The 1153433-nt window shown below is 44.0% G+C and overlaps 1 protein-coding gene across 1 annotated transcript; it reads right to left on the reverse strand.

Moving 5' to 3' along the window:
• Positions 1–23794: 23794 nt before the first annotated feature.
• CPNE4 (copine 4) lies at positions 23795–852568 on the reverse strand. The gene is made up of 16 exons (XM_077269031.1): positions 852210–852568; positions 629826–630012; positions 395779–395958; positions 342296–342367; positions 338999–339073; positions 336983–337066; positions 281350–281439; positions 238875–238973; positions 205904–205990; positions 199853–199912; positions 134670–134803; positions 102269–102323; positions 92458–92509; positions 68780–68913; positions 54756–54992; positions 23795–25576 (listed from the first exon to the last, which is right to left on the reverse strand). Exons 2-16 carry the CDS (start codon positions 629994–629996, stop codon positions 25445–25447), a joined length of 1662 nt encoding a protein of 553 aa, XP_077125146.1. The 5' UTR covers positions 629997–630012; positions 852210–852568; the 3' UTR covers positions 23795–25444.
• Between the last annotated feature and the right edge of the window lie 300865 nt (positions 852569–1153433).

Genomic DNA, 1153433 nt, shown 5'->3' on the forward strand with positions numbered 1-1153433 from the left:
GGTTCATTCCTCGGTGTTGGCAGGTCATCCGGGAATTTTTGGCACCAGAGATCTGGTGGCTAGGTCATTTTGGTGGCCTTCCTTGTCACGGGATGTGCGGTCATTTGTGCAGTCCTGTGGGACTTGTGCTCGAGCTAAACCTTGCTGTTCTCGTGCCAGCGGGTTGCTCTTGCCCTTGCCTGTCCCGAAGAGGCCTTCCTTGGACACATATTTCCATGGATTTCATTTCTGATCTCCCGGTATCTCGGGGTATGTCTGTCATCTGGGTGGTATGTGATCGCTTTTCAAAAATGGTCCATTTGGTGCCTTTGCCTAAGCTGCCTTCCTCTTCCGATCTGGTTCCTGTGTTCCTTCAGAATGTGGTTCGTTTGCACGGCATTCCTGAGAATATTGTGTCTGACAGAGGATCCCAGTTTGTTTCCAGGTTCTGGCGATCCTTTTGTGCTAGGATGGGCATTGATTTGTCGTTCTCGTCTGCCTTTCATCCTCAGACTAATGGACAAACTGAGCGAACTAATCAGACTCTGGAGGCTTACTTGAGGTGTTTTGTTTCGGCAGATCAGGATGATTGGGTGACCTTCTTGCCGTTGGCTGAGTTTGCCCTCAATATTCGGGCTAGTTGCCTCTGATGTGCATGCGGCCGATTTAGTTCGTGCCTTTCACGCTGCTCATCCTGATCGCCCTGGTGGTCTTGGTGAGGGTTCGGTGACCCCTCCTTAAGGGGGGGGTACTGTTGTGAATTAGACTTTTTGGCTCCCTCTTGTGGTTACTAGTGATATGACTCTGGGATTTCTTTCCCTCAGTTTGCACCCAGCTGGGTCGTTACTTCAGGGTCGTTGCTATATAAACCTCCTGGAATCTTAGTCCAGTGCCTGGCATCGGTGTTATCAGACACATTCTGTTTGCTCCTATCTGCTGGTCCTGGTTCGTGCAAAATTAAGCTAAGTCCTGCTTCTTTGTTTTTTGGGTTATTTGCTTGCTCTCATTTTTGTCCAGCTTGTACTAAATGTGATTCCTGACCTTGCTGGAAGCTCTAGGGGACTGGTGTTCTCCCCCCGGGCCGTTAGACGGTTCGGGGGTTCTTGAATTTCCAGTGTGGATATTTTTGATAGGATTTTTTGCTGACCATATAAGTTATCTTTCTATATTCTGCTATTAGCTAGTGGGCCTCTCTTTGCTAAATACCTAGCTCATTCTTATGTTTGTCTTTTCCTCTTACCTCACCGTTATTATTTGTTGGGGGCTTCTATCCAACTTTTGGGGTATTTTCTCTGGAGGCAAGAAAGGTCTTTCTTTTCCCTTCTAGGGTTAGGTAGTTCTCCGGCTGGCGCGAGACGTCTAGGATCAACGTAGGAACGTTCCCCGGCTGCTGGTATTTGTGGTGCTAGGATTAGATATATGGTCAGCCCAGTTACCACTGCCCTATGAGCTGGTTTTCTGTGTTTGCAGACTTAGCAGTTATTCCTGAGACCCTCTGCCATTGGGGTCATAACAGGACACAGCTCCCACACTGTTAGCCAGATGGCTCCTTTTTTATTTATTTTCTTGTGATTTTCAGTCGGTGGGGTTGTTTCTAGACATGTTGTTCCTATATTAAGGCTGATTTATTTTTTTGTTCTCCTACTGCTTTTTGCACCAAACTGTGTTCGCCTGCAGCCAGTGTCAGGGTGTATATGGCGGAGGAGGAGCTAAACTTTTTTTATGTTTACTTAGTGTCAGCCTCCTGGCAGCAGTAGCATACACCCACAGTCCTGTGTCTCCCAATGAGCATCTCGGAGAAAAGGACTTTACGGTGAGTAACACAAAAATCCATATTTTACTTTTATTGGTATCTATTTTTATTTTTGAAATTTACCAGTAGCTGTTGCATTTTCCACCCTAGGCTTATACTTGAGTCAATAAGTCTTCCCAGTTTTTTGTGGCAAAATTAGGGGTCTCGGCTTATGCTCGGGACGGATTATACTCCAGTATATACGGTACATATTACAGCTGTTGTGAAATAGGCAGATCTCACATGCACAGTGTGCATGATATACCTTACAGCTACTTTATCTAAATTAGAAGCAAATTGTTTGAAGAATAATTATTCTTAAATAGCAGAAAACACACCTATATTGGTGATGGATAGGACAGCTAGAGGGGATATGGAGGAGGCTGTTTTTGATAGGTGTAATTTAAGCATTTTGCTATAATTTATGGAAAGTATCATATTTCTCCTTCATCTCATTGGGGGACACAGAACCATGGGTGTATGCTGTTGTGACTAGGGGGCTGACACTAAGTGAATGTAAAAAAAGTTAGCTCCTCCTCCGCAGTATACACCTACCACTGGCTCCAGCCTGAACCAGTTCATGCTTAGTATCCGTAGGAGGCACACGGGTGTGCTATTCAGACCATTCTTTATTATTTTATTTTTTATTACAATTTTTTAATTTTTACTTTTTTACCATTTTTCTACAAGGAACATAGGGGCGACGGATCCTTTCAAGGGTCCGAACTCAGCCAACCAACAACAGGCGGGAACGCAGAATTTTTCCTCCACCTACCCCCTCCTGCACTGTACAAGCCAGGCCTGAGCTTTTTTTAGGGGTGACGGTTCCCTTCAGTGTGCCGATCTCCCCGCACTAGCAACAGATGGAAACATGGAGTGTAGCCTCCTGGGAGAGCTCCTAACCACAGCATGAATGTTGCCGACGAGGTCAGTGCGCATGATACAACTAGCACCTCCCATGCATATCACATGAACCCCCAATGATATACCTCTGTGTCTCTAAAAGTTCACAATCTATAACCAGTGTTACCATAACAATAAATGCATGAAGCACCATCAGAGCACCTCCCGTCCCTGTCATAAGACCACAGAGAATTATATATGGTCCTGGCAATGTGGATTGCGCAATTTTATTAAAAATACGTGCAAACAGAGATTCGCACAGTAAAGGTTGCTAACAGTTAATATCTGACAATTAGATTGTAAAGGTGCTCTGTGCTCTGAAATCAGAATACAATGTTGCACGTATACAGATATATAGAGCCATGGCGCACGTCAGAATAAAATTAGATAAAGGCACCTTCTACTAGGTCGAGTAAGTGCAAATGGATATACATTGAAAATGGCCATGTGCTGACATGACCACAGAAAAACCACATTGCCGTACCATTGACATAGGTTAGTGCCCCAAGGGTACATTCATGTTGGACACATGAAAAGAACAAACCATATAAACATAGACCTAAATGTGAATGGAGATACATGCGGATCTACATGGATCACCAAAAAAATGGGAGTGTGAAAAAGAAAAACAAAGGAGTAAAGACAACAGGTAAGTGAAACAAAAAAATACTTTTATTGTATATGTGAATATCCACAATAAACCACATATAACCAAATAAAGTGCACTTGTGAAAAGAATGAACCGTGCTTACTGAATTAATGAAATATAGTGGTGAATAGTAAATGACCAAAAAATTTGATTATTGGTCAAGTGTGAACATACAAAGTGATTATTGATCAAGTGTAACCATGCAAAATGTGTACACGAATACAAAATAAGGTGAAACACAGAGGGTAAAGTGCAGAAAACCACTCCAAGCCATTTAGATATTATTGTTGGTCATCTACTGGAAATGAAAAAAAAGACCTTAATAGTGTTAAAAGTCACCGTGCTGGGTTTATAAAAGAAAAAAAACTGAACAGAATACCTACCATAGGTGCATAGCCCTAGCATAAGGAAAAAATGTGTAGAGAACAACAGCCATAGAGTAATATATACAATATAAATTCAAATGGCCCAGTTATAGATGTACACATTGATCACAAAACAACAAAAAAATATCTTGAAGTGGTGATATGAGTATACAAATGGTGGAACTGACATACTCAGCAGTATCCAACCACAATTACAATATACTAATTGTCCATAGGTGTCCACAAGTGTCCATAAAATTACACGATATGTGGTCAATTCTTAACAAAAAAGAACTCCAATATCCATATTAAAAGTCTTCAAGGGAACCATTTCCATTGGTCCATATAGAAAGAGATGTTCCAAGACCGAGAGTAACTGAAAGGGGAACCAATATTCAAAAACAAAGTTTCCTTTTCTTCTTAGGCGTATAAATGCTGGTAGGATATATACAGCAACATATGTAAACAAGGTTTCCAGGATTGGAGAAAGGCCATAAAGACAGAAGAACTTTAACCAAGGCATCCGGTATCCAAGCATTCCAAAAGTCAATCCCGTACTATAAAGAGAAATTTATTTAAAAAAAACATTAAAAGCAAATAAAAACACATCACTTCCATATCACAAAAAGGGAGTGCAGCTGAGGACTTCATTGAGGCCTTTTGGGCAGACCGTCTGTAGTTTCTAAATCCATTTTGTTTCTAACTGCGATATCATCCTTTTCATGTCACCTCCCCGATGGTTCATCAAGATACAGTCTATTCCAATCATTTTCAGAAGTTTGTAATTGCACTTATGAGCAATTTTAAAGTGCCTTGGGATCGGCTTTAGGGAGGTCAGATCAACAGCTTTCTCCGCATTGATGATGTCCAAGACATGTTCCCGTATACGAATACGTAATTTCCTAGTTGTCAACCCTATGAAAATGAGATTACAAGGGCATATTGAGTAGTATATGACACCCTCTGTATTACAAGTTATATGTCTAGTTATTCTAAACTCTTTAGCTCCATCACTAGAATAGAACATAGTGTCACTTCTCATGTATGGGCATGCAATACAAGACCCACATGAAAAGAAACCAAACCTGGGCCCTCCAGAGTTGAACATATCTTGAGGTTTTGGTCCCATATAATTACTTTTGACCAAAAGGTCTCTTAAATTTTTCGCCCTCCTATATGTTATGGAGGGTTGGTCAGAGATAAATTGTTGTAAGACATCATCAGATGTCAGTAGGGGCCAAAATTTTGAGAGGGCATGTCTTATATTGGAACCATGTTCATTAAATTGGGAGATGAATCTCACCTGTTCTTTTTCAACTTTTTTTGCATGGGGTTGGAGTAGATCTCTCCTTTCTATATTCATGGCTCTTCTGAGGCCTCTCCTTATTGATCTTCTACTATATCCTCTATCTAGAAATCTCCTAGATAGTTCTCGTGACTGCAAACAGAAAGAATTGTCATCAGAACAATTACATCTCAGTCGTAGAAATTGTCCCATAGGGATATTCTCTTTCAGATGTTTAGGATGTGCCGAGGATGCATGCAGCAGTGAATTGACTGCTGTGGTCTTTCTATGTTTGCAAGTTTGTAAGAAATTTCCATTATCCTTGTATAGTAGAATATCAAGGAACTTGATAGAAGTTTGGCTTTGATGACTAGTAAGTCGTACAGTATGTCGTATTTATTCCTATTGAGTTTGGTGATAAATTCTTCCAGTTGGCATTCCAATCCCTGCCATAGTAAAAGGACATCATCAATATATCTGTTCCAAATTAACACTTTTTCAGAATGCTTGACAGGGTTAGTGATGAAGCATTCCCACTCCCACAGCCCCAAGAAAAGGTTAGCATACAGTAGGAGGGTGCGAACGCCGCTCCCATGGCCGTTCCCTGGAGCTGTAGGTAGGGGGTGCCCTTGAAAAGGAAGAAATTGTGTTTAAGACAAAAGTCCAGGGCCCTAACAAGACACTCTCTTAGTGGAGCATCCATACTACTGTTGGAAAGAGAAGGAGACCGCTCTAATGCCATCCATGTGCCTGACGGAGGTATATAGAGCCTCTACATCCATAGATACCAGCCACATGTCTGACTCCAAATGAATCCCTTCAAACCTACGAATACAATCAGTGGAATCTTTTAAAAAAGATGGTAGAGATTCCACTAGTGGTTTGAGATGCCAATCTAGAAACTTACATAGGGGTTCGCAGAGATTCTCATTTCCTGACACAATTGGTCTTCCAGGCAGATTTGTCTCATTTTTGTGGATTTTAGGCAATACATATAGGCATGGGGTACGTGGAAACTCAACCGTAAGAAAATCTTTTTCTTGCTTGCTAATAGCACCCTTATCAAATGCATCATCTAATATTTCCTCTAATATACAGGAATTGGTGGGGTTGAATGTTAGTCTTTTATAGCACTCAGTATCACGTAGTTGTCTAAACGCCTCTTTCTCATATAGAGTTACTTCATACACCAGCACACTGCTCTCCTGACATTGTTATGGAAATTTGTTTTGGATAAATTTATCCCTGTGTGTGCTGCAGCCATTCCCAATTAGACTGAGTATTTTGAGCGCTCAAGAATGAGACTGCACAACATTGTGACAATAACATTCCACCAATACTGACAATTTATTGTACATACATGGATTTATAATTGCGTATAGAAAGTAGGTGGTTAGGGGTGGTTAGTTAATTTAGTTACAATTTAGTTGTTATCTCATTGGTTGACTGAGTACATTGTTATGACCCCAATGGCAGAGGGTCTCAAAGACAAATAGCGAAGTCTGCAAACATAAAACCCAGCTCATAGGGCAGTGGTAACTGGGCTGACCATATACCTGAACCTAGCACACAAATAACAGCAGCCGGGGAACGTACCTACGTTGATTCTAGACGTCTCACGCCAGCCGGAGTACTAACTAACCCTAGCAGGGAAAAGAAAGACCTTTCTTGCCTCCAGAGGAAATACCCCAAAAAGTTGGATACAAGCCCCCAACAAATAATAACGGTGAGGTAAGAAGAAAAGACAAACGCAAGAAATGAACTAGGTTTTTAGCAAAGAGAGGCCCACTAACTAATAGCAGAATATAGGAAGATGACTTATATGGTCAGCAAAAACCCTCACAAAAACTCCACGCGGAATATTCAAGAACCCCCGAACCGTCTAACGGCATGGGGGGAGAACATCCGCCCCCTAGAGCTTCCAGCAGTATCAGGAATCACATTTAGTACAAGCTGGACAAAAATAAGAGCACAGTAAATAACCAAAAACAAGAAAGCAGGACTTAGCTTAATTTTGCAAAGAACCAGGACCAGCAGAAAGGAGCAAACAGAAGGATCTGATTACAACGATGCCAGGCACCAGACTGAAAATCCAGGAAGTTCAAATAGCGACACCCCTGGACTAACGAGGCCAGGTGGGTACCAAGCAAGGGAAGGAATATCAAAGTGTCATATCACTAGTGACCACAAGAGGGAGCCAAAAAGTCTAATTCACAACAGTACATGCTATATTTTAACTGAGTACATGGCATATTCAGACTAAGGTCTACGTAGCAACAAGCTGATTTAGCACTCTTAGAAGTAGCTGTCACCCTTTTCCTGCTATTCAGCAGGATTCTAGACATTAGTTCAAGACATCTGGCCTAAATTCCTGTTTTTGGTGTCTGGAAAGTACTAAGGAACCATCTGGCCTAGCTCGTGGTCAAGTTGAGCAATTGATTATAAACAAGCTGAGTATATAGATATATATTTGCTTTTATGTGAGTATATATGATTATAAAGGAGTATACATGCAAGTGAGATCTATATGATATATATATATATATATTTCCATCACAAAATACTCTGTGCTGCTGTCACCCTGCTCCTTCCACCATATATCTCCCAGAATCCTTGCTGCTGGCCATCGTCGGTGACTGTCTATTTGTCAGTATAACTTTGCAATCACCAACAAAATAACTGCTCAATGTGTTACTGAATATTATCCTCTCTTATCTCTTAGCAAACACCCAGAAGGGGAGGAGAGGAGACATCACACACGTCAGCAGACTCCGCCCATAATTACTGCAGTGCAGTAATGTGAGCTAGTTGTACACTAGGTTTTTGTCAAATTTCAGTAGCTGCTCCCCCTAGTGTTTAAAAGTGGAAATGCCAAACCTTTTCAAATTATTTTTCATATTTTACAAAATTATATACAAATGATAATATTTTTTAAGAAAATGTAAACATTAATTCTTTACATTTTTTCAATTGCTGTAAAAAAAAATTTTGATGGCCCCTTTCCTTTAATGAATATTATTTAGGACTGCGCAAATTATTAAATGAACCATGTGAGTTTAGTCTTATCTCCAAGAGTGAATTTGATTTCCTACAGTATTTTCCAAAAAAACCCGATTGCTATATTGTATACCGTACTCAAGGTCCACAAAGGGGTTCACCCCCTTAAAGTATGCCCCATAATATCCTTTGTTGATGTCCTATGTCAAAATGTTAGCATTTACCTTGACTAATTTCTATGTCCCTTTGTGACTGCTTTGACGTCCTGTCTACGAGACACGACCAACCTATTGAACAAATTGGAGGGTATGATACTGGAGGATGTGATGATTCTGGCATAAATTGATGTCAAATCATTATATAGTAGCATCCCTCATAAGGTTGGTTTATCTGCTATAAAATATTACCTTCGTACAAGGGGTGTTCCATCTGAGACCTCACAATTCCTTTGTCTTGCATCTTCTTGACTTTATCTTGTGTCATAATTTCCTCTTGTTTTGTGGAAAATATTACCACCAACTCAGGGAGACTGCGATGAGGAGCCCTTGTGCTCCCACTTATGCAAATTTGCTCCTGAGTTGGTCTTAGGATACGGTCGTGTTTCATGAAGAGGACGTTATATGGGGCCTCTGGATCATCTACTGGGGCTGCTACATAGATATTCTGGTAGTATGGTCAGGTGATAGGACATCATTTCAATCTTTTGTCAAGGATCTAAATTCAAATTACCTTAACTTAAGATTTACTTGTGAGATAGGGGGTGACAGAATTGCTTTTCTGGACCTTATTATATCCAAGGTATTGCTCCTTGAGTACTTCCTTCTTCAGTAAAAAGACATCTACTAACAACTTAACATAGATGAGAAATGTATCACCTGACTAACCTAACGAGAGGGATACCCAAGGGCCAATTCTTAAGACTCAGATGAAACAGTTTGAACTTCGTAGATTTTTGCAAACAATGTTTTAAAAAAGAGATTAGGAAATGGGTTATCCTGTCAATGTGATCAATGCTGCTTTTCACCATGCAATGTCAGTTGACAGGAGAACCCTTCTCGCACACTGACCGATCAAAAGGATGAGGCTACCATATGACGTATTGTAACATATGGCAATCAGACAGATAAGATTATAGGTATTCTAAGGAAATTTGGGGGCATACTGAGGTCTGACTCTGATATTGGACATTGTATAACAGCCCAACCATCTTTGATGTTCAGGAGGACTAGGTCTTTGTAGTCCTCAAGTCCATGGTACATGAACAGCTGAGTTTTGTCAGTTTATTGTAATCTCTGTCTATTAATTCAGTCTCTGTTGTATAGGTTTTTTAACCATGCCATTTTTCGTCAATTTCATTGTGAGGCAAATATACTGGAATATATCTTTTATTTACTATAAATATTTGGGGGAATTTTAAGCCTTGATATAATTGGGCATTTAAGGCCATATTTTTTATTAATCCCCTCTTCATTTGTTCTATTATCTGTTGTGCCATGCATGTCTTTGTATCATATGAAGCGCATTTTACATTCTAAGTTGTATGGATGCTAACTTGGCATCCATATTATCGATACCATGAAACACAATTGCGTTCCAGGATGAAAAAATGCTAGGGGCTTTCTGTACTGCGTGCTACTTAGGATGTATGTGGTCCAATAGGACCTTCCCGACATGGGATCAGTTACTTCCGCTCTCTATTATGACCTGATCACATACCTTTGGTCAGGGTCGGATTTAGGAGGTGGGTGGCCAGGGGCCCATTTTGGAGGGAGGCCCATTTTTCAAGGTGTTGCAATATGTAATGCAAAAACACAAGATGAAACGAACGCAAGTTTATTTACATAAATTATTTAAGCAGGGTAATTCAGGTAAAATCATTCATTTTTTACAATCCAGGCACTTTCCTTGATTTTCGTGCTGCAAAATAACTAATGATGTCACTGAAGTCCAATTCACGCAGTATATCTGACTTGATGCTCGTGATAGCCAATTTACAAGTTGTCCCTGCTTCATGGATGTCCTTAATCGGTTTTCAACTAACTTGAGTTTTGAGAAGGAACGCTCACCACTGCAGTTTGTTACCATGTGTCCTGCACATGCTTTTCCATGATGAGATTGTACATGAAAAGTTAAGTGCTGATACCTTTTGGCTCCTCGTCTGTGAATAAATTGGAAAATGTTACAAACTGACACAGTTCATCGATAAATGTAATGTCCAAGTGATCTGAATAAGACCTGACGAGTTGCTCTGCTGTGGCCTTAAGCTCGCCTGAAGACAGTTCTGTTAGATGGCTAAAAAAGCTAAATTTGCTTGATATATCTTTATATGCATGAAGACGTTGGTCAAGAGAAGTGATAAACTGATCAATGATAGGCAAGAAAGTTTTTGTTCTGTATTTTTCAGACGAGCTGAGTTGTACTTCTTCCGTATGGCCATAATCCAATGGATTGAGACACGTTTCGGCACCTATGTCGAGTTATCGTCTGAACATACTCAGATAAACCAGACAGCTCTTCCCTTGCTTCTCATAAATTTTGAAAAAGTCACGCTTTGATGCGACATAGTTTTTTAAGCTGGTCAGTGACGCCACAGCAGTGTTTAGATCGAGTTTTGCGTGTTGCAGATTTTTACTAGTAGTTTCTGTTCTTTGCAGGATATCACTCCAGAAGGTGGTGTTAATACCAATTTCAAGCTAATTCATTTGTCTTAACAGTCTTTCTGCTTCACACCATACACAGATTTTTTCTTCAAAGTCATCAGCAATCTGTTTAAGTACATCTTTAATCTGCTGATAGTCATGCTTAAGGGCCTTAGTAGCGTCCGCTCTGCAGGACCAACGTGTTGTTGTGACACGTTTGAGAGTCAATGCTGTTGCTGAGTCAATATTTTTCAAAAACACACAAGTAGTCAGCTCACCAGAAAATCTGCCACCTCTCATCTGTTCCTTCACGGAGGTAGGAGCACACAGTCTACAGGAGAAAATACGATAAATCCAGTAGGAAATTCAAGCAAAAATTTGTGTTTATTTCTTCATATTAAAATATAGATAATGGTAGACCACTCAAAAAGTATTACACAGCATCACGCATAAAAAGTTCATGGAGTGGCAGCGTTATTCCGACGCGTTTCGACTTGATGTCTTATTATTTTTCAAAGCCTCAGTCAGGAGCTGATGCTGATGCCGATGCTTTGAAACTGAACAAGAACAGCTTTTCAAGGAAGTTAAAAAAAAATGTACAGCTTTCTACAGCATTTTTAGCAACCAGATTTAAAGAGTGTGCCGTACAAGGAATCCAGGATGAAAGATTGTTGTTCTCGCTCACTTTGGCTTGCAGGCCATTGTATTTGCCACTCATTGCAGATGCATTGCCATAACTTTGACCTCGGCAATTTCCCAGGTCTAGGTCATGTCTCTTCAAAAATTCCAACAAGGCATTGAACATGTCTTGAGCGCCTTGGCCTTCGTTTGCCATGAATGTTACAAAGACGTGTATTTTACATGTTTTGGGATATTTATCCCTATATTGATGGGAGGCCCCCGGTTGGTGGGTGGCCCAGGGCCCAGGCTTTTTTTACAGAAAGCTTCCTCCTATTGCTCCTGTCAAAGATCTTACAGCCAAAACTGCTGCCAAAGTCTTCTATACAGATTGGACTTTTTGGTCACAACGATAAACGATACATTTGGAGAGAGGTCTACAAGCCCTATGATGAAAGGAACACAATTCCTACTTTAAAGCAAGGAGGTGGATCGCTGATGTTTTGGAGATGTGTGAGCTACAAAGGCACAGGAAACTTGATCAAAGTTGAAGGAAAGATGAATGCAGCACATTATCAGCAAATACTAGAGGCAAATTTGCACTCATCAGCCCGGAAGCTGCGCATAGGATGTACTTGGACGTTTCTACATGACAACGAGTGGAGTGGCCAACTCAGTCTCCTGACCTCAATATCATTGAGCCACTCTGGGGAGATCTCAAGCACAGACTTCATGATAGACAGCCCAGGAATTAACAGGAACTGGAGGTTTTTTGCCAAGAAGAGTGGGTAGCTTTGCCATATGAGAAAATAAAGAACCTCATTCACAACTACCACAAAAGACTTCAAGCTGTCATTGATGTTAGAGGGGGCAATACACGGTATTAAGAAATGGGTATGTGAACTTTAGATCAAGGTCATTTAGATGTTTTGGGTTGTCATTATGATTTAAGAAGAGAAAACACAGTAGTTTGGCAATAAATTTCTTCACCCAACCACTAACCATGAGTGGAGAAAAATTTTTGGTGTTATTCATATTATCTAAAGAAAAAAAAAAAAAAAGGTAAAGAAAGCAAAAATTCTGCCGGGGTATGTTTACTTTTGAGCACAACTGTATCTTTCCATTTCTCTCTTGCTATTTTTGTATTTTATTATTATTGACATACTGTATATACTTGCATTTGTACTGTGTATATTTTTCTATACTCCACACAGCACTACTGTTCATTTAGGCTGATGGGATCTCTGTTGTTCTACTTTTCCTCATTGTCTTTTACCTCTTTTATCCTGTATGTTTAATTTTGTATCTCATTAAAGCTTGGTATTTTTCTTAAAAAAAAAAATTAACCCCCAAAAATGTGACTCTCTTCCTTATATAGGGGACTGTGCAGCCATCATACTGTTTATAAGAGGCTATGGGACATCATACTGTATATAAAAGGCTGTTGGGCCATCATGTCGTACATAGCAGAGCTGTGTAGTCATCATACTGTATAAAGAGGAGCTCTGGTGACATCATACTGTATAGATGAGGGTGCGGGGCCATCATACTGTGTATAGGGGATCTTTGGGGCCATCATACAGTGTATGAATAAGATGTGGTAGAATCATACTGTAAATAGGGGCTGTGCAACTATGTAGCCAGCAGTGTATAGAGGGGCTGTAGAGGCATCATACTGTACATAGTGTTGCTTTGGGGGTCATGATACTGTCTATAGAGTAGCTGTGAAGGCCTCATATTGAACTGTGGGCCCTCATGCTGTATGTACTAGGGGAGCAATGTGGCTGTTTTACTGCTGTATCATGCTGTATAGAGAAGATATGTGGAGCCATCGTACAGTATGAAGAGAGGATGTGAGGCCATCTATTTGTATATAGGAGGCTATTGGGCCTTCAACCTGTATATAGAGGCTGTGGAGACATCATATTGTGTATAGAGGAGCAGTTGGGGTAATCATTCTGCTGTATAAAGGGGGCTATATGGCTGGGTTCATTTTTTTTGTGACTTGCAGTGGTTGCATTACACTAGGCTTCGCAATGCAATTTACTTGTATGACACCGCAATATAGCAGCTACACAGAGCAAACTATTGCTGCGCTACCTCCGTCAGAGCCAATGTCGCGGTGTAGCCTCAGTCTAAATTTTACAATGTGGTCTGCGCACTAATGGGATTTTTTGTGTAGTTGGGAGAAACATTGTAGTCATTATTTCATGTAATTATTATTTTTGTTTTTACACAACAGAAATAAATAAAAATCACAACACTAGCAGGTTAACAGGCGCTTAATTTATTCAGAAAATCCAACAATGTAAAATTATTGTAAATCTTTATCACAGTAGTATATTACCCCCTTGAATTGTACATTATCCTCAAATGTGCTTTTACAGCCACCCCCAATAAAATGAAGATTCCTTACATAAATTTTAAAAAAGAAAAATAGAAAAAAGAAAGATTCATCATCTGCTTGAGACAAGGACTCAAGCCAAGGACACATCGTATGAGAAAATTCTTAAATATATCCATACATCTGCTCTCTTGTCATTTCATAGGTTTTATTTACAAGAAAAGCATAGGCAGTTCAATAACCTCACAAAATATTCCATGCCAAAGTTTATCAAGGTACTGTTTCATGCAAAATGTAACTGGATCAAAACCACAAAAAAAGAGGATACATTTTTTTTTGTTCACTGAACTTGACAACAGACTGCGGTACATTCAGAGGAATCCTACACAGGAATAAAGGATCGAAAACCTATAAGGACCAACTTCATTCCAGAAGAAATTGTAAACTTGCTGGCCCTAGTTCTAGTCCAAATATTATCAAGGTGCTATGAAAAATCACTTTTTACATTTACGTTCTTTCTCGTAAAAAACCTTTCTCTCTTTTGTCAACCCAATGCACTAAAAGTATGCAATAACCAACATGCTAAACCGTTATACAAGTTTATTTTTTGCATGCAGGGCTTTTTTAATATATTTGTGCTGGTTTTCTATGTTGTAAAACTGGAAATGACAATGGACAAAAGACATGAACTAGAACTGACTGCAAACGCTGCACATTTAGAACAATATCAATTACGTAACTCTTACTCTCCATCTTTCCTTGAATTATATAAATCCTTGGTCACTTTAATAATAAATCTTTAGAGAAAGCTATTCCTCTTTGCTACATTACATCCCACTAAGTGCACAATGGATTTATTATATTTCTTGATTCCTTTTTTTCCCAATGTCTGTATAAAATAAAAGACGATTTCTTATTATGTGAACCAAAGTTTTTTTTTAAATGGAGACATTTTTCATTGTTCAGGTCAATTTAGTATTTTTTTTTAATCACCATATGAAAAGAAATCTAAACATACTCCTTGGGATGCATGCTACATTGCTCCAATAATTTAGCATTTTAGTCATTTTTTTAAATCGATTGGCACGTTAATTGGCCAAGTTTCAAATATGGTTTGCAGTTGACTTCATTTAATGGTTCACTACTTATATTTTTATTGCCACATCATATAAAAAGTCATATAGGCTCTTGTTAGGTCTGTTCACCCATTGAGTATTTGCAGCACATTTTTCTACATCAAAATGTTGGTAGGTAAAAAAGCTATGTAAAAAATGTGCTTTTTACATTTTTTTATGTTTTGTTTTAGCTGTGATTTTAATTGCATTTTTCCATTTATTTGAATGGATAAAGAACACTGCAAAAACACTGAAAGATTTGACATGCTGCAGATTTGAAAAAATGCTTTGATGGTTAAAATCTACAGGGAAAAAAATAAGCCACACGTTCAAGAGATTTCAGAGATCTCATTTATTTTGATGGTACTGTAAATTGCAGGTTTTTAAGCCTTGAAAAATATGCAATTAGATTTGGAAGAAATGCAACGAGTGAACAAGCCATTAGAGTGGTATAACTGATCTAGCATCTGTAGCTTATTATTGTGTACATTAAAATCACTTGTCTATATAATATATTTGTCAGCAAGGTATTGCATCCAGTTGATTTTCTATGTAAAATTACTTATTAAATGGCTAAAATTGCAAAGTGGTTTTACAGTAAAAACAGTTAACTTTGCAATTTACTTGTTACTTAAAAGTAGTTTTAGCGTACAGCTCGTTGAGGTTAATTTCATAGGTGGCCTGTCTCGTAGACATAGGGCATGTGCTCTTAAGCTTACAATGCTGTATCTGGCTGGATCTGACCAGCTTCAGCATTGATGTGTTTCTCCCATACTACAGAGGCAAAACTGCCTCTGCTTGTAACAAGGTACAGCACACAGTTCAGGCCAGTGGCTCAGTTGTGTCCTCTGCCCTAACTGTCAATCTTGAGGATCACTCTGCCCCGGCAAGCAAAAGACAAGGGAGTGGCGCATATGGGAATATGAGACAATCCCTTTAATTCTTTGCAGTATTCTTCAGTCAGTGGCTACAGTTAGCATAGTCTGTACCTTGCAACAACTGCAACCTGTTAGGCAAGCACTGGATGCAAACTCATTTATTTAGCCTACCAGAACAGGTAGCACATAAAGTCTTACCATGAGGCAATGCTTCTACGATAGAATAACCTTTTAATACGACATGCAATGGAATATGCTATAGATTTTTCACAAATTCCGTATGAATCCTTGAAAAAACCCTTTGTGTTTTCATATAAAATAGGCCTTTTAAATCTGGGTTAAGAAATGCAATCAGTAATATACGTAGCCCTGTGTTTTAAGGACTACATAAACCGTACCATGCTAGACTTTATTGGCTGCACGTTTTTTACTTTATTCGCTGTAATGCTACTTTAAATTTTGTTTTATGTATTATTAATTATGTTTAGCTCTCAACCTGTGATCTAATAAGCAAGTATAGAACATTATGAAAAACTAACACAAGACACCTAGCCTCATGTTGCACACTGCTTATTTACAACAGAAAACTATTGCTTGTTTTAGGCTCGGTATATATTTTCAGGCAAGCCTAATAGGATTACCCACAAAAATGTTATAAAAATATTATTTCTCCAAAAACAAGGATCACATAAAATGTTTGTATAACATAGAGGGAAAGCCAAAAAGTAAATCCTTACAAGTACTGGTCCTTAACATATGTACATGTAAGGCATGATAGCAGCTTGCCCCAAAAACTTTTATGGACACCTTAACATGGAAACAATAATCTTTAGATGTTACAGAAGTTTTTAATCCTTCATTCATTTTCACACCCCTTGATGCAGTTTGCACCTGTTCATAACTTTTCTTGTGGATGTTTTTACCTTCTATTAATACACATTGAATGTGAGGTCTTTGTTTCCATGATACTGTTGTCATGTGTATAAGCACAGCTTCATTCCTGCAGTGATTTCCCCTTCTACAGCTCATGGAGGATCATGTGATCCTCCTCCCTATTTAATATCTGATTGAGTTACCCTATTAAAATTAATGCCTTGTTCCCTTTCTTGAATCTGATGTGTAAGTATTCCCTCCAGCTCCTCCCCGCTGGTATGTTTCATACGAAGAGAATGGAGGGAGAGCAGAGAGAGAGTCGCCAGAGCCAGGGTATAGGAGTTTTTGTGTCAACCATTGCACAATAGCTAAATAAACTACTCTGCAGCACCAACATTTTTGGAAAATTTTTATTATGACCATTTAAAAAGATTACCGTACTTAATTTTTCATTTAGGATGCAAATGAACAATCAAAAAAAATCAGTGCAAAGGCATACATAGCCAAAGCTAAAACCAGCACTCCTATTTGACCCAGGTTTTTTAAAAAAAAATTAGCAGGAGAGAGCAATTGGGGTTCTGCCTCTTTTTGCTCTCAGCTCACAATTTGAGAAGATGTGGAAGGTGAGGTTTTTTTTTATACCTATTCACCCGGTGTTGGTGCTGCTTGGCGTGTCTGTGGGCCCTTCTGGCCTGGTGACATAGGGGCTTTGCCTTGCAGCATGGGTGCTATGGGACATTGGGTTGCATCTGGTTCATTGTCCCTTTGGCTGTGATTGACACGCAGCACGGCACCTTTTCGAATAGGGACCCACTGAGAGACTTGCCGTGATGTAGCAGTGGGCTTCATAAGATCTGATCAGAATGTCAAACAATGAACCTCATGGTCAGTTTTGTACATTTTTGCCTAGTGGCATTAGATCAATGTATGATTTTTGGATATGCGGTCATTGTCTTTCTGTACAGCTATGGCATACATTGGCATTAGTGATGAGCGAATATACTCGTTACTCGAGATTTCTCGAGGATGCTCGGGGATCCTCCGAGTATTTTTTAGTGCTCGGAGATTTAGTTTTTCTTGCTGCAGCTGAATGATTTACATCTGTTAGCCAGCATAAGTACATGTGGTGATTCCCTAGGAACCAGGCAACCCCCACATGTACTTATGCTGGCTAACAGATGTAAATCATTCAGCTGCAGCAAGAAAAACAAAATCTCCGAGCACTAAAAAATACTTGGAGGACCCCCGAGCGTGCTCGAGAAATCTCAAGTAACGAGTATATTCGCTCATCACTAATAGGCATAGCCATGACCACTTTGGCAACACAAGTTTGTTGTTAACATTGCTGTGCCTCAAGTACACTTGTACAATAGCGGCTTCAGCTAAGAGTGGCCTATTTGATGTGGTTGATAATAATTGAAGGACTTCCCTTCTTCACAACAACTGCTATTTTGGCAAACTGTGTGGTGCTGGGGTCATATATCCAAAGGTCAAACATTAGAGATAAGCAAAAAGTTTTTCACTACCCTGTCCTGCATCAACTTCGGTACTCCATGGCAGATTGACCAGGGCTCTGCTCCTCAGCTGGTATCACAAGACACTCAGGATGCTAGCATTAAAGTGCCAGCTGGAGAAGTTTGCACTACCCTGCTCTGGTTGGACAGCAGGCAAGCGTAGTGTACATCTTTTTGGCCATGTCTATCAACTACCTATACTCTCCTATCCTACAAAGGCCAGCAGGATGTAACAAGCACTCTGGCCCTGGAATTAGAGTTCTGGTGATGTAAGTGATATAAGTTATTTTACCTTTTGAAATTTGCAAAAACTAAATTTTCAGTCAAAGAAAATGAACTAGCTGCCTTCATGACATGTTCTAGGTTACATTTTTTATGCCTAGATTCCAGGGACTGTAAACATTTACATGTCTCTATAACAAAGTTTAATTACACTAAGCGAAAACCTATCCATTTGACCTACACAAATCTCTAGATATATAAAAGTGCTTACACAGTCGTACTGATTATTGTCAGTCACCAGCTGCCCTCTGCATAGTTCACCACAAGAATAACACTACATAGAACTTAGAAAGCTGGAGCAACATAGTAGAAAAGCCTAAATAGTGCAATATTAATATCAAACATAAAAATTCAGCATGCCAAAGCACAACAAGGTACAAATAGCTTTATACACCTTACATTGCATGTCATTTATATTCCTACTGGGAAGAAACAATCAGAGGAACTTGCTGACAGCCAGAAAATCTTTAAGATAGCGGAGACAGCAGGTCCATTCTCGGGTATAACAAATAACATGACAGATTGATAAGAGGAACATTACCGTCCTGCCGTGAAGAAAATTCTGATATGTAGAAGAGCAAAACTCTGTATCATTGTAGAGCATGTGTAAAAAAAACAAAATGAAAAATAATAATTTTATAGAACTGCCAAAATTGTATCTCCAATAAACAAATGAGTGAGTTACAGGAGTTTAAAGGGAACCTGTCACCATGTTTGGCCGATATAAGATACGGCCACTGCCTTTCAGGGCTTATCTAAAGCATTCTATAATGCTGTAGATAAGCCCCTGATCCGACCTGAAAGATAAGAAAAATGTGTTTTATTATACTCACCCGGGGGGCAGTCTGGTCCGATTGGTGTCGCAGGTCCAGGTCCGGCGCCTCCCATCTTCTTATGATCGCCTCCCTCCTGCTTGCTTCATGGCTTCCCGACATCGCGCTCCTGTGCAGGCATACTTATCTGTCCTGTTGAGGGAAGAGCAAAGTACTGCAGTGCCAGGAAAGGTCAGAGAGGCCCAGCTGTACTTTGCACTGCCCTCAACAGGACAGATAAGTACGCCTGCACAGGAGCGTGATGCCGGGGAGCCATGAAGCAAGCAGGAGGGCGGTGATCATAAAAAGATGGGAGGCGGCCGAACCAGAACCTGTGACCCCCATCGGACCGCATTATAGAATGCTGTAGATAAGCCCTGAAATGTGGTGGCCGTAGCCTATATCGGCCAAACCTGGTGACAGGTTCCCTTTAAGTAAAGGTCCTGTCTGGACTTATTTCATTTAATGCTCCTTTATCAGTGTGACATTTCATATTCAAATGTGCTAGGAAAGCATCTACAGATTCTCCCTAACGAAGAACGGCCATCATAGAGGGGTACATTACAAACTAGTAGAAGAAATAGATACTAAAGTAAATTCCCCCAAAAATACAAATTGTATGGTACTCTTCAAAGGGAGGACAATAACATGCAAAAAGTGAAGTGTCAATTTTTCACTAGAACCCGTTCCAAGGGCATTGTCCAGAAACAGAGGCTAGTAACATTGCATAACTTATTTAACATATTATAAATTATTTTTTTCTGAATTATTAAAAATCCTTTAAATACACCAAGTAAGCATTTTACTTTTTTACATGTTAAGTGATTCTCCTTTTGACTTTACCTTCAGGTCTGGATTGTGATATACCAATAAGCTGGTGTTTCAGAATTGCAACTGCAACATCTTATTAATTACACTTTTATTCACATGTCTATATATGACACACATTTTAATTTATTTTTTTAGGTTAGTATTTCAAGAGAACCATATGATTTATTATCATCCTCGGTCTTTGCTAATGAAATAAGCATCTGTGGTGCGATCGGTTCTTCCACAATGTTTAAAGGAGCTCTCAGGGATTTTTTTACTTGTCTCCTTTGTTATTAGCAATCAGTAATGTCTGTGCAGAGTGTATTATCATACTTACCAATCGCCATCTTCTGCCACTTCTTGGTCTACTCCAACATCACGTTACCGTAATTGTGATCTGCCGGTTTACACACCTTCTATGTGGCCCCGAGCGGCAATAAAAATAGCAGAAGGCACATGAACATGGTAATAGACCTCTCTCTCTACACAATCAATACTGGTTGCTAATAAAAGAATGCTGCAGTGGTTCTTTAAGTATCCTTAAACATAAGAAATTAAATGCTTTGCTAAATGGCTATTCTTGTGATTATAAATAATTAAAATTGCTAAATTTTGAAACTTACTATTAAAAATCCTCTATGTTCTCAAGAACTGAGGAATTTTTCATTTTATTGCTTAATGCGTAAGTCACCAGCCATCATTGCACTCAGCGGTTGCTTCCTGCAAGGAATCACAGCACTGGTATCCTCCTAGGGGAAAGAAGGAATCACAGCACTGGTATCCTCCTAGGGGAAAGAAGGAATCACAGCACTGGTATCCTCCTAGGGGAAAGAAGGAATCACAGCACTGGTATTCTCCTAGGGGAAAGAAGGAATCACAGCACTGGAATCCTCCTAGGGGAAAGAAGGAATCACAGCATTGGTATCCTCCTAGGGGAAAGAAGGAATCAGCACTGGTATTCTCCTAGGGGAAAGAAGGAATCACAGCACTGGTTTCCTCCTAGGGGAAAGAAGGAATCACAGCACTGGTATCCTCCTAGGAGAAAGAAGGAATCAGCACTGGTATTCTCCTTATGGAAAGAATGGATCACAGCACTGGTATCTTCCTAGGGGAAAGAAGGAATCACAGCATTGGTATCCTCCTAGGGGAAAGAAGGAATCAGCACTGGTATCCTAGGGGAAAGAAGGAATCAGCACTGGTATTCTCCTTATGGAAAGAATGGATCACAGCACTGGTATCCTCCTAGGGGAAAGAAGGGATCACAGTACTGGTATCCTCCTAGGGGAAAGAAGGAATCAGCACTGGTATCCTCCTAGGGGAAAGAATGGATCACAGCACTGGTATCCTCCTAGGGGAAAGAAGGGATCACAGCACTGGTATCCTCCTAGGGGAAAGAAGGAATGACAGCACTGGTATCATCCTAGGGGAAAGAAGGAATCACAGCACTGGTATCCTCCAAGGGGAAAGAAGGAATCACAGCACTGGTATCCTCCTAGGGGAAAGAAGGAATCACAGCACTGGTATCCTCCTAGGGGAAAGAAGGAATCACAGCACTGGTATCCTCCTAGGGGAAAGAAGAAATCACAGCACTGGTATCCTCCAAGGGGAAAGGAGTCACAGCACTGGTATCCTCCTAGGGGAAAGAAGGAATCACAGCACTGGTATCCTCCTAGGGGAAAGAAGGAATCACAGCACTGGTATCCTCCAAGGGGAAAGGAGTCACAGCACTGGTTTCCTCCTAGGGGAAAGAAGGAATGACAGCACTGGTATCCTCCTAGGGGAAAGAAGGAATCACAGCACTGGTATCCTCCTAGGGGAAAGAAGGAATCACAGCACTGGTATCCTCCAAGGGGAAAGGAGTCACAGCACTGGTATCCTCCTAGGGGAAATAAGGAATCACAGCACTGGTATCCTCCTAGGGGAAAGAAGGAATCAAAGCATTGGTATCCTCCTAGGGGAAAGAAGGAATCAGCACTGGTATTCTCCTTATGGAAAGAATGGATCACAGCACTGGTATCCTCCTAGGGGAAAGAAGGGATCACAGTACTGGTATCCTCCTATGGGAAAGAAGGGATCACAGCACTGGTATCCTCCTAGGGGAAAGAAGGAATCACAGCACTGGTATCCTCCTAGGGGAAAGAAGGAATCACAGCACTGGTATCCTCCTAGGGGAAAGAAGGAATCACAGCACTGGTATCCTCCTAGGGGAAAGAAGGAATCACGGCATTGGTATCCTCCTACGGGAAAGAAGGAATCACAGCACTGGTATCCTCCTAGGGGAAAGAAGGAATCACAGCACTGGTATCCTCCTAGGGGAAAGAAGGAATCAGCACTGGTATTCTCCTTATGGAAAGAATGGATCACAGCACTGGTATCCTCCTAGGGGAAAGAAGGGATCACAGCACTGGTATCCTCCTAGGGGAAAGAAGGAATCACAGCACTGGTATCCTCCTAGGGGAAAGAAGGAATCACAGCACTGGTATCCTCCTAGGGGAAAGAAGGAATCACGGCATTGGTATCCTCCTACGGGAAAGAAGGAATCACAGCACTGGTATCCTCCTAGGGGAAAGAAGGAATCACAGCACTGGTATCCTCCTAGGGGAAAGAAGGAATCAGCACTGGTATTCTCCTTATGGAAAGAATGGATCACAGCACTGGTATCCTCCTAGGGGAAAGAAGGGATCACAGCACAGGTATCCTCCTAAGGGAAAGAAGGAATCAGCACTGGTATCCTCCTAGGGGAAAGAAGGGATCACAGCACTGGTATCCTCCTAGGGGAAAGAAGGAATCACAGCACTGGTATCCTCCTAGGGGAAAGAAGGAATCACAGCATTGGTATCCTCCTAGGGGAAAGAAGGAATCACAGCACTGGTATCCTCCTTCTGGAAAGCAGGGATTACAGTACTGGTATTCTCGTAGGGGAAAGAAGGGATCACAGCACTGGTATCCTCCTTCGGGAAAGAAGGGATTACAGTACTGGTATTCTCGTAGGGGAAAGAAGGGATCACAGCACTGGTATCCTCCATGGGGAAAGAAGGGATCGCAGCACTGGCATCCTCCATGGGGAAAGAAGGGATCGCAGCACTGGCATCCTCCATGGGGAATGAAGGGATCACAGCACTGGTATCCTCCTAGAGGAAAGAAGGAATCACAGCACTGGTATCCTCCTAGGGGAAAGAAGGAATCAGCACTGGTATCCTCCTTATGGAAAGAATGGATCACAGCGCTGGTATCCTCCTAGGGGAAAGAAGGAATCACAGCACTGGTATCCTCCTAGGGGAAAGAAGGAATCACAGCACTGGTATCCTCCTAGGGGAAAGAAGGAATCACACAGCATTGGTATCCTCCTAGGGGAAAGAAGGAATCACAGCACTGGTATCCTCCTTCGGGAAAGCAGGGATTACAGTACTGGTATTCTCGTAGGGGAAAGAAGGGATCGCAGCACTGGTATCGTCCTTGGGGAAAGAAGGGATCACAGCACTGGTATCCTCCTTGGGGACGGCTGCAGTTTTCTGCACAGCTAAGCAGCCTGGAGAACTGCTGTAAAAGATAAATTTAGAAACAAATTCTACAACAGAACTCTCTTTATTCTCAGGGCTAACTAGGAATATTCCAACAATAAGATGGGAATACTACTTTAACTGAGTAGTTATCAGTACATAAATATGGGTTTTAGCCTTGAAATATGCCATCAAGATAAGTTAGATAGCATGATTGTATGTTGATTTACATGTGCTTCTGCAGAAGTATAAGCAATGATAAGAAATGTTAAAGGATAATGTTACACAACATGGGCTCACTTGACTGCATAAGTGGCACCAACCACAATAACAGAATCCTACAGTTGTCAGTATATACTGTACCCCTATAATGTACACTTATCTAATATAAAATGTCAATGATCAAGGATAGAATGTTTCCATTAGGTTGTTTTTTTTTATCTATAGCAAGTTCTTTTTTTCTTAAAAAGGCACATCCTAATAATGGGGCATATCATTTAACTATCTACCATATTAGTGCAAGACTTACCACAATCTCACAGTCCAGTTAGAGAAGAACATAAGGCTTGACCATGGGTAAATAGTAGCCACCATAGTGCCACTTCCAGGGACCTTTCCCAGCCTCTCTAAGCAGCTTAAAAGGTGAGCAATGGCTATTTGTAGTCAACGAAGAGTTATTCTCCACTTTTTGTCCACTAAGGAATGGCATGTCTCAATGAATACAATGTGTGCCTCAATAGTAGGGTCCACTTTTAGGACAGTTATAATAGACAGCCTAAACTATAATATTACACTTATAAATAATAAGATATATGCCAATATGATGCAGTTTATATACAGTATAAGACATGACCTGAAAAGTAGTCTAATACCAAATAAACAAGCTAAATCCAGAATTTCTAAAGATCCCTGCTTCAAAATCCTTGGGTTATATGTATTTTGTCTACTATGTACTGTATATTGCAAACCAGGAGTGGACATGCCATTGATGCAACTTGCGTGGTCGCACAGGGGCTCAAGAGGTAGGGGGTCCATTTCCACCACCAAAGTAGATAGAGCTTTGCACTGCAAAAGGCCCATTTATTGTTATTCACAGGGGCCCTTTTCTGTCTGTGTCCACCAGTGCTGCAAATAGTTCCAGATTTACAGCAGATAAATATACAGTATGATGTCAATATAAAAGTATCTGGGCTTGAGTGCTCCATAAGGACCTTAAAACACTAAACTGTAAACTAGAATTTTAATATATAAATAGCTTCATCGTGTGCTTTTTGTCTTGTGCGGACATTTTATTTCAGATGTTAGCTAAATATCTATGAGCTACAATGTGCTTTTTAGAGTATTTCCAACACTTAATACTAGAAGATCTATGAGGCTGAACTGAGAGATATATGGTCTACCAACATCAGTGCTGTCAGAATACATTTGCTCGAGAGCTAAGTTACACCTTGAAATCTTTCAGCCATTGTTACTATGTGAATATGATAACCTGTGTTACAATGTTAATCATTAGATTATACCGCTATAGAAATAATAATGAGTTTAGCATATTAAAAATCTGTCTGGACTTGCTGTTATAAACGTCAACTCCTTTTACAAAACATCACATTTCTGTATTTTTAAAATGGCTACAAAATGTAAAGTAGGCGACTTGTATCAAGAGGTAATTTAAAAGAATCTGTAAAATCGGAATTGTATTTTCTGACATGCGAAACACCATGGACTTACAGTCTAACAAAGAAAAAAAGATTTGTTTCCCAGCAGATAAAACGGTGTATCTACGAGTTTCAAGATGTACTTCAAAAGGTTTTAGAGTGTAAATATGATAAGAAATTTAGCAAAATTTCAACAAATCTGTATAAAAAAACAGAAACATTAACCATTTTTTGAGACAACATGCTGCACTCTTTTTTTTTTTTGTTTCCATAAAAAGTCTTTAACAATACAATTGCTATGCTGATCCAAGCCTCCAGCAATACATGCAAGAAAAAAATATGTTGGTAAGTTAAAAATCACTAAAACGTGCTATATATTTTTTATGATAATGATTATTGTTTTTTTCAGACGTTGTGAAAGTGTGCAGAGAAGTTCAAGGTCCTAGTGTTCTGGAAGACTCATATTCAGATGCGCATTTTGGTTTGATCCCTTTGCCATTGTAATAGTCCACAACTTGGTTTGGAACTTCAGCCAAAACACTTTTTGCAAGAGCAGCTGGAGAAGCCTACGATAAAAAACAAAGGAGAAAACTGTTTCAGTCTATAATTTTAGTTTATATCTATCCGCTTACTATACATTGTATATATGGGAGTGAAGGTATCCAAAGCACAAGCATAACATGCTATCCCAAGATAGATTTCAGAGTGCAGAGAAAATTGCTCATAATGAAATTCACAACCTATGAACGCAAGGTCACTATGACACAAGACTATGTCATGTTTCATCTTCATATTCACATCCAAATCTCACAGAAAAATGGCAAGAGCTATCTGCGGACCACTGACAACAATGTGGTGCTCAGAGGGGTCACGTGAACGAGAAATGGCAAAGTCCTTTCCTAGTATCCATTTCATTTTAATCATAAGAAGGGGTCACAAAGGTCAGACTCTGACTAATTGGGCATAAATAGATATATACCAAAATAATTTGTCCTGAGATAATTCCCTTCGAAAAACAATTTAACAACTGCTTATGATAAGCATGTTGATATAAGATTTAACTGAGTAATAGAATATTAGATATTATGGATATACTGTATATTCACACATTTCAATGTTCTGTATTTATAAAATCTGCCACTTTGTTGACTGTGTTTTGTTTCAATCACTAAGGTAATATATATATATATATACAGTGAAGAAAATAAGGATTTGATCCCTTGCTGATTTTGTAAGTTTGCCCACTGACAAAGACATGAGCAGTCTATAATTTTAAGAGTACGTTAATTTTAACATTGAGAAATATCAAAAATAAAATGCAGAAAATCACATAGTATAAATTATATAAATTTACTTTCATTTTGCACTGAGAAATAAGTATTTGATTCCTCTGGCAAACAAGACTTAATACTTGCTGCCAAACCCTTGTTGGCGAGCACAGTAGTCAGATGTATTTTCATGTCAGGACTCAGGAGGAATTTTAGTCCACTCCTCTTTGCAGATCATCTCTAACTCATTAGGATTTTGAGGCTGTTGCTTCGCAACTCAGAGCTTCAACTTCCTCCATAATTTTTCTATGGGATTAAGGTCTGGAGGTTGACTAGGTCACTCAATAACCTTAATGTGCTTCTTTTTGAGCCACTTCTTTGTTCCTTTGGCTGTATGTTTTGGGTCATTGTCTTGCTGGAAGACCCAGCCATAACCCATTTTTAATGTCCTGGAAGGAGGTTGTCACTCAGGATTTTACAGTACATGGCTCCATCCATTCTCCCATTGATGCGGTGACGTAGTCCTGTGCCCTTAGCAGAGAAACACCCCCAAAACATAATGCTTCCACCTCCATGCTTGATAGTGGGGACAGTGTTCTTTGAGTCATAGGCAGCATTTGTCTTCCTCCAAAGATGGCGAGTTGAGATAATGTCAAAGACCTCAATTTTTCTCTCATCTGATCGCAGCACCTTCTCCCAGTCACACACAGAATCATCCAGGTGTTCATTGGCAAACGTCAGATGGGCCTGCACATGTGCCTTCTTAAGCAAGGGGAGCCTTGTGGGCACTGCAGGATTTTAATCATTTACGGCGTAATGTGTTAGCAATGGTTTTCTTGGTGACTGTGGTCCCAGCTGCCTTGAGATCATTAACAAGTTTCCCTGTGGAGTTTTATGCTGATCTCTCACCTTTCTAATGATCAAGGATACCCCACAAGGTGAGATTTTGCATGGGGCCCCAGATCGATGTCAATTGAGTCATTTTGTATTTCTTCCATTTTCTTACTATTGCGCCAACAGTTGTCTCCTCACCCAGCATCTTACGTATGGTTTTGTAGCCCATTTCAGCTTTGTACAGGTCTATAATCTTGTCCCTGACATTCTTATAAAGCTGTTTGGTCTTGCCTATGTTGTAGAGGTTAGAGTCTGACTGATTAATTGAGTCTGTGGACAGGAGTCTTTTATAAAGGTGACTATCTAAGACAGCTGTCTTTAATGCAGGTTACGAGTTGGTTAGGAGCATCTAACTGGTCTGTAGGAGCCAGAACTCTTAATGGTTGGTAGGGGACCAAATACTTATTTCTCTTATTATGATATCCAGATAGTTCAATTTTGGTCTCATCTGTTCAGACTAAAGTCTCCCAGTATTTCACAGGTTTGTCGATATATTTTTGAGCATACTTTAAACGCACTTGAACATGCTTTTTGCTCAGCAATGGAGTTTTGTGTGGTGAGGGTGCACACAGGCCACTGAGATTGAGTTCATTACTTATTGTTTTCTTTGGAACAATTGTAGCTGCTGATTCCAGGCTTTTTTGTAACTCTCCACAGATGGTTCTTGGACGTCTCTTATGATAATTCTTTTCACTTCTCTGTCTGAAATATTGCTGAGAGCATCTGGTTGTGGTCGGTTTTTTGGTGAAATCATGTTTTTTTCCACTTTTGTATCGCCCCAACAGTGGTCATGGTTGCTGGAACCTTCAGTAGCTTAGAAATTCTTCTTTCCATGCCATCAGTAAGTTTTGCAACAATAAGGTTGCAAAGGTATTGAGGCAGCTCACTGGTTTTACCCATCATGAGATGATTCTTCTGTGGCACCTTGATAATGAGACACCTTTTTATAGGCCATCAGTTGAACCAGCTGACATTATTTTTCACTAAGTTGTAGGATTGCTTTCTAATTACTGATAGAATTCTGCTGGTGTCATGACTTTCCATGGCTTTTTGCACTTCTCTTGCTTCATGTGTTCAATACTTTTTTCCTGTGTTATTTCTCATTACTACACATAACTTAATTCATGGACATCTGTGGTTTGATTTCTTTGCCTTTGTGGATTGGATGGCTTGTTCTTGATATCTGGTTAGAATTTCATGTCACTTTTAAAAATATATTTTCTTAGAAAATTGGTGACATGCTCAACACTTATATGTATATGTATGTATGTATAATATATTATGTGATATACCAATATTAAGTAGCAAGTATTTGTGAAGTGTAAAGGAAATAATACATGGTTTTCGAAATATAAATCTTAAATTTGTACTCAGCCCTGCTGAGTCAATACTTTTTAGGACGACCTTTTGCTGCAATTACTGCTGTAAGTCTTTTGTCTATACCAGCTTTGCATATCTAGAGTCTGATATTTTTGTCATGTCTTTGCAAACTAGCTCTAGCTCAGTGAGATTGGATGGAGAGCGTCTATGAACACCAATTTTCAAGTCTCTCCACAGATTCTCAATGAGATTCTGGACTTTGACGGGCCATTTAAACTCATGAAAATACTTTAATGTAAACTATTCCACTATAGCTCTTGCACTATGTTTAGGGTTGCTATCCTGCTGGAAGGTGAATCTATGCCCCAGTCTCAAGTCAGGTTTTCCTCCAAAATTACCCTGTATTTAGCTTCATCCGTCTTGCCAGCAACTCTGACCAGCTTCTCTGTCTGTGCTGACGATGATCAGTGATCTCCCAAAAAAAACCTCTAAGGCTGCCGTCACACTAGCAGTATTTGGTCAGTATTTTACATCAGTATTTGTAAGCCAAAACCAGGAGTGGAACAATTAGAGGCTAAGTATAATAGAAACATATGCACCATTTCTGCATTTATCACCCACTTTGGCTTACAAATACTGATGTAAAATACTGAACAAATACTGCTAGTGTGACGGCAGCCTAAGACCTTCATTTTCGGTTTTCCACGTTTTATGTAGCCAGAGTAGCTCAATGTATAATATTTGGATGCGCAGTGCATGTCTTTTTCTACACTCATGTTATACTGCATAGTGTATCCCATGATTTTTTTGCTTCACCTGGTACCCGCTATCCTATTTGGCTCAGATGTTTTTAAAATAGCAGAAGACTTCATAAGGGATGTTGCCTATTTTGTTCTCAGCCTTTTGTCTGAGACCAAGTGGAAGGTGGGTTTTTTGGTTCTTTTCACTTGGCGTTATGCCATTATTGCTGTGCCTGTCTGGTGGTGTGGCTCGGAGCCATGGGGACTTTGCCTGACAGCATGGGTACTGTCGGGCATCTGGGTCACTCCTTATACTGGTGAAGTTTCACTGGGCAGTGGTTGCTGTACAATGCATCTCTTTGCAGGTTAGAGACCTAATGTGAAGCTCTCTGTGGCATGACAGTGGTCTTATATCAAAATGTTAGCTAAGAACCTTGTGGGACCCTCTTTACCAATCTATATTACCTCACTACTAGACAAAACAATCAATTTACTAGACTCTGTATTTACTACTAGTGATGAGCGAGTATGCTCGTTACTCGAGATTTCTCGAGCACGCTCGGGGGTCATCCGAGTATTTTTTTAGTGCTTGGAGTTTTAGTTTTTAGCGCCGCAGCTGAAAGATTTACATCTGTTAGCCATCATAAGCACATGTGGGGATTCCCTAGCAACCAGGCAACCCCCCCATGTACTTATGCTGGCTAGCAGATGTAAATCATGCAGCTGCGTCAACAAAAACTAAATCTCCGAGCACTTACAAATACTCGGAGACCCCCCAAGCATGCTCGGGAAATCTCGAGCAACGAGTATACTTGCTCATCACTATTTACTACCTTTCTAAACACCCTCATAGACCACTACTGGCATGTTACCTGAAAGAAGAGCTAGCTGAAATAAATTATGCTAATGATATCACTAAGTGTTAGAAAAATGGGAATAGCCACTAATTTAGATGTTTAATCCCTTAACCCCCTGGAGCTTTTTTTGGTTTTGTGTTTTCATTTTTCGCTACCCTTCTTCCCAGAACCATAACTTTTTTATTTTTCTGTCAATATGGCCATGTGAAGGCTTGTTTTTTGCGAGATGAGTTATACTTTTAAAGGACACCATTGGTTTTACCATGTCGTGTAACAGAAAACGGGAAAAAAATTCCAAGTGCGATGAAGAAAAGTGCAATCCCATACTTGTTTTTTGTTTGGCTTTTTTACTAGGTTCACTAAATGCTAAAATTGACCTGCCATTATGATTCTCCAGGTCATTATGAGTTCATAGACACCAAACATGTCTAGGTTCTTTTTTTATCTAAGTGGTGAAAAAAATTCCAAACTTTGTTAAAAAAAAAAAAAGTGCCATTTTCCAATTCCCGTAGCATCTCCATTTTTTATGATCTCGGGTTGGGTGAGGGCTTATTTTTTGCACACCAAGCTGATGTTTTGGTGCAGATATGATTTTTTGATTGCCCATTATGGCATTTTAATGCAATGTCACGGCAACCAAAAAAAGGTAATTTGTCGTTTTGACTTTTTTTCTCGCTACACCGTTTAGAGATCAGGTTAATCCTTTTTTTATTGATATATCGGGCGTTTCTGAAAGCGACAATACCAAATATGTGTATGTTTGATTTTATTTTTGCTTTATTTTGAATGGGGCGAAAGGGGGGTGATTTGAACTTTAATATCTTTTTAATTTTTGTATATTTTTAAAAACATTTATTATTTACTTTTGGCATGCTCCAATAGTCTCCATAGGACACTAGAAGCTGCCATAGCCCGATCAGCTCTGCTACATAGAGGCGATGTTCAGATTGCCTCTATATAGCAGACTTACTGACTTGCTATGAGCTCCGATCACTGGGTGGCGCTCACAGCAAGCTGGCACTGACAACCATAGAAGTCTCCGGGAGAACTCAGGTAGTCATTCAAACACATCGGTGACCCGTGATCATGTGATGGGGTCACCGGTGTGCGTATTTCTGGCCCAATGGCCGGAAGCGCGATTTAAATGTCACTGCCAGAGTTTGACAGCGGTATTTAACTGGTTAATAGCCATGGGTGGATCGCGATTCCACACGTGGCTATTGCGGGCACATGTCAGCTGTTCAAAACAACTGACATGTCACTGGAAAGATGTGGTCTCACAGCCGAAGCCCACATCAAAGGGAAGGAGACTGACATTAGCGTACTATTACGCCCGATGTCGGTAAGGGATTAAACGATGACCAGTAGACCTTATAGCGAAACAGCCATTGGCACCCACAATTTGCTCGGTGAAGGGCCCTGGTGATAAGAGCTTCAAGTTCTTGATAACATATCTACATCATAAGCATTGAGTAACATAGAAATTATACAAAGTGGAAAATAATTAGAATTTTTTCTAAGCATCTTGATATGTATCACTGATTACAAACCTGATAGATAATAAATAATTACTATCTTCTTGTCAATATTTATATTGTATGAGAAAAAATGATAATTCTGTTCGAGCGCTTGGGGGATAATATCTAATATTTGAATAAATACATTTTCATCCATATTAATTATTCTAAACTACACGGCTTTTCTATAGATAAAGCACAACTGCAGATTAGATTGAATATTAAATGTAAACATCAAGTTTGTGAATAGAATGAGGTTTTCCATGACTAAACAGCAATCATCATGGATGTGAAAAGATAAACAGAAATTTAATTTGAAGATTTGTAGACCATTTTTAATTAAAATGCTTGAAGTAGAAAGGGGATGCAGTTGCTTATCCATTCTCATATTCAATTAGCACAGTACAGCCTGGTCATTTTTATGATATTAATATAAGACTAATTGAATCCGATATGCTTTGTATTATTGAAGAATGACCAATGTAATTATGGGATGGCCTTGGATTGGAACAAGCAAATTCCACCAGGGAACTAATGTACTTCGTATTTTAATCAATCTAGATATTTAACAGAAGCTAGAACACTGTGACATCTATGTGATATATAGTAACATTGAGGCAATTTTAGATGAATTACATAGGACCAGTGCTGGAGGTTCCACTCAGAGCTTCCATTGCAGATCTGACCAAATCAGAAACTGTGACAGAAGCCAGTCAGACTCTTATAGACAATTATAAACAATGGGGTCTGTCAGGAGCCATAATGTAGGGGGTCAACCACTTCCTTAATTTTCGTGCAATCTGAAGATATTCAGAAATAACGCAGATTAAATTTCTAATTTTCACATTATGAAACATCATGGTGTTGTGCTAAATTTCAGGATACAGCACAGGAAAACTTCATGCTGCCATCTACCAGGATGATGAAGATGAAATTAGGGTGGACATTTTAGCAAGACAATGATCCCAAACACACAGCCAACAAAACTCTCAATTGGTTTCAGAAAAAGAAAATAACACTGCTAGAATGGCCCTGCCAAGCACCTGATCTGAATCCTATAGAACAGTTCATAGAAGGAGCCCACAGAACCTTCAGGATTTGAAGAGTGTTTGTGTGGAAGAATGGGCCAAAATCACACCCAAGCAATTCACGCATCTAGTTTCCCCATACAGGAGGCATATTGAAGCTGTCATCAATCATCAAAAAGGCTTTTGTACAAAATATTAAATACATTTCAGTAAGTTGGTTTCTATACTTTTTCTCTGTGTCATTTCTCATTATCACATATAACTTAATTTTTAGACATCTATGGTTTGATCCAGTAGCATAGCTAGGATTTTGGCTCAGGGGGGACGAAGCTTCTGAGTGGGCCCCTAACCAGGTAACCTTGATTATAACTGGGATACGCGCTCTAATAGTGGAGGAGAACCTCAGCAGATGACCGCGATGTTACTGAAGATAATCTCTATATAACGACCAACATGGATATTACCGCCATATGGTCAGTGGTAGATACCAGCCCTGCAGAACATGTAATAGATAACAGCACAGTTATAATGTCTTACCGCTGATGTCCTTTATGATGGAATCGTTCACTTTTCACGTCTTTTCCATCTGGCCCAGACCGACATGACAACTTCTTCCAGCCAGGACTCGTCTGCAGAGATTACAACAAAGACACGTTTCACTTCTAATATTCCAGCCCCAACACCATCTATTCTCAACCTGCACAAACTCCTCATCCTGCTGATACCCCAATACTGAGCCGCTGCTGCCGTATGTGTCCCTATTACTGCCCCTGATACCCCAATACTGAGCCGCTGCTGCCGTATGTGTCCCTATTACTGCCCCTGATACCCCAATACTGAGCCACTGCTGCCATATGTGTCCTTATTACTGCACCTGATACCCCAATACTGAGCCGCTGCTGCCGTATGTGTCCCTATTACGCACCTGATACCCCAATACTGAGCCGCTGCTGCCATATGTGTCCCTATTACTGCACCTGCTGTGTGGCCTCTAAAGTAATGCCGGGTGCAAGTGCCCTAGAAAACAGTGCCCACATTTTGCCCCCTAGAAAGTAATATTGCCCTGTGTGCCCCTTTGATAGTCACAGTAACCTGAGTTCCCCTATAACAATAAGTGCCCACTTTACATTTAATAATGTCCTGAGTCTCCCCCCTGTACAGCTCCCCTATACACAGTATAATGCCCCCTAACTGTATAGTACCACCCACACAGTATACTGACCCCTTATTAGCCTCCAAACTGATGGCTCCAGCACAGTATGATGGCCCCCTCACTGTAATCCCCACACTGTATGATAGCCCCATAGATAACCTCCATATAGTATAATGTTCCAGATAGTCCTCAATAAAGTACAAGGCAACACCCCCATAGGCAGACCCTGTAGTATAAGACAGCACCCCTATAGGCAGACCCTGTAGTATAAGACAGCACCCCTATCGGCAGACCCTGTAGTATAAGACAGCACCCCTATCGGCAGACCCTGTAGTATAAGACAGTACCCTATAGGCAGACCCTGTAGTATAAGGCAGCACCCCATAGGCAGACCCTGTAGTATAAGACAGTACCCACATAGGCAGACCCTGTAGTATTAAGCAGCACCCCATAGGCAGATCATGTAGTATAAGGAAGCACCCCATAGGCAGATCCTCTATATAAGGCAGCACCCCCATAGGCAGATCCTGTATATAAGGCAGCACCCCCATAGGCAAATCCTGTATATAAGGCAGCACCCCCCATAGCCAGATCCTGTATATAAGGCAGCACCCCCCAATATGCAGATGCTGTATATAAGGCAACATCCCCCATAGCCAGATCCTGTATATAAGGCAGCACCCCCCAATAGGCAGATCCTGTATATAAGGCAGCACCCCCCCAATAGGCAGATCCTGTATATAAGGCAGCACCGCCCATAGCCAGATCCTATCTATAAGGCAGCACCCTCCAATAGGCAGATCCTATATATAAGGCACCCCCCATAGGCAGATCCTATAAAAAAAATAAATACTCACCTCTCTTCCTCCTTGTTCCAGCGGCGTTCCCTGCTCTCGCTCATCTACTGACAGTGGGCGCCGGGCGGTGATGTCATCGCGCCTGCTGTCAGTGTGGGGGATGATGGGAGAAGGAGCGCAGCACAGCTCTCCTTCCCTCATCAATGCGGTGAGCTGTATCGGCTAGATGCCGATACAGCTCACCTTGCGATAACAGGCGGGGGGCCCACTGCTGGCACTGGGGCCTCGCCTGCTCAGGGGCCCCATAGCGGCAGAGCAGGGAAATTGATTCTACCTGCTCTGCCGCAGAATGTAACTGCATCGGGGCGCTGTGCATGCCGATGCAGTTACAGTAGCGTAGCTCCGGGTGGGCCCTCTCAGAGCGCGGGGCCCAGGGTGATGGCCCCCTCTGCCCCCTAGTAGCTACGCTACTGGTTTGATCTCTTTGCCTGTGTAGATTGGATGGATTGTTACCAACATCTGGTGAGGTTTCATTTAAATAGCACCTTTTAGGCATATATATTTACTTAGAAAATTGGTAGTGTTCAATCATTATTTCACCCACTACATAGACCTAGCTCTACAGGCTCTGATTAGGGCACATGGCTGGCTCTGCATATAACCAAGCTAGGTGTTCACTCTAGTCAATCAGCTGTGGGAAGCTGACCAGAGTGGATTTGTGTTGAAGCTGAAGAGAGAGACAAGCCAGAGTCTCTCTCAGAGAATAGTCTGAATAGATCGTGTGCATCAAACTGCAATTATCAATTGTTGCTATGGATGATCATTGTTTTGTTCGACTGGTTTGTGAATAGATCAACTGTGTCTGAGTAGCCAGGGTCTGTGTTGTTAGTACCTTGACAAGGCTAGGGATTCATATTTATGCTTTTTTTTGGTACTGTGCAACTAGTCAAAAAATAAACATTACACTGCTTTGATACAAGAATCCAGTGCATGTGAGAACGCTACCTACCTGGAAGCATAAATCCCTACAATATATACATATATAAGTTGTATACATATGAATGCATTTTACAATTCTAGCGCTACATAGAGATTTCTAATGGGGAAAATCAGGACTGTTGAGTTGGAGTTGTGGAGTCGGTGTCCCTTTTGGTGGAGTCGGAGTCAGTATAAAATAGACCGACTCCAACTCCTAAAATATATAATACATTGGGTACAGTAGTACAATGCAGGATATGCTGTAAATGTTTTCTTAAGTATTTGGGAACGTTATGTCCTATAAATGTCTGTTCTGTTCCTGCTCTAAGGATCTGGGCTTTTAATTGAGATGAATCTGTGCAGCACTTTATGTACATGATCAGTAGTGAGGCAATGCTGTGGAGTCTGAGTCGTGCAGATGGAGTCAGGAGTCAGGGAAATTGCGGAGTCTGAGTCGGACAGTCCCAGGGAAAATACTTATTGTTTTTTATTTCAAGCTGTTTTGTTTCATAATAATCTTTAAAGAAATTGTCCACTACTATAACTTTTTTTTCATAAATCTTGCTATTATGTGCCATTGAAAACATCCACTGTGTTTATTTTAGCAATATTACCTTTTATCATGCTGTAGCAGCACATCCTCAGTGCTGGATCCAGCTCTCATGGGGTTAATTGACAACTTCCTTTCTCCTGACTTATTGTGCTCTAATACTACAAGTTCCATGATGCATTGCATTGGCCTCTTAGCCTGAACCTAGCACACCCACTCCAAAACACACCCAAACCCCTCCCTCTATCTTCAAAAAGATTTGTGATGTCATTTCTGTCCAACCTCCTCTTTTACATTTGTCCAACCCACACTCCATTACACACACAGATAGATAGATATGGGATGGATCGATAGATACATACAGAGATATTTCTATCTATCTATCTATTTCCATAGATATGTACATATCCATGTTTCTTAACCTCTTCACCCCTGGAGCTTTTTTCGTTTTTGTTTTTTGCTCCCCTTCTTTCCAGAGCCATAATTTTTCCGTCAATATGGCCATGTGGGGGCTTATTTTTTGCGGGACAAGTTGTACTTTTGAACGATACCATTGGTTTTACCATGTCGTGTAACAGAAAACAGGAAAAAAATTCAAAGTGCGATGAAATTGCAAAAAAAGTGCAATCCCACACTTGTTTTTGCTTGGCTTTTTTGCTAGGTTCACTAAATGCTAAAACTGACCTGCCATTATGATTCTCCAGGTCATTACAAGTTCATAGACATCAAACATATCTAGGTTCTTTTTTATGTAAGTGGTGAAAAAAATTCCAAACTTTGCTAAAAAAAAAAAAAAATAATTGCGCCATTTTCCGCAGCGTCTCCATTTTTCTTGATCTGGGGTTGGGTGAGGGCTAGTTTTTTGCACACTGAGCTGACATTTTTAATGATACCACTTTTTTGCAGATACGTTTTTTTGATCGCCCGTTTTTGCATTTTAATGCAACGTCGCGGCGACCAAAAAAACATAATTTTGGCTTTTGATTTTTTTTCTCACTATGCCACTTCGAGATCAGGTTAATTCTTTTTTTTATTGATAAACAGCTGACATGTTGCGACTTTGAAGTGGGCTCACCGCCGGAGCCCACTTCAAAGCGGTGGATACTACCAGCTGACGTACTATTCCGTCAGCTGGCAGAAAGGGGTTAATGAACAATATGTTTCAGTTAAAAAAAGGAACAAAAAATTATGTGGGCTCCTGAGCAATTTTCTGCGCCAGAGGGGGAAAGCCGATGGCCGGGGGCCAATATTTGTAGCCTTGGAAGGGGGTAATACCCTTGGCCCCTCTCTAGGCTATGAAAATCATCCTGCAGCTGTCTGTGTAGCCTTTACTGGCTAATAAAATAAGGGTACCCCCCAAAAAAATGACGTGGGGCCCTCTGTATTTTATAGCCAGAAAGGCTACGCAGACAGGTGCCAGCTGATATTCATAGCCTAGAGAGGGGCCATGGATATTGGCCCCCCCGGCTACAAATACCAGTCCACAGCTGCCCCAGATATGGCACATCTGTACGATGTGCCAATTCCAGTACTTAGCCCCTCTCTTCCCACTCCCCTGTAGCGGTGGGATATGGGGTAATAAGGGGTTAATGTCACCTTGCTATTGTAACATTAAGCCGGGTTAATAATGGAGAGGCGTCAATAAGACACCTATCCATTATTAATCCTAGAGTAGTGAAAGGGTTAAAAAAAAGACGCAGCCAGAAAAAAGTATTTTAATATTCTTAATTTCACCATACTTACCTGCTCACCTGCAAAAATTAAAAATAATAAAGCAACTGTATACTACCTGTCCGCTGTAGTCCAATTAATAACGAGTGTCCCACGACGATCTCCCCTGTAGAACAGTGACATGAGATGATGTCACTGCTCTATAGGGCCTTCAGTAACACACAGACAGGAGACAATGGCTCCTGCAGTGTATCACTGAAGAGGTTACCTCAGTTCAGGGTCTCACTTTATGGCAAAGCTGCGTGGGAATTTTCCCACACAGCAGTGCCACAAGTGAGACTAGGCACTATTTCTCACAGGGGCGGAGGGATACAGTGCGGAAGGATACCTCCGTCATTGTATTCCTGGAGCCCCTGGAGAGCGGTCACATCAGCTGATGCTGCTGCTCTCCATGGGAGATCGTCGTGGGACACTCGTTTTAATTGGATATCTGTGGATCAGTGAGTATATTGTTTGTTTATTATTTTAATATTTTTTACAGGTGACACTGGCTTCGGGGATCAAGGTTACATAGTTACATAGTTATTAAGGTTGAAGGAAGACTTTAAGTCCATCTAGTTCAACCCATAGCCTAACCTAACATGCCCTAACATGTTGATCCAGAGGAAGGCAAAAAAAAACCATGTGGCAAAGAGTAAGCTCCACATTGGGGAAAAAAATTCCTTCCCGACTCCACATACAGCAATCAGACTAGTTCCCTGGATCAACGCCCTATCAACGAATCAAGTGTATATACCCTGTAACATTATACTTTTCAAGAAAGGCATCTAGTCCCCTCTTAAATTTAAGTAATGAATCACTCATTACAACATCATACGGCAGAGAGTTCCATAGTCTCACTGCTCTTACAGTAAAGAATCCGCGTCTGTTATTATGCTTAAACCTTCTTTCCTCCAGACGTAGAGGATGCCCCCTTGTCCCTGTCTCAGGTCTATGATTAAAAAGATCATCAGAAAGGTCTTTGTACTGTCCCCTCGTATATTTATACATTAAAATAAGATCACCCCTTAGTCTTCGCTTTTCCAAACTAAACAGCCCCAAGTGTAATAACCTATCTTGATATTGCAGACCCCCCAGTCCTCTAATAACCTTGGTCGCTCTTCTCTGCACCCACTCTAGTTCAGCTATATCTTTCTTATGCACCGGAGACCAGAACTGTGCACAGTATTCTAAGTGTGGTCGAACTAGTGACTTGTATAGAGGTAAAATAATATTCTCCTCATGAGCATCTATGCCTCTTTTAATGCATCCCATTATTTTATTTGCCTTTGTAGCAGCTGCCTGACACTGGCCACTAAATGTGAGTTTGTCATCCACCCATACACCCAGGTCTTTTTCATTGACGGTTTTGCCCAGAGTTTTAGAATTAAGCACATAGTTATACATCTTATTACTTCTACCCAAGTGCATGACCTTACATTTATCCCCATTAAAGATCATTTGCCATTTATCAGCCCAAGCTTCTAGTTTACATAAATCATCCTGTAATATAAAATTGTCCTCCCCTGTATTGATTACCCTGCAGAGTTTAGTGTCATCTGCAAATATTGAAATTCTACTCTGAATGCCCCCTACAAGGTCATTAATAAATATGTTAAAAAGAAGAGGGCCCAATACTGACCCCTGTGGTACCCCACTGCTAACCACGACCCAGTCCGAGTGTGCTTCATTAATAACCACCCTTTGTTTCCTATCTCTGAGCCAGCTCTCAACCCACTTACACATATTTTCCCCTATCCCCATTATTCTCATTTTATGTATCAACCTTTTGTGTGGCACCGTATCAAAAGCTTTTGAAAAGTCCATGTACACTACATCTACTGGGTTCCCTTGGTCCAGTCCGGAACTTACCTCTTCATAGAAGCTGATCAAATTAGTCTGACATGAACGGTCCCTAGTAAACCCATGCTGATACTGGGTCATGAGGTTATTCCTCTTCAGATACTCCAGTATAGCATCCCTTAGAATGCCCTCCAGGATTTTACCCACAGTAGAGGTTAAGCTTACTGGCCTATAATTTCCGAGTTCAGTTTTTGTCCCCTTTTTGAATATTGGCACCACATTTGCTATACGCCAGTCCTGTGGTACAGACCCTGCTATTATGGACTCTTTAAAGATTAAAAATAATGGTCTATCAATGACTGTACTTAATTCCTGCAGTACTCGGGGGTGTATCCCATCCGGGCCCGGAGATTTGTCAATTTTAGTGATTTTTAGACGCCGCCGTACTTCCTGCTGGGTTAAGCAGGTGACACTTAATGGGGAATTTTTGTTATCACTGATCATATTGTCTGCCATGGGATTTTCTTGTGTAAATACTGATGAAAAAAAGTCATTTAACATATTGGCTTTTTCCTCATCCACCATTTCCCCCAGATTATTTTTAAGGGGGCCAACACTTTCATTTTTTAGTTTCTTACTATTTATGTAGTTAAAGAATATTTTGGGGTTATTTTTGCTCTCTCTGGCAATGAGTCTCTCTGTCTCAATTTTTGCTGCCTTGATTTGCTTTTTACAGAATTTATTTAATTTTCTGTATTTATTTAATGCCTCCTCACTACCTACTTCCTTTAATTCTCTAAATGCTTTCTTTTTGTCACTTATTGTACCCCTTACAGCTCTATTTAGCCATATTGGTTTCCTCCTATTTCTAGTATGTTTATTCCCATACGGTATATACTGTGCACAGGTCCTATCCAGGATGCTAATAAACGTCTCCCATTTTATTTGTGTATTTTCATGTCTCAGGATATCGTTCCAGTTAATTGCACCAAGATCCTCTCTCATCCGTTGGAAATTTGCCCTCCTGAAGTTTAGTGTCCTTGTCACCCGTCTACTACACATCTTATTAAAGGAGACATGAAAACTTATTATTTTGTGATCACTATTCCCCAAGTGACCCCCAACCCTTATATTTGATATGCGGTCTGGCCTGTTGGTTAATATTAGGTCTAGCAGTGCCCCCCTTCTTGTTGGGTCCTGAACCAGTTGTGAAAGGTAATTGTCTCTCATAGTTGTCAAAAACTGATTACCTTTGCTGGAACTGCAGGTTTCTGTTCCCCAATCTATTTCAGGGTAGTTGAAGTTCCCCATAATAATGACTTCTCCTTGAGTCGCAGCTTCACTAATTTGCTTTACGAGGATATTCTCCATTGCTTCCATTATTTTTGGAGATTTATAACAAACCCCTATCAGTAATGTATTGTTTTTTCCCCCTCCCCTTATCTCCACCCACAGGGTCTCTACATTTTCATTAAATTCACCTATATTATCACGCCGGATGGGTTTTAAGGACGATTTTACATACAGACACACCCCTCCCCCTCGCTTATCTGTACGGTCATTTCTGAACAGGCTATATCCCTGTAAGTTAACAGCCCAGTCATGACTCTCATCCAGCCATGTTTCAGATATCCCCACCATGTCATAATTATGCTCCAACAACATTAATTCTAATTCGTCCATTTTGTTGGCGAGGCTTCTGGCATTAGTATACATGCACTTGATGTTCCTCTCTGTACCTCTATTCTTTCTTAAATTATTAACTGTTCTAACTCCACCCCCCATGCCACCGCCACCCCCAACTTCCTTATTTGTGCCCAGGTCTCTATCTGCCCTATCTTCCCCTTCTATAAATTGAATACTCTCCCCCATCCCTAGTTTAAGCACTCCTCCAACCTTCTAGCCATTTTCTCCCCCAGCACAGCTGAACCTTCCCCATTGAGGTGCAGCCTGTCCCTAGCGTAGAGCTTGTAGCCAACTGAGAAGGCCCAGTTCTGCAGGAACCCAAACCCCTCCTTCCTACACCAATTCTTGAGCCACTTATTAACCTCCCTAATCTCCCGTTGCCTCTCTGGCGTGGCACGTGGTACAGGCAGTATTTTGGAAAATACCACTTTGGAGGTCCTTGCTTTCAGCTTGCAGCCTAATTCCCTGAAATCATCTTTAAGGACCTTCCACCTACCTCTAACTTTGTCATTTTTGCCAATGTGCACCATGACCGCTGAGTCCTCACCAGCCCCTCCCAGTAATCTGTCCACCCGATCAGCGATGTGTCGGATTCGAGCGCCAGGTAGGCTGCACACCGTCTGATGATCCCTATCTTTGTGACAGATTGCCCTATCTGTTCCCCTAATAATTGAGTCCCCCACTATCAGCACCTGTCTGGCCTGTACTGCTCTCCTATTTCTCTCCTTACTGTAGCAGTCACTCCTCCGGCTTTCAGAGGACATGCCTTGCTGCAGCAGTGCTGCACCTGTACTGGCACCCCCCTCATCTGCCAACTTAGCAAACTTATTGGGGTGTGCCAGATCAGGACTAGCCTCCCTGGCACTCTTCCCTCTACCCTGCTTTCTGAATGTCACCCAGCTAGCTACTTCACTGTCCTGCAGCTCCATCCTACCATCCCCCCTCATCTATTCCCATTGAGCATCTGCTCAGTGAGCAGAAGACTCCTCTCCATATTGTCTATGGATCTCAGTGTTGCCAGCTGCACATTTAGATCCAGAATCTGGGCTTCCAAATGCTCATCGTGCTCACATCTCGCACAGCAGTATGCACCCTCGACCGGCTGATCAAGGACTGCATACATGTGGCAAGATGTGCACTGGATGGCATTAACAATAGTGGAGCACATTTCCTAATGGGGATTGCACCAGACAGAAACGTTAAATAAAAATAAATACAAAGTATTAATAAAATATAGACAGCAATTCAGCAATTCCTCCCTTGGAAACTCCCTGAATACAAAGTCACTGAATCACAAGTCACACTTACCACCATTCACACTTACGCTCAGGTCACACTCAGCTCGCTCACACTCACTAAGCTGAAGATTTAAAGATTTTTTTTTCCCCTCAGCAACAATCCACCTTGCTGTTCAATGATCTACCAAAAAAAGGTGACAATGTGATGGTGAGTATGTACTCTATGTGAGTATGTACTCTATGTTGTATGTACTGTATGTCTATATGTATGTACTGTAGGTCTATATGTATGTTGTATGTACTGTATGTATGTGTTGTATGTTGTATGTTTGCATGGTGTATGTTGCATGCCGTATGTCGCATGATGCATGTGACATATTGCATGTCGCACGTTGCATGTCGCATGTAATATGTTGCATGTAGCATGTTGTATGTTGCCTGTCGTATGTTGCATGTCGTATGTTGCATGGTGTATTTTGCATGGTGTATGTTGCATGTCGCATGTTGTATGGTGTGTTGCATGTCGTATGCTGCATGATGTATGTTGCATGGTGCATGTCGTATGTTGCATGTCGCATGTTGTATGGTGTGTTGCATGTCACATGTTGTATGGTGCATGGTGTATGTTGTATGTTGCATGTCATATGTTGCATGTCACATGTTGCATGGTGCATGGTGTATTTTGCATGGTGTATGTTGCATGTCGTATGTTGCATGTCGTATGTTGCATGTCACATGTTGCATGGTGTATGTTGCATCGTGTATGTTGCATGTTGTATGTTGCATGTCACATTTTCTATGTTGCATGTATGTTGTATGTCTATATGTATGTTGTATGTCAGTATATGTGTATGTGTTTTTTTACATTCAACACATTAGCCGGATGATGGTGCAGCGCCCCAGAGTCCTGGTCGTTGCAGTACTGTGGCTCCGCCGCTAAGGGGGGCTATGGTACGTCTGATGGCATTGAAGGAGTTCACCTGACCAGGTATCACAGACACCAATACACTTCACAGTCTAGCCTCCAGGGGGAGCTAAGGGTGCTATGTATTAGGCCACTCCTCACAATCTGGTAAAACTGAGGGTTGGATAGGAAGTTAGTTATAAAGCTGACTGGGTTGGAAACAGGCAACATCCTGTGGCAGAGGGTGTTGTTGGGGAAGATTCGGTAGGGTCCCTGTCAGGGGTGGGATCCTGACAGAGGCCTAGCAAACAGAGAGAAAGCTATGGGACCGCGCCTGCACTTCATAGCGGCGGTGCCCTAAGAAAGGACAAGAAGCGAGATTTATTGTGCTGAGTAAGAAACGAGATCAAAGCAAGAAGGAGAATACCAGTAGGAGTCGTGCTGTAAGATCGAGGCAACAACCGGCGGCCGGAACGCCGAGGAGGTACAGAGCTCTAAGCCATACTTCAAACCAACGGCAGGACAGTCAGTCACAGGCGGGCTGTCTCACTTAAATCACCTACGCAGACATAGGGGGCAACCTTTGGAGAGGGGCGACTCTAGGGTCCCGGAAGAGCTCCGAGCCTACCCGTCATACGGGTGCGTCCCAACCGTAACACCTGGGAGGGACGGAGGATTAGCAGAAGATCATCTAATCGAGTTGTGAGGGAACACGAGAAACAGACACAACAGTTGTGGGGACTATCCCGTAAGCTCAGCAGGGGAGGACCACAACACATAGCGCTAGTAGGAAGGCACAGATTTCCACCTGCAAAGGGAACTCTGGAGGTGCCATCGGACCGGCCGGACTTGCGCAGCCTGGTGAACCGTATTCCGGATTGAGGACTTTGAGACCTTCAGTAAAGAGGTAAAGAGACTGCAACCTGGTGTCCTCGTTATTGACTGCGACCGGCACTACACTACCACCATCATCCACATCTATTATTTATTGTATGCCCCTCAGCAGGGTCACGGACTGGGCCTATCCACCGTGACAACCCCAGAGCAGAGACTCAGAGGCCCGGTACCGGGTACCCCTCGGCCCTGCGGCAGTGGGGGCGCTGCAAACTTGGCGTCACGAACAGGATCTACTTACGCCTGAGGAATCGGGTCATGTGTGCCTTGGAACTGTGATTTATTATACTTGGACTGTGATTTATTGCAAAGGCTGTGCTGTGCCACTTGCCGCCAAAATCCGCCACCATTACAGCGCTGAGGAGAGCGCAGGAGCAGAAGAGGGGCGTGGAGTGGGCGTAGACAAGCTGGAGAGCGCGAAGGACAATGGCCGCCCAGTCTAAATATTTCTGTGTCCTGAGGACGTGTCCGACAGCAGCCGAGGTCCGCCTCCTCATTCTCTTTGGAGGATGGAGACCATGGAGACGGGGCCGCCCACGAAAGAGACCGCGGGAAGAGGACACCAGAGAAGAAGCGAAAATGGCGACGCCGGAAGCACCGCGTGCGAATGACCCAACTCAGCACGAGGTTGCACAACCTGACACAGCCCCGGACGCGCCATCGTTGCGGGAACTGACCCTTGCGGAGCTACCGATAGGCCAACCCCCATGGCCGATGTCCGAGGAGTGTGTGGCTGCAGCTGAGGCCCGGCAGGTAGCCTACCGCTTGGAAGCCGATGCCCGTGTAATCGCTCGGCTGGGCCAACCCACGGAGGTCCGCCTGTCTCCGGTGTCTCCCGCTTCTTTTATCCCGGCCGCGGCGGAGTGTGAGCTGCAGGCACAGGGCCTGAGGATCCTGCCGGAGGCGGAGCACCTGCAGCGCCTGATGACAGCGTGGCGAAACAGGCCCCAACCGGCAGCCCAGGTCGATCTGAGGAGCGTTGAGGAGGTTCCACCGTCACACTGGTGTGTAGTAATATCCTTTAACTCCCGGAAAGGAAGGGGAGTTATACAGGAGATCGGGGAGCCACTGCAGGTCCGTGTGGATCGGGAAGAAGTGGAGCCCTGCGGGGGAAGGTACGATCCCGATCTGGAGCCTGGCGGTGCGGTGACCTACACCCGGTGGAGGAGGGAAGCTGGCAAAGCTGGCTGGATAGCTCGAGGCGTCCAGCGGTGCGTCGCCCTCCAGGCTGCTGCCGGAACGCCGGAGGACGAGCCTTCTGCAGGGAAGGTGCCGGAGCCCGTCCCCGCGGAACCTCAGGAGGTCCGGGTCCACCGCGTGCCTCTGGGTCGCGCTCGCCCACAAGCAAGGAGGGCATCCCGGCGAGGGATCCTGTCGCTGCTGGAGCCAGGACCGGCCCTTGCTACACCAAGGCGACCCGTTGGCCGGGTGAGGCCTGGAAGAAGACCACCCCCTACACTACAAGACTGAGTAAGCTTCAATGATTGTAAATAGTTAATTGTTTTCTCTGTTATTTTGCTGCTAAAACCCGTCCAGGGTTAACTTTTAAAGGGATCCCTTTGTTGACACGGGATCCCTATTGTTTCTTATTTTTGTTTGTTTTCTACTTTTTGCACAAGTTATCAAAGAACTGCGGAATCATGAACAATGCATGATACAAACTCCTTGTATATAGTTTGCACCTTCTTAAAGGTGCTCTCTACTGGTTTTACATAAAGACGGACTCTTTGCGAAGATACGGTTCTTGGAACCTGCACTGGAGTCCTTGCTGCATACGGACTTGCAGCTTGAAAAGTTGCATTACCTCATAGAGACTTGGTCCCCTCTTAAAGGGGATGTTCGCATCCTGCACTTATGAACAGTGTTGCCTTAAGATGGTTGAGTGACAATAATGTCCTGAAAAGAAAGTATTGATGATGTTGATATGTGAAAGTTAAATGTAACCAACTAGTTGATTGTAAGAAATGTTTAATAATGTTAATAGAGGAATGAGGACAGGAAGTGAACCCGTGGGGGTTAGTAGTGAGTCCTCCTAGGAGCCATATAGAGATGGCTCAGTGATCCTAAACTGAAAGAAAAATGATATGTTCTATACTGTGTATATTAGTGGAAGGACAGTAGGCTCGGGCGGAAAGGAGCGGTCCTGTAACAGAAAGGAGAGGCAGTAGGTCTGGAGCAGTTAGGACAGGCGGTCCTGCAGATTTAAAGTAGGAGAATCCATAAAAGTTAATTAGCCTTATATGTGATATAAGAAGGTCTTTAGTGGATTTAGAGTGTACGTCCTTAAAGGCAATGTTAAATTAATGTTCAAAAATTTTGCACTTAGTAGAATACCCGGTTGGGTAAGAAAAGTTATTTATAGTAAAGTTATTTAAAAGTATTTAACCATGTTTGTAACGTTCAAGTGTCCTCACCTCCCATAAAGGGAAGCGCTGTTCAAGTATGCTTATTGTTATTGCACTCACAAAAATTGTATGTCTTTTTGCTGACATGTATTGTTGTTTTCTTCCCAGTCCAGGAGTACTGGATTTAACCGGGGGGGAGTGCAGTGCCCCAGAGTCCTGGTCGTTGCAGTACTGTGGCTCCGCCGCTAAGGGGGGCTATGGTACGTCTGATGGCACTGAAGGAGTTCATCTGACCAGGTATCACAGACACCAATACATTTCACAGTCGGGCCTCCAGGGGGAGCTAAGGGTACTATTCATTAGGCCACTCCTCACATACTGGTAAAACTGGGGGTCAGGCAGGAAGTGAGAGAGAACGCTGACTGGGTTGGAACCGGGCAACACCTTGTGGCAGAGGGTGTTGTTGGGGAAGATTCGGTAGGGTCCCTGTCAGGGGTGGGATCCTGACAGAGGCCTAGCAAACAGAGAGAAAGCTACGGGACCGCGCCTGCACTTCATAGCGGCGGTGCCCTAAGAAAGGACAAGAAGCGAGATTTATTGTGCTGAGTGAGAAACGAGATCAAAGCAAGAAGGAGAATACCAGTAGGAGTCGTGCTGTAAGATCGAGGCAACATCCTACTGAGGCGCAAACAACCGGCGGCCGGAACGCCGAGGAGGTACAGAGCTCTAAGCCATACTTCAAACCAACGGCAGGACAGTCAGTCACAGGCGGGCTGGCTGTCTCACTTAAATCACCTACGCAGACATAGGGGGCAACCTTTGGAGAGGGGCGACTCTAGGGTCCCGGAAGAGCTCTGAGCCTACCCGTCATACGGGTGCGTCCCAACCGTAACACCTGGGAGGGACGGAGGATTAGCAGAAGATCATCTAATCGAGTTGTGAGGGAACACGAGAAACAGACACAACAGTTGTGGGGACTATCCCGTAAGCTCAGCAGGGGAGGACCACAACACATAGCGCTAGTAGGAAGGCACAGATTTCCACCTGCAAAGGGAACTCTGGAGGTGCCATCGGACCGGCCGGACTTGCGCAGCCTGGTTAACCGTATTCCGGATTGAGGACTTTGAGACCTTCAGTAAAGAGGTAAAGAGACTGCAACCTGGTGTCCTCGTTATTGACTACGACCGGCACTACACTACCACCATCATCCACATCTATTATTTATTGTACGCCCCTCAGCAGGGTCACGGACTGGGCCTATCCACCGTGACAACCCCAGAGCAGAGACTCAGAGGCCCGGTACCGGGTACCCCTCGGCCCTGCGGCAGTGGGGGCGCTGCAATGGGACTACTACTGTTACATCATTGGCTAATGTGTCACTCACTGTCATAGTAGCAGGCATAGCCCGATGGGACTTGTAGTCCCATTGGATGATGCCTGCACACAGACACACACACCGACGACCCCCCGCCCAAAGCAGACCCCAGCACGGCCAGCGGACCCACCACACACACCCGCAGACCCCAGCACCGCCCAGATCCCGCACATCCCAGTGCAGCCCTGCAGCCCCCCCGCACCGCTCGGCGCCCGCACATCCCGGTAGTTTTTATAAAATTCCTAAAGAAGTTTAAATTACATAAAAATCCAGCAAGTTTTACATAATAATTACCTTGAAAAACCCGGAAAGTGGATTGTACTCATACAATACAGATTCATACATACAAATTCACCATGAATTAAGGCTTTAAGCTGAAACTAGTTGGTCTGCTTCTCATTTGTCTATGGATCTCTTTTGGTGACCTGCTACTACAGTTTTTAATGTGATCAATAAGCTATATATTTTTTAGACTTTTGGCTACCGCTGGAGGATATTCTCAGTTTTGGCAGACAATACAGTATGACAACTTCTACAGGCAAAGCTATAATTATGCCGCCTGATAATACCCCAGGCGCTATTATCTGCACAAAAGAAGCAGACATTGGATTATGGATAACATACAAGATTGATTTTCTGCTGTTTGACTCAGTAGATTGACTCTGGGCTTCCCAATGTAATATGTTTAGGATAAAATATTAGGAGGGGAAAGTCTAGGACTAATTATGACCATTTAATTTATCATTTCTGAAAACCCTGTGACACACTTACAATGCAGCTAATAGGACTTATCAGCTGGGAATATACTATATGACATAGGCTGGATCAACAATGCTGGCATTAAAAGGCTGTTTGTTTCTGAATATAAATTTAATCATGTGTACACAGATGTTCACATTGGGAAGGGGATGTGAAACATGCATCTTGCCAAACTGAGTATAAGAAAAATGTATTTCTTATGTCACGTTATCTTTTAAAAACTCGATACATATATATAGTGATAATTTTGTGTGGTCATAGAATAGGAAATAGTACATTTTATATTCATTACCTGTACATGATCTCTGGTTTCATTGCAGGATTTAGATGATTTTTATGGTCCAATGATTTTCATTGAATTCAATTTAAAGGGAGGATTCTGAAGCTAATATTGATTTTGATCTTAAATGTCTATCTATTTATTGTAGTAATCTAATCATTATTCTAATATACTTTAAGTGTAAAATATGTTGGAGTCAGATGCTCCATTTTATTAAGGAGGAAATGCCTCAGGAAGAAAAGCAAGATTCTACATCTGGGCAAGAAAAACAAAAAATAAATCTACAGTGTGTACGGAAAGTATTCAGACCCCTTTAAATTTTCACTCTTTGTTTCATTGCAGCCATTTGGTATATTCAAAAAAGTTATTTTTTTTCTCATTAATGTACACTCTGCACCCCATCTTGACTGAAAAAAACAGAAATTTTTGCAAATGTATTAAAAAAGAAAAACTTAAATATCACATGGTCATAAGTATTTAGACTCTTTGCTCAGACACTCATATTTAAGTCACATGTCAATTTCCTTGTAATCCTCCTTGAGATGGTTTTACTCCTTCAATGGAGTCCAGCTGTGTTTAATTAATCTGATAGGACCTGATTTGGAAAGGCACACACCTGTCTATATAAGACCTCACAGCTCACAGTGCATGTTAGACCAAATGAGAATCATGAGGTCAAAGTAACTGGCCAAGGAGCTCAGAGACAGAATTGTGGCAAGGCACAGATCTGGCCAAGGTTACAAATTAATTTCTGCAGTACTCAACATTCCTAAGAGCACAGAGGCCTCCATAATCCTTAAATGGAAGAAGTTTGGGACCACCAGAAGTCTTCCTAGACCTGGCCGTCCAGCCAAACTGAGAAATCATGGGATAAGAGCCTTGGTGAGAGAGGTAAAGAAGAACCCCAAGATCACTGTGGCTGAGCTCCAGAGATGCAGTAGGGAGATGGGAGAAAGTTCCACAAAGTCAACTATCACTGCAGCCCTCCATCAGTCAGGCATTTATGGCAGAGTGACCTGATGGAAGCCTCTTCTCAGTGGAAGACATATGAAAACCTGCATAGAGTTTGCTAAAAAACACATGAAGGACTCCCAGACGATGAGAAACAAGATTCTCTGGACTGATGAGAGGAAGATATTCCTTTTTGGTGATAATTCTAAGTGGTATGTGTGGAGAAAACCAGGCACTGCTCATCACCTGCCCAATACAATCCCAACAGTGAAACATGGTGGTGGCAGCATCATGTTATGGGTGTTTTTCAGCTGCAGGGACAGGATGACTGGTTGCCTTTGAAGGACACTTGAATGTGGCCAAGTACAGATATATCCTGGATGAAATCCTCTTCCAGAGTGCTCTGGATCTCAGACTTGGCCGAAGGTTCACCTTCCAACAAGAAAATGACCCTAAGCACACAGCTAAAATAACAAAGGAGTGGCTTCAGAACAACTCTGTGACCATTCTTGACTGGCCCAGCCAGTGTCCTGACCTAAACCCAATTAAGCATCTCTGGAGAGACCTGAAAATGGCTGTCCACCAACGTTCACCATCCAACTTGACGGAACTGGAGAGGATCTGCAAGGAAGAATGGCAGAGGATCCCCAAATCCAGGTGTGAAAAACCTGCTGCATCATTCCCAAGAAGACTCATGGCTGTACTAGCTCAAAAGAGTGCTTCTACTCAATTTTGAGCAAAGGGTCTGAATACTTATGACCATGTGATATTTCAGTTTTTCCTTTTTAATAAATTTGGAAAAATTTCTACATTTCTGGGTTTTTTTCCAGTCAAGATGGGGTGCAGAGTGTATATTAATGAGAAAAAAAGAACTTTTTTGAATTTACCAAATGGCTGCAATGAAACAAAGAGTAAAAAATGTAAAGGGGTCTGAATACTTTCTGTACCCACTGTATGGAATAGGAGGAATAGAACTAAGCAACAGCACATGTGTAAAAGACTTGGATATACTAATAGATCACAGACTGCACATGAGTCAGCAGCGTTATGCAGCAGCAAAAAAATGCAAACACAGTTCTAGGATACATTAAGAGAAGCTAGGAGTTTAGATTACATGAAGAAATTATCCCCCTCTACTCCTCCTTGGTCAGGTCTCATCTGAAATACTGAGACAAGTTCTGGGCACCACATTTTAAAAAACACATTGAAAAACTGGAGGAAGTTCAGAGAAGAGCTACCAGGATGGTAATTGGACTACAAAGTATGTCCTATGAGGCATGATTAAAGGATCAGAGAATGTTTATCTTGTTAAAAAGAGGGCTAAGGGAAGACGTAATAGCTGTCTACAAATATGAGAGGGGCTGTTACAATGTAGAGGGATCATACTTATTCTCATTTGCACGTGGAAACAAAAGAATCAATGGAAGAATGAAACTGAAAAGGAGAAGATACAAATTAGATATTAAAAAACATTTGTGAGGGAGATCAGTGAGTGGAACAGGTTGCCACGAGAAGTGAGTTCTCCTTTAATGGAAGTCTTTAAAGGATGGACAGATATCTGTCGGAGATAGTTTAGTGAATCCTGCATTGAGCAGGGGGTTGGACTCGGCGACTCTGGAGGTCCCTTCCAACTCTAACATTCTATCACAAGTGGCGGGCACCTTGACATATACCTTACTCCAGTCAGTGACACAGCTTGTCTCCACAACAGAGAAAGAGATTAAATAACAAAAACTACATTGTACTGAGCTCTGTAGCCACTATTCCATGATGTGATCAGTTTAACATGCTTAAACTGGTGAAAGGGCCTCATTAAGGCCCACTTGGACCCATCACTGTGTTTGAGTATTTTTACTGTTACTTGCTCAGTTTCTGTTTGTGTGGAGATTGCCAGTATCAAGTTTCTTCTGTTGCCTCGTCAGTTCCTCAGACTCTTGTTATTTCTGTTAAATGCATCTGCTGCTTTTGTGACCTGCTGGTTAACACATTGTTTGCCGTAAGCATCACAAAGTGTTATTAGAGTCTTTTGTCATAACATTGCAATCTGCTATGGATTCTATAACTTACATTTGCTGCTTATATTACTTGCTGGCTATCCAATATTTTGCTGTAAAGATCACAAATTGTTATTAGAACCTGTCCACATTACACCATAATCTGCTGTGGATTCTGCTACCTACATCTGAGTGCTGGTATTTTCCTCTTCTTCCACCCTCCTGGCAGGTCTGTCACTAGGAATTTCGAGGCCCCATACTGGCAAAATTTTCGGGGCCCCCTTGAGAGTCTGCCCAGGCTCCACCCCTCAAATCGTCCACAGTCCCACCGCCCTCTCTTGGAAAAACTCCACTTCTGCGCCACATCCTCCCCAATCACACATTTACAGTTCCCATCACCACATATATAGCCAGCAGCTTTTGTTTTTTCCAAAAGATTTTTTAATCTGCCACTATGACAAAATAGACTCTTTTGGCCGGGTTCTATTCTACTGTAAATTACTAAACATTTGTTAAAATATCTAATACAATTTAGGTATATTTTTATTTATTTTTCAATTTTTAAAATGACCAATAGTATCACAAACAAGGTACAAAGACCACCACACCATGACCAGACGACATATTATCACCATATAGTGATCAAAACTACTACATACAAGGAACAAATACAGCCACACCATATTCAGATCACATATTACTCCCACATAGTGACCAAATAATAGCACATACAAAGAACAAATACCGCCACACCATGACCAGATCACATATTACCACCACATAGTGACTAAATACTACAATACTGATCATTAATTAAAAAAAACAATACTAATGCAATTACACACAGGAGATCTATACTTAATATACAGTGTCCGTATACAGGTAATGCAGTGATCACCAGTAACATTATACACAGGAGCTCTGTATATAGTATACAGTGTATAGTGTCAGTGTACAGGTAACACACTGACTCACCGGTGACATTGCTAGTTGAAGTCCTTCATCTTTGCTTTTCATCTTCATCCAGCGCACACCACCATCACTTCTTCCAGCCAGGACTCATCTGTGCAGAAAACAACACAGTTATCTAGAGCACATTCCCCAATTTTTCCTCAACCTCTGCACTATGCTAGATGAAGAAAAAAAAGTGACTGTGTCACCCTGAACAGTAACAGCACATCTCCTCCCCCACACTGAACACAGTGTCCTCAAAAATAATATCCTTTAAATAACCCCTACAGTAATAATATGTCACATTCTGGACCCCACATGTCCTCCCATTCTGCCTCATGTCTCTCCATACTTCCCTCATGTCTCTCCATATTGCCCCATAGTCATCCATAATAGTATAATGTACCCCATAGTCATATATAGCAGTATAATGCACCCCATAGCACTATAATGCAGCCCAATAGCAGTATAATGCAGCCCCATAGCAGCATAACGCAGCAGCCCCATAGCAGTATAATGCAGCAGCTCCATAGCAGTATAATGCAGCAGTGCCATAAAAGTATAATGTAGCAGCCCCATAGCTGTATATTATACCCATAGAATAATGAACCCATAGGAGTATAATGCACCCATAGTATAATGCAGCAGCCCCATCGTATAATACACACATATGAGTCTAATGCACCCCATATATAATGCAGCAGCCCCATAGTATAATGCACCCATAGGAGTATAATACACCCCATAGTATAATGCAGCAGCCCCATAGCAGTAGAACGCACCCCATAGTATAATGCAGCAGCCCCATAGCAGTATAATGCACCCCATTGTATAATGCAGCAGGCCCATAGCAGTATAATGCACTCCATAGTATAATGCAGCAGCCCCATAGTATAATGCATCCCCTTTCCCTTCCCCCTCCATACCGGTATAATAAGCCCCATACCGCAGCTTTACAAATAAAAAGTTTTTCCTTACCTGGCCAAGCGTCAGCGATGTCCTCACCAACGATTCGGCTGAGGCACGCAGCGTCGTTTCGGCGTATGACAGTGACATCATACGTCGGCGATGTGCGCGCTGACGTCAGCTGCCGGCCTGTGATTGGCTGGCAGCTGTTAACTGTTGCTGTATGGGAGGAATCTCCTGCATGGCAACAGATTTTAACTGATCGTGCATCAGAGGACGCGCGATCAGTTACTAAAGCCGCTGTGGGCCTGGTGAGCAGAACAGCTCTGCTCATCGGGACCATATGCTAGTAAGGACAGTAATGTCCTGATGGCGGCCCTGCCTACTGATTCCAATACATCCTGAATTTCTTATTTGTCTGCTGTCCAGCATATTGTGTCGTTCAAGTCCTTGCCTTTCAGCCTGTTGCACTAACACTCTAGGTCTGTGTGTCCATTCTGACATGTGACTCCACCACACCAGGTGAACAGAGATGACCATGTGGCTATGATCTATCATCTGTATATTTATCACTATGAGTGGTTATAGTGCTTCATCAGTATGATTCTCAATAACTGGTGCTGGAATTAGGATGATATTTTTGGATCGAATTATGATTAACCATGGATTGAATGAGTTTGGGATAGTATTTAAAATATCGATATGTGGAAGAAATCATACTTATAAATCGAGTCATAAACCATATAAATCATATAGTAAATAAAACATGTTTATGTTTGAAACCGACAATGCTAAATGTCCTGCTTTATCTGTCACGTTAGTGGTGAAATTCTATAAAAATACATACATGTTTAAAATTCCTGAATGGCACGAACTGAACAATGTCCCGGAGACAAGGCTCTCCCTTGGGTGACCTCAGTATGCCATCATCTCCATCCAACATCTGCATGTCACTAAAATCAGCATTTCCAACACCGACAATGATGACTGACATAGGAAGATGAGAGGCATGAACTATAGCTTCCCTGGTGTCAGCCATATCTGTGATAACCCCATCTGTTAAGATGAGCAGGATGAAGTATTGCTGCAAAAGAACAAATACAAAAATAATGCTAAGTATTAAAGAATGAACTAGCAGGAGAATACATATAAATAAAATATCATTACAATGAGTGGTAAATGACAAACAGATATTTGTGTTTTTGCTATACTCTTTAGGATCTAATCAGATAATACGGCTGACAATAGATACCGTTCAGAGGGTGACAAGGACATTCACATAATAATATATAAGTACTCTGAATAAATATTGACAATCATTGGCAAAATATGATGTACTGTATGTATTTATCATTATTTTTGCTGATATTGTAGATGTGTATTCCACTAACTTATCAGTATCAGATCATGTGAAAGGCTGCTATTCTAGTGAATTCCATTGTGCTAAAAACTGGCTACATCATCTAGATGAGTATTACACCTACAAAAAATGCCTCCAATATATGTTGCTATAAACCCTTTATATATAGTGCTCATTTTATTTTATTTTATTTGAATATAAAACAGGGGGCAGCACCACTTTATTTAACTGGCTACAGGTTCCAAGTGATTGAAATATTTTTAATGTTCTATGTGGTCTTTGGCTATTTCTATTAAGGATTTCCTTTTTATTAATTGATGTGTCAAACATACATGGCTGTGATCCATCAGCCAGTGGCTGATACATCCAGACCATGGTTTGGGTAGCATGTATCAGCTGACAGCTTCCCTGTAACAGAATGGTACAAAAATGTTGTCCATGTGTCTACATCTTCCTCAAAATCTAGCCCTTTATATAATCTTTAGCACTTTGTATCTGGACATATACAGATATTGGTTAGTGTCCAGTTCATGCCGTCTTACCTGAATACCCGATTTATTATAAAGATGGCTGGACTATATTATTTTAGCGGCCGTACTATTTTAGCACTACCCACCATTGCTAATTTTTTGAAATGTCTAACATTTCTGATATTTTTATAAATAAACTCTGAAAATATTGAAATAAATGTAACCATTATCATAAAGTACAATGTGTCACGAGAAAACGATCTCAAATTCAACGGGATATGTTGAAGCGATCCAGAGTTATTGCCACATAAAGTGACACTGCTCAGGTTTAAAAAATTTGACCTGGTCACTAATGGGTCAAACTTATGAGTAGCGTCCTCATTACTCTTTTTTGAATTGTTGAATTATATATTATAAAGTAATATCTGATATTGTATGTGCATGCACCCTCTAAATTGTACAGTACTATTGGATATGTTGGCGCTATATAAATAAAATTATTGGTAAAATTATTCTCATACCTGCTAACAATAAATAAAATCAAATAATAAATTATAGTAACAACCGCTTGCTCTCCTGATTCTGTGATGCTGAAAAGTAATTGTACAAAGATAATATATTGTATATATAAGAGTTAAATAATATATTTTCCATTTTATATTAGTAGATCACGGTTGCCAGACTGCTGTTCCACAGAGTATTAGAGTCAGATGAGTTGACTACTTGACAGCTTGTAACAATCCCTGGAGTTCCAACAATGTCACATCTAACTACTGTTACTTGCAATATTGTTAAACTTATGTCGGATTTTATAAAGCGAAACTATGAAGGATCTTCAGGTGCATCTATGAAAGGTGCACAAAATGTACAGGATCCTTTTCAGTTCTTCAGAAATAATGTACAAGGTTCACTTAAAAGTGATGCTGAATTTTGAAAGGAGCCTATCACCTACTTCATGTTGTCCTTTCTGGGAGCAGCATGCATCGGTGACAGACACAATCATTTATAATGTATCATTTATGTATGACTATATTGTAGTTTGGCCAAACTTACAATGTATTCAATGCAGCATGCCACAAGATGTGAGCTAGAGGTCCTGATAATTATGTGCTTCGCCCCCATTCACTATCTCCAAAACTCAACATTCTCTCTATTACCTGGCATAACAATCTGTCAATCATTTTAAAAATGGGAGCTGACTGTTTGCTATTGGAAACCTGCTCCACCCTCCACCTTTCATTTGTTTCAATATTATTATGTACACTGCTCAAAAAAATAAAGGGAACACTAAAATCCCACATTCTCGATATCACTGAATGAAATATTCCAGTTGTAAATCTTTATTCATTACATAGTGGAATGTGTTGAGAACAATAAAACCTAAAAGTGATCAACGTAAATCACAATTAATATCCCAAGGAGGTCTGGAGTTGGAATGATGCTCAAAATCAAAGTGGAAAATGAAGTTACAGGCTAATACAACTTCAGTAGAAATGCTTCAAGACAAGGAAATGATGCTCAGTAGTCTGTGTGGCCTCCACGTGCCTGTATGATTTCCCTACAATGCCTGGGCATGCTCCTGATGAAGCGGCGGATGGTCCCCTCAGGAATCTCCTCCCAGATCTGGACTAAAGCATCAGCCATTTCCTGGACAGACTGTGGTTCAACGTGACGTTGGTGGATGGTGCCAGATAGGATGTCCCAGGTGTGTTCAATCAGATTCAGGTCTGAAGAACAAGCGGGCTAGTCCAAAGCTTCAATGCCTTCATCTTGCAGGAACTGCTGGCACATTCCAGCCACATGAGGTCTTGCATTGTCCTGCATTAGTAGGAATCCAGGGCCAACCGCACCAGCATATGGTCTCACAAGGGCTCTGAGGATCTCATCTCGGTACCTAATGGCAGTCAGGCTACCTCTGGCGAGCACCTGGAGGGCTGTGCAGCCCTCCTAATAAATGTCACCCCACACCATTACTGACCCACTGTCAAACTGGTCATGCTGAAGGATGTTGCAGGCAGCAGATCGCTCTCCACGGCGTCTCCAGACTCTGTCACGTCTGTCACATGTGCTCAGTGTGAACCTGCTTTCATCTGTGAAGAGCACAGGCATCAGTGGCAAATTTGCCAATCCTGGTGTTCTGTAGCAAATGCCAAAAGTCCTGCACAGTTTTGGGCTGTGAGCACAGTCCCCATCTGTGGACGTCGGGCACTCAGACCATCCTCATGGAGTCAGTTTCTAACCATTTGTGCAGACACATGCACATTTGTGGCCTGCTGGAGGTCATTTTGCAGGGCTCTGGCAGTGCTCCTCCTGTTCCTCCTTGCACTAAGACTGAGGTAGCGGTCCTGCTGCTGGGTTATTGCCCTCCTATGGCCCCTTCCACATCTTCTGGTGTACTGGCCTGTCTCCTGGTAGCGCCTCCAGCCTCTGGACAGTATACTGACAGATACAGCAAGCCTTCTTGCCACAGCTCACATTGATGAGCCATCCTGGATGAGCTTCACTACCTGAGCCACTTGTGTGGGTTGTAGAGTCTTTCTCATACTACCACAAGTGTGAAAGCACACCTAACATTCAAAAGTGACTAAAACATCAGCCAGAAAGCATTGGTACTGAGATGTGGTCTGTGGTCCCCACCTGCAGAACCACTCCTTTATTGAGAGTGTCTTGATAATTTCCAATAATTTCCATCTGTTGTCTATTCCATTTGCACAACACAACATGTGAAATTGATTGTCAAACAGTGTTGCTTCCTAAGTGGACAGTTTGATTTCACAGAAGTTTGATTTACTCGAAGTTATATTCTGTTGTTTAAGTGTTCCCTTTATTTTTTTGAGCAGTGTATATATAGTGGGGAAATAGGTATTTGATCCCTTGCTGATTTTGTAAGTTTGCCCATTGACAAAGACATGAACAGTCTATAATTTTAGGGATAGGATAATTTTAACTTTGAGAGATAGAATATCAAAAATAAAATCTAGAAAATCATATTGTATAAATTATATAAATTTCTTTACATTTTGTAGTGAGAAATAAGTATTTGGGCCCTCTGGCAAACAAAACTTAATACTTGGTGGCAAAACTCTTGTTGGCAAGCACAGCAGCCAGACGTCTTTTGTAGTTGATGATGAGGTTTGCGCACATGTCAGGAGGAATTTTGGTCCACTCCTCTTTGCAGATCATCTGTAATTCATTTAGATTTTGAGGCTGTCACTTAGCAACTTGGAGCTTGAACTGCCTCCATAAGTCTTCTATGGGATTAAGGTCTGAAGACTGGCTAAGCCCCTGTATAACTTTAATGTGCTTCTTTTTGAACCACTCCTTTGTTGCCTTGGTTGTATGTTTTGGGTTATTGTCTTGTTAGAAGACCCAGCCATGACCCATTTTTAATGTTCTGGTGGAGGAAAGGAGGTTGTCACGCAGGATTTTACGGTACATGGCTCCATCCATTCTCCCATTGATACGGTGAAGTAGTCCTGTGCCCTTAGCAGAGAAACACCCCAAAACATAATGTTTCCACCTCCATGCTTGACAGTGGGGAAGGTGTTCTTTGGGTCAAAGGCAGCATTTCTCTTCCTCCAAAAATGGCGAGTTGAGTTAATTGCAAAGACGTCAATTTTTGTCTCATCTGACGACAGCACCTTCTCCCAATCACTCACAGAATCATCCAGGAGAATCATCCAGGTGTTCATTGGCAAACTTCAGATGGGCCTGCACATGATCATGGGGATCTTGTGGTTACTGCAGGATTTTAAACCTTTACAGCATAATGTGTTAGACTGTGGTCCCAGCTGCCTTGAGATCATTAACAACTTCCCGTGGTATAGTTTTGGCTGATCTCTCACCTTCCTCATGATCAATGATACCCCACAAGGTGAGATTTTGCATGGTGCCCCAGATCGATGTTGATTGACAGTCATTTTGTATGTCTTTCATTTTCTTACTATTGCGCCAACAGTTGTCTCCTTCTCACCCAATGGCTTACTTATGGTTTTGTAGCCCATTCCAGCTTCGTGCAGGTCTATGATCTTGTCCCTGACATCCTTATAAATCTCTTTGGTCATGCCCATGTTGTAGTGGTTAGAGTCTGACTGATTAATTGAGTCTGTGGACCGGAGTCTTTTGCAAAGGTGACTATGTAAGACTGTGGTCTTTAATGCAGGTAGCGGGTTGATTAGGAGCATCTAACTGGTCTGTAGGAGCTAGAACTCTTAATGGTTGGTAGGGGATCAAATACTTATTTCTCACTGCAAAATGCAAATAAATTTATATAATTTATACTATATGATTTTCTGGATTTTATGTTTGGTATTCTATCTCTCAATGTTAAAATGTACCTACCCTTATATAAATTTTAGACTGTTCATGTCAAAATCAGCAAGGGATCAAATAATTATGTCTCCCACTGTATATACTGTATATACAGGGTGGGACATTTATATGGATACACCTAAATAAAATGGGAATTGTTGGTGATATCAACTTCATGTTTGTTGCACATTAGTATATGGGAGGGGGAAAGGTTTTCAAGATGGGTGGTGACCATGGCAGCCATTTTGAAGTTGGACATTTTGGATCCAACTTTATTTTTTCAATGGGAAGAGGGTCATGTGACTCATCAAACTTATTGAGAATTTCACAAGAAAAACAATAGTGTGCTTGGTTTTAACATAACTTTATTCTTTCATGAGTTATTTACAAGTTTATGACCACTTATAAAATGTGTTCAAAGTGCTGCCCATTGTGTTGGATTGTCAATGCAACCCTCTTCTCCCACTCTTGACACACTGATAGCAACGCCGCAGAATAAATGCTAGCACAGGCTTCCAGTATCCGTTGTTTCAGATGCTGCACATCTTGTATCTTCACAGCATAGACAATTGCCTTCAGATGACCCCAAAGATAAAAGTCTAAGGGGGTCAGATCGGGAGACCTTGGTGGCCATTCAACTGGCCCACGATGACCAATCCACTTTCCACAAAACTGTTCATGTAGGAATGCTCAGACCTCACACCCAAGATGGTGCACCACCACATTATGGGTGCAGGTCCGGGCATTCCTATATATATATATATATATATATATATATATACTAGATTGTGGCCCGATTCTAATGCATCGGGTATTCTAGAATATGCATGTCCCCGTAGTATATGGACAATGATGATTCCAGAATTCGCAGCAGACTCTGCCCGTCGCTGATTGGTCAAGGCAACCTTTATGACATCATCGTCGCCATGGCAACCATTATGACATCTACGTCAATACTGTGCCCGTCGCTGATTGGTCGAGGCGAATTCGCGGCAGACTGTGTTGTGAATTAGACTTTTTTGGCTCCCTCTTGTGGTCACTAGTGATATGACTCTGGGATTGTCTTTCCTCAGTTTGGCACCCACCTGGGTCGTTAGTCCAGGGCTGTCGCTATATAAACTTCCTGTATTCTCAGTCCTGTGCCTGGCATCGTTGTAATCAGTTCCTTTCTGTTTGCTCCTGTCTGCTGGTCCTGGATCTTGCAAAATTAAGCTAAGTCTTGCTTCCTTGTTTTTTGGTTATTTGCATTGCTATTATTTTTTGTCCAGCTTGTACTAAATGTGATTCCTGATTTTGCTGGAAGCTCTAGGGGGCTGGTATTCTCCCCCCGGGCCGTTAGACGGTTCGGGGGTTCTTGAATATCCAGCGTGGAAATTTTGATAGGGTTTTTGCTGACCGTATAAGTCATCTTACTATATTCTGCTATTAGTCAGTGGGCCTCTCTTTGCTAAATATCTAGTTCATTCTTACGTTTGTCTTTTCTCCTTACCTCACCGTTATTATTTGTTGGGGGCTTGTATCCAACTTTTGGGGTCTTTTCTCTGGAGGCAAGAAAGGTCTATCTTTTCCCTTCTAGGGTTAGTTAGTTCTCCGGCTGGCGCGAGACGTCTAGAACCAACGTAGGCACGTTCCCCGGCTGCTGCTATTTGTGGTGCTAGGATTAGATATATGGTCAGCCCAGTTACCACTGCCCTATGAGCTGTTTTTTTGTGTTTGCAGACTTGGTATGTATTTTTAAGACCCTCTGCCATTGGGGTCATAACAGTATGCCAGGCCAAGGTTGAATGTTTAATGCATTGCAGAAGTGGGGTTACAAGAAAGGAAAGTCTGAGTTTTTTTTTTTTTTTTTCTTTCCTCTCTTTTTTCCTCCCCTTTACCTCTGAGTGGCTTGTGCTTGCTGCAGACATGAATGTCCAGACTTTGATTACAAGTGTGGATCGGCTTGCTGCTCGTGTGCAGGGTATACAAGATTTTGTTACCAGTAGTCCAATGTCTGAACCTAAAATACCTATTCCTGAGCTGTTCTCTGGAGACCGATTTAAGTTTAGGAATTTCAGGAATAATTGTAAATTGTTTCTATCTCTGAGACCCTGTTCATCTGGAGATTCAGCTCAGCAAGTAAAAATTGTTATCTCTTTCTTACGGGGCGACCCTCAGGATTGGGCCTTCTCGCTAGCGCCAGGAGATCCGGCATTGGCAAATGTTGATGCGTTTTTTTCTGGCGCTCGGATTGCTTTACGAGGAACCCAATCTTGAAATTCAGGCAGAAAAAGCCTTGTTGGCTATTTCTCAGGGGCAGGATGAAGCTGAAGTGTATTGCCAAAAATTTCGGAAATGGTCCGTGCTTACTCAGTGGAATGAGTGTGCTCTGGCCGCAAATTTCAGAAATGGCCTTTCTGAAGCCATTAAGAATGTGATGGTGGGTTTCTCCATTCCTACAGGTCTGAATGATTCCATGGCGCTGGCTATTCAAATTGACCGGCGTTTGCGGGAGCGCAAAGCTGCGAATCCTCTGGTGGTGTTGTCTGAACAAACACCTGATTTAATGCAATGTGGTAGAATTCAGACTAGAAATGAACGGAAAAATCATAGACGTCAGAATGGGTTGTGTTTTTACTGTGGTGATTCTACACATGTTATATCAGCATGCTCTAAACGCCTAACTAGGGTTGTTAGTCCTGTCGCCATTGGTAATTTGCAACCTAAATTTATTTTGTCTGTGACTTTAATTTGCTCATTGTCCTCCTACCCTGTTATGGCGTTTGTGGATTCAGGTGCTGCCCTGAGTCTTATGGATCTGTCGTTTGCCAAGCGTTGTGGTTTTGTTCTTGAGCCATTGGTAAATCCTATCCCTCTTAGAGGTATTGATGCTACGCCATTGGCGGAAAATAAACCGCAGTTTTGGACACAGGTAACCATGTGCATGACTCCTGAACATCGGGAGGTGATTCGTTTTCTTGTTCTGCATAAAATGCATGATTTGGTCGTTTTGGGTCTGCCATGGTTACAGACCCATAATCCAGTCTTGGATTGGAAGGCAATGTCTGTGTCAAGTTGGGGCTGTCAGGGAATTCATGGTGACTCCCCGCCGGTGTCTATTGCTTCCTCTACTCCTTCGGAAGTTCCTGAGTATTTGTCTGATTACCAGGATGTATTCAGCGAGTCCAGCTCCAGTGCTCTTCCTCCTCATAGGGGCTGTGACTGCGCTATAGATTTGATTCCAGGTAGTAAATTTCCTAAGGGAAGATTATTTAATCTGTCTGTACCTGAGCATACCGCAATGCGTTCGTATATCAAGGAATCTCTGGAGAAGGGGCATATCCGTCCATCCTCTTCCCCTCTTGGTGCGGGATTCTTTTTTGTGGCCAAGAAGGACGGATCTTTGAGACCTTGTATTGACTATCGGCTTCTGAATAAAATCACTGTTAAATTTCAGTATCCTTTGCCTCTGTTGTCGGACTTGTTTGCCCGGATTAAAGGTGCCAAGTGGTTCACCAAGATAGATCTTCGTGGTGCGTACAACCTTGTGCGCATTAAGCAAGGGCTGGAGATGAATGGAAAACTGCATTTAATACGCCCGAAGGTCATTTTGAGTACTTGGTGATGCCTTTCGGGCTCTCTAATGCTCCTTCAGTGTTTCAGTCCTTTATGCATGATATTTTCCGGAAGTATCTGGATAAATTTATGATTGTTTATCTGGATGATATTCTGTTTTTTTCTGATGATTGGGACTCGCATGTAGAGCAGGTCAGGATGGTGTTTCAGGTTTTGCGTGAGAATGCTTTGTTTGTTAAGGGCTCAAAGTGTCTGTTTGGAGTACAGAAGGTTCCCTTTTTGGGTTTTATTTTTTTCCCTTCTGCGGTGGAGATGGACCCAGTCAAGGTCCGAGCTATTCATGATTGGACTCAACCCACGTCAGTTAAGAGTCTTCAGAAGTTCTTGGGTTTTGCTAACTTCTACCGTCGTTTTATCGCTAATTTTTCTAGCGTTGTTAAACCTTTGACGGATATGACCAAGAAAGGTTCTGATGTTGCTAACTGGGCTCCTGCAGCTGTGGAAGCTTTTCAAGAGTTGAAGCGCCGGTTTACTTCAGCGCCTGTTTTGTGCCAGCCTGATGTCTCACTTCCCTTTCAGGTTGAAGTGGATGCTTCTGAGATTGGGGCAGGGGCCGTTTTGTCGCAGAGAGGCCCTGGTTGCTCTGTAATGAGACCATGTGCTTTCTTCTCTAGGAAGTTTTCGCCTGCTGAGCGGAATTATGATGTTGGCAATCGGGAGTTGCTGGCCATGAAGTGGGCATTTGAGGAGTGGCGTCATTGGCTCGAGGGTGCTAAGCATCGTGTGGTGGTCTTGACTGATCACAAGAATCTGATGTATCTCGAGTCTGCTAAACGCCTGAATCCTAGACAGGCCCGTTGGTCATTGTTTTTCTCCCGTTTTGACTTTGTGGTCTCGTATTTACCAGGTTCAAAGAATGTGAAGGCTGATGCTCTTTCAAGGAGCTTTGTGCCTGACTCTCCTGGAGTCGCAGAACCAGTTGGTATTCTTAAAGAGGGAGTAATCTTGTCAGCCATTTCTCCAGATTTGCGACGTGTGTTGCAGAGATTTCAGGCTGGTAGACCTGACTCTTGTCCACCTGACAGACTGTTTGTTCCTGATAAGTGGACCAGCAGAGTCATTTCCGAGGTTCATTCCTCGGTGTTGGCAGGGCATCCGGGAATTTTTGGCACCAGAGATCTGGTGGCTAGGTCCTTTTGGTGGCCTTCCTTGTCACGGGATGTGCGGTCATTTGTGCAGTCCTGTGGGACTTGTGCTCGGGCTAAGCCTTGCTGTTCTCGTGCCAGCGGCTTGCTCTTGCCCTTGCCTGTCCCGAAGAGGCCTTGGACACACATTTCCATGGATTTCATTTAAGATCTTCCGGTGTCTCAAGGTATGTCTGTCATCTGGGTGGTATGTGATCGCTTTTCCAAGATGGTCCATTTGGTATCTTTGCCTAAACTGCCTTCCTCTTCCGATCTGGTTCCCTTGTTCTTTCAGAATGTGGTTCGTTTACACGGCATTCCTGAGAATATCGTGTCTGACAGAGGATCCCAGTTTGTTTCCAGGTTCTGGCAATCCTTTTGTGCTAAGATGGGCATTGATTTGTCGTTTTCGTCTGCCTTTCATCCTCAAACTAATGGACAAACGGAGCGAACTAATCAGACTCTGGAGGCTTATTTGAGGTGTTTTGTTTCTGCAGATCAGGATGATTGGGTGACCTTCTTGCCGTTGGCTGAGTTTGCCCTTAATAATCGGGCTAGTTCCGCTACCTTGGTTTCGCCTTTTTTTTGCAACTCTGGTTTCCATCCTCGTTTTTCCTCGGGACATGTGGAGCCTTCTGACTGTCCTGGGGTAGATTCCGTGGTGGATAGGTTGCAGCAGATCTGGAATCATGTGGTGGACAACTTGAAGTTGTCACAGGAGAAGGCTCAGCGTTTTGCCAACCGCCGCCGCGGTGTGGGTCCCCGACTTCGTGTTGGGGATTTGGTATGGCTGTCTTCTCGATTTGTTCCTACGAAGGTCTCCTCTCCTAAATTTAAGCCTCGCTTCATCGGTCCTTACAAGATATTGGAAATCCTTAATCCTGTGTCCTTTCGCTTGGATCTTCCGGTGTCGTTTGCCATTCACAACGTGTTCCATAGGTCTTTGTTGCGGCGGTACATTGTACCTGTGGTTCCTTCTGTTGAGCCTCCTGCTCCGGTGTTGGTTGAGGGCGAGTTGGAGTACGTGGTGGAGAAGATCTTGGATTCTCGTCTCTCCAGGCGGAGGCTTCAGTATCTGGTCAAGTGGAAGGGCTATGGTCAGGAGGATAATTCCTGGGTGGTTGCCTCTGATGTGCATGCGGCCGATTTAGTTCGTGCCTTTCACGCTGCTCATCCTGATCGCCCTGGTGGTCTTGGTGAGGGTTCGGTGACCCCTCCTTAAAGGGGGGGTACTGTTGTGAATTAGACTTTTTTGGCTCCCTCTTGTGGTCACTAGTGATATGACTCTGGGATTGTCTTTCCTCAGTTTGGCACCCACCTGGGTCGTTAGTCCAGGGGTGTCGCTATATAAACTTCCTGTATTCTCAGTCCTGTGCCTGGCATCATTGTAATCAGTTCCTTTCTGTTTGCTCCTGTCTGCTGGTCCTGGATCTTGCAAAATTAAGCTAAGTTTTGCTTCCTTGTTTTTTGGTTATTTGCATTGCTATTATTTTTTGTCCAGCTTGTACTAAATGTGATTCCTGATTTTGCTGGAAGCTCTAGGGGGCTGGTATTCTCCCCCCGGGCCGTTAGACGGTTCGGGGGTTCTTGAATATCCAGCGTGGAAATTTTGATAGGGTTTTTGCTGACCGTATAAGTCATCTTACTATATTCTGCTATTAGTCAGTGGGCCTCTCTTTGCTAAATATCTAGTTCATTCTTACGTTTGTCTTTTCTCCTTACCTCACCGTTATTATTTGTTGGGGGCTTGTATCCAACTTTTGGGGTCTTTTCTCTGGAGGCAAGAAAGGTCTATCTTTTCCCTTCTAGGGTTAGTTAGTTCTCCGGCTGGCGCGAGACGTCTAGAACCAACGTAGGCACGTTCCCCGGCTGCTGCTATTTGTGGTGCTAGGATTAGATATATGGTCAGCCCAGTTACCACTGCCCTATGAGCTGGTTTTTTGTGTTTGCAGACTTGGTATGTATTTTTAAGACCCTCTGCCATTGGGGTCATAACAAGACTGTGCCCGTCACTGATTGGTCGAGGCAACCTTTATGACATCATCGTCGCCATGCTGTGCCCGTCGCTGATTGGTCGACCAATCAGAGACTCGGGATTTCCAGGACAGACAGACAGACAGACAGAAAAACCCTTAGACAATTATATATATACTGTAGATATACTGTATATATATATATATATATATATATATATATATATATATATATATCTACAGTACAGACCAAAAGTTTAGACACACCTTCTCATTTAAAGATTTTTCTGTATTTTCAAGACTATGAAATTTGTACATTCACATTGAAGGCATCAAAACTTTGAATTAACATGTGTGAAATTATATACTTAACAAAAAAGTGTGAAATAACTGAAAATATGTCTTATATTCTAGGTTCTTCAAAGTAGCCACCTTTTGCTTTGATGACTGGTTTGCACACTCTTGGCATTCTCTTGATGAGCTTCAAGAGGTAGTCACCGGTAATGGACTTCCAACAATCTTGAAGGAGTTCCCAGAGATGCTTAGCACTTGTTGGCCCTTTTGCCTTTTCTCTGCGGTCCAGCTCACCCCAAACCATCTCGATTGCGTTCAGGTCTGGTGACTGTGGAGGCCAAGTCATCTGGCATAGCACCCCATCACTCTCCTTCTTGGTCAAATAGCCCTTACACAGCCTGGAGGTGTGTTTGGGGTCATTGTCCTGTTGAAAAATAAATGATGGTCCAACTAAATGCAAACGAGATGGAATAGCATGCCGCTGCAAGATGTTGTGGTAGCCTTGCTGGTTCAGTATGCCTTCAATTTTGAATAAATCCCCAACAGTGTCACCAGCAAAGCACCCCCACACCATCACACCTCCTCCTCCATGCTTCACGGTGGGAACGAGGCATGTAGAGTCCATCCGTTCACCTTTTCTGCGTCGCACAAAGACATGGTGGTTGGAACCAAGATCTCAAATTTGGACTCATCAGATCAAAGCACAGATTTCCACTGGTCTAATGTCCATTCCTTGTGTTCTTTAGCCCAAACAAGTCTCTTCTGCTTGTTGCCTGTCCTTAGCTGTGGTTTCCTAGCACCTATTTTACCATGAAAGCCTGCTGCACAAAGTCTCCTCTTAACAGTTGCTGTAGAGATGTGTCTGCTGCTAGAACTCTGTGTGACATTGACCTGGTTTCAAATCTGAACTGCTGTTGACCTGCGAATTCTGAGGCTGGTGACTCGGATAAACTTATCCTCAGAAGCAGAGGTAACTCTTGGTCTAACTTTCCTGGGGCGGTCCTCATGTGAGCCAGTTTCTTTGTAGCGCTTGATGGTTTTTGTCACTGCACTTGGGGACATTTTCAAAGTTTTGCCCAATTTTTCAGACTGACTGACCTTAATTTCTTAAATTAATGATGGCCACTCATTTTTCTATACTTACCTACTTTTTTCTTGCCATAATACAAATTCTAGCAGTCTATTTAGTAGGACTATCAGCTGTGTATCCACCAGACTTCTGCATGACACAACTGATGGTCCCAACCCCATTTATAAGGCAAGAAATCCCACTTATTAAACCTGACAGGGCACACCTGTGAAGTGAAAACTATTCCTGGTGTCTACCTCTTGTAGCTCATCAAGAGAATGCCAAGAGTGTGCAAAGCAGTCATCAAAGCAAAAGGTGGCTACTTTGAAGAACCTAGAATATAAGACATAATTTCAGTTGTTTCACACTTTTTTGTTAAGTATATAATTCCACATGTGTTAATTCATAGTTTTGATGCCTTCAGTATCAATGTACAATGTTCATAGTCATGAAAAAACAGAAAAATCTTTAAATGAGAAAGTGTGTCTAAACTTTTGGTCTGTACTGTATGTAATATATCAATAAATATGGTACCGTATATTTTAATTCTGAGTATTATTAGGGAGATTTATTAAAACTGGTGCAAAGGAAAAGTGGAGCAGCTGCCCTCTAGTTTTGATAAATCTCTCTTTGCATTATTGTTTCCGTCCCTTACCATGGCTTCCATAGTGTGGGTCTCCTCTGAAGCTGACTTTGCCACTTTTTGAATAATGGGGGCAATGTTTGTAGGCCCATAGAGCTGTAGCTTGGGCAGGCAGTTCTGATAGGCTTCTACCACTCCTTGTATTCCTACAAAGGAAAAAAAATGTATTGGTATTTAGAACTATGTAATGAAGAAGCAATCTGGAGAGCTACAAAGAAACAAAATCTGACCAGTACCTCCAACAGAATGCAGCAAATATCAACAGGTGCAAGCTGCTATGACTGCACTAAATACGAACCAAAGAGTGCAGCGGCGCCGAGTACACAAGTTGTATGCAAACATTTAATATATTACCTGGGAAATGGAAGTGTTGTGCGCTTACTGGAGGGATGACATCCATAATCGGATATAATATGCTGGTTTATTGTCAACGTGTTTCAGAGTCACACTGACTCCTTCAGGACAACTATTGTCTTATGTATGGTTGTCCTGAAGAAGGAGTCAGTATGACTCTGGAAAGCATTGACAATAAACCAGCATATTATATCTGATTGTGGCTGTCACCCCTCCAGTAAGCGCAGAACACACACATTTCCCTGGTGATCTTTTCTTGACACATTCATATGGAGGCTACAGCATCTGGATTTTAGTCTTTTCAGTGGTTGTGTCACACACAACCATGCAAGGAGAGGGTATTTACTTGTTAATTTCTCTTATTTCTTGGATAAGACCCTATTGCGCTCTTGTATTTTATATAACATTGAATATATGAAATTTAAACAACATTACTGCTATATAGACTATACTTGTAAAGTTGAGGTACTCAGCATACAAACGGGCCACTTTCTGGGAGCCCATCAGTCATGACAAAGTGTACCTTTCTTCAATGGGACTCTAACCTTTTTTGTCAGATATTCCTATCCTAAAAGCTTACAAAATCTGAGTTAAATTAAAAACAGCTTTAGAATGATAGGAGGAATGTTCAGCCAAAGATGAACAGGTGCAAACTGCTATGACTGCATTACGCCCAGGCCAGTAGTGTGCTGCTGTACGCTTTGGTTTGTAGATAATACAGCTTACACCTGATCACATTTGCTACATTCTGCTAGGAATCTGTATTTTTTTTGTAGCATACATTTATGATCGCCTCCATATCTGGCTGAGCACTATTTCCTTCAGTCTAAGGCCAGAGATACGCTAGTATCACATCCATTGCGATATGCTAATGAACCTCGGCTCCTGTTCTGCCACCAGTGTGAGCTGAGTGTCAGTGTTCTGTATTCTGATCCTCTCACATGGAGGAGACTGAGCAACTAATTTCTCCATCTCTTCCATTTCCAGCATCTATGGGAATCACACTGCACTTGGGTGTTACCTGAGTGCACTGCGATGTTTCACACGCAACAATAGTCTTATATGAGTGCATGTGATCCGAATTTTGCATGCAATCGCAGCAGGCTGCATGTTAGGGTTGGCGGAAAGCGCCGAGTATATATATATGTATTATTAGGTGCGTTCGCAACCCGGGGTCCACCGTGCAGGAGAGGAACCTGCTGCTGGCAAATGGCGGCGCTATATGACGGTATAAGTGAACTCTGTTAACTCCACAGAGTCGCTAGGAACAAGATGCTGTGCCCTGTTAACCTCACAGAGGTACACAGCTACCAACCAGAGCAAACTGTGGTCATGCAGTCAGAGAAAACAGACAAACAACTCCTCACCGCAGGTGCCGGTATTCTAGCGGCTTATTTCAGCCAAGGCCCTGAATACGCTCATACAAACTCCTCACCAGAAGTGCCGGTATTCTAGGGGCTTATTTCAGCCAAACCCTAACCGCATCCAGACATGACCACACTGGCGCTGAGCTCATAGACATTGGTTTGATACTAGCGCATGGCCATGCGGCCAGGCAGGCCTTTTATAGCTGCAGCAACTTCAGGACCTTCCTAGAGGACGAATGGAAGCTGCTACAGTACCTGAGCAAATTCAGGACCTTCCTAGAGGACCAATGGGAGCTGCTGCAGTATATGAGCATGTGACCCCCGACCTCCAATGAGAGGTCTTACCCTGGGCATGCTCAGAAGGGGAAAAGCAGGTCCCAGAGACATCTGCTCGCCGCTGACCAGTACTGGCTACAAAGGCAGAGCCTGGAAGAACAGTAGTAACCAGTCACCCAGTATCAACCTGAGCCAGACGCTGGGACTGATGTCTCCACTGAGCAGGCTCCAGTGCAGCTGGAGAAGAATGTGAGATGAGCATCGGAGGTGGTTCGAGATTCCCCCTGTGCAGAGGTGGGAACTCGACACCTAACATTACCCCCCCTCCTAGGCCCCCCTCCTTGGGCCTCGCTACGCTAGAAGGCAGCAATGAGCTGCGGAGCTCGAATGTGCTCAGCAGGCTCCCAGGACCTGTCCTCTGGGCCATAACCCTTCCAGTCCACCAAATAAATTTTTTTGCCACGTACCACCTTGCACCCCAAAATAGCGTTCACCTCGTAATCATCCGATGACGAACCTGATGTCCTGGCAGATGACTCGGAAAACCAGGACATGTACACGGGCTTCAGGAGGGACACATGAAAGATGTCGATAAGACCTAGACGTGGAGGAAGAGCCAGACGGTAGACCACAGGGTTAACCTGTTCGAGGACCTTGAAGGGACCCAAGTAGCGAGGTGCAAACTTAGTGGACTCAACTCGCAGCCTGATGCTACAGGCGGAGAGCCACACTAAGTCGCCAGGAGCAAAGGTTGGAGCAGGGGGCCGATGTGCATCGGCGGAGGACCTTATTCTCTCCTTGGAGGCCCGGATGGCATCCTGAGTGTGGTCCCAAATGTCCCTTGCCTCCACAGCCCAGTCTGCCAACCAGGAGTCGGCGGAAGACACAGGCATAGGCACAGGGACCCGCAGATGCTGGCCGTAATTAAGGAGGAAAGGAGTCTGACCGGTGGATTTGGCTACAGCGTTGTTAAGCGCAAACTCCGCCCAACAAAGATGCCCAGTCATCTTGCCTGGCAGAAACAAAATGTCGCAGATATGTGACCAGGGTCTGGTTGGCCCTCTCTACCAACCCATTCATCTCGGGATGATATGCTGAGGAGAGATTGAACTCAATGCTGAGTAGACGACAAAGCTCTCTCCAGAATCGAGACACAACTGGGGACCCCGGTCACTGACAATTTTGTCCGGCATACCGTGTAGGCGAAATATGTGTTTGATAAACAACGCTGCCAGAGCCCGTGCAGAAGGTAGCCGTGGCAGAGGCACCAAGTGCACCATTTTGGAAAAAAGGCTTACGAGACTTGGGTAAGCCCACCACAAAGTCCATCCCAACCATTTCCCAGGGCCTGTCTGCCACCGTCAGGGGGTGAAGCAACCCAGCTGGCCGTTGACATCAAGGAGACTTGTTCTTGGCGCAGGAGACACATGCCCGAACATAGTCTGTGATGTCACGGGCCATATGCGGTCACCAATATGTCCTCGCCAGTAGTTCAGATGTCCTTTTAGTCCCAAAATGTCCACCCACCCTAGAAGAGTGAGCCCAAGAGAGAACCTCTGGACGCAAACTGGATGGTACAAAAGTCTTGCCCGGAGGCACAGACTCTAGCGAACCCGGGGCCACAGTTCTCAGGCTCTCGGAAGGGACAATAAGCCAAGGCTCCTCTTCCTCCTCCTCAGATGATACAACAGAGTGAGAGAGAGCGTCGGCACGAATGTTCTTCTTTCCGGAAAGAAAATGAAGGGTGAAATGGAACCGAGAGAAGAACAGGGACCATCTGGCCTGGCGAGAATTTAGCCACTGGGCGGTCTGTAAATAAACCAAATTCTTGTGGTCTGTGAATACTTGGAAGGGAAAGCGAGCCCCCTCCAAGAGATGTCTCCACTCTGAGAAGGCCAAATTCATTGCTAGCAACTCCCTGTCCCCGATGGAATAATTCCTCTCCGCTGGTGTGAAGGTTTTGGAAAAGAAGAAGCAAGGATGCTTCCAAACTTGAGCATCCTTTTGGAAGAGGACTGCTCCAGCACCAACAGATGAAGCATCCACCTCCATTATAAATGGCTTATCTACATCGGGGCGATGTAGGATGGGAGCGCTAGCAAAATGAGATTTAATAGCAGTGAAGGCCTTGGAGACCTCCTCAGACCACAATTTGGGATTTGCTCCCTTCTTGGTGAGGGCTACCAAGGGAGCTACCAAAGTTGAGAAATGAGGGATGAACTGGCGATAATAATGAACCCCATAAAGCGCTGCACCGCTTTAAGAGAATGGAGTTCCTGCCAGTCCATCACAGCCTGTAGTTTGGCAGGATCCATAGCCATACCCTGGGCAGCGATGATATAACCAAGGAATGGCAAGGACTCCTGCTCAAACACACACTTCTCCAACTTGGCGTAGAGGGAGTTAGTTCGTAAGAGGTCGAAGACTCTGCAAACATCTCTCCGGTGGGAGTCAATATCTGGAGAGTAGATGAGAATATCATCCAGATAGACTACGACTGAGGTGGAGAGCATATCCCGGAAGATATCATTTACAAAGTCTTGGCAAATGGCTGGGGCATTACAGAGCCCAAAGGGCATCACTAGATATTCATAGTGCCCATCCCTGGTGTTAAAAGCCATCTTCCATTCGTCCCCCTCACAGATGCGAATCAGGTTGTAAGCACCCCGCAGATCTAGTTTAGTAAACACCCTTGCTCCCTGAAGCCTATCAAAAAGCTCAGATATCAGGGGCAGAGGATATTTATTCTTAACGGTGATGGCGTTAAGACTCCTGTAGTCTATGCATGGACGTAGTTCACCGTTCTTCTTCTGCACGAAAAAGAACCCAGCCCCTGCAGATGACACTGACTTTCTAATGAATCCTCTTGCCAGATTTTCTTGGATGTACTGAGACATTGCCTCCGTCTCCGGGAGAGACAACGGATAGACTCGACCCCGGGGAGGCTCAGCACCAGGCAAGAGGTCAATAGGACAGTCATAGGAGCGGTGAGGCGGAAGGGTCTCCGCAGCCCTTTTGGAGAACACGTCCGCATAGGGCCAATATTGCTTGGGCAGAGAGGATAGATCTGCGGGTACCTCAGTTGTAACAACCTGAACGCTCTCCCTCTGACATCTACCCCCACAAGATTCACCCCATCCCAAAATTCTGCCTGTGGACCACTCAATATGAGGAGAGTGATACCATAGCCAAGGCATCCCTAACAGGACCTCTTCAATTCCCTCAGGAATGATAAACAGAGATATAATCTCCTGATGAGATGGCCACAAGGACAGAGTGAAAGGGATGGTCTGGTGTGTAATCTGTGAGGGCAGTGTCGACTCATTCACCACTCGTACAGTTACTGGTTGAGCTAGCATTACCAGGGGTATTGCGTGACGTTGGGCGAAGGCAGAAGACATAAAATTGCCCTCCGCCCCAGAATCCACGCAGAGCTCCACCGATTGAGTGAATGAGCCTATTGTAATTGTCCCCTTAAAGGACAATTTGAAGGCAAACATCGCCGTGTCTAGTGTACCTCCACCTACTACCTCTAGACGCTGATGTTTCCTCGACCGCTGTGAACATCTGGTGGCAAGATATCCTGACTGCTGTCAAACATGGCAGACCTTAAGTGCATGAGCGGTCCGGGACTTAGATCCCGCTCGTGACACTTCCATGGCCTCATGTGACTCAGGGACCAGGACCAGAGATTCCAAAGGTTTGGCGAAGGTGGGAGCCAGCCAAAACCTCTGCCTACACTGGGCCCGCTCTAACCGCCACTCATGAAAACGGAGGTCAATACGGGTAGACACAGCTATTAACTCCTCCAGTGTGGCGGGAATCTCTCTTGTGGCCAGAGCATCCTTTTAGTGGTCAGCCAGCCCCCTCCAAAATATAGGGATAAGGGCTGTATCCAACCACTCCAGCTCAGATGCTAGGGTGTGGAAGTGGACAGCAAAATGGCTGACCAAGGACGGGCCCTGAGTCAATGCCAACAGTTGGAGCGCCGTATGATGGGTGACTCGAGGCCCTAAAAAGACCTGTTTCAGAGTGCTCAAGAACAGCAGAGCACTCTGCACCACATGATCGCCACGCTCCCACAGCGGCGTAGGCCACTCCAACACCCTGTCTGACAGGAGAGACATAATAAATCCCACCTTTGCCTGCTCTGTGGGGAAACGTGCCGCCAGGAGCTCGAGATGTATAGAGCACTGGCTCACGAAACCCCTACAAGATTTACAACACCAGAAAATTTTTCTGGCAGCGGGAGGCGAGATAGAGTTGGAACAGGGGTGGCCGTGGACAAGGTTTCTGCAGCCACGCTAGCAGCCTGAGCAGCAACCGCAGTAACATCCACCGCTGAGGTTGGGCACTCGAGAGCTGCCAACCTACCCTCCAGCTGCTGGATGTATCGCAAGGATTGCTGTTTATCCACCATTTACTAGCCAGACCCTGGTGCTAGTATTATGTTAGGGTTGGCGGAATGCACCAAGTATACACTCACCGGCCACTTTATTAGGTACACCTGTCCAACTTCTTGTTAACACTTAATTTCTAATCAGCCAATCACATGGCGGCAACTCAGTGCATTTAGGCATGTAGACATGGTCAAGACAATCTCCTGCAGTTCAAACCGAGCATCAGTATGGGGAAGAAAGGTGATTTGAGTGCCTTTGAACGTGGCATGGTTGTTGGTGCCAGAAGGGCTGGTCTGAGTATTTCAGAAACTGCTGATCTACTGGGATTTTCACGCACAACCATCTCTAGGGTTTACAGAGAATGGTCCGAAAAAGAAAAAAAATCCAGTGAGCGGCAGTTCTGTGGGCGGAAATGCCTTGTTGATGCCAGAGGTCAGAGGAGAATGGGCAGACTGGTTCGAGCTGATAGAAAGGCAACAGTGACTCAAATCGCCACCCGTTACAACCAAGGTAGGCCTAAGAGCATCTCTGAACGCACAGTGCGTCGAACTTTGAGGCAGATGGGCTACAGCAGCAGAAGACCACACCGGGTACCACTCCTTTCAGCTAAGAACAGGAAACTGAGGCTACAATTTGTACAAGCTCATCGAAATTGGACAGTAGAAGATTGGAAAAACGTTGCTTGGTCTGATGAGTCTCGATTTCTGCTGCGACATTCGGATGGTAGGGTCAGAATTTGGCGTAAACAACATGAAAGCATGGATCCATCCTGCCTTGTATGGAGCATCTTTGGGATGTGCAGCCGACAAATCTGCGGCAACTGTGTGATGCCATCATGTCAATATGGACCAAAATCTCTGAGGAATGCTTCCAGCACCTTGTTGAATCTATGCCATGAAGAATTGAGGCAGTTCTGAAGGCAAAAGGGGTCCAACCCGTTACTAGCATGGTGTACCTAATAAAGTGGCCGGTGAGTGTATATATATGTATTATTAGGTGCGTTCGCAACCCGGGGTCCACCATGCAGAGAGGAACCTGCTGCTGGCAAATGGCGGCGCTATATGGTGGTATAAGCGAACTCTGTTAACTCCACAGAGTCGCTAGGAACAAGATGCTGTGCCCTGTTAACCTTACAGACATACACAGCTACCAACCAGAGCAAACTGTGGTCATGCAGTCAGAGAAAACAGACAAACAACTCCTCACCACAGGTGCTGGTATTCTAGCGGCTTATTTCAGCCAAGGCCCTGAATACACTCATACAAACTCCTCACCGGAGGGGCCGGTATTCTAGGGGCTTATTTAAGCCAAACCCTAACCGCATGCAGACATGACCACACTGGCGCTGAGCTCATAGACATTGGTTTGATACTAGCGCATGGCCGTGCGGCCATGCAAACCTTTTATAGCTGCAGCAACTTCAGGATCTTCCTAGAGGACCAATGGGAGCTGCTGCAGTATCTGAGCATGTGACCCCCAACCTCCAATGAGAGGTCTTACCCTGGGCATGCTCAGAAGGGAAAAGCAGGACTTAGTCCCAGAGACGTCTGCTCGCCGCTGACCAGTACTGGCTACAAAGGCAGAGCCTGGAAGAACAATAGTAACCAGTCGCCCAGTATCAGCCTGAGCCAGACTCAGGGACCGACGTCTCCGCTGAGCAGGCTCCACTGCGGCTGGAGAAGAATGGGAGACCGCAGCGGAGGTGGTTCGAGATTCCCACCTGTGCAGAGGCGGGAACTCGACCCCTACACTGCATTTCTTTTCCCTTCTGATCGGAGCAGGGAAAAAAATGCCACTGAGAACACAAACATAGGTTTAGGTTGGTACGAATGCAATCGATTTTTAATTGTATTGCATTCACCTGATTTAATTGCAAGTGGGAGCAAGCCATAAGGCTGATCATATTAATGATGAATCCATCTGTCCTTTAAATTTGTAAGCTTTTGGCCTGGGAGAGATTCAGTATGTCTGATAAATAAAAAATAGGTTCCCATCAAGAAAGTTATGCTTTATCATGCCCTATGGATGCACACATATTGGCCAACTTATATGCTAAGTATCTAAATTTTAAAACTGTAGTCTACGTAATTCCATTTAATATTAATTTCTAAAATGTTTGCTTATACCTTGACAGGTACAGTGTACTGCTGTACTCTTTGGTTTGTATATTTATTAATCTGGTGAATACCTGCATGAGAAAGTGAAAACTGACAGGCAAATTATATTGTACCATTTTTGTTAACAGTATATTAGATTGAAATGTTGTCTGAATCAATAAAGCTCAAAGTGGGTATTACATATTAGTATTTCCAAACTAACACTGGGTCTTAGTTAGTGACAAAGATGAAGTAATGGCAACGATCCAGTAAAGGCATCAAACAAATAGTGACAAAGACCCAGTGATGATAAAGAAACTGTGACGACAGAGATCCAATGGGGACACAAATCCAGTGCTGACACAGACTCAGTGATGGCACATACCTACTAATGATATAAACCTAGTGATAGACTAAGGTATGACATAGACCCAGTGATGACAAGGACTAGTGATGACATATGCAGCGCCCCAGAGTCCTGGTCGTTGCAGTACTGTTGCTCCGCCGCTAAGGGGGGCTATGGTACGTCTGATGGCACTGAAGGAGTTCATCTGACCAGGTATCACAGACACCAATACATTTCACAGTCTGGCCTCCAGGGGGAGCTAAGGGTTCTATTTAGTAGGCCACTCCTCACAATCTGGTAAAACTGGGGGTTAGGCAGGAAGTTAGGAAGAAAGCTGACTGGGTTGGAACCAGGCAACACCTTGTGGCAGAGGGTGTTGTGGGGGAAGATTCAGAGAGGTCCCTGTCAGGGGTGGGATCCTGACAGAGGCCTAGCAACCAGAGAGAACGTTACGGGACCGCGCCTGCACGATATAGCGGCGGTATCCCAAGAAAGGACAAGAAGCGAGGTTTATTGTGCTGAGTGAGAAACGAGATCAACGCAACAAGGAGAATACCAGTAGGAGTCGTGCTGTAAGACGAGGCAACATCCTATTGAGGCGCATAACCGGTGGCCGGAACGCCGAGGAAGTATAGAGCTCCAAGCCAAACTTCAAACCTACGGCAGGACAGTCAGTTACAGGCGGGCTGTCTCACCCAGACCCAGGAAGACACAGGGGGGTAACAACAGGAGTGGGGCGACGCTGGAGTCCCGGATGAGCTCCGATCCTCCCCGTCATATGGGTGCATCCTAACCGTAAGATCAGGGGGACGTAGAGGGAGAACATCAGATCGAGTTGTGAGGGAACACAAGAAACAGACACAACAGTTGTGGGGTACTATCCCGTAAGCACAGCAGGGGAGGACCACAACACAAGCACAGGAAGGTAGGCACAGATTTCCACCTGCAAAGGGAACTCTGGAGGTGCCATCGGACCGGCCGGACTTGCGCAGCCCTGTTAACCGTATTCCGGATTGAGGACTCAGAAGCCTTCAGTAAAGAGGTAAAGAGACTGCAACCTGGTGTCCTCGTTATTGACTGCGACCGGCACTACACCGCACCATAACATCAGCACCATTCCACCACCTTTCATTGTGCGCCCCTCAGCAGGGTCACGGACCGGGTCTAGCCACCGTGACAACCCCAGAGCAGAGACTCAGAGGCCTGGTACCGGGAACCCCTCGGCCCTGCGACAGTGGGGGCGCTACAAATTTTGGCGTCACGAACAGGATCTACTTAAGCCTGAAGAATCAGGTCATGTGTGCCTTGGAACTGTGATTTATTGTGCTTGGACTGTGACTTATTGCAAAGACTGTATATTGCCACTTGCCGCCAGAAGTTCCCGCCAAAACCGCCGCCATTACAGCGCTAAGGAGAGCGCAGGAGAAGAAGAAGGGCGTGGAGTGGGCGTAGACGAGCTGGAGAGCGCGAAAGACAATGGCCGCCCAGTCTAAATATTTCTGTACCTTGAGGACGTGTCCGTCAGCAGCCGAGATCCGCCTCCTGATTCTCAATGGTGGGCGGAGACAGAGAAAACGAAACTGCCCATAGGGGAGAGACCGGGAAAAGGACCAGGAAGAAGAAGTCAGCGACATGGAGGACGCCATGGCCAGCCGCCAGGAGCCGGAGCGTGGGGTCGGAGCCGAGGACTCCCCCAGCTACCCGGAGAGGCACCGCAGCCAGACCTCCACAGTTGACGGTGACCTCCTGCAGACCGGAGCGGACGAGCTGATCCACCAACTCCTGCAGACGCAGCTGAGCACTGAGGCCAGGTGGAAGAAGACCAACATTGGGAGCCTCACCAGACATCTGTCGGCAGCCTCATCTGGTCCGGAGCAAGAAAGAAGTTCCAGCGCTCCGAAGCCAGAAAGCAAGGCCCTACCGGAAAGCGAGGTGCTGCAAACGGAGAGGACAGCGCCGCAGCGCAAGGCCCTGCAACCAGCGTTCCCGATACTAGCGGAGACGCAGCAAATCAGCACCAGAGGGACCGCATCTGAAGCAGGTATGAAGAACGACCCTGCCCCGCCAGCAGAGGACCTGCTGATAGGCCCCGTCGCGGCACCCCCTCTCCCTGGGACCTATAGACTCCGGCGCCTTACACCCTGGGATCGGGCTACGGGTATGGAGCACTTCTTAAAGGCCCCGATCTCGCCGATCAGCTTGCCGAGCGAGGTCTATGCGGAGCTACGGCCGCCAGAGCGAGAGTAAACCTCGATGCCCTGGATATGTAAATAGTTAACTGCTTGTTTCCCTGTTTTTCTGCTGCTTTGCTAAAACCCGTCTAGGGTTATTCTTAAAGGGATCCCTTTGTTGACCCGGGATCCCTATTGCTTTTTGTTTGTTTCCCACTTTTGCTCCAGTTATTAAGAGACTGCCGAATCATGGACGGTGAGTGATTCAAAAACTGATTTTGTAAATAGTTTGCACCTTCTTAAAGGTGCTCTCTACTGGTTTTACATAAAGAAAGGACTCTTTGTGAAGATATTGATCTTGAAAGCATTACCGGAGTCCTTATTGCGAACAGACTTGCAGCTTGAGAAGTTGCACTACCTCATAGAGACTTGGTCCCCTCTTAAAGGGGATGTTCATTGATAGTACTTAGAGAATGATGATGCTCTAAAAGAGAAAGTAATAATGCTGATATGTGAAAGTTGAATGTAACTAACTAGTTGATTGTAAGAAATGTTTAATGATGTTGATAGAAAAATGAGGACAGGAAGTGAACCCGTAGGGGTTAGTTAGTGAGTCCTCCTAGGAGCCATACAGAGATGGCTCAGTGATCTTGAACTGAAAGAAAAATGATATGTTCTATACTGTGTATAGTAGTGGAAGGACAGTAGGCCCGGGCGGAAAGGGGCGGTCCTGTATAGAAAGGAGAGGCAGTAGGTCTGGAGCAGTTAGGACAGGCGGTCCTGCAGACATAAAGTAGGAGAATGCAAAAACGTTGAGTAGCCTTATAATGTCTTATAAGAAGGTCTTTAGTGGATTTAGCGAGTACGTCCTTAAAGGCAATGTTAAATTATTGTTCAAAGATTTTGCACTTAGTAGAATACCCGGTTGGGTAAGAAAAGTTATTTATAGTCTGTTATCCAAAGTATTTAACCATGTTTGTAACGTTCAAGTGTCCTCACCTCCCATAAAGGGAAGCTCTGTTAAAAAGTTTACTTGTACTTGCACTTTCAAAATTGTATGTCTTTTTGCTGACATGTATTGTTGTTTTCTTCCCAGTCCAGGAGTACTGGATTTAACCGGGGGGGAGTGCAGCGCCCCAGAGTCCTGGTCGTTGCAGTACTGTGGCTCCGCCGCTAAGGGGGGCTATGGTACGTCTGATGGCACTGAAGGAGTTCATCTGACCAGGTATCACAGACACCAATACATTTCACAGTCTGGCCTCCAGGGGGAGCTAAGGGTTCTATTTAGTAGGCCACTCCTCACAATCTGGTAAAACTGGGGGTTAGGCAGGAAGTTAGGAAGAAAGCTGACTGGGTTGGAACCAGGCAACACCTTGTGGCAGAGGGTGTTGTGGGGGAAGATTCAGAGAGGTCCCTGTCAGGGGTGGGATCCTGACAGAGGCCTAGCAACCAGAGAGAACGTTACGGGACCGCGCCAGCACGATATAGCGGCGGTATCCCAAGAAAGGACAAGAAGCGAGGTTTATTGTACTGAGTGAGAAACGAGATCAACACAACAAGGAGAATACCAGTAGGAGTCGTGCTGTAAGACGAGGCAACATCCTATTGAGGCGCATAACCGGTGGCCGGAACGCCGAGGAAGTATAGAGCTCCAAGCCAAACTTCAAACCTACGGCAGGACAGTCAGTTACAGGCGGGCTGTCTCACCCAGACCCAGGAAGACACAGGGGGGTAACAACAGGAGTGGGGCGACGCTGGAGTCCCGGAAGAGCTCCGAGCCTCCCCGTCATACGGGTGCGTCCTAACCGTAAGATCAGGGGGACGTAGAGGGAGAACATCAGATCAAGTTGTGAGGGAACACGAGAAACAGACACAACAGTTGTGGGGTACTATCCCGTAAGCACAGCAGGGGAGGACCACAACACAAGCGCAGGAAGGTAGGCACAGATTTCCACCTGCAAAGGGAACTCTGGAGGTGCCATCGGACCGGCCGGACTTGCGCAGCCCTGTTAACCGTATTCCGGATTGAGGATTCTGAAGCCTTCAGTAAAGAGGTAAAGAGACTGCAACCTGGTGTCCTCGTTATTGACTGCGACCGGCACTACACCGCACCATAACATCAGCACCATTCCACCACCTTTCATTGTGCGCCCCTCAGCAGGGTCACGGACCGGGTCTAGCCACCGTGACAACCCCAGAGCAGAGACTCAGAGGCCTGGTACCGGGTACTCCTCAGCCCTGCGACAGTGGGGGCGCTACACATAGACCAAATGATGACAAAGACCCAGTAATGACAAAGACCTAGTTATGACATAGACCCAATAATGACAAAGACTCAGTGATGACAATATCTCTGTGATTAAATAGCACCAAGAATAATAAAGACCAAGTGATGACAAAGACCAATGATTACATATAACCAAAGATGACAAAGACCCAGTCATGACAAAGACCTAGTGATTACATATAGAGCCAAGGATGACAAAGACCCAGTGATGGGTTGAAAATTTGGAGAATAAATCTCGAAAGCTTCCTTTCCACTTTCTTTTTTTGTTGGATATTAGGTTAGAGGACTGAACCCTGACATTGGGGGCACTGGAGAAAAATGTGTTTGAAATTCTGTTTGAACACTGTAAGATCAAATGAGCTATTGGTCACTTTTACGATCTATGTGCTGCAGAATATGTTGGTAATTTACAAGTACATGAACTAATGAAGCTGTGAATAAGCAGCAGAGTAAACTAATCCATGTATGATATAATCATCGTGTGCGTTTGCAATTCAGAGGGAGACCTCATTTCATGATTTTTAATGTGCCTTGGCAGTTTCACATTATGGGGCTGGTCACTAGTTATACTGGTAATAAAAGTACTATACTGAGAAGTGAGACGATGAACTTGAGAGGGAAGAAATTTAGATTTCTCAGTTTCGTGGATGATTCCTTCCAGCTTGTGTTTGTAGTAATCATAAATTAATAAATAACCCCATAATGGAATAATAACTATGACTGCAGGGAGAAAGAGAACCACAAAGACTGATCATTACAGAATTGCTACAAACATGACATTAAAACAATGGCTTTACGATCTATAAAATACCAATTGTCACTCAGGATAACTGGCCCAGATGTGTATTCTGTAAATGCTTTTCTTTTGACACTTTATCGGGGAAATGACAGATTGTTATTGCATGAGATGCAGATAGAATACAAATTTCTCCTTAAATATGGAGCTGTGGCACCAGTTTGACATTGTAACTTTACATATAAACTCAAAAGTACAGTTTAGGAGATCTGTCACCCTTCATGACAAGTCTCTTTAGGTAAGCACATGTGTTCCTCAGGAAAAATAATTTTGGAGCATCTTTTCTCAAAATTCTGCATTATGCAGTTCCTCTCCTTTTCCTTATAAATATTGTTGAATAAGTTGACATATGGGGGTTACCATTTTCTTTGCCAGAGTGATTTGTCATACATATTGTGACACAATCAGCATCAATTTGACAATGACTATGAAGTGACAAACTGCCAACTAATAACACCCAATTGTCTATTTTGTTATGCATTTCTTGGCCGCATAATAGATGAACCTCTAAAAAAGATACTTTTCAACAATTCTAATATTTTAACCCATTAATAACTTAGAGAGAAGATTTTCATCATAGAGTGCTAAGGACTTTATTAAGCGGGCTCAGGCGATGAGCCTGCATCATACCAGGCATCTGACTCTAACTGCGGCAACCAGAGCTTGTGCTGCTGATCACTGCAGTTTAACAAATTACATTTTTCCACTGTCAAAGGGCATTTAAACAATAAGTGTAGCAACAAGATAATGGGTTAGCATGGCAGCTAGGGGCCTGCTGAAGGTACCCTTAGCTGCCATCTTAGGCTACTTTCACACTAGCGTTTTTTTGCCTCCGTCGCAATGCGTCGTTTTGGAGAAAAAACGCATCCTGCAAAAGTGCTTGCAGGATGCGTTTTTTCTCCATTGACTTGCATTAGCGACGCATTGCGACGGATTGCCACACGTCGCATCCATCGTGCGACGGATGTGTCGTGTTGTGGCGGACCGTCAGCACAAAAAAAGCTACATGTAACATTTTTTTGTGCGACGTGTTCGCCATTTCCGACCGTGCATGAGCGGCTGAAACTCCGCCCCCGCCTCCCCGCACCTCACAATGGGGCAGCGGATGCGTGGAAAAACAGCATCCGCTGCCCCCGTTGTGCGGCGCTTCCACAGCTAGCGTCGGTGCGCTGCAACGTTGCATAGCGATGTGCAGTGCACGACGCTAGTGTGAAAGTAGCCTTAGTCCTCCTGTGAAGCTCAGCCACAGGCTGGGCTTCATAAGTGAAATACAAATTCATTATATACTGAAATACTGGGGTGCGTATAACATACATGATCAAATGATAGCAGATGCAAGCCCTCTAGGCGGACTAAAAATCTAAGAATTAGAAAAATGTTTTTAAAAATAAATATATAACGGTTTATATCACCCTCTCCTTTAAAAAATAAAAATAAAAATGAACCTATTTGGTATCATTGAATCTGAAAAAGTCTGTCTAATCTATAAGAATAAAAAATTATTTAAACCGTATGTTAAATACTGAAAAGAAAAAAATGTAAATGCCAGATATTTTTTGGTTCCACTTCCCTAAAATAACACATAGCAAAAGGCAAACTGTCATATGGACCCCAAAATTAAGAAAAAAAGGAAGGTAAATCTCCACCGTGAAACTTGGATAAAAGTTCAATTTATTTAGACAAATACATTAAAATCCTTATTTCATAGTGATACAGCAAATAGTGGAATTCATAGTGCGACCAACGCATTTGGACCTGTTAAGGTCTTAATCATGGTATAGTATATGGTGTGACCAATAGAACATATATAGGAAACATTAACAACCCAAAAATTATATCAATAAAACATCAGCTCAGTGCACAAAGCAAAAGCCCTCACTCAGTTACAAAGTTGTCAATTTTTTAACCACTAAAATATATATAAAAAACCCTTAGAAGTTTGGTATAACTATTATTATATTGACCAGGGTTGTAATATTACCAGATTATTTTTACCACAGAATGAATGGTGTAAAAACAAAACTCCAAAAATAACGATAGAATTGTATTTTGTTTCACCATTTCACCCCACTTGGATTTTTTTCCCTGATTTTTTTGTACATTTCATGGCAAATTGATGTTTCAGTTTTGATCTTATACATAGTTATAAGGTGCTGAGTGACAACCACTAATGAAATCCAATACAATGAATGTAGCAGCTCTCCAGGTGTGTTAATAGGCATATAAATGTTATTAACCCTGACTAATGGTAAGGTTTTAATACTAGAGTTTAGGACCATCCTTACTTTGGGTACACCTTAACGCTAGTAGGGTGGCTTTTAAGCTTTTTTTTAAATAAAAAATGGTGTTTACTTAGTACCTAATTTATGTACATGCACTATTGCTTTTACTTATTTACTTGCAGCAGGGTATTTGTTTATTTTGTTTTTGTCTTAGGTTTTGTCTGTTTAGTTTTCAATGTGAACATACTCCTATTTTGCATGCATACCAATTATACTCCAATTAATTTTTTTGGTTTAATGTCAGATTTCTGCACTTAGTGCAGGTAAGGCTGCGGCCTCCCTTCTTTTGATCTGGACATTACATTTATATACCGTATTTTGCGGATTATAAGACGCACTCCAAATTTTAAGGAGAAAAATAGGAAAAAACCCTTTTTTTTATAAAATGGTGGTGCTTCTTATAATCCATGCATCGTATTGCTTACCGGGGGTGGTGGCTGCGGTGAATCAGGGTCCCAGGGTCGCTGCTGGAGGAGGCAAGAGTGGAGCATTGCTGCAGGCTGCAGGCTGGGATTTCAGCGCTGAGATCTCATCTCACAAGATCTTGGTGCTGAGATCTCCATCTGCGCATGTGCTGCCCTGGCAGCCATTTTCCTGGAGTCCACCACATAGTAAACCATGTAAGTGCAGGGGCTCTGGGATTTCACAAAATGTTGGCAGAGCCCCCGCCCCACCAAACACCGGTAGCGTCGCACATCCAGACACCCACTAATCCCAGCCTGCGGCCTGCAGCAATGCTCCACTCTTGCCTCCTCCAGCAGCGACCCTGGGACCCTGCTCCACCGCAGCCAATAAGATATATCCGCATTATAAGATGCACCCCCATTCTCCCCCCAAATTTGGGGGAAAAAGTGCGTCTTATAATCTGAAAAATACGGTAGCTTCTCATTTACTGTGTGTCCATATTCGGGAGCCGGTCCTGCACGGCTCTTATTCACACTGATGTCATCATGACTCATGGTAAAGTTTTAATACTAGAGGTTAGAACCATTCCGATTTTGGGTACACCTTGACGCTTTTTTTTTTTTTTTTTATCAAAAATGATGTTTACTAAGTACCCTATTTATTTATATACACTATTGCTTTTACTTATTTACTTACATCAGTGTATATTTTTATTTTTCTGTTTTAGGTTACATCGATGTTATATAAAGTTATATTCCCCCTTCTTGCTGCATTGCCTGTGTAAGTGGCTGCTCTTGCATTTTAATTCTGGACCAGGCGGGTTTGGATGAACAGCGCTATAGTTCCCAATCAAATAGGAGAGTCTTTGAAATGTCTTAGCATTAATTTCAGTAATCCAATATATACAGTGGAGAAGTGGCTCTGTGATTATTAACATTTAAAAACCAAGGAGCAGCTGGATGAGCCTCATTTGGAGTACAGAAGTCTTTCCAGCATCTTAATGATTGCATCAGGTTGCTGTGGGGTATTTACAATAAATTGAATAACCTTCCATAGAGAAGTTAGAGGCAATATATGTTTCTGAAAGCATCTATCTTGATATTTTGTCTTGTATGTAAATATTGTAGGGCATATTACATACAAAATTACTTGCGGCTGTACAACAGATGGGACCTGGCCCTGCTGCATCGGCTTATGTTGGAAGTATAAAATAAACCCATGCAACGTTTTTTGATGTGTGTAGCTGCACATACTATCCAGATATCATGAAGGTTGTGCATAATCATTTAAAGACAGGGAAATAAAACTGGCTGTATTCAGGGATGTAAACAAAGCATTAATATAAAAGAACTGGGCTATAGAGAGGGCCGTGATACAAAGTAACCTGATTTTTTTTAGGACTATTTAGAGGCCATTTCTCTAAGATTGGCGTTGCACATGACAGTCTTCATGAAGGGGCGTCGTAGGGTAACACGCACTAAATGAATTTAGAAGCGCACACCACTTAATGAATTCTGTGTACCTTATAAGTGGCATGCACCTCCGTTTGTATCACCAGAAATGCTACCCTACTCAGGCATTGAAGTAACATTTTTAGTATAAGTAATAGTGTAACTTTTCATGAATTTGACATCTGGGTACCGCCACATGTGCTCCCACCAATACTTCGCCTATTCTGAATCTACTCTACCCACTTTGACGGACCTGGTGAGAACTGTCCAGAAGAAAGAAATCTGGAGTAAACACTTTGATGAATCCACCATATACAGTATAGACCAAAAGTTTGGACACACCTTCTCATTTAAAGATTTTTCTGTATTTTCATGACTATAAAAATTGTACATTCACACTGAAGGCATCAAAACTATGAATTAACACATGTGGAATTATATACTTAACAAAAAAGTGTGAAACAACTGAAATTATGTCTGATATTCTAGGTTCTTCAAAGTAGCCACCTTTTGTTTTGATGACTGCTTTGCACACTATCCTGAATTGGCAATGGCACCAATTCCCTGGCAGGCCAGTTATTGATGCTCTTAGCATGGGTACAGGTATCACAGCGACATCAGAGGTCATGGAGGACCACCAAAACAGTCTAGCAATGGCCTTCCGGGTGGCTGAGATCCCCGGGTGCCCACTGAGAGCAGAATCGTGGAACTCCCGGAGAACCCTCAACCGGAACTGAACTGGGACAAAGAGCTTACTATCAGGCAAAGAGGGAGGAGCAAAAGACTGAGCCTCCCGAATTTCATGCTCCAATTCAAAGGATACTTCAGCAACAACCACCCCGTGCTGAGGAATGGAGGAAGGAGGTTCGGAGGGTGATATTAGATCAAAACTGTGAGATAAGATATCTGCCTTGACATTCTTGTAACTAGGCCAAAAGGTGATAGAAAAATGAAAACGAGAAAAAAAAAGTGACCACCTTGCCAGCCTAGGAGTTATCCGCTTGGCAGACTCAATGTAAGACAGGTTCTTGTGGTCCATAATCACCGTGATCCGATGAACCGACCCCTCCAAAAAGTGAATGAATTCTTCAGAAGCCAGTTTTATGGCCAATAACTTCCGATTACCAGCATCATAATTCCTCTCCACAGAAGAAAACTTCCTGGAGAAAAATGCACATGGTCTTAAATTGGTCAAAGTATCGGGTCCCTGAGAAAACACCGCCTCCACTCCCACCTCCGTTGCATCCACCTCTACAATGAACGGTTCCGATGGATCGGGCTGAACCAATACAGGAGCAGACATAAAACACTTCTTTAATGCAGAAAATGCTTCAACTGACAAGGGTGACCAGACTTTGAAATCAGCCCCCTTGATGAATTTTTAGATAATAATTGGTGAAACCCAGAAAACGCTGCAGACTCTTGAGGTCTCTGGGTTGCACCCAATCAACAATGGCCTGTACCTTCCTGGGATCCATCCAAAACTCATTGGCAGAATAATAATAATCCCCAGAAGTGAAAGCTATTGGACATAAAACACACATTTCTCGGGTTTAGTGAACAGAGAATTTCCCCGTGACCTATGAAGAGGAGCACGTAAATGACCAATGTGGGATTCCTTGTCAGGAGAGAAAACAAGGATATCATCTGGTATACAACCATAAAGTGCCAGATAAAATAAGAAAAAACATCATTTATGAAGTTCTGAAACACCGCGGGCGCATTCTTGAGACCGAAGGGCATTGTCATGATCCAGGTCGGGGTTTGCTTCTTGCTCTTCCTTCCTCGGCCTGGTTATGGTGGGGTTAACCTTTCCTTAGTGTGTTTGGTGGTTTCCTACAGTGTATGACTCGGCTTCAATTCTTAACCCTGCCTCCTGCTTTCCATCTCTGTTACTATGTTTCCCGTCTGGCTTTGACTGGCTCGTACCCCGATTACGTCTTTTGTCTCACATTTTGGATCCCGCACTCCCGTCTGGTTCCGATTTCTGGCTTGTCTCTGACCATGTGCATTGATGTGACTTCCGGTACTTTGTCCTCCTGTTTGTTGCTGACCGGCCTGTCTGACTACTCTGCTATCTCCTGGTGGCAGTCCTCACTTTACACTGTGGTGCTACACGGTGAGTGATACCTTTTTCCCCTTACCCATGCCCACTGGTGGAGGTTGCATTACAGGCATGACCAAATTTTCAAACAGACCCTCGGAGGTGAGAAATGCCATTTTCCAATCATCCCCTTCCTGAATGCCGATAAGGTTATATGCTCCCCTGAGATCGGGTTTGGAAAACGACTTAGCCCCAGACAATTGGTTATAAAGATCAGGAATGAGTAGGAGAGGGTAGGTATTTCACACCGTAATTTTATTTATTTCCCAGAAATCGAGGCACGGGCGTAAACCACCATGTTTTTTCTTAACAAAAAAGAATCCAATGGCCACAGGTGAGACAGAAGGATGGATGTGACCTTTGCGTAGACTATCAGAGATATAGTTTTTCATAGCAGTACGTTCCCGGCTAGAAAGATTGTACAAAAGGGCTTTGGGCAATTTAGAACCCAGAATAAGAGATTAAATGTACAATCATATGAACGATGTGGTGGCAAGACCTCAGCCTCACCAACGGTGTCTTATCAATGGCAATGATATGGATGGGAACCTCTAGCCTATCTATCCCTAGCTTTAACTTGGGCACCAGACTAGAGTCAATGAAGTTCATGGAAGATCCACGGTCCACAAAAGCTGAACTGGATATGCAACCACCTCCATAACACAGTTCCACCTCTAACCAAACTTTTCGAAATGATGAAAATACATCAATAGGGTCCCATTTAAGTCAACAGAGTAATCAAGCATAGTCTGCTGCAGCTTCTAACCTTTACAATGGAAACCTCTGCAGAACTATACCTCACAAACAATGTAGAAGCAGTTGTGGAAGTGTATCAAGTCATGAACGAAGGAGATTTCAGAGTACCTTAGTAGAAGAATTCTTCATTCTAATCAGGCTGAAAAAAGTTACAAAACCATCTCTTAAGAGTATGGACTGTACCTAATTCACAATTCAGACAGATTGTGTACAAATGGAGGAAATCAAGACCATTATTACCATCCACAGAAGTGGGAGACTAACGCAGATCACACCAAGAGCAAGTACTATAATAGTCTTCAAGGTCACAAAGGATCCCAAGATTCCTAAGCAACTAAAGGTCTCTCTCCTAATAGCTAATATCAATGTTTGTGAGTCCTCCATAAAGAAGGCACTGTGTGTGCATGGCAGGATTGCAAGGAGAAAAGCACTGCCCATCTGCAGTTTAAAAATCTATAAACAAAAATACTGCATTATAGCATATAAAATATTTGTGCAGGTATCATAGTTTTGGCCTAATTTGCTGTGTCGGAACCTGGACAGCTGGCCATTATTGATGGAACAATGACTTTTGAATTTCTATTAACAAATTCTAAAGAAAATGCCATGTCATCTATCCATAAGCTAAATTTTAAGAAAAATTGTGTCATGCATAGTGTTGAGCATTCCGATACTGCAAATATCGGGTATCGGCCGATATTCGCTGTATCGGAATTCCGATATCGAGTTCCGATATTTTTGTGATATTGGAAATCGGAATCGGAAGTTCCTATAAGTTCCCAGGCGTGTGCGGTGCGTATGGTTCCCAGGGTCTGGAGGAGAGGAGACTCTCCTTCAGGCCCTGGGATCCATATTCATGTAAAAAATAAAGAAGAAAAATAAAAAATATGGATATACTCACCCCTCCAACGGACCCTGGACCTCAGCGGTGCAACCGGCAGTCTCCGTTCCTAAGAATGCAGTGAGTGTAGGACCTGCGATGACGTCGCGATCTTGTGATTGGTCGCGTGACCGCTCATGTGACTGCGACGTCATCGAAGGTCCTTCACTCATTGCATTCTTAGGAATGGAGGCAGACGCTTGCACCGGTGAGAGCCAGGGTCCGTCGGAGGGGTGAGTATATCCATATCTTTTATTTTTATTCTTTATTTTTTTACATGAATATGGATCCCAGGGCCTGAAGGAGAGTTTCCTCTCCTTCAGACCCTGGGAACCATCCAGGATAGCTTCCGATATTTGTGTCCCATTGACTTGTATTGGTATTGGGTATCGGTATCGGCGATATCCGATATTTTTTGGATATCGGCAGATCCAATCCGATACCGATACTTTTGAATATCGGAAGGTATCACTCAACACTAGTCATGCAGTGACACAATGACCCAAATCGCACAAGTTATTCTACAAACAATGGTTAAAGAAGAATGAAGTTAATGTTTTGGAATAGGCAAGTCAAAGTCGAGACTTTCATTTTAAAGAAGTGTTGTGGAAGGACCTAAAGCGAGTAGTTCATGGGAAAAAATCCCTACTGGCATAACAGAGTTAAAAGCTTTTTTGTAGGGAGGAATGGGCTAAAATTCCTCCATGTCAAAGAGCAGGACTAATCAACACTGGAAACGTTATTGCTGCAAAAAGGAGGCGCACCAGATACTGAGAGTAAATGTTTAAATACTTTTGCCACTTACAGACATTCGATATTGAATCATTTAAGTCTACTATTTTTTACTTATTTACTTGATATTGTGTTCTTTATCTACTTTTAGGATTTCTTTGATAAATTCCCGTAGTTTTAAGTCACATTTATGCAGAAATATAGAGAATTCTAAAGGGTTTACAAACTTTCAAGCACCACTGTAAGTTGTTGGTAGATGTGACCTCTAGCATAACAAACATAAAAATAAACATATTCTTGCTGGCACAAGGTATTATCTACTCATACATTTAATATGCGAGTGCCGCTAGAGATTATTTTAACACACTCTAGATAAACGTTCATGCAGACATCCATGCAACATGGTTTTTGCACATATTACAATGGCTGCAGGATTCCTGAACGTGATAGCTTCTTATAGTTCTATGAGGCTGTTACACTTGGGTCGGGAGACCCATGGCCATTCGTGCTGCACGGACGTCTGCATGAGCCATAAAAATGAGCTCATTTCATTTCCCCCAAAGGTATTTGTGGTATTTAAAAGAAAATAATTGTGGTGTGTTATTCACATGGGAAAAATAAAAAAAAGATCTTAAGATGAAGAGGTAATAAAAGCAAAATCAATCTTATTTTCTTCTCAAGTTAGTAAAAATGAACCCCTTCTATTCCCATTTTTGGAATGATACGCTGCTCAATTATCACCCTCTGAAACAATTTCTTCTACTTAGGACCTGCCTATGGTTTTGGATGCTAAAAACACATAGTAAACATAAAAAAATCACCTCCATTCTTTGAGCAAATCAGTATTCCGGTGTCCAGGAAAATTGGTCTGAAATTGGACCGGAATGCATGGACTGGCCACAGGTCTCCTGACCCCGAGCATAATTTCATGAACAAATACATTACATCACAACAATTACATTGTCCACCATACAAATTAAACTTTACCTGCACATTCTGGGTTGTCTTCATTAAAATTTATTGCAAAATCATGGGAAACCTTTACAAAAATAAAAGCAATATTTAGGTAAGTCTTTATAGCTCTATATACATCAATGTAGTATTGACAGTTAAATACAGATCTAGAAATCCAATATAATGTATATTTGTAGTAGAAATTGAAAACAAAATTACAAAATTGAAAAAAAGCCCCCTGCAACAGATACACCTTAACCATGCAATAATAAAAAGCCAAAAACACACTCCTGTATTTTTATAGGAAAGGTTTCCTTCATGACAGACGAAGGCAACAGTATAGTATTTAATATATCAGTTATCAGTGATCATTTTAGAACTTTTGAAAGCTACAGTATGAATACAAGTTTGATAAATGATCACTTGGAATTACAAAGTTGGAGCTTAATTATGGTGCTTGAACCCTCTAGGTTCAAGCAACATATTGTAATCCTATTTCTTATATTTTATTAATATTCTTCTTCTCCGTGTTTTCCGCAATTAATGGGGCCCAAACCGCTCGGCGCAAAGACCCCATTCAGGCGGCATTTCTAAGCCCTCGGTGTGCTACGTATGTATTTTTGCAGTCGATCCGATTTGTTTCTGTTTTTCCGTGTTCGTTTTTCACTCCCCTCCTTCCCAGAGCCATAACTTTTTTATTTTTCCATCAATTTGGCCATGTGAGGGCTTATTTTTTGCGGGACGAGATGTACTTTTGAAGGACATCATTGGTTTTACTATGTCGTGTACTAGAAAACGGGAAAAAAATTCCAAGTGCGGTGAAATTGCAAAAAAAGTGCAGTCCCACACTTGTTTTTTGTTTGGCTTTTTTGTTAGGTTCACTAAATGCTAAAACTGACCTGCCATTATGATTCTTCAGGTCAGTACGAGTTCATAGACACCAAACATGACTAGGTTATTTTTTATCTAAATGGTGAAAAAAAAATTCCAAACTTTGCTAAAAAAAAAAAAAATTGTGCCATTTTCCAATACTCGTAGCGTCTCCATTTTTCATGATCTGGGGTCGGGTGAGGGCTTATTTTTTGCGTACCGAGCTGGCGTTTTTAATGATACCATTTCGGTGCAGATAAGTTCTTTTGAGCGCCTGTTATTGCATTTTAATGCAATGTCGTGGTGACCAAAAAAAGTAATTCTGGCATTTCGAATTTTTTTCTCGCTACGCCGTTTAGCGATCAGGTTAGTGCTTTTTTTATTGATAGATCGGGCAATTCTGAACACGGCGATACCAAATATGTGTAGGTTTGATTTTTTTTTAATTAATTTATTTTGATTGGGGCGAAAGGGGGGTGATTCAAACTTTTATATATTTTTTATTTTTTTCACATTTTTTTTTACATTTTTTTTTACTTTTGCCATGCTTCAATAGCCTCCATGGGAGGCTAGAAGCTGGCACAACGCGATCGGCTCTGCTACATAGCAGCGATCTGATGTTTGCTGCTATGTAGCAGAAAAGCAGGTGTGCTGTGAACGCCGACCACAGGGTGGCGCTCACAGCTACCGTGGATCAGTAACCATAGAGGTCTCAAGGACCTCTATGGTTACAATGTAGAAGCATCACCTCCGATCATGTGACGGGGGTCGGCGATGCGCTCATTTCCGGCCGCCCGGCCGGAAGCGCCAGTTAAATGCCGCTGTCTGCGTTTGACAGCAGCATTTAGCTAGTTAATAGGCGCGGGCAGATCGCGATTCTACCCACGCCTATAGAGGGCACATGTCAGCTGTTCAAAACAGCTGACATGTCCTGGCTTTGATGCGGGCTCACCGCCGGAGCCCGCATCAAAGCGGGGCTTCTGACCTCGGACATACTATCCCGTCCAAGGTCAGAAAAGGGTTAAGCAAAAATTTTCCAATAGGAATTAATGGCAAACTTTCCATGACCCCCAACTGACATGGATTGAAGCCACAGCGCAGGTGCACTAACCTTACAAAGATGGCAGCTATGCAAATGTACGGTGTCCATTTTAGGACATGATCATTTATCAAAGTCAAGCATCAGAATAATGTGACTGACTTGTGACTTTGACTCGTAACTCGTAACTTGGTGCCAAAGCGGCTACCAAGTGGCCAAAGAGGCTACAGAGGTGCCGAATGTGCCAAAGTGGCTACCAAGTGGCCAAAGTGGCTACCGAGGTGCCAAATATGCCAAAGTGGCTACAAAGTAGCAAAAGTGGCTACCAAGGTGCCGAATGTGCTAAAGTGGCTACCAAGAGGCCAAAATGGCTACTAAGTGGCCAAAGTGGCTACCGAGGTGCCGAATGTGACAAAGTGGCTACCAAGTGGCCAAAGTGGCTACCAAGTGGCCAAAGTGGCTACAGAGGTGCCAAATGTGCCAAAGTGGCTACCGAGGTGCCGAATGTGCCAAAGTGGCTATCAAGTGGCCGAAGTGGCTACCAAGGTGCCGAATGTGCCAAAGTGGCTACCAAGTGGCCAAAGTGGCTACCAAGGTGCCGAATATGCCAAAGTGGCTACCAAGTAGCCAAAGTGGCAACCAAGGTGCCGAATGTGCCAAAGTGGCTACCAAGTGGCCAAAGTGGCTACCAAGTGGCCAAAGTGACTACCGAGGTGCCGAATATGCCAAAGTGGCTACCAACTGGCAAAAGTGGCTACCAAGATGCCAAATGTGCTAAAATGGCTACCAAGTTGTTCTGAGGGTCTGAGGGAAGCACGCAGGGAACTCCTGGCACTTAGTGCCAGGTTTCAGCTGTGAGAATCAGCTGACACCCAGCTCCGATCCGCCGCCCATCACCCATGTGCACGGGCGATCAGCTTCGATGTAATGTACTATCCCATCCATGGTCATAGGGGCCCAGCCCACATGGACAGGATAGTACCTCGGATGTCAGAAAGGGGTTAACTTTTTCTAAAAGAACAAGAAATGTGAGTCTATAATTGACCTGGTGACTACTGTGAGAATTGAAAAAATGTATATATATACTGTGTATATATATATATATGTTAGGAGTCGAGTTTCCTCTGCTGCACAGGGGGAATCTCGATCCGTGTCTGCTGCGGTCTCCCATTCTCGATCGGCCACAGTGGAGCCTGCTCAGCGGAGACGTCGGTCCCAGCATCTCACTGAGTCTGATTCAGTGCAAAGGGTTATTGCTGTCTCTCCAGGCTCTGCTATTGTACCCTGCACTGATCTATGGCGAACAGGCTTTTCTGGGACTAAGTCCTGCTTTGCACACACTGAGCATGCCCAGGGTAAGATCTCTCACTGGTGATCAAGGGTCACATGTTCAGGTACTGCAGCCAAATCTATTGGGCTTTCTAGGAAGGTCCTGTAGGTACGCAGGCTCTGTAGCAGTTTCTCATTGGTCCTCTTTTGGAAGGTCCTGTACGTGCTGCAGCTATTTAAGGCTCGCATGGCCGCACGGCCATGCGCTAGTATCTTCTAAAGTTACATGCTTTGAGCCACTGTGGTCATATGCGTGAATGTGTTCAGGGATCCGGCTGAAATAAGCCCCTAGAATGCTGGCACCTCCGGCGAGGAGATTGTGTATGAGAGTATTCAGGGACCCGGCTGAAATAAGCCCCTAGAATGCTGGCACCTCCAGCGAGGAGTGTTGTGCGCATGCATGACCACTGACTGCTCTCTTTTGGGTAGTTAGCCTGTGTCTCTGTGAGAGTTAACAGGACACAGAGCTTTGCTTTCTCGGCCGCTCTGTGAAGCTAACAGAGCTGGTTAATACCGCCATATTGTGCCGCCATTCACTTAGCGGCAGGATATTTCCTGAACGGTGGATCCCGGGTTGCGAACGCACCAATCACATCAATAAATATATTCGGTGCATTCCGCAAACCCTAACAATATACTAGAGCCAGGGTCTGGCTAAGTAGTGGTGGACGAACAGTGATTGCAGGGGTACATCCAGCTGCTGGAGAGCCGGTTGGCATCTCTCGAGCGTGCAACCTCGGCGGTGGATGTTACCGCAATTGCTGTTCAGGCTGCTAGCGTGGCTGCAGCAGCTTTACCCACTGCCACCTCTGTTCCGACCTTATCCCACCTTCCGTTGGCTGAAAAATTCTCTGGGGACAGTAAGTCCTGTAGGGGATTCGTGAGCCAGTGCGGTATACATCTCGAGCTCCTGGCTGCACGTTTTCCCACAGAGAGGGCAAAGGTGGGATTTGTAATTTCTCTCCTATCGGACAGAGCTTTGGAGTGGGCTACGCCGCTGTGGGAGCGCAACGATCATGTGGTTCAGAGTGTTCCTCGGTTTCTGGGCACTCTGAAGCAGGTCTTCGTAGGACCTCAAGTCACCCATGATACGGCGCTCCAACTGCTGGCATTGACTCAGGGTTCGACCATGGTCAGCCAATTTGCCATTCTCTTCCGGACTTTAGCGTCTGAGTTGGAGTGGTCAGATAAAACCCTCATCCCAGTATTTTGGAGGGGGCTGGCTGACCATGTGAAGTCCACTAGGGAGATTCCCGCTACACTGGATGAGCTCATATCTATATCAACTCGCATACATAGTGTAAGCAGAGGTTTCGGCTGGCTCCCACCTTCGCCAGACCTTTGGAATCTCCGGTCCAGGCGCTCGAGTCACATGAGGCCATAGGGGGGTCACGAGCGGGGTCTAAGTCCCAGGCCGCTCATGCCCTTAAGGTCTGTCATGTTTGCCGGCAGTCCGGACATCTTGCCTCCAAGTGTCCGCAGCGGTCGAGGAAACGTCAGCATCTAGTGGCAGTTGGAGGCGGTACATTAGACACGGCGACGTTTACCTCAAAATTGTCCTTCAAGGGGACAATTACCATAGGCCCATCCACTCTTATGGTAGAGCTTTGCATGGACTCTGGGGCGGAGGGTAATTTTATGTTATCCGCTTTCGCTCAGCGACACGCAATACCCCTGGTGATGCTCACCAAGCCAATAACCATTCGAGTAGTAAATGGGTCGACACTACCTTCACATATTACACGCCAAACCATCCCTTTCACTCTTTCTGTATCTCCATCACATCAGGAGATTATTTATCTTTTGGTCCTTCCTGAGGGAGTTGATGAGGTCCTGTTGGGGATACCCTGGCTTCGTTTTCATTCTCCTCATATAGAGTGGTCCTCAGGGAAAATTTTGGGATGGAGTAAATCCTGTGAGGGTAGATGTCAGAGGGAGTGCGTTCAGGTTGCTACAACTGAGGTACCCGCAGATATTTCCTCTCTCCCCAAGCACTATTGGCCTTATGCGGACATGTTCTCCAAAAGGGCTGGGGAGACCTTTCCGCCTCACCGCCCCTATGACTGTCCTATCGATCTCTTGCCTGGTGCTGAGCCTCCCCAGGGTCGAGTCTATCCGTTATCTCTCCCAGAGATGGAGGCAATATCTCAGTATATCCAAGAAAATCTGGCAAGGGGTTTTATTAGGAAGTCAGTGTCACCTGCAGGGGCTGGGTTCTTCTTCGTGCAGAAGAAGAGTGGAGAATTACGTCCATGCATTGACTACAGGGGTCTTAATGCCATCACCGTTAAAAACAAGTACCCACTACCCCTGATATCTGAGCTCTTTGATAGGCTATGGGGAGCAAGGGTATTTACTAAATTAGATCTGCGGGGTGCTTATAACCTGATTCGCATCCGTGAGGGGGACGAGTGGAAGATGGCTTTTAACACCAGGGATGGGCACTATGAATATCTGGTGATGCCCTTCGGGCTCTGTAATGCCCCAGCCATTTTCCAAGACTTCGTGAACGACATCTTCCAGGAGATGCTCACCACCTCGGTCGTAGTCTATCTGGATGATATTCTCATCTACTCTCCAGATATTGACTTCCACCGGAGAGATGTTCGCAAAGTCTTCGACCTCTTACAGGCAAACTCCCTCTACGCCAAGTTGGAGAAGTGTGTGTTTGAGCAGGAGTCCTTGCCATTCCTTGGTTATATCATCTCTGCCCAGGGTATGGCTATGGATCCTGCCAAACTACAGGCTGTGATGGACTGGCAGGAACCCCATTCACTTAAAGCGGTGCAGCGCTTTCTGGGGTTCATCAATTACTATCGCCAGTTCATTCCACACTTTTCAACTTTGCTAGCTCCCTTGGTTGCCCTCACCAAGAAGGGAGCAAATCCCAAGTTGTGGTCGGAGGATGTCTGCAAGGCATTCCTTTCGATTAAGTCACACTTCGCTAGCGCTCCTATTCTACATCGCCCCGATGTAGATAAGCCATTTATAATGGAGGTGGATGCCTCATCCGTTGGTGCTGGAGCAGTCCTTTTCCAAAAGGATACTCAAGGTCGGAAGCATCGTTGCTTCTTCTCCAAGACCTTCACACCAGCGGAGAGGAATTATTCCATCGGGGACAGGGAGTTGCTAGCAATTAAGTTGGCTTTTTCTGAGTGGAGACACCTCTTGGAGGGAGCTCGCTTTCCCTTCCAAGTATTCACCGACCACAAAAACTTGGTGTACATACAGACGGCCCAGCGGCTGAATTCTCGCCAGGCCAGATGGTCCCTGTTCTTCTCCCGGTTCCATTTTACTCTCCATTTTCTCTCTGAGAAGAAGAACATTCATGCCGACACTCTCTCCCGCTCCGTAGTGTCATCTGAGGAGGAGGATGAGGAGCCTCGGCTTATTGTCCCCTCGGAGAGCTTGAGAACTGTGGCCCCAGTTTCGCTAGAGTCCGTGCCCCCAGGCAAGACTTTCGTACCAGCGAATTTGCGACCGGAGGTTCTCTCTTGGGCTCACTCGTCCAGAGTGGGTGGACATTTTGGAACCAAGAGGACATCTGAGCTTTTGGCGAGGACGTACTGGTGGCCGCATATGGACCGTGACGTCAGGGACTATATTCGGGCGTGTGTCTCCAGCGCCCAGAATCGGTCTTCACGACAACAGCCTGCTGGGTTACTTTACCCCATGCCGGTGGCAGACAGGCCCTGGGAGATGGTCGGGATGGACTTTGTGGTGGGTTTGCCCAAGTCTCGCGGCTGTACCATCATTTGGGTCATCACCGATCATTTCTCGAAAATGGTGCATTTGGTGCCGCTACCACGGTTACCTTCTGCAAGGGCGTTGGCGACGTTGTTCATTAAACATATCTTCCGCTTACATGGAATGCCTGATAAAGTTGTCAGCGACCGGGGTCCCCAGTTTGCATCTCGGTTTTGGAGAGAGCTCTGCCGTTTACTCAGCATAGAGCTGAATCTCTCCTCTGCATATCATCCCGAGACGAATGGGTTGGTAGAGAGAACCAATCAGACTCTGGTGACATACTTACGACATTTTGTCTCTGCTAGGCAGGATGACTGGGCATCTTTGCTACCTTGGGCGGAATTTGCCTTGAACAACGCCGTAGTTGATTCCACTGGTCAGACTCCTTTTCTCCTTAATTACGGCCAGCATCCGCGTGTCCATGTGCCCATGCCCCTGTCATCCACCAATTCTAGGGTGGCAGACTGGGCGGTGGAGGCACGTGACATCTGGGACCACACAAAGGATGCCATCCGGGCATCCAAGGAGAGAATGAGGGTCTCGGCTGATACACACCGGCGCCCCGCTCCGACCTTTGCTCCTGGCGACTTAGTGTGGCTCTCCGCCCGTAACATCAGGCTGCGAGTTGAGTCCACTAAGTTTGTGCCTCGCCACATTGGCCCATTCAAGGTTCTGGAACAGGTGAACCCTGTGGTCTACCGTTTGGCTATTCCTCCACGCCTAGGTATCACCGATACCTTTCACGTTTCCCTCTTAAAGCCCGTTCATTTGTCCCGGTTTTCTGAGTCATCTGCCGGGACATCGGGTTCATCCACGGATGAGTTTGAGGTGAATGCTATCGTGGGGTGCAAGATGGTACGTGGCAAGAAATTTTATCTGGTGGATTGGAAGGGTCACGGTCCAGAGGATAGAACCTGGGTGCCTGTGGAGCACATTCGGGCTCCGCTGCTCATTGCAGCTTTTGAGCATAGCGAGGCTCAAGGAGGGGGGACCGTAGGAGGGGGGGGTAATGTTAGGAGTCGAGTTTCCTCTGCTGCACAGGGGGAATCTCGATCCGTGTCTGCTGCGGTCTCCCATTCTCCATCGGCCGCAGTGGAGCCTGCTCAGCGGAGACGTCGGTCCCAGCGTCTCACTGAGTCTGATTCAGTGCAAAGGGTTATTGCTGCCTCTCCAGGCTCTGCTATTGTACCCTACACTGATCTACGGTGAACAGGCTTTTCTGGGACTAAAGGCCCCGTCTCACATAGCAAGATCGCTAGCGAGATCGCTGCTGAGTCACTAGTTTTGTGACGCAACAGCGACCTCAGTAGCGATCTCGCTATGTGTGACACGTACCAGCGATCAGGCCCCTGCTGTGAGATCGCTGGTCGTGTCGGAATGGCCTGGACCTTTTTTTGGTCGTTGAGGTCCCGCTGACATCGCTGAATCGGTGTGTGTGACACCGATCCAGCGATGTCTTCACTGGTAACCAGGGTAAACATCGGGTTACTAAGCGCAGGGCCGCGCTTAGTAACCCGATGTTTACCCTGGTTACCAGCGTAAATGTAAAAAAAAACAAACAGTACATACTCACCATCTGATGTCCGTCAGGTCCCCCGGCGTCTGCTTCCTGCTCTGACTGACTGCCGGCCGGAAAGTGAGAGCAGATCACAGCAGTGACGTCACTGCTGCGCTCTGCTCTCACTGTACGGCGGCTCAGTCAGAGCAGGAAGCAGACGGCAAGGGACACCGAAAGGCGAGTATGTACTGTTTGTTTTTTTTGGTAACCAGGGTAAACATCGGGTTACTAAGCGCGGCCCTGCGCTTAGTAACCCGATGTTTACCCTGGTTACCCGGGTGCTGCAGGGGGACTTCGGCATCGTTGAAGACAGTTTCAACGATGCCGAAGTCGTTCCCCTGATCGTTGGTCGCTGGAGAGAGCTGTCTGTGTGACAGCTCCCCAGCGACCACACAGCGACTTACCAACGATCACGGCCAGGTCGTATTGCTGGTCGTGATCGTTGGTAAATCGCTATGTGAGACGAGGCCTTAAGTCCTGCTTTGCACACACTGAGCATTCCCAGGGTAAGATCTCTCACTGGAGATCAAGGGTCACATGTTCAGGTACTGCAGCCAAATCTATTGGTTTTTCTAGGAAGTTCCTGTAGGTACGCAGGCTCTGTAGCAGTTTCTCATTGGTCCTCTTTTTGAAGGTCCTGTACGTGCTGCAGCTATTTAAGGCTCGCATGGCCGCACGGCCATGCGCTAGTATCTTCTAAAGTTACATGCTTTGCGCCACTGTGGTCATGTGTTTGTATGTGTTCAGGGATCCGGCTGAAATGAGCCCCTAGAATGCTGGAACCTCCGGCGAGGAGATTGTGTATGAGAGTATTCAGGGACCCGGCTGAAATAAGCCCCTAGAATGCTGGCACCTCCGGCGAGGAGTGTTGTGTGCATGCATGACCACTGACTGCTCTCTTCTGGGTAGTTAGCCTGTGTCTCTGTGAGAGTTAACAGGGCACAGAGCTTTGCTTTCTCGGCCGCTCTGTGAAGCTAACAGAGCTGGTTAATACCGCCATATTGTGCTGCCATTCACTTAGCGGCAGGATATTTCCTGCACGGTGGATCCCGGGTTGCGAACGCACCAATCACATCAATAAATATATTCGGTGCATTCCGCAAACCCTAACAATATATATATATATATATATATATATATATATATATATATATATATATATATATTCAGGTTTTTATATGAAAAGTAAAACTTTGCAATTTTTTTTAAAGTACATCCCATAGAAAACCTGATTTAAGCAATTGGTCATTTTCTGATTTTACATTCCCTTTAAATAAGTGGTAACTATTAAAATAAATTACCTTATAATCCGGAGGTATTCTGGCACCAAAACCAAAGGCAGGAAACATTTTGTCACTATGAAAAAAAATAAAATACATGACAGTTACATGATCATTTCACACAATTACGTGAAACATTACAGCAACTAGGTTCTAAAACCGTGAAAAGAAACCTAATTCTAAATACTGTAGATAATTCTGAGATAAACAACAAAATGCACTATATTTTAAAGGGAACCTATCATAAAATATAATGGCCCTAAATCGCTTCCATAGAGCTTCTCAAATTGTGAAACACCTCTCGGTTATCAGTGAAGCTCCGATTGGGGAGCGGTGCACTGTGGCCAATCAGCGCTGCCTTCACTCTCCTCTCCTTCGGACAAATAAAGATATCTGGAGGATGTGAGAGAGCAGCCGCAGCTCTCTATAGCTTCAGATGTCAACTACATGCATAAAAGAGGAGAGTAGAGCCAGCACTGATTGGCTGCAGGGATCGCATAACATAATATTGTCACGCGATCCCTGGGAGAGTCAGTGCTAACACTGCCAGAACAACTCTTGCACCGCAAGTGAGTATAAGTGTTCTTATTTTTACTTGTGGGGGACATATAGATTTAGAAGGGTTGTCAAAGTAGTGGACTCTTAATATGGGCAAAAAACTTCAACAACTTCCCCTATTTGTTTTCCTTCCATCTCTACTCTATCCTCTTCTGGTTCCTGTAAAGCCAGAGCTGTCCGTCAATGAAGAGGGCGGAGGAGATAAATAAAAATACGTAAGTGGGAGGGTACATTAAACCGTTTGCTCATACCAATGATACACTGAGTGTATGTGGTTTGAACAGTCCTTTTGTGCTGACAGAGTCCATTAAATAAATATAAAAGTTATATTGTTCTCCCGGGGCACATATCCTAAGAATTTTTTCTTAAAATCTTTTAGAAGACCAATTCCAAGTGATATCTGCCAATTATGTGGTCACATATATAAGCTCATTTAATGCAAATGGTTAAAACAAAGTCATTTAACATAATGATCAGTGCAACATTGATTTGGGTTTTTTAAAAAGCTGACAAGCTAATCCACAGGGATTATAACTTGCTGACTATATTACTTTTATGCAATTAGCTTACTAAGTTAGCAGGACCCATATCCTCTTCAAAAAGGAATAGAATGACCTAGATAATGGTAATTTGTTGGAATTGATAAATTTGCCTGTGTGTTTTATTTCTAGGTGTGTGCTAGAATGTATAAAAGCATGCTTACACGGATGAAGTCTTCATTACAAAGTACAGCAATTAGTAGCATAACCCACTTAAAGGGAATTACCATCCTTACGGAGATCACGTTAATGGGTGTTTAAAATCTGTATGCAACTGTCAGCAATGCTCAAACATTAATGTTCTCTCACCCACTGGGTTACTAATGATCACTGTACAGTAGATGGTCATAAACAATTCCCACAATACACTCCATCACAATTCAGTGATGGCTCTCTACCTAAATACTGTACATTTAAAGGGAACCTGTCACCAGAAAAACCATGTTAACCTGCAGATAAAAACCTGCCCAGTGCCCGCACTTAGCCGAACGCTGTGGGGAGAAAATGAACTTTATTCTCCCCGTCATCGCACCAGTGTCAGTCACAGGGCGGCTCCGGTGCGGGTTCAGTCACGGCTATAACCGCACATTTGTTTGGTTGTACAATGATACCTTGGTCAGTAGGGAATACCGCATATTCCCTAACAGCTACATTCCTCACAAGGGAGTACCCAGGTATTACAGGTGCATCTCACTAAATTAGAATATCATAAAAACGTTAATTTATTTCAGTTCTTCAATACAAAAAGTGAAACTCATATATTAGATAGAGGAGAATTGCATGGCGAATAAGCCTCCTTACCTTGACAAGCCAGAGCTGGTATGTCACTCTCCATAAGAAGAAACGATGCCCCTTAGACCCCAGTCCAGAGCTTCTCATCTAGCCAAATTAGTTCTCATGCTTCGCACTGACGAGGGCCAACAGCCCAAAACACTGTGTCTGCGAATTGAGATACTGATTTGGCTTTTATCCTAAGTCATATTGCACGACTCGTTAAAGGGTTGATTGTGACTTGTAGGATCGCTACTTCCAACAGGTGGCACTACAGAGTTTAAGTCCTCTTTTTCCCTGAAGAGGCAATTTGCATATTATATTAGATAGAGTCATTACAAATAGAGTGATGTATTTCAAGTGTTTATTTCTGTTAATGTTGATGATTATGGCTTAAAGCCAATGAAAATCGAAAAGTCATTATCTCAGTAAATTAGAACACTTTATAACACCAGCTTGAAAAAATTATTTTCACATCCGAAATGTTGGCCTACTGAAATGTATGTTCAGTAAATGCACTCAATACTTGGTCGGGGCTCCTTTTGCATCAATTACTGCATCAATGCGGCATGGCATGGAGGCGATCAGCCTGTGGCACTGCTGAGGTGTTATGGAAGCCCAGGTTGCTTTGTTAGCAGCCTTCAGCTTGTTTGCATTGTTGGGTCTGGTGTCTCTCATCTTCCTCTTGACAATACCCCATAGATTTTCTATGGGGTTAAGGTCAGGCTAGTTTGCTGGCTAATCAAGCACAGTGATACTGCTGTTTGTAAACCAGGTATTGGTACTTTTGGCAGTGTGGACAGGTGCCAAGTCCTGCTGGAGAATTAAATTTCCATCTCCAAAAAGTTTGTCAGCAGAGGTAAGCATGAAGTGTTCTAAAATTTCCTGCCAGACGGCTGCACTGACTTTGGTCTTGATAAACTCAGTGGACCTACAGCAGCAGATGACATGGCTCCCCAAACCATCTCTGATTGTGGATACTTTACACTAGACCTTGGAAATCAAGGTCCCAGAGTCTGGAGGAAGAGTGGAGAGGCCACAATCCAAGCTGTTTGAGGTCTAGTGTGAAGTTTCCACAATCAGTGATGGTTTGGGGAGCCATGTCATCTGCTGGTGTAGGTCCACTGTGTTTTATCAAGATTAAAGTCAGCGCAGCAGTCTACCAGGAAATTTTAGAGCACTTCATGCTTCCCTCTGCTGACAAGCTTTTTGGAGATGGAAATTTAATTCTCCAGCAGGACTTGGCACCTGTCCACACTGCCAAAAGTACCAATACCTGTCTGACCTTAACCTCATGGAGAATCTATGCGGTATTATCAAGAGGAAGATGAGAGACACCAGACCCAACAATGTAGATGAGCTGAAGGCTGCTAACAAAGTAACCTGTGCTTCCATGACACCTCAGCAGTGCCACAGACTGATCTCCTCCATGCCATGCCGCATTGATGCAGTAATAGATGCAAAAGAAACCGCGACCAAGTATTGAGTGCATTTACTGAACATACTGTACATTTCAGTAGGCTAACTTTTGGGATTTTAAAATCATTTTTCAAGTTGGTGTTATAAAGTATTCTAATTTACTGAGATAATGAATTTTGGGTTTTCATTGGCTGTAAGCCATAATTGTCAACATTAACAGAAATAAATACTTGAAATAGATCACTCTATTTGTAATGACTCTATCTAATATATGAGTTTCATGTTTTGTATTGAAGAACTGAAATAAATTTATTTTTTAATGATATTCTAATTTTGTGAGATGCACCTGTATGTTCCAATATCTCTCAGTACACAGCTCAAGATACACACTCCACCAAATTATAGAAAGGAGGCTTAGCATCAGAATTACTTTGTGTCACGCCACAGCTATGTAGGTAGATGCACGCTCCACTAGATGGTAGTAGAGTGGAGGGAAGACTGCAACACTTGCCAGAGCAGACCCACAGCGCTGCAGCGAGGCCACCACCAGGTGACAACAGGGTAGTCAAAGAAGCCATGTAAAAACCAGGTGAGTAACGAAATACAAAGGGGAAAATCAACTCAAAGTCGGAGAGGCACCAGAGGGTCAATACCAGATTGAAGGAGAAGTACCAGGAGCAAAAGACAGAGTCAGGTCAGAGACAAAAGCCGAGTCAAGTACCAGAGAGTCCAAACACAAAGGAAAAACACTGAGTTGGAACGGGGGAGGGGGAATAAACTGATACGGGAACAGTCATGGATCGCAGCAGGACAGATCAGGATATAAACAGAGTCCGCTACTCACGCCGTAGGCAGAAGCTATAACTGACACCGCCTGCAGAATGCAACAGAGCTAAACAGCAAACCTGAACCCAGAATGAGGCAGAGCAAAGTTAATCCTTGACATGATCAGCCCGGAAAAAAGGCAGGTTTGAGTGGAATCCACACTTAAAGTGGTGACCCACCATGAAAAATCTCTGTCCATATGTCATATGCTGGCAATTGAGTTGGCATGTCCATGGTCATACCTTTGCATGGGTGCTTTGAAATGTAATAGTTCCACTACATAGAACACGTGTACCTGGACTAGCCCTACTCTTTGGCTACTCTTTAAGGCTGCCGTCACACTAGCAGTATTTGGTCAGTATTTTACATCAGTATTTGTAAGCCAAAACCAGAAGTGGAACAATCAGATGAAAAGTATAATAGAAACATATGCACCACTTCTGCATTTATCACCCACTCCTGGTTTTGGCTTACAAATACTGATGTAAAATACTGACCAAATACTGCTAGTGTGATGGCAGCCTAAGGGTTTTTCCCATATTAGCAAGTTATTACTAATTTACAAGATGGGTGATAAGTTACAGATCAATTTGACTTCCACTGTTGTAACCAGTTATCCTGAGTTGGAATTCTTAAAGAGAATCTTTCAGCAGGTTTTTACTATATAATCTGAGGGCAGCCTGCTGTAGGAGCTGAGACACTGATTTCAGCGATGTGTCACTTATTAGTCTGTGTGCTGTTATTTCAATACAATGAGTGTTTTATCAGCGGGAGATTATCACTAGAGGACTAAAGCTCACATGCCAAGTGGTCCAACTCTGCGCTCAGTACAGATAAGTAGTTCATTGTCAATATACAATGTACACAAAAAGCTGTGGGCGGAGTTAGCTTTCTGAGCTCTGCTACATCCTACAGCTAAAAACTCTGTACCCAGTAAACTAAGTGATAAATCACAAATCAGGGTCTCTGTCTCTCTATTATGCTACTCTCAGAGAAGCAGGGTTGCCAACTGCCCAGAAACTCCAGGACAGCCTATAAAAAAGAACAATTTTTTGCCATGTCTGTAAATAAAGATTTAATCCATCTGTGATTTTTTTTTAAGCTGAAGAACTTGTACAGATTATTTTGACTGTAATTATCATCATTTTACACTTTAAAGTGATGTTTCATATCAGAATAATGAGCTGTAGACATGTGCCATTTATAATCATAATGATTTATCATTGATTTCCAATGTGTCTGTAAAAAATACTGTCCGTCCGTGATTTTTTCATACACTATCCAGAAAGAATGAAAAATCAAGTTGGCATCCTTGCAGATGAGGTATCAGAAACCTAGTGACAGATTCCCTTTAACGGTGTCTCAAGCCCCAGTTGAATGGAGCGGTGGTCGATCATGCACTCTGTCACTCCATTCATTTTTATGGGAGTGGCTAAGACCAACCAACACAGTGATCGACATCTCCTGTGGTTTTGCTAAGAATGAGTGGAGCAGCAATGGGCATGATTGACCGTTGCTCCATTCACACAGAGTTCTTTAGAGTCCCGGTACCCAGGAATAAAGGGGTCCCAGCAGTCGGACCCACAGCGATTGGGAAGTTATCATCTCTTTTACAGCTAGGAGATGACTTTAGCTGAAAGAGTGAATTCACATCTGCTCCATTCACTATAGGAATACCCCAGCGCTTTACTAGATGGGGTATTCCTATAGTAATATATATATTACTATAATAAAAACCCTAAAAAAATAGTATATTCCTATAATAAAAACCCTTTATTGTAAATGTTACAACTTGTATCAATAGATCTAAAACAAAATTCTCTGTTGTTGTTGCCTTTGTTCACTGTACCGAAAGGATGGCAGGTACACAAATTACATCACAGCAGTGTTTGACAGGTATTAAACTGGATTAACTGAAATCTTTGGTGCAGATAGGGATCCATTTTCGGTGTAAATTACATGCTTCCTCTTCTAAGACACGTCTTGTTTTCACACTGATCAGCATTGATTTGCTTCCTGGGTAATCATTACCTTAGCTTCTTAGCTTAGATTAAGTCGCACATTGTAATATAAATGTTACAGCACATTTTTTTTGCCTTTTTATTTTTAGGTAAATTAATAAAATAACAGATTATTCTGAAGAGATGCGAGCTGTCTTATAACAGCTTGACGGAATATTCTGATTGACATCTCTACTTCCGAAAATTCTCCAGCAGCCGATGCCTCTCCATACCACATGTCATCTCTGATTTACCGCAGTGTTCGGCTAAGCAGGTGTGATGTCTGCGGGGGGCTCGCTACCTAGGCAGATCACAATCACTGCTTTCTACGGTGGAAAGGCTGTCAATCAGCCCTTATTATGTGGTCTTGTCAGCTCTGTATGGAAACCGATATTATTATTTCAGCAAATGAATTGAATCATTCTGCTTTTGTCCCGAGTGTTACTGCCAGGCGCTTTCATCAAGCCGCTCAATGACAGAACCTTTGAAGTCCAAGATCAAGGTTTACAGGTTGACACAGAATATGAACCAAATATGACGGAAAGTGAGGATATTACGCATTGACCTTGATACACCGCCAAACAAGAGGAAGTAATTGTGCTTAATCAATAGCTCCTGCCCTGGTTTGGTAATATGATCCCGTGGCATAAGGCCAAAGTACGAGAGATAACGGGAAAATGAGAAACATAAAATAGGGAACATTGTCTGTAAGAATCTGTGCAATCAGGTTTGTGAAGAATTGGATTTGCTTCAGCATGTTGTTCCATATTATTAGTGCAAGCAAAAGTGGAACATATGTATAAATGTCAAAATCTGTCAAAATGCGCTTTGTGTGTATTTACTCTTTAGTAGTTACAGATTAACTATTTATACTTTTTTTTTAAATATTGCCGTATGTTAACATATAATTTAGCATTTTGCTGTTTTTTATATTTTTTATTCTTTTAAAGGAAACCTGTCTGGTGAAAAATAACTCTATTAATCTGTACATATGGGATTAATCTGCAGTTTAAAACGATTCTGAGCCTACATGGTGTCTGCACTTAAGACCCGGAGGAAATTCATTTTATTCCCCCTGACATGGTTTGGCATTCAGTCATTGGGTTGGTACCAGCATAGGCTCAGTCACCGCCCTGTGTATAGAGAACAGTGGCTGTAACAGCACCCCCAGCACTGACTGACATCAGCTCAGCATTAGGGCCGGCTGTCAGTCAGTGCTGGGGGTGCTGCTCTCTATACACAGAGCGGTGACTGTAACGGTGCTGGCATCATTTATTTTGAATTACTGTACTTTGAATAATTATATTGGTAGGTAGGATCGAGCTGTGATTAAAACTGCCATGGCTAATGGGTGGAGTGCTCAGTCAGAGCCCATGTATACAAATGTCAATGACTGACCATCACTTCCAAAGAGAAAAACAGATGTGAACAGTTGCAAACTAAGAGAGAGACACTTTTGGACACATGAATTCACCGATTTATGTTCTAAGTATCTTCATTTTAAAGTTTTGTCTAGAGCAGCATCGCAATTCCAATCTCATATATTTCATACTATAGCATTGCAGAGTGCAGATCTTATTTGTTGGTTATATATGGAAGTGACTCTATTAGCTTGCACCTGTTCACACCTGTTTTTCTGTTTAGAAGTGACGGTCAGTCTTTGATATTATGTATAAATAGGCTCTCTGATTGAGTACTCCACCAATCAGCCTATGGCAGTTTTAATCACAGCTCGCTCTTACCAATATGAATGTACACTATTAACCCAGGAGATGTATTATATTAGGCTAGGTTCCCAGCAAAGAAGGTCACCTTGTAGATGGCTGTTGGGCACCCATGAATAGGCCAATTTATGCACTAAGTACCTTCTTTTTGACTTTTTTTTTCCAGCGCAGCAATACAATTCTAATTTCATATATTCCATGTTTGCATACTATAGTGTTACAGAGTGCAACTTTGGAAACGTCTCTCTTAGCTTGCACCTGTCCACACCTGTTTTTCTGTGTGGAAGTGAAGGTCAATCTTTGATCTTTGTATACCTGCCAATTCTGCCCGGTGCTGGCTCAGCGTGATCACTGACTGCTCCTGGCGATTCTGTTGCTTCATATCAATGGAGCAGTTCTTCTTCTTCTGCTCTGTTGATGTGGAGTGACATTGTGCTGATTGACAGCCATCTCACCCTCACTTTTGCAGCTGCCAATCAGCATGACATCAGCAGCCGTGCCCCATTGACAGAGCAGCACAGAACAAAAGCAGCTTCTGTCTATGTGACATCAGTGGAAGCCGCAGAATCGCCAGGAAGAGCGGTCTGTGACTGTTTTGAGCTGGAAGAAATTGGTACCTGGCACAATGAGTGGGTAATTAGCAACTACCTTACGGTAAGTTTTTAGGCCCATGAAAAAAATAATAGTCCTGGATAGATTGAATGGCACAATACAATGCTGTTTTCATTAGTAGTTTCCTTATATCATCAAAAAGCTGTCAGCTCCTATCATTTTGCTGGCCTTCTACAGTCCATAATAGATTTGGCGAAGAAGACTCTTGTGTTATATTGTTGCATTCTATGAATCTATGAATCTGGCTAGAAATATAGAGTAAAACTTTATTCTTTGTTGTGCTCACTATGCTGGCCACATATGGAGTAGCATTAGGTGGATTCCTAGGGTAGGATAAAAGGATTTACAACATCGTCTTCAGTTATTATTTTTTTTACCACACTTTCAAAATGCTGTAGCAGGCAACGTTCCCTACAGCAGGTGCAAATAGTCTGTTTTCTGCATTTTGCATCCCTCCAGCAGAGCTCTCTGATCTTGCTGACATCCTGTGTGCTTTGTACATATATATGTTTATTGCTCACACTGTGCTTAGCTCTCTTAAAGTAACTACATTCCCCAATGTAAACTTAATGACAATCTAGTATGTGCCTTACTATTTATGAGTATGTTTACTAGAATCCTGACTGAATAATTGGGATGGGACTCCAATCTTCTGTCTTTTGTCTCATTTTATTTAGCTTTTCTGTTAATCCTCTCATTGTACTTGACACTACTTGGAAGGCTTGTGGTGTCTCCGTGTGAGTCTCATCTATGGATACGCCATTACAGCCTTGCGTTCTTTGTGTTGAATAAATTATTGGTTTACACAATCTATGGATGCACTGTCAAAGCTGTGTAACTCTCAGTAATCTTTACCAGGTCAGGTTTCATGTTACCATTACATATTTGTGTTAGTTATCATGGAATTCTAATGTAAATGGAAATGAGTTGATAGAAACATCACATTATGTGCCAACTTGCAAGTGACTATATACCCTTTATTTAATTTCCAAAGAAAAGTCATGCTCCAAGTAAACGTCTAATATAGCTAGGTTGGGGTCTAAGGGGTAAAGAGTCGATAATGACTTTTAGGATTGCTGCTTCCAAAAGGTGACGCTAGAGTTCCAGTCCCCTTCCTCAGTGAACAGACAATTTGCAATATAGCTGGGTGAAAGTCATGTAGCTCTATATCATGACTATTGGTGTTAGAGTTTAAAGGGGTTGTCATGTTGAAAGCTCCATATCACTGCAGACTTGGGTTCTTCCCAGTGCTTGTGCCAGAGATATGCATACTCCCAGTCACATTCCAAGTAGACTGTTTCCAGCCTTGCTCAATACATTTGCATTGAGCAAGGCTGTACTCATCTTGATGGAATATGGCCTGGATTATGCATATCACCAGCACCAGAGGATTCTCACAGTGTGCAGTGCATGTGATGTGAGGAATCAAAAGTCTGAAGTGACATAGAGTGACTGCAGACTTGTAGCTTTATATCGGACAACCCCTTTAAATTAATAATGCATTTTGTACATTCCCTATTTGGTAGATGGAACTTTTGGCAAAATATCCCCCTACTAGGAACACCAGTGACCACCAGTTTTGATCTATAGGCAAGCCTGATAGTAAGAGCTTAAAACCACAGGGTGAATTAACCATTACATAGTTATTGCTTTGGAAAAAAAAGTTAATCCAACACATCAACAAAACTTAATTTGTTTTATTTCATATAATTTAATAACATGGTTGTAATGAATCTGCCGCTCACTGTATTCTAGGGATGCAGTGAGTGTCAGCTCAGCTGCCCGATACGTGGCAGGGGCATACTAAGCTGTCAGTTTTGTGAATAGAATATCCCAGCTGCCCAATCAGGGACTGGAGCGCTCTGACTATCCTTATTTTATAGGGATAGTTCATCCACCCATTCAGGGTCTGGGGCATGCTGGGCTGCTCCCATGCAAATTTATGATTGCCCAGCAGCCCAATCACAGCCTGGGCCTACTTTGCTTCCTCCAGGTGTCATCTTTTCAGACTATTTAGCTGGCTGGCAATGGTCAGACCACTGTCAGTTGTAGCTTTGCTTGGATAAGTTTGTGCCCTGTGCTTTAGTGTTCTGCTGTTCTGATCTTTTGCTTTCTGATGTTGGACCTTGCCTTTACCCACTTGTCTCTATCCGTATCGTTTTGGACTGCTGACTTCTGACTGTGACCTCTTTACTCTTTTGTCTTCCCCCTCTGTCCTTGATATACACTCTTGGTATTTGACCCCAGACTCCTTGACTCCCCTGCCTCACGACTTGACTGTGAGAAGTGGTAATAGCCAGCATCACATTGGTACAGTGATTTCTTAAGCATTTCAAGCGCTCATTGCTCCTAGTCATAGAACTCGTGACAAAGAACGAGTTGTGCTCAAAGTAAGAAATCATGTGGACCACTGTACCATGTTTTCAAGTGATATGAAATAAAGAAAATTAAGTTTTATGGAGGTGCTGGATCAACTTTTTCCACTTTTTTAACATTTTTAAGTCAACACAGCACTCTGGAAGAGGAGTTAAAAAAAGTTTAAGATAAGAAAAGTAGAGACCTTAACTTCCTAAATGGTGAGCAAACTAACAACATTTATCTATGTTATTACACAATGATTAATAGGTTGCCTGTGTCTTTTTCTTTTCTCTGACCAAGAGGAGGTAAAGGTTCTGAACATGGTGCTCCCTTCCATTAACTTATATAATGGGATCTATAATAAAGTATCTACTAAACAAAATAACAAAACATCCAGAGGACAGGTGATAAATGTCTGATCTCTAGTGGCTTTGCTATAAAAGGGGATTTGAGCCTTCCAATTTTTGCTGTACAACCGAAGTGTGGAGGAGTTTGAATAAAGCTGTGGTCGAGCATATGCGGTATCACTCCATTCACAGTCTGTGGGACTAATGGCAATAGCCGATTGCCAGGCTTTGCTGCCTCTGTGGTCCCATAGTATAGATTGTCAAGGTTCATATTCGATTACTATTTATCACTGTAGACTTCTAATTCTCTTTCTGCCTAAATCTGTATGAAGAAAGAGAAGCTAAATGCAATGTGCTTCTGACATTCAGCTCCTCAACAGGACACATGGTTGTGGATCATGGAGAGGTGAGTAAACCAGCAGAGGCACTTACAGTCAGATAGTATAGGGAAATAGTGAAGCTACTGGCATACATTATCATCCAAAATTATTTTTATTTATTTTATTCGCTTATAGAACACCATTTAATTTCTGCAATGCTTTACAGGCATCATGATCACTGTCCTCATTGGGGCTCGCAATCTAAATTCCCTATCACTATGTATTTGGGGTGTGGGAGGAAACCGGAGTACCCAAAGGAAACCCACGCAAACACAAGGAGAATATACGAATCCCTTACAGATGTTGTCCTCGGTGGGATTTAAACAAGGACCCTGGTACTGCAAAACAACAGTACTAACATAGTTACATAGTTATTAAGGTTGAAGGAAGACTTTAAGTCCATCTAGTTCAACCCATAGCCTAGCATGCCCTAACATGTTGATCCAGGGGAAGGCAAAAAAACCCCATGTGGTAAGAGTAAGCTCCATCATGGGGAAAAAAATTCCTTCCCGACCCCACATACGGCAATCAGACTAGTTCCCTGGATCAACGCCTTATCAAGGAATCTAATATGTATGCCCTGTAATATTATACTTTTCCAGAAAGGTATCCAGTCCCCTCTTAAATTGAAGCAATGAGTCACTCATTACAACATCATACGGCAGAGAGTTCCATAGTCTCACTGCTCTTACAGTAAAGAATCCGCGTCTGTTATTATGCTTAAACCTTTTTTCCTCCAGACGTAGAGGATGCCCCCTTGTCCCTGTCAGCGGTCTATGATTAAAAAGATCAGCAGAAAGGTCTTTGTACTGTCCCCTCATATATTTATACATTAACATAAGATCACCCCTTAGTCTTCGTTTTTCCAAACTAAATAGCCCCAAGTGTAATAACCTATCTTGGTATTGCAGACCCCCCAGTCCTCTAATAACCTTGGTTGCTCTTCTCTGCACCCGCTCCAGTTCAGCTATGTCTTTCTTATACACCGGAGACCAGAACTGTGCACAGTATTCTAAGTGTGGTCGCACTAGTGACTTGTATAGAGGTAAAATTATGTTCTCCTCATGAGCATCTATGCCTCTTTTAATGCATCCCATTAATTTATTTGCCTTTGTAGCAGCTGCCTGACACTGGCCACTGAATATGAGTTTGTCATCCACCCATACACCCAGGTCTTTTTCATTGACGGTTTTGCCCAGAGTTTTAGAATTAAGCACATAGTTATACATCTTATTACTTCTACCCAAGTGCATGACCTTACATTTATCCCCATTAAAGCTCATTTGCCATTTATCAGCCCAAGCTTCTAGTTTACATAAATCAGCCTGTAATATAAAATTGTCCTCCCCTGTATTGATTACCCTGCAGAGTTTAGTGTCATCTGCAAATATTGAAATTCTACTCTGAATGCCCCCTACAAGGTCATTAATAAATATGTTAAAAAGAAGAGGGCCCAATACTGACCCCTGTGGTACCCCACTACTAACCGTGACCCAGTCCGAGTGTGCTCCATTAATAACCACCCTTTGTTTCCTATCCCTGAGCCAACTCTCAACCCACTTGCACATATTTTCCCCTATCCCCATTATTCTCATTTTATGCATCAACCTTTTGTGTGGCACTGTATCAAAAGCTTTTGAAAAGTCCATATACACTACATCTACTGGGTTCCCTTGGTCCAGACCGGAACTTACCTCTTCATAGAAGCTGATCAAATTAGTCTGACATGATCGGTCCCTAGTAAACCCGTGCTGATACTGGGTCATGAGGTTATTCCTCTTCAGATACTCCAGTATAGCATCCCTTAGAATGCCCTCCAGGATTTTACCCACAGTAGAGGTTAAACTTACTGGCCTATAATTTCCGAGTTCAGTTTTTGTCCCCTTTTTGAATATTGGCACCACATTTGCTATACGCCAGTCCTGTGGTACAGACCCTGTTATTATGGACTCTTTAAAGATTAAAAATAATGGTCTATCAATGACTGTACTTAATTCCTGCAGTACTCGAGGGTGTATCCCATCCGGGCCCGGAGATTTGTCAATTTTTGTGATTTTTAGACGCCGCCATACTTCCTGCTGGGTTAAGCAGGTAACATTAAATTGGGGATTATTATCACTAGTCATATTGGCTGCCATGGGATTTTCTTTTGTAAATACTGATGAAAAAAAGTCATTTAGCATATTGGCTTTTTCCTCATCCTCATCCACCATTTCACCCAGACTATTTTTAAGGGGGCCAACACTATCATTTTTTAGTTTCTTACTATTTATGTAGTTAAAGAATATTTTGGGGTTATTTTTGCTCTCTCTAGCAATGAGTCTCTCTGTCTCAATCTTTGCTGCCTTGATTTGCTTTTTACATAATTTATTTAATTTTTTGTATTTATTTAATGCCTCCTCACTACCTACTTCCTTTAATTCTCTAAATGCTTTCTTTTTGTCACTTATTGCGCCCCTTACAGCTTTATTTAGCCATATTGGTTTCCTCCTATTTCTAGTATGTTTATTCCCATACGGTATATACTGTGCACAGGTCCTATCCAGGATGCTAATAAATGTCTCCCATTTTCTTTGTGTATTTTTATGCCTCAGGATATCGTCCCAGTTAATTGCACCAAGATCCTCTCTCATCCGTTGGAAATTTGCCCTCCTGAAGTTTAGTGTCCTTGTCACCCCTCTACTACACATCTTATTAAAGGAGACCTGAAAACTTATTATTTCGTGATCACTATTCCCCAAGTAACCCCCAACCCTTATATTTGATATGCGGTCTGGCCTGTTGGTTAATATTAGGTCTAGCAGTGCCCCCCTTCTTGTTGGGTCCTGAACCAGTTGTGAAAGGTAATTGTCTCTCATAGTTGTCAAAAACCGATTACCTTTACTGGAACTGCAGGTTTCTGTTCCCCAATCTATTTCAGGGTAGTTGAAGTCCCCCATAATTATGACTTCTCCTTGAGTCGCAGCTTCATCTATTTGCTTTACGAGGATATTCTCCATTGCTTCCATTATTTTTGGAGATTTATAACAAACCCCTATCAGTAATTTATTATTTTTTCCCCCTCCCCTTATCTCCACCCACAGGGACTCTACATTTTCATTAGATTCACCTATATTATCACGCAGGATGGGTTTTAAGGTCGATTTTACATACAGACACACCCCACCCCCTCGCTTATCTGTACGGTCATTTCTGAACAGACTATAGCCCTGCAAGTTAACAGCCCAGTCATGGCTCTCATCCAGCCATGTTTCAGATATCCCCACCATGTCATAATTATGTTCCAACAACATTAGTTCTAATTCGTCCATTTTGTTGGCGAGGCTTCTGGCATTAGTATACATGCACTTGATGTTCCTCTCTGTAACTCTATTCTTTCTTAAATTACTAACTGTTCTAACCCCACCCCCCATGCCACCGCCACCCCCAGCTTCCATATTTGTGCCCAGGTCTCTATCTGCACTATCTTCCCCTCCTATAAAATGAATACCCTCCCCCCAATCCCTAGTTTAAACACTCCTCCAACCTTCTAACCATTTTCTCCCCCAGCACAGCTGCACCTTCCCCATTGAGGTGCAGCCCATCCCTAGCGTAGAGCCTGTAGCCAACTGAGAAGTCGGCCCAGTTCTGCAGGAACCCAAACCCCTCCTTCCTACACCAATTCTTGAGGCACTTATTAACCTCCCTAATCTCCCGTTGCCTCTCTGGCGTGGCACGTGGTACAGGCAGTATTTCAGAAAATACCACGTTGGAGGTCCTTGCTTTCAGCTTGCAGCCTAATTCCCTGAAATCATCTTTAAGGACCTTCCACCTACCTCTAACTTTGTCATTTGTGCCAATGTGCACCATGACCGCTGGGTCCTCACCAGCCCCTCCCAGTAATCTGTCCACCCGATCAGCGATGTGTCGGACTCGAGCGCCAGGTAGGCAGCACACCGTTCGACGATCCCTGTCTTTGTGACAGATTGCCCTATCTGTTCCCCTAATAATTGAGTCCCCCACTACCAGCACCTGTCTGGCCTGCCCTGCTCTCCTATTTCCCTCCTTACTGGAGCAGTCACTCCTCCGGCTTTCAGAGGACATGCCTGGCTGCAGCAGTGCTACCCCTGTACTGGCACCCCCCTCATCTGCCAACTTAGCAAACTTATTGGGGTGTGCCAGATCAGGACTAGCCTCCCTGGCACTCTTCCCTCTACCCCGCTTCCTAACTGTCACCCAGCTAACTGCCTCACTGTCCTGCAGCTCCATCCTACCATCCCCCTCCTCATCTATCCCATTGAGCGTCTGCTCTGTGAGCAGAAGACTCCTCTCCATATTGTCTATGGATCTCAGTGTTGCCAGCTGCACATTTAGATCCAGTATCTGGGTTTCCAAATGCACAACGTGCTCACATCTCGCACAGCAGTATGCACCCTCGACCGGCTGATCAAGGACCGCATACATACTGAGCCAACATGCTTGTTTCATTTTCATTTTACTTTGTGCCCAGCTCGTAGCAAACTATTCACTAGAATAAAAGGGTTTGTGTGCATGTGCACGTCCACATGTTGATTGTGTCAAAATTTTAGTTATTGACATTGGTGGTGTACATTCTCCCTCTGTAATCCAGATAATCCTATTGCTTTTTAAAGCATTACTGGTTTTACACATAAATGCCTGGTAAACCCATTTAATATTCTGTTTACTACTTACCATTAGTGATGAGAGAACGTGCTCCCCACTACTTGTTACTCGCCCGAGTATCACTGTACTCGGTGTACTTGGCGAGCACCGATCATTTCCGGGATTGCTCGGCCGGAACTCTGGTCTCCACCCTGTATTTTTGGTGGTCTTTAGACACCCAATCAATATGAAGGGATTGACTGCCAGGCACTGTAACGCCGCAGCCATCTTTGCTGTGGTCTTGCAGTGATTGGCTGGCCGCACAGCATCATCAGGGATATAAGAGACCGGACATCGCCCTGCTAGGCGCATTCAGCTTTGGAATCAGACAGTGTAGGGAGAGCTGCTGCTGAGATAGGGTCAGATTTAGGGATTTCTGAGTCAGTGTGGGGTCTAACATCCTAAACTACTCAAATCCAGCTAAACCAACAGTCCTTCTAAGGACTAATTCCGGAGTATATAGGTTGCAGTGTTAGATAGGCAGGGGAGTGTACGTCGCTCTATACATATCAGTGCAAGACCTGCAGGCACTGTGTGCTTGTATATAGATATCATTGCATACATCAAGAGGGTCCATTCCATTACTGTCTGCTGCTGCTGCTACCTATAGCATATATTTACCGTATATACCTAGCCCTAGGTATAATTGGCTAGGAAATTTTTTTCCCAGGTTAATAGAGATTATTTTATTGCAAAAGCAATCCAGAGCCCTTTTTTTTCTCCATTTTGTTTTTGACACTGCACAATACAGCTAGATCCTTTTCCTAGCACAGCGTGAAAATCCAGCAATTTTAAAGGGGTCACAAAAATCACTTATGAGTGCGCAGAAAAATCTTTCATTTTTTTGTGGTACGGTAGAGTAGAATTTTTTTGAGTGTCTTACACAATTTTTGACACCATTTTGCTGAACCCCCCCAAAAATACATACAGACCACATATTTTACAGTGTGGTATGCCTAAATTCCATTTTTTTTGCTGTCTGTTACTCTAGCTATATACAGCACTATTTTGCAGACCCCCCAAAAATGCAGGCCACATAATTTGCAGTGTGGTATTTCCGTGACAGGCCTCGTATATCTGCGTGCTCGAAGTTTGGGCATTTTAGGCCGGTATTCCAGTTTTTTTCCTGTCTGTTACTCTACTTATATACAGCACTATTTTACATTTTAAAAAATAAAAAATACAGGCCACATACTTGGCAGTGTGGTATTTCCGTTACAGTCCTCATATATCTGCATGCTCCAAGGTTGGGCATTTTAGGCTGGTAACACAGTGCTTTTCCTGTCTGTTACTCTACTTACTGTATATACAGCACTATTTTGCATTTAAAAAAATAAAAAATACAGGCCACATATTTAGCAGTGTGGTATCGCCGTGACAGCCTCATATATCTGTGCTAAAAATTTGGCCATTTAAGGCCTACATATTCTAGTGTTGCTGTCTGTTACCCTACTTATTGACACCAATTTGATAACCAAAAAAACATTTTTAACTACAGTCCAGATAATTTAAAGTGTAGTTTTCCTTCACACATATCACATACAAGTTTGCTCCCAATTCAGCCATTTGTAGTAAACGTGTAAAATATTCTAATCAATTTACAATGGGCAAGGCGCGTGGCGAGGGACTGGGAAGTGGAAGTGATGGTGATGGTGCATGCAGAGGCCGAGGCCGTCGGCAAGCTGAAATTGGGCCACAAAAAACACCCACATCTTCTCGCTAGACCTTAGAGTCCGAAGTCCTAGGGGACCGCAGCAAGACATCACTATTGACGCCAGAGCAGTGTGAAAAGGTTGTTGGTTGGATAGCAGATAACACTTCCAGTTACTTGGCCACCAGCACCCTGTCTTCCACACAGTCAAGTCTGAGTAGCCGTGAATCTGGACCGTATATTACTCTCCCTGATCCTCCTTCCTCCCATCATGATGAGTGCCCAGAGACAAATGATCCCACACTCGGACACTCCGAAGAGCTGTTCACTTTTCCATTTATAGATTCGGCCATCTCACCCAGTCCACTTGAAGCGGGGCAAGATGAGATTCCATGTAGTGATGACCAAATATTTGAGCAGCCATGGTCACAAGAGGTGGACGATGATGAGACACAATTGCCAGAAAGTAAGGAGGAGGACCAGGGTGCAGAAGTGGAAGATGAGGTGGTGGATGATATAGTAACTGACCCAACCTGGCAGGAGGACATGCAGAGCAAGGACAGCAGCACACAGGGGGAGGGAGGCGTAGCCCCCCTCTGGCGGGAAGAAGCAGTGTGGTGGCTGCAGACAGAAGGCGGGCAACCGTTGCCCGTAACACCAACACGACGGAAGTTGCCAGTCCAACTGTTATGTCTTCCCGAGTCTGGTTATTTCTTAAAGACTCTGCCAATAACCCCAAACAGGCCATTTACAAAACCTGTCATACTAGCATCATCAGGGGTAGCAAAACTGCCACCACCAGCATGATCAGGCACATTGCAGCAAAGCACCTGACTTTGAGGGCCCAACTCCAGGCTCCAGGAACAGCGTCTGTGGGTGACACCACTGCTTCTTCTACTGTATTGTGTGCAAGCCAATCCCCTGTCCACGGTGCATGCGAAGATGTCTCCTGCCCTGCACCTGCCGTTGCCCAGACTCAAATAGCACCATCATCAAGCACGTCCACATCCTTGTCCCAGCACAGCCTTCACTTGGCTCGAGGAGACAGAATCTTTCCACAGCCTGATGGCAACGGCCATCCCAAGGTACTCGGTCCCCAGCCGCCACTATTTCTCCAGGTGTGCCATACCGGCATTACACAAGCACGTGTCCCACAACATTACCCGTGACCTCAACAATGCAGTTACTGGGAAAGTACACCTAACCACAGACACATGGACAAGTGCTTGTGGCCAGAGATGGTACATCTCGCTGACGGCACACTGGGTTAACCTAGTGGAAGCCGGGACCCAGTCAGATCTTGGGATGGAACATGTCCTCCCAACACCAAGGATTGCGGGCCCTACGTCAATCAGGGTTGCCCCCACAGTCTATAGCTCCTGCACCTCCTCCTACTCTTCAGCCTCCATCTCTGAAATGAGCACATCAGTCCCAAGCTGGAAGCACTGCAGCACTGCCAAATCCAAGCGGCAACAACTGTGCTGAAGCTAATCTGCTTAGGTGACAAACCACACAATGCTGAAGAGTTGTGGACAGCTCTGAAAGAGCAGGCAGATCTGTGGCTGACACTGCTGAATTTCCAGCCAGGCATGGTTGTGTGTGACAATGGCAGGAACCTGGTGGTGGCTCTGAGGCGAGCTGACACATGTACCATGCCTGGCCCATGTGCTTAACCTCGTTGTTCAACGGTTTCTAAAAAGCTAACCGGAGCTGCTGGATCTGTTTGTGAAAGTACAGCTACAGCTTCAGCCACCCTTGCCGTGCTTCAGCAGTGATTGCAGCTACCGGCTCACCGACTGGCGTGTAATGTCCCCATGCATTGGTACTCTACACTGCAGATGTTGGAAAGGACTTGTGAGCAAAAGAACGCAGTTGTTGAATACCAGCATCAACAAGGCCATCATTATTCAGGTTAGACTCCATACATAAGACATCAGGAGTGGATATGGATGTCAGACAAATGTAACATCCTCCAAAACTTTGAGGAGTCCACCAAGATGGTGAGCGGCGATGATGCCATAATTAGCATCAACATCCCGCTTCTCTGCATTCTGAAAAGCTCTCTGCTTACAATGAAAGAGGATGCATTGCAGGTGGAGCAAGGAACCATACAGGGTGATTACACACAGCCCAGCCTCATGTCATCCAGCGTGGATTTTTGACAATGAGGAAGAGGAGGAGGAGGAAGAACAAGAGCTACTTTCATGCGCTGTAGACGGTATTACAAGCACAACTGTCATACCATCTGTTCAGCATGGATGGCCTTAGGACAGGGAGGAAGAGGAGGAGGAGGACACCTTGGTAAGTCATCCTGTTGGTGAGGCATGCAAGGCTTGCCTGTTACCAGTCTGGCACACATGGCTGACTTTATGTTTTACTGCCTTTCCCGTGGCCCTCATATTGTAAAAATTTGGGGTGACAGTCATTACTGGGTAGTGACACTTTCAGACCCATGCTACAAGGAGAACTTTCAATCTCTTCTTCCAGAGGCAGACAGGTGTACTAAAATGATACATTACCAGAGGGCCATTCTTGCAGAATTAGTAAAAAAAATTCCCATCTCAAAATGCTGGCGGCAGACGTAACAGTTTGTTGGACAACCAAGAAGTACAGGCGAGAGAGACAACTCCAATCCAGCAGAGGCAGGGGAACACTGGCAAAGTTCTGGGATAGTTTTCTCAGACCCTCCCATCGCCCAGGCCCTGAGGAGTGGGGTAATGTCAAAAGGGATGTAATGTTTTTTAAGATGCTGAGAGAGTAGCTTGCTGCCCATACCAACAGCCTCTGTGAGTCCTCTGTGCCTTGTAATTATTGGCTATCCAAGCTGGACACGTGGCATGAACTGTCTCTCTATACCTTGGAGGTCCTGGCCTGCCCTGCCGCTAGTGTTTTGTCAGAGCGGGTTTCTAGTGCCGCTGGTGGAATTATCATAGATAAGCATATCTGCCTGTCAACAGAAAATGCAGACAGGCTGACTATTATAAAAATGAACAAGGGCTGGATTGGGCCAGACTTCTCTACACCACCAAATGACAGTGAAACATAACCTCCAATACAGTGTCTTTTTGGGAGGTGTATTCCCATGCACCTTTTCACACCCACACATGGGTAAACGCTTCCTGATTTTGGCGATTTGGTGTACTTCTCCTCCTTGTTCTCATCATCATCATCATCCACCACCACCCCTAGAACACCAGGGTAAACGTGTTCTATGCTGCTACAGCCAGTCAATTTTTTGGCAAGGGTGTCTATGATCCCCATAAAAATGTTGTAAAAAATGTACCCCCATGGGGAAATGTTTGTCAGGCCATACACTTAGTGTATGGGCATTCCAAGTCTAGGAGACCCACTCCTTTAAATTGGGCCTATTTTTAATGAGGCCTTCCTCCATGTCTCATCATTAGTGTTGAGCATTCCGATACCGCAAGTATCGGGTATCGGCCGATATTTGCTGTATCGGAATTCCGATACCGCGTTCCGATATTTTTGTGATATCGGAAATCGGAATCGGAAGTTCCCAGACTCTCCTTCAGGCCCTGGGATCCATATTCATGTAAAAAATAAAGAATAAAAATAAAAAATATGGATATACTCACCCCTCCGGCGGACCCTGGACCTTAGCGGTGTAACCGGCAGCCTCCGTTCCTAAGAATGCAGTGAGTGTAGGACCTGCGATGACGTCGCGGCTTGTGATTGGTCGCGTGAGCGGTCACATGAGTGGTCACGCGACCAATCACAAGCCGCGACGTCATCGAAGGTCCTTCACTCTGCATTCTTAGGAACGGAGGCTGCCGCTTACATCGCTAAGGTCCAGGGTCCGCCGGAGGTGTGAGTATATCCATATTTTTTATTTTTATTCTTTATTTTTTACATGAATATGGATCCCAGGGCCTGAAGGAGAGATTCCTCTCCTTCAGACCCTGGGAACCATCCAGGATACCTTCCGATATTTGTGTCCCATTGACTTGTATTGGTATCGGGTATCGGTATCGGCGAGATCCGATATTTTGCTGGTATTGGCCGATCCAATCCGATACCGATACTTTTGAATATCGGAAGGTATTGCTCAACACTACTCATCATCCACCCCCGCTAGATCACCAGGGTTAACGTGTTCCGTGCTGCTACAGCCACTCTAGTTTTTTGCAAGGGTGTTTATGATACCCGTAACCATTTTTTTTTTTTTAAATTGACCCCAAGGGGAAATGTTTGTCAGCCCATACACTTAGTGTATGGGCATCCAAGTCTAGGAGACCCACTCCTTTAAATTGGCCCTATTTTTTAATGAGGCCTTCCTCAACGTCTCATCATCCACCGCCACTAGATCACCAGGGTTAACGTGTTTCGAGCTGCTACAGCCACTCTAGTTTTTTGCAAGGGTGTTTATGATTCCCCTAATAAAAATATTTACACAGTATGTTGATGTGTACCCCCCAGGAGAAAATTTTTGTCAGCCCATACATTTAGCATATGGGCATTACGAGTCTAGGAGGCCCGCTCCTTTGTAATGGGACAGTTTTTTTTATGAGGCCCTGTCACGATTCACACCGTGACTGTCAAGATCCCTTAGCCGCTGCCCACAATATGTCACGGATCGGGGTGACTTTAGACCAGCAGCCGGCTGTCACATGTGCAGGGGGCTTATCCTAGTTATCCCTCCACTGCCACAATGTGATGAAAAATACACACACGAGGCTATTGACCTCTTAGTTTACAGCAGGGGCTTATTTTAGGTATCCCACTGCTCTTCAGTATACCATGAACTGCAGGGATTTGTGTCTATCCCGCTTACAGTTCCACTTAACACTTGCAGCTCTCTGGCGCCCCCCTTACTCTCAGGTCAGATTAGGTACTGCACCTGGGGTAATTAGTCGCCAGAAAGGCTGCCTGCTATGTACTGGCTATTGGGCGCACTACAGCAACGCGATAACTACTCCCACTCAGGCAGGAACAATAATTATCAAGCCGCAGTCGCTACAGTGACCCCCCAACAACCGGCACACGGTAAGCTGCCACCAGCGCCGATTAAACGGGTTCGGCTGCTAACCCAAAACAGTAGCGTAATTCCCTTCAGAGACAGGGTACGGTTTAGGGCAGGAAGAACGAACTAGTATTAAATATGATACCCCATAAATGATTTTTAGGCAGTGTTTATAAAATATTTCACAAAGATGTTACAAATGAGACAATTGCAAATATGTACAAGGTAATTATAAAAATAAAAGGATTAAATGAAGAAAAGGTAACACTCACATATTCTCAGATCATTGCATTGCAGGCAACAGGCTAGGAGAGCTTTCCATCTATCCCAGTGCATTGGCACTCGCAGTCTGGTCGCTTCAGGTAAAAACTCACAACTCTCCTCTCTTGGATGCCTGCCAGCACTTAAAACCTACAGTCTGTGACCTCACAGAAAGGGCTTGGTTTTCCAACTCCTCCTACCTCTTCGGTTTCACTAACTGGGCATTAAATATATCTGATGCCCGTAACTTCGCTACAGAACATAAAATAATCGCACCATACCCATCGTTCATCTCATAGTATCGTGGGCATTCCGATGAGATCAAATATGTCCTATTTGTCACGCACACTGACAGAGAAATCCCTACCTCTGTACCAGATGGAGCTACAAGCCTGTGATTAGAGTGATGCGTAGATCCTCCGAGTGTGATTATGACGATATATTTTGGTGTTCGTAACTTAAACGGTTTGCATAATATCTTCCAAAAACAGAACAAAGACCTTCCATGCGTTCTAGAAGTTTCTCTAACAGTTCCTGCTAACACAAATTTCTCTTGCAGCTATGCTAGTCGTAAATACCTTTCGTCAATAAAACTCCCCCACAAGGTAAGCTCTTCTACACAGACAGATAGAAACACAGGGAAGGAAAGAGAACCAGAGAGAGGGGGGGTTTTAGCCCCCGCATGCTAGCAAGAAAACTAACTTATGATATTTCATACCATATCGTGACACCTCCCCCTTTTGGCGTGCGCTACGGCGGCAGGACCTCTCGGTATGCCTCCATGCGCACCTCCGTGGGTTCACCCTGGCGGGAGAGTCCATCTGCATTACCATGCTCTTTGCCCGCTTTGTGTTTAACGGTGAAGTCAAATTGCTGAAGGGCAAGGCTCCAGCGTAGCAACCTGCCATTGGTTCCACACATGGTGCTTAGCCAGCGCAGAGGGTTGTAGTCGGTCACCACGGTGAAGGTGCGACCGTACAAGTAGGGCTGCAAGCGCTGCAGGGCCCAGACTATGGCCAGGCACTCATTCTCAATGGTGGAGTAGGCCACTTCCCTCGGCAAAAGTTTCCGGCTCAGGTACAACACGGGGTGCTCTTGGTCCTCCGAGTCAACCTGGCTGAGCACAGCACCCAGGCCAAACTCACTGGCGTCAGTCTGTACCAAGAACGGTCGACTGCTGTCGACGGCTTTCAACACAGGGGCGTTGCACAGTGCTGTTTTCAACGCCTGGAAGGCCCCCTCACAGCCATCTGTCCAGTTGACGATGTGGGGTAGCTTCTTCCTGGTGAGGTCCGTCAAAGGTTTTGCCAGGCTACTATAGTGCTGCACGAAGCGCCTATAGTACCCTGCAGTGCCCAGGAAGGACATCACCTGTTTCTTGTTCCTGGGAGTGGGCCAGTTCACGATCACGCCCACTTTGTCAGGCTCTGGCTTTAGGGTGTTTCCACCTACCCGGTGCCCCAGGTAGTGAACCTCCCTCATGCCCATCTGGCACTTTCCCGGCTTGATAGTCAGTCCTGCTCGGTGAATTCGCCCGAGCACCTCTTCGAGATGCTGCAGGTGTTCATCCCAGGAGGGACTGAAGATGGCAATGTCATCTAAGTACGCCACAGCGTACTTCTCCAGTCCCTGAAGCAGGAGATTGACCATCCGCTGGAAAGTGGCAGGGGCATTCTTCATGCCGAAAGGCATGACCGTGGACTCGTACAGTCCAAAGGGTGTGATAAAGGCGGACTTCTCCTGCGCCTCGGGGCTCAGGGGAATCTGCCAGTATCCGCGACTCAGATCCATTATTGTCAGGTATTCTGCGCCAGCTAACTTCTCAAGCAGTTCCTCGATGCGCGGCATTGGGTGCGCGTCAGAGGCTGTAATGGCGTTGAGCCCCCTGTAGTCCACGCAGAACCGGGTGGTCCGGTCCTTCTTTGGCACGAGAACTACAGGTGAGGCCCACGCGCTCTTTGACCGTCGAATCACCCCCAGCTGTAACATCTCATCGATCTCCTGGCGCATAATCTGCTGCACCTGGTCAGAGATTCGATAGGGTGTTCGCCGTAGTGGGGCGTGATTCCCGGTGTCCACCTCGTGGACGGCTAACTCAGTCCGTCCAGGCCGGTTGGAGAACACGACCCGGAAGGGTTCCAGCATGGTTTGCAACTGCAACCGCTGTGGTTCATCTAGCGAGGCGCTTACCTCCACGTCCTCAATGGACCCACGGGCCTTGGCTTGGGCCAGCATGTCCAGGAGGGTGTCTTCCTCCCCGTCTTCGGGTAAGCTGCAGACCGGTAGGACGAAAGGTTCACGTTCGTGATGAGCCTTCATCATGTTGACGTGAAAGGCCTTTCGCCTACCCCGAGTGTGGTCAAGCGTGACCACATAGGTGACCGGGTTGAGCTGTTGGTGGACGACGTACGGGCCCTCCCAGGCTGCCTGAAGCTTATCCGTTGGTACAGGAACCAGCACCCACACCTTTTGACCCACGTGGTAGGTCCGCTCCCGGGCGTTCTGGTCGTACCAGTGCTTCTGTTCAGCCTGAGCCTGCGTCATGTTGTCATGCACCAACTGCGTCAAGGTCTGCATCTTGTCACGGAAGCGCATGACATACTCCACTATGGACACTTCAGAAGGGTTCGGCTCCTCTTCCCAGGATTCTCTTACCAACCCAAGGGGTCCCCGGACTCGCCTGCCGTACAGGAGCTCGAAGGGGGAGAACCCCGTCGAGGCCTGCGGAACCTCTCTGTAAGCGAATAGCAGGTGTGGGAGGTACCGCTCCCAGTCGCGCCCTTGTGTCTCAACCAGCATGCGTAGCATCTGTTTGAGGGTACCATTGAAGCGTTCACACAAGCCATTGGTCTGTGGGTGATACGCACTCGATACCAGGTGCTTCACCTGCATTTTCTTACAGAGAGCCTCCATTAGGTGAGACATAAATTGGGTCCCTCGATCAGTAAGCATTTCCCTGGGAAATCCTACCCGTGAAAAGATGGCCAACAGGGCATCCGCCACCTTATCTGCCCTAGTTGACGACAGAGCTACTGCCTCTGGGTACCGGGTAGCGTAGTCTACCACAGTAAGAATATATTGCTTTCCAGAGCTGCTGGGGATGGCCAGCGGGCCCACAATGTCCACCGCAATCCTCTGGAAAGGCTCCTCTATCACTGGCAAAGGGATCAGGGGAGCCTTAAGAGCAGGCCCCGCCTTCCCCACTCTTTGACAGGTGACACAGGAGCGGCAGTAGTTTGACACATCTGTCCCCATCTTAGGCCAATAGAAGTGTTGAGACAGCCGGGCCTTAGTTTTGCTGATCCCCAAGTGTCCAGCTAGCGGGATCTCATGGGCAATCCGCAACAACTCACCCCGGAATTGCTGTGGGACGACCAGCTGTCTTTCCCTCAACCACTCCTTTTGTGATTCTCCGGGTACTGTCTCCCGGTACAACCTTCCTCCTTCCCAGAACACCTTCTCCTTATCAGTCTCGGAGAAGCGCGTCCCGGCGAGTTGTCTCAAACTCTCTAGGCTCGCATCTGTGTGCAGAGCGGCCTGAAACTCCTGGCTAGGGGAAGCCAAAAGCGATGTCAGGGTCCCTTCCCCACGGGAACCCTCTGGGACCTGCACTGGGTCCACCTCTGGTTCAGTCACACTGATGACTGAGGAGGGTCCGGAAGGCAGACAGGTATCTGCGTTCCGGGCACTCTGACTGCGGGTGACAGCAGCTACGTAGGCTGTCTCCCCGGGGATTTCTACAGACCCACCAGCCGACGCTGCTATGGGCTCTACCTCCCCATCCACCCCCATTACCTCAGGAGCATTGCTACTTATGGGCCAGTTACCTTCCTCGGTGGCACTGGTCAATTGCATGGCATCACCTTCCTCACGGTTCCCATGTATTTCCCCATTTCCGGTAGCACCGACACTTGCCCCTGCTAGGGGTTCCTCAGCCGTCTCACTCCGCAGAGCGACGTGGCTGAGCACTCCTGTACCTATGGACACATCAACTTTCACAGAAACATCATTATCAGATACAGTTGGCACAGGTACAACATTTTCACCATCAATCCTAGGGAAAAAATGGTTAGCAGATGCATCACTACAAGATAAAGCATGGTCAGGTAACACATGCGATTTCCCATCATCATCATCATCATCATCATCAGGGTTAACTTTACCCTCATTAGTAGATTGGGAAGGAGGGTCATCCACGAAGTATGCAACCAACCTCCCCAAATCAGTCCCCAACAAAACATCAGTGGGCAAATTATCAGACAGCCCCACTTCCTTCACCCCGCTCCCAGCACCCCAATCAATAAAAACCCGGGCCATTGGCAAGGGACAGCTGATGCCCCCAATCCCAGTGACAGTTAGGGTTTTCCCCGGAATGATTTCTTCAGGGGCCGCCAGTTCGGGTCAGATGAGGGTTCGTTCAGCCCCGGTGTCCTTGAGGCCTGTAGCAACACGACCTCCCACAGTGACGGGCTGTACGTTGTCACACACCCTCCCAACCACACCACCCACCAAAAGAACGGCTGCATTAGGCCCTGGGGCCTGGGATGAGGGGTTCTTCTGCCTGGCTGGACATTGGTGACTGAGGTGTCCAGTCTGCCTGCAGTGGTAACACTGGCGAAGTTCGGTGGTAGGTCTGGCGCTGTTGGCCACGGGGACAGGACCTCTGGTGTGTTGGCTGGCAGGGGTACTGGCGTTGGCTGCAGGCTTACCCCCTCTCCAGCTGGTGGTGACTGGCTTCCGCACTTCCGATCTACGGTTGGCCTCATAGGCATCGGCAATCTGCGCTGCTTTCGTCACATCGTTGGGTTCTCTGTCCATCACGAACTGTCGCACTTCAGTTGGGCAAAGACGGAAGAACTGGTCTTTGATCATCAGGTCTCGCAGCTGTGTAAAGGTGGTCACTGACAGTCCTTGGGTCCACTGGTCAAAGTGGGTCCCCAGTCTATGCACCACATCACTGTAACTGTCGTGTGGGCCACGTAGGAGGGTCCGAAACTTTTTACGGTACACCTCGGGTGTAAGCTGGTACTTAGCTATGAGAGCCTGCTTGATGGCCTCATAGTCACCATCTTGTTCTTGAGGGAGGACAGCAAACGCCTCCAGAGCTTTTCCTCTCAGCCCTGGTGTCAGGTACCGTGCCCATTCTTGTGTAGGCAGCTGGTACTGTCTGCAGGCCTTCTCAAAGGCCCGCAGAAAAGTGTCCAAGTCCCCATCCTTTTCCATAACAGGAAAGTGGTCGGGCCGGGGCTTTGGTGTCTGAGCGCTGCTGGGCTCACGACTGGACTGGGACGACCCCTGCATTTGCAGTCGGGCCATCTGCAGCTGGTGCTCCCGCTGCGCTTGGGCCTCTCGCTCAGCTCGCTCCTGGTATTGCTGGATCAGCTGCAGACGTCGGTCCAGGTCATCTGCGGAGCATTGTTGCAGAGCCAGCTGCAGGAGGGGGTCTCCGCCTCCCTGGTTGCCAGTAGGGCCCGTATTCGGTGGTTGGACCTCTGCTGCAGCACCATGCTCGCTTGTGCCGGCTTCTGCGGCCTCTGGGCTCTGTAGCCTGGCTTGGTCTGCTTCGAGTTGCACCAGTTCAGCGACCATTTGAGTCTTGGTCATGCTGTGGGGGTTCAGGCCATGATACGTGCATATCCCAGCAAGAGCGTCCCTCTTCTGCTGGGCGTACCAGGCTTCTCCTTTCGCAGCCATGGTTGCCAAATAAAAGATAGGATAGAAAAACGAAGAGAAAGGGAAGGGATAATTACCAGTACACAATTGTCTCACAACTAATAAACACTGAGTTCGTTCTCCAAACTTATTTGCGCAGAGTTCTCGCAAGAACTTTCTGCAAGTTTTTAGTGAGAGGAATGATTGCTCAAACCAAATCACTAATGCTCTAATATCCCACCGCCTTGCCACCAATATGTCACGATTCACACCGTGACTGTCAAGATCCCTTAGCCGCTGCCCACAATATGTCACGGATTGGGGTGACTTTAGACCAGCAGCCGGCTGTCACATGTGCAGGGGGCTTATCCTAGTTATCCCTCCACTGCCACAATGTGATGAAAAATACACACACGAGGCTATTGACCTCTTAGTTTACAGCAGGGGCTTATTTTAGGTATCCCACTGCTCTTCAGTATACCATGAACTGCAGGGATTTGTGTCTATCCCGCTTACAGTTCCACTTAACACTTGCAGCTCTCTGGCGCCCCCCTTACTCTCAGGTCAGATTAGGTACTGCACCTGGGGTAATTAGTCGCCAGAAAGGCTGCCTGCTATGTACTGGCTATTGGGCGCACTACAGCAACGCGATAACTACTCCCACTCAGGCAGGAACAATAATTATCAAGCCGCAGTCGCTACAGTGACCCCCCAACAACCGGCACACGGTAAGCTGCCACCAGCGCCGATTAAACGGGTTCGGCTGCTGACCCAAAACAGTAGCGTAATTCCCTTCAGAGACAGGGTACGGTTTAGGGCAGGAAGAACGAACTAGTATTAAATATGATACCCCATAAATGATTTTTAGGCAGTGTTTATAAAATATTTCACAAAGATGTTACAAATGAGACAATTGCAAATATGTACAAGGTAATTATAAAAATAAAAGGATTAAATGAAGAAAAGGTAACACTCACATATTCTCAGATCATTGCATTGCAGGCAACAGGCTAGGAGAGCTTTCCATCTATCCCAGTGCATTGGCACTCGCAGTCTGGTCGCTTCAGGTAAAAACTCACAACTCTCCTCTCTTGGATGCCTGCCAGCACTTAAAACCTACAGTCTGTGACCTCACAGAAAGGGCTTGGTTTTCCAACTCCTCCTACCTCTTCGGTTTCACTAACTGGGCATTAAATATATCTGATGCCCGTAACTTCGCTACAGAACATAAAATAATCGCACCATACCCATCGTTCATCTCATAGTATCGTGGGCATTCCGATGAGATCAAATATGTCCTATTTGTCACGCACACTGACAGAGAAATCCCTACCTCTGTACCAGATGGAGCTACAAGCCTGTGATTAGAGTGATGCGTAGATCCTCCGAGTGTGATTATGACGATATATTTTGGTGTTCGTAACTTAAACGGTTTGCATAATATCTTCCAAAAACAGAACAAAGACCTTCCATGCGTTCTAGAAGTTTCTCTAACAGTTCCTGCTAACACAAATTTCTCTTGCAGCTATGCTAGTCGTAAATACCTTTCGTCAATAAAACTCCCCCACAAGGCAAGCTCTTCTACACAGACAGATAGAAACACAGGGAAGGAAAGAGAACCAGAGAGAGGGGGGGTTTTAGCCCCCGCATGCTAGCAAGAAAACTAACTTATGATATTTCATACCATATCGTGACAGGCCCTCCTCCATGATTCTTCCAAGGGGAGATTGGGGTGCGTGCAAATTTGGGTCAAGGCGGCCCTTGCATTTATTGCATAAGGAAACAGTATGTCAGGACCAACTGAAGAATGTGAAATGGGGTTTCCTGTGGCCATCCAGCACCTGGGTTCAAAGGCTTATTGAGGTGCATATGACTTGGTAGCAAGGCAGGCCTTGCAGTCAATACATAAGAAAACAGTATGGTAGTACAAAATGAATAATGTGAAGTGGATTTTCCTGTGGCCATCCAGTATGTGGTTTTAAAGGCTTATTGGGGTGCATATGACTTGGTAACAGGGCATGCCTTGCAGTCAATGCATAAGAAAATAGTATGGGAGCACAAAATACATACTGTGAAGTGGGTTGGTAGCAGGGCAGGTCTTGCAGTCAATGCAACATTTTTTCAGGAAGCCCTCCTGTACCTCTCATGAAAGGGGTATTGGGGTGCATCATAATTTTTGGCAGCCCAGCCAACCACTGCATAGGCAATAACATCATAGGAGACCTACTGTTTAATAATGGCTCTATAAGAATATTAATGCCACCTGATGCCCCTCTAAAAATAGGCTTGGTGACTTTAAGAGTCCTTCCTTTATAAATGAAACAATATGTGTCTGCTTAAGTGTCACACACCACATGGTCAGCTAGGGTTGTTAAATGTTACAATGACATTTCCCAGTGAATGTATTTGTATTGGTTGAAATCAATGTTAACGTTGAAAAACGCATCAAAAACGCTGCGATTTGAACATAGCCCAAGTGGTGGAGGAACATTTAGGTCTGGGGTTAATTATTTTGCCTTATATACAAGTCATTACCCTGGAAAGTATGTACCTTAACATATTTTCCAGCAAAATTAATTTTGTTTTTTCGTTTTTGTATGTTTTTTGGGTGCACCTTTAAAAATGGTGTAAAACTGTGACAACATTGTTTACAGCCGTGGAGTCAGAAATGCTTCCAGGGACATTTCCCATGATGTTCCTGTGTAATTTGAGCAGTGTTTCCATCATTTTGAAACATTTTTAGACCTTAAAAGGACCCCCAGGGGTGATCACTGTAAAAATGCTGGGGTCTCCCATAGACTTACATTGGGCTCATTGTTCTGTCCGAGTACACGAGTATTCCAATTTGTTCGACCCGGACAACGAGCACCCAAGCATTTAAGTGCTTGCTCATCACTACTTACCATACCTACCTACATTTCACACCCCCTCTAATGCACCCTAGACCACAAGAAGGAACCTGCACTTCTACAGTAGAGTACTATAGAAAATAGGATATTGTTTCTAATTTTTATTATTGGATTCATAATGATTGTTAAATCTGAATTTTCAAGAAATATATGAGAAAGCTAATCTTACCTGCATATTCAAACATTTTCACAACAGTCAATAATCAGAAGAGAAGCCAGTAGTTAATGGGAGGAATGCTGCCATAGAGTATCCTATTCCTAATATATTTGTATTGTCATCTAGTGTAAGGCACTTAATGATTTATTTTGCTAAGTCACTCTCCAAACTGCAGGTCAATAGTATTTGCCACTGTAGAATTGCAAATATACAACTTTCGCAAATAAATATTCATGTCTTATCTACATTGTGCTAGACATTATTAGGCGTCATTCTTTAATGATTGATTGAAAATAATCAAAAGCCAGACTGTTTCTGCTTGTATAATGTCGACAAGGTCGACTAGCAAGCGCTCTGCTTATTACAAAGTGGATTGTGTTACCTTCACAGACTGAGATACTCGGCTATGAAGTCTGCTTATTATGTACTATAAAAGGAACCTTAAGACAGACTTTGGGGAATACCTGTAGAGGTGGATAAACATCTTCTTGCATCAAGATTCTTGAAAATAATTATAATGCTACAGACAAGCCAGTTATTAGGACATTGTAAACAATTACAGAGAGATACATAATAGGATCCCCTGAGAAGGCCAGTGAAACAAATCATATGTTACCTGTCATAGTCTTGGCAAATCTCCCCAACAGCCACCAGTGCTTTGAGATACTCATTGGGCTGGTAAGGATGGATATAGTGCAGGGAGCAACTGTTCCGTGGGTCACCGTTCGATGCTGTGAAATCAATTGCTACCTAGAAATAAACAAAATGCATCAACATTTATTACTGTGTATTACAGGACTAGCAAACCTTCTTACTGTATTTTGTGTTAAGAGCTTCAAAATGTATTTAAACATAAATAATTTGTAAATAATGTACATGTACTATATAGGATAAAGTATTAGATGGGGTCTTGCACAATTCTAATAGGTAAAAATATTTTTTTATAATTAGTTATCATTAACTACAACAACTTATAGTTTCTTTCAGTCAAATGCAAGAATATCAGGAGTGTCTTGATTTCTAGAACGTCACTGCTCTTCATCTAATCAGTACAAAGCCTAACCTTAATGTAAATGTCTCCGATGTGCCCTATCCATTCCCATAGTTGAGAAACTATGCGTTAAATTCTAGTTATAGGAATTATGTATTTGTGCATCAATCCTATGTTAGTTGCTTAACACCAGGTCCTTGCCACTTTGCTTCTGGTCCTGTGCTCAACACAAAACAGGACCTTCCACTTAAGATATTAAGATGTCATTGATGTCACATGAAAAAACACTATAATGATTGCTTAGTGAATCTTACATTGAGCAGGGGGTGAACAAGATGACCCTGGAGGTGCTTTCCAACTCTCACATTCTATGATTCTATTAAAATGCTGATATCAGTTATTCTGCAGGTAAGTAGCTTTCCAAACCGCCTCATGCCCACACCTTGAGCCCCGCTGCCTGGAGAAAATGAACTTCATTTCTCCCGGCAGTGTTCGGGTTTAAGTCATGGCATGGGTGCAGCATCGGCGTGGGTTCAGTCAGCACTCTGTGTATAGAGAGCGGCGACTATAACCGCAGTCCCAACTCTGACTGACAGCTCACTCAGTATTAGGACTGGCTGTCAGTCAGTGCCGGGGGCGCAGTTACAGCCTCCACTCTCTATACGCAGAGCACTGACTGAACTCATGCTGGTGCCTTCCCGTGACTGAAACCCAAATGCTGCCGGGAAGAATAAAGTTTATATCCTCCCAACAGCAGGGCTCAAAGTGCGGGTGCCGGGCGGGTTCAGAACGCTATTAACCTGTAGATTAACCACAGGTTAAGAGCGGTTTTCACATGACAGGTATCCTTTAAGCTCATAACCTTGAGTAGTGTGTCAGCCAGCCCCCTTCTTTGTCACAGTCAATGCATAAACAGAGAAGGACGCTGGCTCAGCTATTGAAACAACTAGTTAGCCATTATATATTGCTCTGTGTCATTTACTAAAACAGGAATTGCTGTCTTGTATCATACATGGGATCAGAAATGAAGCGAACAGAATCTTGTATGGAACAGTTAGATGATGATAGGTACAACTGATGATGGTTGGCACTGGTAAATATAATAACATTTATTTTAATATGTAAGATATATTACTTAAAGGGAATTTAAGCAGGATTTAATTCCTCAAGCTAATTATATGGGCATGTAGCTCTTTCAAAGACAATTGCAGCAATACCTTTATATGACCAGTCCGTTCCTCGGTTAATGACAAATCAGCATTTGAATTTATATGAAAATGAGCCCACAGTGCTATTGTAAATCTGGAGCCTTAGTCATTCCAGCTCTACTCCCTGCCCAACACCGCCACATCCTGCTTCACTGATGACTCCATTGCCTGAAGTCATACAACATAGAGGCTGTCAGTCAAGCAGGAGGTGGCAGCAGTGGGCAGGGAATAGAGCTGAAGTGACAGAGACTTCTGCTCTACAAACAGCACTTCTGCCTCATTAGCATATCTATTAAAATACTGATTTCTCAGTAATGTAGGAATGTGAAGGTATTGCTGGACAAGTCCTGGAAAGAGATACATGTGCATATACTGTAAATAGTTTGGGGGAGAAATCCTTCTGACAGATTCCCTTTGAACAATATGGCTTGTACTTTCAGTGTTCTTTAGCTAGCGCTATTGTAACGGTTATTAGTAGTGATGAGCGAGCACTAAAATGCTCGGGTGCTCGTTGTTCGGGTCGAGCAGATTGGAATACATCGGGTACTCAGCCAGAACAACGAGCCCAATGTAAGTCTATGGGAGACCCGAGTATTTTTACCGCAATCTCCTCCTGGGGTCCTTTTAAGGTCTAAAAAAGTCTGAAAATGATGGAAACACTGCTCAAATGACACAGGAACATCATGGGGATCGCCCCTGGAAGCATTCCTGACTCCTAGTTCACAGCTGTAAACTTTTTTTTCTGAGATTCCTGCCACCAAAAACAAACTAAAACGAAACCAAAATGGATTTTGCTGGGAAATATGTTAAGGTACATCCTTTGCAGGTTAATGACTTGCCTGTAAGGCCAAATTATTAACTCCAGAATGAAAATTACCTCCCCCACTTAGGCTTAGTTCAGACGCAGCATTTTTGAAGCGTTTTTAAACTTTAACATTGCTTTCAACCACTACAAATGCATTCACTGGGAAATGTCATTGTAACATTTAACAACCCTAGCTGGCCATGTGGTGTGTGCCCAATTCCCAATTTATGCCCAATTCCCCAATGTGGGTTCCTTTTTTTACAAAATAAAAGAGTGCCATCACAGCCCCCTTGCCCAAAATGCACCGTACAGAGCACGTTCAACCTGGTGATCTAGTGGCAGGTAAAGGACACATTGCAGGAGACAGAATGAAGATGTATGCCCAATGTAATGTCATGCCCAATTCCCCAATGTGGGGTCCTTTTTTTACGAATTAAAATAGTGCCATCACAGCCCCCTTGCCCAAAATGCACCGTACAGAGCACGTTCCCCCTGGTCATCTAGTGGCAGTTAAAGGATACATTGCAGGAGACAGAATGAAGAAGTAGGCCCAATGTAATGTCATGCCCAATTCCCCAATGTGGGGTCCTTTTTCTACAAATTAAAATAGTGCCATCACAGCCCCCTTGCCCAAAATGCACCATACAGAGCATGTTCACCCTCGTGATCTAGTGGCAGTTAACCCCTTCATGACCCAGCCTATTTTGGCCTTAATGACCTTGCCGTTTTTTGCAATTCTGATCAGTGTCCCTTTATGAGGTAATAACTCAGGAACGCTTCAACGGATCCTAGCGATTCTGAGACTGTTTTTTCGTGACACATTGGGCTTCATGTTAGTGGTAAATTTAGGTCGATAATTTCTGAGTTTATTTGTGAAAAAAACGGAAATTTGGCAAAAAATTTGAAAATTTCGCAATTTTCACATTTTGAATTTTTATTCTGTTAAACCAGAGAGTTATGTGACACAAAATAGTTAATAAATAACGTTTCCCACATGTCTACTTTACATCAGCACAATTTTGGAAACAATTTTTTTTTTTTGCTAGGAAGTTATGAGGGTTAAAATTTGACCAGTGATTTCTCATTTTTACAACAAAATTTACAAAACCATTTTTTTTAGGGACCACCCCACATTTGAAGTCATTTTGAGGGTTCTATATGGCTGAAAATACCCAAAAGTGACACCATTCTAAAAACTGCACTCCTCAAGGTGCTCAAAACCACATTCAAGAAGTTTATTAACCCTTCAGGTGTTTCACAGCAGCAGAAGCAACATGGAAGTAAAAAATGAACATTTAACTTTTTAGTCACAAAAATGATCTTTTAGCAACAATTTTTTTTATTTTCCCAAGGGTAAAAGGAGAAACTGGACCAGGGACGTTGTTGTCGAATTTGTCCTGAGTACGCTGATACCTCATATGTGGGGGTAAACCACTGTTTGGGCGCATGGCAGGGCTCGGAAGGGAAGGGGCGCCATTTGACTTTTTGAATGAAAAATTGGCTCCAATCTTTAGCGGACACCATGTCGCGTTTGGAGAGCCCCCGTATGCCTAAACATTGGAGCTCCCCCACAAGTGACCCCATTTTGGAAACTAGACCCCCCAAGGAACTTATCTAGATGCATAGTGAGCACTTTAAACCCCCAGGTGCTTCACAGAAGTTTATAACGCAGAGCCGTGAAAATAAAAAAATAATTTTTCTTTCCTCAAAAATGATTTTTAGCCCAGAATTTTTTATTTTCCCAAGGGTAATAGGAGAAATTGGACCCCAAATGTTGTTGTCCAGTTAGTCCTGAGTACGATGGTACACCATATGTGGGGGTAAACCACTGTTTGGGCGCACGGGAGGGCTCGGAAGGGAAGGCACGCCATTTGGCTTTTTGAATGGAAAATTAGCTTCAATCATTAGCGGACACCATGTCGCGTTTGGAGAGCCCCTGTGTGCCTAAACATTGGAGCTCCCGCACAAGTGACCCCATTTTGGAAACTAGACCTCCCAAGGAACTAATCTAGATGTGTGGTGAGCACTTTGAACCCCCAAGTGCTTCACAGAAGTTTATAACGCAGAGCCATGAAAATAAAAAATAATTTTTCTTTTCTCAAAAATGATTTTTTAGCCCACAATTTTTTATTTTCCCAAGGGTAACAGGAGAAATTGGACCCCAAAAGTTGTTGTCCAGTTTCTCCTGAGTATGCTGATACCCCATATGTGGGGGTAAACCACTGTTTTGGCACACGTCGGGGTTCGGAAGGGAAGTAGTGACGTTTTGAAATGCAGACTTTGATGGAATGCTCTGCGGGCGTCAGGTTGCGTTTGCAGAGCCCCTGATGTGCCTAAACAGTAGGAACTCCCCACAATTGACTCCATTTTGGAAACTAGACCCCAAGGGAACTTATCTAGATGTGTAGTGAGCACTTTGAACCCACAAGTGCTTCACAGAAGTTTATAATGCAGAGCCGTGAAAATAAAAAATGTGTTTCCTTTCCTCAAAAATATTTTTTTAGCCCAGAATTTTTTTATTTTTGCAAGAGTAACAGGAGAAATTGGACCCCAAAAGTTGTTGTCCAGTTTCTCCTGAGTACGCTGATACCCCATATGTGGGGGTAAACCACTGTTTTGGCACACGTCGGGGTTCGGAAGGGAAGTAGTGACGTTTTGAAATGCAGACTTTGATGGAATGCTCTGCGGGCATCAGGTTGCGTTTGCAGAGCCCCTGATGTGCCTAAACAGTAGGAACTCCCCACAAGTGACTCCATTTTGGAAACTAGACCCCCAAAGGAACTTATCTAGATGTGTGGTGAGCACTTTGAACCCCCAAGTGCTTCACAGAAGTTTATAACGCAGAGCCGTGAAAATAATACATGTGTTTCCTTTCCTCAAAAATATTTTTTTAGCCCAGAATTTTTTATTTTTGCAAGAGTAACAGGAGAAATTGGACCCCAAAAGTTGTTGTCCAGTTTCTCCTGAGTACGCTGATACCCCATATGTGGGGGTAAACTACTGTTTGGGCACATGCCGGGGCTCGGAAGGGAAGTAGTGACGTTTTGGAATGCAGACTTTGATGGAATGGTCTGCGGGCATCATGTTACGTTTGCAGAGCCCCTGATATGCCTAAACAGTAGAAACCCCCCACAAGTGACCCCATTTTGGAAACTAGACCCCCCAAGGAACTTATCTAGATGGGTGGTGAGCACGTTCAACCCCCAAGTGCTTCACAGAAGTTTACAACGCAGAGCCGTGAAAATAAAAAATCATTTTTCTTTCCTCAAAAAAGATGTTTTAGCAAGCAATTTTTTTTTTTCACAAGGGTAACAGGAGAATTTGGACCCCAATATTTGTTGCCCAGTTTGTTGTGAGTACGCTGATACCCCATATGTGGGGGTAAACCACTGTTTGGGCACACGTCAGGGCTCGGAAGGGAAGTAGTGACATTTGAAATGCAGACTTTGATGGAATGGTCTGCGGGCGTCACATTGCATTTGCAGAGCCCCTGATGTGCCTAAACAGTAGAAACACCCCACAAGTGACCCCATTTTGGAAACTAGACCCCCGAAGGAATTTATCTAGATGTGTGGTGAGCACTTTCAACCCCCAAGTGATTCACAGAAGTTTATAACGCAGAGCCATGAAAATAAAAAATAATTGTTCTTTCCTCAAAAATTATGTTTTAGCAAGTAATTTTTTATTTTTGCAAGGGTAACAGGAGAAATTGGACCCCAACAGTTGTTGCCCAGTTTGTCCTGAGTACGCTGGTACCCCAAATGTGGGGGTAAACCACTGTTTGGGCGCACGTCGGGGCTTGGAAGGGCGGGAGCACCATTTGACTTTTTGAACGCAAGATTGGCTGGAATCAATGGTGGCGCCATGTTGCGTTTGGAGACCCCTGATGTGCCTAAACAGTGGAAACCCCTCAATTCTAACTTCAACACTAACCCCAACACACCCCTAATCCTAATCCCAACTGTAGCCATAACCCTAATCACAACCCTAACCCCAACACACCCCTAACCACAACCCTAACCGCAACACACCCGTAACCCTAACCCTAATCCTAACCCTAATCCCAACCGTAACCCTAATCCCAACCCTAACCACAACTGTAACCCCAACACACCCCTAACCCTATCCGTAACCCTAACCACAAGCCTAATCTTAACCCTATTTCAAACCCTAGCCCTAATTCCAACCCTAACTCTAATTCCAACCCTAACCCTAAGGCTATGTGACCACGTTGCGGATTCGTGTGAGACTTTTCCGCACGATTTTTGAAAAATCTGCAGGTAAAAGGCACTGCGTTTTACCTGCGGATTTACAGCAGATTTCCAGTGTTTTTTTGTGCGGATTTCACCTGCGGATTCCTATTGAGGAACAGGTGTAAAACGCTGCGGAATACGCACAAAGAATTGACATGCTGCGGAAAATACAACGCAGCGTTTCTGCACGGAATTTTCCGCACTATGGGCACAGCGGATTTGGTTTTCCTTAGGTGTACATGGTACTGTAAACCTGATGGAAAACTGCTTCGAATTCGCAGCGGCCTATCCGCTGCGGATCCGCGGCCGATCCGCTGCGGATCCGCGGCCGATCCGCTGCGGATCCGCGGCCGATCCGCTGCGGATCCGCGGCCGATCCGCTCTGTGTGCACATGCCATAACCCTACCCCTAACCCTAACCCTACCCGTAACCGTAACCCTACCCCTAACCCTAACCCTACCCCTAGTTCTAACCCTAGTTCTAACCCTAACCCTAGTGGAAAAAGAAAAAAAAATATTTTCTTTATTTTATTATTGTCCCTACCTATGGGGGTGATAAAGGGGGGGTTTATTTATTATTTTTTTTATTTTGATCGCTGTGATAGAACCTACCACAGCGATCAAACTGTACTTGTAATGAATCTGCCGGCTGGCAGATTCGGCGGGCGCACTGCGCATGCGCCCGCCATTTTCCAAGATGGCGGCGCCCATGGAGAAGACGGCCGGACACCGGGAGGGACATCGAAGCTAGGTAAGTATGGGGGGGTGGGATCGGAACACGGGGGGGGGGGATCGGAGGACAAGAGGACCGGGGGAGCGGACAGGAGGGAGGAGGGGAGCGGACAGGAGATCGGGGCAGAAAGGACGGGTGGGGGGGCGATCGGTGGGGTGGGGGGGGGTCAGATCGGGGTCTCCAGCCATGGCCGATGCTATTGCAGCATCGGCCATGGCTGGATTGTAATATTTCACCATTTTCATAGGTGAAATATTACAAATCGCTCTGATTGGCTGTTTCACTTTCAACAGCCAATCAGAGCGATCGTAGCCACGGGGGGGTGAAGCCACCCCCCCTGGGCTGAAGTACCACTCCCCCTGTCTCTGCAGATCGGGTGAAAATGGAGTTAACCCTTTCACCCGATCTGCAGGGATGCGATCTTTCCATGACGCCACATAGGCGTCATGGGTCGGATTGGCACGGGTTTTCATGACGCCTACGTGGCGTCAAAGGTCGGGAAGGGGTTAAAGGACACATTGCAGGAGAACAGAATGAAGAAGTAGGCCCAATGTAATGTCATGCCCAATTCCCCAATGTGGGGTCCTTTTTTTTACAAATTAAAATAGTGCCATCACAGCCCCCTTGCCCAAAATGCACCAGACAGAGCACGTTCACCCTGGTGATCTAGTGGCAGTTAAAGGACACATTGCAGGAGAACAGAATGAAGAAATAGGCCCAATGTAATGTCATGCCCAATTCCCCAATGTGGGGTCCTTTTTTTACAAATTAAAATAGTGCCATTACAGCCCCCTTGCCCAAAATGCACCGTACAGAGCACGTTCACCCTGGTCATCTAGTGGCAGTTAAAGGACACATTGCAGGAGACTGTTGTGAACTATACTTCTTGGCTCCCTCTTGTGGTCACTAGTGATTTGGCACTTGATTGTCTTTTACCAGGTTGGTACTCACCTGCTTCGTTAGGCCTGGGGTGTTGCTATTTAAACTTCCTGGATTCTCAGTCCAGTGCCAGGGAACGTTGTAATCAGTCATTTCTGTTTGCTCCTGTCTTCAGGTCCTGGTTCTTTGCAAGATAAGCTAAGTCCTGCTTTCTTATTTTTGTTTATTTGCATTGTTCTTATTTTTGTCCAGCTTGTACAAAATGTGATTCCTGATATCGCTGGAAGCTCTAGGGGGCTGATATTCTCCCCCCTCACCGTTAGTCGGTTTGGGGGTTCTTGGATACTCAGCGTGGATATTTTGCAGGGTTTTTTGCTGACCATATAAGTCATCTTTCTATCTTCTGCTATTTAGTCAGTGGGCCTCTCTTTGCTAAAATCTAGTTCATTCTTACGTTTGTCTTTTCTTCTTGCCTCACCGTTATTATTTGTTGGGGGCTTGTATTACTTTGGGGTCTTTTCTCTGGAGGCAAGAGAGGTCTTATTTTCCCTGATAGGGTTAGTTAGTTCTCCGGCTGGCGCGAGACGTCTAGGATCAACGTAGGCACGTTCCCCGGCTACTGTTAGTGTTTGTGCTAGGATCAGCTATATGGTCAGCTTAGTTACCACTTCCCTATGAGCTGGTATTTATGTTTGCAGACTTTGCTTTAATCTCTGAGATCCCTTGCCATTTGGATCATAACAGTATGCCAGGCCATTAATAGTTAATGCATTGCAGAAGTGGGATTAAAAGAAAAGGAGTTCTGAGTTTTTGTTTTTTTTTCCTCCTCTTTCTTCCTTCCCCTTTTTCTCAGAGTGGCTGTAAGCTTTGCTGCAGACATGAATGTTCAGACCTTGATTACTAGTGTGGATCAGCTTGCTGCACGAGTGCAGAGTATTCAGGATTTTGTTGTTAGCAGTCCTATGTCTAAGCCTAAGATACCTATTCCTGAGCTGTTCTCTGGAGATCGATTTAAATTTAGGAATTTTAGGAATAATTGTAAATTGTTTCTATCTTTGAAACCTCGTTCGTCTGGAGATTCAGCTCAGCAAGTTAAAATTGTTATCTCCTTTTTGCGTGGCGACCCTCAGGATTGGGCTTTCGCGTTAGCGCCAGGAGATCCGGCATTGGCGGATGTTGATGCGTTTTTTCTGGCGCTCGGATTGCTTTATGAGGAGCCTAATCTTGAAATTCAGGCAGAAAAAGCTCTACTGGCTATCTCTCAGGGCCAGGATGAAGCCGAAGTGTATTGCCAAAAATTTCGGAAATGGTCCGTGCTTACTCAATGGAATGATTGTGCTCTGGCCGCAAATTTCAGAAATGGCCTTTCTGAAGCCATTAAGAATGTGATGGTGGGTTTCACAATTCCTACAAGTCTGAATGATTCTATGGCGCTGGCTATTCAGATTGATCGGCGTTTGCGGGAGCGCAAATCCGCTAATCCTCTGGCGGTGTTGTCTGAACAGACACCTGTTTCAATGCAATGTGATAGAAACCCCGATCCAGCAATGCAATGTGATAGAATCCTGACTAGAACCGAACGACAAAATCATAGACGACAGAATGGGCTGTGTTTTTACTGTGGTGATTCTACACATGTTATATCAGCATGCTCTAAACGCCTAACCAAGGTTATCAGTCCTGTCTCCATTGGTAATTTGCAGCCTAAATTTATTTCGTCTGTGACTTTAATTTGTTCATTGTCTTCCTACCCTGTTATGGCGTTTGTGGATTCAGGTGCTGCCCTGAGTCTTATGGACTTGTCGTTTGCCAAGCGCTGTGGTTTTGTCTTGGAGCCTTTAAAAGTTCCTATTCCTCTCAGAGGAATTGATGCTACGCCACTGGCAGAAAATAAACCGCAGTTTTGGACACAAGTGACCATGTGCATGACTCCTGAACATCGGGAGGTGATTCGTTTTCTTGTTCTGCATAAAATGAATGATTTGGTCGTGTTAGGTCTGCCATGGTTACAGACCCATAATCCTGTTTTGGATTGGAAGGCTATGTCTGTGTCGAGTTGGGGTTGTCAGGGAATTCATTGCGATTCTCCGCCGGTGTCTATTGCTACTTCTACTCCTTCAGAAGTTCCTGAGTATTTGTGTGACTATCAGGATGTATTCAGTGAGTCCAGGTCCAGTGCTCTTCCTCCTCATAGGGACTGTGACTGCGCTATAGATTTGATTCCTGGCAGTAAATTTCCTAAGGGACGATTATTTAATTTGTCTGTACCCGAACATGCCGCGATGCGTTCTTATGTCAAGGAGTCTTTGGAGAAGGGGCATATTCGTCCATCCTCTTCCCCTCTTGGTGCGGGATTCTTTTTTGTGGCCAAGAAGGACGGGTCTTTGAGACCTTGTATAGACTATCGGCTTCTGAATAAAATCACTGTTAAGTTTCAGTATCCTTTGCCACTATTGTCAGACTTGTTTGCTCGGATTAAGGGTGCCAAGTGGTTCACCAAGATAGATCTTCGTGGTGCGTACAACCTTGTGCGCATTAGGCAGGGAGATGAATGGAAAACTGCATTCAATACGCCCGAAGGTCATTTTGAATACTTGGTGATGCCCTTTGGGCTCTCTAATGCTCCTTCAGTGTTTCAGTCCTTTATGCATGATATCTTCCGGAAGTATCTGGATAAATTTATGATTGTTTATCTGGATGATATTCTGGTTTTCTCGGATGATTGGGATTCTCATGTAAAGCAGGTCAGGATGGTGTTTCAGGTTTTGCGTGATAATGCTTTGTTTGTGAAGGGCTCAAAGTGTCTCTTTGGAGTGCAGAAGGTTTGCTTTTTGGGTTTTATTTTCTCCCCTTTTGCTGTGGAGATGGACCCAGTCAAGGTCCGAGCTATTCATGATTGGACTCAGCCCACGTCTGTTAAGAGTCTTCAGAAGTTCTTGGGGTTTGCTAATTTCTACCGTCGCTTTATCGCTAACTTTTCTAGCGTTGTTAAACCTTTGACGGATATGACCAAGAAAGGTTCTGATGTGGCTAATTGGGCCCCTGCAGCCGTGGAGGCCTTCCAGGAGCTGAAGCGCCGGTTTACTTCGGCGCCTGTTTTGTGCCAGCCTGATGTCTCACTTCCCTTTCAGGTTGAAGTGGATGCTTCTGAGATCGGTGCTGGGGCTGTTTTGTCGCAGAGAGGCTCTGGTTGCTCTGTGATGAGACCATGTGCTTTCTTCTCTAGGAAGTTTTCGCCTGCTGAGCGGAACTATGATGTTGGTAATCGGGAGTTGTTGGCCATGAAGTGGGCATTTGAGGAGTGGCGTCATTGGCTCGAGGGCGCTAAGCATCGTGTGGTGGTCTTGACTGATCACAAAAATCTGATGTATCTCGAGTCTGCTAAGCGCCTGAATCCTAGACAGGCTCGTTGGTCATTGTTTTTCTCTCGTTTTGACTTTGTGGTCTCGTACCTGCCTGGTTCGAAGAATGTTAAGGCTGATGCTCTTTCTAGGAGCTTTGTGCCTGACTCTCCTGGAGTCTCGGAGCCAGCTGGTATTCTTAAAGAGGGAGTAATCGTGTCGGCCATATCTCCTGATTTGCGACGTGTGTTGCAGAGATTTCAGGCTGGTAGACCTGACTCTTGTCCACCTGACAGACTGTTTGTTCCTGATAAATGGACCAGCAAAGTCATTTCCGAGGTTCATTCCTCGGTGTTGGCAGGGCATCCGGGAATTTTTGGTACCCGAGATTTGGTGGCTAGGTCCTTTTGGTGGCCTTCCTTGTCACGGGATGTGCGGTCATTTGTGCAGTCCTGTGGGACTTGTGCTCGGGCTAAGCCTTGTTGTTCTCGTGCTAGCGGGTTGCTTCTGCCCTTGCCCGTCCCGAAGAGGCCTTGGACACACATTTCCATGGATTTCATTTCTGATCTTCCGGTGTCTCAAGGAATGTCTGTCATCTGGGTGGTGTGTGATCGTTTTTCCAAGATGGTCCATTTGGTACCCTTGCCTAAGTTGCCTTCCTCTTCCGATCTGGTTCCTTTGTTTTTTCAGAATGTGGTTCGTTTACACGGCATTCCGGAGAATATCGTGTCCGACAGAGGATCCCAGTTTGTGTCCAGATTCTGGCGATCTTTTTGTGCTAAAATGGGCATTGATTTGTCGTTTTCATCTGCCTTCCATCCCCAGACTAATGGTCAAACGGAGCAAACTAATCAGACACTGGAGGCTTATTTGAGATGTTTTGTTTCTGCGGACCAGGATGATTGGGTGACCTTCTTGCCATTGGCGGAGTTTGCCCTTAATAATCGGGCTAGTTCCGCTACTTTGGTTTCGCCATTCTTCTGCAACTCTGGTTTTCATCCTCGTTTCTCCTCGGGTCATGTTGAATCTTCTGACTGTCCTGGGGTGGATTCCGTGGTGGATAGGTTGCAGCGGATTTGGAATCATGTGGTGGACAACTTGAAGTTGTCACAGGAGAAGGCTCAACGTTTTGCCAACTGCCTCCGCGGTGTGGGCCCCCGACTTCGTGTTGGGGATTTGGTTTGGTTGTCTTCTCGGTATGTCCCTCTGAAGGTTTCCTCTCCTAAGTTTAAGCCTCGCTTTATTGGTCCTTATAAAATTTTGGAAGTTCTTAACCCGGTTTCTTTCGTTTGGATCTTCCGGTGTCGTTTGCCATTCACAACGTGTTCCATAGGTCTTTGTTGCGGCGATACGTTGTGCCTGTGGTTCCTGCTGTTGAGCCTCCTGCTCCGGTGTTGGTTGAGGGCGAGTTGGAGTACGTGGTAGAGAAGATCTTGGATTCTCGTCTCTCTAGACGGAGGCTTCAGTATTTGGTCAAATGGAAGGGCTATGGTCAGGAGGATAATTCCTGGGTGGCCGCCTCTGATGTTCATGCGGCCGATTTGGTTCGTGCCTTCCACGCTGCTCATCCTGGTCGCCCTGGTGGTCTTGGTGAGGGTTCGGTGACCCCTCCTTAAAGGGGGGGTACTGTTGTGAACTATACTTCTTGGCTCCCTCTTGTGGTCACTAGTGATTTGGCACTTGATTGTCTTTTACCAGGTTGGTACTCACCTGCTTCGTTAGGCCTGGGGTGTTGCTATTTAAACTTCCTGGATTCTCAGTCCAGTGCCTGGCATCGTTGTAATCAGTCATTTCTGTTTGCTCCTGTCTTCAGGTCCTGGTTCTTTGCAAGATAAGCTAAGTCCTGCTTTCTTATTTTTGTTTATTTGCATTGTTCTTATTTTTGTCCAGCTTGTACAAAATGTGATTCCTGATCTCGCTGGAAGCTCTAGGGGGCTGATATTCTCCCCCCTCACCGTTAGTCGGTTTGGGGGTTCTTGGATACTCAGCGTGGATATTTTGCAGGGTTTTTTGCTGACCATATAAGTCATCTTTCTATCTTCTGCTATTTAGTCAGTGGGCCTCTCTTTGCTAAAATCTAGTTCATTCTTACGTTTGTCTTTTCTTCTTGCCTCACCGTTATTATTTGTTGGGGGCTTGTATTACTTTGGGGTCTTTTCTCTGGAGGCAAGAGAGGTCTTATTTTCCCTGATAGGGTTAGTTAGTTCTCCGGCTGGCGCGAGACGTCTAGGATCAACGTAGGCACGTTCCCCGGCTACTGTTAGTGTTTGTGCTAGGATCAGCTATATGGTCAGCTTAGTTACCACTTCCCTATGAGCTGGTATTTATGTTTGCAGACTTTGCTTTAATCTCTGAGATCCCTTGCCATTTGGATCATAACAGGAGACAGAATGAAGAAGTAGGCCCAATGTAATGTCATGCCCAATTCCCCAATGTGGGGTCCTTTTTTTACAAATTAAAATAGTGCCATCACAGCCCCCTTGCCCAAAATGCACCGTACAGAGCACGTTCACCCTGGTGATCTAGTGGTAGTTAAAGGATACATTGCAGGAGACAGAATGAAGAAGTAGGCCCAATGTAATGTCATGCCCAATTCCCCAATGTTGGGTCCTTTTTTACAAATTAAAAGAGTGCCATCACAGCCCCCTTGCCCAAAATGCACCGTACAGAGCACGTTCACCCTGGTGATCTAGTGGCAGATAAAGGACACATTGCAGGAGACAGAGTTAAGAAGTAGGCCAAATGTAGGGGTGTGGGTCTTTTAGACTTGTTATGGAGTGCCTGGCCTGACAAGCATTTGCTCATGGATGGTTAATTTTTGAAAAATATTTAGTGTGGATTCTAGACACCCTTTCCCAAAAATTAACTGTCTGTAGAAGCACAGAACACGTGAACCCTGGTGATCTAGTGGTGGAAAATGAGGAGACATTGCTGAAGGCCTCGTTAAAACCTAGGCCCAATGTAAAGGATTGTGTCTCCAACACTTGTAATGCCAATACCCATACACTAAGTGCCTATGGGCTGACAAACATTTCCTCAAGGAGGATACATTTATTAAAAACATACTATGGGCATCCTAGACACCTTTCCAAAAAATTGACTGTCTGTAGCAGCACGGAACACATAAACCCTGGTGATCTAGTGGTGGAAAATGATGAGAGGTGGAGGAAGGCGTCATTAAAAAGTAGGCCCAATGTAAAGGAGCGGGTCTCCTAGACTTGTAATGCCCATACACTAAGTGCATGGGCTGGCAAACATTTCCCCATGGGGAGGGGCAATTTTTTTAAAAACATTGTTTACGGGCATCATAAACACCTTGCAAAACTGTAAAGTGGTTTCCTACACATTTGCTGCTGGGAAGGTGCAGGTTTTAGTAAAAAATATGGCGGATGAATCGTTGGATGAAGTGATCAGGAAAAGGGGCATGGTGATGACAGGAATGGGAATGTACATGATTAATAACAGCGGTGGAAAAAGGGAGGTATGAGATCCAGGATACAGCCTACAATGATTAGTTGTTTAGCCACCACCAATTACCAGAATGTGTTTCATGCCCGTCAGAAGATCGGTGTAACAAATCTGTAAAAAATGCCTGTCAAAAATATGTTGCCAAACCAAAGACGCACGTGTCTGTCTAAAGGGCAAAGTGCAACATGTTCGTGAGATGCTGAATTATAGAAAGCAGATCAATGTTGGAGGAAAACCAAACAAACTGATGGATGCTTGTGAAAAACTAAGTTTAAAGAGGAGTGTACCATCCGTAACTATAAACACACCCGTGGCACAAGCTTCTTCATCTTCACCCATACATATTACCAATAATATCCAAATGTCACAGTCAAAAATTATTTGTTCTAGTGTAACGAACACTGTTAAAGGAATGCCATTAAACGTAGATAACCACGACCCTGGGAAAAAACAGATTTCCTCTTTACAAGATATGGACGATGATGACGACTTTGAAATTTACCACATCAACACCAAGAAGATGAAGATCACAGCTGCAAAAAAATCTGCAATAAAGGCCATGAATGTCTAGAAAATAATTTTCTCTTGGGCAGACTTTCCTTCTTAGTAAAGTGGTACCGAATGATGCATACACAGCTCTCATGTCTATTTAGCGTGAGATGGTTGAAAGATGATGTATCCTGTTTTGTCCATGTCCACTTTTTGAAAGCGAGCATAAAAAAAGGATAAAATAGCAACAAGACTTGTGATTTTGGTCAGTAAGGAGGTAATGTCAGGTATAGATAGGTAGACCTGCATGTCATCGGCGTACTGATGATATTGCAAACCGTGCCTTTACATCAGCTCTCCCAGGCCGAAGGTGTAGATGGAGAAGAGTAGAGGTCCTAGAACTGAGCCTTGGTGAACACCGAAAGACCGTGGTCGAGATGAGGAGGTGGTGTGGGATAGGGAGACACTGAATATCCCTGTAACACCCTGGTTGTTTTTTAAAGACTCTGCCGATAACCCCCAAAAGGCCATTTGCACCAACGGCCATGTCCGCATCAGCAGGGGCAGCAAAACTCAGAACCTAACCACCTCAAGCATGATCAGGCACATGGCAGCAAAGCACCCGACTTTGTTGGTTGAACACAAGGCTCCATGAACAGTGTCTGTGGGTGATACCACTGCTTCTTCCGATGTTGTGCGTGCAAGCCAATCCCCTGTCCATGTTGCATGCAAAGATGCCTCATGCCCTGCATCTGCAGTTGCACACAAACTTGCACCATCAACAAGCACATCCACATCCTTGTCCCAGCGAAGCGTTCAGTTGTCCATACCCCAGTCTTTGGAATGCAAGTGGAAATAAGCAGCCAAAGCCACAGTACTAAATTCACACATTTCTCGTCTGCTTTCGCTCGAAATGTTGCATTTTAAGCCCGTGGGAGATGTAAGCTTTCTGCAACCTGATGTTGGTGACCATCACAAGGTACTCGTTACCCAGCTGCCACAATTTCCCGGTCTGCTGTCACGACATTGCAGAAGCAAGCACGTGTCCCACAACATTACTAGGGCCCTCTACAATGCTGTTACAGGGAAAGTGCACCTAAACACGGACACTTGGACAAGTGCATGTGGGCAGGGATGGTACATCTCGGTGACGGCACACTGGGTTAGCAAAGAGGAAGTCATGACACAGTCGGACATTGGGAGACCATGTTGCAGATGTATGGAGACAGGTTGTGGAAGGCTTTGTCTGTCATAGTTAGGGTTTTGAACTGTAGCCTCTGGGCAATTGGAAGGCACTGAAGGGTCTGGCAGAGAGGAGAGGCTGGGCAATAACAGAGGGACAGTTGTATTGCTCGGGCATCAGACTTTAGGATAGATTTGAGTGGTGCGAGAGTGCTAGAGGGGAGGCCAGAGAGTAGAAGGTTGCAATAGTGGAGGCGAGAGATCATGAGGGCGTGCTCAAACATTTTTTCAGTTTCTTGGAATGTACGGATCCTGGAAATGTTTTTGAGTTGCAGTAGGCAGGATGAGGCAAGGGCTTGGATATGTATCTTGAAAGAGAGGGCAGAGTCGAGGATCACCCTGAGGCCCCGAACATGCGGGACTATTTGTACCGGTGTGCCATCCCGGCATTACACAGGCACGTGTCCCACAACATTACCGGTGCCCTCCACAATGCTGTTATTGGGAATATCCACCTAACCACAGACACGTGGACAAGTGGTTGTGGTCAGGGACGGTACATCTCACTAACGGCACACTGGGTTAACATAGTGGAATGCGGGACCCAGTCCAACCTTGGGATGGTGCATGTCCTTCCAACCCCGAGTATTGCGGACCCTACGTCAATTTGGGTTTCCACCACAGTCTACAGCTCCTGCGTCTCCTCCTCCTTCACATCCTCTTCGGCCTCCATCTCCGAAAGTAACACATCAGTCACAAGCTGGAAGCACTGCAGCACTGCCTCAGGCAAGCAGCAACAGGATGTGCTGAAGCTAATATACTTAGGTGACAAACCGCACAATGAGGAAGAGTTATGGACAGCTCTGAAAGAGCAGTCAGATTTGTGGCTGACACCACTGAACCTACAGCCAGGCATGGTCATGTGTGACAATGGCTGGAACCTGGTGGCTGCTCTGTGTCGAGGTGAGCTCACACACGTGCCATGCCTGGCTCATGTGCTTAACCTCATTGTTCAACGTTTTCTGAAAAGCGACACGGATGTGCCAGATCTGCTAGGAAAAGTACGAGGCTCTGCGTACCCATTTTAGAAAGTCAGCTAGAGGCTGGCAAATATGTGGCCTTTTAATATTTTTTTATGCTAAATAGTGCTGTATATACTTTGAGCGACAGACAGCAAAAAAAGTGGTCCTCCGGCCTACAATGACCAAACTTGGATCACGCAGATATATGAGGGCTGTCACGGAAATACCACACTGGCAAATATGTGGCCTTTTTATATTTTGTTAGGCTAAATAGTGCTGTATATAATTAGAGTATCAGACAGCAAAAAAAGTGGTATACTGGCCTACAATGCCCATCTTGGAGCACGCAGATATATGAGGGCTGTCACGGAAATACCACACTGCCAAATATGTGGCCTATTTTTTTTTTAGAAATGCCAAATAGTGCTGTATATAATTTGAGTAACAGACAGCAAAAACAGTGGCAAAACGGCCTAAAATGCAAAAACTTGGAGCACGCAGATATATGAGGCCTTTTTTGGTGAATTTAAAACACACACAAAAAAAAAAGTGGCACAAGGCTACCACACACAACTATGCTATGATTTTTAAACAGGCCTCAGTCTGACAGAACACACTGTATATTTTTTTTTGGGGGGGTGAATTTTTGGGGAAAAAAAATGCTACTAGGTATATAGTAAAGAAGCTGCAGCAGCAGCAGACAGTTATAGAGCTTTGGGAGGGATGCAGTGGGAGCAACGGATGCACATACAGTGCCTGCAGGCCTTGCACTGATGTGGATATGCTGTGCCCTGCCTACCTAGCGCTGCAATATCGGGACCCACGAGTTAGCCCTAAAAAGGACTGTTGGTTTCTCAGGGGTTGTGGATTTAAGAGTTGCAGACCTACACTACCTCAAAAAACCAAGATTCTGACCCTATCTCGGCAGCAGCTCTCCCTACTCTCGATGAATCCGGAGCAGAGAATCCGGAGCTGCGGCGAGCAGGGCGGCGCCAGGTCTCTTATACTCGGGATGATGCTGTGCGGCCAAGCCAATCACTGCACGACCACAACAAAGATGGCTGCTGTGTTTCATGGCCTGGCAGACAATCCCTGCATCATGATTGGGTCTCTAAAGTCCGCCAAAAATGCTGGGTGGAGACACCAGTTATCGCCGAATAATCCCGTAAATGCGCGGTGCACACCTAGTACACCGAGCATAGTGATACTCGGGCGAGTAACGAGTAGTGGCGAGCACTTTCGCTCATCACTAATTATTAGGTGACAGTGAGTTCGCACAGTGGCTGACACAATTGTATATCTGTTTGCATTTTATATGCATACTGCAGCTGGAATTATAACAATGAATCTGTAGTTATTTTATTGTTAGATATTATTCAATGATAATATATGATACTTATAGATGCTATATCTGGAATTGCTGGATGGGGTGTATTTCTAGTAGTATTAAAGGGATACTTATATGGATTTTGTTATTTGGGAATTGTATTCCAATATAATGCTATTCTATGTATATGTTGTGATTTTAGAAGTGTGCACTCTACATTTGATTCTGGGGGATATTCATGTGCACCTTGTTAACAGGGCTTGTTACATTTAGTACACAGCAGGACACCCTGTACTTGGCTAAAATGCATCCATTAAAGGCTACGATGTGGAATTCTGATTGAATCACTAATATTGATCACATTCTTTTAACATAAAAGCTTTGGGAAGACTTGTGAAACCAAACAGCCAAACAGGTACATTATTTGTGTATGTATTGGTCAGTTATTATGACTAACAACTGCCTAGGAACAATAGAAGAACAGCGTGATGGCAAGGAAGTCCTCATTAACGCTTTAAATATGTACAAATGTCTATGTGGTGTCTTCTGCAACTTTTGCTTATCAATCATCACAGCTATTTTTCTCATCAAACACTTCATTCTTCACAGCTGCGGCTTTTCTAGCCATCACAAAACATATTTAGTAATTGAAACCGATATTTATCTGCCACACACACCACAGGATGAAAGGGTTAAGGAGTATCACTTATGGATCTTACAGCTAAGCTCAGAAGTACTGTGAAATGCATGCTGATCATCTTGTTGAGGCCAATAGAGAAAAATGTATACAGCACCTAGAGTGATTGAGCTACTCTGTTCAATGACCCGAAGGCTACTGCCCACTGCTGGTGTCACACTAATGAGCTTGTGTAATATTCTGTAACCTGACATGAGTCACTCAGTACTTGAACTGTCATGGTTCCTCCCCTCAGTGAGTCTGGGATGCCATTACTGACAGCTTAGCCATCCAATCTGGTACAGGGGTGTGCTAAAGCTATCAGTACTTTGATTGACAGCTCAGTCATCCAGTCTGGTGCAGGGGCATGCTGAGTTGTCAGTGTGTTGATTGACAGCTTGGCGGTCTAGTCTGAGACTGGGAAGCGCTGGCTGTCTCCAGTTGTTCAATATCCCAGATGATTGCCAGGCTACTTAACTGAGCTGTTACTCCAAGACCTCTGCCAGATGTACATTCAGGTACTGTGTGGTTTGTCTCTCTGTGCCTTTCATTCTGTTTGTAGATCTTTCATTGCCTGACCTTGGACCTCGTTCGGACCATCCATCTGTTTAACCCCTTCTTGTCTGATCTGCTATCCTTCTGGCATTCTGACCTTGGAATGTTACCTGACTAAACCTTAGTCTCTTCCTTCTGTTTATAATGTTCCTTCCTGGATTTTGACTGTGGACTCCAGACTATTCCGTCTCACGACTAGTGTTGAGCCACCCCCCTAGTGTTCGTGTTCAGTTCAGTTCATCGAATTGGGGCGTGTTCAACGAATTTTCGTCGAATGTTCGACGAACACTATTGAACCCCATTGAAACCAATGGCAGGCAAACACAAACACATACAAACACATAGAAAACACATAGAAAACACCTTAAAAGGTGTCCAAAAGCTGACAAACTGCTCAGAAGACACAACAAACACATGGAAAAGTCACAAATACCTATAGTCATGTGAAAAGAAAAGAGGTGGAGGAGTAAAAGGAGGAGGAGACACAGATATATGCATGTCATGCCCTTCTAAAATCAAGAAAGGCTGGAGTAAAAATCTAAAATCAGCCTACCAACACCCAGACTTCGCGACAAAAAAAAAAAAAAAAGAAATATCTTTAGGTAGAATGGCGGGTCCATTCAGAACACTTTCCTTAGAAGACGTAGTGGTATCCCCGTTGGGAGTCGTGCCAAAAAAGGAACCCAATACATTCAGACTAATCCACCATTTGTCATATCAAAGGGGCAGGTCAGTAAACGACAACATCGACATGGAACCAAGAACTGTACCTCCTTTGACGAGGCAATCAGGCGGGTCAAGAAGTTGGTAAGGGGCACCCTAATGGCCAAAACAGACATTGAGGGGGCGTTCCGGTTACTACCTGTGCCTCCGAATAGTGTCCTCCCATTGGGCTGCTTTTGTGAAGGAGCATACTACATAGATCGCTGTTTGCCTATGGGGTGCTCCATATCCTGTTCACTATTTGAGGCGTTTAGTTGCTTCCTCGAATGGGTCGTCATGGATGTTTCTAAGGGGGCACATATTATCCATTACCTCGACTACTTCTTATGCCTGGGTCCAAAAGATTCGCTACAGTGTGAATACACGCGGTAGTCCACTTGTGATAAGGAGAGAGCCAGAGGGAGAGCAGACACCCCAGAGCCGAGGGGTTAGATTGAGAAAGAAAGAAGGCGGTGTAGCTTGCTTCATGGGTGGGGTACTCTGCTGAGTAGCAGACACTGCTACTAGGCCCAAAGTATTGCCTGGGCTAGATGCAGTTAAAAATTAGTACTTAGATAAACAGGCGGTGTAGCTTGCTTCATGGGTGGGGTACTCTGCTGAGTAGCAGACACTGCTACTAGGCCCAAAGTATTGCCTTGGGCTAGATGCAGTTAAAAATTAGTAATTAGATAAATAGGCAGTGTAGCTTGCTTCATGGGTGGGGTACTCTGCTGGGCAGCAGACACTGCTACTAGGCCCAAAGTATTGCCTGGGCTAGATGCAGTTAAAAATTAGTAATTAGATAAACAGGCGGTGTAGCTTGCTTCATGTGTGGGCTACTCTGCTGACTAGCAGACACTGAAGCTTTGGAGCAGTCCTCTGAATCCCAGGCCATAGTATGAGTAAACAGCTCTGCAGACTCAACCATCTGTGTTACCCCAAGCCATAGTGTATGTAGTTTCTAAAGGTTAAAAGGAGGGGGAGCGACCCCACCCACCTGGAATTGACAATGCCAACGTCATGTAAAACACAGCAAGGGGACTCCAAAAAGAGTCTCCATTTTTTCCAAAAATTGGGCCACAGACACCACTGGCATCAATTTCGCCAGAGTTTCTTAAAATGGTTGGTGAGGTGATTTTCAGAAATCATCAAGCTTTTAGTCTCCCCAGGATGACACAGGGGTAGAAAAGTCCTTGCGGATCCAGGATTTGTTCATCTTGATGAACGTTAGTCTGTCTACAATGTCACTGGACAGCCGCATGCGCTTATCTGTCAGCACACCACCAGCAGCGCTGAACACACGTTCAAAGAGAACGCTGACTGCAGGGCACGACAAGATCTCCTAGGCATGAGTGGTGAGCTCAGGCCATTTTTCCAGATTTGAAGCCCAAAATGAGCAAGGGTCCAGTTCCACAGTCATGGCATCGATGTTAACTTGGAGATACTCCTGTACCATCCTCTCTAGGTGTTGGCTATGCGTCAGACTTCTTGTCTCCTGTGGCCTTGCAAAGGCTGGCCTAAAAAATTCTTGAAACGATTGGAAAAAAATTGCTGTTACCACCAGATACGATGTTACTGTTACGGTTTTAGTGATGACTCGACAGTCCCATGGCTGGCAAGTTAGAACTCAGAGATTCACTACGTGCACCACTGGTGTTTTGTGGAAAAGCAGATGTAAGATTCTGTAACAGTCTCTGCTGATACTCCTGCATGCGTGAATCTCTTTCTATGGCAGGAATTATTTCGCCAAATTTACTTTTGTACCAGGGATCTAAGAGTGTGGCAACCCAGTAGTCAGCATTACTTTGGATTCTGACAATCTGATGGTCATGTTGCAGGTAGTGCAGCAAGAAGGCACTCATTTGTCTTGCGCATCCAGGAGGACCAAGTCCTTGTTGTCTTGGTGGCGGCAAGGTGATAATCATGCATCCTTCCTTTGCCCTCTCCCCCCAACCTCGCACAACAGAAATTTGATCAAAGTCTCCCTCATCTGATGATTCTTCCATGCCCAGCGCCAGTTCGTCCTCCACTTCTTCCTCGGCTCCCGCACCATCCTCAACAGTTTCGCTGCTACCATGTGCCCTTGGTAATCCCTCTCCCTCACCCTCCAATGCCAGCCGCTTGGTGCTGCCGACTGTCTGGACCTTGGAGATATTATCCCTTCCGCATACTACTCTTCCTGTTCCTCCTACTCCTCCTCTTGTCCCACCACCTGACTCCGAATACTGTTTAAGGTGTGCTCCAGCATGTAAATGACCGGAATAGTCATGCTGATAATGGCATAGTCAGCACTAAACATCTTTGTTGCTATTTCAAAACTGTGCAGAAGGGTGCATAGGTCCCTGATCTGAGACCACTCCTGCAGCGTGATTTGCCCCACCTCTGGATCTCGTTGGCCCAGGCTATATGTCATAACGTATTGCACCAGGGCTCATCGGTAGTGTTGAGCATTCCGATACCGCAAGTATCGGGTATCGGCCGATATTTGCTGTATCGGAATTCCGATACCGAGATCCGATACTTTTGTGATATCGGGAATCGGTATCGGGATCAATATTAATTTGTAAAATAAAGAATAAAAATAAAAAATATTGATATACTCACCTCTCCGACGCAGCCTGGACCTTACCGATGTAACCGGCAGCTTCCGTTCCTAAGAATGAGCGCTTGAAAGACCTTAGATGACGTCACGGCCTGTGATTGGTCACGTGGCGGTCACGTGACTGCTCACGCGACCAATCACAGGCCGTGACGTCATCTAAGGTCTTTCAAGCGCTCATTCTTAGGAACGGAAGCTGCCGGTTACATCGGTAAGGTCCAGGCTGCGTCGGTGAGGTAAGTATATCAATATTTTTTATTTTTATTCTTTATTTTACACATTAATATGGATCCCAGGGCCTGAAGGAGAGTTTCCTCTCCTTCAGACCCTGGGAACCATACAGGATACCTTCCGATACTTGGTGTCCCATTGACTTGTATCGGTATCGGGTATCGGTATCGGCGATATCCGATACTTTTCGGGTATCGGCCGATACTATCCGATACCGATACTTTCAAGTATCGGACGGTATCGCTCAACACTACTCATCGGTGCTGCCACAGTCGCTGCAGCATGTGCAGAATTGAATTCCACCATGTGGGCATATCGCATTTCAGCCAGTGAACTGGTAGGCCCAACGACTTCTGTAGAGATGTAAGTCATTGAGCTGCGGGATGCGAACGGCGGAAGTGAGCACACTGCGACCGTGCCCTCTGCAGAAGCCCATCTAGTCCGGGATAGTGGGATAAAAATTGCTGGACAACCAGGTTCAAAACGTGAGCCTTGCAAACACGTGTGTGACATTGCCCCAGTAAAGGGCTGCACCCAGGTTTGCAGCATTGTCGCACACGGCCTTCCCTGGCTGCAGGTTCAGTGGAGACAACCATTGATGGAATTCGGTCTCTAGAGCTGACCACAACTCCTCAGCTGTGTGACTCACATTTCCCAGACATTTCAAGGTACACACTGCCTGATGCCGTTGGGCCCTGATGACAGCATAGTAAGGAGGTGTGCAGGATTCCTTCTGCGCAGTTAGAACATGGGTGGCATTACCAAACAGGCATTGGGTGCAGGTGGAAGACCGAGAGGAGGTTGAGGAAGCATTGTCACACATGGCCTTCCCTGGCTGCAGGTTCAGTGGAGACAACCATTGATGGAACTCGGTCTCTAGAGCTGACCACAACTCCTCAGCTGTGTGACTCACATTTCCCAGACATTTCAAGGTACACACTGCCTGATGCCGTTGGGCCCTGATGACAGCATAGTAAGGAGGTGTGCAGGATTCCTTCTGCGCAGTTAGAACATGGGTGGCATTACCAAACAGGCTTTGGGTGCAGGTGGAAGACCGAGAGGAGGTTGAGGAGGCAGACGCAGTGGAGGAACTTATAGATACAGAGGATCAATGCGCAACTCGTGGGGATGGCAAGACTTGGACAGCAGCCCCTTCTCCTGCTGTCACCATAGTTACCCAATGTCCAGTCACCAACATGTAACGCCCCTGACCATGTCTACTTGTCCAAGTGTCTGTGGTGAAATGCACCCTGTCACACACAGAGTTTCTCAAGGAAGCGTTGATGTTGCGTGTGATATGCTGGTGTAGCGCAGGCACAGCTTTCTTTGAGAAGTAGTGGCGACTGGGCATCTGGTACTGGGGCACTGCGACGGACATAAGGTCTCGATAATCCTCTGTGTCCACCAGGCGGAAAGGCAGCATTTCTGTAGTGAAACAGCTTGCAGATGGTGAAATTCAACCTCTTAGCTTTGTCATGGCTAGGAGGAAATGGTCTTTTACTTGTCCACATCTGAGGGACCGAGGGCTGGCTGCCGTGCTTAGACGGGGTGAGTAGGGTGTCCCCGGCAAACTGCTGGTCTGTGAGGAAGGTGCAGGCGGAGATATTATGTTGCCTTGATCAAAATGTGGTGGTCTCGATGTTGGAGAGCGCTCAACATCAGCAGGTGTTTCCACTTGCAAATGTACTGACGACCTGCCTATCACACTGGCTGTTGCGAGTAAAGAGGTAGAAGGTCTGCGTCCAAAACCATGTGCGACTGCTGTCCCCACAGTCACAGAGGATGAAGAGGCAGCAGATGCACTTGATGGGGCAGACGGTGGTTGGCCCGGCCCACTAGGCCGCATTGTAGCACAGTGAGCTGCCCACTGCAACTTATGCCTTATATCCATGTGACGGTTTATGCATGAAGTACTCAAACTATTCATTTTTTTGGCCTCTACTGATATTTTTGGTGACAAATCTTACAGACAACATGAGTTGGGTCATCTTTTGCGATCTCAAAAAATGCCCAGGCTATGCAAGGCTTAGAGCCCATGCGACCTGAAGAGCCACCATGACTTGTGCTCAGAGGCACAGTTGTGGTTGAGGATGCTGTGGTTGACGTGCTTCCAGTACTCCGTCTCTGTCCAGGAAGGCGCAACCTAATCTCGTCATCACTAGCATCCTCCTTCACCTCCTCTGCTGACCTCATGGACTGGCGGACTGTGGGTTGACAGTAAGTGGGGTCTCCAACCTCATCATCATCACCCTGTGTGTTCTCACACCCGTCGTCCTCAGAGCCAACCTCTTCCTGCCCTGACCGAAAAGTCAAATTTTCGATCCAATCAGGTATCTCAGTCTCATCATCATCTTCCTCATTGTCTTCACCAATAGGAGTTACAGTTTGGGAATGAGGGTCTACATTATGCTCAGAACCTTCTACATCTGGGCCTGGATCCGACTCACAAAGATTCTGGGCATCAGTGCAGATCATTTCCTCGTCTGGATTCGCAGAAGCTCTGGAGCAGACCTCTGATTCCCAGGCTATAGTATGAGTAAACAGCCTCAACCATCTGTGTTACCCCATACTCAGATGGATGGCTGGAGACTTGGGAGCTGTGAGGAAGCAAGTGCGATTGAGGTGACACCTCTAAGGACTAGAGTATTTGTGATGTTGAAGTTGAGGTGGAGGAGAGCCCACTTGGAGGAGCACTTGATGTCCGTTCAAGCACCTGCTCTTTTTGTGCCTCATCTGGAATTTGTAGCGATGCTCGTAGCGATGGTCGTAAGAAAGGGATCATATCCGATTGTCCATGAAAAGAAGTAGACATCTTACTTTGGCTGGAAGATGGTCTTTCTTCTGCAGATGTTACTGTTGCTTTACCACCTACCCCACGGACACAAGCTTTTTTTCCCTTTCCAACACGCCTATTCCCCTTTCCACCAGCAGCAGGCCTTTTGCCACTCATTTTGGTGCTTAACTAATTGGCAACTCTGTAGTTGTTGGCACAAAAAACAATGGATGGAAACCGAGCAGAGCTGAGTGGCCAAACTGTGGTACTAGCCCAAAACCATTTACTGGGATAGATGCAGTAAAAAATTATTAGATACAAAGGCGGTGTAGCTAGCTTCACATGTGGGCTACTCTGCTGACGTGAAGACACTGCTACTAGGCCCAAAATGATTTACTGGGTTAGATGCAGTAAAAAATTATTAGATACACAGGTGGTGTAGCTAGCTTCACAGGCGGGCTACTCCGCTGACGTGCAGATACTGCTACTAGGCCCAAAACAATTTCCTGGGTTAGATGCAGTAAAAAATTATTAGATACACAGGCGGTGTAGCTTGCTTCACAGGCGGGCTACTCCGCTGACGTGCAGACACTGCTACTAAGCCCAAAACAATTTACTGGGTTAGGCTACGTTCACATTCGCGGCTAGCGCCGCAGCGTCGGGCACCGCAGCGGCGCCGCATGCATCATGCGCCCCTATATTTAACATGGGGGCGCATGGACATGCGGTGCACTTGCTTTTTGCGCCGCATGCGTCCCTGCGGCGCCCGCGTCGGGGCGCCGAGGACGCAGCAAGTTGCATTTTTGCTGCGTCCAAAATCAATGGAAAAAAGGACGCATGCGGCGCAAAAAGCAGCGTTGTGCATGTGTTCACATTTGCGCTGTGCGTTGCGGCGGCGACGCTGCGGCGCACACCGCAAATGTGAACGTAGCCTTAGATGCAGTAAAAATGTAGATACACAGGCGGTGTAGCTAGCTTCACAGGCAGGCTACTCCACTGACATGCAGACACTGCTACTAGGCCCAAAACGATTTACTGGGTTAGATGCAGTAAAACATTATTAGATACACAGGCGGTGTAGCTAGCTTCACAGGTGGGCTACTAAGATGACTACCAGACAATGCTACTAGCCCAAAAGGATTGGCTAAGCTAGATTACACAAAATGCTGTGACAAACACTTGCACAGCACTGGCACAGACCTGCCTGGCAAAAAGTACTATGAACTGCTCTCTCTAACCTACCCTTAAAACGGCTGATATTACAACTAGTCCCGACTCCCTAAACCTATCTCTGTCTATCTAACTGCAAATTCGCTCGCAATTCACACTCTTAGACTGTGTAGCGCCCACAGCAGCAGCGGTGCCATCTAACACTAAGCTGCAGCAGTGAGGAAATGGTGGCGACGGGGAAAATGGCTGGTTCTTATAGGGCAAGGACATGTGACATACACACCCAATGACACATGCCCTTGCTTGTGTGCATCACATGCACTTTGCTGGGTGTATATGCATTGCTGATAGGCTGAGAGACTGCACCGCCCCACTGTAAATTGCGGGAAAGAAAAAAAAAAATGGAGATCGGCATTATTTCAGCACAGATCTATCCCCCCCCCCCGCACACTATACACTGAAACAGTCTATTAACATTGATAAACAGTTTTAATGTGAAAATCAAGATAGGCTTTTGGTGAACGAACAGTTTTCTAACAGAAACTCGAACAGCCGAATTTTAAGCAAATTGTCTGAGTTCGTCGAACAACTCGAACACCCAAAACAGCTCGAATTTGAAATTGGCGAACAGTTCGACTCGAACACCGCTCATCTCTACTCACGACTTGACCATGACAGGGCTCTATGCAAAACAATTTTTTGACAAAACATACAGTATCTCCATTTCACCATCTAATGCATATGCTGGATGTTGACTGCAGATTTGTTTGTCAAGCTATAGATCTGAGCCCGTTCCACATATCACAAGTCTTGACTGTATTATAACATATGAAGGGTTTCATAGGAGATTCATAAAATCACAATACACCACAATGCAGGACCATTGCACTCCATCATTCTTAAAAGTCACAAATATTAAAACACTCCATTAGTTATCCCGCATATTGAACATGATGAAAAAATAACAACATAAAAAACTAGGATGGTTGTTTTTGGCCACCTTGTCTCCCCCCAAAATGGTATAAAAAGCAATCGGACAGCCATATGTACCCAAATGAATGGAAAAATGTAAATGCCTTTTCCTTTTGATCTGAGCCAGATCTCAACCAGTTAACTGAAATAAGGTAAGCGGTGGGAGCATCTGAAATGACTGAAAACAGATGTTCTCAGCACATCACTGTCAGAAGCTTCTTACTTCTAATCTTCCCACCCATCCCAGTGTATATTGTAACTAAAGTTAAAGAAGCACTCCCATCAAAGTTTTTATCCTCTTTATATATTGCAGTCATCATATAATTTAGCACTGTGTACTTCCAATTGCTCATTATTCCTTTCTACCCAGCTATTTCTTCTGTTTTTCATTAGGTTTATGACATCGCATGATTAAAAACTGACTAGCTGAATTTTTCTAAGTAGGGATGAGTGGACCCGCGGAAGTTTGAATTCTGGTACTTTATTCCAAAGTTCTGTTCGATTACCAGAACTGTAACCAAACTTGAACACAACCCGAACCCCATTGAAAACAATGAGGACCCTAACTTTTGAGCTGGAAAATCTCTCACGCTCTTGCACTTACCCAGGAACTCCAAACTTTGCAACGGACGTCCGAGAGAAGCCCATGTTCAGCAGTTAACACCGGTCATTAATTATCCAGTATGAAACCCAAACTTTTAAGTTCAGTTTCACTCATCTCTAGTTCTAAGCTCTATGTAGAAACATAAGGTCAATTTTCCCTGTGTGTCATGAGTCACTGCAAAAGTGCCAGGCAGTGGGGAGGAGTGGAGCAGCTGGGTCAGGAGGTGAAGAAGGGAATGATTTTTGCAGGGAAAAGAGACTTCCTGTTTCTGCATGGAGCAGGGAAAAGAGAAGAGTTAGCTGTGTAGAAGGACAAAATGTGCAACTGTATTTACACAGTGCTATATAATGTGATTGAAATATATTAAGAGGATTAAACTTTGATGGGAGTGTTTCTTTAATAGAAACATCTACTGCATATGTATGGCCATTTTAGTGCTATTGATAAATCAGATGAATCAGTAGTTCAGTAGGAGTCTGAGTTGCTGTTGCCAATGCCTATTCAGAGAAAAAAGATAAAAAAAGACAAACAATTGACATGGCACACATTTTAAAATATTCCATCCGGTTTGCGTTTAGTTGGACCATCATTTATTTTTCAACAGGACAATGACCCCAAACACACCTCCAGGCTGTGTAAGGGCTATTTGACCAAGAAGGAGAGTGATGGGGTGCTGCGCCAGATGACCTGGCCTCCACAGTCACCAGACCTGAACCCAATTGAGATGGTTTGGGGTGAGCTGGACCGCAGAGTGAAGGCAAAAGGGCCAACAAGTGCTAAGCATCTCTGGGAACTCCTTCAAGATTGTTGGAAGACCATTTCCGGTGACTACCTCTTGAAGCTCATCAAGAGAATGCCAAGAGTGTGCAAACCAGTCATCAAAGCAAAAGGTGGCTACTTTGAAGAACCTAGAATATAAGACATATTTTCAGTTGTTTCACACTTTTTTGTTAAGTATATAATTCCACATGAGTTAATTCATAGTTTTGATGCCTTCAGTGTGGATGTACAATTTTCTTAGTCATGAAAATACAGAAAAATCTTTAAATGAGAAGGTGTGTCCAAACTTTTGGTCTGTACTGTATATGGCCACATCAAGTTCACCTTTGAAAGAAGTAGTAAGTTCAGAGGTCAGAAGCAGTACATGATGTCAGTGATTCATCTTGAAGAGATGTTGGATGTAGACTACACAGCTTCTTTGGAAGTAGTGGGTAATTGTAAAGCCAGCATAACGTGATGCATTTTCAGAATGCCAAATTAATAACATTTTGTCAAGATTCTTAGAAAGTTGCTTACTTTTAGCAGTATTGTTCATTCATTAGACATTTTAGGTCTTTAAAAATCCCTTTCATTTTTCCAGTTCAATATCATTAATGATGATTAGTCTACTAACCTATTAACAGTTTTTCAAACTCACTTATTTTTCTAATACTTTAAAATCTACTTTACATCTGTACTAACACTTATTATTTAAAATCTTCAGTAGCCAGAAATAATCAAGATTGGTTGGATGAAAATGACGAGGAAATAAAGACACTTCTAGAAGAGAAACATCAGCCGTACAAGGTTTATCAAAATGACCCCACGTCACTAGCTAAAAAAGATGCTTTTATCAACATGAAAAGAAAGGTACAAATCAAGCTATGTGAGATGCAGGATAACTGGTTTAGCAAGAAGGCTGATGAAATTCAGGGCTATGCAGATACCCATGACCAGAAACACTTCTACAATGTGCTCCAAGCTCTATATGGACCCAAATCATCAAGCTCTTCATCTCTGCTTAATGCAGATGGAACTAAGCTGCTAACAGAAAAGAAACAAATTCTGGAATGGTGGGCTGAGCACTTTGAGAATATTTTTAATCGCCCTGCCAATATCAATGACGAGGCTATTGCTCGCCTGCCCCAAGTAGAAATCAACCAGGACCTTGATGTTCTTCCAAGTGGAGATGAAGTCAGGAAAGCAGTAAAACAACTTTCTTGTGGAAAAGCACCCGGAAATGATGCTATACCTGCTGAGGTATATCAAGCTGGTGGCCCTGATGTGATGCAAATGGTGTCCAAACTATTCCAGTATACGTGGAAAAAGGAACAGGTTCCGCAACAGCTGAAAGATGCCAGCATAATTCACATATACAGGAGGAAATGTAATCGCCAATCTTGTGACAACCATCGAGGCATCTCTCTTCTGTCCACTGCAGAAAAGATATTGTCTTGTCTCTCAACCGCCTTCTACATCACCTTGAGCAAGGCCTACTACCTGTAAGCCATTGTGGTTTCCGTCCTAAAGGTGGAACAGTAGATATGGTATTTGCAGCACGTCAACTTCAGGAAAAGTGCCAGGAGCAATACAGTGACCTTTATGTGACTTTTGTTGATTTAACCAAGGCTTTTGACACAGTCAGTAGAGACGGTCTGTGGAAGATCATAGTAAAATGTGGCCGCCCGAGCAAGTCTCCATCGTCTGGCAATTCCATGATGGCATGATGGTGAAGGTTCTGAACGATGTAGACAAATCTGAGGTTTTCCCAGTAACAAATGGCGTAAAACAAGGCTGTGTGCTTGCTCCAACCCTGTTCAGTATTCTATTCTCTGCAATGTTAAGTGATGTCTCTAACAACTGTGAAGATGGAATCCAGGTTAGGTACAGGACTGATGGCAAGTTAAGGTACCTTCACACGAAACAACTTTGTAACGATATCGCTAGCGATCCGTGACATTGCAGCGTCCTGGCTAGCGATATCGTTTAGTTTGACACGCAGCAGCGATCAGGATCCTGCTGTGATGTCGCTGGTCGCTGAATAAAGTTCAGAACTTTATTTGGTCGTCCGATCGCCGTGTATCGTTGTGTTTGACAGCAAAAGCAACGATACCAGCGATATTTTACACTGGTAACCAGGGTAAACATCGGGTTACTAAGCGCAGGGCCGCGCTTAGTAACCCGATGTTTACCCTGGTTACCAGTGTAAAATATAAAAAAAACAAACAGTACATACTTACATTCGCATCCCCCGCCGTCTGCTTCCCACACTGACTGAGCGCCGCAAAGTGAAAGTGAAAGCACAGCACAGCGGTGACGTCACCGCTGTGCCCTGCTACTGCCGGCGCTCAGTCAGTCAGTCAGTGCAGGAAGCGGACGCCGGGGGACGAGAATGTAAGTATGTACTGTTTGTTTTTTTTACATTTTACGCTGGTAACCAGGGTAAACATCGGGTTACTAAGCGCGGCCCTGCGCTTAGCAACCCGATGTTTACCCTGGTTACCCGGGGACCTCGGCATCGTTGGTCGCTGGAGAGCGGTCTGTGTGACTGCTCTCCAGCGATCAAACAGCGACGCTGCAGCGATCGGCATCGTTGTCGCTATCGCTGCAGCGTCGTTTCGTGTGAAGGTACCTTTATTCAACCCAAAACACCTGAAGTCAAAACACCTGAAGGCCCCGTCTCACTTAGCGACGCTAAAGCGATCCCGACAACGATACGACCTGTCAGGGATCATTGCTGCGTCGCTATGTGGTTGCTGGTGAGATGTCAAACAGTGAGATCTTCCCAACGATCGCTGCTGCGATCTCACTGTTTGACATCTCACCAGCGACCTGTAGCGACCTGTACAACGATGTCACATGGGAGCTATTATGACGATTCAGTGTCTGAGTCGTCAACGAGGTCGTTGGTAAGGTGTCAAACACAGCGATGTGTGCTACCCAGCGGGACCTCAACGATCAAAAAAAGGTCCAGGCCATTCCGACACGACCAGCGATCTCACAGCAGGGGCCTGGTCGCTGCTACGTGTCACACATAGCGAGTTCGCTACTGAGGTCGCTGTTGCGTCACAAAACTTGTGACTCAGCAGCGATCTCGCTAGTGATCTCAGGTGCATGAGACTGTTATCAGTGAATTATTATTTGCTGATGACTGTGCACTTAACGCTAGCATGGCACAGCAGATGCAGCATAAAATGGACTGTTTTTCGCAAGCTTGTGACAATTTTGGTCTCGAAATTAACACTAGAAAAACTGAAGTCATGTATCAATCTGTTCCAGGGAAATTATACAAGGAGCCACGTATCATGGTGAAGGAGCAAAACCATAAAGCAGTTGATAACTTCACCCACTTAGGCAGCACACTTTCTCGTAAAGTAACCATAGATGCTCATGTAGCGCCCCCACTGCCGCAGGGCCGAGGGGTACCCGGTACCGGGCCTCTGAGTCTCTGCCCTGGGGTTGTCACGGTGGCTAGACCCGGTCCGTGACCCTGCTGAGGGGCGCACAGTGAAAGGTGGTGGTATGGTGTGATGTTATGGTGCGGTGTAGTGCCGGTCACGGTCAATAACGAGGACACCAGGTTGCAGTCTCTTTACCTCTTTACTGAAGGCTTCTGAGTCCTCAATCCGGAATACGGTTAACAGGGCTGCGCAAGTCCGGCCGGTCCGATGGCACCTCCAGAGTTCCCTTTGCAGGTGGAAATCTGTGCCTACCTTCCTGCGCTTGTGTGTTGTGGTCCTCCCCTGCTGTGCTTACGGGATAGCACCCACAACTGTTGTGTCTGTTTCTCGTGTTCCCTCACAACTCGATTCTGATGTTCTCCCTCTACGTCCCCCTGATCTTACGGTTAGGATGCACCCGTATGACGGGGAGGCTCGGAGCTTTTCCGGGACTCCAGCGTCGCCCCACTCCTGTTGTTACCCCCCTGTGTCTTCCTGGGTCTGGGTGAGACAGCCCGCCTGTAACTGACTGTCCTGCCGTAGGTTTGAAGTTTGGCTTGGAGCTCTATACTTCCTCGGCGTTCCGGCCACCGGTTATGCGCCTCAATAGGATGTTGCCTCGTCTTACAGCACGACTCCTACTGGTATTCTCCTTGTTGCGTTGATCTCGTTTCTCACTCAGCACAATCAACCTCGCTTCTTGTCCTTTCTTAGGGTACCGCCGCTATATCGTGCAGGCGCGGTCCCGTAACGTTCTCTCTGGTTGCTAGGCCTCTGTCAGGATCCCACCTCTGACAGGGACCCCTCTGAATCTTCCCCTACAACACCCTCTGCCACAAGGTGTTGGCTGGTTCCAACCCAGTCAGCTTTCTGTCTAACTTCCTATCTAACCCCCAGTTTTACCAGACTGTGAGGAGTTGCCTAATGAATAGTACCCTTAGCTCTCCCTGGAGGCCAGACTGTGAAATGTATTGGTGTCTGTGATACCTGGTCAGATGAACTCCTTCAGTGCCATCAGACGTACCATAGCCCCCCTTAGCGGCAGAGCCACAGTACTGCAACGACCAGGACTCTGGGGCGCTGCACTAGTACAAGCCGGCCAGTGTCAGACACAGATGGAGGGGAAGGTGCCCTATGCCAAAGCCAGTGCTGCCTTCGGGAGACTGCGTAAGAACGTCTGGGAACGAAGGTGACTCAGCCTTGCTACCAAGCTAAAGGTCTGCTGCGCGGTGGTCCTCACCACACTTCTCTATGCTAGTGAGACCTGGACAGTCTACAGCCGGCATGCTAAACAGCTTAATCAGTTTCACATGAGCTGCCTCCACAGACTCCTCCACATCAGGTGGCAAGATAATGTCTCGGACACAGCAATTCTGGAACAAACTGGGCTCTGCAGCGTCTACACTCTCCTGCTGTAAGTCCAAGCAAGGTGGGCTGGACATGTGGTCAGAATGCCCGACAGTTGACTACCAAAACAACTGCTGTATGGAGAACTGTGCCAAGGAAAGTGAGCAGTTGGGGGCAGAAGAAGGGCTATAAAGACTGCCTTAAGGCATCTCTCAAAAATTTGGAAGTCAGCATCAATGAATGGGAAGAACTTTCCCTGGATCGTCCAGGTTGGCGGGACAGATCACCTCAGGAGCACGTGCAGCTGAAGATAGGAAAATCTTGGACACAAAAAGAAAGCTTGCAATCTGCAAGGCACAAGCAGAATCTGGTGTACTGACCACATCTGCTTCCTTATGTCAAGTATGTGGGCGGACCTTCAGTGCCTGGATTGGCCTCATCAGCCACCTCCGGACCCATAGCTACTAATTCTCTTCTAATCCTGAAGCCATGGTCATCTTCGACTATGAAGGATGAACATCATCCAAATCTTCAGTTACTTAATATTTGGAAAATTTTAGATATTATGTTTTTTTTATAGTCCTGAGGAAATATTTTGTGATAATATACTGAGGCCAATATACCTAGTGGCATAATGCTATTAGTGACAATCACACATTATGGGACCCATGAATTGAGGGAGTACCCAGGGCAAAACAGCATTGACTCTACTACTGGTGTCTTGTTTCAATGATGTCTGTATCTTCAGGATATAATGCTGCAACAGGAAGCCATTGGTTCCCTGATTTACCATTCATCCTGTGCATCTGAGTCTTGGCACATAATTAGTTCACACCTGCTACACAGAGACTCAATCTGTGCACTACTGCTCAGGCCAGAGAAGTGCATCTGAGAGAAGGCGGCAGATGATTGCTTTTTTTTCAATTAGTACTTGTTGGGACATCATACTTTGTGTAGAAGCTGTTGGAGGCATAAAAATATTTTGGGAAGGCTGCAGAGGATCAAACCGTGTGGGTGGAGCTGTAGGGATCCATACTAATGTCAGGGGTGTATTGTGGGGACCAACCTTTTGTGTGGGGGAGATATGGGAGCTATCATACTGTTTGTGGCGTGAGGGTAATGCAACTGTGTGGGGTTCTGTTAGGGCCATCCTACTCTAAGGTGTGGCTGTGAGGGCTATCATCACTGTGTTAAAGAGCCTGTGGGGACCTCATACTGTGGGGAGGAGAGCTATTGGGGCATAATACCATATGTGGGGGACATCATAAGGTGAGAGGAGCTGTGGGGTGCATCAAACTATGTGTGGGGGATATGGTTGCCATCATACTGTGAGGATGGCTGTGAGGGCATTATACTGTGTGATAAGGATATTGTAGAAATCATATTGTGTCAGGTGTGGAGGACACTGTTGGGGAACAATACTGTGTTGAGAAGTTACTGTAGGGGCATGATACTTTGTGTTGGAGAATGGTACGGGTATCATACTTTGTGAGGGATTCCTCTTGGGGCATCATACTGTGGGGGGATCAGTCTGGGGCCTCATAATGTGTGCAGTAACTGTAAGAACATCATACTGTGTTGGGGCATTGCGTCAGCATCATAATTTGTCGTGACATTGTGGAGTCATCATGATGTATGGGTGTTATGAAACAGCTGTTTGTAGTAGGTGAGAACACTTAAAGTGCTTCAGTAGGTACACAGTTACTGTGTGTGCTGCAATACATGTTTCTCTCACTGTATTTAAAAGGTTAGAGGTATACCCTTCTGTGACTGCTCACATGCGCAATGACCCTGCCTACTCCACCATTTTTTTTTTGAGGGATGGGAGAAACCCATGATTTCTATATACGCCGTTGAATATAGCATTACAATCTTTCTTCAAAGTAACCACAATATATTTCTCTTTCATTTAAATTATTTCAAAATACTGTAATAAAGAAAATGAGTTGTGAATGCTAGACCCTAATTCACATCTTTTTTGCATTTGGGATATATTTTAAGCCTTGCTCCTGCCATGTCTTATTAACTTCTTAAAATTAATTCTAATTAATAATGTTTCTTCACCTACATTTAGAAATGTAAGTTGATAATTTAAATAGTTCCCAAGATTTTTTCATGTTCTCCAAGTATTATGAAATAGAATAATATTTCTAAGATAAATAATTTCCGCTCTAATTCTGGGTTACAAAAGTTAATAATACCATTAACTGACTCTCATCATAGTAGCCAATTACAGGTCCTTCTCAAAAAATTAGCATATAGTGTTAAATTTCATTATTTACCATAATGTAATGATTACAATTAAACTTTCATATATTATAGATTCATTATCCACCAACTGAAATTTGTCAGGTCTTTTATTGTTTTAATACTGATGATTTTGGCATACAACTCCTGATAACCCAAAAAACCTGTCTCAATAAATTAGCATATTTCACCCGTCCAATCAAATAAAAGTGTTTTTTAATAACAAACAAAAAAACCATCAAATAATAATGTTCAGTTATGCACTCAATACTTGGTCGGGAATCCTTTGGCAGAAATGACTGCTTCAATGCGGCGTGGCATGGAGGCAATCAGCCTGTGACACTGCTGAGATGTTATGGAGGCCCAGGATGCTTCAATAGCGGCCTTAAGCTCATCCAGAGTGTTGGGTCTTGCGTCTCTCAACTTTCTCTTCACAATATCCCACAGATTCTCTATGGGGTTCAGGTCAGGAGAGTTGGCAGGCCAATTGAGCACAGTAATACCATGGTCAGTAAACCATTTACCAGTGGTTTTGGCACTGTGAGCAGGTGCCAGGTCGTGCTGAAAAATGAAATCTTCATCTCCATAAAGCATTTCAGCCGATGGAAGCATGAAGTGCTCCAAAATCTCCTGATAGCTAGCTGCATTGACCCTGCCCTTGATGAAACACAGTGGACCAACACCAGCAGCTGACATGGCACCCCACACCATCACTGACTGTGGGTACTTGACACTGGACTTCAGGCATTTTGGCATTTCCTTCTCCCCAGTCTTCCTCCAGACTCTGGCACCTTGATTTCCGAATGACATGCAAAATTTGCTTTCATCAGAAAAAAGTACTTGGGACCACTTAGCAACAGTCCAGTGCTGCTTCTCTGTAGCCCAGGTCAGGCGCTTCTGCCGCTGTTTATGGTTCAAAAGTGGCTTTACCTGGGGAATGCGGCACCTGTAGCCCATTTCCTGCACACGCCTGTGCACGGTGGCTCTGGATGTTTCCACACCAGACTCAGTCCACTGCTTCCTCAGGTTCCCCAAGGTCTGGAATCGGTCCTTCTCCACAATCTTCCTCAGGGTCCGGTCACCTCTTCTCGTTGTACAGCGTTTTCTGCCACATTGTTTCCTTCCAACATTGAGGTGCCTTGATACAGCACTCTGGGAACAGCCTATTTGTGGAGAAATTTCTTTCTGGGTCTTACCCTCTTGCTTGAGGGTGTCAATGATGGCCTTCTTGACATCTGTCAGGTCGCTAGTCTTACCCATGATGGGGGTTTTGAGTAATGAACCAGGCAGGGAGTTTTTAAAAGCCTCAGGTATCTTTTGCATGTGTTTAGAGTTAATTAGTTGATTCAGAAGATTAGGGTAATAGGTCGTTTAGAGAACCTTTTCTTGATATGCTAATTTATTGAGACAGGTTTTTTGGGTTATCAGGAGTTGTATGCCAAAATCATCAGTATTAAAACAATAAAAGACCTGACAAATTTCAGTTGGTGGATAATGAATCTATAATATATGAAAGTTTAATTGTAATCATTACATTATGGTAAATAATGAAATTTAACACTATATGCTAATTTTTTGAGAAGGACCTGTATGTTTTGGAGATTTAGAAAGAAAATGCCACTTTACCGTTTAGAAATTTTTAGTCTCTTAGTTAAAATCTTAAAATGTATTAATCATTTCAACAAAAACATAATAAATGCCTAATCCAAATATTAAATCTTCACGTTTTTATAAATACAAGTATCATTTGCAATCTAATATATAAAGCTGAATGTGTGTGTGTGTGTATGTATGTATGTATGTATGTATGTCCGGGATTGGCATCTGAACCGTAGCAGCTACAGCCACAAAATTTTGCACAGTCACACGTCTGGACCCCGAGAGCGTCATAGGCTATGTTGTGAGGTGAAATTTTAACCCCGCGCTTTCCAATTCACCAAACAATTTTGCCCCTATCTACATAATGGGGAAAAAGTGAAAGGAAAAGTGTTGGAGGCGTCGCAGCTACAGGCACAAAATTTTGCACAGTCACACGTCTGGACCCTGAGAGCGTCAAAGCTATATTGTGAGGTGAAATTTTAACCCCGCGCTTTCCAAGTCACCAAACAATTTTGCCCCTATCTACATAATGGGGAAAAAATGAAAGGAAAAGTGTTGGAGGCAAATTAACAGCTGCCAGATGTGAACAAGGGGGACTTAAAGAATGACAGCGATGGCACCAAAGAGTATATACTGTACAGTTGCTAAGGTGGGGCCCCAACATGGGATAATCACACCACCACGGGGATATGAACACACACACAAAATGCGCCACACACTACCACGTGCTCGAACACATATACCACCCTCAGTGCACATTTCACCACACATACACCAACCTCGCCACATAAAAGTAGAAACACAAAAGTCGCCGCTCAAAACTCGCCACGCGCAAAACTCTCCACATGCAAAACTCGCCACACGTGCAAAACTCGCCACACGCAAAACTTGCACACGCAGAAAAATTGCCACACGCAGAAAAATTGCCACATGCACAAAAGTTGCAACACATGCAAAAGTTGCCTCACACAAAACTTGCACATACTCAAAAGGCACCACACATAAAACTCGCCACGCGCAAAACTCGCCATGCGCAAAACTTGCTGCACACAACTTGCTACACTAACCTGTCACATGCAACTCGACACACAAAAAGTTGCTACACGCATGTCGCCACACAAAACTCATCTCACAAAAGTCCCTACATGCATGTCGCCACACGCAACTCAACACACACAACTTGACACACGAAACTCGCCCTAAAACACACACAAGTCTGGTATCCTTCAAAAATAAAAATCTGATTAATAAGCAGACAAACTACAAGAGCAACAAATGTACCATATAGGAATCCGGCAGCTGTCAGTCACATGACCAGTCTATTATGTGTATGTGTGAGCTAATATATACTGCCAGGGGGTGGGCTTACTGTTGGCTGGGGATTTATCAGGCTGCCATTTTAGCTTACAAATACTGAGGTAAAAATACTGACCAAATAACGTGTGAACGAGGGCTAATACAGGAGGAGATGGCATACAGCTATATACTATATACAGGAGATGACACACAGGTATATACTATTTACAGGGGAGATGACACACAGGTATATACTATATACAGGAGGAGATGACACACAGATATATACTATATACAGGAGAGATGACACACAGGTATATACTATATAGAGGAGGAGATGACATACAGGTACATACTACATACAGGAGGAGATGACATACAGGTATATACTATATACAGGAGGAGATGACACACAGGTATATACTATATACAGGAGCAGATTACCTACAGGTATATAGTATATACAGGAGGAGATGACACAGGTATATGCTATGTATAGGAGGAGATGACATACAGGTATATACTATATACAGGAGATGACACACAGATATATACTATATATAGGTGAGATGACACACAGGTATATACTATATACAGGAGATTACATACAGGTATATCTAATATATAAAGCTGAATGTGTGTATGTATGTATGTGTGTATGTCCGGGATTGGCATCTGTACCGTCGCAGCTACAGCCACAAAATTTTGCACAGTCACACGTCTGGACCCCGAGAGCGTCATAGGCTATGTTGTGAGGTGAAATTTTAACCCCGCGCGTTCCAATTCACCAAACAATTTTGCTCCTATCTACATAATGGGGAAAAAGTGAAGGGAAAAGTGTTGGAGGAAAATTGACAGCTGCCAGATGTGAACAATGAGGACTTAAAGAATGAGAGCGATGGCGACAAAGAGTATATACCGTACAGTTGCTAAGGTGGGGCCCCGACATGGGATACTCACCACATACGGGGATATGAACACAAACACAAAATGCGCCACACACTACCACGTGCTTGAACACATATACCACCCTCAGCACACATTTCACCACACACACACACCAACCTCGCCACATAAAAGTCGAAACACAAAAGTCACCACTCAAAACTCGCTACATGCAAAACTCGCCATATGCAAAACTAGGCTCACGCAAAACTCGCCACACGTGCAAAACTCACCTCATGGAAAACTCACCTCATGCAAAACTTGCACACACAGAAAAATTGCCACATGTACAAAAGTTGCACCACATGCAAAAGTTGCCTCACACAAAACTTGCACATACTCAAAATGCACCACACATAAAACTCGCCACGCGCAAAACTCGCCATGCACAAATCTTGCTGCACACAACTTGCTACACTAACCTGTCACATGCAACTCAACACACAAAATGTTGCTACACGCATGTCGCCACACAAAACTCATCTCACAAAAGTCGCTACATGCATGTCGCCACACGCAACTCAACACACACAACTCGACACATAAAACTCGCCCTAAAACACACACAAGTCTGGTATTGTCCTTCAAAAATAAAAATCTGATTAATAAGCAAACTACAAGAGCAACAAATGTACCATATAGGAAATACGGCAGCTGTCAGTCACATGACCTGTCTATTATGTGTATGTGTGAGCTAATATATACTGCCAGGGGGGAGGGCTTCCTGTTGGCTGGGGATTTATCAGGCTGCCAATAGCAACCAATCACAGCTCAGCTTCTATTTTGCTACAGTTAATTAACCTGAGCTCTGATTGGTTAATATAGGCAACAAAGACATTCTCAGTATAACAAAGCTAATATATGTTGTGAAATGCTTCTATTTGCTTAGTTTTTGCCTTTTAATAATTACATTTCTATCTATTTGTTTTGTGGTTTTTGTGTGCAGAATAAATTTTTGTTAACACATTCTATTTTGCTAACAGCAGTCATTAACCCGGGCGAAGCCGGGTAGTACAGCTAGTCTAATATATAAAGCTGAATGTGTGTGTATATGTATGTGTGTGTGTATGTCCGGGATTGGCATCTGCACCATCGCAGCTACAGCCACAAAATTTTGCACAGTCACACGTCTGGACCCCGAGAGCGTCATAGGCTATGTTGTGAGGTGAAATTTTAACCCCGCGCGTTCCAATTCACCAAACAATTTTGCCCCTATCTACATAATGGGAAAAAGTGAAAGGAAAAGTGTTGGAGGCAAATTGACAGCTGCCAGATGTGAACAAGGGGGACTTAAAGAGTGAGAGCGATGGCGCCCAAGAGTATATACCGTACAGTTGTTAAGGTGGGGCCCCGACATGGGATACTCACCACACACGGGGATATGAACACACACAAAATGCGCCACACACTACCACGTGCTTGAACACATATATCACCCTCAGCACACATTTCACCACACATACACCAACCTCGCCACATAAAAGTCGAAACACAAAAGTCGCCGCTCAAAACTCGCCACGCGCCAAAACTCGCCACATGCAAAACTAGGCTCACGCAAAACTCGCCACACGTGCAAACTCACCTCATGGAAAACTCACCACATGCAAAACTTGCACACGCGGAAAAATTGCCACATACACAAAAGTTGCAACACATGCAAAAGTTGCCTCACACAAAACTTGCACATACTCAAAATGCACCACACATAAAACTCGCCATGCGCAAAACTCGCCATGCTCAAAACTTGCTGCACACAACTTGCTACACTAACCTGTCACATGCAACTCGACACACAAAAAGTTGCTACACGCATGTCGCCACACAAAACATCTCACAAAAGTCACTACATCCATGTAGCCACATGCAACTCAACACACACAACTTGACACATGAAACTCACCCTAAAACACACACAAGTCTGGTATTATCCTTCAAAAATAAAAATCTGATTAATAAGCAGACAAACTACAAGAGCAACAAATGTACCATATAGGAAATACGGCAGCTGTCAGTCACATGACCTGTCTATTATGTGTATGTGTGAGCTAATATATACTGCCAGGGGGGAGGGCTTCCTGTTGGCTGGGGATTTATCAGGCTGCCAATTTAGCTTACAAATACTGAGGTAAAAATACTGACCAAATAACGTGTGAGCAAGGTCTAATACAGGAGGAGATGACACACAGATATATACTATATACAGGAGGAGATGACACACAGGTATATACTATATACAGGGGAGATGACACACAGATATATACTATATACAGGAGAGATGACACAGGTACATACTATATACAGGGGAGATGACACACAGGTATATACTATATACAGGAGGAGATGACATACAGGTACATACTATATACAGGGGAGATGACACAGGTATATACTATATACAGGAGGAGATGACATACAGGTATATACTATATACAGGGGAGATGACACACAGGTATATACTATATACAGGGGAGATAACACACAGGTATATACCATATACAGGAGGAGATGACATACAGGTATATACTATATACAGGAGGAGATGACACACACATATACTATATACAGGGGAGATGACACAGAGGTATATACTATATAAAGGAGGAGATGACACACTGGTATATACTATATACAGGGGAGATGACATACAGGTACATACTATATACAGGGGAGATGACACACAGGTATATACTATATACAGGGGAGATGACACACAGGTATATACTATATACAGGGGAGATGACACACAGGTATATACTATATACAGGAGGAGATGCCACACAGGTATATACTATATACAGGAGGAGATGACACACAGGTATATACTATATACAGGGGAGATGACACACATATACTATATACAGGGGAGATGACACACAGGTATATACTATATACAGGAGATGACATACAGGTATATACTATATACAGGAGGAGATGACACACACATATATACTATATACAGGGGAGATGACACACAGGTATATACTATATACAGGAGGAGATGACACACTGGTATATACCATATACAGGGGAGATGACATACAGGTACATACTATATACAGGGGAGATGACACACAGGCATATACTATATACAGAGGAGATGACACACAGGTATATACTATATACAGGGGAGATGACACACAGGTATATACTATATACAGGAGGAGATGACACTCAGGTATATGCTATATACAGGAGGAGATGACATACAGGTACATACTATATACAGGAGGAGATGACATACAGGTACATATTATATACAGGGGAGATGACACACAGATATATACTATATACAGGAGTAGATGACACACAGTATATGCTATATAAAGGAGGAGATGACACACAGGTATATACTATATACAGGGGAGATGACACACGTATATACTATATACAGGAGGAGATGACACACAGGTATATACTATATACAGGAGGAGATGACACACAAGTACATACTATATACAGGAGATGACAAACATGTATATACTGAGGGGAAAATGAGGTGTGAGGTGAAAATGAGGGGTGTGAGGTGAAAATGAAAAGGTGTGAGTGCAAAATGAGAGGAGTGAGGGAAAATAATGGATTGATCGGAAAATGACAGTTGTGAGGTCGAAATGACAAGTGTTAGGGGGGAATGAGAGGAGTGGGGGAAAAATAAGAGGAGTGAGGGGGAAAATGAGAGATGTAAGGGAGAAAATGAGAGATGTGAGGGGGAAAATGAGAGGTGTGATGGGAAAATAAGAGAAGTGAGGTGCTATAACTAACCACAGATATTTTCTATGCCCAGGCAACGCCGGGCTCTTCAGCTAGTAAATACATACATTTTAGTAGGCAAATCACCTTTTCCCCTGAAGAAACAAAACTGTCTCTCTAGTGCACTTGTTGGCAGATACTAGACATGTTAAATCTTTTGAAATTCAAATTTGCTGGTTTTGCCAAATTTTTTCCAAAGATTTTAATTTACAGAGAATTTGCAACGTATGTCAATATTGGAAAGCCTCTGTTTGCCCTGAAAATAGGTGTAGAACACTCAAAAGTCTCTATTGAACCCCTTTTAAGTACGATAGTGCAAACACAGTATTATTAAAGTCCAAGTAAAAACCAAACCTATCTGGCTAAGTGAAATTGGATGGTAATCAGTGTTTACTAGTGTTGAGCGATACCTTCCGATATGCAAAGGTATCGGTATCGGATTGGAGCGGCCGATACCCAAAAAATATCGGATATCGCCGATACCGATACCCGATACCAATGCATATCAATGGGACACAAAATATCGGAATGGTTCCCAGGGTCTGAAGGAGAGGAAACTCTCCTTCAGGCCCTTGGATCTATATTCATGTATAAAATAAAGAATAAAAAAAAAAATATTGATATACTCACCCCTCGGACGGCCCCTGGCTCTCACCGGTCCAAGCATCTGCCTCCGTTCCTAAGAATGCAGAGTGAAGGACCTTCGATGACGTCGCGGCTTGTGATTGGTCGCGTGGCCGCTCATGTGACCGCACACGCGACCAATCACAAGCCGCGACGTCATCACAGGTCCTACACTCACTGCATTCTTAGGAACGGAGGCTGCCGGTTACATCGCTAAGGTCCAGGGTCCGCCGGAGGGGTGAGTATATCCATATTTTTTATTTTTATTCTTTATTTTTTACATGAATATGGATCCCAGGGCCTGAAGGAGAGTCTTCTCTCCTCCAGACCCTGGGAACCATACACTGGGAACTTCCGATTCCGATTTCCGATATCACAAAAATATCGGAACTCGGTATCGGAATTCCGATACAGCAAATATCGGCCGATACCCGATACTTGCGGTATCGGAATGCTCAACACTAGTGTTTACATTATTCTTAAAGCTATCTCCACCTTATCAAGAAATTCAACATACATAATTCTAAAATACTATGTTACTAAATATGTGGTTTGGGGCAACAGCCAGCAGTATTGTTCTTGCATGTATGTTTGTTAAATTTAACATGTATTTATTATTTTGTTTTGCCTTTAATTTTATATTAATTTTTTAAGATACCCCCTATGATACATTGGATTATTCAAAAAAAATTAAAATTTTTCATTTATATAAAAGATTAAAGCAAACATTTCACTCCTGGTTAGTGTTGAGCATTCCGATACCGCAAGTATCGGGTATCGGCCGATACTTGCGGTATCAGAATTCCGATACCGAGTTCCGATATTTTTGTGGTATCGGAAATCGGAATCAGAAGTTCCCAGTGTATGGTTCCCAGGGTCTGGAGGAGAGGAGACTCTCCTTCAGGCCCAGGGATCCATATTCATGTAAAAAATAAAGAATTAAAATAAAAAATATGGATATACTCACCCGTCCGGCGGCCCCTGGACCTTACCGATTGTAACCGGCAGCCTCCGTTCCTAAGAATGAGGAGTTTAGGACCTGCGATGATGTCGCGGCTTGTGATTGGTCACATGAGCGGTCACATAAGCGGCACGCGACCAATCACAAGCCGCGACGTCATCGAGGGTCCTAAACTCCTCATTCTTAGGAACGGAGGCTGCCGGTTACAATCGGTAAGGTCCAGGGGCCGCCGGACGGGTGAGTATATCCATATTTTTTATTTTAATTCTTCATTTTTTACATGAATATGGATCCCAGGGCCTGAAGGAGAGTTTCCTCTCCTTCAGACCCTGGGAACCATCCAGGATAGCTTCCGATACTTGTGTCCCTTTGACTTGTATTGGTATCGGGTATCGGTATCGGCGATATCCGATATTTTTCGGGTATCGGCCGATACTATCCGATACCGATACTTTCAAGTATCGGAAGGTATCGCTCAACACTACTCCTGGTGTTTTCCAAAAAGCAAAGTGATGAGAGAAGCTTGTTAGTTTGGCATCCCAAAAGTGAGCACCTGTAACGGCTTCCTGTATTCAGGTGGCATGTATTGGTCTAATATTGGACTACTACAACAAATAAGGGTGCAAAAGAAGAATATCTTTAACAACACACGCAATTTGCGAGATGTTAAAGGAAACCTGTCAGGTCTGATAATGTTACTAATTGCACATACAGTCATGGCCGAAAATGTTGGCACCGTTGACATTGTTCCAAAAAATGAAGTATTTTTCCAAGAAAACTATTGCAATTACACATGTTTTGTTATACACATGTTTATTTCCTTTGTGTGTATTGGAACAACACAAAAAACTGCCAAAAAAAGGCAAATTGGACATAATTTCACACAAAACCCCAAAACTGCCCCGAGCCACACTTTCAGTACTGTGAATGGGCACCTTTCTAATTTTATTAACCTATATCTGCAGAATAATAGTGTTATCTGACCTGACAGGTTTCCTTGAAATTTCTGGATTCTGAATATTGTATTTGTTAAAAAAAATAATTAGGACTTCCCTGCTTGTGACACGCTATGTCAGGACTCTGAACATTTTTTATTACCTTTTTATGCATTACTGCCCTTTTCCAAGATGGTGTCTTTGGTCTCATGTGCACTGTGTCTTCTTGCTATAAAACTCCACCCCAGCTTTCAGTCTGTGCTAGAGTATTCTGCCTTGCATCCAGCTCCTGACCTCTGGTGACTCCCTGGCTATTTTCCTGCTCCTGTGAACCTGTGGGGTTATCCTGCTACTCTGCTCTGAGTTCCTGCTGCATACACTACTTCCAGTAATCCTCCTTCATCTGCTGCTCGTGTTTGCTTCCATCTGCATTTGCTGGACATGTAAGCTGTTTCTGCTCTGCAAGAACCTGAGACTATTACCCAGACCTCCCTGGTTGAGCTAAGACATTATTTGAACTGCCTTATAAGCATATCTATCTGTGTTGTGGACTAAGCAAGGACTTATTCTTGTCAAGTATCCTCAAGAATAATTGTGCTTCATAGACTTTCTGCGTGATTGCATTTTCCTCTGAAGTTTCCTATAGACTGCTGAGCTGCATTTGATATTTGCACCAATTGTTATGGACTTGAGTTTCTCTCTGCACCTGTTTGAATCACCGTGTGATAATATAGACTTTACCACTTATAAAACTGTGTCCTGTAGTTGTCTTTTTCCACGCAAAGAGTCTCCTGAGTTATCCCCTATAATTATTACACGCTAGTAGGGTTGAGCGAAACGGGTCGATCATTTTCAAAAGTCGCCGACTTTTGGCTAAGTCGGCGTCTCATGAAACCCGATCCGACCCCTGTGCTTGTCGGCCATGCGGTACGCGACTTTCGCGCCAAAGTCGCGTTTCAATGACGCGAAAAGCGCCATTTCTCAGCCAATGAAGGTGAACGCAGAGTGTGGGCAGCGTGATGACATAGATCCTGGTCCCCACCATCTTAGAGAAGGGCATTGCAGTGATTGGCTTGCTGTCTGCGGCGTCACAGGGGCTATAAAGGGGCGTTCCCGCCGACCGCCATCTTACTGCTGCTGATCTGAGCTTAGGGACAGGTTGCTGCCGCTTCGTCAGAAGCAGGGAGAGCGTTAGGCAGGGTCCACTAACCACCAAACCGCTTGTGCTGCAGCGATTTCCACTGTCCAACACCACCTTCGGTGTGCAGGGACTGTGGAAGATATTTTTTTTTTTTTTTCCCCTCAGCGCTGTAGCTCATTGGGCTGCCCTAGAAGGCTCCGTGATAGCTGTATTGCTGTGTGTACGCCACTGTGGAAACCAACTGCTTTTTTCAAAGCACATATCCTCTTGTTCCTTCCTTTCTGCACAGCTATCTTTTTTGTTTGTCCACACTTTTTATTTAATTTGTGCATCAGTCCACTCCTATTGCTGCCTGCCATACCTGGCTTAGATTACTGCAGGGAGATAGTAATTGTAGGACAGTCCCTGTTTTTTTTTTGTTTTTTTTGTGGGAGATTAAGATTGGCATTTCTGCTACAGTGCCATCCCTGTGTGTGCCATCTCTCACTGAGTGGGCCATAGAAAGCCTATTTATTTTTTCCGTGATTTGTGTTCTAAATTCTACCTCAACACAAAAACACTACATCAATCAGTGGGAGAAAAATATTGGCCTCAGTCAGGGCTTGTGTGCCACTGCTGTGTGTGCTATCTCTCATTCAGTGGGCTATAGAAAGCCTATTTATTTATTTATTTTTTTTCTTATTATTTGGTTTCTAAAGTCTCCCTGAAAAAAAAAAAAAAAACATAAAAAAACAGTGGGAGAGTAATATTGCCCTTTCAGCTTGTGTGCCAGTCTTGACTCCTGGGTGTGCCACCTCTCTCCCTCTCATTCAGTGGGCCATAGAAAGCCTATTTATTTTTTTTTTTAAATATTATTGGGTTTCTAAAGTCTCCCTTAAAAAACAAAAAATACATAAAAAAACAGTGGGAGAGTAATATTGCCCTTTCAGCTTGTGTGCCAGTCTTGACTCCTGGGTGTGCCACCTCTCTCCCTCTCATTCAGTGGGCCATAGAAAGCCTATTTATTTTTTTTTTTAAATATTATTGGGTTTCTAAAGTCTCCCTTAAAAAACAAAAAATACATAAAAAAACAGTGGGAGAGTAATATTGCCCTTTCAGCTTGTGTGCCAGTCTTGACTCCTGGGTGTGCCACCTCTCTCTCATTCAGTGGGCCATAGAAAGCATTTTTTTTTTTTTTCCTTGATTTGTGTTCTAAAATCTACCTCAACACAAAAACACTACATCAATCAGTGGGAGAAAAATATTGGCCTCAGTCAGGGCTTGTGTGCCACTGCTGTGTGTGCTATCTCTCATTCAGTGGGCTATAGAAAGCCTATTTATTTATTTATTTTTTTTCTTATTATTTGGTTTCTAAAGTCTCCCTGAAAAAAAAAAAAAAACATAAAAAAACAGTGGGAGAGTAATATTGCCCTTTCAGCTTGTGTGCCAGTCTTGACTCCTGGGTGTGCCACCTCTCTCCCTCTCATTCAGTGGGCCATAGAAAGCCTATTTATTTTTTTTTTTAAATATTATTGGGTTTCTAAAGTCTCCCTTAAAAAACAAAAAATACATAAAAAAACAGTGGGAGAGTAATATTGCCCTTTCAGCTTGTGTGCCAGTCTTGACTCCTGGGTGTGCCACCTCTCTCTCATTCAGTGGGCCATAGAAAGCATTTTTTTTTTTTCCTTGATTTGTGTTCTAAAATCTACCTCAACACAAAAACACTACATCAATCAGTGGGAGAAAAATATTGGCCTCAGTCAGGGCTTGTGTGCCACTGCTGTGTGTGCTATCTCTCATTCAGTGGGCTATAGAAAGCCTATTTATTTATTTATTTTTTTTCTTATTATTTGGTTTCTAAAGTCTCCCTGAAAAAAAAAAAAAAAACATAAAAAAACAGTGGGAGAGTAATATTGCCCTTTCAGCTTGTGCGCCAGTCTTGACTCCTGGGTGTGCCACCTCTCTCTCTCTAATTGTGGGCCATAGAAAGCCTTTTTTTTTTTTTTTTAATATTATTTGGTTTCTAAAGTCTCCCTGAGAAAAAAAAAAAAATAAATTAGGTGGGAGATTAATATTGACATTAGTGCTTGAGTGACAGTCCTGCGTGTGTGTCATCTCTGTGATTTTGTGCCACAGAAAACAGAGTGTGTAACATTGTGCCTGATTTTCCTTGTGGTCTCACCAACCTGTTAAGGGATATTGAAATCATACTGAAGTTATAGCTCACCGTGTAAGTTGTTTGACAGCAACAAATAAAGTTACTTTGGTTAAGATTTTAAAACAATGAGGAAGTCTGGTGCAAGAGGTCGTCGTGGGCGTTCATTGTCAGCTGGTAATGATGGTAGTGGTAGTGGAGCATCAGGTGGTCGTGGGGATAAAAATATTCCACCTAAGTCTGGAGCTGTGGAGCCAGTTTCGTCGTCAGGCTACACAAGGCCTCGAATGCTCTCTTTTCTGGGAGTAGGAAAACCGCTTTTAAAGGCGGAGCAGCAACAGCAAGTTTTGGCTTACATTGCAGACTCAGCCTCTAGCTCTTTTGCCTCCTCTTCCGAAACTGGTAAATGTAAAAGCAGCGCGTCGCTTGTGGATGTTCACGGTCAGGGACAAGTCGCTTCCTTGTCCTCCTCAGCAAAAACTACAACAAGAGAGAAGGATGCAGCAGGCGACACAACGGGTCACTCCATGGAGCTCTTTACACATACCGTCCCTGGCTTAGAAAGTGAAACATTTAACAGGCCATGCCCATTACAAGTATATTCTGACATGGAGTGCACTGATGCACAGCCACAGCCAGAGTACTATGCTGCTCCTTTGACTCAGACCACCACATTGCCCTCTCAGGGTACAGATCCACAATCAGACCCTGATGAGACTATGTTGCCCCGCCACGAACGCTATACCACCGACCGATACAGTGACACAGACGAAGTTGCACACGAGCTCGAAGAGGAGGTAATAGATGACCCAGTTATTGACCCCGATTGGCAGCCATTGGGGGAACAGGGTGCAGGCGGCAGTAGTTCAGAAGCGGAGGTGGAGGAGGGGCCGCAGCATGCATCAACATCGCAACAGGTTCCATCTGCCGGGCCCGTATCTGGCCCAAAACGCGTGTCAAAGCCAAAACCTGTTGGAGCACAGCGTTGCCATCCGGTTAAAGCTCAGTCTGCAATCCCTGAAAAGGGATCCGTGCAGTCTGGCATTTTTTTAAACAACATCCAACTGATCAGCGCAAAGTCATCTGTCAAAAATGTTCAACTAGCTTAAGCAGAGGTCAGAATCTGAAAAGTCTAAATACTAGTTGCATGCATAGACACTTAACCACCATGCATTTTCAAGCCTGGACTAACTACCAAACGTCCCTCAAGGTTGTAGCACCCTCGGCCAATGAAGCTAGTCAGCAACGCAACATCCCTTCCGTCACTGTAAGGCTACCATTTTCCGCACCACCGGCAGTATCTGTGCAGGTTTCTTTGCCAGCCAAAAGCAGTCAGGGTCAGGGAATCACCAGTTTTGTAGGAGGAAATATTGCATCTAGGGCACCGGCGGAAACAATACCGTCTCCAACCGTCTCTCAGTCTGCCATGTACACCGGCACACCCGAAAGTTCCACGATCTCCAGCTCTCCAGTCCAGCTCACCCTACATGAGACTCTGGTTAGAAAAAGGAAGTACTTATCCTCGCATCCGCGTACACAGTGTTTTAACGCCCACATAGCTAGACTAATCTCGTTAGAGATGATGCCCTACCGGTTAGTTGAAAGCGAAGCTTTCAAAGCCCTGATGGAGTACGCTGAACCACGATACGAGCTACCCAGTCGACACTTTTTTTCCAGAAAAGCCATCCCAGCCCTGCACCAGCATGTTAAACAGCGCATCGTCCATGCACTCAGGCAATCTGTGAGTACAAAGGTGCACCTGACTACAGATGCATGGACCAGTAGGCATGGACAGGGACGTTATGTGTCCATCACGGCACACTGGGTGAATGTGGTGGATGCAGGGTCCACAGGCGACATCAATTTAGGGACAGTTGTGCCTAGCCCACGGTCTAGGAAACAGTTGGCTGTAGGCGTTCGCACCCCCTCCTCCTCCTCCTCCTCGTCCTCCTGCAGAAGCTACAGCTCTTCCACAGAACGCAGTCTGCCAACCACTCCATCGGCAGATGACACTGTTGCACACCAGTTGTCCCATTATGGGCCATCTACTGCCAAGCGTCAGCAGGCTGTATTGGCTATGAAGTTCTTGGGTGACAACAGACACACCGCGGAAGTTCTGTCCGAGTTCTTGCAACAAGAAACGCAGTCGTGGCTGGGCACAGTAGATCTTGAGGCAGGCAAGGTAGTGAGTGATAACGGAAGGAATTTCATGGCTGCCATCTCCCTTTCCCAACTGAAACACATTCCTTGCCTGGCTCACACCTTAAACCTGGTGGTGCAGTGCTTATTGAAAACTTATCCTGGGTTCTCCGACCTGCTCCTCAAAGTGCGTGCACTTTGCTCACATATCCGACGTTCGCCTGTACACGCCAGCCGTATGCAGACCTATCAGCGGTCTTTGAACCTTCCCCAGCATCGCCTAATCATAGACGTTGCAACAAGGTGGAACTCAACACTGCACATGCTTCAGAGACTGTGCGAACAGAGGCGTGCTGTTATTTATTTGTGGGAGGATACACGGGCAGGCAGTAGGATGGCAGACATGGAGTTGTCAGGTGTGCAGTGGTCTAAGATACAAGACATGTGTCAAGTCCTTCAGTGTTTTGAGGAATGCACACGGCTGGTTAGTGCAGACAACGCCGTAATAAGCATGAGCATCCCCCTAATGCGTCTGCTGATGCAAAGTTTGACGCACATAAAGGAGCAGGCGTCTGCACCAGAGGAAGAGGAAAGCCTTGATGACAGTCAGCCATTGTCTGGTCAAGGCAGTGTACAGGACGAGGTAGCGGGCGAAGAGGAGGTGGAGGACGAGGAGGATGATGGGGATGAGTATATTTTTAATGCCGAACCTTTCCCGGGGGCACAGGAAATTGGTTGCGTGTCACGGCCGGGTTCTGGTTTTTTGAGGGACACAAGTGATGTAGATTTGCCTGCAACTGCCCCTCAACCAATCACAACCGGAGATTTGACAACTGGAACTTTGGCCCACATGGCGGATTATGCCTTACGTATCCTAAAAAGGGACACACGCATTACGAAAATGATGAACGATGACGATTACTGGTTGGCCTGCCTCCTAGATCCACGCTATAAAGGCAAATTGCAAAATATTATGCCACATGAGAACTTGGAACTAATATTAGCAACCAAACAATCAACTCTTGTTGACCGTTTGCTTCAGGCATTCCCAGCACACAGCGCACGTGATCGTTCTCACACGAGCTCCAGGGGGCAGCAGACTAGGAGTGTTAGGGGTGCACACATCAGAAGTGGCGTTGGACAGAGGGGTTTTCTGACCAGGTTGTGGAGTGATATTGCTATGACCGCAGACAGGACAGGTACTGCTGCATCAATTGAAAGTGACAGGAGACAACATTTGTCCAGTATGGTTACTAACTATTTTTCATCCCTTATCGATGTTCTCCCTCAACCGTCATTCCCATTTGATTACTGGGCCTCCAAATTAGACACCTGGCCAGAATTGGCAGAATATGCATTGCAGGAGCTTGCTTGCCCGGCAGCAAGTGTCCTATCAGAAAGAGTATTCAGTGCTGCAGGTTCAATATTAACCGAAAAAAGGACTCGTCTGGCTACCCAAAATGTTGACGATCTAACATTCATTAAAATGAACCACAACTGGATTTCGAAATCTTTTGCCCCACCTTGCCCGGCCGACACCTAGCTTTCCTATGAAAAGCTCTTGCCTGTGAATTACTTTTCTAATGTCTAATTTGCTGCAGCTGATTGTACAGCATACGACATGTTTACACCTCCCTAAATGGCAAAACTCCCCACACGGGGCCGTGGTATCGCGACTTGGCGCAAGCACCCGTGAGACTGCTGTTTGTCTGAAGAGGTGGGTGTGCTCGCTTTTGGTTGACGGCATTGCTACTGGGTCCCTCATAGTACAATGTAGTGTCTCTGGCGGTGGTGGTGCGCACCCAACGTCAGACACACCGTTGTAACATGAGGGGCCCTGGGGCGGTCCCGCCGGCCTCAAGAGAGTTCCCCCCTACCCCAGCTCAAAATGTGCTCTACCACGTGCAAAATTATGTCGCACAGCTCCACCAATCTTTAGTCTATTCGCTGACATCATTCAATGTCTGGCACTGACAATACAAATTTGTAGACATCTATGATGCAACTTAAAGTAGTCTGTGTCTGTGTCCTATATTGGCACCATTAAATAGTTACTGCCAAATTACTATGTCAGAAACTCAGCAGATGAGCCCACCCCTGTACCTAAGTATGCCACCTTTTTTTTTGTTTTGGTTGTTTTGCGAGACATTAACATCTATTTATATTTTGGGAGTACTGGGACAGACACTCCTTGCACTACTCCTCCACTCACCACCAAGCTGCCCGTGTATCCATGTAACCGCTGTAAAACTGCCATGAGCCTATTGTTTGTTATTTTAGGCCTTTGAAGCCTGTCTGCGGTCCCTCCTTCCACTAGTCCTCCACTGACCAGACCACTGCTGCCCGTGTACCCCTGGAACCAATTATAAAGTGCCTACAGCCAGCCAATTTTTTTATGTTAGGCCTTTGAAGCCTGTCTGCGGTCCCTCCTTCCACTAGTCCTCCACTGACCAGACCACTGCTGCCCGTGTACCCCTGGAACCAATTATAAAGTGCCTACAGCCAGCCCATTTTTTTATGTTAGGCCTTTGAAGCCTGTCTGCGGTCCCTCCTTCCACTAGTCCTCCACTGACCAGACCACTGCTGCCCGTGTACCCCTGGAACCAATTATAAAGTGCCTACAGCCAGCCCATTTTTTTATGTTAGGCCTTTGAAGCCTGTCTGCGGTCCCTCCTTCCACTAGTCCTCCACTGACCAGACCACTGCTGCCCGTGTACCCCTGGAACCAATTATAAAGTGCCTACAGCCAGCCCATTTTTTTATGTTAGGCCTTTGAAGCCTGTCTGCGGTCCCTCCTTCCACTAGTCCTCCACTGGCCAGACCACTGCTGCCCGTGTACCCCTGGAACCAATTATAAAGTGCCTACAGCCAGCCAATTTTTTTATGTTAGGCCTTTGAAGCCTGTCTGCGGTCCCTCCTTCCACTAGTCCTCCACTGGCCAGACCACTGCTGCCCGTGTACCCCTGGAACCAATTATAAAGTGCCTACAGCCAGCCCATTTTTTTATGTTAGGCCTTTGAAGCCTGTCTGCGGTCCCTCCTTCCACTAGTCCTCCACTGGCCAGACCACTGCTGCCCGTGTACCCCTGGAACCAATTATAAAGTGCCTACAGCCAGCCAATTTTTTTATGTTAGGCCTTTGAAGCCTGTCTGCGGTCCCTCCTTCCACTAGTCCTCCACTGGCCAGACCACTGCTGCCCGTGTACCCCTGGAACCAATTATAAAGTGCCTACAGCCAGCCAATTTTTTTATGTTAGGCCTTTGAAGCCTGTCTGCGGTCCCTCCTTCCACTAGTCCTCCACTGACCAGACCACTGCTGCCCGTGTACCCCTGGAACCAATTATAAAGTGCCTACAGCCAGCCAATTTTTTTATGTTAGGCCTTTGAAGCCTGTCTGCGGTCCCTCCTTCCACTAGTCCTCCACTGACCAGACCACTGCTGCCCGTGTACCCCTGGAACCAATTATAAAGTGCCTACAGCCAGCCCATTTTTTTATGTTAGGCCTTTGAAGCCTGTCTGCGGTCCCTCCTTCCACTAGTCCTCCACTGGCCAGACCACTGCTGCCCGTGTACCCCTGGAACCAATTATAAAGTGCCTACAGCCAGCCAATTTTTTTATGTTAGGCCTTTGAAGCCTGTCTGCGGTCCCTCCTTCCACTAGTCCTCCACTGGCCAGACCACTGCTGCCCGTGTACCCCTGGAACCAATTAACCAATTATAAAGTGCCTACAGCCAGCCAATTTTTTTATGTTAGGCCTTTGAAGCCTGTCTGCGGTCCCTCCTTCCACTAGTCCTCCACTGGCCAGACCACTGCTGCCCGTGTACCCCTGGAACCAATTATAAAGTGCCTACAGCCAGCCCATTTTTTAATGTTAGGCCTTTGAAGCCTGTCTGCGGTCCCTCCTTCCACTAGTCCTCCACTGGCCAGACCACTGCTGCCCGTGTACACCTGGAACCAATTATAAAGTGCCTACAGCCAGCCCATTTTTTTATGTTAGGCCTTTGAAGCCTGTCTGCGGTCCCTCCTTCCACTAGTCCTCCACTGACCACAATGCTGCCTGGAGTGCCTGCCTGTGTATCCATGTAACCGATGTAAAACTGCCATGACTGCCTACTGTTTGTTATTTTAGGCCTTTGATAGCCTGTCTGCGGCCCCTACTTGCAATACTCCTCCACTGACCACAATGCTGCCTGGAGTGCCTGCCTGTGTATCCATGTAACCGATGTAAAACTGCCATGAGTGCCTACTGTTTGGTATTTTAGGCCTTTGATAGCCTGTCTGCAGCCCCTACTTGCAATACTCCTCCACTGACCACACCAATGCTGCCCGTGTACCCCTGGAACCTATTTAAAAGTTCATAGAGCCTAGTTATATATTTTATTTACTATTAATAAGGCCATGATGGACTACGCTGTACCACGCTACAAGCTAACCAGTCGACACTTCTTTTGCGAGAAAAGCCATCCCAACCCTCCACCAGCATGTAGAAGACCGCATTGTCCATGCACTCTGGCAATCTGTGAGTACAAAGGTGCACCTGACAACAGACGCATGGACCTGTAGGCATGGCCATGGAAGATTACGTGTCCATTACGGCGCAATGGGTTAATGTGGTGGATGCATGGTCCACAGGGGACAGCCTACTAAGTCTGTCTGCAGTCCCTAATTCAAATTGTCCTCCACTGTCTAAATCGGAGCTTCCACCTTCTGGCTTTCGGCCTATAGTATCAGAAATTAAACTGCATTTGGCCTTCAACTTTGGTTAGGGCCTACTAACGGCTTCTGCCCCTCCCTGGTGTTGCCCTCAACTAAATAAAGCTGAGCTTCAACCTTCTGCTCCAAATTACCATTTTAAAAAATGCAATAGGCTTTTCCGGCCTACTAAAGGTGTCTGTCTGTGTGCCCCTGCCTGGTGTTGTCCTCAACTAAATAAAGCTGAGCTTCAACCTTCTGCTCCAAATTACCATTTTAAAAAATGCAATAGGCTTTTCCGGCCTACTAAAGGTGTCTGTCTGTGTTCCCCTGCCTGGTGTTGTCCTCAACTAAATAAAGCTGAGCTTCAACCTTCTGCTCCAAATTACCATTTTAAAAAATGCAATAGGCTTTTCCGGCCTACTAAAGGTGTCTGTCTGTGTTCCCCTGCCTGGTGTTGTCCTCAACTAAATAAAGCTGAGCTTCAACCTTCTGCTCCAAATTACCATTTTAAAAAATGCAATAGGCTTTTCCGGCCTACTAAAGGTGTCTGTCTGTGTGCCCCTGCCTGGTGTTGCCCTCAACTAAATAAAGCTGAGCTTCAACCTTCTGCTCCAAATTACCATTTTAAAAAATGCAATAGGCTTTTCCGGCCTACTAAAGGTGTCTGTCTGTGTGCCCCTGCCTGGTGTTGTCCTCAACTAAATAAAGCTGAGCTTCAACCTTCTGCTCCAAATTACCATTTTAAAAAATGCAATAGGCTTTTCCGGCCTACTAAAGGTGTCTGCCCCTCCCTGGTGTTGTCCTCAACTGAACAAAGCTGCGCTTCCACATTCTGGCTTTCGCCCTATACTATCAGATATTAAACTGCATTTGGCCTACTAGTGTGGTTAGGCCCTTGAAACAGTGTCTGCTGCTCTTGGGTTTGCTACTCCACTGAACAAAGCAATGCCGCCTGTTTAGTCCTGTTACCAATTTTGAACTGCATTTAGCCTACTTTATTCTTTGGCCCTATATCTGTTTCCTCCTCATCCTGCCCATTGCCCAGCCACTGCTAAATGAGTCTGCTGGTACATTGACCTAGACCACTACATTCCCCTTGTACTCTACACAGCCAGAATCTGACCCTGCTGAAAGTAAGGTTCCCCTTCCCGCATGTTATACCACCTTACACAGGGACAAAGAGGAAGGTGCAGATGAAAGTGCAGGTTCCTTCATCAGGTGGTGGGGCATACTCGGCGACGTCACTGGCACAGGGCCCCTCAGAGTACGCAAAAGTGTCGCTGCTGGTGGGAGGCGCCCCCGCCATGCAAACACACCGCCGTACTTTGAGGGGCCCTGTGCCAGTGCCAATGCGAACGAGTGGGCCCCCCCCTGCTTGCTCAGGATCACAGCACTTGCAACGTTTAAATACTTACCTTTCCCTGCAACACCGCCGTGACGTAGTCCGCATTTCCTGGGCCCACGAAAAACTTGAGCCAGCCCTACTCCCCCCACAACTTTCCCCCAATTCCCTATGCCCAACTATTATTATACAGTTAATTAAGATTGGCAAGCTTCAGAAACAAGAATGGATGTTTTTGGCATTAAAATGGGCACTGTAGGAGTTTTCCTGGCCTCCACTCACTGCCGACTATGCTTCCCCATTGACTTGCATTGGGTTTCGTGTTTCGGTCGATCCCCGACTTTTAGCGATAATCGGCCGACTGCACTCGACTCGACTCTGGACAAAATCGGGTTTCCCAAAACCCTACTCGATCTTAAAAAAATGAAAGTCGCTCAACCCTACACGCTAGCCTAGGTTTCAGTATTCTTCTTTACTTGAAAAATTTGGGCACAGGGTAATAAACTCACTTACTAATTTGCAATTGCAGTGTGTGAAGATGAAAAAAATGTTTTATTAAGAGGCTGTGCTGTTACTGCAGTATATCTCAGATCAATAAAAATCACAGTCACATAACAACGCAGTTATAGTACTTTGTTATCTCACTAGAATCTTTGGATTACTTTTCACAGACTGACTACCACTCCTATTTTAAATGCACAACACTAGTGCAATAATAAAACACAATCAAATTTTGGAATTTTTTTCTGTTCCTATGCTATAAAAACATAAAATGGCCCAGCTAAGTCGGTTCTCATCTTTTATACTGGCTATCATAGACTTCCCCTGATTGGCTATGCTAGATCATATGATGTAATAGCTGCAGGGCGTTATAGGGAAGTCTGCCTGCCCACGCCTGACGTGGGTAGCCAGTTCTTTGACTCTTGAGCAGTGTGCACACCGGGCATGTTTTGCCTGATATACACAAATTGAACTGCAAATTGGTCGACTTTATGGGGATCTACAGTATATATTTCTGGAAATCTGACAAAATGTTCATTCTCTGTAGATAGATTTGATCACCTATAATTGCTACCCTTTACGTAATATTGTATAACTCAAAAAGTCTAGAAACATGACCAGAGATGTCAGCCAAGAGAGACAGTAGTCAATATCTTAATATATATTTACCTTGTAATGTCTTCACATCCTGTTCCATCCAGATGTGTCCAAATCCCAGAATTCCAAGCTGCGGAAGTTCACCGACCTCCATATTGGGACACCCAAGTGATGGGTGTCTCAATATGGAAACTGATGGTGGTACCAGCCTCTTGTGTGGTACTACCAGCGGAAAACCATCGCACCACACACACACGGGAAAAAGAGAGTGGATAGGTGGGTGAGCACATGGGGGTTAGAGATTCTAAACGCTGCAAAGCCTGCCCCCATCGTGACATTACCGACCTCCCGATAAGATAGCATCGGGCCTCCATCTAGTTTAAATATAGCAGAAAAGTAAAATCTAGAAGGTGGACTCTACCCCTCTCTTGTACCATGGGGTGCTTAATTGGCTACTCTTTAAAGAAATAGTATCAGACCAAATAGAACAATATGTTTACAATTTCTTTCTTCACAGTTGAGTGGCACAACTCTTGATGGTTATAACTTTCACGGAAGGCACAGAAGCTTGGTGGCTAGTTCATACTAGCCCAATTGTTAAACAGTTTTTAGAATTTAACGGCAAAGACTCTCTCCTAAAGTGTAATTGTCATTTCAAACGAACATAGAGAAAAATATCGGTGTATCTCTCTAGCTCCTTCCTGCCCTTCTCCATAGAACTTTTTGAGTAGCGGATGTTATCTGACCCCTCAGTGAGCTGAAAATCTGTATTCACTAAGGGTACCGTTACACTAAAAGACTTACCAACGATCACGACCAGCGATACGACCTGGCCGTGATCGTTGGTAAGTCGTTGTGTGGTCGCTGGGGAGCTGTCACACAGACAGCCCTCTCCAGCGACCAACGATCAGGGGAACGACTTCGGCATCATTGAAACTATCTTCAACGATGCCGAAGTCCCCCTGCAGCACCCGGGTAACCAGGGTAAACATCAGGTTACTAAGTGCAGGGCCGCGCTTAGTAACCCGATATTTACCCTGGTTACCATTGTAAAAGTAAAAAAAAAAAAACACTACATACTCACCTTCTGATGTCTGTCACGTCCCCCGGCGTCCACAGGTTTACGCGCTGCTGCCGAGAGCTTCCTGCACTGACTGTGTCAGCGCCGGCAATAAAGCAGAGCACAGCGGTGACGTCACCGCTGTGCTCTGCTTTACGGCCGGCACTGACACAGTCAGTGCAGGAAGTTCTCGGCAGCAGCGCGTAACCCTGTGGACGCCGGGGGACGTGACAGACATCAGAAGGTGAGTATGTAGTTTTTTTTTTTTAACTTTTACAATGGTAACCAGGGTAAATATCGGGTTACTAAGTGCGGCCCTGCGCTTAATAACCCGATATTTACCCTGGTTACAAGTGAATACATCGCTGGATCGGCGTCACACACGACGATCCAGTGATGACAGCGGGTGATCTGACGACGAAAGAAAGTTTCAAACGATCTGCTACGACATACGATTCTCAGCGGGGTCCCTGATCGCAGTAGCATGTCAGACACAGCGAGATCGTAAGTATATCGCTGGAATGTCACGGATCGTGCCGTCGTAGCGACCAAAGTGCCACTGTGAGACGGTACCCTAAGACAGATTTTACCTGTGAATAGAGAGTGAATGTTCAGTCCAGAAGGAGAAAGAAGCAGATTTATCTGATAAAGTACTGTATATCACAAAGTTTATCTTAATTTTTACTACTGATTTATGGTAAAAATATAGGGTATGCTGTATCCTACCAGTCCATGGACCTGATTTTATGATGTATAAAACCCAACATTACAAATATACAGTGACAGGGGCATTATATACAGCTCTGGAAAAAATTAAGCGACCTCTGCAAAATGTTGTTTGTCTGATTTTTCTCTTTATAGGTATATTTTTGAGTAAAATGTAATTGTTCTTTTAGTCTATAAACTTCTGACAACATGTCTCTGAAATTCCAAGCAATACAATTTGCATTTTTTTTCTGAAAAGGAAGAAATGGTCAAAATAAAAAAACAGTGCTTCAGACCTCAAATAATGCAAAGGAAACAAGTTCATAATCATTTAGAAACAACAATACTAATGTTTTAACTCAGGAAGAGTTCAGAAATAAATATTTTGTGGAATAACCATGATTTTTATCTACAGCTTTCATACTTCTTGCCATGCTGTTCACCAGTCTTTCACACTGCTTCTGGCACAAAAATTTAAGCAGTTCATCTTTGTTTGATGGCTTGTGACTATCCATCATCCTCTTCATTACATTCCAGAGGTTTTCAATGGGGTTCAAGTCTGGAGATTGGGCTGTCATTGACAGGGTTTTGATGTGGTGGTCTCTTAATTTTTTCCAGAGCCGCATATATATATATATATATATATACTACCGATGAAAAGTTTAGGGTCACTTAGAAATGTCCTTATTTTTGAAAGAAAAGCACAGTTTTTTCCAATGAAGCTAATATTAAATGATTCAGAAATACACTCTACACGTTGTTAAAGTGGTAAATGCCTATTCTAGCTGCAAACCTCTGGTTTGTAATGCAATAGCTTCATAGGTGTATACTGTAGAGGCCCATTTCCAACAACCATCCCTCCAGTGTTCTAATGGTACTTTGTGTTTGCTAACTGTGTAAGAAGGCTAACGGATGTTTAGAATACCCTTGAAAACCCTTGTGCAAGTATGTTAGCACAGCTGAAAACAGTTTGGCTGATTAGAGCACCTAAAAACCTGACTTTCCTTTGAGCTAGTTGAGAATCTGGAGCATTACATTTGTTGGTTCCATTAAACTCTCAAAATGGCCAGAAGAAAATAACTTTCATGTGAAACTCAACAGTCTATTCTTGTTCTTTGAAATGAAGGCTATTCCATGCGAGAAATTGGCAAGAAACTGAAGATCTCCTACAACAGTTTTGTACTACTCCCTTCAGAGGAGAGCACAAACAGGCTCTATCCAGAGTAGAAAGAGAAGTGGGAGGCCTCGCTGCACAACTGAGTAACAAGACAAGTACATTAGAGTCTTTAGTTTGAGAAATCGATGCCTCACATGTCCTCAACTGACAGCTTCATTAAATAGTACATGCAAAATGCCAGTGTCAACATCTACAGAGAAGAGGCAACTCCGGGATGCGGGCCTTCTGGGCAGAGTGGCCAAGAAAAAGCCATATCTGAGACTGGCTAATAAAAGGAAAAGAGTAATATGGGCAAAAGAACACAGACATTGGACAGAGGAAGATTGGCAAAAAGTGTTATGGACAGACAAATCCAAGTTTGAGGTGTTTGGATCACACAGAAGAAAATTTGTGAGACGCAAAACAACTGAAAAGATTGCTGCTGCTGGAAGAGTGCCTGATACCATCTGTCAAGCATGGTGGAGGTAACGTGATTGCCTGGGGTTGCTTTGGTGCTGGTAAAGTTGGAGATTTGTACATGGTAAAAGGGATTTTGAATAAGGAAGGCTATCACTCCATTTTGCAACACCATGCCATACCCTGTGGACAGCGCTTGATTGGAGCCAATTTCATCCTACAACAGGACAATGACCCAAAGCACACCTGCAAATTATGCAAGAACTATTTAGGGAAGAAGCAGGCAGCTGGTATTCTATCTGTAATGGGGTGGCCAGCACAGTCACCAGATCTCAACCCCACTGAGCTGTTGTGGGAGCAGCTTGACCGTATGGTACACAAAAAATGCCCATCAAGCCAAACCAACTTGTAACTTGTGGGAGGGGCTTCTGGAAGCATGGGGTGAAATTTCTCCAGATTACCTCAGCAAATTAACTGCTAGAATGCCAACGGTCTACAATGCTGTAATTGCTGCAAAGGGAGCATTCTTTGACGAAAGCAAAGTTTGAAGGAGAAAATTATTATTTAAAATAAAAGTCTTTTTTTCGAACCTTGACTAGATTTTCAATCCATTTGTCAACTCATAAGATTAATAAAAGTATGAGCTGTCATGGAAAACACAAAATTGTCTGGGTGACCCTAAACTTTTGAATGGTAGTGTATATATATATATATATATATATATATATATATATATATATATATATATATATATATATTATGCAAATCTTGAAGATGTGTGTATAGTTTACTTTCATTTAACCCATTCCTTGATCTTGATGATATTAAGCATGCTCTGCAGTACATGTGTAGGAGGGTGGTGATGTTATGGACATTATGGAACACGCTGTTACTTTAAGAGACTGCACCCCCTTGTCTGGCAGGATGGAATGTTCTGCTTCTCCCCTGGGATATACTGTGTGAATGAACTGGACTGTGCAGATGGCAGGGGTGGAGTCTGAACAGCGTGTGTGAGCTGAGGCGGCTGCAGAGAGAACTTTGTGCTTATAGCTGCAAGAGAGGAGAACTGTGTCCTGATATACTGTAGCTACAAGAGAGGATCCCCAGCCTGTAACGGAGTGGACTTGTGAGATTTCACAGACTTTTCCTGGTGCAGCGAGGGTGGCTGCCCTGTGTTAGTTCAAGGAGCCACGAAGATACCGAGAAAGGAATTTACAGCTTCCAGGAGCACCTCCAGGACCCCGAAGCAAGGAGAAGACCACGTTTCACGGAGCTGGCAGAAAGCCGTCCTCACCACCGTACTAGACTGTAGGAGGCCCCCCGGGACTGGATCTGAGTCCCCAACATCACCGTGAGTTTGTTCCTGTTTTGTGCACATGTCAGGGTCTAGTGTAGGCTTCAATAGTCAGAACACGGCAGCCGTGAGGCCTGCTTAGTAAAGGCCAGGGAGGTTATACGTAGAGTAGCATCATTCTTTGTTTATTGTTTGCATTTACTTGTGTGACATATATTGAGTCTGTAACAGTTGGAGCACCGTGCTATTTAAGGACAAGCTAAAGAATATAACTCTTGTAAATTATCTTTTGCCATTGCATACCCCTGTTTGCATCTTCCTCATCCACTTCATTCCTTGCCTTCCATTAAATCTACCCTTTGTTGTTTTCACCTCATCTTGTGGACAGTAGTCTTCCTGCACCGTGGTGGTCCCCCAGCCATCACTTCATATGTGTGCAGCATGTGTGTAAAGCAGGCTTTCAAATAAAGAGCCAGGCAGTGATTCCAAGCGTGAACAGTGTATAGTGACTGTAACCGCTTCTTGCACTGCCCTGATGACTGGAAGCAAGCAATTGCAGGAAGAATGAGACTTTATTTTGTCCACCAGTAAGCCATCTACACAGGATTTAAACATTATTTACTTGCAGATTAACCCTTTATCTACAGATAACGAACATTTCTGGATGTGATAGGTTCCTTTAATACTAATATGCAAATATTTTAAAAATATATATATTCTTGCAAAATAAATTACTTACTGTAAACTGTATTTGACATCCACCCATGATATAGTCTAAGAATGAATGCATTTTATGGATCTGTAAGACAAAAAAAGATGAAGTTTTAACAGAGTGAATTGCCATGTAAATATGATATATGCAAGTGTGCTACAAATGCGTAAGGTTAAAAAAAGCCAGTTAGAAGTTGCGCAGTTGCGTGTGCAGAAGATCCATGACTGCAGTGCCCATAGAAGGGAGAAAAAGGTATATATTGTGGAGGGTATGCAGGGCACAGGCGCGGGATTCTGGCATCAGATCTGACGTGCATAGGAGGGGGGTAGTATTATAATGAAGATATCCGTATGCCCTGGAGCCTGGAAGAAATCATTAGCACAAGGAAAAAATATAAGATTTCTAAATAACAAGACCATTAATATGAGCCATACAGGTAGGACTAGTTTAACATTTCTATTACCTGTATGCCAATATTAATAGGTCATATGCGTTCCAGTGGGTGACAGATTCCCTTTAAACTGTTTATGCCACCTGATATGATTTTTTATAGGGGCTATATTCCCTAAATAAATGTTTATTAAGTCTAATTGTAATGTTGTGGATGACAGACTGGCTTTCAGTAAGTTTAAAAATAAGCTTACAAATAATTTCACCAGATGAATGAATATTTTGCTTGTGAATCTGGTGATTAACAGGCTGTTTTGCCAGATAAAGGGAAAATCTTTAAGGGGTTGTCTCAAGTTTCAGCGTTATCCCCTATCCCTGGGATAAATGATAACTTTCTGATCACTGTGGGTTTTACTGCCATGGCACACACCAATCCTGAGAACCAGAGCAGAGGTCGATCATCTGCACTACCTCTCCATTTATTCTTAATGGGGGTGCTGGAGATTGCAGAGTGCAATGCTCAGCTATCACGTAGAGTGTAGGAAACTAAGTGCAACATGAAGGGACGAGGGGAAGGGAGCCCAACACTAGGAAAGGGGGGAGTGGAGATCCCTAGGCAGATCTAAAGTCCCCCTGTCTGTCCTAAATGTCTCTATACAGGTTCTGCACCTATCGCCGAGCAGGAACCTAATCTCTGCCTGACACTGGCTATAAGTCCTGCTTAGGAAATAAAGGGGTGTGACTAGTCAATCACCACTACCATTAAAGGTAACTGAGATAGGCAAACAAGGAGAATACTTATCTTGATGAGACTCAGAGATGAAACACAGAAGTCCTCCAGCAACAACAAAGAGGAAGATAGACGACTGCTATAGGTCCAAGCCTCAACAGGGGAAATGAAAATATCACTGGCAACTCCTGGAAGCAGGCTGGGAGTCTATAAACACCCAGTTCCAGGTATATCAATTGGTGCCGAAGAAAGGTTGCCACGGGGTCAGAAGGGTTAAGAAGGTGTCTGCAAAGCCAAACACAGAGACGTTTGCAGCTAGACGCAGTGTGACTGTCTGCAGCTTCTGACATACCCGTGACATCAGCTGATCTTTGGCACTCCCATTAGAATCCTAAGCTGTCTTTATGGGTATGTAGGTCAAAAGGAGCTAAGTAAAATGATACATTGACATCTATGATCCGATGTAAATGAGCGTTTCCAGACTGTAGGCCAATCACTGATCTGCATGAGTATCTTACTCCAGAGATTATTTTAAATAAATGAGGCATTACCAGTGGGATGTGTAATGGCCACTGTTATGACCCCAATGGCGAGGGTCTCAGAGGAACGTGGAAGTCTGCAGAATACAAAAATCCAGCTCATAGGGCAGTGGTAACTGGGTTGACCATATATCTACTCCTAACGCCAACACTAGAAGTAGCCGGGGATCATTCCTACGTTGATTCTAGATGACACGCGCCAGCCGGAGAATCTAGCTACCCCTAGTAGAGGAAAACAAAGACCTTTCTTGCCTCCAGAGAAGGGGACCCCAAAGCTGGATAGAAGCCCCCCACAAATAATGACGGTGAGGTAAGAGGAAATGACAAACACAGAAATGAACCAGGTTTAGCACAGAGAGGCCCGCTTACTGATAGCAGAATAAAGAAAGGTAACTTATATGGTCAACAAAAACCCTATCAAAATCCACACTGGAAATTCAAGAACCCCCGAACCGTCTAACGGTCCGGGGGGAGAACACCAGCCCCCTAGAGCTTCCAGCAAAGGTCAGGATATAGATTTGGAACAAGCTGGACAAAAATACAAAACCAAAACAAATAGCAAAAAGCAAAAGGCAGACTTAGCTGATATAACTGGAACCAGGATCAGTAGACAAGAGCACAGCAGACTAGCTCTGATAACTACGTTGCCAGGCATTGAACTGAAGGTCCAGGGAGCTTATATAGCAACACCCCTAACTAACGACCCAGGTGCGGATAAAAGGAATGACAGAAAAACCAGAGTCAAAAAACTAGTAACCACTAGAGGGAGCAAAAAGCAAATTCACAACAGGCCACTCTCTGATCTACTGGTTTCACTGCAGAGCTGTGTGTGAGTATACCTGACACAGCTGAAGATTCCTCTCAGCTTTAGCTTCAATCTCATAGGTAGACAGGGCTGCAATATTTTTGCAATACAGCAGAGCTCAAAGAGCTGCAGAAAATGTGTTTATAAGGAGACAAAGTTCAGTTTTACTGTCCTGTTTTAGTTACTTGTCTCACATTGGTAACTCCCCCTTTTATTTAAAATAATCTCTGCAGGCAGATACTCTTTAAGATCAGTGTCCGGCCCCTAGTATTGAACAGCTCATTTACATATAAGAAAAATGTGGATATCTCTTGAATTAGTCATCAGATCGCAGATATCATGGTAACATTTTATTCAGCTTTCTATGACCTACATGCCCATATAGAGGGCTTAGGAGTGTTGGTCCTACTGACAGATTCCCTATAAGGAAAAAAATTATAAACTTTTATGAACTTGCTGCTTAAAGTGGTCTGGGTGGTAGAGTGGGCCATTTTCCAAATTTTGTAATGGGATGTAATAATTATAGGGGATAACTCAGGAGACTCTTTGCGTGGAACAAGACAACTACAGGACACAGTTTTATAAGTGGTAAAGTCTATATTATCATACGGTGATTCAAACAGGTGCAGAGAGAAACTGAAGTCCACAACACTTGGTGTAAATATTAAATGCAGCTTAGCAGTCTATAGGGAACTTCAGAGGAAAATGCAATCACGCAGAAAGTCTATGAAGCACAGTTATTCTTGAGGATACTTGACACGAATAAGTCCTTGTTTTAGTCCAGACACATAGATATGCTTATAAGGCAGTTCAAGCAATGTCTGGGTGATAATCTCAGGTTTAAGCAGAGCAGCAACAGCTTACATGTCCAGCAAATGCAGATGGAAGTCAACAGGAGCAGCAGATGAAGGAGGATTACTGGAAACTGGTGTATGCAGCAGGAGCTCAGAGCAGAGTAGCAGGATAACCACACAGGTTCACAGGAGCAGGTATATAGCCAGGGATTCACCAGAGTCAGGAGCTGGATGCAAGGCAGAATACTCTAGCACAGACTGAAGGCTGGGGTGGAATTTTATAGCAGGAAGACACAGTGCACATGAGACCAAAGACGCCATCTTGGAAAAGGGCAGTAATGCACAAAAGGTAATAAAAATGTTCAGAGTCCTGACATGGGACTTCATGGTTACTTGGTTACATGGTTATCAGTGGGTTACATGTAGTGATGAGTGAGCGTACTCGTTGCTTGGGTTTTCCCGAACACACTCGGGTGACCTCCGAGTATTTGTTATTGCTCGGAGATATAGTTTTCATCACCTCAGTTGCATGATTTACGGCTTCCAGATAAGCTGAATACATGTGGAAATTCCCTAACAAACAGGCATTCCTCACATGTATTCAGGGTATCTGGAAGGCGTAAATCATGCAACTGAGGCGATGAAAACTATATCTCCAAGCAATAACAAATACTCGGAGGTCACCCGAGCGTGCTCGGGAAAACCCGAGCAACAAGTACACTCGCTCATCACTAGTTACATGGTAACTTGTTACACTTCTGCTCATAACATAAGCATCAAATATGCTTTGCCATTTATGTATAAACTAGATGGAGGCCCGATGCTCCCAATGGGTGATAATGTCGCAATTGGGGCAGGCTTTGCAGCATTGAGAATCTCTCCCCCCATGTGCTCACCCACCTATCCACTCTCTCTTTCCCCATGTGCTGACTTCTCCTGTCGGTGCTCTCTTCTTTAACCTGTCTAGCCCATGTGCTATCCCCCCTGTCTGCTCTCTCTCCTTCCTGTCCTGTATTCTCGCCTTATGTGCTGTCCCATTTGAGCTGTCCCCACGTGCTCTGTCTCTCTCACCCCTGTGCGCCTTCTCTCTCCCCCATCTGTTGTCTTCTCCTTTCATGTCATCTCTTCTTTGACCTGTGTACCCCATGTGCTCTGCCCCTTGTCTGCTCTTTCTCTCTCTCCACCACTGTGATGTCTTCTTCCCTCATGTCACGTCATGCATCTGCAGCCGGTATCAGCTGAATGATTCACTGCGCCTGTGCGGAATTCACGAAGGCACAGTAAATCAGACCGCCGCCATCTGTGTGCAGACAGATAGTGGCTGTCACATTAAAACTGCGCATGCGCTCCTCCTGTACAAAGATGGCGGCTGTCAGTGAATCATTCTTCTGATCCCGGTGGCGGCGTGTTTGCGACGGTGTTCCGCTGTGTTCTGCGCAAGAGGCTGCGTACGGCGTATACAGTGTGTGTGTGTGTGGTGCGTACGGCGTATACAGTGTGTGTGTGGTGCGTACGGCGTATACAGTGTGTGTGTGTGGTGCGTACAGCGTATACAGTGTGTGTGTGGTGCGTACGGCGTATACAGTGTGTGTGCGTGTGTGTGGTGCGTACGACATTTACAGTGTGTGTTTGTGTGTGTGTGTGGTGCGTATGGCGTATACAGTGTATGTGTGTGGTGTGACAGTGTTCAGCTGGTGGTACAGTGCAAGAGGCTGGTACCACAGCAGTTTTCATATTGAGACACCCATCACTTGGGTCTCCCAATATGGAGGTCGGTGAACTTCCGCCGCTTGGAATTCTGGGATCCGGACACATCTGGACGGAACAGGATGTGAAGATATTACAAGGTACTGTAAGTATATATTTAGATGAATGGAATACAAGACATAATTGGGGATTATAAAAAAAGAGTAAAAACAATATCTTTAACATATATGTATGTTAATGTTTCTGAAAGGTTTCCAACTGTGGAGAGAAGTTTATGGTCGTCCAGTTCATAGCACTATCAAGTAACCTTAAAGTCGTCCCTAGTCTAGTATATACATTACATGTAGTGCCCGTTTTTAAATGAAAATATACAACATCAGTGCCAATAGATTTACAAGGATGGCTGCAGTGAGCTGATAGCATGCATGCCCTGAGAGACATGGCCTGCAAATCCTACCACATTACAGCCGTGGTGGGAATTAAAGTGAGTGTTTTCTGGGTCAGGTCAGTAACGGGTTACATATTTATTTATAGATAATGTGAAAGATTAATGAGAGTACAATTCTGACCTATAAATCTACTGCTGGCAAGTCATTTGGCAAGAAAAATTACCATATTTAAAAAAAAATTGATTTGGCTATAGAATAGATATTTGATCCATGTCATATCACATATGTATATAAATCAATACAGTTCATGGACTCATTAATGGTTGTGTCCTATATATGTGAGTAGCGATGATCGAACAAATTCAATGTAAATCAAATTAAAATTGAATTTTATGTAATTTACAGGTCCTGATGGATTTTAAAAAGTTATGACTCGATTTGTACGAATTGGCGAAAAAATGCTTGCCACCATTTTTACATTGCAGAAGACTACGTTAACCACAGAAAGTTAATATAATTTCAGGGGCGACCACGCGTGGTTTGCAATAATGCATTGTAGCTATCACATCACATGGTATAGCACATCCAATCAGGAGGCAGACCTCCAAAACGATTAACTGAATCAAAATTTTGGGAAAAATTTGTCATTCGAATTTGAAAAGATTCGATCATCTCTAGATGTGGATGATGTTAATTACATTATTAACACATGTTGATTTCTTACCTTACACAAGTTGAGAATTACAATACCAGAGTTTTTGTAGTTTTTCTTTTTTGTTTTGTACTTTGGATTTATGCATTCCCACTGTACCTATAGGAAAGACAAAAAAGTCCTTAGTACAAAATTTTCAAAGAGCCACGTAACCACTGTGGGTATAGTCTTGGATGACAGATTGTAGCTATGTAAACTTTGCAGACAGGTCTTATCGATGTGGATTATACCTCATTCAAAGGCTCTATTTTTACACACTTTGTATAGAAAGTGGACACCTTTAATATGTGGTGCTGGTATCAATACCATGGATTGCAAGAAAAACAAACAAATCAGTTTTGGAAATCGAGCCAGACATGTCTCTCGAAGCAAGGATCATCAAGCTATGACTTGCCTACTGTGGACACACCATATGAAGAGAGCAATCACTGGAGAAGGTCATTATGGTCAGAAGAATAGAAGTAACAATCTGAAGAAGAAGACGACAAGCAATCTGATGGCTTGATACTATCAAGATAATGGCAGAGAAGACCCTAGTGGTTCTATCTAGGCTTGCACAAGATCGATCTTCCTACAGATCGTTCATCCATGAAGTCACCATGGCTGGAGACTGATCCGAAGGCCATTAAAAATAAATAAAGAGTGGTCTCTAAGAAAAGCACTTGGGAACACAAAGTGGTATTACCATCATAAAATAGTTTGCTACAATATGCCATAATGTTACCATAGGTTGAGATCTGACCTCAGGAACACCACATCACCAAAATATATGGTTCCTTTGGTCCAGTGTACAGGGAACAGCAGTACATCTATATTTAATGGAATGGAGTTCTATGCGTATGTGGTGATGGGGAATTACATAACTCACAGCAGGATCCTTTATTATAAGGGTCAGTGGGGGTTCCTACAATTGGATTCCACCTACCATTCAGCTAGTAAAGGCATATCTTAGAAAAATCCAATTACTTTCTATAGCAGGAAAGCCCTTTAACTGTACAAAAATCTATGATGGAAATGGAGAGCATTGCACATTGATAGTTTAAAAGTTTTAGGAAAATCATTGACTGTGCCCTACTGTTTTGTATTAAAAAATACAGTTGCTGTAGTAACTGTATAACCAAACAGCTTGGTATCAGCAGGCAGTGGGGCATTGAGGTATAAAATCAGCATTCTGAGAATGGGTCAATAAACACATCAGCTAACTGATCTGGTGGCATTCAGTAGAGTCAAGCCCAGCAGACTCTGACATTATACAGATTCCGAACAGTAATAAGACTGGAAGCAAAGAATATACAGAAACACATTGTACAATCATAGTACAGGGGCAATATCAAGGAAATTAAAAAAAAAGATCTGCAAACTGTTTTGCAGACCAACATAATAAAGAAAGATCATGAACGCATACTGGTGTATAATATAAAATGCAGCTCACAACTAATATGCATATATTAGAAGAGTGAATCCCAGAGCAAGATTTCATAAAATGTAGTCACTTTATTAATAAATAGTTCAAAAAGGAATGTAATCAATGTCCTACATTTTGTTGTAATTTCGTATTTGGCATTTGTGGTGTCCTGTTTTTATTATCACTGCGTCGGCTTTTTGCTGTATTTATATTATTTATATGACTGTTTGGTCAACGTAGCAATTTATTATAATATGTGTCTTAGCAAGAATTAACCTCCTATTTGTATGTACAATTATTTCGTGTATTTTTACATAATTAGATTGATGGTTTCCATCATGCACATATTTAAATTTCCCGTATCTGTGGGTTATTTATAATAATAATTATTCGTTTTTGTAAATGGATCACCATGTGGGTGACTAAAAATAATATTTTTTTGGGGACGCATGGCTATTATATTTATCTCTTTATATCTCATTCACTCTTTTAGATATGTACACATCCTTAGGTGTCACATATGCACATAAATATGGTTATTAGATAATTGTTGATGTGCTCATGTTCACACATCTTGCCATTTTTGCTTTATATATGCATCTATTGTTACTTGGTTCACTTTTTGGCCTATTTAATGCTTTTCTTAATTATATTATGTACATATATGTATACATACATATTTATGTACACCTTTCAATTGTTTTTCTTCTTTTTCTTTTCACTTGCAGCCTCCCCTTCACTGTGCACTTTTCTTTTCTGGCCATCACTCTCTGGCCTTTCTCCAGGAATGTACACTTTTTTCCTTACCGGCTTTTATTAACTTCTATTAGCAGTTTGTATGGAACCTTCTACCCCAGTGTTTCTTCATCTTAGCTGTGGCGAGCGCTTCCTGCGGCTGGCTTCGGTCTGGTGCCATGGATATGTGTCCTCATGGCGTCGTGGAGTCTCCGCCCGCTGCTGCTGACGCGTCTGCAGTGGGCGTAGACCTATGACGTCGGACGCCGAGGCCATGGTTTCCGGTCCCTGCGATGCTACAGGAAGCGCCGCATTAGACCACGCTATTGGGGCTTCTGTTTGGAATGCCCTGTAAATACCTGCAATACCTGCTTTACACTCCCCCCCCCCGAGGAAGCATTAATAGCGAAACGCGCGTCGGGGCTTCTTCCACGTCTGGCTTATAGGTTGGTATTATTGTCTCCATTTAACTATTATCCCTTCCGTTGTATTCACTTGATATATACATATTCTGGTGTTAGAGATTTGAGTCTGTAGCAATGATGCTTGCACATAATGCGGTTACTATGGCGGTGGCTCCATATATTTCATCATATTGATTGGATTTCTATACTTCATTATATTTATTGAATTTTTTTGCCCTTGCATATTTATGTGAGCAATCATCCAAGTATTGCCCCACTACCTCTCTATCTACTGGTTTTACATTACTGGAGGGATTATTTTTGCTATATTTCTTTGTATTTGTACTACAACCTTGCCGGACGTGGCACTTAGGTGTCACGATCCCTGTTACTACATTATATATGTATTTTAATGAGTATTCCTTTTTGAACTATTTGCTAATAAAGTGATTACATTTTATGAAATCTTGCTCTGGGATTCACTCTTCTGTTTTGGGTAACATTTCATATTTGAAGTGATAGAGCAATTATAATTCTTTTTGGCTGTCTTTTTGGTTAATATGCATATAATGTAGTTGAGAAAAATGAATTAAAAGGTTTGGTTAGTGTTACTGAAAAAGGTCAGCTTTTCTCCAGAAACAGCATATTGTTTAACCCCTTTGAGACAAAGTCTGTTTTCACCTTAATGACCAGGTCAATTTTTACAATTCTGACCATTGTCAATTTATGAGGTAATAACTCTGGAACGCTTCGACGGATCCGGATGATTGTGAGATTATTTTCTATTGACATATTGTACGTCATGATAATGGTAACATTTATTTCATATGACTTGCGTTTATTTGTGAAAAAAAAATGGAAATTTGGCGAACATGTCACAATTTTCAAACTTTTAATTTTTATGCTCTTTAATCAGAGAGTCATATCGCACAAAATAGTTAATAAATAACATTTCCCACATGTCTAGTTTACATCAGCACAATTTTGGAAACATATATTTTTTTTTTAGGAAGTTATAAGTGTTAAATTTGACCAGCGATTTCTTATTTTTACAACAGAATTTGCAAAACCATTTTTTTAAGGGACCACTTCACACTTGAAGTAACTCTGAGGGGTCTATATGACAGAAAATACACAAAAATGACACCATTCTAAAAACTGCACCCCTCAAGGCACTCAAAACCACATTCGAGAAGTTTATTAACCCTTTAGGTGCTTCAAAGGAATTTTTTGAATACAAATTTGATGGAATAATTAGTGGACACAATGTCGCGTTTGAAGAGCCCCTGATGTGCCTAAACAGTGGAAACCCCCAACAAGTGACACCATTTTAGAACCTAGACCTCTTATGTAACTTATCTAGATGTGTTTGAAGCACCTGAACCCGCAGGTGCTTCACAGAAGTTTATAGCGTAAAGCCGTGGAAATAAAAAAAATCACATTTTTCCCAAATAAATCTATTTAAGCTCCATATTTTGCATTTTCATAAGGGTAACAGGAGAAATTGCTCTCTACCATTTGGCGTACAATTTGTCCTGAGTATGCCGATACCCCATATGTCGAGGAAAACCACTGTTTGGGCGCACGGCGGGGCTTGGAAGAGAAGGAGCGCCATTTGACTTTTTGAATGCAAAAGTTGATGGAATAATTAGCGGACGCCATGTCGCATTTGAAGAGCCCTTCATTTGCCTAAACAGTGGAAATCCTCCACAAGTGACACCATTTTGGAAACTAGAGCCCTTATGGAACTTATCTAGATGTGTATTGAGCATCTTGAACCCACAGGTGCTTCACAGAATTTTATTGCGTAAACCCGTGGAAATAAAAAAAATCACATTTGTCCCAAAAAAATCTTTTTTAGCTACAAATTTTGTATTTTCACAAGGGCAAAAAGAGAAAATGGACCCCACAGTTTGTTGTGCAATTTCTCCTGAGTTCACCATTGCCCCATATGTGGTTGAAAACTACTTTTGAGGCACAGTGCAAAACTCAGAAACGAAGTAGCGCCATATTACTGTGCAGATTTTGCTGAACTTGTTTGAGGGTGCCATGCCACATTGGCAGAGTCCTTGAGGTGCCAATACAGCAGAACTCCCCATAAGTGACTCCATTTTACCAATTAAACCTCTCAATCAATTCATCTAGGGGTGCAGTGATTATATTGACACCACAGATGTATCACAAACTTTTATACCATTGGGCGATGAAGAAAAAATAATTTACATTTTTACCACCAAGATTGTGTGTTAGCCCCAATTTTTACATTTTCACACTCGGAAATAGGTAAAAATCGGACCAGAATTTGTCCCACAATTTCTGCTGAATGTATAAATACCCCATATGTGGCTTACAGTACTGCTCTGTCATAAGGAGCAACTCGGGAGAAAAGTAGGCTATTTGCTTTCTGGAGCTCAGATTTTCCTAGGCTAGCTTGTGGATTCCATATAAAGAGCCCCTATGTGCTAGAAAAGCAGAATCCCCCCTCAAGTGACCCCATTTTGGAAAGTACAACCCTTTTAGAATTTATCTACAGATGTAGTGACCATTTTGACTCCATGGGTGTTTTACAGAAACAAGCAGCAGTGGATGTAGCTGAGTGAATATTGCAAACTGCCGTAGGTGGGCTCTCATCACTACAGAAATGCCAAACATGTGGGTGCTACATATTGTTTAGGCATACTGGGGCTCAGAAGGGAGGGGAAGCATTTGGATTTGGGAGCTGAGAATTTGCTGAATTTCTTTTGGCGGGTGAGAAGCCATTTTGCTTTTCCAGAGCCTTTGTGCTACCAGTAATGTGGAAGCCCCCTATATTTCCGTTAACAGATGACAGATCTGAGTGGGGACTTTCTTTTTTGTGGATTGAGTAGAAGATTTTATTGGGAACATTTTACATGACGTTTGGGATCACAGTTATCCGGTTCTCTATGCTGAGCACTTACTTTGGGGTTTCCATCTAAATCTCTGAGTGACGTGATTCAGATGAAACCCCCGATGGATCCATTCACTATAATGAGGCAGCAGAGTTATTCTGGAGTCCGTCTAGCCTCTGTTCTGCGGTGTCCTTCTTTTCAGAAGTGCACAAAACTGGGACTGACCGCACTTTTATGCAATCCTAAAAAGACGGACACTGCCCGATCACAGGTCCTACGGCATCCACAGTGCCTCCATCTGCCTCGTAATACGAATTTTCTGCCAGGGGTTCTTCTGAATCACATATTTCAGAGACTTACAATGGAAACCCCGGTGTAAGCGCTCAGAGCAGTGCGCAGGATAAATGTGCACCGAGCCTTACTGTGATCTTTGGGAGGCAAAATGAAAAAATCAACAGCATATGAAGACTTGGTTTTATTCATTTTTTATGCCGTTCCTCATGTGGTATAAGTGATTAGGTGACTTTATTCTTCAGGTTGGTGCAATTATAGCAATATCAGATTTATATCGGGTTTTTATGTTTGGCTGCTGTCACACACTAAAATACGCTTTTTATTGCGAAAACAAGTTTTTAACCATATTTTAAGAGCTATAAATTCAAGAATTGCTTTTTTTTTAATACCATTCTGCATGTGATGAAGTAGGTAAGGTAGCTTTATTCTTCGGGTCAGTACGATTACAGCGATACCTCATTTGTATAGTTTTTTATGTTTCACCGCTTTTACACAATAAAAACTATTTTATAGAAGAAATAATTACTATTTTACAGCAGATCAGGATTTGACAGGCAAGGAAGGAGGCATGCCAGCGCCTGCTCCCTGCAGGACCTGAAAGGACCCCGTGGCCATCTTTGTGCCAGGGATCTCCATGGAGACCATCAGAACAATGCAATCGTCGATGCGATCATGGTGCCATACTAGTACTGCTCTGGGCACAAATGCACCTCCCGCAGAGCAGTGCTAGTATGGTGCATGTCGCAAAGTGGTTAAATCCCGTGACTTGAAAGGGGTTCTGCTGCAATACCATACACAGTCCTCTGATAAGTGTGGCAGAATTTTTGGAAAAAGCTGACTCTTTTCTCTACATTTGCACAACCAATTTAAATAAAAACTGAACCCTCAACAAACTTTGTATAAGTCAATAGTATATGCAAATACAGGTGCTTCTCACAAAACTAGAATATAATCAAAAAGTTAATTTATTTCAGTACTTCAATACAAAAAGTGAAACTCATAATATATAGAGTCATTACAAACAGAGTGATCTATTTAAAGTGTTTATTTCTGTTAATATTGATGATTATGGCTTACTTCCAATGAAAACCCAAAAGTCATTATGTGAGTAAATTAGAATAATTAACAAAAAAACACCTGTAAAGGCTTCCTAAGTATTTAAAATGATCCCTTAGTCTGTTTCAGTAGGCTCCACAATCATGGGAAAGACTGCTGACTTGACAGATGTCGAGAAAGCAGTTAAAGGAAAGTTGAGTGCAAGGAAAAAGTGTGGTGGAAAAAGGTGCACAAGCATCCGAGATAACCGCAGCCTAGAAAGGATTGTTAAGAAAAGGCCATTCAAAAATTTTGGGGATATTCACAAGGAGTGGACTGCTGCTGGAGTCATTGCTTCAACAGCCACCACACACAGACGTATCCAGGACATTGGCTACAAGTGTCTCATTCTTTGTGTCAAGCCACTCATGACCAACAGACAACGCCAGAAGTATCTTACCTGGGCCAAGGAAAAAAAGAACTGGACTGTTACTCAGTGGTCCAAGGTGTTGTTTTCATATGAAAGTAAATTTTGCATTTCATTTGGAAATCAAGGTCCCAGAGTCTGGAGGAAGTGTGGAGAGGCACAAAATCCAAGCTGCTTGAGGTCCAGTGTGACGTTTCCACTAGAGTTGAGCGACTTTTACTTTTTTAGGATCGAGTCGGGTTTCGCGAAACCCGACTTTCTCAAAAGTCGGGTCGGGTGAAATCGGCCGATTATTACGAAAAGTCGGGGGCCGACTGAAACACGAAACCCAATGCAAGTCAATGGGGAATCAAAGTCGGCAGTGAGTGGAGGACAGGAAAACACCTACAGTGCCCATTTTAATGCCAAAAACATCAATTCTTACTGAAGCTTGTCAATCTTAATTTACTTTATAATAATAGTTAGGCATTGAAAACTGGGTGTCATTTGGCTAAAGTTGTGGGGGGGTAGGGCTGGCTCAAAATTTTCATGGGCCCAGGAAATGCGGAATAAGTCATGGCGGTGGAGCAGGGAGAGGTAAGTATTTCAACTTTGCAAGTGCTGTGATCCTGAGCAAGCAGGGGGACCCACTAGTTGGCACTGGCACAGGGCCCCTCATAGTACGGCGGTGTGTTTGACGGCGGGCGGCGCCTCCCACTGCCAGAGACACTTTTGCATACTATGAGGGGCCCTGTGCCAGTGCCATCGAGTATGCCCCCCACCTGATGAAGGAACCTGCACTTTCATCTGCACCTTCCTCTTTGTCCCCGTGTAATGTGGTATAGTATGCGGGAAGGGGAACCTGACTTTCAGCAGGGTCAGATTCTGGCTGTGTACAGTGCAAGGGGAATGTAGTGGTCTGGGTCAATGTACCAGCAGACTCATCTAGCAGTGGCTGGGCAATGGGCAGGATGAGGAGGAAACACAGATATAAGCCCAAAATAAAAAAAGTAGGCTAAAAGCAGTTCAAAATTGGTAACAGGAGTACACAGGCGGCATAGCTTTGTTCAGTGGAGGACAACTGTAAGGACTGGCTGACACAGTTACTAGGCCCAAATAAGTAAGTAGGCTAAATGCAGTTCAAAATTGGTAACAGGAGTACACAGGCGGCATAGCTTTGTTCAGTGGGGGACAACTGTAAAAACTGGCTGACACAGTTACTAGGCCCAAATAAGTAAGTAGGCTAAATGCAGTTCAAAATTGGTAACAGGAGTACACAGGCGGCATAGCTTTGTTCAGTGGAGGACAACTGTAAGGACTGGCGCAGACAGACACAGGTAGTAGGCCTAAAATAAAAAAGTAGGCTAAATGCAGTTCAAAATTGGTAACAGGAATAACCAGGCGGCATTGCTTGGTTCAGCGGAGGACAATTGTAAGGAGTGGCTGACACAGTGAGTAGGCCAAAATAAGTAAGTGGGCTAAATGTAGTTCAAAATTGGTAACAGGAATAACCAGGCGGCATTGCTTGGTTCAGCGACGGACAATTGTAAGGAGTGGCTGACACAGTGAGTAGGCCCAAATAAGTAAGTGGGCTAAATGCAGTTCAAAATTGGTAACAGGAATAACCAGGCGGCATTGCTTGGTTCAGCGGAGGACAATTGTAAGGAGTGGCTGACACAGTGAGTAGGCCCAAATAAGTAAGTGGGCTAAATGCAGTTCAAAATTGGTAACAGGAGTACACAGGCGGCATTGCATTGTTCAGGGGAGGACAACTGTAAGGACTGCCTGACACAGTTACTAGGCCCAAATAAGTAAGTAGGCTAAATGTCTGCCAAAAATGTTCATAAATAAACAGGTGGCATAGCTAGGTATAGGGGTGGGCTCCTCTGCTGAGTAGCAGACAGTGGTAGTTGGCGCAAAGTATTAACTGGTCTAAATGGAGGCCAGGGCCCATGTATATTTTTACTATCATCTATCATTTCAACAAATTTGTATTGGCAGTGCCATTGAAGGATTTAACTGCACAGACTACACAGTGGTGGAACAGGGAGAGGTAAGTTTTGCAAGTGGTAGAGCACTGTTCGAGCTGGGGGGAACACTCTCTCGTGGGCGGCGGTACTGGCACAGGGCCCCTCATATTACGACGGTGTGTCTGACGTTGGTTGTGAACCACCACCGTCAGAGACACTTCATTGTACTATGAGGGACCCTGTGCCAGTGCCGTCACCCAAGAGTGGGCACACCCACCTGTCCTGGCAAACGGCACTCGCAAGGGTACTTGCGCCAAGTGGTGACCACGGCCCTGTGGGGGGAGTCAGCCCATTTAGGGAGGTATAAAAATGGCCTATGGTGCACATTCAGCAGCTGCAAATGGAGAAATTTGAACAGTCAGTAAGAGGAGTCCAAAAGCAAGACATTTTTCAGGCAAGCTACGTGTCAGCAGGGGAAGGTGGGGCAAAATAATTTGAAATCCATGATTGGTTAATTTTAATGAAGGTTAGATCATCAACATTTCGGGTAGCCAGACGTGTCCTTTTTTCGGTCAGTATTGAACCAGCAGCACTGAAGACTCTTTCTGATAGCACACTAGCAGCTGGGCAAGTGAGCTCCTGTAATGCATATTCTGCCAATTCAGGCCAGGTGTCTATTTTAGATGCCCAATAATCAAAGGGGAATGACCTGTGAGGGAGAACATCGATAAGGGAGGAAAAATAGTTCGTAACCATACTGGACAAATGCTGTCTCCTGTCACTTTGAATCGATGCAGCAGTACCTGTTGTGTCTGTGGTCATTGCGAAATCACTCCACAACCTGGTCATAAAACCCCTCTGTCCAACGCCACTTCGTATTTGTGCACCTCTAACACCTCTGCCATGTTGCCCCCTACAGCTCGTGTGAGAACCATCACCGCCGCTGTGTGCTGGGAATGCCTGAACCAAACGGTCTACAAGAGTTGCTTGTTTGGTAGCCAATATTTGCTCAAGGTTCTCATGTGGCTTGGTATTTTGTAATTTTCCTTTATATCGTGAATCCAGGAGGCAGGCCAACCAGTAATCGTCATCGGTCATCATTTTGATAATGCGGGGGTCCCTTTTTAGGATACGCTAGGCATACTCAGCCATGTGGGCCAATGTTCCATGTGTAAATTCACTGCTTTTGCTGGGTTGAGGAGCACTTTCTTGCAAATCAACATCACTTGTGTCCCGCAAAAACCCTGTACCTGACCTTGCAACGCCACCAGTTTCTATTGCCCCCCGAGAAGCATCCTCCTCCCATAAATATTCATCCCCATCATCCTCCTCTTTGTCCGCCACCTCGTCCAGGAGAGTTCCCTGAGCTGACAATGGCTGACTGTCATCAAGGCTTCCCTCCTCCTCAGCTGCAGATGCCTGCTCCTTAATGTGCATCAAACTTTGCATAAGCAGACGCATTAGTGGGATGCTCATGCTTATGATGGCGTCATCTGCACTTACCAGCTGTGTGCATTCCTCAAAACACTGAAGGACTTGACACAGGTCTTGTAGCTTCGACCACTGCACACCTGACAACTCCTTGTCTGCCATCCAACTGCCTGCCCGTGTATGTGTATCCTCCCACAAATAAATTATAGCACGCCTCTGTTCGCACAGCCTCTGAAGCATGTGCAGTGTGGAGTTCCACCTTGTTGCAACGTCGATTATTAGGCGGTGCTGGGGAAGATTCAGTGATCGCTGATGGTTCAGCATACGGCTGGAGTGTACGGGCGACCGGCGGATGTGCGAGCAAAGTCTTCGCACCTTCAGGAGCAGGGCTGGTAACCCCGGATAATTTTTCAGGAAGCACTGCACCACCAGGTTCAAGGTGTGAGCCAGGCAAGGTATGTGTTTCAGTTCTGAAAGGGCTATGGCAGCCATAAAATTCCTTCCGTTATCACTGACTACCTTGCCTGCCTCAAGATGTACATTGCCCAGCCATGACTGAGTTTCTTGCTGCAAGTACTCTGCCAGTACTTCCGCGGTGTGTCTGTTGTCACCCAAACACTTCATTTCCAACACAGCCTGCTGATGCTTACCACTAGCTGTTCCACAATGGGACACCTCGTGTGCAACACTGGCAGCTGCGGATGGAGTGGTCGTGCAACTGTGCTCTGTGGACGAGCTTTTGCTTCTAGAGGAGGAGGAGGAGGGGTGGCGAACACCTACAGTCAACTGTTTCCTAGACCGTGGGCTAGGCAGAACTGTCCCACTATGGCTGTCCCCAGTGGACCCTGCATCCACCACATTAACCAATGCGCCGTGATGGACATGTAATGTCCCTGGCCATGCTTACTGGTCCAAGCATCTGTTGTGAGGTGCACCTTTCTACTGACTGATTGCCTGAGTGCATGGACAATGCGGTCTTTGACATGCTGGTGGAGCGCTGGGATGGCTTTTCTCGCGAAGAAGTGTCGACTGGGTAGGTCATAGCGTGGTACTGCGTAGGCCATCAGGGCTTTGAAAGCCTCGCTTTCAACCAACCGGTAGGGCATAATCTCTAACGAGATTAGTCTAGCAATGTGGGCATTCAAACCCTGTGTACGCAGATGAGAGGATGAGTACTTCCTTTTCCTAACGAGAGTCTCTTGTAGGGTGAGCTGGACTGGAGAGCTGCATATGGTGGAACTAGCGGGGGTGGTGGTGGACATGGCAGATTGAGAGAGGGTTGGTGATGGTATTCTTGATGTTGGCCTACATACAGTGTTTCCTACCAAGAACCTTGTGATTCCCTGACTGCTTTGGCCTTGCGACGATACCTTGCTTACAGTGAGGGAAGCAATGTAGCGTTGCTGACTACCTTCATTCTGAGCAGGTGCACCAATGGTACGGGACGTTTGGTAGTTAGTCCAGACTTGCAAGTGCATGCTGGTTAAATGTCTACGCATGCACGTTGTATTTAAATTTTGAAGATTCTGCCCTCTGCTAAAGGTCTTTGAGCATTTCTTACAGATAACTTTTGACTGATCATTCGGGTCTTGGTTTAAAAATTGCCACAAATTGCCAGACGATGACGCTGGCTCAACACCTCGAGACTTAGGTGCTATTTTGCTTTTCCTACTACCACCAGATGCTCCACCACCACCACCACCATCATTACCAGTGGGCAACGACCGCCCACGGCCTCTTCCACCAGACTTCCTCATTTTTGGGAAAATGTAACCAAAATAACAACCGTTATATGGTACTGTAAAACAAGGTAGAAGGTGTATATAAACTTGTTGAGAATTTAAATCTCCCTTTTTTGGGGGGGAGACTGCACCAAAACTCAGGCCCAGTGTATTACACTACACAATGTAAGTGGCAGAACGTGGCTGGAAGACATACGACAAACTGACAGAACTGACGTAGATCCACTTAGTGGCATTTTAAATCTCCCTTTTTTTGCGGGGAGACTGCACCAAAACTCAGGCCCAGTGTATTACACTACACAATGTACGTGGCAGAAAGTGGCTGGCTGATATACCACAAACTAACAGAACTGACGTAGATCCACTTAGTGTCAATTTAAATCTCCCTTTTTTGGGGGGGAGACTGCACCAAAACTCAGGCCCTGTGCATAAAAAAACACCACGATGTACGTGGCAGAAAGAGGCTAGCTGATATACCACAAACTAACAGGACTCTAGTATATACACTTTGTGAGTATTTGAATCTCACTTTTTTGGGGGGGAGACTGAACCCAAACTCAGGCCCAGTGTATTTTACAACGCAATGTGAGTGGCAGCAAGTGGCTGGCTGATACACGAAAAACTAAGAGGACTGAGGTATATCCACTTTGTGAGAATTTGAATCTCACTTTTTTTTGGGGGGGGGCTGAACCACAACTCAGGCCCAGTGTATTTTACAATGCAATGTGAGTGGCAGCAAGTGGCTGGCTGATAAACGAGAAACTAAGAGGACTGAGGTATATCCACTTTGTGAGAATTTGAATCTCCCTTTTTTTGGGGGGAGACAGCACCACAACTAAGGCCCAGTGTGTAACACAACACAATGTAAGTGGCAGAAAGTGGCTGGAAGATATCAGAAAAAATCCAAGGACTGTAGTACAATTTCAATCTCCCTACAATGATCTCAGTACAAGTATGGCAGCAACAAAAAGGACTGCTGCACACAAAAGTGTGGACAAATAAACAAGATAACTGCAGAAAGGAGCAACAGGATTTTTGCTTTTAAAAAAGCAGTTGATTTGGACAGCAGCGTGCAAACAGCACGCTACAGCAATAAGCTACAGAGCTGATGCACAAAAATATAGGCTCCACTGTCCCTGCAAAAAAAAGGTGGTGTTGGACAGTGGAAATCGCTACAGCACAAGCGGTTTGGGGGTTAATCTTTCCTCCCTAACTATGTCCCTTCTTCGAAGCTGCAGCAATCTCTCCCTATGCTAAGATTGGCAGAAGTAAGATGGCGGTTGGCGTGCACGCCCCTTTATACCCCCTGTGACGCCGCAGAAAGCAAGCCAATCACTGTCATGCCCTTCTCTAAGATGGTGGGGACCGAGACCTATGTCATCACACTGCCCACACTCTGCATCCTCCTTCATTGGCTGAGAAATGGCGCTGAACGCGTCATACGAAACGCAACTTTGGCGCGAAGATCGCCGACCGCATGGCCGATCCCACACTAGGATCGGGTCGGGTTTCATGAAACCCGACTTTGTCGAAAGTTGGCGATTTTTGAATTTGTCCGATCCATTTCGCTCAACCCTAGTTTCCACAATCAGTGATGTTTTGGGAAACCATGTCATCTGCTAGTGTAGGTCCACTGTGTCTTATTAATACCAAAATCAGCGCAGTTGTCTACCAGGAAATTTTAGAGCACTTCATGCTTCCCTCTGCCGACAAGCTTTTTGGAGATGGAAATTTCATTCTGTAGCAGGACTTGGCACCTGTCCACACTACCAAAAGTACCAATACCTGGTTTAAAAACCACAGAATCACTCTGCTTGATTGGCCAGCAAACTCGCCTGACCTTAACCCTATAGAGAATCTATGGGGTATTGTCAAGAGGAAGATGAGAGACACCAGACACCAGACCACAGGCTGATAACCTCCACGCCGTATTGATGCAGTAATTGATGTAAAAGGAGCCCCGACCAAGTACTGAGTGCATTTACTGAACATACAGTACATTTCAGTAGGCCAACATTTCGGATTTTAAAATCATTTTTCAAGCTGGTGTTATAAAGTATTCTAATTTACTGAGATGATGACGTTTGGGTTTTCATTGGCTGTAAGCCATAATCATCAACATTAACCTCTTTCTGACATATCACGTACTATCCCGTCGAGGTGGTATGGGCCCGTATGACCACTGACGTGATAGTACGTCATCACCGATCAGCCACGCTCACGGGGGGAGCGAGGCCGATTGGCGCCAGGTGTCAGCTGACTATCACACCTGACATCCGGCACTATGAGCCAGGAGCAGTCACAGATTGCTCTTGGCACATTAACCCCGGGAACACTGCGATCAAACATGATCGCAGCATTCCAGCGGCATAGGGAAGCATCGCGCGAGGGGGCTCCCTACGTCCTTCTCTGAAACCCTTGTAGCAACACAATGTGATCGCGTTGCTCCGGCGGTCTCCTCCGTCCTCTTCCCTGCAGGCCCCGGATCCAAAATGGTCGTGGGGCTCCTTCCAGGTCCTGCAGGGAGGTGGCTTGGAAACGCCTGCTCAGAGCAGGCGCCAGCAAGCCTCCTGCAGTGCCTGTCAGATCGCTGATCTGATACAGTGCACTGCAAAGTGTCAGATCAGCGATCTGACACTATATAGTCATGTCCCCCCCGGGACAAAGTAAACAAGTAAAAAAATATATATTTACGTGTGTAAAAAAAAAATAAAAAAATCCTAAATAAAGAAAAAAAAAATTGTTCCAATAAATACATTTTTTTATCTAAATAAAAAAATCAATAAAAGTACACATATTTAGTAAAAAGAGCCAAAAACAACGCTTTATTATCATACCGCCAAACAAAATGTGGAATAACATGCAAACAAAAAGAGGGATCTAAAAAACCATGGTACTGCTGAAAATGTAATCTTGTCCCGCAAAAAACGAGCCGCCATACAGCGTCATCAGCGAAAAAATAAAAAAGTTATAGTCCTCAGAATAAAGCGATGCAAAAATAATTATTTTTTATATAAAATAGTTTTTATCGTATAAAAGCACCAAAAGAATCATGAGGATCTATTGACGAGTTCCAGAGTTATAACCTCATAAAGGGACAGTGGTCAGAATTGTGAAAATTGGCCCGGTCATTAACGTGCAAACCACCCTTGGGGGTAAAGGGGTTAACAGAAATAAACACTTGAAATAGATCACTCTGTTTGTAATGACTCTATATAATGTATGAGTTTCACTTTTGTTTGAAGAACTGAAATAAAATAACTTTTTTTTTATACTCTAATTTTATGAAAAGCACCTGTATATTTTATCAGGCTAATGCACATCAGAGAATTCTGCTTCTTTCTCCACTTATGAGTCACGTTTCTTAATAAATTGTGTGTAACAAGTTTTGTATAATTGCTCCACATAGTGCTCTCTACAGCATGATGGCCCAACATAGTGCTACATACAGAGATAAATAACCAGACATCCACATTATGTTATAAAGCACTGCATAAGTACCAGCAGGAAAAACACATATACCCTACTCCATATGAGCATGAAAAATCGGAGGAAACCGGAGTATAAAGGGTAAAACAAATAATATTTTATTATAACAACACATCAGAATATATAACACATTTAATAAAGCTAAAAACAGGATGATGTGCCGGATCAGAATGGCATCACCAATGCCCCAGGGGAGGGAAAGGCTGCTCCAAGTGTAAAACTGCATTCATCAAGGCCAAGTGGTCCAAAAATATATTTCAAAATAAGCAGCAAGAGCAGCACTTACCAAGGGGTGAGATGGGGAAGGTGAGCCGGGATCACATACACGAACGCCCCAACGCACGTTTCGCTATTAGGTGTGTCAGCTTTCTCAAGGGGATAGCTGAATGTACCGGTAAGGACCTTTTTATCTCATTGGTGGTAACAGTGGGGCTGGTCACATGTTGTGAACCAGCCAATTGTCCCAGCACTAGCGGCGCGTGCGCGCTGCGAGCCGCAGGTCCTGCGCCGGCCGTGGCGTCAAGCCCTACCGCGCATGCGCAGGAATGTGAATTCACTGCGCAGCTGCGGCAGGCCTGGAGACGCCAAGGCAGGAGAAGGAGCCGCGGCATACACAGCGCGCACGCGCACGGCTGAATGGACATAACCCACACAGCTCCCCACAACATCTAGCGCCAATGCACGATAAATATACAGTAATGCAGAGAGAGGGCTTTCATCATTTTCATATTCATAATATCTTTTTCTGAGTAGAAGTAAAGATGCCCTTATGTCAGGCGCAATGTGTGGGAGACTTGAAAATCCTGCTGGAAACATCTAGGAATATGTCTGGGATAAGCGGATCGATGCCAGGATACATACAGACTAAAACATAAAAGAAGAAACAAATAAATATTAAAAACAAATATACATTATTAGGATCCAATTATATGATCCAGGGGATGCAAAATGATGGAAAAGAAAATGGGGAGTCAAATAGGCCCCAGGATATAGTAACATCTTACAGGAAAGAGGAAAAACTCAATGCCTCGTTGAGTCCATTAGGGACCAAGGTGTTGAGGCGAACTATCCAGTTCGCCTCATGTTGGGCTAACAGTTTTTTGTAATTCCCACCCCTCACCCCAAGATGTAGACTTTCGATCCCTCTGATCCGAAGAGACCCCGCGTCACAATTATGGAAAGTCCTAAAGTGACGCGGGATAGTCTTCAGCTCAGAGGGATCGACCACCAGCCTGGCTGCGCCAATGTCACGGACATGCTCACGCACCCTAATTCTAAGTTCCCTAGATGTTAAACCAATATAGATGCGGGGGCAGGCACATGTGGCATAATATATTACATTACTTGTACCACACGAAATGTGCTGTCTGATCTGAAACTGTCTGAGCCCATCTGATGTCTCAAAAGTAGAAGTCCGTTCGACATTGGCGCAAGCCAGGCAGTGGCCACACCGAAAACACCCCAGGAGAGGGCCCCGAGTGCCAAAAATATTTTTAATTGGTGGAACATAATGGCTCCTAACCAGGAGATTACCTAAATTCGGTGCCCTCCTGGCTGTCATAGCGGGGAATTCACCTAGACTCTTCCCCAGGGCGGGCTCTGTCATCAAAATAGACCAGTGTTTCTTCAGGATGCCCCTCATGTTTTGCCATTCATGATTATATGTACCAATGAATCTGATGGTATCATCATTGGTATTAGTTTTCTTCCTTTTATTAGCATATAATAGGTCACTGCGCCGAGTTCTTCTTGCCCTATCAAACCCACGCTTGATACTCCTGCGGCTATAGCCGCGTGCCAAAAAGCGGGATTGTAGGTCCACCGCTTGATTTTGGAATTTTTGGTCGGATGAGCAGATCCGTCTCATCCTAAGGAACTGTCCGACCGGGACAGCTCTGATAGTGGTAGGATTGTGTGCTGAATCTGCACGAATCAAAGCATTGACAGAGGTTGGTTTTCGAAAGACGTCAGTCTGGATATATCCGGCATCGTCAACCTCCAGAGTGACGTCTAAGAAATCAATTCTTGTAGAATGGTACTGATAAGTCAATCTAATATTAAATGGATTCGTGTTTAATTGGGACATAAAATCCTCGAGCTGCCGCGGGGTACCCGCCCACATGAAAAAAATATCATCAATATAACGAAGCCAGCACAGCACATGGTCAGCGGCCTCCGCGCCCCCGTCGCCAAACAAGGATCTCTCCCAAAATCCAAGGAAGAGATTAGCATACGAGGGCGCGCAGGCCGCACCCATGGCCGTGCCGCGCTTCTGTACATAAAAAACATCTTTAAAAACAAAAAAATTGTGGGTCAGGACAAACCGCAGCAGCTCGAGGATAAAATCACACACAGAGCTGCCCAGGTCGGAGGCCCCCAGGAAGAAACGGACCGCATCCAGACCATGAGTATGATCAATGCATGTATATAGGGTTTGAATGTCGGCGGTGACCAGTAATACATGTGGTTCCACTGAGACGCCATCGACCCTCGTGAGGACGTCCGTAGTGTCCCGGACATAAGATGGAAGATTTTCCACCAAGGGTTTTAAAAAATAGTCGATAAATTTGCATATCGGGTCGGATAGACCATCGATGCCAGACACTATCGGACGCCCAGGAGGGTCAACGGCGTCTTTGTGGATTTTAGGCAGAAGGTAAAAAGTTGGCGTCTTGGGGGACCTGACCGTCAACCCCTCCAGCATCCTTTTGTCAATAATACCTTTCTCACGAGCCTTAATAAGAATTAGCTGTAACTGAGATGAAAAAGAGGCAACCGGATTATATGATAATTTTGAGTAGGTATCAGCATCCCTCAACTGTCGGAATGCCTCCCTCTCATATTTATAGCATGGCCAGACCACGATGTTGCCCCCCTTGTCCGCCGATTTGTATACCACGTCTTTATATGATTGTAGCTCTTTGATGGCCTGTCGTTGTTGTTGTGTAAGATTATCGAATCGACGTCTGGTGGATAATTCCTTGAGATCTTCAGATACCAACTTTGTGAAGATCTCAACGGCTGGACATAAAGAAAAGGGGGGAAACCTCGTGGACCTGGGCATAACAGTTGATGGAAACCTACCTGGATGAAACGTGGTTTGTTCATCAAGGAGGTCTTGTAAATTCCGTAGTGCCTCCACTTCCATCTCAGTCAGCGTCTCAGTTGGAGATGTTTGTTTATAATGTAATTTCTTTAAGATAAGTTTTCGGGAGAAGAGGTGCAAATCTTTTAATGCTGAAAAATAATCAAAGGAATTAGTGGGGGAGAAGGTCAGGCCCCTCCCAAGAACATCCAACTGGGCATCTGAAAAAACACGGGATGACAGATTAAGTACCTGTAGCCCACCCTGGGGTCCGGGTGTTGGCCGTCCTCCTTGAGGAGCTTTATGTTTAGCAGCTTGTCGGGTGACAACCCCCCTGATGGGTGCAGCCGGTGTAGAAGTCTCACCAGAGGTTTGTGAGTGGTTGGTGGGTTTATCAAATGTTGTATAGGGTCTCCTGGAGGTGGACCTTGATCGTGAATGAGAGAAGGGTCTATCACGAGGGCGAGATCTCTCATTAGGCCCGCGCCATCTATAGACATTGCTGGTCATCCTATCATTGGTGTCCCTTTTGAATTTTTTGGCTTTTACAGCCTGTATCTCATTAACCCATTTTTGCAATTCTGCATCAATTTCATCATTGAATTGCTTCAGGGCATCTACTGACATATCTCTTTTAAGGGTGACCTGCAATATTTCCATTTCAGTTTCAATCTCATTCAAATTCTTGGTATCAATTTCTTTTAACAATTCCATGTGGCCTTTGGAGCAGGTGTTAGAAAATTCTTCCCATCTGGTTTTAATCTCCTCATCAGTAATTGGAAATGATGGGAACACCTGCACCCTAAGGCCACGAGGGATCAAGCCCTCCTCCAGGTATTTTTCTAAAAAGGTTTTATTCCACCAGACTCTTGTCCTTTTACGTAATAGTTCCTTAAATCGAATCATAGTTTCCCGGAGGTCATTATTCGCCCCATGGGCACCCCCATTACCATCATCCTTAAGTGTTAGATCAATCTGGGCACGCCAAATCGAGTCCTGTGCCCTATAATCCATGGAACACTGGAAAATAACTGTGAAAAACACAGCGGCAATTAATAGAGATAAATAACCAGACATCCACATTATGTTATAAAGCACTGCATAAGTACCAGCAGGAAAAACACATATACCCTACTCCATATGAGCATGAAAAATCGGAGGAAACCGGAGTATAAAGGGTAAAACAAATAATATTTTATTATAACAACACATCAGAATATATAACACATTTAATAAAGCTAAAAACAGGATGATGTGCCGGATCAGAATGGCATCACCAATGCCCCAGGGGAGGGAAAGGCTGCTCCAAGTGTAAAACTGCATTCATCAAGGCCAAGTGGTCCAAAAATATATTTCAAAATAAGCAGCAAGAGCAGCACTTACCAAGGGGTGAGATGGGGAAGGTGAGCCGGGATCACATACACGAACGCCCCAACGCACGTTTCGCTATTAGGTGTGTCAGCTTTCTCAAGGGGATAGCTGAATGTACCGGTAAGGACCTTTTTATCTCATTGGTGGTAACAGTGGGGCTGGTCACATGTTGTGAACCAGCCAATTGTCCCAGCACTAGCGGCGCGTGCGCGCTGCGAGCCGCAGGTCCTGCGCCGGCCGTGGCGTCAAGCCCTACCGCGCATGCGCAGGAATGTGAATTCACTGCGCAGCTGCGGCAGGCCTGGAGACGCCAAGGCAGGAGAAGGAGCCGCGGCATACACAGCGCGCACGCAAATAAACAAATAAATTTCTTCTTTTATGTTTTAGTCTGTATGTATCCTGGCATCGATCCGCTTATCCCAGACATATTCCTAGATGTTTCCAGCAGGATTTTCAAGTCTCCCACACATTGCGCCTGACATAAGGGCATCTTTACTTCTACTCAGAAAAAGATATTATGAATATGAAAATGATGAAAGCCCTCTCTCTGCATTACTGTATATTTATCGTGCATTGGCGCTAGATGTTGTGGGGAGCTGTGTGGGTTATGTCCATTCAGCCGTGCGCGTGCGCGCTGTGTATGCCGCGGCTCCTTCTCCTGCCTTGGCGTCTCCAGGCCTGCCGCAGCTGCGCAGTGAATTCACATTCCTGCGCATGCGCGGTAGGGCTTGACGCCACGGCCGGCGCAGGACCTGCGGCTCGCAGCGCGCACGCGCCGCTAGTGCTGGGACAATTGGCTGGTTCACAACATGTGACCAGCCCCACTGTTACCACCAATGAGATAAAAAGGTCCTTACCGGTACATTCAGCTATCCCCTTGAGAAAGCTGACACACCTAATAGCGAAACGTGCGTTGGGGCGTTCGTGTATGTGATCCCGGCTCACCTTCCCCATCTCACCCCTTGGTAAGTGCTGCTCTTGCTGCTTATTTTGAAATATATTTTTGGACCACTTGGCCTTGATGAATGCAGTTTTACACTTGGAGCAGCCTTTCCCTCCCCTGGGGCATTGGTGATGCCATTCTGATCCGGCACATCATCCTGTTTTTAGCTTTATTAAATGTGTTATATATTCTGATGTGTTGTTATAATAAAATATTATTTGTTTTACCCTTTATACTCCGGTTTCCTCCGATTTTTCATGCTCATATGGAGTAGGGTATATGTGTTTTTCCTGCTGGTACTTATGCAGTGCTTTATAACATAATGTGGATGTCTGGTTATTTATCTCTATTAATTGCCGCTGTGTTTTTCACAGTTATTTTCCAGTGTTCCATGGATTATAGGGCACAGGACTCGATTTGGCGTGCCCAGATTGATCTAACACTTAAGGATGATGGTAATGGGGGTGCCCATGGGGCGAATAATGACCTCCGGGAAACTATGATTCGATTTAAGGAACTATTACGTAAAAGGACAAGAGTCTGGTGGAATAAAACCTTTTTAGAAAAATACCTGGAGGAGGGCTTGATCCCTCGTGGCCTTAGGGTGCAGGTGTTCCCATCATTTCCAATTACTGATGAGGAGATTAAAACCAGATGGGAAGAATTTTCTAACACCTGCTCCAAAGGCCACATGGAATTGTTAAAAGAAATTGATACCAAGAATTTGAATGAGATTGAAACTGAAATGGAAATATTGCAGGTCACCCTTAAAAGAGATATGTCAGTAGATGCCCTGAAGCAATTCAATGATGAAATTGATGCAGAATTGCAAAAATGGGTTAATGAGATACAGGCTGTAAAAGCCAAAAAATTCAAAAGGGACACCAATGATAGGATGACCAGCAATGTCTATAGATGGCGCGGGCCTAATGAGAGATCTCGCCCTCGTGATAGACCCTTCTCTCATTCACGATCAAGGTCCACCTCCAGGAGACCCTATACAACATTTGATAAACCCACCAACCACTCACAAACCTCTGGTGAGACTTCTACACCGGCTGCACCCATCAGGGGGGTTGTCACCCGACAAGCTGCTAAACATAAAGCTCCTCAAGGAGGACGGCCAACACCCGGACCCCAGGGTGGGCTACAGGTACTTAATCTGTCATCCCGTGTTTTTTCAGATGCCCAGTTGGATGTTCTTGGGAGGGGCCTGACCTTCTCCCCCACTAATTCCTTTGATTATTTTTCAGCATTAAAAGATTTGCACCTCTTCTCCCGAAAACTTATCTTAAAGAAATTACATTATAAACAAACATCTCCAACTGAGACGCTGACTGAGATGGAAGTGGAGGCACTACGGAATTTACAAGACCTCCTTGATGAACAAACCACGTTTCATCCAGGTAGGTTTCCATCAACTGTTATGCCCAGGTCCACGAGGTTTCCCCCCTTTTCTTTATGTCCAGCCGTTGAGATCTTCACAAAGTTGGTATCTGAAGATCTCAAGGAATTATCCACCAGACGTCGATTCGATAATCTTACACAACAACAACGACAGGCCATCAAAGAGCTACAATCATATAAAGACGTGGTATACAAATCGGCGGACAAGGGGGGCAACATCGTGGTCTGGCCATGCTATAAATATGAGAGGGAGGCATTCCGACAGTTGAGGGATGCTGATACCTACTCAAAATTATCATATAATCCGGTTGCCTCTTTTTCATCTCAGTTACAGCTAATTCTTATTAAGGCTCGTGAGAAAGGTATTATTGACAAAAGGATGCTGGAGGGGTTGACGGTCAGGTCCCCCAAGACGCCAACTTTTTACCTTCTGCCTAAAATCCACAAAGACGCCGTTGACCCTCCTGGGCGTCCGATAGTGTCTGGCATCGATGGTCTATCCGACCCGATATGCAAATTTATCGACTATTTTTTAAAACCCTTGGTGGAAAATCTTCCATCTTATGTCCGGGACACTACGGACGTCCTCACGAGGGTCGATGGCGTCTCAGTGGAACCACATGTATTACTGGTCACCGCCGACATTCAAACCCTATATACATGCATTGATCATACTCATGGTCTGGATGCGGTCCGTTTCTTCCTGGGGGCCTCCGACCTGGGCAGCTCTGTGTGTGATTTTATCCTCGAGCTGCTGCGGTTTGTCCTGACCCACAATTTTTTTGTTTTTAAAGATGTTTTTTATGTACAGAAGCGCGGCACGGCCATGGGTGCGGCCTTCGCGCCCTCGTATGCTAATCTCTTCCTTGGATTTTGGGAGAGATCCTTGTTTGGCGACGGGGGCGCGGAGGCCGCTGACCATGTGCTGTGCTGGCTTCGTTATATTGATGATATTTTTTTCATGTGGGCGGGTACCCCGCGGCAGCTCGAGGATTTTATGTCCCAATTAAACACGAATCCATTTAATATTAGATTGACTTATCAGTACCATTCTACAAGAATTGATTTCTTAGACGTCACTCTGGAGGTTGACGATGCCGGATATATCCAGACTGACGTCTTTCGAAAACCAACCTCTGTCAATGCTTTGATTCGTGCAGATTCAGCACACAATCCTACCACTATCAGAGCTGTCCCGGTCGGACAGTTCCTTAGGATGAGACGGATCTGCTCATCCGACCAAAAATTCCAAAATCAAGCGGTGGACCTACAATCCCGCTTTTTGGCACGCGGCTATAGCCGCAGGAGTATCAAGCGTGGGTTTGATAGGGCAAGAAGAACTCGGCGCAGTGACCTATTATATGCTAATAAAAGGAAGAAAACTAATACCAATGATGATACCATCAGATTCATTGGTACATATAATCATGAATGGCAAAACATGAGGGGCATCCTGAAGAAACACTGGTCTATTTTGATGACAGAGCCCGCCCTGGGGAAGAGTCTAGGTGAATTCCCCGCTATGACAGCCAGGAGGGCACCGAATTTAGGTAATCTCCTGGTTAGGAGCCATTATGTTCCACCAATTAAAAATATTTTTGGCACTCGGGGCCCTCTCCTGGGGTGTTTTCGGTGTGGCCACTGCCTGGCTTGCGCCAATGTCGAACGGACTTCTACTTTTGAGACATCAGATGGGCTCAGACAGTTTCAGATCAGACAGCACATTTCGTGTGGTACAAGTAATGTAATATATTATGCCACATGTGCCTGCCCCCGCATCTATATTGGTTTAACATCTAGGGAACTTAGAATTAGGGTGCGTGAGCATGTCCGTGACATTGGCGCAGCCAGGCTGGTGGTCGATCCCTCTGAGCTGAAGACTATCCCGCGTCACTTTAGGACTTTCCATAATTGTGACGCGGGGTCTCTTCGGATCAGAGGGATCGAAAGTCTACATCTTGGGGTGAGGGGTGGGAATTACAAAAAACTCTTAGCCCAACATGAGGCGAACTGGATAGTTCGCCTCAACACCTTGGTCCCTAATGGACTCAACGAGGCATTGAGTTTTTCCTCTTTCCTGTAAGATGTTACTATATCCTGGGGCCTATTTGACTCCCCATTTTCTTTTCCATCATTTTGCATCCCCTGGATCATATAATTGGATCCTAATAATGTATATTTGTTTTTAATATTTATTTGTTTCTTCTTTTATGTTTTAGTCTGTATGTATCCTGGCATCGATCCGCTTATCCCAGACATATTCCTAGATGTTTCCAGCAGGATTTTCAAGTCTCCCACACATTGCGCCTGACATAAGGGCATCTTTACTTCTACTCAGAAAAAGATATTATGAATATGAAAATGATGAAAGCCCTCTCTCTGCATTACTGTATATTTATCGTGCATTGGCGCTAGATGTTGTGGGGAGCTGTGTGGGTTATGTCCATTCAGCCGTGCGCGTGCGCGCTGTGTATGCCGCGGCTCCTTCTCCTGCCTTGGCGTCTCCAGGCCTGCCGCAGCTGCGCAGTGAATTCACATTCCTGCGCATGCGCGGTAGGGCTTGACGCCACGGCCGGCGCAGGACCTGCGGCTCGCAGCGCGCACGCGCCGCTAGTGCTGGGACAATTGGCTGGTTCACAACATGTGACCAGCCCCACTGTTACCACCAATGAGATAAAAAGGTCCTTACCGGTACATTCAGCTATCCCCTTGAGAAAGCTGACACACCTAATAGCGAAACGTGCGTTGGGGCGTTCGTGTATGTGATCCCGGCTCACCTTCCCCATCTCACCCCTTGGTAAGTGCTGCTCTTGCTGCTTATTTTGAAATATATTTTTGGACCACTTGGCCTTGATGAATGCAGTTTTACACTTGGAGCAGCCTTTCCCTCCCCTGGGGCATTGGTGATGCCATTCTGATCCGGCACATCATCCTGTTTTTAGCTTTATTAAATGTGTTATATATTCTGATGTGTTGTTATAATAAAATATTATTTGTTTTACCCTTTATACTCCGGTTTCCTCCGATTTTTCATAGTGCTACATACAGTATAAAGGGCCCCATATATTGCTCCACACAGTATAATGAGCCCCATATATTGCTTCATACAGCATAATGACCCACATGGTGCTCCAAACAGTATAATGGCCCCATATACATATATATATTGTTCTCAAAAGTTTACATACCCCGGGAGACTTTTTGCTTTCTTGGCCTTTTTTCAGAGAATATGAATGATAACACCAAACTTTTTCTCCACCCATGGTTAGTGGTTGGGTGAAGCCATTTATTGTCAAACTACTGTGTTTTCTCTTTTTAAATCATAACGACAACCCAAAACATCCAAATGACCCTAATCAAAAGTTCACATACCCCATCTTTTAATACAGTGTATTGCCCCCCCAATATCAATGACAGCTTGAAGTATTTTGTGGTAGTTGTGGATGAGGTTCTTTATTTTCTCAGATGGTAAAGCTACTCAGTCTTCTTGGCAAAAAGCCTCCACTTCCTGTAAATTCCAGGGCTGTCTAGCATGAACTGCGCGTTTGAGATCTTCCCAGAGTGGCTCAATGATATTGAGGTCAGGAGTCTGAGATGGACACTTCTGAAACTTCATTTTGTTCTGTTTTAGCCAAAAACAGGTCAAAGTGGTGGTGTTTTGGATCGCTGTCATGTTGGAACGTCCAAGTACGTCCCATGCACAGCTTCCAGGCTGATGAGTGTAAATTTGCCTCCAGTATTTGCTGATAACATGCTGCAGTCATCTTTCCTTCGACTTTGACCAAGTTTCCTGTGCCTTTGTAGCTCACACATCTCCAAAACATCAGTGATCCACCTCTGTGTTTTACATTAGAAATAGTGTTCCTTTCATCATAGGCCTTGTTGACCTCTCTCCAAATGTAACATTTATGGTTGTGGCCAAAAAGTTACATTTTGGTCTCATCACTCCAAATTACCTTGTTCCAGAAGTTTTGAGGCTTGTCTCTCTGCAGTTTTGCGTATTGTAGGTGAGATACTTTGTGCATTAGCGCAGTAATGGCTTTCGTCTGGCAACTCGACCATGCAGCCCATTTTTCTTCAAGTGCCTTCTTATTGAGCATCTTGAAACAGTCACACCACTAATTTTCAGAGAGTCCTGTATTTCAGCTGATGTTTTTTATGGGTTTCTCTTTGCAAACCGAACATTTTTCCTGACAGTTGTGGACGACATTTTCGTTGGTCTACCTGACCATTTTGTTTTTACAGAGCCCCTGATTTTCCATTTGTTAATCACAGTTATAACGCTGGTGACTGGTTCAAACTGTTTGATCGCATTTCCTGTTTTATACAGTTCAACTACCTTTTTCCAAAAATTTGTTGACAATTCTGTTGCTTTCACCATGACTCACAATCCAGAAATGCCAGTAGCTGGATGAAAGCTGCAAGAGTCTGTCTGGATCCCAGAAACTCTCTCAGCTTTTATGCACACACTGATTAGAAACAAACAGGTCACAGGTGAGGATGTTACCTTTAGTAGCCATTAGTGATAAGCGAGTGTTCTCGTTGCTTGGGTTTTTCCGTGCACGCTCAGGTGGTCTCCGAGTATTTGTGGGTGCTCAGAGATTTTGTTTTTGTTGATACAGCTGCATGATTTACAGCTGCTAGCCAGCCTGAGTACATGTGGTGGTTACCTAGTTGCTAGGGAATCCCCTCATGTATTGAAGCTGTCTGCAGTCTGCAAATCATACAGCTGCGGGGATGAAAACTAAATCTCCGAGCGCATCAAATACTCGGAGACTACCCAAGCGTGCTGGGGAAAACCCGAGCAACGAGTATACTCGCTCGTCACTAGTAGCCATTTAAACCCATTTGCATCAACCTCTGTGCATGTTATCAGGCCAAAATCACCAGGGATTGTGAACTTTTGATCAGGGTTATTTAAATGTTTTTCGGTTGTCATTATGATTTAAAAAGAGAAAACACAGTAGTTTGACAATAAATGGCTAAAAATGAGTGGAGAAAAAGTTTTGGTGTTATCATTCATATTCTCTGAAAAAAAGCAAAATTCTGCAGGGGTATGTAAACTTTTGAGCACAACTGTATTCCATACAGTACAATGGTCCCCATATATTGCTCCATATATTATTATGTCCCCATATAATACTCCATACAGTATAATGGCCCCATATAATGCTCCATACAGTAAATTGTTTCCCATATGTTGCTCCATACAGATTAATGGGCCCACATATTGCTGCATACAGTGTAATGGTCCATATAATGCTCCATACAGTAAAATGGGTCCCATATATTGTTCTGTATAGTATAATGGCCCCCTATACTGCTCCATGCAGTAAAATCACCCCATATAATGCTCCATGTAGTATATTGGCCCCATATATTGCTCCACACAGTATATTGACCCAATATAATTCTCCATATAGTATAATGGCCCCATATAATTCTTAATACAGTAACATGGGCCCCATATAGTGCTCCATACAGTATAATGGCCCCCATATTGCTCCATACAGTATAATGGCCCCCATATTGCTCCATACAGTATAATGGTCCCATATCATGCTCCATACAGAATAAAGCGCTGCGGAATATGTTGGGGCTATATAAATACAATTATTATTATTATTATTATAGGCCTCATATATTGCTACATACAGTATAATGGACCCCATATAATGCTCCAATCATTAAAAAAATCAAATACTCACCTCTCCTCATTCCCCGCTGCTCTAGTCTCCTCAGCGTCTTCTGACTTTCTGCACAGAGGGCGCACTGTAGTGACATCAGTGCCCCCTCTGCACTAAGACATCACAGAGAGTCAAAAGACGCTGAGGAGACCAGAGAAGCAGAGACAGGAGGGATGGAGAGAAATTAGTATTGGAAACTGTTTAAGGGGCGGCATTGAGGCTCAGTGCCGGTGCTAATTTTGCCTTTCTACCTAGTTCATTTTCTTTTTCATTAGGGCTATGACATCACGTGATTAAAAACTGACTAACTGAATCTTTCTAAACTCCATATAGAAACAGGAGGTACATTTTCCCTGTATGGCTCATAAGTCACTGCAAAATTCCCTGGAAGGGGGAGGAGGGAGCAGTTGTGTCATGAGTGTGTCAAGCCACCCTTTTTAGAACTGGGGGTAGAAGATCACTGCTTATTATGAATCGCAGATCTTCCATTTATCCTTTGTCTTAGGATTCCATATTAAATTAATTTGGTTTCCTTTGATGCTGAAGAGGTTAACAACCCTTTCTATGCTTGTCAGAAACATGCAGCTCCATTTCAATTACTTCTGATCTAGTTGTTAACTCTTCCTATCAAACCTGGCCAGATCTCCTCTGTCTTGCCAGTGAAAGCTTTGCTTCCTTGCTCTTAGGAGACATTGTGCCGAATAGCAGTTTGTTGTTGCTATTGAAGCTGTGCTGTGTGCTTAAGCTAAGTGTTTTGAGAGAAGTTGTTGTGAAGGTGTTCTGTTGTACGTGTGTGTTTATTTCCTGGTTCCTGTTCCTGTTTAGCTTATTCCTCCCCGTCCCTATTGTTGGTTTGTGTTTTTGTATGATAGAATATTTCTGTTATCCCTGTTTTGTCTTTTGTGTCTTGTTGATATTACATGTCTGTCCCAGGCTCCATGGGGTGGGGGAGGGGACAGACCAGGGATTAATAGAAGCATAGTGAGGTTGAAGACTTGTGCCTCTCTACCATCAAGAGTACCACCAGGACATGGATAGTTAGGGTCCCAGTTCAAGGAACAGTTTGAGGCCCCCCTACCCTAACAAAGGCCATCACAGCATGACATTCTAGGTCAGAAGTTGAAAAGGTGAATGATAACTGCAGAGAAAACAGACTTCCTATTTCTACATAGAGCTGAGAAAGGAGAAGAATTTGCTGGGTAGAAAGATAAAAGGAGCAATTGTAAATAAACAGTGCTGTATAATATGATGATTGCAATATATTAATAGAATAAAAACTTTGATGGGAGTGCTTCTTTAAAATATTCTTACAGCCCGGATTTTCTGCTGACGTCTACAATACAAGAGAGTTTTAAGTTTGACTTTCTATGATTTATAACAGAGATCTGATATGTGGTACACCCCAGGATTCCCTTGCAATACCTGTCATCTGAATGTCAATTAGTTTTGAAAAGGACATTTTGTCCTACATTACTTCCTCACAAACCACAGCTGCTGATTTCCCCTTTTGCCCCAAAGCTCAATTATCGGTCTTGTGTAATGGATTTTTCTAAGTGAGGTAGCAGACAGACACGACAAACGTGTATCTGGGAAATTCTCTAGCAGCTGTTGCTCTTGCCTCCAGAGAGTATGCCTGTACCTTCAGAATGCCATGTGAACATTGAGATGGAATTGGCATACATTACGGCACTATTTTGTTTATATTAGTTTCTGTAAATTAATGCACGGTATAATTTTAGCCTCGTATTTCTGGCATTTGGGAACTATTCACACTTACAGTAGAGAAGAGTAATTAAAGTTATTAAAACAATGCTTTACCCATAGATGTTGTTAGAACATTTTAGTGTATAAAGTCACATGAAACAGTTCACAAACGACATATGTGAAGCAAGGAAAGGGAAATACCTTAGTTTTACTCTAATTTCACAAAGGAAAGCAAGAAAATACCATACTGTGCTTACTCATCCCACATGACGAACTGACTGGATCGACACTTAAATGGGTTGACCTCTGTTTTTTATTTCATTGCACTGTACTTGCTATGATAGCCTTACTTGCAGATTGCACAGCTCTTATGTTTTCACAATGGCGGTGGATGGAGGGTCATGTGACCCCACCTGTCCTACAGTTTCCTTCATTTGAGAAACATATTTCCCGTATGCAGTGCTTTTCTAATGGAGGAAGATGATAGACTTGTCTGATAACATGATCCTCCATCAGCTGTCATTTTATGGCGCGGAGAACTGTGCCGCTTCAATGATTATTACATTCATATCTTTCTAGAAGAATTTCATTGAGGCATTAGCGAGAAATGTATTTTTAAGTTCTATTCTCAAGTACATCAGGGTGAGCACTTCACTCATCAGCTGTGCTGTACTTTGTCACCCACCACTGGCATCCAGTCTTTAATTGCCAGGTCACTCTTCATTCAGTGATTTGTCTTCCCTGTCTTCTCTGACCATGCACCATCATCAAGCAAGTTTGTTTCATCCGAAGGTTAGGCGCCTGGTCAGTGAGCTCCTGATGATGACGCTGCAAGATCAATGTATCGATTCCCACAACATTATTGTACAGGGGAAATAGGTTATTAAGTGATAGGTCACTCTTCCCTTAACAGCCGGAAGCTTCTTGTAGTCTGCAAAGTACAGACAAGCTTGTGAGTGAAGTGCCCACCCTGATCCACTTGACAATAGACCTTCAAAAATAGATTTCTCACTAAAGCCTCAATTTAATTCTACTGAAAAGGTATGAATGTAATACGCATTAAAGGGGCTTTATAGTCATACCTTTCGTTAGGGATTGAATATCCTGCTTGACAAGTCCTCTTTAAGTGTCATAAAATCATATCTAACAAAGTACTTTCCAATCAAAGATAAGTCTAAAATTACCATGAAAAAACGCAAAAAGACTAAAGGCCCCGTCTCACATAGCGAGATCGCTAGCGAGATCGCTGCTGAGTCACAAGTTTTGTGACGCAACAGCGACCTCAGTAGCGATCTCGCTATGTGTGACACGTACCAGCGACCAGGCCCCTGCTGTGAGATCGCTGGTCGTGTCGGAATGGCCTGGGCCGTTTTTTGGTCGTTGAGGTCCCGCTGACATCGCTGAATCGGTGTGTGTGACACCGATCCAGCGATGTCTTCACTGGTAACCAGGGTAAACATCGGGTTACTAAGCGCAGGGCCGCGCTTAGTAACCCGATGTTTACCCTGGTTACCCGGGTGCTGCAGGGGGACTTCGGCATCGTTGAAGACAGTTTCAACGATGCCGAAGTCGTTCCCCTGATCGTTGGTCGCTGGAGAGAGCTGTCTGTGTGACAGCTCCCCAGCGACCACACAGCAACTTACCAACGATCACGGCCAGGTCGTATCGCTGGTCGTGATCGTTGGTAAATCGCTATGTGTGACGGGGCCTTTAAACCACAATGTACTATAATATTTAATGCAGTAATGTTTATTAATGTTTAAAATTAACAATAGTAATATTTATCAGCAAAAACATCCAAATGTAATAGAGCGGATAATTCACATAACATCAATAATAGCCTATATGAAGGATCAATAGCAAAAATTGCCCACACGGAATGACCTGCATTGTAGTAAACTGCATCCGGCCAAATAATGTGACTAGAGCACATGGCTCAGTGAACATCAGTGGAAGATAAATGGAATTTGATTAGTAAATTACTGCCACATAGCATGTATATTAGCGTTCACCATCACTAATACATTGTGCCGATGCAGATTGCAATTGTGGGTCAAACCAGATACTACAACAAGGGCAGGCTAAGGATAACTTACACAAGGTATGATGTCCGTGGCTCTGTTCCAGGGGTACAGGAATGGAGCCACGGACATCATACCTTGTGTAAGTTATCCTTAGCCTGCCCTTGTTGTAGTATCTGGTTTGACCCACAATTGCAATCTGCATCGGCACAATGTATTAGTGATGGTGAACGCTAATATACATGCTATGTGGCAGTAATTTACTAATCAAATTCCATTTATCTTCCACTGATGTTCACTGAGCCATGTGCTCTAGTCACATTATTTGGCTGGATGCAGTTTACTACAATGCAGGTCATTCCGTGTGGGGAATTTTTGCTATTGATCCTTCATATAGGCTATTATTGATGTTATGTGAATTATCCGCTCTATTACATTTGGAGGTTTTTGCTGATAAATATTACTATTGTTAATTTTAAACATTAATAAACATTACTGCATTAAATATTATAGTACATTGTGGTTTAAGTCTTTTTGCATTTTTTCATGGTAATTTTAGACTTATCTTTGATTGGAATGTGTAAGTTCAACACAATGAAATAATAGGGATCATTTATTAGTTGACTAACAAAGTACTTGTTGAAAACAAAATGATCAACTGCTTTAATTACTTAGAGATATATGCCGACTATCTGACTTTGATGCAGGTTCACATGCCGAGCCCGCATCTTACCTGGCCCATGATGGCTGATATAATCAGCCATCATGTGCCTTTAACAGCCACTGGTGGAGCAGAGCTAAGCCCGTGGATTTAAACCTGTTAAATCCCCCTGACAATCCAGTAAACATTGCAATATGGATCATTGGATTATTGCAATAAAATGCAAAATGGATCATTTCATGAGTTTACAGTTTCTCTTTCCAATTACTTACTAAACCTTTAATTAGAATAAGCCATTTTTATGTATGACATATTTTTACTACCTGTCTTCCTTCCATCGCTCCTCTCATTTCTTTAAATGTTGAGCTGAACTCTCCTATGAAGTCATGTTTTCCATTAGAGTCCCAGTCCCAGACTATACACTGAAAAACAAACATAGAATTTTTAATTTAATAATAATGACAATAAAAATAGAAATTTACTTCACAAAGATCATAAATAAAAAACAAATATTACCAATACATAGAAATCATACTCTTGAAATGGAACTGTACTTTCAACAATATTTGCATAAATGAAAAGTAAACGTGAATTGCAACCATCCATCTTCAAAGTGGCACTGTAGTTGACTGATTGTATGACTCCTTTTAATCCACAACAACAAAAAGAAAACAGTAGAGCTTGAGCCAGGGTTGTATAAGATTGTGAAACTTACTTTAAAACTTCTGATAGCCAAAGTCAACTCTTTTCTTCTTCTGAAGAGGCAGTGATGCCAGTATATCCAGCTCTGATTTGAATATGACATTTCTTAAATGGCATCCATACTTTCAAGTATCTTTTCAGAATAAGCTGTCCTTTCCTTTGTATTTACATGAATAATAACTCTGTAGCTGGCCATTTTATATCTTGTATCCTAGATTTTTACCAGTTTTCTTTCTGCATCATCTATCTCTAAATTTACAATCAACTGATAGCTGGTAGGAGAAGCCTGGTTGCAGTGATCTCTCCCATACACAGCACAGTATACAAAGGGGGATTCCTGCTCTTCATTCAATTTTTAGCATATATAGGCAAGCAACAGCAAGATGGAGGGTAGTTTACATCAGAGGTGAGCTGTCTGTAAGTGAATCAGCTCTGGGGTGAGATAAAAGACTTGTTAGAGAGATCACCACAATCTTTTTATTTCCCTCTGCCTGTTTCCTATTCCTACTCCACACTGCTCCTTTCTTCCCTTTCCATTGAGCATAATGGGCTGGGTCACATGACACCACAGTGAAAAGTCTTTTTTGAGCAAGACAAATTGAAGCTGTTTTTTCCAGAGAGTGTATGACGAGTTCAGGAAGCATGGAGGAGATGAAGTGGTGTCTGATAAGTGGAAAGAGAGCAGATTTCTCTGATGAGATATATTACAACATTTCTTATATTCACGTAGGCCCGGATTGCTAATCTGCCCAGCCAGGCAGATGCCCAGTGGGCCGACAGGTCTCCATCACAAAGTGAGCCGCCGGCCCTTTAAATCTAAGTGAAGGCCCCTTGTGCGCGCTTTATCTAGTTGCCCACGCTGACAAGGGCCGCAGTGCTCATTCGTGCGTGTGCGTGGCTGCTGCCCATGTCAGCGCAGGCAAGCAGGAGATGGCGTGCACACACGGGGTCAAAATATTTGTAAAGGCCGCTGTGGCACCAGCGCATAGGGCACCTCCCCCTCCATCTGTGTCTGACACTGGCCGGCCTGTACTAGCGTCAGGGAAGACTGCTCTCCTCACCGATTCCTGGGATCATCTCCTCTTCACTGCCGACGATGGACAGGACCCAACCCACCTCAGTTCTTCATCCTCCCCCATCTCAGGGACCTGGGTGAGTCCCAAGATGATTTTTTTAATTTATATACAGCAGTTGCACCTATATAATGTGTATAGACTGCTGTATATACAATATATAGGTGATACCGCTGTATATAATCACCGTATCACCTATAATGTATGTACAGCAGTCTATACACATTATATAGATGATACTGCTACTGCTATGTATATACATTATATAGGTGATACTGCTGTGTATATATAGAAATCAGGAGCAAAGCAAAGGAGTAGCTCAAATCACAATATATAGAAAAAAGTATAAATTTATTTAGACATACATTTTTTTAAAAAACACATAGAATATAACAAGATTTCAGGATATACAGTATGTCGTAGTGTGAACACAGCAAGCAAGTACCCCGTGAAGAAGTGTCCAGCGTGGACACGAAACGCGCGTCGTGCTTCTTACCATCCAGAGAGGGTCTTCTGTGCACACAGCGGTAAGTGCTGCAGATATTATTCCATCACCTTTCTTATGCTACTTTGCATGTAGGATTTTTTTTGCAGGGTCCCGTAATATAGTACAGCGTGTATTCACTTTACGCCTACTTAGGCTGCACTCGACTATTTGCGGTATCTTACCTGCTGCTCCTGTCACTCTTTGCAAGTCATAGTTATGATTATCAATATACTTAAAACTCTATACCAGTGTTTTTTCATATGACTTTGTGACGCCCGGGAGACCAAGGTACCCAGCACCAGATCAATGAGGTCCGTCTCTTGAGGGGGATGTCACTAGTGGCTTGACCCGGTGCTGTGGCCTCAGGCGATGCACAGTGTAAGGGATGTCATGAAGGAACAGACACTTACTTGATCAGCAGCAGGTCCTCTCAGCTGTGATGACCCCGATCCTAGATCGATGGCTATTGTCCAAATGAAAGACTGAGGCGCTGAAACGTTTAACCAGTTTACTTCAACAAAAAGGGATTTGTGACCAACACTGTCACCGGAGTCTGTATAAGAACTCTGAATTACTTTGACCCTGTTAGGATTTCCACCTCTTATTATGCGCAGTTTCTGTATGGCCCTGCTGCTGTATGTGAACTGGCTGCCGGCCCAATCTGTCTCTTCTATGCTCTGGTTCGACGGACAACCCGAGTCCTTTTTGTCGGCTTACCCCCTCTGGGAGTACCGCTAAACTCTGTGTCTGTTGCTGCGTCTTACCCTGGTGAAGCTGATATCACCTCACGTCCTTCCGGTTGCTGTATTATATATAATGAATATAGCCATGGATCCGGTATCCGTCTCTGCGCCTATTATGGGTAGTGATTATTGCTACCCAGTTCTCACAATGTCCTTTTTCTCTACTCCTCTTCTCCTACTATGGGTATTACGGGCCTATAATCCGTCATAGGGCTGTTAGGAGTTCAGTTATACGACCTCTCGCTTTCAGCTCCTCAGCCCAACTACCCGTCCTTTTCTCAGACCAGAATAGATCAAGGGGAGTCTCTGGAGCTCCCCCTTCTGGCCGGAGATGGTAGTGCAGTCTTGCTATTTTAATATTTGTATTTGGTGTCAATAACTATTTTTGTGGCAAATACCCCTAGGGGCGCCACATTTTCCCCCTTAGTTAAGAACAGTACTCCGGGACTGTGGGACGATAACATTTTGAAATAACAATTGATATGTACAGAGTCTTAAAAATGAAAAGTTACAAAAACCACTCAAAGAAACAAAAAAAAAATGGAATTCTGTAAAAAGTCACTTCAAATAGCGTCCATTAATACAGTTCTATCCTTGAAGGTACTAGGAAGCAAAGTTCACAAAGCAGTCTTTCCGGAGCTTTGATTTAGTGTTTCCGGGCTGATAAAAAGTTCAAGAATATGCAAGAAGTTCACACAGGTAAGTCTCTGTAGGTACTGGGCTTAAACGTTACGGAACGATAACAATGACTATAGTCTTATAGTTGGTAATCCGCATACCTGGCCGGTAATTGACCCTGGGTACTACGCTGGGATCTACGTAATAGCGGTGTCTCTTTATGTGGTGTACTACTGTCTACTGAGGATATAGTATCTGCCCTCTCTGCTAAAGATAATTCCACCACTATGGGGTTGGCAAGTCCACCGTGAATGGGATCACTCTGATCAGGAATCTGTTCTTCCTGACCTGGAACCTCTTGTAGTACGGGGTCAGGCTCTTCCTGTCTTGGGACTTCTAATATTGGATTCGGTGTTGGATAAAAGGCCACCATGGGAACCACTACTGCACCATGGTATGTTAGTAGGGTTTTGGGAAAGTCTCCTATACAGGTGTGATACATTTCCTCCTCTTTTTCCTTTACTGGTTGAATAACTTCTGATTCTGGCTGGACAACTTCTGGCTCTGTTTCCGGACATAATTTAAGATTGTCTCTTGACACTAGTACAGATGTTAAACCTCCATTTTTGCTAATGAGACACATTTTAGGATTATCCATTCTTGTTGGTAAAACTGTGTAGGGTACGGCTTCCCACTGATTATCCAGTTTATTGGTTCGACGATTCCTCTTGAGTACTTGGTCACCCGGTCTTAATGGAGTTGCTAGAGCATTCTGGTTGAAAGTTCGCTCTTGTCTTTCTCTGGTTTGCTGGAGGCTTCTTTCCACACTCTCTTGTATTTGGCGATACTGCTTTTGCCGTACGACATCCCAATTGGAGTCTTGAACTTCTGCGTCCGGTTTCAGAATTCCCATTTCTAGATCGATTGGCAATTGGCCGGGTCTTGCACGCATAAGATAAGCTGGGGTGCAGTTGGTAGAGCTCATCGGGACATGATTATACAGATCCACCAAGTCAGGCAATTTCTCTGGCCATTGATTCCTTTCCGTTTCAGGTAAAGTCTTTAGTAGGTCTATCACAATATGGTTCATCTTCTCACATAAGCCGTTTGTTTGCGGATGATAGGCCGTCGTCCGGATCTTTTTGCAACCATACATATTACAGAATTCTCTGAAGATCTCTGATTCAAAGGCTGTACCCTGGTCAGTGAGAACCTGTTCCGGATATCCATGGGGTCTACAAAAGTACGTTTGGAACGCTTTGGCTGCTGTTTTTGCAGTCAGATCTTTTACAGGTACTACTACCAAGAAGCGCGAATAATGATCCACGATGGTCAAGGCATAGACGTAACCAGACCGGCTCGGTGTCAACTTCACATGGTCCATGGCTACCAGTTCAAGTGGTTGTTTGGTGATTATGGGCTGCAGTGGTGCTCTTTGGCTCTTTTGATCGTTCCTTCTGAGGTTGCACGGTCCACAGTTTCTACACCACTGTTCGATTGATTTTCTCATCCCGACCCAATAAAATCTTTCTCTCAGAAGTACTTCTAGCTTTTTCCAACCAAAGTGACCAGCACCATTGTGGTAAGCCTCGAGGACCATCCTCACATCTTGTTTAGGCACGATAATCTGCCAAACCAATTCATGTGTTTTCGGATTGGTGTATCTTCTACAGAGTTTCCCTTGATACAGGAACATTTTGCCTCTCTCTTTCCAGAGTTGATGTGTCTCTTCTGGGGCATCCTCATCGGGATATGCACTTTGCTCAGTCAATAGTTCCTTCACTAGCTTCACGGCCGGATTGCTATCTTGGGTGTCAGCCCATCTATGGTGTGCTAACGGATTAAAATTCACTTCTTGTTGTTTCTGATAGGTATTTGACTGGCGATGTTTTACCTTGGGCTGATGAAAGGCTGGTAGTTCAATTTCTTCAAGCTCCCCCGTTTCTTCTTCTACATCTCTCAAGTGTGGCATCCGGGATAGGGCATCGGCATTTCCATTTTTACGACCTGCTCGATACTTGATCACGAAGTTGTAATTAGATAACCGGGCTATCCATCGCTGTTCTAACGCACCTAATTTAGCCGTGTCTAAGTGGGTCAATGGATTGTTGTCAGTATAGACAATAAATTCTGCACCGGTCAAATAGTGTTTGAAACGTTCAGTCACAGCCCAAACTACTGCCAGTAGCTCCAATTTGAAAGAGCTATAATTTTCAGAATTTCTTTCAGTAAGCCGGAGTTTTCTACTTGCAAATGCGATGACTTTCTCCCGACCTTCTTCCTTTTGTGACAGCACCGCTCCCAATCCCACATTACTGGCATCGGTGTAGAGGATGAAAGGTTGATGGTAATCCGGGTACGCCAGAACTTCTTCTCCGGTTAGTGCCTTCTTTAGTTGTTCAAAGGAGTTTTCTCTTTCGTCGTTCCAATGAAAAGGAGGGTTTCGGTTTGAAGGTTTCTTCGTCTGCCCTATCAAAGTATCTTGCAAGGGCGCTGCCAATTTGGTAAATCCTTTTATAAATCTACGATAGTAACCCACTAATCCCAAGAATTGCCTCACTTCTTTTATGTTGGTAGGTCTTGGCCAATCCCTTATGGCAGTTATTTTCTCGGGATCCGGTGCTACTCCCTCCGAACTCACGATGTGCCCTAAGTATTGTACCTTTGGCTTGAGAAGGTGACATTTGGATGGTTTGATTTTCATACCATACTTGGATAAGGCTTCGAACACCTCTGCCAGGTCTGTTAAGTGCTGTTCGTAAGTCTTTGAGTAGACGATCACATCATCTAGGTACAGGAGGACCGTCTCGAAGTTCTTGTGTCCGAGGCAACATTCCATCAGTCGCTGGAAAGTACCGGATGCGTTACAGAGTCCGAACGGCATGCGATTAAATTAGCTTAGACCCATTGGTGTGGTGAATGCCGTTTTTTCTTTATCTCTCTCAGCCACAGGGACTTGCCAATACCCGCTTGTTAAGTCTAAGGTGGAAAAATAATTAGCAGATTTCAAAGCAGTCAAGGACTCTTCTATCCTAGGCAAGGGATAGGCGTCTTTATGGGTGATGTTATTAATCCGCCGGTAGTCTACGCACATTCTCATGGTTCCGTCCTTTTTTTGACAATCACCAGAGGGGCCACCCAAGGGCTACAACTATCTCTTATTACCCCGGCCTGTTTCATCTCTCTCAGCATGTCCTTCGCGCATTGATAGTGAGCGGGCGGTATGGGTCTATATCTTTCTTTTATCGGGGGATGGTCACCGGTGGGGATTGTATGTTCCACCCCTTCTATCCGTCCGAAGTCTAATGGGTGTTTACTGAAGACCTGTTCATATTCCGTCACTAATCTATACACCCCTTGTCTTTGATGGGTAGGTGTTGAATCTACACCCACATCTAGCTATTGGCACCAATCCTCCGATTCTCCATCTGAGCCGTTATTTTCCACCTGACAGGTCGATTCTAAGGGCTCAACGGTTTTGATGGCATTGTTGTCAACAGTATATAACTTTGCCACTGTAGCATACCTTGGCAAAGTGACCTCTTCCTCTCCACAGTTCAAAAGTCGTACCGGCACCCGTCCCCGGAGTACCTCGACCACCCCTCGTGCCGTGAGTATAGTGGGCCTGCTGTCGGTGTACGCTGGTTCTATTAAGGCTTGATAGTCTCGTCCTTTAGTACCAATGGCCGCTCTACACCATACCAGCATTTCTGTTTTTGGTGGGATTACAATAGACGTTGGATCACTCACCCTCACACTGCCGATTTCTCCACCTGCAACTTCTATCTGTTGCCTTAACATTAATACTTTTATTTCCCTCCGGAGAACTCTCTGCTGACAGGATCGGGCAGTTTCAGCAATTTGTTGTAAGACAGAAATAACTTCAGAAAAGCAGTTCTCTAACACATTCATTCCTATCAATACAGTTGGTTCACAGTTCTGTCGGTCGACATCAACGACAATTATACCCTGTTTCTTCAATTCTGCTTTACCAATCTTTATGGTCATCTCCCTGAATCCTAGTTTCGGTACCAACTTACCATTACTGGCCCATATATCTAGTTCAACATCACAGGGTCCTTTATCAATATCTACCTCAGCCCAGTACCTCTTATAAAGGATATATGGTATAGATGAAATCTGGGAACCTGTATCCAGCAAAGCGTTGAGGGGAATTCCGTCCAGCACGATAGGGATGATGGGTCGTCCTCCGATGTACCTGTCGTGCCAGAGTGTTGGGCCTTGAAAATTCATTCCTGCGAAGCGGCCCGCATTCCCAGGGGATTCCCGTTTAAATCACAATTTCGTGCAAAGTGGCCTGGCTGCTGGCAACGGCAGCAAATGGGCTGTCCATCCGGTTGGTAGCGGTCACGGGGTCGTCCTCTCCATGTCGGGTATCTCTGGGACCTCATCCATGGAACATCCTCTCTACGGTTTGCCAACTCCATCTTGGGTTCTCTCATCTCCTGCATAGTTTTAGCCATTGAAGCAACAACATCAGTTAAAGAGTCAAGCTTTTGCTGAAGAGCCTCATTAGTAATGGGCCCCAGAGACTTAGCACTGGCACCGGACGTAGCTGATGTCACTGGTATTCCCCGTTGCTGAAGTGCATCTGCCATGGGTTGTGTGAGATCCTGATCCCGAGGTGCCTCTGCCAGCTGGAGACGTATAGCGCTCTCCTTTAATTGGGCAAATGTCAATTCAGGGATCTTAAAAACAAGCATGCTCACATGCCCCCGGTGAGAAGGGGTGTAGAGTCCCTCAATAAATTGATCTCTTAGCAGTTTATCGGCTCCTGTGTTAAAAATGGGTTCAGCTAGTGTAAGTGATTTAAGGGCTTCCTGCAAGTTTAATGCAAAATCTCTCACGCCCTCATTAGCTTTTTGTTTGCAATTAAAGAATCGTACTTTAGCTTTGCTGCTGCTAGTGGTTTCAAATGTAGCTTTTAATCCAGCAAATATGCGTTCAACAGTACCTTTTAGATCAGTTGCCCATGCTGTGACTTCTCGCTTAGCATGGCCACTTAACTGCATCATCAGGAGATTAACACGCTGAGCTTCACCCACGGGGAACATGTCAAAATGAGCCAGCATCTTTTCCCTGAAACCGTCAAGGGTATTAGGTTCACCTTCATACATTGGAAGCCACGGGCCACCCGGGGTATATGGCATCAACACCGGCATGATGGGCGCCACTCCTTGCACTGCTGCGCTGCCAGGCTCTCTATCGACACTCTGTCTTTCAGCTGCATTAGCGTCGCCGGGTGCTGCGGCGTCTCCGTGCTGTGACATACTGTACCCCCTTAGTTAATCCAGACCCCTCCGGTCCCAGCTTCCGTCTAGATAATGTAGATTCGTTCCTCTGTGCAGCAGGATGACAATGACACGCCCCCTGCTGCCTCTAACTGCCGCACGCTCTGTGATGGTGGATTTTGAAGTTTTTCAGTTAGATTGGGGCTTGGGTAATGAGTGACGTAGCTCGATTAACAGTTTTGTGCCTGACAGTTATGAGATGATTACTTCAGGGGATGGCAGCCATTTTTACCCCATTATAACCAATGGAGAAAAGTCACTTTCAATAGTTTTCAATGGGGAACGGGATTTTCTTTAACAAAGTCAATTTCCAAGATTTTTCATCCAAATTTTCACAGTTTCAGACTCCAATTATGGCACACAATACCCGGTGTACGGGCTGGCCCAATCCTGTTCGTGATGCCAGTTGTGACGCCCGGGAGACCAAGGTACCCAGCACCAGATCAATGAGGTCCGTCTCTTGAGGGGGATGTCACTAGTGGCTTGACCCGGTGCTGTGGCCTCAGGCGATGCACAGTGTAAGGGATGTCATGAAGGAACAGACACTTACTTGATCAGCAGCAGGTCCTCTCAGCTGTGATGACCCCGATCCTAGATCGATGGCTATTGTCCAAATGAAAGACTGAGGCGCTGAAACGTTTAACCAGTTTACTTCAACAAAAAGGGATTTGTGACCAACACTGTCACCGGAGTCTGTATAAGAACTCTGAATTACTTTGACCCTGTTAGGATTTCCACCTCTTATTATGCGCAGTTTCTGTATGGCCCTGCTGCTGTATGTGAACTGGCTGCTGGCCCAATCTGTCTCTTCTATGCTCTGGTTCAACGGACAACCCGAGTCCTTTTTGTCGGCTTACCCCCTCTGGGAGTACCACTAAACTCTGTGTCTGTTGCTGCGTCTTACCCTGGTGAAGCTGATATCACCTCACGTCCTTCCGGTTGCTGTATTACATATAATGAATATAGCCACGGATCCGGTATCCATCTCTGCGCCTATTATGGGTAGTGATTATTGCTACCCGGTTCTCACAATGTCCTTTTTCTCTACTCCTCTTCTTCTTCTATGGGTATTACGGGCCTATAATCCGTCATAGGGCTGTTAGGAGTTCAGTTATACGACCTCTCGCTTTCAGCTCCTCAGCCCAACTACCCGTCCTTTTCTCAGACCAGAATAGATCAAGGGGAGTCTCTGGAGCTCCCCCTTCTGGCCGGAGATGGTAGTGCAGTCTTGCTATTTTAATATTTGTATTTGGTGTCAATAACTATTTTTGTGGCAAATACCCCTAGGGGCGCCACAACTGCCTTGGCATAACATTGTGTTGCATGTTTGGCTACCTGGGCGAGGCTCCATATCATTATATGATATGTACTTACGATATACTTGTCAGAGCCCTGTTTGGCTATCTGCTACATTGCCTTTACTATTCATAATGAGCCGAAGTTATATTTATGACTATATTAATATCTAATTGATATATAACTATTGTATAGAGTGTTGTTACTTGCTTGCTGTGTGCACACTATGACATACTGTATATCCTGAAATCTTGTTATATTGTATGTGTTTTTAAAAAAATGTTTGTCTAAATAAATTTATACTTTTTTCTATATACTGTGATTCGAGCTACTCCTTTGCTTTGCTCCTGATTTCTATAGTATTTATGGAGTCTGAATCGTTTTTCATGTGTTGGGCTACTACCTAGTACCCCCACTTAGTAAGCATCTATCATGCACCTGGGTTTGTTTGTATACATGCTGTGTATATATGTACATGTGTGTGTGTGTGTATATATATATATATATATATATATATATATATATACACACACACGTACATATATACACGGCAGTATCAACTATATATAACGTATATATACATATCAGTAGCAGTATTGCCTATATAATGTATATGGATTGCGTCATGTTGAGAACAATAAAACCGAAAAATTATCAATGTAAATCACAACTAATATCCCACGGAGGTCTGGAGTTGGAATGATGCTCAAAATCAAAGTGGGAAATGAAGTTACAGGCTGATCCAACTTCAGTGGAAATGCCTCAAGACAAGGAAATGATGCTCAGTAGTGTGTGTGGCCTCCACGTGCCTGTATGACCTCCTTACAATGCCTGGGCATGCTCCTGATGAGGCGGTGGATGGTCTCCTGAGGGATCTCCTCCCAGAACTGGACTGAAATGCGCGCAAACCTCATCATCAACTACAAAAAATGTCTGACTGCTGTGCTTGCCAACAAGGGCTTTGCCACCAATTTATTAAGTCTTGTTTGCCAGAGGGATCAAATACTTATTTCTGACTGCAAAATGCAAATAAATTTATATAATTTATACAATGTGATTTTCTGGATTTTATTTTTGATATTCTATCTCTCAATGTTAAAATGAACCTACCCTTAAAATTACAGACTGTTCATGTCTTTGTCAGTGGGCAAACTTACAAAATCAGCAAGGGATTAAATACTTATTTCCCACAGTGTACATCTTTTGGGCTTGTCAGTAAAGAACATAAGTCACTAGCATGACAAGTCTCCACCCTGGTGACATCAAAATGTAACAAATAATATTTTAATTTAAAACTTTAAGTTCTTCTAATCCTTGTTAGATGGCTATGCATTTTTTTTAAATTTACTCAGTACGGGCTAAATAAGTAGTTATCATTGATATGCAGTAAAGGTGCTTGAGGAACAGGAGCCCTCATTCTTTTGTCCAACAAGAATCCATCAACTTCAAGTAGACATTTCTCGAGAGCAGCACAATGAAAACCGCTGTCATGAGGACAATAGCTATTCGAATGGATGTATCCTACAAAGCTGTCCTGAGTAGCTGTTCTTTTATATGTCAGTTAACAAGGTCTGAAGGGCAGTTTTTCCTCTTTTTGTACAATATTGATATCATTTTAGCTGCACACATTCTGGAAATATAAGGAAAACACTACCAGCACTATTATCAGTTTTCTACCATTTGATAGAATGCATCACTCATTTCTGCTTGAATGGCTCTTTCAACACATAGTGAAATGGGTTATTTTTATTCTGACCCATCTGCAATTCATTACACACCTGGATACTGGAAATCAGCAATCTCAGAGAGATGATTGTTTTACCAAGCAAAAACAGCATGGTACATCTGTATTAAGAGACATCTCTCATTATGTTAAATGCCCACAAGGTACCAGCCTGCTGTCATTTTCTGAAATGTATTAGGGAATAGATCCAGATCACAATTCCTGGTTACCGTAATTAGGAAATGAAAACTCTCCATAAAAGCAAAAGTCAAAAACTGTACTCTTCACATTTGAGGTAGAGCGAAAAATGTATGTCATGCTCCAACTCATGCAGTGTGATAATGGTATTCTTTCCTAAAAGGACAGTTTGCATCTGCAATATTAATAGGATTTTTCCAGAAAATACCTGAAAAACCTAAAACATCAAGAATGGTTGTATGGGCCTTTATCATCTCCTGCCCCTATAATCCAATGGTAACTCTGATGCATGAATGATCTACCTTTCTATCTTTCCACTCATTCCATCCCATTTATTGCCCACCAAAGTCAATTCAAAATACTAAAAATGACTTACACAGCTGTCAATAGTATGTCCCCTTCATACATCTCAGAACCTAATCTCCTTACAAGATCTCCTATGTTTTCCTCTTGTCTGATCTTCATACAACCATGTCCAACATTTCTGCAGTGCTTCCTCAACGGATCAAACTCTCCCCCACCTTTGAAACCTTCAAAAGCATTCTGAACACCCTTCTCTTTAGGAAGACCTATAACCTGCATTTACCATCCTGCCACTTCACTGCCATGTAAGCAACTTCTACCATCACTCTCCTTGTCTTTTTCATTGTAAGCTCTTGCAGGCAGGGGGCTATTTCTCTTTGCACCAGTGTCACCATTTTAGTTCCCTTTTTTTGTACTTGTCTTTTTTGTCTTTTATTATATAATTTAATCCTTTTCATGTATACTAAACCCTGTAATTAATGCTGATTTACATTACAACATAGTTATGTAGCTATTATAAGTTTGTCATTTAGGGCAAATTATTATTAAATTGCTATATATTTTTTAATGGCCAAAAAAGCAGTTAAAGCAAATATGGCTACATATTTCAGAATGCCAACTGCATACTTTATTAAATAGATGTCTTAGACCTGATGAGTCTGGTGTACATACTTTGAAAATGCTGGTCAAAATGACTAATGTAATCCTTTTTGAAATTTTAAACTCAATCTGCTGCTCAGTACAAGGTGCAGCTGTCAGTCAGGCTGGGGTTGGGTGGAGAATAAATACACTTGCACTAATGAGTTTTTTCCTTTTATAGCTGGACTCGTAAGATGGTCTTTTTAATGTCAGTATTATACAGCAATTTTAGTTTGAACTTTTAAACAAAGTACAACAGCTTCAGCAGGTCCAAGAGATCTATTTAACAATGCATGCAATTTGAATGTGAAACATTGTGCCATATTCCTTTAAATGGCAATTCCAGCTCTTCTATGCTGTGTAGTAAATAATATTTATATAATCCTCGAACACCAAGATCAGACAATGCTATTACAGGCATAATGGCTTAAGGTAGGGGTGGGCAATTAATTAACATATTCATTATAATTATTAATATTGATATTAATTTTACCGCTTAATATTGAGCAGAGTTAAGTGTGCTGATATACCACATAGGCCTGCACACAGCCCCTCAATATACAGTATGAGCCCCCACATAGTCTCCTATATACAAAATAAGCACACACATAGCCTCCTATACACAGTATGAGCCCCACATACCCTCCTATATACAGTATGAGCCCCCATAGCCTCACTATATACAGCATGAGTCCCACATATCTTCTTATATACAGCATGTGCCCCATATAGCTTGAAATATACAGTATGAGCCCCCACATAGTCTCCTATATACAAAATAAGCACACACATAGCCTCCTATACACAGTATGAGCCCCCATAGCCTTACTATATACAGCATGAGCCCCACATATCTTCTTATATACAGCATGTTCCCCACAAAACCTCTTATATACAGCATGTGCCCCATATAGCCTGAAATATACAGTATGAGCCCCCACATAGCCTCTGTATATAGAGTATAAACCCCAGATAGCCTCCATATATACAATGTGAGTTCCACATAGCCTCCTGTATACAGTATAAGCACCCAGGGTGCGGGGTAGGACACATCACTTCTTTTTGACCCCACCACCAAGCAGCAACTTCCCCCCCCCCCGAGCAGGTAACATTTTGATACCATAGCATTCTATAGTGACTGAGGGTTTTTGTGTATACGTGTTTGCTGCATGGACACTTTTTGATCCAGGAGAATGTCAATTAGGCTATATATGGATTTTTACTAGTTCCCCTACCTCCTCTGGCTGTTGATATAATTTGATCTTACACATTCTACCAATGAGGAGGTATTATTCTGGACGCAAAAGGCTTATCATTCTTTCTTCTTATCCTTTTTGGGACATTTGTCATTCCATAGCCATTTGCCTGCCATATATTTTATGACACTTATTATTTTCCTCCCAATTTTCTTCATTTTGGTGCAGGTTCCTTTTCTACGTGCTGTCTCCTCCCTCGTTTTTTTTTTTTTTTTTTGGAGGTTATCCTTTATTCCCCCGCCTTTTTACAGTATATTCTTTCATGGTTTTTATATTGTAATAAATAAAAGATATACATTTTATTCACTTTTCTTTGTCTCTGGTCACTTCCTACTGTTATGGTTCATCACATATCAGTGTGGTATATAATAGGCACCCACATAGTCTCCTATGTACCGCATGAGCCCTCACATAGTCTCATTGTATACAGTGTGAGCCCCACATAGTCTGTTATATATAGCATGTGCCCGACATAGCCTCTTATATACAGCATGTGCCTTACATAGCCTCCATATACACAGTCTGAGCCCTACATAGCCTCCTAAATACTGTATGAGCCCCTATTATATACAGCTTGAGACTCCACATAGCTGGTTCTTTCTAATAGACCAGATACAATTTCAGATCTATAGGTCAGTGAACACTTGGGAAGCAGTGACCATAACATAGAAAGTTTCAATGTAATTTTCAATCAGACATTCAAAAGAGGAAATGCCAAAACCTAGAACTTTAAGAAAGCTGATTTCAACAAATTAAGGGAAGAGCTTAATCATAAAGACTGGGACAACATCACGGTAACTGGGGATACCAAACATAAATGGGGCATTTTTAAGGAAATACTACTAGAATCCTGCAGAAAACTTATACCATCAGGTCATAAAATGTCAAGGAATAAAAAGAAACCATTATGGATGAATAACAGTACAAAGTGAAAGCCAAGAATACTGAAATAGCATTTCAGGAGTATAAAGATCTAAATAAGAAATGTAAAAAAGAAATCAAGCTAGCAAAGTTATATACAGAGAAACAAATCACCAACAACATTAAAATAAATTTTAAAAAAATATATCAATACCAAAATGAAAATTACAGATGGTATCGGCCCCTTAAAAGATGACAATAAAGAGATAATCACAGAGGATAAAGAAAAGGCTGAGATATTAAACAGGCACTTTTCATCCATGTTCACCAATGAACTATCTGTTACAGGGATCATTAATAAAATACACACCCTGATATAACTAGTTTAACACAAAAAGAAGTACATCTACATCTAAGCAATTTAAACGTTGACAAATCCCCCGACCCAGATGGCAGTCATCCACGGATACTGAGGGAATTGAGCTCAATAATTGACAGACCGCTATATCTCATATTCTTAGACTCTCTTGTAACAGGGGTAGTGCCACAGGTTTGGAGGATGGCTCCCATGGTACCAATGTTTAAGAAAGGTAAGAAGGTGGATCCAGGCAACTTAGGACCGGTAAGCCTGACATCAGTAGTGTGCAAAATTTTTGAGGGCATTATAAGAGATGACCTGCAGAAATATATTGTAGATAATTATATATAACTGACAACTAGCATGGATTCATAAAGAATAAGTCATGTCTAACTAACATATTGGGTTTCTATGAGGAGGTAAGTGCAAATCTGGATGTTGGTAATGCGGTTGATGTGGTGATTTATTTAGACTTTGGAATGGCATTTGATACAGTTCCACATAACAGCCTTATACTGAAGCAGCAGAAGCTAAGATTGTGGGAAGCTCTATGCAGATGGGTAAGGAATTGGCTAAATGACAGGAAACAAAGAGTTGTCATAAATGGTACGTTCTTGAAACAGGATTGTCATGAATCCCAATGGCTAGGGATAGCACAGGACAAGCAAAGTACAAATATATTACGGACGAGCTCTAGGGTGATGGAACCTGGGCTGACCGCTGCCCTACGCCTGACAAACGCAACTAGAGATAGCCAGGGAGCGTGCCTACGTTGGTTCTAGACGCCACGCACCAGCCTAAGAGCTAACTAGCACTGCAGAGAAAATAAAGACCTCACTTGCCTCCAGCGGAATGAACCCCAAAAGATATAGTTGCCCCCCACATGTATTGACGGTGAAATGAGAGGAAGGCACACACATAGAGATGATATATATAGTTTTAGCAAATTGAGGCCCGCTGTAAACTAGAAAGCAGAACGATACAAAAGGGGACTGAGCGGTCAGCAAAAAACCCTAATCAAAAAAACCATCCTGAGATTACAAGAACCCATGTGCCAACTCATGGCACATGGGGAGAACCTCAGTCCACTAGAGCTACCAGCCAGCATAGAGACATAATAAGCAAGCTGGACAAAAAACCAAACAACTGAAAATCAGCACTTAGCTTATCCTGAAAGATCTGGGAGCAGGTAGGCAGGAACCAAACAGAGCACATCTGAATACATTGATAGCCGGCAAGGGAAATGACAGAAAGGCCAGGTAAAATAGGAAACACCCAGCCACTGATGGACAGGTGGAAACCAAAGGCCGCAACCCACCAAAGTCACCCAGTACAAGCAGTAACCACCAGAGGGAGCCCACAAACAGAATCCACAACAGTACCCCCCCCTTGAGGAGGGGTCACCGAACCCTCACGAGAACCCCCAGGGCGATCAGGGTGAGCTCTATGGAAGGCGCGGACCAAATCAGTCGCATGAACATCGGAGGCGACCACCCAGGAATTATCCTCCTGACCATAACCCTTCCACTTAACCAAATACTGGAGTTTGCGTCTGGAAACACGAGAATCCAAGATCTTCTCAACAACATACTCCAATTCTCCCTCCACCAGCACCGGAGCAGGAGGCTCAACCGAAGGAACAACGGGCACCTCATACCTCCGCAACAACGACCGATGGAACACATTATGAATAGCAAACGATGCTGGGAGATCCAAACGAAAAGATACAGGGTTAAGAATCTCCGAGATCCTATAAGGACCGATGAACCGAGGCTTGAACTTAGGAGAAGAGACCTTCATAGGGACAAAACGAGAAGACAACCACACCAAATCCCCAACAAGAAGTCGGGGACCCACGCGGCGACGGCGATTAGCAAACTGCTGAGTCTTCTCCTGAGATAACTTCAAATTGTCCACCACCTGATTCCAAATCTGATGTAGCCTGTCCACCACCACGTCCACTCCAGGACAATCCGAAGGCTCCACCTGACCAGAGGAAAAACGAGGATGAAACCCCGAATTACAAAAAAAAGGAGAGACCAACGTGGCCGAACTAGCCTGATTATTAAGAGCAAATTCGGCCAGTGGCAAAAAAGCAACCCAGTCATCTTGATCAGCAGAAACAAAACACCTCAAATAAGTTTCCAAGGTCTGATTAGTTCGCTCCGTCTGGCCATTCGTCTGAGGATGGAATGCAGACGAGAAAGACAAATCAATGCCCATCTTGGCACAAAACGTCCGCCAAAATCTAGACACAAACTGGGATCCCCTGTCAGAAACGATATTCTCCGGAATCCCATGCAAACGAACCACGTTCTGAAAAAATAAAGGGACCAACTCAGAGGAGGAAGGCAACTTAGGCAAGGGCACCAAATGAACCATCTTAGAAAAGCGGTCACACACAACCCAGATAACGGACATTTTCTGTGAAACCGGGAGATCAGAAATAAAATCCATGGAAATGTGCGTCCAAGGCCTCTTCGGGATGGGCAAGGATAACAACAACCCACTGGCCCGAGAACAGCAAGGCTTAGCTCGAGCACACACTTCACAAGACTGCACAAAGGTACGCACATCCCTAGACAAGGAAGGCCACCAAAAAGACCTGGCCACCAAGTCTCTAGTACCAAATATTCCAGGATGACCAGCCAACACAGAAGAATGGACCTCGGAGATGACTCTACTGGTCCAATCATCCGGAACAAACAGTCTTTCTGGTGGACAACGATCCGGTTTATCCACCTGAAACTCCTGCAATGCACGTCGCAAGTCTGGGGATACGGCGGACAATATTACCCCATCCCTAAGGATACCAGTAGGCCCAGAGTCTCCAGGAGAGTCAGGCACAAAACTCCTGGAAAGAGCATCTGCCTTCACATTCTTTGAACCTGGCAGGTATGAAACCACGAAATTGAAACGAGAAAAAAACAACGACCAACGAGCCTGTCTAGGATTCAAACGCCTGGCAGACTCAAGGTAAATGAGATTCTTGTGATCAGTCAAGACCACCACACGATGTTTAGCACCCTCAAGCCAATGACGCCACTCCTCAAATGCCCACTTCATGGCCAAAAGCTCCCGATTACCCACATCATAATTGCGCTCGGCGGGCGAGAATTTTCTAGAGAAGAATGCACATGGCTTCATCACCGAGCCATTAGAACTTCTCTGTGACAAAACCGCCCCCGCTCCAATCTCGGAAGCATCAACCTCAACCTGAAAAGGAAGTGAAACATCTGGTTGACACAACACAGGAGCAGAAGAAAACCGGCGCTTAAGTTCCTGAAAGGCCTCCACGGCCGCAGGAGACCAATCAGCAACATCAGCACCCTTTTTAGTCAAATCAGTCAAAGGTTTAGCAACACTGGAAAAATTAGCAATGAACCGACGATAAAAATTAGCAAACCCCAAGAACTTCTGAAGGCTCTTAACAGATGTAGGTTGTGTCCAGTCACAAATCGCCTGAACCTTGATGGGATCCATCTCAATAGTAGAAGGAGAAAAAATGTACCCCAAAAAAGAAATCTTCTGGACTCCAAAGAGACACTTTGAGCCCTTCACAAACAGAGAATTGGCCCGCAGAACCTGAAACACCTTCCTGACCTGTAGAACATGAGACTCCCAGTCATCAGAAAACGCCAAAATATCATCCAAATACACAATCATAAACTTATCCAGATATTCACGGAAAATATTGTGCATAAAGGACTGAAAGACTGACGGAGCATTGGAGAGTCCAAAAGGCATTACCAAATACTCAAAATGGCCCTCAGGCGTATTAAATGCGGTTTTCCACTCATCACCCTGTTTTATCCGCACCAGATTATACGCACCGCGAAGATCTATCTTAGTGAACCACCTAGCCCCCTTAATGCGAGCAAACAAATCAGTCAATAATGGCAATGGATACTGATACTTGACTGTAATCTTATTCAGAAGGCGATAATCTATACAAGGCCTCAGGGAACCATCTTTTTTTGCCACAAAAAAAAAACCTGCTCCCAGAGGGGACGAAGATGGACGAATATGTCCCTTTTCCAAGGACTCCTTAATATAATTCCGCATAGCAGTATGCTCTGGCAGTGACAGATTAAATAAACGACCCTTAGGGAACTTACTGCCAGGAATCAATTCTATAGCACAGTCACAATCTCTATGCGGAGGGAGCGAATTGAGCTTAGGCTCCTCAAAAACATCCCTATAGTCAGACAAAAACGCAGGGATCTCAGAAGGAGTAGATGAAGCGATTGAAATCGGAGGTGCATCATCATGAACCCCCTGACATCCCCAGCTTAACACAGACATTGTTTTCCAGTCCAGGACAGGATTATGAGTTTGTAACCATGGCAAACCAAGCACTAGTACATCATGTAAATTATAAAGTACAAGGAAGCGAATCACCTCCTGATGAACGGGAGTCATGCGCATGGTCACTTGTGTCCAATACTGCGGTTTATTCATAGCCAATGGTGTAGAGTCAATTCCCTTCAGAGGAATAGGAACTTCCAGAGGTTCCAGACTAAAACCGCAGCGTTTAGCAAATGACCAATCCATAAGACTCAGGGCAGCGCCCGAATCCACATAGGCATCGACGGAAATGGAAGACAGTGAAAAAATCAGAGTCACAGACAAAATGAACTTAGGCTGCAGAGTACCAATGGCAAAATATTTATCAACCCTTTTTGTGCGTTTAGAGCATGCTGATATAACATGAGCTGAATCACCACAATAGAAACACAAACCATTTTTCCGCCTATAATTTTGCCGTTCACTTCTGGACTGAATTCTATCACATTGCATAGTCTCAGGTGCCTGTTCAGAAGACACCGCCAACTGGTGCACGGGTTTGCGCTCCCGTAAACGCCGATCAATCTGAATGGCCATAGCCATAGACTCATTCAGACCTGTAGGCGTAGGGAACCCCACCATAATATCCTTAATGGCCTCAGAAAGACCATTTCTGAAGTTTGCAGCCAGGGCGCACTCATTCCACTGAGTAAGCACCGACCATTTCCGAAACTTCTGACAATATATCTCCGCTTCATCATGCCCCTGAGAGAGGGCTAATAAAGCCTTTTCAGCCTGAATCTCCAGTTTAGGTTCCTCATAGAGCAATCCCAATGCCAGAAAAAACGCATCCACACTGAGCAATGCAGGATCCCCTGGTGCCAATGCAAATGCCCAATTCTGAGGGTCGCCCCGCAGGAAAGATATTACAATCTTGACCTGTTGAGCAGGGTCTCCAGAGGAGCGAGATTTTAAAGAAAGAAACAATTTACAATTGTTCCTGAAATTCAGGAAGGTAGATCTATCTCCAGAAAAGAACTCTGGAATAGGAATTCTAGGTTCAGACATGGGAGTGTGAACAACAAAATCCTGTATGTTTTGAACTTTTGCCGCGAGATTACTCAGGCTGGAAGCCAAACTCTGGACATCCATGTTAAACAGCTAAGATCAGAGCCATTCAAGGGTTAAGAGGAGGTAAGAAGCAGCTAGACAGCAATTAAGGGCTAGGCAGCAAAACTCTGAAGGGAAAAAAAAAAAAAAAAAAAAAATTTCCCTTAAACACTTCTCTTTCTCCTGCTTCAGCCCAAACAATTAACACTTTGTGGGCCGGCTATACTGTCATGAATCCCAATGGCTAGGGATAGCACAGGACAAGCAAAGTACAAATATATTACGGACGAGCTCTAGGGTGATGGAACCTGGGCTGACCGCTGCCCTACGCCTGACAAACGCAACTAGAGATAGCCAGGGAGCGTGCCTACGTTGGTTCTAGACGCCACGCACCAGCCTAAGAGCTAACTAGCACTGCAGAGAAAATAAAGACCTCACTTGCCTCCAGCGGAATGAACCCCAAAAGATATAGTTGCCCCCCACATGTATTGACGGTGAAATGAGAGGAAGGCACACACATAGAGATGATATATATAGTTTTAGCAAATTGAGGCCCGCTGTAAACTAGAAAGCAGAACGATACAAAAGGGGACTGAGCGGTCAGCAAAAAACCCTAATCAAAAAAACCATCCTGAGATTACAAGAACCCATGTGCCAACTCATGGCACATGGGGAGAACCTCAGTCCACTAGAGCTACCAGCTAGCATAGAGACATAATAAGCAAGCTGGACAAAAAACCAAACAACTGAAAATCAGCACTTAGCTTATCCTGAAAGATCTGGGAGCAGGTAGGCAGGAACCAAACAGAGCACATCTGAATACATTGATAGCCGGCAAGGGAAATGACAGAAAGGCCAGGTAAAATAGGAAACACCCAGCCACTGATGGACAGGTGGAAACCAAAGGCCGCAACCCACCAAAGTCACCCAGTACCAGCAGTAACCACCAGAGGGAGCCCACAAACAGAATCCACAACACAGGATACAGTCATCAGTGGGGTAAAGCTGGAATCTTTGCTAGGACCGATTCTTTTTAACCACTTTATTAATGACCTTGTGGATGGGATTGAGAGTAAAGTGTCAGTCTTTCCTGAAAACATCAAACTATGAAGGATTTTAAAATCTGACCTTGATATTACAATATTGCAAAATGATCTGAATAAGATGACTGAAAGGCCAAACACTTGGCAAATGAGGTTTAATGCAGATAAATGTAGAGTAAAGTACCTAGGACGGAGTAATCCTATTGCTGCATGCATATTAAATGGATATACTCGCAACTACAGTCATGGCCAAAAGTTTTGAGAATGACACCAAAATTATATTTTCACATGATCTGCTGCCCTCTGGTTTTTATTAGTGTTTGTCTGATGTTTATATCACATACAGAAATATAATTGCAATCATATTATGAGTACCAATAGGTTATATTGACAGTTAGAATGAGTTAATGCAGCAAGTCAATATTTGCAGTGTTGACCCTTCTTCTTCGAGACCTCTGCAATTCTCCCTGGCATGCTCTCAATCAACTTCTGGACCAAATCCTGACTGATAGCAGTCCATTCTTGCATAATCAATGCTTGCATTTTGCCCGAATTTGTTGGTTTTTGTTTGTCCACCCGTCTCTTGATGATTGACCACAAGTTCTCAATGGGATTAAGATCTGGGGAGTTTCCAGGCCATGGACCCAAAATCTCTATGTTTTGTTCCATGAGCCATTTAGTTATCACCTTTGCTTTATGGCAAGGTGCTCCATCATGCTGGAAAAGGCATTGTTGGGCGCCAAACTGCTCTTGGACGGTTGGGAGAAGTTGCTCTTGGAGGACATTCTGGTACCATTCTTTATTCATGGCTGTGTTTTTAGGCAAGACTGTGAGTGAGCCGATTCCCTTGGCTGAGAAGCAACCCAACACATGAATGGTTTCAGGATGCTTTACAGTTGGCATGAGACAAGACTGGTGGTAGCGCTCACCTCTTCTTCTCCGAATAAGCTGTTTTCCAGATGTCCCAAACAATCGAAAAGGGGATTCATCAGAGAAAATGACTTTGCCCCAGTCCTCAGCAGTCCACTCACTGTACCTTTTGCAGAATATCAGTCGGTCCCTGATGTTTTTTTCTGGAGAGAAGTGGCTTCTTTGCTGCCCTTCTTGAAACCAGGCCTTGCTCAAAGTGTCTCCGCCTCACAGTGCGTGCAGAAGCACTCACACCAGCCTGCTGCCATTCCTGAGCAAGCTCGGCACTGCTGGTAGTCCGATCCCGCAGCTGAAACAGTTTTAAGATACGGTCCTGGCGCTTGCTGGTCTTTCTTGGGCGCCCTGGAGCCTTTTTGACAACAATGGAAGCTCTCTCCTTGAAGTTCTTGATGATGCGATAGATTGTTGACTGAGGTGCAATCTTTGTAGCTGCGATATTCTTCACTGTTAGGCCATTTTTGTGCAGTGCAATGATGGCTGCACGTGTTTCTTTAGAGATAACCATGGTTAACTGAAGAGAAACAATGATACCAAGCACCAGCCTCCTTTTAAAGTGTCCAGTGATGACATTCTTACTTAATCATGACTGATTGATCGCCAGCCCTGTCCTCATCAACACCCACACCTGTGTTAATGGATCAATCACTAAAACGATGTTAGCTGCTTCTTTTAAGGCAGGACTGCAATGATGTTGAAATGTGTTTTGGGGGTTAAAGTTCATTTTCTGGGCAAATATTGACTTTGCAAGTACAGTAATTGCTGTTAAGCTGATCACTCTGACATTCAGGAGTATATGCAAATTGCCATTAGAAAAAATGAAGCAGTAGACTTTGGAAAAATTAATATTTGTCTCATTCTCAAAATTTTTGTCCATGACTGTACAGAACAGGTGAAGAACTTGGGTATTCTCATTACAAGTAAGCTGAGCAGCAGTACTCAATGTCAAGCAGCAGCCGCAAAAGCAAAAAAGATTTTAGGATGTATAAAAAGAGAGATAAAATCCCGCGATCCCAACTTATTATTACCCCTTTATAAATCACTGGTGAGACCACATCTAGAATATGGGATCCAGTTTTGGGACCAAATTTTAAAAAAGATATTCAGAAGTTAGAATCAGTTCAAAGACGAGCAACTTAGATTATTACAAGGGATGGAAGGCCTCTCATAGGAGGAGAGGTTGGAGAAGTTGGGCTTGTTTAGCTTAGAAAAAAGACACCTCAGAGGAGATATCATTTACATGTATAAATATATATGTGGCCAGTACAAAACACTGGCACATGACTTATTCCTCTCAAAGACTGTACTGAGGACTAGGGGGCACTCATTACGGGTGAAAGAAAGGTGATTTCAGTAGCTAAACAGGAAAGGGTTCTTCACAGATAGAGCAGTCAGACTGTGGAATGCCTGACCACAAAAGGTAGTAATGGCAGACACTATAACAGCTTTTAAAAAAGGGCTGGATGATTTCCTTGATACACATAACATTGTGGGTTATAGTTAAATTAGTGCCGAAATGTACAATTGATGGAGAAAGGTTGAACTTGATGGACCTAGGTCTTTTTTCCACCTACGTAACTATATAACTATGTATATATCCTTATTTTTGATCCCCATGTTTTGGTTTTCTTATTCAGCCATATGATCCTGTTAATTAAATATTGGTTGTCTAGCTGATAGCTTATGAACACCATACAACTATAAATATTCCAAGAAAGTTACTACAAGAAGTCACCTGCGGCCAATTTCCAATTTTTTTCCTTCCCTTCTTCCAAGAGCCTTAACTGCTTTATTTTTCCTTACTAATTGACATTTTTAGTGTTTGGTTTTTTTGCTGGAAGGGTTATAATTTTGAATGACACTATTTATTTTACAACATAGTTTACAATATAGTGTACTGGTATATGGGAAAAAAATTCAAGTTCAGTGAAATTGAGAAAAAAACACAATTCTGAAATTATTTTTTGGGATGTTTTTACAGCATACCAATTGTATGGTAAAATTAACCTGGCACTATGATTTTCCTCATCACTACAATTATGGTGATACCATACACATTTTTTTAATTATTTTAGTGGTCTTGGAGATCTTATGACCAAAAGAAAATTCATCACACCATTTCACTAGTAAAAGAATGGTTATTTCTATATGATTATACTTCTAAAAGCTTTTAACCCACTTTGCTACTATTTTAATTACGGTATTCATCCTTAGTACAGTTTACCAATCTAATGAATATGGTCTTTCCACAATAATATGTGTTGAAACTTTAGACAAAATACCCACAAAAGTTAAATGTGCCAGTCTAAAGGCACCTCGACCAGGACTTAATAGTTCTGACAACCCCAGAGAAATTGCAAGAGGACACATAAGAGCTGAGATGACCAATTTCTTTCACTAATTGCCTTGAATTAAAATTCTAAACAGAACTGAGACTTCTGAGCTGAGGACTGAATTTTAATTGCAATTGATCAAAGTCGTATTAATTCTAATGAGCCGAACAAAAGAGGGGTCACTCTGTGCATGTAATTTAAATGGTCTACTAGCTTAATCTTTTGGAAAGACATGTTTCCTGTGGATGCATTTATATTTGTGACCATAGTTAGCTTCCAAGTCAATATTTGTTAGAATCAACAATTGCAAAAGTATCTCTGTTCTTAGTTTTCTGCAGTTGAGAGCAATTAATTGCTACAATACTAATATTATTTCAGATATAATTTTTCTTGTAGGTTATGAAAAAAATTCATAGTCATACATTTGTAAAATGTGTTGGAGAGATCAGAGCACTCAGCTACTGATAAGACGGTGAGAAAAGATCCTTGAAGTCTGAAACGCGTCAGTAAACCAGTCAACAAGTCTAGGATTTGTATACTTAGAGGTGACAAAGTACAGGGTCTCCCTGTGTTCAAAGGGATCATCTTCCTTTTTTTCAAAGGAACTATCCCAGACTGGAGCCATTGGTCAGTCATGAATATTGGGGTTTGCATCTATCTGATATTTATGGAAGATATATTTTTGGCATCGTAACGAAGGGATGAACATAATGCATTCACTCACATCACCAGAAGGCCGGCCGAACACATCCACCATGTGGAGAGAGTAAGAGGCCCCTGATGAAGGCATTGCCGAGACGCGCATCGGGGTGACGTGTGTTGCTGGCCTCCCCTCTACTCTCGCCACACAGTGTTCAAGCAAGGTATGCCTGTTATCATTACATTGCATGCTTTGCATGCATTTTTTCATCATAAATATTGTTGCATTGTTTCTGCATACTTAGGATAGCTTTTGACCACCAGATGATAGAGATACAAACTATAGGGTACATGGTCTGGACTGCTTTTTTTTTTACTAGATATGGCTATTTGCCAATTATAATTAAGATAATTTATATTGACCTTTTGCCAAGCACACTTCATCCTGTTCTCTGTATATTGTACATATGCACTTTGTGGCTTTCCCCCCCTCCCGTTTCAATGTGTTCTCTTATTTTGAATGTTAATAAACAATTTGTATTTTTGAAGTGCAACAATGAAAAATCACTTGGTTGGGATGGGGTTACGACGAAGTAAAATATGAGGTCATTCACTTCCATTGGCGATCTATTATAGCATTGTACAATTCAGACCAGTCCACATTATTATCTGAGGTAGAAAGCATTGATTAAGATACTGTTTTCATCAGTTTTGAGATCTGTCTACTGATTTTTACATCATTACACCCTATGGTACATCTCATTATCCGTGCACCTGACCCTTGCAAATTGCAATTGCTAAATAGCTATATAAATGATGGGGATCATTATTTACAGAAAAGGTGAAGAACTTTATCTATTACTTCTCTAGGCACTGTCAATGAATCAGTGTCTTGCAGCATCACTCTGTTTTCTTCTCAAAGCACAGCAATATCGTGTTCAAGCAGGAATTGTAATGAGCCCTTTAAACACCAACCCATCTACATGACATTTAAAATTAGATTAATTACTTTGACCCTGAATGGCATGCTATATAACATGTAATTATGAAGTTGTAGTTTGCATCCATTTTGCAGGATGTGAAGTTGCTTGATACACTATAATACAGGGCGACAAGAAAAGGACAGGCAAGATAATAAACTTTTTAATTGGATCCCAGCCTTTTACCCGCAAGAATAAATATTTACCAGTTAAGATGTTTTTACCAAATACCCACAGGTAACAATAAGTTAGGTGTCAGAGTCAGATATCAAAGTAAGATGCCAGAGTTAAAAGTCAAACTCAGATATCAAAGTCAAATCTCAAAGAGAGATGTCAGAATCAGATGTCAAAATCAGATACCAAAGTCAGATGTCAAAGTCACATATCAAAGCCAGATGTCAGAGTCACATATCAGATTCAGATATCAAAATCTCATACCAATGTCAGATGTCAAAGTCACATATCAAATTCAAATGTCAAAGTCAGTTCTCAAACAGGTTTAGTAGCCTCAAACTGGTATTATTCTAATGCTTGACTTTGATATCTGATCATGTCCGTAAAAGAAACTATAAGTGTGGGCTTGCTAACTGCTAATTTCATAGCAAAGCAGTGCTCTTTTTGATGATATATAGATAAAGAAGGAGGATGGCTTAGATATTGAAATGAGCAGTTAGCCAGTCCCCTTCGCACACAACTCTGGTATCATGCCAACATAGGACCCAACCCAAAAGAGCAACGGCACGGATCTAAGATTAAAGCTTGCAGTTAACAATCAAGGCACATTTCAGGACTGAAGCAAATTAGTAACTTGAATGATGTACCAACTTAAACAAATGGAACTTTTGGACAGTCCCAACTTGGTTTCCCAATTAACTTAGTAACCCTGATAAAGACAGTAATTGGTAATAAATGGACATTGATTGGTGATTTTCTAGCTCAGGACCAGTACAGTCAGAACGCCGCCTGATGAAACTTGGAAAAAACACACTGGTTGTAAACCAGAGGTGTCAAACTGCATTCCTCGAGGGCCGCCAACAGGTCATGTTTTCAGGATTTCCTTAGCATTCCACAAGGTGCTGGAATCATTCTGTGCAGGTGATTAAATTATCACCTGTGCAATACAAGAAAATCCTGAAAACATGACCTGTTGGCGGCCCTCGAGGAATGCAGTTTGACACCTCTGGTGTAAACGGTCTTCCTTCTTCCTTTAACGGCCATTAGAGTTTTGAAAATCTTTGTCCATCCTCTCTGATGTATAGGATTTGAGCATACAGAGTTCTTTTTAGATTTTTTTTAAACAGGTATGCTTCAGAAATCGACTGAAAGACTCTTCCTATTAATTTCTACTTTTAAACCACTTTTGCTGTTCATATTGTTAAAGCGAACCTGTCACCCCCCCAGGTGTTTGTAACTAAAAGAGCCATCTTGTGCAGCACTAATGCTGCATTCTGACAAGGTGGCTCTTTTAGTTCTGGTCCCTGCTAACGCTGCAATAATCGCTTTTATAATGTGCCCCTCATACCTTGAAATTGCCACGGGGGCAGGTCTTTCCCCCCTAACACAGACGCACCACAGCCGTCACTCAGGGCCTCTGCGCGCCGGGCGCCGCCTCCTCTTCCTTCATTAGTGTCCCCGGCACCTGCGCTGTAAGTTCAAAGGGCAGCGCAACTGCACCTGCCCGAACAAAAAACTTACAGCGCAGGCGCCGGGGACGCTAATGAAGGAAGAGGAGGGAGCGCCTGGCGCGCAGAGGCCCTGAGTGATGGCTGTGGTGCTTCTGTGTTAGGGGGGAAAGACCTTCCCCCTGGCGATTTCAAGGTATGAGGCGCACATTATAAAAGCGATTATTGCAGCGTTGGCAGGGACCAGAACTAAAAGAGCCACCTTGTCAGAATGCAGCATTAGTGCTGCAGAAGGTGGCTCTTTTAGTTACAAATGCCGGGGGGGTGACAGGCTCCCTTTAAGGATTTAACAAAAAAGTGCATGTCACTTCCTGGAAGTGGCACCTTTTGGAATCTGCTTCAAACTTAGCAATTTCCAACAAAAAGGCTGCAAATATGCAAAAATCTCCTAAAACACTTCAAAAACTCTCCAAAATCACTAAAGGAAATGTTTCAGGAAATGAAACATTCATCAAAGAAGGACAATGTCCAGAATCAGTTTCTATGCGAAAACACTTAGTTTTTTTTACCACCAAAATAATATCTGTATGCATATAAAATTAGAAACACTGACAACAGATTCTTTGCATACATGTTCGTCACTGTTAAATTAGCATTATAAAAAGAGCCAGTAGTCCTAGCTGGACAGGACTTGGTCGCCAACTCACTGAGTACTAATGAGATTTCACATGCCTGAGTGTTAGGGTAGGTTCACAAGACCAATGTCTCCAGATCCAAGATAAATGGTCTGATTATTCTGATCAGAGTTTGATCAGACTGGCATCAGTTTTTTCTCGTACATGAAGAGGAAAAAAAAGTCTCTCCAGCTTTTCCATTCTGTCAGTCCATTAAAATAACACTTGGATGTCACCCGAATGCGGTCCAATTTTTTTCATGGACCCATAGACTTGCATTGCCGATTTTGATCTGACACTCGGATCAAAATTGGACATGTCTCCGTTTTTTTCCACTTGGTCCAAAAAAAGTCAGACATGTGCACTGGACCAAAGAATATCATAAGTACAAGTGCCGAGAATATCGGTTGTGTGCACGAACCCTTACTGTGGTTTGTGGGGGAGAGTCTCTTTACATTTAATAATCAGATTTACTGCATACACACTTATTTAATAAAAGTAGAGGTACTGTATATCCATTACAAGGAAAATGTTCCAGATGGTATTTGTGTTCCTGTTAACAGTTTTAGAAAATATACATGAACAAAACTATTTCCAAATTCTTTTGAGCAGTTAAGAAATAATTTCTAGAAGTGATTGTTTGGCACCTCCTGATTAGCAAAAGATGAATTTGCAAACACTGAAAGGTAAATGTTGGCAATGGAGATTTGTGGAAGCAGTTGTGAATTATCTGCAGCAAACATACGCCTCATCTAACAAATCAGTTCAGTGATTCTGAGCTTTGTTTTTGGTAAATACATCATAACTCAAATTTATTATTATTTATGGCCTAAATAAAACAGATCCATTCATATTGAATGACCGTTTTTTTATAAGAAAAAGAGTAAATTTCATTATCAGAAAAGTTAAACAAATCTGTTCACATTTCTGTCTTTTTACCTAGTGCCACAGATCATTACTGCAAACAAAACCTGAGATGCCATTAAAGCGAACCTAAGAGATCGTTTGTGTCCTAAAATGGTTCTTTATTGAGCTAACACGTTTTGGTGCTGGACCAGCGCCTTTCTGAAGGTAAAAAGGAACCAGTTCGGCACCAAAACATGTTGGGACAATAAAGTACCATTTTGGAACACAAAAGGCTTCTAATTTACTGTAGCAGAGCCCGTATAATGTGATATCATCCTTCTCTACTATTATACATCTTGAAGATTTCCTCCTCCAGTCATAGGGGCCACAGGAGCGATTACACACGTCTACACACAACATTGCCAGGTGACAACATATTCCTGCCTTTCGCTATCTCTACCAGATTACACTGCTCTATGTATGTGCAATTTTTCATTAAAGAGAACCTGTCACCATGAAAAATGCTGTCCAATCTGCAGGCACCATGTAATAGAACAAGGGCAGGGATGAGAAAATTTATATTTATAGTTTTGTGAAAAAAGATTCACTATATGTGATTTAATCCTTGGATAAGAATACAGTAATTAACCAGAGCCAGCATGGGTTTGTGGCAAACAAGTCATGCCAGACACATCTAATTTTCTTCTATCATGGAATCACTGACTGGGTGGATCAGAAAAATGCAGTAGATATAGTATATCTCGACTTCAGCAAAGCATTTAATAAATTGCCTCATACTATACTTATTGACAAAATGACCAAATATGAGATTGTCAAGGATACGGTTAGGTGGATTCATAACTGGATCAATGATCGTACTCAAAGCGTGGTAATAAATTGTTACACATCCAATTAGAAAAGTGTTTCAAGTAGGTTATCACAAGGCTCTGTCCTAGCTCCTGTGTTGTTCAACATTTTTATAAATGATCTAGATAAGGGAACTGAAGGTAAACTAATCAAATTTGCAGACAATGCAAAGCTAAGGCTACTTTCACACATCAGGTTTTCAGTGTCAGGCTAAATCCGGCTAATTTTCAAAAAACCGGATCAGGCGAATGTTGCCGCCGGATCAGGTTTTTTCCCATAAACTTGTATTAGTGCCGGACTGCACCGGAAGACATTGCGTTTCATCCGGTTTTCGCCGGATCCGGCAAATCTGCCGCTTCCGGTTTCTTGAAAAAACGTCCATAGCAACGTTTTTTGTCTCTGGCGAAAAAGCCTGAATCAAAAATTACACCTATAGAATAGGAGGAATAGAGCTAAGCATTAGCATGTGTGAAAAAGATATGGGTATACTAATAGATCAGACTGCACATGAGTCAACAGTGTGATGCAGCAGCAAAAAAAAGGCAAACAGTTCTAGGATGTATTAAGAGAAGCAGAGGAAAAGATTCTAGATCATGTGAAGTAATTATCCTCCTTAGCTCCTCCTTGGTCAGGCTTTATCTGGAATACTGTGTCCAGTTCTTGGTACCAAATTTTAACCCTTTCATGACCCAGCCTATTTTGACCTTAACGACCTGGCCATTTTTTGCAATTCCGACCAGTGTCCCTTTATGAGGTAATAACTCAGGAACGCTTCAACGGATCCTAGCGATTCTGAGATTTTTTTTCGTGACATATTGGGCTTCATGTTAGTGGTAAACTTAAGTCGATAATTTTTGTGTTTATTTGTGAAAAATTGGAAATTTGGCAAAAAGTTTGAAAATTTCGCAATTTTCAATGTTTAAATTTTTATTCTGTTAAACCAGAGAGTTATGTGACACAAAATAGTTTTTCAGCATGATTTTCTGAAAAAAATTTTTTTTATTAGGAAGTTATAAGGGTTCAAAGTTTACCAGAAATTTCTCATTTTTCCAGCAAAGTTTACAAAACCATTTTTTCAGTGACCACATCACATTTGAAGTCCCTTTGTGGGGCCTACATGACAGAAAACACCCAAAAGTGACACCATTCAAAAACTGTACCCCTCAAGCTACTTAAAACTACATTCAAGAAGATTATTAATGCTTCAAGTGCTTCACAGGAACTAAAGCAACGTGGAAGGAAAAAATGGACATTTTAATTTTTCCAACAAAAATTTTCTTTTAGCCTCAATTTTTTCATTTTCTCATTGGCAACAGGATAAAATGGATAATAAAATTTGTTGGGCAATTGCTCCTGAGTACACCAATATCTCATATGTGGTTATAAACCACTGTTTGGGTGCACAGCAGGGCTCGGAAGGGAAAGAGCGCCATTTGACATTTTGAATGGAAAATTAGCTCCAATCGTTAGCGGACACCATGTCGCAAGTAGAGAACCCCTGTGTGCCTAAACATTGAAGCTCCCCCACAAGTGACCCCATTTTGGAAACTAGACCCCCAAGGAACGTATCTAGATGCATAGTGAACACTTTGAACCCCCAGGTGCTTCACAAATTGATTTGTAAAAATGAAAAAGTACTTTTTTGCACAAAAAATTTCTTTTAGCCTCAATTTTTTCAATTTCACATGGGCAACAGGATAAAATGGATCCTAAAATTTGTTGGGCAATTTCTCCTGAATACATCAATACCTCATATGTGGTCATAAACCACTGTTTGGGCGCACGGCAGGGTTTGGAAGGGAAGGATCGCCATTTGACTTTTTGAATGGAAAATTAGCTCCAATCGTTAACGGACACCCGTCTCTTGCTCATTCCCCACAGCTCCGGGTGACGTCACCCAGACCACGCCCCCCTATTCCCCGCTGCAGCGTAGCGGCGTTCTCTGTCTGAGACGCCGCCTGTTCACCTCGCCAACTAGGGAGGATGCTCCCCACAGCCCTGCCACCCCACACCGCTGACCGGATCTATCTTCACTTATGCACGGAGGAGCAGCCACTCTCTTCTAGCTCCACCTCGTTCAAGACCTGCTCCCACAGACTTATTCCCGGCATCTCATACGTCCAAGTAAGTCTCTATTCCTTTCTTTGGGGGCACCATAAACTTAGCCTTCTCTGAGGTAGGCAGCGCGGTGACCTATATTTTATTATACCTAGTTGTTTTCTTTTATATGACAGGCTTAGCACAGTAGCTGTCAGGCACCAGCAGCTCCGTTCATCCTCACATCCATCACCCTTTGGAGCGCCGGTGTATTCTATTATATATACTGTATCCTGAAATTTGTTGAACCATTTCTCCTAAGTACACCAATAACTCATATGTGGGGGTACACCACTGTTTGGGCGCAAAGCGAGGCTTGGAAGGGAAGGAGCGCCATTTGACTTTTTGAATGGAAAATTAGCTCCAATCGTTAGCAGACACCATGTCGCGTATGGAGAGCCCCTGTGTGGCTAAACATTGGAGCTCCCCCACAAGTGACCCCATTTTGTAACCTAGACCCCAAGGAACTTATCTAGATGTATGGTGAGAGCTCAACCCCCAGGTGTTTCACTAAAGTTTATAGCGCCCGGACGTGAAAATAAAAAAAATCTTATTTTTTCCACAAACATGATATTTTAGTCCCCAATTTTTTATTTTCCCAAGGGTAACAGGAGAATTGTGACCCAAAAAGTTGTTGTACAATTTGTCCTGAGTACGCTGATACCCTATATGTGGTTGAAAACTACTGTATGGGCACAAGTCGGGGCTAGGAAGGGAAGTAGTGACGTTTTGGAAAGCAGACTTTGATGTAATGGTCCACAGGAGTCATATCGCGTTTGGAGAGCCCCTGATGTGCCTGAACCATGGAAACCCCCCACAAGTGACCCCATTTTGGAAACTAGACCCCCAAGGACTTATCTAGATGTGTGGTGAGAACTTTGAATCCCCAGGTGTTTCACTAAAGTTTATAGCGCACGGTCGTGAAAATAAAAAAATCTTATTTTTTCCACAAACATGATCTGTTAGTCCCCAATTTTTTATTTTCCCTAAGGTAACAGGAGAATTTTGACCCTAAAAGTTTTCCAATTTGTCCTGAGTATGCTGTTACCCCATATGTGGGAGAAAACTGCTGTATTGGCACACGTCGGGGCTCGGAAGGGAAGTAGTGATGTTTTGGAATGCAGACTTTGATGGCATGGTCCGCAAGCGTCATGTCGCGTTTGGAGAGCCCCTGATGTGCCTAAACAGTGGAAATCCCCCAATTCTAACTCCAACCCTAACCCCAACACACCCCTAACCCCAACACTAACCCTAACCACAAGCCTAACCCTAATACACCCCTAACCCTAATCCCAACCCTAACTACAAACTTAACCCTAACATAACTCTACTCCCAACCCTAACCCCAACCCTAACTTTAGCACCAACCCTATCCCTAATTTTAGGCGCAACCCTAACCCTAACTTTAGCTCCAACCCTAAGCCTAATTATAGCTGCAACCCTAACCCTAACTTTAGCCCCAACCCAAACCCTAATTTTAGCTTCAACCCTAACCCTAACGTTTGCTCAGCTCACTTTAGCCCAACTCTAACCCTAAGGCCAGCATTACACTAGCATATTGCATCCGATGTTAGAGCATCGGATGCGATATGCTAATGACACTCAGCTCCTGCTCGCAGCAGAGCAGGAGCCGAGTGTCATGCGTCTGTGCTCCAATTCGCTCGCACAGGGAGGATCGGAGCACAGCTGCGGAGGAGGCAGAGAAATTAATTTCTCCATCTCCTCCATTGCTGGAATCCACTTATAATGCACATCACTTGGATGATATCCAAGAGATGTGCGTTGTCTCACTCGCACCCATAGGCTTATATGGGAGCGAGTGAGCCAAGAGTTTTCCTCGGTCCGAGACAATCGCAGCATGTTGCAATTGTCTTGGACCGAGGAAAACGGCTGACAAAAAGTCGGCTGGTGGGAGCCGCCCCATAGCTTAACATTGGTCACAGTGCAATGCGATTTTTTATCGCATTGCACTCAGCTGTTAAAAACGCCAGTGTGACGCTGGCCTAATGGGAAAACTGGGATTGGAGGGCGTGATCACCAGGGCAGGGGGGTGTTCCATTGGGAAGGGGGCGATCTGCCGGGTAGGGAGCGATCACTGGGGCAGGGGGGTGATCTTTGGGGCAGGGGGGCAATCTGCGGGGCAGTGGGTGATCACCGGGGCAAGGTGCGATCACTGGGGCAGAGGGCGATCACCAGGGCAGGGGGTAATTTGCGGGGCAGGGGGCAATCATGGGGACAGGGGGCGATCACCGGGGCAGGGGGTGATCAGCAGGTCAGGGGGGTGGTCACCGGGGTAGTGGGTAATCACCCATGAAGGGAGGTGATCAGGGGATGATCGGGGTGATCACTGGGGGCAGGAGGGGGCTGTCAGATGCGAGGGGTAGGAGTGGGCTGAGATGCAGCAGCAGATGGAGATGGAGCCAGCAGCAGCGGGGGGAGTGGTCAGGGGGTGATGACCAGGACAGGGGGCGGGCGCAGTGGTCGGGGGGTGGAATCAGATGGCAGGGGAGCGGAGGGCAGCAGAGAGGAGTATGTCAAAGGGGAGCATACCGTATGGCAGTGGGGGAGCATACTGGATCAGCAGCGGCGGTGGCGTCATCAGCGGTGGCGGGGTGATCAGTGGCAGCAGTGGCATCATCAGCGGCGATGGCGGGGTCATCGATGGTGGGGTCTTCAGCGGCTGGGCTGCAGGCAGGGACGTCGCTCTTCAGCTTCCGGCTGAAGAATGAGGGCAGTCATTGTTCACTCCGCCCTCCACATCTGATTGGATTACGATTGCTCTAATTGACTGTTTCACTTTCAACAGTCAATCAGAGCAATCGTAGCCACGGGGGGAAAAGCCACCCCCCCGGGGTCAAGTACAGGTCCTTCTGTACCTGCAGGTCGGTTGACATTTCAATTAACCCATTCACGCGAATGCGATGCCGCCATGATGCCACATAGGCATCACAGGTCAGATTGGCATCAACTTTCATGATGCCTACGTGGCGTCACAGGTCGGGAAGGGGTTAAAATAGACATTGAAAAACTGGAGCACCTCCAGAGAGCAGCTACAAGGATGGTAAGCAGACTGCAAAGTATGTCCTATGAGGAACGGTTAAAGGATCTGAGAATGTTTAACTTACAAAAAAGAAGGCTAAGAGGAGACTTAATAGCTGTCTACAGATATCTGAAGGGATGTCACAGTGTAGAGGGATCATCATTATTCTCATTTGCACATGGAAACACGAGAAGCAATGGAATGAAACTGAAAGGGAGAGGATATAGATTAATTATTAGAAAAAACTTCTTAACAGTGATGGTGATCAATGAGTGGCGCACGCTGCTACAAGAGGTGGTAAGTTCTCCTTCAATGGAAGTCTTCAAACAGAGGCTGGACAGACATCTGTCTGAGATGGTTTAGTGACTCCTGCGCTGCATTGAGCAGGAGGTTGAATATGATGATCCTTGAGGTCCATTCCAACTCTCACATTCTATGATTCTATGACTTCGTTTTCATCTCTACCTATGTGTATAAAAAATAGTTATATAATTAAACTGCGGCTGTCTGACATGTGGTAATGATTTTGCTGCTGATCAGAGGTAGTGTTTGCCTTGCTGTCATGCCATGACAGCACGAGATACACCTGTCCTTCGACGTGCCGAACCCGAACAGTAACACAGACTTCCTGGTGAAGTCTGTGTTCGTGCCTGAACAGTAGATGTACAGTAGGTGCCCGAACTGTACTGTTCAGGTTCGCCCATCTCTAGTAAACACATCTTTTAAGGTAATGAGGGGAAATATGAGGCTTATTTCTGTTCCTTACAGGGTTTCAAAGTCACTAAGCCAAATTTCCAGATTTGTTTTGTCATCATAAGCTTTACATGTTTTTCAGAAAAAAACAAAAAAATACCACAATTCCAAACTTTCAGAATCTGCAGCGCCAAAACTGCTGAGCTAAATGTGCCATGACAGCTCAGTCTAACTGGTCATCAAAATGAGATATAGACTTGCTGTATGTGTATGTAAACCATTTTGACAAAAGTTTTGAAAGTTTAAGGATTAATAAAAATGCATAAAGTGCTGAAATGACATATCTCAGTAATAAGCTCAGTGAATAATGAGCAGACAAATCTAAAAGTGCTGAAAATAACCCTTTAATAGGTGTCAATCAAAATCAGAGGGATAGCTGCTTATAAAACTAAATCACAAACCTTGCTGCTTTGTATGTAATGGCTCAAAACTATTACATTGTAAATTAATATGTCAATGCACTCTAATCAGCACCGCGGTAATCCCTCCATATAGCTCCTTTATCTAACAGTCCAGAATGCCATACCAGCATCTGAAATGCTACACTGCAAATGCCATATCTCTATATTTGGATTTTTGACATTTGGAAAGTATGCTTCTATTGTGTAAAGTTTAAAATGAAAATATATAAAGAAATTCTAAATCACAATGTAATGTGAATGTTAAGTGTAAATGGAAAGGTAGAATGAATGGATTCCTAAATACCCATATGTATAACTCTAGAGTTTGCTATATATGTTTGGTCATCAGGACTACAATGACCAATGTTAGGTTGGCCATTACTTTTTTACTGATGGTGTCTCCTTAGGATAGCCCATATCTGATCGGTGATGGGTGCGACATCTGACACCCCCACTGATCAGCAGCAGGGGTACTCAAATGCTGCCAGAAGACAGAAGCTCCTTCAATACTATAGGGGCCGTGGCCAAGTACTGCAGATCCTCACCCTATTCATTTGAAATGGAGGTAGATCTGTAGTATTTGTAGCATCTGAGAACTTCCGTCCGGCACTGATAACAGCTGATCCGTGGAGGTTCTCGAATGTCACACTGACATGGATTTCCTATACTGAGGCCATTAATAAAAAAAGTAGTGGCCAACTCCGTTAAAACTTGTAGGGACCAAGGTTTCAATAATGTACATAAATGTTATGCATAGCAATATAGATTGGGAAAATTGTAGTAAATTTCTGCGCTGCTGAATCACTAGAATCACAGGAAACACTGAATCACCTGATGAAGAAGTCTTGAAATCTGAAACGAGTAGAATAATAAAGCCACATGTACTAATAATTCTGGAATTCTAGTGATTCAGCGGTGAAGAAATTTACCACAATTTTCCCAATCTGTATCTAACGGCTGGTCCTTCCTGGACTCGTGGATCTGCTGCAGCGAATCCTTTCAATGCTTCAACTCAGCTACATCTGGTGAGTGCAATCTTATGGATTAACCTTTTAACCTTCTCAGATAAGACACTGTTTGCGCTCTTTCTTCCAACAGTTTTCATATGCATAGCAATATGAATTACTTGTGTCATGTATTTGTATTTTGTAAGTATGTACTTTATCCTCTTAAAGACAGTTTTGGTCTTTATAAGGCTTCCTTCACACATCGTGTTTAAATACATACGCAAAAAAACAGGACTAGCACCATTAGTGTTTACAACCAGTGTTTTCCATCAGGGTGTCATCACTGTGTCGTCCGTGTGTCATTCTTGTGTCATCTGAGTGTCATCAGTGTGTCATCCGTGTGTCCATATTTAAAATTAGTGTCATACAATGGCCCTCTATGAGACTCTACGACTCTGATATGTGGTATAGTCTCTTGGAGTGCAGCGGGAAACAGAGACGCTGCTTCTACAGCCTATGGAGCTTCATTTTCTAAATGACACTCCATAGCCTTTGGAAGTAAGAATTCGGGGATTGTCATGGGAACGCCAAAGACTGCATCGGACCTACGTGGGAACTTTTTGTTTTCTAATAAATTGGTGAATGAAAGACAGTCTTGTCTTTATTTGATTTGTGAACTACAGTGGATTTGATAGACTATGGCGGATTCCCTGGACTACGGTGGACCTGCATAGCTTTTTATTTTTAATAAACTGGGGAACTAGGGAACGTGTTGGGGAGTGTTTTTTCAAGTTAAGTATTTTCTTGCGTGTGTATTTTTTTACTTACAGGGTTAGCAATGGGGATGTTCGATAGACACCTCTCCAATACTATCCCCAGGGCTTGATACCAGCAGTGATTTTTGACAAATCACAGCTGACATCAATCCCACCTACTATTCCACCGATTACCTCCACATGAGGGCAATCGGAAAGAGCCAGGCTAAGTGCCAGAACTGGTGCATCTAATATGATGCGCCACTTCTGGGGTGGCTGCGGGCTGGTATTTTTAGGCTGGGAAGGGCCCAAAATCCATAGACCTTCACAGCCTTATAATACCAGTCTCCAGCTGTCTGTTTTAACTTTGTTGGTTATCAAAAATATGAGGGACCCCATGTTGTTTTTTAATTATTTATTTACTTAGTTAAACAAAGCTAAACATGAAAGGCACAAATGGGTGCAAGTTTATTATATGTAAGGGGGCTTGTAAAATTATATCTCTACAGGAAATCTATCTATCTATCTATCTATCTATCTATCTATCTATCTATCTATCTATCTATCGATCTATCTACAGTGGCATGTAAAAGATTGTGCACCCCTGCTCAAAAATACTGTTATTGTGAACAATTAAGCAAGATGAAGATCAAATGTACTGTAAGAGGCCTAAACTAAAAGATGACACATATATAAATATATATATATATATATATATATATATATATATATATATATATATATATATATATATATATATATTGTAGGGGTTCACTCGCTCATTTGCAACGGCTGACACGCAGGAGACACTTTCCTTTAAAAGTTCACCGGGTTTATTGCTCCATAAACCACATAGCAACATGAACAACGGGTAAACAGTCTTACATCAGACGGATGAGACCGCTCCGCTCTCTCAGGTCTGTAGGCACACAGACTGTGCTATGTCCAGCACGCAGGCCCAGTCCTGGAGCCTTAACACACTGTGGAGGCTTTCTCCTCCACACACACAGACTCCTGTCTGTAGTGTCCCGCCTGGACACAGGGATCTCTGTCTACACTCACAGACTCCCAAAATACTCACTGCCATGTGCCAAACACACCTCCATTATGTAGGCTGAAACCACACCCAGGTACCTGTCACATGATTAGACATGTGGTTCTGACATCACCACAGGTCCTGAAACAAACATAGATAGGCATGGTTATGCCCCTTACCCAGGGGTGAGGTATATGGGTAGCCAGACCCTCCCATCTCTCATAGCTACCCGTAACCCGGACCCAAATATACCAAGCAACTCCTTATTGCTTTATGTGCCTTACAGAAAACACTCCGGGTTACATCATAGCGACAAGCCTTCTCTGTGATACATACCTCCCGTCGACTATACAACCTTTAGCCACGCTACAATATATATATATATATATATATATATATATATATATACATACACTCACCGGCCACTTTATTAGGTACACCTGTCCAACTTCTTGTTAACACTTAATTTCTAATCAGCCAATCACATGGCGGCAACTCAGTGCATTTAGGCATGTAGACATGGTCAAGACAATCTCCTGCAGTTCAAACCAAGCATCAGTATGGGGAAGAAAGGTGATTTGAGTGCCTTTGAACGTGGCATGGTTGTTGGTGCCAGAAGGGCTGGTCTGAGTATTTCAGAAACTGCTGATCTACTGGGATTTTCACGCACAACCATCTCTAGGGTTTACAGAGAATGGTCCGAAAAAGAAAAAAAATCCAGTGAGCGGCAGTTCTGTGGGCGGAAATGCCTTGTTGATGCCAGAGGTCAGAGGAGAATGGGCAGACTGGTTCGAGCTGATAGAAAGGCAACAGTGACTCAAATCGCCACCCGTTACAACCAAGGTAGGCCTAAGAGCATCTCTGAATGCACAGTGCGTCGAACTTTGAGGCAGATGGGCTACAGCAGCAGAAGACCACACCGGGTACCACTCCTTTCAGCTAAGAACAGGAAACTGAGGCTACAATTTGTACAAGCTCATCGAAATTGGACAGTAGAAGATTGGAAAAACGTTGCTTGGTCTGATGAGTCTCGATTTCTGCTGCGACATTCGGATGGTAGGGTCAGAATTTGGCGTAAACAACATGAAAGCATGGATCCATCCTGCCTTGTATGGAGCATCTTTGGGATGTGCAGCCGACAAATCTGCGGCAACTGTGTGATGCCATCATGTCAATATGGACCAAAATCTCTGAGGAATGCTTCCAGCACCTTGTTGAATCTATGCCATGAAGAATTGAGGCAGTTCGGAAGGCAAAAGGGGGTCCAACCCGTTACTAGCATGGTGTACCTAATAAAGTGGCCGGTGAGTGTATATATATATATACACACATTTTAAAAATTACAAAAAGTAAAATGGGATTATGCAAAGGTTTTGGATACTTTTGGAGATTTGTGCTCAGATAACTTTGACCAAGGTTACATACATTAACCCCTTCAAGACGCAGCCCTTTTTCGTTTTTGCGTTTTTGTTTTTCGCTCCCCTCCTTCCCAGAGCCATAACTTTTTTATTTTTCCATCAATATGGCCATATGAGGGCTTATTTTTTGCAGGACGAGTTGTACTTTTGAACAATGCCATTGGTTTTACCATGTCTTGTACTAGAAAATGGGAAAAAAATTCCAAGTGTGATGAAATTGCAAAAAAAGTGCAATCCCACATTTGTTTTTTGTTTGGCTTTTTTGCTAGGTTCACTAAATGCTAAAAGTGACCTACAATTGTGATTCTCCATGTCATTATGAGTTCATAGACACTAAACATATCTAGGTTATTTTTTTATCTAAGTGGTGAAAAAAAAATCCAAACTTTGCTAAAAAAAAATTGCGCCATTTTCCGATACCCGTAGCGTCTTCATTTTTTAGGATCTCGGGTCGGGTGAGGGCTTATTTTTTGCATGCCGAGCTGACATTTTTAATGATACCACATTTGTGCAGATACGTTCTTTTGATCGCCCGTTATTGCATTTTAATGCATTGTCGCGGCGACCAAAAAAACGTAATTCTGGCATTTTGAATATTTTTCTCGCTACGCCGTTTAGCGATCAGGTTAATCCTTTTCTTTAATTGATAGATCGGGCGATTCTGAATGCGGCGATACCAAATATGTGTATGTTTGATTTTTTTATTATTTTATTTTGAATGGGGCGAAAGGGGGGTGATTAAAACTTTTATATTTTTTTATTTTTTTCATATTTTTTAAAACTTTTTTTTTACTTTTTCCATGCTTCAATAGCCTCCTTTTACTTGCTTGAAACATAGTGATTGAGAAGGGGCTGTGAAAGTAGTGGATAACCCCTTTAAAATGATTGGGAAAATTGGCATCTTATATCTGCATTTAGACTTCATAGAGACGTCCGTGGATCTTGGTCCAAGCATGGACTGCAATGTGCGGACTGTCTGCGGCCTGAGCACCACATCATAAATGCCTATAAAGCTGCCGAGTTCCAGTCAGAAGACTTGCAGATATACGGTGCATTGCAATCTGTGCTTGGACTGAGATCCACTAATGTTTGCATGAGCCCTAAAGTTGAAGAAATAATCTGTATGTGAAAAGGTCTAATGAAAGTTTTCCCATTGATTTGAATAAGCGGCATGTAATTCTACTACTACTATGACTGACTCTACATCTATAGGAGGTAGAATTGGATTGCTGGGATCTATAGAAGCCGGAGGTTACAGCTGGTCATCTTCGTTCCAAAAAAAAGTCGCCAGAATAGGTCAACCACTTTCTAGCTTTATCTTATCTTTAGTAAATGATAAAAAAAGGTAAGAATACATCTTCGAAAGGATCTCATTCATTTAAATTATCAGTATGCATCCAATAAAGAAACTTTAGATATCTAAATAGGAATAAAAGAAGACATTATTTATGTACCTTAAGCCTGCGATCATGATCACCACTGCAAAGAGAGTTCACAGAGACCTTGAATGTTTTCCAGACCGGATTTAAATTGTTCATGACAACCTATAAAGAAATCAGAAAAAAATTCTGTTAGTGAAGACATTTAATTGTGACTTGATTTTTGGGACATTATTTTACAGTGCTGAAAGAATACAAAATAATGGAGCAATATATATTACAAGTAAATGATTGTTTTTGGTCATCATAAATGATAAGGGGTGCCTACCAAGAGCTAGAGGATGCTTTGGGTGCTCGTCATAGCTGGCATTGTGATTATCGGGAAAATAGTAAAGCTGTCAGTGGCGTCAAATCACGTCCCAAGGATGACTAGCTTTCTTTAAAATTACTGCTTGACCACATTCACATTGATTTGAAGTTTTAAGTTTTGAAGTTTTTGATTTGAAGTTTGCAGTGCATTTAAATGGACATTGCCATCTCATGGCTGAGATAGGAATATCTCTCTCTATGAAGTGGCCACAGTTGGTCAGGACAATGGAAAGAATTGTGCGCTCTCTCAGAAGTGAATGGGAGTAATTTAAATAGCAAAGCACAGTGGGCTTTTAATGTACATTTCAGCAATGACAATTTCTAAATAAAAGAGTTGTCAAATCATCATTTATAGGTGTCTAAATGCATTCATTATAGGAATACTTGGATGTTGGATAACCAACCACTAAACAAAACTTTTAGGATAGATCATCAATACCAGATCTCTGGGAGTCCTATGTCCTGCACACCCACCAATTGAGCTCTGGCTCGATTTAAACAATGTATGGAGACGAATAGAACAACTCCGCATACTGTTTAGTAGGCATTGATCAGAACTTCAGCTCAGCCGAATAGGAGCTGAGCTGCAGTTTTCAGACAAAGGCCTTTAAGCTACCCAAAACCGCTAATAGCTGCAGACCACGTGGCCGCTATGGGGACCATGAGTCACCAGGTCCCTCCTTTCCATAGCATCATATTTTTAACTGAATGTGCATCCTGGATGCAGATACAGATGGAACTGGCCATAGTTGAACGCAATGCTAGAATAGGGAACTCTTAGTTTCCGCCTCCATCTTTCTCCATATGCATCTGAGCTTTGACACGTCAGAACAGTGGGTGCAATGATGTTACTACATTGCCCCCGCTGTGCAAAGACTCAAGCCACATGCTACAGAGACTGGAGCAGTGGGGAAACAGGGAGAGGTGGGTGTTTTCTTTTTAAATCAATGAGTACAATGTGGGGGCCATTACACTATTTGAGAGGGCTATGTAAGGGGGCTAGCATATTTTGTGGTGGGCCGTGTAGGCCATTACATTGTTTGGAAGACTCTGTGGAGGTCATTATATTCTTTGAAGGGCTGTGTGTGGATCATCATACTGCTTATAGACCTGTGTGGGGGACAATTTTACTGTTTGGAGGCCTGTGGGGGGTGCAATAAAACTGTTTGGAGGGCTATGTGGGGGCAAATCATAGTGTTTGGAGGCCTGAGTAAGGGCCAGTTATACTGTTTGGATGGCTATGTGACGACCATTATACTGTTTGGAGAAATGTATGGGGGCCATTATACTTTTTGGAGTGCTAGTTGGGGCATTATACTGAATGTGGGCCATTATACATTGTGGAGGGTTTTGTGGAGTCCATCATATTTGTGTGGAGTGTCATGTGGGGGTCATCATACTGTTGGGAGGGGTGTGTGATTATACTGTATGGCGTGTCATAAAACTGTATGAAGGCCATCATATTGTGTGGAGGGCATCATACTATTTTGGGGTCACTGATGGTATCATACTTTGCGTGGGGGACATACTGTAGGGTCATCATACTATTTGTATGGAAGGTTCTGTGGAGAAATTAATTGTCGGGATACCATACTTGTAGGCACTTTTTTGGCATCATACTTTATTGTGGTCATGAAAGGGGTATCTTAGGTTAGGTTCACATTAGCGTTTGAGTCCGCAGCGTATCATCTGCGCATATTTGACGCCTGCAAAAATGCAACATGTTGCGTTCGCCATACCCTGTTGCACACCGAGAAGCGACGCATGCAAACTGATGCAAATGCATGTCCCTGCGTATGCCATGTTAAAGATAGGTACGCATGACGCATGCGGATTTGTGCGGATGATACGCTGTGTGCACAGACGCAAATGTGAAACCAGCCTTAGTGCATGGGAACAATAGTGGCTTTCATTAGAAACAATATTAACTTGTAAGGACTGCAAAGTTGTGAGATATACTTTTCTGTGACCCCGCTGAATATTAATATTTTTGGGGGGAAGGAGGGGGAGGGAAGGGTCCCAATTAGGACTTCTGCTTTGGAGCCAGATGATTTCTATGCACACTCCTGCCCAAAATATTTTAGATTATGCCAGAACAGACAAGAAAGTAAAGAAAAGGGCAACAGCAATATCTCTTCCTCAAATTGTCTCTTTGTGACTCATTCTAAGAGAGAAGCGGAGGAATCATGCTATTTTTTTTTTAGAGTAAATGGGTCTTCAGCTGCAGAGTGTCCAAGATAGATTACAGAGAGTCAAGGCCGGGCATTTACATTGTTCATATAGCATTTGACCCTATGTACAGTGTCTCTGAAGCGGCATATGTCCGTAACCCTGCAAAACAGGATTCAGGCTTATGCGTTGACAAGGCCATTGACTATAATGATGCAGATGGAGACACAGTGTGCGCAATAGGCTCAATAAGCTTTACTAGTGTAAAGGAAAAAGAAGGCGGATATAGAAAAAACAGAACCGATTGACTCCAAAAGGTATATGGTATACTTCCTAGTTGGATACCTGCCCATCATAATCTGACCTTTGTCTTAACCTACAAGGTAAGTAATGTATCATAGTTGAGTAATCTCAGTTAAATCAGACATAGCCAGTCGTCCCAGGGGCCAGCGGGGTTTTGGATATAGAGACATGAGAAATGGAAATATTGCATTCTTTAAGTGTAAGCAATTCGGATGATTTGGAAGAACATTTGGAGATTGTGTCGTCATCCCCCAGACCACCATCTGTCAGAAGTCCAATAAAGCAGAGAGTAGGTAGCTACTTGTGCTTGTGGTTATTTTTTTTTGTAGTTTAAGGGTCTAGCTGGATTTATTGGCTGCACATCCAATATATTGCAGTCATAAGTGCCATATGTATGACCAGACACTAGTGATGAGCGAACGTGCTCACCACTACTCGTTAGTTGCCCGAGTATCACTGTACTCGGTGTACTCGGCAAGCACCGAGCATTTCCAGGATTTTTCGGCGGGTGCTCGGGTCTCCGCCCTGCAATTTTGGCGCTCTTTAGAGCGCCAATGGACATGCAGGGATTGTCTGCCATGCACTGTAATACCACAGCCATGTTTGTTGTGGTATTACAGTGATTGGCTGGCCACACAGCATCATCAGGTCTATAAGAGACCGGAAACCGCCCTGCTCGGCGCATTCAGCTCTGGACTCAGCTAGTGTAGGGAGAGCTGCTGCTGAGATAGGGTCAGATTTGTTCTTTTATCAGTTAGTGTGGGTCTACTATTGTTCAATCCACAAATCCAGATAAAAAAGCAGTCCTTTTTAGGGCTAATTAGGGGGTATATTGATTGCAGTGCTAGGTAGGCAGGGGAGTCTATGTGCACATAACCACATCAGTGCAAGGCATGCAGGCACTGTATGTGAGTATATAGATCTCACTGCATACATCAAAAGGGTCCATTACTGTCTGCTGCTGCCTGTTTTATATATACCTAGCTGCATGTATCTGTGGCTAGGATTAATTTTTTGGGCACCTGAATCCTGCTAATTTTATTACAAAACAATCCAGCGCCCCCTTTATTTCTACATTTATTTGCTTGGCCACACTGCAGACTACAGCAAGGTCATTTTAATACAACAGCGTGAAAATCTAGCCACTTAAAACAGCTTTTTTTGTCCCAAGCATCAGATTTGAGTGCGCAGAAAATTCTGTCCTTTTTTTTGGTACTGTAGTATTTTTTGGAGTGTCTTACAACATTTTTGGACACCATTTGCCTGACCAAAAAATCTTTAGCTGGCCAAAAAATATTTAGCTACAGCTCTTATATGTATCACTGTGTTTTGTATGCCACATGCATCGCATATCATTGTGCTAAATATTTTACAATTTTAGTACTCAAATATATTTTTTTTTAGTGTCATAGCCTACTTACTGACACAATTTTGGTGGGCCCCCAAAAATCTAGGCCAAATATTTAACAGTGTTCTCCGTCAGACGCCAGATCTATCTGTGGTCTACCAATTGTGGTATTTCCGGCCTATATTCCACTGTTTTTGCTGTCTGTTACCCTAGGTGTATACAGCATTTTGGGGTAAGAGAAATAAAAAAAAACTCCAGGCCACATATTGAACAGTCTATTATCTCTGTCAGACGCCTAGTCTATCTGTACTTTACAAATTGTTGCTTTTCAGGTGTACATTCCACTTTTTTTGCTGTCTGCTACCCTAGCTCAAAACACTATCTTGGGGAAAAAAAATAAAAAAATACATATTGAACAGTCTCATATCTCTGTGACACGCCTCATCTATCTGTGGCCTACAAATTGTGTCATTAGATTAGAGTCGAGGCTTGCATTCACCTGTTTATTAAAATGGGCAAGGCACATGGCAAGGGTTGGGGAAGTGGACGTGATGGTGATGGTGCATGCAGAGGTCGAGGCCGTGGGTAGGCTGAAAGTGGGCCACAACAAACACCAACATCTTCTTGCAACAGATTCCTGTCAGAATTCATAGGGCACTGCAGAACAGCACTCTTGACCCAAGAGCAGCGTGAAAGGGTAGTTGGTTGAATGGCAGATAATGCTTCCAGTCACTTTGCCACCACCACCAGCACCCTGTCTTCCACACGGTCAAGTATACGTAGCCGTGACTCTGGACTGCATATTCCTCACCCTGATCCTCCTTCCTCCCACCATGCTAAGTACCCTGAGACAACTGATCCAACACTTGGACACTCCGAAGAGTTGCACTTTTATTAATAATAATAATAATAATAATAATCTTTATTTCTATAGCGGCAACATATTCCGCAGTGCTTTACAGTTTAACAGTTTCAAACACAAGTCATGAGTAACAACGTTAACAATACAAAAATTAACCCCTTCCCGACCTGTGACGCCACGTAGGCGTCATGAAAGTCGGTGCCAATCCGACCTGTGACGCCTATGTGGCGTCATGGAGGGATCGCATCCCTGCAGATTGGGTGAAAGGGTTAACTCCAATTTCACCTGATCTGCAGGGACAGGGGGAGTGGTACTTCAGCCCAGGGGGGGTGGCTTTGCCCCCCCGTGGCTACGATCACACTGATTAGCTGTTGAAAGTGAAACAGCCAATCAGAGCACTTTGTAATAATGCACCTATGAAAAGTGGTGAAATATTACAATCCAGCCATGGCCGATGCTGCAATATCATCGGCCATGGCTGGAAACCCTGATCTGCGCCCCACCACCGATCTCCTCCCCAGTCTTCCTTTCTGCCCCGTACTGTGGTCCGCTCCCCTCCGTCCTCCTGTCTGCTCCTCCATCCTCCTGTCTGCTCCCCCGTGCTCCGATCCACCCCCGTGCTCCGATCCCCCCGTGCTCCGATCTCCCCCCCTCATACTTACCGAGCCTCATGGTGTCCGTCCGTCTTCTTCATGGGTGCCGCCACCTTCCAAAAGGGCGGGCGCATGCGCAGTGCGCCCGCTGAATCTGCCGGCCGGCAGATTCGTTCCAGGTACATTTTAATCAGTGATCAAAATAAAAAAATAGTAAATGAACCCCCCCCTTATCACCCCCATAGGTAGGGACAATAATAGTATAAAGAAAATATTATTTTTTTTCCTTCCCCCACTAGGGTTAGGGTTAGGGCTAGGGTTAGGGCTAGGGTTAGGGCTAGGGCTAGGGTTAGGGTTAGGGCTAGGGTTAGAATTAGGGTTAGAACTAGAGTTAGGGTTAGAATTAGGCTATGTGCACATGGTGCAGATTTAGCTGCGGATCCGCAGCAGATTGGCCGCTGCGGATTCGTAGCAGTTTTCCATCAGGTTTACAGTACCATGTAAACCTATGGAAAACCAAATCCGCTGGGACCATGGTGCGGAAAATATCACGCAGAAACGCTGTGTTGTATTTTCCGTAGCATGTCAATTCTTTGTGCGGATTCCGTTTTACACCTGTTCCTCAATAGTAATCCGCAGGTGAAATCCGCACAAAAAACAATGGAAATCCGCGGTAAATCCGCAGGTAAAACGCCGTGCCTTTTACCTGTGAATTTTTCAAAAATGGTGCGGAAAAATCTCACACGAATCCGCAATGTGAGCACATAGCCTTAGGGTTAGGGTTGGAATTAGAGTTAGGGTTGGAATTAGGGCTAGGGTTGGAAATAGGGTTAAGATTAGGCTTGTGGTTAGGGTTAGGGGTGTGTTGGGGTTAGGGTTGTGGTTAGGGTTGGGATTAGGGTTAGGATTAGGGTTAGGGTTGGGATTAGGGTTAGGGGTGTGTTGGGGTTAGGGTTGTGGTTAGGGGTGTGTTGGGGTTAGGGTTGTGATTAGGGTTATATCTAGAGTTGGGATTAGGGTTTGGGGTGTGTTGGGGTTAGTGTTGGAGTTAGAATTGAGGGGTTTCCACTGTTTAGGCACATCAGGGGTCAAACGCAACATGGTGCCACCATTGATTCCTGACAATCTTGCGTTCAAAAAGTCAAATGGTGCTCCCTCCCTTCCGAGCCCCGACGTGCGCCCAAACAGTGGTTTACCCCCACATATAGGGTACCAACATACTCAGGACAAACTGAGCAACAATTATTGGGGTCCAATTTCTCCTGTTACCCTTGGGAAAATAAAAAATTGCTTGCTAAAACATAATTTTTGAGGAATGAAAAATTATTTTTTATTTTCACGGCTCTGTGTTATAAACTTCTGTGAAGCACTTGGGGGTTCAAAGTGCTCACCAGACATCTAGATAAGTTCCTTGGGGGGTTTAGTTTTCAAAATGGGGTCAATTGTGGGGGGTTTCTACTGTTTAGGCACATCAGGGGCTCTGCAAATGTAACATGATGCCCGCAGACCATTCCATCAAAGTTTGCATTCCAAAATGTCACTACTTCCCTTCTGAGTCCCGACGTGTGCCCAAACAGTGGTTCCCCCCACATATGGGGTATCAGCGTACTCAGGACAAACTGGACAACAACTTTTCAGGTCCAATTTCTCCTGTTACTCTTGTGAAAATAAAAAATTGCAGGCTAAAAAATTATTTTTGAGGAAAGAAAAATGATTTTTTATTTTCACGGCTCTGCATTATAAACTTCTGTGAAGCACTTGGGGGGTTTAAAGTGGTCACCGCACATCTAGATTAGTTCCATGGGAGGTCTAGTTTCCAAAATGTGGTCACATGTGGGGAAGCTCCAATGTTTAGGCACACAGGGGCTCGAAACGCGAACTGGTGTCCGCTAACGATTGGAGCTAATTTTTCATTCAAAAAGTCAAATGGCGCTCCTTCCATTCCGAGCCCTGCCGTGAGCCCAAACAGTGGTTTACCCCCACATGTCAGGTATTGGTGTACTCAGGAGAAATTGCCCAATAAATTTTAGGATCCATTTTATCTTTTTGGCCATGTGGAAATGAACAAATTGAGGCTAAAAGAAATTTTTTGTGAAAAAAGGTACTTTTTCATATTTACGGATCAGTTTGTGAAGCACCTGGGATTTCAAAGTGCTCACTATGCATCTAGATAAGTTCCTTGGGGGGGTCTAGTTTACAATATGGGGTCACATGTGGGGGAGCTCTAATATTTAGGCACACAGGGGCTCTGCAAACGCAACATGGTGTCCGCTAACGATTGGAGCCAATTTTTCATTCAAAAGTCAAATGGTGCTCTTTCCCTTCCGAGCCTTGCCGTGTGCACAAACAGTGGTTTGTGACCACATAGGTATCGGTGTACTCAGGAGAAATTGCCCAACACATTTTAGGATCCATTTTATCCTGTTGCCCATGTGAAAATGAAAAAATTGAGGCTAAAAGAAATTTTTGGAGAGAAAAAGTACTTTTTCATTTTTACGGATCAATTTGTGAAGCATCTGGGGGTTCAAAGTGCTCACTATGCATCTAGATAAGTTCCTTGGGGGGTCTAGTTTCCAAAATGGCATCACTTGTGGGGGAGCTCTAATGTTTAGGCACACAGGGGCTCTCCAAACGCGACATGGTGTCTGCTAAAGATTGGAACCAATTTTTCATTGAAATAGTCAAATGGCTCTCCTTCCCTTCCGAGCCCTGTTGTGCACCCAAACAGTGGTTCCCCCCACATATGGGGTATCGGTGTACTCAGGACAAATTTTACAATAACTTTTGGGGTCCAGTTTCTCTTTTTACCCTTGGGAAAATATAAAAATTGTTGCTAAAAATAATTTTTGTGACTAAAAAGTTAAATGTTAATTTTTTCCTTCCATGTTGCTTCTGCTGCTGTGAAGCACCTGAAGGGTTAATAAACTTATTGAATATGGTTTTGAGTACCTTGAGGGGTGCAGTTTTTAGAATGGTGTCACTTTTGGGTATTTTCAGCTATATAGACCCCTCAAATTGACTTCAAATGTGAGGTGGTCCATAAAAAAAATGGTTTTGTAAATTTCGTTGTAAAAATGAGAAAACGCTGGTCAAATTTTAACCCTTATAACTTCCTAGCAAAAAAAAAATTTGTTTCCAAAATTGTGCTGATGTAAAGTAGACATGTGGGTAATATTATTTATTAACTAATTTATGTCACATAACTCTCTCGTTTACCAGAATAAAAATTCAAAATTTGAAAATTGCGAAATTTTCAAAATTTTAGCCAAATTTCCATTTTTTTCACAAATAAACGCAAAAATTATCAACCTAAATTTACCAATTACATGAAGCCCAATATGTCACGAAATAACCTCAGAACCGCAAGGATCCGTTGAAGCGTTCCTGAGTTATTACCTCATAAAGGGACACTGGTCAGAATTGCAAAAAACGGCCAGGTCATTAAGGTCAAAATAGGCTGAGTCATGAAGGGGTTAATGCACAATAATATGACCCTGCTCGTGAGAGCTTACAATCTACAATGAGGTGGGGGAGATACAAAGTACAGGAGCTTATTTACAATGATGTATTTACAATGATGGTCCAGCCATCTTCAGGGGGTGGGGAATAGATGGAGATCGTGAATTGGGCTACACACGCCCCTTACACATAAAATTACTTTTATTAGGGAACATGATAGACCACTCTGAACAAATATGTTTTGATGGCGCGCCTAAAACTAGGCAAATTGTGAATGGTACTAATTTCTTGGGGTAGAGCATTCCAGAGGTTTAGCGCAGCGCAGGAGAAGTCTTGGAGATGGGAGTGGGAGGTGCGGATTAGTGCAGAGGGTAGTCAAAAGTCATTTGCAGAGTGCAGCGGTCGGCTAGGCCGATAGACAGAAATAAGGGAGGAGATGTAAGAGGGTGCTGCACTGTGAAAAGCTTTGTGGGTGAGAACAAGTACTTTGAATTGGATCCTATAATGAATGGGCAGCCAGTGTAAAGATTGGGGAAGAGCGGACACGTCTGAATATCAATTAGCCAGGTAGATGACCCTGGCTGCTGCATTAAGGATAGACTGGAGAGGGGAAATGTTGTGATCCTAGTGGCAAGGATCGCAAGTTTGACTAGCTAAGTAACTAAACCGATGACCAGCTCTGGGGAAGTGGTATCTGGATTGACCGCAACCTGATCCTATCCGCAAACAACTATAGGCAGCCGTGGAACGTTACCTGGAAATCCTAGACGTCTCTTCAAGGCCTGAGAAACTACCTATTCCTAGAGGGAAAGTTAAGTCCTTACTTGCCTCAGAGAAATGACCCCAAAGATATAGAAAAGCCCCCCACAAATATTAACGGTGAGTTAAGGGGAAAGCAAAAACGCAGAGATGAAATAGATTTAGCAAATGAGGCCCGCTAACACTAGATAGCAGAAAATAGGAAGGGAGCTGTGCGGTCAATAGAAAACCCTAAGCAAAATATCCATGCAGAGATTGCTCGAGCCCCCGCACCAACTAACGGTGCGGGGGAAGCAACTCCGTACCCCAGAGCGTACCAGCAGCAAGAACTCACATATTAGCAAGCTGGACTAAACTCATCATACACTGAAATCATATTGCAGACTGATGAGCAAAAAAATAATCAAACAGAAACTTAGCTTCTCCAGAAGAGACTGAAAACGAAGATAATCAGGGGAGATCAGAATAGCACTGAATACATCGACAGCCGGCAACAAGTGGAGGTGAAGCAGAGCTAAATAGGAAACTCCCTAGTGCATAACGAGGCAGCTAATCCAGCCACAGATCCGCAGGATAACAAACAAAGCCACCAGGGGGAGCCCAAAAACAAAACTCACACAATACCACCTGTGACCACAAGAGGGAAGTAGTGTAGCAGAGGGACCTCTCGTCAAACTCAATTTGACAGGTGGACACGCCCCTATCAAAGTGTATCAAAGTGTGTAACCCCTACCCCTCCCTGTCTGCTGACAGCAGCTGTGTGCCTGCTCCCCCCTCCCTTTTTTTTTTTACATAGTTTAATATTATTATCACTGTATTTGATACAGTGTTTATTATCCCAGTAATTGTTTTATATTAGTTGATTATATGCTATATTAAGAGTAGCCTTATTTGATAATCCGCTGGTAGGGAGAGTGAGGCTGTGTTTCTGTAGTATTATTCTGCTGTGAGCTTGAATGTTTCTAGTACTATAACTGCTAACAGATGCTAAGATTTTCAGTGCTGGAGATACAAACATTCCACTAGCTAGCAGCTGTTAAAATGTATCTGTACTGATCACGAACTAGATGTCAGGGTGTGTGTGTTAAGAGGTGTTTACCAAATATGTGAAACTTCTTACAAAATAATATGTTGTTACAAGTCATTTATCCGCTATAAGATGTGCTTCTGACATTTTCATAAACCTATAGTCCCAATAATATTTATTTGGCCAGCAGATAATTAATTAAAAACGGATAAAATGTGTTAAATAGACATCATAGTGAGTATAAAATGTATTAAATTGATTACTGATACGATTCCAACAAATTGATAATAAATTGTTATCAAAGTGACAGCAAAGAATATTAAATAGATAACACACCAAAATCATAGTGTATCAAAGTGTATTATTTTATTTATAGTCCCAACATCACTAACTAGATGTCAGGATGTGTGTGTTAAGAGGTGTTTACCAAATATGTGATACTTCTTACAAAATAATATGTTGTTACAAGTCATTTATCCGCTATAAGATGTGCTTCTGACATTTTCATAAACCTATAGTCCCAATAATATTTATTTGGCCAGCAGATAATTAATTAAAAACGGATAAAATGTGTTAAATAGACATCATAGTGAGTATAAAATGTATTAAATTGGTTACTGATACTCTTCCAACAAATTGATAATAATATCAAAAGTGTACCAATAATATTTATTCTCTTTTTATTGACATTTTCATAAACCTATAGTCCCAATAATATTTATTTGACCAGCAGATAATTAATTAAAATCGCATAAAGCGTGTTAAATAGACATTACACCAAAATCATAGCGAATCAAAATGTATTAAATTGGTTACTGATACTCTTCCAACAAATTGATAATAATATCAAAAGTGTACCAATAATATTTATTCTCTTTTTATTGACATTTTCATAAACCTATAGTCCCAATAATATTTATTTGACCAGCAGATAATTAATTAAAATCGCATAAAGCGTGTTAAATAGACATTACACCAAAATCATAGGGAATCAAAATGTATTAAATTGATTACTGATACGCTTCCAACAAGTTGATAATAATATCAAAAGTGTACCAATAATATTTATTCTCTTTTTATTGACATTTTCATAAACCTATAGCCGCAATAATATTTATTTGACCAGCAGATAATTAATTAAAATCGCATAAAGCGTGTTAAATAGACATTACACCAAAATCATAGCGAATCAAAATGTATTAAATTGATTACTGAGACGCTTCCAACAAGTTGATAATAATATCAAAAGTGTACCAACAATATTTATTCTCTTTTATTGACATCGGATATCGTAGTGACTGTGCCGTCTATTTGCACACAACCATTTTGAATCCATGTTTTGCTGACCTTAAACATTTTGTATAACAGCTGTGTTTCTCCTGATTTTTCTAGCGCGGCTCGCTGAGCGTTACCACTGCACTCATTTCTCTTTGCTGCTTCTGAATGTACACTATTCTCACCCATAGACAGTTTTCCTTTAAAAAATACGAATATTATTGAATATAATGTTTTACATATGTTACAGTATTTTATTTTTCCTGGTGTTACTTTAATAATAATAATAATAATAATAATAATAATAATAATAATAATCATACACCGCAAAATTGTGTCAATATTGGACTACTATGAAATTTTCCATAAAAATCTTCTTGGTTATCCCAAGACACGTAAGAAACAAATGCATGACTTTTAGCACCGCCACAGACACGTATATTATACCATCTTTCTTTAATTCAACATTATTTTATCACATATTAATTTCACAGATGTCTGTGCCGTCTATTTGCACACAACCATTTTGAAACCATGTTTTGCTGACCTTAAACATTTTGTATAACAGATGTGTTTCTCCTGATTTTTTTTTTTTTTTCTAGCGCGGCTCGCTGAGCGTTACCACTGTACTCATTTCTCTTTGCTGCTTCTGAATGTACACTATTCTCACCCATAGACAGTTTTCCTTTAAAAAATACGAATATTATTGAATATAATGTTTTACATATGTTACAGTATTTTATTTCTCCTGGTGTTACTTTAATAATAATAATGATAATAATAATAATAATAATAATAATCATACACCGCAAAATTGTGTCAATATTGGACTACTATGAAATTTTCCATAAAAATCTTCTTGGTTATCCCAAGACACGTAAGAAACAAATGCATGGCTTTTAGCACCGCCACAGACACGTATATTATTCCATCTTTCTTTAATTCAACATTATTTTATCACATATTAATTTCACAGATGTCTGTGCCGGCTATTTGCACACAACCATTTGAATCCATGTTTTGCTGACCTTAAACATTTTGTATAACAGCTGTGTTTCTCCTGATTTTTCTAGCGCAGCTCGCTGAGCGTTACCACTGCACTCATTTCTCTTTGCTGCTTCTGAATGTACACTATTCTCACCCATAGACAGTTTTCCTTTAAAAAATATGAATATTATTGAATATAATGTTTTACATATGTTACAGTATTTTATTTTTCCTGGTGTTACTTTAATAATAATAATGATAATAATAATAAAAATATGAATATTATTGAATATAATGTTTTACATATGTTACAGTGTTTTATTTTTCCTGGTGTTACTTTAATAATAATGATAATAATAATAAAAATATGAATATTATTGAATATAATGTTTTACATATGTTACAGTATTTTATTTTTCCTGGTGTTACTTTAATAATAATAATGATAATAATAATAAAAATATGAATATTATTGAATATAATGTTTTACATATGTTACAGTATTTTATTTTTCCTGGTGTTACTTTAATAATAATAATGATAATAATAATAAAAATATGAATATTATTGAATATAATGTTTTACATATGTTACAGTATTTTATTTTTCCTAGTGTTACTTTAATAATAATGATTATAATAATAAAAATATGAATATTATTGAATATAATGTTTTACATATGTTACAGTATTTTATTTTTCCTGGTGTTACTTTAATAATAATGATAATAATAATAAAAATATGAATATTATTGAATATAATGTTTTACATATGTTATAGTATTTTATTTTTACTGGTGTTACTTTAATAATAATAATGATAATAATAATAAAAATATGAATATTATTGAATATAATGTTTTACATATGTTACAGTGTTTTATTTTTCCTGGTGTTACTTTAATAATAATAATGATAATAATAATAATAATAATCATACACCGCAAAATTGTGTCAATATTGGACTACTATGAAATTTTCCATAAAAATCTTCTTGGTTATCCCAAGACACGTAAGAAACAAATGCATGACTTTTAGCACCGCCACAGACACGTATATTATTCCATCTTTCTTTAATTCAACATTATTTTATCACATATTAATTTCACAGATGTCTGTGCCGTCTATTTGCACACAACCATTTTGAAACCATGTTTTGCTGACCTTAAACATTTTGTATTACAGATGTGTTTCTTCTGATTTTTTTTATTTTTTTTCTAGCGCAGCTCGCTGAGAGTTACCACTGCACTCATTTCTCTTTGCTGCTTCTGAATGTACACTATTCCCACTCATGGACAGTTTTCCTTTAAAAAATATGAGTATTATTGAATATAATGTTTTACATATGTTACAGTATTTTATTTTTATTAATAGTTACTTTTAACTATTCTTTTAGAGCGTCTAGTAGATTTATATTCTTTGCCTGATATATTTCTACACAAAGCTTCAAACTATTTTGTAATTTATAATGTATCACAGTAGTTTCATATGAAGTTACATCTTAGGCCCCATTCAGACTATTGTAATATCTGTAGCTTAAAATAGAGCCAAATAGCTACTTTCAAATCCGGACATACACCATTGATTTTAATGGGGTCTAAGGGGGTTCTATCAAGGTTTCCACATAATAGTTATGGAAAGAATAATGCTACAGAATTGGCCGCTCCAGTTATAAAACAAAAATGATGAAAATTATCCATGATGATAATGTGAAAAAGGCTTATGCAGTGGGTTTATGGATCTCTACAATAAACACCATGTGTAGAAATTTGGTTCTAGAACTTGTTGGATTAGTGAAGATAATAACGTTTGTCATATTTTATAACATGCAGCTAATGATTCTTGCTTTCAACTTGTATGTAACTGGATTAAAATAAAGAATAATGACCTAGCTGATTTGGGTGATATTGTAAAACCATTTATTGTTTCTACTACTTGGCAATTGTTACATTCAGTTATTTTTATTTATTTATTTATTTATTTTTATTTATTTATTTATTTATTTATGTTTTTCCTTGGAATTTGTTAGTCATTACAATTATTTTTGCTCCCAAGATAGGTTTTTAGAGCCACCAAGCTACATAAATGTGCAGGCTCCTGAATATTACAATTACAAAACATTCAAAGTTTGTTTCTCCACTTTTTGCAGATAATAAATCTTAATTTCTTTATAATTTGACTTTTAGTTATAGTTTGTTTCAGTTCTTTGGCGTTCTATGTATACCGTAAATTTTGCTTCCTTTCAGTGAATAATATAAGACAAATTATTTTTATTCAAAAACATCTAACTTATGTATACTTTTAAAGCTTTGTTACATTTCTAGCCAGTCTACACCATGCTGTGTAACATAAATACATGCGGCCTTGTAGTGATTTAATATAGTGCACCAAACATGATATGGTTTTTGGTTTCTCTGAACTGGCGCAAACAAAACATAGAAGGTAGTACGGCACAAGACGTGAGCGTACCCGCAGCTCACTGAGCATTACCACGGTACTCACTTCTCTTTGCTGCTTCTGAATGTACACTATTCTCATCCATGGAGAGTTCTCCTTTAAAATATGGATATTATTGAATATAATGTTTTACTTATGTTACAGTATTTTATTTTCCTGGTGTTACTTTTGTTCATGTATTACTGGTCTCTTCTGCAGTTGTGATTCGTACCTTTTCTATAAAAATATGGATAAATGAATTGTCCATTATAGAACCATTTTGAATCCATGTTTTGTAGACCTTAAACATTTTGTATAACAGATGTGTTTCTCTTGATTTTTATTTTTTTATTTATTTATTTATTTTTTTTCTTGGTTAAGGGATCACTGATGTTTTAATAAACTTTGAATAAATTACTGTGCATACATAAGAAACCTTGCAATATATCTTTATAGAAATAATACTTCTGCACTCATGGCCACTTCTCCTCCACCTTTGCCTCCTGAACTCATCATTCACTGTGAAATAATGCAAAAATCCATCTTTGTGCTGATGGAGGCATCAACATTTTGCCATTATAAGTTTATGGCTCTGTAAAGAGAGATGAGAATTGTCGAAAGGAGCTGGAGGCAGACACACACAACACACAGAACACACGCACAACAAACACACAGAACACACGCACAACAAACACACAGAACACACGCACAGCAAACACACATAACATACAGAACACACACAACACATACAACACAAACAACAAACATACACACACACAACATACAGAACACACACAACACATGCAACACACACACAACAAACACACACAACACATACAACACACACAACAAACATACACACACACAACATACAGAACACACACAACACATGCAACACACACAAGAAACACAAACACACACAACACACGCGTGCTGCTGAAGGCTCTGCTGAGTCAACGTAGTGATTGAAAAGTAGCTGCTATGATGGATTTTTGCATTATTTCACAGTGAATGATGAGTTCAGGAGGCAAAGGTGGAGGAGAAGTGGCCATGAGTGCAGAAGTATTATTTCTATAAAGATATATTGCAAGGTTTCTTATGTATGCACAGTAATTTATTCAAAGTTTATTAAAACATCAGTGATCCCTTAACCAAGAAAAATAAATAAATAAAAAAAATAAAAAAAATAAAATAAAAAAAAATCAAGAGAAACACATCTGTTATACAAAATGTTTAAGGTCTACAAAACATGGATTCAAAATGGTTCTATAATGGACAATTCATTTATCCATATTTTTATAGAAAAGGTACGAATCACAACTGCAGAAGAGACCAGTAATACATGAACAAAAGTAACACCAGGAAAATAAAATACTGTAACATAAGTAAAACATTATATTCAATAATATCCATATTTTAAAGGAGAACTCTCCATGGATGAGAATAGTGTACATTCAGAAGCAGCAAAGAGAAGTGAGTACCGTGGTAATGCTCAGTGAGCTGCGGGTACGCTCACGTCTTGTGCCGTACTACCTTCTATGTTTTGTTTGCGCCAGTTCAGAGAAACCAAAAACCATATCATGTTTGGTGCACTATATTAAATCACTACAAGGCCGCATGTATTTATGTTACACAGCATGGTGTAGACTGGCTAGAAATGTAACAAAGCTTTAAAAGTATACATAAGTTAGATGTTTTTGAATAAAAATAATTTGTCTTATATTATTCACTGAAAGGAAGCAAAATTTACGGTATACATAGAACGCCAAAGAACTGAAACAAACTATAACTAAAAGTCAAATTATAAAGAAATTAAGATTTATTATCTGCAAAAAGTGGAGAAACAAACTTTGAATGTTTTGTAATTGTAATATTCAGGAGCCTGCACATTTATGTAGCTTGGTGGCTCTAAAAACCTATCTTGGGAGCAAAAATAATTGTAATGACTAACAAATTCCAAGGAAAAAAATAAATAAATAAATAAATAAAAATAAATAAATAAATAAATAAAAATAACTGAATGTAACAATTGCCAAGTAGTAGAAACAATAAATGGTTTTACAATATCACCCAAATCAGCTAGGTCATTATTCTTTATTTTAATCCAGTTACATACAAGTTGAAAGCAAGAATCATTAGCTGCATGTTATAAAATATGACAAACGTTATTATATTCACTAATCCAACAAGTTCTAGAACCAAATTTCTACACATGGTGTTTATTGTAGAGATCCATAAACCCACTGCATAAGCCTTTTTCACATTATCATCATGGATAATTTTCATCATTTTTGTTTTATAACTGGAGCGGCCAATTCTGTAGCATTATTCTTTCCATAACTATTATGTGGAAACCTTGATAGAACCCCCTTAGACCCCATTAAAATCAATGGTGTATGTCCGGATTTGAAAGTAGCTATTTGGCTCTATTTTAAGCTACAGATATTACAATAGTCTGAATGGGGCCTAAGATGTAACTTCATATGAAACTACTGTGATACATTATAAATTACAAAATAGTTTGAAGCTTTGTGTAGAAATATATCAGGCAAAGAATATAAATCTACTAGACGCTCTAAAAAAATAGTTAAAAGTAACTATTAATAAAAATAAAATACTGTAACATATGTAAAACATTATATTCAATAATACTCATATTTTTTAAAGGAAAACTGTCCATGGGTGGGAATAGTGTACATTCAGAAGCAGCAAAGAGAAATGAGTGCAGTGGTAACGCTCAGCGAGCTGCGCTAGAAAAAAAAAAAAAAAAAATCAGAAGAAACACATCTGTTATACAAAATGTTTAAGGTCAGCAAAACATGGTTTCAAAATGGTTGTGTGCAAATAGACGGCACAGACATCTGTGAAATTAATATGTGATAAAATAATGTTGAATTAAAGAAAGATGGAATAATATACGTGTCTGTGGCGGTGCTAAAAGTCATGCATTTGTTTCTTACGTGTCTTGGGATAACCAAGAAGATTTTTATGGAAAATTTCATAGTAGTCCAATATTGACACAATTTTGCGGTGTATGATTATTATTATTATTATTATTATTATTATTATTATTATTATTATTAAAGTAACACCAGGAAAAATAAAACACTGTAACATATGTAAAACATTATATTCAATAATATTCATATTTTTATTATTATTATCATTATTATTATTAAAGTAACACCAGGAAAAATAAAATACTGTAACATATGTAAAACATTATATTCAATAATATTCATATTTTTATTATTATTATCATTATTATTAACCCCTTCCTGACATCGGACGTACTATCCCGTCGAGGTGGGGTGGGCCCGTATGACCACCGACGGGATAGTACGTCATCACCGATCAGCGGCGCTCACGGGGGGAGCGCGGCCGATCGCGGCCGGGTGTCAGCTGCATATCGCAGCTGACATCCGGCACTATGTGCCAGGAGCGGTCACGGACCGCCCCCGGCACATTAACCGCCAGCACACCGCGATCAAACATGATCGCAGTGTACCGGCGGTATAGGGAAGCATCGCGCAGGGAGGGGGCTCCCTGCGGGCTTCCCTGAGACCCCCGGAGCAACGCGATGTGATCGCGTTGCTGCGAGGGTCTCCTACCTCCTTCCTGGCTGCAGGTCCCGGATCCAAGATGGCCGCGGCATCCGGGTCCTGCAGGGAAGGAGGTGGCTTACCGAGTGTCTGCTCAGAGCAGACGCTTGGTAAGCCTGCATGTTGTGAATTTGGATTCTGGGCTCCCCCGGTGGCCGCTTGTGGAATTGGACTTGTCATCCTCTTTCCTGTTTCACCTGATTCCATCAGTAGTGGGTGTCGCTATTTAAGCTCATTTCTCTGGTGGTTTCTTGCCGGTCAACAATGTTATCTGATGCCTCTCAGTGCTTGTTCCTGCTTCTAGACTACTACTAGATAAGTTGGACTTTTGTCCATGTTTTGTTTTGCCTATTTGTTCCAGTTCACAGCTGAAGTTTTGTTACTGTGTCTGGAAAGCTCTCGTTGATCAGGGATTGCTACTCTGGCGTTATGAGTTAATGCCAGAGTTTAAGGTAATCTCTGGATGGTGTTTTGTTAGTGTTTTTCTGCTGACCATGAAAGTATACTATCTGTCTTCTGCTATCTAGTAAGCGGACCTCAAATTTGCTAAGACTATTTTCCTGCTGCGTTTGTTGTTTCATCTGAACTCACCGTCATTATATGTGGGGGGCTACTGTCTTCTTTGGAATATTTCTCTAGAGGTGAGCCAGGTCTTATATTTCCCTCTGCTAGCTATTTAGGTCTTAGGCCAGAGCTGGGCATCTAGCGTTAAATAGGAAATGCTACCTGGCTATTTCTAGTTGCGCGGCAGGCTTAGTTCATGGTCAGTATAGTTCCATCTTCCGAGAGCTTGTCCCTCTATAGGCTTGCTATGATCTCTGCCTGCAGAGATCATGACAGTTTGACCGGCCTGTAAAGTGTTAAAGACCCAGGTTGAGAAAGGAGAGTTATAAGAAGTCTGCTGAAATTTTTTTTTTTTTTTTTTTTTCCTCCAGTCTGCCTTGCTGCAGTTTTTTCTCTCTCTCTCCTCCTAATCTCTGTATGCTCTGTGTGCACCTGACAATAATGGATCTCCAGAGTGTAACTGCGGGTTTGAATAATCTCATCACGAAAGTACAAAATTTACAAGATTTTGTGGTACATGCTCCGGTATCTGAACCGAGAATTCCTTTGCCGGAGTTCTTCACAGGGAATAGAGCTAGCTTCCAGAATTTCCGAAATAATTGTAAGCTTTATTTGTCCCTGAAGTCTCGTTCAGCTGGAGACCCTGCTCAGCAGGTTAGGATTGTGATTTCCTTGCTCAGGGGTGACCCTCAAGATTGGGCCTTCTCATTGCCAGCAGGGGATCCTGCGTTACGCGATGTGGATGCGTTTTTTCTGGCCTTGGGCTTGCTTTATGAGGAACCTCATTTGGAACTTCAGGCAGAAAAAACTTTGATGGCACTATCTCAGGGGCAAGACGAAGCTGAAGTTTTCTGCCAAAAATTCCGTAAATGGTCTGTGCTTACTCAGTGGAATGAGTGCGCCTTGGCGGCAACTTTCAGAGAAGGTCTCTCTGATGCCGTTAAGGATGTTATGGTGGGGTTCCCTTTGCCTGCAGGTCTGAATGAGTCCATGACAATGGCTATTCAGATTGATAGGCGTCTGCGGGAGCGCAAACCGGTGCACCATCTGGCGGTGTCTATGGAAAAGACGCCAGAAAGTATGCAGTGTGATAGAATTCTGTCCAGGAGCGAGCGACAGAATTTTAGACGGAAGAATGGATTGTGTTTCTATTGTGGGGATTCTACTCATGTTATATCAGCATGCTCTAGGCGTACAAAGAAGCTTGATAAGTCTGTTTCCATTAGCACCATTCAGTCTAAGTTTATTTTGTCTGTAACCCTGATTTGCTCTTTGTCATCCATTGCCACGGACGCCTATGTTGACTCTGGCGCCGCTCTGAGTCTTATGGATTGGTCCTTTGCCAATCGTTGTGGTTTTGATTTAGAGCCTTTGGAGACTCTTATTCCTCTGAAGGGGATTGACTCCACCCCATTGGCTAATAATAAACCACAATACTGGACACAAGTAACCATGCGTATCAATCCGGATCACCAGGAGATTATTCGTTTCCTGGTGCTGTATAATTTACATGACGATTTGGTACTGGGATTGCCATGGTTGCAGTCTCACAACCCAGTCTTGGACTGGAGAGCAATGTCTGTGTTGAGCTGGGGATGTAAGGGTATTCATGGGGACGTACCTTTGGTTTCTATTTCGTCGTCCATTCCCTCTGAAGTCCCTGAGTTCCTCTCTGATTATCAAGACGTCTTTGACGAACCCAAGCTTGGGTCGTTACCTCCGCACCGTGAGTGCGATTGTGCCATAGATTTGATACCGGGTTGTAAATATCCAAAGGGTCGTTTGTTTAATTTGTCTGTGCCGGAACATGCTGCTATGCGGGAATATATAAAGGAGTCTTTGGAAAAGGGACATATTCGTCCATCTTCTTCTCCCTTGGGAGCTGGGTTTTTCTTTGTCTCAAAAAAAGACGGCTCTTTGAGACCATGTATTGATTATCGGCTTCTGAATAAGATCACTGTTAAGTATCAATACCCATTGCCATTGCTTACTGATTTGTTTGCTCGTATAGAGGGTGCTAAGTGGTTCTCTAAAATTGATCTTCGTGGGGCGTATAATTTGGTGCGGATCAGGCAGGGGGATGAGTGGAAGACCGCATTTAATACGCCCGAGGGCCACTTTGAGTATTTGGTCATGCCTTTTGGTCTTTCTAATGCCCCTTCAGTTTTCCAGTCTTTTATGCATGATATTTTCCGCGATTTTCTGGATAAATTTATGATAATATATCTGGATGATATTCTGATTTTTTCTGATGACTGGGACTCTCATGTCCAGCAGGTCAGGAGAGTTTTTCAGGTTCTGCGGTCTAATTCTTTATGTGTGAAGGGGTCTAAGTGCGTTTTTGGGGTCCAGAAAATTTCCTTTTTGGGGTATATTTTTTCTCCCTCTTCCATTGAGATGGATCCCGTCAAGGTGCAAGCTATTTGTGACTGGACTCAGCCCTCCTCTCTTAAGGGTCTTCAGAGATTTTTGGGCTTTGCCAACTTTTACCGCCGATTTATTGCTGGTTTTTCGGATGTCGTTAAACCACTGACTGATTTGACCAGACAAGGCGCTGATGTTGCTAATTGGTCCCCTCATGCTGTAGAGGCCTTTCAGGAGCTTAAGCGCCGTTTTGCCTCTGCCCCTGTGTTGCGTCAGCCTGATGTGAATCTGCCTTTTCAGGTTGAGGTTGACGCTTCGGAGATCGGAGCTGGGGCAGTGTTGTCGCAGAAAGGTTCCGACTGCTCCGTCATTAGGCCTTGTGCCTTCTTTTCTCGCAAATTTTCGCCCGCAGAGCGGAATTATGATGTTGGGAATCGGGAGCTTTTGGCCATGAAGTGGGCGTTTGAGGAGTGGCGCCATTGGCTCGAGGGGGCTAGACATCAGGTGGTGGTATTGACTGACCACAAAAATTTGATTTATCTTGAGACTGCCAGACGCCTGAATCCTAGACAGGCGCGCTGGTCTTTATTTTTTTCTCGCTTTAATTTTGTGGTGTCATACCTACCGGGTTCTAAGAATGTTAAGGCAGATGCCCTTTCTAGGAGTTTTGACCCGGACTCTCCTGGTAATTCTGAACCCACAGGTATCCTTAGGGAGGGAGTAATTTTGTCGGCCGTTTCTCCTGATCTGCGGCGGTCCTTGCAAGGGTTTCAGGCGGATAGACCGGATCGTTGTCCGCCTGATAGACTGTTTGTTCCGGATGATTGGACCAGCAGAGTCATCTCTGAGGTACATTCTTCTGCATTGGCAGGTCATCCCGGAATTTTTGGTACCAGGGATTTGGTGGCAAGATCCTTCTGGTGGCCTTCTCTGTCACGAGATGTGCGAGTCTTTGTGCAGTCATGTGACGTTTGTGCTCGGGCCAAGTCTTGTAGTTCTCGGGCTAGCGGACTGCTGTTGCCCTTGCCTGTTCCTAAGAGGCCTTGGACACACATCTCGATGGATTTTATTTCAGATCTGCCTGTTTCCCAGAAGATGTCTGTCATCTGGGTGGTCTGTGACCGTTTCTCTAAAATGGTCCATTTGGTTCCTCTGCCCAAGTTGCCTTCTTCTTCTGAGTTGGTTCCTCTGTTTTTTCAGAATGTTGTCCGATTGCACGGTATTCCTGAGAATATTGTTTCTGACAGAGGTACCCAATTTGTGTCTAGATTTTGGCGGGCATTCTGTGCTAGGATGGGCATAGATTTGTCTTTTTCGTCTGCTTTTCACCCTCAGACTAATGGCCAGACCGAGCGGACTAATCAGACCCTTGAGACATATCTGAGGTGTTTTGTCTCTGCTGACCAGGATGATTGGGTTGCTTTTTTGCCATTGGCAGAGTTCGCCCTCAATAATCGGGTCAGTTCTTCCACCTTGGTGTCCCCGTTTTTCTGTAATTCGGGGTTTCACCCTCGATTTTCCTCCGGTCAGGTGGAATCCTCGGATTGTCCTGGAGTGGATGCGGTGGTAGAGAGATTGCATCACATTTGGGGGCAGGTTATGGACAATTTGAAGTTGTCCCAGGAGAAGACTCAGCGTTTTGCCAACCGTCATCGTCGTGTTGGTTCTCGGCTTTGTGTTGGAGATTTAGTGTGGTTGTCTTCTCGTTTTGTCCCTATGAGGGTCTCTTCTCCTAAGTTTAAACCTCGGTTCATCGGCCCTTATAGAATATTGGAGATTCTTAATCCTGTTTCTTTCCGTTTGGACCTCCCTGCGTCCTTTTCCATTCATAACGTTTTTCATCGGTCGTTATTGCGCAGGTATGAGGTACCTGTTGTACCTTCAGTTGAGCCTCCTGCTCCGGTGTTGGTTGAGGGTGAGTTGGAGTACGTTGTGGAGAAAATTTTGGACTCTCGTGTTTCCAGACGGAAACTCCAGTATCTGGTCAACTGGAAGGGTTACGGCCAGGAGGATAATTCTTGGGTCAATGCATCTGATGTTCATGCTTCTGATCTTGTTCGTGCCTTCCATAGGGCTCATCCTGGTCGCCCTGGTGGATCTGGTGAGGGTTCGGTGCCCCCTCCTTGAGGGGGGGGTACTGTTGTGAATTTGGATTCTGGGCTCCCCCGGTGGCCGCTTGTGGAATTGGACTTGTCATCCTCTTTCCTGTTTCACCTGATTCCATCAGTAGTGGGTGTCGCTATTTAAGCTCATTTCTCTGGTGGTTTCTTGCCGGTCAACAATGTTATCTGATGCCTCTCAGTGCTTGTTCCTGCTTCTAGACTACTACTAGATAAGTTGGACTTTTGTCCATGTTTTGTTTTGCCTATTTGTTCCAGTTCACAGCTGAAGTTTTGTTACTGTGTCTGGAAAGCTCTCGTTGATCAGGGATTGCTACTCTGGCGTTATGAGTTAATGCCAGAGTTTAAGGTAATCTCTGGATGGTGTTTTGTTAGTGTTTTTCTGCTGACCATGAAAGTATACTATCTGTCTTCTGCTATCTAGTAAGCGGACCTCAAATTTGCTAAGACTATTTTCCTGCTGCGTTTGTTGTTTCATCTGAACTCACCGTCATTATATGTGGGGGGCTACTGTCTTCTTTGGAATATTTCTCTAGAGGTGAGCCAGGTCTTATATTTCCCTCTGCTAGCTATTTAGGTCTTAGGCCAGAGCTGGGCATCTAGCGTTAAATAGGAAATGCTACCTGGCTATTTCTAGTTGCGCGGCAGGCTTAGTTCATGGTCAGTATAGTTCCATCTTCCGAGAGCTTGTCCCTCTATAGGCTTGCTATGATCTCTGCCTGCAGAGATCATGACACCTGCAGCCCTGCACAGCAGATCGCAGATCTGGCAGAGTGCTGTGCACACTGCCAGATCAATGATCTGTGATGTCCCCCCCTGGGACAAAGTAAAAAAGTAAAAAAAAATTTTTTCCACATGTGTAAAAAAAATAAAAAAAAAATCCTAAATAAATAATAAAAAAAATATATATATTATTCCCATAAATACATTTCTTTATCTAAATAAAATAAACAAAACAATAAAAGTACACATATTTAGTATCGCCGCGTCCGTAACGACCCAACCTATAAAACTGTCCCACTAGTTAACCCCTTCAGTAAACACCGTAAGAAAGAAAAAAAAAAAAACGAGGCAAAAAACAACGCTTTATTACCATACCGCCGAACAAAAAGTGGAATAACACGCGATCAAAAAGACTGATATAAATATCCATGGTACCGCTGAAAACGTCATCTTGTCCCGCAAAAAACAAGCCGCCACACAGCATCATCAGCAAAAAAATAAAAAAAGTTATAGTCCTGAGAATAAAGCGATACCAAAATAATTATTTTTTCTATAAAATAGTTTTTATCGTATAAAAGCGCCAAAACATAAAAAAATGATATAAATGAGGTATCACTGTAATCGTACTGACCCGAAGAATAAAACTGCTTTATCAATTTTACCAAACGCGGAACGGTATAAACGCCTCTCCCAAAAGAAATTCATGAATAGCAGGTTTTTGGTCACTCTGCCTCACAAAAATCGGAATAAAAAGTGATCAAAAACGGTCACATGTCCGAAAATGTTACCAATAAAAACGTCAACTCGTCCCGCAAAAAACAAGACCTCACATGACTCTGTAGACCAAAATGTGGAAAAATTCTAGGTCTCAAAATGTGGAGATGCAAAAACTTTTTTGCTATAAAAAGCGTCGCTGGTTTCACACTTGCGTTTTTGTCTGCGGCGTTTTTTGCACAAAAAAACGCATGCGTTTTTTCCCTATATTTAACATTGAAAACGCATGCGTTTTTTTGTACGGGTTTGGTCGCGTTTTCAAACGCATGCGTTTTTTTTCTGCATGCGTTCATTTTCAGAAATACAACCTGCAGTATTTTCTTGCGTTTTTAAGCACATGCGTTTGCGTTAAAAACGCATGCGTTTTTATCGAAAAAAAACAGAAAACACACTGAAAAGCCACCCACCACCATCAAGGTGATAAAGAGATCCAAACCCTAACCCTAACTCTACCCCTAACCTCACCCCTAACCGTTTAATGAACATTTTCTGACAGTCATAGTGCCACGTATTTCAGTGCCACGTATTTCAGTGCCACGTATTTCAGTGCCACGTATTTCAGTGCCACGTATTTCAGTGCCACGTATTTAAGTGCCACGTATCACGTATTTCAGTGCCACATATTTTAGTGCCACGTATTTAAGTACCACGTATTTCAGTTGCACGTATTTCAGTTGCACGTATTTCAGTTGCACGTATTTCAGTGCCACGTATTTCAGTGCCACGTATTTCAGTGCCACGTATCACGTATTTCAGTGCCACGTGTTTCAGTGCCACGTGTTTCAGTGCCACGTATTTCAGTGCCACGTATTTCAGTGCCACGTATTTCAGTGCCACGTATTTCAGTGCCACGTATTTCAGTCACGTTTAGGGGTAGGGGTAGGGTTAGGGTTAGGGCTAGGGTTGGAGGTAAAGTTAGGGTTAGGGTTGGGGCTAAAGTTATGGTTGGGGCTAAAGTTAGGGTTTGGATTACATTTACGGTTTGGATTAGGGTTGGGATTAGAATTATGGGTGTGTCAGGGCTAGGGGTGTGGTTAGGGTTACCGTTGGGATTAGGGTTAGGGGTGTGTTTGGGTTAGGGTTTCAGGTAGAATTGGGGAGTTTCCACTGTCCAGGCACATCAGGGGCTCTCCAAGCGCGACATGGCGTCCAATCTCAATTCCAGCCAATTCTGCGTTGAAAAAGTAAAACAGTGCTCCTTCCCTTCCGAGCTCTCCCGTGCGCCCAAAAAGGGGTTTACCCCAACATATGTGTTATCAGCGTACTCGGGACAAATTGAACAACAACTTCTGGGGTCCAAGTTCTCTTGTTATCCTTAGGAAAATAAAAATTTGGGGGGCTAAAAATCATTTTTGTGGGAAAAAAAAGATGTTTTATTTTCACGGCTCTGCATTATAAACTGTAGTGAAACACTTGGGGGTTCAAAGTTCTCACAACACATCTAGATAAGTACCTTGGGAGGTCTAGTTTCCAATATGGGGTCACTTGTGGGGGGTTTGTACTGTTTGGGTACATCAGGGGCTCTGCAAATGCAACGTAATGCCTGCAGACCAATCCATTTAAGGCTGCATTCCAAATGGCGCTCCTTCCCTTCCGAGCTCTGTCATGCACCCAAACAGTGGTTCCCCCCCACATATGGGGTATCAGCGTACTCAGGACAAATTGGACAACAACTTTTTGGTCTAATTTATCCTGTTACCCTTGTGAAAATACAAAACTGGGGGCTAAAAAATCATTTTTGTGAAAAAAAAAAGAATTTTTATTTTCACGGCTTTGCGCTATAAACTTTAGTGAAACACTTGGGGGTTCAAAGTTCTCAAAACACATCTAGATAAGTTCCTTGGGAGGTCTAGTTTCCAATATGGGGTCACTTGTGGGGGGTTTGTAATGTTTGGGTACATCAGGGGCTCTGCAAATGCAACGTGACGGCTGCTGACCAATCCATTTAAGTCTGCATTCCAAATGGCGCTCCTTCCCTTCCGAGCTCTGTCATGCGCCCAAACAGTGGTTCCCCCCCACATATGGGGTATCAGCGTACTCAGGACAAATTGGAAAACAAATTTTGGGGTCCAATTTATTCTGTTACCGTTGTAAAAATACAAAGCTGGGGGCTAAAAAATCATTTTTGAGAAAAAAAAAAAATTATTTTCACGGCTCTGCGTTATAATCTGTAGTGAAACACTTGGGGGTTCAAAGCTCTCAAAACACATCTAGATAAGTTCCTTAGGGGGTCTACTTTCCAAAATGGTGTCACTTGTAGGGGGTTTCAGTGTTTAGGCACATCAGGGGCTCTCCAAACGCAACATGGCGTCCCATCTCAATTCCAGTCAATTTTGCATTGAAAAGTCAAATGGCGCTCCTTCCCTTCCAAGCTCTGCCATGCGCCCAAACAGTGGTTTACCCCCACATATGGGGTATCAGCGTACTCAGGACAAATTGCACAACAACTTTGGGGGTCCATTTTCTCCTGTTACCCTTGGTAAAATAAAACAAATTGGAGCTGAAATAAATTTTGTGTGAAAAAAAGTTAAATGTTCATTTTTATTTAAACATTCCAAAAATTCCTGTGAAACACCTGAAGGGTTAATAAACTTCTTGAATGTGGTTTTGAGCACCTTGAGGGGTGCAGTTTTTAGAATGGTGTCACACTTGGGTATTTTCTATCATATAGATCCCTCAAAATGACTTCAAATGAGATGTGGTCCCTAAAAAAAAATGGTGTTGTAAAAATGAGAAATTGCTGGTCAACTTTTAACCCTTATAACTCCGTCACAAAAAGAAATTTTGGTTCCAAAATTGTACTGATGTAAAGTAGACATGTGGGAAATGTTACTTATTAAGTATTTTGCGTGACATATGTCTGTAATTTAAGGGCATAAAAATTCAAAGTTGGAAAATTGCGAAATTTTCTAAATTTTTGCCAAATTTCCATTTTTTTCACAAATAAACGCAAGTTATATCGAATAAATTTTACCACTAACATGAAGTACAATATGTCATGAGAAAACAATGTCAGAATCGCCAAGATCCGTCAAAGCGTTCCAGAGTTATAGCCTCATAAAGGGACAGTGGTCAGAATTGTAAAAATTGGCCCGGTCATTAACGTGCAAACCACCCTTGGGGGTGAAGGGGTTAAAGTAACACCAGGAAAAATAAAATACTGTAACATATGTAAAACATTATATTCAATAATATTCATATTTTTATTATTATTATCATTATTATTAAAGTAACACCAGGAAAAATAAAATACTGTAACATATGTAAAACATTATATTCAATAATATTCATATTTGTATTATTATTATCATTATTATTATTAAAGTAACACCAGGAAAAATAAAATACTGTAACATATGTAAAACATTATATTCAATAATATTCATATTTTTATTATTATTATCATTATTATTAAAGTAACACCAGGAAAAATAAAACACTGTAACATATGTAAAACATTATATTCAATAATATTCATATTTTTATTATTATTATCATTATTATTATTAAAGTAACACCAGGAAAAATAAAATACTGTAACATATGTAAAGCATTATATTCAATAATATTCATATATTTTAAAGGAAAACTGTCTATGGGTGAGAATAGTGTACATTCAGAAGCAGCAAAGAGAAATGAGTGCAGTGGTAACGCTCAGCGAGCTGCGCTAGAAAAATCAGGAGAAACACAGCTGTTATACAAAATGTTTAAGGTCAGCAAAACATGGATTCAAATGGTTGTGTGCAAATAGCCGGCACAGACATCTGTGAAATTAATATGTGATAAAATAATGTTGAATTAAAGAAAGATGGAATAGTATACGTGTCTGTGGCGGTGCTAAAAGCCATGCATTTGTTTCTTACGTGTCTTGGGATAACCAAGAAGATTTTTATGGAAAATTTCATAGTAGTCCAATATTGACACAGTTTTGCAGTGTATGATTATTATTATTATTATTATTATCATTATTATTATTAAAGTAACACCAGGAAAAATAAAATACTGTAACATATGTAAAACATTATATTCAATAATATTCGTATTTTTTAAAAGAAAACTGTCTATGGGTGAGAATAGTGTACATTCAGAAGCAGCAAAGAGAAATGAGTGCAGTGGTAACGCTCAGCGAGCCGCGCTAGAAAAATCAGGAGAAACACAGCTGTTATACAAAATGTTTAAGGTCAGCAAAACATGGATTCAAAATGGTTGTGTGCAAATAGACGGCACAGTCACTACGATATCCGATGTCAATAAAAGAGAATAAATATTGTTGGTACACTTTTGATATTATTATCAACTTGTTGGAAGTGTCTCAGTAATCAATTTAATACATTTTGATTCGCTATGATTTTGGTGTAATGTCTATTTAACACGCTTTATGCGATTTTAATTAATTATCTGCTGGTCAAATAAATATTATTGGGGCTATAGGTTTATGAAAATGTCAATAAAAAGAGAATAAATATTATTGGTACACTTTTGATATTATTATCAACTTGTTGGAAGCGTATCAGTAATCAATTTAATACATTTTGATTCGCTATGATTTTGGTGTAATGTCTATTTAACACGCTTTATGCGATTTTAATTAATTATCTGCTGGTCAAATAAATATTATTGGGACTATAGGTTTATGAAAATGTCAATAAAAAGAGAATAAATATTATTGGTACACTTTTGATATTATTATCAATTTGTTGGAAGAGTATCAGTAACCAATTTAATACATTTTATACTCACTATGATGTCTATTTAACACATTTTATCCGTTTTTAATTAATTATCTGCTGGCCAAATAAATATTATTGGGACTATAGGTTTATGAAAATGTCAGAAGCACATCTTATAGCGGATAAATGACTTGTAACAACATATTATTTTGTAAGAAGTTTCACATATTTGGTAAACACCTCTTAACACACACATCCTGACATCTAGTTAGTGATGTTGGGACTATAAATAAAATAATACACTTTGATACACTATGATTTTGGTGTGTTATCTATTTAATATTCTTTGCTGTCACTTTGATAACAATTTATTATCAATTTGTTGGAATCGTATCAGTAATCAATTTAATACATTTTATACTCACTATGATGTCTATTTAACACATTTTATCCGTTTTTAATTAATTATCTGCTGGCCAAATAAATATTATTGGGACTATAGGTTTATGAAAATGTCAGAAGCACATCTTATAGCGGATAAATGACTTGTAACAACATATTATTTTGTAAGAAGTTTCACATATTTGGTAAACACCTCTTAACACACACACCCTGACATCTAGTTCGTGATCAGTACAGATACATTTTAACAGCTGCTAGCTAGTGGAATGTTTGTATCTCCAGCACTGAAAATCTTAGCATCTGTTAGCAGTTATAGTACTAGAAACATTCAAGCTCACAGCAGAATAATACTACAGAAACACAGCCTCACTCTCCCTACCAGCGGATTATCAAATAAGGCTACTCTTAATATAGCATATAATCAACTAATATAAAACAATTACTGGGATAATAAACACTGTATCAAATACAGTGATAATAATATTAAACTATGTAAAAAAAAAAAAAGGGAGGGGGGAGCAGGCACACAGCTGCTGTCAGCAGACAGGGAGGGGTAGGGGTTACACACTTTGATACACCTTGACAGGGGCGTGTCCACCTGTCAAATTGAGTTTGATGAGAGGTCCCTCTGCTACACTACTGAGGGAGCCCGAAAAGAGAGTTCACAACAGTACCCCCCCTTGAGGAGGGGTCACCAAACCCTCATCAAAAACCCCCAGGGCGATCAGGGTGAGCCACATGGAAGGCACGAACCAAATCAGTCGCATGAACATCAGAGGCGACAACCCAGGAATTATCCTCCTGACCATAGCCCTTCCACTTAACCAAATACTGAAGCCTCCGTCTAGAAATACGAGAATCCAAGATCTTCTCCACCACGTATTCCAATTCTCCCTCAACCAGCGCAGGGGCAGGAGGCTCAACCGAAGGAACCACAGGCACCACATACCTCCGCAACAACGACCGATGGAACACATTATGAATAGCAAACGATGCTGGGAGGTCCAAACGAAATGACACAGGGTTAAGGACTTCCAAAATCTTATAAGGACCGATAAACCGAGGCTTGAACTTGGGAGAGGAGACCTTCATAGGAACAAAGCGAGAAGAGAACCACACCAAGTCCCCAACGTGAAGTCGGGGACCCACACAGCGACGGCGGTTGGCAAAGCGCTGAGCCTTCTCTTGTGACAGCTTCAAATTGTCCACCACATGATCCCAAATCTGATGCAACCTATCCACCACAAGATCCACTCCAGGACAGTCAGAAGGCTCCACCTGACCCGAGGAAAAACGAGGATGAAACCCCGAATTACAAAAAAAAGGCGAAACCAAAGTAGCAGAACTAGCCCGATTATTAAGGGCCAATGGCAAAAAAGCCACCCAGTCGTCCTGATCAGCAGAAACAAAACATCTTAAATAGGTTTCCAAGGTCTGATTAGTTCGCTCGGTCTGGCCATTCGTCTGAGGATGGAAGGCCGACGAAAAAGACAAATCAATGCCCATCTTAGCACAAAAGGTCCGCCAAAATCTAGACACAAACTGGGATCCTCTGTCGGAAACAATATTCTCAGGGATCCCGTGCAAACGAACCACATTTTGAAAAAACAGCGGAACCAACTCGGAGGAGGAAGGCAACTTAGGCAAGGGCACCAAATGGACCATCTTAGAAAAACGATCACACACCACCCAGATGACAGACATTCTCTGAGAGACAGGGAGATCTGAAATAAAATCCATGGAAATGTGCATCCAAGGCCTCTTTGGGACAGGCAAAGGTAACAGCAAACCACTGGCACGAGAACAGCAAGGCTTAGCCCGAGCACAAATTCCACAAGACTGCACAAAGGAACGCACATCCCGCGACAAGGAAGGCCACCAAAAGGACCTGGCCACCAAATCTCTGGTACCAAAAATTCCAGGATGGCCTGCCAACACCGAAGAATGAACCTCGGAAATAACTCTGTTGGTCCATCTATCTGGGACAAACAGTCTCTCCGGTGGACAACGGTCAGGTCTATCCGCCTGAAACTCCTGCAGCACTCGTCGCAAATCTGGGGAGATGGCAGACAAAATCACCCCTTCTCTGAGGATACCAGCCGGCTCAGAATCTCCAGGAGAGTCAGGCACAAAACTCCTAGAAAGAGCATCAGCCTTCACATTCTTCGAACCAGGCAGGTACGAGACCACGAAATCAAAACGAGAGAAAAACAAAGACCAACGAGCCTGTCTAGGATTCAGCCGCTTGGCCGACTCGAGATAAATCAGATTTTTGTGATTAGTCAAGACCACCACACAATGCTTAGCTCCCTCGAGCCAATGTCGCCACTCCTCAAATGCCCACTTCATAGCCAACAACTCCCGATTACCGACATCATAATTCCGCTCGGCAGGCGAAAACTTTCTTGAAAAGAAAGCACATGGCTTCATCACAGAGCCATCAGAGCTTCTCTGCGACAAAACAGCCCCCGCTCCAATCTCAGAAGCATCAACCTCGACCTGGAAAGGAAGAGAGACATCTGGCTGACATAAGACCGGAGCCGAGGAAAACCGGCGCTTCAGCTCCCGAAAGGCCTCCACAGCCGCAGGAGACCAATTAGTAACATCAGAACCCTTCTTGGTCAAATCCGTCAAAGGCTTAACAACACCAGAAAAATTAGCGATGAAGCGACGGTAAAAATTAGCAAAACCCAAGAACTTCTGAAGACTCTTAACAGATGTAGGCTGAGTCCAGTCATGAATAGCCTGAACCTTGACTGGGTCCATCTCAATAGTAGAAGGGGAAAAAATGAAACCCAAAAAAGAAACCTTCTGGACTCCAAAAAGACATTTTGAGCCCTTCACAAATAAAGCATTGGCACGCAGGACCTGAAACACCATCCTGACCTGCTTAACATGGGACTCCCAATCATCAGAAAAAAACAGAATATCATCCAGATACACAATCATAAATTTATCCAGATACTCGCGGAAGATGTCGTGCATGAAGGACTGAAAGACAGAAGGAGTGTTAGAAAGTCCAAAAGGCATCACCAAGTACTCGAAATGGCCTTCGGGCGTATTAAATGCAGTTTTCCATTCATCACCCTGCTTAATACGCACAAGGTTATACGCACCACGAAGATCTATCTTGGTGAACCAACTAGACCCCCTAATGCGAGCAAACAGATCAGATAACAAAGGCAAAGGATACTGAAACTTGACCGTGATTTTATTTAGAAGGCGATAATCAATACAAGGTCTCAGGGAACCATCCTTCTTAGCCACAAAAAAGAATCCCGCACCCAGGGGGGAGGAGGAGGGGTGAATAAGTCCTTTCTCCAAAGACTCCTTTATATAACTCCACATAGCAGCATGCTCCGGCACTGACAAATTGAAAAGTCGTCCCTTAGGAAACTTACTACCAGGAATCAAATTTATAGCACAATCACAATCCCTATGAGGAGGTAGAGAACTGAGTTTGGGCTCATCAAATACATCCTGGCAGTCCGACAAAAACGCAGTGACTTCAGAAGGAGTGGATGAAGCAATTGACACCACAGGAGCGTCGCCATGAATTCCCTGACAACCCCAACTTGACACAGACATTGCTTTCCAATCCAGGACTGGATTATGAGTCTGCAACCATGGCAGACCCAACACGACAACATCATGCAAATTATGCAGAACAAGAAAGCGAATCACCTCCTGATGAACAGGAGTCATGCACATGGTCACTTGCGTCCAGTACTGAGGTTTATTCATAGCCAATGGTGTAGCATCAATACCCCTTAGTGGAATAGGGAATTTTAAAGGCTCCAAAACAAAACCACAGCGCCGGGCAAATGACAAATCCATCAGGCTCAGGGCAGCACCTGAATCTACAAAAGCCATAACCGGGTAAGATGACAGGGAACAAATCAGGGTAACAGACAAAATGAACTTAGGCTGTAAAGTACCGATGGTGACAGATTTATCAATCTTTTTTGTACGCTTAGAGCACGCTGAGATAACATGAGCTGAGTCACCACAGTAAAAGCACAACCCATTTTGCTGTCTATAATTTTGCCGTTCACTTCTGGTCAGAATTCTATCACATTGCATAGACTCAGGTGTCTGTTCAGAAGACACCGCCAAATGGTGCGCAGGTTTGCGCTCCCGCAAACGCCGATCAATCTGAATGGCCAGAGTCATTGACTCATTCAGATCTGCAGGCGTAGGGAACCCCACCATGACATTCTTAATGGCTTCAGAAAGACCCTTTCTGAAATTTGCAGCCAGGGCACACTCATTCCATTGAGTAAGCACCGACCATTTCCGAAATTTCTGGCAATACACCTCTGCTTCATCTTGCCCCTGAGAGAGGGCCAACAAAGCTTTTTCAGCCTGGTTCTCAAGATTAGGTTCCTCATAGAGCAATCCAAGGGCCAGAAAAAACGCATCCACACTGAGCAATGCAGGATCCCCTGGCGCCAATGCGAAGGCCCAATCTTGAGGGTCGCCGCGCAAGAAAGAAATAATAATCTTAACTAGCTGAACGGAATCACCAGAGGAATGAGGTTTCAAAGAAAGAAACAATTTGCAATTGTTCTTAAAATTCAGGAACCTAGATCTATCTCCAGAAAACAACTCCGGAATAGGTATTCTAGGCTCTGACATAGGACTGTGAACAACAAAATCCTGAATACTTTGTACCCTTGCAGCAAGATGATCTACACTGGAGGCCAAACTCTGGATATCCATGTCAGCAGCTGAACTCAAAGCCACACCAAGATTAAGAGGAGGAGAGAAGCTAGACACACAGCAGCTAGACACACGGCAGCAAAAAAAAAAAAAAAATTCCTCAAGGCTTCTCTTCTCCTGCTTCTGCCATGCAATTAACACTTTATGGCCGGCTGTACTGTTGTGATCCTAGTGGCAAGGATCGCAAGTTTGACTAGCTAAGTAACTAAACCGACGACCAGCTCTGGGGAAGTGGTATCTGGATTGACCGCAACCTGATCCTATCCGCAAACAACTATAGGCAGCCGTGGAACGTTACCTGGAAATCCTAGACGTCTCTTCACGGCCTGAGAAACTACCTATTCCTAGAGGGAAAGTTAAGTCCTTACTTGCCTCAGAGAAATGACCCCAAAGATATAGAAAAGCCCCCCACAAATATTAACGGTGAGTTAAGGGGAAAGCACAAATGCAGAGATGAAATAGATTTAGCAAATGAGGCCCGCTAACACTAGATAGCAGAAAATAGGAAGGGAGCTGTGCGGTCAATAGAAAACCCTAAGCAAAATATCCACGCAGAGATTGCTCGAGCCCCCGCACCAACTAACGGTGCGGGGGAAGCAACTTCGTACCCCAGAGCTTACCAGCAGCAAGAACTCACATATTAGCAAGCTGGACTAAAGTCATACTCTACTGAAATCATATTGCAGACTGATGAGCAAAAAAATAATCAAACAGAAACTTAGCTTCTCCAGAAGAGACTGAAAACGAAGCGATCTAGACAACGATGCAGCATCGCTGTTTCGTCGTTGTGTGGTCGCTGGAGAGCTGTCACACAGACAGCTCTCCAGCGACCAACAATGCCGGTCCCCGGGTAACCAGGGTAAACATCAGGTTACTAAGCGCAGGGCCACGCTTAGTAACCCGATGTTTACCCTGGTTACCAGTGCTAATGTAAAAAAAAAACAAACACTACATATTTACATTCCGGTGTCTGTCCCCCAGCGCTGTGCTTTCCTGCACTGACTGTGAGCGCCAGCCAGAAAGCACAGCGGTGATGTCACCGCTGTAATCTGCTTTACGGCTGGCCGGCGCTGACAGTGCAGGAAAGCACGGCCCCGGGGGACAGACACCGGAATGTAAGCATGTAGTGTTTTTTTTTCTACATTAGCACTGGTAACCAGGGTAAACATCAGGTTACTAAGCGCGGCCCTGCGCTTAGTAACCCGATGTTTACCCTGGTTACCAGTGAAGACATCGCTGAATCGGCGTCACACACACCGATTCAGCGATGTCTGCGGGATTCCAGCGATTAAATAAAGTTCTGGACTTTCTGCTCCGACCAACAATGGCACAGCAGGATCCTGATCGCTGCTGCGTGTCAAACTCAACGATATCGCTAGCCAAGATGCTGCAACGTCACAGATCGCTAGCGATATCGTTCAGTGTGAAGGTACCTTAAGCGGCAAGAGCGGGCAAGAGATTGTATATGGGGTGTGAATGAGAGATCGGAGTCAAGCATAACACCCAGACAGCGCGTCAGCTGCCAGGGTGTTATTATGTTGCCACCCACGGAGAGGGAAAGTCAGGTTTAGGGAGGTTAGTAGATGGCGGGAAATACAGGAAGGGATGGGAGTCACAGCACTTGGTGGTTGGGAGCGGATTTCCTGATGGATGTTATCTATTTTCTCTATAAAGTGGGAGGCCAGGTCATCAGCACAAACGTCTGTGATAGGGGATTTTGCTTTTGGCCTAAGGAGGGAGTGAAAGGTGTCAAAATGTTTCTTGGGGTTGTTGGATAGTGAGGAGATCAGAGTGGTGTAGTAGGTCTGTTTGGCGTGGTGAAGGGCAGAATTATAGGTTCTTAGCATAAATTTGAAGTGTTTGAAGTCTTCTGGTGTGCGAGTTTTCCTCCATAAGCGTTCAGCACTTCTAGAGCATTGCTGGAGAAGCCTAGTTTGCGATGTGAGCCAGAGCTGTTTTACTCTGTGTTTGGAGGTTCTGAGGGAGAGAGGCGCTACTTGGTCAAGGGCTTTTCTAAGAGTGTCATTGTAGTGATGTTCAGCCAGATCAGAACAGGAAAAAGAGGAGATTGGGGACAGTGATGAGTGTAAGGAGTCTGAAAGTGTATGAATGTTTATGGCTTGTAGATTTCTGAATGTGTGGTAGGTAGGAGTGTGCTGGGGTGGGCGAGGAATTGTGAGTGTGAAGGAGATAATTTTGTAGTCAGAGAGGGGAATCAGTGAGTTATCTAGGTAGGAGATTGAGCAGAGATGGGCAAAGACCAGGTTGAGGATATTACCGTCTTTGTGTGTTTCAGAGGTTGAGAGCTGTGAGAGGCCGAGAGAAGTGGTTAGTGATAGAAGCTGGGATGCAGATGTGGAAGTGGGGATGTTGAAGTCTCCCAAGATAAGGGTTGGGAGTTCTGAGGACAAGAAGTGCAGCAGCCAGGCAGAGAAATGGTCCAGGAAGTGGGTGGGCGAGCCTGGGGGCCGGTATATGACCGCTACTCTGAGGGAGAGGGGACAAAAGAGAATGATGGTGTGGACCTCAAAAGAAGGGAATGAGAGTGATGGAACCGGGGTGATGACCTGGAAGGTGCATTGTGGGGACAGGGGTATGCCGACTCCACCACCATGTCTGTTTGTGGGTCTCGGGGAATGGGAGAATTGTAGGCCACCATGGGAAATGGCAGCAGGGGAGACAGTGTCAGAATCCTGAATCCATGTTTCAGTGAGGGCCAACAGATTCAGAGAGTTGTTCAGAAAGTAATTGTGCAGAAAAGGAAGTTTGTTACAAACCGTGGATTCCAAAGGGTACTTTTCCATTTATCGATTCAGGCCTTTCTCCCGCTCCACTTGAAGTGGGCCAAGATGAGATTCCATGTAGCAATGCCCAAATATTTGAGCAGCCACGGTTACACAAAGATGATGAGACACAATTGCCAGAAAGTCAGGAGGAGGACCAGGGTGCAGAAGTGGAAGAAGAGGTGGTGGATGATATAGTAACTGACCCAACCTGGCAGGACATGCAGAGCGAGGACAGCAGCACACAGGAGGATGAAGGCGTAGCACTCCAACAGACAGGAAGACTCAGTGTGGTGTCTGTTATGAACTGGTGGTTTAGGAGCAACATGGGACGAGCTCTGGAGGAGGTGGTACCTGTACTAACCGCAGTTCCTGAGCTTATCACAACACTAGAAGTAGCCGTGGGGTGTTCCTGTCACTCCCTAGACACCTTGTCACAGCCAGAGGACTAACTACCCCTAAAGATGGAAACAGGAAAGCTATCTTGCCTCAGAGAAAATCCCCAAAGGAAAGGCAGCCCCCCACAAATATTGACTGTGAGTGGAGAGGGAAATGACATACGCAGAATGAAATCAGAATGTAGCAAAGGAGGCCAGTCTAGCTAGATAGATAGAACAGGACAGAATACTGTGCGGTCAGTATAAAAAACTAGAAAAATCCACCACAGAGTTTACAAAAATCTCCACACCTGACTAAAGGTGTGGAGGGTAAATCTGCTTCCCAGAGCTACCAGCTTAACTGAATAAATCCATATTGACAAGCTGGACAAGAAAAAACATAGAAAGAGCTGAACGATTAAGTCCACAATATGTGGACAGCAAAAGAACAAGCAAGGACTTATCTTTGCTGAACTGGTCAGAATATCAGGGAAATCCAAGCAGAGATGTGAATCCAACCAGGAACCATTGACAACTGGCCCAGGCTGAAGGATAGAGCCAGGATAAATAGCCGAGCCAGAAAGACGATCAGTGGAAGCAGCTGCTGACTGCTAAATCCAAGGAACAGCAGTTCCACTCAAAACCACCGGAGGGAGCCCAAGAGCAGAACTCACAAAAGTGCCACTTACAACCACCGGAGGGAGCCCAAGAGCGGAATTCACAACAGGTGTCCACAGACAGAAGGTGGGCAACCGTTCTACGCAACACCAACATGACGGATGTTGCCAGTCCAACTGTAAGGTCTTCCCGTGTCTGGTTGTTTTTAAAAGACTCTGCTGATAACCCCAAACAGGCAATTTGCAACACCTGCCATGCACGCATCAGCAGGGGTAGCAAAACTACCAGCCTTACCACCACCAGCATGATCTGGCACATGGTAGCAAAGCACCTGACTTTGTGGACCGAACCACAGGCACCAGGAACAGTGTCTGTGGTTAACACCACTCCTTCTTCCACTGTTGTGCGTGAAAGCCAATCCCCTGTCCACAGTGCATGTGAAGACGCCTCCTGCCCTGCACCTGCACCATCATCGAGAACGTCCACGTCCTTGTCCCAGTGCAGCCTTCAGTTGTCCATACCACAGTAATTGGAATGCAAGTGGAAGTATGCCTCCAACGCCCCACAGGCCACAGTACAAAATTCACAAATTTCTTGTCTGCTTGAGCTCGAAATGTTGCCTTTTAGGCTGGTGGAGATGGAAGCTTTCCACAACCTGATTGCGGCGGCAGTCCCAAGGTATTCAGTCCTCAGTTGCCACTATTTCTCCCGGTGTGCCGTCCTGGCATTACACAAGCACGTGTCCCACAACATTAGCCGTGCCTTCAAAAATGCTGTTACTGGGAAAGTCCACCTAACCATGGACACGTGGACAAGTGCTTGTGGGCAGGGATGTACATCTATCTCGCTGATGGCACACTGGGTTAACCTAGTGGTAGCCGGTACCCAGTCGGACCTTGGGATGGTGCATGTCCTCCCAACCCAAAGGATTGCGGGCCCTAGTCAATCTGGGTTGCTCCCAGGGTCTACAGCTCCTGCACCTCCTCTTTCGCCTCCTCAACCTCCATCTCCAAAAGTAGCACATCAGTCACAAGCTGGAAGCACTGCAGCACTGCCTCAGGCAAGCGCCAACAGGCTGTGCTGAAGCTAATCTGCTTAGGTGACAAACCGCACAATGCTGAAGAGTTGTGGACAGCTCCAAAAGAGCAGTCAGATCTGTGGCTGACACCGCTGAACAGCCAGGCATGGTCGTGTGTGACAATGGCTGGAACCTGGTGGCAGCTCTGAGGAGAGGCGAGCTCACACACACGTGCCATGCCTGGCCCATGTACTTAACCTCATGGTTCAGCGTTTTCTCAAAACCTACCCGGAGCAGCCGGATATGCTTATGAAAGTACGCCAACTGTGTGCCCATTTTAGAAAGTCAGCTACAGCTTCAGCCACCTTTGGCGTGCTTCAGTAGCATTTGCAGCTTCCGGCTCACCGACTGGTGTGTGATGTCCCCCCGGATTGGAACTCTACACTGCATATGTTGGAAAGGATTTGTGAGCAGAAGAGGGCAGTTGTTGACTACCAGCATCAACAAGGTCATCGTTATTCAGTTCAGACTCCACACATAAGACCACAGGAGTGGACATGGATGTCAGACATCTGTAACATCCTGCAATACTTTGAGGAGTCCACAAAGATGGTGAGCGGTGATGATGCCATAACTAGCATTACCATCCCGCTTCTCTGCATTCTGAAAAGCTCTCTGCTCACAATTAAAGAGGATGCATTGCAGGCGGAGCAGGAGGACATGGAGCAAGCAACCATTCAGGGTGATTATACACAGCACAGCCTCATGTCATCCCAACGCGGATTGGTTGACAATGAGGAAGAGGTGGAAGAACAGGAGCTACTTTCATGTGGTATAGATGGTACTACAAGCACAACCGTCATAACGTCTGTTCAGCGCGGATAGCCTGAGGACAGGGAGGAGGAGAACACCTTGATCACTCGTCCTTTTGTTGAGGACACGAAAGGCTTTCCTGTTACCAGTCGCATGGCTGAATTTATGTTGCCCTGCCTTTCTCGTGACCCTCGCATTGTAAAAATGTTGGGTGACAGTCATTACTGGGTAGTGACACTTTTAGACCCAAGCTACAAGGAGAACTTTCAATCTCTTATTCCAGAGGCAGACAGGTGTACTGAAATGGTGCAGTACCCGAGGGCCATTGTTGTGGAATTATTAAATCAATTCCCATCTGAAAACGCTAGTGGCAGATGTCACAGTGCGTTGGACAACCAAGGCATCCTCCATGATTCCTTTGTGCCTTTTAATTATTGGGTATCCAAGCTGGACACATGGCATGAACTGGATCTATATGCTTTGGAGGTCCTGACCTGCCCTGCCGCTAGCATTTTGTCAGAGCGGGTTTTTAGTGTCGCTGGTGGAATTATAACAGATAAGTGCATTCACCTGTCAAATGAAAATGAAGACAAGCTGACTCTTATAAAAATAAACAAGGGCTGGATTGAGCGAGACTTTTCTAGACCACCAAATGACAACAAAACAATCTCCAATACATTGTCTTTTTGGGAGGTGTATTCCCATGCACCTCTTCACTCCCACGCATGGGTATATGCTTCCTGATTTTGGCTATTTGGTGTCCTCCTTCTCCTCATCCTCATAATCCACCACCACTAGAACGCCAGGGTGAACATGTTCTGTGATGCTACAGCCAGTCTATTTTTTGCAAGGGTGTCTATGAGGCCCGTAAAAATTTTTTTTTAAAATGTACCCCCATGGGGAAATCTTTTTCAGCCCATGCACTTACTGTATAGGCATTCCAAATATAGGAGGCCTGCTCCTTTAAATTGGGAAAATATTCATAGGAGGACTCCCTCCACATCTCTTCAGACACCACCACAAGAACACGAGGGTGAACGTATTCCGTGATGTAGGAGTCAATCTGATTTTTGGTTAGGGTGTCTATGATAAATAATTTTTAAAAACAAAAAGTAGACCCCCCCAGGGGAAAATGTTTGTCAGCCCTTACACTTAGTGTATAGGCATTCCAAGTATAGATGAAGCGCTCCTTTGCAATGTAAAAAAAATTTATGAGACCCTCCTCCACGTTTCTTCCAAGGGGGATTGTTGTGCGTGCAAATTATGGCCAGGCCTTGCATTCACTTCATGGACAAAATTTATGGTAATAAAAAAAATAATAATGGGAACTTTTGTTTCATGTTGTCATCCAGTACGTGGTTTCAAAGGGTTATTGGAGTGCATGTAACATTGGTGCAGGGCAGGCCTTGCATTCAGTGCATAAGCAAACAGTATAGGAGACACACTTTGCTCTAATGGGAACAATTTTGTCCTGAGGCCCTTAAGTACGTCTGCTGAAATGGTTATTGGGGTGCATGTAACTTTGGGGCAGGCCAGGCCTTTCATTCAATGCATAAGCAAACGGTATGGGAGACACACTTTCTTCTAATGGGAACAATTTTGTCTTGAGGCAGTAAAGTGCAACTGCGGAAAGGGTTATTGGGGTGCATGTAACATTGGTGCAGGGCAGGCCTTGCATTCAGTGCATAAGCAAACAGTATGGGAGACACACTTTCTTCTAATGGGAACAATTTTGTCATGAGGCCCTCAAGCACAGTACGTCTGCTGAAACTGTTATTGGGGTGCATGTAACATTGGGGCAAGCCAGGCCTTGCATTCAATGCAACATTTTTTCAGGAGGCCATCCTGTACATCTCGTGTAAGGGGTATTGGGGTGCATCCTAATTCTTGGCAGCCCAGCCGCTCACTGCATAGGCAATAACAGACCCACTGTTTAATGGCCCTTTAAGAGGATTAATGCCGCCTGATGCCCCTCTAAAAATAGGCTTTGTGACTTTAAGAGTCCCTCCTTCATAAATGAAACAAGATGTGTCTGCTTATGTGTGAGCATATGGTTACTGACAGGTTTACATTACAGGAACGCATTTTTTAAATTTTTTAATTTTGTAATTTTGACTAAAAGACATTTTTCCCTCAGTAATCATTAAAAATGTTGAACAGTTTTGCTTCTACACCCTCTGTTTATCACAGTACATAGCTGACTGCAGAATGAGCTAAAAGCGAATCTACAAGTGAGCATATTTTAACTGCTCAGAAAAATAACCCTTCTATGTCTTCTCCTGAACATATAAGATGATTTTGTAACAAGCTGAAAGTTCAAGTTTGAATTGGCTATAAATCAGTAATAAGCGGGCTCAGGAAGAGAGAGATAACAGTTACAAATGTGTTCATATTATTTAAGAAAAGATTAACTATATTTCCAATGATTAACTATATTTCAAGAAAGTTTCATAATAAGCTGTTGGAATAACACTATTTTTGGTCATGATATGATTTGCATTCTTCATTTTTACCAGTTTTCAGCACCAAAGGTTCCATTTCTATTTTGAAATGTACTCTGAGCTGGTGAGAGATGGCTAACTGCTATGATAGCTCCCATACACTAAAAAAACAAGCATAGGAATTCCTGCACTTCATTCCTAAGTTAGTACACAGACCAAAGCATCAACAACATGGAGGATATTATATAGCAGTACTGAGAAGTGTTTATATAGTGTATATACAGCAGTCCCAGTGTATCATATGTGATGTACAGGGTGGGCCATTTATACAGATACACCTAAACAAAATGGGAATGGTTGGTGATATAGTAACATAGTTATTATTAGTTATTAAGGTTGAAGGAAGACTTTAAGTCCATCTAGTTCAACCCGTAGCCTAATATAACATGCCTTAACATGTTGATCCAGAGGAAGGCAAAAAAAGACCCATGTGGTAAAGAGTAAGCTCCACATTGGGGAAAAAAATTCCTCCCCGACTCCACATACGGCAATCAGACTAGTTCCCTGGATCAACGCTCTATCAAGGAAACTAGTGTATATAGTGTATAGTGTCCATGCTGAACTCTCCTCCCACTTCTCATCTAACTTGTTGTTCGACAATCTACAATCTGGTTTCCGCCCCCATCACTCAACTGAGACTGCCCTGACCAAAATCACTAACGACCTACTTACCGCCAAAGCTACTGGACAATACTCTGTACTCCTCCTTCTAGACCTGTCCTCTGCTTTTGACACAGTTGACCACTGCCTCCTACTACAGATCCTCTCCTCCTTTGGCATCAAAGACCTCGCCCTATCCTGGATCGCCTCGTACCTTTCCAACTGCACATTCAGCGTCTCCCACTCCCACACTACCTCCTCATCCCACCCTCTCTCTGTTGGAGTCCCCCAAGGCTCTGTTCTAGGACCCCTACTCTTCTCAATCTATACACTTGGCTTGGGACAACTCATAAAGTCCCATGGATTCCAGTACCACCTCTATGCTGATGACACTCAAATCTACTTCTCTGGCCCAGACGTCACCGCTCTGCTGTCCAGAATCCTAGAGTGCCTATCAGCCATATCCTCCTTCTTCTCCTCTTGCTTCCTCAAACTCAATGTGGACAAATCTGAACTCATCATATTTCCTCCATCCCACAAATCTTCCTTACCTGACCTATCTATCGCAATCAACGACATCATGCTATCCCCCGTACCCGAAGTCCGCTGCCTTCGAGTAACCTTCGACTCTGCCCTGTCCTTCAAACCGCACATCCAAGCTCTTTCCACCTCCTGTCGCCTCCAGCTCAAAAATATCTCCAGAATCCGTCCTTTCCTCAACCCTCAATCTACTAAAATGCTTGTGGCATCCCTGCTAACACCCTTGCACCTCTCCAGTCCATCCTTAACTCTGCTGCCCGACTAATCCATCTCTCTCCTCGCTACTCCTCCGCTTCCCCCCTCTGCAAATCTCTTCACTGGCTCCCATTCCCTCAGCGTATCCAGTTCAAATTACTAATACTGACCTACAAAGCCATCCATAACCTGTCTCCTCCATATATCTCTGAACTAATCTCCCGATATCTTCCCTCACGTAATCTCCGGTCCTCCCAAGACCTCCTTCTCTCCTCCACACTTATTCGCTCCTCATCCAATCGCCTCCAAGACTTCTCCCGAACATCCCCCATCCTCTGGAACTCTCTGCCCCAACACGTCCGACTATCAACCACAGTCGGATTCTTCAGACGGAACCTGAAAACTCATCTCTTCAGGAAAGCCTACAGCCTGCACTGACCTCGCTGCCTCCTCATCACTACCGAAGCTACCGCCTCACCAACACCGGAGCTCCCGCAACCCCCAACCTACTGTCTCCTTCCCCATAATCCTGTAGAATGTAAGCCCGCAAGGGCAGGGTCCTCGCCCCTCTGTATCAGTCTGTCATTGTTAGTCTGTCTACTGTAAGTGATATCTGTAATCTGTATGTAACCCCTTCTCATGTACAGCACCATGGAATCAATGGTGCTATATAAATAAATAATAATAATAATAATAATAATATAACCTGTAACATTATGCTTTTCAAGAAAGGCATCCAGTCCCCTCTTAAATTTTAGTAATGAACCACTCAATACAACATCATACGGCAGAAAGTTCCATAGTCTCACCGCTCTTACAGTAAAGAATCTGCGTCTGTGATTATACTTAAACCTTCTTTCCTCCAGACGTAGAGGATGCCCCCTTGTCCCCGTCTCAGGTCTACGAGTAAAAAGTTAATTAGAAAGGTTTCTGTACTGTCCCCCCATATATTTATACATTAAAATAAGATCACCCTTTAGCCTTCATTTTTCCAGACTAAATAACCCCAAGTGTAATAACCTGTCTTGGTATTGCAGACCCCCCAGTCCTCTGATAACCTTGGTCGCTCTTCTCTGCACCCGCTCTAGTTCAGCTATGTCGTTCGGAGACCAGAACTGTGCACAGTATTCTAAGTGTGGTCGCACAAGTGACTTGTATAGAGGTAAAATTATGTTCTCCTCATGAGCATCTACTGTATGCCTCTTTTAATGCATCCCATTATAGTATTTGCCTTTGTAGCAGCTGCCTGACACTGGCCACTAAATGTGAGTTTGTCGTCCACCCATACACCCAGGTCTTTTTCATTGACGGTTTTGCCTAGTGTTTTCCAATTAAGCACATAATTATACATCTTATTTGCTCTACCCAAGTGCATGACCTTACATTTATTCCCATTAAAGCTCATTTGCCATTTATCAGCCCAAGCTTTTAGTTTGCATAAATCCTCCTGTAATATAAAATTGTCCTCCTCTGTATCGATTACCCTGCAGAGTTTAGTGTCATCTGCAAATATTGAAAAACTACTCTGTATGCCTCCTAGAAGGTCATTAATAAATATGTTAAAAAGAAGAGGGCTCAATACGGACCCCTGTGGTACCCCACTGCTAACTGTGACCCAGTCCGAGTGTGCTCCATTTATTACCACCCTTTGTTTCCTATCCCTGAGCCAGCTCTTAACTCACTTACACATATTTTCCCCTATCTCCATTATTCTCATTTTATGTATCAACCTTTTGTGTGGCACCATATTAAAAGCTTTTGAAAAGTCCATATACACTACGTCCACTGGGTTCCCTTGGTCCAGTCCGGAACTTACCTCATCATAGAAACTGATCAGATTAGTCTGACATGAACGGTCCCTAGTAAACCCATGCTGATATTGGGTCATGAGTACAGTTGAGTGACTTTTACTTTTTTCGGATCTAGTCGGGTTTCGCAAAACCCGACTTTGTCAAAAGTCGGGTCGGGTGAAATCGGCCGATTATTGCGAAAAGTCGGGGGCCGACTGAAACACGAAACCCAATGCAAGTCAATGAAGAATCAAAGTCGGCAGTGAGTGGAGGACAGGAAAACACCTACAGTGCCCATTTTAATGCCAAAAACATAAATTCTTATTACTTAAGCTTGTCAGTCTTAATTTACTTTATAATAATAGTTAGGCATTGAAAACTGGGGGTCATTTGGCTAAAGTTGTGGGGGGTAGGGCTGGCTCAAGATTTTCGTGGGCCCAGGAAACGCGGAATACGTCACGGCGGTGGAGCAGGGAGAGGTAAGTATTTCAACTTTGCAAGTGCTGTGATCCTGAGCAAGCAGTGGGGTCCCACTCATTGGCATTGGCACTGGCACAGGGCCCCTCATAGTACGGCGGAGTCTTTGACGGCGGGTGGTGCCTCCCACCGGCAGAGACACTTTTGTGTACTATGAGGGGCACTGTGCCAGGGAGTATGCCCCCCCACCTGATGAAGGAACCTGCACTTTCATCTGCACCTTCCTCTTTTCCCCGTGTAAGGTGGTATAGTATGCGGGAAGTGGAACCTGACTTTCAGCAGGGTCAGATTCTGGCTGTGTAGAGTGCAAGGGGAATGTAGTGGTCTGGCTCAATGTACCAGCAGACTCATCTAGCAGTGCCTGGGCAATGGGCAGGATGAGGAGGAAACACAGATATAGGCCCAAATAATAAAGTAGGCTAAATGCAGTTCAAAATTGGTAACAGGACTAAACAGGTGGCATTGCTTTGTTCAGTGGAGGAAAACTGTAATGAGTGGCAGACACAGTTAGTAGGCCCAAATAATAAAGTAGGCTAAATGCAGTTCAAATGTGGTAACAGGACTAAACAGGTGGCATTGCTTTTTTCAGTGGAGGAAAATTGTAATGAGTGGCAGACACAGTTAGTAGGCCCAAATAATAAAGTGGGCTAAATGTCTGCCCAAAAATTGTTCATAAACAGGCGACATTGCTTTGCTCAGTGTCGGAAAATTGTAATGAGTAGCAGACTAAGTTAGTAGGCCCAAATAATTCTTGTCTGCCCAAAATTGTTCATAAATAAACAGGTGGCATAGCTAGGTACAGGGGTGGGCTCCTCTGCTGAGTAACAGACAGTGGTAGTAGGCACAAAGTACTAACTGGTCTAAATGGAGGCCAGGGCCCCTGTATATTTTAACTATCATCTATCATTTCAACAAATTTGTATTGGCAGTGCCATTGAAGGATTTAACAGCACAGGCTACACAGTGGTGGAGCAGGAAGAGGTAAGTATTGCAAGTGGTAGAGCACTGTTCGAGCTGGGGGGGACACTCTCTCGTGGGCGGCGGTACTGGCACAGGGCCCCTCAAATTACGACATTGTGTCTGACGTTGGTTGTGCACCACCACCATCAGAGACACTTCATTGTACTATGAGGGACCCTGTGTACCACCAGATGCACCACCACCACCACCATCAGTACCAGCTGGCAACCACCGCCCACGGGCTCTTCCACCAGACTTCCTCATTTTTTGGAAAATCTAACCAAAATAACAACCGTTATATGGTACTGTAAAACAAAGTAGAAGGTGTATATAAACTTGTTGAGAATTTAAATCTCCCTTTTTTTTGGGAGACTGAACCAAAACTCAGGCCCTGTGCATAAAACAACACAATGTAAGTGGCAGAAAGTGGCGGGCTGATATACGACAAACTAACAGGACTGAAGTATATCCACTTTGTGAGAATTTGAATCTCACTTTTATTTTTTGGAGACTGAACCAAAACTCAGGCCCAGTGTATAAAACAACACAATGTAAGTGTCAGAAAGTGGCTGGAAGATATATGAAAAAATACAAGGACTGTAGTACAATTTCAGTCTCACTACAATGATCTCAGGACAAGCATGGCAGCAATAAAAAGGACTGCTGCACACAAAAGTGTGGACAAATAAACAAGATAACTGTGCAGAAAGGAGCAACAGGATTTTTTGCTTTTAAAAAAGCAACTGGTTTGCACAGCAGCGTGCAAACAGCAATGCAGCTATCAGGGAGCCTTATAAGGCAGCCTAATAAGCTACAGAGCTGATGCAGAAAAATCTAGCCTCCACTGTCCCTGGAAAAAAAAGGTGGTGTTGGACAGTGGAAATCGCTACAGCACAAGCGGTTTGGGGGTTTATCTTCCCTCCTGAACTATATCCCTTCTTCTGATGAAGCTGCAGCAACCTCTCCCTATGCTAAGATCGGAAGAAGTAAGATGGCGGTCGGTGTGCACGCCCCTTTATAGCCCCTGTGACGCCGCAGAAAGCAAGCCAATCACTGTCATGCCCTTCTCTAAGATGGTGGGGTCCGAGACCTATGTCATCACGCTGCCCACACTCTGCGTCCTCCTTCATTGGCTGAAAAATGGCGCTGAAAGTGTCATACGAAACACGAGTTTTGCGCCCAGATCGGCGACCTCATGGCCGATCCCACACTAGGATCGGGTAGGGTTTCATGAAACCCGACTTTGCCAAAAGTCGGCGATTTTTGAATTTGTCCGATCCGTTTCGCTCAACCCTAGTCATGAGGTTATTCCTCTTCAGATACTCCAGCATAGCATCCCTTAGAATGCCCTCCAGGATTTTACCCACAGTAGAGGTTAAGCTTACTGGTCTATAATTTCCAAGTTCAGCTTTTGTCCCCTTTTTGAATATTGGCACCACATTTGCTATACGCCAGTCCTGTGGTACAGACCCTGTAATTATGGAATCTTTAAAGATTAAAAATAATGGTCTATCAATGACTGTACTTAATTCCTGCAGTACTCGGGGGTGTATCCCATCCGGGCCCCGGAGATTTGTCAATTTTAGTGATTTTTAGAAGCTGCCATACTTCCTGCTGGGTTAAACAGGTGACATTTAATGTGGAATTTTTGTTATCACTGTTATCACTGATCATATTGTCTGCCATGGGATTTTCTTATGTTAATACTGTTGAAAAAAAGTAATTTAGCATATTGACTTTTTTCTCATCCTTATCCACCATTTCACCCAGACTATTTTTAAGGGGGTCAACACTATCATTTTTTAGTTTCTTACTATTTATGTAGTTAAAGAATATTTGGGGATTATTTTTACTCTCTCTGGCAATGAGTCTGTCTCAATCTTTGCTGCCTTGATTTGCTTTTTACAGATTTATTTAATTTTCTGTATCTATTTAATGCCTCATCACTACCTACTTGCTTTAATTCTCTAAATGTTTTCTTTTTGTCACTTATTGTGCCCCTTACAGCTCTATTTAGCCATAGTGGTTTCCTCCTATTTCTAGTATGTTTATTCCCATACGGTATATACTGTGCACAGGTCCTATTCAGGATGCTAACAAACGTCTCCCATTTTCTTTGTGTATTTTTATGTCTCAGGATAATTGCACCAAGATCCTCTCTCATCCGTTGGAAATTTGCCTTTCTGAAGTTTAGTGTCCTTGTAACCCCTCTACTACACATCTTATTAAAGGATATATGAAAACTTATTATTTTGTGATCGCTATTACCCAAGTGACCCCTAACCCTTAAATTTGATATGCGGTCTGGCCTGTTGGTTAATATTAGGTCTAGCAGTGCCCCCCTTCTTGTTGGGTCCTGAACCAGTTGTGAAAGGTAATTGTCTCTCATAGTTGTCAAAAACCGATTACCTTTGCTGAAACTGCAGGTTTCTGTTCCCCAATCTATTTCAGGGTAGTTGAAGTCCCCCATAATAATGACTTCTCCTTGAGTCGCAGCTTCATCTATTTGCTTTATGAGGATATTCTCTGTTGCTTCCATTATTTTTGGGGACTTATAACAAACCCCTATCAGTAATTTATTATTTTCCCCCCTCCCCTTATCTCCACCCACAGGGACTCTACATTTTCATTAGATTCACCTATATTGTCACGAAGGATGGGTAATAAGGATGATTTTACATATAGAGACACACCTCCCCCTCGCTTATCTGTACGGTCATTTCTGAACAGACTATAGCCCTGCAAGTTAACAGCCCAGTCATGGCTCTCATCCAGCCATGTCTCAGATATCCCCCCATGTCATAATTATGCTCCAGGGCGAGGCTTCTGGCATTAGTAGACATGCACTATATGTATTTCTCTGTATCTCTATTTCTTAAATTATTAACTGCTCTAACCCCACCCCCCATGTCAACCCCACCCCCAATTTCATTATTTGTGCCCAGGTGTCTATCTGCACTATCTTCCCCTCCTATAAAATGAATACCCTCCCCTCCAATCCCTAGTTTAAACACTCCTCCAACCTTCTAGCCATTTTCTCCCCCAGCACAGCTGCACCTTCCCCATTAAGGTGCAGCTCATCCCTAGCGTAGAACTTGTAGCCAACTGAGAAGTTGGCCCAGTTCCCCAGGAACCCAAACCCCTCCTTCTTACACCAATTCTTGAGCCACTTATTAACCTCCCGCCTCTCTGGCGTGGCACGTGGTACAGGCAGTATTTCAGAAAATACCACCTTGGAGGTCCTTGCTTTCAGCTTGCAGCCTAATTCCCTGAAATCGTTTTTAAGGACCTTCCACCTACCTCTAACTTTGTCATTTGTGCCAATGTGCACCATGACCGCTGGGTCCTCACCAGCCCCTCCCAGTAATCTGTCAACCCGATCAGTGATGTGTCGGACTCGAGCACCAAGTAGGCAGCACACCATTCGACAATCCCTGTCTTTGTGACAGATTGCCCTATCTGCTCCCCTTATAATTGAGTCCCCCACTACCAGCACCTGTCTGGCCTGACCTTCTCTCCTATTTCCCACCTTACTGGAGCAGTCACTCCTCCGGCTTTCAGAGGACATGCCTTGCTGCAACAGTTCTGCCCCTGTACTGACACCCCCTCATCTGCCAAGTTAGCAAACTTATTGGGGTGTGCCAGATCAGGACTAGCCTCCCTGATACTCTTCCCTCTACCCCGCTTTCTAACTGTCACCCAGCTTGCTGCCTCACTGTCCTGCAGATCCATCCTACCATCCCCCACCATCTATCCCATTGAGCATCTGCTCAGTGAGCAGAAGACTCCTTTTCATATTGTCAATGGATCTTAGTGTTGCCAGCTGCACATTTAGATCCAGTATCTGGGCTTCCAAATGCACAATGTGTTCACATCTCGCACAACAGTATGCACCATCGACCGGCTGTTCAAGGATTGCATGCATGTGGCAAGATGTACACTGGATGGCATTATCAATAGTAGAGCACATTTCCTAATGGGGATTGCACCAGAAAGAAATGTTAAATAAAAAATAAAGGAAAAGTATTAATAAAATACAGATAGCAATTCAGTAATTCCTCCCATGGAAACTTCTTGAATCCAAAGTCACTGAATCCTAAGTCACACACTTAGGCTACTTTCAAACTTGCGTTGTGTGATGTACGTCGCAATGCGTCATTTTGGAGAAAAACCGCATCCTGCAAAGTTGCCCGCAGGATGCGTTTTTTCTCCATAAACTTGCATTAGCGATGCATTGCGATGGATTGCCACACGTTGCAACCATCGTGCGACAGATGCGTCGTGTTTTGGCGGACCGTCGGCACAAAAAAGTTCCATGTAACTTTTTTTGTGCGTCGCGTCCACCATTTTTGATCGCGCATGCACAGCCCAAACTCCGCCCCCTCCTCCCTGGACTGCAGAATGGGCAGCGGATGCGTTGTAAAACTGCATCCGCTGCCCACGTCTTGCAGTTATTTCACAGCGGCCGTCGGTACGTCGGCCCGACGCATTGCGACGGGCCTGTACCGACAGATCAGTGTGAAAGTAGCCTTACCACCATTCGCACTTGCGCTCTGGTCATTCACACTCGCTAAGCAGAAGATTTAAAGAGATTTTTTTTTTCACTCAGCAGCAATCCACCCTGCTGTTCAATGCACTTCCAAAAAGACCAACTTTTCCTGTTTGTGGCACATTAGTATATGGGAGGGGGAAACTTTTCAAGATGGGTGGTGACTATGGTGGCCATTTTGAAGTTGGCCATTTTGGATTCAACGTTATTTTTTTCAATGGGAAGAGGGTCATGTGACACATCAAACTTATTGAGAATTTCACAAAAAAAACAATGTGTGCTTGGCTTTAACGTAACCTTATTCTTTCATGAGTTATTTACAAGTTTCTCTTTGTTTACAGCCATTGACATGTCGCAGAGGTTAACACTTGAGGAGCGGATAGAAATTGTGTTGATTTCTGGAGAACGCAGTACCCGGGTCATTGCAGCAGATTTCAATGCAAGACACCCTACGCAAGAAAACTGTCACTATTCCCATTTTATTTAGGTGTATCCATATAAATGGAACACCCACAAATGTTTGCCTCATCACTGAGCATAATGTTCTGTGTAAACTGAGGGTCCTGTTCCACTTTTTGTTTTGCCCATTCTGCAAATTCAGAGCGCCGATCTGGGTCACCAACCATTCCCATTTCCTTTAGGTGTATCCATATAAATGGCCCACCCTGTATATACAACAGTCCCAGAGAATCGGCTGTGTTATACGCTCTAGATACATTACACTTCTAAGCCCTTATACGTATGCTGTGCAATTATATAACACAGGAACATAACGCTGGAACCTTGACATACATTATACAATGTGGTGTTAAAATTTTGTTTGGTCATAAAACAGCCCATACTTGACAAGATACAAACAGATGTTGCATTATTTTGATGTTTTTTTAATAGAACACAAGAGTAATTTTAAGATACCATATGTTTCCGATAATACCGAGATTACCAATTACAAGCATCAAGCATCTGTAAAGCCAGCCTTGTAATAAAACAACAGAGACAAGTCAGTTTCATATTGTGTTTCAATTTTAAGACTATATGTACAGTGTATAGAGAGAGAAAAGCAGCACTTTTCATTAAAATAATGTCTTAGTTTTGTGAATATACAGCTCTGGCAAAAATTAAGAAATCACTGCAAAATTTTCAGTTTGATTTTTCTCTTTATAGGTATATTTTTGAGTAACTTGTTCTTTTATTCTATAAACTACTGACAACATGTCTCCAAAGTACCAAGCAATACATTTTTTATTTATTTTTTTAAAATGCAAACAAAAAAAAAGTTTGTTGGAGTGGCCTCTCATCGACCATCCAATGAACAGGCCCAATCATTCACCAGCGATGGAGCAACCAAGAAGGCTTCACAGGCTGGGGAACAGGAAGCCGGTCCATCAGGTTTTCCCCTCTCCCAGCCCTCTGGGAAAAGTTCATAATCATTTAGAAATCAATATTTTGTGGAATAACGATGATTTTTAATCACAACTTTCATGCGTCTTGGCATGCTTTCCATCAGTCTTTCACACTGCTTTTGGGTGACCTTATGCCATACCTGGTAAAAAAAATGTAGGCAGTTCTTCTTTGTTTGATGGCTTGTTACTATCAATCTTCCTCTTGATTACATTCCAGAGGTTTTCAATAGGGTTCAGGGCTGGAGATTGGGCTAGCCATGACAGGGATTTGATGTGGTGGTCCTTCATCCACACCTTGATTGACCTAGCTGTGTGGCATGGCGCATTGTCCTGCTGGAAAAAACAGTCCTCAGAGTTGGGGAACATTGCATGGAATCAACTGTTTTTCCAGGATAACCTTGTATGCGGCTTGATTCATACGTCCTTCGCAAAGATTAACTTGTCCAATTCTAACCTTGCTGAAGCATTCCCAGATCAACACCTGGTCTTCTAATGGTTAGATGGAGACGTGGAGAGTTGTTCAAGCCACAGTGTCTTGCACTCACTGTGAAATTTGGTGGAGGATTGGTGATGATCCGGGTATACTTCAGCAAGCCTGGAATTGGGCAGGTTGTTCTTTGCGAAGGACGTAGGAATCAAGCCGTATACAAGGATATCCTGGAAAAACAGTTGATTCCTTCTGCTCAGGCAATGTTCCCCAACTCTGAGGACTGTTTTTTCGAGCCGGACAGTACACCAGCAGGCTAAAATTTGGCCTGGATTTTCCCTAAGGTTGAGGACCTGCAGTTATCACGTGATCAGCCCATGTTCTAGGTACCTCACCTGTGGGTGAGGTTATGGTCTATGTAATGGAGTCTTTTGTTTGGCACATGGTCTGTGTGCAGGGTGTGTGGAGCTAGGCTGGAGTAAACCTGATTTGGTTTTTGTTGGATTACATGTGCTGCAAAGTTTTGTGACCAGACTCATAGCAACCCTGGGAATGGCACCTGGTGGACGCTGCTGACCAGGCAGCCACTTAGTTACGCCCGTCCCGTGCAAGGGTGAGTCTGAGATCAGTGGTTCTCCAAGCTGCAGTATGTTTGTGTTTCTTTTTCTTACTTTCTGCTGCCTACTGTTTAAAGTGTTAATAAACCACTGAATTTTGGACTCTAAGCCGGTGTGTTGCCTCATTACTGCGGCCCTGCCGCTGTCTACCAGAGCAAATCCCTACAATATACACACAAAACTAAGATATTATTTGCATGAAAAGTGTATATATTATATATTTGTAGCATGCATCGGCCCCATCCAAGGCTGAGCACCCTAATCCAATAATTTTGAGCTATGCTGAGTTTCCTTTCACCTTCTCAGTTCACGTGAGGCTTGGGACATGGAGAGGTAGGACATTAGCGATAGAAATTATCCAAGATGAGGTCATTTGTGGGGGTTGATTTTTGATCTAATGACGTTTAGTATGAACCTTAAGTTTCTCCTAATATAGCAGCAGTGGAATTTGTCTTAATTAATCACAGCGTGCTGCTGCATAGTGTATGTATGTGTACATATATGCTTACTTACCTCAGTCCTGTGGACGAGCTGCTGGGTGCCATCATCATTCATTCTGAAAGTTTCCAAGAATGGATCTGACTTGCTGAAGAAATCCTTAAAATAAATGGTATTCAATTAAATGGATTGGCAGCTCCTTTCTGCTTGTTTACATCACTTCTGTCACAGTTGATTGAAATAGGAGATTGGATAACTAGAAGATTTGTTCCTCTGCTGTTCCGATTTTAGAATATCTAATTTTACTTATTTTATCTCAGCACTACAGCTGGTATCCCCCAAATATCTTTTATCTTTTTTTATGCAGCCTGATCTATCTAAAGTGTTTATTTTACAATCTATCTGACAGTCACATAGTTATGGAGCCCTGATCCTGTGCCTCCTGCCTTTGCTCCCAGGCTCTGCCGCTCTGACTTGGTGTAAGGTTATGGGGAGGTGTGCACACTCATGGCATCACTGGCCGGCTAGTCCTGTCAGTGACACAGCGCTCGGCACTGATGTTTGTGCCTTTTTAAAGTAGTTGTAATTCAAAAATCTGGCTCAAACCTAATTTGCATAACTAACCATACCCACTGTTAAAAAGTGGTGAGCGAAACATAACATTTTATATCTCACCTGACTATTCACTATCCCTTGTATCTGACCCTTGGATTTTTAACTGTTGCTGACCCTGAACTGAGTTAACCTTCCACTTGTCTGAACATTCTACCTCTGATTCTATCTTCCTGGTTCTGAGACGAGCTATCCTTTTGAAAATGTCCCAGCAAGCTTACTTTATCCTCATCTTAGTCCCTCTAATTCTGATCTGGCTATACAACTATTTTACTGCCAATTTGTTCCACCGACCAGCAGCTACTCCTAGGCACATCCCAGGTGCTTTCACAGCAAAAGCTATCCCTGAATAGGGATTTAAAGGTACAAACCGAAGGGTTCCCTGGGATCTGTTGACTGTCTTTGCAGGCACTTTAAGAATGGACAGATCTCCATGAATAGTACCTATAATACTCATTAAAGCTATCTATCTATCTATCTATCTATCTATCTATCTATCTATCTATCTATCTATCATCTATCAGAATTAGCCCACTGAAGGATTTTCAGTTAATTTACTTCCATGCCAGTGCAACACAGAGGCTTCAAAATATGCAACACTTTTAATTAAATCCAACTGCTGAAATGATTTTACCCCAAATATCAGAAAACAATTGTCTCCAATGGTGGACAATCCCTTTAAGATTTCTAATTTTTATGGACTGGTGGCCAAAACTGTCTGCGAACTCAAACTGCTGTCACAGGAAGTCCTTATAAAAGGTAAGTAAAATAATATTTTCTTCTCTATAAGCCATATCTTTCCCAAGATAAGATAATGCTAATCTGTTGCCTTTTGATGGCAGACTAATGTTGAATTTTTATCATTTAGTTTATTGTCACCAGTTTCTAATGTAGGACAGAGTAGCTGAATAGAGACTTCCTAGCGTAATTAGTTAGCATCTCCTTTTTCTATTCTTTAAAAGGAACCTGTCATGAAAAATTAGGCCATTGAAGTGACACCAATCTGCTATCTAGCAAAGTAAAATAGTCCCAATTATCTTCTTTTTTCATTTTTGCAAGTCCAGCAACATGCAGAAAGGAACGTTGAGGGCTGAATTCCCGAACCTGAATACAGTCCCTGAGATGAACTCAAGTTTGCTAAATACCTCATTACAATCTAGAGACCCGCTCCAGCATGCAACTGTATAATGGCTCGGAATAATGTGTAATGGCCTGACTGCTGCTGGTTTTAGGGTCTTATTTTCAAATGACCTATTGTACCAATTATCCAAACATAAAAACAAAAAATGTCTTTCTATTGTGATTGTGAAACTTTGCTTACTCCAGACAAACCGGATACCCTCCTGATACTGTCACAGGTCAGGATTTAAAAAATGTCTTAGACATCTCTGTAGTGAGTTTTCACACATTTGGCCCAAGTGATTATAAACCTACTGCAGTTTATTGTAGATATTGATTTTTTATTTTAAGTGATTTTACCTTGTCATCTAATTTTCGAGCACTGAAAGAGAGTTCAACATAGTCGTCATTCCCAGATAATTCTTCTGCAATCACCTAAAAGGAAACCAATGGTAAAGGTTAAATCAATGTCCGATTTTGATGTAATCAGATATTTTGAATATTCTAGTTGCTATGGCCAATACAGAACTTTGTAGATAAGTTTTTATGAATAAGTGTAAAACAGACCTGAAAGGGGATCTCTGGGAATAGAAAAAAAAATGTTATGAAAGCTGAGGGGCCTGTGAGCATGAGCAGCAGGAAGCTCCGCTGCTGTGACCTGGGGACAGAAGGACAGTACGTGGTATAGGTTGTCTTACGGTCACAGCAGCGGGGCATCCTACTGCACATGCTCACTGACTCCTGTCATAGTTACATTCTAGGACAGTTCGGTGTAAAAAGACTTATTCACTAACTAGACAAAACAAACTTGCTAATTAAAGGTATTAAGAAGATTATTTATAATGATGACATCTTCTCTATTTTTTTCCTGCAGTTCCTCTTTAGAGAAAGTTTATTATTGTACACGTTGCAGTCAATTTATATTTCTCTACATACCAAATGTATACTGTAACTTACACCAAATTCGATATGACCCAGAAGTGGGACTCTAACCCTAGTGGAAGTCTGACCCTGATTGTTTTTTGCTCCTCTTACTGGTGGTCAGAGCCTATGGGACTTTCTATGCCTTATTAATGACATACAGTGACTGTGACACAAATCACATATGTTTCCAAATGTGTTGGGTTTCCTGTCGCAGGTTGCAAGTCGCACACAACCCACTTGCCATAGACGTCAGATTCAGTTGCACGTGACATACAAATACTGCAAAATCACTGATCTAAAATAGTCTCACAGTAAGTCGCAGTGTAGTAGTTTTTCTGATTCACTAGGACTCTTTCCTCATGTGCAGGCATTGCAGGACCTTAGGTATCCATGGTTACGACCACTAGCAACTAGCTAACTTACTGTCATTATATCAGTGGTCGTAAACATGGATACCTAAGGTCTTGCAATGCCTGGGAATACCCCTTTGATGATCAATCATTCAGAGGTTAGTTTATCTTGTACATATGTTTGTCATGGATAGAACTTGTATCTATGACAGTCCGTGGAGCTGTTCACATATCCATGTATTTTTGCGGACTTAGTAGTCCACATAACATTATGTAGAAAAGTCTGATTTTGATCTGGATCTTGGATGAAACTCACCATATAATTCTACGGGGCAGTGAAAACAACAGACAGCACTTGGATGCCATCCGTGTCCATTTTTCCTGGATAGAAGCTTGAAAACCTTCATCAGTTAATTTTTCATTCAAGAAAACTCGGATTAAACTCTGATGGTAAAAACTGACACTGACCAAACTCTGATTACACTCTGGTAAAGAAACACTGATGAAACTGACACCGTTTTTTGTTGCGTACAAGAAAGATCAGCAATGTCTGAATGAGCCCTTAGGTGAGTGAGCACATTTTTAGAACCTAGGGGGTGATTCATTAAGACTTGCCTGGCGTAAACCAATCTTAATGTAGTGCTCGCTGGAGAACATTGACCTGATTCATTAAGCGGCATGCATCGCTTAATAAATCAGGCACGTCTGATACCAAGCGCACCTTAATGAATCAGCCCCTAGTTTTATTTCTTATATGGCGCAAAACTTAATGGGAATTAATATAAAAAATCATCTTTGTTGGTCACAGCAGCCAAGCACAATACAACTTTTACTTAACTACATGATGCAGAATGATATTGTAGTTTAACAATTAAAATCTAGATATATTCACAAAATTAAGCAAGTCAGTTTACCCTAATGTTATGTTCACATGATGAGTTTTGGGTGAGTTTTTGATGCTGTGTATTTTCGTTGCACAAAAAAACGCAGTGTCTTACAATTCCAGCAAAGGGGATGTGATTTATAGAAATCTCATGCTCACTATGCTTTCATTTTACACGGTGTAAATTGACCTGCGCTGCATTTTTTCAATTTGCAACATGTCAATTTCTAAGTTTTATGTGTAGATTTTTCCTATAGACTTGTGTTAGAAGAGGAAAATCTGCAGGTATGTTAGTAAAGTTATTAACCTGCCGATTAACCCAATATCTGAAGGTCAATAGCATTTCTGTTAGTGACAGGTTCTCTTTAAGAATATCTTTTAAGTCCAGTCTAACAAAATAGAAAACTATTTAAGCCATAGGGTAAACATAGTAGAAAAACAAAAATCAAAATGCCAAAACTGCCTTTCTAGGCAATCTTGCCATTCTTTATATACCACAAAATGGTAGCGATAAAAACTACAACTTTCCCCACGAGAAAAAAACAAGCCCTCTCACATTTCAACCATTGGAATCATAAAAAAGCTATGGCTTTCAAATCGGTGACACAAAACAATTTTTTTAGTTCTAAATTTTTAACAGCGTTTAAAATATAAAATAAAAAAAAAGAGCTTCTATAAAAGTGGTATCTTTGTAATCTTACTGACCTGCGGAATCAAGTTACTAGCTCATTTTTATTGCAGACTCAATGAAGTAACACTAAATCGGTTCTCAATCTCACCTAACCTAATTTTTTTTCACAAAATAAATAAACTCTTATAAAGGCTATGCTGATGGAAAAATAATAAAGTTATGGCTCTTAAAAGAAGAAGAAGAAAAATGAAACCACAAAAATGAAAATTGTCTGTAACCGGACGGGGTTAAAGATAGTAATATAGCTATATTTTTTGTTGTCAAAGTTACACAATGGAATAATAAAAGTTCCATGTAAGAAAACAAAATGTCAGACTTTGGCTACTGTTTTATAGCTTTGGCTTTGCACGGAGGAGGGGAAACACACTGAAACACGTGTCTGCAAATTGAGATTCTGGTTTGGTTTTTATCCTAAGTCATGTGGCACGGCTCATTAAATGGTCAGTATTTTGCTTTTTAGTATTTATACTTCCAATAGGTGACACTAGGGTTCTCTCTCTAAAGACGCAATTTGCATATTTAATTTCCCAGAGGAGCATTGCATGGCCTATAAGTCTCCTTACGCTTGCATGTCAATCACGTCACTCTCCACAAGGAGAAACATTACCCCTTGGTCCACGGCTTTAGCTTGCCAAACACGTTCTATCTGGTAGCAAAGTCAAATAGTAAATCTGCCAAATTAAAATCATTAGCTATCTCTCTACCATATTTTGATCCAAATGAAGGGCACAGTTAATTATAGTTATAATTATACATCGCTATTATCTTTACTATTTTTGTGTCGGTGTGAACTTCTGTAGCAGTCATACCGTTATAGATGATTTCCCTGCTGTGTTTCCATGCTTCAACAATGACTTTGACAGTTTCCTTTGTGACACGATCTACAGAGAGAAAGAAGAAAAAGAGAACATATTACTCATGTAAAATAGATATAGCTATTCATCTTAATAGCTCGTCAATAAGCTTGTCACAACAGAAAAAAATATATTTTTTCTAAATCACCCTTTTTATCTTGCAAGAATATTATCTGAAATGTAAAGAAGTGATTGAAGCAAAATATGCAACATTCTTATTCTGTGGGACTGGCTTGTTGAATGGGAATATAACATTGTATGGCTTTCAGCTAGAAAACAATAAATATTATGTAAAAGTAGCTTCTTTTTCAGAGACAGAATATGGAAAAAAGCAACTGTAGTACTGATGACTGACAACATTATTGCTATCTATGACAGAACGGTCAGACATTGCTTCAGAGCTTAAATGGAATCTGTCAGTAGGATCAACTCTTTTAAGATGTCTACATGGACATGTAGGTCATAGGAAGCTGGATACATGGATACCTTGATATTTGCAATCTGGTGTCTTATTCCTGAGCAATCCACATTTTTCTTAATATGTAAATGAGCTCTTAAGTTCTATGGGCCGGACACTGATTTGCATAAGAGTCCGCCTCCAGAGCTTATTTTAAACAAAAGTGGGGTGTTTCAAGTATGACATTTGTAGATAAGGAGAGCAGATTGTCAGCATTACAAGTCTCACATTGGTAATGCCCCCTTTCATTTATAATAAGTGCTGCCTACAAATTTTCAGGGAGATCTGTGTCTGATCCAGACATCATAACAGCTAATTTACAGATAAGAAAAACATAGATTTCTCTGGAATAAAACATCGGATCACAACAGATATCAGGGTATCATTTTATACAGCTTCATATGACCTACATGCCCATATAGACAGCTTAGGAGGGTTGATTCTACTGACAAATTCCCTTTAGTATATATTGATCTGTGTAGCCACAGATAGATCAAAGAGCCCATGCTGACCTCTGCCAACTGCAAAGTGCCTATAGTGGGCATGTGTGTGTAGCAGTGGTGGGAGCATATATATATATGTATAAATATATATACTGTATATACACCATATGTCTATATATCTATATCTATCTATCTATCTATCTATCTATCTATCTATCTATCTATCTATCTATCTATCTATATATATAGCTCTGGCAAAAATTAAGAGACCACTGCAGTATTTTTAGTTGGACTGATTTTTCTCTTTATAGGTATATTTTTTAGTAAAATGTAAATTTTTCTTTTATTCTATAAACTACTGACAACATGTCTCTGAAGTTCCAAGCAATAAATTTTGTATTTATTTTCTGAAAAGGAGAAATTGTCAAAATAACAAAAAAATGCATTGTTTGCAGACCTCAAATAGTGCAAAAAAAACACCCCAAAAAACAAGTTCATAATCATTTAGAAACAGCAATACTAATGTTTTAACTCATTCAGAAATCAATATTTTGTGGCATAACCATGATTTTTAATCACAGCTTTCATGCATGCTTTCCACCAGTCTTTCACACTGCTTTTGGGTGACCTTATGCTACTCGGGGTACAAAAATGTAAGCAGTTCTTCTTTGTTTGATGCCTTGTGACTATCCATCTTCCTCTTGATTACATTTCAGAGGTTTTCAATGGGGTTTAGGTCTGGAGATTCGGCTGGGTATGACAGGAATTTGATCTGATGGTCCTTCATCTGTTGTGAAATTGGATTTGGGCTCCCCCGGTGGCCACTGGTGGAATTGAACTTGTGTGCATCATCCCCTCTGTTCACCTGTTCCCATCAGGATGTGGGAGTCGCTATTTAACCTTGCTCCTCTGTCACTTCCATGCCGGTCAACATTGTAATCAGAAGCCTTTCTGTGCATGTTCCTGCTACCAGACAACTTCCAGCTAAGTCGGACTTTTGTCCTTGTTTGTTTTTTGCATTTTGTTCCAGTTCACAGCTGCAGTTTCGTTTCTGTGTCTGGAAAGCTCTTGTGATCTGAAATTGCCACTCTGATGTTATGAGTTAATACTAGAGTCTTAAAGTAATTTCAGGATGGTGTATTGATAGGGTTTTCAGCTGACCATGAAAGTACCCTTTCTGTCTTCCTGCTATCTAGTAAGCGGACCTCGATTTTGCTAAACCTATTTTCATACTACGTTTGTCATTTTCATCTTAAATCACCGCCAATATATGTGGGGGCCTCTGTCTGCCTTTCGGGGAAATTTCTCTAGAGGTGAGCCAGGACTATATTTTCCTCTGCCAGGATTAGTTAGTCCTCCGGCCGGCGCTGGGCGTCTAGGGATAAAACGCAGGCTACGCTACCCGGCTACTGTTAGTTGTGCGGCAGGTTTAGTTCATGGTCAGTTTAAGTTTCCATCCTTCCAAGAGCTAGTTCCTATGTATGCTGGGCTATGTTCTCTTGCCATTGAGAACCATAACAGTTTGACCGGCCCACAAAGGGTTAAATTAATTGGCAGAGAAAGGAGAGAACAAAGAAGTCTGCTGAAAAATTTTTTTTTTTTTTTTTTCCCTTCAGTTCTGAGTGTGCTTTCAATTGAATCACTTGCAAGTCTGCCTATATTGCAGCCTTCCTCTCTCTCTCTCCTTCTAATCCTGGAATGGCTCTGTGTTCACCTGTTTAAAATGGATATTCAGAGTTTAGCTGCAGGTTTGAATAATCTCACCACGAAAGTTCAAAATTTACAAGATTTTGTTGTTCATGTTCCTATATCTGAACCTAGAATTCCTTTGCCTGAATTTTTCTCGGGGAATAGATCTTGCTTTCAAAATTTCAAAAATAATTGCAAGTTGTTTTTGTCCCTGAAATCTCGCTCTGCTGGAGATCCTGCTCAGCAGGTCAGGATTGTGATTTCCTTGCTCCGGGGCGACCCTCAAGATTGGGCTTTTGCATTGGCTCCAGGGGATCCTGCGTTGCTCAATGTGGATGCGTTTTTTCTGGCCTTGGGGTTGCTTTATGAGGAACCTCATTTAGAGCTTCAGGCGGAAAAAGCCTTGATGTCCCTATCTCAGGGGCAAGATGAAGTTGAAATATACTGCCAAAAATTCCGTAAATGGTCTGTGCTTACTCAGTGGAATGAGTGCGCCCTGGCGGCGAATTTCAGAGAGGGTCTCTCTGATGCCGTTAAGGATGTTATGGTGGGGTTCCCTGTGCCTGCGGGTCTGAATGAGTCCATGACAATGGCTATCCAGATCGATAGACGTCTGCGGGAGCGCAAACCTGTGCACCATTTGGCGGTGTCTACTGAGAAGACGCCAGAGAATATGCAATGTGATAGAATTCTGTCCAGAAGCGAACGGCAGAATTTTAGACGAAAAAATGGGTTGTGCTTTTATTGTGGTGATTCAACTCATGTTATATCAGCATGCTCTAAGCGTACTAAGAAGCTTGATAAGTCAGTTTCAATTGGCACTTTTCAGTCTAAGCTTATTCTATCTGTGACCCTGATTTGTTCTTTATCATCTATTACCGCGGATGCCTATGTCGAATCTGGCGCCGCTTTGAGTCTTATGGATTGGTCCTTTGCCAAACGCTGTGGGTATGATTTAGAGCCTCTTGAAACTCCTATACCTCTGAAGGGGATTGACTCCACCCCATTGGCTAGTAATAAACCACAATACTGGACACAAGTAACTATGCGAATTAATCCGGATCATCAGGAGATTATTCGCTTTCTTGTGCTGTATAATCTACATGATGTGTTGGTGCTTGGATTGCCATGGCTGCAATCTCATAACCCAGTCCTCGACTGGAACGCTATGTCTGTGTTAAGCTGGGGATGTAAGGGGATGCATGGGGACGTACCTTTGGTTTCCATTTCGTCATCTATTCCCTATGAGATTCCTGAATTCTTGTCTGACTATCGTGACGTTTTTGAAGAACCTAAGCTTGGTTCATTACCTCCGCACCGGGAGTGCGATTGTGCCATAGATTTGATTCCGGGTAGTAAATACCCTAAGGGTCGTTTATTTAATCTGTCTGTGCCTGAACATGCTGCTATGCGAGAATATATAAAGGAGTCCTTGGAAAAGGGACATATTCGTCCTTCGTCATCTCCCTTAGGAGCCGGTTTTTTCTTTGTGTCTAAGAAAGATGGCTCTTTGAGGCCGTGTATTGATTATCGGCTTTTGAATAAAATCACGGTTAAATATCAATATCCGTTGCCACTGCTGACTGATTTGTTTGCTCGCATAAAGGGGGCCAAGTGGTTCTCTAAGATAGATCTCCGTGGGGCGTATAATTTGGTGCGAATTAAGCAGGGGGATGAGTGGAAAACCGCATTTAATACGCCCGAGGGCCACTTTGAGTATTTGGTGATGCCTTTTGGCCTTTCAAATGCCCCTTCAGTCTTTCAGTCCTTTATGCATGACATTTTCCGTGATTATTTGGATAAATTTATGATCGTGTATCTGGATGATATTCTGATTTTTTCGGATGACTGGGACTCTCATGTCCAGCAGGTCAGGAGGGTTTTTCAGGTTTTGCGGTCTAATTCCTTGTGTGTGAAGGGTTCTAAGTGCGTTTTTGGGGTTCAAAAGATTTCCTTCTTGGGATACATTTTTTCCCCCTCTTCCATCGAGATGGATCCTGTCAAGGTTCGGGCTATTTGTGATTGGACGCAACCCTCTTCTCTTAAGAGTCTTCAGAAATTTTTGGGCTTTGCTAACTTTTATCGTCGATTTATTGCTGGTTTTTCTGATGTTGTTAAACCATTGACTGATTTGACTAAGAAGGGTGCTGATGTTGCTGATTGGTCCCCTGCTGCTGTGGAGGCCTTTCGGGAGCTTAAGCGCCGCTTTTCTTCCGCCCCTGTGTTGCGTCAGCCTGATGTTGCTCTTCCTTTTCAGGTTGAGGTCGACGCTTCTGAAATCGGAGCTGGGGCGGTTTTGTCGCAAAGAAGTTCCGACTGCTCCGTGATGAAACCTTGTGCTTTTTTTTCTCGTAAATTTTCGCCCGCCGAGCGGAATTATGATATTGGGAATCGGGAGCTTTTGGCCATGAAGTGGGCTTTTGAGGAGTGGCGTCATTGGCTTGAGGGGGCTAGACATCAGGTGGTGGTATTGACCGACCACAAAAATTTAATTTATCTTGAGTCCGCCAGACGCCTGAATCCTAGACAGGCGCGCTGGTCGTTGTTTTTCTCTCGGTTTAATTTTGTGGTGTCATACTTACCGGGTTCTAAGAATGTTAAGGCTGATGCCCTTTCTAGGAGTTTTGAGCCTGACTCCCCTGGTAATTCTGAACCTACAGGTATCCTTAAGGATGGAGTGATATTGTCTGCCGTTTCTCCAGACCTGCGGCGGGCCTTGCAGGATTTTCAGGCGGATAGACCTGATCGTTGCCCACCTGGTAGACTGTTTGTTCCTGATGATTGGACCAGTAAAGTCATTTCTGAGGTTCATTCTTCTGCGTTGGCAGGTCATCCTGGAATCTTTGGTACCAGGGATTTGGTGGCAAGGTCCTTCTGGTGGCCTTCCCTGTCACGAGATGTACGAGGCTTTGTGCAGTCTTGTGACGTTTGTGCTCGGGCCAAGCCTTGTTGTTCTCGGGCTAGTGGATTGTTGTTGCCCTTGCCTATCCCGAAGAGGCCTTGGACGCACATCTCGATGGATTTTATTTCGGATCTTCCTGTTTCTCAGAAGATGTCTGTCATCTGGGTGGTGTGTGACCGTTTCTCTAAGATGGTCCATTTGGTTCCCCTGCCTAAGTTGCCTTCTTCTTCCGAGTTGGTTCCTCTGTTTTTTCAAAATGTGGTTCGTTTGCATGGTATTCCGGAGAATATCGTTTCTGACAGAGGAACCCAATTCGTGTCTAGATTTTGGCGGGCATTCTGTGCTAGGATGGGCATAGATTTGTCTTTCTCGTCTGCTTTCCATCCTCAGACTAATGGCCAGACCGAGCGGACGAATCAGACTTTGGAGACATATTTGAGGTGTTTTGTGTCTGCAGATCAGGATGATTGGGTTGCTTTTTTGCCTTTAGCGGAGTTTGCCCTCAATAATCGGGCCAGCTCTGCCACCTTGGTGTCTCCTTTTTTCTGTAATTCGGGGTTTCATCCTCGATTTTCCTCCGGTCAGGTGGAATCTTCGGATTGTCCTGGAGTGGATGCTGTGGTGGAGAGGTTGCATCAGATTTGGGGGCAGGTGGTGGACAATTTGAAGTTGTCCCAGGAGAAGACTCAGCTTTTTGCCAACCGCCGGCGTCGGGTTGGTCCTCGGCTTTGTGTCGGGGACTTGGTGTGGTTGTCTTCTCGTTTTGTCCCTATGAGGGTTTCTTCTCCCAAGTTTAAGCCTCGGTTCATCGGCCCGTACAAGATATTGGAGATTCTTAACCCTGTGTCCTTCTGTTTGGACCTCCCTGCATCTTTTTCTATTCATAATGTTTTTCATCGGTCATTGTTGCGCAGGTATGAGGTACCGGTTGTGCCTTCCGTTGAGCCTCCTGCTCCGGTGTTGGTTGAGGGCGAGTTGGAGTACGTTGTGGAAAAAATCTTGGACTCCCGTGTTTCCAGACGGAAACTCCAGTATCTGGTCAAATGGAAGGGATACGGTCAGGAGGATAATTCTTGGGTGACTGCCTCTGATGTTCATGCCTCCGATCTGGTCCGTGCTTTTCATAGGGCTCATCCTGATCGCCCTGGTGGTTCTGGTGAGGGTTCGGTGCCCCCTCCTTGAGGGGGGGGTACTGTTGTGAAATTGGATTTGGGCTCCCCCGGTGGCCACTGGTGGAATTGAACTTGTGTGCATCATCCCCTCTGTTCACCTGTTCCCATCAGGATGTGGGAGTCGCTATTTAACCTTGCTCCTCTGTCACTTCCATGCCGGTCAACATTGTAATCAGAAGCCTTTCTGTGCATGTTCCTGCTACCAGACAACTTCCAGCTAAGTCGGACTTTTGTCCTTGTTTGTTTTTTGCATTTTGTTCCAGTTCACAGCTGCAGTTTCGTTTCTGTGTCTGGAAAGCTCTTGTGATCTGAAATTGCCACTCTGATGTTATGAGTTAATACTAGAGTCTTAAAGTAATTTCAGGATGGTGTATTGATAGGGTTTTCAGCTGACCATGAAAGTACCCTTTCTGTCTTCCTGCTATCTAGTAAGCGGACCTCGATTTTGCTAAACCTATTTTCATACTACGTTTGTCATTTTCATCTTAAATCACCGCCAATATATGTGGGGGCCTCTGTCTGCCTTTCGGGGAAATTTCTCTAGAGGTGAGCCAGGACTATATTTTCCTCTGCCAGGATTAGTTAGTCCTCCGGCCGGCGCTGGGCGTCTAGGGATAAAACGCAGGCTACGCTACCCGGCTACTGTTAGTTGTGCGGCAGGTTTAGTTCATGGTCAGTTTAAGTTTCCATCCTTCCAAGAGCTAGTTCCTATGTATGCTGGGCTATGTTCTCTTGCCATTGAGAACCATAACATTCATCCACACCTTGATTGACCTAGCTGTGTGGCATGGCACATTTTCCTGCTGGAAAAACCAGTCCTCAGAGTAGGGGAACATTGCCTGAGCAGAAGGAATCAACTGTTTTTCCAGGATAACCTTGTATATGGCTTGATTCATACGTCCTTGGCAAAGATTAACCTGCCCAATTCCAGCCTTGCTGAAGCATACCCACATCATCACCGATCCTCCACCAAATTTTACAGTCGGTGCAAGACACTGGCTTTTACGCCTCTCCAAGTCTCCATCTAACCAATAAATGACCAGGTGTTGGGAAAAGCTGAAAATTAGACACTCAAGAGAAGATTACCTAACTCCAGTCCTCTATGGTCCAATTCCTTATGGTCTTTGGCAATATTCAGCCTGGCTCTCCTTTGCTTCTCATTGATAAAAGGGTTTTTTCTGGCTTTGAGTCCGGCATCGAGGAGCCTGTTACGAACGGTTCTTGCCATGCACTTCACTCCAGCTGCCATTTGCCATTCCTTTTGTTGGTCACTTGATGTCATCCTGCGGTTGCTGAGTGACATTCAAATAAGATGACGGTCATCTCGTTCAGTGGAGAGTCGTTTTTGCCCTCTGCTGGGCTTTAGCTTTGTTGTCCCCAAAGTCTGCTGCTTGACCTTGTTATAATGGACTGCCGTCTTAGAAATTCTAAGGATGGAGGCAACATGGCACTCACTGTGTCCCTCTGCTAGTAAAGCCAGAATTGAGCCCTTTTTCCTCACTCAGGACTTTTCTTTTCAACTCCTTTGGTATGGTTAAAAGTTATTTTTTCATTTCTATTACTTTTTGGATATTACTAGCACTTGTTTTGCCATCCAGCTTGTCCTATTGCAAGAGGATTGTGAACACCACAGCAGGGTTTTTTATACTTTCCTTCATTAAATAAGATTTGGTTCAGGTGATCACCTAATCGAAGCACATTAAGTAGAATGAGGTGTACTCTGGTTGGAATTCAACTGACTCTGGAATGGAATGGCTGTCAGTCATGTAGAGAAGCTGATTTTTATAAAACTGTGCAGTGGTCTCTTAATTTTTGCCAGAGCTGCATATATATATATTGTATATATACAGTGCCTACAAGTAGTATTCAACCCCCTGCAGATTTAGCAGGTTTACACATTTGGAATTAACTTGGCATTGTGACATTTGGACTGTAGATCAGCCTGGAAGTGTGAAATGCACTGCAGCAAAAAAAAATGTTATTTCTTTGTTTATTTTTTTTTTTAAATTGAGAAAAGTATTTTCAGAGGGTCATTTATTATTCAACCCCTCAACCCACCAGAATTCTGTTTGGTTCCCCTAAAGTATTAAGAAGTAGTTCAGGCACAAAGAACAATGAGCTTCACATGTTTGGATTAATTATCTCTTTTTCCAGCCTTTTCTGACTATTTAAGACCCTCCCCAAACTTGTGAACAGCACTCATACATGGTCAACATGGGGAAGACAAAGGAGCATTCCAAGGCCATCAGAGACAAGATCGTGGAGGGTCACAAGGCTGGCAAGGGGTACAAAACCCTTTCCAAGGAGTTGGGCCTACCCGTCTCCACTGTTGGGAGCATCATCCGGAAGTGGAAGGCTTATGGAACTACTGTTAGCCTTCCACGGCCTGGACAGCCTTTGAAAGTTTCCTCCCGTGCCAAGGCCAGGCTTGTCCGAAGAGTCAAGGCTAACCCAAGGACAACAAGGAAGGAGCTCCGGGAAGATCTCATGTCAGTGGGGACATTGGTTTCAGTCAATACCATAAGTAACGTACTCCACCGCAATGGTCTCCGTTCCAGACGAGCCCGTAAGGTACCTTTACTTTCAAAGTGTCATGTCAAGGCTCGTCTACAGTTTGCTCATGATCACTTGGAGGACTCTGAGACTGACTGGTTCAAGGTTCTCTGGTCTGATGAGAACAAGATCGAGATCTTTGGTGCCAACCACACACGTGACGTTTGGAGAATGGATGACACTGCATATGACCCCAAGAATACCATCCCTACAGTCAAGCATGGTGGTGGCAGCATCATGCTGTGGGGCTGTTTCTCAGCCAAGGGGCCTGGCCATCTGGTCCGCATCCATGGGAAGATGGATAGCACGGCCTACCTGGAGATTTTGGCCAAGAACCTCCGCTCCTCCATCAAGGATCTTAAGATGGGTCGTCATTTCATCTTCCACCAAGACAACGACCCAAAGCACACAGCCAAGAAAACCAAGGCCTGGTTCAAGAGGCAAAAAATCAAGGTGTTGCAGTGGCCTAGTCAGTCTCCTGACCTTAACCCAATTGAAAACTTGTGGAAGGAGCTCAAGATTAAAGTCCACATGAGACACCCAAAGAACCTAGATAACTTGGAGAAGATCTGCATGGAGGAGTGGGCCAAGATAACTCCAGAGACCTGTGCCGGCCTGATCAGGTCTAATAAAAGACGATTATTAGCTGTAATTGCAAACAAAGGTTATTCCACAAAATATTAAACCTTGGGGTTGAATAATAATTGACCCACACTTTTATGTTTAAAATTTATAAAAATTTAACTGAGCAACAAAACTTTTTGGTTTGTAAGATTTATGCATCTGTTAATAAATCCTGCTCTTGTTTGAAGTTTGAAGGCTCTAACTTATTTGCATCTTATTAAACCTGCTAAATCTGCAGGGGGTTGAATACTACTTGTAGGCACTATATATATATATATATATATATATATATATATATATATATATATATATATATATATATATATATATATATATATATATATATATATATATATACAGAAAATCCTGACCAGCACCTCCTAAAGTGAACAAGTGCACGCTGTCAGACTACATTATATAGAGAAAAAGAGCACAGCAGCACTATGCATGAATCTAGGCCATGTGAAAACACAGAAAAACATTAAAAACATTCAATTTAAGATTTTACTACTCAGAAACATTTTAATTTTTTTTTTAACTTATGCTTATGAATGAAAAATGAAGGTTCTTTGTGCACAAATTGGCCAATTCATGTATGCCCATCAACTAAGCTCCCTTGTCATGATTAAGGGAGCTAAGTCTCCAGAAACGCGCCGAGATTCACACCCATTTGGTTTGTGCTGAAGTTTGTATCCTCTATGTTACAAGTTTGTGAATAAAGAAATTTTATCTTCACGGATTCGGTGGAGCTGGACATCTTTCTTCTTTTGGACTATATATGCTTGGACACAGCGGGTCCGTGCTCCCGAAGTTCAAATAATGCATTAACGGGTGAACTGGTATATTTTTTCTTCTCTTTGCATTGACAATGCAACACAATGGGCAGCACTTTGAACACATTTTATAAGTGGTCATAAACGTGCAAATAACCTATGACAGAATAAAGTAACGTTAAAACCAAGCACACCATTGTTTTTCTTGTGAAATTCTCAATAGGTTTGATGTGTCACATGACCCTCTTCCCATTGAAAAAAATAAAGTTGGATCCAAAATTGCCAACTTCAAAATGGCCGCCATGGTCACCACCCATCTTGAAATATTTTCCACCTCCCACATACTAATGTGCCACAAACAGGAAGTTGATATCACCAACCATTCCCATTTTACTTAGGTGTATCCATATAAATGGCCCACCCTGTATATATATATATATATAGAATGTAAGTCCGCAAGACCAGGGTCCTATCCCCTTTGTACCAGTCTGTCACTGTAAACTTGTTTACTGTAAATGATATTTATAACCCTGTATGTAACCCCTTTCTCATGTACCGCACCATGGAATTAATGGTGCTATATAAATAAATAAATAATAATAATAATAATAATAATAATAATATATATATCCCAAGAACCAAAGCTGAAGTTGTATCTGGTACCTGTGGGGAAGATGACAACCCATTGGGCCTTATCCTCTACATCTGCCTGTAAATACTATAAATACTGCTATTCACCAAGTTAAAGTTTGGTTGTTTTTATGAATCTCGTGTCTCTTGGATTAATTGCTGCCCTGGTTTCAGGAGAGGAATTCCTGAAGTCAGAAGAAGAAGAGGTCTGCAGCCCTATAGTAAGTGTGATTCACCTCACACACAGCAGCATACCAGGACTGGACATGAGATGTCTGTAGGATGCCAAAGCAAGTGGCAACAAAAGCTTGCCCACGACTACCTTGCTTGGGCATCTTACATTTGGCACAGTCAGCAGGATGCGAGTACCTCGCACAAAGAAAGCGGGGGAAGATGTGGCTTATGGTGCAGATGGAAGAGCACCGGAATACATGTGGCCCAAGATGGCAGCCTGAAGCATGGATTCCAAGATGGCAGAAAAGATGTTCAGCCCCAACAAGTGATGGCCCAAAGAAGGATGACCCCAGTGGCAAGAGTTCAACCCAGAATGGTAGGTACGTTCCAGAGGAAGGCACGGATCAGGGTGAGGTGTGGCCCACTGCGTGGAAGACTGCGATGGAAGGGGGTATGGCTGAAGGCGGAGCCTCCGAGAGTGAAGTGTGACAAGGTGGTCATGTTAGGAGTTTGGCCCAGGAAGAGGTGGAGCCAGTCACACAGACAGCATGCCACTGGAAGATGCCGTGCCCCATTTTCTCTGCAACATATGAGGAGTGAGGTGTGTAGTAGCAAGTGCTCTGCAGGGATGGCACAGAGTGCACGGGACCCCAGTGAGCTCTACAGCCATCCAAAAGGCCCCAGTGAGCAGGGGATGATGGAGATTGTCACCTCCAAGACAACAGTAGGCAGTTATCACATAGCGGGAGCTACTCAGGAGCTGTTGCTGATGCTGGTCCAGTCGACGATGGAGGCCCAATCAGACGTGGGCCTCTTGGCTCATAATCGGTGGGTGATGTCCTGTAGCCAGATGCTGTAGGGTGATATTTCCTTGGCTGATGGAGAGAATACCCCAGAAGCTGCGAGAGCGGCGCGTCCAGAGAAAGAGGACATGCGCACCCCGTCATGATTGGTCCCGGTTTTGGCCCTTGCCCTTGGTTGATCCTGAGGTGAAATCCGGCCAGAGGAAGGCCCCATTTATTAACTGGAGGGGGATAAAGTGAGAGATTATGAGTACCCCACTTGTCGAGAGTCACCCCAACTATGAGCAGTGGTAGCTGGCTGAGGTTCCTTCCCCCCATGAGTTTATTGGAGAAGTGAAAGTGGACTGACTTGTTCTTGTGGGGGTGGCTCGAAGGGTCTAACGCACCTCCGCGAGAATCAGTCGAGGCGTCCCAGACCCGCAGACATGATGTTGAGTTCGACATCAGGAAGGAATATGGATTCCTTGAGGAGGAATGGACCGAGGATGAAGTCTACATCAGCCACAAAATGGTGAAGAGGAAGTACTTACTCTAATAGTTACACAATCTACATTAACGATTGTGGAATTAGTGAAATGCGAGTGTCAGAGGGTCTGGTATGCAGCAGCCTTGGTGTGCCCGCATAGCTGGGAATCCTGGAGTGGGACAAAGAAGTCTTCAAGTGGAGACCTGAGATAGGCCCACCAAGGGGGAACTGGAACAGTCCCTGCAGAAATGGCACAGGTGTCTGTGATCGGGCATCTAAGTGGGGGGAAGGTATGATAACCCCCGAAGGGTCTCCTGAAGGGCTGGAGGGTGCTGATAGAAATCCCTCAGATGGCCATGGGCCAGCTGAATCTCCCAAGGAGATTTAAATCAAATATTTGTTGTGATTCCCAATTGCCATCAAAATAGCATCCAAGCATCAATTCTTCTAGGTACACTTGGACACAGTTTTTGATATAACTCAGCAAAAAGGTTGTTATAAACATCTTAGAAAATTAACCACAGATCTTTTGTGGATGTAGACTTTTGCAAATCCGTCTATTTCTTTACGTAATCCCACACAGACATGATTATGTTGAAATCAGGGATTTGTAAGGGCCATATAAGGGGCAAACATATAATTGGTGCAACCTGTTCAGCCACACAGGGGCCCAAGAGGTAAGGGAGCCCACAATCACCTCCAAATCAGTTGGAATGATGTATTTTGATGAGCTATTAGACTGAAAAGGGCCCATATATTGTTCTTGCACAGGGACCCTTTTCTGTCTGTGTCCATCAAGGGGCCATATTGTCATTTCCAGGACTCTTTGTTTTTTTATGCTGAAGATAGTTCTTAGAGGGAACCTGTCAGAATTTTAAACCTCAAAGTAACGTCACCACAGAGTAAAGTACCTGTAATGCAGAAACTTCCATACCTTTGTATTATAAGTTCATGTCTCTATTGTCTTGTAATCCATTTCCAAATGCTTATGCAAATGAGCTCCCAAGAGCATGGGGACTTACAGCTCTCTGGTCACTCTCATTCTTACTCCCCCTGCCACCTGTCTCCTTTCAGTGATTGACAGGTCACTCTTCTTTGTGACCTGCTCCTCGGCCAACATCTCAGGCAGGGGACGTCATTCTTGAGACAGCACTTGCGTAGAAACGTCCTGATGACATTGAGAGAGCCGGCTAGTCGGCTGTGCGTGATGGAGTCTGTGTGACATGTCAGTCTCTGTGATGTGCTCCCTTGCCAGAGATCTCGCACAGGCACCATCATTCGAGGTGACACATGTGCAGATGGATAATCCGGCTCCTGCAATGTCATCAAGACAATACTGTGCATGCGCCACCACAGACAACGACAATGCTTGAGAGGTGATATGTTGGACAGGGGGACAGGTCACAGAGAAGAGCGACTTGCCAATCACTGGCAGGAGGCTCATACTGGGAGGAAAAAGAGGGATAGGCTGGCGAGTTGGCAACTATTAGCGAGGTCTTGTATGCATTTTTTTCTACAAATCAGTGAACTAATGTTCCCCCTTTCCTGGTAGAATTTATTTCTCGGCACCACCAAGTTACAGTATGGGAAACCAACTCTTTTTAGGATGATAAAATTGATAATGATTGAGCCCAGAAATAAATGCGTACACAAGAGTTGTATTAACGAATATTCCCTAATGAAATCTTAGAAAGCATTATTGCTATTAGTTAAGTTTCTAATCATAAAATGAGTGTTCGTAGTGTTCATTGCTGTAACAATCACTTCACTACATAAATGACTGTAATTGTCTCAAATGCCGATTAAGTGTGGTGAAAGTTAGACAGCAAGACAAATGATTGCTGGTATAAAACTTGTGGTGCATGAAGAAACTAATGAGCATGTCTAAATAAAAGAAACCCTCTTGAATCAATAAGCTGACAGCTGCCTTATTATGTCTGATAACAAGATAAGATCTACCGTGTAGCTCCATCACATATCTTCATTGTAGTCATGAGCAATAAAACAGTCACAAATGTTCAGCAACTATCCCATGGATTATGTATGGTGTTCAATGATTGAGGTTTTTGCATTGACAGCTGCTATATTACTAATAGCAGTTAAAGGGAACCTGTCACCCCCCCCCCCCCAGTCGTTTCAAACTAAAAGAGCCATCTTGTGCAGCAGTAATGCTGCATTCTGACAAGGTGGCTCTTTTAGTTCTGGGTGCTGTAACTAGAGAAATAATCAGTTTTATAATTTGTCCGACATACCTGGTCTTCAGTCAAGGAGGCCGGCGTTTCCCCCCTGCTTCAGACGCCACACAGCTGTCACTCAAATCTTCTTGGCGCCAGGCGCCTCCTCCTCACCGCTGTTTTCAAAATAGCTGGTGCCTGTGCTCTTTTCCCCTGCCTGGTGTAGGCGCAGTGAGCGCTGCCCGTCTTTCCTCATATGCAGTCCAGCTGACTGCGCCTGCGCGGCCGCCCTGCCTGTGAATCCCAGCCCCGCAATGTGAATAAATCATAAGTCACTGCAAGGCTGGGAATCACAAGCAGGGCGGCCGCGCAGGCGCCGGCTATTTTGAAAACAGCGGTGAGGAGGAGGCGGCGACCGGCACCAAGAAGATGTGAGTGACAGCTGTGTGCTGTCTGAAGCAGGGGGGAAACGCCTGCCTCCTTGACTGAAGACCAGGTATTTTGGACAAAACTGATTATTTCTCTAGTTACAGCACCCAGAACTAAAAGAGCCACCTTGTCAGAATGCAGCATTACTGCTGCTCAAGGTGGCTGTTTTAGTTTGACACGACTGGGGGGGGGGGGGGGGGGGTGACAGGTTCCCTTTAATGACTCCAAAGTACCTAAAATTAAGGTATATGCACATATCATTTGCAGGTGGGTACACTCGGTATCCCACCTATAAAACACAAAATAAAAGTTAAAGAGAATGAGCATATGCAATGCAATGTATAAAAGACTTGCTGTTCATATATTTAGTCTTTACTCTTTATAGCTTCTTTCAACTGCATCATATTTAAAAAAAAAAAGTCAAGCGGTTAACAGAAGTGAACTGTCCATTCTCATGTCCCCATAAAACCCATACCAAATAAATACGCACAGGCAATTAAATTGATGGAATAAAATGGCTGTGAGGTTTTATTTTGGGTTACATAAAATACTTGTAAAATGTCCAATAAATAAACTTCCATATACCATATGTCCAAAATTCCAACTTCCAGTAACCAAATCCACCCATAAATGAGTGATTTTTCCCCACAAATAAAACCGCACGACAGATAACAGGAATAAATAAAGGGGGGGGGGGGGGAAGGGTGAGCTCTTCTTTCTTCTTGCGCCAGCAGAATAGAGAAATTACCAGATGACAGGAGTTTAAATAGTTAAAAAAAGACCGCCAAAAGAACAAACAGCCAATGAAAATGCGGCAAAAAAGGTGCAAAAAGAGCAGCCAGAACCGGTTTGAGCAGGACTTCTAAAAATTGCACAGCACTACACTAACCTTAAATTGACCCTAGGCTAATAGAAAGGGAGTATTAAATAGGGTCTATGTGGACATGAGACCCCCGCCATATTGCATATCTGTTTTAGGCGGGGGGGCTGACATTCTTTAAGTGGATATGTACTCCAGCTCAAAGCAGTCATTAGTTTATTCAATGCAAATTAGAAAAAAGGTGTCCACAGACATTGCAAAAATGTTCAAAAAGCTGCCAAAAGAGATGCTATAGGATAAAATATGCCAGTGTATTGCAAAGTGTGTCTATCCTTAAAATCTCACTGGGTTCGCACCCAGATAAAAACAGATAACCATACAGCATCCATGGAAGAAGCAAAACATACAATATGGTGCAGAAAGCATGTTGGGTTTGTAGTTCATATTGATTGGTATATGCACTTGTCAATTTGTTTATTACCTTGTCGGCTCTATAATCTATAGCCCTGATTCATCCAGGCCACCATTACTCATACCAGGCACAACTGCTGCGACCCAGAGTCCTGGTTGTTGCAGTACTGTCGCTCCGTCCCTAGGAGAGTGATGGTATGTCTGATGGCACTAAAGGAGTTCACCTGACCAGGTATCACAGACACACATTACACTTCACACTCTGGCCACCAGGGGGAGCAAAGGGTTCTATGTATTAGGCCGCTCCTCACACTCTGGTAAAACTGGGGGTTGGATAGGAAGTTGGGGGGAAAGTAGTTGGGAAGAGCTAGGGAGATGACCTGTCAGGGGTGGGATCCTGGCAGAGTCCTAGAAAGAGACAGATCGTTACAGAGTTGTGCCTGTGCCTTACAGCGGCAGACTCCCAAGAAAGGACAAGAAGCGGGGTTTATTGTGGAGAAGTGAGGAACGGAAATACAGCAAAAAGGAGAAAACACCAGAAGGAGTCGTGCCTCAAGATCAGCAACATCCTTCTGTGGCGCGTAGCCGGTGGCCGGAACGCCGAGAAAGTAAGAGACTCCACGCATTACTTTAAACTACGGCCGGGCAGTTAACCATAGGTTGGCTGTCTCACCATTACACCTAACAAAGACAACGGAGGCAAACTGTGGGAGAGGGGCATCCCTAGGGTCCCTATAAAATAGCTCCAGGCCTACCCCGTCATACGGGTGCGTCCTATCCACATCATCTGGGGGATGAAGAGAGACAGAGACTAGAAATATACACGACAGTTGTGAGGACTATCCCGTGGTGCTCAGCAGGGAGGTACTACAACACACAGGCGCTAGATGGTAGAGACTGATTTCCACCTGCAAAGGGAACTCTGGATGTGCCTTTGGACCGGCCGGTCTCAGCCAGCCCTGTTAGCAGTGCTCTGGATTGCGGACCTTGAAGCCTTCAGTAAAGAGGTAAAGAGACTGCAACCCTGTGTCATCGTTATTCATCGCGACCTGCACCACGCACCACCACCTACAACTTCCATTAGACGCCCCTTAGCAGGGTCACGGACCGGGTCTAGCCACTGTGACAACACCAGAACTGAGACAGAGAGGCCCCCGCGGCCCTGCGTCTGGGGGCGCTCTACAACCTCTTAATGATTCAGGCCTGCCTTAAAAGTGACGTGCACCTGAGTGCGCCTTGCCACAAACCTTATTCCAGTCAGGTACTAGAAGAAGATTTATGGCTATGTTCTGCAGATCTATAGTATCTAATAAAACAATTACTTTATTGTAATATAATATATGGTATATGTTTGTTTGAGACATTTAGGACACTGCGCCATTTACTATGAGTGGCCATCTTTTCTTTTTTTTAGGCATTCTATAAGAAAACACCAGTATAATAAATGCCACATGCCAGACCCTAGAAACCTGTTAACCCCTTTCTGCCATTGGACGTACTATTTCATCCATGTGGGGTGGGCCCTACTTCCCAAGGACGGAATAGTACGTCCAGCGCGATCGGCCGCGCTCACGGGGGGGAGCGGGGCCGATCGTGGCCGGGTGTCAGCTGACTATCGCAGCTGACATCCGGCACTATGTGCCAGGAGCGGTCATGGACCGCCCCCTGCACATTAACCCCTGGCACACTGAGATCAAACATGATCACAGTGTGCCGGCGGTATAGGGAAGCATCGCGCAGGGAGGGGGCTCCCTGCGGGCTTCCCTGAGACGATCGGTACAAGGCAATGTGCTCATCTTGTACCGAGCGTCTCCTCCCTGCAGTCCCCGGATCCAAAATGGCCGCAGGGCTGCATCCGGGTCCTGCAGGGAGGTGGCTTCACAGCGCCTGATCAGAGCAGGCGCCGGGAAGCCTCCCTGCTGTGCTGTGTGATCGCTGATCTGACACAGTGCACAGCAAAGTGTCAGATCGGCGATCTGTCACTTTACTGTGATATTCCCCCCTGGGGCAAAGTAAAACTGTAAAAAAAAAAAAAAATACATGTGTAAAAAAAAAAAAAAAAAAAATTCCTAAATAAATAATAATAAAAAATATTGTTCCAATAAATACATTCCTTTAGCTAAATAAAAATGAAAAAAAAATTAAAGTACACATATTTAGTATCACCGCGTCCGTAACAAACCGACCTATAAAACTGTCCCACTAGTTAACCCCTTCAGTGAATACAGTAAAAAAAAAAAAAATGAGGCAAAAAACAACGCTTTATTATCATACTGCTGAACAAAAAATGGAATAACATGTGTTGGGGTTGAGTTCCCATCTCTGCACGGGGGGAATCTCAGGCCATCTCCGCTGCGGTCTCCCATTCTTCTCCTGCCGCAGTGGAGTCTGCTCAGCAGAGACGTCGGTCCCAGCGGCTCGCTCAGTCTGGCTCTGTACAGAGAGTTACTGCTGCTTTTCCTGCTTCTGCCATTGAAGTCAGTGCTGGGCAGCGGCGAGCAGACGCTTCTGGGACTAAGTCCTGCTTTTCTCGTTCTGAGCATGCCCAGTGTAAGATCTCTCAGTGGAGATCGAGGGTCACATGATCAGACACTGCAGCTAAGGTCCTGTAGGTGCTCACGCTCTGTGGCAGCCTCTCATTGGTCCTTCCAGGAAGGTTCTGAACGTGCTGCAACTATTTAAGGTTCGCATGGCCACACGGCCATGCGCTAGTATTGCGCTTTATTTATGTACTTTGCGCCAGTGTGGTCTTGTATAAGTGTGTTCAGGGACCCGGCTGAAATAAGCCCCTAGAATGCTGGCACCTCCGGCGAGGAGTTTGTATGCTTGGGTATTCAGGGACCAGGCCGAAATAAGCCCTTAGAATGCTGGCACCTCCAGCGAGGAGTTTCGTGTGCATGCATGACCATTGACTGCTCTTGTTTAGGCAGTAGCCTGTGCCTCTGTGGAGTCTAACAGGGCGCAGTGCTTTGAGTTCACGGCTGCTCTGTGAAGTAACAGAGTTAGCTAACACCGTCATTTAGTTCCGCTAATTGCTAGCAGCAGGTTCTCCTGCACGGTGGACCCCGGGCTGCGAACGCATCTATCATAATAAAGTCATATATTCATTTGGTGCGTTCCGCTAGCCCTAACCTAACATAATACTAGCGCCAGGGTCTGGCTAGTAAATGGCGGACATACAGCAATCTTTGCGGTATATCCAGCAGCTGGAGGGTAGGTTGGCGGCTCTCGAGAGCTCAACCTCAGCTGTGGATATTTCCACAGTTGCTGTACAGGCTACTAGCGTGGCTGCAGCCACCTTGTCCACTGCCACCCCTGTTCCGACATTTTCGCACCTCCCGCTGCCAGAAAAATTTTCTGGAGATAGCAGATCTTGTAGGGGATTCGTGAGTCAGTGCTCTATTCACCTCAAGCTACTGGCTGCACGTTTTCCCGCAAAGCGGGCTAAGGTGGGATTTATTGTGTCCCTCTTGTCAGACAGGGCGTTGGAATGGGCTATGCCGCTGTGGGAGCGTGACGATTGTGTGGTGCAGAGTGCTCCGTTGTTTCTGAGTACTCTGAAACAGGTCTTCCTAGGACCTCAAGTCACCCATGATATAGCGCTCCAACTGCTGGCATTAACTCAGGGTGAGTCCTTGGTCAGCCAATTTGCCATCCGTTTACGAACTTTAGCTTCAGAGCTGGAGTGGTTGGATAAAGCCATTATCCCCATATTATGGAGGGGGCTGGCTGATCACGTTAAGGACGCTCTGGCCACTAGGGAGATTCCAGCCACACTGGAGGAGTTATGTTATGATCCGGTGACCTTGGAGCCGCATGAGACTTTCTCAGGAGTAGATGGAACCTGTACTGACCGCAAACCCTAAACTGTCACCGCAACTAGAAGTAGCCGTGGGGTGTACCTAACACATCCTAGACACCTCGACACAGCCGGAGGACTAAATACCCCTATAGATGGAAATGGGAATTCTATCTTGCCTCAGAGCAGAACCCCAAAGGATAGGCAGCCCCCCACAAATATTGACTGTGAGTATTAGAGGAAAGACACACGCAGGCAGAAATCAGGATTTAGCAAAAGAGGCCACGCTAGCTAAATAGGAAAGGATAGGACAGAATACTAAGCGGTCAGTATAAAACCCTAAAAATATCCAATGCAGATAATACAAAAATTCCACCATCTAACTAAATACATGGAATGTATATCTGCATCTCCTGAGAATCCAACTAGACTGAAATATCCAAACACAGTCTAAGCTGGACAAGAAAAAACATTGAATAGTACTGAATTGTAAAGCACACAGCATGTGTGCTACAAAAACAAAAACCAGACACTTATCTTTGCTGATTTGGCAGCAGGGCAGGAGGAATCAGTCAGAGATGCAAAACCTCCAAGAACAATGGACAACTGGCAAGGGCTAATGAATCCTGCACACCTAAATATCCCAGTCAGAGCTGCAATCAGCAGGGACACCTGCCCAGGATTGCAACCCAGGGACAACTGCATTACTACCAACAACCACCGGAGGGAACCCAAGAGCAGAATTCACAACAGTACCCCCCCCCTTGAGGAGGGGTCACCGAACCCTCACCAGAGCCCCCAGGCCGATCAGGACGAGCCAGATGAAAGGCACGGACCAAATCAGCAGCATGGACATCAGAGGCAAAAACCCAAGAATTATCCTCCTGGCCATAACCTTTCCATTTGACAAGGTACTGAAGCCTCCGCCTCGAAAAGCGAGAATCCAAAATCATCTCAACCACATACTCCAACTCCCCATCAACCAACACAGGGACTGGAGGATCAACAGAGGGAACAACGGGCACCACATATTTCCGCAATAAAGATCTATGGAAGACATTATGGATAGCAAAAGAAGCCGGAAGGGCCAATCGAAAAGACACCGGATTAATAATCTCAGAAATCCTATAAGGACCAATAAAGCGAGGCTTAAACTTAGGGGAAGAAACCTTCATAGGAACATGACGGGAAGACAACCAGACCAGATCCCCAACCCGAAGCCGGGAACCAACACACCGACGACGTCGTGGTTAGCAAAACGTTGAGCCTCCTCCTGAGTAGTGTTGAGCATTCCGATACCGCAAGTATCGGGTATCGGCCGATACTTGCGGTATCGGAATTCCGATACCGAGATCCGATACTTTTGTGAAATCGGGAATCGGAAGTTCCCAGTGTATGGTTCCCAGGGTCTGAAGGAGAGGAAACTCTCCTTCAGGCCCTGGGATCCATATCCATGTAAAAAATAAAGAATTAAAATAAAAAATAGGGATATACTCACCCTCTGACGCGCCCTGGTAGTAACCGGCAGCTTGCTTTGCTTAAAATGAGCGCGTTCAGCACCTTCCATGACGTCACGGCTTCTGATTGGTCACGTGCCGCTCATGTGACCGCCACGCGACCAATCACAAGCCGCGACGTCATCCCTCAGGTCCTAAATTCCCTTCTAGGAATTTAGGACCTGAGGAATGACGTCACGGCTTCTGATTGGTCGCGTGGCGGTCACATGAGCGGCACGCGACCAATCAGAAGCCGTGACGTCATGGAAGGTACTGAACGCGCTCATTTTAAGCAAAGAAGGCTGCCGGTTCACAGCGGTAAGGTCCAGGCTGCGTCGGAGAGGTGAATATATCAATATTTTTTATTTTAATTCTTTATTTTACACATTCATATGGATCCCAGGGCCTGAAGGAGAGTTTCCTCTCCTTCAGACACTGGGAACCATCAGGGATACCTTCCAATACTTGAGTCTAATTGACTTGTATTGGTATCGGGTATCGGTATCGGCGAGATCCGGTACTTTGCCGGTATCGGCCGATATTTTCCAATACCGATACTTTCAAGTATCGGACGGTATCGCTCAACACTACTCCTGAGACAATACCAAATTGTCCACCACATGAGCCCAAATCTGCTGCACCTGTCAACCACAGAATCCACACCAGGACAGTCAGAAGGCTCAACCTGCCCAGAAGAAAAACGAGGATGAAAACCAAAATTACAAAAGAAGGGTGAAACCAAGGTAGCCGAACTAGCCCGATTATTAAGGGCAAACTCAGCCAATGGCAAGAAAGCCACCCAATCATCCTGATCAGCAGACACAAAGCATCTCAGATAAGTTTCTAAAGTCTGATTAGTTCGCTCGGTCTGGCCATTTGTCTGAGGATGAAATGCGGAAGAAAAAGACAAATCAATGCCCAGCTTAGCACAAAAGGCCCGCCAAAACCGAGAAACAAACTGAGAACCTCTGTCGGACACAATATTCTCCGGAATACCATGCAAACGAACCACATGCTGAAAAAACAACGGAACCAAATCAGAAGAGGAAGGCAATTTAGGCAAAGGCACCAAATGGACCATCTTAGAGAACCGGTCACAAACAACCCAGATGACAGACATCTTCTGGGAAACCGGAAGATCAGAAATAAAATCCATAGAAATATGCGTCCAGGGCCTCTCGGGGACCGGCAAAGGCAAAAGCAACCCACTAGCACGGGAACAACAAGGCTTGGCCCGCGCACAAGTCCCACAGGACTGCAAAAGAACGTACATCACGTGACAAAGAAGGCCACCAAAAGGACCTACCAACCAAATCTCTGGTACCAAAAATACCAGGATGGCCAGCCAACACAGAACAATGAACCTCAGAAATCACTCTACTAGTCCATCTATCAGGAACAAACAGTTTCCCCACTGGACAGCGGTCAGGTTTGTCAGCCTGAAATTCCTGAAGAACCCGTCGTAAATCAGGGGAAATGGCAGGAAGGACCACCCCTTCTTTCAGAATGCCGACCGGTTCAAGGACCTCAGGAGAATCAGGCAAAAAACTCCTAGAGAGGGCATCAGCCTTAATATTCTTAGAAACCGGAAGATACGAGACCATGAAATCAAAATGGGAAAAAAACAAAGACCATCGAGCCTGTCTAGGATGCAGCCGCCTGGCAGACTCGAGGTAAATCAGATTTTTATGATCGATCAAGACCACAATACGGTGCTTAGCTCCCTCGAGCCAATGTCGCCACTCCTCAAACGCCCACTTCATAGCCAACAACTCCCGATTGCCGACATCATAATTGCATTCAGCGGGCGAAAACTTATGGGAAAAGAAGGCACACGGTTTCATCAAGGAACCAAGAGGATCACTCTGAGACAAAACGGCCCCTGCCCCAATCTCAGAAGCGTCAACCTCAACCTGAAACGGAAGAGAAACATCCGGTTGACGCAACACCGGGGCAGAAGTAAATCGGCGTTTAAGCTCCTGAAAGGCAGAGACAGCCCCAGAGGACCAATTCGTCACATCAGCGCCTTTTTTCGTCAAATCGGTCAAGGGTTTAACCACACTGGAGAAGTTAGCAATGAAACGGCAATAAAAATTAGCAAAGCCCAAAAATTTCTGAAGGCTCTTCACAGATGTGGGTTGAATCCAATCATGAATGGCCTGAACCTTAACCGGATCCATCTCTATAGATGAGGGAGAAAAAATGAAGCCCAAAAAAGAAACCTTCTGCACTCCAAAGAGACACTTAGACCCCTTCACAAACAAAGCATTATCACGAAGGATCTGAAATACCATCCTGACCTGTTTCACATGAGACTCCCAATCACCGGAAAAAATTAAAATGTCATCCAAATATACAATCATGAATTTATCAAGATAAGTCCGGAAGATATCGTGCATGAAGGACTGAAAAACAGATGGAGCATTAGAGAGCCCGTATGGCATCACAAGGTATTCAAAATGGCCTTCGGGCGTATTAAATGCAGTTTTCCATTCATCAGCCTGCTTAATACGAACAAGATTATATGCCCCCCGAAGGTCAATCTTCGTAAACCAACTAGCCCCCTTAATCCTAGCAAACAAATCGGAAAGCAGAGGTAAAGGGTATTGAAACTTGACCGTGATCTTATTCAAGAGGCGATAATCAATACAGGTTCTTAAGGAGCCATCCTTCTTAGCAACAAAAAAAATCCCGCTCCCAACGGTGAAGAAGATGGCCGAATATGTCCTTTCTCCAAAGACTCCTTAACATAACTCCGCATGGCGGTATGTTCAGGCACAGACAGGTTGAAAAGTCGGCCCTTAGGAAACTTACAGCCTGGAATCAAGTCAATCGCACAATCACAGTCCCTATGCGGTGGAAGGGAACTGGACTTGGGCTCATCGAATACATCCTGAAAATCAGACAAAAACTCTGGAATTTCAGAAGTGGAAGAAGAGGAGATTGACATCAAAGGAACGTCATGGCGAATGGGTCGACACTGCCCTCACACATAACTCACCAGACCATTCCTTTTTCTCTGTCCATGTCGCCATCCCATCAGGAGACAATATCTCTGCTCGTCATACCTGAGGGAATTGATGAGGTCCTGTTGGGAATACCTTGGTTACGGTACCACTCTCCACATATCTAGTGGTCCTCAGGCAGAATTTTGGGATGGGGTGAGTCTTGTGAGGGTAGGTGTCAAAGGGAGTGCGTTCAGGTTGCTACTACAGAGGTACCCGCAGATCTATCCTCTCTCCCCAAGTAATACTGGTCTCATGCGGACATGTTCTCCAAAAAGGCGGCGGAGACCCTTCCACCTCACCTCCCCTATGACTGTCCTATTGACCTCTTGCCTGGTGCTGAGCCTCCCCGGGGTCGAGTTTATCCGTTATCTCTCCTGGAGACGGAGGCTATGTCTCAGTACATCCAAGAGAATCTGGCAAGAGGGTTCATCAGGAAGTCAGTGTCGCCTGCTGGGGCTGGGTTCTTCTTTGTTCAGAAGAAGAATGGAGAACTGCGTCCATGTATTGATTACAGGGGTCTTAACGCCATCACTGTTAAGAACAAATACCCATTACCCCTGATATCTGAGCTTTTTGATAGGCTACGGGGAGCAAGGGTATTTACAAAATTAGATCTGCGGGGTGCTTACAACCTGATTCGCATCCGTGAGGGGGATGAATGGAAGATGGCTTTTAACACCAGGGATGGGCACTATGAGTATCTGGTGATGCCCTTCGGGCTCTGTAATGCCCTAGCCATTTTCCAAGACTTTGTGAACGACATCTTCCGAGATATGCTCACCACCTCGGTCGTAGTCTATCTGGATGATATTCTCATCTACTCTCCAGATATTGACTCCCATCGGAGAGATGTTCGCAAAGTCTTTGACCTCTTACGGGCAAACTCCCTCTACGCCAAGTTGGAGAAGTGTGTTTTTGAGCAGGAGTCCTTGCCATTTCTTGGTTATATCATCTCTGCCCAGGGTTTGGCTATGGATCCTGCCAAGCTACAGGCTGTGATGGACTGGCAGGAACCCCATTCTCTTAAAGCGGTGCAGCGCTTTATGGGGTTCATTAACTACTATCGACAGTTCATTCCACACTTCTCAACTTTGGTAGCTCCCTTGGTTGCCCTTACCAAGAAGGGAGCAAATCCCAAATTGTGGTCTGAGGAGGTCTCCAAGGCCTTTAAATCCATAAAGTCACACTTCGCTAGCGCTCCCATCCTACATCGCCCCAATGTAGACAAACCATTTATCATGGAGGTGGATGCCTCATCTGTTGGTGCTGGAGCGGTCCTTTTCCAAAAAGATGCCCAAGGTCGGAAGCATCCTTGCTTCTTCTTTTCTAAGACCTTCTCACCAGCAGAGAGGAATTATTCCATCGGGGACAGGGAGTTGCTGGCCATGAAGTTGGCTTTCTCGGAGTGGAGACATCTCTTGGAGTGAGCTCGTTTTCCTTTCCAAGTCTTCACAGACCATAAAAATTTGGTGTACCTGCAGACAGCCCAGCGGTTAAATTCTCACCAGGCTAGATGGTCCTTGTTCTTCTCCCGGTTCCATTTCACCCTCCATTTTCATTCGGGGGAGAAGAACATTCGTGCCGACGCTCTCTCTCGCTCCGTTGTGTCATCTGTGGAGGAGGAAGAGGAGCCTCGGCTTATTGTCCCCACTGAGAGTCTGAGAACCGTAGCTCCGGTTTCGCTAGAGTCTGTGCCTCCGGGCAAGACTTTTGTACCATCCAGTTTGCGACTGGAGGTTCTCTCGTGGGCTCATTCGTCCAGGGTGGGTGGACATTTTGGGACAAAAAGGACATCTGAGCTGTTGGCGAGGACGTACTGGTGGCCACATATGGTCCGTAATGTCAGGGATTATATTCAGGCGTGTGTCTCCTGCGCCAAAAATAAGTCTCCTCGACAACGGCCAGCTGGGTTACTCTATCCATTGCCGGTGGCAGACAGGCCCTGGGAGATGGTCGGGATGGACTTTGTGGTGGGTTTGCCCAAGTCGCGGAGCTGTACCATCATTTGGGTTATCACTGATCATTTTTCTAAAATGGTGCATTTGGTGCTGCTTCCACGGTTACCTTCGGCACGGGCCTTGGCAGCGTTTTTCATAAAGCACATCTTCCGTCTACATGGTATGCCAGACACAATTGTCAGTGACCGGGGTCCCCAGTTTGCATCTCGGTTCTGGAGAGAGCTTTGTCATCTTCTCAGCATTGAGTTAAATCTCTCTTCCGCATATCATCCCGAGACGAATGGATTGGTAGAGAGGGCCAATCAGACCTTGGTCACATATCTGCGACATATTGTCTCAGCCAGGCAGGATGACTGGGCATCCTTGCTACCGTGGGCGGAGTTTGCGCTGAACAATGCTGTAGCCGACTCCACTGGTCAAACCCCATTCCTCCTCAACTGTGGTCAGCATCCGCGGGTACCTGTGCCTATGCCTACGTCTTCCGCCGACTCCAGGGTGGCAGACTGGGCTGTGGAGGCACGGGATATTTGGGACCGCACTCAGGATGCCATTCAGGCTTCCAAGGAGAGAATGAGGTCCTCCGCCGATGCACATCGGCGCCCCGCTCCGACCTTTGCTCCTGGCGACTTAATGTGGCTCTCCGCCCGTAACATCAGGCTGCGTGTTAAGTCTACTAAGTTTGCACCTCGCTACTTGGGTCCTTTCAAGGTCCTCGAACAGGTTAACCCTGTGGTCTACCGTTTAGCCCTTCCGCCACGCTTGGGTATCACCGACACCTTTCATGTGTCCCTCTTGAAACCTGTATACATGTCCCGGTTTTCCGAGTTGTCTGCCGGGACATTGGGTTCGTCTACGGACGATTACGAGGTGAACGCTATTTTGGGGTGCAAGGTGGTTCGTGGCAAAAAAATTTATTTGGAAGGGTTACGGTCCTGAGGATAGGTCCTGGGAGCCTGCTGAGCGCATTCGGGCTCCGCAGCTCATTGCTGCCTTCGAGCGTAGCGAGGTCCAAGGAGGGGGGCCCTAGGAGGGGGGTTAATGTTAGGGGTCGAGTTCCCATCTCTGCACAGGGGGAATCTCGGGCCATCTCCACTGCGGTCTCCCATTCTTCTCCTGCCGCAGTGGAGTCTGCTCAGCGGAGACGTCGGTCCCAGTGGCTCGCTCAGTCTGGCTCTGTAGAGAGTTACTGCTGCTTTTCCTGCTTCTGCCATTGAAGTCAGTGCTGGGCAGCGGCGAGCAGACGCTTCTGGGACTAAGTCCTGCTTTTCTCGTTCTGAGCATGCCCAGTGTAAGATCTCTCAGTGGAGATCGAGGGTCACATGATCAGACACTGCAGCTAAGGTCCTGTAGGTGCTCACGCTCTGTGGCAGCCTCTCATTGGTCCTTCCAGGAAGGTCCTGAACGTGCTGCAACTATTTAAGGTTCGCATGGCCGCACGGCCATGCGCTAGTATTGCTCTTTATTTATGTACTTTGCGCCAGTGTGGTCTTGTATAAGTGTGTTCAGGGACCCGGCTGAAATAAGCCCCTAGAATGCTGGCACCTCCAGCGAGGAGTTTGTATGCTTGGGTATTCAGGGACCAGGCCGAAATAAGCCCTTAGAATGCTGGCACCTCCAGCGAGGAGTTTCGTGTGCATGCATGACCACTGACTGCTCTTGTTTAGGCAGTAGCCTGGGCCTCTGTGGAGTCTAACAGGGCGCAGTACTTTGAGTTCATGGCTGCTCTGTGAAGTAACAGAGTTAGCTAACACCTTCATTTAGTTCCGCTAATTGCTAGCAGCAGGTTCTCCTGCACGGTGGACCCCGGGCTGCGAACGCATCTATCATAATAAAATCATATATTCATTTGGTGCATTCCGCTAGCCCTAACCTAACAACATGCGATCAAAAAGACGGAAATAAATAACCATGGTACCGCTGAAAATGTCATCTTGTCCCGCAAAAAACGAGCCACCATACAGCATCATCAGCGAAAAAATAAAAAAGTTATAGTCCTCAGAATAAAGCGATGCAAAAATAATACTTTTTTCTATAAAATAGTTTTTATCGTATAAAAGCGCCAAAACATAAAAAAATGATATAAATGAGGTATCGCTGTAATTGTACTGACCCGAAGAATAAAACTGCTTTATACATTTTACCAAACGCGGAACGGTATAAGCGCCCCCCCCCCCCCCCAAAGAAATTCATGAATAGCTGGTTTTTGGTCATTCTGCCTCACAAAAATCGGAATAAAAAGCGATCAAAAAATGTCACGTGCCCGAAAATGTTACCAATAAAAACGTCAACTCGTCCTGCAAAAAACTAGACCTCACATGACTCTGTCGACCAAAATATGGAAAAATTATAGCACTCAAAATGTGGTAACACAAAAACATTTTATGCAATAAAAAGCGTCTTTTAGTGTGTGACGGCTGCCAATCATAAAAATCCGCTAGAAATCCCACTATAAATAGTAAATCAAACCCCCCTTCATCACCCCCTTAGTTACAAAAAATTAAAAAAATGTATTTATTTCCATTTTTCCATTAGGGTTAGGGTTAGGGCTAGGGTTAGGGCTAGGGTTAGGGATAGGGTTAGGGCTACAGTTAGGGTTAGGGTTAGGGCTAGGGTTAGGGCTAGGGTTAGGGTTGGGGCTAAAGTTAGGGTTAGGGTTTGGATTACATTTACAGTAGGGAATAGGGTTGGGATTAGGGTTAGGGGTGTGTCAGGGTTAGGGGTGTGGTTAGGGTTACAGTTGAGATTAGGGTTAGGGGTGTGTTTGGATTAGGGTTTCAGTTATAATTGGGGGGTTTCCACTGTTTAGGCACATCAGGGGCTCTCCAAATGCGACATTGCGTCCAATCTCAATTCCAGCCAATTCTGCGTTGAAAAAGTAAAACAGTGCTCCTTCCCATGCGCACAAACAGGGGTTTACCCCAACATATGGAGTATCAGCATACTCAGGACACATTGGACAACAACTTTTTTGGTCCAATTTCTCCTGTTACTCTTGGGAAAATACAAAACTGGGGGCTAAAAAATAATTCTTGTGTAAAAAAAAAATATATATTTTCATGGCTCTGCATTATAAACTGTAGTGAAACACTTGGGGGTTCAAAGTTCTCACAACACATCTAGATAAGTTCCTTGGGGGTCTAGTTTCCAATATGGGGTCACTTGTGGGGGGTTTCTATGGTTTAGGTACATAAGGGGCTCTGCAAATGCAACGTGACGCCAGCAGACCATTCCATCTAAGTCTGCATTCCAAATGGCGCTCATTCCCTTCCGAGCTCTCCCATGCGCCCAAACGGTGGTTCCCCCCCACATATTGGGTATCAGCGTACTCAGGACAAATTGGACAACAACTTTTGGGGTCCAATTTCTCCTGTTACCCTTGGGAATATACAAGACTGGGGGCTAAAAAATAATTTTTGAGGGGAAAAAAAATAATTGTTATTTTCAAGGCTCTGCGTTATAAACTGTAGTGAAACACTTGGGGGTTTAAAGCTCTCACAACACATCTAGATGAGTTCCTTAGGGGGTCTACTTTCCAAAATGGTGTCACTTGTGGGGGGTTTCAATGTTTAGGCACATCAGTGGCTCTCCAAACGCAACATGGCGTCCCATCTCAATTCCAGTCAATTTTGCATTGAAAAGTCAAATGGCGCTCCTTCCCTTCCAAGCTCTGCCATGCGCCCAATGAATGGTTTACACCCACATATGGGGTATCAGCGTACTCAGGACAAATTGCACAACATTTTTTGGGGTCCAATTTCTTCTCTTACCCTTGGGAAAATAAAAAATTGGGGGCGAAAAGATCATTTTTGTGAAAAAATATGATTTTTTATTTTTACGGCTCTGCATTATAAACTTCTGTGAAGCACTTGGTGGGTCAAAGTGCTCACCACACATCTAGATAAGTTCCTTAGGGGGTCTACTTTACAAAATGGTGTCACTTGTGGAGGGTTTCAATGTTTAGTCACATCAGGGGCTCTCCAAACGCAACATGGCATCCCATCTGAATTTCAGTCAATTTTGCATTGAAAAGTCAAATGGCGCTCCTTTGCTTCCAAGCTTTGCCATGCACCAAAACAGTGGTTTACCCTCACATATGGGGTATCGGCGTACTCAAGACAAATTGTACAACAACTTTTGGGGTCCATTTTCTCCTGTTACCCTTTGTAAAATAGAACAAATTGGAGCTGAAGTAAATTTTTTGTGTAAAAAAGTTAAATGTTCATTTTTATTTAAACATTCCAAAAATTCCTGTGAAACACCTGAAGGGTTGATAAACTTCTTGAATGTGGTTTTGAGCACCTTGAGGGGTGCAGTTTTTAGAATGGTGTCATACTTGGGTATTTTCCATCATATAGACCCCTCAAAATGACTTCAAATGAGATGTGGTCCCTAAAAAAAAAATGGTGTTGTAAAAATGAGAAATTGCTGGTCAACTTTTAACCCTTATAACTCCCTAACAAAAAAAAATTTTGGTTCCAAAATTGTGCTGATGTAAAGTAAATATGTGGGAAATGTTACTTATTAAGTATTTTTGTGACATATCTCTGTGATTTAATTGTATAAAAATTCAAAGTTGGAAAATTGCTAAATTTTCAAAATTTTCACCAAATTTCCATTTTTTGCACAAATAAACGCAGGTAATATCAAAGAAATGTTACCACTATAATGAAGTACAATATGTCACGAGAAAACATTGTCAGAATTACCGGGATCCGTTGAAGCGTTCCAGAGTTATAACCTCATAAAGGGACAGTGGTCAGAATTGTAAAAATTGGCCCGTCATTAACGTGCAAACAACCCTTGGGGGTAAAGGGGTTAACAGTGTTGGTGGTTTATGCTTTTTGTTTGCGCCATATTCATCTTTCCATTTGAGCCTTTTTTAATTTTATATGTTTGCCTGTTTTATTTTTATTTAGTGTTCACTGTAGGCAGAGTTTAGAGTTTCTAGATTATTTCGTTTGATTTATTATTTGCATATTTTCGAAATGTATTAAAATTTATCACAAATGTACTCCAGTGGGGGGTGTGGCTTAGGCGCAGGTGAGGTAGGTTGCAAAACGTGAGAGCTCCTGAGGTAACCCTCTAACGCAACATATAATGCGACTTTTTTGAAAATTTTTGCTTCCATTCATATTTACTTTTATTCAGAAATTTATTGTGCACATTTTGAGACATTATTCGCCTTAATTGGATAATCCTAGGATTGTTTATCCTGTTTTGAAGATGACAGACTTAAAATGACGTCATCAAACGGCTTGTTCCTGTGAGTGACTAATTTTCTGAGGTAAAATAAACTACAGGACTAGAATTTTTCTTTTTAAACATTGTGCTTTTTTTTCTTTAATACATTTGTGTGGATTTATGACATTTTTAAAACAATTCTTGCTTTTAGTGCCTTTTTTCTGGTTTACCTGTTTTACCTGGTGTCTGTGAGGTCGCTATGATTACCTCAGTAACCTATGTTGCTCTGCTGAAGACATTGTGTTAATTTCTATTAATAACACCACTGGAGGTTTGGTTTTTTTTCTGGGTTGCCCCTGGCCATCTGGGTTTTTTTTTAATCAAATTTGCACCAGGCACATCATCTTTGAGGGCCCTGTCATGGCCTGTCATAAGCGCTGGTGGTCTGGCATTTATTTCCCTCAGTGACATCACCGCTAATCGGACAGTGTGACAGACTACCAAGAAACACCTCCCTGGACCTTCCTTAGGTGTGCCCCTACCCAACCGGGGTTTTTTTTTCACCCCTTTTTTACTACGTTTGAACCTGGCACACTGGGGGTGAGGATTCTGTCAGGGTCCGCTCCAGACGCCATCTTCCTTCATCTCAGTGACGTTACCGCTAATCGAGCAGTGTCACAAACCACAATGGAACACCTCCCTGGACCTTCCTTGGGTGTGCCCCTACCCTACCAGGGGGTTTTACCCCCTTTTAACTGTATTTGCACCTAGCACACCGGAGTGAAGTTTCTACCACGGACCGCTCCAGGCACCATCTTCCTCCCCTTCAGTGATGTCATCGCTGCTTGCAATATTCTAGTAAGTGCTCAAATTGCTTCGGAACCACTTCAGAAGACTTCCTTGGGGTTGCCCCTTGTGAACCGGGGGGTCTGGGATCTATTTTGCTTGTGTTTTCATTGAGCACACTGCCTGGGAAGATCCTGTCAAGGACCGTTGTTTCCATCTACTGGAGGCTGCAGAAGATTACAGCTGCTCTGTCTTTGCATATTATTGACTGATTGCTTGCTTGGTTTCATTGAGGGTGGGGAAGGGGTGGGTATTTTTATTGCCTGAACAGGTCTTTTTGGTACATTTCTTTTTAGCTTTTACTTTAATAAAGTGGGAGTTGGTTGTGATTAATATAATAATTATAAAATATATCTAAAAATAATAGAATAACTGAATATATTAAATAAAATACAGATCAAATTAATACACATAAATAATTAATAATAATTATACAAAGCTTTATATATCTACGTATTTACATATTAGGTATTATTTTGCTTTGGTTGGCACTTGCTCTCTCGGTCCTCCTTTTGGGGGTGGGGCTGTAATTGCCTAGTCAATTGGTACTCATCTGAGCACATTGTGGTGGAACCTTGTTTTACCTTCGATCACTTTTTTATAATACCGCTGGACACCATGAGTCATCTCACCTCTAAATTGCCTATGGCTAAATCTTCCGGTTCTTCTAGAGCTCAAAAACAAAAGAAGGACCCACAGGCTAATCGTGGTTCTTCAAGGGACTCGGTTAGTTTGCTGAGTCCAGTTAAGTCTCTTTCTCCTATTGAGACAGAGCTCTCACAGTCCTCTATCAAGGCCCTCTCTCAGTCCGCGTCCACGCCTAAAGCTTGCTTAGCAGAACTTGATGTCCAACTTCCCTCTTCACTCATTCCTACTGAGACCATGTACCTCTTTTCCTCTTCAAAGAGGAAGGGTTCCTCGAGTGGGGGGGGGACACGGTCCTCCATTACCAATTCTTCGGAAGAGGACTCTACTAATTACTCTCCCAATCCTAGTCCAAAAAAGTCCAAGCCAAGGACCGAGGAACCATCTGTGTCTTCCCTGTCTTGTACCTTTCATGATGCAATGTCGCTTGAGGCATGTATGAATACTCTGGTTGATAAACTTAGCGCCAGATTGCGTCTTGATATGAACAACCAGACAAAAATATTTCAGGAGACTCTCGAGTTTTTCTCTTCTCGGTTGGATAACCATGAAGTTAGACTGGGAGAATTGAAAAGGACACATGCAATGTCCCTAAAGGAACAGTCTGACTCTAAGTCAAAGGTTAGTCAGTTGAAGCTTAAGTTGGCAGATCTAGAGGACAGATCCCGTCGTAACAACATTAAAATTAGAGGTATATCTGAATATATCTCGCCCATTAAGCTTCCTGAGTTTGTTAAGGGGATTTTTAGGAGGATGATTCCCAATCTTTTGGATACGGATCTCATTATAGATCGTATCCATCGTCTTCCTAAGCCTCCTTCTGTCCCTAAAGACCTCCCTAGAGATGTTATCATGAAAATTCACTTTTATCATGTTAAAGAGAAAATACAAAACCTGGTCAGAATTAAAGGAGGATTCCCGGAACCCTATCACCATCTTAAGTTGTTTGCTGTTTTGTCCAAAGCAACTATTGAGTGTCGGAGGCACTTTAAGTCACTCACCTCCGTTCTGAGAGAGAAAGGCCTTCCTTACAAGTGGGGTTTTCCTCTGAGGTTCATCTTTAATTGTACGGGAAAAAATGCAGTTTTTCTTACACCTGAGGAGGGTCTCCTATTTTTGAAATCCCACGGTGTTATTTCTTCCGTTCCTGCATCTACTTCCATAGGTCCAGGCCATGTCACTTGAGCTCAATTTGTAATTTTTTGATTTGCTTACCTGGGTTTTCTATTATTGTATGATATTGTGCTTCTACTATTCATTTGTTTAATCTTAAATATTTGTGATTGGTATTAATGAGGGTCTCCTTGGCCTTGCGCTGCATGGACTTTTCCCCCCATACAAGAAGGAGAGCTATTTTCTTGGTTTCTCTCTAGTGCTCTAGTACTGTAAAGTTTAAAGTTTGTACTTTTCTTTGTCTATTTAGTCTTGGTAGTGATTTTTTTTTCTTGTTACTTTCCAGCCGGTGATTGCCTACTAACGCCAATTTTTTTCTTTCTTTTTTCTCTCATGGTGCTTACTTTGGTTACCTATAATGTGAGGGGTCTTAATAGCCCGAATAGACGTTTTTCCTTTCAGAGGGAAATTAATAAATCTGCTGTGGATGTGGTGTGCCTGCAAGAGACTACATTTAAGATACATAATCATCCTGCATTTGCCCTAAAAAATTATCCACATGTTTTTGAAGCCTCGGGACCCTCTAAAGGGGCAGGCGTTATGACCCTGATCAGAGACTCCTTGTCGTTTGAACTATTGGAGGAATTGGTTGATGTGAATGGTCATTTTCATGTCCTTGTTTGCAAGTTAAATTCCCAAGTTTGCAAGTTAAATTCCCAAATTTACACAATTGTAAATATTTATGCTCCTGATAAGGGTATAATTAGATTTTTAGATAAGTTGCTGAAAAAAATTGAACCACTTAAAAAAGTCATTCTTTTACTTTTAGGAGACTTTAATTTGGTCTCTGATAATATACTTGATGCCTCATCCTCAAATGGGCTTAAATTCCCATCCTTAAATAATTGGCTTTTTACTCACGATTCACGAACTTTATTACATCTTTAGATGTTTAAACTCCGCTTCAAGGGAATACACGTATTTTTCTGACTCCCATTTGTCTGCTTCTCGCATTGTGTTCTCCCTCCCTAGATTTTCCTCTATATCCATTGGTAATAAATCCATTTCGGATCATGCCCCTGTCATTGCCAAATTGATTAAAGGTCACTCTATTAATAATAAACCATTGTGGAAGTGTAATGCTTCTATTTTTCAAAATCCTACATACCATGAGGACATTTCTAGATCACTTAACCTTTATTTTTCTGAGAATGTGTATGACCCTTCCAAGCCATTCCTCCAGTGGAACGCGCACAAGGCGGTTCTACGTGGCACTCTCATTCATATTTCCATTGAAGGTACCAGGAGGCTGATAAATATTATTAAATTAATTAATTCTCAAAAAATTAACTCCACTTTAATTTCCCTTGATGCAGAGAAAGCATATGATCGCTTAAATTGCACTTTTCTCAAATGTTCCCTACAAAAATTTGGCTTTGATTTGGACTTTATAAATAAAATTATGGCTTTATATTCCGATCCTCAGGCAAAAAAGTATATTAATAATCACTTTTCTTCCCCATTTCCAATCTCTAATGGTACCTGGCAAGGTACAAATAAACAAGTCCAAGTCGAAAATGTTTCAATTTAATCTCACTGATTCTCAAATCCAGAGTATAAAGGATATTTCACCCTGGAGTTGGGCGGAGATGGATATTGTTTATTTAGGTCTGACGTTTTCTAGAAACCTTAGCTCCTTGATTCCTAGCAATTTGGATTCTCTTATTGCTTCCATTTCTAAAGAGCTTAGATTTTATGATAATAAAGTATTATCGTGGTGGAGAAAGTGCCTTATTGTAAAATCACTTTGTGAATGTTTTTCCCAGCAATATGCGCTCCTGAAGGATGATGATGGAACTCGATGTTCTGATTCAAGGATGATTTTTATTTCAAACTAAAATACAACTGGTTTCGACTTCTTGCAGTCTTCCTCAGGTATAATGTCATGCATATATATGGTTTATATGCAATTTCATCACACTTGGAATTTTTTTCCCGTTTTCTGTTAAACGGCATGGTAGAACCAATGGTATCGTTCAAAAGTACATCTCGTCCCTCACATGGCCATATTGATGGAAAAATAAAAAAGTTATGGTTCTGGGAAGGAGGGGAGCGAAAAACGAAAACGAAAAACGGAAAAAGCTCCGGGGGTGAAGGGGTTAAAGATAGATTTGGTATTCCCTCATCGGCTTTTATGCAGTTTATTATTGTAAAGGATTTTTTGAGGCCACTGGTGACAGGTCGCCCTCCTTTATCGGAGCCGGCGATTAATATTTTATGCAACTCCGGTCATAGCATATTTTGGTCTACTCAATAAATCTACCAGTGGTTTAATAATGATTTAAAAATTATAAAATCCCCATACATGAGCAAAGGGGAATCTACTTTGAATCTTTCTGTAGCTCTAGATGATTGGGACCTGGCCATGTCCTTGACTTATTCTGCCACCATGTCCATGGCTCTTCATGAGTCTTATTTTAACCCCTTAATGACCGCTGATACTCCTTTTAACGGCGGCAGTTAAGGGTACTGAAACCACAGCGGCGTTAATTAACGGCGCTGTTGAAAAAGTGAATAGCGCCCCCAGAGTCAGATTTTCTCTGGGGTTTCGGTTACCGGGGGTAGCCGAGACCCCAGAGAACATGATTCATGGTTTTTTTTACCAACCCCCGGGTTGCGATCGCTGGTAATTAACCGTTTACCGGCGGTCGCAAAAAACCCCCCCGCGATTTCCCATTTAATTTCTCTGTCCTTCGATGTGATCGCATATCAGAGGATAGAGAAATGGGGTCCCCGATCGCCTCCCGATACTCACCTGTCTCCCCGGGTGCTCCTTGTGGCTCCTGATGGGCGCCTCCATCTTGTTCCGGCCAAAAAATGGCAGGCGCGTGCGCAGTGCGCCCGCCGGCCGGCACCTGGGAGATCTTTGGGGTCTCGGCTGCCGGGGGTAGAACATGATTGTAAAAACCGACCCCTGTTTTGCGATCGCCGATAATTAACTGTTTACCGGCAACCGCAAAAAAAAAAAAGCGGTGTGTCATTCTCTGTCCTCTGATGTGATCGCACATCAGAGGACAGAGAAATAGGGGGATTCGGGGACCCTGTTATACTTACCGGTGTCCCTGGGTCCTCCTGCATCCCCTCCTGCCCGCCGGCTTCTTCATCCAGTAAGAAAATGGCGGGGGCATGCGCAGTGCACCCGCCATGATCTGCCGGCCGGCAGCTAGAGGAGTTGGGGCTAAATTTAGGGTTGGGTTAGGGTTGGGGCTAAATTTAGGGTTAGGGTTAGGGTTGGGGATAAATTTAGGGTTAGGGTTGGGGCTAAATTTAGGGTTAGGGTTGGGGCTAAATTTAATTTTAGGGTTGGGACTAAATTTAGGGTTAGGGCTAGGTTTAGGGCTAGGGTTAGGCTTCTATCACGCTTGCGTCAGTATGGGGCCGTCGCAATGCGTCGGCCCGACATACCGACGCACGTTGTGGAAATTGTGCACAACGTGGGCAGCGGATGCAGTTTTTCAACACATCCGCTGCCCAGTCTATGTCCCGGGGAGGAGGGGGCGGAGTTATAGCCACGCATGCGTGGTCGGAAATGGCGGACGCAATGTACAAAAAAAGTTACATTGAATGTTTTTTTGTGACGACGGTCGGCCAAAACACAACGGATCCAGTGCACGATGGACGTGACATGTGGCCATCCGTCACGATCCGTCGGCAATACAAGTCTATGGGCAAAAAAGGTACCCTGCGGGCACATTTGCAGGATCCGTATTTTGTCCAAAATGACGGATTGCGACGGATGCCACACGACACAAGTGTGAAAGTAGCCCTAGGGCTATGGTTAGGGTTAAGGTTGGGGCTAAAGTTAGGGCTAGGGTTAGGGTTGGGGCTAAAGTTAGGGCTAGGGTTAGGGCTACGGTTAGGGTTGGGGATAAAGTTAGGGCTAGGGTTAGGGTTGGGGCTAAAGTTAGGGCTAGGGTTGGGGCTAAAGTTAGGGCTAAGGTTGTGGCTAAAGTTAGGGTTAGAGTTGGCATTAGGGTTAGGGTTTGGATTAGGGTTAAGTTTGGGATTAGGGTTAAGGTTAGGGTTGGGATTAGGGTTAGGGGTGTATTGGGATTAGGGTTAGGTTTGAGGTTAGGGTTGAGATTAGGATTAGGGGTGTGTTGGATTTAGGGTTTTGATTAGGGTTATGGTTAGGGTTGGGATTAGGGTTGTTTTGGGGTTAGGGTTGTGATTATCATTAGGGTTGTGATTAGGATTATGGATTGGGTTGGGATTAGGGTTAGGGGTGTATTGGGGTTAGGGTTGGAGTTAGAATTGGGGGGTTTCCACTGTTTAGGTACATAAGGGGGTCTCTAAACGCCCCAGCCAATTTTGCGCTCAAAAAGTCAAATGGTGCTCCCTCCCTTCTGAGCTTTGCCGTGCGCCCAAACAGTGGTTTACCCCCACATATGGGGCATCAGCGTACTCGGGATAAATTGGACAACAACTTTTGGGGTCCAATTTCTCCTGTTACCCTTGTGAAAATAAAAACTTGGGGGCTAAAAAATCTTTTTTGTGGAATTTTTTTTTTTTTAATTTTCACGACTCTGCATTATAAACTTCTGTGAAGCACTTGGGCATTCAAAGTTCTTACCACACATCTAAATAAGTTCCTTTGGGGGTCTAGTTTCCAAAATGGGGTCACTTGTGGGGGGTTTCTACTGTTTAGGTACATCAGGGGCTCTGCAAACGCAACATAACACCCGCAGACCATTCTATCAAAGTCTGCATTCCAAAACGGCGCTCCTTCCCTTCCGAGCTCTGCTGTGCGCCCAAACAGTGGTCTCCCCACACATGGGGTATCAGTGTACTCAAGACAAATTGGACAACAACTTTTGGGGTCCAATTTCTCCTGTTACATTTGTGAAAATAAAAATTTGGGGGCTAAAAAACATTTTTTGTGGACATTTTTATTTTTTATTTTCACGACTCTACATTATAAACTTCTGTGAAGCACTTGGGCATTCAAATTTCTCACAACACATCTAGATAAGTTCCTTGGGGGGTCTAGTTTCCAAATGGGGTCACTTGTGGGGGGTTTCTACTGTTTAGGTACATCGGGGGCTCTGCAAGCGCAACATAACGCCCGCAGACCATTCTATCAATGTCTGCATTCCGAAACGGCGCTCCTTCCCTTCTGAGCTCTGCCATGCACCCAAACAGTGGTTTACCCCTACATATGGGGTATCAGCCTACTCAGCATAAATTGCACAATACATTTTGGGGTCCAATTTCTCCTGCTACCCTTGTGAAAGTAAAAATTTGGGGGTGAAAAGATCATTTTGGGGGAAAAAATATGATTTTTTTATTTTCATGGCTCTACATTATAAACTTCTGTGAAGCAGTTGGGGGTTCATAGTGCTCACCACACATCTAGATAAGCTCTTTGGGGGGTCTAGTTTCCAAAATTGGGTCACTTGTGGGGGGTTTCTACTGTTTAGGTACATCAGGAGCTCTGCAAATGCAACATGACGCCCGCAGACCATCCCATCAAAGTCTGCATTCCAAGCGGCGCTCCTTCCCTTTCGAGCCCCGATCAGTGCCCAAACAGTTCTCCCCCTACATATGGGGTATAAGCATACTCAGGACAAACTGGTCAACAGATTTTGGGGTCCAATGTCTCCTGTTACCCTTGATAAAATAAAAAATTGCAGGCTAAAATATCATTTTTGAGGAATAAAAAAGGATTTTTTATTTTCATGGCTCTACTTTATAAATTTCTGTGAAGCACTTGGGAGCTTAAAGTGCTCACCACACATCTAGATAAGTTCCTTAAGGGTTCTAGTTTCCAAAATGGGGTCACTTGTGGGGGGTTTCTACTGTTTAGGCACATCAGGGGCTCTCCAAATGCGACATGGTGTCCGATCTCAATTGCAGCCAATTCTACATTGAAAAAGTAAAACGGCACTCCTTCTCTTCCAAGCTCTGCGGTGCGCCCAAACAGTGGTTTACCCCCTCATATGGGGTATTGATGTACTCAGGAGAAATTGCACAACAACTTTTGTGGTCTATTTTCTCCTGTTACCCTTGTAAAAAAAAAAATTTGGGGGTAAAAATTCATTTTTGTAGAAAAAATGTGATTTTTTATTTTCATGGCTCAACGTTATAAACTTCTGTGAAGCACCTTGGGGTTTAAAGTGCTCACCACACATCTAGTTAAGCTCCTTAAGGGGTCTAGTTTCCAAAATGGTGTCACTTGTGGGGGGTTTCCACTGTTTAGGCACATCAGGGGCTCTCCAAACACGACATGGCATCTGATCTCAATTCCAGCCAATTCTACATTGAAAATGTAAAACGGCGCTCCTTCTCTTCCAAGCTCTGCGGTGCACCCAAACAGTGGTTTACCCCCACATATGGGGTATCGACATACTCAGGAGAAATTGCACAACAACTTTTGTGGTCTAATTTCTCCTGTTATCGGTGTGAAAATAAGAATTTGTGGGTGAAAAGATCATTTTTGTGTAAACAAATGCAATTTTTTTTATTTTCACGGCTCTACGTTATAAACTTCTGTGAAGCACTTGGGGGCTCAAAGTGCTCACCATACATCTAGATAAGTTCCTTAAGGGGTCTAGTTTCCAAAATGTTGTCACTTGTGGAGCGTTTCCACTGTTTAGGCACATCAGGGTCTCTCTAAACATGACATGACATCCGATCTCAATTCCAGCCAATTCTGCATTGAAAAGGTCAAATGGCGCTCCTTCTCTTCCAAGCTCTGGTTTACCCCCACATATGGGGTATCGGCGTATTCAGGAGAAATTGCACAAAAAAATTTATGGTTAAATGTTCATTTTTTCCTTCCACATTGTTTCAGTTCCTGTGAAGCACGTAAAGGGTTAATAAACTTCTTGAATGTGGTTTTGAGCACTTTGAGGGGTGCAGTCTTTAGAATGGTGTCACACTTTATTTATTTTCTATCATGTAGACCCCTCAAAATGACTTCAAATATGATGTGGTCCCTAAAAAAAATGGTGTTGTAAAAATGAGAAATTGCTGGTCATCTTTTAATCCTTATAACTCCCTAACAAAAAAAAGTTGTTTCCAAAATTGTGCTGATGTAAAGTAGACATGTGGAAAATGTTATTTATTAACTATTTTTTTGTGACATATCTCTCTGATTTAAGGGCATAAAATACAAAGTTTGAAAATTGCAAAATTTTAAAAATTTTCGCCATATTTCCATTTTTTTCATAAATAATCACAAGTAATATCGAAGAAATGTTACCACTAACATGAAGTACAATATGTCTTGAAAAATCAGTCTCAGAATCAGCGGGATCTGTTAAAGCGTTCCAGAGTTATAACCTCATAAAGTGACAGTGGTCAGAATTGTAAAAATTGGCTCGGTCATTAACTCCTTTCTGCCATTGGACGTACTATTCCGTCCATGTGGGATGGGCCCTACTTCTCAAGGACAGAATAGTACGTCCAGCACGATCGGCCGCGCTCACGGGGGAAGCGCAGCCGATTGCGGCCGGGTGTCAGCTGACTATCGCAGCTGATATCCGGCACTATGTGCCAGGAGCGGTCACGGACCGCCCCCGGCACATTAACCCCCGGCACACCGCGATCAAACATGATCGCGGTGTGCCGGCGGTACAGGGAAGCATCGCGCAGGGAGGGGGCTCCCTGCGTGCTTCCCTGAGACCCCCGCAGCAACGCGATGTGATCGCGTTGCTCCGAGGGTCTCCTACCTCCTTCCTCGCTGCAGGTCCCGGATCCAAGATGGCCGCGGCATCTGGGTCCTGCAGGGAGGGAGGTGGCTTACCGACTGCCTGCTCAGTGCAGGCGCTGGTAAGCCTGCTTTGCTCTAAGTCAGATAGGTGATCTGACAGAGTGCTATGCAAACTGTCAGATCACCGATCTGTGATGTCCCCCCCTGGGACAAAGTAAAAATGTAAAAAAAAAATGTCCACATGTGTAAAAAAAAATAAAAAAAAAAATTCCTAAATAAATTTTAAAAAAATAAAATTATTCCCATAAATACATATATTTATCTAAATAAAAAAAAAATCAAACAATAAAAGTACACATATTTAGTATCGCCGCATCCGTAACGACCCCACCTATAAAACTATATCACTAGTTAACCCCTTCAGTGAACACCGTAGAAAAAAAAAAAAAACGAGGCAAAAAACAACGCTTTATTCTCATACCGCCAAACAAAAAGTGGAATAACACGCGATGAAAAAGACGGATATAAATAACCATGGTACCACTGAAAACGTCATCTTGTCGTGCAAAAAACGAGCCATGATACACCATCATCAGCGAAAAAATAAAAAAGTTATAGTCCTCAGAATAAAGCGATGCCAAAATAATTATTTTTTCTATAAAATAGCTTTTATCGTATAAAAGCGCCAAAACATAAAAAAATGATATAAATGAGGTATCGCTGTAATCGTACTGACCCGAAGAATAAAACTGCCTTATCAATTTTATCAAACGCGGAACGGTATAAACGCCTCCCCCAAAAGAAATTAATGAATAGCTGGTTTTTGGTCATTCTGCCTCACAAAAATCGGAATAAAAAGCGATCAAAAAATCTCCCGTGCCCGATCTTGTTACCAATAAAAACGTCAACTCGTCCCGCAAAAAACAAGACCTCACATGACTCTGTTGACTCAAATATGGAAAAATTATAGCTCTCGAAATGTGGTAATGCAAAAAATATTTTTTGCAATAAAAAGCGTCTTTCAGTGTGTGACGGCTGCCAATCATAAAAATCCGCTAACAAACCCGCTATAAAAGTAAATCAAACCCCCCTTCATCACCCACTTAGTTAGGGAAAAATTAAAAAAATTTAAAAAATGTATTTATTTCTATTTTCCCATTAGGGTTAGGGTTAGGGTTAGGGCTAGGGTTAGGGCTAGGGTTAGGGTTTGGGCTAGGGTTAGGGCTAGGGCTAGGGTTAGGGCTAGGGTTAGGGCTAGGGCTAGGGTTAGGGCTAGGGTTAGGGCTAGGGTTAGGGCTATGGTTAGGGTTAGGGTTGGGGCTAGGGTTGGGGCTAGGGTTAAGGCTACATTTAGGGTTGGGGCTAAAGTTAGGGTTAGGGTTGGGGCTAAAGTTAGGGTTAGGGTTTGGATTACATTTACGGTTGGGAATAGGGTTGGGATTAGGGTTAGGGGTGTGTCTGGGTTAGAGGTGTGGTTAGGGTTACCGTTGGGATTAGGGTTAGGGGTGTGTTTGGATTAGGGTTTCAGTTATAATTGGGGGTTTTCCACTGTTTAGGCACATCAGGGGCTCTCCAAACGCGACATGGCTTCCGATTTCAATTCCAGCCAATTCTGCGTTGAAAAAGTAAAACAGTGCTCCTTCCCTTCCAAGCTCTCCCGTGCGCCCAAACAGGGGTTTACCCCAACATATGGGGTATCAGAGTACTCGGAACACATTGGAGAACAACTTTTGGGGTCCAATTTCTCCTGTTACCCTTGGGAAAATACAAAACTAGGGGCAAAAAAATATTTTTTATTTGCATGGCTCTGCGTTGTAAACTCTAGTGAAACACTTGGGGGTTCAAAGCTCTCACAACACATCTAGATGAGTTCCTTAGGGGGTCTACTTTCCAAAATGGTGTCAATTGTGGGGGGTTTCTACTGTTTAGGTACATTAGGGGCTCTGCAAACGCAATGTGACGCCTGCAGACCATTCCATCTAAGTCTGCATTCCAAATGGCGCTCCTTCCCTTCCGAGCCCTCCCATGCGCCCAAACGGTGGTTCCCCCCACATATGGGGTATCAGCGTACTCAAGACAAATTGGACAACAACTTTTGGGGTCCAATTTCTCCTGTAACCATTGGGAAAATACAAAACTGGGGGCTAAAAAATAATTTTTTGGGGAAAATTTTTTATTTTTTATTTTCACGGCTCTGCGTTATAAACTGTAGTGAAACACTTGGGGGTTCAAAGTTCTCACAACACAACTAGATAAGTTCCTTGGGGGGTCTAGTTTCCAATATTGGGTCACTTGTGGGGGGTTTCTACTGTTTAGGTACATTAGGGGCTCTGCAAACGCAATGTGACGCCTGCGGACCAATCCATCTAAGTCTGCATTGCAAATGATGCTCCTTCCCTTCCGAGCTCTGCCATGCGCTGAAACGGTGGTTCCCCCCCAGATATCAGGTATCAGCGTACTCAGGACAAATTGGAAAACAATATATAGGGTCCAATTTCTCCTGTTACCCTTGGAAAAATACAAAACTGGGGGTTAAAAAATAATTTTTGTGGAAAAAAAAATATTTTTTATTTGCACGGCTCTGCGTTATAAACTGTAGTGAAACACTTGGGGGTTCAAAGCTCTCACAACACATCTAGATGAGTTCCTTAGGGGGTCTACTTTCCAAAATGGTGTCACTTGTGGTTTTTTTTATGTTTAGGTACATTAGGGGCTCTGCAAACGCAATGTGATGCCTGCAGACCATTCCATCTAAGTCTGCATTCCAAATGGCGCTCCATCCCTTCCGAGCCCTCCCATGCGCCCAAACAGTGGTTCCCCCCCACATGTGGGGTATCAGCGTACTCAGGACAAATTGGACAACAACATTTGGGGTCCAATTTCTCCTGTTACCCTCGGGAAAATACAAAACTGGGGGCTAAAAAATAATTTTTCTGGGAAAAAAATTTTGTTTTATTTTTACGGCTCTGCATTATAAACTTCTGTGAAGCACTTGGTGGGTCAAAGTGCTCACCAGTCACCACACCTCTAGATAAGTTCCTTAGGGGGTCTACATTCCAAAATAGTGTCACTTGTGGGGGGTTTCAATGTTTAGGCACATCAGTGGCTCTCCAAACGCAACATGGCGTCCCATCTCAATTCCTGTCAATTTTGCAGTGAAAAGTCAAACGGCGCTCCTTCCCTTCCGAGCTCTCCCATGCGCCCAAACAGTGGTTTACCCCCACATATGGGGTATCAGCGTACTCAGGACAAATTGTACAACAACTTTTGGGGTCCAATTTCTTCTCTTACCCTTGGGAAAATAAAAAATTGGGGGCAAAAAGATCATTTTTGTGAAATAATATGATTTTTTATTTTTACGGTTCTGCATTATAAACTTCTGTGAAGCACTTGGTGGGTCAAAGTGCTCACCACACATCTAGATAAGTTCCTTAGGGGGTCTACATTCCAAAACGGTGTCACTTGTGGGGGGTTTCAATGTTTAGGCACATCAGTGGCTCTCAAAACGCAACATGGCGTCCCATCTCAATTCCTGTCAATTTTGCAGTGAAAAGTCAAACGGCGCTCCTTCCCTTCCGAGCTCTCCCATGCGCTCAAACAGTGGTTTACCCCCACATATGGGGTATCAGCGTACTCAGGACAAATTGTACAACAACTTTTGGGGTCCAATTTCTTCTCTTACCCTTGGGAAAATAAAAAATTGGGGGCGAAAAGCTAATTTTTGTGAAAAAATATGATTTTTTGTTTTTACGGTTCTGCATTATAAACTTCTGTGAAGCACTTGGTGGGTCAAAGTGCTCACCACACCTCTAGATAAGTTCCTTAGGGGGTCTGCTTTCCAAAATGGTGTCACTTGTGGGGGGTTTCAATGTTTAGGCACATCAGTGGCTCTCCAAACGCAACATGGTGTCCCATCTCAATTCCAGTCAATTTTGCATTGAAAAGTCAAATGGCGCTCCTTCGCTTCCGAGCTCTGTCATGCGCCCAAACAGTGGTTTACCCCCACATATGGGGTATCGGCGTACTCAGGACAAATTGTACAACATCTTTTGTGGTCCATTTTCTCCTGTTACCCTTGGTAAAATAAAACAAATTGGAGCTGAAGTAAATTTTGTGTGAAAAAAAGTTAAATGTTCATTTTTATTTAAACATTCCAAAAATGCCTGTGAACCCCCTTAAGGGTTAATAAACTTTTTGAATGTGATTTTGAGCACCTTGAGGGGTGCAGTTTTTAGAATGGTGTCACACTTGGGTATTTTCTATCATATAGACCCCTCAAAATGACTTCAAATGTGATGTGGTCCCTAGAAAAAAATGGTGTTGTAAAAATGAGAAATTGCTGGACAACTTTTAACCCTTATAACTCCCTAACAAGAAAAAATTTTGGTTCCAAAATGGTGCTGATGTAAAGTAGACATGTGAGAAATGTTACTTATTATGTATTTTGTGTGACATATCACTGTTATTTAATTGCATAAAAATTCAAAGTTGGAAAATTGCGAAATTTTCTAAATTTTCGCCAAATTTCCATTTTTTTCACAAATAAACGCAGGTAATATCAAATAAATTTTACCACTATCATGAAGTACAATATGTCACGAGAAAACATTGTCAGAATCACCAGGATCCGTTGAAGCGTTCCAGAGTTATAACCTCATAAAGGGACAGTGGTCAGAATTGTAAAAATTGGCCCGGTCATTAACGTGCAAACCACCCTTGGGGGTGAAGGGGTTAAGTACCAAATTGGCTCTGTCACTAAGGGGTTAAGCTTATCTCTAGGTGGTATTATTCACCGTTTTGCTTAGCATTTATTAATCCTTCCAATTCCCCTCTCTGCTGGAGGGATTGTGGACATTATGGTAGCCTTTCCGATTTGTTTTGGTTTTATCCACGTATTAGACCTTTTTGGGATGAAATCTCACTCTTATTTCTATTATATTAAAACATTTGGATTTTTCTCTGTCTCCTCAGTTGGCCCTGCTCTCATTGAATGCAGATCAATTGACTCCACCTTTTAGAAAACTTGTTATACATCTGTTTTAGTTTCTAAGAATGCTATTGCTTTTTTTTGGAAATCTTCTGAAGTACTCTCTTCACAAGAAATTATTGACAAACTGGCTTTGAATAAATCCTATGAACAAAAATTGGCGTTACAGAATGGCTGCTTTCCTTCCTTTCTGAAAAAATGGTCTCACTGGCTGGAAATATTGCCATAAGAATTTACTGTATTTATTGTTTTGCTATTTTATTTTATTCTATTTTTACTTTTATGCTTCATGAATATTTCATGTCATTGTGGAGCGCCCCCACTGCCGCAGGGCCGAGGGGTACCCGGTACCGGGCCTCTCTGTCTCGGTTCTGGGATTGTCACGGTGGCTAGACCCGGTCCGTGACCCTGCTGAGGGGCGTCCAATGAAAGTTGGGAATGTTGTGGTGTGGTGCAGGTCGCGATGAATAACGAGGACACCAGGTTGCAGTCTCTTTACCTCTTTACTGAAGGCTTCAGGATCCTCAATCCGGAGTACGGTTAAAAGGGCTGTCTGAGACCGGCCGGTCCAATGGCACTTCCAGAGTTCCCTTTGCAGGTGGAAATCTGTGCCTACCTTCTAGCGCTTGTGTGTTGTAGTCCTTCCCTGCTTAGCACCACGGGATAGTCCTCACAACTGTTGTGTCTGTTTCTGAAGTTCCCTCACAACTGATTCTGATGTTCTTCTCCGTCCCCCAGATGATATGGCTAGGATGCACCCATATGATGGGTAGGCCTGGAGGTCTTCCGGGACCCTAGAGTCACCCCTCTCCAACTGTTGCCCCCTATGTCTGCTTAGGTGATTTAGGTGAGACAGCCCGCCTATAACTGACTGTCCTGCCGTAGGTTTGAAGTAAGACTTGGAGCTCAATACTTCCTCGGCGTTTCCGGTCACCGGCTACGCGCCTCAGTAGGATGTTGCCTCGTTCTTACAGCACGACTCCTACTGGCGTTTCTCCTTGTTGCGTTGATCTCGTTTCTCACTCTTCACAATAAACCTCGCTTCTTGTCCTTTCTTGGGGTACCGCCGCAATGAAGTGCAGGCGCGGTCCCGTAACGTTCTTTCTGTTCGCTAGGCCTCTGTCAGGATCCCACCCCTGACAGAGACCCCCCTGAATCTTCCCCTGCAACACCCTCTGCCACAGGATGTTGCCTGGTTCCAACCCAGTCAGCTTCTGACTAACTTCCTATCTAACCCCCAGTTTTACCAGATTGTGAGGAGTGGCCTAATACATAGCACCCTTAGCTCCCCCTGGAGGCCAGACTGTGAAGTGTATTGGTGTCTGTGATACCTGGTCAGGTGAACTCCTTCAGTGCCATCAGACGTACCATCACCCCCCCTTAGCGGCGGAGCATCAGTACTGCAACGACCAGGACTCTGGGGCACTGCAATTGCATTTATGTTAACCTTGCTCTCTCTATGTCTTTTTTTGGTTGAAAATGTTAATAAAGTTGTTTGGAAAAACAAATGTACTCCAGTCCCTATTTGCAGTGATTTTATGCATGTGAGATATTTTGGTACAAAGTTTGTGCCATTTTGGGAAAACATGACATTTTTAGTGAAAAAAAATCACAAAAAAAGTTTAAAAACAAAAATAAAGAACATATTTGACTTTTCTTGAAATTCATGAACTCTGTCATTTTGAGGAATTTGGCACTAAAACAGGCATGATTACCAACAGACAATAATGAACAGTGACTTTAAAAAAATGTAAATGATGATTCGGCCTTTATGTTGGGATCCAAGTGCTTAATTTTATTTCTCTATCAGAAGGAAGATAATATTACAGTATATGTTAAATAGTCAGTTCTGGTCAATCCCTGTCAATGATAGCATTCACCACACTTCACTTTGGGAATTCTGTTCTTGGGGTTGTTAGGGTCAGTCACGGGCCAAGATGTAGTGGTGTGACCCAAAGCGCTAGTGAGATGCCTTTTTATGAGTGTGTGTGTGCTGCTAGTACATTCAGATGTTCTCTAATCAGGCTGCATACCTTCCAATGGTGTAGGTGTGGCACCCCTGGGGTCCAGTCACCACAGAGGTACTGCAACTCACCCAGAGGTGTGGTATCTCACTCTCAGGTAAGGAGGGAGCACTACCCAGGACTCTAAAACTCACATCCAGCGCACACCAGTTCAGTCGGGGCACCTGGGGGTACCCTTAGGGAGATAGGCCTCATCCCAGGCTGGATAGGAAAGGGTGTTGAGGAGTGGGTGGGGTAGGCAGAGAAGGGGAGGAGCTAATTAGGAAGGACAGTGCAGAGAGTTAGAGAGAGAAGTGGAGCTGAGCAGACGAGCGGGTCTGCAGCTTCTGAGAAACGTACAGAGAAGGAGCTCCCAGTCAGAAGGAGCTGGAAAGAGAGCAAACAGATTGAAAAAGAGAGAGATTGTAAAGAAGCTTTAGAGGAAGAGGGGGTCCTAGGGGCATGGGTAGTGCAGAAGCCACCAGTGGGGCACACATCCAGAGTGGAGGGACCAGGTAGCAGGCAAGGGGATCGGCCCCAACTTAATGGAATACTTCAAGTTCAGCTAAGAAATCAGAGGCTGTGGCTTTTGCAAGAACACAGCCACATCCACCCATACTTCACCGAAAAGGCATCCGTATAGGTTCCAGCGGACTCAGAGAATGTTGCCCAACCAGGTTCGTAGCTGCTGGCTTAGGACACTATGGGTAAGGCACTGGGAGATTGCAGGGCCACTAACCTGAAGAACACAGCATCAGGCTTGCATTTGTGGACTAGATAACTGTGAGTAAAGCATTGGAAACTGCACCTTGCTGTGTCCTTGTGTCCATTCTACAACACCTGCCTGGCCTACCACAACTACCATCATCACATCACCTATTCATACAGTTGCCCTGGGGTTTAGCTCTGCCTGTGGAGAGCTGTACCAACTCATCACCATCAGCCCCAGCAGACCCTGCAGCATCGTCGGCTAACAACTTTATTTCCAAGTACCACAGGTGGCGTCACGATCACAAACAATTCCCATTTTATTACATTGACTCTTTTATTGGACGCTCAGGCCATGAACTGGGTCACTGCTGCCGTGACACATCCCCTTTAAGAACTGGCCCAGTACCGAGTATCCCCATTGCCCTGGCAGACGCTCCACAGGAATCCCCAATGTATTGCAATTACAAGGAAGGAAGCAGTCTATTTTAAAAATAAAACAGTCTTTACTAATGAAACTGATGTAACATATGTAGAATTAATAGCAGTCACAATACTTAGGGGCCAATTCATGACAGCTTTTCACCAGATTTCTGGTAAAAAAAGTTTTGAAAAATTGAATTTGTTGCACAAATACGAGGTTGCGAAAAAATGTTGTGTTCACTATATTCTTGCCCCAGTTCTAACAGAATTAAAATTGTGGGTATTGGGAATTAGTTGAATTGTCCTGGGTAGTGTATTCCAGAAAATTGGCGCAGCTTGCGTAAAGTGTTGAAGACGGGAGTGGGAGGATCAGTTTATTGAGGATGTGGTTCATAGGTCATTATTAGCAGAATGGAGGTAGAGTTATTGATAGAGATGAGGAAGGAGATGTAGGGTGGTGCAGAAATTTGTAGGTCTTTGTGGCTGAGAGTGGTAAGTTTGTATTGGACTCTGTAGCAGATAGGCAACCACTGCAATGAAAGGTGCAGGGTAGAGGCCTCAGTGTAGCAGTTGGCGAGGAATATGATCCTTGCTGTGCTGCATTCAGGACAGATTGGAGAGGGGAGAGTTTAGGAAGATTGAGACCGATTAGTAGAAAGTTGTAATAGTCTAGATGAGAATGAATAAGAGCTGCAGTATAAGTTTTTGCCAAGCCAAAGGCAAGGAAAGGTCGAATTCTAGAGATGTTTTTGAAGTGCAGGTGACATGAGCGGGTGATCAGATGTGGGGAGTGAAGGAAAGATCTTAGCCAAATATAACCAGAAGACAGTGGGTGGGCTGCTGGGAAGTAATGGGAGAACCACACATGGAAATGGCAATATTCGGTTTAGGAAGATTAGTAGAGTGAGGAAACACAAGGAGTTCTGTTTTTGACAGATTGAGTTTTAGATAGAGGGAAGGCATGATGTTCGAGACAATGATATATTCAAGTTATTTTTAGCTCACAAATGCCCCAGTTCTGTGCCGCAACACATTGCCATGCTTTGCCTTGTACAGTGAAGCACAGGATTAAACATTGCCACAATTGCTTAACTGTGTGACCACAAGTGGCCATCACACAATTCTTTTACTTCCATATACTGTGTTCATAATGGCCGCAACCTCACTCTAACCGAATAAAAGAGAAACAACTATGGATTAACCCTCTAACAGAATGGTGCCTGGCATTGCACTACTCTACAAGGTGAGCACATTTTCTTTGGTCTGTATGAAAAAATTCTAAAGTTCTACTGAAGAATACTCCTGTATGGGAGCTTCTGTGTCTCCTTTTTAATCCTCTCAATTATATATTAAACTAAAGCTGAATTAAACTAATATGATTCAACTAAATGTGGAATTTCTCTCTCTTAAATACTCTATTTTTATCTGTGAATATTTTTATTGAAAAATGGAAGAGTTTAATAACTGCAACAACTCAGGCATGACATGACAGGCCACGTAAAGTATCAGAGCAGAGTCATCGAGTTCTGAGGTGCGAAGTGCATGAAAACCACCAACGCTCTGCCATTCCAAGTATCGGATGGTTCTCTGGAGCTCTACGGATTGATGAATCAAACTTCTCTATCTGGCAGTCTAATGGCCAATTTATGTCAATGTCAGGAGAATGTAACCTGCCAGACTGCAATGTGCCCACTGTAAAGTTTGGCGGCAGAGGAAAATGCTATGGTGTTGTTTTACAGAGGTTGGCATGAGTGAAGCAAAATCTTAAAGGAGCTGGCCACTTGCTAATTTATAAATATTACAGGTTATTCGCCCGCACTTGTCCTGCTTTTCTCATAGACTACCTGTTCTCAAAATGGCTGCTGATGGAGGAACATATGACCAGACTTGTCCATTCATTTCCTTCCAATTAAAAAACACATCACATAGGAAAGCTGTTTTTAAATTTGACAAGGTTGATTTACAGATCCCATGCTCCTCCGCCAGCAGGTAATTTGAGGAGGGCCTTTTCTTTACCAGCATGAATGTGCCCCAGTGCACCAAGCAAGTATCAAAAAGGCAACGTTGGGTGCGTTTAGTATGGAAGGACATGACTGGTCCGTACAGAGCTATGACCATAACCCCATCGAATATATTTGGGATGAACTAGAACAGACATTGTGAGCACGTCGCTCTGTTGCAACATCAGTGTCTGACCTCTCAAGTAGGGTTGAGCGACTTTTGCTTTTTTGGGATCGAGTTGGGTTTTGTGAAACCCGACCTTCTCGAAAGTCGGAATGCGTGAAATCGGCCGATTCTACTGTAAAGTCGGGTTCCGGCCCGGAACACGAAACCCAATGCAAGTCAATGTGGATTATTTTTTCATTCTCTCTCTCTCTCTCTCGAAATCACTGCAGCCCAAGCGGTAATATGGCTCTATGACGCCGCAGAAACCAGGCCGGAACCTATGTCATCATGCTGCCCACACTCCTTAATTGGCTGAAAAAATGACGGGGAAGGCGTCATACAAAACGCGACTTTGGCGCCCAGATCGCCGACCACGTGGCCGATCCCACGCTGGAGTCGGGTTTCACAAAACCCGACTTTGCCAAAAGTCGGCGACTTTTGAAAATGAACGATCCGTTTCGCTCAACCCTACTCTCAAGTGCTCTTCTAGATGAATGGGCAAAAATTCCTATACACATTCCAAAATGTTATAGGAAGTCATACCAGAAAAGTGGAAAAGGTTATAGCTACAAACATGGAGGGAACAACTCTATATTAATGCCCATAGATGTCATAAAAGTACCTACAAGTGTAATATGTAGCTATTCTGATACTTTTACCCATATATACTAGTGTATGTAGCATAGTATATTGGTATGTAAACTATTTTTAAAAAGTGCATTTTCACAAACAAATGATAGAAGAGCCATACTCAAGCCCTCAGATGTTGGAGGTCACCATTTGATGTCCCTATATTCCACCTTGTGTATAAAAAAAAATCAGTATAGCCACACAAAAGATTGGTTGATTGTATTGGATTTTGTCTACTCACTTGTCCCAAAGTGCACTCCATACCACCAAGAAAATCTGCATCTTTCAAGCCGTTGTGGTTGCTGCTGATGTCGTGAACTTCAAAACGAAGGCGCTGAACTTCTTCAAAATAAAAGTCAACTGTGAAAATTTTGGAGAAAATAGGGTTGATGCATGTTCTGATAACTTCGGTTCTGTCCACCTGTGAGAAGAAGAAAAAGAAAGTCAATAACTAATTCACTTATTTATTTTTTTAATTGTCAATCTATCTATCTATGAGAAAGATTATGCAATAGAACCATAACTTTGCCATATTGGCCAATATAACTTCCACCATGATAATCTGTTAGGATGCATTATTCCTTCTTGTTATTTTTGTTTTGTTTTTTAAATTACATTGAGTGAGTGGATCTATCTAAAATATATAGAGAAGAGTTATTAAATTAAGAAGAATTGTTATTGTTATTGTCATTTGAAGGATGTAATGCAGCCATTTAATTTATATTCATGAGAACATTCTTTCACAGAAAAAGGCATCTTTAGGCACTGAAAATAATGTAGCTACAGCAACACCATTAGAAAAATAATAAATTGTGCATAAACCATATAATGATTATGCTTTGCGATTGAATTGGGGAGATAGTTATTAAAAAGTCCATTTCCAGGACCAGGTTTTTGCAAGTACTCTACATGTTAATTTGAAGAGGACGCTACTACATGTAAAGGGTACTTGAACAATCACAAGAGCACATGTAATTCTGTAAATGCAGCCAAAATCCATTTTGATGTAGTTTTGTTGAGAAGCATATTTTTATTGCATGTATATAATTTACATTTTTTATCAGGATTTCTGTATAAAAACATGTTTACGTCAGAGAAAATATAACTATTTGTAGGAAGGTTTGAAAATGTATTTTACTTGCCAATTTCTCAATAGTCTAGCTGTCAGAGGGAATGCCAAGGATTACACAGTTAGAATTCTTTTTGTCAGTGTTTCACAACACCAAGGCATACAAAATTTTAATATTTACTATATATATTGTAGGCTGTACTTTTTGTATATAACTGCATTTATGTGGGCAGCAGGGTGATCTTGTAGCAGCTGCGACGGGGCCAGACTACTTAGGGGCCCCATGGACAGGAGTGAAGGAGAATGAAATGGCCCATGATTGTTGATGATCCACCATTTGTGAGTGACCCGCAGCAGGGAGCCGTCACCGCTCTCTAATTATACTTACCTACTCCCGGCACGGTCCCTGGACGTCCCTGCTTCTTCCAGCGCTGCAGATTCTTCCTGCACTGAGCGGTCACATGGTCCCGCTCATTACAGAAATGAATATGCGGCTCCACCTCCCATAGGGGTGGAGCCGCATATTCATTTCTGTATTGAACGGTAACTGTGACCGCTCAATACAGGAAGAATCTGCAGTGCTGGAAGAAGCAGGGACGTCCAGGGACCGTGCCGGGAGTAGGTGAGTATACAGCGCTGCGCGATATTTACCGCTCCTCGTTCCGGTGCGGCTATGTCATCAGGGTCCTCTGGCAGTGACGCTCAGGTCAGAGGGCGCGGTGACGTAGTCAGTGCGCGCCCTCTGCTGAACGTCAGTGCCGAAGACGGAGCCGCACGAGGAGCAGCCAGGTAAATATTGAAAGTGCCGGGGGTCCTGAGCGAAGAGAGAGAGGTGAGGTGAGTATGTGATTTATTTTTTTTATGGCAGCAAAAGCATAAGGGGTAAGTGACTGTACGGAGCATTTTATGGGGCCATAACGCTTGTGCAGCGCCAGCACTATAAGGGGCAGTGACTGTGCGGAGCATCTTATGGGGCCATAACAATTGTGCAGCACTATAAGGGGCAGTGACTGTGCGGAGCATCTTACGGGGCCATAACACTTGTGCAGCACTATAAGGGGCAAGTGACTGTGCGGAGCATCTTATGGGGCCATAACAATTGTGCAGCACTATAAGGGGCAGTGACTGTGCGGAGCATCTTATGGGGCCATAACAATTGTGCAGCACTATAAGGGGCAGTGACTGTGCGGAGCATCTTATGGGGCCATAACAATTGTGCAGCACTATAAGGGGCAAGTGACTGTGCGGAGCATCTTATGGGGCCATAACAATTGTGCAGCATTATAAGGGGCAGTGGCTGTGCGGAGCATCTTATGGGGCCATAACAATTGTGCAGCATTATAAGGGGCAGTGGCTATACGGAGCATTTTATGGGGCCATAACACTTGTGCAGCGCCAGCACTATAAGGGGCAGTGGCTGTGCGGAGCATCTTATGGGGCCATAACAATTGTGCAGCATTATAAGGGGCAGTGGCTATACGGAGCATTTTATGGGGCCATAACACTTGTGCAGCGCCAGCACTATAAGGGGCAGTGGCTGTGCGGAGCATCTTATGGGGCCATAACAATTGTGCAGCACTATATGGGGCAAGTGACTGTACGGAGCATCTTATGGGGCCATAACACTTGTGCAGCACTATAAAGGGCAGTGGCTGTGCGGAGCATCTTATGGGGCCATAACACTTGTGCAGCACTATAAGGGGCAGTGACTGTGCGGAGCATCTTATGGGGCCATAACACTTGTGCAGCACTATAAGGGGCAGTGACTGTGCGGAGCATCTTATGGGGCCATAACACTTGTGCAGCACTATAAGGGGCAGTGGCTGTGCGGAGCATCTTACGGGGCCATAACGCTTGTGCAGCACTATAAGGGGCAAGTGGCTGTGCGGAGCATCTTATGGGGCCATAATGAACGGTGCAGAGCATTATATATGGCACAGCTTTCTATGGAGCATCTATGGGGCAATAATGAACGGTGCAGAGCATTATATATGGCACAGCTTTCTATGGAGTATCTATGGGGCCATAATGAATGGTGCAGAGCATTATGAATGGCACAGCTTTCTATGGAGCATCTATGGGGCCATAATGAACGGTGCAGAGCATTATATATGGGGCAGCTTTATATGGAGCATCTATGGGGCAATAATCAACGGTATGGAGCACTATGAGGGGGGCTGCGTTGTATTCTATGGGGGTTACCTTGAGTTGTATGGCAGGGCTGCGGGGGGGGGGGGGGCCATTTGGAAGTTCGCACCGGGGCCCATAACTTTGTAGTTACGCCACTGGGTTAAAATCCCACCAAGGACAACATCTGCAAGGAGTTTGTATGTTCTCCCGGTGATTACGTGTGTTTCCTCCAGGTTCTCCGGTTTCCTCCCAAACTCAAAAGACATACTGATATGGATTCTAGATTGCGAGCTCCATGTGGAGAAATCTTCTGTCATTGTGACATGTTCATCATCTTTATCAACAAAAACCATCAAGAAACATCAGAGAAATTAGTGGTGGATAGGTGGAGAATTTATTGGTAAGTAATTTTTTTTTATTTTTTGACAGCTCTTGGCGCTTCAAACATATCATAGGAAATAATTCTTTGGAGAATACTCCCTGGTCCCTTTTGAAGCAGAGGAAAAGGTTGTTCAACAAATCATTTCCCATTTTTCAGTTCAAAGTGTTGAGTGTATATGAGGAGTCCAACAATTGAAATATAAAAATATTTGGGGACCTCCATTGGTGACACGCTCTGCTATTACAAATGGTTTTGTTGCCAAAGGGTGTAAGTTCCTTGTGACCCCTATATCTACACCCTTGTCTGTTGCATGGAGGCACATAGAAAATTTCAGTTAGAGATTCACAAAAATATATATTTTTTCCATGCAAATTTAGATTTTAAACCCTTGCTATACTAAAACAAGTCAACAACAGGACTCGAGCAATTTGGCTAGTATACAGTACACTTAGGGTTTTTGGCTTTGAACAGTCTCTTTTGGTAGCACCACGAACAATAAGCAGTTAACAGAGACCACCAGAAAACAGCTGTAATCTGTTAGCAAAGGAAGCAGCATGTGTATAATGCAGAGTAGGATAGGCATTACACAGTTCTTACTGAAATGAAGGAGCTGTCCCTGTTTCTAAAGAGCTGATTGAGAAAACCACAGAGCCCGTGAGGCACAGATTAACAGATGCAATTTTTCATCATTTCTTATCACCATGATCTGAAATGAAGGTACATTCGGGGGTATGGCGATAATCCTTTTATTACTTACACTTTGGCTGATCAACTGATCAGTCTATTCTGACATAAACCTGACATTGTGTCCAGCCTGTTGCAGAATAGATACTGACCTCAATCAATAAGAGAGCATTCAGTCTATTAATGTAAGGAAGGAATATAACGACTAATACAAGAGATAGTAGAGTGAGATACAAAAGCAATTGCTCAAGCAGCCTATAAGATGAAGTTTGTTAAAATTTTGGCAGAAGTAAAAAAAAGAATAGGATGTACTTAAAACATACTATTTCAAGATATATACAGGGGTTAAAGGGAATCTGTCAGTTTTTGCTACCTCATTTGAGAGCAGTCTGATGTAGGCAAAGAGACCCTGAATCTGGCGATATATCACTTATCTGGGTGCAGTTGTTCTGACACAATCAGAGTTTTTAAATTTAGCAATGCAGCAGAGTTGAGAAAGCTAACCCCACCCACATCAGGCTATATATGTACATAGTCTATTGACAGTGAGCTGCTTATCACAGAAAGGACCTGACTTGGCAGTGCGTGCCTGATAGTCACAACAAAGTTAATCACCAGGTGATTAAGCCTAAGTCAGTGAGCGCTGCCCGTCTTTCCTCATATGCAGTCTCGGTGACTGTGCCTATGCAGCCGCCCTGCCTGTGAATCCCAGCCCCGCAATGTGAATAAATCATAAGTCACTGCAGGGCTGGGATTCACAAGCAGGGCGGCCGCACAGGCGCAGTCACCGAGACTGCATATGAGGAAAGACGGGCAGCGCTCACTGCGCCTGCACCAGGCAGGAAAAAAGAGCGCAGGCGCCGGCTATTTTCAAAACAGCAGCGAGGAGGCGGTGCCCGGCGCCAAGAAGATTTGAGTGATGGCTGTGTGGCGTCTGCTGCAGGGGGGAAACGCCTGCCTCCTTGACTGAAGACAAGGTATTTCTGAAAATTAAAAAACTGATTATTTCTCTAGTTACAGCACCCAGAACTAAAAGAGCTACCTTGTCAGAATGCAGCATTACTGCTGCACAAGGTGGCTCTTTTAGTTTGAAACGACTGGGGGGTGACAGGTTCCCTTTAAGAGTGTTTTGTACCACAAGACATGAGACTGTAAAAATGATTACAGATTCAGCATAGGATACATTTAATATACAGTGTAACAGCACCTCTATATGTCATATTTAGTGTTGAGCATTCCGATACCGCAAGTATCGGGTATCGACCGATATTTGCGGTATCGGAATTCCGATACCGAGTTCCGATATTTTCCGTATATCGGATACCGGAATCGGAAGTTCCCAGAATTCAAACTGCCCGAATTCAGCCAATGAGGACTGATTAGAAGTGTGGGCACATCCTGTTCTGCATGGTGGGCATGTAACTACTGGCATGGCTGTGATTGGCTGCTGAAATGATGTCATGCTGCAGTTTAAAAGTCGCTGGCGCCATTTTGGGCTCACTTTGCTGTGAATTCAGTTAGGGACAGGACGCTGTGTTCTGACTGCGGGCCAGTTTAGAGATAGCGATTTGCTTCATTGTGCTTTACCCAGGCTAATTTAGCAACCGCTGTGTGAGAACCTTGCTTTTGCCTTGCAGCGCTGTTCACAGCTGTCTGCTAGGTCTCTGTGTGAGTGTACATCGCTCTGTAGTCTGTGTGCAGCCACAGCCGGTTGTATTCAGCTCAGGGTGCGTCACTGCCTCATACCGTTCTATCCATTGTCCTTTTTTGCTATTAGTGCAGCCTGCTGCACTTTTTTTCAAATATTTCCTATTAGTGGCTTTCCACCCGTATCCAGCTACATTGTGGAAAAACACTAGATAGGATTACATAGAGGAGGTTTTTTTTGGCCTTGCAGCGCCATTTACGGCTGTCTGCACGGTCTCTGTGTGAGTGCACATCGCTCTGTAGTCTGTGTGCAGCCACAGCCGGTTGTATTCACCTCAGGGTGCGTCACTGCCTCATACCGTTCAATCCATTGTCCTTTTTTGCAATTAGTGCAGCCTGCTGCACATTTTTTCAAATATTTCCTATTAGTGGCTTTCCACCCGTATCCAGCTAAATTGTCGAAAAACACTACATAGGATTACATAGAGGAGCTTTTTTTGGCCTTGCAGCGCCATTTACGGCTGTCTGCACGGTCTCTGTGTGAGTGCCCATCGCTCTGTAGTCTGTCCGCAGCCACAGCCGGTTGCAGTAAGCTCAGGGTGCGTCACTGCCTCATACCGTTAAATCCATTGTCCTTTTTTGCAATTAGTGCAGCCTGCTGCACATTTTTTCAAATATTTCCTATTAGTGGCTTTCCACCCGTATCCAGCTAAATTGTGGAAAAACACTACATAGGATTACATTGAGGAGCTTTTTTTTGGCCTTGCAGAGCCGTTTACAGCTGTCTGCACGGTCTCTGTGTGAGTGCACATCGCTCTGTAGTCATTTCTGCAAAAAAAATAAATAAATAAAGTTCACCAAACACTCCACTTTACAGTTGTGTAGGCCACATTAGCTTATATTAAAGTCTAGTCCACACTTTAGAAAATTAGTATTTCTTATACCTGTTAGGAGCTGTTCAGGAATAAGCACACTAAGCCCTTAGTACTTTTCTGCTTATCTTTATCAGTCAACCAAGATGAAGAGGGCAGGGAGTAAGGCATGTGGGCGTGGGTGTGGGCGCAGAGGAGGGAGAGGACGTGGGGATTCTGTGCCTGCTGCGGGCACCGGTGACTCATCATCACCCAGTTTCAGCAAGTAACAGTCCCTCATGCGCAGCTTTGTAGGAGATCGCCATACACTGCTGCTGCGTGAAGAAGAAATTGAAGCCGTTGTCGGATGGATTGCAGCTAACGCATTGACTTCAATTAGTGCCACATCCTCTCAGGCACAGAGCACTGGAGAGCACCCATCTGTCTCTTCACCACCTGCCAAATTGCCCAGGCAGTCAGAGAGCCCAGGACAGGAGCCATCTCTACTTCTGTTCTCTGAATCTCTTGGCTTGGAAACAGGGGGCCAGCCAAGCAGCATTGGAGAAATGGAAGAAGAGGCAGTGTGCAGTGATGCCCAACAGCTTTGTCTCTCTGACTCTGAAGAGGCGGGTGGGCCAGTGCCTCCGGTCACCACACCGCAGTGCGCATCTGATGATGAGACTCAGGTGCCACTTTCTGGTGCATACTGTGCTGCCGAGACTACCCAGGAGGAGCAGTTGGTGGCAGAGGGTAGTGTAGATGATGAGGTCCTTGACCCATCGTGGCGTGAGGTACAGGAAGGTGGTGGGAGCAGCTCCGAGGAAGAGATTCCTCGAATGGGCCAAAGAGGGAGAGGGAGGGGGAAGACTGCAGTTCCTGTTGCCTCCACTTCGGCACCCGTTAGGAGCACGCCTCTTCCAAAAGCCGAAACAGGCGCTCCCAAGACTTGCATTGCCTGGTCCTTTTTTGACACAGTTGCAGATGACATTTGCTTAGTCAAATGCAAGGTGTGTCATCAGAAAGTCAAAAGAGGGAAAAATGTCAGCAACCTCAATACCTCCAACATGTGGAAACATGTGCGGACCAAGCACGCGGTGGAGTTACAAAAACACACTGAAGACCTAGGCCAACCAACAGCGGCACCTACCACCTCTTCAGCTCGTGTTGTTGCCTCTTCCTCCAGCTCACACACAGCTGGTTCGGCTTCCTCACAGGATCGCCATGGAAGAACCTCTGGCACTGTTGTCCAGAGACCCACAGTAATTCCACCCGCAGCACCACGTTCCCAGTCATCCTCACACTCCCAGTCCAGTCTACAGCCATCGGTAGCACAGGCATAGGAGAAAAGGCGGCCATTCTCAGCAAACCACTCCCGAGCACAGGCTCTGAATGCTGGCATTGCAAAACTACTGTCCCTTGAAATGCTGTCATTCAGGCTGGTGGAGACAGACAGCTTCCGTAACTTGATGGCATTGACAGTCCCACAATACAATGTGCCCAGCCGCTTTTATTTCAGCAGGCAAGCCATCCCTGCCCTGCACAAGCATGTGGCGGGACACATAAAACACGCGCTACTGAACGCTGTCAGTAGCAAGGTCCACTTCATCACCGATGCGTGGACAAGTCACCATGGGCAGGGGCGATACCTTTCCCTCACTGCCCATTGGGTTAATGTTGTTGAGCCGGGTACAGATCGTGCGAGTGGCACAGGACGTGTTCTGCCAACTCCAAGGATTGCAGGAATCCAGTCTGTACGCATTGACTCCTCCTCATACACAAGTTCCTCAGAATCATCGCTGCAGGAGCCGTCAAATTCCACCTCCACATGGACCCATGAACGTTTACCTGTTATGACCGACATGAGCACAGCTGTGGCCAAACGCCAACAGGCTGTCTTGAAATTAATTTCTTTGGGGAATCGAAGCCACACAGCGCAGGAGCTCTGGAATGCCATCAAGCAGGAGAGCGACGTGTGGTTTGTGCCAGCGAATCTCCAGCCAGGCATGGTAGTGTGTGACAATGGCCGAAATCTGGTGGCAGCTCTGGCCTTAGGCAACCTCACTCACATACCATGTCTGGCACATGTGCTCAACTTGGTCGTGAAGAGTTTTTTGAGGGACTATCCGGATATTGATGCACTGCTGCACAAGGTCCGCCTAGAGTGTGCTCACTTGCGGCGTTCCAGCATGGCAAGATCACGCATTGCAGCTCTGCAGCGCCGATTCCGCCTTCCGGAACATCGCATCATATGTGACCTACCCACCAGGTGGAATTCCACGTTACATATGTTGGAGCGGTTGTGTGAGCAGCAGCCAGCAGTAATGGAGTACCAGCTGCATCAGGTGCAAAGAAGTCGCACTCCGCGCCATTCAGACTTCACAACCACTGAGTGGGCCACTATGAAGGACGTCTGCCAGGTTTTGCGTTCCTTCGATGATTCCACGTGGATGGTGAGTGCAGATGATGCACTAGTCAGCATGACTGTCCCCCTTATCTGACTGCTTCAACAAACACTGCAAGCGCTAAGGGATGATGTTGTGGAAGAGGTGGAGGATGAGGAGTCACCAATTCCATCAGCTTCTGGACAGTCAGCGCTACGTGGTTCCTCACAAAGGCCTAGGCAGGGGACACTTTGTGAGGAGGATGAGGAGGAGTCAATGGAGGAGAAGGACATCGGTCCAGAGGAGGGAGTTACACAATTCTCCAGTAGTCAGTGTGTAGAGCGAGGGTGGGGTGATGCAGAGCAGGCAGAGATCACGCCTCAAGTAGGGGACAGCGTTTCTTGGCCAATTGGCAGTCTGCAGCACATGGCTGATTACATGCTGCAGTGCCTGAGAAACGACCGCCGCATCGCCTACATTCTCAACACGGCTGATTATTGGGTGTACACCCTCCTAAATCCTCGCTACCAGGACAACTTACAAAGCCTCATAACACCATTGAACCAGGAGCGTAAAATGCAGGAGTACCAAGACACACTGGTGAATTCCATCAACTTCTCCAGTCCAAGCAAGAGCAGTGCTGCTAGTGCTTAACAAAGCAGCTCAGTGCGTCGAGGCAGTGGAGGAAGCTCTGCACAAAGAGGGAGCAGAAGCAGTGCCTCAGCACAAGGCAAGACCAGTATGGCCCAACTGTGGCACAGTTTTGTGTGCCCGCCACACATGTCTACACCATCACAGATGTCTCCAGTCAGCAGGAGGCAACGTTTCCGTCAGATGGTGACAGACTACATGTCTTGCCCTCTTACTGTACTCCCAGACGGCTCTTCCCCTTTCAAATTTTGGGTCTCTAAGCTGGATACATGGCCAGAGCTAAGCCAGTATGCATTGGAGGTGCTGGCTTGCCCTGCTGCTAGTGTATTATTGGAATGCGTCTTTAGTGCCACAGGTGGTGTACTAACAGACCGTCGCATGCGACTATCCTCCGATAACGTTGACCGGCTTATTTTTCTGAAACTGAACAAGGCCTGGATCTCGCAGGAATTTGACACTCCTCTTCCAGATTAAATAATTGGTTGGCTACAGTATCCAGGTCTCCTGTTGCCTTCATGTTTCTACCACCTGAACTGTAATCCCTGGGCTCCAACACCACCAGTTGATGCTCAGAAGTGCAGGCTGCACAGTCAAAACACATGACTCAGTGCTATTGGGTTTCAGTAACGTCAGCTGATCCCCAGCTGTGTAGCTGGCAATGTGTCCTGCGACCGCCACGCTGACACAACTACTGAAATTTAAGGGAACCTGTCCCCCCTAGGCGTTTGTTACTGAAAGAGCCACCTTGAGCAGCAGTAATGCTGCACAAGGAAAAGGTAGCTCTTTTAGTTTAGCTCCTTGCACACGCAGAACTTAACACTTATAAAATGTGTTCCCTCATACCGTGAGACCGTCCTGGAGGTAGGACTTTCCTTCGTAATGGGACGCAGCACAGCCGTCATTCCTACCCCTTGGTGAATCTGTCCCGTAGCCAGCGCTGTTATGTTATCCCTTGGCCATGCGCACTTACCACTGCCCGTCTTCTGATATCATTTGTTGTCAGGCTGCCTGTGCCTGTGCGGCCGCGCTGCCCGAGATCCTGCCTCGCAGCCTCTTCTGATTTAATCACACTGCGGGCCTGGGATCCATGGGCATGCGCAGTGCATATCTTCACCTCAGGCTCTCACTCATCTCCCTCCACCTTCTTCAGACTGTGCACCATCAGCTGATCCCTAATAGCATGCCACGGCCGTGACGTCGCACAGTCTGAAGAAGCCGGAAGGAGGGGAGTGAGAGGCGAAGATATGCACTGCGCATGCCCATGGATCCCAGGCCCGCAGTGTGATTACATTAGACGACACTGCGAGGTGGGATCTCGGGCAGCGCGGCCGCACAGGCGCAGCCAGCCTGACAACAAATGATGTCAGAAGACAGGCAGCGCTAAGTGCGCATGGCCAAGTGATAAGATAACAGCGCAGGCTATGGGACAGATTCAAACAACGCTGAGGAGGCGGCGCACGGCACCAAGGGGGTAGGAATGATGGCTGTGCTGCGTCCCATTACGAAGGAAAGTCTCACCTCCGGGACGGTCTCACGGTATCAGGGGACACATTTTATAAGTGTATAATTCTGCATTTGCAAGGAGCATAATTAAAAGAGCCACCTTTTCCTTTTGCATCCTTAGTGCTGCACAAGATGTCTCTTTCAGCTACAAACGCCTTGGGGGGTTAAAGGTTCCCTTTCAACTTTGTCCAATCAGGCTTCGGCCTACACGCTGTTCCTCTGCTCCTCCTTGATTCCCTGGGCTCCAACACCGCCAGTTGCTGCCCGGAAGTGCTGTCTGCACAGTCAACAGTTGCTCCTCTGTTATTGGGGTTCAGTAACGCCAGCTGCTCCCCTGCTGTGTTGCGGCAATACCTCCAGCCTGCTCCTCCTGCTGTCCCTGGGCTTCAACACCGCCAGTTGCTGCCCGGAAGTGCTGTCTGCACAGTGAACAGTTGCTCCTCTGTTATTGGGGTTCAGTAACGCCAGCTGCTCCCCTGCTGTGTTGCGGCAATGTGTCCTGCGACCACCACGCTGACACAACTACTAAAATTTAAGGGAACCTGTCCCCCCCAGGCGTTTGTTACTGAAAGAGCCACCTTGTGCAGCAGTAATGCTGCACAAGGAAAAGGTGCCTCTTTTCTTTGAGCTCCTTGCACACGCTGAACCTAACACTTATGAAATGTGTCCCCTCACACCGTGAAACCGTCCCGGAGGTGGGACTTTCCTTCATAATGGGACCCAGCACAGCTGTCATTCCTACCCCCTTGGCGCCGTGCGCCGCCTCCTCAGCATTGTTTGAATCTGTCCCGTAGCTTGCGCTGTTATGTTATCCCTTGGCCATGCGCATTTAGCGCCGCCCATCTTCTGACATCATTTGTTGTCAGGCTGGCTGCGCCTGTGCGGCCACGCTGCCCGAGATCCCGCCTCGCAGTCTCTTCTGATTTAATCACACTGCGGGCCTGGGATCCATGGGCATGGGCAGTGCATATCTTCACCTCAGGCTCTCACTCATCTCCCTCCGCCTTCTTCAGACTGTGCGCCATCAGCTGATCCCTAATAGCATGCCACGGCCGTGACGCCGCACAGTCTGAAGAAGCGGGAAGGAGGGGAGTGAGAGGCGAAGATATGCACTGCCCATGCCCATGGATCCCAGGCCCGCAGTGTGATAACATTAGACAACACTGCCAGGTGGGATCTCGGGCAGCGCGGCCGCACAGGCGCAGCCAGCCTGACACCAAATGATGTCAGAAGACGGGCAGCGCTAACTGTGCATAGCCAAGGGATAACATAACAGCCCAGGCTTCGGGACAGAATCAAACAATGCTGAGGAGGCGGCGCACGTCGCCAAGGGAATAGGAATGACGGCTGTGCTGCGTCTCATTACGAAGGAAAGTCCCACCTCTGGGACGGTCTCATGGTGTGAGGGGGCACATTTCATAAGTGTCTAGTTCTGCCTTTGCAAGGAACATAATTAAAAGAGCCACCTTTTCCTTTTGCACCATTAGTGCTGTACAAGATGGCTCTTTCAGCTACAAACGCCTGGGGGGTTAAAGGTTCCCTTTCAACTTGCTCCAATTAGGCCTCAGCCTACACTCCGCTACTCCTTGATTCCCTAGGCTCTAACACTGCCCGTTGGTGCTTGGAAGTGCTGGCTGCACAGAGAAAAACACTCGCCACTGTGTCAGTGGGGTTCAGTAACGTCAGCTGTTCCCCTGCTTTGTAGCCGGCAACGTGTCCTGCAAACGCCTCGCAGACACAACAGACACTAAGCTGCCTCCATTGCAGGCTTCGGCCTACACTCTGCTCCTTTGCTCCTCCTTGATTCTCTGGGCTCTAACACTGCCAGTTGGTGCTCGGAAGTGCTGGCTGCACAGAGATAAACACTCGCCACTGTGTCAGTGGGGTTCAGTAACGCCTGCTGTTCCCCTGCTGTGTAGCCGGCAACGTGTCCTGCAAACGCCACGCAGACACAACAGACACTAAGCAGCCTCCAGTGCAGGCTTCGGCCTACACTCTGCTCCTCTGCTCCTCCTTGATTCCCTGGGCTCTAACATCGCCAGTTGGTGCCCGGAAGTGCTGGCTGCACAGAGAAAAACACCCGCCACTGTGTCCGTGGGGTTCAGTAACGTCAGCTGTTCTCCTGCTGTGTAGCCAGCAACGTGCCCTGCAAACGCCACGCAGACACAACAGACAATAAGCTGCCTCCAGTGCAGGCTACGGCCTACACTCTGCTCCTCCTTGATTCCCTGGGCTCTAACACCACCTGTTGGTGCTCGGAAGTGCTGGCTGCACAGAGAAAAACACCCGCCACTGTGTCAGTGGGGTTCAATAACGCCAGCTGTTCCCCTGCTGTGTAGCCAGCAACATGTCCTGCAAACGCCACGCAGACACAACAGATATTAAACTGCCTCCAGTGCAGGCTTCGGCCTACACTCTGCTCCTCCTGCTGTCCCTGGGCTCTAACACCGCCAGTTGGTGCTCGGAAGTGCTGGCTGCACAGAGAAAAACACTCACCACTGTGTCAGTGGGGTTCAGTAACGTCAGCTGTTCCCCTGCTTTGTAGCCGGCAACGTGTCCTGCAAACGCCACGCAGACACAACAGACAATAAGCTGCCTCCAGTGCAGGCTTCGGCCTACACTCTGCTCCCCCTGCTGACCCTTGGCTCCAACACTGCTAGTTGGGGCTCTAGGAAGACAATCTTGAATAGGTCCCCCTGGTTCCAGTACCATCAGCTGGTTCCGGGCAGAGCCTTTGGCTTAGGTGCCTCCTTCTGGGTATCCGAATTCCACCAACGTCAGGTGGTCCTTGGTAGTGCTTTCTGGCACGGGTACCTCCTGCTTAGTAACCGGGTTCCAGTAACGTCAGCTGGTCCTCGGTAGTTCCATTGACTCTTGTACCTTCGGCTACCCATCCGGGTTCCAGTACCGTCAGCTTGTTCTCGGCAGTGTCTTTTGCTCTTGTACCTTCTGCTCCCCATCCTGGTTCCAGTACCGTCAGCTGGTTCCGGGCAGAGCATTTGGCTTAGGTGCCTCCTTCTGGGTATCCGAGTTCCACCAACGTCAGGTGGTCCTTGGTAGTGCTTTCTGGCACGGGTACCTCCTGCTTAGTAACCAGGTTCCAGTAACGTCAGCTGGTCCTCGGTAGTTCCATTGGCTCTTGGACCTTCGGGTAGCGATCTGAGTTCCAGTTCCATCAGCTGGTTATCGGCATTTTCTCAGCCTTCTTGTACCTTCTGTTACATTTCCAAGTTCAAGACCCTAAAGACGACGACCCGGAAGACCGAGAAGCAGAAGAACAAGAGGCTGCAGAACAAAGAGCAGAAGAACATTAAGCATAAGACTAAACATCAGAGCAAAAGATATTACCCAAATTATAAGCAGAAGAAGACTAAGCAGTGTATGGGGGTGAGTCCGTTCCTCCTCGTGGTGCCCCTGGAAAAAGCCTGCTGCTGCAGGCCTAACTGAACGTGGACAAAACCTGTTGTAACTCTTTTGTGACAGGCAGAACGTAAGGTGTAATCTTCAAACTGTTATAGATAACAACTACAGGAATGCCTGTCACAAATAAGAATATGATGAAGAAGTAGAATAGTTTAATAAAAAGAATATGAAGAATGTAACAAAAAAAAATAATAGGTAGAAGATGAAGAAGAAGATGAATAAGGTGAAGAAGTTGATGTCAAAGATGCTGCTGCTGAGGATGATAAGGAAGAAAGTGTCAGAGAAGTAAAAAAGAAGGTGAAGGGCATGGAAGTAGTGAAACATCAATATCTGACAAATTAAAACAAATCTTAACATAGTCAATATCTTTGTAACTCCGAACGTCTTAAAAAAAAATAATAAATTCCTGCTATTCTATTTGATTGGGCTAAACCTCTATGCCTTTAATGTCTCTGCCACCTCCCCCAATACATCCTACATTATTCTTAGTTGTTTTCCTTCATGTAGAATGAACCTACAAGGAAAGAAAGGGTTTATTTTAATTGCGATAGTTTGGTCCCATTGACTTGCATTGGTATCTGGTATCGGTATCAGCGATAGCCGATATTTTTTGAATATCGGCCGATCCAATCCGATACCGATACTTTCTGATATCGGAAGGTATCGCTCAACACTAGTCATATTATAATAAACAAATAAGCTTTGTTTTCAACATTGTGATAAAGGTGATATTAGAGTCCGAAATACCTTAGAATTTAAGGAAAACTTATACTATTATGATAGAATCTAAAAAAGTGGATAGTAATAGTTGCTCATCTACATATCAACCTCAGAGGCATGCAAGAAAATTATTCCTTCCTTCACTCAGCAACAGTCTCTGTATCACTTTCTCAACCGCTTAGCACATACTCCCAGTACATGTCACCTCTTTTGCCAGTCATGCCTTGCAGTAGCTTGTTTGGCAATTTGCAATTTGCACACTTTTGTGGCCTAACCTTCAAAGTTACTGCATCCGATTTTCTCACATACTGGCATATATCCTCTAGCCATCTCTGCCCTGGTAGTGGTAAAGATTTGATAACTATGAGATATCAGAAGATTATTTAAATTTCCTTTAAATACATCTCTAAATGTTTTTCATTTATTTAGTGTTTAAAGCATGAAATGATATAACAATATTAAACATTGAAGGCATCAGATAAGGCACTGACATTTTATTTCTAGTAAATACATTCCTTACATCTCCGGTATGATTTAATAGTATTGTTACTTATCACAATAATCCAATATTTTAAAATATTTCTATTAACTTATCATTAAAGAAAGTTATATATCTTGGTGACGTGTTAGCGAGTAGATAGAAAAATATTTAGAATTGAGAGTCCTCAGTGGTTTATACCTTTTAATGGCTAACTGAAAAGATGCTAACAAATTGCAAGCTTTCGAGACTACGCAGGTCTCTTCATCAGGCAGAGACTAATGCAAATTCTGAAGAATCACATATTTATACACAACACAGCAGAAAGATAATGCAACAGATAAGACAAGTGAGGTGATGCAGAGCTATCATTATGGGAGAGTGATAAATTATCACTGTTTATTTATTTACTGTTTTAAAATTTTGAAGTGTGTCTGTGGGAATGTTTACCGATTCATTTAGAAGAACATTTGAGGGTGAGACACTATTGTTGGAGGGTAGGGAATGGCTCTCAATCTCAGTTCTAGGACATCCCACAAGTATCCTATGAGATTGAGAACAGTTCTCTGTGCAGGCCAGTCAGGTTCATTCACAGCAAACTCACCCAACCATACCTTATTGGAACTTGTTTTGCGCACTGGAGCACAGTGATACTTAAAGGGAATCTGTCACCCCAAAAATTGTATATGAGCTAAGGCCAACGGCATCAGGGGTTATCTACAGCATTCTGTAATGCTGTAGATAAGCCCCCGATGTAAACTGAAAGGTAAGAAAAACGAGTTAGATTATACTCACCCAGGGGCAGTCTGGTGTGGTCCGGGTCCGATGGGCATTGCGGTCCGGTCTGGCACCTCCTAGCTTCATACAATGATGTCCTCTTCCTGTTTTCCTGCCTCCGCTCTGTCGGAGGCGTACTTTGTCTGCCCTGTTGAGGGCAGAACAAAGTACTGCAATGCGCAGGCGCAGGGCCTCTCTGACCTTTCCCGGCACCTGCGCACTACAGTATAATCAAACTCATTTTTCTTACCTTTCAGGATACATCGGGGGCTTATCTACAGCATTACAGAATGCTGTAGATAAGCCCCTGATGCCGGTGGCCTTAGCTCATATACGATTTTTGGGGTGACAGATTCCCTTTAAACAGAAAAGGGTCTTCCCCAAAGCTGGAAGTATTTATTTATTTTTGTTTATTTTACTCATTTATATAGTGCCATTAATTCCACAGCACTTTTAAATATTATTGGCACTGTCTCCACTAGTGCTCACCATCTAAATTCGCTAACAGTAAGTCTTTGGAATGTGGGAGGAAACCGGAGAACCCGGAGGAAACCAACACAAACACGGGGAGAACATACAAACTCCTTGCAGATATTGTCCTTGGTGGGATTTGAACCTAGGACCCCAGCACTGCAAGGCTGCAGTGTTAATCACTGAACCACCGTGCTGCCCCTACAATTGTCTTCATATACTGAAGCATTCAAACTTTACTTTACTAGAACTAAGAAGACTAGGCAAACCTGTGAAAAGCAACCCTATTGGCACAAAAGTCAGGCAGTTAAAGGAGTTGTTCAAAGTTGAAAATTATCCCCTAACCATAAAATAAGGGATAATTTCTGGATCACTGGGGGTCTGACTGCTGGGATCTCCATCAATCTGAAGAACCACATATGAATGGAGCGGAGGTTGATCATGCAAACCTCCACCCCATTCACTCTCCACAGGACTGCCGGAGATTGCTGAGCACAGACTTCGGCACTCCCATTAAAATGAATGTAGCGGAGATGTAGATGATCAATCACCACTTCATCCACAGGGGGCTCTTCAGAGTCTTGATTCTTGGGATTGGCAGGGGTCACAGTGGTTAGACGCCAGCTATCTGAAAGTTAACTTGAGAAATGAAACACTCGCATGACCACATTGACAATAACTCCCTTGCGTCACTTCCTGTTAGTAAAGTGTTGGGAGAGGAGGCCAACAGTGGCATAACAGTGTCGGAGCAGCTGGAAGAGTGAGGAGCGTTGCGGATGCAGCAGAGGACTAAAAAAAATAGACCTTCTACAGATAAGTACTACTGTCAGTATGGTCACGTGAGACAGACTAGCTCTGTGTGATCAATCTTGCTCAGTTCTGACTTTCTCTTTTGGCATTTAATTTCGGTCATAGCTGTTAACATCTACTTTTTCCTCCCTATGAGGCTATCTTTTTATTATTAGTCATTGTCATTATGTGATGAAAATACAAAACCACAGAGCTGAATGAAATGCCCACTTGAACAATAAGAGAATTGGCACCACTAATTTCAGTGTCCTGTACCTCAGCAACAGGGTTGAGTTAAAAAAACAAGAAAAAAGAAACATTTTTGTCTACAGTCCTGCTACTGCAGTATGTGCACCAATATACACTTTAAAAGGTCACAATTTATAAATGGTCCACTTTAAAGGGTTATCCAAGCTAAATATAATATAGCCCGAGTAGAGCTTGGCGTTGCCAAAAGACAGCAAAATCAATGATCCGCACTTGCTGTCACCACCTGAATTCATCCAGCACCAGATGTGAAGACATAACCTTTCATCTGATGATAGGCAATAATTTACCTGATCACTTCAGATGCTATATTTTTTTCAAGTATGAATGTAAGATGTGTAGTGCCATTATAATTTTCGAATCATGCATCAGAAAATCTAGAAATAACCCTGACCTTCAGTAATCTAGTAGCCATAACTTGCATTGTTATTACACTCAAGAAAATCATCCAGTCTCCTTTTCCCCTGAATAAAGCATGACAGCAGCTTTTGACAGAGTCCAATAGTCTAGCTGCTCTTATAGTAAAGAACACCTTTCCACGTTACTGTACAAGACACCTTTACTCTAGACATAGAGGGTGCCCCTTTACTACAGTTAAATTCCAAAAGACCTGCGATCTTGGAAATTCTCTGACCAGACCACAGATCCTTAGGTAATGTTCACACATTGCATTTTTGCTGCGTTTTCTATGCAAATTTTAAGCTGCCATTATAGTACCAGCAAAAGCTATGAGATTTCAGAAATCTCATGCCCTTACATTTTTTTTCCTGACTGAGTTGGAAAACTTTCACCCATAGAAAGCAATGAGTTAGTGCAAAAAATGGAGCAAAAAACACAGGTCCCAAGTTTTGCTGCGGATTTGGTGAACAAACCTTAAGGAAGTTTCATAATGATTTTTGGGGGGCACTAAATTTTATCAGCATGCACAAGAGACAACAAAAATGCAGCAAAAAAGGAGCAAATACATATCAAAAAATGCAGCAAAACCTGCTTTTTGTAGGTAGTTTCTTTACTGCCAAGAGAGCAGGTTTTGCCTGCAGAAAAAAATGCAGCAAAAAGGAAAACATAGCCTTACACTTGCCCATTCTTCTAGCTTAAAATGCATCAATGAAACAATTGACCGTTCACTTCACCTATTATAAATCAGTTGCAAAATTTTTGACAACAGTGTGTTCCATTTGTTTAATCAATGTTTATGTTTTACTCAAAACATTGGTCCTTTAATGAGCCGTTCCCATCTCAGACGTTAGGATATGCCATAAATGTCTAATGGACATTGACCCATATTGGCTCATACTGGTAGCAGAGCCCCCGCTGACCAAAGAGAGGGGGCCAAGCACACGCCCCTCTCTCCATTAAGTTATTCTTGGGTGGGAGTTTGTGGCACCCTCGTACACGTGTAGTGACCTCACCATTCCCAGTGGTGCAACACAGGCCCCTTGCTTGATGTGCAAGTGTAAGTGATAGGCTCTGCATTTATCAGACATTTATAGTCTATCTTAAAGATATGGGACAACTATTTAGAAATTAAAAATGCCTGGTTACATAACAATCAGCCAAATCCATGTTCATTGGTTACTGTTGCTGCCCCGTTCCCAATACATATTTAGACACTTTTATATATAAGCAATGCAGTAATGGATATAGGCAGAATGTTTTGCAGAATGTTTTGAAGCCAGGAACCATAGCCACTGAACCTATTGAGAGAGGTCAAATAATCAAGAAAGTCCGATATATTGAATTCATGGCACTTGGGAAATCTCAATTTTAAATGATCCACTAATAACATAGTCAATATAACGAAAACTATAGAGAATAACAATTACACCCACTAATCCCCAGCCAACAATGAAAGTCTGAGCAGCCTGTCCATGCACCGAAGTGTAGTTAGTCTTATCTGTATATGTGTGCATTTTACTCATGTCTGGGAAATCACTTTTTTACTCATTTTTTTCATTTGTTTTCAAAATAAAACCAATCGGGGTGAAAATGGGCTCAGTTAGTACAAAAATGAAAGATGTCAAAATCTTTTTGTCTCTTTTTGTAGATGTCTTTCTTGATTCCTAGGATTACAAAAATTGTGTTGCAGGGAAGCACCTCGATATCTGGAATCCTAGGTCGACCAAAGAACAAAAGCTATGAAAATATCTGTCCCTGTTTAACAATTTTAATAGTTAGTGGGCCAGTGGCTGAATTTCCTTCTTTTTTTGAGTGCACCTGTGTTCATGGCTGTAAATGCAGAGTGTAGAGACCTTTTTCTGTTGTAGCTGCGGTTGTTCAGGACTGTCCATTATGTAGTAACTAGATGGTAGCCTGATTCTAACGCATCGGGTATTCTAGAATATGTATGTAGTTTATTTATGAAGATTTTAGAGTAATACATTGAATACACAGGATTCGGCCGGACTGCGCCTGTCGCTGATTGTTCTCAGCCGGCCATGTAGTATATAACAGCCCATGTAGTAAATAGCACAGCCACGTAGTATATTGCACAGCCACATAGTATATTGCACAGCCATGTAGTTTATAGCACAGCCACGTAGTATATATCACAGCCATGTAGAATATAGCACAGCCCACTTAGTATATAGCACAGCCTACGGAGTATACAGCACAGCCCACGGAGTATATAGCACAGCCACGTAGTATATAACACAGCCCACGGAGTATATAGCACAGCCACATAGTAAATAGCACAGCCCATGGAGTGTATAACAGCCCACATAGCATATAACACAGCTAATGTATATAACAGCCCACACACACAGTATATAACACAGCCCATGTAGTGTATAACACAGGCCACGTAGTGTATAACAGCCCACGTAGTGTATAACACAGCCCACGTAGTGTATAACACAGGCCACGTAGTGTATAACACAGCCCATGTAGCATATTGCACAGCCCACGTAGTGTATAACACAGCCACATAGTATATAGCACAGCCCACATAGTATATTGCACAGCCCACATAGTATATTGCACAGCCCACGTAGTATATAGCACAGCCCACACAGTATATTGCACAACCCATGTAGTACATTGCACGGCCCACGTAGTATATTGCACAGCCCACGTAGTATATAGCACAGTGTCATGATCTCTGCAAGCAGAGATCATAGCAAGCCTATAGAGGGACAAGCTCTCGGAAGATGGAACTATACTGACCATGAACTAAGCCTGCCGCGCAACTAGAAATAGCCAGGTAGCATTTCCTATTTATTGCTAGATGCCCAGCTCTGGCCTAAGACCTAAATAGCTAGCAGAGGGAAATATAAGACCTGGCTCACCTCTAGAGAAATATTCCAAAGAAGACAGTAGCCCCCCACATATAATGACGGTGAGTTCAGATGAAACAACAAACGCAGCAGGAAAATAGTCTTAGCAAATTTGAGGTCCGCTTACTAGATAGCAGAAGACAGATAGTATACTTTCATGGTCAGCAGAAAAACACTAACAAAACACCATCCAGAGATTACCTTAAACTCTGGCATTAACTCATAACGCCAGAGTAGTAATCCCTGATCAACGAGAGCTTTCCAGACACAGTAACAAAACTTCAGCTGTGAACTGGAACAAATAGGCAAAACGAAACATGGACAAAAGTCCAACTTATCTAGTAGTTGTCAGAAGCAGGAACAAGCACTGAGAGGCATCAGATAACATTGTTGACCGGCAAGAAACCACCAGAGAAATGAGCTTAAATAGCGACACCCACTACTGATGGAACCAGGTGAAACAGGAAAGAGGATGACAAGTCCAATTCCACAAGCGGCCACCGGAGGAGCCCAGAATCCAAATTCACAACAGTACCCCCCCCTCAAGGAGGGGGCACCGAACCCTCACCAGATCCACCAGGGCGACCAGGATGAGCCCTATGGAAGGCACGAACAAGATCAGAAGCATGAACATCAGATGCATTGACCCAAGAATTATCCTCCTGGCCGTAACCCTTCCAGTTGACCAGATACTGGAGTCTCCGTCTGGAAACACGAGAGTCCAAAATTTTCTCCACAACGTACTCCAACTCACCCTCAACCAACACCGGAGCAGGAGGCTCAACTGAAGGTACAACAGGTACCTCATACCTGCGCAATAACGACCGATGAAAAACGTTATGAATGGAAAAGGACGCAGGGAGGTCCAAACGGAAAGAAACAGGATTAAGAATCTCCAATATTCTATAAGGGCCGATGAACCGAGGTTTAAACTTAGGAGAAGAGACCCTCATAGGGACAAAACGAGAAGACAACCACACCAAATCTCCAACACAAAGCCGAGAACCAACACGACGATGACGGTTGGCAAAACGCTGAGTCTTCTCCTGGGACAACTTCAAATTGTCCATAACCTGCCCCCAGATGTGATGCAATCTCTCCACCACCGCATCCACTCCAGGACAATCCGAGGATTCCACCTGACCGGAGGAAAATCGAGGGTGAAACCCCGAATTACAGAAAAACGGGGACACCAAGGTGGAAGAGCTGGCCCGATTATTGAGGGCGAACTCTGCCAATGGCAAAAAAGCAACCCAATCATCCTGGTCAGCAGAGACAAAACACCTCAGATATGTCTCCAGGGTCTGATTAGTCCGCTCGGTCTGGCCATTAGTCTGAGGGTGAAAAGCAGATGAAAAAGACAAATCTATGCCCATCCTAGCACAGAATGCCCGCCAAAATCTAGACACAAATTGGGTACCTCTGTCAGAAACAATATTCTCAGGAATACCGTGCAATCGGACAACATTCTGAAAAAACAGAGGAACCAACTCAGAAGAAGAAGGCAACTTGGGCAGAGGAACCAAATGGACCATTTTAGAGAAACGGTCACAGACCACCCAGATGACAGACATCTTCTGGGAAACAGGCAGATCTGAAATAAAATCCATCGAGATGTGTGTCCAAGGCCTCTTAGGAATAGGCAAGGGCAACAGCAGTCCGCTAGCCCGAGAACTACAAGACTTGGCCCGAGCACAAATGTCACATGACTGCACAAAGACTCGCACATCTCGTGACAGGGAAGGCCACCAGAAGGATCTTGCCACCAAATCCCTGGTACCAAAAATTCCGGGATGACCTGCCAATGCAGAAGAATGTACCTCAGAGATGACTCTACTGGTCCAATCCTCCGGAACAAACAGTCTATCAGGCGGACAACGATCCGGTCTATCCGCCTGAAACTCTTGCAAGGACCGCCGCAGATCAGGAGAAACGGCCGACAAAATTACTCCCTCCCTAAGGATAGCTGTGGGTTCAGCATTACCAGGAGAGTCCGGGTCAAAACTCCTAGAAAGGGCATCTGCCTTAACATTCTTAGAACCCGGTAGGTATGACACCACAAAATTAAAGCGAGAAAAAAATAAAGACCAGCGCGCCTGTCTAGGATTCAGGCGCCTGGCAGTCTCAAGATAAATCAAATTTTTGTGGTCAGTCAATACCACCACCTGATGCTTAGCCCCCTCTAGCCAATGGCGCCACTCCTCAAACGCCCACTTCATGGCCAAAAGCTCCCTATTCCCAACATCATAATTCCGCTCTGCGGGCGAAAATTTGCGAGAAAAGAAAGCACAAGGCCTAATGACGGAGCAGTCGGAACCTTTCTGCGACAACACTGCCCCAGCTCCGATCTCCGAAGCGTCAACCTCAACCTGAAAAGGCAGATTCACATCAGGCTGACGTAACACAGGGGCAGAGGCAAAACGGTGCTTAAGCTCCTGAAAGGCCTCTACAGCATGAGGGGACCAATTAGCAACATCAGCGCCATGTCTGGTCAAATCAGTCAGTGGTTTAACGACATCCGAAAAACCAGCAATAAATCGGCGGTAAAAGTTGGCAAAGCCCAAAAATCTCTGAAGACCCTTTAGAGAGGAGGGCTGAGTCCAGTCACAAATAGCTTGCACCTTGACGGGATCCATCTCAATGGAAGAGGGAGAAAAAATATACCCCAAAAAGGAAATTTTCTGGACCCCAAAAACGCACTTAGACCCCTTCACACATAAAGAATTAGACCGCAGAACCTGAAAAACTCTCCTGACCTGCTGGACATGAGAGTCCCAGTCATCAGAAAAAATCAGAATATCATCCAGATATATTATCATAAATTTATCCAGAAAATCGCGGAAAATATCATGCATAAAAGACTGGAAAACTGAAGGGGCATTAGAAAGACCAAAAGGCATGACCAAATACTCAAAGTGGCCCTCGGGCGTATTAAATGCGGTCTTCCACTCATCCCCCTGCCTGATCCGCACCAAATTATACGCCCCACGAAGATCAATTTTAGAGAACCACTTAGCACCCTCTATACGAGCAAACAAATCAGTAAGCAATGGCAATGGGTATTGGTACTTAACAGTGATCTTATTCAGAAGCCGATAATCAATACATGGTCTCAAAGAGCCGTCCTTTTTTGAGACAAAGAAAAACCCAGCTCCCAAGGGAGAAGAAGATGGACGAATATGTCCCTTTTCCAAAGACTCCTTTATATATTCCCGCATAGCAGCATGTTCCGGCACAGACAGATTAAACAAACGACCCTTTGGATATTTGCAACCCGGTATCAAATCTATGGCACAATCGCACTCACGGTGCGGAGGTAACGACCCAAGCTTGGGTTCGTCAAAGACGTCTTGATAATCAGAGAGGAACTCAGGGACTTCAGAGGGAATGGACGACGAAATAGAAACCAAAGGTAAGTCCCCATGAATACCCTTACATCCCCAGCTCAACACAGACATTGCTCTCCAGTCCAAGACTGGATTGTGAGACTGCAACCATGGCAATCCCAGTACCAAATCGTCATGTAAATTATACAGCACCAGGAAACGAATAATCTCCTGGTGATCCGGATTGATACGCATGGTTACTTGTGTCCAGTATTGTGGTTTATTATTAGCCAATGGGGTGGAGTCAATCCCCTTCAGAGGAATAAGAGTCTCCAAAGGCTCTAAATCAAAACCACAACGATTGGCAAAGGACCAATCCATAAGACTCAGAGCGGCGCCAGAGTCAACATAGGCGTCCGTGGCAATGGATGACAAAGAGCAAATCAGGGTTACAGACAAAATAAACTTAGACTGAATGGTGCCAATGGAAACAGACTTATCAAGCTTCTTTGTACGCCTAGAGCATGCTGATATAACATGAGTAGAATCCCCACAATAGAAGCACAATCCATTCTTCCGTCTAAAATTCTGTCGCTCGCTCCTGGACAGAATTCTATCACACTGCATACTTTCTGGCGTCTTTTCCATAGACACCGCCAGATGGTGCACCGGTTTGCGCTCCCGCAGACGCCTATCAATCTGAATAGCCATTGTCATGGACTCATTCAGACCTGCAGGCACAGGGAACCCCACCATAACATCCTTAACGGCATCAGAGAGACCTTCTCTGAAAGTTGCCGCCAAGGCGCACTCATTCCACTGAGTAAGCACAGACCATTTACGGAATTTTTGGCAGTAAACCTCAGCTTCGTCTTGCCCCTGAGATAGTGCCATCAAAGTTTTTTCTGCCTGAAGTTCCAAATGAGGTTCCTCATAAAGCAAGCCCAAGGCCAGAAAAAACGCATCCACATCGCGCAACGCAGGATCCCCTGCTGGCAATGAGAAGGCCCAATCTTGAGGGTCACCCCTGAGCAAGGAAATCACAATCCTAACCTGCTGAGCAGGGTCTCCAGCTGAACGAGACTTCAGGGACAAATAAAGCTTACAATTATTTCGGAAATTCTGGAAGCTAGCTCTATTCCCTGTGAAGAACTCCGGCAAAGGAATTCTCGGCTCAGATACTGGAGCATGTACCACAAAATCTTGTAAATTTTGTACTTTCGTGATGAGATTATTCAAACCCGCAGTTACACTCTGAAGATCCATTATTGTCAGGTGCACACAGAGCAATACAGAGATTAGGAGGAGAGAGAGAAAAAAGACTGCAGCAAGGCAAACTGGAGGGAAAAAAAAAAAAAAAATTCCAGCAGACTTCTCATAACTCTCCTTTCTCAACCTGGGTGTTAAACACTTTATAGGCCGGTCAAACTGTCATGATCTCTGCAAGCAGAGATCATAGCAAGCCTATAGAGGGACAAGCTCTCGGAAGATGGAACTATACTGACCATGAACTAAGCCTGCCGCGCAACTAGAAATAGCCAGGTAGCATTTCCTATTTATTGCTAGATGCCCAGCTCTGGCCTAAGACCTAAATAGCTAGCAGAGGGAAATATAAGACCTGGCTCACCTCTAGAGAAATATTCCAAAGAAGACAGTAGCCCCCCACATATAATGACGGTGAGTTCAGATGAAACAACAAACGCAGCAGGAAAATAGTCTTAGCAAATTTGAGGTCCGCTTACTAGATAGCAGAAGACAGATAGTATACTTTCATGGTCAGCAGAAAAACACTAACAAAACACCATCCAGAGATTACCTTAAACTCTGGCATTAACTCATAACGCCAGAGTAGTAATCCCTGATCAACGAGAGCTTTCCAGACACAGTAACAAAACTTCAGCTGTGAACTGGAACAAATAGGCAAAACGAAACATGGACAAAAGTCCAACTTATCTAGTAGTTGTCAGAAGCAGGAACAAGCACTGAGAGGCATCAGATAACATTGTTGACCGGCAAGAAACCACCAGAGAAATGAGCTTAAATAGCGACACCCACTACTGATGGAACCAGGTGAAACAGGAAAGAGGATGACAAGTCCAATTCCACAAGCGGCCACCGGAGGAGCCCAGAATCCAAATTCACAACAGCACAGCCCATGTAGTATATTGCACAGCCCACATAGTATATTGCACAGCCACGTAGTATATTGCACAGCCCACGTAGTATATTGCACAGCCCACGCAGTACATTGCACAGCCCACGCAGTACATTGCACAGCCCATGTTGTACATTGCACAGCCCACATAGTATATTGCACAGCCCACGTATAATATTGCACAGCCCACGTAGTATATTGCACAGCCCATGTATTATATTGCACAGCCCACGTAGTATATTGCACAGCCCACATATTATATTGCACAGTCCACGTAGTATATTGCACAGCCCACGTAGTATATTGCACAGCCCATGTAGTATATTGCACAGCCCACGCAGTATATAGCAATGTAGTCATCATATCCCTGTTAAAAAAAGAATTAAAATAAAAAAAATAGTTATATACTCACCTTCCGTTGGCCCCGGATCCAGGCGAAGCAGTTACTGACACTCCTCAGGCGCTCCGGTCCCAAGAGTGCATTGCGGTCTCGTGAGATGACGACGCAGCGGTCTCGCGAGACCGCTACATCATCATCTCGCGAGACTGCAATGCATGGAGCTGTCACTGGAGCGTCGTGAGGAGCGGGAAAGGCCGGTTCTGGATCCAAGGGGCCGACGGACGGTGAGTATATAACGATTTTTTATTTTTTTTATTATTTTTAACATTACATCTTTTAACTATTGATGCCGCATAGGCAGCATCAATAGTAAAAAGTTGGGTCACACAGGGTTAATAGCAGCGGTAACGGAGTACGTTACCCGCCGCATAACGCGGCCCATTACCGCTGCCATTAACCCTGTGTGAGCGATGACTGGAGGGGATTATGGAGCGGGCACTGACTGCGGGGAGGAAGGAGCGGCCATATTGCCACAGGACTGTGCCCGTCGCTGATTGGTTGTGGCCGTTTTGCCGCGACCAATTAGCGACTTGGATTTCCATGACAGACAGAGACCGCGACCAATGAATATCCGTGACAGACAGACAGACAGAAAGACAGACAGACAGAAAGATGGAAGTGACCCTTAGACAATTATATAGTAGACTAGATGGTGGCCCGATTCTAACCCATCGGGTATTCTAGAATATGTATGTATGTATATACAGTAGCAGCCACATAGTATATAACACAGGCCACGTAGTATATAGGAGCCATGTAGTATATAACACAGCCCACGTAATATATAGCACAGCCCACGCAGTATATAACACAGGCCACGCAGTATAAAACACAGCCCACGCATTATATAACACTGCCCATTTAGTATATAACACTGCCCACGTAGTATATAGCAGCCACGCAGTATATAACACAGCCAACGCAGTATATAACAGTGGCCACGCAGTATATAACACAGCCAATGCAGTATATAACACAGCCCACGCAGTATATAACACTGCCCACGTAGTATATAACACTGCTCACGTAGTATATAGCAGCCATGCAGTATATAACACAGCCCACGTAATATATAGCAGTATATAACACAGGCCACGCAGTATAAAACACAGCCCACGCAGTATATAACACTGCCCACGTAGTATATAACACTGCCCACGTAGTATCTAGCAGCCACGCAGTATATAACACAGCCAACGCAGTATATAACACAGCCCACGCAGTATATAACACAGCCCACGCAGTATATAACACTGCCCACGTAGTATATAACACTGCCCACATAGTATATAGCAGCCACGCAGTATATAACAGCCCACATAGTATACAGCAGTGTGGGCACCATATCCCTGTGAAAAAAAATAATTAAAATAAAAAATAAAGTCCAAAAAAGAAGGCGGCACTCCATGGAGTGCTGCCTTCTTTTTTGGACTTTATGCATTTGAGTTAACCGGTGAACAGGTTACCTGGAGGAAATTGCACCCGGAGATAAGTTTAAAGTTTGTGCTGTTCCTTTTTTGTGAATAAAATAAAAAATAGTTATATGCTCACCCTCCAGCGTCCAGCGAAGCTGTCCCGATGCACGCGCGGCTGCCGCCTGCTTACGTTCCCAGAGATGCATTGCGAAATTACCCAGATGACTTAGCTGCATAGGCAGCATCAATAGTAAAAGTTGGTCACACAGGGTTAATAGCAGCATTAACGGAGTACGGTACACCGCGACATAACGCGGTCCGTTAACGCTGCCATTAACCCTGTGTGAGCGCTGACTGGAGGGGAGTATGGACCGGGTGCCGGGCACTAACTGGATGGAAGTAGGGAGGGACTAATTCTCAGCTGGGCTGTGCCTGTCGCTGATTGGTCGCAGTCTGGCGGCCACGACCAATCAGCGATGTGGGATTTCCGGGACAGACAGACAGACAGACAGACAGAAGTGCCCCTTAGACAATTATATATATAGATGTTGTCTCTGTTCTTCAGGATAGTTTATGCATGGTCCTCCCACTCTTGTCTATAGCTTTTTGTTACTAAAAGTTAATTTTCCCTGCTGGCATTTGGTTTACTGCTCAAAGGCTTTTTCAGACATCTTAGTTTTACCCCCAGATAGAAGTGGTGAGAGCAGCAAAGTTTTTGTTTATACCTTCAAAAGCTAGGCTTCTGGGGGCATTTTTTAGCAGCTTCCGGGCACTGCTGGCAATACCAATATTTTCGAGTGTCTGGTCTTTGAGGCTGTTTTGGACAAATGTACTTAAGTAAAGATGATACTAAAATCAATCTAGAACAGTACCCCTAAAAAAAATAGTTTAATGGAATTGACATTACAACTTAATTTGTAAAATATTTTTTTTTTTCAAATGAGATTCCACTTCAGACATGAACTGCACAAGAAAGCCCCCATGAACATTAGATGAAAGATGACTGAATCCACCAATGGAGGCATCCTGACTCTTCACCAACAGATGTTTTCGGGGGAGATCAGCTGCTAGATCAGCTGCTGTCAGAGGTGTCTGACATCTGCTTTCTCCATCCCCCCATTGAAAGCACATGAAAACCTAGGTCAAGCCGAATACTTATGTGTATGTGGAGTCAAATGAGCGTTCACCCGAGAGTGCTGATACCTACTGTATCTTATGAGTATGGCCAACTTACGATCCTACAAAAATGGACAAATCAACACCTCAAGCCAACATAGCAATAACATAAATGAAAACATTTCTTACAGTATAAAAGTGTAAAGTCTAAAAGTTTACAAAGTAGGGTAATGTTTTAAAAGGTAGAGTATAAAGTCAAAAGTAAAAAAGAATTTACTTAGCTGCTTTAATCCCAGAGGATAGGAAGATGAGTCGTCAAAAGTTAACATCAGCAGTTTACTGGATCGCTTGCTAAGTGTGACCCCTCAGATGTCTTAGTTCCATTGCATGCAAGATAACCACCTTTCAGCCATAATGGATCTCCCAATCAAATCCCCGTCTAATACCTACATTGTTGATTTTTTCTAAGGAATGTTTTCATATTGACCATGGCTAACTAGATCAAAACCGTCCAGTTACAGAATGTGTCCATTAGCAAATGCAATAGCAGATTCAAGCAAAATTTATTGGGTCAAAAAATCCACCAAACTACTAGCCAAAAATGTGAAAACTGTTCTTTGAAGTCCAAAATTCTAAGAATAGACTTTTTGGCAATGGGTTTTCTGAATCAGATAACCCCGTAAAATAAAATACTGTAAAGTACTTTTCTTTAATCTTCGCTATTCTAAATTCAATTGCAACTTAAACTTATAAAAATGGCATACTCAGAAACAATCTTATAAAAAACATTACAATTATTGTAAAACTACTAAAAATGTATCTATGGATGAGTCACCAGACACCTTAAACAGATGGTTGACTAAAATAGAACAAAGCAATTCTTTCCCATAGAGATACAAACTGTTTATTAATAATGTGAGAAATAGCACTCTACACAGTGTGAATATAAATGTCACATGAACGGCAAAGCTTATATGACGAAAAATCGGAAAACGAAAGGATGTTTTTAAGCCCTTTGATTTTTTTTACATTCATATTAAAAACCTACAGAAGGATGACTGTGTTCTATTAATTTTAGAGAAGATATAAATACTACAAAGCAGAGGCGTATACTGGTGCTTGCTGCTCATGATGACACCATGTAACAGTTGATGACGCCAAGCTGTAAAGAAGTCAAAATGAATACTATACAATTTACAGAATAAATTGTATAATTAGATGTTTCTCTCTTAGGATTATATACATAGATCCTGTAGGTGGGAAACTGGGTGGGAATGGATCTGATTTACAGACTTATAGGTACTGTGTACGTATTTATATCGTGAATGGGTTAATCCCTGTATTCTCCTATAAAAGCAATGAGAGATGAGTGAAATTCAAATTTACCAGCTTCACCAAAATTTTCCAAAATTGCAAATCCTCCAATTGCCCTGGAAAGATGTGTATATCACTCTTAGATCTACTAGGGCTATATCTAACCCATTTTTTAAGTTATTAAAGGAAATTTGTCAGCAGTTTTTTTCTATGTAATTTGACAGTAGCATGAGGTAGAGACACAGACCCTGATTCCAGCAATGTAGAACTTAGTTTACTGAGTGAAGAAGTTATGGTAGAATCCCAGTTTTCCCCACTGCAGATCTAGTAGAGCTTAGATGTTGAGCTGTATATAAACCCTCCCTCACCCAGCTTTCTGTGTACATTGTATAGTGACAGAAAGTTGCTAATCACAGCTGGGGGGTGAGGTTGGACTAGGAGGCAAAAGGACAGTTGTCCTGTAGTGATAATCTCCTGCTGATAAAATACTGATTGCATTGAAACAGCAAAACACAGTCCAGTGAGTGATATTTCCCTGGGATCAGATTATTTGCTCCAACATCATGGTGTTCTCAGATTACATAGTAAAATCCTGTTGATAGAATCCCTTTAACCTTTTCACAACCTTTGACGTACACTTACTTCAAAGATCATATCCCTGCCTTTGATATCGGTTTGCATGCCTAGTCCACATATTTCCCAGTGCATAATGGCTGATTTAATTAGCCATCATGTGCCTTTAACAGATATTAACTAGTTAAATACCGCTGTAAATCACTAAAAGTGGTATTTAACCCGTGCTGACCAGTAGCACATCATTCATCCCGCCCGTTGGCATGCCTGTCACATGATCTTGGGGCGCCGATTGGTTGTCATGACAGTTGGGGGTCGGCTGATGATCTCTATGCTTGTCGTTATGATACTCCTATGATGTCCAGCGATTTTCTCAAGCAACCTATGGAGCGCTGTTCTGAAAACAACACTCCATAGATTGCTCCCGGTCATGTCTCACGAGCAACGATCTCACTTTTTGGGAGATCCCCCCATTTTTAATCACCAGCCAATATAAAACAGACAGTTATGGTTGATATTAATAGGCTGCGAAGGTCCATGGATATTGTTCCTTTCCCAGAATACAACACCAGCTCACAGCTGTCTGCCTTCCCTTTACTGGTTATTACAAATAGGGGGACACCACCCCATGTTGCTTTTTTCATTAATTAATTTACTAACAATTATAGTAAACTATACACACAAGGCACTGCTCCACTCTTCCACTTGGACATCCGCCTCCTGGTTCAAGATTATTTTTTTAATTCTAAGTTATTTATGTTACCTATTATTTGGTTTTGTCATCATATGCATTTTTGGCTCTGTTGCCTTTCTTATATCATATGTAAATTACAATTTGAATGATTGATTTTAGCTTCAAAAATGCCTTTTGTTGTTTTGTCAGGGTAAACTATTCATTTGTAGTTAATGAGGAGTCCTCCCGTGTGACATTTGATAAAATGTTCTGCCCAGTTAATTTTGGGGATGGAGAAATGTCCTTTGAGGAGCATGTGGATGAGATATAAAAGCGTCGCTTGCTGTTATGGTGTCGCCAGTAAACATACAGCCCACTTGCAGTAGTACATAACCACAGTTAAAAGCATAGGCTAAATGGGCCATGAAAGACATGTAAAGTTCCTTGCCATAATTGCTGCCGTCAGTGGTAACGTGCACTTCATTAGAAGTCAATTTCAAAAGTGGCCCTATGTCTGTGACACATGAAAGGTCAAGGCAGGGATGGTTTTCTTTAAGAAATATTGGTGGCTAGGTATTTTCCTTGAAAGGCGCTGGGTCCAAACGAGCACTTCACAAAAGGCTGGGATATAATGAACTTACTTTAAGGCGCTTGAATGTGAGCCATTTTTGAACAGCTAAAGGGAAGAACTTGAAGTCATGAATAATGATTTTTCCGATTTCTAAAAATCTGATATTATAAAAACTAGTGATGAGTGAGTGTGCCTGGCACTGCTCGATACTCGATCAAGCATCAGGGTGCTCGGGTACCCTCATTACTCGATCCAGTATCGCGGGTGCTCAAGCACCAAGCTCGTGTCCCAGCCCTGCGTGTTTTGCAGCTGTTAGACAGCCAATAAACATGCATGGATTGTCTGTCATACATGGTAATGCCACTACTACTACTACTAATGGCTACTGGCATTACTGTGATTGGCCGGCCGCATAGGCAGTGTTTAATTGCTATTGAAGTACTTGTATACTGCTGATGCACCATTAAAACAAATGTCCTTTGTGGGGCTCCATACTGTCCTTTCTCTAGTAAAATCGCTGTTACCTGCATTCTGTGTATGGATAACTCGTTGAGGAGGGATAGTTTTGAATTAGAGGCATACAGGCAATGTTTTTTCCTTTACATTGCTTCTATATGTATACTGCTGCTTCAACCTGAAAACAAAAGTTTTTTTCAGGGCTACATATTTTCTTTTCCCTAATAATACTTGAAAGTTTGCAGGCATATATTATACACCTAATTAGAAATGTGCAAGGCATGTGGCCCTCGCTGCAATTTTTTAGAGGGTCATCATACGACCCTCACTCATAACTTTAAGGGGCTCATCAAGCCACAGCATCTCAATCAGATTAAGGTCAGGACTCTGACTAGGCTACTCCAAGGTCTTAATTTTGTTTTTCTTAAGCCATTCAGAGGTGGACTTGCTGGTGTGTTTTGGATAATTGTCCTTAAAACCCAAGTGCGCTTCAGCTTGAGCTCACGAATAGATGGCCGTACAATTTCCTTCCGAATTTTTTGATAAACTGCAGAATTCATGGTTCCATTTACCACAGCAAGACTTCCAGGTCATGACGTAGCCAAACAACCCCAGAAAATCACACTAACACCACCATATTTTACTGTTGGTATGATGTTCCTTTTCTGAAATGTGTTACTTCTATGACAGATGTAATGAGACATTCACCTTCAAAAAGTTCAACTTTTGTATTGTCAGTCCACAGAGTATTCTCCCAAAAATCTTGGGGATCATCAAGATGTTTTCTGTCAAAATTGAGACAAGCCTTTATGTTCTTATTACTCAGAAGTGATTTTCATCTTGGAACTCTGCCATGCAGGCCATTTTTGCCAAGTCTCTTTCTTAGGCCGGTTTCACACTTGCTATTGTGATGCAAGAAACTCGCGCTAATCTCTCGTAGCAATACCCGGCACTGTTGCTGGCACTCGGGACTGGAGTGTGCGGCTGCATGTATTTCTAGTTTCTCGCATCACACTCGCAAGTGTAACCCTGGCCTTATGGAGGAGTCATGAACACTGACCTTAACTGAAGCAAGTGAGGCTTGCAATTCTTTCAATGTTGTGGTGGGGTCTTTTGTGACTTCTTGGATGAGTCATCTCTACACTATTGGGGTAATTTTGGTCAGCCGGCCACTCCTGGGAAGGTTCACCACTGTCTTTGCCATTTGTGGATCATGACTCTCACTGTGGTTTGCTGGAGTCCCAAAGCGTTAGAAATGCCTTTATAACCTTTTCCAGACTGATAGATCTCAATTGCTTTGAATTTCATACAGTATGTTCCAGAATTTCTTTTGATCACAGCATGATATCTAGCTTTTAGGGTATGTGCACACGTTGCGGATTTGCCTGCGGATCCGCAGCGGATTGGCCGCTGCGGATTCGCAGCAGTTTTCCATCAGGTTTACAGTACCATGTAAACCTATGGAAAACCAAATCCGCTGTGCCCATGGTGTGGAAAATACAGCACGGAAACGCTGCATTGTATTTTCTGCAGCATGTCAATTCTTTGTGCAGATTCCGCAGCGTTTTACACCTGCTCCTCAATAGGAATCCACAGGTGTAAAACCGCAGGTGAAATCTGCCCAAAAAACGAAGGAAATCTGCAGGTAATCTGCAGGTAAAACGCAGAGCTTTTTAACTGCGGATTTTTCAAAGACGGTGCGGAAAAATCCGCACACGAATCCGCAACGTGGGCACATAGCCTTAAGGTTCTTTTGGTCTACTTTATTTTGTCAGGCATATCTTTAAGTAATTTCTTGATTGAGAACATGTGTGGCAGTAATCAGGCGTGGGTGTGGCCAGGGAATTTGAACTCAGCTTTTCCATAGATGTGATAAACCCACAGTTAATTTATATTTTAAAGGCGGGGGGAAGAGGGAAATACATTTCTTTATCTAAAAAAACCAAAATAATAAAAGTACACCTATTTAGTATCACCGCGTCTGTAACAACCCAACCTATAAAACTGTCCCACTAGGTAACCCCTTCAGTGAACACCGTAAAAAAAAAAAAAAACGAGGCAAAAAACAACGCTTTATTATCATACCGTTGAACAAAATGTGGAATAACACGAGATGAAAAAGAGGGATATGAAAAATCATGGTAACGCTGAAAACGTTATCTTGTCCCGCAAAAAATGAGCCACCATACAGCGTCATCAGCAAAAAAATTAAAAAGTTATAGTCCTCAGAATAAAGCGATGCAAAAATAATTATTTTTTATATAAAATAATTTTTATCGTATAAAAGCACCAAAACATAAAAAAATTATATAAATGAGGTATCGCTGTAATCGTACTGACCCAAAAAATCAAACTGCTTTATCAATTTAACCAAACGTGGAACGGTATAAACGCCCCCCAAAAGAAATTCATGAATTGCTGGTTTTTGGTCATTCTGCCTCGCAAAAATCAGAATAGAAAGCGATCAAAAAAGTCATGTGCCCGAAAATGGTACCAATAAAAACGTCCACTTGACCCGCAAAAAGCAAGACCTCACATGACTCTGTGGACCAAGATATGGAAAAATTATAGCTTTCAAAATGTGGAGACGCAAAAACAATTTTTTGCAATAAAAAGTGTCTTTTAGTGTGTGACAGCTGCCAATCATAAAAATCCGCTAATACCCCCCACTATAAATAGTAAATTAAACCCCCCTTCATCACCTCCTTAGTTAGGGAAAAATAATAAAATTAAAAAAAATTATTTATTTCCATTTTCCCATTAGGGTTAGGGTTAGGGTTGGGGCTAAAGTTAGGGTTAGGGTTAGTGTTGGGGCTAAAGTTAGGGTTAGGGTTAGGGTTGGGGTTAAAGTTAGGGTTAGGGCTGGGGCTAAAGTTAGGGATAGGGTTTGGATTACATTTACGGTTGGTATTAAGTTTAGGGGTGTGTCAGGGTTAGGGGTGTGGTTAGGGTTATGGTTGGGTTTGAGGTTAGGGGTGTGTTGGGGTTAGACGTGTAGTTAGGATTAGGGTTAAGTGCGTGTTCGTGTTAGGAGTATTGTTAAAGTTATGGTTAGGGTTGGGATTAGTGTTAGGGGAGTGTTTGGTGTTATGACCTGGTGGTTACGAAGCAGTACTGAGATGACCTGGTGGGTAAAACCAAACATGTACAAGCTCTGGGGAGGTGGTAACTTTACTGACCGCAAGCCCTACACCTAACACCAACACTAGAAATAGCCGTGGAGCGTTCCTATCTCTGCCTAGACGCCTCTTCACAGCCTAAGAGCTAACTACCCCTGAAGATGGAAACGGAAAACTAACTCGCCTCAGAGAAACCCCCAAAGGAAAGATAGCCCCCCACAAATATTGACGGTGAGTGGAGAGGGAAATGACAAACTCAGAAATGAAACTAGATTTTAGCAAAGGAGGCCATTACTATCTAAATAGACAGAGATAGAAAAGGCTACTGTGCGGTCAGTATTAAAAAACTAAATATCCACGCAGAGTTTACAAAAAATAACCTCCACACCGACTCACGGTGTGGAGGGGCAAATCTGCTACCCCAGAGCTTCCAACTAGCCAAAATAATTCATACTGGCATGCTGGACAAAAAGACATAACATTAACTTGAACTGAAGGTCATAAGCAAGGAAACACCCAAAAAACTAGCAGACTTATCTTAAGCTGAAATGAACTGGCCAACAGAGCACTTCCAGGAAAGGACTGAGTCCACAGGAGGAACATTGACAGCTGGCATTGACTAAAGACTAGAGCCCAGTTAAATAACAAGACCAGGGAACCGATTAGTGAATGCAGCTGCTAAGTTCCACTAGAAACCACCAGAGGGAGCCCAAGAACGGAATTCACAACAGTACCCCCCCCCCTTGATGAGGGGTCACCGAACCCTCACCAGAGCCCCCAGGCCGATCGGGGCGAGCCAAATGAAAAGCACGTACCAAATCGGCAGCATGGACATCAGAGGCAAAAACCCAAGAATTATCCTCCTGGCCATAACCCTTCCACTTGACCAGATACTGAAGTTTCCGCCTCGAAAGACGAGAATCCAAAATCTTCTCCACCACATATTCCAACTCCCCCTCAACCAACAACGGAGCAGGAGGGTCAACAGAGGGGACCATGGGCACCACATATCTCCGCAACAAAGATCTATGGAACACATTATGAATGGCAAAAGAAGCTGGAAGGGCCAAACGAAAAGACACCGGATTGATAATTTCCAAAATCCTATAAGGACCAATAAAACGAGGCTTGAACTTAGGAGAAGAGACCTTCATAGGAACATGACGAGAAGACAACCAGACCAAATCCCCAACCCGAAGCCGGGGACCAACGCACCGACGGCGGTTAGCAAAACGTTGAGCCTTTTCCTGAGACAATGTTAAATTGTCCACCACATGAGTCCAAATCCGCTGCAACCTGTCCACCACAGAATCTACCCCAGGACAGTCCGAAGGCTCAACCTGCCCTGAGGAAAAACGAGGATGAAAACCGAAGTTACAAAAGAAATGCGAAACCAAAGTAGCCGAACTAGCCCGATTATTAAGGGCAAACTCGGCCAACGGCAAAAAAGTAACCCAATCATCCTGATCAGCAGACACAAAGCATCTCAAATAGGTTTCCAAGGTCTGATTGGTTCGCTCCGTCTGTCCATTTGTCTGAGGGTGAAATGCTGAAGAAAAAGACAAATTAATGCCCATTCTAGCACAAAAGGACCGCCAAAACCTAGAAACAAATTGGGTACCTCTGTCAGACACAATATTCTCCGGAATACCATGCAAACGAACCACATGCTGAAAAAATAAAGGAACCAAATCAGAGGAGGAAGGCAACTTAGGCAAAGGTACCAAGTGGACCATTTTAGAAAACCGGTCACAAACCACCCAGATGACAGACATCTTCTGAGAGACAGGAAGATCGGAAATAAAATCCATGGAAATATGCGTCCAGGGCCTCTCAGGGATAGGCAAAGGCAAAAGCAACCCACTGGCACGAGAACAGCAGGGCTTAGCCCGGGCACAGATCCCACAGGACTGCACCAAAGAACGCACATCCAGTGACAAAGAAGGCCACCAAAAGGACCTGGCAACCAAATCTCTGGTACCAAAGATCCCAGGATGACCAGCCAATACAGAGCAATGAATCTCAGAAATCACCTTACTAGTCCATCTGTCAGGAACAAACAATTTCCACACAGGACAGCGGTCGGGTCTATCAGCCTGAAACTCCTGAAGCACCCACCGCAAATCAGGGGAGATGGCAGAAAGAATCACCCCCTCCTTGAGAATACCAGCCGGCTCAAGGACTCCCGGAGAATCAGGCAAAAAACTCCTAGACAGGGCATCAGCCTTCACATTCTTAGATCCAGGAAGATACAAGAGCACAAAATCGAAACGGGAGAAAAACAAAGACCACCGAGCCTGTCTAGGATTTAACCGCTTGGCAGACTCAAGGTAAATCAGATTCTTGTGATCGGTCAAGACCACAACACGATGCTTAGCGCCCTCAAGACAATGTCGCCACTCCTCAAATGCCCACTTCATAGCCAACAACTCCGGATTGCCGACATCATAATTACGCTTAGCAGGCGAAAACTTTCTAGAGAAGAAAGCACACGGTTTCAATACAGAGCCATCAGAACTTCTCTGAAACAAAACAGCTCCTGCCCCAATCTCAGAAGCGTCAACCTCAACCTGAAAAGGGAGAGAGACATCTGGCTGACACAAGACAGGGGCAGAAGTAAAACGATGCTTAAGCTCCCGAAAGGCCTCCACAGCCGCAGAGGACCAATTCACCACATCAGCACCTTTCTTGGTCAAATCGGTTAGAGGTTTAACCACAGTAGAAAAATTAGCAATGTAGCGGCGATAAAAATTAACAAAGCTTAAAAATTTCTGAAGCCTCTTCACAGATGTGGGCTGAGTCCAATCATAAATAGCCTGGACCTTAACAGGGTCCATTTCAATAGCCGAAGGGGAAAAAATGAACCCCAGAAAAGAAACCTTCTGAACTCCAAAAAGGCACTTAGACCCCTTCACAAACAGTGCATTAGCACGAAGAATCTGAAATATCATCCTGACCTGCTTCACATGAGACTCCCAATCATCAGAAAAAACCAAAATATCATCCAAATATACAATCATGAATTTATCCAGATACTCCCGGAAAATATCATGCATAAAGGACTGAAACACAGATGGAGCATTAGAGAGCCCGAAAGGCATCACAAGATATTCAAAATGGCCTTCGGGCATATTAAATGCTGTTTTCCATTCATCACCCTGTTTGATGCGGACTAGATTATATGCCCCTCGAAGGTCAATCTTAGTAAACCAGCTAGCCCCTTTAATCCGAGCAAACAAATCAGAGAGCAAAGGCAAAGGGTACTGGAATTTGACCGTGATCTTATTGAGAAGGCGATAATCTATACAGGGCCTCAAGGAGCCATCCTTCTTGGCAACAAAAAAGAACCCCGCTCCCAACGGTGACGAAGACGGGCGAATATGCCCCTTTTCCAAGGACTCCTTTACATAACTCCGCATAGCGGCATGCTCTGGCACAGACAGATTGAAGAGTCGGCCCTTAGGGAACTTACAGCCAGGAATCAAATTAATGGTGCAATCACAGTCCCTATGAGGAGGCAGGGGACTGGATTTGGGCTCCTCAAATACATCCTGGAAATCCGACAAAAACTCAGGAACTTCAGAAGGAGGGGACGAAGAAATTGACATCAGAGGAATATCACTATGTATCCCCTGACAACCCCAACTAGTCACAGACATAGATTTCCAATCCAGCACAGGATTATGTACCTGTAACCATGGAAACCCCAGCACAACCACATCATGCAAACTATGTAACACCAAAAAGCGAATGTTTTCCTGATGTGCCGGAGCCATGTTCATGGCTAACTGTGTCCAGTACTGAGGTTTATTCTTGGCCAATGGCGTAGCATCAATCCCCCTCAAGGGAATAGGGCTCTGCAAAGGCTCCAAGGCTCCTGGCAAATTCCAGGTCCATTAAGTTCAGGGCAGCGCCAGAATCCACAAATGCCATTACAGAAAAGGACGACAATGAGCAAATCAGGGTAATAGACAAGAGAAATTTAGGCTGTACAGTACTGATGGTAACTGAGCTAGCAGCCCTCTTAGTATGCTTCGGGCAGTCAGAGACAGCATGAGTAGCGTCACCGCAGTAGAAACACAGCCCATTCAGATGTCTGAACTCCTGCCGTTCTGCTCTCGTCAAAGTCCTATCACATTGCATAGGCTCAGGACTCTGCTCAGCGGACACCGCCATATGGTGCACCACCTTACGTTCACGTAGGCGCCGATCAATCTGAATGGCCAGAGACATTGATTCGTTCAAACCAGCAGGCGTGGGAAACCCCACCATAACATCTTTAAGGGCTTCAGAAAGACCCTTTCTGAAAATAGCCGCCAGAGCATCCTCATTCCATTTTGTAAGCACAGACCACTTTCTAAATTTCTGACAATATATCTCTACTGCATCCTGCCCCTGACACAGGGCCAGCAAGATTTTTTCTGCCTGATCCACAGAATTAGGTTCATCATAAATCAGTCCGAGTGTTGAAAAAATGCATCTACATTAAGCAATGCAGGATTCCCTGGCTCAAGGGAGAATGCCCAGTCTTACGGGTCTCCCCGGAGCAGAGAAATAACAATCTTCACCTGCTGAACGGAGTCACCAGAGGAACGGGGTCTCAGAGCAAAAAACAATCTACAATTATTTTTGAAGTTCAAAAATTTAGATCTATCCCCAGAAAACAAATCAGGAATAGGAATTCTAGGCTCAGAAACCGGAGTCTGGACAACATAATCTTGGATACTCTGTACCCTAGCAGCGAGATAATCAACACGCGCAGACAGACCCTGAACCTCCATCTCAGTACCCAAATTCTGAACCATCCAAAGATCAAGGGGAAAAAAAAAGGACAAAACAAGCAGAACAAAAAAAAACCAAAACACTGACTCAGAACCCTTTTTTTTCCCCTCCTTTGAGAAGCATTTAACACATTGTGGGCCAGCTGTACTGTTATGACCTGGTGGTTATGAAGCAGTACTGAGATGACCTGGTGGGTAAAACCAAACATGTACAAGCTCTGGGGAGGTGGTAACTTTACTGACCGCAAGCCCTACACCTAACACCAACACTAGAAATAGCCGTGGAGCGTTCCTATCTCTGCCTAGACGCCTCTTCACAGCCTAAGAGCTAACTACCCCTGAAGATGGAAACGGAAAACTAACTCGCCTCAGAGAAACCCCCAAAGGAAAGATAGCCCCCCACAAATATTGACGGTGAGTGGAGAGGGAAATGACAAACTCAGAAATGAAACTAGATTTTAGCAAAGGAGGCCATTACTATCTAAATAGACAGAGATAGAAAAGGCTACTGTGCGGTCAGTATTAAAAAACTAAATATCCACGCAGAGTTTACAAAAAATAACCTCCACACTGACTCACGGTGTGGAGGGGCAAATCTGCTACCCCAGAGCTTCCAACTAGCCAAAATAATTCATACTGGCATGCTGGACAAAAAGACATAACATTAACTTGAACTGAAGGTCATAAGCAAGGAAACACCCAAAAAACTAGCAGACTTATCTTAAGCTGAAATGAACTGGCCAACAGAGCACTTCCAGGAAAGGACTGAGTCCACAGGAGGAACATTGACAGCTGGCATTGACTAAAGACTAGAGCCCAGTTAAATAACAAGACCAGGGAACCGATTAGTGAATGCAGCTGCTAAGTTCCACTAGAAACCACCAGAGGGAGCCCAAGAACGGAATTCACAACAGTTTGGGTTAGGGTTTCAGTTAGAATTGGAGGGTTTCCACTGTTAAGGCACATAAGGGGCTCTACACACGCGACATGGTGTCCGATCTCAATTCCAGCCAATTTTGCATTGGAAAGTCAAACGGCGCTTCTTCCCTTCCGAGCTCTGCCATGCACCCAAACAGTGGTTTACCCCCACATATGGGGTATCAGCGTACTCAGGACTAATTTCACAACAAGTTTTGGGGTCCAATTTCTTCTGTTACCCTTGGGAAAATAAAAAATTAGGGGCGAAATGATCATTTTTGTGAAAAAATATGATTTTTTTATTTTTTCGGCTCTAATTATAAACTTCTGTGAAGCACTTGGTGGGTCAAAGTGATCACTACACATCTAGATAAGTTTTAGGGGGTCTACTTTCCAAAATGGTGTCACTTGTGGGGGGTTTCAATGTTTAGGCACATCATGGTCTCTGCAAACGCGACATGGCGTCCTATCTCAATTCCAGTCAATTTTGCATTGAAAAGTCAAATGGTGCTCCTTCCCTTCCGAGCTCTGCCATGTGCCCAAACAGTGGTTTACCCCCACATATGGGGTATCAGCATACTCAGGACAAATTGCACAACAACCTTTGGGGTCCAATTTCTCCTGTTACCCTTGGTAAAATAAAACAAATTGGAGCTGAAAAAATTTTTTGTGAAGAAAAGTTTAGTGTTCATATTTTGTTAAACATTCCAAAAATTCCTGTGAAACACTTGACGGGTTAATTAACTTCTTGAATGTGGTTTTGAGCACCTTGAGGGGTTCAGTTTTTAGAATGATGTCACATTTGGGTATTTTCTATCATATAGACCCCTTAAAGTGACTTCAAATGTGATGTGGTCCCTACAAAAAATGGTGTTGTAAAAATGAGAAATTGCTGGTCAACTTTTAACCCTTATAACTCCCTAACAAAAAAAATGTTGGTTCCAAAATTGTGCTGATGTAAAGTAGACATGTGGAAAATGTTACTTATTAAGTATTTTGTGTGACATATCTCTGTGATTTAAGGGCATAAAAATTCAAATTTGGAAAATTGCGAAATTTTCAAAATTTTCACCAAATTTCCTTTTCTTCACAAATAAATGCAGGTAAATTCAAATAAATTTTACCACTATCATGAAGTACAATATGTCTCAAGAAAACATTGTCAGAATCATCAGGATCGGTTGAAGCGTTCCAGAGTTATAACCTCATAAAGGGACAGTGGTCAGAATTGTAAAAATTGTCCCGGTCATTAACGTGCAAATCACCCTTGGTGTAAAGGGGTTAATGCAAATATAATGCACCTGTTTACCTCTGTCCTACAATATACTGTAGATATTACTGGACCAAAGCATAGATTCTTATGTTTAAAGTGATTGTCCCATGCTGTATGTTACTTGCATGGTTATTAATGTAAATGTACATGAATTAGTTTTACTAAGAATAAATCAGAAGACAGTAGAAACAATTAAATCTACAGCATATAATGATCTTGCCATTATGTAGCTTGACATATTTTTGCATAATTACAGTATAAATGAAGAAGCAGAAAGGGAACCCTTTATTGCAAGTCCCTTTGATTTCTGATGATACTATAACCAAGCACACTAATTCATAGTGATGTTTAATAGGATTTATTTCTAGTAACCGCCTGCACTTGTATAGTAAAGCAACTACCCTGGAAGAACATTTCTGTACATGTTTAAACTAAGCCTCCCCCTATAAGTAAAGTATAATAAATAGTTTATAAATGTAAAGTACCAGGAAATGAATTACTGTATTCCTTTACTTAATTTTTGTTCATTTACTTACACAGGCTGAATGCTAGAACTTTGCGTGAAGCAATCTGGATAAAAGTTATGCATACGCTACGATATTGATATTGATATTCGATATTTGCTGACATACTAAAAGTAATATCTAGTACTGTAATTATCATAAGTACATTAAAGGGTTCTGGGTAAAACCACTTCATTATCATGAAGAGAATTACTATATTAATTAAAAGCTTTGATGTTCAGACTGGTAGGCAAGTGAGAACTCAGTATTCTTGTTACCAAGAGGTCACATTTCCCTTTTCACATTGGAGAAATGGTCAATAAATAAAGGACCAGTCAAAACTTTTGACACACCTATGTACATGTAAGGGGGTAGACCGGACCGCTGGTACCTGCATGCCGGGTTCGGAACTGAAATGCCTGCATCCTCTGTTTCCGAGGAGAGGCTTTAGGGAGGCGGACCTTCCCCTGCTGCCGGAGGGAAGGAGATGAGAGGGAGAGCTTCCTGCTGACAAGAGGGGGTGGGAAGAGCAAAGAGAGAACACAGCAGCGTGAGGTAAAAGGAGAAAAGCGCACACTGCAGGGGGCTTTTGGCGCGAGTGCAAAGCAGCGAGTGGAGAGAGAAGTGCTGCGCCCTGTCCTTCCAGACAGTACTGGCGCTGCAGCAGGCAACACCGAGAGGCTGCAGCAGAGAATAGGGCTAGGCATACATAGAAGAGTGTTGAACAGCCGTGCGCACAGAGCAGAGCCAAGTCGGGTGCTGCCGCAGACAAAGAGGGGAGTGCTCCATCAGGGGAGCACCTGCACCACACAGACTAGCGACCGCCGTTGCCAGCCGCCATTAGCGAGGACAAGAGGAAAGGAGACGTACAGTTCATGCCCGGTGAATGCTATAAAGTCAGGTGCCAGACACCCCAGGAAAGTGAGTACCCCGCTCATGCTGCTTGAAAAGAGACCGGGAACGTGACCTGCGGCTACCCCTGACTGTGTTAATAGAGGCCCAAACACGCGTCACCTGACTTCACCCGGTGTTATAGTTTTAGAGCTTCTGGTCCTGACACTTGCACACTTCACAGAGCAGAGCTACCTGCCGGCGGTTCCTCTTTTTGGACTCAGTACTGTGCTAGACACCTTTAAGTACGGGAAGTCTACCCACTTCCAGAGATTGTGCTGAGACATCACACGCCGCTGTTGTCGGTGCCACCGTTGGATTCCCAGCTGCTACAGACTTCACTGAGATGCCACGTGCCGCTGTTGTCGGTGCCACCGTTGGAACCCTGAAGAGCTGCACAGCAGAAGACTACAGTCTGATAAGTTTTATCCCTTTAATTCTGAACTATCATTCGTCCCTGTCCTACCCTGCCACTCTCCCAGTTCTGCCCCATTTCTTCCCATCACTTTGCTGTTCACTACTCCCTGCGTGGAGTGAATTTATTGTAAATAAACCTGTTAACCCTTGCTCTGCCTCCTGTCCATGATGACATCCGGCGTACCTGCTAGCATCTTACACTTGGCGTAGATGGAAGGATGTCATACAAAGGCACGGGGGAGGCAGATCAAGCAGTTGAAGGGGGCCCTAGATTGACCATCTCCCTGGGGGCTTTGTTAGCTAACTTACTGAAGTTTAATGGGAACAATAACATGTTGTAGAGCTGGACTGAATGTATTAGGGGAATGATAAAAATGCACCCCATGGTACCCACATTACAGGTGGAGGTTGCCATAATGGCACTGGAGGGAGAAGCCAAAGATTCAGTGATGTTGCGACCCCCCCAGACAGCGTGACACGTTTGGCAAAGTCCTGCATATACTAGAGGAGACATATGGGGATCGCACAGATGTAGGAGAGTTGAGGTCACGTCTGTTCAGTCGTATGCAAAGGGAGGGAGAGAAAGTGAATCAATACATGAATGTGCTGCAGGAAATCTACACAGCCGTGACCAAAAAAGGCGGGGTGGGAATAGGCCCGATTGACGTAGTACTCCAGGATCAGTTGCTGACCGGACTGAGAGATGCCCTGCTAAAACAGGCCCTTTGAGAGTGCTTGAGAGTGAGCCCAATCATGATTTTTGCCAACATTGGGGCAGAGGCGCGCATAGGTGAGCAGGAGCAGGGCGTTGCAGCCTTGATGGGGATGGTCCGGTGTTGCAGAGTACCCACCCCAATGAGGAAGAGCCAAAGTGGTCCCGCAAACTGCATCAAGGAGTACATGAAATGAGGGAAGACGTTGACAGCCTGAGGAGATCCCTTGTTGCCGTCTTGAGGCCCAACCTCATACCTCGAGGTACTTCATGGCGAAGGAAAGAAGAAGTTAGAGGCGAGGTGCGGAGCATCAGAGGTACCCCAGCAGTTGCTCCAAAATTTGCTTCCAGGTGGAGGAGTAAAGAGTGTTCGCAGATAGGATACGCTTCCTGCAGAGGCTGACAATCTGGAAGAAAGCGTCCACCAGACGCAGATGTGAGTGCTCAGCGTACAGAAGAGTGGGACACCTGTCCAGAAATTGCCCTACCCGAGTAAAACGACGGCAAAGATTCACTCCCCCCTCTGAAAGTCCTGCTAATTGGAGGGAACATCACCCCTGGAGAGAATGGTACGATGGGAGGAGAAAAGCTTCACTCAGCAAGACAGTGCCATGACGTAGGACACAGAGAAGAGATAGAGAAGCTGTCGTCTACCTATGGTAAAATGTCTGTGCAGGTGCAGTCCTGACATGTGGAGGCAAGTCTGGCAGAACTCCACCTGGGTCTAGAGGTCCCGACAGTGAGGTTCGACCCGAAGAAGAGGAAGAGACTACTGCCCGAGCGGTTCATCGGAGTAAATCACCATCATGCTCTTCACAAGCTCCCGACAAAGGGGAAAAGGTGACAAGTGTTCCTGAGACACTCGATCCTACGGTTCTCGTCGATGTGATGGAAGAGCCGCTAGTATCGTCCCCTGAGGAGGAAAGTTTGCCAGCCATCAGCTCACAAGATCTTGCTGACTACAGCACAGATGACAACTGTGTTGAGATGTCACGCGCTGCTGTTGTCGGTGCTACTGTTGGATTCCCACCTGCTACGGACTTCGCTGAGATGCCACGTGCCGCTGTTGTCAGTGCCACTATTGGAACCCTGAAAAGCTGCACACCGGAAGACTACAGTCTGGTAAGTTTTATCCCCTTAATTCTAAACTATCGTTTGTCCCTGTCCTACCCTGCAACTCTCCCAGTTCTGCCCCATTTCCTCCCATCACCTCGCTACTCACTACTCCCTGCGTGGAGTGAATTTATTGTTAATAAACCTGTTAACCCTTGCTCTGCCTCCTGTCCATGATGACATCCCGCGTACCAGCTAGCATCTTACATATGTAATGGTTTTCCTTGTTCGTATTGGAATGTGCTAACTGTAAAGTTAGAAGGCACCAAAACCAAGAAGGAACACTATGGAAACAAAGTGTAAAGAAAGACGTGTTAAACAAACTAGGATACGTTTGAAACCTTAATTTCTTCAAAGAATCACTTTTACTCTGATGACAAGTTTAAACCTTTGCATTCTCTCAAACAGCTCAATCATGTAGTCACCTAGAATGGCTCCCAACAGTCTTGAAGGAGTTCCCAGAGGTAATAAGCACTTGTGTTAGCTGCTTTGCGTTCACTATGCTTTCCGACTTATCCAAATCAATTGTAGAAATGGGTTGAGGTCAGGTGATTGTGGAGGCCATGTCATCTGATGCAAAACTCCATCCCTCTCCTTCCTGACCAAATAGCACATTTGTGGTCTGATGGTGTGTTTTACGTCATTGTCCTGTTGCAACACAAATGATGGTCCCACTAAGCCCCAACCAGATAGAATGGCATGTCATTACATAATGCCATGGCAGCCATGCTGGGTAAGTGTGCATTTATTCTGGCATAAATCACCAACTGTGTCACCAACAAAGCCCCAACAGCATTACAGTATAACTCCCCTTCCATGCGTCACAATGGGCACACATGCAGAAACCATCCATTCACCATTTCTGCATCTCACAAAGACACGGTGATTAGTACCAAAAACCTCACATTTTGACTCATAAGACAACAGTATAGAATTCCATTTATCCTAATGTCCAGTCCTTACATTGAGTGGCCCAAACATGCATCTTATCTTCTTGTGATCCTCAGTAGTGGCTTTTTTTGCACAACCATAAAGGCCTACTTTTTGCAGGTTCTACTGTACAATTCATGTTGAGATATGCTACTTGATGCCTGTGCATCATTTATGAGGGCTGTTTTCTAAGGTTCTCTCAATTTGCATTTACTGAGGTTTTTAACTCTGATGAAAGTATCCTCTGCAGCAAAGGTAATTCTTGGTCTTCCTTTGTTTGGACAGTCCTCATGAGAGTCATTTTTATCATAGCTATTGATTGTTTTCATGACTGTACTTGAGGCTACCTTCAGGAAACTGAGCAATTTTCCAAATTGACCTTCAACCTTCATGTCTTAAAATAATGATGGACCTTGGTTTCTTTTTACTTAGTTGACTGCTTCTTACCATATTTTGGCTTAAAATAGTTCTGGAATAGGACTTGGAATGCTATAGATTTATATAAAAACGCTGTTTCTGCAAAACATACCTGGTCGCAAATACATTCTGAAGGCAAGTTATCCCAGAAGTGATTTCTTGGTGAAGCTTACCCGCTCATACAAAGCCATTCCAGGTGACTACTTGATGAAGATGCTTAACAGAGTATCAAGGGTACTAAAAGCTGTCATTAGAGTACAAGGGTACTTTGAGTAATAAACAGGTGCCCAATCTTTTGGTACCATATATTGATTTTTTTTATGTAAAATAATTCTTTGTTAATTAATTTCAAACTATACTGTTGTAACATGTATCATGCGTCTATAATATATACAAAATAAGAGATTCCAAAGTGTCCCTGGGACCTTCAATAATAATCTATAATATGTGAAGAAACCTTGTAATTATCCTGCAGCATCCCCAAAGGGAAAGTTTAGCATTACCCAATGTCCTTTCCAATCTATGAGCTGTGTATGCAACACAGGTAAGATATTCGCTTTGAAACTGCACTCCACTCTGGCTATTAATCCAGATAAGAGGATCAGGAGACATCCCTCTATTAATTGTTTAAATTGTCTCAATTTTAAAATCTTGTCTGCTTACAGCCACCCTTGATGGGTCTCCTTGTATAGAGATATAAGCAACTGCTAAAATACTCATTAAAAGCTGTAAAATTATACATCTAGTACCCAAAGAAGCAGGTGCAGGTAAATGGGATCAGTAGAAAGGAAGGGAAGCAGTAAAAATAGTGGTGGTCCCCTCTTCTAGATCAACCCTATAGCAGTGAGATGGTCTTATTTTATGTTGGTATAACTACTGCGGAAAAGCTCTTTATAGAGAATTTGTATGATCAACCTCCTCAAACCGCATATAGGAGCATGCGGGGCTTTGAGATGCAAATCCATCAACACCTTTTGTATGCTTTATCTGTTGTGGCATTACTACAAAATTGTGTTTTCAATAATATGCAAATGAAACATTAAGTGTTCAGGCATAGCAGAGCTTATTTCAAGCCACTGCTTTCCAGGGTTGTTTCTCTGCCAGCACCAGCCTTTTTAGTTTGATCAATAGCTCACTGTCTGATTTCCTTGTCTGGTGCCTGACAACAACATACAATGAGCTGTGAATCAAGGTAAATATACTGATGCTGGTAAGAGAAACAACCCAAAGGATGCACAGGCACCTTACAGAGAATCGTTCACCAAATTATTTATGTTGCACTGGGCGTATGATATAATAGTGGCTGCAGAAGAGAATATAATGTTTTTGTTCAAGTGAGTCACATCAGAGAGTTTACACCACAGACATGTACTTCTACTCCCTGTATGATGTTGCTCAATCATAGGCAGGCAGGAATACAGGAGAAAAAGAACACTCCCCACTGTATCTCAGAGCAGGTTTTTTAGTATGTGAGATGTAGTGACAAGCCCAGATCTCCTGGTGTAACCTTGTCCATATTTAGAAAATGCTGGAAGCAGATAACAGATGAGTAACACCATTCAGATAAAGTCACAACAATCAATGTGGGAGAATGGTCAGCACAGCTGAGTTTAGCTGCATCACATTACAAATTCTTCAATCAGCTCTCCTCTCACAGCACTTTCATCTCTGCTGTATTGCCCCTCCCCAATCACTGTCTGCCTGGGATGTGAGTTTAAAGGTGTCAGTAATCATACTTATATCTGTTGTGCTCACAGCAACTTGTAATCCCTCTTCAGTAAGAGCAGAGAAAGCTGTCATTACATTTCACAATCTGAGAAACATGCTTTAAGCTATTGTGGGGTATATTCTCTTTCTCTTGTGTGTTCTGGCATGTACAGTACAGACCAAAAGTTTGGACACACCTTCTCATTTAAAGATTTTTCTGTATTTTCATGACTATGAAAATTGTAAATTCACACTGAAGGCATTAAAACTATGAATTAACACATGTGGAATTATATACTTAACAAAAAAGTGTGAAACAACTGAAAATATGTCTTATATTCTAGGTTCTCCAAAGTAGCCACCTTTTGCTTTGACGACTGCTTTGCACACTCTTGGCATTCTCTTGATGAGCTTCAAGAGGTAGTCACCGGGAATGGTCTTCCAACAATCTTGAAGGAGTTCCCAGAGATGCTTAGCACTTGTTGGCCCTTTTGCCTTCACTCTGCGGTCCAGTTCACCCCAAACCATCTCGATTGGGTTCAGGTCTTGTGACTGTGGAGGCCAGGTCATCTGGCGTATCATCCATCACTCTCCTTCTTGGTCAAATAGCCCTTACACAGCCTGGAGGTGTGTTTGGGGTCATTGTCCTGTTGAAAAATAAATGATGGTCCGACTAAACGCAAACCGGATGGAATAGCATGCCGCTGCAAGATGCTGTGGTACCAATGCTGGTTCAGTGAGCCGTCAATTTTGAATAAATCCCCAATAGTGTCACCAGCAAAGCACCCCCACACTATCACGCCTTCTCCTCCATGCTTCATGGTGGGAACCAGGCATGTAGAGTACATCCGTTCACCTTTTCTGCGTCGCACAAAGACACGGTGGTTGGAACCAAAGATCTCAAATTTGGACTCATCAGACCAAAGCACAGAATTCCACTGGTCTAATGTCCATTCCTTATGTTCTTTAGCCCAAACAAGTCTCTTCTGCTTGTTGCCTGTCCTTAGCAGTGGTTTCCTAGCAGCTATTTTACCATGAAGGCCTGCTGCACAAAGTCTCCTCTTAACAGTTGTTGTAGAGATGTGTCTGCTGCTAGAACTCTGTGTGGCATTGACCTGGTCTCTAATCTGAGCAGCTGTTAACCTGCGATTTCTGAGGCTGGTGACTCGGATAAACTTATCCTCAGAAGTAGAGGTGACTCTTGGTCTTCTTTTCCTGGGGCGGTCCTCATGTGAGCCAGTTTCTTTGTAGTGCTTAACGGTTTTTGAAACTGAACTCGGGGACACTTTCAAAGTTTTCCCAATTTTTTGGACTGATTGACCTTCGTTTCTTAAAGTAATGATGGCCACTCGTTTTTCTTAGCTGCTTTTTTCTTGCCATAATACAAATTCTAACAGTCTATTCAGTAGGACTGTCAGCTGTGTATCCACCAGACTTCTGCTCAACACAACTGATGGTCCCAACACCATTCATAAGGCAAGAAATCCCACTTATTAAACCTGACAGGGCACACCTGTGATGTGAAAACCATTTCGGGTGACTACCTCTTGAAGCTCATCAAGAGAATGCCAAGAGTGTGCAAAACAGTCATCAAAGCAAAAGGTGGCTACTTTGAAGAACCTAGAAAATAAGACATATTTTCATTTGTTTCACACTTTTTTGATAAGTATATAATTCCACATGTGTTAATTCATAGTTTTGATGCCTTCGGTGTGAATTTACAATTTTCATAGTCATGAAAATACAGAAAAATCTTTAAATGAGAAGGTGTGTCCAAACTTTTGGTCTGTACTGTATATGTTAGGGTAACATCATAATGGGTAAGAAGTACACATCCCCAGTGAAAACTCTCTGAAAACACCCACTTGGACTTAATAAAAATGAACTCATTAGGTGCCAAATGTTTTGATTGCTAACATCTTGGAGAGGTGGGATAAAAAAAATGAAACTATTTATTCTGCTCTGTAGCCACTATTCCATTGTTTGTCCAGTTTAACATGAAAATTTTGTTGAAAAGGTCCTCTTTAAGTCCTTTGTTATGTCCAGAGCACTTAATGACTCATTTGCATATGAATAAAAATGTTAATTTCTCACGAATGCAACAACAGATAGAACTTATAAAGGTGTGGATTGAGTTACATTTCAAAGACCTGCATGTACATATATGCATTTTTTTGCACTTACTGAGGGATCCTCTTTTAAAATAGAACAACCTTCCACACTGCTATATCTGTACAGGTAAATGTATTATCCTAAAAAGCATTGAGATTATAAATAGACGTTTGTATGCAACAATTAATGCATTTTGTTAAATCCTTTGTATTTGAAAAAAACAACTGCTGCTAAGTTTTTGTGTTTCTTGTTTGCTATTGAATGATTCATTAATATATTTGCTCTCGTAGTGATCGCCTAATTGTTTATGCTTCAGGACCTACACAAAACAGCTCTAATAAGCATTTTCAAAGATAATGGGCTCGCTCTCTACTTTCCTAATGACAGCCCTGATAAATCCCGCTAATGTTTTTATTAACTAAGTGCTAATTCTGGGAAATGTCAAAATAAGAGCAATAGGTTACCTTCCTTGCCAATGGAGAATTTGGGATTTAATGACCCAGTAAACAGCATCCCTAGATTGACTAAAAGTTCACTAGCTAGTTTATTTTAATATGTTTAGCATCTGACAATAGCTTTGGATAATTGCCAGTCACATCGCCTGGTAGGCCAATTAAACACTAATGAGGCTTCTCAAACTATGAGGGATTCAATCATTTACACAAGGGCATTGTAGACACCTTACTGTGCTCCATTTAGAGATTAAGTATGCACTTTACATCAATGTCTATATCGGTCCATGGCTTGTTTTACTTCTTAGCTAGAAAAAGTAATATTGAGGTCCTGTCCAAGCGGAGCTGATACAATGAGTTGTACTTTCTTTTGTACCCAAGAACCCAAACCAGATCCAAAGGAAAGAAGAAATATTTTTACTCCCATTTATATAATATATGAATGCAAACTTACAAAGCAGTCTATGAAATTTGTGTATAATATCTGAAATCACGTTCGATTATGAGTAGTGTTGAGCGATACCGTCTGATACTTGAAAGTATCGGTATCGGAAAGTATCGGCCGATACCGGCAAAATATCGGATCCAATCCGATACCGATACCCGATACCAATACAAGTCAATGGGACTCAGGTATCGGACGGTATTCCTGATGGTTCCCAGGGTCTGAAGGAGAGGAAACTCTCCTTCAGGCCCTGGGAACCATATAAATGTGTAAAATAAAGAATTAAAATAAAAAATATCGCTATACTCACCTGTCCGACGCAGCCGGGACCTCGGCGATTGTAAGCGGCAGCGTTGTTTCTTTAAAATTCGCGCTTTTACTTGCTTACGTGAATTCCCGGCTTCTGATTGGTCAGGGCGGCCATGTTGCCGGGACTCGGACCAATCACAGCAAGCCGTGACGAAATTACGTCACGGCTTGCTGTGATTGGTCCGCGTCCCGGCAATATGGCGCCGTGACCAATCACAAGCCGTGACGTCACGGGAGGCTGGACACGCGCGCTTTTCAAAATAAGCGCGTGTCCAGCCTCCCGTGACGTCACGGCTTGTGATTGGTTAATGGCGGCCATGTTCCTGGGACGCGGACCAATCACAGCAAGCCGTGACGTAATTTCGTCACGGCTTGCTGTGATTGGTCCGCATCCCGGCAATATGGCGCCGTGACCAATCACAAGCCGTGACGTCACGGGAGGCTGGACACGCGCGCTTTTCAAAATAAGCGCGTGTCCAGCCTCCCGTGACGTCACGGCTTGTGATTGGTTAATGGCGGCCATGTTGCCGGGACGCGGACCAATCACAGCAAGCCGTGACGTAATTTCGTCACGGCTTGCTGTGATTGGTCCGAGTCCCGGCAACATGGCCGCCCTGACCAATCAGAAGCCGGGAATTCACGTAAGCAAGTAAAAGCGCGAATTTTAAAGAAACAACGCTGCCGCTTACAATCGCCGAGGTCCCGGCTGCGTCGGACAGGTGAGTATAGCGATTTTTTTTATTTTAATTCTTTCTTTTACACCTTTTTACATTAATGTTGTTTCGATACCGATATCCGATATTACAAAAATATCGGATCTCGGTATCGGAAATTCCGATACAGCAAGTATCGGCCGATACCCGATACTTGCAGCATCGGAATGCTCAACACTAATTATGAGGAATGCATAAAAATACAATCATACCAAGAAGAGGTTAGGTGGGACTTTAGGGTTGAATGAAGGGGTTTTGGTGCTCCTGCATATGTAAGACTGCCATTATTGCTTACTTAGGAACAATGGCTTGTCTGCACATGAATCTTTACTTGGTACTGCAGGTTACTCCTATTACATTCTCATTTTTGTTTAGGTCTCACAGGTCAAAAAACAACATTTCCAACCATTCTAAAGATGGACCAGCAAAGTCATGCTGCCGGAGAAAAGTCCAGCCATGTCCATTCTCTGTCTTGCCTATCACTTAGTACACTTATCAAGTGACGGGTCAGAAACTACTAGCTTATCAGAAGATTACCGCACTAAAATTTGACATTTATTGTTTTTTTTTTTAAAAGGTTAAAATTAGAATATTGAGAGAAAAAATGACATTGTGTTCAAGCTAGGGTGCCAGGGAGGTTTACAGATTTAGGTCATCCAGAGGGGAAGAGAGTCTTCTTCCACATATTTATACCCTTGGTGTGTTTTTGGTGTTTTTGCTATTTCTATTTTTGTAATTTTTTTAGAATATTGAGAGAAAAAATGACAAAAATAGAAAAAACAAAAACACCAAAAAACACACCTAGGGTATAAATATGTGGAAGAAGACTCTCTTGCTCTCTGGATGACCTAAATCTGTAAACCTTCCTGGCACCCTAGCTTGAACACAATGTCATTTTTTTCTCTCAATATTCTAATTCTAACCTTTTTAATTAAAACCAGTAAATGTTCATTTTTAGTGCGGTAATCTTCAATCTTAGTACCTAATGTATTCCTCGTGAAAGGCAACAGTAGTGAATCAGAGATATTAAATATATTTTATTTTCAGAAAATACATCTTATAGTTGCTGCAGTCAGAATAGTAGAGAAGCATATGTTCTCTGTATTAGTATTTATTCTTTAATTACTAGCTAAATACTGATTCTCCGACAGTAAGGATGTTTTCCCACTTGTACAAGTGATGGCATATTGCGAAGACTATATCGTAAAAGGTGCGAATAACAGAATCACACTTTAGCTGCCTCACAACCAAGTTTTCTGCACAAGAGGTGGCTAGAGTGCGCTGTGAAGAGAACTGCAGCTCCTTCCATGTGGCTGCCCTTTGCACAACACTTGGGCAGGTAGACCTCTGTAAAAGAATAAAAACTGAAGGGATCTTGACCACTTTGTTCCCATGATCATCATGGGCCTTAGAAGAAGATGCAATAGAAACAACCTTTAAAGAACTTAATGACAGAATGTTTATCCACTTTAGAGGGTTATTCCAATCTTTTATAGCTGAATATTGTCATATAGTGCTTGTAAAAAGAGCAAGCACTTTTGCAACGACAGCTTATTAAAATTATAGCTATTATAGAGTTATTACCAGTTTTCTTTTCTGTACGGCTCGTTGCCTCAGAGACAGACATCGCTGCTGTCTAGACTGTAAACAGAGCAATGAAACCGACCAGGAATAAGAGGTAACAATGTGCTCTAATGAACCTGGCCAGCTTTAAAACAGTTCTTACAAGCTCAATGGAAAATTGCTTGTAGGCACTGGGCATGTTGTACTATCTAGCAGGGGTGGTCGGTCTCCAGGGCAACACAAGTGTTAATATTTTAATACTAACTGAAAATTTTGATAAGCAGTAAATTATAAAAATGGCTTGTATTTATAAGCACTATCCAATAGTACACAGATGGGAATATCCATTTAATTGTTTGTTCTCAATCACAATAATCTGCACACCAGTTGCCTACTCATAGGATTGACCATCTAAGCTTACAAACAAAGGCTTCATGCAAACAGTAGATACATTTGCTAAAACTCTTCTTAAAAGGGTTGTCCACATGTCAGGCTTCCTAGTTAATAAAATGTCCAAAACCCTTTATTATGTCTACATGATTTTCTGCATGTTGCTAAATAAAACAGCCTAGTACAAGTCCTGACGAGAATATAAGAGTTTACTCCAAATGTGTTTCACACGTTGCTTGGGATTACACTGGATACATACAGTATAGACATATATTGGATAACTGGATGAATATATATATATATATATATATATATATATATATATATATATATATGTATATATATATATATATGTATATAAAGTTACATACAAGTGAACTGACTTAGAAGTCATGAAAAATAGATATTGGCATGCACACTGAGGTATTTTGCTAACGGAGGTGCCAATTGAGGGGATCGGTGAGATCCCTCATAGACTATATGTAGAATAAATATCAATTGCACACTCCTTTTGAATGCAAACATGTCCCGGACCGAAAGCAACCACCCGGTCCGGGGCATGTGAAATGCAGGCTTTTCATATTCATCAACCTACTCATGGATATCTCTTGAACTATACGCTCCAGACTTAGCAAATTCCACTGCCATGGAAGAGAAAATCCCTGTCTAGAAGAGAATACCTACTGAATGCAACTGTTGTGAAAAAGGCCTGTTTGACCAAAACGCGTTGACACTCAACGGTTGCTCTTATGTCTTGAACTTTAATAAAAGAAATCTTATTTGCATTCAAAAGGAGTGTGCAATTGATATTTAGTCTATATATGACATAGAAGTAAAACATTATGAAAATAAATCACAAAAAGCAAAGAAACCATGAAATGCAAAGCACAGTTTGTAAAAGAGGTTTTAGAAAATTGTATGCAATAGTACCATATAAGAATTTGTATCTGGATATATCAGCCCATGTGGTGTAAAGATTGGATTGAACAATTGTAGGGGTTTGATTTTCAGGGTAAAGGTTAGGTCTGTCTGTCTGAGAGTGTCACGGGAAGCCTAGTGTTGTGAATTCTGCTTTTGGGTTCCCTCCTGTGGTGGTAGGTGGTTATGCAGTTGTCCCTGAGTTGCAGTCCTGGTCAGGTGTTTCTGCTGATTGCAGTTCTGACTGGGGTATTTAGGTGTGCAGGATCCATTAGTCCTTGCCAGTTGTCAATTGTTGTTGGGAGGTGTTGGACCTCTGCCTGGTTCCTCCTGCCTTACTGCCAAATCAGCAAAGATAAGTGTCTGTTTTTTTTTCTGTGGCACACATGCTGTGTGCTTCATGATTCAGTGCTATTCTTTTGTGTTTTCTTGTCCAGCTTAGATTGTGTCAGTATTTTCTCAGTCTTGTTGGATTCTCTGGGGTTGCAGATATTCATTCCACGTCTTTAGTTAGATTGTGGAATTTTTTGCATTATCTGCTGTGGATATTTTTTGAAGGGTTTTAATACTGACCACCTAGTATTCTGTCCTATCCTTTCCTATTTAGCTAGAGTGGCCTCTTTTGCTAAATCTTGTTTTCTGCCTGCGTGTGTCTTTTCTTCTCCTACTCACAGTCAATATTTGTGGGGGCTGCCTATCCTTTGGGGTTCTGCGCTGAGGCAAGGTAGTATTCCTATTTCCATCTATAGGGGTATTTAGTCCTCCGGCTGTGTCGAGGTGTCTAGGGTTTGTTAGGCACACCCCACGGCTACTTCTAGTTGCGGTGTTAGTTCAGGATCTGTGGTCAGTATAGTTTCCACCTACTCCAGAGAAAGTTTCATGCGGCTCCAAGGTCACCGGATCATAACAGTACAACTGGCCAATAATGAGCTAAATGCATCTCAGAAGAAGGGAAGAAAGGTGTTGAGCCATTTTTTTTTCTGCAGTCTGTTTTGTCTTTTTTTCCCTCTTTATTTATGGGTGGCTGAGGAGTCTTGTGCTAGCATGGATGTTCAGGAATTAGCTTCTCATGTAGACCAGCTTGCTGCTAGGGTACAGGGTATTTCTGATTATATTGTTCAGACTCCTGTTTTAGAACCGAAGATTCCTACTCCTGATTTGTTTTTTGGTGACAGGTCCAAATTTTAGAGTTTTAAATCAATTGTAAACTGTTTTTTGCTTTGAGACATCGATCCTCCGGTGATTCCATTCAGCAGGTTAAAATCGCCATCTCCCTGCTGCGTGGTGATCCACAGGATTGGGCATTTTCCCTGGAATCTGGGAATCCTGCTTTGCTTAATGTAGACTCCTTTTTTCAGGCTTTAGGATTATTATATGATGAACCGAATTCTGTGGATCAAGCAGAGAACACCTTGTTGGCCCTGTCTCAGGGTCAAGAGGCGGCAGAATTGTATTGTCAGAAATTCAGAAAATGGTCTGTGTTGACTAAATGGAATGATGATGCTTTGGTGGCAATTTTCAGAAAGGGTCTTTCTGAATCCGTTAAAGATGTCATGGTGGGGTTTCCCACGCCTTCCGGTCTGAGTGATTCTATGTCTCTGGCCATTCAGATTGATCGGCGTTTGCGGGAGCGTAGAACTGTGCGCGCTGTGGCGTCGTCCTCAGAGCCAATTCCTGAGCCAATGCAGTGTGATAGGATTCTGTCTAGGACAGAACGACAAGGACTCAGACGTCAGAATAGGTTGTGTTATTATTGTGGCGACGCTTCTCATGTCATTTCAGTCTGCCCTAAGCGGACAAAAAGGATCGCTAGTTCATTTACCATCAGTACTGTACAACCTAAATTTCTGTTATCGGTGTCCTTAATCTGCTCATTGTCATCATTTTCTGTCATGGCGTTTGTGGATTCAGGCGCCGCCTTGAACTTAATGGATTTGGAGTTTGCCAGGCGTTGTGGTTTTCCCTTGCAGCCTTTGCAGAACCCTATTCCTTTAAGGGGGATTGATGCTACACCTTTGGCTAAAAATAAGTCTCAGTTTTGGACACAGGTGACCATGCACATGGCGCCAGCCCATCAGGAAGATTGTCGATTTCTGGTGTTGCATAATTTGCATGATGTTATCGTGCTGGGTTTCCCGTGGTTGCAGGTACATAATCCTGTGTTGGATTGGAAGTCTATGTCTGTGACTAGTTGGGGTTGTCAGGGGGTTCATAATGATGTTCCTTTGATGTCAATCTCCTCTTCTTCCTCTTCTGAAATTCCAGAGTTTTTGTCTGATTTTCAGGATGTATTCGATGAGCCCAAGTCCAGTTCCCTTCCACCGCACAGGGACTGTGATTGTGCGATTGACTTGATTCCAGGCAGTAAGTTTCCTAAGGGCCGACTTTTCAACCTGTCTGTGCCTGAACATACCGCCATGCGGAGTTATGTTAAGGAGTCTTTGGAGAAAGGGCATATTTGGCCATCTTCTTCACCGTTGGGAGCGGGATTTTTTTTTGTTGCTAAGAAGGATGGCTCCTTGAGACCCTGTATTGATTATCGCCTCTTGAATAAGATCACGGTCAAATTTCAATACCCTTTACCTTTGCTTTCTGATTTGTTTGCTAGGATTAAGGGGGCTAGTTGGTTTACTAAGATTGACCTTCGGGGGCATATAATCTTGTTCGTATTAAATAGGGTGATGAATGGAAAACTGCGTTTAATACGCCCGAAGGCCATTTTGAATACCTTGTGATGCCATTCGGGCTCACTAATGCTCCATCTGTTTTTCAATCTTTCATGCATGATATGTTCCGGAATTATATTGATAAATTCTTGATTGTATATTTGGACGATATTTTGATTTTTTCTGATGATTGGGAGTCTCATGTGGAACAGGTCAGGATGGTATTTCAGATCCTTCGTGACAATGCTTTGTTTGTGAAGGGGTCTAAGTGCCTCTTTTGGGTGAAGAAGGTTTCTTTTTTGGGCTTCATTTTTTCTCCCTCATCTATGGAGATGGATCTGGTTAAGGTTCAGGCCATTTATGATTGGATTCAACCCACATCTGTGAAGAGCCTTCAGAAATTTTGGGGTTTTGCAAATTTTTATCGCTGTTTCATTGCTAATTTCTCCAGCGTGGTTAAACCCTTGACCGATTTGACGAAGAAAGGCGCTGATGTGGCAAATTGGTCCTCTGCGGCTGTCTCTGCCTTTCAGGAGCTTAAACGCCGATTTACTTCTGCTCCGGTGTTGCGCCAACCGGATGTTTCCCTTCCGTTTCAGGTTGAGATTGACGCCTCTGAGATTGGGGCAGGGGCCGTTTTGTCTCAGAGGGATTCTGTGGGTTCCTTGATGAAACCGTGTGCCTTCTTCTCCCGCAAGTTTTCGCCTGCTGAACGCAATTATGATGTCGGCAATCGGGAGTTGTTGGCTATGAAGTGGGCGTTTGAGGAGTGGCGACATTGGCTTGAGGGACTAAGCATCGTATTGTGGTCTTGACTGATCATAAGAATCTGATTTACCTCGAGTCTGCCAAACAGCTGAGTCCTTAGACAGGCTCGATGGTCCTTGTTTTTTTTCCCGTTTTGATTTCGTGGTTTCGTATCTTCCGGGTTCTAAGAATATTAAGGCTGATGCCCTTTCTAGTTTTTTGCCTGATTCTCCTGAGGTCCTTGAACCAGTCGGCATTCTGAAAGAAGGGGTGGTCCTTTCTGCCATTTCCCCTGATTTACGGCAGGTTCTTCAGGAATTTCAGGCTGACAGACCTGACCGCTGTCCTGTGGGGAAATTGTTTGTTCCTGACAGATGGACTAGTAGAGTGATTTCTGAGGTTCACTGTTCCGTGTTGGCTGGTCATCCTGGTATTTTTGGTACCAGAGATTTGGTTGGTAGGTCCTTTTGGTGGCCTTCCTTGTTGCGTGATGTGCGTTCTTTTGTGCAGTCCTGTGGGACTTGTGCGCGGGCCAAGCCTTGTTGTTCCCATGCTAGTGGATTACTTTTGCCATTGCCGGTCCCTGAGAGGCCCTGGACGCATATTTCTATGGATTTTATTTCTGATCTTCCAGTTTCCCAGAGGATGTCGGTTATCTGGGTTGTTTGTGACCGGTTTTCTAAGATGGTTCATTTGGTGCCTTTGCCTAAATTGCCTTCCTCTTCAGATTTGGTTCCATTGTTTTTTCAGCATGTGGTTCGTTTGCATGGTATTCCAGAGAATATTGTGTCCGACAGAGGTTCCCAGTTTGTTTCTAGGTTTTGGCGGGCCTTTTGTGCTAGGCTGGGCATTGATTTGTCTTTTTCTTCTGCATTTCATCCTCAGACAAATGGCCAGACCGAGCGAACTAATCAGACCTTGGAGACCTATTTGAGATGCTTTGTGTCTGCTGATCAGGATGATTGGGTGGCCTTTTTGCCATTGGCCGAGTTTGCCCTTAATAATCGGGCTAGTTCAGCTACTTTGGTTTCGCCTTTCTTTTGTAATTTTGGTTTTCATCCTCGTTTTTTTTCTGGGCAGGTTGAGCCTTCTGACTGTCCTGGTGTGGATTCTGTGGTTGACAGGTTGCAGCAGATTTGGGCTCAAATGGAAGGGTTATGGCCAGGAGGATAATTCTTGGGTTTTTGCTTCTGATGTCCATGCTGCTGATTTGGTCCGTGCCTTTCATCTGGCTCGTCCTGATCGGCCTGGGGGCGCTGGTGAGGGTTCGGTGACCCCTCCTCAAGGGGGGGGTACTGTTGTGAATTCTGCTTTTGGGTTCCCTCCGGTGGTGGTAGGTGGTAATGCAGTTGTTCCTGAGTTGCAGTCCTGGTCAGGGGTTTCTGCTGATTGCAGTTCTGACTGGGGTATTTAGGTGTGCAGGATCCATTAGTCCTTGCCAGTTGTCAATTGTTGTTGGGAGGTGTTGGACCTCTGCCTGGTTCTTCCTGCCTTACTGCCAAATCAGCAAAGATAAGTGTCTGGGTTTTTTTCTGTGGCACACATGCTGTGTGCTTCATGATTCAGTGCTATTCTTTTGTGTTTTCTTGTCCAGCTTAGATTGTGTCAGTATTTTCTCAGTCTTGTTGGATTCTCTGGGGTTGCAGATATTCATTCCACGTCTTTAGTTAGATTCTGGAATTTTTTGTAATATATTGTATTTGTATTATCTGCTGTGGATATTTTTTGAAGGGTTTTAATACTGACCGCCTAGTATTCTGTCCTATCCTTTCCTATTTAGCTAGAGTGGCCTCTTTTGCTAAATCTTGTTTTCTGCCTGCGTGTGTCTTTTCTTCTCCTACTCACAGTCAATATTTGTGGGGGCTTCCTATCCTTTGGGGTTCTGCTCTGAGGCAAGGTAGTATTCCTATTTCCATCTATAGGGGTATTTAGTCCTCCGGCTGTGTCGAGGTGTCTAGTGTTTGTTAGGCACACCCCACGGCAACTTCTAGTTGCGGTGTTAGTTCAGGATCTGCGGTCAGTATAGTTTCCACCTACTCCAGAGAAAGTTTCATGCGGCTCCAAGGTCACCGGATCATAACAGCCTAGGTAGGCAAGAGCTAATAACCCGGGCCCCTGCGATTTCCCTCAGACTAGGGAAATCCTGACTGACCCTCTCCCAGAGTTTACACTGATGGTGTGCATGTCTGGGCCTCCATCCTCACCCTATCTCCTGTTTCATCCCTAGGCTGAAACCACCACCCACCACCCAGTGAAGAGACCACACACCAATACCCACAGTTAGCACAGACAAGGATAAAGGAAAATATGAACCACACCGCAGTCACACAGGAATACACTATAAATGCACAGGGCAAAACAAATACAAATATAGGAAGGAGAAAATATGACAAAGGGAAATACACCACCAGATACGATACTCCTTCTCCTAGATCACCACTCCAGACCGAGATAACCAAGCACAAGACAGAAGCTATAATCGGCGACGCCCAATGTTGAGAAGAACTATTTAAAGGCAGTGGGCGTGACCCAGCTTCCAATCCAAGCACCAGCTAAATTAACCCCGGACCAGCTAGATAAAATCTAGCCGATGCCACTGAGCACATAGTGGACAGAAGCGGAATTACCGCTGTCTGTCGAATGCCCTAGTATGAACAGCGTCCGACATGACAGTACCCCGCCTTCTACGAGGGACCCCAGGGCCCTCACGACTTATAGGACCCGGCATGTCTGGATGGCGGCGGTGAAACATACTGACCAGCCGATCTGCATGAGTGTCCGAGGCTGGTACCCAGGACCTCTCCTCAGGCCCATAACCACGCCAGTGTACCAAGTACTGTAAAGTGCGGCGCACTACACGAGAGTCAACCACCTTGGAGACTTCAAATTCCAAATTACCATCCACCAAGAATGGAGAAGGCATCGGTGTCGCGTCCAGAATACCCACCATCTTTTTTAGCAATGATCTGTGGAACACGTTGTGTATCTTATACACCGCAGGAAGCTCACAACGGTACGCTACTGGGTTAATGACGGCAGCAACCCTAAATGGACCAATAAACCGTGGACCCAATTTAAGGGATGGTATTTTGAGTCTTATGTCTTTTGTGGATAACCACACCCAGTCATCCACACTCAGGTCCGGACCTGGCACACGCCTGCTGTCAGCCACACGTTTGTACCTAGCACCCACGCTCAATAGGCGCTGTTTAACTCTCCTCCAGACTGATGACAATTGTGCTCCTAACTGGTCTTCCTCCAGGACACCAGAAGAGCCCCCTGACTCAAAGTACAAAATTGAGGATGTATGTTGTGAATTAGACTTTTTTGGCTCCCTCTTGTGGTCACTAGTGGTATGACTCTGAGATTGTCTTTCCCTAGTTTGGCACCCACCTGGGTCGTTAGTCCAGGGGTGTTGCTATATGAACTTCCTGAATTCTTAGTCTGGTGCCTGGCATCGTTGTAATCAGTCCTTTCTGTTTGCTCCTGTCTGCTGGTCCTGGTTCATGCAAAATTAAGCTAAGTCCTGCTTCCTTGTTTTTTGGTTATTTGTATTGCTCTTATTTTTTGTCCAGCTTGTACTAAATGTGATTCCTGATTTTGCTGGAAGCTCTAGGGGGCTGGTATTCTCCCCCCGGGCCGTTAGACGGTTCGGGGGTTCTTGAATATCCAGCGTGGATATTTTTGATAGGGTTTTTGCTGACCGTATAAGTCATCTTACTATATTCTGCTATTAGTCAGTGGGCCTCTCTTTGCTAAATACCTAGTTCATTCTTACGTTTGTCTTTTCTTCTTACCTCACCGTTATTATTTGTTGGGGGCTTGTATCCAACTTTTGGGGTCTTTTCTCTGGAGGCAAGAAAGGTCTATCTTTTCCCTTCTAGGGTTAGTTAGTTCTCCGGCTGGCACGAGACGTCTAGAACCAACGTAGGCACGTTCCCCGGCTGCTGCTATTTGTGGTGCTAGGATTAGCTATATGGTCAGCCCAGTTACCACTGCCCTATGAGCTGGTTTTTTGTGTTTGCAGACTTGGTATTTATTGCAGAGACCCTCTGCCATTGGGGTCATAACAGTATGCCAGGCCAAAGTTGAATGTTTAATGCATTGCAGAAGTGGGATAATAAGAAAGGAAATTCTGAGTTTTTTTTTTTTTCTCTTTCTTCCTCCCCTTTACCTCTGAGTGGCTTAAGCTTGCTGCAGACATGAATGTCCAGACTCTGATTACAAGTGTGGATCAGCTTGCTGCTCGTGTGCAGGGCATACAAGATTTTGTTACCAGTAGTCCTATGTCTGAACCTAAAATACCTATTCCTGAACTGTTCTCTGGAGATCGATTTAAGTTTAGGAATTTCAGGAATAATTGTAAATTGTTTCTTTCTCTGAGACCCCGTTCGTCTGGAGACTCAGCTCAGCAAGTTAAAATTGTTATCTCTTTCTTGCGGGGCGACCCTCAGGATTGGGCTTTCTCGTTAGCGCCAGGAGATCCGGCATTGGCGAATATTGATGCGTTTTTTCTGGCGCTCGGATTGCTTTACGAGGAACCCAATCTTGAAATTCAGGCAGAAAAAGCCTTGCTGGCTATTTCTCAGGGCCAGGATGAAGCTGAAGTGTATTGCCAAAAATTTCGGAAATGGTCCGTGCTTACTCAGTGGAATGAGTGTGCTCTGGCCGCAAATTTCAGAAATGGCCTTTCTGAAGCCATTAAGAATGTGATGGTGGGTTTCTCCATTCCTACAAGTCTGAATGATTCCATGGCGCTGGCTATTCAAATTGACCGGCGTTTGCGTGAGCGCAAAACTGCTAATCCTCTGGTGGTGTTGTCTGAACAAACACCTGATTTAATGCAATGTGATAGAATTCAGACTAGAAATGAACGGAAAAATCATAGACGGCAGAATGGGTTGTGTTTTTACTGTGGTGATTCTACACATGTTATATCAGCATGCTCTAAATGCCTTACAAGGGTTGTTAGCCCTGTCGCCATTGGTAATTTGCAACCTAAATTTGTTTTGTCTGTGACTTTAATTTGCTCATTGTCTTCCTACCCTGTTATGGCGTTTGTGGATTCAGGTGCTGCCCTGAGTCTTATGGATCTGTTGTTTGCCAAGCGCTGTGGTTTTGTTCTTGAGCCATTGGTAAATCCTATCCCTCTTAGAGGTATTGATGCTACGCCATTGGCGGAAAATAAACCGCAGTTTTGGACACAGGTAACCATGTGCATGACTCGTGAACATCGGGAGGTGATTCGTTTTCTTGTTCTGCATAAAATGCATGATTTGGTCGTTTTGGGTCTGCCATGGTTACAGACCCATAATCCAGTCTTGGATTGGAAGGCAATGTCTGTGTCAAGTTGGGGCTGTCAGGGAATTCATGGTGATTCCCCACCGGTGTCTATTGCTTCCTCTACTCCTTCGGAAGTTCATGAGTATTTGTCTGATTATCAGGATGTATTCAGCGAGTCCAGGTCCAGTGCTCTTCCTCCTCATAGGGACTGTGACTGCGCTATAGATTTGATTCCGGGTAGTAAATTTCCTAAGGGAAGATTATTTAATCTGTCTGTACCTGAGCATACCGCAATGCGTTCGTATATCAAGGAATCTCTGGAGAAGAGGCATATCCGTCCATCCTCTTACCCTCTTGGTGCGGGATTCTTTTTTGTGGCCAAGAAGGACGGATCTTTGAGACCTTGTATTGACTATCGGCTTCTGAATAAAATCACTGTTAAATTTCAGTATCCTTTGCCTCTGTTGTCGGACTTGTTTGCCCGGATTAAAGGTGCCAAGTGGTTCACCAAGATAGATCTTCGTGGTGCGTACAACCTTGTGCGCATTAAGCAAGGAGATGAATGGAAAACTGCATTTAATACGCCCGAAGGTCATTTTGAGTACTTGGTGATGCCTTTTGGGCTCTCTAATGCTCCTTCAGTGTTTCAGTCCTTTATGCATGATATTTTCCGGAAATATCTGGATAAATTTATGATTGTTTATCTGGATGATATTCAGTTTTTTTCTGATGATTGGGACTCGCATTGTAGAGCAGGTCAGGATAGTGTTTCAGGTTTTGCGTGAGAATGCTTTGTTTGTTAAGGGCTCAAAGTGTCTCTTTGGAGTACAGAAGGTTCCCTTTTTGGGTTTTATTTTCTCCCCTTCTGCGGTGGAGATGGACCCAGTCAAGGTCCGAGCTATTCATGATTGGACTCAACCCACGTCAGTTAAGAGTCTTCAGAAGTTCTTGGGCTTTGCTAACTTCTACCGTCGTTTTATCGCTAATTTTTCTAGCGTTGTTAAACCTTTGACGGATATGACCAAGAAAGGTTCTGATGTTGCTAACTGGGCTCCTGCAGCCATGGAGGCTTTCCAAGAGTTGAAGCGCCGGTTTACTTCAGCGCCTGTTTTGTGCCAGCCTGATGTCTCACTTCCCTTTCAGGTTGAAGTGGATGCTTCTGAGATTGGGGCAGGGGCCGTTTTGTCGCAGAGAGGCCCTGGTTGCTCTGTAATGAGACCATGTGCTTTTTTCTCTAGGAAGTTTTCGCCTGCTGAGCGGAATTATGATGTTGGCAATCGGGAGTTGCTGGCCATGAAGTGGGCATTTGAGGAGTGGCGTCATTGGCTCGAGGGTGCTAAGCATCGTGTGGTGGTCTTGACTGATCACAAAAATCTGATGTATCTCGAGTCTGCTAAACGCCTGAATCCTAGACAGGCCCGTTGGTCATTGTTTTTCTCTCGTTTTGACTTTGTGGTCTCGTATTTACCAGGTTCAAAGAATGTGAAGGCTGATGCTCTTTCAAGGAGCTTTGTGCCTGACTCTCCTGGAGTCGCAGAACCAGTTGGTATTCTTAAAGAGGGAGTAATCTTGTCAGCCATTTCTCCGGATTTGCGACGTGTGTTGCAGAGATTTCAGGCTGGTATACCTGACTCTTGTCCACCTGACAGACTGTTTGTTCCTGTTAAGTGGACCAGCAGAGTCATTTCCGAGGTTCATTCCTCGGTGTTGGCAGGGCATCCGGGAATTTTTGGCACCAGAGATTTGGTGGCTAGGTCCTTTTGGTGGCCTTCCTTGTCGCGGGATGTGCGGTCATTTGTGCAGTCCTGTGGGACTTGTGCTCGAGCTAAGCCTTGCTGTTCTCGTGCCAGCGGGTTGCTCTTGCCCTTGCCTGTCCCGAAGAGGCCTTGGACACACATTTCCATGGATTTCATTTCAGATCTTCCGGTGTCTCAGGGCATGTCTGTCATCTGGGTGGTATGTGATCGCTTTTCCAAGATGGTCCATTTGGTATCTTTGCCTAAGCTGCCTTCCTCTTCCGATCTGGTTACTTTGTTCTTTCAGAATGTGGTTCGTTTACACGGCATTCCTGAGAATATCGTGTCTGACAGAGGATCCCAGTTTGTTTCCAGGTTCTGGCGATCCTTTTGTGCTAAGATGGGCATTGATTTGTCGTTTTCGTCTGCCTTTCATCCTCAGACTAATGGACAAACGGAGCGAACTAATCAAACTTTGGAGGCTTATTTGAGGTGTTTTGTTTCTGCGGATCAGGATGATTGGGTGACCTTCTTGCTGTTGGCTGAGTTTGCCCTTAATTAATAATCGGGCTAGTTCCGCTACTTTGGTCTCGCCATTTTTCTGCAACTCTGGTTTCCATCCTCGTTTTTCCTCGGGACATGTGGAGCCTTCTGACTGTCCTGGGGTAGATTCTGTGGTGGATAGGTTGCAGCAGATTTGGAATCATGTGGTGGACAACTTGAAGTTGTCACAGGAGAAGGCTCAGCGTTTTGCCAACCGCCGCCGCGGTGTGGGTCCCTGACTTCGTGTTGGGGATTTGGTATGGCTGTCTTCTCGATTTGTTCCTATGAAGGTCTCCTCTCCTAAATTCAAGCCTCGCTTCATCGGTCCTTACAAGATATTGGAAATCCTTAATCCTGTGTCCTTTCGCTTGGATCTTCCGGTGTCGTTTGCCATTCACAACGTGTTCCATAGGTCTTTGTTGCGGCGGTACGTTGTACCTGTGGTTCCTTCTGTTGAGCCTCCTGCTCTGGTGTTGGTTGAGGGCGAGTTGGAGTACGCGGTGGAGAAAATCTTGGATTCTCGTCTCTCCAGACGGAGGCTTCAGTATCTGGTCAAGTGGAAGGGCTATGGTCAGGAGGATAATTCCTGGGTGGTTGCCTCTGATGTGCATGCGGCCGATTTAGTTCGTGCCTTTCACGCTGCTCATCCTGATTGCCCTGGTGGTCTTGGTGAGGGTTCGGTGACCCCTCCTTAAAGGGGGGGTACTGTTGTGAATTAGACTTTTTTGGCTCCCTCTTGTGGTCACTAGTGGTATGACTCTGAGATTGTCTTTCCCTAGTTTGGCACCCACCTGGGTCGTTAGTCCAGGGGTGTTTCAATATGAACTTCCTGAATTCTTAATCTGGTGCCTGGCATCGTTGTAATCAGTCCTTTCTGTTTGCTCCTGTCTGCTGGTCCTGGTTCATGCAAAATTAAGCTAAGTCCTGCTTCCTTGTTTTTTGGTTATTTGTATTGCTCTTATTTTTTGTCCAGCTTGTACTAAATGTGATTCCTGATTTTGCTGGAAGCTCTAGGGGGCTGGTATTCTCCCCCCGGGCCGTTAGACGGTTCGGGGGTTCTTGAATATCCAGCGTGGATATTTTTGATAGGGTTTTTGCTGACCGTATAAGTCATCTTACTATATTCTGCTATTAGTCAGTGGGCCTCTCTTTGCTAAATATCTAGTTCATTCTTACGTTTGTCTTTTCTCCTTACCTCACCGTTATTATTTGTTGGGGGCTTGTATCCAACTTTTGGGGTCTTTTCTCTGGAGGCAAGAAAGGTCTATCTTTTCCCTTCTAGGGTTAGTTAGTTCTGGCGCGAGACGTCTAGAACCAACGTAGGCACGTTCCCCGGCTGCTGCTATTTGTGGTGCTAGGATTAGCTATACGGTCAGCCCAGTTACCATTGCCCTATGAGCTGGTTTTTCGTGTTTGCAGACTTGGTATTTATTGCAGAGACCCTCTGCCATTGGGGTCATAACAGATGTAGCCCCTAAACACAAAAAAACGGAGACTCCCCAGAAGACTCCTGGCGGTGATTATTGATGACAAACTCAGCCAAAGGAAGGGACCTCGACCACTCTTCCTGATTGTCAGAAACAAAGCAGCGTAAGTACTGTTCCAAATTTTGGTTCATATGCTTGATCTGACTATTTGACTGAGGATGGAACACCGAAGAATGAGACAACTTGATCCCCAGCCGTGAGCAAAATGCTTTCCAAAATTTTGCCACAAACTGAGACCCCCTATCAGAAACGATGTCAGATGGAACCCCATGGATTCTGACCACCTCCTGCACAAATACCTGAGCCAGAGTCTCAACTCTAGGCAACGAAGGCAACGACACAAAGTGCGACATTTTTGAGAACCGATCAACAATCGCCAAGATGACCGTGTTCCCAGCTGAGGAGGGCAAGTCAGTGATAAAATCCATGGAGATCTCCATCCATGGCTTACTAGGTACCTCGAGAGGAAGTAGTGTGCCAACAGGATGGGAGCGGGGCATCTTAGCCCTGGCGCACGTGGTGCAAGCAGACAAGTAAGAGACCACGTCCTGTCGGACTTTGGGCCACCAAAACCGACGTGACACCAACTCCAAAGTACCCCTAACCCCTGGGTGACCAGCCAGGACAGCATCGGCAAGCGGAGATGAAGCGGTACAAACGATTTGTTGATGGGAAGCTCAGATGGTACCTCCTCCTGGGCCTCGGCAATCTCAGCCTCAACCTCGGTTGTGAGAGCCGAAACCAGAACACCCTTTTGGAGGATGGGTACTGGATCTTCCAGAGATTCTCCCCCCGGAAAACACCTGGACAGAGCATCTGCCTTAGTGTTTTTAGACCCAGGTCTGTAAGTAACAATAAAGTTGAACCGCGTGAAAAACAATGCCCAGCGAGCCTGCCTGGGAGATAGACGCTTGGCAGACTCCAAATAAAGCAAATTCTTATGGTCCGTAATAACAGTAACCTGATGAACCGACCCCTCCAGGAAGTGTCGCCATTCCTCAAAGGCCAACTTGATTGCCAACAACTCCCTGTTGCCGATATCGTAGTTACGTTCGGCGGGCGACAGTTTATTGGAGAAATAGGCACATGGACGCAAATCGCTCAAGGATGAGCCTTGTGACAGCACCACCCCTACACCAACCTCAGACGCATCGACTTCCACGACAATAGGTTTCGATACATCTTGCTGAACAAGAATGGGGGCCGAAACAAAACTGTTCTTAAGAAATTCAAATGCGCGCACAGCAGCCTCAGGCCACACAGAGATATTGGTACTCTTTTTAGTCATGTCAGTTAGCGGTTTAGCAATGATAGAAAAATCCTTGATAAACTTCCTATAGTAGTTAGAAAACCCAAGGAACCGCTGAAGTGCTTTCAGGTTATCAGGCCGTTCCCAACGCAACACCGCTTGCACCTTAGCGGCGTCCATTTTAAAACCAGAAGCAGACACAATATAACCCAAGAAAGGCAACTCCTGAACCGAAAATACACATTTCTCAAGTTTTGCATATAGGTTATTCTCTCTGAAAAGCTGTAACGCCTGCCTGACATGATCCAAATGAGTATCACGGTCGCAAGAATATATGAGAATGTCATCTAGGTACACAATAACGAATTTTCCCAAAACATGCGAGAACACATCATTTATGAAATGTTGAAACACTGCAGGCGCGTTTGTCAACCCAAAAAGCATCACCAAATTTTCAAAATGACCCTCAGGAGTATTAAAAGCCATCTTCCACTCATCACCTTGACGGACTCTTATGAGGTTGTATGCCCCCCTGAGGTCAAGCTTGGTAAACCACTTAGCACCTGCCACCTGGTTGAACAAATCCGGTATCAATGGCATAGGTTATGGATCACGAACCGTAATCTGGTTTAACTCCCTGAAATCCAGACACGGGCGTAGTCCGCCATCTTTCTTCTTTACGAAGAAGAAACCCGCTGCCACAGGCGAGGATGAAGGCCTGAAGTGCCCTTTGCTCAAACTTTCAGCAATGTAATCCTTTAACGCTTGTCTCTCCGGACCGGAGATGTTAAATATCCTTGCTTTAGGCAATTTGGCCCCTGGTTTAAACCTGAGAGTACAGTCATAGGAGCGATGTGGTGGCAACTCTGAACAACCCTTCTCAGAGAAAACATCCGCAAAATCCAGAAGTGACTCAGGAACGCTTGAAGATACAGCAGACACACGTGTGGCCAGGCAATTCTCCTGGCAGAATTCGCTCCACTGAATTATGTCCTGAGTTTTCCAGTCAATAACCGGGTTGTGCATAGACAACCATGGAAAACTCAAAACCACCTGTGCAGGAAGATTCTTGAGCACCTTACATGTAACCTGCTCGAAATGTAGAACCCCAATGTGGAGTTTCACCTCAGCCACAAACTCAGTAATCTCCCCCCTGTGAGAGAGGAGCAGCATTGACGGTGACCACGCGGATAGGATGAGGCAGTTTTTCGACCTTAAAACCAGCAATGCGCGCAAACTCCTCATCAATGAGATTTGTGGCAGAACCTCTATCCACAAAAACAGTGATTGGCAGCTCTCTGCCAGCGATAATAACTTTAGCAGGGAGCATGCATTGAGAAACCACCATGGAGGATATACATAAGCTCAGATTGGCCTCCTCCACACCCTCTGAGCTTAGAAGTTTTCCGCCGTTGCATTTTTCTTAGACAGCAGAGGACAAATGTTAACAAAATGACCAGTTTTACCACAGTAAAAACAGGCTCTCTGTTTCCTGAGCACAGGGGCTCGACGCTTAGCATGTGACACCCCTGCGATTTGCATAGGCTCCGTGGGCTCACCTGCAGCAACCTCACGTGAACCTAAACCCTCTCCCATAGGCGGCGTCTCATGTTCCCCCTGACGCAAACGGCGATCAATGTGGACAACCAGATTCATAGCGGAATCTAGAGAAGCAGGAGTCTCGTACATCAGGAGGGCTTTTTTAACCCTTCCAGAGACCCCATGAATAAACTGACTCCGCAGTGCAGGATCATTCCACTGTGTCGACCACCCAGCGGCGAAATTCAGAACAGTAATCCTCTGCAACACGCTCCCCCTGGCGAATAGTGCGTATCTTAGATTCTGCTAGAGCCATTCTGTCAGGATCATCGTAAATGTGTCCAAGAGCGGAAAAAAAACTCCAGAGTCAAATGCAGCAGAATCAGATGGCAAAGAAAACGCCCATGCTTGGGGGTCCCTGTTTAATAATGACAACACCAGGCCAACACGCTGAGCCTCATTACCCAAGGAGATCGGGCGCATTAGGAAATATAGTTTGCAAGCTTCACGAAAAGAAACAAATTTACTGCGTTCCCCAGCAAACTTTTCAGGCAAAGGAAACTTAGGCTCAGCAACTCTACCTGTCGCTCCAGCTTGCTCATTAGACACTGCTAGTCCCTGTTGCTGCACTGCCCCCCTCAACTTAGTGACCTGTAGGGACAGCGCCTCTAACTGGCAGGTTATGGAAGTCATGGGATCCATGGAATTCAAATAATGTTGGCCGATTATAATGTCACGGGAAGCCTAGGTAGGCAAGAGCTAATAACCCGGGCCCCTGCAATTTCCCTCAGACTAGGGAAATCCTGACTGACCCTCTCCCAGAGTTTACACTGATGGTGTGCATGTCTGGGCCTCCATCCTCACCCTATCTCCTGTTTCAACCCTAGGCTGAAACCATCACCCACCACCCAGTGAAGAGACCATACACCAATACCCACAGTTAGCACAGACAAGGATAAAGGAAAATATGAACCACGCCGCAGTCACAAAGGAATACACTATAAATGCACAGGGCAAAACAAATACAAATATAGGAAGGAGAAAATATGACAAAGGCAGATACACCACCAGATACGATACTCCTTCTCCTAGATCACCACTCCAGACTGAGATAACAAAGCACAAGACAGAAGCTATAATCGGCGACGCCCAATGTTCAGAAGAACTATTTAAAGGCAGTGGGCGTGACCCAGCTTCCAATCCGAGCACCAGCTAAATTAACCCCGGACCAGCTAGATAGAATATAGCCGACACCACTGAGCACATAGTGGACAAAAGCGGAATTACCGCTGTCTGTCGAACGCCCTAGTATGAACAGCGTCCGACATGACAGAGAGCCAGTGTACAAGCATCCACCATTTTTACCTCTTTTACTGAAATCATTGGATTTTAAACTTAGAACAGTTTACAAATTATTGTCCCTTACATGAATTTAAGCTTTCTTTTTAACATACACTGTGTGCTAAAAAGGAAAAAAAAATACCTTGGCAGTACAAGCAGCATACTAAGGTACAATATTTCCTGCCTTAAAAAAATTGTCATTTTAACCCCTTAAACCCTTTCTGACATTAGACGTACTATCCCGTCGAGGTGGGGTAGGCCCGTATGCCCACCGATGGGATAGTACGTCACAGTGATCGGCCGCCCTCATGGGGGAGAGCGGCCGATCACGGCCGGGTGTCAGCTGACTATCGCAGCTGACATCTGGCACTATGTGCCAGGAGTCGTCACGGACCGCCCCCGGCACATTAACCCCCGGCACACTGCGATCAAACATGATCGCAGTGTTCCGGCTGTATAGGGAAGCATCACGCAGGGAGGGGGCTCCCTGCGGGCTTCCCTGACACTCTTGGAGCAACGCGATGTGATCGCGTTGCTCCGAGGGTCTCCTACCTTCTTCTCCCTGCAGGCCCCGGATCCAAAATGGCCGCGGGGCTGCATCCGGGTCCTGCAGGGAAGTGGCTTACCAGCGCCTGCTCGGAGCAGGTGCCGGGAAGCCTCCAGGAGTGCACGTCAGATCGCTGATCTGACACACTGCACAGCAAAGTGTCAGATCAGCAATCTTGCACTATAACATGATACCCCACCCAGGGCAATGTTATAGTGTAAAAAAAAAAATTCAAATGTGTAAAAAAAAATTAAAAAAAATTCCTGAAAAAAAAAAATATTGTTCCCATAAATACATTTCTTTATCTAAATAAAAAAAAACAATAAAAGTAAACATATTTAGTATCGCCGCGTCCGTAATGACCCGACCTATAAAACTGTCCCACTAGTTAACCCCTTCAGTGAACCCCGTAAAAAATAAACCGAGGCAATAAACAACGCTTTATTATAATACCACCAATCAAAAAGACGGATATAAATAACCATGGTACCCTGAAAACATCATCTTGTCCTGCAAACAATGAGCTGCCATACAGCATCATCAGCAAAAAAATAAAAAAGTTATAGTCCTCAGAATAAAGCGATGCAAAAATATTTATTTTTTCTATAAAATAATTTTTATTGTATAAAAGCGCCAAAACATAAAAAAATATAAATGAGGTATCGCTGTAATCGCACTGACCCGAAGAATAAAACTGCTTTATCTATTTTACCAAACGCGGAACGGTATAAACACCACCCCAAAAGAAATTCATGAATAGCTGGTTTTTGGTCATTCTGGCTCACAAAAATCGGAATAAAAAGCGATCAAAAGATGTCACGTGCCCGAAAACAGTACTACTAAATACGTCAACTCGTCCTGCAAAAAACAAGACCTCACATGACTCTGTGGACCAAAATATGGAAAAATTATAGCTCTCAAAATGTGGTAACGCAAAAAATATTTTTTGCAATAAAAAGCATCTTTTAGTGTGTGACGGCTGCCAATCATAAAAATCCGCTAGAAAACCTGCTATAAAAGTAAATCAAACCCCCTTCATCACCCCCTTAGTTAGGGAAAAATGAAAAAATTAAAAAATGTATTTATTTCTATTTTCCCATTAGGGTTAGGGCTAGGGTTAGGGTTAGGGCTAGGGTTAGGGTTAGGGTTAGGTTGAGGGCTAGGATTAGGGCTAGGGTTAGGGCTAGGGTTAGGGTTAGGGCTGGGTTAGGGTTAGGGCTAGGGTTAGGCCTAGAGTTAGGGTTGGGGCTAGGGTTAGGGTTGGGGCTAGGGTTAGGGATTGGATTATATTTACGGTTGGGATTAGGGTTAGGGGTGTGTCAGGGTTAGGGGTGTGGCTAAGGTTATGGCTGGGATTAGGGTTAGGGGTGTGGTTAGTGTTGGGATTAGGGTTAGGGGTGTGTTTGGGTTAGGGTTTCAGTTAGAATTGGGGGTTTCCACTGTTTAGTCACATCAGGGGCTTTCCAAACACAACATGGTATTACATCTCAATTCCAGTCAATTTTGCATTGAAAAGTCAAATGGCGCACCTTCCCTTCCGAGCTCTGCCATGTGCCCAAACAGTGGTTTATCCCCACATATGGGGTATCGGCGTACTCAGGACAAATTGTACAACAACTTTTGAGGTCCAATTTCTCCTGTTACCCTTGGTAAAATAAAACAAATTGGAAAAAAATTTGGCTCTAACATTGTGCTGATGTAAAGTAGACATGTGGAAAATGTTACTTATTAAGTATTTTGTGTGACATATCTCTGTGATTTAAGGGCATAAAAATTCAAATTTGGAAAATTGCAAAATTTTCAAACTTTTCGCCAAATTTCTGTTTTTTTCACAAATAAACACAGGTAATATCAAAGAAATTTTACCACTATCATGACGTACAGTATGTCACAAGAAAATAGTGTCAGAATCACTGGGATCCGTTGAAGCATTCCAGAGTTATAACCTCATAAAGGGACAGTGGTCAGAATTGTAAAAATTGGCCTGGTCATTAACGTGCAAATCACCCTTGGGGGTAAAGGGGTAAAAGACCGCCGATACGCCTTTAAACAATGGCAGATAAGGGTACTTATTCCTCAGCGCCGCTTTTTAAAGATGCCAAGAAATAAGGGTATAGCGCCCCCCAGCGTCAGAAAGTGTCCCCAGTGTTGCAGTAAATAACGGCGACCGCAAAAAAGAAAAGTCAGATTTTCCATTTATTTCTCTCTCCTCTGATATAATCTAGCATACCAGAGGGGCTCCTACGCAGGCGTACTTTGTCTGCCCTGTTGAGGGCAGAGCAAAGTACTGCAGTGCGCAGGCCCCGGGAAAGGTCAGAGGCCCACGCCTGCGCACTGCAGTACTTTGCTCTGCCCTCAACAGGGCAGACAAAGTATGCCTGCACAGGAGCCGCAGCTTGAAGACCAGAAGAGGACGTCATCTGATGAAGATGGGAGGCGCAGGACCCAGTCCAGCATCAGGAACGCCCCTGGGTGAGTATAATCTAACGTCTTTTTCTCATCTTTTAGGATACATCGGGGGCTTATCTACAGCATTCCAGAATGCTGTAGCTAAGCCCCTGATGCCGGTGGGCTTCCCTCACCCGCAATTTTGGGGGTGACAGGTTCCCTTTAAATATATTTCCATAGTATATATCAAGTGGCTTATTATTTAATAAACAGAATAGGTATCAAAAATGAGAATGAATAACGAATTATTACTTGTTTCTTTAGGATCTTTAAAAATGTCTGGTGTGCTGTTGTGGGTTCTCCCTCCACCCCAACGCATGTTTCGTATTTCCTTCCTCAATGGGGGTTTTTATTTTATTTTTTTGTAAGTGGTTATCTTTGTATGTGCTGGCAATTAATTGCCTAGTATGGCACATGTCATGAAAGGGTTAATAAAATTACACTTTTATAATCAAATTTTAGTTTTCATCATGCATTTATTACCAATTAAGTAACAACCAACAAGGGCTGTAACTCCTGTTGCCTGTTGCCACTTAGATAAAATGGGTAACATGACTTATTAGATACAATGCATCTCTCACAGAACAATTAACTTAATTACTAAACTGTGTTTTTACTGGAGGGAATAAATAAGCCTACTAACACAGAAAAAATACATTATTACTACTTTTGAGTAATGTTTACATGCTGTATATTTTTATGTGTGTCTGTGCAGTATTACTGCAGAACTAAAATTCCAATGAAGGGAATTCTTAAGAATTTTTCAGTAGTATCAACCTTTCTAAGCCATCTTTAAGGGCACTATGTGCCAGGAGTGGTCCCGGACCGTTCCTTGCACATTAACCCCCTGAACACTGTGATCAAAAATGATCGCAGCGTTCCGGCGGCATCGGGAAGCATCGCGCAGGGAGGGGGCTCCCTGCGTGCATCCCTGAGACCCTCAAAACAACGCGATGTGATCGTGTTGTTCAGAGGGTCTCCTACCTCCTCCTCCCTGCAGGCCCCAGATCCAAAAATGGCCACGGGGCTCCTTCCAGGTCCTGCAGGGAGGTGGCTTGCAAGCACCTGCTCAGGGCAGGTGCCGGCAAGCCTCCTACAGTGCCTGTCAGATCGGTGATCTGACACAGTGCACTGCAAAATGTCAGATCTGCGATCTGATAATATATAGTGATGTCCCCCCGGGACAATGTAAAAAAGTTAAAAAAAAAAAAATTCCTAAATAAAGAAAAAATAAGATATATTGTTCCAATAAATACATTTCTTTATCTAAATAAAAAAAAATCAATAAAAGTACACATATTTAGTATCGCCGCTTCCGGAATGACCCAACTTATAAACCTGTCCTATTAGTTAACCCCTTCAGTGAACACTAAAAAAAAACCGGGTCAAAAAACAACGCATTATTATCATACCATCAAACAAAAAGTGGAATAACATGCGATCAAAAAGACGGATATAAATAACCATGGTACCGCTGAAAATGTCATTTTGTCCCGCAAAAAATGAGCTGCCATACAGCTTCATCAGCGAAAAAAATTAAAAAGTTATAGTCCTCAGAATAAAGCGATGCAAAAATAATTATTTTTTATATAATATAGTTTTTATCGTATAAAAGCGCCAAAACATAAAAACATGAGGTATCGCTGTAATAGTACTGACCAGAAGAATAGAACTGCTTTATCAATTTTAACAAACGTGGAACGGTATAAACACCCCCCCCCCCCAAAAGAAATTCATGAATAGCTGGTTTTTGGTCATTCTGCCTCACAAAAATCAGAATAAAAAGCGATCAAAAGATGTCACATGCCCGAAAATGGTACCAATAAATACGTCAACTCGTCCTGCAAAAAACAAGACCTCACATGACTCTGTGGACCAAAATATGGAAAAATTATAGCTCTCAAAATGTGGAGACGCAAAAAATATTTTTTACAATAAAAAGTGTCTGTTAGTGTGTGACAGCTGCCAATCATAAAAAGCTGCTAAAAACCTGCTATAAAAGTAAATCAAACTCCCCTTCATCATCCCCTTAGTTAGGGAATAATAATAAAATTAAAAAAATGTATTTATTTCTATTTTCCCATTATGGTTAGGGTTAGGGTTGCGGCTAAAGTTAGGGTTAGGGCTACAGTTATGGTTGGGGCTAAAGTTAGGGTTAGGGTTGGGGCTAAAGTTAGGGTTGGGGCTATAGTTAGGGTTAGGGTTGGGGCTAAAGTTAGGGTTATGGCTAAAGTTAGGGTTTGGATTACGGTTAGGGGTGTGTTAGGGGTCGAGTTCCCTCCTCTGCACAGGGGGAATCTCGGTCCATCTCCGCTACGGTCTCCCATTCTTCTCCTGCCACAGAGAAGCCTGCTCAGCGGAGACGTCGGTCCCAGCGTCTCGCTCAGTCTGACTGTGTGCTAAGAGTTACTGCTGCCTTTCCTGCTTCTGCCATTGAAGTCAGTGCTGGGCAGCGGCGAGCAGACACTTCTGAGTCTAAGTCCTGCTTTGCTCGTTCTGAGCATGCCCAGAGTAAGATCTCTCAGTGGAGATCGAGGGTCACATGATCTCATACTGCAGCTAAGGTCATTGGCTCCTTCAGGAAGGTCCTGTAGGTGCTCACGCTCTGGTGTAGGTTCCCATTGGTCCTTCTAGGAAGGTCCTGTACATGCTGCACCTATTTAAGGTTCGCATGACCGCACGGCCATGCGCTAGTATTGTTCTTTGTTAAGTGCTTTGCGCCAGTGTGGTCACGAGAGTATGTGTTCAGGGACCAGGCTGAAATAAGCCCCTAGAATGCTGGCACCTCCGGCGAGGAGTTTGTGTTTGAATGTGTTCAGGGAACCGGCTGAAATAAGCCCCTAGATTGCTGGCACCTCCGGCAAGGAGTTTTTTGTGCATGCGTGACCACTGACTGCTCTCTGTGTGGGCAGTTAGCCTGTGCCTCTGTGAAGCCTAACAGGGCAAAGTGCTTTTCTTTCATGACTACTCGGTGAAGTAACTGAGTTAGTCCATACCGCCATATTGTGCCGCCGTTGCTAGCAGCAGGTACTCCTGCACGGTGGACCCTGGGCTGCGAACGCACCAATATAAATAAAAACATCTCTATTTATTCGGTGCATTCCGCTAGCCGTAACAGGGTGTGCTGGAGTTAGGGGTGTGGTTAGGGTTTGGATTAGGGTTAGGGGTGTGCTGGGTTTAGGGGTGTGTTGGGGTTAGGGGTGTGGTTGGGATTAGGGTTAGGGGCATGTTTGGGTTAGGGGTGTGGTTGGGGTTATGGTTAGAGTTGGGATTAGGGTTAGGGGTGTGTTGGGTTTAGGGGTGTGTTGGGGTTAGGGGTGTGGTTGGGATTAGGGTTAGGGGCATGTTCGGCTTAGGGGTGTGTTTGGGGTTATGGTTAGGGTTGGGATTAGGGTTAGGGGTGTGTTGGGTTTAGGGGTGTGTTGCGGTTAGGGGTGTGGTTGGGATTAGGGTTAGGGGCATGTTCGGGTTAGGGGTGTGATTAGGGTTATGGCTAGAGTTGGGATTAGGGCTAGGGGTGTGTTTGGGTTAGGGTTTCAGTTAGAATTGGGGGGTTTAAACTGTTTAGGCACATCAGGGGCTCTCCAAACGCAACATGGAGTCCGATCTCAATTCCTGCCAATTCTGTGTTGAAAAAGTAAAACAGTGCTCCTTCCCTTCCGAGCTCTCCCATGCGCTCAAACAGGGGTTTACTCCAACATATGGGGTATCAGCATACTCAGGACAAATTGGGCAGCAACTTTTGGGGTCCAATTTCTCTTGTTACCCTTGAGAAAATACAAAACCAGGGGCTAAAAAATAATTTTTGTGGAAATTTTTTTTTATTTTCACTGCTCTGCGTTATAAACTGTAGTGAAACACTTGGGGGTTCAAAGTTCTCATAACACATCTAGATAAGTTTCTTGGGGGGTCTAGTTTCTAATATGGGGTCACTTGTGTGGAATTTCTACTGTTTAGGTACATCAGGAGCTCTGCAAATGCAATGTGACGCCTGCAGACCATCCTATCTAAGTTTGCATTCCAAACCGCGCTCCTTCCCTTCCAAGCTCTGTCATGTGCCCAAACAGTGGTTACCCCCCACATATGGAGTATCAGCGTACTCAGGATAAATTGTACAACAACTTTTGGGGTCCTGTTTCTCCTGATACCCTTGGGAAAATACAAAACTGGGGGCTAAAAAATAATTTTTGTGGGAAAAAAATATTTTTTATTTTGTGTTATAAACTGTAGTGAAATACTTGGAGGTTCAAAGTTCTCACAACACATCTAGATAAGTTCCTTAGGGGGTCTTCTTTCCAAAATGGTGTCATGTGTGGGGGGTTTAAATGTTTAGGCACATCAGGGGCTCTCCAACTGCGACATGGCGTCCCATCTCAATTCCAGTCAATTTTGCATTGAAAAGTCAAATGGCGCTCTTTCCTTTCTGAGCTCTGCCATGCGCCCAAACAGTGATTTACCCCCACATATGGAATATCAGCGTACTTAGGACAAATAGCACAACAACTCTTGAGGTCCAATTTCTTCTGTTACCCTTAGGAAAATAAAAAATTGGGGGCAAAAAAATCATTTTTGTGACTCTACATTATAAACTTATGTGAAGCACTTGGTGGGTCAAAGCGCTCATCACACAGCTAGATAAGTTCCTTAGGGGGTCTACTTTGCAAAATTGTGTCACTTGTGGGAGGTTTCAATGTTTAGGCACATCAGGGGCTCTCCAAACATGACATGGCGTCCTATCTCAATTCCAGTCAATTTTGCATTGAAAAGTCAAATGGCGCTCCTTCCCTTCCGAGCTCTGCCATGCGCCCAAACAGTTGTTTACCGCCACATATGGGGTATCATCGTACTCAGAACAAATTGTACAACATCTTTTGGGGTCCAATTTTTACTGTTACCGTTGGTAAAATAAAACAAATTGGAGCCGAAGTAAATTTTTTGTTAAAAAAAAGTTAAATGTTCATTTTTTTTAAACATTCCAAAAATTCCTGTGAAATACCTGAAGGGTTAATAAACTTCTTGAATATGGTTTTGAGCACCTTCAGGGGTGTAGTTTATAGAATGGTGTCACACTTGGGTATTTTCTATCATATATACCTTTCAAAGTGACTTTAAATGTGATGTAGTCCCTAAAAAAAAATGGTGTAGTAAAAATGAGAAATTGCTGATGAACTTTTAACCCTTATAACTCCCTAACAAAAAAAATTTGGTCCCAAAATTGTGCTGATGTAAAGTAGACATGTGGGAAATGTTTACTTATTAAGTATTTTGTGTTACATATCTCTGTGATTTAAGGGCATAAAAATTCAAATTTGGAAAATTGCAAAATTTTCACCAAATTTCCATTTTTTCACAAATAAATGCAGGTAATATTAAAGAAATTTTACCACTACCATGAAGTACAATATGTCACGAGAAAACCAGGTCAGAATCATCAGGATCCGTTTAAGCGTTCCAGAGTTATAACCTCAAAAAGGGACTGTGGCCAGAATTGTAAAAATTGGCCTGGTCATTAACGTGCAAACCACCCTTGGGGGTTAAGGGGTTAATGTTTGATTTTTTTCAAACCTTTGACTGTTAATGTGAATCTTTTTTTCTCAACACATTTCTGTGAGCCTAATGACTATTTACAACAAAATGTTTAATAGTTCTGTGATTATACCCCAATATCTTAGCAATTTCAATAGCGGTGCATTCCTCTGTAAGACTCGTAACAATTTTTTGCTCTTCCAAGTCAGTTACGTCATTTTTGGATCATTTGTCAGACTAATAATTCTGCACATCTTGTGTGTTGATGTCCCGAGGCCACACCCTCCCTCATTAACCAAGCACACATTACCTGATCATCCAATAAGAATTCAAGTTTATACAGCTTGGAGTTGGAAAATATGCAAAAAGATGAAGAGGTCGTCAAAATACTCACTTGCCAAATAATCGTGCACACAGTGTATAGAATATTTCAGATGGATGCCTAAGTGGATGCCATCAATCCCTATCTGTAAATAATTGGCCCCATGTTAAAAAACCCCTCAAAAACATACACTTTCAACGAATGCATTATTTTTATTGGATGAGGTGACATTGTCACAATTTGGCGTCATAATTTTTAGGTTATGGGTGGACACATTTGTATACCAGCTGTACAATCTGTAAAAAAAGATACAAACATGATTTTACTCCTTAATATTTCAGAACACATTAGCATGACTGAAACACGACTGCTGCACATATTTAAGCAGCTCACTCTGTTCTTGGCAGCAGTACAAGGCTAGATGCCTGTTGAAAGCATCCTTTTGTGGTGACTAGGCTTTTCACTGTTGAGATAAATGCACACCTCAGGGTTTTACAATCTTTAGCAGAGCAGTGGACCAGGAAAGAAAGCAATTTTCCAAAGAAGAAAGATAGAAGGCTGTGTAAAATCAGTAATTTAGGTGCCCATAACAAGTACATCTAAGTTCCAACCATTACAATGACACTTTGACACTTTACATGGCTGAAACAGATTGTGGCTGCTTCAATAACTTATGATTGTAACAGAGTTGTCATGTTAAATCTAATGCTTACCATGGATCTAAATAGGTGAGGTTTATTAGGTTTTTCTAAACAATTGTAGATGGACAGATAGATGAATAGATAGAAACAAAGAGTAAAACTTCTAAGAATAACTCTTGAAAAAGACCATCCGAGCACAATATGTATAGATTCAGCAAAACTCTCCCCAAAGGCTATTGAGAATTCTTCCCCTGTAGCTATACCATAAATGTCTACAAGGGAATGCCACTTCAAAGGGGTTTTCCATTCAACAACTTCTTTAGGACTAAGATATTCTTGATGAAGATGCAAGCACACCCTAAAGAAGTATTCACAAGTTTAGAAGTTATCCCCATCTGTGGGATAGGGGATAACTACCCGATTACTACGAGTCTGACCACAGGATCCAGTGATCCCATAAACTGAGGCTCTGAAGAGTCCCTTATGAATAGAAAAGTGGTCGATCATGCACACTGCTGCTCCATTCATTCTTGAGGTCCAATTAAGAATGGTTACATTGAAGAACCCTATTTCTCCGAATTAGTGTGAGTCTCAATGGTCAGACCTCCAGCAATTGAGAAGATATCCCCTATCCAATGGATAGGGGATAACTTCCAAACTTGAAAATAACCCTTTAAGTTATTGATATTAGATGTTTGGATGAGACTTTGGATACTATTACAGCAAATGGACGTTAGAGCCATTCTCTTTATGCTTGAGAGGAGAAACTATGGCTTTCTCTTTGGTGGACATGAATCATCTATGTCCTCAATGACTGACTGACTACATCTTTTCCAGCTAAATTAGATTTTTGCATGAGGATCTCATTTGCTAATCGCAGTGTTGGAGTCTATATTAAATTGATTTATTTTTACTAATGTAAGTATTTTTAAAAAATTCAATATCAGGATGATATATGGAATGTAATTTTACAATTTATAGCATATACTTTTACCTCTTTTACAGAAAAGTATTTCTCCAACATTACTAGATAATACCGGAAATTGCAGTGGATTCCTTCTACATAATGATCATGCATGAATAATTTTTAATAGATTTCAGGAAAAGGACAAGGATTGAATTAAATTCCACCCAGACAAATGACCGGTCCCTGGAGATAATTACAAGCATAATTTATCTCTCATATGAATGGGAAGATTAATATTAATCTACATTACTGACTTAATCAGATCATCAAGACATTATTAGTATATGGATTTATAAGTATAAAGATATTTAGATGTAAGGTTCTGAGATGCAAAGGGCTCTTTCTAATAATGTGGCTGGCAAAACAGGCATAAGTTGAAGCTCTCTCTACCACTACGCTCCTTGTAAATATGGTAACAATGATCTTAAAGAAGTAGAATTTGATTTTAGTGGTATTATCAATAATTGTCAAAAAGGAAACATAAGATATAGAAATATTGCATCATTCGGTAATCTGTTAGCAGGATTTCACACCAGACCATTTATATGCAAATGTAGCTGTTTGAACGTCAAAGACAAATCATTTTCAAGGCACCAGAGAGATTATTCTATTCCTTTATTCATCCAAAATGCATCATAAAAGTAATATTTCGGGCAACAAGTGGCCTTTTTCAAGCATAAACAAAATGGCTGATGATTGATGAAGCTTCTTTTTTTTTTTCTTTTTGGCATTGATGTATTTATAAAAAGTTTTGGGATTTATTTTAATGTCACTGCCAATTTTCTTTCTCTGTGGATAAAGGCCCCGTCTCACTAAGCGATTTACCAACGATCACGACCAGCGATACGACCTGGCCGTGATCGTTGGTAAGTCGTTGTGTGGTCGCTGGGGAGCTGTCACACAGACCGCTCTCCCCAGCGACCAACGATCAGGGGAACGACTTCGGCATCGTTGAAACTGTCTTCAACGATGACGAAGTCCCCCTGCAGCACCCGGGTAACCAGGGTAAACATCGGGTTACTAAGCGCAGGGCCGCGCTTAGTAACCCGATGTTTACCCTGGTTACCAAAAAAAACAAACACTACATACTCGCCTTTCGGTGTCCAGGTCCCTTGCCGTCTACTTCCTGCTCTGACTGAGCCGCCGTACACTGAGAGCAGAGCGCAGCGGTGACGTCACTGCTGTGCTCTCACTTCTCACTGTACGGCCGGGAGTCAGTGAGAGCAGGAAGCAGACGGCAAGGGACACCGAAAGGCGAGTATGTACTGTTTGTTTTTTTTGGTAACCAGGGTAAACATCGGGTTACTAAGCGCGGCCCTGCGCTTAGTAACCCGATGTTTACCCTGGTTACCAGTGAAGACATCACTGGATCGGTGTCACACACACCGATTCAGCGATGTCAGCGGGGCCTCAACGACCAAAAAAAGGTCCAGGCCATTCTGACACGACCAGCGATCTCGCAGCAGGGGCCTGATCGCTGGTACGTGTCACACATAGCGAGATCGCTATGGAGGTCGCTGTTGCGTCACAAAACTTGTGACTCAGCAGCGATCTCGCTAGCGATCTCGCTATGTGAGACGGGGCCTTAACTCTGCCAGCTTGATTTCTTGTTTACATTTCTTACTTAGATCTTTATACTCATTAAATTCTATTTCTGTATTCCTCCGCCTTCACGATTTTGAATGCCCTTTGTTTGCATCTGTCCCATTGAATGCCCGAATAGTTAAAATCCCTCATAATAAGGACCCTATTATTATTTTCTGCCTTTTTAATTTGTTGCAGCATTTCCTCCTCTACCTGTTCAGCTATATTAGGAGACTTGTAGAAAACTCCAATTAGCAGCTTTCCTTTATTGCCATCCCCATGCACATTTACCCACATTGACTCTACATTGTCGCAGCCCCCCCAATGTCGTCACTGAGCTGTGGTCTTAAGTTAGATTTAATAAAATTACACACCCCTCCACCTTTTCTGTCTTTCCTCTCCTTTCTAAGTGTAGTGTAATGCTCTATGTAATGCCCACCACATTGTATTCTCTGGCTGACATTTCATTCATTTTGTTTGCAAAACTTCTTGAATTTGCTAGTAGACATTTAATACTATTATCGCATTTATTACTCCTTTTCACTTACCTATGCTCCTTGCATGTCCCAGCCCTCCTAAATCCTCATTGACCCCAAATATTCAATCTTACAATGTTACTTAAGTTGATTTACATCACCTACATTACTTAAACAACCTTCTTGGATGAATAGTATTTTTTACAGACAAAAGACTTTAGAATAATTATTTCCAACTTCTCAAACATGTAGGTATGGCCATAGTAGGCTGATGACCCAGTGCAGTCAATAAATGGACTCCATGGTCAGGTCATTGGTAGCCAGTGACATAATTTCTCCCAATGGAGATGGTGCACTGGATCAGGGAGCATGCATTCTCCTATTGTTTTCCCAGCATCTTGTTGATGCCAAATTTACAAACTGAGTGGAGAAACTTTGCATCTCAAAAGGATGACTCATTTATCTTTACACTCTGTGTCAGACTTTCTGTAACATGAACCGTTCTCAACTATCAACACAGTTTCAAAAGCACCTCCATATTGGCCTCTACACTAAGCAGCATGGAGGCAGTTGATGTGAGTGCAAATTCTGAGGAAGCGCAACATTTTGTCCACCTCCTCCATAGTCAATGAAGGGAATAAACACTAAAATTAAGACTGTAGACAATATGGAATGGGGCAGCGGGGTCTGCCTTCATGGCACGCTGGCATAGGAAATGGCACTTTACTATTCTGAGAATAAACTCAGTGCATATTGACATTTCATGTGCACTTTGGCCAATAATTGATGCGCTCCATATATCAATATATGCAGACAGGGGCTGCAAAACATCAGAACCGAGATGATTTAAAGTCTGGGTAGGGAGGTCTGTTCTATTTAGAGAAACAGACAAATGGAATTTATGTGTAAAAAGCATATTTTGCATTAATGATGCAAATGAAATTAGACATGACCCACAGACAATTATGGGGTCCATCTGGGTTCCATTTTCTGTCTGTTTTTAGAACAGAAAAAAACATCCTGCATGAAGAACTTTTACTGTCATTCTAAAAACTGGCACAGTTATTTTTGTATGAGAGATGAAAATGCATACTTCTACTCATAAATTCCATTTGGTCCTCTAAATGGAACAAACAGAATGAAAATGTGAATTTAGCCTTACTAATACATTAGTTATTTCTTTAAATACAGTAATGTGCTCGGGGAATAAGTGTTTCGATGCTTAACTGGTGGTAAGGACGCTGAGAATGATAGCAGTCTACATGTTGGGGAGTGCCAAATACTTACCTTTCCCCAGTGCTGGTAACCCATGTTACACCACTCACAGCCAGGGTCTACGTCACATCTTCTGGTCTCTTTTGCAATATACAGATATTTATCTTTGCTGCAGGTTTATTCCCATAAAGCGACTACCTAAAATGTCACATCTCTTCTTTCTCAATCAAGCCGTGGTACTCTTTTCATACCCTCCAGCCATAATTCTATTCAACTCCAAAGGAAAAGGAGCTCAGCATATGGTGTACATCCCACATCATCTAGTCATCAAATCACATAACTGCTGCCCAGCGAGACTTTTCTGGTATTGGATGGGAATCCTTCCTTTCCCACCTGCTCGGACTTTCTCTGTCAGATTTCTTGGCAGACATTATTGCCTCCAGACCATGGCATTGGCTAAACTACATACAGGCAGCAATTTTTTCATGCTACAGGGGCTGACTCTCTCTCATTGCAGTACTCCAAATGTCTACGTGCTGCCTTGGCACTGCCAGGAGCTGTCTTGTCCATCATCACTTTCTTTAGTGCTAATAGTTTTCTGTGACTGGGCACATCAGTCATCTACACTAGCATTTTGCCAGATTTTAAAGAAGTTCTGGCCATTGCAGTTTTCTATTTCTGGAGTTCAGGGTACAGTTTCCACAGGTCACGTCTTTAATTTAAAAGTTCTAATTTCCAAAAACAATACTTTTCTGCTGTGGCATGAAAGTTTTCTCCAACTTTAATTTTATTACACAACACCCATTAAAAAGGTTGTCTGGCAAGTCCAGTTTAGAAAATCCATTTTAACCCCTTTTGGCCATTTTCCATTTTTGTTTTACTCTCTGCTTCCTCCAAGAGTTGTAACTGTTTTATTTTTCTGATTTCCTCACACATTCCAAAGACATACTGATAGGGAATTTAGATTGTGAACCCCATCGGGGACAACGATGATAATGTGTGCAAACTGTAAAGTGCTGCAGAACATGTTGGCGCTATTTAAAAATAAAGATTATTATTATTTCAGTGTTGAAAAAAATGTGGAAAACTTTCCTGTGTCACGTATAGAGAAAATCATGATCTCCTAAGAATGCTGGCTTTTACATGAGGACTGTAATGACGGGCACAGGGGTCATCAGCAGACCCCCAGCTGTCATGACAATGTCTTGGCGCCCCGCAATCACTTCAAGGGCACCGGGCACCAATGGGAGGGTGGAATAACACTGCCCGCTAAAGGTGCATGTTAAATACCGCTATCAGAAATGTAACAGGATAACAGCTGTGAGTGCATTAAATTACCTGTCATATGGCGGAAAAGATGTGGGCTCGGCATGCAAGCCTTTTCCAAAGTCTGGGAGCTGGCATGCGATGTACGTCATAAGTCGGTAAGGTGTTAAAGCAATCTATTAAGACATTGTGAGTCTATTCATTCGTGAGCTCTTATAATATTTGGAGATTTTAGTGAGTCCAAGATATCTGCAGATTATATGGAAAGTGGAGTTGAGCAAAACTTTTGAAATTCAAATTAACTGACAAATTTAATCCCCGCGTAATTAAAAGCCTTTCATTGCCTAGAAAAAATATGTATCACACTATGAATTCCCAATGAAATCTATGAAACTTGTAGTTAGCTTTTGTAGCGTACACAGCCTATTTAATGTCCAAGTGACCTCAACCCATTGTATCTGGATAGGGGAAAACGGGTAACTAGCTGTCTATTTAATCACACACAGCAGTTTCAGACTTTGTAAGCTACCGTATTTTCCGGCGTGTAAGATGACTTTTTAACTCCTGAAAATCTTCTCAAAAGTCGGGGGTCGTCTTATACGCCTGGTACGGCATGTTGCGTTGCTCTGAGGTCACCGCATATGGTGCAGGGAGCGGTTCCAGATGGTTCCCAGGGTCTGGAGGAGAGGAGACTCTCCTTCAGGCCCTGGGATCCATATTTGTGTGAAAAAAAAAGAAAAAAAAGAATAAAAATAAAAAATGTGGACATACTTACCTTCCGACGGCCCCCAGAGTGCTCCTAGTTCTCAGTGGTGCATGCAGCTGCTTCCGTTTCCAGGGATGCATTGCGCTCCGTGAAGGACCTTTGTGACTTTGCAGTCACGCAACCGCCACGTCACAAAGGTCCTTTGCGGCGAGCAATGCATCTCTGGGAACGGAAGCTGCCGCATGCACTGCTGAGAACCGGGAGAACTCCGTGGGCCATCGGACGGTAAGTATGTCCATACTTTCTATTTTTATTCTTTTTTTTTCATGAATATGGATCCCAGGACCTGAAGAAGAGTCTCCTCTCCTCCTGACCCTAGGAACCATCCGGGACCGCTCCCTGCACACGCCGTATAAGACGACATCTGGTATATAAGATGACCCCAAAAAAGTTGGGAGTCATCTTATACGCCCAGTCGTCTTATACACCGAAAAATATGGGTACTTACTAGTGTTGAGCATTCCGATACCACAAGTATCGGGTATCGGCCGATACTTGCGGGTATCGGAATTCCGATACCGAGATCCGATACTTTTGTGGTATCGGGTATCGGTATCGAAACAACATTAATGTGTAAAACAAAGAATTAAAATTAAAAATATTGCTATACTCACCTCTCCGACGCAGCCTGGACCTTACCGAGGGAACCGGGAGCCTTCTTTGCTTAAAATGCGCGCTTTTACTTCCTTCCGTGACGTCACGGCTTGTGATTTGTCGCGTGCCGCCCATGTGGCCGCGACGCGACCAATCACAGCAAGCCGTGACGTAATTTTCAGGTCCTCAATGCCTAATTCTAGGCATTCAGGATTTTAAAATTACGTTCCGGCTTGTGATTGGTCGCATCGCGGTCACATGGGCGACGCGACCAATCACAAGCCGTGACGTCACGGGAGGCAGGAAACGCGCGCATTTTTAAAATTACGTCACGGCTTGTGATTGGTTGCGTGCCGCCCATGTGACCGCGACGCGACCAATCACAGCAAGCCGTGACGTAATTTCAGGTCCTGATGCCTATTTCTGCATTCAGGACCTGAAATTACGTCACGGCTTGCTGTGATTGGTCGCGTCGCGGTCACATGGGCGGCACGCAACCAATCACAAGCCGTGACGTAATTTTAAAAATGCGCGCGTTTCCTGCCTCCCGTGACGTCACGGCTTGTGATTGGTCGTGTCGCCCATGTGACCGCGACGCGACCAATCACAAGCCGGAACGTAATTTTAAATTCCTGAATGCCTAGAATTAGGCATTGAGGACCTGAAAATTACGTCACGGCTTGCTGTGATTGGTCGCGTCGCGGCCACATGGGCGGCACGCGACCAATCACAAGCCGTGACGTCACAGAAGGAAGTAAAAGCTCGCATTTTAAGCAAAGAAGGCTCCCGGTTCCTTCGGTAAGGTCCAGGCTGCGTCGGAGAGGTAAGTATAGCAATATTTTTTATTTTAATTCTTTGTTTTACACATTAATATGGATCCCAGGGCCTGAAGAAGAGTTTCCTCTCCTTCAGACCCTGGGAACCATCAGGACTACCGTCCGATACTTGAGTCCCATTGACTTGTATTGGTATCGGGTATCGGTATCGGATTAGATCCGATACTTTGCCGGTATCGGCCGATACTTTCCGATACCGATACTTTCAAGTATCGGACGGTATCGCTCAACACTAGTACTTACGTTGTATAAATGGTTCAAAAATGATGTTTGGTACTCAGATGTCTAGGCAAACAGTTCTGTTTTAAGCTTCAGTATTATGAAGATTTGTCTTAAAAAAAGGAAGAAAACAATGTCATGTTTTCTGACACTTTCAGTGACATATAATTCTGAATTCAGAATTTGTTTTTAGTTGCAAAATTAGCAATGAGAGTTTTTAGTACTGACCCTCCATGATTACACTTTGTGCCAAAAAATACAGCAATTAAAGTGCTGTTACTGTAGTACTGTATATCACAGATCAATCAAGTCTCTGAGTGACTATACAGCTACAGAAGTTCTCTATATAGAACTTTTTTGGATTAGCATTCACATATTGAGACTACCACTTTAATTTTCAATCTGGTACACAGCACTTCAGTAGTACACCAAAATAAAAATGTAACCCCTTTCCGACATCAGGCGAACCTTTAAGCTGACGTCGGGGTCCCTCCCTTTGATATGAGCTCTGACTGTGAGACAGCTGACATGTGCCCACAATAGCCGCAGGTGGAATCGCGATCCACCCCCGGCTATTAACCAGTTAAATGTCACTGTCAAACTCTGACAGTGGTATTTAACAAGTGCTTCCGGCAATCGCGCCAGAAATACACACACCGGTGACCCCCGTCACGTGATCGTGGGTCACTGGTGTGTTGTCATGCAGACCTCTATGGCTGTTAGTGCCGGCTTGCTGTGAGTGCCACCCAGTGGTCGGCGTGCATAGCAAATGAGTAAATCTGCTATAAAGAGGCGATCTGATCATCGCCTCTATGTAGCAGTTCCGATCAGGTTGTGGCAGCTTCTAGTCTCCTATGGAGACTATTGAAGCATGCCAAAAGTTAAATAAAAAAACATAAAAGTTCAAATCACCCCCCTTTTGCCTCATTCAAAATAAAACAATAAAAATAAAATCAAACATACACATATTTGGTATCAGCGCATTCAGAATCACCTGATCTATCAATAAATAAAAAAGGATCAACTTGATCGCTAAACAGCATAGCGATAAAAAAGTCAAAATGCCAGAATTATGTTTTTTTTTGGTTGCTACGACATTGCATTAAAATGCAACAACAGGCGATCTAAAGATCGTATCTGCACTAAAATGGTATAATTAAAATCGTCAGCTTGGCACGCAAAAAATAAGTCCTCACCCAACCCAAGATCACGAAAAATGGAGACACTACGGGTGTCAGAAAATGGCGCAATGTTTTATTTTTTTTTAACAAAGTGTGTAATTTTTTTCACCACTTAGATAAAAAAGAACCTAGACATGTTTGGTGTCCATAAACTGGAGAATGATATTGGCAAGTCAGTTTTAGCATTTTGTGAACCTAGTAAAAAAGCCAAACAAAAACCAAGTGTGGGACAGCACTTTTTTTTTGAAATTTCACTGCGCTTGGAATTTTTTTCCTGTTTTCTATTACACGACATGGTAAAACCAATGGTGTCGTTTAAAAGTACAACTCACTCCGCAAAAAACAAGCTCTCACATGGCCATATTGACAGAAAAATAAAAAAGTTATGGCTCTGGGAAGAAGGTGAGCCAAAAACGAAAACGCAAAACCTTAAAAAGCTCCGGGGTTAAGGCGTTAAGCTTCTAGATCTACACAATACAAACATAAAATGGCGTTCTTTGGCAGACACGTATCTGTTATACTGGCTATCATAACCCCTTAATTGGCTGAGTTAGACTATGTGAATTGACTGATGCAGAATATTATGGGATGCCAGCTCTGCTGCACCTAACACCATCAGCACGCTTACTGAGTCATATGAAATGGCGCTGGCCATATATATACAGTATATATATATATATATATATATATATATATATATATATATATTTCAATGATCCTCATGAATTGTATTGCAGAGTGTTCAACTTCGCATGATATTGAACATACAGAAAAAGTGAGAAAAATTAAAACATAACCTTTAATCAATATGTTAATATACCTGTAAGTGCCACCATTAAAAAATTATGAGGGGACAGATCCTCCAGACAGGAAAAATAACTCCCACCGTATTCGCTGGGGGTTTATCCTCCTGTAAGAACAATCTCAGAGACCGCCACTCCTCTATGTAAGAACGGCCAGGCCAACTGTGGTGTAGGACAAATGTCATGAGATGAGATGAGTTGAACAATGGTGTGGTGCTCAGCAAATATACAACAACATATAAGCTCTAGAAAACGCATGAGTTAATTAGACAGAAAAAGTAAAAAAAAATAGAGCAAAAGGTTTGAAATAATGGGACCTTATCTCTTATCCTTAGGGTACTGTCACACGGTGCAATTTTGATCGCTACGACGGCACGATCCGTGACGTCGCAGCATCGTATGATTATCGCTCCAGCGTCGTAGACTGCGGTCACACGTTGCAATCACGGCGCTGGAGCGATGCCGAAGTCCCCGGGTAACCAGGGTAAACATCGGGTAACTAAGCGCAGGGCCGCGCTTAGTAACCCGATGTTTACCCTGGTTACCAGCGTAAACATAAAAAAAACAAACAGTACATACTTACATTCCGGTGTCTGTCCCCGGCGTTCTGCTTCTCTCCACTGTGTAAGCACCATAGCCGGAAAGCAGAGCGGTGACGTCACCGCGTCACCGCTGTGTTCGTTTTCCGGCCGGCAGGCGCTCACAGTGCAGAGAAGCTGAGACGCCGGAGGACAGACACCGGAATGTGAGTATGTACTGTTTGTTTTTTTTACGTTTACGCTGGTAACCAGGGTAAACATCGGGTTACTAAGCGCGGCCCTGCGCTTAGTTACCCGATGTTTACCCTGGTTACAAGCGAACACATCGCTGGATCGGTGTCACACACAACGATCCAGCGATGTCAGTGGGTGATCAAGCGACGAAAGAAAGTTCCAAACGATCTGCTACGACGTACGATTCTCAGCAGGGTCCCTGATCGTTGCTGCGTGTCAGACACTGCGATATCATAACGATATCGCTAGAACGTCACGAATCGTACCGTCGTAGCGATCAAAATTGCACTGTGTGACAGTACCCTTAAAGGAATATGTAAAACCAGACCCAACAAAATGTGTTAGATGAAAAGACAGCCAATTTTTGGCCCTATAGTGATAGATACTACAAAATATGACAATATTTAAGTGAGAATGTATAAAAGTTGGAACATTCTCACCAATCCAGTAGTATACTTTCAGCAGAGAGGTATGTATTTCTTGCTGGTTGTGTCCTCCAGAAGAAAAGAAGAGGGCCTACCGTTATTTCTGTTAATCTCTACGGGGCTGGTTGTAAACTAATCCCGGTACTCCTGTCCTAACAAGGGCAGTCCACAGCTACCCCTAAGCCCTGTACTTTCCCTTAAACTTGTGTACCAACACGTTTCATCGAGGCAAAATCATCAGGGGACTAGCTTGCATTCATATTAAGGAGATTAAAGTGCTAAGTGCTGTTATAGGACATGTGGGTCCCTCCACCATCTGTTCTATTCTCAGGCCATTATTCTCCTGCTCATATGGAATTGCAAATTTCAGGAAATTCAACTCAAACTCCATCCTTGATCATTCGGTTTATCTAATGGACAGCCTATCAGTTTCAATGGACAAAGTGGCCACTGAGGGGAAATTTAAATCTGCAGTCTCTCTTTGTGACTGCAAACTTGTGAATCTTCACAGTGCACACTGTCAAAATTCTCCTATGCCGGCGCCAGGAGTAGGCGGTCATGTGACCGCAAGTATGCGATTTGCATACTTCCAGGCACATTCCGACTAGATGTGTCTGGCCTTGTTCAATTCACTTGTATTGAGTGACACTGTGCATGTCTAGTCAGCACATGACGGCATGTATGCAAATTGCATACTTGTAGTCTCGCTCCCGCCCTCTCCCTGAGCCAAGCACCAGAGCAGCCTGACAGTGCGCAGAACGCTCACTGTGAGGATTCACAAGTTTGATGTCATATTGAGTTACTGCACACTTGAAAGCCAAGAATGGACAACCGCATTAGAATTTGCCCAAACGTTTTAGCTAATTGCTGGGGATCCCCATAATGGGATTAACCTATGAACAGGTTGTTTGTAAGGGCCTCCTCTAACAAAAAGTTTTGATAGCATGTAAACTGTGTTTGGCGACTATAAAGCTAAGTCTATTTATAATACTCCTTTAGTGCAATACTATTATTCAATCCACTGGTATCTGTAGATTATGTTACCACTTCTATTCATTGTAGAAATGTCATACTTTAATATTTTTTCCAAGTGAAAATAATATCATCTTAATGATTAATGATTAATCCAGGGCTGCAATCGACAATGTTTGATACATTGCCCAATTCTTATTCTGATATCTCTTACAACAAAATCACACAAATGTTTCTCTGCCAATTGTATATTAAAAAACAACAGCTGGGTCAGACTGGCTTTTCATTTCATCAGAGGAAGAGATTTTGAGGTTCAACCCTATATCTATGTACAATCAATACATTTGCTGTTCTTATTACACAAAGACAACAAATCAATAGAGAAGTCCTGCTGGTTATTTGTTAGTCAACTCATAGAAAAAAACTTGTGTAATTGTCTCTAAAGTCAGCTATAGATAGGATAGTCTTATGGGTTCCCCAAAATCCACTTTTTCAACTAAAAAGCTAGATGTGCATTCACCATCTCTTCCTATACTGATACATGAGAGCATTGGAAGCTGAACATGCTCATTTGACTGTTTTTAATGGACCCATTTGAAATGAACAGTGAAATAATTAGCTAAGCGAGGGCACTTAGTTCTAAATATGGTGAAAAACAGAAAAACAGCTCTCAACTTGGACTGAAGGCAAATGATCGTCTCGCTTTGAGTCAAAGGATAGGAAAATCAGAAGTTTTAATCTCTAGAATGGGGATCCCAAAAGTCTAAGTCCTCCATTGTAGTTGCTTTTCAAACCTTTTTGATTGACAGGTAAAAAATATATACAGTATTTATATATTTTATTTAATATTTATTTATTTTTAAAATAGAGTTTTCTTTTAGTACAAGTAGATTCTTATTGCAGTAGGAGTTAAAATGTTACAAAATTCAAACCAATAAACCCAGTAAAATTGGCAATGACTACTGTATCTGCTTATCGGAGGGTTCCAGAGAAATTTGCCAATTTAGAACAACACTTCTTGCTCAGCGAGACTTTTCCTCTTTATGTCAATGTATGCCTTAGATTTACAAGAATGCTGGTATTGTGCCTGTTCTGGTAGGCTGGCAATAGTACGCTGGCAGACCTTGGGCTTAATCAATGAATAAAACAAAGGTTTTAGAGCAGCACAGATTGCTGCTAACAAGCAAACATCCTCAGAAAAAAGAACAAATCAATTACAATGAATAAAAATAGATTTTGTCCTCTCTGAATACCTGCTTGGCAGGGAATCTGAAAATCTACACTCTCCAAATATAGTACAGAAACTAGAGGAAGCTTGTGAGGTTTTGTGGGAAGAAAAGGATATCAGAACCGTAAAAATGGGACAATTCATCAAATGTTATCGACTGCAACACTAGTAATGATATGCGGCTTCTGAGGCATCACAATAATATTCATTTCACTTGGAAAGAGCATTGAAAGAATGGCGTTTTTACAAGAACTATGAGTGGTAGAGTATTATACAGAAATATAAATTCAATATTCTGAATATTGGCAATGCAGTCAAAGAACTTTAAAGGGGTATTCTCAAGTTTGGAACATAGCTATAATCCATGGAATAGGGGATAACTTTCTATTTGCTGGGTGTTCGACTACTAGGAATCCATCAATCCCAAGAACCGTGGTTCTGAAGAGCACCGTGTAACTGGAGCACTGGTCTATCAAGCGCACTACTGTTCCATTCATTCTTAATAGGACAGCCGGAGACAGCAGAGCTTCAAGCTTGGCTTGTTTTTGGTGCTCCTGAAAGAATGAATGGATAGAATACTTGACAACATTTCTTGAAAGATATAACTGAACTTAAATAGGCAAACAAATTAAACTTTGCTTTAGCTTGAAGAGCCCGTTCACTTCTTTCATACTCAATTGTAAGAAATGCCCCTCAAAAATAAGTTGATCTTTAGTTGTTCCAAAGCTGTAACCCCATCAAAGCATCCGAGAATTGTGAAAAAATATATTCAGATGAGGGTGGTTGAAAACTATTGTTTTTGTAGATAATATAATCCATTAAAACTCCACATTAGAGATTATCACTGAACAGAATTGCAGGACACTTAGAGGTTTCATAAATCTAGATCCAACCCCTTTAAAGCTCTTTATTGAAAAGACAAGCTAAGTATTGTCAATGTGACCTCAACATATATGGCTATGGGTTAACAGATGGTAACCAGTGGTAACAAATAGCCTAGTTAACAACACACTGCATTCTTTTTTGTTTGTTTTTATTGAATCTGAATGTGACCAAGCAATTTCTTTTTTCTTTTTGGTCAGCCCACAGGGTGGAGCCCTAGGTCATGTGATCTTTCCTTTATTTTTTATCCTATCTGTAACATGGCACTGCTAATTTTAGATGATTTGTTCAAATTGAATGGAGAATTATTAAAATTCACAAACTTTGTCAAATTTTTAAACAATCTTGCAGAATTTGAGTTATGCAAAATTATTTACTAGCCAGTACAGCACCAGCAAAAAGGGAAAAAGGAATAAAGGGGGTGCAAAGCCTTCCAGGTAAAAACACATATCCAAAGAAAATTGATACCGCATGCCAATACAGCTATCTTGAAAAATAGCCGTTTTTTCCGGAACCCATGACGGCATACCTGAGAGAGGGGATCCACCCAGTCAAGACAGGAAACCCTACTGAAAATAAAAGGGCGGTACCTCTCTGTCGCTTCAGTTGGTTTTCAGAGCATGAGAGGCCCCCCTGGTTAGTACACATGGCAAATCCATCACCACATCATATGAACTGAAAACAGCCAAAACTATAGTGCACACCGAAGGGGTGATAAAAGGGGGGGCATATACAGGTGCCGCCATGGGTCCGGAAAAAACGGCTACAGGTAAGTAACCTTGGTGTTTTCCCTTCCCCATGATTTCACACCTGAGAGACTTTTGTAGAATGAAACCTTAGGGAGGGACCACCGCTTGCAGTACCCTTCTACCAAAGGTTAGGTCAGCAGAGGAAGAAAGATCTAGCTGGTAGTGTTTGAAAAAAGTTGAGGGTGAGGACCAGGTAGCGGCCTTGCAAGTTTGATCAATCGATACCTCAGCCTTTTCTGCCCAGGAGGTACCCACGGCTCTGGTGGAATGAGCCTTGATGCCTTCAGGGACCAGAGTGCCACTCGCAGAGTAGGATAAACTAATGGCCTCTCTGATCCATCTAGCAATGGTACTTTTAGCTACCCCGCACCCTTTTTTACTACCCTGGAAGGCTACAAATAGGGTTTGGTCTTTCCTCCACTGACTAGTCAAGGACATGTATTGTAACATAGATCTTCTTACATCTAACATATGGAACTTTTGTTCCCCAGGATTTCTAGGATTATTAAAAAATGATGGTAAAGTAATCTCCTGGCACCTATGGAATTTTAGGACCACCTCGGGGAGATACACCGGGTCTGGTCTTAGAATTATCCTGTCGTCAAAAACCTACCTGAGGCTGATGTTAAGTGTTGTGAACTATACTTCTTGGCTCCCTCTTGTGGTCACTAGTGGTATGGCACTGGATATTCTTTTCCCAGGTTGGTACCCACCTGGTTCGTTAGGCCAGGGGTGTTGCTATTTAAACTTCCTGGATTCTTAGTCTGGTGCCTGGCATCGTTGTAATCAGTTCATTTCTGTTTGCTCCTGTCTGCTGGTCCTGGTTCCTTGCAAAATAAGCTAAGTCCTGCTTCCTTATTTTTTGTTAATCAGCATTGTTCTTATTTTTGTCCAGCTTGTACAAAATGTGATTCCTGATATTGCTGGAAGCTCTAGGGGGCTGATATTCTCCCCCCTTGCCGTTAGTCGGTTCGGGGGTTCTTGAATATTCAGCGTGGATATTTTGCTGACCGTATAAGTCATCTTTCTATTTTCTGCTATTAGTCAGTGGGCCTCTCTTTGCTAAAATCTAGTTCATTCTTACGTTTGTCTTTTCCTCTTACCTCACTGTTATTATTTGTTGGGGGCTTGTATTTCTTGGGGTCTTTTCTCTGGAGGCAAGAGAGGTCTTATTTTCCCTTATAGGTTTAGTTAGTTCTCCGGCTGGCGCGAGACGTCTAGAATCAACGTAGGTACGTTCCCCGGCTGCTGCTAGTTGTGTGTTAGGATCAGGTATACGGTCAGCCTAGCTACCACTTCCCTATGAGCTGGTTTTTTGTGTTTGCAGACTTTGTTGAAACCTCTGAGATCCTCTGCCATTGGGATCATGACAGTTAAGGCTACCAGTAGAACTGTTTTCAAGGTGAGTAATTTAGGTGACAACTCCTGCAAAGGCTCAAAAGGAGGGATTTTTGGGATAATAACCGGCCTAGACCTGCCACAGGATTTTATGAATCGTGAAACCCACCTAGATTTCCTTCCTGCCCTCTTAACAGTTTCTGAGCTGTCTGAACTTCCCACTGCAGTTGTCTCAGGTGACATTGCTCCCATCCTATAGCCGGAATGCATGACATTAATGAGCCTAGTAGGGACATTGCTTTTCTTAGGGTCATCGCTGGCTGATGTATTGCTGTACTGGTCAAGTTCATTATTTTGGCCACTTTGTTCTCCGGAAGGAGGCAGAGCTGATGCTCGGCGTCCAGTATTAATCCTAGGAAGGACTGCACTTTTACTGGTACTAATCTTGATTTGGGGGTATTTATTATCCATCCCAGCTCTATTAGAGTTGATTTTACAACTGTTACTTGATGGGAGCAATGGGTCTCTGTCCTCCCTACCACAAGGAAGTCGTCCAGGTATGGGACAATCACCACATCCCGGGATCAGAGGTATGACATTACCTCTACCATCACCTTGGTGAAGACCCTGGGAGCTGTAGACAGGCCGAATGGAAGGGCTGTATATTGGTAATGTTTTACTTGGTTTTGTATGTAGAGCACTACTCAAGTATTTCCAATAATCCTGATGTATTGGGATATGATAATATTTAGCATCTTTATTAGCATCTTTTAAGGCTATTACTGCCATGAAGCAGTGTGGGAGCAGAAGTTTTGTGGTCATGTTGATAGACTCCATCTTGAAGGAGTAGTTCTCTACTGATTGATTGAGCTTTCTTAGATTGACTATGGATCTCCAAGAGCCATCTGGTTTTTGTATCAAAAAGAGGGGGGAATAAAACCCCCCTTCCTACCTCCCGATCCGGGACTTCTTGCAAGACATTTTCGTGAACAAGTCCGAAGACTTCTGTCTCCAGAGCAGATTGCTCCTGCTGGGACTTCCTTCGGGGAGTTATTACAAAATTCTGCCTGGGTGGACAGATGAACTTTATCTTTAGACCGCCCTTGATAATATTTAAAACCCAGGTGCTGGGGGAGATGTTTATCCAGGCCGGAAAGAAGAGGGAGAGCCTTCCTCCAACCTCTGATGTAATGTCATTGGGGGGATTTTTTTGCTGATGTAGAGGTAGAGGGCCCTTTGAACATGTAGCCCGATCTCCTTTTATCTTTAAAGTCCCAATGTCTCCTATCTCCTGGGAGACGACCTCTGTTAAATCTTCTCCTCCAAAAGAAAGGTTTTTGGGGATCTCTAGAGAAACTTGGAAAGGCTTTCTTTTTATCTCCTGCATGTTCCAAGATTTCTTCTAGCTTTTTGCCGAAGAGGAATTGACCGTCGTATGGGATGGAGCACAGTTTATGTTGAGGTGGCAAATCCCCCAGACAACCTTTACACCATAGGGTACTCCTTGCCGCATTGGACAAGCCCGCTGCTATAACTGTTAATCTTGCAGAATCCACAGAGTATTCTGCCAAAAAAGCTGCTGCTCCTTGCACTAAGGATATATTCACAAGGATATAATTTCTAGGAACTTTATCCCTTAGCTGATCTTCTATCTGCTGTAGCCAAGCCAGACCATGAGAGCACGGGCCGTACAAGTCCCAGCTATTGCTGGTTTCAGGCCCCCAGCCGGAGCTTCTCAGATGTGTCTCAAAAAACTATCTGCTTTTTTGTCAAGCGGGTCTTTTAGGACACCTGAATCTTCTAATGGAAGGGATGATTTTTTCAAAGATTTAGCCACCGCACCGTCAATTTTAGGGATTTTTTCCCAGAATTCGGATTCTTTTTCCTCAAAAGGATATCTCCTTTTTGATGAAGAAGGCAAGGTGCCCATTTTCTCGGGTTTTCTCCATTCTTTTTCGATCAATGCTTTGATTTTTGCATTGACCGGAAACGTACGTTTCATTTTTTCTTCTAACTCGCCAAACATGACATCCTCAAGTGACCTAAGTGTCTTCTCCTCTATAAGACCCATTGCAGACCTGACTGCTTTAACTAGTTTTTCTACATCCTCAGTTGGAAAACATGGTCGACCCCCTATATCACTGTCTGAGGAGGAATCTGAGGACTGGATAGAGGCGGAGGAGGTAGAGGGAGACCGGGATGATTTATGACCCTCCTGTCTCTGAGAGGCATCCGAATCCGTAGATACCTTGCGGCTTTTCCTCCCTGTTTTTTTATGGGCGAGTTTTAAGGAGTCTTATATCTGCCTGTATTATGGGTTTAAGGCTAGTGGCAAAATTAGGGGTCTCTTCCTGTATGGTTTTATTAATGCAGTCAGCGCAGAGGTCCTTCTGCCACTGAACCGCAAGCGGAACTTTACAAAGGGCACATTCTCGGTTCTTTGTTTTGCCGCTAGATTTTCTCAACCCCTAGTGATCAAACAGACAAAATGGACCCTGTTACCCTAAGGGGCATGAGCGCATCTTCTGTGGTCATCCCCTTTTATGAGGGATCTACTGCACTCCACGCCTCCTCCGGTGCCCAATGGTGGCCCCTCCCCTCCTCTGCCACGCCGCCTGGGTCTTTTCCCACCGGCCGGTGTTTTCTTCATGGGCGCCGCCATCTTGGATCCGGCGCCCACCCCTGACATCACGCAGACATGCCCATTCCCAGCGTGTCTTGCTCGTGACGTCAGACGGGCAACCCGGAAGCAGCCACCACACCTGGACTCTGGCAGAGATAGTGTGCATCACCTGCCCTTCCTAACGATGATAGTGAACAAGCCATAACCTTAACAGGCTAATTCAGGTCTGAAACCTTGGTCAAAGATATCTGAGCACTCAAATCTCCAAGGGTGCCCAAATTTTTGCATTGACCCATTTTGTTCTTTCTAATTTTTAAAATGTAAAAAATGATAATATACATAGATTTGCCTAAAATACAAAGGAAATGTATCTCCTTTAACTTTAGGCCCTTTAGAGATCATTTCATCATCAACAGACTTAAGGCTGGGTTCACATTGCGTTAATGGGTTAACGCTAACGGACAGCGTTGCACGGCGAAAATGTCGCAATTGACGCCGTGCAACGGGTCCGTTAGCGTGCCCATTGACAGCAATGTAAATTTCTCCTGCAGCGCATCACTAGCGCGTGCCTTTTTCGGCTCGCGCTAGTGATGTGCCGTTCTTCTGTGACGCGCCTCGGACGCTGCTTGCAGCGTCCGCGGCGCGCCCGAGGTCCGTTCCCCGCTCTCGCAGATCGGGGTTCTGCGAGAGCGGGGACGTTAACGCGACCCCTAACGCGGCCCCTAAAAAAACATTGCGTTAGCGCAATCCGCTAGCGCTAGCGCTAAACGGATTGCCCTAACGCAATGTGAACCTAGCCTAACTGTTCGCAATAACAGTAATTTTGACGAGGGGTGCCCAAACTTTTACATGCCACTGTTTGAGGCTGATGAGTTTGTGACAGGACAATAGCAGTTAGTCTAGACATCATGAGCCATACACGGATATCTGAATTTGTCTTAAAGATGTAGTAGCAGTGAGCCTATTTAATGTAATACTTTACTTGCCTGCCTCCAAATCACTGTAGGTCTCATGTGTCTTTTTGTACACCAGAGCCCAAAACAATACCAAATATTTCAGGTGTGATCTAACTAGCAATTTGAAAAGAGGTACAACTTTTCATCATGTCCAACTTTGCCTCTTTGTATGCACCCTATGATCTTTTTATGCCTTGACAAGCCGCTGCCAGACACTAGTTGCTACAGTCTAGCTTGTTGTCCACTAACTTTCCAACAAACCTACACAACTTTTAATTTCTATAGAAGCAGTACACTTTCTGATAAAATAGGTCGACATTCAGACTTTTGCCCCACGTGTCTTTATTATAATTGGTGCTAAGATGACTTTTTATGAGCCACTATAAAATGAAGGTGATTAACCACAATTTCTTTTTGAAATATTCTAAATTAATGATCATGAAATGATCAAGCACAGAAAATGCTCTGCCTGTATTATGGGTTTAAGGCTAGTGGCAAAATTAGGGGTCTCTTCCTGTATGGTTTTATTAATGCAGTCAGCGCAGAGGTCCTTCTGCCACTGAACTGCAAGCGGAACATTACAAAGGGCACATTCTTGGTTCTTTGTTTTGCCGCTAGATTTTCTCAACCCCTAGCGATCAAACAGAAAAAATGGACCCTGTTACCCTAAGGGGCATGAGCACATCTTCTGTGGTCATCCCCTTTTATGAGGGATCTACTGCACACCCCGCCTCCTCCGGTGCCCAATGGTGGCCCCTCCCCTCCTCTGCCACGCCGCCTGAGTCTTTTCCCATCGGCCAGTGTTTTCTTCATGGGTGCCACCATCTTGGATCCGGCGCCTGCCCCTGACATCACACAGACATGCCCATTCCCAGCGTGCTTTGCTCGTGACGTCAGACGGGCAACCCGGAAGCAGCCACCACACCTGGACTCTGGCAGAGAGAGGAGAGTAGCGTGGCAGCCACGGAAGGAGCCCGGACATCTGACTGTGCTGCACCGATGCCCACTCGGATGCAAAGCCCCAGAGGACCCGCAGACGGCGCTTCCAGTATCCAAGGACCGACGCCCAGGCACTGCCAGTTCTTCCATGCCAGGATGGGTAATGGGTAAGTAGAAAAATCTTCCGCTGTATCAGCAAGAGGGTCCCTGTCCGGACAGGAAACCCAACTGAAGCAACAGAGAGGTACCGCCCTTTTACTTTCAGTAGGGTTTCCTGTTCTGACTGGGCGGATACCCTCTCTCAGGTGTGCCATCATGGGGGAAGGGAAAAACTGAATGGGCCATAGTGACAGCAAAGATTTGGTTCATGTAAGAACCTTTCTCAAGTTGAACCCAATGCACCCCAGTACCTATAAGCTTTGTCAGAAAGGTTCGCTAAGGCTACTAAACAGTAGTATAATAAGCTTTGTTCGCTAGGCTACTAAACAGAATGGATGACAAGGGATAGTGTGCATCACCTGCCCTTCCTAACGATGATAGTGAACAAGCCATAACCTTAACAGGCTAATTCAGGTCTGAAACCTTGGTCAAAGATATCTGAGCAGTGACACTCAAATCTCCAAGGGTGCCCAAATTTTTGCATTGACCCATTTTGTTCATTCTAATTTTTTAAATGTAAAAAATGATAATATATATAGATTTGCCTAAAATACAAAGGAAATGTATCTCCTTTAACTTTAGGCCCTTTAGAGATCATTTCATCGTCAACAGACTTAACTGTTCGCAATAACAGTAATTTTGACGAGGGGTGCCCAAACTTTTACATGCCACTGTTTGAGGCTGATGAGTTTGTGACAGGACAATAGCAGTTAGTCTAGACATCATGAGCCATACACGGATATCTGAATTTGTCTTAAAGATGTAGTAGCAGTGAGCCTATTTAACCCCTTCACCCCAGGAGCTTTTTCCGTTTTTTCATTTTCGTTTTTCGCTCCCCACCTTCCCAGAGCCATAACTTTTTTATTTTTCCGTCAATTTGGCCATGTGAGGGCTTATTTTTTGCGGGACGAGTTGTACTTTTGAACGACATAATTGGTTTTACCATGTCGTGTACTAGAAAATAGGAAAAAAATTCCAAGTGCGGTGAAATTGCAAAAAAAGTGCAATCACACACTTGTTTTTTGCTTGGCTTTTTTGCTAGGTTCACTAAATGCTAAAACTGACCTGCCATTATGATTCTCCAGGTCATTACGAGTTCATAGACACTGAACATGACTAGTTTATTTTTTACCTAAGTGATGAAAAAAAATTCCAAACTTTGCTAAAAAAAAAATTAAAAAAAATGACTATCGCAGCTGACATCTGGCACTATGTACCAGGAGTCGTCAAGGACCGCCCCCGGCACATTAACCCCCGGCACACTGCGATCAAACATGATCGTGGTGTACCGGCGGTATAGGGAAGTATCGCGCAGTGAGGGGGCTCCCTGCGGGCTTCCCTGAGACCCCCGGAGCAACGCGATGTGATCGCGTTGCTGCGAGGGTCTCCTACCTCCTTCCTGGCTGCAGGTCCCAGATCCAAGATGGCCGCGGCATCCGGGTCCTGCAAGGAAGGAGGTGGCTTACCGAGTGTCTGCTCAGAGCAGACACTGGTAAGCCTGCAGCCCTGTCAGTGAGATCGGTGATCTGGCAGAGTGCTGTGCACACTATCAGATCATCGATCTGTGATGTACCCCCCTGGGACAAAGTAAAAAAGTAAAAAAAAAATTTTTCCACATGTGTAAAAAAACAAATAAAATTCCTAAATAAATAATAATAATAAAAAAAAAAATATTATTCCCATAAATACATTGCTTTATCTAAATAAAAAAAACAAAACAATAAAAGTACACATATTTAGTATCGCCGCGTCCGTAACGACCCAACCTATAAAACTGCCCCACTAGTTAACCCCTTCAGTAAACACCGTAAGAAAAAAAAAAATGCGTTGCTGCGAGGGTCTCCTACCTCCTTCCTGGCTGCAGGTCCCAGATCCAAGATGGCCGCGGCATCCGGGTCCTGCAAGGAAGGAGGTGGCTTACCGAGTGTCTGCTCAGAGCAGACACTGGTAAGCCTGCAGCCCTGTCAGTGAGATCGGTGATCTGGCAGAGTGCTGTGCACACTATCAGATCATCGATCTGTGATGTCCCCCCCTGGGACAAAGTAAAAAAGTTTAAAAAAAAAATTTCCACATGTGTAAAAAAAAAAGTAAAATTCCTAAATAAATAATAATAAAAAAAATATATATTATTCCCATAAATACATTTCTTTATCTAAATAAAAAAACAAAACAATAAAAGTACACATATTTAGTATCGCCGCGTCCGTAACGACCCAACCTATAAAACTGCCCCACTAGTTAACCCCTTCAGTAAACACCGTAAGAAAAAAAAAAAAAACGAGGCAAAAAACAACGCTTTATTACCATACCGCCGAACAAAAAGTGGAATAACACGCGATCAAAAAGACGGATATAAATAACCATGGTACCGCTGAAAACGTCATCTTGTACTGCAAAAAACGAGCTGCCATACAGACTCATCAGCAAAAAAATAAAAAAGTTATAGTCCTGAGAATAAAGCGATACCAAAATAATTATTTTTTCTATAAAATAGTTTTTATCGTATAAAAGCGCCAAAACATAAAACAATGATATAAATGAGGTATCACTGTAATCGTACTGACCCGACGAATAAAACTGCTTTATCAATTTTACCAAACGCAGAACGGTATAAACGCCTCCCCCAAAAGAAATTCATGAATAGCAGGTTTTCGGTCATTCTGCCTCACAAAAATCGGAATAAAAAGTGATCAAAAATGGTCACGTGTCCGAAAATATTACCAATAAAAACGTCAACTCGTCCCGCAAAAAACAAGACCTCACATGACTCTGTGGACCAAAATGTGGAAAAATTATAGGTCTCAAAATGTGGAGACGCAAAAACTTTTTTGCTATAAAAAGCGTCTTTTAGTGTGTGACAGCTGCCAATCATAAAAATCTGATATAAAAAACGCTATAAAAGTAAATCAAACCCCCCTTCATCACCCCCTTAGTTAGGGAAAAATAATACAATTAAAAAAATGTATTTATTTCCATTTTCCCATTAGGGCTAGGGTTAGGGTTAGGGCTAGGGTTAGGGCTAGGGTTGGGGCTAAAGTTAGGGTTAGGGCTAGGGTTAGGGCTAGGGTTGGAGGTAAAGTTAGGGTTAGGGTTGGGGCTAAAGTTAGGGTTAGGGTTGGGGCTAAAGTTAGGGTTAGGGTTTGGATTACATTTACGGTTGGGATTACGGTTGGGATTAGAATTATGGGTGTGTCAGGGCTAGGGGTGTGGTTAGGGTTACCGTTGGGATTAGGGTTAGTGGTGTGTTTGGGTTAGGGTTTCATGTAGAATTGGGGAGTTTCCACTGTTCAGGCACATCAGGGGCTCTCCAAACGCGACATGGCGTCCGATCTCAATTCCAGCCAATTCTGCGTTGAAAAAGTAAAACAGTGCTCCTTCCCTTCCGAGCTCTCCCGTGCACCCAAAAAGGGGTTTACCCCAACATATGGGTTATCAGCGTACTCAGGACAAATTGAACAACAACTTCTGGGGTCCAAGTTCTCTTGTTATCCTTGGGAAAATAAAAATTTGGGGGGCTAAAAATCATTTTTGTGGGAAAAAAAAGATGTTTTATTTTCACGGCTCTGCGTTGTAAACTGTAGTGAAACACTTGGGGGTTCATAGTTCTCACAACACATCTAGATAAGTTCCTTGGGAGGTCTAGTTTCCAATATGGGGTCACTTGTGGGGGGTTTGTACTGTTTGGGTACATCAGGGGCTCTGCAAATGCAACGTGACGCCTGCAGACCAATCCATTTAAGTCTGCATTCCAAATGGCGCTCCTTCCCTTCCGAGCTCTGTCATGCGCCCAAACAGTGGTTCCCCCCACATATAGGGTATCAGCGTACTCAGGACAAATTGGATAACAACTTTTGTGGTCTAATTTATCCTGTTACCCTTGTGAAAATACAAAACTGGGGGCTAAAAAATCATTTTTGTGAAAAAAAAAAGGAATTTTTATTTTCACGGCTTTGCGTTATAAACTGTAGTGAAACACTTGGGGGTTCAAAGTTCTCACAACACATCTAGATAAGTTCCTTAGGGGGTCTACTTTCCAAAATGGTGTCACTTGTGGGGGGTTTCAATGTTTAGGCACATCAGGGGCTCTCCAAACGCAACATGGCGTCCCATCTCAATTCCAGTCAATTTTGCATTGAAAAGTCAAATGGTGCTCCTTCCCTTCCAAGCTCTGCCATGCGCCCAAAGAATGGTTTACACCCACATATGGGGTATCAGCGTACTCAGGACAAATTGCACAACATTTTTTGGGGTCCAATTTCTTCTCTTACCCTTGGGAAAATAAAAAATTGGGGGCGAAAAGATCATTTTTGTGAAAAAATATGATTTTTTATTTTTACGGCTCTGCATTATAAACTTCTGTGAAGCACTTGGTGGGTCAAAGTGCTCACCACACATCTAGATAAGTTCCTTAGGGGGTCTACTTTCCAAAATGGTATCACTTGTAGGGGGTTTCAATGTTTAGGCACATCAGGGGCTCTCCAAACGCAACATGGCGTCCCATCTCAATTCCAGTCAATTTTGCATTAAAGAGTAAAATGGCGCTCCTTCCCTTCCAAGCTCTGCCATGCGCCCAAAGAATGGTTTACACCCACATATGGGGTATTAGCGTACTCAGGACAAATTGCACAACATTTTTTGGGGTCCAATTTCTTCTCTTACCCTTGGGAAAATAAAAAATTGGGGGCGAAAAGATCATTTTTGTGAAAAAATATGATTTTTTATTTTTACGGCTCTGCATTATAAACTTCTGTGAAGCACTTGGTGGGTCAAAGTGCTCACCACACATCTAGATAAGTTCCTTAGGGGGTCTACTTTCTAAAATGGTGTCACTTGTGGGTGGTTTCAATGTTTGGGCACATCAGGGGCTCTCCAAACGCAACATGGCATCCCATCTCATTTCCAGTCAATTTTGCATTGAAAAGTCAAATGGCGCTCCTTTCCTTCCGAGCTCTGCCATGCGCCCAAACAGTGGTTTACCCCCACATATGGGGTATCAGCGTACTCAGGACAAATTGCACAACAACTTTGGGGGTCCATTTTCTCCTGTTACCCTTGGTAAAATAAAACAAATTGGAGCTGAAATAAACTTTGTGTGAAAAAAAGTTAAATGTTCATTTTTATTTAAACATTCCAAAAATTCCTGTGAAACACCTGAAGGGTTAATAAACTTCTTGAATGTGGTTTTGAGCACCTTGAGGGGTGCATTTTTTAGAAAGGTGTCACACTTGGGTATTTTCTATCATATAGACCCCTCAAAATGACTTCAAATGAGATGTGGTCCCTAAAAAAAAAATGGTGTTGTAAAAATGATAAATTTCTGGTCAATTTTAACCCTTATAACTCCCTAACAAAAAAAAATTTTGGTTCCAAAATTGTGCTGATGTAAAGTAGACATGTGGGAAATGTTACTTATTAAGTATTTTGCGTGACATATCTCTGTGATTTAAGGGCATAAAAATTCAAAGTTGGAAAATTGCGAAATTTTCTAAATTTTCGCCAAATTTCCATTTTTTTACAAATAAACGCAAGTTATATCGAATAAATTTTACACTAACATGAAGTAGAATATGTCACGAGAAAACATTGTCAGAATCGCCAAGATCCGTTAAAGCGTTCCAGAGTTATAACCTCATAAAGGGACAGTGGTCAGAATTGTAAAAATTGGCCCGGTCATTAACGTGCAAACCACTCTCGGGGCTTAAGGGGTTAACTAATTAATAGGTGCGGGCAGATCGCAATTCTGCCCGCGCCTATTGCGGGCACATGTCAGCTGTTCAAAACAGCTGACATGTCCCGGCTTTGATGCGGGCTCACCGCGGAGCCCTGCATCAAAGCGGAGGAGCTGACATCGGACGTACTATTGCGTCCGATGTCAGTAAGGGGTTAATGTAATACTTTACTTGCCTGCCTCCAAATCACTGTAGGTCTCATGTGTCTCTTTCTACACCAGAGCCCAAAACAATACCAAATATTTCAGGTGTGATCTAACTAGCAATTTGAATAGAGGTACAACTTTTCATCATGTCCAACTTTGCCTCTTTGTATGCACCCTATGATCTTTTTATGCCTTGACAAGCCGCTGCCTGACACTAGTTGCTACAGTCTAGCTTGTTGTCCACTAACTTTCCAACAAACCTACACAACTTTTAATTTCTATAGAAGCAGTACACTTTCTGATAAAATAGGTCGACATTCAGACTTTTGCCCCACGTGTCTTTATTATAATTGGTGCTAAGATGACTTTTTATGAGCCACTATAAAATGAAGGTGATTAACCACAATTTCTTTTTGAAATATTCTAAATTAATGATCATGAAATGATCAAGCACAGAAAATGTTGCATATTAAAAACAACATAGGAAGAAGTTAATTTTTTTTCAACCTTTTACTGCATATTTTGCATTAAATCAAACAATCACATTTCATCAGCATTATTCATGAGCCAGGCAGAAAGCAAAGCCCGAGTTAGATCTTAACCCGAATGACTTTACATCAAAGACTCTCTCCTGACAGGACGCTTTACTAAACTCAGATTTTTCCTTCTCAAAAATGAACATTTTAAATCCTGAAACTGAAGCCGTCAGTCATAGCTGATCGTTTGTAAGTCAGATAGTCATGTAAAGAAGAAAAGACAAGGGCACAGATCAGGAGAAGTGACAGTTATGAAAGGAAGTCTGCCTGACTGTCTCTCCAGAAGAACATGGAGAAGTGCCTGAGTGACATGTCTGTTATCTCAAGGAAAACTCTTTCGGACGTTTATTACCACTGCTCCTTGCAGAAATGGGTCGAAAGTAGAAGCAGCATTTTCAGTACTTGATATTTAGTATAATGATGCACTTTCTTCTGAAGGTAATAAACTAAAGGTTTGTTTTAGACAAAGTACTGCCTTGGAAAAAGATGAAGTGGAGCCCCAAATTTTAACATATTTCACTATCACACAAAAACATTTAGGGTGCATTTAATTGAGACTGTTTACCAACCTGTTTACACAGACTGGAATGGAATGATACACGCACCCCCCCACACACACACACAGTGTATGTTACACATAGTGCATGTTACACATACACACAAACATGCATTGTATAGTACATACACACTACATGTTATACAATCACACATACACACAGACTGGATGTTACGCACACTGCATGCTACACATATACACACAAATACTGCATATTACACACCTACACACACTGCACGTTACTCATGCACATACACACACAAACACGTCCACCATTTTGCTGAAAAAATTGTAACTCTGACCACAGGATTCATATGCCCTACCATCTCCACATCCTGATGTCCAGTCCTCTGTGCCTTTTCTTTTCTCCTAACTCCATCGCTCACATTATTCAACATTTTTGACTCAACACAAGGACTTACAGCATGACTATGCACCATGCCATGTTGTGATGTCAAGTGTCCAGGTGTCGGCACAGCTCATTGTGATCTCTGATGCCTAGACGTGTCTGAAGTCAGGGCCTTGAGTGAAGCAGCAGAAGAGAAAGTGTGAGACAGGGAAAGAGGATGAGAAGAGGTGTGAAGGAATGGCAATTTTGCAATACACTGCAATATGACAGTACTGCAGTGTACTGTATAAGTGATCGAATGTTATTAAAATGTAGAAAATAAAAAAATAGCATACTTTGTATTGCTGCATGCAGAACTGACTGTCTTATATATGGAGCCTCAGATTTCCATACTAAAAAATCCCGATGGACAATATAAGTCTATGGGTTCGGCCTTTTTGGTGTATGTGAAGTGATGCAGCCTGTACTTCTACTTTTAGCTTTCGGCTTCTGTAACGGAACAAAAATTTTAAGGCAAAATACAGATGACAATTTAGTCTAAGGGCTCATTCAGACTTCTGTGTAAGTCGGTCTGAGATTGGAATGTAATGCATGAGGCTGTGACGCTTCGGCCGGGAGTCCCGTAATCAGTCCATGTATTAGCGGTCAATGCTTGGTCCTGTTCTCATGGACATCTAAATGAGCCCAAATTTGAAATTTACATCATACTCCATCACACTTTCCCTACACTATATATAATACCAGATGGTGGCCCGATTCTAACGCATCGGGTATATTAGAATATGTATGTAGTTTATTTATGAAGATTTCAGAATAATGCAATGAATACACAGGATTCGGCCAGCTGGGCGTGACCAATTAGCGAAGCGTGGTTCAAATCCTGCGCCAATTCACAGCCGGACTTCATCTGATGCTGATTGTTCGCGGCCAATTATTGAAGCCAGGGCCAGCTCCAGGTTTTTGAGGGCCCCAGGTGAAAGAGTCTCACAGCCCATGTAGCATATAACACAGCCAACATAGTATATAGCAGAGCCACATAGTATATAGCACAGCTATGTAGTATATAACACAGCCATGTAGTACTGTATATAGCACAGCCACGTAGTATATAGCACAGCCACGTAGTATATTGCACAGCCCACGTAGTATATAGCACAGCGACGTAGTATAGAACACAGCCCACGCAGTATATAACACAGGCCACGCAGTATGTAAAACAGCCCATGCAGTATATAACACAGCCCACGCAGTATGTAACACAGCCCACGCAGTATATAACAGCCCACGCAGTATATAACACAGCCCATGCAGTATATAACACAACCCACATAGTATATAACACAGCCCACGTAGTATATAGCAATGTGGGCACCATATCCCTGTTAAAAAAAGAATTAAAATAAAAAAGTTATATACACACCTTCCAGTGGCCCCCGGATCCAGCCCAGGCATTTATCGATGCTCCTCGCGACGCTTCATTCCCAGTAATGCCTTGCGGCAATAACCCGTAACGATGAGACCGCTATGTCATCTGGGGTCATTGCCGCAATGAATTCTTGGGAACAGAGCATCGCAAGGAGCGGGAAAGGCTGCCGCGGACGCCGGAAGGTGAGAATATAATGATTTTTTTATTATTATTTTTAACATTATGTTTTTACTATTGATGCTGCCTATGGCATAGGCAGCATCAATAGTAAAAAGTTGGTCACACTTACAGGGTTAATAGCAGCATTAACGGACTGCGTTACACTGCGTTATGCTGCAGTGTAACGCAGTCCGTTTAACAGACTGCTAAAATGCTATGTGGGCGCTAACTGGAGGGGAGTATGGAGGGGGCACTGACTGGAGGAGAGTAGGGAGGGGCCAATTCATGGCCGGCTGTGCCTGTCGCTGATTGGTCGAGCCCAGCCGGCTGCGACCAATCAGTGACGTGGGATTTCCGTGACAGACAAACAGACAGAAGTGGACCTTAGACAATTATATATAGATATGTTTTTCAGTGAGTGGAGAGATTCTCATCAATTGCAGAAGCTCCAATGAGGAAGAAGTGTCTGATAGGTGGAGAAGGCTTAGTCTGTAGATTATATTACAAGTTTATTATCTTTTCAAACAAAAATTTAATGCTAAGTGGCATTTAAATAATTAGACAATGTACAAGTAAATATTATACAGAATGATGCATTATTGCCTCTTTATTATATTCCTTGTACATAAATTCATTGGCTAGTTGTTTAGCAATTTGATTTAACTGTTTTGAAATTTAATGTGCAGCATTAAAATTTTATGATGTTTTACTTTATTGTCCAACCATGTTCTGAACACAAATGAGAATAAATTATGTCATTTAAAATTGTGGGAATTAAAGTAACTTAAAAAAAAACCTGGCATCAGGGATATTTTACCATTTGCTTGTTTACTTATTTACATCCTTAGTTTTCTTTTGTATTCATCAGCATATGCTGCAACAAAATGTGCAACTCAAAGACTTTCTATGATTACTTGCCAGAAAATGTTAAACATGAAAAAGAAGCAAAGGAGTATTTCCCTTTTCCGAAATAATTAAAACAGTCATTCAACTTTTATACACTTATTTTGCAGGAATTATATTTTCTTAGAAAACAATAAGGAAATATTGCAGTTAAGCTTTTTTTATCCCTGTGTGACTCTAAAAATTTTGTTCAAAGAAATTAGCTACTTTTCTACTTTTGTCCTCAAATTACCTTTTTCTTGCATCCATAAATATTATCAGCTCCTTTAGTACTAATTTGGATGGGTGTAGCACATCTGTGCTTAAAGGGACGTACCATTGCTTTTATATCGATGACTACTCTTAAGATAGATCATCAATATAAGATCATTGGTATTCTGGCACACAGCACATCCAACAATCAGCAGTGGTGGACGGTTGTTTGCAGCTGCATTGCTAAAGAGCACAGCTCCATTTGTGTAGTGGCCGCTGCTGGATACCGGAGATACGGCCATGAGTATAAAAGTAGTGAAACAACCCTTTATCAATTTTTATTACAAATGTAACAATTTCACATTTTGCATTCAAAATACAGTATCAATTCAGCATTAAGTGAGACTTTTAAAAACTAACTTTCATTACATATTGGTAAAAAAGATGTACTAAAAGACCCAATATCATACCATTATTTAAACAAGAGTGCAAGTTGATATGTCACAATCCCATCAGGGGATCAGTCAGTGGATGGCATGACACACACACAACAGGATGGAATGGGGAGGGGAAGGCCCTACCAATGGGGAATGAGGGATGGTCACCACCTGAACTCAAACCTGAGCGTGTCCCTGCACTCCTCTAGTGCCCTAAGTGGGTCCTTCCCTCCACCGCCGTCAGGAACCTTGCCCCTCGCTGTCAACTAGCACTGCCCTGACTAGTGCACTGGCCATCAAGGACGCCAGCCTTACCACTGAAAATAGTACAACACAGGGGACAGTGACAAACACGAGAAAGACAAGGAGAAAACACCAAACTTATCTTAATAGCGTTCTCTGCTGCAAAGCACTGCACAGCAGAAGAGAGGCACCCAGACTATGAACTCCACAAAACCAGCAGATTCACCATTTCACACAGAGAGCTCCTTACTCCAGGCTTGGTCAACATAGATTGCTCTATCACCGACAGTCAGCTGATGCATCAGGTGACCATTTCAAGGATATTGAAATATCCCATATTAGCTGACCTAGCAACTCTGCAGTTTTAGCAGACTACCAGCCAGGAAAACTGACATTAACCCCCACTGGCCTGAAAGAAATTTAAATTCAACACTTAAATCATAGTGGAACCAGAGCTGCCACAAATCCAAAAATGGATCGTGACTAGTGTTGAGCATTCCGATACCGCAAGTATCGGGTATCGGCCGATACTTGCGGTATCGGAATTCTGATACCGAGTTCCGACACTTTTGTGGTATCGGGAATCAGTATTGGATCCATATGAATGTGTAAAATAAAGAATTAAAATAAAAAATATTGATATACTCACCTCTCCGGAGACCCCTGCACCTTACCGCTGTTAACCGGCAGCCTCCTTTGCTTAAAATGAGCTCGTTTAGGGCCTTCCATGACGTCACGGCTTCTGATTGGTCGCGTGCCGCTCATGTGACTGCCACGCGACCAATCACAAGCCGCGACGTCATTCTCAGGCCCTAAACTCCTCATTCTAGGAATTTAGGACCTGAGAATGACGTCGCGGCTTGTGATTGGTCGCGTGGCGGTCACATGAGCGGCACGCGACCAATCAGAAGCCGTGACGTCATGGAAGGCCCTAAACGCGCTCATTTTAAGCAAAGGCTGTCGGTTAACAGCGGTAAGGTGCAGGGGTCTCCGGAGAGGTGAGTATATCAATATTTTTTATTTTAATTCTTTATTTTACACATTCATATGGATCCCAGGGCCTGAAGGAGAGTTTCCTCTCCTTCAGACCCTGGGAACCATCAGGATACCTTCCGATACTTGGTGTCCCATTGACTTGTATTGGTATCGGGTATCGGTATCGGCGATATCCGATATTTTTCGGGTATCGGCCGATACTATCCGATACCGATATACCCATACTTTCAAGTATCGGACGGTATCGCTCAACACTAATCGTGACACTATCACATCACAATCAGGAACATCTCATACCAATCACAGACAGTTGCCAGCAATTACCTGCAGGTATTACTTGAAGTCAGAAGACCTGGGTAAAGAGGTGCCATATCCCTATGCTGAATGACACGACCTCTGTCTCTATTATACCTTATTTACACTTGCCGTGATAATCCCCGAAATTGTATTTTTTGCCTGATAAATGACAAGCTTGTTGCAATAGACTACCCTATTGCATTATTTACTTGCTCTCAATCTGTCTGCAGAATTTTAGTGATGCAATAAGAGATAGATATGTATAGGTCTCTGTCCATCAGTTGAAACAATAACTCTTTTGTAGCAATCTGTTGCACCTTTATGAGAAACTATGTTTTAAATCAATATATTTGGAATCAATATGCAACTTACATTGCAAGTGCACAGGAGGATATCGATTCACTTGAAGACCATCACCCCTTTTCAGTACTCCCTGCCAGATACAAGCCTTTTTTACATGACAGCTGCCTTCCTCGTGAAGTTATCTAGGTGGACACACAAGTGCTGCTGTTTTTTAGATCAGTGTGAAAGCTTAATATTGCACTATGCACACACCAACACAAAGACTAGAAGTGCATTGGAAGATATCGGCTGGCCACATAGATGACATCACGGGGAACACTGGTATCAATCTGATGAACTGAAGAGGAGCAATGAATCCTGTTTGCACTTATATGGCCCCTTGTGTAGTCTAATTTGCATTGTTTAAAAGCATGATCTCTCCACAAAGGCTCAACGGACTGCCGTAAAATAAATATTATTTTCATTGTTGGACAAAGAACTCTGCAGCCTTACCATTAATACCATTATAAAAGTGCTGATGAAAGATTATTTTTAATTGTACAGGACTCATAAGGGATCCATCATACTATTGTGGAGATCAAGCCAACCAAGATTACACTATTGGGGTAACTCAAATTGGCAACACTTTACCTTGCTATAAAACAGAATTATATATGACTCTATATGACTGCAGACTTGTGAATCCTCACATGGCACGACCACAAGTATGTGATATGCGTACACCCAGCCTCATTCTGACTAGATGAGTGTGGTCTCAGTCTAGTTGGAATGTGGCCTGGAGTATTAATATGACATACTTGCAGTCACATGACCGCTCTTCCTGGTGCCAACACCAGAGAATCCTCACGCAATGCAGTGTGTGCGATGTGAGGATTCACATATCTGCACACACATAGAGTGACTGCAGACTTGTAGTTGAAGACAGGACAATCCCTTTAAGTTCAGGTAAAGAGGCAAATCATTAAAAAAAGAGGATTTTATATTCAATGGATCAGAAAAAAACCTTAAAAGTGGAAGGCAATGATGTGATGAAACAGAAAGAAATGAAACAAATTGCCCAGACTCATCATTTGTGAATTTCTAAAGTCACGTTTCTTTTTTTGTTTTTTGAGCCAAATTATTAAAATGGCGCACATGGCTCATAAATTTTGTTACAATTTAAAAAATTGTTTTAAACCTATTTTGCGTGTCTTTAGCACAATAAGCCGGACGTTTCGTAAAATGAAGAAAACATTTTAAATTTACTTGCGTGCATAAAACCACTCTAGGGAAGATGAGTATATTTGTGAAACATTTTCAAAAAGTGACAAATTATGAATCAAATGAAAACATCTAAAAAAAAAAAAAACTCCACTCGCAAATGTGAATGTAAAAAAATACAAACAAATAAATAGACTTTAAAACAGCTGGAATTAAAAGTAGAACTAGACACAAATGAAAAACGGTAAAAACATCAAAAAGTAGACAAAAAACAAATGCAAATGCAATAATGAATGTTTTTAAAATCTTCAAAAAATGGGACTGTTCCTGGAATTTTCTATAAAATAGCAAGATATGTGTTTTTTTTACTTTCTTTGGTGCTGAAATGTAATAAAAAGATGAATAATAGTGGAGATGAATAATAACTTCTAATTCATTCAGCTCTTTAATTCTTTTTCAAAAACGTATTTCATTTTTAAATCAATCTGTACGGATCATGTTGTGTGAAGAATTGATATCTTTTATCTTGTGAAGTGGAACTGCTTCTTTAAGTAATTTTGAGAGAATCTGAAAAATTTGATGGGCCTTAAAAAATAATAATAGGATTCCTCCTTGTGATCTGAATTACTCAGCAAGCTTGAATGTTTTATTGAAATGACTGATATGGTATGAAAATATTATTAAAACTTATTCCAGTCTGATCATGAAGAAACTTGAGCTAACATCTGCTATATCTTATATGATTTATTCTTCATTTATATTTAAAGAATTTTCCGTCAAACTGATTTTAGAGGATATAAAAACTTTTTTTTATCATTAAATCATTCATACTTCAATGCAAAATTAATATGCTTTTTTTTCCCAAGTTAAGCTACTGTAAAATAATTGCTTTAGTTAAATATGCAGTACTACTATAAAATTATTACTACTACCATTTAAGTTTCCTTGATCATTTGAAAATAATTTCATTTTTCAATTTAAAATGCAAATCAATTTATAATGATCTCCTGATTCCAATGATAAAGGCAACACTTGGAAGGCCAATGATTTCCAGATTGAAAAGACTGTATTGCTCAAGTCCCCAATTTCCACTACACAAACTACAGGATTCCTGACATTCTGTTTAAGTCTGAACTATGTATCCATCATAAGAATAAAAGATGAATTCTAAGGAGAGACTGATCCGTCACATTATAGAAACAAAACGCTCCCAACCCCTTGACTACAATGGGTTACATCTTGTATCTATCATGCTGATTGTCTTTTTACTGCAAAAAACAATGTTAATTTTCTGTGCACTAAACTAAAGTGATTTCCAAAGTTTATGCAACTTTCTAACAAGCGAATTACAGACTTTAAACCCTTATAAATAATTAAAAGGGCTGTCCACTTCCCATTCTTCATGTTTGGCCCCATTAAAATGAACACACCTATACTCATCTCCTGTGTTACTGTCATTCCATCGGTGTCGGCATTCACATTCCTGGGACTCACATGAGGTTGATATGTCATGTGAGCCCTGCACCCAATCAGCGCTGGCATCACTTTCCCCGCCTTCAGACAAATTGAAAATCAAGAGGAATTCAGAGAGCAGCCACAGAACTGACTTCCTGTTGATGTTCAAAACGTCAGGAAATGGGGACATTGAAGTCGGTGCTGAATGGGTGCAGAACTCAGATGATGTAGCAACCTCACATGAGCTGCGCGAGCGCAAGTGCTGACACCACAGGAACAGCACAGTTACCGGAGGTGAGTATAGGTGATTTTGTTTTAACGGGGCCAAACATGAGGATTAAGAAGGGGTTGGCCACTTCTTAATCCTCCTTAATCCTCCTTAATATCATTGCAAAGCTGATCCTGATGTCATTTGAGAAGTTGATACAATTGTATATAGCCTAGGTCAAGGGTGCACAACCTGCGAGCCAAGGGCAACATGCAGCCCAGGCCGTGATACAATTCTGTTTGGCCCTCAACCATCTGCATACCGTCTGGTCAAATGTCTTTTTCGTGTCATGGAGAAGACCAGTGGTGTTTAATGCTGTAGTACTGGGTAATTATCAATGGTGTGGTGTTTGGTCATTTCTTGGCTGGCAATATTTTAGCAGAATGGGTGGGTACCAACCTATAGTATGAAAGGTGGCATATGCTTCAATATAGAGCGCTGAAAGCATGGTCTCTTCTTTTCTAAAGACATGAAGAGATGAAAATGGTTGGTTTTCTGATAGGTGGGAGCCCATTCAACATGCAGTAAATGTATAAGTAGGTAATAATTTGTTAATATTGTGGCTCATAGGGTTGGTTTGATCTGACAATGTGGCTCTCATAAAAAAAGAAGGTTGTGAATCCCTGGACTAGGCAATGCTTTGCAATCTAAAAAGCCCTGTTTCAAGCCCAATATATTGAAGCAAATTACAAGCTACTGCTAAGCACATGGCTAGAACATGCCATCACTCAATGATTGCTGAGGTTTCAGTAACAAGTTCCCTTTGCCTACTTTGCTACTTCCTGTTGGTTGCATTATTGTTTTAATCCTCTTCCTCTCTGAAGAGACAATTTGAAAAGTTCCTTTTACAATTTTTCCTCTGCACAGTGGTCTTCCCAGCCACCCACTGCACTGCGGCTCTATTAAAATGTATAGGGCTGACTGCAGATCCCTGCACAGGTGGATTGCCGGGAGCACAGATGTGAAAGGGGAAAAAATGAAGGGTATTCTGTGCAGACTCATCGCTCTAGAATGCCCTTCAGTCTTAGTCTTAGGATCAGTTGGGAGGTCTATGTAATGGCATATTCTAACCATATACATTATACTTAAGGTAATAATCCTTCAAAATGTTTCGGCTCAAGCTTCCATGAATAGCTCCTAATCAACATAATCAAAGAGACATGACAAGAGAATGTCTGTATAGGACAGCGGAATGGTTCAAATAATTCATATTGGTAATTCTAAAAACAGAACATGAAGCTCCCAGACCCCAAAACAACATCAGTAACAACCTCCCCATCTCAACTACTATATGCCATGTCTGATACTAGTATGTGGCAGAATTCACAAGACACCGGGGCACTGTTCATACAGGCTGTCACTTCTGTGCCATTTATTACACCCTTGGTGACTGCCAGGAACAATTTCAGAGCATAGTTCTAAATAGAGTAACATTAGGATAGGAATCAAATGCCGGGCAAATCAGCTTAAGGGGTTGCCCCATGAACAAAGTACATTTTAATCAGTAGATCTTGGAAAAATAATAAGTTCCACAATTGGATGTGTTAAAAAATGTTCCCCTACTGTGTACTGTGTAATGGCTGTGTCTGACTGTGCAGGAACATGGTCTGATCACTCCACAGGTCCGGAGCAGCGGAGAATGCAGAAGAGAGTATACAGACATTTCAGAAGGGGATCACAGCTGATTCTTTCTGTGAGGTAAAACATTTCCCTGACTATTTAAAAACTTGTTTTACCTCAAAGAAATAATTATTTGTGATCCCGTACTGTCCTGCATGTATACTTTCTTTTGCGTCCTCCCCTATCCAGGAGATGTGATATGATCAGACCATGTCCCTGTACAGTGAGACAAGGCCATTTCTCAGAACACAGCAGGGGCACATTTTTAAGCACATTATAAGCATAGGAACTTTTTTTTTAGGTTAGCCTTCAGTTTATCGGGTGTGCCTGGTTTCCTAGGCACTAGGGCAGCACTTACAAGCTCTTTGCTTTAGTGCTTGTGAGCACTGACCTGAAGCTAGTTGGATTTCTGGATCCAGTCAGCTTCAGTGCCTATGTACTGCTCCGTTTCTGCAGAAGCAAAGCTAGTGTGACAGGTCTGAACAATCAGTAATGAAGGAGTGCAGCGCTCCTGGCGTGCAGAAAGCTGGGAGGTAGGGAGAAGTATTGTACACTCTCAGAAATTGTAGATGATACAAACCATTTAATTTATATTTTATTCACTTAATTGCCTGTTAATTCTATACTTAGGTGTCCAGTCGGTGGTCTTATTTAGACTGACATTTGTCTGTATGAATATATATATATATATATATATATATATATATATATATATATATACACTCACTGGCCACTTTATTAGGTACACCTGTCCAACTTCTTGTTAACACTTAATTTCTAATCAGCCAATCACATGGCGGCAACTCAGTGCATTTAGGCATGTAGACATGGTCAAGACAATCTCCTGCAGTTCAAACCGAGCATCAGTATGGGGAAGAAAGGTGATTTGAGTGCCTTTGAACGTGGCATGGTTGTTGGTGCCAGAAGGGCTGGTCTGAGTATTTCAGAAACTGCTGATCTACTGGGATTTTCACGCACAACCATCTCTAGGGTTTACAGAGAATGGTCCGAAAAAGAAAAAAAATCCAGTGAGCGGCAGTTCTGTGGGCGGAAATGCCTTGTTGATGCCAGAGGTCAGAGGAGAATGGGCAGACTGGTTCGAGCTGATAGAAAGGCAACAGTGACTCAAATCGCCACCCGTTACAACCAAGGTAGGCCTAAGAGCATCTCTGAATGCACAGTGCGTCGAACTTTGAGGCAGATGGGCTACAGCAGCAGAAGACCACACCGGGTACCACTCCTTTCAGCTAAGAACAGGAAACTGAGGCTATAATTTGCACAAGCTCATCAAAATTGGACAGTAGAAGATTGGAAAAACGTTGCTTGGTCTGATGAGTCTCGATTTCTGCTGCGACATTTGGATGGTAGGGTCAGAATTTGGCGTAAACAACATGAAATCTTTGGGATGTGGTGGAACGGGAGATTCGCATCAGGGATGTGCAGCCGACAAATCTGCGGCAACTGTGTGATGCCATCATGTCAATATGGACCAAAATCTCTGAGGAATGCTTCCAGCACCTTGTTGAATCTATGCCACGAAGAATTGAGGCAGTTCTGAAGGCAAAAGGGGGTCCAACCCGTTACTAGCATGGTGTACCTAATAAAGTGGCCAGTGAGTGTATATATATATATATATATATATATATATATATATATATATATATATATATATATATAGATGTCAATCACTACAATTGCAGATTACATTTTATTAAATTATCTATAAAAAATAAGAGCTATAATCTGATTTTTTTTTGCGTTGGGCAACTGCTCCACTTTTTCTTTTCAGCAGTTTTGATATATCCACTCCTACATCTGTGCAGGTAATTCTATGTTAGGAAAGCAGCATCAAAATCTAGACCAAAAAATACACATTAGTAAAAAGTAGAGATCCGAATTAAGGGTCAAAAATACATGAGATTAAATAATATATATATACACACAGTGATGGAAATAAGTATTTGATCCCTTGCTGATCTTGTAAGTTTGCCCACTGACAAAGACATGAACAGTCTATAATTTTAAGGGTAGGTTAATTTTAACATTGAGAGATAGAATATCAAAAATTAAATCAGGAAATCACAATGCAAAATGCAAATAAATGTATATAATTTATACAGTGAGAAGTAAGTTTTTGATCACCTACCAACCATTAAGAGTTCTGGCTCCTACACACCAGTTAAATGCTCCCAATCAATTTGTTACCTGCATTAAAGGCAGCTGTCTTACATAGTCACCTTTATAAAAGACTCCTATCCACAGACCCAACTAATCAGTCAGACTCTAACTTCTACAACATGGGCAAGACCAAAGAGCTTTCTAAGGATGTCAGGGACAAGATCATAAACCTGCACAAAGCTGGAATGGGCTACAAAACCATAAGTAAGATGCTGCGTGATAAGGAGACAACTGTTGGTGCAATAGTAAGAAAATAGAAAAAATACAAAATGACTGTCAAACGACATCGATCTGTTGCACCATGCAAAATCTCACCTCGTGGGGTATCCTTGATCATGAGGAAGGTGGGTGATCAGCCTAAAACTACACAGGGGGAACTTGTTAATAATCTCAAGGCAGCAGGGACCAAAGTTACCAAGAAAACCATTGGTAACACATTATGCCGTAAAAGGTTTAAAATCTTGCCGTGCCCACAAGGTCCCCCTGCTCAAGAAGGCACATGTGCAGGCCCATCTGAAGTTTACCAATGAACACCTGGATGATTTTGTGAGTGATTGGGAGAAGGTGCTTTGGTCAGATGAGACAAAAATTGAGCTCTTTGGCATTAACTCAACTCACCGTGCTTGGAGGAATAGAAATGCTGCTTATGACCGAAAGAACACCATCCCCACTGTCAAGCATGGAGGTGGAAACATTACGTTTTTGGTTGTTTCTCTGCTAAGGGCACAGGACTACCTCACCACATCAATGGGAGAATGGATGGGGCAATGTACCATAAATTCCTGAGTGACATCCTCCTTCCCTCCGCCAGGACATTAAAAATGGGATGTGGATGGGTCTTCCAACAAGACAGTGACCCAAAACATACAGCCAAGGCAACAAAGGAGTGGTTCAAAAAGAACAAAAAGAAGCACATTAAGGTCATGGAGTGAACTAGCCAGTCTCTAAAAGTTAATCCCATAGAAAACTTATGGAGGGAGTTGAAGCTCCGAGTTGCCAAGCGACAGCCTCAACACCTTAATGATTTAAAGATGGTCGGCAAAGAGGAGTGGACCAAAATTCCTCCTGACATGTGCGCAAACCTGATCATCAACTACAAAAAAAGTCTGACTGTTGTGCTTATCAACAAGGGTTTTGCCACCAAGTATTAAGTCTTGTTTGCCAGAGGGACCAAATACTTATTTCTCACTGCAAAATGCAAATAAATTTATATAATTTATACAATCTGATTTTCTGGATTTTGTGGATTTTATTTTTGATATTTTATCTCTCAATGTTAAAATTAACCTCCCTTTAAAATTATAGACTGTTCATGTCTGTGTATCAGGTTTATGGTTGAAATACATTGGGAAGTTGCAGACAGTTTATTAAGCTTTTCCTTGCCTTTTGTCAAATTGATGCAATTCGTCTAAAGTTTTTAAGGCTCCTATCCTTATCTAGTTGACATCTTTCTTCACCAGCCATCAATATTCTGGAGCTCAATGCTGTCTTGGATACATCTCTCTAGACAAGTCATCACAATCATTTTTTCTATTAATTCTTATGTGCTGTTTATGACTTTGATGTTCCATTAAAAGTAATAATGTACAAATAATGTGTTATCCAAACAAAAGCTCAGGGGCAGCTATCAAGCTAGAAAATCTAAGAATGCACACTGGTACAGAAACTGAAAAGTAAAAAAATTGAAACTGAGTTTTGAAAGTTTATCTGCTTTCTTAGTTTGCCTTTTTATGCTATATTAGGAAAAATACAGCGTAACATAACTTATGTTACTTGATTGTAAATAGATGAACTAAAACTTTTAAAGGGAACCTGACAGCTGATACATGCTGCCCAATCCACAGACATGTATCAGATGCTATTCAGACTAATACCGCCACTTTAGTATAATAGACAAAATATATTGAATCTATTTATATAATTAAATAAATACACACTGGCGCTCCACTAAATAAAGGGAGGGGGAGGGGAAAGAGGGACCGAGAAGTACAGCTGCTGGCAATATGACAGAGTCTGTGCAACACCCTGTGTGTGAAGCAGAAGCAGTAAAACATGTAGTATTTATCACCTGCGCTGTTGAGTAATGCTCCTACAATTGTGCTTCAGAGGTGTACATAAGGGCAACACACTGTGCATAGAAGAAGCCTTTAGATATATACTTATGCACTTACTGAATGCTGGAGTAAAGGTGGTTTGGAATAACCGGATGTGTTGGTCCTCCTAAATCAGTGTGACCGGCTCCGTGCTGCAGGACCGTGAAGCTGGGGGATGGAGGTTGCACCTTGTTCCCCACAAAGCGGCTCTGGTAGACGGGTGCCGGGAGTAGGCAGGAACCGCCAACTTCTAGCGTGCCCCGGCCGGAAGTGACGCCAAAGCAGTGGCGGAGTGTGGAAGGGGCGTGGTGGGTAATGTGACGTCACACAGCCAGTGGGCTGGCGCGCATAGGGATTAACCAATCCAACGTGTTTCGAACGATATGATCCTTCTTCGTCAGGGCTGGAGTTCCCCATGAAGCCCTAACCTTATATAGCGGTTATCCGCCCGCCCCCTTCAGAAAAAACCTGCCTAGATACCTGAATAGTGGGACTGATAGACAGTAAATTGGTTTCAATGCAGAGTGATCAATGCACTAAATTAAAGAGAAAAGCCTCAGTTGGAGCGCATAGAGCTGTATAGGAAATTATGGAAAAGGGACATGCATAAATTAAGGGCTGCGTGATCAAATAGAGTACCCGGTGTTTATAGTTAAGTATGCAAAATACAAAGCTCAATGTCCCTGAACTTAATAGGGCGTAGGTAGAGAAAGGGGTGATAATAAGAAGATATAGGTTAAATAAATTAAAACTAAGACAATTTTATTAATGTAGTAGACTAAAATACATATCTAAAAGGTCAGGTCACTTGAACCTGATCCGATAATAAGACAAATATGGAAATAAAATCATATAATTTTAAGAAAAGGTGAATTTTGTAATAAATAAATCGTAATGAGAATAAAACTTTAGACTATAGTATGGGATCCCACCTGGATCCCTATCCAAACGCCACCTATACATAAATGGCTGGGTATGAATCGATTAATTTAAAAATTAAAAATTAAAAAGCATTCAACTCTATTTCATGATTGAGTCCTTTGGGGGCCAGGCTATCCAACATGAAAATCCATTGGGATTCGACCCTGGACATTGCTCTTAGAAAATCCCCACCCCTAGGATTTTGCTGGACTATTTGTATTTCACAAAAAAGGACACCTGCACATGATTGATTATGCTTTTCTAAAAAGTGGCGGGATAAGGGGTGACCCTTGAAACCCTTCTGAATGTTGTCTAAGTGCTCTTTTATTCTGACCCTTAGGGGCCTCTTGGTATGGCCCACGTATATTTTATTACAAGGACACTGCAATATATAGAATACCCCTGTCGTTTCACAAGATATGCTGTTTTTAATGTGAAACTTTTTAGTGCCACTTGAATCTGTAAACGTGGTTTGAACCAATTTCTTGAGAGATGTACGTTTACAGCACGAACATTTGCCACATGATCTGAATCCCAACTTATGAGGGTCTACTGTTTTTACGGGTACCCCTGTCCTTGAGAGAACCGGTGCAACCTCCATCCCCCAGCTTCACGGTCCTGCAGCACGGAGCCAGTCACACTGATTTAGGAGGACTAACACATCCGGTTATTCCAAACCACCTTTACTCCAGCATTCAGTAAGTGCATAAGTATATGTCTAAAGGCTTCTTCTATACACAGTGTGTTGCCCTTATGTACACCTCTGAAGCACAATTGTAGGAGCATTACTCAACAGCGCAGGTGATAAACACTACATATTTATATAATTACCTTAAATTGTCTGTCATCCACTTCCGTTTGGACGTCCTTGAATCTCACAATCCACCGCGCTGCACCGAAAGTACGCCGACCGCCATATTGGAATACCCAAGGGACCCCTCCCCACCGCTGGAATCCAGACTGCCGCTAGGATCCCAACCGCCGCTGGGATCCCAACCGCCGCTGGGATCCAGACCGCCGCTGGGATCCCGGCCTCCGCTGGAATCCAGACCGCCACTGGGATCCAGTGCCGCTGCTGAGATGCCGGATCCAGACCACCAGGGCACCCTCCCCGCCGTCACCACGCTCCCGATGCAATAGCATCGGGCCTCCATCTAGTAGTTTAATAATTAAGCAAAATCTTTATTTCGTCACACAGTCACACACTGAAAGACGTCAGTACAATAAAGCCCCTTAAAAACAGTTAGGGCAGCATGGATCATACACAATACGCATATGAAAAAACATGCATGTATAACGTATATTATATATTTATACATCAGCTACTGTGTATCTCATACAGAAATACATGACTATATTAAATTGTTATAAGGCAATGGCATGAGTAGAGAGGACCATAAGGTTGTACTACTATATATCGGTTTCCTGCACTGTGGCAGTAACCACCTTACACAGATCAGCAGCAGTGAAATATCAAATAAGCAGAGCTAAAGAATATAGACCATGTGCCATTTTAATAAACAGAACCACACTGCCCAGCTCTTCAACTCGCGTTTTGCGTGTGGCTTCGTCAGGGGTAACCCCCATATATTACCATTTTTTCCTATGCATAATGAGTCTACAAATCCTTTTAACTGTATTACATGTATCAGATGCTGGCTGCATGATTTCAGCTACATATGCTTTAAGCGAACCTGTCAGCAGGATTTTTCTCTATAAACTACAGACAGTGTCAGGTTGGCGCCATTATACTGATTAAAATGATACCTTGGTTGAAGAAATCCGTCTTGTGGTTACTGTTTAATCTGCATTTGAAGTTTTGAGTTAATTATATGCCCATGATCTGGAGCAGCCTGTGGGGGTCTTTATGTGGGTCTCTGTTTACATATTCATCTGTATTGGCTTATGACAGGTCACTGATCCCTCACTGACCTGCCCCCTATTTTACATAATGCATATACAGTTGTGGGATTAGGAAAAATATGTAACTTCATCACAATGGCGTCTGTGCTGTAGTATGACACATGCCTATTTGCATTTATGATTTATGGAAAAACGAGGAATCCAGCTCAACGAGATAGTGAAAAAACTCTTTTCTATATTCACTTGAAAAATGTGTTCAGTGGAGGATAAAAACATCAACAATTACAAAGAATAAAATGCGATATCAACGCGTTTCTGGTGATCAAACACCCTTAGCCATGTTATCCACTGAACACATGTTATCCACTGAACACATTTTTCAAGTGAATATAGAAAAGAGTTTTTTCACTATCTCGTTGAGCTGGATTCCTCGTTTCTTCCCTGACTTCTCCACGCCTTGACACAGCGGTTCCGTGCTCCGAGTTACCAAGGATGTCAATCATGGTGAGCTGGACTTTGTTCGATTTTATTTATGATTTATACCTATACGTGCCTATATGCCTACAACATTGTGGGATGAAAAAATGTTTTTTCCTCCAGCAAAATGGCGCCGGTGGTTGCGCTTGCGCAGCAGCATCTGTAGATTTTACTGCGCTGGCGCCACTGCCCATGCCATTTTGATGAAGATAATTTTTTAAAGATAATTTTTTTACCCACTGGTGTGTAGAGATGATAGAGATTGAATGTGAACTTTTAAAGAGATGTATACACCTTTTTTGATACGGATGTTCACAGTGTAATTTGTGTAGTTTGGTAACAGATCTGCTTTCATATTACTGTATATACTCGTGTATAAGCCGAGTTTTTCAGCACATTTTTTTTGTGCTGAAAACTCGCCTTCAGCTTATACACGAGTCAATTGTCGCAGTAAGATAGCTGTGGAGGGGGAGCGGCGGAGCAGCGGGTCACAGAGGCAGGAGCTGGTGGCTGTGGCTAAAGCTTGTGCCGCTGCTAAAGAGAAATTAATATTCATTTATCTGTAATAGCACACAGTGATGACCGCAGCTGCCAGCTTCCAGCACACATCCTACTTAGCTTCCCTGCGTGCCATCAGTGCATCTTGTTCGTTCCAGTGGTAGCAGGTCTTCCAGCCGAGCGATCACGTGGCCCCGCTCACTAAGGTAATAAATATTCACGTCTCTCCACTTCCATAGGCGTGGAATGAATATTCATTACCTTAATGAGTGGGGCCACATGATCGCTCGGCTGGAAGAGCTGCTGGCGCCGGAATGAGATCCAAAAAAGAATGATGTCATGATTAAGGGAGCTTAGTCTCCAGAAACGCGTTGAGATTCTTACCCATATGGCTCGTGCTGAAGTCTGTATCCTCTATGCTTAAAGTTTGTGAATAAAGAAAACTCTTTTTTACGGATTCGGTGAAGCTGGACATTCTCTTCTTTTTTGGATTCTATACGCCTGGACACAGGGGGTCCATGCTTCCGAAGATTGGTTTATGCATCACGGGTGAGCTGGTTTATATTCCTTCTTTCGCCAGAATGAGATGCAGCGAGGGTGCAAAGGCAAGGTAAGTAGGATCTTTTATTTTTTTATAGGAACCATGCATACAAGGATAGGTTATAAGGAACCATGCATAAAAGGATAGGGGATAAGGAATCATGCATACAAGTACAGGGATGGGGGAGCCATGCATACCAGGATAGGGATGAGTGGACAATGCATGCCTCGGCTTATACTCGGGTCGACTTATACTCGAGTATATACGGTATATTGTATTTATTGGATACTACATATGAATTTTCTTTAGGAGAAAAGTATGTTTTAACCCATGGGGTAAGCATAGTAAATGCACGTTATGATTCCTATTAAAACATATTTTTAAAGCAATTGTGAAATACAGTACTCAAGTTAGAAAACATTTTATGTTAAATGTCATTTGATATTTCTTTTTAAATTTAGATATATTTCTATATGGGCCTATATGTAAAAAGCATTAACACCCACAGAACTGATAAACTAATTTGTGTAATTCATTATTAATTTAATATAGTTAAAATGGACAGAGAATATATTTAGTCTGAGGCCTTAAAGTGAAATCTTTTATCAAAGCACAAAATAACTGTACATTCAGTCTAAAGAGGATAGCATGAAACATAAAAGAGCTTATGAAAGCTCTCCTTTCAAAAACTTTTCATTCACATGACCTTAGCTTATTTGGCTAGTGGTAAACAAATGGTAATTGGTGGTAATCAACAGCAAATTTAACAACATACTGCACTGACAGACTAATTTAGGTTACTTACATTCAAAAAATTGTCCCAAAATTATCCCTTTTTGGGAATAGATGTCTGTATTGCTGGTGTTTATGCACAGATACATATTAGGTGCAAACAGAAGAAGCAGTGGGCTTTTCGCAAGAAGTGGTGCAAAAATGAGTTTTGTTTGGGGAATGTCAAGAGCTTTGTGAAATGAAAAAGCGATAGTTTTTTAAAAGCCCTCCAAAAATTATCTCATTACTTAGGGAGCAGAAAAGGGTGTGCTGTTTGAAATGAATAGCTTCTCAACTAAGTGAAAAAAAATGTTCCCTCCCTAAAAAAAGGTTTTCTATTCGCAGAAGTAGAAGCAATTGCAATGGCTTCTGTGGAGACACGGGGGGTCGGCGAGCGCCCTGGTCTGCTAGCCAAAACCGCGTGGACCAGGGATCGTCCTGCCAAACACCTGCTCTCCTTTCAACATGGCTATAATGCTACTCAGACAACACAGGATGAGGACAAAACAGTGTGGCAATGCTTTATTGAACCGCAAAACAGGCAGATAACACATAGAACAGTCCCAGTAAAATGCCCCAAGATGGTGCACATTTCAGAGTCTCACCCTTCCACTGACTCGCCGGGATAATGGCAGCTGTGTCTTCAGTGCTTCCAGGGTCGACTACCCCACAAGTGGCATGCACACAGAGAGGAGGTAATGACAAGTGTGGGAAGATGACAGTCCATTCAGATGCAAGGCCAGTTGAACTGAGGGTCATAACTTGTCTTCTCTGAACATCTCCATGGAGCCAGCCGACCCGTGGAAATCCTGGCTTTCTCCAAACATATCCATGGTTCAGCAATGGTCAATGGAGCAGATCTGTATTCTTCCAGCCAAGGCCGAGGTCCCCTAAGCAGGCATTCTGTAGAATGATAGATCCGTGTCCCTCAGGATGGAGCCATGTTGCTGATTCCCTTGATGTTTGGAAGTCTTGGCTGAATGTCTGGCTGTCTCTCTGTCTCTGTCTATAGAGGCATGTTACCTCTGTTTATGTTTAACAAGTGTCTTTCAATCCAGCATCACAGATAAGGGGAAGAATGGTGACGACCAAGTCGCATTGTTTGATTGTGTAATCTATTTGCATGGATTTTCCTCCTATGTTTTAAAAGACAAACAAACTATCCGGCCAAGACAATGCATAATTAGCATATCAGTAAACATCACTAGTCATCAAGGATAAGAGCACAGTATGTTACAGCAAAATCAACTTACAAGACAATATTACAGGTTTACATGAGCAAAATAAACCACAAGAGAGAACTACAGTATAAAGTGCCGATAAAAATAGATTTTATTTAAACATGATTAAAATAACATTATACTATCCAAGCTGACTGCATTCCAAGCAGGGAAAGCCACTACACAAGGTACGATCCAAAAAGTGCTTGCACAATATAATGTACTTCGAACCACTTGTAAATCAAATGCATAATAAAGGGATATATAATTTCCTGTAAAAGCAGGCAGTAGTAACATAATAGATAGCAGCACTTACATGAGTTTAGAGTCTGTGTGTGGTGTCCCCGCTGCCCCAATGCACGTTTTGCTTCTTCTTACAAGTGGCTCTAAGTACATTATATTGTGCAAGCACTTTTTGGATCGTACCTTGTGTAGTGGCTTTCCCTGCTTGGAATGCAGTCACCTTGGATACTTGTTGTGAAATTGGATTTTGGGCTCCCCCGGTGGCCACTGGTGGAATTGAACTTGTGTGCATCATCCCCTCTGTTCACCTGTTCCCATCAGGATGTGGGAGTCGCTATTTAACCTTGCTCCTCTGTCACTTCCATGCCGGTCAACATTGTAATCAGAAGCCTTTCTGTGCATGTTCCTGCTACCAGACAACTTCCAGCTAAGTCGGACTTTTGCCCTTGTTTGTTTTTTGCATTTTGTTCCAGTTCACAGCTGCAGTTTCGTTTCTGTGTCTGGAAAGCTCTTGTGATCTGAAATTGCCACTCTGATGTTATGAGTTAATACTAGAGTCTTAAAGTAATTTCAGGATGGTGTATTGATAGGGTTTTCAGCTGACCATGAAAGTACCCTTTCTGTCTTCCTGCTATCTAGTAAGCGGACCTCGATTTTGCTAAACCTATTTTCATACTACGTTTGTCATTTTCATCTTAAATCACCGCCAATATATGTGGGGGCCTCTGTCTGCCTTTCGGGGAAATTTCTCTAGAGGTGAGCCAGGACTATATTTTCCTCTGCCAGGATTAGTTAGTCCTCCGGCCGGCGCTGGGCGTCTAGGGATAAAACGCAGGCTACGCTACCCGGCTACTGTTAGTTGTGCGGCAGGTTTAGTTCATGGTCAGTTTAAGTTTCCATCCTTCCAAGAGCTAGTTCCTATGTATGCTGGGCTATGTTCTCTTGCCATTGAGAACCATAACAGATACTATAATGTTATTTTAATCATGTTTAAATAAAACCTATTTTTATTGGCACTTTATACTGTAGTTCTCTCTTGTGGTTTATATATCTGATTCAGTTTTTTGTGCCCTGGAAATTCAATATGGGTTTAATTGTGTAGTTACACAAGCAAAAGTCTGTTTTCTTGACCACATAAATTCAAATGTCAACATATAGATAACAGTCTAGTCTTCTTGGCTTGCTAAAAATAGTTGTCTGGTTAATTAAGATACAATGATGTGTCTCCACAGCTTCTAATTAAGGTAACTAACAATTATCATTTTATTTAGAGAACATGGAAAGGTTAACGGTTTTCAAAAAGAAGAAATAATAATGCTGTCATCTATTGTAATGTTTAGGTAATTACGGTTTACAATATTCATAGTATGGACAATGTTTTTATCTAACATAATACCATGTGAAATGTACATAATTGTATATGTATAATATTTACTTATTCTGGCTAGACAGATTCAACACTTTGATTGTGCATTATGCGGTAGCATATTTTACACCTGATGAAGGTCTATATGGTTGAAACACTCACTTTGTATTTTAATGGTTTAATTACTTTTCAATTGTTTTTATTATCCCTGCATGTGATTATCTTTCATTTGCACTCCAGTGTCTACTTGTTATCATAGCAACAAACAATATATATTTCTTTAAATACATCCATTGGAAACCCTAAATCCTTGGCCATATGGCCCCCTGACTATTGCATTGAGATCCAAGTCTTCAAATGGAAGCGCCTTTTAATCTTCATCCATAGCTACGTTCATGTGGGAGATTTTTTTGGACAGAGGAAAACCACCCTCCATGGTCTACCAAATGGGCAGCATGCCGGAGAAGGATCACCCTTGTTTGTATACGTCATCTAATGTTGTGCCTATTTGCACAACCTACTCAGGTGAGCAAAACTGACATTCACTCACCTTTATATCATACTATATATTCTATTTACTACGCTTAGATAGCACTCCCCCCTCTTTCCCCTCATTTTCTCTTTCCCAGGTCTTTTCACACAGCATATTTTACATGGTTTGTTAAATATCCATTAAATGCTTTACTATGCCCCTACCCCGATATGTCCCTTTATTTTAATTTTTTTATTTCCCTGGTATACATATTTTTTATATAATGTAATGTGTTTTTGAGACTTCTAATAAATAATCTATTTAATTAATTGGAGTGTGGTACATCATGTATAGGATTTGCAATCCAGTAAAAGATGATTCCTCTTTATGGAGCCGTTTCATGTTTGTGTCCCCTGAGGAGGGTATGCTTCTCAGCTCAATGTAGCTACACAGCACACTAGACAAGCACAGGAGATGTGCATCCAGTGGCAGTGCAAAAACCACATGGTAAGAAAAAATGGGACAATACAGATGACATGTTGAACAGTGACTATATTCCTGACTGGGCATAGGCCATTGGCAGTGACGTTAACAGAATGGTGTAGAAGACAACCGACAGGCAGGCACACAGTTGGTATGGACAATCTAATCACTGCCATTAGTTGTAGATGAATGTAAGTCAGTACTGATCCATGCCTAATTCATTTCTAAAAATCTATGGTTTTCAACACTTGCAGACAATAGCCTGATCTGCTTTGGTGGGACAAAGCCACTTGCTCAATTGTCAATCATCCAGGAAAGTCCATAAAAATAGGGCACTTTTTTTTGTCCTGTCCTTTACAAACGTTAAGGCGTCTGTGATTTTTTTAAGCTGAAGAAACGTATAAAGATTATTTTTCCTGTAATTATCATTTTAGAGTTTAAAGGGAAGGTGCCATAAAAAAAAATTTTTTTACAGCAATTGTAAAAATGTAAAGAATTAATGTTTAAATTTTCTTAAAAAATATTTTCATTTGTTTATAATTTAGTAAAATATGAAAAATAATTTGAAAAGTTTTGGAATTTCCACTTTTAAACACTAGGGGGAGCAGCTGCTGAAATTTCAGAAAAACCTAGTGTACAACTAGCTCACATTACTGCACTGCAGTAATTATGGGCGGAGTCTGCTGACGTGTGTGTGATGTCTCCTCTCCTCCCCTTCTGGTGTTTGCTAAGGGATAAGAGGATGATATTCAGGAACCCAGTGAGCAGCCATTTTGTTGGTGACTGCAGAGTAAGGCTGCCGTCACACTATCAGTATTTGGTCAGTATTTTACATCAGTATTTGTAAGCCAAAACCAGGAGTGGAACAAATAGAGGAAAAGTATAATAGAAACATATGCACCACTTCTGCATTTATCACCCACTCCTGGTTTTGGCTTACAAATACTGAGGTAAAATACTGACCAAATACTGAATGTGTGACGGCAGCCTTGTACTGACAAGTAGACAGTCACCGAGGATGGCAGGCAGCAAGGATTCTGGGGGATATGTGGTGGAGGGAGCAGGGTGACAGCAGCACAGAGTATTTCAGGAGAGCAGTGTGCTGGTCTATGGAGGGGGCACCATGTTCAGTGCGCAGAGCAGCCAGGGATTGTACATAGAACGCTGTCTTTTATACACATGGATGGACCGTCTGCTCCACAGAAATCCAGGAAACATTTCTGTGGATTGATGGCCTGTTCTGATCCAGACTTTGCATGCAGACCCCATTCCCCTCCTCAGATCCTGTCTTCTCCATCCTGTCCTGGCGATGTGTGAAAGTGAGACGTCAGGCGAAGTACAGGGTGACACTGGGAAGGAAATGTAGCCATATAGTAACGATAAAAATGAGACCCCTCTCTTCAGCTGCCTCACCAGCCCTGACTGCACCTAACTGGAGGTCATGCTGCCCCCTCTATTACCCCAGACCTGCGTGCAGGTGCTCAGCCAGAACCACCATAGAATGGGTCCGCTTTCTGAAGATAATACTGCCATAGTGTTCTCACATAATACCGCCATACAGATCACACATAATACCGCCATATACATCACACACAATACTATCAAATAGATCACACAATACTGTCATACAGTTCTCACATACCACCATATAGATCACAAATAATACCGCCATATAATTCTCACCTAGTACTTCCACATAGATCACACATAATCCCACAATATAGTTCTCATATACCACCGTCATATAGTTTTTACATCATTCCACAACACTGAGCAAACATAATATTGCCATATAGATCACATATAATACCGTCACATAGATCACACAATACTTGGCGGCATAATGTGTGATATTATATATATATTATAATATCCCGGCATAATGTGTGGTCTTTATGGGAGTATATGTGATATATATATATATCAGCATTATACGTGATCCATATGGTATTGTGCTGCTCTAGGGAGGTGAGAGACGTATGGTGGAAGGAGCAGGGTGACAGGAGCACAGTATTTCAGGACAGCAGTGTACTGGTCTGTGGGTGGGAGGGTGTGCTCACACTCACACGCTCGCAACTGTATACTTATAGCCTTTACTGGCTATTAAAATGGGGGACACCCCCCAAAAAAAGACGTGGGGCCCCCTTATAATTAATAACCATCAAATATTATGCAGACAGCTGCGGGCTGACATTAATAGCCTAGGAAGGGGCCATGGATACTGCCCCCCCCAGGCTAAAAACATCAGCTCTCAGCCGCCTTTTACATGCGCCTTTTCTGGCGCTTTGCCTGGCAACTTCCACTTACCCTGTAGCGGTAGCAAGTGGGGTTCATATTTGTGAGGTTAATGTCACCTCCATATTGTCCGGTGACATCAAGCCCACGGCTTAGTAATGGAGAGGCGTCTATAAGGCACCCATCCATTACTAATCCTATAGTTGTATTGTAAATAAAGACTCGGCCAGAATAAAGTCCTTTATTAATCTTTTTTAAACCATACCGAACGCATAATCCTCGACTCCCTCATCTCCCACAACAAAAATAATAAACCACATTGAGGAAAGACACGCAGGGGGGAGAGGAGTGCATAGGAGAGGATTAGATACTGACTGCTGAGCCGTGTATCTAATCCTGGCCTGTGTGATACCGACAGCTGAGCCGTGTATCTAATCCTGTCCTGTGTGATACCGACAGCTGAGCCATGTATCTAATCCTGTCCTGTGATACCGACTGCTGAGCCGTGTATCTAATCCTGTCCTGTGATACCGACTGCTGAGCCGTGTATCTAATCCTGTCCTGTGTGATACCGACTACTGAGCCGTGTATCTAATCCTGTCCTGTGTGATACCGACTACTGAGCCGTGTATCTAATCCTGTCCTGTGTGATACCGACTACTGAGCCGTGTATCTAATCCTGTCCTGTGATACCGACTACTGAGCCGTGTATCTAATCCTGTCCTGTGTGATACCGACTGCTGAGCCGTGTATCTAATCCTGTCCTGTGTGATACCGACTGCTGAGCCATGTATCTAGTCCTGTCCTGTGTGATACTGACTGCTGAGGACACAGTACACAGGACAGGATTAGCTACCCAGGACAGAGGTAGCAGTGGTAGGTGTATATAGAGGCAGGTAGCAGTGGTATATAGAGGCAGATAGTGGTATACAGAGGCAGGCAGGCAGTGGTATACAGAGGCAGGCAGTGGTATACAGAGGCAGGCAGGTAGCAGTGGTATACAGAGGCAGGCAGGCAGTGGTATACAGAGGCAGGCAGGCAGTGGTATACAGAGGCAGGCAGACAGTGGTATACAGAGGCAGGCAGACAGTGGTATACAGAGGCAGGCAGTGGTATACAGAGGCAGGCAGGCAGGTAGCAGTGGTATACAGAGGCAGGCAGGCAGTGGTATACAGAGGCAGGCAGGCAGTGCTAGGTGGTATATAGGGGCTGGTAGCAGTGGTAGATGCATAAGAAAATAAAAACGCTGTACTTACCTTCTTTCCTCTACCAGGAAGTGCTGAGTCATGTTCAGGGCAGAGCAGTGTGACGATCTCCCTGCTCTGCTCTGAACAGGTCGGCAGTGATTGCAGCCTGTAATGTAATACTAAGTACAGGCTGCAATCACAGCTCCTCGCTGCAGATATTTACCCTGGACCCTCGGCAGCAGCTTCTCCCAGCAGCAGCTTCTGCCATCGCACGCACTGAGCTGTGTGTGCGATGGCAGAGGGAAATAAACAAAATGGCCACGATCTCCTCTCACAGCTGTGACGCGGCAGCTCAGTGGGCGTGGCCAAGTCACAGCTGAGAGGCAGGAGATGGGGTCGGAGCCCGACCGTTGGCTCCTATGTACATGGCTGCCGTAAGTGAGGTGTTCAAGTGTCGTGCCCAGACACTTACACCCACACTAATGAAAATGGCGGCCTCCAGTGGTGAATGTAAAAGTGAATAAATAAAAAAGTATGAAAGAGGTACATTTACTTTTGTATTAAAAATAATTGATTGTATAATCAATAATTATTAATACAAAAACTAAAATCACGGCACCCTCCCTTTAAAGTGAACGCAGCTGATGTCTTCTTATCTGAATTATGGTCTGTAGACAAGTATCACTAATGATAATGATTTATTATAGTTTTCCAAAGTACCCATAAAATATATTGTCTGTCAATTTGGCAACCCTGGCAATAAAAAGCTAAGTTGGCAAACCTGGCCACCAGTCACCCTCTCTGATAGTACGCTATAAGCTAGTCATGAAAATACGTTGATAACAAACTGGGCTAATTCTTGATATTGCTCCAATCTACCTACCCAATGTCCATGTGATCAAGGCTTAGTATATCTAATTGAGAAAGGATATAGTCTAGATATGACTTAACCTGGCTGTTCAGCTGGAGTGTGTGTTTGATAAAATGTGTCAGGTTGGTGCAGTAGAAGAAAAAACAGTTGCTGGTACCTTGGCTACTTGTAGTCATAGTGCTAAAACAGACAGGAGAGCAATGGCTCTGCATGGAGCAAAGAGGGGCTGGTCATTCATGCAGGTGACATGCGTCTGTTCGGCAAAGAACAGCTTACCCTGATATTACACCAATTTGGATTCCTGTATGTTGCTTTTATAGTAAGGGTATTCAAGAATGACAATCGAATAGCCATCCTTTAATTTGATGAATACAATATGCCTGTCATCCCACAAGCATTCCAACATACAGCTCGCCATGCCCTGTTGGTTCCCTTTCATCACAAATGCTACAACAGTTGGTTGTCATGGCCAGCATCATTATCTTCACTTTCACGCCATCTGTTAGCCTGGTTTACTGTCTATGTAAACTCAATACTTAATTTTATCATCTCTATCATTAATCCTAACATTTTTTTATTTTCTGCTGACTTTTATAGCAACAAACTTCCAGATAACATTGCAATAAAGAACTCTAGACCAAACAAGGAACCTTATATTGTGCTCTTAATTAATTTACTAATTGGGAGAAATTTTTTTAATTACAATCTTTGGTTATTAACTACTTCTTTGTGAGGTTCTCCCACATAATACATAATATTTTTTCTCTTATATAAAATATTTGTCTGCCTTGATAATTAATTTCAAATATTTGGTAAAGTACTAGAATAGAATATAACATTCTTCTATATATTAGTTTTATCTTCATCAGTATACTAATGAATAATATCAGTTAAAAAACCCAAAAGATTAAGGTCTATGTCCACCTTCTTAACCATCATCATTAACTTAATACCTTTAAAACGAAAAATGAACAACATTGTAAGACTTTTTAAAAGTTCTTAAAAAGTCTTTTAAAAATGTTGGTTTTGTTTGCACAACTTCAGCACAGATAGACGCTAACAGACAAACAAATTATGTATATAGTCTGAGCCTGCAGTCAGATTTCCATCCATTTTTCCCTACTTTCAGAGGAAGGTTTTGTTTGAAAATGATATATTGCTTAAATCAGCATTTTGCGTAAGATGTATTTGCAAAAATATGTGGCAATTTTAAAAAAAATAAAAATAAAAAAATCTTGCAATTTTCACATCGGACTCTGTTTTTTTAGACTCTAAATTCAGTGACAAGATGGTCATTCCGGTACAAATTAATATTGTAACTAAGAGAGCATAAGTAATTATAAGCTAAACTGTCTGTTCTATGATATATTACAATATCATTAATGCAATTATGAAGTTTCACATGTTTCCTCTGGAAACCAATAAACTGATTTAGGAAGCTCAGATGAGAAATTATAGCAAACTCTGTTCATTTCAGAAAATCGATCTAGAAAAAGATCCTCTAAACAACTGTAAGTTCTAAGATATACTAACCTAGCTGTTCAACAGGCTTGTGATCTCAACATATAATAATAGTCATCTATCAGGATAACATTATAATTTTAGATTTAGTTTAAAGGCGTGTTATTATAAAAAAAAATAAAGGTCATTGACTTACAATTGAAAATAGTACAGTTTTCATGATATCCATCTGTCGAGTTCTCATGGTTTGTTATAGTCTTGGCTTGCAGTCATTTAAGAGGAATACATTGACACCTTATTTGAGAGCAGCATAATGAAGAGACGGGACCCTGATTCCAATGATGTGTCACTTATTAGATTGGTAACTGTAGTTTTGGTAAAAATCAGTTTTATCAGCAGGAGATTATCACTAGAGGGAAAGTTGTCTTGTACCATGTAGTCCTGCTCTGTGTAATCCTGCCCACACCACTGATTAGCAGCTTTCTGTTTATGCACTGTGTATGGACAGAGACCTGTCAATTAGTGGTATGGACGGGGATATACAGGGTTCGGTATTCAGAGAACTGGTAGATCTGCATCAGTAATTTAATCAAAACTTCAGTGATCAGCCCAGTTAGTGATACATCACTGGAGTCAGGCGCTCTGATGGTACTTCATACTGGTGTCAGATGGGGAAGAAAAAACATTTTATTGTTTACATTAATGGGAAGAAAATTAGTCCCAACTATAGTATGATCATATACAGTGGATATAAAAATTCTAAACACCCCTGTTAAAGTGCCAAGTTTTTCTTATGCAAAAGTATCATAAAAAGAAGTATAATTTTAGATCTTTTTCCACCTTCAAAGGGAATCTGTCATGTTCGTAAATGCTGTTAACCTGCAGATATAGGATTAATCGGCAGGTTAATAGCTTTCTAAAGAAAAATAGAAAAAATGCGGCAGCACTCACCAATCCTTGTGTGGTCTAAGTCCTTTATTAAGACCTGTGGAAGTGCTGCTGTTAGCGCGAAACGGCCATCGTCGATCCCTGCTCACCTCCTTTCCATCTGCACTACCCCGAGCCATGAAGATGTTGTTGTTTTAATGTGTCTTAATAAAGGACTTAGACCACACAAGGATTGGTGAGTGCTGCCGCATTTTTTCTATTTTTCATTGGTTGCACACCTCTGTCCTGATGTCAGGCTCTCCTTCCACACCACAGATGGACTGTGGTCAGCTCAAGGTCATGTGGCTGTGCGGCTCTGCTTTTTTCTTCTACGTATGTAATAGCTTTCTAAAGCTGTGTGGTTGTCACACTAAAAGCATGGCTGCTGGGAGGAAATTAACTTTATTCCTCCAAGTAGCCTCTGGCTTTCAGTCATAGAGGTGTTTCAGTGTGTCTTCAGTCACCGCTGAGTACATGGTGAGTGTCGACTGTAAGAAAGCCCTGGAACTGACTGACAGCTGGATCTGCACTGATACGCAGCTGAGACAGCTGTCAGCCAATGTGCCGGGGTGAGCTTACAGCTGCCACTCATCATATGCTAAATGATGACTGAAGTGCCACATACCTCCATGACTGAAAGCCAAAGGATGCCAGGAGGAATAATTTACATTTCTCCTGGTAGCCATATACTCATTGTGGTGGCCAACATAGCTTTAGAGCAGGTTAACCCTATATCTGCAGGTTAATAGCGGCCACACAACTTTAACATGTAGATTAACTCTGTATTTGCAGGTTAATAGAATTTGGGAAGACAACAGGTTCCACTTAATTTCACCCATAATCTTTACAAATCTATTGAGAAAGAAATAAAAACAATGTGGTTGCAAAAATCTGAACACTCTCATATAAACTGTGATAACATGGTTTTAGTCAAAATTGTCCAATCACAATTAAACTCACGTTAAATAGTAGTCAGTACACAGCTACCAACATTTTAAGTGTTTGTATTAACTTCATATAAAGTTTCAATGTTCTAATAGGATTTTCATTATATGGTGGCAAAACAGAAACATTTTCTTTTGAAGAAAACAATCCAAGCTCAGCTATGTTTTGCCAAAACCTACATTGAGTCGGCCTGGAGACCAAGGTTGAACTTTTTGGCCATAATTCCAAATGCATGTTTGGCGCAAAGCACCAAAATAACACCATATCCACAGTGAAGCATGTTGGAGACAGCAGCGTACTTTGAGGTTGTTTTTTGACAACTCAAACTGGGTCTTAATCAAAGAAGAAAGAATTAGGAACAGTTTCAAATATTGGTTGATTTTGCATCAACACCTTAAGTTTGCTGTTAAAAACCTGAAGATAAAGAGATATTTCACCTTCAGCTGACATTAAAGGTGGTAAGTTCTGAAATTCTTTTTCTTGGTATGATTCTTTTTGCATGACAAAAATCTAGCATTTTAGCAAGGGTGTGTAAACCTTTTATATCAACTGTAGGTGATCAGCTTGTTACAGTAAAGTTGACTGAATGCTTTTATTGCAAATACTAAATGCATGCAGATTTTACTCATGATTTACTAAGATTCCTATTAAGCATATATTTAGTAAATTGTGAAAAATTGACACATAAAGTGTAATGAAAAAGTTACTGGGTTGAGGGAGAAGAGAAAAAAATTATACTCAGATCAGCCTTGCTCTTTCCAGCTAGCTCTGCTCCCAAGTAGGCCAAACTGTGATCACCATAGCTGATCAACAGGCACTGATTAATTCTTATGTGATGCTGCTGGCAGATTTGATAGCAGCAGAACAGCGGGGATCGCTGACTATGGAAGAGTGGAATGAGTCTTGAAAATGAGTATCATTTAAATTATTTTTCTCACCTCCCTGGTCCCATTAAAGGAAATTTGTCAGCAGGTTTTTGCTACTTAATCTAATACAATCCAAAACCAGCCACAATTCACTTTTATAAAGCAAGAAATGACCAAACTGCACAATGTCCATATATATTTCAAAATTAATCAATTTTATTAAATGCAATATTAAAACTAACAATTTACATAAAAAGAAAAGTGTTTTAGTTCTGCACCCATTCTGATCCAACCCGATCTCCTAGAACCATTCATTGTGAAGGTGGATGCTTCGGGGATCAGAGTGGGGGTAGTCTCATCGCAGGGGACCAAAACTCTAACCTGTATCCATGTGCTTTTTTTCTAAAAAATTTTCACCGGCAGAGAGAAATTATGATGTTGGGAATCGGGAGTTACTTGCTGTCAAATTGGCATTTGAGGAATAGAGGCATTATTTGGAGGGGACGGTTCATCTAGTGACGGCGATCACTGATCACAAGAATTTAGCTTACATTGAGTTGACTAAAAGGTTAACTCTTAGACAAGCCAGATGGTCCTTATTGTTCTCTCAGTTTAATTTTTCTATTACATTCAGGCCAGGGTCTAAGAATGTGAAAGCTGATGCGTTATCTCGTAGTCTAGATTCCATTTCTCCTCTAGAACCTCCATCCTCCATTATTCCTCAGGGTATTGTGGTGTCTATGGTAACCTCGGAATTGGAAGAGGAGATTTGTAAAGTCCAATCATTGGCTCCTTCCCTTCTCCAAATTATTTGTGTCTGTGTACCTAAGATTGCCGGTGCTAGAGGAATCTCATGATTCCATTTTAAGTGGTCATCCTGTGGTTACTGCTACACTGAAAGCCGTTGCTAGACATTTTTGGTGGCCGTCCATGTATAATGATATTAAAGATTTTGTATCTGCTTGTGACGTCAGCTGTTGTGAATTCTGTTGTGGGTTCTGCTCTTGGGCTCTCTCCGGTGGTTATAAGTGGTAGTGCTGCTGTTTGTCCTTCACAGCAGTCATCAGGTGCTTCCACTTTGGACGGGGCTATTTAGTCTGGCTTCACCCTTTAGTGAGTGCCAGTTGTCCATTGTTTTTCTGGAGGATTCACATTTCTGCTTGGTTTCTCCTGCTGGATTGTCCAAATCATCAAAGATAAGTCCTGGCTTTGTTTTTGCAGTCCACATGCGGTGGACTTTATAGTTCAGTGAATTGCTATGTTTTTTCTTGTCCAGCTTTGTCTGTGTAAGGATTTATTCAACCAAGCTGGAAGCTCTGGATTCGCAGAGTTACCCTCCATGCCTTTATTTAGGTGTGGAGATTTTTGCATTCTCTGTAGTGGATTTTTGTAGTATTTTAATACTGACCGCACAGTACTCTGTCCTGTCTTTTCTTTCTAGGTAGCGTGGCCTCCTTTGCTAAATTCTGTTTTCAGTCTGCTTTTGTAATTTCCCTCTCCTCTCACAGTCAATATTTGTGGGGGGCTGTCTTTCCTTTGGGGATTTTCTCTGAGGCAAGATAGTTTTCCTGTTTCTTTCTTTAGGGGTAATTAGTCCTCCGGCTGTGACGCGGTGTCTAGGGAGTGACAGGAACATCCCACAGTTACTTCTAGTTGCGGTGTTAAGTTCAGGGTCTGTGGTCAGTATAGAGGCCACCTACTCCAGAGGTCGTCCATGCTGCTCCTAGGCCACCAGATCATAACAGTCAGCGCACTCGCCAAAGTCAGTCCTAGCCGGTTAGTGGGAGAATTGGCTCCATTACCAATTCCAGAAGACCATGGGCTCATTTGTCCATGGATTTCATTACAGATTTCCCTCAGTCTGATGGGAAGACTGCTATCTGGGTGGTAGTTGATCAATTCAGCAAACAAGCTTATTTTGTTCTTTTGTCATGAGTACCTAATGCTGAGACATTCTCCAGGTTGTTTATTTCTCATATTTTAAGGATACATGGGATCCCTCTGAAGATTGTGTCTGAAAGGGGAGTACAATTTATCTCAAAATTTTGGAGAGCTTTTTGCAGTAACCTAGGCATTGACTTGTCATTTTCATCTGCTTATCAAACCGAAACCAATGGTCAGACAGAGAACAAATCAGTTTATGGAACAAATTTTAAGGTGCTTTGGGCCAGTTCAACAGGAGGACTGGTCCTCATTTTTTACTTTTGCTGAGTTTGCTTTAAACAGGTGAGTAAATCAATCTACCGAAACCTCACAGTTCTGTGATTTTGGATTTCATCCCCATTTTTGTGAATTTTCTAGGATTTGTTCTGAATTCCCTGGGGTGGAGGTTGTTGTACCGAGACTTCAGGATGTCTGGAGGAAGGTTCAGAAGAATATTGGGACTGCTCAGTTTTGTCAAAACAAAAAGCCGATAGACGTTCGATGGGTCCTGTTTTTACAATTGGGGATAAGGTTTGGTTGTCATCTAGGACCATAAAACTTAGAGTACCATCAGATAGACTTTCGATGGGTCCTGTTTTTAAGATTGGGGATAAGGTTTGGTTGTCATCTAGTACCATAAAACTTAGAGTGCCATCAGTGAAGTTGGGTCCAAAGTTTATTGCTCCATATGAGATCTTAGAGGTGGTCAATCCTGTGGCATTTAGATTAAAGCTTCCTCCATCCCTTCACATCCCTAGCGTATTCCATAAATCCCTATTAAAGGAGTATGTCCATTCTGCATTGTTTCCCTCATTCCCACCTCCTCCACTTTCAGTAGACAGTAGCCTGGAGTATGAGGTTCAGAGGGTTGTGGATTCTCAGAGGGTCTTCAATTCCCTCCAGTACCTCATCCACTGGAGAGGATACAGACCAGAGGAGATATCCCGGGTCACTGCTTGAGATGTGAAGGCCAATGTAATAATTATAGAGGATAACTCAGGAGACTCTTTGCATGGAACAAGACACCCTACAGGACACAGTTTTATAAGTGGTAAAGTCGATATTATCACACGGTGATTCAAACAGGTGCAGAGAGAAACTCAAGTCCACAACACTTGGTGTAAATATTAAACGCAGCTTAGCAGTCTATAGGAAACTTCAGAGGAAAATGCAATCACGCAGAAAGTCTATGAAGCACCGTTAATCTTGAGGATACTTGAAACGAATAAATCCTTGTCTTAGTCCAAACACAGATAGATAAGCTTATAGGGCAGTTCAAATCATATCTTAGCTCAACCAGGGAGGCCTGGTTAATAGTCTCAGGTTTTTGCAGAGCAGAAACAGCTTACATGTCCAGCAAATGAGATGGAAGTAAACACGAGCAGCATATGAAGGAGGATTACTGGAAACTGGTGTATGCAGCAGGAAATCAGAGCAGAGTAGCAGGATCGCCACACAGGTTCACAGGAGCAGGTATATAGCCAGGGAGTAATCAGAGGTCAGGAGCTGGATGCAAGGCAGAATACTCTAGCACAGACTGAAGGCTGGGGTGGAGTTTTATAGCAGGAAGACACAGTACACATGAGACCAAAGATGCCATCTTAGAAAAGGGCAGTAATGCACAAAAGGTAAAAAATGTTCAGAGTCCTGACATTACTCCCTGCTTAGACGCGGCCTCAGGACGATCCTGGACCTGGTTTCTCAGGGAATCTCTGATGAAAATGAGAAATCTTCTGTTGGACATTGATGTTTTCCACAGGTTCCCAAGAGTCTTCCTCAGGGGGATATCCCTGCCATCTTATCAGATATTGGAGCCGATTCCTGCGAATCCTGGAATCAATAATTTCCTCCACCACAAATTGTTCTTGCCCATCAATCACCACAGGCTGCAGAGGTGGCACAACACATCCCTGGAAGGTATTAGGAGATACAGGCTTTAGTAAAGATACATGAAAAACTGGGTGTACCTTCATAGTCCTAGGCAGCTTCAGCCGGCAGGCCACAGAGCTCACAATACCGTTGATCTTGAAAGGGCCAATGAATTTCAGTCCAAGTTTTTGTGAAGGAACGTTTAACTTCAGATTCTTAGTTGCTAACCACACGGAATCTCCTACCTTGAACATGGGTGCAGGTTTATGGAATCTATCAGCCGATCTCTTATAACGTTCTTGAGCTGTGGTCAGGGATTCCTTCAGAACCTCCAGATTTTGTCTCATCGCAGTCAGCCTTTCCTCCACTGCCGGAACCGGAGAATTAATTGGAGACCTAGGTAAAATACACGGATGATAACCCAGATTGGCAAAGAAAGGTGTAAATTTAGTGGAGGCGCTCTGAGAATTATTATATGAAAATTCGGCTAACGGCAGCAACTCCAACCAATCATCCTGGAGATGGCTGACATAGCATTTTAAATATTGTTCCAGCGTCTGGTTGGTACACTCAGTCTGACCATTTGTCTGGGGATGGTAAGCGGAAGAGAGACAGACATTAATATTGAGTGCAGAGCAAAACCCCTTCCAGAATCTTGAAGTGAACTGTACTCCACGGTCAGAGATGATCTCATCTGGAACCCCATGCAACCGAAAGACATTCTGTATAACCAAGTTCACTGTATCTTTAGCTGAGGGGAGGCCGGTGCATGGAACAAAATGAGCAGCTTTAGTCAGGCGATTAACTACCACCATGATTGTATTCATGCCCCCCGATGTAGGCAGCTCCACAATAAAGTCCATTGATATAGACGACAAGGGCGGGACGGAACAGGTAATGGTTGTAGAAGACCCGTAGGTGCCACATGAGGAGTCATGTAACGGGCACATACCTTGCAAGAGAGAACATAGTCCTTGGTATCCTTCAGGCAAGTTGGCCACCAGAAGAATCGGCTCAGGAACTCTTGTGTCTTCTGTACCCCCCTGTGACCAGCCAATTTGGAGTCATGCACCAACTTGAGGATCTGCAGACGGACAACCTCAGGGATGTAGATACATCGATCTCTGAACCACATGCCACCCTTAAAGACAAGATTAATATCCACAGGTGGGTTGGCCAGAAATACATCACCGTCATAGGCCTCCCTGCACTCCTTCCACAAGTCCTGATCGTGGATAACTCCGATGAAATTGGCATCAGATAGAATGGTCTTGGACAGGGCTCCAGGTACGGAATCCGCAGCATAGATTTGGGATAAAGCATCAGCCTTCCCATTACGAGAACCTGGATGGTACGAGATAACAAAGTTAAATTGATTTAAAAATAAGTTCCAACGAGCCTGACGAGGAGAAAGACATCTAGCGGATCTAAGGAACTCTAAATTGCGATGGTCAGTTAGCACTATGATCTGTTGTGCAGCTCCTTGCAGATGATGCCTCCATTCTTTGAAAGCCGCAATAATAGCCAGCAATTCCTTGTCTCCCACATCCTAATTCTTCTCTGCTGAGGTTAGTCTACGGGAAAAGAAAGCACAAAGATGTAGCAGACCCTTCTCTCCAGTTCTTTGGGAGAGAAGCATTATCAGAAGCGCCCACCTCCACAATGAATGAAAGTGTTGGATCTGGGTGTATCAACAGCGGTGCTGATGGGAAACAGATCTTAAGCCGATCAAAAGCTTCTTGAGCCTGTGATGACCACTTAAAGGGCTTTTCCTTCTTCGTCAAGGAAGTAATGGGACAGACAATATAAGAAAAATTTCGAATGAAGCGTCTGTAGAAATTTGCAAAACCAATAAAACGTTGGACCTCCTTAACGTTCTTGGGTACCGGCCAGTCAAGGATAGCCTGAATCTTACCAGATTCCATGTTCAGTGTTGTGAACTCTGTTTTCGGGCTCCCTCTTGTGGTCACTGGTGGTATGGTGTGACTTTTGCTTTGGGCTCCCCCTGGTGGCTTTGTTTGTTATCCTGCTGGTCTCTGGCTATCAGCTGGTTCGTTATCCTCTGGGAGGTTCCTATATAGCTCTGTTTTACTTCCACTTGTGGCCGGCTGTCGATGTAATCAGTGCTACTCAGATTCCTTCTGACTACCTTGCTCCCAGTCCATCCAGGATAAGCTAAGTTTTGTTTGCTCATTTTTTGATCAGCAGTGTTTATCATGTTTTCTGTTCCAGCTTGCTAAAATGTACTTCCCTCGCTTGCTGGTTGCTCTAGTGGGCTGAGTTTCTCCCCACACACCATTAGTTGGTGTGTGGGTTCTTGAAATCTCAGGATGGATATTTTGTAAGGGTTTTTTATTGATCGCATAGACCCCTGCTCTATTTTCTGCTTTCTAGTACTAGTGGGCCTCTTTTGCTGAATCTGATTTCATCCCTATGTATGTGCCTTCTTCTTACTTCACCGTTAATATTTGTTGGGGGCTTCTATATCTTTGGGGATTATTTCTCTGGAGGCAAGCGAGGTCTTTCTTTCTCTTTAGGGGTAGCTAGTTCCTCAGGCTGGCTCGAGACATCTAAGAATTTTTTAGGCACGTTTACCGGCTACCTCTAGTTGTTTTGGATAGGTTCAGATTTGCGATCAGTCCAGTTACCATCTCCCTAGAGCTCGTCCTTAGTTTAATCACTTGCTGATCTATTTGTGATCCTCCGCCACTAGGGATCATAACAGTTCAGCCCCTGAGGAGAGATGATATAACCTAAGAACTGTATATCAGAACGATGGAACTCGCATTTCTCCGGCTTGATATACAGATGGTTCTCTTTCAGACGTCTTAAAACAGCTTTGACATGTTCTTCATGTCCCTGTAGAGTCAGAAAAGATTAGAATATCGTCCAAATAGATCACCACAAACTGGTCCAACAAATCTCTGAAAATGTAAATTGCAAGGTGTTGAAACGTTGCAGGGGCATTACAAAGCCCGAAGGGCATCACGAGATATTCAAAGTGTCCATACCGGCATCGGAATGCTGTCTTCCACTCATCCCCTGGATGAATACTCACCAAATTATAAGCCCCACAAAGATCCAGTTTAGAGAACACGTGTCAGTATTCTGGGTTTTCCAAGTTACCTTGTGAATGATTTTGCCCTTTGTTAAGATGCAGTTTGCTGTTTTTTGCCCTACTTCCTGTTCATTTGTTTAAAACCCGGGTCAGGTGTCAGTCTCCTTGCTGGAGTATTCTGCTTCTGTTTCTCCTTCAGCTCAGCTGCTTGTTTGCTGTACTTCTTCCCCTGGCTCTGGACATTCTCTGCCTATGTAAGTTACACTCTCAGTCTGTTGGCTTTGGAACTTAACCCTTGATTCACTCCTCCGGGTAACAACTCTGTTTTGGAATTGTGTTTGAACTTTGCTGCTGGACTTAGACTGTGTTTGCTACTTAATCCTTATTTACTCCCCCCGGTGGGAGCTACTGGAAATTACACCAGTATAATACTTTAATGTGAACTCGTTCTGGACTTGCCCGTGTTTATGCCACAACTGAGATAAACTTGAGAACTTGTTCTGGACTTACCCGTGTTCATGCCACAACTGAGATAAACTTGAGAACTTGTTCTGGACTTACCCGTGTTCATGCTACACCTGGGATTAACCTGAGGACTTGTTTCTGGACTTCCCTGTGTTTACTACATACCCAGATTTGACTCTTTCTGCACCAACTGTGTTTTGGATCTGCATGTCACCCGTCACACTCACCTTGCCAAGGACTTTGGCCTAAGAACTCTTCTGTTTAGCTGTATAAGGTTAAGGGACTTGTTGCATTGCGGGTTATCAGTATATTGTTTTTGTGTGTTTTTGCTGTGTTACAAATACACTATTTGCACTAAAGAAACCCGTCTCTGTCTGTTCATTGCCCCACGCTACCAGAATCCTAGAGTTCCTACAATAGTATTACAACACGTTAGCATGGTGGACTCTTTCCAGTAATTCGGGAATCAGAGGCAAAGGGTAACGGTTTCGTACGGTTACCTTATTGAGTTCCCAATAGTCAACACAGGGTCTCAGGGTCCCATCCTTCTTTTTTACAAAAAATATAGGTGCCCCTGCTGGTGAGGAAGAAGGATGTATGAAGCCTTTGGCCAGATTTTCATCAATATACTCCTTTAAGACTTGAAGCTCAGGTGCCGCCAAATGGTATGCGTTACCAAAAGGAATAGCTGCCCCAGGAAGCAGCTCAATGGGACAGTCATAATGCCTGTGTGGAGGAAGCTGATCTGCATTCTTCTTGTCACAGATGTCAGAGAACTCTTTATATGCTGGAGGTAAAGAAAATACCTGTACATGTGGTTGCGTAGCCGTGGACTCAGGGACAGCTTCTGTTAACCCTGAGTTGCTTCTTGTTGGAAAGATTATCTCCTTGGTCTCCCAGTTGATAATTGGGTTCTGAGAATGCAACCAAGGAATGCCTAAAATCACAGGAAAACGAGGAGAAGAAATCAGCAAGAATGAAAGTTGCTCCTGATGCTTAGGCTCCAACAAAATTTCAAGGGGTACGGTCTCCTGATCCACAGGCCCAGAGATTAAAGGTGACCCATCCACTGTTTCCATGGTAATCGGAGAGGCTCTTTGCTGAATTTCAATACCATGTTCCTTGGCAAATGCGATATCCATGAAATTGCCACCTGCACCTGAGTCAATCATAGCTGCACTGGAAATCCACTTTCCTGAACACAGGATCTTAATAGGGAGAGAACAGTGAGAGTTCTTCTCTTTCAGCTCCTTGGGGGTGAAGTCCTAGAAAGTGAATGGAATACAGCATTTAAAGGCAGGCTACATTCAGAGATGTCAGATTCATCATCACAGTTGTCATACTCCCCTACTGCTGCTAGCACCTTGTTAGGCCTTCTAGGACACTTAGGACAATTGATCAAGAAGTGGTCAGACTGGCCGCAGTAGAAACATAGACTTTCACGAAGGCGATGCTCCCGGCGCTCATTGATCTCGCACCTCTGAACGGAATCAATTTGCATGGGCACCTCCTCCACCTCCCGAGAGGTTTTACCTGCAGGCTCTTTGGAAGGAAGGGAAAAGTTAGAAATACAGTTATATCCAGCATATTTCTTCTGCCTACGCTCAGTAAGGCGAATGTCTATGCGCACACAATGCTGTATAAAAGTCTCTAGCTCTTGTGGAGACACAGAGCGAGCTAGTTCATCTTTAATAATACTAGACAGACCCCTTTTAAACATAGGCAATTGTGCATAACTGTCCCAATTGGTATCTACCGCTAATCTCCTGAATTCAGTGGCATACTCAATAACAGAACTTTTAGCCTGGTATAAAGACAACAAAGCACATTCAGCGGTTGCATGGTGATTAGGGTCATCAAACATTTATGCCATAGCGGCCAAGAAATCATCCAAGTTATTTAACCGTGGGTCACGAGACTCAATCATCGGATTCGCCCAGGCGAGCGCTCGTGAGGTCAGTAGCATTATTACACACAATACTTTGGATCTATCAGTAGGAAAATGGTCAGCATGCACATCAAAATATAGCATACATTGATTCACAAAGCCACGAAATTTGTCGCGATCACCATTAAATCTGAATGGGGGCTAGCTGGTGGCGGTTGCCCAGAGGGTAAAGTCACTTGTAGGTAATCAAAAAGAAAAAGCAGAGCTGCACAGCCGTTACATGACCCAGTGCTAACTGCGGTCCATTCAATGTGTATACGGAGAGCCTGGCATCAAGGCAGAGGTGCTCGCTTGAAACAAGTGAAAAACAAGGGTAAAGTCACTTGTGCAGATATTTGCGTGCTTATGTCCTGAAAAGCCCGTCCATACTGGAACTCTCTGCCAGCAAGTTTGTTTTCCTGGGCTGCCATGTGGTTGCTTAAGTCCTGCAAAGTTTTCCTGGTTAATAGTCTCAGGTTTTTGCAGAGCAGAAACAGCTTACATGTCCAGCAAATGAGATGGAAGTAAACACGAGCAGCAGATGAAGTAGGATTACTGGAAACTGGTGTATGCAGCAGAAATTCAGAGCAGAGTAGCAGGATCACCACACAGGTTCACAGGAGCAGGTATATAGCCAGGGAGTAGTCAGAGGTCAGGAGCTGGATGCAAGGCAGAATACTCTAGCACAGACTGAAGGCTGGGGTGGAGTTTTATAGCAGGAAGACACAGTGCACATGAGACCAAAGACGCCCTCTTGGAAAAGGGCAGTAATGTACAAAAGGTAAAAAATGTTCAGAGTCCTGACAGCCAATCAGTTATTCAGAGCCTTCCATCTAAAATTTCCTGGGAAGCCTGGGTGTCCGGTGGCCCCCATAGAAGAGTGGGTACTATCATGGTTCCACCCCTCAGTTTGCCTGGGATGCGGTTACTGACAGCTCAGCCATTAAATCCAGCACAGGGGCATGCTGAAGTTGTCAGGATTTTGATTGACAGCTTGGCCATCCAATCTGGGACAGGTAATTAGTAAAACAGCCGCATTCAGTGTATGAGTTTTCAAATGTGTAACATAAATCAGGTTTATTGGAGTCACCACAGTAGTAAAAAAGTGTCAAGGTAACGTTTCGACCGCGTAATGGGTCTTTATCAAAAACCTCACTTTTAATTAAGGTAAGAGTGGGGAAAGGAGCCAAGGTAGAGTATAGGGACTCACAGGTAGAGCTAGATGGCAATAAAGGAAAGGGACTATAGTCCTGGTGGGAACTGCGGGCCCCATGTGGCGTGTGTCTGTGGTGATGTGTCGGTACAATCTGGTACAGGGGGTGCTGAGCTGTCATCGTGTTGATTGACAGCTTGACTATCCAATCTGAGACTGGGAGGTGTTGGCTGTCTCAGAGTGTTCATTATTCTAGGTGATTGCCATGCTACTTATCTGAGCTGCTTCTTCCAGACCACTGCTAGATGTACATTCAGCTTGTGAGGTTTGTTCTCCTGTACCTTGAGTTCTGTATGCTTGATCTTTTGATGCCTGACCTTGGACTTCGTAACCATTCAGACTCACGGTTTGGCCTTGAGAAGTGACTAGAATCACAGGTGATTTCCCTTATTGAACTGTTTAGCTTTCTGGTACTGGCCAACTGAAGTCATTGATGTCTTGAGCCTACAAGACCACCTATGGTTGCCTCAACAAAATTAAGGTTTTAAGGGTTTTTAAGTGGCTGAGTCAAAGTCTCCTGATTTAAATTCCATTGAGATGTTGTGAAAAAACATTGAAACTTCATAATTGTGGAATTAGAACAATCCTACAAAGAATTTCCTGCAAAATCCCCCCACCGTGACATGTAAGACTCATCTCGTAAGAAATTACTGTCTAGGTTTCATATATTGATGACCGACGGTTCTTGAGGACAGTTAATCAATAAAAGCACAGCTCTATACATTGTACAATGACTGTTGTTGGGTACTGTAGTGAACAGAAACATGCTACTCCAGCTCTGTATAATGTGTAAACCTAATGACAGTGAGAGCGTCAAACAACTTATCAGTTTGGGTGACGGGAGGATCTGATATTTTTTGCCTATTTCCAGTACAATACTTAAATATAAAATTAGTTAGATGACCTGAAATATTTAAAGGGGGAATCCACTACATTATTATGTTAATAATCTGCAGAGAAATCAAATTAAACTCCTATTAGGTGAAATATAAGCGGAGATGCTGTATATCAGCAAATGGTAAAAAGGCACTGTATGGAGCTCAAACAAAATAGAAAAATCGGCTAAACAGCCGTACCCAGCTCACCAACCAGACCAACAGGCACGGAGCACGGGAGTTTGTCCTGACCTGGACGTCGAGCAGCAGCAATTCCAAACAGCATGGATACTCCAGCTCCAGTAAAAAAAAGGTAGGCATGAGTAAGACCTATATTGGTCGAAACGCGTTGCCGTAATTTTCACAATCACCTGTTTTGTCTACCACCTGTAAGGATTATCTTTTTATAACTATGTTGGATTAATAAAGTAATTTACCTTTTTTTTTTACTGGAGCTGGAGTATCTATGCTGTTTGGAATTGCTACTGTATGGAGCTGTGCTGTTCTGCTATGTACACTGTAACATATGACTCCGCCAAAACTGAAAACAGCTGATCTAATATTGATGACTTGTCCACTCGATAAGTTATCAATGGAGAAGACAACCCCTTTAAATGTGAACAATTAGCCAAAAATAAGAAATTAGGTTTCAGACATAAACTCACATATGTAAACTGGTTATTCAGGGAAGTTAACAAACTTTGACAGTTTCCCTCAGATGTCCTACTTTGCAATTCTTTATACTGTCTTTTTCTAAATAAATTATGGTTTCTACCTCTTCTTGGTGCCAGTGACAATTTAACACTCAGAGGAAATAGGTTTGTAAAAAAGCAGTTTGTAAGGAATTGTACACAATATTTTTGACTCAAACGCAAGTCTTCATGAATATGCATAATTAAATAATCAGTGTAAGTGAGAAGTAGTAATTTATTCAGCGTTGGATATTTCAATGTATTAGTTTATCTCTATGGTAACCAAATGTACAAATAGATTCATGGACTTTCCAGTCTATATTTAAATGGGTTCATTGGAACCCTAAGGAAATGATAATAAAACACAATTTCCATAAGTTATTTCAGAACAAGGGGAAATGTAATATTTTAAGAAAACTGATTTAACAGCAATTGGGGATGAACTGTTCTGTTTCTGCTGGGCAATTTCCCAGTAGTATAATAGTACTGAACGATCTCACATAAAAGAGTATGGCTTTGAAAATGCGGTTTATTGAAATTTTACTTTGGATTATCAATTGCAACACCCGCAAGGGCCTTAGGGTATTCAGAACCGGGTTGGACGGTTCTTAAAGGGGTGGTCACGGCTGAAGTGACCCGGTTAGTAGCCCTGGGAGCGCAATTAAAAGGGATGAGGGACTGTTTATAGGGGATTGCTCATGACGCCACCTGTGATATTTGGTTATAGATGGCCGACACTGCTTAAAGGGACCGCTGGGGCTGATGGTGATGCAGCTAGGATGGTCCTGCTCCCCACAGGTGGAGCGGGGCCCCAGGGCTACCAGAACAGTCTATGAGGGGTTGTGGAACTTGGGGTGCAGGAATGATTGGACGACACAGGGACTGTAGTTTCTTTACCTTTAATTGTAGCTGCAGTCCGAAGCACAGCTACAGGTAGCATTGGAAATCCGGGCAGCCTGGAAGCAGTTCAAAATATCCCCCTAGCCAGGTGGGGTTGGAAACCTCCCTACTGCGCTGTTCTTTAGGTTCTTGATGCCTTAAGCTCTCTTCAAGGCCCTCTCTCAGTCTGTCCTTTAAGTGGAAGACGACTACCCGCATGGCAGGCAGCTCGAGCCTTTTTCTGATGACATTCTTTAGTGGTGGTTCCAGGCTCACTAGTCTGCTACTGTGCCTTCGGGCATCAGATGTGGCCAGGAGACCTGCAATCTCCTGTTCTCCAGATTTAGTTGCGGGGCATACAGTTCCCACACAACCACGGACTTCGGTGTCCGTTTTGTTGCTCTCAGTCCTGGGGTGAGCTCAATCGCAGCTCCTATCCCCAGCTTCTCCTCACTTGCTTTCTCTTCCTTCACTGTCTCTAACTGACTGACCCTGCCTCCATACCAGAACTTATCAGGGAAGCTCCCCTGAAACTGAGTTTAAAGCTCCCCCTTCTGGTCTGGAGTCAGGCAAGTGTTGTATGCTAGTGTTACCTGTTAAGGGGATCCCTTCTTGCTTCCAAGCATGGCATTACCCCCTGTGAGGGAGGCATTTCCATTGTGGCATCCGGACTCCTGGGGTGCCACGCAATCATCCATACATCCCCTAAACAGTCTATAAAGACTGTCCAGTGCACATATTGCAAACAGATGTGATTGATAGATGTTTTCTTCTTTATTCTCTTAGCGTAATATTACTGGGGTTTGAAAAATAAAATGTGAGTCACCCAATGGTTGTAATGAGAATTGCAGCTTTCCAATGGAGTTTTGTTCCGATTTGCAAAATATAACTATATAAAATATTGACAAAAAGGCAAGTAAAACTGCCATTAAAATGGCTTGAAAGAAAAGGGAATCTTGAAAATTATTAGAAAAAGTTGTGTATGAAAGAGTGCTTAAAGGGATTTCCCTATGAAGTTGTCTAACTTAAAACTACTAAAAGGGAGGGCATAGCCTGGAGTCCTGGCATGTAGGAAGCAGGATTCCTGAGCTGCGTGGGGACACCAGAGAAAGCGACCTGTAACTCAACAAAAAGAAGCTGGTCTCACTTGGACCCTGCTTGGATGGATTCAAAACTGCCTGTGGAGTAATCCAAGACCACCTGTGACCCTCTATGTACTGGCATAGCGGAGATGTTGGCTTTGAAACCCAGCAGGACCGGATACTGCAGGCTTGTGAGTGGAGCCGCACCACAGATCCCTGCTTCTCATTAAAATAGTTCCCTATCCTCAGCTCCTAGCACAGCCATGAGGCAATGGTGGTGACAAAAATATACCCCACTCACTTCTGATCACTAGTGGGACTGGCACCAGTGCACGCTCACCCTTTCTGAAGGTGGCACACGAAATCAGCATCTGTTCCTACAATCTTAACAGAAGGTCTAGTTTGTACCACAGATTCATATAAGGGCCCTCTTTTTTGGCCCATATACATTCAATATCCACAAAGTAGGTACAGCCCCTGGGATAGCATTTCTCCTACCTCATTACTGCCCCTCCTGCTATTTTAATTTTTCTTCATCTCTCTGAGGCTCTATAATACCTTGAACCAACATCAAACACTGCTTCTGAGCCTGCTTCTTGTTAGGGCTGGCGGAACGCACTGAGTAAATTGAGAGATGCTATTTGGTGCGTTCGCAGCCCGGGGTCCACCGTGCAGGAGAAGACCTGCTGCTGGCAAATGGCGGCCCTTTATGGCGATAGAAGCGAACTCTGTTACTTCACAGAGATGCTGTGCCAGATCTCACTCTGACCCTCGGTGGCTTTTGAGCCCGCACCTGAGGACGCCCCGAGTCAGCAGCTGAGACTTTGGCAACTACGAAACGCAGAACCCTGTTGACTTCACAGGAGTATCCAGCAACTGCCGAGCTGACTGCAGTGTGTGGCAACACAAACATACAATCTCCTCACCAGAGGAGCCGGGATTCTAGGGGCTTATTTCAGCCGGGGCCCTAAATCCACGCACACAATCTCCTCGCCGGAGGTACCGGCATTCTAGGGGCTTATTTCAGCCGAGTCCCTGAACACACATAAATGTGACCACACTGGCGCATGCACATAACTGATTCAATACTAGCGCATGGCCGTGCGGTCATGAGAGCCTTAAATAGCCGCAGCAAGTACAGGACCTTCCTAGAAGGACCAATGAGAGGCTGCTACAGAGCCTGAGCACCTTCAGGACCTTCTTGGAGGACCAATGGATTTAGCTGCAGTATCTGAACATGTGACCCTCGATCTCCACTGAGAGATCTTACTCTGGGCATTCACAGAACGAGAAAAGCAGGACTTAGTCCCAGAAGCGTCTGCTCACCGCCGCCCAGCACTGGCTTCAATGGCAGAAGCTGGAAAAGCAGCAGTAACCCTTTGTACAGAGTCAGACTGAGCGAGACGCTGGGACTGACGTCTCTGCCGAGCAGGCTCCACTGCGTAAGGAGAAGAATGGGAGACCGCAGTGGAGATGGCCCGAGATTCCCCCTGTGCAGAGGTGGGAACTCGACCCAACACTACTGATGGGAACTTTCTATGTGCTATTTCCAGAGGTTAAAGCTACGCTGTGATTACTGTTTTTTTATAATGGTGCCTACCTACAGGTACAGTATTTGGATAAATAGCGGATAAAGTCCCCCTCCATTGGGGCTCGCCTTCCGTATTGTGGTTGACTCCGGCCCTACCTGGGATGTATTTATGCCTGTTTGTTGCTGGGCCCTTATATATTGTTCATATTTACTAAACCATTTGAATCTAATCCTACCTGGCTTTCTCTGATTTCTAAACTTATTATACAGACTATCTAAGCTGCTTCAGCTAAATCTCGGCTGTAGTATCCCCCCTCTCTTTTTACATGCATTCCTTGTGACTTGGAGGCTTCCTTTTCATGGAAGAAGCATGGGGTGGCTATTTTGTTTCATAAGGACCTCGAATACTCTATTCAAGATGTAGGGAGAGATGAGGCAGGACTATATTTACTAGTCAGAGTCCTTATCGAACAGCGGTAATATTGTCTCATTAATGTTTATGCTCCCAACGCTGCCAATCTTTCATTTTTTGCTAGACTCTTGGAAGTTGTTCATGGCTGGCATCCCACTAATATATTATTAGGTGGAGATTTAAATACCCTTCATGACATCTTCCTTGATAGATCTACACCTCTGCCTGCATCTCATTCTTCAACTGGAGCGATTTCTACCCTATTAGATAGGCTTGATCTAGTTGATGCTTGGAGATGATGCCACCCTATGGAGAAAGATTACACCTTTTATTCTAGAGGCCATGATGATGACACTCGTATTGATTATTGGTTTATCTCTGCCCCTCTTCTTTCCTTCTTAAAAACAGTTGCTATCCTCCCGTCGGTTATTTTGAACCACTCTCCACTTTTACTTACTTTGGAACTCCCCATTAGTAGACCTCTATCTTTTCGTTGGCATTTTCCCCTCCTATCTTTACTAGTGATGAGCCAGTATATTCGTGCTCGGGTTTCCCAGAGCATGCTTGGGTGGTCTACGAGTATTTTGTAGTGCTCGGACATTTCGTTTTCGTCGCCTCAGCTGCATGATTTACGGCTAACGCGACTAGCGATGGACATCGCGTCCTTCTCCTGCATACTTTAACAGATTGGAGTCTCAACCAGCATTTTCCAGACTCAGAACCTACATTTATTATGGGGATTCTTTTGCCCTATTATGATAAGTATTTTGAAATAAATTTCTACCAATCCAAAAATTAGCTGCCAGCAAGGTAGTAATGGTATTGTTTTGGACTAAAAAATAACTTTTAATTATATATAATAAAACCAAATTGGACAAGAACAACAAACAAACACATATAGAAATAGAAAACACCCACTGTACCCAAAAATTAATGGTATATGTGGGCGGTATTATTGCTTCTTTAGGTACTTATTGTCTCTCAAAAGATGACCTCATATATATTATATAAAAGCAATATAAAGACGAATGCTCTTTTTCACCATGCTGATTCTAACTGAACCACATGTATTTGTATCAGATAATTTAAATAGCCTGCAACTATCATCTGGCACCATGTAGAATATTAATTCTGAACCATATTGCTAAATAATATTGCTAAATGAATTACCGCATGGTGATATTCATTTCATACAAAAAGCATCAATCAAAGATGGAACAGTCTCACCCAGTTATCATGCTCAGCAGACTCTCCTAGTCTCGGAGACCACTCCATACAATTCCTCTGTTGGTCCACATTGGTGGGTTAAAAGTTGATGGTGTGCACGTCCATCCCCCATCTGTGGACCAACAGAGGAATTGTATGGAGTGGTCTCCGAGACTAGGAGAGTCTAGCAATATGGTTCAGAATTAATATTCTACATGGTGCCAGATGATAGTTGCAGGCTATTTAAATTATCTGATACAAATACATGTGGTTCAGTTAGAATCAGCATGGTGAAAAAGAGCATTCGTCTTTATATTGCTTTTATATAATATATATGAGGTCATCTTTTGAGAGACAATAAGTACCTAAAGAAGCAATAATACCGCCCACATATACCATTAATTTTTGGGTACAGTGGGTGTTTTCTATTTCTATATGTGTTTGTTTGTTGTTCTTGCCCTATTATGATAACCCTAAATTTACAAGTACATAAGTGAGGTACCTTGATGAAGGTCGCTATAGACTGAAACGGTTAGTGTATGTACGGAACTTTATTAAATTCTCACCGCATTCACGAAGTGTGTGACATGTTTTCCTATAATTTCAAAGTTGCTTAAAGCACCTGGCCCCGATGGGTTTTTGGTTGAATTCTATAAAATGTTACAACCTTTACTCACTCCCCACCTTACTCAGGTTCTATGCCTGCCCGATTCAACAAAGCTTGTTTATCTTTGATGCGAAAGCCAGGCAAGGACCCGCTTCTCCCTGCCTCGTACCATCCAATTTACCTCCTAAACCTTGATTTTTAATTGCTTAACAAAATCATGGCTAATAGACTTCAGTCTATACTTCCTGATATTCTCAGCTCAACTCAAACGGGTTTTGTCCATGGTCGGTCTATCACTTATAATATTAGGGCAGCATTGGCTGCCATTACACATAGTTACCAGGCTAAAGCCAAGCAGTATATACTGGTCAGCCTTGATGCTGATAAAGCCTTTGATTGAGTGTCTTGGTCTCACCTCATTCGAACCCTTAAGTATAGATTATTTGGCTTTACCTTTTTCAACTTTGTAAGGGTAATTTATACCAACCCCAATCTTATAAGTATAAGTGTGTATCAGCAAGGTACATCTAGAAATGGCATTCTTTGCCCACTCTTACTTGCAGCTACACTCCAAATCTGTCTAAGTGTTCAGGTCAACCCACAGATTCTCAAATGGATTCAGGTCTAGGCTCTATCTGTGCCATTCCAGAAATTTCATGTTTTGGTGAAGTCATTCTCTTGTTGATTTAGAGGAGTGCTTAGTGTCATTGTCATGCTGAAAGGTTAAACTCCTCTTCATCATCTTTAGCTTTTTAGCATAGGCCTGAAATTTATCACGCAAAATTGATAATTCCTTTCCCCCTGAAAAGGCTACCGTTTTGCCACCCAACCCCACGCGCCAGAAATAAGAATCCTGGAGATTTTTGTTACAATCAGTTCTTAACGGAAATTCCCGCAACTCCACTTCTGTTGCTATAGGCCTTTTGGCAGCCATTTGGACCAATTTGCTTCTTTTCAGCAATGTTTGAGAGAAGTCCAGTTCTAAGTAGTGTTGAGCATTCCGATACTGCAAATATCGGGTATCGGCCGATATTCGCTGTATCGGAATTCCGATACCGAGTTCCGATATTTTTGTGATATCGGAATCGGAAGTTCCTATAAGTTCCCAGGCGTGTGCGGTGCGTATGGTTCCCAGGGTCTGGAGAAGAGGAAACTCTCCTTAAGGCCCTGGGATCCATATTCATGTAAAAAATAAAGAATAAAAATAAAAAATATGGATATACTCACCCTTCCGACGGAGCCTGGACCTCAGCGGTGCAAGCGGCAGCCTCCGTTCCTAAGAATGCAGTGAGTGTAGGACCTGCGATGACGTCGCGGCTTGTGATTGGTCGCGTGAGCGGTCACATGAGCGGTCACGCGACCAATCACAAGCCGCAACATCATCGAAGGTCCTTGACTCTGCATTCTTAGGAACGGAGGCTGTCATGATCTCCATGGCCAGAGAACTAGCATAAGCCTCAATAGGAACAAGCTCTTGGAAGATGTAACTGTACTGACCATGAACTAAACCTACCGCATCATCTAGAAGTAGCCAGGTAGCATGTCCTACTTTTTATCCCTATATGCCCAGCGCCGGCCGGAGAACTAAATAATGCTAGCAGAGGGAAATATAAGACCTGACTCACCTCTAGAGAAATGCCCAAAAAAAGGAGACAGAAGCCCCCCACATATATTGGCGGTGATATGAGATGAAACAACAAACGCAGCAGGAAAATAGTTTTAGCAAATTTGAGGTCCGCTTTCTAGATAGCAGAAGACAGAAAGCATACTTTCATGGTCAGTAGAAAACCCTAACAAAACACATCCAGAAATTACTTTAGGACTCTGGCATTAACTCATAATACCAGAGTGGCAATTCCTGATCAACAAGAGCTTTCCAGACACAGTAACGAAACTGCAGCTGTGAACTGGAACCAAAATACAAAAACAAAACATGGACGAATGTCCAACTTATCTAGTAGATGTCTGGGAGCAGGAACAAGCACAGAGAGGCTTCTGATAACATTGTTGACCGGCAAGCATCTAACAGAGAAGCCAGGTTATATAGCGACACCCAGATCTAATCAGAACAGGTGAACAGGGAAGATGATGTCACAAGTTCAATTCCACCAGTAGCCACCGGGGGAGCCCAGAATCCAAATTCACAACAGTACCCCCCCCTCAAGGAGGGGGCACCGAACCCTCACCAGAACCACCAGGGCGATCAGGATGGGCCCTATGAAAGGCACGAACCAGATCAGAGGCATGAACATCAGATGCAGTGACCCAAGAATTATCCTCCTGGCCGTATCCCTTCCACTTGACCAGATACTGGAGTCTCCGTCTGGAAACACGGGAGTCTAGGATTTTTTCCACAACGTACTCCAACTCACCCTCAACCAACACCGGAGCAGGAGGCTCAACGGAAGGCACAACCGGTGCCTCATACCTGCGCAATAACGACCGATGAAAAACGTTATGAATAGAAAAGGATGCAGGGAGGTCCAAACGGAAGGAAACAGGGTTAAGAATCTCCAATATTTTATACGGACCGATGAACCGAGGCTTAAACTTAGGAGATGAGACCCTCATAGGGACAAAACGAGAAGACAACCACACCAAATCTCCAACACAAAGCCGAGGACCAACACGACGGTGACGGTTGGCAAAAAGCTGAGTCTTCTCCTGGGACAACTTTAAATTGTCCATCACCTGCCCCCAGATATGATGCAATCTCTCCACCACCGCATCCACTCCAGGACAATCCGAGGATTCCATCTGACCGGAGGAAAATCGAGGGTGGAACCCCGAATTACAGAAAAACGGGGACACCAAAGTGGCAGAGCTGGCCCGATTATTGAGGGCGAACTCCGCCAATGGCAAAAAAGCAACCCAATCATCCTGGTCAGCAGACACAAAACACCTCAGATATGTCTCCAGGGTCTGATTAGTCCGCTCGGTCTGGCCATTAGTCTGAGGGTGAAAAGCAGACGAAAAAGACAAATCTATGCCCATCCTAGCACAGAATGCCCGCCAAAATCTAGACACAAATTGGGTTCCTCTGTCAGAAACGATATTCTCAGGAATACCATGCAAACGAACAACATTTTGAAAAAACAGGGGCACCAACTCGGAAGAAGAAGGCAATTTGGGCAGGGGAACCAAATGGACCATCTTAGAAAAACGGTCACACACCACCCAGATGACAGACATCTTCTGAGAAACAGGCAGATCTGAAATAAAATCCATCGAGATGTGTGTCCAAGGCCTCTTAGGAATAGGCAAGGGCAACAATAATCCACTAGCCCGAGAACAACAAGGCTTGGCCCGAGCACAAACGTCACAAGACTGCACAAAGCCTCGCACATCTCGTGACAGGGAAGGCCACCAGAAGGATCTTGCCACCAAATCCCTGGTACCAAAAATTCCAGGATGACCTGCCAATGCAGAAGAATGTACCTCAGAGATGACTCTACTGGTCCAATCATCAGGAACAAACAACCTATCAGGCGGACAACGATCCGGTCTATCCGCCTGAAACTCCTGCAAGGCCCGCCGCAGGTCTGGAGAAACGGCTGACAAGATAACTCCCTCCTTAAGAATACCTGTGGGGTCAGAGTTGCCGGGTGAATCAGGCTCAAAACTCCTAGAAAGGGCATCCGCCTTAACATTCTTAGAACCCGGTAGGTACGATACCACAAAATTAAACCGAGAGAAAAATAATGACCAGCGCGCCTGTCTAGGATTCAGGCGCCTGGCGGTCTCAAGATAGATCAAATTTTTGTGGTCAGTCAATACCACCACCTGATGTCTGGCCCCCTCGAGCCAATGGCGCCACTCCTCAAACGCCCACTTCATGGCCAAAAGCTCCCGATTCCCAACATCATAATTCCGCTCAGCGGGCGAAAATTTACGGGAAAAGAAGGCACAAGGCCTCATCACGGCGCAGTCAGAACTTTTCTGCGACAACACTGCCCCAGCCCCGATCTCAGAAGCGTCGACCTCAACCTGAAAAGGAAGAGTCACATCAGGCTGACGCAACACAGGGGCAGAAGAAAAACGGCGCTTAAGCTCCTGAAAGGCCTCCACAGCATCAGGGGACCAATTAGCAACATCAGCACCCTGTCTAGTCAAATCGGTCAATGGCTTAACGACATCCGAAAAACCAGAAATAAATCGACGATAAAAGTTGGCAAAGCCCAAAAATTTCTGAAGACTTTTAAGAGAAGAGGGCTGCGTCCAATCACAAATAGCTTGAACCTTGACAGGATCCATCTCAATGGAAGAGGGAGAAAAAATATATCCCAAAAAGGAAATTCTCTGAACCCCAAAAACGCACTTAGAACCCTTGACACACAGAGAATTAGACCGCAAAACCTGAAAAACCCTCTTAACTTGCCGGACATGAGAGTCCCAATCATCCGAAAAAATCAGAATATCATCCAGATACACTATCATAAATTTATCCAAAAAATCGCGGAAAATATCATGCATAAAGGACTGGAAGACTGAAGGGGCATTAGAAAGACCAAAAGGCATCACCAAATACTCAAAGTGGCCCTCGGGCGTATTAAATGCGGTTTTCCACTCATCCCCCTGCCTGATCCGCACCAAATTATACGCCCCACGGAGATCAATCTTAGAGAACCACTTGGCCCCCTTTATGCGAGCAAACAAATCAGTCAGCAACGGCAATGGGTATTGATATTTAACCGTGATTTTATTCAAAAGCCGATAATCAATACATGGTCTCAAAGAGCCGTCTTTTTTTGACACAAAGAAAAAACCGGCTCCTAAGGGAGATGACGATGGACGAATATGTCCCTTTTCCAAGGACTCCTTTATATATTCTCGCATAGCAGTATGTTCAGGCACAGACAGATTAAATAAACGACCCTTTGGGTATTTACTACCCGGAATTAAATCTATAGCACAATCGCACTCACGGTGCGGAGGTAGCGAACCCAGCTTGGGTTCTTCAAAGACGTCACGATAATCAGACAGGAACTCAGGGATTTCAGAGGGAATAGATGATGAAATGGACACCAAAGGTACGTCCCCATGAGTCCCCTTACATCCCCAGCTCAACACAGACATAGCTCTCCAGTCAAGGACTGGGTTGTGAGACTGCAGCCATGGCAATCCTAGCACCAAATCATCATGTAGATTATACAGCACCAGAAAACGAATAGTCTCCTGGTGATCCGGATTAATACACATAGTCACTTGTGTCCAGTATTGTGGTTTATTATTAGCCAATGGGGTGGAGTCAATCCCCTTCAGAGGAATAAGAGTCTCCAAAGGCTCTAAATCATACCCACAACGATTGGCAAAGGACCAATCCATAAGACTCAAAGCGGCGCCAGAGTCGATATAGGCGTCCGTAGTAATAGATGACAAAGAGCAAATCAGGGTCACAGACAAAATAAATTTAGACTGTAAAGTGCCAATGGGAACGGATTTATCAAGCTTTTTAGTACGCTTAGAGCATGCTGATATAACATGAGTAGAATCCCCACAATAGAAACACAACCCATTTTTCCGTCTAAAATTCTGCCGCTCGCTTCTGGACAGAATTCTATCACACTGCATGTTTTCTGGCGTCTTCTCAGTGGACACCGCCAGATGGTGCACTGGTTTGCGCTCCCGCAGACGCCTATCGATCTGAATGGCCATTGTCATGGACTCATTCAGACTTGCAGGCACAGGGAACCCCACCATAACATCCTTAATGGCATCAGAGAGACCCTCTCTGAAAGTAGCCGCCAAGGCACACTCATTCCACTGAGTAAGCACAGACCATTTACGGAATCTTTGGCAGTAAATTTCAGCTTCATCTTGCCCCTGCGATAGGGACATCAAAGTTTTTTCTGCCTGAAGTTCCAAATGAGGTTCCTCATAAAGCAAGCCCAAGGCCAGAAAAAACGCATCCACATTGCGCAACGCAGGATCCCCTGGTGCCAATGCAAAAGCCCAATCTTGAGGGTCGCCGCGGAGCAAGGAAATCACAATCCCAACCTGCTGTGCAGGGTCTCCAGCAGAACGAGATTTCAGGGACAAAAATAACTTACAATTATTTCTAAAATTCTGAAAGCTAGATCTATTCCCTGAGAAGAATTCCGGCAAAGGAATTCTCGGCTCTGATACCGGAGCATGAACAACAAAATCTTGCAAACTTTGTACTTTCGTGGCGAGATTATTCAAACCTGCAGTTACACTCTGTAGATCCATTATAGACAGGTGAACATAGAGCCATTCAAAGATTAGAAGGAGAGAGAAAAAAAAGAAAGACTGCAGCATAGACAGACTGGCAAGTGATCCAATTAAGAGCACACTAACTACTAGAGAAAAAAAAAAAAAAAAAAAAAATTTTCAGCAGACTTCTTATTTCTCTCCTTTCTCAGCCAAGGATTTTAACCCTTTAGTGGGCCGGTCAAACTGTCATGATCTCCATGGCCAGAGAACTAGCATAAGCCTCAATAGGAACAAGCTCTTGGAAGATGTAACTGTACTGACCATGAACTAAACCTACCGCATCATCTAGAAGTAGCCAGGTAGCATGTCCTACTTTTTATCCCTATATGCCCAGCGCCGGCCGGAGAACTAAATAATGCTAGCAGAGGGAAATATAAGACCTGACTCACCTCTAGAGAAATGCCCAAAAAAAGGAGACAGAAGCCCCCCACATATATTGGCGGTGATATGAGATGAAACAACAAACGCAGCAGGAAAATAGTTTTAGCAAATTTGAGGTCCGCTTTCTAGATAGCAGAAGACAGAAAGCATACTTTCATGGTCAGTAGAAAACCCTAACAAAACACATCCAGAAATTACTTTAGGACTCTGGCATTAACTCATAATACCAGAGTGGCAATTCCTGATCAACAAGAGCTTTCCAGACACAGTAACGAAACTGCAGCTGTGAACTGGAACCAAAATACAAAAACAAAACATGGACGAATGTCCAACTTATCTAGTAGATGTCTGGGAGCAGGAACAAGCACAGAGAGGCTTCTGATAACATTGTTGACCGGCAAGCATCTAACAGAGAAGCCAGGTTATATAGCGACACCCAGATCTAATCAGAACAGGTGAACAGGGAAGATGATGTCACAAGTTCAATTCCACCAGTAGCCACCGGGGGAGCCCAGAATCCAAATTCACAACAGGAGGCAGACGCTTGCAGCGGTGACAGCCAGGGCTCGTCCGAGGGTGAGTATATCCATATTTTTTATTTTTATTCTTTATTTTTTACATGAATATGGATCCCAGGGCCTGAAGGAGAGTTTCCTCTCCTTCAGACCCTGGGAACCATCCAGGATCACTTCCGATATTTGTGTCCCATTGACTTGTATTGGTATCGGGTATCGGTATCGGCGATATCCGATATTTTTTGGATATCGGCCGATCCAATCCAATACCGATACTTTCAAATATCGGAAGGTATCGCTCAACACTAGTTCGAAGTAATGTTCTGCCAAAGTAAAGCCACTGTCTCCACAGTGTTCCAAGGTATATCTAATACTTTGGAAATGTTTTATACTCTTCTCCTGACTGATAAATGCCAATAATGAGATCCCTTTGCTGTTTTGTAAGCTGTTTATGGACCATGGATTTTACTGTAAAATGCAACTAAGAACATGTCAGGAAAATCATACTAGAAAAGCTAAACGTTATATGGAGTAAATTAGAATCATTTTAAATGATGGCAGCTGTGTACTGATTACAAGGTAACCTGAGTATAAATGTGATTGTATAATTCGGAACAAAACCGCGTCAACAATTATAAGACGGTGCTCACACTTATGCAACCACATTATTTTAGTTTTATTATTTTTATTTTCCCTTTCAAAACAATTCAGTTTGTTTCTGAATGGATTTGTACAGATTATAGATGACACTATAGGTGGAAAAAAAATCTGAATTGATTTTTCTTTGTATGTTTTTTTACCTGACGATAACCTGGCATATTAACAAGGGTGTATAGATTTTTTAATAGCCACTGTATATCGTGCTCAAAATCAATTCTTCTCCGCATAACTACAACCATTCCCACTCTACTTTGCCCCACTTCTGTACAACTCTTAACAAACATATCCACATTTACTTTCAGTTCAAGAATTGGTTTTTTTTACAGGCAAAGCACAAAGTGTCATTCACTAGAATGCTCCAATTGAAATGAGAATACATACTATTACTTTGTTAAGGAACTTTAACTTTAGAATGAAAATCATGGTATATAGTAAACATCTTTACCTTATATTAACCCCTTAATCCCATATGACGTACTATGCTGTCGAGTTGGGGTGGGCCTTAATTCCCACAGACGGGATAGTACGTCATATGCGATCGGCCGCGCTCACGGGGGGAGCGCGGCCGATCGCGGCCGGGTGTCAGCTGACTATCGCAGCTGACATCCGGCACTATGTGCCAGGAGTGGTTACGGACCTCCCCCGGCATATTAACCCCCGGCACACTGAGATCAAACATGATCGCAGTGTTCCGGCGGTATAGGGAAGCATCGCGCAGGGAGGGGGCGCCCTGCGTACTTCCCTGAGACCCCCGGAGCAACGCGATGTGATCGCGTTGCTCCGAGCGTCTCTTACCTCCTATCCCTGCAGGCCCCGGATCCAAAATGGCCGCGGGGCTGCATCTGGGTCCAGCAGGGATTACTTCCGGGTCTAGTGCAGGCGCTGGTAAGCCTGCAGCGTTGTCAGTCATATCGCTGATCTGACAGAGTGCTGTGCAAACTGTCAGATCAGCGATCTGTGATGGCCCCCCCTGGGACAAAGTAAAAAAGTAAATAAAAAAAAACACATGTGTAAAAAAAAAAAAAAAAAAAAAAAACCCTAAATAAAGAAAAAAAAATATTATTCCCATAAATACATTTCTTTATCTAAATAAAAAAAAAAACAATAAAAGTACACATATTTAGTATCACCGCGTCCGTAACGACCCAACGTATAAAACTGTCCTACTGGTTAACCCCTTCAGTGAACACATAAGAAAAAAAAAAAGCCAAAAAAACGCTTTATTATCATACCGCTGAACAAAAAGTGGAATAACAGGTGAACAAAAAGATGGATATAAATAACCATGGTACCGCTGAAAACGTCATCTTGTCCCGCAAAAAACAAGCCATGACACAGGATCATAAGCAAAAAAAAAAAAAAGTTATAGTCCTCAGAATAAAGCGATACCAAAATAATTATTTTTTCTATAAAATAGCTTTTATCGTATAAAAGCGCCAAAACATAAAAAAATTATATAAATGAGGTATCGCTGTAATCATACTGACCCGACGAATAAAACTGCTTTATCAATTTTACCAAACGTGGAACGGTATAAACGCCTCCCCCAAAAGAAATTCATGAATAGCTGTTTTTGGTCATTCTGCCTCACAAAAATCAGAATAAAAACCGATCAAAAAATGTCATGTGCCCGAAAATGTTACCAATAAAAACGTCAACTCGTCCTGCAAAAAACAAGACCACACATGACTCTGTGGACCAAAATATGGAAAAATTATTGGTCTCAAAATGTGGAGACGCAAAAACTTTTTTGCTATAAAAAGCGTCTTTTAGTGTGTGACAGCTGCCAATCATAAAAATCCGATATAAAAAAACGCTATAAAAGTAAATCAAACCTCCCTACATCACCCCCTTAGTTACGGAAAAATAATAAAATTAAAAAAATGTATTTATTTCCATATTCCCATTAGGATTAGGGCTAGGGCTAGGGTTAGGGTTAGGGCTAGGGTTAGGGCTAGGGTTAGGGTTAGGGCTAGGGTTAGGGTTAGGGCTAGGGTTAGGGCTAGGGCTAGGGTTAGGGCTAGGGTTAGGGCTAGGGTTAGGGCTAGTGTTAGGGTTGGGGCTAGGGTTGGAGCTAAAGTTAGGGTTAGGGTTGGGGCTAAAGTTAGGGTTAGGGTTGGGGCTAAAATTAGGGTTAGGGTCGGGGCTAAAGTTAGGGTTAGTGTTTGGATTACATTTACGGTTGGGATTATGGCTAGGGGTGTGTCAGGGTTAGGGGTGTGGTTAGGGCTACCATTGGGATTAGCGTTAGGGGTGTGTTTGGATTAGGGTTTCAGGTAGAATTGGGGAGTTTCCACTGTTCAGGCACATCAGGGGCTCTCCAAACGCGACATGGCGTCCGATCTCAATTCCAACCAATTCTGCGGTGAAAAAGTAAAACTGTGCTCCTTCCCTTCCAAGCTCTCTCTGGGGTCCAAGTTCTCTTGTTATCCTTGGGAAAATAAAAATTTGGGGGGCTAAAAATCATTTTTATGGGAAAAAAAGATTTTTTATTTTCACGGCTCTGCATTGTAAACTGTAGTGAAACACTTGGGGGTTCAAAGTTCTCACAACATATCTAGATAAGTTCCTTGGGAGGTCTAGTTTCCAATATGGGGTCACTTGTGGGGGGTTTCTACTGTTTGGGTACATCAGGGGCTCTACAAATGCAACGTGACGCCTGCAGACCAATCCATCTAAGTCTGTATTACTAATGGCGCTCTGTTATGATCTGGTGGCCTAAGAGCGGCATGAGACATACTCTGGAGAATGTGGTAACTGTACTGACCGCAGACCCTGGACTTAACACCGCAACTAAAAGTAGCCGTGGGATGTACCTACCAATCCTAGACACCTCATCACAGCCGGAGGACTAATTAACCCTATAGATAGAAAAGGGAAAACTATCTTGCCTCAGAGAAAATTCCCAAAGGATAGGCAGCCCCCCACAAATATTGACTGTGAGAGGAGAGGAAGGAACATACACAGGCTGAAAACAGAATTTAGCAAAGGAGGCCAATCTAGCTAGATAGAAAAGATAGGACAGAAATGAACACCACAGATAATACAAAAAAACCTCCAAATCTAACTAAAGACGTGGAGGGTAAATCTGCCTCTCCAGAGATTCCAGCTCGGCTGCATAAATCCTTACACAGATTAAGCTGGACAAGAAAAAACATGCAATGCACTGAACAATGAGGCCCACAACATGTGGGCAGAAAAACAAGCAGAACTTATCTTGAAGAAATGAACTGCAAGCAGGGGCGACCAGGAAGGAATGTGAATCCTCCAGAAACAATGAACAACTGGCACTCACCAAAGGGTGAGGCCAGACTAAATAGCCCCGTCCGAAGTGGACGCACCTGATGACTGCTGTGAAGGACAAACAGCAGCACTACCACTTATAACCACCGGAGGGAGCCCAAGAGCAGAAACCACAACAGAATTCACAACAGCGCTCCTTCCCTTCCAAGATCTGCCATGCACCCAAACAGTGGCTCTGCGTTATAAACTGTAGTGAAACACTTGGGGGTTCAAAGTTCTCACAACACATCTAGATAAGTTCCTTGGAAGGTCTAGTTTCAAATATGGGGTCACTTGTGGGGGGTTTGTACTGTTTGGGTACATCAGGGGCTCTGCAAATGCAACGTGATGCATGCAGACAAATCCATCTAAGTCTGCATTCCAAATGGCGCTCCATCCCTTGCGAGCTCTGCCATGCGCCCAAACAGTGGTCCCCCCACATACGGGGTATCAGCGTACTCAGGACAAATTGGACAACAACTTTTGGGGTCCAATTTCTCTTGTTACCCTTGTGAAAATACAAAACTGGGGGCTAAAAAATCATTTTTGTGAAAAAAAAATTTTTTTATTTTCACGGCTCTGCGTTATAAACTGTAGTGAAACACTTGGGGGTTCAAAGTTCTCACAACACTTCTAGATAAGTTCCTTAGGGGGTCTACTTTCCAATATGAGGTCACTTCTTGGGGGTTTCTACTGTTTGGGTACATCAGGGGCTCTGCAAATGCAACGTGACGCCTGCAGACCAATCCATATAAGTCTGCATTCCAAATGGTGCTCCTTCCCTTCCGAGCTCTGCCATGCGCCCAAACAGTGGTCCCCCCCCCACATATGGGGTATCAGCGTACTCAGGACAAATTGGACAACAACTTTTGGGGTCCAATTTCTCCTGTTACCCTTGGGAAAATACAAAATTGGGGGCTAATAAATCATTTTTGTGAAAAAAAAAAGAATTTTTATTTTCACGGCTCTGTGCTATAAACTGTAGTGAAACACTTGGGGGTTCAAAGCTCTCAAAACACATCTAGATAAGTTCCTTAAGGGGTCCAATTTCTTCTCTTACCCTTGGGAAAATAAAAAATTGGGGGCAAAAATATCATTTTTGTGAAAAAATATGATTTTTTTATTTTTACGGCTCTGCATTATAAAGTTCTGTGAAGCACTTGGTGGGTCAAAGTGCTCACCACACATCTAGATAAGTTCCTTAGGGGGTCTACTTTCAAAAATGGTGTCACTTGTGGGGGGTTTCAATGTTTTCGCACATCAGGGGCTCTCTAAACGCAACATGGCATCCCATCTCAATTCCAGTCAATTTTGCATTGAAAAGTAAAATGGCGCTCCTTTCCTTCCGAGCTCTGCCATGCGCCCAAACAGTGGTTTACCCCCACATATGGGGTATCAGCGTACTCAGGACAAATTGTGCAACAACTTTTGGGGTCCATTTTCTCCTGTTACTCTTGGTAAAATAAAACAAATTGGAGCTGAAATAAATTTTGTGTGAAAAAAAGTTAAATGTTCATTTTTATTTAAACATTCCAAAAATTACTGTTTAACACCTGAAGGGTTAATAAACTTCTTGAATGTGGTTTTGAGCACCTTGAGGGGTGCAGTTTTTAGAATGGTGTCACGCTTGAGTATTTTCTATCATATAGACCCCTCAAAATGACTTCAAATGAGATGTGGTCCCTAAAAACAAATGGTGTTGTAAAAATTAGAAATTGCTGTTCAACTTTTAACCCTTATAACTCCCTAACAAAAAAAAATGTTGGTCCCAAAATTGTGCTGATGTAAAGTAGACATGTGGGAAATGTTACTTATTAAGTATTTTGTGTGATATATCTCTGTGATTTAAGGGCATAAAAATTCAAATTTGGAAAATTGCGAAATTTTCAAAATTTTTGCCAAATTTCCATTTTTTTCACAAATAAACGCAAGTTATATCGAATAAATTTTACCACTATCATGAAGTACAATATGTCATGAGAAAACAATTTCAGAATCGCCAAGATCCGTTGAAGTGTTCCAGAGTTATAACCTCATAAATAGACAGTGGTCAGAATTGTAAAAATTGGCCCGGTAACTAACGTGCAAACCACCCTCGGGGCTTAAGGGGTTAAAGAATACACTATTTTTAATCTAAATTGAAAGTAGACCTAAATGGAAGTGCACATAAGAGAGGACGTTATTATTTCCTTCACATTTTCTTTTCAGATCATTGTGTTGCTATGGAAATGCATATAATCTGCAAACGATGACTCATAACTGCCAAGGTCCTAGAAACTTGAAGTGTCACCACAGGCGGTTGAAATTAAACATTTGCCAAAAGTGTACAAATCTAAGACGTTCTCTGATGAGATCTGGAGTTAAACTTCTACGTTGCTTTTTTATGGAAATGAATAAGGGTTTTTTTGAGGTTGCACATACAGTAATACTAATATGTGTTTAAGCAATGCTATAACTTTTCAGTCACAAGTCCCAGTAAATTGTATTACCTAGCTACCTGAACCACACTGCAATAGAACTTGATATCTTCACAGGTATCAATTGTACTTGTTCAGTAACTAGAACAAGTGTATTTGGAGCTGGAGGCTGACCAGCTATGCAGTTTGGTATCAGGGAGAAGTAGGCACCAGGCAAAGAGGAAGGTTACAGGTCACAGGTCAGGGTCTTTTGATTAGTAAAGACAAGCCAATTGAGGAGTGCAGAGTCTGAGAACCTAGTTTTACCCTTGGAAAATATGTGAAGACTTTGCTTCAGGGAGATCTCTAGTTTATAATTCCAAAAATAATTGCCAGTTAGAAGTTGGATGCAGTAACAAAGCACAGACTAGGAGCATTGTCAAGTGCTGTACCGTTGTCACATGCTGGCAGCTAGAACCTGAAGATACCAGGAGTAGAACAGGTCTTTGTTACCAGGATCAGTGTACAATTTCAGACCAGGGTAAGAATCAAGAGATACTAGTGTCATCACCTGGAAGCACATCTAGTACAACATTAGGTCATTCAAAAAACAGCAACTAGGAAAAGGACTTAGATAAAAAAATCCGGAAATTCGGGAAACAGTGACAAGTGGCCTAAAAAAGAAAAGAGGAATACAGACAGCAGGTTAGAACCTGGAACATAGAAACTAAAACTAGAAACTAGAACTAGAATCACGGACACCAGTTGCATGTCCTGAAGTCAAAACTGGGAGCAAAGATACTATGGGCATTGTCAGGAGCTAGAACCAGGCGCATAGACACAATGGGCATGACGGGACCTGAAATGTGGTGAGGATCAGGTACTACACATAGTATAAGAAACTTAGCAGAAACATGGTCAGAAGTAGCTAGGAGTTATTTGCGGGTATCATACTATAGGTTTCAGGCATTGTGTTCAAAGCTCGGGAGTGTAGTCATTAGCAGCCAGTAGTCAACACCAGAAGTAGTTAGGTGGAGTATTTGACAGACGGGCATAAAAAACAGAGCAACCAAGAATCCATGAGAAACATAATCAGAAACAAGGAGGCTTGAGGCAAGGCTCACAGTAAGAGAGACTGGTCAAAACTGCATATGAACGGTGCACTGTAAACTGCTAATCGGGGAATGAATGAGAGAACTTGTCATGATTAAATTGCAGGATGTAATGACTTCATCTTTAGGAACACCTAGCAGAAGCTTCATGATGCAAAACAACAGAACACAAAGTCAACATGGAAGTAAATCAGGAAAAAGTCAGGTCTGAGTTAAATAAAACCCAGCCAGAGATGTAAGGAATGCAAACTGTTTGCCTAGCACAATGGTGGAACCTCCATGAGGATGTAGTAGGATGGAGCTGGAGCGAGGAGTGGTGTGTACCAGGTATTATGAGATAGGGAAATGTAGCCACTAAACTCTCTTACAGACATCACTGTGGTGTTAAGGGTTGCGATAACATTTCCTATCTTTTGAGTAGCTATGTGGAATGTATTACTGTGCAAATATGTCATCATGTTCCAGCCAAACATAAAGCCCAAAGTGGAAGTGACTTTAATGGTCGAGCTTTGCAACATCATCAGGTAGAATATATATTGTGAAAGCAGCGAAAAATCATGACAAATTCAAAAATCTTTGTCTCCATTTTTAACTATACAAACTAAATAGATTTAATTGAGGCTTATTAAAATATTTATTGCACCCTGACATCAGCAAATGCACAAGGTAACTCAAGCCAATTTTCCTATATCTTAGTGAAGGCAAAAAAAAGAAAAGGAAGAGGTGAATGTATTTAAAGACTATTGACTGTGCTTTGATACTTCTCCACCAAACATTTCTAATAGGCACAGCCATTTAGTCTTGACACTGTGCCGTTTTCCCGATAGCTGTAAGTCTTGACAACTCTAAAACTGGCCAAACTGACAAGCAGGCTGATCAGTAGCATATCTGAACATGGGCGCTGGATGCTAGATATTGTGCAATGCACTGGTATACTGGGCAATGGTTTCAGCATAGTTGACATTTTGACGGGTGACATGACAGCTCATTCGAAGTGCAAGATACTCTTTCTATCTCATCTCCAATCTGGCAAATAGAGGAGGATCCTGAATTCCCTATGAAGATATTCAAAAATGACTTTTCTAAACCTCGCAAGCCTTTAAAGAGATAATTAATCAATTTAGCATATTTTGTATAGTATAGAACACAGACTCCAAAGTTACAATTACGCTATAGCCATTAACTAATTAATTAAATGCACATATTTGTTCTAGATGAATACCGCGTACTATGTTTTCCAACTTAGAAATTCAGATCCATGCCTCATATGTAAATGATTGGTCTCCACTGGGTACGTAGACTTTCAAAGTCAGCCACGAGGCTTTGCATTTGTTAATTATTATTTAATATTGTGAAATCCCATGGCTGCCTGTAGCGCTTTGTACAATTTGGCAAAAGTGCTTTTTGCAATATGCTACTTTCGCAGTCAGCAAAAAGAAATTATTTCAGCTATCTTAGGAAAAATCCTTAAGGGATAGATAGAAAACAGTGAGATTAAGCTTTGCTCTCTCTTGTTAATCACTTGTGGGATGAATGTATTTAATGGGATGGGGATTACATATTTAAAAAGCTACAAAACAATAGATCATACTGGGATTTTTTTTTTGCTTAGATAGCACTTATTTTGCAAATGTAAGCAATATTTCAAGGGAATCACCTACACACTCTGCAACAGCTGTACTTTGATAAAACTACAGTAGCTGTGTAAACTTTCAATAAATAATTGCAGCTTCTTTAAAATTCATATGAGGGAAATGTTCATAGCTATTGGTGTCATGGGAGTGTTTGCTGAAAGTGAGACCTGGAGAAATATGTGTCAAGCTTTATATGCACAATATAGAGAACATGAGACAAATAGTCCAATAAGTCAGGATATGCCATCACAGGGGTTTGGAGCAATACTACAATAATATCATAGTTACTATTAATGAGAAGCTGTCGCCAGTTTTTTTCTATATTATCTGAGAGCAGCATGATGTATGATACAGATACCATGATTCCATTGATGTGTCACTGGGCTGCTTGCTGCAGTTTTGAGAAAAGCACTCTTTTCTGCTCTGCTGTTCTAACAGTTCTCTGAATGCTGAGCTCTGTTCTCAAATTACATAGTAAAAACCTGATGACAGATTCCCTTTAAGTTCTACAATTATTTCCTAGAAACCCTAGTTAATTAAAAGGATGTCAAATACCAATATCTGACGATATTCTGCCAATTTTATATGTAATTTATTATTTGTTATGAAAGAGTATAAAGAGTATACTTCAATAGTATAATAAAATAGTTCATAGAGATGACTATGGAGGGTACAGTGGAAAATTTTTATTTTTAATTACTATGCAAAAAATTCCTATTGAGCATCATGTTTATTCCTACTGTGTGGATTATCGCTTCTCCACGACATCAGCTTTGGTACTTACTGTGCTATGACGATGTAGAAGGGAGGATCGGGCTGCCGGGGCTGCTGAGTTGCTGGGTCCGGAACTGCTGGAGCCGAACCTCCTGTTCCTGGGGGGAACAAGACTTCAGCTGGAGTGAGCCAGTAACCAGGGTAAAGGGGGCATGACCAGTCAGTGTGAGGTAAAATGGGTTGTGTGGCAACGGAAGCTGTCATCCCACCAGAATGCTGATGAGGTACAGACCGCAAATGCTGAAAGGGGAGCGACAGGCCACGGTGTGAAGAGAAAGGGAGGCATAGTGAGGGACTCACCAGAACCGGCGGGTGCACAGGGGAATGTGTGATTGTCGGAAGATCGCAGTACGAATATCCGGGTGTCAGCTGATATCCAGAGTGGTGCACGCTGGGTAAAACATTGCAGCCCTTCAGGTTTAAGGAGACCTGTGCCAAGAGGAATCTTGTGGGGAGCTCTACTCTCCTACTCCACAGATATATGGACTAGGGGCTTAACAGGTAAAACCGGAGACCGCCCGCTTCCGCCAGAAGAAGGACCATGTGCTAGTCGAGGATACTAGCAGACAGTACACTAAACACCGCCGGCATTCTGTGATCCACAGGGTCTTCAGAGAGTGACAGGCTACAGATCCACGATAAGTGGAACCATTAACAAAAGACTCTTTAGTTAACCAACGTTTATTCAGTTTTACCTTTGTACTCTTTGTTCACCCTACTATCTCACCTCTCCTGGAGAAAGCAAGGCTGACAGTGGCGAAATGCGTATCAGGGTGCATTCAGTGAGCACCATAGCACACGGTGAGAGACCTTCTCTTCTCCCCCTTTCCTCTCACCCCTATGTCCACCATGTCGGGCGTACCTAAATTGACATAATGCCTTAGAGGGCAGGTGTACATGTATGGGAATTAATCCCCAGATGGCTATCAGAGATGATTGGTAATGATAATGAAAGGACCTTGACTCATTTTAAAGAGGGATCTGTCCGTTTGGGGACAGTTTGGGGAGGGATTATCCTCACCAATTACTAGATAATGGTTATGATATAACATAAATTGTGTGCTTGGTGCTAAAATCCTGGTGGTGTTTTTTCCATAACACATCTATTTACCTTATCTGTGTTTTTAAGATTTCTTGTATTGTGACAAATAAAGCTTTTCTAAATTTTTTATCAAAACTCCTACTATTCTCCGGTGTTTTTGCATTGTTAGCTAAGGAGGCAAAGGTAGTGACCAAGTAATGTGTATGGGTCACATCACTCATGAGTCTGGAAATTGTGACATTAATATCTCCCTGTGAGGAGTTTTCCCACTGTTAAATAATTAAATATAGTTATCCCTTCTCTGCAGCATTTGTGTCACTGCATCACCGTGCCGGCTTATTACAACATCACTACATAATGAATGTATTGTGCCATCATGTGTGCATTATGCTTGCATGTGACATCATTTTATTGACCTTTTTGTGGTATCCCAGTGCCATAGTATCATGGTGTGTAATATCTTGTACTGTAACAATGTGTAGAATTCCTGTGTTGTAACTGAGTAGATTGAAATTGTATGGTGACATTAAAGTTAATTATCTCTGTAGAGTAACAGCTCTGTGCACAGTATTCCTGTACATTGACAGTATGCATTATGACAATATTATGACATTATTGTGTGCACTATGATATCACTATAAATAAAGATGAGCAAATCTTTTCAAAATTCAGTTTCAACGATACCAAATTTTCTCCCAAAATTTGATTTGTGGAAATCTCAATACTTACACTTACAGACCCCTGACAAAGCATTTTTGAAATGCCCGTCAAGTGTGTTTGGTGGGTGAGCACCTTTTAACTTGGCTGCCAGGATGTATACTACTATATTCTTATATTGATTGACTTTTTACTTGAATACAATTTTCCCGTGGCATGCCATTCTTATTTCCATTGTGCATATGTCATTATGAATTGATTATGATTTACCTTTTCATTTTGGATTATCACTTCCAGGGTTTTTTTTCCTTTTTGGTTCCACCCACAAATATGTGTCAAATGTGTGTCGTCTATGTTCTGTAAGAAGGCTAATGGCCATGTAGTAGATGGGAGGTTTATGTCACAGAGATGGCTGCGCTCTGTGATGTAACCCAGAGTATTTTCTTTAGTGCACGTAAGCACTAAGAGGTTCGCTTGGTGCACCTGGGACCGGGTTGCAGGTAGCTATGAGAGATGGGCTTGTCTGGCTACCCACATACCTCACCTCTGGGTGTGATTACAGCCTACATAATGGAGGCTGTTGTTTGGCACATAGTCTGTGTGTTGGGAGAGATAAGGCCACCTGTGTGTTTGTCTCCAGACCGAGCCTGAGAACTGGACACTAACCCAGCCTATGTGCCCACAGGCCTGGTGGAGCAGTGCCCTGCTATGGACATTTTGTGTTGTATTTGCCTGATCTAAAGGCTGTTTATTTTCTGTTTTGCTTCTGGGGTTTATGAAGTAATAAACCCACATGAACTTTTAAAGGAACAAGCCTCCTGTTTTCCTCCCCTTGCACTCGAGTGAGTAAAACGCCTACAGTTTGGGCAATTACCATTATTAACTTTTTGTGTTTTAATACTTTTTTTGAAATAAAAGTTATTTATTATGTTCATTAATTTTTCCCTTTCCTGAACTATATCATTATTGGTCTCCCCCAGATCGCAATATTGAAAAGATTCTAATTGACGAGAAGAGATGTGTATAACATTCTGAGGTCTCCTAGGAGTGTGCTGAACCCACTTTGAGCTCTTGATTCCAAACACAGTTTTATTAATGAACCCACTTTCTGGTTGATTCAATCTTCAGCAATCTGAAATGGCACCAGGTATTTTTTTTTCTTGAGCGGGGCATTCCTTGTGAATCGAATTGCAATTTTTTTCAAATTTGCTTTGCCTGTTAATTTCCGGATATTCATCCGTAAGTCCATTTGCAGAGAATTGATCAGCTCATCTCTAACTATAAACATTATTTTACTGAATAATACATTGTGTTGTGCATTATTGTGCACTGTATTGTGTCTTCCAGGGGATCAAACTACCTCTGTAATGTGTTTTCACTGTGTGTATTATCTGAGCATTAAGGAGCAAAACATTTCTGTTATTCAATTGGTTGCGAAAAGTCGTCATGGATTTTTTTGTATGCCCCTTACTCACAATTAATAAAATAGACAATAAAGTCCAACATGTATTGTAAACCCATTTGCAAATATCTTTAGAGTAAAACAAGTAAAAATGTTAAATATTATGTAGATCACATAAGAAATTATAAAATTATGTGGAAACCAAACAGACGACAGTAACACACCCTGTTTTTGGATGTCTGGTTTATTACCGACCGATGTCCTATATTTTCTGTACATTGCGAGCTGTGATTCCATTTAGTAAATGTTAATTGGCCTTCTCTAATTAGCACTTAATTGTCTATTGACATTTAAATCTGTCAGAGTTTTGTTTGCACAACCTATTGACAACCACAATCTGCTTGGATATTCATTTTAAGCAATATCTGCTGTTTTCATCCTTTAGATCTTTTGCTTTATTTAGATTTTGGTGAAGACTTTGTCCATTTTTATGACTTTTTATATGATTGGGCTATTTTATAATTGTACATACAGCCTTTTATATTTGTCTAAGCTTTATCAGCTTTTGATCATGACATATAAAGTAAAATCCGATTCAGAGACCACCATGAGCAGAAACACATTGGTCCAAGCCAATATCCAGTAACAGATGCTTTGTCCTGGAACCTCATTGATTTTTGTATGGAAAGACTTTATCTCATTTAGCATGAAAAGTGCATGGGTTTAAGCAGATTTAATATAGGTTTCTATAAAAGGTAAAATACTATTTAAGTGCTATGAGGATTCACAATTAAAGAAGATTTTTTTTCTTGTGATTTGCCTTAAATTCTTTGTAAACAACCACAGTTCTGACCCAAAAACATTGACAGATCAACTAGAGATTAACTATACTATATAAGATCTTTGCCAACAAAAATAACTATTAATTCCACAAAATAAAGGAGCCACATCAAAATTAAGTGGATTATAGTCATTACCACTGTTCTATTCAATGTTGTAAACATCCATAAAATGGGGTTAGATTGACCCAAAATTATGAGGATCCTCAGTGGGCCTAAGGCTCTGATGCAGAAAGGGCCATAAAAGTTCAGCAGATGACAACCACAAGGAATCCAAGTAACTATGGTCTACAATAAATAATGCAGTTTTGAGGATACCTTATATTCTCATTAATTATCACTTATTCACTGGGACAATGTTTAATGAAAAACACATTTAACCCCTTGTATATGTGTTATTGGACCACCTGTCGACTTTGTATTTAATGACAGCTGAATCATGGCACTTTTTGGTCAGTTTTGAAATCCATGTAAAGACATGCATGTAAGCAAATACACTTAAGTGGCATCAATAAACTCTGCACATTATACTTTTAATTTTAGTAAGTATTTAGACTTGTTGAAATTGTGAGAATTGTCCTGACTGCTAAATAATTCTTATTTAATGGTGCCGTATTAGTACTCTCTATCAAATATGCCATCGCAGTGCCCCATTGCCAATGTTACCATCATGCTCCTTTTTATAATGTCACCAGTATTCCCCACTTACAATTCCACCAGTATGCTTGTTTATTAGACTTACCAGTGTTTTTTTTTTTATTACAGTGGGGGCAGAATGGGCCCATTTGCATTGTGGAAAATTTGAGAAGAAAAATGTAGGAATCCAGCTCCAGGATGTAAAATATCAAAAAATACTTTATTCAAACATTTAAAAATTGGAACAAGGGCTTGCAAATGACCAGCAAAATAGTTAGGGAGCAGCCATGGATGACTGAACGCGTTTCGAACAACTGCTGTGCTCTTAGTCTTCAGTGGTACTTCAGGATTTCAGGACACAAACTATTTACATACGCATACAGCACTTTCAAAGACAAGTCTAACGATACCTATTCTTGGCCAGTCTATTCTTCTCTTACTGAGAAATCAGCATTTGAATTGACATTCAAATTGATATGGTAGATCTGAAGCCTCTGTCACTCCAGCTCTATTCTTCCGCTGCTAGACTAACATTCTCTATCCTGTGTGTTTTCAGTCAAAGGAACAGTCAGTTAAGCAGGAGGAGATGCTGGCAAAGGGAATAGAGCTGGAGTGACAGAGGGTCAGATTTTCCACAGCCATTTGCATATCAATTCGTATCAACTTTTCTTTGAAAAATCTACAATTGTTTAGAAATAGTTAGAGGGTGAAAACCTCCTGACAGATTCCCTTTTAACCTGACACCATAGTGCCCCCACTGATCCCTTGAAGGTAGAAGCTTAAATATCTAGGAAATGGATTTCAGATTAAAGATCCTACAAGTGTGTAATGCTTCCTTTCCCTTGCTGGACTGTGGAGCAACAGTAGTAGGAGGAAGAAGAGGGAGACCTGATGCTTTGTGTTCTCTCTGACATGTTAGTACAACACTGCAAATTGAACTGTCCATGGTTCTGAAGTAAAGACAACCATCTACTCCACTCTTGGACTGCTATACACTTTTGCTGACCTTGGGGTCTTAAGTGTGTTTTGCTTGTGAGAAAATGCCGATATATTTCTGCACCTTACACCGAAGCACAGTCTTATGATATTTTCTTCATGGAAGTTCTGATTTATTTTAAGGCTTTTGAAACATCTTGTAATGAGATGATTTTAAAGTAATTTTAAAAGGATTAGCGTTCCAAAAACCTCCAGAGATCCCTATAACCTTTATAAATTTACAATGCTGAAGTTTTGCGGAGGCTGTAATTTACAGTGAATATATTACCGCCTCTTGTTTTAAGGTCATTGCTGTTTCCCATTTTTTAATAAATCAAGGTGACGACATGGCAAAGTAAATCAGAGTGGTTTGTTGAAATGTCATTAGTAAAGCTGCAGTTTAATATCACTCAACGCTGCATCAATAATAAGGTAGCTTTAAAAATATAGTAGAATTGTGGCCTGAATTTGAGAGTTGTCCAGGCATGCTGGAAGCTGTAGTGTGGTTGTAGACCTTGTACAGTACGGATCACCAAATATTCCCCTGGACATAATTTAAAGAGGATCTGTCACTTGCCATGAATATGTAATTTTTACCCGGTGTAAATGGCACTATTCTCCAGAATCTGGCATTGCTTATTTTTTGTTTCTGTACATCTTTGTTCCTGAGATACGGTCCCTTCTTCCAATGTCAAGGGCCCACCAGTGACATTGATCCTGGGGACTTCTGATCATTGTTCATTAATTTGCATCAGCTTCTATATAATAAACTGGCTAGTTTGCTAAATGAATGACGAGATGCTCCCTTGTCTGTATATGTTGTATTTAGCGTACAGTGTTAAACTCTGCTGATACAGTATTTGGGGCACAGGAGCCTACAGAGGATTCACCTTTTCCGCTGTGGATCTGTCCAAGTCTGCCCTCTTTACTTTGCATAAACATTTTGTATTTTTAGTCAATTTATTGTGGTTCTCAAGAAGATGCCCATAAAGAATAGTTAAAGGGGTATTCCCATTTCTAAGATCCTATCCCAATATGTAGTAGGTGTAGTAATAATAATATTAGCAAATACCACCAATTAGAAATGCAGTACAGTTTTTCTGATATACCATGTCTCTTTCTTCATGTGCAGGCATTGCAGGATCTTAGCTATCTGTCATTATATCAGTGATCTGAACCATGGATACCTAAGGTCCTGCAATGCCTGCACATGAGGAAAGAGACATAATGGATCCGAAAAACTGTACTGCATTTATAATTGGAGGCATTTGCTAAGATTACTATTATTACAACTACTGCATACTGGGATAAAAACTTGGAGATTGGAATACCCCTTTAAGGACTTCACCCATTTGACTTAAAAGACTACAAGTACATACAAGGAAGAGGGGTGCATATCTGGAAATGGAGAAAAGCAAGAACAAAAGTAAAACATCCCCAGGCTTAGGAGAAGAGTGACATTTACATCAGGTAAAAAAACACTTATTTATGGCAAGAGACAGGTTCTCTTTAACACCATTAAAGGAGCATACAATCTATTACAGACTAGTGACCAGGTTGTATCCATGTGCCTCTTAATAAATTGGTCTTTGGGTTCTCTGTATGCCACAACCAGAAATCCAACACGATTATTAGCTTTTATTAATCTTTTCTATCATTAAAGCCAATTTCTTCAGGTGTTTACACGGCACTAATTTGTGACTCCTTTTTGAAAAAAAATTGAGTAAAATTGAAAAAGTATAAAATTATGCACAAAACAGATGTGCACCAATATTCCAATATTTGGCTGGTTTCTGTAAAAATGTCATACAGATCATAATAAATTTCGTAAATGTTGTCTTTCCACATCTGGGTTTACCTGCTCCTGCAAAAGAGCGCTCAACGCTAAATGTCCTAAATGAACAATCTTGAAAACTACCACTACGAGCATGGAGATATCATGGCTGTGTTCTTATAATGATTTATTTGCTGCTTTACTTTAGATTTTATGAAATATGAAAGAATTTACATCACGAGGCTATGAATACTCAGAAACATTTTTAGGCAATTCAATATTGAATTTCCAAAAATTCTGAATTCTACAGGTAAAATTTGCTTGTTTCAAGGATGTCCAAAAATCCTTATATATGGTACATTGCTGAAATACTTCACTGGGTTTATGCTATGAAGTAAAAGGAAATAAATATTTATCTTCTTTGTGCGTTTTATAATTAATGGAAAAGTTATAAGATATTTAACATGGTAATATATGCACAGACAATTATCAACAGGAGATATTCATGTCTTTAAGTTCCTGCTGATATTTTATGATTAAAATGTTAGACGGAACACAAAAAAATATTATTCCAGCATGCATAATGCTCCTTGTGAGAGTTCAGAAATAGAGACGGCAAATGAGTTACGTGTTCAGGGAAAGAAAACATCTGTTTCCAGAAAATGTATGCCAAAAAGTCAGATTCTGTTATATAATCTAAATAATCTAAATGAGAATTATATTACTTTTATAAAAATAGTCAAAACACCAATGAAAAAATCTATTGATATTATTCTGTAGCTGGATGCATTTATCTTGAACATTATTTTTTTAATCTAAATAGATCGGTTATTCTGAGTTAATTAATTTCTTAAAGGGAACCGGTCATGGCCCCAAAGGCTATTAACCTGCAGATACAGGGTTAATCTGCAGGTTAATAGCGTTCCGAAGCTAGTGAAAATAAAGCTACCTGGAGGAAATTAATTTTATTCCCCCCTGGGATCTGCTGGCTTTCAATCATAAAGACTTGCTCGGAGTCGCTTTAGTCACAGCTCAGTAAACAGTGAGCGGTGGTGGTAAGCACTTCCCTGCACTTTGATTGACAGCTGTTGTGCAGAGTGAGCTGTCAATCCAAATGCAGGGGCCGCTGCGTACTGCACAATGAGCAGTGACTGAAGCCATGGCGGCCTGCCTCCATCACCGAAAGCCACGGGCTCCCAGGAGGAATAAAGTTAATTTTATCCCCATAGCCGCACCTTCAGTTAAACAGCCAGACAGCTTTGGAAAACTATTAACCTGCAGTTTAACCTTATATCTGCAGGTTAATAGTCTTTGGGGACATGACAGGTTCCCTTTAATTTATCTTAATAGTGATTGAAACACAGAGCTCCAAATACTTAGTCTATGTATGCTGAACTGTCATAAGGTACACATGCAAACAAACACATATCGCTCAGCATAGCAATTCAAGTGTTACAAGTGGGTACTTCCAGTTGGTGGCATTTAAGAGCTAGGTGTCTCCCACTTTGAAGAGAGATAATCTGCATAGCAAACGCAATAAAAACAATTAGCAACTTTGGTACTCTTCTAAACATAGCAAATTGAAGCTAATTTAAATTTATTTCATTTTTCCCATTTATACTTCTAAAAGGACTTTTGGACAAAATGTAATAAAATGATAGTGTCATGGAGTACCTGTTTGACCCCTGAACAGGTCTGCTGATTGTTGAGTGACTCACAACAAGCCCTCTAGCAAAGTAGCTTGGGCAGAATGTCTCTCAGTTTCCTCTATTTGTGATGTTTCTTTATGTTTACTCTTTTTGTAAAATGATGGCATATCATTAATGTTCTCAGTTTTACCATCTTTGATATAGTATGGCCCCAATGAGTCAAGACAGGTGTTGTTCATACTGGTTTTGATGAGGGGGCATGAAGTAGTCATCACACTGTTAAGAGGGGCATCACACAGAGTAAACGAGAAGACACTGGTGTTAACACCAGTGTCTTCTGGTTTACTCCTGTGATGTTTGCCCTCTAGCCCCCAATCTGTGCTCTTTATAATGTGTCTTCTGATTTACTCTTTTTCGGTTTAACACTAGTATATTCTGGTTCACTATTTTTGTGAACATTTTGCCACAACACATACACAGTAAACTCGAATACAGTTGTTTTCAAGAGACAAGTCATGAAGAGAGTAAACCAGCAGACTTATGTTATAGCAGCATAACCAAGAAAGAAAAAAACGGAAGATGCTAATTTATAGAGACACATCCAAAAAAAAGTAAACTGAAGATACTAATGTTAGGCCTCTAGTGGTGAGATCAAGCTTGTGTGGCAAGTAGCTGCCAGGTGCCACTACAGGGCAGCATCCAGAAGTAGCAGCTGACCCAAGAGTTTAAGCCATTAATCAAGACTCCTGGTCAGGGCAGAACATTCACTGGAACAAGTTCAGACAGGACGGCCACTTGGGACAGGTTCAGATAGGATGGCCAATTGAAACAGGATCAAACTATGCCGGCAGGATGGCCACTTGGCACAGGTTCAGACTGTGCAGTCTTTGGATAGCAGATGGGATGGCCACAGGGACAAGTTCAGACTATGAGTACAGGATGACCACAGGTACAGGTTAAACACACTGGTCTCAGAAATAGTTCAGGTACCACCAATGCGGTTTCAGGGTATGGACTTGACACAGTAACAAAGACTACTGGACAATTGGGACACAAGATACGGTAAACATTAACAGACTAGGGACAGATGAATGGACAACATACAGTTGCACACATTAAACCACCTAACTGTAACTATATGGGTTGCTCAGGCACCTCCCAATTGGAGAGGGTGCCTTTTATACTAGATGCTTCCCAGCTCTTGGCTGGGAGACACCTTGAAGGTGAACACATTATGCTAAATGCTTCTTAGCAACAAGCATTTAGCAAAATGTGCCCGTTGCCCCATTGAGAGCAGGGGAGTGCATGCGCACTAGGCACACCACCGGGAGCTCTGGCGCGCACATAAATTGAAAGCAGGAAGTAAGATGCAGGAGCACACCAGGGACCATGCTGAGGGCCAGAGCAGTGAGTAAGCCAGCATCCCTGCATGGATATAGAAGGGGACACCATGCAGGGGCACCAGCATCAGCTCTACAGTTACTATAACACCAATGTCTTATGGTTTGTTCACTTTGAGTTGTGTTTCTATAAAACCAGTGTCTTTTGATTTACCTTTTTTGTGATTTGCAAAAGCAAAGACAGGGCATAAAGCAGCCATTTTGTGATGAATCTGGACAGTGAGAAGATGTCACAACTCACAGTATAGTAGTAGAAATAGGAAGAGAAAGCCATGAAAAAGTAAATAAAATTAGAGTTAGTGTGTGACAGCACAGCAATGAAAATCAGTTACCATCTGTTACCCATAGCTTTATATGCTGAGGTCACTTTGTAAATACTAAGGTTGTGATTGAGTTAAAGAACTTGAAAAGAATGTGTATAATATTAGGTAATATCTGAGTGTCATAACTGTTGTAGCATGGCTAAAGGGTGTGTAGTCGATGGGAGATATGTGTCGCATAGGTGGCTTGTTGCTGTAATGTAGCCTGGAGTATTTCTTTGTTGCACATAACCATATATATATATATCTGTTTCAGGACCTGTGGTGATGTCAGACCACATGGCTAATCATGTGATGGGTTACTGGGTGTGGTTAGCTCTATATAAGACAGGCTAATGCTTAACACAGTGGATATGTGTGAAGGTGCTAGCCTCCAGAGGGTGTTAAGGCTACAGGACTGAGCCTGAAGGAATGGACACTTGTTTTTCCCTTTGCCTGAGCTAAAGGCTATTTGTTTTCTGTTTATGCTAATTGATTTATGGAGCAATAAACCTTTGAACTTTTGTTGGAACCTGCCTCCTAAGTGTCAGCCGTCGCACCTGAGTGAGTGAAATCCCTACAATTGGTGGAGAATGCGGCAGCGTTCCCAGTGGAGACGTAAGTCTATTTTTGAATGTCCTGGGTCAAGTCTGCTGTAAGCCAGCAAGCATTGCCGGGGAAAATGGAGGACCTGCTGAAACACTTGGTCCAGTTGCAATCACAGCAGGAGCAACGGCAGCAGGTACGGCAAGAGACGAACAGGCTGTTGATGCAGCAGATACAACAGAGCCAGCAGGAGCAACGGCAGAGCCAGCAGGAGCAACGGCAGCAGATGCAGCTTCTGGCATCCGCCATCCAGGGCAAGACGAGCACCTCAACCCCAGATCTGGCTGATGACACCCACGTCCGGAAGACGGTAAGACGCGCATTGCAGAAAATGACTCCCGGGGATGATGTTGAGGCCTTCCTGACGGTGTTTGAGAGGTAGCTGAGAGGGAGAAACTTCCACCAGAGCAGTGGGCAGAGGTATTGGCGCCTTACCTGACGGGAGAACCTCAGAAGGCGTACTATGATTTAACCTTGCAGGATGCCAAGGAGTATCACAAATTGAAAGCCGAGATTCTCGCACGTTTGGGGATGACACTGACTGTTAGGGCACAGCGAATTCACTGCTGGGCCTATCACGGGATAAACCGCCTCGCTCCCAAATGTTTGACCTGTTGCACCTGGTCCAGAAATGGCTGCAGCCAGAGACCTCTACGCCTGCACAGATGGTAGAACGGGTGATGATAGATCGGTTTGTGCATTCCCTCCCGAGGTCCATACAGACTTGGGTTGCCCAGGGTGATCCCCAGAATGCCGATGAACTGATCGGACTGGTCGAGAGATACCAAGGGATGGAAAGCACCTTCGGGAGGCAGCCCATGCCGTACTGGGGGTCCCAGAAAGGTGCTGAGTCCCAAAAAGGGGTGGGGCTTCCAAGGTCACAAAGGGCGGGGGAGGTGGTGCCCAAGGTCCCTACGGGTGATATTATTTGCTGGAGGTGCCACGGGCCTGGACATATAGCTGCCTGTTGTTCCCAGACCACTGAGCAGATGGACTGCAGCATGGGACGCCGTTGTTCATACTATGCGTATCCAGCCTGCAGTGTGAACTCTCCGCCCAATGAGGGACCTCAAGCGTGTCCCGTAAAGGTGAATGGTCGAGCAGTCACGGCACTGTTAGACTCGGGGAGCCTAGTGACCCTGGTGAGGGCCACTTTTCCTCTCCACCTGCTCCCGGGAAAGAAGGTCGGAGTGCGGTGCATACATGGTGATGCAAAGGACTACCCTTTGGCCAGGGTGGACATTGAAACGGCATGTGGCACTGAGTCCCACATAGTCGGCGACGTGCAGGACTTGTTGCACCCTATAATTATTGGCCGGGATTTCTGTTTGTTTTGGGATTTGTGGGGAAAAGGTTCTGAGCTCCCTAGCAAGAGTAGGGAACCAATGAACCCTGGAAGGGTGTCTCCACACCCAGAGACAGACAGGTTTTCTTTTTGTGTTCTGGTTGGGGATGAGGAGGAAGTGTCCCCTGCATCTGACATTATGGAGTTAGAGGTAACCGGAGAAAATTTTGGGACTGCCCAACATAGGGACCACACTCTGAGGGAAGCCTTTAATAATGTCACAGTTATTGACGGGGTGGTACAGGAGCCGGGGGCAGACACAAGATTTCCACATTTTCTGATGAGTGGGGAGTTGTTGTACCGGGTCACGAAAATAAGGGAGGAGTTGGTAGAGCAGTTGGTAGTGCCGGGTCCATATAGACGGAAGGTGTTGGACATGGCCCATTCACACATCTTGGGTGGACACCTAGGGGTGGAAAAAACGCAGGAACGGGTTGTGCAGAGGTTCTATTGGCCTGGGTGTCACCGGGAAATAGTGAACTATTGCAGGTCCTGCCCTACATGTCAGCTAACTGCTCCCACTCCTCATTTCCGGAACCCCCTTGTGCCACTGCCCATTATTGAGGTGCCGTTCGAGAGAATTGCCATGAACTTGGTTGGTCCCTTAGTTAAATCAGCCCGGGGCCATCAGTATATATTAGTCATCCTGGACTATGCCACACGCTATCCTGAGGCAATTCCCTTGATAAATTCTTCCTCGAAGAGTATAGCCCGCGAGTTGGTCCATGTCTTTTCCCGGACAGGTCTGCCGAAGGAGATCCTGACTGACCAGGGGACACCTTTCATGAGCAAGGTGATGAGGGAGTTATGCAAAGCCCTGAAAATCTCCCAGTTGAGGACCTCGGTGTACCATCCCCAGTCAGATGGCCTTGTTGAGAGATTTAACAAGACACTGAAGAGCATGAGGAGAAAAGCTATAGAGAAAGACGGTAGAGACTGGGATTGTCTCTTACCCTATCTGATGTTTTCCATTCGTGAAGTTCCACAGGCCTCCACAGGGTTCTCACCGTTTGAGCTTCTATATGGCCGACATCCGCGAGGACTCCTGGATATAGACAAGGAAACCTGTGAAGCCGAAGTCACACCCCACAGAAGCGTCATTGAGCATGTGTCCCTGATGCAGCAGAGGATTGCAAAGGTGATGCCTATCGTGAAAGAACACCTCCTCCAGGCACAAGAAGCTCAGGCCAGAGTCTACAACCGGTCTGCAAGAGTGAGGCAGTTCAATCCGGGAGACCAAGTTCTTGTGTTAGTTCCGACGGTGGAAAGCAAGTTCTTGGCCAAATGGCAAGGGCCATATGAGGTTGTCGAGAAACTTGGTGAAGTAAATTATAAAATTCACCAACCAGGAAGACGGAAACCATTCCAAGTATACCATGTCAACCTCATCAAGCCATGGCAAGATAGAGAGCCGACAGTAACTCCATCGTTGTTAAGCAACCCAGAAGGTGAGGTTGGAGCGGTTACTATAACGGAGACGCTATCGAAGACCCAGAAACAGCAGTGCCGGGAGTTACTCCAGAAAAACAGGGACCTGTTTTCAGAGTTGCCAGGACACACGAAGGTCATAGAGCATGAGTGTTGTGAACTCTGTTCTCGAGCTCCCTCCTGTGGTCAGGAATGGTATTTCTGTGAGTTCTGTCCGTGGGTTCCCTCTGGTGGCTGAAAGTGGAGCTGCTGGTCTGGAGGTGGCTTCCTCAGCTGCATCGTTTAAGACTGGGCTGGTTCCTCTATTTAACTCTGCTCAGATCGTTACCTGATGCCAGTTGTCAATGTATCTGTACTGGTTCAGATCTCACTTGGATCTCCTGATGACCTGTCTACTTCAGCAGAAGCTAAGTCCCTTTTAAGTTCATTTGTTGTTCATTTGTGTGCTGAATATATTTCTGAGTACCTGCTAAGTTTTGTCCAGCTGGCTATCTTGATATTGTCTCGCTAGCTGGAAGCTCTGGGTTGCAGAGTGGCACCTACCGCGCCGTGAGTCGGCGCGGGGGGTTTCTTGCTCACTCTGCGTGGCTTTTGTAGTTTTTTGTGCTGACCGCAAAGATCCCTTATCTATCTTCTGTCTATTTAGTAAGTCGGGCCTCCTTTGCTGAAACCTGTCTCATTCCTGTGTTTGTGCCTACCTCTTAACTCACAGTCAATATATGTGGGGGGCTGCTCTTTTCCTTTGGGGAATTTTCTCTGAGGCAAGGTGAGGCTATATTTCTCTTTAGGAGTAGTTACCTCTCAGGCTGTGAAGAGTCGTCTAGGCAGAGTCAGGTACGATCCACGGCTAATTCTAGTGTGTGTGATAATAGATTAGGGCTGCGATCAGCAGAGCTCCCACTTCCCAGAGCTCGCTCTATTTTGCAGTTTTGACTATCAGGTCATTCCCGGTGCTCCTAACCACCAGGTCCAGCCATAACACATGAGGTCCTAACAGAGCCACATGTGCGGGTGAACGTGAAGCCCTATCGTATTCCTGAGGCTCGTCGAGAAGTTATCTCCAAGGAAGTGGAGCGTATGTTGAAGCTTGGAGTCATTGAGGAATCCAAGAGCGGTTGGTCGAGCCCAATTGTCCTGGTCCCAAAACCTGATGGAGAGTGGAGGTTTTGCAACGACTATCGGAAGAGGTCTCCAAGTTTGACGCTTATCCCATGCCCCGCGTTGATGAGCTCATCGAAAGGCTTGGGCACGCCAGATATATATCCACCTTGGATTTGACAAAGGGCTATTGGCAAATCCCCATGGCACAGGGAGCCAAGGAGAAGACGCCCTTTTCGACACCTGATGGATGCTTCCAGTATGTCCGGATGCCGTTTGGCCTACAGGGAGCTCCGGCGACCTTCCAGAGGGCTATGGATAGAGTCCTTGCACCCCATAAGGCCTACGCTGCTGCGTACCTAGATGATATCGTCATCTTTAGCGCGGACTGGGAGAGTCATCTGGAGAAAGTCCAAGCAGTGTTTGATGCTCTAAGAGAGGCGGGGTTTACAATAAACCCAAAGAAGTGTGCCTTGGGTAAGGAAGAAGCTAAATACCTAGGCTATATAGTGGGTCATGGAGAAATAAAGCCCCAAATCAGGAAAGTGGAGGTAATCCAAACATGGCCGAAACCACTCTCCAAAAAGCAAGTTAAAACCTTTCTGGGAATCGTGGGATATTACAGGAGGTTCATCCCGAACTTCGCCACAGTGGCTGCGCCTCTGACTGATCTGCTAATGGGGACAAAATCGGTGATGGTTAAATGGTCCGAAGAGACAGAGTCAGCCTTCCAAGAGTTGAAAGGGGCTCTATGTAAGCAGCCCGTTCTGATGGCCCCGGACTTCAAGAAAGAATTTATTCTTCAGACAGATGCCTCAGATGTTGGGGTAGGAGCAGTCCTTTCCCAAGAGCTACATGGGGAGGAGCATCCTGTTCTCTATCTGAGTAGAAAGCTGTCCTCATGTGAGAAGAACTACTCAGTCGTAGAAAAAGAGTGTTTGGCCATAAAGTGGGCGGTGGACACGTTACGGTACTATCTGCTGGGTCGTAAATTCGGACTAATATCTGACCATGCCCCACTTAGATGGATGAGGGAAACAAAAGGTAGAAATGCTAGGGTCACCCGTTGGTTCTTAGCCCTGCAGGACTTCAGTTTCCATGTGGAACATAGGGCCGGAAAGCTGCACGGTAATGCAGATGCCCTATCAAGAATCCCTTGTTTAGTGGGGGAAAGTGCCAAACCCCACGGCTTTAGGCAAAGGGAGGAGGTATGTAGCATGGCTAAAGGGTGTGTAGTCGACGGGAGATATGTGTCGCATAGGTGGCTTGTTGCTGTAATGTAGCCTGGAGTATTTCTTTGTTGCACATAACCATATATATATATCTGTTTCAGGACCTGTGGTGATGTCAGACCACATGGCTAATCATGTGATGGGTTACTGGGTGTGGTTAGCTCTATATAAGACAGGCTAATGCTTAACACAGTGGATATGTGTGGAGGTGCTAGCCTCCAGAGGGTGTTAAGGCTACAGGACTGAGCCTGAAGGAATGGACACTTGTTTTTCCCTTTGCCTGAGCTAAAGGCTATTTGTTTTCTGTTTATGCTAATTGATTTATGGAGCAATAAACCTTTGAACTTTTGTTGGAACCTGCCTCCTAAGTGTCAGCCGTCGCACCTGAGTGAGTGAAATCCCTACAATTGGTGGAGAATGCGGCAGCGTTCCCAGTGGAGACGTAAGTCTATTTTTGAATGTCCTGGGTCAAGTCTGCTGTAAGCCAGCAAGCATTGCCGGGGAAAATGGAGGACCTGCTGAAACACTTGGTCCAGTTGCAATCACAGCAGGAGCAACGGCAGCAGGTACGGCAAGAGACGAACAGGCTGTTGATGCAGCAGATACAACAGAGCCAGCAGGAGCAACGGCAGAGCCAGCAGGAGCAACGGCAGCAGATGCAGCTTCTGGCATCCGCCATCCAGGGCAAGACGAGCACCTCAACCCCAGGTCTGGCTGATGACACCCACGTCCGGAAGACGGTAAGACGCGCATTGCAGAAAATGACTCCCGGGGATGATGTTGAGGCCTTCCTGATGGTGTTTGAGAGGTAGCTGAGAGGGAGAAACTTCCGCCAGAGCAGTGGGCAGAGGTATTGGCGCCTTACCTGACGGGAGAACCTCAGAAGGCGTACTATGATTTAACCTTGCAGGATGCCAAGGAGTATCACAAATTGAAAGCCGAGATTCTCGCACGTTTGGGGGTGACACTGACTGTTAGGGCACAGCGAATTCACTGCTGGGCCTATCACGGGATAAACCGCCTCGCTCCCAAATGTTTGACTTGTTGCACCTGGTCCAGAAATGGCTGCAGCCAGAGACCTCTACGCCTGCACAGATGGTAGAACGGGTGATGATGGATCGGTTTGTGCATTCCCTCCCGAGGTCCATACAGACTTGGGTTGCCAAGGGTGATCCCCAGAATCCCGATGAACTGATCGGACTGGTCGAGCGATACCAAGGGATGGAAGGCACCTTCGGGAGGCAGCCCATGCCATACTGGGGGTCCCAGAAAGGTGCTGAGTCCCAAAAAGGGGTGGGGCTTCCAAGGTCACAAAGGGCGGGGGAGGTGGTGCCCAAGGTCCCTACGGGTGATATTATTTGCTGGAGGTGCCACGGGCCTGGACATATAGCTGCCCTTTGTTCCCAGACCACTGAGCAGATGGACTGCAGCATGGGACGCCGTTGTTCATACTATGCGTATCCAGCCTGCAGTGTGAACTCTCCGCCCAATGAGGGACCTCAAGCGTGTCCCGTAAAGGTGAATGGTCGAGCAGTCACGGCACTGTTAGACTCGGGGAGCCTAGTGACCCTGGTGAGGGCCACTTTTCCTCTCCACCTGCTCCCGGGAAAGAAGGTCGGAGTGCGGTGCATACATGGTGATGCAAAGGACTACCCTTTGGCCAGGGTGGACATTGAAACGGCATGTGGCACTGAGTCCCACATAGTCGGCGACGTGCAGGACTTGTTGCACCCTATAATTATTGGCCGGGATTTCTGTTTGTTTTGGGATTTGTGGGGAAAAGGTTCTGAGCTCCCTAGCAAGAGTAGGGAACCAATGAACCCTGGAAGGGTGTCTCCACACCCAGAGACAGACAGGTTTCCTTTTTGTGGTCTGGTTGGGGATGAGGAGGAAGTGTCCCCTGCATCTGACAATATGGAGTTAGAGGTAACCGGTGAAAATTTTAGGACTGCCCAACATAGGGACCACACTCTGAGGGAAGCCTTTAATAATGTCACAGTTATTGATGGGGTGGTACAGGAGCCGGGGGCAGACACAAGATTTCCCCATTTTCTGATGAGTGGGGAGTTGTTGTACCGGGTCACGAAAATAAGGGAGGAGTTGGTAGAGCAGTTGGTAGTGCCGGGTCCATATAGACGGAAGGTGTTGGACATGGCCCATTCACACATCTTGGGTGGACACCTAGGGGTGGAAAAAATGCAGGAACGGGTTGTGCAGAGGTTCTATTGGCCTGGGTGTCACCGGGAAATAGTGAACTATTGCAGGTCCTGCCCTACATGTCAGCTAACTGCTCCCACTCCTCATTTCCGGAACCCCCTTGTGCCACTGCCCATTATTGAGGTGCCGTTCGAGAGAATTGCCATGGACTTGGTTGGTCCCTTAGTTAACCCCTTCATTACCCAGCTTATTTTGACCTTAATGACCTTGCCGTTTTTTGCAATTCTGACCAGTGTCCCTTTATGAGGTAATAACTCAGGAACGCTTCAACGGATCCTAGCGATTCTGAGATTGTTTTTTCGTGACATATTGGGCTTCATGTTAGTGGTAAATTTAGGTCGATAATTTCTGAGTTTATTTGTGAAAAAAATGGAAATTTGGCAAAAATTTTGAAAATTTCGCAATTTTCACATTTTGAATTTTTATTCTGTTAAACCAGAGAGTTATGTGACACAAAATAGTTAATAAATAACATTTCCCACATGTCTACTTTACATCAGCACAATTTTGGAAACAAATTTTTTTTTTGCTAGGAAGTTATAAGGGTTAAAATTTGACCAGTGATTTCTCATTTTTACAACAAAATTTACAAAACCATTTTTTTTAGGGACCACCTCACATTTGAAGTCAGTTTGAGGGTTCTATATGGCTGAAAATACCCAAAAGTGACACAATTCTAAAAACTGCACCCCTCAAGGTGCTCAAAACCACATTCAAGAAGTTTATTAACCCTTCAGGTGTTTCACAGCAGCAGAAGCAACATGGAAGTAAAAAATGAACATTTAACTTTTTAGTCACAAAAATGATCTTTTAGCAACAATTTTTTATTTTCCCAAGGGTAAAAGGAGAAACTGGACCACGGACGTTGTTGTCCAATTTGTCCTGAGTACGCTGATACCTCATATGTGGGGGTAAACCACTGTTTGGGCGCACGGCAGGGCTCGGAAGGGAAGGAGCGCCATTTGACTTTTTCAATGAAAAATTGGCTCCAATCTTTAGCGGACACCATGTCGCGTTTGGAGAGCTCCCGTGTGCCTAAACATTGGAGCTCCCCGACAAGTGACCCCATTTTGGAAACTAGACCCCCCAAGGAACTTATCTAGAAGCATAGTGAGCACTTTAAACCCCCAGGTGCTTCACAAATTGATCCGTAAAAATGAAAAAGTACTTTTTTTTCACAAAAAAATTATTTTAGCCTCAATTTTTTCATTTTCACATGGGCAACAGGATAAAATGGATCCTATATTTTGTTGGGCAATTTCTCCTGAGTACACCGATACCTCACATGTGGGGGTAAACCACTGTTTGGGCACATGGTAAGGCTCGGAAGGGAAGGAGCGCCATTTGACTTTTTCAATGAAAAATTATCTCCATCGTTAGCGGACACCATGTCGCGTTTGGAAAGCCCCTGTGTGCCTAAACATTGGAGCGCCTCCACAAGTGACCCTATTTTGGAAACTAGACCCCCCAAGGAACTTATCTAGAGGCATAGTGAGCACTTTAAACCCTCAGGTGCTTCACAAATTGATCCGCAAAAATGAAAAAGTACTTTTTTTTCACACAAAATTTCTTTTAGCCTCAATTCTTTCATTTTCACATGGGCAACAGGATAAAATGGATCCTAAAATTTGTTGGGCAATTTCTCCTGAGTACGCCGATACCTCATATGTGGGGGTAAACCACTGTTTGGGTGCACGGCAAGGCTCGGAAGGGGAGGCATGCCATTTGACTTTTTGAATGGAAAATTAGCTCCAATCGTTAGCGGACACCATGTCGTGTTTGGAGAGCTCCTGTGTGCCTAAACATTGGAGCTCCCCTACAAGTGACCCCATTTTGGAAACAAGACCCCCCAAGGAACTTATCTAGATGCATAGTGAGCACTTATAACCCCCAGGTGCTTCACAGAAGTTTATAACGCAGAGCCGTCAAAATAAAAAATAATTTTTCTTTCCTCAAAAATGATTTTTAGCCCAGAATTTTTTATTTTCCCAAGGGTAATAGGAGAAATTGGACTCCAAATGTTGTTGTCCAGTTTGTCCTGAGTACGATGATACCCCATATGTGGGGGTAAACCACTGTTTGGGCGCACCGCAGGGCTCGGAAGGGAAGGCATGCCATTTGGCTTTTTGAATGGAAAATTAGCTCCAATCATTAGCAAACACCATGTCGCTTTTGGAGAGACCCTGTGTGCCTAAACATTGGAGCTCCCGCACAATTGACCCCATTTTGGAAACTAGACCTCCCAAGGAACTAATCTAGATGTGTGGTGAGCACTTTGAACCCCCAAGTGCTTCACAGAAGTTTATAACGCAGAGCCATGAAAATAAAAAATAATTTTTCTTTTCTCAAAAATGATTTTTTAGCCCACAATTTTTTATTTTCCCAAGGGTAACAGGAGAAATTGGACCCCAAAAGTTGTTGTCCAGTTTCTTCTGAGTACGCTGATACCCCATATGTGGGGGTAAACCACTGTTTTGGCACACGTCGGGGTTTGGAAGGGAAGTAGTGACGTTTTGAAATGCAGACTTTGATGGAATGCTCTGCGGGCGTCAGGTTGCATTTGCAGAGCCCCTGATGTGCCTAAACAGTAGGAACTCCCCACAAGTGACTCCATTTTGGAAACTAGACCCCCAAGGGAACTTATCTTGATGTGTGGTGAGCACTTTGAACCCCCAACTGCTTCACAGAAGTTTATAACGCAGAGCCGTGAAAATAATAAATGTGTTTCCTTTCCTCAAAAATATTTTTTTAGCCCAGAATTTTTTATTTTTGCAAGGGTAACAGGAGAAATTTGACCCCAAAAGTTGTTGTCCAGTTTCTCCTGTGTACGCTGATACCCCATATGTGGGGGTAAATTACTGTTTGGGCACATGCCGGGGCTCGGAAGGGAAGTAGTGACGTTTTGGAATGCAGACTTTGATAGAATGGTCTGTGGGCATCATGCTACGTTTGCAGAGCCCCTGATATGCCTAAACAGTAGAAACCCCCCAAAAGTGACCCCATTTTGGAAACTAGACCACCCAAGGAACCTATCTAGATGTGTGGTGAGCACGTTCAACCCCCAAGAGCTTCACAGAAGTTTACAACGCAGAGCCGTGAAAATAAAAAATCATTTTTCTTTCCTCAAAAAAGATGTTTTAGCAAGCAATTTTTTATTTTCACAAGGGTAAAAGGAGAAATTGGACCCCAATATTTGTTGCCCAGTTTGTTGTGAGTACGCTGATACCCCATATGTGGGGGTAAACCACTGTTTGGGCACACATCAGGGCTCGGAAGGGAAGTAGTGACATTTGAAATGCAGACTTTGATGGAATGGTCTGCGGGCGTCACATTGCATTTGCAGAGCCCATGATGTGCCTAAACAGTAGAAACACCACACAAGTGACCCCATTTTGGAAACTAGACCCCCCAAGGAACTTATCTAGATGTGTGATGAGCACGTTCAACCCACAAGTGCTTCACAGAAGTTTACAACGCAGAGCCGTGAAAATAAAAAATCATTTTTCTTTCCTCAAAAAAGATGTTTTAGCAAGCAATTTTTTATTTTCACAAGGGTAACAGGAGAAATTGGACCACAATATTTGTTGCCCAGTTTGTTGTGAGTGTGCTGGTACCCCATATGTGGGGGTAAACCACTGTTTGGGCGCACGTCAGGGCTCGGAAGGGAAGTAGTGACATTTGAAATGCAGACTTTGATGGAATGATCTGCGGGCATCACGTTGCATTTGCAGAGCCCCTGATGTGCCTAAATAGTAGAAACACCCCACAAGTGACCCCATTTTGGAAACTAGACCCCCGAAGGAACTTATCTAGATGTGTGGTGAGCACTTTCAACCCCCAAGTGCTTCACAGAAGTTAATAACGCAGAGCCATGAAAATAAAAAATAATTGTTCTTTCCTCAAAAATTATGTTTTAGCAAGTAATTTTTTATTTTTGCAAGGGTAACAGGAGAAATTGGACCCCAACAGTTGTTGCCCAGTTTGTCCTGAGTACGCTGGTACCTCAAATGTGGGGGTACACCACTGTTTGGGCGCACGTCGGGGCTTAGAAGGGAGGGAGCACCATTTGACTTTTTGAACGCAAGATTGGCTGGAATCAATGGTGGCGCCATGTTGCGTTTGGAGACCCCTGATGTGCCTAAACAGTGGAAACCCCTCAATTCTAACTTCAACACTAACCCCAACACACCCCTAATCCTAATCCCAACTGTAGCCATAACCATAATCACAACCCTAAACCCAACACACCCCTAACCACAACCCTAACCCCAACACACCCGTAACCCTAATTCCAACCCTAACCCTAATCCTAACCCTAATCCCAACCCTAACCCTAATCCCAACCCTAACCACAACTGTAACCCCAACACACCCCTAACCCTATCCGTAACCCTAACCACAAGCCTAATCTTAACCCTATTTCCAACCCTAGCCCTAATTTCAACCCTAACTCTAATTCCAACCCTAACCCTAAGGCTATGTGCCCACGTTGCGGATTCGTGTGAGATTTTTCCGCACGATTTTTGAAAAATCTGCAGGTAAAAGGCACTGCGTTTTACCTGCGGATTTACAGTGGATTTCCAGTGTTTTTTTGTGCGGATTTCACCCGCGGATACCTATTGAGGAACAGGTGTAAAACGCTGCGGAATCCGCACAAAGAATTGACATGCTGCGGAAAATACAACGCAGCGTTTCTGCATGGAATTTTCCGCACCATGGGCACAGCGGATTTGGTTTTCCATAGGTGTACATGGTACTGTAAACCTGATGGAAAACTGCTACGAATTCGCAGCGGCCAATCCGCTGCGGATCCGCGGCCAATCCGCTGCGGATCCGCGGCCAAATCCGCACTGTGTGCACATGCCATAACCCTAACCCTACCCCTAACCCTACCCCTAGTTCTAGTTCTAACCCTAGTTCTAACCCTAACCCTAGTGGAAAAAAAATATATATATATTTTCTTTATTTTATTATTGTACCTACCTATGGGGGTGATAAAGGGGGGGGTTTATTTATCATTTTTTTTATTTTGATCGCTGTGATAGAACCTACCACAGCGATCAAAATGTACTTTGCCGGCCGGTAGATTCGGCCGGCGCACTGCGCATGCGCCCGCCATTTTGGAAGATGGCGGCGCCCAGGGAGAAGACGGACCGACTTCGGGAGGCTCGGTAAGTATGAGGGGGTGTGGGGGGGTGGATCGGAGCACAGGGGGGGGATCGGAGGACCGGGGGAGCGGACAGGAACACGGGGGAGCGGACAGGGGGACGGAGGGGGGTACCGGACAGAACGGAGGACTGGGGAGGAGATCGGGGGCGGTGGGGGGGGCAGAACATGATTTCCAGCCATGGCAGATGCTATTGCAGCATCGGCCATGGCTGGATTGCAATATTTCACCATTTTCATAGGTGAAATATTGCAAATTGCTCTGATTGGCTGTTGCACTTTCAACAGCCAATCAGAGCGATCGTAGCCACGTGGGGGCAAAGCCACTCCCCCTGGGCTAAAGTACAACTCCCCCTCTCCCTGCAGATCGGGTAAAATAGGAGTTAACCCTTTCACTGGATCTGCAGGGACGCGATCATTCCATGACGCCACATAGGCGTCATGGGTCGGATTGGCACCGACTTTCATGACTCCTACGTGGCGTCAAAGGTCGGGAAGGGGTTAAATCAGCCCGGGGCCATCAGTATATATTAGTCATCCTGGACTATGCCACACGCTATTCTGAGGCAATTCCCTTGATAAATTCTTCCTCGAAGAGTATAGCCCGCGAGTTGGTCCATGTCTTTTCCCGGACAGGTCTGCCGAAGGAGATCCTGACTGACCAGGGGACACCTTTCATGAGCAAGATGATGAGGGAGTTATGCAAAGCCCTGAAAATCTCCCAGTTGAGGACCTCGGTGTACCATCCCCAGTCAGATGGCCTTGTTGAGAGATTTAACAAGACACTGAAGAGCATGCTGAGAAAAGCTATAGAGAAAGACGGTAGAGACTGGGATTGTCTCTTACCCTATCTGATGTTTTCCATTCGTGAAGTTCCACAGGCCTCCACAGGGTTCTCACCGTTTGAGCTTCTATATGGCCGACATCCGCGAGGACTCCTGGATATAGACAAGGAAACCTGGGAAGCCGAAGTCACGCCCCACAGAAGCGTCATTGAGCATGTGTCCCTGATGCAGCAGAGGATTTCAAAGGTGATGCCTATCGTGAAAGAACACCTCCTCCAGGCACAAGAAGCTCAGGCCAGAGTCTACAACCGGTCTGCAAGAGTGAGGCAGTTCAATCCGGGAGACCGAGTTCTTGTGTTAGTTCCGACGGTGGAAAGCAAGTTCTTGGCCAAATGGCAAGGGCCATATGAGGTTGTCGAGAAACTTGGTGAAGTAAATTATAAAATTCACCAACCAGGAAGACGGAAACCATTCCAAGTATACCATGTCAACCTCATCAAGCCGTGGCAAGATAGAGAGCCGACTGTAACTCCATCGTTGTTAAGCAACCCAGAAGGTGAGGTTGGAGCGGTTACTATAACGGAGACGCTATCGAAGACCCAGAAACAGCAGTGCCAGGAGTTACTCCAGAAAAATAGGGACCTGTTTTCAGAGTTGCCAGGACACACGAAGGTCATAGAGCATGAGTGTTGTGAACTCTGTTCTCGAGCTCCCTCCTGTGGTCAGGAATGGTATTTCTGTGAGTTCTGTCCGTGGGTTCCCTCTGGTGGCTGAAAGTGGAGCTGCTGGTCTGGAGGTGGCTTCCTCAGCTGCACTGTTTAAGACTGGGCTGGTTCCTCTATTTAACTCTGCTCAGATCGTTACCTGATGCCAGTTGTCAATGTATCTGTACTGGTTCAGATCTCACTTGGATCTCCTGATGACCTGTCTACTTCAGCAGAAGCTAAGTCCCTGTTAAGTTCATTTGTTGTTCATTTGTGTGCTGAATATATTTCTGAGTACCTGCTAAGTTTTGTCCAGCTGGCTATCTTGATATTGTCTCGCTAGCTGGAAGCTCTGGGTTGCAGAGTGGCACCTACCGCACCGTGAGTCGGCGCGGGGGGTTTCTTGCTCACTCTGCGTGGCTTTTGTAGTTTTTGTGCTGACCGCAAAGATCCCTTATCTATCTTCTGTCTATTTAGTAAGTCGGGCCTCCTTTGCTGAAACCTGTCTCATTCCTGTGTTTGTGCCTTCCTCTTAACTCACAGTCAATATATGTGGGGGGCTGCTCTTTTCCTTTGGGGAATTTTCTCTGAGGCAAGGTGAGGCTATATTTCTCTTTAGGAGTAGTTACCTCTCAGGCTGTGAAGAGTCGTCTAGGCAGAGTCAGGTACGATCCACGGCTAATTCTAGTGTGTGTGATAATAGATTAGGGCTGCGATCAGCAGAGCTCCCACTTCCCAGAGCTCGCTCTATTTTGCAGTTTTGACTATCAGGTCATTCCCGGTGCTCCTAACCACCAGGTCCAGCCATAACACATGAGGTCCTAACAGAGCCACATGTGCGGGTGAACGTGAAGCCCTATCGTATTCCTGAGGCTCGTCGAGAAGTTATCTCCAAGGAAGTGGAGCGTATGTTGAAGCTTGGAGTCATTGAGAAATCCAAGAGCGGTTGGTCGAGCCCAATTGTCCTGGTCCCAAAACCTGATGGAGAGTGGAGGTTTTGCAACGACTATCGGAAGTTGAATGAGGTCTCCAAGTTTGACGCTTATCCCATGCCCCGCGTTGATGAGCTCATCGAAAGGCTTGGGCACGCCAGATATATATCCACCTTGGATTTGACATAGGGGTATTGGCAAATCCCCATGGCACAGGGAGCCAAGGAGAAGATGGCCTTTTCGACACCTGATGGATGCTTCCAGTATGTCCGGATGCCGTTTGGCCTATAGGGAGCTCCGGCGACCTTCCAGAGGGCTATGGATAGAGTCCTTGCACCCCATAAGGCCTACGCTGCTGCGTACCTAGATGATATCGTCATCTTTAGCCTGGACTGGGAGAGTCATCTGGAGAAAGTCCAAGCGGTGTTTGATGCTCTAAGAGAGGCGGGGTTTACAATAAACCCAAAGAAGTGTGCCTTGGGTAAGGAAGAAGCTAAATACCTAGGCTATATAGTGGGTCGTGGAGAAATAAAGCCCCAAATCAGGAAAGTGGAGGTAATCCAAACATAGCCGAAACCACTCTCCAAAAAGCAAGTTAAAACCTTTCTGGGAATTGTGGGATATTACAGGAGGTTCATCCCGAACTTCGCCACAGTGGCTGCGCCTCTGACTGATCTGCTAAAGGGGACAAAATCGGTGATGGTTAAATGGTCCGAAGAGACAGAGTCAGCCTTCCAAGAGTTGAAAGGGGCTCTATGTAAGCAGCCCTGTCATGATCTCAATGGCAAGAGATCATAGCATAAGTATATATAGGAACTAGCTCTTGGAAGATGGGAACTGAGCTGACCATGAACTAAACCTAACGCACAACTAGCAGTGGCCGGGTAGCATGCCTACGTTGATTCTAGATGCCCAGCACCAGCCGGAGGACTAAATAATGCTAGCAGAGGAAAATATTAGTCCTAGCTCACCTCTAGAGAAATACCCCGAAAGGAGACAGAGGCCCCCCACATGTATTGGCGGTGAATTAAGAAGAAATAACAAACGTAGTATGAAAATAGGTTTAGCAAATTTGAGGTCCACTTACTACATAGCAGAAGACAGAAAGGACACTTTCATGGTCAGCTGAAAACCCTATCAAAACACCATCCAGAAATTACTTTAAGACTCTGGCATTAACTCATAACACCAGAGTGGCAATTCCTGTTCACAAGAGCTTTCCAGACACAGTAACGAAACTACAGCTGTGAACTGGAACAAAAATGCAAAAACAAACATGGACAAGAGTCCAACTTATCTAGTAGTTGTCTAGGAGCAGGAACAAGCACAGAGAGGCTTCTGATAACATTGTTGACCGGCAAGCAACTAACAGAGAAGCAAGGTTATATAGCGACTCCCACATCTTGATGGGAACAGGTGAACAGAGAAAATGAAGACACCAGTTCAATTCCACCAGTAGCCACCGGGGGAGCCCAGAATCCAAATTCACAACACAGCCCGTTCTGATGGCCCCGGACTTCAAGAAAGAATTTATTCTTCAGACAGATGCCTCAGATGTTGGGGTAGGAGCAGTCCTTTCCCAAGAGCTACATGGGGAGGAGCATCCTGTTCTCTATCTGAGTAGAAAGCTGTCCTCATGTGAGAAGAACTACTCAGTCGTAGAAAAAGAGTGTTTGGCCATAAAGTGGGCGGTGGACACGTTACGGTACTATCTGCTGGGTCGTAAATTCGGACTAATATCTGACCATGCCCCACTTAGATGGATGAGGGAAACAAAAGGTAGAAATGCTAGGGTCACCCGTTGGTTCTTAGCCCTGCAGGACTTCAGTTTCCATGTGGAACATAGGGCCGGAAAGCTGCACGGTAATGCGGATGCCCTATCAAGAATCCCTTGTTTAGTGGGGGAAAGTGCCAAACCCCACGGCTTTAGGCAAAGGGAGGAGGTATGTAGCATGGCTAAAGGGTGTGTAGTCGACGGGAGATATGTGTCGCATAGGTGGCTTGTTGCTGTAATGTAGCCTGGAGTATTTCTTTGTTGCACATAACCATGTATATATATATCTGTTTCAGGACCTGTGGTGATGTCAGACCACATGGCTAATCATGTGATGGGTTACTGGGTGTGGTTAGCTCTATATAAGACAGGCTAATGCTTTTAACACAGTGGATATGTGTGGAGGTGCTAGCCTCCAGAGGGTGTTAAGGCTACAGGACTGAGCCTGAAGGAATGGACACTTGTTTTTCCCTTTGCCTGAGCTAAAGGCTATTTGTTTTCTGATTATGCTAATTGGTTTATGGAGCAATAAACCTTTGAACTTTTGTTGGAACCTGCCTCCTAAGTGTCAGCCGTCGCACCTGAGTGAGTGAAATCCCTACACTGTCTTTTATGGGAAATTCAAGTACCGTACTTGTGATTCACTGTGAATCAAATTTTTGGAAAAAAATTACAAAAGCTTATGAATTTGAATTTCAAAAGATTCACTCTTCACTGGTCATTTACCCCCAAAATAATTTATTCATTAAAGGCCTCTCATGATGGATTTAAATACACATTGTGAGTTATATAATGTAAAAGTGATTTCCCTTTACCATAATTTGGAAGTTTGGCAACACACAATTTGTTATAATAAATATTATATATTCTGTATTTTTGTGTGCATTGGTGACAGAGTCAGCATTTTTTTTATTATTATCAATGGGCAGAATAACAGTAATACTTAAGACAGATAACATACAATTATACCTTTGTTTTAGGTGGTGAAGATTCTTCTCCTTTGTTATCCCTTTCCCTGACAAAGTGACTTTATCTCTCAAATAAATCAATGCGTAATACAATCATAAAAAAATTGATTAGGAAAGTGAGTGATGTAGACTTACCTAGATAATGTAATTTACAACATAGTTTTCATTGTTTCCGTAACTGTATGAAAACCATAGCAAAAAACATAACATAGTTCATAGCAACTAATATTTTCCCAAATTTGACTTTATAAGTACAGGTCAGAAAGTAAAGACTAAAAAAATAAAAAATATTTTCCCGTTCTATATACAGTATTTTCAGAGGGTTTACTAATGTGTTAGGACATTAGTAATTTCATTTTTTCTTAGTGATATAGTTACGTATGTACTGTAAACATCATCATTGGGAAAGAGACCAGTTTACTAATTATCATGAGACATAACTGATTTGTTTGCTGATGTTTCAAACAACATACAACCAACAATCAGGAATTCCTGGCTTGATGTTTTTCAAAATCTTCTCAGCTAAGGCAGCAATGGTTTCTGTAACAGTATATGCTGTATGATAATAACATAGCATAAGTTGGAAGCAAACCTTAGCTGAAGGTCATTTCTCACCTGGAGCTTACAACAATGGATGTTCCTGAAATAGAAACAACTTAAAGTCTTAAAAAGCAAGAAAATTTTAAAACACTGCTTATTAGAGCCTACATGTAGGAGCATGGGGGAAGGGGCAGATTTAACCTATTATTGTAAAATTCTTACTAAGTATATAGTCTCTTGTGGTTCTGTTATGCTATGTTTAGCATAAAAGTGTAAATACATAGAAAAACAAGATACTACAGATCTGAAAAGAAAACCTTGTATAGGATTATGATTTTTTATAGCATGTTTTTCCATTATATTTCTTTTGTCCTTATTAACAAGATACTTTGTTAAGGGTTGCCATTGAGAGGGAGGAAGGCTGGAATAAATGAGCAATCATCTTGGGGTAGGGGTATACATAAAAATCATGGGGCTCCATAGCCAAGGTCAGAATCCCCCTAAATAAATTCAGACCCTACTCTATTTACTTATCATTCCTCACAACTAGGTACTCTTCATCTCCAAGAGCTGACACATCCTAAGCACTGGCACATTGGAACCCAGTGCAGAAGTGGGGGACGTTATCATTGAGAGACATTATTTTGGTTGCTTTACCAATGTTTAATCAGTAAAAGGCCCAACCTATGGGGTCCTGCTTATCTTTTACCCTTATATCATGGTCAGATAGGGATTGCCGACCTTTAACATATGGGTATGTTATGACGATTGTGAGGGGCACAGGAGCTGCCGCTGGGAGCTTAGCTTAAGTTATAGCCGAGACCCAGCTGTCACTGTCAAAAATGGTTCCTGCACCGCCCCAGACTATTTAACCCCCTAAATGCTGCTATCAATATCTATTGCAGCATTTAGAAGGCTGGGAGAGGGAGAGGCTCAGATCGGCACCCCATGACGTCATTACAAGAGTCTGCTCATTGCCATGGCAACCCTAGGTCATCATGACAACCTCTGGGTCAGCCAGCTATGGAAAGCCTTTTAGACTATGCCAGGAACATGATCTAAGAAGCTTCTGTCAGAGCAGCACTACAGGTATAATGCATTGCAATGCTGAGACGTTGCAATGTATTCTTGTTACGAGTGTGTCATGTCCTCCTGGGAGATCTGGGGTTTGAAGATCAGTATGTATTGTGAATTGCAGATCTTCCATTTAGCCTGTGTGTGCTAGGTGCTGGGTTTCTCCCTCTGCACAGGATGGATCCCAAGCCTTATCTTCCTCTGCGGTCTCCCATTCAGTTCCAACCGCAGTGGATGCTGCTCAGCAAAGATATCGGTCTCGGCATCTTGCTCAGACTCAGTCTGTGAGCATGGTTACTGCTGCCTTCCCAGGTTCTGCTTTGGTAACCAATAATATACTGCAGCAAGTGATCACTCCTGAGACTAAGTCCAGGTTTCGCTCTACTGAGCATGCTCGTGGGACGATTTCTCGTTGGTGATCATCCGTTACACTCTCAGGTCCTGGTCCGGCTCCGTATTGGCCAGTGAGCAAGGTCTTGTCAGATTGACAGAATCTATTAAAGAATCTTTGGCGCACCTGTGGAGATTGTGTGGTTGAATTCAGGGCAGGAGCTAGTGCCTTTAGAATTCCGGCCCCTCTGGAGAGGAGTTCTGTGAGTGCTTGGAGTCTAATACCGATTCCCTTGCCACAGTGGGGCTTGCGTACTCCTGTGAAGTTAACAGGGTACGCATTTAGCGCCATATTTCTCTGCGGCTGTGTGCCGATAAACACAGTGCTATAGCACAGTTCCTTTTCCGTCACTGTGTGCGATTGGCACAGCCACGTATAGAACTCTTGCCTAGTGCTGAGCCTCCCCGGGGACGGGGAAATGAATGGAAGACCGCGTTCAACACACGGGATGGCCACTATGAGTATCTGATTATGCCGTTCAGCCTGTGTTACCCCCCTGCTGTCTTCCAAGACTTTATTAATGACAGCTTTTGGGAAATATTATTCACCCCTGTAGTTGTCCATCTGGATGACATACTTATTTACTCCCCAGATATTGACTCCTATCGAAACGATGTCTGTAAAGTCTTTGAGCTCCTATGTGCCAATTCCCCTGTTCGCTACATTAGAGAAGTGTGTGTTTGAGCAGGAGTCTCTGCCTTTCTTTGGCTATATCATCTCAGCCAAGGGATTGCCCATGGATCCTGACAAACTGGAGTCTGAAATGAACTGGCAGGAGCCCCACTCTCTGAAAGCAGTGCAGCGTTTCATGAGGTTCATTAAAATACTATCGCCAGTTCATCCCGCACTTTTCTACTCTGGTAGCTCCTCTGGTAGCCCTCACCAAAAAAGGAGCTAATCCCAAGTTGTGGTCGGAGGAGGTCTCCCAGGCCTTTATCTCTATTGAGTCACATTTTGCTAGAACTCCCGTGTTACACCGTCCTGACGAGAATAAAGCATTGATATTGGAGGTGGATGCCTCTTCTGTCAATGCTGGAGCAGTCCTATGCCAGAAGGATGCTCAAAGTCGTAAACATCCATGTTTTTTTCTTTTCCAAGACCTTCTCACTGACAGAGAGAAATTATTCTATTGGGTATAGGGTGTTACTGGCCATGATACCGGCTTTCTTGGAGTGTCAACACCTCCTAGAAGGGGCACGTTTTTCCTTCCAAGTCACCGACCACAAAAATCTGCTCTACTTGCAGACTGCCCAGCGGTTAAATTCTCGCAAGGCCAAATGGTCCTTATTCCTCTCCCAATTTAATTTCACCCTTCATTTTCATTCTGGGGAGAAGAATGTCAGCGCCGATGCTATGTCCAGTTTTGGAGTCTGTAACGCAGCTGGGTTTATACTTTGCTTCTTCGGCGTTACTTTTGCATGTGTCTGCTATAACCCTTGTGCCTCTCACCCTAACATGCAGAGATACTGTAGTCTGCTACCTGTATAGATGTGGCTCTGTTCCTTGTACTGCTGCATAGTTGTACATGAGCTGTGATATCTTTGCCCTGCTGCATGACCACCCGCATGTGCGGTCCCTGGCTGTGGGTGTGGAAGCTGTCCGCAGCTTGCAAGGTCCTCTGCAGCTGGTGCACAACTTTCCATGTGTGTTCAAGCTAGCAGTCGCTGCCAGGTGCCCTAAGCCACAGTTCCTGTGCTATCTGTGCTGTAATGGTTTATGTTTGTGCTTAGTGTGCGCGTGGCCACACCTACCCTGCTTTTATCAGGGTTTGAGTGTGCACCTGTGCTGCTTTCCTCAGCCTATCTTTGAGGGGCAGCTTCTATATAAACTCCCTCTTTACTGTTGGGTGTTGCATTGTGTTTCTGTGTCTTGCCTTGTGAGTAAGGTATCCAGCTCCCGTTCTGTCTGCAACGTGTTCTGGGAGAGCTGATACCTGTCTTCCGCCTGTTCAGGGGGCAGAGTACCCAGATCCGCCTATCCTGGAGGCTGCATATCCAGTTCTGTTTGTGTTTTGTTTTTCCGCCTAATCTGGGGGCAGAGTACCCAGACCTGCCTATCCTGGAGGCTGCATATCCAGTACCTGTTCGTGTCTGAACTGAGTCCATTGTGTTATGTTCCTGAAGACCTTTTGTGTCTGACACCCCGCACCCAGTGACTGAACTCTCAGGGCTCATCTTTTAAAGATGGAGTCCGGTGTTCTTGCTGAGCTCTTACTATGCTGTGCTCAGCTTTCCACGTGGTGCTAACCCCATCTGGCCCAGTTCCAGTCTGGCGGTGCTTGCACCATCACGCTTGAGTTCCTTCCTATGTCCGATACCTGGAGCCTGATGGCCGTAGCTAGGAACCTGATGACCACCGCTACCTGGTCCTGTGCCATCCATGTCCCAGCCGATGACCTGGTCTGCCATGCCAGTGTCCCAGATGTCTATTCCTGATGTCCAGCCTGTCTGATGTCCTGATGTCCTTCCTGTGTCCGATGACCTGATGCCCTGTTCTGCCACAACAGTGTCCCAGCCGATGACCTGGGCTGCCACGCCAGTGTCCCAGATGTCTATCCGGCATTCCTGATGTCCCGCCTGTGTCCGATGTCCTTCCTGTGTCCGATGTCCTTCCTGTGTCCGATGTCCTGATGCCCTGGGCTGCCACACCAGTGTCCAGCCGATGACCTGGGCTGCACGTCAGTGTCCCAGATGTCTATCCTGTGTCCGATGTCCTGCCTGTGTCCGATGTCCTGATGTCCAGCCTGTGTCTGATGTCCTGCCTGTGACCCGATGTTCCACTGGTTCCCTGGAGTCCACCCTGTGATGATGTCTGTCCTGGGTCGGTGTCTGATGATCTGCTAAGCCAGTGCTATGCCTGAGGTCTGAGAGGCCCTTTTAGTAAGCCCGTGCCAGATGATCCTGGACTGCATCAACCCATGATGACCCTTGCCATCATCTGACGTCTGTCCAAGGTCGGTGTCTGATGTTCTCCTGCTGAGCCTATGCTGTGCCTGAGGCCTGAGAGAGAGGCCATCCTAGTAAGCCCGTGCCAGATGACCCTGGACTGCATCAACCCATGATGACCCTTGCCATCGTCAGAAGTCCGTCCAAGGTCGGTCTGATCTCCTGCTGAGCCTGTGCTGCGCCTGAGGCCTGAGAGAGAGGCTGTCCTAGCATGCCCGTGCCAGATAACCCTGGACTTTATCAACCCGTGATGATCAACCCTCCTGCCTTTGTCTGTTATCCTGAGACGTGTACCCTACTCTGATGTGTGGAATCGGGATCCTGACATTATGTTTTGTTATGTAGTGTTTTCATTTGAGTAAACTTTGTTTCTTCATACCTGAAGTTGTGCGGTGTAATCTAGTTCTGCATATCGCCATCTTGTCCACATGCTCAGCTGCCACAGACCCTGCTCACTGCCCTTCCCTAGTCTGGGTAGGTCCAGGTAAGTCTATGTGGCCCAGTGGGTCCACATTCCATTCCCACTAAGGACGCTTGCCCCACGCCGTTATGTCTGGCGATGTGGAGGCATCGGCTTGGCTGCATCTGCAATCGCAGCTGTAACAGAGTCTCATCTGAGGAGGCGGATGAGCCTTGGCTTATTGTCCTGTCAGAGAGTCTGCGAACAGTAGCCCCGGTTTCGCTTGAGTGCCTCCAGGCAATACTCTGGTACCTCCAAATCTGCGGCCGGAGGTTCTCTCTTAGGCTCACTCATCTAGGTTGGTGGACATTTCCGGACCAAAAGGATGTCTGAGCTTTTGGCAAGGTCATATTGGTGGCCACGAATGGCGCGTGACTTTAAGAAGTATGTCCAAGCATGCATTTCTTGTGCCAAGAGTTGGCCATCCCGGCAGAGGCCCGCGGGCTTTCTACATCCCTTGCGAGTGGCAGATAGACCTTGGGATATGATCGGTATGGACTTTGTTGTGGGTTTGCCCAAGTCTCGCAACAGTACAGTCACCTGGGTAGTTACTGACCATTTCTCCAAGATGGTACACTTAGTTCCTCTTCCGCGAGTTCCGTCTGCACGACACTTGGTTGCGCTATTAGTGAAGCACATCTTTCGCCTTCACGGCATGCCGGACAAGATAGTCAGTGATCGGGGTCCCCAGTTTGCCTCTCGGTTCTGGAGAGTGCTCTGTCGCCTACTCAGTATTGAGCTTAATATTTCTTAAGCATACCATCCCGAGATGAACGAGTTGGTGGCAAGGACCAATCAGACTCTGGTCACATAACTATGGCACTTCATCTCTGCCAGGCATGATGATTGGGCATCGTTGCTGCCTTGGGCAGAGTTTGCTCCTAACAATGCAGTCACCGATTCTACAGGGCAGACTCCGCTCCTCCTTAACTACGGTCAGAATCCGCGTATTCCCATCCCCATGCCCATCTTGTCTTCTGACTCTAGGGTGGTAGACTGGGCTGTGGATGCTCATGACATCTGGGACCACACTCAGGATGCCATCAAAGCCTCTAAGGAGAGAATGAGGGTTTCTGCTAATGCACATTGCCATCCCGCCCCTGTCTTCGCTCTTGGCGACTTGGTGTGGCTCTCAGCTCGTAATATTAAGCTGCACGTAGAGTCCACTAAGTTTGCTCCCCATTATCTAGGTCCTTTTAAAGTCCTGGAGCAGGTTAATCCTGTGGTGTATTGCCTGTTCTTTCCGCCGCGCCTGAATATCACTGACACCTTTCACGTGTCCCTCTCGAAACCCGTTCACATGTCCCGGTTTTCTGAGTCATCTGCCAAGACATCGAGTACGTCCTTGGACAACTTTGAGGTGAAAGTGATAGTTGGCTCCAAGGTGGTACGTGGCAAAAAATTTTATTTGGTGGACTGGAAGGGTCATGGGCCAGAGCATAGGACCAGGGAACCAGTTGAGCACATTCGTACCCCCCAGCTTATTGCAGCATTCGAGTAGGGCGAGGCTCTAGGAGAGGGGGTAATGTTAGGCGCTGGGATTCTTCCTCTGCACAGGATGGATCCTAAGCCTTATCTTCCTCTGCGGTCTCCCATTCAGTTCCTACCGCAGTGGATGCTGCACATCAAAGACGTTGGTCTTGGTGTCTTGCTCAGACTCAGTCTGTGAGCATGGTTACTGTTGCCTTCCCAGGTTTTGCTTTGGTAACCAATAGTAGACTGCAGCAAGCGATCACTCCTGAGACTAAGTCCAGGTTTTGCTCTACTGGGCATGCTCGTGAGACGACTTCTCATTGGTGGTCATCATTCACATGCTCAGGTCCTGGTCCGGCTCCAGATTGGCCAGTGAGCAGGGTCCTGTCAGACTGACAGAAACTATAAAAGGATCTTTGGGGCACCCGTTGGTGCGCTAAGATCAGTTATGTTTGATGTGTGTGAGGAACCTAACGGTAGTGTGGACTCGGCTGTATGTGCTCAGGGCAGGTTCAGTGCCTTTAGAATTCCGGCTTCTCCGGAGAGGAGATTGTGTGGTTGAATTCAGGGCAGGCGCTAGTGCCTTTAGCATTCCGGCCCCTCTGGAGAGGAATTCTGTGAGTGCTTGGAGTCTACTACCGGTTCCCTAGCCCCAGTGGGGCTTGCGTATTCCTGTGAAGTTAACAGGGTATGCATTTAGCACCATATTTCGCTGCGGCTGTGTGCCGATAAACACAGTGCTATAGCAGAGTTCGATAACTGTGAAAAGAGCAAATACACGGCACTGTTGCGCCCACAGAGTCACCGTTTTCACTGACAGATCAAACCAAAAACCGCTGTTGTGCCTTCTATGCCTAACTTCAGACTCGGGGTGCACATAAAAAAGAACTGTTTGAATCCAAGCAAAAAGGAAAGAACTGAAGTGCACTCACCGGTCTTTCTTGTGAAGTGGTCCTTTATTGAAACATGTGCGGACACACTGGGGGAGAACGCGGACAAGAAACTACGGCTGTTTCATGCTACCGCGCTTCTACGGGTCTCAATGCCGAGAGGAAATGGAAGCACACCCTTTATTGACCGTAGTCCAAAGGAACTCCCATTAATCGGCAACATGAAGGTAAAACCCACCCTCCGGGAAAGTGAAGTGTTGAGGTAATTAAAACCAAAATTAAAACATGAGGGTAAAAGGAAAACATAATAATAACATATACAACATATTAATAATGAGACCCCCTTTTAACAAAAAACACCAGATATTATAATATTTAAACCATAATAAACAATAGAAAAACAATTTATAATAAAGAAAACAAATTACAAAAAAACTGCCATATCGATCATTTCATTTAGGCCAAGTTGGCCCATTGCACTTGTTCGAAGAATCCATTTACTTTCTCTTCTTAATAAAAGCCTGTGTAGGTCACCGCCTCGTTGCGGTAAGGATACCTGTTCTAGCCCCGCAAATTGCAATACATTGATATCACCAGCATGAGTTTGTCTGACATGACTAATCAGTCTAGGGGCTCCTTTACCTGTACGAATGGAATTGAAATGCTCTCTTATTCTAACAAAAAGTGGACGGATGATCTTACCAATATAGAAAAAACCCGCAGGGGCAAAAAAATAACATAAACTATATATGTGGACCTGCAAGATATAAATTGTCGCACTTGATGAAAAATGATTCAAATTTGTACGTTTTTACCAGTTATATGGAAAGAGCAAAAATTACAATGACCGCATCTGTAGTTACCCTTGGGAATCCCAGCTTCTAACCAACTAGTCCGATCATTTTTGAAACAGTTACGTACTAATAGATCTTTTATGTTTTTTCCCCGACGGCATGCAAAAAGGGGGCCATTTCTGACCATTTCTGTTAGGTATGCATCTTTTGTTAAAATATGCCAGTTTTTACGAATAACAGATCTGATGTAATTGTCCATATGGCCAAATTTGAACGAAAAAACAAACCTCTTATCTTTACTTTTTTATCATCACTGGGGGAGGCACAAGTTGTATCTGTTGCGGCTCTCTCCAAGGCAGTATCTAATACTGATCGAGGATAACCTCGTGCTTCAAATCTTTTGTAAAGATCTTGTGATTGTTTAATAAACCCACTGAAATGACTTTTAGCTCTTTTTACTCTCAAAAACTGGCTATACGGTAAAGCTCGTTTTGTGTAATGTGGATGGGCGCTATCAAAATGCAATAACGCGTTGGATGCTGATGGCTTCCGAAAAACTTCCATACGGATCTCACCCTCTGATATTGTTAATTTCACATCTAGAAAATCCAAGACATTGTCTGCAAAATTCGACGTGAACTTTAAATTCATGGTGTTGGACCGGCCCAGGAACTCCACAAATTGTGTGAAGACCTCTCTGGGACTGTCCCACACCACGAATATGTTGTCCACATAGCGTAAGTATAATTTGATATGTTTCAAATATGGATTGCCCATGGAATAAATAAACTTGTTTTCGAAAACTGCCAAGAAGAGGATTGCTAACGTACAAGCTACGGGCGTACCCATAGCAGTCCCTTCCACTTGCGCATACCAAGTTGTATCAAATTTGAATGCGTTATGTTTTAAAATAAAAAGGAGCCCTTCACATATAAAGTCAATTCTCCAAAACTTCTCTGATGGCTTCTACCCCTAAATTGTGTGGAATTCTGGTGTATAAGCTTTCCACATCAATTGAAGCAAGATGGAAATTTTCCTGCCATTGGAAATTTTTTATGATTTGGAGAAATGCTTTAGTTTCTTTAATGTAAGATGGAATATCTTGCAACAGTGGACGCAACAGCCAGTCCAAGTATCGCGACAGAGGCTCCGTGACGCGCGGTAGCGCGAAACAGCCGTCGTTTCTTGTCCACGTTCTCTCCCAGTGTGCCTGCACATGTTTCAATAAAGGACCACTTCACAAGAAAGACCGGTGAGTGCACTTCAGTTCTTTCTTTTTTGCTTGGACTATAGCAGAGTTCCTTTGCTGTCAATATGTGCGATTGGCACAGCCACGTGGTTCTCCACTGAGTGACGTTAACTCAGTACGAATCACTTTCGCTCGCTGCTAGTATTCGCCATTGTCTCTTAGCTGCAGTTTGCCATCTCTGCATGGTGGACCCCGGGTGGTGAACTGACTTTATTTTCATATTTATTTAGTGCGTTCCGCCAACCCTTACAGTGTGTTTGTGTCACATATTAAATGGATTTGGCTTCCTTTGGTGCTGAAGAGGTTAACGACCCTCTATTTCATCTCCTTCTGATCTGGTCATTACTTCTCTCTATAAAACCTGGCCAGACCTTCTCTCCCTTGCAAGTGAAAGCTTTGCTCCCTGGAGATACCATGCTGGATTGGAGATCCTTATTGCTACTGGAGATTGTTGTGTGCCGTTTTTTGCTGTATGCTTTTCTTATTGTTCTATTCCTATTTGATTGGTACATTCCTATCCTTTCATATATACCTCTCTACCTTTGGTGAGTGTTTTTATTTTTGTTACTTTCTGTTATCCCTGTCTGTCTTTAAGTGTTGATACACTAGTATTTCTAACCTCTTGGGGTAAGAGGAGAGGACAACTTAGGGAATAACAGGAGAGCAGTAAAGCACCATAACAGCAGATTTGCAATTTTCAATCAGCAACATCCACTGCTGCTTGGACCTGGTCAATGACCTGAAGAGAGCTGGGACCCAGGTACGGACTGTGGCTCACAACGGTTCATGGTGTCCCTGCCCCAAAACACCAGATTTGGATATATTACTAATATTACCCTGGATGGAGTAAAGCAAGATTTACTACAAGACCAATATTTCTAATGATACCTGTGGCCTGCTAGGGTAAGTGATGGAGTCAGCGACTTTGTGCTCGGTTACAACTCTTAACAATATGAATGTCTTGAAAACACAGTTTCTGCTAACAATGTAGCAGACAAGGCAGCCCACAACCAGGCATGCCCTTCTGGCATTTGCCAGAATTGCAAGAATGACCAGTCCGGCCCTGCTGGGACCACAGTGTCAAACATTATCGTTAATAACACACTAGGTTGTAATGGATTAACCCCTTCATGATGGAGCCCTTTTTCGTTTTTGCGTTTCTGTTCTTCACTCCCCTTCTTCCCAGAGTTATAACTTTTATAATTTTCTTTCAATATGGCCATGTGAAGGCTTGTTTTTTGCAGGACAAGTTGTACTTTTGAAAGACATCATTGTTTTTACTATATCATGAAGTCAAAAACAGGCAAAAAGTTTCAAGTGCGGTGAAATAGCAAGCAAAAAAAAAATGCAATTCCACAACTGTTTTTGGATTTTTTTTACCATGTTCACCACATGCTAAAACTGACCTGCCATTATGATTCTCCAGGTCATTAAGAGTTTATAGACATCAAACCTGTATAGGTTCTTTTCTATTTAAGTGGCGAAAACAAAATCCAAAGCTTGTTAAAAAAAATTGCGCCATTTTTCGAGACCCATAGCATCTTCATTTTTTCAATATCTGGGGCCAGGTGAGGGCTTATTTTTTGTGTGCTAAGCTGATGTTTTTAATTATACCATTTTGGTGTGTATATGATCTTTTGATCGCCTGTTATTGCACTTTAATGTAATTTTGCGGCCACCAAAAAAAGTAATTCTGTTTGTTTTAATGTTTTTACCGATCGGAATAATAATTTTTAAAGCTTGATAGCTCAGGCGATTCTAAAAGAGGCGATACCAAAAATGTATATGTTTGATTTTTTTTTATTGTTTATTTTGAATAGGGGGGAAGGGGGGTGATTTGAACTTTTATATGTTTGTATTTTTTAAATATTTTTTTAGAATTTTTTTTTTTTTACACTTTGCATGCTTCAATAGTCTCCATGGGAAACTAGAAGCTGCAGTTGTCCGATCGGTTCTGCTACATACAGGCGATGATAAGATCGCCTGTATTTAGCAGAAATGCTCACTTGCTATGAGCGCCGATCAATAGGCAGTGCTCATAGCAATCCAGCTATGACTACCATAGAGGTCTGTTGCAGACCTCTGGTTGTCATGCCAACCCATCGGTGACCCGCGATCACGTGACGGGATTGGGCGGGATGTCTGATGTGCTTGCCGGAAGCATGCTTTAAATGCCACTGTCAGAGGTTGACAGTGGCATTTAATTAGTTAACAGCCACAGGTGGATCGCGATTCCACCCATGGCTGTTAAAGGCACATGTCAGCTGTTCAAAACAGCAGATACAGATGTGATGTACAGTAAATGATAATATTAATCCCTGTGTAAAGTCATTAAAATAGTAATACATTCTATTCCTTACTTTAGACAAGAGCAGTATTTGTTAGTATAAGAATCCTTCTGTATTAGGTTATATGCTTGATCTAAATATAAAGCTAAACAATTTGCAAAAATGTGAAATGTGTTAAGTTACAAGTCTGTCTCAGCTCAGGGCATTTTCACACAGTCACACATTTACCCGCACAGAGCAAATCTTCAGATCTACGTCTGTTAGTGGAATTGCATATAATATATATCAAGATACAACATGACAATACAGGAAAATATAAATACAGGAAAATATAATATAATAATGCAAACAATATTTAATTAAAAGTTTACAGCATAAGGATACCGTATTATACTTATCAAATGTTTATAATAAATGTAACTAAAAAAAATACTCTCTAATTTAGTAATAAAAGCTCTGGCTCATTTAGATAGAGAGATTGAAGTCAGACTCAACTCTGGTTCTTCACTATCTCACTGTCTTAACAGCTGTGTAAGGCTTCCTGCTAATGATGGGCAAATAGCAATGTTGCTCAGGTGATCTCTGAGTATTTTGTAGTGCTCGAATATTTAGTTTCCGTCACCTCAGCTGTATGATTTATGGCTGCTGGACAGCTTGAATACATGTGGGAATTCCTTAACAAAGACATATATTAAGCCTTGCTAGCAGTTGAAAATCATGCTGCTGAGGCGAGGAAAACTAAATGTCCAAGCACTACAAAATACTAGGAGATCACCCGAGCATGCTCGGGGAGACCGGAGCATAATGCTATTCGCTCATCACTACTTCCTGCCTCTGAGATGGGAGATAACATTGTGAGTAGTATGTAAACACAGGAGAAATCTGTGCTGCCATTTTACTTCATACTAGATGCAGTGGCATATTAAGTAATGTAAGATTGATTCTTGTATATTGTGGAGCCGCAGCAGAAGGAGGCTAGTAGTGAGAGACTCTGATAAGCCCAGTAGAAGCAGCTAATACCCTCTTTTGCAGATTAAAAGACGAGTCCTGTTCTGCAGCAAAAGGTGAGTGTGGTAGGTAACGTCAAGTCTACTGATACCTGATAGAACACATGCACAATGAGTAGGTTTAGGGTATGTGCACACATTGCAGATTTGTCTGAGGAATTTTCTGCACAGAATCCGTATCTCTTGGCAGAAAACGCAGGTAAAAATCTGCTCATTTTTTATGTGTTTTTGTATGGATTTTCATGCGTTTTTTCATGCGGATTTGTCTGCGTACCTAAATAAAGATCTATTATTTAACAAAAAAAAAGAGAATCGTGATGTCATTTCTTTGTCCAACCTTTCATTTTACATACTCCACTGAAGAATAATGTTTACAGACACACGCACACACACACACACACACACACACACACACACACACACACACACACACATGATAGATAGATAGATTAGATAGATAGATAGACAGACAGTTAGGAAATAGATAAGAGATAGATAGATCTATAGATAGATAATATATAGATATAAGATAGATAGATAATAGACAGATATATATAGATAGATAGATAGCTAGACAGATAGATAGATAATAGATAGATAGATAGATAGATAGATAGATAGATAGATAGATAGATAGATAGATAATAGATATATAATACCCAGGCTGATGTTTAGTAATGAACCTAATACAATGGTACATAAATAGTTAAACAAAGACACACATGCAAAATCTGCATGCAATATCTTTAATTTAAAAAAGGGGAAAAAATGGTGTGAGCTCCCGTGCAATTTTCTGCTCCAGAGAAGGAAAGCCGACGGCTGGGGGATGATGTTTCTAGCCTGGGAAGAGGTTAATACCCATGGAGCTTCCCAGGCTATGAATATTAGCCCACAGCTATATATTTAGCCTTTACTGGTATTAAAATAGGGGTCCCCCCTAAAAAATGATGTGGGGTCCCCTATAATTAATAGTCAGAAAAGGCTATGCAGACAGCTGCGGGCTGATATTCACAGCCTAGGAAGGGGCCATGGATATTGCACCCCCGGCTACAAATACCAGCCCCCAGCCACCCCAGAAATGGTGCATCTGTAAGATGTGCCAATTCTGGCACTAAGCCTCTCTCTTCCCACTGCCCTGTAGTGGTGGCATATGGGGTAATAAACAGTTAATGTCACCTTTGATTATAAGGTAACATTAAGCCCGGTTAGTAATGGAAAGGCATCAATAAAACACCTATCCATTACTAATCCTATAGTAGTGAAAGAGCTAAATAAAGACACAGCCAGAAAAAAGTATTTTAACATTCTTAATTTCACCATACTTGCAACAATGCCTAATTCCCCGAAGCCATCGATCACCTGCAAAAAATGCAGTATCAGCCCACACACTCTCCCCCTCCCGATCTGCAATGTTTCTCGCAGGCACATCAGCAGCAGATCTTTTTTAAATCTGCCGTTTTGCTGCAGATTGGCCTGACACAATGGAAGTCAATGGGTGCAAAAATGCTGCAGATCCGCAAATAGAATTGACATGCTGCGGAAAAAAAAAGCTGCGATTCCGCTAATTTTTTTCCACAGCATGTGCACACCAAATGTCAATTTCACATTGACTGACATTGCTTATGCACTACACTGCGGACTTGATGCAATACCGAGAGTCCAAAAATGCTGCGGATCCGCATCTAAATCCGAAACGTGTGCACATAGTCTAAGGCATTGCACAAGCAATGTTAGTCAATGTGAAATTGACATTTGGTGTGCACATGCTGTGGAAAAAAATGTGCGGAATTCCTTTTGAGGATCTGCAGCGTTTCTGCACCCATTGACTTCCATTTTGTTAAGCCAACCCGCAGCAAAATTGCAGGTTAAAAAAGATCTGTGGATTTGCTACGGATGTGCCTGTGAGAAACGCTGCAGATCAGGAGGGGGGAGAGTGTGTGGGTGGATATTGTGTGCGAGGGTGGAGACTGTGTGTGTGTGGAGAAGATGTGCGGGGCTGTGTGCATGTGTTTGTGTGTGTCTGTGTGTATCTGTGGGAGTGTGCGGGGCTGTGTGAGTCTGTGTGTGTGTGGAGAAGATGTGCGGGGCTGTGTGTGTGCGGGTGTTAGTGTGTATCTGTGTGTGTGTGTGTGTGTGTGTGCAGGGCTGTGCGGGGCTGTATGTGTGTGTGTGCAGGGCTGTGTGTGTGCGTGCGGGTCTGTATGTAGGCAGGCATCGTCCGAAGGGACTACTAGTCCCATCTGGCTATGCCTGCTACAGTGACATTATGCTATTATGTTCAAGTGTAACGGAAAAAAAACCCCACATACACACATATACAGTACACATATATAGACATACAGTACGTACAACATACAGTATATACTCACCAATCACATAGTCACTGAAGCCTTTGTTCATATGTAAAAAAATGTAAAAATAATAAACCAATAGTATACTCCCTGATCTGATGTAATCCATTAAATAATGAGTGTCCCACGATGATCTCCCATGGACAGCTGTCACATCGGCAGATGCGACTGCTCTCCAGGGGCTCCAGTGATACAATGATAGAAGGTATCCTACCGCATTGTATCCCTCCGTCGCTGTGAGTACAGTATAGTTCATACTATCAATTGCAGCACCGCTGCATGGGAAAATTCTCATGCAGCAGTGCCGTAAAGTGAGAGGCCATTGTCTCCTGTCAGTATGTCACTTGAGGCATATATAGAGCTGTCACATCTCCTGATGTGACAGCACTATGGGGGAGATCTTCGTGGGACATTCGTTATTAATTGGACTGCGTCGGACCATGGAGTTTAGTGTTGGTTTATTATTTTTTCTTTTCTGCAGGTGATCGATGGCTTCAGGGAATTAGGCATGGTTGTAAGTATGGTGAAATTAAGAATATCAAAATACTTTTTTCTGGCTGTGTCTTTATTTATCTCTTTAACTGCTATAGGATTAGTAATGGATAGGTGTATTATTGACACATTGCTACAGGGCAGTGGAAAAAGAGGCTAAGTGCTGGAATTGGCGCATCTTACAGATGCGCTATTTCTGGGGCAGCTGGGGGCTGGTATTTGTAGCCAAGGGGAGAGGCAATATCCATGGCCCCTTCCTAGGCTATGAATATTAGCCTGCAGCTGTCTGTATAGCCTTTTCTGGCTATTAATTATAGAGGGACCCACGTCATTTTTTGGGGGGAGTCCCTTATTTTAATAGCCAGTAAAGGCTAAATATACAACTGTGGGCTGATATTCATAGCCTGGGAAGCTCCATGGGTATTAACCCCTTCCCAGGCTAGAAACATGATCCCCCAGCCGACGGCTTTCCTTCTCTGGTGCAGAAAATTTTGCAGGAGCCCACGCCATTTTTTTCCTCTTTTTTTAAATTAAAGATATTGCGTTCAGATTTTGTGTGTGTGTCTTTATTTAACTATTTATGTACCATTGTATTAGGTTCATTACTAAACATCAGCCTGGGTATTATATATCTATTATCTATATATCTATCATTTATCTATCTATCTATCTATCTATCTATCTATCTATCTATTATCTATCATCTATATATTATCTATCTGTCTATCTATCCCATATCTATCTATCTATCTATCTATCTATCTATCTATCTATCTATCTATCTATCTATCTATCTATCTATCTATCAATACTACATCTATCTATTATCTAGCTATTTATCTATTATCTATCTATATGTTATCTATCTATAGATCTATTATCTATTTATCTATTATTAATTATCTATCTAAATGTTGTATATCTATCTATCTATAGATCTATCTATATATTATCTACCTCCTATCTATCTATCTATCTATCTATGTATGTATCTATCTATCTATCTATCTATCTATCTATCTATCTGTCTGTCTGTCTGTCTGTGTGTAAACATTATTCTTCAATGGAGTATGTAAAATAAGAGGTTGGACTAAAATGACATCACATTTTTTTTTTTTTTAAATAATAGATCTTTATTTAGGATACAAAAGCGCAGACAAATCGACATGAAGGAACGCATGAAAATCTGCACAAAAAAGCATAAAAAATGCAGCAAAAATGCACAGATTTTTACCAGCCTTTTCTGCCAAGAGATGTAGATTCTGTGCAGAAAATTCTGCAGACAAATCTGCAACGTATGCACATACCCTTAATTTACCTGTCCCATTCTTATGTGGACATGAGAGGAGAAGGACTACCGTTTAACCTTTTACAACCAGCTATAACTTCTTTTTTCAGGTTAACCCTTTAGAGGCAACTGCGTCCTATTTATGCAAATTTACCTCTTACAATCAGCTTTGTCCTCCTTTTATAGAGTAACCCTTTAGAAGCAGCTGCATACTCTTTCAATTGCTTTGCATAATACACAGAGACATCTTATTACATGGCTGATATATAACAATATTTTGTGTGAACCAAAATTCAGGCTCCTGGTGGTGGTGATGAGGAAAAATTGTTGCCTGATTTGCATTGTGCTGATTTGCTGCAAATTTGGATGCATTTTTAAAGTAATTTACCATTTTGTTAGCTTTTGATTAACCTATGAGAAAAAGGTAAATAAATGATCGCATTATATACTATGCACCAACAAAATAATAGAAAAACAGATTATTATCTGTTTACCCTGAACCCTGACCATATCAAAGTACAAGGAACCATTTACCATTGAGATGTTGTATAGAATTGCAGTTGATATCTCTCAAAGAAGTGAATCTCAAAAGATTTTGCACTCACTCAGGTTCAGTAAAACTTGTGTCCTGTGTGAGGGAAATCATGTGTCATATTTAAGAAAAATGTTAACATTTCAGATTCTCATAATGTTTCTTATTGTGTTTTTCTCAAAAGCAATTTATCCTCTTTAAATTTTTTTGGACTGCTTAATATCTGGCAATATTAGAGTGTTCAATGCATAGTGCTCAGGGCAAATTACAGTGAAATTAGATTTGGGCAGACTGATGAGTGATGACAATCTCTGTGCAGTGCAGGGGATATGTTAGAGTTGTATTGACAAGACAACAGAAAAAAAAAAGTTAAACATAATATTCTTCATCAATTTCCCAAATACAATCACCAGAGCAGCATTGAGAAGCTGTGCTTAAATAGAATTTGTCAGTAGGATTAACCCTCCTAAGCCATCTACTGTATATGGCATGTAGGTCATAGGAAGCTGAATAAAATGATACCTTGATATCTGCAATCTGATGTCTTATTTCAGAGAAGTCCATGTTTTTCATGTAAATGAGCTGTTCAGTACATTGGGCCAGAAGTTTATCTGCATGAGAATCTGTCTTCAGAACTTATTTTAAATAGAATAGGGAGTTACCTGTATGATGTGTAATGGCCGCTCTCTGCTCTCCTGATCTCACTGCAGAGCTGTGTGTGATTATAAGGGCTCATACTCACTTGCAAGAAAAACAGACGAGTACAATCCGATAAAAAATCGGATTGCACTCGGACCAATGTTATTCAATAGGTGACATCTCATTTGCGAGTTTCTCAGCCGAAATCGGACTGAGAAAAAATTTGCAGCATACTGCGATTTTCTGCGTATCTCGGACGAGAAACGCTAATGCAAGTCGATGGGTGTGAGAAAATAATCACACAACACTCACACCATGCAACTGCTGTCTGATTTTTATGCATCGGTGTCCTTTGAAAAGCCGGCAATTCATGTCCGGCATGCAGTAAAATCACACTGACATGTTAAGAATAGATAGAATAGTTATATACACAGAAAACACATATATACAGTATATATACAGTACAGACCAAAATTTTGGACACACCTTCTCATTTAAAGATTTTTCTGTATTTTCATAACTATGAAAATTGTACATTCACGCTGAAGGCATCAGAACTATGAATTAACACAGGTGGAATTATATACTTAACATAAAAGTGTGAAACAACTGAAAATATGTCTTATATTCTAGGTTCTTCAAAGTAGCCACCTTTTGCTTTGATGACTGCTTTGCACACTCTTGGCATTCTCTTGATGAGCATCAAGAGGTAGTCACTGGGAATGGTTTTCACTTCACAGGTTTGCCCTGTCAGGTTCAATAAGTGGGATTTCTTGGCTTATAAATGGGGTTGGGACCATCAGTTGTGTTGTGCAGAAGTCTGGTGGATACACAGCTGATAGTCCTATTGAATAGACTGTTAGAATTTGTATTATGGCAAGAAAAAAAGCAGCTAAGTAAAGAAAAACGAGTGGCCATCATTACTTTAATAAATGAAGGTCAGTCAGTCAGAAAAATTGGGAAAACTTTGAAAGTGTCCCCAAGTGCAGTGGCAAAAACCATCAACCGCTACAAAGAAACTGGCTCACATGAGGACCGCCCCAGGAAAGGAAGATCAAGAGTCACTTCTGCTTCTGAGGATAAGTTTATCCGAGTCACCAACCTCAGAAATCACAGGTTAACAGCAGCTCAGATTAGAGACCAGGTCAATGCCACACAGAGGTCTAGCAGCAGACACATCTCTACACCAACTGTTAAGAGGAGTCTTTGTGCAGCAGGCCTTCATGGTAAAATAGCTGCTAGGAGACCACTGCTAAGAACAGGCAACAAGCAGAAGAGACTTGTTTGGGCTAAAGAACACAAGGAATGGACATTAGACCAGAGGAAATCTGTTCTTTGGTCTGATGAGTCCAAATTTGAGATCTTCGGTTCCAACCACCGTGCCTTTTTGCGACGCAGAAAAGGTGAATGGATGGACTCTACATGCCTGGTTCCCACCGTAAAGCATGAAGAGGAGGTGTGATGGTGTGGGGGTGCTTTGCTGGTGACAGTGTTGGGGATTTATTCAAAATTGAAGGCATACTGAACCAGCATGGCTGTCACAGCATCTTACAGTGGCATGCTATTCCATTCGGTTTGCATTTAGTTGGACCATCATTTATTTTTCAACAGGACAATGACCCCAAACACACCACCAGGCTGTGTAACAGCTATTTGACCAAGAAGGAAGAAGGAGAGTGATGGGGTGCTACGCCAGATGACCTGGCCTCCACAGCCACCAGACCTGAACCCAATCGAGATGGTTTGGGGAAATGTGGACCGCAGAGTGAAGGCAAAAGGGCCAACAAGTGCTAAGCATCTCTGGGAACTCCTTCAAGATTGTAGGAAGACCATTCCTGGTGACTACCTCTTGAAGCTCATCAGGAGAATGCAATTTTTGTTAAATATATAATTCCACATGTGTTAATTCAGTTTTGATGCCTTCAGTGTGAATGTACAATTTTCATAGTCATGAAAATACAGAAAAATCTTTAAATGAGAAGGTGTGTCCAAACTTTTGGTCTGTACTGTATGTCAGTGACACACTGACTGGGAATGAATGAAATGCTTGGAGAGTGGGAGAAAAGCTTCAGTGACTAGCGGTGACGTCACTGAAGCAGCGCTCCCTGACAGAATGAACTCATATGAACTCTTCAGCATGGTAAAATGCCAGCTGATTTTCCTATGCTGAAGAGTTCATATGAGTTCATGCCTGCAGGGAGCGCTGCTTCGGTGATGTCACCACTAGTCACTGAAGCTCCTCTCCCAGCATTTCATTCATTCCCCAGTAGTTTACAGCCGGGAACGGTCGCATTAGCAGCGCTCCCAGTTGTAAACTGTATATACCCCAGATATGGATTATGGCGTGCGACTGACTGTACGCCGGACAGGTATGGGTATATTTTTGGTTTGTTATGTTTTCATTTTTTACAGGAGATCGATGGCTTTGCTTGGATTACCAGTACAATAAAATGGTCAAACAATGTTTAGTGTTTTATTTCATTAAATGACTTTATTCTGCATTTGTGTGTGTTTATTTAACCTTTTACAAACTTTAGGATTAGTGATGGATAGGTGTCTTATTGACACCTCTCCATTACTAACCAGGCTTAATGTCACCTTACAATGCAAAGGTGACATTAATCCCTTATTACCTCATATGTCACTGCTAAAGGGCAATGGGAAGAGAGAGGCTAAGTGCCTGAATTGGCACATCTTACAGATGCGCCTTTTCTGGGGTGGCTGGGGGCAGATGTTTTTAGCCAGGGGGGAAACAATAACCATGGTCCCTCTCTAGGCTATTAATTTCTGCCCTCAGTCGCTGGCTTTCCCTCTCTGGAGCAGAAAATTGCACGGGAGCCCACTCCATTTTTTTCCGTGAAAACATACTTTCTTTAAATACATACAGATCCCAAATTTTACACACATATACTGCTAACAGTATTAGTCACTGACATATATAAATCTAATTGTTCTGCAATGGCTTACTGTATGTAAACCATGTCTCCTGTCCTGTCGGGTTCTGCAATGATTGTACAGAAGCTGTCAAATTAATTATCGGCTATTCTGCTATCTATGACATATAAAGAGATATATATATGTGTGTGTGTCACTGACATATATATATATATATATATATATATATATATATATATATATACCTATACTATGTGTATATATTTATCTATTCTGTTTTATCCTATTCTATTCTATACTGTACACGGCATCTGGCCGGCTTTTAATCTATCTATCTAATATATATATATATATATATATATATATATATATATATATATACACACAAAACAACTGTCAAATGATCTGAAAACAAAGATTATTCAACATAGTTGTTCAGGGGAAGGATACAAAAAGCTGTCTCAGAGGTTTAACCTGTCAATTTCCACTGTGAGGAACATAGTAAGGAAATGGAAGAACACAGGTACAGTTCTTGTTAAGGCCAGAAGTGGCAGGCCAAGAAATACATCAGAAAGGCAGAGAAGAAGAATGGTGAAATCAGTCAAGGACAATCCTCAGGCCACCTCCAGAGATCTGCAGCATCAACTTGCTGCAGATGGTGTCACTGTGCATCGGTCAACTATACAATGCACTTTGCACAAGGAGAAGCTGTATGGGAGAGTGATGCGAAAGAAGCCGTTTCTGCAAGCACGCCACAAACAGAGTCAGCTGAGGTATGCAAAAGCACATTTGGAGAAGCCAATTTCTTTTTGGAAGAAGGTCCTGTGGACTCATGAAACCAAGATTGAGTTGTTTGGTAATATAAAAAGGCGTTATGAATGGCGGCAAAAAAAAACAGTGCGTTGTATAGTTGACCGATGCACAGTGACACCATCTGCAGCAAGTTGATGCTGCAGCTCTCTGGAGATGGTCTGAGGATTGTCCTTGACTGATCTCACCATTCTTCCTCTCTGCCTTTCTGATGTTTTTCTTGGCCTGCCACTTCTGGCCTTAACAAGAACTGTACCTGTGTTCTTCCATTTCCTTACTATGTTCCTCACAGTGGAAATTGACAGGTTAAATCTCTGAGACAGCTTTTTGTATCCTTCCCCTGAACAACTATGTTGAATAATCTTTGTTTTCAGATCATTTGACAGTTGTTTTGAGGAGCCCATGATGCCACTCTTCAGAGGAGATTCAAACAGGAGAACAACTTGCAAGTGGCCACTTTAAGTAGCTTTTCTCATGATTGCATACACCTAGCTATGAAGTTCAAAGCTCAATGAGGTTACAAAACCAAAAAAAGTGCTTTAGTAAGTCAGTAAAAAGTAGGTAGGAGTATTTAAAACAAGAAAATGATAAGGGTGCCCATACTTATGCACCTGTCAAATTTTGTTTGAATGCAGATTGCACATTTTCTGTCAGTACAATAAACCTCATTTCAAGGCAGAACCATTACTGTGTCCAACAGTTATTAGATATATGAAACTGAAATAGCTGTTTCAAAAAAAACAATTGTTATAAAACATTAAGCTTAAGATTAACAGGGGTGCCCAAACTTTTTCATATAACTGTATATATAATATATGTTTTGAAGATTATTTGGTTTCAAAACAATGTGTACAGTTGTATTTTACAATGCGATTTTAACATGAGCTTTTACATACAGAGAACTGCTGAATATAAAACCTCATGTTAAAATCGCATTGCATACGTATTGTATACGCATGTCATATGGATGATCCATGGAAAAATTGCATGAAAATCGCATTACACTCGCATGACCCTCGCATAGCACTCGTCTGTTTTTTTCAGTCAGGACATCGGACCGTTTTTTTACTCGCAAATAGGTATGAGCCTAATTGACACATCTGGAGGTTCCTCTCAGCTTCAACTTCCATCCCACAGACATCCAATGTTAAAATATAGTTATGTTACAGCAGAGCTGTGAGAACTGCAGCAAATGTTTTTGTTTTGAGAAAAAGTTCAGTTCTACTGTTCTGTGTTAGTTACTTATCTCACACTGGTAATGGTCCCTCTTATTAAATATAAGCTCTGGAGGCAGATTCTCATACAGATCAGTGTTAGGCCCATAGTCCTGAACAGCTCATTTACATGTAAGAAATCATGCATTTCTCTGGAAGAAGACAGTGGATCCCAGCTATCAGGGTACTACTGCATTCAACTTCCTATGATCTACATGCCAAAATTGACAGCTTCGAGGGATTTATCCTAATAATAGATTTAACCATGAAAGTATGAGAAACAGCTCAGTTTTTCTTGCCTCTTTGAACCTTTGGAGAGATAATATTTGAAAAATTAGTGGTTATTTTTGTGTATAGTAGGTCTTTATATAGAATAGGGTGTGAAACAACCCAGAATGGATATAAAAAGAACCCATCTGCTCTCTAAATATGTCTGTTTTAGAAAATGCATTAAATTATTATTCTGAAGAATCTTTTCTTCTAACTACATTGTACCATTGCCCATTTATTTCTCTAAGAAATGTATGATTATAATGACAACTGGGTGTTACCATTCTAATTGTTAATGGGGTGTGTACTTGTGTAGTCTAATACTGGTAGTACTGCATAGACAGTCTCGGAATGTGTAAAGACACACCCTTAGATGGTAACACCCAGTTGTTCATGAATTCATAGATTTCTAGGACTCTTAAGGAAGGAAAAGCACAATGCAGAGTTCTAAGAAACGATGCTTCAGAATAGTGCTGAGCGAGTATACACGTTGCTCGGGTTTTCCCGAGCACGCTCGGGTGGTCTCCAAGTATTTGTGACTGCTTGGAGATTTAGTTTTAGTCACCGCAGCTGCATGATTTACAGCTCCTAGACAGCTTGATTACATGTGGGGATTCCCTAGCAACCAGGCAACCCCCACATGTACTCAGGCTGTCCAGCAGTCGTAAATCATGCAGCTGGTTAACAAAAACTAAATCTCCTGAGCACTAACAAATACTCAGCGCTCACCCGAGCAACGAGTATACTCGCTCATCACTACTCTAGAACTGTTATATTATGGGGATTACAATTATTTTAAAAAACAGACCTGTCAGGACAGTTGACAAGTTCTCTTTTAAGCAAATTCAATCTATTTTATACATTTCCCGGCAATGACAGTAACATCAATCAGCTAATTTCTTCCAATCACTTCCATATGTCATTCTATCTTTTAAAAATAAAATGACTGAAAGCTGCTGGTTATTGAATGATGTATATAATTAAGTGCAGTAATTGATGCTAATACATCTAAAACAGCTTGAAAGGGAAGATAACCCCTGTATAGATTGACTTTGCAATTCGCAAAATGATCTTAAGGAAATTGTCTAGATAAGATGACCTATGCCTCGTTTCTATCCAATTTCCTTTTGCTCAGTTCTGTATGGTGTAGGTAATTTTATTTAACAATGGCAGGTTGCTATATTTCACATGGCTGCTTTAGTTCTATTGAAGCCGACACACATAAAAAAAAAATCTAAACTCCAGATTCCCAGCTGCGTTGGCTTTTCATTTTGGATGAAATCTACTACAAGGCTCTGGGAATCCCACTTTTTCCTCACAATAAGACTTCCTTTTATTCTTGCAGAGTATGCAGGAACCATGACAGATACAAGAATATTTCCTCAAAGACCCATCACTCCTGGACATGTACTGCATGTTTGATACTTGACAAAAGAGAGGGATGAGAAGCAAGTGACGAGAATTTTCATTAAATTCTAGCGAGTTACAATAATGCTTCAGGATGAGAAATGTGTGTGTTTTTAATGATATTCTGTCAATTAAACAGATTGTGAAAGCTCTTGGTGACAAAATGATGAGCAATCTAGATTTCCAGTGCGGACCATTTTTGTTTCGAAGAATGAGGAAGATACAATAAAGCACAAGACAAAAGACGTGAAAATATTTCTGTAAGGAGGTTGATTAAATGTGACAGGTATCTTCACTGCAAAATGAATGATAATGTGGAGACATAGCGAAGATACAAATCATTCCAAGTGAAATCTTTACTGCGAGAAAAGGAAATCATTTGTAACATTCTTCAAAGTAAGCGCCGCTTTCACCGCTTAACCATGGATTAGCTATTTTATAAAATATTGATTGACCCATAGGCAGTGGATTATTTGAATAATTTACAACTTGTCTGAATAGTATAGCACTCTAAAACATTGTATTCCAGAAGCGACGATTAAAAAATAAATACAGTTTTACTGAATTTGCTTTCCAGTTTGTTTGGATTTATCATTCTGCTGGACTTCAATTGATTGCAATCATTGAAGACCATTTTTTTTACCTAAATAGACCCAAACTTCTGTTGCAGTTCTCCAAATCCCCTGCATAGCTATATACAGTGGCTTGCAAAAGTATTAACCCCCTTTGCATTTTTCATGTTTTGATACCTCACAACCGGGAATTTCACTGTTTTTTTTGAGGGTTTGCATCTGTTCGTGTAAAGAACATGCCTACAATTGTGAACATTTGGTTTTCTTTTTATTGTCAAGCGCAACAACAAATAGGACAAAATAACTGAAAATGTCAGTGTGCATAATTATTCACCCCCCTAAAGTCAGTACTTTGTAGAGCCTCCTTTTGAGGCAATTACAAATCGCTTTGGATAAGTCTCTATGCACTTTCCACATCTTGCCACTGGGATTTTTGCCCATTCCTCAAGGCAAAGCTGCTCAAGCTCCTTCAAGTTAGGGCTCTTTCACACGTCCTGATATTTCCGGTACTTGAAAAACCAGAACGGGAGCTATCCGTGTCCGTGTGTCTGTGTGTTACATATGTGTTCCATACATGTGGAATCTGTGTGCCACATCAGTGTGACACCTGCATCTGGGAAAAACAGTACAGCTCACGCTGTTCCCAGATACCGAGTGCTGAAGGCAGCTCTCATCATTGTCGCCTGGTCTCCCTGAGATCAGTGCAGAAATATGTCACACAAGCCCTAGGAGAGCCACTGCCGACAACGCTGGAACAATGCCCACACCAGAGGTTTAAGTGTTATTATTTTACTGAAGGGAAATATAATAATTGAGAAGTTTTCAAGTGCAAACTTTTGGTGAATCAGGGTCTAAAACACTGGACCAACAAAGCCATAGCTGGGCTCTGACCAATGCTGTTTACCATTTAGATGCTGCTGGGTCACCGTGGGAGCTGTCGGCATGCTGATGAAGGCCCCCTCACTGCCATCTTGGAACTCCTGTGAAGCTCAGCCACACCCTGAGCATCACTGGAGACTGATTGCTATACTAAGGTATTACATTAATTAGTATAAGTGATTCGACTATCACAGGTTAAAAAAATTAAAAACTGTAAATGTTTATAAAACTCAAATTACCCCTTTTTTCCATGAATAAAAGTAAAGTCAATTGAAAAAAAATCATATATTTGGTATCACTGCATTCATAACAATACTGAAAAAACACTTGGCACTCAGAAAAATATTTTGCAAGTTGATTATTCCATTTATTTGTGCATCCAGTTTAGAAAATGAACGTTTTCGGTCCATACATCAGACCTTCATCAGAAATGCCTTTTTTAACAAACTGGTAGATTTAATGTGGAAGGGTATATCAAGGCCTAAACAGGCCAAAGCTGGGTGACCCGGGATACGGCAGAGAGGCCAACAGCCAGGTTGCCTCACTATGCCTGAAGAGGTGGTATTGAGTAAAGGCGCCGATCCGCTGCTATGAGTAGCACTTGAAACACCGGCTATGTGGCATGAAGACTGGAAGTCCCGGGACACCCAGCTTTGGCCTGTTTAGGCCTTGATATACCCTTCCACATTAAATCTACCAGTTTGTTAAAAAAGGCATTTCTGATGAAGGTCTGATGTATGGACCGAAAACGTTCATTTTCTAAACTGGATGCACAAATAAATGGAATAATCAACTTGCAAAATATTTTTCTGAGTGCCAAGTGTTTTTTGAGTATTGGATTGAGGGGCTGGAAACCCGACTTGAGCACCACACAGGAACCTTGAGTGCCGTGTGCATTTTTCATTAACTGCATTCATAACAGTCTGGTCTATCAAAATAAAGAATTAAGTAATCTGTATGGTAGATGACAATAGAGAGGAAAAAATAAAAACATCAAAATTGCGTTTTTTCAGGCACCACATCGCCCTAATAAATGCAAGAAAAAGCCATCAATACATTGTATGAACCTTAAATTGGTATCAATAAAACCTGCAGCTCTCCTCATACTGTTCCATAGATGGAAAAATAGAAATGTTACGGGTCTGCCGCATTGCACACATATTTGTGGTCATGTGCTGGCTAGTCTTTATCCGGCTTCACTCAATAGAAGAGAATTGAGAGAAGACTAATTGGCATGTGACCACGAATATGTAGATCGCATGCATGCAATTAAGGGACCAGCCACCCGCACAGGAAATACAGGGAACTGTGACAGTGAGTGAAATATGACATGTCACTATTCACTTGTCTGTAGTCAGAGTGTCTACAGACTTTTCTTTGGAAACCCGCTTTAAGGTATTACAGCTTAATTTTTAAAGGCGCATTTTTTGAGTTCAGCTTTAGCTTTTAACTCCCCTTTAACTATATCATCTAGTTTTGTTTAATTATAATGAAAATCAAACATTATCAATGATGCTTTCTGTACACTTACCTCAAACCACTGCCCATGTGACTGCATTTTCAGAATAACACAAGGATCTGGCTTGGAGAGGGCATCTCTGTCCAATATGCCTTTGCAAGATACTCTCAATTCCACCTTGGTGAGACATGGACTGTTGAAGATCCCAAGGGTATTGGCTGCCGATTCGTATATGTTGCTCATTTTTTTAATAGTATACCTAAATAAAGAAAATGTACGTTATTTTTAGAATCACCACTTTCTGTTATATGCTTACATAGATAATACTATCTCAAATGTCCATCAAGTTCAACCGAGGGATGGGAAAGGACAAAGAGAAAGGGCACGTGCACAACTACAATGGATGAACCAGTCTTGCCCAAAAGAGCTAATCTTTCCCTCATGATCTCAATTGTTGATCTGCTGGACTAACCATCCAGAAAAGTACCTTACATATTTACAAAAGCATTTACATTATACTGTATGTGTACTATGCATATGTCTACCGCTATTCTACTACAAATGTAGAAAAATAGCAGCCTGGTCCTGTAATCTATGTTTACTCCCATTAGCCAATAAAACAGCATTGTATTAAAAGGATTGGGTACGGTACTTTAAATCAATCAAGTTTTATAGTCATTTTCACAGAAATTGTTGTGTTTACATGCACGGCGTCCCTTCTCGAGGGAATTTGTGAACAACATCAGAGACAACAAGATCTGAACAAGCCGTCAATCAAAAAGCAATCATCTGTTTATGGGAAATAGATGATCTTCGACAAATTTCTAAATAGCACCTGGAGAAATTAACTGGATGAAGGAAAGGCTGAAAAAGTATATTTATGAAGAAAGGATTTTAGAATAAACTGTGGTTTAGAAATGTTCAAACCGCATTCTATTAAAAAATGATTTTCCTTTTGGTGGCAACTTAATTTTTTTTTACTTTTTATACAAATTAAAGGGGCATCTCAGTCATTCAATATCTGGCCCTATGCAGCAGCCACAGATCGCAAACAATGCTGTCCAATATTATTTGTGCAATTGTCATCCACATCTGTAGAAGTTATGCAAGCAAGGTATATCATCCATGCTCAGCTATTTTCATAGTCCCAACCATCTGTGACTGCGGCATAGATTCCTCTCAGTAATGAAGTAACATGTAAAACTTTGGACACCCCTGAAAGGGCTACAGTTACAAATGACATGTATTCTTTGTATTTTAGGCCCCCAAAATATACAGCTCTGGCAAAACTTAAGAGACCACTGCAAAATGTTAAGCTTCTCTGATTTTTCTCTTCATAGGTATATTTTTTTAGTAAAATGTAAATTGTTCTTTTATTCTATAAACTTCTGACAACATGTCTCCGAAGTTCCAAGCAATGCATTTTGCATTGTTTCCTGAAAAGAAGAAATGGTTAAAATAAATAAAACAGTGCTTTCACAGACCTCAAATAATGCAAAGAAAACAAGTTCATAATCATTTAGAAACAACAATACTAATGTTTTAACTCAGGAAGAGTTCAGAAATCAATATTTTGTGGAAGAACCATGAATTTAATCACAGCTTTCATGCGTCTTGGCATGCTTTCCGCCAGTCTTTCACACTGCTTCTGGTGCAAAAAATGTAAGCAGTTCTTCCTTGTTTGACGGCTTGTGACTATCCATCATCCTCTTGATTACATTCCAGAGGTTTTCAATGGGGTTAAGGTCTGGAGATTGGGCTGCCCATGACAGGGTTTTGATGTGGTGGTCTCTTAATTTTTGCCAGAGCTGTATATTGTCATTTTTAACATTTTAAAAATTACAAAAATGAAAATGGGTCGATGCAAAAGTTTGGGCACTTTGCATGGTTAGTACCTAGTAGCACTCCCTTTTGCAAGTATCACAGCTTGTAAACGCTTTTTGTAGCCAGCCAAGAGACTTTCAATTCTTGTTTGAGATATATTCATCCATTGTTCCTTGGAAAATTCTTCCAGTTCTGTGAGATTCCTGGGTCATCTTGCATGCTCTGCTATTTTAAGGTCTAGCCACAGATCTTTAATGATGTTCAGATCAGGGGACTGTGAATGACATTGTAAAATCTTCAGCTTGCACCTTTTGAGGTAGTCTGTTATACATTTGTAGAAGCCATCCTCTTTTCAACTTCAGCTTTTTTCCAGATGGCATTATGTTTGCATCAAGAATTTGTTGAAATATTATTGAATCCATTCTCCCCCTTACCCATGAAATGTTGCCATGCTATTGGCTGCAACAAAACCCAAAAGCATGATTGATCCATCCCCATGCTTAATGGTTAGCGAAAGGTTATTTTCCTGAATTTCTGTGCTCTTGTTTCACCGCACATACCTTTGATCATTGGGGCCAAAGAGTTCTACTTTAACCTCTTCTGTGCACCGGACTTGCTTCCAAAATGGTTCAGGATTGTTTAGACGTACTTTTGCATACTTCTGACTCTGAATTTTATAGTGAGCACACAAGAGAGGTTATATTCTGACAACTATTCCATGAATGCCGTATTTGTGCAGGTGTCTCTGAACAGTAGAACAATGTACCACAACTCCAGAGTCTGCTAGTTTTCTGAAGGTCTTTTGCAGTCAAGCGGGGGTTCGGATTTGCCTCTCTAGCAACTGTCACTGAAATTTTGTTTGGTCTTCCAGACCTTATCTTGACCTCCACTGTTCCTGTTAACTTCCATTTCTTAATTACATTTCAAACTGAGCAAAGAGCAGCTGGAAACCTCTTTGCTCTTTCTTATAGACTTCTCCTGCTTTGTGGACCTCAAGCATTTTCATTTTCAGAGTGTTAGGCAGCTGCTTAGAAGAACCTATGGCTGCTGTTTTTTGGCACAAGGTTAGAGGAGGCTGGGTTTTTAACAAGCTGGGAAATTTGCATCACCTGGACTTTCCTAACGATGATAGTGAACAAGCCATAACCCTAACAGGCTAACTAAGGTCTGAAACCTTGGTCAAAGTTATTTGAGCACACAAACCTTCAAGGGTGGCCTTAATTTTGCATAGGCTCATTATCCATTTTGTAATTTTTAAAATGCAAAAATGACAGTATTTTTTGCTGTTGCTTAAAATACAAAGGAAATGTGTCATCTTTAACTTTACACCTTTTAGCGATCACTTCATCTTCAACTTGCTTAACTGTTCACAATAACAGTAATTTTGAGCATGGGTGCCAAACTTTTACTAGCCATTGTAAATGCCTAGGAAGGAAACCCCTTCTTTAAAGATTTCTACCCATGGCACAACCTTGTGTTCAAAAGCAAAATGGCAATATATGAAACATGTACAGTTCCTTTACTACAGTTATACATTACAACTTAACAGGGGTAGACACAGACAGAAGAGGGCCCCTGTGCAAGATCAATGTATGGGCCCTCTGTAGTCCAATAGCTCATCATAATGCACAATTCCACATGCTTTGGAGATGGAAATAAACCCCTGCACAGGTTGCACCAGTGGTGTGTCCGCCCCTGCAATCTAAGTACTCTGTCGTACAGGCTCCAACAAACTCTGTATATATACAAAGCAGAAGTAGCATGCCACACATTTGAAGATCTGTAATATGGCTATGTGCATGTGCCCTAGTAGCGAGAATCAGAAAATATATACCGTAAGTATTGCAATACAGCAGTTTGGCAAAATTAATTTTAATATTTACCCAGTAAAAAAGTCTATTCAGTATTCTTTCCCATATGGACATAACACAAAAACTGAGCTTGGTTTAAGTTGGTATATATGCAGCACATAAAAGCATGTTCACATTGGCCATAAAGCATACAAAAAATACAAGAAGCAAAATGAACATAAACCCTGCTGTAACTAAATCAGTAAAAAGCAAAAGAGCATTTAAATAACACAGGGTTCATAGTAACACTGTTTTTTTTATCAATAATAGCATAAAAGCCATCCCACCATCAGCAGGATGACCCTATGCTGTCTAATATTCATTTTGTTTCTTGTAGGTGTTTGTATGCTTTATGGCCAAAGTGAACATGTGTTTATGTGCTGCATGTATACCAACTTAAACCAAGCCCAATTTTTGTGTTTTTTTTCTTTGTATTTTTGCATTTTGTGCAAGCAGGGGTGTGGCCTCCCTCCCTTGAGCTGGAAATTACATTTAAAAGCTTCCTGAGGTTGGTGTCCACAGGTCAAGACCTGGTCCTTTGTCTGCCCTTATTCACACACTGAGGTCTACTCTGACACATGGTAAGGTTTTTAATATTAGACACCATAGGACCGTCCTGATCAGGGTCCCCTTGTCGAAGGTAGGATGGCTTTTATGTTATTTTTTAAACCAAAAACAGTATTACTAAGAACCCTGTGTTATTTATATGCACTTTTGCTTTTTACTTATTTAGTTACTGCAGGGTTTATGCTCATTTTGCTTCTTGTAGGTTTTGTATCCCATATGGACACAGCCAAGCTGGCACAGACATAGAAACTGGTAATGATCCGTAGGAAAAAAAGATATGCAAATTAACTCTCCTCAAAATGTCTGTCAAAACTCTGTCACTTAATTCATATTAATTGCTTGAAAAATGAGTGACCTGCCACTAGTGACAATTTTCTGGACCTTGATATGCCAATTGGAAATCTGTCCGAGTGTGCTGGTCTAAAGGGAAATAGCTCTGTTGTCTGTTCTGCTGCCACTAAGTTCATTATCTCCTTGACCAGTACTGTTCACATCATTAGAGACACAAGTCAGGATGGTTGAACTCCAGAGACTGACTGGATCCATTGTGAGCACGGGCATAAGAAACAGGGACTATTTTCCAAATTAGAATATTTAAGACATAAATTAACTGCATGTGAGAAATATATAAAAAGAGGCATGGAATTAATTTCATGTAATAAGTGTGTTGTAACCATTTTTTTTAATAAAATGGTTAAACTATTAGGATTATCCATTCTTATAAGACTGTCCACCGGCAGATAGTTTCACTCCTCACCTTTTCAAATAAATGGGTAACCACATATTACATAGTGGAACTGAATGAAATCCATTATTTCCACGGTTATTTGAGTCAAATAGAAAAACTTCAAATTCCAGCTTCAAAAGTCCTCTTCCAAAAAACAATTCTTTATAGATAAATATAGAAATTCATAGCTTCTATCTTTAACACAATGAACAAACATGGTTCAAGGTTTTAATCATTGCACAGTATATATAGTACATAGTATATAGCACTGCAATATATAATACAATCAATCAAATGATCACAACTTCAAGTCCACTAGAGGAAATAAAAAAAAGTAAAAAGTGATAAAAAAAAATTAAAATGTAAAAAAAGTAATCACACACCTTTCCACAATGCAAAAATAATGAACACATAAGAAAAATAATCATATTTGGTATCACTATGCCAGCAAAAATCAGATCTCTCAAACTATATACTTAAACCAAACTATAAATGCCAAGAAGCAAAAAAGAAAAACTACAGAATTGGAATTTTTCAGTTGCTGCACCTCCCCAAAAATGCAATATAAGGTGATCAAAATATTATATTGTCCCTCAAAATAATACAAATGAAAATTAAAACTCGCCTTGCAAAAAAACAAGCCCTCACACATCTTCATTGATGAAAAATAAAAAAGCTACAGGTGTCAGAAACTGGAGACACAAACCAAATTTATTATTTTTTAAAGTACTAAAGCATAAAAAAATCTAGTTTGTTTAGGTAACAGAAACATATTGATTTCTAGAATCGTGTTTCCAGGTCAATTTTACAGCACACTTGAATGCCATAAAAACAACACCCCAAATAACAATCATGGAATAGCAATTTTTTTCATCCCTTCATACAACTTGGAATTTATCTCCTAGTTTTCAGTAAATTATATGCTAAAATGAATGGTGTCATTCAGAACGACAACTTTTCCTGCAAAAAACAAGAATCATAGGCTATGTTAACTGAAGAATAAAAAAGTTAGGCGCTTAGAAGAAGTAAAGTAAAATAAAAATTAAACTGCAAAAATATAAATTGGGGCCGTTGGTAAGGGTGCTTCTTTCTATCCGTATAATCTTTTTTGAATAAGTAAATATTAACTCAGATCATTTCTTTAAGTTTTACCTGCATGAATATATTCATACGTATAACACATATCTGCCTACTCCATCTGAAAATTATATATTTCTTGTGTCATGCACAGAACCTGGTGAATGAGCAAAATAGTACTCTAGAAAGTCGGGAAATTCAGTTCAGTGCGAAATCCAGTGATTGTATTTTCTAACTTTATTACAAGGTCATGTTCATGCAAGCATCCCATTAAAACTCCAACTTGTTTTGAACAGCTAGTTATTATGTATGGCTTACACAAGAGGAAAAAAAAAGTGAAGTTGCACCAGTCTTTCAAAATGTGGGTGGGGTCATCCAAATCCACTGGCAACTGGATAATATTATATAGGAGAAAAAGAGGTGGCACTCTAAACATAGAAAACAATGTGGAAAAAAATGTATTCTATGGCAAAGGTAAACAACATTTTGGCTTGAGGCTCACATCTTGAGCAGATATGTTTTGTACCTTCCGTGTGGAATACATTTTTTTTTCACGTTTTTTGCTATGTTTTGAATGTGACCTCTTTTACTCCTATATATGACTTATATAAACAACTAAAAACAATTGATTGCTTTATTAACCCCTTAGTTCCTCCTTCCAAAAACCTATCCAGTCGTAAAGTACAAAATACTACTGTGATGTGATAGTGAGTGAAATATGAAATGTCACTATTCATTGGTCTGCAGTAAAAATGTCTGTAGGATTATCATTGGAAACCTGATTAAAGGTGCTCCAGCCTGTTTTTTAAAGGCAAATTTTTGAGTCCAGCTTCAACTTTTAAACTCCAGTTCAACTCTATTAATTCTTAAGTTTCACATAGTTTTTATTGAATTTTATGGTATGAGGAAGTGAGGGAAACCATATACGAGGGTCATTGTGTCCCCCAGGATGTGCATAGAAAAATACTGAACCCTCTTGAGAGCATTGCAATTACAGCCACAGCTGTGCTTACAATGCAAAATAAAAGAGCGTGGACTTGGTCTAGCTATTTGACCAAGTCAGATTTAGGAAAACCTGGCATGGGCTTTCATTTTTGGAGAGATATGTAGGAAGGAAGTAGGACGGATCTCTCCCTCCACTCCAGGTCTTGGGAGCTCCCCATGTCCAAGATTCCCATTTAAACTTACAGTTAAGTTTTGGGTATGTCAGTATTGGTTTACAAGAATAACAGCAGGAACAGGTCTGTGTGAGACTGAAGACAAAAGACAAAAGACTTACTGGTACTTCCAAGCTAGTGTGAACAGATGCATACTAGGAGCAGCCACCTCCATATGCAATAAACAAAAAAAGTTGCACTCTGTATTGCTAAAGCATGTCAATATGAAATATGAATAGCAATACTGCTTCTGGATAATAAGAACAAATTGAGATGCCTAGCACATAATTTGACCAATTCATGCATGCCCAGCAGCCAATGACAAGGCAGTTTCTGGACTTCTGGAAACTTACATTTCTAGTGTCAATACCTCTCTTAGACTGAATTCTGAATTTCTGGGTAGATGTGAATACCCCTCTTTAAAGCCTGAATTTATGGGTAGGTAAGATCCTGTTGCAATTAAAAATCACCACATGCTGGAGGTAAGAGTGCTTGTCTTTTATTTTGGATAGATCTGTAGGAAGGTACTGGGAAGGGATCTCTCCCTCAACTCTGGGTCTTGGGAGCCGCCCATGTCCAAATTCCCATTTAAACTTTCAGTATAGTTTTGGGTGTGTCAGTATTGGTTTGCAAGCATGAGACCAGAAGCTGTGTGTGTGTGTGTGTGTGTATGTATGGTCTGTGTGAGACTGAGCACAGGCCAGAGCCAGAGAAAGCAAAGCCATTGACTTTATACGAGTAATATAGTGGAGCAGTCAAAAGCAATGGATTGAGATGGACTGTTACGGATATTCTGGCTGTGAACTGGAGGATAATGTTTGACTTATTTTTGTAAGTTGCCAAAAAAAGACATTTAAGTTGAACTATCCTGGGTCACTGTCTCCTTACTGCACCGTAGTGAAAGCTGCTGCCTTACATATGGTGGAAAATGTGAGCAGTGTGAACTAAGGCATAACCCAAAGAAAGCTGCTTGCCCATGGGCAACATGGAGGAGCTGCTGAAGCAGTTGGTCCTCACCAATGCTCAGCAGAAGAAGTTTCAGCAGCAACAACAGGAGCAGCAGACTAACAACCTGGTTCTGCAACAGATTAAGGCCCTGCAAGAGATGCCCCCACCATGAACCCCTATTCATTGCAAGGCCTGAGAAGGTCAGCGCTGAAGATGAATCCAAAGGATGACAATGAAGCTTTCCTCACTGTGTGTGAACACACAGCAAAGCAGGACAGCTTGATGATTTCTGAGTGGGCTGAAGTGTGGCCCATTCCTGATGGGAGATCCCCAGAAGGGTTACTCTGACTTCAGCCAGGAGGCTGCCCAGGACTATTGGAAACTCTATGGTGAGGTCCTTGCCCAGCTGGGGGCTAATGCGTTTGTACGTGCTCAATGACTGTAACATTGCTCTTTTAGGGAAGCCTGACCTGCTAGTTCTTAGGCATATGACTTGATAAATCTAGTAAAGGAATGGCTACAGCCTGAAACCTTGAGCCCAACCCAGATGGTGAAGAGGGTAGTAGCTGACCGATTGGTGCGAACTATGCCGGTAGCCAAACAGTGCTGGGCGGGGCAAGGGGATTGATGCTACTGCACATACGCCGCTGCTGGAGCCATTTTGAAAAAGTTTTTACCCTATAATATATGCATTATACGATGCATGCTACTGCGCATGTGCTGACACCATTTCGCTGAATGTAAATTTGTTTTTTTTCTAACCCCACAATATTATATGCATTATGTAAAATAGGAGGCAGGGCACTAATGGATCAGTGACCTGGCATAAGCCCATACAGATGAATATGTAAGCAGAACACCACATAAAGCCATATTCACAGGCCGCCCTAAAGCACGAGAATCTCATTAACTGAAAATTGCAAATAAAGATTAAACAACAACCAAAAGACGGATTTTATCAACCAAGGTGTCATTTTAATCAGTGTAACAGCGCAAAATTTTGCTGACATTTTCACTTTAAAAACAATAAATATCACATGAAACTAATGTACAGAAACAAAAAGTATTAGGGAAAAAGATCTCAAAAAAAACATTTTGCATTAAAAAATACTCATAGAGTAAATATTAATATTGGTCCACTGTACTGTGTGCTGCACTGGACTTTACAAGTTTCTGGACTGAATGACAATATGTTAGGGAAAAACTAGAAAAAAACATGAAATGAGTTCTTTTTATTGGAAATAGCACTTGTAGGAATATCTCAGTTTTGTGAAAATAAAATAAAATAGTATCCATCAATGTCACAGTGATTCCAGCAAGAACTTTAATCTCCTAGTTGGTAGCAGGGTATAAATGAACTTGAGGGCTCTGTTAAATTTAGCTGATTACAACTTGGCTTAAATTTGGGGTTTTCTGTGAATTACCCGTGTCCAGCTCGCTCCCAGATAAGAGATGTAAACCAGTCATTTCACACTCCGGTACAGAGCAGGATTCATATTAAATCTTGATAGTTGTATTTTCACTTGGGTAATGTTCCTTTCCCTCCTAGTTTTCTTCTGTAAGTTCTGTTCTGATTTCTATCTTGGTGACATATTATTATACTCTATGTTGTACTTCTAACTCAATCATTTTTTCGTTTAACTGGAATATGGGAAAATCCTGCTGGTCTTATTTTATGTGGCCACAATAGACACATCCATCAGTTTATCGAAAAAAGCTCATTGAATTATCATGTACACTGTAAAGTAATTCATAGCTTTGACTGGATAAGGAAAAGTTTGGTAATTTACTGGAAAGTGATACATTTGAAAAAAAAGTTTTTGTGTGTTCAATAGGGTTGAGAGAGCACTAAAAAGCTTGGATGCTCGTTACTCTAATCAAGCAATTTTTAATGCTCGGATGCTCGTTTTAAGTAATGAGTTGTGACAGGGTCACTGGCAATGTGTGTGAGGGGAGATAGGTATCAAGAAGATTGCTATCTATGTGTACCCCGAGCTGGTAGATCCCCACAGTCAGGCTGGAGTCACACTACCATAAAATACGGACGAGTGCTATGTGATAAAAAATTGTATAGCACTCGGACCAGTATTTCTCTATGGGGCAGCTCACATCACCGTTTTTATCCTCGGCTGAGTCTCGGCTCACTCGCACCCATATAAGCCTATGGATGCGAGTGAGACAACGTACATCACTCGGATATCATCCGAGTGATGTGCGATATACGCTGACCCTGGCAATGGAGAAATTAATTTCTCTGCCTCCTTCGCAGCTGAGCTCCGATCCTCTCTGTGCGAGAGGCTCGGAGTACAGACGCATGACACTCAGCTCCCGCTTGCAGCAGACCAGGAGCCGAGGGTCATTAGCATCGGATGCCATACACTCATCTGACACATGCCTCATATGGACTGTGCTATGCATTTGGTTTCTTTCCCTGTTTTTCCAGAAAGGCCATATTTTCATATTAAACCATGAACTAGTTTGTGCCGTGTTTTTATATATTCCAGCAGAAGAAACATTCCTGTGTCTACCTCTGTAAGCAGCCAAGTCAGTACCACAGAGTATAATGGGAGTCAAAGGGAAATAGGAGCGTTTTTCTGGCAGACCCTACAAGAAGATCTGGGGGGGGCAGTGAAAACGTTCAAATGGATGAAACAAGTGCTAAATGGAAGGAAAACAGCATGTGGAAGACCCCTGAAAACATCTCTGACTCCAGATCACTGCTGAGAACAATGGTGTCACACTTTTAATCCACTCTAAGGACTGACAAAAAGCATTCACAATCGACGAGAAATTGGAGTTTACAGGAAAGAAAATGTTAAAAAGCATTGTTTCCTGTATAATGACTTGTATATAAGGCAAAATTTAAAAAGGATTTAAACAAAAATAATAATTGAAGTAAACCAAAATTGAAATCTTTATAAAGCAAATTGGAAATTTCAGTGTAATTTATGAAAGAAGGAAGAACTGCCAAAAATTGAATGGAAGAGGGACTCAGATACACTCTGTATTAGACATAAAGGAAGACCTCATACACATTCTGTTCAAATTGTCATGTAGTGGAACTCCTAGACTCATAAATAGTGTTGAGCGATACCTTCCGATATTCAAAAGTATCGGTATTGGATTGGATCGGCCGATATCCAAAAAATATCGGATATCGCCGATACCGATACCCGATACCAATGCAAGTCAAAGGGACACAAATATGGGAACGTAAATAAGCCCTTTCTGTCCTTCTATATGCTATTCCGGAGGGGGGAAGAGTGTGGGCGGTGCATGGGCAGTAGGTGGGTGGACACTGTGAGTGTCTGTGTGTGCGGGCGGGGTGTGTGCGGGCCTGCCAGGGATGCGTACCTGCCTGCCGGGGCTGTATGTGGGCTGCCCGGGCTCTATGCAGCGTGCCGGGGCTGTATGTGGGCTGCCTGGGCTCTATGTGGTGTGGGGGGTCTTTGTGCGGTGTGGGGGGTCTCTGTGCGGCATGCCGGGGGTCTCTATGCGGCGTGCCGGGGGTCTCTGTGCGGCGTGCTGGGGGTCTCTGTGCGGCGTGCCGGGGGTCTGTGCGTGTGTGCAGGCATCGTTTGATGGGACTATAAGTCCCATCGGACGATGCCTGCTACACTGACAGTGATTGACACATTAGCCAATGATGGGACAGTAGTAGTCCCATCATCCGGCTAATGTGTTGAATGAAAAAAAAATAACCCATACATACTCCATACATACTCCATACATACTCCATACATACATACTACATACATACTACATATATACTACATACATACACATTACATACATACATACAACATACTACATACATACTACATACATACATACATACTACATACATACATACTACATACATACTATATACATACTACATACATACTACATACATACTACATATATACTACATACATACTACATACAGTACATTCATACATTACATACATGACATACATATAGACATACAGTACATTAAACATAGAGTTCATACTCACCATTACTTGTCACTTTGATCCCCGAAGCCAGTGTCAACCTGTAAAAAATATGAAAAACACAGTGTCCCACGACGATCTCCCGTGGAGAGCAGCAGCATCAGATAATGCGACCACTCTCTAGGGGCTCCAGGAACACAATGACGGGAGGAAGGTATTCCTCTGCCGCTGTAAAAAAAAAGTCCCTAGTCTCACTTATGGCATTGCTGGGTGAGATATTTTCCCAGGCAGCAATTGCCATGAAGTAAGACTTTGAACTTTAGTAACCTCAGTGATGCACTGCAGGAGCCATTGTCTCCTGTCAGTGTGTCACTGAGGGTCCTATAGAGCAGTGACATCACCCGATGTCACTGTTCTATAGGGGAGATCGTCATGGGACACTCGTTATTAATTGGACTACGGCGGACAGGTAGTATACGGTTTATTATTTTATGCTTTTTGCAGGCGCTGAAGTATGGTAAGTATGGTTAAATGAAGAATATTAAAATACTTTTTCCTAATGTGTGCGTGTTTTATTAACCCTTTTTTACTATTGGATTAATAATGGATAGGCGTCTTATTGATGCCTCTCCGTTATTAACCCAGCTTAATGTCACCTTACAATAGCAAGGTGACATTAACCCCTTATTACCCCATATCCCACCGCTACACGGGAGTGGGAAGAGAGGGCCTAAGTGCCGGAATTGGCGCATCTTACAGATGTGCCATTACTGGGGCGGCTGCAGACTGGTATTTGTAGCCGGGGGGGGGGCCAATATCCATGGCCCCTCTCTAGGCTATGAATATCAGCCCGCAGCTGTCTGCGTAGCCTTTCTGGCTATAAAATATAAGGGGACCCCACGTCATTTTTTTGGGTCCCCCTATTTTAATAGCCTGTAAAGGCTACGCAGACAGCTGCGGGCTGATATTCATAGCAGGCTACAAATATTGGCCCCCGGCCGTCGGCTTTCCCCCTCTGGCGCAGAAAAATGCGCGGGAGCCCACGCCATTTTTTTCCGTTTTTTTTTTAAATTCAACGCTCATAAAGGCCTCTTTCACACTTGCATCGGTACGGGTCCGTCGCTATGCATCGGGCCGATGTACCGATGCACGTTGTGAAATTTGTGCATGACGTGGGCATCGGATGCAGTTTTTCAATGCATCCGCTGCCCATTCTGAAGTCTGGGGAGGAGGGGGTGGAGTTTCTTCCGCGCATGCGCGGTAAAAAATGGCAGACGCGAGGGACAAAAAAACGTTCACTTGAACGTTTTTTCGTGCCGACGGTCCGCCAAAACACGACAGATCCATTGCACGACAGACGCGACGTGTGGCCATCCGTCGCAATCCGTTGCTAATACAAGTTTATGGGTAAAAAACGCTTCCTGCGAGCACATTTGCAGGATCCGTTTTTTCCGAAAATGACGGATTGTGACGGATTGCTAAAAACGCAAGCGTGAAAGTAGCCTTAGAAACATCGGCCTTTTTATTATATATCTATGGATATATCTATCTATAGATATATTTATAGATAAATATATCTATAGATACATAGATGTATCTATCCATATATCTGGCTACTTTCACACATCAGGTTTTTGCCGTCAGGCACAATCTGGCGAGTTTTGGAAAAAACGAATCCTTTTTTTCCACCGGATCCGTTTTTTTCCACCAGATCCGCTTTTTTCTACCGGATCTGTTCTTTTCCACCAGATCCATTTTTTTCCGCCAGATCCGATTTTTCCGCTGGATCCGTTTTTTTCCGCCAGATTCGTTTTTTTTCCACCGGATCCGTTTTTTTCCACCAGATCCATTTTTTCCGCCAGATCCGTTTTTTTCCGCCAGATCCGTTTTTTTTCCACCGGATCCGCTTTTTCCGCCGGATCTGTTTTTTCTCATAGAGTTGTATTAGTGCCGGATTGCGCCTGATGGCCACACGTTTCATCCATTTTTTGCAGGATCCATCAAAAAAGCGGTTTCCGCCGGACGGAAAACACATACAGAGGAACGGATTTTCTGTCCGGCGAAAAAGCACACAGAGACGGATCCAGCAAAAAATGGATGAAACTGAGATGTGAAATGATGAATCCGGCCTCCGAATCCATTTTTTCATGCATGTTTCCATTCAAATCATGCACATTTTCCGTTTATTTATTTATTTCCAAAAACTGCATGAAAACCGCGCAAAAAACGGAATGAAAACTGCATCAAAAACATCATAAAAAACAGCATCAAAAACCGCATCAAAAACTGCACCAAAAACTGCACCAAAAACTACATGTCGTGTTTTGGCAGACCGTCGGCACGAAAAAAGGTTCAAGTAAACTTTTTTTGTCCGTCGCGTCCGCCATTTTCTACTGCGCATATGTGGCAGAAACTCCGCCCCCTGCTCTCCAGACTTCAAAATGGGCAGCGGATGCATTGAAAAACTGCATCTGCTGCCCACGTCGTGCACAAATTTCACAACGTGTGTCGGTACGTTGGCCCTGACCCCCCTGACGAATGATAAAATCCGAAACGCGCGTCGGGATGCGCTATCACGGGACGTGGCAGACCCAGTAAGGTAGTTAGAGTGTATCTCCCATATCTTGCACTTTGCACTTTTGTATGGATTATATTTCCTGCTGTGGCATTGCACTTTAATTACTGCTTTTGCACTGCACTAATTGCACTTTTTTATTGTTAGTGGACATTTTGTGGATTAGTGCGTAGATCATATTTATATATTTTTTGCTGTGGGTTTTAACATTTATTGTAGGTTTACACATTGCACTATTTGCACTTTGCACTGCTATGTGGATATTTGGTGCATTTTTTGTACTATTTTATTTATGAGTTATTGTAACTTCATCTTCTTTTTCAAAAAAATATTTTTTCACTTCCCCTCGTCTTCTAATATTACCAATATTTTTGGGAGGCACTACTGATATAAATTACTGGGTCAGCCACAACCACTATATTATTGAACATTTTTATGGTTTATATTCTTTTGTCCTGGTGTGCGCACATATGTTTTGTTTTTATCTGGTCAATTATATGTAATAAAGGCATTTTTATATCTGCTTTCTGTCTGGTGTTTTTCTGGTTATCCGTATATTGGTTTGGTTTGGTATCCCATGTATGTATGTAGTATGTATGTAGTATGTATGTATGTATGTATGTATGCATGCATGTAGTATGTATGTAGTATGTATGTATGTAGTATGTATGTATGCATGTATGTAGTATGTATGGAGTATGTATGGAGTTTTTTTTTTCATTCAACACATTAGCTGGATGATGGGACTACTACTGTCCCATCATTGACTAATGTGTCAATCACTGTCAGTGTAGCAGGCATAGCCCGATGGGACTTGTAGTCCCATCGGACAATGCCTGCACACCCGCAAAGAGCCCCAGCAGACACGCACAGAGGCACGGCAGCCCGCACAGAGCCACTGCAGCCCGCACAGAGCCCCGCAGCCCGCACAGAGCCACCGCAGCCCGCACAGAGCCACCGCAGCCCGCACAGAGCCACCGCAGCCCGCACAGAGCCCTGGTACACAAGCCCAGAGCCCTGGCACACAAGCCCAGAGCCCCGGCACACAAGCACAGAGCCCCGGTACACAAGCACAGATCCCCAGCACACAAGCACAGAGCCCCACGGTCACGCACAGACACCGCCCGCACACACACACATGCAGTCTCCGCCCACGCACCGCCCACACTCCATTATAGTGCATAATTGCACTATAGGAACTTCCGATTCCAATTTCCGATATCGCAAAAATATCGGAACTCGGTATCGGAATTCCGATACAGTGAATATCGGCTGATACCCGATATTTGCAGTATCGGAATGCTCAACACTACTCATAAAGGCTATGAAGTGAGTGCAACGCCTGCCAAAAATTGCAAGCAACCTCGAAGGCACCACCTGTAGCACTTTATTAAAATATTGTAAAAAAAAGTATAGTTGTGGTACGCCTACACTCATAAAAGCTCTGCATAGAGTGTAAAGCCTACCAAAAATTAAAGGCAGGGTGAGTCATGCACAATTTAAGGCACCAACTGTAGTATATCATTCAAATAATGTGAACAAAGTGTAGCTGTGAAACTCTCACACTCAATGCCTGTAAAAACCTGCAAGTGCAAGCACCCTTGATGGCACCAACTGTAGTGCTTTATTCCAATATTGAGGAAAAAGTGTAGTTGTGGTACTCCTATACTCGTAAAAGGCATGCACCAAGTACAAAGCCTGACACAAATTACAAGCAGGGACATCCATAGACCCTTGAAGGCAACAACTGGAGGAACTCATTAAAATATTTTCAAAGTGTAGTTCATGTACTCCTACACTCATAAAGGCTTTTCTCAAAGTGCAAAGCCAGGAAAAAATTATAAACTGGAAGGAATTCAAATACTGAACATTCAAAACACTTTATGTGCTGCTGTAATCTGGTGGTGTGGAAAAGCAGGGGCTAAACCTAGCTTTGGTCATTTTCATCAAGGGGAGACTGTCAGCATTTTCTGTTGACAGGTGAAAACGCTTGTCTGTTATGACCCCCCCTCCGGCACTAAAAACCAGACAAGATGCTAGCTGCATGGCAGCACACCTCCAAGGCATACAGGGACAGCTTGTACCAGGTGTTCAGCTTTGAGACCCAATAGTTGAAAAACACATAGGAATTAGGGAGTATGCTGGTTTTGTCAGCCAGGTATTGCTTGACCATACTTAAAAACTTTTCCCTTCTTGTCAAAAATACCCTTTCATCAGGGCATGGATGCTGGGAGGGTGTCATGAAATTGTCCCAGGTCTTTGATAGTGTACCCTGCCTCTGCTGTAGCTGGTGTCTATCTCCCTCACCTCTCCTCCTTGCTTAGGCAAGGAAGCTTGCCTCCTGCCGCTAGCATTGTCTGATGGGAAATTTTTCAACATATTTTCCACAATGCCTTTTGGTATAGCACCATTTTAGAAGATCTCTCCATCTCAGTAATAATAGATGCAAAGTTCTCCATGTAGCATGGATCTAGCAGGGTGAACAACCAATATTCTTTCTTGGCCAAGATGAATGTAAGTGAGGGTCACAGGAAAGACATAAAGTCAGCCATATGTGCTGGGCACCCTACAGCCAACACTTACCTGTTTCCACCATGATGACTATTCTCCAACTCATTCACCTCCATCTCTTCCTCCTTATTCCCCTCCTCAGTCCATCCACATAGGATAGCTTATGTGGATACTAGCCTGTGTTGCACTAGCAACCACCTCCTGTCCTTCTCCTCAGCTGTCACCTCCTCATTACCCAATCCGTGCTGAGCACATGAGATTAGGCTGGGCTGGGTAGTATCTCCCTTTCTCATGTCTTCCTCCATCTCCACTTGGTATGCATGCAAAGCTTCAGCTTTAATTGTGAGCAGCAACTATTTAAGTAGGCAAAAAAGTGGTATTGTTGTGCTGATCATGGCATCATCGCCATTCACCATCTTTGCATTGCTCAAAGTCTTGGAGAACTGCACAAATGTCAAACCTCCATGCCCACTCTTCAGTTGTTATATGTGGAGGCTGCCCAGAATAACGACGGTCATGTTGGAGTTGGTATTTGACAACTGGCATCTGCTGCTCACAAAACCATGCCTGCATGGTCACGTAGCATACCAGTCAATGAGCTGGCACTTGCATGCACTGCTGTAGTATTGCCAGAGCGGCGGCGGCTGTAGCAGACTTGCAGAAATGGTTGCTGATCAGAAGCTCTGGCAAATCTGGTATGGTAATCTCTGGCATGGTGTGTGTGAGCTTCCCAAGCTTCACAGCTGCCATCAGGTTACGCTCATGCCTGGTTGAAAGGTCAGTGGCGAGGGCTACAGATCTGTATGGTCTGTTATGTCTTATAATAACTCTGCTCCGGTAGACAAATTACCTTTAGCAGAGCCTGTTGCTGCTTTGCTGAGGCACTACTGTAGAGCTTCCAGCTCCTGGCTGATGTGGACAATGTGCTCTGAGATACCAAATTGGAGATGAAGGATGAGCAGGAGCAGAAGAAGGTGAACAAATTGGTTTAGGAGGTGGAGGCAGCTGTGATAGAAGTAGGGCCAGATCTTTGGCGTTGGTAGCTGTAAAATCTTATTATAATAATAATAATATATATTCATTTAATATATTGATAATACAGGGATTCATATAATGAACCAGGGGCCTAGGGACAGTGTGTGTGTGTCAGCTATTCCGGAGATTCTGAAGGTCTTGTCATTGACCATCTGTCCCCTGCATGTCAAAATCTTGAGGTTGCTTGTCAAGTCCAGCTATATTTGGACAACTAAGATTACTTGAAGCCAGTAAACAAGTATAAATAGGCAATACAGCATGAGGTAATGCATAGAGTCGTTAGGAATATTCTGGAATCTACTTTTATGGTATAGGCAATGGACATAGAAGTGGATCACCTTATGTGGATATTATGTAGGAGAAAATAGTAACCCATGAAAGTCTATGGGACGATAGGGTATATAAACCCGTCTCTTTCAAGCATGGAGCAGTCCTCATACCTTGAGACTCTCTACATGGACGAACACATCATCACACAAGACCATATGTAAGATCAATGCTTGCTTCCATTTTCTTTTTAACCTAATACTTAAATTTGTGTGCAATGAACTTATAATTTACTTTTTCTTCATTTTTGTAATCACTTTTTGAATGGACATTAAAATAAGCTCTCTTTTATCCACACAAATCTATTTTTGCTTTTCTTCTCAATCCTCACTGAGATAACTTTTCTAACATTTTGGCGAGCCAGTGCCAGATCTGATTTTTGTCTTTTGTGTGAGGAATTTCAGCTTTTTCAGGGGGGAGGTTGCTAAAACACCTGTTTGAGTTGTTTAAGGCGCAGAAATTCCACTATATCGTGTTACAAGAGTCAGACAAGAATCTACAGAAGTGAGGATACGTGCTGCAAGTCCGATCCAGACGGAGCTCTGAAGGATCAGTAAAGACACAAGAGGATCATCTTCCATTTGACGATTGGATCAATCCAGGAGGAAAAGAAATTCCATAGGTAAGAAAAATGGAGTTTATCCATGAATACTCTAAGAAAAGTAATATACAGTTTCAGTTTGTTCATAGCCATACAAATGCACAATTATGGTCTAGTTTGTATAGTCAATGTGAAGCAGAGAATCTTAAAATTGATAAGAGGTTTTTTTCTGTAAAAAAGTTACAAAGGAAGCTTCAGAATGTAATGCATATGGTCCAAGTGTACAATAATTTAGTTTTTGATAAAACTGAAACTCAGACACAAATATGTACTATCACACAAGACATTGATCATACTGACATACAAGGTGGCACACATGAAGCTGACGGGGATTACTTTGACTGTCCAAATTGTTTGATATTGTCTGAACATATTGAACAATTGGAAGATCAAATTGATACCAGAACAGAATTATTGTCCAAATTGAGACAAGATATTACAAAAGCTTCTGTTGTTACACGATCAAAAGAACAAGAACGAGAAGACAATGCTGCTTCTGCATCATTTATACCGGACACACAAGAATTAGATGAATCAGTAGATTTACATGCAGAAGAATTGCAACGGAAAAAATTTCATGACAGAGCTGCACGCATTAATCTAAAAATACACGATCAGTTAATGAAAATTGCAAAAGACATTCCAAAATTCAATGACAAGATGGATGCCTTTTACAATGCAGACATTTTTGAATCAAACACAGACAAATACAATCTTAATGATGAACAGAAAAACAAGATTTTCAAAGTATGGTTACCCTCACATATGGGAAGAAGGTTACAGACCACACCCAGATTAAATGAGAACCATGAATTAACACATAGTACAAGAGAGGACAGACTTAGGCAATTAAATTCTTACATCACAGGAGAATCGTCTCCGAATGCTGAAATTTTGGAACAATTAAAAACTAATATTAATGAGGATTCATTTGTATTTTTGGTAAAATTTGTGCAGGCCTATAGAATGGTGATGGAAATTGGGCCTAATCAGGAGCCAACATCCATGATCAGGTTTTTTGTGAAAAAGTTCAAATATTTGGATCCTGCCTCAGAACAAATGGCTAGTACTCAGCCATCATTGCAAGAAGCAACAGTTTTTATCGACAGAGTAAGGAGATCCATGAAGCAAAATCAGGTGAAGGCTAAAATAGCAGTAATTCATGAGAAGGAGGATAGTCAGCTGAAACTTAGACCCACAGTAACATTTAAGAGCAGAGATTATGTAGAACAAAGAGGAAAAAATACTACACAAAGAAACAATATCCATTGTTATTTCTGTGGTATACCTGGACACTTAAAGTGGCAATGCAGAAAATTCTTAAGAGCAGAAGCAGAGACAGGTACACAAGGGACAGGTAATCTTGGAAGGGAAAACGGTCTCATACCAAAATCATCCACCAGACCTTCTGCACCTCCATTACAGTCTAATGCCCCCACTCACACTGACAACAGACAAACGCAGTCTCCATATGCACCATTAATCAGACAGATCAGAGAGATGACAGTTAAGGAGACTGAGTCCAGAAATAGAATGCCGAGTGCTCTCAAAAAGGACACTGGACTTCTTCCTTCTCCTTCATCTTTCTGACAATCACAGACAATTCCTACACCTCATCCACTGGAATTTGTGACTCGAGTTACATTAGATGAATGTGGAAGACCATTTGTCAAGGTAAATCTAGCAGGACAGAATGTTGTATTTCTCATTGATACAGGAGCTCAATTAAGTGTCACAAATCTTGATCTGAAGCTACAACCAGATTCACCAGTTTGTACAACTGTTGGTTTTAGTGGAAAAGGTGGAACTAGAGCAACCTTAGTTATTGATGTGATATTGGAAATACCTAGTTCTTTCAAAACAGGAATTGACATTTGGTATTGTCGTGATTCTGAAAATATACTTGGCACGGATTTTATGCAGAAATTTGGATGGGTTGTTGATCTAGGAAATCAGGTGATCTGGAAGGATTCCAATGGTTGTAAGCCTGTAGTTATTGATCCTAGTGATTATAGCCACGTTGGAAGTATTTGCTTAAATGATGTTGTGTCAGCAGATCATCTGTGGCCTGAAACTAGTGGTAATGAGGTACTGACAGAAATTGTACAGCTTTTTCCTTCTCTTTGAGCTCAGTTCAGGAATGAAGTAGGGACCATGAAAGATGTAATTGTAAATGTCGAGGGGCGTGACCCTCCTCCCCAGCGTCAGTATAAATTGCCTCCAGAATCAATTGAGTCTATGTCAAAGATCATACAGGAATTGTTAAAACAAGGTGTCATCAGAAAGGCTAATTCTGTAAGTAACAATCCTTTGTGGTGTGTTTTGAAGTCTGATGGTTCTTATCGGATTATATTGGATCTGCGGATGTTTAATAAACATACTCCCAATGTAGCACCCATTGTTGCAGATACTCATGACATGATGGCAAGGTTGAATGCAAAGGCAAAATACTTTTCTGTACTAGACATCAGTAATGTTTTTTTCAGTATACCTCTTGAAAAGAGTTGTCAGTACAAGTTTGCATTTACTTTCTTGGATGAGCAATACCTGTTTTGTAGATTACCTCAGGGAGCTCATTTGTCACCGAGCATCTTTCATCAGGCATTGGCAAAGGTATTATCTAAATTTTCGAGGCCTGATTGTATTTTGCAGTACGTGGATGATATTTTGCTGTCTACAGAGGATAAAGAGTCACATGTTTCACTTCTGAAAGAATTGTTTGAGCTGCTGCATGATGCAGGGTTGAAATTGAACACTAAAAAGGTCAAATTAATGCAGACGGAGGTCAGATTCTTAGGGGTATTGTTGAGTCCAGGAAAAAGGCAACCACTGCAGGAAAGGATCGAGGCAATTGCTTCTTTGCCAGTTCCAACATCACACAAGGCAGTACGGCATTTCTTGGGTCTTATAAACTTTTCAAGGGAGTTCATTGAGAATTTTGCAGACAAGGCCCGGCCTTTGTATGATCTTTTAAGAGTTGAAAATAGTGAGTACTTTGGTCCTTGGGGTGATGAACAACAAACCTCATTTGAACAATTGAAAATGAATTTACAAACTGCACCTGCTTTGTCCACAGTAGATCCTACGGCTCCATTTGCTTTGCAAGTGCACACATCAGAGACTTCTGTGTCTGCTGTGTTGCTACAGTTGCAAGGAGAAGAGTGGAGAATTTTGGGCTATTTTTCTAAGCTTCTCTCACCTGTCGAAAGAGGGTTTGAGACATGTGCAAGACACCTGGTAGGTGTGTACTTTGCAGTCAAAGCAACTGAACATATTGTTGGGTTCAACAAAATCACTTTGCAAACTTCTCATTCTACACTAAAACTTCTCTTTGAGAATAATATCCCAGGTGTGTCACATCAGAGATTTGCTCATTGGTTACTGTCATTGTCTCCCAAACAAATTGAGGTAGATTACAAAGCCAAATATGTTCTTCCTCAGTTGATGCAATATGAAGGACAAACTCATGATTGTTTGCAGTCTTTTCAGGATCCAGGTCCATCTCTTTTCAGACCGAAGGCAGAGTCAACAGATGAACCAATTTTTGTTGATGGTTCCAGATTTTATGCAGATGGACACTACTATGCAGGATATTCCATTTTTTATCCCAAAAGAGAACAGGTAGTAAAACACAAATTACCAAGTCATTTTTCAGCTCAAAGGGCAGAACTAGAAGCAGTAAAAATGGTACTACAGCTGAACGAAGCTGATGATCATTGTCCCATTGTAATCTACAGTGATAGCTCTTATGTTGTTAGATCACTGACAGATTATTTGCCAGTTTGGGAAAAAAGAGGCTATGTAGATTCTTCAAATAAGACTCTTGTACATAGTGACACACTGAAAACAATTTTCAAAATAGCATCAAAAAACCCTAATGGTTTTGCTATTGTCAAAGTGCCAGCCCATAAAAAATCTGATGATGAGTTATCTGTAGGAAATGCTACTGCAGATAGATTAGCCAAAGAGGCAGCCCTGACAGGAGAAGAAGTGTTTCAACCAGAGATTATTGAGCTTTTAGCAGTTCAAAGAACAGACACGCATATCCCTTCTTTTGCGGAAGAACAGGAGAAAGACACATCTCTTGTTGCTTCCCGGGTTGATCCAAAACCTCCCTTTGTTTGTGAAAACGGGGTTTTGTGTCATGACTTAAACGGGGAGTTGCGTCCTGTTGTACCAAAACATCTACACGCTGAGTTCACAAAATATAATCATGAAAGTTTGGGTCATTTGGGCCAACAGAAATTGTTAGACATTCTCAGAGAGAAATTTTACTGGGAAAAGATGGAAGAGACAGTACAAAGTATTGTCCAATCATGTCTCATTTGTGCCCAAATTAATCCAAGACCGAAAGGACAGAAACCGCCACTACTCCGAACCGCACCTGCAGATGGTCCATGGTCTACACTACAAATCGACTACATTGGTCCGTTACCATTAGGTAAAAATGGTCTTAGGTATGCATTGGTTGTAGTAGATGTTTTTTCCAAATGGGTTGAAATTTTACCTGTCAGAAAAGATGATGCTTTGTCTACAGCTAGAGCATTAGTTAATCATGTCTTTTGTACTTGGGGGATCCCAAGAATGATCTCCTCTGATAGAGGAAGTCACTTTACAGGAAAAATCATGCAAGCCGTTTGTACTATTCTAGGGGTACAACAACAGTTCCATGTACCTTACCATCCACAGTCTGCTGGTATTGTGGAAAGGATGAATAGGACAATACAATCCAGAATTGCCAAGATGCTATTGGACAAAGGCAATACTTGGGTTGATGCCGTACCTTTTGTATTGTTGAGTGTGAGAGGAATAACTTCTTCCACAACTCAGTTCACTCCTTTTGAACTAATGACAGGAAGAAAAATGCCATTGATTTTTCCACATGAACCATTTTTGTCCACACCTCAAAAAGATGCTGTTGCAAGGTCCAAATGGTTGCAATTGTTGCAGGAAAATTTGAAAACAATTCTTCCACATGCTGCATCAAGAATGCAGAGAATGGAGCCACCATATGAGTCCAAATTCAAAAAAGGGGCTCAGGTGATGATCAAAACTTTCAGGAAGAATGGACCTTGGGAAAGTAACTGGGAAGGTCCCTTTGATATCATTGAAGCCATGGGACAAGTTATGATTCTTGTGCAACGAGCATCTAATGTGGTTAAAAATACCCGCAGACAACAAAGAGTGTGGGTACATGTTGATCAATGCAAATTGTATATTGCAAAATAATGATACTGCATTTCTTTTAGGAAGAAATGGATTCCAATAAGAGCTGGAATACGAAACACCATGACCTTGACGGAAGGGATTCAACACCAATCCTTCGGGAAAAGACGACAGTTCCCAGGAAAAGCTACTATCTGATGGGAATCGCATTTCTGCTGCTATGTATTATTTCAACTGTGATCTACGCAGAAGACATCTTACATCGTGAAACAGACACTAGTGAAGTGAATGAACCTTTCAAAAGAACTCTACATTCGAGGAAACCAAGAGGATCAAGTCTACAAAACCTTAAAGATGAAGATATACCGGACAATTCAGTAGATATTACTGGAAACATTTGCATGGGTTATGGGGTGAAATGCTGTATTGAGCTACACTTCATACACGACACTAACATAACATTACATGCTACCACAGGACCTAAGGCTGGGTTTATACAGTTACAAGGAGATTATGTACACAATAATAAGACGGGTACATGGGAATGTAATCCTACAGATGTGTTATACTGGAATATAGAGATAAGAGGTGAAGAGAAAGCTGTGTGGTCAGGTGATATTACAAATGATATGATCACAAAAGGGAAAGTTGGAACATCCAAAACAGATATTTGGTTGAAAACACAACTTTTTGGGAAAACTTTAGATCCTTCATTACTTTCTATTACAGAAGGAGATGAAGATTGGGTAAAAACATGGAACTTTCAGATAACTAGAGAACCAGTACAAGTACAGGTATCTGTAATTTTTACAGTAACAAATACTATAGTTCCAGAAGTAAGGGTTACACCACACACAGTACAGAGCCAAGAAAATATGTCTCCTTTGTCATTAAAATGCAACACAAGGTTAGAGTTACCTTCGGAATCTCTGTTAACCTGGACCAAAGATAGATTATTTTTGGGAAGTTTTTCAAATGGTCCACCAAATGTTATACACAGAAGTCAATCCGGAAATGTGAGATGGTTGAATAAGAATTTTATTTTTTCTGTAGATAATCCATCTCCTAAGGATTCTGGACTTTACCAATGTTGCGTTTTAACGAAAAATAATTACAAACAGTGCAAAGATGTAAATGTAAATATATGGTCAGCAGTAGATAATGTTTGTACACAGACAAGATTTCAACCATCTACTCCTTTCCAAATTAACCAATTCCAATCTAAACCTATATTACGAGATGGAGTGTTTATGACTATGATATGGACTTTTAACATGTCTAATTGGAAAATTTCTTCTAGATATCCCCAATGTCAATCACATCTCATTAATATGGAAATAGGAATAGAACAATGGTTTGGGAAAAGAACTCCAACACAAGTTAGAAGTAAGAGGGGAGTGTTGGAAGGTATTTTGGGGGGATTAGGTACAGTAGGAAGTCTAATTAACACTATGGACATACATACACTTAAATCAGATTTGGAAAATATTGGGTATATCGGAGGTAAAGGAGTAAAAATTCAGAAAAGCTTGAATCAAGGCCTTGAGAAAATGGTTTTGACTACTGCTACTGTATTGGGGTCTTCCGTATCACATCTACAAGATGCTACTTTAGCATTAATAGAAAGTGAACAGGAATCTCAAGTGGCCAAAACATGTCTAGAAATTCAGATTGAATATTCCACCAATCTGAAAATGATTGCACAAGCATTACAAAGTGGAATTACACCTTTAGGACTAATGAGAACTTTGCCTACAGAATATAGTTTTGCATTAAATTATACAGATGTGTGGGTAAATAAGTGGTTAGGATGTGACCAGGATATTTGTGTAGGAACATCACTGATTCCAGTGTCAGGAAGAGAAGAAACCCTGATTCCTATAACTGTTCTGGGAATTCCTGTTAGTCACACACAATTGCTATATTATCAATTACAGTACACAGATTTTGCATTTGACGGAACAAACACTGAACAATTGGACATTTCTTCATGTTTAAATTTTGTTTCTAAGGTAATGTGTTTATCTGGACAGGATAAAGTCATTTATCATTCATGTTTCAATAATCATACCTCATGTCATGCCAGAATTGAGAATGTACACACGATCCATGACTTGGTGACACCAGTAAGCGCTAATAAGATTTGTTTCCAAGTTATGTCAGAGAAAGAAGTTGTTTCTGCATACTTTTCATCCTGTGTACATGCTGAAAATCTGACAATAGGTTTATACTGTATTGAGGGAAATGTGAAAACTCTCTCAAAGAAGGAAGGAAGTATTAATATTACGTTAATAGGTTCAAGAAATCTAAAAATCCTTCCAATACAGTTCAATTTGTCCCAAATAAATAATTTTCCTTGGAATATGTGGACAAATGAGATAAAGAAAGACAAAGGTTTGTTAAATTTATTAACAAAACAATTAAAAGAAGCTGAAATTGTATTCAGACATGAGCAAGGTAATTTAAATGATATTGAACATGAATGGACGAGTATGTCAGGCTCATCTTGGTGGAAAAATTTAGGAAAATCAGTAACTAGTTGGTCACAGTCTTCAACGAAAATGGCAGTAGGAAATGTATTATCTAATCCGATTGTTATTATATTTATTATAGTTTTGCTGTGTATTATATATCAAATAGTTATTATGTGTAAAATTAAGAACATTTATAAAAAGATAAAGACAGAAATGAAAAAGGAAGATGACATTTTGAGAGAAATGCTGAAAAGAAAAATATAATTCTCTAATCTAATTCTAAGTCTTCAAAACTCAGGTGACATTCGAGACAGATGTTAATACAAGGTTTTCAGAATAAAGAATGAATGTGATACGAATGGTGAGAGAAAGATTTTAGGATTAATTATGATATTCTCAAATCATAATCAGGGGGGAATGTAAAATCTTATAATAATAATAATAATAATAATAATATATATTCATTTAATATATTGATAATACAGGGATTCATATAATGAACCAGGGGCCTAGGGACAGTGTGTGTGTGTCAGCTATTCCGGAGATTCTGAAGGTCTTGTCATTGACCATCTGTCCCCTGCATGTCAAAATCTTGAGGTTGCTTGTCAAGTCCAGCTATATTTGGACAACTAAGATTACTTGAAGCCAGTAAACAAGTATAAATAGGCAATACAGCATGAGGTAATGCATAGAGTCGTTAGGAATATTCTGGAATCTACTTTTATGGTATAGGCAATGGACATAGAAGTGGATCACCTTATGTGGATATTATGTAGGAGAAAATAGTAACCCATGAAAGTCTATGGGACGATAGGGTATATAAACCCGTCTCTTTCAAGCATGGAGCAGTCCTCATACCTTGAGACTCTCTACATGGACGAACACATCATCACACAAGACCATATGTAAGATCAATGCTTGCTTCCATTTTCTTTTTAACCTAATACTTAAATTTGTGTGCAATGAACTTATAATTTACTTTTTCTTCATTTTTGTAATCACTTTTTGAATGGACATTAAAATAAGCTCTCTTTTATCCACACAAATCTATTTTTGCTTTTCTTCTCAATCCTCACTGAGATAACTTTTCTAACAGTAGCACATGTGCCATGCTAGGGTGGGACTCGTCCCCAGCCTCCACAGTGTTCACCCAGTGTGCCAACCAGGTAATCTAGCGTCACTTCCCACAAGTGCTTGACCACGTCGGTTTTAAAAGAAGTTGTTCATTACTTGGACAACTTATCATACCTCTCGCTTGGCCCCCGTACAGCAATAAAGCTTTTGCTCACCTCCCATGCTGGTGCTGTTCTTGCGGTGTCGTTATTGGCTCTCTTGGGGCTCCCATGCAGTTGTTGTGACATGTGACCCCACCTCTTGTTGAACTGAGCATGACGAGGAAGACCTAGATCATCTGCAGTACGGACTTCTTTTTCATGTTCAATTTTTCATAAGTAGAGGACAGTGACGCTAGCGATGTTTGGGCGCTGGCATCATGTGTCACAACAACCACACAAGAGCCCAGGTAGAGTGATTGCCTATACCGTGGGACTGGTGCTGACACAGGAGTTGAGTATCAGTTTTATTAATTTATATAGGACAAACATTTTGATCGAGAAGAGGCTGTCTTAGTAGTGGACAACCCCTTTAAGTATACAATCCCAGTATCTGTGTTGGTAAGGGCACAAGTAATATGCCTGGACACACAGGCTGGCAGGCTCGGACTGGCTTACTGAGAAATCAGTGGATTCTATGGTAGCCCCCTAACTCCGACAGACTCTCTCTTCCAGCATACAGCACATGTCCGATTTCAGCTCTGCCCCTCCCTGTCCATCAGAAGAGGGGAGAAAAATACAGTCATCCCCCTGCACTGCACTCACTTGCCTGCTTTTGGAGCCTCACACCAGTAAGGCTACTTTCACACTAGCATTTTTTGCAATACGTCGCAATGAGTCGTTTTGGCGAAAAAACACATCCTGCAAAAGTGCTTGCAGGATGCGTCTTGTCACCATTGACTAACATTAGCAACGCATTTGTGACGCATTGCCACATGTCGCAACCGTCGCGCGACGGTTGCGCCGTGTTGTGGCGGACCGTCGGATGCAAAAAAATTACATGTAACGTTTTTTGCTGCCGACGGACCGCCATTTCCGACCGCGCATGCGCGGCCGGAACTCCGCCCCCACCTCCCCGCACCTCACAATGGGGCGGCGGATGCACTGGAAAAATGCATCCGCTGCCCCCGTTGTGCGGAGTATACAACGCTAGCATCGGTAACCTCGGCCCGACGCACTGCGACGGGCAGAGCCCGACGCTAGTGTGAAAGAAGCCTAAGCCCCAACAGCACAGACCTTCTTTGGAATCTCAGGCCCTGTAAGTGCAGCCAGGAGGTACAATGAGTGAGGCAAAATGTGAGAAACTACTGAGATTGTGTCCCACTTTCCGGCACTGCTGCAGCAGTCAAGTTCTGCTGTCAGCATTAGCAGGAGGTGGAGGCTCCACAGGAGCATGATGAAGACTTGGAATGAACACTGGAGCCTCCTGTATTAGCTTTTTTTTTAACGTTTGCCCCAAACAGATGCACTATCCTGCTCCTTTCCCCCAGTAAACTCAAGTTGATAATTTAACAATAATTTCCACCACTGCTGTCCTTTGATGGTAAGAGGGTGTTGCCATCTTCTTCATGGTCCTTTTTGTCAGAGATTTGGCTTTCTTTTTTCGTGTGTGTATATAGTGTGCATATAGTGTTTATACAAATGCACACAGATACACTATATACATTGTATAAAAAGCATATGTGTACATTTGTGTGAATAAGTGAATGTGTATACAATATGTATACTGGAAGAGTTTTGTCATGTAATAGAAAATTGGGTAAAAAATTCCAAGTGAGGTGAAATTGCAATAAAAGTGCAATCCTACAATTGCTTTTTGTTTGGCTTTTTTACTAGGTTCACTGAATGCTAAAACTGACCAGCCATTATGACTCTACAGGTCATTACGAGTTCATAGACACCAATCATGTCTAGGTTCTTTTTTATCTAAGTGGTGAAAGAAAATACCAAGCTTTGTTAAAAAAAAAAAAGGCATTATTTTCCGATACCTGTAACATCATGTTTCATGATCTGGGGTTGGGTGAGGACTTAATTTGTGTGCACTGAGCTAATGTTTTTAATTATACCATTTTGGTGCAGATACGATCTTTTGATCGCCCATTATTGCATTTTAATGCAATGTCGCGGCGACACAAAAACCCGTAAATTTGGGGTTTTTACTTTTTTCTCGCTACGCCGCTTAGCGATCAGGTTAATCCTTTGTTTTATTAATAGATCAGGCGATTGTGAATGTAGCGATACCAAATATGTGTATGCTTGATTTTATTTTTATTGTTTTATTTTGAATGGGGCAAAAGGGGGGTGATTTAAACTTTTATTTATTTTTTATATATTTTTTTTTCATTTTTATTACTTTTGGCATGCTTTAATAGTCTCCATAGGAGATTAGAAGCTGCCATAGCCCGATCGGCTCTGCTACATAAAGGTGATGTTCAGATCGCCTCTATGTAGCAGATTTACTGACTTGCTATGAGTGCCGACCACTGGGTGGCACTCACAGTAATCCGGCATTGACAACCATAGAGATCTCAAGGAGACCTCAGGTTGTCATGCCAACACAGTGGTGACTCGCGATCATGTGACGCAGGTCACCGGTGTGAGTATTTCCAGCCCAATGGCCAGAAGCGCTTGTTAAATGTTGCTGTCAGAGTTTGACAGCGGCATTTAACTGGTTAACAGTCATGGGTGGATCACAATTCCATGCTCAGCTATTGCGGGCACATGTTAGCTGTTCAAAACAGATGTCAGTAAGGGGTTAAAAAGCATAATTTATACTAAAACACCACAAAAAAACTCTTTAAAATGTCAAAACACAAGTGCCTGTAAAAAAATAACTGCCATTTTTATATGCAAAATTAATATATCTATAATGTTAAAAAGTAAAAAAAATCCCACGTTCCCACCCCCAAAGAAAATAATAAAAGTAAATCATTAATCCCCTTCCAGACATGACGTATAGTTACGTCATATGCCGAATCCTTGACTTTGATGCATTTTCGCACACCAATCCGCCATCTTTCCTGGCATATGATAGCATGTGTTATTCAGCCATTATCTGCCTCTAACAGCCACAGGTGGAGGGGAGCTTCACACACTGCTGTTAACCCTTTAAGTGCCACAGTCAATCTCTGACAACGACATGCAACATGCACTGGCAGGGAGGCTTGTCATTCTGTACATGAATCGGCGTGCCTGTGATTGCGGGCACCGATGGGTCCACTGATGACCCCCGTTCCCAGAGTCGGGCTGGCCTGGCAGGGTATCAGGGAAATCCTTGGTGGGCCCTTGAAGTGGACCAGATAGATGGCGGTGGGAAGAAGATGGAAAAAAAATCTGCGGTTTTAGGGACACAGGCCCTGCAGGCAGAGTATGTGCAGGGGTGCGCACACGCAGCATTCATTACCTGAACCACTGCGTTGCATGTCCCATTGAACACTGACGTCAGTGTCTTGCGCCGCATACATTCAGCCAAAGGCCTTTGCTAGGTTGGTGGCCATTTTAATATCAGCGCGCCGGATCTGTAAAGGAGAACGCTGCCTGGTAGCGGGAGCGCAGGCAGGTAAGAGGAATCTTTTTTTCTTTTCCTCTCTCTGTGCATGTGGCCAGGACAAGGATGTATATATGGGGAGCGAGAATGCAAATATATGGGAGGTCAAGATGGATATATTGGGAGGGCCAGGACGGACATATGAGTGGCCAGGATATATATATATATATATGGGAGGTCAAGATGCATATCCATCCTGGGGGGCATTGAGTTCCCACCACTGCACAGGGAGAATCTCGAGCCACTTCTGCTGCGGTCTCCCATTCTTCTCCAGCCACAGTGGAGCCTGCTCAGCGGAGACGTCTGTCCCAGCATCTGGCTCAGGCAGATACTGTGCGCTTGGTTACTGCTCGTCTTCCAGGCTCAACCATTGTAACTAGCGCTGTTCTGTGGCGAGAAGACGCTCCTGGGACTAAGTCCTGCTTTTCCTCTACTGAGCATGCCCAGGGGACATCCTCTCATTGGAGGTCGGGGTCACATGCTCGGGTCCTGAAGCAGTTCCTATTGGACCATTAGGAAGGTCCTGGAGAGCTTTCTCTATAAAAGGGTCGCATGGCTGCACGGCCATGTGCTAGTATCAATTTATGTTCATGAGTGCATGAGCTTTGCTACTTTGTGGTCTGTGTCAGCATGTGCTCAGGGTCAGCTGTAAGCCGTTAGAATTCCGGCACCTCCGGAGAGGAGTTTGTCTGTGTGAATTTAGGGCTGGCGTATAGCCACTAGAATTCCCGCACCTCCGGAGAGGAGTTGTTTGAGTGCTGCTGCTGACTGTATGACCACTGCATGCTACCTGCTCCATTAGTGAGCTTCGCTCCCCTGTGAGGTTAACAGGGCACAGGATTATCTTTAATCCTGGCGACTCTGTGAAGCAACAGAGTTTGCTTCTATATAGACCGGGTGATGGAACCCGTGTCAATTCAGGCATAGTACTGTCATATAGTGCCGCCATTTACTAGCAGCAGGTTCCACACCTGCACGGTGGACCCCGGGCTGCAAATGCACCTATACTATCTCAATATTTACTTGGTGTGTTCCGCCAGCCCTAACACCAAGATGGGTAAATGGGGGGCAAGGATGGCTCTATGGGAGAGCCAGGATGCATATATATGGGAGGCCAGGATGCATATATTTAGGGAGCCAGGATGGATATATGGGGGCCAGGATGAATATATGGAGGGGGGCCAGGATGGATATATGGGGGCCAGGATGAATATATAAAAGAGTCAGGACAGGGGACCAGGATGTATATATGGGGGGCCAGGATGAATATATAGAGGTAAAGGCACGGATGATTGACCTCGTGGAGACCAAAACATCCAACACCGCGGAGACACCATCACGTGTTTCTCAACGCAGTGATCCAGAACACTGCCCCCAAATATGCAAATGCATGTAGAGGAGCTGCGGAGACACCATCACGTGTTTCTCAACGCAGGCAGTGAATAGCCAGGCCTTTCCCCGGGAAGGAACAACCAAGGGAAGGGCAGCATCCAATAAAGGAAAACATGCAATAAAGGAAAACCACCTATGCCAAGCATGGTATCCATCCACAGACAGCTGTTTCGGGGTTTTTGCCCCTCATCAGTGTGGAGTAGGAAACTGGTAATCAGGAGCAGTGCCTAGTAGAAAGACTATAAAGGCACGGATGACTGACCTCGTGGAGACCAAAACATCCAACACCGCGGAGACACCATCACGTGTTTCTCAATGCAGTGATCCAGAACACTGCCCCCAAATATGCAAATGCATGTAGAGGAGCTGCGGAGACACCATCACGTGTTTCTCAACGCAGGCAGTGAATAGCCAGGCCTGAACCAGGCCGAACCAGCTGATATTATTATCACTAAGTGGCAGGATGGCTTTCTAATTACTGATAGATTTCAGCTGGTTTCATGACATTCCATGGCTTCTTGCTTTTCTCTTTATGTGTTCAATACTTTTTCCCTTTTTCATTTCTGATTATTACGCAAAACATAGTTCATGGACATCTATGGTTTTATTTCTTTTTCATGGATGGGTTGCTACCAACATCTGGTGAGAATTTCATGTCTAAAGCACAATTAGAAATATATTTACTAAGAAAATTGGTGACATGTTCAATACTTTTTTAACTCGCTGTATATAGCGTGAACATCTGAATATGTCTGGATTGCAAACTCTACAGAAATGAGACATACAGTAGTTGGAAGAAGTCATAAAGAGCTGAAAAAGATGGAGAAGAAAAAGAAGAACAGAGAATCAGGAGTGTACACTGTGTGCACAATTATTAGGAAAGTATTTTGACCATATCATGTTTATGTAGATTTTCCTATCTTAAGCTGTATAAATGTGAATGCTTATTGGAGGAAGCAGATCAAGTAAGGTGTTGTTGTTATTATTTATGTAATGAGGGGCGGTGTGGCCTAAGGACATCTATGCCCTTTATCAAGGTCTACAGAATTAAGCAGCTTGCTGTCCTAAACTAAAATGGGCCAAAAAGTGATTTATTTGATGGAAAAGTCAATAATTGTTGAAAGTCTTTCAGAGGGATGAAACACTTTTCAATCTGCTTACATTGGGGCGTGATCACAGAACCATCAAACATTTTGTTGAAAATAGTCAACCAGGTTGCAAAAACGTGTTGAGAATAAAAGACACACATTAACTAACGAAGATTTGAGTAACATCAAACAAAAAGTAACTACAAACCCATTATCACCCCTGTCATATTCCAGAAGTACAAGGTGTTGAATTTTCAGAGACATGGCTAAGGTAAGGAAGACAGAAACAAAACCACCAATGAACAAGACACTAAAGTTGAAACACCACAACTGGGCCAAGAAATATCTGCATTTTTATTGACTGATGAGGTTTTGTGGACTGATGAGATAAAAGTAACTCCTGATGGATGGTCCCTAGACTAGTCAGTAATAGACACAAATCTCCAATTTGACTCAGACACCAACAAGATGGAGGTGGGATACTGCTATGGGCTGGAATTATTAAAGATGAGCTAGTTGGACTTTTCATGGTTGAATATGGACACATTCAACTCCCAAACCTACTTCCAGTTTTTAGAAGACAATTTCTACATGCTGTGGTATCGGAAAAAAGTCTTCATCTTTCTAGAAACCATGATTTTTATGCAGGACTATTCTCCATCATAGCATCAAAGTCCTCAACTGCTTTACTAGCAAGTACAGGCCTTAAGGATGAAATAATAATCATATAGGCCCCTGGCTTACCTGACCTAGACCCTATTGATAACTTAAACAGGAGATTTACAACTAATTGAAATGGTAGAAATCTATGAACAGTGTCTGGTAAGGTGTGGTGGGGGCTAGCCAAAAAATGATCATCTTTATATTAACTGAGAGACTTTATAGATGGATATAGATTTGTGACTGTTATTGAAAAGCAGGGTGTCTATAATGGTCACTGATGTGTTTTTTGAAATGTCAGAAATGCATTTATGAACATTTTGAGTACCGTATATACTCCTGTATAAGTCAACCCGAGTATAAGTCGAGGCAGCTAATTTTGCCATGAAAAAGTGGGAAAACTTATTGACTTGAGTATAAGCCAGGTATGCATTGTCCCCTCATCCCTATCCTGGTATGCATGGCTCCCCATCCCTGTCCTTGCATGCATGTCTCCCCATGAGGTGAATATTCATTAACTTAATGAGTGGGCACCCGTGAGAGCCCAGCCGCTGCTGGAAACCGGCAGCTGCAGCTGTAATTGTGCGTTGCTATAAGAGAAATGAATATTCACTGCCAGCACAGTGAATATTCATTTCTCTTTAGCAGAGGGCACTGGCTTTAGCTGCAGCTGCTGGCTCCTGCCTCTGTGACCCACTGCTCCGCAGTTCCTCCTTCCCCGTCATAAACTGAAACAATGACTCGTGTATAAGCCGAGGGAGCCATTTTCAGCACAAAAAAAGTGCTCAAAAAATCGGATTATACATGAGTATATACAGTAGTTTGGATTTTATTCTTACTATAACATATGAAAATAAACAATTGAGATGGGAAAATGTAAGTCTTTCATTTAGTTCTGTAATTACTCTAAATAAACACACTTATTGCTGCCCAATAATTCTGCACACATACTGTAGATATTCTCCTAAGAAAGACAAAACCTACCTATTACTTTCTTAAATATCTAGGTTTCAGGTTTATTAACCTTTTTGATTGATTGACTGTAGTTGTTCAATTATAAAATTAATCATCTAAAAATACAAATTGCCTAATTGTGCATACAGTGTACAGCTCCTCTAGGCTTCCTGCTTGCCAGTGGGTGGTGCATTCTTGAAGACTGACCAAACATTTGTAAGGGATGGCCTAGATTGTGGACGTCCCCACCCCTTTAAATATGTCCAAGTTAAATGTCTACAAATTGTGGTATTTACTATGTCATTTCAAGTACTGCTATTTATGTGTGTATATACTGTATACAGTTTACATATATACAGTTTTCTTGCCTAGAGTGTCTTGCATTGAAGTCTGCTGCAATGACCTGGGTACTGCGTTCACCAGACATCAACACAATTTCTATCTGCTCCTCACGTGTTAACCTCTGCGACATGTCGATGACTGTAAACAAAGATAAACTTGTAAATAACTCCTGAAAAAATAAAGTTATGTTAAAACCGAGCACACCGTTGTTTTTCTTGTGAAATTCTCAATAAGTTTGATGTGTAATATGACCCTCTTCCCATTAGAAAAAATAAAGTTGTATCCAAAATGTCCAACTTTAAAATGGCCGCCATGGTCACCACCCATCTTGATAAGTTTTCCTCTTCCCATATATTAATGTGTCACAAACAGAAAGTTGATATCACCAACATTCCCATTTTATCTAGGTGTATCCGTATATACAGAGTACAGACCAAAAGTTTGGACAAAACTTCTCATTTAAAGATTTTTCTATATTTTCATGACTATAAAAATTGAACATTCACACTGAAGGCATCAAAACTATGAATTAACACATGTGGAGTTATACTTAACAAAAAGTGTGAAACAACTGAAAATATGTCTTATATTCTAGGTTCTTCAAAGTAGCCACCTTTTTCTTTGATGACTGCTTTGCACACTCTTGGCATTCTCTTGATGAGCTTCAAGAGGTAGTCACCGGGAATGGTCTTCTATTAATCTTGAAGGAGTTCCCAGAGATGCTTAGCACTTGTTGGCCCTTTTGCCTTCACTCTGCGGTCCAGCTCACACCAAACCATCTCGATTTGGGTTCAGGTCTGGTGACTGTGGAGGCAAGGTCATCTGGCGTACCTCCCCATCACTCTCCTTCTTGCTCAAATAGCCCTTACATAGCCTGGAGGTGTGTTTGGGGTCATTGTCCTGTTGAAAAATAAATGATGGTCCAACTAAACGCAAATCAGATGGAATGGCATGCCGCTGCAAGATGCTGTGGTAGCCATGCTGGTTCAGTATGCCTTCAATTTTGAATAAATCCCCAACAGTGTCACCAGCAAAGCACCCCCACACCATCACACCTCCTCCTCCATGCTTCACGGTGGGAACAAGGCATGTAGAGTCCATCCGTTCACCTTTTCTGCGTCGCACAAAGACACGGTGGTTGGAACCAAAGATCTCAAATTTAGACTCATCAGGACAAAGCACAGATTTCCACTGGTCTAATGTCCATTCCTTGTGTTCTTTAGCCCAAACAAGTCTCTTCTGCTTGTTGCCTGTCCTTAGCAGTGGTTTCCTAGCAGCTATTTTACCACGAAGGCCTGCTGCACAAAGTCTCCTCTTAACAGTTGTTGTAGAGATGAGTCTGCTGCTAGAACTCTGTGTGGCATTGACCTGGTCTCTAATCTGACATGCTGTTAACCTGCGATTTCTGAGGCTGGTGACTCGGATAAACTTCTCCTCAGAAGCAGAGGTGACTTTTGGTCTTCCTTTCCTGGGGCGGTCCTCATGTGAGCTAGTTTCTTTGGAATGCTTGATGGTTTTTGCCACTGCACTTGGGGACACTTTCAAAGTTTTCCCAATTTTTCGGACTGACTGACCTTAATTTTGTTAAAGTAATGATGGCCACTCGTTTCTCTTTACTTAGCTGCTTTTTTCTTGCCATAATACAAATTCTAACAGTCTATTCAGTAGGACTATCAGCTGTGTATCCACCAGACTGCTCCACAACACAACTAATGGTCCCAACACCATTTATAAGGCAAGAAATCCAACTTATTAAATCTGACAGGGCACACCTGTGAAGTGAAAACCATTCATGGTGACTACCTCTTGAAGCTCATCAAGAGAATGCCAAGAGTGTGCAAAGCAGTCATCAAAGCAGAAGGTGGCTACTTTGAAGAACCTAGATTATAAGACATAATTTCAGTTGTTTCACACTTTTTTGTTAAGTATATAATTCCACATGTGTTAATTCATAGTTTTGATGCCTTCAGTGTGAATGTACAATTTTCATAGTCATGAAAATACAGAAAAATCTTTAAATGAGAAGGTGTGTCCAAACTTTTGGTCTGCACTGTATTATATATATATATATATATATATATATATATATATATATATATATTTAAGCCTATGACCTAGGTCAAAATCCACATACACACCCGACGTACCGATGTGGAGCCAAAGTACCAAAAAGGTTCAGTGCAATGATAATAGAAATCCAACTAAAAAAGTGCACCAAGAGAAACCAAGAACATGAAAATGTAGAATTTTTGTTGTATAAATAGCATAAAAAATACACACAAAATGCAAGGGATGTGACAGGGGAATAGCCAGACCGTGGGGAGACACAGGGAGACCAGGCATTAGCAGGCACACATAGTGCAAATATAATAACGTTACTCCATAGTGTGTAAAGTGATTAATCAAGTAAACAAACCCATAATGTAGGCACACACCTTGGAGCAAGCACACAAGCAGCAGGGGGGCTGTAAACCACCTCTGAGCCCACAACCAGGAGAATATCAGAGTTTGAAGTAAAGCAATAATCGTATTTACCCGACCGTGCCTGGAGCCCCTGTGAAGCCCACTGTCCCCTACGCGCGTTTCGGCGCTCAAGCCTTCTTCCGGGGGAGTGGCTTCCAATTGAAAAGAGCTATCTTAAAAAGGCAGGCTAGCCAATCAAAAACATGGGCGCATATACTGCTATAGAGCGGCGCATGGAGCGCCGACGTCTCTAAGGAGTCAGCGTTACCAAGGGCGTCACAGGGCAGGGCGGACCGAGAGAATAGGCCCCGCCCACGTGAAACGTCAGTGGGGAGTCCCATCCCGGACAATGCCCTGCCCTGACAGACACCGTCGGCGGCGCCGAACAACCCGGAGTCAGCCTACATGCGCTCTAGCAGATAAAATTCTATGCTAAATACCATCGCAATGGGATGAAATAGCAGTGTGTAAAGAAAGGGAAAACCAGAAAACAGAAGGTAGTGATCCTATCAATAGAACAGTGAAATACTGATGTGCTACGTTTAATGTGCAGTCTGACATATGTGGGCACATAGTATATGGTGCAAATAGAAAATATCATATATAAGCAGATAAAAATACAAGTGCATTTAAGGTGATTATCTGCACAATGAAATAAAGTGACAATGTAAAAAGACGAAAAAAACATCAATTTTAACAATAAAATGCAGATACATATAATATACAGTGCAATGAAACAAATCATATGAGGACATACATAGCACCAATAATTCAATACAAAACTAACATTAAACATTTATGGTAATAAATATATATATATATATATATATGATAGGGAACACAATTCTTCAAATTCAGTGAAGGATGCCATATTCAGAATGATATGTCCCAACCAAAAGAACCCACGTAAGGTAAAGAAGAAGGCCAGCCTGATATGGTATAGACCTAAAATATGTACACAAAATAGAATTGAATAAAACAAAAATCACATATAAAAATAATAATAGCAACAAATATAACATATTGGAAGAACACACAATGTTTAAAAACGGACTCAGATGACATTCATAGGAAAGGGGCAAAACTTAAAATCTCATTAAGGCCATGAGGATGTGTGGTACGCAATTTCCAGATCCAAAAAACCTCCCTCTGTGCCAGAAGACGGCCAAGATTACCCCCACGAGCGTTCGAAACAATACGATCAATACCTTTATCCTTGAAGCCCGAAGGGTCACAGGTATGAAAGGCTTTAAAATGGCGTGGGATAGTTTTAAGGGATTCCACATCATCCTCTTTTGCAGCCGCTAAGATATCTCTAACGTGCTCCCGTGTTCGAACTTTAAAAGTTCTTGTTGTAATACCAACATATACCTTGTTACAAGGACATGAAGCGTAGTATATTACCATGGTTGTCGAGCACGTAATAGTTTGTGTGATAGTGAAATTGCGACCGTCTGAGGAGGAAAAGTCCCTAGCGTGAATGATGTTAGGGCACGTCACACAATTTCCACAAGGTTTGCACCCCCATGGCACAATGTGGGGTGGCCGACCGGGAGAGAACAAGGGGGGAGGGATCTGGGGTGGAAAGTAACTTCTTACCAGGTGGTCACCCAAATTGCGTGATCGCGTGGCTGTAACTGAAGGCCGATCAGGTAGGTATTGCCTCAGTACAGGGTCTGCAAGGAGTATTGGCCAATATTTCACCAACACATCCTGCATCTTATTCCATTGTGAATGGTACTGGGTAACCAATCTTACCTGAAAATTGTTCTTAGGTACCGTTGTTGAATAGAGGAGCTGATGTCTTCGAGAATTTCTTGCCCGATTATATGCTCTTTTTAGGCACCTTTTACTATAGCCTCTGTTCAAAAACCGATTGGTCATGTCCTTCGCCTGAGCCTCAAAGTCCTCATCTGATGAGCAGATCCTTCTAATTCTAAGGAATTGGCCAGTTGGAACAGAATTAATCACATGGGGAGGGTGGGAAGAAGACGCATGTAAGACAGAATTAACTGCCGTGTCCTTACGGAAGGCATCGGCAACCAAAACTCCATCCAAACCCCTCCTCACAGTGACATCTAAAAAATCAATCTTATTGTAATCAAATTTAAATGTTAACCGTATGTTCAAATCATTCCTATTAAGATCTGCAACAAAATTTTGTAAGTCAACCACAGATCCCCGCCAGATCAGGAAAATATCATCAATGTAGCGGGCCCAAAAGATGACCCGCTCCATTGATGTGCCCTGATCAGATGAGAATAAGTCCCTCTCCCACAGCCCCAGGAAGAGATTTGCGTAGGCCGGCGCACAGGCCGCGCCCATCGCAGTCCCCTGGAGCTGCAGGTAGAAGGACCCGTTGAACAGAAAAAAATTATGTGTCAACAAAAATTGTAGAAGAACGAGAATAAACTTGTTGTCACTGGAGGAGAAGCCGGTCATGGACAAAAAGTAAGATACCGCCCTCAAGCCATCCTGGTGGCGAATACTAGTGTATAGAGACTCAACATCACACGTGACTAAGATCATATCTTCATCAATGTGGACGGAGTCAATCTTTTTAAGAAAGTCTGAAGTATCCCTCAAATATGAGGGAATGGTCTCCACCAGCGGCTTGAGGAACGAATCAATGTATTTGCCGATGCCCTCCGTAAGCCCACCCACCCCAGAGACTATTGGCCTACCTAGAGGGTTGTGTATGCTCTTGTGAACCTTAGGAAGAAGGTACAAGGTTGCAATGCATGGGTTTTTGACGATCAGCACATCCCGTACCTGTGGAGTTATGATACCATCTGAAACCGCTCTTTGCATGATTTTTAACAATTCATCCTTATAGGAGACAAGAGGGTTAAATGTTAGTTTCTTATAGCAAGAAAGATCCCTCAGTTGGCGATATGCCTCAGCAAGGTACATTTTAGAAGGCCAAATCACAATGTTCCCGCCCTTGTCAGCTGGTTTGATTACAACATCCTTGAGGCTTTTCAACCTCTTCAGACCCAAATTTTCAGCCCTAGTCAAGTTATTATAATGTGTCAATGCAGGAATCCCATCAAATTCATGGGAAACCAATTTGACAAAAATTTCCACATTAGGACACAGTGACAAGGGCGGGAACTTAGTAAACCTGGGGCGAAGTGAAGATGGTAACCTACCCAAGGTGGGATTAGAGTGCTCAATTGCAAGTTCTTCTAATGTCTGTAGTGCAAGTTGTTCCTCCGGTAAAGGAAAGGCCTGCTTAATCTCCTCACTGTGGTGCCATTTTTTAAAAGCCGATGCCTTCCGTAAGGACACGGCAGTTAATTCTGTCTTACATGCGTCTTCTTCCCACCCTCCCCATGTGATTAATTCTGTTCCAACTGGCCAATTCCTTAGAATTAGAAGGATCTGCTCATCAGATGAGGACTTTGAGGCTCAGGCGAAGGACATGACCAATCGGTTTTTGAACAGAGGCTATAGTAAAAGGTGCCTAAAAAGAGCATATAATCGGGCAAGAAATTCTCGAAGACATCAGCTCCTCTATTCAACAACGGTACCTAAGAACAATTTTCAGGTAAGATTGGTTACCCAGTACCATTCACAATGGAATAAGATGCAGGATGTGTTGGTGAAATATTGGCCAATACTCCTTGCAGACCCTGTACTGAGGCAATACCTACCTGATCGGCCTTCAGTTACAGCCAGGCGATCACGCAATTTGGGTGACCACCTGGTAAGAAGTTACTTTCCACCCCAGATCCCTCCCCCCTTGTTCTCTCCCGGTCGGCCACCCCACATTGTGCCGTGGTGGTGCAAACCTTGTGGAAATTGTGTGGCGTGCCCTAACATCATTCACGCTAGGGACTTTTCCTCCTCAGACGGTCGCAATTTCACTATCACACAAACTATTACGTGCTCGACAACCATGGTAATATACTACGCTTCATGTCCTTGTAACAAGGTATATGTTGGTCTTACAACAAGAACTCTTAAAGTTCGAACACGGGAGCACGTTAGAGATATCTTAGCGGCTGCAAAAGAGGATGATGTGGAATCCCTTAAAACTATCCCACGCCATTTTAAAGCCTTTCATACCTGTGACCCTTCGGGCTTCAAGGTTAAAGGTATTGATCGTATTGTTTCGAACGCTCGTGGGGGTAATCTTGGCCGTCTTCTGGCACAGAGGGAGGTTTTTTGGATCTGGAAATTGCGTACCACACATCCTCATGGCCTTAATGAGATTTTAAGTTTTGCCCCTTTCCTATGAATGTCATCTGAGTCCGTTTTTAAACATTGTGTGTTCTTCCAATATGTTATATTTGTTGCTATTATTATTTTTATATGTGATTTTTGTTTTATTCAATTCTATTTTGTGTACATATTTTAGGTCTATACCATATCAGGCTGGCCTTCTTCTTTACCTTACGTGGGTTCTTTTGGTTGGGACATATCATTCTGAATATGGCATCCTTCACTGAATTTGAAGAATTGTGTTCCCTATCATATATATATATATTTATTACCATAAATGTTTAATGTTAGTTTTGTATTGAATTATTGGTGCTATGTATGTCCTCATATGATTTGTTTCATTGCACTGTATATTATATGTATCTGCATTTTATTGTTAAAATTGATGTTTTTTTCGTCTTTTTACATTGTCACTTTATTTCATTGTGCAGATAATCACCTTAAATGCACTTGTATTTTTATCTGCTTATATATGATATTTTCTATTTGCACCATATACTATGTGCCCACATATGTCAGACTGCACATTAAACGTAGCACATCAGTATTTCACTGTTCTATTGATAGGATCACTACCTTCTGTTTTCTGGTTTTCCCTTTCTTTACACACTGCTATTTCATCCCATTGCGATGGTATTTAGCATAGAATTTTATCTGCAAGAGCGCATGTAGGCTGACTCCGGGTTGTTCGGCGCCGCCGACGGTGTCTGTCAGGGCAGGGCATTGTCCGGGATGGGACTCCCCGCTGACGTTTCACGTGGGCGGGGCCTCTTCTCTCGGTCCGCCCTGCCCTGTGACGCCCTTGGTAACGCTGACTCCTTAGAGACGTCGGCGCTCCATGCGCCGCTCTATAGCAGTATATGCGCCCATGTTTTTGATTGGCTAGCCTGCCTTTTTAAGATAGCTCTTTTCAATTGGAAGCCACTCCCCCGGAAGAAGGCTTGAGCGCCGAAACGCGCGTAGGGGACAGTGGGCTTCACAGGGGCTCCAGGCACGGTCAGGTAAATACGATTATTGCTTTACTTCAAACTCTGATATTCTCCTGGTTGTGGGCTCAGAGGTGGTTTACAGCCCCCCTGCTGCTTGTGTGCTTGCTCCAAGGTGTGTGCCTACATTATGGGTTTGTTTACTTGATTAATCACTTTACACACTATGGAGTAACGTTATTATATTTGCACTATGTGTGCCTGCTAATGCCTGGTCTCCCTGTGTCTCCCCACGGTCTGGCTATTCCCCTGTCACATCCCTTGCATTTTGTGTGTATTTTTTATGCTATTTATACAATAAAATTCTACATTTTCATGTTCTTGGTTTCTCTTGGTGCACTTTTTTAGTTGGATTTCTATACATATATATATATATATATATATGTATATATAAAAATATATAAATACCGTATATACTCGAGTATAAGCGGAGATTTTCAGCCCAAAAAAATGGGTTGAAAGTGCCCCTCTCAGCTTATACTCGAGTCATGGTCAGCGGGGGGGACAGTGGGTGAGAGGGAGCGATGATGGTCATATACTCACCTGCTCCTGGCGCTCCTGACACGGTTCCTGCATGTCCCACGGTCTCCGGCATCTTCTTCCCCTGTTCAGCGGTCATGTAGTACCACTCATTAAAGTAATGAATATGGACTCCACTCCCATAGGGGTGGAGCCGCATATTCATTACTGTAATGAGCAGTACCAATAACCGCTGAACAGAGTAAGAAGCTGCGGGCGCCGGAGACCATCTGTCTGGGAGAAGCTGCCAGGGACCACGCCGGAGCAGGTGAGTATTTCATATTTACCTTCCCTCGTTCCACCGCCGCTCCGTCTTCTGCGTCCTCTGCAGTGACTGTTCAGGTCAGAGGGCTTGATGACGTATCAGTGTGTGCACCGCCCTCTGATTGAACAGTCACTGCGGAGAGGCGGGATGCTGAGGAGCAGCGGGCAGCGACGAGAGGTGAGTATGTCATTTTTTCTTTATTGCAGCAGCATTATTTGTGGCTCATTGTTATATAGAGCATCTTATGGGGCCATAATAAACTGTATGGAGCATTATGTGGGACACATTGTTATGTGGAGCATCTATGGGGCCATAATGAACTGCATGGAGCATTACATGTGGCACATTGTTATATGGAGCATCTTATGGGGCCATAATGAACTGTATGGAGCATTATATGCGGCACATTGTTATATTGAGCATCTTATGCGGCCAAAAATAACTGCATGGAGCATTACATGTGGCACATTGTTATATGGAGCATCTTATGGGGCCATAATGAACTACATGGAGCATTATATGTGGCACATTGTTATATGGAGCATCTTATGGGGCCATAATGAACTGTATGGAGCATTATATGTGGCACATTGTTATATGGAACATCTTATGAGGCCATAATGAACTGTATGGAGCATTATATGTGCACATTGTTATATGGAGCATCTTATGGGGCCATAATGAATTGTATGGGGCATTATATGGGGCACATTTTTATATGGAGCATCTTATGGGGCCATAATCAGCATTTGTGCAGCATTATATGTGCCAAATATCCGTATGGAGCATCTTATGGGGCCATAATAAGCATTTGTGAAGCATTATATGGGGCATATTTTAATATGGAGCATCTTATGGGGCCCATCATAAATTTTATGGAGCATTATATGGGGCGTATTTTTTATGGAGCATCTTATGGGGCCCATCATGAACTGTATGGAGCATTATATGAGGCTCCTGATTCAATATGGATATTCCAAAACAATTAACCTACTGATGTCTCAATTAATTTTACTTTTATTGGTATCTATTTTTATTTTTGACATTTACCGCTAGCTGCTGCATTTTCCACCCTAGGCTTATACGTGAGTCAATAAGTTTTCCCAGTTTTTTGTTGCAAAATTAGGGGGGTCGGCTTATACTCGGGTCGGCTTATACTCGAGTATATATGGTATATATACACTCACCGGCCACTTTATTAGGTACACCATGCTAGTAACGGGTTGGACCCCCTTTTGCCTTCAGAACTGCCTCAATTCTTCGTGGCATAGATTCAACAAGGTGCTGGAAGCATTCCTCAGAGATTTTGGTCCATATTGACATGATGGCATCACACAGTTGCCGCAGATTTGTCGGCTGCACATCCCAAAGATGCTCCATACAAGGCAGGATGGATCCATGCTTTCATGTTGTTTACGCCAAATTCTGACCCTACCATCCGAATGTCGCAGCAGAAATCGAGACTCATCAGACCAAGCAACGTTTTTCCAATCTTCTACTGTCCAATTTCGATGAGCTTGTACAAATTGTAGCCTCAGTTTCCTGTTCTTAGCTGAAAGGAGTGGTACCCGGTGTGGTCTTCTGCTGCTGTAGCCCATCTGCCTCAAAGTTCGACGCACTGTGCGTTCAGAGATGCTCTTAGGCCTACCTTGGTTGTAACGGGTGGAGATTTGAGTCACTGTTGCCTTTCTATCAGCTCGAACCAGTCTGCCCATTCTCCTCTGACCTCTGGCATCAACAAGGCATTTCCGCCCACAGAACTGCCGCTCACTGGATTTTTTTTCTTTTTCGGACCATTCTCTGTAAACCCTAGAGATGGTTGTGCGTGAAAATCCCAGTAGATCTGCAGTTTCTGAAATACTCAGACCAGCCCTTCTGGCACCAACAACCATGCCACGTTCAAAGGCACTCAAATCACCTTTCTTCCCCATACTGATGCTCGGTTTGAACTGCAGGAGATTGTCTTGACCATGTCTACATGCCTAAATGCACTGAGTTGCCGCCATGTGATTGGCTGATTAGAAATTAAGTGTTAACAAGAAGTTGGACAGGTGTACCTAATAAAGTGGCCAGTGAGTGTATATATATATACACTCACCGGCCACTTTATTAGGTACACCATGCTAGTAACGGGTTGGACCCCCATTTGCCTTCAGAACTGCCTCAATTCTTCGTGGCATAGATTCAACAAGGTGCTGGAAGCATTCCTCAGAGATTTTGGTCCATATTGACATGATGGCATCACACAGTTGCCGCAGATTTGTCGGCTGCACATCCCAAAGATGCTCCATACAAGGCAGGATGGATCCATGCTTTCATGTTGTTTACGCCAAATTCTGACCCTACCATCCGAATGTCGCAGCAGAAATCGAGACTCATCAGACCAAGCAACGTTTTTCCAATCTTCTACTGTCCAATTTCGATGAGCTTGTACAAATTGTAGCCTCAGTTTCCTGTTCTTAGCTGAAAGGAGTGGTACCCGGTGTGGTCTTCTGCTGCTGTAGCCCATCTGCCTCAAAGTTCGACGCACTGTGCGTTCAGAGATGCTCTTAGGCCTACCTTGGTTGTAACGGGTGGCGATTTGAGTCACTGTTGCCTTTCTATCAGCTCGAACCAGTCTGCCCATTCTCCTCTGACCTCTGGCATCAACAAGGCATTTCCGCCCACAGAACTGCCGCTCACTGGATTTTTTTTCTTTTTCGGACCATTCTCTGTAAATCCTAGAGATGGTTGTGCGTGAAAATCCCAGTAGATCAGCAGTTTCTGAAATACTCAGACCAGCCCTTCTGGCACCAACAACCATGCCACGTTCAAAGGCACTCAAATCACCTTTCTTCCCCATACTGATGCTCGGTTTGAACTGCAGGAGATTGTCTTGACCATGTCTACATGCCTAAATGCACTGAGTTGCCGCCATGTGAATGGCTGATTAGAAATTAAGTGTTAACAAGAAGTTGGACAGGTGTACCTAATAAAGTGGCCAGTGAGTGTATATATATATATATATATATATATATATATATATATATATATATATATATTTTTTATTACTAGTGATGAGCGAATAGCATTGTTGCTCGTGTCTCCCTGAGCATGATCTCCGAGTATTTTATAGTGCTCTGACATTTAGTTTTCGTCACCTCAGCTGCATGATTTACAGCTGCTGGACAGCCTGAATACATGTGGGAATTCCCTAACAAACAGGCATTCCTCACATGTATTCAGCCTGGCTAGCAGCCATAAATCATGCAGCTGAGGCTGACGAAAACTAAATGTCCTAGCACTACAAAATACTCGATCACCCGAGCATGCTCGGGGAGACCCGAGCAACAATGCTATTCGCTCATCACAAATTATTACCTTTATGCATATAATGTTGTAGGGAAAGTGCAGTACTTCAGTTGTGCCACTAGATGGGGGCACCATAATAATAATACACATAGTTTTATAATAGGAGGAGTCTGCTGTAAGACAGGAATATTTCCTGCTTCTAGTTCAATGAAGACTGGGAGCTGATACAGCTCAGAGGATCCAGGGAGCCCCAAGCATCCCGAGGTGCTTAAGAGCGCAGAAGCTACACAACATTCTATAAAAAAGGGCCATATATGCTCAGCGATGACAACGGCCCTGGCTCTGCCAGTCACACAATCATGAGAAAACCCCGATATGTCAGGATAACTGGCAGGTCCTTGGCAATTGTTAATTATCAAAGCAAAAGAGTAGGGTTCACAAACTGAAACAGCACAACTTAACTCTGGCTTGAAAATGCTGAAAAATGCCATGACACTTGTAATTTTCCTGTGTGGGTGCTGTGGATGGCAAAACACATTCAGATTATGAAACCTGCTGGAAGTGTAACCGAGTATTTTAATTACAAAAAATACTTTTCGATTGTTCACAGATGCTGAATGTGAATTTGTCGCCTTGGACGTTGGCTCACTTGGATGAGGAAATGACTCTCAGACTTTCAAAAACTCTGACATGGGGCAACGTTTGTATCATAATAATTTCAATTTTCCACAGCCATGACTTTTTTCCAACACTGAAGGCCCGCCACTGCCGTTTGTTGTGGTTGGGAGTGAGGCCTTTCAAATGTGTGCCAACCTCATAAAACCATACTCAAGTCGGAACTTGAATCACACCAAATGGATTTTCAACTACCGACTGACAAGGGCACGAAGAACTGTGGAGTGTGCCTTTGGCTTGCTGGTATCTAAATGGTGCATTCTGGGAATACCAATCAATCTAAAAATTGAGACAATTAATGAGGTTGTAAAAGCGTGTGTTGTTATGCATCATCACATCCTGGCAAAAGAGCGTCCCAACTTAGAACTTGAGGAACCTATTACATTGCATGATTACCAAGATCACCCTCTGAGGACTACAGTGGAAGTTGCCCAGCTGAGGGATAAGTTTGCTGCATATTTTATTTCTGATAATGGACGTGTGGCATGGCAAGACGGAATGGTTTAAGCCGCTAAGTATGTACCTGTAATGTAAAAATGTACCTGTAATGTTAAAATGTTCCTGTAATGTTTAAATATACCTATTATTTTTGCTGAATTAAATAATAAAATACCTGTAGGAAAACACCCGTTACAAGTGCCCTCAACAATACAATACACATGTGTGTTTGCGGCGGTGACGCTTAAAGAGACAAAGAAAACACAGATATTGTGCAAAGAAACTAACATGTAACAAAAAAATTGAGTTTAGGATTGGGGTCTATCTGAGGGTGAGACGGGGTGGACCTTGGGGGTGTGGAGCTGTGAGGATTGGGTGGTAGTTGATGAGGAAAGGGTTAAAGGGGAAGGGGCAACAAATTGAAGGACTGGATCATGGATGGAATCATTGGAATGGATAGACAAACTGGAAGGGACAGACACCTGGGAAGTTAGTGACACATTTGACAACAGAGACACATTGGTATGTGAGGGTGGAGGTGGTGGGTCCAATTTTGGCAGGGTTTTTTGCCTCCTGGTCTTCGTTCTGGTGATAATGTGTTTAGTTTTGGAACTTTGTTTTCTTGGCCGAGTGGGAGTGGTGGCTTGTGTAGCAGTCTTCTGGTGTGGTGCTGGACTGGGCAGCGTGGTGGATGCTGCTGGCTGCAGGGGTGCTGAACTTGGGAGTGTGGTGGATGCTGCTGGCTGCAGGGGTACTGAACTTGGGAGCGTGGTGGATGCTGCTGGCTGCAGGGATGATGAAGTCGGCAGCGTGGTGGATCTGTGAACTGGAGGCGGCGGTGGTGAAGGATAGTTCGTTGCTGTGGGAGTTTGAAAGTAGATGTTTGGCTGCTAGTAATATCCTCCGGCCTGTGGATTGTAGCTTTTGGACTGCTGATCCTGCTTCTTCTGCAATGCATGGCTGTAAGCAACCTGGCAGGCCTGCATGATGTTGAGCTGGAATTGAGGTGTAAGGTTTTCCGACACTTACCGCTCTATTGAAGAAAAAAATGTTGCATCGGTCTTTCAAGTTCAGCTTCCAGGCGGTGAAGGCATTTGTTGACATCCTGTAGAAGTGTGTTCACATGGATGAACCCACTGTTCAGTCTATCACCAAGCACCTTAATCCCATCCTGCAAGATCGAGCTTAAGTGCATAAACTCAGGCATGAGTGACCTCTCCCAGGTCCTCTGCCACTGACGAGAAGACCCAACCAAAGCAGAGACAGAGGGCTGGGAAAGGGGAAAACCTGATGGACCAGAGGCTGCCTGTTCCTGAGCCTGTGAGGTCTGACAGGTTGTTACATCGCTGGTGGATGATTGGTACTGCGTCTGTTCATTGGCTGGTCGATGAGGGGCCGCTTCAACAGAGGAAGATCCAGGTTGTGTTGTGCTGCACCAGATTCAGTGGTGATAATAAAATAAAAACATTAGTAAAAAAACAAAAATAGGTTAACTAATAGTAAGAAAACACAAAAGATACTCACATTCGCGCAGCAAGCGCAGGCCTCAGAAAAGCAAGGTTTTGGTGGTATTTGTATTTTCTTATTATCCTTTGAGCAGCACCACTTTTAACCTGGTTCTCATGTCCTTGTTGAAGCATTCCTTCATCGAGAGCCAACGCACTCTTATTCTCTTCACTGTGAAGGGGGAAAAATAGGAACAAATTAATTATAAAACAATGCACCTATATTTACAGTTTCACTGGCGCGTCACACCACATTGCAATACTTACCAAAATCATTTCTGTTGCATGGTGTGGCACGGTCCCAATCATGCAACAGCGATCTGGCCACTTCTTCCAAGAGTCATGGAATCACAACAATGTCAGAGTGCTGACGTTCACGGGTGTCCCACAACGGTACTCACTCTTGCACAAGGTTAATTACTTGCTTGTTGTCAATGTCCTGTTTGGCTTCTTCCCATTGTGGAACCTATAGATCCAATAAAACAAAATAATTTTAACTAAAAATGAAAAACAAAAAAACAATTACAACTGATGAAAAGAATACTTACATCATGTCTTTCCTCCTGAGACACATGAGCCTGGCGACCATGGGAAGAATCATTTCCACTTGACTGCTCCTGCTCTTCATCAGTGGAAGGTACCTGTAAAGAAATGACATGATTTAACACAGGTATATTATTGCCGGTCAATACATACCAATCAATATAGCAAACGTGATAACATAATCGGTGTCATGTCCACCCTGGGAAGGTGGTGGTTCTTCACTTGAGGACATGGTTGAAAAGCAGGCAGCAGTCAAGTGAAACACTACTGAAAAAAAAAGAAAACAAAATTTAAACTTGTTAAGAGCCAAACACAATGTAGACCAAAACAAACAAAAAAATGGACACCAATACTTACATTACAGGCAGTAGTCCAACACAGCAGTCAGCACAGGACAGGGACAGACGGCAGCACCAGGACAGATGGCAGCACCAGGAGAGACGCCAGCACCAGGAGACAATCAGTCTAAAAGGAACAGAAAAAAAAATTGAGACAGACATTTTCAGAGGTTCTAGACTTACATAGCCAGTGTTGTCCTCACCAGGACTTCAGCACCAGGACAGAAGCCAGCACCAGCAGAGGCAGCAGCACCAGGACAGACAGCAGCATCACGAGAGACGCCAGGACCAGGAGAGAAGGCAGCACCAGGAGACAACCAGTCTAAAAGGAACAGAAAAAAAAAATTAAGAGACAGACATTTTCAAAGGTTCTATACTAGCATAGCCAGTGTTGAACTCACCAGGACGGCAGCTAAAAGGAGCAGAACAAAATAATTAGTACAAAGTACAGACAGCAGTGAGAGACAGGCATTTTCAAAAGGTTCTATACTTACATAGCCAGTGTTGTTGTCAGATCCAGAGTCTTGAAAGTAATGGCCTTGCAGTTTCCACAATTCCTTTTATCAGCTTTGCTTTTTGGGGGTGGTGACATCATTTCCTGGACATAATTAGTTCAATGTATTCCTATAGACAGTAATGCATTCTTTGATGCAATCATCTGCATGTGCGGACGATTGCGCAATATTTGACGCCTCCAAAAATGCAACATGTTGCTTTCGCCGTGCCCCACCGCACACCGTGAAATGACGCATGTGTACGCATGTCCATGTGTACACCATGTTAAATATATGTACGCATGATGCATGCGGATCTATGCGGATCAAACGCTGCGCACAAAGACGCAAATGTAAACCAGCCTAAGCTGGAGCATTTTTCCAGGTTCATATTACTTAGACTAACATCCTGAGTGATCTCCCTTGTAGTATTTTATCAGTGACAATCTCACAAGATGAAAAAATAGAAAATGTCCATCCAGTACAACCAAGAGGTGGGAAAAGACAAAGGGAAGAGGCACAACCATAATGCAGAATCAAGTCTGGCATAAAATAGCTAATCTTTCCTTCATAATCCCAATTGTCTATTTACTGGACCAAAAATTCAGAAAATAATATAACACCCTTGTATAAACATTTGTTATATTCTTATATTGAAAAAAATTATCCAAGCCCTTTTTTAAACCATTAAGGCTGCCGTCACACTAGCAGTATTTGGTCAGTATTTTACATCAGTATTTGTAAGCCAAAACCAGGAGTGGAACAAACAGAGGAAAAGTATAATAGAAACATATGCACCACTTCTGCATTTATCACCCACTCCTGGTTTTGGCTTAAAGGGAACCTGTCACCCCCCCAGGCGTTTGAAACTAAAAGAGCCACCTTGTGCAACAGTAATGCTGCATTCTGACAAGGTGGCTCTTTTAGTTATTGGTGCTGTAACTGCAGAAATAATCCGTTTTGTAATTTGTCCTAAATACCTTTCTTCAGTCCTGGAGGCAGGCCTTTCCCCCTGCTGCAGACGCCACACAGCCGTCACTCAATTCTTCTTGCGCTGGGCGCCGAATCCTCAGTGCTGTTTTGAAATCAGCCAGTGCCTGCGCTCTTTTCTCCTGCCTTGGGCAGGCGCAGTGAGTGCTGCCTGTCCTCTGTGCTCATATGCAGTCTAGCTGACTGCGCCTGTGCGGCCGCCCTGCCTGTGAATCCCAGCCCCGCAGTGTCTTCTGATTTATTCTCACTGCGGGGCTGGGATTCACAGGTAGGGCGGCCGCACAAGCGCAGTCAGCTAGACTGCATATGAGGACAGACGAGCAGCGCTCACTGTGCCTGCCCAAGGCAGGAGAAAAGAGCGCAGGCGCCGGCTCATTTCAAAACAGCACCGAGGAGGCGGCGCCCGGCGCCAAGAAGACTTGAGTGATGGCTGTGTGGCGTCTGCAGCAGGGGGGAATTTTTCTGCATTGGATTATTTCTGCAGCACCAATAACTAAAAGAGCCACCTTGTCAGAATGCAGCATTACTGCTGCACAAGGTGGCTCTTTTAGTTTCAAACACCTGGGGAGGGGGGGGCGACAGGTTCCCTTTAAAAATACTGATGTAGAATACTGACCAAATACTGCTAGTGTGATGGCAGCCTAACTGTTTCCTCTGTGACCAGCATCAGAGGTAGACTAGTCCATAGATTCACTGTTCTGGAGGTTGAAACTTATTTTCTCCAGGAGGAAGTTCCCCCTTGCCTTTTGACAGAGTTTTACATGAACCAGCATTTGACTATACTTTTTATATAGGGAACCTGTCATGTAATATAATTCTATTTATCTGCAGATTTCGGGTTAGTCTGCAGGTTAATATTGTTCTGTCACTGTGCGGCGCCAACACTGAGAGCCCCGCTGCCAGGAGGTAATAAACTTTATTCCTCCTTGCAGGCCAGCGCTTACAGTCACATGAGAGGTGCTGGAACAGCTTCAGTCACCGCTCAGTGTAAAGAGAGTGGCAGAAGTAACTGTGTCCCCAGCACTGACTGACAGCCGGCTCTCATGCTGAGCCTGTTATCAGTCAGTGCCAGAGGTGTGAGGGCAGCCACCGCTCTCTATACTCTGAGCGGTAAGGGTACTGTCACACAGTACCATTTTGATCGCTACGACGGTACGATTCGTGACGTTCTAGCGATATCGTTACGATATCGCAGTGTCTGACACGCAGCAGCGATCAGGGATCCTGCTGAGAATCGTACGTCGTAGCAGATCGTGTGGAACTTTCTTTCGTCGCTTGATCACCCGCTGACATCGCTGGATCGTTGTGTGTGACAGCGATCCAGCGATGTGTTCGCTTGTAACCAGGGTAAACATCGGGTAACTAAGCGCAGGGCCGCGCTTAGTAACCCGATGTTTACCGTGGTTACCAGCGTAAACGTAAAAAAACAAACAGTACATACTTACATTCCGGTGTCTGTCCTCCAGCGTCTCAGCTTCTCTCCACTGTGTGAGCGTCTGCCAGCCGGAAAGCGAGCACAGCGGTGACGTCTGACGTCACCGCTGTGCTTGCCGGCTATGGCGCTTACACAGTGGAGAGAAGCAGAACGCCGGGGACAGACACCGGAATGTAAGTATGTACTGTTTGTTTTTTTTACGTTTACGCTGGTAACCACGGTAAACATCGGGTTACTAAGCGCGGCCCTGCGCTTAGTTACCCGATGTTTACCCTGGTTACCGGGGACTTCGGCATCGCTCCAGCGCCGTGATTGCAAAGTGTGACCGCAGTCTACGACGCTGGAGCGATATTCATACGATCGCTGCGACGTCACGGATCGTGCCGTCGTAGCGATCAAAATGGTACTGTGTGACAGTACCCTAAATCAAACCATGCTGACACTGAAAGCAGGTGTGAAAATGCAGTAACACAGGGATTGCAGAACAAGGCTGTATAACAATCTTATTTAATTTCTTAACAAAAGGGGATTGCAATAATCTAATCGCACAGATTAATAAATAATGAGAGGTGAACAACAAACAAGGGGGATAAAAGGGTTAACTCGGCAGTCTGGTACTTAAATGGCACTTATCGTAGTCATCTATTTTCCTTTTGCACATACAGACTGATGTGAGTTGGAGTTCTGGCAACGGCCAGCGTGGTGTCCTCAGAAGAATCCCAACAAAGCACGGTCCAGCTTCTGGCGGCAACGGGCGGTCACCGGATCTGCCCACTGAGCCCCTAGTCCATAAATCTGTGCAGCCAAAGTGGGGAGCACTGCAGGAGTCTTTATACAACAGGTGTGCTGCCATGCATCGGTCAGCAATGGGGAACGCACCTCAGAGTCCTGCACGTAGCGCCCGCTCCTCCGCACGAGCACTGTCCTCTGTTTAGCTGGGCACGCAGCGCTCTGCACACTCACTGGACTAATGGCACGTATGCAAGAGTTCTGACATGGCTCAACTCCGCACTGCCTCTCACACTGCGGAGTCTGCTGCACACTTGACTTTCCTCTCACTGCCAGCGGGAAACTGAGACTTCTTTCCCGTGCTTCCTGTACACTGTCCGGCTTAGCTACGCCCCCTCTACCCGGGTCAAGGGACCTGTCCGGTCTCCCATTCTTTCCCCCCGGCAACGCTGGATGCAGCCTCGACAGTTCTGGACCCAGCATGACGTAGGTACCCGCAGCCCGATCTTCCTCCTTACAATGCCACCCCTGTGACTGAAAGAGTGAGCATACTGATAAGAATATAGTTAATTTCCTCCCCGCAGTGGGGCTCTCAGTATGGGCACCCCACGGTGTCAGATCGCTATTAACCTGCAAATTAACCCCATATCTGCAGGTTAGTAGCTTTATTTTACTTGACAAGTTCCTTTTAAATGTGTCTTATAAAGATTAAATGAATGTAATTATTTTACATTTTTTTAATCTTTCGTCATAACTAAGATCATCCATGCCCATTACCAGTTTTATGGCTCTTCTTTCTACCTTTTCTAACTCCAAGTCAACGTTTCTATTTACTGGTTCCCAGAAATGAACTGCATATTACCGATGAGGTTGCACTATTGCTTTATAAAGTGGTAGTGTTACGTCCCTTTCCCATGAGTTCATACCGCTTAATAATAATATGACCTACAATTAATCACAGATCCATCTCTACAATTGACTCTCCTAGTTTTCTTCCATCTAGAACATATGATACCCAGATATTATTAGTACCCATGTGCATCCCTTTACATTTTTCCACATTGTATCTCATAAGCCATGTACATGCCCAAACACTCAGTTTGTGTAAAAGCTTGTAAGTTATGAAAGTCTTCCATAGACTGCACTATATTAAATAGTTTGGTGTCATCTTAAAAAAAAAGAACAACATCGTCTTCTATATTATTAATAAATACCGTATATACTCGAGTATAAGCCGAGAATTTCAGCCCATTTTTTTAGGCTGAAATTGCCCCTCTCGGCTTATACTCGAGTAATACCCAGGGGTCGGCAGGGGAGGGGGAGCGGCAGCTGTCTAATAATACTCACCTGCTACTGGCGCTGTCCCTGCAGGTCCCTGGTTCTCCGGGTGCCGGCAGCTTCTTCCTGTATTGAGCGGTCACATAGTACCGCTCATTACATTAATGAATATGGACGCAACTCCACTCCCATATGGGTGGAGACACATATTCATTACTATAATGAGCGGTACCATGTGACCGCTCAATACAGGAAGAAGCTGCTGGCACCCGGAGAACCTTGGACTGCACTGTGCCAGGAGCAGGTGAGTATATTGCAGTGTGCGATATTCACCTGTTCCCTGTTCCACCAAAGGCCGCCACTGCGGCCACTGGAGACAGTACGGGTAGCGAAAAATGGTCAATTTTTTTTTTTTTCTAACAAACTATATAATTTTTTTTACCACTAAAGGGGAATCTGTCACCCTAAAAACGGTCTCTAAACTAAGGCCACCGGCTTCAGGGGCTTAACTATAGCATTCTGTAATGCTGTAGATAAGCCCCCGATGTATCCTGAAAGATAAGAAAAAACGGTTATATTATACTCACCCGGCGCCTGCGCACTGCGGTACTTTGCTCTGCCCTCAACAGGGCAGACAAAGTACTCCTGCGCAGGAGCCGCAACAAGAAGACAAGAAGAGGACGTAATCATATGAAGATGGGAGGCACTGGACCCAGATTGTGACACCCATCGGACAGGACCACAGTGGGACCGCCCCTGGGTGAGTATAATATAACCTGTTTTTCTTATCTTTCAGGATAAACCGGGGGCTTATCTACAGCATTACAGAATACTGTAGATAAGCCCCTGATGCCGGTGGGCTTAGTTTATAGGCCATTTTTTGGGGTGACAGATTCCCTTTAAATAAAAAAGAACCTATTCATGTTTGGTGTCTATGAACTCAAAATGACATGGAGAAGCATAATGGCATGTCAGTTTTAGTATTTAGTGAACATAGTTAAAAAAAACTCAAAAAACAACTGTGGGATTGCACTTTTTTGCAATTTCAAAGCACTTGGAAATTTTTTTCCTGTTTTCGAGTACACAACATGGTAAAACCAATGGAGTTGTTCAAAAGTACAACTTGGCCTGCAAAAAACAAGCCATCACTTTGCCATTTTGACCAAAAAAATAAAAAAGTTATAACTTTGGGAAGAAGGGGAGCAAAAAATGAAAATGCAAAACCAAAAATATCTGTGGTTGTTAAGGGTTTAGTGCCATGCTCACTGAATGTAATGGGGGACACTCACTTGTCAGCGGGATTAAGGCACACAGGAATGTTTTTCCACTTAAACCAGTCCATGCGGTTTATTATGCAAACCATAAACCACTGTAGGCCATGTTATACATCAGGGACCTAGCATATTGTCCACTCTCAACCGCGGTTATGTTTGCACAGTTAATTAACTGACACTCATCAGTGCACACAGTCTCCCAAGCTTTGGGTTACCTGCTTGGCAGCACTGCAGGCTTCACAGGCTGGCATCACATGGGTCCTGACTTCCAGGGAAGCAGCCTTACTGGGATCACTGACCTGTGCTCCGACTTGCTTGACAAGCTCACATCTGTCAGTTTCAGACCCTCAGAAGGATGGTAGCTTCCCCCAACACAGATAGCCATCACGGACATCCTGACTTCCAGGGAAGCTGCCTTGCTGGGATCACAGGCCCGTACTATGACTTGCTTTACAAGCGCAAACTCCGTCAGTTCCAGACTCTCAGAAGGACGGTAGCTTCGCCCAACACAGATAGCCATCATGGACTCTGCAGGCACATGCCTCCTCCATGTGTCTTCCAGGAAAACCTGTACACTTGCAGGACCTTCCAACACAGAGACCATTTAACCAAACCACAGTCTCATTATAACATATGAGACACACCCATTGATGGGAGGTGTGTGGTTATTCAGACCTGCAAGCGCAGCCCCTTATACACTAATCAGGGCTCGTGGAACTACAAGTTCCAGGGAAACATTCCAGGCTTACAGCACAGAGGACCTCCTCCTCTGCAACACATACTGGCCATTAATGACAATACCAGTCACTGTCTCACTGTCTCACAAGGGGTTACAGTTCTTTTGACTTTATCAAACACTTGGAGGCAAAAGTAAAAATGACAGCTGTGGAGAAATACTGAAGAAGCCTATTAGCAGTAGAGCAATAAAACATGTAAGAAAGATTGCAAAATGAGATTCTTGATTGTGCTAAAAACAAAAACAATTCTGAGAGATATCACATACCAGGCAATGCATTTAGACAGAAGGCCAGAAGGTCACAGAACAAAGTGGCAACAGTGTAATTGGAAATATACAGATGCTGACAATCCGAAAGGCCTCATTACCATGCAACCAGCTGGTTCAATTACACGGGTATGAGGAAGAACTGTACTGTGGCAAAATTAAGAGATCCGACACATGACAGAATGAAGCTTAAGGGTATACAGTATCAGAATAAATGCAATTCAAGTGTAAAAGTCATTTACTATGCATACAAAGAACAAACCAGGCTGTTGACAAGGCCGAAATAATGTCACATTATACAAACTGTATAACACAATGTAGATGTGGATTTATTCATTTTTTACTGTACACAATCTTGAATTCATTAAGTTTTAAAAGCAACCTAAATATATATTAATTACTTAATTGCCCAGTAATCTAGAGACCTACAGTATGAAGCTGTTAGTTTGAGCAATAAGGTCTGTATCCGGGCCTAAATTTGAAGCTGTAATGCAGCTGAAAATATGAATTTAAATGAATATATTTTTAAAAGGGTTATCCATAACTTTTTTTTTTTACTATTTGCCTTAGAACTAACTGGCAGGTAGTTAACAGAGCGGTTATAGACCACTCCTGCAGTCAATTCAGTGGCTTCCAATGACATCAAGTTGACAGAGCAGCAATTTCTCTTCTGCTCTGATTTGTTGGAGGGGCATGATTGCTGACATCATGCTGATTAATTGCCAGCACCCTGCTGTCTAACTGCGGGGAGCCAGCTGTCAATCAGCATAATGTCTGCAGTCACGCCCTGTTGACAGAACAGCCCGGAAGAAGAAGAGCAGCTCTGTTGATATGGAGCAGCTGAATCAGGATCAGGAGTGGTCATTGACCACTCTGAGATGGCGCCGAGCAGAACAGGCATGTAGTTGCCAATGGAAGCAACTACCTGCCTGATTGTTTTTTAACTATGGGTCTAAAAACTAATTTGTATACAACCCTTTTAATTTACATAAAAGAAAGTCAGTTAAAAAAGAGATGCATTCATAAACATGGAAAACCTTAAAATGGCTCATATGACTTATTTTTATATCATGATCTAGCAGCCTTAGTCTAGGTTTCCATGTACAGTGGGTGAGGAAAGTATTCGGAACCCCTTTAAATTTTTCACTCTTTGTTTCATTGCAGCCATTTGGTAAATTCAAAAAAGTTCATGTTTTCTCATTAATGTACACTCTGCACCCCATCTTGACTGAAAAAACCCCCAGAAATGGAGACATTTTTGCAATTTATTAAAAAAATAAAATTAAAAATCACATGGTCATAAGTATTAAGACCTTTTGCTCAGTATTGAGTAGAAACACCCTTTTGAGCTAGTACAGTCATGAGTCTTCTTGGGAATGATGCAACATGTTTTTCACACCTGGACTTGGGGATCCTCTGCCATTCTTCCTTGCAGATCCTCTCCAGTTCCGTCAGGTTGGATGGTGAATGTTGGTGGACAGCCATTTTCAGGTCTCTGCAGAGAAGCTCATTTGGGTTTAGGTCAGGGCTCTGGCTGGGCCAGTCAAGAATGGTCACTGAGTTGTTCTGAAGCCACTCCTTTGTTATTTTAGCTGTGTGCTTAGGGTAATTTTCTTGTTGGAAGGTGAACCTTCGGCCAAGTCTGAGGTCCAGAGCACTCTGGAAGAGATTTTCATCCAGGATATCTCTATACTTAGCCGCATTCATGTTTCCTTCAATTGCAACCAGTCGTCCTCTCCCTGCAGCTGAAAAACACCCCCACAGAATGATGCTGCCACCACCATGTTTCATTGTTGGGATTGTATTGGGCAGGTGATGAGCAGTACCTGGTTTTCTCCACACTTACTGCTTAGAATTATCACAAAAAATGTCTACCTTCATCTCATCAGACCAAAGAATCTTATTTCTCATAGTCTGGGAGTCCTTCATGTGTTTTTTAGCAAACTCTAGGCGGGCTTTCATATGTCTTGCACTGAGGAGAGGCTTCCGTCAGGCCACTCTACCATAAAGGCCCGACTGGTGGAGGGCTGCAGTGATAGTTGACTTTGTGGAACTTTCTCCCATCTCCCTACTGCATCTCTGGAGTTCATCTTCAGTGATCTTGGGGTTCTTCTTTACCTCTCTCACCAAGGCTCTTCTCCCATGATTGCTCTGCTTGGCTGGACGGCCAGGTCTAGGAAGACTTCTGGCGGTCCCAAACTTCTTCCATTTAATGATTATGGAGGCCACTGTGCTCTTTGGAACATTGAGTACTGCAGAAATTCTTTTGCAACCTTGGCCAGATCTGTGCCTTGCCACAATTCTGTCTCTGAGCTCCTTGGCCAGTTTCTTTGACCTCATGATTCTCAATTGGTCTGACATGCACTGTGAGCTGTGAGCTCTTTTATAGACAGGTGTGTACCTTTACAAAGCAAGTCCTATCAGTTTAATTAAACACAGCTGGACTCCAATGAAGGAGTAGAACCATCTCAAGGAGGATCACAAGGAAATGGACAGCATGTGACTTAAATATGAGTGTCTGAGCAAAGGGTCTGGATACTTATGACCATGTGATATTACAGGTTTTTTTTTATAAATTTGCAAAAATTACTACATTTCTGTTTTTTTCAGTCAAGATAGGGTGCAGAGTGTACATTAACCCCTTTACCCCCAAGGGTGGTTTGCACGTTAATGACCGGGCCAATTTTTACAATTCTGACCACTGTCCATTTATGAGGTTATAACTCTGGAACGCTTCAAGGGATCCCGGAGATTCTGACAATGTTTTCTTATGACATATTGTACTTCATGACAGTGGTAACATTTCTTTGATATTACCTGCATTTATTTGTGAAAAAAATGGAAATTTGGCGAAAATTGTGAAAATTTCTCAATTTTCCAACTTTGAATTTTTATGCAATTAAATCACAGAGATATGTCACACAAAATACTTAATAAGTAATATTTCCCACATATCTACTTTACATCAGCACAATTTTGGAACCCAAATTTTTTTTTTAGGGAGTTATAAGGGTTAATTTTGACCAGCAATTTCTCATTTTTACAACACCATTTTTTTTAGGGACCACATCTCATTTGAAGTCATTTTTAGGGGTCTATATGATAGAAAATAACCATGGGTGACACCATTATAAAAACTGCACCCCTCAAGGTGCTCAAAACCACATTCAAGAAGTTTATTAACCCTTCAGGTGTTGCACAGGAATTTTTGGAATGTTTAAATAAAAATGAACATTTAACTTTTTTTCACAAAAAAGTTACTTCAGTTCCAATTTGTTTTATTTTACCAAGGGTAACAGGAGAAAATGGATGCCAAACATTGTTGTACAATTTGTCCTGAGTATGATGATACCAAATATGTGTGGGTAAACCACTGTTTGGGCGCAAGGGAGAGCACGGAAGGGAAGGAGTGCCGTTTGACTTTTCAATGCAAAATTGACAGGAATTGAGATGGGACGCCATGCTGCGTTTGGAAAGCCACTGATGTGCCTAAACATAGAAACCCCCCACAAGTGACACCATTTTGGAAAGTAGACCTCCTAAGAAACTTATCTAGATGTGTGGTGAGCACTTTGACCCATTAAGTGATTCACAGATGTTTATAATGCAGAGCCGTAAAAATAAAAAATCATATTTTTTCACAAAAATGATATTTCCGCCCCCAATTTTTTATTTTCCCAAGGGTAAGAGAAGAAATTGGACCCCAAAAGTTGTTGAACAATTTGTTCTGAGTATGCTGATACCCCATATGTGGGGGTAAACCACTGTTTGGGCGCATGGCAGAGCTTGGAAGGGAAGGAGCGCCATTTGACTTTTCAATGCAAAATTGACTGGAATTGAGATGGGACGCCATGTTGCGTTTGGAGAGCCACTGATGTGTCTAAACATAGAAACTCCCCACAAGTGACACCATTTTGGAAAGTAGACCCCCTAAGGAATTCATCTAGATGTGTTGTAAGAGATTTGAACCCCCAAGTGTTTCACTACAGTTTATAACGCAGAGCCGTGAAAATAAAAAAAAAATTTTCCACAAAAATTATTTTTTAGCCCCCAGTTTTGTATTTTTCCAAGGGTAACAGTTGAAATTGAACCCCAAAAGTTGTTGTCAATTTGTCCTGAGTACGCTGATACACAATATGTGGGGGGAACCACCGTTTGGGTGCATGGCAGAGCTCAGAAGGGAAGGAGCGCCATTTGGAATGCAGACTTAGATGGATTGGTCTGCAGGCGTCACTGTTGTGTATCTGCTTTTTGGGCTCCCCTGGTGGTTGCTGGTGGTACTGGTGACTTGTTTGCACTTTGCTGCTTCTGTTCACCTGCTTCCATCAGTGTTTGGGAGTTTCCTATTTAGCCTTGCTCTCCAGTCATTTCCTTGCCGGTCATCATTGTAACCAGAGCCTTCGGTTGCATGTTCCTGCTACTAGTCTGCTGATCAGCTAAGTGGACTTTGTCCTTTTGTTTTGTACCTTTTGTCCAGTTTGCAGTTTTTGTAATTCTCTGTAGCTGGAAGCTCTTGCGGGCTGAAATTGCCACTCCTGTGTCATGAGTTGACACAGGAGTCTTAAAGTAATTTCAGGATGGTTTTTGAAAGGGTTTTCAGTTGACCGTGAAGTCCTCTTTTGTATCCTTCTGCTATCTAGTAAGTGGACCTCTCTTTGCTAAATCTACTTTCATACTGTGTATGTCTTTTCCTCTTAATTCACCGTTATTACATGTGGGGGGCTGCTATCATCTTTTGGGGTATTTCCCTAGAGGTAAGCCAGGTCTGTTTCTTCCTCTACCAGGCGTAGTTAGTCCTCCGGCTGGCGCGTGGCATATAGGAAGCCGTAGGTATGCTCCCTGGCTACTGTTAGTTGTGTGGTAGATTTAGCTCACGGTCAACTCGAGTTTCCATTACCCGAGAGCTCGTTCGTTACTTATATGTTTCTTACGTTCCCTTGCCATTGGGAACCATGACAGTATGACCGGCCTGTGTTAAACTTATTGGCAGAAGAAAGGAGAGAAAAAAGAAGTCTGTAATTTTTTTTTTTTTTCCCTTTTTCCTCTATGCTTGCTCCATAGTTGGATCAGTTGTATTTCAGCTTTAATTACAGCCTTTGCCTTTCTCTCCTTATAATCCTTGAATGGCTCTGAGCTCACCTGTTTAAAGATGGATCCTCAGAGTTTGGCTGCAGGTTTAAATAATCTTGCTACGAAGGTTCAAAATTTACAAGATTTTGTTATACATGCTCCTATTTCTGAACCTAAAATCCCAACACCAGAGGTGTTTTCCGGAGATAGATCTCGGTTTTTGAATTTCAAATATAATTGTAAATTATTCCTTTCTCTCAGACCTCACTCCTCAGGAGATCCTGTCCAGCAGGTTAAGATTGTAATCTCTTTGCTGCGAGGTGACCCTCAAAATTGGGCATTTTCATTGGCACCAGGGGATCCTGTGTTGCTCAATGTGGATGCGTTTTTCCTGGCTTTAGGGTTGCTTTATGAGGAACCTAATTTGGAGATTCAAGCTGAAAAAGCTTTGATAGCCCTATCTCAAGGGCAAGATGAAGCGGAGATATACTGCCAAAAATTTCGTAGGTGGTCTGTGCTTACTCAGTGGAATGAGTGCGCCTTAGCGGCAAATTTCAGAGAGGGCCTTTCTGATGCCGTTAAAGATGTTATGGTCGGGTTCCCTGCGCCTACAGGTCTGAATGAGTCCATGACAATGGCAATTCAGATTGATCGGCGTTTGCGGGAGCGCAAACCCGTGCACCATTTGGCGGTATCTTCTGAAGAGACGCCAGAGAAAATGCAATGTGACAGAGTTATGTCCAGAAGCGAGCGGCAGAATTATAGGCGTAAAAATGGGTTATGCTTCTATTGTGGTGATTCTGCTCATGTTATATCGGCATGCTCTAAGCGTACTAGGAAGGTTGACAAGTCCATTTCAATTGGCACTTTACAGTCCAAATTTATTTTGTCTGTAACCTTGATTTGTTCATTATCAGTTATTACCGTGGATGCCTATGTGGACTCTGGCGCCGCTCTGAGTCTTATGGACTGGTCCTTTGCCAGGCGCTGTGGGTTTGATTTAGAGCCTCTGGAAGTCCCTATACCTCTGAAGGGTATTGATTCTACACCTTTGGCTTGTAATAAACCACAGTTCTGGACGCAAGTGACTATGCGTATGACTCCAGACCATCAGGAGGTGATTCGCTTCCTTGTGTTGTACAATTTACATGATGTTTTGGTGCTTGGATTACCATGGTTGCAGTCTCATAACCCAGTCCTTGACTGGAAGGCTATGTCTGTGTTAAGCTGGGGATGTCGGGGGGCTCATGGGGACACTCCTATGGTGTCCATTTCGTCATCTATCCCATCTGAGATTCCGGCATTTTTGTCTGATTATCGTGATATTTTTGAAGAGCCTAAGATTGGTTCACTCCCTCCTCACAGGGATTGTGATTGCGCCATAGATCTGATTCCTGGCAGTAAATTTCCAAAGGGTCGTTTGTTTAACCTATCTGTACCTGAACATGCTGCTATGCGCGAGTATATTAAGGAGTCCCTGGAAAAGGGACATATTCGTCCTTCTTCATCACCTTTAGGAGCCGTTTTTTTCTTTGTCTCTAAAAAGGATGGCTCTCTGAGGCCTTGTATTGATTATCGTCTCCTGAATAAAATTACAGTCAAATATCAGTATCCGTTGCCTTTGCTGACTGATTTGTTTGCTCGCATAAGGGGGGCTAAGTGGTTCTCTAAGATTGATCTTCGTGGGGCGTATAATTTGGTGCGAATTAAGCAGGGAGATGAGTGGAAGACCGCATTTAATACGCCTGAGGGCCATTTTGAGTATTTGGTAATGCCTTTCGGCCTTTCTAATGCACCTTCTGTCTTTCAGTCCTTAATGCATGATATTTTCCGTGAATATTTGGATAAATTTATGATTGTGTACTTGGATGATATTTTGATTTTTTCTGATGACTGGGAGTCTCATGTTCAGCAGGTCAGGAGGGTTTTTCAGGTTTTGCGGGAGAATTCTTTGTGTGTAAAGGGTTCAAAGTGTGTTTTTGGGGTTCAAAAAATTTCATTTTTGGGGTATATTTTTTCCCCTTCTTCTATTGAGATGGACCCTGTCAAGGTTCGGGCTATTTACGACTGGACGCAGCCTACTTCTCTGAAGAGTCTCCAGAAATTCTTGGGCTTTGCTAATTTTTATCGTCGATTTATAGCTGGTTTTTCTGGCGTTGCTAAACCTCTGACGGATTTGACTAAAAAGGGTGCTGATGTTGCCAATTGGTCCCCTGCTGCCGTGGAGGCCTTTCGGGAGCTTAAGCGCCGCTTTTTGTCTGCCCCTGTGTTGCGCCAGCCTGATGTTTCTCTTCCCTTTCAGGTTGAGGTCGATGCTTCCGAGATCGGAGCGGGGGCGGTTTTGTCGCAGAAAAGTTCCGACTGCTCGGTGATGAGACCTTGTGCGTTCTTTTCGCGAAAATTTTCGGCCGCCGAGCGAAACTATGATGTTGGTAATCGGGAGCTTTTGGCCATGAAGTGGGCATTTGAGGAGTGGCGTCATTGGCTTGAGGGTGCCAGACATCAGGTGGTAGTTTTGACTGATCACAAGAATTTAATTTATTTGGAGTCTGCCAGGCGCCTGAATCCTAGACAGGCATGTTGGTCGTTGTTCTTTTCCCGGTTTAATTTTGTGGTCTCGTACTTACCGGGTTCTAGGAATGTGAAAGCAGATGCTCTTTCTAGGAGTTTTGAGCCTGACTCTCCTGGGAATTCTGAACCTGCTGGTGTCCTTAAGGATGGAGTGGTTTTGTCTGCTGTCTCTCCAGATTTGCGACGTGCTTTGCAAGAATTTCAGGCGGATAGACCTGATCGTTGTCCGTCTGGTAGACTGTTTGTTCCTGACGAGTGGACCACTAGAGTCATCTCGGAAGTTCATTCTTCTACTCTGGCAGGTCATCCGGGAATTTTTGGCACCAGAGATTTGGTGGCTAGATCCTTCTGGTGGCCTTCCCTGTCTCGAGATGTGCGTGTTTTTGTGCAGTCTTGCGATGTGTGTGCTCGGGCCAAGCCTTGTTGTTCTAGGGCTAGTGGGTTGTTGTTGCCCTTGCCTATTCCGAAGAGGCCTTGGACGCACATCTCTATGGACTTTATCTCGGATCTCCCTGTTTCTCAGAAGATGTCTGTCATTTGGGTGGTGTGTGACCGTTTTTCTAAAATGGTTCATTTGGTGCCATTGCCTAAGTTGCCTTCCTCATCTGAGTTGGTCCCTCTGTTTTTTCAAAATGTGGTTCGCTTGCATGGTATTCCGGAAAACATCGTTTCTGACAGGGGTACCCAGTTCGTGTCTAGATTTTGGCGGGCAGTCTGTGCCAGGTTGGGCATTGATTTGTCCTTTTCATCTGCATTCCATCCTCAGACCAATGGCCAGACGGAGCGAACTAATCAAACTTTGGAGACTTATTTGAGGTGTTTTGTGTCTGCGGATCAGGATGATTGGGTTGCCTTTCTGTCGTTGGGGGAGTTTGCTCTTAATAATCGGGCTAGTTCTGCCACTTTGGTGTCACGATATGGTATGAAATATCATAAGTTAGTTTTCTTGCTAGCATGTGGGGGCTAAACCCCCCCCCCCTCTCTCTGGTTCTCTTTCCTTTCCTGTGTTTCTATCTGTCTGTGTAGAAGAGCTTGCCTTGTGGGGGGAGTTTTATTGACGAAAGGTATTTACGACTAGCATAGCTGCAAGAGAAATTTGTGTTAGCAGGAACTGTTAGAGAAACTTCTAGAACGCATAGAAGGTCTTTGTTCTGTTTTGGGAAGATATTATGCAAACCGTTTAAGTTACGAACACCAAAATATATCGTCATAATCACACTCGGAGGATCTACGCATCACTCTAATCACAGGCTTGTAGCTCCATCTGGTACAGAGGTAGGGATTTCTCTGTCAGTGTGCGTGACAAATAGGACATATTTGATCTCATCGGAATGCCCACGATACTATGAGATGAACGATGGGTATGGTGCGATTATTTTATGTTCGGTGGCGAAGTTACGGGCATCAGATATATTTAATGCCCAGTTAGTGAAACCGAAGAGGTAGGAGGAGTTGGAAAACCAAGCCCTTTCTGTGAGGTCACAGACTGTAGGTTTTAAGTGCTGGCAGGCATCCAAGAGAGGAGAGTTGTGAGTTTTTACCTGAAGCGACCAGACTGCGAGTGCCAATGCACTGGGATAGATGGAAAGCTCCTAGCCTGTTGCCTGCAATGCAATGATCTGAGAACATGTGAGTTATCTTTTCTTCCTTTAATCCTTTTATTTTCATAATTACCTTGTACATATTTGCAATTGTCTCATTTGTAACATCTTTGTGAAATATTTTATAAACACTGCCTAAAAATCATTTATGGGGTATCATATTTAATACTAGTTCGTTCTTCCTGCCCTAAACCGTACCCTGTCTCTGAAGGGAATTGCGCTACTGTTTTGGGTTAGCAGCCGAACCCGTTTAATCGGCGCTGGTGGCAGCTTACCGTGTGCCGGTTGTTGGGGGGTCACTGTAGCGACTGCGGCTTGATAATTATTGTTCCTGCCTGAGTGGGAGTAGTTATCGCGTTGCTGTAGTGCGCCCAATAGCCAGTACATAGCAGGCAGCCTTTCTGGCGACTAATTACCCCAGGTGCAGTACCTAATCTGACCTGAGAGTAAGGGGGGCGCCAGAGAGCTGCAAGTGTTAAGTGGAACTGTAAGCGGGATAGACACAAATCCCTGCAGTTCATGGTATACTGAAGAGCAGTGGGATACCTAAAATAAGCCCCTGCTGTAAACTAAGAGGTCAATAGCCTCGTGTGTGTATTTTTCATCACATTGTGGCAGTGGAGGGATAACTAGGATAAGCCCCCTGCACATGTGACAGCCGGCTGCTGGTCTAAAGTCACCCCGATCCGTGACATATTGTGGGCAGCGGCTAAGGGATCTTGACAGTCACGGTGTGAATCGTGACAAATTGGTGGCAAGGCGGTGGGATATTAGAGCATTAGTGATTTGGTTTGAGTAATCATTCCTCTCACTAAAAACTTGCAGGAAGTTCTTGCGAGAACTCTGCGCAAATAAGTTTGGAGAACGAACTCAGTGTTTATTAGTCTTGAGACAATTGTGTGTACTGGTGATTATCCCCTCCCTTTTTCTTCGTTTTTCTATCCTATCTTTTATTTGGCAACCATGGCAACGAAAGGAGAAGCCTGGTACACCCAGCAGAAGAGGGACACTCTTGCTGTGATATGCATGTACCATGGCCTGAAACCCCAGGACAAGTCCAAGGCTCAAATGGTCGCTGAACTGGTGCAATTTGAAGCAGACCAAGCCAGGCCACAGAGCCCAGAGGCCGCAGAAGCCGGCACAAGCGAGCATGGTGCTGCAGCCGAGGTCCAACCACAGAATACGGGCCCTACTGGCAACCAGGGGGGCGCAGACCTCCGCCTGCAGCTGGCTCTGCAACAATGCTCTGCAGATGACCTAGAGAGACGTCTGCAGCTGATCCAGCAATACCAGGAGCAAGCCGAGCGAGAGGCCCAGCGAGAGGCAGAGAGAGCCGAGCGAGAGGCCCAGCGAGCCGAGCGAGAGGCCCAGGCCCAGCGAGCCGAGCGCCAAGCCCAGCGAGAACATGAACTGGAGATGCTCCGGCGGGGGGGGAACCCTTCCACTGCCCAGAGCCGTGAGCCCAGCAGCGCTCAGACACCAAAGCCCCGGCCCGACCACTTTCCTGTTATGGAAAAGGATGGGGACTTGGACACTTTTCTGCGGGCCTTTGAGAAAGCCTGCAGACAGTACCAGCTGCCTACACAAGAATGGGCACGATACCTGACACCAGGGCTGAGAGGAAAAGCTCTGGAGGCGTTTGCTGCACTCCCTCAAGAACAAGATGGTGACTATGAGGCCATCAAGCAGGCTCTCATAGCTAAGTACCAGCTTACACCCGAGGTGTACCGTAAAAAGTTTCGGACCCTCCTACGTGGCCCACACGACAGTTACAGTGATGTGGTGCATAGACTGGGGACCCACTTTGACCAGTGGACCCAAGGACTGTCAGTGACCACCTTTACACAGCTGCGAGACCTGATGATCAAAGACCAGTTCTTCCGTCTTTGCCCAACTGAAGTGCGACAGTTCGTGATGGACAGAGAACCCAACGATGTGACGAAAGCAGCGCAGATTGCCGATGCCTATGAGGCCAACCGTAGATCGGAAGTGCGGAAGCCAGTCACCACCAGCTGGAGAGGGGGTAAGCCTGCAGCCAACGCCAGTACCCCTGCCAGCCAACACACCAGAGGTCCTGTCCCCGTGGCCAACAGCACCAGACCTACCACCGAACTTCGCCAGTGTTACCACTGCAGGCAGACTGGACACCTCAGTCACCAATGTCCAGCCAGGCAGAAGAACCCCTCATCCCAGGCCCCAGGGCCTAATGCAGCCGTTCTTTTGGTGGGTGGTGTGGTTGGGAGGGGGTGTGATAACGTACAGCATGTCACTGTGGGAGGTCGTGTTGCTACAGGCCTCAAGGACACCGGGGCTGAACGAACCCTCATCCGACCCGAACTGGCGGCCCCTGAAGAAATCATTCCGGGGAAAACCCTAACTGTCACTGGGATTGGGGGCATCAGCTGTCCCTTACCGATGGCCCGGGTTTTTATTGATTGGGGTGCTGGGAGCGGGGTGAAGGAAGTGGGGCTGTCTGATAATTTGCCCACTGATGTTTTGTTGGGGACTGATTTGGGGAGGTTGGTTGCATACTTCGTGGATGACCCTCCTCCCCAATCTACTAATGAGGGTAAAGTTAACCCTGGGGATGATGATGATGATGATGATGATGGGAAATCGCATGTGTTACCTGACCATGCTTTATCTTGTAGTGATGCATCTGCTAACCATTTTTTCCCTAGGATTGATGGTGAAAATGTTGTACCTGTGCCAACTGTATCTGATAATGATGTTTCTGTAAAAGTTGATGTGTCCATAGGTACAGGAGTGCTCAGCCACGTTGCTCTGCGGAGTGAGACGGCTGAGGAACCCCTAGCAGGGGCAAGTGTCGGTGCTACAAGAAATGGGGAGATACATGGGAACCGTGAGACAGGTGACGCCATGAAATTGACCAGTGCCACCGAGGAAGGTAACTGGCCCATAAGTAGCAATGCTCCTGAGGTAACGGGGGTGGATGGGGAGGTAGAGCCCATAGCAGCGTCGGCTGTTGGGTCTGTAGAAATCCCCGGGGAGACAGCCTACGTAGCTGCTGTCACCCGCAGTCAGAGTGCCCGGAACACAGATACCTGTCTGCCTTCCGGACCCTCCTCAGTCATCAGTATGACTGAACCAGAGGTGGACCCAGTGCAGGTCCCAGAGGGCTCCCGTGGGGAAGGGACCCTGACGTCGCCTCTGGCTTCCCCTAGCCAGGAGTTTCAGGCCGCTCTGCACACAGATGCGAGCCTAGAGAGTTTGAGACAACTCGCCGAGACGCGCTTCTCCGAGACTGATAAGGAGAAGGTGTTCTGGGAAGGAGGAAGGTTGTACCGGGAGACAGTACCCGGAGAATCACAAAAGGAGTGGTTGAGGGAAAGACAGCTGGTCGTCCCGCAGCAATTCCGGGGTGAGTTGTTGCGGATTGCCCATGAGATCCCGCTAGCTGGACACTTGGGGATCAGCAAAACTAAGGCCCGGCTGTCTCAACACTTCTATTGGCCTAAGATGGGGACAGATGTGTCAAACTACTGCCGCTCTTGTGTCACCTGCCAAAGAGTGGGGAAGGCGGGGCCTGCTCTTAAGGCTCCCCTGATCCCTTTGCCAGTGATAGAGGAGCCTTTCCAGAGGATTGCGGTGGACATTGTGGGCCCGCTGGCCATCCCCAGCAGCTCTGGAAAGCAATATATTCTTACTGTGGTAGACTACGCTACCCGGTACCCAGAGGCAGTAGCTCTGTCGTCAATTAGGGCAGATAAGGTGGCGGATGCCCTGTTGGCCATCTTTTCACGTGTAGGATTTCCCAGGGAAATGCTTACTGATCGAGGGACCCAATTTATGTCTCACCTAATGGAGGCTCTCTGTAAGAAAATGCAGGTGAAGCACCTGGTATCGAGTGCGTATCACCCACAGACCAATGGCTTGTGTGAACGCTTCAATGGTACCCTCAAACAGATGCTACGCATGCTGGTTGAGACACAAGGGCGCGACTGGGAGCGGTACCTCCCACACCTGCTATTCGCTTACAGAGAGGTTCCGCAGGCCTCGACGGGGTTCTCACCCTTCGAGCTCCTGTACGGCAGGCGAGTCCGGGGACCCCTTGGGTTGGTAAGAGAATCCTGGGAAGAGGAGCCGAACCCTTCCGAAGTGTCCATAGTGGAGTATGTCATGCGCTTCCGTGACAAGATGCAGACCTTGACGCAGTTGGTGCATGACAACATGACGCAGGCTCAGGCTGATCAGAAGCACTGGTACAACCAGAACGCCCGGGAGCGGACCTACCACGTGGGTCAAAAGGTGTGGGTGCTGGTTCCGGTACCAACGGACAAGCTTCAGGCAGCCTGGGAGGGCCCGTACGTCGTCCACCAACAGCTCAACCCGGTCACCTATGTGGTCACGCTTGACCACACTCGGGGTAGGCGAAAGGCCTTTCACGTCAACATGATGAAGGCTCATCACGAACGTGAACCTTTCATCCTACCGGTCTGCAGCGCACCCGAGGACGGGGAGGAAGACGCCCTCCTGGACATGCTGGCCCAAGCCAAGGCCCGTGGGTCCATTGAGGACGTGGAGGTAAGCGCCTCGCTAGATGAACCACAGCGGTTGCAGTTGCAAACCACCCTGGAACCCTTCCGGGTCGTGTTCTCCAACCGGCCTGGAAGGACTGAGTTAGCGGTCCACGAGGTGGACACCGGGAAACACGCCCCACTACGGCGAACACCCTATCGAATCTCTGACCAGGTGCAGCAGATTATGCGCCAGGAGATCGATGAGATGTTACAGTTGGGGGTGATTCGACGGTCAAAGAGCGCGTGGGCCTCACCTGTAGTTCTCGTGCCAAAGAAGGACCGGACCACCCGGTTCTGCGTGGACTACAGGGGGCTCAACGCCATTACAGCCTCTGACGCGCACCCAATGCCGCGCATCGAGGAGCTGCTTGAGAAGTTAGCTGGCGCAGAATACCTGACAATAATGGATCTGAGTCGCGGATACTGGCAGATTCCCCTGAGCCCCGAGGCGCAGGAGAAGTCCGCCTTTATCACACCCTTTGGACTGTACGAGTCCACGGTCATGCCCTTCGGCATGAAGAATGCCCCTGCCACTTTCCAGCGGATGGTCAATCTCCTGCTTCAGGGACTGGAGAAGTACGCCGTGGCGTACTTAGATGACATTGCCATCTTCAGTCCCTCCTGGGATGAACACCTGCAGCATCTTGAGGAGGTGCTCGGGCGAATTCACCGAGCAGGACTGACTATCAAGCCGGGAAAGTGCCAGATGGGCATGAGGGAGGTCCACTACCTGGGGCACCGGGTAGGCGGAGGCACCCTGAAACCGGAGCCTGACAAAGTGGGCGTGATCGTGAACTGGCCCACTCCCAGGACCAAGAAACATGTGATGTCCTTCCTGGGCACTGCAGGGTACTATAGGCGCTTCGTGCAGCACTATAGTAGCCTGGCAAAACCTTTGACGGACCTCACCAGGAAGAAGCTACCCCACATCGTCAACTGGACAGATGGCTGTGAGGGGGCCTTCCAGGCGTTGAAAACAGCACTGTGCAACGCCCCTGTGTTGAAAGCAGTCGACAGCAGTCGACCGTTCTTGGTACAGACCGACGCCAGCGAGTTTGGCCTCGGTGCTGTGCTCAGCCAGGTTGACTCGGAGGACCAAGAGCACCCCGTGTTGTACCTGAGCCGGAAACTTTTGCCGAGGGAAGTGGCCTACTCCACCATCGAGAAGGAGTGCCTGGCCATAGTCTGGGCCCTGCAGCGCTTGCAGCCCTACTTGTACGGTCGCACCTTCACCGTGGTGACCGACCACAACCCTCTGCGCTGGCTAAGCACCATGTGTGGAACCAATGGCAGGTTGCTACGCTGGAGCCTTGCCCTTCAGCAATTTGACTTCACCGTTAAACACAAAGCGGGCAAAGAGCATGGTAATGCAGATGGACTCTCCCGCCAGGGTGAACCCACGGAGGTGCGCATGGAGGCATACCGAGAGGTCCTGCCGCCGTAGCGCACGCCAAAAGGGGGAGGTGTCACGATATGGTATGAAATATCATAAGTTAGTTTTCTTGCTAGCATGTGGGGGCTAAACCCCCCCCCCCTCTCTCTGGTTCTCTTTCCTTTCCTGTGTTTCTATCTGTCTGTGTAGAAGAGCTTGCCTTGTGGGGGGAGTTTTATTGACGAAAGGTATTTACGACTAGCATAGCTGCAAGAGAAATTTGTGTTAGCAGGAACTGTTAGAGAAACTTCTAGAACGCATAGAAGGTCTTTGTTCTGTTTTGGGAAGATATTATGCAAACCGTTTAAGTTACGAACACCAAAATATATCGTCATAATCACACTCGGAGGATCTACGCATCACTCTAATCACAGGCTTGTAGCTCCATCTGGTACAGAGGTAGGGATTTCTCTGTCAGTGTGCGTGACAAATAGGACATATTTGATCTCATCGGAATGCCCACGATACTATGAGATGAACGATGGGTATGGTGCGATTATTTTATGTTCGGTGGCGAAGTTACGGGCATCAGATATATTTAATGCCCAGTTAGTGAAACCGAAGAGGTAGGAGGAGTTGGAAAACCAAGCCCTTTCTGTGAGGTCACAGACTGTAGGTTTTAAGTGCTGGCAGGCATCCAAGAGAGGAGAGTTGTGAGTTTTTACCTGAAGCGACCAGACTGCGAGTGCCAATGCACTGGGATAGATGGAAAGCTCCTAGCCTGTTGCCTGCAATGCAATGATCTGAGAACATGTGAGTTATCTTTTCTTCCTTTAATCCTTTTATTTTCATAATTACCTTGTACATATTTGCAATTGTCTCATTTGTAACATCTTTGTGAAATATTTTATAAACACTGCCTAAAAATCATTTATGGGGTATCATATTTAATACTAGTTCGTTCTTCCTGCCCTAAACCGTACCCTGTCTCTGAAGGGAATTGCGCTACTGTTTTGGGTTAGCAGCCGAACCCGTTTAATCGGCGCTGGTGGCAGCTTACCGTGTGCCGGTTGTTGGGGGGTCACTGTAGCGACTGCGGCTTGATAATTATTGTTCCTGCCTGAGTGGGAGTAGTTATCGCGTTGCTGTAGTGCGCCCAATAGCCAGTACATAGCAGGCAGCCTTTCTGGCGACTAATTACCCCAGGTGCAGTACCTAATCTGACCTGAGAGTAAGGGGGGCGCCAGAGAGCTGCAAGTGTTAAGTGGAACTGTAAGCGGGATAGACACAAATCCCTGCAGTTCATGGTATACTGAAGAGCAGTGGGATACCTAAAATAAGCCCCTGCTGTAAACTAAGAGGTCAATAGCCTCGTGTGTGTATTTTTCATCACATTGTGGCAGTGGAGGGATAACTAGGATAAGCCCCCTGCACATGTGACAGCCGGCTGCTGGTCTAAAGTCACCCCGATCCGTGACATATTGTGGGCAGCGGCTAAGGGATCTTGACAGTCACGGTGTGAATCGTGACATTTGGTTTCTCCTTTCTTTTGCAATTCAGGGTTTCATCCGCGTTTTTCATCTGGTCAGGTTGAATCTTCGGATTGTCCTGGAGTGGATGCGGTGGTGGATCGGTTGCATCGGATTTGGGGACAAGTGGTGGATAATTTGGAATTGTCCCAGGAGAGGACTCAGCAGTTTGCTAACTGTCGTCGTCGTGTTGGTCCCCACCTTCGCGTTGGGGACTTGGTGTGGTTGTCTTCCCGTTTTGTCCCTATGAGGGTTTCTTCTCCCAAATTTAAGCCTCGGTTCATCGGTCCTTATAGGATTTTGGAGATTCTTAACCCTGTTTCCTTTCGTTTGGACCTCCCGGCATCTTTCGCTATCCATAATGTGTTCCATCGGTCGTTGTTGCGGAGATATGAGGTACCGGTGGTTCCTTCTACTGAACCTCCTGCTCCTGTGCTGGTGGAGGGTGAGTTGGAGTACGTCGTAGAGAAGATCTTGGACTCCCGTATTTCCAGACGGAGACTTCAATATCTGGTTAAATGGAAAGGCTATGGTCAGGAAGATAATTCTTGGGTAACTGCCTCTGATGTTCATGCCTCGGATTTGGTTCGTGCCTTTCATAGGGCTCATCCAGATCGCCCTGGCGGTTCTTGTGAGGGTTCGGTGCCCCCTCCTTAAGGGGAGGGTACTGTTGTGTATCCGCTTTTTGGGCTCCCCTGGTGGTTGCTGGTGGTACTGGTGACTTGTTTGCACTTTGCTGCTTCTGTTCACCTGCTTCCATCAGTGTTTGGGAGTTTCCTATTTAGCCTTGCTCTCCAGTCATTTCCTTGCCGGTCATCATTGTAACCAGAGCCTTCGGTTGCATGTTCCTGCTACTAGTCTGCTGATCAGCTAAGTGGACTTTGTCCTTTTGTTTTGTACCTTTTGTCCAGTTTGCAGTTTTTGTAATTCTCTGTAGCTGGAAGCTCTTGCGGGCTGAAATTGCCACTCCTGTGTCATGAGTTGACACAGGAGTCTTAAAGTAATTTCAGGATGGTTTTTAAAAGGGTTTTCAGTTGACCGTGAAGTCCTCTTTTGTATCCTTCTGCTATCTAGTAAGTGGACCTCTCTTTGCTAAATCTACTTTCATACTGTGTATGTCTTTTCCTCTTAATTCACCGTTATTACATGTGGGGGGCTGCTATCATCTTTTGGGGTATTTCCCTAGAGGTAAGCCAGGTCTGTTTCTTCCTCTACCAGGCGTAGTTAGTCCTCCGGCTGGCGCGTGGCATATAGGAAGCCGTAGGTATGCTCCCTGGCTACTGTTAGTTGTGTGGTAGATTTAGCTCACGGTCAACTCGAGTTTCCATTACCCGAGAGCTCATTCGTTACTTATATGTTTCTTACGTTCCCTTGCCATTGGGAACCATGACACGTCACGTTGCATTTGCAGAGCCCCTCATGTAACTAAACAGTAGAAACCCCCCACAAGTGACCCCATATTGGAAACTAGACCCCCCAAGGAACTTATCTAGATGTGATGTGAGAACTTTGAACCCCCAAGTGTTTCACTACAGTTTATAATGCAGAGCCATGAAAATAAAAAATCCTTTTTTTTCCACAAAAATTATTTTTTAGCCCCCAGTTTTTTTTCCAAGGGTAACAGGAAAAATTGGACCCCAAAAGCTGTTGTCCAATGTGTCCTGAGTACGCTGATACCCCATATGTTGGGGTAAACCTCTGTTTGGGCACACGGGAGAGCTTGGAAGGGAAGTACTGTTGTACTTTTTCAATGCAGATTTGGCTGGAATTTAGATCGGATGTCATGTCGCGTTTGGAGAGCCCCTGATGTGCCTAAACAGTGGAAACCCCCCCAATTATAACTGAAACCCTAATACAAACACATCCCTAACCCTAATCTCAATTGTAACCCTAACCACACCCCTAATACTGACACACCCCTAACCCTAATCCCAACCCTTTTCCCAACCGTAAATGTAATCCAAACCGTAACCCTAACTTTAGCCCCAATCCTAACCCTAACTTTAGCTCCAACCCTAACCCTAACTTTAGCTCCAACCCTAACTGTAGCCCTAACCCTAGCCCCAACCCTAACCCTAACCCTAACCCTAGCCCTAACCCTAGCCCTAGCCTTAAACCTAGCCCTAACCCTAACCATAGCCCTAACCGTAGCCCTAACCCTAACCCTAGCCCTAACCCTAACCCTAGCCCAAACCCTAACCCTAGCCCTATCCCTAACCCTAGCCCTAACCCTAACACTAACCCTAGCCCTAACCCTAGCCCAGCCCTAATGGGAAAATGGAAATAAATACATTTTTTTAATTTTTTTTTATTTTTCCCTAAGTAAGGGGATGATGAAAGGGGGTTTGATTTACTATTTATAGTGGGTTTTTTAGCGGATTTTTATGATTGGCAACCATCACACATGAAAAGACGCTTTTTATTGCAAAAAATATTTTTTGCGTTACCACATTTTGAGAGCTATAATTTTTCATATTTTGGTCCACAGAGTCATATGAGGTCTTGTTTTTTGCGGAACGAGTTGACGTTTATATTGGTAACATTTTTGGGCACGTGACATTTTTTGATCGCTTTTTATTCCGATTTTTGTGAGGCAGAATAACCAAAAACCAGCTATTCATGAATTTCTTTTGGGGGAGGCGTTTATACCGTTCCGCGTTTGGTAAAATGGATAAAGCAGTTTTATTCTTCGGGTCAGTACAATTACAGAGATACCTAATTTATATCATTTTTTATGTTTTGGCGCTTTTATACGACAAAAACTATTTTATAGAAAAAATAATTATTTTTGCATCGCTTTATTCTGAGGACTTTAACTTTTTTATTTTTTCGCTGATGATGCTGTATAGCAGCTCACTTTTTGCGGGACAAGATGACGTTTTCAGCGGTAGCATGGTTATTTATATCCGTCTTTATGAACGAGTGTTATTCCACTTTTTGTTCGGCGGTATGATAATAAAGCGTTGTTTTTTGCCTTGTTTTTTTTTTACGGTGTTCACTAAAGGGGTTAACTAGTAGGACAGTTTTATAGGTCAGGTCTTTACGGACGCGGCGATACTAAATATGTGTACTTTTATTGTTTTTTTTATTTAGATAAAGGAATGTATTTATTGGAACAGTATTTTTTTATTATTATTTATTTAGGATTTTTTTTTTCACACGTAATTTTTTTTTTTAACTTTTTTACTTTGCCCCAGGGGGGACATCACAGTAAAGTGACAGATCGCTGATCTGACACTTTGCTGTGCACTGTGTCAGATGAGCGATCTGACATGCACAGCAGGGAGGCTTCCCAGCGCCTGCTCTGAGCAGGCGCTTGGTAAGCCACCTCCCTGCAGGACCCGGATGCAGCCCCGCAGCCATTTTGGATCCAGCCCTGCAGGGAGGAGGAAGTAAGAGACCTTCACAGCAATGCGATCACATCATGTTGCTCCGAGGGTCTCAGGGAAGCACGCAGGGAGCTCCCTACCTGTGCGATGCTTCCCTATACCGCCAGAACACTGCGATCATGTTTGATCGCAGTGTGCCGGGGGTTAATGTGCCGGGGGCGGTCCGTGACCGCTCCTGGCACATAGTGCCGGATGTCAGCTACGATAGTCAGCTGACACCTGGCCGCGATCGGCCGCGCTCCCCCCGAGAGCGCGGCTGTTCGCTCTGGACGTACTATTCTGTCCTTGTGAAGTAGGGCCCACCCCACATAGATGGAATAGTACATCCAATGGTAAAAAGGGGTTAATGAGAAAAAATGAACTTTTTTGAATTTACCAAATGGCTTCAACGAAGGAAAGATTGAAAAATTTAAAGGGGTCTGAATACTTTCCGTACCAACTGTATCTGGGCCTTCTGAATCAGTCAAAATGGCATCAACCGTCCTCCGTCTTTCTCTCAGTTTTCGACTGCAAACTGGTGAGATCAAGTCATGCAACGTATAGTGTTTCCAGAAATGTTTTTTGAAGAGTCCAAAACAAGAACTGCTGCAGCTAATGAATATGAGCAATCCTATAAAGAAATATGAGATCTGTTCTCGCATCAGTTTCTGTCCAGTTTTCCACGAGAAAAGCCAAATTGCCAGATTTATAGAAACACAGCCTTGCTGACCCAGAGGATAAGGCATAAATATCTGATAGATAGACTTGCAATTATCTTAAAGGAGTTCTCAACTTTCAGTAAAGTATGCCCCTAACTGTGTAAAATACTTAAAATACACTCAGCAGTTCCTCACCCTCCCTGCGTCCGTGGATGTCTCCCCACCACTGCTTCAGTCCTGGTGTTTTGGCTGCAATAGTGACATCATGTCAACAGTGCATGTTACTGCTTTAGTCAGTCACTGAGTTCAGTGGCTGCGCCGAGATTGATGGCACATGCTGCTGAGCTCAGTGCACAAGTATTTAGGTCAGTGACTGGCTAGAGCAGTGGCAATTGCTGTTGACGTGAAATCACCGCTCCAGGCAAAACACCAAGACTGGAGCAACAGTAGGGAGTAGTGTTGAGCGATACCTTCCGATATTTGAAAGTATCGGTATTGGATTGGATCGGCCGATATCCAAAAAATATCGGATATCGCCGCTACTGATACCTGATACCCGATACCAATACAAGTCAATGGGACACAAATATCAGAAGTGATCCTGGATGGTTCCCAGGGTCTGAAGGAGAGGAAACTCTCCTTCAGGCCCTGGGATCCATATTCATGTAAAAAATAAAGAATAAAAATAAAAAATATGGATATACTCACCCTCGGATGGGCCCTGGCTGTTACCGCTGCAAGCGTCTGCCTCCATTTCTAAGAATGCAGAGTGAAGGACCTTCGATGACATTGCGGCTTGTGATTGGTCACGTGACCGCTCATGTGACCACTCACGCGACCAATCACAAGCCGCGACGTCATCGCAGGTCCTACACTCACTGCATTCTTAGGAACGGAGGCTGCCGGTTACACCGCTAAGGTCCAGGGTCCGCCGGAGGGGTGAGTATATCCATATTTTTAATTTTTATTCTTTATTTTTTACAAGAATATGGATCCCAGGGCCTGAAGGACAGTCTCCTCTCCTCCAGACCCTGGGAACCATACGCACCGCACACGCCTGGGAGCTTATAGGAACTTCCGATTCCGATTTCCGATATCACAAAAATATCGGAACTCGGTATCGGAATTCCGATACAGCGAATATCGGCCGATACCCGATATATTTGCAGTATCGGAATGCTCAACACTAGTAGGGAGCCATCATTGAGTTTATTTTAGGTATTTTACACAGTTTGAATCCTACTTTCCTGAGGTTAGATAGCACCAACAGGAGGTGGCCACACATGCGATGCTCTTGCCACTTACTACTATAGATGTTCTAAAAATAGCTGAGCAAACATTCTCAAAATAAGTGCAAGTAATAAAGGTGGGATCCACAATCATCAATAATTGATAACATATACTGTGCACAAAATATAAATATCTGACTTGGAAATATCACTATAATCAAATAATCCCCCTACATCAATTATTATGCAATGTAGATCATTGAAATCTGCTAAACCATACAGTAACCTATTGTTTTTCAATTTTGTTTTTACTTTTTTTACTGGTAAAGTTTTTCTTTAATTTAAAAATCATGCAATCTTGAAGTTTTCACACTAACTCTGAGTCTTCAATTCACTGACACTTCATGTTCTCTATTACAATAAAAGTTAAAGTGTAACTGTCGTTTCATGTAAACTTTCAACAGAATGTCTAAGTCTGCACCAGATCCTCCTCTCTTTCTCATCTCCATAGAATCTTATGGGCAGCAACTGCCATCACCTACTTCAGTAATATGAAAATCTATATGCATTGAAGTCAGATATTACCTATGAATTGAGAGTGAAAACTCAGTCCAGGAGGAGGCGGAAAACTATTGCTCTGATAAGATATATTACATAGTTGCTTTTTTATGTTTATTATTGATTTATGAAATTAAAAGAAAAATGATGGCTAACCTTTAACACCCATATACAGTTTTGTAGCTTATAAATCAGGATTTCCTATTGACAAAAGATTATGGGCACATATCCGTACCCCCACCCCTCTACAATGACCTTTGTACATGTCACAAAGCATTCCAAACCCTCCCCCATTATACTCAATTTGTTTCTTTGTGTCAAATGTTTTTTATATCCATGTGCCTTCTGTATAACATGAGCTCTTGCACCATTGAACGAATTACAGTGACTTAACAAAATAGCCATACCATGTTTGCAAACATCGGGGATCAAACAGCATCATGAAAACCAAGGAGCACTGAACACAAGTTAGGGATAAAGTTGTGAAGACTAAAGTAGGGTTAAGTTGCAAAAAATAGCCAAAGCTCTAAACAGCTCATGGATAGTGTTGAGCATTCCGATACCGCAAGTATCGGGTATCGGCCGATACTTGCGGTATCGGAATTCCGATACCGGGATTCCGATACTTGCCGCGTATCGGATACCGGAATCGGAAGTTCCCAGATTCAAAATGCACAAATTCAGCCAATGAGAATGATTCCAAGTGTGGGCACATCCTGTTTAGCATGGAGGGCATGAAACTACTGGCAAGGCTGTGATTGGCTGCTGAAATGATGTCATGATGCAGTTTAAAAGTCGCTGGCGCCATTTTGCGATCACTCTGCTGTGAATTCAGTTAGTGACAGGACGCTGTTTGCTGACTGAGGGCCAGTTTAGAGATAGCGATTTGCTTCTTTGTGCTTTCCAAAGGCTAATTTAGCAACCGCTTTGTTCACCTACTATTCACCTTGCTTTTGCCTTGTAGCGCTGTTTTCACAGCGATCTGCAAGGTCTGTGTGTGTGTGTGTGTGTGTGTGAGTGCAGCCCACTCTCTAGTCTGAGTGCAGCCACATAGGCCATCCATAGCTGGTTGTATTCAGTTCAGGGAGGGTGGTTCATTGCCTCATACTGTTCTTTTTTTTTTTTTTTTTCCAAGTAGTGTAGTCTGCTGCTAATTTATTCAAAAAAATCCTATTAGTGTCTTTCCACCCGTCTCCAGCTAATTTGTGGAAAAACACTACATAGGATAACGTAGAGGAGGGTTTTTGGGCCTTGCAGCGCCGTTTACGGCTGTCTGCACGGTCTCCGTGTGACTGCAGCTCGCCCTGTAGTCTGTGAGCAGCCATAGCCTGGTTGTCTCCAGCTCAGGGTTCTTTACTGCGTCATACCGCCAAATCAATTTTCATTTTGTTTTAAGTAGTGCAGGCTGCTGCACATTTTTTCAAAAAATTCCTATTAGTGTCTTTCCACCCGTCTCCAGCTAATTTGTGGAAAAACACTACATAGGATAACATAGAGGAGGGTTTTTGGGCCTTGCAGCGCCGTTTACGGCTGTCTGCACGGTCTCCGTGTGACTGCAGCTCGCCCTGTAGTCTGTGAGCAGCCATAGCCTGGTTGTCTCCAGCTCAGGGTTCTTCACTGCGTCATACCGCCAAATCAATTTTCATTTTGTTTTAAGTAGAGCAGGCTGCTGCACATTTTTTCAAAAAATTCCTATTAGTGTCTTTCCACCCGTCTCCAGCTAACTTGTGGAAAAACACTACATAGGATAACGTAGAGGAGGGTTTTTGGGCCTTGCAGCGCCGTTTACGGCTGTCTGCACGGTCTCCGTGTGACTGCAGCTCTATCTGTTGTCAGTTCAGCCCCCAAAAAATAAATAAATAATAAAGTTCACCAAACACACCAGTTACACCACTTTACATTTGTGTAGGCCACATTAGCTCATATTAAAGTCTAGTCCACACTTTAGAAAATTAGTGTTTCTTATACCTGTTAGGAGGAGTTGTTCAGGAATAAGCACACAAAGCCGTTAGTACTTTTCTGCTTATCTTTATCAGTCAACCAAGATGAAGAAGGCAGTGAGTAAGGCACGTGGGCGTGGGCGTGGGCGCGGAGCAGGGAGGGGACGTGGGGATTCTGTGCCTGCTGCGGGCACCGGTGAATCATCAGCACCCACTTTCACCAGGCAACAGTCATTCATGCGCAGCTTTGTGTCAGAGCGCCGTACACCGCTGCTGCGTGAAGAACAAATTGAAGCCGTTGTCGGATGGATGGCAGCTAATGCATCAACTTCAATTAGTGCCACATCCTCTCAGACACAGAGCACTGGAGAGCAGCCATCTGTCTCTTCACCACCTGCCAAATTGCCCAGGCAGACAGAGAGCCCAGGACAGGAGCCGTCTCTACTTCTGTTCTCTGAATCTCTTGGCTTGGAAACAGGGGGCCAGCCAAGCAGCATTGGAGAAATGGAAGAAGAGACAGGGTGCAGTGATGCCCAACAGCTTTTTCTCTCTTCCTCTGAAGAGGCGGGTGGGCCAGTGGCTCCGGTCACCACATCGCAGGCCGCATCAGCTGATGATGACACTCAGGTGCCACTTACTGGTGCGTGCTCTGCTGCTGAGACTACCCAGGAGGAGCAGTTGGGGGCAGAGGGTAGTGTAGATGATGAGGTCCTTGACCCATCTTGGCGTGAGGGACAGGAAGGTGGTGGGAGCAGCTCTGAGGAAGAGATTCCCCGTACGGCCCAAAGAGGGAGAGGGAGGGGGAAGACTGCGGATCCTGCAGCCTCCGCTTTGGCACCCGTTAGGAGCATGTCTCTTCCAAAAGCCAAAAAGGGCGCTCCCAAGACTTGCAGTGCCTGGTCCTTTTTTGACACAGTTGCAGATGATATTTGCTATTTGCTATGTCAGATGCAAGGTGTGTCATCAAAAAGTCAAAAGAGGGAAAAATGTCAGCAACCTCAATACCTCCAACATGTGGAAACATGTGCGCACCAGGCACCCGGCGGAGTTAGAAAAACACACTGAAGAGCTAGGCCAACCAACAGCGGCAGCTACCACCTCTTCAGCTCGTGTTGCCTCTTCCTCCAGCTCACACACAGCTGGTTCGGCTTCCTCCCAGGATCGCCATGGAAGAACCTCTGGCCCTGTTGTCCAGAGACCCGCTGTAATTCCACCCGCAGCACCACTTTCCCAGTCATCCACACACTCCCAGCCCAGTCTACAGCCATCGGTAGTACAGGCATGGGAGAAAAGGCGGCCTTTCTCGTCAAACCACCCATGAGCACAGGCTCTGACTGCAGGCATTGCCAAACTTCTGTCACTGGAAATGCTGTCATTCAGGCTGGTGGAGACTGACAGCTTCCGTGACTTGATGTCATTGGCAGTCCCACAGTACAATGTGCCCAGCCGCTTTTACTTCAGCAGGCAAGCCGTCCCTGCCCTGCACAAGCATGTGGAGGGACACATAAAACACGCGCTACTGAATGCCGTCAGTAGCAAGGTCCACCTCACCACCGATGCGTGGACCAGTCAACATGGACAGGAGCGATACCTTTCCCTCACTGCCCATTGGGTTAATGTCGTTGAGCCGGGTACAGACCGTGCGAGTGGCGCAGGACGTGTCCTGCCCACTCCAAGGATTGCAGGAATCCATTCTGTACGCATTGACTCCTCCTCTTACACCAGTTCCTCAGAATCATCGCTGCAGGAGCCGTCACAGTCCACCTCCACATGGACCCGTGATGAACGTGTACCTGTTACGACCGACATGAGCACAGCCGTGGCCAAACGTCAACAGGCCGTCTTGAAATTAATTTTTTTGGGGAATCGTAGCCACACAGCGCAGGAGCTCTGGAATGCCATCAAGCAGGAGAGCGATGTGTGGTTTGTGCCAGCGAATCTCCAGCCAGGCATGGTAGTGTGTGATAATGGCCGAAATCTGGTGGCAGCTCTGGGCCTCGGCAACCTCACTCACATCCCATGTCTGGCACATGTGCTCAATTTGGTCGTGCAGAGCTTTTTGAGGGACTATCCGGATCTTGATGCACTGCTGCACAAGGTCCGCCTAGAGTGTGCTCACTTGCGGCGTTCCAGCACGGCAAAAGCGCGCATTGCGGCTCTGCAGCGCCGACACCGCCTGCCGGAACATCGCATCATATGTGACCTACCTACCAGGTGGAATTCCACGTTACATATGTTGGAGCGGTTGTGTGAGCAGCAGCAAGCTGTAATGGAGTACCAGCTGCTTCAGGCGCAAAGAAGTCGCAGTCAGCGCCGTACAGACTTCACAACCACAGAGTGGGCCACTATGAATGACGTCTGCCAGGTTTTGCGTCCCTTTGATTATTCCACGCGGATGGCGAGTGCAGATGATGCACTAGTCAGCATGACTGTCCCCCTTATCTGCCTGCTTGAAAAATCACTGCAAGCGCTAAGGGATGATGTTGTGGATGAGGTGGAGGATGAGGATTCACCATTTCCATCATCTTCTGGACAGTCAGCGCCACGTGGTTCCTCACAAACACGTAGACAGGGGACAGTTTGTGAGGAGGATGAGGAGGAGTCAATGGAGGAGGAAGACATCTGTCCAGAGGAGGGAGTTACACAATTGTCCAGTACTCAGTGTGTACAGCGAGGGTGGGGTGATGACGAGCGGGCAGAGATCACGCCTCCAGCAGGGGACAGCGTTTCTTGGGCAGTTGGCAGTCTGCAGCACATGGTGGATTACATGCTGCAGTGCCTGAGAAACGACCGCCGCATCGCCCACATTCTCAACATGTCTGATTATTGGGTGTTCACCCTCCTCGATCCTCGCTACCGGGACAACGTAGAAAGCCTCATCACACTGTTGAACCAGGAGCGAAAAATGCGGGAGTACCAAGACACACTGGTCAATTCCATCATCTTCTCCATTCCAACTGAGAGAAGTGCTGCTAGTGCATTCCAAAGCAGCTCAGTGCGTCCAGGCAGTGGTGGAGGCTCTGCACAAAGAGGGAGCAGAAGCAGTGCCTCTGCCCAAGGCAAGACCAGTATGGCCCAACTGTGGCACAGTTTTCTGTGCCCCCCACAAAAGTCTACACCATCACAGACGGCTCCAGTCAGCAGGAGGCAAAGGTTCCATCAGATGGTGACAGACTACATGTCTTGCCCTCTTGCTGTACTCCCAGACGGCTCTTCCCCTTTCAAGTTTTGGGTCTCAAAGCTGGATACATGGCCAGAGCTAAGCCAGTATGCATTGGAGGTGCTGTCTTGCCCTGCGGCCAGTGTATTATCGGAACGCGTCTTTAGTGCTGCAGGTGGTGTACTAACTGACCGTCGCATGCGACTATCCTCCGATAACGTTGACCGGCTTACTTTCCTGAAAATGAACAAGGCCTGGATCTCGCAGGAATTTGCCACTCCTCTTCCTGATTAAATAATTAGGTCACTGTATACGTTATCCAGGTCTCCTGTTGTGTTCATCTTTCTACCACCTGAACTTAAATTCCTGGGCTCCAACACCGCCAGTTGAGGCTCAGAAGTGCCGTCTGCACAGTCAAAACATACGACCCAGTGTTATTGGGTTTCAGTAACGTCAGCTGATCCCCAGCTGTGTAGCCGGCAATGTGTCCTGCGACCGCCACGCTGACACAACAACTGAAATGTAAGGGAATCTGTCCCCCCCCAAGGCGTTTGTTACTGAAAGAGCCACCTTGTGCAGCAGTAATGCTGCACAAGGAAAAGGTAGCTATTTTTGTTTAGCTCCTTGCAGACGCAGAACTTAACACTTATAAAATGTGTCCACTGATACCGTAAAACCGTCCCGGAGGTGATACTTTCCTTCGTAATATGATGCAGCACAGCCGTCATTCCTACCCCCCCGGCGCCGTGCCCCGGCTCCTTAGCGTTGTTTGATTCCGTCCCGGAGCCTGCGCTGTTATGTTATTCCGTGGCCAGGCACACTTAGCGCTGCCCGTCTTCTGGCATCATTTGGTGTCAGGCTGGCTGCGCCTGTGCGGCCGCGCTGGCCGAGAGCCCGCCTCGCAGTGTCTTCTGATTTAATCCCACTGGGGGCCTGGGATCCATGGACATGCGCAGTGCATATCTGAACCTCCACCTCTCACTCATCTCCCTATGGCTTCTTCAGACTGTTCGGTGTCAGCTGGTCCCTAATAGCATGCCACGGCCGTGACACCGCACAGTCTTACAAGCCGTAGGGAGGGGAGTGAGAGGCGAGGATATGCACTGCGCATGGCCATGGATCCCAGGCCCCCAGTGGGATTAAATCAGAAGACACTGCGAGGCGGGCTCTCGGCCAGCGCGGCCGCACAGGCGCAGCCAGCCTGACACCAAATGATGTCAGAAGATGGGCAGCGCTAAGTGTGCCTGGCCACGGGATAACATAACAGCGCAGGCTCCGGGAAGGAATCAAACAACGCTGAGGAGCCGGGGCACGGCGCCGGGGGGGTAGGAATGACGGCTGTGCTGCGTCATATTACGAAGGAAAGTCCCACCTCCGGGACGGTTTCACGGTTTCAGGGGACACATTTTATAAGTGTTTAGCTCTGTGTTTGCAAGGAGCATGATGAAAAGAGCCACCTTTTCCTTTTGCATCTTTTGTGCTGCACAAGCTGGCTCTTTCAGCTACAAACGCCTTGGGGGGGTTAAAGGTTCCCTTTCGACTTTCTCAGGCTTCGGCCTACATTGTGTTCCTCTGCTTTTCCACCTGTCCCTGGGCTCCAACACCGCTAGTTGCCGTCCAGAAGTGCTGTCCGCACAGTCCCAACAGTCGCTCCTCTGTTATTGGGGTTCAGTAACGTCAGCTGTTCCCCAGCTGTGTGTGTGGCGATCCCTCCTACCTCCTCCACCTCCTCCTCCTCCACCTGTCCCTGGGCTCCAACACCGCTAGTTGCCGTCCAGAAGTGCTGTACGCACAGTCAACAGTCCCTCCTCTGTTATTGGGGTTCAGTAACGTCAGCTGTTCCCCAGCTGTGTGTGTGGCAATCCCTCCTACCTCCTCCACCTCCTCCTCCTCCACCTGTCCCTGGGCTCCAACACCGCTAGTTGCCATCCAGTAGTGCTGTACGCACAGTCAACAGTCCCTCCTCTGTTATTGGGGTTCAGTAACGTCAGCTGTTCCCCTGCTGTGTGTGTGGCAATCCCTCCTACCTCCTCCACCTCCTCCTCCTCCACCTGTCCCTGGGCTCCAACACCGCTAGTTGCCGTCCAGTAGTGCTGTACGCACAGTCAACAGTCCCTCCTCTGTTATTGGGGTTCAGTAACGTCAGCTGTTCCCCTGCTGTGTGTGTGGCAATCCCTCCTACCTCCTCCACCTCCTCCTCCTCCACCTGTCCCTGGGCTCCAACACCGCTAGTTGCCGTCCAGAAGCGCTGTACGCACAGTCAACAGTCCCTCCTCTGTTATTGGGGTTCAGTAACGTCAGCTGTTCCCCTGCTGTGTGTGTGGCAATCCCTCCTACCTCCTCCACCTCCTCCTCCTCCACCTGTCCCTGGGCTCCAACACCGCTAGTTGCCGTCCAGTAGTGCTGTACGCACAGTCAACAGTCCCTCCTCTGTTATTGGGGTTCAGTAACGTCAGCTGTTCCCCTGCTGTGTGTGTGGCAATCCCTCCTACCTCCTCCACCTCCTCCTCCTCCACCTGTCCCTGGGCTCCAACACCGCTAGTTGCCGTCCAGTAGTGCTGTACGCACAGTCAACAGTCCCTCCTCTGTTATTGGGGTTCAGTAACGTCAGCTGTTCCCCTGCTGTGTGTGTGGCAATCCCTCCTACCTCCTCCACCTCCTCCTCCTCCACCTGTCCCTGGGCTCCAACACCGCTAGTTGCCGTCCAGTAGTGCTGTACGCACAGTCAACAGTCCCTCCTCTGTTATTGGGGTTCAGTAACGTCAGCTGTTCCCCTGCTGTGTGTGTGGCAATCCCTCCTACCTCCTCCACCTCCTCCTCCTCCACCTGTCCCTGGGCTCCAACACCGCTAGTTGCCGTCCAGTAGTGCTGTACGCACAGTGTCAACAGTCCCTCCTCTGTTATTGGGGTTCAGTAACGTCAGCTGTTCCCCTGCTGTGTGTGTGGCAATCCCTCCTACCTCCTCCACCTCCTCCTCCTCCACCTGTCCCTGGGCTCCAACACCGCTAGTTGCCATCCAGAAGTGCTGTACGCACAGAGCCAAACACCTCGCCAATGTGTTAGTGGGGTTCAGCACCGCCAGCTGTTCCCCTGCTGTGTATACGGCAACGTGTACTGCGACCGCCACGCAGGCACAACAAGTTAAATTTAAGGGAACCTGTCCCCCCCCCAGGCGTTTGTTACTGAAGGAGCCACCTTGTGCAGCAGTAATGATGCAAAGGGAAAAGGTGCCTCTTTTCGTGGTGCTCCTTGCACATGCTGAACCTAACACTTATGAAATGTGTCCCCTCACAGCGTTAAACCGTCCGGTAGGTGGAACTTTCCTTTGTCGTGTGACGCAGCACAGCCATCATTTTTACCCTCTTGGCACCGTGCGCCGCCTCCTCAGCATTGTTTGAATCTGTCCCGGAGCCTGCGCTGTTAGGTTAGCCCTTGGCCATGCACACATGTTGCGCTGCCCGTCTTCTGACATCATTTGGTGTCAGGCTGGCTGCGCCTGTGCGCGTGCGCTGGCCGAGATCCCGCCTCACAGTTATAAGGTATAGACGTAGGCACTACTAGAAGGAGGTGGTGCTCAAGTAGGGACCCAAGCCGTAATGTATATAACAGTAAACTCGGCACACACCAAAGCGTAAATGTAGTGAAAGGGGGGGATTTATTGATGAGGTAAAGTACATACAGTGACGTTTCGGTCTAATCACTAGACCTTCATCAATGTACCTCACAATAACAGTGAAACGGGTACCCCCGAGTTACAGTATAGACAGTCTGTCCCTGTTGTTATAAATGGCTCCCGTGAGGCAAGAAGGAGCAGACCGCGCAGTGCAGGTGGGCTGACGTGTGGACCATGGACGCGGTTCCACCGCGGTGGAACCGCGTCCATGGTCCACACGTCAGCCCACCTGCACTGCGCGGTCTGCTCCTTCTTGCCTCACGGGAGCCATTTATAACAACAGGGACAGACTGTCTATACTGTAACTCGGGGGTACCCGTTTCACTGTTATTGTGAGGTACATTGATGAAGGTCTAGTGATTAGACCGAAACGTCACTGTATGTACTTTACCTCATCAATAAATCCCCCCCTTTCACTACATTTACGCTTTGGTGTGTGCCGAGTTTACTGTTATACCCGCCTCACAGTGTCGTCTAATGTAATCCCACCGCGGGCCTGGGATCCGTGGCCATGCGCAGTGCATATCCTCGCCTCTCACTCCCCTCCCTACGGCTTCTTCAGACTGTGCGGTGTCAGCTGATCCCTAATAGCATGCCACGGCCGTGACACCGCACAGTCTGAAGAAGCCGTAGGGAGGGGAGTGAGAGGCGAGGATATGCACTGCGCATGGCCACGGATCCCAGGCCCGCGGTGGGATTACATTAGACGACACTGCGAGGCGGGATCTCGGCCAGCGCACCCGCACAGGCGCAGCCAGCCTGACACCAAATGATGTCAGAAGACGGGCAGCGCAACATGTGTGCATGGCCAAGGGCTAACCTAACAGCGCAGGCTCTGGGACAGATTCAAACAACGCTGAGGCGGCGCACGGCGCCAAGGGGGTAAAAATGATGGCTGTGCTGCGTCACACGGCAAAGGAAAGTTCCACCTACCGGACGGTTTAACGGTGTGTGGGGACACATTTCATAAGTGTTAGGTTCAGCATGTGCAAGGACCATAATTAAAAGAGCTAAGTTTACCTTTTCCAGCATTAGTGCTGTACACAATGGCTCTTTCAGCTACAAACGCCTGGGGGGGGGTTAAAGGTTTCCTTTCAACTTGCTCCAGTGCAGGCTTCGGCCTACACTCCGCTCCCCCTGCTCCTCCTGCTGACCCTGGGCTCTAACACCGCCAGTTTTGGCCCAGATGTGCTAGCTGCACAGAGAAAAACACCAGCCAATGTGTCAGTGGGCTTCAGCACCGCCAGCTGTTCCCCTGCTGTGTAGCCGGCAACGTGTCCTGCGACCGCCACGCAGACACAAGAACTGAAATTGAAGGGAACCTGTCCCCCCTCCCCCAGGTGTTTCTATGTTTTACAGCCACCTTGTACAGCAGTAATGCTGCATGTGTGCAAGGTGGCTCAGAAACTTATTCTCCTTGCACTCGTGGAACTTAACACGTCTAAAATGTGTCCTCTGTGACCATTAAAACGTCCCTCAGGTGTGATTTTCCTTTGTATTGACACGCAACAAGCTCCTTGGTAACGCTGCCCGTCTTCTGGCATCATTGTTTGGCTGGGTGCGCCTCTGAGGCCGCCTTGCCCCACACAACGCCCCTCGGTGTCTTATTTATTTTGACTGCGAGGGTGTGATTGACGGGCATGAACAGTGCATTTCTTCGCCTGTCCCTCATCTCCTTCCGCCTTCTTCGGACTGTGCGGCTTCATGGCCGTGGCATGCGATAAGGGATCAGCTGACGCCGCATAGTCTGAAGCAGGTGTAAGGACCCGAGTGTGAGAGGCGAACATATGTGCTGCGCCAGGCCATTAATCCCAGCCCTGCAGTGTTTTAACTATGTCAAGACACTGCGGGGCTGGGATTCATGGGCATCGCGAACCGCACCGGCCGACATCAAATGATGTCAGAGGACGGGCAGCACTAACAGCGCAAGGCCAAGGGATAACACGACAGCGCAGACTCCTGTGCAACAAATAACAATGCTCAGGAGGCCGCGCAAAGCACCAAGGTGGCATTTTTGCAAGCTGTGCTGCGTCTCCTTACGAGGGGAACTCACGCCTGCAAAACAGTTTGACTGTGTAAGGGCCTAAATGTTGTACGTGTTCCTTTCAGCGTGTGCAAGGAGCAAAATTAAAAGAGCAACCTTTCACTTGTGCAGCATTACTGCTGCCCAAGCTGTGGCTCTTGTAGTTTTTCACCCCTGAGGGGGGGTTAAAGGTTACTTTTAAAATCGGTTCAATTAGGCTTCGGCCTACACTCTGCTCCGCCTGCAGAGCCCGGGCTCCAACACCGCCAGTTGCTGTCCGGAAGTGCTGGCTGCACAGAGCCAAACACCTCGCCAATGTGTCAGTGGGGTTCAGCACCGCCAGCTGTTCCCCTGCTGTGTAGCCGGCAACGTGTCCTGCAACTGCCACGCAGACACAACAGACCCAAAGCTGCTGCCAGTGCAGGCTTCGGCCTACACTCTGCTCCCTCTCCTCCTCCTGCTGACCCCGGGCTCTAACACCGCCAGTTGGGGCCCGGTACTGCTAGCTGCACAGAGAAAAACACCAGCCAATGTGTCAGTGGGGTTCAGCACCGCCAGCTGTTCCCCTGCTGTGCAGCCGGCATCGTGTCCTGCAAAAGCCACGCAGACACCAGAACTGAAATTGAAGGGAACCTGTCCCCCCTCCCCCAGGCGTTTGTACGTTTACAGCCACCTTGTACAGCGGTAATGCTGCATGTGTGCAAGGTGGCTCATAAACGTATTCTCCTCGCACATGTGGAACTGAAAACACGTCTAAAATGTGTCCTCTGTGTGACCATTTAACCGTCCCGGTGGTGTGACTTTCCTTTGTAATGACACGCTGCAACCCCCTTGGTAGCGCTGCCCGTCTTCTGGCATCATTGTCTGGCTGCCTGCGCCTCTGCGGCCGCCCTGACCAACACAACGCCCCTCGGTGTCTTATTTATTGGGACTGCGAGGGTGTAATTGATGGGCATGATCAGTGCATCAGTTCGCCTGTCCCTCATCTCCTTCCGCCTTCTTCAGACTGTGCGGCTTCATGGCCGTGGCATGCGATAAGGGATCAGCTGACGCCGCACAGTTTGAAGCGGGTGTAAGGACCCGAGTGTGAGAGGCGAACATATGTGCTGCGCCAGGCCATGAATCCCAGCCCCGCAGTGTTTTAACAATGTTAAGACACTGCGGGGCTGGGATTCATGGTCATCGCGAACCGCACCGGCCGACATTAAATGATGTCAGAAGATGGGCAGCGCTAACAGCGCTAGGCCAGGGGATAACACGACAGCGCAGACTCCTGTACAGCAAATAACAACGCTCAGGAGGCTGCACCCAGCACCAAGGTGGGATTCTTGACATCTGTGCTGCGTCTCATTACAAAGGGAACTCGCGCCTCCAACACAGTTTGACTGTATAAAGGGCTAAATGTTATACGTGTTTCATTCAGCGTGTGCAAGGAGCAAAATTAAAAGAGCAACCTTTGACTTGTGCAGCACTACTGCTGCATAAGCTGTGGCTCTTCTACTTTGTAACCCCTGAGGGGGGGTTAAAGGTTACCTTTGAAATTGGTTCAATTAGGCTTCGGCCTACACTCTGCTCCCCCTGCAGAGCCCGGGCTCCAACACCGCCAGTTGGGGCCCGGTACTGCTAGCTGCACAGAGAAAAACACCAGCCAATGTGTCAGTGGGGTTCAGCACCGCCAGCTGTTCCCCTGCTGTGCAGCCGGCAACGTGTCCTGCAACTGCCACGCAGGCACAACAGACCCAAAGCTGCCGCCAGTGCAGGCTTCGGCCTACACTCTGCTCCCTCTCCTCCTCCTGCTGACCCCGGGCTCTAACACTGCCAGTTGGGGCCCGGTACTGCTAGCTGCACAGAGAAAAACACCAGCCAATGTGTCAGTGGGGTTCAGCACCGCCAGCTGTTCCCCTGCTGTGCAGCCGGCATCGTGTCCTGCAAAAGCCACGCAGACACTTGCTCTTGTACCTTCTACTCCCCATCCTGGTTCCAGTACCGTCAGCTGGTTCCGGGCAGAGCCTTTGGCTTAGGTGCCTCCCTCTGGGTATCCGAGTTCCACCAACGTCAGGTGGTCCTTGGTAGTGCTTTCAGGCACGGGTACCTCCTGCTTAGTAACCGGGTTCCAGTAACGTCAGCTGGTCCTCGGTAGTTCCATTGGCTCTTGGACCTTCGGGTAGCCATCCGAGTTCCAGTTCCATCAGCTGGTTCTCGGCATTTTCTCAGCCTTCTTGTACCTTCTGCTACATTTCCAAGTTCAAGAGACTAAACACGATGACCCGGAAGACCACCCCTAAGATGACGACGACACCAGAGACGACAACCACCGTGATGACGACGACCCTGGAGACGATGACCCTGAAGACCACCCCGATGACGACGACCCCGGAGACGACGACCCTGAAGACCACCCCGATGACGACGACCACGGAGACGACGACCCTGGAGACGACGACGACCTGGAAGACCGAGAAGCAGAAGAACAAGAGGCTGCAGAACAAAGAGCAGAAGAACATTAAGCATAACACTAAATATCAGAGCAAAAAATATTATCTAAATTATAAGCAGAAGAAGACTAAGCAGTGTATGGGGGTGAGTCCGTTCCTCCTCGTGGTGCCCCTGGATAAAGCCTGATGCTGCAGGCCAAACTGAACGCGGACAAATGTAACTGTTTTGTGACAGGCAGAACGGAAGGTGTAATCTTCAAACTTTTATAGATAACAACTACGGGAATGCCTGTCACAAATAAGAATATGATGAAGAAGTAGAATATGATGAAGATAATAGTAAAATAAAAAGAATATGAACAATGTAACCAAAAAAATAATAGGTAGAAGATGAAGAAGAAGATGAATAAGGTGAAGAAGTTGATGTCAAAGAAGCTGATGATGAGGATAATGAAGAAGAAAGTGTGGGAGAAGTAAAAAAGAAGATGAAGGGCGTGGAAGTAGTGAAACATCAATATCTGACAAAATAAAAAAAAAATTAACATAGTCAAAATCTTTCTAACGCCGAACGTCATAAAAAACCCCCCAAAATCCTGCTATTCTATTACATTGGGCTAAACCTCTGTGCCTTTAATGTCTCCGCCACGTCCCCCAATACATCCTACATTATTCTTAGTTGTTTTCCTTCATGTAGAATGAACCTACAAGTTTATAAAGGGTTTATTTTAATTCCGATATTTTCGTCCCATTGACTTGCATTGGGATCGGGTATCGGTATCGGATTAGATCCGATATTTTGACGGTATCGGCCGATACTTTCCGATACCGATACTTTCCGATATCGGAAGGTATCGCTCAACACTACTCATGGAGCTCTGTTCAATCCGTCATTTAAAACTGAAAGGAGTATGGCACAACTGCAAACTTATGGCCATCCCAAGCAAGGAGAGCTCTAATTAGAGAAACATCCAAGAGGTACATGGTCACTCTGAAGGAGCTGCAGAAATCCACAGAACAGGTGGGACAATCTGTCCATAGGACAATTATTTGTCGTATACTCTTCAAATCTGGCCCTTATGGAAGAGTGTCAAGAAGAAAGCCATTTTTGAAAGAAAGTCATAAGAAAGTCCAGTTTGCAAAAAACAATGTAGGGGACACAGATTGCATGTGGAAAAAGATTCACTGGTCAGATGAGATCAAAGTTAAATGTCTTGAACTAAATGAAAAACGCTATGTTTGGCAGAAAACTAAGACTGTACATCACGCTAAAAACACCATTTCGACTGTCAAACATGATGGTGGCAGCATAATGCTGTGGGTGTGCTTTTCCTCAGCAGGGACAGGGAAACTGGTAGGAGTCAATGGGACAATAGATGGAGCTAAATTTAGGGCCATCCTGGAGGAAAACCTGTTAGAGGCTGCAAAACACCGGAGACTGGGGTGTAGGTTCTCCTTCCAGTAGGACAACGACCTTAAACATACTGCCAGAACTACAATGAAATGATTTAGATCAAAGCATATTCAGGTATGTGAATGGTCCACTTAAAGTCCAGACCTAAATCCCATTGAGAATTTGTGTCAAGACATGAAATTTCCTGCCCACAGATGCTCTCCATGTAATCTCACTGAGCTAGAGCTAATCTGCAAAGAAGAATGGTCAAAAATCTCAGTCTCTAGATGAGGAAAGCTGATAGAGACATACGCCAAAAGACCTGCAAAAGTAATTGCAGCAAAAGGTGGTCCTACAAAGTATTGACTCAAAGTATTGTACATCACAATATTCTGATTTATATTTAAAAATTTTAAAAAAATGTATAATTTCCTTTACACTTCACAAATACTTGCTACTTTGTGTTGGTATATCACAGAAAATCCAAGTAAAAAACATCTAAGTTTGTGGATGTAATGCGAAACAGTATGGAAAAGTTCCCGAAGTATAAATATTTTTTAAAGCCATTTTAAATCCTTCACACTTTAGTGCAGCTTTTTAAGCCAATAACTCCGGGCAGTAGTGGAGAGGCAGTGTTGCAGTGTCAGGAGCTTCAATAATCAAATAATACTTAGTTTAATATTTGAAAAGCATTATAAATAGTGTTGAGAATTCCGATACCGAGTTCCGATATTTTTGGGATCCATATTCATGTAAAAAATAAAGAATTAAAATAAAAAATATGGATATAATCACCCCTCCGGCGGCCCCTGGACCTTACCAATTGTAACCGGCAGCCTCCGTTCCTAAGAATGAGGAGTTTAGGACCCTCGATGACGTCGCTGCTTGTGATTGGTCGCGTGCCGCTCATGTGACCTCTCACGCGACCAATCACAAGCCGCGACGTCACCGCAGGTCCTAAACTCACTCCTCATTCTTAGGAACGGAGGCTGCCGGTTACAATCGGTAAGGGGCCGCCGGAGGGGTGAGTATATCCATATTTTTTATTTTAATTCTTTATTTTTTACATGAATATGGATCCCAGGGCCTGAAGGAGAGTTTCCTCTCCTTCAGACCCTGGGAACCATCCAGGATAGCTTCTGATACTTGTGTCCCATTGACTTGTATTGGTATCGGTTATCGGTATCGGCGATATCCGATATTTTTCGGGTATTGGCCGATACTATCCGATACCGATACTTTCAAGTATCGGAAGGTATCGCTCAACACTAATTATAAACCTTTGACACTTTACGACGACAGTCAATTAAACCATGAACAGTGACTTGAGAAAGTATTCACCCCATGACATTTTTAATGTTTTGCTACCTCACAACCTATGTCATCATTGGCGATCATCATATTGGTTGATTCCTCAAAATTTTGTATAACCTCAAAGATGACCCCCTGGTAATTGATTAGATTGTTATTTTTGTATGTGGAACTATACAGGCTTTGCATATGTACATAGAACTATACAGGCTTTGCATATGTACATATTTTTCTTAATTTTTGCCAATATTACTTTACTTCCCATATACCGTATTTTCTGGTGTATAAGACGACTGGGCGTATAAGACGACCCCCAACTTTTCCATATAAAATATGGAATTTGGGATATGCCAGCCTTATAAGACGGGGGTCATCTTATACGCCCAGTCATCTTATACGGCGTGTGGTTCCCAGGGTCTGAAGGAGAGGAGACTCTCCTTCAGGCCCTGGGATCCATATTCATGTAAAAAATAAAGAATACAAATAAAAAATATGGATATACTCACCCCTCCGAGAAGCCTGGCTGTCACCGCTGCAAGCGTCTGCCTCCGTTCATAAGAATGCAGAGGGTGAAGGACCTGCGATGACATCACGGTCTTGTGATTGGTCCGTGACCGCTCATGTGACCGGTCACCTGACCGTGACGTCATCGAAGGTCTTTCACTCTCTTCATTCTTATGAACGGAGGCAGACGCTTGCAGCGGTGACAGCCACGCTTCTCGGAGGGGTGAGTATATCCATATTTTTTATTTTTATTCTTTATTTTTTACATGAATATGGATCCCAGGGCCTGAAGGAGAGTTTCCTCTCCTTCAGACCCTGGGAACATCCAGGATCGCTCCCTGCACATGCCGTACCCGGGGTATAAGACGACCCCCAACTTTTGGGACAATTTTTAGGGGTTAAAAAGTCATCTAATACGCCGGAAAATACGGTATATATTTATGTATATATTATTTGTCATATTGGTGTTATTCTCAGTCTGAGCATTCACTGTTAAACCTCATTGTTATTATATGTACACACGGTGAAAATTGTTGGTGTCCCTCGTTTAATGACAGAAAAACCCCAAATGGTCACAGAAATAACTTGAATCTGTCAAAAGTAATAATAAATATAAAATCTATGAAAATGAACAAATGAAAGTCAGATATTGCTTTTCAACAATGCTTCCACAGAATTAAAAAAAAAAAATAAAACTCATAAAATAGGCCAGAAATGATGGTACCCTTATCTAAAGGTACCGTCACACTAGGCGATATCGCCAGCAATCCGTGACGTTGCAGCGACCTGGATGGCGATATCGCTGTATTTGACACGCAGCAGCGATCTGGATCCCGCTGTGAAATTGCTGGTCGCTGCTAGAAGGTCTGCACATTATTTGGTCGCTAGGTCGCCGTGTATCGCCGTGATTGACAGCAAAAGCGACGATACCAGCGATATTTTACACTGGTAACCAGGGTAAACATCGGGTTACTAAGCGCAGGGCCGCGCTTAGTAACCCGATGTTTACCCTGGTTACCAGCGTAAAAGTTAAAAAAACAAACAGTACATACTCACCTGCGCGTCCCCCAGCCTCTGCTTCCTGACACTAAAGCGCCGGCCCTAAACTGAAAGTGAAAGCAACAGCGGTGACGTCCCGCTCTGCTGTTAGGGCCGGAGCTCAGTCAGCGTCAGGATGCAGAGGCTGGGGGACGCGCAGGTGAGCATGTACTGTTTGTTTTTTTAACTTTTACGCTGGTAACCAGGGTAAACATCGGGTTACTAAGCGCGGCCCTGCGCTTAGCAACCCGATGTTTACCCTGGTTACCCGGGGACCTCGGCATCGCTGGTCGCTGGAGAGCGGTCTGTGTGACAGCTCTCCAGCGACCACACAGCGACGCTGCAGCGATCGGCATTGCTGTCGCTATCGCTGCAGCGTCGCTTAGTGTGACGGTACCTTTAATATTTTGTTGCACAACCTTTTGAGGCAATCACTGCTATCAAGCGATTCCTGTAACCATCAATGAGACTTCTGCACCTCTCAACAGGTATTTTGGCTCACTCCTCAAGATCAAACTGCTCCGGTTGTCTTGTGTTTGAAGGTTGCCTCTTTCAGATGGCATATTTCAGCTCTTTGCGAAGATGTTCAATAGGATTTAGATCAAAGCTCATAGAAGGCCACTTCAGAATAGTGCAATGTTTTCCTCTTACCATTCTTGGGTGTTTTTAGCTGTGGGTTTGGGGTCATTATCCTGTTGCGGGACCCATGACCTGCGACTGAGACCAAGCTTTCTGACACTGGACAGCACATTTCTCTGTAGAATCCCTTGATAGTCTTGAAATTTCATTGTACCTTGCACAGATTCTAGACACCCTGTGCCAGATGCAGCAAAGCAGCCCCAGAACATAACAAAGCCTCCTCCAGTAGGGACAGTGTTCTTTTCTTGAGACGGTTCATGTTTCCGTCTGTAAACATAGAGCTGATGTGCCTTGCCAAAAAGTTCCAATTTTGTCTCATCTGTCCATAGGACATTCTCCCAGAAGCTTTGTGGCTTGTAAAAATGTAGTTTGGCAAATTCCAGTCTGGCTATTTTATGATTTTTTTTGACAATGGTGTCCTCCGTGGTCATCTCCCATGAAGTCCACTTTGGCTCATACAACGATGGATGGTGCGATCTGACACTGATGTTCCTTGAGCTTGAAGTTCACCTTTAATTTGTTTAGAAGCTTTTCTGGGCTCTTTTGTAACCATTCGTATTATCCGTCTTTTTCATTTGTCATCAATTTTCCTCCTGCAGCCACATCCAGAGTGGTTGGCTACAGTCCCATGGATCTTAAATTTCTGAATAATATGTGCAACTGTAGTCACAGGAACATCAAGCTGCTTGGAGATGGTCTTATAACTTTTACCTTTAGCATGTTTGTCTATAATTTTCCTTCTAATCTCCTGAGACAACTCTTTCCTTCACGTCCTCAGGTCCATGTTGAGTGTGATACACACCATGTCACCAAACAGCACATTATATACAGGCCCACTCACTGATTCCAAGATTGCAGACAACTGTGATGCTAGTTAGTGGACACACCTTGATTTAACATGTCCCTTTTGTAACATTATTTTTAGGGGTACCATCATTTCTGTCCAGGCCTATTTCATGTTTTTTTTTTATTCTGTTGAAGCATGGCTGAAAAACAATGCCTGACTTTCATTTGCTCATTTTCATAGATCTTTTATTTACTATTACATTTGTCAGATTCATGTTATTTTTGTGACCATTGTGAGTTTTTCTGTCATTAAACAAGGGGTACTAACAATTTTGACCATGTGTTTATATGATTAACCACATGGTTACTTTATTTGCAATTGTTGCAATTTTTTATAAAACTTTTTCTAAAGAAAATATCTATTTTTATCCTGAGATCATGACTTCATATTTTTGTAGGGTATATATTAGTAGGAGTCCTCTCTATTGTATGATTATTGTCCAGACATATATTCGCTTTATTAATCAAATGTGTATGGAGTGGCTTTACAGTGTTGTATGTGTTTGTATTCATAGGCTATGTTCTATTGTAATGATGCATGTTCTCAAGACAACAAAAACCAAAGCATAAAAGATTTTTGTTCACATATGTTATTAACATACTTTTATGAAATCAATTTTTTACAAGTTTTGAAGGTGAAGTTCAAGTTTATTCTTGCTTAGAATAATGTTCTCAAACATCTTCATATGCATAGAAAAAAATACATATTTGCATACAGTTCACTTAATTTAATCCAAGTTTCTTTTTTTGACTGCGCTTAATTATCCATTGCTGGTTGGTAGGTTTTGTCTGCCAGACCAAACATATTTTTAGATAATTACATACTATTATGATGTTGAAGACTTTTTTTTCACTTTTTTTCTAATAGAAAATGTGTGTGAAAGCTGGAGAAAAGAAAAAGTGACAACAGTGAATGCGAAACTGCATGTCATTAGAGCTTCTACAGCTTCGAGTACACAACAACATTCCAACTTAATGAAGTCTGGCAGATTAATCAACACCTTTTAGATGAGCTCTAAGCAAGAAGGTTGAGGGAAATTAAATACAAACAGTAATTGTGTTATGTAGAAGAAACGAAACTATGCAGAACAAAGGAAGATATGTAAAGTAGGACAAGATAATAATTAGGTTAATCTAGAACTTTAATAAAGGTACCGTCACATTAAGCGACGCTGCAGCGATATAGACAACAATGCTGATCGCTGCAGAGTCGCTGTTTCATCGTTGTGTGGTCGCTGGAGAGCTGTCACACAGACAGCTCTCCAGCGACCAACGATGCCGAAGTCCCCGGGTAACCAGGGTAAACATCGGGTTACTAAGCACAGGGCCGAGCTTAGTAACCCGATGTTTACCCTGGTTACCATTGTAAATGTAAAAAAAAAAAAACACATACTCACATTCCGATGCCTGTCATGTCCCCCGGCGTCCGCTTCCCTGCACTCCTCCTGCATCCTGTGTAAGCGCCGCCGGAAAGCAGAGCGGTGACGTCACCGCTGTGCTCTGCTTTACGGCCGGCCGGCGCTGACACAGTGCAGGAAAGCGGACGCCGGGGGACGCGACAGACACCGGAATGTAAGTATGTAGTGTTTGTTTTTTTTAACATTTACAATGGTAACCAGGGTAAATATCAGGTTACTAAGTGCGGCCCTGCGCTTAGCAACCCGATGTTTACCCTGGTTACCAGTGAAGACATCGCTGAATCGGCGTCACACACGCCGACTCAGCGATGTCAGCGGGTGAGCCAGCAACGAAATAAGGTGCTAGCCTTCTAGCTCCGACCAACGATGTCACAGCAGGATCCTGATCGCTGCTGCGTGTCAAACACAACGAGATCTCTATCCAGGACGCTGCAACGTCACGGATCGCTATCGTTATTTATCGTTGTTAAGTTGTTCAGTGTGAAGGTACCTTAAGGAGCTGTACAGTTCAGTTTTTCTTCTCTTTCTTCCTTACTTGACAAGGTAAAATTATTTTTTTCTTTTTGTTCTGAAGTTTTCATAGCCCATCGAAGGTTGTATTCCATGATATCACGCTCATCCACTGTTGTCATCCTCACAACAGCCACTGCTCTTCACCTACCTTCTGCAATGTTGCTCTCCCCTGTCTTCCTGCATGGCATTCTGCTCATTGCCTTCATTGCCTTCTGGCTAGGATGATTGGCAAGGCCTCTAGGTACTGTATGTTTCTTAAGGAACTGCTTCTTTCTTCCTTCTCAGCCTATACACTTTTGCCATAGACATCTTTAGGACTCTTCGCCATTGCTCTTTGCCTAAGCAATAAGCTTCTTCACATTTGAAAGATATACTTATGAATTATCTATTATGTTACAAACCTACATTCTACCCTACCCATAATTCTCATCTGCTGTCCACTGTGAATAGCTGTTTGTCTGTTAGAGAAAAAAACACCAGTATATATATCTCTGTTAGAGAGCAAGAACATTGCCTGCTCTGATCTCGCCTTGTCTGACTATAATTCAAGGAATTCTGTCGCTATGAATTGATTTCCTCAGTCTTTCTGCTGTTGCTAATAGAGACCACTCTAAGTTTTTGACTTGGGGATTCCAGATCCATGCATAGTTGAAATTTGAAAAATTATGGATTTTATTAATGTCCACTTCTCACAGTAACATCAAGTCAAATCCATTGCAACCCTGAAGGATCACATCTTCCCATATGGGCCTTGTGTGTTATGAACTGGTGGTTTAGGAGCAACATGGGACGAGCTCTGGAGGAGGTGGTACCTGTACTAACCGCAGTTCCTGAGCTACACTAGAAGTAGCCGTGGGATGTTCCTGTCACTCCCTAGACACCTCGTCACAGCCGGAGGACTAACTACCCCTAAAGATGGAAACAGGAAAGCTATCTTGCCTCAGAGAAAATCCCCAAAGGAAATGCAGCCCCCCACAAATATTGACTGTGAGTGGAGAGGGAAATGACATACGCAGAATGAAATCAGAATGTAGCAAAGGAGGCCAGTCTAGCTAGATAGATAGAACAGGACAGAATACTGTGCGGTCAGTATAAAAAAAACTAGAAAAATCCACCACCGAGTTTACAAAAATCTCCACACCTGACTAAAGGTGTGGAGGGTAAATCTGCTTCCCAGAGCTTCCAGCTTAACTGAATAAATCCATATTGACAAGCTGGACAAGAAAAAACATAGAAAGAGCTGAACGATTAAGTCCACAATATGTGGACAGCAAAAGAACAAGCAAGGACTTATCTTTGCTGAACTGGTCAGAATATCAGGGAAATCCAAGCAGAGATGTGAATCCAACCAGGAACCATTGACAACTGGCCCAGGCTGAAGGATAGAGCCAGGATAAATAGCCGAGCCAGGAAGATGGTCAGTGGAAGCAGCTGCTGACTGCTAAATCCAAGGAGCAGCAGTTCCACTCAAAACCACCAAGAGCAGAACTCACAAAAGTGCCACTTACAACCACCGGAGGGAGCCCAAGAGCGGAATTCACAACACTTGTGCCACCAGCACTCAGAATTCCAGGGAAAATCTTTATAATGTTGGTGCAGTAAAAGAAAACCGAGTGTCCAAATGTGAACTTTTATTGCATTACAAGACATTGTTATCTACAATTGCTGATGTGCAGAGCAAAGATCCATATCCCTAAAGTTTAAAAGCCACATTCAAATATTTAAAAACCCCCATAAACTTGCAAAAAGTAGGGGGTGTGGTGGAGGCTGGTAATTTGGACTGGGCCATTCATCTCCAAACCCTTGTAGTCATATCAGTATAATGGGTTCCTTTTTAATATTTTTAATCTCTAACAACAATTTACACTTTTATTTGAACTTATTTGAACTTCTACCAATGACATTCTAGACTATAAGAAAAATATATTAGTACTTTGGTATTAGTATAAGTTAACTTAAGGTCTTAGACATGCAACTTTTTGGTAAAGTACCAGATATGAACAGAAAAATACCTACCAGGGTATGAAGATTAAAGCACTGGCTATGCTTTAATTTCTCAGGTTACATTAACATATGATGCTTCCATTATTATTGAAGATAAAGCCCCTTTCTGCTTTACCCCTCTGATCATGCAAATTAAATTGTACAAAAATAATTTTCCTTTATTTTAGGGAGCATTTACACGGCATAATTTTAGGGAGCGAGCTTAAAAATCATTTCACCTAAAAATGCGTGTTCGTCAGGTGAAATGATATTTAAACTTGCATAAAAATCATTGTTCTTGGCATCATATTATCCTTAGTAAACCGGACATATGTTGCTGAGAAAAACGGCAGCCTAATAAAACGTTCTGTGTGCATCGAAAGTAGTCAGACTATCTAAAGAGGCTATTAGATGATCACTGATCAGCATCTATGAAGCCTACCGGTTGCCCATTACAGCCGCGTGTCAGCATGTGTAAATGAGCCTAACATTTCATTCAATTGACATGACAATTGGAGTTGTATCAAAAATTTAGGACAACAGCAGATAATTTAATCTGAAGACAATAAATGTACTGCTGTATGATTAACCTAAATAATTAAGATAATGCCAATCTCAATCTTTATAACACATTAGGAATGCTTCATCAATAACCAGTCATGATATTCTATATTAGGAAATGATATGTGGCTTTCAGAACCTTTTTATATATGAACTAGATTCATTAATCCACTAAAAAAACAAAAGTTACAATACTGTCATGAAATAATTACAGGGCAATCAAAACTTAGTAAATCTCTGATAAACAGTTTGAAAACGTTGAAAAAATCAAACAGCTGATATTCTTGCTAACTAGAGTCAAAGCTAATTTTAAAAGAATAACCACATATAATTAGTACCTAAACATCTTTAAAACCTGCATTATGAATTTGTGTTAGCGATTCCAGGCAGTAAACATTAAGAAAAAAAAAAGCAAAAACAAATAACTTCCTAAGTAACAATTTACTTTTCATGACACCCTCTAAAAAATAAGAATAAAAGTAATCAAAATGTCATACAGTATGTACTTCAAAATGATGCCAATTAGAGATGAGCAGATCTTTTGAAATTCAAATTTGCTCACTGTCAAATTCTCTACAAATTTTGATTTGTGAAGAATAAATTTGTGCAAATCTCAATACTGGAAACCTCGTAATTGCTCAGAAAATAAATGTGTGGGAGAGTAGACTGAAACCTGCTGACTATAGGAGCTTGTACTCTACAGGAAAGAGAGAGTGAACCACACAGGCCAAAAGAGCTTACACTCTATAGGAAAGAGAGAGAAAACCCTGCTGACCATAAGATAGTACACTTGTCAGGAGAGACTTACCCAGTGACTCTGAAGGCAAAAAACATCTCTGTCGTTTAAACTGTTCTCCACTGGGAATTGTTGATCTGCGATGGCTGTTGTGAATTAGACTTTTTTGGCTCCCTCTTGTGGTCACTAGTGATATGACTCTGGGATTGTCTTTCCTCAGTTTGGCACCCACCTGGGTCGTTAGTCCAGGGGTGTTGCTATATGAACTTCCTGAATTCTCAGTCTGGTGCCTGGCATCGTTGTAATCAGTCCTTTCTGTTTGCTCCTGTCTGCTGGTCCTGGTTCTTGCAAAATTAAGCTAAGTCTTGCTTCCTTGTTTTTTGGTTATTTGCATTGCTATTATTTTTGTCCAGCTTGTACTAAATGTGATTCCTGATTTTGCTGGAAGCTCTAGGGGGCTGGTATTCTCCCCCCGGGCCGTTAGACGGTTCGGGGGTTCTTGAATATCCAGCGTGGAAATTTTGATAGGGTTTTTGCTGACCGTATAAGTCATCTTACTATATTCTGCTATTAGTCAGTGGGCCTCTCTTTGCTAAATACCTAGTTCATTCTTACGTTTGTCTTTTCTTCTTACCTCACCGTTATTATTTGTTGGGGGCTTGTATCCAACTTTTGGGGTCTTTTCTCTGGAGGCAAGAAAGGTCTATCTTTTCCCTTCTAGGGTTAATTAGTTCTCCAGCTGGCGCGAGACGTCTAGAACCAACGTAGGCACGTTCCCCGGCTGCTGCTATTTGTGGTGCTAGGATTAGATATACGGTCAGCCCAGTTACCACTGCCCTATGAGCTGGTTTTTTGTGTTTGCAGACTTGGTATTTATTTCTGAGACCCTCTGCCATTGGGGTCATAACAGATGGCCCAATACTGACCCCCATGGTACAAGATATGATAATCAGTAAGATGTCAGCTTCAGGGCATTATGGGGAAGCCAAAATTACATTACTTCACTCACTGATGCTTCAGGATTGTGGGAAACCCCTGCCCAGCAAGTATTTTTTGCAAACCATGAGTCGAATCTCAGACATGAATTTCGGGAAATTTGACACAAACTCGATTATACGTGGATTGGTCTGCTCATTTCTAGTGCCCATAAAAACTACCAGTCTTTTTTTAAGTTATTTAATACATTATAATGGTTACTATAAAAATTGCAACTGATCCCACAAATCTCATACATTTAAATTGAAGAAGAAGTAGAGAAGTTAAGACTGCTGAACCACACAGTGGAAAAACTTGATTGGTCATTAAGGCTAAAATTAGTTCTGTAACTAACACGTAACATACTGACAAGAATGCAGCACAGTTACAATCCAATTATATTTATTTGAGACATCATTTAAAATGTACAATAAATTAAGAAATTACTATGATGAATGAACTTTTTACTGGCACTTTACTACTAGAGGATACAATTTTACTAAAACATTTTTTTGTTTATTACAATTAAAAAAAACAAAATTAACTTCTATTAATGCTGACCTGATTATTTTTTACGCAATGCTTAGCACAACCATATTTTACAGCGCTTTACAGACATTACCATCGCTGTCCCCAATGGGGCTCACAATCTACATTCTCTATGTCTTCGGAGTATGGGAGAAAACAAACACATGGAGAACACATAAACTCCTTGCAGATGTTGTCCTTGATGGAATTAGAACACAGTACTCCAGTGCTGCAAAGCAACATTGCTAACCACTGAGCCACCGTGCTGCCCATGAGCTGTAAACTGTATTACAGGAGCTTAGGTAAAACCCTAAGAAACATAGCTGCAGCATTAACAGTTAATAATATGTAAAAACAGGAAATAATATTTGTTTGTAGGCTCAATCAAGTTTTTGTTAGTGAGTAATTGCGTAAAATAATTGCCTACAAATTAGTGCATGAGTAATTGATATTTAAATTGATAATTAAAAATAGGTACAGCTCTTTAATGAGTTTGGGCAATTTAAGAAGATAGTTAACGCAGGGCATGGAAGATCAACTTCCTAAGCTTTCTAAAATTAACTTACAGGAAGAGGTGCAGTAATAGGGCAAAATATAATTAAAATGAGAGTTTAATCAGAAAGTTAATGGTGGAGAATTAGTGACTTCTGCTTCAACACAGGGAAAAATATATGAAGCTTTTGTAGCTGTCTAATGTGCCACTGTTAATCTTTAATTGCAGATCAGATATAATGAAATTTTAAAATTACAGACTTTTACGAAAAGTAAAGTTTATTCCTATTCTGAGACACATTGATCTTTTACTCTTTCAATTTTTTTTAATTTTTCTCATTTTGAGGAATTATACCTAAAACATTGGACACAGTTACTACTGGTACTTTTGCTTTAACTCTTTCATGACATGGAAATTTTTAGTTTTTTTCATTCACATTTATTCCATTTTCATTTTTTTTCTTCCCATTCTTCAAAGAGCCATAACTTTTTACTTTTCTGTCAAAAGAGCTGTATGAGGGCTTGTTTTTTGCAGAACGAGTTATAATTTTGAATTACACCATTCATTCTACCATATAGTATACTGGAAAATGGGAAAACATTCCAAGTGCATTGAAACTGCAAAAAAAGTGCAATTCTGTAATTTTAATTTTTTTTTTATTTTCCATGTTCACTATATGGTAAAACTGACCTGGAAAAATGATTCTCCAGGTCAGTATGAGTACACATATACCAAACATGTATAGTATTTTTTAAGATTAAATGGAGAATTTTTTTGGGAAATTTAAGTAAAAAAAAAAGAGTCTCAAAATAATATAGAACTGGAAGGGCATCATCAAATAAATTAGTTTTAAATATTAAAGGGTTCCATCTGCAGTATGTCTAAACATAGACAAATAGCAACTAGAGACAAGGAGACATACAAAAATACAGGGATCACCTAAAAAATGCATCAAATTTTATTAGTACACACAAACCCACAACAAGAAATATAAAAACATTTAAAATACAAGAAAGATGTTACAGCATGTATAGCCAATACATAAAAGAGCAATGGCTAACCTAATAACACCAACAGGTCATACGTGAAATATTCAATTCAATATATGATAAAGATATCTATGTCTTAAAGTAAGGATACCAGGATGAATAATTTTGGGGAAAAAAAAGGTTTTCCAAAGAATTAATTAGCATGCCTGAAAGGTTCAAAATTATACAGATACAAGGTAGAAAAACAATACCCATATTGAACAATTTGAAGTGTATAAGAAGATATTCAGACCTATATGTACCAACATGGATACCCAATATAATAATTCAGGAGCCCAACATAACACAACATAAGTGTTAGGGCTGGCGGAACGCACCAAATAAATATAGAGATGTTATTTGCTGCGTTCGCAGCCCGGGGTCCACCGTGCAGGAAAATAATCTGCTGCTGGCAAACGGCGGCACTATATGGCGGTAGAAGCGATCTCTGTTGCTTCACAGAGTCGCTACAAAGAAAGAGCTGTGTCCTGTTAAACTCCACAGGAATACACAGTAACTGCTAAGCGGAAAGCAGCTTGTGGTCACGCAGTCAAGGAGGCAAACATACAATCTCCTCTCCGGAGGAGCCGGTATTCTAGGTGGCTTATTTCAGCCGGGACCCTGAAACTATACACACAATCTCCTCACTGGAGGAGCCGGTATTCTAGGTGGCTTATTTCAGCCAGGTCCCTGAATCCACCCAAGCGTGACCACATTGGCACAAAAAACATGACTTGCATTGATACTAGCGCATGGCCGTGCGGCCATGCAAACCTTATATAGCTGCAGCAAGTATAAGACCTTCCTAGAAGGACCAATGAGAGGCTGCCACAGAGCCTGAGCACCTTCAGAACCTTCTTGGAGAACCAATGGGCTTTGCTGCAGTATCCAAGCATGTGACCCTTGATCTCCAATGAGAGATCTTACCCTGGGCATGCTCAGAAGGAGAAAAGCAGGACTTAGTCCCAAAAGCGTCTGTTCGCCGCTGCCCAGCACTGGCTTCAATGGCAGAAGCTGGAAAAGCAGCAGTAACCCTTTGCATAGAGTCAGAGTGAGTGAGACGCTGGGACCAACATCTCCGCTGAGCAGGCTCCACTGCGGCAGGGGAAGAATGGGAGACCGCAGCAGAGATGGCCCGAGATTCCCCCTGTGCAGAGGTGGGAACTCGACCCCTAACATTACCCCCCCTCCCTGGACCTCGCTATGCTCGAAGGCAGCAATGAGCTGCGGAGCCTGAATGTGCTCAGCAGGCTCTCAGGACCATAACCCTTCCAGTCCACCAAATAAAATTTTTTGCCACGTACCACCTTGCACCCCAAAATAGCATTCACCTCGTAATCATCCATAGACGAACCTGATGTCCCGGCAGATGACTCAGAAAACCGAGACATGTATACGGGTTTCAAGAAGGACACATGAAAGGTGTCGGTGATACCCAGGCGTGGTGGAAGGGCTAAACGGTAGACCACAGGGTTAACCTGTTCGAGGACCTTGAAAGGGCCCAAGAAGCGAGGTGCAAACTTAGTGGACTCAACTCGCAGCCTGATGTTACGGGCGGAGAGCCACACTAAATGGCCAGGAGCAAAGGTCGGAGTGAGGCGCCGATGTGCATCGGCGAAGGACCTCATTCTCTCCTTGGAGGCCCGAATGGCATCCTGAGTGCGGTCCCAAATATCCCGTGCCTCCACCACCTAGTCTGCCACCCTCCAGTCAGCGGAAGACACGGGCATAGGCACAGGTACCCACGGATGCTGACCATAGTTAAAGAGGAATGGGGTTTGTCCAGTGGAGTGGGCTACGGTGTTGCTCAGCGCAAACTCCGCCCACGGTAGCAGGGAAGCCCAGTCATCCTGCCTGGCTGAGACAAAATGTCGCAGATATGTGACCAAGGTGTGGTTGGCCCTCTCTACCAACCCATTCGTCTCGGGATGATATGAGGTAGAGAGATTCAACTCAATGCTGAGAAGACGACAAATCTCTCTCCAGAACCGAGATGCAAACTGGGGACCCCGGTCACTGACAATTTTGTCCGGCATACCGTGTAGGCGGAAGATGTGTTTTATGAACAATGCTGCCAAGGAGAAGTCTTGGAGAAGAAGAAGCAAGGATGCTTCCAACCTTGAGCATCCTTTTGGAAGAGGACTGCTCCTGCACCAACGGATGAGGCATCCACCTCCATTATAAATGGCTTTTCAACATCGGGACGATGTAGGATGGGAGCGCTAGCAAAATGAGACTTAATAGAAGAAAAAGCCTTGGAGACCTCTTCAGACCACAATTTGGGATTGCTCCCTTCTTCGTGAGGGCTTCCAAGGGAGCTACCAAAGTTGAGAAGTGGGGAATGAACTGACGATAGTAATTTATGAACCCCATAAAGCGCTGCACCGCTTTAAGAGAATGGGGTTCTTGCCAGTCTATCATAGCCTGTAGTTTAGCAGGATCCATAGCCAATCCCTGGGCGGAGATGATATAGCCCAGGAAAGGTAAAGACTCCTGCTCAAACATACACTTCTCCAACTTTGCATAGAGGGAGTTTGACCGTAAGAGGTCGAAGACTCTGCCAACATCTCTCTGGTGGGAGTCAATATCTGGAGAGAAGATGAGAATATCATCCAGATAGACTACGACCAAGGTGGAAAGCATATCCCGGAAGATATCATTGACAAAGTCTTGGAAAACGGCTGGGGCATCACAGAGCCCAAAGGGCATCACCAGATACTCATAGTGCCCATCCCTGGTATTAAACGCCGTCTTCCATTCGTCCCCCTCATGGATGCGAATCAGGTTATAAGCACCCCGCAGATCTAATTTGGTAAATACCCTTGCTCCTCGTAGCCTATCAAAGAGCTCAGAAATCAGGGGCAATGGGTATTTATTCTTAATGGTGATGGCGTTAAGACCCCTCTAATCTATGCAAGGATGTAATTCTCCGTTCTTCTTCTGCACGAAGAAGAACCCCGCCCCTGCAGGTGACACTGACTTCCTAATGAACCCTCTTGCCAAATTCTCCTGGATATATTGGGACATAACCTCCGTTTCCGGGAGAGATAGGGGGTAGACCCGTCCCCGAGGAGGTTCTTCTCCAGGCAAGAGATCAATAGGACAGTCATAGGGACGGTGAGGCAGAAGGGTCTCCGCAGTCTTTGTGGAGAAGACGTCTGCATAGGACCAATAGCACTTGGGAAGGGAAGAGAGATCTGTGGGTATCTCAGTAGAGGAAACCTGAACGCACTCCCTCACACATCTGCCCTTACATGAATCACTCCAACCCAATATCCTCCCAGAGGTCCACTCAATATGTGGGGAGTGGAAACGGAGCCAGGGTATTACCAGCGGAGTCTCATCCATTCCCTCGGGAAGAACAAGAAGGGAAATAATCTCCTGGTGGGAAGGGGACATAGATAACGTGAAAGGGACAGTCTGGTGTGTGATTTGTGAGGAAAGTGTCGACCCATTCACTACTCTAACAGTCACCGGTTTGGCGAGCATCACCAGAGGTATTGCATGGCGCAGAGCAAAAGCAGAGGACATGAAATTCCCCTCTGCTCCAGAGTCCACACAAAGCTCGACTGCTAGAGAGGATGAGCCTAACATGATTGTCCCTTTGAAGGACAGCTTGGAGGAAAACGCCGCTGTATCTAGTGAACCTCCTCCAATGGTTACTAGATGCGATCGTTTACCCGACCGCCGTGGACATTTATTTGCATAATGTCCTTGTTGTTGGCAATTTCTACAAACCACGGGTACTTGAGCGGTTCGAGACTTAGGTCCCGCTCGAGAAACCTACATGGCCTCATGGGAGTCGGACGCCTGAATGGTAGATTCTAGAGGTCTGGCGAAGGTGGGAGCCAGCCGAAACCTCTGCCTACACTGGGTCCGCTCTAACCTCCGCTCGTTAAAACGGAGGTCGATGCGGGTAGATATAGTAATGAGCTCCTCCAGTGTGGCGGGAATCTCCCTGGTAGCCAAGGCATCCTTCACATGGTCTGCCAGTCCTCTCCAGAACACCGGAATAAGGACTTTATCTGGCCACTCCAGCTCAGAGACCAGAGTCCGGAATTGGACGGCGAACTGGCTGACCATGGACGAACCCTGTGCTATTGCCAACAATTGGAGCGCGGTATTGTGGGTGACACGAGGTACCAAAAAGACCTGTTTCAGAGTGTCCAGGAAGAGAGGAGCACTCTGCACCACACGATCATTACACTCCCATAGCAGCGTTGCCCACTCCAACGCCCTGCCCAACAAAAGGGGTAAAATAAATCCCACTTTCTCCCCTAGTGCAGCGCCCCAGAGTCCTGGTCGTTGCAGTACTGTGGATCCGCCACTATGGGGAGCCATGGTGCGTTCGATGGCACTGAAGGAGTTCCTCTGAGCAGGTATCACAGACACCAATATGTTTCACAGCTGGGCCTCCGGGGGGAGCTAAGGGTTCTATTCATTAGGCCACTCCCCACCATAGTGGGTAAACTGGGGGTCAGGCAGGAAGTTAGAGGAAAAAGCTGACTGGATTGAACGAAGCAACACCTTGTGGCAGAGGGTGTTGTGGAGGAAGAGACAGTAGGGCCTCTGTCAGGGGTGGGATCCTGACAGAGGCTTGGCATTGGAAAGAACGTAACGGGACCGTGCCTGCTCAGCATAGCGGCGGTGCCCTAAGAAAGGACTAGAAGCGAGATAGAATGTGCTGAGTGAGAAACGAGATCAAGCGAAAGGAGAATACCAGTAGGGGTCATGCTGTAAGACCGGAGCAACATCCTACTGAGGGCACTACCGGTGGCCGGAACGCCGAGGGAGTGGAATAGCATACAGCTTCAAGCCATACTCCAAACAGCGGCAGGGCAGTCAGTTTAAGGCGGGCTGTCTAACACATATCACCTATGAAGTCTTGGGGGGCAATTGCGGGAGAGGGGCGTCTCTAGGGTCCCGGAAGAACTCCAGGCCTACCTGACAAACGGGTGCCGTTCCAACCTGAATAACAGGGCGGGATGGAATACGAGAAGAACATCAAGTAATCGAGTTGTGAGGGAACTTAAGAAACAGACACAACCGTTGTGGGGTACTTTCCGTGAGCACAGCAGGGAAGGACTACAACACACAGCGCTAGAAGGAGGGCACTGATTTCCACCTGTGAGGAGAACTCTGGAGGTGCCATTGGACCGGTCGGACTTGCGCAGCCTGGTGAACCGTATTCTGGACTGAGGACTCAGAGATCTCCAGTAAAGAGGTAAAGAGACTGCAACCTGGTGTCCTCGTTATTTGCCGCGACCTGCACCGCTACACCACCATTAACCCCACTTATTGCATCGGACGTCCCCCACTGACAGACAGGGCCACGGACCGGGCCTAGCCACCGTGATAACCCCAGGACTGAGACTCAGAGGCCCGGCTCCGGGTACCCCTCGGCCCTGCGGCGGTGTGGGGGCGCTCCACAACTTGGCGTCACGAACAGGATCTACTTAAGCCTGAAGAATCGGGTAATGTGTGCCTAGAGACTGTGATTTATTGTGCTTGGACTGTGCTTTATTGCAAAGACTGTGGATTGTCACTTGCTGCCAAAAGTTCGCGCCAAAACCACCGCCATTACAGCGCTAAGGAGAGCGCAGGAGAAGAAGAAGGGCGTGGAAGTGGGCGTGAACAAGCTGAAGAGCACGAAAGACAATGGCCGCCCAGTCTAAATATCTCGGCCCCTTGAGGACGTGTCCGTCAGCAGCCGAGATCCGCCTCCTGATCCTCAATGGTGGGCAGAGACAGAGAAAACGAAACCGCCCACGAAGGAGAGAGCGGGAAAAGGACCAGGAAGAAGAAGTCAGAGACATGGAGGACGCCCTGGCGAGCCAGCCGGAGCGTGGGGTCGGAGCTGAGGACTCCCCCAGCTACCCGGAGGGGCACCGCAACCAGACCTCCACCGCTGATGCTGAATTCCTGCAGGCCGGAGTGGACGAGCTCAGCGACCGACCCCGGCGGACGCAGCTGAGCACCGAGGCCGGGTGGAAGAAGGCCATCATCAGGAGCCTCACCGGACATCTGTCGGCAGCCTCATCTGGTCCGGAGCAGGAAAGAAGTCCCAGCGCTCCGAAACTGGAAAGCAAGGCGCTGCCGGGAAGGGGTATGCTGCGAGCAGAGATGACAACGCCGCAGCACAAGGTCCCGCAACCAGCGTTCCAGACCCCAGCGAAGACGGAGCAGACCGGCACCGGAGGGACCGCATCTGAAGCAGGTATGAAGGACGACCCTGCCCTGATGACTGACACCACTCCCGTGACTGCTGGTGCCACAGCTGCTGACCCCGTTCCAGTGACTGATCTTGCAGCAGCCTCTACCTCTGCTGCAACAAATGCCCCTACTCAAGCTGCGCAGACCTCCATCGCTGTGCATGATTTAACCATACATGAAAGACAGATTAACGGCGTTTGTCCAGCACTGGGTGTAACCCTGGACCTCACTTTTCCCAGGCCGAGAAGGGTTAAGTGCCAGGTGCAGCCCTGGAAGCCGTCCAACTAAGCCTCGGAAACCTGAAACTGTAAATAGTTAACTGTTTATTTCCTTGCTGTTTTGCTGCTAAAACCCGTCCTGGGTTAACTCTTAAAGGGATCCCTTTGTTTACCCGGGATCCCTATTGCTTTTTATTTTTGCTTTCACTTTCATTTTTGCTTTTTGTTCCACAATGTTATAAAAACTGAGAAATCATGAACAGTGCATGATCCAAACTTTCGTGTAAATAGTTTGCACCTTCTTAAAGGCGCTTTCTACTGGTTTTACTTAAAGATTCTTTGCGAAGATACCGTTCTGGAACCTTTGCTGAGCAAAAACTGGTAGGCTGAGAAGACGAGCTACCCCAGAAAGACTTGATCCCCTCTTAAGGGGGATGTGTGACCCAAACTTGAAAGTGATACTGTTTTAGAACCGTAATATGATGATGCTCTGGAAGAAATGTAACTGTTATGCATAAAGAAAAGTTATGTGTGTTTAATCTATTTGAAATGTGAAACCTAGATAATGTTCTTTAAAAGGAAAGATGCAGAGAGCCCGTAGGGGAAGAATTAGAGTCCTGCATAGTTGAAAGAAAGGAAGTAATAACGAAGGTGAGGATAGAAGGTAAACCCTGAGTCCCCATAGAAAGTTAGTTCGTTACTAAGGACAGAGAGTGAACCCGTAGGGGTTAGGGAGCGAGTCCTTATAGGAGCCAAGTAGAGCCGGCTCAGTGTTCTCAAATTGAAAGTAAAGTTATGTTCTATACTATGTATAGTAGTTGAAAAGGCAGTAGGCCCTGGCTGAACGGGGCGGTCCTGTAACAGAAAGGGGAGGCAGTAGGTCTGGCGCCGATAGGACAGGCGGTCCTGCAGATTCCAAAGAAGGCGAATGAAAAGTTAGAATACCTTATAATGTGATTATAGGAAGGTCTTTAGTGGATTTAGAGTGTGAATCCTTAAAGGCAATGTTAAATTATTGTTCACAAAATTTGCACTTAGTAGAATACCCGGTTGGGTAATGAGAGTTAATTGGAGCCTGTTGCTATGATATTTAATTATGTTTGTAACGTTAAAAGTGTCCTCACCTCCCATAAAGGGAAGCCTGTTCAAGTATACTTATTGTTTTGCACTCAACAAAATTGTATGCCTTTTTGCTAACCTGTATTGTTGTTTTCTTCCCAGTCCCGGAGTACTGTGTTTAACCAGGGGGGAGTGCAGCGCCCCAGATTCCTGGTCGTTGCAGTACTGTGGATCCGCCACTATGGGGAGCCATGGTGCGTTCGATGGCACTGAAGGAGTTCCTCTGAGCAGGTATCACAGACACCAATATGTTTCACAGCTGGGCCTCCGGGGGGAGCTAAGGGTTCTATTCATTAGGCCACTCCCCACCATAGTGGGTAAACTGGGGGTCAGGCAGGAAGTTAGAGGAAAAAGCTGACTGGATTGAACGAAGCAACACCTTGTGGCAGAGGGTGTTGTGGAGGAAGAGACAGTAGGGCCTCTGTCAGGGGTGGGATCCTGACAGAGGCTTGGCATTGGAAAGAACGTAACGGGACCGTGCCTGCTCAGCATAGCGGCGGTGCCCTAAGAAAGGACTAGAAGCGAGATAGAATGTGCTGAGTGAGAAACGAGATCAAGCGAAAGGAGAATACCAGTAGGGGTCATGCTGTAAGACCGGAGCAACATCCTACTGAGGGCACTACCGGTGGCCGGAACGCCGAGGGAGTGGAATAGCATACAGCTTCAAGCCATACTCCAAACAGCGGCAGGGCAGTCAGTTTAAAGGGAACCTGTCACCACGTTTTTGGAAGATGGGATAAAAATAGCGTTAAATAGGGGCAGAGGTGGGCGTTACATTAGTGTGTGTGTTATGCGTTTATTACCCACCTAAGTTGCCGAAATAACTTTGCAAAGTCTCCGTTTTCGCCTGTCAATCAGGCTGGTCAGGTCACATGGGCGTGGTGTCTTCACCCAGATTTGGCGTAGTTTTCCGTTGGTGGCGTAGTGGTGTGCGCATGCCCAAAGTCCGGAATCCTCTTCCAGGGGATTTAAAATAGCGCGGTGTTCGTTATTGCATTGGTGATCGGTGGGCGCGGCCATCTTCCTTTGGCCGCGCGTGCGCAGAAGCGGCGCTCTGCTGGCCGCGGCTTCAGGAAAATGGCCGCGGGAAGCCGCGCGTGCGCAGATGGATATCGCGGCGGCCATTTTCCTGAAGCCGCGGCCAGCAGAGCGCCGCTTCTGCGCACGCGCGGCCAAAGGAAGATGGCCGCGCCCACCGATCACCAATGCAATAACGAACACCGCGCTATTTTAAATCCCCTGGAAGAGGATTCCGGACTTTGGGCATGCGCACACCACTACGCCACCAACGGAAAACTACGCCAAATCTGGGGGAAGACAACGCCCATGCGACCTGACCAGCCTGATTGACAGGCGAAAACGGAGACTTTGCAAAGTTATTTCGGCAACTTAGGTGGGTAATAAACGCATAACACACACACTAATGTAACGCCCACCTCTGCCCCTATTTAACGCTATTTTTCTCCCATCTTCCAAAAACGTGGTGACAGGTTCCCTTTAAGGCGGGCTGTCTAACACATATCACCTATGAAGTCTTGGGGGGCAATTGCGGGAGAGGGGCGTCTCTAGGGTCCCGGAAGAACTCCAGGCCTACCTGACAAACGGGTGCCGTTCCAACCTGAATAACAGGGCGGGATGGAATACGAGAAGAACATCAAGTAATCGAGTTGTGAGGGAACTTAAGAAACAGACACAACCGTTGTGGGGTACTTTCCGTGAGCACAGCAGGGAAGGACTACAACACACAGCGCTAGAAGGAGGGCACTGATTTCCACCTGTGAGGAGAACTCTGGAGGTGCCATTGGACCGGTCGGACTTGCGCAGCCTGGTGAACCGTATTCTGGACTGAGGACTCAGAGATCTCCAGTAAAGAGGTAAAGAGACTGCAACCTGGTGTCCTCGTTATTTGCCGCGACCTGCACCGCTACACCACCATTAACCCCACTTATTGCATCGGACGTCCCCCACTGACAGACAGGGCCACGGACCGGGCCTAGCCACCATGATAACCCCAGGACTGAGACTCAGAGGCCCGGCTCCGGGTACCCCTCGGCCCTGCGGCGGTGTGGGGGCGCTCCACACTTCCATAGGGAAACGTGCAGCCAGGAGCTCAAGATGTATGGAGCACTGACTCATGAATCCCCGACATAGCTTACTGTCACCAGCAAACTTGTCTGGAAGCAGGAGATGGGATAAAGTCGGAGCAGGGGTGGCAGAGGACAAGGTGGCTGCAGCTATACTGTCAGCCTGAGCAGCGACTGCGGTAACATCCACAGCTGAGGTTGTGCACTCAAGAGCCGCCAACCTACCCTCCAGTTGCTGGATGTACCGCTGTAGACGCTTATCGTCCGCCATTTACCAGCCAGACCCTGGTGCTAGTATACTGTTAGGGCTGGCGGAACGCACCGAGTAAATATAGAGATGTTATTTGGTGCGTTCGCAGCCCGGGGTCCACCGTGCAGGAAAATAACCTGCTGCTGGCAAACGGCGGCACTATATGGCGGTAGAAGCGATCTCTGTTGCTTCACAGAGTCGCTACAAAGAAAGAGCTGTGTCCTGTTAAACTCCACAGGAATACACAGTAACTGCTGAGCGGAAAGCAGCTTGTGGTCACGCAGTCAAGGAGGCAAACATACAATCTCCTCACCGGAGGAGCCGGTATTCTAGGTGGCTTATTTCAGCCGGGGCCCTGAAACCATACACACAATCTCCTCACTGGAGGAGCCAGTATTCAAGGTTGCTTATTTCAGCTGGGTCCCTGAATCCACACAAGCATGACCACATTGGCGCAAAACACATAACTTGCATTGATACTAGCACATGGCCGTGCGGCCATGCGAACCTTATATAGCTGCAGCAAGTACAAGCCCTTCCTAGAAGGACCAATGAGAGGCTTCCACAGAGCCTGAGCACCTTCAGGACCTTCCTGGAGAACCAATGGGCTTTGCTGCAGTATCCAAGCATGTGACCCTTGATCTCCAATGAGAGATCTTACCCTGGGCATGCTCAGAAGGAGAAAAGCAGGACTTAGTCCCAAAAGCGTCTGCTCGCTGCTGCCCAGCACTGGCTTCAATGGCAGAAGCTGGAAAAGCAGCAGTAACCCTTTGCAGAGAGTCAGAGTGAGCGAGACGCTGAGACCGACGTCTCCGCTGAGCAGGCTCCACTGCGGCAGGAGAAGAATGGGAGATCGCAGCAGAGATGGCCCGAGATTCCCCCTGTGCAGAGGTGGGAACTTAACCCCTAATAATATGGAATATAAATTATATTCTCAAGAGTACATTACCAATCAAATACCATCGCCAAATTAGGCCTGCTCACAGAACCCCATGCATGATCAACAATCATAAAGGTGCAGGACTAAAAATCGTCTCCTGTAAGCCCAACGCATATTGTCACTGCTGTGACTTCATCAGGGCAAAAGAAAGTGTAGTGGATTCCGTGAATCTTAATATATACACACACAACAATTATCAAGTCTCAACAGCTGTTGAGCTTACACCATGGAGTACACATGCATTCACCACGGCATCGCCGGATTACCTGAAGTGATTCTATGACATGTCCTAACACCAGTGCACATGTACTGACATTGTTAAGGTAACCCAGGACACAAAAGCCTGCGTCTGCACAGACAGAAAATGATGTTCCACATTATTAAGCAGGTCACAGTTTTCAAGTAACATGGGAAAGAAAAAGGATCTCCCTGCTGCTGAAAAGCATCAAATAGTGCAATGCCTTGGTGAAGGGATGAAAACATTAGAAATTTTCCAAAAACATAAGCGTGATCATCGTACTGTTAAGAGATTTGTGGCTGTATCTGAGCACAAATGTGTTTGTGCTGATAAAGGCATAATGAGGAAGATTTCTGCCAGGCAAGTTCATCGGATTAAGAGAGCAGCTGCTAAAAAGCCATTACAAAGCAGCAAACAGATATTTGAAGCTGCTGGTGCCTCTGGAGTCCCTCGAACCTCAAGGTGTAGGCTCCTTCAAAGGCTTGCTGTGGTGCATAAACCTACTATTCGGCCACCCTTAAACAGTGTTCACAGCAGAAATGGTTGTATTGGGCCCACACATACATGAAGACTAATTTCCAAACAGTCTTGTTTACTGATAAGTGTTGAGCAACCCTGGATGGTCCAGATGGATGGAGTAGTGGATGGTTGGTGGATGGCCACCATGTCCCAGCAAGGCTGCAACGTCAGCGAGGAAGGAGTCATGTTTTGGGCCAGAATCATGGGAAACAGCTGGTAAAGCCCTTTAAGGTTCCTGAAGGTGTGAAAATGACCTCTGCAAAGTATATAGAGTTTCTGACTGACAACTTTCTTCTATGGTCTAAAAAGCAGAAACGTGCCTTCAGGAGCAAAATCATCTTCATGCTGACAATGCCCCATCTCATGCTGCAAAGAATACCTCTGAGTCATTGGCTGCTATGGGCATAAAAGGAGATAAACTCATGGTGAGGTCACCATCTTCCCTTGACCTCAACCCTATAGAGAACCTTTAGAGGATCATCAAGCAAAAGATCTATGAGGGTGGGAGGCAGTTCACATCCAAACAGCAGCTCTGGGAGGCTAGTCCAACTTCATGCAAAGAAATACAAGCAGAAACTCTCTGAAAACTCACAAGTTTAATGGATGCAAGAATTGTGAAGGTAACATCAAAGAAGGGTCCTATGTTAACATGTAACTTGGCCTGTTGGGATGTTTTGGCGTTAAATAGCTTTTTTGTTCAGTGAATGTGACCTCCTAATGCTGCAAATTCCACAAATGAGCATTTTCAGTTCTTTAAAACATATCAAATGTTTAGAAATTCTACTGTGCATAATAATTTGGAACAGTGCATTTTGAGTTTTTATTCATTTTGGAGATTATACTGTTATCATTGGGAGGTTTCTTCAATAAAATTCGATGTACAATCTAACGGGTGATGACTTTTATTAGACTGACTGTCATTTGCACCGACGATTTTGGAAAATCTGATAAAAATGTAATTTGCATAATAATTTGGAACATAGTGTATGTAGAAGTACCCTATCTTTACGTTTTGTATTTAACATCACATGACCGCAAGGTCCTTTATACAAAAATACCATGATGGGGGAAATACAAGCGTACCATACGCCTGCGTGATACGTCACATGACCAGAAGGTCCTTTATGCAGAAATACCTTATCTTTATGTTGTTCTTTAGACACTACATCGCCGCAGGGTTCTTTGTACAAAATTACCATACATTTGACATCACATTACTGTAAGGCCCTTTATATAGACATACCACACCTTTATGTTGTATTTTTATATCATAGTGTTGTCCAAATCACTATGTCGCATAAATAATTATCTCTACCCTAACACCTATAAAAGAGTTCTTTCACACATAGCACTATATCACAGCTTTACAATGCAATAGCATAAGGATACTAGAAAGATCGTTATGTTTTAAGCTGTTATATTTAATGTACAGTACATTAAAAAAAAGGGGGGGGGGAACTCAGAGATTCCACTGTCATGACCGTGAGGTCCTTTGAACAAAAATATGATACATTTGATATCACATGACCGCAAGGTTCTTTATATACATATAACTAGTGATGAGCAAGTGTACTTGTTGCTCGGGTTTTCCCGAGCATGCTCGGGTGACCTCCAAGTATTTGTTAGTGTTCGGAGATTTAGTTTTCATGGCGGCAGCTGAATGATTTACAGCTATTAGCCAGGCTGAGTACATGTGGGGTTGCCTGGTTACTAGGCAATCCCCACATGTAATCAAGCTGGCTAATAGCTGTAAATCATGCTGCTGAGGCGATGAAAACTTAATCTCCGAGCAGTCATAAATACTTGGAGACCACCCGAGAGTGCTCAGTAAAACCCGAGCAACGAGTACACTCGCTCATCAATACATATAACACATCTTTATGCTGTATAATTGTGTCATAGTGTTATCCTAATTGGTAAGCAGCATAGTATCTACCCTGACACCTATAAAAGAGTTTTTTCACACATAGCATTATATCACAACTTTACATTGCAACAGCAAGAGGATACCAAAAAATAGTTGTGTTTTAAGCTGTTATATTTAATGTACATTCAAAGAAAAGGGGGAAACTCTGAAATTCCACTATCACCATCAGTATAGTCCTTGAATTCTCAATACATATAAGATAAATGTAGAGATAAATCAAATTATACGACTTCTGTTTGTAATAAAAAAGGGCATATACTGTATATACAATAATAAGCCATAAGAAACACAAGTGTCTCTGACAAAATCCTATAACCATTAACTGCCCGAATAGTCCAAAAGTATGTATCTAAGACACAAAAAGTCTAAGAATTCATCCTAATGAAGGATGGTATAATACTGCACAACAGTACAGCAATATACAGAGGCTCATTATTCCAATCTATGTCTGTACTTAAGAATATTCCAATTGGTCAATTCATAAATATTGGATATGATGTATGGGCTTGTACATTGACCCAAAACGCCATTATATCAGGGTTCCAATTGATATGAAGATGCTGCAAGAAAATATGATCAAATGAACTTTAGACCACATCTGGTTCCAAAGAGTAGCTCCATGGTAATAATATCATAATTAAGAGTAGACAAGCAGACTTAGATCTTATAAAGTCCCAAAAAGGGTATAAGCCGGTGTGGAGAAAAAATATTTTAATCACACCAAGTCTACGTAACATAGATAAAAAAGGTTGGCAAAGCCAGCCAAATCCACATTATCAAAAGACCATAGGTCTTAATGACTAAAATTATATTTGGTGCCAATCAATGCAAGAAGGTAAGTAATCACAAAAGTCTAAATAAGCATTTCAAAGGACTAAACAAGAGATATATAAAAAAGGCCTTCAATTGCATCTGGCACCAAGCTGTACAATCCCCCCCAATAATCAAGCAGAGCTCTCAAGACAAAGGATCAAAGTACATACTGCCAAGTCCAACTAAAGAGAAGAATAAAATCCCATATAATTGCTTGCAGAAGCCTGTAAAAAGTAACTCTTCATTCAGACCAGACAGAGAGAGGCTCTGAAGGTCGTAGATCAATTTCGACTCACATCTCAATAACTTGGGGATGATGTTCCCTCCTCTGATTTTGGTGTTGTCATTTTCCAAACCCATGATTTTCAATCCTTTAGTACTGCTTCTATGTGTATCTAGGAAGTATGCGGCCACCAAAGAAATTGTTTTGCCTTTCTCTTGATCCTTTCTGGAAGTAGAAATGTTGGACAGATGTTGTTGACTCCTTCTCCTCAACTCTTGGGTGGTTTGACCCACATACCATTTTGGACAGTCACAGATAAGTAGGTATACAAGATCTGCAATTGAAATAACATTTAGGCCTGATATTTCCGCCTTTATTAGCTTCTCGCTTGATAAAAACATTATTGTCACAAAGGTTTTTTAGAGCCCTCCTCTCTTCTTGGTTATGGTTATCTTGTCTGCTTTTAACCAATTTGAATCTTTTAACATCCCTACATACACTATCGAAAAAGATTTGAATTGCAAGAAATAGTGATAAAGAGAGCCTGTGAGGGGGATCTCCTGGTGAACCTTTTATTGCACGTGGGAGTTTCGTTTTCTTGTAAAAGTTCAAATAAGTCCTGGAAAACATGCTTTTTGTTGTCTGGAATCAAATCTATAATAGAGTGTTGGTGATATAGTAATTTAAAAGTCATTTGGCAACAAAACAAGTAAAGGTCTTTGACTAAAATGAACTTATTTAAAGTATTCATTAACTGTTGCTGAGGATTTTGATTTGGGGATCGACGATTTTAACATCTCCGATTGTATCTGGTTTCCCTTTGATGAATTGGCGACCAGTTTCTGTGTCTTCTGCCCTTCCGTCTTGTGGATATTGACTTTCCGTCTCTCCTTCCTCTTATGGCGCCTTTGGTATCGCTCGGTTCCGAGGATAAAAAAATCACTTGACGATAATTCATACCTCAAGGTTGTTTCACTGTGGTTGGTAGTGGGATTTTTTTTATTCCACTGTGGCAAAACGCCTATTGCTATGATGTGTTCACTTGAAAGCCTGATTTCTAGTGAAATCCATCTTATCATGGTGAAATTTATTCCACTTGCCATTGATGATATCTTTTTCATATAAGTCAATAGTTGTTTTAAGTTTCTGATATAAAGAGTTGACCAGAATCTCCTTATCAAAACCATTAATTTTGCTTTCACAAATTTTAATATTGTCCTTAATTTTAATCAGCAGAGCCTGGTCATGTTCTATTAACATATCTATTAGAATTGTGGAGCACTTCAGAAGACTGGTTTCCCAAGTCTCCCGAAATGTGCCAGAAACCTCCCATGCAGGGAATATCTGAATCTGCAACCCTCTAGGAACCAATCAAGCCTTTTTACACTCCTCCAAACTTCTCACATTCCAAACACACCCTTGTATGGGACATATGGAGGTTTGTGGCCTCCAATGATAGCGTATGAAAATCAGGATTCTTGTCAAGAGTTAAAGTACCCGTGGCTGAACCTGTTTCAAAGACACCTTGTGAACGATGGCTCCATGCCACTTCTGTAGCTGTGAGATCCATCATTAATGGACTAGCCTAAACAATCCAATAGCCAAACTAATTCTAAATATTAAATATTGATAATGATGTGCCTGCACTGCCTGGCACTCGAGAAACTGTGAGCAAAAAGAACCCAGTCACAAAAGGCTCAATATAATATAGAAAAGGAGGGCACCATCAAATAAATTAATCTTAAATATTAAACGGATCCACCTGCAGTATGTCTAAACATAGACAAATAGCAACCAGAGACAAGGAGACATACAAAAAGGCAGGGATGGATCACCTAAAAAATGTATCAAATTTTATTAGTGCACACAAACCCACAAGAAATCTAAAAACATTTGAAATACAAGAAAGAGGTTGCACCATGTGTATTCAATACATACAGGAGCAACAGTTAACCTAATAACACCAACAGGTCGTACCTGAAATATTCAATTCAATATATTATAAAGAAATCTATGTCTTAATATAAGGATACCTGGATGAATAATTTTGGTGAAAAAAAGTATTTCCAAAGAATTAATTAGCATGCCTGAAAGGTTCAAAATTATACATATTGACACCAGATGCAAGATAGAAAAACAATACTCATATGGAACAATTGGAAATGTATAAGAAGATATTCAGACCTATATGTATCAACATGGCTATCCAATATAATAATTCAGGAGCCCAACATAACACACCATATGGAATATAAATTATTTTCTCAAGAGTACATTACCAATCAAATACCATCACCAAATTAGGCCTGCTCATGGAACTCCATGCATGATCTACAATAAAGGTGCAGGACTAAAAACTGGCTCCTGTAAGCCCAACGCATATCATCACTGCTGTGACTTCATCAGGGGCAAAAGAAACTGTAGTGGGTTCCATGAATCTTATCTATATTATATATATATATATATATATATATATATATATATATATAGATATATATATATATATATAGATATATATATACAAACAACAATTATTAAGTCTCAACAGCTGTTGAGCTTACCACATGGAGTACACGTGCATTTACCACGGCGTCGCTGAAAGTGATTCTATGACATATCCTAACACCAGTGCACATGTACTGACGTTGGATAATTACCTGTTGGTGTCATTAGATTAAACATTGCTCCTGTATGTATTGGCTACACATGGTGTAACGTCTTTCTTGTATTTTAAATGTTTTTATATTTCTTGTTGTGGGTTTGTGCTTACCAATAAAATTTGATACTTTTTTTAGGCGATCCCTGCCTTTTTGTATGTCTCCTTGTCTCTGGTTGCTATCACTCTTCTTGATGTCGCGCCTCCCATCTTCTTGCAATGCCGTCCTTCTGCTTGCTTCATGTGGATGACTTGTCCCTGTGTCATCCACACAAGCTCCCAGGCATTGCGAACCTGCGCAGATGTACTTATCTGGCCTGTTGAGAGCAGAGCAAAGTACTGCAGTGCACAGGTGCCGGGAAAGGTCAGAGAGGGCCGGCGTATGCACACTGCAGGACTTTGCTCTGCCATAAACAGGGCAGATAAGTACACCTGCGCAGGAGTGCGATGTCGAGCAGACTGTGTGGATGATACAGGAACTTGTCATCCACATGAAGCAAGAAGGAGGATGGGATCACAAGAAGACGGGAGGCGCCGGACCAAGAAGAGCGACACCCCTCGCCCCATGAGTGAGTATAATAAAAGTTATTTTTCAGTTCTTCTAGGTTGGGTTGGGGCAGATATACAGCATTATAGAATGCTGTATATAAGCCCTGAAAGGCGGTGGCTGTGACTAGTATCGTCCAAGCCCAGTGACAGGTTCCCTTTAATGGAGCAAAATGGGGGGTGATTTGAACATTTGTACTTTTTCAAGTTTTTTCATATTTTTAAAAACTGTTTTTTAAAATATTTTGCTGTCTTTAATAGTTCCCTTAGGGAACTTGAAGCTGCGATAGTCTGATCGCTTGTGCTATACATAGAGAAAATCATGATCTCCTATGAACGCCAGCCATGGGCTGGGTTTCACAGGAGGATTAATTTGTCCATATACAGTATATTTGGTATAATAAGATGAAATATTATAAAAAAGTAAATTTTTTACTCTAATGAAGGGGATTATATGCAAAGTTGCATAATTTCAATATTTTGGTAATACAAGGTTATGACAAATATGAAAACATCCAAATAATGGAAATATTAAGGGTATGTGATATGGAGAACACAAGTACTCTGCATTTGTCATCGACATATACAGGCCTTATTTTATTCTAATTTTTATTTTTCATTTTTATTCTTATTTCATTTTTATTCTTAATTTTTATTTTTTATCTCAAGAAGAAAAACTTCAATATTTAATAAAGTAATGTCTAGTACAAGAATATTGCTTCATTAAATATAGTGATGATATGGTTTCATTATAAGAAAAATGCTTCAATTTACCGAGTTCCGATATTTTTGTGATATCGGAAATTGGAATCGGAAGTTCCCAGTGTATGGTTCCCAGGGTCTGGAGGATAGGAGACTCTCCTTCAGGCCCTGGGATCCATATTCATGTAAAAAATAAAGAATACAAATTAAAAATATGGATATACTCACCCCTCCGGCGGACCCTGGACCTTAGCGATGCAACCGGCAGCCTCCGTTCCTAAGAATGCAGTGAGTGTAGGACCTGCGATGACGTCGCGGCTTGTGATTGGTCGCGTGAGCGGTCACATGAGCGGTCACACGACCAATCACAAGCCGCGACGTCATCGAAGGTCCTTCACTCTGCATTCTTAGGAACGGAGGCTGCCGGTTACATCGCTAAGGTCCAGGGTCCGCCGGAGGGGTGAGTATATCCATATTTTTTATTTTTATTCTTTATTTTTTACATGAATATGGATCCCAGGGCCTGAAGGAGAGTTTCCTCTCCTTCAGACCCTGGGAACCATCCAGAATACCTTCTGATATTTGTGTCCCATTGACTTGTATTGGTATCGGGTGTCGGTATCGGCGAGATCTGATATTTTGCTGGTATCGGCCGATCCAATCCGACACCGATACTTTCGAATATCGGAAGGTATCGCTCAACACTATTCATGACTATACATTCTTACGTATTATTGGTCTAATAAATATAGTTTATTAATAAAGTTTTAGTAATAAAGATGGAAACACTTGTTACATAAAAGACACACTGACATCTAAAGGTAATTACACCTATGACATAAAAATGTTATATCACATGAAGAATATGGTTAATAGTGTATTATCATTATTGTTTTATTTTTCCAAATATGAATTCCATATTAATATTCTGATAATAATTATATGGATATTATTGATTGCTATGGTACGCTGTGATATTTTAGGTTAGGAAGATTACCAGATTTGGTATAGAATTAGGGAATGAAGACTGCAATCAAAATGCTGGAGTTACGTTAATAAAAACTTTTCATATTTCAAAATTCAAAGGATTCTTAAAAGTTGCAAGAAGAAAAAGCTGCTATCCAGAAGCTCCACAAGGTAACAATGCTATGATTTCTGAGTAATAATAGACTGTGTCAATTGCAATTCATGTCACCACTGACAACCACGGCTGCAGTATCCATCACTGACAACCATAATTGAAGTATGTTAACTGACAACCACAATTGGAGAGGACGGTGATCCTATGATGCTAAAATGAATTATGTTATCATGATTTTATCATGTTCCAATGGTTTCTTATCACCTATAAAGCTTCGAAGAAAAGCTGGTGAACAATAAAGGTAATTGTCAGGAAGCTACAACCCTGATGTGTGTCCTGTGGCTAAGGACTGGTTATGGTGCTATGTTTAGCAAGGAAGAATCATTTTAATCCTTGCTGTGCTGACCAAAGATGTCACACTTGTTGCAAGACCAATGCGGAAGATATGGAAGGATTCCAGAAATATCCAAGGCGAGCCAATGTAAGTCTAGGTCTCTAAAGGTGACACTGCACAGATATTAAAGCTACATTTAATTTAGAGATTTTGTTTTCTTATCAACATTTGAATTTATGGACTTTGACACATGGCACACGGACTCTACAATATATACAAGCCATTTCAAAATAATTATAATAAAGATTGTTTTAAAAGGACCAAGAAGAAGACAGAAGACATCAAGATGAAGACCAGATGACTTTACATTTATCCCCATTAAAGCTCATTTGCCATTAATCAGCCCAAGCTTCTAGTTTACATAGATCATCCTGTAATATAAAATTGTCCTACACTGTATTGATTATCCTTCAGAGTTTAGTGTCATCTGCAAATATTGAAATTCTGCTCTGTATGCCCCCTACAAGGTCATTATTAAATATGTTAAAAAGAAGAGGGCCCAATACTGACCCCTGTGGTACCCCACTGCTAACCGCGACCCAGTCCGAGTAGGCTCCATTAGTAACCACCCTTTGTTTCCTATCCCTGAGCCAGCTCTTAACCCACTAACACATATTTTCCCCTATCCTCATTCTCATTTTATGCATCAACCTTTTGTGTGGCACCGTATCAAAAGCTTTTGAAAAGTCCATATACACTGCATCCACTGGGTTCCCTTGGTCCAGTCTGGAACTTACCTCTTCATAGAAATTGGTCAGATTAGTCTGACAGGAATGGTCCCTAGTAAACCCATGCTGATATTGGGTCATGAGGTTATTCCTCTTCAGATACTCCAGCATAGCATCTCTTAGAATGCCCTCCAGGATTTTACCCACAGTAGAGGTTAAGCTTACTGGCCTATAATTTCCAAGTTCAGTTTTTGTCCCCTTTTTGAATATTGGTACCACATTTGCTATACGCCAGTCCTGTGGTACAGACCCTATTATTATGGAGTCTTTAAACATTAAAAATAATGGTCTATCAATGACTGTACTTAATTCCTGCAGAACTCGGGGGTGTATCCCATCTGGGCCCGCAGATTTGTCAATTTTAGTGATTTTCAGACGCCGCCGTACTTCCAGCTGGGTTAAGCAGGTGACATTTAATGGGGAATTTTTGTTATCACTGATCATATTGTCTGCCATGGGATTCTCTTGTGTAAATACTGATGAAAAAAAGTCATTTAGCATATTGGCTTTTTCCTCATCCTCATCCACCATTTCACCCAGGCTATTTTTAAGGGGGCCAACACTATAATTTTTTAGTTTCTTACTATTTACGAGTTAAAGAATATTTTGGGATTATTTTTACTCTCTCTGGTAATGAGTCTCTCTTTTTCAATTTTTGCTGCCTTGATTTGCTTTTTACAGAATTTATTTAATTTTCAGTATTTATTTAATGCCTCATCACTACCTACTTCCTTTAATTCTCTAAATGCTTTCTTTTTGCCACTTATTGTGCCCCTTACAGCTCTATTTAGCCATAGTGGTTTCCTTCTATTTCTAGTATGTTTATTCCCATAGGGTATATATTGTGCACAGGTCCTATTCAGGATGCTAATAAACGTCTCCCATTTTCTTTGTGTATTTTTATGTCTCAGGATATCGTCCCAGTTAATTGCACCAAGATCCTCTCTCATCCATTGGAAATTTGCCCTCCTGAAGTTTAGTGTCCTTGTCACCCCTCTACTACAAATCTTATTAAAGGATACATGAAAACTTATTATTTTGTGATCACTATTCCCCAAGTGACCCCCCAACCCTTATATTTGCTATGCAGTCTGGCCTGTTGGTTAATATTAGGTCTAGCAGTGCCCCCTTCTTGTTGGGTCCTGAACCAGTTGTGAAAGGTAATTGTCTCTCATAGTTGTCGAAAACCGATTACCTTTGCTGGAACTGCAGGTTTCTGTTCCCCAATCTATTTCAGTGTAGTTGAAGTCCCCCATAATAATGACTTCTCCTTGAGTCGCAGCTTCATCTATTTGCTTTACGAGGATATTCTCCGTTACTTCCATTATTTTTGAAGACTTATAACTAACCCCTATCAGTAATTTATTATTTTTTCCCCCTCCCCTTATCTCCACCCACAGGGACTCTACATTTTCATTAGATTCACCTATATTATCATGCAGGATGGGTTTTAAGGATGATTTTACATATAGATACACCCCTCCCCCTCGCTTATCCATTCGGTCATTTCTGAACAGACTATAACCCTGTAAGTTAACAGCCCAGTCATGGCTCTCATCTAGCCATGTTTCAGATATCCCCACCATGTCATAATTATGCTCCAACATTAATTCTAATTTGTCCATTTTGTTGGCGAGGCTTCTGGCATTAGTATACATGCACTTTATGCATCTCTCTGTACCTCTATGCTTTCTTACATGATTAATTGTTCTAACCCCACCCCCATGCCACCGCCACCCCCAACTTCTTTATTTGTGCCCAGGTCTCTATCTGCACTATCTTGCCCTCCTATAAAATGAATACCCTCCCCCCAATCCATAGTTTAAACACTCCTCAAACCTTCTAGCCATTTTCTCCCCATCACAGCTGCACCTTCCCCATTAAAGTGCAGCCCATCCCTAGCATAGAGCCTGTAGCCAACATATAGGGAAGTATAATATATTATATATGAATATTGGTCATGGCTTACCATAACATAAATTTACATATCATTATGTTTTTGAGTACGTATAACAATAATTTATTATTATTATTATTATGGACATTAAATTATTTTGCCAAAGAAGAATAGAAGAAGAAAAAAGATCTTATTATCAACATACCTACTTTGAGGGTTCCAATCAATGTCTGTCACCCTCAAAAGGGGGAATTGTTAAATATTAATTATTGATTATTACACTCAATTCTGTACTGAGCCTCGTGAAAGGTTTCGCTGACATTACATGTGCTATTTCTGTATATTTAGCTCAGAATAAAAGTTAACACCATATAGAGAGAACACGTGCTCTATGGGACATATATATACCCACAGCTCATAGGAGGGGGATCTGTCACTTATGGGCTTCTCCTTCACTCTCTATGGACTTCAGACTCCATACAGATGGAATGAACAGCTGGTAGCCATGTGCTTCTTGATAGCTTCTACCATGCTCCATGACAGAGACAGACGCCATTTACCATTCAGAATCTCAGGAAAGATGGGGAACAAACTTTGATATGGACAAATGGACAATCTCTTTGTAACTCTTTCACCTATTTTATGTTTTGCTGATGTTTTTGATGTATGATGTTTTTTATTGGACAATCCAATAATCCACTACATTTTTTATGAGGCATCTAGTAAAGAGTCCTGGTTAAATAAATATACAAAATAAGCATATTTAACAATGAACAATGCACACTGTCATGACTTGACAGTCTGCAGTCACATAGTCAGCCTGGCAATGTCTTTAACGTGTGCTAGAGGTTACAAGTCCTTGAGGAGCAGTGCCATGTGATGCCTCTATGTGATGCCTCTAGAATGCTGCAGTCACTGGATTGAAACAGTCAGTGTGGTTACAGCCACCGCTCTGTAATCTGACTGGACCAGTGAGGATGCCAATCCCGTGACTGAAACCTGAACACTGTCGGGGAGAATAAAGATTATTTTCTCCATGCACTGTTCGGTGCTGGGCAGGTTAATAATGCTATTGACCTGACAATTAACCCCATATCTGCAGGTTAAGTGTTTTACTGGTGATAGGTTCCCTTTAAAGCACCACTCCAACATTTTGGGTTTTTTTCAGTGCTGGAGTGGTGCTTCTAATCTAAGGTCCCTGCCTGCCACATTATATTTACCTGTCAGCATCTTCACCTTTTATCGGCGCCACTCTTGTCTCGCGGTGCCATCTTGAGAGGTAAGTATAAGACTAAGGGGCAGGGACCTTAGATTAGCAGCACTGCTCTACACTCTTTGTACGCTCAGATTAAAGTACTCTTAGTAAAGCCATAGTAAAAGTAGTCTAAACAAACATACAGTATTAAAGTTTTATATAATAAAACACTATGTTTGCCCTATAGATTTGTTTAGTGTTCAGTGCTTATAAGCTGCTTTTCTTCCGACGCAGTAAATTAATTAGCCAACTATCATTTTGTAGAAATCATTACTTAGATTAGCAGGAGGTAAAATCAATGAAAAGATTAGCTTATAAAAGAGGTTTATATTTCTAAAGGCTGCTTTTAACTTGCAGTGTGATAAGATGTTGTAGATTCTTGTTCATTTATTTTTCTTACATTGTATTAAAGGGGTAGTCCAGTGAAATCGATCTTTTATGTATTACACCAGTCAGCAGAATGAGCAAATTTTATCTCCGACAGAGAACCTTTATCCCCATTACATAATGGAGCAGCAGGTCAGATCTCCGTCCACCATTCAATTTATTCTCTATGGAGCTGTTGGAAAAAGTAAGTGTAGCGATCGACTGCACCACAGAGAATGAATGGAGCAACGGTCAAGCATGAGGATTGCTGCCATCCTAATGGGGATGCAAGTGCTACATTCTGCTGATTGTGGGTCCCAGTAAGTTTTGGATTGTTGATACATTGATTTCACCGATTAACCCCTTGAAGATGCCACCGCAAAAGGAAGTACTGCTGTCAAGTCAGAGGCTTCCTCTGTAAAATCTATTTCCACATCTATATCTATTTCTTGACCTAATGCCATAGTTAACTTACTTTCAATTCCACCTTTATGAGGGCCCACGCAGCAAATAATTCCCATCGTAAATATCTAGAATTTGTGAGACATCATAAACTACAGCCTTTATTTAGGGTTAAATAGAAAACTAAGAAATGAAATTAAGGTGTGGAGCCAAAGCAGTGATCCCTGCTCTGGTAGACTTATCATAACAGTGTTTTTCATTTTCATTTGAAAGGGTGCCATGAGTTTTGCATGCTGCAGCTGCTGCCCATAGAGTTCTGCCAGCTGGACGAGTAGCAATCAGCTGATCCTCTGTGTTAGACAGTAGCTGTGGTTGTGTGTGTACATGAAGAATAACACTATGTCATTAAATGTCTTGTATCCTCCATTTATTACCAGTTTTCTCTCTCCGCATTCTCCATAGCTAATGGTCAGGTTTCCCTGACCTCAGCTCCAGCAGGGATGGGAACGAGCTGCTGTAATGTCTCCGAGTGCACCTAGAGATGAGAGGATCTCGCTCTTCTACCTCTCTACAGCAAACTATAAGAAGCAGCATCTCTCTCTAAAGATTCTCGGCCTGTTAACGAGAGCTAGTCGACTATACACAAGGTGATTGGCACTTATTTACTGGCCTGTTCACACAAGCTGACAAATACAATATTATTATTATTATTTATTGTTATAGCGCCATTTATTCCATGGCGCTTTACATGTGAGGAGGGGTATACATAATAAAAACAAGTACAATAATCTTAAACAATACAAGTCATAACTGGTACAGGAGGAGTGAGGACCCTGCCAGGGTTGCCACCTCTCCTTTTTATTTGTTCTAGACAACTTAGAACTTAGAACTTTTTACTGACACATTGGAAAACTATAATAAATCATTTGGATCAAAAATTATCTATGTCTGCAGCCCATAATTCAGATATGAAGACATCAGCTGCATTCATTGTAAACTGTGCAAGGATGATAATTAAAGTCCAAATAATCTGTATAAGTTTCTCCAGCTTCAAAATAATCATGGATGCAACCATTTTTTTTACAGACAGGGGTTAAAAAGTGCCCATTTTTTATGGACTGTCTTGAAATTTCTGGACATTTGGTAGCTCTGTTGGCAGCACATCTTCTGTTTACATGAGATGATGCATTGCCAATGATGATGAATTTTATGTGGGCATAAATGATCCAATCACCCAACAATCAAGCATTTTATTGGTTCATTGGGTGACTACTGACATGTTCACAAAGTCCAATAATCAAGAATAAGCCTTCATTAGATTATTGGCTCATCAAATGTACATGAAAGAAGTTGTCTGATCAAGACCAGTAAGTCTGCAATCACTCTATGCGACTTAAGACCTATAAATTCCTCCAGATCACGCATCATGTGCTGTGGGGATTCACTGGTTCAGACCCGGTAACAGAGGGTATGCGTGAGTTAAAAAAAACTCCTGTCCAGTGGGCGTTACCTTTCTCCATAAACTGGTATTGAGCCAAGGTCGTACCCCGATCAGTGTGCAGATGGTCAGTGGGCGTGGCCAACTAGAGGCCGTGGCCTCGCTCATACAAGTGTATATAGAGTGAGGCCACGCTCACTGGCCGGGGGTATGGATAACTCATGTATACCCTCTGTGTCTGGTCTGAAACCAGCAAATCTCACAGCACACAGTGTGTACGCTAGGTGGATTCATAATTCTGCAGTCATGCAGAGTGACTGCAGACTTATCAGTATTGACCATACAACCCTTTTAAAGGTAACCTGCAACTAGGTTTTTGCAACCCAGACAGAGAACAGCATGATCTAAGGGCAGAAACCCTGATTCCAGCAATATATCACTTAGTGGGCTGTTGCTGCAATTTTGATTAAATCAGTTCCATCCAGTGGCCACATAACACTGTCATGGGCAACAGACTGGGATTGCAAATCGATTGGCACCAATTCTACTGTATCTTTTCAAGCTCGCCACTTCAGCTCACTTTACTGTTTATACTGCTGATTTGTGGGGAAATGGTCACAGAAAGGGTTTGCCCTTCCTATGGGTGACATGAGTGAGGAATGCAGTAACTGACTTCTTTGCTTATTTAGATTTTATAGAGTTAAAGGGGCATCCAGGACTTTACAAAAAAAAACAAAAAATGTATCTAAGCACTAACAGGCAGGTAGTTGCTACTTACCTGCCTGTTGTGCGTGGTGCTGTTCTTCCCCAGCACAGAGCGGTCACAGACCACTTGTGCTGGGGATTTAGCTGCTTCTGCTGATGCAATGGGTCGGGACTTCTGAGGTCATGCTGATTGACAGCCGGCTCCCCCAATTAGGCAGCAGGGATCCAGCTGTCAGGCAGAATGATCTCGGAAGTCCAGCACCGTTGACAGAGCAGACCGGAAAAAAGCCTCCACTCTGTAGATGTGGCAATGGACACACCAGGCAGGTAAGTTGCAATTACCTGCCTGGTAGTGCTTAGATAAATTTTATTGTTTTTTATAAAGTTCCGGACATTTTTGAGGTTTACGTTTTTGAGTTTGACATTTTTATTGGTTTCACTTTGGGGTAAATTTAACTTTTTAATCACTTCCCATTCCATCTTTTTGGGGAGGCAAGATAGAAGAAAAGAAGAGAAGCAATTTTGGCCCCTTTTTCAGCATTGGTTGTGAATATTTATTTCTAAAAGCAATTTTAATGGGAAAAATGTTTTGTAGCTTTTTCTTTTTTTGTAAAATTGTAAGCATTTTATTAAACTTTATTTTCATACTTTAACCCTTTTCCTGATAGGGCTATGTTCTGTTTTTGTTTTTTTCCTCCCCTTCCCTGGTTTTGTCCCTACCTGCCAGCAGAGGTTGCCACCCACTTGGATGCAAATTGCGCCCCCGCTCCATAATTGCCCTCCCTATAGGTCCCTATAAGATTCTATTGTGATGACATACTGTATGAAGGAACAAACCACAAAATGGTAATACAATATTAAATATTTCGGATCAATCCTCTGGACAAAATATAATAGACAATAGACAATATATAATATATATATAATATATATATAATATAATAGACAACACTGCAGCACATTAAATATTCTATATGGAGATAATGTTGCAAAATGTGAATATATAAAAATACCATCAAGACATACCTCCTACACAAGAACATATGTAAAGATCATCACATATATCCATATATAATTTTTATTATGAGGTTTTCAATCAAATATAATAAAAAGTCCTGCCTAAAGAGAAGCGAAGTAATATATCAGATATTAACAGGTAACATCCCAAAAGTTAGGACTGCACTCACTGTTGCCAAACAAGGGCAGAAATAGGGCCTGGCCTCCACCCTGTACAATTTTTTTAATTAAAATTAAAACATTATCGGTAGAGATAAACAAACCCGAACGTAAAAGTTTGGGGGTTTGAACAGGAGAGTTTGATTCTAAACGCTGAACATGGAGTCAGTTGCAATGTTCAGAGTCCCAGGGAAAGTCTGGAAGGAGAGAGCGAGAATTTCCCAGCTATAAAGTTTGGGTCCCCATAATTTTCAGTGGGGTTCAGGTTCTGGTTCAAGTGATGGTACAGTCCAAAACCTGAAGTTCTGCAGGTCCACTCATCCCTAGTTACGGGTTTTGAAAAATTACAGCATAGCCTCTCCAATTTTTTCTTTCAAATTCACAATTTTTTTCACCACTGAATAGAAATTTGTGACAAGTTTTGTCTCACCGTAATCGTTCTGACCTGGAGAATCATGATATCAGGTCATTTTTGCCAATCAATTTTACCAAACTTGGAATTTTTTCATTGTGCTCTGGAACATCATGTGGTAAAATAAATAGTGTCATTGAAAGGTACAACTAGGCCCACAAAAAAACAAGCCCTCAATGTCTATGTGGGCATAACAATAAAAACGTTATGGGAGTTAAGGGAGCAAAAAACTAAAATGCAAATCAGAAATTGGCCATGTCAGGAAGGGTTCAAAGATGCAGAGCTCAAACCATAAAAAACATCCACAAACCAGTGAGTGGTGGGTACTATGCATTCTGACACATTTTCTTGTCATCCATTAAAGAATCATCCTTTAAATGCCAGGTAATGAATAAGCCAGATTATGATTCATCAATTAAGTAAACACATTTCTACTGCTTCAAAGTCGAGTGGCAGCAAACGCTAAACTGCTCTAGATGATACCTGGCATGACAAATGGTAATTTTTAAGCATTTGTTCAGCTGCCTAACCAGGAAGTTTCTATGTGGCTGAAGACTTTTGAATGCTCACAGCCTGTGCACCACACAATCAGGATTCTACGGTACTGGCAGTGAGAGCAGTAGGTCAGATTATGTGATTTGCATGTTGGCTGTCATATGCTGACTAAATGTGTACAGCCTGACTCAACTCACTTGTCTTGTGTTGAATGAAGCTACGCACATTTAGTTGGAATGTGAACATAAATAATCAAATTACACACTTGCAGTCACGTGACTGCTGGAGCTTGCCTGCTGGCACCGGAGAAGCATTTGGTGCGTATGCTGTGAGCATTTAAAAGTCTGCAGTCACAGAGTAGCTGTAGACTTTCATCACAAGCCTAGACAACCACTTTAAGCCCATACATATTGGACCAATGTTAACCAAACCTGCCAATATTGACAGGATCAGACCACACTCTAATGTACATGGGGTCCCAAACAATTAATTGTTGGGGAAGTTAAGGATCCGTCATTTTTTATTTTGTCTGCCGACCTCTTTGTTCTCCAAAAGATAAGTCACCACTGCTCTTTCATAGAGATCACATGTGCGCTCAGCCAAACAAGCACTCATATATATGGAGATGCCAAACCGCTGAATGATTGGCTGAACCATCATACGACTGATAGCCATTAGTGATGAGCGAGTGTGCTCGTTACTCTAGTTTTACAGAGCATGCTCAGGTGTTCTCCGAGTATCTTGAGCGTGCTCTTAGATTATGTTTGTGTCTCTGCACCTGCATGATTTGCAACTGCTCGACAGCTTGAATACATACATCCCTAACAAACAGACAATCCCCGCATGTGTTCAGGTTGTCTAACAGCCGCATATCATGCAGCTGTGGGGGCACAAACATAATTTACGAGCACGCCCAAAATACTCAGAGAACACCTGAGCATGCTCGGAAAACTCAGGTAACGAGCATACTCGCTCATCACTAATAGCCATCTAATGTGCAATTTTTGAAGTTTGTGAAGTTTTTGAAGTTTTCTTCAATATGCCTAGCGCTAATTTTGTTTATACAGATTGCATGAATGTGTGTTTGATATTATGCAACTTTTTGCAATGGGTATGGCAAAAAAAAATGAACTAAACATCAAGTTGTACATTATGTTTACATACTTTTGGTCATGCAGCATAACTGCCTGAACAAAAATTTAAACTAAATAGTTAATGAGGCTATTTTGACGATAGAGGTCGGGCACCTCTGCTATCCTCTATTCTGGTATCAATATTTGAAGGACACACATCTCATGTCGCACAGAACATTTACATGATCTAGAAATGTTTAATACACGAATAACACTTATATGGGCTAGCCTTTAAACTCATGCAAAACTATTTGCATCTCTTTTTTGTATGTGCACTTGCAAAAATCATCTAACCTCGAAAAACTCTAATAAAAATAATTGTAGTTTAAAATTACAGGAATAAAAGAAAAATCGGAATTGCAAAGTGTACTTGTCAGATTGGAGTGCCTGGCTATTACAGTCACAAGAAAACATTATTATTTTCTTGAATGGACTAGATTATTATAGTTCTCAGTAGGAAAAATCATAGCTTGCAGAAGAATGCAAATGAAATGTACTGTGCTACAGGAAAAGCATACAGTCTCTCCATAATTATTATAGAGGATGAATGGGGTCTTCATCACAGAAGACCTATAATTTATGAATGTATCACACCAGACTTTGAAGATTTAAACACAACTCAGTATTGGAAAAGAGCAAGTATTCTATGTATATTATCACTGCTCACATTACCACATTGCATAATGTTTATGATAACTTTAACAATTAGGAATCATGCTCACATTCATATTATACATATTATGGCTCTATAGAACCTCCAAGTTGTCTGAAGCCATATTATGGTGGCCATATCAGTCTTTAGGCCAAACTCTTTGCATTTTATTAGGTAACATTTGTAGTAAGTATAAATTAAATAGCAAAAAATGCATTGAAGGCTCTGATGGAAAATAATCTCATACTGTTGTATGGTGTCATATAGAGGACAATAAGGCAGTATACTCACTTTATAACTCCATACTACAGAGCTGTAGGGGCTCTAAGTGCTGCCATAGAGGTTACGTACTAAAAGGTGACATAGGTTTTGGGGGTGGGGCTGGTCTCTGCTTTTTTTGATTGCCAGGTTACCTCGTTACAATGAGCATTGACAGTGTGCTCTCTAGTAGGCTCGTCACTTCTCATCAGAGTCGACAAGGGAGCGCACTGTCAATTTACATTAAAAAGAATATTGCACATTGATAAGATCCTACTGAGCATATGTTGGAATTAACAATTGACACATGCTCAGTAGGGCTGGGTCTAGCCCAGGGCCTTAAACAGATGTCACTGATGATGCTTCATTTCTGGGAGGGGACAGAAGTCATGACAATGAACGCAGTCTATGACCCCTGATGAATTTTTGTATGAGTGTTCCAGCATGCTCTGGGGATTCTCAAATTAAATGTCATCAAACAGGAACTTGGAGAAAAAAACTGAATGGAGAGGGAATGGTAACAACTTTTTTAATTAAAGTATATTTAAAAATATATCAGATTATTGCATTAAATAGATTTTGACATTTAGAATTAAATTATTGTTAGTTTTGGACCACTCCTTTATAGAGGTTGTCTACTACAACAACTACTTCTACTCCTACTTTAACATTGATGACCTATCTTCAGGTCAACACCCAGCACCCCACTGATCAGCTGTTCTCGGTGCCTGTGTCAGCTGGAAGTGCCTAGTTACACAGCTGCTCCATCTACTGGGTACTGCACATCCGCCTCCTATTCAAATCAATAGGGGTGGATGTGAAGCACCTGTCTGTGGCCACTATCAGTAGATGGAGCAGTTCCGTAACTGAGCACTTCTGACAGCTGCTGGCACAGAGAACAGCTGAATGATGGGTGTGCCAGGTGTCGCCTCCCTAGAGATTAGACAATGGTGAACTATCCTAAGGATAGGTCATGAATGTTAAAGTAGTGGACAACCTCTTTACAGTGTATGTCCTGTATGTGTTTTTTTAATTATATCCTAGCATCCTTAGTGCAGAACTACACAGTTTGCATACAGTGCCATAATGTTTCACTGCAAAGTCATTTTCACTTAGAAACAATGCTTACATGTCGAAACCTGTAAAGCATGCCAAAATGATCTTTTATTCTGTTGGTTATCCACAGGTACAGTATAGATCTTATGAATCTTTATCGACATCATGTGTCATGCCCTCAGCCGCAGGTCCAGTCTCCGCTGTGCAGGGAGACCGGCGCCTATCACACAGCCTTACTCACCCTGTCCATGGCTCCAGATGATCAGCGGCTTCTTTCTCTGGTCTCCTGGAAATGCTCTTAGGAGCCACGCCCTGCCTCCTGCACATACTTGAAACAGCAGGACACCTGTTCGCTATTAGGGCTGTCTGTGTTGTGATGCTCTGTGCATAAAAAGCACCCTCCCCTTAAGGGAGGTGCCTGGGCAATGTGTTCATTCCATTGTTTGTGGCCTTCTGCTCAGGCCGCACTCTGCTGTGCTCTGCTTTGCAAAGTGCTGCCCGGGGCTTCAGGAAAATGGCCGCGGGATTCCGCGTGAGCGCAGATGGAGATCGCGGCGGCCATTTTCCTGAAGCCCCGGGCAGCAGAGAGCTCCATCTGCGCACGCGCAGCCACAGGAAAGATGGCCGCGCCCACCGGTAAACAGCTGAATAGCACAGATCGCTGTTGTGAATTTGGATTCTGGGCTCCCCCGGTGGCTACTGGTGGAATTGAACTTGTGACATCATCTTCCCTGTTCACCTGTTCTGATTAGATCTGGGTGTCGCTATATAACCTGGCTTCTCTGTTAGATGCTTGCCGGTCAACAATGTTATCAGAAGCCTCTCTGTGCTTGTTCCTGCTCCCAAACATCTACTAGATAAGTTGGACATTCGTCCATGTTTTGTTTTTGTATTTTGGTTCCAGTTCACAGCTGCAGTTTCGTTACTGTGTCTGGAAAGCTCTTGTTGATCAGGAATTGCCACTCTGGTATTATGAGTTAATGCCAGAGTCCTAAAGTAATTTCTGGATGTGTTTTGTTAGGGTTTTCTACTGACCATGAAAGTATGCTTTCTGTCTTCTGCTATCTAGAAAGCGGACCTCAAATTTGCTAAAACTATTTTCCTGCTGCGTTTGTTGTTTCATCTCATATCACCGCCAATATATGTGGGGGGCTTCTGTCTCCTTTTTGGGCATTTCTCTAGAGGTGAGTCAGGTCTTATATTTCCCTCTGCTAGCATTATTTAGTTCTCCGGCCGGCGCTGGGCATATAGGGATAAAAAGTAGGACATGCTACCTGGCTACTTCTAGATGATGCGGTAGGTTTAGTTCATGGTCAGTATAGTTACATCTTCCAAGAGCTTGTTCCTATTGAGGCTTATGCTAGTTCTCTGGCCATGGAGATCATGACAGTTTGACCGGCCCACTAAAGGGTTAAAATCCTTGGCTGAGAAAGGAGAGAAATAAGAAGTCTGCTGAAAATTTTTTTTTTTTTTTTTTTTTTTTCTCTCTCCTTCTAATCTTTGAATGGCTCTATGTTCACCTGTCTATAATGGATCTACAGAGTGTAACTGCAGGTTTGAATAATCTCGCCACGAAAGTACAAAGTTTGCAAGATTTTGTTGTTCATGCTCCGGTATCAGAGCCGAGAATTCCTTTGCCGGAATTCTTCTCAGGGAATAGATCTAGCTTTCAGAATTTTAGAAATAATTGTAAGTTATTTTTGTCCCTGAAATCTCGTTCTGCTGGAGACCCTGCACAGCAGGTTGGGATTGTGATTTCCTTGCTCCGCGGCGACCCTCAAGATTGGGCTTTTGCATTGGCACCAGGGGATCCTGCGTTGCTCAATGTGGATGCGTTTTTTCTGGCCTTGGGCTTGCTGTATGAGGAACCTCATTTGGAACTTCAGGCAGAAAAAACTTTGATGTCCCTATCGCAGGGGCAAGATGAAGCTGAAATTTACTGCCAAAAATTCCGTAAATGGTCTGTGCTTACTCAGTGGAATGAGTGTGCCTTGGCGGCTACTTTCAGAGAGGGTCTCTCTGATGCCATTAAGGATGTTATGGTGGGGTTCCCTGTGCCTGCGGGTCTGAATGAGTCCATGACAATGGCCATTCAGATCGATAGGCGTCTGCGGGAGCGCAAACCAGTGCACCATCTGGCGGTGTCCACTGAGAAGACGCCAGAAAACATGCAGTGTGATAGAATTCTGTCCAGAAGCGAGCGGCAGAATTTTAGACGGAAAAATGGGTTGTGTTTCTATTGTGGGGATTCTACTCATGTTATATCAGCATGCTTTAAGCGTACTAAAAAGCTTGATAAATCCGTTCCCATTGGCACTTTACAGTCTAAGTTTATTTTGTCTGTGACCCTGATTTGCTCTTTGTCATCTATTACCACGGACGCCTATATCGACTCTGGCGCCGCTTTGAGTCTTATGGATTGGTCCTTTGCCAAACGCTGTGGGTATGATTTAGAGCCTTTGGAGACTCTTATTCCTCTGAAGGGGATTGACTCCACCCCATTGGCTAATAATAAACCACAATACTGGACACAAGTGACTATGTGTATTAATCCGGATCACCAGGAGACTATTCGTTTTCTGGTGCTGTATAATCTACATGATGATTTGGTGCTGGGATTGCCATGGCTGCAGTCTCACAACCCAGTCCTTGACTGGAGAGCTATGTCTGTGTTGAGCTGGGGATGTAAGGGGACTCATGGGGACGTACCTTTGGTGTCCATTTCATCATCTATTCCCTCTGAAATCCCTGAGTTCCTGTCTGATTATCGTGACGTCTTTGAAGAACCCAAGCTGGGTTCACTACCTCCGCACCGTGAGTGCGATTGTGCTATAGATTTAATTCCGGGTAGTAAATACCCAAAGGGTCGTTTATTTAATCTGTCTGTGCCTGAACATACTGCTATGCGAGAATATATAAAGGAGTCCTTGGAAAAGGGACATATTCGTCCATCGTCATCTCCCTTAGGAGCCGGTTTTTTCTTTGTGTCAAAAAAAGACGGCTCTTTGAGACCATGTATTGATTATCGGCTTTTGAATAAAATCACGGTTAAATATCAATACCCATTGCCGTTGCTGACTGATTTGTTTGCTCGCATAAAGGGGGCCAAGTGGTTCTCTAAGATTGATCTCCGTGGGGCGTATAATTTGGTGCGGATCAGGCAGGGGGATGAGTGGAAAACCGCATTTAATACGCCCGAGGGCCACTTTGAGTATTTGGTGATGCCTTTTGGTCTTTCTAATGCCCCTTCAGTCTTCCAGTCCTTTATGCATGATATTTTCCGCGATTTTTTGGATAAATTTATGATTGTGTATCTGGATGATATTCTGATTTTTTCGGATGATTGGGACTCTCATGTCCGGCAAGTTAAGAGGGTTTTTCAGGTTTTGCGGTCTAATTCTCTGTGTGTCAAGGGTTCTAAGTGCGTTTTTGGGGTTCAGAGAATTTCCTTTTTGGGATATATTTTTTCTCCCTCTTCCATTGAGATGGATCCTGTCAAGGTTCAAGCTATTTGTGATTGGACGCAGCCCTCTTCTCTTAAAAGTCTTCAGAAATTTTTGGGCTTTGCCAACTTTTATCGTCGATTTATTTCTGGTTTTTCGGATGTCGTTAAGCCATTGACCGATTTGACTAGACAGGGTGCTGATGTTGCTAATTGGTCCCCTGATGCTGTGGAGGCCTTTCAGGAGCTTAAGCGCCGTTTTTCTTCTGCCCCTGTGTTGCGTCAGCCTGATGTGACTCTTCCTTTTCAGGTTGAGGTCGACGCTTCTGAGATCGGGGCTGGGGCAGTGTTGTCGCAGAAAAGTTCTGACTGCGCCGTGATGAGGCCTTGTGCCTTCTTTTCCCGTAAATTTTCGCCCGCTGAGCGGAATTATGATGTTGGGAATCGGGAGCTTTTGGCCATGAAGTGGGCGTTTGAGGAGTGGCGCCATTGGCTCGAGGGGGCCAGACATCAGGTGGTGGTATTGACTGACCACAAAAATTTGATCTATCTTGAGACAGACAGGCGCCTGAATCCTAGACAGGCGCGCTGGTCATTATTTTTCTCTCGGTTTAATTTTGTGGTATCGTACCTACCGGGTTCTAAGAATGTTAAGGCGGATGCCCTTTCTAGGAGTTTTGAGCCTGATTCACCCGGCAACTCTGACCCCACAGGTATTCTTAAGGAGGGAGTTATCTTGTCAGCCGTTTCTCCAGACCTGCGGCGGGCCTTGCAGGAGTTTCAGGCGGATAGACCGGATCGTTGTCCGCCTGATAGGTTGTTTGTTCCTGATGATTGGACCAGTAGAGTCATCTCTGAGGTACATTCTTCTGCATTGGCAGGTCATCCTGGAATTTTTGGTACCAGGGATTTGGTGGCAAGATCCTTCTGGTGGCCTTCCCTGTCACGAGATGTGCGAGGCTTTGTGCAGTCTTGTGACGTTTGTGCTCGGGCCAAGCCTTGTTGTTCTCGGGCTAGTGGATTATTGTTGCCCTTGCCTATTCCTAAGAGGCCTTGGACACACATCTCGATGGATTTTATTTCAGATCTGCCTGTTTCTCAGAAGATGTCTGTCATCTGGGTGGTGTGTGACCGTTTTTCTAAGATGGTCCATTTGGTTCCCCTGCCCAAATTGCCTTCTTCTTCCGAGTTGGTGCCCCTGTTTTTTCAAAATGTTGTTCGTTTGCATGGTATTCCTGAGAATATCGTTTCTGACAGAGGAACCCAATTTGTGTCTAGATTTTGGCGGGCATTCTGTGCTAGGATGGGCATAGATTTGTCTTTTTCGTCTGCTTTTCACCCTCAGACTAATGGCCAGACCGAGCGGACTAATCAGACCCTGGAGACATATCTGAGGTGTTTTGTGTCTGCTGACCAGGATGATTGGGTTGCTTTTTTGCCATTGGCGGAGTTCGCCCTCAATAATCGGGCCAGCTCTGCCACTTTGGTGTCCCCGTTTTTCTGTAATTCGGGGTTCCACCCTCGATTTTCCTCCGGTCAGATGGAATCCTCGGATTGTCCTGGAGTGGATGCGGTGGTGGAGAGATTGCATCATATCTGGGGGCAGGTGATGGACAATTTAAAGTTGTCCCAGGAGAAGACTCAGCTTTTTGCCAACCGTCACCGTCGTGTTGGTCCTCGGCTTTGTGTTGGAGATTTGGTGTGGTTGTCTTCTCGTTTTGTCCCTATGAGGGTCTCATCTCCTAAGTTTAAGCCTCGGTTCATCGGTCCGTATAAAATATTGGAGATTCTTAACCCTGTTTCCTTCCGTTTGGACCTCCCTGCATCCTTTTCTATTCATAACGTTTTTCATCGGTCGTTATTGCGCAGGTATGAGGCACCGGTTGTGCCTTCCGTTGAGCCTCCTGCTCCGGTGTTGGTTGAGGGTGAGTTGGAGTACGTTGTGGAAAAAATCCTAGACTCCCGTGTTTCCAGACGGAGACTCCAGTATCTGGTCAAGTGGAAGGGATACGGCCAGGAGGATAATTCTTGGGTCACTGCATCTGATGTTCATGCCTCTGATCTGGTTCGTGCCTTTCATAGGGCCCATCCTGATCGCCCTGGTGGTTCTGGTGAGGGTTCGGTGCCCCCTCCTTGAGGGGGGGGTACTGTTGTGAATTTGGATTCTGGGCTCCCCCGGTGGCTACTGGTGGAATTGAACTTGTGACATCATCTTCCCTGTTCACCTGTTCTGATTAGATCTGGGTGTCGCTATATAACCTGGCTTCTCTGTTAGATGCTTGCCGGTCAACAATGTTATCAGAAGCCTCTCTGTGCTTGTTCCTGCTCCCAGACATCTACTAGATAAGTTGGACATTCGTCCATGTTTTGTTTTTGTATTTTGGTTCCAGTTCACAGCTGCAGTTTCGTTACTGTGTCTGGAAAGCTCTTGTTGATCAGGAATTGCCACTCTGGTATTATGAGTTAATGCCAGAGTCCTAAAGTAATTTCTGGATGTGTTTTGTTAGGGTTTTCTACTGACCATGAAAGTATGCTTTCTGTCTTCTGCTATCTAGAAAGCGGACCTCAAATTTGCTAAAACTATTTTCCTGCTGCGTTTGTTGTTTCATCTCATATCACCGCCAATATATGTGGGGGGCTTCTGTCTCCTTTTTGGGCATTTCTCTAGAGGTGAGTCAGGTCTTATATTTCCCTCTGCTAGCATTATTTAGTTCTCCGGCCGGCGCTGGGCATATAGGGATAAAAAGTAGGACATGCTACCTGGCTACTTCTAGATGATGCGGTAGGTTTAGTTCATGGTCAGTATAGTTACATCTTCCAAGAGCTTGTTCCTATTGAGGCTTATGCTAGTTCTCTGGCCATGGAGATCATGACAGATCGCGCTGTTTTTCATCACCTGGGCAGTGGATTAGCCTTTTGGACATGCGCACACCACTACGCCACCAACGTAATGATGAGCAGGATTCTGGGGGAGAAACAGCGCTGTCACCACGCCCATAGGACCAGACCAGAGTGAGTGACAGCAGAAAACGGCGACTTTACAAAGGTATTTCGGCAGCATAGGTGGGTAATAAAGGCACACAAAGACACTAATGTAACGCCCAGCTCTGCCCCTATTTAACGCTATTTTTAGCTCATCTTCAAAAAATGGGGTGACAGGTTCCCTTTAAGGTCTTGAATGTATGCCACTATAAAATTGAATGTATACAGAAGTACAGTAGTGGCCCCTGTGGACCTGTCCACTAGCCAAAACACAGGACAGCATGGTGGCTCAGTGGTTAGCACTGTTGCTTTATAGCACTGGGGTCATGGGTTTAAATCCCACCAAAGACAACATGTGCAAGATGTTTGTATGTGTTTGTGTTTGTGAGGATTTCCTCTCACACCCCAAAGACATTCTGGCAGGGAATTTAGATTGTGAGCCCCATTGGGGATGTTGATGTCTGTAAAGAGCTGTAAAAGAAGTAAATACAAAAGAATGTGCAGCATATATGTAACTAATTGTTCTAAACAATACCTCAAATGTTTTAAATGACTAAGAATAATAAAGGATTATTAAAAATAAAACTAAAATAACCTTTATGACACACTAAAGGAGTTAATCATTTATAATTCAGACATCCTATCTTAATTCTGGCTCAGGAATTCCCTGGATTTTAACTAATTAGAAAGCACAGTATAATTAATCACTCTGCTTGATGTAATACAGGATGGGAGAGCCACATGGGGAGCACCCGGCCTGCTTAGTAAGCAGGAGGTTCATGCTAGGTGCTTCAAAGCATTTTCCTTTAGGATATTATGCTTATTGTTTTATAGTGGTTTTAAATCTGGATCAAGAAAAATGATTTAGGTATATAGTTAATTATCTATAATAAGTTTATTGTTTCTCACACCGTCAAGAATAATGATATCCAGGCAGGATGTTATTGAGCTAGATGTGTTGTGTATTATGTTGATTTACCTATAATACTATGGAAAACACATCCTAATATTACAAACAAAATAAGTGGAACATGTTAACCAATAAAAAAGAATACTGGTTAACAATTGTCGGAAAGGCTGTTAAAGAATCTGCACTTTTAACAATACCATTCTGTTAGAGAAAGGAGAAAATAGGCACTGCAATATTCATTTGAAGGGATGTCTATGTATTTAGAGCTTCCAACATGTTTTTTATTTCTTTTAAAGGAAACAAAAAAATGTAAAAAAATTAATTGTTCTCAGACGTAATTATTACCATAGTCAATTAGCAGAGCATTTACACTAAAAAAGTAACAATGAAGAATGAAGAAACATGCAGTGTGGTAGGCACTGTGCAGCCATTCAGTCTTGCTTAGTGTTGCAATTAGTGATGAGCAAGTATACTCGTTGCTCCAGATTTCCCGAGCATGCTTGGGGGGTCTCCGAGTCTTTGTGAGTGCTCGGAGATTTAGTTTTTGTTGACGCAGCTGCATGATTTACAGCTGCTGGCCAGCATAGGTACATGTGGGGGTTGCCTGGTTGCTAGGGAATCCCCACATGTAATCAAGCTGGCTAACCAATGTAAATCATTCAGCTGTAGTGATGAAAACGAAATCTCCGAGCACTAAAAAATACTCGGAGGACACCCGAGCATGCTCGGGAAATCTCAAGTAACGAGTACACTCGCTCATCACTAGTTGCAATGTATGGTCTATGCACTACATAGAAAAGGAGTGTCATGAACTTATATCACAACATTTTTATGTGTGTTCCCTGGGCCACTGATGCTTTAAAATAAGAGGTTAGAGGAGCTACACCCTCCTTAGCAGAATAAAAAAATAACCCTACAGCTTTAAAACCTTCAGTGCCTTTTTTGTGTGGCCTGAAGCAATCGGTGACTTACAAGGGAACTATACTTTCAAGTAACTTTTCACAATGGGTTGTTTGTGCAAATAAGGAATAACACTATTTCTGACCAATTAGATAACTTGTATCCTGCATTTTTCTCAGTTTTCCCTTCTGTATAATCTACCTCTTGATTTGCAATGGACTCTAAGCTGGTGGGTAGAGACTATCTTCTTTGATATCTCCCATAAAGGACACAATAAAGAGAAATGGATTCCTGCTCTATATTGATTAGTTAGCGCCCAGACAGAAGCAGCAGTATGGAGGACATTATTCAGCAGTGTGGATATGAATCCCGCTCTGGGATGACTTTAAAAACTTGTTTTAAAACTCAGCACAATCTTTTTGTGTCTCTCTACCTTCACCTGTTTCCTCACTCTGCTCCAGTACATAGCTTGCTTGACACTTAGTTTTTTATGCGTTTCTATTAGTGATGAGTGAGTATGCTCATTACTCGAGTTTCTCCGTCATGCCCGGAGATTTAGTTTATGTCGATGCAGCTGCATGATTTGTGGCTGTTAGACAGCTTGAACACATGCAGGGATTGCCTGTTTGTTAAGCAACTCCCACATGTATTCAAGCTGTCTAGCAGCTGTAAATCATGCGGCTGCGTCGACATAAAGACAAAACCTATAGCATGCTGTATTTTAAAGAAAACATTATTGACCGCAACAATGGAAACAAAACAGGCAGAAAAGCACAAAAATCCATGCACTGTTTGTATTGAGTTTATTTTTTTTCCTATTAACTTACAACAAACAATAGAAAACATTCTTTTTTCCTGCATAAAGTAGAGCAAAGAAATAAACTGAAACTTTATGAAGACAAGATATCAAGCAAATTGGTTAAAAACTTTTCATGGCCTCGAGCAAAATAATTCTTAGTCGTTAATAACTTATTGTTCAGCAACTAAACTGCAGAGAAATTCACAGATTTCCCCATTTCTACTTTTTGTTTGAAGGAAATCAATAACATTCATTATAAGTTTCCAATGTTAATAATAATAGCAATAAAATATTTCCTCATGGATTTAAAAAAACGATACTGAATTACAGAAAGAATAGACAATTACAATATGGGAGAAGAAAAGTGTGTAGAACACTATCAATTTTCAGTACATGAGTGGAATCAAACATTAACCTCATAAAGCCTTTCAAAACAAAGATTATTATTTTTACCCTGAAACAGCCATTCATTTTTTACTTTTTGATGGCTTTAGCTGTATGAGGTTTAAGGACATGTGTTTAGAGGTTTTTTATGCTACATTCTGGGGTTAAATATACGGTACCTTAGGCTAACATTTATGTACAAATTTCTTTTTGAGAAATAATTTTAATTTTTACATGGTTCAATGTTCACCTTAACAAACGTGTTCAGTTTTTTCATAGTGTTTTTTAGCTTTGATACAACAGAGAATGTATGTGTGATATTTTTATTGAGACATGATCATTATCAGGATTGTTGAGGTCCCCCATTTATCATAGTGTGAAGTCATATCCTCGATATAGTTAATCAGTTTACGCAATGACAAATAGAAATGAGCGGATCTTCTGAAATTCCAGTATGCCTGGTTTGCTGAAATTTCCCCCAAAGTCAGATTCCCGTTAAATAAATTTGTCACAAATTGCAATACTGAAAAAACAGTAATTTCCCAGAAAAAAAATCAGTTGAGAGAGTTCTATCTCTACAATCTACAGGCATAAAATGGTGCTCATTGGCCAGTTTAACGCCATTAGCCTTTACAGTAAGCAAATGTTAAATGTTAAAACCGTATTAAGCTAAATCACAGAAAGAGACCCCACTGAACTGTATTACACTATATTAAAAGATAACTTTTATTAATACATTTAAAATATCCAATGGGTGCACAAAAAACAATTACCATCACCAAATATAAGACAAAAAAACTAAATAGAAAAGGCCACAGGAGGTGCCTCATCATATTCTACAGCTGAATGCACCCTACCTACCAGTGGAGGTTGGCACCCTATTCCTGCGCAAATGGCGCCCCCGCTCACTGTTGACCTTCTACCCCTGGAAGACTCTATGTGGGAAGGTGGAAAACTGCAATCAAAATAATTTAAAAAAATGCAAAAAACAGGGGGAAGGGGAATTTATAAGATGCATGATATAGGTCAGAGCTATAATGTAACTGTCCCTGTTCTCACCCTGCCTGACAGCGGAGGTTGGCACCCTTGTATTGTAGTAATGAAATTGGCACTCTCGCTCCTCGAAGACTCTCCCAAAATAACCCTGGTTAGGACATGGGAAATATAGTATAGCTAATATTATATAAGGTGCTAGCATGCTTATGATAACATAAAAAAGTGGAACCAAATATCAGATGCTACTGGAGCTCATCAAGGGAAGTTTTGTTGTGCTTAATACTGTAAAATTGATTTAGTAGATATAAACTCATGCATCCTTTGTAGTATAGCAGAAAAATATCCCCCTTATTATTCTCCATCCAAGTCCCCAGACCATAACATCATTATCAAAATAGAGGAGCTCCCCTCATGGTAGAGACAAATTCATGGACCAACATAACATGTATATCCACAATCAATTCTACTTAGCTCCTCATTTGATGATATGAAGAAAAAGATGAAGTCCTCAGCACATAGTGTGAGTCCACTCTGGATATAGTGCTGTAGAATAGGACGAGGCGCCTCTCATGGCGTTTTCTATTTAGTTTTTTTTTGTCTTATATTTGGTGATGGTAATTGTTTTTTGTGCACCAGTTGGATATTTTAAATGTATTGATAAAAGTTATCTTTTAATATAGTGTAATACAGTTCAGTGGGTTCTCATTAGCCTAGTCACTTGAGCCTTCAACAGTGTGGGAAATGGCGCTGGACTTTTTTTAGCAGGGGGTTTGAATTTGTAGGGACCTGAGAATTCCAGGAAATTCACCTCAAAGTTGACTGTCTGTGGATCGATCCACTTATCTCTAAGGATAATACCTCTGTCAGGACTTGAACCCAACCCTATGCACATTGAAGTAATCCGAAAACCTCTCTATGCAATAAAGAAGGAGAGGTGACATACAGAGAGTCTTTGCCTCTATTGTGGATGCTCGGGACATTTGGCTATTAACTGTCCTCATAAAAGAACTATAGCCTTTACAAGTGCCAAAACTGCAAGCAATCTAGGCTTTTCTAATCAGACAGATTCGGTTATGCACACCAACCATGTCATCTGTAATGCAAGATAAATACAAAATGCTTTCAGCATCTTCCCATTTTGTCATTTCCATATAGGTCATAATTGGGAGCCATAAAATACAATGCTCTCTCCCACCTACAATTATCTCCCCCACCTCATTGTAGATTGTAAGATCTCACGAGCAGGGTTGTTTTATTTTGCTTTAATCATTATATTATTGTTAACACTGTTATTTATGACTGTTGTGTTTGAAACTGTTTAACTGTATTGTGCTGTGGAATATGTTGGCGCTATATGAAGATTATTATTATTATTATTATTATTATTATTATTATTATTATTAATGCTCTGCCATGTTAGATTCTGAAGCAGGAGGGAGTTTCATGGACTTACAACTCACACCTGATAACAACATTGAGAGTAGGACTAAATCTATGCAAATTGATATGGAAATTGTGGATGAATCACCTATATATTCTAGACCTGTTACTCTTGAGACAATTGAACTTAATATATGTATTGCACATGATCATCAAGAAACTGTTAGTTTTCATCTTATTTCTACTGTAAGTTCCAGGTATTCTAAGAATTCCCTGGTTTTCAATTCAAAACCCTTCCATTAACTAGGCATCAAGGACCATTACCTTTCCCTCTGATTATTGTAATGACAATTCTCATACAGATCTTTCGGTTCAAGAAATGGCAAGACTGATGCTCTGTCCAGGACAGTTGCTAAATCTCAGGAAAGGTCTAACACTAACTGTACTATTTTATGCCCCCATAATGTATTGGGGATACTTAATTCCAAATAATTTTTAACGAAGTTAAAAAACAGATGCCAAAATTACTCTTTGCTTAACCATCTTAAGATGTGGATCTCTGTTTTAAGGAGAGGCTTTGGATGCAAAATCACATACATGTCCCAGATTCTGCTCAACTTGAAGTCCTCAAACTAGTCCACAATTCTAATCTTAACTTTTTGGACTCCTTCGACCTCTTACAGGTCTTGGAGATCAATGGATTTTTATCGTGGACCTACCTAATTCTAAATGACTGTCATCCATGTTGTAGTGGACCGATTCACAAAAATGTCCCATTTCATTCCAACTAAAGGTATTCTTGCCATTGAACCAGCCACAGAGTTATTGATCAAAGAGATATTTAGGCTGCACATCATTCCTGATCCTATCACTGATCAAGCCTCAGAATTAATGATGGAAGAGATATTTAGGCTGCATGAAATTGCTGACAATGTCATATCTGATAGAGGTTTTCAGTTTGCATCAAGATTTTGGAATAACTTCTGTAAAGCTTTAGGAGTTATTGTTAATTTGTCTGCTGCCTCCCATGCTCAATCCAAAATCCAATGGCCTACCTTTAGGATAATTGGCTGGACAATTTACCAACAACGAAATTTGCCTATAACAACTCCAAACACAGTTCTACTTTCCATAGTCCATTTTATGCTAACTATAGCTTGTTTCTGGTATGTATTCCTAATATTTCATTTAATACCTCAATTCCTGCTGTTACTGACAGGCTTAGGGTGTTGGAGGAATCTCAGAATATTTTTAATAGAGAATAGAGATGTTACAAAAGACCCAAGATGATTACGTTGACCCAAGCAGATAAACATTGCAAAGTCCCTACTGCCCTTTAGGTTGGCAACAAGGTTTGGCTGTCTACTAAAAATACATGTACCATTTTCTAAATTGGGTCAATAATTAATAGAACATTTTAAGATTAATTCACAAATTAACCAAGTAGCCTTCTGTTTAAAACTTCTTAACAGCCTGAAAATACATCCTGTAACTCAAGCCATTCAATGAGAACCCTTTTAAAGGAAGAACTCAGCTTCCTCTCCACTGGAAAATGTCTAAGGTAAAGAAGAATATATTGATAAAATTCATGATTCTAGAAGATTTAGAGGAAGATTGCAGTATTTCATGCAATGGAAGGGCTATGAACTAGAAGAGAATTCTTGGGAACTAGTGTGCAATGTTCATGCCTCTAGGTCTACAAGAGACTTTGATCAGAGAAGCCAATTCTTAAGGTTCCAGAGGCCATCCTGAAAGGAGGTGACTCCTGTCAGGACTCAAACCCAGTGACTCCTGTACACCATACAGCAGCTCATCGGCACTCTGGACAAGTCCTTGATATTTCATCTACCAGTATCTGATTTGCTTCATGCTATGATTTCCTGACTGGACACCCTATTTAAGCCTGGCCTTGCACTTTTTTCTTTGTGAGATTGAGCTCCCGGCCTTTAGTATAGCTCTCTCACCTGCTGCTCCTCATATTATACTGATGTCCCCATTTACCAACCACCTCTGGTTATCCAACTATGCTACAAGCTGCTTCTCCTATTATATTGCTGTTCCAGTGTACCGACCTGTGGCTATTATTATTATTTATTTACATAGCACCATTGATTCCATGGTGCTGTACATGAGAAGGGGTTACATACAAGTTACAGATATCACAGTAAACAAACTAACAATGACAGACTGATACAGAGGGGCAAGGGCCCTGCCCTTGCAGGCTTACATTCTACAGGATTATGGGGAAGGAGACAGTAGGTTGAGGGTTGCAGGAGCTCCGGTGTTGGTGAGGCGGTAGCTTCGGTAGTGATGAGGAGGCAGCGGGGTCAGTGCAGGCTGTAGGCTTTCCTGAAAAGATGGGTTTTCAGGTTCCATCTGAAGGATCTGAATGTGGTTGATAGTCGGACGTGTTGGGGCAAAGAATTCCAGAGGATGGGGGATATTCGGGAGAAGTCTTGGAGGCGGTTGGGTGAGGAGCGAATAAGTGTGAAGGAGAGAAGGAGGTCTTTGGAGGACCGGAGATTACGTGAGGGAAGATATTGGGAGATTAGTTCAGAGATATATGGAGGAGACAGGTTATGGATGGCTTTGTAGGTCAGTATTAGTAATTTGAACTGGATACGCTGAGGGAATGGGAGCCAGTGAAGAAATTTGCAGAGGGGGGAAGCGGAGGAGTAGCGAGGAGAGAGATGAATTAGTCGGGCAGCAGAGTTAAGGATGAACTGGAGAGGTGCAAGGGTGTTAGCAGGGAGGCCGCAGAAAAGGATGTTGCAGTAGTCAAGGCGGGAGATGATGAGGGCATGCACAAGCATTTTAGTAGATTGACAGTTGAGGAAAGGACGGATTCTGGAGATATTTTTGAGCTGGAGGTGACAGGAGGTGGAAAGAGCTTGGATGAAGGACAGGGCAGAGTCGAAGGTTACTCCGAGGCAGTGGACTACGGGTACGGGGGAAAGCATGATGTCATTGATTGCAATAGATAGGTCAGGAAAGGAAGATCTATGAGATGGAGGAAAGATAATAAGTTCAGATTTGTCCACATTGAGTTTGAGGAAGCGAGAGGAGAAGGAGGATATGGCTGATAGATACTCCGGGATTCTGGACAGCAGAGCGGTGACGTCTGGGCCAGAGAGGTAGATCTGAGTGTCATCAGCATAGAGGTGGTACTGGAATCCATGGGACTTTATGAGTTGTCCCAAGCCAAGTGTATAGATTGAGAAGCATAGGGGTCCTAGAACAGAGCCTTGGTGGACTCCAACAGAGAGAGGGTGGGATGAGGAGGTAGTGTGGGAGTGGGAGACGCTGAATGTGCAGTTGGAAAGGTATGAGGAGATCCAGGAAAGGGCCAAAGGAGGACAGGATCTGTAGTAGGAGGCAGTGGTCAACTGTGTCAAAAGCAGAGGACATGTCTAGAAGGCGGAAACCAGATGGTAGATTGTCAAAGAGCTAGTTAGATGAGAGGTGGGAGGAAAGTTCAGAGTGGACATGCTGCTCCAGGAGTTTGGAAGCAAATGGGAGCAATGATATTGGGCGATAGCTGGACACAGCAGTTGGATCGAGGGTTGGCTTTTTAAGGATAGGCGTGATTGTGGCATGTTTGAAAGCAGAAGGGAAGGTGCCAGAAGATAGTGATAGGTTAAAGAGGTTGGTTAGGGATGGGATAAGTGTGGGGGTGTGGTTGGGGAGGAGGTGGGATGGGATGGGGTCGAGCGCACAGGTGGTGAGGTGCGATTTGGAGAGGAGACAATTAAGCCCCCCTTCAGTGATGTTGGATAGGGAGGTTATGGGGTTTGGGTATTGGTCTGGTATACAAAGGGGTTGTGGTTGTTGAACAATGAAGACTTGCCTTGTCTGGTCGATCTTATTTTTAAAGTGTGTGGCAAAGTCCTCAGCAGAGATGAGGGAGGTTGGAGGGGGCAGTGGGGGCGGAGGAGGGAGTTAAAGGTTTTGAATAACTGTTTGGAGTTGTAGGATAGGGAAGATACGAGGGTTGTGAAGTAGGCCTGTTTAGCAGAGGTGAGAGCAGATTTAAAAGCGAGTGTTGCCTGTTTGAATGCAGTGAAGTCGTCTTGCAAGTGTGTTTTCTTTCAACGCTGTTCCGCAACCCTGGACACTTGCCAGAGCTCTTTAGTGGTGTTATTGTGCCAAGGTTGTCTATTGATATGTCGCATTCTGCCAAGGACAAGAGGAGCATCTGTGTCAATAGCTGATGCAAGAGTGGCATTGTAGAAAGCAGTGGCACTGTCGTGTCGTGGAGTAAGGATATGGCTGCCAGTGGTAGGATAGAGTCGGAGAGTGTGTGGGTGTCTAGGTGTGCAAGGTTTCTGCGGGGGTGCGCATTTTGCTGGACATGGATGACCAGTGAGGACAGGGATGAGAAGGTGAGCAGATGGTTGTCAGATAGAGGGAGAGGGGAGGTGGTGAAGTTAGATAGAGAGCAGAGACGGGTGAATACCAGGTCTAGTGTATGTCCATCTGTGTGGGTGGCTGCAGAGGACCACTGAGTAAGTCCAAAGGATGAGGTAAGGGACAGAAGTTTGGAGGCTGTTGACTGAAGAGTATCAATGGTGATGTTGAAATCACCCATGATGATGCTGGGAATGTCAGCAGAGAGAAAGTGAAGAAGCCAGGTGGAGAATTGGTCAATAAAGGCAATGGCCGGGCCCGGAGGTCGGTATATGACGGCCACTTGGAGGTTGGAGGGAGAGTAGATGCGGACAGAATGGACTTCAAAAGAGGGGAGGATAAGGGAGGGTAGAGGTGGGATTGGGTTAAAGGTGAGGTTAGAAGAAAGGAGAAGACCCACTCCTCCACCATGTTTGTTGCCGGGTCGAGGGGTGTGGGTGAAGTGGAGGCCTCCGTAACACAGTGCAGCAGGGGAGGTGGTGTCAGAGGGTGTTAGCCATGTTTCTGTGAGGCTATCCACTGACAATGATACATGCCTGTGCTACCCTCACCCTCAGTGATTGCAATAATAAGACTCCAATCCAGACCTGGATCATTACAACTTCTTTAATCACATAGTTTTTAGTTTAAGGACAATATTGAAAACCTACCCTGGATTTTCAATAACCTATGGGTTGACCGTAACATGATCTGTGAAATGCTATTCTTTGCTATCAACATTGGTCAAGAGTTGGAGCATTATAGCTGGAGTGCTGTTGTCAATCACCCAACTTTTTCACTAACAGGCTCCAAGCTGCTAACATTACAACATGCCATGTCTGTTTTTTCAAAATTGATTTAATGACTTCAGTGTTTTGAAGCAAATGTTTAAATGACAGATTAGCCTTCCAAAACAAATCTATTCAAACCTTCAATACACCCTAGATACAACCATCATAGGGGCTCCTTAGTCTAATGAAATGCTTTAGTGAAATTTTGACGAAATGGGATTAGGCCAAGGGCCTAAAGAATTATTTCTTCTCAGTTTAAGTTTCTGATAATTTAAACATCTTTACTAATGACAGTTTCATATTTCAGTTTTTGCTGTACATATACTGTCCGTTTTCCCACAAACAGCACATGGGTACTTTATATTGCATTCACAAGTCCTACTCTGGTCTGTTATGCAAGGACAAAATTCACCCATTCAAGTGAATAAGTGCATGAAAAATCTGAGTGCTGTCAATTTTTCATGGACTGGTTGCTAGGAGATGTTTGGAAAACTTCCATTTTTTTTGCTTACGAGAAAAACAGATGAGACACTGATGGTAAAAACAGACATAAGGAAAACAAATAGTCATCAAACAAATCCAGTGCACTGATGAGAAACCGTCCTTTTTTTGCAGGTGCAAAATGGTCATGGACTTAGCGCTTTAAAAATACATTTCTGGTTATCTGCATCAATTTACTAAATTTCTAGTATAATCAATACCATTTTGTAATGATGTATATTTTCATGAAATAGCTTTGGGTGAAAAATATTACATAGAAATAGTTTGATTTCATAAGTCTAGAATAAATAAATGGAAGCGAACTCGGTATGAGCAAAGGACGCTTGAGCAAAGAATGTATTGGTTTTGTGAGACCAGAGGTCAGTTACTTTAATTGGAAATGTGCTATCCTATTTGTGAGAGATCGAGGGTCAGGAGTTGTTCTTGTAGCAGCTCACTTGGAAAATGCTAACTGCAGACAGACTGTAATCTACCCGTCTGTTAGAATGAAGCAATCTACAATATAATATAAGAAACATTAAAGGGGTTGTTTCACGAAAAACCCCTGTCTATAAGCCCTTTAATTTAATATGGACACCGTACAGGTAGGTCCCCAAGTAGGAGCTCCTTTCTAGAAGCCAGAAGAGGGTCTTTGACAGGCTTACCAGATGTAATATATTGACATAGAGAACTATTCATGTTAATGGATGCCATTTAATAATAAATGTCTCACAAACCTCCAACTTCCAGCTAATACACAGGGTTGTCTTGATGATACAAGTTTATGGCAGAGATCCTTTATTTTTCATTTAATAAAGCCATTATTGAATTACAAAGAAGACCGGCTAAGTCTACTCAGCAAATATGGAATTCTAAATTTCCCAAAGGTTCCTTTCAGGTTCTTATTAGAAATCCATCTATAGATATTGGCTGTCTTTGTATCAGGTTTTGTTTCTTTTTTTCGTATTGTATGATGACTGTGGACTATATGCAAACATATGGTACGCTTTTTTTATCACAATAGAATAAAAATTGGATATTTTTATACAAGGAATTGGGACATTCAGTTTTCTCTACCTTTTCCATTAATCTAGTTGATGGTCTACAACTTTAAATGGCACTCCCATATCCTGACACCAGTTTCTATCAATATCAATAGAAGTCAATGAAAGTTTGATGACCAATAGTAATGAGCAAATGTGCTTGGATAAGGTGTTATCCGAGCATGCTCAGGTGCTATCCGAGTGTCTTAGACGCACTCAAATAATATGTTTGAGTCCCCACAGCTGTGTGTGTTACGGCTGTTAGACATCCACAACACATGCAGGGATTACCTCTTTCTTAGGCAATCCCTACATTTGTTGCAGCTGTCTAACAGCTGTGAGACATGCAGCTGCGGGAACTCGAACATATTATTTGAGTGTGTCTAAGACACTCGGGTAACACCTTATCCAAATATGTTCGCTCATCACTAATGACTAGTGTTGAGCGATACCGTCCGATATTTGAAAGTATCGGTATCAGATTGGATCAGCCGATATCCAAAAAATATCGGATATCGCAGATACCGATACCCGATACCAATACAAATCAATGGGACACAAATATCGGAAGCTATCCTTGATGGTTCCCAGGGTCTGGAGGAGAGGAGACTCTCCTTCAGGCCCTGGGATCCATATTCATGTAAAAAATAAAGAATAAAAATAAAAAATATGGATATACTCGCCCCCCCGACGAACCCTGGCTGTCACCGCTACAAGCGTCCGCCTCCATTCCTAAGAAGGCAGAGAGTGAAGGACCTTCGATGACGTCGCGGTCACGTGAGCGGTCACATGAGCGGTCACGCGACCAATCACAAGACCGCGACGTCATCGCAGGTCCTACACTCACTGCATTCTTAGGAACGGAGGCAGACGTCCAGGGTCCGTCGGAGGGGTGAGTATATCCATATTTTTTATTTTTATTCTTTATTTTTTACATGAATATGGATCCCAGGGCCTGAGGGAGAGTCTCCTCTCCTCCAGACCCTGGGAACCATACGCATCGCACACGCCTGGGAACTTATAGGAACTTCCGATTCTGATTTCCGATATCACAAAAATATCGGAACTCGGTATCGGAACTCCGATACAGCGAATATCGGCCGATACCCGATATTTGCAGTATCGGAATGCTCAACACTACTAATGACCAAAGATAAGTGGAAATATTCATGGTTGCAATGGAAAAGTGGTAGACAGGTTACTTGTATTGCCAGTTGATTTCATACGTAGAAACTTTTGAACAGATTAATGCAGTACTTAAGAAGAATTACCTGGGTAGAAAGGCAAAATGAGCAATTGTAATTGCACAGTGTTACAGTGGGGCAAAAAAGTATTTAGTCAGTCAGCAATAGTGCAAGTTCCACCACTTAAAAAGATGAGAGGCGTCTGTAATTTACATCATAGGTAGACCTCAACTATGGGAGACAAACTGAGAAAAAAAATCCAGAAAATCACATTTTCTGTTTTTTTATCATTTTATTTGCATATTATGGTGGAAAATAAGTATTTGGTCAGAAACAAAATTTCATCTCAATACTTTGTAATATATCGTTTGTTGGCAATGACAGAGGTCAAACGTTTTCTGTAAGTCTTCACAAGGTTGCCACACACTGTTGTTGGTATGTTGGCCCATTCCTCCATGCAGATCTCCTCTAGAGCAGTGATGTTTTTGGCTTTTCGCTTGGCAACACGGACTTTCAACTCCCTCCAAAGGTTTTCTATAGGGTTGAGATCTGGAGACTGGCTAGGCCACTCCAGGACCTTGAAATGCTTCTTACGAAGCCACTCCTTCGTTGCCCTGGCGGTGTGCTTTGGATCATTGTCATGTTGAAAGACCCAGCCACGTTTCATCTTCAATGCCCTTGCTGATGGAAGGAGGTTTGCACTCAAAATCTCACGATACATGGCCCCATTCATTCTTTCATGTACCCGGATCAGTCGTCCTAGCCCTTTTGCAGAGAAACAGCCCCAAAGCATGATGTTTCCACCACCATGCTTTACAGTAGGTATGGTGTTGGATGGATGCAACTCAGTATTCTTTTTTCTCCAAACACAACAAGTTGTGTTTCTACCAAACAGTTCCAGTTTGGTTTCATCAGACCATAAGACATTCTCCCAAAACTCCTCTGGATCATCCAAATGCTCTCTAGCAAACTTCAGACGGGCCCGGACATATACTGGCTTAAGCAGTGGGACACGTCTGGCACTGCAGGATCTGAGTCCATGGTGGCGTAGTGTGTTACTTATGGTAGGCCTTGTTACATTGGTCCCAGCTCTCTGCAGTTCATTCACTAGGTCCCCCCGCGTGGTTCTGGGATTTTTGCTCACCGTTCTTGTGATCATTCTGACCCCACGGGGTGGGATTTTGCGTGGAGCCCCAGATCGAGGGAGATTATCAGTGGTCTTGAATGTCTTCCATTTTCTAATTATTGCTCCCACTGTTGATTTCTTCTCTCCAAGCTGGTTGGCTATTGCAGATTCAGTCTTCCCAGCCTGGTGCAGGGCTACAATTTTGTTTCTGGTGTCCTTTGACAGCTCTTTGGTCTTCACCATAGTGGAGTTTGGAGTCAGACTGTTTGAGGGTGTGCACAGGTGTCTTTTTATACTGATAACAAGTTTAAACAGGTGCCATTACTACAGGTAATGAGTGGAGGAAAGAGGAGACTCTTAAAGAAGAAGTTACAGGTCTGTGAGAGCCAGAAATCTTGATTGTTTTTTTCTGACCAAATACTTATTTTCCACCATAATATGCAAATAAAATGATAAAAAAACAGAAAATGTGATTTTCTGGATTTTTTTTTCTCAGTTTGTCTCCCATAGTTGAGGTCTACCTATGATGTAAATTACAGACGCCTCTCATCTTTTTAAGTGGTGGAACTTGCACTATTGCTGACTGACTAAATACTTTTTTGCCCCACTGTATATAGTATGATGACTGCAATATATTAAGAGGATAAAAACGTTGATGGTAGTGCTTCTTTAGATATCACTCTTGACATGTTCAAACTTGGTAGATGTTGAAATGATGTGAACAGACTTTTATTTCTGTGTCCAATGCTGAATGTTGCTGGTAAAAGTACACTGCACAGTGGTAGCCAACTGGCTAAGAAAGGATATGCACATGGTCCCATTTACCAATCCAAAACAATGAAGAGGACCCAAGTCTAGTAATATTTTTGGAGATAATTAATAGAATCAAATACAGAGGTTAATGATTTACTTCACCATGGCTTATTCCGGATCTATGTAAATAAACCTTAAAGCATCATACCAACAGTAAAAAAGAAAAATATTACAATCCACATAGATCCTTATGTGCAGAAGAACATTACGTTTGTAAAGCTGTCAAAGATTAGACATTTGGCTGCAGGCTTTTCTCTTTTCTGCCTGCCATGTCATAGCCATTATAAAGCTCCAAAATGACTCTGTTACTGGTCACTGTCTCTGTGAATGACCTGGCTTACTATACACACTCTAGATCAATCTTCTCCCCTTTCATTTGATCCGCTGCCCCATGGTACTTGTAAACTGTAACCTATCTGCTCTTGTAGCTGACATCTGTAGGGAGGAAGTAAAGGACTCCAGTAAATTCAAAGTTCCTAGAGTATGCAATTGAATGAAGTCATTGAACACCATAGAGTACTCATTTTTATATTTTAGATCAGATACTTCAATTTACACACTGTAGTGAATTTTCCTAAGGGATTTAGGATGATAATATAAGTTATTACCTAATGAAAAGTTCTGCTGCTTTTTAATTTGTGGTTAAATGTTTTCTTTACATTCATAGACTTAAAACCTGACCTTATCATCTCCAGTTGACATTGATATACAGCTCTAAAGATAAGTTCATAATGAACCCTGTAACTATGTCTATGACACTTTGACATAATGAGACACCCTATGTAAACAATGCATATTTCCATTTACTGACCTTATAAATGGTGACCTTATACATGGTGAGAAATTGCACTTGTCTTTATACAATTATTAAACTTTATGGTTACATATTATAAAACCTGTGTAATTATAAATCATAAAGCATTTTAAAATATATGCTCAATCCATGTCATTTTTTACATTGCACCAAACCAATCGACAATATTAATAAATTGGCCCCAAGGTGGCGTAGTGGTGAAAATTGTTGTATAGCATCTCCTCTGTAGACTGGTAATCTACTCCACGACTGAAGTTGAGATCCCTTGCATCACATTGAGATCCTGCAATGCTGGAAACTGCCTGTAATTGCCAGCATCACAAGATCCCTATGCAAGACAAGGAACATTTCGGGCATCTACACCAAAATGGAACCACAAGTCAAAGATCAGTCAGTTATATTAGATATTTATTTGCATGAAATAAACTTTATTTTTCACAGCAGGATGTGTGAGAGGGTTTGGTTTCTAAATAACTATTGTATACAAAATTATTATTGGTTCAGCACAATATCCAAGAATCTCAGGGAAGATATTTGGTTAGGGCCTATGTGGACTAGAATTTTTTTTTATCTAAACACAATTTTTAACAAACTCCTACTGTTCACTCAGCTTACATTGTCTAAGGCAATAATATTATTGAAGCAAGCATATTCCATATATATACCATATACATCCACCACAATGGAGATAATAGATAATAAATATGCGTAGAGGACAAATAGGGGCCAGCTGCCAAACGAAAGTAAGACCACAGAACACAAAACACAAGCAACCATGAGGACCCATAAAACTATAAATCTTTATTAGAAAATGTTAAAACCATCAGGTAGGTAAAAAAATACAAGATAGGGGAACAAACGTACATTCCTGTCGGTCATGCTAAAGAGGCCAGGTATGTGCTCATATTGAGCTGCTGTATACTATTATTTATGCCATGGCACTGTTCAATGATTATCCAATATAGCAGTCATGGGCCTTCCAACATAAGGGCATATTGCCGTATTTTGGCATGGTATGTGTGGGTGTCCTGGCCTCTTTAGCATGACCGACAGGAATGTACGTTTGTTCCCCTATCTTGTATTTTTTTACCTACCTGATGGTTTTAACATTTTCTAATAAAGATTGATAGTTTTATGGGACCTCATGGTTGCTTGTGTTTTGTGTTATGTGGTCTTATTGTCTAAGGCAGTAGAAGTAAATCAGGTATACCAATTCAATGGCAGCCAAGAACTACTTTTCAACCCAAGATTAAGTATTAAGAGTGTAAATCACATTTTAGCTTCATAATGCACTGAAAAACATCTAAAAATTATATGATTAGAGAAAAACTTCCAGAAACAGTGCCACGCTTGTCCATGAGTCTTCTCTTGTCCTCAAGTGATTGAAGCCATGATGTAATACCAGACATAGCCTTACCAGACATAGCCTGTGGACAGGTGTGGTGCTATTTCTTGTAGAAGGTACCCATTCTTTATAAACTCAGACAACCAATTTAAGCCACATATTTCATGTGGGATCTCAACCATACTACAGATGTATGGAAAAAGATTTTCTAAACATAATTTAAGCATTTGTATTGGACACTTTGACAGATCACTTAATTACCATAACTTAGCAGGTTTGCATGTAATTCTAAAACAACTGTGCACCAAATGTATGTCTTTAAACACTGTTTACACCTATTTCTACAGTGTAATGGAAAAGTGACTTGGATTATAGGACACGTAATAGGGATAATAGATAAATTAGAATTTCAGCTCAATTTTTGAAAAGAAAAAAAAGGGGGTTATGCCTTGCCTTACATTATTAGCGCACTTTAGACACTTTTTTCAGCTCACGAGTGGATATAAATTGGTTGTGTTACTCAGTGGTAAAGGGTGTGAGCTAAAAACCACCAACGAGCTTCAAAAATGTCTAAACATTTTGGAACAAAATTAGCACAGAGATGGACAACAACAAGCATGAGCCACTGTAAAAGATATATATCTAGTCAAAATTAGATAGAATTAATAAATCTCCCCATTTTAAGAAAACAGGAAGAGAATTTCCAATAGGGAAAAAAGACACATGCCTAATTGTGATCCGATCACAAAGGGCACTGTTGCTTTGCAAATTGAAAGCCATGTTTTAGGTGTATCAATAGTAGCACAGTAATCTCCAATGTTTTTTCTTTTAGTTTTCGTAATATAAATGTATTATGGATTAATAGGAAGACTACTGAAAACTGATTTTGTCATGGAGAGGCCTTTTGTATGCATGTAGCATTGCAAACAGACTTTTCCAGTGAGTGACACTCTATGTAATACATGGACATGAATGAGGAATAACAAAGCAAGAAGCAAAGGGTGTATCTCCTCCTGGTACATAGAGTTGGATCCAAAGTAAGTGGCCACTTTTATGTAACCTATACAACAATACAATAGATATTGTCAGGGGTTGTTGTCCAGAATAGGCTATTTAAAATTATATATTTCTTTGCTAAAGTGTCAAAAGTGTCATGTTTTCTAGAGAGTCTACGGAAAGGTTAAAAGGGTTCTCCAAATTTGTCACTAAAGTCTCCATTGACTCTGTGACTCGGATTCTCCGATGCCAGTAGCGAGACCAGGAGGCCATATGACTGCAAGTATATGATATCCATACTTCTGGCCACATTACTAGACATGCGTGGCCTTGCTCAATTCAGTAGCATTGAGCGAGGCCACACACATCTAGTCAGAATGTTGCCAGAAGTATGGAAATCGCATACTTGTGGTATCAGGACTGCCTGCTTCCGGCATAAGGATCAGAGAATCCTGACAGTGCATACAATGCGCACTGTAAGGATTCATAAGTCTGTAGTGACAAAGAGGGACTGCAGAGTTTTGTGCTAAGCTTGGTGAACGTCTTAAAAAGTTATTCCACCAAATGATACATGACTAAAAAACATTATGAATATACCATTACTACATAATTTACTATACCAAGAAATAGGGTTAATATTTTCAGCTTCTTGTGTTGCTTGAAACCCTTAGCTCAACAATTTAGCTGCTTGGAAAGCTGAAAAGGCTGTCTTGCTCCCTCAGCAGCCGTGGCATATGCCCACAGTGCATACATAAATGAAAGCATAAATGTAATTAATAAACCCGGAGGTAGCAGCATGAATTATTAAAAGCATTAACATTTTGAAATTGTACGCCTGCATCACTCTTCCCACGCCTTTTGACCCAAGGTGTTAATTGCATTATAATTCAGGATGGAGCACAAGGAAGAAATGCCGGATGCAATATTTTAGATTTGGCTCTTCACAGTCTTAACATAATTAGGACTCCAAATTGCATTTCATATTTTAGATCACACCAAACTAATAAAGACGCGTAGTATTCCATGCAATAAAGCAATAAGCAATTTAAGCTCATTAATAGCCACATTTACTTTGGAATACTTTCTAAGATATTGACTATGCAAATAAATTGTTAACCAAGATGTAAAGAAACTTGTCAAAATGTAAAAAGGTTAAATAAACTTGAACGATCATTATTATACTGAGCTCCACTTGCAAAACAAACTTTACAAGATGAGAAATAGAAATAAAAAAAAATATAGTGCCATGACCCTCATCTGTTCATTCATAGTAGCCACTTTCCACACTGAATTCAATGGAGAGGTGGACAAGCAAGTTGTGGCTTAGGTCTTTCTCTAACAGCTCTTTCTTGAACAGACCACAAATGTGGGTACTTCTCCATTATTATTATTATTATTATTATTGTTATAGCGCCATTTATTCCATGGTGCTGTATGCAGCGCCCCAGAGTCCTGGTCGTTGCAGTGCTGTGGCTTCGCCGCTAAGGGGAGCCATGGTACGTTCGATGGCACTGAAGGAGTTCCTCCAATCAGGTATCACAGACACCAATATGTTTCACAGCAGGGCCTCCGGGGGGAGCTAAGGGTGCTATTCATTAGGCCACTCCCCACCATAGTGGGTAAACTGGGGGTCAGGCAGGAAGTTAGAGAGAACGCTGACGGGATTGAACGGAGCAACACCCTGTGGCAGGGGGTGTTGTGAAGGGAGAGACTGTAGGGTCTCTGCCAGGGGTGGGATCCTGGCAGAGGTTTGGCATTGAAAGAACGTAACGGGTCCGCGCAGGCTCCTGGAAGCGGCGGGACTCAAGAAAGGACTAGAAGCGAGATAGATTGTGCTGAGTGAGAAACGAGATCAAGCAGAAGGAGAATACCAGCAGGGGTTTTGTTGAAAGAGGCAGCACCCTGCTGAGGCGCAATACCGGTGGCCGGAACGCCGAGGGAGTGGATTAGAATACAGCTTCAAGCCATACTCCAAACAGCGGCAGGACAGTCGGTCTCAGGCGGGCTGTCTACCACATATCACCTATGAAGTCTTGGGGGGCAATTGCGGGAGAGGGGCGACTCTAGGGTCCCGGAAGAACTCCAGGCCTACCTGACAAACGGGTGCCATCCCAACCTGAATACAGGGAAGGGGTGGATTACAGAGGAACATCAAATCGAGTTGTGAGGGAACTTAAGAAACAGACACAACCGTTGTGGGGTTACTTTCCGTGAGCACAGCAGGGAAGGACTACAACACATAGCGCTAGAAGGAAGGCACAGATTTCCACCTGAGAGGAGAACTCTGGAGGTGCCATTGGACCGGCCGGACTTGCGTAGCCTGGTGAACCGTGTTCTGGACTGAGGACTCAGAGATCTCCAGTAAAGAGACTGCAACCTGGTGTCCTCGTTATTTACCGCGACTTACACCCCACAACCGCTACATCGCTACCATTACTACCACCTATTTCACCGGACGTCCCCCACTGACGGACAGGGCCACGGACCGGGTCTAGCCACCGTGACAACCCCGAGACTGAGAACTAGAGGCCCGGCTCCGGGTACCCCTCGGCCCTGCGGCGGTGTGGGGGCGCGCCGCAGACTTGGCGTCACGAACAGGATCTACTTAAGCCTGAGGAATCAGGTCATGTGTGCCTTGGAACTGTGATTTATTGTGCTTGGACTGTACTTTATTGCAAAGACTGTGCTGTGTCACTTGCCGCCAAAAGTTCGCGCCAAAACCGCCGCCATTACAGCGCTAAGGAGAGCGCAGGAGAAGAAGAAGGGCGTGGAAGTGGGCGTGAACAAGCTGAAGAGCGCGAAAGACAATGGCCGCCCAGTCTAAATATCTCGGCCCCTTGAGGACGTGTCCGTCAGCAGCCGAGATCCGCCTCCTGATCCTCAATGGTGGGCAGAGACAGAGAAAACGAAACCGCCCACGAAGGAGAGAGCGGGAAAAGGACCAGGAAGAAGAAGTGAGCGACATGGAGGATGCCATGGCGAGCCGCCCGGAGCCGGAGCGTGGGGTCGGAGCAGAGGACTCCCCCAGCCACCCGGAGGGGCACCGCAACCAGGCCTCCCCCACTGATGCTGAATTCCTGCAGGCCGGAGTGGACGAGCTCAGCGACCGACCCCGGCGGACGCAGCTGAGCACTGAGGCCGGGTGGAAGAAGGCCATCATCAGGAGCCTCACCAGACATCCGTCGGCAGCCTCATCTGGTCCGGAGCAGGGAAGAAGTTCCAGCGCTTTGAAGCCGGAAAGCGGGACACTGCAAGCAGAGATGACAACGCCGCAGCGCGAGGCCCTGCAGCCAGCGTTCCAGACCCCAGCGGAGGCAGAGCAGACCAGCACCGGAGGAACCGCATCTGAAGCAGGTATGAAGGATGACCCTGCCCTGACAACTGACACCCCTCCCGCGACTGCTAGTGCCACAGCTGCTGACCCCGTTCCAGTGACTGATCTTGCAGCAGCCTCTACCTCTGCTGCAACAAATGCCCCTACTCAAGCTGCGCAGACCTCCATCGCTGCGCATGATTTAACCATACATGAAAGACGGATTAACGGCGTTTGTCCAGCACTGGGTGTAACCCTGGACCTCACTTTTCCCAGGCCGAGAAGGGTTAAGTACCAGGTGCAGCCCTGGAAGCCGTCCAACTAAGCCTCGGAAACCTGAAACTGTAAATAGTTAACTGTTTATTTCCTTGCTGTTTTGCTGCTAAAACCCGTCCTGGGTTAACTTTTAAAGGGATCCCTTTGTTTACCCGGGATCCCTGTTGCTTTTTATTTTTGCTTTCACTTTCATTTTTGCTTTTTGTTCCACAATGTTATAAAAACTGCTGAATCATGGACCGTGCATGATACAAACTGCTTGTAAATAGTTTGCACCTTCTTAAAGGTGCTCCCTACCGGTTTTAGCCAAAGACACTTTGCGAAGATACCTTTCCTACTGGTCTTGGTTAAAGACATTTTGCGAAGATATCAGTACCGGAACCTTTGCATAGACTGGTAGGCTGAGAGGACGAGCTACCTCAGAAAGACTTGGTCCCCTCTTAAAGGGGATGTGAAGAATTGAACTTGAAAGTGATACTGTTGCAGAACAGTAATGCCGTGATGATGCTTTGAAAAGAAATGTAACTGTTTTACATGCTAAGTTATATGTGTTGAATTTGTTGAAATGTGAAATCTAAATAATGTTTTGCAGAAAGAAAAGATGCAGAGAGCCCGTAGGGGTAGAGATAGAGATCTGCATAGCTGAAAGTAAGGAAGTAATGATGAAGGTGAGGATAGAAGGTCAACCCTGCGTCCCCATAGAAAGTTACTTTGTTACTAAGGACAGAAGGCGAACCCCGTAGGGGTTAGAGAGTGAGTCCTTAAAGGAGCCGAGTAGAGCGGGCTCAGAGTTCTTTAAACGAAAGGAATGTTATGTCTATACTATGTATAGTAGCGAAAGGCAGTAGGCCCTGGCTGAACGGGGCGGTCCTGTAAAAGAAAGGAGAGGCAGTAGGTCTGGTGCCATAGGGACAGGCGGTCCTGCAGGTTCAAAGTAGGAGAATGTGAAGTTACCTTACCCTGTAATGTGATTATAGGAAGGCCTTTGGTAAACTAAGAGTGTATGTTTCTTAAAGGCAATGTTAATTTATTGTTCCAGAATTTGCACTAAGTAGAATACCCGGTTGGGTAACAGGAGTTATGCATAGCCTGTAATTTATAATGTTGACCATGTTTGTAACGTTAAAAGTGTCCTCACCTCCCATAAAGGGAAGCCTGTTCAAGTATACTTATCGTTTTACACTCAACAAAATTGTATGTCTTTTTGCTAATCTGTATTGTTGTTTTTCTTCCCAGTCCCGGAGTACTGTGTTTAACCAGGGGGGAGTGCAGCGCCCCAGAGTCCTGGTCGTTGCAGTGCTGTGGCTTCGCCGCTAAGGGGAGCCATGGTACGTTCGATGGCACTGAAGGAGTTCCTCCAATCAGGTATCACAGACACCAATATGTTTCACAGCAGGGCCTCCGGGGGGAGCTAAGGGTGCTATTCATTAGGCCACTCCCCACCATAGTGGGTAAACTGGGGGTCAGGCAGGAAGTTAGAGAGAACGCTGACGGGATTGAACGGAGCAACACCCTGTGGCAGGGGGTGTTGTGAAGGGAGAGACTGTAGGGTCTCTGCCAGGGGTGGGATCCTGGCAGAGGCTTGGCATTGAAAGAACGTAACGGGTCCGCGCAGGCTCCTGGAAGCGGCGGGACTCAAGAAAGGACTAGAAGCGAGATAGATTGTGCTGAGTGAGAAACGAGATCAAGCAGAAGGAGAATACCAGCAGGGGTTTTGTTGAAAGAGGCAGCACCCTGCTGAGGCGCAATACCGGTGGCCGGAACGCCGAGGGAGTGGATTAGAATACAGCTTCAAGCCATACTCCAAACAGCGGCAGGACAGTCGGTCTCAGGCGGGCTGTCTACCACATATCACCTATGAAGTCTTGGGGGGCAATTGCGGGAGAGGGGCGACTCTAGGGTCCCGGAAGAACTCCAGGCCTACCTGACAAACGGGTGCCATCCCAACCTGAATACAGGGAAGGGGTGGATTACAGAGGAACATCAAATCGAGTTGTGAGGGAACTTAAGAAACAGACACAACCGTTGTGGGGTTACTTTCCGTGAGCACAGCAGGGAAGGACTACAACACATAGCGCTAGAAGGAAGGCACAGATTTCCACCTGAGAGGAGAACTCTGGAGGTGCCATTGGACCGGCCGGACTTGCGTAGCCTGGTGAACCGTGTTCTGGACTGAGGACTCAGAGATCTCCAGTAAAGAGGTAAAGAGACTGCAACCTGGTGTCCTCGTTATTTACCGCGACTTACACCCCACAACCGCTACATCGCTACCATTACTACCACCTATTTCACCGGACGTCCCCCACTGACGGACAGGGCCACGGACCGGGTCTAGCCACCGTGACAACCCCGAGACTGAGAACTAGAGGCCCGGCTCCGGGTACCCCTCGGCCCTGCGGCGGTGTGGGGGCGCGCCGCACTGTACATGTGTGGAGGGGTATACATAATAAAAACAAGTACAATAATCTTAAACAATACAAGTCATAACTGGTACAGGAGGAGTGAGGACTAGTGTTGAGCGATACTTTCCGATATCGGAAAGTATCGGTATCGGAAAGTATCGGCCGATACCGTCACAGTATCGGAATCCAATCCGATACCGATACCCGATCCCAATGCAAGTCAATGGGACGAAAATATCGGAATCAAAATAAACCCTTTATACACTTGTAGGTTCATTCTACATGAAGGAAAACAACTAAGAATATTGTAGGATGTATTGGGGGACGTGGCAGAGATATTAAAGGGACAGAGGTTTAGCCCAATGTAATAGAATAGCAGGATTTTTTATTTTTTTTTATGAAGTTCGGCGTTAGAAAGAATTTGACTATGTTTTTTTTTTTTTTTTATGTCAGATATTGATGTTTCACTACTTCCACGCCCTTCACCTTCTTTTTTACTTCTCCCACGCTTTCTTCTTAATTATCCTCATCATCAGCTTCTTTGACATCAACTTCTTCACCTTATTCATCTTCTTCTTCATCTTCTACCTATTATTTTTTGGGTTACATTGTTCATATTCTTTTTATTTTACTATTATCTTCATCATATTCAACTTCTTCATCATATTCTTATTTGTGACAGGCATTCCCGTAGTTGTTATCTATAAAAGTTTGAAGATTACACCTTCCGTTCTGCCTGTCACAAAACAGTTACATTTGTCCGCGTTCAGTTTGGCCTGCAGCATCAGGCTTTATCCAGGGGCACCACGAGGAGGAACGGACTCACCCCCATACACTGCTTAGTCTTCTTCTGCTTATAATTTACATAATATTTTTTGCTCTGATATTTTGTGTTATGCTTAATGTCCTTCTGCTCTTTGTTCTGCAGCCTCTTGTTCTTCTGCTTCTCGGTCTTCCAGGTCGTCGTCGTCTCCAGGGTCGTCGTCTCCGGGGTCGTCGTCATCGGGGTGGTCTTCAGGGTCGTCGTCTCCGGGGTCGTCGTCATCGGGGTGGTCTTCGGGGTCATCGTCTCCAGGGTCGTCGTCATCACGGTGGTTGTCGTCTCTGGTGTCGTCGTCATCTTAGGGGTGGTCTTCTGGGTCATTGTGTTTAGTCTCTTGAACTTGGAAATGTAGCAGAAGGTACAAGAAGGCTGAGAAAATGCCGAGAACCAGCTGATGGAACTGGAACTCGGATGGCTACCCGAAGGTCCAAGAGCCAATGGAACTACCGAGGACCAGCTGACGTTACTGGAACCCGGTTACTAAGCAGGAGGTACCTGTGCTGAAAGCACTACCAAGGACCACCTGACGTTGGTGGAACTCGGATACCCAGAGGGAGGCACCTAAGCCAAAGGCTCTGCCCGGAACCAGCTGACGGTACTGGAACCAGGATGGGGAGCAGAAGGTACAAGAGCAAAAGACACTGCCGAGAACCAGCTGACGGTGCTGGAACCCGGATGGGTAGCCGAAGGTCCAAGAGCCAATGGAACTACCGAGGACCAGCTGACGTTACTGGAACCCGGTTACTAAGCAGGAGGTACCCGTGCCTGAAAGCACTACCAAGGACCACCTGACGTTGGTGGAACTCGGATACCCAGAGGGAGGCACCTAAGCCAAAGGCTCTGCCCGAAACCAGCTGACGGTACTGGAACCAGGATGGGGAGCAGAAGGTACAAGAGCAAGTGTCTGCGTGGCTTTTGCAGGACACGATGCCGGCTGCACAGCAGGGGAACAGCTGGCGGTGCTGAACCCCACTGACACATTGGCTGGTGTTTTTCTCTGTGCAGCTAGCAGTACCGGGCCCCAACTGGCGGTGTTGGAGCCCGGGGTCAGCAGGAGGAGGAGATGGAGCAGAGTGTAGGCCGAAGCCTGCACTGGCGGCAGCTTTGGGTCTGTTGTGCCTGCGTGGCTGTTGCAGGACACGTTGCCGGCTGCACAGCAGGGGAACAGCTGGCGGTGCTGAACCCCACTGACACATTGGCTGGTGTTTTTCTCTGTGCAGCTAGCAGTACCGGGCCCCAACTGGCGGTGTTGGAGCCCAGGGCTCTGCAGGGGGAGCAGAGTGTAGGCCGAAGCCTAATCGAACCAATTTCAAAGGTAACCTTTAACCCCCCCTCAGGGGTTACAAAGTAGAAGAGCCACAGCTTATGCAGCAGTAGTGGTGCACAAGTCAAAGGTTGCTCTTTTAATTTGGCTCCTTGCACACGCTGAATGGAACACGTATAACATTTAGCCCTTTATACAGTCAAACTGTGTTGGAGGCGCGAGTTCCCTTTGTAATGAGACGCAGCACAGATGTCAAGAATCCCACCTTGGTGCTGGGTGCAGCCTCCTGAGCGTTGTTATTTGCTGTACAGGAGTCTGCGCTGTCGTGTTATCCCCTGGCCTAGCGCTGTTAGCGCTGCCCATCTTCTGACCTCATTTAATGTTGGCTGGTGCGGTTCGCGATGCCCATGAATCACAGCCCCGCAGTGTATTGACATAGTTAAAACACTGCGGGGCTGGGATTCATGGCCTGGCGCAGTACATATGTTCGCCTCTCGCTTGGGTTCTTACACCTGCTTCAGACTATGTGGCGTCAGCTGATCCCTTATCGCATGCCACGGCCATGAAGCCGCACAGTCTGAAGAAGGCGGAAGGAGAGGAGGGACAGGCGAACTGATGCACTGCTCATGCCCATCAAACACACCCTCGCAGTCCCAAGAAATAAGACACCGAGGGGCGTTGTGTGGGTCAGGGCGGCCGCAGAGGCGCAGGCAGCCAAACAATGATGCCAGAAGATGGGCAGCGCTACCAAGGGGGTTGCAGCGTGTCATTACAAAGGAAAGTCACACCACCGGGACGGTTAAATGGTCACACAGAGGACACATTTTAGACGTGTTTTCCGTTCCACATGTGCGAGGAGAATACGTTTATGAGCCACCTTGCACACATGCAGCATTACCGCTGTACAAGGTGGCCTTAAAAACGTACAAACGCCTGGGGGAGGGGGGACAGGTTCCCTTCAATTTCAGTTCTTGTGTCTGCGTGGCTTTTGCAGGACACGTTGCCGGCTGCACAGCAGGGGAACAGCTGGCGGTGCTGGACCCCACTGACACATTGGCTGGTGTTTTTCTCTGTGCAGCTAGCACATCTGGGCCCCAACTGGCGGTGTGTTAGAGCCCAGGGACAGCAGGAGGAGGAGCAGGAGGAGGAGGAGCAGGGGGAGGGGAGTGTAGGCCGAAGCCTGCACTGGCGGCAGCTTTGGGTCTGTTGTGTCTGCGTGGCTTTTGCAGGACACGTTGCCGGCTACACAGCAGGGGAACAGCTGGCGGTGCTGGACCCCACTGACACATTGGCGAGGTGTTTGGCTCTGTGCAGCCAGCACTTCCGGACAGCAACTAGCGTTGTTGGAGCCCGGGCTCTGCAGGTGGAGCAGAGTGTAGGCCGAAGCCTAATTGAACCGATTTCAAAAGTCACCTTTAACCCCCCCTCAGGGGTTACAAAGTAGAAGAGCCACAGCTTATGCAGCAGTAGTGGTGCACAAGTCAAAGGTTGCTCTTTTAATTTGGCTCCTTGCACACGCTGAATGGAACACGTATAACATTTAGCCCTTTATACAGTCAAACTGTGTTGGAGGCGCGAGTTCCCTTTGTAATGAGACGCAGCACAGATGTCAAGAATCCCACCTTGGTGCTGGGTGCAGCCTCCTGAGCGTTGTTATTTGCTGTACAGGAGTCTGCGCTGTCGTGTTATCCCCTGGCCTAGCGCTGTTAGCGCTGCCCATCTTCTGACCTCATTTAATGTTGGCTGGTGCGGTTCGCGATGCCCATGAATCACAGCCCCGCAGTGTATTGACATAGTTAAAACACTGCGGGGCTGGGATTCATGGCCTGGCGCAGTACATATGTTCGCCTCTCGCTTGGGTTCTTACACCTGCTTCAGACTATGTGGCGTCAGCTGATCCCTTATCGCATGCCACGGCCATGAAGCCGCACAGTCTGAAGAAGGCGGAAGGAGAGGAGGGACAGGCGAACTGATGCACTGCTCATGCCCATCAAACACACCCTCGCAGTCCCAAGAAATAAGACACCGAGGGGCGTTGTGTGGGTCAGGGCGGCCGCAGAGGCGCAGGCAGCCAAACAATGATGCCAGAAGACGGGCAGCGCTACCAAGGGGGTTGCAGCGTGTCATTACAAAGGAAAGTCACACCACCGGGACGGTTAAATGGTCACACAGAGGACACATTTTAGACGTGTTTTCCGTTCCACATGTGCGAGGAGAATACGTTTATGAGCCACCTTGCACACATGCAGCATTACCGCTGTACAAGGTGGCCTTAAAAACGTACAAACGCCTGGGGGAGGGGGGACAGGTTCCCTTCAATTTCAGTTCTTGTGTCTGCGTGGCTTTTGCAGGACACGTTGCCGGCTGCACAGCAGGGGAACAGCTGGCGGTGCTGGACCCCACTGACACATTGGCTGGTGTTTTTCTCTGTGCAGCTAGCACATCTGGGCCCCAACTGGCGGTGTGTTAGAGCCCAGGGACAGCAGGAGGAGGAGCAGGAGGAGGAGGAGCAGGGGGAGGGGAGTGTAGGCCGAAGCCTGCACTGGCGGCAGCTTTGGGTCTGTTGTGTCTGCGTGGCTTTTGCAGGACACGTTGCCGGCTACACAGCAGGGGAACAGCTGGCGGTGCTGGACCCCACTGACACATTGGCGAGGTGTTTGGCTCTGTGCAGCCAGCACTTCCGGACAGCAACTAGCGTTGTTGGAGCCCGGGCTCTGCAGGTGGAGCAGAGTGTAGGCCGAAGCCTAATTGAACCGATTTCAAAAGTCACCTTTAACCCCCCCTCAGGGGTTACAAAGTAGAAGAGCCACAGCTTATGCAGCAGTAGTGGTGCACAAGTCAAAGGTTGCTCTTTTAATTTGGCTCCTTGCACACGCTGAATGGAACACGTATAACATTTAGCCCTTTATACAGTCAAACTGTGTTGGAGGCGCGAGTTCCCTTTGTAATGAGACGCAGCACAGATGTCAAGAATCCCACCTTGGTGCTGGGTGCAGCCTCCTGAGCGTTGTTATTTGCTGTACAGGAGTCTGCGCTGTCGTGTTATCCCCTGGCCTAGCGCTGTTAGCGCTGCCCATCTTCTGACCTCATTTAATGTTGGCTGGTGCGGTTCGCGATGCCCATGAATCACAGCCCCGCAGTGTATTGACATAGTTAAAACACTGCGGGGCTGGGATTCATGGCCTGGCGCAGTACATATGTTCGCCTCTCGCTTGGGTTCTTACACCTGCTTCAGACTATGTGGCGTCAGCTGATCCCTTATCGCATGCCACGGCCATGAAGCCGCACAGTCTGAAGAAGGCGGAAGGAGAGGAGGGACAGGCGAACTGATGCACTGCTCATGCCCATCAAACACACCCTCGCAGTCCCAAGAAATAAGACACCGAGGGGCGTTGTGTGGGTCAGGGCGGCCGCAGAGGCGCAGGCAGCCAAACAATGATGCCAGAAGACGGGCAGCGCTACCAAGGGGGTTGCAGCGTGTCATTACAAAGGAAAGTCACACCACCGGGACGGTTAAATGGTCACACAGAGGACACATTTTAGACGTGTTTTCCGTTCCACATGTGCGAGGAGAATACGTTTATGAGCCACCTTGCACACATGCAGCATTACCGCTGTACAAGGTGGCCTTAAAAACGTACAAACGCCTGGGGGAGGGGGGACAGGTTCCCTTCAATTTCAGTTCTTGTGTCTGCGTGGCTTTTGCAGGACACGTTGCCGGCTGCACAGCAGGGGAACAGCTGGCGGTGCTGGACCCCACTGACACATTGGCTGGTGTTTTTCTCTGTGCAGCTAGCACATCTGGGCCCCAACTGGCGGTGTGTTAGAGCCCAGGGACAGCAGGAGGAGGAGCAGGAGGAGGAGGAGCAGGGGGAGGGGAGTGTAGGCCGAAGCCTGCACTGGCGGCAGCTTTGGGTCTGTTGTGTCTGCGTGGCTTTTGCAGGACACGTTGCCGGCTACACAGCAGGGGAACAGCTGGCGGTGCTGGACCCCACTGACACATTGGCGAGGTGTTTGGCTCTGTGCAGCCAGCACTTCCGGACAGCAACTAGCGTTGTTGGAGCCCGGGCTCTGCAGGTGGAGCAGAGTGTAGGCCGAAGCCTAATTGAACCGATTTCAAAAGTCACCTTTAACCCCCCCTCAGGGGTTACAAAGTAGAAGAGCCACAGCTTATGCAGCAGTAGTGGTGCACAAGTCAAAGGCTGCTCTTTTAATTTGGCTCCTTGCACACGCTGAATGGAACACGTATAACATTTAGCCCTTTATACAGTCAAACTGTGTTGGAGGCGCGAGTTCCCTTTGTAATGAGACGCAGCACAGATGTCAAGAATCCCACCTTGGTGCTGGGTGCAGCCTCCTGAGCGTTGTTATTTGCTGTACAGGAGTCTGCGCTGTCGTGTTATCCCCTGGCCTAGCGCTGTTAGCGCTGCCCATCTTCTGACCTCATTTAATGTTGGCTGGTGCGGTTCGCGATGCCCATGAATCACAGCCCCGCAGTGTATTGACATAGTTAAAACACTGCGGGGCTGGGATTCATGGCCTGGCGCAGTACATATGTTCGCCTCTCGCTTGGGTTCTTACACCTGCTTCAGACTATGTGGCGTCAGCTGATCCCTTATCGCATGCCACGGCCATGAAGCCGCACAGTCTGAAGAAGGCGGAAGGAGAGGAGGGACAGGCGAACTGATGCACTGCTCATGCCCATCAAACACACCCTCGCAGTCCCAAGAAATAAGACACCGAGGGGCGTTGTGTGGGTCAGGGCGGCCGCAGAGGCGCAGGCAGCCAAACAATGATGCCAGAAGACGGGCAGCGCTACCAAGGGGGTTGCAGCGTGTCATTACAAAGGAAAGTCACACCACCGGGACGGTTAAATGGTCACACAGAGGACACATTTTAGACGTGTTTTCCGTTCCACATGTGCGAGGAGAATACGTTTATGAGCCACCTTGCACACATGCAGCATTACCGCTGTACAAGGTGGCCTTAAAAACGTACAAACGCCTGGGGGAGGGGGGACAGGTTCCCTTCAATTTCAGTTCTTGTGTCTGCGTGGCTTTTGCAGGACACGTTGCCGGCTGCACAGCAGGGGAACAGCTGGCGGTGCTGGACCCCACTGACACATTGGCTGGTGTTTTTCTCTGTGCAGCTAGCACATCTGGGCCCCAACTGGCGGTGTGTTAGAGCCCAGGGACAGCAGGAGGAGGAGCAGGAGGAGGAGGAGCAGGGGGAGGGGAGTGTAGGCCGAAGCCTGCACTGGCGGCAGCTTTGGGTCTGTTGTGTCTGCGTGGCTTTTGCAGGACACGTTGCCGGCTACACAGCAGGGGAACAGCTGGCGGTGCTGGACCCCACTGACACATTGGCGAGGTGTTTGGCTCTGTGCAGCCAGCACTTCCGGACAGCAACTAGCGTTGTTGGAGCCCGGGCTCTGCAGGTGGAGCAGAGTGTAGGCCGAAGCCTAATTGAACCGATTTCAAAAGTCACCTTTAACCCCCCCTCAGGGGTTACAAAGTAGAAGAGCCACAGCTTATGCAGCAGCAGTGCTGCGCAAGTCAAAGGTTGCTCTTGTAATTTTTCTCCTTGCACACGCTGAATGGAACACGTATAACATTCAGCCCTTTATACAGTCAAACTGTGTAATGGAGGCGAGAGTTCCCTTTGTAATGAGACGCAGCACAGGTGTCAAGAATCCCACCTTGGTGCTGGGTGCAGCCTCCCGAGCGTTGTTATTTGCTGTACAGGAGTCTGCGCTGTCGTGTTATCCCCTGGCCTAGCGCCGTTAGCGCTGCCCATCTTCTGGCATCATGTAATGTCGGCCGGTGCGGTTCGCGATGCCCATGAATCCCAGCCCCGCAGTGTCTTAACATTGTTAAAACACTGCGGGGCTGGGATTCAGGGCCTGGCGCAGCACATATGTTGGCCTCTCACACTCGGGTCCTTACACCCGCTTCAGACTGTGCGGCGTCATCTGATCCCTTATCGCATGCCACGGCCATGAAGCCGCACAGTCCGAAGAAGGCGGAAGGAGAGGAGGGACAGGCGAACTGATGCACTGATCCTGCCCATCAATCACACCCTCGCAGTCCCAATAAATAAGACACCGAGGGGCGTTGTGTGGGTCAGGGCGGCCGCAGAGGCGCAGGCAGCCAAACAATGATGCCAGAAGACGGGCAGCGCTACCAAGGGGGTTGCAGCGTGTCATTACAAAGGAAAGTCACACCACCGGGACGGTTAAATGGTCACACAGAGGACACATTTCAGACGTGTTTTCAGTTCCACATGTGCGAGGAGAATACGTTTCTGAGCCACCTTGCACACATGCAGCATTACCGCTGTACAAGGTGGCTGGATAACGTAAAAACGCCTGGGGGAGGGGGGACAGGTTCCCTTCAATTTCAGTTCTTGTGTCTGCGTGGCTTTTGCAGGACACGTTGCCGGCTGCACAGCAGGGGAACAGCTGGCGGTGCTGGACCCCACTGACACATTGGCTGGTGTTTTTCTCTGTGCAGCTAGCACATCTGGGCAAAAACTGGCGGTGTTAGAGCCCAGGGTCAGCAGGAGGAGCAGGGGGAGCGGAGTGTAGGCCGAAGCCTGCACTCGAGCAAGTTGAAAGGAAACCTTTAACCCCCCCCCCCCCCAGGCGTTTGTAGCTGAAAGAGCCATTGTGTACAGCACTAATGCTGGAAAAGGTAAACTTAGCTCTTTTAATTATGGTCCTTGTACATGCGGAACCTAACATTTATGAAATGTGTCTCCTCACAGCGTTAAACCGTCCGGTAGGTGGAACTTTCCTTTGTCGTGTGACGCAGCACAGCCATCATTTTTACCCCCTTGGCGCCGTGCGCCGCCTCCTCAGCGTTGTTTGAATCTGTCCCGGAGCCTGCGCTGTTAGGTTAGCCCTTGGCCATGCACACATGTTGCGCTGCCCGTCTTCTGACCTCATTTGGTGTCAGGCTGGCTGCGCCTGTGCGGGTGCGCTGGCCGAGATCCCGCCTCGCAGTGTCGTCTAATGTAATCCCACCGCGGGCCTGTGATCCGTGCCCGTGCGCAGTGCATATCCTCTCCTCTCACTCCCCTCCCTACGGCTTTTTCAGACTGTGCGGTGTCACGGCCGTGGCATGCTATTAGGGACCAGCTGACATCGCACAGTCTGAAGAAGCCGTAGGGAGGGGAGTGAGAGGAGAGGATATGCACTGCGCACGGGCACGGATCACAGGCCCGCGGTGGGATTACATTAGACGACACTGCGAGGCGGGATCTCGGCCAGCGCACCCGCACAGGCGCAGCCAGCCTGACACCAAATGAGGTCAGAAGACGGGCAGCGCAACATGTGTGCATGGCCAAGGGCTAACCTAACAGCGCAGGCTCCGGGACAGATTCAAACAACGCTGAGGAGGGGGCGCACGGCGCCAAGGGGGTAAAAATGATGGCTGTGCTGCGTCACACGACAAAGGAAAGTTCCACCTACCGGACGGTTTAACGCTGTGTGGGGACACATTTCATAAGTGTTAGGTTCAGCATGTGCAAGGAGCATCACGAAAAGAGGCACTTTTTCCCTTTGCATCATTACTGCTGCACAAGGTGGCTCCTTCAGTAACAAACGCCTGGGGGGGGGGGGGGTTCAGGTTCCCTTACATTTAACTTGTTGTGTCTGCGTGGCGGTCGCAGTACACGTTGCCGTATACACAGCAGGGGAACAGCTGGCGGTGCTGAACCCCACTAACACATTGGCGAGGTGTTTGGCTCTGTGCGTACAGCACTTCTGGACGGCAACTAGCGGTGTTGGAGCCCAGGGACAGGTGGAGGAGGAGGAGGTTGGAGGAGGTTGGAGGAGGTAGGAGGGATTGCCACACACACAGCAGGGGAACAGCTGACGTTACTGAACCCCAATAACAGAAGAGGGACTGTTGGGACTGTGTGGACAGCACTTCTGGACGGCAACTAGCGGTGTTGGAGCCCAGGGACAGGAGGAGGAGGAGGAGGTGGAGGAGATAGGAGGGATTGCCACACACACAGCAGGGGAACAGCTGACGTTACTGAACCCCAATAACAGAGGAGGGACTGTTGACTGTGCGTACAGCACTTCTGGACGGCAACTGGCGGTGTTGGAGCCCAGGGACAGGTGGAGGAGGAGGAGGTTGGAGGAGGTAGGAGGGATTGCCACACACACAGCAGGGGAACAGCTGACGTTACTGAACCCCAATAACAGAGGAGGGACTGTTGACTGTGCGTACAGCACTTCTGGACGGCAACTGGCGGTGTTGGAGCCCAGGGACAGGTGGAGGAGGAGGAGGTTGGAGGAGGTTGGAGGAGGTAGGAGGGATTGCCACACACACAGCAGGGGAACAGCTGACGTTACTGAACCCCAATAACAGAGGAGGGACTGTTGACTGTGCGTACAGCACTTCTGGACGGCAACTGGCGGTGTTGGAGCCCAGGGACAGGTGGAGGAGGAGGAGGTTGGAGGAGGTAGGAGGGATTGCCACACACACAGCAGGGGAACAGCTGACGTTACTGAACCCCAATAACAGAGGAGGGACTGTTGACTGTGCGTACAGCACTTCTGGACGGCAACTGGCGGTGTTGGAGCCCAGGGACAGGTGGAGGAGGAGGAGGTTGGAGGAGGTAGGAGGAGGTAGGAGGGATTGCCACACACACAGCAGGGGAACAGCTGACGTTACTGAACCCCAATAACAGAGGAGGGACTGTTGACTGTGCGTACAGCACTTCTGGACGGCAACTGGCGGTGTTGGAGCCCAGGGACAGGTGGAGGAGGAGGAGGTTGGAGGAGGTAGGAGGGATTGCCACACACACAGCAGGGGAACAGCTGACGTTACTGAACCCCAATAACAGAGGAGGGACTGTTGACTGTGCGTACAGCACTTCTGGACGGCAACTGGCGGTGTTGGAGCCCAGGGACAGGTGGAGGAGGAGGAGGTTGGAGGAGGTAGGAGGAGGTAGGAGGGATTGCCACACACACAGCAGGGGAACAGCTGACGTTACTGAACCCCAATAACAGAGGAGGGACTGTTGACTGTGCGTACAGCACTTCTGGACGGCAACTGGCGGTGTTGGAGCCCAGGGACAGGTGGAGGAGGAGGAGGTTGGAGGAGGTAGGAGGAGGTAGGAGGGATTGCCACACACACAGCAGGGGAACAGCTGACGTTACTGAACCCCAATAACAGAGGAGGGACTGTTGACTGTGCGTACAGCACTTCTGGACGGCAACTGGCGGTGTTGGAGCCCAGGGACAGGTGGAGGAGGAGGAGGTTGGAGGAGGTAGGAGGAGGTAGGAGGGATTGCCACACACACAGCAGGGGAACAGCTGACATTACTGAACCCCAATAACAGAGGAGGGACTGTTGACTGTGCGTACAGCACTTCTGGACGGCAACTGGCGGTGTTGGAGCCCAGGGACAGGTGGAGGAGGAGGAGGTTGGAGGAGGTAGGAGGGATTGCCACACACACAGCAGGGGAACAGCTGACGTTACTGAACCCCAATAACAGAGGAGGGACTGTTGACTGTGCGTACAGCACTTCTGGACGGCAACTGGCGGTGTTGGAGCCCAGGGACAGGTGGAGGAGGAGGAGGTTGGAGGAGGTAGGAGGGATTGCCACACACACAGCAGGGGAACAGCTGACGTTACTGAACCCCAATAACAGAGGAGGGACTGTTGACTGTGCGTACAGCACTTCTGGACGGCAACTGGCGGTGTTGGAGCCCAGGGACAGGTGGAGGAGGAGGAGGTTGGAGGAGGTAGGAGGAGGTAGGAGGGATTGCCACACACACAGCAGGGGAACAGCTGACGTTACTGAACCCCAATAACAGAGGAGGGACTGTTGACTGTGCGTACAGCACTTCTGGCCGGCAACTGGCGGTGTTGGAGCCCAGGGACAGGTGGAGGAGGAGGAGGTTGGAGGAGGTTGGAGGAGGTAGGAGGGATTGCCACACACACAGCAGGGGAACAGCTGACGTTACTGAACCCCAATAACAGAGGAGGGACTGTTGACTGTGCGTACAGCACTTCTGGACGGCAACTGGCGGTGTTGGAGCCCAGGGACAGGTGGAGGAGGAGGAGGTTGGAGGAGGTAGGAGGGATTGCCACACACACAGCAGGGGAACAGCTGACGTTACTGAACCCCAATAACAGAGGAGGGACTGTTGACTGTGCGTACAGCACTTCTGGACGGCAACTGGCGGTGTTGGAGCCCAGGGACAGGTGGAGGAGGAGGAGGTTGGAGGAGGTAGGAGGGATTGCCACACACACAGCAGGGGAACAGCTGACGTTACTGAACCCCAATAACAGAGGAGGGACTGTTGACTGTGCGTACAGCACTTCTGGACGGCAACTGGCGGTGTTGGAGCCCAGGGACAGGTGGAGGAGGAGGAGGTTGGAGGAGGTAGGAGGGATTGCCACACACACAGCAGGGGAACAGCTGACGTTACTGAACCCCAATAACAGAGGAGCGACTGTTGACTGTGCGTACAGCACTTCTGGACGGCAACTAGCGGTGTTGGAGCCCAGGGGCAGGTGGAAAAGCAGAGGAACACAATGTAGGCCGAAGCCTGAGAAAGTCGAAAGGGAACCTTTAACCCCCCCCCCAAGGCGTTTGTAGCTGAAAGAGCCAGCTTGTGCAGCACAAAAGATGCAAAAGGAAAAGGTGGCTCTTTTCATCATGCTCCTTGCAAACACAGAACTAAACACTTATAAAATGTGTCCCCTGAAGCCGTGAAACCGTCCCGGAGGTGGGACTTTCCTTCGTAATATGACGCAGCACAGCCATCATTACTACCCCCCCGCCGCCGTGCCCCGGCTCCTCAGCGTTGTTTGATTCCGTCCCGGAGCCTGCGCTGTTATGTTATCCCGTGGCCAGGCACACTTAGCGCTGCCCATCTTCTGACATCATTTGGTGTCAGGCTGGCTGCGCCTGTGCGGCCGCGCTGGCCGAGAGCCCGCCTCGCAGTGTCTTCTGATGTAATCCCACTGGGGGCCTGGGATCCATGGCCATGCGCAGTGCATATCCTCGCCTCTCACTCCCCTCCCTACGGCTTCTTTTCCAGACTGTGCGGTGTCACGGCCGTGGCATGCTATTAGGGACCAGCTGACACCGAACAGTCTGAAGAAGCCATAGGGAGATGAGTGAGAGGTGGAGGTTCAGATATGCACTGCGCATGTCCATAGATCCCAGGCCCCCAGTGGGATTAAATCAGAAGACACTGCGAGGCGGGCTCTCGGCCAGCGTGGCCGCACAGGCGCAGCCAGCCTGACACCAAATGATGCCAGAAGACGGGCAGCGCTAAGTGTGCCTGGCCACGGGATAACATAACAGCGCAGGCTCCGGGACGGAATCAAACAACGCTGAGGAGCCGGGGCGCGGCGCCGGGGGGGTAGGAATGACGGCTGTGCTGCGTCATATTACGAAGGAAAGTCCCACCTCCGGGACGGTTTTACGGTATCAGTGGACACATTTTATAAGTGTTAAGTTTTGCGTGTGCAAGGAGCAAAACCAAAATAGCTACCTTTTTCCTTGTGCAGCATTACTGCTGCACAAGGTGGCTCTTTCAGTAACAAACGCCTTGGGGGGGGGGGGGACAGATTCCCTTACATTTCAGTTGTTGTGTCAGCGTGGCGGTCGCATGACACATTGCCGGCTACACAGCTGGGGATCAGCTGACGTTACTGAAACCCAATAACACTGGGTCGTATGTTTTCACTGTGCAGACGGCACGTCTGAGCCTCAACTGGCGGTGTTGGAGCCCAGGAATTTAAGTTCAGGTGGTAGAAAGATGAACACAACAGGAGACCTGGATAACGTATACAGTGACCTAATTTTTTAATCAGGAGGAGGAGTGGCAAATTCCTGCGAGATCCAGGCCTTGTTCATTTTCAGGAAAGTAAGCCGGTCAACGTTATCGGAGGATAGTCGCATGCGACGGTCAGTTAGTACACCACCTGCAGCACTAAAGACACGTTCCGATAATACACTGGCCGCAGGGCAAGACAGCACCTCCAATGCATACTGGCTTAGCTCTGGCCATGTATCCAGCTTTGAGACCCAAAACTTGAAAGGGGAAGAGCCGTCTGGGAGTACAGCAAGAGGGCAAGACATGTAGTCTGTCACCATCTGACGGAACCGTTGCCTCCTGCTGACTGGAGCCGTCTGTGATGGTGTAGACTTTTGTGGGGGGCACACAAAACTGTGCCACAGTTGGGCCATACTGGTCTTGCCTTGGGCAGAGGCACTGCTTCTGCTCCCTCTTTGTGCAGAGCCTCCACCACTGCCTGGACGCACTGAGCTGCTTTGGAATGCAGTAGCAGCACTTCTCTCAGTTGGAATGGAGAAGATGATGGAACTGACCAGTGTGTCTTGGTACTCCCGCATTTTTCGCTCCCGGTTCAACGGTGTGATGAGGCTTTCTACGTTGTCCCGGTAGCGAGGATCGAGGAGGGTGAACACCCAATAATCAGACATGTTGAGAATGTGGTCGATGCGGCGGTCGTTTCTCAGGCACTGCAGCATGTAATCCACCATGTGCTGCAGACTGCCAACTGCCCAAGAAACGCTGTCCCCAGCTGGAGGCGTGATCTCTGCCCGCTCGTCATCACCCCACCCTCGCTGTACACACTGAGTACTGGACAATTCGGGAACTCCCTCCTCTGGACGGATGTCTTCCTCCTCCATTGACTCCTCCTCATCCTCCTCACAAACTGTCCCCTGCCTACGCGTTTGTGAGGAACCACGTGGCGCTGACTGTCCAGAAGATGATGGAAGTGGTGAATCCTCATCCTCCACCTCTTCCACAACATCATCCCTTAGCGCTTGCAGTGATTTTTCAAGCAGGCAGATAAGGGGGACAGTCATGCTGACTAGTGCATCATCTGCACTCGCCATCCGCGTGGAATAATCAAAGGGACGCAAAACCTGGCAGACATCCTTCATAGTGGCCCACTCTGTGGTTGTGAAGTCTGTACGGCGCTGACTGCGACTTTTTTGCGCCTGATACAGCTGGTACTCCATTACAGCTTGCTGCTGCTCACACAACCGCTCCAACATATGTAACGTGGAATTCCACCTGGTAGGTAGGTCACATATGATGCGATGTTCCGGCAGGCGGTGTCGGCGCTGCAGAGCCGCAATGCGCGCTTTTGCCGTGCTGGAACGCCGCAAGTGAGCACACTCTAGGCGGACCTTGTGCAGCAGTGCATCAAGATCCGGATAGTCCCTCAAAAAACTCTGCACGACCAAATTGAGCACATGTGCCAGACATGGGATGTGAGTGAGGTTGCCGAGGCCCAGGGCTGCCACCAGATTTCGGCCATTATCACACACTACCATGCCTGGCTGGAGATTCGCTGGCTCAAACCACACATCGCTCTCCTGCTTGATGGCATTCCAGAGCTCCTGCGCTGTGTGGCTACGATTCCCCAAAAAAATTAATTTCAAGACGGCCTGTTGACGTTTGGCCACGGCTGTGCTCATGTCGGTCGTAACAGGTACACGTTCATCACGGGTCCATGTGGAGGTGGACTGTGACGGCTCCTGCAGCGATGATTCTGAGGAACTGGTGTAAGAGGAGGAGTCAATGCGTACAGAATGGATTCCTGCAATCCTTGGAGTGGGCAGGACACGTCCTGCGCCACTCGCACGGTCTGTACCCGGCTCAACTACATTAACCCAATGGGCAGTGAGGGAAAGGTATCGCCCCTGTCCATGTTGACTGGTCCACGCATCGGTGGTGAGGTGGACCTTGCTACCGACGGCGTTCAGTAGCGCGTGTTTTATGTGTCCCTCAACATGCTTGTGCAGGGCAGGGACGGCTTGCCTGCTGAAGTAAAAGCGGCTGGGCACACTGTACTGTGGGACTGCCAATGACATCAAGTCACGGAAGCTGTCAGTCTCCACCAGCCTGAATGACAGCATTTCCAGTGACAGAAGTTTGGCAATGCCTGCAGTCAGAGCCTGTGCTCGTGGGTGGTTTGACGAGAAAGGCCGCCTTTTCTCCCATGCCTGTACTACCGATGGCTGTAGACTGGGCTGGGAGTGTGTGGTTGACTGGGAAAGTGGTGCTGCGGGTGGAATGACAGCGGGTCTCTGGACAACAGGGCCAGAGGTTCTTCCACGGCGATCCTGGGAGGAAGCCGAACCAGCTGCGTGTGAGCTAGAGGAAGAGGCAACACGAGCTGAAGAGGTGGTAGCTGCCGCTGTTGGTTGGCCTAGCTCTTCAGTGTGTTTGTCTAACTCCGCCGGGTGCCTGTTGCGCACATGTTTCCACATGTTGGAGGTATTGAGGTTGGCGACTTTTTGACCTCTTTTGATTTTTTGATGACACACCTTGCATCTGACATAGCAAATGTCATCTGCAACTGTGTCAAAAAAGGACCAGGCACTGCAAGTCTTGGGAGCCCCCCTTTTGACTTTTGGAAGAGACATGCTCCTTACGGGTGCCAAAGCGGAGGCTGCAGGATCCGCAGTCTTCCCCCTCCCTCTCCCTCTTTGGGCCGTACGGGGAATCTCTTCCTCAGAGCTGCTCCCACCACCTTCCTGTCCCTGACGCCAAGATGGGTCAAGGACCTCATCATCTACACTACCCTCTGCCCCCAACTGCTCCTCCTGGGTAGTCTCAGCAGCAGAGCACGCACCAGTAAGTGGCACCTGAGTGTCATCATCAGCTGATGCGGCCTGCGAGGTGGTGACCGGAGCCACTGGCCCACCCGCCTCTTCAGAGGAAGACAGAAAAAGCGGTTGGGCATCACTGCACCCTGCCTCTTCTTCCATTTCTCCAATGCTGCTTGGCTGGCCCCCTGTTTCCAAGCCAAGAGATGATTCAGAGAACAGAAGTAGAGACTGCTCCTGTCCTGGGATCTCTGTCTGCCTGGGCAATTTTGCAGGTGGTGAAGAGACAGATGGCTGCTCTCCAGTGCTCTGTGTCTGAGAGGATGTGGCACTAATGGAAGTTGATGCATTAGCTGCCATCCATCCCACAACGGCTTCAATTTGGTCTTGACGCAGCAGCGGTGTACGGCGCTCGGCGACAAAGCTGCGCATGAACGACTGTTCCCTTGTGAAAGTGGGTGCTGATGACTCACCGGTGCCCGCAGCAGGCACAGAATCCCCACGTCCCCTCCCTGCTCCGCGCCCACGCCCACGCCCACGTGCCTTACTCACTGCCTTCTTCATCTTGGTTGACTGATAAAGATAAGCAGAAAAGTACTAACGGCTTTGTGTGCTTATTCCTGAGCAACTCCTCCTAACAGGTATAAGACACACTAATTTTCTAAAGTGTGGACTAGACTTGAATATGAGCTAATGTGGCCTACACAAATGTAAAGTGGTGTAACTGGTGTGTTTGGTGAACTTTATTATTTATTTATTTTTTGGGGGCTGAACTGACAACGGATAGAGCTGCAGTCACACGGAGACCGTGCAGACAGACGTAAACGGCGCTGCAAGGCCCAAAAACCCTCCTCTACTTTATCCTATGTAGTGTTTTTCCACAAATTAGCTGGAGACGGGTGGAAAGACACTAATAGGATTTTTTTTAATTAATTAGCAGCAGACTACACTACTTGAAAACAAAATGAAAATTGATTTGGCGGTATGACGCAGTGAACAACCCTGAGCTGGAGACAACCAAGCTACGGCTGCTCACAGACTACAGGGCGAGCTGCAGTCACACGGAGACCGTGCAGACAGCCGTAAACGGCGCTGCAAGGCCCAAAAACCATCCTCTACTTTATCCTATGTAGTGTTTTTCCACAAATTAGCTGGAGACGGGTGGAAAGACACTAATAGGATTTTTTTAAATTAATTAGCAGCAGACTACACTACTTGAAAACAAAATGAAAATTGATTTGGCGGTATGACGCAGTGAACAACCCTGAGCTGGAGACAACCAAGCTACGGCTGCTCACAGACTACAGGGCGAGCTGCAGTCACACGGAGACCGTGCAGACAGCCGTAAACGGCGCTGCAAGGCCCAAAAACCCTCCTCTACTTTATCCTATGTAGTGTTTTTCCACAAATTAGCTGGAGACGGGTGGAAAGACACTAATAGGATTTTTTTAAATTAATTAGCAGCAGACTACACTACTTGAAAACAAAATGAAAATTGATTTGGCGGTATGACGCAGTGAACAACCCTGAGCTGGAGACAACCAAGCTACGGCTGCTCACAGACTACAGGGCGAGCTGCAGTCACACGGAGACCGTGCAGACAGCCGTAAACGGCGCTGCAAGGCCCAAAAACCCTCCTCTACTTTATCCTATGTAGTGTTTTTCCACAAATTAGCTGGAGACGGGTGGAAAGACACTAATAGGAATTTTTGGAAAAAATGTGCAGCAGCCTGCACTACTTCAAAAAAAAAAAAAAAAAGGACAGTATGAGGCAATGAACCACCCTCCCTGAACTGAATACAACCAGCTATGGATGGCCTATGTGGCTGCACTCAGACTAGAGAGTGGGCTGCACTCACACACACACACAGAGAGACCTTGCAGATCGCTGTGAAAACAGCGCTACAAGGCAAAAGGAAGGTGATTAGTAGGTGAACACAGCGGTTGCTAAATTAGCCTTTGGAAAGCACAAAGAAGCAAATCGCTATCTCTAAACTGTCCCTCAGTCAGCAAACAGCGTCCTGTCACTAACTGAATTCACAGCAGAGTGATCGCAAAATGGCGCCAGCGACTTTTAAACTGCATCATGACATCATTTAAGCAGCCAATCACAGCCTTGCCAGTAGTTTCATGCCCTCCATGCTAAACAGGATGTGCCCACACTTGGAATCTTTCTCATTGGCTGAATTTCTGAATTTTGAATCATGGAACTTCCGATTCCGGTATCCGATACGCGCCAAGTATCGGAATCCCGGTATCGGAATTCCGATACCGCAAGTATCGGCCGATACCCGATACTTGCGGTATCGGAATGCTCAACACTAGTGAGGACCCTGCCCGCGAAGGCTCACAATCTACAAGGGATGGGTGAGAATAGAGTAGGTGAGGATAGAGCTGGTCATGCAGCGGTTTGGTCGATCGGTGGTTACTGCAGGTTGTAGGCTTGTCAGAAGAGGTGGGTCTTCAGGTTCTTTTTGAAGATTTCGATGGTAGGCGAGAGTCTGATGTGTTGTGGTAGAGGGTTCCAGAGTAGGGGTGATACGCGAGAGAAATCTTGTATATGATTGTGGAAAGAGGAGATAAGAGGGGAGTAGAGAAGGAGATCTTGTGAGGATCGGAGGTTGCGTGTAGGTAAGTACCGGGAGACGAGGTCAAAGATGTATGGAGGAGACAGGTTGTGGATGGTTTTGTACGTCACGGTTAGGGTTTTGTACTGGAGTCTCTGGGCAATGGGGAGCCAGTGAAGGGATTGACAAAGGGGAGAGGCCAGGGAATAGCGGGGGGACAGGTGGATTAGTTGGGCAGCAGAGTTTAGAATAGATTGGAGGGGTGCGAGAGTGTTCGAGGGGAGGCCACAGAGCAGGAGGTTGCAGTAGTCAAGGCGAGAGATGATGAGGGCATGGACTAGGGTTTTGCAGATTCTTGGTTGAGGAATGAATGGATTCGTGAAATATTTTTGAGTTGAAGTCAGCAGGAAGTGGAAAGGGCTTGGATATGTGGTTTGAAGGAGATCAGCGTCAAGGATTACCCCGAGGCAGTGAGCTTGTGGGACTGGGGAGAGTGGGCAGCCATTTTCTGTAATGGTTAGGTTCATTGGAGGGGTCACGTGAGATGGGGGAAAGATGATGAATTCTGTTTTGTCCATGTTAAGTTTCAGAAATCTAGCGGAGAAGAAGGATGAAATAGTGGACAGACATTGAGGGATTCTGGTTAGTAGGGAGGTGATATCTGGTCCAGAGATGTAGATCTGTGTGTCATCAGCATAGAGGTGATACTGAAAGCCATGAGATTCTATGAGCTTTCCCAGGCCAAAGGTGTAAATGGAGAAGAGCAGGGGCCCAAGGACTGAACCTTGTGGGACTCCGACAGATAGGGGGCGAGGTGAGGAGGTGGTGTGTGAGTGGGAGACGCTGAATGTCCAGTCTGTTAGGTATGATGAGATCCAGGATTGAACTCAACAGGGTAGAAAGCACGTGAATATCCATGCAGAGGCCCCATTCTTCCTACAAGTCATGATTCCATAGGTGATCTCTATCCAGGTATTCACAGATGAAGGCTTATCGCCAAAATGCACGTCGGGCTGATGTCATTCCAGTGGCAGAGGATTATTTTGATGGGTTTGTGCCTAATAAACTTACCACTTATTGTCATACTCGTATGCTTACATATTGTATTCTTTTTTGCACTGCCCTCATGTTACTCTTTATGACTCTGATTATATACGCACAATGTCCTCTACTGCTGGGGATATTGCTATTTTCCTACTGTTTTGTCTTTCTCCCTGTATTTTACTATTTTGATGAATAAAGTGTTTGATACATATTCTATACTTCATGGGCGCAAGACCATTTTCTTTCTCTGACATTATCACGTGGTTACGCTCCATACTTAATTCCCTTACTTAGACACTTATATAATGTACTAGATGGTGGCCTGCTGCTTTTGCATCGGGAGGGCGGTAATGTCATGATGGGGGCAGGCTTTGCAGCGTTGAGAATCTCTCCCCCATGTGCTCACCCACCTATCCACTCTCTCTTTCCCCATGTGCTGACTTCTCCCATCTTTGCTCTCTTCTTTGACCTGTCCATCCCATGTGCTATCCCCCTTGTCTGCTGTCTTTCTCCTTCCTGTGCTGTGTTCTCCCCTCATGTGCTGTCCTGTTTGAGCTGTCTCCTCCGTGCTTTGTCTCTCTCACCCCTGTGCGCTTTCTCTCTCCCCCATCTGCTCCTCTCATGTCATCTCTTCTTTGATGTTGTGCCTTTGTTGCTTTCCTTTCATTGTCATTGGCATATTTTTTAGGAGGAGCCATGTTGGCATTGATATTTGCTTTTTAAAGGGGTTTTCCCATGAACAAAAGTTCATTTTAAAAATTGTCTGTGTCTGGCCATGTACAGAACATACCACATCTCCTGGGCAAGGGAGGAAGCAAAAGACAATACTGACATTACAGCAGGAGATCGCAGAGGATACATTTTGTGAGGTAAAATATTGTTTAAAAACAGTCAGTGAAATATTTTACCTGACAAAAGAAATCCTCTGTGATCCCCTGCTGTAATGTATTGTATTTGCATCCTCCCCTACCCAGGAGATGTGGTATGCTCCGTACATGGTCAGATACAGACAATTTTTAAAATGAACTTTCGTTCGTGGGAAAACCCCTTTAATGTGACCGGCTTCCCCTGCCTGTAGACACGTTGCGCATCTACCGCCGGGATCAGCCAAATGATTCACTGCATCTGCACGGAATTCACACAGGCGCAGTAAATCAGACTGCCGCCATCTTTGTGCAGACAGATAATGGCGGTCACAATAAAACTGCGCTTGCGCTCTTCCTGAATAAAGATGGCGGTGGTCAGTGAATCATTCAGCTGATCGCGACGGTGTTCTGCTCGTGGTACCGCGCAAGAGGCTGTGTATAGCGTATGCAGTTTGAGTGTGTTTGTGGTGCATACGGCATATAGTGTGTTTGTGTGTGTGGTGCGTACGGCGTATGCAGTGTGTGTGTGTGGTGTGACGGTGCTCCGCTGGTGGTACTGCGCAAGAGGCTGGTACCACTAGCAGTTTCCGTATTGAGACACCCATCGCTTGGGTGTCCCAATTTGGCGGTCGGTGAACTTCTGTCACTTGAATTCTGGGATCCGGACACATCTGGATGGAACAGGATGTGAAGACATTACAAGGTACGTATAAATTAAGATACAGTATATCTTTTGTCACAAGTCTTTATGCATATGTTTCAAGGGTCATGTTTGTGAGTACACTCTATTCACAGAAGTAGCAACAGTTTCCTTGTTGTTTTACAGCAGCAGCACCAATGGGGTTTTTATCCTTTGCCTTTCTTCTATATATAAACCTAATAGTACCCCTCTTTTGCTTGTTTTTTTATTCCTTATTCCTCAAGGGACAAGTGGTAATGTTGGGAAGTATCTTTTTTATTTTATTTTATATAGATACTTCCTTGGGGCATTCCTGTTTGTGTGGGTCCGCATGCATGGGAGTGCTTAGCATTGTTCTATATATGTATATATATACAGTACAGACCAAAAGTTTGGACACACCTTCTCATTTAAAGATTTTTCTGTATTTTCATGACTATGAAAATTGTACGTTCACACTGAAGGCATCAAAACTATGAATTAACACATGTGGAATTATATACTTAACAAAAAAGTGTGAAACAACTGAAATTCTGTCTTATATTCTAGGTTCTTCAAAGCAGCCACCTTTTGCTTTGATGACTGCTTTGCACACTCTTGGGATTCTCTTGATGAGCTTCAAGAGGTAGTCACCAGGAATGGTTTTCACTTCACAGGTGTGCCATGTCAGGTTTAATAAGTGTGATTTCTTGCCTTAGAAATGGGGTTGGGACCATCAGTTGTGTTGTGCAGAAGTCTGGTGTATACACAGCTGATAGTCCAACTGAATAGACTGTTAGAATTTGTATTATGGCAAGAAAAAAGCACCTAAGTAAAGAAAAACGAGTGACCATCATTACTTTAAGAAATGAAGGTCAGTAAGTCTGAAAAATTGGGAAAACTTTGAAAGTGTCCCCAAGTGCAGTGGCAAAAACCATCAAGAGCTACAAAGAAACTGGCTCACATGAGGACCGCCCCAGGAAAGGAAGACCAAGAGTCACCTCTGCTTCTGAGGATAAGTTTATCCGAGTCACCAGCCTCAGAAATCGCAGGTTAACAGCAGCTCAGATTAGAGACCAGGTCAATGCCACACAAAATTCTAGAAGCAGACACATCTCTACAACAACTGTTAAGAGGAGACTTTGTGCAGCAGGCCTTCATGGTAATATAGCTGCTAGGAAACCACTGCTAAGGACAGGCAACACGCAGAAGAGACTTGTTTGGGCTAAAAAACACAAAGAATAGACATTAGACCAGTGGAAATCTGTGCTTTGGTGTGATGAGTCCAAATTTGAGATCTTTGGTTCCAACCACTGTGTCTTTGTGCAACACAGAAAAGATGAACAGATGGACTCTACATGCCTGGTTCCCACTGTGAAGCATGGAGGAGGTGTGATGGTGTGGGGTGCTTTGCTGGTGACACTGTTGGGGATTTATTCAAAATTGAAGGCATACTGAACCAGCATGGCTACCACAGCATCTTGCAGTGGCATGCTATTCCATCCGGTTTGCATTTAGTTGGACCATCATTTATTTTTCAACAGGACAATGACCCCAAACACACCTCCAGGCTGTGTAAGGGCTATTTGACCAAGAAGGAGAGTGATGGGGTGCTACACCAGATGACCTGGGCTCCACAGTCACCAGACCTGAACCCAATCGAGATGGTTTGGGGTGAGCTGGACCGCAGAGTGAATGCAAAAGTGCCAACAAGTGCTAAGCATCTTTGGGAACTCCTTCAAGATTGTTGGAAGACCATTCCCGGTGACTACCTCTTGAAGCTCATCAAGAGAATGTCAAGAGGGTGCAAAGCAGTCATCAAAGCAAAAGGTGGTTACTTTGAAGAACCTAGAATATAAGACATAATTTCAGTTGTTTCACACTTTTTTGTTAAGTATATAATTCCACATGTGTTAATTCATAGTTTGCATGCCTTCAGTGTGAATGTACAATTTTCATAGTCATGAAAATACAGAAAATTTTTTAAATGAGAAGGTGTGTCCAAACTTTTGGTCTGTACTGTATATATATGTACGTACATACACTCACCGGCCACTTTATTAGGTACACCATGCTAGTAACGGGTTGGACCCCCTTTTGCCTTCAGAACTGCCTCAATTCTTCGTGGCATAGATTCAACAAGGTGCTGGAAGCATTCCTCAGAGATTTTGGTCCATATTGACATGATGGCATCACACAGTTGCCGCAGATTTGTCGGCTGCACATCCCAAAGATGCTCCATACAAGGCAGGATGGATCCATGCTTTCATGTTGTTTACGCCAAATTCTGACCCTACCATCCGAATGTCGCAGCAGAAATCGAGACTCATCAGACCAAGCAACGTTTTTCCAATCTTCTACTGTCCAATTTCGATGAGCTTGTACAAATTGTAGCCTCAGTTTCCTGTTCTTAGCTGAAAGGAGTGGTACCCGGTGTGGTCTTCTGCTGCTGTAGCCCATCTGCCTCAAAGTTCGACGCACTGTGCGTTCAGAGATGCTCTTAGGCCTACCTTGGTTGTAACGGGTGGCGATTTGAGTCACTGTTGCCTTTCTATCAGCTCGAACCAGTCTGCCCATTCTCCTCTGACCTCTGGCATCAACAAGGCATTTCCGCCCACAGAACTGCCGCTCACTGGATTTTTTTTCTTTTTCGGACCATTCTCTGTAAACCCTAGAGATGGTTGTGCGTGAAAATCCCAGTAGATCAGCAGTTTATGAAATACTCAGACCAGCCCTTCTGGCACCAACAACCATGCCACGTTCAAAGGCACTCAAATCACCTTTCTTCCCCATACTGATGCTTGGTTTGAACTGCAGGAGATTGTCTTGACCATGTCTACATGCCTAAATGCACTGAGTTGCCGCCATGTGATTGGCTGATTAGAAATTAAGTGTTAACAAGAAGTTGGACAGGTGTACCTAATAAAGTGGCCGGTGAGTGTATATATTTGGGATCCTCCCTGAGAAGGTGGCATCAATTCTAGAATAGCAGACTACTTGCTCTCCATGTATGGACAGAAATCACAACAGATGCATCTCTTGCATGATGAGCTGCCCTCATGAAGGGAGTGGGACATGGTATCTGAGAGAAACTCCTGTCATCCAGCCTCAGAGAGATGAGAGCAGTTCAGAGAGCTCTCTTTCACTTTTAGCCAACAATCTAACGAAAAGCCGTAAGGATCAGGTTCGACAATCAGACAACAGCATACTATGTAAACCACCAGGGAGGCAGAAGATTCATACCACTGCCATTGGAGGTGGTACCGATATTTACCGATATTTTTTGGTCTCTCAGCAAGCGCGACATACCTTGGGCTTAGGCACTCTATCAATACAGTAGAGTTTCTGGTTAGTGTATGTTTCTGCCTTTACTGATGATTCCCAGAGTCCTGCAGAAAATCAAAAGAGAGCAGACCTCAGTCATAATAATAATATGCCCTTATTGACCCAAGAGGGCATGGTCCACACCTCTGATGGTTATGAGAAGGGGAATGTGTTGGAGACTTCCCACCATTCCTTATCTGGTGACTCAGGATGGCCGATGATGTCCTCACCTTGACCACTTTCATCTGGCGCTTAGAGGCTGATCAGCCGCTTTTAGATAAGATGGGGCTATCTGAGGCTGTAGTCAATACCCTCCTGAGGTGCAAGCACCAACAAATCCTATTCTAGAATCAGAAAGGTTTTTTCCACTTGGTGTATCAAGAACAAGGTATACTGTCATTCTCCTACCTTACAGAAAATCCTGGACTTCCTGCAACCTTTCCTGCAACAATGTTTTGAAAAGGTCTCAAGACTAAAGGTACCTTCACACGAAGCGACACTGCAGCGATAGCGACAACGATGCCGATCGCTGCAGCGTCGCTGTTTGATCGCTGGGGAGCTGTCACACAGACCGCTCTCCAGCGACCAACGATGCCGAGGTCCCCGGGTAACCAGGGTAAACATTGGGTTGCTAAGCGCAGGGCCGCGCTTAGTAACCCGATGTTTACCCTGGTTACCAGCGTAAAAGTAAAAAAAACAAACAGTACATGCTCACCTGCGCGTCCCCCAGCGTCTGCTTCCTGACACTGACTGAGCTCCGGCCCTAACAGCACAGCGGTGACGTCACTGCTGTGCTTTCACTTTCACTTTAGGGCCGGCGCTCAGTAAGTGTCAGGAAGCAGACGCTGGGGGACGCGCAGGTGAGCATGTACTGTTTGTTTTTTTTACTTTTACGCTGGTAACCAGGGTAAACATCGGGTTACTAAGCGCGCCCCTGCGCTTGGTAACCCGATGTTTACCCTGGTTACCAGTGTAAAACATCGCTGGTATCGTTGCTTTTGCTTTCAAACACAACGATACACGGCGATCGGACGACCAAATGAAGTTCTGGACTTTATTCAGCGACCAGCGACATCACAGCAGGATCCTGATCGCTGCTGCGTGTCAAACTAAACGATATCGCTAGCGAGGACGCTGCAACGTCACGGATCGCTAGCGATATCGTTACAAAGTCGTTTCGTGTGAAGGTACCTTAATACTATCAGAGTCCAGATATCTGCCCTGTCAGCACTACTGGGGATAAGATTGTCCTAGGAACTACTTATCCAGAGGTTTATAAAGGAAGTCCAGAGAATCCGACCTACTATCACATATTCAATTTCCAGATGGGACCTAGGACTTGTCTTGTAGCAATTTGGTAAGGCTCCTTTTGAACTTCTGGAGTCAGTAGATAAATAGTATCTATCTCTTAATACCTTTTTTTCTTGTGACTATTACGTTGGCATGGAAAGTAAGTGAGATTCAGGCTCTGTCTTCCAGAGAGTTTATTTTACGCTGTATTTCTACAGGATCGAGTCCTGTTAAGAATACTATCTTTGTTTACTCTAAAGTGCCTTTCTTCTTTAATATAAAGCAACAGATAGAATTTCCAGTTTTTAGCCAGATGACCCCTTCAATGAGAAAGATAGTCCTGCATCCCTTGGTCATTAGAAGTGCTTTAAAGGCATATGTGAGCCACACAAAACAATATAGGAAGTCAGAACATCTCTTCCTTTTCTTCTCAGAGAAGAACAGGGGTCAGAAGGTATCAAAAGTCTCCTTATGCAGATAGTTGAGGAAGACTATTACTATTTGCTATGAGCAAGCGGGCCATCAAGCTCATTAGGTTTTAAAAGCCCACTCAACTAGGGCTACAGTGGGTATGGAAAGTATTCAGATCCCTTCAAATTTTTCACTTTGTTTCATTGCAGCCATTTGGTAAATTCAAAAAGTTCATTTTTTTCTCATTAATGTACACTCTGCACCCCATCTTGACTTAAAAAAACTGAAATGTAGAAATTTTTGCAAACTTATTAAAGAAGAAAAACTGAAATATCATATGGTCATAAGTATTCGGACCCTTTGCTCAGTATTGAGTAGAAACACCCTTTTGAGCTAGTACAGCCATGAGTCTTCTTGGGAATGATGGAACAAGTTTTTCACACCTGGATTTGGGGATCCTCTGCCATTCTTCCTTGCAGATCCTCTCCAGTTTCGTCAGGTTGGATGGTGAACATTGGTGGAAAGCCACTTTAAAGTCTCTCCAGGCGTGCTCAATTGGGTTTAGGTCAGTGCTCTGGCTGGGCCAGTCAAAAATGGTCACAGAGTTGTTCTGAAACCACTCCTTGTTAATTTAACTGTGTACTTATGGTCATTGTCTTGTTGGAAGGTGAACCTTCAGCCAAGTCTGAGGTCCAGAACACTCTGGAAGAGGTTTTCTTCCAATATATCTCTGTACTTGGCCGCCTTCATGTTTCCTTCAATGGCAACCAGTTGTCTTGTCCCTGCAGCTGAAAAACACCCCCATATCATGATGCTGCCACCACGTTTCAGTGTTGGGATCGTATTGGGCAGGTGATGAGCAGTGCCTGGTTTTCTCCACACATACCGCTTAGTATCACCAAAAAGGTCTATCTTCATCTCATAAAACCAGAGAATCTTATTTTTCATAGCCTGGGAGTCCTTCATGTGTTTTTTAGCAAACTCTATGCGGGCTTTCATATGTCTTGCACTGAGGAGAGGCTTCCGTCAGGCCACTCTACCATAAAGGCCCGACGGGTGGAGAGCTGCAGTGATAGTTGACTTTGTGGAATTTTCTCCCATCTCCCTACTGCATCTCTGGATCTCCACCACAGTGATCTTGGGGTTCTTCTTTACCTTAGTTACCAAGGCTCTTCTCTCATGATTGCTCAGTTTGGCTGGACAGCCAAGTCTAGGAAGACTTCTGGTGGACCCAAACTTCTTCCACTTAAGGATTATGGAAGCCACTGTGCTCTTAGGAACCTTGAGTATTGCAGACATTCTTTTGCAACCTTGGTCTGATCTGTGCCTTGCTACAATTCTGTCTCTGAGTTCCTTGTCCAGTTCCTTTGACCTCATGATTCTCATTTGGTCTGACATGCACTGTGAGCTGTGACCTCTTTATAGATAGGTGTGTGCCTTGCCAAATCAAGTCCTATCAGTTTAGTTAAACACAGCTGGACTCCAATGAAGGAGTAGAACCATCTCAAGGAGGATCACAAGGAAATGGACAGCATGTGACTTAAATATGAGTGTCTGAGCAAAGGATCTGAATACTTGTAGAGTCAGCCTTTAGCACAACAGTTCTACTGTACACGGTTAAGAGTATCCACCCAAAGAATGGTTAATTGTTATTTCCCCATTGGTGCTGCTGCTGCTGTAGGGTGACAGGGAAAGCATAATTCTTATCATAAATTCTCTTTCCTTTAGTTTGAAGCAGCAGCAAAACTTTCCCTCCCAAAAAAGTTGTGTTTTTTCTGCAGTTTTTAATGAGTCGAAGGGTATGTGCACACATTGCGGATTTGGCTGCAGATCCGCAAGTGATTGTAAACCTATGGAAAACAAAATCCGCTGTGCACATGCTGTGGAAAATTCAGTGCAGAAACGCAGCGGTTTATTTTCCGGATGTCAATTCTTTGTGCGGAATCCGCAGCGTTTTTACACCTATTTCATTATAGGAATCCGCAGGTGTAAAAATGCAGGTGAAATCCGCACAAAATCTGCACAAAGTCCGCAAAAAACCCGCAGGGAATCCGCAGATAAAATGCAGGTTATTTTACCTGCGGATTCTGCAGAATCCATGTGGAAAAATCCGCAACGTGTGCACATACCCTAAGGAGTCATGGTTATAGTTCACTGAATCATGGAATTTGATGCTTTAGTTGTCAGATTCATATTTGCCACATCTGTGTAGCAAATCCTGTGGATATGTCCAAAATATGAGATAGTAATATAAAAAACTGAGTCACTATTGTATAGATAAGAAATGGCATAACAAAACAGATGGAAGGAGGGAAAAGCAGACAGATATATGCACGATTGAAACTAGAAGTTTACATACACAATATAAAAAGACACATACACATGTTTTTCTCAATATCTGACATGAAATCAGAATAAACCTTTCCTGCTTTAAGTCAATTAGGATTACCATAATTATACATTTTTTCCAAATGCCAGAATATTGAGAGAATGCTTTAACGCATTTTTATTACTTTTTGCAAAGTCAAAAGTTTGCATACATTTCATTAGTATTTGGTACCATTGCTCTTAAACTGAATGATTTGGGTCAAATGTTTGGAATGTCCTTCCTCAAGCTTCTCACAATAGTTGGTCAGAATTTTGGCCCGTTCCTCCTGACAAAACTGGTGTAACTGATCCACGTTTGTAGGTCGCCTTGCTCGCACCTGCCTTTTTAGCTTTGCCCATAAATTTTCAATATGATTGAGATCAGGGCTTTGTGATGTCCACTCCAAAACATTGACTTTGTTATCCTTAAGCCATTTTGTTACCATTTTGGCAGTATGCTTTGGGTCATTGCCCATTTTGAAGACCCCTTTCAAGCTTTAACTTTCTGGCTGATGTCTTAAAGGGAACCTGTCACCCCGTTTTTTCCATATGAGATAAAAATACTGTTAAATAGGGCCTGAGCTGTGCATTACAATAGTGTATTTTGTGGACCCCGATTCCCCTCCTATGCTGCCGAAATACGTTACCAAAGTAGCCATTTTCGCCTGTCAATCAGGCTGGTCTGGTCAGATGGGCGTGGTGTCTTCCCCCAGATCTTGCTTATTTTTCCGTTGGTGGCGTAGTGGTTTGCGCATGCCCAAGTCCAGAATCCACTGCACAGGGGAGGGAAAAGAGCGCGATCTGTGCTATTCCCCTGGTGATCGGTGGGGGCGGCCATCTTCCTGTGGCCGCGCGTGCGCAGATGGAGCGCTCTGCTGTCCGGGGCTTCTGGACTTGGGCATGCGCAAACCACTACGCCACCAACGGAAAAATAAGCAAGATCTGGGGGAAGACACCACGCCCATCTGACCAGACCAGCCTGATTGACAGGCGAAAACGGCTACTTTGGTAACGTATTTCGGCAGCATAGGTGGGGAGTCGGGGTCCACAAAATACACTATTGTAATGCACAGCTCAGGCCCTATTTAACAGTATTTTTATCTCATACGGAAAAAATGGGGTGACATGTTCCCTTTAAGATGCTACAATATTGCCACATAACATTCTTTTCTCAGGATTTTGTGAACTGCACCAGTCCCTCCTGCAGTGAAACAACCCCACAACATGATGCTGCCACCCCCATGTTTCACAGTTGGGATGGTGTACTTAGGCATCCAAGTGTCTCCCTTTTTCCTCTAAATGTAACAGTGATAATTATTCCCAAAAAGTTCAATTTTAGTTTCATCAGACCACGGGACATGTCTCCAAAAATTAAGGTCTTTGTCCTGTGTGCATTTGCAAAGATTAATTTATATATATATATATATATTTTTTATTTTTTAAGTAATGGCTTCTCCCTGGCAAAGTGGCCTTTCAGCCCGTGTTGATACAGTATTCATTTCACTGTGGTTATTGACATAATTGTACCAGCTTCCCTCATCATCTTCACAAGGTCTTTCGCTTTTGTGCTTGGGTTGATATGCACATGTCAGACCAAAGCACGTTCTCTAGGACACAGAACCCATCTCCTTCCTGAGCGGACTGATAGCTAGACATTCTGATCTTGTTTGTACTTGCATATAATTCTTTGTACAGATGAACGAGGCACCTTCAGGTATCTTGAAATTGTACCCAAGGATGAGCCAGAATGGTGCAAGTCGACAATTCTTTTCCTGATATCTTGGCTGATTTCTTTAGACTTTCCCATGATGCTACACAAAGAAGCAGTGTGTTCCAGGTGTACATTAAAATACATCCATCAGAAGCATCCAAATACATGACATCATCATATGGGTAGTTCAAATTTGTTTATAGGCATATGGCAAATATTAATAATTCTGGTAATCCTAAATGACCTAAAACGGGAAAGTTTTATTCTGATTTCATTTCAGATATTGAGAAAAACATGCATATGTGTCTTTTTATATAGTGCATGTAAACTTCTAGTTTAAACTGTTTATAGTATGGCAGTGAAAAGTAATGCACACCTCATATGATTTCTAATGGCTTTGCAATTAGTCTTTATAACCCCTAATAATAATAATAATTCTCTGCTTTTGCTACAAATTTCCATACAACAGTCGTCATGATAAAAATGTTGCGACAAAAAAATCTGCTATGTAGGATGAAGAAATGTGTCAACAGTCACACACTTGCTTCTTTAACCCTAGAACGCATATTGGGGGCCTTTTAGGCCCCCATGCTTACATTTTTGCTATTATCTGCAAAATTACTTTAGTTAGAATTTTGAAACTCCAGGTATTCCTCAAGTATGTCGTTGTTGATAATATCCAGTTGTTCATATAATTTTTTTCATAGGCATTATGGTGTTACAATGCTTGTTTGGTGAAAACTACATCTGTACGAATTGGGGGCCTTTTAGGCCCCCGCTATTTTTATCATGTTCTCAGTAGTGTTTGTGTCTCAGGTTACTTTATTTGTACTCAGTAATGCTGGTAGAGGGGCCAGGGTGTGGATAATAACATGTGAGGATGTCATGTGATTTTTGGAGGGAGTGATAAGGCCATGACATCACCTCAGGTCCTTCGGAACACAGTAATGAGCTGTGTATAGAGTACTGAGGATAGTATACACTGTGATGATAAGCGAACTCATGCAGTGAGGTTTGAAACAGACAAATTAGCCCCTATCAGTTATATCTGGAACATATTTATCAAAAATTGCACAAAACTTTACAATCCTAGTACTAATGTTACTGTAGATGAGCAACTTGTACCGTTCAGAGGACGCTGCAAGTTCATACAATACATGCCCAGCAAGCCAGCCAAGTACGGAATAAAAATCTTCTGGATGTGTGATTCTGCAAATTATTATGGCCTAAATGGCGTAATCTACTGTGGCAAAGAGGTTGGTGCACCAGTACAGAAGGATCTGGGGTCTGAAATAGTCAAAACTCTTGCTGTTCTAATATTCAATTCAGGTAGAAACATTACCATGGACAATTATTTCACCAATGTTGAACTAGGCAATTTTCTGCTTGCAAAAGCTATTACACTTGTTGGTACTATAAAGCAAAACAGACGAGAAATTCCAGAAGCACTGAAACACAATCGTCAGCGAGCACTTTATGAGAGTGTCTTTGGATTCAATAACAAAGCGACTTTGGTATCTTACAAGGCGAAGAAGGAGAAATCTGTAATTTTACTCAGTACCATGCATCACGATTGCAGTGTTGACAGCAATGACAAAAAATTGAAACCAGAAATCATCCTGCATTACAATACAACAAAAGGAGGTGTAGATAAAATGGATGAGATGGTGGGAGAATATTCGTGTAAGAGGCAAACAAAACGATGGCCTGTAGTACCATTTTCAAATATGCTTGATGTAGCAGTCCTAAATTAATTCATTATTTATACAGAAACTCATCCGGAATTTCATGCACAGAGGAAGGACAGGAGACGCATATTCTTGAAGGACCTTTGTCATGAACTTGTAATGCCTCACATGATAGAGCGAAGCGACTTGAAATGCTTGCCAAAGCAAACTAAAGAAGCAATGAAACGGTGTGGCGTACAGTTTCAGATTATTCCAGATCCAGGAGAAAGAAAACGAAAGCGTTGTTTCATGTGTCCAAGAAACATAGAGAGGAAAACTGAGCGATATTGTTCCACTTGTAAGGAAACTGTTTGCAAAGAACACTCTTCTGAAAAAATAACATGTCAGAATTGTTTGGAAGACTAATATAATAGAAAAGAAAGTTAGAATAAAAATGTAGCTGCAGCTAGTTTGCTATAGATTTCTATGCGTTTTTGTGTGTTTTCATGTCTTTGTGTGAAATTTGGGAAAAAAAAGATTTTTTGGTGTTTTCTGTGAAAAATTATAATTAAAATTTTGTCCACTATTCATATTTTATTGAACAAATTTGAAATAAACTTGTGAAAGTTATTTAAGTGTGTTTTTCTACATTATGTGCATTGGGGCCTACAAGGCCCCCAATACGTTAATATGTATATTTTTAACGTCATGCGTTCTAGGGTTAACTTGCTGTAATACTATTAGGCTTGTTTGGCATATCACCACTCACATCAAAGCATCTGCTGGGTAATTGTTGTGGAAGAGAGAGCATTCAAGCAAGAAGTGCAATAGAACCTAGGGGCTGGTGTGAACACATATTACATGGCCAAAAAGCCCACACTCTATCCAGCTGCCTGCGCTATTACAAGCTTGTAAAAATCATTTTAGTGTTTGTATTCAATCAAATAGTAATTGTGAATTGTATCAAATATGCCAAGATTTCTGCTCGCTCTCAATGCGTTGGCATTGACTTTGTTTATGGGGAGTTAATGTAAGATGTGTCAGTTACAGTTCTTTAAAACCAAATTCCCTCAATCAATGTAAAGTGTTTGGACAGAAGCAAATTGTTTGTCAGCAGGAAAATTGCATTGCTAGATTTATCTGACGGAACGTGTGATTATTCGCTTTCAGCAGCAATAAAAAATACTTTTTTTCACAAGAATACACCAATGCAACTGGTTTTAAAGGGTTTAGCAAGCTTATAGCTAAAGTCCTACAGGCCCAGACAAATTTGGGACCAGAATGAACCTTGAACACCTAGGTTCCATAAAGAAATATGTTTTATTAAATATGAAAGAAATACAAATTAAAAAAAAAATAATAATACCACAAAATGTGCCAAAATACAAGCAGCACAGCAAATATAAACACCATACTTTTACTAAATAAAATATGCCAAAACCAATATTTCATATAACACCATTGTGCAAGAGACGAATAATTTTGTCACAAATGACGGAATAATAACACTGTGCTATTACTGAATAATAGACATGAGCAGATCTTTTGAAATTTAAATTCACCAACTTCGCTGAGCTTTCCTGAAAAATTTGATTTGCAGTGAATATATTTGTGTTAATCTCAATACTGGAAAGCTTTAAATTGCATGGAAAATACACATGGAGGAGAGGAAAGAAAAACTAAAACCTCCACTGATCATAAGCGCTTACACTCTACAGGAGAGAGAGGACCCCACTAACCAGAAGAGCTTACACTCTACAGGAGAGGATCCCACTAACTAGAAGAGCTTACACTCTACAGGAGAGAGAGGACCCCACTAACCAGACGACCTTAAACTCTACAGAAGAGAGAGGATCCCACTGACCATAAGAGCTTACACTCTACAGGAGAGAGAGGACCCCACTAACCAGAAGAGCTTACACTCTACAGGAGAGGATCCCACTAACTAGAAGAGCTTACAATCTACAGGAGAGAGAGGACCCCACTAACCAGACGACTTTAACTCTACAGAAGAGAGAGGATCCCACTGACCATAAGAGCTTACACTCTACAGGAGAGAGAGGACTCCACTAACCAGAAGAGCTTACACTCTACAGGAGAGGATCCCACTAACTAGAAGAGCTTACAATCTACAGGAGAGAGAGGACCACACTAACCAGAAGACATTACACTCTACAGGAGAGAGAGGATCCCACTGATCATAAGCGCTTACACTCTACAGGAAAGAGAAGACCCCACTAACCAGAAGAGCTTACACTCTACAGGAGAGGATCCCACTAACTAGAACAGCTTACACTCTACAGGAGAGGTCCCCACTAACCAGAAGATCTTACACTCTACAGGAGAGAGAGGATCCCACTGACCATAAGAGCTTACACTCTACAGGAGAGGATCCCACTAACTAGAAGAGCTTACAGTCTACAGGAGAGAGAGGACCACACTAACCAGAAGACATTACACTCTACAGGAGAGAGAGGATCCCACTGATCATAAGCGCTTACACTCTACAGGAAAGAGAAGACCCCACTAACCAGAAGAGCTTACACTCTACAGGAGAGGATCCCACTAACTAGAACAGCTTACACTCTACAGGAGAGAGAGGTCCCCACTAACCAGAAGATCTTACACTCTACAGGAGAGAGAGGATCCAACTGACCATAAGTGCTTACACTCTACAGGAGAGGATCTCACTAACTAGAAGAGCTTACACGCTACAGGAGAGGACCCCACTAGCCAGAAGAGCTTGCACTCCACAGGAGAGGACCCCACTAACCAGAAGAGCTTACACTCTACAGGAGAGAGAGGACCCCACTAACCAGAAGACCTTACACTCTACAGGAGAGAGAGGATCCAACTGACCATAAGAGCTTACACTCTACAGGAGAGAGAGGACCCCACTAACCAGAAGAGCTTACACTCTACAGGAGAGGATCTCACTAACTAGAAGAGCTTACACTCTACAGGAGAGAGAGGACCCCACTAGCCAGAAGAGCTTGCACTCCACAGGAGAGGACCCCACTAACCAGAAGAGCTTACACTCTACAGGAGAGAGAGGATTCCAATGACCATAAGAGCTTACACACTACAGGAGAGAGAGGGAGGACCCTGCTGATCATAAGACCTTTCAGTTTACAGAAGAGAAAGAGGACCTTACTGACCATAACAGTTTACACTCTACAAGACAGAGGACCCTGCTGACCATAAGAGCATAAACTCTACAGCAGAGAAAGATAGAGGACCCACTGATCAAAAGAGCTTACATTCTACAGGGTAAAAAGAGTGAGGAACTTGCTGACCATAAACTCTACAGTAGAGAATGATAGAGAGAGGACCCTGCTGATCAAAGAGCTTAAGCTCTACAGGAGAGAGAGGACACATTGATTAGAAGAGCTTACACTTTACAGGAGACAGGCAAAGTACACTGTTGACCATAGCAAATTACACACTCCAGCATATAGGGAGAGAGTACCAAACTGATCATAAGAGTTTATACTCCACAGGTGAGAGAGGACTCCGCTGACTATAAGAGCTAACACTCTACAAGAGAAACACTTATCAGTGACTCTAGAGATGGAAAACGACTCTGTATAAATTGTGGTCCTCTGAGAACCACTGATCTCAGATGGTTCAGGTACTGACCACCACTGTATGATGCATGATAATCCGCTAGATGTCACAGCTGCAGAGCTTTATTGGGAAGCTCTCGCTAAATGATGTTAGCTCTCTCTCTCTGATGCTTCAGCAGTGTGGGAAATGATGCCAGGAAAGGTTGTTTTTTTCCCGTGAACAGCAAATTAAATCTGAAAATGTTTTAATTGACGTGAAGCCGCGAACTTCAGGGAATTTGACTCGAACTCGATCCTCGGGATCAATCCACTCCTCTCTACTAAATAAAGACTCTATACTAATACCAATATTACTACCACACAGTGACTATAAAAGGGTAGAAAGCAATTTTAGTCTTACAGAAGTATCAGGTCACTACAAAATGGCTGTTCAGAAGAAATTAAATTTTAATGTAACATGTTTAAAAAATCACAAAAAATAGAAATGAGAAAAATAGACCCAACAGATAGCAATTTTAATAAGATCCAAAAATAAAGTTAAATCCAATGACTCCGGTCATCGACTGGAGTCATTAACTTTAATTTTTTAAAATCTTTCAGTTGAGGACAACATCACCTATCAATTGCAGCATAGTCAAAACATTGTATCTAACCTTCTTGATATGATGTTTACACTTAGAAATTACTTATTACCATGTTTATGGTGGGCAGTTTTTGCTCTTTCTTGCTTCCTGGTGCTCCTGAGTATTCTAGCTTTTTTTTTTTCTCTTTAAAATCCATCCTTGGGGTCCTGAGATATTGACTTTTATATTTTGTGCTAATTATTATTTTTTTTTTACCAAAGTGGCGTATTTCACAGGCTTCCATGGTGACGTGTATTTAGACACTTCATTATCACACTATGATATACACCCCCCTAGTAAAGCTCACAAAATTAGAATAAAGTTAAAAACCCAATAGCTCTGGAACTATATAGCGGATTAAAAAAAATTCAAAAACAAAACCCAAAATACAAAAAGTTGCAACAGGAATAAAATAAGAGTGAAAACTTGCCACTTTTGACCTGGTGGCAGGTTCTCTTTAAAGGGGTTTCCTGATACCAAGAAAATTTGGGCCATAACAGAGAGATATTGTTGACTAAAAAAAATAGATAATTGATCTCGTGCTGATGGCCTCTGTCTTTGTTTCCTGTGTGGCATTGGTAACTCATTTGAGTCTGTCAGCCAATCAATGGCCTCGGCAGTGGCGGCAGAAGGTCATGGCTGTTGTACAGTAAACATGGAACGTAGAGGAGCACCAGAGAGGTCAGAGACACAAAAAACAATGCTGACCACCACAGGACTGGTGTAAAAAAACTCATCTTTTGGGGTGCTCTCTTTGATATAAACAGGCATTATGTGGCAAGAGCATAAGTTCATTGGGAAGGAAAACTAATATAGTGGTAGTGAGAAGCGCAAAGTTATTAAAAGTCTCTGAGCTCGACTCGGAGCGGATGTCTGACAAATTCATCGTAAATTACACCACAAAAGAGGTGTAAGTTATGACAGACTCATACTCCAGTCGGTGACTGACCTACATTTCTTCTGGTGGCACATGACAGCTGAAAGATGCACCAAATTCATTAATAGGCTCACCCGCCAGTCTTGGTGAATAGGTCCTATATCTTACTTTAAAAAATTCAGGGAAATCCCAGGGGATATATTTTTATTTAATGCCTTGCTACCAATTTCATCAATAAAAATATTTAAGGTAATTTCCATATATGCATAATACATTACAGTAATTATTAATTTTATACATTTATTTAATTTCAGTAAAAATATAAATGGTGTTTATTTCACGCAAACAAAGATCCACTGAAAAAAAAATCACAACAAATTGTCCATTAGCGTTAACATAAAAAGTGAAAATCCATAATAAAAATTCAAATTGAAGACAAAGCTGAAAATCACATACCGTATGAATATTTTTCCTAGTGTCAATGCTGAACAAGAAAGAAATCAAGAAAAACTGAGCAGTGTACATTGTAGCTATAGAGTGGTGGAGCAGCTCCCTCTAGTGGTAGGCTCCATATGTATAAGGCTCAGAGATGTCAGTGCTCCCGTCTCCTGCCCATAGGAGATACAGTTGATATTTAATATTATATAACTCTTTATTAACAAACTCATTTACTTATAATTGACAAATCCTTCCAGTATAAGCCGAGGTTGTCCAGACAAAAGAGATTGGCTTTATATGCTACAAGATGCAAACTATCACTGTTCGCTGTCGGTAGGTGCTTCGCCGCCCGGCTGTTACTACCTGGTGAGTGGATCACAATAATACATCTATAATCAGATGACTGTGTCATTAAACGTTTCACTTTGTCCATCTAACAATGCATCTGTGACCATCTTTAACTTAGTAGTGCGAATATCACAAAATAAAAATAAAAAAAGTCTGTCCTTCTAAATCAATCACAATTAACCATTAAATTGCCTGTTACTATTATATTGGTGTACTATATTGATGTTCCTATGCTACTGTCACTTCTAAGTAATGTGCTGAAAAGTAGAGAATGTGGTCCATATTTAATGAAATTTGACACACTAGTTTTAGCTTTTTCCAGATCTCAGTAGTCAAAGCCCTATAGTCCATATGAGGAAGAAGTTTAGGATCATTAGTAGGGATGAGCGGACCCGTGGAAGTTCAAGTTCGTCAACTTTAGTCCAAAGTTGGGTTCAGGTACCAGAACTGTACCCGAACTTGACCCTGAACCCGGACCCCTAGAAATCAATGGTGGCCAGAACTTTGAAGATGGAAAATCTTTCTCTCTCTCAACTCCGCTGTCTGGTACGAACCCCAAACTTTACAGTTCAGGTCCACTCATCACTACGCATTTGCCTTAGAACATATGCAGCAATTACTTGATATTCTTACTGGTTTGTTGATGGCTTATAGTTTTTCATATTAATAAACTTGTAGAAAAGAACGTCAGGAATCTGTGCATCACTTTTCACTATTGCTATTGTAATGGAATTATATCTAGCAGTAAACCTGAGGAAGCGGAGCTGCAGTGTAAAGCATTAACTAAGACCAAGCAGTAGACTGAACTTATAGTAAAACCCCTTCAAGCCACCACAAATCCTATGAAACAGAATGATGCTTGTGTATATGTCATTTTTATATCTGTGCTCACACTGGAGTTATGGTTTCTGTTATTACTAAAGACATAGCAGTAAGGATGGATCCTTTCTACAATGGAGCCTTACATTTGGTTGCCCATTTTCTGTGGCACCAACCACGTTTTCAGTGTTGCACTACTGAGGTAAAAAAAGCATGAATACTGCCTTTTGTTGAAGGTCCATAAACTGACCAGCAGAACAATTATTGTATCTGAGTGAATAAGTCTCAGGGTACACAGGCCTCCAAAATCACAGTTACAGTTCCTTGTTCATCCGAATACGACATATTGGACACACATACAACACTACTGCCCCCACACAGGGCACCACACGACTGGCAAGGAAGGGCGGCGGGCCTCACTCATTTCTTGAACTGCTCTGGACCAATGAGCATTATCCTGTACAGATAACACAAGGGAAACAGATTTCTGCTTTTGTGACCCACCCTGTACTGACATAAAATTGGTTAGACATCTTCCATTTTCTGTATAGGATGGAGTGTGGCAGCAGACTATATACTATTCTGGCAACAGAAAGCTAAAAGATTCCCTAATGGTAGTGTGTACAGCGCTTAAATAGTCAGTACAATTCCTCCTTACCAGAATATTTGATTTAGAGCAGTGTTAGTAGTAATCAATGAAAGTATTGCTTTACACATCCAGCTGTAATAGGTCATCACAACAGCCAGCTCTTTTTCTTTAAAGGGGACCTGACAGCTGATATATGCAGTGTGATCCTCAGGCAGCATGTGTCACGCACTGACCGTAAAATCTCAGCCAGATATATTTGACTCTGACACACTTCGCCGTTCTAGAGAAAAACATACTATAAAGGCCATGGGAGACTAGCTGGACAAGTGGGTCCCCAACGGTTTCTCTCTGCCAGTTCCCTTTGAGTGACGTCTTTGCCTACTTGTGCGTATAGGGAGCCCTGTCACTCCAGGGCAGTGGGCGAGAGTAAACCTTTTTGACTAGTCTCTCATGCAACTCGGTTCCCAGCAGCTTTTAAAATGTTTTTTTTTTCTGAAACGCTGCCGGCTTTTGGAGTCAAACATACCTGGCTGAGTTCATACATCCAGTGTCTGATACATGCTGACCATGGATTGGGAAGAATGTACCTGCTGTCAGGTTCACTTTTACTTCTGAAGGCCTTTAGTATGGACACAGACAATGCCTGTTTTATACAAATGATAACATTGAGTCCCTCATCGTTCATCTCTATGTGTGAGGGGATTCGGCAACACGTGTTTATTTCCAGGGCTGCCACAGGGGAAATAAAACTTTACAAACTCCTCACTGAAATCAGTGGAGTATTCGTGCAATGTATGAATACATGGAGTCATCCAGAAGCTAGGCTCTGTTTTTGGTGTTGTGAATGTGGAATCCCCCCATCCCATCATCACAATATTCTCAAATGTTTCTGAGGGCACAGTCAGATGGCCGTATAAATCATACAGAGATCGGAACACAGTGCACGGACTTGCTGGCGAGTCTCCCTACCCCAGTGTGACAGCTTCACGTATTTCTATGCAGTTTTCACGCTCGGGTCGGGAGCTTTGCCGGCAAGTCCGTGCACTGCAATCTGAGCTCGGTCCAATGTATACAGCCGAGAAGAATATGGATATGCAATCAGATTAGGAGGTCCAAGGTGCTGGTGAAGTGGGATGTGACCCAGTAGACTGTACGTAGTGATTCCCCGCACACTCCTTTTGGTATGCAGTTTATTTCACACTTAGAGGTGCAGGGATATGCAACAAAAATAATTAAAGGTTTCGACCCTGCCAGGGTCTTATTCATAATGTAGCTGCAATGGAGCTGTGAATGGACACTCCCGCGCCTTTGTCTTGTGCGACGCACCTTGTTATGTCAGCGCTTATGTGTGAATCACTATATGTGAAAAAAACGGTTTTCATACCAAAAGGAGTGAGTGGGGAATCACTACGTACAATCTATACGGCCGTCTGACTGCACTCTAATAACATATAACAATACATTTTATTCAACCAGACAAGACCTGAACACAAATATTTAGTAAAAAAAAATGTCATTTTGTTTTCAAATTTGTAACATGAGATAAAAAATTAAGTAAGTTACATAACTATATCCCAGATATGCCGAAGTCTCATCAGTCAAATTCAAGTAACTGCCGTGATACATTTTTCCTGCAAAAGCACGGATAAAATATTTATGTTATTCCACAAGCTCGTTCTCCTCCACATATATTAGGGATGCAGCGCTTTCCTGCATACCGCATCAGTTTACATTTCCATGTGACCTGGAAAAAAAAAAGCGTGAAATACAGAGGAATTCCCAGGGGAAGGTCCAGGTTCCATGTGCACTTATTGTGTAACAGTTTACGATTCCCATTTCTATGCAGAATGTTATTTTTCTTTTCTTTTTGGCATCTAGCCTATTACCTGAAGTAGGCTTGTTCATTACAGCAAGCTGACATTTCCATGGCTACTACGTCCAAAGAAAATAGTTAAAATGGATTTTTGATTGTCTTGGGAAGCCGAAATACCTATTTTTTGTATTAACAGCAATCTAGTGTCCCTGAACTGAAAAATTGCATTATTGGCTGAGACAAGAGAATTTACCTTTGTCCTAGGCTCAGCCAAAAGTTAGTCAGTAAGATATAGTATATTAATAATATGACGTTCAGAGTTCCATATATTCGTGGCTCCAATGACACAAGTTTATTAACGGGGAATTGCTGACTGTGGGGAGGTACGTAGATTGCATTACATATGTAGTAACCTATACTTTGGTATGCTGGACATTATGAGAACATTGGAATTCCCCAAGGCCAATTAGCAGCCTGAAGAGGTCAAGAATAAGCTCTTCCCTACCAATTTCTGCTGCCCATATTTTAGACATGTAATACAGATATGTCTACATATTGTATGTTACATAGAATATATGAGGCATAAATCATCCTATAATACACAGACAAGCCATAAAATGAAAACCACAGACAGAACATTGATTATCCGGTGACAATAGCACTTGTCATTGGGTGGGATATATTATTCAGCAAGTTACCAGTCAGTTTGTGAATTTAATGTGCAGTCAGCAAGATGCAATCGTGACAAGTGATAAATTATGATATTAGGATGGCTGTTAAACTGGGCCAGAATATTTCCAAAAAGACTTTTTAGGAGGTTTCTGGTATGTATTGGTTATTATTACTGTAAAAAAAAGGGGCAAATAAGAGTAACCAACCAGTGACCTGCTGCAAACTTCTACGATGCACCCAAGGGGCAAAGGTTGACCCACAAAAGAGTTAAAGAGGTTGTCCAATACTTTAAGGCTACAGTCACACGTTCAGTATTTGGTCAGTATTACATCAGTATCTGTAAGCCAAAACCAGGAGCGGAACAATCTATAATAAATATACAAATATAATAAAAACACATCACCACTTCTGTATTTTCCACCCACTCCTGGTTTTGGTTTACAAATACTGATGTGAAATACTGACCAAATACTGATAATGTGACCATAGCCTAACATTGATAACTTAACTTATCCTTAGGCTAGGTCATCAATATGTGAGCGGTGGGGGTGCGACACCCGAGAACCCCACCGATCAGCTGTTTTCAACGGCAGCCAAAAGTGCTCAGTTCTGGAGCTGCTCCGTCTACTGATTGATGCTATAGTCAGGTGCTGTTCAAATCAATAGGGGATGTGCAGTACCTGGCCACGGCCACTATCAGTAGATGGAGCAGCTCTGTAACTGAGCACAAGCACATGCAGCTGCCGCCGGGAGCAGGAGGACAGGTGATCAGCGGGGGGGCCAGGTGTCCCACGCCCACCAATCACACACTGATGACCTATCTTAAGGATAAGTCATCAATGTTATAGAAGTAGACAAACTATTTTACAAATTGCTGAAAACATTACTACCGGCTATAAATAAAAAGCTACAGAATTGATAGTGCGGTGTATGGGGCTGTATATGGAGTAGGGTGGCCACACACTGATCAAAGTGCCTATGCTGACCCTTGTCCATTGCCAACCCTACTATGAACATGTGAGCATCTGAAGTGGTCAAGGGAAGAAGATGACCTTATCTGATAAATCACGTTTCTTTATATCTTGTGGACAGCCGCTTGCTTATCCTGGGAAGTAAATGCATCAGGATGCACTATGTGAAGATGACAAGTCAGAGAAGGAACAGTGATGCACTAGGCAATGTTTTGCTGGAAACCATGGTACTTTGACACATACTAGCTACCTAAACATTACTACAGCAAGTACACCGCTACATGACAGAATTATTCTATAATAGCAGTTGCTCTTTTATAAGGACAATGTGCCCAAATACGCAGCAACAATCGGTCAGGAATGGTTCATAATACTTGGCAAAGAGAACAAGGTGTTGACTTGAATCTGTACAAGCATGCTTGGGAGGTGCTGCAAAAACTAGATTGATCGGTGGAGGTCTTACCTCACAACTGACCAACCTTAACCCCTTCATGACCTTGGGATTTTCGGTTTTTCCATGTTCGTTTTTTGCTCCCCTTCTTCCCAGAGCCATAACTTTTATATTTTTCCGTCAATATGGCCATATGAGGGCTTGTTTTTTGTGAAACAAGTTGTATTTTTGAATGACATCATTGGTTTTAGTATGTCGTGTACTAGAAAACGGGAAAAAAATTCCAAGAGCGGTGAAATTGCAAAAAAAAGTGCAATCCCACACTTGTTTTTTGATTGGGTTTTTTACTAGGTTCACTAAATGCTAAAAGTGACCTGCCGTTATGAATCTCAAAGTCAGTATGAGTTCATAGACACCAAACATGTCTTGATTCTCTTTTATCGAAGTGGTGAAAAAAAATTCCAAACTTTGCTAAAAAAAAATGCGTCATTTTCCAATACCCGTAGTGTCTCCATTTTTCATGATCTGGGGTTGGATGAGGGCTTATTTTTTGCGTGCTGAGCTGGCGTTTTTAATGATAGCATTTTGGTGCAGATACGTTCTTTTGATCACCCGTTATTGCATTTTAATGCAATGTCGTGGCGACCAAAAAAACATAATTCTGGCGTTTCTAATTTTTTTTTCGCTACGTCATTTAGCGATCAGGTTAATGCTTTTTTTATTGATAGATTGGGCGATTCTGAACACGGCGATACCAAATATGTGTAGGTTTGATTTTTTTTTATTGATTTATTTTGAATGGGGCGAAAGGGGGGTGATTTAAACTTTTATATTTTTTTATTTTTTTCATATTTTTTTAACTTTTTTTTTTACTTTTGCCATGCTTCAATAGCCTCCATAGGAGGCTAGAAGCTGGCACAATGCGATCAGCTCTGCTACATAGCAGCGATCATCAGATCGCTGCTATGCAGCAGAAATGCAGGTGAGCTGTGAGTGCCGACCACAGGGTGGCGCTCACAGCTACCGGCGATCAGTAACTATAGAGGTCTCAAGGACCTCTATGGTTACAATGCAGAAGCATTGCTGACCCCCGATCATGTGACGGGGGTCGGCAATGCGCTCATTTCCTGCCACCCGGCCGGAAGCGCCGGTTAAATGCGGCTGTCAGCGTTTGATAGCGGCATTTAACTAGTTAATAGCGGCGGGTGAATCGCGATTTCACCCGCCGCTATTGCGGGCACATGTCAGCTGTTCAAAACAGCTGACATGTCCCGGCTTTGATGTGGGCTCACCGCCGGAGCCCTGCATCAAAGAGCGGTATCTGACCTCGGACGTACTATCCCGTCCGAGGTCAGAAAGAGGTTAAAGGAAATATGTCAGTGGGTTTTTGCTATGGAATCCCAGAGCAGCATAATGTAGAGTACCTGGTTTCAGCGATGGGTCACTTATTGGACTGCTTGGTGCAGTTTTGATAAAATCCTTGTTTTCTCTGCTGTAGATGTAGCAGTGCTATGAATGCTGAGGTCTGTATAACCCCACCTACACCACTGTTTGGCAACTGTGTACACTGGTAATTGTCAGCAAGCTGCCCTTTAGTGGTGGGGTGGGGTTACACTGATTAGCTGGACTACTGCACACATGACACCTAGTCCAGCAAGTGGAATTAGGCTCTCTGTCTCTACATTATGCTGCGCTCAGATTAAATAGCAAAAACCTGCTGACAGATTCCCTTAAAAGAAACTGCTGCTTACATCACCTGCAAAAGGTCTTGTGAAGTCGATGTTTCGACCATTCTGAGCTATTCTGGCAGCACAAAGTGAAACAACTAAATAATAGGCAGTTGACTTTAAAAACCATCTGTCACTAGATTACATAATACAAACTGAACACTTTATTAAATAAATTCCCTATACTGATGAAGATAGTGTTTTTAATTTGAAAATCCCTGTCAGAGTGGCTGTTTAATCCTTTTTAAAACTTTTCCCACCAGATATCAAAATTAGCAGCTTTAATCTTAAAGTGTTCAAATTAATACTGGATTGTAAAATTTTCATAAAAGTTTATATTGCCTTTCTAACATGAATTTTAACAGTAAGTACACCAGCCTCATTGAGTAAAACAGATCTATTTAGTAATTAAATCTCTTTTTTCTATCTTATACATTGCACTGTTTCAAATATTATAAAATTCCTTTAGCGATAATCATTCTAATTGTCAGAGGGGAAAAGGAAGGTTATCTTTACTAGTTTGCGTGTAACTTACCTCTAAAATTCTGGTGTAAATTGGTCCTTAAAGAGACAAAATTCCCAATAAAAGTGTTGAGCTACAGAATATAGTGGCAAAAAGGGAGTCTGAGTGGAAAAAAAAAACTGCTCTGAAAACAAAAAAGACAAATTGCTGACACTTCTCATCTTCCAAATGATAAGGGACAACTGAGGTTAGAGGAGCCTTGAATGCAGCAATGCTTGGAACTAAGGCATCAGTATCCAAAAATGAATTAAGGTTTGTACAAAATCTACGTATGTGTCCATCTTTAATTATGCTTTTGGCTTAACAAAGCTCTAGTAAATGGTGCATGATAACCATTTAAAAAAAAAAAAAAAAACATATTTATGTATCTACAAGTAGCCACTTAGTGAATATGATGTGATTTACAGCTATTCAAAGCTTTTATTAGCTGGTCGTAAAGTTGTATTAAAGGGAACCTATCACCCCGTTTTTTAAAAATTAGATAAAAATAGTGTGAAATAGGGGCAGAGCTGGGCTTTACATTAGTGCCTTTTTGGTGCCTTTACACCCCCGTTAGGCTGCCGAAATACCTTTGTGAAGTGGCCGTTTTGTCCTGTCACTCAAGTTGGTCAGGTCGGATGGGCGTGGTCACAGCGCTGTTTCTCCCCCAGAATCCTGCTCATCATTACGTTGGTGGCGTAGTGGTGTGCGCATGTCCAAAGAGAAGATCCACTGCCCAGGAGATTCAAAACAGCGCGGTCTTCGCTATTCGCCGTTTACCGGTGGGCGCGGCCATCTTTCCTGTGGCCGCGCGTGCGCAGATGGAGCGCTCTGCTGTTCAGGGCTTCAGGAAAATGGCCGCCGCGATCTCCATCTGCGCACGCGCGGAATCCCGCGGCCATTTTCCTGAAGCCCCGGGCAGCAGAGCGCTCCATCTGCGCACGCGCGGCCACAGGAAAGATGGCCGCGCCCACCGGTAAACGGCGAATAGCGTAGACCGCGCTGTTTTGAATCTCCTGGGCAGTGGATCTTCTCTTTGGACATGCGCACACCACTATGCCACCAACATAATGATGAGCCTGATCTGGGGGAGAAACAGCGCTGTGACCACGCCCATCCGACCTGACCAACTTGAGTGACAGCAGAAAACGGCCACTTCACAAAGGTATTTCGGCAGCCTAACGGGGGTGTAAAGGCACCAAAAAGGCACTAATGTAAAGCCCAGCTCTGCCCCTATTTCACACTATTTTTATCTAATCTTTAAAAAACGGGGTGATAGGTTCCCTTTAAATTTGCTTTGTATAATTTGGTGTTCATAACCAAATTCAAGGAAAAGTAATGGTGGACACTTGCAACTATAGAGTTTAATGGCCACAAGTTAAGGAACAATTGCCATATATATTATTTTTAAAGGGTAACCCGTTGGGATAATTTTAGCACCAAAACTAATGGTATGGCTGTAACAATAAAATGATGCATGTTGTTGTAATCAGATGCAAGTGCAGAGAAGTAAAGCCTTGAAACCATGCACAAATTATCCTGGAACTGATTTGGAGGAGTATGGATGCACTCAGAGTACATTTCCTCCATTGCACACCCAGACTAATCTGCATGTAACTTCAAAGCTTGATTTTTAAGTGCTGGCACACAAGCTTTGTACAAACTAAATAAACCAAAGAAAATGGTACTACAGAATATCTCCCAAATAAAGTCATGCCCTCTGACAAAGCTGGGTGAAAAGTGCGTTGGGGCACAGGACCACACACCTAACAGGGCTCCATATCATTGCTATGTAACTTTGCATTTAATATTCTTTTAATCTATGTTAGTGATAAGCGAGTATGCTCGTTACTCGAGCTTCTCAGAGCATGCTTGGGTGGTCTCTGAGTATTTCGGTGTGCTCGGAGATTTAGTTTTTGTTGAAGCAGCAGCTGCATGAATTGCGGCTGCTAGACAGCTTGAATACATGAGGGGATTGCCTGTTTGTTAGGTAATCCCACATGTATTCAAGCTGTCTAGTAGCCACAAATCATGCAACAACTGCGTCAACAAAAACTAAATCTCCAAGCACACTGAAATACTCGGAAATCACCCGAGCATGCTCGGAGAAAGTTGAGTAAAAAGCATACTCGCTCATCACTAATCTATGTATATGTAACCTGCTAGGGAATGTACTGCAATGTGTATATGGGTATATGGTCACACTGTTTATATACTGTCTTGTCTTGTTAGCCCTCCATTGAGTTACTCGGCTTTTATCTTCATAATAAAAAATTGTTGTGAAATTTTATACTTAATAACTTTTGAAATATTTGTTTGATTATTTTCTAGCACCATTTTCTTTTTTCTTTGGTTTATCTATTGGTACTCAGGTGCATCTTTCTTATTCAGCCGGACATTTTGGATACAGAAATAGTGATTGGTGCTTTCTACAGATCAGGGATCATTTTATTGATGTACTGGGATCTACATAGCCATAAAACTAGTTTCAGCCCTTACAGGTTACCTTTAGGTATTTAGGCTGATGCAACAGAACAAGAAAAGTCTTGATTGGGACTTTTTTTTTTGTCGACTAACTTTTACAGTAACAAGACTTGTGCCCAGAATCATCCACAAGCGGAAATGCAGTGTTGTAGATGTCTACTTTTTCCCATGTGAAGACTGATAAGTTTTGCTGTTCCTACATTGCTGAATGAAACCTTGGGATACACTGTGTCACTGGTCCTTGGAACAGGGGGACCACCATAACTGGTCATTAGAAGAGGTCATTTTAAAATGAACATTCTCTTTACTGGTTCTAAACTTGGGTGTGACACTGGGTGTGATCATTAAGAAAAGCAAATAAAGTTGCACATAGATAAATCTTGAACACAACCCATTAGGTTAGTTGGAAGAGGCACGTAAGAGTCTTCGTTTTATAAGTCATATTTCATGCAATTTGCCTTTAATTTTAGAATGATGATTATAAAACAATCACATTTTAATTCAACAAGGGCTTATACTTTTGGCCAGTTGTCCAACATGGGGTCTATGTGATCACTTTTAGCATAGAGCGAACTGTTGATTGAACTCATAGTTCCTGCATTTAGTCATTTGGGTGAAAGTTTTGCCATAAGACAGTATGAATTCTGGGTCTCGTTAAACGACTTGATATAATATTTAATAGGAAAACTTTAATTGCGGTAAATTATATATAAACAGCCACAGGAAGCAAATGAGAAGTGGTATTTTTCGCTCAAGTATTCTTAACACATAAAGCATATTTTCCAGATCTAAGCTCTGTAAATATATGTTAATGAAGGAGAACAAGCTTATGATTGTCAGGCAAGTGAATATAGTTGTGTTAGATGCTGAGAAAATGTACCATAATGAACACGCCAATCTGACGAGTACATTATTCTTGCATATTCTCTGATATTGTGGATTTCCCTATAGTAACATACAAGCATTCCATGGTGCCAGGATGGAAACTCCAACACCAGGTAGCTAGCCTTCTCTGGAGTCTTTACACAATGAAGTTCTAGTCACATATTTCCCACTTTTCTAGAAAGGTAATTTAATAAGTTAATGCAGATTTATCTGTGATCTTATAGAAAACAATAGATGACATATTTCAATGTATAATCAATAGTGTCTCAATATATTCCAGTGACGAAGGAAGGATTTAGGGATTACTACATTTCTGTAGGACAGCACTATGGAGGGGATGCCCTCTTATCTTCCCACTACTCTTTATGGATGAACCATGGACAACCCTAAACTTTACCTGCTCAATTGTTCTTTCCAAAATTGGACAAACGCTCTCACTGTCCATAGTGTCACCTTATATTTAGTCTGATATTTCAATCGTAATGACGTCAAACCAGCTATCTATCTGCCCTTGACTTTAGGTGAGTGTCGACAGGAAGACAATACAGTACAGTGCAATAACAAGCATCGATAAAGCCGTAAGTCAGCGAAGAATACAATATACCATATATATCAAGTCAATAAGGGCTAATTGTTGGTGACAGATACAGAGCGCAGGAGCAGGGAAGGCATTGATGGGTGATTGCTGTGCGTGGTGCCACCAAGAGCCGAGGCAAGCAGCAAGCTTTCATTTATCTGTATCACTCTTTCTCGCACATCACAAAGTGTGATTCACTCTTGACATGAACATTTTCTATATGTAATGCTTGATCACACCACACTTTTTTTCTAATGGGTGATCGGAAGGTGTTGGGTAGGAGGACGCTATTTTAGGTGCTTCAGTTATCACTTACAAAACATATCCAGTAGGACTATAACTTATGTCTACGCAGCAACCTACACATATCACCAGGTGTTTATGTTATGATTAGAGGAATTACTCATACTTCTCAAAATAAATGAATATTTAAATAATTATATAATAATAATTATTATTAATAATAATAATAATAATAATAATATAATACAAATAGCAACAATAATGATACTTATTATTATTATTTCATTATATAATTATTGATTTGTTTTGAGGATTATGGAGTAGTTGCTCTAATCAGAACATAAGCATCTGATATGTGAAATATTATTATTATTATTATTATTATTATTATTTTTGTGATTCACTTTCTGCTACACAAATAATAAGTAATTCTATTATACGAACACTATATCAATAAATCAGTTCAATCTGGGGGATTGTTTTATCGATCACTAATTATTCTTCCTTGCTCTAGTTTTTGATTGTGCATTCTTGTATAATATGATCAGATAGGATATAATAAAACTCTTGCACTTCTTTGCGCACCCATAGTTGAAACTTTGAAAGGAGTAAGATGTAAAGCAAAATCCCCTCTCATTTTCTGCAATATAAATGAATAATTTACTAAATCTACAGACTAGGTGTAAGTCTCATAGCCTTACATCTGGCGGCTACCCAGTATAAAGGAGGAGAGCGATGACTAGGAGTCAGTTATACCGATGACAGTACAATGCACCCTGGCATGGCACCTATACCTAGCAGTGATGCTGCTTGCGACATAAAGGGTTCATGCGCATTTTATATTAAGCTTTTAAGGATCACTATTAAGGGCGAGGCTAGTTTATAATAAAACCCACAGTCTCAATGAGTTTGTCATCCAGCTGGTGTGCATGGCACCTTGAGTTACCATAGGGCAGTAGGGTTACCTGTCCCTATGTGAAAAAGCAGAGATGACAACATTGCGGATGTTTACAGCAATATGACAAACTCCGGTCGGCTACAATGCAACACATAACATTTCTATATGTGCATATGTGTGTGGAAAGCCATAACACATGGGAATCCCTGCTCTGTGAATGACCTGAAGATAAGATTGGGAAATGTATTAACAAAAAAAGCGTCACAAGTCCTGTAAGTCCATATGTTGTAGCCTGCTCACCAATACTAGTTTATGGCTTATATCTTAGCAAATGGCATATAATCAGAATAAATGGGCAGGATGGGCTGCATCTGTCACTCCACATTACCCCTAACACCAGTGTTTGAAAGGGGTTTTCAATAATTTAAAGGAATCCCCAGCCTGGCTCCAGTACATGCAGTAAAGTGTAATGCAATGATGAAAAGCACTGTGTATACAGTGCCATATACTCATCTACTATACAATACTGTCATTTCACAGCAAACACGTGCTATGCAGAAGAGAAACTACTGTTAGGGTCACAGTCAGGGACCACCACCTCCCATAGTGTTAGCTGGATGCAATCTGTAGCCAAGTAATGGAGGCATTGCATGGGAAGAGTGAAAAGCGATAACAAGAAATTTAGGAAAGTTGTCATCCACTAGTAATAATTACAATAGAATAATAAAAGGACAAGTTATCTACATAACCTACCTGCATGTAGCTAGAGAGTGAAGATGCTGCTAAGTCCTTGTAAGGGGGGTAAAGTTCCTTGCCTGTAGCTGTCTTCCAGCCACTGTAGTTACATAAGGAAAATGATCTTGCAAGCAGAGTAGTTTGAAAATACCTCTGGAAATCCCATCTCCATTCTCAGTGCCTAAAGAAGATGAGGGATGCCTGGAGCAAAGAAGCTGTTCCAAGATCTTATTAGTGCTGATGAAGTCCTGGAGCCACTCAGGAGGGAGAAGGAGCTGTGGAGTGGAGAAAGTGGGATGGAAGGAGTGAGAGGTCTGTGGTAAGAAGACAGCACATGCAATGAGAACAATCCACCTTCACTAGCTCATCACAAGCTCAGGAGACAGCCAGCTGCTCTCCACAACACCGAGCCTAGGCGCCCTCTAGTGGACGCTTTTCATTATCACCACTAGGATGTACTGCTGAATTCCAAGGGTGACTCCTGAGCATTCTCATGATGTAGACACACATTAGCCAGACTTTCCTAGAGCCCTAAAGCTGGAGAAAAACCCTTTTGAGTATGCTGTGATATATGACATATCGTTGTCTTTAGAACAAATTTGCAATGTGTCAAATAACTGAATGGATTCTGCAATCTGTTAACAATCTCAGGGAGCAATTACTCTCTGTATGTTTCTGTAAATGAGTACAAATAGGATGTACCTGTAATCATTCAAAAGTAAATACTTATGAGACAAGGTTTTATATATATATATATATATACTGTATATCTAGATAAATACACATACACAGATAAATACAGTGGCAGAAACAGAGAGAAAATGGCCCTCTGCAAGTGCAGTATATGGGCCCCCTTTGCATATGTCACAAAAACTACTTACTGTTTTGGATGTGGAATTGAGCCCCCTCCCTTACCTCTTGGGCCCCTGTTGCATACAGTATATATGCAACGTTTGTGCACCCTATATACAGTGAGTACAGAAAGTATTCAGACCCCTATAAATTTTCCACTCTTTGTTTCACTGCAGCCATTTGGCAAATTCAAAAAAGTTTTTTTTCTCATTAATGTACACTCTGCACCCCATCTTGACTGAAAATAATAGAAATGTAGAAATTTTTGCAAATTTAATAAAAAAGAAAAACTGAAATATCACATGGTCATAAGTATTCAGGCCCTTTGCTCAGTGTTGAGTAGAAGCACCTTTTGAGCTAGTACAGCCATGAGTCTTCTTGGGAATGATGCAACAAGTTTTTCACACCTGGATTTGGGGATCCTCTGCCATTGTTCCTTGCAGATGCTCTCCAGTTCCGTCAGGTTGGATGGAAAACGATGGTGAGCTGTATGTACACTGCTCAAAAAAAATAAAGGGAACGCTAAAATACCACATTCTAGATATCTCTGAATGAAATATTCCAGTTGAAAAATTTTATTCATTGCATAGTGGAAAGCGTTGAGAACAATAAAATATAACAATTATCAATGTAAATAAAAATGAATATCCTATGGAGGTCTGGATTTGGAATGATACTCAAAATCAAAGTGGAAAATCAAATTACAGGCTGATTCAACTTCAGTGGAAATGCCTCACGACAAGGAAAAGATGCTCAGTATTGTATGTGGCCTCCACTTGCCTGTATGACCTCCCTACAATGCTTGGGCATGCTCCTGATGAAGCGGCAGATGGTCTCCTGAGGGATCTCCTCCCAGACCTGGACTGAAGCATCCGTCAACTCCTGGACAGTCTGTGGTGCAACGTTGGTCGATGGTGCGAGACATGATGTCCCAGATGTGCTCAATCGGATTCAGGTCTGAGGAACGGGCTGGCCAGTCCATAGCTTCAATGCCTTCATCTTGCAGGAACTGCTGACACATTTCAGCCACATGAAGCCTGGCATTGTCCTGCATTAGGAGGAACCCAGGGCCAACCACACCAGCATATGGTCTCGCAAGGGGTCTGAGGATCTCATCTCGGTACCTAATGGCAGTCAGGCTACCTCCGGTGAGCACATGGAGGGCTGTGTGGCCCTCCAAAGAAATGCTACCAAACACCATTACTGACCCACTGCCAAACCAGTCATGCTGAAGGATGTTGCAGGCAGCAGATCGCTCTCCATGGCATCTCCAGACTCTGTCACATGTGTGAACCTGCTTTCATTTGTGAAGAGCATGGGGCGCCAGTGGCGAATTTGCCAATCCTGGTGTTCTGTGGCAAATGCCAAGCGTCCTGCACGGAGTTGGGCTGTGAGCACAACCCCCATCTGTGGACGTCGGGCCCTCAGACCATCCTCATGGAGTCGGTTTCCAACCGTTTGTGCAGACACATGCACATTTGTGGCCTGCTGGAGGTTATTTTGCAGGGCTCTGGCAGTGCTCCTCCTGTTTCTCCTTGCACAAAGGCGGAGGTAGCGGTCCTGCTGCTGGCTTGTTGCCCTCCTACGGCCCAGTCCACGTCTCCTGGTGTACTCGCATTAATGTGCCATCCTGGATGAGCTGCACTACCTGAGCCACTTGTGTGGGTTGTAGAGTCCGTCTCATGCTACCACGAGTGTGAAAGCACAACCAACATTCAAAAGTGACCAAAACATCAGCAAGAAAGCATTGGTATTGAGATTTGATCTGTGGTCACCACCTGCAGAACCACTCCTTTATTGAGTGTGTCTTGATAATTGCCAATAATTTCCATCTGTTGTCTATTCCATTTGCACAACAGCATGTGAAATTGATTGTCAAACAGTGTTGCTTCCTAAGTGGACAGTTTGATCTCACAGAAGTTTGATTTACTTGGAGTTAGATTCTGTAGTTTAAGTGTTCCCTTTATTTTTTTGAGCAGTGTATATAAAGGATAGATAGATAGATAGATAGATAGATAGATAGATAGATAGATAGATAGATAGATAGATAGACAGATAGATAGACTAGGGCAGAAATAAAAAGAAGGCAGCGCAACATTTTTTTTAAAGGCTTGAAAAAGGTTGCCAACAACCGAAACGTTGCCACACCATATAAAGTCCACTGTTTTCACACAAAAAAAATTTGTGGAGTGCTGCCTGCTTTATATTTCTGCTACTATTTTTGCAAAACGGATATTTGTTTTGGGAGGACTTGCACCTAGGATTAATCTATACGGTGCTGTTATTCTAGATAGATAGATAGATAGAAGCCGGAGGGGGAGCCGCAGCGGCAGAGCAGCAGGTCACAGTAGGCAGGAGCCGGTTCCTGTGACTAAAGCCTGTGCCCACTGCTAGAGAGAAATTAATATTCACTATGCTAGCAGTGAATATTCATTTCTCTGTAATAGTACGCACAGTGTCAGCCGCAACTGTTGGCTTCCAGCAGTGGCCAGGAGATCACATGTGCTCGCTACTTAAGATAAGTGAATATTCACTTCTGTCCACTCCCATAGGCATGGAGGACAGTGAATATTCATTGCCTTAAGTAGTGGACACATGTGATCACCTGGCCGCTGCAACTGCTGGCACCAGAACAAAACGCTACGATGAAGCACAGGGACGGTAAGTAGCATGGTTTTTTAATGTTTTTCTGATGGGAGCTTTCATACCAGGCTAGGGATAAAGAGCCATTCATACCAGGATAGAGATGAGGAGCCATGCATACCAGAATAGGGATGAGGTGGCTATTCATACCAGGATAGGGATGAGGAGCCATGCAGACCAGGATAGGGATGAGGGGGTCATGCAGACCAGGATGGGGATAAGGAGCCATGCAGACCAGGATAGGGATGAGGTGGTCATGCAGACCAGGATGGCGATGAGGAGCCATGCAGACCAGGATGGGGATAAGGAGGCCCTGCTTACCAGGATGGGATGAGGGGGCTGTGAATACCATGATGGGGATGAGGGGACAATGCATACCCGGCTTATACTCAAGTCAATAAGTTTTTCCAATTTTTTGTGGTAAAATTAGGTGCCTCAGCTTATACTCGAGTATACAGTTAGGTCCATATATATTTGGACAGAGACAACATTTTTCTAGTTTTGGTTATAGACAATACCACAATGAATTTTAAACAAAACAATTCAGATGCAGTTGAAGTTCAGACTTTCAGCTTTCATTTGAGGGTATCCACATTAAAATCGGATGAAGGGTTTAAGAGTTTCAGCTCCTTAACATGTGCCACCCTGTTTTTAAAAGGACCAAAAGTAATTGGACAGATTCAATAATTTTAAATAAAATGTTCATTTTTAGTACTTGGTTGAAAACCCTTGGCTGGCAATGACTGCCTGAAGTCTTGAACTCATGGACATCACCAGATGCTGTGTTTCCTCCTTTTTGATGCTCTGTCAGGCCTTCACTGCGGTGGTTTTCAGTTGCTGTTTGTTTGTGGGCCTTTCTGTCTGAAGTTTAGTCTTTAACAAGTGAAATGCTGCTCAATTTGGTTGAGATCAGGTGACTGACTTGGCCATTCAAGAATATTCCACTTCTTTGATTTAATTAACTCCTGGGTTGCTTTGGATTCATGTTTTGGGTCATTGTCTATCTGTAGGATGAAACGACGACCAATCAGTTTGGCTGCATTTGGCTGGATCTGAGCACACAGTGTGGCTCTGAATACCTCAGAATTCATTCGGCTGCTTCTGTCCTGTGTCACATCATCAATAAACACTAGTGACCCAGTGCCACTGGCAGCCATGCATGCCCAAGCCATCACACTGCCTCCGCCGTGTTTTACAGATAATGTGGTATGCTTTGGATCATGATCTGTACCACGCCTTCGCCATACATTTCTCTTTCCATCATTCTGGTAGAGGTTGATCATGGTTTCATCTGTCCAAAGAATGTTCTTCCAGAACTGTGCTGGCTTTTTTAGATGTTTTATAGCAAAGTCCAGTCTAGCCTTTTTATTCTTGGTTCTTATGAGTGGCTTGCACCGTGCAGTGAACCCTCTGTATTTACTTTCATGCAGTCTTCTCTTTATGGTAGATTTGGATATTGATACGCCTACCTCCTGGAGAGTGTTGTTCACTTGGTTGGCTGTTGTGAAGGGGTTTCTCTTCACCATGGAGATTATTCTTCTATCCTCCACCACTGTTGTCTTCCGTGGACGCCCAGGTCTTTTTGCATTGATGAGTTCACCAGTGCTTTCTTTCTTTCTCAGGATGTACCAAACTGTAGATTTTGCCACTCCTAATATTGTAGCAATTTCTCGGATGTTTTTTTCTGTTTTCGCAGCTTAAGGATGGCTTGTTTCACTTGCATGGAGAGCTCCTTTGACCGCATGTTTACTTCACAGCAAAACCTTCCAAATGCAAGCACCACATCTCAAATCAACTCCAGGCCTTTTATCTGCTTAATTGAGAATGACATAACGAAGGGATTGCCCACACCTGTCCATGAAATAGCCTTGGAGACAATTGTCCAATTACTTTTGGTCCCTTTTAAAACAGGGTGGCACATGTTAAGGAGCTGAAACTCCTAAACCCTTCATCCAATTTTATTGTGGATACCCTCAAATGAAAGCTGAAAGTCTGAACTTCAACTGCATCTGAATTGTTTTGTTTAAAATTCATTGTGGTAATGTCTATAACCAAAATTAGAAAAATGTTGTCTCTGTCCAAATATATATGGACCTAACTGTATATGGTAATTAGACAAATTAACTTTACCATGAATAAAATGGTCATTGTCATGCCTTCAGCATTAAGTGTTTGTTTGCAGTACACAGGCTCCATCTAGCGGCATCATTTATTGGCACTAGCTTTTTGTCCCTCAGCACTTCCTGTCTCTTGCTCTGCAGTGGTGCATTTTGGGAAGAAGAAGAAACTTATTATCTCACAGATTGGTGTTCAGAGCAAATCCACCATCTTATTCCCCTTTGTGATAGCATCGCTGGTAATTATGTGGTACTTGTTTGCAGCCACCAAATACCTAAGACTCTCCCTCATGCATTAGTCAGTTTACTGCCCGAAATCTGGAAGCTATGGACATAACCAAACGCTGGGTTTCCTCCTTTGTGATTTGCTGCAACGCCTCTTCTGCTGCTGACTTCAGTTGTTACTTGTTAGTGGATCTTTTAGCCTTAAGTTTTTTCTTAACCATATGAAATGTATGATCAATTGGGTTGAGATCTGGTTATTGACTCAACCATTGTAAAATACTAAACTTCTTTGTCCTAAAAAAAAACTCCTGGGTTACTTTTTCAGTTTGTTTTGGGTCATCATTGTCCATCTGTACTGTGAAGTGCTGTCCTATCAACCTTGCTGCATTTGGTTGAAGTCTTCTCTTTATGGTAGACTTAGAAACTGAAGCACCTACTTCCTGGATAGTGTTCTTCAGTATCTGAATATTTCTGGATCTAGCTGTAGATAGACAAACATAATAGCAGGTGCTTCTCACAAAATTAAAATATCATTAAAAAGTTAATTTATTTCAGTTCAGCTCTTCAATACAAAAAATAAAACTCATATATTATATTGAGTCATTACAGAGTGATCTATTTCAAGCATTTATTTCTGTTAATGTTGATGATTATGGCTTACGGCCAGTGAAAACCCAAAAGTCATTATCTCAGTAAATTAGAATACTTTATAACACCAGCTTGAAAAACGATTTTAAAATCCGAAATGTTTGCCTACTGAAAGGTATGTTCAGTAAATCCACTCAATACTTGGTTGGGGCTCCTTTTGCATCAATTACTGCATCAATGCAATGTGGCATGGAGGCGACCAGCCTGTGGCACTGCTGAGGTGTTATGGAAGCCCAGGTTGCTTTGATAGTAGCCTTCAGCTCATCTGCATTGTTGGGTCTGGTGTCTCTCATCTTCCTCTTGACAATACCCCATAAATTCTCTATTGGGTTAAGGTCAGGCGAGTTTTCTGACCAATCAATCACAGTGATACTGTTGTTTTTAAACCATGTATTGGTACTTTTGGCAATGTGGACAGGTGCCAAGTCTTGCTGGAGAATAAAATTTCTGTCTCTAAAAAACTTGTCTGCAGAGGGGAGCATGAAGTGCTGTAAAATTTCATGGTAGACGGTTGCGCTGACTTTGGTCTTGATAATACATAGTGGACCTACATCAGCAGATAGCATGGCTCCCCAAACCATCACTGATTGTGGAAACTTCACACTAGACCTCAAGCAGCTTGGATTGTGATTTGATTTCCAAATGAAATGTAAAATGTACTTCCATCTGAAAACAACACCTTAGACCATTGAGCAAGAGTCCATTTTTTTTTCTCCTTGGTCCAAGTAAGATGCTTCTGGTGTTGTCTATTGCACATTAGTGGCTTGACACAAGGAATGCAACACTTGTAGCATAAGTCCTGGATACGTCTGTGTGTGGTGACTACAGCAGCAGTCCACTCTTTGTGAATCTAACATAAATTTTTGAATGGCCTTTTCTTAACAATCCTTTCGAGGCTGTGGGTATCCCGGTTGCTTGTGCACCTTTTTCTACCACACCTTTTCCTTCCACTCAACTTTTCATTAATATACTTGGATACAGCACTCTGTGAAAAGCCAGCTTCTTTAGCAATGACCTTTTGTGGCTTATCCTCCTTGTGGAGTGTGTCAATGACTGCCTTCTGGACACCTGTCAAGTCAGCAGTCTTCCCCATGATTGTGGAGCCTACTGAAACAGACTAAGGGGCCAATAATTAACTTTTTGATGATATTCTAATTTTGTGAGATGTGTTGTGAATTCTGTTGTGGGTTCTGCTCTTGGGCTCCCTCCGGTGGTTATAAGTGGTAGTGCTGCTGTTTGTCCTTCACAGCAGTCATCAGGTGCTTCCACTTTGGACGGGGCTATTTAGTCTGGCTTCACCCTTTAGTGAGTGCCAGTTGTCCATTGTTTTTCTGGAGGATTCACATCTCTGCTTGGTTTGTCCTGCTGGATTGTCCAAATCATCAAAGATAAGTCCTGGCTTTGTTTTTCCAGTCCACATGCGGTGGACTTTATAGTTCAGTGAATTGCTATGTTTTTTCTTGTCCAGCTTTGTCTGTGTAAGGATTTATTCAGCCAAGCTGGAAGCTCTGAAGTCGCATAGTTACCCTCCATGCCTTTAGTTAGGTGTGGAGATTTTTGTATTCTCTGTGGTGGATTTTTGTAGTATTTTAATACTGACCGCACAGTACTCTGTCCTGTCTTTTCTTTCTAGGTAGCGTGGCCTCCTTTGCTAAATTCTGTTTTCAGTCTGCGTTTGTAATTTCCCTCTCCTCTCACAGTCAATATTTGTGGGGGGCTGTCTTTCCTTTGGGGATTTTCTCTGAGGCAAGATAGTTTTCCTGTTTCTTTCTTTAGGGGTAATTAGTCCTCCGTGTTGTGAACTCTGTTTTTGGGCTCCCTCTTGTGGTCACAAGTGGTACTGTGTAGTGCTGTCTTTGGGCTCCCTCTGGTGGCTCTTTGTGTCATTCTGCAGGTCTGAGGCTGGATCAGCTGTCTCGTTATCTGTTAGCTGGTTCCCTATTTAGCTCACCTGGACTATCAGTGGTTGCCTGCTGTCGATGTATTCAGTGCTATTTTGATCGCTCCTGAATTCCTTCGTTATCAGTCTTGCCAAGAGAAGCTAAGTTTCTGTTTGGTTATTTTTTGCTCATCAGTGTTCAATATGTTTCTTGGTTATTTATTTGTCCTTGTCCAGCTTGCTAATATGTGATTTCCTTGCTTGCTGGTAGCTCTAGGGGGCTGAGTTTCTCCCCTCACACCGTTAGTTGGTGTGGGGGTTCTTGAACTCTCAGCGTGGATATTTTGTATAGGGTTTTTTACTGACCGCACAGTTCCCTGCCTGTCTTCTGCTATCTAGTATTAGTGGGCCTCATTTGCTGAATCTGTTTTCATTTCTACGTTTTGTATTTTCCCCTTACCTCACCGTTATTATTTGTTGGGGGCTTCCTATATCTTTGGGGTCATTTCTCTGAGGCAAGTGAGGTCTTACTTTCTCTATAGGGTTAGCAAGTTTCTCAGGCTGTGTCGAGACGTCCAGGAATTTAGGCACGTTCACCGGCTACCTTTAGTGTGTTTGGTTAGGATCAGGTTTTGCGGTCAGTCCAGTTACCACCTCCCTAGAGCTTGTTCTATGTTCAGCAACTTAGCTAGTCCTATCTGTGATCCTCAGCCACTAAGGATCATAACAGTACAGCAGGCCATAAAAGTGTTTAATGCATCGCAGAAGTGGGATAAGAGAAGTCCTGAGTACAATTTTTTTTTTTTTTTTACTCTCCCTTTGCTGCAGTCTGTCCAGCTTCTCTCATCCCCTTAATCTCTGTGTGGCTTTGAGTTCAGCTGCAGACATGGATATTCAGAGTCTGACTTCTAGTGTGGATCATCTTGCTGCAAGGGTGCAAAGCATTCAGGATTTTGTTGTTCGCAGTCCTATGTCTGAGCCAAAAGTACCTATTCCCAAGTTGTTTTCTGGAGATAGATCTAGGTTTCTGAATTTTAAGAATAATTGTAAATTATTTCTTTCTTTGAGACCTCATTCCTCTGGTGATTCCACTCAGCAAGTTAGAATTGTTATCTCCCTGTTACGTGGCGACCCTCAAGATTGGGCTTTCTCCCTGGCGCCAGGAGATCCTGCATTGCTGAATGTGGATGCGTTTTTTCTGGCGCTTGGTTTGCTTTATGAGGAACCTAATCTTGAGAACCAGGCAGAAAAGGCCTTGCTGGCTCTCTCTCAGGGCCAGGATGAAGCTGAGGTGTATTGTCAAAAATTTCAGAAATGGTCGGTGCTTACACAATGGAACGAGTGTGCCCTGGCTGCAAATTTCAGAGAAGGTCTTTCTGAAGCCATTAAGAATGTTATGGTGAGGTTCCCCACGCCTGCAAGTCTGAATGACTCAATGGCTTTGGCCATTCAGATTGATCGGCGTTTGCGGGAGCGCAAATCTGCGCACCATCTGGCGGTGTTTTCTGAACAGAGACCTGAGTCTATGCAATGTGACCGAATTCTGACCAAAATTGAGCGACAAAATCATAGACGTCAAAATGGGTTGTGCTTTTACTGTGGTGATTCAACTCATGTTATCTCAGCATGCTCTAAGCGCTTAAAAAAAATCGCTAAAACTGTCACCGTTGGTACTATACAGCCTACATTCATTTTGTCTGTTACTTTAATTTGTTCTCTGTCATCCTACTCGGTTATGGCTTTTGTGGATTCAGGTGCTGCCCTGAACCTGATGGATTTGTCGTTTGCCAGGCGCTGTGGTTTTGTCCTGGAGCCTTTAGAATTCCCTATTCCACTGAGGGGAATTGATGCTACACCATTGGCTGAGAATAAGCCTCAGTATTGGACTCAAGTGACCATGTGCATGACTCCTGTACATCAGGAGGTGATTCGCTTTCTTGTGCTGCATAATTTGCATGATGTTGTCGTATTGGGTCTGCCATGGTTGCAGGCCCATAATCCAGTACTGGATTGGAAAGCTATGTCTGTTTCAAGTTGGGGTTGCCAGGGGATTCATGGCGATGCTCCTTTGGTGTCAATTGCTTCTTCCACTCCTTCTGAGGTCCCTGAGTTTTTGTCAGACTACCAGGATGTATTTGATGAGCCCAGATCCGGTGCCCTACCTCCTCATAGGGATTGTGATTGTGCTATAAATTTGATTCCTGGTAGGAAGTTCCCTAAGGGACGACTTTTTAATTTGTCTGTACCAGAACATGCCGCGATGCGGAGCTATATAAAGGAGTCTTTAGAGAAGGGACATATTCGCTCGTCCTCCTCCCCTCTGGGTGCAGGATTCTTTTTTGTGGCCAAGAAGGATGGTTCTCTGAGACCTTGTATTGATTATCGTCTTCTAAATAAAATCACGGTGAAATTTCAGTATCCTTTGCCATTATTATCTGATCTGTTTGCTCGGATTAAGGGGTCCAGTTGGTTCACCAAGATAGATCTTCGTGGTGCATATAACCTTGTGCGTATTAAGCAGGGGGATTAATGGAAAACAGCATTTAATACGCCCGAAGGCCATTTTGAGTACTTGGTGATGCCTTTTGGACTCTCTAATGCTCCTTCTGTGTTCCAGTCCTTCATGCATGACATCTTCCGAGAATATCTGGATAAATTTATGATTGTGTATCTGGATGACATTTTGGTCTTTTCTGAGGATTGGGAGTCCCATGTGAAGCAGGTCAGGATGGTATTTCAGGTCCTATGTGCTAATGCCTTATTTGTGAAGGGCTCAAAATGTCTCTTCGGAGTACAGAAGGTTTCCTTTTTGGGTTTTATTTTTTCTCCTTCTACTATTGAGATGGACCCAGTCAAGGTCCAGGCTATTCATGACTGGACTCAGCCTACATCTGTTAAGAGTCTTCAGAAGTTCTTGGGTTTTGCTAATTTTTACCGTCGCTTCATTGCTAATTTTTCTGGCGTGGTTAAACCCTTGACGGATTTGACCAAGAAGGGTTCTGATGTGACTAATTGGTCTCCTGCGGCCGTGGAGGCCTTTCGGGAGCTGAAGCGCCGGTTTTCTTCGGCTCCAGTTTTGTGTCAGCCTGATGTCTCTCTTCCTTTTCAGGTCGAGGTTGATGCTTCTGAGATTGGAGCAGGGGCTGTTTTGTCGCAGAGAAGCTCTGATTGCTCTGTGATGAAGCCTTGTGCTTTCTTTTCGAGAAAGTTTTCGCCTGCCGAGCGGAATTATGATGTTGGTAATCGGGAGTTGTTGGTTATGAAGTGGGCATTTGAGGAGTGGCGACATTGGCTCGAGGGAGCTAAGCATCGTGTGGTGGTCTTGACTGATCACAAAAATCTGATTTATCTCGAGTCTGCCAAGTGGCTGAATCCTAGACAGGCTCGTTGGTCGTTGTTTTTCTCCCGTTTCGATTTCGTGGTCTCGTACCTGCCTGGTTCGAAGAACGTGAAGGCTGATGCGCTTTCTAGGAGTTTTGTGCCTGACTCCCCGGGAGTTTCAGAGCCGGCTGGTATCCTCAGAGAGGGAGTGATTTTGTCTGCCATTTCCCCAGATTTGCGACGAGTGCTGCAGAAATTTCAGGCGGATAGACCTGACCGTTGCCCACCAGAGAGACTGTTTGTCCCAGATAGATGGACCAGCAAAGTTATTTCCGAGGTTCATTCTTTGGTGTTGGCAGGCCATCCTGGGATTTTTGGTACCAGAGATTTGGTGGCTAGGTCCTCCTGGTGGCCTTCCTTGTTGCGGGATGTGCGTTCCTTTGTGCAGTCCTGTGGGATTTGTGCTCGGGCTAAGCCTTGCTATTCTCGTGCCAGCAGTTTGCTTTTGCCTTTGCCTGTCCCGAAGAGGCCTTGGACGCACATTTCCATGGATTTTATTTTGGATCTTCCAGTCTCTCAGAGAATGTCTGTCATCTAGGTGGTGTGTGATCGTTTTTCCAAAATGGTCCATTTGGTGCCCTTGCCTGATTGGGTAACTTTTTTGCCATTGGCCGAGTTTGCCCTTAATAATCGGGCTAGTTCTGCTACTTTGGTTTCGCCTTTTTTCTGCAATTCTGGTTTTCATCCTCGTTTTTCCTCGGGTCAGGTTGAGCCTTCTGACTGTCCTGGGGTGGATTCTGTGGGGGATAGGTTGCAGCAGATTTGGAACCATGTGGTGGACAATTTGAAGTTGTCACAGGAGAAGGCTCAGCGCTTTGCCAACCGCCGTCGCGGTGTGGGTCCCCGACTTCATGTTGGGGATTTGGTATGGCTGTCTTCTCGGTATGTTCCTATGAAGGTCTCCTCTCCTAAATTCAAGCCTCGCTTCATCGGTCCTTATAAGATTTTGGAAATTCTTAACCCGGTTTTCATTTCGTCTGGACCTCCCAGCGTCGTTTGCCATTCATAACGTGTTCCATAGGTCTTTGTTGCGGAGGTATGTGGTGCCTGTGGTTCCTTCTGTTGAGCCCCCTGCCCCGGTGCTGGTTGAGGGCGAATTGGAGTACGTGGTGGAGAAGATCTTGGATTCTCGTATTTCTAGACGGAGGCTTCAGTATTTGGTTAAGTGGAAGGGCTATGGTCAGGAGGATAATTCCTGGGTTGTTGCCTCTGATGTTCATGCGGCCGATTTGGTTCATGCCTTCCATGTGGCTCATCCTGATCGCCCTGGGGGTTTTGATGAGGGTTCGGTGACCCCTCCTCAAGGGGGGGGTACTGTTGTGAACTCTGTTTTTGGGCTCCCTCTTGTGGTCACAAGTGGTAATGTGTAGTGTGTTGTGGATTCTGTTTTTGGGCTCCCTCTGGTGGTTACAGCTGGTACTGGGTGACTTTGGTGGGTTGCGGTCTCTGGTTTCCACCTGTCCATCAGAGGCTGGGTGTTTCCTATTTAACCTGGCTTTCCTGTCATTCCCTTGCCGGCTATCAATATATCAGTGTGTCTCTGTTACCTTTGCTACCTGCTTCTAGGCCTTCAAGACAAGCTAAGTCTGGATTTCCCTGTTTCATGTTTGCTTTCATGTTTTTAGTCCAGCTTGCAGATATGTAATTCTCTGCTGCTGGTTGCTCTAGTGGGCTGAAATTACCACTCATGTACCATGAGTTGGCACATGAGTTCAAGTAATTTCAGGATGGTATTTTGAAGGGTTTTAAGCTGACCGCGCAGTTCACCTTTTGTATCCTCTGCTATCTAGCTTAAGCGGGCCTCATTTTGCTGAATCTGTTTTCATAACTACGTTTGTGCCTTCCTCTCATTTCACCGTCATTATATGTGGGGGGCTGCTATTTCTGTGGGAATATTTCTCTGGAGGCAAGATAGGTCTGTGATTCTTCTGATAGGGGTAGCTAGCTCTCCGGCTGGCGCGAGACGTCTAGAGTCCCCCCAGGAACGTTCCCCGGCTGCTGTTAGTTGAGTGTTGAGGTTCAGGATCGCAGTCAGCTCAGGTTCCATCACCCTAGAGCTCGTCCTGTTTTTTCCCGTGTTATGTGTTTAATTCCCTGCCATTGGGAACATGACAGTATAGCCGGCCTTCAAAGTGTTAATTGTTTGGGCTGAAGCAGGAGAAAAAGAAGTGTTGAAGGGAATTTTTTATATTTTTTCCCTCAGAGTTTTGCTGCCTAGCCCTTAATTGCTGTCTAGCTGCTTCTTACCTCCTCTTAACCCTTGAATGGCTCTGACCTTAGCTGTTTAACATGGATGTCCAGAGTTTGGCTTCCAGCCTGAATAATCTTGCTGCAAAAGTTCAAAACATACAGGATTTTGTTGTTCACACTCCTATGTCTGAACCTAGAATTCCTATTCCAGAGTTTTTTTCTGGAGATAGATCTACCTTCCTGAATTTCAGGAACAATTGCAAATTGTTTCTTTCTTTGAAATCTCGCTCCTCTGGAGACCCTGCTCAGCAGGTCAAGATTGTAATATCTTTCCTGCGGGGCGACCCTCAGAATTGGGCATTTGCATTGGCACCAGGGGATCCTGCATTGCTCAGTGTGGATGCGTTTTTTCTGGCACTGGGATTGCTCTATGAGGAACCTAACCTGGAGATTCAGGCTGAAAAGGCTTTATTAGCCCTCTCTCAGGGGCATGATGAAGCGGAAGTATATTGTCAAAAATTTCAGAAATGGTCGGTGCTTACTCAGTGGAATGAGTGCGCCCTGGCTGCAAACTTCAGAGATGGTCTTTCTGAGGCCATTAAGGATATTATGGTGGGGTTCCCTGCGCCTACAGGTCTGAATGAGTCTATGGCTATGGCCATTCAGATTGATCGGCGTTTACGGGAGCGCAAACCTGTGCACCAGTTGGCGGTGTCTTCTGAACAGGCACCTGAGACTATGCAATGTGATAGAATTCAGTCCAGAAGTGAACGGCAAAATTATAGGCGGAAAAATGGATTGTGTTTTTATTGTGGTGATTCAGCTCATGTTATATCAGCATGCTCTAAACGCACAAAAAAGGTTGATAAATCTTTTGCCATTAGTACTCTGCAGTCTAAGTTCATTTTGTCTGTAACTCTGATTTGTTCACTGTCATCCATTTCCGTCGATGCCTATGTGGATTCGGGCGCTGCCCTGAGTCTTATGGATTGGTCATTTGCCAAACGCTGCGGTTTTAGTCTGGAGCCTCTGGAAGTTCCTATTCCTTTGAAGGGAATTGACTCTACACCATTGGCTATGAATAAACCGCAGTACTGGACACAAGTGACCATGCGCATGACTCCCGTTCATCAGGAGGTGATTCGCTTCTTTGTACTGTATAATTTACATGATGTACTAGTGCTTGGTCTGCCATGGTTACAAACTCATAATCCAGTCCTGGATTGGAAAACAATGTCTGTGTTAAGCTGGGGATGTCAGGGGGTTCATGATGATGCACCTCTGATTTCAATCGCTTCATCTACTCCTTCTGAGGTCCCTGCGTTTTTGTCTGACTATCGGGATGTTTTTGAGGAGCCTATGCTAAATTCGCTCCCTCCTCATAGGGATTGTGACTGTGCTATAGAATTAATTCCTGGCAGTAAGTTCCCTAAGGGTCGTTTATTTAATCTGTCAGTGCCAGAGCATACTGCTATGCGGAATTATATTAAGGAGTCCTTGGAAAAGGGACATATTCGTCCATCTTCGTCCCCTCTGGGAGCAGGTTTTTTTTTCGTGGCAAAAAAAGATGGTTCCCTGAGGCCTTGTATAGATTATCGCCTTCTGAATAAGATTACAGTCAAATATCAGTATCCATTGCCATTATTGACTGATTTGTTTGCTCGCATTAAGGGGGCTAGGTGGTTCACTAAGATAGATCTTCGCGGTGCGTATAATCTTGTGCGGATAAAGCAGGGTGATGAGTGGAAAACCGCATTTAATACGCCTGAGGGCCATTTTGAGTATTTGGTAATGCCTTTTGGACTTTCTAATGCTCCTTCAGTCTTTCAGTCCTTTATGCACAATATTTTCCGTGAATATCTGGATAAGTTTATGATTGTGTATTTGGATGATATTTTGGTGTTTTCTGATGACTGGGAGTCTCATGTTCTACAGGTCAGGAAGGTGTTTCAAGTCCTGCGGGCCAATTCTCTGTTTGTGAAGGGCTCAAAATGTCTCTTCGGAGTCCAGAAGATTTCTTTTTTGGGGTACATTTTTTCTCCTTCTACTATTGAGATGGATCCCGTCAAGGTTCAGGCGATTTGTGACTGGACACAACCTACATCTGTTAAGAGTCTTCAGAAGTTCTTGGGTTTTGCTAATTTTTATCGTCGGTTCATTACTAATTTTTCCAGTGTTGTTAAACCTTTGACTGATTTGACTAAAAAGGGTGCTGATGTTGCTAATTGGTCTCCTACGGCTGTGGAGGCCTTTCGGGAACTTAAGCGCCGGTTTTCTTCTGCTCCTGTGTTATGTCAATCAGATGTTTCACTTCCTTTTCAGGTTGAGGTTGATGCTTCCGAGATTGGAGCGGGGGCGGTTTTGTCACAGAGAAGTTCCGATGGCTCGGTGATGAAGCCATGTGCATTCTTTTCTAGAAAATTCTCGCCCGCCGAGCGCAATTATGATGTGGGTAATCGGGAGCTTTTGGCCATGAAGTGGGCATTTGAGGAGTGGTGTCATTGGCTTGAGGGTGCTAGACATCGTGTGGTGGTCTTGACTGATCACAAAAATCTGATTTACCTTGAGTCTGCCAGGCGTCTGAATCCTAGACAGGCTCGTTGGTCGTTGTTTTTTTCTCGTTTCAATTTTGTGGTTTCATACCTGCCAGGTTCAAAGAATGTGAAGGCAGATGCTCTTTCCAGGAGTTTTGTGCCTGACTCTCCTAGAGACTCTGGGCCTACTGGTATCCTTAGGGATGAGGTAATATTGTCCGCCGTCTCCCCAGACTTGCGACGTGCATTGCAGGAGTTTCAGGCGGATAAACCTGATCGTTGTCCACCAGAAAGACTGTTTGTTCCGGATGATTGGACCAGTAGAGTCATCTCCGAGGTCCATTCTTCTGTGTTGGCTGGTCATCCTGGAATATTTGGTACTAGAGACTTGGTGGCCAGGTCTTTTTGGTGGCCTTCCTTGTCAAGGGATGTGCGCACCTTTGTGCAGTCTTGTGAAGTGTGTGCTCGGGCTAAGCCTTGCTGTTCTCGGGCCAGTGGGTTGTTGTTATCCTTGCCTATCCCGAAGAGGCCTTGGACGCACATTTCCATGGATTTTATTTCAGATCTCCCTGTCTCACAGAAAATGTCCGTTATCTGGGTTGTGTGTGACCGCTTTTCTAAGATGGTTCATTTGGTACCCTTGCCTAAGTTGCCTTCCTCCTCTGAGTTGGTCCCTTTATTTTTTCAGAACGTGGTTCGTTTGCATGGGATTCCGGAGCATATCGTTTCCCGACAGGGGATCCCAGTTTGTGTCTAGATTTTGGCGGACGTTTTGTACTAAGATGGGCATTGATTTGTCTTTCTCGTCTGCATTCCATCCTCAGACGAATGGCCAGACGGAGCGAACTAATCAGACCTTGGAAACTTATTTAAGGTGTTTTGTTTCTGCTGATCAAGATGACTGGGTTGCCTTTTTGCCACTGGCCGAATTTGCCCTTAATAATCGGGCTAGTTCTGCTACTTTGGTTTCTCCTTTCTTTTGTAATTCGGGGTTTCATCCTCGTTTTTCCTCTGGTCAGGTGGAGCCTTCGGATTGTCCTGGAGTGGACGTGGTGGTGGACAGGCTACATCAGATTTGGAATCAGGTGGTGGACAATTTGAAGTTGTCTCAGGAGAAGACTCAGCAGTTTGCTAATCGCCGTCGCCGCGTGGGTCCCCGACTTCTTGTTGGGGACTTGGTGTGGTTGTCTTCTCGTTTTGTCCCTATGAAGGTCTCTTCTCCTAAGTTCAAGCCTCGGTTCATTGGTCCTTATAAGATCTTGGAGATTCTTAACCCTGTATCTTTTCGTTTGGATCTCCCAGCATCGTTTGCTATTCATAATGTGTTCCATCGGTCGTTATTGCGGAGGTATGAGGTGCCCGTTGTTCCTTCGGTTGAGCCTCCTGCTCCGGTGCTGGTGGAGGGAGAATTGGAGTATGTTGTTGAGAAGATCTTGGATTCTCGTGTTTCCAGACGTAAACTCCAGTATTTGGTTAAGTGGAAGGGTTATGGTCAGGAGGATAATTCCTGGGTGGTCGCCTCTGATGTTCATGCGACTGATTTGGTCCGCACCGTCCATAGAGCTCATCCTGATCGCCCTGGGGGTTCTCGTGAGGGTTCGGTGACCCCTCCTCAAGGGGGGGTACTGTTGTGAACTCTGTTTTTGGGCTCCCTCTTGTGGTCACAAGTGGTAATGTGTAGTGTGTTGTGGATTCTGTTTTTGGGCTCCCTCTGGTGGTTACAGCTGGTACTGGGTGACTTTGGTGGGTTGCGGTCTCTGGTTTCCACCTGTCCATCAGAGGCTGGGTGTTTCCTATTTAACCTGGCTTTCCTGTCATTCCCTTGCCGGCTATCAATGTATCAGTGTGTCTCTGTTACCTTTGCTACCTGCTTCTAGGCCTTCAAGACAAGCTAAGTCTGGATTTCCCTGTTTCATGTTTGCTTTCATGTTTTTAGTCCAGCTTGCAGATATGTAATTCTCTGCTGCTGGTTGCTCTAGTGGGCTGAAATTACCACTCATGTACCATGAGTTGGCACATGAGTTCAAGTAATTTCAGGATGGTATTTTGAAGGGTTTTAAGCTGACCGCGCAGTTCACCTTTTGTATCCTCTGCTATCTAGCTTAAGCGGGCCTCATTTTGCTGAATCTGTTTTCATAACTACGTTTGTGCCTTCCTCTCATTTCACCGTCATTATATGTGGGGGGCTGCTATTTCTGTGGGAATATTTCTCTGGAGGCAAGATAGGTCTGTGATTCTTCTGATAGGGGTAGCTAGATCTCCGGCTGGCGCGAGACGTCTAGAGTCCCCCCAGGAACGTTCCCCGGCTGCTGTTAGTTGAGTGTTGAGGTTCAGGATCGTGGTCAGCTCAGGTTCCATCACCCTAGAGCTCGTCCTGTTTTTTCCCGTGTTATGTGTTTAATTCCCTGCCATTGGGAACATGACAGTAGTGCTGTCTTTGGGCTCCCTCTGGTGGCTCTTTGTGTCATTCTGCAGGTCTGAGGCTGGATCAGCTGTCTCGTTATCTGTTAGCTGGTTCCCTATTTAGCTCACCTGGACTATCAGTGGTTGCCTGCTGTCGATGTATTCAGTGCTATTTTGATCGCTCCTGAATTCCTTCGTTATCAGTCTCGCCAAGAGAAGCTAAGTTTCTGTTTGGTTATTTTTTGCTCATCAGTGTTCAATATGTTTCTTGGTTATTTATTTGTCCTTGTCCAGCTTGCTAATATGTGATTTCCTTGCTTGCTGGTAGCTCTAGGGGGCTGAGTTTCTCCCCTCACACCGTTAGTTGGTGTGGGGGTTCTTGAACTCTCAGCGTGGATATTTTGTATAGGGTTTTTTACTGACCGCACAGTTCCCTGCCTGTCTTCTGCTATCTAGTATTAGTGGGCCTCATTTGCTGAATCTGTTTTCATTTCTACGTTTTGTATTTTCCCCTTACCTCACCGTTATTATTTGTTGGGGGCTTCCTATATCTTTGGGGTCATTTCTCTGAGGCAAGTGAGGTCTTACTTTCTCTATAGGGGTAGCAAGTTTCTCAGGCTGCGTCGAGACGTCCAGGAATTTAGGCACGTTCACCGGCTACCTTTAGTGTGTTTGGTTAGGATCAGGTTTTGCGGTCAGTCCAGTTACCACCTCCCTAGAGCTTGTTCTATGTTCAGTAACTTAGCTAGTCCTATCTGTGATCCTCAGCCACTAAGGATCATAACATCTCCGGCTGTGACGAGGTGTCGAGGGAGTGACAGGAACATCCCACGGCTACTTATAGTTGCGGTGTTAAGTTCAGGGTCTGCGATCAGTATAGAGGCCACCTACTCCAGAGCTCGTCCATGCTGCTCCTAGGCCACCAGATCTTAACAGAGATGTACCTATAAGTCCCTATAAGTCCCTGAGATGTAGACAGTATTGTAATCGCAGAGAGATAAGTTTTATATTTATGTAATATTATACATAATATTTCACTTAAATTTCACAAGATGGATAATGAAAACAATGATTTTACTGTTCAGGCATATTAACATAAAAATGCCACAATACAAAGATAATGGCAATATTACTGCTCAGGAATAATAATCACAGAGATCTAATAGGTAGAGTTGGGTGGACTCCTGGATGTTCAGGTCCGGCACGTTCAGCTAAACAGTTAAAAAAAAATTCTGATTCAAGTACCATTCAGGTACCAGAACAGTACACAGACCCCATTCTCTTGAATGGGGGGCCAGAACATCCAGTGTTTGCCATGCTGTCATGTGCATGACAGAGTGAGGACCACAGCTGTCGGTGGTAAAATCATTACTGCCATTCAGACAGCCATGGTTCCCATGCTGTTAAATGACAATGTGAGCCCGTAGATATGATCAAAGGTAACAAGTGTACCTCCCGTCACTGGTGTTGGCTGATGGGACTACTATTCCCATCAGCCTACGTCTGCTGCCACTAATAACAGCAAGAGCAGCTGGTGGCTGATAGGAGTATTCATCACCCAGCACCTGCGCTCTAAATAAATAAGAATAAAAAAAGGTTTGGGTTCCCCTGTATTTTTGATAACCAGACAGGCAAAACTGACAGCTGGGAACTGCAATCCTCAGCTGTCAGCGTTAGCAAGGCAGGATATCAAGAATAGAGTGGACACAAAGCTGTTTTTTTTTAAATATTTAAATAAATAATTAAAAGAATGGCATGGGGTTCCCCCATTTTTTACAACCAGCCAAGCTAAAGCAGACAGCTGGGGGCTGGTATTCTCAGGCTGGTAAGGGATCATGGATATATTGGCCCCCCAGCATAAAAATAGCTGCCTGCAGCCACCCAGAAAAGGCGCATCTAGATGGCCAATTCTGGTGCTTTGCCCGACTCTTCCCACTTGCCATCTTGCGGTGGCTAGTGGGGTTTATATTTGTGGGGTTGATGTCACCTTTGCATAGTCCACTGACATCAAGTCCATGTCTCATTCCTCAGTGGTTCTCATCCTGGACAGTCACATTTGTTGTTTATTATTTTATGTTTTTTACAGAAGACGATGGCTTCAATGGAATGGGCTTATGATGAGTATAACTGTGTTTGTTATTTTTAAATAAAAATGAAAATGTGTATTTTTTAATTTCAAATAAAAGACTTTATACTTGCTGTGTGTTTATTTAGATTAGAACTATAGGAGTAGTAATGGATAGGTGTCTTATATATACCTCTACTGAGCCGTGGGCTTGATATCAATGGACAATACAAAGGTGACATTAACCCCACAAATATGAACCCCACTTGCCACCACCACAGGGCAATTGGCAAGAGGTGGGCAAAGCACTAAAATTGTCGCATCTAATATATGTGCCTTTTCTGGGCGGCTGCAGGCTGTTATATTTAGGCTGGAGGGGCAATATCCATGGCCCCTTACCAGTCTGAGAATACCAGCCCCCAGCTGTCTGCTTTAGCTTGGCTGATTGTCAATCATTTAAATAATTAAAAAATAACAACAAAGGGACCCCTCTATTCTTGATAACCAATCTTCCTAAAGCGGACAGCTGAGGGTTGCAGCCCCAAGCTGTCAGTTTTGCCTGGCTGGTAATCCAAAATACAGAGGAACCCACGTAATTTTTTTTTATTATTATTTATTTTTTTAAATTTATTTATTTAGGTGACGGCTTATGAATACTCCCATCAGCCACCGCCTGCTCTCGCTGTTTGGAGCAGTAGTCTCATCAGCCGACACCAGTGGCCACAGGAAAACTTTTTACCTTCAGTCACAGCTGCGGGCTCATGCTGTCATTTGACAGCATGGGAACCACTGCTGTCTGATCGGCGGTAATGATTATACAACCAATCAGAAGCAGTGTTTTCTGTGCTGTCATACACATGACGGCGCAAAATCACCGGGTGTTCAGGCGGCCAAACCCGAACAGTAACATGGAGTTCCTGATGAAGTCTGTGTTCAGTGTCCGTGCCTGAAGAGTAGGTGTTCAGTACGGATGACAAACTTTACTGTTCGGGTTCGCCCATCTCTAGTAATAGGTCAGTAATAATGTGATGTCAAACAGCAAAGATGAATTTCAGTATCAGGTTCCCTGATGTCACTGATGTCACAGTCAAAGTACTACTTTAGTCATGATCATAATGTATTACAACATAAAAATCATCATAGCCTCAATTCATCATTGTCTTGGTACCTTGTACTTGAAATAAAAAAAATTCTAAGAGTGATTTTATGTTTGTGCCTTATTCATTATTTAATTTGTGCTCATGATTAAGTTAACTTTACTTGGTTTAATCTGTTTTGTTTTATTTGGCATTATAAGTGTGATTTTCCTTACCCAGTTGTTTTAACCTAATTCATAATTTGCAACTTTTTAAAATGTTCACAGAAAAATCGATGAATCCAGCAGGAATGTAGTAAAATCACTAAATTTATTTCTTCATTTTTTTTTTTTTAAAAAAGGAAAGGGTTGCATCCTATGGTACACCACTTGTAAATAAGTTATAATTTCTTACAGCATTATGCACACATGGCAGCGTTCTTCCGACGCGTTTCAACTAACGTCTTAATCATTAGAAAGGATACAACCCTTTCCTTTTTTTTAAAAAAATGAAGAAATAAATTTAGTGATTTTACTACATTCCTGCTGGATTCATCGATTTTTCTGTGGACTGAGTGCTCAACTTTTCCGTGCAGGAACACGTGTGGAATAGCCGATATTCTGGTGAGCTGACTATCTTTTGTTTTTTTAAAATGTTACCACAATCTTGAGTAATTGTATTTCAGTAGCCTAGTGGAGTACAAAACCTGCCTTGTTATTATTGTGCAGTTGAAGACAAATGTGTAACATTTTATAGGATCATGCGACTTCTTTTTCTAGAATGGGGAAGAAAAGGCAAAGAAGGAAAATAGAATTTTTGATTTTGCGCAAAATTTATCAAAAGAGTATAGCATTTTCATGAATTTGGTGCAAATGATAAATTGGGTTCTATGTATTGTCAAACAGTGATGTCACATTACAAAGACAATAAACCCTGTTTACTCAGAGGAAAAGGTCATAGCATTTAGTGTGCTACAGGAAAATTTCAAAAAACAGAAATAATAAAAATAGTGATGTCACAGCTAATGATTAGTGATGAGTGAGTGTTCTCATCACTACTCGTTACTCGCTCAAGCATCAGTGTACTCAGGATGCTCGTTACTCGGCGAGTAATTTTTTATGCTTGAGAAGGATCTCGAATCCCCGCCCCGCATGTTTGCCGCTTTTTAGCGACCCAATGAAAATGTGGGGAATAATGATTAATTTAACGATAGTCAATGGTAAAACTGCTGTTAGCAGCACTTAGGGAGAGATTGTGCTGAAGGGATCGTGTAGGACAGGATAGGGTGAATTGCAAGTCCTTTATGCTGCAGTCAGCAACTCTTACCAAAACCCCTGTCTCAGACCTTTGAGGAAAACTCTCAAAGGTCTGGGACACTTTTCTAAACCTGAGGCCCTTATGCGCAGGGTACTCTGAGAAGGAGGGAAAAGTTTTGGAATATACTGAAGGACTACCTTGGTGACCGTACCAGCATCCTTCGTGATTCCTCTGTGCCTTACAACTGTTGGGTAGAAAGGAAAGGAGAAAAAGGACTACTTGTAGGAAAGTGCATACTCAAATGTATAAAAAATTATATAATTTTATTAAGCAAGAAGACAACAAGCAAAAATCAACATAAAAACATTTAAACACATACAAAAAGGTCCCAGACCTGAGTACCCAACACAGTGCATGATCAGATATATAACAGTATAATGATATAATGAAGTGATAACTAGTGTTGAGCGATACCGTCCGATACTTGAAAGTATCGGTATCGGAAAGTATCGGCCGATACCGGCAAAGTATCGGATCCAATCCGATACCGATACCCGATACCAATACAAGTCAATGGGACTCAAGTATCGGACGGTATTCCTGATGGTTCCCAGTGTCTGAAGGAGAGGAAACTCTCCTTCAGGCCCTGGGATCCATATAAATGTGTAAAATAAAGAATTAAAATAAAAAATATTGCTATACTCACCTCTCCGACGCAGCCTGGACCTCAGCGAGGGAACCGGCAGCGTTGTTTGTTTAAAATTCGCGCGTTTACTTGGTTACGTGAAGTCCCGGCTTGTGATTGGTCACGGCGGCCATGTTGCCGGGACGCGGACCAATCACAGCAAGCCGTGACGAAATTTCGTCACGGCTTGCTGTGATTGGTCCGCGTCCCGGCAACATGGCCGCCGTGACCAATCACAAGCCGTGACGTCACGGGAGGCTTGACACGCGCGCATTTTAAAATGCGCGCTTTTCCTTCCTCCCGGCTTGTGATTGGTTGCGCCGCGGTCAACCAATCACAAGCCGTGATGTCACGGGAGGCTGGACACGCGCACATTTTAAAATGCGCGCGTGTCCAGCCTCCAGTGTTGTCCCGGCTTGTGATTGGTCACGGCGGCCATGTTGCCGGGACGCGGACCAATCACAGCAAGCCGTGACGTAATTTCGTCACGGCTTGCTGTGATTGGTTCGCGTCCCGGCAACATGGCCGCCGTGACCAATCACAAGCCGGGACTTCACGTAACCAAGTAAACGCGCGAATTTTAAACAAACAACGCTGCCGGTTCCCTCGCTGAGGTCCAGGCTGCGTCGGAGAGGTGAGTATAGCAATATTTTTTATTTTAATTCTCTCTTTTACACATTATTACATTAATGTTGTTGCGATACCCGATACCCGATACCACAAAAGTATCGGATCTCGGTATCGGAATTCCGATACAGCAAATATCGGCCGATACCCGATACTTGCAGTATCGGAATGCTCAACACTAGTGATAACCTATAATACCTAAATTTCGATAAAAAACAATGCGTGTGCCCGTAGATAATGAGGTAGTAAAGAATGAACAAACCCACAAGAGGGACAAAGGGGTGCATCTCCTAACAATATACTGTGGGGAAAAAAGTATTTAGTCAGCCACCAATTGTGCAAGTTCTCCCACTTAAAAAGATGAGAGAGGCCTGTATTTGACATCATAGGTAGACCACAACTATGAGGGTCAAAATGAGAAAACAAATCCAGAAAATCACTGTGTCTTATTTGGCAAGATTTATTTTGCAAATTATGGTGGAAATAAGTATTTGGTCATTAACAAAAGTTCATCTCAATATTTTGTTATATATCCTTTGTTGGCAATGACAGAGGTCAAACATTTTCTGTAAGTCTTAACAAGGTTGGCACACACTGTTGGTGGTATGTTGGCCCATTCCTCCATGCAGATCTCCTCTAGAGCAGTGATGTTTTGGGCCTGTCGCTGGGCAACACAGACTTTCAACTCCCTCCAAAGGTTTTCTATGGGGTTGAGATCTGGAGACTAGCTAGACCACTACAGGACCTTCATATTCTTCTTAGGAAGCCGCTCATTCGTTGGCGAATTTATTTACTAAGTACCTTTTTTTTACTTTAAATTTTCCTATAGCAATATTGCATTTCCAATTTTTCAAAATTTTGCATGTACATAATCAAGCACGTAACCAATGTTCTATGGCAGTAATGCAGTTCCAATTTTACAGATGTACCATTCTAAACAATCCAGAGTGCAGCTTTAAATTTGCTTACTTATGTCTCTCATTCGTTGTTAAGAGGTTAAATGTCCGGATTTATGTTATATGTATATTTTTAACACTATTATTTTTCTGTATCCAAAAAGGAAAGAACAAGAAATGGTAGATCTATGTAAAAAAAAAGACAGAAGCTGCAGTAAGAATCCCTCTTTGGGAGGTAAACAGTCACAGTTAACTGTCTGGATTATTGTTAATTTCCTTTTGAATTCCTTGTAACCTGATTATTCACTCTAAAACATTTAGTTCACAAATCTGTTTTGCGAAAAGACAAATTATAAGCTCAAAGAAGGGTTAAGCCCATAGACAATTGTGGAGAGAGAAGTGGCAGATCTGCTGGAAAAAAACTGAGGAACAGAGACACACACAGATGCTTCCTCACACAATCAGTATTTGGTCAGTATTTCACATCAGTATTTATAAGCCAAAACCAGGAGTGGATCAAAAATGCAGAACTGATACACATGTTTCTATTATACTTTTTCACTGATTGTTCCGAATCCTCACCTGATTTTGGTTTACAAATACTGTTGTAAAATAATGACCAAACACTGATAGTTAGTGCTGAGCATTCCGATACTGCAAGTATCGGGTATCGGCCGATACTTGCGGTATCGGAATTCCGATACCCAGTTCCGATACTTTTGTGATATCGGGAATCGGTATCGGAACCATATTCATGTGTAAAATAAAGAATTAAAATAAAAAATATGGATATACTCACCTCTCCGGCGGCCCCTGGATCTTACCGCTGTAACCGGCAGCCTCCGTTCCTAAGAATGAGCTCGTGAAGGGCCTTCGATGACATCGCGGCTTCTGATTGGTCGCGTGAGCACTCATGTGACCGCTCACGTGGCCAATCACAAGCCGCGACATCATCGCAGGTCCTTCACGCACTCATTCTTAGGAACGGAGGCTCCCGGTTACGGCGGTAAGGTCCAGGGGCCACCGGAGAGGTGAGTATATGGATATATATATATATATATATGGATATACTCACCTCTCCGGTGGCCCCTGGACCTTACCGCCGTAACCGGGAGCCTCCGTTCCTAAGAATGAGCGCGCGAAGGACCTGCGATGACGTCGCGGCTTGTGATTGGTCGCGTGAGCGGTTACATGAGCGCTCACGCGACCAATCAGAAGCCGCGACGTCATCAAAGGCCCTTCACGCGCTCATTCTTAGGAACGGAGGCTCCCGGTTACATCGGTAAAGTCCAGGGGCCGCCGGAGAGGTAAGTATATCCATATTTTTTATTTTAATTCTTTATTTTACACATGAATATGGATCCCAGGGCCTGAAGGAGAGTTTCCTCTCTTTCAGACCCTGGGAACCATTCTGATACTTTGCGTCCCATTGAAATGCATTCGTATCGGGTATCGGTATCGGCGAGATCCGATATTTTTCGGATATCGGCCGATACCGATACCAATGCATATCAGAAGGTATCGCTCAACACTACTGATAGTGTAACGGTAGCATAAGTGTTTTTTTTACCCCAGTACTTGATTGATAGCTACACGACTCGGTACTGCTGTGAAATATTCTCCATGCTGCTATTGCTTCAGGGGGTGAGATCAGGGCTTCCACTAGGAGTTTTGGGGGCCCCATTCTGGCAAAATTTTCAGGCCCCAATGAGACTCCTCCCAGGCTCTACCCCAGCTCCGCCTCCAACGCCACGAGCCTTCCACAGTTCCACCACCCACTCATAGAAAAACTCCACTTCTGCACCACATCCTCACCAATCACACATTATCAGTTCCCATCTAACACCAGATCACATACATAGCCATCAGCTTTTGTTTTGGCTAAAAAAAAAATTTTAAGCCGCCACCACGACAAGGCAGGGCCTTACTCTACTTTAACCCCTTCACCCCCAAGGGTGGTTTGCACGTTAATGACCGGGCCAATTTTTACAATTCTGACCACTGTCCCTTTATGAGGCTATAACTCTGGAACGCTTTGACGGATCTTGGCGATTCTGACATTGTTTTCTCGTGACATATTGTACTTCATGTTAGTGGTAAAATTTATTCGATATAACTTGCGTTTATTTGTGAAAAAAATGGAAATTTGGCGAAAATTATGAAAATTTTGCAATTTTCCAACTTTGAATTTTTATGCCCTTAAATCACAGACATATGTCATGCAAAATACTTAATAAGTAACATTTCCCACATGTCTACTTTACATCAGTACAATTTTGGAACCAAAATTTTTTTTTGTGACGGAGTTATAAGGGTTAAAAGTTGACCAGCAATTTCTCATTTTTACAACACCATTTTTTTTTAGGGACCACATCTCATTTGAAGTCATTTTGAGGGGTCTATATGATAGAAAATACTCAAGTGTGACACCATTCTAAAAACTGCACCCCTCAAGGTGCTCAAAACCACATTCAAGAAGTTTATTAACCCTTCAGGTGTTTCACAGGAATTTTTGGAATGTTTAAATAAAAATGAACATTTAACTTTTTTTCACACAAAATTTATTTCAGCTCCAATTTGTTTTATTTTACCAAGGGTAACAGGAGAAAATGGACCCCCAAAGTTGTTGTATAATTTGTCCTGAGTACGCTGATACCCCATATGTGGGGGTAAACCATTGTTTGGGCGCATGGCAGAGCTTGGAAGGGAAGGAGCGCCATTTGACTTTTCAATGCAAAATTGACTGGAATTGAGATGGGACGCCATGTTGCGTTTGGAGAGCCCCTGATGTGCCTAAACATTGAAACTCCCTACAAGTGACACCATTTTGGAAAGTAGACCCCCTAAGGAACTTATCTAGATGTGTGGTGAGCACTTTGACCCACCAAGTGCTTCACAGAAGTTTATAATGCAGAGCCGTAAAAATAAAAAATCATATTTTTTCACACAAATGATCTTTTCGCCCCCAATTTTTTATTTTCCCAAGGGTAAGAGAAGAAATTGGACCCAAAAAATGTTGTGCAATTTGTCCTGAGTACGCTGATACCCCATATGTGGGTGTAAACCATTGTTTGGGCGCATGGCAGAGCTTGGAAGGGAAGGAGCGCCATTTGACTTTTCAATGCAAAATTGACTGGAATTGAGATGGGACGCCATGTTGCGTTTGGAGAGCCCCTGATGTGCCTAAACATTGAAACTCCCTACAAGTGACACCATTTTGGAAAGTAGACCCCCTAAGGAACTTATCTAGATGTGTGGTGAGCACTTTGACCCACCAAGTGCTTCACAGAAGTTTATAATGCAGAGCCGTAAAAATAAAAAATCATATTTTTTCACAAAAATGATCTTTTCGCCCCCAATTTTTTATTTTCCCAAGGGTAAGAGAAGAAATTGGACCGCAAAAAATGTTGTGCAATTTGTCCTGAGTACGCTGATACCCCATATGTGGGTGTAAACCATTGTTTGGGCGCATGGCAGAGCTTGGAAGGGAAGGAGCGCCATTTGACTTTTCAATGCAAAATTGACTGGAATTGAGATGGGACGCCATGTTGCGTTTGGAGAGCCCCTGATGTGCCTAAACATTGAAACTCCCTACAAGTGACACCATTTTGGAAAGTAGACCCCCTAAGGAACTTATCTAGATGTGTGGTGAGCACTTTGACCCACCAAGTGCTTCACAGAAGTTTATAATGCAGAGCCGTAAAAATAAAAAATCATATTTTTTCACACAAATGATCTTTTCGCCCCCAATTTTTTATTTTCCCAAGGGTAAGAGAAGAAATTGGACCCCAAAAAATGTTGTGCAATTTGTCCTGAGTACGCTGATACCCCATATGTGGGTGTAAACCATTGTTTTGGCGCATGGCAGAGCTTGGAAGGGAAGGAGCGCCATTTGACTTTTCAATGCAAAATTGACTGGAATTGAGATGGGACGCCATGTTGCGTTTGGAGAGCCCCTGATGTGCCTAAACATTGAAACTCCCTACAAGTGACACCATTTTGGAAAGTAGACCCCCTAAGGAACTTATCTAGATGTGTTTTGAGAGCTTTGAACCCCCAAGTGTTTCACTACAGATTATAACGCAGAGCCGTGAAAATAATTTTTTTTTTTTTTCTCAAAAATGATTTTTTAGCCCCCAGCTTTGTATTTTTACAAGGGTAACAGAATAAATTGGACCCCAAAATTTGTTTTCCAATTTGTCCTGAGTACGCTGATACCCCATATGTGGGGGGGAACCACTGTTTGGGCGCATGACAGAGCTCGGAAGGGAAGGAGCGCCATTTGGAATGCAGACTTAAATGGATTGGTCAGCAGCCGTCACGTTGCATTTGCAGAGCCCCTGATGTACCCAAACAGTACAAACCCCCCACAAGTGACCCCATATTGGAAACTAGACCTCCCAAGGAACTTATCTAGATGTGTTTTGAGAACTTTGAACCCCCAAGTGTTTCACTAAAGTTTATAGCGCAAATCCGTGAAAATAAAAATTCTTTTTTTTTTTCACAAAAATGATTTTTTAGCCCCCAGTTTTGTATTTTCACAAGGGTAACAGGATAAATTGGACCCCAAAAGTTGTTGTCCAATTTGTCCTGAGTACGCTGATACCCCATATGTGGGGGGGAACCACTGTTTGGGTGCATGACAGAGCTCGGAATGGAAGGAGCACCATTTGGAATGCAGCCTTAAATGGATTGGTCTGCAGGCGTCACGTTGCATTTGCAGAGCCCCTGATGTACCCAAACAGTACAAACCCCCCACAAGTGACCCCATATTGGAAACTAGACCTCCCAAGGAACTTATCTAGATGTGTTGTGAGAACTTTGAACCCCCAAGTGTTTCACTACAGTTTATAACGCAGAGCCGTGAAAATAAAACATCTTTTTTTTCCCACAAAAATGATTTTTAGCCCCCCAAATTTTTATTTTCCTAAGGATAACAAGAGAGCTTGGACCCCAGAAGTTGTTGTTCAATTTGTCCCGAGTACGCTGATAACACATATGTTGGGGTAAACCCCTTTTTGGGCGCACGGGAGAGCTCGGAAGGGAAGGAGCACTGTTTTACTTTTTCAACGCAGAATTGGCTGGAATTGAGATTGGACGCCATGTCGCGCTTGGAGAGCCCCTGATGTGCCTGGACAGTGGAAACTCCCCAATTCTACCTGAAACCCTAACCCAAACACACCCCTAACCCTAATCCTAACGGTAACCCTAACCACACCCCTAGCCCTGATACACCCATAATTCTAATCCCAACCCTAATCCAAACGTAAATGTAATCCAAACCCTAACCCTAACTTTAGCCCCAACCTTAACTTTAGCCCCAACCCTAACTTTAGCCCCAACCCTAACTTTACCTCCAACCCTAGCCCTAACCCTAACCCTACCCCTACCCCTAACCCTAAACGTGACTGAAATACGTGGCACTGAAATACGTGGCACTGAAATACGTGGCACTGAAATACGTGGCACTGAAATACGTGGCACTGAAATACGTGGCACTTAAATACGTGGCACTTAAATTCGTGGCACTGAAATACGTGGCACTGAAATACGTGGCACTGAAATACGTGGCACTTAAATACGTGGCACTGAAATATGTGATACGTGGCACTTAAATACGTGGCACTGAAACACGTGGCACTGAAACACGTGGCACTGAAATACGTGATACGTGGCACTGAAATACGTGGCACTGAAATACGTGGCACTGAAATACGTGGCACTGAAATACGTGGCACTGAAATATGTGATACGTGGCACTGAAATACGTGGCACTGAAATACGTGGCACTGAAATACGTGGCACTGAAATACGTGGCACTGAAATACGTGGCACTGAAATATGTGATACGTGGCACTTAAATACGTGGCACTGAAACACGTGGCACTGAAATACGTGATACATGGCACTGAAATACGTGGCACTGAAATACGTGGCACTGAAATACGTGGCACTGAAATACGTGGCACTGAAACACGTGCAACTGAAATACGTGGTACTAAAATATGTGGCACTGAAATACGTGATACGTGGCACTGAAATACGTGGCACTGAAACACGTGGCACTGAAATATGTGATACGTTGCCCTGAAATACATGGCACTGAAATACATGGCACTGAAATACGTGGCACTGAAATACGTGGCACTGAAATACGTGGCACTGAAATACGTGGCACTGAAATACGTGGCACTATGACTGTCAGAAAATGTTCATTAAACGGTTAGGGGTGAGGTTAGGGGTAGAGTTAGGGTTAGGGTTTGGATCCCTTTATCACAATGATGGTGGTGGGTGGCTTTTCAGTGTGTTTTCTGTTTTTTTTTCGATAAAAATGCATGCGTTTTTAACGCAAACAAACGCATGTGCTTAAAAACGCAAGAAAATACTGCAGGTTGTATTTCTGAAAATTAACGCATGCAGAAAAAAACCGCATGCGTTTGAAAACGCGACCAAACGTGTACAAAAAAAACGCATGCGTTTTCAATGTTAAATATAGGGAAAAAACGCATGCGTTTTTTTGTGCAAAAAACGCTGCAGACAAAAACGCAAGTGTGAAACCAGCGACGCTTTTTATAGCAAAAAAGTTTTTGCGTCTCCACATTTTGAGAGCTATAATTTTTCCACATTTTGCTCCACAGAGTCATGTGAGGTCTTGTTTTTTGCGGGACGAGTTGACGTTTTTATTGGTAACATTTTCGGACACGTGACCGTTTTTGATCGCTTTTTATTCCGATTTTTGTGAGGCAGAATGACCAAAAACCAGCAATTCCTGAATTTCTTTTGGGAGAGGCGTTTATACCGTTCCGCGTTTGGTAAAATTGATAAAGCAGTTTTATTCTTCGGGTCAGTACGATTACAGCGATATCTCATTTATATCATTTTTTTATGTTTTGGCGCTTTTATACGATAAAAACTATTTTATAGAAAAAATAATTATTTTGGTATCGCTTTATTCTCAGGACTATAACTTTTTTATTTTTTTGCTGATGATGCTGTGTGGCAGCTTGTTTTTTGCAGGACAAGATGACGTTTTCAGTGGTACCATGGTTATTTATATATGTCTTTTTGATCGCGTGTTATTCCACTTTTTGTTCGGCGGTATGGTAATAAAGCGTTGTTTTTTGCCTCGTTTTTTTTTTTTTTTTTCTTACGGTGTTTACTGAAGGGGTTAACTAGTGGGGCAGTTTTATAGGTGGGGTCGTTACGGACGCGGCGATACTAAACATGTGTACTTTTATTGTTTGTTTTTTTTATTTAGATAAAGAAATGTATTTATGGGAATAATATATATTTTTTTTTTTTCATTATTTTGGAATATTTTTTTTTATTTTTTTTTACACATTTGGAAATTTTTTTTTTTACTTTTTTACTTTGCCCCAGGGGGGGACAATACAGATCGGTGATCTGTCAGTTTGCATAGCACTCTGACAGATCACCGATCTGCGAGAGGTGCAGGCTGCTTCACAGTGCCTGCTCTGAGCAGGCGTCTGTGAAGCCACCTCCCTCCCTGCAGGACCCGGATCCGCGGCCATCTTGGATCCGGGTCTGGAGCAGGCAGGGAGGGAGGTAAGACCCTCGCAGCAACGCGATCACATCGCGTTGCTGCGGGGGGCTCAGGGAAGCCCGCAGGGAGCCCCCTCCCTGCGCGATGCTTCCCTGCACCGCCGGCACATCGCGATCATGTTTGATCGCGGTGTGCCGGGGGTTAATGTGCCGGGAGCGGTCCGTGACCGCTCCTGGCACATAGTGCCGGATGTCAGCTGCGATATGCAGCCGACACCCGGCCGCGATCGGCCGCGCTCCCCCCGTGAGTGCGGCCGATCGGCTATGACGTACTATCCCGTCGGCGGTCATGGGGGCCCACCCCACCTTGACGGGATAGTACATCGGATGTCAGGAAGGGGTTAACCTATTATACATTTGTTAAAATATTTTGCACTCTTTTTAGGTATATTTTTATTTATATTTCTTTAAGGGAATGTGCCACATTCATTTTTAAAAATGAACAATATTTCAACAAGGGACAAATACCATCACATCGTGGCTGGACCACATATTACTACCACATACAAGGAACAAATACTGTCACAACATGACCAGACCACATATTACTACCATATGCTGACTAATAATACCACATACAAGGGACAATTACCACCACACCATGACCGTATCACACAAAGTGACTGAATACTACAATGCTGATCATTAATTAAAAAAACACAACACTAATATTACCATAAATGCCATTATGCACAGGAGTTTTGCACATAGTACACAGTGTATAGTGTCAGCAGTGACAGTGTACAGGGAATACAGGGATCATCACTGACATTATGCACAGGAGCTCTGTATATAGTGTCTGTGTACAGGTAATATATGGATCACTGGTGATATTATGCACAGGAGCATTGTATATAGTGACAGTGTGCAGGTAATACAGTGATCACCAGTGACAATTCCAACCCTAATACCCCACTTGCAACCGCACCAGGGCAAGTAAGAAGAGCAGAGGCTAAGCACCAGATTTGGCGCATCTTATGGATACTCCATTTCTGAGGTCGCTGAGAACTGATGTTGGTAGCCTGGAAGGTGGGCTATATCCATGAACTCTTCCCAGGTTATTAATATGAACCCACAGCTGTCTGTTTAGCCTTTGCTGGTTAGAATTTATAGAGGGACCCGACGTCATTTTTTTTATGGGTCCCCTGTAAACCAACCAGTAAAGGCTAAGCAAACAGCAGCGAGATGTTAACAGCCTGGGAAACTTAGGGTATACTTTCCCTTTTCCCAGATTAGTAACATCAGCCCCCAGCTGTGGGCTTTCTCTCTGCTGGTTATCAAAATTACATGGGAACCCACTCCAAGTTTTAAAATTAATTCTTTATTTTACAGCTGAAGTACACACACACTGATAACACACGGACGTCATCCATGTGTGCACGCGTGCATCACACATTTTGTCTATGGTGCGTGTACAAAGCTGATATGTCTGCAGGTTTCTCACATGGACACACGGTTTGTGTGAATAACCTGACATGTGCACACCACCATTGAATACGGGTGTGCGTGTGTCTGTATTTGCCGTCCTTAAGAAACAGACCGCATACAGACACAAAAACAGCTATGCGAAGGGGGCCTAAGTTACATTTTAGCATTTGTTTTTCAGGTATATAGCTATATTTAAGACAGTAGAACAATGGCAAATATATTTAGCATAGCACACCATTTTGTAATTGGGTCATACTTCAGAGATGCATAAATGTGCACTGAGCTTACATTAATTTATGCATTCCATTCTTTACACCACTTCTTCACTCTTCCTCATTCATCTAGTGGGCTCTTTCCTTGGTCACATCAAACCTATCCCATTTTCTGAAGTGATATTAATAAAATGCACTGTAGGTTATAATAAATGATGGTTTGCTAGTGCCACTGATATCATATGAAAATGTATATCCTATGTTCAGATTGGGTCGTCTTAATAGTGTACCTCTACACATCCCTAGTTGGTCCCACAGATGGCAATTATCTGAATCTTGATACTTTGGGACCTTGGTGACAATTCTGAATTGGAGCATTTTAGTGCTGCAGTCTAGTGAAACCTAAGAGGCCTCAGGCTTAAATGATGAACACATCGGTCTCCTTTGTTGATGACATTTCTAGACATTAAACCTTTTTGCAGACTTGCAGACCTAATAGATGGTATTGGCTTTTGGAATATAAAGTCTCCATTTAAATGAGTAAAATAGATTGGTCTAGATGACAAGACTGATAGAAATCCTGTGCATTTGTATATTATAAGCTGAATATTCTATCAGGGAGCTATATTTGCACACCTAAGAACGATAACAAAGCAAAGAATACTGCAACAATCTACTGTATGTGCGCTAACAAATAGGGAAACCGTAACAATATAAAATATTTTAAATGGAATTAAAGGCAAACGGATTATACTTATACTAAGTTTAAGTACTTAGTGCTAAAATTGGCCAATTCGTGTGTGCCCACCAATCACAACAAGGTGTGCTTTTCTTTATGGGACACTGACCTAATATTTATCAAACGTACCTCTCCATAAGTCTACACAAAAGTGAGATAATTAGTGCACAAACTGATCAATTTGTGCATGCCCACCAGCCACTACAAGGGATTCCTCCATTTGAGGTGGTGAAAGCCTCTATATATGACTGAGCCCTACTCCTCCCATCAGTCTACAACCATTTTTAACCAGTGCTGGATCCTACCTTCCCCTTAAATTTGTAGACTTTTGGCTCGGGAAAGGCATGTTTGATACAAATTAGGTCAGGGTTCCATAATGTGTCCAATCATTGCAATAATGCAAACGAAGTTCAAAACATGAAACTGTGTACTGTCCTACATTTAACTTACTTTCTGGTGGTGCCAGTCTAGTTTGCTGTACATGTAAGAGTGTGTCAAAGACAAATATGCTCTTTCCCTTCTCTGTAAAACTGGTTCACTTTTCTGTATTGCAATTGTAGTTTATGTGCATAGAATATCACAGGAACTAATGTGAATGTTATAATATGATTAATTTTATAGAACGGTTAATATACTGCTGTTGTGGATGACTCAAATGTACCTTGATAAAGCTGTAATGTAGGATAGGAAAATAGGACATAAGTATAGGTATAGGATAAATCAATAAATATAGATATGTAATGGGAAAGTGTAGTGGAGGGCACACTATAATCAGGAAATTGATAAGTATAGCAAGGGAACAGGTAAAGTATTCAGAAACAGCCCCAGTATGGGAGGGGCAGGGGTAGTTAAAAGAGGAATCATTTCCTGGTTTTAGTCAAATAGAGGCATAGTTGAGCAGATAAGATAGAAAGTGTGATAAGTATAGTCCAATGCCAGAGGGCTGAAAAGCACAAGAGAGTACGAACTTTGGAACTTATATCGATGGCCATCACTAACTTTAGTGGACCTTCCCTAGACGTCCTGAGCTTACCGCCCTAATTAAGTACAGCAGACCGTACCTTACCACTTTCCAGAAGCGAAAGCTGGATGGGGAATCTTATCATTTCGAAAGGCAGATGGGAAATCATGAAAGCTGTGAAGCCGGACACAGTATCTCGGGGTCTAGGGGTGCCAGACCAGGAAAGGAAAACAGGCTGAAAAAGAAGTAAATGCAACATCATACTCTGCTGTGACAAAGATAGGGTTTGAGAATGATCTTTTGGATCGAAACGTTGCCACAGGAGATGGAATAAAATGTGATTTTTTTTTCACCACCGTTTGAGGCGCTGTCTTCTCTACTATTTGGTATGGACTTTTTTCCGGGATGAACTCCCTGGTTGTGATGTGCATCCTAAATAGTGTTCTGTAGGGTTGAGCGAAACGGGTCGTTCATTTTCAAAAGTCGCCGACTTTTGGCTAAGTCGGCGTCTCATGAAACCCGATCCGACCCCTGTGCTTGTCGGCCATGCGGTACGCGACTTTCGCTCCAAAGTCGCGTTTCAATGACGCGAAAAGCGCCATTTCTCAGCCAATGAAGGTGAACGCAGAGTGTGGGCAGCGTGATGACATAGGTCCTGGTCCCCACCATCTTAGAGAAGGGCATTGCAGTGATTGGCTTGCTGTCTGCGGCGTCACAGGGGCTATAAAGGGGCGTTCCCGCCGACCGCCATCTCACTGCTGCTGATCTGAGCTTAGGGAGAGGTTGCTGCCGCTTCGTCACAAGCAGGGAGAGCGTTAGGCAGGGTCCATAAACCACCAAACCGCTTGTGCTGTAGCGATTTCCACTGTCCAACACCACCTTCGGTGTGCAGGGACAGTGGAAGCTAAATTTATTTTTTTTTTCTCTCAGCGCTGTACTCATTGGGTTGCCCTAGAAGGCTCCGTGATAGCTGTATTGCTGTGTGTACGCCACTGTGGAAACCAACTGCTTTTTTCAAAGCACATATCCTCTTGTTCCTTCCTTTCTGCACAGCTATCTTTTTTGTTTGTCCACACTTTTTATTTAATTTGTGCATCAGTCCACTCCTATTGCTGCCTGCCATACCTGGCTGAGATTACTGCAGAGAGATAGTAATTGTAGGACAGTCCCTGTTTTTTTTTTTTTTTTTGTGGGAGATTAAGATTGGCATTTCTGCTAGAGTGCCATCCCTGTGTGTGCCATCTCTCACTCAGTGGGCCATAGAAAGCCTATTTATTTTTTTCCTTGATTTGGGTTTTAAAATCTACCTTAACAAAAAAACACTACATCAATCAGTGGGAGAAAAATATTGGCCTCAGTCAGGGCTTGTGTGCCACTCCTGTGTGTGCCATCTCTCATTCAGTGGGCCATAGAAAGCCTTTTTTTTATTTTATTTTATTATTTGGTTTCTAAAGTCTCCCTTAAAAAAATTAAAAAAATAAAAAAAACAGTGGGAGATTAATATTGCCCTTTCAGCTTGTGTGCCAGTCTTGACTCCTGGGTGTGCCACCTCTCTCTCTCAAATTGTGGGCCATAGAAAGCCTATTTATTTTTTTCCTTGATTTGGGTTCGAAAATCTACCTTAAAAAAAAAAACTCCATCAATCAGTGGGAGAAAAATATTGGCCTCAGTCAGGGCTTTGTTGTGAAATTGGATTCTGGGCTCCCCCGGTGGCCACTTGTGGAATTGAACTTGTGTGCATCATCCCCTCTGTTCACCTGCTCCTATCAGGATGTGGGAGTCGCTATATAACCTTGCTCCTCTGTCAGTTTCTTGCCGGTCAACAATGTAATCAGAAGCCTTCTGTGCTTGTTCCTGCTACTAGACAACTCCCAGCTAAGTTGGACTTTTGTCCTTGTGTGTTTTTGCATTTTGTTCCTGTTCACAGCTGCTGTTTCGTTACTGTGTCTGGAAAGCTCTTGTGATCGGAAATTGCCACTCTGGTGTTATGAGTTAATGCTAGAGTCTTAAAGGAATTTCTGGATGGTGTTTTGTTAGGGTTTTCTGCTGACCATGAAAGTGTCCTTTCTGTCTTCCTGCTATCTAGAAAGCGGACCTCGATTTTGCTAAACCTATTTTCATACTACGTTTGTCATTTCATCTAAAATCACCGCCAATATATGTGGGGGCCTCTGTCTGCCTTTTGGGAAAATTTCTCTAGAGGTGAGCCAGGACTGTCTTTTCCTCTGCTAGGATTAGGTAGTTCTCCGGCTGGCGCTGGGCATCTAGGGTTAAAAAACGTAGGCATGCTACCCGGCCACTTCTAGTTGTGCGGCAGGTTTAGTTCATGGTCAGTATAGTTTCCATCTTCCAAGAGCTAGTTCTCATATATGCTGGGCTATGTTCTCTCGCCATTGAGAATCATGACAGTTTGACCGGCCCAAAAAAAGGGTTAAATTACTGGCTGAGAAAGGAGAGAAAAAAGAAGTCTGCTACAATTTTTTTTTTTTTTTTTTCCCTCTAGTTCTGAGTGTGCACTTAATTGAATCGCTTGCTAGTCTGCCTATACTGCAGCCTTCCTCTCTTTCTCTCCTTCTAATCCTTGAATGGCTCTGTGTTCACCTGTTTCAAATGGATCTTCAGAGTGTAGCTACAGGTTTGAATAATCTCGCCACAAAGGTACAAAATTTGCAAGATTTTGTTGTTCATGCACCTATGTCTGAGCCTAGAATTCCTTTGCCTGAATTCTTCTCGGGGAATAGATCTCACTTTCAAAATTTTAAAAATAATTGCAAATTGTTTTTGTCCCTGAAGTCTCGCTCTGCCGGAGACCCTGCACAGCAGGTCAGGATTGTAATTTCCTTGCTCCGGGGCGACCCTCAAGACTGGGCTTTTGCATTGGCACCAGGGGATCCTGCGTTGCTCAATGTGGATGCGTTTTTTCTGGCCTTGGGGTTGCTTTATGAGGAACCTCATTTAGAGCTTCAGGCGGAAAAGGCCTTGATGTCCTTGTCTCAGGGGCAAGATGAAGCTGAAATATACTGCCAAAAATTCCGCAAATGGTCTGTGCTTACTCAGTGGAATGAGTGCGCCCTGGCGGCGATTTTCAGAGAAGGTCTCTCTGATGCCATTAAGGATGTTATGGTGGGGTTCCCTGTGCCTGCGAGTCTGAATGAGTCCATGACGATGGCTATTCAGATCGATAGGCGTCTGCGGGAGCGCAAACCTGTGCACCATTTGGCGGTGTCTACTGAGAAAACGCCAGAAAATATGCAATGTGATAGAATTCTGTCCAGAAGCGAGCGGCAGAATTTTAGACGAAAAAATGGGTTGTGCTTCTATTGTGGTGATTCAACTCATGTTATATCAGCATGTTTTAAGCGTACTAAGAAGCCTGACAAGTCTGTTTCAATTAGCACTTTACAGTCTAAGTTTATTCTATCTGTGACCCTGATTTGTTCTTTGTCATCTATTACCGCGGACGCCTATGTCGACTCTGGCGCTGCTTTGAGTCTTATGGATTGGTCCTTTGCCAAACGCTGTGGGTATGATTTGGAGCCACTGGAGGCTCCGATACCTCTGAAAGGGATTGACTCCACCCCATTGGCTAGTAATAAACCACAATACTGGACACAAGTGACTATGCGTGTTAATCCGGATCACCAGGAGGTTATTCGCTTTCTGGTGCTGTATAATCTACATGATGTTTTGGTGCTGGGATTGCCATGGCTGCAATCTCATAACCCAGTCCTCGACTGGAGAGCTATGTCTGTGTTAAGCTGGGGATGTAAAGGAACTCATGGGGACGTACCTTTGGTTTCCATTTCATCATCTATTCCCTCTGAGATTCCTGAATTCTTGTCTGACTTTCGTGACGTTTTTGAAGAACCCAAGGTTGGTTCACTACCTCCGCACCGGGAGTGCGATTGTGCCATAGACTTGATTCCGGGTAGTAAATACCCTAAGGGTCGTTTATTTAATCTGTCTGTGCCTGAACACGCTGCTATGCGAGAATATATAAAGGAGTCCTTGGAAAAGGGACATATTCGTCCTTCGTCATCTCCCTTAGGAGCCGGTTTTTTCTTTGTGTCTAAGAAAGACGGCTCTTTGAGGCCGTGTATTGATTATCGACTTTTGAATAAAATCACGGTTAAATATCAATATCCGTTACCACTGCTTACTGATTTGTTTGCTCGTATAAAGGGGGCCAAGTGGTTCTCTAAGATTGATCTCCGTGGTGCGTATAATTTGGTGCGAATCAAGCAGGGGGATGAGTGGAAAACCGCATTTAATACGCCCGAGGGCCATTTTGAGTATTTGGTGATGCCTTTTGGTCTTTCAAATGCCCCTTCAGTCTTCCAGTCCTTTATGCATGACATTTTCCGCGATTATTTGGATAAATTTATGATTGTGTATCTGGATGATATTCTGATTTTTTCGGATGACTGGGACTCTCATGTCCAGCAGGTCAGGAGGGTTTTTCAGGTTTTGCGGTCTAATTCCTTGTGTGTGAAGGGTTCTAAGTGTGTTTTTGGGGTTCAAAAGATTTCTTTCTTGGGATACATTTTTTCCCCCTCTTCCATCGAGATGGATCCTGTCAAGGTTCAGGCTATTGGTGATTGGACGCAACCCTCTTCTCTTAAGAGTCTTCAGAAATTTTTGGGCTTTGCTAACTTTTATCGTCGATTTATTGCTGGTTTTTCTGATGTTGTAAAACCATTGACTGATTTGACTAAGAAGGGTGCTGATGTTGCTGATTGGTCCCCTGATGCTGTGGAGGCCTTTCGGGAGCTCAAGCGCCGCTTTTCTTCCGCCCCAGTGTTGCGTCAGCCTGATGTTGCTCTTCCTTTTCAGGTTGAGGTCGACGCTTCTGAAATCGGAGCTGGGGCGGTGTTGTCGCAGAGAAGTTCCGACTGCTCCGTGATGAGACCTTGTGCTTTTTTTTCCCGTAAATTTTCGCCCGCCGAGCGGAATTATGATATTGGGAATCGGGAGCTTTTGGCCATGAAGTGGGCTTTTGAGGAGTGGCGTCACTGGCTTGAGGGGGCCAGACATCAGGTGGTGGTATTGACTGACCACAAAAATTTAATTTACCTTGAGTCTGCCAGGCGCCTGAATCCTAGACAGGCGCGCTGGTCGTTGTTTTTCTCTCGGTTTAATTTTGTGGTGTCGTACCTACCTGGTTCTAAGAATGTTAAGGCGGATGCCCTTTCTAGGAGTTTTGAGCCTGACTCCCCTGGTAATTCTGAGCCCACAGGTATCCTTAAAGATGGAGTGATATTGTCTGCCGTTTCTCCAGACCTGCGGCGGGCCTTGCAGGAGTTTCAGGCGGATAGACCTGATCGTTGCCCACCTGGTAGACAGTTTGTTCCTGATGATTGGACCAGTAGAGTCATCTCTGAGGTTCATTCTTCTGCGTTGGCAGGTCATCCTGGAATCTTTGGTACCAGGGATTTGGTGGCTAGGTCCTTCTGGTGGCCTTCCCTGTCACGAGATGTGCGAGGCTTTGTGCAGTCTTGTGACGTTTGTGCTCGGGCCAAGCCTTGTTGTTCTCGGGCTAGTGGATTGTTGTTGCCCTTGCCTATCCTGAAGAGGCCTTGGACGCACATCTCGATGGATTTTATTTCGGATCTGCCTGTTTCTCAGAAGATGTCTGTCATCTGGGTGGTGTGTGACCGTTTCTCTAAGATGGTCTGTCACGATATGGTATGAAATATCATAAGTTTAGTGCTCTTGTCAGCCCAGGATGTGGGCTAGGAGGCCCCCCTTGACTTTTGCTTCAGAGTTGAGCTTGCTTGCCAATGTAGATGGGGGAAGTGAGTTTTATTGACGAAAGGCATTTACGACCCCCAGTTCCTGTAGTAGTAAGTGCTCAGCTTTAACAGTTAGAGAAACTTCTAGAACCATGCGGTCCTTTGTTCGGTTATTGTGAGATATTAGACAAACTATTTAGGATAGTGGAATGATAAATACATATTCTTTATCTCCGTCGAAGCATCTACCCATCACTCTAAACACAGTCGCCTAACTCCATCGGGGGAAGAAGTAGGGATTGCTCTGTAAATAATAGGACATATTTGATCTCCTTAGAAAGCTCCTGTTAATACAAGCTCTATGCTGGGTGTGATATGACTCTGATATGTACTGGGACGGAGTTATAAGCATTAGACCAATTTGTATCCAAGTTACTCAGACTGAAAGGTAGGAGGATCTGGAAAAGCCAGCCCTTTCTGTGAGGTCACAGACTGTAGATTATAAAGTTGTGGCCAGATCTCCCGGGTCAGTCTTCTTCTTCTCTTTTCCTGTGAGCCCTGAGCAGCACATCCAATGAGCTGGGATGTCTGGCTGACTGCAATGCAATGATCTGAGAACATGTGAGTTATCTTTTTCTTCCTTTAATCCTTTTATTTTCATAATTACCTTGTACATATTTGCAATTGTCTCATTTGTAACATCTTTGTAAAATATTTTTATAAACACTGCCTAAAAATCATTTATGGGGTATATTATTTAATACTAGTTCGTTCTTCCTGCCCTAAACCGTACCCTGTCTCTGAAGGGAATTACGCTACTGTTTTTGGGGGTTTGCTCCAGACCCCTTCAATTGGAGCTGGTGGCAGCGACCGTGTGCCGGCTTTTGGGGGTCCCTGTAGCGACTGCGGCTTGATAATTATTGTTCCTGCCTGAGTGGGAGTAGTTATCGCATCGCTGCAGTGTTCCCAATAGCCAGTACATAGCAGGCAGCGTTTCTGGCGACTAATTACCCCAGGTGCAGTACCTAATCTGACCTGAGAGTAAGGGGGGCGCCAGAGAGCTGCAAGTGTTAAGTGGAACTGTAAGTGGGATAGACACAAATCCCTGCAGTTCATGGTATATTGAAGAGCAGTGGGATACCTAGAATAAGCCCCTGCTGTAAACTAAGAGGTCAATAGCCTCGTGTGTGTTTTTTCATCACATTGTGGCAGTGGAGGGATACCTGGGATAAGCCCCCTGCACATGTGATAGCCGTCTGTTGGTTTAAAGTCACCCCAATCCGTGACATATTGTGGGCAGCGGCTGAGGGATCTTGACCGTCACGGTGTGAATCGTGACAAATTGGTGGCAAGGCGGTGGGATATTAGAGCATTAGTGATTTGGTTTGAGCAATCATTCCTCTCACTAAAAACTTGCAGAAAGTTCTTGCGAGAACTCTGCGCAAATAAGTTTGGAGAACGAACTCAGTGTTTATTAGTCTTGAGACAATTGTGTGTACTGGTGATTATCCCCTCCCTTTTTCTTCGTTTTTCTATCCTATCTTTTATTTGGCAACCATGGCAACGAAAGGAGAAGCCTGGTACACCCAGCAGAAGAGGGACACTCTTGCTGTGATATGCATGTACCATGGCCTGAAACCCCAGGACAAGTCCAAGGCTCAAATGGTCGCTGAACTGGTGCAATTTGAAGCAGACCAAGCCAGGCCACAGAGCCCAGAGGCCGCAGAAGCCGGCACAAGCGAGCATGGTGCTGCAGCCGAGGTCCAACCACAGAATACGGGCCCTACTGGCAACCAGGGGGGCGCAGACCTCCGCCTGCAGCTGGCTCTGCAACAATGCTCTGCAGATGACCTAGAGAGACGTCTGCAGCTGATCCAGCAATACCAGGAGCAAGCCGAGCGAGAGGCCCAGCGAGAGGCAGAGAGAGCCGAGCGAGAGGCCCAGCGAGCCGAGCGAGAGGCCCAGGCCCAGCGAGCCGAGCGCCAAGCCCAGCGAGAACATGAACTGGAGATGCCCTTCCACTGCCCAGAGCCGTGAGCCTAGCAGCGCTCAGACACCAAAGCCCCGGCCCGACCACTTTCCTGTTATGGAAAAGGATGGGGACTTGGACACTTTTCTGCGGGCCTTTGAGAAAGCCTGCAGACAGTACCAGCTGCCTACACAAGAATGGGCACGATACCTGACACCAGGGCTGAGAGGAAAAGCTCTGGAGGCGTTTGCTGCACTCCCTCAAGAACAAGATGGTGACTATGAGGCCATCAAGCAGGCTCTCATAGCTAAGTACCAGCTTACACCCGAGGTGTACCGTAAAAAGTTTCGGACCCTCCTACGTGGCCCACACGACAGTTACAGTGATGTGGTGCATAGACTGGGGACCCACTTTGACCAGTGGACCCAAGGACTGTCAGTGACCACCTTTACACAGCTGCGAGACCTGATGATCAAAGACCAGTTCTTCCGTCTTTGCCCAACTGAAGTGCGACAGTTCGTGATGGACAGAGAACCCAACGATGTGACGAAAGCAGCGCAGATTGCCGATGCCTATGAGGCCAACCGTAGATCGGAAGTGCGGAAGCCAGTCACCACCAGCTGGAGAGGGGGTAAGCCTGCAGCCAACGCCAGTACCCCTGCCAGCCAACACACCAGAGGTCCTGTCCCCGTGGCCAACAGCACCAGACCTACCACCGAACTTCGCCAGTGTTACCACTGCAGGCAGACTGGACACCTCAGTCACCAATGTCCAGCCAGGCAGAAGAACCCCTCATCCCAGGCCCCAGGGCCTAATGCAGCCGTTCTTTTGGTGGGTGGTGTGGTTGGGAGGGGGTGTGATAACGTACAGCATGTCACTGTGGGAGGTCGTGTTGCTACAGGCCTCAAGGACACCGGGGCTGAACGAACCCTCATCCGACCCGAACTGGCGGCCCCTGAAGAAATCATTCCGGGGAAAACCCTAACTGTCACTGGGATTGGGGGCATCAGCTGTCCCTTACCGATGGCCCGGGTTTTTATTGATTGGGGTGCTGGGAGCGGGGTGAAGGAAGTGGGGCTGTCTGATAATTTGCCCACTGATGTTTTGTTGGGGACTGATTTGGGGAGGTTGGTTGCATACTTCGTGGATGACCCTCCTCCCCAATCTACTAATGAGGGTAAAGTTAACCCTGGGGATGATGATGATGATGATGATGATGGGAAATCGCATGTGTTACCTGACCATGCTTTATCTTGTAGTGATGCATCTGCTAACCATTTTTTCCCTAGGATTGATGGTGAAAATGTTGTACCTGTGCCAACTGTATCTGATAATGATGTTTCTGTAAAAGTTGATGTGTCCATAGGTACAGGAGTGCTCAGCCACGTTGCTCTGCGGAGTGAGATGGCTGAGGAACCCCTAGCAGGGGCAAGTGTCGGTGCTACAAGAAATGGGGAGATACATGGGAACCGTGAGACAGGTGACGCCATGAAATTGACCAGTGCCACCGAGGAAGGTAACTGGCCCATAAGTAGCAATGCTCCTGAGGTAACGGGGGTGGATGGGGAGGTAGAGCCCATAGCAGCGTCGGCTGTTGGGTCTGTAGAAATCCCCGGGGAGACAGCCTACGTAGCTGCTGTCACCCGCAGTCAGAGTGCCCGGAACACAGATACCTGTCTGCCTTCCGGACCCTCCTCAGTCATCAGTGTGACTGAACCAGAGGTGGACCCAGTGCAGGTCCCAGAGGGCTCCCGTGGGGAAGGGACCCTGACGTCGCTTCTGGCTTCCCCTAGCCAGGAGTTTCAGGCCGCTCTGCACACAGATGCGAGCCTAGAGAGTTTGAGACAACTCGCCGAGACGCGCTTCTCCGAGACTGATAAGGAGAAGGTGTTCTGGGAAGGAGGAAGGTTGTACCGGGAGACAGTACCCGGAGAATCACAAAAGGAGTGGTTGAGGGAAAGACAGCTGGTCGTCCCGCAGCAATTCCGGGGTGAGTTGTTGCGGATTGCCCATGAGATCCCGCTAGCTGGACACTTGGGGATCAGCAAAACTAAGGCCCGGCTGTCTCAACACTTCTATTGGCCTAAGATGGGGACAGATGTGTCAAACTACTGCCGCTCTTGTGTCACCTGCCAAAGAGTGGGGAAGGCGGGGCCTGCTCTTAAGGCTCCCCTGATCCCTTTGCCAGTGATAGAGGAGCCTTTCCAGAGGATTGCGGTGGACATTGTGGGCCCGCTGGCCGTCACCAGCAGCTCTGGAAAGCAATATATTCTTACTGTGGTAGACTACGCTACCCGGTACCCAGAGGCAGTAGCTCTGTCGTCAATTAGGGCAGATAAGGTGGCGGATGCCCTGTTGGCCATCTTTTCACGTGTAGGATTTCCAAGGGAAATGCTTACTGATCGAGGGACCCAATTTATGTCTCACCTAATGGAGACTCTCTGTAAGAAAATGCAGGTGAAGCACCTGGTATCGAGTGCGTATCACCCACAGACCAATGGCTTGTGTGAACGCTTCAATGGTACCCTCAAACAGATGCTACGCATGCTGGTTGAGACACAAGGGCGCGACTGGGAGCGGTACCTCCCACACCTGCTATTCGCTTACAGAGAGGTTCCGCAGGCCTCGACGGGGTTCTCACCCTTCGAGCTCCTGTACGGCAGGCGAGTCCGGGGACCCCTTGGGTTGGTAAGAGAATCCTGGGAAGAGGAGCCGAACCCTTCCGAAGTGTCCATAGTGGAGTATGTCATGCGCTTCCGTGACAAGATGCAGACCTTGACGCAGTTGGTGCATGACAACATGACGCAGGCTCAGGCTGATCAGAAGCACTGGTACGACCAGAACGCCCGGGAGCGGACCTACCACGTGGGTCAAAAGGTGTGGGTGCTGGTTCCGGTACCAACGGATAAGCTTCAGGCAGCCTGGGACGGCCCGTACGTTGTCCACCAACAGCTCAACCCGGTCACCTACGTGGTCACCCTTGACCACACTCGGGGTAGGCGAAAGGCCTTTCACGTCAACATGATGAAGGCTCATCACGAACGTGAACCTTTCATCCTACCGGTCTGCAGCGCACCCGAGGACGGGGAGGAAGACGCCCTCCTGGACATGCTGGCCCAAGCCAAGGCCCGTGGGTCCATTGAGGACGTGGAGGTAAGCGCCTCGCTAGATGAACCACAGCGGTTGCAGTTGCAAACCACACTGGAACCCTTCCGGGTCGTGTTCTCCAACCGGCCTGGAAGGACTGAGTTAGCAGTCCATGAGGTGGACACCGGGAACCACGCCCCACTACGGCGAACACCCTATCGAATCTCTGACCAGGTGCAGCAGATTATGCGCCAGGAGATCGATGAGATGTTACAGTTGGGGGTGATTCGACGGTCAAAGAGCGCGTGGGCCTCACCTGTAGTTCTCGTGCCAAAGAAGGACCGGACCACCCGGTTCTGCGTGGACTACAGGGGGCTCAACGCCATTACAGCCTCTGACGCGCACCCAATGCCGCGCATCGAGGAACTGCTTGAGAAGTTAGCTGGCGCAGAATACCTGACAATAATGGATCTGAGTCGCGGATACTGGCAGATTCCCCTGAGCCCCGAGGCGCAGGAGAAGTCCGCCTTTATCACACCCTTTGGACTGTACGAGTCCACGGTCATGCCCTTCGGCATGAAGAATGCCCCTGCCACTTTCCAGCGGATGGTCAATCTCCTGCTTCAGGGACTGGAGAAGTACGCTGTGGCGTACTTAGATGACATTGCCATCTTCAGTCCCTCCTGGGATGAACACCTGCAGCATCTCGAAGAGGTGCTCGGGCGAATTCACCGAGCAGGACTGACTATCAAGCCGGGAAAGTGCCAGATGGGCATGAGGGAGGTTCACTACCTGGGGCACCGGGTAGGTGGAAACACCCTAAAGCCAGAGCCTGACAAAGTGGGCGTGATCGTGAACTGGCCCACTCCCAGGAACAAGAAACAGGTGATGTCCTTCCTGGGCACTGCAGGGTACTATAGGCGCTTCGTGCAGCACTATAGTAGCCTGGCAAAACCTTTGATGGACCTCACCAGGAAGAAGCTACCCCACATCGTCAACTGGACAGATGGCTGTGAGGGGGCCTTCCAGGCGTTGAAAACAGCACTGTGCAACGCCCCTGTGTTGAAAGCCGTCGACAGCAGTCGACCGTTCTTGGTACAGACCGACGCCAGTGAGTTTGGCCTTGGTGCTGTGCTCAGCCAGGTTGACTCGGAGGACCAAGAGCACCCCGTGCTGTACCTGAGCCGGAAACTTTTGCCGAGGGAAGTGGCCTACTCCACCATCGAGAAGGAGTGCCTGGCCATAGTCTGGGCCCTGCAGCGCTTGCAGCCCTACTTGTACGGTCGCACCTTCACCGTGGTGACCGACCACAACCCTCCGCGCTGGCTAAGCACCATGTGTGGAACCAATGGCAGGTTGCTACGCTGGAGCCTTGCCCTTCAGCAATTTGACTTCACCATTGAACACAAAGCGGGCAGGGAGCATGGGAATGCAGATGGACTGTCCCGCCAGGGTGAACCCACGGAGGTGCGCATGGAGGCATACCGAGAGGTCCTGCCGCCGTAGCGCACGCCAAAAGGGGGAGGTGTCACGATATGGTATGAAATATCATAAGTTTAGTGCTCTTGTCAGCCCAGGATGTGGGCTAGGAGGCCCCCCTTGACTTTTGCTTCAGAGTTGAGCTTGCTTGCCAATGTAGATGGGGGAAGTGAGTTTTATTGACGAAAGGCATTTACGACCCCCAGTTCCTGTAGTAGTAAGTGCTCAGCTTTAACAGTTAGAGAAACTTCTAGAACCATGCGGTCCTTTGTTCGGTTATTGTGAGATATTAGACAAACTATTTAGGATAGTGGAATGATAAATACATATTCTTTATCTCCGTCGAAGCATCTACCCATCACTCTAAACACAGTCGCCTAACTCCATCGGGGGAAGAAGTAGGGATTGCTCTGTAAATAATAGGACATATTTGATCTCCTTAGAAAGCTCCTGTTAATACAAGCTCTATGCTGGGTGTGATATGACTCTGATATGTACTGGGACGGAGTTATAAGCATTAGACCAATTTGTATCCAAGTTACTCAGACTGAAAGGTAGGAGGATCTGGAAAAGCCAGCCCTTTCTGTGAGGTCACAGACTGTAGATTATAAAGTTGTGGCCAGATCTCCCGGGTCAGTCTTCTTCTTCTCTTTTCCTGTGAGCCCTGAGCAGCACATCCAATGAGCTGGGATGTCTGGCTGACTGCAATGCAATGATCTGAGAACATGTGAGTTATCTTTTTCTTCCTTTAATCCTTTTATTTTCATAATTACCTTGTACATATTTGCAATTGTCTCATTTGTAACATCTTTGTAAAATATTTTTATAAACACTGCCTAAAAATCATTTATGGGGTATATTATTTAATACTAGTTCGTTCTTCCTGCCCTAAACCGTACCCTGTCTCTGAAGGGAATTACGCTACTGTTTTTGGGGGTTTGCTCCAGACCCCTTCAATTGGAGCTGGTGGCAGCGACCGTGTGCCGGCTTTTGGGGGTCCCTGTAGCGACTGCGGCTTGATAATTATTGTTCCTGCCTGAGTGGGAGTAGTTATCGCATCGCTGCAGTGTTCCCAATAGCCAGTACATAGCAGGCAGCGTTTCTGGCGACTAATTACCCCAGGTGCAGTACCTAATCTGACCTGAGAGTAAGGGGGGCGCCAGAGAGCTGCAAGTGTTAAGTGGAACTGTAAGTGGGATAGACACAAATCCCTGCAGTTCATGGTATATTGAAGAGCAGTGGGATACCTAGAATAAGCCCCTGCTGTAAACTAAGAGGTCAATAGCCTCGTGTGTGTTTTTTCATCACATTGTGGCAGTGGAGGGATACCTGGGATAAGCCCCCTGCACATGTGATAGCCGTCTGTTGGTTTAAAGTCACCCCAATCCGTGACATATTGTGGGCAGCGGCTGAGGGATCTTGACCGTCACGGTGTGAATCGTGACATGGTCCATCTGGTTCCCTTGCCTAAGTTGCCTTCTTCTTCCGAGTTGGTTCCTCTGTTTTTTCAAAATGTTGTTCGTTTGCATGGTATTCCTGAGAATATCGTTTCTGACAGAGGGACCCAATTCGTGTCTAGATTTTGGCGGGCATTCTGTGCTAGGATGGGCATAGATTTGTCTTTTTCGTCTGCTTTCCATCCTCAGACTAATGGCCAGACCGAGCGGACTAATCAGACCTTGGAGACATATTTGAGGTGTTTTGTGTCTGCGGATCAGGATGATTGGGTTGCTTTTTTGCCTTTGGCGGAGTTCGCCCTCAATAATCGGGCCAGCTCTGCCACCTTGGTGTCCCCGTTTTTCTGTAATTTGGGGTTTCATCCTCGATTTTCCTCCGGTCAAGTGGAATCTTCGGATTGTCCTGGAGTGGATGCTGTGGTGGAGAGGTTGCATCAGATTTGGGGGCAGGTGGTGGACAATTTGAAGTTGTCCCAGGAGAAGACTCAGCTTTTTGCCAACCGCCGTCGTCGTGTTGGTCCTCGGCTTTGTGTTGGGGACTTGGTGTGGTTGTCTTCTCGTTTTGTCCCTATGAGGGTTTCTTCTCCTAAGTTTAAGCCTCGGTTCATCGGCCCGTACAAGATATTGGAGATTCTTAACCCTGTGTCCTTCCGTTTGGACCTCCCTGCATCCTTTTCGATTCATAATGTTTTTCATCGGTCATTGTTGCGCAGGTATGAGGTACCGGTTGTGCCTTCCGTTGAGCCTCCTGCTCCGGTGTTGGTTGAGGGTGAGTTGGAGTACGTTGTGGAAAAGATCTTAGACTCTCGTGTTTCCAGACGGAGACTCCAGTATCTGGTCAAATGGAAGGGATACGGTCAGGAGGATAATTCTTGGGTCACTGCCTCTGATGTTCATGCCTCCGATCTTGTCCGTGCCTTTCATAGGGCTCATCCTGATCGCCCTGGTGGTTCTGGTGAGGGTTCGGTGCCCCCTCCTTGAGGGGGGGGTACTGTTGTGAAATTGGATTCTGGGCTCCCCCGGTGGCCACTTGTGGAATTGAACTTGTGTGCATCATCCCCTCTGTTCACCTGCTCCTATCAGGATGTGGGAGTCGCTATATAACCTTGCTCCTCTGTCAGTTTCTTGCCGGTCAACAATGTAATCAGAAGCCTTCTGTGCTTGTTCCTGCTACTAGACAACTCCCAGCTAAGTTGGACTTTTGTCCTTGTGTGTTTTTGCATTTTGTTCCTGTTCACAGCTGCTGTTTCGTTACTGTGTCTGGAAAGCTCTTGTGATCGGAAATTGCCACTCTGGTGTTATGAGTTAATGCTAGAGTCTTAAAGGAATTTCTGGATGGTGTTTTGTTAGGGTTTTCTGCTGACCATGAAAGTGTCCTTTCTGTCTTCCTGCTATCTAGAAAGCGGACCTCGATTTTGCTAAACCTATTTTCATACTACGTTTGTCATTTCATCTAAAATCACCGCCAATATATGTGGGGGCCTCTGTCTGCCTTTTGGGAAAATTTCTCTAGAGGTGAGCCAGGACTGTCTTTTCCTCTGCTAGGATTAGGTAGTTCTCCGGCTGGCGCTGGGCATCTAGGGTTAAAAAACGTAGGCATGCTACCCGGCCACTTCTAGTTGTGCGGCAGGTTTAGTTCATGGTCAGTATAGTTTCCATCTTCCAAGAGCTAGTTCTCATATATGCTGGGCTATGTTCTCTCGCCATTGAGAATCATGACAGGGCTTGTGTGCCACTCCTGTGTGTGCCATCTCTCACTCAGTGGGCCATAGAAAGCCTATTTATTTTTTTGCTTGATTTGGGTTCTAAAATCTACCTTAAAAAAAAACACTACATCAATCAGTGGGAGAAACATATTGGCCTCAGTCAGGGCTTGTGTGCCACTCCTGTGTGTGCCATCTCTCACTCAGTGGGCCATAGAAAGCCTATTTATTTTTTTGATTGATTTGGGTTCTAAAATCTACCTTAAAAAAAACACTACATCAATCAGTGGGAGAAAAATATTGGCCTCAGTCAGGGCTTGTGTGCCACTCCTGTGTGTGCCATCTCTCATTCAGTGGGCCATAGAAAGCCTTTTTTTTTATTATTATTATTTGGTTTCTAAAGTCTCCCTGAAAAAAAAAAAATTAAAAAAAAACAGTGGGAGATTAATATTGCCCTTTCAGCTTGTGTGCCAGTCTTGACTCCTGGGTGTGCCACCTCTCTCTCTCAAATTGTGGGCCATAGAAAGCCTATTTATTTTTTTCCTTTATTTGGGTTCGAAAATCTACCTTTAAAAAAATCAATACATCAATCAGTGGGAGAAAAATATTGGCCTCAGTCAGGGCTTGTGTGCCACTCCTGTGTGTGCCATCTCTCACTCAGTGGGCCATAGAAAGCCTATTTATTTTTTTGCTTGATTTGGGTTCTAAAATCTACCTTAACAAAAAAACACTACATCAATCAGTGGGAGAAAAATATTGGCCTCAGTCAGGGCTTGTGTGCCACTCCTGTGTGTGCCATCTCTCATTCAGTGGGCCATAGAAAACCTTTTTTTTATTTTATTTTATTATTTGGTTTCTAAAGTCTCCCTGAAAAAAAAACAAAAAAAAAAAACTGGGAGATTAATATTGCCCTTTCAGCTTGTGTGCCAGTCTTGACTCCTGGGTGTGCCACCTCTCTCTCTCAAATTGTGGGCCATAGAAAGCCTATTTATTTTTTTCCTTGATTTGGGTTCGAAAATCTACCTTAAAAAAAAACACTACATCAATCAGTGGGAGAAAAATATTGGCCTCAGTCAGGGCTTGTGTGTCACTCCTGTGTGTGCCATCTCTCACTCAGTGGGCCATAGAAAGCCTATTTATTTTTTGCTTGATTTGGGTTCTAAAATCTACCTTTAAAAAAAACACTACATCAATCAGTGGGAGAAAAATATTGGCCTCAGTCAGGGCTTGTGTGCCACTCCTGTGTGTGCCATCTCTCACTCAGTGGGCCATAGAAAGCCTATTTATTTTTTGCTTGATTTGGGTTCTAAAATCTACCTTTAAAAAAATCACTACATCAATCAGTGGGAGAAACATATTGGCCTCAGTCAGGGCTTGTGTGCCACTCCTGTGTGTGCCATCTCTCACTCAGTGGGCCATAGAAAGCCTATTTATTTTTTTGCTTGATTTGGGTTCTAAAATCTACCTTAAAAAAACACTACATCAATCAGTGGGAGAAAAATATTGGCCTCAGTCAGGGCTTGTGTGCCACTCCTGTGTGTGCCATCTCTCATTCAGTGGGCCATAGAAAGCCTTTTTTTATTATTATTATTATTTGGTTTCTAAAGTCTCCCTGAAAAAAAAAAAATAAAAAAAAAACAGTGGGAGATTAATATTGCCCTTTCAGCTTGTGTGCCAGTCTTGACTCCTGGGTGTGCCACCTCTCTCTCTCAAATTGTGGGCCATAGAAAGCCTATTTATTTTTTTCCTTGATTTGGGTTCGAAAATCTACCTTTAAAAAAATCAATACATCAATCAGTGGGAGAAAAATATTGGCCTCAGTCAGGGCTTGTGTGCCACTCCTGTGTGTGCCATCTCTCACTCAGTGGGCCATAGAAAGCCTATTTATTTTTTTGCTTGATTTGGGTTCTAAAATCTACCTTAACAAAAAAACACTACATCAATCAGTGGGAGAAAAATATTGGCCTCAGTCAGGGCTTGTGTGCCACTCCTGTGTGTGCCATCTCTCATTCAGTGGGCCATAGAAAGCCTTTTTTTTATTTTATTTTATTATTTGGTTTCTAAAGTCTCCCTGAAAAAAAAACAAAAAAAAAAAACTGGGAGATTAATATTGCCCTTTCAGCTTGTGTGCCAGTCTTGACTCCTGGGTGTGCCACCTCTCTCTCTCAAATTGTGGGCCATAGAAAGCCTATTTATTTTTTTCCTTGATTTGGGTTCGAAAATCTACCTTAAAAAAAAAACACTACATCAATCAGTGGGAGAAAAATATTGGCCTCAGTCAGGGCTTGTGTGTCACTCCTGTGTGTGCCATCTCTCACTCAGTGGGCCATAGAAAGCCTATTTATTTTTTGCTTGATTTGGGTTCTAAAATCTACCTTTAAAAAAAACACTACATCAATCAGTGGGAGAAAAATATTGGCCTCAGTCAGGGCTTGTGTGCCACTCCTGACTCCTGTGTGTGCCATCTCTCACTCAGTGGGCCATAGAAAGCCTATTTATTTTTTTCCATGATTTGGGTTCTAAAATCTACCTGAAAAAAAAACACTACATCAATCAGTGGTAGAAAAATATTGGCCTCAGTCAGGGCTTGTGTGCCACTCCTGACTCCTGTGTGTGCCATCTCTCACTCAGTGGGCCATAGAAAGCCTTTTTATTATTATTATTATTATTTGGTTTCTAAAGTCTCCCTGAAAAAAAAAAAAAAAAAAAGTGGGAGATTAATATTGCCCTTTCAGCTTGTGTGCCAGTCTTGACTCCTGGGTGTGCCACCTCTCTCTCTCAAATTGTGGGCCATAGAAAGCCTATTTATTTTTTTCCTTGATTTGGGTTCAAAAATCTACCTGAAAAATAAACACTACATCAATCAGTGGGAAAAAAATATTTGCCTCAGTCAGGGCTTGTGTGCCACTCCTGTGTGTGCCATCTCTCATTCAGTGGGCCATAGAAAGCCTTTTTTTTAATTTTATTATTTGGTTTCTAAAGTCTCCCTGAAAAAAACATTTTATCTTATTTGGTTTCTAAAGTCTCCCTGAGAAAAAAAAAAAAAATAGGTGGGAGATTAATATTGACATTTGTGCTTGAGTGACAGTCCTGCGTGTGTGTCATCTCTGTGATTTGGTGCCACAGAAAACAGAGTGTGTAACATTGTGCTTGATTTTCCTTGTGGTCTCACCAACCTGTTAAGGGATATTGAAATCATACTGAAGTTATAGCTCAACGTGTAAGTTGTTTGACAGCAACAAATAAAGTTAATTTGGTTAAGTTTTTCAAACAATGAGGAAGTGTGGTGCAAGAGGTCGTGGCCGTGGGCGTTCATTGTCAGCTGGTAATGATGATAGTGGTAGTGGAGCATCAGGTGGTCGTGGGGATAAAAATATTCCACCTAAGTCTGGAGCTGTGGAGGCTGTTTCGTCGTCTGGCTACACAAGGCCTCGAAAGCTTTCTTTTCTGGGAGTAGGAAAACCACTTTTAAAGCCGGAGCAGCAACAGCAAGTTTTGGCTTACATTGCAGACTCAGCCTCTAGCTCTTTTGCCTCCTCTTCTGAAACTGGTAAATGTAAAAGCAGTGCGTCGCTTGTGGATGTTCACGGTCAGGGACAAGTCGCTTCCTTGTCCTCCTCAGCAAAAACAACAACAAGAGAGAAGGATGCAGCAGGCGACACAATGGGTTACTCCATGGAGCTCTTTACACATACCGTCCCTGGCTTAGAAAGTGAAACACTTAACAGGCCATGCCCATTACAAGTAGATTCTGACATGGAGTGCACTGATGCACAGCCAGAGTACTATGCTGCTCCTTTGACTGAGACCACAACATTGCCCTCTCAGGGTACTGATCCGCAATCAGACCCTGATGAGACTATGTTGCCCCGCCACGAACGCTATACCACCGACCGACACAGTGACACAGACAAAGTTGCACACGAGCTCGAAGAGGAGGTAATAGATGACCCAGTTGTTGACCCCGATTTGCAGCCATTGGGGGAACAGGGTGCAGGCGGCAGTAGTTCAGAAGCGGAGGTGGAGGAGGGGCCGCAGCAGGCATCAACATCGCAACAGGTTCCATCTGCCGGGCCCGTATCTGGCCCAAAACGCGTGTCAAAGCCAAAACCTGTTGGAGGACAGCGTGGCCATCCGGTTAAAGCTCAGTCTGCAATCCCTGAAAAGGGATCCGATGCTAGGAAGAGTGCAGTCTGGCATTTTTTTAAACAACATCCAATTGATCAGCACAAAGTCATCTGTCAAAAATGTTCAACTAGCTTAAGCAGAGGTCAGAATCTGAAAAGTCTAAATACTAGTTGCATGCATAGACACTTAACCACCATGCATTTTCAAGCCTGGACTAACTACCAAACGTCCCTTAAGGTTGTAGCACCCTCGGCCAATGAAGCTAGTCAGCAACGCAACATCCCTTCCGTCACTGTAAGGCCACCATTTTCCGCACCACCGGCAGTATCTGTGCAGGTTTCTTTGACAGCCAAAAGCAGTCAGGGTCAGGGAATCTCCAGTTTTGTAGGAGGAAATATTGCATCTAGGGCACCGGCGGAAACAATACCGTCTCCAACCGTCTCTCAGTCTGCCAGGTCCACCGGCACACCCGCAAGTTCCACGATCTCCATCTCTCCAGTTCAGCTCACACTACATGAGACTCTGGTTAGAAAAAGGAAGTACTTATCCTCGCATCCGCGTACACAGGGTTTTAACGCCCACATAGCTAGACTAATCTCGTTAGAGATGATGCCCTACCGGTTAGTTGAAAGCGAAGCTTTCAAAGCCCTGATGGAGTACGCTGAACCACGATACGAGCTACCCAGTCGACACTTTTTTTAAAGAAAAGCCATCCCAGCCCTGCACCAGCACATTAAACAGCGCATCGTCCATGCACTCAGGCAATCTGTGAGTACAAAGGTGCACCTGACTACAGATGCATGGACCAGTAGGCATGGCCAGGGACGTTATGTGTCCATCACGGCACACTGGGTGAATGTGGTGGATGCAGGGTCCACAGGGGACATCAATTTCGGGACAGTTGTGCCTAGCCCACGGTCTAGGAAACAGTTGGCTGTAGGCGTTCGCACCCCCTCCTCCTCCTCCTCCTCGTCCTCCTGCAGAAGCTACAGCTCTTCCACAGACCGCAGTCGACCAACCACTCCATCGGCAGATGACACTGTTGCACACCAGTTGTCCCATTATGGGCCAGCTACTGGCAAGCGTCAGCAGGCTGTATTGGCTATGAAGTGTTTGGGTGACAACAGACACACCGCGGAAGTTCTGTCCGAGTTCTTGCAACAAGAAACGCAGTCGTGGCTGGGCACAGTAGATCTTGAGGCAGGCAAGGTAGTGAGTGATAACGGAAGGAATTTCATGGCTGCCATCTCCCTTTCCCAACTGAAACACATTCCTTGCCTGGCTCACACCTTAAACCTGGTGGTGCAGTGCTTATTGAAAACTTATCCTGGGTTCTCCGACCTGCTCCTCAAAGTGCGTGGACTTTGCTCACATATCCGACGTTCGCCTGTACACGCCAGCCGTATGCAGACCTATCAGCGGTCTTTGAACCTTCCCCAGCATCGCCTAATCATAGACATTGCAACAAGGTGGAACTCAACACTGCACATGCTTCAGAGACTGTGCCAACAGAGGTGGGCTGTTATGTTTTTGTGGGAGGATACACATACACGGGCAGGCAGTAGGATGGCAGACATGGAGTTGTCAGGTGTGCAGTGGTCCAAGATACAAGACATGTGTCAAGTCCTTCAGTGTTTTGAGGAATGCACATGGCTGGTTAGTGCAGACAACGCCGTAATAAGCATGAGCATCCCCCTAATGCGTCTGCTGATGCAAAGTTTGACGCACATAAAGGAGCAGGCGTCTGCACCAGAGGAAGAGGAAAGCCTTGATGACAGTCAGCCATTGTCTGGTCAGGGCAGTGTACAGGACGAGGTAGCGGGCGAAGAGGAGGTGGAGGACGAGGAGGATGATGGGGATGAGTATATTTTTAATGCGGAAGCTTTCCCGGGGGCACTGGAAATTGGTTGCGTGGCAAGGCCGGGTTCTGGTTTTTTGAGGGACACAAGTGACGTAGATTTGCCTGAAACTGCCCCTCAACCAATCACAACCGGAGATTTGACAACCGGAACTTTGGCCCACATGGCGGATTATGCCTTACGTATCCTAAAAAGGGACACACGCATTACGAAAATGATGAACGATGACGATTACTGGTTGGCCTGCCTCCTTGATCCATGCTATAAAGGCAAATTGCAAAATATTATGCCACATGAGAACTTGGAACTAATATTAGCAACCAAACAATCAACTCTTGTTGACCGTTTGCTTCAGGCATTCCCAGCACACAGCCCACGTGATCGTTCTCACACGAGCTCCAGGGGGCAGCAGACTAGGAGTGTTAGGGGTGCACACATCAGAAGTGGCATTGGACAGAGGGGTTTTCTGACCAGGTTGTGGAGTGATTTTGCTATGACCGCAGACAGGACAGGTACTGCTGCATCAATTGAAAGTGACAGGAGACAACATTTGTCCAGTATGGTTACTAACTATTTTTCATCCCTTACCGATGTTCTCCCTCAACCGTCATTCCCATTTGATTACTGGGCATCAAAATTAGACACCTGGCCAGAATTGGCAGAATATGCATTGCAGGAGCTTGCTTGCCCGGCAGCAAGTGTCCTATCAGAAAGAGTATTCAGTGCTGCAGGTTCAATATTAACCGAAAAAAGGACTCGTCTGGCTACCCAAAATGTTGATGATCTAACATTCATTAAAATGAACCACAACTGGATTTCTAAATCTTTTGCCCCACCTTGCCTGGCCGACACCTAGCTTTCCTATGAAAAGCTCTTGCCTGTGAATTACTTTTCTAATGTCTAATTTGCTGCAGCTGATTGTACAGCATACGACATGTTTACACCTCCCTAAATGGCCAAACTCCCCACACGGGGCCGTGGTATCGCGACTTGGCGCAAGCACCCGTGAGACTGCTGTTTGTCTGAAGAGGTGGGTGTGCTCGCTTTTGGTTGACGGCATTGCTACTGGGTCCCTCATAGTACAATGTAGTGTCTCTGGCGGTGGTGGTGCGCACCCAACGTCAGACACACCGTTGTAACATGAGGGGCCCTGGGGCGGTCCCGCCGGCCTCAAGAGAGTTCCCCCCTCCCCCAGCTCAAACTGTGCTCTACCACGTGCAAAATTATGTCGCACAGCTCCACCAATCTTTAGTCTATTCGCTGACATCATTCAATGTCTGGCACTGACAATACAAATTTGTAGACATCTATGATGCAACTTAAAGTAGTCTGTGTCTGTGTCCTATATTGGCACCATTAAATAGTTACTGCCAAATTACTATGTCAGAAACTCAGCAGATGAGCCCACCCCTGTACCTAAGTATGCCACCTTTTTTTTTTGGGGGGTTGTTTTGCGAGACATTAACATCTATTTATATTTTGGGAGTACTGGGACAGACACTCCTTGCAATACTCCTCCACTGACCACAATGCTGCCTGTGTATCCATGTAACCGATGTAAAACTGCCATGAGCCTATTGTTTGTTATTTTAGGCCTTTGATAGCCTGTCTGCGGTCCCTACTTTAAATACTCCTCCACTGACCACCAAGCTGCCTGCCGTGTATCCATGTAACCAATGTAAAACAGCCATGAGCCTATTGTTTGTTATTTTAGACCTTTGATAGCCTGTCTGCGGTCCCTACTTTAAATACTCCTCCACTGACCACCAAGCTGCCTGCCCGTGTATCCATGTAACCGATGTAAAACAGCCATGAGCCTATTGTTTGTTATTTTAGGCCTTTGATAGCCTGTCTGTGGTCCCTACTTTAAATACTCCTCCACTGACCACCAAGCTGCCTGCCCGTGTATCCATGTAACCGATGTAAAACTGCCATGAGCCTATTGTTTGTTATTTTAGGCCTTTGATAGCCTGTCTGCGGTCCCTACTTTAAATACTCCTCCACTGACCACCAAGCTGCCTGCCCGTGTATCCATGTAACCAATGTAAAACTGCCATGAGCCTATTGTTTGTTATTTTAGGCCTTTGATAGCCTGTCTGCGGTCCCTACTTTAACCCCTTAGTGACAGAGCCAATTTGGTACTTAATGACCGAGCCAATTTTTACAATTCTGACCACTGTCACTTTATGAGGTTATAACTCTGGAACGCTTTAACGGATCCTGCTGATTCTGAGATTGTTTTTTTGTGACATATTGTACTTCATGTTAGTGGTAACATTTCTTCGATATTACTTGCGTTTATTTATTAAAAAAATGGAAATATGGCGAAAATTTTGAAAATTTTGCAATTTTCAAAATTTGAATTTTTATTCCCTTACATCAGAGAGATATGTCACACAAAATGGTCAATAAATAACATTTTCCATATGTCTACTTTACATCAGCACAATTTTGGAAAAAAAAAATATATATATTAGGGAGTTATAAGGGTTAAAATTTGACCAGCAATTTCTTATTTTTACAGCAAAATTTACTAAACCATTTTTTTTAGGGACCACCTCACATTTGAAGTCAGTTTGAGGGGTCTATATGGCTGAAAATACCCAAAAGTGACACCATTCTAAAAACTGCACCCCTCAAGGTGCGCAAAACCACATTCAAGAAGTTTATTAACCCTTCAGGTGCTTCACGAGAGCTAAAGCAATGTGGAAGGAAAAAATGAACATTTTACTTTTTTTCACAAACATTTTACTTCAGAACCAATTTTTTTTATTTTCATAAGTGTAAAAAAAGAAAATGAACCACATAATTTGTTGTGCAATTTGTCCTGAGTATGTCGATACCCCGTATGTGGGGGTAAACTTCTGTTTGGGTGCACAGTAGAGCTCAGAAGGGAAGGAGCGCCATTTGGCTTTTTCAACATAGAATTCCCTGGAATTGAGATCGGACACCATGTTGCGTTTGGAGAGGCGCTGATGTGCCTAAACAGTAGAAACCCCCCACAAGTGACCCCATTTTGGAAACTAGACCCCCTAAGGAACTTATCTAGGCATGTGGTCAACACTTTGAACCCCCAAGTGCTTCACACAAGTTTATAACGTAGAGACGAAAAAAATAAAAATCATTTTTTTTTCACAAGAATGATCTTTTCACCCCCAATTTTTTATTTTCCCAAGGGTAGCAAGAGAAATTGGTTCCCAAAAGTTGTTGTGCAATTTGTCCTGAGTATGTCGATACCCCGTATGTGGGGGTAAACTTCTGTTTGGGTGCACAGTAGAGCTCAGAAGGGAAGGAGCGCCATTTGGCTTTTTCAACATAGAATTCCCTGGAATTGAGATCGGACACCATGTTGCGTTTGGAGAGGAGCTGATGTGCCTAAACAGTGGAAACCCCCCACAAGTGACCACATTTTGGAAACTAGACCCCCTAAGGAACTTATCTAGGCATGTGGTCAACACTTTGAACCCCCAAGTGCTTCACACAAGTTTATAACGTAGAGACGAAAAAAATAAAAATCATTTTTTTTTCACAAGAATGATCTTTTCACCCCCAATTTTTTATTTTCCCAAGGGTAGCAAGAGAAATTGGTTCCCAAAAGTTGTTGTGCAATTTGTCCTGAGTATGTCGATACCCCGTATGTGGGGGTAAACTTCTGTTTGGGTGCACAGTAGAGCTCAGAAGGGAAGGAGCGCCATTTGGCTTTTTCAACATAGAATTCCCTGGAATTGAGATCGGACACCATGTTGCGTTTGGAGAGGCGCTGATGTGCCTAAACAGTGGAAACCCCCCACAAGTGACCCCATTTTGGAAACTAGACCCCCTAAGGAACTTATCTAGGCATGTGGTCAACACTTTGAACCCCCAAGTGCTTCACACAAGTTTATAACGTAGAGACGAAAAAAATAAAAATCATTTTTTTTTTCACAAGAATGATCTTTTCACCCCCAATTTTTTATTTTCCCAAGGGTAGCAAGAGAAATTGGTTCCCAAAAGTTGTTGTGCAATTTGTCCTGAGTATGTCGATACCCCGTATGTGGGGGTAAACTTCTGTTTGGGTGCACAGTAGAGCTCAGAAGGGAAGGAGCGCCATTTGGCTTTTTCAACATAGAATTCCCTGGAATTGAGATCGGACACCATGTTGCGTTTGGAGAGGCGCTGATGTGCCTAAACAGTGGAAACCCCCCACATGTGACCCCATTTTGGAAACTAGACCCCCTAAGGAACTTATCTAGGCATGTGGTCAACACTTTGAACCCCCAAGTGCTTCACACAAGTTTATAACGTAGAGACGAAAAAAATAAAAATCATTTTTTTTTCACAAGAATGATCTTTTCACCCCCAATTTTTTATTTTCCCAAGGGTAGCAAGAGAAATTGGTTCCCAAAAGTTGTTGTGCAATTTGTTCTGAGTATGTCGATACCCCGTATGTGGGGGTAAACCTCTGTTTGGGCGCACTGCGGAGCTTGGAAGGGAAGGAGCGCCGTTTGACTTTTTAATCTCTTAATTGTGAGAGCGGACGCCATTTTGGGTTTGTAGATGTGCCTAACAGCAGAAACCCCCCACAACTGACCCTGTTTTGGAAACTACACCCCTCAAAGAATTTAATCAGGGGTATATTGAGCAATTTGAACCCACATGTACGACACAGAGTTTGATAACATTAGGTCGGCATACTGAAAAAATTCATTTTTTTCCACGAGAATCTTGTTTTAGACCTGAATGTCTCACTTTTTCAGAAATAACATCAAAAAGTGGACCCCACAATTCGTTACCCACTTTATTATGAGTGCAGCGATATCCCATATGTAGTCAAAAAGTTCTGTTTGGACAAATGGCAGGGCTTGGACAGAAAGGGGCACAATGTGACAAATTTGGCTTTATTTGAAATTGAAGATCCAGGACCCATTCAAAGCTTCTAGAGACATTGAGCAAAAAAGAAAATCCTTCCAGGAATTATTACTCACAGAGGGAGGCATGCTCCTAAAACACATTGGCTGACTATAAAATTGGTCTTGCTAACAAAACAGTTGTCCCGCATTTGCGTATATTGTAGCAGGAAGAATAAACTGTACTGGAATGAAGGGCAAAATGTGTAGGAAAATGCAGCCAACTATGTGGCAAAGCGGAGTTTGTTCCAAAGATGAAAGAACACCATCAGGGCTAGAATGGCAGACACTTTCAGAGACTGGTCGTACAACGTCCTTTTAGCTCCATCAATCCCTATATGGGGACAAATGTGCCAATAGACGTGGTACACCATAGCAAGCTCCCACCCGCCAAGGTCAGAACCGCTATATGCACAAAACAACCAGTTCTCTATAGAAAGTATTGTCTGGTACCAGAGGTTCGGCAAGAACCATAAAGTAAAGCCCATAGTGTATAAGTACGGAACTTCCTAATTTTTTTAGAAATCCTACAATAAAATGATCATGCCCGTATCATCAGCATAAATATAAGTAATATAAATGGAAGCCAAAGTTTTGTGTAGCAAGACAGTCATAAAAAATGGTCAAAAATAGATAAATGGTCAAAAATGTTTGTGAGTAATCAAGTCCTAGAATTCATTTTCAGATGATCTCACTTTTCAAGATCATTTCTGGGGTCCACATTCTAACGCTTATTGACATGGGTACGTGGATGAGAATTTGTTGGAATAGTAGTTTGGCATGGGATTGATCAAGTTCTAGAATTTTCAGATGACCTGACTTTGCAAGAACATTTGTGGGGTCCACACTCTAGAGCGTACAGACGTGGGTACGTGGATGAGAATTTGTTGGGATAGTAGTTTGGTATGGGATTGATCAAGTTCTGGAATTAATTATGAAATGGGGTAAAATGGGATCTACTAATTAAAATAATATTTATCAATTGTTCCAAATTGTACTACTTGGGCCACTAAGCAGAAAATAAAAATTATTGAAAAAAAAAAGAAACTAATAATTGTAGGTGGTGTGGTAGGTCTCAAAACAGGGGGAGATACAAAGGCCTGGTTGGGATGGGCATGTGGGGCAATAGAATCGGGAATCACTCCGTCTGCCATGCTTTCTGCAAACTCTGCACCTTTTTTGAGGATACCTTTGGGTGGGAGTGACAGGGACAGGGTGAGGAAAATGGCGTTCTGAAAGTCTCCGGGAATCCTCAGAGTCGAAGGCTTCCCCCGGTGCCATGGACTCAAATATGAGGCTCTCTATAATTTTTTCCTGAAAGTGCAGGAACGTAAGTGGTCCTTGTGATTTTTTATATAGGACAAAACTGTTATAAGTGGCAGTTTGGATTAGATAGATTGCCACCTTTTTATACCATGCCCTGGTCTTCCTCTTGACCAGGTATGGTTGCAGAACCTGGTCTGACAAGTCTACGCCACCCATGTGTTTGTTGTAGTCTGTGACGCAGACAGGTTTTTCTTTGTCCCTGGTGGCACCCCTCTCTCTGACCGTCACAGTGGTGTCCGTATGCAGTGTGGAAAGCATGTAGACGTCCTTCCTGTCTTTCCACTTCACTGCAAGAAGTTGGTCGCTTGCAAGTGAGAATGACGCCCCCCTCTCCAAGCGTCTGGACACCAACTGTGACGGAAGCCCCACTCTATTTTTCCTCACTGTCCCACAGGCCCCTGTATTTGCAGCATGGAGGGATTTGTATAGGGGGATGCTCGTGTAATAGTTGTCCGTATACACGTGGTACCCTTGATTGAGAAAGGGCGTCATTAGCTCCCAGACAATTTTGCCTGGGATACCAATTGTCTGGGGGCAGTTTGGGGGGTTTATTTGGCGGTCCCTACCTTCATAAATTAAAAAGGTGGACGTGTACCCTGATGAGCTCTCGCATGCTTTATATAATTTTACGCCATATTTGGCTCTCTTGGAGGGAATAAATTGGCGGAATGACAGACGGCCCTTGTAGCTCATCAAGGACTCGTCGACTGCCACATTTTGCTCTGGGGTATAGGAATTTAGAAAGGAAGTTTTTAGGAGGGAAATTAGGGGTCTTAATTTATTTAGCCGATCGTAGTTGGGGTCAGTTCTTGGGAGGGCTTGGGAATTGTCACTAAAGTGGAGGAATCTCATCAGGGCTTCGTAACGGACTCGGGACATGACGGCTGCAAATACAGGGGTGCAGTGGACAGCTTTTGTTGCCCAGTAAGAGCGGAGAGTGGGTTTTTTGACTATACCCATATTCAGGGTGAGGCCTAAGAATTTTTTTATTTCGGGGACATTTGTGGGGATCCAGGAACGGGAATGAAAGGCATTGGGTTTTTGGGAAATATACTGGCGGGCATATAGGTTGGTTTGGTGGACGATTAATTGCAGGACTTCGGGGCTAATGAAAATTTCAAAAAAATCAATGGGGGTAAAATTGGCGACATTTACTTTTATTCCAGGGACTGCAGAAAAAGGGGGAATTTGAGGGGAAAATGAGGTGTCATTATACCACAGCGGTGGGGGGACTGCGGTACTTGGTCCTGCCTCTGAAGCTTCAGCAGTGACGACCGACTCCGCTACCATCGGGCCGGGGGATCCCGTGGAGGAAGAGTCGTCATCACTGTCTGAAAGCTGCTCAGCTTCAGAGGCAGATTCTGTTTCACTGCCGGAGCTGCCGGAGCAAAGCAGGCTGTAAGCTTGCTCCGCGCTGAACGTTCTGCGGGCCATTTTATTTATTTCCAACCCCAACCAACCCTAACCCTAACCCTAACCCTAACCCTAAAAAAAATTTTTTTTTATTTTTTTTTATAATCCCCTGCTTATGATGCAGGGATTACAGAGAACGGGGGTGGGTAAATTCGATGCTGGCGGATATAGAAATGGCTTTTTTTATTACTGACAGGGCAGCGCTTGATATGTAGTCTCTCTCTCTTCTCTCCCAGAACAACTACAAGGAGAGAAGAGAGAGGTACATCCCAAGTGCTGCCATGTTTATAAAACATTTGGGGTTTTGATCACTGTGATAGGACATATCACAGTAATCAAAACCCAGCAGCCTATGAGAAAATTCTCACAGGTTGCTGGGTCTCTGCTGGCAGATCATGGCAGGCACACTGCGCATGCGCCCGCCATTTTCTTCCAGCAGAGAAGAAGAAGGGGGGCCGGGAGCTGTGGGCTGGGAACCTTGGACCGGGGACCTGGGACCGGGGCAGGGGGACACACCGGAGGTATGGTGGGGGGCTCTGGGGACTCTATTTCTCTCCCTTCTGATGTACGATCACATCAGAGGGGAGAGAAATGAAAAGCAAACTTTTTTTTTTTTTTACAAACTATATGCAGCGATCACAACCCCGGGGGTCTGTAGAGACCCCCGGGATTGCGATCGCTCCAGGGGTCGGTAAAAACCGACCCCAATACACTGCGGGGAGGCTGGATTCTGGCGGCCGGAGCTATGTTGTGGCGGGCGCATCTGCTCATGCGCCCGCCATCTTGGAGCACTAGGAAGCAGGAGGAAGGTCGGGGACCGGGGGGGGACCTTTTTCGGTACATAAGGTACTGTGGGGGGCTCGGGGGACCCTATTTCTCTCCCCTCTAATGTGCGATCACATTAGAGGGGAGAGAAAGAAAACGCAAGTCCGGATTTTTTTTTTTTTTTGCGATCGCCGGTAAACGGTTAATTACCGGCGATCGCAAAAGCGGGGTCGGTAAAAACCGACCCGAATCATGTTCTCTGGGGTCTCGGCTACCCCCGGCAGCCGAGACCCCGGAGAAAATCGGACTGTGGGGGGCGCTATACACTTTTTCCACAGCGCCGTTAATTAACGGCGCTGTGGTTTAAGTACCCTTAGCGGCCGCCGTTAAAAGGCGTATCGGCGGTCGTTAAGGGGTTAAATACTCCTCCACTGACCACCAAGCTGCCTGTGTATCCATGTAACTGATGTAAAACTGCCATGAGCCTATTGTTTGTTATTTTAGGCCTTTGATAGCCTGTCTGCGGTCCCTACTTTAAATACTCCTCCACTGACCACCAAGCTGCCTGTGTATCCATGTAACCGATGTAAAACTGCCATGAGCCTATTGTTTGTTATTTTAGACCTTTGATAGCCTGTCTGCGGTCCCTACTTTAAATACTCCTCCACTGACCACCAAGCTGCCTGCCCGTGTATCCATGTAACCGATGTAAAACAGCCATGAGCCTATTGTTTGTTATTTTAGGCCTTTGATAGCCTGTCTGCGGTCCCTACTTTAAATACTCCTCCACTGACCACAAAGCTGCCTGCCCGTGTATCCATGTAACCGATGTAAAACTGCCATGAGCCTATTGTTTGTTATTTTAGGCCTTTGATAGCCTGTCTGCGGTCCCTACTTTAAATACTCCTCCACTGACCACCAAGCTGCCTGCCCGTGTATCCATGTAACCGATGTAAAACTGCCATGAGCCTATTGTTTGTTATTTTAGGCCTTTGATAGCCTGTCTGCGGTCCCTACTTTAAATACTCCTCCACTGACCACCAAGCTGCCTGTGTATCCATGTAACCGAAGTAAAACTGCCATGAGCCTATTGTTTGTTATTTTAGGCCTTTGATAGCCTGTCTGCGGTCCCTACTTTAAATACTCCTCCACTGACCACCAAGCTGCCTGTGTATCCATGTAACCGATGTAAAACTGCCATGAGCCTATTGTTTGTTATTTTAGGCCTTTGATAGCCTGTCTGCGGTCCCTACTTTAAATACTCCTCCACTGACCACCAAGCTGCCTGCCCGTGTATCCATGTAACCGATGTAAAACTGCCATGAGCCTATTGTTTGTTATTTTAGGCCTTTGATAGCCTGTCTGCGGTCCCTACTTTAAATACTCCTCCACTGACCACCAAGCTGCCTGCCCGTGTATCCATGTAACCAATGTAAAACTGCAGTATTTTGCTTATAAAAAAGAAAATACTGGAGAGATATCAAATGCAGACATTTTAACATTAAAAACAAAAACACATACAACAAAAAACTGGTACAGTACAAAAATTGGCCACCAGCTACAAAAAACTTTCTCCTGCAAGTAGTTAACTGAAAGGTTTTTTTCCATTGAAAACACAGATATGGCATCCACCGAGTGTTGTCCTGTCGCGTCTTCTTTATATTATTGCCAAGAAGCTGCAACTGAATAAAGCTGAGCTTCGATCTTCTGCCTCTTATTAACTGCTTTTTTTAAAAAAAATTGGCCACCAGCTTCAAAAACGTTCTCCTGCAAGTAGTTAACTGAAAGGTTTTTTTCCATTGAAAACACAGATATGGCATCCACCGAGTGTTGTCCTGTCGCGTCTTCTTTATATTATTGCCAAGAAGCTGCAACTGAATAAAGCTGAGCTTCTATCTTCTGCCTCTTATTAACTGCTTTTTTTTAAAAAAATTGGCCACCAGCTACAAAAACTTTCTCCTGCAAGTAGTTAACTGAAAAGTTTTTTTCCATTGAAAACACAGATATGGCATCCACCAAGTGTTGTCCTGTCGCGTCTTCTTTATATTATTGCCAAGAAGCCGCAACTGAATAAAGCTGAGCTTCTACCTTCTGCCTCTTATTAACTGCTTTTTTTTAAAAAAATTGGCCACCAGCTACAAAAACTTTCTCCTGCAAGTAGTTAACTGAAAGGTTTTTTTCCATTGAAAACACAGATATGGCATCCACCGAGTGTTGTCCTGTCGCGTCTTCTTTATATTATTGCCAAGAAGCTGCAACTGAATAAAGCTGAGCTTCTACCTTCTGCCTCTTATTAACTGCTGTTTTTTTAAAAAAAATTGGCCACCAGCTACAAAAACTTTCTCCTGCAAGTAGTTAACTGAAAGGTTTTTTTCCATTGAAAACACAGATATGGCATCCACCAAGTGTTGTCCTGTCGCGTCTTCTTTATATTATTGCCAAGAAGCTGCAACTGAATAAAGCTGAGCTTCTATCTTCTGCCTCTTATTAACTGCTTTTTTTTAAAAAAATTGGCCACCAGCTACAAAAACTTTCTCCTGCAAGTAGTTAACTGAAAGGTTTTTTTCCATTGAAAACACAGATATGGCATCCACCGAGTGTTGTCCTGTCGCGTCTTCTTTATATTATTGCCAAGAAGCTGCAACTGAATAAAGCTGAGCTTCTATCTTCTGCCTCTTATTAACTGCTTTTTTTAAAAAAAATTGGCCACCAGCTACAAAAACTTTCTCCTGCAAGTAGTTAACTGAAAGGTTTTTTTCCATTGAAAACACAGATATGGCATCCACCGAGTGTTGTCCTGTCGCGTCTTCTTTATATTATTGCCAAGAAGCTGCAACTGAATAAAGCTGAGCTTCTACCTTCTGCCTCTTATTAACTGCTTTTTTAAAAAAAAATTGGCCACCAGCTACAAAAACTTTCTCCTGCAAGTAGTTAACTGAAAGGTTTTTTTCCATTGAAAACACAGATATGGCATCCACCGAGTGTTGTCCTGTCGCGTCTTCTTTATATTATTGCCAAGAAGCTGCAACTGAATAAAGCTGAGCTTCTACTGTTATGACCCCAGTGGACAGGGTCTCAGAGGAACGTGTAAGTCTGCAAGATACAAAAATCCAGCTCATAGGGCTGTGGTAACTGGGTTGACCAAATAGCTACTCCTAACGCCAACACTAGAAGTAGCCGGGGATCATGCCTACGGTGATCGCTAGATGACTCGCGCCAGCCGGAGAATCTAACTACCCCTAGGAGAAGAAAACAAAGACCTCTCTTGCCTCCAGAGAAAGGGACCCCAAAGCAAGATACAAGCCCCCCACAAATAATAACGGTGAGGTAAGAGGAAATGACAAACACAGAAATGAACCAGGTTCAGCAAAGAGAGGCCAGCTTACTAATAGCAGAATATAGCAAGATAACTTATCTGGTCAACAAAAACCCTATAAAAATCCACGCTGGAGATTCAAGAACCCCCGAACCGTCTAACGGTCCGGGGGGAGAACACCAGCCCCCTAGAGCTTCCAGCAAAGGTCAGGATACAGATAGGAACAAGCTGGACAAAAATACCAAACAAAACAAAAGCAAAAAGCAAGGAAGCGGACTTAGCTTGAAAAACAGGAACCAGGATCAGAGGACAAGAGCACAACAGATTAGCTCTGATTTCAACGATGCCAGGCATTGAACTGAAGGTCCAGGGAGCTTATATAGCAACGCCCCTGAACTAACGGCCCAGGTGAGGATATAGGAAAAGACAGACGCTCCAGAGTCAAATCACTAATGACCACTAGAGGGAGCAAAAAGCAAAATCACAACATTCTACCTTCTGCCTCTTATTAACTGCTTTTTTTTAAAAAAAAATTGGCCACCAGCTACAAAAACTTTCTCCTGCAAGTAGTTAACTGAAAGGTTTTTTTCCATTGAAAACACAGATATGGCATCCACCGAGTGTTGTCCTGTCGCGTCTTCTTTATATTATTGCCAAGAAGCTGCAACTGAATAAAGCTGAGCTTCTATCTTCTGCCTCTTATTAACTGCTTTTTTTAAAAAAAAAATTGGCCACCAGCTACAAAAACTTTCTCCTGCAAGTAGTTAACTGAAAGGTTTTTTTCCATTGAAAACACAGATATGGCATCCACCGAGTGTTGTCCTGTCGCGTCTTCTTTATATTATTGCCAAGAAGCTGCAACTGAATAAAGCTGAGCTTCTACCTTCTGCCTCTTATTAACTGCTTTTTTTAAAAAAAATTGGCCACCAGCTACAAAAACTTTCTCCTGCAAGTAGTTAACTGAAAGGTTTTTTTCCATTGAAAACACAGATATGGCATCCACCGAGTGTTGTCCTGTCGCGTCTTCTTTATATTATTGCCAAGAAGCTGCAACTGAATAAAGCTGAGCTTCTACCTTCTGCCTCTTATTAACTGCTTTTTTTAAAAAAAATTGGCCACCAGCTACAAAAACTTTCTCCTGCAAGTAGTTAACTGAAAGGTTTTTTTCCATTGAAAACACAGATATGGCATCCACCGAGTGTTGTCCTGTCGCGTCTTCTTTATATTATTGCCAAGAAGCTGCAACTGAATAAAGCTGAGCTTCTACCTTCTGCCTCTTATTAACTGCTGTTTTTTTAAAAAATTGGCTGTTCCGGCCTACTAAAGGTGTCTGCCCCTGCCTGGTGTTGTCCTCAACTGAATAAAGCTGTGCTTCAACCTTCTGTTCCAAATTACGATTTTTAAAAATGAAATTGGCTGTTCCGGCCTACTAAAGGTGTCTGCCCCTGCCTGGTGTTGTCCTCAACTGAATAAAGCTGTGCTTCAACCTTCTGTTCCAAATTACGATTTTTAAAAATGAAATTGGCTGTTCCGGCCTACTAAAGGTGTCTGCCCCTGCCTGGTGTTGTCCTCAACTGAATAAAGCTGAGCTTCTACCTTCTGTTCCAAATTACGATTGTTAAAAATGAAATTGGCTGTTCCGGCCTACTAAAGGTGTCTGCCCCTGCCTGGTGTTGTCCTCAACTGAATAAAGCTGTGCTTCAACCTTCTGTTCCAAATTACGATTTTTAAAAATGAAATTGGCTGTTCCGGCCTACTAAAGGTGTCTGCCCCTGCCTGATGTTGTCCTCAACTGAATAAAGCTGAGCTTCTACCTTCTGTTCCAAATTACGAGTGTTAAAAATGAAATTGGCTGTTCCGGCCTACTAAAGGTGTCTGCCCCTGCCTGGTGTTGTCCTCAACTGAATAAAGCTGTGCTTCAACCTTCTGTTCCAAATTACGATTTTTAAAAATGAAATTGGCTGCTCCGGCCTTCTAAAGGTGTCTGCCCCTGCCTGGTGCTGTCCTCAACTGAATAAAGCTGTGCTTCAACCTTCTGTTCCAAATTACGATTTTTAAAAATGAAATTGGCTGTTCCGGCCTTCTAAAGGTGTCTGCCCCTGCCTGGTGTTGTCCTCAACTGAATAAAGCTGAGCTTCTACCTTCTGTTCCAAATTACGATTGTTAAAAATGAAATTGGCTGTTCCGGCCTACTAAAGGTGTCTGCCCCTGCCTGGTGTTGTCCTCAACTGAATAAAGCTGTGCTTCAACCTTCTGTTCCAAATTACGATTTTTAAAAATGAAATTGGCTGTTCCGGCCTACTAAAGGTGTCTGCCCCTGCCTGGTGTTGTCCTCAACTGAATAAAGCTGTGCTTCAACCTTCTGTTCCAAATTACGATTTTTAAAAATGAAATTGGCTGTTCCGGCCTACTAAAGGTGTCTGCCCCTGCCTGGTGTTGTCCTCAACTGAATAAAGCTGAGCTTCTACCTTCTGCCTCTTATTAACTGCTAAAAGTAATATATACACTGGCGCTGCACTGGACCAGAAAAGAGGGGGCAAGGAGCGGGAGAAAGAAAACAGGGAATAGGAAGCAGCTGGTGAGGTGACGAAGTCTGTGCTATACCACGTCTGAAATAGGTACTAGAATACAAATAAACAAATCACCTGCGCTTGTGGAGTGGTCGTGCTGAAAGGTATCTTACATACTGCCTTCTATCATAGGGAAGTGTGAGTGTGGAGACAGAAGTGAACACAGCGTGAAAAACAGCAATCGTCCTATTTGAGAACGGTGTCCTGTTTAGCTTGATAAATGCGGGCTGCACCGTAGGGCTACGGGGTAATGTCAGGGCCGACTAGGCTTGAGAATAAGTGCGCTCGCTCAGCGCTGTGTGCGAGCGGGGACCGCAAGCTCTTGGCGTGCCCCGGCCGGAAGCAACGCCGGAGCTGTAGCGGTGTTTGCTGGGGGCGTGGATCCCGGTGTGACGTCACAGGGTAGGAGGGCGGGCTAAGGACAGGGCAACCAATCCGACGCGTTTCGAAGGTTTCACACCTTCTTCGTCAGGGATGGAGTTCCCTGTCTGGCCCGGCCTTATATGGACTACGCCCTCATTGATTTTGGCCTATCCGGATGACCCGTACATTAAATGGCCCCCGTATTACCTGTATTGCCCTATGCTGCACTGCATTGTGGTCTAAACTAAATATGGCATATAAAGTATGCCCTTACATCAAACTTGAATAGTAATAAATAGGACCGCTTGGTTCCTGCTTAGATGGAACCATGAAAGTCTGTGCCAGAATTAACTATTAAGGGTGCATCGTTTTGCCCCATATTGCTAGAAATATATATTGAAACATAAACAAAAAGGGAAAGGGAAAAAGGAAAAGAAGGGGGGGGGAAAGGATAATGAAAGGGATTAGAAATTATGACGATTAAAAATCGAAATTTATTAATATAAAACTAAAAACTTTACGTATTAAAAAAACCCTCTGTGGGTTACACAAATACAATCTACTATTACGCATTTATATAAAAGTTAATAAAAACATGAAAATTTATGCATATATAAAAAATGTTAAAACTTGTTAATACTTGTTAATAGTCACAGGCTGTATGGTCATCCGGGACTAACCCCACATACGCCTGTGGCCATCTACTGATAAATTATAAATAAAAACTCCTATTGAGCTATTTGGGTAACATACCCTTTCAAGGTTACCCTCTAATACTTAAAACGCATACAACTCAATTTCTTGATTTAAACCTTTGGGGGCCAGGGTATCCAGTGTGAAAATCCACTTGGATTCAATCCTAGACATTAATTTGATAAAATCGCCCCCCCTAGGGTTTTGCTGAACTGTTTGAATCCCACAGAACGTAATATTAGTGCATAATCGGTTGTGTTTTTCCACAAAATGGCGGGATAAAGGGTGCCCTGTAAAACCCTTTTGGATATTATCCAAATGTTCTTTTATTCTCACTTTTAATGGTCTTTTTGTGCGGCCCACATAAATTTTATTACACGGACATATGAGTGTGTATATGACCCCTGCTGTCTCGCAAGAAATTTTGCTCTTAATGAGGAAACTCTTTGTGCCACTTGAATCCATAAATGTGGTCTGAATATACCTTTTACGAGATGTTCGTTTACAACATACACACCAACCACATGGCGTAAATCCCTGGTTGTGATGGTTTACTGATTTGCTAGATGTATCTTCCCTTAGCATGATTGGTTTTGTGGTTGGTGCCAAGAGAAGACCCAGATTTTGCGCCTTTGTATAGACGAATCTGGGGTTCTTAGGCAGAAGATCCCCGATACACTTATCGCTTTGTAGGATAGGCCAATGTTTCCTAACTATGCTTGTAAATTTGTTATACCCTGAGTGAAATTGGGTTACTATAGGTAATTTATTTATTTGTTGATGAATGTCTAGGGAAGAATTGTTCGCACTAGCTTTATGGACCAGACTTTCCCTAGAAACCTGACTTACTGTATCCCTAGCTAGATCCAAGGTTTGTGGATTATACCCCTTGGCTTTAAATTGTTCAGTAATGTATGCCGATTCTTCAATATAATCATTTAGATCTGTACAATTCCTCCTAATTCGGGTAAATTGGCCTTTAGGGATGTTTGTCAACCAGACTGGGAGGTGACAGCTTGTCATTTGTATAAAACTGTTGGAGTCAACCTCTTTATGAAAACACTTGGTCTTTATTGTATCGTTTTCCACATAAATGGTTAGGTCTAGAAAGTTGACTTTAGTGTTACTAATGGTAGGTGTAAACTCCAGACCAAACTGGTTATTATTGAGGTTGGAAATAAAAAGATTAAGTTCAGTTGATGTGCCCTCCCAAATAAACAAAATATCGTCGATGAAGCGACGCCAGAGTTTCAAACCTGTTTGGAGTGAACCTTCCTTGAAGATGTATTGTTGCTCCCAGTTACCCACATACAGATTTGCGTAACTGGGCGCAAAGCGTGTGCCCATTGCGGTGCCCCACGTTTGCAGGTAATACTGCTCCTCATATTTAAAATAATTATGTTTGAGTATAAACTCTATGCTTTCTAAGAGAAATTGTATTTGGGACTCCTCGTATATACCTAAGGCATGTAAGAATAAATGTGCTGACTCACAACCTTTCTCCTGATTTATTACCGTGTACAAAGATTTAATATCTAATGTACCTAGAATGTAATGGCTTTGCCAAGTAATGGATTCCAGAATTTGTATAGTATGTGTTGTGTCCTTCAGGTAGGCTGGAATTAAGGACATGCACTTTTGTAGATGTAAATCCACGTATTTAGAGAGATTGGCTGTCAAGCAATTTATGCCCGATATAATAGGGCGACCTGGTGGGTTTATGATGTCCTTGTGAATTTTAGGGATATGATAGAAGATAGCTACTGTTGGGGTTTGGTTATTGATGAAATTGAACTCTTTTTTGTTCAGGATCCCCGCCGATTTGCCCTTTAGAGCCAGATTATTCAACTTTTTAATATAATTAACTGTAGGATTGGATTTCAATTTTTTATAAGTAACAGTATCGTTAAGGAGTCTTAATGACTCATTATGATATGCGGCACAATCTAACACCACAATGCCCCCACCCTTATCTGCTGGGCGGATGACAATACTGTGGTTAGTCTGAAGGTCAACGATAGCCTTCTTCTCGCTTGTGCTTAGATTGTGTAACGCATATTTGGAACCATTTGATCTGATCTTTTTAATGTCTGTAGTTACTAAGGTCTCAAAGGACCGAAAAGAGTTGGAATATTCATTAATTGGATTGAATGAAGATTTAGGCGCCAAATTAGTATGAATAAAATTTGTGATTGGGTTAAGATGGGTACTATTGATACTAGTGCCCTTTTTGAGGAAATACTTTTTTAGAGCTAAATTCCTCATAAATTTTTTGATGCTGATAAAGAGATTAAATGGATTGGCTTTAACAGTAGGGGCAAATTTTAAACCTTTTTGTAAGAGGTTTTCCTCACTCCGGGTCAATTGGTGTGAACTGAGGTTAAAAATCTTTTGAATGTGCGTTTGTGATTTGATACTTATATTTTCTTTTTGGCGAGTTTCCCACCCCTTTTACCTCTTTTGGTTTTGAATTTTGAGGATGAAAAAAATCCCGTTTGATTGTGGAATGTACAACAGGTTTTATGCCTTTTCTCTTGGCCAAAAAATTCCTATTAGTTGGCCTATTTTGAACCCTTTCTAGATTAGTACTAAAATTAGTGCGTACCCCTTGTTTACTACTATCTACTGTTTTGCTAAAATGTTTTTTGTTTTTTGTGTTGTTGTTATTAGATTCCCTTGGTGAGATTCGATGAGGTAAATGATTATTAGTGCTTGTAGAAGGGGTGGGTTCATCCCATTCATTAGTTGTTTCAACGTCGTCCCCTCTTATGGAAAGATGGGAAAATTGGTTAGAAATAGGAATTTGAATATTTTCCACAATATTGGACACCCTTGGTGGGGGGGTGGTCTCCATAGTGTACCCCATTGGAATAACCCCATTGTTAGAAGAGTTAATTTGCGAGTTTTCATCATTATTCCTATTACGAATGGACAATGGAGTATATTGTGTGGAATTGGTGTTCGTGTACGTGGAGAAGACTAGAGAGACGTCTTCCAAATTGTTTGTTGGAGATGAATTATACTCGTCCAATGTTACAAATTGATTATTTGGACTTGGTGTGGGTTGGGGACATGACAACATGTTTTCAAATGGTACATTATCCCTGGCAAATTTCCTCATTTTTTTAGTGATAATTTCCTTTTCTTTTTCTTTTATTCTGTACATAATTTTGGGAATAAGGTTATGTAAATCCTCAATATGGTTATATTCACTTAGTTGGTTGAATAATTCCGTAATAGATTGATTGATCTTGGCTAGATTGGTCCGGCGTTTATTTATTATGAAGTGAAGGGCTTGTTTAGAAAACGTTTGGAATAGGGAATCCCACTCTAATTGAGTTTCAGGGTCACCAAAATCGCCCGCAAGGGTTTTCTGAATAACAAGCCCTTTAGGGACAATACCTGCTTCCGCATACTTGCCCCCTCTTTTCTGGTCCAGTGCAGCGCCAGTGTATATATTACTTTTATTTCTAAACCACTGTGCATTCTACACTTAGGCAGCTGCACTATGGCACTAGATGCATTAAAAGAGGACAGAGATTTTAGACGTAGGTATATTCAGACCCAATTTTCCTATCAAAAATTATCAGTAAATGAAGTGGATTTGGTTAAAACTCTCTTAAGATCCTTAGAGAGACAACTGGTTAACGAAATGAGGAATCTGTGGGAGATTGCCTCATTAGAGAAGTATGCGGAAGCAGGTATTGTCCCTAAAGGGCTTGTTATTCAGAAAACCCTTGCGGGCGATTTTGGTGACCCTGAAACTCAATTAGAGTGGGATTCCCTATTCCAAACGTTTTCTAAACAAGCCCTTCACTTCATAATAAATAAACGCCGGACCAATCTAGCCAAGATCAATCAATCTATTACGGAATTATTCAACCAACTAAGTGAATATAACCATATTGAGGATTTACATAACCTTATTCCCAAAATTATGTACAGAATAAAAGAAAAAGAAAAGGAAATTATCACTAAAAAAATGAGGAAATTTGCCAGGGATAATGTACCATTTGAAAACATGTTGTCATGTCCCCAACCCACACCAAGTCCAAATAATCAATTTGTAACATTGGACGAGTATAATTCATCTCCAACAAACAATTTGGAAGACGTCTCTCTAGTCTTCTCCACGTACACGAACACCAATTCCACACAATATACTCCATTGTCCATTCGTAATAGGAATAATGATGAAAACTCGCAAATTAACTCTTCTAACAATGGGGTTATTCCAATGGGGTACACTATGGAGACCACCCCCCCACCAAGGGTGTCCAATATTGTGGAAAATATTCAAATTCCTATTTCTAACCAATTTTCCCATCTTTCCATAAGAGGGGACGACGTTGAAACAACTAATGAATGGGATGAACCCACCCCTTCTACAAGCACTAATAATCATTTACCTCATCGAATCTCACCAAGGGAATCTAATAACAACAACACAAAAAACAAAAAACATTTTAGCAAAACAGTAGATAGTAGTAAACAAGGGGTACGCACTAATTTTAGTACTAATCTAGAAAGGGTTCAAAATAGGCCAACTAATAGGAATTTTTTGGCCAAGAGAAAAGGCATAAAACCTGTTGTACATTCCACAATCAAACGGGATTTTTTTCATCCTCAAAATTCAAAACCAAAAGAGGTAAAAGGGGTGGGAAACTCGCCAAAAAGAAAAATATAAGTATCAAATCACAAACGCACATTCAAAAGATTTTTAACCTCAGTTCACACCAATTGACCCGGAGTGAGGAAAACCTCTTACAAAAAGGTTTAAAATTTGCCCCTACTGTTAAAGCCAATCCATTTAATCTCTTTATCAGCATCAAAAAATTTATGAGGAATTTAGCTCTAAAAAAGTATTTCCTCAAAAAGGGCACTAGTATCAATAGTACCCATCTTAACCCAATCACAAATTTTATTCATACTAATTTGGCGCCTAAATCTTCATTCAATTCAATTAATGAATATTCCAACTCTTTTCGGTCCTTTGAGACCTTAGTAACTACAGACATTAAAAAGATCAGATCAAATGGTTCCAAATATGCGTTACACAATCTAAGCACAAGCGAGAAGAAGGCTATCGTTGACCTTCAGACTAACCACAGTATTGTCATCCGCCCAGCAGATAAGGGTGGGGGCATTGTGGTGTTAGATTGTGCCGCATATCATAATGAGTCATTAAGACTCCTTAACGATACTGTTACTTATAAAAAATTGAAATCCAATCCTACAGTTAATTATATTAAAAAGTTGAATAATCTGGCTCTAAAGGGCAAATCGGCGGGGATCCTGAACAAAAAAGAGTTCAATTTCATCAATAACCAAACCCCAACAGTAGCTATCTTCTATCATATCCCTAAAATTCACAAGGACATCATAAACCCACCAGGTCGCCCTATTATATCGGGCATAAATTGCTTGACAGCCAATCTCTCTAAATACGTGGATTTACATCTACAAAAGTGCATGTCCTTAATTCCAGCCTACCTGAAGGACACAACACATACTATACAAATTCTGGAATCCATTACTTGTAATGGCAAAGCCATTACATTCTAGGTACATTAGATATTAAATCTTTGTACACGGTAATAAATCAGGAGAAAGGTTGTGAGTCAGCACATTTATTCTTACATGCCTTAGGTATATACGAGGAGTCCCAAATACAATTTCTCTTAGAAAGCATAGAGTTTATACTCAAACATAATTATTTTAAATATGAGGAGCAGTATTACCTGCAAACGTGGGGCACCGCAATGGGCACACGCTTTGCGCCCAGTTACGCAAATCTGTATGTGGGTAACTGGGAGCAACAATACATCTTCAAGGAAGGTTCACTCCAAACAGGTTTGAAACTCTGGCGTCGCTTCATCGACGATATTTTGTTTATTTGGGAGGGCACATCAACTGAACTTAATCTTTTTATTTCCAACCTCAATAATAACCAGTTTGGTCTGGAGTTTACACCTACCATTAGTAACACTAAAGTCAACTTTCTAGACCTAACCATTTATGTGGAAAACGATACATTAAAGACCAAGTGTTTTCATAAAGAGGTTGACTCCAACAGTTTTATACAAATGACAAGCTGTCACCTCCCAGTCTGGTTGACAAACATCCCTAAAGGCCAATTTACCCGAATTAGGAGGAATTGTACAGATCTAAATGATTATATTGAAGAATCGGCATACATTACTGAACAATTTAAAGCCAAGGGGTATAATCCACAAACCTTGGATCTAGCTAGGGATACAGTAAGTCAGGTTTCTAGGGAAAGTCTGGTCCATAAAGCTAGTGCGAACAATTCTTCCCTAGACATTCATCAACAAATAAATAAATTACCTATAGTAACCCAATTTCACTCAGGGTATAACAAATTTACAAGCATAGTTAGGAAACATTGGCCTATCCTACAAAGCGATAAGTGTATCGGGGATCTTCTGCCTAAGAACCCCAGATTCGTCTATACAAAGGCGCAAAATCTGGGTCTTCTCTTGGCACCAACCACAAAACCAATCATGCTAAGGGAAGATACATCTAGCAAATCAGTAAACCATCACAACCAGGGATTTACGCCATGTGGTTGGTGTGTATGTTGTAAACGAACATCTCGTAAAAGGTATATTCAGACCACATTTATGGATTCAAGTGGCACAAAGAGTTTCCTCATTAAGAGCAAAATTTCTTGCGAGACAGCAGGGGTCATATACACACTCATATGTCCGTGTAATAAAATTTATGTGGGCCGCACAAAAAGACCATTAAAAGTGAGAATAAAAGAACATTTGGATAATATCCAAAAGGGTTTTACAGGGCACCCTTTATCCCGCCATTTTGTGGAAAAACACAACCGATTATGCACTAATATTACGTTCTGTGGGATTCAAACAGTTCAGCAAAACCCTAGGGGGGGCGATTTTATCAAATTAATGTCTAGGATTGAATCCAAGTGGATTTTCACACTGGATACCCTGGCCCCCAAAGGTTTAAATCAAGAAATTGAGTTGTATGCGTTTTAAGTATTAGAGGGTAACCTTGAAAGGGTATGTTACCCAAATAGCTCAATAGGAGTTTTTATTTATAATTTATCAGTAGATGGCCACAGGCGTATGTGGGGTTAGTCCCGGATGACCATACAGCCTGTGACTATTAACAAGTATTAACAAGTTTTAACATTTTTTATATATGCATAAATTTTCATGTTTTTATTAACTTTTATATAAATGCGTAATAGTAGATTGTATTTGTGTAACCCACAGAGGGGTTTTTTAATACGTAAAGTTTTTAGTTTTATATTAATAAATTTCGATTTTTAATCGTCATAATTTCTAATCCCTTTCATTATCCTTTCCCCCCCCCTTCTTTTCCTTTTTCCCTTTCCCTTTTTGTTTACGTTTCAATATATATTTCTAGCAATATGGGGCAAAACGATGCACCCTTAATAGTTAATTCTGGCACAGACTTTCATGGTTCCATCTAAGCAGGAACCAAGCGGTCCTATTTATTACTATTCAAGTTTGATGCAAGGGCATACTTTATATGCCATATTTAGTTTAGACCACAATGCAGTGCAGCATAGGGCAATACGGGTAATACGGGGGCCATTTAATGTACGGGTCATCCGGATAGGCCAAAATCAATGAGGGCGTAGTCCATATAAGGCCGGGCCAGACAGGGAACTCCATCCCTGACGAAGAAGGTGTGAAACCTTCGAAACGCGTCAGATTGGTTGCCCTGTCCTTAGCCCGCCCTCCTACCCTGTGACGTCACACCGGGATCCACGCCCCCAGCAAACACCGCTACAGCTCCGGCGTTGCTTCCGGCCTGGGCACGCCAAGAGCTTGCGGTCCCCGCTCGCACACAGCGCTGAGCGAGCGCACTTATTCTCAAGCCTAGTCGGCCCTGACATTACCCCGTAGCCCTACGGTGCAGCCCGCATTTATCAAGCTAAACAGGACACCGTTCTCAAATAGGACGATTGCTGTTTTTCACGCTGTGTTCACTTCTGTCTCCACACTCACACTTCCCTATGATAGAAGGCAGTATGTAAGATACCTTTCAGCACGACCACTCCACAAGCGCAGGTGATTTGTTTATTTGTATTCTTATTAACTGCTGTTTTTTTAAAAAATTGGCTGTTCCGGCCTACTAAAGGTGTCTGCCCCTGCCTGGTGTTGTCCTCAACTGAATAAAGCTGAGCTTCTACCTTCGGCCTCTTATTAACTGCTGTTTTTTTTTAAAAATTGGCTGTTCCGGCCTACTAAAGGTGTCTGCCCCTGCCTGGTGTTGTCCTCAACTGAATAAAGCTGAGCTTCTACCTTCTGCCTCTTATTAACTGCTGTTTTTTTTTTAAATTGGCTGTTCCGGCCTACTAAAGGTGTCTGCCCCTGCCTGGTGTTGTCCTCAACTGAATAAAGCTGTGCTTCAACCTTCTGTTCCAAATTACGATTTTTAAAAATGAAATTGGCTGTTCCGGCCTACTAAAGGTGTCTGCCCCTGCCTGGTGTTGTCCTCAACTGAATAAAGCTGTGCTTCAACCTTCTGTTCCAAATTACGATTTTTAAAAATGAAATTGGCTGTTCCGGCCTACTAAAGGTGTCTGCCCCTGCCTGGTGTTGTCCTCAACTGAATAAAGCTGTGCTTCAACCTTCTGTTCCAAATTACGATTGTTAAAAATGAAATTGGCTGTTCCGGCCTACTAAAGGTGTCTGCCCCTGCCTGGTGTTGTCCTCAACTGAATAAAGCTGTGCTTCAACCTTCTGTTCCAAGTTACGATTTTTAAAAATGAAATTGGCTGTTCCGGCCTACTAAAGGTGTCTGCGCCTGCCTGGTGTTGTCCTCAACTGAATAAAGCTGAGCTTCTACCTTCTGCCTCTTATTAACTGCTGTTTTTTTAAAAAATTGGCTGTTCCGGCCTACTAAAGGTGTCTGCCCCTGCATGGTGTTGTCCTCAACTGAATAAAGCTGAGCTTCTACCTTCGGCCTCTTATTAACTGCTGTTTTTTTAAAAAATTGGCTGTTCCGGCCTACTAAAGGTGTCTGCCCCTGCCTGGTGTTGTCCTCAACTGAATAAAGCTGTGCTTCAACCTTCTGTTCCAAATTACGATTTTTAAAAATGAAATTGGCTGTTCCGGCCTACTAAAGGTGTCTGCCCCTGCCTGGTGTTGTCCTCAACTGAATAAAGCTGAGCTTCTACCTTCTGCCTCTTATTAACTGCTGTTTTTTTAAAAAATTGGCTGTTCCGGCCTACTAAAGGTGTCTGCCCCTGCCTGGTGTTGTCCTCAACTGAATAAAGCTGAGCTTCTACCTTCTGCCTCTTATTAACTGCTGTTTTTTTAAAAAATTGGCTGTTCCGGCCTACTAAAGGTGTCTGCCCCTGCCTGGTATTGTCCTCAACTGAATAAAGCTGTGCTTCAACCTTCTGTTCCAAATTACGATTTTTAAAAATGAAATTGGCTGTTCCGGCCTACTAAAGGTGTCTGCCCCTGCCTGGTGTTGTCCTCAACTGAATAAAGCTGAGCTTCTACCTTCTGCCTCTTATTAACTGCTGTTTTTTTAAAAAATTGGCTGTTCCGGCCTACTAAAGGTGTCTGCCCCTGCCTGGTGTTGTCCTCAACTGAATAAAGCTGAGCTTCTACCTTCGGCCTCTTATTAACTGCTGTTTTTTTAAAAAATTGGCTGTTCCGGCCTACTAAAGGTGTCTGCCCCTGCCTGGTGTTGTCCTCAACTGAATAAAGCTGTGCTTCAACCTTCTGTTCCAAATTACGATTTTTAAAAATGAAATTGGCTGTTCCGGCCTACTAAAGGTGTCTGCCCCTGCCTGGTGTTGTCCTCAACTGAATAAAGCTGTGCTTCAACCTTCTGTTCCAAATTACGATTTTTAAAAATGAAATTGGCTGTTCCGGCCTACTAAAGGTGTCTGCCCCTGCCTGGTGTTGTCCTCAACTGAATAAAGCTGTGCTTCAACCTTCTGTTCCAAATTACGATTGTTAAAAATGAAATTGGCTGTTCCGGCCTACTAAAGGTGTCTGCCCCTGCCTGGTGTTGTCCTCAACTGAATAAAGCTGTGCTTCAACCTTCTGTTCCAAGTTACGATTTTTAAAAATGAAATTGGCTGTTCCGGCCTACTAAAGGTGTCTGCGCCTGCCTGGTGTTGTCCTCAACTGAATAAAGCTGAGCTTCTACCTTCTGCCTCTTATTAACTGCTGTTTTTTTAAAAAATTGGCTGTTCCGGCCTACTAAAGGTGTCTGCCCCTGCCTGGTGTTGTCCTCAACTGAATAAAGCTGTGCTTCAACCTTCTGTTCCAAATTACGATTTTTAAAAATGAAATTGGCTGTTCCGGCCTACTAAAGGTGTCTGCCCCTACCTGGTGTTGTCCTCAACTGAATAAAGCTGAGCTTCTACCTTCTGCCTCTTATTAACTGCTGTTTTTTTTTAAAAATTGGCTGTTCCGGCCTACTAAAGGTGTCTGCCCCTGCCTGGTGTTGTCCTCAACTGAATAAAGCTGTGCTTCAACCTTCTGTTCCAAATTACGATTTTTAAAAATGAAATTGGCTGTTCCGGCCTACTAAAGGTGTCTGCCCCTGCCTGGTGTTGTCCTCAACTGAATAAAGCTGTGCTTCAACCTTCTGTTCCAAATTACGATTTTTAAAAATGAAATTGGCTGTTCCGGCCTACTAAAGGTGTCTGCCCCTGCCTGGTGTTGTCCTCAACTGAATAAAGCTGAGCTTCTACCTTCTGCCTCTTATTAACTGCTGTTTTTTAAAAAAATTGGCTGTTCCGGCCTACTAAAGGTGTCTGCCCCTGCCTGGTGTTGTCCTCAACTGAATAAAGCTGAGCTTCTACCTTCTGCCTCTTATTAACTGCTGTTTTTTTAAAAAATTGGCTGTTCCGGCCTACTAAAGGTGTCTGCCCCTGACTGGTGTTGTCCTCAACTGAATAAAGCTGAGCTTCTACCTTCTGCCTCTTATTAACTGCTGTTTTTTTTAAAAATTGGCTGTTCCGGCCTACTAAAGGTGTCTGCCCCTGCCTGGTGTTGTCCTCAACTGAATAAAGCTGTGCTTCAACCTTCTGTTCCAAATTACGATTTTTAAAAATGAAATTGGCTGTTCCGGCCTACTAAAGGTGTCTGCCCCTGCCTGGTGTTGTCCTCAACTGAAGAAAGCTGAGCTTCTACCTTCTGCCTCTTATTAACTGCTGTTTTTTTAAAAAATTGGCTGTTCCGGCCTACTAAAGGTGTCTACCCCTGCCTGGTGTTGTCCTCAACTGAATAAAGCTGAGCTTCTACCTTCTGCCTCTTATTAACTGCTGTTTTTTTAAAAAAATTGGCTGTTCCGGCCTACTAAAGGTGTCTGCCCCTGCCTGGTGTTGTCCTCAACTGAACAAAGCTGAGCTTCCACATTCTGGCTTTCGGCCTATACTATCAGATATTAAACTGCATTTGGCCTACTAGTGTGGTTAGGCCCTTGAAACAGTGTCTGCTGCTCTTGGGTTTGCTACTCCACTGAACAAAGCAATGCCACCTGTTTAGTCCTGTTACCAATTTTGAACTGCATTTAGCCTACTTTATTCTTTGGCCCTATATCTGTTTCCTCCTCATCCTGCCCATTGCCCAGCCACTGCTAGATGAGTCTGCTGGTACATTGACCTAGACCACTACATTCCCCTTGTACTCTACACAGCCAGAATCTGACCCTGCTGAAAGTAAGGTTCCCCTTCCCGCATGTTATACCACCTTACACAGGGACAAAGAGGAAGGTGCAGATGAAAGTGCAGGTTCCTTCATCAGGTGGGGGGGCATACTCGTTGGCGACGTCACTGGCACAGGGCCCCTCAGAGTACGCAAAAGTGTCGCTGCTGGTGGGAGGCGCCGCCGCCATGCAAACACACCGCCGTACTTTGAGGGGCCCTGTGCCAGTGCCAATGCGAACGAGTGGGCCCCCCCTGCTTGCTCAGGATCACAGCACTTGCAACGTTGAAATACTTACCTCTCCCTGCAACACCGCCGTGACGTAGTCCGCATTTCCTGGGCCCACGAAAAACTTGAGCCAGCCCTACTCCCCCCACAACTTTTGCCAAATGACCCCCAATTTCCTATGCCCAACTATTATTATAAAGTTAATTAAGATTGACAAGCTTCAGAAACAAGAATGGATGTTTTTGGCATTAAAATGGGCACTGTAGGTGTTTTCCTGGCCTCCACTCACTGCCGACTATGCTTCCCCATTGACTTGCATTGGGTTTCGCGTTTCGGTCGATCCCCGACTTTTAGCGATAATCGGCCGACTGCACTCGACTCGACTCTGGACAAAGTCGGGTTTCACAAAACCCGACTCGATCTTAAAAAAATGAAAGTCGCTCAACCCTAGTGTTCTGTAGGACCTTGGCTTTATGAGGTGCGGTTTAACTTATAATTTTTTATTAAAAGATGGGGTTTGGACTGTTCAGTGAAGTACATTTGTTTGAAAAGGATTAAGTGTTTCCTGTTCAATGTGCAACTATTCCTGGATCAGGTATCAAGGAGTTAGCAACGGCTTCCAGCCAAACTGTGTGTGTTATAATGTACACACACCTCAGGGGAGATGGGACATTATTTACTTGTGGGGTGCCAGGGTGTGGCAACCAAGAAGCCCCTCATCCATGACTACCACCATGTGCAACTTACATACACATAGCAAGATAAACTAATAAACAGTATAATTTTCCCAACACTTTCCAAATTTGGAGAGCAGCAAGAAAAAAAAGGTACCCCTGAAATTAAACAAATCATCATTTGTTGCATCTTGGTGGTCATTTAAATGGTCACTGACTGACATTTTAACTAATGTTTTATACAACAATACTACAAGAAAATATAAGAAACTTTGACTGTGACTGTATGTGGTTCGGAAAAGGGATCCTAACTATCCCTGCTCCCAAAGGTACCTCTGAAGGTGAGGAGGTTTGGGCCACCAGCCTTACTGTTCTCCTATTATTCCCTAAGCTGTCCCTTCCAACTCCCCCAGGGGGTCTTGGACAGATATGCTAGTGTATAAACACGTGAGACAAACAGGAATAGCGAAAAGCAGCTAACATACAAAATACTCACCATAGGTAGAAAAGCATATAAGTATATATAAGTATATAAGGAAGGGTAAGAATGTACAAACATCAAAACAACAAAAAGAGGATGTGAAAATCCTCCAAAAATCTAGAAAAACACCAAGAAAAAGGCAGAGATGCTTACCTGCCCAGGCCTCAAAACATATGCACTAACAGGGCGCAGTGGACCCATTTAAAGATGGCAGCTACACAGGTGCAGTAATACCGATGATACAGCCAGCCTACAATCAGGGATTGGCCATTTGGTATACCAGTGCACAAAAAGATACAGTTTGTATGCGGCAATGTTCCCACACAGAAGATGCAGATCATCTGGCTCACAGCCTATTAATGACGCCCTAGGTGGGCTGCCCAGTGATAACAAAAATCCTGTGTGAACAGAGGCCACAGTTTACAGAGCCATGTGGGCCCAACTGCACCCTAAAAATATATAAAGTGCAAAAAACACATAGCAATATATGTGAGGTATTAGTTGATATTCTGGCCAAAATACGGAAGCTCACAACCCACATCACGGGTCCTCACGCTTGTGAGTCCTACTCTAGCATCATAACTACAAAAAGAGGACGTGAAAATCCTCCAAAAATCTATAAAAAAAACAAGAAAAAGTCAGAGACGCTTACCTGCCCAGGCCTCAAAACAGATGCACTAACAGGGCGCAGTGGACCCATTTAAAGATGGCGTCTACAAAGGTGCAGTAATACCGATGTCAGGTTGTGAGTGGTTGCCTCATCGGTAATTCTGCACCTGTGTTGCTGCCATCTTAACCACATGGGTCCACTGCATCCTGATGCAGTGCATTTGTGTGGAGGCCTAGGCAGGTAAACATCTCTGCCTTTTTGCTGTTTTTTTCTGTATTTTTGGAGGATCTCTGAATCCTCTTTTTGTGTGATTGCTGTTTACAATTAGGACTCGTAACTCGTAAGCGTGGGGACCCGTGACGTGGGTTACGAGCTTGCGTATTTTGGCTAAAATATAAACTAATACCTCACATATTTTTTTTTATATGTGTTTTTTGCACTTTTTTTTCGGGGTGCAGTTGGGCCCATTTTGCCTTGTAAATAGTGTTGAGCGATACCGTCCGATACTTGAAAGTATCGGTATCGGAAAGTATCGGCCGATACCGGCAAAGTATCGGATCTAATCCGATACCGATACCCGATACCAATACAAGTCAATGGGACTCAAGTATCGGACGGTATCCCTGATGGTTCCCAGGGTCTGAAGGACAGGAAACTCTCCTTCAGGCCCTGGGATCCATATTAACGTGTAAAAGAAAGAATTAAGTCCTGTATGCCTAATTCTGCATTCAGGACCTGAAATTACGTCACGGCTTGCTGTGAATGGTCGCGTCGCGGTCACATGGGCGGCACGCAACCAATCACAAGCCGTGACGTAATTTTAAAATGCGCGCATTTCCTGCCTCCCGTGACGTCACGGCTTGTGATTGGTCGCGTCGCCCATGTGACCGCGACGCGACCAATCACAAGCCGGAACTTAATTTTAAAATCCTGAATGCCTAGAATTAGGCATTGAGGACCTGAAAATTACGTCACGGCTTGCTGTGATTGGTCACGTCGCGGCCACATGGGCGGCACGCGACCAATCACAAGCCGTGACGTCACGGAAGGAAGTAAACACGCGCATTTTAAGCAAAGAACGCTGCCGGTTCCCTCGGTGAGGTCCAGGCTGCGTCGGAGAGGTGAGTATAGCAATATTTTTTATTTTAATTCTTTATTTTACATATTAATGTTGTTTCGATACCGATACCCGATACCACAAAAGTATTGGATCTCGGTAACGGAATTCCGATACCCGCAAGTATCGGCCGATACCCGATACTTGCAGTATCGGAATGCTCAACACTACTTGTAAACTGTTGTGTCTGTTCACATGGGGTGCATTTGGATAGCATTGGGCAGCCCGCCTGATCTAATAGAAGGGTGTCACTACTAGGCTGTTAACCTGGATGCTGTGCATCTCCAATGTGTGAACAGCGCCACATACAAGTCTTTAATGTGCAGTAATATGTCAAGCAGCCACCCCCTTCATTAGTTTGGTAGGTTGTGAGTGGTTGCCTCATCGGTAATTCTGCACCTGTGTTGCCGCCATCTTAACCACATGGGTCCACTGCATCCTGATAGTACATTTGTTTGGAGGCCTAGGGAGGCCTAGGCAGGTAAAAATCTCTGCTTTTTTGCTATTTTTTTCTAGCCTTGTTCTACTCATACTTAAGTGGTTAAAAATTTACACAAAAAAAAGAAAACATATTTAAACTGTCTGTTATCTCCGTGAGATGTCCGGTGTATCTGTGGTCTCCAAATACTTGCTTTTCAGGCATACTGATCACATATAAGTTTTCTCCAAATTAATCCATTTCTATGGAACTTTTAAAATATTTCAGTAGTCCATATAAAATGGACAAGGCAAGGGGCAAGGGACAGGGAAGTGGACGTGATGCTGAAGGTGCATGCAGAGGACGAGGCCATGGCCAGGCTGAAAGTAGGCCACAACAAAGACCCACATCTTCTCGCTCGACCTTCCTGTCTCAGTTTCATAGCGGTCTGCAGCACACCACTATTGAAGCCAGAGCAGTGTGAAACAGTTGTTGGTTGGATAGCGGATAATGCTTCCAGTCACTTAGCCACCACCTCCACGTCTCCCACACGGTCAAGTCTGAGTTGCCGCGAGTCAGAATTTGCCAGAAAGTCAGGAGGAGGAGCAAGGTGCAGATGGGGAAGACAAGGTGGTGGATGACATAGTAATGGACCCAACCTGGCAGGAGGACATGCAGAGCGAGGACAGCAGCACACATGGGGAAGGAGGCATATCACCCCAACAGGCAGGAAGAAGCAATGTGGTAGCCGCTGACAGTCCCTGTAACACCAACATGACGGAAATTGCCTTTCCAACTGTTAGATCTTCCCGAGTCTGGTTATTTTTTAAAGACTCTGCCGATAACCCCAAACAGGCCATTTGCATCACCTGCCATGCCCGCATCAGCAGGGGTAGCAAAACTACCAGCCTGAGCACCACCAGCATGAGCAAGCACATGACAGCAAAGCACCCGACTTTGTGGGCCAAACTCCAGGCTCCAGGAACACTGTCTTCAGGTGACACCACTGCTTCTTCCACTGTTTTGCGTAGAAGCCAATCCCCAGTTCTCCTTGCATGTGAGGATGCCTCGTGCCCTGCACCTGGTGTTGCCCACAGTCAACCAGCACTATCATGAAGCCCGTCCACATTCTTGTCCCAGTGCAGCCTTCAGTTGTCTATACCCCGTCATTTGAATGCAAGTGGAAATACCCAGCCAATGCCCCAAAGGCCACAGTACTAAATTCTAACATTTCTCGTCTGTTTGCACTTGAAATGTTGCCTTTTAGGCTTGTTGAGATGAAAGCTTTCAGCCATTTTATCAAGGTACACGGTCCCCAGTCGCCACTATTTCTCCCGGTGTGCAGTAATGGCATTACACCAGCACAAGCCCCACAACATTACCCGTGCCCTCAACAATGCTGTTACTGTGAACGTCCACCTAACCATGGATACATGGACAAGTGCTTGTGGGAACGGAAGGCACATCTCAGTGACGGCACACTGGGTTAACATAGTGGAAGCCGGGACCTAGTCATGCCTTGGGATGGAACACATCCTCCCCATGCCGAGGATTGCAGGCACTATGTCAATCAGGGTTGCCCCCACAGTCTACAGCTCCTGCACCTCCTTCTCCTCTTCTTCAGCCTCCATCTCTGAAATGAACACATCAGTCAGAAGTTGAAAGCACTGCAGCACTGTCTCAGCCAAGCAGCAATAGGCTGTGCTGAAGCTAATCTGCTTAGGTGACAAACCGCACAATGCTGAAGAGTTGTGGACAGCGCTTAAAGAGCTGTCAGATTTTTGGATGACACCGCTGAACCTACAGCCAGGCATGGTCGTGTGTGACAATGGCCAGAACCTGGTGGCGACTCTGAGGCAAGGTGAGCTCACACACGTACCTTGCCTAGCCCATGTGCTTAACCTCGTCATTCAACGTTTTCTCAAAAGCTACCCGGAGCTGCCGGATCTGCTAGTGAAAGTACACCGTCTGTTTGCCCACTTTAGAAAGTCAGCTACAGCTTTCGCCGCCCTTGCCATGCTTCAGCAGTGTTCACAGCTTCCAGCTCACCGACTGGTGTGTGATGTCTCCATGCGTTAGAACTCTACACTGCATATGTTGGAAAGGATTGGTGAGCAGAAGAGGGCAGTTGTTGACTACTAGCATCAGCAAGGCCATCGTTATTCAGTTCAGACTCCACAGATAAGACCTTAGGAGGGGACATGGATGTCAGACATATGTACCATCCCCCAAAACTTTGAGGACTGCACAAAGATGATGAGTGGCGATGACGCCATAATTAGCATCACCATGCTGCTTCTCTGCATTCTGAAAACCTCTTTGCTCACAATGAAAGAGGATTCATTGCAGGTGGAGCATGAGGACATGGAGCAAGGAACCATACAGGGTAATTACACCCAGCCCAGCCTCATGTCATCCCAACGTGGATTGGTAGACAATGAGGAAGAGGAGGAGGAAGATCAGGAGCTACTCTCTTTTGCTATAGATGGTACTACAAGCACAGCTGTCATACCGTCTGTTCAGCATGGATGGCCTGAGGACAGGGAGGAGGAGGAGGAGGAGGAGGAGGACATCATGGTCAGTCATCATGTTAGTGAGGACACGGAAGTCTTGCACCTCTTCCCAACCACACATGGGTATCCGCTTCCTGATTTGGTCTGTTTGGTGCTATCCTCCTCCTTATCCTCATCCTCATCATCCACAACCAGTACACCAGGGTGAGCGTGTTCCGTGATGTAAAAGTCACTCAATTTTTGTGCAAGGGTGTTATTATGATGCCCGTTACTAATTAGAAACCAAAACAAATGTCACTCCCCCAGTGGGAACTGTCATCAAAATGAGATGTACGTATATATTCTTCCCATTTATTCTTATATTTTCCATTTTTACTATCTCTTGTCCATCCTCTTATGACCTATTGTATACCTATACAATAGAAAATTATTGAAATACTATTATATTACATTTTTATTTATATCCCTGTCTCTGAGCTGTTGCTAGGGATCAATATATCTCGTTGGACACATTCTGGCTTCATATCTATGAACCTGTGTTCGCCCCTCCCTTTTGTTATTTACTTTCATGGGTGGATTTACATCCTTTATTTATTTGTTTGATTTCAGTATGATTTATCTTTATGTCTTCTCATTCTCCACCACTAGATCACCAGGGTTTGTGTGTTCTGTGCTGCTACAGGCAGTCCAATTTTTGGCACGGGTGTCTATGATGCCCATAGTATAATTTTTAAAATATTTACCCTCCATGGGGAAATGTTTATCAGCCTATGCACTGTGTGTATGGGCATTACAAGTCGAGGAGACACACTCCTTTACACTGGGCCTAGTTTGTAATGAAGCCTTTATCAATGTTTCTCATTCTCTGCCACTAGATCACCATGGTTAACATGTTTTGTGCTGCTACAGGCAGTCCAATTTTTGGCAAGGGTGTCTATGATGCCCATAGTATACTAAAAAAAAATGTTTCCCCCATGTCAGCCCATGCACTGCATGTATGGGCATTACAAGTCTAGGAGACCCACTCCTTTACATTGGGCCTAGTTTATTTTATAAGGCCTTCCTCTACATCTCATCATTCTCTGTCACTAGAACACCATGGTGAACGTCTTGTATGCTACTACAGCCATTACATTTTATGATGCTCGTTACCAATTTGAAACCAAGACAAATGTTACTCCCCCAGGGGGAAATGTCATAAAAATTAGATGTAGTTATATTCTTCTTATTTATTTTTATATTTTCCATATCTCTGGACCATCCTCTAATGAGCTAGTGTATACCTCTACAAAAGAAAAATATTGAAATACTATTATATTATATTTTAATTTATATCCTAGTCTCTGAGCTGTTGCTGGGGACCTACATATCTCGCTGGACACATTCTGGCTTCATATCTATGAACTTGTGTTTGCCCCTCCCTTTTGTTATTTTCTTTCGTAGGTGTATTCACATTTTTTATTTATTTGTTTAATTTCATTATGATTTATCATTATGTCTCCTCATTCTCAGCCACTAGATCACCAGGGTTAACGTGTTCTGTGCTGCTACAGCCAGTCCAATTTTTGGCAAGGGTGTCTATGATGCCCATAACATTTTTTTTAAAAATGTACCCCCCAGGGAAATGTTTGTCAGCCCATGCACTTTGCGTATGCGCGTTACAAGTCTAGGAGACCGGCTCCTTAATATTGGGCCTAGTTTATAATTGTGCTAGTTGGGCAGGGGAGTCTACATGCACATATCTACATCACTGCAAGGCTTGCAGGCACTGTATGTGAGACTATAGATCTCCCTGCATACATCAAAAGGCTCCATTACTGTCTGCTGCTGCATATTTTACATATACCTAGCGTCAGTTGTCTGTGGCAATATTTTTTTTAATGTTATACCTGTTCATTTTATGATAAAGCAATCCATAGCCCCCTTTTTTCTACATTTATTTGCTTGATCACGCTGCAGACTACAGCCAGGTCATTGCAATACAAAAGTGTGAAAATATAATTTTTTAACTATATTTTTTTGGGCCCAGGCATCAGATGTGAGTGCGCCAAAAAATCTGTCCTTTTTTTTGGTATTATCCAATATTTTGTAGAGCCTTACAACATTTTTGGACACCATTTTGCTGCCCCAAAAATCTGTAGCTGGCCCAAAAATATTTAGCAACAGTTGTTATATTTATCACTGTAAGATGTACCCCACACGCATTGCTTATCAATGCACTAAATATCTTACACTTTTAGTACTCCAATTTTTTTTGGGGTGTCGTAGCCAACTTTTTACACAATTTTGGTGTGCCAGAAAAACATCAAGGCCACATTTTGATCAGTCTGTTATCTCTGGCTGATGCCTGTTGTATCAGTGGTGTCAAAATCCGTGCTTTTCAGGCATATGTTGCATTGTTCTGTCTGCTACCCTTGGTCTACTAAGTATTTATTGTTTTTTTAAAAATATATATATATACAGTCTGTTATCTCCATCAGATGCCTGGTGTATCTGTGGTGTCCAAATCTTCGCTTTGCAGGCATACTTTGTATTTTTTGGTCTGCTAACCTTGGTCTACTCATTATTTTTTCTTTAAAAAATATATAAATATATATATATATATATATATATATATATATACACCGTATTTTCTGGTGTATAAGATGACTGGGCGTATAAGACGACCCCCAACTTTTCCATATAAAATATGGAAATTGGGATATGCCCGCCGTACAAGATGGGGGTCATCTTATACGCCCAGTCATCTTATACGGCGCGTGGTTCCCAGGGTCTGGAGGAGAGGAGACTCTCCTTCAGGCCCTGGGATCCATATTCAAGTAAAAAATAAAGAATAAAAATAAAAAATATGGATATACTCACCCCTCTGACGAACCCTGGCTGTCACCGCTGCAAGCGTCTGCCTCAGTTCCTAAGAATGCAGTGAGTGTAGGACCCGCGATGACGTCGCGGTCTTGTGATTGGTCGCGTGACCGCTCATGTGACCGGTCACCTGACCGCGACGTCATCGAAGGTCCTTCACTCTCTGCATTCTTAGGAACGGAGGCAGACGCTTGCAGCGGTGACAGCCAGGGTTCGTCGGAGGGGTGAGTATATCCATATTTTTTATTTTTATTCTTTATTTTTTACATGAATATGGATCCCAGGGCCTGAAGGAGAGTCTCCTCTCCTTCAGACCCTGGGAACATCCAGGATCGCTCCCTGCACACGCCGTACCCGGCGAATAAGACGACCCCCGACTTTTGGGACAATTTTTAGGGGTTAAAAAGTCGTCTTATACGCCGGAAAATACGGATATATTTATATTTTAACTGTCTGTTATCTCAGATGCTCGGAGTATCTGTGTTCTCCAACTACTTGCTTTTCAGGCATACTGATCACATATCATTTTTTTACAAATAAATCCATTTGTATTGAGCTTTTCAAATATTTTAGTTGTCCATTTAAAATGGGCAAGGGATGGGGAAGTGGATATGATGCTGATCATGCATGCAGAGAATGAAGCCATGGCCAAGCTGAAAGTGGGCCACAACAAAGACCCACATGTTCATGCTCGACCTTCCTGTCTCAGTTTCTAGGGGACCACAGCACACCACTATTGAAGCCAGAACAATGTGAAACAGTTGTTGGTTGGATAGCGGATAATGCTTCCAGGCACATAGCCGCCACCACCACCACCACTATGTATTCCACACGGTCTTTCCATTTTTCCTATCTCTGGACCATCCTCTTATGACCTAGTGCATACCTTTCCAATCTAAAAATATTGAAATACTTCTGTATTATATTTTTACTTATATCCTTGTCTCTGAGCTGTTGCTAGGGACCAACATATCTTGTTGCGTACATTCTGGCTTCATAACCATGAACCTGTGTTCGCCCAATCCCTTTTGTTATTTTCCTTCATTGGTGGATTCACATCATTTATTCATTTTTTGGATTTCAGTATGATTGATCATTCATTATGTATCCTCATTCTCCGCCACTAGATTACCAGGGTTAACGGGTTCTGTGCTGCTGCAGCCAGTCACATTTTTGGCAAGGGTGTCTATGATGCCCATAAAATATTTTTAACAATTTACTCTCCCAGGGGAAATGTTTGTAAGCCCATGAACTTAGTGTAAGGGCATTGCGAGTCTAGGAGACATGTGTTGTGAACTCTGTTTTCAGGCTCCCTCTTGTGGTCACTGGTGGTATGGTGTGACTTTTGCTTTGGGCTCCCCCTGGTGGCTTTGTTTGTTATTCTGCTGGTCTCTGGCTATCAGCTGGTTCGTTATCCTCTGGGAGGTTCCTATTTAGCTCTGTTTTACTTCCACTTGTTGCCGGCTGTCGATGTAATCAGTGCTACTCAGATTCCTTCTGACTACCTTGCTCCCAGTCCATCCAGGACAAGTTTTGTTTGCTCATTTTTTGATCAGCAGTGTTTATCATGTTGTCTTGTCCAGCTTGCTAAAATGTGATTCCCTCGCTTGCTGGATGCTCTAGTGGACTGAGTTTCTCCCCACACACCATTAGTTGGTGCGTGGGTTCTTGAAATCTCAGGATGGATATTTTGTAAGGGTTTTTTATTGATCGCATAGACCCCTGCTCTATTTTCTGCTTTCTAGTACTAGTGGGCCTCTTTTGCTGAATCTGATTTCATCCCTACGTATGTGCCTTCTTCTTACTTCACCGTTAATATTTGTTGGGGGCTTCTATATCTTTGGGGATTATTTCTCTGGAGGCAAGCGAGGTCTCTCTTTCTCTTTAGGGGTAGCTAGTTCCTCAGGCTGGCTCGAGACGTCTAGGAAATTTTTAGGCACGTTCACCGGCTACCTCTAGTTGTGTTGCATAGGTTCAGATTTGCGATCAGTCCAGTTACCATCTCCCTAGAGCTTGTCCTTAGTTTATTCACTTGCTGGTCTATTCGTGATCCTCAGCCACTAAGGATCATAACAGTACAGCCGGCCTCTAAAGTGTTAATTGCATGGCAGAAGCAGGAGAAAAGAAGCCTTGAGAATTTTTTTTATTTTTTTTGTTGTTGCCGTGTGTCTAGCTGCTGTGGCTAGCTTCTCTCCTCCTCTTAATCTTGGTGTGGCTCTGAGTTCAGCTGCTGACATGGATGTCCAGAGCTTGGCTTCCAGTCTGGATCATCTTGCTGCTAGGGTTCAAAGTATTCAGGATTTTGTTGTTCACAGTCCTATGTCAGAGCCTAGAATACCTATTCCGGAGTTGTTTTCTGGAGATAGATCTAGGTTCCTGAATTTTAAGAACAATTGTAAATTGTTTCTTTCTTTGAAACCTCGTCCCTCTGGTGATTCCGTTCAGCAAGTTAAGATTATTATTTCTTTCTTGCGCGGCGACCCTCAAGATTGGGCCTTCGCATTGGCGCCAGGGGATCCTGCATTGCTTAGTGTAGATGCGTTTTTTCTAGCCCTTGGATTGCTCTATGAGGAACCTAATCTTGAGAACCAGGCTGAAAAAACGTTATTGGCCCTCTCGCAGGGGCAAGATGAAGCAGAGGTGTACTGCCAGAAATTTCGGAAATGGTCGGTGCTTACTCAGTGGAATGAGTGTGCCCTGGCTGCAAATTTCAGAGAAGGTCTTTCTGAAGCCATTAAGAATGTCATGGTGGGGTTCCCTACGCCTGCAGGTCTGAATGAGTCAATGACTCTGGCCATTCAGATTGATCGGCGTTTGCGGGAGCGCAAACCTGTGCACCATTTGGCGGTGTCTTCTGAACAGACACCTGAATCTATGCAATGTGACAGAATTCTGACCAGAAGTGAACGGCCTGATTTGTTCCCTGTCATCTTACCCGGTTAATGCTTTTGTAGATTCAGGTGCCGCCCTGAGTCTGATGGATTGGTCATTTGCCAGGCGCTGTGGTTTTGATTTGGAGCCTTTAAAATTCCCTATTCCACTAAGGGGAATTGATTCTACACCATTGGCTACGAATAGACCTCAGTACTGGACACAAGTGACCATGTGCATGACTCCTGTTCATCAGGAGGTGATTCGCTTTCTTGTACTGCATAATTTGCATGATGTCGTCGTGTTGGGTCTACCATGGTTGCAGACTCATAATCCAGTCCTGGATTGGAAAGCTATGTCGGTGTCAAGTTGGGGTTGTCAGGGAATTCATGGTGACGCTCCTGTGGTGTCAATTGCTTCGTCCACTCCTTCTGAAGTCCCTACGTTTTTGTCAGACTACCAGGATGTATTTGAGGAGCCCAAACTCAATTCTCTACCTCCTCTGTTGTGGATTCTGTTGGTGGGCTCCCTCTGGTGGTTACTGCTGGTACTGGGTGACTTTGGTGGGTTGCGGCCTTTGGTTTCCACCTGTCCATCAGAGGCTGGGTGTTTCCTATTTTACCTGGCCTTTCTGTCATTTCCCTTGCCGGCTATCAATGTGTTCAGATGTGCTCTGTTTGGTTCCTGCCTACCTGCTCCCAGATCTTTCAGGATAAGCTAAGTGCTGATTTTCAGTTGTTTGGTTTTTGGTCCAGCTTGCTTAGAATGTCTCTATGCTAGCTGGTTGCTCTAGTGGACTGAGGTTCTCCCCATGTGCCATGAGTTGGCACATGGGTTCTTGTAATCTCAGGATGGTTTTTTTGATTAGGGTTTTTTGCTGACCGCTCAGTCCCCTTTTGTATCATTCTGCTTTCTAGTTTTCAGCGGGCCTCTATTTGCTAAAGCTATATACATCATCTCTATGTGTGTGCCTTCCTCTCATTTCACCGTCAATACATGTGGGGGGCAACTATACCTTTGTGGTTAATTCCTCTGGAGGCAAGTGAGGTCTTGTTTTCTCTGCAGTACTAGTTAGCTCTTAGGCTGGTGCGTGGTGTCTAGAACCAACGTAGGAACGCTCCCTGGCTATCTCTAGTTGCGTTTGTCAGGCGTAGGGCAGCGGTCAGCCCAGGTTCCATCACCCTAGAGCTCGTCCGATATTTGTTATACTTTGCTTGTCCTGTGCTATCCCTAGCCATTGGGGATTCATGACAGTATAGCCGGCCCACAAAGTGTTAATTGTTTGGGCTGAAGCAGGAGGAAAAGAAGTGTTCAAGGAAAATTTTTTTTTTTTTTTTTTCCTTCAGAGTTTTGCTGCCTAGCCCTTAATTGCTGTCTAGCTGCTTCTTACCTCCTCTTAACCCTTGAATGGCTCTGATCTTAGCTGTTTATCATGAATGTCCAGAGTTTGGCTTCCAGCCTGAGTAATCTCGCGGCAAAGGTTCAAAACATACAGGATTTCGTTGTTCACACTCCCATGTCTGAACCTAGAATTCCTATTCCAGAGTTTTTTTCTGGAGATAGATCTACCTTCCTGAATTTCAGGAACAATTGTAAATTGTTTCTCTCTTTGAAATCTCGCTCCTCTGGAGACCCTGCTCAACAGGTCAAGATTGTTATATCGTTCCTACGGGGCGACCCTCAGAATTGGGCATTTGCATTGGCACCAGGGGATCCTGCGTTGCTCAGTGTGGATGCGTTTTATCTGGCATTGGGATTGCTCTATGAGGAACCTAACCTAGAGATTCAGGCTGAAAAGGCTTTATTAGCCCTCTCTCAGGGGCATGATGAAGCGGAAATATATTGTCAGAAATTTCGGAAATGGTCGGTGCTTACTCAGTGGAATGAGTGCGCCCTGGCTGCAAACTTCAGAAATGGTCTTTCTGAGGCCATTAAGGATGTTATGGTGGGGTTCCCTGCGCCTACAGGTCTGAATGAGTCTATGGCTATGGCCATTCAGATTGATCGGCGTTTACGGGAGCGCAAACCCGTGCACCAGTTGGCGGCGTCTTCTGAACAGGCACCTGAGACTATGCAATGTGATAGAATTCAGTCCAGAAGTGAACGGCAAAATTATAGGCGGAAAAATGGTTTGTGTTTTTATTGTGGTGATTCAGCTCATGTTATATCAGCATGCTCTAAACGCACAAAAAGGGTTGATAAATCTTTCGCCATTGATACTCTGCAGTCTAAGTTCATTTTGTCTGTGACTCTGATTTTTTCACTGTCTTCCATTTCCGTCGATGCCTATGTGGATTCAGGCGCTGCCCTGAGTCTTATGGATTGGTCATTTGCTAAACGCTGCGGTTTTAGTCTAGAGCCTCTGGAAGTTCCTATTCCTCTGAAAGGAATTGATTCTACACCATTGGCTATGAATAAACCGCAGTATTGGACACAAGTGACCATGCGCATGACTCCCGTTCATCAGGAGGTGATTCGCTTCCTTGTACTGTATAATTTACATGATGTATTAGTGCTTGGTCTGCCATGGTTACAAACTCATAATCCTGTCCTGGACTGGAAAACAATGTCTGTGTTAAGCTGGGGATGTCAGGGGGTTCATGATGATGCACCTCCGATTTCTATCGCTTCATCGACTCCTTCGGAGATCCCTGCGTTTTTGTCAGATTATAAGGATGTTTTTGAGGAGCCTAAGCTCAATTCGCTCCCTCCTCATAGAGAGTGTGACTGTGCTATAGAATTGATTCCTGGCAGTAAGTTCCCTAAGGGTCGTTTATTTAATCTGTCACTGCCAGAGCATACTGCTATGCGGAATTATATTAAGGAGTCCTTGGAAAAGGGACATATTCGTCCATCTTCGTCCCCTCTGGGAGCAGGTTTTTTTTTCGTGGCAAAAAAAGATGGTTCCCTGAGGCCTTGTATAGATTATCGCCTTCTGAATAAGATTACAGTCAAATACCAGTATCCATTGCCATTATTTACTGATTTGTTTGCTCGCATTAAGGGGGCTAGGTGGTTCACTAAAATAGATCTTCGTGGTGCGTATAAGCTGGTGCGGATAAAACAGGGTGATGAGTGGAAAACCGCATTTAATACGCCTGAGGGCCATTTTGAGTATTTGGTAATGCCTTTTGGACTCTCCAATGCTCCGTCAGTCTTTCAGTCCTTTATGCACAATATTTTCCGTGAATATCTGGATAAGTTTATGATTGTGTATTTGGATGATATTTTGGTGTTTTCTGATGACTGGGAGTCTCATGTTCTACAGGTGAGGAAGGTGTTTCAGGTTTTGCGGGCCAATTCTCTGTTTGTGAAGGGCTCAAAGTGTCTCTTCGGAGTCCAGAAGATTTCTTTTTTGGGGTACATTTTTTCCCCTTCTACTATTGAGATGGATCCCGTTAAGGTTCAGGCTATTTGTGACTGGACACAACCTACATCTGTTAAGAGCCTTCAGAAGTTCTTGGGGTTTGCTAATTTTTATCGTCGGTTCATTGCTAATTTTTCCAGTATTGTTAAACCTTTGACTGATTTGACTAAAAAGGGTGCTGATGTTGCTGATTGGTCTCCTGCGGCCGTGGAGGCCTTTCGGGAACTTAAGCGCCGGTTTTCTTCTGCTCCTGTGTTGTGTCAACCAGATGTTTCACTTCCTTTTCAGGTGGAGGTTGATGCTTCCGAGATTGGAGCGGGGGCGGTTTTGTCACAGAGAAGTTCTAATGGCTCGGTGATGAAGCCATGTGCTTTCTTCTCTAGAAAATTCTCGCCCGCCGAGCGCAATTATGATGTGGGTAATCGGGAGCTTTTGGCCATGAAGTGGGCATTTGAGGAGTGGCGTCATTGGCTTGAGGGTGCTAAACATCGCGTGGTGGTCTTGACTGATCACAAGAATCTCATTTACCTTGAGTCTGCCAGGCGTTTGAATCCTAGACAGGCTCATTGGTCATTATTTTTTTCTCGTTTCAATTTCGTGGTTTCATACCTGCCAGGTTCAAAGAATGTGAAGGCAGATGCTCTTTCCAGGAGTTTTGTGCCTGATTCTCCTGGAGACACTGGGCCTGCTGGTATCCTTAGGGATGGGGTAATATTGTCCGCCGTATCCCCAGACTTGCGACGCGCATTGCAGGAGTTTCAGGTGGATAAACCGGATCGATGTCCTCCAGAAAGACTGTTTGTTCCGGATGATTGGACCAGTAGAGTCATCTCCGAGGTCCATTCTTCTGTGTTGGCTGGTCATCCTGGAATATTTGGTACAAGAGATTTGGTGGCCAGGTCTTTTTGGTGGCCTTCCTTGTCTAGGGATGTGCGTACCTTTGTGCAGTCTTGTGAAGTGTGTGCTCGAGCTAAGCCTTGCTGTTCACGGGCTAGTGGGTTGTTGTTATCTTTGCCCATCCCGAAGAGGCCTTGGACGCACATTTCCATGGATTTTATTTCTGATCTCCCGGTTTCACAGAAAATGTCCGTTATCTGGGTTGTGTGTGACCGCTTTTCTAAGATGGTTCATTTGGTGCCCTTGCCTAAGTTACCCTCCTCCTCTGAGTTGGTTCCTTTGTTTTTTCAGAACGTGGTTCGTTTGCATGGGATTCCGGAGAATATCGTTTCTGACAGGGGATCCCAGTTTGTGTCTAGATTTTGGCGGACGTTTTGTGCCAAGATGGGCATTGATTTGTCTTTCTCGTCTGCATTCCATCCTCAGACGAATGGCCAGACGGAGCGAACTAATCAGACCTTGGAGACTTATTTGAGGTGTTTTGTTTCTGCTGATCAGGATGACTGGGTTGCTTTTTTGCCACTGGCCGAATTTGCTCTTAATAATCGGGCTAGTTCTGCCACGTTGGTCTCTCCTTTTTTTTGTAATTCGGGGTTTCATCCTCGTTTTTCCTCTGGTCAGGGGGAATCTTCGGATTGTCCTGGAGTGGACGTGGTGGTGGACAGGCTACATCAGATTTGGAATCAGGTGGTGGACAATTTGAAGTTATCTCAGGAGAAGACTCAGCAGTTTGCTAATCGCCGTCGCCGCGTGGGTCCCCGACTTCTTGTTGGGGACTTGGTGTGGTTGTCTTCTCGTTTTGTCCCTATGAAGGTCTCTTCTCCTAAGTTCAAGCCTCGGTTCATCGGTCCTTATAGGATCTCGGAGATTCTTAACCCTGTATCTTTTCGTTTGGATCTCCCAGCATCGTTTGCTATTCATAATGTGTTCCATCGGTCGTTGTTGCGGAGGTATGAGGTGCCCGTTGTTCCTTCGGTCGAGCCTCCTGCTCCGGTGCTGGTGGAGGGAGAATTGGAGTATGTTGTTGAAAAGATCTTGGATTCTCGTGTTTCCAGATGCAAACTCCAGTATTTGGTTAAGTGGAAGGGTTATGGTCAGGAGGATAATTCCTGGGTGGTCGCCTCCGATGTTCACGCGACTGATTTGGTCCGCGCCTTCCATAGAGCTCACCCTGATCGCCCTGGGGGTTCTCGTGAGGGTTCGGTGACCCCTCCTCAAGGGGGGGGTACTGTTGTGGATTCTGTTGGTGGGCTCCCTCTGGTGGTTACTGCTGGTACTGGGTGACTTTGGTGGGTTGCGGCCTTTGGTTTCCACCTGTCCATCAGAGGCTGGGTGTTTCCTATTTAACCTGGCCTTTCTGTCATTTCCCTTGCCGGCTATCAATGTGTTCAGATGTGCTCTGTTTGGTTCCTGCCTACCTGCTCCCAGATCTTTCAGGATAAGCTAAGTGCTGATTTTCAGTTGTTTGGTTTTTGGTCCAGCTTGCTTAGAATGTCTCTATGCTAGCTGGTTGCTCTAGTGGACTGAGGTTCTCCCCATGTGCCATGAGTTGGCACATGGGTTCTTGTAATCTCAGGATGGATTTTTTGATTAGGGTTTTTTGCTGACCGCTCAGTCCCCTTTTGTATCATTCTGCTTTCTAGTTTTCAGCGGGCCTCTATTTGCTAAAGCTATATACATCATCTCTATGTGTGTGCCTTCCTCTCATTTCACCGTCAATACATGTGGGGGGCAACTATACCTTTGGGGTTAATTCCTCTGGAGGCAAGTGAGGTCTTGTTTTCTCTGCAGTACTAGTTAGCTCTTAGGCTGGTGCGTGGCGTCTAGAACCAACGTAGGAACGCTCCCTGGCTATCTCTAGTTGCGTTTGTCAGGCGTAGGGCAGCGGTCAGCCCAGGTTCCATCACCCTAGAGCTCGTCCGATATTTGTTATACTTTGCTTGTCCTGTGCTATCCCTAGCCATTGGGGATTCATGACACTCCTCATAGGGACTGTGATTGTGCTATAAATTTGATTCCTGGTAGTAAGTTTCCTAAGGGACGACTTTTCAATTTATCTGTGCCAGAGCATGCTGCCATGTGGAGTTATATAAAGGAGTCTTTAGAGAAGGGACATATTCGCCCGTCCTCATCCCCTCTTGGTGCAGGATTCTTTTTTGTGGCTAAAAAGGATGGTTCCCTGAGACCCTGTATTGATTATCGCCTTTTGAATAAAATCACGGTCAAATTTCAATATCCTTTGCCATTGTTAACTGATTTGTTTGCTCGCATTAGGGGGTCTAGTTGGTTCACCAAGATAGATCTTCGTGGTGCGTATAACCTTGTGCGTATAAAACAGGGTGATGAATGGAAAACTGCATTTAATACGCCTGAAGGCCATTTTGAGTACTTGGTGATGCCTTTTGGACTTTCTAATGCTCCTTCAGTCTTTCAGTCCTTTATGCATGACATCTTCCGTAAATATCTGGATAAGTTTATGATTGTGTATCTGGATGATATTCTGGTTTTTTCGGATGATTGGGAGTCTCATGTTAAGCAGGTCAGGATGGTCTTTCAGGTCCTGCGTGACAATGCTTTATTTGTGAAGGGCTCAAAATGTCTTTTTGGAGTCCAGAAGATTTATTTTTTGGGTTTCATTTTTTCTCCTTCTACTATTGAGATGGACCCAGTCAAGGTTCAGGCTATTCATGACTGGACGCAGCCTACATCTGTTAAGAGTCTTCAGAAGTTCTTGGGTTTTGCTAATTTTTACCGTCGCTTCATAGCTAATTTTTCTGGCGTTGTTAAGCCTTTGACGGATTTGACCAAGAAGGGTTCTGATGTGACTAATTGGTCTTCTGCGGCTGTGGAGGCTTTTCGGGAGCTGAAGCGTCGGTTTTCTTCGGCTCCGGTCTTATGTCAGCCAGATGTCTCACTTCCCTTCCAGGTGGAGGTTGATGCTTCCGAGATTGGAGCGGGGGCTGTTTTGTCGCAGAGAAGCCCCGATGGCTCTGTGATGAAGCCATGTGCTTTCTTTTCAAGAAAGTTTTCGCCTGCCGAGCGGAATTATGATGTCGGTAATCGGGAGCTGTTGGCTATGAAGTGGGCATTTGAGGAGTGGCGACATTGGCTCGAGGGAGCTAAACATCGTGTGGTGGTCTTGACTGATCACAAGAATTTGATTTATCTCGAGTCGGCCAAGCGGCTGAATCCCAGACAAGCTTGTTGGTCGTTGTTTTTCTCTCGTTTTGATTTCATGGTCTCGTACCTGCCGGGTTCGAAGAATGTGAAGGCTGATGCTCTTTCTAGGAGTTTTGTGCCTGACTCTCCTGGAGATTCAGAGCCGGCTGGTATCCTTAGAGAAGGGGTGATTTTGTCTGCCATCTCCCCAGATTTGCGACGTGTGCTGCAAGAGTTTCAGGCGGATAGACCTGACCGCTGTCCACCGGAGAGACTGTTTGTCCCGGATAGATGGACCAACAGAGTCATCTCCGAGGTTCATTCTTCGGTGTTGGCGGGCCATCCTGGAATATTTGGTACCAGAGACTTGGTGGCCAGGTCTTTTTGGTGGCCTTCCTTGTCGCGGGATGTGCGTTTATTTGTGCAGTCTTGTGGAATTTGTGCTCGGGCGAAGCCTTGCTGTTCTCGTGCCAGTGGTTTGCTGTTACCTTTGCCTGTCCCGAAGAGGCCTTGGACGCACATTTCCATGGATTTTATTTCAGATCTCCCTGTCTCTCAGAGAATGTCTGTCATCTGGGTGGTGTGTGATCATTTTTCTAAGATGGTCCATTTGGTGCCCTTGCCTAAGTTGCCTTCCTCCTCCGAGTTGGTTCCACTGTTTTTTCAAAATGTGGTTCGTTTGCACGGGATTCCTGAGAACATTGTTTCTGACAGAGGATCCCAGTTTGTGTCTAGATTTTGGCGGACCTTTTGTGCTAAGTTGGGCATTGAATTGTCTTTTTCGTCGGCCTTCCATCCTCAGACGAATGGCCAAACCGAGCGAACTAATCAGACCTTGGAGACTTATTTAAGATGTTTTGTTTCTGCTGACCAGGACGACTGGGTTACTTTTTTGCTGTTGGCCGAGTTTGCCCTTAATAATCGGGCTAGTTCTGCTACTTTGGTTTCTCCTTTTTTTTGTAATTCGGGGTTTCATCCTCGTTTTTCCTCGGGTCAGGTGGAGCCTTCTGACTGTCCTGGAGTGGATGTTGTGGTGGATAGGTTGCATCAGATTTGGAATCATGTGGTGGACAATTTGAAGTTGTCACAAGAGAAGGCTCAGCTCTTTGCCAACCGCCGTCGCTGTGTGGGTCCCCGACTTCGTGTTGGGGACTTGGTGTGGTTGTCTTCTTGCTTCGTTCCTATGAAGGTCTCCTCTCCTAAGTTCAAGCCTCGGTTTATCGGTCCTTATAAGATTCTGGAAGTCCTTGGCCCTGTGTCATTCCGTCTGGACCTCCCGGCATCATTTGCTATTCATAATGTGTTCCATCGCTCGTTGTTGCGGAGGTATGTGGTACCTGTGGTTCCTCCGGTTGAGCCTCCTGCCCCGGTGCTGGTTGAGGGAGAATTGGAATACGTGGTGGAGAAGATCTTGGATTCTCGTGTTTCTAGACGGAAGCTCCAGTATTTGTTCAAGTGGAAGGGCTATGGTCAGGAGGATAATTCTTGGGTTGTCGCCTCTGATGTTCATGCGGCCGATTTGTTTCGTGCCTTCCATGTGGCTCATCCTGATCGCCCTGGGGGTTTTCATGAGGGTTCGGTGACCCCTCCTTACGGGGGGGGGTACTGTTGTGAACTCTGTTTTCAGGCTCCCTTTTGTGGTCACTGGTGGTATGGTGTGACTTTTGCTTTGGGCTCCCCCTGGTGGCTTTGTTTGTTATTCTGCTGGTCTCTGGCTATCAGCTGGTTCGTTATCCTCTGGGAGGTTCCTATTTAGCTCTGTTTTACTTCCACTTGTTGCCGGCTGTCGATGTAATCAGTGCTACTCAGATTCCTTCTGACTACCTTGCTCCCAGTCCATCCAGGACAAGCTAAGTTTTGTTTGCTCATTTTTTGATCAGCAGTGTTTATCATGTTGTCTTGTCCAGCTTGCTAAAATGTGATTCCCTCGATTGCTGGATGCTCTAGTGGACTGAGTTTCTCCCCACACACCATTAGTTGGTGCGTGGGTTCTTGAAATCTCAGGATGGATATTTTGTAAGGGTTTTTTATTGATCGCATAGACCCCTGCTCTATTTTCTGCTTTCTAGTACTAGTGGGCCTCTTTTGCTGAATCTGATTTCATCCCTACGTATGTGCCTTCTTCTTACTTCACCGTTAATATTTGTTGGGGGCTTCTATATCTTTGGGGATTATTTCTCTGGAGGCAAGCGAGGTCTCTCTTTCTCTTTAGGGGTAGCTAGTTCCTCAGGCTGGCTCGAGACGTCTAGGAAATTTTTAGGCACGTTCACTGGCTACCTCTAGTTGTGTTGCATAGGTTCAGATTTGCGATCAGTCCAGTTACCATCTCCCTAGAGCTTGTCCTTAGTTTATTCACTTGCTGGTCTATTCGTGATCCTCAGCCACTAAGGATCATAACAGACATGCTCCTTTAAATTGAGCCAAGTTTTTAACGTCTTCTCATCCACCACCACTACCTCACCAGGGTTAACGTGTTCCGTGCTGCTACAGCCAGTCCAATTTTTGGCAAGGGTGTCTATGATGCCCATAAACTATTTTTAAAAAATGTATCCCCCATGGGGAAATGTTTGTCCGCCCATGCACTTCATGTATGGGCATTGCAAGTCTAGGAGACACACTCCATAACATTGGGCCTAGTTTTTAGCATTGACTTCCTGCACATCTCATCATTCTCCGTCACTAGAACAGCATGGTGAACAGGTTGTATGCTGCTACAGCCATTCAATTTTTGGGCAAGGGTGTCTATGATTCCCATAAATTATTTAAAATAATGTACCCTCCATGGGGAAATGTTTGTCAGCCCATGCACTTCGTGTATGGGCATTTTAAGTCTAGGAAACCTGCTCCTTAACATTGGGCCTAGTTTTTAATAATGCCTTCCTCCACATATCATCATTCTCCGCCACTAGAACACCATGGTGAAAGTGTTCTGTGCTGCTATAGCCATTCAATTTTTGGGCAAGGGTGTTTATGATCCCCATAAATAATTTTTTAATAATGTAACCCCCATGGGGAAATGTTTGTCAGCCCATGCACTTAGTGTATGGGCATTACAAGTCTAGGAGACCTGCTCCTTTGTAATGGGATTTTTTTTTATGAGGCCCTCCTCCATGATTCTTACAAGGGGGGATTGTGTTGCGTGCAAATTTGGATCAAGGTGGCCCTTGCATTCAATGCATAAGGAAACAGTATGGCAGCATCAACAAGAATGTGAAGTGGGTTTTCCTGTGGCCATCCAGTACCTGGGTTCAAAGGCTTATTGGGGTGCATATGACTTGGTAGCAGGGCAGGCCTTGCAGTTAATACATAAGTAAACAGTATGGGATTACAAAATGAATAATGTGAAGTTTATTTTCCTGTGTCCATCCAGTACCTGGGTTCAAAGGCTTATATTACTTGACAACAGAGCAGGCCTTGCATTCGATGCAACTTTTTGCAAAGTTGTAATTCTTGGCAGCCCAGCCACTCACTGCATAGGCAATAACAGCATAGGAGACCCACTGTTTAATAATGGCCCTTTAAGAATATTAATGCCGCCTGATGCCCCTTTAAAAATAGACTTTGTGACTTTAAGAGTCCCTCCTTCATAAATGAAACAATATGTGTCTGCTTATGTGTCACACACCACATGGCCAGCTAGTGTTGTTAAATGTTACAATTACATTTCCCAGTGAATGCATTTGTATTGGTTGAAATCAAGGTTAAAGTTGAAAAACGCATCAAAAACGCTGCGTGTGAACATAGCAAAAGTGGTGGAGGAACATTTCGGTCTGGGGTTAATTATTTTGCCTTATATACAAGTCATTACCCTGGAAAGGATGTACCTTAACGTATTTCCCAGCAAAATCCATTTTGGTTTCGTTTTTGTATGTTTTTTGGTGCACCTGTAAAAATGGCGTGAAACTCTGACAACATTGCTTACAGCTGTGACCTTGGAGTCAGAAATGCTTCCAGTGGTGATCCCCATGATGTTCACGTGTCATTTCAGCAGTGTTTCCATCATTTTCAGATGTTTTAAGACCTTAAAAGGACCCCCGGGGAGGAATCGCAGTAAAAATACTCGGATTTCCCATAGACTTACATTGGGCTTGTTGCTTGTTCCGAGTACCTGAGTATTCCAATTTGCTCAATCCGAGCAACAAGCACCCGAGCATTTTAGTGCTCGCCCATCACTAGTTGTCATATGAAATAATCTTTCCTCGCCCTGAAAAGCTGTATATTGTAGATGGACTCCATGATCCTCAGGTCTTAGTAAAACATACGCTAATAGGATTTCAAATGAATAAAACCAGCAAGAACAGATTTATTTCTCCAGAATTTGGTGATGTCTATGTCATCTGCAATCAAATGTTTATGAAGAAGATAACAGCTCGACCAGATGTGAATATTTAATCCATGCAGATGAGTGACGATTTCAAAGGGATTTAAATAGTCATTTAATATTTAAAGCCTCTAGAAATTGCTAAAATGTATCCATTTTATTGCAGGGAAATCTGAAATCCCCAAGGATTGCTGTATTCAGTGCATGCTGTATCACGATCTTTGGAATCTCATGTAAACCTGCATGATTGTAAAAAAGGAATAGGACAACTAACATGTTAACCTCATGACTGCTCAGTGAGCTTAGGGATTTGGGTAACTTCATATAAATACTGGTTAAATAAAGTAGTATTGATTAAGCCGTGTTACAGTTCTAAAATTGGATTAAACTGTGTCAGCAAAGTGAGATCAGGAGATACTGTATATTGATTGGTGTCTTTAAATTGTAAGGTTATTACTAGAGATGGGCGGGACAGGCAAAACTTAAATTCGCCTGTTCTCATAGATTTTCCCTTGAAATTGTATTAGAAGAGAAGTTATTCTTTACAAACTGAATGTCCCTTATTTTTGGCAAGTGGTTTCTCCAGAGCTCAGAGCATAAAAAATGTAAGAAGTAAAACATAAAAAAAACTTATACTCATGTTATTGCTCAACTCTCCAGCCCCTCCACTCCGCACCATCACTCATCTGGGACTTCTAGCTCCGATGAGGTCAGTGACAGTTTTGCGCACCACATACCGTAGTTCTTCATACAATATTATGGTCCCCATATATTGCTCCATACACTATTATAGGCCCCATATATTACTCCACACAGTATAATGGGCCCATATAGTGCTCCATACAGAATATTGGCCCTATATAATGCTCCACACAGCATAATAGGCCCCATATATTGCTCCATACAGTATAATGCACCCATATAGTGCTCCAAACAGAATATTGGCCCCATATAATGCTCCACACAGCACAATAGGCCCCATATATTGCTCCATACAGTATAATGGGCCCCCTATAATGCTCCATACAGAGTAATGGGCCCCATATATTATTTCATATAGTATATAATGGCCCCATATAATGCTCCATACAGTATAATGGGCCCCATATATTGCTCCATATAGTATAATGGGCCCCATGTATTGCTCCATAGAGAATAATGTCTCCATATAGTGCACCATACAGTAAAATGGCCCCATATAATGCTCCATATGATCTAATGGCCCCATATATTGCTCCATGCAGTGTAGTGTGCCCCATATATTGCTCCCTACAGTGTAATGGCCCCCATTTATTGCTCCATATAGTATATAATGGCCCTATATATTGCTCCATACAGTATATAATGGCCCCGTATATTGCTCCATACAGTATAATTGCCCCATATAATGCTCCTTACACTATAATGGCTACATACATTGCTCCATACACTATAATGGCTCCATATATTGCTGCATACATAAAACAATAATCACATACTCATCTCTCCTCATTCCCTGCTCATTCCCAGTCTCCTCAGTGACTTCTGACTCTCTCCCCGGCATTGCAGAGGGTGTGCTGTAGTGATATCATTGCACCCTCTGCCCTGAAACATCACAGAGTCAGAAGATGCTGAAGAGATTGGAGCAGCATGGAATGGAGAAAGGTGGGTGTTTGAGGGGTGGGTCCGGTGCCAGCGCTGGGCTCCCCCGACTCATGGGACCCACAGCTTGTCGGTGTCCCCGTTTGTCCAGCACTTGCCCAAGTGCCCCAGGTGAGGCGCTGGCCCTGCTCATAATCATATCCCAAGTCTCATCAGTGCCAGCTCTCCCTGCCTAGCATGAAAAGTCTTGGATATTCAGTGTTCACCACTGTGAAAAGAAGATACTGCAATGTCTGGGCATATGATGGTGAGGGGAGGAGTGGCCGTACAGGATAGTGGTAAGGTGAGTATAAGAATAATTTTTCTATTTGTTTAACCTTTTGATCGCATTTTACAGTTCAACACAATGATGTTGTGATGCACCCACAGGGCAGTGGGGTACTCGGTACCGGGTCCAGTCACAAGGGGGGATGTCACGGTGGCTGTGACCCGGTCCGTGGCCCTGGGCATCAACATTAAAAGGGGTTAAATGTTCAAAGTTTGTCCTGACGCCACCTGTGGAGTTCTGTCAGTAGAGAAAACAAAATCGTGGAAAGATAGAAGGTCACCACCATAGTATTTATCTACCCACCCAGGGTATATTCATATATTTACAACTGGGACCCAAGATTTAGGACCATACTAGACTAACTGCCAAACAATTAAACAAAAACCGCATGGAGAAAGAAAGCAGCAAGCAGTCCGATTCATATAAATATACAAAATTCTTTATTAATAATAAGATCAAGAAAAAACATGACAGGGGGAAGTCATCCCTGTGCAAAAAACAGCATGCATCAATAGGGACAGGGTATAGGTGACTAAGGTATACATCTAACCATTTACTTGCCGGTAAAAAGTCATCTCTACTACGTCTCCTGTATCAAAATACCCACATCTGATATAATAAGGACTTAATGTCCACAGAAATAACAGGGGAACTTTAATACATCAGAGGGTCCAAAGTGTACATATCGGTCAGTATAAGGATGTGTCAGGCTGGATTAGCACCTCACCCTCGTCCACCCCGACGTACGTTTCGGCGGAAGCCTTTATCAAGGGGTACATCGGTGTAATGCTAGGCTACATGTATAAATAGGGGGAAGGGGCACACAATCTTCATGGACAGACCAATCACATCGGATTGCCTCCTGAGTGCACTCAGAGTACACCTGACGCCACATAACAAGCAGCACATGGGGCCCCATGCGCTCCTGAAATGTCAGCGTCATGGCGCCGAGGACAGAGGGAGCAGTTCCGGGATAACGTGCGGATATATGCGCGTGCGCACATCGTATGGAGACATCACTATATATAGAGGGGAGACCGCCGCAGAGCCCATACTGTGCGGCCATGTTACTGTAGTCTGGCATGCACTAGAATCAGTGTTGCCAGACACTAGAGGATTACATAACTGCATCAATGAATAATAACGGCGGCCATTTTCTAGTAGTCCAACATGCACAATAGGAAATACGCTGGCACATTGGTACAAAATACAGCGCAGCTGCAGTGGTAAGTAAATAGTCAATTGAATAGACTACAAACAATATAGCAGTACTCCATATACCAGCGCATCCCATTGATTAAAAAGTTATGATCAAACAGTATAATCTATGAATTGGAACAGTCCATATAGATCAATATAATCACCAAAAAAGAAAATAAAAATAAAGTGCCAGAGAAAGAAAAAATAAAACCAAACAAACCACCACAAAAATGAAAAAACATATGAATACAAATAAAACCTTATAAGAGGAAGTGGAAAAATATACAAAAAATACTAACATAAAATTCCCCAATAGTGTATGGCTAAATTCCTCACAATGTTCAAAGACAATATCTCAGACCGGAGGACCATTCTCTATTGTAGATAGCATCATTCAACCATGGCAAATGTAGAGATGGTCAAAAGTCCATATTTTTCAAACCAAGTAACTATACAAATCCATATAATAATCAATATAAACATAAATATAGTCCAAATGAATTTCTTCGACCATAATAGTCACAGTATGCCTGTTGATTCCACAATGTAGATGGATAGAAGACGTTCATATAGATATCCTTCCCGGGAGATAGCCAAATACACGTCCATATGTGCCACACGATTAATACTAAAAATAAAAGATATAATGCCATTAAAAACCGATTAAAACCAAATACATGCGGAGACATGCAAAGGGAATTACAGCGCAGACAACCGGCGGACTACAAAAATGGGGCGAATGAAATATTCTCGTTGAGGCCCTCCGGTTGGATAGTATGGAGACGCCAAATCCATTGCGTCTCCAGTCTACCCAACCTCTTTGAAAGTTGACCCCCTCTAATATTTATTTTTAGGGTATCAATGCCCCTAACTCTCAACAATGATGCATTGCAACCATGGAACTCCTTGAAGTGTCTGGGCAGTGTGTCAAGCTTGGATGCATCCGTGTGGCCGGAGGCCGCCTGTATCCCCAGGACATGTTCCCTAATGCGGACTTTCATCTGGCGGGTGGTTAAACCCACGTAGATGAGTCCGCATGGGCAGGTGGCATAATATACTACATATCGTGTAGTGCATGTAATATAAGATCTAATAGAGTATGTCCTAGAGCCCCTAGAGTCAATAAACGTGCCACAAGTATCCACATTGGGGCAGGCGACACAGCGGCCACACGGATAGCATCCAACCCTGGGAGCAGATCTCCCCAAAAAGGTTGGAGGGAGCTGACTAACATGATGACTCCGTACCAAACAGTCCCGAAGATTCCTAGCGCGTCTAAATGTCATCAGAGGTCGAGTAGGGAGGAACTTGCCAATAATTGGGTCCACCTTTAATATAGGCCATGCTTTCTCCAGGGACCGACGTATCTGATTTGATTGGCTACTAAAGGTAGTGATGAATCTAGTTTTTGCATCAGAGGACGATCGTGTAGGGGGGCCATATATCAATGTATCTCGAGGGGTATGTTTAGCTCTTAAATATGCTCTTTTTATGGACCTCCCACTATATCCACGTTCCCTGAATCTTAGGGACAGTTCCTCTGCCCGTTTTTCAAAGTCAATCATATTGGAACATATGCGCCTTAGACGGAGGAACTGCCCCACCGGAATAGATTTTACCATATGTTTTGGATGTCCAGAGGTGGCGTGTAGTAGCGTATTGGTAGATGTTTTTTTGCGGAATATATCCGTATTCAAAATACCCCCACTGTTTTTCTTAATCGTGACATCCAAAAAATCTATAGAATCAACATCAGACACAAAGGTAAGGTGAATGTTAAGGTCATTACTGTTCAGGAGAGACATGAACTGCGTAAGGTCGACGGATGTGCCCTGCCAGATAAAGAAGACATCATCGATGTAGCGTGTCCAAAGAGGGACACGCTCAATCGATCCCTGTTCATCTGACAGGGGAAGGTCCCTCTCCCACAGCCCCAGGAAGAGACCAGCATATGTGGGCGCAAAGGCAGCCCCCATAGCGGTCCCCTGGAGCTGTAGGTAGAAGGACCCCTTGAACACAAAGAAGTTGTGGGTGAGGGTGAACTCTAGAAGTTCCAGCAGAAGCGCTCTCATACCATTGGAAAGTGAGGAAGTTTCCAAAAAGTATTTAACGGCACCAATGCCATCCTTGTGCCTAATATTGGTATAAAGTGATTCCACATCCGCTGAAACTAATAGAGTATCACCCTCCAAACACAATCCGTCGACCCTACGCAGAAGATCCCCAGTATCCCTGAGGAAGGAGGGGAGATTGGTCACTAGGGGCTGTAGGTGGAAATCTATCCATCTATTCACGTTCTCCAGCAGATTCCCCCTGCCCGAGATAATCGGTCTACCGGGCGGAGATTGAAGGCCCTTATGTATTTTTGGTAGCAAATACAATGTAGGTATAATCGGCTCTTTGACCATTAGGGCCTTTGCTAGATCCTTGGTGATAACGTCGTCCTGTAAGGCCCGCTGGATGATGGATTCCAGTTTACTGGAAAATGCAGAGAGGGGATTATATGTAAGCTTTTTATAACATACTTTGTTGCCCAATTGTTTGAATGCCTCCCTCTCATACATATCCACGGGCCACAGGACGACGTTACCACCCTTGTCGGCCGGTTTTATGACCACATCAGGTAAATTTTGGAGGTATTGTAGTCTATTCCTCTCCGCTCTGGATAAGTTATCATCCGTAAAGGATCTTTGAATCTTACCCAGATCCTCCGTGACCACTCGGACAAACGTATCAATAGAAGAACATGCAGATAATGGAGGGAATCTGCTGGAGCACGGACGAATAGATGGAGGGATCCTATTGCCCTCATGCTCATGTTCCACCGCCAGCTCCTCCAAAATTCTTAAGGTGTTTTGCTCCTCCTCTGTGGGGAATAAAAGATGTAACTCATTATTGTAATGATATCTCCTGAACAGCAATGACCGGGCAAACAGGTGGAGATCCTTAACAGTAGAAAAGAGATCAAAATTAGATGTTGGGGAAAAGGAAAGACCTCTTTCTAATAATTGCATATCAGTGTCAGTAAGAATATGGCTGCTAAGGTTAATCACCTTGTTATCCCGTTTAGAAGATTTCAGAGCCTTATTGTTCCTCCTATATGGATGATAGGTATGATCCCGTAATCTATTCCTATCACCACCAGTGGTGTAGGAAGAAGTGGAGGACATGTCCGAACGTCCACTCTGGGACGACAGGGAGACATTAGATGGAGTTCTATCGGATTGTTGGATTGTTTTCATCTTCCACAGATACACTCTCTTGGATAGATAGTCTCTATTATCCCTATTAAATTTTGATGTCTGTGTATCCTGAATCTTCTTTACCAGAGCGTCCATGGATTTATCTAAGTCACTTTCAAAATTTTGCAGTTTAGTAGGGGGACACCCACTTTTTACTTCAGCCTGCATCAAATCGATTGATTTATCTAATTCAGCAATATTACCAACATTGTGGTCAATAAGTAGCTGCATAAGGGTAGTGGAACAGAGTGTACACGCCTCCTCCCATTTGGAAATAAAGGTATTATCTTCCATCGGGAAGGATGGAAGAATCCTTATCCTAAGGCCCCTCGGGATCATTCCATTTTTGATGTATTTTTCCAAGAACATTCTGTTCCACCACAACCTCGACCGCTTCAAAATCATAGCTTTAATAGATAACAATTTATCATCCCATTGAGAGTCCATCGGCTGCTGCGCATCCATCCCGCCATCATTAAAAACCTGGTCCATCTGATCAAGCCAAGAACGTTCCTTAGCTCTGTAGTCCATATTGAATTCCACGTTACCTGTGCATAACACAGCAAATAGAGTTAGAGAAAACAAAATCGTGGAAAGATAGAAGGTCACCACCATAGTATTTATCTACCCACCCAGGGTATATTCATATATTTACAACTGGGACCCAAGATTTAGGACCATACTAGACTAACTGCCAAACAATTAAACAAAAACCGCATGGAGAAAGAAAGCAGCAAGCAGTCCGATTCATATAAATATACAAAATTCTTTATTAATAATAAGACCAAGAAAAAACATGACAGGGGGAAGTCATCCCTGTGCAAAAAACAGCATGCATCAATAGGGACAGGGTATAGGTGACTAAGGTATACATCTAACCATTTACTTGCCGGTAAAAAGTCATCTCTACTACGTCTCCTGTATCAAAATACCCACATCTGATATAATAAGGACTTAATGTCCACAGAAATAACAGGGGAACTTTAATACATCAGAGGGTCCAAAGTGTACATACCGGTCAGTATAAGGATGTGTCAGGCTGGATTAGCACCTCACCCTCGTCCACCCCGACGTACGTTTCGGCGGAAGCCTTTATCAAGGGGTACATCGGTGTAATGCTAGGCTACATGTATAAATAGGGGGAAGGGGCACACAATCTTCATGGACAGACCAATCACATCGGATTGCCTCCTGAGTGCACTCAGAGTACACCTGACGCCACATAACAAGCAGCACATGGGGCCCCATGCGCTCCTGAAATGTCAGCGTCATGGCGCCGAGGACAGAGGGAGCAGTTCCGGGATAACGTGCGGATATATGCGCGTGCGCACATCGTATGGAGACATCACTATATATAGAGGGGAGACCGCCGCAGAGCCCATACTGTGCGGCCATGTTACTGTAGTCTGGCATGCACTAGAATCAGTGTTGCCAGACACTAGAGGATTACATAACTGCATCAATGAATAATAACGGCGGCCATTTTCTAGTAGTCCAACATGCACAATAGGAAATACGCTGGCACATTGGTACAAAATACAGCGCAGCTGCAGTGGTAAGTAAATAGTCAATTGAATAGACTACAAACAATATAGCAGTACTCCATATACCAGCGCATCCCATTGATTAAAAAGTTATGATCAAACAGTATAATCTATGAATTGGAACAGTCCATATAGATCAATATAATCACCAAAAAAGAAAATAAAAATAAAGTGCCAGAGAAAGAAAAAATAAAACCAAACAAACCACCACAAAAATGAAAAAAACATATGAATACAAATAAAACCTTATAAGAGGAAGTGGAAAAATATACAAAAAATACTAACATAAAATTCCCCAATAGTGTATGGCTAAATTCCTCACAATGTTCAAAGACAATATCTCAGACCGGAGGACCATTCTCTATTGTAGATAGCATCATTCAACCATGGTAAATGTAGAGATGGTCAAAAGTCCATATTTTTCAAACCAAGTAACTATACAAATCCATATAATAATCAATATAAACATAAATATAGTCCAAATGAATTTCTTCGACCATAATAGTCACAGTATGCCTGTTGATTCCACAATGTAGATGGATAGAAGACGTTCATATAGATATCCTTCCCGGGAGACAGCCAAATACACGTCCATATGTGCCACACGATTAATACTAAAAATAAAAGATATAATGCCATTAAAAACCGATTAAAACCAAATACATGCGGAGACATGCAAAGGGAATTACAGCGCAGACAACCGGCGGACTACAAAAATGGGGCGAATGAAATATTCTCGTTGAGGCCCTCCGGTTGGATAGTATGGAGACGCCAAATCCATTGCGTCTCCAGTCTACCCAACCTCTATTTACACCTCTATAAATATTTTTAGTATTAATCGTGTGGCACATATGGACGTGTATTTGGCTATCTCCCGGGAAGGATATCTATATGAACGTCTTCTGTCATGATCTCTGCAGGCAGAGATCATAGCAAGCCTATAGAGGGACAAGCTCTCGGAAGATGGAACTATACTGACCATGAACTAAGCCTGCCGCGCAACTAGAAATAGCCAGGTAGCATTTCCTATTTATCGCTAGATGCCCAGCTCTGGCCTAAGACCTAAATAGCTAGCAGAGGGAAATATAAGACCTGGCTCACCTCTAGAGAAATATTCCAAAGAAGACAGTAGCCCCCCACATATAATGACGGTGAGTTCAGATGAAACAACAAACGCAGCAGGAAAATAGTCTTAGCAAATTTGAGGTCCGCTTACTAGATAGCAGAAGACAGATAGTATACTTTCATGGTCAGCAGAAAAACACTAACAAAACACCATCCAGAGATTACCTTAAACTCTGGCATTAACTCATAACGCCAGAGTAGCAATCCCTGATCAACGAGAGCTTTCCAGACACAGTAACAAAACTTCAGCTGTGAACTGGAACAAATAGGCAAAACAAAACATGGACAAAAGTCCAACTTATCTAGTAGTAGTCTAGAAGCAGGAACAAGCACTGAGAGGCATCAGATAACATTGTTGACCGGCAAGAAACCACCAGAGAAATGAGCTTAAATAGCGACACCCACTACTGATGGAATCAGGTGAAACAGGAAAGAGGATGACAAGTCCAATTCCACAAGCGGCCACCGGGGGAGCCCAGAATCCAAATTCACAACAGTACCCCCCCCTCAAGGAGGGGGCACCGAACCCTCACCAGATCCACCAGGGCGACCAGGATGAGCCCTATGGAAGGCACGAACAAGATCAGAAGCATGAACATCAGATGCATTGACCCAAGAATTATCCTCCTGGCCGTAACCCTTCCAGTTGACCAGATACTGGAGTTTCCGTCTGGAAACACGAGAGTCCAAAATTTTCTCCACAACGTACTCCAACTCACCCTCAACCAACACCGGAGCAGGAGGCTCAACTGAAGGTACAACAGGTACCTCATACCTGCGCAATAACGACCGATGAAAAACGTTATGAATGGAAAAGGACGCAGGGAGGTCCAAACGGAAAGAAACAGGATTAAGAATCTCCAATATTCTATAAGGGCCGATGAACCGAGGTTTAAACTTAGGAGAAGAGACCCTCATAGGGACAAAACGAGAAGACAACCACACTAAATCTCCAACACAAAGCCGAGAACCAACACGACGATGACGGTTGGCAAAACGCTGAGTCTTCTCCTGGGACAACTTCAAATTGTCCATAACCTGCCCCCAAATGTGATGCAATCTCTCTACCACTGCATCCACTCCAGGACAATCCGAGGATTCCACCTGACCGGAGGAAAATCGAGGGTGAAACCCCGAATTACAGAAAAACGGGGACACCAAGGTGGAAGAACTGGCCCGATTATTGAGGGCGAACTCTGCCAATGGCAAAAAAGCAACCCAATCATCCTGGTCAGCAGAGACAAAACACCTCAGATATGTCTCAAGGGTCTGATTAGTCCGCTCGGTCTGGCCATTAGTCTGAGGGTGAAAAGCAGACGAAAAAGACAAATCTATGCCCATCCTAGCACAGAATGCCCGCCAAAATCTAGACACAAATTGGGTACCTCTGTCAGAAACAATATTCTCAGGAATACCGTGCAATCGGACAACATTCTGAAAAAACAGAGGAACCAACTCAGAAGAAGAAGGCAACTTGGGCAGAGGAACCAAATGGACCATTTTAGAGAAACGGTCACAGACCACCCAGATGACAGACATCTTCTGGGAAACAGGCAGATCTGAAATAAAATCCATCGAGATGTGTGTCCAAGGCCTCTTAGGAATAGGCAAGGGCAACAGCAGTCCGCTAGCCCGAGAACTACAAGACTTGGCCCGAGCACAAACGTCACATGACTGCACAAAGACTCGCACATCTCGTGACAGAGAAGGCCACCAGAAGGATCTTGCCACCAAATCCCTGGTACCAAAAATTCCGGGATGACCTGCCAATGCAGAAGAATGTACCTCAGAGATGACTCTGCTGGTCCAATCATCCGGAACAAACAGTCTATCAGGCGGACAACGATCCGGTCTATCCGCCTGAAACTCTTGCAAGGACCGCCGCAGATCAGGAGAAACGGCCGACAAAATTACTCCCTCCCTAAGGATACCTGTGGGTTCAGAATTACCAGGAGAGTCCGGGTCAAAACTCCTAGAAAGGGCATCTGCCTTAACATTCTTAGAACCCGGTAGGTATGACACCACAAAATTAAAGCGAGAAAAAAATAAAGACCAGCGCGCCTGTCTAGGATTCAGGCGTCTGGCAGTCTCAAGATAAATCAAATTTTTGTGGTCAGTCAATACCACCACCTGATGTCTAGCCCCCTCGAGCCAATGGCGCCACTCCTCAAACGCCCACTTCATGGCCAAAAGCTCCCGATTCCCAACATCATAATTCCGCTCTGCGGGCGAAAATTTGCGAGAAAAGAAGGCACAAGGCCTAATGACGGAGCAGTCGGAACCTTTCTGCGACAACACTGCCCCAGCTCCGATCTCCGAAGCGTCAACCTCAACCTGAAAAGGCAGATTCACATCAGGCTGACGCAACACAGGGGCAGAGGCAAAACGGCGCTTAAGCTCCTGAAAGGCCTCTACAGCATGAGGGGACCAATTAGCAACATCAGCGCCTTGTCTGGTCAAATCAGTCAGTGGTTTAACGACATCCGAAAAACCAGCAATAAATCGGCGGTAAAAGTTGGCAAAGCCCAAAAATCTCTGAAGACCCTTAAGAGAGGAGGGCTGAGTCCAGTCACAAATAGCTTGCACCTTGACGGGATCCATCTCAATGGAAGAGGGAGAAAAAATATACCCCAAAAAGGAAATTTTCTGGACCCCAAAAACGCACTTAGACCCCTTCACACATAAAGAATTAGACCGCAGAACCTGAAAAACTCTCCTGACCTGCTGGACATGAGAGTCCCAGTCATCAGAAAAAATCAGAATATCATCCAGATATATTATCATAAATTTATCCAGAAAATCGCGGAAAATATCATGCATAAAAGACTGGAAAACTGAAGGGGCATTAGAAAGACCAAAAGGCATGACCAAATACTCAAAGTGGCCCTCGGGCGTATTAAATGCGGTCTTCCACTCATCCCCCTGCCTGATCCGCACCAAATTATACGCCCCACGAAGATCAATTTTAGAGAACCACTTAGCACCCTCTATACGAGCAAACAAATCAGTAAGCAATGGCAATGGGTATTGATACTTAACAGTGATCTTATTCAGAAGCCGATAATCAATACATGGTCTCAAAGAGCCGTCTTTTTTTGAGACAAAGAAAAACCCAGCTCCCAAGGGAGAAGAGGATGGACGAATATGTCCCTTTTCCAAAGACTCCTTTATATATTCCCGCATAGCAGCATGTTCCGGCACAGACAAATTAAACAAACGACCCTTTGGATATTTACAACCCGGTATCAAATCTATGGCACAATCGCACTCACGGTGCGGAGGTAACGACCCAAGCTTGGGTTCGTCAAAGACGTCTTGATAATCAGAGAGGAACTCAGGGACTTCAGAGGGAATGGACGACGAAATAGAAACCAAAGGTACGTCCCCATGAATACCCTTACATCCCCAGCTCAACACAGACATTGCTCTCCAGTCCAAGACTGGGTTGTGAGACTGCAACCATGGCAATCCCAGTACCAAATCGTCATGTAAATTATACAGCACCAGGAAACGAATAATCTCCTGGTGATCCGGATTGATACGCATGGTTACTTGTGTCCAGTATTGTGGTTTATTATTAGCCAATGGGGTGGAGTCAATCCCCTTCAGAGGAATAAGAGTCTCCAAAGGCTCTAAATCAAAACCACAACGATTGGCAAAGGACCAATCCATAAGACTCAGAGCGGCGCCAGAGTCAACATAGGCGTCCGTGGCAATGGATGACAAAGAGCAAATCAGGGTTACAGACAAAATAAACTTAGACTGAATGGTGCTAATGGAAACAGACTTATCAAGCTTCTTTGTACGCCTAGAGCATGCTGATATAACATGAGTAGAATCCCCACAATAGAAACACAATCCATTCTTCCGTCTAAAATTCTGTCGCTCGCTCCTGGACAGAATTCTATCACACTGCATACTTTCTGGCGTCTTTTCCATAGACACCGCCAGATGGTGCACCGGTTTGCGCTCCCGCAGACGCCTATCAATCTGAATAGCCATTGTCATGGACTCATTCAGACCTGCAGGCAAAGGGAACCCCACCATAACATCCTTAACGGCATCAGAGAGACCTTCTCTGAAAGTTGCCGCCAAGGCGCACTCATTCCACTGAGTAAGCACAGACCATTTACGGAATTTTTGGCAGAAAACTTCAGCTTCGTCTTGCCCCTGAGATAGTGCCATCAAAGTTTTTTCTGCCTGAAGTTCCAAATGAGGTTCCTCATAAAGCAAGCCCAAGGCCAGAAAAAACGCATCCACATCGCGTAGCGCAGGATCCCCTGCTGGCAATGAGAAGGCCCAATCTTGAGGGTCACCCCTGAGCAAGGAAATCACAATCCTAACCTGCTGAGCAGGGTCTTTAACACTTTATTGGCCGGTCAAACTGTCATGATCTCTGCAGGCAGAGATCATAGCAAGCCTATAGAGGGACAAGCTCTCGGAAGATGGAACTATACTGACCATGAACTAAGCCTGCCGCGCAACTAGAAATAGCCAGGTAGCATTTCCTATTTATCGCTAGATGCCCAGCTCTGGCCTAAGACCTAAATAGCTAGCAGAGGGAAATATAAGACCTGGCTCACCTCTAGAGAAATATTCCAAAGAAGACAGTAGCCCCCCACATATAATGACGGTGAGTTCAGATGAAACAACAAACGCAGCAGGAAAATAGTCTTAGCAAATTTGAGGTCCGCTTACTAGATAGCAGAAGACAGATAGTATACTTTCATGGTCAGCAGAAAAACACTAACAAAACACCATCCAGAGATTACCTTAAACTCTGGCATTAACTCATAACGCCAGAGTAGCAATCCCTGATCAACGAGAGCTTTCCAGACACAGTAACAAAACTTCAGCTGTGAACTGGAACAAATAGGCAAAACAAAACATGGACAAAAGTCCAACTTATCTAGTAGTAGTCTAGAAGCAGGAACAAGCACTGAGAGGCATCAGATAACATTGTTGACCGGCAAGAAACCACCAGAGAAATGAGCTTAAATAGCGACACCCACTACTGATGGAATCAGGTGAAACAGGAAAGAGGATGACAAGTCCAATTCCACAAGCGGCCACCGGGGGAGCCCAGAATCCAAATTCACAACAGTCTTCTATCCATCTACATTGTGGAATCAAGAGGCATACTGTGACTATTATGGTCGAAGAAATTCATTTGGACTATATTTATGTTTATATTGATTATTATATGGATTTGTATAGTTACTTGGTTTGAAAAATATGGACTTTTGACCATCTCTACATTTGCCATGGTTGAATGATGCTATCTACAATAGAGAATGGTCCTCCGGTCTGAGATATTGTCTTTGAACATTGTGAGGAATTTAGCCATACACTATTGGGGAATTTTATGTTAGTATTTTTTGTATATTTTTCCACTTCCTCTTATAAGGTTTTATTTGTATTCATATGTTTTTTTCATTTTTGTGGTGGTTTGTTTGGTTTTATTTTTTCTTTCTCTGGCACTTTATTTTTATTTTCTTTTTTGGTGATTATATTGATCTATATGGACTGTTCCAATTCATAGATTATACTGTTTGATCATAACTTTTTAATCAATGGGATGCGCTGGTATATGGAGTACTGCTATATTGTTTGTAGTCTATTCAATTGACTATTTACTTACCACTGCAGCTGCGCTGTATTTTGTACCAATGTGCCAGCGTATTTCCTATTGTGCATGTTGGACTACTAGAAAATGGCCGCCGTTATTATTCATTGATGCAGTTATGTAATCCTCTAGTGTCTGGCAACACTGATTCTAGTGCATGCCAGACTACAGTAACATGGCCGCACAGTATGGGCTCTGCGGCGGTCTCCCCTCTATATATAGTGATGTCTCCATACGATGTGCGCACGCGCATATATCCGCACGTTATCCCGGAACTGCTCCCTCTGTCCTCGGCGCCATGACGCTGACATTTCAGGAGCGCATGGGGCCCCATGTGCTGCTTGTTATGTGGCGTCAGGTGTACTCTGAGTGCACTCAGGAGGCAATCCGATGTGATTGGTCTGTCCATGAAGATTGTGTGCCCCTTCCCCCTATTTATACATGTAGCCTAGCATTACACCGATGTACCCCTTGATAAAGGCTTCCGCCGAAACGTACGTCAGGGTGGACGAGGGTGAGGTGCTAATCCAGCCTGACACATCCTTATACTGACCGGTATGTACACTTTGGACCCTCTGATGTATTAAAGTTCCCCTGTTATTTCTGTGGACATTAAGTCCTTATTATATCAGATGTGGGTATTTTGATACAGGAGACGTAGTAGAGATGACTTTTTACCGGCAAGTAAATGGTTAGATGTATACCTTAGTCACCTATACCCTGTCCCTATTGATGCATGCTGTTTTTTGCACAGGGATGACTTCCCCCTGTCATGTTTTTTCTTGGTCTTATTATTAATAAAGAATTTTGTATATTTATATGAATCGGACTGCTTGCTGCTTTCTTTCTCCATGCGGTTTGAGTTCTGTCAGTAGTAGGACCGACGCTGCATTAAAGGGGTCCCCTGGGGGGATGTTGCAGCAGCACAGATGTTACACTTCCCACATTTGAAGCTGGGTCCCCAAGGGTCCTATGATGTAAGGCGTGGATGGTATGCGCCCATGAATAAATGGAGGAGACAGGTTGTAAGTCTTTACCTGGTTTACTTGTGGATGACAGGCCACAGTCCAGGGTACCAGGCACGGAGGATGGTGGTCCGGCCAGCTCAGAGGCAAGTGAGAGTTCTCTTGTACCAGTAGAGGTCCATGAGCCTTTCCAATTAGCGCCTTTCAAGATGAGGTCCCTGCTGCCTAAAGCTTCCTACAGGGTCCTCCAGTTTCCACAAGAAAAAAACAAAAAGCCAGCTCACCAGGCAGCCGCAGCAGGTGCACGGAACTTCCACGTTGATGTGCGTGGTATCATGCAGATAGAAGAAAAAGGATTCGTTCCAGCTCCCAAGAATAAAATTCCAATTCTTTATTAATCCATGTTAAAATTACAGGCTGTATTACTCTCCATTGTGCGGTAGGGAACGAGCTACGCGTTTCGATCTCAACAGATCTTTATCAAAGCTACAAATGAATAAACATTTGACTTCATATAGCCACAGTCAGCCAATAATTAGCTGACTCCAAGTCACATGGTAGAGACAGGTTCTGCCAATATAGAAAAGTGTGCACACATAAAAACAAAATCAGTACATAAATACTTTTATACAATAATACTAATGTGAACATGTTTAAAATAGATAAATTTAGTTCTCATGATACAAAAAATCCTAGTAATGGTACATCAACTCATTGCGTTTATTGAGCCCTGCAGGGGAGCGAGTGTTCAGGTGATAAATCCAGAACGCCTCCCGCATGAGAAGACAGCGTCTGTAATCACCTCCTCGTAAAGGTTTGTTAACTCTTTCAATGCCATATGCACTGAAACCTTCTGTTCTACCTGCATGTTGTATGTTAAAGTGTCTAGACACTGCCGACATGGACCGCTCTAAATCTCCTGACCTCCCTATATCCCGTAAATGCTCTGTGATTCTCACTCTTAGTTTGCGAGAAGTACAACCTATATAAGACAGACCGCATATGCTGCAATCAATCTTATAGACTACCCAGGCTGTATTACAATTAATGTATTGTTTTATGTTAAAAGATTGAGAGGCCGAGGAATTGCTATATGTCTTGGTGACTAATGCGTGGGCACATGTTATACATCTATTGCCACCACATTTGTAAAAACCTGTATAATTTAACCAAGTTTTATTTGTATTAATGTGGGTACGGAACATGCTTGGTGAAACCCTATTACCAATGGTCAAAGCTTTCCTGGATATTACATTGATTCCTGTACTTAAAATCGTAGCCAAACTGACATCCTCATAAAGAATTGGTAAAAATTTATTAACTATATTTTTAACCCTGCTAAACTGTGAGCTAAACTGAAAACAAATATACGGTTTGCTGTTTCTATTAGCAAGCATGGATGCCGAAGAAGTCACGTTTTTAGGTGTGATTAAATTCTCACGTTTTTTTAAAGCTACTATTTTCTGAGCTCTGTCGAGCATCCACGGTGGATAATTGCGACGTCTCAATTTACCCGAAGCTACATCAATTTCATTGTTCAAAATACTCGCATTGCTGCAATTGCGTTTAATTCTAGTGAATTCCCCAACGGGGACAGATTGAATGGTGTGTTCCGGATGATTACTTCCTGCATGTAGTATAGTGTTGCCACTAAGAGATTTATGATAGGTTCTTGTTTGAATAATTTGACCAGCTTCACCCGTTAAATTTAAATCCAAAAAATCAATTTGATTTGGTTCACATCTATGTGTAAACCGTAAATTGTATTCATTTGAATTAAGATAATTAATGAACTCAGGTATGACAGATACATCGGCAGCCCAAATAATGAGTAAATCGTCGATGTATCTGCCATACCAATTAATTTGAGAAAGAAAAGGATTGGAAACTGAAAAAATATAATTATGCTCCCAAAAAGCCATGACCAGGTTAGCCAAAGAAGGTGAAAATTTCGCACCCATGGCTACACCTGACCGCTGTAAATAATAACGAGAATCAAACATGAAAAAATTATGCGTCATGAGAAAAAATGTAACATGTAAAACATATTGTATTAAATCTGTAGAATAATCACTATAATTTTCCAAGTGAAACTGAAGAGCCCGCATGGCTAGAGTGTGGGGAATACTCGTATATAACGAGACTACATCACAACTCAGCCATGCGAACTCCAAAGACCACTGCTTTTCCGCAAACACCCCCAAGATTTCTTTTGAGTCTTTATGAGCAATGAGTTGATGTACCATTACTAGGATTTTTTGTATCATGAGAACTAAATTTATCTATTTTAAACATGTTCACATTAGTATTATTGTATAAAAGTATTTATGTACTGATTTTGTTTTTATGTGTGCACACTTTTCTATATTGGCAGAACCTGTCTCTACCATGTGACTTGGAGTCAGCTAATTATTGGCTGACTGTGGCTATATGAAGTCAAATGTTTATTCATTTGTAGCTTTGATAAAGATCTGTTGAGATCGAAACGCGTAGCTCGTTCCCTACCGCACAATGGAGAGTAATACAGCCTGTAATTTTAACATGGATTAATAAAGAATTGGAATTTTATTCTTGGGAGCTGGAACGAATCCTTTTTCTTCTATCTGCATGATACCACGCACATCAACGTGGAAGTTCCGTGCACCTGCTGCGGCTGCCTGGTGAGCTGGCTTTTTGTTTTTTTCTTGTGTTTACAATTTTTGAGTGCCGTTGCTCTAAAGGATTACTCCCATTTGAACATTTTTTCTATATTTATATATATTGACAATTAAGCACATATGGTAGGGAAGATAATCAAGACTTCTCTGTGATATTTTACAATGGCTACAGTTTTATGCCGAGACAGATCACAAAAGGCAGCACATGTGTTTTCTCATGATACAATTGACTCTAGTATTATACCAGACTTGCAAGATGGTGTGAATAATCTGGAAAAACTATTGTCACAAGAAACAAAAGTTTGGTGGGATCAAACAACGTTAAATAATTATTTGGCAAAGGACATGGTTCCGCGTGGATTGCGCATTAAGAAACTACCTACTACCGTCTATTCATCTGACTTTATGGAGGAGTGGAATATTGTTTTGAGCAATTGCTCTTTGAATTTAATGAAGCTAATTGTCAAATATGAAGATGTTAAACTCAAAGAAATACAAAAACAAATGGAAGATGTGAATTCATCCCTGATACAGTTTAAGTCCTCGCCACATTTTGAATCTCTCATTAATAAAATGCATGAAAACATTTCATCATTGGAGGAAGATATTATGGAGAGAAAGAAAAGAAAGTTCGCTAGGGATTTAAATGACTATGCCACTAATAAAGTATATGATTGGGGGCAATGGGAGAACGTGAATAGAACTCCCAAATCCATTTTGAAGCGCAATCAGACATATCGTAAGCGCACAGCAGCAGTAAAAACGCACGTGAACTTTACTTCATCCGATCCGGATTCTTCGGACAACAACCCCAGTGTATCGGATGTCTCTTCCAATGATATAGTCTATATGGGAAGAAAAAAGGTGTTTCGCCATTCAAAAAACGCCAAAGACGCGGTGGCAGGAAACACCGGGGAAAATCAAGGAATCATCACCCGCAACAAGAAGCGTCTCTTCAAATAGGGGTTAATGACAATGTTTTGAATCTATCATCTCAGCCCTTATCTCCTGATCAGCTTGCGGTGTTGTCCTTGGGATTGAATTTCGTTCCCAGCCAAAACTTTGACTTATTTACCACTCTTTTGGATATAAATAAATTTGTCCGTAACTTAACGGTTAAAAAACACTTTCTAAACAACTCTGAAATGGTGGACAATAGACAACAAGATCATGAGAGCCCTTCAGTCACTAATGAATTTCTGGGTATGGACTTCCAGGATCAAGTTTCACTTGTTACGTTACAGTCTCTGAACAATGAAAATTCAAGGGACACATTAATAACTGACCAATCTCAGAGATTCACCATTAAGAATCCGTTTTTTTATCCCATTCAATCTAGATCTGATTGTATGGATAGATTCCAGGAGGTAGTAGAACGTGAACTAAAAAAATTGGATAGTGAAATAAAGTCTGGCAGTGTTGGGTCAAACAACAATTTCTCCAAAAAACAATGGACAGCTTTACAACAATTACAAAATAACAAGGACATAACAATAAAAATGTCCGATAAAGGAGGAATTGTTGTGGTTCTCAACACTGCGGATTATTACTCTAAAATTATGGAATTGTTATCGGATGTAGGTACATATATAGAACTTAAGACAAATCCCTCTAATGAATTTAAAGTCAAAGCTGATAAATTAATAGAGGAAGGACATAATCTGGGTATTTTGACAAAAAAACAATCAGATTATTTGACAGTTCAGGATCCAGTATGTCCTATTTTTCACGGATTGCCAAAGGTACACAAAAAGGAATCTATTCCTCCGTTAAGACCAATTGTCTCCGGGATAGGTTCAGCAAATGAACATCTCGGAGAATGGGTTGATTCACTATTACAGCCCCTTGTGGGTAGAATTCCAGGCTATATTAAAGACTCAAAAGAAATCTTGGGGGTGTTTGCGGAAAAGCAGTGGTCTTTGGAGTTCGCATGGCTGAGTTGTGATGTAGTCTCGTTATATACGAGTATTCCCCACACTCTAGCCATGCGGGCTCTTCAGTTTCACTTGGAAAATTATAGTGATTATTCTACAGATTTAATACAATATGTTTTACATGTTACATTTTTTCTCATGACGCATAATTTTTTCATGTTTGATTCTCGTTATTATTTACAGCGGTCAGGTGTAGCCATGGGTGCGAAATTTTCACCTTCTTTGGCTAACCTGGTCATGGCTTTTTGGGAGCATAATTATATTTTTTCAGTTTCCAATCCTTTTCTTTCTCAAATTAATTGGTATGGCAGATACATCGACGATTTACTCATTATTTGGGCTGCCGATGTATCTGTCATACCTGAGTTCATTAATTATCTTAATTCAAATGAATACAATTTACGGTTTACACATAGATGTGAACCAAATCAAATTGATTTTTTGGATTTAAATTTAACGGGTGAAGCTGGTCAAATTATTCAAACAAGAACCTATCATAAATCTCTTAGTGGCAACACTATACTACATGCAGGAAGTAATCATCCGGAACACACCATTCAATCTGTCCCCGTTGGGGAATTCACTAGAATTAAACGCAATTGCAGCAATGCGAGTATTTTGAACAATGAAATTGATGTAGCTTCGGGTAAATTGAGACGTCGCAATTATCCACCGTGGATGCTCGACAGAGCTCAGAAAATAGTAGCTTTAAAAAAACGTGAGAATTTAATCACACCTAAAAACGTGACTTCTTCGGCATCCATGCTTGCTAATAGAAACAGCAAACCGTATATTTGTTTTCAGTTTAGCTCACAGTTTAGCAGGGTTAAAAATATAGTTAATAAATTTTTACCAATTCTTTATGAGGATGTCAGTTTGGCTACGATTTTAAGTACAGGAATCAATGTAATATCCAGGAAAGCTTTGACCATTGGTAATAGGGTTTCACCAAGCATGTTCCGTACCCACATTAATACAAATAAAACTTGGTTAAATTATACAGGTTTTTACAAATGTGGTGGCAATAGATGTATAACATGTGCCCACGCATTAGTCACCAAGACATATAGCAATTCCTCGGCCTCTCAATCTTTTAACATAAAACAATACATTAATTGTAATACAGCCTGGGTAGTCTATAAGATTGATTGCAGCATATGCGGTCTGTCTTATATAGGTTGTACTTCTCGCAAACTAAGAGTGAGAATCACAGAGCATTTACGGGATATAGGGAGGTCAGGAGATTTAGAGCGGTCCATGTCGGCAGTGTCTAGACACTTTAACATACAACATGCAGGTAGAACAGAAGGTTTCAGTGCATATGGCATTGAAAGAGTTAACAAACCTTTACGAGGAGGTGATTACAGACGCTGTCTTCTCATGCGGGAGGCGTTCTGGATTTATCACCTGAACACTCGCTCCCCTGCAGGGCTCAATAAACGCAATGAGTTGATGTACCATTACTAGGATTTTTTGTATCATGAGAACTAAATTTATCTATTTTAAACATGTTCACATTAGTATTATTGTATAAAAGTATTTATGTACTGATTTTGTTTTTATGTGTGCACACTTTTCTATATTGGCAGAACCTGTCTCTACCATGTGACTTGGAGTCAGCTAATTATTGGCTGACTGTGGCTATATGAAGTCAAATGTTTATTCATTTGTAGCTTTGATAAAGATCTGTTGAGATCGAAACGCGTAGCTCGTTCCCTACCGCACAATGGAGAGTAATACAGCCTGTAATTTTAACATGGATTAATAAAGAATTGGAATTTTATTCTTGGGAGCTGGAACGAATCCTTTTTCTTCTATCCTCCAGTTTCCCCCTGACTTGGGACAGGTACCTGCACAAAGGGCAGCTTGAGCCTTTTTACAGGGCTCTAACATGCCCCGGGCTCCTCAGGTGCTGCTGCGTCTCAGGCGTGGTGCGGGCAGGTAATGTGTAGTGTTGTGCCCTCCAGTTTTGCTGTGTTCTAGAGTCCCACAAAAGCCTCGGGCTCCCAGTTTCCGGCTACTGCGCTTCAGCTCTGAGGGTGCCCTGCCACAGTTCCCCTCTGAGCTCTGTTCCTCTCCTGTGCTCCTTCCCTTCTGGCTACTCCACATACCACAACCCTTCAGGTCTTCCTCCTTCCAGAGGCTGCAGTTCCCTCGTGGCTGCCAGGCCTCTCTGCCTGCACTCAGTTCCAGACTTTCTTCTCCTTCAGTATCTCTCCCAGACTAGCTGTTCTGCTTGGTCTCTCAGGACCAACTAGCTAGCTCCTCCTCCAGGTCAGGATACATAAAGCCTAGGGAAGCTCCCCTGAATCCGGGTACTGAGCTCCCCCTCCTGGCCTGAATTCAGAATGTGTTGCATGTGTGTGCCTTACCTGGTAAAGAGAACTCCTTTGCCTCTGAGCATGACATCACCTTTCCCGAAGGAAAAGCAACATCACTGCAACAACTGGTTACCTGGGGTGCTGCAGTTGCATGACCATCATTTTGCTCTACACCAAAGCGAATAACAAAAATGCGTATTTTTTAATATTCGAGTAGAATTCAATTCCACTTGAATATATTCACTCATCTGTAGTTATTATGTGTATATTACATTATTTAATATGAATATAATGTTTATTCTTTGTAATTGATCAGTCAGCACAACTCGTCCTGACCACCTGTTCCTATTTCTGTCTATCTTCTTACATTCATCCATTGCGCTTGAGGGGTGGCCTTCTGTGGCTGACATCTTGTTTAGCAATGCTTCTCAGGTTTAGGCCTCCCTGCCGCTAATGCTGTTTCATGAGTGTTGGAATATAAAGGGAATATGTAATTATAACAAGATCTACTGTTTAAATCAATTTAAGGAAAATGTATTTTTTAAATAAATTTGGAAATGTTTTTATTTTCATATCATGATGATGTGTATTAAAAACAAAATTAAAAATCTTGCGCTTCTTATACTGGATGAACAGCTGCACACCTTTTGGATCCCCACTACTTGTAATTAAAAGAGAGCTCAAATATAATATGTTATAGAGGCTTATATACTCTTTAATGTACTAAAATTAGTGACCCACACTTTGCTTAGGTGATTAAAGCTGACATTTTATTGTAAATATTTTAAAAACTCACTGGTGGATGGGTCAAAAATATAGTGAAATTAAAAACTGAAGCATCCTGTGCTTTACTTTTATTACAGAGTTGTATATTTCTACCAACATGATTTTTACTACAGAATAATTATGTAGGATCAGTAGTCCAGATCAAGTTGCCCAATATCACTAAACAAAACTACAGGGCTGCTGTAATAAAAGATTAAAGGGAAACTGTCAGGCAATCCATGCTGTCCAAACCCCAAGCAGCATGAATCACAGTTTGACTGCATGATTGTAACCTGGATATATTTTTCTCTTAAACACTCTTTTACAAAGGGTGAGACATCTCAGTCACTTCTAGCAGTACTAAGAACACTTGGCTGAAGTAAAGTGTAAGGCTGCTTTCACACTTGCGTTTTTGTCTGCAGCGTTTTTTGCACAAAAAACGCATGCGTTTTTTTTCCTATATTTAACATTGAAAACGCATGCGTTTTTTTGCACATGCGTTTGGTCGCGTTTTCAAACGCATGCGTTTTTTACTGCATGCGTTCATTTTCAAAAATGCTACCTGCAGTATTTTCTTGCGCGTTTTTTTGCCGCGAAAAAACGCATGCGTTTTTTCGCGGCAAAAAAATGCATTGCTGTCTATGTAAACGCATGCGTTTTTAAGCACATGCGTTTGTTTGCGCTAAAAACGCATGCGTTTTTATAGAAAAAAACCAGAAAACACACTAAAAAGTCACCCACCACCATCAAGGTGATAAAGGGATCCAAACCCTAACCCTAACTCTACCCCTAACCTCACCCCTAACCGTTTAATGAACATTTTCTGACAGTCATATTGCCACGTATTTAAGTGCCACGTATCACGTATTTCAGTGCCACGTATGCCACGTGCCACGTATTTAAGTGCCACGTGCCACATATATAAGTGCCACGTGCCACATATATAAGTGCCACGTGCCACGTATTTAAGTGCCACGTATTTAAGTGCCACGTGCCACGTATTTAAGTGCCACGTGCCACGTATTTAAGTGCCACGTGCCACGTATTTAAGTGCCACGTGCCACGTATTAAAGTGCCACGTGCCACGTATTTAAGTGCCACGTGCCACGTATTTAAGTGCCACGTGCCACGTATTTAAGTGCCACGTGCCACGTATTTAAGTGCCACGTGCCACGTGCCACGTATTAAAGTGCCACGTGCCACGTATTAAAGTGCCACGTGCCACGTATTTAAGTGCCACGTGCCACGTATTAAAGTGCCACGTGCCACGTATTTAAGTGCCACGTGCCACATATTTAAGTGCCACGTGCCACGTATTAAAGTGCCACGTATTTAAGTACCACGTATTTCAGTTGCACGTATTTCAGTGCCACGTATTTCAGTCACGTTTAGGGTTAGGGTTAGGGGTAGGGTTAGGGTTAGGGTTTTCTTGTTTTTTCTTGTTTTTTCTTGTGTTTTCTTGTGTTTTCTTGTGTTTTTCTATAAAAACGCATGCGTCTAAAAAACGCATGCGTTTTACCGCGTTTACATGCGTTTTTCACACATGCGTTTTTTTAAAAAACGCATGCAGACAAAAACGCAAGTGTGAAACTAGCCTAACTCATCTTGTCTCTGGCTATGGTTGGATCATCAAAGAATAATTGTGCAGCCAGTCCGCGATTCAGCCTAACCATGGTTTGGGCAGCATGAATCGCCTGACAGATTCCCTTTAACATTTGCCCCATGTCCTCCTAACATGTTTTTCTTCAGAGCCATGTGATCAGAAGAGATGGACATAAGATTTATGATGTCTTGGTGCCAGACATGAAACCTCTTTATATATCAGAACACATCATAGAATCATAGAATGTTAGAGCTGGAAGGGACCTCCAGGGTCATCGTGTCCAACCGCCTGCTCAATACAGGATTCACTATACCATCTCAGACAGATGTCTGTCTAGCCTCTGTTTGAAGACTTCAATTGAAGGAGAACTCACCACTTCTTATGGCAGCCTGTTCCACTCATTGATCACCCTCACTGTCAAAAAGTTTTTTCTAATATCTAATCTGTATCTTTTCCCTTTCAGAGTCTTTCCATTGTTGCTTCTCATGTTTGCATGCGCAAATGAGAATGAGGATGATCCCTCTACAATGTGACAGCCCTTCAGATATTTGTATACAGCTATTAAGCCATAGTGCTGAGACAGGTGCTCACCTTTGACTTACTGAGGTCAAACCAAAAAATCTCCTTCCTGTGGATAGGTCTTCTTTTTATTAGCTTGTCAAAATGCAATTGTTGCAGCATGACACACGCATGATGATTGCCCCCCACTAATCAAAAGAAGGGCCAAGATAGGTAGGAAGCTCCCATCCACAGAATATTAATGTGGCCTCTGGACTAGGGTCCTGTGAATTGATTCTCTCATCTCTATTCACAACTATATTACTGACTAGAAAAGGTCAAATTAATTATAACTTTCTAATGCTGTGAAACAACTTGTTTATATTGCCTGAATCAATTGCTATGTTTTAGACTAGAATTAAGGAAGTGATAATAGACTCTTCTTATCACAATAAACCAGTATGACAATGTAAATATAATTATTGCCTAAATAAATTACACCTTAATTTATGGTTAAGAAATGTGTTAAATTAAAAATACTTTTGGCATATTCATACTGGACACAGAAAAATATAGGATTTATTTATTTATATTGGTATTATTTCTACCTCTCGTCAACTATGCTTATATCTACCTAGTGGATTTTTCTATAAAGTCAATATAATAACAGAACAGTAGATATACAACTAGGTTTTCCATGTTTATATTTTAAAGAATAAATAAATGAATTACCTGTCTTAATAGATGGATGGAGCTATGTAAGGGGGCTTTACTGTATTATTTGCTGGAGTGTAATATTAATCACAATTCTAACACTAGTAATAGTCATCATATCACATATATTCAGATACATAGGCTGGATGTAAATCCTTCAATGAGTTCTTGAACATTTATATATTTTTTTAAACTCTAAGATCTATTTGACTTCTTCTGTCACCTTTACAATGTTGAATTCCCCTGAATTCTAGTGATGAAAAAATAATCAATTCAAATATTATAATCCATAATTTGCCAGTGTGCAATAGCTCTCATTACATGCCATTATATACCAGCATCATTAAATCATGTTTTGCTTCAGCTAAAGCAAGGCAGATATTTTTTAGAAAGATGCTGTTCTATGCCTAAGATGATAAAAGTATACTTCGGCACACATAAAATAAAGCAAAAAGTAGATCTAAGTATAGTTGAGAGATAATGACTATAACCATAAAAATAAATCCTCTATTTCTTTGCCTTTATTATAGCTAAATAAGAAATATTTTGTTTAAACAAACACATCTCATAAACACAAATGTAGGTATTATCTACAGTGCCTTGAAAAAGTATTCATGCCCTGTGAACTTTTTCCTATTACAGGTTAAATCCAAAAATTAAGATATATTTTATTGAGATTTTATGTAATATACTAACACAAAGTTGTAAGTATTTGCGAAGTGGAAAGGAAATTATAGATTTTTTTAAAAATATAAATTTGAAAATTGTGATGTGCATATATATTCAGTTCCCTGAGTCAATACTTTGTTGGGCCACATTTCTGCTACACATAGTGTTTTGCATTTAGCCCAAAAAGTTCTAATTTAGTCTCATCTGAACAAAAGACTTTATTCCATGTGCTAGCTGGGTCCCCTACATGGCTGTTTGCAAACTGCAAACACGAATTCTTATAGCTTTCTTTATGCCACTCTTATACAAAAGCCAGATTTGTGGAGTGTATGATTAATAGTTCCCTGTAGATAGATTCTTCTACCTGAGCTGCAGATCTATGCAGCTCCTTCAGAGTGACCATGGACCTCCTGGCTGCTTCTTAGAGCTCTCCTTGCATGTCTGTTTACAGGGACAGCCATGTATTGGTAGGTTTGCAGTTGTGCCATACTCCTTCCATTTTTTGGATGATGGATTAACCCCTTAATCCCATATGACGTACTATCCCGTCAAGGTGACCTGGGACTTAATTCCCAGTGACGGGATAGTACGTCATATGCAATCGACCGCGCTCACGGGGGGAGCGTGGCCGATCGCGTCCGGGTGTCAGCTGACTATCGCAGCTGACATCCAGCACTATGTGCCAGGAGCGGTCACGGACCGCCCCCGGCACATTAACCCCCGGCACACCGCGATCAAACATGATCACAGTGTTCCGACGGTATAGGGAAGCATCGCGCAGGGAGGGGGCTCCCTGCGGGCTTCCCTGATACCCCCAGAGCAACGCGATGTGATCGCGTTGCTCGGAGTGTCTCTTACCTCCTCTCCCTGCAGGGCCCGGATCCAAAATGGCCGCGGAGCTACATACGGGTCCTGCAGGGAGGTGGCTTACCAAGCGCCTGCTCAGAGCAGGCGCTGGTAAGCCTGCAGCGCTGTAAGTCAGATCGCTGATCTGACAGTGCTGTGCAAACTGTCATATCAGCGATCTGTGATGTCCCCCCCTGGGACAAAGTAATGAAGTTAAAAAAAAAATTTCCACATGTGTAAAAAAAAAAAAAAACCTAAATAAAGAAAAAAATATATTTATTATTCCCATAAATACATTTCTTTATCTAGATAAAAAACCCAAAACAATAAAAGTACACATATTTAGTATCGCCGCGTCCGTAATGACCCGAACTATAAAACTGTCCCACTAGTTAACCCCTTCAGTGAACACCGTAAAAAAAAAAAACGAGGCAAAAAATAACGCTTTATTATCATACTGCCGAACAAAAAGTGGAATAACACGCAATCAAAAAGACCGATATAAATAACCGTAGTACTGCTGAAAACGTCATCTTGTCCTACAAAAAACAAGCTGCAACACAGCATCATCAGCAAAAAAATTAAAAAGTTATAGTCCTCAGAATAAAGCGATGCCAAAATAATTATTTTTTCTATAAAATAGATTTTATCGTATAAAAGCGCCAAAACATAAAAAAATGATATAAATGAGGTATCGCTGTAATCGTTCTGACCCAAAGAATAAAACTGCTTTATCAATTTTACCAAATGTGGAACGGTATAAATGCCCCCCCCCCCCCAAAGAAATTCCTGAATAGCTGGTTTTTGGTCATTCTGCCTCACAAAAATCATAATAAAAAGTGATCAAAAAATGTCACATGCCTGAAAATGTTACCAATAAAAACATCAACTCGTCCTGCAAAAAACAAGACTTCACATGACTCTGTGGGCCAAAATATGTAAAAATTATAGGTCTCAAAATGTGGAGACGCAAAAACTTTTTGGCTATAAAAAGCGTCTTTTAGTGTGTGACAGCTGCCAATCATAAAAATCCGCTATAAAAAACGCTATAAAAGTAAATCAAACCCCCCTTCATCACCCCCTTAGTTAGGGAAAAATAATAAAATTTAAAAAATGTATTTATTTCCATTTTCCCGTTAGGGCTAGAGTTAGGGGTAGGGCTAGGGTTAGGGCTAGGGTTAGAGTTAGGGTTAGGGCTAGGGTTAGGGTTAGGGTTAGAGCTAGGGTTAGGGTAAGGGCTAGGGTTAGGGTTAGGGCTAGGAATAGGGTTGGGGCTAGGGTTGGGGCAAAAGTTAGGGTTAGGGTTGGGGCTAAAGTTAGGGTTAGGGTTGGGGCTAAAGATAGGGTTAGGGTGTGGTTAGGGATGTGTTTGGATTAGGGTTTCAGTTAGAATTGGGGAGTTTCCACTGTTTAGGCACATCAGGGGCTCTCAAAACGCGACATGGCGTCCGATCTCAATTCCAGCCAATTCTGCGTTGAAAAAGTAAAACAGTGCTCCTTCCCTTCTGAGCTCTCCCGTGTGCCCATACAGGGGTTTACCCCAACATATGGGGTATCAGCGTACTCGGGACAAATTGGACAACATCAAAGTTCTCTTGTTACCCTTGAGAAAATAAAAATTTGGGGGGCTACAAATAATTTTTGTGGGAAAAAAAGATGTTTTATTTTCACGGCTCTGCGTTGTAAACTGTAGTGAAACACTTGGGAGTTAAAAGTTCTCACAACACATCTAGATAAATTCCTTGGGAGGTCTAGTTTCCAATATGGGGTCACTTATGGGGGTTTCTACTGTTTGGGTACATCAGGGGCTCTGAAAATGCCACGTGATGCCTGCAGACCAATCCATCTAAGCCTGCATTCCAAATGGTGCTCCTTCCATTCCGAGCTCTGTCATGCACCCAAACGGTGGTTCCCCCCCACATATGGGGTATCAGCGTACTCAGGACAAATTGGACAACAACTTCTGTGGTCCAATTTCAAGTGTTACCCTTGGGAAAATATAAAACTGGGGGCTAAAAAATAATTTTTGTGGAAATTTTTTTTTCATGGCTCTGCGTTATAAACTGTAGTGAAATACTTGGGAGTTCAAAGTTCTCACAACACATCTAGATAAGTTCCTTGGGAGGTCTAGTTTCCAATATGGGGTCACTTGTGGGGGGTTTCTACTGTTTGGGAACATCAGGGCCTGGGCAAATGCAACGTGATGCCTGCAGACCAATCCATCTATGTCTGCATTCCTCTGCGCATGTATACCTAATGGTATACTATAGTTATGTTTATCTTCCTTCATCCACAGTCCATTATGTGTGCCTAAACCTATCTGCGCAAATACCAGGTATGCTACTTCTCCCCCTCCCCTCTCCACAATACGTTCACACGTACCTATGCCATTGTAATCTCCTCTATATTACTACAGACGCAGACCATGCTGTGCCTTATATGACACTACAGTCATTTACTTTTTTCATCATAGTACGGTATGTTCCACCCTCATTCTCCTTTATCTTACACCCCCATGCTAGATATCCGGCGGTCTCACTCAGCCTGACACTTGCTTGTCTATCTCAGTTTTTTATCTAGATGACCTAAATACCTCTTGTCATGGATGTGACATCTTGCATTGTGTAATTTTGTGATTCTCTGAATTATGTACATATTTTCTTTGCACATTATGTTTTCTTTCGTTTCTTTTTGTATATATTTGTAAATAGTATTTTCTTTATGTTCACGTTTTGTAGTAACTGATGAAGGTCCAGATATAGGACCGAAACGTTTTGGCTACTACGATTAAAATCTCACAAGCATTAAGTTGAGTGCCAGGTTCTTTCTTTTTGCATTCCAAATGGCGCTCCTTCCCTTCCGAGTTCTGTCATGCACCCAAATGGTGGTTCCCCCCACATATGGTGTATCAGCGTACTCAGGACAAATTGGACAACAACTTTTGGGTCCAATTTCAACTGTTACCCTTGGGAAAATACAAAACAAAACTGGGGGCTAAAAAATAATTTTTGTGGAATTTTTTTTCACGGCTCTGCATTTTAAACTGTATTGAAATACTTGGGGGTTCAAAGTTCTCACAACACATCTAGATAAGTTCCATGAGAGGTCTAGTTTCCAATATGGGGTCAATTGTGGGGAGTTTCTACTGTTTGGGTACATCAGGGGCTCTGCAAATGCAACGTGGCGCTTACAGACCAATCCATCTAAGTCTGCATTCCAAATGGCGCTCCTTCCCTTCCCAGCTCTGTCATGCACGCAAACAGTGGTTCCCCCCACATATTGGGTATCAGCGTACTCAGGACAAATTGGACAACAACTTTTGGGGTCCAATTTACCCTGTTACCCTTGTGAAAATACAAAACTGGGGGCTAAAAATCATTTTTGTGAAAAGAAAAAGAATTTTTATTTTCACGGCTCTGCGTTATAAACAGTAGTGAAATACTTGGGGGTTCAAAGCTCTCAAAACACATCTAGATAAGTTCCTTAGGGGGTCTACTTTCCAAAATGGTGTCACTTGTAGGGGGTTTTAATGTTTAGGCACATCAGGGGCTCTCCAAACGCGACATGGTGTCCCATCTCAATTCCAGTCAATTTTGCATTGAAAAGTCAAACGGCGCTCCTTCCCTTCCGAGCTCTGCCATGTGCCCAAACAGTCATTTACCCCCACATATCAGGTATCAGTGTCCTCAGGACAAATTGCAAAACAACTTTTGGGGTCCAATTTCTTCTCTTACCCTTGGGAAAATAAAAAATTGGGGGCAAAAAGATAATTTTTGTGAAAAAATATGATTTTTTATTTTTATGGCTCTGCATTATAAACTTCTGTGAAGCACTTGGTGGGTCAAAGTGCTCACCACACATCTAGATAAGTTCCTTAGGGGGAGTACTTTCCAAAATGGTGTCACTTTTGGGGGGTTTCAATGTTTAGGCACATCAGGGGCTCCCCAAACGCAACATGGCATCCCATCTCAATTCCCGTCAATTTTGCATTGAAAAGTCAAATGGCTCTCTTTCCCTTCCGAGCGCTGCCATGCGCCCAAACAGTGGTTTACCCCCATATAGGGGGTATCGGCGTACTCAGGACAAATTGCACAACAACTTTTGTGGTCCAATTTCTTCTCTTACCCTTGGGAAAATAAAAAATTGGGGGCGAAAAGATCATTTTTGCGAAAAAATATGAATTTTTATTTTTACGGCTCTGCATTATAAACGTCTGTGAAGCACTTGGTGGGTCAAAGTGCTCACCACACATCTAGATAAGGTTCTTAGGGGGTCTACTTTCCAAAATGGTGTCACTTGTGGGGGGTTTCATTGTTTAGGCACATCAGGGGTTCTCCAAATGCAACATGGCGTCCCATCACAATTCCAGTCAATTTTGCATTGAAAAGTCAAACGGCACTCCATCCCTTCCCAGCTCTACCATGCACCCAAACAGTGGTTTACCCCCACATATCGGGTATCGGCATACTCAGGATAAATTGCACAACAACTTTTGGGGTCCAATTTCTTCTCATACCCTTGGGAAAATGAAAAATTGGGGGTAAAAAGATCATTTTTGTGAAAAAATATGATTTTTTATTTTTACGGCTCTGCATTATAAACTTCTGTGAAGCACTTGTTGGGTCAAAGTGCTCACCACTAGAGTTGAGCGACTTTTACTTTTTTAGGATTGAGTCGGGTTTTGCAAAACCCGACTTTCTCAAAAGTCGGGTCGGGTGAAATCGGCCGATTATTGCGAAAAGTCGGGGGCCGACTGAAACACGAAACCCAATGCAAGTCAATGGGGAAGCAAAGTCGGCAGAGAGTGGAGGACAGGAAAACACCTACAGTGCCCATTTTAATGCCAAAAACATCAATTCTTATTACTCAAGCTTGTCAATCTTAATTTACTTTATAATAATAGTTAGGCATTGAAAACTGGGGTCATTTGGCTAAATTTGTGGGGGGGGTAGGGCTGGCTCAAGGTCTTCGTTAGCCCAGGAAACGCGGAATACGTCACGGCAGTGGAGCAGGGAGAGGTAAGCATTTAAACTTTGCAAGTGCTGTGATCCTGAGCAAGAAGGGGGGGCCCACTTGTTCGCATTGGCACTGGCACAGGGCCCCTCAAAGTACGGTGGTGTGTTTGACGGCGGGGCGCCTCCCACCGGCAGAGACATTTTTGCGTACTATGAGGGGCCCTGTGCCAGTGACGTTGCCAACAAGTATGCCCTCCCACCTGATGAAGGAACCTGCACTTTCATCTGCACCTTCCTCTTTGTCCCCGTGTAAGGTGGTATAGTATGCGGGAAGGGGAACCTGACTTTCAGCAGGGTCACATTCTGGCTGTGTAGTGCAAGGGGAATGTAGTGGTCTGGGTCAATGTACCAGCAGAATCATCTAGCAGTGGCTGGGCAATGGGCAGGATGACGAGGAAACACAGATATATGCCCAAATAATAAAGTAGGCTAAATGCAGTTCAAAACTGGTAACAGGACTAAACAGGCGGCATAGCTTTGTTCAGCGGAGGACAACTGTAATGAGAGGTTGACAATTAGTAGGCCCAATAAAGTAAGTAGGCTAAATGCAGTTCAAAATCGGTAACAGGACTAAACTGGCGGCATAGCTTTGTTCAGCGGAGGACAACTGTAATGAGAGGCTGGCAGTTAGTAGGCCCAATAAAGTAAGTAGGCTAAATGCAGTTAAAAATAGGTAACAGGAGTAAACTAGCGGCATAGGTTTGTTCAGCGGAGGACAATTGTAAGGAGTGGCGCAGACAGACTTAGTAGGCCTAAAATAAAAAAGTAGGCTCAATGCAGTTCAAAATTGGTTACAGGATTACACAGGCAGCATAGCTTTGTTCAGCGGAGGACAGTTGTAAGGAGTGGCAGACACAGTTAGTAGGCCCAAAAAAGTAAGTAGGCTAAATGCAGTTCAAAACTGATAACAGGAGTAAACAGGCAGCATAGCTTTGTTCAATGGAGGACAGCTGTAATGAGTGGCGCAGACACAGTTTGTAGGCCCACATTAAAAAAGTAGGCTCCAAGCAGTTCAAAAATGGTAACAGGAGTAAGCAGGTGGCATAGCTTTGTTCAATGGAGGACAGCTGTAATGAGTGGCGCAGACAGAATTAGTAGGCCTAAAATAAAATAGTAGGCTAAATGCAGTTCAAAATTGGTAACTGGAGTACACAGGCGGCATATCTTTGTGCAGTGGAGGACAGCTGTAATGAGGGGCAGACACAGTTAGTAGGCCCAACCAAACAAGTAGGCCTAACGCAGTTTAATATTTGAAACAGGAGTAAACCGGCGGCTCAGCTTTGTTCAGTGGAGGAGAAAAGCAAGGAGCGGCAGACACCGTTAGTAGGCCCAACCAAACAAGTTGGCCAAATGCAGTTTAATATTCGAAACAGGAGTAAAGTGGTGGCTCAGCTTTGTTCAGTGGAGGAGAACAACAAGCAGCGGCAGACACCGTTAGTAGGCCCAACTGTTGTGAATTAGACTTTTTGGCACCCTCTTGTGGTTACTAGTGATATGACTCTGGGATTGTCTTTCCTCAGTTTGGCACCCACCTGGGTCGTTAGTCCAGGGGAGTTGCTATATAAGCTTCCTGGATCCTTAGTCCAGTGCCTGGCATCGTTGTAATCAGATCCTTTCTGTTTGCTCCTGTCTGCTGGTCCGGGTTCGTGCAAAATTAAGCTAAGTCCTGCTTCTTTGTTTTTTGGTTATTTGCTTGCTCTCATTTTTGTCCAGCTTGTACTAAATGTGATTCCTGACCTTGCTGGAAGCTCTAGGGGGCTGGTGTTCTCCCCCCGGGCCGTTAGACGGTTCGGGGGTTCTTGAATATCCAGCGTGGATATTTTGATAGGGTTTTTGCTGACCATATAAGTCATCTTACTATATTCTGCTATTAGCTAGTGGGCCTCTCTTTGCTAAATACCTAGCTCATTCTTACGTTTGTCTTTTCCTCTTACCTCACCGTTATTATTTGTTGGGGGCTTGTATCCAACTTTTGGGGTCTTTTCTCTGGAGGCAAGAAAGGTCTTTCTTTTCCCTTCTAGGGTTAGTTAGTTCTCCGGCTGGCGCAAGACATCTAGAACCAACGTAGGCACGTTCCCCAGCTGCTGCTATTTGTGGTGCTAGGATTAGATATATGGTCAGCTCAGTTACCACTGCCCTATGAGCTGGTTTTTTTGTGTTTGCAGACTTAGTAATTATTTCTGAGACCCTCTGCCATTGGGGTCATAACAGTATGCCAGGCCTACATTGAATGTTTATGCATTGCTGAAGTGGGATTATAAGAAAGGAAATTCTGAGTTTTTTTTTTTTCCCCTCTCTTCCTCCCCTTTACCTCTGAGTGGCTTGTGCTTGCTGCAGACATGAATGTCCAGACCTTGATTACAAGTGTAGACCAGCTTGCTGCTCGTGTGCAGGGCATACAAGATTTTGTTACCAGTAGTCCAATGTCTGAACCTAAAATACCTATTCCTGAACTGTTTTCTGGAGACAGATTTAAGTTTAGGAATTTCAGGAATAATTGTAAATTGTTTCTATCTCTGAGACCCCGTTCATCTGGAGATTCAGCTCAGCAAGTTAAAATTGTTATCTCTTTTTTACGGGGCGACCCTCAGGATTGGGCTTTCTCGCTAGCGCCAGGAGATCCGGCATTGGCAAATATTGATGCGTTTTTTCTGGCGCTCGGATTGCTTTACGAGGAACCCAATTTTGAAGTTCAGGCAGAAAAAGCCTTGCTGGCTATTTCTCAGGGCCAGGATGAAGCTGAAGTGTATTGCCAAAAATTTCGGAAATGGTCCGTGCTTACTCAGTGGAATGAGTGTGCTCTGGCCGCAAATTTCAGAAATGGCCTTTCTGAAGCCATTAAGAATGTGATGGTGGGTTTCCCCATTCCTACAAGTCTGAATGATTCCATGGCGCTGGCTATTCAAATTGACCGGCGTTTGCGGGAGCGCAAAACCGCTAATCCTCTGGTGGTGTTGTCTGAACAAACACCTGATTTAATGCAATGTGATAGAATTCAGACTAGAAATGAGCGGAAAAATCATAGACGTCAGAATGGGTTGTGTTTTTACTGTGGTGATTCTACACATGTTATATCAGCATGCTCTAAACGCCTTACAAGGGTTGTTAGTCCTGTCGCCATTGGTAATTTGCAACCTAAATTTATTTTGTCTGTGACTTTAATTTGCTCATTGTCTTCTTACCCTGTTATGGCGTTTGTGGATTCAGGTGCTGCCCTGAGTCTTATGGATCTGTCATTTGCCAAGCGCTGTGGTTTTGTTCTTGAACCGTTGGTAAATCCTATTCCTCTTAGAGGTATTGATGCTACGCCATTGGCGGAAAATAAACCGCAGTTTTGGACGCAGGTAACCATGTGCATGACTCCTGAACATCGGGAGGTGATTCGTTTTCTTGTTCTGCATAAAATGCATGATTTGGTCGTTTTGGGTCTGCCATGGTTACAGACCCACAGTCCAGTCTTGGATTGGAAGGCAATGTCTGTGTCAAGTTGGGGCTGTCAGGGAATTCATGCTGATTCCCCGCCGGTGTCTATTGCTTCCTCTACTCCTTCAGAAGTTCCTGAGTATTTGTCTGATTATCAGGATGTATTCAGCGAGTCCAGGTCCAGTGCTCTGCCTCCTCATAGGGACTGTGACTGCGCCATAAATTTGATTCCAGGTAGTAAATTTCCTAAGGGAAGACTATTTAATCTGTCTGTACCTGAGCATGCCGCAATGCGTTCGTATATCAAGGAGTCTCTGGAGAAGGGGCATATCCGTCCATCCTCTTCCCCTCTTGGTGCGGGATTCTTTTTTGTGGCCAAGAAGGATGGATCTTTGAGACCTTGTATTGACTATCGGCTTCTGAATAAAATCACTGTTAAATTTCAGTATCCTTTGTCTCTGTTGTCGGACTTGTTTGCCCGGATTAAAGGTGCCAAGTGGTTCACCAAGATAGATCTTCGTGGTGCGTACAACCTTGTGCGCATTAAGCAAGGAGATGAATGGAAGACAGCATTTAATACGCCCGAAGGTCATTTTGAGTACTTGGTGATGCCTTTTGGGCTCTCTAATGCTCCCTCAGTGTTTCAGTCCTTTATGCATGATATTTTCCGGAAGTATCTGGATAAATTTATGATTGTTTATCTGGATGATATTCTGGTTTTCTCTGAAGATTGGGACTCACATGTGGAGCAGGTCAGGATGGTGTTTCAGGTTTTGCGTGAGAATGCTTTGTTTGTTAAGGGCTCAAAGTGTCTCTTTGGAGTCGCAGAACCAGTTGGTATTCTTAAAGAGGGAGTTATCTTGTCGGCCATTTCTCCCGATTTGCGACGTGTGTTGCAGAGATTTCAGGCTGGTAGACCTGACTCTTGTCCACCTGACAGACTGTTTGTTCCTGATAAGTGGACCAGCAGAGTCATTTCCGAGGTTCATTCCTCCGTGTTGGCAGGGCATCCGGGAATTTTTGGCACCAGAGATCTGGTGGCTAGGTCCTTTTGGTGGCCTTCCTTGTCACGGGATGTGCGGTCATTTGTGCAGTCCTGTGGGACTTGTGCTCGAGCTAAGCCTTGCTGTTCTCGTGCCAGCGGGTTGCTCTTGCCCTTGCCTGTCCCGAAGAGGCCTTGGACACACATTTCCATGGATTTCATTTCAGATCTCCCGGTGTCTCAGGGCATGTCTGTCATCTGGGTGGTGTGTGATCGCTTTTCTAAAATGGTCCATTTGGTGCCTTTGCCTAAGCTGCCTTCCTCTTCCGATCTGGTTCCTGTGTTCTTTCAGAATGTGGTTCGTTTACATGGCATTCCTGAGAATATTGTGTCTGACAGAGGATCCCAGTTTGTTTCCAGGTTCTGGCGATCCTTTTGTGCTAGGATGGGCATTGATTTGTCATTTTCGTCTGCCTTTCATCCTCAGACTAATGGACAAACGGAGCGAACTAATCAGACTCTGGAGGCTTATTTGAGGTGTTTTGTTTCGGCAGATCAGGATGATTGGGTGACCTTCTTGCCGTTGGCTGAGTTTGCCCTTAATAATCGGGCTAGTTCCGCTACTTTGATTTCGCCATTTTTCTGCAACTCTGGTTTCCACCCTCGTTTTTCCTCGGGACATGTGGAGCCTTCTGACTGTCCTGGGGTAGATTCTGTGGTGGATAGGTTGAAGCAGATCTGGAATCATGTGGTGGACAACTTAAAGTTGTCACAGGAGAAGGCTCAGCGTTTTGCCAACCGCCGCCGCGGTGTGGGTCCCCGACTTCGTGTTGGGGATTTGGTATGGCTGTCTTCTCGATTTGTTCAGATGAAGGTCTCCTCTACTAAATTTAAGCCTCGCTTCATCGGTCCTTACAAGATATTGGAAATCCTTAATCCTGTGTCCTTTCGCTTGGATCTTCCGGTGTCGTTTGCCATTCACAACGTGTTCCATAGGTCTTTGTTGCGGCGGTACGTTGTACCTGTGGTTCCTTCTGTTGAGCCTCCTGCTCCGGTGTTGGTTGAGGGCGAGTTGGAGTACGTGGTGGAGAGGATCTTGGATTCTCGTCTCTCCAGACGGAGGCTTTAGTATCTGGTCAAGTGGAAGGGCTATGGTCAGGAGGATACTTCCTGGGTGGTTGCCTCTGATGTGCATGCGGCCGATTTAGTTCGTGCCTTTCACGCTGCTCATCCTGATCGCCCTGGTGGTCTTGGTGAGGGTTCGGTGACCCCTCCTTAAGGGGGGGGTACTGTTGTGAATTAGACTTTTTGGCTCCCTCTTGTGGTTACTAGTGATATGACTCTGGGATTGTCTTTCCTCAGTTTGGCACCCACCTGGGTCGTTAGTCCAGGGGAGTTGCTATATAAGCTTCCTGGATCCTTAGTCCAGTGCCTGGCATCGTTGTAATCAGATCCTTTCTGTTTGCTCCTGTCTGCTGGTCCGGGTTCGTGCAAAATTAAGCTAAGTCCTGCTTCTTTGTTTTTTGGTTATTTGCTTGCTCTCATTTTTGTCCAGCTTGTACTAAATGTGATTCCTGACCTTGCTGGAAGCTCTAGGGGGCTGGTGTTCTCCCCCCGGGCCGTTAGACGGTTCGGGGGTTCTTGAATATCCAGCGTGGATATTTTGATAGGGTTTTTGCTGACCATATAAGTCATCTTACTATATTCTGCTATTAGCTAGTGGGCCTCTCTTTGCTAAATACCTAGCTCATTCTTACGTTTGTCTTTTCCTCTTACCTCACCGTTATTATTTGTTGGGGGCTTGTATCCAACTTTTGGGGTCTTTTCTCTGGAGGCAAGAAAGGTCTTTCTTTTCCCTTCTAGGGTTAGTTAGTTCTCCGGCTGGCGCGAGACGTCTAGAACCAACGTAGGCACGTTCCCCGGCTGCTGCTATTTGTGGTGCTAGGATTAGATATATGGTCAGCTCAGTTACCACTGCCCTATGAGCTGTTTTTTTTGTGTTTGCAGACTTAGTTATTATTTCTGAGACCCTCTGCCATTGGGGTCATAACACCCAACCAAACAAGTAGGCCAAATGCAGTTTAATATTCGAAACAGGAGTAAAGTGGCGGCTCAGCTTTGTTCAGTGGAGAAGAAAAGCAAGGAGCGGCAGACATCGTTAGTAGGCCCAAACAAACAAGTTGTCCAAATGCAGTTTAATATTCGAAACAGGAGTAAAGTGGCAGCTCAGCTTTGTTCAGTGGAGGAGAAAAGCAAGGAGCGGCAAACATTCTTAGTAGGCTCAACCAAACAAGTAGGCCAAATGCAGTTTAATATTCGAAACAGGAGTAAAGTGGTTGCTCAGCTTTGTTCAGTAGAGGAGAAAAGCAAGGAGCGGCAGACACCGTTAGTAGGCCCAACCAAACAAGTTGGCCAAAAGCAGTTTAATATTCGAAACAGGAGTAAAGTGGTGGCTCAGCTTTGTTCAGTGGAGGAGAACAACAAGCAGTGGCAGACACCATTAGTAAGCCCAACCAAACAAGTAGGCCAAATGCAGTTTAATATTCGAAACAGGAATAAAGTGGTGGCTCAGCTTTGTTCAGTGGAGGAGAACAACAAGCAGCGGCAGACACCGTTAGTAGGCCCAACCAAACAAGTAGGCCAAATGCAGTGTAATATTCGAAACAGGAGTAAAGTAGTGGCTCAGCTTTGTTCAGTGGAGGAGAACAACAAGCAGCGGCAGACACCGTTAGTAGGCCCAACCAAACAAGTAGACCAAATGCAGTTTAATATTCGAAACAGGAGTAAAGTGGTGGCTCAGCTTTGTTCAGTGGAGGACAACTGGAAGGAGTGACGCAGACAGACTTAGTAGGCCTAAAATAAAAAAGTAGGCTACATGCAGTTCAAAATTGGTTACAGGAGTACACAGGCGGCATAGCTATGTTCAGTGGAGGACAACTGTAAGGAGTGGCTGACACAGTTAGTAGGCCAAAATAATAAAGTGAGGTAAATGTCTGCCCAAAAAATGTTCATAAATAAACAGGTGGCATAGCTAGGTACAGGGGTGGGCTCCTCTGCTGAGTAGCAGACAGTGGTAGTTGGCGCAAAGTATTAACTGGTATAAATGGAGGCCAGGGCCCCTGTATATTTTTGCTATCAACTATCATTTCAAAAAAATTGTATTGGCAGTGCCATTGAAGGATTTAACAGCACAGACTACACAGTGGTGGAGCAGGAAGAGATAAGTTTGGCAAGTGGTAGAGCACTGTTAGACCTGGGGGGAGCACTCTCTCGTGGGCGGCGGTACTGGCATAGGGCCCCCTCATATTGTGTGTCTGACATTGGTTGTGCACCACCACCATCAGAGACACTTCACTGTGCTATGAGGGACCCTATGCCAGTGCCGTAGCCCAAGAGTGGGCACACCCACCTGTCCAGGCAAACGGCACTCGCACAGGTGCTTGCGCTAGGTGGTGACCACGGCCCTTTGGGGGGAGTCAGCCCATTTAGGGAGGTATAAAAATGGCCTATGGTGGACATTCAGCAGCTGCAAATGGTGGAATTGGGTCAGTCAGTCAGAGGAGGCCAAAAGCAAGACATTTTCCAGGGAAGCTACGTGTGAGCAGGGGAAGGTGGGGCAAAATAATTTGAAATCCATGATTGGTTCATTTTAATGAAGGTTAGATCATCAACATTTTGAGTAGCCAGACGAGTCCCTTTTTCGGTCAGTATTGAACCAGCAGCACTGAAGACTCTTTCTGATAGCACACTAGCAGCAGGGCAAGCGAGCTCCTTTAATGCATATTCTGCCAATTCAGGCCAGGTGTCTATTTTAGATGCCCAGTAATCAAAGGGGAATGACCTGTAAGGGAGAACATCGATAAGGGAGGAAAATAGTTTGTAACCATACTGGACAAATGCAGTCTCCTGTCACTTTGAATCGATGCAGCAGTACCTGTTGTGTGTGCGGTCATTGCAAAATCACTCCACAACCTGGTCATAAAACCCCTCTGTCCAACGCCACTTCGGATTTGTGCACCACTAACACCTCTGCGATGTTGCCCCCTACGGCTCGTGTGAGAACCATCACAGCTGCTGTGTGCTGGGAATGCCTGAACCAAACGGTCTACAAGAGTTGCTTGTTTGGTAGCCAATATTTGCTCAAGGTTCTCATGTGGCATGATATTTTGTAATTTTCCTTTATGTCGTGGATCCAGGAGGCAGGCCAACCAGTAATCGTCATCGGTCATCATTTTGATAATGTGGGGGTCCCTTTTTAGGATACGCAAGGCATACTCAGCCATGTGGGCCAATGTTTCAGGTGTCAATTCACTGCTTGTGCTGGGTTGAGGAGCACTTTCTTGCAAATCAACATCACTTGTGTCCCGCAAAAACCCTGTACCTGACCTTGCAACGCCACCAGTTTCTATTGCCCCCTGAGAAGCATCCTCCTCCCATAAATATTCATCCCCATCATCCTCCTCCTCCTCCTCTTCGTCCACCACTTCATCCAGGAGAGTTCCCTGAGCAGGCAATGGCTGACTGTCATCAAGGCTTCCCTCCTCCTTGGCTGCAGATGCCTGCTCCTTAATGTGCGTCAAACTTTGCATCAGCAGACGCATTAGTGGGATGCTCATGCTTATGATGGCATCGTCTGCACTTACCAGCCATGTGCATTCCTCAAAACACTGAAGGACTTGACACAGGTCTTGTAGCTTTGACCACTGCACACCTGACAACTCCATGTCTGCCATCCAACTGCCTGCCCATGTATGTGTATCCTCCCACAAATACATTACAGCACGCCTCTGTTCGCAAAGCCTCTGAAGCATGTGCAGTGTGGAGTTCCACCTTGTTGCAACGTCGATTATTAGGTGGTGCTGGGGAAGCCTCAGCGATTGCTGATGGTTCAGCATACGGCTGGAGTGTACGGGTGACCGGCGGATGTGCGAGCAAAGTCATTCGCACCTTCAGGAGCAGGGCTGGTAACCCCGGATAGTTTTTCAGGAAGCACTGCACCACCAGGTTCAAGGTATGTGTTTCAGTTCTGAAAGGGCTATGGCAGCCATAAAATTCCTTCCGTTATCACTGACTACCTTGCCAGCCTCAAGATGTACATTGCCCAGCCATGACTGAGTTTCTTGCTGCAAGTACTCGGCCAGAACTTCTGCAGTGTGTCTGTTGTCGCCCAAACACTTCATTTCCAACACAGCCTGCTGAAGCTTACCACTAGCTGTTCCATAATGGGACACCTCGTGTGCAACACTGGCAGCTGCGGATGGAGTGGTCATGTGGCTGCGATCTGTGGATGAGCTCTTGCTTCTAGAGGAGGAGGAGGAGGGGCGAACGCCTACAGCCAACTGTTTCCTAGACCATGGGCTAGGCAGAACTGTCCCACTATGGCTGTCCCCTGTGGACCCTTCATCCACCACATTAACCCAGTGTGCCGTGATGGACACGTAACGTCCCTAGCCATGCCTCCTGGTCCATGCATCTGTTGTGAGGTGCACCTTTCTACTGACTGATTGCCTCAGTGCATGGACAATGCGGCGGTCTTTGACATGCTGTTGGAGGGCTGGGATGGCTTTTCTCGCAAAGAAGTGACGACTGGGTAGGTCATAGCATGGTACTGCGTAGGCCATCAGGGCTTTGAAAGCTTCGCTTTCAACCAACCTTTAGAGCATCATCTCTAACGAGATTAGTCTAGCAATGTGGGCGTTCAAACCCTGTGTACGCGGATGAGAGGATGAGTAGTTTCTTTTCCTAACGAGAGTCTCTTGTAGGGTGAGCTGGACTGGAGAGGTGCATATGGTGGAACTAGCGGTGGTGGTGGTGATGGACATGGCCAATTGAGAGAGGGTTGGTGATGGTATTCTTGATGTTGACCTACATACAGTGTTTCCTACCAAAAACCTTGTGATTCCCTGACTGCTTTGGCCTTGCAACGATACCTCCACATTTGCAGCTGATGGTGTCCTAACTGGTGGGCTTACAGTGAGGGAAGCAATCTAGCGTTGCTGACTACCTTCATTCTGAGCAGGTGCACCAACGGTACAGGACGTTTGGTAGTTAGTCCAGGCTTGCATTTGCATGCTGGTTAAATGTCTAAGCATGCACGTTTTATTTAAATTTAGGGGATTCTTCCCTCTGCTAAAGGTCTTTGAGCATTTCTTACAGATAACTTTGCACTGATCATTCGGATCTTGGTTAAAAAATTGCCACACTCCACTCTTCCTACTATGCAATACCTTTTCAGGCATTGCACGCTGTGCTAATTTCACCGGATGGCCACGCTGTCCTAAAACTGTTATTTTAGTTGACAAACTTTTTTAGCCTGAGACGGGCCTGCCAGATGAAAGCTGTTGTGATGTTGATCGCTGCTGCGGATCATCCTCCTCTGCTTCTGAGTTACTGTCAGCGACACCCTCTTCCCCCAATGGCTGCCAATCTGGGTCAACAACTGGGTCATCTATCACCTCCTCTTCAATGTCATGTGCACCTTTCTCTGTGTCACCGTGTAAGGTGCTATAGCGTTTGGGACGGGGCACCATAGTCTCATCAGGGTCAGTTTCTGGCTCAGTACACTGCGAGGGCAATGTAGTGATCTGAGTCAATGGAACAGCATAATAATCTAGCTGTGGCTGTGCATCAGTGCACTCCGTGTCCGATTCATCTTGTAATGGGCTGTTAACAATTTCCCTTTCTAACCCAAGCACGGTATGTGTAAAGAGCTCCATGGAGTAAACTGTAGTGTCGCCTGCCGCATCCTTCACTTTAGGTTTGGGTGAACGACACAAGGAAGCAACTTGTTCCTGACCGGGAGCATCCACTGACGACTCGCTGCTTTTATATTTGGAACTTTCAGAAGAGGAGGTGAAAGAGCTAGAGGCTGAGTCAGCAATGAAAGCCAAAACTTTTTCTTGCTGCTCCGGCTTTAAAACTTGTTTGCCTACTCCCAGATAAGGGAGCCTTCGAGGCCTTGTGTAGGCAGACGATGACGCTGGCTCAACATCTCCAGCCTTAGCTGCTATTTTGCTTTTCCCACTACCACCAGATGCTCCACCACCACCACCACCACCATCAGTACCAGCTGGCAAAGACCGCCCACGGCCTCTTCCACCAGACTTCCTCATTTTGGGGAAAATCTAACCAAAATAACAACCATTATATGGCACTGTAAAACATGGTAGAAGGTGTATATAAACTTGTTGAGAATTTAATTCTCCCTTTTTTGGGGGGAGACTGCACCACAACTCAGGCCCCGTGTATAACACAACACAATGTAAGTGGCAGCAAGTGGCTGGCTGATACACCACAAACTAAAAGGACTGAGGTATATCCACATTGTGAGAATTTCAATCTCACTTTTTTTGGGGGGAGACTGAACCCAAACTCAGGCCCTGTGTATTTTACAACGCAATGTGAGTGGCAGCAAGTGGCTGTCTGATACACCACAAACTAAGAGGACTGAGGTATATCCACTTTGTGAGAATTTCAATCTCACTTTTTTTGGGGGGAGACTGAACCCAAACTCAGGCCCTGTGTATTTTACAACGCAATGTGAATGGCAGCAAGTGGCTGGCTGATACACCACAAACTAAGAGGACTGAGGTTTATCCACTTTGTGAGATTTTCAAACTCACTTTTTTGGGGGGGAGACTGAACCCAAACTCAGGCCCAGTGTATTTTACAACGCAATGTGAGTGGCAGCAAGTTTCTGGCTGATACACCACAAACTAAGAGGACTGAGGTTTATCCACTTTGTGAGATTTTCAATCTCACTTTTTTGGGGGGGAGACTGAACCTAAACTCAGGCCCTGTGCATTTTACAACGCAATGTGAGTGGCAGCAAGTGGCTGGCTGATACACCACAAACTAAGAGGACTGAGGTTTATCCACTTTGTGAGATTTTCAATCTCACTTTTTTGGGGGGGAGACCGAACCCAAACTCAGGCCCTGTGTATTTTACAATGCAATGTGAGTGGCAGCAAGTGGCTGTCTGATACACCACAAACTAAGAGGACTGAGGTATATCCACTTTGTGAGAATTTCAATCTCATTTTTTTGGGGGGAGACTGAACCCAAACTCAGGCCCTGTGTATTTTACAATGCAATGTGAGTGGCAGCAAGTGGCTGTCTGATACACCACAAACTAAGAGGACTGAGGTATATCCACTTTGTGAGAATTTCAATCTCATTTTTTTGGGGGGAGACTGAACCCAAACTCAGGCCCTGTGTATTTTACAATGCAATGTGAGTGGCAGCAAGTGGCTGGCTGATACACCACAAACTAAGAGGACTGAGGTATATCCACTTTGTGAGAATTTCAATCTCTCTTTTTTTGGGGGGAGACTGAACCCAAACTCAGGCCCTGTGTATTTTAAAATGCAATGTGAGTGGCAGCAAGTGGCTGGCTGATACACCATAAACTAAGAGGACTGAGGTTTATCCACTTTGTGAGATTTTCAATCTCATTTTTTTGGGGGGGAGACTGAACCCAAACTCAGGCCCTGTGTATTTTACAACACAATGTGAGTGGCAGCAAGTGGCTGGCTGATACACCACAAACTAAGAGGACTGAGGTATATCCACTTTGTGAGAATTTCAATCTCACTTTTTTTGGGGGGAGACTGAACCCAAACTCAGGCCCTGTGTATTTTACAACGCAATGTGAGTGGCAGCAATTGGCTGGCTGATACACCACAAACTAAGAGGACTGAGGTATATCCTCTTTGTGAGATTTTCAATCTCACTTTTGTTGGGGAGACTGAACCCAAACTCAGGCCCAGTGTATTTTACAATACAATGTAAGTGGCAGAACGTGGCTGACTGATATACGACAAACTAACAGAACTGACGTATATCCACTTTGTGACACTTTGAATCTCCCTTTTTTGGGGGGGAGACAGCACCACAACTCAGGCACAGTGTGTAACACAACACAATGTAAGTGGCAGAAAGTGGCTGGAAGATATCTGAAAAAAATCCAAGGACTGTAGTACAATTTCAATCTCCCTACAATGATCTCTGGACAAGTATGCCAGCAACAAAAAGGACTGCTGCACACAAAAGTGTGGGCAAATAAACAAGATAACTGCAGAAAGGAACAACAGGATTTTTGCTTTAAAAAAAGCAGTTGGTTTGCACAGCAGCGGTGTAAACAGCAATGCAGCTATCAGGGAGCCTTATAAGGCAGCCTAATAAGCTACAGAGCTGATGTACAAAGATATAGCCTCCACTGTCCCTGCAAAACAAAGTTGGTGTTGGACAGTGGAAATCGCTACAGCACAAGCGGTTTGGGGATTAATCTTCCCTCCCTAACTATGTCCCTTCTTCTGACGAAGCTGCAGCAATCTCTCCCTATGCTAAGATCGGCAGAAGTAAGATGGGGGTCGGCGTGCACGCCCCTTTATACCCCCTGTGACTCCACAGAAAGCAAGCCAATCACTGTCATGCCCTTCTCTAAGATGGTGGGGACCGAGACCTGTGTCATCACGCTGCCCACACTCTGCGTCCTCCTTCATTGGCTGAGAAATGGCACTGAACACGTCATACGAAACGCGACTTTGGCGTGACGATCGCCGACCGCATGGCTGATCCCACACTGGGATCGGGTCGGGTTTCATGAAACCCGACTTTGCCGAAAGTCGGCGATTTTTTAATTTGTCCGATCCGTTCCGCTCAACCCTACTCACCACACATCTAGATAAGTTCCTTAAGGGGTCTACTTTCCAAAATGATGTCACTTGTGGGGGGTTTCAATGTTGAGGCACATCAGGGGCTCTCCAAACGCAACATGGCTTCCCATCTCAATTCCGGTCAATTTTGCATTGAAAAGTCAAATGGCGCTCCTTTCCTTCCGAGCTCTGCCATGCGCCAAAACAGTGGTTTACCCCCACATATGGGGTATCAGCGTACTTAGGACAAATTGTACAACAACTTTTGGGGTCCATTTTCTCCTGTTACCCTTGGTAAAATAAAATAAATTGGAGCTGAAATAAATTTTGTGTGAAAAAAAGGTAAATGTTCATTTTTATTTAAACATTCCAAAAAGTCCTGTGAAACACCTGAAGGGTTAATAAACTTCTTGAATGTGGTTTTGAGCACATTGAGGGGTGCAGTTTTTAGAATGGTGTCACACTTGGGTATTTTCTATCATATAGACCCCTCAAAATGACTTCAAATGAGTTGTGGTCCCTAAAAAAAAATGGTGTTGTAAAAATGAGAAATTGCTGGTCAACTTTTAACCCTTATAACTCCCTAACAAAAAAAAAAATTGGTTCCAAAATTGTGCTGATGTAAAGTAGACATGTGGGAAATGTTACTTATTAAGTATTTTGTGTGACATATCTCTGTGATTTAAGGGCATAAAAATTCAAATTTGGAAAATTGCGAAATTTTCAAAATTTTTGCCATATTTCCATTTTTTCACAAATAAACGCAAGTTATATCAAATAAATATTACCACTATCATGAAGTACAATATGTCACGAGAAAACTTTGTCAGAATCGCCAAGATCCGATGAAGCGTTCCAGAGTTATAACCTCATAAAGGGACAGTGGTCAGAATTGTAAAACTTGGCCCGGTCATTAACATGCAAACCACCCTCGGGGCTTAAGGGGTTAAACAGTGCTGAATGAGATGTTCAGAGCTTGGGCTATTATTTTTATAACATATCCCTGCTTTACTATTCTTCACAATTTTATCCCTGACCAGACTGGTATTTTTCTTGGTTTTCGTGATGCTCTTTGATCCCTAATGTTCTCAAACAAATCTCTGAGACCTTCACAGAACAGCTGCATTTTTATTAAAAATAAATTACACAGAGGTGGACTCAAATTACTAATTTGATGACTTTTGGAGGCAGTTCGTGACTCAGTTTTTCATTTAGGAGTATCAGACTACAGGGGTTGAATAAAGTCACCATTTTCAGATTTTTTTTAAGTATTTAAAATAAATGTGTAATTTCATTTACATGTCACAAATACTTTGTGTTGGTAGATTGGGGGAAATAAGTATTCGATACACTGACGTTTTTGCAAGTTTTCCCATCTGCAAAGAATGGAGAGGTCTGTAATTTTTATCGTAAGTACACTTCAACTGTGGGAGACAGAATATACAAATAAATACCAGAAAATCACGCTGTGCGATTTTTACATAATTTGCATTTTTTAACCGAGTTTAAATAGGTGCAATTAATACAGGTAATGTGACTATATATATATATATATATATATATATATATATATATATAATTATATATATATATAATTATATATCACATTGCATTATTTTTAAATAATTAGATTGCATTTTTTTGCATGAAATAAGTATTTGATCACCTACCAGTCTGCAAGAATTCTGGCTTTCACAGAGCCGCTAGTTTTTCTTTATGAAAGAAAGAGAGGCAAAAAATGAACCCCACCCCTGAGACCCAAGGGCCTACTGCAGGGCCTGTGAAAATTTGCAACTGGTTACTGTGGGCAACACTGTTCCTGTTGGGTTCAAGGATACCGGCACAGATAGAACCCTCATCCGCCCTGAGTTACTGGCAGGACTCCTTCCTTGGAAGATCCTGCCTGTCACTAGCCATCTTTTACGAATGGCCCAGGCTTCCCTAGACTGGGGTGTGGGGAGATGGTTAACCCCTTTCCGACAATTGCAGTATATATTCGTCATGTTCGGGAAGTGCTTGCTGATTGATTTAGTATATATACGTCATGACCATCTCCTGGAGGCTGTCAGAATCAGCTGAAATCTCAGTTCCAGGAGCAGTGCCCGCACTGCTCCCGGCACTTTAACCACCTAAATGCTGCAAATGATATCGGTAGCAGAATTTTGCAGGCATGCAGATGGCAGGAGCCCCCTCTGCCTTCGGTTCGGCGCCCCCGAGACGTCATCGTGGGGTCCAATCATTGCCATGTTGTCGTCATGGCAACATCAGGGTCACCAGAGTTAGCAAACTTCATACAACATGCTCAGATTATGTGATAGCAAGTTTGTCTGTCAGTGCAGCACTGACAGTTTTTAAAGCATAGCAAGACTCCAGTTTTGCTATGCTTTATAAGTGATCAGACTGCAAGAAGGGAAAGTCCCCTGTATGAAGCTTTCCATAGTGAAACGTGAGTCGGGTGTGGTGGGTCCCTGGCTCTTACTAGGTAATTATAATTATATTATTGTCTATTCATTGTGGGTTCGTTCCATACTATCTCATGTGAAGTTTTTCTCTGCTCTGCCCATGATGTTTTCATGGTACCGTATCTTTTTACTTTTCACTGTTACTGTGTTCAGTGCCTTGCCAAAGTATTCAGCCCCCTGGAACTTTTCAACCTTTTCTCACATATCATGCTTCAACCATAAAGATACCAAATGTAAATTGTTGGTGAAGAATCAACAAGTGGAACACAATTGTGAAGTTGAACGAAATTTATAGTTTTTTTTAAATTTTTGTGGAAATTCAAAAACTGAAAAGTGGGGCAAGTAAGCAAATTCCCAAGAGCGTTACGCAGTAACCATTTTGACAACACTCCATAACCCATTTATGCGCCCCCATAGTGCACCGGTGTCCCCGATACTTTCCTGAGTGCTAATGCCAATCGCCGGTCCTGTCAGCAGTCACTGGAATACTCACAGAGGTTGCAGGTGCATGTAGTTGAGCAGGAAAGACTGGAGAACACCCGCATTGCAGAGGAGTACAAGTAAGTGGGACCATGACTTGTGTATAAGCCGAAGGGATCTTTTTCAGCAAAAAAGTGCTGAAAAACTCAGCTTATGCAGGAGTATATACGGTATACAGTACAGACCAAAAGTTTGGACACACCTTCGCATTTAAAGATTTTTCTGTACTTTCATGACTATGAAAATTGTACATTTACACTGAAGGCATCAAAACTGTGAATTAACACATGTGGAATTATGTACTTAACAAAAAAGCGTGAAACAACTGAAATTATGTCTTATAGATCTAGGTTCTTCAAAGTAGCAACCTTTTGCTTTGATGACTGCTTTATACACTCTTGGCAAAAGGTGGCTACTTTGAAGAACCTAGAATATAAGAGATTATTTCAGTTGTTTCACACTTTTTTGTTAAGTATATAATTCCACATGTGTTAATTCATAGTTTTGATTAGTGTTGAGCGATACCTTCCAATACTCAAAAGTATCGGTATCGGATTGCATCGGCCGATATCCAAAAAATATCGGATATCGCCGATACCGATACCCAATACCAATACAAGTCAATGGGACACAAATATCGGAAGGTATCCTGGATGGTTCCCAGGGTCTGAAGGAGAGCAAACTCTCCTTCAGGCCATGGGATCCATATTCATGTAAAAAAATAAAGAATAAACATAAAAAATATGGAGATACTAACCCCTCCAGCGGACCCTGGACCTTAGCGGTGCAACCGGCAGCCTCCATTCCTAAGAATGCAGTGAGTGAAGGACCTTCGATGATGTCGCGGTCACATGAGCGGTCACGCGACCAATCACAAGACCGCAACGTCATCGCAGGTCCTGTACACTCACTGCATTCTTAGGAACGGAGGCTGCCGGTTATTTTTTACATGAATATGGATCCCAGGGCCTAAAGGAGAGTCTCCTCTCCTCCAGACCCTGGGAACCACACACTGGGAACTTCCGATTCCGATTTCCGATATCACAAAAATATCGGAACTCGGTATCGGAATTCCGATACAGCGAATATCGGCCAATACCCGATATTTGCAGTATCGGAATGCTCAACACTAGTTTTGATGCCTTCAGTGTGAATGTCCAATTTTCATAGTCATGAAAATACAGAAAAATCTTTAAATGAGAAGGTGTGTCCAAACTTTTGGTCTGTACAGTATGTATTCTTTATTATTTTTGGGATTTAAAAAAATTTAATACAACTTTTTTTACACTTTTTTGCTTAGTCTCACTATGGGACTTTCACTTTCAGCATTGTTGTACCTTATAGCCTGTCAGTGCTGCAGACACAAGTTAGTTATATCATGCACTGCGCATTATCTAACTAAGTTTCTAGTGCCTGGTGACCTGGATGTTGTCATGACGACATCGGGTCATGATGGCAATGATCGAGACCCCGCGATGAGTCACAGGGTTTCCGATCCAAGGGCAGAGGGGCTTCCTTGCTTCTGCCTGCTCGCAAAATGCTGTGATTGCACCGCAGGCATGAGGATCATGAAGCAGGGGGTTTCATGCAACTGAACAGTGTCATGATGGACACATACTTGACCGGTGGTAGTAGTATCCACAGCCGATCAGGGTGGTGGAAAGTTGGGTCTGCAGCCTGTCAGAGTTATTGGGAAGGTGTTGCTATCCCCGGGGAGACAGCCCACATAGCTGCAGCCAGAGAGCCTAGAACGCAGGTGACGTACTGCCTTCTGGACCATCATCACCCAGCAGGTTAAGAGTACTAGTACCTGACCCAGAGCAGATCCCAAAGGCTTCCTGTAAGGGTAGGGCCTTAGTGTCACTTCTGGCTACCTCTTCTTAGGAGTCTCACACTTATCTGGTGGCACTGGGTGACGTCTCAAAGAAACCCATCTCAGAACCCATGAAGGAGCGGGTACTGTAGGATCCAGGAAGGTTATGCCACAACCTTCTGTAATTGATCTGTAAATCGTTCTCCCATGGAATTTCTAAAAGAGGGAGGTGTCATAGAGAAAATTAAAATACTTAAAGAGATGTTAGACAGAGCTTGCACTCTACTCTTCTGCTGGCTAACAGATGTGAGGCACTGCTTCAAGAATATTGTGCAGAACTATGACTGAGATAAGACTTTAAAAAACGTAAAGATCTCCAGCGTTTTTGTGTGATTACTAGAAATTAAGAAGGGAGATTTTCATGAACTGTGTTGATCCAATAGATAAGAAAATCATATTTTCGGAGATGTGATGAAGTGGTGAATGGAAAGCATGGTTTCACGTCACTGATTTATGACCAGAATATTATCAATTGAATAAGGGCCTGATAGACAAGGTTACAATTGTCATATTTGATCTCTATGTAAAGATAAAATTATGATAAGAAATATGACATTGATATCAAGAACTTGCAACTCTCAGGAGCCAATATATTGACCATGTAAGGGAATCTCATAATTTTGTGAAACTGAAGCCACATCCCATGTCCATCTCTGGTATGAGGCACCAAGGGTGTGTGTGTGTGCAACGTAGGAGCTAATAAAAAGCAAATGCCAACTTTTGGGCATCATCAGTACTTGGAGACACAGTTCACCGTTGGTGCTGTCCATTTTCCTGGAGTGTCTGCCTCCATATATCTGAAGCCATTGCTGTAATACCAAGTTTAGTAAGCTTAACCCCTTCATGACCTTGGGATTTTCCATTTTTCTGTGTTCGTTTTTTGCTCCCCTCCTTCCCAGAGCCATAACTTTTTATTTTTCCGTTAATATGGCCATGTGAGAGCTTATTTTTTGCGGGACGAGTTGTACTTTTGAACGACATCATTGGTTTTACCATGTCATGTACTAGAAATCGGGGAAAAAATTCCAAGTGCGGTGAAATTGCAAAAAAAGTGCAATCCCACACTTGTTTTTTCCTTGGCTTTTTTACTAGGTTCACTAAATGCTAAAACTGACCAGCCATTATGATTCTCCAGGTCAGTATGAGTTCATAGACTCCTAACATGTCTAGGTTATTTTTTATCTAAGTGGTGAAAAAACATTCCAAACTTTGCTTAAAAAAAAAAATTGCGCCATTTTCCGATACCTGTAGCATCTCCATTTTTCATGATCTGGGGTCAGGTGAGGGCTTATTTTTTGCGTGCCAAGCTGGCTTTTTTAATGATACCATTTCGGTGCAGATACGTTCTTTTGATCGCCCGTTATTGCATATTAATGCAATGTTGAGGAGACCAAAAAAAAAGTAATTCTGGCGTTTCAAATTTTTTTCTCACTACGCTGTTTAGCAATCAGGTTAATCCTTTTTTTTTTATATATCGGGCGATTCTGAACGCGGCGATACCAAATATGTGTAGGTTTGATTTTTTTTTTATTGATTTATTTTGAATGGGGCGAAAGGGGGGTGATTTAAACTTTTATTTTTTTTTTAATTTTTTCACATTTTTTTAACTTTTTTTTTTTTACTTTTGCCATGCTTCAATAGCCTCCATGGGAGACTAGAAGCTGGCACAACGCGATTGGCTCTGCTACATAGCAGCAATCATCAGATAGCTGCTATGCAGCAGAAATGCAGATGTGCTGTGAGCGCCAAACACAGGGTGGCGCTCACAGCTACCGGCGATCAGTAACCATAGAGGTCTGAAGGACTCTGCAGAAGCATCGCTGACCCCCGATCATGTGACAGGGGTCGGCGATGCGCTCATTTCCGGCCTCCCGGCCGGAAGCGCCGGTTAAATGCCGCTGTCTGCGTTTGACAGCGGCATTTAACTAGTTAATAGCAGCGGGTGAATCGCGACTTCACCCGCCGCTATTGCAGGCACATGTCAGCTGTTCAAAACAGCTGACATGTCCCGGCTTTGATGCGGGCTCACCGCCGGAACCCTGCATCAAAGAGGGGGATCTGACCTCAGACATACTATCCCGTCCGAGGTCAGAAAGGGGTGTATCCTCTTTATTTTATGTTATTGCATATGCTGTATTGTTTTGTCCCCTTAGTAATATATTTTGTATATTTTTTATAAACACTGCCTATCGTTCTGGATTAAATATAAAATAAAATAGTTATTTTCCTTTTGTTCTGTAAACCACACTACTGGAAGGCATACCCTACCAGAACAAGCAGTCCAGTCGGCCTGTATAAACGACTGGTGGTGGCAGCAACTAGTTCCTGGGTTATAATGGAGTTATCAGTAACTGTACCAGGGGTATATACATATATTCCATGCATCGGAATCTGAGGTGCATATACCATACGATCCCTGTTACTAGTCTGTTAACTGGATTTAGTGGAAACAGCCGCAGCCTCCTCCGTTAATCATCGGTGAATTGCGTAATTGTCTGGACAATAGGGGGCAGCAGAGGACAATTCATGACAAAAAGATAACAGCGTAGTGGATTCAGTAAAGAACCCCCTGGCTACGATCTTTGACAATTGATGGCAGAAGTGGGATCTGCGTGGTCTCTCTTGTGTCATTATTGACAGAACCGTTTATGAATTTTGGGACTTTTTTCTTAAATTGATTTTCAATCACCTTTTCTGTTTGGAGATACCTTGAGGACTCAAAATACCAGAAATATGCCTTAAAGGGCCACTGTCACCCCCCTCCAGCCGTTATAAACTAAAAGAGCCACCTTGTGCAGCAGTAATGCTGCATTCTAACAAGGTGGCTCTTTTAATTTTAGGTTCAAGCATACCCCAAATAAAACGTTTTTATACTTAGCCACAATTCCTGTCTCTAGCCAGGTAGGCGGGTCCTCACTCCCCAGCTTGGCCAGCTCCTCTGCCGTCACTCACATCTTCCTGCGCTTTCGGCGCCGCCCCCTCAGCGCTGTTATCGTTTCAAATCCGGCGTCTGCGCTGTGTACTGGTGTCCTGCGCAGACGCAGTAAGCTCTGGCCGTCTGATGTAATGGCTGATACCAGAGAACAAAAGACATCCACAGAACACCAGGATGGATCTGCTGCACAGCAAATAGCTGTAGGACCTGCGATGATGTCACTGCCATGTGATTAGGGCAATCAATATAATCACCCCCTCTACAGTGGGTTGGGACAATTTGAATACAAAAAAATTCCAGGCCCCTGATAGACTGGTTATGTGTTTCCTTAAAATGTCTGGATAATGGATGCCCTTAAAAACCCTTTTTTATGTTATTGAGGTGTTCTTTGATTCTTTGCATTAGTCTTTTTTTTTCGTCCCACGTATGTTTTGTTGCATGGGCATTTTAAAATGTAAGTGACTACCATGGAAGAGCATCTTATCCTTTGATGGGGTATGTTTCTGTGCCTTCAGAATTTTGGAAACTGTCCCTACCAAGATTTTTTACAGAACATTGTCTGCAACATGGAAAAAAACGTATGGAAAAAAGCCACCTACCACCTGTGATTGGACTGCTATTGTTCTGGTGGACATGTTGGAACCGTTACTAGTGGGAGCAATTTTTTGACCCAGCGCTGGTGCCTGTCTATATATAAATTTTGGGTAACTTGGAAATAAATTCCCAATGGTTTTGTCTTCTTTTAGGATATACCAATATTTTTTAATAATTTTCTTGAGGTCTCCACCATTGGTGTGATATTGAGTGATAATGGGGCCTAATTGAATTTGTTCCCTTTTGTTTGGAGACTCCTGTATTGCCTTGCTATTATAGATCAGTTTGGATCTTGGTAAATCTTGTATCTCATTTAATGAGGATTCCAGGTCTCCATTGCATAGCCTTTTTCCATGAATTGTTTTTTTAGGAATTGTGTCTCCTCCACGTAGGCTGCAGTTTTGTCTAACACGAGTAAACTGGCTTTTTGGTACATTCAGCAGCCATGATGGAAGGTGACAGCTTGTAGTTGGTATGTAGCTGTTGGAGTCAACATCTTTTTGGAAACTTTTGGTGATTAGTTGGTTTTGATCTACCAATACTGTAAGATCAAGAATGTTTATGCTTGTTGAAATAATTGTATGGGTGAATACTAGACCGTAGTTGCTGTAGTTTAATTTTTTCAAGAAGACAGTTAGGGTTTCCCTGGAATCTTACCAAATAAAGATGATATCATCGATATATCGATGCCATAGGACCAATCCTTTAGGTATTTGTCCATTGGTAAATATCTCTGATTCCTCCCAGCTGCCTACGTATTGGTTGGCACAGCTGGGAGCGAATTTTGTCCCCATTGCTGTCTCCCAGGTTTGGAGATAAAATTGTTTATCATATACAAAATAGTTGTGGGTAAGAATAAACAAAATACTGTTCCTAATAAATTGAACCTGTACTTGGGCATACCTACCTACTACTTTTCTTTAAAAAAAATTTGATGAAGTGAGGTTGCCAACTTGTTTGTTCTAAAATTTGATGTGTCTTGTGTAATTTATGCTTGATATAATAGGTCTGCCTGGTGGATGCATCCTATCTTTATGGATTTTTGGGATATGATGGAAGAAGGGTATTCTTGGTGTTTTATATAAAATATATAAAGACGCGTTGTAGCATTTTTTTAGGGCTAGATTGCGGAGATATTTTTTAATGCCAACATATAGATCAAACTTGTTGGATACTCTCGTACGGGCAAATTTTAGGCCCTTTTGAAGAAGGGCTTCCTCTATGTGAGATAGATGGCTCACATTGAATATTTTTTGAGGGTGTGATGGAAGGATTGTCTCTATTTTCCTCTTGGTGGATTTCCGACCTCGTTCACCTATTTTGGTTTTCTTGATCTTGCCTGGAAAAAATCCTGATTAATTGTTTGTTGTACTTGAGGTGTTTTTCTATTTTCATTTGTGTTTCCTGATTTCTTTCACAGTTCTTATCTAAAGTTCTTGTGTCTTTTGGGAGACAGGTTGGGGTGTTCGGAAGTTGTGCTCCCCCATTATTTTCATGGGTATTTCTTGCTGAATTATGGTTCAGTGATGGTTGTTGTGATTCCAAGGTATCAGACAATATTCCTCATCAACTGTAAAGTTGCTGCTCACTAACCGCAAAATTAATACCTATTGCACATTTGTAAACTGTCCCATTTATAATCTATTGATGTGCTATATTTGATATATTGTTTGATCTGAATTTAAAGCTATTTTCTTTTTTGAGTGTTTAGTGTAACAGATTCCTTTATTAACTCTTCTAGCTTCTCTTACAGTTTTCTCACATAAATTTGTATATCGGTTTTGCTACTTCATCCTCTAATAATTTTTAGTGGGTCGCTAGGGTATTTATTTTTACATGCCTTAAGTTACCAATTGATATTCTTTAGAAATGAACACATTTTAGAAACGTTACCCTCCCTGGAATTTTTCTAGGGGTATATTGAGCATTTTTAACCCCTTAATGACTGCCGATACGCCTTTTAACGGCTGTAGTTAAGGGTACTTAAACCAGATTGCTGTTAATTAATGGTGCTGTGGAAAAAGTGTATAACGCCCCCCACAGTCAGATTTTCTCTGGGGTCCTGGCAGCCGGTGCTCTGCCATGCGCTCAAACAGTGGTTTATCCCCATATATGTGGCATCAGTGTACTAAGGACAAATTGGACAACAACAATTGGGGTCCAATTTCTCCTGTTACCCTTGCGAAAATAAAAAATTGCAGGCTAAAAATTCATTTTTGTGGAAAAAATTATTTTTTATTTTCACGGCTCTGCGTTATAAACTTTAGTGAAACACTTGGGGGTTCAAAGTTCACACAACACATCTAGATAAGTTCCTTGTGGGTCTAGTTTCCAAAACTGGGTCACTTGTGAAGGGTTTCGACTGTTTAGGCACATCAGGGGCTCTACAAATGAAACATGACGCCCGCAGACCATTCTATCAAAATCTGCATTCCAAAATGGCGCTCCTTCCTTTCTATCCTTTGCCATATGCCCTAACAGTAGTCCCCTAACAGGAAAAACTGCATAACAACTTTGGTGGTCCAATGTCTCCTGTTACCCTTGTGAAAGAAAAAATTTGGGGGTGAAAAGATCATTTTTGTGGAAAAAATATGATCTTTTATTTTCACAGCTCTATGTCATAAACTTCTGTGAAGCACTTGATGGTTCAAAGTGCTCACCACACATCTAGATAAGTTCCTTGGGGGGGTTTAGTTTCCAAAATGGGGTCACTTGTGAGGGTTTCTACTGTTTAGGCACATCAGGGGCTCTGCAAACGCAACATGATGCCCCAGACTATTTTATCAAAGTCTGCATTTCAAAATGGCGCTCCTTCCCTTCCGAGCCCTGGAAAGCACCCAAACAGTGGTTCCATCCACATATGTGGTATCTGAGTATTCAGGACAAATTGAACAACAATTTTTTTGGTCCATTTTCTCCCGTTTCCCTTGTGAAAGTAAATATTTGGGGGTGAAAATATAATTTTTGTGGAAAAAATATGATTTTTATTATTTTCACAATTCTATGTTATATACTTCTGTGAAGCATTGGGGGTTCATAGTACTCACCACAGATCTGGATAAGTACCTTTGGAGGTCTAGTTTTCAAAATGGGGTCACTTGTGGGGGTTTCTACTGTTTAGACACATCAGGGGCTCTGCAAACGCAACATGACGCCTGCAGACCATTCTATCAAAGTCTGCATTCCAAAATAGCGCTCCTTCCCTTCCTATCTCTGCCATGCGCCCAAACAGTGGTTTCCCCCAAAATATGGGGTATCAGAGTACTCAGGACAAATTGCACAACAAATTAGGTGGTCTAATTTCTCCTGATACCCTTGTGAAAATAAAAAAATGAGGGCTAAAAAATCATTTTTGTGGAAAAAATATGATTTTTTATTTTCACGGCTCTACGTTATAAACTTCTGTGAAGCACTTGTGGGTTCAAAGTGCTCAACACACATCTAGATAAGTTCCTTAAGGTGTCTAGTTTCCAAAATGGAGTCATTTGTTGGGGGTTTCCACTGTTTAGGAACATCAGGGGCTCTCCAAACGCAACATGGCGTCCAATCTCAATTCCAGCCAATTCGGCATTGAAAAAGTCAAACGGCACTCCTTCCCTTCCAAGCTCTGCCGTGCTCCCAAACAGTGGTTTACCCCATATATGTGGTATTGGCGTACTCAGGACAAATTATACAACAACTTTGGTCATCTAATTTCTCCTGTTACCCTTGTGAATATCAAAATTTGGGGGCGAAAACATTTTTGTGGAAAAAATACATTTTTTTATTTTTATGGCTCTACGATATAAACTTCTGTGAAGCACTTAGGGGTTCAAAATGCTCAGCAGACATCTAGATAAGTTCATTTTGGGGTCTAGTTTCCAAAATGGTGTCACTTCTGGGGGGTTTCCACTGTTTAGGCACGTCGGGCTCTCCAAACGCGACATGGCGTCCAATCTCAATTACAGCCAATTCTGCATTAAAAAAGTCAAACCGCACTACTCTTCCAAGCTCTGTGGTGCGCCTAAACAGTGGTTTACCCCCACATATGAGGTATCAGCGTATTCAGGATAAATTGTACAACAAATTTTGTGGTTCATTTTCTCTTTTTACACTTGTGAAAGTAAAAAAAATTGGTTCTAAAATAAAATGTTTATAAAAAAAAGTTGAATGTTAATTTTTTCCTTCCACATTGCTTCAGTTCCTGTGAAGCACGTAAAGGGTTAATAAACTTCTTGAATGTGGTTTTGAGCACTTTCAGGGGTGCAGGTTTTAGAATGGTGTCACTTTTGGGTATTTTCTGTCATGTACAACCCTTAAAAAGACTTTAAATGTGAGATGGTCCCTAAAAAAAATGGTTTTGTGAATTTTGTTGTAAAAATCAGAAATCGCTGGTCAAATTTTAATATAATAAAATAAAAATATTAATATAATTTTCTAACAAAAAAAATGTATTTCCCAAATTGTGCTGATGTAATGTAGATATGTGAGAAATGTTAGTTGTTAACTGTTTTGTGTGACATATCTCTCTGATTTAAGGGCATAAAAATTCAAAATTTGAAAATTGCAAAATTTTAAAATGTTTTGCCATTTTTCTGTTTTTTTAAAATAATAAACGTAAGTAATATCGAATAAATTTTACCACTAACATGAAGTACAATATGTTGTGAAAAAACATTCTCAGAATCAGCGGGATTCGTTAAAGCGTTCCAGGGTTATAACCTCATAAAGTGACAGTGGTCAGAATTGTAAAAATTGGCCTGGTCATTAAGCTGCAAATTGGCTCTGTCACTAAGGGGTTAATGCTCATTGATATTTCATAGTTTGCATTTCTGTCAGTACCATGTAGTCGCATGTAAAATATTTTAATTTTCACAACAGTTAACAAGAATTTTTTTCGGTAGATACTATAAGCCAACTTTCAACATGTATTGCCTAGTTTGTGACAGTGTGAAAGAGAAGAGCAGTCAACTAATTTTTATGTTCTATTTCCCTACATGTGATGCAAATATTTTGGCTGGACATTTAACAGCTCATGAGAAAAGAGCACACTCAAGAATTAATTTGATGATCTAAACAATATTGGTTGACAATTTCAGAAGTTCAAGTTGAAAAAATTAAAAGAAATCCTATGTGGGGATGTTCATTAAACTTCTGATAACAAAATACTTTACCTAGTTAGAAAATCTATTATAACTACTGATATTTAAAAAAATATTTATAAGCTATTGCAGCAACTCAGCAATAATTGATGACCACTAGGGTTGAGCGAAACGGGTCGTTCATTTTCAAAAGTCGCCGACTTTTGGCTAAGTCGGCGTCTCATGAAACCCGATCCGACCCCTGTGCTTGTCGGCCATGCGGTACGCGACTTTCGCGCCAAAGTCGCGTTTCAATGACGCGAAAAGCGCCATTTCTCAGCCAATGAAGGTGGACGCAGAGTGTGGGCAGCGTGATGACATAGGTCCTGGTCCCCACCATCTTAGAGAAGGGCATTGCAGTGATTGGCTTGCTGTCTGCGGCGTCACAGGGGCTATAAAGGGGCGTTCCCGCCGACCGCCATCTCACTGCTGCTGATCTGAGCTTAGGGAGAGGTTGCTGCCGCTTCGTCACAAGAAGGGAGAGCGTTAGGCAGGGTCCATAAACCACCAAACCGCTTGTGCTGTAGCGATTTCCACTGTCCAACACCACCTTCGGTGTGCAGGGACAGTGGAAGCTACATTTTTTTTTTTCTCTCAGCGCTGTAGCTCATTGGGCTGCCCTAGAAGGCTCCGTGATAGCTGTATTGCTGTGTGTACGCCACTGTGGAAACCAACTGCTTTTTTCAAAGCACATATCCTCTTGTTCCTTCCTTTCTGCACAGCTATCTTTTTTGTTTGTCCACACTTTTTATTTAATTTGTGCATCAGTCCACTCCTATTGCTGCCTGCCATACCTGGCTGAGATTACTGCAGGGAGATAGTAATTGTAGGACAGTCCCTGTTTTTTTTTTTTTTTTTTTTTTGTGGGAGATTAAGATTGGCATTTCTGCTAGAGTGCCATCCCTGTGTGTGCCATCTCTCACTCAGTGGGCCATAGAAAGCCTATTTATTTTTTTCCTTGATTTGGGTTTTAAAATCTACCTTAACAAAAAAACACTACATCAATCAGTGGGAGAAAAATATTGGCCTCAGTCAGGGCTTGTGTGCCACTCCTGTGTGTGCCATCTCTCATTCAGTGGGCCATAGAAAGCCTTTTTTTTAATTTTATTTTATTATTTGGTTTCTAAAGTCTCCCTGAAAAAATAAAAAATAAAAAAAAAAACAGTGGGAGATTAATATTGCCCTTTCAGCTTGTGTGCCAGTCTTGACTCCTGGGTGTGCCACCTCTCTCTCTCAAATTGTGGGCCATAGAAAGCCTATTTATTTTTTTCCTTGATTTGGGTTCGAAAATCTACCTTTAAAAAATTCACTACATAAATCAGTGGGAGAAAAATATTGGCCTCAGTCAGGGCTTGTGTGCCACTCCTGTGTGTGCCATCTCTCACTCAGTGGGCCATAGAAAGCCTATTTATTTTTTTGCTTGATTTGGGTTCTAAAATCTACCTTAAAAAAAAACACTACATCAATCAGTGGGAGAAACATATTGGCCTCAGTCAGGGCTTTTGTGCCACTCCTGTGTGTGCCATCTCTCACTCAGTGGGCCATAGAAAGCCTATTTATTTTTTTCCTTGATTTGGGTTCGAAAATCTACCTTAACAAAAAAACACTACATCAATCAGTGGGAGAAAAATATTGGCCTCAGTCAGGGCTTGTGTGCCACTCCTGTGTGTGCCATCTCTCACTCAGTGGGCCATAGAAAGCCTTTTTGTATTATTATTATTATTATTTGGTTTCTAAAGTCTCCCTGAAAAAAAAAAAAAAAAAAAAAAAAAACAGTGGGAGATTAATATTGCCCTTTCAGCTTGTGTGCCAGTCTTGACTCCTGGGTGTGCCACCTCTCTCTCTCAAATTGTGGGCCATAGAAAGCCTATTTATTTTTTTCCTTGATTTGGGTTCGAAAATCTACCTTAAAAAAAAAATTCCATCAATCAGTGGGAGAAAAATATTGGCCTCAGTCAGGGCTTGTGTGTCACTCCTGTGTGTGCCATCTCTCACTCAGTGGGCCATAGAAAGCCTATTTATTTTTTTCCTTGATTTGGGTTCGAAAATGTACCTTAACAAAAAAACACTACATCAATCAGTGGGAGAAAAATATTGGCCTCAGTCAGGGCTTGTGTGCCACTCCTGTGTGTGCCATCTCTCACTCAGTGGGCCATAGAAAGCCTATTTATTTTTTGCTTGATTTGGGTTCTAAAATCTACCTTTAAAAAAATCACTACATCAATCAGTGGGAGAAAAATATTGGCCTCAGTCAGGGCTTGTGTGCCACTCCTGACTCCTGTGTGTGCCATCTCTCACTCAGTGGGCCATAGAAAGCCTATTTATTTTTTGCTTGATTTGGGTTCTAAAATTTACCTTTAAAAAAAACACTACATCAATCAGTGGGAGAAAAATATTGGCCTCAGTCAGGGCTTGTGTGCCACTCCTGTGTGTGCCATCTCTCATTCAGTGGGCCATAGAAAGCCTTTTTTTTTAATTTTATTATTTGGTTTCTAAAGTCTCCCTGAAAAAAAACATTTTATCTTATTTGGTTTCTAAAGTCTCCCTGAGAAAAAAAAAAAATAGGTGGGAGATTAATATTGACATTTGTGCTTGAGTGACAGTCCTGCGTGTGTGTCATCTCTGTGATTTGGTGCCACAAAAAACAGAGTGTGTAACATTGTGCCTGATTTTCCTTGTGGTCTCACCAACCTGTTAAGATGCATGGACCAGTAGGCATGGCCAGGGACGTTATGTGTCCATCACGGCACACTGGGTGAATGTGGTGGATGCAGGGTCCACAGGGGACATCAATTTCGGGACAGTTGTGCCTAGCCCGCAGTCTAGGAAACAGTTGGCTGTAGGCGTTCGCACCCCCTCCTCCTCCTCCTCCTCGTCCTCCTGCAGAAGCTACAGCTCTTCCACAGACCGCAGTCGGCCAACCACTCCATCGGCAGATGACACTGTTGCACACCAGTTGTCCCATTATGGGCCAGCTACTGGCAAGCGTCAGCAGGCTGTATTGGCTATGAAGTGTTTGGGCGACAACAGACACACCGCGGAAGTTCTGTCCGAGTTCTTGCAACAAGAAACGCAGTCGTGGCTTGGCACAGTAGATCTTGAGGCAGGCAAGGTAGTGAGTGATAACGGAAGGAATTTCATGGCTGCCATCTCCCTTTCCCAACTGAAACACATTCCTTGCCTGGCTCACACCTTAAACCTGGTGGTGCAGTGCTTATTGAAAACTTATCCTGGGTTCTCCGACCTGCTCCTCAAAGTGCGTGCACTTTGCTCACATATCCGATGTTCGCCTGTACACGCCAGCCGTATGCAGACCTATCAGCGGTCTTTGAACCTTCCCCAGCATCGCCTCATCATAGACGTTGCAACAAGGTGGAACTCAACACTGCACATGCTTCAGAGACTGTGCTGTTATGTTTTTGTGGGAGGATACACATACACGGGCAGGCAGTAGGATGGCAGACATGGAGTTGTCAGGTGTGCAGTGGTCCAAGATACAAGACATGTGTCAAGTCCTTCAGTGTTTTGAGGAATGCACACGGCTGGTTAGTGCAGACAACGCCGTAATAAGCATGAGCATCCCCCTAATGCGTCTGCTGATGCAAAGTTTGACGCACATAAAGGAGCAGGCGTCTGCACCAGAGGAAGAGGAAAGCCTTGATGACAGTCAGCCATTGTCTGGTCAGGGCAGTGTACAGGACGAGGTAGCGGGCGAAGAGGAGGTGGAGGACGAGGAGGATGATGGGGATGAGTATATTTTTAATGCGGAAGCTTTCCCGGGGGCACTGGAAATTGGTTGCGTGGCAAGGCCGGGTTCTGGTTTTTTGAGGGACACAAGTGACGTAGATTTGCCTGAAACTGCCCCTCAACCAATCACAACCGGAGATTTGACAACTGGAACTTTGGCCCACATGGCGGATTATGCCTTACGTATCCTAAAAAGGGACACACGCATTACGAAAATGATGAACGATGACGATTACTGGTTGGCCTGCCTCCTTGATCCACGCTATAAAGGCAAATTGCAAAATATTATGCCACATGAGAACTTGGAACTAATATTAGCAACCAAACAATCAACTCTTGTTGACCGTTTGCTTCAGGCATTCCCAGCACACAGCGCACGTGATCGTTCTCACACGAGCTCCAGGGGGCAGCAGACTAGGAGTGTTAGGGGTGCACGCATCAGAAGTGGCGTTGGACAGAGGGGTTTTCTGACCAGGTTGTGGAGTGATTTTGCTATGACCGCAGACAGGACAGGTACTGCTGCATCAATTGAAAGTGACAGGAGACAACATTTGTCCAGTATGGTTACTAACTATTTTTCATCCCTTATCGATGTTCTCCCTCAACCGTCATTCCCATTTGATTACTGGGCATCAAAATTAGACACCTGGCCAGAATTGGCAGAATATGCATTGCAGGAGCTTGCTTGCCCGGCAGCAAGTGTCCTATCAGAAAGAGTATTCAGTGCTGCAGGTTCAATATTAACCGAAAAAAGGACTCGTCTGGCTACCCAAAATGTTGACGATCTAACATTCATTAAAATGAACCACAACTGGATTTCGATATCTTTTGCCCCACCTTGCCCGGCCGACACCTAGCTTTCCTATGAAAAGCTCTTGCCTGTGAATTACTTTTCTAATGTCTAATTTGCTGCAGCTGATTGTACAGCATACGACATGTTTACACCTCCCTAAATGGCCAAACTCCCCACACGGGGCCGTGGTATCGCGACTTGGCGCAAGCACCCGTGAGACTGCTGTTTGTCTGAAGAGGTGGGTGTGCTCGCTTTTGGTTGACGGCATTGCTACTGGGTCCCTCATAGTACAATGTAGTGTCTCTGGCGGTGGTGGTGCGCACCCAACGTCAGACACACCGTTGTAACATGAGGGGCCCTGGGGCGGTCCCGCCGGCCTCAAGAGAGTTCCCCCCTCCCCCAGCTCAAACTGTGCTCTACCACGTGCAAAATTATGTCGCACAGCTCCACCAATCTTTAGTCTATTCGCTGACATCATTCAATGTCTGGCACTGACAATACAAATTTGTAGACATCTATGATGCAACTTAAAGTAGTCTGTGTCTGTGTCCTATATTGGCACCATTAAATAGTTACTGCCAAATTACTATGTCAGAAACTCAGCAGATGAGCCCACCCCTGTACCTAAGTATGCCACCTTTTTTTTTTTTTGGTTGTTTTGCGAGACATTAACATCTATTTATATTTTGGGAGTACTGGGACAGACACTCCTTGCAATACTCCTCCACTGACCACAATGCTGCCTGTGTATCCATGTAACCGATGTAAAACTGCCATGAGCCTATTGTTTGTTATTTTAGGCCTTTGATAGCCTGTCTGCGGTCCCTACTTTAAATACTCCTCCACTGACCACCAAGCTGCCTGTGTATCCATGTAACCGATGTAAAACTGCCATGAGCCTATTGTTTGTTATTTTAGGCCTTTGATAGCCTGTCTGCGGTCCCTACTTTAAATACTCCTCCACTGACCACCAAGCTGCCTGTGTATCCATGTAACCGATGTAAAACTGCCATGAGCCTATTGTTTGTTATTTTAGGCCTTTGATAGCCTGTCTGCGGTCCCTACTTTAAATACTCCTCCACTGACCACCAAGCTGCCTGCCCGTGTATCCATGTAACCGATGTAAAACTGCCATGAGCCTATTGTTTGTTATTTTAGGCCTTTGATAGCCTGTCTGCGGTCCCTACTTTAAATACTCCTCCACTGACCACCAAGCTGCCTGTGTATCCATGTAACCGATGTAAAACTGCCATGAGCCTATTGTTTGTTATTTTAGGCCTTTGATAGCCTGTCTGCGGTCCCTACTTTAAATACTCCTCCACTGACCACCAAGCTGCCTGCCCGTTTATCCATGTAACCGATGTAAAACTGCCATGAGCGTATTGTTTGTTATTTTAGGCCTTTGATAGCCTGTCTGCGGTCCCTACTTTAAATGCTCCTCCACTGACCACCAAGCTGCCTGCCCGTGTATCCATGTAACCGATGTAAAACTGCCATGAGCCTATTGTTTGTTATTTTAGGCCTTTGATAGCCTGTCTGCGGTCCCTACTTTAAATACTCCTCCACTGACCACCAAGCTGCCTGCCCGTGTATCCATGTAACCGATGTGAAACTGCAGTATTTTGCTTATAAAAAAGAAAATACTGGAGAGATATCAAATGCAGACATTTTAACATTAAAAACAAAAACACATACAACAAAAAACTGGTACAGTACAAAAATTGGCCACCAGCTACAAAAACTTTCTCCTGCAAGTAGTTAACTGAAAGGTTTTTTTCCATTGAAAACACAGATATGGCATCCACCGAGTGTTGTCCTGTCGCGTCTTCTTTATATTATTGCCAAGAAGCTGCAACTGAATAAAGCTGAGCTTCTACCTTCTGCCTCTTATTAACTGCTTTTTTTAAAAAAAATTGGCTGTTCCGGCCTACTAAAGGTGTCTGCCCCTGCCTGGTGTTGTCCTCAACTGAATAAAGCTGAGCTTCTACCTTCTGCCTCTTATTAACTGCTTTTTTTAAAAAAAATTGGCCACCAGCTACAAAAACTTTCTCCTGCAAGTAGTTAACTGAAAGGTTTTTTTCCATTGAAAACACAGATATGGCATCCACCGAGTGTTGTCCTGTCGCGTCTTCTTTATATTATTGCCAAGAAGCTGCAACTGAATAAAGCTGAGCTTCTACCTTCTGCCTCTTATTAACTGCTTTTTTTTAAAAAAATTGGCTGTTCTGGCCTACTAAAGGTGTCTGCCCCTGCCTGGTGTTGTCCTCAACTGAACAAAGCTGAGCTTCCACATTCTGGCTTTCGGCCTATACTATCAGATATTAAACTGCATTTGGCCTACTAGTGTGGTTAGGCCCTTGAAACAGTGTCTGCTGCTCTTGGGTTTGCTACTCCACTGAACAAAGCAATGCCGCCTGTTTAGTCCTGTTACCAATTTTGAACTGCATTTAGCCTACTTTATTCTTTGGCCCTATATCTGTTTCCTCCTCATCCTGCCCATTGCCCAGCCACTGCTAGATGAGTCTGCTGGTACATTGACCTAGACCACTACATTCCCCTTGTACTCTACACAGCCAGAATCTGACCCTGCTGAAAGTAAGGTTCCCCTTCCCGCATGTTATACCACCTTACACAGGGACAAAGAGGAAGGTGCAGATCAAAGTGCAGGTTCCTTCATCAGGTGGGGGGGCATACTCGTTGGCGACGTCACTGGCACAGGGCCCCTCAGAGTACGCAAAAGTGTCGCTGCTGGTGGGAGGCGCCCCCGCCATGCAAACACACCGCCGTACTTTGAGGGGCCCTGTGCCAGTGGCAATGCGAACGAGTGGGCCCCCCCCTGCTTGCTCAGGATCACAGCACTTGCAACGTTGAAATACTTACCTCTCCCTGCAACACCGCCGTGACGTAGTCCGCATTTCCTGGGCCCACGAAAAACTTGAGCCAGCCCTACTCCCCCCACAACTTTTGCCAAATGACCCCCAATTTCCTATGCCCAACTATTATTATAAAGTTAATTAAGATTGACAAGCTTCAGAAACAAGAATGGATGTTTTTGGCATTAAAATGGGCACTGTAGGTGTTTTCCTGACCTCCACTCACTGCCGACTATGCTTCCCCATTGACTTGCATTGGGTTTCGCGTTTCGGTCGATCCCCGACTTTTAGCGATAATCGGCCGACTGCACTCGACTCGACTCTGGACAAAGTCGGGTTTCACAAAACCCGACTCGATCTTAAAAAAATGAAAGTCGCTCAACCCTAATGACCACTCAGCTATTTCCTGCAGTCCTATAGGCAACCATTTAAAAGGAGATCAAGCATGTGCACTCCTCTCCATTTATGACAGGATTATGCTGAGTCTTGTTTATAGGTTCCAGAGCCCCATTATTGGTCCCTGTGGATATGGAATAATTTGCGGAATTTGGAATAAACCTTTAAACCAAAACTAAGCAAAATTACTGCAAAACTGCTAAAAGGACAGTAAATTCATGTATATCCTGTTATACAGTTGTGCTCAAAAGTTTACATACCCCGGCACAGTTTTTGCTTTCTTGGCCTTTTTTCAGAGAATATGAATGATAACACCAAAACTTTTTCTCCACTTATGGTTAGTGGTTGGGTAAAGCCATTTATTGTCAAACTACTGTGTTTTCTCTTTTTAAATCATAATGACGACCCAAACCATCCAAATGACCCTGATCTAAAGTTCACATACCCTGGTGATTTTGGCCTGATAACATGCACAGAAGTTGACACAAATGGGTTTGAATGGCTACTAAAGGCCCCGTCTCACATAGCGAGATCGCTAGCGAGATCGCTGCTGAGTCACAAGTTTTGTGACGCAACAGCGACCTCCATAGCGATCTCGCTATGTGTGACACGTACCAGCGATCAGGCCCCTGCTGCGAGATCGCTGGTCGTGTCGGAATGGCCTGGACCTTTTTTTGGTCGTTGAGGCCCCGCTGACATCGCTGAATCGGTGTGTGTGACACCGATCCAGCGATGTCTTCACTGGTAACCAGGGTAAACATCGGGTTACTAAGCGCAGGGCCGCGCTTAGTAACCCGATGTTTACCCTGGTTACCAGCGTAAATGTAAAAAAAAACAAACAATACATACTCGCCTTCTGATGTCCGTCAGGTCCCTTGCCGTCCGCTTCCTGCTCTCACTGACTGCCGGCCGTACAGTGAGAAGTGAGAGCACAGCAGTGACGTCACCGCTGCGCTCTCACTGTATGGCGGCTCAGTCAGAGCAGGAAGCAGACGGCAAGGGACCTGGACACCGAAAGGCGAGTATGTACTGTTTGTTTTTTTTGGTAACCAGGGTAAACATCGGGTTACTAAGCGCGGCCCTGCGCTTAGTAACCCGATGTTTACCCTGGTTACCCGGGTGCTGCAGGGGGACTTCGGCATCGTTGAAGACAGTTTCAACGATGCCGAAGTCGTTCCCCTGATCGTTGGTCGCTGGAGAGAGCTGTCTGTGTGACAGCTCCCCAGCGACCACACAGCGACTTACCAACGATCACGGCCAGGTCGTATCGCTGGTCGTGATCGTTGGTAAATCGCTTAGTGAGACGGGGCCTTAAAGGTAACATCCTCACCTGTGACCTGTTTGCTTGTAATCAGTGTGTGTGCATAAAAGCTAAGTGAGTTTCTGGGATCCAGACAGACTCTTGCATCCTTCATTCAGCCATTGACGTTTCTGGATTGTGAGTCATGGAGAAAGCAAAAGAATTGTCAACGGATCTACGGGAAAAGGCAATTGAACTGTATAAAAGAGGAAAAGGATACAAAAAGATATCCAAGGAATTGATAATGCCAGTCAGCAGCGTTCAAGCTGTGATCAACAAATGGAAAATCAGGAGTTCTCTAAAGACAAAACTACAGTCAGGTAGACCAACAAAAATGTCATCCACAACTGCCAGGAAAATTGTTGGGGATGCAAAGAAAAACCAACAAATAACATCAGCTGAAATACAGGACTCTCTGTAAAGTAGCGGTGTGGCTGTTTCAAGATGCACAATAAGAAGGCACTTGAAGATAAATGGGCTGCATAGTCGCGTCGCCAGAAGAAAGCCATTACTGCTCAAATGCCATAAAGTATCTCACCTACAATATGCAAAGCAGCACAGAGACAAGCCTCAAAACTTCTGGAGCAAGGTAATTTGGAGTGATGAGACCAAAATTGAACTTTTTGGCCACAACCATAAAAGTTTCATTTGGAGAGAGGTCAACATTTAAGAGTACGCATAGTACTCAACTGTATCCTACACATATTTTCAATATTTTAGCACATAATGATTTCATTACTAACATTTGACTTTATTTGGATAGTGACCTATACTTCTCAAGAACTGCATTGCATGTGTTAGGGCTAGCGGAATGCACCAAATAATATAAAGGGAGATATGAGGTGAGGTCGCAGCCCGAGGTCCACGTGCAGAGATGGAACCTGCTGGCGGATGAACACTTGCTCACACTTGGGTTAGAACTCACCCAGTGTGAATGGAAGCAAACTCTGTTGCTTCACAGAGTTGCTTAAATGAATGCTGTGCCTTGTTAATAGTCACAGGGTGCAGCTGGTGGGATTCACCCCCTCTATGCTGGTGATTGGATTCGCTCTGACCCTCGGTGGCTTTTGAGCCCGCGCCTGAGGGCGCCCTGAGTCAAATGCTGAGTCCAAGCGGGAGTTCCCACCCTACACTGACCAGTTGTCAGGACTTATTAAAGATTTACCACACAGAGTGTGTACAGTGCTGCTTTGGCGGATGCCACTAACCACCCTAACTAGGGCTAGGAAAGCGCACTGGTTGCGCACGGTGCCGCACTGGCGGTGGCTGCTAATTGATGCAGTGATTCGTGTCTAGTGCTGGATGGCACAATCTGGCGCTAGATAGCTCAATCAGCCAATTACTTTCAACAACACTAGGGATGGGAATGATTAAGGAGCTTTCACCAGTTTCAGTCATACATCCACACACACGATTTCAGTTCTATATTAGCACATGGTTGAGCCACCATGCGAGCCTTTTAAAGATATAGCCTTCCGGGACCTTACTAGTGGTCAAATCAGCATGTGACCTCCGACCTCCAATGAGAGGTCATCCCACGGGCATGCACAGTAGATGAAAGCAGGACTTAGTCCCTGGAACATTTGCTCGCCGCTGATCAATGCTGGTTACAAAGGCTGAACCTGGGGCAGCAGCAGTAACCAGCTGCACAGTATCAGCTTGAGCCAGCCACTGGGACCGACGTCTCTGCTGAGCAGACTCCACTGCACCTGGGGAAGAATGGGAGACCGCAGAGGACATGGTTCGAGATTCCCCCTGTGCAGCGGTGGGAAATCGACATCTAACATTACCCCCCTCCTGGGCCCCCCTCCTTGGGCCTCGCTACGCTCAAAGGCAGCAATGAGCTGAGGAGCCCGATTGTGCTCAATAGGCTCCCAGGTCCTGTCCTCTGGGCCATGACCCTTCCAATCCACCAGATAATACTTTTTGCCACGTACCACCTTACACCCAACAATAGCATTCACCTCGTAATTGTCCGTGGATGAGCCCGATGTCCCGGCAAATGACTCAGAAAACCGGGACATGTGAACAGGTTTTAGGAGGGACACATGAAAGGTGTCGGTGATACTTAGGTGTGGAGGAAGGGCCAACCGATAGACCACAGGGTTGACTTGTTCCAGGACTTTTAAGGAACCAATGTAGCAAGGCGCAAACTTAGTGGACTCAACTCGCAGCCAGATGTTACGGGCAGAGAGCCACACTAAGTCGCCAGAAGCAAACGTCGGAGCGGGGAGCTGATGTGCATTACTGGAGACCCTCATTCTCTCCTTGGAGGCCTGGATGGCATCATGTGTGCGGTCCCAAATGTCACGTGCCTCCACCGCCCAGTCTGCCACCCTAGAATCGGTGGATGACACGGGCATGGGCACAAGGACACGCGGATGCTGGCCATAGTTTAGGAGGAATGGAGTCTGACCAGTGGAGTTCGCTACGGCATTGTTCAGTGCAAACTCTGCCCATGGTAGCAAGTAGGGTTGAGCGAAACGGGTCGATCATTTTCAAAAGTCGCCGACTTTTGGCTAAGTCGGCGTCTCATGAAACCCGATCCGACCCCTGTGCTTGTCGGCCATGCGGTACGCGACTTTCGCGCCAAAGTCGCGTTTCAATGACGCGAAAAGCGCCATTTCTCAGCCAATGAAGGTGAACGCAGAGTGTGGGCAGCGTGATGACATAGATCCTGGTCCCCACCATCTTAGAGAAGGGCATTGCAGTGATTGGCTTGCTGTCTGCGGCGTCACAGGGGCTATAAAGGGGCGTTCCCGCCGACCGCCATCTTACTGCTGCTGATCTGAGCTTAGGGACAGGTTGCTGCCACTTCGTCAGAAGCAGGGAGAGCGTTAGGCAGGGTCCACTAACCACCAAACCGCTTGTGCTGCAGCGATTTCCACTGTCCAACACCACCTTCGGTGTGCAGGGACTGTGGAAGCTATTTTTTTTTTTTTTCCCCTCAGCGCTGTAGCTCATTGGGCTGCCCTAGAAGGCTCCGTGATAGCTGTATTGCTGTGTGTACGCCACTGTGGAAACCAACTGCTTTTTTCAAAGCACATATCCTCTTGTTCCTTCCTTTCTGCACAGCTATCTTTTTTGTTTGTCCACACTTTTTATTTAATTTGTGCATCAGTCCACTCCTATTGCTGCCTGCCATACCTGGCTTACATTACTGCAGGGAGATAGTAATTGTAGGACAGTTTTTTTTTTTTTTTTGTTTTTTTTTGTGGGAGATTAAGATTGGCATTTCTGCTACAGTGCCATCTCTGTGTGTGCCATCTCTCACTGAGTGGGCCATAGAAAGCCTATTTATTTTTTCTGTGATTTGTGTTCTAAAATCTACCTCAACACAAAAACACTACATCAATCAGTGGGAGAAAAATATTGGCCTCAGTCAGGGCTTGTGTGCCACTGCTGTGTGTGCTATCTCTCATTCAGTGGGCTATAGCAAGCCTATTTTTTTTTTTTTTTTTTTAATATTATTTGGTTTCTAAAGTCTCCCTGAAAAAAAAAAAAAACCTAAAAAAACAGTGGGAGAGTAATATTGCCCTTTCAGCTTGTGTGCCAGTCTTGACTCCTGGGTGTGCCACCTCTCTCCCTCTCATTCAGTGGGCCATAGAAAGCCTATTTATTTTTTTTTTAAAATATTATTGGGTTTCTAAAGTCTCCCTTAAAAAACAAAAAATACATAAAAAAACAGTGGGAGAGTAATATTGCCCTTTCAGCTTGTGTGCCAGTCTTGACTCCTGGGTGTGCCACCTCTCTCCCTTTCATTCAGTGGGCCATAGAAAGCCTATTTATTTTTTCCGTGATTTGTGTTCTAAATTCTACCTCAACACAAAAACACTACATCAATCAGTGGGAGAAAAATATTGGCCTCAGTCAGGGCTTGTGTGCCACTGCTGTGTGTGCTATCTCTCATTCAGTGGGCTATAGCAAGCCTATTTTTTTTTTTTTTTTTTAATATTATTTGGTTTCTAAAGTCTCCCTGAAAAAAAAAAAAAAACCTAAAAAAACAGTGGGAGAGTAATATTGTCCTTTCAGCTTGTGTGCCAGTCTTGACTCCTGGGTGTGCCACCTCTCTCCCTCTCATTCAGTGGGCCATAGAAAGCCTATTTATTTTATTTTTAAATATTATTGGGTTTCTAAAGTCTCCCTTAAAAAACAAAAAATACATAAAAAAACAGTGGGAGAGTAATATTGCCCTTTCAGCTTGTGTGCCAGTCTTGACTCCTGGGTGTGCCACCTCTCTCCCTCTCATTCAGTGGGCCATAGAAAGCCTATTTATTTATTTTTTTAAATATTATTGGGTTTCTAAAGTCTCCCTTAAAAAACAAAAAATACATAAAAAAACAGTGGGAGAGTAATATTGCCCTTTCAGCTTGTGTGCCAGTCTTGACTCCTGGGTGTGCCACCTCTCTCCCTTTCATTCAGTGGGCCATAGAAAGCCTACTTATTTTTTCCGTGATTTGTGTTCTAAATTCTACCTCAACACAAAAACACTACATCAATCAGTGGGAGAAAAATATTGGCCTCAGTCAGGGCTTGTGTGCCACTGCTGTGTGTGCTATCTCTCATTCAGTGGGCTATAGCAAGCCTATTTTTTTTTTTTTTAATATTATTTGGTTTCTAAAGTCTCCCTGAAAAAAAAAAAAAAACCTAAAAAAACAGTGGGAGAGTAATATTGCCCTTTCAGCTTGTGTGCCAGTCTTGACTCCTGGGTGTGCCACCTCTCTCCCTTTCATTCAGTGGGCCATAGAAAGCCTATTTATTTTTTTTTTTAAATATTATTGGGTTTCTAAAGTCTCCCTTAAAAAACAAAAAATACATAAAAAAACAGTGGGAGAGTAATATTGCCCTTTCAGCTTGTGTGCCAGTCTTGACTCCTGGGTGTGCCACCTCTCTCTCTCATTCAGTGGGCTATAGAAAGCCTATTTTTTTTTTGGTTTTTTTAATATTATTTGGTTTCTAAAGTCTCCCTGAAAAAAAAAAAAAAAACATACAAAAAACAGTGGGAGAGTAATATTGCCCTTTCAGCTTGTGTGCCAGTCTTGACTCCTGGGTGTGCCACCTCTCTCTCTCATTCAGTGGGCCATAGAAAGCCTATTTTTTTTTTGGTTTTTTTAATATTATTTGGTTTCTAAAGTCTCCCTGAAAAAAAAAAAAAAACATACAAAAAACAGTGGGAGAGTAATATTGCCCTTTCAGCTTGTGTGCCAGTCTTGACTCCTGGGTGTGCCACCTCTCTCCCTTTCATTCAGTGGGCCATAGAAAGCCTATTTTTTTTTTTTTTAATATTATTGGGTTTCTAAAGTCTCCCTTAAAAAACAAAAAATACCTAAAAAAACAGTGGGGGAGTAATATTGCCCTTTCAGCTTGTGTGCCAGTCTTGACTCCTGGGTGTGCCACCTCTCTCCCTCTCATTCAGTGGGCCATAGAAAGCCTATTTATTTTTTTTTTTAAATATTATTGGGTTTCTAAAGTCTCCCTTAAAAAACAAAAAATACATAAAAAAACAGTGGGAGAGTAATATTGCCCTTTCAGCTTGTGTGCCAGTCTTGACTCCTGGGTGTGCCACCTCTCTCTCTCATTCAGTGGGCCATAGAAAGGCTATTTTTTTTTTGGTTTTTTTAATATTATTTGGTTTCTAAAGTCTCCCTGAAAAAAAAAAAAAAAACATACAAAAAACAGTGGGAGAGTAATATTGCCCTTTCAGCTTGTGTGCCAGTCTTGACTCCTGGGTGTGCCACCTCTCTCTCTCTAATTGTGGGCCATAGAAAGCCTTTTTTTTTTTTTTTTTTTTTTAATATTATTTGGTTTCTAAAGTCTCCCTGAAAAAAAAACAAACATAAATTAGGTGGGAGATTAATATTGACATTAGTGCTTGAGTGACAGTCCTGCGTGTGTGTCATCTCTGTGATTTTGTGCCACAGAAAACAGAGTGTGTAACATTGTGCCTGATTTTCCTTGTGGTCTCACCAACCTGTTAAGGGATATTGAAATCATACTGAAGTTATAGCTCACCGTGTAAGTTGTTTGACAGCAACAAATAAAGTTACTTTGGTTAAGATTTTAAAACAATGAGGAAGTCTGGTGCAAGAGGTCGTCGTGGGCGTTCATTGTCAGCTGGTAATGATGGTAGTGGTAGTGGAGCATCAGGTGGTCGTGGGGATAAAAATATTCCACCTAAGTCTGGAGCTGTGGAGCCAGTTTCGTCGTCAGGCTACACAAGGCCTCGAACGCTCTCTTTTCTGGGAGTAGGAAAACCGCTTTTAAAGGCGGAGCAGCAACAGCAAGTTTTGGCTTACATTGCAGACTCAGCCTCTAGCTCTTTTGCCTCCTCTTCCGAAACTGGTAAATGTAAAAGCAGCGCGTCGCTTGTGGATGTTCACGGTCAGGGACAAGTCGCTTCCTTGTCCTCCTCAGCAAAAACTACAACAAGAGAGAAGGATGCAGCAGGCGACACAACGGGTCACTCCATGGAGCTCTTTACACATACCGTCCCTGGCTTAGAAAGTGAAACATTTAACAGGCCATGCCCATTACAAGTATATTCTGACATGGAGTGCACTGATGCACAGCCACAGCCAGAGTACTATGCTGCTCCTTTGACTCAGACCACCACATTGCCCTCTCAGGGTACAGATCCACAATCAGACCCTGATGAGACTATGTTGCCCCGCCACGAACGCTATACCACCGACCGACACAGTGACACAGACGAAGTTGCACACGAGCTCGAAGAGGAGGTAATAGATGACCCAGTTATTGACCCCGATTGGCAGCCATTGGGGGAACAGGGTGCAGGCGGCAGTAGTTCAGAAGCGGAGGTGGAGGAGGGGCCGCAGCAGGCATCAACATCGCAACAGGTTCCATCTGCCGGGCCCGTATCTGGCCCAAAACGCGTGTCAAAGCCAAAACCTGTTGGAGCACAGCGTTGCCATCCGGTTAAAGCTCAGTCTGCAATCCCTGAAAAGGGATCCGAGTCTAGGAAGAGTGCAGTCTGGCATTTTTTTAAACAACATCCAACTGATCAGCGCAAAGTCATCTGTCAAAAATGTTCAACTAGCTTAAGCAGAGGTCAGAATCTGAAAAGTCTAAATACTAGTTGCATGCATAGACACTTAACCACCATGCATTTTCAAGCCTGGACTAACTACCAAACGTCCCTCAAGGTTGTAGCACCCTCGGCCAATGAAGCTAGTCAGCAACGCAACATCCCTTCCGTCACTGTAAGGCCACCATTTTCCGCACCACCGGCAGTATCTGTGCAGGTTTCTTTGCCAGCCAAAAGCAGTCAGGGTCAGGGAATCACCAGTTTTGTAGGAGGAAATATTGCATCTAGGGCACCGGCGGAAACAATACCGTCTCCAACCGTCTCTCAGTCTGCCATGTACACCGGCACACCCGAAAGTTCCACGATCTCCAGCTCTCCAGTCCAGCTCACCCTACATGAGACTCTGGTTAGAAAAAGGAAGTACTTATCCTCGCATCCGCGTACACAGGGTTTTAACGCCCACATAGCTAGACTAATCTCGTTAGAGATGATGCCCTACCGGTTAGTTGAAAGCGAAGCTTTCAAAGCCCTGATGGAGTACGCTGAACCACGATACGAGCTACCCAGTCGACACTTTTTTTCCAGAAAAGCCATCCCAGCCCTGCACCAGCATGTTAAACAGCGCATCGTCCATGCACTCAGGCAATCTGTGAGTACAAAGGTGCACCTGACTACAGATGCATGGACCAGTAGGCATGGCCAGGGACGTTATGTGTCCATCACGGCACACTGGGTGAATGTGGTGGATGCAGGGTCCACAGGCGACATCAATTTAGGGACAGTTGTGCCTAGCCCACGGTCTAGGAAACAGTTGGCTGTAGGCGTTCGCACCCCCTCCTCCTCCTCCTCCTCGTCCTCCTGCAGAAGCTACAGCTCTTCCACAGAACGCAGTCTGCCAACCACTCCATCGGCAGATGACACTGTTGCACACCAGTTGCCCCATTATGGGCCAGCTACTGCCAAGCGTCAGCAGGCTGTATTGGCTATGAAGTGCTTGGGCGACAACAGACACACCGCGGAAGTTCTGTCCGAGTTCTTGCAACAAGAAACGCAGTCGTGGCTGGGCACAGTAGATCTTGAGGCAGGCAAGGTAGTGAGTGATAACGGAAGGAATTTCATGGCTGCCATCTCCCTTTCCCAACTGAAACACATTCCTTGCCTGGCTCACACCTTAAACCTGGTGGTGCAGTGCTTATTGAAAACTTATCCTGGGTTCTCCGACCTGCTCCTCAAAGTGCGTGCACTTTGCTCACATATCCGACGTTCGCCTGTACACGCCAGCCGTATGCAGACCTATCAGCGGTCTTTGAACCTTCCCCAGCTTCGCCTAATCATAGACGTTGCAACAAGGTGGAACTCAACACTGCACATGCTTCAGAGACTGTGCGAACAGAGGCGTGCTGTTATTTATTTGTGGGAGGATACACGGGCAGGCAGTAGGATGGCAGACATGGAGTTGTCAGGTGTGCAGTGGTCTAAGATACAAGACATGTGTCAAGTCCTTCAGTGTTTTGAGGAATGCACACGGCTGGTTAGTGCAGACAACGCCGTAATAAGCATGAGCATCCCCCTAATGCGTCTGCTGATGCAAAGTTTGACGCACATAAAGGAGCAGGCGTCTGCACCAGAGGAAGAGGAAAGCCTTGATGACAGTCAGCCATTGTCTGGTCAGGGCAGTGTACAGGACGAGGTAGCGGGCGAAGAGGAGGTGGAGGACGAGGAGGATGATGGGGATGAGTATATTTTTAATGCCGAACCTTTCCCGGGGGCACAGGAAATTGGTTGCGTGTCACGGCCGGGTTCTGGTTTTTTGAGGGACACAAGTGACGTAGATTTGCCTGCAACTGCCCCTCAACCAATCACAACCGGAGATTTGACAACTGGAACTTTGGCCCACATGGCGGATTATGCCTTACGTATCCTAAAAAGGGACACACGCATTACGAAAATGATGAACGATGACGATTACTGGTTGGCCTGCCTCCTTGATCCACGCTATAAAGGCAAATTGCAAAATATTATGCCACATGAGAACTTGGAACTAATATTAGCAACCAAACAATCAACTCTTGTTGACCGTTTGCTTCAGGCATTCCCAGCACACAGCGCACGTGATCGTTCTCACACGAGCTCCAGGGGGCAGCAGACTAGGAGTGTTAGGGGTGCACACATCAGAAGTGGCGTTGGACAGAGGGGTTTTCTGACCAGGTTGTGGAGTGATTTTGCTATGACCGCAGACAGGACAGGTACTGCTGCATCAATTGAAAGTGACAGGAGACAACATTTGTCCAGTATGGTTACTAACTATTTTTCATCCCTTATCGATGTTCTCCCTCAACCGTCATTCCCATTTGATTACTGGGCCTCCAAATTAGACACCTGGCCAGAATTGGCAGAATATGCATTGCAGGAGCTTGCTTGCCCGGCAGCAAGTGTCCTATCAGAAAGAGTATTCAGTGCTGCAGGTTCAATATTAACCGAAAAAAGGACTCGTCTGGCTACCCAAAATGTTGACGATCTAACATTCATTAAAATGAACCACAACTGGATTTCGAAATCTTTTGCCCCACCTTGCCCGGCCGACACCTAGCTTTCCTATGAAAAGCTCTTGCCTGTGAATTACTTTTCTAATGTCTAAATTGCTGCAGCTGATTGTACAGCATACGACATGTTTACACCTCCCTAAATGGCAAAACTCCCCACACGGGGCCGTGGTATCGCGACTTGGCGCAAGCACCCGTGAGACTGCTGTTTGTCTGAAGAGGTGGGTGTGCTCGCTTTTGGTTGACGGCATTGCTACTGGGTCCCTCATAGTACAATGTAGTGTCTCTGGCGGTGGTGGTGCGCACCCAACGTCAGACACACCGTTGTAACATGAGGGGCCCTGGGGCGGTCCCGCCGGCCTCAAGAGAGTTCCCCCCTACCCCAGCTCAAAATGTGCTCTACCACGTCCAAAATTATGTCGCACAGCTCCACCAATCTTTAGTCTATTCGCTGACATCATTCAATGTCTGGCACTGACAATACAAATTTGTAGACATCTATGATGCAACTTAAAGTAGTCTGTGTCTGTGTCCTATATTGGCACCATTAAATAGTTACTGCCAAATTACTATGTCAGAAACTCAGTAGATGAGCCCACCCCTGTACCTAAGTATGCCACCTTTTTTTTTGTTTTGGTTGTTTTGCGAGACATTAACATCTATTTATATTTTGGGAGTACTGGGACAGACACTCCTTGCACTACTCCTCCACTCACCACCAAGCTGCCTGTGTATCCATGTAACCGCTGTAAAGCTGCCATGAGCCTATTGTTTGTTATTTTAGGCCTTTGATAGCCTGTCTGCGGTCCCTACTTTAAATACTCCTCCACTGACCACCAAGCTGCCTGCCCGTGTATCCATGTAACCGCTGTAAAACTGCCATAAGCCTATTGTTTGTTATTTTAGGCCTTTGATAGCCTGTCTGCGGTCCCTACTTTAAATACTCCTCCACTCACCACCACCAAGCTGCCTGCCCGTGTATCCATGTAACCGCTGTAAAACTGCCATGAGCCTATTGTTTGTTATGTTAGGCCTTTGATAGCCTGTCTGCGGTCCCTACTTTAAATACTCCTCCACTCACCACCAAGCTGCCTGCCCGTGTATCCATGTAACCGCTGTAAAACTGCCATAAGCCTATTGTTTGTTATTTTAGGCCTTTGATAGCCTGTCTGCGGTCCCTACTTTAAATACTCCTCCACTGACCAGACCACTGCTGCCCGTGTACCCCTGGAACCAATTATAAAGTGCCTACAGCCAGCCCATTTTCTTATGTTAGGCCTTTGAAGCCTGTCTGCGGTCCCTACTTTAAATACTCCTCCACTGACCACCAAGCTGCCTGCCCGTGTATCCATGTAACCGCTGTAAAACTGCCATGAGCCTATTGTTTGTTATTTTAGGCCTTTGAAGCCTGTCTGCGGTCCCTCCTTCCACTAGTCCTCCACTGACCAGACCACTGCTGCCCGTGTACCCCTGGAACCAATTATAAAGTGCCTACAGCCAGCCCATTTTCTTATGTTAGGCCTTTGAAGCCTGTCTGCGGTCCCTACTTTAAATACTCCTCCACTGACCACCAAGCTGCCTGCCCGTGTATCCATGTAACCGCTGTAAAACTGCCATGAGCCTATTGTTTGTTATTTTAGGCCTTTGATAGCCTGTCTGCGGCCCCTACTTGCAATACTCCTCCACTGACCACAATGCTGCCTGGAGTGCCTGCCTGTGTATCCATGTAACCGATGTAAAACTGCCATGACTGCCTACTGTTTGTTATTTTAGGCCTTTGATAGCCTGTCTGCAGCCCCTACTTGCAATACTCCTCCACTGACCAGACCACTGCTGCCCGTGTACCCCTGGAACCAATTATAAAGTGCCTACAGCCAGCCCATTTTCTTATGTTAGGCCTTTGAAGCCTGTCTGCGGTCCCTACTTTAAATACTCCTCCACTGACCACCAAGCTGCCTGCCCGTGTATCCATGTAACCGCTGTAAAACTGCCATGAGCCTATTGTTTGTTATTTTAGGCCTTTGAAGCCTGTCTGCGGTCCCTCCTTCCACTAGTCCTCCACTGACCAGACCACTGCTGCCCGTGTACCCCTGGAACCAATTATAAAGTGCCTACAGCCAGCCCATTTTCTTATGTTAGGCCTTTGAAGCCTGTCTGCGGTCCCTACTTTAAATACTCCTCCACTGACCACCAAGCTGCCTGCCCGTGTATCCATGTAACCGCTGTAAAACTGCCATGAGCCTATTGTTTGTTATTTTAGGCCTTTGATAGCCTGTCTGCGGCCCCTACTTGCAATACTCCTCCACTGACCACAATGCTGCCTGGAGTGCCTGCCTGTGTATCCATGTAACCGATGTAAAACTGCCATGACTGCCTACTGTTTGTTATTTTAGGCCTTTGATAGCCTGTCTGCAGCCCCTACTTGCAATACTCCTCCACTGACCAGACCACTGCTGCCCGTGTACCCCTGGAACCAATTATAAAGTGCCTACAGCCAGCCCATTTTCTTATGTTAGGCCTTTGAAGCCTGTCTGCGGTCCCTACTTTAAATACTCCTCCACTGACCACCAAGCTGCCTGCCCGTGTATCCATGTAACCGCTGTAAAACTGCCATGAGCCTATTGTTTGTTATTTTAGGCCTTTGAAGCCTGTCTGCGGTCCCTCCTTCCACTAGTCCTCCACTGACCAGACCACTGCTGCCCGTGTACCCCTGGAACCAATTATAAAGTGCCTACAGCCAGCCCATTTTCTTATGTTAGGCCTTTGAAGCCTGTCTGCGGTCCCTACTTTAAATACTCCTCCACTGACCACCAAGCTGCCTGCCCGTGTATCCATGTAACCGCTGTAAAACTGCCATGAGCCTATTGTTTGTTATTTTAGGCCTTTGAAGCCTGTCTGCGGTCCCTCCTTCCACTAGTCCTCCACTGACCAGACCACTGCTGCCCGTGTACCCCTGGAACCAATTATAAAGTGCCTACAGCCAGCCCATTTTCTTATGTTAGGCCTTTGAAGCCTGTCTGCGGTCCCTACTTTAAATACTCCTCCACTGACCACCAAGCTGCCTGCCCGTGTATCCATGTAACCGCTGTAAAACTGCCATGAGCCTATTGTTTGTTATTTTAGGCCTTTGAAGCCTGTCTGCGGTCCCTCCTTCCACTAGTCCTCCACTGACCAGACCACTGCTGCCCGTGTACCCCTGGAACCAATTATAAAGTGCCTACAGCCAGCCCATTTTCTTATGTTAGGCCTTTGAAGCCTGTCTGCGGTCCCTACTTTAAATACTCCTCCACTGACCACCAAGCTGCCTGCCCGTGTATCCATGTAACCGCTGTAAAACTGCCATGAGCCTATTGTTTGTTATTTTAGGCCTTTGATAGCCTGTCTGCGGCCCCTACTTGCAATACTCCTCCACTGACCACAATGCTGCCTGGAGTGCCTGCCTGTGTATCCATGTAACCGATGTAAAACTGCCATGACTGCCTACTGTTTGTTATTTTAGGCCTTTGATAGCCTGTCTGCAGCCCCTACTTGCAATACTCCTCCACTGACCAGACCACTGCTGCCCGTGTACCCCTGGAACCAATTATAAAGTGCCTACAGCCAGCCCATTTTCTTATGTTAGGCCTTTGAAGCCTGTCTGCGGTCCCTACTTTAAATACTCCTCCACTGACCACCAAGCTGCCTGCCCGTGTATCCATGTAACCGCTGTAAAACTGCCATGAGCCTATTGTTTGTTATTTTAGGCCTTTGAAGCCTGTCTGCGGTCCCTCCTTCCACTAGTCCTCCACTGACCAGACCACTGCTGCCCGTGTACCCCTGGAACCAATTATAAAGTGCCTACAGCCAGCCCATTTTCTTATGTTAGGCCTTTGAAGCCTGTCTGCGGTCCCTACTTTAAATACTCCTCCACTGACCACCAAGCTGCCTGCCCGTGTATCCATGTAACCGCTGTAAAACTGCCATGAGCCTATTGTTTGTTATTTTAGGCCTTTGAAGCCTGTCTGCGGTCCCTCCTTCCACTAGTCCTCCACTGACCAGACCACTGCTGCCCGTGTACCCCTGGAACCAATTATAAAGTGCCTACAGCCAGCCCATTTTCTTATGTTAGGCCTTTGAAGCCTGTCTGCGGTCCCTACTTTAAATACTCCTCCACTGACCACCAAGCTGCCTGCCCGTGTATCCATGTAACCGCTGTAAAACTGCCATGAGCCTATTGTTTGTTATTTTAGGCCTTTGATAGCCTGTCTGCGGCCCCTACTTGCAATACTCCTCCACTGACCACAATGCTGCCTGGAGTGCCTGCCTGTGTATCCATGTAACCGATGTAAAACTGCCATGACTGCCTACTGTTTGTTATTTTAGGCCTTTGATAGCCTGTCTGCAGCCCCTACTTGCAATACTCCTCCACTGACCAGACCACTGCTGCCCGTGTACCCCTGGAACCAATTATAAAGTGCCTACAGCCAGCCCATTTTCTTATGTTAGGCCTTTGAAGCCTGTCTGCGGTCCCTACTTTAAATACTCCTCCACTGACCACCAAGCTGCCTGCCCGTGTATCCATGTAACCGCTGTAAAACTGCCATGAGCCTATTGTTTGTTATTTTAGGCCTTTGAAGCCTGTCTGCGGTCCCTCCTTCCACTAGTCCTCCACTGACCAGACCACTGCTGCCCGTGTACCCCTGGAACCAATTATAAAGTGCCTACAGCCAGCCCATTTTCTTATGTTAGGCCTTTGAAGCCTGTCTGCGGTCCCTACTTTAAATACTCCTCCACTGACCACCAAGCTGCCTGCCCGTGTATCCATGTAACCGCTGTAAAACTGCCATGAGCCTATTGTTTGTTATTTTAGGCCTTTGATAGCCTGTCTGCGGTCCCTCCTTCCACTAGTCCTCCACTGACCAGACCACTGCTGCCCGTGTACCCCTGGAACCAATTATAAAGTGCCTACAGCCAGCCCATTTTCTTATGTTAGGCCTTTGAAGCCTGTCTGCGGTCCCTACTTTAAATACTCCTCCACTGACCACCAAGCTGCCTGCCCGTGTATCCATGTAACCGCTGTAAAACTGCCATAAGCCTATTGTTTGTTATTTTAGGCCTTTGAAGCCTGTCTGCGGTCCCTCCTTCCACTAGTCCTCCACTGACCAGACCACTGCTGCCCGTGTACCCCTGGAACCAATTATAAAGTGCCTACAGCCAGCCCATTTTCTTATGTTAGGCCTTTGAAGCCTGTCTGTGGTCCCTACTTTAAATACTCCTCCACTGACCACCAAGCTGCCTGCCCGTGTATCCATGTAACCGCTGTAAAACTGCCATGAGCCTATTGTTTGTTATTTTAGGCCTTTGATAGCCTGTCTGCGGCCCCTACTTGCAATACTCCTCCACTGACCACAATGCTGCCTGGAGTGCCTGCCTGTGTATCCATGTAACCGATGTAAAACTGCCATGACTGCCTACTGTTTGTTATTTTAGGCCTTTGATAGCCTGTCTGCAGCCCCTACTTGCAATACTACTCCACTGACCAGACCACTGCTGCCCGTGTACCCCTGGAACCAATTATAAAGTGCCTACAGCCAGCCCATTTTCTTATGTTAGGCCTTTGAAGCCTGTCTGCGGTCCCTAATTTAAATACTCCTCCACTGACCACCAAGCTGCCTGCCCGTGTATCCATGTAACCGCTGTAAAACTGCCATGAGCCTATTGTTTGTTATTTTAGGCCTTTGAAGCCTGTCTGCGGTCCCTCCTTCCACTAGTCCTCCACTGACCAGACCACTGCTGCCCGTGTACCCCTGGAACCAATTATAAAGTGCCTACAGCCAGCCCATTTTCTTATGTTAGGCCTTTGAAGCCTGTCTGCGGTCCCTACTTTAAATACTCCTCCACTGACCACCAAGCTGCCTGCCCGTGTATCCATGTAACCGCTGTAAAACTGCCATGAGCCTATTGTTTGTTATTTTAGGCCTTTGAAGCCTGTCTGCGGTCCCTCCTTCCACTAGTCCTCCACTGACCAGACCACTGCTGCCCGTGTACCCCTGGAACCAATTATAAAGTGCCTACAGCCAGCCCATTTTCTTATGTTAGGCCTTTGAAGCCTGTCTGCGGTCCCTACTTTAAATACTCCTCCACTGACCACCAAGCTGCCTGCCCGTGTATCCATGTAACCGCTGTAAAACTGCCATGAGCCTATTGTTTGTTATTTTAGGCCTTTGAAGCCTGTCTGCGGTCCCTCCTTCCACTAGTCCTCCACTGACCAGACCACTGCTGCCCGTGTACCCCTGGAACCAATTATAAAGTGCCTACAGCCAGCCCATTTTCTTATGTTAGGCCTTTGAAGCCTGTCTGCGGTCCCTACTTTAAATACTCCTCCACTGACCACCAAGCTGCCTGCCCGTGTATCCATGTAACCGCTGTAAAACTGCCATGAGCCTATTGTTTGTTATTTTAGGCCTTTGATAGCCTGTCTGCGGCCCCTACTTGCAATACTCCTCCACTGACCACAATGCTGCCTGGAGTGCCTGCCTGTGTATCCATGTAACCGATGTAAAACTGCCATGACTGCCTACTGTTTGTTATTTTAGGCCTTTGATAGCCTGTCTGCAGCCCCTACTTGCAATACTCCTCCACTGACCAGACCACTGCTGCCCGTGTACCCCTGGAACCAATTATAAAGTGCCTACAGCCAGCCCATTTTCTTATGTTAGGCCTTTGAAGCCTGTCTGCGGTCCTTACTTTAAATACTCCTCCACTGACCACCAAGCTGCCTGCCCGTGTATCCATGTAACCGCTGTAAAACTGCCATGAGCCTATTGTTTGTTATTTTAGGCCTTTGAAGCCTGTCTGCGGTCCCTCCTTCCACTAGTCCTCCACTGACCAGACCACTGCTGCCCGTGTACCCCTGGAACCAATTATAAAGTGCCTACAGCCAGCCCATTTTCTTATGTTAGGCCTTTGAAGCCTGTCTGCGGTCCCTACTTTAAATACTCCTCCACTGACCACCAAGCTGCCTGCCCGTGTATCCATGTAACCGCTGTAAAACTGCCATGAGCCTATTGTTTGTTATTTTAGGCCTTTGATAGCCTGTCTGCGGCCCCTACTTGCAATACTCCTCCACTGACCACAATGCTGCCTGGAGTGCCTGCCTGTGTATCCATGTAACCGATGTAAAACTGCCATGACTGCCTACTGTTTGTTATTTTAGGCCTTTGATAGCCTGTCTGCAGCCCCTACTTGCAATACTCCTCCACTGACCAGACCACTGCTGCCCGTGTACCCCTGGAACCAATTATAAAGTGCCTACAGCCAGCCCATTTTCTTATGTTAGGCCTTTGAAGCCTGTCTGCGGTCCCTACTTTAAATACTCCTCCACTGACCACCAAGCTGCCTGCCCGTGTATCCATGTAACCGCTGTAAAACTGCCATGAGCCTATTGTTTGTTATTTTAGGCCTTTGAAGCCTGTCTGCGGTCCCTCCTTCCACTAGTCATCCACTGACCAGACCACTGCTGCCCGTGTACCCCTGGAACCAATTATAAAGTGCCTACAGCCAGCCCATTTTCTTATGTTAGGCCTTTGAAGCCTGTCTGCGGTCCCTACTTTAAATACTCCTCCACTGACCACCAAGCTGCCTGCCCGTGTATCCATGTAACCGCTGTAAAACTGCCATGAGCCTATTGTTTGTTATTTTAGGCCTTTGAAGCCTGTCTGCGGTCCCTCCTTCCACTAGTCCTCCACTGACCAGACCACTGCTGCCCGTGTACCCCTGGAACCAATTATAAAGTGCCTACAGCCAGCCCATTTTCTTATGTTAGGCCTTTGAAGCCTGTCTGCGGTCCCTACTTTAAATACTCCTCCACTGACCACCAAGCTGCCTGCCCGTGTATCCATGTAACCGCTGTAAAACTGCCATGAGCCTATTGTTTGTTATTTTAGGCCTTTGAAGCCTGTCTGCGGTCCCTCCTTCCACTAGTCCTCCACTGACCAGACCACTGCTGCCCGTGTACCCCTGGAACCAATTATAAAGTGCCTACAGCCAGCCCATTTTCTTATGTTAGGCCTTTGAAGCCTGTCTGCGGTCCCTACTTTAAATACTCCTCCACTGACCACCAAGCTGCCTGCCCGTGTATCCATGTAACCACTGTAAAACTGCCATGAGCCTATTGTTTGTTATTTTAGGCCTTTGATAGCCTGTCTGCGGCCCCTACTTGCAATACTCCTCCACTGACCACAATGCTGCCTGGAGTGCCTGCCTGTATATCCATGTAACCGATGTAAAACTGCCATGACTGCCTACTGTTTGTTATTTTAGGCCTTTGATAGCCTGTCTGCAGCCCCTACTTGCAATACTCCTCCACTGACCACACCAATGCTGCCCGTGTACCCCTGGAACCTATTTAAAAGTTCATAGAGCCTAGTTATATATTTTATTTACTATTAATAAGGCCATGATGGACTACGCTGTACCACGCTACAAGCTAACCAGTCGACACTTCTTTTGCGAGAAAAGCCATCCCAACCCTCCACCAGCATGTAGAAGACCGCATTGTCCATGCACTCTGGCAATCTGTGAGTACAAAGGTGCACCTGACAACAGACGCATGGACCTGTAGGCATGGCCACGGAAGATTACGTGTCCATTACGGCGCAATGGGTTAATGTGGTGGATGCATGGTCCACAGGGGACAGCCTACTAAGTCTGTCTGCAGTCCCTAATTCAAATTGTCCTCCACTGTCTAAATCGGAGCTTCCACCTTCTGGCTTTCGGCCTATAGTATCAGAAATTAAACTGCATTTGGCCTTCAACTTTGGTTAGGGCCTACTAACGGCTTCTGCCCCTCCCTGGTGTTGCCCTCAACTAAATAAAGCTGAGCTTCAACCTTCTGCTCCAAATTACCATTTTAAAAAATGCAATAGGCTTTTCCGGCCTACTAAAGGTGTCTGCCCCTCCCTGGTGTTGTCCTCAACTGAACAAAGCTGAGCTTCCACATTCTGGCTTTCGCCCTATACTATCAGATATTAAACTGCATTTGGCCTACTAGTGTGGTTAGGCCCTTGAAACAGTGTCTGCTGCTCTTGGGTTTGCTACTCCACTGAACAAAGCAATGCCGCCTGTTTAGTCCTGTTACCAATTTTGAACTGCATGTAGCCTACTTTATTCTTTGGCCCTATATCTGTTTCCTCCTCATCCTGCCCATTGCCCAGCCACTGCTAAATGAGTCTGCTGGTACATTGACCTAGACCACTACATTCCCCTTGTACTCTACACAGCCAGAATCTGTCCCTGCTGAAAGTAAGGTTCCCCTTCCCGCATGTTATACCACCTTACACAGGGACAAAGAGGAAGGTGCAGATGAAAGTGCAGGTTCCTTCATCAGGTGGGGGGGCATACTCGTTGGCGACGTCACTGGCACAGGGCCCCTCAGAGTACGCAAAAGTGTCGCTGCTGGTGGGAGGCGCCCCCGCCATGCAAACACACCGCCGTACTTTGAGGGGCCCTGTGCCAGTGGCAATGCGAACGAGTGGGCCCCCCCCTGCTTGCTCAGGATCACAGCACTTGCAACTTTTAAATACTTACCTTTCCCTGCAACACCGCCGTGACGTAGTCCGCATTTCCTGGGCCCACGAAAAACTTGAGCCAGCCCTACTCCCCCCACAACTTTCCCCCAATTCCCTATGCCCAACTATTATTATACAGTTAATTAAGATTGGCAAGCTTCAGAAACAAGAATGGATGTTTTTGGCATTAAAATGGGCACTGTAGGTGTTTTCCTGGCCTCCACTCACTGCCGACTATGCTTCCCCATTGACTTGCATTGGGTTTCGTGTTTCGGTCGATCCCCGACTTTTAGCGATAATCGGCCGACTGCACTCGACTCGACTCTGGACAAAATCGGGTTTCCCAAAACCCTACTCGATCTTAAAAAAATGAAAGTCGCTCAACCCTAGTAGCAAGGATGCCCAGTCATCCTGCGTGGCTGAACAAAATGTTGCAGGTATGTGACTAGAGTCTGGTTGGCCCTCTCTACCAACCCATTAGTCTCGGGATGATACGCTGAAGAGAGATTCAGCTCAATGCTGAGTAGATGACAGAGCTCTCTCCAGAACTGAGACACAAACTGGGGACCCCGGTCACTGACAATTTTGTCTGGCATACCGTGTACGTGGAAAACATGCTTAATAAACAACACCGCCAAGGCCCATGCAGAAGGTAGCCGTGGAAGAGGCACCAAGTGCACCATTTTGTAAAAATGGTTGGTGACTATAATGAATCCCTATATAACTAAATCTTTACTGATAATTGGAACCTGCAAATTGGTTCACACCACAAAATTGACTAAATAAACAAAAACACTGTGCTCACACGTAAACACTAAATTTAAAAATGGGATATGCTAGGTGTCCCTGGTGTGTACTAAACTCACACCTGCCTGCCTGCGAGGGTTGGCACCCTAGGGGGAGCATTGTCGCTCCCCGCTCCACGATGGCTATCCCTGGGGGCCCTGTTATACCCTGTTGCCACTAGGGAAACCCCCTGTCCACAGTCTAAGAGTACCACTGTCGATAAACAGAGATGTTCCTGCACTAAAGGAACCCTAGGCCCCCACACATTAAAATCAATAGTATCTATAGAACACAGAAGGCATAATAATGGCTTACTGGTGAGGGAGTAGATGAATGATTGTCTTTATATATACAGGTCCATAGCACTTGTTATAGATAAACTATTTCCAGTGCAACAGGTTGGTCTAAAAAGAGACAAAATATCCACCCGTATTAATTCCTTTACCTGTGAGGTGTAGTCAGATATGTTTGCCTATGTCCAATGCTACTACACCGCATTGGGACACATGCTATCCTTGAATCAAGCAGCCCAGAGTCCACCGTGCAGAGATAAAACCTGCTGCTTAGTAATGGCGGATGGACACTTGCTCACACGTGGGTTAGAACTCACCCAGTATGAATAAAAGCAAACTGTTGCTTCACAGAGTCGCTTAAATGAAAGCTGTGCCCTGTTAATAGTCACAGGGTGCAGCTGGTGGATGCTGGTGGGATCCCTATGATTCACCCCCTCTATGCTGATGATTGGACTCGCTCTGACCCTTGGTGGCTTTTGAGCCCATGCCTGAGGATGCCCTGACTCAGATGCTGAGACCAAGCAGGAGTTCCCACCCTACACTGACCAGTTGTCAGGACTTATTAAAGATTTACTACACAGAGTGCTTGCAGCGCTGCTCTGGCGGACGCCACTAACCACCCTATCTAGGGCTAGGAAAGCGCACTGGTTGCGCATGGCGCCGCACTGGTGGTAGCTAGGGTTGAGCGACTTTCATTTTTTTAAGATCGAGTCTGGTTTTGTGAAACCCGATTTAGTCCAGAGTCGAGTCGAGTGAAGTCGGCCGATTATCGCTAAAAGTCGGGGATCGACCGAAACACGAAACCCAATGCAAGTCAATGGGGAAGCATAGCCGGCAGTGAGTGGAGGCCAGGAAAACACCTACAGTGCACATTTTACTGCCAAAAACATCCATTCTTGTTTTCTGAAGCTTGTCAATCTTAATTAACTTTATAATAATAGTTGGGCACTGGAAATTGGGGGTCATTTGGCAAAAGTTGTGGGGGTAGGGCTGGTTCAAGGTTTTAGTGGGCCCAGGAAACATGGACTACGTCATGGCGGTGGAGCAGGGAGAGGTAAGTATTTCAACGTTGCAAGTGCTGTGATCCTGAGCAAGCAGGGGAGGCCCACTCGTTCGCATTGGCACTGGCACAGGGCCCCTCAAAGTACGGCGGTGTGTTTGCATGGCGGGGGCGCCTCCCACCAGCAGCGACACTTTTGCGTACTCTGAGTGGCCCTGTGCCAGTGACGTCGCCAACGAGTATGCCCCCCCACCTGATGAAGGAACCTGCACTTTCATCTGCACCTTCCTCTTTGTCCCTGTGTAAGGTGGTATAATATGCGGGAAGGGGAACCTTACTTTCAGCAGGGTCAGATTCTGGCTGTGTAGAGTACAAGGGGAATGTAGTGGTCTAGGTCAATGTACCAGCAGACTCATCTAGCAGTGGCTGGGCAATGGGCAGGATGATGAGGAAACAGATATAGGGCCAAAGAATAAAGTAGGCTAAATGCAGATCAAAATTGGTAACAGGACTAAACAGGCGGCATTGCTTTGTTCAGTGGAGTAGCAAACCCAAGAGCAGCAGACACTGTTTCAAGGGCCTAACCACACTAGTAGGCCAAATGCAGTTTAATATCTGATAGTATAGGCCGAAAGCCAGAATGTGGAAGCTCAGCTTTGTTCAGTTGAGGACAACACCAGGGAGGGGCAGACACCGTTAGTAGGCCCTAACCACCATTTTGTTTTTTTAAAAACACTTAATGAGAGCCAGAAGGTTGAAGCTCAGCTTTATTCAGTTGAGGGCAACACCAGGGAGGGGCAGACACCGTTAGTAGGCCCTAAACACCATTTTGTTTTTTAAAAAACACTTAATGATAATGAGAGCCAGAAGGTTGAAGCTCAGCTTTATTCAGTTGAGGGCAACACCAGGCAGGGGCAGACACCGTTAGTAGGCCGGAACCACCATTTTGTTTTTTAAAAAACACTTAATGAGAGCCAGAAGGTTGAAGCTCAGCTTTATTCAGTTGAGGGCAACACCAGGCAGGGGCAGACACCGTTAGTAGGCCAGAACCAGCAATGTGTTTAAAAACAGCAGTTAATCAGAGCCGGAAGGTAGAAGCTCAGCTTTATTCAGTTGAGGGCAACACCAGGGAGGGGCAGAAGCCGTTAGTAGGCCCTAACCACCATTTTGTTTTTTAAAAAACACTTAATGAGAGCCAGAAGGTTGAAGCTCAGCTTTATTCAGTTGAGGGCAACACCAGGCAGGGGCAGACACCGTTAGTAGGCCGGAACCACCATTTTGTTTTTTAAAAAACACTTAATGAGAGCCAGAAGGTTGAAGCTCAGCTTTATTCAGTTGAGGGCAACACCAGGCAGGGGCAGACACCGTTAGTAGGCCGGAACCAGCAATGTGTTTAAAAACAGCAGTTAATCAGAGCCGGAAGGTAGAAGCTCAGCTTTATTCAGTTGAGGGCAACACCAGGGAGGGGCAGAAGCCGTTAGTAGGCCCTAACCACCATTTTGTTTTTTAAAAAACACTTAATGAGAGCCAGAAGGTTGAAGCTCAGCTTTATTCAGTTGAGGGCAACACCAGGGAGGGGCAGAAGCCGTTAGTAGGCCGGAACCAGCAATGTGTTTAAAAACAGCAGTTAATCAGAGCCGGAAGGTAGAAGCTCAGCTTTATTCAGTTGAGGGCAACACCAGGGAGGGGCAGAAGCCGTTAGTAGGCCGGAACCAGCAATGTGTTTAAAAACAGCAGTTAATCAGAGCCGGAAGGTAGAAGCTCAGCTTTATTCAGTTGAGGGCAACACCAGGGAGGGGCAGAAGCCGTTAGTAGGCCCTAACCACCATTTTGTTTTTTAAAAAACACTTAATGAGAGCCAGAAGGTTGAAGCTCAGCTTTATTCAGTTGAGGGCAACACCAGGCAGGGGCAGACACCGTTAGTAGGCCGGAACCACCATTTTGTTTTTTAAAAAACACTTAATGATAGCCAGAAGGTTGAAGCTCAGCTTTATTCAGTTGAGGGCAACACCAGGCAGGGGCAGACACCGTTAGTAGGCCGGAACCAGCAATGTGTTTAAAAACAGCAGTTAATCAGAGCCGGAAGGTAGAAGCTCAGCTTTATTCAGTTGAGGGCAACACCAGGGAGGGGCAGAAGCCGTTAGTAGGCCGGAACCAGCAATGTGTTTAAAAACAGCAGTTAATCAGAGCCGGAAGGTAGAAGCTCAGCTTTATTCAGTTGAGGGCAACACCAGGGAGGGGCAGAAGCCGTTAGTAGGCCCTAACCACCATTTTGTTTTTTAAAAAACACTTAATGAGAGCCAGAAGGTTGAAGCTCAGCTTTATTCAGTTGAGGGCAACACCAGGCAGGGGCAGACACCGTTAGTAGGCCGGAACCACCATTTTGTTTTTTAAAAAACACTTAATGATAGCCAGAAGGTTGAAGCTCAGCTTTATTCAGTTGAGGGCAACACCAGGCAGGGGCAGACACCGTTAGTAGGCCGGAACCAGCAATGTGTTTAAAAACAGCAGTTAATCAGAGCCGGAAGGTAGAAGCTCAGCTTTATTCAGTTGAGGGCAACACCAGGGAGGGGCAGAAGCCGTTAGTAGGCCGGAACCAGCAATGTGTTTAAAAACAGCAGTTAATCAGAGCCGGAAGGTAGAAGCTCAGCTTTATTCAGTTGAGGGCAACACCAGGGAGGGGCAGAAGCCGTTAGTAGGCCCTAACCACCATTTTGTTTTTTAAAAAACACTTAATGATAGCCAGAAGGTTGAAGCTCAGCTTTATTCAGTTGAGGGCAACACCAGGCAGGGGCAGACACCGTTAGTAGGCCGGAACCACCATTTTGTTTTTTAAAAAACACTTAATGAGAGCCAGAAGGTTGAAGCTCAGCTTTATTCAGTTGAGGGCAACACCAGGCAGGGGCAGACACCGTTAGTAGGCCGGAACCACCATTTTGTTTTTTAAAAAACACTTAATGAGAGCCAGAAGGTTGAAGCTCAGCTTTATTCAGTTGAGGGCAACACCAGGGAGGGGCAGAAGCCGTTAGTAGGCCGGAACCAGCAATGTGTTTAAAAACAGCAGTTAATCAGAGCCGGAAGGTAGAAGCTCAGCTTTATTCAGTTGAGGGCAACACCAGGGAGGGGCAGAAGCCGTTAGTAGGCCCTAACCACCATTTTGTTTTTTAAAAAACACTTAATGAGAGCCAGAAGGTTGAAGCTCAGCTTTATTCAGTTGAGGGCAACACCAGGCAGGGGCAGACACCGTTAGTAGGCCGGAACCACCATTTTGTTTTTTAAAAAACACTTAATGAGAGCCAGAAGGTTGAAGCTCAGCTTTATTCAGTTGAGGGCAACACCAGGCAGGGGCAGACACCGTTAGTAGGCCGGAACCACCATTTTGTTTTTTAAAAAACACTTAATGAGAGCCAGAAGGTTGAAGCTCAGCTTTATTCAGTTGAGGGCAACACCAGGCAGGGGCAGACACCGTTAGTAGGCCGGAACCACCATTTTGTTTTTTAAAAAACACTTAATGAGAGCCAGAAGGTAGAAGCTCAGCTTTATTCAGTTGAGGACAACTTGAATTAGGGACTGCATACAGACTTAGCAGGCTGTCCCCTGTGTGGACCATGCATCCAATACATTAACCCATTGAGCCACAAAGGACACGTAACCTTCCGTGGCCATGCCTACAGGTCCATGTGTCTGCTAATCAGGAGAAACAATGGAAGCTTGTATAAAAGGTTAAAATGCAATCTTTATTGAAAAATTAAAACAAAAACACAGCACTTATCAGACCATAATGATAGTGCAATACAAAAAGAGTAACAAAATGACAAAAGACACCAGACAATATGAGGTTTGACCGCATATAAGGTATTATGTGTTGGGGAAATATCCCATATAACAAGGCATAGGCATACTAGTTAAACCTCCAAACACCCATAACTGTTCTCAGGGATATACCATGAATCCCTTGCGTATATTATAACAACCCAGATCCATACCAGGTACCTATAGTCCAGTACATGGGAATGAACAAGGATAACCAGAAAGGCCTCACCTAATTGCGGATAAGCCTCTGTACGCACCCCGACGCGCGTTTCGCCGCCATTATGGCCTTGCTTCTTCAAGGGGAAGTATACTTCCCCTTGAAGAAGCAAGGCCATAATGGCGGCGAAACGCGCGTCGGGGTGCGTACAGAGGCTTATCCGCAATTAGGTGAGGCATTTCTGGTTATCCTTGTTCATTCCCATGTACTGGACTATAGGTACCTGGTATGGATCTGGGTTGTTATAATATACGCAAGGGATTCATGGTATATCCCTGAGAACAGTTATGGGTGTTTGGAGGTTTAACTAGTATGCCTATGCCTTGTTATATGGGATATTTCCCCAACACATAATACCTTATATGCGGTCAAACCTCATATTGTCTGGTGTCTTTTGTCATTTTGTTACTCTTTTTGTATTGCACTATCATTATGGTCTGATAAGTGCTGTGTTTTTGTTTTAATTTTTCAATAAAGATTGCATTTTAACCTTTTATACAAGCTTCCATTGTTTCTCCTGATTAGCATTCTCGGTGTATGGAGGTACATGCTATTGTGGGGTGACTGACATCAGTCACCACAATGAATCTGGTTTTTGTGTTAAAGGTCCATGTGTCTGTTGTCAGGTGTACCTTTGTCAGTGTAGGCCTATTGGAAGGAGGGACCGCAGACAGGCTTCGAAGGCCTAACACAATAAAATGGGCTGGCTGTAGGCACTTTAAAATTGGTTCCAGGGGTACACGGGCAGCAGTGGTCTGGTCAGTGGAGGCCTAGTGGAAGGAGGGACCGCAGACAGGCTTCGAAGGCCTAAAATAACAAACAATAGGCTCATGGCAGTTTTACAGCGGTTACATGGATACACGGGCAGGCAGCTTGGTGGTGAGTGGAGGAGTATTTAAAGTAGGGACCGCAGACAGGCTATCAAAGGCCTAAAATAACAAACAATAGGCTCATGGCAGTTTTACAGCGGTTACATGGATACACAGGCAGCTTGGTGGTGAGTGGAGGAGTATTTAAAGTAGGGACCGCAGACAGGCTATCAAAGGCCTAAAATAACAAACAATAGGCTCATGGCAGTTTTACAGCGGTTACATGGATACACGGGCAGGCAGCTGGTGATGAGTGGAGGAGTATTTAAAGTAGGGACCGCAGACAGGCTATCAAAGGCCTAAAATAACAAACAATAGGCTCATGGCAGTTTTACAGCGGTTACATGGATACACGGGCAGGCAGCTGGTGATGAGTGGAGGAGTATTTAAAGTAGGGACCGCAGACAGGCTATCAAAGGCCTAAAATAACAAACAATAGGCTCATGGCAGTTTTACAGCGGTTACATGGATACACGGGCAGGCAGCTGGTGATGAGTGGAGGAGTATTTAAAGTAGGGACCGCAGACAGGCTATCAAAGGCCTAAAATAACAAACAATAGGCTCATGGCAGTTTTACAGCGGTTACATGGATACACGGGCAGGCAGCTGGTGATGAGTGGAGGAGTATTTAAAGTAGGGACCGCAGACAGGCTATCAAAGGCCTAAAATAACAAACAATAGGCTCATGGCAGTTTTACAGCGGTTACATGGATACACGGGCAGGCAGCTGGTGATGAGTGGAGGAGTATTTAAAGTAGGGACCGCAGACAGGCTATCAAAGGCCTAAAATAACAAACAATAGGCTCATGGCAGTTTTACAGCGGTTACATGGATACACGGGCAGGCAGCTGGTGATGAGTGGAGGAGTATTTAAAGTAGGGACCGCAGACAGGCTATCAAAGGCCTAAAATAACAAACAATAGGCTCATGGCAGTTTTACAGCGGTTACATGGATACACGGGCAGGCAGCTGGTGATGAGTGGAGGAGTATTTAAAGTAGGGACCGCAGACAGGCTATCAAAGGCCTAAAATAACAAACAATAGGCTCATGGCAGTTTTACAGCGGTTACATGGATACACAGGCAGCTTGGTGGTGAGTGGAGGAGTAGTGCAAGGAGTGTCTGTCCCAGTACTCCCAAAATATAAATAGATGTTAATGTCTCGCAAAACAACCAAAACAAAAAAAAAGGTGGCATACTTAGGTACAGGGGTGGGCTCATCTACTGAGTTTCTGACATAGTAATTTGGCAGTAACTATTTAATGGTGCCAATATAGGACACAGACTACTTTAAGTTGCATCATAGATGTCTACAAATTTGTATTGTCAGTGCCAGACATTGAATGATGTCAGCGAATAGACTAAAGATTGGTGGAGCTGTGCGACATAATTTTGCACGTGGTAGAGCACATTTTGAGCTGGGGTAGGGGGGAACTCTCTTGAGGCCGGCGGGACCGCCCCAGGGCCCCTCATGTTACAACGGTGTGTCTGACGTTGGGTGCGCACCGCCACCGCCAGAGACACTACATTGTACTATGAGGGACCCAGTAGCAATGCCGTCAACCAAAAGCGAGCACACCCACCTCTTCAGACAAACAGCAGTCTCACGGGTGCTTGCGCCAAGTCGCGATACCACGGCCCCGTGTGGGGAGTTTTGCCATTTAGGGAGGTGTAAACATGTCGTATGCTGTACAATCAGCTGCAGCAAATTAGACATTAGAAAAGTAATTCACAGGCAAGAGCTTTTCATAGGAAAGCTAGGTGTCGGCCGGGCAAGGTGGGGCAAAAGATTTCGAAATCCAGTTGTGGTTGATTTTAATGAATGTTAGATCGTCAACATTTTGGGTAGCCAGACGAGTCCTTTTTTCGGTTAATATTGAACCTGCAGCACTGAATACTCTTTCTGATAGGACACTTGCTGCCGGGCAAGCAAGCTCCTGCAATGCATATTCTGCCAATTCTGGCCAGGTGTCTAATTTGGAGGCCCAGTAATCAAATGGGAATGACGGTTGAGGGAGAACATCGATAAGGGATGAAAAATAGTTAGTAACCATACTGGACAAATGTTGTCTCCTGTCACTTTCAATTGATGCAGCAGTACCTGTCCTGTCTGCGGTCATAGCAAAATCACTCCACAACCTGGTCAGAAAACCCCTCTGTCCAACGCCACTTCTGATGTGTGCACCCCTAACACTCCTAGTCTGCTGCCCCCTGGAGCTCGTGTGAGAACGATCACGTGCGCTGTGTGCTGGGAATGCCTGAAGCAAACGGTCAACAAGAGTTGATTGGTTGCTAATATTAGTTCCAAGTTCTCATGTGGCATAATATTTTGCAATTTGCCTTTATAGCGTGGATCAAGGAGGCAGGCCAACCAGTAATCGTCATCGTTCATCATTTTCGTAATGCGTGTGTCCCTTTTTAGGATACGTAAGGCATAATCCGCCATGTGGGCCAAAGTTCCAGTTGTCAAATCTCCGGTTGTGATTGGTTGAGGGGCAGTTGCAGGCAAATCTACGTCACTTGTGTCCCTCAAAAAACCAGAACCCGGCCGTGACACGCAACCAATTTCCTGTGCCCCCGGGAAAGGTTCGGCATTAAAAATATACTCATCCCCATCATCCTCCTCGTCCTCCACCTCCTCTTCGCCCGCTACCTCGTCCTGTACACTGCCCTGACCAGACAATGGCTGACTGTCATCAAGGCTTTCCTCTTCCTCTGGTGCAGACGCCTGCTCCTTTATGTGCGTCAAACTTTGCATCAGCAGACGCATTAGGGGGATGCTCATGCTTATTACGGCGTTGTCTGCACTAACCAGCCGTGTGCATTCCTCAAAACACTGAAGGACTTGACACATGTCTTGTATCTTAGACCACTGCACACCTGACAACTCCATGTCTGCCATCCTACTGCCTGCCCGTGTATCCTCCCACAAATAAATAACAGCACGCCTCTGTTCGCACAGTCTCTGAAGCATGTGCAGTGTTGAGTTCCACCTTGTTGCAACGTCTATGATGAGGCGATGCTGGGGAAGGTTCAAAGACCGCTGATAGGTCTGCATACGGCTGGCGTGTACAGGCGAACGTCGGATATGTGAGCAAAGTGCACGCACTTTGAGGAGCAGGTCGGAGAACCCAGGATAAGTTTTCAATAAGCACTGCACCACCAGGTTTAAGGTGTGAGCCAGGCAAGGAATGTGTTTCAGTTGGGAAAGGGAGATGGCAGCCATGAAATTCCTTCCGTTATCACTCACTACCTTGCCTGCCTCAAGATCTACTGTGCCCAGCCACGACTGCGTTTCTTGTTGCAAGAACTCGGACAGAACTTCCGCGGTGTGTCTGTTGTCGCCCAAACACTTCATAGCCAATACAGCCTGCTGACGCTTGGCAGTAGCTGGCCCATAATGGGACAACTGGTGTGCAACAGTGTCATCTGCCAATGGAGTGGTTGGCAGACTGCGTTCTGTGGAAGAGCTGTAGCTTCTGCAGGAGGACGAGGAGGAGGAGGAGGAGGGGGTGCGAACGCCTACAGCCAACTGTTTCCTAGACCGTGGGCTAGGCACAACTGTCCCTAAATTGATGTCGCCTGTGGACCCTGCATCCACCACATTCACCCAGTGTGCCGTGATGGACACATAACGTCCCTGGCCATGCCTACTGGTCCATGCATCTGTAGTCAGGTGCACCTTTGTACTCACAGATTGCCTGAGTGCATGGACGATGCGCTGTTTAACATGCTGGTGCAGGGCTGGGATGGCTTTTCTGGAAAAAAAGTGTCGACTGGGTAGCTCGTATCGTGGTTCAGCGTACTCCATCAGGGCTTTGAAAGCTTCGCTTTCAACTAACCGGTAGGGCATCATCTCTAACGAGATTAGTCTAGCTATGTGGGCGTTAAAACCCTGTGTACGCGGATGCGAGGATAAGTACTTCCTTTTTCTAACCAGAGTCTCATGTAGGGTGAGCTGGACTGGAGAGCTGGAGATCGTGGAACTTTCGGGTGTGCCGGTGTACATGGCAGACTGAGAGACGGTTGGAGACGGTATTGTTTCCGCCGGTGCCCTAGATGCAATATTTCCTCCTACAAAACTGGTGGTTCCCTGACCCTGACTGCTTTTGGCTGGCAAAGAAACCTGCACAGATACTGCCGGTGGTGCGGAAAATGGTGGCCTTACAGTGACGGAAGGGATGTTGCGTTGCTGACTAGCTTCATTGGCCGAGGGTGCTACAACCTTAAGGGACGTTTGGTAGTTAGTCCAGGCTTGAAAATGCATGGTGGTTAAGTGTCTATGCATGCAACTAGTATTTAGACTTTTCAGATTCTGACCTCTGCTTAAGCTAGTTGAACATTTTTGACAGATGACTTTGCGCTGATCAGTTGGATGTTGTTTAAAAAAATGCCAGACTGCACTCTTCCTAGACTCGGATCCCTTTTCAGGGATTGCAGACTGAGCTTTAACCGGATGGCCACGCTGTGCTCCAACAGGTTTTGGCTTTGACACGCGTTTTGGGCCAGATACGGGCCCGGCAGATGGAACCTGTTGCGATGTTGATGCCTGCTGCGGCCCCTCCTCCACCTCCGCTTCTGAACTACTGCCGCCTGCACCCTGTTCCCCCAATGGCTGCCAATCGGGGTCAATAACTGGGTCATCTATTACCTCCTCTTCGAGCTCGTGTGCAACTTCGTCTGTGTCACTGTGTCGGTCGGTGGTATAGCGTTCGTGGCGGGGCAACATAGTCTCATCAGGGTCTGATTGTGGATCTGTACCCTGAGAGGGCAATGTGGTGGTCTGAGTCAAAGGAGCAGCATAGTACTCTGGCTGTGGCTGTGCATCAGTGCACTCCATGTCAGAATCTACTTGTAATGGGCATGGCCTGTTAAATGTTTCACTTTCTAAGCCAGGGACGGTATGTGTAAAGAGCTCCATGGAGTGACCTGTTGTGTCGCCTGCTGCATCCTTCTCTCTTGTTGTAGTTTTTGCTGAGGAGGACAAGGAAGCGACTTGTCCCTGACCGTGAACATCCACAAGCGACGCGCTGCTTTTACATTTACCAGTTTCAGAAGAGGAGGCAAAAGAGCTAGAGGCTGAGTCTGCAATGTAAGCCAAAACTTGCTGTTGCTGCTCCGCCTTTAAAAGCGGTTTTCCTACTCCCAGAAAAGAGAGCGTTCGAGGCCTTGTGTAGCCTGACGACGAAACTGGCTCCACAGCTCCAGACTTAGGTGGAATATTTTTATCCCCACGACCACCTGATGCTCCACTACCACTACCATCATTACCAGCTGACAATGAACGCCCACGACGACCTCTTGCACCAGACTTCCTCATTGTTTTAAAATCTTAACCAAAGTAACTTTATTTGTTGCTGTCAAACAACTTACACGGTGAGCTATAACTTCAGTATGATTTCAATATCCCTTAACAGGTTGGTGAGACCACAAGGAAAATCAGGCACAATGTTACACACTCTGTTTTCTGTGGCACAAAATCACAGAGATGACACACACGCAGGACTGTCACTCAAGCACTAATGTCAATATTAATCTCCCACCTAATTTATTTATTTTTTTTTCTCAGGGAGACTTTAGAAACCAAATAATATTAAAAAAAAACCAAAAAAAAAAAGGCTTTCTATGGCCCACAATTAGAGAGAGAGAGGTGGCACACCCAGGAGTCAAGACTGGCGCACAAGCTGAAAGGGCAATATTACTCTCCCACTGTTTTTTTATGTATTTTTTGTTTTTTAAGGGAGACTTTAGAAACCAAATAATATTTTTAAAAAAACAAACAAAAAAAGGCTTTCTATGGCCCACTGAATGAGAGAGAGAGGTGGCACACCCAGGAGTCAAGACTGGCACACAAGCTGAAAGGGCAATATTACTCTCCCACTGTTTTTTTATGTATTTTTTGTTTTTTAAGGGAGACTTTAGAAACCCAATAATATTTAAAAAAAAAAAAAAAAAAAGGCTTTCTATGGCCCACAATTAGAGAGAGAGGTGGCACACCCAGGAGTCAAGACTGGCACACAAGCTGAAAGGGCAATATTACTCTCCCACTGTTTTTTTATGTATTTTTTGTTTTTTAAGGGAGACTTTAGAAACCAAATAATATTAAAAAAAAAACAAAAAAAAAGAAGGCTTTCTATGGCCCACTGAATGAGAGAGAGAGGTGGCACACCCAGGAGTCAAGACTGGCACACAAGCTGAAAGGGCAATATTACTCTCCCACTGTTTTTTTATGTATTTTTTGTTTTTTAAGGGAGACTTTAGAAACCCAATAATATTTAAAAAAAAAAAAAAAAAAAGGCTTTCTATGGCCCACAATTAGAGAGAGAGGTGGCACACCCAGGAGTCAAGACTGGCACACAAGCTGAAAGGGCAATATTACTCTCCCACTGTTTTTTTATGTATTTTTTGTTTTTTAAGGGAGACTTTAGAAACCAAATAATATTAAAAAAAAACAAAAAAAAAAGGCTTTCTATGGCCCACAATTAGAGAGAGAGAGGTGGCACACCCAGGAGTCAAGACTGGCGCACAAGCTGAAAGGGCAATATTACTCTCCCACTGTTTTTTTAAGTTTTTTTTTTTTTATTTTCAGGGAGACTTTAGAAACCAAATAATATTAAAAAAACCAAAAAAATAAATATCCTTTCTATGGCCCACTGAATGAGAGAGAGAGGTGGCACACCCAGGAGTCAAGACTGGCACACAAGCTGAAAGGGCAATATTACTTTCCCACTGTTTTTTTATTTATTTTTTTTTTTTCAGGGAGACTTTAGAAACCAAATAATAAGAAAAAAAATAAATAAATAAATAGGCTTTCTATAGCCCACTGAATAAGAGATAGCACACACAGCAGTGGCACACAAGCCCTGACTGAGGCCAATATTTTTCTACCACTGATTGATGTAGTGTTTTTGTGTTGAGGTAGAATTTAGAACATAAATCACGGAAAAAATAAATAGGCTTTCTATGGCCCACTCAGTGAGAGATGGCACACACAGGGATGGCACTGTAGCAGAAATGCCAATCTTAATCTCCCACAAAAAAAAACAAAAAAACAAAAAAAAAACAGGGACTGTCCTACAATTACTATCTCCCTGCAGTAATCTAAGCCAGGTATGGCAGGCAGCAATAGGAGTGGACTGATGCACAAATTAAATAAAAAGTGTGGACAAACAAAAAAGATAGCTGTGCAGAAAGGAACAAGAGGATATGTGCTTTGAAAAAAGCAGTTGGTTTCCACAGTGGCGTACACACAGCAATACAGCTATCACGGAGCCTTCTAGGGCAGCCCAATGAGCTACAGCGCTGAGGAAAAAAAAAAATAAATAGCTTCCACTGTTCCTGCACACCGAAGGTGGTGTTGGACAGTGGAAATCGCTACAGCACAAGCGGTTTGGTGGTTAGTGGACCTTGCCTAACGCTCTCCCTGCTTCTGACGAAGCGGCAGCAACCTCTCCCTAAGCTCAGATCAGCAGCAGTAAGATGGCGGTCGGCGGGAACGCCCCTTTATAGCCCCTGTGACGCCGCAGACAGCAAGCCAATCACTGCAATGCCCTTCTCTAAGATGGTGGGGACCAGGATCTATGTCATCACGCTGCCCACACTCTGCGTTCACCTTCATTGGCTGAGAAATGGCGCTTTTCGCGTCATTGAAACGCGACTTTGGCGCGAAAGTCGCGTACCGCATGGCCGACAAGCACAGGGGTCGGATCGGGTTTCATGAGACGCCGACTTAGCCAAAAGTCGGCGACTTTTGAAAATGATCGACCCGTTTCGCTCAACCCTAGTGGTAGCTGCTAGTTGACGCAGTGATCCATGTCTAGTGCTGGATGGTACAATCTGGCGCTAGATAGCTCAATCACCCAATTACTTTCAACAACACTAGGTGATGGGAATGATTAAGGAGCTTTCACCAGTTTCAGTCATACATCCACACACACATGATTTCAGTTCTATACTAGCGCATGACCGAGAGGCCATGTGAGCCTTTTATAGATGTAGCCTTCCGGGACCTTTGCATGTGACCTCCGACCTCCAATGAGAGGTCTTCCCTCGGGCATGCTCAGTAGATGAAAAGCAGGACTTAGTCCCTGGAACGTCTGCTCGCTGCTGATCAATGCTGGTTACAAAGGCTGAACCTGGGGCAGCAGCCATAACCAGCCACACAGTATCAGCTTGAGCCAGACACTGGAACCGACGTCTCTGCTGAGCCGACTCCACTGCAGCTGGGGAAGGATGGGAGACTGCTGAGGACATGGTTCGAGAATCCCCCCGTGCAACGGTGGGAACTCGACACCTAACAGCATGTTGTATAGATTTTTATAATTATGCCTCCTACGTGACTTCTATATTACAATCGCCTACATATTAGTGGGTTTCATTATGTTGTGATTTTGTAGGATTAAAACTAATGAAGAACAAGGTCCATTCCAGGTCATCATCTAAGTGTTCATTGCACTGCCTGAATATTGTTTTGAATAATACTAACTCATTATTATCAGACAAATGCGAAAAGAATTGGGCAAGTAGTGTTTTCTTGAATTTTAATGAGAACATATTAGTTAGCTATAGCTCAAGATGTACAATCATTTCCCTTTAGCCTTATTAAAATACTAAATGGACACAGCTCAGAAGTGTTCTATTAAATCTTTTCATAGCTAAAACCTTTGTACTCTTTACAAAGCAATTCAGACTTTGTTGGACACATAAATAATAGATGTTTTATTAGCCATTTACTCACTGATGTTACTTTATATTGGACCATATGATAAAAGTTCTCTTAAAATGCAAGGTGTTCTTGTACTCTATAAGCTTGGTAAAATAAGCTGTAGCACATGGACGGGTTACATTCTCAAGAATCCGTGTTTGCTGCTGTGAGAAATGGTCTGAATAATGATTAAATACAGAAAATATGTTCTTAACAATCATAGATTATGTCAAGTAGCTCAACTTAACATAGTTTGGTCAGTCTGTGTTTTTCTCTCTACTTTTTAATTTTTGAAAATAAATTTATTTTAAATCACTGTATTTAGAAACCCTACAATTTTTGTTTCCCAGTTGAAAAAGCTGGAATTTGTAGTATTTTCTTGTGCCATGTTAGGCCGCATAAAGATTTATGATCACTTTTCTTTTATTATGGCAGAATGAGAAAAAATAAACTTGTTATTTACAATATTTCTACATTTATATATTTACTTTTATATTGAGTTATTTTTTATTACTATGTTGAAAATGGTGGAAAACACAAGGAACATCTTTTTCAGAATGATAATGATCCCAAGCACACCGCCAGGGCAATGAAGGAGTGGCTTCATAAGAAGCATATGAAGGTCCTGGAGTGGCCTAGCCAGTCTCCAGATCTCAACCACATAGAATACCTTGGGAGGAAATTGAAAGTCTGTGTTGCCCAGTGACAGGCCCAATACATCACTGCTTTAGAAGATATCTGCATGGAGGAATGGGCCAACATACCACCAACAGTGTGTGCCAAACTTGTGAAGACTTACAGAAAACGTTTGACCTCTGTCACTGCCAACAGAGGATATATAACAAAATATTGAGATGAACTTTTGTTAACCCCTTCACCCCCAAGGGTGGTTTGCACGTTATGGACCGGGACAATTTTTACAATTCTGACCACTGTCCCTTTATGAGGTTATAACTCTGGAATGCTTCAACGGATCCTGGTGATTCTGACAATGTTTTCTCGTGACATATTGTACTTCATGAAAGTGGTAAAATTTCTTTGATATTACCTGCGTTTATTTGTGAAAAAAATGGAAATTTGGTGAAAATGTTGAAAATTTTGCAATTTTCCAAATTTGAATTTTTATGCAATTAAATCACAGTGATATGTCACACAAAATACTTAATAAGTAATATTTTCCACATGTCTACTTTACATCAGCATCATTTTGGAACCAAAATTTTTTTTTGTTAGGGAGTTATAAGGGTTAAAAGTTGACCCGCAATTTCTCATTTTTACAACACCATTTTTTTTTAGGGACCACATCTCATTTGAAGTCATTTTGAGGGGTCTATATGATAGAAAATACCCAAGTGTGACACCATTCTAAAAACTGCACCCCTCAAGGTGCTCAAAACCACATTCAAAAAGTTTATTAACCCTTCAGGTGTTTCACAGGAATTTTTGGAATGTTTAAATAAAAATGAACATTTAGCTTTTTTTCACACAAAATTTAATTCAGCTCCAATTTGTTTTATTTTACCAAGGGTAACAGGAGAAAATGGACCCCAAAAGATGTTATACAATTTGTCCTGAGTACGCCGATACCCCATATGTGGGGGTAAACCACTGTTTGGGCGCATGGGAGAGCTCGGAAGGGAAGGAGCGCCGTTTGACTTTTCACTGCAAAATTGACAGGAATTGAGATGGGACACCATGTTGCGTTTGGAGAGCCACTGATGTGCCTAAACATTGAAACCCCCCACAAGTGACACCATTTTGGAAAGTAGACCCCCTAAGGAACTTATCTAGATGTGTGGTGAGCACTTTGACCCACCAAGTGCTTCACAGAAGTTTATAATGCAGGACCGTAAAAATAAAAAATCATATTTTTTCACAAAAATGATCTTTTCGCCCCCAATTTTTTATTTTCCCAAGGATAAGAGAAGAAATTGGACCACAAAAGTTGTTGTGCAATTTGTCCTGAGTACGCTGATACCCAATATGTGGGGGTAAACCACTGTTTGGGTGCATGGGAGAGCTCGGAAGGGAAGGAGCGCCGTTTGACTTTTCACTGCAAAATTGACAGGAATTGGAATGGGACGCCATGTTGCGTTTGGAGAGCCACTGATGTGCCTAAACATTGAAACCCCTCACAAGTGACACCATTTTGGAAAGTAGACCCCCTAAGGAACTTATCTAGACGTGTGGTGAGCACTTTGACCCACCAAGTGCTTCACAGAAGTTTATAATGCAGAGCCGTAAAAATAAAACAAAAATTTTTTCCCACAAAAATTATATTTTAGCCCCCAGTTTTGTATTTTCCCGAGGGTAACAGGAGAAATTGGACCCCGAATGTTGTTGTCCAATTTGTCTTGAGTACGCTGATACCCCATATGTGGGGGGGAACCACCGTTTGGGCGCATGGGAGGGCTCGGAAGGGATGGAGCGCCATTTGGAATGCTGTTATGGTTCTCAATGGCAAGAGAACATAGCCCAGCATACATAGGAACTAGCTCTTGGAAGGATGGAAACTTAAACTGACCATGAACTAAACCTGCCGCACAACTAACAGTAGCCGGGTAGCGTAGCCTGCGTTTTATCCCTAGACGCCCAGCGCCGGCCGGAGGACTAACTAATCCTGGCAGAGGAAAATATAGTCCTGGCTCACCTCTAGAGAAATTTCCCCGAAAGGCAGACAGAGGCCCCCACATATATTGGCGGTGATTTAAGATGAAAATGACAAACGTAGTATGAAAATAGGTTTAGCAAAATCGAGGTCCGCTTACTAGATAGCAAGAAGACAGAAAGGGTACTTTCATGGTCAGCTGAAAACCCTATCAATACACCATCCTGAAATTACTTTAAGACTCTAGTATTAACTCATAACATCAGAGTGGCAATTTCAGATCACAAGAGCTTTCCAGACACAGAAACGAAACTGCAGCTGTGAACTGGAACAAAATGCAAAAAACAAACAAGGACAAAAGTCCGACTTAGCTGGAAGTTGTCTGGTAGCAGGAACATGCACAGAAAGGCTTCTGATTACAATGTTGACCGGCATGGAAGTGACAGAGGAGCAAGGTTAAATAGCGACTCCCACATCCTGATGGGAACAGGTGAACAGAGGGGATGATGCACACAAGTTCAATTCCACCAGTGGCCACCGGGGGAGCCCAAAATCCAATTTCACAACAGTACCCCCCCCTCAAGGAGGGGGCACCGAACCCTCACCAGTACCACCAGGGCGATCAGGATGAGCCCTATGAAAGGCACGGACCAGATCGGAGGCATGAACATCAGAGGCAGTCACCCAAGAATTATCCTCCTGACCGTATCCCTTCCATTTGACCAGATACTGGAGTTTCCGTCTGGAAACACGGGAGTCCAAGATTTTTTCCACAACGTACTCCAACTCGCCCTCAACCAACACCGGAGCAGGAGGCTCAACGGAAGGCACAACCGGTACCTCATACCTGCGCAACAATGACCGATGAAAAACATTATGAATAGAAAAAGATGCAGGGAGGTCCAAACGGAAGGACACAGGGTTAAGAATCTCCAATATCTTGTACGGGCCGATGAACCGAGGCTTAAACTTAGGAGAAGAAACCCTCATAGGGACAAAACGAGAAGACAACCACACCAAGTCCCCGACACAAAGCCGAGGACCAACCCGACGCCGGCGGTTGGCAAAAAGCTGAGTCTTCTCCTGGGACAACTTCAAATTGTCCACCACCTGCCCCCAAATCTGATGCAACCTCTCCACCACAGCATCCACTCCAGGACAATCCGAAGATTCCACCTGACCGGAGGAAAATCGAGGATGAAACCCCGAATTACAGAAAAAAGGAGACACCAAGGTGGCAGAGCTGGCCCGATTATTGAGGGCAAACTCCGCTAAAGGCAAAAAAGCAACCCAATCATCCTGATCTGCAGACACAAAACACCTCAAATATGTCTCCAAAGTCTGATTCGTCCGCTCGGTCTGGCCATTAGTCTGAGGATGGAAAGCAGACGAGAAAGACAAATCTATGCCCATCCTAGCACAGAATGCCCGCCAAAATCTAGACACGAATTGGGTTCCTCTGTCAGAAACGATATTCTCCGGAATACCATGCAAACGAACCACATTTTGAAAAAACAGAGGAACCAACTCGGAAGAAGAAGGCAACTTAGGCAGGGGAACCAAATGGACCATCTTAGAGAAACGGTCACACACCACCCAGATGACAGACATCTTCTGAGAAACAGGAAGATCCGAAATAAAATCCATCGAGATGTGCGTCCAAGGCCTCTTCGGGATAGGCAAGGGCAACAACAATCCACTAGCCCGAGAACAACAAGGCTTGGCCCGAGCACAAACGTCACAAGACTGCACAAAGCCTCGTACATCTCGTGACAGGGAAGGCCACCAGAAGGACCTTGCCACCAAATCCCTGGTACCAAAGATTCCAGGATGACCTGCCAACGCAGAAGAATGAACCTCAGAAATGACTTTACTGGTCCAATCATCAGAAACAAACAGTCTACCAGGTGGGCAACGATCAGGTCTATCCGCCTGAAAATCCTGCAAGGCCCGCCGCAGGTCTGGAGAAACGGCAGACAATATCACTCCATCCTTAAGGATACCTGTAGGTTCAGAATTACCAGGGGAGTCAGGCTCAAAACTCCTAGAAAGGGCATCCGCCTTAACATTCTTAGAACCCGGTAGGTATGACACCACAAAATTAAACCGAGAGAAAAACAACGACCAGCGCGCCTGTCTAGGATTCAGGCGTCTGGCAGACTCAAGATAAATTAAATTTTTGTGGTCGGTCAATACCACCACCTGATGTCTAGCCCCCTCAAGCCAATGACGCCACTCCTCAAAAGCCCACTTCATGGCCAAAAGCTCCCGATTCCCAATATCATAATTCCGCTCGGCGGGCGAAAATTTACGAGAAAAAAAAACACAAGGTTTCATCACGGAGCAGTCGGAACTTCTTTGCGACAAAACTGCCCCAGCTCCGATTTCAGAAGCGTCGACCTCAACCTGAAAAGGAAGAGCAATATCAGGCTGACGCAACACAGGGGCGGAAGAAAAGCGGCGCTTAAGCTCCCAAAAGGCCTCCACAGCAGCAGGGGACCAATCAGCAACATCAGCACCCTTCTTAGTCAAATCAGTCAATGGTTTAACAACATCAGAAAAACCAGCAATAAATCGACGATAAAAGTTAGCAAAGCCCAAAAATTTCTGAAGACTCTTAAGAGAAGAGGGTTGCGTCCAATCACAAATAGCCCGAACCTTGACAGGATCCATCTCGATGGAAGAGGGGGAAAAAATGTATCCCAAGAAGGAAATCTTTTGAACCCCAAAAACGCACTTAGAACCCTTCACACACAAGGAATTAGACCGCAAAACCTGAAAAACCCTCCTCGACTGGAACGCTATGTCTGTGTTAAGCTGGGGATGTAAGGGGATGCATGGGGACGTACCATTTCGTCATCTATTCCCTCTGAGATTCCTGAATTCTTGTCTGACTATCGTGACGTTTTTGAAGAACCCAAGGTTGGTTCACTACCTCCGCACCGGGAGTGCGATTGTGCCATAGACTTGATTCCGGGTAGTAAATACCCTAAGGGTCGTTTATTTAATCTGTCTGTGCCTGAACACGCTGCTATGCGAGAATATATAAAGGAGTCCTTGGAAAAGGGACATATTCGTCCTTCGTCATCTCCCTTAGGAGCCGGTTTTTTCTTTGTGTCTAAGAAAGACGGCTCTTTGAGGCCGTGTATTGATTATCGACTTTTGAATAAAATCACGGTTAAATATCAATATCCATTACCACTGCTTACTGATTTGTTTGCTCGTATAAAGGGGGCCAAGTGGTTCTCTAAGATTGATCTCCATGGGGCGTATAATTTGGTGCGAATCAAGCAGGGGGATGAGTGGAAAACCGCATTTAATACGCCCGAGGGCCATTTTGAGTATTTGGTGATGCCTTTTGGTCTTTCAAATGCCCCTTCAGTCTTCCAGTCCTTTATGCATGACATTTTCCGCGATTATTTGGATAAATTTATGATTGTGTATCTGGATGATATTCTGATTTTTTCGGATGACTGGGACTCTCATGTCCAGCAGGTCAGGAGGGTTTTTCAGGTTTTGCGGTCTAATTCCTTGTGTGTGAAGGGTTCTAAGTGTGTTTTTGGGGTTCAAAAGATTTCTTTCTTGGGATACATTTTTTCCCCCTCTTCCATCGAGATGGATCCTGTCAAGGTTCAGGCTATTGGTGATTGGACGCAACCCTCTTCTCTTAAGAGTCTTCAGAAATTTTTGGGCTTTGCTAACTTTTATCGTCGATTTATTGCTGGTTTTTCTGATGTTGTAAAACCATTGACCGATTTGACTAAGAAGGGTGCTGATGTTACTGATTGGTCCCCTGATGCTGTGGAGGCCTTTCGGGAGCTCAAGCGCCGCTTTTCTTCCGCCCCAGTGTTGCGTCAGCCTGATGTTGCTCTTCCTTTTCAGGTTGAGGTCGACGCTTCTGAAATCGGAGCTGGGGCGGTGTTGTCGCAGAGAAGTTCCGACTGCTCCGTGATGAGACCTTGTGCTTTTTTTTCCCGTAAATTTTCGCCCGCTGAGCGGAATTATGATATTGGGAATCGGGAGCTTTTGGCCATGAAGTGGGCTTTTGAGGAGTGGCGTCACTGGCTTGAGGGGGCCAGACATCAGGTGGTGGTATTGACTGACCACAAAAATTTAATTTACCTTGAGTCTGCCAGGCGCCTGAATCCTAGACAGGCGCGCTGGTCGTTGTTTTTCTCTCGGTTTAATTTTGTGGTGTCGTACCTACCGGGTTCTAAGAATGTTAAGGCGGATGCCCTTTCTAGGAGTTTTGAGCCTGACTCCCCTGGTAATTCTGAGCCCACAGGTATCCTTAAAGATGGAGTGATATTGTCTGCCGTTTCTCCAGACCTGCGGCGGGCCTTGCAGGAGTTTCAGGCGGATAGACCTGATCGTTGCCCACCTGGTAGACTGTTTGTTCCTGATGATTGGACCAGTAGAGTCATCTCTGAGGTTCATTCTTCTGCGTTGGCAGGTCATCCTGGAATCTTTGGTACCAGGGATTTGGTGGCAAGGTCCTTCTGGTGGCCTTCCCTGTCACGAGATGTGCGAGGCTTTGTGCAGTCTTGTGACGTTTGTGCTCGGGCCAAGCCTTGTTGTTCTCGGGCTAGTGGATTGTTGTTGCCCTTGCCTATCCCGAAGAGGCCTTGGACGCACATCTCGATGGATTTTATTTCGGATCTGCCTGTTTCTCAGAAGATGTCTGTCATCTGGGTGGTGTGTGACCGTTTCTCTAAGATGGTCCATCTGGTTCCCTTGCCTAAGTTGCCTTCTTCTTCCGAGTTGGTTCCTCTGTTTTTTCAAAATGTTGTTCGTTTGCATGGTATTCCTGAGAATATCGTTTCTGACAGAGGGACCCAATTCGTGTCTAGATTTTGGCGGGCATTCTGTGCTAGGATGGGCATAGATTTGTCTTTTTCGTCTGCTTTCCATCCTCAGACTAATGGCCAGACCAAGCGGACTAATCAGACCTTGGAGACATATTTGAGGTGTTTTGTGTCTGCGGATCAGGATGATTGGGTTGCTTTTTTGCCTTTGGCGGAGTTCGCCCTCAATAATCGGGCCAGCTCTGCCACCTTGGTGTCCCCGTTTTTCTGTAATTTGGGGTTTCATCCTCGATTTTCCTCCGGTCAAGTGGAATCTTCGGATTGTCCTGGAGTGGATGCTGTGGTGGAGAGGTTGCATCAGATTTGGGGGCAGGTGGTGGACAATTTGAAGTTGTCCCAGGAGAAGACTCAGCTTTTTGCCAACCGCCGTCGTCGTGTTGGTCCTCGGCTTTGTGTTGGGGACTTGGTGTGGTTGTCTTCTCGTTTTGTCCCTATGAGGGTTTCTTCTCCTAAGTTTAAGCCTCGGTTCATCGGCCCGTACAAGATATTGGAGATTCTTAACCCTGTGTCCTTCCGTTTGGACCTCCCTGCATCCTTTTCGATTCATAATGTTTTTCATCGGTCATTGTTGCGCAGGTATGAGGTACCGGTTGTGCCTTCCGTTGAGCCTTCTGCTCCGGTGTTGGTTGAGGGTGAGTTGGAGTACGTTGTGGAAAAGATCTTAGACTCTCGTGTTTCCATACGGAGACTCCAGTATCTGGTCAAATGGAAGGGATACGGTCAGGAGGATAATTCTTGGGTCACTGCCTCTGATGTTCATGCCTCCGATCTTGTCCGTGCCTTTCATAGGGTTCATCCTGATCGCCCTGGTGGTTCTGGTGAGGGTTCGGTGCCCCCTCCTTGAGGGGGGGGTACTGTTGTGAAATTGGATTCTGGGCTCCCCCGGTGGCCACTTGTGGAATTGAACTTGTGTGCATCATCCCCTCTGTTCACCTGCTCCTATCAGGATGTGGGAGTCGCTATATAACCTTGCTCCTCTGTCAGTTTCTTGCCGGTCAACAATGTAATCAGAAGCCTTCTGTGCTTGTTCCTGCTACTAGACAACTCCCAGCTAAGTTGGACTTTTGTCCTTGTGTGTTTTTGCATTTTGTTCCTGTTCACAGCTGCTGTTTCGTTACTGTGTCTGGAAAGCTCTTGTGATCGGAAATTGCCACTCTGGTGTTATGAGTTAATGCTAGAGTCTTAAAGGAATTTCTGGATGGTGTTTTGATAGGGTTTTCTGCTGACCATGAAAGTGTCCTTTCTGTCTTCCTGCTATCTAGAAAGCGGACCTCGATTTTGCTAAACCTATTTTCATACTACGTTTGTCATTTCATCTAAAATCACCGCCAATATATGTGGGGGCCTCTGTCTGCCTTTTGGGAAAATTTCTCTAGAGGTGAGCCAGGACTGTCTTTTCCTCTGCTAGGATTAGGTAGTTCTCCGGCTGGCGCTGGGCATCTAGGGTTAAAAAACGTAGGCATGCTACCCGGCCACTTCTAGTTGTGCGGCAGGTTTAGTTCATGGTCAGTATAGTTTCCATCTTCCAAGAGCTAGTTCTCATATATGCTGGGCTATGTTCTCTCGCCATTGAGAATCATGACATCAATCCCCTTCAGAGGTATAGGAGTTTCAAGAGGCTCTAAATCATACCCACAGCGTTTGGCAAAGGACCAATCCATAAGACTCAAAGCGGTGCCAGAGTCGACATAGGCATCCGCGGTAATAGATGATAAAGAACAAATCAGGGTCACAGATAGAATAAACTTAGACTGAAAAGTGCCAATTGAAACTGACTTATCAAGCTTCTTAGTACGCTTAGAGCATGCTGATATAACATGAGTTGAATCACCACAATAAAAGCACAACCCATTTTTTCGTCTAAAATTCTGCTGTTCGCTTCTGGACAGAATTCTATCACATTGCATATTCTCTGGCGTCTTCTCAGTAGACACCGCCAAATGGTGCACAGGTTTGCGCTCCCGCAGACGTCTATCGATCTGGATAGCCATTGTCATGGACTCATTCAGACCCGCAGGCACAGGGAACCCCACCATAACATCCTTAACGGCATCAGAGAGACCCTCTCTGAAATTCGCCGCCAGGGCGCACTCATTCCACTGAGTAAGCACAGACCATTTACGGAATTTTTGGCAGTATATTTCAACTTCATCTTGCCCCTGAGATAGGGACATCAAGGCTTTTTCCGCCTGAAGCTCTAAATGAGGTTCCTCATAAAGCAACCCCAAGGCCAGAAAAAACGCATCCACATTGAGCAACGCAGGATCCCCTGGAGCCAATGCAAAAGCCCAATCTTGAGGGTCGCCCCGGAGCAAGGAAATCACAATCCTGACCTGCTGAGCAGGATCTCCAGCAGAGCGAGATTTCAGGGACAAAAACAACTTGCAATTATTTTTGAAATTTTGAAAGCAAGATCTATTCCCCGAGAAAAATTCAGGCAAAGGAATTCTAGGTTCAGATATAGGAACATGAACAACAAAATCTTGTAAATTTTGAACTTTCGTGGTGAGATTATTCAAACCTGCAGCTAAACTCTGAATATCCATTTTAAACAGGTGAACACAGAGCCATTCCAGGATTAGAAGGAGAGAGAGAGAGGAAGGCTGCAATATAGGCAGACTTGCAAGTGATTCAATTGAAAGCACACTCAGAACTGAAGGAAAAAAAAAAAAAAAAAAAATTTTCAGCAGACTTCTTTTTTCTCTCCTTTCTCTGCCAATTAATTTAACCCTTTAAGGCCGGTCAAACTGTTATGGTTCTCAATGGCAAGAGAACATAGCCCAGCATACATAGGAACTAGCTCTTGGAAGGATGGAAACTTAAACTGACCATGAACTAAACCTGCCGCACAACTAACAGTAGCCGGGTAGCGTAGCCTGCGTTTTATCCCTAGACGCCCAGCGCCGGCCGGAGGACTAACTAATCCTGGCAGAGGAAAATATAGTCCTGGCTCACCTCTAGAGAAATTTCCCCGAAAGGCAGACAGAGGCCCCCACATATATTGGCGGTGATTTAAGATGAAAATGACAAACGTAGTATGAAAATAGGTTTAGCAAAATCGAGGTCCGCTTACTAGATAGCAGGAAGACAGAAAGGGTACTTTCATGGTCAGCTGAAAACCCTATCAATACACCATCCTGAAATTACTTTAAGACTCTAGTATTAACTCATAACATCAGAGTGGCAATTTCAGATCACAAGAGCTTTCCAGACACAGAAACGAAACTGCAGCTGTGAACTGGAACAAAATGCAAAAAACAAACAAGGACAAAAGTCCGACTTAGCTGGAAGTTGTCTGGTAGCAGGAACATGCACAGAAAGGCTTCTGATTACAATGCTGACCGGCATGGAAGTGACAGAGGAGCAAGGTTAAATAGCGACTCCCACATCCTGATGGGAACAGGTGAACAGAGGGGATGATGCACACAAGTTCAATTCCACCAGTGGCCACCGGGGGAGCCCAAAATCCAATTTCACAACAGAATGCAGACTTAGATGGAATGGTCTGCAGGCGTCACATTGCGTTTGCAGAGCCCCTAATGTACCTAAACAGTAAAAAAAAAACACAAGTGACACCATTTTGGAAAGTAGACCCCCTAAGGAACTCATCTAGATGTATTGTGAGAGATTTGAACCCCTAAGTGTTTCACTACAGTTTATAACGCAGAGCCGTGCAAATAAAAAAATTTTTTTTTCCACAAAAATTATATTTTAGCCCCCAGTTTTGTATTTTTACAAGGGTAACAGGAGAAATTAGACCCTATATATTGTTGTCCAATTTGTCCTGAGTACGCTGATACCTGATATCTGGGGGGGAACCACCGTTTGAACGCATGGCAGAGCTCGGAAGGGAAGGAGCATCATTTGCAATGCAGACTTAGATGGATTGGTCTGCAGGCGTCACATTGCGTTTTCAGAGCCCCTAATGTTCCTAAACAGTAGAAACCCCCCACAAGTGACCCAATATTGGAAACTAGACCCCCCAAGGAACTTATCTAGTTGTGTTGTTAGAACTTTGAACCCCCAAGTGTTTCACTACAGTTTATAACGCAGAGCCGTGAAAATAAAAAAATAAAAAATTTCCCCCCAAAATTATTTTTTAGCCCCCAGTTTTGTATTTTCCCAATGGTAACAGGAGAAATTGGACACCAAACGTTGTTGTCCAATTTGTCTTGAGTACGCTGATACCCCATATGTGGGGGGAAACCACCGTTTGGGCGCATGGGAGGGCTCGGAAGGGAAGGAGCGCCATTTGGAATGCAGACTTAGATGGAATGGTCTGCAGGTGTCACATTGCGTTTGCAGAGCCCCTAATGTACCTAAACAATAGAAACCCCCCACAAGTGACACCATTTTGGAAAGTAGACCCCCTAAGGAACTCATCTAGATGTGTTGTGAGAGCTTTGAACCCCCTAGTGTTTCACTACAGTTTATAACGCAGAGCCATGCAAGTAAAAACATTTTTTTTTTTCCACAAAAATTATTTTTTAGCCCCAGTTTTGTATTTTCCCAAGGGTAACAGGAGAAATTGGACCCCAAAAGTTGTTCTCCAATGTGTTCCGAGTACGCTGATACCCCATATGTTGGGGTAAACCCCTGTTTGGGCGCACGGGAGAGCTTGGAAGGGAAGGAGCACTGTTTTACTTTTTCAACGCAGAATTGGCTGGAATTGAAATGGGACGCCATGTCACGTTTGGAGAGCCCCTGATGTGCCTAAACAGTGGAAACCCCCCAATTATAACTGAAACCCTAATCCACACACACCCCTAACCCTAATCCCAACGGTAACCCTAACCACACCTCTAACCCAGACACACCCCTAACCCTAATCCCAACCCTATTCCCAACCGTAAATGTAATCCAAACCCTAACCCTAACTTTAGCCCCAACCCTAACCCTAACTTTAGCCCCAACCCTAAATGTAGCCCTAACCCTAGCCCTAGCCCTAACCCTAGCCCTAACCCTAACCCTAGCCCTAATCCTAACCCTAGCCCTAACCCTAACCCTAATGGGAAAATGGAAATAAATAAATTTTTTAAATTTTTTTAATTTTTCCCTAAGGCTACGTTCACATTAGCGTTCTGCGCCGCAGCGTCGGGCGCCACAGCGTCGCCGCATGCGTCATGCGCCCCTATATTTAACATGGGGGCGCATGGACATGCGTTGCACTTGCGTTTTGCGACGCATGCGTCACTGCGGCACACGCGTCATGGTGCAGAGGACGCAGCAAGTTGCATTTTTTGTGCGTACAAAATCAAGCAAAAAAAGGACGCATGCGTCGCAAAACGCAGCGTTGTGCATGCGTTGTGCATGCGGTGTTCCTGCGTTGTGTGTTGCGTCGCCGACGCTGCGGCGCACAATGCAAATGTGAACGTAGCCTAAGCGGGTGATGAAGGGGGGTTTGATTTACTTTTATAGCGGGTTATTTAGCGGATTTTTATGATTGGCAGCCGTCACACACTGAAAGACGCTTTTTATTGCAAAAAATATTTTTTGCGTTACCACATTTTGAGAGCTATAATTTTTCCATATTTGAGTCCACAGAGTCATATGAGGTCTTGTTTTTTGCAGGGCGAGTTGACGCTTTTATTGGTAACATGTTCGGGCACGGGAGATTTTTGGATCGCTTTTTATTCCGATTTTTGTGAGGCAGAATGACCAAAAACCAGCTATTCATTAATTTCTTTTGGGGGAGGCGTTTATACCGTTCCGCGTTTGGTAAAATTGATAAAGCAGTTTTATTCTTCAGGTCAGTACAATTACAGCGATATCTCATTTACATCATTTTTTTATATTTTGGCCCCTTTATACGATAAAAGCTAGTTTATAGAAAAAATAATTATTTTGGCATCGCTTTATTCTGAGGACTATAACTTTTTTATTTTTTCGCTGATGATGGTATATGGCACCTCGTTTTTGCGGGACAAAATGACGTTTTCAGCGGTACCATGGTTATTTATATCCGTCTTTTTGATCGCGTGTTATTCCACTTTTTGATTGGCGGTATGAAAATAAAGCGTTGTTTTTTGCCTTTTTTTTTTTTTTTTTTTTTTACGGTGTTCACTGAAGGGGTTAACTAGTTATGTAGTTTTATAGGTGGGGTCGTTACGGACGCGGCGATACTAAATATGTGTACTTTTATTGTTTGATTTTTTTTTATTTAGATAAAGAAATGTATTTATGGGAATAATTTTTTTTTTTTTTTTTTTTTAGGAATTTTTTTTTAATTTTTTTTTTACACATGTGGACATTTTTTTTTTACTTTTTTACTTTGTCCCAGGGGGGGACATCACAGATCGGTGATTTGACAGTGTGCACAGCACTCTGTCATATCACCGATCTCACTGACAGGGCTGCAGGCTTACCAGCGTCTGCACTGAGCAGACACTCGGTAAGCCACCTCCTTCCCTGCAGGACCCGGATGCCACGGCCATCTTGGATCCGGGACCTGCTGCGAGGAAGGAGGTAGGAGACCCTCGGAGCAATGCGATCACATCGCGTTGCTCCGGGGGTCTCAGGGAAGCACGCAGGGAGCCCCCTCCCTGCGCAATGCTTCCCTATACCTCCAGTACACCGCGATCATGTTTGATCGCGGTGTGCCGGGGGTTAATGTGCCGGGGGGCGGTCCGTGACCGCTCCTGGCACATAGTGCCAGATGTCAGCTGCAATAGTCAGCTGACACCCAGCCGCGATCGGCCGCGCTCCCCCCTTGAGCGCGGCCGATCGTGCTGGATGTACTATTCCGTCCTTGGGAAGTAGGGCCCACCCCACATGGACGGAATAGTACGTCCAATGACAGAAAGGGGTTAATGACCAAATACTTCTTTTCCACCATAATTTGCTAAATAAATCTTGCCAAATCAGACAAGGTGATTTTCTGGATTTGTTTTCTCATCTTGACTCTCATACTTGTGGTCTACCTATGATGTCAATTACAGGCCTCGCTCATCTTTTTAAGTAGGAGAACTTGCACAATTGGTGGCTGACTAAATACTTTTCCCCCCCTGTACCTTATTCTGTTTTACTATGTGCCAACTGCTGTGTATGTGCCCACACAGTTTATAGCTGTTTTTTTTTATTTTACATGCAATTGGCTATTGTAATTGGGAGCTATATGGCTGCAAATAATCTTATCCTTGTGTATAAACAATGTTTTTATAATATTATCCACACTTGGGTGTACCAACTATTCTTTCTTTGCTGATGACACAAAGCTAGGAGGGATAGCTAATACTGGAGAATAGAAAGAGAAGATTCAAAAAGATATAAATAAACTGGAGCAGTGGGCAGCAACTAACAGAATAGTTTTTAACAAGGAAAAATGCAAAGTACTACATCTGGGTAATAAAAATGAAAAAAGCATATACAGAATGGAAGAAATAGGGCTAAGCACATGTGAAAAAGACTTGGGTATACTAATAGATCATAAACTGAACATGAGTCAACAGTGTGATGCAGCAGCAAAAAAAGGCAAATGCAATTCTGGGATGTATTAACAGAAGCATACAGTTTAGATCACGCAAAGTCATTATTGTCCTCTACTCCTCTTTGGTCAGACCTCATCTGGAAAACTGTGTCCAGTTTTGGGCATCACATGTTATAAAAGACATCAACAAACTGGAGCAAGTTCAGAGAAGAGCAACCAGAATGGTGACCGGTCTGCAAACCATGTCCTATGAGGAACGGTTACAAGATCTGGAAATGTTTAGCTTGCAAAAAAGAAGGCTGGAAGGAGACTTAATAGCTGTCTACAAATATCTCAAAGGCTGTCACATTGTAGAAGAATCGTCTTTATTCTCATTTGCACAAGGAAAGGCTAGAAGCAATGGGATAAAACTGAATGGGACGTGACACAGATTAGATATTAGAAAAAACGTTTTGACAGTTAGGGTGATCAATGAGTGGAACAGGCTGCCACGAGAGGTGGTGAGTTCTCCTTCAATGAAAGTCTTCAGACAGAGGCTGGACAAACATCTTTCTGGGATGATTTAGTGAATCCTGCTTTGAGCAGGGGGTTGGGCCAGATGACCAGGAGGTCCCTTCCAACTCTACCATTCTATTATTCTATGAGTCTATGATTCTTGTACAGCTACTGTGTACCAATCTTCATTCATTTATTTATTTTACTCACTAAGGCCCCCATCACACATCAGTGTCTCCAGTATGTGTAGTGACAGTTTTCACATGTACTGTAGACGCTTACACACATAGACCCAGTTAAATCAATGGGGCTGGGCTCATGCCCTTGTGTCCGTGGGACCTAACCGGGGACATGTCCATTTTTTTCCGGCAGCACAAACATCAATACACTCCACACATGTGCACACAGATGACATAAAGTGTGTCATCCTTGTGCCGTCAGTGTGACACGTACCGAGTAGAGTGCAGAATCGAAACAACAGATGTCTAGGTGTTAGATGTGCAAAGACAGAGATATATAGATAGATATGGTGTAGATAGATAGAAAAATATCCGTGAGATTTATAATTAATGCCGTGCTTGTGTAGTTTATTGTACATATATTTAGCTAAAAAATATAAATAAATAAATGAAAAAAATGGCTAAGGGAAAGCAGACAGCTGTGAACTGGTCTTATTATTCTGGGAAGGACCCAATAACGATGGAGCTTCCCAGTCTATCAATGTCAGCTCACAGCTGTCTTCATAGCCTTAATTTAAAGATATGTTTTGTGGCAGCAAGGGATGAGCAGACCTGTGGATGTTCAGGTCCATCTGGTAAGGCCGCACTTTAGAAAAAAGTATGGTTCGGGTATCAGAAAGGTACCTGAAATTGATCCCAAACCCAGAACCCATTCAAGTCAATGGGGGGCCCGAATAGCTGGTGGATCCCACTCTGTCCTCTGTGTGACAGCGTGGGAAACAGTTGCTCTGACCGGCGGTAAACTTACTAAAGTCACCGCTGATGACGGACGCTGGGTATCGCTGACTGCTGCTGGTTCACATGCTGTCACAAGGCGTATGAGTTTTATCTTTAATAAATTGGTGAAAAAAGTTATATGTTGGGGAGTTTTTCTAACAAAAAAAGGACTTTTCGGTGTGTGTGTTTATTTTTACTACTGTGTTAGTAATAGGGGTTTCTGACTGACACCTCTCCATTACTAACCCCCAAAACAATTACCCCAATTACCAATGCACCAGAGCAATGTGAATAGCTGAGGCTTAGCACTGGAATTGCATCATCAAATATGATGCATTTCTTCTGGAGTGGCTGCAGGCTGATATTTGTAGGTTTGAAATGGTCCAGGAAAAATGTGCATTTCCAGCTTATTAATATAAGCTCGCAACTGTCTGCTTTCCCTTAGCTGGTTTCTAAAAATAGGGAGGTACCACATGCTGTTTTTTTCACTTATTTCTAAATAAATAAATGAAAAATACTAATAAATAAATAAATTAAACAAAAAATGACATGGGGTGCCCCTGATTCTTAATAACCAGCCAAGGGAAAGTAGACAGCTGTGAGCTGATCTTATGCTGGGAAGGGGCCAATATCTATGGACACTCCCAGCCTCCAGCCGTTTCTTTTACCTTTAATGGTAATTCAAATAGTGGGCCCTAGGTATCTACACGTCCGATTCCAACACATGGAATATATTTATATATTCCTGATACAGTGACTGCAAACTCCACGATAACCCCAGACTACTCGCTGCCACTACTAGTGGATTTTTATATTCATGCTGACTGGAAGCCTGGTTCTAGTAGCATATAGCTTTCAGGTGTGTGGTTTACAGAACAAATGTAGCTGAACTATTAAATTTTATATTTAATCTAAACAATAGTCAGTATTTATAAAAAATGTACAAAAGATTTCACAAAGGGACAAAACAATACAGCATATAGAGTACATAAACTAAAAAGAAATAATGGAAAAAACTTATTACGTCGCTCACACAAATGAGTTAACTTAGCCGAAGGAGAGCACTTCGATTTGGGGGACGTTCAGCGAACAGGACTCATACATACACGACGTGTATCTCTCTACAGGAACAAAGATCATAATTCAACTTGACTTTTTATCAGTACTGAAGGTACACTCACACTTACCCCTTGATGACCTCACGTGGGCTGGGTTGTGGGTTGTTCTCCACACCTCAGGCTTTTTTTAAATTCTCAACTTATGTGATATCTTCTCCCCAGATGATCACAGAATTTCAAGATTGCCACTATAATTCTTATTGGGAGCTTACTGTTACCCAGAGAGCAAAATTGACATGGCTGGTGTCAGTTTTCTGGCCACTATTGATTTAGGACTTATAGACAGGTGTCACAGTTATGAAGAAATATGCATAGTTTTCCCCTATTTTCCATGAAAATGATAATGTTCAGTGGGGGAAATAAGTATTTGATCCATTGCTGATTTTGTAAGTTTGCCCACTGACAGAGGCATGAACAGTATATAATTTTAAGGGTAGGTTAATTTTAACATTGAGAGATAGATTATAAAAAATAAAATACATAAATCACATTGTTTAAATTATATAAATTTATTTGCATTTTGCAGTGAGAAATAAGTATTTGATCCCCTACCAACTATTATGAGTTCAGGTTCCTACAGACCAGTTAGACGCTCCTAATCAATTCATTACCTGCAATAAAGACATCTGTCTTACATAGTCACCTTTATAAAAGACTCCTGTCCACAGACTCAATTAATCAGTCAGACTCTAACCTCTACATAGGCAAAACAAAAGGGCTTTATAAGGATGTCAGGGAAAAGTTTATAGACCTGCACAAAGCTGGAATGGGCTACAAAACCATAAGCAAGACACTGGATGAGAAGGAGACAACTGTTGGTGCAACAGTAAGAAAGTGGAAGAAATACAAAATGACTGTAAATCAACATTGATCTGGGGTACCATGCAAAATCTCACCTAGTGGGATATCCTTGATCATGAGGAAGGTGATAGATCAGCCTAAAACTACACGGGGGGGGGGAACTTGTTAATGATCTCAAGGGAGCTGGGACCACAGTCACCAAGAAAATCATTGGTAACACATTACGCAGTAATGGTTTAAAATTCTGCAGTGGCCCCAAGGTCTCCTTGCTCAAGTAGGCACATGTGCAGTCCTGTCTGAAGTTTGCCAGTGAATGCCAGGATGATTCTGTGAGTGAGTGGGAGAAGGTGCTTGTAAGAAAGTCCTTACTGAGAGCTGGAAGAGCTGGGAAAAATATGTAGACAATCCTCTTATCAAGCTGAGATTTAAGTTTATTCGGAGATCTCGCTGCAGGACAATGTCACGCCGCTGCCACCACCGCTTCACGAGCCCTGCCATACTTACCCTTCATCGGCATCCTGGTGTGCTCCTGCAGCTACTGTTCTTCGCCTGGCACCTCCTCCTCAGCACTCGCACCCGGCTTCTGCTTCACGCCAGGTGCGCGCGTGCGCTGGGCTCAGTGCTGCACGTGCACACTTCTGAGCTTGGACCTGGCCTCTCTTGCCTGTCCTCTCTATCTTCCTGGAGGATCCCCCAACTCGGAAGTACGGCACTGCACTGCCCTTAATAGGCAGCCTCTTCCTCTTGGTCGTGCCTTATGCTCATTTGTGATCCACAAGTGAATCTGGCCCCATGTCTCTCCTGCGTTCCTCCCTGCCTACTTGTTCACCGTTCACTTCCCACTGCTGTGTCCTTTATCTAATCCTGGTCCTCTCCTTTGTTCTCTCCTAGTGCCTGCCTGCCCGTGACTTCCACCTTGTCCTTATTCCTGTCTCCATCCTGTCTGCCTGTATTCTTCTTCTAGTCCGTATTCCAGTGTCTTGCCTGCCCGTGTCCTCCGCCTTGTGCGTGTTCCTGTCTCCAGACTGTCTGCCCGTATCCTCCGTCCAGTCCCTGTTCCTGCATCTTACCTTCCTGCCCGTGGTCTCCATCCAGTCCGAATGCCCATGCTTTCCCTGTTTCAGTCTCTCTGTCAGTCCTTATTGATCCCTATTAGTTGCCCTTCTTGTCCATCCTTCCTTACCAGCTGCCATGGCGATAGTCTCCCTCAGGTCTGCCCCTAACGCTTCCTGTATAGGGGGTGGTTCACTTGGTCAGCTCGCCCGTCAGAAGTTCATTGTCAGGGTCCAGTGAGTCCACCCTATAGTCTCTGCTAGGGTTGAGCGAAACGGGTCGATCATTTTCAAAAGTCGCCGACTTTTGGCTAAGTCGGCGTCTCATGAAACCCGATCCGACCCCTGTGCTTGTCGGCCATGCGGTACGCGACTTTCGCGCCAAAGTCGCGTTTCAATGACGCGAAAAGCGCCATTTCTCAGCCAATGAAGGTGAACGCAGAGTGTGGGCAGCGTGATGACATAGATCCTGGTCCCCACCATCTTAGAGAAGGGCATTGCAGTGATTGGTTTGCTGTCTGCGGCGTCACAGGGGCTATAAAGGGGCGTTCCCGCCGACCGCCATCTTACTGCTGCTGATCTGAGCTTAGGGAGAGGTTGCTGCCGCTTCGTCAGAAGCAGGGAGAGCGTTAGGCAGGGTCCACTAACCACCAAACCGCTTGTGCTGCAGCGATTTGCACTGTCCAACACCACCTTCGGTGTGCAGGGACTGTGGAAGCTATTTTTTTTTTTTTTTTTCCCTCAGCGCTGTAGCTCATTGGGCTGCCCTAGAAGGCTCCGTGATAGCTGTATTGCTGTGTGTACGCCACTGTGCAAACCAACTGCTTTTTTCAAAGCACATATCCTCTTGTTCCTTCCTTTCTGCACAGCTATCTTTTTTGTTTGTCCACACTTTTTATTTAATTTGTGCATCAGTCCACTCCTATTGCTGCCTGCCATACCTGGCTTAGATTACTGCAGGGAGATAGTAATTGTAGGACAGTCCCTGTTTTTTTTTTGTTTTTTTTGTGGGAGATTAAGATTGGCATTTCTGCTACAGTGCCATCCCTGTGTGTGCCATCTCTCACTGAGTGGGCCATAGAAAGCCTATTTATTTTTTCCGTGATTTGTGTTCTAAATTCTACCTCAACACAAAAACACTACATCAGTCAGTGGGAGAAAAATATTGGCCTCAGTCAGGGCTTGTGTGCCACTGCTGTGTGTGCTATCTCTCATTCAGTGGGCTATAGAAAGCCTATTTATTTTATTTTTTTTTTTAATATTATTTGGTTTCTAAAGTCTCCCTGAAAAAAAAAAAAATACCTAAAAAAACAGTGGGAGAGTAATATTGCCCTTTCAGCTTGTGTGCCAGTCTTGACTCCTGGGTGTGCCACCTCTCTCTCTCATTCAGTGGGCCATAGAAAGGCTATTTTTTTTTTTTTGGTTTTTTTAATATTATTTGGTTTCTAAAGTCTCCCTGAAAAAAAAAAAAAAACATAAAAAAACAGTGGGAGAGTAATATTGCCCTTTCAGCTTGTGTGCCAGTCTTGACTCCTGGGTGTGCCACCTCTCTCCCTCTCATTCAGTGGGCCATAGAAAGCCTATTTATTTTTTTTTTTAAATATTATTGGGTTTCTAAAGTCTCCCTTAAAAAACAAAAAATACATAAAAAAACAGTGGGAGAGTAATATTGCCCTTTCAGCTTGTGTGCCAGTCTTGACTCCTGGGTGTGCCACCTCTCTCCCTCTCATTCAGTGGGCCATAGAAAGCCTATTTATTTTTTTTTTTAAATATTATTGGGTTTCTAAAGTCTCCCTTAAAAAACAAAAAATACATAAAAAAACAGTGGGAGAGTAATATTGCCCTTTCAGCTTGTGTGCCAGTCTTGACTCCTGGGTGTGCCACCTCTCTCCCTCTCATTCAGTGGGCCATAGAAAGCCTATTTATTTTTTTTTTTAAATATTATTGGGTTTCTAAAGTCTCCCTTAAAAAAAAAAAAATACATAAAAAAACAGTGGGAGAGTAATATTGCCCTTTCAGCTTGTGTGCCAGTCTTGACTCCTGGGTGTGCCACCTCTCTCTCTCATTCAGTGGGCCATAGAAAGGCTATTTTTTTTTTTGGTTTTTTTAATATTATTTGGTTTCTAAAGTCTCCCTGAAAAAAACAAAAAAAACATAAAAAAACAGTGGGAGAGTAATATTGCCCTTTCAGCTTGTGCGCCAGTCTTGACTCCTGGGTGTGCCACCTCTCTCTCTCTAATTGTGGGCCATAGAAAGCCTTTTTTTTTTTTTTTTTTTTTAATATTATTTGGTTTCTAAAGTCCCCCTGAGAAAAAAAAAAAAATAAATTAGGTGGGAGATTAATATTGACATTAGTGCTTGAGTGACAGTCCTGCGTGTGTGTCATCTCTGTGATTTTGTGCCACAGAAAACAGAGTGTGTAACATTGTGCCTGATTTTCCTTGTGGTCTCACCAACCTGTTAAGGGATATTGAAATCATACTGAAGTTATAGCTCACCATGTAAGTTGTTTGACAGCAACAAATAAAGTTACTTTGGTTAAGATTTTAAAACAATGAGGAAGTCTGGTGCAAGAGGTCGTCGTGGGCGTTCATTGTCAGCTGGTAATGATGGTAGTGGTAGTGGAGCATCAGGTGGTCGTGGGGATAAAAATATTCCACCTAAGTCTGGAGCTGTGGAGCCAGTTTCGTCGTCAGGCTACACAAGGCCTCGAACGCTCTCTTTTCTGGGAGTAGGAAAACCGCTTTTAAAGGCGGAGCAGCAACAGCAAGTTTTGGCTTACATTGCAGACTCAGCCTCTAGCTCTTTTGCCTCCTCTTCTGAAACTGGTAAATGTAAAAGCAGCGTGTCGCTTGTGGATGTTCACGGTCAGGGACAAGTCGCTTCCTTGTCCTCCTCAGCAAAAACTACAACAAGAGAGAAGGATGCAGCAGGCGACACAACGGGTCACTCCATGGAGCTCTTTACACATACCGTCCCTGGCTTAGAAAGTGAAACATTTAACAGGCCATGCCCATTACAAGTATATTCTGACATGGAGTGCACTGATGCACAGCCACAGCCAGAGTACTATGCTGCTCCTTTGACTCATACCACCACATTGCCCTCTCAGGGTACAGATCCACAATCAGACCCTGATGAGACTATGTTGCCCCGCCACGAACGCTATACCACCGACCGACACAGTGACACAGACGAAGTTGCACACGAGCTCGAAGAGGAGGTAATAGATGACCCAGTTATTGACCCCGATTGGCAGCCATTGGGGGAACAGGGTGCAGGCGGCAGTAGTTCAGAAGCGGAGGTGGAGGAGGGGCCGCAGCAGGCATCAACATCGCAACAGGTTCCATCTGCCGGGCCCGTATCTGGCCCAAAACGCGTGTCAAAGCCAAAACCTGTTGGAGCACAGCGTTGCCATCCGGTTAAAGCTCAGTCTGCAATCCCTGAAAAGGGATCCGAGTCTAGGAAGAGTGCAGTCTGGCATTTTTTTAAACAACATCCAACAGATCAGCGCAAAGTCATCTGTCAAAAATGTTCAACTAGCTTAAGCAGAGGTCAGAATCTGAAAAGTCTAAATACTAGTTGCATGCATAGACACTTAACCACCATGCATTTTCAAGCCTGGACTAACTACCAAACGTCCCTCAAGGTTGTAGCACCCTCGGCCAATGAAGCTAGTCAGCAACGCAACATCCCTTCCGTCACTGTAAGGCCACCATTTTCTGCACCACCGGCAGTATCTGTGCAGGTTTCTTTGCCAGCCAAAAGCAGTCAGGGTCAGGGAACCACCAGTTTTGTAGGAGGAAATATTGCATCTAGGGCACCGGCGGAAACAATACCGTCTCCAACCGTCTCTCAGTCTGCCATGTACACCGGCACACCCGAAAGTTCCACGATCTCCAGCTCTCCTGTCCAGCTCACCCTACATGAGACTCTGGTTAGAAAAAGGAAGTACTTATCCTCGCATCCGCGTACACAGGGTTTTAACGCCCACATAGCTAGACTAATCTCGTTAGAGATGATGCCCTACCGGTTAGTTGAAAGCGAAGCTTTCAAAGCCCTGATGGAGTACGCTGAACCACGATACGAGCTACCCAGTCGACACTTTTTTTCCAGAAAAGCCATCCCAGCCCTGCACCAGCATGTTAAACAGCGCATCGTCCATGCACTCAGGCAATCTGTGAGTACAAAGGTGCACCTGACTACAGATGCATGGACCAGTAGGCATGGCCAGGGACGTTATGTGTCCATCACGGCACACTGGGTGAATGTGGTGGATGCAGGGTCCACAGGCGACATCAATTTAGGGACAGTTGTGCCTAGCCCACGGTCTAGGAAACAGTTGGCTGTAGGCGTTCGCACCCCCTCCTCCTCCTCCTCCTCGTCCTCCTGCAGAAGCTACAGCTCTTCCACAGAACGCAGTCTGCCAACCACTCCATCGGCAGATGACACTGTTGCACACCAGTTGTCCCATTATGGGCCAGCTACTGCCAAGCGTCAGCAGGCTGTATTGGCTATGAAGTGCTTGGGCGACAACAGACACACCGCGGAAGTTCTGTCCGAGTTCTTGCAACAAGAAACGCAGTCGTGGCTGGGCACAGTAGATCTTGAGGCAGGCAAAGTAGTGAGTGATAACGGAAGGAATTTCATGGCTGCCATCTCCCTTTCCCAACTGAAACACATTCCTTGCCTGGCTCACACCTTAAACCTGGTGGTGCAGTGCTTATTGAAAACTTATCCTGGGTTCTCCGACCTGCTCCTCAAAGTGCATGCACTTTGCTCACATATCCGACGTTCGCCTGTACACGCCAGCCGTATGCAGACCTATCAGCGGTCTTTGAACCTTCCCCAGCATCGCCTAATCATAGACGTTGCAACAAGGTGGAACTCAACACTGCACATGCTTCAGAGACTGTGCGAACAGAGGCGTGCTGTTATTTATTTGTGGGAGGATACACGGGCAGGCAGTAGGATGGCAGACATGGAGTTGTCAGGTGTGCAGTGGTCTAAGATACAAGACATGTGTCAAGTCCTTCAGTGTTTTGAGGAATGCACACGGCTGGTTAGTGCAGACAACGCCGTAATAAGCATGAGCATCCCCCTAATGCGTCTGCTGATGCAAAGTTTGACGCACATAAAGGAGCAGGCGTCTGCACCAGAGGAAGAGGAAAGCCTTGATGACAGTCAGCCATTGTCTGGTCAGGGCAGTGTACAGGACGAGGTAGCGGGCGAAGAGGAGGTGGAGGACGAGGAGGATGATGGGGATGAGTATATTTTTAATGCCGAACCTTTCCCGGGGGCACAGGAAATTGGTTGCGTGTCACGGCCGGGTTCTGGTTTTTTGAGGGACACAAGTGACGTAGATTTGCCTGCAACTGCCCCTCAACCAATCACAACCGGAGATTTGACAACTGGAACTTTGGCCCACATGGCGGATTATGCCTTACGTATCCTAAAAAGGGACACACGCATTACGAAAATGATGAACGATGACGATTACTGGTTGGCCTGCCTCCTTGATCCACGCTATAAAGGCAAATTGCAAAATATTATGCCACATGAGAACTTGGAACTAATATTAGCAACCAAACAATCAACTCTTGTTGACCGTTTGCTTCAGGCATTCCCAGCACACAGCGCACGTGATCGTTCTCACACGAGCTCCAGGGGGCAGCAGACTAGGAGTGTTAGGGGTGCACACATCAGAAGTGGCGTTGGACAGAGGGGTTTTCTGACCAGGTTGTGGAGTGATTTTGCTATGACCGCAGACAGGACAGGTACTGCTGCATCAATTGAAAGTGACAGGAGACAACATTTGTCCAGTATGGTTACTAACTATTTTTCATCCCTTATCGATGTTCTCCCTCAACCGTCATTCCCATTTGATTACTGGGCCTCCAAATTAGACACCTGGCCAGAATTGGCAGAATATGCATTGCAGGAGCTTGCTTGCCCGGCAGCAAGTGTCCTATCAGAAAGAGTATTCAGTGCTGCAGGTTCAATATTAACCGAAAAAAGGACTCGTCTGGCTACCCAAAATGTTGACGATCTAACATTCATTAAAATGAACCACAACTGGATTTCGAAATCTTTTGCCCCACCTTGCCCGGCCGACACCTAGCTTTCCTATGAAAGGCTCTTGCCTGTGAATTACTTTTCTAATGTCTAATTTGCTGCAGCTGATTGTACAGCATACGACATGTTTACACCTCCCTAAATGGCCAAACTCCCCACACGGGGCCGTGGTATCGCGACTTGGCGCAAGCACCCGTGAGACTGCTGTTTGTCTGAAGAGGTGGGTGTGCTCGCTTTTGGTTGACGGCATTGCTACTGGGTCCCTCATAGTACAATGTAGTGTCTCTGGCGGTGGTGGTGCGCACCCAACGTCAGACACACCGTTGTAACATGAGGGGCCCTGGGGCGGTCCTGCCGGCCTCTAGAGAGTTCCCCCCTACCCCAGCTCAAAATGTGCTCTACCACATGCAAAATTATGTCGCACAGCTCCACCAATCTTTAGTCTATTCGCTGACATCATTCAATGTCTGGCACTGACAATACACATTTGTAGACATCTATGATGCAACTTAAAGTAGTCTGTGTCTGTGTCCTATATTGGCACCATTAAATAGTTACTGCCAAATTACTATGTCAGAAACTCAGCAGATGAGCCCACCCCTGTACCTAAGTATGCCACCTTTTTTTTTGCTTTGGTTGTTTTGCGAGACATTAACATCTATTTATATTTTGGGAGTACTGGGACAGATACTCCTTGCACTACTCCTCCACTCACCACCAAGCTGCCCGTGTATCCATGTAACCGCTGTAAAACTGCCATGAGCCTATTGTTTGTTATTTTAGGCCTTTGAAGCCTGTCTGCAGTCCCTCCTTCCACTAGTCCTCCACTGACCAGACCACTGCTGCCCGTGTACCCCTGGAACCAATTATAAAGTGCCTACAGCCAGCCCATTTTTTTATGTTAGGCCTTTGAAGCCTGTCTGCGGTCCCTCCTTCCACTAGTCCTCCACTGACCAGACCACTGCTGCCCGTGTACCCCTGGAACCAATTATAAAGTGCCTACAGCCAGCCCATTTTTTTATGTTAGGCCTTTGAAGCCTGTCTGCGGTCCCTCCTTCCACTAGTCCTCCACTGACCAGACCACTGCTGCCCGTGTACCCCTGGAACCAATTATAAAGTGCCTACAGCCAGCCCATTTTCTTATGTTAGGCCTTTGAAGCCTGTCTGCGGTCCCTACTTTAAATACTCCTCCACTCACCACCAAGCTGCCTGCCCGTCTATCCATGTAACCGCTGTAAAACTGCAATGAGCCTATTGTTTGTTATTTTAGGCCTTTGATAGCCTGTCTGCGGCCCCTACTTGCAATACTCCTCCACTGACCACAATGCTGCCTGGAGTGCCTGCCTGTGTATCCACGTAACCGATGTAAAACTGCCATGACTGCCTACTGTTTGTTATTTTAGGCCTTTGATAGCCTGTCTGCGGCCCCTACTTGCAATACTCCTCCACTGACCACAATGCTGCCTGGATTGCCTGCCTGTGTATCCATGTAACTGATGTAAAACTGCCATGACTGCCTACTGTTTGTTATTTTAGGCCTTTGATAGCCTGTCTGCGGCCCCTACTTGCAATACTCCTCCACTGACCACAATGCTGCCTGGAGTGCCTGCCTGTGTATCCATGTAACCGATGTAAAACTGCCATGAGTGCCTACTGTTTGGTATTTTAGGCCTTTGATAGCCTGTCTGCAGCCCCTACTTGCAATACTCCTCCACTGACCACACCAATGCTGCCCGTGTACCCCTGGAACCTATTTAAAAGTTCATAGAGCCTAGTTTATATATTTTATTTACTATTAATAAGGCCATGATGGACTACGCTGTACCACGCTACAAGCTAACCAGTCGACACTTCTTTTGCGAGAAAAGCCATCCCAACCCTCCACCAGCATGTAGAAGACCGCATTGTCCATGCACTCTGGCAATCTGTGAGTACAAAGGTGCACCTGACAACAGACGCATGGACCTGTAGGCATGGCCACGGAAGATTACGTGTCCATTACGGCGCAATGGGTTAATGTGTTGGATGCATGGTCCACAGGGGACAGCCTACTAAGTCTGTCTGCAGTCCCTAATTCAAATTGTCCTCCACTGTCTAAATCGGAGCTTCCACCTTCTGGCTTTCGGCCTATAGTATCAGAAATTAAACTGCATTTGGCCTTCAACTTTGGTTAGGGCCTACTAACGGCTTCTGCCCCTCCCTGGTGTTGCCCTCAACTAAATAAAGCTGAGCTTCAACCTTCTGCTCCAAATTACCATTTTAAAAAATGCAATAGGCTTTTCCGGCCTCCTAAAGGTGTCTGTCTGTGTGCCCCTGCCTGGTGTTGTCCTCAACTAAATAAAGCTGAGCTTCAACCTTCTGCTCCAAATTACCATTTTAAAAAATGCAATAGGCTTTTCCGGCCTACTAAAGGTGTCTGTCTGTGTGCCCCTGCCTGGTGTTGCCCTCAACTAAATAAAGCTGAGCTTCAACCTTCTGCTCCAAATTACCATTTTAAAAAATGCAATAGGCTTTTCCGGCCTACTAAAGGTGTCTGTCTGTGTGCCCCTGCCTGGTGTTGTCCTCAACTAAATAAAGCTGAGCTTCAACCTTCTGCTCCAAATTACCATTTTAAAAAATGCAATAGGCTTTTCCGGCCTACTAAAGGTGTCTGTCTGTGTGCCCCTGCCTGGTGTTGCCCTCAACTAAATAAAGCTGAGCTTCAACCTTCTGCTCCAAATTACCATTTTAAAAAATGCAATAGGCTTTTCCGGCCTACTAAAGGTGTCTGTCTGTGTGCCCCTGCCTGGTGTTGTCCTCAACTGAATAAAGCTGAGCTTCAACCTTCCGGCTCTCATTAAGTGGTTTTTAAAAAACAAAATGGTGGTTAGGGCCTACTAACGGCTTCTGCCCCTCCCTGGTGTTGCCCTCAACTAAATAAAGCTGAGCTTCAACCTTCTGCTCCAAATTACCATTTTAAAAAATGCAATAGGCTTTTCCGGCCTACTAAAGGTGTCTGTCTGTGTGCCCCTGCCTGGTGTTGTCCTCAACTAAATAAAGCTGAGCTTCAACCTTCTGCTCCAAATTACCATTTTAAAAAATGCAATAGGCTTTTCCGGCCTACTAAAGGTGTCTGCCCCTCCCTGGTGTTGTCCTCAACTGAACAAAGCTGAGCTTCCACATTCTGGCTTTCGCCCTATACTATCAGATATTAAACTGCATTTGGCCTACTAGTGTGGTTATGCCCTTGAAACAGTGTCTGCTGCTCTTGGGTTTGCTACTCCACTGAACAAAGCAATGCCGCCTGTTTAGTCCTGTTACCAATTTTGAACTGCATTTAGCCTACTTTATTCTTTGGCCCTATATCTGTTTCCTCCTCATCCTGCCCATTGCCCAGCCACTGCTAAATGAGTCTGCTGGTACATTGACCTAGACCACTACATTCCCCTTGTACTCTACACAGCCAGAATCTGACCCTGCTGAAAGTAAGGTTCCCCTTCCCGCATGTTATACCACCTTACACAGGGACAAAGAGGAAGGTGCAGATGAAAGTGCAGGTTCCTTCATCAGGTGGGGGGGCATACTCGTTGGCGACGTCACTGGCACAGGGCCCCTCAGAGTACGCAAAAGTGTCGCTGCTGGTGGGAGGCGCCCCCGCCATGCAAACACACCGCCGTACTTTGAGGGGCCCTGTGCCAGTGCCAATGCGAACGAGTGGGCCCCCCCCTGCTTGCTCAGGATCACAGCACTTGCAACGTTTAAATACTTACCTTTCCCTGCAACACCGCCGTGACGTAGTCCGCATTTCCTGGGCCCACGAAAAACTTGAGCCAGCCCTACTCCCCCCACAACTTTCCCCCAATTCCCTATGCCCAACTATTATTATACAGTTAATTAAGATTGGCAAGCTTCAGAAACAAGAATGGATGTTTTTGGCATTAAAATGGGCACTGTAGGTGTTTTCCTGGCCTCCACTCACTGCCGACTATGCTTCCCCATTGACTTGCATTGGGTTTCGTGTTTCGGTCGATCCCCGACTTTTAGCGATAATCGGCCGACTGCACTCGACTCGACTCTGGACAAAATCGGGTTTCACAAAACCCTACTCGATCTTAAAAAAATGAAAGTCGCTCAACCCTATTCTCTGCAGTTAAGTCCTCACAGACAGCACATGGATAGTCAGTGAAATAAAGCATGCAAGCATGAACAGGAGTCCAGACAAGCAAAGTAAAGCTGGGACATCTGGCGGTCGTCTGGCCCTAGCCTGGCCATGGTGTGGCACGGCGGCAGAATGGCAATGTAACGGCCCTGTTGTGGCATGGCAGCAGGTTGGCGATGTAATGGCTCTGAACAACAGTAACAGGGTCTTTTTATACATGATACAGACAAAGCACATTGCGGAAAAAAGGACATATACATGATAACACCATACTGTAGAGAAAAACATTCACATTCAAGGACGAAGCATAAAATAGTTAAATGAAATCACTTTGAGGCTCTTTACGCCAAACTCAATTAGAACTCGTAAATTTCCTTGTCCCTCTTAGTAACTGTCATTGTTCACTTAATACACTTACTTAATACCATATGTTTGCTCTTTTTCTATTTTCATGGCGCTGCAGCTGATCCAATTAACCCATGTGTATGTCCACTATACCTGCTAATGGTTATGATCTCATCTTGTGTCTCCAATCTGTCTATGACTTTCAGAAGTACATCTTAGAATTAGTTGGTTTCTAACTTTGCACAAGATGTCTGCTAGATCCAACATGGCTGTTCAATATATTATGGCTGACCAATCTCTTACAAGTCCCCCTCTTGTACGCTATCCAAAGTACAAAATACAGTGCTCTAATGTTCATGGGTGAATTATTGAAAATAAGATTATCAAGGTAATCATTTTGTGCACTTGTGTTTGTGTGCAAGGGCAAAAAATCTCTAAAAATAGCACAAAAACAGGAGAAAAAGTCATTAAAATATTAGCCCCCCCCAAAAAAATAAGTTGCATAATAGTTAAGTCTTTTGGTCTTTTTCTTCTCATTCTCATTCTTTGGTTTCCAGATTTTCCCGATCTTCTCCCCCTCTCACACTATCAGAGTCCCACTGTATAGTGTGAAACACCTTCTCCCGCTCATCCAGTAGGTTCATGGTCCCAGGAGTCAAATATGAAAATCTTCAGCTGACCTGGGAAGAGGAGAAAAAGTGGAGTATCAGTCCTTACCAGAAATCTCAGTAAGATAATTAAGAAGTGTATACAGATCAATATGAACAATTTTAACACATTTGTGCCTTGTTTTGTTAACCCTGTGCACTCCTAAAATTACTATGAGGCCAATTATTTTGAGTAACAACAAAGGAATCTTCTCAATTTGCTTCCCAGAATCCCATAACCTAAGCTTTAAATTTAGACATGTAGGATTGTCAGTGGGGTCTGTAAAATTAAGGAAGCAAATCTCACTATATGTTTTTCTTGATTGCAGTGTACGCACAGTAGGTGCTTCATGCACAGAGTGAATCCTTTCTCCACGGGGGTGAGCAACCTAGAGTAGTAGCCCAGGGCATACAGCTGACTGGACATTTCGGAGCTATCTTTGGGCCATCTTTGTAAAATCACAGAGGAAATAGATATATCACCGGTGTGAGCTTGGATGTAAAAGGGTTGGGAAGGGTCAGGGTTAGCCAATGCAGTGGCTGCCGTAAGGGCGCGCTTCAAACCTTCAAAAGCCTGCAAGGCTTCTCCCTCTACATTGACAGGAGCAAAATCATTATCAACATCTTTTAGTAAATCATACAGTGGTATAGCCAAATGAGCAAAATCTTCAATAAATTCTCTGGAAAAATTAATAAGACCCAAATATTTTGTAAGCTCAGTGATGTTAGTTGGTATGGGGACAGCTTAAATATCTTTAACCCTATCATGCATGGATTTCTTTCCTTCTGCTGAGACAGACACACCCAGAAATTTAACCTCTGACCTCATCAATTGTACTTTATCTAGGCTCATTTTGAGTCCTGCATCTTGTAAAACCTAACAGAAATTTTCAAGAGTCTTTGGGTTCACATCCATCAACAGTTTGAATTAATAAATCCCCAACATATTGTAGGACTTTGTCTCCATAGCCAAGGGGTTCTAACACCTGAGAAAATGCCTGATGGAAATACAGAGGAAAACTATGAAATCCCATGGGCAATTGCGTGAAAAGTACTGCACATTCTCAAAAGTGAATGTAAAGTGGAGGGCAGATTCAGGTGTTAGGGGTACTGAGAGAAAGCCATATGCAATGTCCAAACAAGAAAACACTTTACAATCACTCCTCAGCTGTGACATAACTTCAGGGACAGATGCAGCAAGGTGAGCTGCTCAAGGAGTGTACTTATTTACAAGTCTCAAGTCCACAACCATTTGAAAGCTGCCATCTTCCTTTTTTACAGGTAAAATAGGACTGTTACATGGAGAATTACCTTTCACAACAACGCCTTGTTTTTCCAATTCACTGACCGCAGCCCTTATGTAAGGGATTGCGTCCTCAGGAATGCGATACTGGCACTAGAATGGTGGCAACCTTTCACCATCAATTTTAACTTGAGTTTGCATTAACCCACAATCTGTTTTCTTTGAGATCCACAATTCAAGGAACCTTTGCTTTAATTCATTTTTTAAAACATCATTGTCAACATTTTCAGTAGTACATGATCCTAGACTGGCAATGGGTAATTTGTGACTCTCCTTTTCCTCCTCCACAGGTACAATTAGAGAACAAATAGTCGCTTCTTTGTTCTGCCACAAGACTTTGTTACACAAATCAACAATTCCCATTGCTCCCAAAACATCAGTACCCAGAATAGTGGACTGCAACTGTGGATTTACCCAAAAACCACATTGAAGACCCCTTTTCTTCGATTTCCCTGCGCCCTGAAATCTCAGGTTCACTGGATGACTTTTTTCTGATTGAATACAGGAGCCCTCAAATCCTATCAAAGTGGAAATCTCAGGCAGTCCAGGGGGTGACTGCAATTTATGTCCTGTTGCTGAAACTAAAGGTACCTTCACACGAAGCGACGCTGCAGCGATAGCGACAACGATGCCGATCGCTGCAGCGTCGCTGTTTGATCGCTGGGGAGCTGTCACACAGACCGCTCTCCAGCGACCAACGATGCCGAGGTCCCCAGGTAACCAGGGTAAACATCGGGTTGCTAAGCGCAGGGCCGCGCTTAGTAACCCGATGTTTACCCTGGTTACCAGCGTAAAAGTAAAAAAACCAAACAGTACATACTCACCTGCGCGTCCCCCAGCGTCTGCTTCCTGACACTGACTGAGCTCCGGCCCTAACAGCACAGCGGTGACGTCACCGCTGTGCTTTCACTTTCACTTTAGGGCCGGCGCTCAGTAATGTGTCAGGAAGCAGACGCTGGGGGACGCGCAGGTGAGCATGTACTGTTTGTTTTTTTTACTTTTACGCTGGTAACCAGGGTAAACATCGGGTTACTAAGCACGGCCCTGCGCTTGGTAACCTGATGTTTACCCTGGTTACCAGTGTAAAACATCGCTGGTATCGTTGCTTTTGCTTTCAAACACAACGATACACAGCGATCGGACGACCAAATAAAGTTCTGGACTTTATTCAGCGACCAGCGACATCACAGCAGGATCCTGATCGCTGCTGCGTGTCAAACTAAACGATATCGCTAGCGAGGACGCTGCAACGTCACGGATCGCTAGCGATATCGTTACAAAGTCGTTTCGTGTGAAGGTACCTTAAGGCTCCTGTATCAATGAGGATTTCTTCCCATGGCAGCCCCTCTATTCTCCCTTTGACATAAGGTCTTCTGTCCCTGCCCATGGAAAGGAGGGCAAAGAGGACAAGGGGAACAGGGGGAGCACAACATCAGTCTGTGTTTCCTGCGGTGGGAAGCCCAAAAAAATCCATCATCCCCATCTAGACGTAGCTTCCGTCCCACAGCTTCCACCTCTGCCCCAAAGAGATCCTCAGTAAGAATCTGGCCCTCATGTTCCCGAAACACCCTGATCACAGGAGCATAGGGATGAGGAGGAGTGACCCCTCCCTGAATGGCATAGATCTCCGGGCATGAATGATTGGGAGCTACTGGGGAGGGAGCAGGAGCAAAAGGCTCCTGAGAGACTGGGTTAACAATTTGAAGACCGTTATACTGCTGATACTGCCTAGGGACATTCACCACTGGATATGGCAGTCTGACTCTAGAAGAGGGTTTGGAGAATTCCCGGGTTTGCTGGGGGTTAAATGGTGCTCGGGGTTCAGTCCCTGGCACAAAATTGGGACAAAAACATCTAACGTGCCCAAGCTGCCCACAAAAGTAACACACAGGAGGACTAGTGATGAGTGAACGTGCTCGCCACTACTTGTTACTCACCCGAGTATCGCTATGCTCGGTGTACTTGGTGAGCAGCGAGCATTTCCGGGATCATTCGGTGGTAACTGCAGTATCCTACCAGCAGTTTTGCCGGACTTTAGAGACCCAATCATGGTGCAGGTATTGTCTGCCAGGCCATCAAATGCCGCAGCCATCTTTGTTGTGGTCGTGCAGTGATTGGCTGGGCCGTGCATCATCATCTCGAGTATAAGAGACCAGGCGCCACCCTGCTCGCCGTATTCTGTTCCTGTTTCAGCGAGAGTAGGGAGAGCTGCTGCAGAGATAGGGTCAGAATTGTGGTTTTAGAGTGAGTGTAGGTCTGCAACTCTTACATCCACAACTCCTGAGGAAACAACAGTCCTTTTTAGGGCTAATTAGTGGGTCCTGATATTGTAGCTCTAGGCAGGCAGGGCACAGCATAACCACATCAGTGCAAGGGCTGCAGACACTGTATGTGCGTCCATTGCACCCACTGCATCCTTCCCAAAGCTCCATAACTGAGTGCTGCTGCAGCTTATTTACTGTCTATATACCAATTTTTTTTTTTCAAAAAAATCCCCCCCCCAAAAAAAAAAATACAGTCTGTTCTGTCAGACTGAGTCCTGTTGAAAATTGATAGTTCGTCAGGCACACGTAGCATAGTTGTGCGTGCTACCCTTATGCCCCTTCTTTTTGTTGTTTGGTGTTTTAAATTCTCCGAAAAAGGCCTCATATATCTCTGTGCTCCAAGTTTGGTCATTGGAGGTCGGTGTACTTATTTTGTGGCAGTGTGATACTCAAATTCTATACAGCGCTATTTAGCCTCCCAAAAAATTGAAAGGCCACAGATTTGCCAGTGTGGTATTTCCGTTACAGCCGTCATATATCTCTGTGTTCCAAGTTTGGTCATTGGAGGCCGGTGTACTTATTTTGTGGCAGTGTGATACTCAAATTCTATACAGCGCTATTTAGCTTCCCAAAAAAATTGAAAGGCAACAGATTTGCCAGTGTGGTATTGCCGTTACAGCCGTCGTATATCTCTGTGCGCTATGTTTGGGCATTGTAGGCCAGTGTACTTATTTTGTGGCTGTGTCATACTCAAATTCCATACAGCGCTATTTAGCCTTCCAAAAAATTGAAAGGCCACAGATTTGCCAGTGTGGTATTGCCGTTACAGCCGTCATATATCTCTTTGCTCCAAGTTAGGTCATTGGAGGCCGGTGTACTTACTTTGTGACTGTGTGATACTCAAATTCTATACAGCGCTATTTAGCCTCCCAAAAAAATTGAAAGGCCACAGATTTGCCACTGTGGTATTTCCGTCCGTTACAGCTGTTATATATCTCTGTGCTCCAAGTTTGGGCATTGGAGGCCGGTGTACTTACTTTGTGGCTGTGTGATACTCAAATTCTATACAGCGCTATTTAGCATCCAAAAAAATTCAAAGGCCACAGATTTGCCAGTGTGGTATTTCCATGACAGCAGTCAACCGTCATATATTTCTGTGCTCTAAGTTTGGGTATGGTAGGCCGGTGTACTTAATTTGTGGCTGTGTGATACTCAAATTCTATACAGCGCTATTTAGCCTCCCAAAAAATTGAAAGGCAACAGATTTGCCAGTGTTGTGTTCCCGTTAGAGCCGTCATATATCTCTGTGCTCCAAGTTAGGTCATTGCAGGCCAGTGTACTTACTTTGTGGCTGTGTGGTACTCAAATTCTATACAGCGCTATTTAGCATCCCAAAAAATTGAAAGGCCACAGATTTACCAGTGTGGTATTTCCGTTACAGCCGTCATATGTCTCTGTGCTCCAAGTTTGGGGATTGGAGGCTGGTCTACTTTTTTTGTGGCTGTGTGATACTCAAATTCTATACAGCGCTATTTAGCATCCCAAAAATTTGAAATTCCACAGATTTGGCAGTGTGGTATTTCCTTACAGCCGTCATATATCTCTGTGCTCCAAGTTAGGTGATTGAAGGCCGGTGTACTTACTTTGTGGCTGTGTGATACTCAAATTCTATACAGCGCTATTTAGCATAAATTAGCTTTAAAAAAATAAATAAATAAATTGAATGCAGTCTGTTAGGTCTGGCTGAGGCCTGCCTGGTCTTTGGGTTTGAAAAATCGTAGATTTGCAGGCATACTGATCACATATTATTTTGCTAGTAATAAAGACATTTGTGTTGAGCATTTGAAATAGTGCAGTAGTCCATTTAAAATGGTTATGGCAAGGGGCGGGGAAGTGGACGTGATGCTGATGGTGCATCCAGAGGACGAGGCCGTGGGCAAGATGAAAAAGTGGGCAACAACAAAGACCCACATCTTCTCGCTCGACCTTCCTGTCCCAGTTTCTGGGGGACCGCAGCACACTACTATTGAAGTCAGAGCAGTGTGAAATGGTTGTTGGTTGGATAGTGGAAAATGCTTCCAGTTACTTAGCCACCACCACCACCTTGTCTTCCATGCGGTCAAGTCTGAGTAGCCGTGAGTGTGGCCAGGATATTCCTCACCCTGACCCTCCTTCCTCCCACCATGCCGAGTGCCCTGAGACAACTGATCCCACACTTGGACACTCTGAAGAGCTGTTCAGTTTTCCATTTAAAGATTCAGAAATCTCTGCCAGTCAACTTGAAGTGGGGAAAGATGAGATCGCATGTAGAGCTGCCCAAAGCTTTGACCAGCCCCGGTCACACGAAGGCGATGGTGGGAAAGTGTCATAAGAGGTGGACGATGATGAGACACAATTGCCAGAAAGTCAGGAAGAGGAGCAGGGTGCGGATGTGGAAGATGAGGTGGTGGATGACATAGTGACTGACCCAACCTGGCAGGAGGATATGCATAGCGAGGAAAGCAGCACAAATGGGGAAGGAGGCATATCCCCCAACAGGAAGGAAGAATCAGTGTGGTGGCCACAGACAGAAGGCGTGCATCCATTCCCTGTAACACCAACATAAGTGAAGTTGCCATTCCACCTGTGAGATCTTCCCGAGTCTGGCTATTTTTTAAAGACTGCCGATAACCCCAAACAGGCCATTTGCAGCACTTGCCATGCCCGCATCAGCAGCTGTAGCAAAACAACCAGCCTGACCACCACAGCATGATCAGGCACATGCAAGCAAAGCACCCGACTTTGTGGGCCGAACCCCAGGCTCCAGAACCACTGCCTGCTGGTCACACCACTGCTTCTTCCACTGTTTTGCGTAGAAGCCAATCCCCAGTCCACTGTGCATGTGAAGATGCCTCTAGCCCTGCACCTATTGTGGCCCACAATCGAGCAGCACCATCAGCAAGCCCGTCCACATCCTTGTCCCAGCACAGCGTTCAGTTGTCTACAACCCAGTCTTTGGAACGCAAGCGGAAATACCCAGCCAATGCCCCACAGGCCACAGTACTCAATTCTAATATTTATCTTCTGCTTGCGCTAGAAATGCTGCCTTTTAGGCTTGTTGAGACAGAAGCTTTCCACAACCTGATGGCGGCAGCCATCCCAAGGTACTTGGTCCCCAGTTGACACTATTTCTCCCGGTGTACCGCACAGGCATTACACATTACACCAGCATGTGTCCCACAACATTACCCGTGCCCTCAACAATGCTGTGTGGTGATACGCTACCTGAGTGTGTTGGGGAACACTCGCTTGGCATAGGATTCAAGCACTCAGGCATGGTACCTCATACAAATCAGTCCATATAGTTTATTTATTTGTCATAAACCGCAACGTAAGCCAGGTTACACATCACCAGCTTACACATAGTCTATTACTTTAACACGTGTGGCTTTACAAAGCATTCAATAGTCACGCCTTATCTCTCCAGTCACCAGGTGACTGCACAGTTCAGCAACTGTCATAGGTTAGTGCACACAGTTCTTTTCCCTATACCAGGGGTTACCTCTCAGGAACTCCTGCTCCACAGTTTGACTCCACGTCAGTCCCAGGTCCACAGTCTCTAGGTGCTTCCAGGACGTCTCCACTCCCAGGAAACTCCAACACTGACTGTCCAGGTCCACGGTCTCTCAGTGCTTCCAGGACGTCTCCACTCCCAGGAGACTCCAACACTGGCCGTCCAGGTCCTACAGCTCACAGGCCACTCAGTGCCAAAGCCCAACCATGTGCTGTTCAGGAATCCTATTCCCAGGACTTCCAACACAGGCTTCCAGAGCCTTGCACTTGGACCATTCAGATCCAAACACAGGAACCCTGTGACCCACACCCTGATCACATTACATACTTGTAACCACTCCCCTGGGTGGGAGTGTGGGTGTGTGTGGCTAGTTTGACCCGCCCATCTCATAACTAGCCCTGCCAGTCTCCCAGTAGAACTACACAATTACTTGTGAGACTACAGGTCCCAGCACACCAACCTAACTTCAGACTGGCAACGCAGAGTGTCTTCCATGGTGAGACACACATGCCGGCCATTTATAATCCTGCTGGACTTTGTCTCATTACAATTATGCCTCCAAGTGCATCCTGCAGCGCACACACAGCACTCCCTGGCTGTAACATGGGTCACTGCACCACAGCTGTTACTGGGAAAGTCCACCTAACCATGGACACGTGGACAAGTGCTTGTGGGCAGGGACGGTACATCTCAATGATGGCACACTGGGTTAACATAGTGAAAGCTGGGACCCAGTCAGACCTTGGGATGGAACACATCCTCCCCATGATGAGGATTGCTAGCCCTACGGCAATCAGGGTTGCCCCCACAGTCTACAGCTCCTGCACATCCTCCTCCTCCTCTTCATCCTCCATGTCTGAAAACAACACATCAGTCAGAAGCTGGAAGCACTGCAGCACTGCCTCAGCCAAGCGGCAACAGGCTGTTCTGAACATAATCTGCATAGGTGACAAACCGCACAATGCAGAAGAGTTGTGGACAGCACTGAAAGAGCAGTCAGATGTTTGGATGACACTGCTGAACCTACAGACAGGCATGGTCGTGTGTGACAGTAGCCATAACCTGTCTCTGAGGCAAGGTGAGCTCACACACGTACCTTGCTTGGCCCATGTGCTTAACCTCGTGGTTCAACATTTTCTGAAAAGCTACCCGGAGCTGCCGGATCTGCTAGTAAAAGTACGCCATCTGTCTGCCCATTTCTGAAAGTCAGCTACAGCTTCAACTGCCCATGCCGTGCTTCAGCAGTAGTTTCAGCTTCTAGCTCACCGACTGTTGTGTGATGTCCCCACATGCTGGAACTCTACACTGCACATGTTGGAAAGGATTTGTGAGCAGAAGAGGGCCATTGTTGACTACCAACATCAACAAGGCCATCGAATTTCAGGTCAGACTCCACACATAAGACCTCAGGAGTGGACATGGATGTCAGGCATATGTAACATCCTCCAAAACGTTGAGGACTGTACCAAGATGGTGAGCAGCGATGACGCCATAATTAGCATCACTGTTGTGAATTCTGCTCTTGGGCTCCCTCCGGTGGTTGTTGGTGGTAGTGCCAGTTGTCTTGGGGGTTGTAATCCGGGCAGGTGTTTCTGCTGATTTCAGCTCTATTAGGTATTTAGGTGTGCAGGATCCATGAGTCCATGCCAGTTGTCCATTGTACTTGGAGGGATTGCATCTCTCTCTGGCTCCTCATGCCCTGCTGCCAATTCAGCTAAGATAAGTGTCTGGTTTTTTGTCTTTGTGCACACATGCAGTGTGCTTTGCAATTCAGTGCAATTCATTGTGTTTTTGTCCAGCTTAGACTTTGTTTGGATTTTTCAGTCATGCTGGATTCTCAGGAGATGCAGATGTACTTTCTATGTCTTTAGTTAGATGTGGAATATTTGTATTATCTGCTGTGGATATTTTTAGGATTTTAATACTGACCGCTTAGAATTCTGTCCTATCCTTTTCTATTTAGCTAGAAGTGCCTCTTTTGCTAAATCCTGTTTTTCTGCCTGCGTGTGTTTTTCCTCTTATACTCACAGTCAATATTTGTGGGGGGCTGCCTATCCTTTGGGGTTCTGCTCTGAGGCAAGATAGAATTCCCATTTCCATCTATAGGGGTATTTAGTCCTCCGGCTGTGTCGAGGTGTCTAGGATGTGTTAGGTACATCCCACGGCTACTTCTAGTTGCGGTGTTAGTTTAGGGTTTGCGGTCAGTACAGGTACCACCTACTTCTGAGAAAGTCTCTCATGCGGCTCCAAGGTCACCGGATCATAACAGTACAACTGGCCAACAATGAGTTAAATGCATCTCAGAAGAAGGGAAGAAAGAGCCATTTTTTTTTCTGTAGCCTGCTTTGTCTTTTCTTCCCTCTTTTCCTCTGGGTGACTGAGGAGTCTTGTACTAGCATGGATGTTCAGGGATTGGTTTCTCATGTAGACCAGCTTGCTGCTAGGGTACAGGGTATTTCTGATTATATTGCTCAGACTCCGCTTTTAGAACCTAGGATTCCTACTCCTGATTTGTTTTTTGGGGACAGGTCCAAATTTTTGAGTTTTAAAAACAATTGTAAACTGTTTTTTGCTCTGAAGCCTCGTTCCTCTGGTGATCCCATTCAGCAGGTTAAAATTGTCATCTCCCTGCTGCATGGCGACCCTCAGGATTCGGCATTTTCCCTGGAATCTGGGAATCCGGCCTTGCTTAATGTAGATGTCTTTTTTCAGGCTCTAGGATTATTATATGATGAACCAAATTCTGTGGATCAAGCAGAGAAGACCTTGTTGGCCCTGTTTCAGGGTCAAGAAGCGGCAGAATTGTATTGTCAGAAATTTAGAAAATGGTCTGTGCTGACTAAATGGAATGAGGATGCTTTGGCGGCAATTTTCAGAAAGGGTCTTTCTGAATCTGTTAAAGAAGTTATGGTGGGGTTTCCCACGCCTGTTGGTCTGAGTGATTCTATGTCTCTGGCCATTCAGATTGATCGGCGCTTGCGGGAGCGAAGAACTGTGCGCGCTGTGATGTTGTCCTCAGAGCAGATGCCTGAGCCTATGCAGTGTGATAGGATTCTGTCTGGAATGGAAAGACAATCATTCAGACGTCAGAATGGGTTGTGTTTTTATTGTGGCGATTGTTGTGAACTCTATTTTTAGGCTCCCTCTAGTGGTCACAAGCGGTACTGTGTAGTGTTGTCTTTCTGCAGGTTGGCTGCATCAGCTGGTTCGTTATCCTTGGTTGGTTTCCTATTTAGCTCACCTGGATACTCAGTTCCTTGCCTGCTATCAATGTATTCAGTGCTCTTCAGATTCCTTGTGATTACCTTGCTCCCAGCCTCTCCAAGACAAGCTAAGTTTTTGTCCGTTCATTTTTTGATTATCAGCATTCATCATGTTTCTTGTCCAGCTTGCTAAGATGTGATCTCCTCGCTTGCTGGTTGCTCTAGGGGACTGAGTTTCTCCCCCCACACCGTTAGTTGGTGCGGGGGTTCTTGAAATCTCAGTGTGGATATTTTGTAAGGGTTTTTTTCTGACCGCACAGACCCCTTTACTATTTTCTGCTATCTAGTATTAGTGGGCCTCATTTGCTGAATCTGTTTTCACCCCTGTGTATTTGCCTTCCTCTTACCTCACCGTTATTATTTGTTGGGGGCTTCTATATCTTTGGGGATTATTTCTCTGGAGGCAAGAGAGGTCTTTCTTTCTCTCTAGGGGTAGTTAGTTCCTCAGGCTGGCTCGAGACGTCTAGGACTTTTAGGCACGTTCACTGTTGTGATTCGGTTCGTGGGCTCCCCCGGTGGTCTCTTGTGGTACTGGTGTCCTGCAAGCTTTGCCTTCTCAGTTCACCTGTTCCTATCAGGATGTGGGAGTATCCTATTTAACCTTGCTCCTCAGTCATTCTAATGCTGGCCATCAATGTATCCAGAGTGATTCTGTTGCATGTTCCTGCTCCCAGTTTTCTGCTCAGCTAAGTTGGACACTTTAGTCCTTAAGTCTATTTTTGTATGTTTTGTCCAGTTTGCACTTATGTGAATCTCTGCAGCTGGAAGCTCTTGTTGGGCTGAAATTACCACTCCAGTGGCATGAGTTGTCACATGAGTTAAGGTAATTTCAGGATGGTGTTTTGAAGGGTTTTGCAGCTGACCGCGAAGTCCTCTGTTGTATCTTTCTGCTATTTAGTTAGCGGGCCTCTCTGTGCTAAATCTGCTTTCATACTACGTGTGTCTTTTCATCTGCTCTCACCGTTATTATATGTGGGGGGCTGCTATCTCCTGTGGGGACATTCTCTGGAGGCAAGCCAGGACTGTGTTTTCTTCTACCAGGGGTAGTTAGTTCTCCGGCTGGCGCGCGGCATCTAGAGACAACGCAGGAATGCCCCCTGGCTACTTCTAGTGTGGTGTGTAGGTTTAGCATCGCGGTCAGCTCTAGTTTCCATCACCCGAGAGCTTGTCCGTTTATTCTATGCTTCTGATGTTTCCTTGCCATTGGAAACCATAACAGTATGGCCAGCCCAAAATGTTTAATCTATAGGCTGAAGCAGGAGAGAAAAGGAACTGTGTGAAACCTTTTTTTTTTTTTTTTCCTTCCTCTGAAGTTGCACTCCAGCTCTAATTGCAGTCTCCTGTTTTCCTCTCCTCTTAACCCCTGAATGGCTCAGACTTTATCTGTTGAAATATGGATCCCCAGAGTCTGGCTACCAATTTGAATAATCTTGCCTCTAAAGTTCAGAATATACAAGATTTTTTGTTACATGCTCCTCGGTCTGAACCTAAAATTCCTATACCGGAGTTTTTTTCTCGAGATCGATCTTGTTTTCTAAATTTTAAATACAATTGTAAATTGTTTCTTTCGCTGAGATCTCATTCTGCTGGAGATCCTGCCCAGCAAGTAAAAATTGTTATTTCTTTACTGCAGGGTGACCCCCAAAATTGGGCATTTTCATTGGCACCAGGGGATCCTGCGTTGCTCAATGTGGATGCGTTTTTTCTGGCTTTGGGGTTGCTTTATGAGGAACCGAATTTGGAAATTCAGGCTGAGAAAGCCCTGATAGCCCTCTCTCAGGGGCAAGATGAAGCCGAAATATATTGCCAAAAATTTCGAAAATGGTCTGTGCTTACTCAGTGGAATGAGTGCGCTCTGGCGGCAATTTTCAGAGAAGGTCTCTCTGATGCTGTAAAAGACGTCATGGTGGGGTTTCCTGCGCCTACTGGTCTGAATGAGTCCATGACAATGGCAATTCAGATTGATCGGCGTTTACGGGAACGCAAACCTGTGCACCAGTTGGCGGTGTCTTCTGAAGAGGCACCACAGAGTATGCAATGTGATAGCTTTCTGTCCAGAAGCGAACGACAGATTTATAGGCGCAAAAATCATTTGTTCTTCTATTGTGGAAATTCTACTCATGTTATATCAGCATGCTCTAAACGAACAAAGAAAGTTGATAAATCCTCTGCTATTGGCACTTTGCAGTCCAAGTTTATTTTGTCTGTAACTCTAATTTGTTCGTTATCTTCTATTGTTGCGGATGCGTATGTGGATTCTGGCGCCGCTTTGAGTCTTATGGATTGGTCCTTTGCCAGGCGCTGTGGGTTTGATCTAGAGCCTCTGGAAGTTCCTATACCTTTAAAGGGTATTGATTCTACACCATTGGCTAGTAATAAACCACAGTACTGGACACAAGTGACTATGCGTATGACTCCAGACCATCAAGAGGTGATTCGCTTTCTTGTACTGTATAATCTACATGATGTGTTGGTGCTGGGATTGCCATGGTTGCAAACTCATAACCCAGTCCTTGACAGGAAAACAATGTCTGTACTAAGCTGGGGATGTCAGGGAAATCATGGGGACACATCTTTGGTCTCCATTGCTTCATCTATTCCCTCTGAAATTCCTGAGTTTTTGTCTGATTATCGTGAGGTTTTTGAGGAATCTACTCTTAATTCTCTTCCTCCTCACAGAGATTGCGATTGCGCCATAGATTTGATCCCTGGCAGTAAATTTCCTAAGGGTCGTCTATTCAATCTGTCTGTACCTGAACATGCTGCCATGCGAGAGTATATTAGGGAGTCCTTGGAAAAGGGACATATTCGTCCTTCTTCGTCTCCTCTTGGAGCGGGGTTCTTTTTCGTAGCTAAAAGCGATGGTTCTTTGAGACCTTGTATTGATTATAGACTCTTGAATAAGATCACAGTCAAGTATCAGTATCCTTTGCCATTGCTGACAGATTTATTTGCTCGCATTGAGGGGGCGAAGTGGTTCTCTAAGATTGATCTTCGCGGTGCGTATAATTTGGTGCGAATTAAGCAGGGGGATGAGTGGAAAACCGCATTTAATACGCCCGAGGGCCATTTTGAGTATTTGGTGATGCCTTTTGGTCTGTCAAATGCCCCTTCGGTCTTTCAGTCTTTTATGCACAATATTTTCCGTGAATATCTGGATAAATTTATGATTGTGTATTTGGACGATATCTTGATTTTTTTGGATGACTGGGAATCTTATGTTCAACAAGTTAGGAGGGTTTTTCAGGTTTTGCGGACCAATTCTCTGTTTGTTAAAGGTTCAAAGTGTGTTTTTGGGGTTCAGAAGATTTCTTTTTTGGGGTACATTTTTTCCCCCTCTTCTATTGAGATGGATCCTGTGAAGGTTCGGGCTATTTGTGACTGGACGCAACCGACTTCTCTTAAGGGCCTTCAGAAATTTTTGGGCTTTGCTAACTTTTATCGTCGATTCATAACTGGTTTTTCTAGCGTTGTCAGGCCTTTGACTGATTTGACTAAAAAGGGTGCTGATGTTGCAGATTGGTCTCCTGCTGCTGTGGAGGCCTTTCGGGAGCTTAAGCGTCGTTTTTCTTCTGCTCCGGTGTTGTGCCAGCCTGATGTTTCTCTTCCTTTTCAGGTGGAAGTTGATGCTTCCGAGATCGGAGCGGGGGCGGTTTTGTCGCAGAAAAGTTCAGATTGTTCAGTGATGAGACCTTGTGCGTTCTTTTCTCGAAAATTTTCGCCCGCCGAGCGAAATTATGACGTCGGTAATCGGGAGCTTTTGGCGATGAAGTGGGCATTCGAGGAGTGGCGTCATTGGCTTGAGGGTGCTAAACATCAGGTGGTGGTCTTGACTGATCACAAAAATTTGATTTATCTTGAGTCGGCCAGACGTCTGAATCCTAGACAGGCGCGCTGGTCGTTGTTTTTCTCCCGGTTTAATTTTGTGGTTTCGTATCTGCCAGGTACTAAGAATGTGAAGGCGGATGCCCTTTCTAGGAGTTTTGAACCTGATTCCCCTGGTGATTCTAAACCTACGGGTATACTTAAGGATGGGGTGATATTGTCTGCTGTCTTCCCAGACCTGCGACATGCTTTACAAGAGTTTCAGGCGGATCGGCCTGATCGTTGTCCGCCTGGTAGATTGTTTGTGCCGGATGAGTGGACCAATAGAGTCATCTCGGAGGTTCATTCTTCTGCGTTGGCAGGTCATCCGGGAATTTTTGGTACCAGAGATTTGGTGGCTAGGTCCTTCTGGTGGCCTTCCCTGTCTCGGGACGTGCGTACTTTTGTGCAGTCTTGCGATGTTTGTGCTCGGGCCAAGCCTTGTTGTTCTCGGGCTAGTGGGTTGTTGTTGCCCTTGCCTGTTCCTAAGAGGCCTTGGACACACATCTCTATGGATTTTATTTCTGATCTCCCTGTTTCTCAGAAGATGTCCGTCATTTGGGTGGTGTGTGACCGCTTTTCTAAGATGGTTCATTTGGTGCCCTTGCCCAAGCTGCCTTCCTCATCTGAGTTGGTGCCCCTGTTTTTTCAGAATGTGGTTCGGCTGCATGGTATTCCGGAGAATATCGTTTCCGACAGGGGATCCCAGTTTGTGTCCAGATTTTGGCGGGCGTTTTGTGCCAGGATGGGCATTGATTTGTCTTTTTCGTCTGCATTTCATCCCCAGACAAATGGCCAGACGGAACGTACTAATCAGACCTTGGAGACTTATTTGAGGTGTTTCGTGTCTGCTGATCAGGATGACTGGGTCTCCTTTTTGCCGTTGGCTGAGTTTGCCCTTAATAATCGGGCCAGTTCTGCCACTTTGGTCTCCCCTTTCTTTTGCAATTCAGGGTTCCATCCTCGTTTTTCATCTGGTCAGGTGGAGTCTTCGGATTGTCCTGGAGTGGATACCATGGTGGATAGGTTGCATCGTATTTGGGGGCAGGTGGTGGACAATTTGGAGTTGTCCCAGGAGAAGACTCAACGTTTTGCTAATCGCCATCGTCGTGTTGGTCCTCGTCTTCGTGTTGGGGACTTGGTGTGGTTGTCCTCCCGTTTTGTCCCTATGAGGGTCTCTTCTCCTAAGTTTAAGCCTCGGTTCATCGGTCCTTATAAGATTTTGGAAATTCTTAACCCTGTGTCTTTTCGTTTGGACCTCCCAGCATCCTTTGCTATCCATAATGTCTTCCATCGGTCATTATTGCGGAGGTATGAGGTACCACTTGTGCCTTCTGTTGAGCCTCCTGCTCCTGTGCTGGTTGAGGGTGAATTGGAGTACGTGGTGGAGAAAATCTTGGACTCCCGTGTTTCCAGACGGAGACTTCAATATCTGGTGAAATGGAAGGGCTACGGTCAAGAGGATAATTCTTGGGTTACAGCTTCTGATGTTCATGCTTCTGATTTGGTCCGTGCCTTTCATAGGGCTCATCCAGATCGCCCTGGTGGTTCTTGTGAGGGTTCGGTGCCCCCTCCTTAAGGGGGGGGTACTGTTGTGATTCGGTTCGTGGGCTCCCCCGGTGGTCTCTTGTGGTACTGGTGTCCTGCAAGCTTTGCCTTCTCAGTTCACCTGTTCCTATCAGGATGTGGGAGTATCCTATTTAACCTTGCTCCTCAGTCATTCTAATGCTGGCCATCAATGTATCCAGAGTGATTCTGTTGCATGTTCCTGCTCCCAGTTTTCTGCTCAGCTAAGTTGGACACTTTAGTCCTTAAGTCTATTTTTGTATGTTTTGTCCAGTTTGCACTTATGTGAATCTCTGCAGCTGGAAGCTCTTGTTGGGCTGAAATTACCACTCCAGTGGCATGAGTTGTCACATGAGTTAAGGTAATTTCAGGATGGTGTTTTGAAGGGTTTTGCAGCTGACCGCGAAGTCCTCTGTTGTATCTTTCTGCTATTTAGTTAGCGGGCCTCTCTGTGCTAAATCTGCTTTCATACTACGTGTGTCTTTTCATCTGCTCTCACCGTTATTATATGTGGGGGGCTGCTATCTCCTGTGGGGACATTCTCTGGAGGCAAGCCAGGACTGTGTTTTCTTCTACCAGGGGTAGTTAGTTCTCCGGCTGGCGCGCGGCATCTAGAGACAACGCAGGAATGCCCCCTGGCTACTTCTAGTGTGGTGTGTAGGTTTAGCATCGCGGTCAGCTCTAGTTTCCATCACCCGAGAGCTTGTCCGTTTATTCTATGCTTCTGATGTTTCCTTGCCATTGGAAACCATAACAGTTCACCGGCTACTTCTAGTGTGTTTGGATAGGTTCAGATTTGCGGTCAGTCCAGTTTGCCACCTCCCTAGAGCTTGTCCTATGTTTGTTACTTAGCTGGAGTAATTCGTGATCCTCAACCACTAAGGATCATAACAGTATAGCAGGCCAAAAAGTGTTTAATGCATCGCAGAAGTGGGATAAAAAGAAGACCTGAGTACATTTTTTTTTCCTCCCGCTTTTCCTTTGCTGCAGTCTGTTTAGCTTCTTTCATCCCCTTGAACTCTGGGTGGTTTTGAGCTCAGCTGCAGACATAAATGTTCAGACTCTGACTTCTAGTGTGGATCATCTTACTGCACGGGTGCAAAGTATTCAGGATTTTGTTATTCATAGCCCTATGTCAGAACCAAAGATACCCATTCCTGAGTTGTTTTCTGGAGATAGATCTAGGTTTCAGAATTTTAAGAATAATTGTAAGTTATTTCTGTCTCTGAGACCTCGTTCCTCTGGTGATTCCGCTCAGCAAGTTAAAATTGTTATCTCCTTGTTGCGTGGCGACCCTCAAGATTGGGCTTTCTCTCTGGCGCCAGGAGATCCTGCATTGCTTAATGTAGATGCATTTTTTCTGGCTCTTGGACTGCTTTATGAGGAGCCTAATCTTGAGAATCAGGCAGAAAAAGCCTTGCTGGCTATCTCTCAAGGTCAGGATGAAGCAGAGGTGTATTGTCAAAAATTTCGGAAATGGTCGGTGATTACTCAATGGAATGAGTGTGCCCTGGCTGCAAATTTCAGAGAAGGTCTTTCTGAGGCCGTTAAGAATGTTATGGTGGGGTTTCCCACCCCTACAAGTCTGAGTGATTCTATGGCTTTAGCCATTCAGGTTGATCGGCGTTTGCGGGAGCGCAAATCTGCTCATCCTTTGGCGGTGTTTTCTGAACAGAGACCTGAGTCTATGCAATGTGACCGAACTCTGACCAGAATTGAGCGACAAAGTCATAGACGTCAAAATGGGTTGTGCTTTTACTGTGGTGATTCTACTCATGTTATCTCAGCATGCTCTAAACGTTTAAAAAAAATCGCTAAACCTGTCACCATTGGTACGATACAGCCTAAATTTATTTTGTCTGTTGCTTTGATTTGTTCTTTGTCGTCCTACTCGGTTATGGCTTTTGTGAATTCGGGTGCTGCCCTGAATCTGATGGATTTGTCGTTTGCCAGGCACTGTGGTTTTGTCCTGGAGCCTTTGGAATTTCCTATTCCTCTGAGGGGAATTGATGCTACGCCATTGGCTGAGAATAAGCCTCAGTATTGGACGCAAATGACCATGTGCATGACTCCCGTACATCAGGAGGTGATTCGCTTTCTCGTTCTGCATAATTTGCATGATGTTGTCGTTTTGGGTCTGCCGTGGCTGCAGGCTCATAATCCAGTTTTAGATTAGAAAGCTATGTCTGTGTCAAGTTGGGGTTGTCAGGGAATTCATGGCGATACTCCGTTGGTGTCTATTGCTTCTTCCACTCCTTCTGAGATCCCTGAGTTTTTGTCTGACTACCAGGATGTATTTGATGAGCCAAGGTCCAGTGCCCTGCCCCCTCATAGGGATTGTGACTGTGCTATAAATTTAATTCCTGGTAGTAAATTCCCTAAGGGACGACTTTTTAATTTGTCTATACCAGAGCATGCCGCGATGCGGAGTTATATAAAGGAGTCTTTGGAGAAGGGACATATTCGCCCATCCTCTTCCCCTCTTGGTGCAGGATTTTTTTTTGTGGCCAAGAAGGGCGGTTCTTTGAGACCTTGTATAGATTATCATCTTCTGAATAAAATCACAGTCAAATTTCAGTATCCTTTGCCACTATTGTCTGATTTGTTTGCTCGGATTAAGGGGGCCAGTTGGTTCACTAAGATAGATCTCCGTGGTGCGTATAACCTTGTGCGCATTAAGCAGGGAGATGAATGGAAAACAGCATTTAATACGCCCGAAGGCCATTTTGAGTACTTAGTGATGCCTTTTGGACTCTCTAATGCTCCTTCTGTGTTTCAGTCCTTCATGCATGACATCTTCCGAGAATATCTGGATAAATTTATGATTGTTTATCTGGATGACATTTTGGTCTTTTCTGATGATTGGGAGTCCCATGTGAAGCAGGTCAGGATGGTGTTTCAGGTCCTGCGTGCTAATGCTTTATTTGTGAAGGGCTCAAAATGCCTCTTCGGAGTACAGAAGGTCTCCTTTTTGGGTTTTATTTTTTCTCCTTCTACTGTGGAGATGGACCCAGTCAAGGTCCAGGCTATTCATGACTGGACTCAGCCTACGTCTGTTAAGAGTCTTCAGAAGTTCTTGGGTTTCGCTAATTTTTACCGTCGTTTCATCGCTAATTTTTCTAGCGTGGTTAAACCTTTGACAGATTTGACCAAGAAGGGTTCTGATGTGAGTCACTAATTGGTCTCCTGCGGCCGTGGAGGCCTTTCGGGAACTGAAGCACCGGTTTTCTTCAGCTCCAGTCTTATGTCAACCAGATGTCTCTCTCCCCTTCCAGGTCGAGGTTGATGCTTCTGAGATTGGAGCAGGGGCTGTTTTGTTGCAGAGAAGCTCTGATGGCTCTGTGATGAAGCCATGTGCTTTCTTTTCAAGAAAGTTTTTGCCTGCCGAGCGGAATTATGATGTTGGTAATCGGGAGTTGTTGGCTATGAAGTGGGCATTTGAGGAGTGGCGACATTGGCTCGAAGGAGCTAAACATCATGTGGTGGTCTTGACTGATCACAAAAACCTGATTTACCTCGAATCTGCCAAGCGCCTGAATCCTAGACAGGCTCGTTGGTCGCTGTTTTTCTCCCGTTTCAACTTCGTGGTCTCATACCTGCCTGGTTCGAAGAACGTGAAGGCTGATGCACTTTCTAGGAGTTTTGTGCCTGACTCTCCGGGAGTTTCTGAGCCGGCTGGTATTCTCAGAGAGGGAGTGATTTTGTCTGCCATTTCCCCAGATTTGCGACGAGTGCTGCAGAAATTTCAGGCGGATAGACCTGACCGTTGTCCACCAGAGAGACTGTTTGTCCCGGATAGATGGACCAGCAGAGTTATTTCCAAGGTTCATTCTTCGGTGTTGGCGGGTCATCCTGGGATTTTTGGTACCAGAGATTTGGTGGCTAGGTCCTTCTGGTGGCCTTCCTTGTCGCGGGATGTGCGTTCCTTTGTGCAGTCTTGTGGGATTTGTGCTCGGGCTAAGCCTTGCTGTTCTCGTGCCAGCGGTTTGCTTTTGCCTTTGCCTGTCCCGAAAAGGCCTTGGACGCACATTTCCATGGATTTTATTTCGGATCTTCCAGTATCTCAGAAAATGTCTGTCATCTGGGTGGTGTGTGATCGTTTTTCCAAGATGGTCCATTTGGTGCCCTTGCCTAAGTTGCCTTCCTCCTCCGATTTGGTTCCTCTATTTTTTCAGAATGTGGTTCGCTTGCACGGCATTCCTGAAAATATTGTGTCTGATAGAGGATCCCAGTTTGTGTCCAGGTTTTGGCGGACTTTTTGTGCTAAGATGGGCATTGATTTATCTTTTTCGTCGGCCTTCCATCCTCAGACTAATGGCCAAACCGAGCGAACTAATCAGACGTTGGAAACTTATTTGAGATGTTTTGTTTCTGCTGATCAGGATGATTGGGTGACTTTTTTGCCATTGGCCGAGTTTGCCCTTAATAATCGGGCTAGTTCTGCTACTTTGGTTTCGCCTTTTTTCTGCAATTCTGGTTTCCATCCTCGTTTTTCCTCGGGTCAGGTTGAGTCTTCTGACTGTCCTGGGGTGGATTCTGTGGTGGATAGGTTGCAGCAGATTTGGAACCATGTGGTGGACAATTTGAGGTTGTCACAGGAGAAGGCTCAGCGCTTTGCCAACCGCCGCCGCGGTGTGGGTCTCCGACTTCGTGTTGGGCATTTGGTGTGGCTGTCTTCTCGGTATGTTCCTATGAAGGTCTCCTCTCCTAAATTCAAGCCTCGCTTCATCGGTCCTTATAAGATCTTGGAAATCCTTAACCCGGTGTCTTTTCGTTTGGATCTCCCAGCATCGTTTGCCATTCATAATGTGTTCCATAGGTCTTTGTTGCGGAGGTATGTGGTACCTGTGGTTTCTTCTGTTGAGCCTCCTGCTCCGGTGCTGGTCGAGGGAGAATTGGAGTACGTGGTGAAGAAGATTTTGGATTCTCGTATCTCTAGACGGAGGCTTCAGTATTTGGTGAAGTGGAAGGGCTATGGTCAGGAGGATAATTCCTGGGTTGTCGCCTCTGATGTTCATGCGGCCGATTTGGTTCGTGCCTTCCACGCGGCTCATCCTGATCACCCTGGGGGTCTTGATGAGGGTTCGGTGACCCCTCCTCAAGGGGGGGGTACTGTTGTGAACTCTATTTTTAGGCTCCCTCTAGTGGTGACAAGCGGTACTGTGTAGTGTTGTCTTTCTGCAGGTTGGCTGCATCAGCTGGTTCGTTATCCTTGGTTGGTTTCCTATTTAGCTCACCTGGATACTCAGTTCCTTGCCTGCTATCAATGTATTCAGTGCTCTTCAGATTCCTTGTGATTACCTTGCTCCCAGCCTCTCCAAGACAAGCTAAGTTTTTGTCCGTTCATTTTTTGATTATCAGCATTCATCATGTTTCTTGTCCAGCTTGCTAAGATGTGATCTCCTCGCTTGCTGGTTGCTCTAGGGGACTTAGTTTCTCCCCCCACACCGTTAGTTGGTGCGGGGGTTCTTGAAATCTCAGTGTGGATATTTTGTAAGGGTTTTTTTCTGACCGCACAGACCCGTTTACTATTTTCTGCTATCTAGTATTAGTGGGCCTCATTTGCTGAATCTGTTTTCACCCCTGTGTATTTGCCTTCCTCTTACCTCACCGTTATTATTTGTTGGGGGCTTCTATATCTTTGGGGATTATTTCTCTGGAGGCAAGAGAGGTCTTTCTTTCTCTCTAGGGGTAGTTAGTTCCTCAGGCTGGCTCGAGACGTCTAGGATTTTTAGGCACGTTCACCGGCTACTTCTAGTGTGTTTGGATAGGTTCAGATTTGCGGTCAGTCCAGTTTGCCACCTCCCTAGAGCTTGTCCTATGTTTGTTACTTAGCTGGAGTAATTCGTGATCCTCAACCACTAAGGATCATAACAGGCGATGCTTCTCATGTCATTTCAGTCAGCCCAAAGTGTACAAAGAGAATCGCTAGTTCAGTTATCATTGGAACTGTACAACCTAAATTTCTGTTATCTGTGACCTTGATCTGCTCATTGTCGTCATTTTCTGTCATGGCGTTTGTGGATTCAGGTGCCGCTTTGAACTTAATGGACTTTGAATTTGCCAGGCGTTGTGGTTTCCCCTTGCAGTCTTTGCAGAACCCTATTCCTTTAAGGGGCATTGATGATACACCTTTGGCTAAAAATAAACCCCAGTTTTGGACACAGGTGACCACGTGCATGGCGCCAGCCCATCAGGAAGATTGTCGTTTTCTGGCGTTGCATAATTTGCATGATGCTATTGTGCTGGGTTTTCCATGGTTGCAGATACATAATCCTGTGTTGGATTGGAAGTCTATGTCTGTGACTAGCTGGGGTTGTCAGGGGGTTCATAATGACGTTCCTGTGATGTCAATCTCCTCTTCCTCCTCTTCTGAAGTTCCAGAGTTTTTGTCTGATTTTCAGGATGTATTCGATGAGCCCAAGTCCAGTTCCCTTCCACCGCATAGGGACTGTGATTGTGCTATTGACTTGATTCCAGGCTGTAAGTTTCCTAAGGGCCGACTTTTCAACCTGTCTGTGCCGGAACATACCGCCATGCGGAGTTATGTTAAGGAGTCTTTGGAGAAAGGGCATATTCGGCCATCTTTTTCACCTTTGGGAGCGGGATTTTTTTTGTTGCTAAGAAGGATGGCTCCTTGAGACCATGTATTGATTATCGCCTCTTGAATAAAATCACGGTCAAGTTTCAATACCCTTTACCTTTGCTTTCCGATTTGTTTGCCAGGATTAAGGGGGCTAGTTGGTTTACTAAAATTGACCTTCGGGGGGCATATAATCTTGTTCGAATTAAGCAGGGTGATGAATGGAAAACTGTGTTTAATACGCCCGAAGGCCATTTTGAATAGCTTGTGATGCCATTCGGGCTCTCTAATGCCCCATCTGTTTTTCAGTCCTTCATGCATGATATCTTCCGGAATTATCTTGATAAATTCATGATTGTATATTTGGATGACATCTTAATTTTTTCCGATGATTGGGAGTCTCATGTGAAACAGGTCAGGATGGTATTTGAGATCCATCGTGAAAATACTTTGTTTGTGAAGGGGTCTAAGTGTCTCTTTGGACTGCAGAAGGTTTCTTTTTTGGGCTTTATTTATTCTCCCTCATCTATAGAGATGGATCCGGTTAAGGTTCAGGCCATTCATGATTGAATTCAACCCACATCTGTGAAGAGCCTTTAGAAATTTTTGGGCTTTTGTAATTTTTATCGCCGTTTCATTGCTAACTTCTCCAGTGTGGTTAAACCCCTGACCGATTTGACGAAGAAAGGCGCTGATGTAACGAATTGGTCCCCTGTGGCTGTCTCTGCCTTTCAGGAGTTTAAATGCCGATTTACTTCTGCCCCGGTGTTGCGTCAGCCAGATGTTTCTCTTCCGTTTCAGGTTGAGGTTGACGCTTCTGAGATTGGGGCAGGGGCCGTTTTGTCTCAGAGGAATTCTGATGGTTCCTTGATGAAACCGTGTGCCTTTTTTTCCCGTAAGTTTTCGCCTGCTGAACGCAATTATGATGTCGGCAATCGGGAGTTGTTGGCTATGAAGTGGGCGTTTGAGGAATGGCGACATTGGCTTAAGGGAGCCAAGCATCGTATTGTGGTCTTGACCGATCATAAAAATCTGATTTACCTCGAATCTGCCAAGTGGCTGAATCCTAGACAGGCTCGATGGTCCCTGTTTTTCTCCCGCTTTGATTTCATGGTCTCGTATCTTCCGGGTTCTAAGAATGTTAAGGCTGATGCCCTCTCTAGGAGTTTTTGCCTGATTCTCCTGAGGTATTTGAGCCGGTCGGCATTCTGAAAGAAGGGGTGGTCCTTTCTGCCATTTCCCCTGATTTGCGACGGGTTCTGCAGGAATTTCAGGCTGACAAACCTGACCGCTGTCCTGTGGGGAAACTGTTTGTTCCTGATAGATGGACTAGTAGAGTGATTTCTGAGGTTCACTGTTCTGTGTTGGCTGGTCATCCTGGTATTTTTGGTACCAGAGATTTGGTTGGTAGGTCCTTTTGGTGGCCTTCTTTGTCGCGTGATGTGCGTTCTTTTGTGCAGTCCTGTGGGACTTGTGCGCGGGCCAAGCCTTGTTGTTCCCATGCTAATGGGTTGCTTTTGCCTTTGCCGGTCCCTGAGAGGCCCTGGACGCATATTTCTATGGATTTTATTTCAGATCTTCCGGTTTCCCAGAGGATGTCGGTTATCTGGGTGGTTTGTGACTGGTTTTCTAAGATGGATCATTTAGTGCCTTTGCCTAAATTGCCTTCCTCTTCTGATTTGGTTCCGTTGTTTTTTCAGCATGTGGTTCGTTTGCATGGTATTCCGGAGAATATTGTGTCCGACAGAGGTTCCCAGTTTGTTTCTAGGTTTTGGCGGGCCTTTTGTGCTAGGCTGGGCATTGATTTGTCTTTTTCGTCCGCATTTCATCCTCACACAAATGGCCAGACCGAGCGAACTAATCAGACTTTGGAAACTTATTTGAGATGCTTTGTGTCTGCTGATCAGGATGATTGGGTGGCTTTCTTGCCATTGGCCGAGTTTGCCCTTAATAATCGGGCTAGTTCGGCTACCTTGGTTTCGCCCTTCTTTTCTAATTTTGGTTTTCATCCTCGTTTTTCTTCGGGGCAAGTTGAACCTTCTGATTGTCCTGGTGTGGATTCTGTGGTTGACAGGTTGCAGCAGATTTGGGCTCATGTGGTGGACAATTTGGTGTTGTCTCAGGAAAAGGCTCAGCGTTTTGCTAACCGTCGTCGGTGTGTTGGTTCCCGGCTTCGGGTTGGGGATTTGGTCTGGTTGTCTTCCCGTCATGTTCCTATGAAGGTTTCTTCCCCTAAGTTTAAGCCTCGGTTTATTGGTCCTTATAGGATTTCTGAGATTATCAATCCGGTGTCTTTTCGTTTGGACCTTCCGGCCTCTTTTGCCATCCATAATGTTTTCCATAGATCTTTATTGCGGAAATATGTGGTGCCCGTTGTTCCCTCGGTTGATCCTCCTGCTCCTGTGTTGGTTGATGGGGAGTTGGAGTATGTGGTTGAGAAGATTTTGGATTCTCACTTTTCGAGGCGGAGGCTTCAGTACCTTGTCAAATGGAAGGGCAGGAGGATAATTCTTGGGTTTTGCCTCTGATGTCCATGCTGCTGATTTGGTCCGTGCCTTTCATCTAGCTCGTTCTGATCGGCCTGGGGGCTCTGGTGAGGGTTCGGTGACCCCTCTTCAAGGGGGGGTACTGTTGTGAATTCTGCTCTTGGGCTCCCTCCGGTGGTTGTTGGTGGTAGTGCAGTTGTCTTGGGGTTGTAATCCGGGCAGGTGTTTCTGCTGATTTCAGCTCTATTAGGTATTTAGGTGTGCAGGATCCATGAGTCCATGCCAGTTGTCCATTGTACTTGGAGGGATTGCATCTCTCTCTGGCTCCTCATGCCCTGCTGCCAATTCAGCTAAGATAAGTGTCTGGTTTTTTGTCTTTGTGCACACATGCAGTGTGCTTTGCAATTCAGTGCAATTCATTGTGTTTTTGTCCAGCTTAGACTTCGTTTGGATTTTTCAGTCATGCTGGATTCTCAGGAGATGCAGATGTACTTTCTATGTCTTTAGTTAGATGTGGAATATTTGTATTATCTGCTGTGGATATTTTTAGGATTTTAATACTGACCGCTTAGAATTCTGTCCTATCCTTTTCTATTTAGCTAGAAGTGCCTCTTTTGCTAAATCCTGTTTTTCTGCCTGCGTGTGTTTTTCCTCTTATACTCACAGTCAATATTTGTGGGGGGCTGCCTATCCTTTGGGGTTCTGCTCTGAGGCAAGATAGAATTCCCATTTCCATCTATAGGGGTATTTAGTCCTCCGGCTGTGTCGAGGTGTCTAGGATGTGTTAGGTACATCCCACGGCTACTTCTAGTTGCGGTGTTAGTTTAGGGTTTGCGGTCAGTACAGGTACCACCTACTCCTGAGAAAGTCTCTCATGCGGCTCCAAGGTCACCGGATCATAACACATCACCATTCCGCTTCTCAGCATTCTGAAAACTCTCTGCTCACAATCAAAGAGGATGCATTGCAGGTGGAGCATGAGGACATGAAGCAAAGAAACATACAGAGGGATTACACTCAGCCCAGCCTCATGTCTTCTCAACATGAATTGGTAGGCAATGAGGAGGAGGAGGAAGAACAGGAGCTACTTTCATGCGCTATAGATGTTACTACAAACACATCTGTATTAGCTTCTGTTCAGCGGGGATGGCCTGAGGACAGGGAGAAGGAGGATGAGGAGGAGGAGGAGGACAGCATGGTCAGTCGTCCTGTTGGTGAGGACACGGAAGTCTTGCCTGTTAGCAGTCTGGCACGCATGGCTGACTTTATGCTGTGCTGCATTTCACGTGACCCTTGGATTATCAAAATTTTGGGTGACACTCATTACTGGTTGGTGACACTTCTAGACCCACGCTACAAGGAGAACTTTCAATCTCTTCTGCTTGAGGCAGAGAGGTATACTAAAATGTAGCAGTACCACAGGGCCCATGTAGCGGAAGATGGTGAGAGAGTGTTCTTCTGCAATGTTTGGGAAGATGGTGAGGGAGTACCTTGCAGATCGTAGAAACGTCCTCCGTGATTCCTCTGTGCCTTTAAATTATTGGGTATCCAAGCTGAACACATGGCATGAACTGGCTCTCTACGCCTTGGAAGTCCTGGCCTGCCCTGCTGCTAGCGTTCTGTAAGAGCGGGTTTTTAGTGCCGCTGGTGGAATTATCACAGATAAGCGCATCCGCCTGTCAACTGAAAATGCTGACAGGCTGACTCTTATAAAAATGAACAAGGCCTGGATTGGACAAGACTTCTGTACACCACCAAGTGAAACCAGCAAAACATAACCATAAATACATTCTCTCTTTTGGGGAGGTGCATTCTCATGCACCTCTTCACAACCACACATGGGTATACGCTTCCACATTTGGTCTGTTTGTTGTTCTCCTCCTTATCCTCATCCTCATCATCCAGAACCACTAGGTGACCAGGGTGAACGTGCTCAGTACTGTTATAGGCCGGTTATTTTTGGGCATGGTGGCTTTGAAGGCAATATTTAATTTTGCAAAAACAGGACCCCACACTGGGGAATTGGGCTTTACATTAATTGAGCCTACTTCTTAACTCGGTCTCCTGCAATCTGTCCTGTACCTGCCAGTAGATCACCAGGGTGAACGTGCTCTGTACGGTGCATGTTGGCCAAGGGGGCTGTGATGGCACTCTTTTATTTTTTTAAAAAAGGACAACACATTGGGGAATTGGGCATGACATTACATTGGGCTTACTTCTTAACTCTGTCTCCTGCAATGTTTCCTTTAACTGCCATTAGAAGACCAGGGTGCACGTGCTCAGTACTGTTATAGGCCGGTGATTTTTGGGCAAGTGTGCTGTGATGGCACTATATTTTTAAGTCCAAGAAGGACAACACATTGGGGAATTGGGCGTGACTTTTCTTTGGGCCTGCTTCTTAACTCGGTCTCCTGCAATCTGTCCTGTACCTGCCACTAGATCACCAGGGTCAACGTGCGCTGTACGTTGCATTTTGGCCAAGGGGGCTGTAATGACACTTTTTTTATTTTTTAAAAAAGGGTTTTACATTGGGGAATTGGGCATGACATTTCTTTGGGCCTACTTCTTAACTCGTGTAGGATAGCTGCGGAGACACCATCACATGTTTCTCAACGCAAGTAGTGAATAGCCAGGCCTTTCCCCGGGAAGGAACAACCACGGGAAGGGCAGCATCCAATAAAGGAAAACATCCAATACAGGAAAACCACCTATGCCAAGCATGGTTTCCATCCACAAACAGCTGTTTCGGGGTGTTTGCCCCTCATCAGTGTGGAGTAGGAATCTGGCTATTAGGAGCAGTGCCTAGTAAAAGTCTGTAAAGGCAAAGATGATTGGCCTCGGGGAGACCAAAACATCCAACACCGCGGAGACACCATCACGTGTTTCTCAACGCAGTGATCCAGAACACTGCCCCCATCCCTTACAGGAAATATGCAAATGCATGTAGGATAGCTGCGGAGACACCATCACGTGTTTCTCAATGCAAGTAGTGAATAGCCAGGCCTTTCCCCGGGAAGGAACAACCACGGGAAGGGCAGCATCCAATAAAGGAAAACATCCAATACAGGAAAACCACCTATGCCAAGCATGGTTTCCATCCATCGACAGCTGTTTCGGGGTGTTTGCCCCTCATCAGTGTGGAGTAGGAATCTTGCTATTAGGAGCAGTGCCTAGTAAAAGTCTGTAAAGGCACAGATGATTGGCCTCGGGGAGACCAAAACATCCAACACCGCGGAGACACCATCACGTGTTTCTCAACACAGTGATCCAGAACACTGCCCCCATCCCTTATGGGAAATATGCAAATGCATGTAGGATAGCTGCGGAGACACCATCACGTGTTTCTCAACGCAAGTAGTGAATAGCCAGGCCTTTCCCCGGGAAGGAACAACCACAGGAAGGGCAGCATCCAATAAAGGAAAACATCCAATACAGGAAAACCACATATGCCAAGCATGGTTTCCATCCACAGACAGCTGTTTCGGGGTGTTTGCCCCTCATCAGTGTGGAGTAGGAATCTGGCTATTAGGAGCAGTGCCTAGTAAAAGTCTGTAAAGGCACAGATGATTGGCCTCGGGGAGACCAAAACATCCAACACCGCGGAGACACCATCACGTGTTTCTCAACGCAGTGATCCAGAACACTGCCCCCATCCCTTATGGGAAATATGCAAATGCATGTAGGATAGCTGCGGAGACACCATCACGTGTTTCTCAACGCAAGTAGTGAGTAGCCAGGCCTTTACCCGGGAAGGAACAACCACGGGAAGGGCAGCATCCAATAAAAGAAAACATCCAATACAGGAAAACCACCTATGCCAAGCATGGTTTCCATCCACAAACAGCTGTTTCGGGGTGTTTGCCCCTCATCAGTGTGGAGTAGGAATCTGGCTATTAGGAGCAGTGCCTAGTAAAAGTCTGTAAAGGCAAAGATGATTGGCCTCGGGGAGACCAAAACATCCAACACCGCGGAGACACCATCACGTGTTTCTCAACGCAGTGATCCAGAACACTGCCCCCATCCCTTACAGGAAATATGCAAATGCATGTAGGATAGCTGCGGAGACACCATCACGTGTTTCTCAATGCAAGTAGTGAATAGCCAGGCCTTTCCCCGGGAAGGAACAACCACGGGAAGGGCAGCATCCAATAAAGGAAAACATCCAATACAGGAACACAACCTATGCCAAGCATGGTTTCCATCCATCGACAGCTGTTTCGGGGTGTTTGCCCCTCATCAGTGTGGAGTAGGAATCTGGCTATTAGGAGCAGTGCCTAGTAAAAGTCTGTAAAGGCACAGATGATTGGCCTCGGGGAGACCAAAACATCCAACACCGCGGAGACACCATCACGTGTTTCTCAACGCAGTGATCCAGAACACTGCCCCCATCCCTTATGGGAAATATGCAAATGCATGTAGGATAGCTGCGGAGACACCATCACGTGTTTCTCAACGCAAGTAGTGAATAGCCAGGCCTTTCCCCGGGAAGGAACAACCACGGGAAGGGCAGCATCCAATAAAGGAAAACATCCAATACAGGAAAACCACCTATGCCAAGCATGGTTTCCATCCACAGACAGCTGTTTTGGGGTGTTTGCCCCTCATCAGTGTGGAGTAGGAATCTGGCTATTAGGAGCAGTGCCTAGTAAAAGTCTGTAAAGGCACAGATGATTGGCCTCGGGGAGACCAAAACATCCAACACCGCGGAGACACCATCACGTGTTTCTCAACGCAGTGATCCAGAACACTGCCCCCATCCCTTATGGGAAATATGCAAATGCATGTAGGATAGCTGCGGAGACACCATCACGTGTTTCTCAATGCAAGTAGTGAATAGCCAGGCCTTTCCCCGGGAAGGAACAACCACGGGAAGGGCAGCATCCAATAAAGGAAAACATCCAATACAGGAAAACCACCTATGCCAAGCATGGTTTCCATCCATCGACAGCTGTTTCGGGGTGTTTGCCCCTCATCAGTGTGGAGTAGGAATCTGGCTATTAGGAGCAGTGCCTAGTAAAAGTCTGTAAAGGCACAGATGATTGGCCTCGGGGAGACCAAAACATCCAACACCGCGGAGACACCATCACGTGTTTCTCAACGCAGTGATCCAGAACACTGCCCCCATCCCTTATGGGAAATATGCAAATGCATGTAGGATAGCTGCGGAGACACCATCACATGTTTCTCAACGCAAGTAGTGAATAGCCAGGCCTTTCCCCGGGAAGGAACAACCACGGGAAGGGCAGCATCCAATGAAGGAAAACATCCAATACAGGAAAACCACCTATGCCAAGCATGGTTTCCATCCATCGACAGCTGTTTCGGGGTGTTTGCCCCTCATCAGTGTGGAGTAGGAATCTGGCTATTAGGAGCAGTGCCTAGTAAAAGTCTGTAAAGGCACAGATGATTGGCCTCGGGGAGACCAAAACATCGAACACCGCGGAGACACCATCACGTGTTTCTCAACGCAGTGATCCAGAACACTGCCCCCATCCCTTATGGGAAATATGCAAATGCATGTAGGATAGCTGCAGAGACACCATCACGTGTTTCTCAATGCAAGTAGTGAATAGCCAGGCCTTTCCCCGGGAAGGAACAACCACGGGAAGGGCAGCATCCAATAAAGGAAAACATCCAATACAGGAAAACCACCTATGCCAAGCATGGTTTCCATCCACAGACAGCTGTTTTGGGGTGTTTGCCCCTCATCAGTGTGGAGTAGGAATCTGGCTATTAGGAGCAGTGCCTAGTAAAAGTCTGTAAAGGCACAGATGATTGGCCTCGGGGAGACCAGAACATCCAACACCGCGGAGACACCATCACGTGTTTCTCAACGCAGTGATCCAGAACACTGCCCCCATCCCTTACGGGAAATATGCAAATGCATGTAGGATAGCTGCGGAGACACCATCACGTGTTTCTCAACGCAAGTAGTGAATAGCCAGGCCTTTCCCCGGGAAGGAACAACCACGGGAAGGGCAGCATCCAATAAAGGAAAACATCCAATACAGGAAAACCACCTATACCAAGCATGGTTTCCATCCATGTTTTGGTCTCCCCGAGGCCAACCATCTGTGCCTTTACAGACTTTTACTAGGCACTGCTCCTAATAGCCAGATTCCTACTCCACACTGATGAGGGGCAAACACCCCGAAACAGCTGTCTCTGGATGGAAACCATGCTTGGCTTAGGTGGTTTTCCTGTATTGGATGTTTTCCTTTATTGGATGCTGCCCTTCCCGTGGTTGTTCCTTCCCGGGGAAAGGCCTGGCTATTCACTACTTGCGTTGAGAAACACGTGATGGTGTCTCCGCAGCTATCCTACATGCATTTGCATATTTCCCATAAGGGATGGGGGCAGTGTTCTGGATCACTGCGTTGAGAAACACGTGATGGTGTCTCCGCGGTGTTGGATGTTCTGGTCTCCCCGAGGCCAATCATCTGTGCCTTTACAGACTTTTACTAGGCACTGCTCCTAATAGCCAGATTCCTACTCCACACTGATGAGGGGCAAACACCCCGAAACAGCTGTCTGTGGATGGAAACCATGCTTGGCATAGGTGGTATTCCTGTATTGGATGTTTTCCTTTATTGGATGCTGCCCTTCCTGTGGTTGTTCCTTCCCGGGGAAAGGCCTGGCTATTCACTACTTGCGTTGAGAAACACGTGATGGTGTCTCCGCAGCTATCCTACATGCATTTGCATATTTCCCATAAGGGATGGGGCAGTGTTCTGGATCACTGCGTTGAGAAACACGTGATGGTGTCTCCGCGGTGTTGGATGTTTTGGTCTCCCCGAGGCCAATCATCTGTGCCTTTACAGACTTTTACTAGGCACTGCTCCTAATAGCCAGATTCCTACTCCACACTGATGAGGGGCAAACACCCTGAAACAGCTGTCTGTGGATGGAAACCATGCTTGGCATAGGTGGTTTTCCTGTATTGGATGTTTTCCTTTATTGGATGCTGCCCTTCCCGTGGTTGTTCCTTCCCGGGGAAAGGCCTGGCTATTCACTACTTGCGTTGAGAAACACGTGATGGTGTCTCCACAGCTATCCTACATGCATTTGCATATTTCCCATAAGGGATGGGGGCAGTGTTCTGGATCACTGCGTTGAGAAACACGTGATGGTGTCTCCGCGGTGTTGGATGTTTTGGTCTCCCCGAGGCCAATCATCTGTGCCTTTACAGACTTTTACTAGGCACTGCTCCTAATAGCCAGATTCCTACTCCACACTGATGAGGGGCAAACACCCCGAAACAGCTGTCTGTGGATGGAAACCATGCTTGGCATAGGTGGTTTTCCTGTATTGGATGTTTTCCTTTATTGGATGCTGCCCTTCCCGTGGTTGTTCCTTCCCGGGGAAAGGCCTGGCTATTCACTACTTGCGTTGAGAAACACGTGATGGTGTCTCCGCAGCTATCCTACATGCATTTGCATATTTCCCATAAGGGATGGGGCAGTGTTCTGGATCACTGCGTTGAGAAACACGTGATGGTGTCTCCGCGGTGTTGGATGTTTTGGTCTCCCCGAGGCCAATCATCTGTGCCTTTACAGACTTTTACTAGGCACTGCTCCTAATAGCCAGATTCCTACTCCACACTGATGAGGGGCAAACACCCCGAAACAGCTGTCTGTGGATGGAAACCATGCTTGGCATAGGTGGTTTTCCTGTATTGGATGTTTTCCTTTATTGGATGCTGCCCTTCCTGTGGTTGTTCCTTCCCGGGGAAAGGCCTGGCTATTCACTACTTGCGTTGAGAAACACGTGATGGTGTCTCCGCAGCTATCCTACATGCATTTGCATATTTCCCATAAGGGATGGGGGCAGTGTTCTGGATCACTGCGTTGAGAAACACGTGATGGTGTCTCCGCGGTGTTGGATGTTTTGGTCTCCCCGAGGCCAATCATCTGTGCCTTTACAGACTTTTACTAGGCATTGCTCCTAATAGCCAGATTCCTACTCCACACTGATGAGGGGCAAACACCCCGAAACAGCTGTCTGTGGATGGAAACCATGCTTGGCATAGGTGGTATTCCTGTATTGGATGTTTTCCTTTATTGGATGCTGCCCTTCCTGTGGTTGTTCCTTCCTGGGGAAAGGCCTGGCTATTCACTACTTGCGTTGAGAAACACGTGATGGTGTCTCCGCAGCTATCCTACATGCATTTGCATATTTCCCATAAGGGATGGGGCAGTGTTCTGGATCACTGCGTTGAGAAACACGTGATGGTGTCTCCGCGGTGTTGGATGTTTTGGTCTCCCCGAGGCCAATCATCTGTGCCTTTACAGACTTTTACTAGGCACTGCTCCTAATAGCCAGATTCCTACTCCACACTGATGAGGGGCAAACACCCCGAAACAGCTGTCTGTGGATGGAAACCATGCTTGGCATAGGTGGTTTTCCTGTATTGGATGTTTTCCTTTATTGGATGCTGCCCTTCCTGTGGTTGTTCCTTCCCGGGGAAAGGCCTGGCTATTCACTACTTGCGTTGAGAAACACGTGATGGTGTCTCCGCAGCTATCCTACATGCATTTGCATATTTCCCATAAGGGATGGGGGCAGTGTTCTGGATCACTGCGTTGAGAAACACGTGATGGTGTCTCCGCGGTGTTGGATGTTTTGGTCTCCCCGAGGCCAATCATCTGTGCCTTTACAGACTTTTACTAGGCACTGCTCCTAATAGCCAGATTCCTACTCCACACTGATGAGGGGCAAACACCCCGAAACAGCTGTCTGTGGATGGAAACCATGCTTGGCATATGTGGTATTCCTGTATTGGATGTTTTCCTTTATTGGATGCTGCCCTTCCTGTGGTTGTTCCTTCCCGGGGAAAGGCCTGGCTATTCACTACTTGCATTGAGAAACACGTGATGGTGTCTCCGCAGCTATCCTACATGCATTTGCATATTTCCCATAAGGGATGGGGGCAGTGTTCTGGATCACTGCGTTGAGAAACACGTGATGGTGTCTCCGCGGTGTTGGATGTTTTGGTCTCCCCGAGGCCAATCATCTGTGCCTTTACAGACTTTTACTAGGCACTGCTCCTAATAGCCAGATTCCTACTCCACACTGATGAGGGGCAAACACCCGTAAACAGCTGTCTGTGGATGGAAACCATGCTTGGCATAGGTGGTTTTCCTGTATTGGATGTTTTCCTTTATTGGATGCTGCCCTTCCCGTGGTTGTTCCTTCCCGGGGAAAGGCCTGGCTATTCACTACTTGCGTTGAGAAACACGTGATGGTGTCTCCGCAGCTATCCTACATGCATTTGCATATTTCCCATAAGGGATGGGGGCAGTGTTCTGGATCACTGCGTTGAGAAACATGTGATGGTGTCTCCGCGGTGTTGGATGTCTTGGTCTCCCCGAGGCCAATCATCTGTGCCTTTACAGACTTTTACTAGGCACTGCTCCTAATAGCCAGATTCCTACTCCACACTGATGAGGGGCAAACACCCCGAAACAGCTGTCTGTGGATGGAAACCATGCTTGGCATAGGTGGTTTTCCTGTATTGGATGCTGCCCTTCCCGTGGTTGTTCCTTCCCGGGGAAAGGCCTGGCTATTCACTACTTGCGTTGAGAAACACGTGATGGTGTCTCCGCAGCTATCCTACATGCATTTGCATATTTCCCATAAGGGATGGGGGCAGTGTTCTGGATCACTGCGTTGAGAAACATGTGATGGTGTCTCCGCGGTGTTGGATGTCTTGGTCTCCCCGAGGCCAATCATCTGTGCCTTTACAGACTTTTACTAGGCACTGCTCCTAATAGCCAGATTCCTACTCCACACTGATGAGGGGCAAACACCCCGAAACAGCTGTCTGTGGATGGAAACCATGCTTGGCATAGGTGGTTTTCCTGTATTGGATGTTTTCCTTTATTGGATGCTGCCCTTCCCATGGTTGTTCCTTCCCGGGGAAAGGCCTGGCTATTCACTACTTGCATTGAGAAACACGTGATGGTGTCTCCGCAGCTATCCTACATGCATTTGCATATTTCCCATAAGGGATGGGGGCAGTGTTCTGGATCACTGCGTTGAGAAACACGTGATGGTGTCTCCGCGGTGTTGGATGTTTTGGTCTCCCCGAGGCCAATCATCTGTGCCTTTACAGACTTTTACTAGGCACTGCTCCTAATAGCCAGATTTCTACTCCACACTGATGAGGGGCAAACACCCCGAAACAGCTGTCTGTGGATGGAAACCATGCTTGGCATAGGTGGTTTTCCTGTATTGGATGTTTTCCTTTATTGGATGCTGCCCTTCCCGTGGTTGTTCCTTCCCGGGGAAAGGCCTGGCTATTCACTACTTGCGTTGAGAAACACGTGATGGTGTCTCCGCAGCTATCCTACATGCATTTGCATATTTCCCATAAGGGATGGGGGCAGTGTTCTGGATCACTGCGTTGAGAAACACGTGATGGTGTCTCCGCGGTGTTGGATGTTTTGGTCTCCCCGAGGCCAATCATCTGTACCTTTACAGACTTTTACTAGGCACTGCTCCTAATAGCCAGATTCCTACTCCACACTGATGAGGGGCAAACACCCCGAAACAGCTGTCTGTGGATGGAAACCATGCTTGGCATAGGTGGTTTTCCTGTATTGGATGTTTTCCTTTATTGGATGCTGCCCTTCCCGTGGTTGTTCCTTCCCGGGGAAAGGCCTGGCTATTCACTACTTGCGTTGAGAAACACGTGATGGTGTCTCCGCAGCTATCCTACATGCATTTGCATACTTCCCATAAGGGATGGGGGCAGTGTTCTGGATCACTGCGTTGAGAAACACGTGATGGTGTCTCCGCGGTGTTGGATGTTTTGGTCTCCCCGAGGCCAATCATCTGTACCTTTACAGACTTTTACTAGGCACTGCTCCTAATAGCCAGATTCCTACTCCACACTGATGAGGGGCAAACACCCCGAAACAGCTGTCTGTGGATGGAAACCATGCTTGGCATAGGTGGTTTTCCTGTATTGGATGTTTTCCTTTATTGGATGCTGCCCTTCCCGTGGTTGTTCCTTTTCGGGGAAAGGCCTGGCTATTCACTACTTGCGTTGAGAAACACGTGATGGTGTCTCCGCAGCTATCCTACATGCATTTGCATATTTCCCATAAGGGATGGGGGCAGTGTTCTGGATCACTGCGTTGAGAAACACGTGATGGTGTCTCCGCGGTGTTGGATGTTTTGGTCTCCCCGAGGCCAATCATCTGTGCCTTTACAGACTTTTACTAGGCACTGCTCCTAATAGCCAGATTCCTACTCCACACTGATGAGGGGCAAATACCCCGAAACAGCTGTCTGTGGATGGAAACCATGCTTGGCATAGGTGGTTTTCCTGTATTGGATGTTTTCCTTTATTGGATGCTGCCCTTCCCGTGGTTGTTCCTTCCCGGGGAAAGGCCTGGCTATTCACTACTTGCGTTGAGAAACACGTGATGGTGTCCCCGCAGCTATCCTACATGCATTTGCATATTTCCCATAAGGGATGGGGGCAGTGTTCTGGATCACTGCGTTGAGAAACACGTGATGGTGTCTCCGCGGTGTTGGATGTTTTGGTCTCCCCGAGGCCAATCATCTGTGCCTTTACTTCTTAACTCGTTCTTCTGCAATTTGTACTGTACCTGCCACTAGATCACCAGGGTCAACATGCTCTGCACGGTGCATTGCCTGTGATGGCACTCTTTTATATAAAAAAAAGGATTTTACATTGGGGAATTGGGCATGACATTACATTGGGCCTACTTCTTAACTCGGTCTCCTGCGATCTAAAATTTACCTGCCACTAGATCACCAGGGTGAACAATCTCAGTACTGTTATAGGCCGTTGAAGTTTGGGCTAGGGGCATGTGATGGCACTAGTGTATTTTTAAAAAAGGTACCCCCATTGGGGAATTGCTTGGCAGATCATGCACTGCATTAAAAGTCTCAGAGACCCACACCACTACATTGGGCCTAATTCTTAACTCTGTCTCCTGCAATGTCTCTTCCTTATCTCTGACGACATGACCAGGGTGCACATGCGCAGTACTGTTATAGGCCGGTGAATTTTGGGCAAGTGGGCTATGATGGCACTATATTTTTAAGTCCTAAAAGGACAACACATTGGGGAATTGGGCATGACATTTCTTTGGGTCTACTTCTTAACTCCTGTAATCTGTCCTGTACCTGCCAGTAGATCACCAGGGTGAATATGGTCTGTACGGGGCATTTAGGTCCAGGGGGCTGTGATGGCACTATTTTAATCAGTCCAAAAAGGACCCCACATTGGGGAATTGGGCATGGCATTCCATTGGGCCTACTTCTTAACTCTGTCTCCTGCAGTGTCTCTTGAATAACTGCCACTAGATCAACAGGGTGAACGTGCTATTTACTGTTATAGGCTGGTGAAGTATGGTCAAGGGGGGCTGTGATGGTACTAGTCGATTTTTACAAAAGGTACCCCCCATTGGTGAAACCACATCCTTGTTGGCAAACACTTCATAACATTTGTGTACCTGAAAGAGCTCACTGGAAAAGTACCTTTTTGTGTTGCCTGGTTGCTTACATTGGACACAATACACTTCATATAAATTTGATAAAGCAATGCTGTTACTTTGCCTCAGTAGTTCATTAAAAATATAGCTTTGTACACTATATTTGTTTCTCTCCTTGCGAGCCTTAACTTTGTCTTCCTCGAATGTACAAATGGAGAATGTACAAATGGCGATTTGTAAACAAGATTGAAATACTGTATACCGAATGCATTCAGACAATCACATACCTGCATTTCTGGTAAAACATTTAGAGATGTGACAGACAATGCTTATAGTGACACAATTTTGATAAATGTTTGTTTATTCACTTTACAAACAGTTCTAAGCCTCTATATGTTTGCTCTTTGTCATTGTAAAACATTAAGGTTTACTGAAACTATGCTGGTGGTGGTTTGATCTAAATCCTTGTGGGGTTCTCTGTCTTGGTGTTGCTTCTCTGATATTCCAGACGGATGATATTTAAAAGCCTCTTGGTGGTGATCTAACTGCAGTGCCCCAGAGTCCTGGTCGTTGCAGTAATGTCGCTCTTCCACCAGGGGGAGTGATGTTACGTCTGATGGTACTAAAGGAGTTCACCTGACCAGGTATCACAGTCATACATTACACTTCACACTCCAGTCCACCAGGGGGAGCAAAGGTTCTATTTATTAGGCCACTCCTCACACATGGGTAAAACTGGTGGGTTGGATAGGAAGTCAGACAGAAGCTGCCTGGGTTTGACCCAGAGAGGACCTGTCAGGCAGACAGTGGGAGAAGGAGGAACATCCCAGCTGCAGACAGAGGATCCCTGTCAGGGGTGGGATCCTGACAGAGGCCAAGCACGAGATAGAACTTTACGGAGCTGCACCTGCACTTCATTGCGGCAGCATCCTAAGAAAGAACACGAAGCGAAGTATATTGTGGAGAGTGAGAAACGAAGTCACAGCACAAGGAGATAATACCGGAAGGAGTTCTGCCCCGAGATCGTCAGCCTCCTTCTGAGGCGCGTAGCCGGTGGCCGGAACACCGAGGGAGTAATATGCTCTACGCATTACTTTAGAGACTGGCAGGACAGTCGATTCCAAGTTGGCTGCCCGACCTTAATACCTATGAAGACACGGAGGCAAATTGTGGGAGAGGGGCGTCTCTAGGGTCCCTACAAAATAGCTCCAGGCTATCGTAGGATGGGGTACCATCATACGGGTTGTCCTATCCATATCATCTGGGGGACAGAGAGAGAGAACATCAGAAACATCCACGAAAGTTGTAAAGACTATCCCGTGGTGCTCAGCAGGGAGGTACTACAACACACAGGCGCTAGTAGGAAGGCTACTGACTTCCACCTGGATAAGGGAACCCTGGATGTGCCTTCGGACCAGCCGGATTCAGCCTGTCCTGTGAACGGTACTCTGGACTGTGGACTCTGAAGTCTTCAGTAAAAGGTAAAGAGACTGCAACGTTTGTGTCCTCGTTATTCATTGCGCCTTATGACGTCCACCATCACCACCTACACCTCTGGGAAGCCCTGGGGACATACTTCACCTGTGGGAAGGTATACCATCTAGCTGCCATTCCAACACCCCAGCGGACCCCTAGCAGCGTTGGTCACCCTGACCAAATACCACAGGTGGCGTCACGAACACCGTACAAACAACTACAACGGGTCGGGCCACCGTGACATCCCCAGAACCAAGAGAGATAGACCCAGTTCTGAGTACCCCATTGCCCTTACACGTGGGGGCGCTCCATTACTATACTGTATGTAGTTAATCTTCATATATACGTAATCACTATATTTACATAATCCTTATATGTACTTATTAACCTGTGTATGTTAACACATACAAAAGTGTACGCACTCACACTATTCAATCATACTATTCCTTGAATTTTGTAGTTTGCAATAAAATGGCCTTGTATTGCAAGTACTTGCCTTTTTTAAAGCCGTATCTGAACCTTAGTGTTAAAAACATGTCAAATAAAATTGCCAAATCCTCCTGTAAATAATTGTGCAAAGAGGGAGCCATCATACCAATAAAAAAAACGAGTGAATTTTCATGGGCCCATCCAGAATGTGGGTTCCACAGCCTAATGGGGTGTATATGACTATGCAGCAGAGCTCGCCTTCCTGCCAATGTATAAAACAAAGGAGTATGGAGCACAAAGTGCATATTGTGAAGTGGATTTTCCTGGGCCCATCCACTATGTGGGTTCGAAGGCCTAATGGGGGCATATGACAGACTATGCAGCAGGGCTGGCCTTGCCGCCAATGTGTAAAACCAAGGAGTACGGAAGTACAAAATACATATTGTGAAGTGGATTTTTATGGGCACATCCAGTATGTGGGTTCCAAGGCCTAATGGGGTGCATATGTCTGATTATGAAGCAGGGCTCGCCTTCCTGCCAATGTATAAAACAAAACAGTATGAAGTACAAAATGCATATTGTGAAGTGGCTTTTCCTGGGCCCATCCACTATGTGGGTTCCAAGGCCTAATGGGGTGCATATGACTGACTACGCTGCAGGGCTTGCCTTCCTGCCAATGTATAAAACAAAGGAGTATGCAGCACAAAATGCATATTGTGAAGAGGATTTTCCTGGGCCCATCCAGTATGTGGGTTCCAAGGCCTAATGGGGGACATATGACTGACTATGCAGCGGGGCTGGCCTTGCTGCCAATGTGTAAAACCAAGGAGAACGGGAGTACAAAATGCATATTGTGAAGTGGATTTTCATGGGCACATCCAGTATGTGGGTTCCAAGGCCTAATGGGGTGCATATGACTGACTATGCAGCAGGGCTCACCTTGCCGCCAATGTATAAAACAAAGGAGTATGGAGCACAGAATGCATACTGTGAAGTGGATTTTCCTGGGCCCATCCACTATGTGGGTTCCAAGGCCTAATGGGGTGCATATGACTGACTATGCAGCAGGGCTCACCTTGCCGCCAATGTATAAAACAAAGGAGTATGGAGCACAGAATGCATACTGTGAAGTGGATTTTCCTGGGCCCATCCACTATGTGGGTTCCAAGGCCTAATGGGGTGCATATGACTGACTATGCAGCAGGGCTCACCTTGCCGCCAATGTATAAAACAAAGGAGTATGGAGCACAGAATGCATACTGTGAAGTGGATTTTCCTGGGCCCATCCACTATGTGGGTTCCAAGGCCTAATGGGGTGCATATGACTGACTATGCTGCAGGGCTCACCTTGCCGCCAATGTATAAAACAAAGGAGTATGGAGCACAGAATGCATATTGTGAAGTGGATTTTCATGGGCCCATCCAGTATGTGGGTTCCAAGGCCTAATGTGGGGCATATGACTGCCTATGCAGCGGGGCTGGCCTTGCCACCAATGTATAAAACAAAGGAGTATGGAGCACAAAATGCATATTGTGAAGTGGATTTTCCTGGGCCCATCCAGTATGTGGGTTCCAAGGCCTAATCGGGTGCATATGACTTGACTATGCTGTAAGGCTCGCCTTCCTGCCAATGTATAAAACAAAGGAGTATGGAGCACAAAATGCATATTGTGAAGTGGATTTTCATGGGCACATCCAGTATGTGGATTCCAAGGCCTAAAGGGATGCATATGACTGACTATGCAGCAGGGCTGGCCTTGCCATCAATGTGTAAAACCAAGGAGTACGGGAGTACAACATGCATATTGTGAAGTGGATTTTCATGGGCCCATCCACTATGTGGGTTCAAAGGCTTGTTGGGGTACATATGAATTGGTAGCAGGGCAGGCCTTGAATTCAATGCAACGCTTTTTCAGGAGTCCCCCCTGGACATCTTATGACAGGGGTATTGTGGTGTGTTTTAGTTCTTGGCAGCCCTTCCACTCACAGCTTAGGCTACAACAGCTTAGGAGACCCACTGTTTCATAATGACCCTTTAAGAAGATTAATGCCACCTGATGCACCAGTAAAATTAGGCTCTGTGACTTTAAGAGTCCCTCCCTCATAAATGAAACAAGAAGGGTCTGCTTATGTGTCACACACCACATGGCCAGCTAGGGGTGTTAAATGTTGCAATGACATTTCCCAGTGAATGCATTTGTAGTGGTTGAAAGCAATGTTAAAGTTGAAAAACGCTTCAAAAACACAGCGTCTGAACTAAGCCTAAGTGGGAGAGGAAATTTCTGGTCTGGGGTTAAATATTTGGCCTTACAGGCAAGTCATTAACCTGCAAAGGATGTACCTTGACATATTTCCAAGCAAAACCCGTTTTGGTTTAGTTTTCATGTGTTTTTTGTGGCAGCGGGAAAAATGGCATGAAGCTTAGAAAAAAATGATTATGGCTGTGAACTAGGAGTCAGGAATGCTTCCAGGGGCGATCCCCATGAGGTTCCTGTGTCATTTGAGCAGTGTTTCCATCATTTTCAGACATTTTTAGACCTTAAAAGGACCCCCGGAGGGGATCGCGGTAAAAATACTCGGGTCTCCCATAGACTTACATTGGGCTCGTTGTTCTGGCCGAGTAACCGAGTATTCCAATTTGCTCGACCTGAGCAACGAGCACCCGAGCATTTTAGTGCTCGCCCATCTCTAAGGAGAACCCCTTGTGGGATTCCAGGGGGATCTGCCGAATGAGACCTGCCCATTTTCGGCAGTTGTACATACCCTCCTGGAATTTCTGGTCTCCTTGAGGTGAATGGTATGCAAAAACATTGGACTCATCACCCTTCACCTCGGACTGCACTGTCCTAACATTGATCAGCATAGTCTCCACAACATCTTCAATAGATTCTGCATTCTGCAAAACTCCTGATTTAAAAACCCCTTCCAAGGGCACCTTTTTCACAAATTATTCCATCATAGGAAATGTATCACCCTGGTCCACAGTATCTAAGGTTTTATCAAACACAATTTTTTAACAAATTTAAGATGGACCAGGGACATTTGGCCGAGGGCTGTTCTAGGGGATAGAAGCAGCATCAAACTTAAACTCCATCTTTTATGAGTCATCTCTTTCCTCATCATCTGCAAAATCTTTCCTCAACTGTTTCTGCATAAGCTGGAGCTATTGGGTCACTATATCTTGTTTTCTTTATGGACTACTTCACCCATTCTCCTAACTCTCCAGTCTATAACTGTATCTGCACCATGTCTCAAAGCTGCAAGTGTCCATCTGTGGCATAACTGCTCTCAGCTGCTACAGCTCACACCCCTCCCTTTGTGTTTCTTCTGCTTGCTTCAGTGTCTCAGTCAGCTTTTCTAATCTCTCCCCATACCCTACCCCTCCCCGGTGATCATGATAACACATTGTCATGCAGGCTGCCTATCAATAGTATGAGCAAAAGCTATGACTGTCTAACACAAAACCCAGGGGCGGACCTACCGCCGGTTCAACCGATGCAGCCGCACCGGGGCCCGGAGGTGGAGGGGGGCCCTTGCAGGCAGGGCCGGCGTTAGGGGCAGGAAGACCAGGCAACTGCCTGGGGCCCCCACTCCCCCAGGGGCCCCCAGCTAGCGGTACAGTTCAATGCAATGATGGAGGAGAGAGCGTCACCTGACGACGCCCCCTCTCCCATCATTCCCCGCTCTGCCTCTGACACAGCGGGTGCGCGTGCACTCACTGTGTCCCAGGCAGAGCAGCAGCAGCCACTGACACAGGAGCAGGGAGCAGCGCGGGCACGTGTGGAGAGGTGAGGAGCTTGTGTTTTTTTGTTTTTTTTTACTGGACTGTGGGGCCATTCTCAGGAGAGGAGAGGAGAGGTGGGGAGGGGAGGGAAGGGGGGATGAGCATGCTGTATACTACTGTGGGCTCTGCTGTATACTACTGTGGGCAGTGCTGTATACTACTGAGCCCTGTGCTGTTACTGTGGGCTGTGCTTTATACTACTGTGGGCTCTGCTGTATACTACTGTGGGCAGTGCTGTATACTACTGAGCCCTGTGCTGTTACTGTGGGCTGTGCTTTATACTACTGTGGGCTCTGCTGTATACTACTGTGGGCAGTGCTGTATACTACTGAGCCCTGTGCTGTTACTGTGGGCTGTGCTTTATACTACTGTGTGCTCTGCTGTATACTCCTGTGGGCTGTGCTGTGTACTACTGAGCCCTCTGCTGTTACTGTGGGCTCTGCTGTATACTACTGTGGGCAGTGCTGTATACTACTGAGCCCTGTGCTGTTACTGTGGGCTCTGCTGTATACTACTATGGGCTCTGCTGTATACTACTGTGGGCTCTGCTGTATACTACTGTGGGCAGTGCTGTATACTACTGAGCCCTGTGCTGTTACTGTGGGCTCTGCTGTATACTACTGTGGGCTCTGCTGTATACTACTGTGGGCTCTGCTGTATACTACTGAGCCCTGTGCTGTTACTGTGGGCTGTGCTGTATACTACTGTGGGCAGTGCTGTATACTACTGTGGGCTGTGCTGTATACTACTGTGGGCAGTGCTGTATACTACTGAGCCCTGTGCTGTTACTGTGGGCTCTGCTGTATACTACTGTGGGCTCTGCTGTATACTACTGTGGGCTCTGCTGTATACTACTGTGTAGGCAGCGCTGTATACTACTGAGCCCTGTGCTGTTACTGTGGTCTCTGCTGTATACTACTGTGGGCTCTGCTGTATACTACTGTGGGCTCTGCTGTATACTACTGTGTAGGCAGCGCTGTATACTACTGAGCCCTGTGCTGTTACTGTGGTCTCTGCTGTATACTACTGTGGTCTCTGCTGTATACTACTGTGGGCTCTGCTCTATACTACTGTGGGCTCTGCTGTATACTACTGTGGGCTCTGCTGTATACTACTGTGGGCTCTGCTGTATACTACTGTGGGCTCTGCTGTATACTACTGTGGGCTCTGCTGTACACTACTGTGGGCTCTGCTGTATACTACTGTGGTCAGTGCTGTATACTATATGGAGGACTATGGGAAGTGTATAATACTATATGGAGGACTATGGGAAGTGTATAATACTATATGGAGGACTATGGGGTGTATTATACTAAACAAGCAAAATGCTGCATATTCATTGGGTGATTGGATTGTTTATGCTGGAATAAAAATCCTTGTTCTCAGCAGCACATAGCCTGGTGTAAACTGTAGATATGCTGCTGATAACATGATGCTGTATGGTGATCTGTAGTGATCTATTAGTGATCGTTCTGTCCCCTTCATTCTTTCTCAGATGGTGGAAAGAGGCAGGGAAACAAGCGTCCATGACTTCAGTATTGTCGATCACACTCGTTTAGCGGCCTGAGATCAGCGCAGGTAAATACAACCGAAATGCTTCTGTATGATGTGCAATATGCTAGCATTTGGGGCCCCATTTTAAACTTTTAAACACTATGGAGCATCATGTGCGGCCATTATACAGTATGGAGCATCATGTGCGGCCATTATACAGTATGGAGCATCATGTGCAGTCATTATACAGTATGGAGCATCATGTTCGGTCAATATACAGTATGAAGCATCATGTGCGGTCATTATGCAGTATGGAGCATCATGTGCGGTCATTATGCAGTATGGAGCATCATGTGCGGCCATTATACAGTATAGAGTATCATGTGTGGCCATTATACAGTATGGAGCACTGTGTGGGCATATTTTTTTGTTTATAATTATTCTTTATAAAACAGTGTGATCAGCAGTGCTAAATGGATGTGGTTGGGACGTGGATATGGGTGTGACTAGTTATGAATGGGTGTGGCCAGAGATGTGGCCTAAAATTTGCCGCGGCGCGCTTTGCGCGCCGCACACTTTTTCCCTCTTTCCCATCTTCAAAACTTGGGAGGTATGATGCTGGGCAGGGAGGGGGGCCCAGACACATTTCTTGCACAGGGGCCCAAAGCTGTCAGTGTCCGCCACTAACAAAACCGTTAGGCTACTTTCACACTAGCGTTTTTTTCAATTCGTTTTGCCAAAAAAATGCATCCTGCAAAAGTGCTTGCAGGATGCGTTTTTTCCCATTGACTAACATTAGCGACGCATTTGCGACGCATTGACACACGTCGCAACCGTCGTGCAACGGTTGCGCCGTGTTGTGGCGGACCATCAGCTGCAAAAAACGTTGCTTGTAACGTTTTTTGCGGCCGACGGACCGCCATTTCCGACCACGCATGCGCGGCCGGAACTCCGCCCCCACCTCCCCGCACCTCCCCGCACCTCACAATGGGGCAGCGGATGCGCTGGAAAAATGCATCCACTGCCCCCATTGTGCGGCGCAGAGAACGCTAGCGTCGGTAACCTCGGCCCGACGCACTGCGACGGGCCGAGCCCGACGCTAGTGTGAAAGAAGCCTTACCCGGCTGCTAGCTTTCCTCAGCTTCTTTTTCTTATCTAGTTCCCTGTTTTCTTCTGCGAACCAATGCATGCAATTTAACCACGTGGTTTCAACATTAACCCCCTCCAGCTGGGGTGTGCTAGCATGCTTCTCTGCCTGCTTCCGTAACCACTTCATACTAGAAGCCAACAAGGATGAGTTTTTTCTGTCCTGGTATCTACAAATGCAATTCAAGCAAAGTTAGATACTCACACATCTCTGTCTGGAGGACCCGCTACCAGCTTGAGTCGACCAAAAGAGGTGTGGCTGCGTTTCCAGCCTCACTCGCTATGCTTGCCAGGCATCTCCTCTCGCCTTTTAAAGCCTCTTGCTACCGGGCACAAAACTTGTCACTTCCTTGTAGATAACTCATGTAGCTGTTTCTTCTTGGTCACACATATATTTTTATAGTCCTTTTTTGTAGTTTTGTAGTCCTTATCAAAATCAGGCAGATGTGGAGTGCTTCATGAGAGGTTCTCCTCCTTCAAGCTGGCTTACTTTGAGCAATGTAACACATGGCCACGTGCAGTTTTTATTTTTTCACCCTTCCAGCCTCAAGCCCTCATCCACTAATCCTTCCAGTGGTTCTTCTGGAGGCAGCTCTCCAGAGCCACTCCTCCTGGCTTAGGCTTCGCCACTTGTAAGAAAGTCCTTACTGAGAGCTGGAAGAGCCAGGAAAAAATGTAGACAATCCTCTTATCAAGCCGAGACTGAAGTTTATTCAGAGATTTTGCAGCAGGACAGCACATGGATAGTCAGTGAAATAAAGCATGTGAGCACGAACAGGAGTCCAGACAAACAAAGTAATGCTGAGACATCTGGCGGTGGTCTGGCCCTAGCCTGGCCATGGTGTGGCATGGCAGTAGCTATGTTGTGGCATGGCAGCAGGTTGGCGATGTAATGGCCCCGAACAACAATAACAGGGGCTTTTTATACATGATACAGACAAAGAAAACACACTGTAGGAAAAAAGGGCGTATACATGAAAACATCATACTGCAGAGAAAAACATATTCACATTCAAGGACGAAGCATAAAATAGTTACATGTAATGATTTTGAGGCTCTTTACGCCAAACTCCATTAGAACTCGAAAATTTCCATGTCCCTCTTAGTAACTGTCAATGTTCACTTAATACACTAACTTATTACCATATGTTTACCCTTTTTCTATTTTCCTGGCCCTGCAGCTGATCCAATTAACCCATGTGTATGTCCATTATACCTGCTAATGGTTATGATCTCGTCTTGTGTCTCCAAGCTGTCTATGACTTTCAGAAGTACATCTTAGAATTAGTTGGGTTCTAACTTTGCACAAGATGGCTGTTCAATATATTATGGCTGATCATTCTCTTACAGTGCTGTGGTCAAATCAGACAAAAAACTGACCTCTTTGGCATTAACTCAACTCGCCGTGCTTGGAGGAAGAGAAATGCTGCCTATAACCTAAAGAGCATCATCCCCACTATCAAGCATGAAGGTGGAAATATTATGTTTTCAGGGTGTTTCCCTGCTAAGGGCGCAGGACTACTTCACCTTATCAAAGGGAGAATGGATGGAGCCATGTACCGTAAAATCCTGAGTGACAACCTCCTTTTCTCTGCCAGGACACTAAAATTGGGTCATAGCTGGGTCTTCCAGCAAGATAATAACCCAAAACATACAGTCAAGAAAACATGGAGTGGCTCAAAAAGAAGCACATTAAGGCCATGCAGTGGCCTAGCCAGTCTCCAGACCCTAATCCCATAGAAAAGTTATGGAAGGAGTTGAAGCTCCGAGTTGCCAAGTAATAGCCTCAAAATCTTAATGATTTAGAGATGATCTGCAAAGAGGAATGGACTAAAATTCCTTCTGACATGTGCGCAGACCTCATCATCAACTACAAAAAACGTCTGACTGCTGTGCTTCCAATACTTATTTCTCACTGAAAAATGAAAATAAATTTATATAATTTATATAATGTGGTTTTCTGGATTTTTAATTTGATATTCTATCTTTCAATGTTAAAATTAACTTACCCTTAAAATTATAGACTGTTCATGTCTTTGTCAGTGGGCAAACTTACAAAATCAGCAAGGGATCAAATACTTATTTCCCCCACTGTATGTCCCATTACTAATGGATTTATACAAACTCCAATATTCATAATTTTCTTTCGGAGACATAAAGTCTGAGCTGGCTATTGTAGCATTTCCTTTGTAGTAAACCACAGTGTCATTTGAATAAAAAAATGTATTTCCTGGGGACAAAGACCCTTCCACTGTGCTATTTATGTGTAAACACAGGTACCCTATTGTTGTTTCGTCCTCTGAAAAGAGTTTGCCTGTCTTAATTTCCTGTCCAAACTATAACTCTTTCTTGTCTATGCAGGAAAAAGACATCCTCCTTGGTACTGCTGAGGTATTTTGTCCTAAAAGGAGCTTCTGCATGTTAATTAGGATGATTGACTTCACACCATAGTGAATTCCCTATATCAAAATCTTCATTGTGCAGTCTATTTAAGAAGCTCATACTGTCAGCTGTTTGCCTCCTCACTGGAGACCTGTGTGAGATGAGGAGGGAGGGGCGTGAGTGCTTAGAGATTTTTAATATTTTTATGACAAAGTCCTTCAATTGAAATAAAGACACTGACACCTTTATTTGAAATAAAAATAAAAAAGCATAGTTATACTCACCTTTATGCTTAATCCATTGATGCCCATGCCCCCTGTAAAAGACAAAAAATAATAAAACACCATATTACTCAGCCATCCGAGGAGAAGACACTCCACTGAAGCCTATGTCCCCTGTAAAAGACAAAAAATAATAAAACACCATATTCCTCACCTGTCTGACGATAATCCATTAATGGGCATGTCTCACAATGATCCGGAAGATTTGGATAGTGGTCAAAACAGTGATGCGACCGCTCCCAATGCCAGCCGGTTCACACTGAGACAGGAGCCGGAGAATGCTCCTGCAGTGTGTAGCGGTGACTTCAGAAAAGCAAAGTTATACTCACCTTTACGCCTAATCCATTGATGCCCATGTCCCCTGTAAAAGAAAAGTCACCAGAGTTCATAGCTGATGCACCCTGATCAGGTTCACCTCACTTACGGCACTGCTCGCTGCATGAGAATGTTCTGATGGCTGATGTCAATTATTATATTTCTTTAAAAGTACTAGAAAACACACAATGGTACAGAAAAAAAATTGGGGGCCTAGAAATGGCAACAAGATGGCCGATACCAATTATTTATTTTTAACAATACTACAAAACACACACCGGTACTGAAAAATTATTTCTTGGGTCTAGAAGTGGCAATGAGATGGCTGATGCCAATTATTTATTTCCAACACTACTAGAAAACACACACTGATACAGAAAAAAAATATTTATTTGGCCAAGAAATGGCAATGAGACAGCTGATGCCAACTATTTATTTTCCAGACTACTAGAAAACACTCACTGGTTTAGAAAATTATTTCTTTGGCATAGAAATGTCAACGAGATGGCTGATGCAAATTTATTTCCCAGACTACTAGAAAAAAACACACCAGTTTAGAAAAGTTATTTCTTTGGCATAAAAATGTCAAAGAGACAGCTCATGAAAATAATTTTTCCCAGACTACTAGAAAGCACACACCAGTTTAGAAAAATTATTTATTTTGCCTATAAATGGTGACAAGATGGCTGATGCCAATAATTTATTTCCCAGACTACAAGAACACATACAGCAGCCCAGTACTCCCACAGGTGAGGGGCAGAGCACACACAGTGGCTTAAAGGCACAGAACTCCCACAGGCGGAGTGTGCAGAGAACACACAGTGGCTTGAAGGCCCAGTACTCCCACAGGTAGGGGCAGTGTCCACACAGTGGCTTAAAGGCACAGTACTCACACAGGCAGTGGGTGCAGTGTACACCCACAACTTTTTGGCTAGTACTCCCACAGATATGGGTTGTAGAGTACACACAGCTGCTTTTGGCACAGTACTCCCACAGATATTGGTTGCAAAGGACACACAGCAGCTTTATGGCATAGTACTCTCACAGATATGGAAACCGAAGGTACATAAAAAGTCTGTGTTCAGGGTTCGGCACCATACACTAGTTGTCCTGTACAGACCCCAAACTTTACTGTTCAGGTTTGCTGATCCCTAACCCTTAAGATTTGTAAAATGAGCCAGACCCCTCAATTACCCTGGGCCAACTGGGAAACACTTTAGACTACCAGGGAATGGACACTTACATCTCCATAGCCTTAGATCATTAGGAAGACATCCATAAATAATTCCATTATTGTGAACCAACAGGCAAGTCCTCCAATCCCCTAAATTGGATGGCATTCAGAGACCATGCTTTTTATGCCAGCACTGGAAGCCAAATCCTTCAGAAAATAATCTTAAAATGTTAATATAAAGCAAAAATAAACCTTTATATCCAACGATTAAAGAGGTTTTCATGATTATCTATATTAGGTACATTTTTAGAGCCCAGATCACTCTTTTTCTGCCTCTCAGTAGAGACCCCCTCAGCCTCTGGCACCTTCAGCAACATTTTTGTCTTCTTTCCTGAAAGCATTCTTTATTTTACAATATGTAGGACATGTTTCTCATAAACTGCTGGTATTTTGTGAGATTTACCTTAGTATAAAGTTCATTTACCAGAAAATGTTTCTTGAGTTTGAGAATGTGTCCTAGTTTCTTAGAGAGATGTCTTTGACCTCCTGATGATACCAAGTAGCAGGAAGAGACTTTTAACTTCAACTTATTGTCATCAGATTCAGCCTTCATGTGTTGCAAATGCTGCAAGTGACTTCTAACCTTCAGATTGCTAATGTACTGTATACTGTCTTCATTTTTTGTGTCTTTCTCAGAATTTTTAAGTACTATGCAGAGAATTTATTTAGCCATAGCAAAGTTCTTTTTAAGGAAACATATGGCTTAGAGCTTCAGATGAGATGATGACTCAAAATAAAATAATAATAAGGGCACACTCAGGCAGCCATATAACTCGGACGAGGATCACATGGCAGTGCATGGACTGGCTGTCGGCTCTCCTGACACTGTCACACTCAGGTCAGGAGAGTCACCGGCCAGTCCGAGCACTGCGGATCATTGACTGTGTTATGCTGCCAATATGCTGTGCACCAATAGTAATAATGAAACTCTTTATGAATTTGTTCTTGCAAAAATAAAGGTTCTTTATTACACATCATAACAATTGGGTATAATCTAAAACAGCATTAGTAAGTGCAGCGCCCCAGAGTCCTGGTCGTTGCAGTAATGTCACTCTGCCACTAAGGGGAGTGATGTTACATCTGATTGCACTAAAGGAGTTCACCTGACCAGGTATCACACACACACAGTACACTTCACACTCCGGCCACCAGGGGGAGTGGTTCTATCTAGTAGGCCACTCCTCACGCTCTGGTAAAACTGGGGGTTGGACAGGAAGTTAGAGAGAAAGTAGCTGGGAAGAGCTTGAGAGAGGATCTGTCAGGGATGGGATCCTGACAGACGCCTAGAAAGAGACAGAACGTTACGGAGTTGTGCCTGTGCCTTACAGCGGCAGACTCCTAAGAAAGGACAAGAAGCGAGGTTTATTGTGGAGAAGTGAGGAACGGAAATACAGCAAAAAGGAGATAATACCAGAAGGAGTCCTGCCTCAAGATCAGCAACATCCTTCTGAGGCGCGTAGCCGGTGGCCGGAACGCCAAGAAAGTAAGAGACTCCACGCATTACTTTAAACTACGGCCGGGCAGTTAACCATAGGTTGGCTGTCTCACCATTACACCTAACGAAGACAACAGAGGCAAACTGTGGGAGAGGGGCATCCCTAGGGTCCCTATAAAATAGCTCCAGGCCTACCCCATCATACGGGTGCGTCCCATCCACATCATCTGGGGGATGAAGAGAGAGAGAGAGAGAAAGAACAGAAACATATACGACAGTTGTGAGGACTATCCCGGGGTGCTCAGCAGGGAGGTACTACAACACACAGGCGCTAGAAGGTAGAGACTGATTTTCACCTGCAAAGAGAACTCTGGATGTGCCTTCGGACCGGCCGGTCTCAGCCAGCCTTGTTAGCAGTGCTCCGGATTGAGGACCTTGAAGCCTTTAGTAAAGAGGTAAAGAGACTGCAACCCTGTGTCCTCGTTATTCATCGCAACCTGCACCATGCCCCACCACTTGCACCTTTCACTGGACGCCGCTTAGCAGGGTCACGGACCGGGTCTAGCCACCGTGACAACCCCAGAACCGAGACAGAGAGGCCCGGTACCAAGTACCCCGCGGCCCTGCGTCTGGGGGCGCTCCAAATTTGGGTTCACGAACAGGATCTACTAAAGCCTGAAGAATCAGGTCATGTGTGCCTTGGAACTGTGATTTATTGCAAAGACTGTGTGTTGCTATTTACCGCCAAAATCCGCCATAGCTGCGCTCGAAGGGAGGAGCCATAGCTTCGTGGGCAGAGCCGGCCAAAAAGAGCGCAGAACCAGAAGACGCGGTAAAGCGACGATCCCGGAAGAGGAACACCAACTTCCCGCAGGTCAGCAGGGGGAAGGAGCGACCATGTCTGAGTCGGGGGGAGCAGAGGCGGAGGTCGCAGCCGCAGACCCAGAAGCATCTCCGGCCCCCGCAGTAGACGCAGTCACGGGCCTTGTACCACAGCCAGTTGCCGCAGAGCTTGCCGCCCCTATCCGTCAGCCGGAGGCTGCTGGGGCTACAACAGCCATAATACCCTTCTCCATGCCGTACCTACCTGGAGCAGCCTGGCTCCCGCGATACTCTGGAGAGTCCCATACATTAACTGACTTTAAAGAGGGGATCTGCAGCCTGCTCGAGTTCTATCCCCTGACAGAGCCTCAGAAAGTTCATATGATAACCAGCCAACTCTTTGGGGCGGCTTTGAGAGAAGTGAAGTCCTGGCCTGTCGAGGATAAGGGAACTGCACAGCAGGTCTTTGCAAAGCTTAAAGCCACCTTTGACACCCGCACCGCTACAGAAATTAAGTTGACTTTCTATGGGTGCAAACAGAGGCCGCAGGATAGCCTATGGGACTATGCCCTTAACCTCCAGGAGGCACTGCGGGCCATCAAGCAGATTAACCCCGCAGCATGCAAGATGAAGATAAACTCCTGAAGGAGCGGTTCATTGAGGGGCTCCTGTGCAGCCACCAAAGGGGTCAACTGCACTTCCTGGCCATGCAGAACCCAGACCTGACTTTTGCGCAATTCAAGGATAAAGCCATCCAGGCGCTACAAGAGCGACAATCCAGCCGTGCCGTGCCTCCCAGGCATCCAGCTCTTACATACCACCAGGAGGTGGCGTCAGATGCCCCGGTTGCCCCTGAGGCCGATGCCCAGAGTTAGAGGATGACTCCCCCGCAGGACTCCGCCTCCAGATGCAGGAGCTGACCAAGAGCGTTGCTGCCCTAGCCCGGACTGTGCAGTCCCTACAGGAGGCCCCCAAGGAGAAGATCCAGCTGGCCTCCAGACCAGAGGATGTCCCCTGGATGAGACAGAGGAGGACTCCGCCGACCAGAGGCCGGGACGACGATCGCTTTCATCAGGACGGACGACCTATCTGCCGCCGCTATCACCAGGTGGGCCACCTTGCAAGGTACTGTCCTTTAAACGAGCAACCCCTGGGGCAAAGGGCCAACCCCCAGGAGTAGGACGATCAGGCCCGCAGCATTGGAGAGCCAAATACGTTGGAGGGCGACCAGTTCTTCCTGTTGTGATCGACGGTATCCCCATGAACGCTTTGCTGGACACCGGTTCTCAGGTGACGACTATGCCTTACATGCTTTATAAACGGTATTGGGAGGACACCGATATTACTCGTGGCCCAGATGACGATTTCACCATAATAGCCAGTAATGGTCAGCCATTGCCACAAGTGGGGTATAAAGAGGTCACCATCAAAGTGGGGCGGGTGGAATTGAAGGCCCAAGGGATTGTAATTGTTGATATTGACCGCCGAGAATGTAATCCCATGATGACCATTGGAACTAATGTCATAGAAAATTGTCTTGCAGAAGTTATTGTCCTATTACAACAGGTAGCAGAAACAGCTGGCTACAGTGAACAACATGCCCTGCAAAAAGAAATCAGGGCCCTGATGCAAAGACAGCAGGTGGAGCTGACTGGTGGTGAAACTGGTCGTGTCACAGTGAGTGATTCAAACCCCATTGCGATACCCCCCAGGAGTGAAATGTTAATATGGTGTCGGGCAGCCATAGGCCTCAGGGGTAAAGACTATCAGGCCCTGGTAGAACCCGTATATTTGGATAATAGGCCTACCCTCCTGACAGCCAGAGGGGTGGTTGACGTCCGCAAGGGGAGGGTGCCAGTACGTGTTCTCAATTGCGGGGAGGAAGAACTCCAGCTAGCCAAATATGCCACACTTGCCAAACTGTTTACTGTTAATAGTAGTGTGATATAGGCACCTGGGCCCTTGGTCCCGTCCAATCCGGCGGAGAACAACGGTTCTGCAGGGAAACCGAAGGATTGGTGTCGGGAATTACACGTGGGCACTGACTCTACCCCACCTCACCAGAAACAGGGAGCCTACAGGGTGGTTCATGAGTATGACGGGGTCTTTAGTAAACACCCCCTAGATTTTGGGCAGGTAAAAGGGATCCAACATCATATCCCCACAGGGGATCACCGACCCATAAAAGAGAGATACCGTCCTGTACCCCCAGCTCATTATCAGTGTGCCAAGGACATGTTTCGAGAGATGAAGGAGGCTGGGGTAGTGAGGGACAGTTGTAGCCCCTGGGCAGCTCCATTAGTCCTTGTTAAGAAGAAAGATGGCACAATGAGAATGTGTGTTGATTATAGGCAGTTAAATCGCATTACACATAAAGACGCATACCCACTGCCCAGGATAGAGGAGTCCCTGGCCGCTTTAAAATCTGCTAACTACTTCTCTACCTTGGATCTCACCAGTGGGTACTGGCAGGTTCCCGTGGCGGAGGCAGACAAGGAGAAGACGGCCTTCACGACACCGATGGGTCTCTGTGAATTTAACTACATGCCCTTCGGATTGTGCAACGCCCCGGGGCGTTCCAGAGGATGATGGAGTGCTGTCTGGGGCACAAGAACTTTGAAACCGTACTGCTGTATCTGGATGATGTCATTGTCTTCTCTAAGACCTACGAAGACCATCTGAAGCACCTGGCCGAGGTGTTTGAAGCCCTGTCCAACTTTGGCTTAAATGTAAAACCATCCAAATGCCACCTGCTGAAACCCAAAGTACAGTATCTAGGCCATGTGGTGAGTGCCGAAGGAGTGGCCCCAGACCCCGACAATGTTACGGTGATTAAAGACTGGCCGAAACCCAGCAACCTCCATGAAGTCCGGCAATTCCTCGGGTTGGTAGGCTATTACAGGAGGTTCATCAAGGGCTTCACCAAGAAGGCCGCACCATTGCAAGATCTGTTGGTGGGCCAATCCAAGAAGACCAAGGGGAAGAATACCCCATTTGATTGGAATGAAGGACTGGAAGAGTCATTCACTTGCTTGAAGATGGCGCTGACGGGAGACGAGGTACTGGCCTACCCTGAGTATGATCAACCGTTTGTATTGTATATGGATGCCAGCAACATAGGACTGGGAGCTGTGTTGTCCCAGGTCCAGAAAGGCAAGGAGAGGGTAATTGCTTACACCAGCAGGAAACTTCGTCCCATGGAAAGGAACCCCGACAACTACAGTTCCTTCAAGCTGGAATTCCTCGCCATCGTCTGGGAAGTGACAGAAAGGTTTAAGCACTACCTGGCCTCAGCGAAATTTACCGTCTTCACGGACAACAATCCACTAACACACTTGGACACAGCAAAACTCGGGCCTTGGAACAGCGGTGGATGGCCCGGCTGTCCAATTACGATTTCACCATCAAGTACCGGGCAGGACGCAAGAATGCGAATGCCGATGCCCAATTTGCCAGAAACGGGGGAGGACCCGGAGGCACTTGAAGAAGTAGAACTGCCCGCTTTCCATCGCCCCAAAGCCACTCAATGCTCCCATCATGTGAAGAGCAGGCACCGAAACAACCAGGATGCCATGCTGAATCCCCTGCCCCACCACGGGTGGGCAGAGACACAGGATGGTGACCCTGTGGTCCGTCGGGTGAAAGAACTTCTGACGCAGGCAGGTTTGCATCCCGGCCCGGATGACCCACAAGAAACCCAACAGCTGTGGAAGGGGAGAAGCAAATTGTTTATTCACGATGGTAAGCTGTGCCGAAGAAGTATCGACCCCCGCACTCATGAATTGGTATGACAGATAGTGGTTCCGAGGCAAGATGCACCAATGGTTCTGGGAGCATACCACGATGGGGCTGGACACTTCAGGTGGAGGAAGCTGGAGAGACTACTCCGAGGGAGATTCTATTGGATTGGCATGAAAAGAGCCATCAAGAAGTGGTGTCGGGAGTCTGGCCCGTGCAACCTACGCAGGAAGGACCGTGACAGCCAACGGGCTCCTTTGCAGCCCATCATCACCAAACGGCCGCTAGAACTGGTTGCGCTAGACCACGTGAAGCTGACGCCTAGCCGGTCAGGCTATATTTATGCTCTCACTATCGTGGATCACTACTCCAGGTTCCCGGTGGTTGTACCTGTCAAGGATCTAACGGCCAGGACGGCCGCCAAAACCTTCCAGCAGTACTTCTGTAGGCCCCATGGGTATCCGGAGAAGGTACTGACTGATCAGGGACCAGCGTTTGAGGCGGAGGTGTTCCAGGAGTTCTGCAATCTGTACGGGTGTAAGAAGATCAGAACCACACCGTACCACCCACAAACCAACGGGATGTGTGAAAAGATGAACCAAGTGGTGATCGACTTATTGAAGACCTTGCCTGTAGAGGAACGGAACTTGTGGCCAACAAAGTTACCCGACCTGGTAGACATGTACAACCACATCCCAGTGAATTCTACCAACTGCACTCTGGCGTACCTGATGCGAGGGAGGTCTAGTAAGTTGCCCGTTGATCTGGACGTGGGGGTTCTAACCCCCGAAGATACCTTGCCGGATGTCGATTGGGATACGGAGAGGCAGCAAAGGTACCGCAAAGTACAGGAATGCGTGGAAAGGAGTCTCACTCAGGCCAGGCAAAAACAGGAAAGGGAGTACAACCAGCATGCTCCTGCGATTCCCTTGCCGCCTGGTGAGCAGGTACTCAAGCGGAAGAGAAGGCTACACAAACTTGACGACCAATGGGAAGCGGAACCGTATACCATCCTGCCGTCCGATTTCGACAATACTAAAGTCTGTCTCATCAGCAAAGACGGAGGGGAAACCTCAACGGCAATATCCAGAGACCACCTTAAGGTATGCCCCGATAAGTTGAGGGAGAAGGAAACAGGTCCAAGAGCCTCTCCACCTGTAGAAGAGGAGAAAATGATACACACTGTTCTTGGTGATTTTCCCCAGTCTTGGACTCAAATAAATCAGGCTATCGTGGTACCTGTCTTAACGTTTTGTCAAACGAACCCACCTGAACTAGACGTGGTGCCAGATCCTCCGGACCCGCAATCACTACAGACCCCGCCGGACGATGCCATGCCCACCGTCGGACCGGCGGAGCCTCCCTCTGCTCTCGGCGAATCTGCCGTACCCACTGTCGGTAGCAGCAGCTCTGAGAGATCCAGCATGCCTGTGCTACCCAGACAAACTAGAAGCGTAGCTAGAAGGCAGTGCACTACACCAGTGGTAGCAAGCATAGCGGGCCCTGCTAGGCCAATAGCAACCCTCGCACTACGGAGGTCTACATGTAGCACCAAGAATCAGACTCCCCTTCGCTACAAAACTAGGAGGTATTAACTAAAGTTGCTAATTGTGTTTGTATAAATATCTTTGTTGCAAGTTTAAAAATGGACAACGGAGCAGTGGACAGTGAATTGCTCCAAAACTTTCAAAAGGGACCCCTTTGTTTACCCGGGGTCCCTGCTGTTTTAAAGTTACAACCACTGAACTGGGTGTCATGAACTGTGCATGGCCAAAACTTTCACAATGTTCAAGAGTCCTCACCTCCCATTAAGGGAAGCACTGTTATGTTTAATTGTTTATGATATTTCAAAATTTTATGTGTTTTCTGTTAACATGTATTGTTGTTCTTATTTTCCCAGTCCGGGAGTACTGGATTTAACCGGGGGGGAGTGCAGCACCCCAGAGTCCTGGTCGTTGCAGTAATGTCGCTCTGCCACTAAGGGGAGTGATGTTACGTCTGATTGCACTAAAGGAGTTCACCTGACCAGGTATCACACACACACAGTACACTTCACACTCCGGCCACCAGGGGGAGTGGTTCTATCTAGTAGGCCACTCCTCACGCTCTGGTAAAACTGGGGGTTGGACAGGAAGTTAGAGAGAAAGTAGCTGGGAAGAGCTTGAGAGAGGATCTGTCAGGGATGGGATCCTGACAGAGGCCTAGAAAGAGACAGAACGTTACGGAGTTGTGCCTGTGCCTTACAGTGGCAGACTCTGTTATGATCTGGTGGCCTAAGAGCAGCATGGGACGTACTCTGGAGAAGGTGGTGCCTGTACTGACCGCAGACCCTGAACCTAACACCGCAACTAGAAGTAGCCGTGGAATGTACCTAGCTGTTATGACCCCAATGGCAGAGGGTCT

Source organism: Ranitomeya variabilis, chromosome 6 (genome assembly GCF_051348905.1).
Source record: "Ranitomeya variabilis isolate aRanVar5 chromosome 6, aRanVar5.hap1, whole genome shotgun sequence".
Classification (NCBI taxonomy): domain Eukaryota; kingdom Metazoa; phylum Chordata; class Amphibia; order Anura; family Dendrobatidae; genus Ranitomeya; species Ranitomeya variabilis.

Coding starts and splice junctions, on each gene's coding strand:
- CPNE4 (XM_077269031.1), bottom strand. CDS start 629,996: ATGAGCAACATATACGAATCGGCAGCCAATACCCTTGGGATCTTCAAC. Junction 342,368..395,778: donor TGGAGTGCACTTTGGGACAA/GTGAGTAGACAA, acceptor TTCTCTCTGTAG/ATCGTGTCACAAAGGAAACT. Junction 92,510..102,268: donor GAATACCTCCGGATTATAAG/GTAATTTATTTT, acceptor ATTTTTGTAAAG/GTTTCCCATGATTTTGCAAT.